The 1,144,693-nt window shown below is 39.2% G+C and overlaps 12 protein-coding genes and 7 long non-coding RNA genes across 46 annotated transcripts; 7 read left to right on the top strand and 12 right to left on the bottom strand.

Moving 5' to 3' along the window:
- The first annotated feature begins 46,664 nt into the window (after positions 1 to 46,664).
- Positions 46,665 to 56,694, top strand: LOC116242843 (uncharacterized). Its single transcript, XR_004169826.2, has 4 exons — positions 46,665 to 47,984; positions 54,086 to 54,159; positions 54,367 to 54,475; positions 54,884 to 56,694. It is a non-coding gene; the product is annotated as an uncharacterized LOC116242843 (long non-coding RNA).
- A 72,759-nt stretch (positions 56,695 to 129,453) lies between these two features.
- LOC149918022 (uncharacterized) lies at positions 129,454 to 152,868 on the top strand. 2 transcript variants are annotated; one of them, XR_016466301.1, is made up of 6 exons: positions 129,454 to 130,347; positions 132,622 to 132,841; positions 135,686 to 135,835; positions 136,589 to 136,746; positions 136,987 to 137,249; positions 152,714 to 152,868. It is a non-coding gene; the product is annotated as an uncharacterized LOC149918022 (long non-coding RNA). The 2 variants fall into 2 exon arrangements; XR_016466302.1 differs by lacking the exon at positions 135,686 to 135,835.
- An 11,772-nt stretch (positions 152,869 to 164,640) lies between these two features.
- On the bottom strand, positions 164,641 to 177,212 carry LOC149918021 (uncharacterized). Its single transcript, XR_016466300.1, has 4 exons — positions 177,158 to 177,212; positions 168,762 to 169,041; positions 168,423 to 168,571; positions 164,641 to 166,717 (listed from the first exon to the last, which is right to left on the bottom strand). It is a non-coding gene; the product is annotated as an uncharacterized LOC149918021 (long non-coding RNA).
- Positions 177,213 to 233,099: 55,887 nt separating this feature from the next.
- Positions 233,100 to 235,679, bottom strand: LOC149918020 (uncharacterized). Its single transcript, XR_016466299.1, has 4 exons — positions 235,569 to 235,679; positions 234,925 to 235,012; positions 233,687 to 233,747; positions 233,100 to 233,234 (listed from the first exon to the last, which is right to left on the bottom strand). It is a non-coding gene; the product is annotated as an uncharacterized LOC149918020 (long non-coding RNA).
- Positions 235,680 to 236,812: 1,133 nt separating this feature from the next.
- On the bottom strand, positions 236,813 to 263,711 carry LOC149918019 (uncharacterized). The gene is made up of 4 exons (XR_016466298.1): positions 263,641 to 263,711; positions 245,433 to 245,494; positions 240,454 to 240,507; positions 236,813 to 238,297 (listed from the first exon to the last, which is right to left on the bottom strand). It is a non-coding gene; the product is annotated as an uncharacterized LOC149918019 (long non-coding RNA).
- A 21,688-nt stretch (positions 263,712 to 285,399) lies between these two features.
- Positions 285,400 to 418,282, bottom strand: TLL1 (tolloid like 1). 4 transcript variants are annotated; one of them, XM_090138484.1, is made up of 22 exons: positions 417,706 to 418,282; positions 416,823 to 417,441; positions 359,640 to 359,750; positions 355,755 to 355,835; positions 354,162 to 354,314; positions 352,101 to 352,218; positions 341,836 to 342,014; positions 339,996 to 340,101; positions 337,018 to 337,142; positions 331,378 to 331,493; positions 323,570 to 323,672; positions 321,591 to 321,707; positions 320,395 to 320,540; positions 314,803 to 314,998; positions 312,761 to 312,886; positions 309,731 to 309,891; positions 306,677 to 306,857; positions 299,765 to 299,890; positions 298,270 to 298,397; positions 293,559 to 293,772; positions 286,577 to 286,827; positions 285,400 to 285,923 (listed from the first exon to the last, which is right to left on the bottom strand). In XM_090138484.1, the coding sequence occupies exons 2-22, from the start codon at positions 416,977 to 416,979 to the stop codon at positions 285,789 to 285,791; spliced, it is 3,030 nt and encodes a 1,009-aa protein (XP_089994610.1). In that variant the 5' UTR covers positions 416,980 to 417,441; positions 417,706 to 418,282; the 3' UTR covers positions 285,400 to 285,788. The 4 variants fall into 4 exon arrangements, with proteins under 4 accessions (XP_089994610.1, XP_089994612.1, XP_089994611.1 ...); XM_090138486.1 differs by lacking the exon at positions 417,706 to 418,282 and having other exon boundaries at positions 359,640 to 359,689; positions 416,823 to 416,927; XM_090138485.1 differs by lacking the exon at positions 417,706 to 418,282 and having other exon boundaries at positions 416,311 to 416,908.
- A 16,364-nt stretch (positions 418,283 to 434,646) lies between these two features.
- LOC149918018 (uncharacterized) lies at positions 434,647 to 543,224 on the bottom strand. Of its 7 annotated transcripts, XR_016466294.1 has the most exons (9): positions 543,165 to 543,224; positions 542,640 to 542,726; positions 542,144 to 542,238; positions 459,649 to 459,874; positions 458,326 to 458,432; positions 454,454 to 454,581; positions 440,194 to 440,318; positions 435,171 to 435,402; positions 434,647 to 434,803 (listed from the first exon to the last, which is right to left on the bottom strand). XR_016466294.1 is itself a non-coding variant. In XM_090140059.1 (4 exons), exons 1-4 carry the CDS (start codon positions 543,166 to 543,168, stop codon positions 519,988 to 519,990), a joined length of 408 nt encoding a protein of 135 aa, XP_089996185.1. In that variant the 5' UTR covers positions 543,169 to 543,224; the 3' UTR covers positions 519,479 to 519,987. The 7 variants fall into 7 exon arrangements, 2 of the variants coding, with proteins under 2 accessions (XP_089996185.1, XP_089996186.1); XR_016466293.1 differs by lacking the exon at positions 434,647 to 434,803 and having other exon boundaries at positions 434,959 to 435,402; XR_016466296.1 differs by lacking the exons at positions 434,647 to 434,803; positions 435,171 to 435,402; positions 440,194 to 440,318; ... (1 more) ...; positions 458,326 to 458,432; positions 459,649 to 459,874 and adding an exon at positions 519,479 to 520,264.
- A 10,824-nt stretch (positions 543,225 to 554,048) lies between these two features.
- On the bottom strand, positions 554,049 to 595,987 carry CPE (carboxypeptidase E). Its single transcript, XM_031614295.2, has 9 exons — positions 595,646 to 595,987; positions 567,510 to 567,706; positions 565,390 to 565,557; positions 564,725 to 564,842; positions 563,524 to 563,706; positions 559,529 to 559,668; positions 557,562 to 557,661; positions 555,853 to 555,971; positions 554,049 to 554,760 (listed from the first exon to the last, which is right to left on the bottom strand). The coding sequence occupies exons 1-9, from the start codon at positions 595,929 to 595,931 to the stop codon at positions 554,662 to 554,664; spliced, it is 1,410 nt and encodes a 469-aa protein (XP_031470155.1). The 5' UTR covers positions 595,932 to 595,987; the 3' UTR covers positions 554,049 to 554,661.
- A 3,833-nt stretch (positions 595,988 to 599,820) lies between these two features.
- MSMO1 (methylsterol monooxygenase 1) lies at positions 599,821 to 606,371 on the bottom strand. The gene is made up of 6 exons (XM_031614296.2): positions 606,216 to 606,371; positions 605,602 to 605,910; positions 604,530 to 604,678; positions 603,643 to 603,769; positions 602,079 to 602,233; positions 599,821 to 600,812 (listed from the first exon to the last, which is right to left on the bottom strand). The coding sequence occupies exons 2-6, from the start codon at positions 605,854 to 605,856 to the stop codon at positions 600,608 to 600,610; spliced, it is 891 nt and encodes a 296-aa protein (XP_031470156.1). The 5' UTR covers positions 605,857 to 605,910; positions 606,216 to 606,371; the 3' UTR covers positions 599,821 to 600,607.
- Positions 606,372 to 607,528: 1,157 nt separating this feature from the next.
- KLHL2 (kelch like family member 2) lies at positions 607,529 to 667,495 on the bottom strand. 2 transcript variants are annotated; one of them, XM_031614293.2, is made up of 15 exons: positions 667,327 to 667,495; positions 664,160 to 664,285; positions 659,293 to 659,399; positions 654,669 to 654,790; positions 630,216 to 630,378; positions 620,114 to 620,223; positions 618,501 to 618,617; positions 617,441 to 617,590; positions 616,520 to 616,637; positions 615,170 to 615,367; positions 614,366 to 614,467; positions 613,349 to 613,477; positions 608,937 to 609,077; positions 608,610 to 608,753; positions 607,529 to 607,962 (listed from the first exon to the last, which is right to left on the bottom strand). In XM_031614293.2, the coding sequence occupies exons 1-15, from the start codon at positions 667,347 to 667,349 to the stop codon at positions 607,934 to 607,936; spliced, it is 1,779 nt and encodes a 592-aa protein (XP_031470153.1). In that variant the 5' UTR covers positions 667,350 to 667,495; the 3' UTR covers positions 607,529 to 607,933. The 2 variants fall into 2 exon arrangements, with proteins under 2 accessions (XP_031470153.1, XP_031470154.1); XM_031614294.2 differs by lacking the exons at positions 664,160 to 664,285; positions 667,327 to 667,495 and adding an exon at positions 661,420 to 661,439.
- A 1,637-nt stretch (positions 667,496 to 669,132) lies between these two features.
- Positions 669,133 to 674,845, bottom strand: LOC149918017 (uncharacterized). 2 transcript variants are annotated; one of them, XR_016465724.1, is made up of 3 exons: positions 673,479 to 674,845; positions 670,710 to 670,780; positions 669,133 to 670,198 (listed from the first exon to the last, which is right to left on the bottom strand). It is a non-coding gene; the product is annotated as an uncharacterized LOC149918017 (long non-coding RNA). The 2 variants fall into 2 exon arrangements; XR_016465725.1 differs by lacking the exon at positions 669,133 to 670,198 and having other exon boundaries at positions 670,366 to 670,780; positions 673,479 to 673,590; positions 674,394 to 674,845.
- Positions 674,846 to 675,690: 845 nt separating this feature from the next.
- Positions 675,691 to 692,112, top strand: TMEM192 (transmembrane protein 192). The gene is made up of 6 exons (XM_031614253.2): positions 675,691 to 675,818; positions 677,906 to 678,052; positions 681,646 to 681,910; positions 683,814 to 683,948; positions 688,161 to 688,263; positions 690,483 to 692,112. The coding sequence occupies exons 1-6, from the start codon at positions 675,783 to 675,785 to the stop codon at positions 690,604 to 690,606; spliced, it is 810 nt and encodes a 269-aa protein (XP_031470113.1). The 5' UTR covers positions 675,691 to 675,782; the 3' UTR covers positions 690,607 to 692,112.
- Positions 692,113 to 694,156: 2,044 nt separating this feature from the next.
- Positions 694,157 to 699,126, bottom strand: APELA (apelin receptor early endogenous ligand). Its single transcript, XM_031614256.2, has 3 exons — positions 698,774 to 699,126; positions 698,487 to 698,588; positions 694,157 to 696,744 (listed from the first exon to the last, which is right to left on the bottom strand). Exons 1-2 carry the CDS (start codon positions 698,847 to 698,849, stop codon positions 698,500 to 698,502), a joined length of 165 nt encoding a protein of 54 aa, XP_031470116.1. The 5' UTR covers positions 698,850 to 699,126; the 3' UTR covers positions 694,157 to 696,744; positions 698,487 to 698,499.
- A 296-nt stretch (positions 699,127 to 699,422) lies between these two features.
- MARCHF1 (membrane associated ring-CH-type finger 1) lies at positions 699,423 to 1,037,389 on the top strand. 9 transcript variants are annotated; one of them, XM_090138475.1, is made up of 12 exons: positions 699,423 to 699,518; positions 701,093 to 701,175; positions 726,068 to 726,201; positions 763,640 to 763,701; positions 891,715 to 891,793; positions 951,299 to 951,438; positions 990,525 to 990,575; positions 1,000,704 to 1,000,783; positions 1,001,063 to 1,001,800; positions 1,012,717 to 1,012,897; positions 1,028,927 to 1,029,074; positions 1,033,319 to 1,037,389. In XM_090138475.1, exons 6-12 carry the CDS (start codon positions 951,337 to 951,339, stop codon positions 1,033,618 to 1,033,620), a joined length of 1,602 nt encoding a protein of 533 aa, XP_089994601.1. In that variant the 5' UTR covers positions 699,423 to 699,518; positions 701,093 to 701,175; positions 726,068 to 726,201; positions 763,640 to 763,701; positions 891,715 to 891,793; positions 951,299 to 951,336; the 3' UTR covers positions 1,033,621 to 1,037,389. The 9 variants fall into 9 exon arrangements, with proteins under 9 accessions (XP_089994601.1, XP_089994606.1, XP_089994608.1 ...); XM_090138476.1 differs by lacking the exon at positions 699,423 to 699,518 and adding an exon at positions 699,552 to 700,200; XM_090138480.1 differs by lacking the exon at positions 951,299 to 951,438 and having other exon boundaries at positions 699,431 to 699,518.
- A 463-nt stretch (positions 1,037,390 to 1,037,852) lies between these two features.
- On the bottom strand, positions 1,037,853 to 1,055,516 carry TMA16 (translation machinery associated 16 homolog). 3 transcript variants are annotated; one of them, XM_031614292.2, is made up of 8 exons: positions 1,055,363 to 1,055,515; positions 1,055,150 to 1,055,262; positions 1,050,991 to 1,051,028; positions 1,050,137 to 1,050,221; positions 1,049,531 to 1,049,679; positions 1,043,509 to 1,043,551; positions 1,041,630 to 1,041,797; positions 1,037,853 to 1,038,146 (listed from the first exon to the last, which is right to left on the bottom strand). In XM_031614292.2, the coding sequence occupies exons 1-7, from the start codon at positions 1,055,363 to 1,055,365 to the stop codon at positions 1,041,656 to 1,041,658; spliced, it is 573 nt and encodes a 190-aa protein (XP_031470152.2). In that variant the 5' UTR covers positions 1,055,366 to 1,055,515; the 3' UTR covers positions 1,037,853 to 1,038,146; positions 1,041,630 to 1,041,655. The 3 variants fall into 3 exon arrangements, with proteins under 3 accessions (XP_031470152.2, XP_089994609.1, XP_031470151.2); XM_090138483.1 differs by lacking the exon at positions 1,037,853 to 1,038,146 and adding an exon at positions 1,038,739 to 1,039,042; XM_031614291.2 differs by lacking the exon at positions 1,037,853 to 1,038,146 and having other exon boundaries at positions 1,041,571 to 1,041,797; positions 1,055,363 to 1,055,516.
- An 8,309-nt stretch (positions 1,055,517 to 1,063,825) lies between these two features.
- On the top strand, positions 1,063,826 to 1,069,687 carry LOC149918016 (uncharacterized). 2 transcript variants are annotated; one of them, XR_016466291.1, is made up of 4 exons: positions 1,063,826 to 1,063,896; positions 1,067,241 to 1,067,345; positions 1,069,040 to 1,069,187; positions 1,069,265 to 1,069,687. It is a non-coding gene; the product is annotated as an uncharacterized LOC149918016 (long non-coding RNA). The 2 variants fall into 2 exon arrangements; XR_016466292.1 differs by lacking the exon at positions 1,069,040 to 1,069,187 and having other exon boundaries at positions 1,069,288 to 1,069,687.
- A 5,294-nt stretch (positions 1,069,688 to 1,074,981) lies between these two features.
- On the bottom strand, positions 1,074,982 to 1,087,281 carry NPY5R (neuropeptide Y receptor Y5). 4 transcript variants are annotated; one of them, XM_090138472.1, is made up of 3 exons: positions 1,087,090 to 1,087,281; positions 1,086,462 to 1,086,574; positions 1,074,982 to 1,076,645 (listed from the first exon to the last, which is right to left on the bottom strand). In XM_090138472.1, the coding sequence occupies exon 3, from the start codon at positions 1,076,634 to 1,076,636 to the stop codon at positions 1,075,305 to 1,075,307; it is 1,332 nt and encodes a 443-aa protein (XP_089994598.1). In that variant the 5' UTR covers positions 1,076,637 to 1,076,645; positions 1,086,462 to 1,086,574; positions 1,087,090 to 1,087,281; the 3' UTR covers positions 1,074,982 to 1,075,304. The 4 variants fall into 4 exon arrangements, with proteins under 4 accessions (XP_089994598.1, XP_031470146.2, XP_089994599.1 ...); XM_031614286.2 differs by lacking the exons at positions 1,086,462 to 1,086,574; positions 1,087,090 to 1,087,281 and adding an exon at positions 1,081,431 to 1,081,561; XM_090138473.1 differs by lacking the exons at positions 1,086,462 to 1,086,574; positions 1,087,090 to 1,087,281 and adding an exon at positions 1,081,431 to 1,081,544 and having other exon boundaries at positions 1,074,982 to 1,076,648.
- Positions 1,087,282 to 1,087,296: 15 nt separating this feature from the next.
- NPY1R (neuropeptide Y receptor Y1) lies at positions 1,087,297 to 1,094,213 on the top strand. 2 transcript variants are annotated; one of them, XM_031614285.2, is made up of 3 exons: positions 1,087,297 to 1,087,618; positions 1,090,036 to 1,090,895; positions 1,091,020 to 1,094,213. In XM_031614285.2, the coding sequence occupies exons 2-3, from the start codon at positions 1,090,197 to 1,090,199 to the stop codon at positions 1,091,476 to 1,091,478; spliced, it is 1,158 nt and encodes a 385-aa protein (XP_031470145.1). In that variant the 5' UTR covers positions 1,087,297 to 1,087,618; positions 1,090,036 to 1,090,196; the 3' UTR covers positions 1,091,479 to 1,094,213. The 2 variants fall into 2 exon arrangements, with proteins under 2 accessions (XP_031470145.1, XP_089994600.1); XM_090138474.1 differs by lacking the exon at positions 1,087,297 to 1,087,618 and adding an exon at positions 1,089,131 to 1,089,184.
- A 32,988-nt stretch (positions 1,094,214 to 1,127,201) lies between these two features.
- On the top strand, positions 1,127,202 to 1,143,159 carry NAF1 (nuclear assembly factor 1 ribonucleoprotein). The gene is made up of 8 exons (XM_031614263.2): positions 1,127,202 to 1,127,420; positions 1,127,606 to 1,127,744; positions 1,127,957 to 1,128,050; positions 1,130,410 to 1,130,492; positions 1,131,496 to 1,131,656; positions 1,136,205 to 1,136,256; positions 1,139,661 to 1,139,766; positions 1,142,284 to 1,143,159. The coding sequence occupies exons 1-8, from the start codon at positions 1,127,245 to 1,127,247 to the stop codon at positions 1,142,673 to 1,142,675; spliced, it is 1,203 nt and encodes a 400-aa protein (XP_031470123.2). The 5' UTR covers positions 1,127,202 to 1,127,244; the 3' UTR covers positions 1,142,676 to 1,143,159.
- The last annotated feature ends 1,534 nt before the right edge of the window (positions 1,143,160 to 1,144,693 follow it).

The raw sequence follows: 1,144,693 nt of genomic DNA, 5'->3' as shown, positions 1-1,144,693 counted from the left end.
CTCTGCTGGCAAAGTTAGAAATAACTTCAGTTTACTGTTAGCCTTGGTAATAGTAGGAAACACTGCAGATCTCATCTGCAGTGAGGGAAGTCTTCTAGTGCAATTTGCACACACAACTTTTTGCCAAACTTTTTTACTTCTTAGAGTCAAATCTTTAAATTTCCTCATTTGGCTCTTCCTTCAAATTCAGTGCATTTCTTTCTTTGGTGTATACAGCATGTACCTAAGGGCAAGGCAAGTTCAGCCAGGGTCAAATCCTGTTTATTATCTTCATGTTGGCCTTGAGGAGACAGGAGAGAGGAGACCTGGAACAAGTGTGAGCTTCAGTGCATGAGATAAGAAAAATTTAGTAGAGCTTTTGCTTTTAACACAAGCAGTATGTGTTTGTTAATGTGCCTATGCAATAGCTTGAAAAAGCCATATTCTGTTGTGGGTGAGAATGTATAGACCAGTAATCTTGTTAAAATCTCGGGCCTAGGAAATGAGTTATTAAATGCCTTGAACCAGACAACTGAAAAACTTACAGCAAAATTTGTTAAGAGACGGTTAAGAAAGTATTTGGGAAACATCTCCTTTCTAGAGCTCTTAGAGAATTAATCATTACATGCTGTCAGCAGAGAAAGTTAAAGCAATAAAGAGAACAGGGTATGAGTAGCTTCACATTTTGGACAGAAATATGGCTGTTAGTGATGGCTGGTGCTGGGATGCACCTGAGGCTCGTGGGATCTCTGATTCTATAGGTCTATACAGTGTAATGTACCTTACGGACAAAAGAAAGCTGCAGAATGTGTCCAATAACTCTTATTGTGAAATAAGTACTGAATATTGACTTAAGATCTGAATCCTTCACCTGGGGAATTTTTAATGCCAGTGAAAACCTGAATCTTTTTCATGGCCACTTGACGAGTTGCTGTTGGACAGGTAATTTTTTTTACCACTTGGAAAAAAAAAAGTCCATTGCTAAGGATCTTGCATGTGATTTGCAGTAGAAATAATAAATATATAAATATTTAGAGACAAATTAATGGCAACACACACTAAACACCTCACAGGTTTGAAGCTCCTTTGCACGTTGACTGTAAGAAGTCTAGCTCATCCCCTGCACGCACAAGAAATATTGAGTTCTCACATCTGTATTTCTGTTTAAAAAGCAAAAACAAAACACAACAAACAAAAATCAGAAAGTGGCCCAGAAAGAATTTTGAAATCACTATTCTCTATTTGGAAATGCCATCTAAATCAGTTATTGGCAAAGGAATTTAAGCTGAGTCATAATATATATACAGAGAAGCAATGTATGTCCATTCCAGGAAGATTTATATTCATTCCTGCTGTGGCAAAGTGGCTGTGCCGGAAAATTATATAAAAAATGAACATTAACATATGTGATCCACATCTGTTATCACACACCACTTCAGGAGCCCATGGGCACACTGTGACCCTTCAGCAATAAATCAGCGCCGTGTCCTCAGCTGTGCTTAGCTAACAGGACTCAATTGTCTTTTTATCCCCCGTGCTGCTCTGCTGCTGGATGATAGAGCTGCATGACATGGGGAGGTTGATCCTACTTCCCTTTGGAGCTAACAGGAGGCTCGGGAAGCTTTTCAGACTTCCAAATTCTTCCTGTGTAACGGCTCTGTGGACTGCAGGGGGATGGCGGAGCAGTGATGTGGAAGGAAAGAAATGCAAGACAAAGAGGGTAATGATGTGTTTGTTGTTGATATAGTAAAAAGTTTCAGATATACTGATGTAATTATAGTTAAATACCTAATGTGAGCAGGAAATCATTTAAATTCCCTAAGCCAGATGGTCTAGTTCATCTCTCATTTAAAGTGCTTTGGTTTGAAAATTTTGAAAGGGTCTAATGCTCCATTTTATAGAAAGGTGGGAGGGCAATGTATTTCACACTCAGGACTTTATAGTCTAGTTCTGTGAAGTAGAGACTAAACCACAAGGACAATGCCAGCATCTTGCTGTTTTAGCAGTAAGCTGGGCAAACTTTTTTATTTGTGCATTTTTAGTGCTAGAGAAGCAGCAGATGAAAATCAGTAGGAAAGACAAATAGCTTTGCTGTTTGCTGAGGAGGGCGGATGAGTAGCTGTCCTCTTTCTATAATGTATAGATCTGCTACAGTGGTCCTGACTGGTTTGGTTTTCTCTTTTTAAAACGAGTGAAGTAGAAAGGCTCGGTAAGACAAACTTGATGCATAGCTGAACTCTAGTGACTGGTTAACTGGCCTTCTCCAGTGACCAGGAGAGGCCTGGAATGGGTCCTGTCTGAACACCCACCAGACCTTTGACCACTGGAGAACTAAAAGCCTTCTACTTAGCATTGACCAGCCTTTTCTCTGATCATTTTGTAGTGAGCAAAGTTTAAAGTCCACGGAGATTAAGGCTTTAATCTGGAGGCTGAGGCTTTTTTTTTTCCCCAAATGTGCTGTTGTTTAAACATGCATTTATTTGGAAAAACACCATCAGAGTAAAAGAATTTTGTATTTTCTGTCTTCTGAGGATTGTGGAAGAGTTACCAAGGACGCTGGCGATGGGGTTGCTTGAAGCTGTTGAAATGAGTTTTCTATTGTCACTTATTTACATCAATTTTATACGTATAATAAGCCCACGATAAAGAACTATCATTAGTTAATCAGATCTCTTCCACTTCCAACCATAGGTAATGTATTATCTGAAGGAAATTGTGTATTCATTTACGCACATTCTGAAGGAAGAAAAATCACGTCTGCTTCATGCATTTTTTCTTCAGTTGCTCAGACTCAGACTTTGGTACTGAATATTTGTGCAGACCTGAGTCCCTCGCTTCTCAGTTGCTTTTCAAAATGGTTGACTGTGCAGCTTTAAATTTTGTGCTATTATGACAAATGTACAAAGATATGGGGACAATTTCACTGGAATTTTTTTTTTTTTTTAAAGAATTACCTGACCTTGGTGTTCTTGGGCTTACCACCTAATAATTTATTTGATGGTCTCAGTAAAAAGTTTCTAAACTTTTTTTCTAGTGGACAGTCAGTGCTCCTCACTCGGATTTACTGTGGAGTTCAATAAGAGTGCTGCTTTCTGCTTAGCTTCCTCCTGTGACTGATTTGCTGGGGAGCTGCATTCATAATACCCTGCTGTCTCAGCTTGACAGGCTTAGCACCTTTTTCTCTTCCTCTGAACTTCCTTAACTGCCGTTCTGGCATATTTCAGGCTTAGATACTTATAACTCATTTTAAAGGCAAACTCATAATGACGTCCTGGGAAAAATAGTTCTCAGCAGAATTGTCAGAGCTGGTGGCTGGAAGAATATATGGACCCTTTTAGTAACAGGGAAGATGGCATCAATCTGAATGGGGCTGACAGGGGTAAAAATGAGTTTCGCACAGAGAGCTCTGCCCTCGTATTCACAAGTACTTCTCTCTGGATCTGTGCTTTGTCACTGATTTGTTACTGATCAGAATTATTTACTATTGACAGCCCTGATCCTCAAGGGCATCGACTTGGCTCAAGATATACTTCTTCCTGGTGTGTCTGTGAGAAGTACTGACCTGGGCAGCATAATGGAGAACACAGAGAAGTGCATGGGGATATCAAAGTGAGCCTTCACCTTACTGTGGTCCCTTACGTTGTGGCTTACTGTGCTGCTGATGCAAATACTTTAAAATTGTTTTAGAGAAACATAAGAGAACAACTGCCAGCCTGATCCTGTGGGCTGTTTTGAATGCCAGCTGAGGGGGCAATAGTGAAAGTGGAGCCTGTAGCAAACAATTTTTTCACCAGCTTTAGTGTTGCACGTAAGAAGCAAAAAGCATTTAGACATTGTCCACCTGTGATATCACTGTCACGTGATTTCTACTTCTTTTCTAGTCTAGACATACTCTCAGAAAGCAGAATAAACATTTATAATCAAGGTATCTGTTCATAATGCAAGCAGTGAACAAATCCATCAAGACTGATTTGTGATGGTGTGTCTGGCCAGTGGTGAAATTACCTGGTGCTCTTCTCAACAATCTCTTGCTAGGAGATCGGGATGAACCTCCAGTAAACACCCTAAGCAAGCATGCTGGGAGGCAAATTTGTTCCTTTTCTAAAACTAGAACTATATATATTGGACTGTACGCCCATAGGGTGCCCTTAGCAGAAAGGAGGCAGAAGGAAAGAGAGGTCTTTCTAATATGTAGCTGCATAAATATATTAATATTTTATAAAATATTTACCTTATGGCTTTCAAAATAATACTTGCAATACATTGGTAGTGACTATTGAAAATGTCACTTTCTACAAAGACAGTGAATGCTGAGAGGCTGAAATGGATTTGAAAGACAACTAGGCCATTTTCTTTAGAAGCACATCATTAACACATTTTGGTAACAAACAGAAGAAGAGCAATCAATTTTAGCCAGATGTTTTTTTTAACCTCCTAACATAACTTGCAGTCTGCAACATACTACAAGCTTTGGGTAAGAGACAGTTGGTAGAGAGGCAAAAAATCATTTGCAAATGTCTTACATTTGTTTTGCTATTTATAATGTGCCTCCTGTCTTACTTTAAATGTAGAATCAATTGTCCCTGCAGGCTGAGGTCAGCTGCTGCACTTCTCCAGAGAAGTCAGCCTACCTTTCCTCAACTAGATGAGGCATGTAATTGGTGATGGGTTTTATCACAAACCATGGAGCCTGAATTTTATTTTTATTGCTGGCTCAAGGCAGGATAGTGTCTGAATGTCAAAACAAGGAGTTTCCTACATTTGCAGGCACCTTTCCCCCCCCCCCCCCCCAGCTTTCCATATGCAGGCATAAAAAGAAAGGGGACTTTGTAAGCTTGAGGTCTCCCTGAGTATTTACTTCTCAAATGTAGAATATCTCTGACTCAAGAAGAGACCAGAGGAAGTTATGTTTTCTGTTTCTGGATTGTGAGCAATGTGCTTAAGGAGATGCTCATTCAAAATAAATCCATCTGCATGGAAAACTCAACTCCCTTCACAGGGTTTTGTTAATTCCACTTGATCTGCACTCCTTTGGGATTTACAGATTCTAAATGTTTACAGTATCACAATATGCATCCTTGAGAGCATTGTGAAGTCCTAACTTGGCCTCTTGAGTGCCAGCTCTTTCCATGTTGTTCCTCTCTTTCTTAACAATCAACCATACAGGCTACTCTTCTCTAATTACCTTTCACTTACTAAATAATTTTTATAATTTTTTTTTGTATTTGCATGGCTGGAAAGGAAACATGATATTCTGCTACCAACAGATCTTTTTCTTATTGGCCAGTATAAGCATCTTGCATCTTCAAACAAAAATTCTTTCAGCTACCATTTCATTCAACATTTGTGTTCTGTTACATTTGTGTTACTTTCATGGACTATGTTTTCTTGATTTATCTAAAAACTAAGTAGCTTGCATTTTTAAATATTCAATTTACTGGGTTTGTTTGTTTGTTTTCATATTATTGACCATAGTTCAGTTTTATTCTTTTGGTTTTCTTTTGTTACATTTTGCATCCCCCTTCCACTTTAGCTTAATCCTTATATATCATTCTGTGCTGTTCATTACCTCATTGTAATGATTAATGAAGATGGAGACCTACACAATATCCTTTATTGATTTCTGTGAACTATCCTTTCCTATCTAGATTAACTAGCTCATGATGCAGCCTTTCTTTATAAGTATCAATCTGGAAGACTTTTGTTAAAGTTTAAACCTTTTATTAACAAATCAGTCAGTTAATGCCAGTCTGCTTACTATGGAAATAGAATATTTGGAGGTAGTAAAAGAGAAAAGAAAGATGAAAGCTTTCATTGTATAACACTCTACCAGGTAGGCTGGATGGCTTCTCCCTTTTTCAGTTCTTTTCTCTTGTTACAGTTCAATTTCTGTAATACTTTTTAGTAAGTCTTGTAAGATGACCAAATGCTGACACCCCATTCATTATCTTCCAGGAAGAGAAGCTGGCTTCTGAGGGTGATGCAGAAACTTCTGCTTTCACAGATTCATATACTAAATTATTATAGCCACTTGCTAACGCTATTTCCTCACCCCTACGTAACCTTATTTATTTCCTCAGCAGTTGTTGAAGGTTTGTTGGATGGCCTATAAAATCTGTCTTTCTTATGAATTTCTACCAACCATAAATACCACTGTCAAACAACTCCTTAAAGTACTGCAAAATACCCACCCAACTCCAGGAAAATTGCAGCAGAGAAAATTCCACTATAAAAGGTTAAAAAGTGATAATAGTAAAATGAAAGCAAACCTTCCCTGTTCAGCCTCAGCGGAAGGTAATCCTTGTTTCCCTCATAAAATATATCATGTCATAATTTCTGTGAAACTTAGGAAAGGTATTCTGACACACAATACCAGCTTTCACTAGCCCTCAGTCTTCCCTCCTGCTTGTCTAACTAGACTGATAAGAATACAGTTTTTTCCCCTATAGGGAGTATGGTGGTAGTGCAATGGCACCCACTCCTTGCTATACTTCCCACCAGAATACTTCTGTACTGCAAGAAATATGCTTTCATTTTAACACCAGAAAGCTCGTTTCTTTGTTAAACATTGCTCTTCCTTGGATAAGGATCGTAGCTTTGGTAGAACAAATACAACTCCAGTTAAGACACGTTTACTAAGATGGCCTATCTGAAAAATGAGATGTTCTGTTGTAAAAGTGAGACTTGGTTAATCTCAAGATGTTTCTTGTATTTTCTGGACACAGTTATAATTTGTTCTAAAAGAAACTTGGGAAAGTTGCTCATCTGTACACAAGTGTATTTTTGTTTGCGTGCATGGTCTGAAACTCAGGTCTTACTGAACACAGGATCTTTGTCTTATCACCTAGAAGAAAGACCCAGCACCAGAAAAACCTGATGTTCTTAGTGAGCCTGTAGCATATCACAGCAGCCCATCAAGACTGAATCCCTTAGGAAGCTGATTGGAATAATCAAATGAACATACTGATAATATAAGTTTTGATATCTTGTTCAGTTGTGAACTCTGTGGTACATTGGAAGCTGGAAATAATCTTTCTCTGCTATTTTCTGTTTCACTAAAGGATGGCCTATTTGCCTGTGTGATCTAACATTTCAGATATCTGTAGAAATCCTCATCTTCATATCATTGTTTTTTCTCCTAAACTGTTGAACCTGTATGGCATTTTTTTCTACCCATTCTACACTTGCTGTTCTTGAATGTTTGAAGCTGGTAAGCAAGAAATGTGACTTTTCACCTATCAAGTAGCTGACATTTCTTGCAAAGCAAATGGAGGGCTTTTAACAGATTTCACACATCTGCTTTTTGAACTGTGGTGCCGTATCTCAAAACAATGTATGATGAACACAGTGTACTGCAAAGGGTAAGGTTATGTTTCAGTCTATACTACTGATATTGATAATCACATTAGCCTCCATAAATCTGAAATTCTGTTGATGTTTTGCCATTTGTAACTTTACTCATTTCCCTATGGTGTTTTACGTTTGTTTTATAAACAGCATATGTGCAAAGCTATGCCATATTCTAGAAGAAGGGGGGGAAGGGAGGAAATCTAATATTAAGCCCTAAAGGCATCTGTTCAGTAACCTGTATCTGAGAATAAGGCAACCATGCTGCCATCTGTTACATTTTCTGTGTGATGGCTGTTGCCCTCATTGTAGGTTATTGCAGGTCTCAACGGGCTACACTCACTTTGCCTTTGAGCTATTTTCTAGAAAATAAAAAATATCTTGCATTTTCTCCTGTCACTGCACAAGCCGTATTGTAAAGATTGCTTCAATTACTAGATCACTTATGTTATTTCTAAGCAGAATTGATTTTGTTTTCATGTTATATAGATGAAAGTGAGCTCTGTAAAAAGGCTTTTAAAGTGCTATGTTCTTGTACTTTCAAGTACCTGAATGCCGTGCACAACTTTGCATAATGGTAATGACACTATTTACTATTTATTTCAGATATTTAGTGGGGAAAAAATTCTTCTGAGAAGCCATCTGCCATCTGTGTACAACAAAAGGAAGACATTCCTTAGAGTTGAATGTTACAAAACAAAAACAGAATGCAACGTATATAGCTAATTTTTTTTTCCTGTTCTCTTCCAGCCGCTAATCTTCATCAAAATAAGTCGGCTGTAGAAAAAATTGACTCTCTGCAGTCAGTATTGCTCATGGTTCTTCTAAGCGTGAAAGGTGCAATGCACTGCTGTGATCTTTCTCAGGTAGTCACTTCATTTCTTTGCCAAAACTAATGGGCAAGAAAAGAGCCCGACACCTTTCACCTGCCAATATTGTGGATTTAAAACTTTGGCTTCTCTCCGCATTGGAATTTTCCTTGCTTTTGTGGATGCAAGAAAAAAAAAACATAGATCTGCAAGCACGCGACTTTTATTTTTGAGGAAAAAAAGAGCACAGTCTTTCGGATCTTTTCCATGGCCCCTTGCTCATAAATGGCCAAAAAAAAAAAGAAAAAAAAAAGTCATCTTCACTCTCCCCTCCTTTTTTAGTTTAAGAGAACAAAATCACATTTTCCCCAGCATGAAAGATTTATCAAAACTAACAGATCTTTGAGGGGAAATAAGCTAGATCAAATAATAATGTTGAAAGAAGTTAGGGTGGGAGTAGGGTTGTGAGGGCAATGTATTAATAATATTCTCAGTAAGTATTTTTTGGGAAAATCTTATCTGTTAAAATCTGAATTGTTTGGAAGGTTAATTGTAAACTGAATGCATACAACTCATTGATGTATTAAGTAGGAGGGATGAGGAACAACAGACTTTTTCATCCAAACAGGCTAAAATGGCGATCTTGTGACTGAGATTCTCTGTTATTTACCACCAGATGAATTCCTGCAACAATGACTGCATTTAGAAACGTCATAACGTGAAAGAACTCGCTGCACTTTTTAGCATCTTTTAATGTGACTTAACAGCTGAAAACAAAGAGGATGGTCAGCATGCTATTAGGTAGCATTTGGCAGACTGGATTTATATATGCTAACACTGGAAAATGTTCTCTGAAATGGAGCTTGCTACCAAGTAATGCAGGCTATCTCCTTGCATATTTTACTTTATGATCTCCCACATGAAGAAATGAGTTGTAAATATGCTGTAATAGTTCCTGTTCCTTGAGTATGATTAAACAAAAGCAATTGCAGTAAAGCCTGGTATTTCTTTAACCAAGATATGCAGTTCCTGTGAGTTGAACAATAGATTAGATTAACCAGTGTCTCATTTCAGGCACAACCCTTATCTCTCCTCATTTCATCTGTTGTAAATGCTTTCCTGTAATTTAAAATCATATTTCAGGATTCATCTCTGTGAAGAGCAAAGGAAAGGAAGAAGACTGGAGGGGGAAAAAGAAAGTAGAGAATCCCATAATTGGGTTTTGAAAAGAGGAGTGGATCTGAAAGCAATTGATTAAGGTGAACCAGCCACCAGTATGCTTAGTCTCAGCAAACCTATGTAAAGTATTGCACTTATAATTAGCTGTAGATTTGATTTAGAGTAGTTATAGAGGCTGGTCTCTGAGACGGAAAGAGGCAAAACTATGCTAGTCTAGACGTATTGAAAAGAAATAGTCTAAAGAGTTTCAATGACTTGAAGGAACGAGGTATGAACTTGGTTTCTGAGATATTTCCCTGTATTTTTCTCTGAGAAAATGGTAGATTTGGGTTGCAGTTTCATCTTAGCAAATGGTTATGGTGAATCTTAATGTATCAAGATTTCTTTTATATCAAGAAATGATCTGTTGGTTCTGAGACTCATATTTTTATTCATGGCTGTACAACTCAGTACCTAATATACCAAATTTCTTTCTTGCTCATCCTTTCTTCTTTCATCTTAACAGAAGGAGGAGAGCACGTCCATAGTATGTTTGGAAAAATATTCTTCACAAGGTTCCCTTTATTTTTTTGTGTGTGCATTTATTCAAGGATAGGGTGTCTAGGCAGCTGCCACATGCTATCAAACCAAACCCTGTGTGCTTTCTGTCCCATTTTATATGTAAAAAAGAAAAATGTTTTCTAAATGCTATCAGATATAAAGCCCACTGTTATTACTCTAAAATGCCAGAGGAAGAAAAAAAATTTTACTAAAATTGGCTCTATTAGTCTAAACAATAAAGCACTGTCTTCTGCATTACAAATATTTTCCCCGCTATTTAGCAAAGGCTTTTTAATATAAAGTTCTTGAAAATGGCTAGGAGTAATTCTGATCTATTTGGTGAAGTCTTCCAACTCCACGTCTGGTAATTAATTTATTATAATTGTCCATCTGTTTATCCCCGAACTCATCTTTTGATGTATTCCTTCTCCTTTAGCTTCTTATATTCTGCTTCTAGAAGCTTTTTCCTGGCTCTTTTTGCTGTGCCTATACTACTTGGGAATTTTTCTTCTATTTATCCACCTGTGTTTTTCTCATTTCAGCAGTAATGTCTGAGGCTGTTGCTCTGAGGAAATATCTTAGCATTGAGACTGAATATTTGCAAGAGATGGGAGAAGAGACACCAAAGAGTCACCAAAACTGTAGCAAGGCAGAGAGAGAGAGCTATATGCTTTATGTCCTCTACTCTTCCTCCAAGTTTATATAAAAACCCTTTGAAATATATTACTCCATTTTCTTGCCCGGTGGTGTCAATGAAGACAAGAAAACTTCTGACCAAAGGATTATAGAAACCATGGTCCTTTTGTGAAATGGGCTGTGGAAATTGGTTACTATGACAACTCAGAAAAAAATGAAGTAAAGGTGAATACAGGTACATAGATGTGTATCTCTGTGTTTCTTGATTCAGTGTAGTTGCATACAGTTCTCTCTGAAGTACCAGCTGCCATAATTATGACACCATTTGAGTCGTTGCCACATTTCTTAACCAAACCATCTGTCACTGTAAGATAAACTCAAGGATTATTTTTTTTTTTCTTGAGATAAGCATCCAAAATCAACAAACCTGAGTATTCAGTGCGACAAACCCAACACAAATATCCCTGGGACAAGATCCTATTTGATATTATGTAACAGGGGCCAAAGCACAAAGTGAAAAAAGAAATCTTCATTGCTGCCCTCAGGATCATTTCCAAAGTTAAAAGCATTTCAAGCAATTGAAGGTGGGAAAATAGAACCTTTGTCAGAGGGTGCTATTGTCTCCCTCATCATTGTCAGGATTTGGGATAGAGTAGAATCAAATCTCAGAAGCTGAAAATAGTGAATGATAGTATCTGGTACACCAATTGCTGTGACTCATGCTGGACATCTCATATCTTTGTTGAAGGAAAATCACTTTTCTATAAAGCTTTTCTAGGACTTTCAGCACGTTAATGCCTCTTTTAGGTGTTTTTGAAATTAATAAAAGATATCCACAATCAGTGGGTGCAGCACTCAGGAATCTCCCCAAACAATGAAAAAGAAGTGATAGAAAAGAGTAATAGTGTAGTCCTTCAAACACTACCTAATGCCTTATTTTTTCAATGCCTTATTTTTTCACTACCTTAAACTTCCCCAGTGCCATGATGATGATGAAAAAAACATCTAAAAATCAATATCAGGTCTCTTCTGGATTTCTTAATAGCTTATACTTAATTTAAAGTTGCTAAATGACCTGAGTGTTTAAAATTACTTTGTGACTAGAAAAGTTTCTGAGATGTTCTTAATTGCACTGCAAAACTGTTAATCAGAAGATCTAGATAAAGTGCAGAAGTGGAAGATTTCCTGATGATCCAGTAGTCTGTTGAAAGCTTCAGTGAATCATACTTGTAACTCATTTGAACAGCTTTGTTTTGCTCTATTCAGTGGGTATTCAGTGGTAAATGAACTCTATTGTTTTCTTAATGAACGTTCACAACAGGATGGAAGATCTGGAAATGGCCTTCTCCAGTTAAAAGAGGGAGCATGCCTCTTATTTCTCCTTCCTAACTATACTGCAAAAAAGTTGAATTTCATGTTTCATATATAAGTCTGCAGTCAGTCACTAGTATACATTTCTACGTAGCCATTCGCTGTTAAACATTTTTCTTGCTCCTAGCTCTGTCAGTACTCTTGGTCTTTCTATTGTTTGTGTCTTGCTTTTCCATCCTGAAAAACCAAGGAGGTAGTCTCTCTTCACTCCCTTTTGCCTCCTGTGTTGAAGTGCTGAGGTGCTACACTCCCATCTTTCAGTAGAAGGCTTGCATTGGTTCTAAACAGGTACTGTGAATACACTATTCCTGGAATTCAATTCATCCAATAGGATTCATTAGCTATCCAGCAGCAGAATAAGAGGACATTCATTCTTAAATCAGAAAACACCATATCATCTTCAACAACTTCTGTGCTAGGAGAATGACACTGAAGTGCCCTTTTTATTAAATAATATGCGTGTGAGAATAAAAGGCATTCGCTCTCTACGTTGTGTCCCCAGTAGTTCTACCTTGCACAGAAAAATATTCAGACATTTCACCCAACAGATGTATTAGTTTTCAGGTGCAGATGTTATCCATTTCTATATGTGAACATTTGTCACCTTTGAATTATTCTCTATAGCTTGTCTTTGTCAGCAATTGGGAGCTCAGGAACTCTGAAATGATGGATTCTTCAGCTGAAATGACATTGGCCTATACTGAAGTTTCTGTGCCTCTTCTTGCATTATGAACTTCACAAATGTGTATCAGGAAAGCCTCTTAATTCTGTAAAGGAGGCTCTACCCAAGTGACAGCAACAGTCCTTGTGTTCTGAAAATAATAACAGGAATTAGTAAGTGCTACACTGAAGGAGTCCATAAATGTGGAATAGATCATAGACAAAGCATCTAAACAAGGCTGAATGAAAACTGATCCTCAGATACAAATACTCTGAAATGCTGAAATTGTTGGGTGGCTAGGAAGGTGCTTACTACACGTATTTATAGCTTCTGCATGCAATGCCTACACAGATGACATAATAAAAAGGTCTCCATTAATGATTAGGAAATTAATAATGATGAGCAAAGTGCTGTGACTATCATTAGTGATATTCTTGTACAGTATCTTTCTAAATAATGCTTTCTTGCACACTCTCTTTATTTAACACTGCATATATTGCAATGACATATCTTTCAGTAATTAGAATGGGCAAATGACCTCCTTGCTTTCCCACTTTTACTTTTTGCAAATCCTTCAATTCTTGTTTGATATTCAGTGACTATACTCTGAGGCATTATGTTTAACGAGCGTTTGTTTTTTCAGTGATAACTTCCAAGCTCAAGAAGTGTTAAGTGTCCCTAAAGCTCATAAACAAAACTCTTTCTAGAAGGAGTGAAGAAGTAATTGTTTTGGCAACCACGTCTTGGCTGTAAGATATTGGAAATTATTCCAAATCCCAATGAAGTTGGTGGAAATATTTTCACTCTGAGTTTAAGATCAAGCAAATTAAAAGCTGTCAGACTCAAATTCTCTTCCTAGTATCAGTAGATGCTTAATATCTGCTCAGTAGAAACTACCTCTGTTTCTCTCTTCTCTGAGCTTTCTTCCAGATGTTGCTATAAGCACGTGCTGTGTTTCTTCCCTCTGAAAATTGAAATTTCCTGAAATGTTAAATGTATTTCTACACAATACGTGCTTTGACTCCAGGAGGCTACAAGGGATGCAGGGAACCAAGAGAACTTTGCATTTTTGAATTACCGTATGGTTATTTCTTGTTAATTAATTTTCCAAAATATTATTTTTTGTACTAGGTTTCTTTACCTGACCATGTTTTATTCTCTCATATGCAGAGGAAGAGATTATTCCCTAATGGAGCTTCATTGTTGGAAAGCAGAGATTAGCTTTCATTGCAATAACATAAGCAGGGAAACACTCTAGGGATTTTTTTTCCATAATGATCATGTATTCCATTGTGATGTTCACAGCACTTTGTTAATAATCTGTTTAGACGCAAGTAAGTTAGCTGAACTAGTTTTTAATGTAATTAATATATTAAAGTATTTTGATCATCAGCTTTGCTGCTGAGACACTCATCCTTTCTAAATTGCAGAAATGAGAGATGAGTCACAGATGCAAAATTCTGTTATGTTTCCCCATTTCTGCAGTAATTCTTGCCTCAAATAAAATTACAAATGTCTGGATCCAATTATCTCCTTTCTGTCAGGGGTAGAATCCTTATTTTTTTATGTAATATTAGGGATTTGGCATTTTTCTCTTAAAAATCTTTCAGAAGAAAGTCTGACTGGCGTTGACAACTTCATTTCACTTAGAAAAAGAAATATATATAGTTATGTGCACCATGGTTATTGTGTTTTGTCTTGTCATGGAGTTTTGCTTAACTGGCAGGTCTTTCTTCTCCACTGATGATCCTAGAAAATCAAGCAAGCTATGCTTACATCTTGAAATCTTGAGTTAAAAAAAAAAAAGAAGAAGAAGAAGAAATTGAAAAAAAGATAAATATTTTGATTTTAATTATTTCAAAGTAAAAGAAAACTTAAAATCAAATACAGCATGAAATGGGGAGTGGAAGCTCAGATTGCTCTTTTCACAGAGCTCTTTTCACAGGTAAGCCAAAATGATGCAGACTCAGAAACTTCTTCACTATTAACGAGAGCAGTCTCATGATAAAGTTTTGATATTATTTTTCACTGTTATACTGAAGTAAGAAATGTTGCATATTTTCAAGTGACTCTACCAGCTTTTTGAATGGACCACAACAGTACAGACACTATCTTTGCAGATTATCTATGTCTGGCTGCACATATCATGTTGTATCACAAAGAAATTTTTGCTAACAAGTGGGAAGATAAATTCAGTCATTCTGAATGTTTCCACAGTTCTAGGGTTTTCTGGTTTAGTTTTGGAGAACAATTTGGAAAAACGACTTTAAATTGTAATTCTGTGACTGGTTGCTTGATGTTTCCAACCTGTATCTAATCACTTTTTCTTCATCTGCACTCTATTTCTCTCTTGCTCTTGTTCTTTCTCTCCTCATTCTCACTCTCTTTGTCTCTCAGTGGTCAGCACTTAGTGGTGCAGTTTTGTTCCTTCCTCTTCTTTCAGGTTATGGGCAGTTGCCCAGCATGTAGCTCAATACAACAATAATAATTCTTTATGACTGTGGCTACAGGTTCTTCTTGCTGTTGATGGCAACTCCACTGCATCTGCAGTGACTGTGCTCTGCCTGATGCTGCCAGCTGCTGTCCTACCTGCTCAGTGGATGAGTACTGGAGGAAAGAGAGATGTATGGAGATCACCAGAGGGTTTGTGGCAAGGATTTGAGTAAGGAGTATAGTTTTACCTTGTCTGTTTAGAGATTTCACAAAACCCTGCTGTAAGCCACAGTCATCCTAGGTTGAAACAGGAGCAAATGCAGAAGATGTTTAACTGTAATTCTGAAAATAAATTGATTTGATACTTCGTATAGTTCTATTAAATCATCATTGTAAAAAATGAAGCAAAGCATTACCATTTACACTTGTTTCAGTTATATCATTAATCTTTATTCAAACATTTACTAACTCAGTGGTTCATTTACTCATTTACTAACTTGAGCTTTTCTTACCAGACAATTGAGTAAAGATAAATTTCTTCCAGCAGCATGCTGAAAGGAGGCTGGGTCTTTGCACAGAAATATTGACTTGTGACATTTGTCATAAGGAAGCCTTACAGGAAAGTGAATAATTGCATAGGATGGCACAGGTCCTTCTAACAAACTGGCAAACTTTGGGGAAAATACTGGGAACAATTTTAAACTGGGGCTGTGATATGAGTAGTAGGATTTGCTCTGAGGTACTTAGGAGATTAAAAGGTAATTAAGAGTATGACATCGCAAGAGTGAGTTTGAATAAAAGTTTATAACCCTTTACCTCCTTTACGTTTGGCTTCTTGGTCAAAAAATAAGGCTTATGATACATGACCCTTATGTCAGATGTTTAATGTTTTCAAATATAACTCATCTTTTATTAACTAAACTTCATTTTAAAGGAATAAATGATCAAACAGTAACCTGGGACCTCAATACTGCACCATTTTTTTGCAATCTTTTGAGGTCCATATATGAGCTCCCAATGGAGCCTTTCAGTCTTTGACTGGTGGATATATATCAAGCCCAGAAGAGTCTTGGAACTGGCGAGCTACTGAAACACATGCCACATTAAGCAGAACGTTTTAGAGAGAAGGTAAGCAGAAGGTTTGTTTTTGGTTTTGTTTTGCAGAATAATTTCTCAGAATGATTCAAAGAAAAAGGTAAGAAAAACCTGAAAAAACAGGTAAGAAAAACCTGAAAAAAATAGTCATTCAATAACTTGGTTTTTGGGAATGTAGGAGACAAGGAAGTCACTGACATTTATGGAGAAAAGAAGGATTGGTGTTTTGTGATTTTCTGTTCTATACCTGCAGCTTTTCTTTGACATTCAAGCAGTGTCCTGACAAGTGGAGGCCCTGTATGTAGCCAGAATGACCAACTTTTTGCTTCATGTTCTGGTCATAGATAGCTCTACTTTAATGATTGTTTCAAGTTGGTTTTTCTCTGACCCATTTAATTTTGCCTTTAGGAAATGTCAGGTCTGCCTGCTAAAAACAAAGCCACATTTCAACAAGTTTTATACACCGTGAGATGAGGAAAAATATCCCCAAAGCTGGCATTATTTCACATCGTTTTGTGGCTTTAATGTGTGCAAGCTGGAATATAGGAGGTTCCATATAAACATGAGAAAAAACTTCTTTACAGTAAGGGTAACAGCACTGGAACAGGCTGCCCAAAGAGGTTGTAGGGTCTCCTTCTCTGAAGGCATTCAAAACCCACATGGACACGTTCCTGGGTGACCAATGTAGGTGTTCCTGCCCTGGCAGAGGGATTGGACGAGGTGGTCTTTCAAGGTCCCTTCCAATCCCTGACCTTCTGTGATTCTGTGGTTTTGGCACAAATGCAAAATATTAATACCCTCAGAATTTACTGAATGCCTATGGTTACTGTTGTTATCTTCAGGTTCAGTGCTAACTGATATTGAACATTTCTTATTGCCATCAAAGGGACAATTCTAAGGCTGCTTTGAAGGAGAATGAGTAACCAGCTTGGATCTTCAATGTAGTGACAGAAGGAAACAATTCCTTGAAATACTATCCTATGTATACTGACGTATGTTCATTGCCATAATAATTTTTGCATTCCTCCTTTTGCAAATCCATTTTAAAGTTATACTAGAAACCTAAAACCTCATAATTTCTCATGTATTGAGTAAATATATACAAAATAATAGAAAACAGCTGCATCTGTATGGGAGGCTGTGAATGCACAGATTCTGTTTGCTAGAGAAAGAGTATCTCAGTAATTAGAGAATGGTTTCTGCTTGTGGTTTTCTTCAGCATTTGGGGCTGTTTACCCTTAGTTTCTGTATGACATACCAGACTATGCTAATTTATCTCTATTGTGATATTAAAGAATCAGATTTGCAGTGGCAGGCACAAATGATGTAGACTTTTGAAAAGGGCAAGGTTTCAATTTAATCCTGCTCCTAATGATATCAGTTACTAGAGAAGAATTTTTGGAATCCCACCTAAATCTTTCATAAAATGTGAAATTCAGATTTTGAAGTCTTTTTACTTTTTTTTTTTTCTTTCTTTCTTTCATTTCATGTCATAATAGACCTTTTTGAGAGCGTGGGAAGAAAATAGTACCCAGAAGAAAAGAGAGCCTACAAAAATCTGTCTTGTAATTATGGTGCCAAAAAAAGAATTTCGAAAACTCACTGCATAATGAGAAAAAAAAAATAATACAAATGTGATTTAAAATGGAAGTTGAACATTAAAGCAAAACAATTTTACATTGACCTTCACTGTATAGTTCTTTGAGGCATGGCACCATGGCCATTGGTTAGGTTTTGGCAGCAGCACAATCACTTTGGTCTGAGTTAATCAAGGCAAAGAAGCACTTTATTCCCACTAATTGAACAGTTTCCTCCCGTGGGCACAACATAAGTCAGTAGATTTGCAACCATTACAGAGGGATAACTTAGCTTAATAAAAGCTAACAAATGTTTTCACTGAAGTGCCAGGCAGTTCAGTGCTTGATTCTCTTTATTGCAAATGTTTTGAATTAGTGAGGTCACGTTAAGCTATTTTGACTAGTTAGGCAGGGAACCCAGGATGATACTATAAAGTAATGTCACAAAAAAATCCAAGTACCAGGAACAAATTAGTGCTTGGCACTAATTTCTATGTGAGTTCATTAATCACATCAAGGGACACTTCCACTCTTAATGGCATTATAATGAGAAAAAGTCTAGTATTCAAATAGCTTTAGCAATTGATAATACTTGTGGAGAATTTTTAATGCATTGCAAATGCAACATTAATTGCTGGAAATACATATGTACAGTAGTCAATTGAGATTTGATTTTTCTGGTTTCTAATTTTGTTAGCTACAAAATTTCCAACTGTGGTAGTAAGAAAGGCCAGAAATCAATGTTCTTCAAGACTCATTAAAAATATGTATTTTACTAGTATACCTTGGCTTGCTGCTGCAAGTTTTACTGGGTAATTAAGAGATTCTGCTTTAGCATTATTCTGCTTTTGCTACTTTGCTGACTCTTGGAGGAAGCCTGATTTTTCAGGCAGTGATCTCCAACTTTCACATGCTAATAGGGTGCTCTGAGCAACATCATACTGTCTTTCTAGTCAGCCTAAGGGATCACATACTTCTGGAAAGAGGAATGTACAAGCAATATCAGAGGATCCTGTGGGCAAAAAACTGCTTGTGAGTCATAGCTTGGGAATCACAGATATAAACCAGGCAACCATATTAATGTGATGTTGAACTGCTACTCTGAATTAACATAGTCCTTTGATATCACTGTGTGTATCTTTCTTTATTGCAGGGGTGAAGATGTTGAAAAAGTCTGTGATGCTTTTTTCATTTGTAAAGCTAGTTAAAATAGCCACATAATTTTAATTAGAAGTGACTTTTTACTGAAAATTCTGAGGCAGAATTGGCTAGCTGATCTGAATAATTGCTTCATTTCGTTTAAACCATTTGACTTAGTCTGTCAAGAGTTAATCATCAGCAAAAACCCAGTGCTGAATATGATATATAAATACTTACTATTCTTTTGCCCTGTACATGAGGGAAGAGTACTCTGTGTGGGACTGTAAATAAAGTTTAGTAAAAACATGAAAGGAAATTCTTCAGTCACCGTTTGGCAGGTGACAAATTGTTCTTTTGTTTGTTTTTCTTTTGTACAACAATTTGACTTCTTATGCATTTTGACATGATGAAAAGCAGCAGATATTTAGTACAAATAGATGTTTTACTCTGCATCAGAGCTGAATGTATTTGCAAAGCCAACCTCATTATGCCCAGAGATTAGACTGAGATTAGATACAATGCAGTATCTTTGCTCAGTTCAACCCAGAGCTAATACAGAAACCCTAAGGTTGGTTGAAGCAAAGACCATGAGTGAAGTGTCATAATTTCCCATTAGGACCAAAGAAGCAAATGTTTGATCATTACATGTTCTTTCTTTAATACTCATAAACATCATGGTATGAAAAACCCCAAGATGGCTAACAGATGTAAAAGGTGCCATTTTGGGAAAAATCTGCATAAAGCTCTTCCTTAAATCTGTCTCTTATAACTCAAAGCAGCTAATGAATGAATATTTCCCAAGACATAATGCTCTATGCCCTTGATTAAATATCTATTACAGCAACCTGTGGTGTTGCTATGATCCCAGTTTCCCAGTTATCTTGCAAGTATTTTACAAAATTGCTCAGTATGACAAACTCCTTAAATGATCACTCTTGAATAATATCAAAACATCCTTTTTTTTTTTTTTTTATTACCCATGGAAAGGCTAAACTGCTGGATATCTATGGGTATGTCTTTAGACACTCTCTTATTTCATGATATTTAGAACTGAGAAAAAATGTTTGCAATAAAAGTGCGCAATGCAGTCATCTGTGATAACAGGTGACTGAATTAAAAACATCCCTCACTTAGCTTGTATTTTGATGTTCTGTTGCCTGCTAGAGCTTAATTTGGGATTCTCCACAAGAACAGTACATATGAAACATTGGTTAGAGCACTTCTGTCTGGAATATAGGGACTAAATTTCTTTGCATGGGAAATGCATAGGGAGGAAGGTTGAGTGACTGGTTCTTGCTCTACTACTGAGTGTGGAAACAGCTGAGATATGCATAGTGGATGTGTAATTGAGATGCATTATTGGCAACAGTGACCCGAAGAAGAATAGATATAGCTTTCTCTGCTCTTCTCTTATTTTGTAATAAAAAAACCCACATGGAACAAAGTGTTGTTTAAACAGCTTTGAAGGCACAGAAGTTGAAAACTGAAAAACTTCATGCATATTAAGTGTAAAACAAGTTTGATCTAGGCAACTCAGAGCATGTAAAGATGAGATTCTTAAGAAAATCTTACTCTTGTAGATGCTAAAAAAAACTTACTGAGAAATTGTCAGATGTTTTTATTAAGGATTAAATAGACGAACTTCAAAAAATATTGCTTGAATGCAAACTCAAATTTGTGTCTAACTTACTTATTTACTTGGAAATATTTACTTTAGAAATAATTAAAATTTTGTTTTGCTAGAAACAACCATGAAACTGTTTTGTTTTGTTTTTTTGCAGTGAATAGAGGTTTTTAGACATAATGAAGAACTGAAAGTACTGGGTAGTTGGGTGTCTCTAAAAACCAGTACTAGCAGTATTATGAAGTTGTTTCACCTGATGTCTGACCAGGATATCTTTTAGGGGAATTGTTCTTTGCTGACAATGGAAATATTTCTTTCAATCCACAAACCTTTATGAATGGTTTCTTTCGATGGTATTTGTACCATTTTTGTCAATTTTAGCACAGGAGCTTGGAGATGGATCTACTTTCTGCCTCACCACAGAGGGTTGTGCTACAGCTGAGGTTGAAGGCAGCATGGGGCAGACATGAATGAGGGCAGAATGAAAAGGATTGCTCTCTGCCTCCCCATGATGTAAACAAACATAGGTTTGTGATGCTGTTGAGCATGAACGTTTCTCAATTGCCAAAATCACACAAAAATGAAATGGATTTGCCACTGGCACAACACTGTGTATAACATGCAAACTAACATTTCCCCGTTGTGCAAACAGTTTTACAGTCTATCTTTCTCATTAAGTCTTGCATGAGGGAAGCTTTCTTGAATGAGAAATCACAGCAGTGCAGCATTACTTATGGGATTGTTTGTACTCTACACGTGCTACAGACAGAAAAATACTACTGTTCATGCTATAATATGCAGTTGTATTTTTAATAATGTGCATAACTCCCAGGGTAAAGTCCAGAAACAGATATTCTTCATCTCTTTTCCAATCTGAAACTTCATAGACTTCACATCTACTTTGAAACGCAGAGCTCCCCTCAAGTTTATTTACTGTGCAACTTACTGTTCTTAAGATCATGCATGACATTTATTCTGACAGCTTGTATACCTGCCTTGTCTGAGTAATTCTTCATAAAAAAGAATGTATCACAAGTTTTAGTAGAATAATTATTCAAGATCAAATAATTTCTTCAGTCTGTTAAGCAATTGTGCAATGGAAACATGAAACTAAGTCTCATTTTTTAAAAGCTTGGACTGTAGAAAAACCCGGAAATGCTATAATGAAAATGGTAAAATACCTCCTAAGAGGCCAACATTTTACTTAAAGGGAAGAGTAACTTTATATTAATAATAAAGGCTGTCATGAGAATTGAGAAACATTAGAGACTACAGCTTGTGACCAGACACTTTCCCACCAGGGCATGTTTTAGGAGATGGAATTTTTTAGAAGTTCCTATATATCACATCTTAAAGCTTGAAACTCTCCTGTATTGCAGAACCCGGAAAGGATTAATTTTCTGGTAAGATTATAAGCTGAGAAACATGTGCATCAGGTACTGAAAGTGACTCCAGTTAACATTTATAGCTAACAACACAGAATAGAGACACCCAAGAAGTAAGACCTGCACTAGCTGTCTTTGGAGGCACTGAGAGTTCTTTATAATGGACTGTCTGTTCCAGTACATGAAAGTAAATTCCAACTGTCTCTTCATTATTGCAGTTGCCAGACTGCAGAAAAATACAGCAAGGTATTTGAATGGCAAATGATGTGGTGGTAGGAAGCACCTGATCATTTTTCTTCAACAAAACAGGAAGATAACAAGGTGACATTCAGACTTAATGGCCTGTGCCATTAGCTTTGTGGAGCGCTAGCAATTTCAAATTCCATTATTCCCAATAAACATAGAGGTATAAAAATTATTTGTAACAGATTTTGTATATATTCTTCCTACAGCTCTACAGCAGTTTCAAGAGAAATCAATGATTTATCAGATTATTAATAATTTATAAGATTTTACAATTATAAGATTATCAATGCTGTGTATGCTGCTTTCTGGCTGTGATTGTTTTAATTTTTGATTTTTTCATTTAAGATATTACTTTATAAAAGATTGATTTATAGAAAGTTTTTTTTTTTTTTTTTTTTTTTCTTAATGGAGACCGTAAAAAGAATATATAACTTCTCAGCTTCATTTGCACGACTGTTGTAAAAAGAAACATTTAATTACTCTTGGCTTGTCACATTTTGGACCTGTAAGAACAAAAAAGTTATGAGATGAAGGATAAAAAATGAGCATTTCCTTGCATGATTTTATTTGCTTTAGTTTAATGTATATAGGTATGTATATACTCATTTTCCATTTTCCAATAATTCTGTTTTTGAAATCTCATATCAACCTGTATGGATAAAAACTTGATGAAACTGTATGATCTGAGATTATTTTCTAGGAAGATCTTTCAGAGATTGAAGATGGGAGTTACATGCAATGTTGCTGAAAATTAATTGTCAAGTTAAGAGCAGCCAGAGCTGAGAGCTTTGCATATGAAGAAATGGTGCCAGAATAACATCTGAGAACCTTCAGCTCCTTTTCCTGCTGCATTATTGTATGTACAAGCCCCTGGCTTTTGTGTCATGACTCAGTGTGTCTGTTGCATGCAGTGCCACAAACAGCTCTCCTCTGGACTCTGTAACTATAATTTACTGGTGGTTCGGTTTGGCAATGCAAATATTCACAACTAGTTTGGAAGGTTGTTAAGTATTTCCTAGACAATATTAGAAGGCAGAAAGAATTTAAGTGGATGTGTCTTTCTGAAGTATGGATAATTATCAATGTCATTCTTGATGTGGCTGAAATGATGGTAGACTCTAATTTCAGGGGAGAGTCTGCTCCATATGCTGACAATTTTGAAAGCTTTAGCATCACTGTGGAAAAACTGGTGAATGAAGATTCCTTCCATTTTATGTTGGAACAGATATGCTACTAGATATTAGACAAAGCTAACTAAATCAATATTTTCTAACAAAAAGAAAAAAAATAGTGTCTTTGATTTTCTAAAGCTTTCTTAAAATTAATTAAATATTCAGGACCTGTTTTGTGAGGAAATCATCAAGATGACGAGTTAGTTTTTATATTAGTATTCTGTATTTTAATGAAAACATGACAGTTATTCCTATAAAATATTCCCTTAGAAAACAACTGATACTGCAGTCAATATAGCTGTAACTACAGTGCCAACAGTTTGACAGCTGCCTATTTTATCTATGCACATCAACTTCACACATGTACTGACTGTACTTAGGTTTGTAACGAGGCATGACTTGGACAGACTATTCCCAAGTATCAATTGCTAGAGTTCTTAAAACTTTGTTTCCTACTAGACTAAATATTGAGACTTGTCTGCAGTTTTGGAGATGGAGACTTTTATCATGCTTTAGACAAAAGACACAAAAGCTCTTGCCAGATCTCTGGCACAGACTTATGATTTGTTTCTGCTTTGGGCAATTATGTGATCTCTTGTCTATACAGGTGCTGGCTGCTTTTGCAAAACTTATAATGTTGTGTGACATGGCAGCAGGCAAATAGAATGCCTGGTTACCAAAATCCACCTTGCAAAAGAAATGAAAAAACAACTAGATTTGGGTCCTGAAACTGCTTGCTCAAGGATTTTTGTTATGTAGATGATAATCATCGAATCATAGAATCATAGAATGGCCTGGGTTGAAAAGGACCACAATGATCATCCAGTTCCAACCTCTGCTATGTGCAGGGTCGCCAACCAGCAGACCAGGCTGCCCAGAGCCACATCCAGCCTGGCCTTGAATGCCTGCAGGGATGGGCCATCCACAGCCTCCTTGGGCAACCTGTTCTAGTGCCTCACCACCCTCTGGGTGAAAAACTTCCTCCTAATATCTAACCTAAACCTCTCCTGTCTCAGTTTAAAATCATTCCCCCTCATCCTATTTCTAAACACCTTCATAAACAGCCGTTCCCCCTCCTGTTTACATGCTCCCTATTACCTTCTAACTTGAGTTGAAAGTTTGAGTTATATTTGACACAACAATGTATATGTAACAGATGCTAAAAATAATACAAGAATGAAGTGAGTACAGAAAGATTTTTTTTAAAGTCTGACATCAATATGGAGAGATAGGTACAATTACTCTCTCACTGAATTTCCTGCTTACTGCTAACTTAAGCTGTAAACCTTTAGAGTGATGCAAACCGATTTAATAATGCTGCTCCCACTTAACACTAATAGGACATTTACAGATAATTTCCTGTGCACCAGCTGGAAAATCTGCCACTTAATATAATCTAAACATGTATTTATAGCTTAATTATTCTCTGCCATTAGACAAAACGCAATATTGCATAGATCTGTAAATTTTATATGATATTCTGTAATTATATGTAATTGCTCTTCTTGGGGGAAAAAAATTAACACAAAAAACATTCAAAATGTTTTGATATTGGATCCTTAGCATTAAGATAAACCTGGCCAGGGTACATTTATATAATTTATAAAAAAGTAACAACAATGAAAACAAAGGAAAAATGCAAGGAACGCATGACTTTCAAGTTAGGAAAACATTTTTTGGAAACTGATAAGCAGTTCTCAAGCATATACTTGAATCTGAACACACCGGACTCATACAAAACATAAAGAACATATAGAACTGTTACACTCTTGGTGTAAGTAGCTGAAGAGAACAGATCTGTGACTGAAACATCATACCATCCCTGCTGTTTAAAAATAAATCTATTCAAGTGATGAAAATACATCTTCCCTACTTTTAATGATGTTCAAACAGGCTTTCGTGAGTGATCACTGAATTATGAAAAGCAGAAAGTTTCACAGCTGCAGTAAAAAACAGGAGGCTTTTTTTTGTTTTCTTTCCTCCGTCTTCCCCAGGGTGTGCTTGATCAACCAAAGTCAAAGGAAGGAAAGAGCAAATTGCAAACCCATGAAGTGGCCTTTGAGATTGAAAAAGTAAAATGTTAAACTATTGAGAATGTGTTTAAGACTATAAAGGCTTGCAAATTACTTAGAGGAAAAGCAGTATACAAGAATTCCCAGTAATTATGCAATGGTTACGTTTGATGCAGTACATTGGTTTTCAAAATATTTTCACACCAGAGAAAAAAAAGGTAATGCTCAACTTGAGAAATCATTGAGAAACTCTAGGCCCATTACATTGCATACTACTGTTGATCAGAAAAGGCAGTTGCTATGAGCTGGTAGAGGTTGCTAAAGATGAGAATAATTTAAGTAGGCTGAACTTTCCGTTGCTTAAAGAAATATGAAGATTTCTGCAAGTCAGGAAAGAAATGATATTCCAAATGTCATGTGGCACGACTACTAGTGTTAGGAATACCAAATTAATCTGGTATCTACCTAGTACAAACATTAGAAGAACGTGTACACTGAAACAACCAAGGAAATGACAGTGAGAAACACACATTCTAAGACTGATGGAGCCAATGTTATTCAATGAATATGATTCATAAAGTTGATTAAATTTCTTTTTCTGTACTCAAACATACTGTACTATAAGCCCTTATTATCATAGCAAGAAAAGTGATTAATTAGATGAGTGGTTGTTCTCAGTATTTTAATAAGTATAATACTGAGGCAACATCTTCAGTGATCTATGTTGCTTAAGACACTGCAAACATTTCTAACACTGGGTGCTGAAGTCTGGTCGTATATGCTTTTATACTTTCATTTGTGTTTGTTAAGATTATTTAAATATGTTGATTTCATTTCAGATTTGAACAAATACCTTTTATATTTTGGATTAATTACTTCTATTTTTGATCAAAACTTTCACATTTCCTGCTTTTTTAGCCACAAAAGACCAACACAAATCCTCCTTACCTCTTCTTGAGGCTCTCTTTGTGTTGAATTTTCACAAAGTGATGCATCAGAAGGGTAATATTCTTCTCAGTCACAGACATTTTGAATGCATTTTCTAGACATTCTTTATAATGTCTAAAAAGTTGGTTAAAAATATCTGTACCAAAACTTTTCTATTTCCCATTCCTAAAGAAATAGATATCTACTGCCTCTTATAAATCAGTTCTACCTGAAATAAGGAGACTCTATATGGTGATTTAAACCTAAATGTTTTTCCAGTACAACACTTGATTCTTTATAGCTTATAGCATCCTTCACTGGAGAGAACTATAGAGTTTTAATATTTACAATACAAAAATCTTTATTTGTTATCACTTTTAAGTTTCTAACAGCATCTGTTACTGAAATCAGACCTTATTTGCCTTGGTTCAGCTGTCCTATTCTGCATTTCAGTTTTCTGTATCATTTACTTTGGCAGTATAAGATCTACACATAGAATCACACCTCAAAAAATAAATTTATGAAGCAAAAATATAATCACAAGAGTCCTCAAATATTGAGTTCTGGGTCCATAAAAGACCAACATGTAGAGCTGGAGTCTATTTGAAAACCTTTCCCTCAGAAGTTAATCACACTTTCCTTTCTTAAAAGTATTTACAGATGCAAATTATCTTAGAATTCAGGATGCTGCTGGATCTGCTGCTGTTTCCTGGTACTCTCCAGTAAAATCAGCAAGAACTGAAGAATCTAAAGAAATATTTTTAAAACAAGTTTTTTTGAGCCTAGTGTCTGGTTATTTTCTAAAACACTTATCCCAGTTTGGAGGGACATTCTGAATTACATCATCTTCCTCCTTTTGTGTGTGTGTGTATGTGTGTGTGTCTAAATCTAATTGTATTTGAGAGTGACTGTGATTCGTGCAGTGAATATATCTGCCTCAGTCTTAATGAAAACACAGCTGATGATACAATGAGGAAATAATATGCAATAAAAATGGACCTAGAGAGTTTCTTACAGCTTCCACAGTAGATGGGGGTAGAGGAGGCTAAGAAGTCTGCCATAGTTAGGTCACCAAACAGAAGCAATCTTAAGATACTGCTTTGATCCCTACAATTTATCTGACTTTAGCTTTTCTTAGGAGGTTGCATGATGGGTGGAGAGAAAAAGTCTATTACAACTATGAGTAATTAGAGTGCCATCTGCTTGAGGGACATAAACTTACAATATAGCACATACAGTTAACATACTTTACAACAGTTAAAGCTGTATGCCTGCAAAAAAAGTTGATACTGTTTTTCTGGCAGAACACTGTCTTCTAGTAATTTATCTTTGCACTCTATTTATATAAGAGCTGCAACCTTAAGCATACAAGGTTAATGAAGGTTGATCTGACTGCCCTTTTTACTTCCTGTCCTTTGCACAGCATTGAAAAGGTGGCAGATTGCTAATCAGGAGTCCTTGACACATTGTCCAAACCCAGAGGTGAGAAACCTCTGTTTCACAGAAATGATAATTACTTGTAATTGCAGCCATGGACTGTTTAACTATGAGTCACAGTTAAACCATTCATCTTTTCTGCACATATTCCTTGCAAAATGAGATAGCAATGTACTATGTAGCATTTCATTATTCACAGGATAGTTTCCTTTTTCACAGTTTTAGCTATGACACTGCATCAGTAGATTAAGTGAAGCTACAGATGGCAGTAATTCACAGTGACACTGTCTTTATGCTTATATACTAGATAGGATACTAGTCTTTTATTATTATTATTATTATTATTATTTTAAACAAGATTTCTTGTCTTTTTTATTATGAGTTTTATATTCATACATTGTCCTGAAGTGGTGTTTTGCACTTAGAGCTCAAGCATCTTGATTCAGATCATATCCACTGAACATATTTTCTTCTAAGTTTTTAGAAGAATCTTACATTACTAGAAGACCATGCCTCTTAAGCAGGTGCTAGCTATTCTGAACCAGTGTAATGCTGACATGTTGTGAATTCAGATACTTAAGCAACTGAGTAACTGAAAAAGCAGTCAAAATATCTTCTGTGTCTGAATCACTGCAAAAAACTGATAAATTGCTCACATTACTTTCATTGACTCTGGTCACTGCATGGAAGATGCTGCTGGCTGTTTCAGGCACAAGAATATGGGAATCTGGACTGTGGCACAAAAATGGGTGTGCTGGATCCAGCTGGGATGGAGTTCATTTTTCTCATAGCAGTCCATATTGCACTATGCTCCTAAAGTAGTATTGATAATTCCTTGGTGTTTTGGCTATTGCAGAGCAATATTTGCACAACTTTGAGGTTTAATTATTTTTATTTTTCTTTTTTCCAGTCTGCTGTGCCAGTGAGTAGACTGAAATCCACAAGACACAGAGAATGGACACAGCCAGGACAGCTGCCACAAACTGACCAAAGGGACGTTCCTGTTGTATGACCTTGTGTTTTGCCCGAAAATCCAAGGAAAAGGAGAAGAAAAGGGAAGACAACTTTTTCTGGATACCCTCTCCAAACAATTGGAAGAGAAGAAGGTTATCAGGAATAGTCAGCATGGATTCTCCAAGGAAAAATCATGCTTGATTAACCTGGTAGCCTTCTATGATGTCGTCACTGGCTGGGTAGAAGGGGAGAGAGAAAAAGATGTCGTGTACCTTGACTTTAGCAATTGTTTTTACACCATCTCCCAAAACATCCTTGTTACAAATCTTAGAAAAACGTGGGAGAGATGAGTGGATGGTGAGGTAGATTGAGAATTGGTTGGCTGGTCGAGCTCAGAGGGTTGTCATCAATGGTGCAGAGTCTGGTTGGAGACCTCTAGCTAGCAGTGCTCCTCAGGGGTCTGTGCTGGGTCTTCACCAACAATCTGCATTAAAGGATAGAGCCCATCCTCAGCAAATTTGCTAATTTACAAAGCTGGGAGGCAGTGGCTGACATAATTGAAGGCTGTGCTGCCATTCAGCAAGATCTGGACAGACTGGAGAGTTGGGCAGGGATGAACCTGATGAGATTTAACAAGAACAAGCATAGAATCTTGCACCTGGGGAGGAGAAACTGCATGCATCAGCACAGGTTAGGGGATAAATTGCTGGAGAAGAACCAGCAGTGGGTGTTCTGGTGGATAACAGGCTGGCCACAAGACAGCAGTGTACCCTTGTGGCCAAGAAGGCCAGTGGTACCCTGGGGTGCATTAAAAAGAGTATGGCCAGCAGGTTGAGGGAGGTGACCCTCGTCCTCTACTCTGCCCTTGTGAGACCATATATAGACTACTGCGTCCAGTTCTGGGATCCCCAGTTCACAAAGGATAGGGATCTCCTAGGAGGCCACTAAGATGATTAAGGGCCTTGAGCATCTCCCCTATGAGGAAAGGCTACATAACCCAGGTCTGTTCAGCCTGGGGAAAAGAAGACAGGAGGAGATCTGATAAATGCCTGTAAACATCTAAAGGGAGGTGGGAGGCAAATGGATGAGGCCAGGCTCTTTTTGGTGGCATGTAGTGGTTAAGAAAAAGAGCAGTGGCCTAAAACTTGAACATAGTAAGTTCCACACTAACATATTGTAGTGGAAATGCTAAGTCACAGGCTGAATAAGTAATTGAGCACCTCGTGGGAAAGCAGGGCCAACCCACAGGAGCTCGGGTGCATGCAGTGCATCTAAGTGACTAAAAGGGGTGAAGCCAGAATCCACCCCATCCCAGATCTTATTTAAAGGTTGGCAGTAGAGGCAAGGGTATCTTGCTGGAGATTCCTGCATGCTAGCAACCTTCCAAGGGTAAGCAGATTCTTTTTTGTTTGTTTGTTTCTGTGTTTATGGCTGCTGCATTTGAGCTTAACCTTACTTGCTGTAGCCTAGGATTTTGTGGCTATGCTGTCATTGCTGAGTTTTCCATCATGTTGCAGTGTTACACATGTGGAAGAGCTTCTTTATGGTAAGGATGACTGAGTTCTGGCACAAGTTGTTTAGGGAGGTTGTGGAATCTCCTATGGAGATGTTCCAGATATCTCAGATGATTATCTGTGGGGGTTAGATTCAATGATCTCTTGAGGTTCCTTCCAACCTCTGTAATTCTGTGGTTCTGACAATTCTAGTTGTGATACCTGTCCTTTCAAGTAACTATTACATGTGCTGAGGCTCTGCATTCCAGGACATCTGCCTGTAAGTGTGAAATAGTGAGTGAATTACTTAATTCACTTTGCTTACATGTTTGGCATTGCTTCACCCATTTATCTAAACCTGCAGGTTTTTAGCTTCTGCTCTTCTGGTTCTGGTTCTCTTTCCCATCACACTGTAGGGAAATCAAATAAGGAGCAGGTTGAAGTTTTATCTGCTGATTGAGGTAAGTACATTTACTTGATTTTTTTTTTTTTTAATCGTGGGCTATTTCATAATTATTTTAAATTAAGATGCTGGGTTTTTTTTGAAGTTCAGTTGTTCTGTTTGTTTGAAGCCTTCACCTCCTCAGCTATGCAAGAGATTTCTTCAACACTCATTAGGACACAGTTTGTTGTATTTACTAAAAGCCATGATGCTCTAGGTGAAAAGGAAAATGGCAAATAATTAAATCTAGAAGTCACCCAATTATTTAGATTAGTGTAAACCTGACAGGATTTTATTTTTTTCACAATTGAAAGGACCTAGCAAGACCAGTCAACTTGACAGAGGAAAGTAAAAGCCATGAAGATTAGATATGCATTGGAAGTTAAATAAATAAGTTAGCTGTAGCTAACTAGAGAAGGATGTGCTCATCAGTATTAATAGTTGCATGGAAACATTTGCTTTAAGCATAACGCTTCTTTATTTCCAGTTTTCAGTTCATAAAAATTGCTGTCATTAAAACAGGAATATTTTAATCTTTCTTTCACAAATATAAAATGAAAAGCAGGAAAGTGTCTTGTTTGAATAGTTTTTTGTTGTTCATTTGTCATCACCTATGATGTCCCAGGCACTTGCCAAAAATTCAGTAAAAGATCTATCCTCTGAAGAGTCATTCAGAATCTAAGGACAAACAGGTAAAGGCTACAGGAAACAGATATTGGTGAAAACAGATCAATGTGTAGTAAGAAGATAGGTCTGTTTAAAATATAGATGTTCAAGTCACTAAAGATGGGATTGGCATACACAAAAACTTTGTATCATGGGGCTTTTTTTCTTAAAAGAAGGTCAAGATCTCTGTAGCGTCTCCAATGGTATTTCAGGATGTTCTCATTTGCAAATGACATTTTGCTGTTGCCAGAATACCTCTATTTTCTCCTTGATACCTTTGCTTTCCTTACCAGCTTGACAGCTTCCTAGGCACCTAAATACTGATTACATATGTGCTATGAAAGGGCTTCTGGTTCTATTTAGATTGTAGAAAAAAAAAATCTTAAAAAGAGGAATTAAAAAAATAAAAAAATCAATACTGCTGGTTAAATAATAATTACATAATATTTCTTACTTGAAAATAGTCTTAAAATCAGGATGAATTAATTTGGCGTTACTTCTATCTGCTTTCTGTCCTGGCATGTAAAGACTTCAGGTTGATTATTTTAATACCACGCATTTCCACTTCTCCTTGTTGACAATGTGTGTGGGTTGTCGTGACACTAGGTCCACCATGGAAGATGCATTTCTCAATTTGTGCAGTATATCCTACTAAACATTGATGATTTGCTGCTGTTATAAAGCAAACAAGATCAATAGTACGAAAACTATACCAAAGAATTGATTGAGAAATAACAATAGAAGTTTATAATAAAATTGTTTAGCCTATATAATCAGTATTTTGTACTTATATAAACATAAGGAGGGAAGTCTCAAAATCTCAAAGTAATTATTATAATATTTTCTCCTCTTGGGAAGGGTAATTTATTCTGGGAAGGCTGGGAGATGTATTATAGCTTAAAAAAAAAAAAAATCTCATGCACTATCTATTTCCCTTTAAGATGCCCTTCTCCACAAAGCTTTCAGTATATCTCATTCTCCAAAGAGTAATTAACTTTCACACCTTTTTGCTGCATGCGTGTGTGCCATGTGTTTGTGAAACAGGCAGCAGAATAATGGCCAGGAGCAGTACAGAGAAAACTTTTTCCTACAGAACATTAAATGCATTTTGGTGGCAGCTCATCATGTATTCTGACAACAACAAAGTAATACCTTGTGATGAAAATGGGACATATGGGTCATCTGAGTCCCACTATTTATATGTCTAGACTTTCTATCTAGTAATATTCCTTTTCTTCTAAGTGCTTGTGTAATTGATTTCAAATATGTTTATGGTTACAGCTTTTGTGACTGTTGTTGGCGGTCCATTTCACATACTAATCACCATCTGTGCCAAGATGTTTCCTAAATGCCTTTCATGCCTAGTCCTTTCCCAACTTCAGTTTATGTCGTCTTACTTTACAGTCTGCATTATCTCACTGAACACCACCAGCACCAGCCCTCCTCAGTACTGCTCTTTCAGTGCTTACCAGAGCCCCACTGGAGTCTCTTTCTGTTAAATTCAAATTTATCAGATATAAATGAACTTTTCTTAATCCATTTGATATTAACATCTAAATTTTTCTCTCATTCTTGCAGTTTCTTTCATGTTACAAAGCATACTTTATAGAAGTCTAAGACTGGAGAAATGAAAAAGAATGGTTGTTTCAATATGTTTCTCTTCATTTTTCTTATATACTGGTTAATGTTCTTCACTCAACTTAGTAAATGCCAGAGTTTAATAACCTGATTGCTGAAGTACTACAAGAACACAGGTAATATTTTTGGACTATCTCAAAACATAATTTAAAAATTGAATTAAATTTATTTTGGGGGGTTTACAGGTTTGCATGAGGATTTTGAAATTTTAACAGAGGAGATGATAGTCAGATTTCTTCATATGAAGCAGGAATTAACATTCTGCTTGTAGGCGAGTATCTTTTTCAAATTTAAGCACTTGATCTGTCTCCAGTTTATATTCTTGTTTTGCTCTTTATTTCTCTGTGCAGCATGTTTCATGGCACATGTCTTCATATTACTGCTTCTTCCTCTTCATACCTTTTGCACGTTACCTTCTAACTCTGTTCTTCATTTTTCTTGGTCATGTATTTCATTCAGTCTTTCATTCAGTACCAGGAATATGTTTCCACTTTCTCATAGCTGAAAATATTCCATGAAATTTCACCTTTGGGTGAGAGTTCTCTAACAAGAGTACTGATATTCTAGTGTTACCCTGGCATATAGGAACCAGTCAATTGACTTCATCTAGTACTTTCTGTGTGTAGATCCAGCTGAATGTTATTACTTTTGGTTCCTTTTCAGATTTAAGAACATACAGATTGTGGTCAGGAAAATAACATCTGCAATCATAAGCAGTAGGTGTTTGATCAAGAATACTGGAGACATCAGCATAAGTGCTAGTAAAACAGAGGCCAAAAAGACACTCTCAAAACACTAAAGAATTGACTGAGAACAGGAGAGGTTTGGTGTTGTTTCCTACAATCCATTCAGAAGTAGGAAATATTTCATATAGATCTAAGAGCTTTTTGGTTACTGAACCATACAGTAATTATAAAGGGATAACAAACCACCAGAAACATTCCACCACTGAAACAGAACTAGCAAAAAGAAAAAAAAAAAAAAATCCAAACAAAAAAAAGACACGTGGAACAGTGATTCCTTTATATCCAAGCTGAGAAGATGTTTTTTCCTGATGACAGAGGTATTGATCATTTTATCACTGAGTACTAGTGTCAGCAAGACTATTTTGTGATGACAGATTTTCCAATAAAGACAAAAAAGAACAAATAAGAGTGTAAAACAAATTCCCCTTTTCTCTGTTAAACATACATGTGATTTTCAGTATACTATTCACCCTTATTTATGTTGCTATGTTACTGTTCAGTTACTACTGAAAAATATCACCTTTTGAATTCTTAAATCACGACTAGATTTTAATTTTGCATGGAGACAAAGGCAAGTTTTTTACTTGCATTGAACTTTAACTACAAATGGTAAACTTGCTTTTGCTTGCACTCTAAAGGACTTTTTTATGAAGAATAACTTGTTTTTCACTTTCTAAATATGACGCATACAAATATGGGGTGAGCGGCACAAAAATCCTTGAGTAAAATACATTTACATTAAATTGGACTTAGTATACTAGAGTAGCTTTATTCTTATTAAGCTTGGTGCAAGACACAAGTACTAAGTGTTCCTTTGCAGTAAGCTTCAAATATCTTCAAAGGTCAAGAATAACCTTATTTTTAAATGGAAGAAAGCAGAATGACATTTGAATTTTTTAAACTGCAGAATGTATTTATGTAATTGTAGTTTCCACACAAGTGTTTATATAGAATTTACTCATTGAAATCACCATGAATGTTTCTTGCCCTTGATCTCATTTAGCAGTGGAGTATTTCTTAAAGTTTCTTTTTATTCCCTTTCTATTCTATAGCTGTCACTCTAACATTGAAAACACTTATTCAAACTATGGTGATTTCAGGCTGAAATCTATGCTCTGTCCAAATTAAAGAAGAGATCTGAATTAAGGGATCCCATATCCATAGAATGTCACATCCACAGCAGTCTTAGAGTTGGTGTCTTTGGTTGTTTTTTGTTTTGTTTTTGTTTCGACCATTATATCGCCAAAGTTAGTATCAACTGAACAAATGGATCAGAAAGATCATTAAAGACATCCCTTAGTTATTTTCACTTTGCATTTACTTCCTAAGTAACTCAATCTACTTTTCAGTCAGCTGTTTTCATCAGATTTGCTCTTAAGTTAACTAATTTCTAGCACCATTAATCAAGTCAGATCACCTATCATAATGCTACTAATGCTCCCTTGAGTCCAACCTCAACTGACATCCAGTAGCCCCAGTAACTTTCTTGGGAGTCTCTGTCTGTGTTTTTTGTACTTCAGGTTCTGATTTTTCAGAAAGCATCTATGTCTATGGCAATATTTTAACATCCTCCCCTGGCACCAAAATTTTAATTGTGATTTATAGCTGAAGAAAATAGACAAAAAAAAAAAAAAAACCCACAAAAACTGGTATTTTCCTTTTTCTTAAGGCAACTTAAAGTCAGACAGCATTTATTTCCCACAGTTAGTTGTAGCTGAAAGCCAAGAGCCAGACTTTTTAAGGAAAATTCTGTGCTTTACTGATAATTGTTTTTGTTTTTCTCTTTTGAAATAGCTTTATACATTGTTAAGACCACTGAACTAAATCATTTTTGACTGGAGATGAATCTTCCTGAAATATATTTCTTGGATAATAATAAATACCTCAAGTCACCAGAAAAGAGAAATGGAGGAGAATTGGCTGGAAGTTTTTAAGGATGCAGTAACCCTCAATCTTCTAGATAAATCTGTGCCTCTGATTCAGGCACTGGAATGGGTTGCTCAGGGAGGTGGTGGAGTCACAGACTCTGGAGGTGTTCAAGGAATATTTGGATTTTGTATTGAGGGATGTGATTTAGTGAGTACTATTGGTGATAAGTGGATGGCTGGACTGAAGGTCTTTCCCAACCTTGGTGATTCTGTGATACCATATTGTTAGCTGTCATGGGGGAAACTGTTCACCATGCTCCAAAAATGACAAAGTAATATAACTTTTGTTTCCTTCTAAGAGAAGTCCCTAATCATGCAAGGGGCTGTATACAGATAATTATTTCAGAATAGCAAAAAGTGGACAATGAAACAGACTCCTCAGATTTGATCCTTCAGTAAAGAAAGCATTTTGTGAGGTAAAATGGCCTTCAGGAGTATTAGCTGCCTGTTCATGAAACAAAATAAAGCTTTTTATGATCCCTAACTGCATAGTGAGCTCTAAAATGTATGCATAAATAGTATTATGTATTTACTTCTTGTTTTATCTGTGTTGCTATCAAAATATTCTGTCAAATATATTTTAGAAATGTTGCAAGGAAGACTTTTGGGAGCTGTCACTGATCAAACTGTTCAAGTTTGAATGCTTTAGGAATTAACAGCTCTCTCTATTGTCAGTTGTATATTCTTTAAACAACTTCTTAAATTGTGTTATTTACATTTATGTTGCTGAAGTGTCCTGTGCTATGTTTTACGTGCTCCACATGTTTATACATTCCTTAAGTTCATACAGTGAGCAGAGTGAGAAAAATGATGATCAACCACTTTCTGTAGATATAAAAAGGAGGCATTGCAGTGCATATTTTTCCCCCGAGTGTTCAGGGAACCATGGGAAGAGGTGCAAATGGGCACAGGGAATTACAGTTATATCAGTGCCATGAGATTTGATATAGATCAGTGAGAATGAAGATACTCCTGATAATTTAATTTCATGACTTTAAAGCATCTTCAGATGCAAAATAGTTTTAGATGTAAAATCTTTTCTAGCCAAGACAATATTTGAAAAGCCATCCAACCTGTTCCATTTCGTTATAGTGAGGAAGTCCATAGTTGGTAAGAAGAGTTAGAATGTTGTAATTCATATTTCTACTGATAGTGACTAAGTTTTAATTCTTTACATTTTTAAATTTTCTTACTGATAGATGATCTTTTAAATACTTCCTATGAAATAAAATCGTTTGGAACTTTGAAAAGCAGAACTTGTTCTTATTTTCTTTTCATTCCATAAGGAAATTCAGAATTATGCGTAATTGTCTTGATATTTTATTTCAGTTTATCAGCTTCTGATGAGGAATGGAACTCTACAGTGGATATGAGCTTGAAAGAAAAGGAATTAAGCGATCCTAGTCTTTATCTGGATGTCACTGAATTCCTGTATTTTAACTGAGACAGAAAAAGTTCTCAATGGCCATCTTTCCCTGAATCTAAATAGATGTGATATCTATGATATAGTTAGTTCATATATGAAACAAATAATATGGATATTTTTTAAAGTCATCGTTCCTTTCTAAATTCAAATTCATGTCAATTTTCATTTGGTGGTTTGAAAGAAAAAAAAAAAAAAACAATTCAAGGGATGCAAACTAATTTGATCTTCAGCAGCATAACTTTGCACTCTCCCTTCACCACAAATCTCTAAATTCTCTTTTAATTTTTCAAAATTATTTTATTGAATCTTATAGAGGCAAATTTTTTGGATCTTTCTTCAGCCATGGAAAACTAAGATGTTATTCAGTGTGGCTTTTTCAACTTCTGTACTTCTCTAGTCTGTCAATAAACAGGTATGCTATTGAATATCCTCTGCAAACAGATTCAGCAACTCAGAACAATAGTAGGCACATTCTTATTGTTTCTGAACACCCACAGCCCAGATTCAGCAACACAGTTGGAACATTCATAGTGTTCAAAGTGAGGTCAGCTCTTGTTTTCACATGCAACTTTGCCTCATGGGATCTAAAACAATCTAAGACACTTCAGAAACTTTTCATCTGTGATTCTGCTGAATTTGTTTTGCTATTACTTGGGAAGGATGAGAGCTGTTATCTATTTGTACAATCAAAAATCATTATTTCTATCTGTGTGATATGCCTGGCTGTGATACTGAACATCATGCTTTTTATTTTCTAGCATTGAGTTTGCTTGATGAATCAAAGGCAGAACTCCAGCTTGCTTTTTGTTAACGTATAAAAGGACTCCTACAGTTACTTCGAGTCTAAAAGTAATTGGGTGAATACATCTTTTCCAATGCTGTAAAAACAGGCAGAGTAATTTTCTTAGCCAGGACTCCTAGATATCTGGACCCAGTCCAACTTTACTCTGAAAGCAACATAACATAAAATCACAGAATGGCGTAGGTTTAAAGGAACCTTAAAGATTATCTAGTTCCAATCTCCTTGCCATAGGCAGGGACACTTTCCACTAGACCAGGTAGCCCAGGTGCAGCCTGGCTTTGATCATCTCCAGGGATGGAGCACTAACAGCTTCTCTGGGCAGCTTGTTCCTCATCACTCATTGAGTAAAGAATTGCTTCCTAAAATCTAATCTAAATCTTCCCTCCTTTAGTTCCCCTTGTGCCACTGTTTGTGTACTGCTGTTTTTGTCAGGGCTAATTAACACAAAGACAGGTCACCCAAATACTCACTCACAGCTTCGGTGGTAACCAGATATGCTGGAATATGGCATGTTCATATGTCTTTCCCTGAGCAACCCAGTCACTCCTTTCCTCCACTGCAAAAGTAACTGTGGTATTAAAATACAAGCAATAGAACATTCTCACTAAAGAGACAACATCTTTCTTCCAAGATATGAGAGAAATGAAGCTCTGAGTAATCAACTCTTGATCTTCCGTGTAGAGATAAGTATTCATTAGCAGTTGACTGTGTTCTTTGTAATCTAGATAACCAGTATCTATCCATGCAATGCATTAGTGCAACCTTTATTAGTACAGATAATAGTATTCTTTGGTGAGCTATTGGGACATGTGCATGTGAGATGAAATTGGTCTAGTCCAAAAGGGAAGAAATTGGAAGGCAAATGGTTTATCATTCCTCTGCCTTCTGAGACTTTGTGCATAAGGAAGATGATGAAAAAATATTTGCCATAAGACAAGAAGAAATTCAATTTGTTCTACAGGTAAATAAGCTTTTTCTCTTGGCTGCTATTTCTTACACATTTTCTCCTATTTATTCTTTCCCAAACCACTGTATGGAAGCCAGTACAGGAAATGAGAGCAGAGGTAAATTTTGGGGAGCAGATTTGTGAGGGAAAAACAAGTTGGGTAGTAGATCCTTGGCTTTCTCCAACACAACTAAGGCATGATATGACTGCACTTGTAATATTGTTTCTTCAGAGGCACACAAGCCTAACTCTGCACAAAAAGAAGACACAAAGCCTGTAGTGTTCAACTCCTTTAGTGTCAAAGTTTTGCCTGAGTATAGTACTTCATTTGACTATGTTCCTTAATACAAGATGCCAATACTGAATCTTTAAGCTGTTCGATCTATGTTGAATATAGTGTGTATTTCATTAATTAGAGACAGAGGCATTCAAGTAGAAAACTGCTTTCAAGTAAGTGCTTGAAATGCAAAGAATACTGTGGTGTGGCACTGCTCACAGGCAGCTTGTGTTCATTTTGCTTCAGTTCTGTGCCAACTCCCTTGGTGCAGTCAGGGCCTGCTCTCATCCATCCACTCAAAGATCTTTTTAGCACCCCATTATTAAACTCCTGCAGAGCTACTCAGGTTTGCTAGTGAATGTGAGAACTGAGAACTTCTGTCCTACGTGTGCAGCTGCTTTGGAAGCTAAAGTACAGTGCAGAAGCATCTGACATCTAAGTCCAATTGTGCCTAGGCTGTGTACCATTACTTATGTCTCTGAATCCTACTTTTCAGTACTTTAATTTCACAGAACTTGAGGTAAGAAGTTTACAGTGAATGTGACTGACTGGGCTATTTTGGTCTGATTTGTTCTGGTTCTGCACAATGCAGAAATGATTAACCTTTTTCTGTATGTGGGGTGACCTGGACTCAGCACAGTACATTTGTGCTGTACCTGCCCTAAGAAGCTCAGCTGATCTGAACTGGCTCTACACTGAGCCTGCACTGACTTTTCTCTATCCAGGGCATGATTAATCCACCTGGATTTGATTACAAATGGTTAATCCGCCTTGGATAAACCACGGATGATGGGAACTGACTAAGCCCTAACTGCAAAAGAAATATCATTATTCATTGACTTTAATAGCAGCTCGTGTGATCTAAATAGAATAGCTTGTTTTACCAGAAAAATAAACAACTGAAAAAATAAAATGGAATTGGGTTTTTATCTCAGCCAAGGATTACATTTGGAAGGATTTTAAAAAGTGGATTTTAAAAGATTAATTTAAAATAATCTCTACAGTTCAATGAGTTTTAAAATTGCATTAATTTATTTTAAAATACATTTAAAGCCCTTTTTAAAAAGTAATTTTCTTTCTTTCCCTGTTGCATAAAAAGTTACCTTCCAATTTTTATCGTGCTGCTTGCCTAGCATTGTGATAGATGATTAATTTTCACTTTAATTAGTATTGATTCATAATGTTCTAATTACCATTACAGTCAGTCTTATAACTAAATAAATGTGAAGTTTGAGAAAAACCCCAACGTGAGACTTGGTGTTTTCTATCTGATGGAATTAGAAATCTATCTTCATAAAAGTATTTTTATACCACTTCTTACAGTGAGAGAGCTCAACGTGAAATCATTTAAAATATATAAAATACTGTGAGAAAGGCCATTTTGATTGTTTTAGTAGTCCTATTATTTGAAGAAAAGCACTGAAAATGTTTCAAACAGAAGTGTTCTTATAGTCTTATTTGTGAGGTCAGAAATGTTCGCAAAATGCACTTAAAGATGATAGCTGGAATAAACTGTAGGTAAGAATGCACTCTGGATCCTCTAAAGTTATATCTTGAAATATTCCTTCTGAATGTGCTCAGTAAGTGCTAAATGTGCTCCTTGTACCTGGGAATGTGTATTTTTTTAAAAATTTATATCACTTCAAGTTATTAACCTGTTTGATTTTTTTTGTTGTTGTGTTTTGGTGTTTTGCTTTGCTTGACGTTAGAATGAAAATCTCTTTGTCACAGATGTAATTGGGGAGCAAGCTACTAGATAGAAAATGTAGTATTTCTGATGAACTCAAAAATCTCATCCATGGTGAGAAGATTTAGAAAATATCTTTTTTTTTTACAGATTTTTGTTTGGAACAAAGTTAATTTAAGAAAATACATGTAGGTGATCCAAAGTATCAGACCTGGCAGAATAATGAGATATTGTATTTTATTCCTCTTACGTACTATCCAGGTGTAAAGAATAATTTTCAAAGAATCATAGAATTGCTCAGCTTGGAAAAAACCTTAAAGATCAAGTCCAACCTCAACCTAACCATCCTACCCTAACTCTAACAACCCTCCGCTAAATCATGTCTCTGAGCACCACATCCTAAACGGTTTTTAAACACATCCAGGGATGGTGACTCAACCACCTCTCTGGGCAGCCTATTCCAGTGCTTAACAACCCTTTCTGCAAAGAAGGTTTTCCTCATATCCAACTTAAACTTACCCTGGTGCAACTTGAGGCCATTTCCCCTTGTCCTGTCACCAGTGAGAGGAGACCAACTCCATTTTCCCTGTAATCACTCTTCAGATATGGAAGAGAGCAATAACGTCTCCCCTCAGCCTCCTCTTCCCAGACTAAGCAGCCCAAGATCCTTCAGTCTCTCCTCATAGGCCATATTCTCCAAGCCCTTCGCCAGCCTTGATGCTCTTCTTTGGCCCTGCTCCAGCACCTCTGTGTCCTTTCTGTACTGAGGTGCCCAAAACTGAACACAGCACTCGAGGTGAGGCCTCACCAATGCTGAGTACAGGGGCAGGATGACTTCCCTGGTCCTGCTCACCACTCCATTCCTGATCCAAGCCAGGATGCCATTGGCCTTCTTGGCCACCTGGGCACACGGCTGGCTCATATTCAGCTGACTGTCCATCAGTGCACCAAGGTCTCTTTCCATCTCTTTCCAGCCACTCTTCCTCAGCCTGTAGGGTTGCCTGGGGTTATTGTGACCAAAATTTCAAGATATTTCAAATGCACTTTCCAATTTCATGTATTTTTCTCTATAAATATATATAACACCATTTCTATAATCAGATATATCTATGTCATTGATGCAATTTTCTTTTCACGTCAGTTATACTCTGATAAAGACCCGTTGGTTTTAATAGGTTATTTCAATTTTTTTGTAAACTTCTAATTAATGAGAATTGTGCCAAATTGTTTTTTTCTCTCATTATAAAGGCACAACCAACAGGAAACCCTCTCAGTGACCACAAAGCAATACATTTCTTTCTGCCACATGAACATTTATTTAATTTCCAGCCATAGGAAGAGGACAGAAGAGGGAGGAAGCTGCAGCTGCACCTTTATATCCTTATGTGTGTGATGTTTGGAGTCCCCTGCCCAGAAACTGGTCTGTGCTTCTTGTGCTACAGGTAAAGGCTGTCTCAGGTGGCCAGCATTAGAAGTGGAGCTGTCGAGAGGCGAAGTAACTATTGAAGAATCATTTACTCTGGGCAGGAACAACAGGCAAGATAGCCGTGGATAATGGCTATGGCTTCTCTTAGGAGCTGGGAGCATAACCACACTGTGTCAGCCCCAAATGCCTCTCAACCACGATGCTTGCACCAAGTTACGCTTTGTCTCTGAACACTTTCTCTTCTTGATTACGGTATAATGTCTGATTAGATCAGCCACCTACATATCACAGGATAAATAGCTTATATGCAGCTTCACACACATTTTTCTGTTTACACTTTTTCTTCCTATTGATTCTCCCAAACTTCCATAGTCTTGAGCAAGTAAATGTTTTGTATGTAACTATTTGAAAATCTTGTCCTTTCTCCTGCAGTGATTATAATTATTTTGTGACTGCCAGTCTCTTGGCAAACACTTATCCCTGGATTAAACAGTGTTTATCTTCAGTTGGTGAAGGAGATTGTTAAAGAAATATCCCATAATGCATACAACTTTATCTTTGCTGAGTGTTATCTGTAAGTCATACTCAGAGGTGGGAAGCCTTCCCTGTGTAAATGGCCAGACTTTGCAGTGCCTGATATAAATAGTATTTTGATGTTTTTTCAGAGCAGGTGCCTGCACTGGAACTTTTGAGTCCTCTGGGATCACAGATTATCTGACACGTAGAGTTAGTAGTTAACAAAGTTGTTTCAACTGAAGAAGTTGAAACAATTAAAATAAAAATGAAATAACAAAATAGAAATTAGTTGTCTGAATGAAAAGTATGCAGTAAAAATTTCCTTGCTTATAAGTGATTGAATCTTTCCCATCTAACCCACCTAAAACTTCGGATGACTTGGCACATTTTGTCTGCACTGTGTGTTCTTGAAGCCTACATTAATTAATGTTTCAACACGCATTTGCAGAGATTTTTAGAAATGGGACTTTAAAGGATGTTCATGATGTAAAGTAGTAATACTGATGAAATATTCCAAACAACATATAATGATTTGTTTTCCATTAGCTTTGGGGTTATGGTAGCAGATTTTTAAAGCTTTATTTCAGCTTTTTCTCAATTCCTCCATTAGAAGCAATTTAGTTATGCATTTTCTCATGAAAGCACTAATTAAATCATCACACTTTTTTAAATTGAATTATTATCATGAGTGCTTAGTGGCAAAGTAAAATACTGAGGTTGTCTAATCAGTGTTTATGATTCATGACATAGCACAGTAAGTTGCTTGTGTTTTTCCTTTGAAATTATGTATAACAAGAAAGCTATAGCATGAAAAGAATATGTCTTTAATTTTTACTTCCCTCATGCACTTACAAAATAAGAAATAGGATATATATTAGATATATATATAGATGAGAGTAAATCTCTGAGAAATTTTTCTATAGATGTTAATTTTAGGTTTGCTTGAGGGATATGTAGATATTGTAGTATAAAGCAAATTTAATATCTGGACAGTTTTCATTGAAACATCTTTACACTTACAGACTGGTTTTTGAATGCATGAAGAATATTTACTGGGGAAGTAATTGACTTCTGCCTTTAAAAATTAATTTGTAATACAAAAAGAAGTCTGTTCATGATCATGAGTATGCAATACTCTCTTAGACCAGATTTGCTTTTCAGTTTAAGAAAACCCTCAGAATATGAAGTGATGAATCATTTTGCTTCTTGTAGTGACATAATGTATGTTAATAATAATGGTGAGACCTTTGCAGTGGCTAAGAGATGGGAGTCTATTTGTGGGTGTTCTGAAACTGAAATTGTAAAAATAGCAAAATTTGTCTTAGAAAGGAAAGATTGCAAAGCATCAGCAAGAAAAAAATAGTTGTTATTGAATGCTTTATGTGGTGGTGGGGAAACGTAACAGCATTGAAATATAAGATTTGAAACAATGATACATTATCAAAATAATGTAAAATAATAAAGGAAACCTGAGTATTTGATTTGTGAGAAGCCAAAGTCTAGAAGACCTTACAGCAGAAGGAAGATGAAGTAAATGTTTAAAATTAATCCACCTTTTACAAACTTTTACTTTCTGTTGTATTTACTCTTTAGAAAGGTTTAGGAAAAAAAAAAAAAGTGATCTGTGGACAAATAGTAGTTTTTAAGAGAAGGCGATGTAGAATCAATTAAACCTTCATTATATGTGTTCTGGTTTAATTAAACACAGATCTCCTTATCAAATCAGGAACAGAATGTCTTTTAAAAGTTCAGGTTACCACTAAAGTCGTGGGTAAAAATTGTTTTTGCTAAAATTAAGCCTCTAACTCAATTTTCTGTATTACTTCAAAACCTTAGTGAAGTGGTTTTCTTCATAACAACAAAAGTCCAAACCTGTAGGTCACACGTAGAACTGAAATGCATATAAATATTACCTCCATTACCCTTAGAAGATCTGGCCCATACTAATTGTGGCCTTATATATAGACAGGAAGGTATGTAATTGCATTTGATGAGAAGCTAGTCATTTTCATAAATGATTAAGAAATAGCATTCATTAGCAGGTGTAAATACACAAAGAGTAATGGTGTAATATACACCCCATCAAAGGGCAATGCTTTCCTAAATACCAGAGATTTGGTTCCATAGCCTTTTTTACAGTTTCTTTATGTTTTGTAATAGTTTCCTGATTGCTAAACAGACGTCTGAATTCACTAACTCTCTTATTAAAACTCAGTTTGATAGGTTCAAACTGCAGCAAATCATAAACTAATCTTCATTTGTTTTAAATTATTCAAGAGGAAATGAGACCCAGTAGAGTGCTTCTGTCTTGAGACTGGAATAAAGGCAATGAAAAAGCACTGTTTAGTTCAAAATGGTCTTGAAACTGATTTACGCTATCAAATAAAGTGTGCTTCTCACTTATTGTTGCTTAGATATTAACATATATCATGGACACAGCTAGGTTTGTATCTGCACAGATACACTCCATTCAACAACAAAAAAAGATGGGCATTTCTGTAAAAGTGTCAGAAAAACGAACCTGTTACCACATAAAAATACACGCAGCACTGTGAATGCTTTATTTTAATGAATTTATAGCATTGCTTATCCCAAGCTGTGAGGCTGACGACAATGATTTATAACTCACAGAGCAGAAGCCCTGATAGGATGATGAAGGACTGTTTCTCCTCATTATGCCAGCAGAGCTTCTTTTCATCTCTTCTCTTATTCTCTGTTCATTGTTTGCCCTTGGCATCATCAGTCAACAGGCAGTACAGTTTACAAATACTGTTTTGGCTGACAGAAAATAAATTGTTTGGCCACTGATGTAAAATCTATCAAATTCCTACCAAGCAGCATCTTGAATCCCCCATTCAAGCTCTTGTCTTGAGATTGATCCATAGCTTAGGTAACATTTTACTTCTAAGAGATAGATTACTTCCCTTCTCAGTTGTTACTCAGAGCAAGATGCATTTCTTTTAATCTTTCTGCAGGCAAAGGCTGACCAACTTCTAAGAGCTGTAGGAACTAAGTCATTTGTCTCTGGAAATTTGTTGTTGTTGTTGTTTGTTCTTTACAAAAGCTGCTAAGATATCTTTATGGAGAAATAGCATAGCAGTATTTGCCATTTCCAGTAAGCAAATATGAATGACACCCAATATGATAATAAGTAGCTAGACTTTGCTGTTGAAAAGAAATGTGTGAGATGTGCTAGGAACAGGTTTGAAAAAAAAACAACAACCATGTTTTGTGTTTGTCTACCTACTTTGCAATACTCACACAAAGTCATTTAAACTATAAAGCTGTGTTTGAATAGCTTTCTGTGATCCCCATGCAAAACAGTTGGCTACAAATGACTGAAGCTTCTGAATGGAGAACTATGTACCAATATTTTTGGTATATTTAGTCTAAGAAAATAAATCTGGATTACAAATCTGAACAAAACACACTCTGGTACGCTCTTCTGTACATAATCTAGCTATGCAAGCGTGGTTGTTAGTGCAGTATGACTACAGACAGTCTGGAATGCAGGAGTAAATAAGAGAATTTGCAAAGTACAAAGACTGAAGAAGAGGCATCTTTTAGTACCAGACAAACCCACGTGTTAAACTGTTGGGTCAAAGACTTAAAAAATATCCATTAACAGTCATTACTGAGAACAATGGACATTGCATACTGAGACTGAGAAAAGAGTAATTTACTCTGTCAGTCCACTAAATATATATCTTTACATTTATTCAAATAATTTGAAACACGAGACATCTTATGTTGCCATTTTTTTTCTATAATAGCTCTTATAAGAATATAAACCTGAAATTACTCCTGGGAATGAGCTTGGAGTTAAATATGAAAACAAAACATTTCTTTGATGTTCTGACCTAGTCTACATTCCTGTTAATCAGATTTACTCTATAGCACACTTGGTGGTGACAGCAAAGGTAAAATCTTCTTCAGAATGAAACTGAGGAATAAAACAAGCATTTTTTCAGGAGTTTTGTTCTGACCACATTTTTTGCAGGTGTCCACAATTATTCTTCATTAAGAACTGGAATAAAAATTTGCATAAAGTAGCCAGGTGTTAAGAGTTTCAAGCCACTGAGAGTTTTAACCCTCTTAAGTGTGTGTTTCTCATGTTCCTTTACTTACCTGTGCTAGTAGAAACTGCAGGACCTCCTGAAGGCTGAGGTGACAGGCATATCAGAGACCATTTTCATTTCATTTTCATATGTATTACACTACTCAGTCTTGTCCTGTATAAACAACAGTGCATCATCCCTGCAGAGAACTGACTGCCATTTCAGACTTCAGAAGATGAAGCTGTGAGCTACTGAAAGGTCAGTGCCACCTAACAGGTTAGGAGGGAGATCCCAAGGTGCAAACAAATCTGAGGTGGGGAAAAATTAGAATAAACTTCCTGATAACAAGTTTAGCACTAACTTTGATTCCTTTTGTGATCAATGTACAGCAGTCGAGTATCTAAATACCAGAGTCTCAAATACCAGGGAAGAGTTTCACTGTCTGAGTTGTCTGGAAGTTTTGAACCTGCTTTTGATTCAGATGAGATGAGGCTCAGCCCCAATTACTTCACCTGGTTCTCTTTTTAGAAATGCATCAGCACCAATGCTTTTAGTCTAGTCTTACTTTCTATCACAACGTGCATTCACAGAAGGAAAGCCTTGGCAGATTCTGGCCCCTCAGTTCAGGATAAGAAGCACATCATCTGCCGTAGAAAAAAATCTGAGGGAGTTTGTAATCCTGTTAAGCAACAAAGGAGGGAAGCGTGTTTTAGTTCTGGTAAGTTTTATTAAGTGCCATATAATATCTATCTTATTCCTTCATGTTTCAGTCCTTGGATTGTCAGTGCTGCCACAAGTCTAGCTATCAAGCTGTCTGAAGTATTTGTTTGATTCATGAATTTGTGCCTTGGCAGCCTCCTCAAACACTGATGTTGGTGGATTTTTAAACTACTGATACTTTCAAGACTGGCTGCTGATGCCCGTTCAATTTTCTTTTTATTTTTCTGAGAGCACAGTAATTTTTAGTGATTTCGGGTTTTTTTTTTTTTTTTTTTGGCTCATTTTGGAGGAAACTACAAACTGTCCTTCCAAAGAAGGACATCAGTGATCGCCGAGGTAGCAGAGAAGCGGCGCTGGCGTCGCCTGGGCGATGGCGGGAGATTTAAACGGGCGCAAGCGCTGAAAAAGCCCTTGATCGCCATGATTAGCCCTTGATCGCCGACGTTAGCAGCTTCAGAGCTGCCCCAGCCGGAACCGCAGCGACTGATAGCGAGGTACAGGTGTGTTTCGGCTCCTTCATCCAGGGAACACTGAGCTTAACAGAGCAGCCCGGCAGGTCTCGTGTTGGCGGTTGACGCGGCTGACGTGCGGTGGGCGTTGCCTGGGCAACGGCTCTGCATCACACAGCCCCTGCCTAGGAAAAGCAACGGTGCATCGCTGCCCATCAGACACGGAGAGGAGGAGTCAAGGTGTGTGAATCGCATGGGTTTTAACGAGGAGAAACCCTAAGGGTTGTTAGTGCTGTGAAAAGAGTGCTAAGTGCGGGGCCAGCTGTTAACGGGCTGGTAACGGGGTGAGGGCAGAGCCAGCACTACTGGCAGCAGGGCGGATCAGACTCGAGCCGAACAGTGCTGGTGAGTCTGCTGGTTTGCTGTGGATGGGAGTAGCTTCTCCCATCGGTGGAAAGGGGTCTTAAGATGGGAGCTGTGAAGGATCGTTGGTAGAGCTCTAAATTAGGTATTGGTTTTTGTGGAGGAGGACGACGACTCACCCTTTTGTAGGAAGAACACGAGGTGTGAGGCTGTGGAAAGACCTGAGCGCGGTCATGAGGGTATTAGGGCTATTGACACTCAAAAGGAAGCCCAGCTCAGGTGCTTTTACACTAATGCATGCAGTATATAATAAACAGGAGGAGCTGGAGGCCATTATGCGATTGGAAAGCTATGATATAGTTGCCATCATGGAAATATGGTGGAATGACTCGCACAGCTGGAGTGCTGTGATGGATGGCTACTGACTTTTCAAAAGAGACAGGCTAGGCAGGAAAAGGCATTCTTTCTTAGCCCTCTGTGCTAAGAAAGAATGTGAGATGTGTGCAAATTAATGATGGTGATGAGAGGGTTGGGAGCTTATGGGTCAGAATTAAAGCGAAGGCCAATAAGACTGATGTTATCGTGGGAATCTGCTACAGGATGAAGAGGTGGACAAGACACTTTATAAACACTTGGGTGAGGTCTCAAGGTCTCTGCCCCTTGTTCTTCTGGGAGACTTCAACTTCCCTTCTTTTTGTGAAATAGATGCTTTTCAAAACTTATGTTCTGCCAAGGGAAATGGTATTCTTCACCTCTACCTATCTCAATCTGAAAACTATGCAGCTCTTCTGCAGTTTCAGATTATTTAATCCATGGTTATAATGCTGAACACTCAAAAACAAACCAGAAGGGGAATGTAAATATTGTTCTGTCACAATCACCTGCCTCTTTTAATGAGAATCTCTGCGTAGTCTATTGCATTTCTAGAAAGTTGAAGCTAGTCAACTGTTTCTCATATTAGATTCTTGTTTGCTATTTTGCTTTATTGTTCTGTTTTATGAATGCTGTATTCTTATCTGTGCTGAGAGAGAATTTCCCATACAAAAACAACAATGCACACTTCCTTGGATTACTTTAATCTTTTCCCTTGAGATTTAAAACATTTAGCTAGGATTTTGTTTAGGCCTTGTTTCTAAAGACCTCAGGAAACAATTTATAAAAGGGCATTTTATGCCATAAATTTTCTGGTAAACGTTATGATTTACATCCTGTATTATGCTGGGGAAAACATAAGTTTATGGGAATAATAGTTCCTCTCAACAATCTTATCTATAAATGAAATAAAAACCTAACAATAAAGGCAGCTTCAAAGTTAAATGCCTCTGGGTACATCTTTCAATTATCTTTCCTAAGTGAGGAAATTAATATGCTAATGTCATCAGTCTGGTAGTACTTGCATGTTTCCCTCCTGAGTGCTTAACCTCTTTCTTGTTGAGTGTGCTGGTATCCCTGTGGCAGCTGTGATCACACTCTCCTCTTGCATGCCTATGTAGGCTTTTAACACAAAATAGCCTTTTCCTTTGGAAATCATGACACTTGCTCAGGAGTGACTTTTATAAATGCTTCAGTTTTAAATGGAACTGCCAGCAGATGCTATACTTAAGTCTGTTGAGCACTTGTTATATCCTCTCCATTAGGTAGCCCCTAATAAATGTCTGAGAATCCACTCTGAAAAGTTTCATTTTGATTTTTCAAAATACTGCATGATTAACTCACAAAACTTAGTTACTGTGATGAGAGTTGTCAGTTTGAGTTCAGTTGTTTGTTTTACTTGGTTTGGCTGGCAAAACCTATCTGTGTTTAAAATCAGGCCCCTGGAGCCATCTGCCTGTTTCATTTTGGTTTCAGTGTAGCCATTCCCCTTTTTCAGAACTGGAATCAAATACTTCAGTTGGTAGAAGAAAGGATAGATAAGACTTCAGGAAAACCAGCAGTTTTCCATTTTATTCCATTACGCTCACATAGTCTGTACAAGTGTATGATTTATCCTTTAGTTTATAGCAGTCATGCATCCATATCAGAAGCTAGAATGTTTTTGAATTTCATAATAAGTTCCTGTGTGAACACTTCTTCTAGAAGACTGCTTTCATGAATCTAGGCCAAATCCTAGATTAAATATATATGACTGACTCAAGGTTGTCTTCTTTGAAGACAGTTTCAGAGATTAGTGGAAGTTAAGATTTTTTCACCGATGAAATAGTTTTGAAACAAGCTTTGTCTATGGTATTTTATGAGTGTGTTTGTTTGAGTTTATGATGTTCTGCTGTATGAGGTAGAAATTATGATAATTACTGTGTATTATGGAGGGAGCCAAAACCCATGCTATGGCCCTTTTCAGGCCATTCCAAAAGCAAACTGCTGGCTGCAGAGTACAAGCAGAAGCCAGAGAGCAAGTTAATAGCTGGGTAGCAGGATTGATTTTTAGTCTAGTACATAAGATTGCTCCCTTAACTTCCTTTTTTTATGGGTATATCCATTAACAATATATATGGTAATATCTATTGCAGCTTCAATGTACCAATGCACAGTATGCAAAGTATGGATACAGTTTGCACAAGCAAAACTATACTTATTCTGCTGTCAGATGGAACAAAGAGGCCATAATGGAATTAAACACTGAGGCACTTCCTCATCCTGCCTTTGGCTTACAGAGATATGTCAGTGAAAGACTAAATCTAAAGTACTAAATGTTCAGCAAAATGAGCTCTTAACATCCCTTGAAAAAAAAAAATAAGATGCAATAATCTTATTTCTTTGTTAGATTTATTCAATTCTCTTCTATACCAGTTCTTCTAGTGAAGGGCCTGCAGGTGGAACAAAAAAAAGAGGATATATATATACTTCAAGATCTGTGGGTAGAAAATTCAATTTGGTAGTATTCAATACCATTTATTTAATATCCAGAGATTGTTTGGAAAGAGTCCCTACAATGCTTAGATCCACTATGTAGCTTTTCATACTGACAGTGAATTGCAAGGCAGATAAAGAACAAAGATATTTTTGTTTGCTTCATGCTTTTCACCGTCTTCAAATAGTCACTGTTAGATAAAACCAAGTCCTGAAGCCTTTATTCATTAGTTATTCTATTAAAAGTTCATATATTACCAAAAAATCTTTACAAGAAAGTTTTCTGGTAACTGGAATTTATGGATATGTTCTAGTGTAATTATTTCATAATGCATTCTCCTGTGGGATATCTGGCCTGGATTAATCCCACTCCACTACAGGTATACGCATTAAAAACCTCATTGCTTCAGATTCCTTCTATAATCACCTGGGTCACCCTGCGGAGTTGCCTGTCTTTCACTACAGGCTCACAGGGAATTCAGGATGACACAGCTGCTTTAGTCCTTGAATACAAGAGATTGAAAGGATAGCTGAGCCCATGCTCACTTTAAACAATGAGGAAGAATACAGACCTCCAATTGTATAAAGTAGGACTTTCACTCTAATTTAATCTAGGATTTGGACTAGATTCATGAAAGCAATCTTCTAGAAGAAGTGTTCACACAGGAACTTATTATGAAATTCAAAAACATTCTGATTTTTTTTTTTCAGAAAGTCTTTATCATTAGAAAGTAGATATTTTATAGGCCAGATGTCCAAAAAATCCATTAACTTTCTCAGGATTTTAATGCAACAGAAATATCAAATTTAATGCACTAAATTATTATGTTTTGATGAAATTGTGTAAAATCTTACTTTAAATTTTGAAACGATATGTAGATGTATAATGTGTACTTACTTTTTTTTTTTTTATCTTCAGGTTTCCCAGAAAAATAATTAGGAACAGAGGTTTCTAGTTTTTACTGATTTCCATGAATATCTTGACCTTCTTTTTCCTCTGTATATTTTTTTAAATTTATGAATCTGTTTTCACACTTGATAAAAGATTCTGATGAAATTATGTAACTAGAGGAATTAACGTTCCATCTCTCAAACTTCTGAAGAATTTTAAAAATTCAAAATCTTTCCAAGTATTTGGTAATTAAATCAAATTCCTTGAGCTGCAAGGAAGTAAAATGCTTTTGCAGATCAGACTGCCCACTTGTGCCTCTAATATTTGGGGCTGCATTGAGCACAAACTGATGTTTGGGTGCTCAGAGATGCTCTCTGCACTGTGATGGCTGCTGCTCATCAAAGGAACTAGTTTTTTTTAAACTGATTACCTTGCTTGAGTCTTGGTCTTTAGTTTTTATCATTCTTCTCAGTAATGGAACCTGAAAAGTCCTTCCAAAGATAGCTGAATAAGCTAAAAGACCGCGTATCATCAATGAACAGAGAAACAAAAAATCATCTTTATTTCGTCTAAGCAAATCTGGATGTTAAATCAGCTAGACCCCCAACTGCTTTACATTTCTAACTTAAGAAATAGAAATGTGGTACATGCTGAGAAGCTCTGACTGCAGGAAGCTGTTAAAATAATGAACAATTTATTTTGAGGGATAATAAGTGTTTAGGTTTGACTATCTACAATGAGGAAAAACAAAAGTAATACAATTAAAGTATATGACATTAGAATGGTGTGAAATCTGTGTGAATGAGGTCAGAAAAAAAAAATCCAAATATATTTTTTGATGCAACTCTGCTGTGAAGTAAGAGTTGAATTTTTCAGGTAACACAAGTGGGTTTTATAATCATGCATTTTATAAAGACCAAATCATTCTATTGCTTTTCTACAGTTTGTGTTCCTCAGCTTTATTGTGTTAATCCAAGGCCCGATTCTTTCACTACTGTTGATACTGAAATAGTCACCTCATTCAAATGGCTCCATTAATGCCTGTAGGCTCACTGGGGTGGGTAATGTTGGAAGGTCTCATCCTTCAATTGATAAGAGCTGTTTTTGAAAAAGGCCTCTATTAGATTAAAAAATCATAGTTATACCTCTATGGTTTAAAACAAAGCCCCTTCTCTTCCTAGTTACAATTAATTTATGCAAAGCTTCAAGTGTAAATACTTCCACATTAGTAGGCATTTAAATCCTGTTATAAAAATCTTGTACATCACAACACCCACAAAGTTGGGTTCTCAGATAAGTTTTAGAGAGCGCTTTGTCATCCTATTATTCTCTGGAGAACAAGGAATGAAAATACTGGACCAAAGTATCCTACTTTTATCTAGAAGAAGGCTAGAAGTCACAGAAACCTATAATGTAGACACCCAAACATTCTTCTTAGGTTTTATCAGGTCACATTGGTGGCAACTTGTACTTCACTTTGTAAGGTACTGTCATGTCACCTCAGACACAATAAGAAAGGATTTGGCATGGTGTCACCTGAGATCATTATGGCTTGGACAGACTACCTCTAGCTTAGAAAAAAAATACAGAACTGTTCAAGAAGTTTCTAAGGAGAAAAATCTCAGGTTGTGATAATTCTCATTGGGAAATATTTGGAAGAGTGTTCTAAAATAATTATGGTTCAATTAAGCCAATGTTTGCCAGCACAGTGCAGTTTTCACCCTTGTTAGAAAATTATAAGATGTAGTTATACTTTCTTAAGGAAAAAGCTTGATTAAACCAATGAAGATTCTCTCCTACGATATTTTGTCTGATGACAAGTAACCATGTATGTCTTTCCCAATATCCTTACGAGTAGAAAAAAAAAGAAAAAAAGAATTCTTTTCTTGCTTCCCAGATTTGGAGATGCTGCTTTTACTGGATGTTCTAGATGGAGTATGGTATTATGAGAATGTTGTTCTGATGGTCTTGTTCTCGCTTTCCTACCCTTCTTTAAAGTTTTTTAGCCATTATCTTTCAGGAGGGCTAGGAATCTGAATTATATTTTAAAATGTTTTGACATTCATTTCTGTATTTCTCTCATCCTGCTTGGTACTCTAGGTGTGTAGGTCAAAGTATGTGAAGCCCCGAGTTTCAGGTAATATAAATACAAAAATGAAAGTTGCTTTTATCTAGGAAGCTGTTTTCAAGCTCACTGTAAATGAAATAACTTGGCAAAACCTACACTCTGTTATTGCAGGCTATTCTTACAAAATCAAACTAAGCTTGAAAATCATCTGTTCACAGGATGACAAAGAACTGGAAGATTTTCAGGTAAATTTGACATTGTTCTGACTTCCATTCAGCATTCTGGTTTCTGGCAGAGAAAAGATAAAAGCACACTAGGAAAGGGAATGGATTTTTTTTCCTTATCTATTGTACTAATACCAAATAAATCACTTTTAGAATACCAGCAAATCCTGAAGTCTTGAGAAGAAAGTGACAAAAGGATTTCTTTTTTTTTGCTTTTTTACTGCACAGATGGTTCATGAGAAACACAGCAGGAGCAACAGTAAAACATTAATTTGTTCATTTCAAGAGATCTGCTGCTCTGCTGATAGTGTCACAAGCCATATTTGCAGCTGAACAGGTAAAAGGAGAAGTGCTGAGACCTTCATGTTCAAATTTTCTCTAAGTTCCGTATAATTCCAGCCCTAATTCATAACTGTTTAAATTTTAAATATGCTTCCTAGTAAAATTTTAATTATGTTACCCTCCTTCATGAATGACAGATGTTCTGTGCAGTGAAATCAAAAGCAATCTGAGTGCCACACACACAGAGTAATAGATAAATGCAAGGTGATTACTCTTTATGGATTTATTCTTAACTCAGTCATCAATAGAGTTTAAACCATATAGATTCTTTGTATGTACTGTAACTTCTATTATTAGATACTCATTTGTATATCTGCAATGCCTTGTAGCATAAACATTACCAAAATATAGACAGCCTCCAACCTTTACAACCCCCACAAAGACCTTCTCTATTAAAAAACAGCAGGTCCAGGATTGTGCTTCCCCCTTGTTGGCTCCTTCACCAGCTGCATCAGGAAGTTATCTCCCACAAACTCTAGGAACCTCTAGGACTGCTCCCCATCTGCTGCTGCACCCAACCAACTCTCACAGGGCACAGCATGGTCACTGGCACAGCGCTGTGCCAAATCTGGGAAGAACAGAAAGGTCTTAAAGGAGTTCCTGGCAATGGGAGGTACGTTTTCAGGGCCTCATGGGCAGAATGAGGTCAGAAATGCTCCTTTCAGGTATGGGAATGAAAGGCATTCAACAAGGACTCAGCCACGTGTGCACAAACTCTGAGAAGGAAGGAGAGCTCCTCCTACTGTACTATAGGGCACTGCTCCTGCTTCCTCTCATTACCTCCTGTCTGGCTCCAGATGGAGATGTGAGAAAGGCAATGACTGTGATCTTCATGATCACATGGCCTAAGTACCAATGGGCACAAACTTAAGATCAACACATTGCTTTCAGTATTACATAAATGGTGGAAGGCAGCAACCCCATTCCCAAGACAGAACCAGCCCTGCTACATCATGGCCATGTTAAAAGGGGCAGCCACCAGCTGCAGCAACTACAGTGCAGCTGAAATAACCATGTCGAAAGAGAACACTGCTGCTGGTGGATGGGTTCCAGAGCCAGCTTGGTGTCACAGCAGCAAAGAATAATGACCAGAAGGGCAGAGCCAGCCAGAGTTCTATGCCCAGTAACCAAGGGAGTCAAGGCTGGGGTGGTCAGGAGCAGCCATGGGAATGTATGGAAGCTGCTCCTCCTGTCCTGAAAGACACACCAAGGGATACGGAAACAGAAAGCTGGCAATAAGCTACTGTAGTACCACGCATTCGTCTACAAAAAAGAAGGAAGTCCTCTACAGCACAGAGAAGTCAACTGAAAACTAAGTCCCACCATGAAACGAAAAAACTCTGGAAAATAACGACTGACCAACTAACTGACAAGGAAAACATTTAAGAAGAGCAATCCGGTGAGCAGGCCTGTGCAGGGGAGGGTAGGATAGGGAAGAGGACCAGGAGGCTGCTCCTCCTGTGCTTCCCATCTGCCTTGCAGATGGACAGCCCGACACGAATGGAAAGAGGTGATCCCAAAGGCAAGAGATGAAACTCAACAACTGCTGTTCATGTCCTACAAAAAAAGATGAGTCTGCCCCAAAATGTAGCCTGTCTTGCTCCTGCAGGGCCATGAAATCTCCCCACGATCCCCCTGTTCTTACCCCAAAGCTTTTCCACTGCTTTGCTGACTCCTGACCCCACTGCAGGTTCCTGCACCACACCACCTGATTGCAGTGGCCGTGTCAACATGGTGTTGCGGACAGAATGAGACCCAGATGGCAATGGAAAGCAATTCCAGAGCAGCAACCCGGTGAGCAGGGCGATGCAGGGGAAGGCTGCATGGAAAAGAGGAGCAGGAGGCTGCTCCTCCTGTGCTTCCTATCTGCCTTGCAGATGGACAGCCCGACACGAATGGAAAGAGATGATCCCAAGGGCCTGAGCTCACTTCCAACAAGTGCTGTTCATGTCCTACAAAAAAAGATGAGTCTGCCCCAAAATGTAGCCTGCATTGCTCCTGCAGGGCCATGAAATCTCCCCAGGATCCCCCTGTTCTTACCCCAAAGCTTTTCCACTGCTTTGCTGACTCCTGACCCCACTGCAGGTTCCTGCACCACACCACCTGATTGCAGTGGCCGTGTCAACATGGTGTTGCGGGCAGAATGAGACCCAGATGGCAATGGAAAGCAATTCCAGAGCAGCAACCCGGTGAGCAGGGCGATGCAGGGGAGGGCTGCACGGGGAAGAGGAGCAGGAGGCTGCTCCTCCTGTGCTTCCCATCTGCCTTGCAGATGGACAGCCCGACACGAATGGAAAGAGATGATCCCAAGGGCCTGAGCTCACTTCCAACAAGTGCTGTTCATGTCCTACAAAAAAAGATGAGTCTGCCCCAAAATGTAGCCTGTCTTGCTCCTGCAGGGCCATGAAATCTCCCCACGATCCCCCTGTTCTTACCCCAAAGCTTTTCCACTGCTTTGCTGACTCCTGACCCCACTGCAGGTTCCTGCACCACACCACCTGATTGCAGTGGCCGTGTCAACATGGCGTTGCGGGCAGAATGAGACCCAGATGGCAGTGGAAAGCAATTCCAGAGCAGCAACCTGGTGAGCAGGCGATGGAGGGGAGGGCTGCATGGAAAAGAAAAGCAGGAGGCTGCTCCTCCTGTGCTTCCCATCTGCCTTGCAGATGGACAGCCCGACACGAATGGAAAGAGATGATCCCAAGGGCCTGAGCTCACTTCCAACAAGTGCTGTTCATGTCCTACAAAAAAAGATGAGTCTGCCCCAAAATGTAGCCTGCATTGCTCCTGCAGGGCCATGAAATCTCCCCAAGATCTTCCTGTTCTTACCCCAAAGCTTTTCCACTGCTTTGCTGACTCCTGACCCCACTGCAGGTTCCTGCACCACACCACCTGATTGCAGTGGCCGTGTCAACATGGCATTGCGGGCAGAATGAGACCCAGATGGCAATGGAAAGCAATTCCAGAGCAGCAACCCGGTGAGCAGGGCGATGCAGGGGAGGGCTGCACGGGGAAGAGGAGCAGGAGGCTGCTCCTCCTGTGCTTCCCATCTGCCTTGCAGATGGACAGCCCGACAGGAATGGAAAGAGATGATCCCAAGGGCCTGAGCTCACTTCCAACAAGTGCTGTTCATGTCCTACAAAAAAAGATGAGTCTGCCCCAAAATGTAGCCTGCATTGCTCCTGCAGGGCCATGAAATCTCCCCAAGATCCCCCTGTTCTTACCCCAAAGCTTTTCCACTGCTTTGCTGACTCCTGACCCCACTGCAGGTTCCTGCACCACACCACCTGATTACAGTGGCCGTGTCAACATGGCATTGCGGACAGGATGAGATCCAGATGGCAATGGAAAGCAATTCCAGAGCAGCAACCCGGTGAGCAGGGCGATGCAGGGGAGGGCTGCACGGGGAAGAGGAGCAGGAGGCTGCTCCTCCTGTGCTTCCCATCTGCCTTGCAGATGGACAGCCCGACAGGAATGGAAATTAATGATCCCAAGGGCCTGAGCTCACTTCCAACAAGTGCTGTTCATGTCCTACAAAAAAAGATGAGTCTGCCCCAAAATGTAGCCTGTCTTGCTCCTGCAGGGCCATGAAATCTCCCCAAGATCCCCCTGTTCTTACCCCAAAGCTTTTCCACTGCTTTGCTGACTCCTGACCCCACTGCAGGTTCCTGCACCACACCACCTGATTACAGTGGCTGTGTCAACATGGTGTTGCGGGCAGAATGAGACCCAGATGGCAATGGAAAGCAATTCCAGAGCAGCAAGCCGGTGAGCAGGGCGATGCAGGGGAGGGCTGCACGGGGAAGAGGAGCAGGAGGCTGCTCCTCCTGTGCTTCCCATCTGCCTTGCAGATGGACAGCCCGACACGAATGGAAAGAGATGATCCCAAGGGCCTGAGCTCACTTCCAACAAGTGCTGTTCATGTCCTACAAAAAAAGATGAGTCTGCCCCAAAATGTAGCCTGCATTGCTCCTGCAGGGCCATGAAATCTCCCCAAGATCTTCCTGTTCTTACCCCAAAGCTTTTCCACTGCTTTGCTGACTCCTGACCCCACTGCAGGTTCCTGCACCACACCACCTGATTGCAGTGGCCGTGTCAACATGGCATTGCGGGCAGAATGAGACCCAGATGGCAATGGAAAGCAATTCCAGAGCAGCAACCCGGTGAGCAGGGCGATGCAGGGGAGGGCTGCACGGGGAAGAGGAGCAGGAGGCTGCTCCTCCTGTGCTTCCCATCTGCCTTGCAGATGGACAGCCCGACACGAATGGAAAGAGATGATGCCAAGGGCCTGAGCTCACTTCCAACAAGTGCTGTTCATGTCCTACAAAAAAAGATGAGTCTGCCCCAAAATGTAGCCTGTCTTGCTCCTGCAGGGCCATGAAATCTCCCCACGATCCCCCTGTTCTTACCCCAAAGCTTTTCCACTGCTTTGCTGACTCCTGACCCCACTGCAGGTTCCTGCACCACACCACCTGATTGCAGTGGCCGTGTCAACATGGCGTTGCGGGCAGAATGAGACCCAGATGGCAATGGAAAGCAATTCCAGAGCAGCAAGCCGGTGAGCAGGGCGATGCAGGGGAGGGCTGCACGGGGAAGAGGAGCAGGAGGCTGCTCCTCCTGTGCTTCCCATCTGCCTTGCAGATGGACAGCCCGACAGGAATGGAAAGAGATGTTCCCAAGGGCCTGAGCTCACTTCCAACAAGTGCTGTTCATGTCCTACAAAAAAAGATGAGTCTGCCCCAAAATGTAGCCTGCATTGCTCCTGCAGGGCCGTGAAATCTCCCCAAGATCCCCCTGTTCTTACCCCAAAGCTTTTCCACTGCTTTGCTGACTGCTGACCCCACTGCAGGTTCCTGCACCACACCACCTGATTGCAGTGGCCGTGTCAACATGGTGTTGCGGGCAGAATGAGATTCAGATGGCAGTGGAAAGCAATTCCAGAGCAGCAACCCGGTGAGCAGGGCAATGCAGGGGAGGGCTGCACGGGGAAGAGGAGCAGGAGGCTGCTCCTCCTGTGCTTCCCATCTGCCTTGCAGATGGACAGCCCGACACGAATGGAAAGAGATGATCCCAAGGGCCTGAGCTCACTTCCAACAAGTGCTGTTCATGTCCTACAAAAAAAGATGAGTCTGCCCCAAAATGTAGCCTGCATTGCTCCTGCAGGGCCATGAAATCTCCCCAAGATCCCCCTGTTCTTACCCCAAAGCTTTTCCACTGCTTTGCTGACTCCTGACCCCACTGCAGGTTCCTGCACCACACCACCTGATTACAGTGGCCGTGTCAACATGGCATTGCGGACAGGATGAGATCCAGATGGCAATGGAAAGCAATTCCAGAGCAGCAACCCGGTGAGCAGGGCGATGCAGGGGAGGGCTGCACGGGGAAGAGGAGCAGGAGGCTGCTCCTCCTGTGCTTCCCATCTGCCTTGCAGATGGACAGCCCGACAGGAATGGAAATTAATGATCCCAAGGGCCTGAGCTCACTTCCAACAAGTGCTGTTCATGTCCTACAAAAAAAGATGAGTCTGCCCCAAAATGTAGCCTGTCTTCCTCCTGCAGGGCCATGAAATCTCCCCAAGATCCCCCTGTTCTTACCCCAAAGCTTTTCCACTGCTTTGCTGACTCCTGACCCCACTGCAGGTTCCTGCACCACACCACCTGATTGCAGTGGCCGTGTCAACATGGTGTTGCGGGCAGAATGAGACCCAGATGGCAATGGAAAGCAATTCCAGAGCAGCAAGCCGGTGAGCAGGGCGATGCAGGGGAGGGCTGCACGGGGAAGAGGAGCAGGAGGCTGTTCCTCCTGTGCTTCCCATCTGCCTTGCAGATGGACAGCCCAACAGGAATGGAAAGAGATGATGCCAAGGGCCTGAGCTCACTTCCAACAAGTGCTGTTCATGTCCTACAAAAAAAGATGAGTCTGCCCCAAAATGTAGCCTGTCTTGCTCCTGCAGGGCCATGAAATCTCCCCAAGATCCCCCTGTTCTTACCCCAAAGCTTTTCCACTGCTTTGCTGACTCCTGACCCCACTGCAGGTTCCTGCACCACACCACCTGATTGCAGTGGCCGTGTCAACATGGTGTTGCGGGCAGAATGAGATTCAGATGGCAGTGGAAAGCAATTCCAGAGCAGCAACCCGGTGAGCAGGGCGATGCAGGGGAGGGCTGCACGGGGAAGAGGAGCAGGAGGCTGCTCCTCCTGTGCTTCCCATCTGCCTTGCAGATGGACAGCCCGACAGGAATGGAAAGAGATGATCCCAAGGGCCTGAGCTCACTTCCAACAAGTGCTGTTCATGTCCTACAAAAAAAGATGAGTCTGCCCCAAAATGTAGCCTGCATTGCTCCTGCAGGGCCATGAAATCTCCCCAAGATCCCCCTGTTCTTACCCCAAAGCTTTTCCACTGCTTTGCTGACTCCTGACCCCACTGCAGGTTCCTGCACCACACCACCTGATTGCAGTGGCCGTGTCAACATGGCGTTGCGGGCAGAATGAGACCCAGATGGCAGTGGAAAGCAATTCCAGAGCAGCAACCCAGTGAGCAGGGCGATGCAGGGGAGGGCTGCACGGGGAAGAGGAGCAGGAGGCTGCTCCTCCTGTGCTTCCCATCTGCCTTGCAGATGGACAGCCCGACAGGAATGGAAAGAGATGATCCCAAGGGCCTGAGCTCACTTCCAACAAGTGCTGTTCATGTCCTACAAAAAAAGATGAGTCTGCCCCAAAATGTAGCCTGCATTGCTCCTGCAGGGCCATGAAATCTCCCCAAGATCCCCCTGTTCTTACTCCAAAGCTTTTCCACTGCTTTGCTGACTCCTGACCCCACTGCAGGTTCCTGCACCACACCACCTGATTGCAGTGGCCGTGTCAACATGGCATTGCGGACAGGATGAGACCCAGATGGCAATGGAAAGCAATTCCAGAGCAGCAACCCGGTGAGCAGGGCGATGCAGGGGAGGGCTGCACGGGGAAGAGGAGCAGGAGGCTGCTCCTCCTGTGCTTCCCATCTGCCTTGCAGATGGACAGCCCGACACGAATGGAAAGAGATGACCCCAAGGGCCTGAGCTCACTTCCAACAAGTGCTGTTCATGTCCTACAAAAAAAGATGAGTCTGCCCCAAAATGTAGCCTGCATTGCTCCTGCAGGGCCATGAAATCTCCCCAAGATCCCCCTGTTCTTACCCCAAAGCTTTTCCACTGCTTTGCTGACTCCTGACCCCACTGCAGGTTCCTGCACCACACCACCTGATTGCAGTGGCCGTGTCAACATGGCATTGCGGGCAGAATGAGACCCAGATGGCAATGGAAAGCAATTCCAGAGCAGCAACCCGGTGAGCAGGGCGATGCAGGGGAGGGCTGCACGGGGAAGAGGAGCAGGAGGCTGTTCCTCCTGTGCTTCCCATCTGCCTTGCAGATGGACAGCCCGACACGAATGGAAAGAGATGATCCCAAGGGCCTGAGCTCACTTCCAACAAGTGCTGTTCATGTCCTACAAAAAAAGATGAGTCTGCCCCAAAATGTAGCCTGCATTGCTCCTGCAGGGCCATGAAATCTCCCCAAGATCCCCCTGTTTTTACCCCAAAGCTTTTCCACTGCTTTGCTGACTCCTGACCCCACTGCAGGTTCCTGCAGCACACCACCTGATTGCAGTGGCCGTGTCAACATGGCGTTGCGGGCAGAATGAGACCCAGATGGCAGTGGAAAGCAATTCCAGAGCAGCAACCCGGTGAGCAGGGCGATGCAGGGGAGGGCTGCACGGGGAAGAGGAGCAGGAGGCTGCTCCTCCTGTGCTTCCCATCTGCCTTGCAGATGGACAGCCCGACACGAATGGAAAGAGATGATCCCAAGGGCCTGAGCTCACTTCCAACAAGTGCTGTTCATGTCCTACAAAAAAAGATGAGTCTGCCCCAAAATGTAGCCTGCATTGATCCTGCAGGGCCATGAAATCTCCCCACGATCCCCCTGTTCTTACCCCAAAGCTTTTCCACTGCTTTGCTGACTCCTGACCCCACTGCAGGTTCCTGCACCACACCACCTGATTGCAGTGGCCGTGTCAACATGGTGTTGCGGGCAGAATGAGACCCAGATGGCAATGGAAAGCAATTCCAGAGCAGCAACCCAGTGAGCAGGGCGATGCAGGGGAGGGCTGCACGGGGAAGAGGAGCAGGAGGCTGCTCCTCCTGTGCTTCCCATCTGCCTTGCAGATGGACAGCCCGACAGGAATGGAAAGAGATGATCCCAAGGGCCTGAGCTCACTTCCAACAAGTGCTGTTCATGTCCTACAAAAAAAGATGAGTCTGCCCCAAAATGTAGCCTGCATTGCTCCTGCAGAACCATGAAATCTCCCCAAGATCCCCCTGTTCTTACCCCAAAGCTTTTCCGCTGCTTTGCTGACTCCTGACCCCACTGCAGGTTCCTGCACCACACCACCTGATTGCAGTGGCCGTGTCAACATGGTGTTGCGGGCAGAATGAGACCCAGATGGCAATGGAAAGCAATTCCAGAGCAGCAACCCGGTGAGCAGGGCGATGCAGGGGAGGGCTGCACGGGGAAGAGGAGCAGGAGGCTGCTCCTCCTGTGCTTCCCATCTGCCTTGCAGATGGACAGCCCGACAGGAATGGAAAGAGATGATCCCAAGGGCCTGAGCTCACTTCCAACAAGTGCTGTTCATGTCCTACAAAAAAAGATGAGTCTGCCCCAAAATGTAGCCTGCATTGCTCCTGCAGGGCCATGAAATCTCCCCAAGATCCCCCTGTTCTTACCCCAAAGCTTTTCCACTGCTTTGCTGACTCCTGACCCCACTGCAGGTTCCTGCACCACACCACCTGATTGCAGTGGCCGTGTCAACATGGCGTTGCGGGCAGAATGAGACCCAGATGGCAATGGAAAGCAATTCCAGAGCAGCAACCCGGTGAGCAGGGCGATGCAGGGGAGGGCTGCACGGGGAAGAGGAGCAGGAGGCTGCTCCTCCTGTGCTTCCCATCTGCCTTGCAGATGGACAGCCCGACAGGAATGGAAATTAATGATCCCAAGGGCCTGAGCTCACTTCCAACAAGTGCTGTTCATGTCCTACAAAAAAAGATGAGTCTCCCCCAAAATGTAGCCTGCATTGCTCCTGCAGGGCTATGAAATCTCCCCACGATCCCCCTGTTCTTACCCCAAAGCTTTTCCACTGCTTTGCTGACTCCTGACCCCACTGCAGGTTCCTGCACCACACCACCTGATTGCAGTGGCCGTGTCAACATGGTGTTGCGGACAGAATGAGACCCAGATGGCAATGGAAAGCAATTCCAGAGCAGCAACCCGGTGAGCAGGGCGATGCAGGGGAGGGCTGCACGGGGAAGAGGAGCAGGAGGCTGCTCCTCCTGTGCTTCCCATCTGCCTTGCAGATGGACAGCCCGACACGAATGGAAAGAGATGATCCCAAGGGCCTGAGCTCACTTCCAACAAGTGCTGTTCATGTCCTACAAAAAAAGATGAGTCTGCCCCAAAATGTAGCCTGCATTGCTCCTGCAGGGCCATGAAATCTCCCCAAGATCCCCCTGTTCTTACCCCAAAGCTTTTCCACTGCTTTGCTGACTCCTGACCCCACTGCAGGTTCCTGCACCACACCACCTGATTGCAGTGGCCGTGTCAACATGGTGTTGCGGGCAGAATGAGACCCAGATGGCAATGGAAAGCAATTCCAGAGCAGCAACCCGGTGAGCAGGGCGATGCAGGGGAGGGCTGCACGGGGAAGAGGAGCAGGAGGCTGCTCCTCCTGTGCTTCCCATCTGCCTTGCAGATGGACAGCCCGACAGGAATGGAAAGAGATGATCCCAAGGGCCTGAGCTCACTTCCAACAAGTGCTGTTCATGTCCTACAAAAAAAGATGAGTCTGCCCCAAAATGTAGCCTGCATTGCTCCTGCAGGGCCATGAAATCTCCCCACGATCCCCCTGTTGTTACCCCAAAGCTTTTCCACTGCTTTGCTGACTCCTGACCCCACTGCAGGTTCCTGCACCACACCACCTGATTGCAGTGGCCGTGTCAACATGGCTTTGCAGGCAGAATGAGACCCAGATGGCAATGGAAAGCAATTCCAGAGCAGCAACCTGGTGAGCAGGCGATGGAGGGGAGGGCTGCATGGAAAAGAAAAGCAGGAGGCTGCTCCTTCTGTGCTTCCCATCTGCCTTGCAGATGGACAGCCCGACACGAATGGAAAGAGATGATCCCAAGGGCCTGAGCTCACTTCCAACAAGTGCTGTTCATGTCCTACAAAAAAAGATGAGTCTGCCCCAAAATGTAGCCTGCATTGCTCCTGCAGGGCCATGAAATCTTTCCAAGATCCCCCTGTTCTTACCCCAAAGCTTTTCCACTGCTTTGCTGACTCCTGACCCCACTGCAGGTTCCTGCACCACACCACCTGATTGCAGTGGCCGTGTCAACATGGCGTTGCGGGCAGAATGAGACCCAGATGGCAATGGAAAGCAATTCCAGAGCAGCAACCCGGTGAGCAGGGCGATGCAGGGGAGGGCTGCACGGGGAAGAGGAGCAGGAGGCTGCTCCTCCTGTGCTTCCCATCTGCCTTGCAGATGGACAGCCCGACAGGAATGGAAAGAGATGATCCCAAGGGCCTGAGCTCACTTCCAACAAGTGCTGTTCATGTCCTACAAAAAAAGATGAGTCTGCCCCAAAATGTAGCCTGCATTGCTCCTGCAGGGCCATGAAATCTCCCCAAGATCCCCCTGTTCTTACTCCAAAGCTTTTCCACTGCTTTGCTGACTCCTGACCCCACTGCAGGTTCCTGCAGCACACCACCTGATTGCAGTGGCCGTGTCAACATGGTGTTGCGGGCAGAATGAGACCCAGATGGCAATGGAAAGCAATTCCAGAGCAGCAACCCGGTGAGCAGGGCGATGCAGGGGAGGGCTGCACGGGGAAGAGGAGCAGGAGGCTGCTCCTCCTGTGCTTCCCATCTGCCTTGCAGATGGACAGCCCGACAGGAATGGAAAGAGATGATCCCAAGGGCCTGAGCTCACTTCCAACAAGTGCTGTTCATGTCCTACAAAAAAAGATGAGTCTGCCCCAAAATGTAGCCTGCATTGCTCCTGCAGGGCCATGAAATCTTTCCAAGATCCCCCTGTTCTTACCCCAAAGCTTTTCCACTGCTTTGCTGACTCCTGACCCCACTGCAGGTTCCTGCACCACACCACCTGATTGCAGTGGCCGTGTCAACATGGCGTTGCAGGCAGAATGAGACCCAGATGGCAATGGAAAGCAATTCCAGAGCAGCAACCCGGTGAGCAGGGCAATGAAGGGGAAGGCTGCATGGAAAAGAGGAGCAGGAGGCTGCTCCTCCTGTGCTTCCCATCTGCCTTGCAGATGGACAGCCCGACAGGAATGGAAAGAGATGATCCCAAGGGCCTGAGCTCACTTCCAACAAGTGCTGTTCATGTCCTACAAAAAAAGATGAGTCTGCCCCAAAATGTAGCCTGCATTGCTCCTGCAGGGCCATGAAATCTCCCCAAGATCCCCCTGTTCTTACCCCAAAGCTTTTCCGCTGCTTTGCTGACTCCTGACCCCACTGCAGGTTCCTGCACCACACCACCTGATTGCAGTGGCCGTGTCAACATGGTGTTGCGGGCAGAATGAGACCCAGATGGCAATGGAAAGCAATTCCAGAGCAGCAACCCGGTGAGCAGGGCGATGCAGGGGAGGGCTGCACGGGGAAGAGGAGCAGGAGGCTGCTCCTCCTGTGCTTCCCATCTGCCTTGCAGATGGACAGCCCGACAGGAATGGAAATTAATGATCCCAAGGGCCTGAGCTCACTTCCAACAAGTGCTGTTCATGTCCTACAAAAAAAGATGAGTCTGCCCCAAAATGTAGCCTGCATTGCTCCTGCAGGGCTATGAAATCTCCCCACGATCCCCCTGTTCTTACCCCAAAGCTTTTCCACTGCTTTGCTGACTCCTGACCCCACTGCAGGTTCCTGCACCACACCACCTGATTGCAGTGGCCGTGTCAACATGGTGTTGCGGACAGAATGAGACCCAGATGGCAATGGAAAGCAATTCCAGAGCAGCAACCCGGTGAGCAGGGCGATGCAGGGGAGGGCTGCACGGGGAAGAGGAGCAGGAGGCTGCTCCTCCTGTGCTTCCCATCTGCCTTGCAGATGGACAGCCCGACACGAATGGAAAGAGATGATCCCAAGGGCCTGAGCTCACTTCCAACAAGTGCTGTTCATGTCCTACAAAAAAAGATGAGTCTGCCCCAAAATGTAGCCTGCATTGCTCCTGCAGGGCCATGAAATCTCCCCAAGATCCCCCTGTTCTTACCCCAAAGCTTTTCCACTGCTTTGCTGACTCCTGACCCCACTGCAGGTTCCTGCACCACACCACCTGATTGCAGTGGCCGTGTCAACATGGTGTTGCGGGCAGAATGAGACCCAGATGGCAATGGAAAGCAATTCCAGAGCAGCAACCCGGTGAGCAGGGCGATGCAGGGGAGGGCTGCACGGGGAAGAGGAGCAGGAGGCTGCTCCTCCTGTGCTTCCCATCTGCCTTGCAGATGGACAGCCCGACACGAATGGAAAGAGATGATCCCAAGGGCCTGAGCTCACTTCCAACAAGTGCTGTTCATGTCCTACAAAAAAAGATGAGTCTGCCCCAAAATGTAGCCTGCATTGCTCCTGCAGGGCCATGAAATCTCCCCACGATCCCCCTGTTGTTACCCCAAAGCTTTTCCACTGCTTTGCTGACTCCTGACCCCACTGCAGGTTCCTGCACCACACCACCTGATTGCAGTGGCCGTGTCAACATGGCTTTGCAGGCAGAATGAGACCCAGATGGCAATGGAAAGCAATTCCAGAGCAGCAACCTGGTGAGCAGGCGATGGAGGGGAGGGCTGCATGGAAAAGAAAAGCAGGAGGCTGCTCCTTCTGTGCTTCCCATCTGCCTTGCAGATGGACAGCCCGACACGAATGGAAAGAGATGATCCCAAGGGCCTGAGCTCACTTCCAACAAGTGCTGTTCATGTCCTACAAAAAAAGATGAGTCTGCCCCAAAATGTAGCCTGCATTGCTCCTGCAGGGCCATGAAATCTTTCCAAGATCCCCCTGTTCTTACCCCAAAGCTTTTCCACTGCTTTGCTGACTCCTGACCCCACTGCAGGTTCCTGCACCACACCACCTGATTGCAGTGGCCGTGTCAACATGGCGTTGCGGGCAGAATGAGACCCAGATGGCAGTGGAAAGCAATTCCAGAGCAGCAACCCGGTGAGCAGGGCGATGCAGGGGAGGGCTGCACGGGGAAGAGGAGCAGGAGGCTGCTCCTCCTGTGCTTCCCATCTGCCTTGCAGATGGACAGCCCGACAGGAATGGAAAGAGATGATCCCAAGGGCCTGAGCTCACTTCCAACAAGTGCTGTTCATGTCCTACAAAAAAAGATGAGTCTGCCCCAAAATGTAGCCTGCATTGCTCCTGCAGGGCCATGAAATCTCCCCAAGATCCCCCTGTTCTTACCCCAAAGCTTTTCCACTGCTTTGCTGACTCCTGACCCCACTGCAGGTTCCTGCAGCACACCACCTGATTGCAGTGGCCGTGTCAACATGGTGTTGCGGGCAGAATGAGACCCAGATGGCAATGGAAAGCAATTCCAGAGCAGCAACCCGGTGAGCAGGGCGATGCAGGGGAGGGCTGCACGGGGAAGAGGAGCAGGAGGCTGCTCCTCCTGTGCTTCCCATCTGCCTTGCAGATGGACAGCCCGACAGGAATGGAAAGAGATGATCCCAAGGGCCTGAGCTCACTTCCAACAAGTGCTGTTCATGTCCTACAAAAAAAGATGAGTCTGCCCCAAAATGTAGCCTGCATTGCTCCTGCAGGGCCATGAAATCTTTCCAAGATCCCCCTGTTCTTACCCCAAAGCTTTTCCACTGCTTTGCTGACTCCTGACCCCACTGCAGGTTCCTGCACCACACCACCTGATTGCAGTGGCCGTGTCAACATGGCGTTGCAGGCAGAATGAGACCCAGATGGCAATGGAAAGCAATTCCAGAGCAGCAACCCGGTGAGCAGGGCGATGAAGGGGAAGGCTGCATGGAAAAGAGGAGCAGGAGGCTGCTCCTCCTGTGCTTCCCATCTGCCTTGCAGATGGACAGCCCGACAGGAATGGAAAGAGATGATCCCAAGGGCCTGAGCTCACTTCCAACAAGTGCTGTTCATGTCCTACAAAAAAAGATGAGTCTGCCCCAAAATGTAGCCTGCATTGCTCCTGCAGGGCCATGAAATCTCCCCAAGATCCCCCTGTTCTTACCCCAAAGCTTTTCCGCTGCTTTGCTGACTCCTGACCCCACTGCAGGTTCCTGCACCACACCACCTGATTGCAGTGGCCGTGTCAACATGGTGTTGCGGGCAGAATGAGACCCAGATGGCAATGGAAAGCAATTCCAGAGCAGCAACCCGGTGAGCAGGGCGATGCAGGGGAGGGCTGCACGGGGAAGAGGAGCAGGAGGCTGCTCCTCCTGTGCTTCCCATCTGCCTTGCAGATGGACAGCCCGACAGGAATGGAAAGAGATGATCCCAAGGGCCTGAGCTCACTTCCAACAAGTGCTGTTCATGTCCTACAAAAAAAGATGAGTCTGCCCCAAAATGTAGCCTGCATTGCTCCTGCAGGGCCATGAAATCTCCCCAAGATCCCCCTGTTCTTACTCCAAAGCTTTTCCACTGCTTTGCTGACTCCTGACCCCACTGCAGGTTCCTGCAGCACACCACCTGATTGCAGTGGCCGTGTCAACATGGCATTGCGGACAGGATGAGACCCAGATGGCAATGGAAAGCAATTCCAGAGCAGCAACCCGGTGAGCAGGGCGATGCAGGGGAGGGCTGCACGGGGAAGAGGAGCAGGAGGCTGCTCCTCCTGTGCTTCCCATCTGCCTTGCAGATGGACAGCCCGACAGGAATGGAAAGAGATGACCCCAAGGGCCTGGGCTCACTTGCAACAAGTGCTGTTCATGTCCTACAAAAAAAGATGAGTCTGCCCCAAAATGTAGCCTGTCTTGCTCCTGCAGGGCCATGAAATCTCCCCAAGATCCCCCTGTTCTTACCCCAAAGCTTTTCCACTGCTTTGCTGACTCCTGACCCCACTGCAGGTTCCTGCACCACACCACCTGATTGCAGTGGCCGTGTCAACATGGCATTGCGGGCAGAATGAGACCCAGATGGCAATGGAAAGCAATTCCAGAGCAGCAACCCGGTGAGCAGGGCGATGCAGGGGAGGGCTGCACGGGGAAGAGGAGCAGGAGGCTGCTCCTCCTGTGCTTCCCATCTGCCTTGCAGATGGACAGCCCAACACGAATGGAAAGAGATGACCCCAAGGGCCTGAGCTCACTTGCAACAAGTGCTGTTCATGTCCTACAAAAAAAGATGAGTCTGCCCCAAAATGTAGCCTGTCTTGCTCCTGCAGGGCCATGAAATCTCCCCAAGATCCCCCTGTTCTTACCCCAAAGCTTTTCCACTGCTTTGCTGACTCCTGACCCCACTGCAGGTTCCTGCACCACACCACCTGATTGCAGTGGCCGTGTCAACATGGCGTTGCGGGCAGAATGAGACCCAGATGGCAATGGAAAGCAATTCCAGAGCAGCAACCCGGTGAGCAGGGCGATGCAGGGGAGGGCTGCACGGGGAAGAGGAGCAGGAGGCTGCTCCTCCTGTGCTTCCCATCTGCCTTGCAGATGGACAGCCCGACACGAATGGAAAGAGATGATCCCAAGGGCCTGAGCTCACTTCCAACAAGTGCTGTTCATGTCCTACAAAAAAAGATGAGTCTGCCCCAAAATGTAGCCTGTCTTGCTCCTGCAGGGCCATGAAATCTCCCCAAGATCCCCCTGTTCTTACCCCAAAGCTTTTCCACTGCTTTGCTGACTCCTGACCCCACTGCAGGTTCCTGCACCACACCACCTGATTGCAGTGGCCGTGTCAACATGGTGTTGCGGGCAGAATGAGACCCAGATGGCAATGGAAAGCAATTCCAGAGCAGCAACCCGGTGAGCAGGGCGATGCAGGGGAGGGCTGCACGGGGAAGAGGAGCAGGAGGCTGCTCCTCCTGTGCTTCCCATCTGCCTTGCAGATGGACAGCCCGACAGGAATGGAAAGAGATGATCCCAAGGGCCTGAGCTCACTTCCAACAAGTGCTGTTCATGTCCTACAAAAAAGATGAGTCTGCCCCAAAATGTAGCCTGCATTGATCCTGCAGGGCCATGAAATCTCCCCAAGATCCCCCTGTTCTTACCCCAAAGCTTTTCCACTGCTTTGCTGACTCCTGACCCCACTGCAGGTTCCTGCACCACACCACCTGATTGCAGTGGCCGTGTCAACATGGCGTTGCGGGCAGAATGAGACCCAGATGGCAGTGGAAAGCAATTCCAGAGCAGCAACCCGGTGAGCAGGGCGATGCAGGGGAGGGCTGCACGGGGAAGAGGAGCAGGAGGCTGCTCCTCCTGTGCTTCCCATCTGCCTTGCAGATGGACAGCCCGACAGGAATGGAAAGAGATGATCCCAAGGGCCTGAGCTCACTTCCAACAAGTGCTGTTCATGTCCTACAAAAAAAGATGAGTCTGCCCCAAAATGTAGCCTGCATTGCTCCTGCAGGGCCATGAAATCTCCCCAAGATCCCCCTGTTCTTACCCCAAAGCTTTTCCACTGCTTTGCTGACTCCTGACCCCACTGCAGGTTCCTGCACCACACCACCTGATTGCAGTGGCCGTGTCAACATGGTGTTGCGGGCAGAATGAGACCCAGATGGCAATGGAAAGCAATTCCAGAGCAGCAACCCGGTGAGCAGGGCGATGCAGGGGAGGGCTGCACGGGGAAGAGGAGCAGGAGGCTGCTCCTCCTGTGCTTCCCATCTGCCTTGCAGATGGACAGCCCGACAGGAATGGAAAGAGATGATCCCAAGGGCCTGAGCTCACTTCCAACAAGTGCTGTTCATGTCCTACAAAAAAGATGAGTCTGCCCCAAAATGTAGCCTGCATTGATCCTGCAGGGCCATGAAATCTCCCCAAGATCCCCCTGTTCTTACCCCAAAGCTTTTCCACTGCTTTGCTGACTCCTGACCCCACTGCAGGTTCCTGCACCACACCACCTGATTGCAGTGGCCGTGTCAACATGGCGTTGCGGGCAGAATGAGACCCAGATGGCAGTGGAAAGCAATTCCAGAGCAGCAACCCGGTGAGCAGGGCGATGCAGGGGAGGGCTGCACGGGGAAGAGGAGCAGGAGGCTGCTCCTCCTGTGCTTCCCATCTGCCTTGCAGATGGACAGCCCGACAGGAATGGAAAGAAATGATCCGAAGGGCCTGAGCTCACTTCCAACAAGTGCTGTTCATGTCCTACAAAAAAAGATGAGTCTGCCCCAAAATGTAGCCTGCATTGCTCCTGCAGGGCCATGAAATCTTTCCAAGATCCCCCTGTTCTTACCCCAAAGCTTTTCCGCTGCTTTGCTGACTCCTGACCCCACTGCAGGTTCCTGCACCACACCACCTGATTGCAGTGGCCGTGTCAACATGGCGTTGCGGGCAGAATGAGACCCAGATGGCAATGGAAAGCAATTCCAGAGCAGCAACCCGGTGAGCAGGGCGATGAAGGGGAAGGCTGCATGGAAAAGAGGAGCAGGAGGCTGCTCCTCCTGTGCTTCCCATCTGCCTTGCAGATGGACAGCCCGACAGGAATGGAAAGAGATGATCCCAAGGGCCTGAGCTCACTTCCAACAAGTGCTGTTCATGTCCTACAAAAAAAGATGAGTCTGCCCCAAAATCTAGCCTGTCTTGCTCCTGCAGGGCCATGAAATCTCCCCAAGATCCCCCTGTTCTTACCCCAAAGCTTTTCCACTGCTTTGCTGACTCCTGACCCCACTGCAGGTTCCTGCACCACACCACCTGATTGCAGTGGCCGTGTCAACATGGTGTTGCGGGCAGAATGAGACCCAGATGGCAGTGGAAAGCAATTCCAGAGCAGCAACCCGGTGAGCAGGGCGATGCAGGGGAGGGCTGCAAGGGGAAGAGGAGCAGGAGGCTGCTCCTCCTGTGCTTCCCATCTGCCTTGCAGATGGACAGCCCGACAGGAATGGAAAGAGATGATCCCAAGGGCCTGAGCTCACTTCCAACAAGTGCTGTTCATGTCCTACAAAAAAAGATGAGTCTGCCCCAAAATGTAGCCTGCATTGCTCCTGCAGGGCCATGAAATCTCCCCAAGATCTTCCTGTTCTTACCCCAAAGCTTTTCCACTGCTTTGCTGACTCCTGACCCCACTGCAGGTTCCTGCACCACACCACCTGATTGCAGTGGCCGTGTCAACATGGCATTGCGGGCAGAATGAGACCCAGATGGCAGTGGAAAGCAATTCCAGAGCAGCAACCCGGTGAGCAGGGCGATGCAGGGGAGGGCTGCACGGGGAAGAGGAGCAGGAGGCTGCTCCTCCTGTGCTTCCCATCTGCCTTGCAGATGGACAGCCCGACAGGAATGGAAAGAGATGATCCCAAGGGCCTGAGCTCACTTCCAACAAGTGCTGTTCATGTCCTACAAAAAAAGATGAGTCTGCCCCAAAATGTAGCCTGCATTGCTCCTGCAGGGCCATGAAATCTCCCCAAGATCCCCCTGTTCTTACTCCAAAGCTTTTCCACTGCTTTGCTGACTCCTGACCCCACTGCAGGTTCCTGCACCACACCACCTGATTGCAGTGGCCGTGTCAACATGGCATTGCGGACAGGATGAGACCCAGATGGCAATGGAAAGCAATTCCAGAGCAGCAACCCGGTGAGCAGGGCGATGCAGGGGAGGGCTGCACGGGGAAGAGGAGCAGGAGGCTGCTCCTCCTGTGCTTCCCATCTGCCTTGCAGATGGACAGCCCGACAGGAATGGAAAGAGATGACCCCAAGGGCCTGGGCTCACTTCCAACAAGTGCTGTTCATGTCCTACAAAAAAAGATGAGTCTGCCCCAAAATGTAGCCTGTCTTGCTCCTGCAGGGCCATGAAATCTCCCCAAGATCCCCCTGTTCTTACCCCAAAGCTTTTCCACTGCTTTGCTGACTCCTGACCCCACTGCAGGTTCCTGCACCACACCACCTGATTGCAGTGGCCGTGTCAACATGGCATTGCAGGCAGAATGAGACCCAGATGGCAATGGAAAGCAATTCCAGAGCAGCAACCCGGTGAGCAGGGCGATGCAGGGGAGGGCTGCACGGGGAAGAGGAGCAGGAGGCTGCTCCTCCTGTGCTTCCCATCTGCCTTGCAGATGGACAGCCCGACACGAATGGAAAGAGATGACCCCAAGGGCCTGAGCTCACTTCCAACAAGTGCTGTTCATGTCCTACAAAAAAAGATGAGTCTGCCCCAAAATGTAGCCTGTCTTGCTCCTGCAGGGCCATGAAATCTCCCCAAGATCCCCCTGTTCTTACCTCAAAGCTTTTCCACTGCTTTGCTGACTCCTGACCCCACTGCAGGTTCCTGCACCACACCACCTGATTGCAGTGGCCGTGTCAACATGGCGTTGCGGGCAGAATGAGACCCAGATGGCAATGGAAAGCAATTCCAGAGCAGCAACCCGGTGAGCAGGGCGATGCAGGGGAGGGCTGCACGGGGAAGAGGAGCAGGAGGCTGCTCCTCCTGTGCTTCCCATCTGCCTTGCAGATGGACAGCCCGACAGGAATGGAAAGAGATGATCCCAAGGGCCTGAGCTCACTTCCAACAAGTGCTGTTCATGTCCTACAAAAAAAGATGAGTCTGCCCCAAAATGTAGCCTGCATTGCTCCTGCAGGGCCATGAAATCTCCCCAAGATCTTCCTGTTCTTACCCCAAAGCTTTTCCACTGCTTTGCTGACTCCTGACCCCACTGCAGGTTCCTGCACCACACCACCTGATTGCAGTGGCCGTGTCAACATGGCATTGCGGGCAGAATGAGACCCAGATGGCAGTGGAAAGCAATTCCAGAGCAGCAACCCGGTGAGCAGGGCGATGCAGGGGAGGGCTGCACAGGGAAGAGGAGCAGGAGGCTGCTCCTCCTGTGCTTCCCATCTGCCTTGCAGATGGACAGCCCGACAGGAATGGAAAGAGATGATCCCAAGGGCCTGAGCTCACTTGCAACAAGTGCTGTTCATGTCCTACAAAAAAAGATGAGTCTGCCCCAAAATGTAGCCTGCATTGCTCCTGCAGGGCCATGAAATCTCCCCAAGATCCCCCTGTTCTTACTCCAAAGCTTTTCCACTGCTTTGCTGACTCCTGACCCCACTGCAGGTTCCTGCAGCACACCACCTGATTGCAGTGGCCGTGTCAACATGGTGTTGCGGGCAGAATGAGACCCAGATGGCAATGGAAAGCAATTCCAGAGCAGCAACCCGGTGAGCAGGGCGATGCAGGGGAGGGCTGCACGGGGAAGAGGAGCAGGAGGCTGCTCCTCCTGTGCTTCCCATCTGCCTTGCAGATGGACAGCCCGACAGGAATGGAAAGAGATGATCCCAAGGGCCTGAGCTCACTTGCAACAAGTGCTGTTCATGTCCTACAAAAAAAGATGAGTCTGCCCCAAAATGTAGCCTGTCTTGCTCCTGCAGGGCCATGAAATCTCCCCAAGATCCCCCTGTTCTTACCCCAAAGCTTTTCCACTGCTTTGCTGACTCCTGACCCCACTGCAGGTTCCTGCACCACACCACCTGATTGCAGTGGCCGTGTCAACATGGCATTGCAGGCAGAATGAGACCCAGATGGCAATGGAAAGCAATTCCAGAGCAGCAACCCGGTGAGCAGGGCGATGCAGGGGAGGGCTGCACGGGGAAGAGGAGCAGGAGGCTGCTCCTCCTGTGCTTCCCATCTGCCTTGCAGATGGACAGCCCGACACGAATGGAAAGAGATGACCCCAAGGGCCTGAGCTCACTTCCAAGAAGTGCTGTTCATGTCCTACAAAAAAAGATGAGTCTGCCCCAAAATGTAGCCTGTCTTGCTCCTGCAGGGCCATGAAATCTCCCCAAGATCCCCCTGTTCTTACCTCAAAGCTTTTCCACTGCTTTGCTGACTCCTGACCCCACTGCAGGTTCCTGCACCACACCACCTGATTGCAGTGGCCGTGTCAACATGGCGTTGCGGGCAGAATGAGACCCAGATGGCAATGGAAAGCAATTCCAGAGCAGCAACCCGGTGAGCAGGGCGATGCAGGGGAGGGCTGCACGGGGAAGAGGAGCAGGAGGCTGCTCCTCCTGTGCTTCCCATCTGCCTTGCAGATGGACAGCCCGACACGAATGGAAAGAGATGATCCCAAGGGCCTGAGCTCACTTCCAACAAGTGCTGTTCATGTCCTACAAAAAAAGATGAGTCTGCCCCAAATTGTAGCCTGTCTTGCTCCTGCAGGGCCATGAAATCTCCCCAAGATCCCCCTGTTCTTACCCCAAAGCTTTTCCACTGCTTTGCTGACTCCTGACCCCACTGTAGGTTCCTGCACCACACCACCTGATTGCAGTGGCCGTGTCAACATGGTGTTGCGGGCAGAATGAGACCCAGATGGCAGTGGAAAGCAATTCCAGAGCAGCAACCCGGTGAGCAGGGCGATGCAGGGGAGGGCTGCACGGGGAAGAGGAGCAGGAGGCTGCTCCTCCTGTGCTTCCCATCTGCCTTGCAGATGGACAGCCCGACAGGAATGGAAAGAGATGATCCCAAGGGCCTGAGCTCACTTCCAACAAGTGCTGTTCATGTCCTACAAAAAAAGATGAGTCTGCCCCAAAATGTAGCCTGCATTGCTCCTGCAGGGCCATGAAATCTCCCCAAGATCCCCCTGTTCTTACCCCAAAGCTTTTCCACTGCTTTGCTGACTCCTGACCCCACTGCAGGTTCCTGCACCACACCACCTGATTGCAGTGGCCGTGTCAACATGGTGTTGCGGGCAGAATGAGATTCAGATGGCAGTGGAAAGCAATTCCAGAGCAGCAACCCGGTGAGCAGGGCAATGCAGGGGAGGGCTGCACGGGGAAGAGGAGCAGGAGGCTGCTCCTCCTGTGCTTCCCATCTGCCTTGCAGATGGACAGCCCGACACGAATGGAAAGAGATGATCCCAAGGGCCTGAGCTCACTTCCAACAAGTGCTGTTCATGTCCTACAAAAAAAGATGAGTCTGCCCCAAAATGTAGCCTGTCTTCCTCCTGCAGGGCCATGAAATCTCCCCAAGATCCCCCTGTTCTTACCCCAAAGCTTTTCCACTGCTTTGCTGACTCCTGACCCCACTGCAGGTTCCTGCACCACACCACCTGATTGCAGTGGCCGTGTCAACATGGTGTTGCGGGCAGAATGAGACCCAGATGGCAATGGAAAGCAATTCCAGAGCAGAAAGCCGGTGAGCAGGGCGATGCAGGGGAGGGCTGCACGGGGAAGAGGAGCAGGAGGCTGCTCCTCCTGTGCTTCCCATCTGCCTTGCAGATGGACAGCCCGACAGGAATGGAAAGAAATGATCCCAAGGGCCTGAGCTCACTTCCAAGAAGTGCTGTTCATGTCCTACAAAAAAAGATGAGTCTGCCCCAAAATGTAGCCTGCATTGCTCCTGCAGGGCCATGAAATCTCCCCAAGATCCCCCTGTTCTTACCCCAAAGCTTTTCCACTGCTTTGCTGACTCCTGACCCCACTGCAGGTTCCTGCACCACACCACCTGATTGCAGTGGCCGTGTCAACATGGCATTGTGGAAAGGATGAGATCCAGATGGCAATGGAAAGCAATTCCAGAGCAGCAACCCGGTGAGCAGGGTGATGCAGGGGAGGGCTGCACGGGGAAGAGGAGCAGGAGGCTGCTCCTCCTGTGCTTCCCATCTGCCTTGCAGATGGACAGCCCGACAGGAATGGAAAGAAATGATCCCAAGGGCCTGAGCTCACTTCCAACAAGTGCTGTTCATGTCCTACAAAAAAAGATGAGTCTGCCCCAAAATGTAGCCTGCATTGCACCTGCAGGGCCATGAAATCTCCCCAAGATCCCCCTGTTCTTACCCCAAAGCTTTTCCACTGCTTTGCTGACTCCTGACCCCACTGCAGGTTCCTGCACCACACCACCTGATTGCAGTGGCCGTGTCAACATGGCGTTGCGGGCAGAATGAGACCCAGATGGCAGTGGAAAGCAATTCCAGAGCAGCAACCCAGTGAGCAGGGCGATGCAGGGGAGGGCTGCACGGGGAAGAGGAGCAGGAGGCTGCTCCTCCTGTGCTTCCCATCTGCCTTGCAGATGGACAGCCCGACAGGAATGGTAAGAAATGATCCGAAGGGCCTGAGCTCACTTCCAACAAGTGCTGTTCATGTCCTACAAAAAAAGATGAGTCTGCCCCAAAATGTAGCCTGCATTGCTCCTGCAGAACCATGAAATCTCCCCAAGATCCCCCTGTTCTTACCCCAAAGCTTTTCCGCTGCTTTGCTGACTCCTGACCCCACTGCAGGTTCCTGCACCACACCACCTGATTGCAGTGGCCGTGTCAACATGGCGTTGCGGGCAGAATGAGACCCAGATGGCAATGGAAAGCAATTCCAGAGCAGCAACCCGGTGAGCAGGGTGATGCAGGGGAGGGCTGCACGGGGAAGAGGAGCAGGAGGCTGCTCCTCCTGTGCTTCCCATCTGCCTTGCAGATGGACAGCCCGACAGGAATGGAAAGAGATGATCCCAAGGGCCTGAGCTCACTTCCAACAAGTGCTGTTCATGTCCTACAAAAAAAGATGAGTCTGCCCCAAAATGTAGCCTGCATTGCTCCTGCAGGGCCATGAAATCTCCCCAAGATCTTCCTGTTCTTACCCTAAAGCTTTTCCACTGCTTTGCTGACTCCTGACCCCACTGCAGGTTCCTGCACCACACCACCTGATTGCAGTGGCCGTGTCAACATGGCATTGCGGGCAGAATGAGACCCAGATGGCAGTGGAAAGCAATTCCAGAGCAGAAACCCGGTGAGCAGGGCGATGCAGGGGAGGGCTGCACGGGGAAGAGGAGCAGGAGGCTGCTCCTCCTGTGCTTCCCATCTGCCTTGCAGATGGACAGCCCGACAGGAATGGAAAGAGATGATCCCAAGGGCCTGAGCTCACTTGCAACAAGTGCTGTTCATGTCCTACAAAAAAAGATGAGTCTGCCCCAAAATGTAGCCTGTCTTGCTCCTGCAGGGCCATGAAATCTCCCCAAGATCCCCCTGTTCTTACCCCAAAGCTTTTCCACTGCTTTGCTGACTCCTGACCCCACTGCAGGTTCCTGCACCACACCACCTGATTGCAGTGGCCGTGTCAACATGGCATTGCAGGCAGAATGAGACCCAGATGGCAATGGAAAGCAATTCCAGAGCAGCAACCTGGTGAGCAGGGCGATGCAGGGGAGGGCTGCACGGGGAAGAGGAGCAGGAGGCTGCTCCTCCTGTGCTTCCCATCTGCCTTGCAGATGGACAGCCCGACACGAATGGAAAGAGATGACCCCAAGGGCCTGAGCTCACTTCCAAGAAGTGCTGTTCATGTCCTACAAAAAAAGATGAGTCTGCCCCAAAATGTAGCCTGTCTTGCTCCTGCAGGGCCATGAAATCTCCCCAAGATCCCCCTGTTCTTACCTCAAAGCTTTTCCACTGCTTTGCTGACTCCTGACCCCACTGCAGGTTCCTGCACCACACCACCTGATTGCAGTGGCCGTGTCAACATGGCGTTGCGGGCAGAATGAGACCCAGATGGCAATGGAAAGCAATTCCAGAGCAGCAACCCGGTGAGCAGGGCGATGCAGGGGAGGGCTGCACGGGGAAGAGGAGCAGGAGGCTGCTCCTCCTGTGCTTCCCATCTGCCTTGCAGATGGACAGCCCGACACGAATGGAAAGAGATGATCCCAAGGGCCTGAGCTCACTTCCAACAAGTGCTGTTCATGTCCTACAAAAAAAGATGAGTCTGCCCCAAATTGTAGCCTGTCTTGCTCCTGCAGGGCCATGAAATCTCCCCAAGATCCCCCTGTTCTTACCCCAAAGCTTTTCCACTGCTTTGCTGACTCCTGACCCCACTGTAGGTTCCTGCACCACACCACCTGATTGCAGTGGCCGTGTCAACATGGTGTTGCGGGCAGAATGAGACCCAGATGGCAGTGGAAAGCAATTCCAGAGCAGCAACCCGGTGAGCAGGGCGATGCAGGGGAGGGCTGCACGGGGAAGAGGAGCAGGAGGCTGCTCCTCCTGTGCTTCCCATCTGCCTTGCAGATGGACAGCCCGACAGGAATGGAAAGAGATGATCCCAAGGGCCTGAGCTCACTTCCAACAAGTGCTGTTCATGTCCTACAAAAAAAGATGAGTCTGCCCCAAAATGTAGCCTGCATTGCTCCTGCAGGGCCATGAAATCTCCCCAAGATCCCCCTGTTCTTACCCCAAAGCTTTTCCACTGCTTTGCTGACTCCTGACCCCACTGCAGGTTCCTGCACCACACCACCTGATTGCAGTGGCCGTGTCAACATGGCGTTGCGGACAGGATGAGACCCAGATGGCAATGGAAAGCAATTCCAGAGCAGCAACCCGGTGAGCAGGGTGATGCAGGGGAGGGCTGCACGGGGAAGAGGAGCAGGAGGCTGCTCCTCCTGTGCTTCCCATCTGCCTTGCAGATGGACAGCCCGACACGAATGGAAAGAGATGATCCCAAGGGCCTGAGCTCACTTCCAACAAGTGCTGTTCATGTCCTACAAAAAAAGATGAGTCTGCCCCAAAATGTAGCCTGCATTGCTCCTGCAGGGCCATGAAATCTCCCCAAGATCTTCCTGTTCTTACCCTAAAGCTTTTCCACTGCTTTGCTGACTCCTGACCCCACTGCAGGTTCCTGCACCACACCACCTGATTGCAGTGGCCGTGTCAACATGGCGTTGCGGGCAGAATGAGACCCAGATGGCAATGGAAAGCAATTCCAGAGCAGCAACCCGGTGAGCAGGGCGATGCAGGGGAGGGCTGCACGGGGAAGAGGAGCAGGAGGCTGCTCCTCCTGTGCTTCCCATCTGCCTTGCAGATGGACAGCCCGACACGAATGGAAAGAGATGATCCCAAGGGCCTGAGCTCACTTGCAACAAGTGCTGTTCATGTCCTACAAAAAAAGATGAGTCTGCCCCAAAATGTAGCCTGTCTTGCTCCTGCAGGGCCATGAAATCTCCCCAAGATCCCCCTGTTCTTACCCCAAAGGTTTTCCACTGCTTTGCTGACTCCTGACCCCACTGCAGGTTCCTGCACCACACCACCTGATTGCAGTGGCCGTGTCAACATGGTGTTGCGGGCAGAATGAGACCCAGATGGCAATGGAAAGCAATTCCAGAGCAGCAAGCCGGTGAGCAGGGCGATGCAGGGGAGGGCTGCACGGGGAAGAGGAGCAGGAGGCTGCTCCTCCTGTGCTTCCCATCTGCCTTGCAGATGGACAGCCCGACACGAATGGAAAGAGATGATGCCAAGGGCCTGAGCTCACTTCCAACAAGTGCTGTTCATGTCCTACAAAAAAAGATGAGTCTGCCCCAAAATGTAGCCTGCATTGCTCCTGCAGGGCCGTGAAATCTCCCCAAGATCCCCCTGTTCTTACCCCAAAGCTTTTCCACTGCTTTGCTGACTCCTGACCCCACTGCAGGTTCCTGCACCACACCACCTGATTGCAGTGGCCGTGTCAACATGGCGTTGCGGGCAGAATGAGATTCAGATGGCAGTGGAAAGCAATTCCAGAGCAGCAACCCGGTGAGCAGGGCGATGCAGGGGAGGGCTGCACGGGGAAGAGGAGCAGGAGGCTGCTCCTCCTGTGCTTCCCATCTGCCTTGCAGATGGACAGCCCGACAGGAATGGAAAGAGATGATCCCAAGGGCCTGAGCTCACTTCCAACAAGTGCTGTTCATGTCCTACAAAAAAAGATGAGTCTGCCCCAAAATGTAGCCTGTCTTCCTCCTGCAGGGCCATGAAATCTCCCCAAGATCCCCCTGTTCTTACCCCAAAGCTTTTCCACTGCTTTGCTGACTCCTGACCCCACTGCAGGTTCCTGCACCACACCACCTGATTGCAGTGGCCGTGTCAACATGGCATTGCGGAAAGGATGAGATCCAGATGGCAATGGAAAGCAATTCCAGAGCAGCAACCCGGTGAGCAGGGTGATGCAGGGGAGGGCTGCACGGGGAAGAGGAGCAGGAGGCTGCTCCTCCTGTGCTTCCCATCTGCCTTGCAGATGGACAGCCCGACAGGAATGGAAAGAAATGATCCCAAGGGCCTGAGCTCACTTCCAACAAGTGCTGTTCATGTCCTACAAAAAAAGATGAGTCTGCCCCAAAATGTAGCCTGCATTGCTCCTGCAGGGCCATGAAATCTCCCCAAGATCCCCCTGTTCTTACCCCAAAGCTTTTCCACTGCTTTGCTGACTCCTGACCCCACTGCAGGTTCCTGCACCACACCACCTGATTGCAGTGGCCGTGTCAACATGGTGTTGCGGGCAGAATGAGACCCAGATGGCAATGGAAAGCAATTCCAGAGCAGCAACCCGGTGAGCAGGGCGATGCAGGGGAGGGCTGCACGGGGAAGAGGAGCAGGAGGCTGCTCCTCCTGTGCTTCCCATCTGCCTTGCAGATGGACAGCCCGACACGAATGGAAAGAGATGATCCCAAGGGCCTGAGCTCACTTCCAACAAGTGCTGTTCATGTCCTACAAAAAAAGATGAGTCTGCCCCAAAATGTAGCCTGCATTGCTCCTGCAGGGCCATGAAATCTCCCCAAGATCTTCCTGTTCTTACCCCAAAGCTTTTCCACTGCTTTGCTGACTCCTGACCCCACTGCAGGTTCCTGCACCACACCACCTGATTGCAGTGGCCGTGTCAACATGGTGTTGCGGGCAGAATGAGACCCAGATGGCAATGGAAAGCAATTCCAGAGCAGAAAGCCGGTGAGCAGGGCGATGCAGGGGAGGGCTGCACAGGGAAGAGGAGCAGGAGGCTGCTCCTCCTGTGCTTCCCATCTGCCTTGCAGATGGACAGCCCGACAGGAATGGAAAGAGATGATCCCAAGGGCCTGAGCTCACTTCCAACAAGTGCTGTTCATGTCCTACAAAAAAAGATGAGTCTGCCCCAAAATGTAGCCTGCATTGCTCCTGCAGGGCCATGAAATCTCCCCAAGATCCCCCTGTTCTTACTCCAAAGCTTTTCCACTGCTTTGCTGACTCCTGACCCCACTGCAGGTTCCTGCAGCACACCACCTGATTGCAGTGGCCGTGTCAACATGGCATTGCGGACAGGATGAGACCCAGATGGCAATGGAAAGCAATTCCAGAGCAGCAACCCGGTGAGCAGGGCGATGCAGGGGAGGGCTGCACGGGGAAGAGGAGCAGGAGGCTGCTCCTCCTGTGCTTCCCATCTGCCTTGCAGATGGACAGCCCGACAGGAATGGAAAGAGATGATCCCAAGGGCCTGAGCTCACTTCCAACAAGTGCTGTTCATGTCCTACAAAAAAAGATGAGTCTGCCCCAAAATGTAGCCTGCATTGCTCCTGCAGGGCCATGAAATCTCCCCAAGATCCCCCTGTTCTTACCCCAAAGCTTTTCCACTGCTTTGCTGACTCCTGACCCCACTGCAGGTTCCTGCACCACACCACCTGATTGCAGTGGCCGTGTCAACATGGCATTGCGGAAAGGATGAGATCCAGATGGCAATGGAAAGCAATTCCAGAGCAGCAACCCGGTGAGCAGGGTGATGCAGGGGAGGGCTGCACGGGGAAGAGGAGCAGGAGGCTGCTCCTCCTGTGCTTCCCATCTGCCTTGCAGATGGACAGCCCGACAGGAATGGAAAGAAATGATCCCAAGGGCCTGAGCTCACTTCCAATAAGTGCTGTTCATGTCCTACAAAAAAAGATGAGTCTGCCCCAAAATGTAGCCTGCATTGCTCCTGCAGGGCCATGAAATCTCCCCAAGATCCCCCTGTTCTTACCCCAAAGCTTTTCCACTGCTTTGCTGACTCCTGACCCCACTGCAGGTTCCTGCACCACACCACCTGATTGCAGTGGCCGTGTCAACATGGTGTTGCGGGCAGAATGAGATTCAGATGGCAGTGGAAAGCAATTCCAGAGCAGCAACCCGGTGAGCAGGGCGATGCAGGGGAGGGCTGCACGGGGAAGAGGAGCAGGAGGCTGCTCCTCCTGTGCTTCCCATCTGCCTTGCAGATGGACAGCCCGACAGGAATGGAAAGAAATGATCCGAAGGGCCTGAGCTCACTTCCAACAAGTGCTGTTCATGTCCTACAAAAAAAGATGAGTCTGCCCCAAAATGTAGCCTGCATTGCTCCTGCAGGGCCATGAAATCTCCCCAAGATCCCCCTGTTCTTACCCCAAAGCTTTTCCACTGCTTTGCTGACTCCTGACCCCACTGCAGGTTCCTGCACCACACCACCTGATTGCAGTGGCCGTGTCAACATGGCATTGCGGAAAGGATGAGATCCAGATGGCAATGGAAAGCAATTCCAGAGCAGCAACCCGGTGAGCAGGGTGATGCAGGGGAGGGCTGCACGGGGAAGAGGAGCAGGAGGCTGCTCCTCCTGTGCTTCCCATCTGCCTTGCAGATGGACAGCCCGACAGGAATGGAAAGAGATGATCCCAAGGGCCTGAGCTCACTTCCAACAAGTGCTGTTCATGTCCTACAAAAAAAGATGAGTCTGCCCCAAAATGTAGCCTGCATTGCTCCTGCAGGGCCATGAAATCTCCCCAAGATCCCCCTGTTCTTACCCCAAAGCTTTTCCGCTGCTTTGCTGACTCCTGACCCCACTGCAGGTTCCTGCACCACACCACCTGATTGCAGTGGCCGTGTCAACATGGTGTTGCGGGCAGAATGAGACCCAGATGGCAATGGAAAGCAATTCCAGAGCAGCAACCCGGTGAGCAGGGCGATGCAGGGGAGGGCTGCACGGGGAAGAGGAGCAGGAGGCTGCTCCTCCTGTGCTTCCCATCTGCCTTGCAGATGGACAGCCCGACAGGAATGGAAAGAGATGATCCCAAGGGCCTGAGCTCACTTCCAACAAGTGCTGTTCATGTCCTACAAAAAAAGATGAGTCTGCCCCAAAATGTAGCCTGCATTGCTCCTGCAGGGCCATGAAATCTCCCCAAGATCCCCCTGTTCTTACCCCAAAGCTTTTCCACTGCTTTGCTGACTCCTGACCCCACTGCAGGTTCCTGCACCACACCACCTGATTGCAGTGGCCGTGTCAACATGGCGTTGCGGGCAGAATGAGACCCAGATGGCAATGGAAAGCAATTCCAGAGCAGCAACCCGGTGAGCAGGGCGATGCAGGGGAGGGCTGCACGGGGAAGAGGAGCAGGAGGCTGCTCCTCCTGTGCTTCCCATCTGCCTTGCAGATGGACAGCCCGACACGAATGGAAAGAGATGATCCCAAGGGCCTGAGCTCACTTCCAACAAGTGCTGTTCATGTCCTACAAAAAAAGATGAGTCTGCCCCAAAATGTAGCCTGCATTGCTCCTGCAGGGCCATGAAATCTCCCCAAGATCCCCCTGTTCTTACTCCAAAGCTTTTCCACTGCTTTGCTGACTCCTGACCCCACTGCAGGTTCCTGCAGCACACCACCTGATTGCAGTGGCCGTGTCAACATGGCATTGCGGACAGGATGAGACCCAGATGGCAATGGAAAGCAATTCCAGAGCAGCAACCCGGTGAGCAGGGCGATGCAGGGGAGGGCTGCACGGGGAAGAGGAGCAGGAGGCTGCTCCTCCTGTGCTTCCCATCTGCCTTGCAGATGGACAGCCCGACAGGAATGGAAAGAGATGATCCCAAGGGCCTGAGCTCACTTCCAACAAGTGCTGTTCATGTCCTACAAAAAAAGATGAGTCTGCCCCAAAATGTAGCCTGCATTGCTCCTGCAGGGCCATGAAATCTCCCCAAGATCCCCCTGTTCTTACCCCAAAGCTTTTCCACTGCTTTGCTGACTCCTGACCCCACTGCAGGTTCCTGCACCACACCACCTGATTGCAGTGGCCGTGTCAACATGGCGTTGCGGGCAGAATGAGACCCAGATGGCAGTGGAAAGCAATTCCAGAGCAGAAACCCGGTGAGCAGGGCGATGCAGGGGAGGGCTGCACGGGGAAGAGGAGCAGGAGGCTGCTCCTCCTGTGCTTCCCATCTGCCTTGCAGATGGACAGCCCGACACGAATGGAAAGAGATGATCCCAAGGGCCTGAGCTCACTTCCAACAAGTGCTGTTCATGTCCTACAAAAAAAGATGAGTCTGCCCCAAAATGTAGCCTGCATTACTCCTGCAGGGCCATGAAATCTCCCCACGATCCCCCTGTTCTTACCCCAAAGCTTTTCCACTGCTTTGCTGACTCCTGACCCCACTGCAGGTTCCTGCACCACACCACCTGATTGCAGTGGCCGTGTCAACATGGCTTTGCAGGCAGAATGAGACCCAGATGGCAATGGAAAGCAATTCCAGAGCAGCAACCTGGTGAGCAGGCGATGGAGGGGAGGGCTGCATGGAAAAGAAAAGCAGGAGGCTGCTCCTCCTGTGCTTCCCATCTGCCTTGCAGATGGACAGCCCGACACGAATGGAAAGAGATGATCCCAAGGGCCTGAGCTCACTTCCAACAAGTGCTGTTCATGTCCTACAAAAAAAGATGAGTCTGCCCCAAAATGTAGCCTGCATTGCTCCTGCAGGGCCATGAAATCTCCCCAAGATCCCCCTGTTCTTACCCCAAAGCTTTTCCACTGCTTTGCTGACTCCTGACCCCACTGCAGGTTCCTGCACCACACCACCTGATTGCAGTGGCCGTGTCAACATGGCGTTGCAGGCAGAATGAGACCCAGATGGCAATGGAAAGCAATTCCAGAGCAGCAACCCGGTGAGCAGGGCGATGCAGGGGAAGGCTGCATGGAAAAGAGGAGCAGGAGGCTGCTCCTCCTGTGCTTCCCATCTGCCTTGCAGATGGACAGCCCGACACGAATGGAAAGAGATGATCCCAAGGGCCTGAGCTCACTTCCAACAAGTGCTGTTCATGTCCTACAAAAAAAGATGAGTCTGCCCCAAAATGTAGCCTGCATTGCTCCTGCAGGGCCATGAAATCTCCCCAAGATCCCCCTGTTCTTACCCCAAAGCTTTTCCAATGCTTTGCTGACTCCTGACCCCACTGCAGGTTCCTGCACCACACCACCTGATTGCAGTGGCCGTGTCAACATGGTGTTGCGGGCAGAATGAGACCCAGATGGCAATGGAAAGCAATTCCAGAGCAGCAACCCGGTGAGCAGGGCGATGCAGGGGAGGGCTGCACGGGGAAGAGGAGCAGGAGGCTGCTCCTCCTGTGCTTCCCATCTGCCTTGCAGATGGACAGCCCGACAGGAATGGAAAGAGATGATCCCAAGGGCCTGAGCTCACTTGCAACAAGTGCTGTTCATGTCCTACAAAAAAAGATGAGTCTGCCCCAAAATGTAGCCTGCATTGCTTCTGCAGGGCCATGAAATCTCCCCAAGATCTTCCTGTTCTTACCCCAAAGCTTTTCCAATGCTTTGCTGACTCCTGACCCCACTGCAGGTTCCTGCACCACACCACCTGATTGCAGTGGCCGTGTCAACATGGTGTTGCGGGCAGAATGAGACCCAGATGGCAATGGAAAGCAATTCCAGAGCAGCAACCCGGTGAGCAGGGCGATGCAGGGGAGGGCTGCACGGGGAAGAGGAGCAGGAGGCTGCTCCTCCTGTGCTTCCCATCTGCCTTGCAGATGGACAGCCCGACACGAATGGAAAGAGATGATCCCAAGGGCCTGAGCTCACTTCCAACAAGTGCTGTTCATGTCCTACAAAAAAAGATGAGTCTGCCCCAAAATGTAGCCTGCATTGCTCCTGCAGGGCCATGAAATCTTTCCAAGATCCCCCTGTTCTTACCCCAAAGCTTTTCCACTGCTTTGCTGACTCCTGACCCCACTGCAGGTTCCTGCACCACACCACCTGATTGCAGTGGCCGTGTCAACATGGCGTTGCGGGCAGAATGAGACCCAGATGGCAATGGAAAGCAATTCCAGAGCAGCAACCCGGTGAGCAGGGCGATGAAGGGGAAGGCTGCATGGAAAAGAGGAGCAGGAGGCTGCTCCTCCTGTGCTTCCCATCTGCCTTGCAGATGGACAGCCCGACAGGAATGGAAAGAGATGATCCCAAGGGCCTGAGCTCACTTGCAACAAGTGCTGTTCATGTCCTACAAAAAAAGATGAGTCTGCCCCAAAATGTAGCCTGCATTGCTAGTGCAGGGCCATGAAATCTCCCCAAGATCCCCCTGTTCTTACTCCAAAGCTTTTCCACTGCTTTGCTGACTCCTGACCCCACTGCAGGTTCCTGCAGCACACCACCTGATTGCAGTGGCCGTGTCAACATGGCATTGTGGACAGGATGAGACCCAGATGGCAATGGAAAGCAATTCCAGAGCAGCAACCCGGTGAGCAGGGCGATGCAGGGGAGGGCTGCACGGGGAAGAGGAGCAGGAGGCTGCTCCTCCTGTGCTTCCCATCTGCCTTGCAGATGGACAGCCCGACACGAATGGAAAGAGATGACCCCAAGGGCCTGAGCTCACTTCCAACAAGTGCTGTTCATGTCCTACAAAAAAAGATGAGTCTGCCCCAAAATGTAGCCTGTCTTGCTCCTGCAGGGCCATGAAATCTCCCCACGATCCCCCTGTTCTTACCCCAAAGCTTTTCCACTGCTTTGCTGACTCCTGACCCCACTGCAGGTTCCTGCACCACACCACCTGATTGCAGTGGCCGTGTCAACATGGCGTTGCGGGCAGAATGAGACCCAGATGGCAATGGAAAGCAATTCCAGAGCAGCAACCCGGTGAGCAGGGCGATGCAGGGGAGGGCTGCACGGGGAAGAGGAGCAGGAGGCTGCTCCTCCTGTGCTTCCCATCTGCCTTGCAGATGGACAGCCCGACACGAATGGAAAGAGATGATCCCAAGGGCCTGAGCTCACTTCCAACAAGTGCTGTTCATGTCCTACAAAAAAAGATGAGTCTGCCCCAAAATGTAGCCTGTCTTGCTCCTGCAGGGCCATGAAATCTCCCCAAGATCCCCCTGTTCTTACCCCAAAGCTTTTCCACTGCTTTGCTGACTCCTGACCCCACTGCAGGTTCCTGCACCACACAACCTGATTGCAGTGGCCGTGTCAACATGGTGTTGCGGGCAGAATGAGACCCAGATGGCAATGGAAAGCAATTCCAGAGCAGCAACCCAGTGAGCAGGGCGATGCAGGGGAGGGCTGCACGGGGAAGAGGAGCAGGAGGCTGCTCCTCCTGTGCTTCCCATCTGCCTTGCAGATGGACAGCCCGACACGAATGGAAAGAGATGATCCCAAGGGCCTGAGCTCACTTCCAACAAGTGCTGTTCATGTCCTACAAAAAAAGATGAGTCTGCCCCAAAATGTAGCCTGCATTACTCCTGCAGGGCCATGAAATCTCCCCACGATCCCCCTGTTCTTACCCCAAAGCTTTTCCACTGCTTTGCTGACTCCTGACCCCACTGCAGGTTCCTGCACCACACCACCTGATTGCAGTGGCCGTGTCAACATGGATTTGCAGGCAGAATGAGACCCAGATGGCAATGGAAAGCAATTCCAGAGCAGCAACCTGGTGAGCAGGCGATGGAGGGGAGGGCTGCACGGGGAAGAGGAGCAGGAGGCTGCTCCTCCTGTGCTTCCCATCTGCCTTGCAGATGGACAGCCCGACACGAATGGAAAGAGATGATCCCAAGGGCCTGAGCTCACTTCCAACAAGTGCTGTTCATGTCCTACAAAAAAAGATGAGTCTGCCCCAAAATGTAGCCTGCATTGCTCCTGCAGGGCCATGAAATCTTTCCAAGATCCCCCTGTTCTTACCCCAAAGCTTTTCCACTGCTTTGCTGACTCCTGACCCCACTGCAGGTTCCTGCACCACACCACCTGATTGCAGTGGCCGTGTCAACATGGCGTTGCAGGCAGAATGAGACCCAGATGGCAATGGAAAGCAATTCCAGAGCAGCAACCCGGTGAGCAGGGCGATGCAGGGGAAGGCTGCATGGAAAAGAGGAGCAGGAGGCTGCTCCTCCTGTGCTTCCCATCTGCCTTGCAGATGGACAGCCCGACAGGAATGGAAAGAGATGATCCCAAGGGCCTGAGCTCACTTCCAACAAGTGCTGTTCATGTCCTACAAAAAAAGATGAGTCTGCCCCAAAATGTAGCCTGCATTGCTTCTGCAGGGCCATGAAATCTCCCCAAGATCTTCCTGTTCTTACCCCAAAGCTTTTCCAATGCTTTGCTGACTCCTGACCCCACTGCAGGTTCCTGCACCACACCACCTGATTGCAGTGGCCGTGTCAACATGGTGTTGCGGGCAGAATGAGACCCAGATGGCAATGGAAAGCAATTCCAGAGCAGCAACCCGGTGAGCAGGGCGATGCAGGGGAGGGCTGCACGGGGAAGAGGAGCAGGAGGCTGCTCCTCCTGTGCTTCCCATCTGCCTTGCAGATGGACAGCCCGACACGAATGGAAAGAGATGATCCCAAGGGCCTGAGCTCACTTCCAACAAGTGCTGTTCATGTCCTACAAAAAAAGATGAGTCTGCCCCAAAATGTAGCCTGCATTGCTCCTGCAGGGCCATGAAATCTTTCCAAGATCCCCCTGTTCTTACCCCAAAGCTTTTCCACTGCTTTGCTGACTCCTGACCCCACTGCAGGTTCCTGCACCACACCACCTGATTGCAGTGGCCGTGTCAACATGGCGTTGCGGGCAGAATGAGACCCAGATGGCAATGGAAAGCAATTCCAGAGCAGCAACCCGGTGAGCAGGGCGATGAAGGGGAAGGCTGCATGGAAAAGAGGAGCAGGAGGCTGCTCCTCCTGTGCTTCCCATCTGCCTTGCAGATGGACAGCCCGACAGGAATGGAAAGAGATGATCCCAAGGGCCTGAGCTCACTTGCAACAAGTGCTGTTCATGTCCTACAAAAAAAGATGAGTCTGCCCCAAAATGTAGCCTGCATTGCTCCTGCAGGGCCATGAAATCTCCCCAAGATCCCCCTGTTCTTACTCCAAAGCTTTTCCACTGCTTTGCTGACTCCTGACCCCACTGCAGGTTCCTGCAGCACACCACCTGATTGCAGTGGCCGTGTCAACATGGCATTGCGGACAGGATGAGACCCAGATGGCAATGGAAAGCAATTCCAGAGCAGCAACCCGGTGAGCAGGGCGATGCAGGGGAGGGCTGCACGGGGAAGAGGAGCAGGAGGCTGCTCCTCCTGTGCTTCCCATCTGCCTTGCAGATGGACAGCCCGACACGAATGGAAAGAGATGACCCCAAGGGCCTGAGCTCACTTCCAACAAGTGCTGTTCATGTCCTACAAAAAAAGATGAGTCTGCCCCAAAATGTAGCCTGCATTGCTCCTGCAGGGCCATGAAATCTCCCCACGATCCCCCTGTTCTTACCCCAAAGCTTTTCCACTGCTTTGCTGACTCCTGACCCCACTGCAGGTTCCTGCACCACACCACCTGATTGCAGTGGCCGTGTCAACATGGCGTTGCGGGCAGAATGAGACCCAGATGGCAATGGAAAGCAATTCCAGAGCAGCAACCCGGTGAGCAGGGCGATGCAGGGGAGGGCTGCACGGGGAAGAGGAGCAGGAGGCTGCTCCTCCTGTGCTTCCCATCTGCCTTGCAGATGGACAGCCCGACACGAATGGAAAGAGATGATCCCAAGGGCCTGAGCTCACTTCCAACAAGTGCTGTTCATGTCCTACAAAAAAAGATGAGTCTGCCCCAAAATGTAGCCTGTCTTGCTCCTGCAGGGCCATGAAATCTCCCCAAGATCCCCCTGTTCTTACCCCAAAGCTTTTCCACTGCTTTGCTGACTCCTGACCCCACTGCAGGTTCCTGCACCACACCACCTGATTGCAGTGGCCGTGTCAACATGGTGTTGCGGGCAGAATGAGACCCAGATGGCAATGGAAAGCAATTCCAGAGCAGCAACCCGGTGAGCAGGGCGATGCAGGGGAGGGCTGCACGGGGAAGAGGAGCAGGAGGCTGCTCCTCCTGTGCTTCCCATCTGCCTTGCAGATGGACAGCCCGACAGGAATGGAAAGAGATGATCCCAAGGGCCTGAGCTCACTTCCAACAAGTGCTGTTCATGTCCTACAAAAAAAGATGAGTCTGCCCCAAAATGTAGCCTGCATTGCTCCTGCAGGGCCATGAAATCTCCCCAAGATCCCCCTGTTCTTACCCCAAAGCTTTTCCACTGCTTTGCTGACTCCTGACCCCACTGCAGGTTCCTGCACCACACCACCTGATTGCAGTGGCCGTGTCAACATGGTGTTGCGGGCAGAATGAGATTCAGATGGCAATGGAAAGCAATTCCAGAGCAGCAACCCGGTGAGCAGGGCAATGCAGGGGAGGGCTGCACGGGGAAGAGGAGCAGGAGGCTGCTCCTCCTGTGCTTCCCATCTGCCTTGCAGATGGACAGCCCGACAGGAATGGAAATTAATTATCCCAAGGGCCTGAGCTCACTTCCAACAAGTGCTGTTCATGTCCTACAAAAAAGATGAGTCTGCCCCAAAATGTAGCCTGCATTGCTCCTGCAGGGCCATGAAATCTCCCCAAGATCCCCCTGTTTTTACCCCAAACCTTTTCCACTGCTTTGCTGACTCCTGACCCCACTGCAGGTTCCTGCAGCACACCACCTGATTGCAGTGGCCGTGTCAACATGGCGTTGCGGGCAGAATGAGACCCAGATGGCAGTGGAAAGCAATTCCAGAGCAGCAACCCGGTGAGCAGGGCGATGCAGGGGAGGGCTGCACGGGGAAGAGGAATAGGAGGCTGCTCCTCCTGTGCTTCCCATCTGCCTTGCAGATGGACAGCCCGACAGGAATGGAAAGAAATGATCCCAAGGGCCTGAGCTCACTTCCAACAAGTGCTGTTCATGTCCTACAAAAAAAGATGAGTCTGCCCCAAAATGTAGCCTGCATTGCTCCTGCAGGGCCATGAAATCTCCCCAAGATCTTCCTGTTCTTACCCCAAAGCTTTTCCACTGCTTTGCTGACTCCTGACCCCACTGCAGGTTCCTGCACCACACCACCTGATTGCAGTGGCCGTGTCAACATGGCATTGCGGGCAGAATGAGACCCAGATGGCAGTGGAAAGCAATTCCAGAGCAGCAACCCGGTGAGCAGGGCGATGCAGGGGAGGGCTGCACGGGGAAGAGGAGCAGGAGGCTGCTCCTCCTGTGCTTCCCATCTGCCTTGCAGATGGACAGCCCGACAGGAACGGAAAGAGATGATCCCAAGGGCCTGAGCTCACTTGCAACAAGTGCTGTTCATGTCCTACAAAAAAAGATGAGTCTGCCCCAAAATGTAGCCTGTCTTGCTCCTGCAGGGCCATGAAATCTCCCCAAGATCCCCCTGTTCTTACCCCAAAGCTTTTCCACTGCTTTGCTGACTCCTGACCCCACTGCAGGTTCCTGCACCACACCACCTGATTGCAGTGGCCGTGTCAACATGGCATTGCGGGCAGAATGAGACCCAGATGGCAATGGAAAGCAATTCCAGAGCAGCAACCCGGTGAGCAGGGCGATGCAGGGGAGGGCTGCACGGGGAAGAGGAGCAGGAGGCTGCTCCTCCTGTGCTTCCCATCTGCCTTGCAGATGGACAGCCCGACAGGAATGGAAAGAGATGATCCCAAGGGCCTGAGCTCACTTGCAACAAGTGCTGTTCATGTCCTACAAAAAAAGATGAGTCTGCCCCAAAATGTAGCCTGCATTGCTCCTGCAGGGCCATGAAATCTCCCCAAGATCCCCCTGTTCTTACCCCAAAGCTTTTCCACTGCTTTGCTGACTCCTGACCCCACTGCAGGTTCCTGCACCACACCACCTGATTGCAGTGGCCGTGTCAACATGGTGTTGCGGGCAGAATGAGATTCAGATGGCAGTGGAAAGCAATTCCAGAGCAGCAACCCGGTGAGCAGGGCGATGCAGGGGAGGGCTGCACGGGGAAGAGGAGCAGGAGGCTGCTCCTCCTGTGCTTCCCATCTGCCTTGCAGATGGACAGCCCGACAGGAATGGAAATTAATGATCCCAAGGGCCTGAGCTCACTTCCAACAAGTGCTGTTCATGTCCTACAAAAAAAGATGAGTCTGCCCCAAAATGTAGCCTGCATTGATCCTGCAGGGCCATGAAATCTCCCCAAGATCCCCCTGTTTTTACCCCAAAGCTTTTCCACTGCTTTGCTGACTCCTGACCCCACTGCAGGTTCCTGCACCACACCACCTGATTGCAGTGGCCGTGTCAACATGGCATTGCGGGCAGAATGAGACCCAGATGGCAATGGAAAGCAATTCCAGAGCAGCAACCCGGTGAGCAGGGCGATGCAGGGGAGGGCTGCACGGGGAAGAGGAGCAGGAGGCTGCTCCTCCTGTGCTTCCCATCTGCCTTGCAGATGGACAGCCCGACACGAATGGAAAGAGATGACCCCAAGGCCCTGAGCTCACTTCCAACAAGTGCTGTTCATGTCCTACAAAAAAAGATGAGTCTGCCCCAAAATGTAGCCTGCATTGCTCCTGCAGGGCCATGAAATCTCCCCAAGATCCCCCTGTTCTTACCCCAAAGCTTTTCCACTGCTTTGCTGACTCCTGACCCCACTGCAGGTTCCTGCACCACACCACCTGATTGCAGTGGCCGTGTCAACATGGCGTTGCGGGCAGAATGAGACCCAGATGGCAGTGGAAAGCAATTCCAGAGCAGCAACCTGGTGAGCAGGGCGATGCAGGGGAGGGCTGCACGGGGAAGAGGAGCAGGAGGCTGCTCCTCCTGTGCTTCCCATCTGCCTTGCAGATGGACAGCCCGACAGGAATGGAAAGAGATGATCCCAAGGGCCTGAGCTCACTTGCAACAAGTGCTGTTCATGTCCTACAAAAAAAGATGAGTCTGCCCCAAAATGTAGCCTGTCTTCCTCCTGCAGGGCCATGAAATCTCCCCACGATCCCCCTGTTCTTACCCCAAAGCTTTTCCACTGCTTTGCTGACCCCTGACCCCACTGCAGGTTCCTGCACCACACCACCTGATTGCAGTGGCCGTGTCAACATGGTGTTGCGGGCAGAATGAGACCCAGATGGCAATGGAAAGCAATTCCAGAGCAGCAACCCGGTGAGCAGGGCGATGCAGGGGAGGGCTGCACGGGGAAGAGGAGCAGGAGGCTGCTCCTCCTGTGCTTCCCATCTGCCTTGCAGATGGACAGCCCGACACGAATGGAAAGAGATGATCCCAAGGGCCTGAGCTCACTTCCAACAAGTGCTGTTCATGTCCTACAAAAAAAGATGAGTCTGCCCCAAAATGTAGCCTGTCTTGCTCCTGCAGGGCCATGAAATCTCCCCACGATCCCCCTGTTCTTACCCCAAAGCTTTTCCACTGCTTTGCTGACTCCTGACCCCACTGCAGGTTCCTGCACCACACCACCTGATTGCAGTGGCCGTGTCAACATGGTGTTGCGGGCAGAATGAGACCCAGATGGCAATGGAAAGCAATTCCAGAGCAGCAACCCGGTGAGCAGGGCGATGCAGGGGAGGGCTGCACGGGGAAGAGGAGCAGGAGGCTGCTCCTCCTGTGCTTCCCATCTGCCTTGCAGATGGACAGCCCGACACGAATGGAAAGAGATGATCCCAAGGGCCTGAGCTCACTTCCAACAAGTGCTGTTCATGTCCTACAAAAAAAGATGAGTCTGCCCCAAAATGTAGCCTGCATTGCTCCTGCAGGGCCATGAAATCTCCCCACGATCCCCCTGTTCTTACCCCAAAGCTTTTCCACTGTTTTGCTGACTCCTGACCCCACTGCAGGTTCCTGCACCACACCACCTGATTGCAGTGGCCGTGTCAACATGGCATTGCGGACAGGATGAGATCCAGATGGCAATGGAAAGCAATTCCAGAGCAGCAACCCGGTGAGCAGGGCGATGCAGGGGAGGGCTGCACGGGGAAGAGGAGCAGGAGGCTGCTCCTCCTGTGCTTCCCATCTGCCTTGCAGATGGACAGCCCGACAGGAATGGAAAGAGATGATCCCAAGGGCCTGAGCTCACTTCCAACAAGTGCTGTTCATGTCCTACAAAAAAAGATGAGTCTGCCCCAAAATGTAGCCTGCATTGCTCCTGCAGGGCCATGAAATCTCCCCAAGATCCCCCTGTTCCTACCCCAAAGCTTTTCCACTGCTTTGCTGACTCCTGACCCCACTGCAGGTTCCTGCACCACACCACCTGATTGCAGTGGCCGTGTCAACATGGTGTTGCGGACAGGATGAGACCCAGATGGCAGTGGAAAGCAATTCCAGAGCAGAAACCTGGTGAGCAGGGCGATGCAGGGGATGGCTGCATGGAAAAGAGGAGCAGGAGGCTGCTCCTCCTGTGCTTCCCATCTGCCTTGCAGATGGACAGCCCGACACGAATGGAAAGAGATGATCCCAAGGGCCTGAGCTCACTTCCAACAAGTGCTGTTCATGTCCTACAAAAAAAGATGAGTCTGCCCCAAAATGTAGCCTGTCTTGCTCCTGCAGGGCCATGAAATCTCCCCACGATCCCCCTGTTCTTACCCCAAAGCTTTTCCACTGCTTTGCTGACTCCTGACCCCACTGCAGGTTCCTGCACCACACCACCTGATTGCAGTGGCCGTGTCAACATGGCATTGCGGACAGGATGAGATCCAGATGGCAATGGAAAGCAATTCCAGAGCAGCAACCCGGTGAGCAGGGCGATGCAGGGGAGGGCTGCACGGGGAAGAGGAGCAGGAGGCTGCTCCTCCTGTGCTTCCCATCTGCCTTGCAGATGGACAGCCCGACACGAATGGAAAGAGATGATCCCAAGGGCCTGAGCTCACTTCCAACAAGTGCTGTTCATGTCCTACAAAAAAAGATGAGTCTGCCCCAAAATGTAGCCTGCATTGCTCCTGCAGGGCCATGAAATCTCCCCAAGATCCCCCTGTTCTTACCCCAAAGCTTTTCCACTGCTTTGCTGACTCCTGACCCCACTGCAGGTTCCTGCACCACACCACCTGATTGCAGTGGCCGTGTCAACATGGTGTTGCGGGCAGAATGAGACCCAGATGGCAGTGGAAAGCAATTCCAGAGCAGCAACCCGGTGAGCAGGGCGATGCAGGGGAGGGCTGCACGGGGAAGAGGAGCAGGAGGCTGCTCCTCCTGTGCTTCCCATCTGCCTTGCAGATGGACAGCCCGACAGGAATGGAAAGAGATGATCCCAAGGGCCTGAGCTCACTTCCAACAAGTGCTGTTCATGTCCTACAAAAAAAGATGAGTCTGCCCCAAAATGTAGCCTGCATTGCTCCTGCAGGGCCATGAAATCTCCCCAAGATCCCCCTGTTCTTACCCCAAAGCTTTTCCACTGCTTTGCTGACTCCTGACCCCACTGCAGGTTCCTGCACCACACCACCTGATTGCAGTGGCCGTGTCAACATGGTGTTGCGGGCAGAATGAGACCCAGATGGCAATGGAAAGCAATTCCAGAGCAGCAAGCCGGTGAGCAGGGCGATGCAGGGGAGGGCTGCACGGGGAAGAGGAGCAGGAGGCTGCTCCTCCTGTGCTTCCCATCTGCCTTGCAGATGGACAGCCCGACAGGAATGGAAAGAAATGATCCCAAGGGCCTGAGCTCACTTCCAACAAGTGCTGTTCATGTCCTACAAAAAAAGATGAGTCTGCCCCAAAATGTAGCCTGCATTGCTCCTGCAGGGCCATGAAATCTCCCCAAGATCCCCCTGTTCTTACCCCAAAGCTTTTCCACTGCTTTGCTGACTCCTGACCCCACTGCAGGTTCCTGCACCACACCACCTGATTGCAGTGGCCGTGTCAACATGGTGTTGCGGGCAGAATGAGACCCAGATGGCAGTGGAAAGCAATTCCAGAGCAGAAACCCGGTGAGCAGGGCGATGCAGGGGAGGGCTGCACGGGGAAGAGGAGCAGGAGGCTGCTCCTCCTGTGCTTCCCATCTGCCTTGCAGATGGACAGCCCGACACGAATGGAAAGAAATGATCCCAAGGGCCTGAGCTCACTTCCAACAAGTGCTGTTCATGTCCTACAAAAAAAGATGAGTCTGCCCCAAAATCTAGCCTGCATTGCTCCTGCAGGGCCATGAAATCTCCCCAAGATCCCCCTGTTCTTACCCCAAAGCTTTTCCACTGCTTTGCTGACTCCTGACCCCACTGCAGGTTCCTGCACCACACCACCTGATTGCAGTGGCCGTGTCAACATGGTGTTGCGGGCAGAATGAGACCCAGATGGCAATGGAAAGCAATTCCAGAGCAGCAACCCGGTGAGCAGGGCGATGCAGGGGAGGGCTGCACGGGGAAGAGGAGCAGGAGGCTTCTCCTCCTGTGCTTCCCATCTGCCTTGCAGATGGACAGCCCGACACGAATGGAAAGAGATGATCCCAAGGGCCTGAGCTCACTTCCAACAAGTGCTGTTCATGTCCTACAAAAAAAGATGAGTCTGCCCCAAAATCTAGCCTGCATTGCTCCTGCAGGGCCATGAAATCTCCCCAAGATCCCCCTGTTCTTACCCCAAAGCTTTTCCACTGCTTTGCTGACTCCTGACCCCACTGCAGGTTCCTGCACCACACCACCTGATTGCAGTGGCCGTGTCAACATGGTGTTGCGGGCAGAATGAGATCCAGATGGCAGTGGAAAGCAATTCCAGAGCAGCAACCCGGTGAGCAGGGCGATGCAGGGGAGGGCTGCACGGGGAAGAGGAGCAGGAGGCTGCTCCTCCTGTGCTTCCCATCTGCCTTGCAGATGGACAGCCCGACACGAATGGAAAGAGATGATCCCAAGGGCCTGAGCTCACTTCCAACAAGTGCTGTTCATGTCCTACAAAAAAAGATGAGTCTGCCCCAAAATGTAGCCTGCATTGCTCCTGCAGGGCCATGAAATCTCCCCACGATCCCCCTGTTCTTACCCCAAAGCTTTTCCACTGCTTTGCTGACTCCTGACCCCACTGCAGGTTCCTGCACCACACCACCTGATTGCAGTGGCCGTGTCAACATGGTGTTGCGGGCAGAATGAGACCCAGATGGCAATGGAAAGCAATTCCAGAGCAGCAACCCGGTGAGCAGGGCGATGCAGGGGAGGGCTGCACGGGGAAGAGGAGCAGGAGGCTGCTCCTCCTGTGCTTCCCATCTGCCTTGCAGATGGACAGCCCGACAGGAATGGAAAGAGATGATCCCAAGGGCCTGAGCTCACTTCCAACAAGTGCTGTTCATGTCCTACAAAAAAAGATGAGTCTGCCCCAAAATCTAGTCTGTCTTGCTCCTGCAGGGCCATGAAATCTCCCCAAGATCCCCCTGTTCTTACCCCAAAGCTTTTCCACTGCTTTGCTGACTCCTGACCCCACTGCAGGTTCCTGCACCACACCACCTGATTGCAGTGGCCGTGTCAACATGGTGTTGCGGGCAGAATGAGACCCAGATGGCAGTGGAAAGCAATTCCAGAGCAGCAACCCGGTGAGCAGGGCGATGCAGGGGAGGGCTGCACGGGGAAGAGGAGCAGGAGGCTGCTCCTCCTGTGCTTCCCATCTGCCTTGCAGATGGACAGCCCGACAGGAATGGAAAGAGATGATCCCAAGGGCCTGAGCTCACTTCCAACAAGTGCTGTTCATGTCCTACAAAAAAAGATGAGTCTGCCCCAAAATGTAGCCTGCATTGCTCCTGCAGGGCCATGAAATCTCCCCAAGATCCCCCTGTTCTTACCCCAAAGCTTTTCCACTGCTTTGCTGACTCCTGACCCCACTGCAGGTTCCTGCACCACACCACCTGATTGCAGTGGCCGTGTCAACATGGCGTTGCGGGCAGAATGAGACCCAGATGGCAGTGGAAAGCAATTCCAGAGCAGAAACCCGGTGAGCAGGGCGATGCAGGGGAGGGCTGCACGGGGAAGAGGAGCAGGAGGCTGCTCCTCCTGTGCTTCCCATCTGCCTTGCAGATGGACAGCCCGACACGAATGGAAAGAAATGATCCCAAGGGCCTGAGCTCACTTCCAACAAGTGCTGTTCATGTCCTACAAAAAAAGATGAGTCTGCCCCAAAATGTAGCCTGCATTGCTCCTGCAGGGCCATGAAATCTCCCCAAGATCCCCCTGTTCTTACCCCAAAGCTTTTCCACTGCTTTGCTGACTCCTGACCCCACTGCAGGTTCCTGCACCACACCACCTGATTGCAGTGGCCGTGTCAACATGGCGTTGCGGGCAGAATGAGACCCAGATGGCAGTGGAAAGCAATTCCAGAGCAGAAACCCGGTGAGCAGGGCGATGCAGGGGAGGGCTGCACGGGGAAGAGGAGCAGGAGGCTGCTCCTCCTGTGCTTCCCATCTGCCTTGCAGATGGACAGCCCGACACGAATGGAAAGAAATGATCCCAAGGGCCTGAGCTCACTTCCAACAAGTGCTGTTCATGTCCTACAAAAAAAGATGAGTCTGCCCCAAAATGTAGCCTGCATTGCTCCTGCAGGGCCATGAAATCTCCCCAAGATCCCCCTGTTCTTACCCCAAAGCTTTTCCACTGCTTTGCTGACTCCTGACCCCACTGCAGGTTCCTGCACCACACCACCTGATTGCAGTGGCCGTGTCAACATGGTGTTGCGGGCAGAATGAGACCCAGATGGCAGTGGAAAGCAATTCCAGAGCAGCAACCCGGTGAGCAGGGCGATGCAGGGGAGGGCTGCACGGGGAAGAGGAGCAGGAGGCTGCTCCTCCTGTGCTTCCCATCTGCCTTGCAGATGGACAGCCCGACACGAATGGAAAGAGATGATCCCAAGGGCCTGAGCTCACTTCCAACAAGTGCTGTTCATGTCCTACAAAAAAAGATGAGTCTGCCCCAAAATCTAGCCTGCATTGCTCCTGCAGGGCCATGAAATCTCCCCAAGATCCCCCTGTTCTTACCCCAAAGCTTTTCCACTGCTTTGCTGACTCCTGACCCCACTGCAGGTTCCTGCACCACACCACCTGATTGCAGTGGCCCTGTCAACATGGTGTTGCGGGCAGAATGAGACCCAGATGGCAATGGAAAGCAATTCCAGAGCAGCAACCCGGTGAGCAGGGCGATGCAGGGGAGGGCTGCACGGGGAAGAGGAGCAGGAGGCTGCTCCTCCTGTGCTTCCCATCTGCCTTGCAGATGGACAGCCCGACACGAATGGAAAGAGATGATCCCAAGGGCCTGAGCTCACTTCCAACAAGTGCTGTTCATGTCCTACAAAAAAAGATGAGTCTGCCCCAAAATGTAGCCTGTCTTGCTCCTGCAGGGCCATGAAATCTCCCCACGATCCCCCTGTTCTTACCCCAAAGCTTTTCCACTGCTTTGCTGACTCCTGACCCCACTGCAGGTTCCTGCACCACACCACCTGATTGCAGTGGCCGTGTCAACATGGTGTTGCGGGCAGAATGAGACCCAGATGGCAATGGAAAGCAATTCCAGAGCAGCAACCCGGTGAGCAGGGCGATGCAGGGGAGGGCTGCACGGGGAAGAGGAGCAGGAGGCTGCTCCTCCTGTGCTTCCCATCTGCCTTGCAGATGGACAGCCCGACACGAATGGAAAGAGATGATCCCAAGGGCCTGAGCTCACTTCCAACAAGTGCTGTTCATGTCCTACAAAAAAAGATGAGTCTGCCCCAAAATGTAGCCTGCATTGCTCCTGCAGGGCCATGAAATCTCCCCACGATCCCCCTGTTCTTACCCCAAAGCTTTTCCACTGTTTTGCTGACTCCTGACCCCACTGCAGGTTCCTGCACCACACCACCTGATTGCAGTGGCCGTGTCAACATGGCATTGCGGACAGGATGAGATCCAGATGGCAATGGAAAGCAATTCCAGAGCAGCAACCCGGTGAGCAGGGCGATGCAGGGGAGGGCTGCACGGGGAAGAGGAGCAGGAGGCTGCTCCTCCTGTGCTTCCCATCTGCCTTGCAGATGGACAGCCCGACAGGAATGGAAAGAGATGATCCCAAGGGCCTGAGCTCACTTCCAACAAGTGCTGTTCATGTCCTACAAAAAAAGATGAGTCTGCCCCAAAATGTAGCCTGCATTGCTCCTGCAGGGCCATGAAATCTCCCCAAGATCCCCCTGTTCCTACCCCAAAGCTTTTCCACTGCTTTGCTGACTCCTGACCCCACTGCAGGTTCCTGCACCACACCACCTGATTGCAGTGGCCGTGTCAACATGGTGTTGCGGACAGGATGAGACCCAGATGGCAGTGGAAAGCAATTCCAGAGCAGAAACCTGGTGAGCAGGGCGATGCAGGGGATGGCTGCATGGAAAAGAGGAGCAGGAGGCTGCTCCTCCTGTGCTTCCCATCTGCCTTGCAGATGGACAGCCCGACACGAATGGAAAGAGATGATCCCAAGGGCCTGAGCTCACTTCCAACAAGTGCTGTTCATGTCCTACAAAAAAAGATGAGTCTGCCCCAAAATGTAGCCTGTCTTGCTCCTGCAGGGCCATGAAATCTCCCCACGATCCCCCTGTTCTTACCCCAAAGCTTTTCCACTGCTTTGCTGACTCCTGACCCCACTGCAGGTTCCTGCACCACACCACCTGATTGCAGTGGCCGTGTCAACATGGCATTGCGGACAGGATGAGATCCAGATGGCAATGGAAAGCAATTCCAGAGCAGCAACCCGGTGAGCAGGGCGATGCAGGGGAGGGCTGCACGGGGAAGAGGAGCAGGAGGCTGCTCCTCCTGTGCTTCCCATCTGCCTTGCAGATGGACAGCCCGACACGAATGGAAAGAGATGATCCCAAGGGCCTGAGCTCACTTCCAACAAGTGCTGTTCATGTCCTACAAAAAAAGATGAGTCTGCCCCAAAATGTAGCCTGCATTGCTCCTGCAGGGCCATGAAATCTCCCCAAGATCCCCCTGTTCTTACCCCAAAGCTTTTCCACTGCTTTGCTGACTCCTGACCCCACTGCAGGTTCCTGCACCACACCACCTGATTGCAGTGGCCGTGTCAACATGGTGTTGCGGGCAGAATGAGACCCAGATGGCAGTGGAAAGCAATTCCAGAGCAGCAACCCGGTGAGCAGGGCGATGCAGGGGAGGGCTGCACGGGGAAGAGGAGCAGGAGGCTGCTCCTCCTGTGCTTCCCATCTGCCTTGCAGATGGACAGCCCGACAGGAATGGAAAGAGATGATCCCAAGGGCCTGAGCTCACTTCCAACAAGTGCTGTTCATGTCCTACAAAAAAAGATGAGTCTGCCCCAAAATGTAGCCTGCATTGCTCCTGCAGGGCCATGAAATCTCCCCAAGATCCCCCTGTTCTTACCCCAAAGCTTTTCCACTGCTTTGCTGACTCCTGACCCCACTGCAGGTTCCTGCACCACACCACCTGATTGCAGTGGCCGTGTCAACATGGTGTTGCGGGCAGAATGAGACCCAGATGGCAATGGAAAGCAATTCCAGAGCAGCAAGCCGGTGAGCAGGGCGATGCAGGGGAGGGCTGCACGGGGAAGAGGAGCAGGAGGCTGCTCCTCCTGTGCTTCCCATCTGCCTTGCAGATGGACAGCCCGACAGGAATGGAAAGAAATGATCCCAAGGGCCTGAGCTCACTTCCAACAAGTGCTGTTCATGTCCTACAAAAAAAGATGAGTCTGCCCCAAAATGTAGCCTGCATTGCTCCTGCAGGGCCATGAAATCTCCCCAAGATCCCCCTGTTCTTACCCCAAAGCTTTTCCACTGCTTTGCTGACTCCTGACCCCACTGCAGGTTCCTGCACCACACCACCTGATTGCAGTGGCCGTGTCAACATGGTGTTGCGGGCAGAATGAGACCCAGATGGCAGTGGAAAGCAATTCCAGAGCAGAAACCCGGTGAGCAGGGCGATGCAGGGGAGGGCTGCACGGGGAAGAGGAGCAGGAGGCTGCTCCTCCTGTGCTTCCCATCTGCCTTGCAGATGGACAGCCCGACACGAATGGAAAGAAATGATCCCAAGGGCCTGAGCTCACTTCCAACAAGTGCTGTTCATGTCCTACAAAAAAAGATGAGTCTGCCCCAAAATCTAGCCTGCATTGCTCCTGCAGGGCCATGAAATCTCCCCAAGATCCCCCTGTTCTTACCCCAAAGCTTTTCCACTGCTTTGCTGACTCCTGACCCCACTGCAGGTTCCTGCACCACACCACCTGATTGCAGTGGCCGTGTCAACATGGTGTTGCGGGCAGAATGAGACCCAGATGGCAATGGAAAGCAATTCCAGAGCAGCAACCCGGTGAGCAGGGCGATGCAGGGGAGGGCTGCACGGGGAAGAGGAGCAGGAGGCTTCTCCTCCTGTGCTTCCCATCTGCCTTGCAGATGGACAGCCCGACACGAATGGAAAGAGATGATCCCAAGGGCCTGAGCTCACTTCCAACAAGTGCTGTTCATGTCCTACAAAAAAAGATGAGTCTGCCCCAAAATCTAGCCTGCATTGCTCCTGCAGGGCCATGAAATCTCCCCAAGATCCCCCTGTTCTTACCCCAAAGCTTTTCCACTGCTTTGCTGACTCCTGACCCCACTGCAGGTTCCTGCACCACACCACCTGATTGCAGTGGCCGTGTCAACATGGTGTTGCGGGCAGAATGAGATCCAGATGGCAGTGGAAAGCAATTCCAGAGCAGCAACCCGGTGAGCAGGGCGATGCAGGGGAGGGCTGCACGGGGAAGAGGAGCAGGAGGCTGCTCCTCCTGTGCTTCCCATCTGCCTTGCAGATGGACAGCCCGACACGAATGGAAAGAGATGATCCCAAGGGCCTGAGCTCACTTCCAACAAGTGCTGTTCATGTCCTACAAAAAAAGATGAGTCTGCCCCAAAATGTAGCCTGCATTGCTCCTGCAGGGCCATGAAATCTCCCCACGATCCCCCTGTTCTTACCCCAAAGCTTTTCCACTGCTTTGCTGACTCCTGACCCCACTGCAGGTTCCTGCACCACACCACCTGATTGCAGTGGCCGTGTCAACATGGTGTTGCGGGCAGAATGAGACCCAGATGGCAATGGAAAGCAATTCCAGAGCAGCAACCCGGTGAGCAGGGCGATGCAGGGGAGGGCTGCACGGGGAAGAGGAGCAGGAGGCTGCTCCTCCTGTGCTTCCCATCTGCCTTGCAGATGGACAGCCCGACAGGAATGGAAAGAGATGATCCCAAGGGCCTGAGCTCACTTCCAACAAGTGCTGTTCATGTCCTACAAAAAAAGATGAGTCTGCCCCAAAATCTAGTCTGTCTTGCTCCTGCAGGGCCATGAAATCTCCCCAAGATCCCCCTGTTCTTACCCCAAAGCTTTTCCACTGCTTTGCTGACTCCTGACCCCACTGCAGGTTCCTGCACCACACCACCTGATTGCAGTGGCCGTGTCAACATGGTGTTGCGGGCAGAATGAGACCCAGATGGCAGTGGAAAGCAATTCCAGAGCAGCAACCCGGTGAGCAGGGCGATGCAGGGGAGGGCTGCACGGGGAAGAGGAGCAGGAGGCTGCTCCTCCTGTGCTTCCCATCTGCCTTGCAGATGGACAGCCCGACAGGAATGGAAAGAGATGATCCCAAGGGCCTGAGCTCACTTCCAACAAGTGCTGTTCATGTCCTACAAAAAAAGATGAGTCTGCCCCAAAATGTAGCCTGCATTGCTCCTGCAGGGCCATGAAATCTCCCCAAGATCCCCCTGTTCTTACCCCAAAGCTTTTCCACTGCTTTGCTGACTCCTGACCCCACTGCAGGTTCCTGCACCACACCACCTGATTGCAGTGGCCGTGTCAACATGGCGTTGCGGGCAGAATGAGACCCAGATGGCAGTGGAAAGCAATTCCAGAGCAGAAACCCGGTGAGCAGGGCGATGCAGGGGAGGGCTGCACGGGGAAGAGGAGCAGGAGGCTGCTCCTCCTGTGCTTCCCATCTGCCTTGCAGATGGACAGCCCGACACGAATGGAAAGAAATGATCCCAAGGGCCTGAGCTCACTTCCAACAAGTGCTGTTCATGTCCTACAAAAAAAGATGAGTCTGCCCCAAAATGTAGCCTGCATTGCTCCTGCAGGGCCATGAAATCTCCCCAAGATCCCCCTGTTCTTACCCCAAAGCTTTTCCACTGCTTTGCTGACTCCTGACCCCACTGCAGGTTCCTGCACCACACCACCTGATTGCAGTGGCCGTGTCAACATGGCGTTGCGGGCAGAATGAGACCCAGATGGCAGTGGAAAGCAATTCCAGAGCAGAAACCCGGTGAGCAGGGCGATGCAGGGGAGGGCTGCACGGGGAAGAGGAGCAGGAGGCTGCTCCTCCTGTGCTTCCCATCTGCCTTGCAGATGGACAGCCCGACACGAATGGAAAGAAATGATCCCAAGGGCCTGAGCTCACTTCCAACAAGTGCTGTTCATGTCCTACAAAAAAAGATGAGTCTGCCCCAAAATGTAGCCTGCATTGCTCCTGCAGGGCCATGAAATCTCCCCAAGATCCCCCTGTTCTTACCCCAAAGCTTTTCCACTGCTTTGCTGACTCCTGACCCCACTGCAGGTTCCTGCACCACACCACCTGATTGCAGTGGCCGTGTCAACATGGTGTTGCGGGCAGAATGAGACCCAGATGGCAGTGGAAAGCAATTCCAGAGCAGCAACCCGGTGAGCAGGGCGATGCAGGGGAGGGCTGCACGGGGAAGAGGAGCAGGAGGCTGCTCCTCCTGTGCTTCCCATCTGCCTTGCAGATGGACAGCCCGACACGAATGGAAAGAGATGATCCCAAGGGCCTGAGCTCACTTCCAACAAGTGCTGTTCATGTCCTACAAAAAAAGATGAGTCTGCCCCAAAATCTAGCCTGCATTGCTCCTGCAGGGCCATGAAATCTCCCCAAGATCCCCCTGTTCTTACCCCAAAGCTTTTCCACTGCTTTGCTGACTCCTGACCCCACTGCAGGTTCCTGCACCACACCACCTGATTGCAGTGGCCCTGTCAACATGGTGTTGCGGGCAGAATGAGACCCAGATGGCAATGGAAAGCAATTCCAGAGCAGCAACCCGGTGAGCAGGGCGATGCAGGGGAGGGCTGCACGGGGAAGAGGAGCAGGAGGCTGCTCCTCCTGTGCTTCCCATCTGCCTTGCAGATGGACAGCCCGACACGAATGGAAAGAGATGATCCCAAGGGCCTGAGCTCACTTCCAACAAGTGCTGTTCATGTCCTACAAAAAAAGATGAGTCTGCCCCAAAATGTAGCCTGTCTTGCTCCTGCAGGGCCATGAAATCTCCCCACGATCCCCCTGTTCTTACCCCAAAGCTTTTCCACTGCTTTGCTGACTCCTGACCCCACTGCAGGTTCCTGCACCACACCACCTGATTGCAGTGGCCGTGTCAACATGGTGTTGCGGGCAGAATGAGACCCAGATGGCAATGGAAAGCAATTCCAGAGCAGCAACCCGGTGAGCAGGGCGATGCAGGGGAGGGCTGCACGGGGAAGAGGAGCAGGAGGCTGCTCCTCCTGTGCTTCCCATCTGCCTTGCAGATGGACAGCCCGACACGAATGGAAAGAGATGATCCCAAGGGCCTGAGCTCACTTCCAACAAGTGCTGTTCATGTCCTACAAAAAAAGATGAGTCTGCCCCAAAATGTAGCCTGCATTGCTCCTGCAGGGCCATGAAATCTCCCCACGATCCCCCTGTTCTTACCCCAAAGCTTTTCCACTGTTTTGCTGACTCCTGACCCCACTGCAGGTTCCTGCACCACACCACCTGATTGCAGTGGCCGTGTCAACATGGCATTGCGGACAGGATGAGATCCAGATGGCAATGGAAAGCAATTCCAGAGCAGCAACCCGGTGAGCAGGGCGATGCAGGGGAGGGCTGCACGGGGAAGAGGAGCAGGAGGCTGCTCCTCCTGTGCTTCCCATCTGCCTTGCAGATGGACAGCCCGACAGGAATGGAAAGAGATGATCCCAAGGGCCTGAGCTCACTTCCAACAAGTGCTGTTCATGTCCTACAAAAAAAGATGAGTCTGCCCCAAAATGTAGCCTGCATTGCTCCTGCAGGGCCATGAAATCTCCCCAAGATCCCCCTGTTCCTACCCCAAAGCTTTTCCACTGCTTTGCTGACTCCTGACCCCACTGCAGGTTCCTGCACCACACCACCTGATTGCAGTGGCCGTGTCAACATGGTGTTGCGGACAGGATGAGACCCAGATGGCAGTGGAAAGCAATTCCAGAGCAGAAACCTGGTGAGCAGGGCGATGCAGGGGATGGCTGCATGGAAAAGAGGAGCAGGAGGCTGCTCCTCCTGTGCTTCCCATCTGCCTTGCAGATGGACAGCCCGACACGAATGGAAAGAGATGATCCCAAGGGCCTGAGCTCACTTCCAACAAGTGCTGTTCATGTCCTACAAAAAAAGATGAGTCTGCCCCAAAATGTAGCCTGTCTTGCTCCTGCAGGGCCATGAAATCTCCCCACGATCCCCCTGTTCTTACCCCAAAGCTTTTCCACTGCTTTGCTGACTCCTGACCCCACTGCAGGTTCCTGCACCACACCACCTGATTGCAGTGGCCGTGTCAACATGGCATTGCGGACAGGATGAGATCCAGATGGCAATGGAAAGCAATTCCAGAGCAGCAACCCGGTGAGCAGGGCGATGCAGGGGAGGGCTGCACGGGGAAGAGGAGCAGGAGGCTGCTCCTCCTGTGCTTCCCATCTGCCTTGCAGATGGACAGCCCGACACGAATGGAAAGAGATGATCCCAAGGGCCTGAGCTCACTTCCAACAAGTGCTGTTCATGTCCTACAAAAAAAGATGAGTCTGCCCCAAAATGTAGCCTGCATTGCTCCTGCAGGGCCATGAAATCTCCCCAAGATCCCCCTGTTCTTACCCCAAAGCTTTTCCACTGCTTTGCTGACTCCTGACCCCACTGCAGGTTCCTGCACCACACCACCTGATTGCAGTGGCCGTGTCAACATGGTGTTGCGGGCAGAATGAGACCCAGATGGCAGTGGAAAGCAATTCCAGAGCAGCAACCCGGTGAGCAGGGCGATGCAGGGGAGGGCTGCACGGGGAAGAGGAGCAGGAGGCTGCTCCTCCTGTGCTTCCCATCTGCCTTGCAGATGGACAGCCCGACAGGAATGGAAAGAGATGATCCCAAGGGCCTGAGCTCACTTCCAACAAGTGCTGTTCATGTCCTACAAAAAAAGATGAGTCTGCCCCAAAATGTAGCCTGCATTGCTCCTGCAGGGCCATGAAATCTCCCCAAGATCCCCCTGTTCTTACCCCAAAGCTTTTCCACTGCTTTGCTGACTCCTGACCCCACTGCAGGTTCCTGCACCACACCACCTGATTGCAGTGGCCGTGTCAACATGGTGTTGCGGGCAGAATGAGACCCAGATGGCAATGGAAAGCAATTCCAGAGCAGCAAGCCGGTGAGCAGGGCGATGCAGGGGAGGGCTGCACGGGGAAGAGGAGCAGGAGGCTGCTCCTCCTGTGCTTCCCATCTGCCTTGCAGATGGACAGCCCGACAGGAATGGAAAGAAATGATCCCAAGGGCCTGAGCTCACTTCCAACAAGTGCTGTTCATGTCCTACAAAAAAAGATGAGTCTGCCCCAAAATGTAGCCTGCATTGCTCCTGCAGGGCCATGAAATCTCCCCAAGATCCCCCTGTTCTTACCCCAAAGCTTTTCCACTGCTTTGCTGACTCCTGACCCCACTGCAGGTTCCTGCACCACACCACCTGATTGCAGTGGCCGTGTCAACATGGTGTTGCGGGCAGAATGAGACCCAGATGGCAGTGGAAAGCAATTCCAGAGCAGAAACCCGGTGAGCAGGGCGATGCAGGGGAGGGCTGCACGGGGAAGAGGAGCAGGAGGCTGCTCCTCCTGTGCTTCCCATCTGCCTTGCAGATGGACAGCCCGACACGAATGGAAAGAAATGATCCCAAGGGCCTGAGCTCACTTCCAACAAGTGCTGTTCATGTCCTACAAAAAAAGATGAGTCTGCCCCAAAATGTAGCCTGCATTGCTCCTGCAGGGCCATGAAATCTCCCCAAGATCCCCCTGTTCTTACCCCAAAGCTTTTCCACTGCTTTGCTGACTCCTGACCCCACTGCAGGTTCCTGCACCACACCACCTGATTGCAGTGGCCGTGTCAACATGGTGTTGCGGGCAGAATGAGACCCAGATGGCAATGGAAAGCAATTCCAGAGCAGCAACCCGGTGAGCAGGGCGATGCAGGGGAGGGCTGCACGGGGAAGAGGAGCAGGAGGCTTCTCCTCCTGTGCTTCCCATCTGCCTTGCAGATGGACAGCCCGACACGAATGGAAAGAGATGATCCCAAGGGCCTGAGCTCACTTCCAACAAGTGCTGTTCATGTCCTACAAAAAAAGATGAGTCTGCCCCAAAATCTAGCCTGCATTGCTCCTGCAGGGCCATGAAATCTCCCCAAGATCCCCCTGTTCTTACCCCAAAGCTTTTCCACTGCTTTGCTGACTCCTGACCCCACTGCAGGTTCCTGCACCACACCACCTGATTGCAGTGGCCGTGTCAACATGGTGTTGCGGGCAGAATGAGATCCAGATGGCAGTGGAAAGCAATTCCAGAGCAGCAACCCGGTGAGCAGGGCGATGCAGGGGAGGGCTGCACGGGGAAGAGGAGCAGGAGGCTGCTCCTCCTGTGCTTCCCATCTGCCTTGCAGATGGACAGCCCGACACGAATGGAAAGAGATGATCCCAAGGGCCTGAGCTCACTTCCAACAAGTGCTGTTCATGTCCTACAAAAAAAGATGAGTCTGCCCCAAAATGTAGCCTGCATTGCTCCTGCAGGGCCATGAAATCTCCCCACGATCCCCCTGTTCTTACCCCAAAGCTTTTCCACTGCTTTGCTGACTCCTGACCCCACTGCAGGTTCCTGCACCACACCACCTGATTGCAGTGGCCGTGTCAACATGGTGTTGCGGGCAGAATGAGACCCAGATGGCAATGGAAAGCAATTCCAGAGCAGCAACCCGGTGAGCAGGGCGATGCAGGGGAGGGCTGCACGGGGAAGAGGAGCAGGAGGCTGCTCCTCCTGTGCTTCCCATCTGCCTTGCAGATGGACAGCCCGACAGGAATGGAAAGAGATGATCCCAAGGGCCTGAGCTCACTTCCAACAAGTGCTGTTCATGTCCTACAAAAAAAGATGAGTCTGCCCCAAAATCTAGTCTGTCTTGCTCCTGCAGGGCCATGAAATCTCCCCAAGATCCCCCTGTTCTTACCCCAAAGCTTTTCCACTGCTTTGCTGACTCCTGACCCCACTGCAGGTTCCTGCACCACACCACCTGATTGCAGTGGCCGTGTCAACATGGTGTTGCGGGCAGAATGAGACCCAGATGGCAGTGGAAAGCAATTCCAGAGCAGAAACCCGGTGAGCAGGGCGATGCAGGGGAGGGCTGCACGGGGAAGAGGAGCAGGAGGCTGCTCCTCCTGTGCTTCCCATCTGCCTTGCAGATGGACAGCCCGACACGAATGGAAAGAAATGATCCCAAGGGCCTGAGCTCACTTCCAACAAGTGCTGTTCATGTCCTACAAAAAAAGATGAGTCTGCCCCAAAATGTAGCCTGCATTGCTCCTGCAGGGCCATGAAATCTCCCCAAGATCCCCCTGTTCTTACCCCAAAGCTTTTCCACTGCTTTGCTGACTCCTGACCCCACTGCAGGTTCCTGCACCACACCACCTGATTGCAGTGGCCGTGTCAACATGGTGTTGCGGGCAGAATGAGACCCAGATGGCAATGGAAAGCAATTCCAGAGCAGCAACCCGGTGAGCAGGGCGATGCAGGGGAGGGCTGCACGGGGAAGAGGAGCAGGAGGCTTCTCCTCCTGTGCTTCCCATCTGCCTTGCAGATGGACAGCCCGACACGAATGGAAAGAGATGATCCCAAGGGCCTGAGCTCACTTCCAACAAGTGCTGTTCATGTCCTACAAAAAAAGATGAGTCTGCCCCAAAATCTAGCCTGCATTGCTCCTGCAGGGCCATGAAATCTCCCCAAGATCCCCCTGTTCTTACCCCAAAGCTTTTCCACTGCTTTGCTGACTCCTGACCCCACTGCAGGTTCCTGCACCACACCACCTGATTGCAGTGGCCGTGTCAACATGGTGTTGCGGGCAGAATGAGATCCAGATGGCAGTGGAAAGCAATTCCAGAGCAGCAACCCGGTGAGCAGGGCGATGCAGGGGAGGGCTGCACGGGGAAGAGGAGCAGGAGGCTGCTCCTCCTGTGCTTCCCATCTGCCTTGCAGATGGACAGCCCGACACGAATGGAAAGAGATGATCCCAAGGGCCTGAGCTCACTTCCAACAAGTGCTGTTCATGTCCTACAAAAAAAGATGAGTCTGCCCCAAAATGTAGCCTGCATTGCTCCTGCAGGGCCATGAAATCTCCCCACGATCCCCCTGTTCTTACCCCAAAGCTTTTCCACTGCTTTGCTGACTCCTGACCCCACTGCAGGTTCCTGCACCACACCACCTGATTGCAGTGGCCGTGTCAACATGGTGTTGCGGGCAGAATGAGACCCAGATGGCAATGGAAAGCAATTCCAGAGCAGCAACCCGGTGAGCAGGGCGATGCAGGGGAGGGCTGCACGGGGAAGAGGAGCAGGAGGCTGCTCCTCCTGTGCTTCCCATCTGCCTTGCAGATGGACAGCCCGACAGGAATGGAAAGAGATGATCCCAAGGGCCTGAGCTCACTTCCAACAAGTGCTGTTCATGTCCTACAAAAAAAGATGAGTCTGCCCCAAAATCTAGTCTGTCTTGCTCCTGCAGGGCCATGAAATCTCCCCAAGATCCCCCTGTTCTTACCCCAAAGCTTTTCCACTGCTTTGCTGACTCCTGACCCCACTGCAGGTTCCTGCACCACACCACCTGATTGCAGTGGCCGTGTCAACATGGTGTTGCGGGCAGAATGAGACCCAGATGGCAGTGGAAAGCAATTCCAGAGCAGCAACCCGGTGAGCAGGGCGATGCAGGGGAGGGCTGCACGGGGAAGAGGAGCAGGAGGCTGCTCCTCCTGTGCTTCCCATCTGCCTTGCAGATGGACAGCCCGACACGAATGGAAAGAAATGATCCCAAGGGCCTGAGCTCACTTCCAACAAGTGCTGTTCATGTCCTACAAAAAAAGATGAGTCTGCCCCAAAATGTAGCCTGCATTGCTCCTGCAGGGCCATGAAATCTCCCCAAGATCCCCCTGTTCTTACCCCAAAGCTTTTCCACTGCTTTGCTGACTCCTGACCCCACTGCAGGTTCCTGCACCACACCACCTGATTGCAGTGGCCGTGTCAACATGGCGTTGCGGGCAGAATGAGACCCAGATGGCAGTGGAAAGCAATTCCAGAGCAGAAACCCGGTGAGCAGGGCGATGCAGGGGAGGGCTGCACGGGGAAGAGGAGCAGGAGGCGGCTCCTCCTGTGCTTCCCATCTGCCTTGCAGATGGACAGCCCGACACGAATGGAAAGAAATGATCCCAAGGGCCTGAGCTCACTTCCAACAAGTGCTGTTCATGTCCTACAAAAAAAGATGAGTCTGCCCCAAAATGTAGCCTGCATTGCTCCTGCAGGGCCATGAAATCTCCCCAAGATCCCCCTGTTCTTACCCCAAAGCTTTTCCACTGCTTTGCTGACTCCTGACCCCACTGCAGGTTCCTGCACCACACCACCTGATTGCAGTGGCCGTGTCAACATGGTGTTGCGGGCAGAATGAGACCCTGATGGCAGTGGAAAGCAATTCCAGAGCAGCAACCCGGTGAGCAGGGCGATGCAGGGGAGGGCTGCACGGGGAAGAGGAGCAGGAGGCTGCTCCTCCTGTGCTTCCCATCTGCCTTGCAGATGGACAGCCCGACACGAATGGAAAGAGATGATCCCAAGGGCCTGAGCTCACTTCCAACAAGTGCTGTTCATGTCCTACAAAAAAAGATGAGTCTGCCCCAAAATCTAGCCTGCATTGCTCCTGCAGGGCCATGAAATCTCCCCAAGATCCCCCTGTTCTTACCCCAAAGCTTTTCCACTGCTTTGCTGACTCCTGACCCCACTGCAGGTTCCTGCACCACACCACCTGATTGCAGTGGCCCTGTCAACATGGTGTTGCGGGCAGAATGAGACCCAGATGGCAATGGAAAGCAATTCCAGAGCAGCAACCCGGTGAGCAGGGCGATGCAGGGGAGGGCTGCACGGGGAAGAGGAGCAGGAGGCTGCTCCTCCTGTGCTTCCCATCTGCCTTGCAGATGGACAGCCCGACAGGAATGGAAAGAGATGATCCCAAGGGCCTGAGCTCACTTCCAACAAGTGCTGTTCATGTCCTACAAAAAAAGATGAGTCTGCCCCAAAATGTAGCCTGTCTTGCTCCTGCAGGGCCATGAAATCTCCCCACGATCCCCCTGTTCTTACCCCAAAGCTTTTCCACTGCTTTGCTGACTCCTGACCCCACTGCAGGTTCCTGCACCACACCACCTGATTGCAGTGGCCGTGTCAACATGGTGTTGCGGGCAGAATGAGACCCAGATGGCAATGGAAAGCAATTCCAGAGCAGCAACCCGGTGAGCAGGGCGATGCAGGGGAGGGCTGCACGGGGAAGAGGAGCAGGAGGCTGCTCCTCCTGTGCTTCCCATCTGCCTTGCAGATGGACAGCCCGACAGGAATGGAAAGAGATGATCCCAAGGGCCTGAGCTCACTTCCAACAAGTGCTGTTCATGTCCTACAAAAAAAGATGAGTCTGCCCCAAAATCTAGCCTGTCTTGCTCCTGCAGGGCCATGAAATCTCCCCAAGATCCCCCTGTTCTTACCCCAAAGCTTTTCCACTGCTTTGCTGACTCCTGACCCCACTGCAGGTTCCTGCACCACACCACCTGATTGCAGTGGCCGTGTCAACATGGTGTTGCGGGCAGAATGAGACCCAGATGGCAGTGGAAAGCAATTCCAGAGCAGCAACCCGGTGAGCAGGGCGATGCAGGGGAGGGCTGCACGGGGAAGAGGAGCAGGAGGCTGCTCCTCCTGTGCTTCCCATCTGCCTTGCAGATGGACAGCCCGACACGAATGGAAAGAGATGATCCCAAGGGCCTGAGCTCACTTCCAACAAGTGCTGTTCATGTCCTACAAAAAAAGATGAGTCTGCCCCAAAATGTAGCCTGCATTGCTCCTGCAGGGCCATGAAATCTCCCCAAGATCCCCCTGTTCTTACCCCAAAGCTTTTCCACTGCTTTGCTGACTCCTGACCCCACTGCAGGTTCCTGCACCACACCACCTGATTGCAGTGGCCGTGTCAACATGGTGTTGCGGGCAGAATGAGACCCAGATGGCAATGGAAAGCAATTCCAGAGCAGCAACCCGGTGAGCAGGGCGATGCAGGGGAGGGCTGCACGGGGAAGAGGAGCAGGAGGCTTCTCCTCCTGTGCTTCCCATCTGCCTTGCAGATGGACAGCCCGACACGAATGGAAAGAGATGATCCCAAGGGCCTGAGCTCACTTCCAACAAGTGCTGTTCATGTCCTACAAAAAAAGATGAGTCTGCCCCAAAATCTAGCCTGCATTGCTCCTGCAGGGCCATGAAATCTCCCCAAGATCCCCCTGTTCTTACCCCAAAGCTTTTCCACTGCTTTGCTGACTCCTGACCCCACTGCAGGTTCCTGCAGCACACCACCTGATTGCAGTGGCCGTGTCAACATGGTGTTGCGGGCAGAATGAGACCCAGATGGCAGTGGAAAGCAATTCCAGAGCAGCAACCCGGTGAGCAGGGCGATGCAGGGGAGGGCTGCACGGGGAAGAGGAGCAGGAGGCTGCTCCTCCTGTGCTTCCCATCTGCCTTGCAGATGGACAGCCCGACAGGAATGGAAAGCTATGATCCCAAGGGCCTGAGCTCACTTCCAACAAGTGCTGTTCATGTCCTACAAAAAAAGATGAGTCTGCCCCAAAATGTAGCCTGCATTGCTCCTGCAGGGCCATGAAATCTCCCCAAGATCCCCCTGTTCTTACCCCAAAGCTTTTCCACTGCTTTGCTGACTCCTGACCCCACTGCAGGTTCCTGCACCACACCACCTGATTGCAGTGGCCGTGTCAACATGGTGTTGCGGGCAGAATGAGACCCAGATGGCAGTGGAAAGCAATTCCAGAGCAGAAACCCGGTGAGCAGGGCGATGCAGGGGAGGGCTGCACGGGGAAGAGGAGCAGGAGGCTGCTCCTCCTGTGCTTCCCATCTGCCTTGCAGATGGACAGCCCGACACGAATGGAAAGAAATGATCCCAAGGGCCTGAGCTCACTTCCAACAAGTGCTGTTCATGTCCTACAAAAAAAGATGAGTCTGCCCCAAAATCTAGCCTGCATTGCTCCTGCAGGGCCATGAAATCTCCCCAAGATCCCCCTGTTCTTACCCCAAAGCTTTTCCACTGCTTTGCTGACTCCTGACCCCACTGCGGGTTCCTGCACCACACCACCTGATTGCAGTGGCCGTGTCAACATGGTGTTGCGGGCAGAATGAGACCCAGATGGCAGTGGAAAGCAATTCCAGAGCAGAAACCCGGTGAGCAGGGCGATGCAGGGGAGGGCTGCACGGGGAAGAGGAGCAGGAGGCTGCTCCTCCTGTGCTTCCCATCTGCCTTGCAGATGGACAGCCCGACACGAATGGAAAGAAATGATCCCAAGGGCCTGAGCTCACTTCCAACAAGTGCTGTTCATGTCCTACAAAAAAAGATGAGTCTGCCCCAAAATCTAGTCTGTCTTGCTCCTGCAGGGCCATGAAATCTCCCCACGATCCCCCTGTTCTTACCCCAAAGCTTTTCCACTGCTTTGCTGACTCCTGACCCCACTGCAGGTTCCTGCACCACACCACCTGATTGCAGTGGCCGTGTCAACATGGTGTTGCGGGCAGAATGAGACCCAGATGGCAGTGGAAAGCAATTCCAGAGCAGCAACCCGGTGAGCAGGGCGATGCAGGGGAGGGCTGCACGGGGAAGAGGAGCAGGAGGCTGCTCCTCCTGTGCTTCCCATCTGCCTTGCAGATGGACAGCCCGACAGGAATGGAAAGAGATGATCCCAAGGGCCTGAGCTCACTTCCAACAAGTGCTGTTCATGTCCTACAAAAAAAGATGAGTCTGCCCCAAAATGTAGCCTGCATTGCTCCTGCAGGGCCATGAAATCTCCCCAAGATCCCCCTGTTCTTACCCCAAAGCTTTTCCACTGCTTTGCTGACTCCTGACCCCACTGCAGGTTCCTGCACCACACCACCTGATTGCAGTGGCCGTGTCAACATGGCGTTGCGGGCAGAATGAGACCCAGATGGCAGTGGAAAGCAATTCCAGAGCAGAAACCCGGTGAGCAGGGCGATGCAGGGGAGGGCTGCACGGGGAAGAGGAGCAGGAGGCTGCTCCTCCTGTGCTTCCCATCTGCCTTGCAGATGGACAGCCCGACACGAATGGAAAGAAATGATCCCAAGGGCCTGAGCTCACTTCCAACAAGTGCTGTTCATGTCCTACAAAAAAAGATGAGTCTGCCCCAAAATCTAGCCTGCATTGCTCCTGCAGGGCCATGAAATCTCCCCAAGATCCCCCTGTTCTTACCCCAAAGCTTTTCCACTGCTTTGCTGACTCCTGACCCCACTGCAGGTTCCTGCACCACACCACCTGATTGCAGTGGCCGTGTCAACATGGTGTTGCGGGCAGAATGAGACCCAGATGGCAGTGGAAAGCAATTCCAGAGCAGCAACCCGGTGAGCAGGGCGATGCAGGGGAGGGCTGCACGGGGAAGAGGAGCAGGAGGCTGCTCCTCCTGTGCTTCCCATCTGCCTTGCAGATGGACAGCCCGACACGAATGGAAAGAGATGATCCCAAGGGCCTGAGCTCACTTCCAACAAGTGCTGTTCATGTCCTACAAAAAAAGATGAGTCTGCCCCAAAATCTAGCCTGCATTGCTCCTGCAGGGCCATGAAATCTCCCCAAGATCCCCCTGTTCTTACCCCAAAGCTTTTCCACTGCTTTGCTGACTCCTGACCCCACTGCAGGTTCCTGCACCACACCACCTGATTGCAGTGGCCCTGTCAACATGGTGTTGCGGGCAGAATGAGACCCAGATGGCAATGGAAAGCAATTCCAGAGCAGCAACCCGGTGAGCAGGGCGATGCAGGGGAGGGCTGCACGGGGAAGAGGAGCAGGAGGCTGCTCCTCCTGTGCTTCCCATCTGCCTTGCAGATGGACAGCCCGACACGAATGGAAAGAGATGATCCCAAGGGCCTGAGCTCACTTCCAACAAGTGCTGTTCATGTCCTACAAAAAAAGATGAGTCTGCCCCAAAATCTAGCCTGCATTGCTCCTGCAGGGCCATGAAATCTCCCCAAGATCCCCCTGTTCTTACCCCAAAGCTTTTCCACTGCTTTGCTGACTCCTGACCCCACTGCAGGTTCCTGCAGCACACCACCTGATTGCAGTGGCCGTGTCAACATGGTGTTGCGGGCAGAATGAGACCCAGATGGCAGTGGAAAGCAATTCCAGAGCAGCAACCCGGTGAGCAGGGCGATGCAGGGGAGGGCTGCACGGGGAAGAGGAGCAGGAGGCTGCTCCTCCTGTGCTTCCCATCTGCCTTGCAGATGGACAGCCCGACAGGAATGGAAAGCTATGATCCCAAGGGCCTGAGCTCACTTCCAACAAGTGCTGTTCATGTCCTACAAAAAAAGATGAGTCTGCCCCAAAATGTAGCCTGCATTGCTCCTGCAGGGCCATGAAATCTCCCCAAGATCCCCCTGTTCTTACCCCAAAGCTTTTCCACTGCTTTGCTGACTCCTGACCCCACTGCAGGTTCCTGCACCACACCACCTGATTGCAGTGGCCGTGTCAACATGGTGTTGCGGGCAGAATGAGACCCAGATGGCAATGGAAAGCAATTCCAGAGCAGCAACCCGGTGAGCAGGGCGATGCAGGGGAGGGCTGCACGGGGAAGAGGAGCAGGAGGCTGCTCCTCCTGTGCTTCCCATCTGCCTTGCAGATGGACAGCCCAACACGAATGGAAAGAGATGATCCCAAGGGCCTGAGCTCACTTCCAACAAGTGCTGTTCATGTCCTACAAAAAAAGATGAGTCTGCCCCAAAATGTAGCCTGCATTGCTCCTGCAGGGCCATGAAATCTCCCCAAGATCCCCCTGTTCTTACCCCAAAGCTTTTCCACTGCTTTGCTGACTCCTGACCCCACTGCAGGTTCCTGCACCACACCACCTGATTGCAGTGGCTGTGTCAACATGGTGTTGCGGGCAGAATGAGACCCAGATGGCAGTGGAAAGCAATTCCAGAGCAGCAACCCGGTGAGCAGGGCGATGCAGGGGAGGGCTGCACGGGGAAGAGGAGCAGGAGGCTGCTCCTCCTGTGCTTCCCATCTGCCTTGCAGATGGACAGCCCGACACGAATGGAAAGAAATGATCCCAAGGGCCTGAGCTCACTTCCAACAAGTGCTGTTCATGTCCTACAAAAAAAGATGAGTCTGCCCCAAAATCTAGCCTGCATTGCTCCTGCAGGGCCATGAAATCTCCCCAAGATCCCCCTGTTCTTACCCCAAAGCTTTTCCACTGCTTTGCTGACTCCTGACCCCACTGCGGGTTCCTGCACCACACCACCTGATTGCAGTGGCCGTGTCAACATGGTGTTGCGGGCAGAATGAGACCCAGATGGCAGTGGAAAGCAATTCCAGAGCAGAAACCCGGTGAGCAGGGCGATGCAGGGGAGGGCTGCACGGGGAAGAGGAGCAGGAGGCTGCTCCTCCTGTGCTTCCCATCTGCCTTGCAGATGGACAGCCCGACACGAATGGAAAGAAATGATCCCAAGGGCCTGAGCTCACTTCCAACAAGTGCTGTTCATGTCCTACAAAAAAAGATGAGTCTGCCCCAAAATCTAGCCTGCATTGCTCCTGCAGGGCCATGAAATCTCCCCAAGATCCCCCTGTTCTTACCCCAAAGCTTTTCCACTGCTTTGCTGACTCCTGACCCCACTGCAGGTTCCTGCACCACACCACCTGATTGCAGTGGCCGTGTCAACATGGTGTTGCGGGCAGAATGAGACCCAGATGGCAGTGGAAAGCAATTCCAGAGCAGCAACCCGGTGAGCAGGGCGATGCAGGGGAGGGCTGCACGGGGAAGAGGAGCAGGAGGCTGCTCCTCCTGTGCTTCCCATCTGCCTTGCAGATGGACAGCCCGACACGAATGGAAAGAAATGATCCCAAGGGCCTGAGCTCACTTCCAACAAGTGCTGTTCATGTCCTACAAAAAAAGATGAGTCTGCCCCAAAATCTAGTCTGTCTTGCTCCTGCAGGGCCATGAAATCTCCCCAAGATCCCCCTGTTCTTACCCCAAAGCTTTTCCACTGCTTTGCTGACTCCTGACCCCACTGCAGGTTCCTGCACCACACCACCTGATTGCAGTGGCCGTGTCAACATGGTGTTGCGGGCAGAATGAGACCCAGATGGCAGTGGAAAGCAATTCCAGAGCAGCAACCCGGTGAGCAGGGCGATGCAGGGGAGGGCTGCACGGGGAAGAGGAGCAGGAGGCTGCTCCTCCTGTGCTTCCCATCTGCCTTGCAGATGGACAGCCCGACACGAATGGAAAGAGATGATCCCAAGGGCCTGAGCTCACTTCCAACAAGTGCTGTTCATGTCCTACAAAAAAAGATGAGTCTGCCCCAAAATCTAGCCTGCATTGCTCCTGCAGGGCCATGAAATCTCCCCAAGATCCCCCTGTTCTTACCCCAAAGCTTTTCCACTGCTTTGCTGACTCCTGACCCCACTGCAGGTTCCTGCACCACACCACCTGATTGCAGTGGCCGTGTCAACATGGCGTTGCGGGCAGAATGAGACCCAGATGGCAGTGGAAAGCAATTCCAGAGCAGAAACCCGGTGAGCAGGGCGATGCAGGGGAGGGCTGCACGGGGAAGAGGAGCAGGAGGCTGCTCCTCCTGTGCTTCCCATCTGCCTTGCAGATGGACAGCCCGACACGAATGGAAAGAAATGATCCCAAGGGCCTGAGCTCACTTCCAACAAGTGCTGTTCATGTCCTACAAAAAAAGATGAGTCTGCCCCAAAATGTAGCCTGCATTGCTCCTGCAGGGCCATGAAATCTCCCCAAGATCCCCCTGTTCTTACCCCAAAGCTTTTCCACTGCTTTGCTGACTCCTGACCCCACTGCAGGTTCCTGCACCACACCACCTGATTGCAGTGGCCGTGTCAACATGGTGTTGCGGGCAGAATGAGACCCAGATGGCAGTGGAAAGCAATTCCAGAGCAGCAACCCGGTGAGCAGGGCGATGCAGGGGAGGGCTGCACGGGGAAGAGGAGCAGGAGGCTGCTCCTCCTGTGCTTCCCATCTGCCTTGCAGATGGACAGCCCGACACGAATGGAAAGAGATGATCCCAAGGGCCTGAGCTCACTTCCAACAAGTGCTGTTCATGTCCTACAAAAAAAGATGAGTCTGCCCCAAAATCTAGCCTGCATTGCTCCTGCAGGGCCATGAAATCTCCCCAAGATCCCCCTGTTCTTACCCCAAAGCTTTTCCACTGCTTTGCTGACTCCTGACCCCACTGCAGGTTCCTGCACCACACCACCTGATTGCAGTGGCCCTGTCAACATGGTGTTGCGGGCAGAATGAGACCCAGATGGCAATGGAAAGCAATTCCAGAGCAGCAACCCGGTGAGCAGGGCGATGCAGGGGAGGGCTGCACGGGGAAGAGGAGCAGGAGGCTGCTCCTCCTGTGCTTCCCATCTGCCTTGCAGATGGACAGCCCGACAGGAATGGAAAGAGATGATCCCAAGGGCCTGAGCTCACTTCCAACAAGTGCTGTTCATGTCCTACAAAAAAAGATGAGTCTGCCCCAAAATCTAGCCTGTCTTGCTCCTGCAGGGCCATGAAATCTCCCCACGATCCCCCTGTTCTTACCCCAAAGCTTTTCCACTGCTTTGCTGACTCCTGACCCCACTGCAGGTTCCTGCACCACACCACCTGATTGCAGTGGCCGTGTCAACATGGTGTTGCGGGCAGAATGAGACCCAGATGGCAATGGAAAGCAATTCCAGAGCAGCAACCCGGTGAGCAGGGCGATGCAGGGGAGGGCTGCACGGGGAAGAGGAGCAGGAGGCTGCTCCTCCTGTGCTTCCCATCTGCCTTGCAGATGGACAGCCCGACAGGAATGGAAAGAGATGATCCCAAGGGCCTGAGCTCACTTCCAACAAGTGCTGTTCATGTCCTACAAAAAAAGATGAGTCTGCCCCAAAATCTAGCCTGTCTTGCTCCTGCAGGGCCATGAAATCTCCCCAAGATCCCCCTGTTCTTACCCCAAAGCTTTTCCACTGCTTTGCTGACTCCTGACCCCACTGCAGGTTCCTGCACCACACCACCTGATTGCAGTGGCCGTGTCAACATGGTGTTGCGGGCAGAATGAGACCCAGATGGCAGTGGAAAGCAATTCCAGAGCAGCAACCCGGTGAGCAGGGCGATGCAGGGGAGGGCTGCACGGGGAAGAGGAGCAGGAGGCTGCTCCTCCTGTGCTTCCCATCTGCCTTGCAGATGGACAGCCCGACACGAATGGAAAGAGATGATCCCAAGGGCCTGAGCTCACTTCCAACAAGTGCTGTTCATGTCCTACAAAAAAAGATGAGTCTGCCCCAAAATGTAGCCTGCATTGCTCCTGCAGGGCCATGAAATCTCCCCAAGATCCCCCTGTTCTTACCCCAAAGCTTTTCCACTGCTTTGCTGACTCCTGACCCCACTGCAGGTTCCTGCACCACACCACCTGATTGCAGTGGCCGTGTCAACATGGTGTTGCGGGCAGAATGAGACCCAGATGGCAGTGGAAAGCAATTCCAGAGCAGCAACCCGGTGAGCAGGGCGATGCAGGGGAGGGCTGCACGGGGAAGAGGAGCAGGAGGCTGCTCCTCCTGTGCTTCCCATCTGCCTTGCAGATGGACAGCCCGACACGAATGGAAAGAGATGATCCCAAGGGCCTGAGCTCACTTCCAACAAGTGCTGTTCATGTCCTACAAAAAAAGATGAGTCTGCCCCAAAATGTAGCCTGCATTGCTCCTGCAGGGCCATGAAATCTCCCCAAGATCCCCCTGTTCTTACCCCAAAGCTTTTCCACTGCTTTGCTGACTCCTGACCCCACTGCAGGTTCCTGCACCACACCACCTGATTGCAGTGGCCGTGTCAACATGGTGTTGCGGGCAGAATGAGACCCAGATGGCAGTGGAAAGCAATTCCAGAGCAGCAACCCGGTGAGCAGGGCGATGCAGGGGAGGGCTGCACGGGGAAGAGGAGCAGGAGGCTGCTCCTCCTGTGCTTCCCATCTGCCTTGCAGATGGACAGCCCGACAGGAATGGAAAGAGATGATCCCAAGGGCCTGAGCTCACTTCCAACAAGTGCTGTTCATGTCCTACAAAAAAAGATGAGTCTGCCCCAAAATCTAGCCTGTCTTGCTCCTGCAGGGCCATGAAATCTCCCCAAGATCCCCCTGTTCTTACCCCAAAGCTTTTCCACTGCTTTGCTGACTCCTGACCCCACTGCAGGTTCCTGCACCACACCACCTGATTGCAGTGGCCGTGTCAACATGGTGTTGCGGGCAGAATGAGACCCAGATGGCAGTGGAAAGCAATTCCAGAGCAGCAACCCGGTGAGCAGGGCGATGCAGGGGAGGGCTGCACGGGGAAGAGGAGCAGGAGGCTGCTCCTCCTGTGCTTCCCATCTGCCTTGCAGATGGACAGCCCGACACGAATGGAAAGAGATGATCCCAAGGGCCTGAGCTCACTTCCAACAAGTGCTGTTCATGTCCTACAAAAAAAGATGAGTCTGCCCCAAAATGTAGCCTGCATTGCTCCTGCAGGGCCATGAAATCTCCCCAAGATCCCCCTGTTCTTACCCCAAAGCTTTTCCACTGCTTTGCTGACTCCTGACCCCACTGCAGGTTCCTGCACCACACCACCTGATTGCAGTGGCCGTGTCAACATGGTGTTGCGGGCAGAATGAGACCCAGATGGCAGTGGAAAGCAATTCCAGAGCAGCAACCCGGTGAGCAGGGCGATGCAGGGGAGGGCTGCACGGGGAAGAGGAGCAGGAGGCTGCTCCTCCTGTGCTTCCCATCTGCCTTGCAGATGGACAGCCCGACAGGAATGGAAAGAGATGATCCCAAGGGCCTGAGCTCACTTCCAACAAGTGCTGTTCATGTCCTACAAAAAAAGATGAGTCTGCCCCAAAATGTAGCCTGCATTGCTCCTGCAGGGCCATGAAATCTCCCCAAGATCCCCCTGTTCTTACCCCAAAGCTTTTCCACTGCTTTGCTGACTCCTGACCCCACTGCAGGTTCCTGCACCACACCACCTGATTGCAGTGGCCGTGTCAACATGGTGTTGCGGGCAGAATGAGACCCAGATGGCAGTGGAAAGCAATTCCAGAGCAGCAACCCGGTGAGCAGGGCGATGCAGGGGAGGGCTGCACGGGGAAGAGGAGCAGGAGGCTGCTCCTCCTGTGCTTCCCATCTGCCTTGCAGATGGACAGCCCGACAGGAATGGAAAGAGATGATCCCAAGGGCCTGAGCTCACTTCCAACAAGTGCTGTTCATGTCCTACAAAAAAAGATGAGTCTGCCCCAAAATCTAGCCTGCATTGCTCCTGCAGGGCCATGAAATCTCCCCAAGATCCCCCTGTTCTTACCCCAAAGCTTTTCCACTGCTTTGCTGACTCCTGACCCCACTGCAGGTTCCTGCACCACACCACCTGATTGCAGTGGCCCTGTCAACATGGTGTTGCGGGCAGAATGAGACCCAGATGGCAATGGAAAGCAATTCCAGAGCAGCAACCCGGTGAGCAGGGCGATGCAGGGGAGGGCTGCACGGGGAAGAGGAGCAGGAGGCTGCTCCTCCTGTGCTTCCCATCTGCCTTGCAGATGGACAGCCCGACAGGAATGGAAAGAGATGATCCCAAGGGCCTGAGCTCACTTCCAACAAGTGCTGTTCATGTCCTACAAAAAAAGATGAGTCTGCCCCAAAATGTAGCCTGTCTTGCTCCTGCAGGGCCATGAAATCTCCCCAAGATCCCCCTGTTCTTACCCCAAAGCTTTTCCACTGCTTTGCTGACTCCTGACCCCACTGCAGGTTCCTGCACCACACCACCTGATTGCAGTGGCCGTGTCAACATGGTGTTGCGGGCAGAATGAGACCCAGATGGCAGTGGAAAGCAATTCCAGAGCAGCAACCCGGTGAGCAGGGCGATGCAGGGGAGGTCTGCACGGGGAAGAGGAGCAGGAGGCTGCTCCTCCTGTGCTTCCCATCTGCCTTGCAGATGGACAGCCCGACACGAATGGAAAGAGATGATCCCAAGGGCCTGAGCTCACTTCCAACAAGTGCTGTTCATGTCCTACAAAAAAAGATGAGTCTGCCCCAAAATGTAGCCTGTCTTGCTCCTGCAGGGCCATGAAATCTCCCCACGATCCCCCTGTTCTTACCCCAAAGCTTTTTCACTGCTTTGCTGACTCCTGACCCCACTGCAGGTTCCTGCACCACACCACCTGATTGCAGTGGCCGTGTCAACATGGTGTTGCGGGCAGAATGAGACCCAGATGGCAATGGAAAGCAATTCCAGAGCAGCAACCCGGTGAGCAGGGCGATGCAGGGGAGGGCTGCACGGGGAAGAGGAGCAGGAGGCTGCTCCTCCTGTGCTTCCCATCTGCCTTGCAGATGGACAGCCCGACACGAATGGAAAGAGATGATCCCAAGGGCCTGAGCTCACTTCCAACAAGTGCTGTTCATGTCCTACAAAAAAAGATGAGTCTGCCCCAAAATGTAGCCTGCATTGCTCCTGCAGGGCCATGAAATCTCCCCAAGATCCCCCTGTTCTTACCCCAAAGCTTTTCCACTGCTTTGCTGACTCCTGACCCCACTGCAGGTTCCTGCACCACACCACCTGATTGCAGTGGCCGTGTCAACATGGTGTTGCGGGCAGAATGAGACCCAGATGGCAATGGAAAGCAATTCCAGAGCAGCAACCCGGTGAGCAGGGCGATGCAGGGGAGGGCTGCACGGGGAAGAGGAGCAGGAGGCTGCTCCTCCTGTGCTTCCCATCTGCCTTGCAGATGGACAGCCCGACAGGAATGGAAAGAGATGATCCCAAGGGCCTGAGCTCACTTGCAACAAGTGCTGTTCATGTCCTACAAAAAAAGATGAGTCTGCCCCAAAATGTAGCCTGCATTGCTCCTGCAGGGCCATGAAATCTCCCCAAGATCCCCCTGTTCTTACCCCAAAGCTTTTCCACTGCTTTGCTGACTCCTGACCCCACTGCAGGTTCCTGCACCACACCACCTGATTGCAGTGGCCGTGTCAACATGGTGTTGCGGGCAGAATGAGACCCAGATGGCAATGGAAAGCAATTCCAGAGCAGCAACCCGGTGAGCAGGGCGATGCAGGGGAGGGCTGCACGGGGAAGAGGAGCAGGAGGCTGCTCCTCCTGTGCTTCCCATCTGCCTTGCAGATGGACAGCCCGACACGAATGGAAAGAGATGATCCCAAGGGCCTGAGCTCACTTCCAACAAGTGCTGTTCATGTCCTACAAAAAAAGATGAGTCTGCCCCAAAATGTAGCCTGCATTGCTCCTGCAGGGCCATGAAATCTCCCCAAGATCCCCCTGTTCTTACCCCAAAGCTTTTCCACTGCTTTGCTGACTCCTGACCCCACTGCAGGTTCCTGCACCACACCACCTGATTGCAGTGGCCGTGTCAACATGGTGTTGCGGGCAGAATGAGACCCAGATGGCAATGGAAAGCAATTCCAGAGCAGCAACCCGGTGAGCAGGGCGATGCAGGGGAGGGCTGCACGGGGAAGAGGAGCAGGAGGCTGCTCCTCCTGTGCTTCCCATCTGCCTTGCAGATGGACAGCCCGACACGAATGGAAAGAGATGATCCCAAGGGCCTGAGCTCACTTCCAACAAGTGCTGTTCATGTCCTACAAAAAAAGATGAGTCTGCCCCAAAATGTAGCCTGCATTGATCCTGCAGGGCCATGAAATCTCCCCAAGATCCCCCTGTTCTTACCCCAAAGCTTTTCCACTGCTTTGCTGACTCCTGACCCCACTGCAGGTTCCTGCACCACACCACCTGATTGCAGTGGCCGTGTCAACATGGTGTTGCGGGCAGAATGAGACCCAGATGGCAATGGAAAGCAATTCCAGAGCAGCAACCCGGTGAGCAGGGCGATGCAGGGGAGGGCTGCACGGGGAAGAGGAGCAGGAGGCTGCTCCTCCTGTGCTTCCCATCTGCCTTGCAGATGGACAGCCCGACACGAATGGAAAGAGATGATCCCAAGGGCCTGAGCTCACTTCCAACAAGTGCTGTTCATGTCCTACAAAAAAAGATGAGTCTGCCCCAAAATGTAGCCTGTCTTGCTCCTGCAGGGCCATGAAATCTCCCCAAGATCCCCCTGTTCTTACCCCAAAGCTTTTCCACTGCTTTGCTGACTCCTGACCCCACTGCAGGTTCCTGCACCACACCACCTGATTGCAGTGGCCGTGTCAACATGGTGTTGCGGGCAGAATGAGACCCAGATGGCAGTGGAAAGCAATTCCAGAGCAGAAACCCGGTGAGCAGGGCGATGCAGGGGAGGTCTGCACGGGGAAGAGGAGCAGGAGGCTGCTCCTCCTGTGCTTCCCATCTGCCTTGCAGATGGACAGCCCGACACGAATGGAAAGAGATGATCCCAAGGGCCTGAGCTCACTTCCAACAAGTGCTGTTCATGTCCTACAAAAAAAGATGAGTCTGCCCCAAAATGTAGCCTGCATTGCTCCTGCAGGGCCATGAAATCTCCCCACGATCCCCCTGTTCTTACCCCAAAGCTTTTCCACTGCTTTGCTGACTCCTGACCCCACTGCAGGTTCCTGCACCACACCACCTGATTGCAGTGGCCGTGTCAACATGGTGTTGCGGGCAGAATGAGACCCAGATGGCAGTGGAAAGCAATTCCAGAGCAGCAACCCGGTGAGCAGGGCGATGCAGGGGAGGGCTGCACGGGGAAGAGGAGCAGGAGGCTGCTCCTCCTGTGCTTCCCATCTGCCTTGCAGATGGACAGCCCGACACGAATGGAAAGAGATGATCCCAAGGGCCTGAGCTCACTTCCAACAAGTGCTGTTCATGTCCTACAAAAAAAGATGAGTCTGCCCCAAAATGTAGCCTGTCTTGCTCCTGCAGGGCCATGAAATCTCCCCACGATCCCCCTGTTCTTACCCCAAAGCTTTTTCACTGCTTTGCTGACTCCTGACCCCACTGCAGGTTCCTGCACCACACCACCTGATTGCAGTGGCCGTGTCAACATGGTGTTGCGGGCAGAATGAGACCCAGATGGCAATGGAAAGCAATTCCAGAGCAGCAACCCGGTGAGCAGGGCGATGCAGGGGAGGGCTGCACGGGGAAGAGGAGCAGGAGGCTGCTCCTCCTGTGCTTCCCATCTGCCTTGCAGATGGACAGCCCGACACGAATGGAAAGAGATGATCCCAAGGGCCTGAGCTCACTTCCAACAAGTGCTGTTCATGTCCTACAGAAAAAGATGAGTCTGCCCCAAAATGTAGCCTGTCTTGCTCCTGCAGGGCCATGAAATCTCCCCACGATCCCCCTGTTCTTACCCCAAAGCTTTTCCACTGCTTTGCTGACTCCTGACCCCACTGCAGGTTCCTGCACCACACCACCTGATTGCAGTGGCCGTGTCAACATGGTGTTGCGGGCAGAATGAGACCCAGATGGCAGTGGAAAGCAATTCCAGAGCAGCAACCCGGTGAGCAGGGCGATGCAGGGGAGGGCTGCACGGGGAAGAGGAGCAGGAGGCTGCTCCTCCTGTGCTTCCCATCTGCCTTGCAGATGGACAGCCCGACAGGAATGGAAAGAGATGATCCCAAGGGCCTGAGCTCACTTCCAACAAGTGCTGTTCATGTCCTACAAAAAAAGATGAGTCTGCCCCAAAATGTAGCCTGTCTTGCTCCTGCAGGGCCATGAAATCTCCCCACGATCCCCCTGTTCTTACCCCAAAGCTTTTCCACTGCTTTGCTGACTCCTGACCCCACTGCAGGTTCCTGCACCACACCACCTGATTGCAGTGGCCGTGTCAACATGGCATTGCGGGCAGAATGAGACCCAGATGGCAATGGAAAGCAATTCCAGAGCAGAAACCCGGTGAGCAGGGCGATGCAGGGGAGGGCTGCACGGGGAAGAGGAGCAGGAGGCTGCTCCTCCTGTGCTTCCCATCTGCCTTGCAGATGGACAGCCCGACACGAATGGAAAGAGATGATCCCAAGGGCCTGAGCTCACTTCCAACAAGTGCTGTTCATGTCCTACAAAAAAAGATGAGTCTGCCCCAAAATGTAGCCTGCATTGCTCCTGCAGGGCCATGAAATCTCCCCAAGATCCCCCTGTTCTTACCCCAAAGCTTTTCCACTGCTTTGCTGACTCCTGACCCCACTGCAGGTTCCTGCACCACACCACCTGATTGCAGTGGCCGTGTCAACATGGTGTTGCGGGCAGAATGAGACCCAGATGGCAATGGAAAGCAATTCCAGAGCAGCAACCCGGTGAGCAGGGCGATGCAGGGGAGGGCTGCACGGGGAAGAGGAGCAGGAGGCTGCTCCTCCTGTGCTTCCCATCTGCCTTGCAGATGGACAGCCCGACACGAATGGAAAGAGATGATCCCAAGGGCCTGAGCTCACTTCCAACAAGTGCTGTTCATGTCCTACAAAAAAAGATGAGTCTGCCCCAAAATGTAGCCTGTCTTGCTCCTGCAGGGCCATGAAATCTCCCCAAGATCCCCCTGTTCTTACCCCAAAGCTTTTCCACTGCTTTGCTGACTCCTGACCCCACTGCAGGTTCCTGCAGCACACCACCTGATTGCAGTGGCCGTGTCAACATGGTGTTGCGGGCAGAATGAGACCCAGATGGCAATGGAAAGCAATTCCAGAGCAGCAACCCGGTGAGCAGGGCGATGCAGGGGAGGGCTGCACGGGGAAGAGGAGCAGGAGGCTGCTCCTCCTGTGCTTCCCATCTGCCTTGCAGATGGACAGCCCGACACGAATGGAAAGAGATGATCCCAAGGGCCTGAGCTCACTTCCAACAAGTGCTGTTCATGTCCTACAAAAAAAGATGAGTCTGCCCCAAAATGTAGCCTGCATTGCTCATGCAGGGCCATGAAATCTCCCCAAGATCCCCCTGTTCTTACCCCAAAGCTTTTCCACTGCTTTGCTGACTCCTGACCCCACTACAGGTGCTGGCACCACACCACCTGATTGCAGTGGTTGTGTCAGAAAGGTACTTCTGCAGAATGAGACCCAGGTGGCCATGGAAAGCAGTTCCTCAGCAGGAACCCGGTGAGCAGTGTTTTGCAGTGGAGAATAGCACCATACTGTTGTCTGCTTCTTTTTTGCCTCTCTGTCTTTCAGTTTTGCATTCTCAGTCTCGTGAATGTATCTAGTGTATCCTCCACTAGCAGCCCGTGTGGTCACCTGTCCTGGCATCTACCAAATCATGGGAAATGCGCACTCCCCTCTCTGTACCGTGGCATTCCTTTACAGGCAGCCTGAGGATGTCTATTTCATGGACGTTGGCAGGTCCCTAGCTCCTTCCTGCTACAGGCCTTACCACGGATCTACACGCACAGGGATGCTCTCCGTAGACACTGGAATCTCCACACTATTCACCTTATGACTGAGTCAGGACCTTCTATACATCACAGATCAGTGCCTCGAGGAACCATATGGATGTTTATATTGGAACTCTAAACATGAGGATAGAACAAGATGGATGGATAGGCTCAATTCAGAAATACCAGTGGCACCACATCCAGAAGGGAAGGAAGCAGCATAACTGAGCAGGATCCTGACTTTGACTGATGAGATGATGAGATGAGATCTCCATCTTCAAAGAAGCAGAGTCAAGGCCTAGATCTGCTGAAGTGTAGACTATGTGTGTTAACCTACTAGGTATTATTTCAAAAGAATGAAAGAATGCTCCCAGATATTATACTGTATAGACTTCCATTCTGTTAGTTTTTTAAAAATGGAAAGCTATTAATTGAAAATCAGACTGCATAAATTATCAGGAGTGTTTGCCTACTATGCTTTTCTAGGAAATTTATTTTTGTAATTTTTTTTTTCTTTTAATAATTATTTTGAGTATACTTGTAGAATTAGTAACTGAAATATATCCAGAGTTTATGTGTAATATTTGGACTTCATAAATCTCTTCATTTTGTCTTACAGCCCTTCATTTGGCCAAAAAAAATAAAAAGAAACAAGGTTGGTTTTGGCTGCAGCACTAGCTAGCTAAAAGACAAAGCATACTGAGTTGCTGGGAGAAGGCTAGCAGTTATTTTTGTGTGGACTGCACTTATGCCAGCACTAGTTCATTACTTCTTCCATCTTTTAAGACAACAATGACTAAATGAGCATAATAAATCTTGGTCCTTTTTGTTGAACTTGCCTGAACCATAAAGGCACCACTCACAGTCTTAACAGTGAATAGGAATGAAAACCCAACTGCTCTCTCAGTTCAGAGTCAGTCCCTCCAGTTTAAGGTTACTGATGATGCACACTGACTACGCAGCAACTGGACCTGCAGTTTTATTGCTGCCAATAGCAGCTTGACTGAGAGACACTAAGCTGCCTTTTGGTAGGTTTGTATTACGGACATTTCTTTATAGCTGTTTCCTCTCTGTTTCACATATTTGCATTGGAAAGGGCAGAATTAAAACACCCCAGTTTAGCTACCTACTAAGTGCCCACACTTTCTTGGTAAGTGATAAGAGATCTAGATATAGACAGTCAGGAAAGCAGTTCACCCTGAAGAAAATAAAGACATACTGAAGAGATCTTCATTGTAACTCAGAGTTCAGATATCTCACAAATAATCATCTGTGTTTATACATCTTTCTCTGTGAACTGAATCCCAGTCCCCTTTTATTAGATGCTATTGTGAAACAAACAAACAAAAATCTTGGCAGAAATATTTTAGTCTGACAAATGTGTGCTATTTCTGGATTAGAGATTGGCTGCACTTTCTTGGAGCAAAGCCAGGAGAGCCATATTCACAGCCTCTGTGGTTAGAAGACAGGCCTTACTACTGATAGAGACAATATTTCAGAGCTTTGGGGCTCCCTGGTTTGTAGCTGAGAGACTCTCAAATCTATCCTTAGCTTGTCTGTCATAGAAGCTGAGATGCTGGATACCCAAATACACTGCTGGAATCTTAGTAATAGCCATAGGCTTCTACTATAGTTCACTGTCACTAATGTCTCTAGACATCCTACTGCCAAAATGAGAGGTGAAAGATGACTAAGATTGGAAAAGTTTTGCAGGTTCTGAAGTACGGTCAGAATAGTCTTGCCACTATGAATGACAACTGGGATTTACAAGATTAAGTTGTTTTTTGCTCTTTGCCAGCAAGAATGGCAAGATCACATACACCAAAGCAGTTCTGCATAAATAATTCCAATCAGCCATGAAAACTAAACACAGATTGTACATGAACAGTGAAATTGTCTCCTCACGTTGAACTAGGTATAAAATAAAAACCTTTTTTCATTCTCCTTGTCTTCACTTCAGCATGAGTGATGCTCTGAAAGTTATGCCTCCTGTTTTATTATGTCGACCCATGACACCAGAGGCAGATGCTGGTCACGTGGCAATAGAGGCTGAACCTTTGCAACCAATTCTGTATACATTTTGTGGCTATGTGACAGATGGCAGCAGAAAGACAGTGACAAAATGACATCAAATGTGTGGCACTGAATTCCTTCATGAGGAAAAAATGGGACCCACTGACATTCATCAATGCTCGTTGAATTTTCATGGAGACTGAACAGTGGATGTGAGCACAGTGAGCTGGTCAGTGGTGGTGTTTCACCAATGATGCCATTGTAGCAGTTGTGAAACTGCAGGTCACCAGCACTGGTGCAGATTTTTGCAAGCATAGCATGCAGGCTCTTGTTCATCCCTAGCAAAAATGCACAGTTAATGGTGGTGACTGCATTGAAAAATAGTGTTTTCTATCTGAGAACGTGCTCTAGCAAAGAGAGTTATTGTGCTCTCTGTATCTGCTATAATTTCCATGGAAATAAATAGGAAGCATTATTTTCAGAGCAACCTAAAAACATCAACATAAAGAGCTCTTGAAATATATTTTTCAAGACTTTGGAAACTAGTTGCTTCTGGTTCCAGAAAGTCAGAATGACAACATTTATCATTTCAAATTGGCAGAAATCTGATTAGAAAGCAGACTTCTTCACTAAATCCTGAAGAAACAAAAAGATGCTAAAATCCTTCATATCCAGTCGCATCTCAGACCCCCAGTTTCTCAGCAGCAAGCATCAGGTGGGAACAAGACATGAAATCAACAATCCGAGTCCAGCCTAAGGCACGGAACAGAGATTACTTTCGTGGCATTAAACTGTGACCTACTTGCAAGATCCTGGACATGGTGAGAACTTACTCAAAGTATTGCTGTCAGTGCTGTTTTTAACACAGTGAATTACAAAATATTTCTGACCTGCCTTTAAAACACAGGGGAAATAGATTTGTTCATCTTCTCCAGCTGAACAGTAATATTGCTGGTGGATACCTGCTTCTCCCTTTCCAAGCTATTCTCACTGACACCTAATAAAGGGATTGTATTATTTCAGCTATAGTAGTTGATCTAAGGACAGACATTTTCACTTAAAGTCTTGGTGAGATGTCTAGATAAGTTTGGGGAGAGAACCAGATTGCTGAAAAGGATAATCCAGGGCATGTATAATCAATTCAATTTTCCTGCACTGCTCACCTGATTCAATTCACAACTATTCTTACGGAGTTAATTTTTAACTCGTAGGGTGTGATTTTATGAAATGGGACAAAGGAAGCAGTTTAAGCACATTTACCTTTATATATTATATATATATACATACACACACACACACACTCCTCTACATAAGACATCCACTGAGGTTTCAGATATGAGCCAGTACCTATAAGAAGCCTGCTCCCTGCAGGTGCAGAAGATGTGAGTCCTGTGGTTGCACTGTTGAAAATCTTTTGAGCTGGTATCTCATCATACTCTTGCTAGAAAAGAAAGGTCCTGCTCCTTTGTCAATAGACCTTCCCTACTCCTGGCTGTGTGGTCCCACAGTTCAACTCCTGTCAGCTCTAAAACCTGAATTTCCTCCTGTCCATGGAACTCCCTAAGATGGAGGACACACCACTCTGTGCAAAAGCTGGATAGTTGTCTGCCAGGCTAATAAAATAAACTGATACAGTGAAAGATTCAAAATGCTCTACAGGCAGCATGAGGAAGAGGACAGAAAATGGTGATTCTGAGCACTAATGCAACAAGGAGGAGTAAAGAGAGCAGAGGAAGAGGGGAGAAGGAAGAAAGCAGCAAAATCTCTTCTGTTTGGCAGCTGCAAGCTGTTACTTTTGCTCCACCATCTGTGCAAGTGCAGTCTTGTCTAATAAGGACAGGACTCAAAGTATTAAGTGGATTCTGCTTAGGAAAGGAAATACTGAAAGTTAGAATAGGCTTTCATGTACCTTCCACTGCTTCTCACTACAAAAAAAACTACCTCAGGTTGCAATTTCCCTGGAGAAGAGCAGTAAGTCCTGATGCTCCATGAAGATTCTAATGACTGATACTGACTTTGTAAGACCCTCTGCTAATCTCGGCATGAACAGCACAAAGTGAGCTGCATAAAATAAATAATAAATAAATAAAATAATAATAATTTAAAAAAACAGACATTCTAATCAGCCACTCATCCAGCAAAACCTTCACACAGGTATAAAGTAGAAATTAACTGCATTCAGCTGTTTTGAAAAGTTGCAGAGATATACCACAACAAAGCTGGAGCAGCTAAATGGGAAGTATTGTTAAACACTTAGTAAGCTGTGCTTTATTGCAGAATGAAAAGCAGACAGCTGTTTGTGATATCAGTTCAGTGATATCACTGTAAATGGCAACCACATTACGTGTGTTTCTTCTATCTTATTTCCACACTGCTGGTTTTTTCCCCTCTGATGTATGTAATAGCAATGTCTCAACTTCTGCAACGAAAAATGCAAAGTCTGCTTCTAAGACTGCTTTGAGTGAGGGGGTTGTTCAATTTTACCCATCATGACAAAATCGCACTTAAAAGGTTGAAAAGATGCACAATTTATTAACTTCATTTTCAGAGCTTCTAAGGAAAAATCTTAAGTGCCCATTACCATTAGATGAAGTTAGGTTTACGCAGTAAAGAAAGCATTTGAAGTCTCTGTTGCTTCCTGAGTGAAGACTTCCATTTTCGGAATAAAAGTAAAAAATAAATCTTATGTATATGTTCTTCCTTATGAAAGACACCAAGATATATCAATACCTAGTTAACCTTTATCTATTTCAGAGAAAAACGTGATGTAATATATGAAAAAATCTTTCCTGCATCATGAGGAATTGTAAAGTGATTTTTTTTCTGAAAACAGATTAGAGAAATCTGAGGCCTCACCACCACGGAACTAGACAGTATTAGTTGGTAACCATTTATTGGTGTAGTCATGAGAGATTTTTGGAAGTAAATAAAAAATGCAAATAGCATGAGAAGTCCCTTGGTTGCAGTCAGGACAGCAAGTGAAACAGAACTACAGAGCTATCAAAAATAAAAAGAGCAGGTCATGTTAAAACGATACTTGAGGACATCTAAACTAATCATGCTGCAAGTAATCACAGGGATATAGAATTAAATAAGATAAATGGCACATACCTATTTATTATTGTCCATTACCAAAGCTTTAAGTTGTTTTTTAGTTTGATGTCGCTTAGCTATGGCGTACAGCATTAATGACTTCTGAGTCTGTTTTGTGCAGGGTGCATAGCTCTAACTGCATTTTCTGGGTGACCCTATATAACCAGTACATCTCAGCTGTGCTGGTTTTTAAATCTGGAATAAATGGAAGTAGAAAAAGGTTGAAAACACAGAAGTTAAAAAAAAAAAAAAGAAAGAAAAAGAAAAGATTTAAGGTCAAATTTTCTTTAGCTTAGCAAGATTTGGTTTATGTATCATAATTTGGGATTTAACAGTTTAATTTTCCTCTAGACCTTCTGTAAGTACGAGTTTCAACTTTGAGGAATTCTCAAATACTCCCAAGAGTGATTATTTTCTTTAGTAGAACTGGTATTGAAAAATGCGTGTTTATTTGGCCTATAAGAAAGCAAGCCTTGCTCTGTGACTATTTCCTCACAGATAGATGTTTTTTGAGGGCTGTCAGTTGGCCATTCCTTAATCCACTCAGTGTGGGTTGTATTTCTGTTTCACAGTGGAGATTATTAAATCAGCTCAGCGTTCTTATGGTAGATTACAGATTGCTCTCTGAACCATCTGTGACTGTGTACATGGATGCATAAGCTGGTGGATGTCTGTTTAGAAACAAGACACCAAGACTTCTCGTGCCTCAGCTCTTTGACTGAGTGAGTGTTCTTCATAGCAGAAAAACATTACCTACTCTAATTTCTTTGTCGTCTACTTTTTTGAGAAGTAGGATGTGTGAAAATAAGGATTTTGTGATGATAAAAATAATAAAAAAAAAGTCCTCCCACTTTGTACTGCATTAAAATTATATCCTCACTTCTAAACTGTCTTTAAAAACAATTTTGTCTGAAATATTCCATAAAATGATTTTTTTTTTTTTAAGAGACTGGCATTAGTGTGATATTTTGTCATATAAAAGATTGAATATTTGTCATTTTCCATATTTTGACACATTCTTCTTATTCTAGTGACGTACATCTCAAAGAAATTTGTTATAAGATAAAGGTATTCATTTTTCCTTAATGAGAAATAAGAAAAACCACCTCTGTAAACAGTACTGACTTTAAATTTAGAGTTACTTATTGCGGGATTTATTATGGAATAACTCTTTAAATTATTAATATTTCCAGCCTTCCATAAGAAATGGTAAATTAGTGGTGCAACAGTGATTTATGCTGATAGTGTAAAATATACTGAGTATGTTTACATGTTATTTTTTAAATAAAATGGAAGGTGATAGGAGACACAGATTTATTGAATTTGCCTAAAGTACTTTGTCAGTTTTGATTATTTAATTGCTGTTGGGTTGTTGGTTTTTTTTTTTAATCCAGATAATTTTTTAATTTACTTCTTCATATACTTTATACTAGCATAACAAGATTTCTATCTGTAATTTCTATTGTTTTTTGAAGCTATAAGGACAAAGATTTTCAAGCTTCAGCCAAAGGCATCAGAATGATGAAGACAATGAAAGATGCGAATGGTCTCCGCATTGCTCAGAAGTTTCCTCTAAAATTAAAGACTTTTGTTCTGAATCACTGCCCACCTTGTCAGCTGCATCGACCACAAGGTAAAATAGCACACCCATCTCACAGCATTCCTTTCCTTCAGAGTTAAATGAGATGCTGACGTGTGCCACTGCCCATCTTTTGTCAGTAAATGTCAATTCTCACTCTCCCTAAATTCTCATGTCTCCCTAAGGACTTTTTGCTTTTTTTTTCCCCCCCCTAAGAAAAATATGTATGGCTTTTCCAACTCAGAAGAAATTTCCTCACAATTGATTAAACTTCCTTATTTCACATGTTCTCAGCACGCTTCTGACTTCCTTCATGAATTCACACACTGGCTGCTTGCGGCTTCATCCCACGAATCAATTTGTGGAAACCAGATATTTCCTGAAGAAGAAAATTGATCATGCCTTCCGCTATCGCTGGATCAGCCCTCTGAGCCAGAGAACTCACTAAAACTCAATCTGCCATTTTACTCTCAGCTCATCTCGTTTGTTTGCAGCCCTGGAACGTGGAGCCCATGGGAAGCAAGAGGTCATTTCTGCCTCTGTCACAGAGTACAGAGGTTAGTGCCTCATCTTTACAGCTGATGAAACCTCTGAAGGCTTCTTGTATTCTTAAAAATTCACCCCAGTTTTGTCTTTACATCAGTTTTTTTTTTTTTTTAAATAACTCCAGACAGAGGAATAGAAGGAATGTTTTTCTCCTCATGAAATCCCTAATACTTTTCAGGAAATATGGTTCTTTCACTACTGCTGTGTGGATTTTTTTGATGGAAGACGAGTTCTACCTCGACATATCTCATGAATTGTCAATCTGAAATGTAGATGCAATAAGATGTGATTATAAAAATTCAATTTACTCTTACGTATTGAGTGGATCTCCAGTTAAAAGATTAATACATGGAAATGGAAAGCTAGATCACAGAGTTACAAATGCAAGGTGGGAGATGGGACTGATATTTTGTTCAAAAATTGATGTGATGTAATTAAGAAAATATTGCTTTATAGAACAACTATCTCATGTTATTTTTCTACTAGCTGAATTGGCATCATATCCTTAACTTGGCCAAGGACAATGGAGCACCATAAATCTTAACAGCTGCCCTAGACAAAAGATTAGCAAAAAGGAAGAAATTTCTTGAACTGCTTAAAAGCATGCATGTCTCTAAATTTTTACTACCTAGAAGACATAGACCTTGCCAGTTCTCCTTTCCCAAGCTGACAACCTAAAAATGCCAGAGGTTATAAGACAAGATATTTGGCACTGTCAGTCTATTAACACTTGATTAAATCACGTGAAAGACACATTCAACCTGATAATTCTTCAACTTTCTTTTACACTCCAGTGACAAAATATATTTTTTCTTCCATGGTAGCTGATCTGATGCAATCTGGTCTGCTCTGGTAGAGCAAGAAATAATCAATTATACACTTGAAGAAAGCAAAATTGAAGAAGAGGGATTACTTACTTGCTAGAGAAAAAACTTTTTACAATTTGAAAGGTAAAAAAAATAGGCGTTTGAAATCCTTGTAGTCTTTCTTCCTTTCATGTAGCTAATTTTTCATTACCTGAGGGCCTAGGAGATTTTATTTTAGTCCCATCAGGTTGTCAGTACCACAAAAACAGTTTCTAATCGACATTGATTGCAGGAAAGAGACCTGTCTGCTCAATCATGAGGCATGGATCAGCTCAGGATCTGATGTACCACATGATGTGAATAGGAAGGCATTTACTTGACAGTTCTTTTTCCAAGGGTAAATTGCTGATAGCCATAGCTCTCTGTAAAGGCATTAGGGAGTTTGAGAGTTTGGAGCTGTTTTACACACACATGTATTCATTTTCCTTTCTCTCCAGTGGTTTTGATCAAAATTTGCCATACAAAGTGATACAGAAAAAAAAAAGGAAAATTTGGCTATGAGTTTTAACTCTGCAGTTCTGGCATGCCCTGATGGATACTGCCTGTGTTCTACATTTGCAGAATTTAAGGTTCAATGTGCTGTATATCTGTCAGCTCAGCTTAACTTCTCTTTCTTGTGAGCTATGTGGTGGTGGTTTTCAGTCTCTTGGGACTGAGGTACAGTACATGGGCGTTACATATAGAATAGATGCATACCTTTTTTAAAGTGAGAAGTGAAGATGGAACATTTCTCCGTAGTAACTTACTGGGAATTGTATCTGTGTAAAAAATCTAACGTAATAGGCAGCGTCAATCAGTAAGTTGTGTAAGACAAAACTGAGTGAGCTCTGCCTTGCCCATCCCTTGGGTCTACCCACACTACTGAGCCTCCCCAAGTTCACCATGGCCAACCTCTATCACCTAGCACTAGGCTCAGTGCAGACCTCTCCTGCTGAGGTCTCAAAAGCAAAAGAGCCGTATCAGCAGATGCTAACTAACTTCACCTTTCCTGACTATAACTCTCTATTGTGGTGAGGGAAAGATCTCTGCCAGATCCTTTGCTCAACCATCCCTCAGTCTGAGGCCAATTGTAGATATTGGCCTTGATCTCCTCAAACTTCTTTTTCCCATAACAACAGTAATATCTTGTTAGTATCTGAGAGAGACTACCACACGTTTTATGAATGAAGAACCTAATGTGGGATATGGCAAGTATGAACTACCACAACTTAATGACTAATGACACACTACTCATTATTCACTGGGGATGTATCACACGAGCAAAAAATATCTAACTTAGCTGAGCAAGGTCCAAAACACCTAAGGTTATTATTTCCAAGCTCAGAGATAGGAGTATATTCTCAGCTAAGGCTTCCTTCATCAATACAATGTACAAGAAGAGGCATGTCAGCTGTGAAAACTGCTGTACTAATTTTGAAACACAAATAGTTAAAGCTGCACTGTAAACAGAGGGGTTCCAAATTGCAATAGTCAAACTTTACGTAATGCATTAAATACATACTATTGACCAGGCATAGTTAAGAAAAAAAAAACAAACAACACAAGATTAAATTAATTCTTGATGTGATGCTCTTAAAGAAATCAGGGAAAAATGAATGCTTATGAGCAGGATAAAACCATTTAAAGCATCTCAGCTTGACACAGAAGATGATACAAGCTAATGGGCGGTGTTTCCCAGCGCTCTTTATAATGTGAAGGAGAATAAAGGTACAAACAAGACAACTAATTTGTGCTGCCTTGCTAACAGCTCTTTGCATATTGATGTACAATAATTGCTAATCGTCGTAGACTAAATAGCAAAATGAAAAAACAAAGCAAAACAAAACACTTTGCTCCTTGCCTTGTACTTCACTGTGTGATAGGTGATTATTGTTCCTCATTAATTTCAGAGATACTTCCTATTCTTTGTTCTAAGGAGAAAGAACATCTGAGACCAGACTACTTTGCTCCAAATAAACCTCTTGAACTTTGATTTTTTTTTTTAAATTATATTTCATTTTCATGGTTTTGCAAGTATAAGCTACCCTGCACTTCAATCTCTTCTTATATTGTTGTGATTGCAGTAATGGAGTATAGCTTCACTTAAGAAATATAGTTTCTTCTAGGGATCACACTTCATCATGTTCATTTCCACTGGGTGCTTAGAAACTAATGAGGTATTGCTAATCACTGCAGTAGCTGCACAGATACCCCTCATTCACTATCTGAAGCCATCAGATGATATCCAAGAGCTCAGGAAAAAAAAAAAGTCACCAAAAAAATCTATACTTGTGCTTCAACAAAGGCAATAGATTCAATACTTCCTACCTCGAAAAACTGTAATTAACTTTATATGCTGTGTACCCGGCGTTATGCACTTATGTCTTAGAACAATTACAAAGTGTATTTTACACTGGAAGACCTTTTTTCCTCCCTCAAATTGCCCACAAAAAATAAATGCAGCCCACTGACTTAACAGACCAGTGAGGTAACACTGATCAGTCCTGCTATTTTAGTGGAGGGAAACAGATACCAAATGTTTTGAAAATGGACATTGGCATCTCATGCTAACGGGCCTCTAACTTTATTTTTTTGTACCGTGAGGACATCATAATTTTTTTTTTATGATACTAAGAAATAGAACAGTTTCTTCTTCAAAGGAGATGCAAATGACTGGATGAAAACACTCACTCTGGAGAGCTGTCTGCAGACTTTTAGTTTGACCATATGGCTTCATACCAGTAACAGGGGAAGGCCACTTCAGAAGAGAACAGCCCTCAAAATGCGGACAAGACCTAATACACTTCCCTGATGTTTCAGTCCAGTCTCAGAGGTGCCAGCTGTGATGTCTTTTTGGAACAACATTAAATGAGAGGCCCAAAGGGAATACAGCTACTGACATTCAGAATATCCCAGGCAATTTTTTGGTTCAGTTTGAGTTTAGTACATTTCAGCATGCACTTGTTACAACAAAGGTGAAAGGATTCATTATGAGTTCACCAAAACATACTGATACCCTAATCCTTATTTTCTTTTTTTATTAGTTGATGAGATTTAAGCAGTGTCAGACTTCACATTTTGCTGACATGTACAGACACTGAACAGACTACTACTCCACATTACCTAGTTTTAATTATTTGCTTAAATCCCATTAACACAATTTTATATTTTTTTCATAACTGTAACAGTAAGTAGTTTGCCTTCTTTTTACACAACATGATTTCATAGAAGGTAGTAGATTAAAGCTGAGCTACAATGAATTGTAGATTTATAGATGACTTTCTGAACCTTCAGCTATTTAAGCCTTTTAGAGAAGAGTCATTGCATTCTCCCCACATTAATTGAGGCGAGTACAAAAAACGCTGGTGATTTCTCTTTGAAATGGCATAACTGGTAATAGTCAGTATGTCCTTTCTTTAAAAAAAATATCAGATTTGTCAAAGAAATTACTTAAAACACGGTCTTCTACTTGTTCTTGTGCTGTCCTATCATTCTCTGCAAACACAGACTTACAGTATGTACTAAGAATTGGCATCACAGACTGGTGAAGCAAATGAGATCTTTTCCATTAACATAAGCATTGTTTAGGTTAAATATTCTGCAGAGAGAACTGAAGTTTCCAATTAATCTTTCAAATACCTCCGTCATTTTTTGAACACTGTAATGCCATCTAACATGATACCTCTGCTGTAAATGTAAAGGGATCATTTGCAATACCTGTCACCCATTCACTGATTGCAAGCTCTATTTACTGTTTAATCAGCTAATATTTACGTTAGTTATCTTGTTTCTGTCCTGCATAACTCTGACACACTGCATAAATAAGTATAGAATTTAGGGAGATCATCTTATACTGGGATTTATACTTCTAATCTGGGACAGTATCCCAGTGTTCCCCAGATGAGATGGAGTTCATATTCTTCTGCTGTTAACCACACACTAAAGGATCATTAGAAAATCTAGTAATTAAGGATTTTGTGAAATTGCTTCTGTGCTACAGTAAGAGTAAGGCGTATGTTGGATGGTAGCAGGAAATAAAGTTTCTTACTCTTGCAGGCACTTCTACCTGCCATTATTCCTCACGTGCAGCCTGCAAAACAGAATATTTCCAGAAAACAGAGTGAATCTTAGAAGATATATGCCTCCATCATTAGGTCTGTGAAGAGAATTCAGTACATTAAATCATCCTGAAGAGGTGCCTGCGGGGGCATGATGGAGACTGAATATCAATTGAGAAAAGTTACTTTATTAGCAGTTCTTCAGTAAAACAGAAAAGTAAAATTAATGAATTAACAGCAAAAGAATCGACAGTCCTTTAAGGGGTACAGCAGCTAGCGTGAGTGAGTCACATCACTTAGCAAAGGAGTCTAGATACACTTCATTCTTTCACTTTGCTTTCGCACAAAGATGGGATAAAACACAAAAGAGAGATTAACCTTCAGAGGTAAAAGAGAATACCAGAACTCACAGGACTGCATGTATTTTTTTTCAGAAAGGAGAGTTCAGGAAGAATTTCCTACCATCTAGTTGGTGTTTTTCTTTCGTGATGCTATTTTATGGAAATGTAAATGAGCAGCACGATCTGTAAACTAAGCAGCACAAATAGTGTGAAGATTTAGAGTTGGAGATAACCTTGTTATCTTCTTCTGTCTTTCCATTCTCAAATCTCATTAAAATGCATCATGACTAGAGAAGAAAAAAGTCCTACTTGTACCTGGTTGCTTTTTCTTTTTTTAAATCTAGAGAGATTCATATGCTTAAAATTATTTTTTCATCTTTTTAAATTCACTTTAATGGTTCTTCCTTCATTCCACTCTTCTTGATGTTCTTCACTTACAACAGTGCTGTGCCTTAATCCCACTGTAGGTCTGATGAGAAGATTAATAAGCAAACTGCACTGCTGTAGAACTATGGCTCCCAGGCCACCCTGAAAGCATTCAGATCTTTAAGGAATTCCTCGCCCTGTAGCACACTGACACACGTTATCTCTACATTCAACCTAAGTTTGCCTTTCTTTTGATTTACACACACACTGCTCTGAAAAAAAGTAGTTGTCTGACCTATGCTTGATCCTGTTATGTAGTGAGAATGCATATAGGAACAGTTTGAAACTAGCTCAGGCATAGCATGAATTATGCTTTTTGGAGTTGATACAGAAAATAATTATCATGGATGAGATGTTAGAACTGTGAATGCTGCTGTAAGAGGGATAGACAGTATTGATAACTGACTTGTCTTTTTTTCTGTACTTTGAGACTCTTTCCATTAGTATGTATATTAATGGGAAAGTGTTTTATGTTTCAAATCTCCTTCAGAACACTCAAAGGGAATGATACAAGGGCTGCTCTGAAAGTAAAGCCTTCTACCTTATGATGATGGCTGTGATGTCAGAGGTGGATGATGGTGATATGGCAGTAAAGGTTGAACCTTCCTGCCAGTATTCTGAATGACATTTGCCATGGAAGCGTGTATAAAAAGATTGTACCCACTGAATATATACAGAGACCAAACAGTGGCTGTGAGCACAATGAGATGATGGCTGGTGTGTTTCAGCAAAGATGACACTGACAGTGGGTCACCTCCACTGCCACAGGCTGTTGTGAGCATGGCATGCAAGCTCTTGTTCACTGCTGGTGAAAAATGCATAACTAATGGTGGTGACTGTGTTGAAAAATAAGTAGAATTTCTAGCTGAGAATTTATCATATAATGTTCTTCTGCTCTTTTTATCTATTGTAGTTTCCACAGAAATAAAAAGGAGGCATTACTTTCCAAGCAACATACATACTATTGTTTTGCATTAGCTTATTTGGCTTTTCTACTTGAAATCTTAATAACAAAGAGTCAAACGTTTTGCATGTTTCATCCTTGCAGTACTGCGTTCATTAAAAAGTATATAAAGAATAATTCAATTCATGTAGACATACACTGATCTTTAGTTCATAGAATGATTTGAAAACTGTGCTCCAAATGTTTTTCTCAGTGGTGAACTCTATATATTTTGGTGATAAAAATATCTGCCCTTTCCTTTCAGTAGCAGGATACTACAAATCAAACACTGACGGTAATTTTTTTCTCTTGAGAATTTTCCTGAGGCTTATTGCAATGAACTGTTCCATGCCCTTTGACTTTGGTAGTAGGACACTGAAACCTGCAGGCTGCTTGCCTGACTGGTTAGATAATTCTGTAATACTGCTGCCTTTGTCCTTATAAAACAGCGTATCCTCCAAGTGCTGATATCTATTCTATTCTTATACGTGAAGCCTGTGATATATAGACAAGGCCATCTAATTCCACTATCTCCAGTTTGATGACATTTTGTTCTGATCAGTAAAATCAGTTAAAAAAAAAAACTAAACACCATTCTCCTGCTGCTGCCTCCAATGCATGCTATTGGAATCTGATATCTAAAAAGTGAGGAGATGCGTAAGTAAGGCGAGCAAACTGCACCTAAGGCCTTTCCTCACAAAATATGGGGACAAAGAGAGAGGCCAACAGGCCAGGAGAAAAAGAAAACTTCGTTGAAGATAAGAGGCAGGAAAAGAGCAGATGATCTCTAACCGCCCAGTCTTCTCTGCTGTTTACAAGTCAAAGATCATCCCCAAAAGTGCCACTCAGGCACTCATTTACTTCCCAGATTTCAACAACACCAGCCAAAACAGCCCTTTGGCACTCTGTTAGCTGCCAAATGTTCTTCTCCCTTATATTTTCAGCAGCCTCTGGAAATGCTTGATGAGGCACTGCAAAATGATTTGTAAAAAAAAAAAAACAAAACAACCACCACCACCAAAAACTAACGACATGATTTACTATGAGACTGCGGTGTTTTATTGAATGAAACCATCTGCTCAGGAATGTTTTCCAATGTTGGGGGACAGATCTAGAATTTACAGCTGCAATATTGCTTGTCTGAGGGAGTTTCACAACAGAAATGCCAATGTATCACAAATATGGGATACTCTAGATAAGAGGGATACTGAGAAAACTCCTTTTTCCTGCTCTCCCATAAAAAGAGTGAACTGACTTCTTTATGGTAAAGATTCAAAACACTTGGAATTTTTTTCCCACTCTGGTCCAATAGCTATTCTCTATGTGCTCTGCAAACCTGTAATTGAGTGTTTTTCCTGAGTGATTTCACTGACTAACAGGGCTTTAGGTGTGTACTTGTGGCTGATGGCAAACTGCTCTGTAGCACAGATTTATGGGACTCCTACTAAGATATTGGTAGTAGACAGAAGTTGTAGCAAGGTAAAATTTTCATTCACCTTTTCTATTACAGTGAAAGAAGTAGGGGCTTTATGATGAGAAGAATAAATTTTGGCTGCTTCTTCAGCTTTTAAACTGCTTGTTTCTTTGAGGTGAAACAGGAGGCAGCTGCTGATAGAAAACAGCTTTTAGATTTATTCTGAGGGTATTGTAGTTTTAGGGATGTACTTTCAGACAGCTCAAAAATGAATATATGTGGCCAGATGATGTAAACTCTCAAAGTCTTCCTTGATCTGTACTTGCAGTCTGGACCTTCTTCATTAAAGATTTTTAATTATTTCATTGACATTAGCTTGCATTTCCAAAGAGTAAGGAGGAAATTTGAGACGGAGAGCTGAAAGATAATTAAGTTATCCTCTTATTCTGTCTCCAGACAAGAACTTCTGTGAGCAGTAGTCTGAAAATATAACCTTGGAGGATTTATATGGATTTTTTCTTCTAAACATGCTTGATTTAAACTGAAGTAGTCTGCATAATGTGCAGAGATGACATAGTCTGGAAGATTTCTACGACTATTTGTCAGAAATACATATGTACTTGATACAATGACTCCTAGGTTTTGAGAAAACTTATCTAAGTTTTCTATCTGCCACTCTGGCCCTGAATGCCTTAACCTGAGTTCTGCTTGCTCACAACAAGTTAATAGATGAGTTAAAACAAACACAAACAAAAACAACAGAAGAAACTATTCAATGTGAATAAGCTGGTATGTAATGTATAGTTACATGCCTGCTATTGTAGCTGCAAAGCTGACTAGATAAAACAGGCTTGGAAAAACCAATGAGGCGTGCTTGCCCTTGAAAATGATTTATAAAAGATCAGAGCAAATGTATAATGATCCCAGGCACTGCAATTACCACACCCTGCTTGTGAAACCATCAAACAGCCAAGCAAGGACTAAGCAGAAAGAACTGCCTGTTCGTGTGTTTCCTCCCGAAGGCCCATGTCTTAGTCTAGGATAGATTAGGTTGTATTTAAATATCTTACATGCCGGATGACTTAGATCTGTAGTTATAATTTCCCAGTAGTTTACTTTAATCACAGTGCTTCAGAGTGATTACAGAAACACAGGCTAAAGTCTCGATTCAACAAAACTGTTCTGATTTACGTAAGAATAATTAAAGATTAATGGGACCAGCGAGAGGCTGACTTTTTAACTTACTAATAAAGGAATGCACTTGAGGGAGACAGTGCATCATTTCACTTCCTAAGTTAACATCATAAATGTATGTCAATTTCATATATTAAGTATTCCAAACCATTCTATGACAGAAGAGTTTGAACCCAGGTTTTTCTTCTCAAGAACCAGAGTTAGAAAAAAAAACAAACCTCTTTATAGAACACAGAACAGCCCAGGTTGAAAAGGACCACAGTGCTCATCCAGTTCCAACCCCCTGCTATGTACAGGGTCACCAACCAGCAGACCAGGCTGCCCAGAGCCACATCCAGCCTGGCCTTGAATGCCTCCAGGGATGGGGCATCCACAGCCTCCTTGGGCAACCTGTTCCAGTGCCTCACCACCCTCTGTGTGAAAAACTTCCTCCTAACATCCAACCTAAATCTCCCCTGTCTCAGTTTAAAACCATTCCCCCTTGTCCTCTCACTATCCACTCTCATAAACAGCTGCTCCCCCAGCCATTTTTCTTGGTGGCTATTTAACTATTCCTTGAAAAGTGCAACAGAATCATCAGAAGAAATGAAGAGAGGGTTTCTGAGTCTCCTTTAACCCAAGACCTAAGCTTTTCTGTAGGATATGGAACTCATGTGTATTTGAAATGTTTAGAGTAAGAACAACTTTGTGTTATGGGCTAGGTCTTTCAAACACACCAACTGAACTCTAACATAGATGTATATGAAATTTTAGCCTCACTGGAAAGTAACTTTTTCTCTTTCATGTTGCCCGATTATGATTATTGAAAGAAAAATAGTGGTGGTGTTTTTTTTTTTTTCCAAGTTGTTTCTTCTTCAGTGCTTCCAGCACTTGGAAGAAAACAGATTATTTGAAAGAAGACAGGTACAAAATTTTGGAGATAAAGCAAATGTATTAATGAAAAAAATACCTCCACTAAGTAGCAGTAACGCTTTGTTACAGAAATACTTATTTTCAGTTCAGCAAACAACACATGGCATTTATGCCAAAGAAAACTCCTGACTATTCCTCCTACCAGGTGCAGGGACAGATGGGCTGTGGGAAGGCAGAATGATGACTCCTATTAAAAATTTTCTTATTTCACATTGAATTGTCAACTGTCCCATGTGGTGAAAGACTTGAAACCATGCTGTGCTGTAGAGATGACCGATACTATAAAAACTGAGTTATAGGCAAGCCCTTTTGCTGAATACACAGAATGAGGAGCTAACATTTCAATAGCTATATCAGGGCTGGATGCAGCTTCATAAATTGGAAAGCTCTGCTCTCTGTCATCTTTTTGACAGCAGTGGCTGTTTCTTAGAATTGTGTTAACCTGTTAGACTGAGCTTTGCTAAAGGAGCATCTAAAGCCACGTGGATGAGTCTCACGACAAAAATAACATAGAAGCTCCTATACATGCATAAAAATATATCTTCCTTAACTTCTAATTCAGCCAAGTCTCAAACTCTTCTACCAAGTTACTCTTCAGAGAGCAATTCTCATTTTAACTATTGTTAATTTTTTCTCAGATATTAATTGTTCCCATGCTTTTGCTGCTTAAAAGTTACTTAGATCAGAAAAATGATATGGAGATTAGAGAATGAGTTACACGAATAAGAGAAAAGCCATCTCACTGCATTATAACTGTTATGTGAATAATGTATCTCTCTTGTCTATGCTGCTATTGAAATGGTGCTTCATGTTGCCAGCTAATGCCAGTTGTTTTCAGCATCACAGCTACTTCTTTAAAGTTAATTTAGATGTGGTTATGTGGTGCTGGTGTTACATACAGGCTTACCATACACTGTCACTAACAGGCTCCATCTGAACATAGAAGAAACTAAATTGTTTGGCTTTTTTTAATCAATGCACAAAATTTCTGTTTCTACAGTAGCCCTTGGAAACTATGAAAAAATATATTTGTGGATAATAATACAAGGAATACAGTAGAGGAATGATGTGGCCATACTGTAATTAGTACAATGGAGGAACATGAAGATGATTAATGAATTGGAGCATCCAGGGGGACATAGAGCCTGAAGATGAACTTCACCTTTCAAGATATTTAAACCCTGACTGGACATTGTCCTTGGCATCCTGATCCATATGACCCTGCTTAAGCAAGGAGGTTGGACTAGCCCATCTCAGAGGCCTCTTCCAGCCTCACTGATTCTATTAAATGGTTTATTTATTCCTGCAGTATGAACATATTCCACTGAAGAGCAATTTTGTTCCTCTTTTCATTATATATAGATAAAAAAAGAAAACAGTCCATCTAAATCAGATGGTGCCAGTCTGAGAAGAAAGCATTCAAATGTTCTGGTGAATGCTTTAACTGTGCCCGCACTGTGGGAACGTTTCACCAGTACATTGTGAAATCTATGTTTAAATGTTACTGATAGCACTTATAAATTGCTGTAGTATTTGCAAGTATCAGAAGGAATCCAGCTTCTGCTAAGCACATTCATCCCTATGTAGAGATATTTTTTGGCTCTTTTTTTTTACCCTTTTCACTCCTCTTCAGATTTGAGTTCATACTCAATCTTTAGAGGTGAAATAAAGAGAAGAAATAAAGAGACATATAAACTTTCACGAGGAAGACTGTAGAGAGGAATTGAGCAAATACTAGCCAGTCTTGTTACCTTGCTAAAGAAATTTAAAAACTTCTACAATTCTAATCACCACCATGAGGTAAACAGGTCTACCTGAGTCACACTTTGAGGAAGTCTAAACTTAAATCCTCCTTAGTTTCTACAGGAACCTCAAGGAAACTCTCTACCTTTGCTTTACAAGAATGAAGAAAGAAAATGGTTGACCTTACTCTTTCCTAGTAATGTAATTTCTTTTAAGAAATGCTGATACTTAGAAATTCAGGGAGTAGTGGGGAATATTGCACAATCAATAGGTGTACAATCAATACGCATACAGAGATTAGGCAAATTAGGATTATCACAGTGGAAAGATAACAAATGAAAAATACTCACCGATGTTGTAGGCTCACAATAAACTCCAGAAAGAGCAACCTCCAGAAAAAGATCCTTCTTCAGTAACAGTCAGCACTTAAATGGGATCTAGGAGAGGTGAATCCAGGCTCCATCCCTTCCAGTTGCACAGGTGAATTGCCTTCAGCTGTGCTCCTGCAGCTGACTCATTGCCCACCTCAGGTGGTCAATCAGAGGTTCAGGCTGTGATCAGCAGTTCCCATACAAACATGTATAGGGCAATTTCTTTTAAGCCATAAATCCCATCTCAGTGATAGAGGCTGAAAGATGTTAAGATGACCACAGTACCACCCAACTCTTGAAGCATGCACATGGCTTGAAAAATTAAAAAGTATTCTGTATGCATCCAAGACTGACCAAATGTACTAACTCAGCTTCATGCTGACTTTCTGACTAAAGCTGACAAGGATCTGGGAATCATGTTCTCTAGTTGGGCATAATCCTTTGATGTGTGAGATCACACATTTAGTGTGGTTGTGATGACTCTAGTTTTTGGGCTTGTGCTGGAGAAAACAAATGTAGACCAATCTTCTTTTTACATACTAGCTAGAGTAATGTCTTCATAAGCAAAAATGCAGATTCAATTATTTAATTGGTCTGATGAAAGGGTTTGGTTGGTTTGACTGTGAAGCTCTTAGTGAAGTTTTCAAACTGTGACGTATGTTTAAAGCTAATGAAATTTTGGCAGAGTGCAAAATTTTGAAGGCAGCGTTTTATTCTTTCTCCTGCCTCTGTCTCCTTTTTCTCACTCTGCAGTGCTACAGAAATTGATCTCCAAGGTTCTCCACTTGTACTTAAAATCTCATCATTAGAAGTTTTTAAGTTGTACTTAAAATTAAATCTCATCATTAAAAACAAAAAAACATCCTCATGTGTTCCTTACATTAAATATTCACAGTTCAACTTGTAAACAAGATAAAGAAATAAAACCTTGATATATCTGCCACTGATTTGGACTGAAATGGTAAGTTTTAAATGCTCAGTTATACTCTAAAGGGCATCAAGATGAAAAAGATGAATCCAGTATTGTGACTGGTATACATAACTGAAGACACTGCCATCTAATAGATTTCTGTACTTTGATAAACTTAGATACAATTCTGCTAAATCATCTATGCTATTCTGAACAACAGAAATACAAGGAACAATGTTAACTGCCCTCCCTATCAGTCGCATGTTGAGTTTGCAAACTTTAGAAGTGCACACTGGTACTGAAGAGTGACTCAGAAATCTTATGAAGGATCTCCTGTGCTCAGAAGAATCATAAAGCAGGTAGCCTGCAGGGCACGTAAGTCATCAGTTAAAAAGAATGAAATTGCTGAACCATCTATTACTGCCTTCTGTGCTTTCAGTCTTAAATACATACAAATACATACATGGACAAACCAAGTTTGTATATTCTAGTTTGTTTCAGAATAAAAAGGAACGAGCATTCAAAATAAGAACATTTCATCCCCTCAGTCGATTTTATTTATATAGACTATTTATATAGAATAGATATGGCGACATCCATCACATTTTAAAATTTTTCTTTGTTATAACAATATTCAATCAAAATGAATATACTGCAGGAAAATCTCCCTGAGTGACTGGCTTCCTACCAGTGTTGCCAGTCACAATAGAAAATGTAATTATTTGGTCTATGGCAAATACTTGCTTTTTCTAGATATTAAGTTTTATCAACGCTAATTCTTAGAGGCAGTAAGTCCTGAAAAAAATAACCTGCCCAAAGATGAAACTGAACTTAGATTTATTTTGCACCTGTCAGGTGCACAAAGAGCACAAGTAAGGAAGGGGTATTTTTGAGGTTAGAGGGCGTGAAGCAAAAAAATTGTCTCTAAGTAGGTCCTTTCCTTATGACCCTCCACATCCTTTACTCTCCGCACAGAAATGTTAGATAGAAGCTATAGACAGTCTGGTGTTCATGGTTTTATTCATCAACACCTTAATTGCTTGGGCTGCATAGAAGAAATAATAAAAAAAAGAAAACATGAAAAGAGTGTTTCAACTGGAAAACACATTAATAACTACTTCTAGACTTCTGCTCTACTACTTTGCATAGAACTACATATAGATATTATTTTTTACATTTTTTGCATCAGCAGCATAGTGTTATGTGTAAATATTGATTTTTTATTTGAAAAAAAATTGTTAATCAAGCTGATTGAAAATGCTGAACTACTGATGTGTTTCAGCACTGTTTCCCTTAGCAGGTTACACAGCTTACTGGGGAATAATATCAAATCAGTCAAAAAATTCAGCAATTTACTAAGAAAAAAACTCTTCAAGCATTAAATGTGCATGTTGAGGGCAAGTGTGTCCAATTTTGCATTACAAATACATGTAAATATACCCAAATACTGACAACATCCAGCTTAAATATATATTTTAATTACATAAGCTTAACTGTATAATTAGGTTCTGTAAAGATAAAGTTTTTCTACCATGTGTTGTTGGACCGATGTGAAAACAGCCTTTTAAAGAAAGTTTGTTCAGTATGATAGGGGATAATATGAATAATGTTTAACACAATTCTGAATTAAAAACATATTTGTGTGCCAACATCCAATAATTACATCAAATAATGACAGGCTGTTCCAGCGAGAAGACTAATTGAGACAGAAGAAAATGAATTTTTTGGAGTATATCATATTTTTGTTAATAATTTGTCCTAATATAAAGATAAACCTTGTAAATCTGATTGAAAACGTGAATGTTAATTACATTATCATGCATAAAGTAAAAGGAATCTCTTAAAATGTATTCTATTTGGTTCAAAAATAATTTAAAAAAATTACTGCATTTCAGCACTGACTTTACTCTGTTGTAGATTACTTAACTTGGGACAATTAGTTCCAAGCTTTGACACACAGGTGTTTGGGGTACTTGAGGATCATCTGCTTGCATTCAGTGTTGGGTGCTATTTAAATATCCTCTCTTGAGTACCAGCTGCCACATCTTCCAGCAAGTGCAAAAAAACAGCATTTTAATCTTCAGCAAGGAAGACAGCTTAGAAACTTCCTTCTCTATTCTGCTTTTCCCTATCATTGCTCCTGTAACTACTGTCTCGTTGTTGCTTGGTCTCGTTGTGTATGCTGTATGAACACTGTTATTTAGGGAACCATCCTAAGAAATGTCCTTCAAATGATCCTTGCTTAAAAAATGAATTAATTTAGATCAGCTCATTGATCTGGTTCACAGTGCCCCAAAATAATTTTTTTTTTTTTTCAGAATAACATGGAGAGGAGCGTGAAGGGCTGAGTATGCTGGGAAGAAGGGTGGAAAGGGCAATCTTTCTTGGGACATTTCTTTCCTAGATGAAATGCATCCTACAATTATACACTCAATTTTCTCTGTGAAGACAATGGCAAGTAAATTTACATTGATTAAATTCTATTTCTCTCTCTCTTTGGGACTACTGCATTGGTTATGAACGTCTTTGTTCCTCATGCATTGACAAACCTTTATCTTTTAAGAAAATAACAATAACAAATGACTTCGTTCATCTGAAAAAATGCAATGTGGAAGAAATATGTTACCAGCAATATGTTCATGTACAATGTTCTTTGAGAAATTACTACTGGTACTCATAAATCAAAGTCAGGTCACAAATATGTAGATAACAGTGAGGTAAACGGCTCTTAGATCTATCCTCTCGAAACAGATCTCCTAGCTGAAGTCATGACTGGAGTTCAAAAATGAGCACTGGGTTTTCTTATGGACACTAAATACTAAAATGCTGTATTACTAAGATTATCTGTCTGTTGCAAGCCATCGTTCATAAAGAAAGCAATGTCTTTTTAAAAACTACTGCACATAGATAATTAAAAAGAATCTCAGAAGAAGAGTCTTTTTTTCTTGCAAATGTGAAGCAGCTGATCAATTCTTATTTTTGCCATAAATAAGATTTTTCTATCAATTCCTTTTCTTTTAAAAATACTGATTAATTATTTGAACCAGTAGAAAATGTGTTTCCCTTACCTGCAAACTACAAATCTTGTCTGAAATTTAAAGGAAGGAAAAGTATTAAAGCAGCTTTTCAACACACACATTAGGTTCCTACCTAAAACGTATACGTAATTCTCAAAAATGTAGCAACTGGTTTATCATCTTATTCTTTACCTCGATTTTTTTTTTTTTTTTTTTTTTAAGGAGTATCATGTATTTAACATGGGACATTTGCTGACAAAGGTCTAGGGGAACATCAGCATTAGTTCTGAATTTCTTTCTTCTTGACATTTCAAATAAACCACGTGGACATTATTAAAAATCTCTGGACGTAGTTACAGCAGATTAAAAATCTCTTGACAGTGGTTCCATCCACTGAGATGAGAAATGAAAATTCAGTGAAGAATAAGAAGTGATCTAAAAAGTTTGATTACAGCGATCTGTACCTGCTTCAGTCATTACAATGCCACTACAAGGTTATATTTCCATTTTTAACAGTCGTAATGGGTTAGGGTCCTGATGTCCTTACTAAATTACAGCCCAATTGATTTTTCAATCATAGATCTAGCCTGTACTTCTTAGACAGGAATGCATGGTAATGCTATCTTGGGATTTAAACTGGATACAGCTGTAATTTCAGTACTAGCAATGTGAAATAGTTTAACACTGAAGCATGGCTCTCAGGTGGAGTTTTTGAATGTAACACTGTCCCTGGTGGAAAATTCCTGAAGCAAAAGAAAAGATTTAGCTGCCTTTCCCCTTAAATTTCAACCATGAATAACTACTCAATTAAAACATACATACAAAAATTTAAAAAAAAAAAAAAAAAAAAAAAAAAAACAACTAAAAATAAGAGTAAAGATTCATCTTAATTTAAGGACAATTTGCAAAGAATTAATTTTAGTTTTCCAAGTCATACAAACTCTATAGTTTTATAAGAATTCATGAGATATTATCGTCTTGATTTTACCAGTTTAATCCCTAACTGAAAGACAGCTAGCCAACTTGTATATAAGTTATATAGTAACTTCTACTGTAAGTCTGTAATCTTCTAAATTTCACGAATAGGAAGTGCCAAACTTAACATTGTGTAATGTTTTGCATAGAAAAAAATTAACAAGCTGCAGTGGGGAATTTAGAAAAAAATAATTTACGAGGAGAGAGGAGTGAGTTATTCCATTTCTTGCATCATTCACTTCACATTTCATATTACAATGGTGTAATAATTGTTAAAGAAAAAACAGGTCTGTTACATAGAAAAACAGTTTTCAAATGCATAGGGAATTCCAGCCATGATTATAACTCATAATTTTTAGCAACTTGCAAATCCTTTAAGTTAAGCATTGTCAAAATATGCTCCGAAAACAGCATTTATAAGTAACAGTAACAGTGAAGAACAATGCATGAATGTTATATGATACAAATAACTTATTTTTTTAATAATAGCCATTAGAGTTCCAAGAAATGACTGGGTAGTGTCAGTTTCCAAAGAACTCACTTTTGGAAATTTCCCCAGGTAAAATTTTTTCATTTTTAGCATTGGTGGTTTTTTTTTTTTTTTTTTGGCTTCGTTGAGTATTTTCACAGAGCTGTGAATATCCTTTTTTATTATTTATATTCTTTCCTCTTCTTTATGGAGGCCAGCAGAGCTGAACTCTGGTGTGCCTTAAAAATAAATTAACTGAGATGATAATAGGAAAAGCAGTTTCATATTACAGCTACTCTTTTAATGTCTAGTTAAAGTACTATTAGTGAATCAGACTATTAGTGAAGCTAGAGTGCATCTTCAGCACCCCATAAAAGCAAATCTCTTTACCTCAGAACTCCACTTAGTAAGGTACATTTCAGAAAAAAAAATATCCTTACTCTCATTTAGCAAAAGATTGTCATCTTAAGAGTACAGAATGGAACGATAAATTATGATGGCTTTTAGGCTTCTTTATTCCTCCCTTGAAATCAACCTACCTACCTACCTAGAGAATTCTTTTTCAGATAGAAAATATAGCTAAGATAATCTTATAGACAGTTATTTTAAGATTATTGAAGACCAAATTACTGTCCGTATCTTTTCATAAGGATTTTCATGGAGTCATGAATAAATGAATAAGCCAGCAAAAGTGAGAGGCAGTGTTAGAGTCACTAGCAGAACGGAGTTATGGCAGTGTCACATTTCCAAAATGCCCACAGTAATTCACAAACAAGCTTTTGGCATTTGATCTAATAACGTAGAAGCAAGGCATTCACATAAGCCAATGTGCTGAAGGGAAAGATATCACTGTGCAGCAGCTGATGAGAGAGATCCTGGTTTAAGTGTTTAATTCTGCATTGAACATAGATGCTTTTTTTAATTTGGGTTTTAGAGTCCTTAAATTTTCCTAAAAATAGAACCGTAAGTCTTACAGCAACAACTTTATTTCTACCTCCGTACCATTACTATGCTACATCATAATTCTTCCCTTTACTAAAACTTTGCTTATATTATTACTTAGAACTAATTTCTGCTGCAGAAACGACCTGATCGTATTTCAAATACAAACTTTCTACAGAAAAGGAACTTGGAAAACGCAACGGATGGATTAAATTTTCCCTATAGGCAATGTCAATCGTGTGTGCTCCTACTGCACACTGAGGTTTTCCACCCATTCTGTACATTAGAAAGATCAAATGCAGTACACAGAAACTCTGATCATAATTTTTTTTTCTGTTGCTTTGCATTTAATTAAATGCAATTTTTTTTTTTACAAATTTATTTATTTATTCATTTTGATAACGATTTGCCAATGAATAATCTGGTGAATTACTTATGATATAATTTAGTTCCATACAGCTTTGGAGGTTGTGCTAATACGTGGGAATCCATAAATTTCATATGCATAAGCAGAATATTTGGCATTAGCAACTGCACAGTAAAGAGAGGTCCCAGTTACATTACTGATTCTAAAGATCTCTACCATGTCAACACCTGAGTGCTCTATTTCCATAAAACTTGCAAATTGTATCTTAGAATTGTTCTACTAAGCAGACATATTGATAATTGAAATTTAAAGCATTGCAGATATATTAACCATAATCATTATGATTTAAAAAAAAAGAGAGAGAGAGAGAGCAGTTTTTAATTAGTTAATTAAAGACTAAAAAATTTGAAGTTTCCTGACAGTTTGGCAATTACTCACTCATCTCACTGGTATCTGGCTGTCAGCATAAATTACACTGCCAGTGTAAAATTGGCTGAAGTAGGATGTAACTAACAGTTGGTAATGTGAGGACCAGAAGCTTCTTACGATATGTCCTGAATTTGAGGAGATAGTAAGTAACATTATCCTTAGCATAGTAAAAACTTCAGAACTCAAGCTTACAAACATTTCCATTGTATTCCCTCATGCCTCAGAAAACTATTAATTTCAAAATAAACGTATTTGTAGTAATCTAAAACATTGGTGTTTTCTTCACTGTTATAGACTTGTATCAGATGTTTTCAAGCTTTTTAATTTAATGATAAGAAAGCAAAGTGAGACCCGTCCCATTTTCATGCACTGATTCAGCTAGCATTGATGGTGAAAAGCAAGTTGCACACTGTTCTGCAAGTATGACTGTTTTTGCATCAAAATGCAGGTAAACGTGACCTTGTACAATGATATGTTTTACTCATTGGTGTAGCCTCACTTGAGTGACAGATACCTCTTGCAGTTACATTGAGAACACCAACAGAAATTGGATGTTAGAAATTTGAGACATATAGCATTTTCTTTTAGAATCATGGAGTCACAGAGTGGGTTGGATTGGATGGGATCTCAAAGATCCTCTAGTTCCAACCCCCTGTCAGTGGCTGGGTTTCCAACCACTAGATCAGACACAAGACCAAGATCCCCAGAGCTCCATCCAACCTGACCTTGAACACTTGCTGGAAATTCCTGGTTATTCTTGAGCATAGGAGACAAGAATCACGCCTATAGGAGATGTGCATTTATTTAATGCCTAAAGCACATTTAAACCTATTCTTTAACATTGCCATACATTCATTCGATTAACAATGGATAATTTGTCTCCTGATGACCTTCCTGCTAAAAACAATTTTCAATGCGGCAGCTTTTGTAATTTTCATGCTTTCTTTTTGCTATGATCTTTGGCACGGCTCACGTCCCAAGACATTACAAATGACCAGAAGCATGTAGATAGCAGGGGCTAAAAGTCAAATAGAATTATCATACCGAGGCCTTCATTTATCTGCTTAACCATAAAAAGAATTAAATCCTGAGAAAAAAAAATTGAAGTTGAAAAATTATACCCCCATTCTTTCAGATGTGTAATTTTTCTGAGTAACATCACCTCTACTGCAGTCGTGGTTTCAAGCTTTTAACCATTTGGAATTATGGGAATATCTTTATTTCAAGTAAAATGAAATAAACCAGTAGCGTGAAATAAAATCGATGGGTTTTTAAAAAGAACATTTCAAATGGCTTCTGCAAGGAGGGCTAAGCATTTATTTTCATTTACAAGTAGCAAGCACTTTGGGTTCTAATTATTCACAATTATTATAAAGGCTTTCTAAAATAAGACATAATAGTTTAGACTAGCAGTTTAAAGACCTGCTTGATACGTCGAAATGAAAAGTGAGAGTATGAAAAATACATTTCATTACTTCCTGCTGCCTCACTATCTTGGGGCACTACGTTTCCAGGGAGAAATATTGCAAATGAAGTAACCCACAGAGCAATTTTATGGTGGACTTTTTCCCTTGGTGAATATAGCAATTTGACAACAACTTCCACATATATGCACGCTGTATATTTGAATGTCACTTAGGGAAGGAAATGAAGAATTGCAAGAAAGGGTTGAGTCTCAGCGGATGTTAGAGAATCAGAGTGCAGAAGAGGAAGCAATTATTTACTTGAAATACGAGGAGAGTGCAATCTGCAATAGATAGATTGTACGCCTGTGCTCATGGGCGACCAATGAGGAATTTCTGATATGACACTGCCACAATTACAGCTCTGTCTCATTTGAAACATAATAAAGTTGGGGCCTGAAGGACATAAAATGTATAAAAAACCTTCTGGTTTGCAAGTCTCCTGCACACTCCTGAAATTTATGAGGAATAGATGAAAATAAAAATTGATGTTTCTGCATTGTTTGGGGACTGCAGTTGTATAGAGCTGCTTCATAGGTTTTAGGACTTAATTTTCACACAAAGTGGCTGTTTTGTGTTTTGTTTTTTGTTGTTGTTGCTGTTTTTTTTCCCCTAAGAATCAGCACTTGCCCACTCTGGGTGTAATACAAGATGTCAAAGAATTTATGAGTCAGAAAATCAAAATCAAAATCTGAGTGTAATCATAGCATCTTCGGTGAGATGTTATCTTTCCTTGCCATATAGTCTTGAATTACAGCAACATCAATGAATTAAAATCTATTCCCCTCTGTGGTGATACCAGCAATTAGCAAGTTGCCCACTTAGGACAAAACTCAACAGTGATATTTTTAAATGCTGCCCTTTATCATAATCATGTTCTTTTCCCTCCACCTTCATTGCTCTAGCTTCTAATCCAGCTCCTGGAGATTCCGGCTCTTTGTGAGATGTGGAAAGCAACCACAAGGAAATCAGATCAACTTACTGTTGAACCTCATAAATTCAATGAGGAGCGATTTTTGTACACTATAAATAGAAAATCTAACCAGTAACCTGGTAACTTGAGATTATAGCTTGTTCTCTAGGTATATTTGGTATTTCTGTTGTTTGAAGACACAAAACAAATACTGTTGCATTAAGCATCTGTATACAATGCTGCTGTTGTCTTCAGCTAATCAAAAGTTGTCACCCTGCTGAATAAAATGCATGCTAACATTTAAGACCAGCTTCTGAGATCTCTTCATCCTGTCTCTCAGAAGATTTACTGTTGTATCAGTGACCAAACCTAATCAAAACATTGCAAAGAAAAGAGCTCACAAAAAATATGTTTCTGGCATTTGGGTGAATGCAAAATGAAGAATGTTTTCTTCTGTTAGAAAAGATCACTTCAGGCTCACAGCTGTGAAACTTGGGACAGATCCTCAGAATGTGACCAAGGTGACAGATACATTGAAACCATGCAAAACAAAAACATTAAGCAGAATAGATTTAAGAACAATACTCCTAATTTGAAAAGTAACTTTTGGAACCCGAATACACGGCAGTGGGAGCAATATGAACAATGCTAAGCCCAGTTGATTTTTAGAAGCTAAATTTGGCCCTGGATTTTAAGCACAGGAGGCAGAAAGCAATAATTCCAAGAACGTTTTACTGTTTGATTTTCTGACTCATAAAATCTTTGACATCTTGTATCTGAACAATGGAAACGAGCAGAAGGTGGCTAACTTGGCAGCATTTTAGCATATCTGTAATCAGAACTTCACAATGTTGTGCTTTTGATCTAATCTAATTTCAGATTTCTGCAGTTTAAAGATTTTAACAGCTTTGGTAAATCATTTAAAATAGATTGATACTTGTAGTTCTGGCTTCTTCTATTTCTAATATTAATTACTGGCAGATTTCTACAGTGACTTCACAGACACTTTTGGAGCCCTTCGACAAATTTATTTGTCATTGCTCCACTTAAGTTCCACAAATAACTAGGTTAGCTATTGAATATGAATCTTATATGTATATTGCAGGCAAACACAAAAGGTAGAACACATTACTTCAAATTAGTGCTAAACAGTGTTTCACTTAATGTTTATCTTCTGCATTTTTCTTTCATGCATTTTTTACTTTTTTTTACAAGTACAATCTTGATTGCAAATAAGTACCAACAACCAGTCTAAGAATTGCTTTAAGAAATTAGGATAATCAGTGAGGAAACTTTGGGAAGGCTACGGGAGCTGAGAGGCAGGAGTATCAGGGAGAAAATATGCAGTAAATATATGTATGTTGTAGTCGTGCATGAACAGTTTTTATTGCCTCTAGCCAAGTGAATCTAAGTTGTTTTTAAGACCAACTTCTTGCAGCAGTAAAAGGAAAGCTTTGTTTGAGTTTAGTGCATGTACGTTAAGCAGAAACCCATACCTAAAACAAGTGACAAAGCAAAGCTTTTCTTAACTCTGTGGGCAGCTTTCACAAAGTGACCTATGATTTCTAGTGATTATTATTTCTGTCATTATCTTTCATTGTCTGGTTGTTTTTTTTTTTAGAGAGGTGGTGAAAAACTCTGTGAATTATGACAGTCTTGAATTCATCTTTGCAAGTTTGACTGAGGAGACTCACTTTGAAGGAGCATCAAAATTACCTGCATTTAATTAACCTTTCGTTTTTGCTTTTGTTTCTTCCTAGTGATATTTTTATTATATTTCACTAAATTTGTATGACTCTGTGCTGTGAGGACAGGAAGCTTAAATAAATATAAGGGGAATGCACAAAGGACATTCAGGAATGATGTATCTCCCATTGCAGAACTAGTTAACTGATGGGACACACATTCTGGGGTGTTTCATAGGATGAAATTAAGCTCCCAGCAAAATTATCTTTTCTTTAATTAAACACAATGATTTTTTTTTTTTTCAGTCTGAAGAGAACTCTCCAGAAAGAAGTGCTTATAAATCCTTATAAAGCAGAAACCAAGAAAAACATTGAAGTTTTGCTACTATATTACTTTTCCTTAAGTGATTATAACAACAGGTTGTCTACCTTCCACTTCTATAACAGGATCTCTGTCTTCTGATCACCCGTGATCATGTGAATGGCTTCCTGCTGTCTTCTCCAAGAGTTCTCACTAGGATCTGCTCCAGAGAAAATATACGGATAAACACAGCATAAAATTGTTCAGTCTGCTTCTGCCTGGGGAAGCCTTCGAGCACTAATTTCAACAAACCTCTGCATTCCCATAGCCTCCCCTATGACACACTCACATGCAAACGTGAATCCTTCACTTTCACACGGGCTCTAAGGGAGCTATGATGAGAGCTGTGACACAGCCTTCTCATCGTTTGGTGAAATTTAAACTGAAGAAAACTCCATCCAGAATAAACATGGTGTCAAACAGCCAGAAGGTGCTGGATAGGCTGGGACCCACAGGACATCTAACCAAGAATCACAAAATAGAGCCACTCTCCCCAGCTAGCATGGACGCAGGCCAGCTGGCTCAAGGGCTGTTGTTCTCTCTCAAACACATCATGGATAATCACAGCGCATTGCAGTTCACAATGAAAATAAGTTCCAGTAACCCAAAGCAGTGTTGTTCTCAGCTTGGGACCACTTCACCAATCATGGATCACAGATATCTTGTTGCTTAAAGTATATTACTAGTCCTCTATGCTTACAGATAATAAATCAGATTTTGAAATACATCACTTGTTTTGCTGAAGTTACTTTTTGGGCAAATATTTTGCACGTACCTAGCTGAATTTCAAATGCAATTCTTCTGCAGTTTGGCATTTAAATGGGTAAGGAAGCATCACAGGTGTTTTTTTTTTTTTCTTTTTATATAGCTGAGGTTTAAATGATGACTCCCCTTTTAACCACCAACACAGTCAAGTTCAAAGCTGCTAAATGACCAAGCTGAATGTGCCCAGCTAACATGCTTGTTCATTGTGGATGGATGCAACACAGCTTGGTGTATCACTCAATGGACACACCCTAAGACTGCTCCCAGGAGTCAGATGCACATTCAGACAAAGACTGTCAACCCTCCACCCTCACTGCCCAAAATCTGGGACATCAGAATAGAATGCTTTCTTTTAAAATAGAAAATACATTGGAGATGACTGGCAGTGGTTTAAAGAAGTGCAACTGAGTGAAGCACTGACCGAGCTTTCTGGTTTTGAGATGAAAAGACGTAGTACAAAAACGAACATGCAATTCTCAGTCAGTACCAAATAGAGAGACTTCAGGTGCAGGGAAATGTTTCTGCAGGAAACAGAAATAAAAGGGCTGCTCCAAAAGTAATGCCTCCCATTTTTATTATCTAGGCCTATGATGTCAGAAGCAAAACTTGGTGGTATGGCAGTAGAGATTGAACCTTCCCACCAGCTACACATGGTTGTTGTGAGACAGATGGCAGCAGAGAGGCAGGCTCACAAAATCTGACATGGAAATACGTATGAAGCAAAGGTGTGTCATTGAATTCCTCCATGCAAGAAAAAATGACACCTGCTGATATCCATCAGCACTTGCTGAAGGTCAGTGGAGACCAAGCAGCAGATGTGAGCACAGTGAGGTGGTGGATGGTGACAGCAACAGCAGGCCAGTCTGCTGGTGTAGATATTTACAAGCACTGCATGCAGGCTTTTGTCCATTACTGGTGAAAATGCACAGCTAACAGTGGTGACTATGTTGAAAAATTCTGTTTTCTAGCCGAGAAGTAACTTTATCAAAAATAGTGTTATTATGCTCACTGTATCTGTTGCAGTTTCCACGGAAATAAACAGGAGCCCATACTTTCAGAACAACCCATTTATATTACTTCTCTATACATTCTGCAGAAGAGTTTAATAACTAGAACATTCTTCAGAACACAAATGTCATCGATGTGTTCTCATATTGAAGTAGAAACAGTATTTACATCTATAGCTTTAGATAACTGAATGCCAAACAGTGCTGTGAGAAAGGAGTTTGTGTAAACAATAATGTAATAATTTTACCATTAAAAATTTTTAATCTCTTTTCATATGTGCATTCCTCACTAGAGTTATAAAGGATACAAGAAACAGTAACACTACTGAGATTTTTTTTTTTCTAAAGAAGGAAACAGTTTCCATAAAATAGTTCTCTAATGCTTTGCACAGAACATTTCTCATAGCTGCAGACATGAATGTGTGTGTTGTTCAATTTAAGATGTGAATAAGTATTTTTTGTATTGGGCAACATGAGTGTTTTTCCTTGCAGTTGCAGATGCAGGAACTCGGCTCTTTTACAAATAGAGTTCTTCTACATAAAAGCAGAGCAAATTAGGAAAATGAAAATAATTTCTAAAAAGTCTAGGGAAATGTTTGTTAAAGAAACAGAGAAACAACCTACCAGTCCTCCAGTTTATTACACTGGTGCAGCAATTGCAACAATTCTATGGAGATCTACCAATTTAATAGAGGCAAAAATGCCATTCATCATAAACAAAATCTGCTTAGATCTTGGCAGGTTTCAGGAGAAAATTCCACGTGGATTTGTATTATTCTCAGTAATGAGTTATGAGATACTACCCAGTGTTCTTCATAAAGAATAAACGTAACTAACAATGATTTTTTAAAAGTCTCTTACGGATGCTGGCAGAATGAAATGGTCTCACAGAAAATCAGAAGTAAAATAGTATTGCAACTGCTGCCTGTATAAGGCTTTCTACAGGACAGTTTGTGCAATAAGCCTGCAATAAATAATTAAAAACTCATTTAGGAAATTATGATATTAGCCTTAATTTTGTTTTTTTGGTATTAAAATACAATCCAAGAAGAAATAAAGTTATTCCAAACCCAAGAAAACTACATCCAAAACATAGATTTATATGTATAGACAATCTATTGACTGAACAACATTAAAAACAGTGGTTCAATAATTCCTGGTTCAGGAATGAAGAAAGAATGGGATGCAAAAACATTTTTGTCCTGCCTGTTCTAGGGACTGAAAGTGAAAACCTACACCATCTTGAAAACTAAGAGCGCTTACTCGTCCTTAGCATAATGCCAACAACTGCCATGGAAGAGAAAGCTGGTGCAATTGAAGAATCAGGTAACAGCAAAATATCCAGAAAATGTCCAGCATACAAACAAATGAATAAAAAAACCAACAACAACTAGGTTCCACATCATTCTCAAGGACGCCCATCTTCTCAGATACAAAATGGATGGACCAGTCACGAAAACTACTGCACTATGAACTGATTTTGGTCCAACCAAAAGAACTTTTAAAAGTTTTTCTGCTTATGAAAATGCATTTTGAAAACAGCGTGATGGGTAAAACATAGTATTTATTATGCAATATTGTAATAGTTTGCAGCCTGAACTGTGCTGTGATTTTGTGGCGCTCAGTAGCCTTTCACATTCTAATCCTGGGAAACACATGAGATGGAACTATGAAGACTGAATTCCTGTGGAATCAATTTGGCATTAATTCTACTCTATTTTTTTCCACTCTCTGTTTTTCAATGAGAAAACAAAGAAAGAACCAAACAGGAATTTTCAGTCCACAACGTAACAAAAATGCATGTACAAGCTCAAGCAGCAAGATAAGGTGATTATTTTACCTTTTAGTTTAAGTGTCAGCTTGTTTTCAGCTGCTGTCAAACACTCTGACACATAAGATGCCCATTCTATCAAATGCTGAAATGTTTCAGTACATAAAAGACAAGCTACATGATTTTCTCTTATTTATCTTTGAAATCACCAAAATGCTTCTCAGGATAGCCATGCTTGCTTACACCCACTGAAATTCACATTATTTTTCCCCCCTCATCATTATTTCTCATCTTCACAGATGCAGAATTTAAAGTTCCATCATGTCTAAGAGTAAGGGATCTCTCATGGCTCATGGCTTTTGCAGGCCATTACTCACAAGCTGGTTTTGGACCAAGCCACTAAACTAATTCTTGGTTTTACTTTGTGGCTCTGTAAATAGTGTTGGAAGTCATTCAAACTCTATTTCAGCAAATATGCATTATTGAACCTGTGCTGATTATCTCCTTAGTCAGCAATACAAACTTTTTATCACCCTGTTTTAATTAAATATATAGTTTACGTTGGGTTTGATATGCAACTGTAGCAGAAATGCTGTCAGAGCTGAAGCAGTGATTGAGCACCTGGTGGGAAGGCAGGGCCAACCAAGGGGAGCTCAGGTACATACAGTGCACCTGAGGGACTGGAAGGTTGGAGCCAGGATCTACCCCAGACATCATTAAGGGTTGGCAGTAGAGGTGAGGGTTTCATGCTGGAGATCCCTGCAGGTCTTTCCCTTGTTTTCAGCATCTGTGGCTGCTGCATTTGGGCTTGTTCTCATTTGCTGCAGCCACCAATTTTGCCACTCCACTATTATCATGTTTATATTATAACATAACAGCAACTATGCAACGATGCTTCTAAAGCTCCAGGCTTTTACAGCTTTTTATTTACCAATGTGAAGAAATAGGAGTGAACTAATGCATCCAGCTGCAAGGCTGAAGAGAGCGTACATGGCTGACTGAGTAGCAAAATGTCCTCAGACAGTTTGCTGCACATGAAGAGGAAAGAAGAGAGGTTTATGACTCCTGTTGTCAGCGGAATTTAATGGAAAATGTGTGCCTTAGCCAGGGACCAAGCAGATAGCTGCTTCCAGGACAACTCATTTACTTGGTGGAGAAGAGCTCTGCTCCATAGAGCAGCACTTTGAGGCAGCTCTACCCAGTACAGCTTTTGGTGGAGTGCTAAACCCAATAATCACAGGCCCGCACGTATTAGAAAACTGAGACAAACCAAACAAATGCAAATACAATTAACATCCACTGCAGTTCTTTATCAGTTGCTGCTTTTGCAGATCGCAGCAGCATGGAATCTAGCCATCACTTAAAATCTTCTATTACAGACTGGGATTGTGACTTTTTCTCTCCTTACTATGCAGTTTAAAGGATGTAAATACACCTGAGACGGAAGCTTATCCTGAGAATAAGATATGAATACAGAGGCAATTCACACAACAATCAGCTGCTACTAGATATGGACAAATATGACTCGCATGACTATTTTGGCCTGTTCAGTTTTCAGCTGAACTGGATGCATAGGGTTTTTGCAAGACAGGGGAGTGTTTTGATTTCATTTAGTGTGATCAGTTATTTTAATCTGAAAAAGGAAATCAAAATCCTGAAATGTAATCTTAAAAGTGTTCACCTGAGGCTTTTTTCTCCTTTTATTTTTTCTTTTTAGTGAATCATATATAGTCTGAAATGTGGAGGCAACATGGAATTTTTTTTTTTTTCCCCAAGGAAAGATTAATACACTGCAGAGGATCAGAATAAACTCTTAATTTCTTTTAAACAGTAGAGAGACCTTTGGCTGACTCTGCCTAGAGGTAAATTTCATCTTGGGTGCAGGCACCAGTTACTTCATCAAATAGGGTACTGGCCATTCTCAGAAGCCCAGAGGCATGTTCAAACACAAGTGAAATGAGACAAGAACCCTTAGTATGAAAAAATAATGCTGCATTGTTCCTTTCAGGCAAAAAAGCAAGTTGAATTATTTCATTAAAACTAATACAGATTTTTCCTGGGAAATCTGTACAGTAAGAACAATGCAGTTTTTGTAGTTGTTTCATGCTTGCTGGTTCTTTGTGTTTCATTTTCAGACTTCTAGGCAATGGAGTTTATTCTAAAAAAAAAAAAAAAGAAAAAGTATTTCATTTCCCTTGATTATTATAATTAGTAAGTTTTCCATTATATGGTTGCAGGAAGCTGAGATGTTAATATACATTTTAAACAAGCCAAATCAGAATTCTCTAAGAGAAGCTGTAAGCTGCTCCAAATGATACAAGCCAGCCAAAAGTTGTGGAGAGGTAAGGCTTTATTGCATGCAAAGTACAGGTTTTCTGAAGCAATTGTTGTCATGGGGTTTCTGTAGCCTTTGTTGACTCTGTATGGGTCTATGAGCTCTCAGTGAAATGAGTCTGAAATCTGCAATTTGAAGTATCCGTAGAACATTCAGCTAAGCAACTTCAACCTTTCTACAATAAGAGGGTAAAAACGTGTCTAATTAATACCAACTGACATAAACATAACTGAGACATAAAACTGACCTGACTGTACATTACATCTTTTGGATGAGAAAAACAATTTGGATATAATAGAATATAATTAAGTTCCTTTATATTATGATCAACTTGCAATCACACTAATAGCATGCAGAAATTTTGTTAATAAATCGAAAGTCACTTTATTAAAATTTAATGTGTTTTATTTTTATTATCAGGCAAAAATTAAACCATAAAATATGAAATTTTAAGTAGAGGAGGATTTCATATTCAACCCAACTTCAAAATAATAAATTTTCTTTTTTGTTTTATTTTATATGCTGTTAAAATAAGAAACAAGTATATACTAATTTAATTAAGCTTTCACGGAAGAAAATGAGAAGTGGCACATAAAATTATTTGAATTATTTGTTGTTCTTATATTGCTCTTTTATATATTAGTCTCTTATATTACGCTTTTATAACATCAACATAATTTTGAAAAGTTGAACTTTATTTTTTTCTGGAATGCCTTTGTTTCTACATAAAGAATTGAAGGAGAAAGGAAAGGGGAAGGGTCTCCTACATATCTCTTATCCTCAATCCTAAACCGATGATTTTCCAAGTGTTTTTCCAATGTTTGGACCTAATGGATTCTCTACCTAATTAACATGATTTACAACAACTCTAAAGATAACTTAATCTTGAGAGTATATGCTTGCATGGGCTATCTATATTCCTTTCACTTTGTGCTGTCATCTCTCTCAAGTCTATTTTTAATATATAACATGCACTGAGGTTCATAAAAATACCAGACTCTTCAGAGTGCTTTTATGTGACATATTCACAGTTATTTTTAACTGCTTTCAAGACTGTTTAGGGAACTGCAAACTCCACTCTTCCCAAATGTTCCCAATGCCAATAGATGATGCACTGAAACCGCACACAATATCCTAAGCTGGAGGTAAAAGCATGTCAAGAGGTGGTGACAGCTAACATTACATGCACAGCAGCTATGTAATGTTTACTATGAAATGCTGCTTGTGCAGCCCACAGGTTGTGTGATGAGCTTTTTAAGCTTTGTTAGGAGGAGAATGCATACTGAAAGTCTACTTCCTTTGGAGATACGGCTGGGGGATCAGACTGATCCCTGGTTATGTCTTCAGTTGTAACAGACAAGAAATCCAGCAAACCTCATGGGCCTGCCAACTGTATTTCATTCTAGTAATCAGATAGCAAAGTCAGGCTGCAAAAACACAAAATTAAAGTCTGATTTACTTGGCCAAAGCATAAGTTCTCTGATAAATTGACTTAAAGGAACAGATATGGATATGTTTATACTCTTGCCTGTGCTTGGTTCTCATCTGATTCATTATTTTTCCAACAGTGGCCAGCTCTGACATCCCAGGCAGTTCTTCCCTTGATTATCCCCCACTCCTGGTTGCCTTTTGTACTGCAGGACTGCAAGGACAGTCACACTTCCATGCGCAAACTCTCTTGAAGCAATCAGGAAAAAAACAGAAACAAACCCATCATTAAAAGCATGGCCTCTGTATAATCAACAAGTAGACAGATGTTGTATAATCAACACATATACAGAGAAGTTAGGCTGGTCTTTAGAGAACATATAGCTAGAAAGATTATCACATTGGAAAGAGATAATTAGAAATGAATGGAAAAGCTTACCTGAGTCCTGGGCTCAGAGGAAAAACTTCAAGAGGGATCTCCAAAGAGAAAACCCTCCTCAGTTGCAATCAGCCCTTAAATGAGGTCTAGGAGAGCTGCATCCAGGCTCCACTCCTTCTGGTCACACAGCTGAATTGCCTTCACCTGTGCTCCCAGTGCTGACTCGGTGCTTGCCTCAGGTGATCAATCAGTGAGTGGCTCAGGCCATGATTCAGCAGTTTCTATACAGCCTCTATGTTTGGCTACTAGTTGAGACGATCTTTACTCACTGATGGGATTACTGAAGGACATTTAAAGTGAACACATTAAGTCTAGTTGGCGTTTGAACAAAAGTGAGGGCTCTTCCACCTTTATTTTTTACTTCTATTATCCTCAGACCCTGCATAGCCTGCATAATCTGCATTACAACTAGCTAGTTGTCAATTGTGAACAGCCTAAGATAAAATAGTGAGAGAGCTGAATGAGGTGAGGGCCAATAGATCTGTCCTTTTTTGAGAAAGAAGCTACTATTACAGCACCACGTGGTGAGCGCGATGAGAAGACCTGTTCATTTATTTCCAGATTGTCAGGTATTGCTTAGAGAAATTGGAAAGCAAAGTTGATACAGCAACAATGGATCAATAGTAGTCTCCTTCAGCTCTATGCCATTTCTAAAAATCACTAGTGCTTTATCTCATTTCTAAAAACAGAAGAAAATAAACAGTTTGTGACTCTCCTTGGTAAGCTGGCAGGCTGTGGACAGTGGCATAGGAGAAATCTTTTCAACAAGGATCTTACATATATACTCTGCATCTTAAAGAAAATTGACTCCCTTACCAAGCGTTGTTCATCTTGATTATACCATACACAATAAAAGGGAGGAAAATCTGAAATGATCAACAAATATTTGCTAATATATTTGCTAAGCACAAAGTTTGAAGATCTTCCTTTCTAAAAAAAAAAAAATTATCATTTAATTGCAAAGGGTTTATGCAGTCAGATGAGGATTTTTTGACATTTAAGAGTTAACACTCTAATATTTTGTGATGACAGTTAAATTTTGACTCATTCCAATTGGTATGAGCAATAAGGAAAGTGTATGAAATGCTCTTCTGTTCACTAATAACATAACTAAATCCTTTTGAGTTTTTTACTTTAAAAAACAAACAAACAAAAAACACCCCAAACCCACACCTTTTGGCCTCAAAATACAGCATTTATCAATATCTAAATCCTTCTTAGAGATGCTTGCTGCTTTCAACCTTCTTAATTTCAAAAGGATGGGGAAAGTGGATTTTATTTCAAGTACCATATAAATTAAGTGTATTTGAACTACATAATTATTTCATATTCTAAGAATAACTTTTAATTAATTAAATGTCAGTATAATTTGAAGTAATTTCAGTTGAAGTATGTGGCATTAATACCATCCTATGTATTTCCATTTTCCAAAGGCATAGCATCAGACTCACTGGAATAGGCTCCCCAGGGAGGTGGTTGAGTCACCATCCCTGGATGTGTTTAAAAACCATTTGGATGTGGTGCTCAGGGACAGGATTTTAGCAGAGGGTTGTTAGAGTTAGGGTAGGATGGTTAGGCTGTGGTTGGATTTGATGATCTTGAAGGTCTTTTCCAACCTGAGTGATACTATGATTCTGTGATTCTGTGATTAGAAGCATACTTAGAATATTATGAAGTTGTAGTCACCAAGGTTGACCATTTGCTAAAGAGGAGAATATTTAAAAAACACCCACTTTCTATTTTTGTTGAATTCAGAATTCCAACTTCTTTGTAGAAATATGGAAAGGAGAGAAAAAGATTATAAAACTGTGGAGACTTATTCTCAGTGTTAACTTGCATTCCTTTTTTATTTCTTTTTTAATACTGTGTATTCATTACAATTAAACTATTAGTAAAATTTACATATTTACCTTTCTCAAAACAAAATATTTTAATTTCATTTTGTATCAGAACTGAATACAGTGTATTACACATGAAAAATACTCCCCACAGATAACTGATCTTAATGGCCGTCACTGCACTCATGATTTGGTTTTGAAATCTAAATATCTATTTCTTCTAGTGATATGTTCTATTGTCCAGCTTTTACTTTTTTTTCTTTCTAGCTGCTCTTAAATTTCCCATCTGGATACACCCAACAGATTTGTATATTGCAAAGGGATACTAAAATAAGGAGGCAATGGAGACAAGGCGAAAAGGCTTAACTTAAATAAAAAAATAAAACAAGAGCAAAAATTCTTTATTTGTAGCACTACAAGTTAGTGCTACAAATTCCTGGGATGTTCTTTTATTGTAATCACAAAAGGCATATAGTGATTAAATTATTATTATATTAATCTCAATGACTGACATTGTTAAAGCCTGTGTGAAAAATTCAGCTCTTTCTAGAGAGCTCCTTTGTTTGTGATTGATATGAGATTTTTTAAAGCTTCTGTTAGTTTTCATGGCCACTTTCATCTCATTTTAGGATATAGGTAAAAAAAATCCTGCAATACTTCATCTGATTGCCCTTGAATTACAGATCCACAGTGATTAGAGACACTGTGCATGAAGATCAGGCAATGGGAATGTCATTTCTAGTACTTGATGCAGCTCTCTTAGTGTTAAATACAAAGGAAAGCAAGATTGCAAGTGCCAAATACAAGCTATCCAGCTCCAATATCATAAGCCATGAAACTGCAGTACCAGGGCTTTAGATGCAAATAAATAAGGTTAAGTCGAAGTGATTCTTTTTACAGTTGCATTGTCTCTAGTATCCAGCACAGACTAAGACCAGATTGGGTATCCCTACTTGAACTGTGTGACAGACTATAATTTAGGAAACTACATGCTATAAGCTTATAAGACCTAAGACATTACACTTCTGAAAAGTTTTAGGAGGTGTTGGTGGAATTGGTGTGTTCAGTGCTGAGGATTCCCATTTCAAAAAGAATTTGGTAAATTTAAAACATATTCACAAGAGTAAACTGATAAATGCTGAGTATTATGTCTGATAATTGCTAATCAAGCTTCATTTATTTCATTTACAAGAAGACCAGATGATAACTTCGTCATAGAGAACCAGTACAAATGGGGAAGACAGCTGGTAAAAGTTCACTTGCACTCAAATAAAGACACATTATAGAAATAAAGGTATGAAGTGATCGAATAGAAGGAAGCTGAAACTGGCAGATAGAGGCTAGAAATAGAGCATAAACAGTTAGGCAGCAACAAAGGCAAATGATCAATGGAACAACATACACAATGGTGTATATACCACAGATGTTAAAGCACGACCACTTCTCATTCTAGGAGACAAACTTTCTTACATCCTTCATACTGATGCCATGGGCTTGATGCACATTCCTTTGAGCAATGCAGAACAGAGCTCTAGTATGGGAAAAAGATGCACAGGAATCTGACAAGAATGTCCACTATTACAGACACAGCTGATGGGGAGACCTCAGCCTCCTTTTTCCCTGTGTCACATTACTCACGATTGCATCAGTGAAGATCCACAAGACAGAAGGAAGTTCCCCAGCCCTTTTTTTTTTTTTTTTTTTTTTGATCAGCACAGATATACTGTATTTTTAATAGGTTCAAAGTGTAAATTTAAAAATGATCTAATTGTAAGTATAATTCTGTGAGGAACACATGAAATGTAATGTATTAGATAGGTAGTAACTGGTAGTATATAGGTAGGTTTTTGACAAGTTATCAAATTTAGTACTGTTTCCTTGTCTAGCTTCCTTGAAATATTCAGTGTATTGTAAACAGAGTAAGTTCTATATTGCTGTACTCCTGTGCTGACCTCATCTTTCAATTAATCTCCCTTTGGTAACCAAGTATTCACTGTCATCACATCACATCTAACCCTGGAGTACAGGGAAGCAGTACAAAAAAGAGAGGGAGGGAAAGAGGAGGAAAGGAGGAAGCAGATGGAGAGAGAGTTTTTCTCCTTTTCTTTTTCAATCTCCTTTTCATGTACTCTGGGAAGCAGCTAAATATGATTTATTAAAGCACACAGTCTCTTTCAAGAGGCATCTGAATAACATTAAAAAATCTACTCCTACCAACAACTGTTTGTTTTTAAATAGTCTCAATGTTCTCTTTGAGGTACAAATGAATGAACAAGCATTTTACACTTACTCCAACCTAGATTTACTTTTGATTTTTTCATTCCATCAAACTTACAGACATCTATTGGGAATGAGAAATACATGCAAACGGTGGGCTTGTTTTTAGAGATGGTGGATGTTTCATTCAACATTATCATCGGTACACATCCAACAAGATTTGATTAAACTGAATAATAAATGCACCGCATTGTATTTTTGAATTCTGTCTTCTAGTTCTCACCGTTCCTGAAAGGAATGTTATATGTAGTCTTTACAACTGTGAAGGCATCAGTTTTATTTCTGCAAGATTGTTAATCACCTGATGATGTCAAGCTTTCAAAAGAATATCCAGTGTCATGGGTGTTTTGACAGAACACTGGAAAGGAATTGCACAATAATTTGATAGCCGAATAACTGACTACTGCTGTGGAAATATCTTCAGCTGCACAGTCTGTTATATATACATGACTTGTGGATCTGTTTGGCATTCGCATGGGCAATGTTGTGAAAAATGAGCTGTGGGAATGTAGTTCATAACCCTTAGAGAAATTACATCCAATGACAGGCAAAGTACTTAAACATTAGTAAAAATAAAATTTCTGTCCTGGCCTCAGCATACAGTATACTTAAGATTTCTATGTACTGATGGGCAGCTGTAATCAGGAAATGTGTTTTCAATTAGGTACTTAGCTTCAATTAAGTATGTAGCTCCCTCCACAGAAATTGTGGTATTAAGAGTAATAAGAACTCAGGCACAACCTCTGTAGAAATCAGGATGTTAATACTTTTAAGGTGCCAACCACTCTTAAAGTTAAATTCAAATAAACCAAAATAGCCACACCAGAAGAAAAGCAGAATTGTTTCTGTATGTAGGAAGTAGCATAGATTCTAAAATGATAACAGTCATTTTGTGGACACAGCTATAAGGTTATCAGGCTGGAATCCTAAACTGTTTTTGTTTTTTTTTTTTGACACATACCTGAAGAACAACAAGCATTCCTGACCCTTTTCTCCAATTACCATTTACTATAATTGCACACAAAATAGAGGAGGTCTGTTGGTATCCTGGGACTCCTAATCATTTAACAAGAAAAAGATACAGCATTTCAGAACCTTGGTCTCCATCCAACCTCTTGCCGAGGATGCCACCTTCTTTCCAACAGAACACAAAATGATCAAATTAATGAGATCTTTGTCCAGTATTCCTGATGAAGAACTAGAGAATATATGTATTTTATTTCACTGCTTGCTCTTCAGCTGGTGATGGTAGCCAGTTTCAGGCTCAGTCTGCCCCTGCCATTTATTTAGGTAGTATTTTCAGTCTTCCAGTACAATACTCAGACACATTCGTTTATACAGTAGCATGCCCATCTGTGCCATGAATGCTGGACTGTCTACTGACAGACAACTGTGCTGAAGCTTTAAGGCTGTGTTCTGACCTGCAAGCAAGAGAGTTCTCTCCAGGACTGAGAAACAATTCTCATCTAGGTGCTCAGCTTCACTTGGAAATCCTGGTAGGTAGTACACAATCACAATTCTCTGGACAGTTTGTTGAAGCATTCATGACAATTTCAGTGTCAGTGGCTAAAAGGAGAGAAATGATTCCCTAAAGGCCCTTTTCACTGATTATCGAGAATCCCCAAAGAGATTTGTTAAAAGCTGGGTCAGTTCTCCAGAGGGGGTCATTCCACTGTGCTCTCGAATGTTTTTCTTTCTGTTATGCTGAAAGAGCCCTGTTCATTATGCAAAACACTCATTCAATTAACATTCTGTGTCATCAAAAAGTATTTAAAGCTAACTTTAGGCTTTCTGTGCCTTGGCCTATTTTTCACACTGCACCTAAAATACAACCTTTTTGTTTTACTCTAATTAGGTTGTTTCCTGCTTGAAATGAAATATATATTAACTACTACGTTTGAGTTTTAAATTCAATTTTTAAGGCAATTTAAGATGAAATTCGTGGGTAAAGACAAAAATAAGGGTCAAAGACTCGAATTCTTCTTCTTGATATTAATTTTTTCTGTGACTTCTGACTCATTAGCAGTCAGCTTCCAGCTGTCCCATTTATAAACAATCTCTCTATTGACAATACAGTCTGTCACTAGCTATTTAATGCATTATGATGATGATCTATATGGTATTAAGAACACCACTGCTGTGCATCCCTCTGGGAAAGCAACTGTTGTGAATTACAGTAGAGTCCTTGTTCCACAGAGCAGTTTCTCTTGTGACAATAACGCTGTTGCTTGAATAACAAATATCATCCAGCTCTTCCAAATACGATGAATCTTCTGTGAATGCATCCTACTGACTAAGCTATTTACCCCATTAGGAAAACTTCAGATGATGTAGAACATATATCTTCCCACAAGCTTTCAATAATATTGTGTTGTCCTTTCAAAACAGGAAAAACGCTGGTTTGGCAGAAGTCTCCCTTCTTTAAGGGCAATTTTGAAGAAAGCCAGAATGGTTAGAAGCAGGTGAAAATATCCTTACTTTGACATTCAGAGATGTCTTCCATATGGTAGCTCAAATACTGCATCTTAGAATGAAAGATGCTTTCTGTGCAATAGCATTATATAATTCACTCTGAAAATAATGCCTCCTATTTATTTCCTTGGAAATTACAACAGATACAATGAGCACAATAATTCCAATTCATAGAGCAAATTCTCAGCTACAAAACACTGTTTTTCAAGACAGTCACCATTATTAGCTATGCATTTTCTCCAGTGATGAACAAGAGCCTGCATGCTGTGCTAGTAAAAAACTGTATGGCCACCTGGAACATGGCTTTTCTTTCAAGTTGCTGTTGCCACTGCTGAAACACACCACCCACTGCCTTATTGTGCTCACATCCACTGTTTGGTTTCCATAAATGTTCAGCAAGCATCAATGAACATCAATGGGAGCCATTTTTTTCTGCATGGAGGAATTAATTTCCACAAATTTGCTTCATACGCTCTTCTGTGTCAGATGTCATTTTATCAGACTGCCCCTCTGCTGTCATCCACTGCACAGCAACAACACATAATGGAATATTGATTCAACCTCAACTGCCTTACCACCAACATTCACCTCCAACATCATGAGTCAGCACAGTAAAATGGGAGACACTGCTTTCAGAGTAGCCTACATCATACATTGTTGGATGATATCATTTTACCTACACATATCATGATAGTTTGGTCCTGTCGTAATACTGCTTCACTAGACAGTCTCTGAAAATTCTGAGTTTGAGTTATCTAAGCATTTCATTTGATAAGTCTTCCTTAATTTTATCTTGTTCTACTGTTCAGGATTTTCATATCTATTTTTCTGTTTGCTTAAATTAGTGTATTAGCAGAGTTATTTGTTGTTATTCTGAATACACATGGGGAACCCTGCTTGAGATTAATTAGTCTGCTTGGTTGGGGCAGTACTGATGGCATAACTCTCAGTTTTGTTCAAGAGTCTAATGATTTTGTGCACATGGTTTTCTACTGTCATGGCAGAAAATATTACAGTCCTGGGGGAAATCAGGGTGATCCACACTGTTCTGCCTCTGTATTCTAATCCCTGCACTTTCCACTGATTATTCTGTCAATGAATAATATGAAAAATAGTTTTTTCAGACCGTTTCTTGGTATGATCAAATTATTATCCTTTCTTATTCTTTTTCTACTCTGAGCTGTTTTGGTAAGAATCATTCCCAACAACATCTCTCTTTAAAAACAGTCCAAAATAGAATCAGTGCCAATCTCAGAAAGCCCTTTATGCAGTGCTTGTATTTTTCTGTTGACATACCAGAGGTGTACCCTTACCTACTGAAATTTGCTGTTTTGTTGGAAGGAGTCAGTATGCACAGAGCTGATCAACAGTCACCTTGTCCAAGGCCATGCAACTTACACAATCCTAACTAATCCTCCTATTATAGGAGGAGTGCTGCGAAGCTCCTCCTATAATACTGGAGATATGTATTTTGATGCTGGGAATACTGAGTATAAATGAGAGTATCCTGAGATACTTATGAGTCTATGCTTATGCATCATTTTTTTAATATCTCAGATTGAACACTGACACAAGTCTTTATCCTCTGTCAGAGAAAAGATAAATTAGGCTTGTGCAACTACAAACATATTCGTTATTCCAGTGTTACACAATGATCAGAGGTTAATTAATCTGTTTTTCTCTGCTAAATTACTTTTCTAGAACACGTCCTTTGATATCAAATAGTCTGGTAATGAAGAAAAACTGTAAGACTGTAAGCTGAGATCTTAAAACAGAGCTTGATGAAAAGGGAAGGAGGTAGTAACTTACCCTAACACTCCTCTTCTTTTGTGTATGTTCTGAAATCCAGTAAACATGATAGAGCACTTATGAGCAAGGAAAAAAAAAAAAAAAAATTAAAAAACCTTGAAAAAAGATACTACTTCATCTAAAAATTCAGTTCCTCAACAGTAGTGACACCAGATGGTGTATGGGAAGAAAAAAAAAAAAAAACCAAAATGTAAAGTCACTTGGTTAAAAAGCAGTAAAACTAGACTCTAAAATGCATCTAATCTGCTTCTGCTTCTTGCTTTTTATTCCTCTATCAAAAGACCTTTAGGAAAAGTTTTCCAGTACTTTTTATGCATATTTTAATATACAGTTTCTTTTTTCAGTGTAAATCCCTTGCTTATTGCTTCCAGGAGTATAAATAAAGTATGCCTCTTACGTGGCACTATTTAAGTAAATACAGAATTTTAGTATCCATTCATTTCTGTAGCATACCTTTGTTTTACTGACAGAATAGGATCACTTTTTTTCCCAGTTCCATTGCTTGTACTCACTGTCTTTCGTTGCTTACTCTATAATCAAGGCATTTATACCAGATTGTTCAATTGCTAGCAAGATTTCTACCTGTAGAACTAGGGTCAAATGTGAACCTCCTGATCACATGGGTTGACACAAACCTAACTAAGAAAACTTGAGTTCAGCATTCAGAATTACAGCACATTCGGAACAAAATGCTATTCTAAATCAACATCTAGCTCACACTCATATATGCTGTACAATTTAAGATACGAAAGTTGTTGCTTTGAGCCCTCTAAGAATTACACATTTTGAAGCTTCAGCATCCCCATTCTCCCACTCTTGAAACGGGCTGATGGAAAACACAATGGGAAACTCTCTCATTTTTGAATTTAATCAGACCCTGGGAGACCTGAAAGCACATTTCTGTTCCTACGAAACATGCTTTTTAGCAAATGCTTGGAGTGAACTCAGCAGGGTGCGTGCCTTGCTGTATTGTGCTGTATTCACTCTGGTAAGTCTCAGCAACACTCCGTGTTCCCCAGAGAATTGAATGAGCAACTTCAGTCCTGGAATAATAATAATTCTCTCTGGTAGCTTGCAAAACCCATTCCAACCAACTGAAATAGAAATGCACATATGCACACACTCATACATAGACACACACTCATACATAGACACACACACTCAAAGGAGAGGCTTAGCAGCCTGTTTGGTGTTCAGAGTCTCAAATATTTTTCCCCATTTGCTCATACTTTCCTTTAAAGTGATCCAGCATCTTCAAGGGTAGAACAAGGAACAAGAAATTTTACATGTGTGATCAGGAGGAAAAGCTTGTGTCAGGAAAGCAGTCCTAGCTTCTAAAATAACACCAAATGTCATGGTATGAGCTTTTATATGGGAAACTAACCACAGCTTGCAGGTAAAGCAGATGTTTTCTCTCAACAGGTAAAGTACATGAAGATTCTGTCCTATCATACACAAGTAAACACACTCAGTGCACGCACAGCAGTCAGCTGAGCTGAGACCTCATGTGTATTACAAAACTTTTAAGTTTTTGACTCAGCTTTTAGTGCAGCTGGGGGAATGAGCAGAACTCGCCTCCATTCAGCAAGGCTTCAGCGGCTCAGCTGGCCTACTTACATTGTCTTCAGGGGAATTTGACTTACAGTGCTGCTTTTGTCCGCGCTGTTCGTTAAAACAACACATAAAAATCTCAGGGCAAAACAGACTGTGATGTAAATACTAAACATCAGCTCTGTGTGGCCCAAATGCTCCTGGGAGGTCTCCGAGACTCTTTCTGAAACTCCCATTTTAGAAGCTAAAATTCTGAACAGATGCCCTTCTTGCACATTTGCTTAGGCTTCCTCCTCATAGTGACACCGTATTCAAAGGGAACATGTGACATTTTCCAAAGAGCTGCAGATGTACAATAAATCTGGCACTACTGCCTGATTTTAAATACATCACACCCTTTTATCGCTCTTTGTTTTTGGCCTTTGTCCATCTCAACTCCTTACTTTCTGCCTAAATCAATCAGCTGCTCCTTTCTTTTGCTCTTCCATTGAATCATCACACCACTTTGTCTGTGAGGCAACTTCGTTGTAAATATTTTCTCCAGGACTATGATTTAAGCTATTTTTATACAAGGTCCACCTAGCACAGTTAATTGTTATCACACACTAACTTGGTACTGTTAAGATTTGTCTAAACTGGGCCAGATACATCAAAGCATATTCCAGATTCCTAGTTCCCAGACTTGGGGCTGGAGGGTAAACTGTCCCAGTTATCTCCATTTACAGGACTAGATGCTTTTTGAGCTGCTGTCTCCTCAATATTCAGATGCAGTTTCTGTCATAAGTTTTGAATTTAGATTATCACATAGCAAATTTTGACCTGTAATTGTGAATACTAGGTTTGATTCTTTGGGGGAGAGGGGTTGGGGCGTACAGTTGAAATTGTACTCTAGTTTTTATACTCTAGATCTAATGAAGCAATAAAAACTAATTTTTAGTATCAAGTATTGTTAGGGTGAGTATTAGACCATCTTTATTACGTTTGTGCGGTAATTCACTTTCATTTTGCTAATAAAAACTTTCCTGAATTGACTGTTACAGCCTTATCTGCCAAGCCAGACTGCTTGCTCTTTTTGTACCAGGTTCCTGTATGAATTCCTTCCACAATTGCAACATAATGTGTTGAATTGCTCTGTGTCTTTAAATTGGAAACTGGAACTGCAGATTTCTGACCATGGCTCTGTCATCCCTCTTCCCTTTTTTTAGAGCTGCAGTGTCTAAACTGACAATGGAGAACTTTTGAGTGATCCTCTCTGCTGTCTTTTCCACCAGACTGTTGAGTGTTTGCTCATTTTCATCCATAAAAGGTCAGGAGGTCCAAACGTGTCAAAATTGCTTTTTCTTACTTGACAAATTCAAAGTTGAAACTTTTTGCTGAAGGCTTCAGTTTTGTCATGTACACTGAAAGCCTTCAGTTCTAATTTGAAGTCAGTAAATCATGAGAAAATATCAGAGACATAAATGACTAGCAAGGTCATGACTCATTTTTAATGTGAAGCAATCAACTGGCCAATGAAGAAAGCAAACAGCCTGTATAAAGACAATCTTGATTGCTTGTTGAGTATACACATAGAATTCAGTGTCTTCAAAGCTGAATTATTTCTAGAGACAACTACTGTGCTCTTCATGCTGAAAGATGCTTTCTTATCAAGCAGTACTTTCTGCTGGAGGCTGAGATACTCCTCATGGATGTTGACAAGGACTTCATGAACGTGAAGCATCAGCAAGGTTTTCTATCCTCAAGCACGAAACATCCAGGCAACTTCCAGGCCAGATCTCTGGAGACAGCGGCAGCTGGGAATTTTTCAACAACATCAAGGTTTACAAAGAAAATGCTCCTATTTTAGAGATTTTAGAAATTCTGTGAAGGAGGATAAAAGACCAATAAAATCCCTGCACAGCAGATGTTGATATTGACAAGGTTGAATATGCTTTTCTTTAATACTATATTTCGTTACTCAGAGAAACACTCTTTTAGGCTGTATTGGAAACATTTTCTGTGAAAACTCATTCCCCATCTCACAAGAGGTTAATTTATGAGTTAAGACTAAAATTTGCAGCAGTGTCAAGGTATTACAAATGACTATACAAAAAGAACCTCAGTGAAGGACCCTCACTCAGTGGAAAGCTGTGGAAAACCAACAGTAACACGAGACTATTTATAATGATGTTATATGATTTTTATATCAATTGCAGGAAAAAGCAAACACAATACACATAGAGAAGAGATTTTCAAGTGGGCAGAGTGACTGCATCTAATTAGCCTTTGTTATGGATCTCTGCTGTTTTAACAAGTTATTTTGAGGAGACAGTCCATGTTCCACATAAGAAAGAAGTTTGCTATGTGTTAAGAATCCGCATATTAAAGAACTAGTTTGCTGCAGATAAACATTTTCTTTTTTTAAGTCTCAATTTACAGCATGGGATATTCTGGAGTCATCATTAAGCATTATGATTTCTAGTTATGCTTTAATAACTGCACTGAGTTCAGAAAAAGTAGTTAGTAAGGAGGCATATAAACTTTATAATTGGCAAAATATTGCCACTTCAGTACCTTGGAAGGTGAAATAAATAAGTCTGTGACTCTCTCCGAAGGGAAAATGCTAAGTGGATAAGAACTTAGGAGGGATGTGAGATAAGGAAGAGGAACAAAAAGCAAACCAACAACCAAACCAATCAAAAAACCTCAACCACTTGGAAACTTTTTGGGGAAGTGGAAACACTTCTCTTGGAACTGAAACTAGAGAACAGCAAAGAGTAATTCAGAGCTCATGCATTCCTAGTTTAAAAGCTGATAGGGTGGAGGGGACACACAAAAAAAAATCAGTATCCATTTCAACCACAAATCTGAAGAAATTTTGCTTCAAGAACACCTGCAAAGACATCTGATATTGTGGAAATAAGAGTTTGAAGTAAATAAGTGTTCAAAGAATAGGAAAAAATGTGTTCACGTGTCAGTCATCTGGGATACACAATTGGGATGTAACTTCAGAACTTACTGCAACAATAATACCATGCAGTTAATGAAAAAAATACATTTCAACTCATTTCCTACTGGGAAACTGCATATCATGCTATCCAAAGCCAAACAGCTTAAGGCAAGTCAGTATTTCAAGCTAGACTCACTACTTGACATTTTTGCATTTGAGCTGTTTAGTACTTGGAACAGATTATAGAATATAGAGATAAAAAGCTTAGCATTTGTTGTCAAAATTAATTGCTTCTCTGTATCTGCTTCTGCTTGACTAATAAGTGGACTAAAAAGGCTTTGAGTATCCTGCCTACTTAATTGAAAACATGTAAAATCATATGCCTAGTAACTCATGGATTCTGAAAATGGTCTGAAGCCCAAGTGATCTCACTGTTTTAAATGGCAAGAGAAATATTTTGTATATGTAGCTAAGTGGAAATTCCACATATTAGTTTTAAAACAGTGCTTCTAGTTTACCTGACATTTTTTGAAAAGGATACGTTTGACACTTTGAGTCCCTTAGCAATAGTGCTACAGGAATTTTCAGTTTATCAAAAAAGAGTATTTTCTAATACTATAATATTACTCAAAAGGTTTATGGTATTTAACACATTTAAATACAGGCAACAACACTAGATTAAAGAATATATTTTTTTCTTCTCCATCAATGTGTTATTTTGAAAATTTCTAAAATCGTTTTATCTTCAAAGCAAAATTCTTTCAGGACTTTGATTATGCAAAAAGTCATTCAACGTGGAGTTATTTTCATAGAGAGGCTTGGGTTGGAAGAGATGTTACAGCCCAGTCCAGTTCCAAACCCCTGTCATGGAAAGAGTTGCCACTCACCAGCTCAGGCTGCTCAGTGCCTCATCCAACTTGACCTTGAGCACCCCAGGGATGGAGTACACACAGCTTCTCCAGGAAACCTGCTCCAGTGTCTCACCACCCTCTAAGTGAAGAATTTCCTTCTAACATCTAATCTAAATCTCCTTTCTTTTAAAATCAGTTCCCCCTTCTCCTGGCACTATCTGCTCGTGTAAATAGTCGGTGCTCTTCCTTCCATAAGCTTCCTTTGAGAGCTGGATGGCTATTATGAGATCCCCCTGGAACTTTCTCTTCTCTGGACTAAGTAAGCCCTGTTCTCTCAACCTGTCTTCATAGAAGAGGTGCTCCAGCCCTTTGATCATCTTCATGGTCTCCTCTGTACCTGGTGGAGCAGGTAGATCTACATCTTGTAATGGGGGCTCCAGGCCTGAGCACAGTACTGCAGATGGGACTCACAAGGGCAGAAGACAGGAGGAAAATCACCTCCCTCACCCTTCTAACCAACTCTCTCTTGATGCAGCCCAGGACACTGTTGGTCTTTAGGCTTGTAAGTGCATAGTGCCCACTCAAGAAAATCTTTTCATTCACCAGAACCTCCAAGAGCTTCTCCATACAGCTGATTTGAGGAGGCAATGCACAGACAGTAGTGTCAAATGATATTAAGTTCCTACTTATGATCTTGATGAAATATTCACATGTATGAGGTTAATGTGCATAAAACATTCAAAGGATTCAAGTGTAGAATTTATAAGTTGTTACTTCCAGCTTAATGTGCAAAGTTTTTGAAATAGAAGAGCAGCATTATACCTCACAACATATTTTTTTCTTGGTTTTTGTGTCAAAACATTAATGATCTGTTTTGAAGTACAAAATGTCTCAAGAAATATCTTTTTATATTTTTTTTCCTGAAATACTTGCTTCAGACATTTCTCAAATAAACATAAGAAGATTATAGCAGTTTACAGCTGTCTGAACTTATGCTGTCTAGACAACAAGCTGAAATTCAAAGACAAAAATGGGAAATAATCAAACTCTAAATCTGTAAAATCTTTTGCACCTGACCATTACTACTAATAGCCCAGTCCAATTGGCTTTACTGGACTATTTATATACAGAGAGTTAAATATTCGATTATTTCAAAGAGTTATCCATAGGTTTTCAATTTCAGATAAATATTTAGATTCATAGTTTGCAGTTTTTCTTCCTTTGTTTAGGTGTTCACAGCTGCTGTATTGGGGCTTGTTCTCATTTTCTACAGCCTAGGATTGTGCCACCTGTTACTATCACTGTACTTTCCATCACATGATAGCATTACAGACAGGCACATCAAGATTTTAATATGTACTTTTGGGAAAGGTATTGAAAAGTATTGAATATCCTGAAAGGTATGATTTCTTCCTGTGATCTCATGTCCCAGCTGAACTTTAATACTGCTTTCTAAACCATTAACCATGTCAAGATGCCCATCACCGATGTGGAGATGCTCCCAGTTTCACTGCTGTGTGCAGCAATATAATTAATTCAACCTGAAAGAATTCATATGGCTGTCATATGAAATGACAAACACCAGTAAATGTTCTTTCAACTGTATTCATTTAGATAGCTTGCTCGACAACAAATCACTTAAACCATTAATTCAAAAACTTTTAAAGTGTGAAATAGAAATATAGCCCATTAATGTCCTTGATTTTCACTTTATCACTTTCTATCTTTGTGTATTTACATCTTCTCTGACAGTTTCTATCTCCTTATCTTCCATTCTGCTCTATCATCCATTATCTTTATCTGCTCCTTTTCTAGTGTTCCTTTTTCTTATGTTCTTTACAACCTTATATTACTGTTACAGCTACTTTTAGAAACTAGAATCACAGAATAGTGTGATGGAAGGGATGTTAAAATCATCTAGTTCCAAACTCCCCGGCATGGGCAGGGACAACAGCCACCAGGTTACTAAAAACTCCATCCAGCCTGACCTTGAGCACTTACAGGAATGGGGCATCCAGAGCTTCTCTTGTCAATCTCTTTCAGTACCTCACCATCGTCAAAGTGAAAAATTTCTTCCTAACATCTAATTTTAATTGACCCCCTTTTAGTTTAAAGTTCTTACTTCTTGTCCTATCTAGTAGCAAAGACTTTGCCTATTACTTACAGCTGGAAAGTCCTCTATCTTTCTCCAAAGCCAATAAAATACCAGCTCTGTCTCACGATATCAAAATCAGCATAGAAAAATATGTAGTCTTTTCCAACTGCTCTAATCTATCACCATCCTCCTTGGGAACAATTTGTTTACATCTGCCTTTTTGATTTAACTGTAAGACAATAAAGCCCTGAGGCACGTCTGTACTTACACCAATTTTGTGTCACTTTATCCCCCCAGAAAACTCTCCAAAGTTAAAAATCTGAAGATTTTCCCTAAAGGGCTTCTCATTCATCCTTGAAGATGCATGGCATCGTGCTCTTTGTTTCTGGATGAGGCGCAAGTGATACACATTTGTTTGGATGCTTAGTTCAGTCAGATCAACTCTACATCAAGTCAAGATATCACATGCACTACCCACTGATAGAGAATCAGGAGCTATTTCTGCTTCTTCCTGTAGCTGTACCCGAGTGTGGACTTGAAGCACAAGTCATTACTGCACAGCTTGTGATATAATTGGAAAAGACTCACGGCTTCAAGAATTTGCTTGCTGCATCCTTAGCATTCATGAACAGAAGGGTATTTTTTCCTGGTTATTGCAGTCTCAGTACAGCTCATGTAGGCCCTGTTAACTTGTGTATAATCTACTGTTCCTTCCTGATGTACCACGCTCCTGTTCTGCTCACAGAGAAACACATAACATCCCAGTAACCCCACACCATCACAGGTGAATCCAAAACCATCGGTGCCTTAAATACAACAGACCCTAATTACTGAAACCAGTCGATAACCTCCTTCTTCTGCAATCCTCTTCAATCTTATCCTCTGTTTCCAGGGGAAGATGCCCCTGCTCATGGTCTGCTTTGATGTGGTACAGCTGTGTAAACTTAGATCTGAGTGCCACGAAATTAGTAAACCTGTAGAAAACAACTGTGAGAATCTCTTCTGGGTCCTCTACCCATGCACAGTTTGAGAGCTGCAATTACTCTGAGACAAGTGCCCTTGGCCCTTGTCTGACCTATGATATAGGTGTGCTGTGCTTGTCATATTTCCTTGCCTTTTTTAATTGCTGTCTTGGCCTTGGACCTGCCTCATCACTGTTAACCAGTGATCACTAGGCTGTTAACTAAACCTGGCTACTCCATCCTTCTTATGCTCTTTTTTTTTTTTGTATGTGTGTATGCTGTGTGATTACACTCTGAGGGTTAAGGAGCTGCTATACCAGCCTGGTTGTCACTCTTGGCTCCTGACTTGCAGTCTCTTGCAAGCAACCCACTCTGTCTCTTAACAAAATCCCTCAGGGTATTAGACCCATCTGTGATGCCAGGCAATATTTCGTCCATATGTGCATCCTGCATCCTTCACTCTATTCTTGTGCCCACACAAGTGCCACCTCTTCACCCTTAAAAGCTTGAGCACCGCAGCATGAGGTAGATGTACAAAGCCATCTGTCATCCTGCGTGCTGCAACTGGAAGAACTCAAGGTGGTATTCCAGATCCCAAAATAATTCAGATGTCAGATTTTCATAGCTGTCCAGCATATGGCCTCCTGGTTGTTGGTGTTTTTTTTTTTTTTTCTTTCAGATTGCAGTCTCAGACCACAGGCCTGTTTCAAATTCTTTTTGAGGTTATTACACATCTTGGTCCCCTCAGTCAGACTATGCACTCATTTTAAGTACTTACTGCTGTATATGGCTGGAGGATGGCATTTTGTGTTGACAGATGAACAATCCCAGTGCTGTCAGCTTTGTGACCAACTGAACTCCCCAAAAACAGGGTCTGCTGAGTTTCCCTGAAGTGAGCAAGAACACTTTCATCAGGACTAGACGTTGTAGAAAACCATTACATGCAGCAATTTTCACTCTGACCAGTACTATTAAGGGAAGTATTAGAGGCTAATGTTCCAAACTGTTCAGAAAGAAGAACAAAATGGAGTTATCTGCAATATATTGTGCGCATTACAATTAGAAAAAAAGAACAGACATTCAGTGACAGGAAAGCCTCCTCACAGTATTTCCAACAACATATTAGTGGGTATATAAATAGATAGGTACATTTCAGAATTGCCTTCATATATTTATATAGGAAAAGCAAAAACTGCTGCTGGAAATAATGAACTCTTAAGAAAAATACTTCCACCCTGAGCAGTTTTACCATAACCATTCATTTTAAATGAATAAATTGGAAGCAATCTGTATTAACATGGTGTTCAATTTATTTATTTATTTATTGTCATCTTTAGGTTTTAGTGTCGTGAGCTGAATGAAGAAATAAGCTCCATTTTAATCTAGACACTACGAAAACTTGCCACTGTATGTAAAAGTACAGATATTGCAGGTATTCTGACCATCTGTATCCTAGGGCTGTGTTTGCATACATATCGATGTGGGACAGCAGTCCTAAAAATGGGCTAAAAGGAAAGCAGGGCTTTGTGCTTAGAAACTCAAATTGAGACACACGCACAAGGAGCAATAACCAAGAGAATGCTAAATTATGGGTTTATGCCTGAAAAATCTGACACTGAAATATAACAACTATGTGTAAGATATAGGAACACGTCACTCAGCATTAATCCTCCATCGCAAAGCACATCTCAGTGTGTCAGGCATGGGCTTATGGAGCTTGCCTGAATAGAGACATATTTAATTACTTTCTGGAAAGATACCAAAGAGAATGATAGAATTGCAGAGAAACCCTCGAAGACCTGAAGAAACTAATTCTTTATTAAAGTCAACAGTTTATTCATACATTTGCCATTTGTAACTTTAAATACATTTTAAAGCTTTGAAGTAATAGCCTTATTTTTATTTTTACTTTCTGAGGCGATCTGTGCACAAGTATAAAAAACTTCTAACTCAAAGCATCAAACACAAACAAATTACCTTTATTTTGTTTTGTTATGGATCAAAAATATAGAACATATTAAATTGAGGCAGTAGTGACTTCTGCAAAAAAAAAGAATATTTCCTGGGGGATTAATTGTTTACAGGTAACCATAGGCTTACTTTGAATGATATACCTACTGTGAAGGAGGTAGTGTTGTCATGAGATGAATGCTAAAAGATCTCCATTTACATATTCACTCTGTGAACAAAGTGACTTTAGCCTTGCTGTGAAACACCCACTTTTTGATTTAAAGAGAAAATCCTGTGTTTACGGAAAACTTAAGGGGAGAAAGACTAGCTTCTCTCTAAAACATAAGGCAGTAAAGCCAAATACCTCCATGCTGTATCAATGGAATTCAGGTATCTGATCAGGTGATTAACACTGGAAAAAGCCATTGTGTTTTAGAAAGGAAAAAAATCTGCTGATAATCTTCCTAAGCAACAGAACAAGTGGCTTGCCAAGAACAAAGAAGTCTGTGGCACTAGCAAAATAACATTCATGATTTTATACCTGGATTCTAGGCTCTAACAGCAGATGGTCTTCCGTGACGTTCTTACTTAATGTCACCAAAATATTAAAAGCTTTCAAAGTGTTATTTTTGGAAACATTAAAAATATTAATAATTTATTTGCAGTAAATGAAATACGTTTCATACTGCATTTATTCAAATATCATTAAGAAATTGATTAAAATGCAGTTTAATCTGGCTGTGAGTCAGATTATATGGAGAGAAGCCATATTCTCACTCTCTTCTTTCTCTTCCAACTATGAAAAGAGCAGCACAGTGAGATAAGCAAAGAGACAGGAACAGGCTCTTGGCTCTAGTCCATATGTATGGGGTGAAAACAGCCTGAGCTATTGGCCTGGTAATTATTTAGAGTAGGGTACAGCAAGGAGGCAGATTGTAGATTTTTAATCTTTCATGTTACAGTCTGGGGCAGCAGTGTAACAGTTCTGTGCTTGGGGCAAAGCTACAGTTGAATGAAAAGCCAACAAAGTCCAACTGTCCTGCGTATAACAGATTGGCCAAGCTCTTCGTGCAGATTTACACCATGGGCTATAACAGTGAAGACTGAACTATAATGCTATTCGTTAGTTTAAAATTACAACTTTCTTAGATGTAAACATGCTAAAGTATACATTTTCAGTGTGGGAAACAAATGCAGGTTTAATCGAGGACAATTAGATGAGCTGCAAAAATTGTAATAGACTAGAATGTGGTTTTCACCTTTAGACACATGGCTACAGAATCAGTCTTATTCTACTTCTGCTCTTGAGAATCTTGCCATTTGTCTTTTTGCAATAACCTGATTTCAAAAGAGAAGTAGAGCCAACTTCCCTCTGAGGACCGTCTTAGAATAATTAGTAGAACTTCGTGGAAGAAGAGAAGAGAGAGAGTTAAAGTTTCTGTGTTATTACTTGGCAAACAAAACAAGGAAGCTCATGGCAAGAGCCATGAGGAGATTGCCTAGATCTCTTCCATCTCAGTTTCTAGACTAAAGGTCACTCCTGCCCTTGGAGTCTCCTTGAATTAGCAAAGTTTTAGGAAAACCTCGCTGCAAACTTGGAAATCTAGAATATTTCCAGTCCCTAGAAAGCAGGAACTTGCAGTAGGTTCTTGTCATTAGCAGTTCCTATGGGAAAACCAAAATGCTCAAAAACAAACAAACAAACAAAAAAAACCAATCCTAAGAAACTGTAGAGGCTGAACTTCCTCACTCAGTAAGTGATATCTACAATTGGGTTTTGTGTACCAGCGTCTGAGTGTGGCTAATCGTCTCTGGCTCCTGAGCTATTTTGGAACAAAGACACCTTCAATGTTCAGTTAGACAGTTACTGAGAATGGTTTATATGAATACAATTAATGTCATTGTACACTACAAAATATTTGAGTCAGTGGAATTGTTTCTCACCAAATTTTTCTTTTTTTCATTGATTTTTTGTAAGCAGGGGAGGGGATAGCTATTTTATATTATTATTAGTTATATCCTTTCTGGATATACTGACTTTTTTCCAGACATTATTCCTCATTTCTTAAACTTTTTCATTTCATTTATGCCTACACTGACTTATGCCTACATTGACTTATGCCTACATTGACTTAGATGAAGTATTTCCATACTTCAACACACCATAAAGTCCAAATCTCCCATTCTACACGTGCATCCCAGTAGTCAGATATTCTACAGAACACGACTAGTACCTCAAGATACCTGAGTTAGCTTATATACTTTAATTTTTCTCTCTCTTTTTCTCTTTTTTTTTTTAAACACACTTTCCACTTTCTGCAGTGACTTCCCCTGAAGGCTTCTGAGAGCATTTTCTTTAACACGATGTTGCTGTCTCTTCTTGCAGCATCTGAAATATCAAACAAATATGTTACATTTCATGTTTTAGCAGTATTACTTTCAGTACCCAGACCCCACAGATTCCACCTGTTCCTGACAATTTATTTCCTGCATTTACTTCATTGACAATCCTGTCATTTCTTCTCTTAACTCGCCTCTTGCACAGACCTAAATCCAGATGGCAATCCTGTGCATTTCTAGCATTCTCCTTTGTCATCTTTGTCATGATTTCTAATGAAGGCCAAAGTTCTATAAGAAATGAGAAAATTGGACAAATTATATCTAAGCCCTGTTAGCAGCTGCTGCTATTCAAGAAGACAGCTGTAAAAGGAGCAGAATCAACTAGAAGTAGATGGGGACTATGTGGACTGAAGGAGCAACCGATTTATTACTCAATATTTGTCTCTGAAGATTTTTGTCTTTTTCCCCTTTTCTCTTTCCCATGGAAATTTCTGCCCTTCTCTGCAAACCTGCGAGCCTACATTCCATTTCTGTTCTTACCCTCCTCTTCTTTCATATAGTAAGTTAATTTCTCTACTGTATTTATTACCATCAGGTTTTATGCCTTGTCTCTAGATACACAGATTTATTTCTGCCATGATAAAAACTGCCCCACTTGTTCTAAGATTATCTGTCAGTTCTGAATTGTTAGAGCAATATTTTCACTCTCATATTTTATCACGTTCCCACAAGAAGTATCTGTAGTCTTCAGAACCAATCAGCTATGAGATCTATCTGGTGACACCCAATATTAAACGTTACCAAAGAATAGCACACCTTTGGCATGTACTACGTGCAGGCACCTGGTTTCTGCTCCCTCTATTTCTGGAGTTGTTTCCTTACTAGCTGATATTGTTTTCTATTTTATGTAACCTGAAAGGAAGAGAAAAAAAAAAAGAAAAAGAAAAGAATGGAAATTTTTGTTATTAAAGCACTCCTTCACATGGCTGTAAAACTTCCTGCTTAGGTCAGGATTTTTTTACTGCTTGAGCAATAGGAACAATTAGCTAAGATCAGAGATTTCTCTCAGCAACTACTCTTCTGTCCTATCACAAAGCTCTGGCATCCTGTCCTACAGATAGTGAATTTCCTTAACTCATGGAAAAGTGACACTCCATTCTCATCCTGGCTAAGATATCCAAATACTTTTATTATAAACCCCTCCCCCCCACCCAACACTCTCCCATTGACCCATGGCAGTCTTTCCCTTTATTTAGGCTGTTGACTGTTAGATCCTATCAGTCTTTAATCAGTCTTTAATAGGCAGGATTTCCATTTACTGTCTTATGAATTGTAAACTTGATGAAGATTTTTGTCAGAATCTGACAGGTTCTGCAATGAAAAATACTGCAAACTGCAACCAGAATAAACATCCAAGTCTTTATCTGAAGGATATAAACCAGCCCACCCACTCCTAATGTTTGAGAGTTTCATCTTTGATTTCAGCATGTGTGATGTTTGCCAGTAATATTTGGGATGTCGTCTTGGGTGACATTCATTTGTAAGCTGATGATTCACCCTCTGCAGGATGATCCATTCCCCAGCAGGTTAGCTGGCCACTTGAGATGTCTACTGACAGGGACATCCAACAGATGTCCCACTTCCCTGGAAAAAGACCACCAAATTCTTTTTGTGCTGGACTTTACCCAATCATCACATATATTCCAGCACATTAAACCATGAACTGCTATTAAATGAAGCTATAAGTTAGAAATAATTTATCATTTGCAGGTCAGACATATAAGATACAAAAGGGAGAAAATGTCAGCAAGGTCCACGTGGAAAGGAATCCAAGTGTGATATATTTACCAGCCAAAAGAGGGCCTTGATATTGTGTACTTGCAGAATTCCAGACAGAACTGACCCTTGAGGAAATGCCTCAAAGAAACTTGCAATAAAAATGAAAATCCTTATTTTTCTATATGGTAAAAGATCTGGAATAATTTATTTAATGGAATTATTTCAGAAGACTGGGACAACTGGATGATTTTGGCATCTTCTTAGACACATAAGGATTCTGGAACTTTATTAGTATCCCTTTTCTGTTATAGTGGTTATTTCTGTAAGTTAATGAATAAATAAATAGAAATTCCTCTTTTTGCTAGTGATATGATTTCTGTATTGCGTATATTCCTAACCAGCTTTAATGAATATCCTTGGCTGTTGGCAGCTCTACGTATGTACTGTTGAGCTGGATGTGTGGTTGATCATTTTTTTATCATGGTTATAATTTGAATGCCCATGAGTACATGTTGTAGTTCTCCCGTGTGTGCATGTTTTCACTCTTAGAATCCAGGGAGAAAGTGCTCTGAGACTGCAATTCATTTGCATGTGTTTTAAAATAATAGAAATAAAATAAAATCACAGAAAAGATATGTTTCAAGTTATGATGGGATCAGAGCTTGGATTCTCAGCTGGCTGATTAAACAAGCTCAGCAATAAGAGGCTGCTTGTTCAGCAAGATTGCAAGGGCTTTTTTTGCTGATTTGAGGAGGAGCAGAAGGTCTCACTACTCTGTTCTTCAGTTGCAGTGAATAAAAAAGACCATGTCAGTGTGCCACTTCTAGCCCTGTCTGGCAGAAGGCACCATCAAAGCCTGACACGAACATGGAGACAGAACACAGCTGCCTAAATGTGTGCCAAAGTTTTCTTTGACACTCAGTTGCCTGTCTTTAAAAATTTGGTACTATAAATGTTCATGAAGCATCAGCTTTCTGAGGTAGAAAACATATCTCGTAACCAAAACCCTATAGATAACAGCACAATTTTGCTGCGGTTGCAGCAGTTTAACTGGAAATAATATTAGCTTTCCATTCTATAATCTTCTAGTCAAAGATAATTTCGTTAATGCTGAGGATCAAATGGCAATATCTCTTCTAGATATATGAAGGTTTCCTCACCTTCGTAACCTCCTGTTTTTTGGCCTGCTCTGGCACAACTCTGGTGCTGCAGTTGTCCAGTGTCAGAAAAGTTTGCAGTCTGTACAAACAGCCACAGCTTGGTTTCAGAATTCATCTGATGTAAGTGACATGGGATGCAAGAGAGTCTGGGTTTGGTAGCACTGGTGGGCTCTCTCTCTTTCCAATGGAACATCACAGACATGAGACAAAAACAGGATGGGGATCCAGTGGGATGGGGCTGGTGTTCACTTTGAAATAATTTACAGTCAGCGCTGTAACTGGTTCAAGCTGTGTTGTCCCTTTCCCTGCCTCTCCTGTGAAAACAGGGAAATTAATTGATGATATTTTAGTTAATATTAGGACTACAATTATTTGATCAAAATTAGTTATTTCATAAGCACAGCAATGAGAATGGGAATTAGCATAATGAAAAGTAGCTTAACAGATTAAAATAATAACAAAAATAAAAACTGTACATGTAAAGAGACAGATAGTAAAAATGGTTTACAATGGAAGTCAAATAAAATGTAATTGAGTTTCAGGAAGTCTGAATGTGATAAGAAGGATTTTTACACTGAAACACGTGTTTCCATTTAGCAGTCAGCATCCATAATTGCACATGGCCGTTTAAGTTCATATGAGCTTAGGAAAAGAGTCACGTTCCTAATTTAAAATTAGCTAAAATATGCTGAGAACTTTCAGATTGCAGATCTGGTCTTCAGAATTAGCTGAAAAAAATGTCTGGCAAGGGTTTCTTGATTTTTCAGATGTGTTTAGCTACAGGGGATGCCTTTTTAAAATGTCAGCCACTGGCAATGTGATAAACTCAAGGATCTGTGTTAACTAAAGAAGGATGTAACTTTTAGAGACCACTGATGAAACTGCTTACAGTGAATATAAACAAGTTATGTGTATCTTTGCTAAAGGCTCTTTTCATTTGTGATTACTTTCTCCATTTTTTTCTTCACAGAAAAAAAACTCCATATTTATTTGATATGCAGCATAATTGGTTTATAGTACAAGGCCATGAAATCTTTATATATATATATATATGTAAAAGGAATTGAAAAGCTACATTTTTTGCTGTCTAAAAGAAACACTGCATTCACACTTCTCTGTAAAACATGCCAGCAACAGCAAGGCACAGTAAGATTTCATATACGCCCTCCTGCCCTGCAGAAGATTTGTCAGGAAGAAGAAAGTTGATGTCCATCTTCCCCACGTATAAAATCATTGTAATTTTGATAATTGACTGATGTAATACCTGACGTAACAGATAAAACTAACTTCCCACAGAACACTGGATGAGAAAGAAGTATTACCATGACAGTGGAAAAAAAAAATACGTAGGAAAATTTTCTTGCTGGAAAAGGTGAAGGAAAATCTTGACTTTTGCTATGTATGCCAATGTGTGTGGTCCACTTAGAGAACACACTTCTGGATGTCATCAGATGAAGTGAATTTTATTTTTTTAATTTAAAAAGGTACAGAATTGCTGTTCAAGTAAATGCATTAATCAAGATGAAAGTTACTGCTTAAGACCTGGGATATGCTTACAGAGATGCCTAATCTGACAAATAAGTTTGTGAAGACATAAACAGTAAAGATTTTTTTTTTCAGATTTTTTTTCAGATTTTATTAAAACACCAACACTGGTAAAATAGGAATTAAAAACCAAATTCACCAGAAAGACGGGAATTTGAGAAGTTCATCAACTACAATAACCTGTCAGCAGCAGAATAAATGGATATCCGTATCTACATCAAAAAATAATGGGGTATTGGTCTCCCTACTGCAAAAGTTTATCATAGTTACCATAGTATTATAACAGTGTTATAGTGATAGAGATATGACCACAGTGTGGAGGACTCCTAAACCCAGAGCTCTTAGAAATTTGATTTTTATGGCACTTGGCAGAATAAAAGAGGAAGTATTACATAACAGATGCCAATCCTTTTCAACATGTGCTAAAATGTACCAATGACATAACTGAGCAAAGGAAGCAGAAGGATGACACACAGCTGATTTTAATGGTTTTTTGGGGCTTGAAACTAATTGGTAAAGAAAAATTAAAGGAAAAAAAAAAGATGATATTGTAACAAAAGTCACTGTCATGTATGGAATATCTGGAGTATAGAATCTGATCAAATGCAGAATTCCAGAGCTAGAAATGTGTTAGCTCTATAGTGAAAATGTTTTTTCACTACTTTTAATTTTTGTTTTTAATTTTTTTTTAAGCCCTTCCTTCAGCTAAAGACAAATCAACATTGCAAGTATGTAATTACTTAATGAGAATCACAGAATCACAGAATGGCCCAGGTTGGAAGGGACCTCAAGGATCATGAATCTCCAACCCCGCTGCCACATGCAGGGCCACCAACCTCCACATTTAATACTAGACTAGAATGAGTAAAGAAAATCTGTTACGCTTAGTAGTTTGTAGGGTTGTATTGATTGGTTCGTAATGCCACAACTGCACCTGAATTTGTAAAATTGGTTTTACCAAAACTTGCAGGGCTCATCAGCATTGAGTAATCTAGTTAAGTAATGCTCTGAAAACCACTTAAACCACATCAAAAAACAGCTGCTATTAAATTAAAGCAGTTGTTAAAGTGGTTGTTTTATAATTGTCATTGTCTGGGTGCTTTTAGATTTAGAATGCTTCTTTTATAAATATTTAAAATAGCACGAATACCAGTCTTCCGTAAAAGACCAGAGTCTTTCAAACTCTATTGCCAACAGCTACCAAGATTATAGACCATCAGAGCTGATGGAAAGGTAGATCCCTGAAAGCTTAAAAAACAAACAAACAAACAAACAAACAAACAACAGTGTGAAGAAATACACAGAAAAACAACAGCGCAAACTAGCATTGAAGGTTTTGTTTTTTGTTGTTGTTTTTTTTTCTTAAGCCTCAGGAAAACAAACACTACTACTCTATGAGTAATTTTTATAAATTCCATTCCAATGAACACAGAACTGGAGGGTTAAGTAGGAAATTGCCAGTATGTCTTCTCACCAAATATAAGCTCAGCACATAAAAATTAAACTATGCAAATCACATTGAAGACAACCTGATGTTAGGATATAATTCAGTACAGATAGCTAAATACAATGCATTCCTGAATTAATACATTTGTGTTCTTTCATTTAAGATATTTTTTTTTAGTAAAGTTGTTTTGAATAAAATATAAATTCCCTAGGATATATTTTATACTAGAACTTCATTTTAAGGCAAAATTCATATCAGTTATTCTATTTAAGAAGAAAGTTAGCATTTCATTTCTTTCTATGTAATTATTTATTTATATGTACACATACTCAAAAGTATCATTCCAGCCCTTCAAACGAACATTTGAAAAGTCAGTTTCTCATGACTAAGTCAACCTGTTAATTTGTTCTCAGCATTCAGCCATATAGTTCAATTCCTGCCTTGTTTCTTATGTTCTCATAATAATATTCTCAGCTTTCGGTCAGATCCCACATTTATTCATTGAGTTTTGTGGTATTTGATATGTCAGTTATTTTTTTCTCACAACAAAATGAAGGAAAAAAAACCAATTCTTATTTCATCTTATCCCTCTTGGCAGAATTATACACAACATACTTTGAAGTCTTTAAAATAATTAGCATTCAGGTTTAACTTCTAGATACATGAGAAGTGAACTCTTTATCACTTCATTTTATCAGTTTTCAAACCTTGACTCTTTCAGACTGCTTCAGAAAACATCACATTTAGAATTGTGAATCTCTGGGGATATTTTCTTCTTCTCCCTTAAGGTTCCTAGAGTCTTCAGTGAAGATTCAACCCTAATAAAGATAATTCCAGACCTACGTACCAGTGCTTTTTGGGTGTGAGTATGGGAAAGACATGTGCTTGCTCCCTGCCCCAAAAAGGTTAGGAGATATTTCTGCTCAAAAAAAGCCTTGTAAGAACTCAATTGTAAAGCAAATCATATTGCCTTACATATCCTCCACAGGGATGGCAATTATTCTCAAATTGGACCTCTGTCTGTATTTTAAACTCCTTCAGTTTTGTTATATAACTTCTTAATTGTATCCCTGGAGATAGGGAGTGTGCTTAACACAAAAGTCATATTGTCTTCAGCTCCTGCTCAAAACCTAACTTTTCATGTGATGTTTCTCTCGCATGCTCCCAAATACTGATTTTTTTTATAATACTTTTTTTTTTCCCACTTCCCCAGCTGACCTCTGTATGTAGAACTGCTGTGAAAACCTTGTCTTTTCACAGCAGTCATTACTCAGGGGAGAAACATTTGTTTTATGACCATTTTCCTAGCAAAACCAGAGAGCTTATTTCTGTGGCTGAGAGTTTGCTGTAGCATCTCGACTTCATCACAGATGATTCTACATTTAACTACAAACATACACTAATCCCAGCTACTTTGGTCAATCAGGTGAGAGTTCCTAATGAGCATTGGCTTCTAAATCCATCACCCAGCCACAATGAATGTCTATTTGAAGCTGGCAGGATTGCCACCTTCAGCTATCATTCATATCATTCAACTGTTCCGTCCAACCTTGCCCATGAAAGGTTGCCCATTTCCATGATGGACCTTAAAGTATCATACAAATCCCTGATCCACATCAGTCTTAATTCAGACTAAGTGCAAGCACGTTTCTCTTGTAGATCCATGGTGCATAGAAATGTTGTTGTAGTCTTTAAATCTTTTAGATTTTAGAAAAGTCATATTCTAATTTGCTCACAATATTTATTCTAAAATCACATATTACTAGCTCACTTAATTTTGATTAACTCTTGAATGTAAAAATGATTGCTTTCTATTGCTTTAGTTTGACTCGAGAGCAGCAAACGCAAAAATATACAGCCTTAATATACAGCTCTTTTTACCTGGGCCAGTTAAACAAAATTTGTAAAGCACATATCAGTGTAAATCTGACCAGTGTAAATATCTGACTAGACATTTTACAGGAGCAAAGCCTGCACTCATTTAGAAAATTCATTGCTGAAGCAGATCCATGTAGTGAAACAACTCGTGCTGCTGTTCATCTCCTCTTATAGACACAGCGGTGAATGGTAAAATAATCTCAATTAAACACAGAGAGAGAGAAGACAATATTGATGTTCCTCCTGAAATCAATGGAAATCTTGTCAGAAATGAAATTATTAACAACAACAATGTGAGACTGGAAGTAATGGAAATTTACCTTCAGCGCCCTGTCCCACAATCAGTGCTGTGTCCTATTCTTGTTTTACAGTTGCTGTGGTTGGTTTATCATCTGGGCATCTTTAGATGGCAGTATAGCTATTTTCTTACCAGTCTATTGTTCAGGTTATTTAACTGAGGACTGCCTATAGGATAGGTCATTATCATATGAACACATTCAGTGAGAGTTTCGACCATTCTCCAGCCCATCTGAATTATATAGTGTATTTAAATCAACAGAAAGGCTGAGGAGACTTTCATTTAGACTAAACCTTGGGACAAATTTATATACTACATCCAGGCCTGGGCCACCAGCACAGGAAGGATGTGGAGCTGTTCAAACAGATCCAGAGGAGGACCACAAAGATGGTCAGAGAGCTTTTCCCCTATAAGGAAAGGTTAAGGAAGTTGGGCTTGTTTAGCCTGGAGAAAAAAAGACTCCAAGAGGAACATAATTGCAAACTTCCAGTATTTGAAGGGAGCTTATAGGCAGGAGTAGGATGAAATTTTTGCACGATCTAATAGTGATAGGACAAGGGGAAATGGCTTTACACTGAAAGAGGGGAAATTTAAGCTAGATGTTAGGAAAAAATTCTTTACTCAGAGGGTGATGAAGCACTGGAACAGGTTGCCCAGAGACATCGTGAATTTCAAGGCCAGGTTGGATAGGGCAGAGCCTGATTGGCAACTAACCCACAGTAGGGGGATTGGAATTCAATGATCTTTAAAGTTTCTTCTGACCTAAGCTATACGATCCTATGATTGCAGACATAGAACAAATTAAGATTAGAAATACATAAAGTTAATTCAAACTACTGAAATTCTTCCTCTTATCACCAAAAGAAAATTTTGCCCTTTAATTTTAAGACATGGGAATGGTTTTTATCCAAGCCAGCATTGCATATGCATATAGCTATGTCTGCAATGAAAAGTGCACCTTCCCCTGGGCACAGACCCTGGTCTTATTTTCATGAAGTGCAGACTGGCTTCAGTCTGTTTTCTGAAATCTTTAAAGAACACAAGTAAATCCCAGCCTTGTCCAGACTTCTAGGTGCCTGTGGTCCCAAGAGATTGTAATTACTTCTCTTTCTTTGCATTTTCTTTGCCTCAATAGCCTCCTGAGGGGAGAAAGTGCAGAAGTGCAGGTCTTTTTTCCCTGGTCACCAATGACAGAATGTACAAGAACAGCACAAAAATGCACCAGAAAGGCTGTGGAGTCTCCTTCTCTGGGGTTATTCAAGATCCATCTGAATGCCTACCTGTGAGACCTGCTGTCATTGGGAAATGCTTTAGCAGGGAGTTGGTTTTGATGTTCTTAAGAGGTCTTTTCCAATTCCTACACTTCTGTGATTCTGTGATGCATATCGCAGCAATCTATAGCATAAAATTCAGGGTTTACTTCATTTCACATCACGGAGTGTGACACAAGTTCCTTTGATAAACACATAAATGAGTCAAAAAGCCTGCTGAACCTGTGAAGGTCAGATGGAAAGAGAACCTGCCACAGGCTGGTCATCATATCAGTCTCACAGAGTGGGAAAGATAATCTGAATTGAACTGTCACCAGACCAACACCTGGACTTTGCCCTGGGGGAAAACACCATTTTCTTCACTCAAAAGGGAGCCCAGGGACAAAACAGCATTTGTTAAACTACTAGAGAACTGGAATACATCTGTGAACCAAGTTTTCATATGGTGCAGACCCTTAGGTTAACTTTTTCTATGTCTATTTGACAGAGTTGGATGGTAGTTTTGAAAATGAGAAGTGACAGATGGTAATGCAATTCTTTAAAAATAAACAGTGGTTGTCTTCAAATTGCTTTTCTAAAATCCTAAACACCTCCAGGTGGTGATCTAAATATAACCATTACAATAAAAGCTACAAACAAACATAAATTAAAAGAACACTAAATCCTTGCAAAAGTTTTAAGTCTTATTAAAAATTATTTCTTACTGCTTCTATTGACATCCAACTCTTATACTTCATTCTGCATTTATGGATATTTTATGTTCCTGATCAGTTTCAATTCAAATCTTACTATAAATATATATAGAGAGAACGAATAATATCATATCACTGAAACAATAGCAAAATAGTATTCAGCAATTTAGGCTGTTAGCTCCTTAAAAATTAATAAGTAGAGACCAAATAATGTGTTCTTAAAATGAGCAATTCTTTTTTACATTCTTTATTTGACTTTTTCCTCAATTCTGTACAAAGAAAAAGTGTACTGAAATATGATCTAAGAGTGACAACCATGATATTCTCTCTGGACTCTGAAAACCTCAAATGACATATCTAGTTATGGATTAATCTTTAACATAATAAAAAGAAGTAAATAAGGAAAATATTTTTTTGAGAGTATGCATGCCTGTCTAAATTTTTATTTGTCAACCAAATATCTATTAAATTATTCAGTTACAATATTTATAAATACTCTTAGGATCCAACTTGAGTTGTAATACAAAAGTTGTGAGTAAAAAGTGAGTTATAAGTCAAAATGTAAATCTTAGCTGGATAAACAAGCACATCTACAAGATACAACTATGATAAACTCACTTTTTTCCCCAGAAACATGTTTATTAATTTGCATGATTGAAATAATGTAAAAACATCTTTTTTTTGTGTGCACGAAAAACCCTTCTACTGTAGTTTTAACTCCAGCTGTAGTTCTAAAAGTGAAAATCTTTATAAATATTTGTTCCAGCTAGAAAGAGAAATGTGAAACATAAGAATAAACTCATCTCCTCCCTTTCATATAGCACAGAGATGTAAAATTATATTTCCTGACTCTTTGTGGTGTTATTGACTCCTTCACTGAGTAGATGAAAAATCACAAAATGTCAGGGATTGGAAGGGACCTCGAAAGATCATCGCCCTGCTAAAGAAACACCCCTTCTATTTAAGTGAAGCATGGTATCAATTAGTGGACACACTTCACAGAATTAAATAAGAACTTTTACAAATGATTTGTCAAAAAATAATTTAATCCCCCAATGGCACCAAATAGAGTTATCTTTCCTTTACTTATTTCAATTGAATCATATAATGAAAAGCACTCTTGCACTCCTTCATACTCCATACTAATCTTTTAACTGGATTTTACTGAAATTTCAGCTCATCTACATTCTTAAGATCATTTATGAATGTATGGATACAATTAGTGTTTCATATATTTTTTTTCTTTTATAACAGATAGAGCTCTGGAAAATTTTATGAGTTTTCATAGAAGTGTCATTTAGGATAGGTAGACCACTGCTTTACTTCATTCTGAACAACTGCTCACTCAGCTAAAAGCTCAGATTTGATGCATTCCCCAGTCTTCACTGTTTCCAGCATTGTTTTGATGGTTTGGGGCAATGCTGCACAGTTAGCAAGGTAACTAACTTAGATATCCTGAAATCTGAGACTTGATATTCAAATACCTTGTCACTGGCTCAATGACAGGTAATTCACTTGTACAGATTAGTCTGAAAACCAATTCAGTTTTGAAACATTCTGCTCAGCGTTGAGTGCAAAGAATGTGGTCATTCAGGGCTTCTTTTTGAGGAGAGGAGAGGAGAGGAGAGGAGAGGAGAGGAGAGGAGAGGAGAGGAGAGGAGAGGAGAGGAGAGGAGAGGAGAGGAGAGGAGAGGAGAGGAGAGGAGAGGAGAGGAGAGGAGAGGAGAGGAGAGGAGAGGAGAGGAGAGGAGAGGAGAGGAGAGGAGAGGAGAGGAGAGGAGAAGCAATGGTATCCTTAAGACTTCCTCTGAGTCAGAATAGGATAACAGAGGAACTGTTATTTCTGCTGTAAGATGAGACAATAATTTATGAAAAATGTGGGTCTTTGTGAAACAGAATTTGCAGATGATTGGAGACAAACGCTTACTAAAATGTAACAGTCACACTTCCTTTCGTGTTTGTATCTTGGTACAGTTGCAATGAATTACATTTTGTTTTCTTTCTTCTTAATAGCTAGGAATATGATTATCCCTCAGAGAAAATCTTTCAAACAAACTGCATAAAAGCACTTCTTCTGAGACAGTGGTGTCTTTGAACTATTGTGTGAGCATGTTAATGTGCTTCTGTATCAACAGATAAGGATAGAAGTGTGTGTGGTCAGAGAGGCCAGTGTTGTTTACAAAGACTAATAAACAACCTATTCACTAATATAAATCAGGAGTTGGTAAATTAAAAAATAAAATCCCCTTCACAGACATCAATGGAATTACATTTGGTGCACTTATGTATTATTCAATAGAATATAGAGAAAGTAGTAATCAGTTTTGAAGAGAATGAGATTTGTCCAGATGAATCTATTAAAGATATTCTAAGTTTTTTTCACCCCATTAGTATCTCCAGCTGCAGAGCTGTGATCATAGGAAATCGGAAAAAAGAATCAAATACACCTTATAATTCCAGAAACACTTGGGAAAATAAAGCCAGATAAATAAAGTAGAAATATAGTAATCTAACACGTAAATAGATTTCAAAATAATTCCACTTGTGAACCTACTTCTTTACACAGTCAGTGAGTTTGTCCACTCAAATGTAATAATTCTAGCTTACTTATTATTAAAGTAAGTAGTGTTGTCTGCTGAACAGCAAGTATAATAAAAGAAGATTTAACCTCAGGCTGGTACTGCACCATCATCAGAGCTTTAACTCACAGTATGCACATACATATAGTCATGCTAAATACACTTATGTAGAGAAAGTGATGGATAGTGCAAGTGAGATAGGATTCCCTGAGATCTCTATGATGTTTTGCTATCTCAAACAAACATCCTTTCTTCATTTGTCCCTTGTTTGGATCTTCTCTGGCCTTTGTCTTCCAGTTCCCTATCCTGGCATAATTCTGGAACCTGACCTTGCTCTTGCCAAAGTACGCTTATCTGAATCTCCTCCTCCACCCAGCTCCAGGCTCCAGGATGGTGATGGAGATCCAGCACTGAGTCTTTGTTTCCATAAGCCATACGTTCAGGAGTAGAGACAGACCTCTTTCCAGTGAGCATATGGCTCTCTTCTTAAGCAAGATGCTCCTATTCTGTTGTACCCTTTTATTCGACTCCCAGCAGATATTCTCCCAGTCAGACAATCTCTGCCTTCCTTAATTTGCTGGGCAGGACTCTGCAGCATGTTGGCCAGGGTGCTTATTCACTGAGCTTAGAAATTTTCTAACTGACTCAGCTCAGGTTTCACATATTTTGACAGTAACACCAGACCTATGACAAGTAAAGTCAAAGGGCTTTCTGCAGTCATCCTCCCTCTTAGCTTTTAACAGTGACCCTTGCAAACTGTTACAGGAGCTAAGAGACTCTGAGTGTATAAATATTTACACTATAGCCTGACAAATCTTAATAATAACTTGAACCTAAAGATTCTCCAGTCTTATCTGAGTTAGAGAATTTAAGCTATCCCTTACTCATGGTTAATAAAAAGCTCCAGCAATTGTATCTTTATTCTGACAGTGAGCCACTGTGAACTTTATAATTCAACCATTTGAGGGAGAAAAGGAGCATTAGTAGCACCAGGTAAGATTATTTTATGTGCTCAAAAACATGTAGTTAATCTGCACAGCAACAACCATGTAATCTTTTTCAGGAAATATAACTTCAAATATAACTAGAGGTTAATTCTACATAAGGGTTTATAATCCAAGATACCAGTCTTGTGTCCTTTGCTTACATAATTGGGCATCTTGTCTTGGTGGCATTTATGGGAGCAGCACAACAGTGTCAAACTTAAAGCCATTGGCTCCTTGGGTGGTAAAGCTTAAAACACGTCTACCACATCAGCTTGCAGCTGTTGAAGATCTGATCTAGAGGGCAACGGAAGGCTATTTAGGACTGCTTTGAACATGGTGATTCAGTGAGGTGCACAGTCTTTGTATATGTTAAATTCTAACAGAAACTTTTTCTGAACGGGAAAATTGACTTAGTAGTTTAGGCATAGCAAAGAAAGCCATTTTGACAGGTTATTTAAATGAGTATAGCCTTCTGAGGAATTTGATGGGAAGAAAAAATATCCCCACATCATTGACTATTTTCATTTATTTAACTCTATGCAAAGCTCCTTTAAGATCAGCAATGGTTGAGAAAGCTGCTTCAGTACAAGCAGATGCATATGTTAGTTTTCTTTATGCAGGGTAGATGACAACTGTAGAAGATATAAATTTTTTATCTCTTTTTTTTTCTTTTCTGGAAGCTACTTTTACTTTCCTACTGTAAACAAGGTGCAAGGAATCCACTCTGATAAATGCTTATCTTTCTTCATTACAAGCACTGACTCACCTTTCCATAGATGTTAGAAGACAATAACAAGGCTTTTACAATAAGCCTGTGAGAAAGAAAACAATTTAAACACACCCTTGTCAAGGCTAAGATAAGCTTTTAAGGAAAGGAAAAAAGAAAAAAGGCTTGAATTTCAGTGTGTATATCTGTAACATCAAAGTCATTCCTGACCTTTCTGACGATTAGAAAATCAGTCTGAAAACAGCCTCTATAAATGAACTCCAATTCATTTTACTGATACCAGTCCCAAGTCATGTTGTCTGCATTCTAATGTAGCTCAGGCTCAGGAAACAGGGTCTGTAACAGTGATGTGATTTTATTGTCAGGCTATCCTTGTGTTGATAAACCTAAGTTTATAATTTGTCTGTAACCAGACTGAGCTCAATACAGGAGCATTCTATTTTTCAGCTGTGACCTTTGGTCCTCCAGGCCTCTCTGTGACCCACCGTTGTTTTTCAGGATGGAGATCTGTTGAAAACTGAAAGCCATCCCAAAAACTATTTCCTTTTTGTACTACCTAATTTTATTAGAAATAAAAATGTTCTTTTATCCTTCTGTCCTGAGCTCCAGATGATTTCGTTTTGTCACGTTCACTAAAGAACTTTGTTTTGCCCTAAGTTTGATCTCCATACTGACCAGCTTTTGGCATAAATGAAAGACTGCTTAAGATTTTATGCTTTAAAGAGTACAGAGTTGCTAGATCAAATTATAGATCTGAAGGAAACTTTCAAGCTGCATGAGCTGAATGAACACTGAGTAGAGGGTGGTATTAGAATAACCACATAAGGATGTTACTTTTGCTTGCTGTTGTGTTGTGTTTTTTCCCCTTAAGTTTAAGCTTTTCCTTACCCTTGTTTTCTTTTCCCTACGCAGAAATAAAAAGCATGTTTTAAGCTATGATAGCAATTGGGAGCTACTTATATATTATATCTTGTTAGTAGAATGAATAACACAGAAACGATTGCATTTTCAAATGACCATACACAAACTTCAAAATATTCATAATTAACTCCTACAGAACACGCTAGAAGTATAGAATAAAGTAAAATACCTTGTGTATCTGAGTGGGATAGTCAGAAAATGATTTATCTAAAACACATCTTTCTCTGCCAGAGGAAAAAGAACATTGCAAAATACAACAAACAAAAAAGCCAACTAGTGAAATAGTACAATAGCAAAACACATAACTCCAGAAAATGTTTTCTTGGTGAGACTGAACTGAAGCATATTAACCTACAGGCTACTTTTGTGAGAAGCGCCTTATGTCTTCCCATTTGGCAGAAAGTAAATTACTTTCCCAGGGTATGCTGCAGTCCCACTGATTTCCTACCTGTTTTCCCAGCCTGCTAACACAAAGCGTGGTTCACTGGCTTTGCACATATTGCACTATTTCATAAAACTTCAGGAAACCAGCACCTGCGTTGTTCTTTGCTCCACTGCTTCACTTAATTTTCTTCACATTTAAATCTAAGAGAGAAGAAATAGAAAAGCCATTGAAACATTATTTTTACAATAGGACACTGCAGATGTGTTTCCATTTAAAATCAATAATAAAGCCTATATTGGTATTTGTGGAAAGTAAATGATACCTTTAACTACTATCCGGAGATCACAGACAACAAAATTGAAGTAAGAAACACCATGAAATTCTTCTTCTTCTTTAAGCCAATTAATATCCACTTCTATTTTTCCTTTGTAATTTTATGCCTTTCTTTCCTTCTTTACTACTTGATCTTCAGAAGAAAATAAATGTTACATTTTTTAAATGAAAATATTACAATTTTCCAAGGGAAAAAAAGTTTCCAGCAGTAACTTCAAAAATATTTCTTGTTCTCTTTATTAATCATTAGCAGAAACATCATCACGTTTGAATAAATCTCTTCATAGATATATATCATTCATCTGTTCTTTGCAAGGACAGTATTACCAAGTATTCCTTTTCTGGTAGAAGATCAAAGATAATACATGAGGGCTTAGAGATATTAAAGTAAAGGTTTAGAAATTATAGGCTTGATATACGCCTGTGCCTGAAGTGTTTACAGTACTTAAGTATATAGCTATAATTTTTGAAAAGAAACCATAATAACCTTCTGGAGCTCAGACAGGACTCACCACAGTCAATCAAGCATAGTTTTGTGTAACCACACATAAAAATAAAAGAACTGACGTATTTTCAGCGATATTCACATAGAATATTTTTTTTCTGTATCCTCAGTCGTGTGTTTTTTTTCTAGATGTGAAGTGGAAAGCTAATAGTCTACCTTTGCTGGAAAGAAAGGGAAAATGGGCAAATTTGGCAAAGAAAGATAAACTATTTTCCTTCTGCAGTCAGAAAGCAACCTGTTTTGTATTGCAAACAGTGAGGCATTATTAGCAAAGCCTTGAGCAAACAGAGATTCCTAGCAGCCTCTCCACAGTCTGCTTTGTGCCAAGACAAGTCATCACCTAATGTGGTCAGCAGGGTATCATGGACTGAGATTTCTGCAAGGCACGTAAAGGGATGATTTTCTGCCAAATATTCATGACAAATGTGAGCATTTCAAGTTAAGAATATAGCTGCTGGTTTATTTCTCTTAGAAGAAACGAATGAACAAAGTGGAAGCTACACTGACTACAAGAAACAGCATGGGTGCCTTCTGAAAGCACGGAAGAAATAGAGAATAATGAAATGTATGAAGATTTTCACCTGGCATTGTATGAAACTTTTAAAGCTTTTCTCTTATATCTTGGATACATTTATTTCTTGGTTTACTAAATACATGAAAGTAAATGCTTTTGATCGTTACCATTCTACTCAGTTGTTTATTGGACATATTATCATTCAGAGAAACTTTGCAATAGTTTTGTAGAAGAGAAGTAAGTGGTCTTATATTTTATTATTGAGATGGCTTCTCAGCATGCAAAAAACAGCATGGAAGATGGAATAGAAGTATGTAGTGGGCAAGTAAAATGAAAATGATATTAATTAGCTAATGACTTAATGAATATTAGGAAGTCTGAGATTGAAAGCCAAGGAGGAAAAAACAGCATTTGAAGTAGTGAATGTAATCCAAAGGAAAGGAATAACAAGACGACAAGAAGGAGCAGTAAATTATTTTGACAACTTCAAAGCCAGCAGGGTTAGGGAGAGGATATATATGTGGGAGTTTTCATCTTTCTGCACTATATTAATTTTCACAGTCTTTTTCTGTTAGGCCCTTCTTAATTTCTATCTGCAAATACATTACCAGCATGGAGATCCCAATTACCATGGGAACTGTTGCAGGATCTCAGGGCTGAAAATAACACAGATCACAGCATTTGCAGAATTCAAACCTTTTACATTCACTTTATCATATTAATATAGAACATCAGTTCACTTTAACACACTAGGGAAAGAAAATATATGAATACGCTCTTCTAAGATGCAGTGGTCTCTCAGTAGAAGAGATGATAGGTGTGGAACTACCTAGGCTGACATGGACTGGACTGACCATGCTTTCTCTCACTGTTTTCCATAAGATTTGGAGAAAACCCATAAGAAGACGTTCATACAGTATCCTGGCTTATGGGCAGATCATTTTAAGCAAGAGATATGAAATGGAGGCTTTCCTGGCAAGTAGAAGAAGAGAAAAGTATTCTACATTATTTAAATACCACTCAATAAAGGATGCATCATTTATGCTGAAACAGATAAAATGATACAGGTCAGACTCCCTTGTGTGGCTCTCCATGACTGCAAAGGAACTCTTTCTTCCCTACTTGATGCCTCAGATGTAGCTGTGCTTCTGTACAATTGTCTAGTGGAAAGAGCCCATGGGACAGAACTAAAGGAAGAGATCCGTAACTCTTTCTTTGCATATGAAATGGCTGTAGATCTGTCCCTAAGAGCAGTAATGAAACAGAGCAGCTTGCTGACTGGCAAAACAGAAGAGAGATGATAATGAAGGTGGAAAACCAGAAATGAGTCACCTTTTTTTAGTGAGCTATATATATAATTATACTGATTATGTGTATACATATATACATATGATATGTATGAACATAATTTATATGCAATTAGCTGGGCAGTTGCTTAGAACAAGATACAATGAATGGTAAGATTTAAGGGGAGAATTCCACTGTTAAATCCATGGAATAAATAAATTCATGTAACAGAAATATCCAATGGAATACATTGCATTCTTATTATATTTTCATTTTTGTACAAGAAAGCAAACAAGCAAGCAAACAAAACAAAACAAAAAGCCCTGAGCATTCAGTATACCAGGAATTCATGCAATGAGTACAGAACAAGAGCTTTACTGTAGTGATTACAATTCTGTTTGCCCACAGATTATGTTGACTTTAACTCGTGTCAAGTGTCACTGGATAAGCAGGAGAATCATCCTAAAAACCTCAGCCTGACTCCTGGGGACTATGAAAGCATGGATATCCTTGTGTGACAAGATACAGAAAGCACTCTCCATCTTTTTTTCCTTTCTCTGATAATAGAAATTTACACGTTGGCAATTAGGCCTGAGCATTAGGCCTGAACTAGTGCCTGAAGTTGACACACAAAAGTAATAGGATTTTTGACAATGGTTTTGGATAAGACTAAAATGACTTCCATCTATTTCTCAGTGTGGAAAAAAAAAAAAAAAAAAAAAAAAAAAGATTTCAATTCTGTTGCTGTTTTTCAATACTGAATCAATTAGGCTGTTCTGCCTGGCTGTTTTTTCAAGAAGAAAAGTCAAATAAAGTGGTAGAGTTCTGGTGTCTGTCTGTTATCTTGTAGACAACAACATTTATATGAGTCAGTTTATACTGGAAAGGAATGGAAAATGTAAGACCTGGTTCCATCTTCATAGGTGTGCAGTTCTTGGTGTTTGTCTAAGGATAATATGAGAATCTTAGAGCAAATTAACGACAAAACTAAAATCTTTTCTTAAGAATGAGTCAATTCTCAGGGATCTCATCAGCAGCATGACATGAATATGAAAAACAAAAAAATTATCTCCAATACTATCATTGATATCATATATTGGGGATAGGTATCATGTGGTCTTTGTTTAATCCTTTGAATGTGTGTGACAATATATTATCCCTCAGAACATATATATGTATACGTACATATGTTATTTTTATTTTTATTTTTATTTTTTTACTTCTTACTTAAAACTGTTGGTATTGCATACCATATAGATGAACATTTAAAAAGCACAGTATGAACTTAACGTAGGGACACCAATGAGATATATTATGAATATCTTGGGTCCTCATGTGTCCTTGGAAAGCACACATTTCTTATATATTTCACCTGGCCAGTGCTTTTTACTAGAGATAACTTCAGTAAAGTGAGCTGGATCTCAGCTGTGCTCATAAGATTTTTGTAATCACAGGGCAATTGCCTCCAAAGCCAGTAGGTACATGTTAAGCAATCTCACTTGAAAAGCCTATGGTTTAATCAATATTGGAGCTAACTACATAGTGTGATGAAGAAATAAAAAGTATTACATTGCCTGTCTGCACTTTTTTTTGTAAATGAAGAAATTTGGTCAATGTTAACTATAACAATACAATCTACTATTAAAACATTTGTTTTAACTCCAAAAAATGAAAGTATAAGAAATTGCACTAAGTAAATAATAAGGCTAGAGACCACATTAGAAAATCAGCCCAACATTATAAGCTCAAAACAATAATGAAGATGAAAATTACTGATTTTTAAAAATAAAATTATTTTAACATTATTTTATATTTTTCTAATTTCTATTCATCTGGAATCCGATCTCAAAAAGGAATTACTATCCTGAATTACTGCTGTAATTCCAATGAACTGAGAAAAACAAATAGAAAGCACTGAAAAAACGACTTGTGTTGAAACGAAAATATGTTATTGCTTAGAGGCACTCATCTCTGTAGCTACATGTTTTAAGTCAGCGTATAATAAACGTCTTGTCAAACCTCTCTCTTCTGTGATACAAATGTGACATCCATAGCTAACAATAAATCAGACAGTCCCTCAAATCCTGTAAACAATAATTCATTCTCAAACTGTGGGGAAAATCTGGGACATCACTGAAAAAAACTTCAAAAGAGCAATGCAATCAAAATTCACCAGTAATGTTTTACAGGCTATTGAAGGAATCCTTGGCCATCCCCTGGAAAGTTTAAGTTTTGATTTGTCTCTGAAAAGTCACAACTTTTCTGAAACAAACTGCAAGACTTACTGGGAGTAGGACCTACATGTGTTTCCAATTCTCAAAATGACTGAATTTTTCAAGAGCCAAACTGAAATAGTATTATTTCTTCAGTTAAAATAATTATGAGTTGAGAGATATTAGATGCAAACGCTGTATAAGTCCTTCACATTGGTAAACTGTTATCAACATAAATCATTTTGTTTCCATGACAATCATTCAGTTCTTTTACACTGCAGCTTTAATAACTGGACTTGGGTGAATTCTGGAGAGGCTCAATAGTTCTTTTAAAAAATGTGAATGGAAAATAATACTTTTAATCTTAATCTTAAATTCGGATTTGAAATCATTGTTTAAGCACATCTGAGTAGAAAACAGTATTAAGTTGAATTTTATTAGTCAATCTGTCCATAAAGATTAATGAGCTTTACCTTCATTTTCATGTCAGTGATGTTTAAACTCATTTTTTTCTACTCTTGGAAATGGGCTTATTAAAAGCCCACAACAACCTCATAGGAGTATTCCATAAGACTAACATAACAGTCATAATTTATTTCTGATAAACTTAATCTTACTGGTTTTATTGTTTGTCACAATGTACAACTGTAACAAGTATTTCTACCCCTAGAATTTTGGTTGTCCTGGTGGAAAAAGAATGAAATACACCATGAGATTCCACTAAGTGTTGACTTCTTTCTTGGTAAAAGAACATGCAATGGTTAGGAAACAACAGCATAACACAGGGGAAATGTATTCTGAACGGTTAAGAGGCTGAAAAATACAATTAATAGGGAAGTAAATATATTTTCATAGGAAATCAGTACTGACTTCATAAAACATGATACAACAGCTAAAATTATAACAGAATGTGACGACAGATGAGTATGTTAAATATGATATGGATTAGCATGTTTTTTTAATTCACTCTTCTAACAGCTTGTCTTGGTAAATAGCAATTTACTTGGTATATAGCAATTAAAAAAACAAAATTACCAAACTTACAATGTGCTTTGTAATTGCCAAGATATTTCTGTTACTTTTATTGGGGTTTCTGGGATGTAGTTCAGGCAGTGGTCTGACAAACACTTTATGAATGAAAGGCATTACTTTTGAATAGAAGAAAATGCTACAGAGCTAAGTGAGAACCTGCAATAGAAGCAGAGAAATAAGCTATGGTAATAACACTACAAAGAAATGTATACATCATATCTTCTTCCTGCTCTTTTAACAGCAATGCCAGCGTGTCTTTTCCAGGTACAATAAATAGATGTATTTATCTCTCCCAGATGCTTAAGAGACCATAAACACGTTTTCTTATACGCTTAGAAAGAATGATACACTGAAATCTGGACGCTACATTTAACTAGCTACTCTAATAATCCACTAGCCTCTTCACAGCCAGTGTGGGATGTCTGCGACTTGTCAGCCATCACTAGTTGTAATTCACTGCATATGGAATAGTTTAAGGATCCATATTCAGACACTACCCACTTCCCTTTAGCCTCAAAGCTTCACCAGACAGGTGAGCTGGGCCATTCAGAAGGACCTAGGAGGATGACAAACACTCCTTAAGGATTTCCTCCCTATTCCCCCAGCTTGGCATGGCACAAGTCACATGAAATTATAGTGCAAAAGGAGAAAAAACTACATAAATATTTCACTGTTATGAGTTAATAGTACCAGAAATTCAGGCCAGATAACTGTCCCTTTCCAGAGACCTACCAGATAGTTTCCCACTATCCATTCTCTGTTGTTCGCATTCCAGTGTCAGCTAACTTTTCTGTCTATGTCAAAGTGTAGGGCTGTTCACCTGCTGATACCAAACGGTGCTGCTGGGCACCTAAGAGATGGTCTGACTTCTGGCTTAGGCTTGTAAATCTGTAAATGATTTCCAACTAAACTTTTATACAAAATCAAGAATACTGTTCAACCATATCAGCGTTTTTAAGATTAGCTTTCCCTCTCTGTGACAAAATAGAGTTGTGTTAAATCTCTAAAATGTAAAAAGGAAGCAACAGTGGACTACATCATTCTGTTTAAGACCAAGGGGTGTCTACATCCACCATCATGGCAAGAGGTTAGCAGGCCACATGACAACTATATTTTTAAGAGACCATTTTCAAGGCTTGGCCATCAATTTTCCTACCAGTCACAGGATATCTTTCAGGTAAACAAACACCAAATCTTATTGTTTTAAAATAGAGCTTTGTCTGGCTTGGTTCTGTTATAATCTTTTTTTTTTTTTTTTCTAGAGGGAGAATTTGTCTGGCTTGGTTCTGTTATAATCTTTTTTTTTTTTTTTCTAGAGGGAGAACTCAACATATCTGAATGCTTTTTATAGCATTTAAATGGATGACAGTTACTTCCTGCACAATTTCTTTCTAAAACTCTGACTACAGAGTATTAAAAAGCTTTGCATAAATTTCCATCTAAGAGAAAGATCTATAATCACGTGCCAATACTGAGACTATTGCTAGAGAATGGGAAAAAAACTAAATAGCTATTTTTAACAGGAAAAAAAGAGCCGAAGAAAACAGAGAGATGCACTAAATAGAATCCAATAGCAGATTCTTTGCTGTTGTAAATTACAAATATAATGTGCAGCAATAGCAACGAAAATAAAAGGATGGGAAAAAGAGAAGAGGGCTGGAGCACCTCTCCTATGAAGACAGACCAGTTCGTTCAGTCTGGAAAAGCAAGGGCTGCAGGAAGACCTCATTACATCCTTCCAATATTAAAAGGGAAATTATAAACCTGAGGGAAATCAACTTTTTGCACAGGTTGATAGTGATAGGACAAGGGAGACTGGCTTTAAACCAAAGGAGGAAAGATTTAGGTTAGATGTCAGAGAAAACTTTTTTTACAAGGAAGGGTGTTGAGGTGCTGGAACAGCTGCCCTGAGAGGCTATGGATGCCCCATCCCTGGTGGTGTTCAAGGCCAGGCTGAACTGGGCCCTGGGCAATCTGATCAATTGATTTAGTGGTTGTAGCACTCTCTGTAGCAGAGAGGTTGGAAATAGATCCTTAAGGTCCCTTCCAACCCAAGCTGTTGTATGATTCAGTATTTCAATGAAAGAGAACTCAGAATCCTTATTCCACATTACTTCCATAGTAATTCCAAACCTTCCTAACTTCAATGTGTTTACTGATTTCCCAGTAATAATATTTAACATAACATCCTAAAAATAAAAGAGCTATGCAACTCTTTTCTTTAGACATGTTAAGAATAATTTGCATCTGCTGTATTTCTTAAACGTTGTGTCAGCTCAGCAATTTTGTGGTCTCAGCAAAAGCATTATTTTAATTATTCTGTTAGTTGTATGAAAGCAGGAGAATGCTAAACAATTGGAGTGACTTTCAGAATACATCCTACTTCAGAAGTTAAGAAGGGCAGCTGACATTCATTAAGCACTTTATCCTTCAGGAGGTCTGAAAGGTGGGGACACTGTCAGATTACTGGTAGCAGTAAGCTTTTTACAGAGTGTACAGCGTAAAAGACATAACAAGATTTCTAGCAAACATAGAAGTTGCTTTGCTTTCTTACTACTACTGAAGTTTGAAACATTAGTGGGTGAAATTAGTTCCTCTTGAATTCAGTAAAAAAGAGTTCACCAATAATGATCCGTGTCTGCTGCTTCACTGAAAGGTTCAAAAATCTAACTACAGTGAAAGCAAGCAAGGTGATCATTTAACTTCAAGGACCTGAAAGATCATGGAAACCCATTATTAAGAAAGGAAGCATGAAAATGTAATTCCCAGGAGATATGTGCTGATTAATGACAAACTCTCTCTATGTGTTTTGTGACTGCTTATATTGTATTTTATTTCATTTTCTCTTTAATGAAGTGACATATTCATAATTATCCTTACTGTTAGAAAATTCTTTTGTCAGTGGACAAATTATTCTCTGAAATCATATCCATTTATATTAAAACCGACTGGAGAATATGTTAAATATATAGATAGTAAAATGATGGGCATCATGTTATACATGTATATAAAGAGAGAACATTTTTCAAGAGGAAGACCATTAGTTTTAGCGCACTTGAAAACTCTTAGATTGATTTGCATTTCAAAAACACCACATTAAAATAAGCATTTACAAATTCTCTGATTAGTTTATACCCTGTGTTACATAGCAGCAAGGAATATCACGCTCCTTATCCAAGCTGTGCTTTATGGAATGATTGCTTTGTTTTCTCTCCCCCACATAGGAACCCAACAGAGGCTCATGTCTTAAGGTGAGGAGCTTGTGTGAATATCCTTCGCTCTACTTCCTCTTGTTAGATTTCTCAGCGTGTCCTGTGAAGGATCCAGAATGCTTATTTATCCTAAAACTACCTTCCATTCTCTACACAGACGTACATTTTCTATAAATGTCACGTAATATGCAATACTTCTCACCTTTTCATACTTCTCCTTGGTAATTACACCTGACAAAAAGGTGAGAGGTGTTGGGCATTACAAGAAATTCATCACAAGTGTCCCTTTCAACCAAGCACAAGACTACACTGCACTGCCAGTCACTCAGAATCACAACTGTAACATCTGCTGCTCTTATGCTGTTCTCAACCCATCCGTAATTTATCAGCGTGAGACCTTCAAACCACAATGCTCCTCATGGAGTCTTCAGCAATTGGAGAATCTGCACTGTAGACACGGTTCTCATATGATATGTTGCCATGAATTTTTTATTTAATAAATAGAATGTCAAAACGATTCCTTAAGAGAGTCTAAGGACACTCAGGTTTATAGAACAAAATGTATAAACAAGCTCCAGAAAGTTACAGAATCACAGAATGGTTTGGGTTGGAAGGGCCCTTTGAAATCATCTAGTTCTAACTCCCCTGCCATAGGCAGGGACACCTTCCTCTAAACCTGGTTGCTCACAGCTCCATCCACCCTGGCCTTGAATGCTTCCAGGGAGGGGGGGCATTCACACTTTTTCATCTTAATGTTAACCAGAGTTACAGAAGCTCACAATCCTGAAAATAAGATCATTTCTTTTGGTACGTAAAACAGATATGAGAATTATGGCCTTATTGTCATATAATGAGTTATCATTAGAAATGAAAACAAGCAACAAACATATCAACCCCCAAACGCCTCTGCTCTGTATTTCATATTGAACATTCAGCTTTTCCTTCTACCTCATCTTTGCACTGGGTGACAGTTTCAATATACTTGCTGAAAATATATAATGCAATGTGTAAATAAATATGACCCATTTCAAGAGCTCTGGGAAGCATGTTAGGAACTGAATTGTCCTAGCACATCTGAATGGTTTTAGAGAATAGCTCTGTATTTTCCTGTCACTGTTGCAAACTGACAGACTCTGCTCCTGGGAGGAAGGTGGAAGCCAGAGCAATGTCTGCCAGCTGGTTCACAAAGATGCTGCCCTGTCAGCACATTAGGGAGCCAAAGGGCCAGATGGTGAGAAAGACCAGACCTTTGAGCAGATTCCCATTCTCAGAGCTGCAATCACCTACGGTTGTAGTTGGGCCAAGCCAGCTCATTTCTGCCCATTTTTCCAAGTGCAATTGGTCTGCCTGTAACTACCACTTGGAAGTAAAAAATGAATGATGAACTACTAAAATTTACAAAGTGAAATCTCAGTGTTTCTCCCTAGCAGTGCTAGATGCAGCAGCCTCATCTATTGATCCCACTCAAGCAATATTTCAGCTTGTTGTTTATAACTCTGTTCTGTTTTCTCTATTTCCTTTCCAGTGCAGCTGTATGTAAAGCTACTTCTAATGAGCTTAGTACCCACCTGCTTCTCATTGTTGTTGACAATAAAACCTTGCTCTAGATGAGAGTGTATGTAAAGATGTAATTAGAGCTTTTCCTACAAATTTTGAAACTCAATTCCCGTCCCCACCCCCATAAAAGTCTCCATACTCACCATAATAGCAGATATGAATCACATCATCAGCCAGCTCCACTAAGAGCAGAACTTCTAAAAGCAGCACTATTTCCTATTAGTACAGGAAAAATGGGAGGCATTAAACAATTTCAGTTACAACCTGTATGCATAGAAAAGCTTAATCCATACTAACGTATATTCCATCTGCTGAGAACAATCCTCAAAAAAATATTTTCACCTTAAAACATCTTGTATCTGCTCTCCCATTGTTAAGCCTCTATAAAAGCAGTATCTCTTGTATTAGTATTACAGTAATGTCCCTGTTTTGAGAAGTGCACAGAATCCTGATTTATTTCCACAGGACCAGTTAGCAACTCCCCTGAGCTGCACCCAGACAACTTCTCTCACAGGAAACCTCATCACATTTTGCATTTTTTAAACTTGTTTAACTCCTTCGTAAGAACAAACAGCATTTTTGGCCTTCAGTTTTCTTCTTTGGAACTCTCTCTCTGATAGTCAGAAAACTTCTGTAATTTTACCTTATGTTTGTTCAAACGTATGTTATTGTTTGCTCTGATGCAGTCTTTGTACCTTACCCTATATAAGGCTTTTCCATCCATTTCCATATTGCTCATTCATTTTCAGTAGCTACAGGAAGCAACGATTCCTCCCTTTTCACATCACTCTTGTATCTCTACAGCTTAGTATTTCATCTACAATCCAGGTCTGATTTTTTTTTTTTCTTTCCTGTTAAAATATGAGCCATAGAGGGAAATTATTAATTCCATATCTAAGAGAAGTGATAATCTCAAAATTTCAGTGTAGATACTTCACATGATGAATCTTCAGGCTTTTTTTGTTTGTTTGTTTTTCTTTTTTTTTTCCAAGCTAACTCAAATTGCTGACCCAGTTACATGAGGAAAATCAGGCTTGCTCTTATTATCATACTTTATATTACATTTAAGCTGTGAAATTTTATCCCATCAACTTTCATTTTCACATATTTCTCTTACATTATATTCTGTAAATAATATAATAACATTTCATACATTATACATCTCAAAAAAAAAAAAAAAGTTTTAAAATAGACATAGAAAGAAGTTAAAACTAGGACAGGCTGTGCTGTCTCTCCCATAGCCTATAGTCAGTTCCGTTTAGCCATTGTTCTTACAGTCATCCCCACCTCATCCAGCCAAACCAAGAGTTTCCCAGGTAGAGCTATATCAAATATTTTACCCATTTGAAAACTTCGTATTATTTTCTTGGTTAAAAAAATCTGAGGAAGATAATAGATTTTTACTTTATATAATAATCTTTCTTTGTACATGGGCTATGCTACTGCTCCCAGCATTTCCAATTTATTTCATATCACACTGGTAAGTAATCAAAGAAACCAACTCCTATAATTCTTAGCCTTTTGGCCTATCCTGTAAGTCAAGTTGCACAGATTAGGCTTCAGTATCTGGTTAAAAATTTATCTTATGCTTTGGTAAAAGAGTATTATCTTCTCATGCTTCTGTTTCTTGTGGTTATTACCATCTAAAGCTGTAGTACAGATTTTTGTTTACAGATATTTCTCAATTCCAAATTGACAACAAAGAGGTTAAAAGAAACTCCAGAGCTCTGATGCTTGTTTTCCATACTTAAGATGTGACATTTCTCCATCTAATATTATGTACTCTAGCTTTAATCCGGTGCGCACAGATGTTCTGTCATGTTTAGCATAAATTAAATCAGGTTTACTCAAGAGAAATGCAAAAGTGCTAACACTAGAGTGCTGTTTTATATTCAGAGCAGGGTGAAATCGTTTAAAAAATAAACATTTCCTACAGCTACATTCCAAACACCTAGATTCACCTGTTTCTAAAAGAAGAAGGCCAGTGAAATACAGCTTCCAAAGCTTGTTAAACACAGCCATCAGTTTCAAAAGGCAAAATAATGAGTCTCCTGAGTTTCAGAAATGCAAAGAAATTAAAACAAAAGGGGTTTTACAAGCTGATGCAAGAGTTCTGGGGGGAGCATAAGGGCTAAACAAACGTTAGGAAGATGTTACTAGAAAAAAGATGCAGGGGACTTTTTGCAGGCACTGCAGTAGCAAGACTATCCTGGGCTAACCAACAGTCCTTTGCCTAATTTAAATGTAATGTTTGCATTTAAATTTTAACTGTAAAAACGTGTAATTCTTTACCGAGCTTTTAGTGTTAAATGTGTAGCTTTAGTTTACAAATTCACTGAATTAAAACGGTATCACTTCTGCAACACTGCACTGCAAAGAATTCCATTTCACCACGTAGCAGAAAACTTACAACAATGGAAAAGCCTAGAATATTTAGGCGCCAGTCTTTCCTGTCAGGCCAGAATGATGTATAAAAATAAGAAAACTAAATAAAACCAACATCCAAAGCAGTATTATTAAAAATAAAACTCTGATTTTTCATATTTTTATTTCCAAAGGAAAAAGGTCTTCGTATTTTTTAAGACTAAGATTATCCAAATTTTACGTTAAAGACACCAGTGGTGATTGAAATGGTGAATATTTACAAAAGAATTTCTCCTTTCTTAAATCAACTTATGTGAAAAGAATCCCTTTGTTAAAAAGAAATGAAAACCCATTATTTTCCACAAAACTGGAATATAGTTTTAAAACACAAGTTCCTCTAAATATATTCTTTCTAAAGACAATCTGAGAAATCCACAGAAATGAAGTGCTTGGTCATACATTAGAGAAGTGAGATATCATTTCAGAAAACCTGGAATCCATGAAAATGCAGCAGATTTATTTTATTCTGGGAATATCCCTGTGAACAATTCTTAACAAAGGCTATCAATCTAAAATCTGCCAGGTGACTGGTTTTGAATTAGGCATTAAATACATACAAGCTTGTAATTCAAAACTAGTTTTTTGTTTGTTTGTTTGTTTTTATCCCCAGAATGTTTGAGGATATGAGTTTCTTTTGTTATGAGAATAATTTCTGGCTAATGCTCAAACACAAAGCTACCCCCAGGCTATCCAATTCACCTTCACTAGGTAAAATATCAAGTATTTCAGCACTGGGATTTGATGTCATGTACGTAATAATGCTGTCAGAATTCAAGCTCTCCCCCCAGATTTAAACAGCTATTAAGAGGTTAAATGTTTTATTACTATATACGTTGCCATGGATCAAAAAAAAGTAAAATAAAATGAATCAAATATTTCACCTTAGTTGAAAGAATCAAAAGGACTTATGCGACTTTTTAAGAGGGTGTATTTTGATTAAAAGTTAAGCCAAAAATCAAGGAGCTGAATCTTTCTTACATTGCCAGAGGGAGATTTGCAATAGGCTTTATCATACTCTAAAAATTAAGCTTTCATAGAAAACAAATGATAGAACTTGCAAGGTGGTGTGACATGCCAGTTGGACATTGGCAGGGCAGCTCCTTTAATAAGTTGAAAACCATGCATCTGAAAAGCCTGGTTTTGTAAAAGAAAATGTATCTGAGCACAAGGGCTTTAGACACTAAACAAAATTATTAAGATGCTAAACAAAATCATTGACAACCTTCCAGGTGACATGAGCCTGTAAGCATGAACTGAAACTGATCCAGTGGAAATCCAGAGCTGCCTCAGCAAAGTAACAGGGGAATGATTCACAAATGTCTGCTTCTCAGGCAGACATTGTATTGTTCTTCCACAGCCAAATCTACCCCGCACAAAGTTTTGCACAGCCCCTAATAACTCTTCAGCTCTGCTATTAGGTGTGGATTCTTACGCGCTGCTCAGTTTCTACTTGGACAGGTCTCTGTGTAGATGGTGGCAGGACCATGGCCTTGCTGGATCCTTTTACCAACATGTCAGCATCATTCTTTCTCTCCAAAATTCCAAGTCTTTAAGAGATAGAAGGGGATATGCATTATAAATACACTCTTTTCCTTTATTACTTCTTTACTCCCATCTCCCCAGTAACATTTGGAACTGATACAAGTGCATTTGAGTACTTACAGTTCAAAAAAAACTTACTTGCTATATCCATCTATTGATTCAATTCTGTTAAATAAATCATTTTTTTCTCACTGGGAGAGGAGAGAATTGGCACTGCATATCAGTGGCACTGAGGATATCGGTCCTCATAAACCCTCTCCTTGTCTTCTGTTCAATGGTGGAACAAAGTTTTCCTGGTCAAGGGAAGATCGTCATGGTGACTTTTTTAGATCAAGCATCACCGATAATAATTCCTATGAGAGAAAAATCATGCTATCCACAACTTCATATTCAAAACCATCTTAATTAAAAATTCTATTCGAAAAGTAACATTAGTTAAGAATAAGTAGACTAGAAAGAGAGTTAATCTACAGTGACTTAACGAAAGAGGAGAAAAAAGTCTACAAAAGAAAGGAAATGAAATTTGTCCATTTTTACCAAATAGTCAAATTAATCTATCAATCAACTTATTACCCAGTTACAAATTTAAAAGTGTGCTGGACTTAGAGCAATGAAAATCATATCCAACAATAAAATCTGACTCAAGTCCATTTGCGTTAAACCACATCCTTGCGGAACTATACAAAATCAAAAGTATTATTTCTGTGTCTTTTTTTTAGCTCATCTATATTTTCATCGGTATTATCAGTGTTATGCTATTCTCCTATGAATCCTGATCCAGGACTTTGAAAAGATTTAGATCTGCCACTTTTTTTTTCCCTTCAACATCTCCAACAGAACTGTTTCAATTCACCAAGCAAGAGCAGAATCTGTTTTGCGTGGAGATGCAAGCATGTTTTAAAAATAGATGTACCCATGGAGAATAAAAATATTAAAGAAACTCCTCATAATTTAAAGGTAGAAGGACCAGATAAAGTTACAGAGTTACAGATCAGGGGAAAAAAAAAAAAAAAAATTCAAACTGAGGAGGAAAAGCCAATCATCAAAGAACAAGGCTAGGGTCGACGGGATACAGAGTTTATAAGTGATGATTCTTTCAAGGAGGAAGAAACTTAAAGGTCTTATCTCACATTGATTTTGCTTTATTCCATATCACAAAGTTTCTTAGAAATTAAACTGGGCTGTATTTAGTAGTTTTCAAGAGGCTTGCTAATTTCTTTTAGAAAACGTGCTATCAAGTAGTATGGATATAGAATGAAGTGGAGGGGAAGGAGAGACTGGGAAAGCAACTAAACTTTTCCAAGTAATTAGTTATGCATCAGATAAATTGTTTGCTAAGCTGCGCAACTGAACTTCTTTTTTGATTTGAGATTCAAATGACCTCATAAATATTGAAATTGCAAGCTTAAGGAAATAGTATTATTTGATGCATGGCCTATTTTTCTAGGAATAAGTCTAATGGATAAATCATGGCTAAAGCGTTACCAACAGTACTGCTTTTCTGCTGACACCTCAGTGAGCCTCTTAATAAAAGGCCCATATAGTGATTATGGTACCTTCAACCTTCTGCTGTACTGTTCCTAGGAATGCATTAGTTTGGCTTTTCATTCTGAAGTGTTTTCCTCACTGTCAATTACTGTATCAGACTACTTGATATAACATAGAGAATCTATAGTACTGTTTTCTAGTATTTTAGGGTTTTTACCATCCAGGGTATGAAACTAGCTATTACTATTATTAGCTACTAGTAATTCAATCTTCCTTCTGCAGCCCACATTGCAGCAGCTTGAACACCTCTTTTCCGTCCATTGTAATTAGTATTTTTCTTTCTGAGAGCAGACTATTCCCAAAGTACAGTCGTTATATCTTTATAAAGAACCCAGTCTCTTCCAGCAGTCACAGCCTGAATCCACGATGCTGTAAAGACAAGTGAGATGTACTGAGGCTGGCAACAACAGATTCCCATCCCAGACTAGAAGTTACAATACTTTGATTCCTCAATTGTGTGACTGCAGTAAGAAAAATAATCAAAAAATGACGATCCTATTTCCTGATAAATTGTGAAATTCTGAAATTTGGTTTAATTTCATTTGGAATAAATCTCATACGTTAAGGTTAGTAAAATCAAAACCAAAAATCAATTTGCAAGCTGGAATGCAGGATTGAGTAGCCCTGCTTAGGACACTGCAATCTAAAGAGGAATTTTCTTTTCTATCCCATTTCTGATATTGCTTTCCATAATAGATTTAGTTTAAATAAAGCCAGTTCCCATGTCATCAAACCTCTGCACATCGTTTATGCTTTCCTACCAAAAGAACCATTGACAAGTAATATCACTTTGAAATGCTCAGTGAAAGTTCAGATATAAACATACTAAACTGGTTTGTTTTGTTGTTCCTAAAACAAACATTCCTCTTATTTCTTCTGGACTCCCTTGCTGTCCAGATTAACATTCTACAGCATTCACAAAAGCACAGAGACTTTCACTGCATATACAATTCCGTGCATTCTGTGCAAATATTCTTATTTGATGTGCATTATCTGCATGCTTTAAACTATTATGTTATCTAATAGACTGTGTTGTGTTCATATCAACATGACATTTTTAAGGCCCTTTGTGAGCATTTAACTGAACTCCTAGCATTCTACAGCCATGGTCTAGCACACGTACTAAGTTGGCATGGAAGGGGCAGAGCTGATCTCTGCACTCAGGTGACAGCGAGGGAATGGTATGGAGCTGCATCAGGAGAGGGTCAGGCTGGGCATTAGGAAAAGGTTCTGCAACCAGGTTGTGGTCAGGCACTGGATCAGGCTCCCCCAGGACAGTGTTCATGGCACTGAGCTTGCTGGAGCTCAAGAAGGATCTGAACAATGCTTTCAGTAGTATAATTTGATTTTTGAGTGGTCCTGTGTGGAGCCTGAATTTGGACTCGATGACCCTTGTGGGTACCTTCCAACTCAAGATATTTTATGATATTATGATGCTATGATTCTAATTGCCAATGTTGCTTCCTAACAGACAAAGGTTTTGATCTGTCAAGGTATTAAAACTCTCACCTTTTTGAACATCTAAAACTCAAGCACATTCATTCATGTCGGGGATCTATTCGTATCCTTTGCTTCACATTGTCATCCTGCTTCACTGAAGCCTGCTTATAGAGATGTGTCACAAATTACAACACTGTTAAGAGTGGAGTCTGATTAAAGACATCAACATTTACCCATTCGATAGCTTTGTTAGGAGTTGATGAATTTGTCTCCCTGTGTTAAAAGTTTGATCGTTTTTTTAACACCCACTTTGGAGCACATCAGCACTTTAGCAAGTGCTTTTTCAGTCTGTTGCTGATAAATAGAATTAACATTGCATTGCAGCAAATGTGGGGGCTCTTTAATATATACATTTTATAATGGACCTGAAAAATATAACCTTTAGTACATTATAGCCTGTAGTAAATACAGCTGCCAGAAGAACTGCAACTCACATAAACTCAATTCAGTGCATTCTTTCTCATCCTGAGAATATTAAACACCAACATCCTGTTAATCATCTGATCACAAAATTATTTTAATGAGTTGTAAAACAGCCTCTGTGCTGGGAATAGAATCTCAGCTGTCATAAGAGATTATAAAACTCAGTTGCATTTAGGCAGGTCATCAAAAGTTGGATTATTCCCTGCAGCATTTTGTTGAGATTTTATTGGAAATCTAATAATTACCAGGAAACTTTGGACTATCAACAGTTTGATTATAACCCTGAAGCATGGATAACCAGCCAAACGCTCTAGATTACGTTTCTCCTTGTGTTGAAATTAATTCCAGAGAATACTGAGGTTCAGTCCTGCTAGTATTAGGAAGTTGTGTCACATCACAACACAGTGAAGAATATATACATTTACATTGGTATTACCAGTGTTAAAAGCATTATAGTCTTCAGCAATTAATTGCACTTTAATCACATTGCTTTTTTTCTCTAACAAATTGGAATATGTTTCTAAAAAACATGTTGGATAGACATAAGGAGGGAATTTGCCAAGACGAGTAAGAAAAAAGGGCATATCTATTAACCACCTTCACACTGAAGGATGATGTATTTAGACTTTATAAAATTCTGGAAGACTGAATATTTCAGAAATCAATGCATACTCAGCCAGGCAGTTCACAAATGAAATGAACCTGCTGGGTATAAGAGCTAGACCCAGGGATGCAAACAACTGAATGAAGACAACTCTGCAGTCAAGCTACAGTCTTCTTACCTAATTCCTCGGTTTAGAGCAAAGTCTTACTTACTGCCTACAGTAAATGCATTCCTGCTGCTAAAAGATTTCCTAGAAATCAGAGGTACAAGATGATACTTTAATCCAAACTGCTCATACTTTGTATGAATCAAATATAGCGAAGAATTCTAAAGCAAACTGGGTTCAGAATGACCTAGGAGGACCACCTGAAAAGATCTTGAAATAAGATGTGGATGCAGATTGAGAAAAAATAGCTACACAGGTGTATTTTAATGTATACATATAAAAAAATGTGTTACAAAAAAAGGAAGAAAAAAGTACCAAGTGTTTAAAAAAAAGGTTGCATTTAAAAGAAACAAGAATTAATACTTTTAACAAAGAGGTTTTTTAACAGACAGCAGCTGGGGGATTAAACTTCGTGCCAGTTCAAATCAGTCTTACCACTTCTAAAAAAAAAAGTTACGTGTTTTCAACAAAATCTTCACATTTTGTTTTACCTGGAGACTCACAGCAGTAAAACCAGCACCTCTGAAAACTGTAGACCTGGAATTGTACAAGTTACCTTTTTACAAGTGGACCACGTGAAATACTTCAGGGAAATAAGAGAGTGATATGCAGTTCCCAGAAATATGAGGAAATTCTAAACAGAAGATTTCTCCCTAGAAAGCACTTAGAGTATATAAGCCTAAATGAATCTATATAAGTTAGTATATTCAGAGTTTAAAGGCCAAATACACTAGATAGATTTTTTCTTTTGTTGCAATAGACTTTCTTTCTATATTCACAAAAATCTTCGACACATCTAAATTTAATTCAGCTTCTCTAAATTTAAACAATTCTTAGACAATTTTGTGCAAATTTCAGAGAAAGGAGAAAGTATCATCTCTTGTGGGAACAGGAGCAGAAAAAAATATGTATATTATTTCAGATGTACTCATCATCCTCAAGCAGAAGGGTAAAGAAATAAACTGACTTTTACTGAAGCCTTTTGCCTGCCTGAAAAAGGCCTAGTATACTCAAGGAAGAGCAGCAGCTTCTCAAAATAGCCCTCCCAAGCTCAGGTGTGAAATATCTTCTGCATGGACAACATGAGTCAAAAATCCAGATACCGCAAGCCTTATTTATACTGTAAACAGTGGTGAGAGCATATGTTTTAGCATTTTCTTCATGCCCAGATTTCCCGAGGCTAACCTACTTAGAACACCCTAGAAGACACATGAGCATGAATTCAGCATGGATGATCAGCGACCATTGCATCCACCAAGAGATACAGCAATTTTAACTCATCAGTAGTGAGATTTTTGCTTGGCATCAACCTCCTAAAAACTGGCATGGGTGTCCAAGGCAAGACAGACAGACATTAGGGAAATCCATGAGAGAGCTTCTATTTAGTTACTATGATGCCCTCATTTTCTCATAATAGGTGAAAAGAGAACAGGTTTACTGAATACTCCCCATCTCAGCTTAGAAAGAATATAAACTAGTTCAGCAATTGTTTTGAAATGTGGGCTGAAAAGAATCAGGGACTTAAAAATAATTCTAAAATATTCAAATACTTTAATGTGAATCTGAGTGCTTTCAAGCCTGTGTGTCTGCACCATAAACTTTTGAAAATGGTTCATAACTGCAATAATCCAAGAGAGATTTACTGTTACTGCAGTTCCTTCCTTTAGAAGAACGTTCTCTACTTTCAGTCTTGCCTCAGGCCATTAAATAATAAACCAATAATTACCAGAAAATTCCTCAGTAACTATTGCTTCATTATTAAAGCAGGATATGGTTAAAAATATATTTTAAATTGTTATTCTCAGAAATGACTTCACATAAAACAAAATAAAGGCCGATTTCTCCCCAATATTAATTTTGTGTTTGCAACTCAACTCATGTGCAATGAAGACAAAATAACCTAAAACATAACGGGTGATATTAAAGTAAGGTTTGGAGCTTGAAGAAAATCCATCTGTGGAAAGAAAATGTGAGCTTTGGAACCAGTTTTCTAAATAAATTGCGGATTACAGTCTGAACGAACTACAGAGTACACAGACTGCAAATGGAGGCCCAGATTGCTAGGTTTTAGTTAATTACAATCTTACAGAGTCTTTTTCCCATTTGTACCTTCGGCAGCTCTGTTATTTGCTTTGGCACAAATTCTCTCACTGTGCATTTTACAGAGACACAATGGGCAGAATTCAGTTACCTACAGATAAATAACTGGAGTCATTATAAGATGCTGTGGTGTGCTCTACTAAGCACCTGGAAAGGTGCAGAAAGGCCCACTGCTCCTGTGTCTATCTTCCCGTGCAGATTTCTTTGCTGTCTGAAACATCCATGGCACTAAATGTCCCCGTTCAGGCCATTGAACCTAGCCCAGGGTTTCTGATCTTTAGTTCCTCAGCTTCTGACAACATAAATAAGACAGCAGACTGGAAATATATAAAAAGAAAGAGGAAAGATAGGATTTTCAAGTATTACGTCATGCCTCAGCACTTCAATCTCTTAAGTTCTGCATGAGTCTTGCTGCTTACTTGATGTAAACATTGTGCTCAGTGATATTAAATCCTTGAGGATAATAGATTTGTTTCTCTCTAAATGCAATATGAATCAAAGTAATAATAATGATATCTAATTGTGTTATTGTTTTAGGGCTGTTCAGTAACAGATAAATTATTTCTTGGCTTCCTTCTCATTAAATCTGCATAAAACACATGCAACTACATGGTACAAGTAAAATAATAGGTAAAATAATTTGGACACCACTGAAAATAACTACATTAAATGGTCCGCAGCAGAATGAGAAAGGCTAAAGTCCTATTATATTCTACTACATGGTCTGCATGTCCATGTACACATATAAAGCTATGATAAAGAATAGAAAAATTAAGGCACTAGTACATTTTCAGTATGAATACAAAAATATCCACCGCCTCTTTCTCATAAGTAGGCTTCTGAAAATATCATACCTGGGAAATGCCATGGCTGTGTAAAAATGTCCAGGAATAGCTTATAAGACAAATCTGAGTTGTTTGCCTGAGAATACTCACCCATGTAAAAAATTGCTCTAACGTTTCCAATAGTTTACGAATGAAATTTCTATATAGCATTGCATTATACAGTTAAAGCTATTACTGTAAAATGCAGGAAATTGCATTCACGGTTAATTGCATAATTCATGAAGTCAGGCAAAGTGTGAGCTTGGTAAATATGTAAAACTTTTCAATCAACTCAAGTAGAATGAAAGAGGAAAAACACATTATTGTTGGATCTTTATATAGAAAATAAATGCTGAGTGAAGAAATGCATTTTGTTTATTATGTTCTCATTTAATATTACAGAGGAAAATGTGATGAGCACTGTAAAAAAAAACTAGAGTAACCTGGATATTTTTCTTTTCCTGTTGTGGTGGAGATAGGAAGATTCAAAGATTTCAACTACTTATTCAATCTAGCGTTAATTAGCTTGACTTACAAAGCTCCTAACTTTGATAGCACTGTACACTTATTAAATTTTTATTACTTCTGATAGGAACAGCAAGAGATGAAATGGGAAGAAATATCTTTTAGGTCCATATATCTTTAAAAGTTTAGAATCTAGTAAAAGTCTGAGTCTTTAAATTGTTTTTGTAGCATTCTCTGTTACCTTCAGATTTAAAGCCAGCCAACACAGGAAAAAAAAAAACAAACAAGTCTTCATTCAAAAGATCATTAACATATTGCCAAAATAAATCTTTACTTTTTAAATGAATATTTATTTTAGCAGTCTATTAGTGATCTTTCCAATCTTGGTCATCGCAGCAATGTGGTATACGTTTATGGTTTTTTACTAGGAAGCTTAATCGTAACATTTTACCATCCTCAAAATTTTAATTATATAAGATAAGATATTATAAATTATATAAGATAATTATATATCTTTTTTTTAATTTCTGGAAGGGTAGTACCTAACACTACCATTCTTTGGAGGAAAGTTTTCAGTCCAAGGAGAAGAAAGACTTTCAAACTAAGCAAATGTTCTGCCTTTATTCACATTTTATTCACACTGGTTTTGTTTCGTTTTTTCTCTTTTACATCTGGATTTACCTGCTAGCCAGCCAGAATAGAGCACAACCATGAATATTGAATAAAGCACAATCATAAATATTGTAAGCGACTGACCTAGTGTTTGGCTCAGCCAACAGAATATGGATATGAATGTCTGGAAATAAATGCAGGACAACTGTGGGAAAATGTAGAAGTGAAAGGCAGTGCTCATCCATCCTTCTATAAGCACATCCAGTTCCTGTTCTCGTCATGGCTATTTAGAAATGCTTTGATCTAGACATATAAGATATGAATGCATCTCAACTGTTTAATCTAAGAGTAGTGTGCCAAACTCATTGAAGCAGAAAGATTCTTGCTTCAGATGAAGCGAACCACTGTTGCTGTTTACACTGCAGAAATACACACCCAACATCTGTCTCACTGTGCTCACATCCAATGTTTGATCTCTGTAAGCATTCAGCAAGCATCAGCGAATGTCAACGGGTGCAATTTTTTCCACACAGAGGAATTTAATTCCACACCTTTGTTTCATACACACTTCCATGCCAGATGCCATTTTGTCAGACTGCCCCTCTGCCGCAATCTGTGGCATGGCAACAACATGTAATGGAACATTGGTGGGAAGTTCACCCTCTCCTGCCATACCACCAGCCTCTGCCATCGTGGGCCAACATCATAAAACAGGAGGCATGAGTCATTACCTATGGAGCAGCCCTCGTACATCAACATTTTATTTCTGCAAAAGCTTTTGATGTCTATTGCTTGGATATATCAGAATAAAGAACTTACTGATTCCTTAATCTCTGCAGAAATAGTGATTAGGAAAGAAAGAACGTGAAAGCTAAATTCTGTGAAGGCTAAATTCTGTGAAGGTGCAAGTAGAGCCCATCTTTCTCTTAGACGCATTGAGTATTATTTGGAACACTGTTTTATAAACATTGCCACTAATAAGCATAGCTATGCATACATAAAAGCATCCTACATGGAGTCACTGGTACAATTCTTAGAGCTGGGAATAATTTGCCCTCTCTAATAACCAACTCATTACTAAGTACTCTGCAGTAGTGCAGCAAGACTAAAAAATTTACACAGAAAAACTTTGACAACTATGGATTCATATGCCAAAGTTAACAGTCCTTCACAACACTCGCATGCAGAATCTGAAATATTTACAAAGAAGGAATCATGAGTCAAAGACATGGGTTTTTCAGCCCCATATATTTATTTATTCAGCGTTTAAACTTCAAAATGCAATTCAAACTCCAAGGAACATACAAGACTGTAGTAATCCACTGCTGAGACACCCAGCAGATGTGCTGTGTGCCAAGTTATCTGGGACAGAATTGCCACATGAGAAAAACATTGACTTTACTCTTCTTGCACTCCATAAAACACCTAGTTTCTGTGCTTGGCAAACACGAAAAAAACATAAAACAATTACTTCTGGCCTTACAATTAGGAATCCTGATTTCTTAAGGGAAATTTTTAGAACACTTTTTCACCATTTTTTTTTTCTCTACTTAAGAATTTCAAAGCATCCCAAAAACTTCCAAAAAGCCAAACATTTCCATTTGTAGGAATTATCCATCTGCGAGTAGACTTTCCTAGTTTGCTTCCATTTTGTTTTGTTGTTGTTGGTTTTGAAGTGGACATAAAATAACATTAAAAACCCCCAAATCTCCAATAAAATACAACAAGATTTTAATACCTGCTACAGATGGGTAGGATTTTCTGATGCTAAAATTTCATAAACATAATTTTGCAACAATAAAACTACTAACTGTGAAAAAAGAGATTAGCTGTTTCCAATAACATTAGAGCATCCATTAATAAAAGGCTCAGAACTTATTGTGAAAACTGGGTAGAAAAGAAATAAGTGTGAATATTCCAAATAACTATTCATATAAAATGAATTGTCTCAAGAGATTACTGGTTCAACATGATACAGAAACTGAGTTTTTCCTTCCTTCTTCTCAGTCTGAACCTGACAGTCCGTCAGACAATGTCCTTGTCTGGGTTAGAATGGAAAAAAAATGTTTTACCCTTCTTGAAAAAAATTTCTCATAAGGGAAGCTGGGAAGGTCACTGTTCTGATTCTTCAGATTTGCCTACCTGAACATCCTGTTGTAAGGTCTCAAGTGATTTTTCTGGTTGATCTTGACAGCTGAAGGGCTTGTCATGACCTTTCCTTAACAGTTGTTGCAGCAGCTGCTCTTTGTATGAAGCTGTATACAGCTGAATTGCTATTTTCTTATGCATACTTACTGTTTATTGAAAATGATAAACTATTCAGTGCCACTGAAGATATAACAAGAAAATAGCCCTGATGTAAAGATTTTCCAATCTAAACATGCTAATGCAATCCCAATAAAGAATTATGCTGTAAATAACAGAATACCCCACCAGGGACCAGAAACCGTTCAATAAGCCTTAGGTTTTCTACAGAAAGCGTAATTAATTATAAGCAACCTAATCAGAAGTTGTGAATTGACTCCGGCTTTTCTGTACAAATCTACTCTTTCAGAGACAGGTTTAACAAAGCCCTGGGCTCCAGTCATTTGTAACAATACAGGGTAGGATAAGGAAAGATAGAAACATGGTATCGGAAATCTAAGGCAAATGGAAGAGATGAGTAGGTTGATAGGTGAAGAAGCAAATGGTAGGAGCTAGGATGAAGGTGATAAGATCTGACAGAGTTGTAGCCATTGAAGAGGAAAACAGCTTTTATATAGTTGTGTGTACAGAGAAAGAACTTACAGTACTCTAAACAAAGGGATAAATTAGATCACTAGATACATAGTATAAAATGCAGTCTATGATTTTTATAGTGCTTTTAATGTTCCATTGTGCTTTCAGGCTTAGTAACTCTTTCTAAGCAATTTTACCTGAAGCATTCTGTATTATTCATATATTGTGTTACAAAAGCATAACTAAAACTGCAATGGAAAGCATTAGGGAGTTTCATTGCATATATCCATACCCCTCTCACATAAAAACGTAAACGTAAATAGTTTGAAGACAATTTAGGACAGATGATCATCTGAAGCTAATGTTCCTGAAAGAGATCAATAGTTTGGAAAACAGAACATTTTTTCACTTATCAGGACATCAAAAAGTAACCTTTCAAATGAAATGCAAATAAGTTGTTATTTCAAATGCATTTACATAAATGAAGCAAAGACACAAAGTTCACAGTGCTATTTTTCAGTAGTGTTTCTATGTGGTTATCAGCAGACATAATTCTATCACCCAAGAAAGGAAGGAAAATTTGCTATCTCATTACAAATTACCCATTAAGGACAGTTGGCAAAATCCTTGTATTAGTGATCTGGGAAAGCACTTTTCTTCCCCCAGTTGTCTTCCTGTGCAACATTAAGAATAGACCTCCTCCAACTCAGAGCAATAATTTGCTTTAGAGGTGGCTGTTGAAGTATTCTTCAAACTCTGAAGCAAGCTCTTGGGTAAAACACGCAAGTGAGGTATTGCCAAGGGAAAAGCATCATTACGGGGGATTGTGAATATAAAATACTCTCTTTCCAGAGAGAAACTCTATACTGGAAGTTGTTGTTTTAAGTTAAAATTATGGAAAATATGAAATTCATAACTCAGGCTAAATCAGATTGCAACTATTTCTGCACTAACTGGAAACTATACCAGTGTTTGTTTACTGACGTTCAATTTCAGGTGCAACTTTAGCAATATAAAACCAACACAACCTTTTTCTCTTCAAAATAAAAATTATGATCTTTACAACCTTTACACTGTATTGTATCATCCAAAATTTTGTTTTTAAGACCACATTGTATATTCTAAAACATTAAAAAAATTGTCTTAATACTCCAGTAGTGGGCATCCCTAAGTACAGACCCATGTAAACAACATCATTGTTTCCATAGTAACTAATGCACTTCAGATGGGAAACAACAAATGAAAACTGGAAAAGAGGAAGCCAAAAAATAGCTAGATTAAATCAACTTTCTGCTGTTATGGTATATTTCTCCAAAATGTTCATTACAGTCTTGGATCCAGATAATGAAGCATCTCTCACCTGTTCCACTGCCTTTGGAATAAACTTACTCTAGAGTGAAAAGATGCCAAAAATAATTTCTGAACCAATATAAAATTGTGTAGAAGGAGGCCAGACTTTAATAACTTTCACATTTTAGAGATTTTAGAAGTTCATGATAAGGGTAAGATAATTGAAAGAAATAAAGACATTGTAGTGAAAAATGAAAAAAAAAATTAGAAAATCACATACAAAGATAATGAGCTGGGAAAAGGAAAAAATAAATTGGCTTAATTCAGTTTAGTAAAGACTTACAGAATCTTATATTTGGAACAGATTTGTCCATGCCTACTTTGATTAAAATTCATAAATGTTAAATGAGGGTTAGAAGGGGAGCTGACAAATGCAGATGTTAAAGAGGAGCTGTACAGAATACATTCCCTCTTAAGTATTTTTTGTACACCAGCTTCCCTTAGCTAAAGTAAACTGTACTGTCAATACAATAATTGGACTAGTAGCAATTGTGGTTTTTTTCCCTACACTCAAGATGATCTGACAGTGGAACGCAACAGATTTAAATGTTACCTACTGCTCCTTAAAGCTACCCATTCAAAAGGAAAAGGAAACCTAGGGTTCACTGAGTCGAAAGTGAATGTAAATTGCAGTGCAAAAGGAAAATTAAGAAATACTTACCAGTGATGCACAATGTTATTTACTCTCCTGGACATTTCTGCTAGGCTTCCAACAAAGATGCGATGGCTTTGACACAAATAATGCTACCACAGTTGCATTCCTTTTACCTTCAACGTATGGTTTCTCTTACCTACAAGTTTACTGAAAATTGTGTTTCTGTAAATTACATCAAAAGCATGATGGTACACACACACACAAATAATAAATACAAAAACTGTATTTGATGATATCTATTCTTATTCTGATTGTCATGTGTGGTGAACACTCCATGTGTTTAAGGTGCATAGGCAGTATTTTGCAGAGATAATGGTCTGGCTATTTGTCCTTCTCTAGTAGGACATGTTTGTTGAAAACATAAGTAAGAAATTAGTTCAAAAGGATGACTAATTTCAGAAGTATCTGTAATGAAATGCATGCACGTGGATAACCATTTGGTTTCATTTTTTACTGTCATACAAAGTACATACAGTGACAGTGACCTCATCACATATATTCCCTTAAATGGCTGCTCTTTCAGGACTGATCAGAAATAGCTTAACAAATAACCACTCTGCAGTTTTTACAGCACATTAACCACATTTTGAGGTAGTTACCTAAGTCCAGAAAGATGCACGTTAAAAGCCTGCCTTGCCTGATGATTGGTAAAGGGCTTCACTGAAATGAAATAATATTAAATGGTAAGCATCAGAGCTTGTCAAAAATGAGCAAAAAATGAGCACTGGTGCTCATTAAATGTCAGTCTGTGATCAAGTGATAATGGGCACAGATCTACCAAGTTATTTTTATTTTAGCTATCCAAAGCCAGATGAGGTAATCAAACAGCGTGCACTGAAGACAATTACCTAATGTAGAAGAAAGAATATTTTAGGAAGTGGGTAGCAACTGAAATATGATAGCCAGGATATATAGTTCATTTCCACATCTGGTCTCTTTCACAAGAACCTTCTGGAGAATTGTGGTGCACTTATTTCTCTGGCAATGACAATATCATGTCGTGTGTCCACGTCCCTAAAATCAGGATTTGGCCTCTGTCACACATACTTTTTAGAATCTTCAACACTTAGTGTCAGAGTGTCACAGTACCAAAGTTAAGTGGCACAGTACTAAGCCTTAATTAGGTTTCCTTTCAAAGTTCAATGGTTTCATCAGTTAATTTTTTCTGTTCAGACAGCTATCTCTCAAAATAATTTGGTTGTCTGAAAAACATAAGTATAGAAATTAATTTGCCATCTACAGAAAAAGAAGATCTTAACTATAGTTTCCAAAGTACTGAGTGTATAATTAAACTTGGTTTTATTATGATGATTTAATACATTTAATGTGAATAATGGAAACCATCATAGAGTAAAACTGGAAATGGCCACAATTAAAAATCTAGAGATTAATATATTTTGTCAACCTGTGTTCTGAAGGATTTTCAAGGCTCAAAGAAAACATTTCGGACGCTTTCAGATGCTTCACATAAAATCATTTTGCTGAACAAACATCAAACATAAGAATTTAATTCAGAAAGTCTCTTTTCCATTTGGTACATAATGTACACAATTTGATACATAAGCATTTGCTTTGGTTTACTCTATTTTGTGCTCCCCAGCATAAAACTCTAAAATATGAAGTACATGATCATGGAAAAATCACATTCAGAATATAGACTGCAGGCTGGTTCTAGCAACTGAAGGTTGATGGAAATATTGCTATTCTTTTCCATGGGCTATGTGACTACAAAGTGGTCACTAGAAGCAGGTTTCTTATACCTCAGAAAATCTGCCAGCTTTTCTGATATTTCTTTTGGAACTGACTTTTCAATGAGTAAGTAATGTATATTACTCACCATGCCTAGCAGCTTAAACTTCCTTATCTTAAATGATTAATTTGGTTCTTCTCCGTAAATGCACTATTCTCCATTTACTTACTTTTTCCTGCAACAGCATGAACATGCAATTAGCAAATTGTTTTTTTTTTCTTCCCCTGATATTCTGGATAATGGACAGTACAAAGCAATAAATCAGATATGTTATTAAATTGTACCTCCTGCTCCTAAGAGGCTAATTTTCAAGACTAGCGTCAGGATCACAACATGTTGCAGCTTGCACTGAAACAGTGGGAAACTTCTTACACAAAATTTGTCATCCATATTAGAAGCAGAGGAAAAAGTCACTTGGTTATTAAGGATTTCTTAAGCTACTGTCAATTCTGGCTTCATTATTGTTTGCTTTATGCTAAGTTACAACAGCTTTGCACAAATACTGATAATATAAATGAAAGGTCACTACTATTGCTATACTTTCCATCTCGTTATGGCATTTCAGGAAAAGAGAGGAGGAAAAGAAGCAATGGAGAGAGTCTTCTGTTCGTTTGCAGATGTGGAATGAGAAACTTTCTGATCAAGTTTTCCCAGAAAGCAACTTCTAGAATGAGTGGGGAAGTTGCAAATTGTAGATATGCTAACCAGAAGGTGAGGACACCGGTACATACCTCATTCTGCTTATTCAAGGATGACAAATTTTCTTTTGGAAATATTATCTGTTATCCTTATCTTCAGAGTAGATATAAAGTTTGTATATTTTCTCCCTTAACAGCTGTACTACTGAGTACTGGAAAAAAAAAATAAAAAAATCAAAAGATAGTGTGAAATACACCCATGTAGCATCCTAGTCACTTTTGATCACTACCCTGAGGCAACTGGTAATGAAAAAACTGTCACTGTTACTGGTTCATCTTCATACCCTACGGACTGTCCTTTCCACAAGACATGTGGACAGTATACTCATATGAAAATGTTGAATGTAGTTCATTCAATACACTCTTTGTTTCAAGTGAAGTATAGCTGTGTAATTAAGTAGGTAGGAGAGAGTGAGCACTAACTTCTCTGCATATTGATGGTAGCCATCAATAGAGGAAGAATACTACAATATTTTATTAGCTACTCACCCTCGGAGTAACTAAAGCCACAAAGACTTTGTGCTGTACAATTTTTCTTGTTCCACCCACTACTATCAGTTGACCTTTAAAGCCTCTGCTCAAGTTCGTATAGACCTCATGGGCTAGTAATGGTTTTTGTCTCGAGATCATAAAAATATAAAATCTCCAAGGAAGAGAATGTTCATATTTAATTTGGTGATATTTAGGGATTCTGGTTGCTGCTGAAAAAGAAACCATAAGCAATATCTGTCAGCATCAAGAAACAAGGAGGTGGTTCTAGGTTCGGACAAATGAAATGACAAGTGACTAGATAATACATTAATATAAGACTGGTCTGATGTACATACAAAAGCATTTGCAGGTATTTCTTCAGAAGGATGCTTTTTCTCATATCTGTGTTCTTTTCTCTGTGGCAATCTAGTACTGATCCACCCATGGCATTCACCCCAGAGAGCTCTCCTTCTAACCACATAGTAATAGCCAGCTGTCCTTCTCCTAATTTTTAGGGAAAGTCTTTCAGAGCAATGAACACTCACAAGTGCACTTTGTGTATTCTCCTCCCCTTCTCACAAGCCTACAGCAATGGATAACCTCATTCCCAATATAACCCTTGCCTGAGGACTTGCAGGTCTGATCTAGCTTGCAAACTACAAGGATGGCAGAAATGAGTATTGAGCATCATTGAATAGGGAATACATTTCATTGCTTGGCCAAAAGCCCAGCTTTATTTACGCTGAGCTACTAAACACAATCATGAACATATTCCTAAATGCAACAAACAGCTATCAACCACACACATTTTCCTCTTACACAACTATAAAATCAGATTTTTATTCCAAAACTCAGGATCAAATCAGACAGAAAAAAAAGAGCGAGCTACTCCCCATTTCCTAATTGGTTTAGATAATTGTCTTAAAACAATATTACATTTCAATTAAATTTAATCTTCTAGCTAGCAAATAAGCATTGTCTTTATACATACTTTTAAAAACTTCTTTTTAACTGTTGTTTTCTAAATGGAGTAAAAGGTGGAGGGATGACAGAAGAAAACATGGAACACACCCAGAGAAGTTCCCAGTTTGAAATATCATGTTCCAAAATAATCAAGAAGCTGAACTGTGCCCCATACACTCCTCACAAGTGTTAACAAAGAATGGGAAGTTAGCTTAGGACCTAAATCTCCATAGTACCAAACAGATATCTGATGATAGAGAAACTGGGATTTGCTCTACTGAGATATAACACACCATTTGTCTCAGAAAAGACTTTCAAGAGACATAAAGTATGGCGTACTTTGTGTAATTCTCATGCTTATCATATGGGAGTATCAAAATACTCTGCTGTACAAAACAATTAGATTAACGTTAAGTTAGTGATAGATGTAGGAAAAGGCAACAATTCATAATGTTTTGTGCTGTATGATATCAACTATGATCAGTTTCACAAGAAAGCGTGTACTGACAATAATTCAAAGGTTGTCTCCTGGTATAGTAAGCTATCCCTGGACAATAATCAGAAATTGAAAGAACTGAAGTTTAAGATTACGACCAGAGATCAACGTTCCTAAGAGCACAGAGCATTTTGCAATAGATTTTGCTGAAATATATGTAATTTCTAAATAGACAGAAGTTGAGTTTCTAAACGAGCTACTAGAGCAAATGCAAAATGAACTCTGAGAAAGGTATGTAACTTACACTGCTCAGTGAATGACAGTATGAAGCACAACTAGCTAATACGTTTGCGTATCACTTTCCCTTGCTACACAAAATGTCAGAAGTTTTCACGCGTTATTTATCATAGAATCACAGAATGGTCTCTCTATATAAATATTTCTAAGCTTAAATAATTAATTACAACTCATTTTAAAATGAGATAACATGGGACATTATTATTTGTAGCTTGAAGAACAGTCAAAAGCTTAATGTTCTTTGGTATAGGAACATCTTATCTGTATTATAATTTGATGTACCTTGAAAGTACGCCAGCGCTTCTGAATAATTCTAGGTCAGGATAGGCTCTTGGAGTTTTATACAGAAGTATGTTTTCTCTTGAAAGAACTGCACAAACAAGTAATTACATATCAAAGGATTTCCTTCGGTTAGATGCTATATGTTTTCTTATCTTATGCTGAGGATGAATAATTTCAAGCACAGATGAATAACTCACTGAGTTTCACAGTGAAAATCCAAGCAGTGGCAGAATCACAACTGAGACACTTTTGCTTCTAGCACTTATTTGACCTCATTGTTCCTCTCCAGTGCATTTACCTGTAAAAAGGTCATCTGAGGAAGAGAGTGTAGAAACAGATTATAATAAATTTCCAAGAGTTCTTAAAGATGTATACAGAAAAATATTTTTGACTCATTTATGCACAACTCTATTCAATAAGCATTTTTTTTGTGTATTCCACAAGCAAAAGTGGTTCCTAAACCAAAAATCCCTTCTAAGATGCATGTACATGGAGAATTTTGCATAAACATAAGACCTCTGAAGAGTTGCAACTGGCTCTAAAAACAACAACATGGAGATTATTAGGACTTTTTTTTTTTTAACCTGACAGGCAGCTGAACACCACACAGTTGTGCACTCTCCCTTTGCCTTCCCAATGGGATAGGAGAGAGAATTAAAAATAAACTTAAGTAGAACTCACAGGTTGAGATAAAAACTATTTACTAAAACAGAAAAGGAAGAGAAAAACAAGAATAGTAATACAGTAACTATAATAATGTTTATATATTTGTGTTTATATTTATAAGTATGTATATATGCATACACAAAACATGTGATGCACGCACAATTGCTTCCTATCCACCAATCAGTGCCCAGCCAGACACGAAGCAGCAGCCACCTGCCCACCCAACTCACCAGCATTCTAATGTCACATGGTATGACATGTGGTAAGGTCAGTTTAGGTCAGCTGTCCTAGTTTCATCCCATCCCAACTCCTTGTAAGCCCTCAACCCTATTACTGGAAGGACAGTACTAGAATCCGAAGAAATGGAAAGTCCTTTGCTCTGTGCATCATTGCTCAGAAACATCTAGAACATCAGTGTGTTATCATAGAACCATAAGGTTGGAAACAACCTGCAAGATCACCTAGACCAACCATCCTCCCATCACCATTGCTACCACAAACTAAACCAAATCTCGCAGCTCCTCATCCAGACACCACTTGAACATTGCCAGGGACAGTGACTCCACCACCTCCCTGGGCAGCCATTCCAGTGCCTGAACACTCTCTGAGGAAAAAAAGTTCTTATGTCTAACCCAAACCTCCTCTGGTATAGCTTGTGGCCATTTCCTCGGGTCCTGTTTGTTGCCTGGGAGAAGAGGTCAAAGCCCTCCTCATCACAGCCTCCCTCCAGGAAGTTGCAGAGTGCAATGAGGTCTCCCCTGAGCCTCCTCTTCTCCAGACTAAACAATCCCAGCTCCCTCAGCCGCTCCTCGTAAGACTTGTGCTCCAGACCCCTCACCAGTTTCATTGCCCTTCTCTGGACAAATTCCAGGGCCTCAATGTCTTTTTTTTTTTGCAGTGAGTGGCCCAAAACTGAACACAGTACTCAAAGTGCAGCCTCACCCGCACTGAGTACAGGGGGATGATCACCTCCCTACTCCTGCTGGCCACGCTGGTTCTAATGCAGGCCAGGATGTTGTCAACACTGTTTTTCTCCTAAAGCCAAAATGTAGTATCAACCAGACACTATGAAAAAAAAAAAAAAAAATCAACTCCATCCTAGAGTCTCTCTCTTGGAAGAGTAGGAACTCATGTAAGAATAGCTGACACTGCCAGGAGCTCATCTAGGAAGTGCAGTACTGTAGATTGGCAGCACTGTGTTCCAGCACTAAATGGAATACTGATAAATCAGGACAAGCAGGCAAATCCCAAGCTAAGTATTTAGTTCTAAGATAGAAAATTTTATTTTTGATAGGAAAACTAAGTGTCATGTATTAACTATTGTCACTTCTCTGAAGCCTACCAACATTTTGCTGAAGTTCGCATTCCTACACTTGAGTCCTTCTGGATTTCCTCAACCAAAATCAGCCAGTTAGGTCTTTATGATTTTATTAAATAGGTACTTCACGCTAACGCAGACTCCTTTCCATTGTTAAGTTGTTAAGATAATGCTCATAAAGATTCCTCTACCAATCAACATATGGAGACAATCACACCTTGGCAAGTGGAAAGAAATAAACAGGATCCCATCCACCACCTGCAATAAATATATTTGTCATAACAAATATAGGTCTGATTCCCAACCTCCACTATAATGAGAGCGTCCTCTCTTTGGGAGAATAGTTGTTGTTTCATACCTATTTATTGGGTTTATAAATCTTTTGTACAAGCATTTAAAAATCTGAAACAAGGGCTAAAAAATGGAACTGCAGAATTTAAAGGAAGTAAATGGCAAAACCAGTGAGAAATAATACCTTGCATTACCTTGTCTATTTCTTAGCTGCAGTAGATCTTTAAATATGACAAAATCTAGGTATCCTGGAAAAAAACAAACAAATCAGAATGCAGTTTCCTTCAAAGCCTCAACAACATTCTTAAGCAAATTATTAAAACAACACATCTGATGGCAGAGTAGCATTGAATGCTTCAGCATTCATTAATTACATTAACTTAATTAAACAAAAGTATCATCATTTGTCAACATGCCAGCATTACAGAAGGAGAAAGAAGGAGACAGCAAGATTCTGTTCACAAGGGAACATTTAAGAAACACTACCATTCTCTCTTGGAACTGTAGAAAACTTTATCAGTCGGCCTTATAGAAAAGCTGTTTTGTCTGTAAATTGATATATTCTTCTCCTAAAGCTACGAGGACAGAACTATTTGCTTGCAAAGCTAATCTTTGTAGGGAACTTGCACTGTTTACCAGCTGTGAATGGCAAAGTTTACTCACATGCTAGACAAGTTGTACAGTCAGCCATATGGTTACATGTATGCTCTGAATCTGTACTACAACAGCAAGTTCATTTTCTCAGTGACAGGAGCTTATAGAAAATGCTGCGACCTCTTCTGGTGTGGTTTTTTGGGGGCTTGTATTTTGTTTTTTGGGTTTTTTTGCTGTGTTCCAACTTCATTGAAATGTACTCCAGTCAGTCAACCCTCGTTCAGAGTCTGTTCCCATCCAGATACAGTCTCATTCTCCCAGTAAATCAGCCAATGTCATCTTTAATAATCATCACAGTGATTTTGCAGTCAAGTTAAGCAGGCAAAGATGAGACACTTGTCCAGAAGTGCTTTCAAGGACAATATTTCTTGGCTTTTTTTTTAGTCCAAAACTGACCTGACTTTGGCTCAGAAATCACCAGCACACCCTGCCATTAATGCCAATCCAAAGCATTGTCATAATGATTTCCAATATTTTAACCCAATGTTGTTTAGGTTCAATTTTAAACAATAGTTTGTTGCTTTTACTTTTGCTGATGTGGGAACAGAAGTATACACCACGATCCATCTTCTAATGTCAGATGTCTAGAGCATCTTTCATTCTATTCTACATCGTAACGCCATCTAGACTACATGTGCTGCTGACATCCCACTGATAACCATGTCACATCAATGGAAGCTGTAGCTCACCTAGATTAGATCTGGAAAGCAAGATAAATTGCTAATGATCTCTTCAGCTATGCACATGTAGGATCTGGCTGATGTCACGGATTGAATTCTCTTCAGTTTTCATAGTGTGCTGGGTTTGCCCTTCAAGAGCTTCTGGCATATTTTCCTTTGAAAGGCATCTAATTTGTGCAGGCCAGCATCTCTTCCAGCTGTAGCAGCAAAGCAGGGTAGTGGGGCAGATCAGGAAACTAGGTTTAAAACTCTCATGTAAACACAGCTGGTAGGGTAGAAACCAGAAATTAAGTGTTTCTTTGCTATCATTATAAAGGCCTAAAATCAAGTCAAAGAAATCTGCATCAAACCTAAAAGAGCCGTATCCAGTTCTGTCATATCAGATGACTAATACAGAAAAAATGGGAAAGCCATAAACAGTGTGAACTAAAAGAACAATATCAATAAATCTAAGCAAAATCTTCTACAGAAAATATCATTTTTGTTGTTGTTGTAGCTCTCACCAGACTACACTTCTTTTCAATGAAAAATTAAACTGTTATGCAGACTGCAACAATTTCAACAGGAAAAAAATACCTATGTTTCAGCTGGAAGAATTGCTGTAAAATATTTTTACTAGATACGGAAACGATTAAAAGAAAGAAAAGGAACAGCTTTTTAGATGTCAAAAAAAAAGGACCGGTGAATCTGCATATCTTAATCCTAGTCCTGGATTTTCTAGGACACAACTGTGTAAACTTATATAGCCTCCTTTTGCATTACAATCAACACATTCCTAAAATATAAACTACTCTATTCATTTATTGCTTAATATTCTAGGTTAATTGAAGAGCTCCTATAGTCTTGAAACAAAATTCTGCGAACCAAATCTTAAACTCCATTTTTCACAAAGACAGACTTGTAAAAGTTTAGCTATAGTTAAATAAAATTGAAGAAGTTGATATTTTTGTCTTAGTGATCTGGTGTGACTGGCTTTATCTGCAGGCAGCTCTCAGAACGTCTTTGTGAAAGAAATAGTTAAGGGTGATTAGGCAGTGATCAAACAGGAGCAGCAGACAAGGTAATGTTTCAGGAAGCCTGGAAGTAAGTGAAGTGGAATTAGTATTTCCCCTCCTGTTGCTGTAGTAGTAAGCAGCCTCTATTGTGTTCAGCAGTTTTCTGCTTTACTTCTTTTAGGGAGGATGTGCTGATAAGCAATAATATCTACTTCAAATATGCACCACCCGATATCCAACAAAATACTGGGGAAAATATTTCTTGTAAACAAACTGGATATCAGACTTCCAATGTGGAAAGTTGCCAGGACAGCTTTCCTCCATATCTAGGTGTACTATTAGCTGAATAAATCAAATCTAAGTGTCCCAATACACAAGGCAATAGAACGTAACTGCAATCAATATGCTTGAGAAAAAAAGTGTTGAATGAAAGCATTTTTGAAAGAATACTTTTAAAGTATCAAAAAGTATAAGTAAACCATAGAAATTCATTCTTCCATTTAAACATTGGGTATTTTCCCTTCATGAAGTCTATTCTTTCATTTTGGAAGAATCCCTTTGACTTTTTTGGCATCACTGAAAGTGGTTTATATAAAGGAAAAAAAAATTCCTTCTCAAAATACTGTGTAGAATTATATATGAGTGATCACTATACTAGAAATCCATTTCATTATACAATAAGGCAGCGATACAAGGCAAAAACCTTAAGGAAGAAGCTCACTCAAATCCATACTTGAGTAAGCATCAATATTAAATAGGGCTTAATGTGCAGCTGTTTCTTTCAGCTTTAATTTAATTTTATTTTGGTTAGAAAGGACACTTCGTGGTTGTAACCCCAAAATGCCATCTTTAATTATTCTCTATTCATCTTTTTTCCATTGTGGATGTCCAATTTCAGCTCAGCACCTTTGCATTTTTGGAGCAGCCGTGGCATTCCCCAAACCCCCCTCCCTTTTCTCTCTATTTTCTCTGGTCCCAGAATTCAGGGCAGCTTTGGAATGAGCTGACATGTGAAAAGAGTAATTATCTTTCAGACACAGTCTGCATGAGGAATTAAGACATCAGTTGTGGACTCGAAATCCAGCACTAGCCTAACCATCAATTTGTGCCCAAGCACTTGACCCAGCTGTAGTGCATGAAGATTAGACATGATATTCATTAGCGTGTTACTTGTGCTGATTGACAGCCAGATCTTTTGTGCATGAACTGGTGTTCGAGTACTCACAGATAGAGAACAATTATTCTGACATTCTTATTAATTGAATGAACGGTAGTTAAAATGTTAGTTTGAAAAATAAATAAAGAAAGGAATAAAAAAAAAAAGGAAGAAGCAGGGAAGTCTCCTGTGTACTGTCATTTCTTTTGTATTTGTCACTTTGAATGACACACAAGGTGTTGTGGGTTGGTTTTCTTTAAATACTTTTTCTAATTATTTTATTCTTCCTTGAATGTCTGTATGTTTAAACTTCCTTTAAATAATTAAACCCGTTATTTTACCACTCATGTCTTTTTGGCTGCTGACATTTACCTGAGACATTTAGCCAGAAGACATGTTATAACAAGATATTAGATGGCACCACAGATAATAGGAGGAGCACTTACTGCTCCGAAAACTGAAGTTGATTAACAATTGATGGGAACCACACTTAACTATTCTAACAGAAGGAAGGTGCAAATAGCTCTGCTAAGAATGTGTGCTTCGTTTCAATAGCCTTCAACCCTACACAAAAACACAGTATCGTGCATAATCATTATATTGTCTGAGCTGTGTTATTAGGATTGTTCATTCAGACTACTTGCAATTAACCCCAGAGAAGAATTATAATCAGAAATACAAATCAGTCATATTCAGGAGTTTCATCAACAAAAGAAACTGCAAGACCCTTTCACGTTAAGTGTGGACTAATGTAAAAACTCCTAAATACTGAACATCATAAAATGAAGGAAATTGACAGATAAAAAGAGAAGTGTATTTAGTTGATATCAGTGGGCTGAGGATTTTCCCCTAGACATTTTACCAACAAGCAAGTGGAAAAAAATACACAGCCTGACAGCAGGGACTATAACCATAATAATAAGCCTTAAGCAAAGGTGATACCAACTGCTTGAAACACATAAACTGTTCAATCAATAGATAACTGAATTATATCCTTTAGCAGCCTGTCAAATTTGGTTCATATCCAGTAATATAAGTAGTATTTCTGTGTGGAAAAAGCAACTAAGGAGAAATTCAAGTAGCATACACCTTTCACTCTGACAACAGCGGAACACAGATATTCTTGAGTTTTCACTGTATATTAAGCCCACATATCATTATGACACGTTGCTGCAATGAAGTCTTCGTGCATCTTCCTGCTGTCCAGACTTAACTACATGTGGTAATGCTCTCTCTTACCCTGGTTTTCTTTTGTTTGCTTGTTTGGTTTTCTTTTCTTTTTGATAATTCTGCAGGTTTGGCTTGTTACGCTATTGCTGACTTCCTAATGCATAAACTTGCAGATTTTGCAGTTTACTCAGTCTTCTCTTCTTTTAGCATAGTCTAAAACTAATTGGGCATTAGAAGTGTTTTGTTTGAGACTGTTTTCTCTGATTTAACTACTGAAATAAGGCTTACTGCGGCAGCATTATGCAGAGATTTGCCTTTTAGTTATTATTTTCTGATTTCCAAAAGGATTGAGTACTATCTATCCAGCTGCCAACACATATATAGGAAAGCACAAACATATGGCTACAGTACTCTACATATAGTTGAACCACAGAATATAACAATTATAAACTACTTGCAACTACGTTTTCTTCAAGAATAAAGAAAAAGGACATAATAATGAAAATGAAAGTGCTTACCCTGCAGCAGTGGTAGAAATAAGCAATGTCCTGCAGATGCCTAATGTATTTTCAGGTATTTCCTTAACAATAATAGGCAGAGAAAAAACAGTTATTTAAAATATTAAACAGATATTTGTCAGAAAATCAGCATTCCAAGTAAACCCTGGATCTACAAGTATAGTGAAAGATGAGTGGTTTCTGACCAAAGAAATTCTTAATCAGGTATATCTCATATCATAAATACAATAACAGTTCAGGACAGTTTCCAGAGACAGCTGACACAGAACAAGCATTAATAAATGTATGATTTTGGTACTGTAACATAATCAAGTATGACTGTTCAGCATAGACCAGGATCTCTGACAAGTGCACAGTGTGACATTAGGCAGCATAGGCTGTCTTCTGTTGGTCAGGGAGCTGAAGAGCAGGTGAGGCACAGCTCTCATCCTGCACACAGACAGCTTCTCTTCCTGTAAATTATGGCCTGTACAAGCAGTGCTTCTCCATCCAAATCCTTAATATGTGGCAAATTAATATCTGAGAATGCAGTGGATTTGTATGCATGTGTAAAAAAAATGCAGGGTGACATAGTGATGAAGAGCACAGAAATGACTTCTTGTGCCTCATGTCTTCCTAATCGTAAGCAATCCTCAGAATTGTCCAAGCAGCATCAAGCCATATTTATGTCCACTGTGTGGCTAACAAACACAGTACAGCCAGATTTTTATCAAATTTGGCTTAACTAATGAAACCCAAACAGCTTCAGCCTAAACTAACCTGAAGATTTGTAATTAAATATACTACCAAAGTAGATTGATATTACCTAGCACCCAGTTAAAACCTGCAGGCTTGGAAAAGGTTGTGAGAAGAAAAAAAATCCTTAACCTTGCTTCTAGTTCATGGTCTGGCTGGGACTTAGGGAGAACTTCTCTTCTAAGAGACTCTTTACTATTTCCATGCCTTCTCTTTTCACAGAGTGTCTCGTTTTCCCTTGTCACCCCAAGGTTAAAATTAAAGTGTGATAAACAGCGTGTAGCGAGAGCTAAAAACAACTGCAGAACAGAAATGTCAAGGTAGTTGTTTCTTCTAACTGAGAGCATTAAAGCTTCCTGCTTGCAGGGAAAGGCCTTATTTCAGCAGGAGGGTGGTGACTAGCGATCATACCAGACGGTACAGCGATGGCATATGGAGCATTTTAGTTCTGGGTCGTTGGATTCAAATCTGACCTAGCTCTCTCACTATCCAGTAGTAATTACCATCTGTTAACTATTAGTGGCTATTTGAATTGGTCCTCTATTTAAATCCTAGTAAAATGATTCCCTTTCACAGGTAAAGATGGTTTCTCCGATTCTGTTAGGTGTCCCTCTGTCTTTTCATCTTCCTGCAGAACAGCCACTACATAAGAAATCATCCTCTTCTCAACAAAGCCGGGCCCTAAGTGAAGGATTCAGGTTTATCAGAGAGGATGCTTGCACTGGTGCTTATCATGTAGTACCTACTGTGCAGATAAAGGAAAAGTTTCATGCTTCAGGGCTGGCAATCTGGCCATCTTTCACAGAATCAAAAATGTTAACACCAGGGAGTAACATGACAGTCATCTCATCAAACCCCCTGCATTTTTTGCGCTGTACAAAATAGCCTTATAAGCTCTGTGTTCTTCAATATCATCTTAAGCTATAGCAATCCTATGTTGTTCTACTCTTAGTGATTCAAGAGTACTAATAAAACTAAGTAAATAAATAAATTTATTAGTATCACCATTGATGACTTGTATGTTAATTTGAGCCTTAATTTCTCTATCTTTGGCTTTCAACTAGGCCATTTTCTATTATCAGAAATTCTCCATGGTATTTTTAGCTTCCAAAGGCAAGCATCTTTCAAATTTCAAAGTATCCAGGGATGCTTTGAAAAGTACTTTATTGAAATAAAGAAAATTTTCAAACTGCATTCTGAATACAAGTGGGATTTATAGTGCTATAATCAGAGAAAATGTTATCTCCTTATATTATGTCTTCAGGCTTTCTTTTCAGGTCTGTTATGTAGGTATTTTAGTAACATCACTGCACTAGAAATTCATTTCACGTAACCTTTAAAACCAGAAGATTTCCTAATTCATGTTGAAGAGCACTTTACAATGGTACGATCTTAATTCGTACCTATACTGATTTGCAACCGTTCATTAGATGTGGTCCCTTATTAAGGAAACTAAATGTATAGACTATCCAGCACCTTTTGCCATTTCTGTGTCACCTGACATCTTACTGAGACTAGGCTTTTTCAAAACATTCTTCCATTCCGATGGGAATTTCTGTATTCAAAACAGAATACTTTGGGACACAAAATATAATAATCTTACATTTCTCACTCTTTACATTTCACTCTTAAGATTTCAATACCTTATACCACAATTATTTTTTGAGATACATTTTTTAATCATATTTCCATCCATATCTTGTGATCCTTTCTCTGCTGTTCTATCAGAGCAGCTACTGATCTTACAAATGAAACTATTAGGAAGTATGATTCTGCTAAATATGGACATTTGTGATATAAGACAGACTGATTTTTTTTTCTTTTCCCTAGGAGAAATAAGTGGTTAATAGAACAACAATTGACATCTAACACTTGATATAAGGAATCATAACAATTCTTGCTTTTACCCATTTTAAAAGATCATATAGCAAGTTATTGACTCAAGGAGAAGAAAAGTTCACCTTGCTTCAGCAGAATGTGGCCTGCTCTTCAGTTTTCACATATCAAAAGCCAGGAAGGGACAGAATACATATAGTGGATACTGTTTCTGAGGACAGTAAACCAGTGTTTGCATGCTTGTTGTATTAGCTAGTAGAGGAAGAGTCTAAGAAAACAAATGCGGGCCCAAGTAACAAAGACTGGAGCATCAGGAAAACACTGTGCAGACTTCCTGACCCACTGCTCAATGGTGAATGCCATCTGTTGTTCTTAATGGCAAGAATGTTGAATTCATAAAAGAAAAGCATAAAATAAAAGTCCACATCCCATGAATGAAGTTCCCCCAAAACACTGATATGAAGATTTTCAGTAGTGAAGACATCACGTTAGCTTATCTCTGTGTTTTCTGTCATGTTAGTTTGGAGATAATGCTGCATTTCAAAAGTTGTGTGATTTTGTTTGTCCCAGTGGTAAAAACATCCACCACCAAAACTTTATATTTAAAAGGATAGGGGAAGTTTTCTGAAATGTGTCCGGATGCTCCAGGTTTGTGTTTGTTGCAGCAATTTCTGTCAATACGTAATGACAGCTAAGTATTTTCTACAGTGAATTTCACAATCAGAATCAGGTAGCAGCACAAATACACAGCAGTACTTACTCAGCCATAAATTGATTTACAGAGTCATTAGTCTTTTCTCACTGAATTTAAGGAGCAGCTCCTGTTAGTGACATCAGGAGATGTTCGACATTCAACTGCTCATAAAATAATAATACACAGAAACAAGACAATCTTTCAAGCCAATCCTAGAGTTTGGTAGGAAACTGCATTTAAATGTAAGATAACATAACAATCCAAAATTCCAGACTGACCTTGATAAAATTATAGCTCAAATAATTTAACTGTCTGGAGCATGTATTGCAGAATTAAGCTTTCAGTGGCCCAGAATTACCAGGGAATGTTTCCACATTTATACATATCTGCAAAAAGTCATCAGAAATATAAAAGGAAATTCTTATGGCAACATTTCTCACTACATGTAGCTAATATGAAAAAGAACATTCCAAGTTTCCCAGCAGTTTTATAATAAAAATTATACCTGGTATAATTCCTGCTTTAGTTGTTGATAATTTTCATGACAGACTTCTTTCTGGTAAATATGAGCTGTCACTGCTATATCAGCTCCGTGTTCCAAGATTTTAAAGTCAAGGAGTTTAACTGATCTTTCAACGTTCAGCAAGATTCACGCAGTTTAACATGTCATCACCACCCTCATATTGCTACTTTCGGATGTTCTACCACCAAGTCAATGTCCTGTACTTCAACTCGAAAGTTGAGTCTGTCTCCTGAACTTGAAAGACTGACACTTCAGAGCTTTTATGTTACCACATGTGCTCCCCTTGACACAACTGTATAAAGACATTGCTCTCAGAGCTCACCTCAAACAGTTCTAACACTGGAAGTCTGTAATAATTTTCCTTTTGCTAGCCCAACTCCAGTATCTCTTCTCCCATTTTACAACTGCTTTTAGTGTTCTCTCTGAATTCCATTCTGGACTGGTCACTGCTGTCAGAACAATGCAGCAGAAATTGTAGGCCCATACCAATGGCTTATATTCTTTCTGGTTTTACTCTTTGCTCAGTAGCAGCTTAGAGTAGTCACGTAATGAGCATCACATAGCCTGAATATTCAAGTGACATTCCTGGAAATGCAAACATATTTTTGCAAAATAACTGAGTTGATTCAGGACATGAGTGGGTTTTACAAAAAGATTTTAACTTACAGTGTGAACTTATCTAGCTTTCTGGACAAGTCCAAGAACTCTCAAAATCCTCACGGGGTTTGCCATGAGAAGAATTACAGAAGATTTTGCAACAGACTTTTTTCTGTTTAATTTTTTTTCTCTAAAACTTCAAGTTTACAACAAGATCACGTGCCAGACTCTATATTCTGTTCTCACTCATCTCACAAGAGGGGATTACTTAAAGAACATGAAGTCTTCATATGCTTACAGGCTTCCTCCGCAACTACATTTGTGACATGACCTTTTTGTTCGCTGTTCTCCATCTTTAGCACTCCCTGTGTTCAGCCTCTTTGTTCTGTGTTTAGATAAAAGCTTAATAGCCTATGTTTTCTTTTCAAGAGCAGGCATCTTTTTTCTTTCTTTCTTTTTTTTTTTTTTAACCACAGTAACATTCACTGAAGGATTTTATATAATTCTATAGACGTTAACATCACTATGATTTAGCTGCGTGAACAGTGAGCCTGTGTGAGCTTGCACTGTGTATTAGAGTAGCAGTGTGGTAGAAAGGTTAATGCAAAGAGCTAGACAAACAGTTTAAGCCCTAAACCACTTATTATTTTTACTGAATGTACAAATTATTTTTTCTCCCTTTGCATCAGGTTCCTTAATAGTAACACGGGGCAAAATATATTCCAGGGTTATAGAGCCTTTGGGATTTTGATGAAAGGCACCATAGAAAGTGTCTCAGAGTTAATAAAGAGAAAACAAGAACTGCCAGAATAAAGGAACATTATTTTCTCATTTACCATTTTGTTGTCTTTATGAATAGGATCCTTTGTCAAGAACCAACTCATTGAAGAGTTAGATGCTATACAAACACAGCTTCTGGCACAAAGTTTCTACAACCTAAATATAAGATATGAGACAATAGTTGGGTGCTGGCAGTGGAAAAAAAGAATGGAAATTTCAAAAAATAAAAAATAAAAAAAAATTTGAACTCGACATAAGTGATTCCTGGATAAAATAGAAATGGAATTCTACAGATCAGGATTAACAAGCATGGTCTAACATCTTTTTTCAAGGTTTTCTGTGAGTAACAGAGTGGAGAGAAATTTTAAGGGAGATAACGAAGCTGCTTTGTGGCTATATTTATGACAATTCTTCAGTGTTGAAGGGGCATCATGGGTCAAGGCATAAGGAAACTCGGAAACTTAACAAGTGGCCAGTGAAGGCTGTTGCCACAATATGGTTAACACTGTGCAAATAAGAGGCTTCTCTTTCAACAGAGTGCTTCAACTACAAGGAAAGTATGATTTTCTTTGGGACTCTATTTTCTGCCACAAAAAAAGAAAGTTTCCGCTTGAGAAAAATCTATCTCCCTGCTGTGTGTCATCCCTATTTCCACAAATAAACAAGAACATTTCTTAACCCAGTTAAATGTTCCTGCTTATTACGTGTTTGCAACAGCACGTACTGTATGTTAACAATCATCAAAAAATATGCCAATCATCTATGCGAGCCATTTATAGAAAGCAGATTTACTATTTTCACAGTTTTTGTTCCCCATTTCTGACGCTTATTATGGGAAACGTTTTCTACTTTAAGGGACTCCTTCTTCCTCTACCCAAGAACAAAACCAGTATAATTCTCTTGGTATTGCAGTTTAAAAGGCAAAATGTACACAGTGCTGTTTTTGAGCCACAAGTACATGGAACAGATTTTACTTAGACAATATTGCTGTTAGCAGTTAGCACTTGGACAACCAGCCATACATATAACTGAGAGTTCTGTACCACCTGCTGCAACAGGCCCAGGTTCTATCTGTCTATTTTCCACAACTCCAGCACTACTAAGGCACTTCAGGAATTCTGGTGGGAGGCTGACAGAAATGAAGATATAGTTTAGCTGTAGTAACGTCGTGGTTTTATGATTTTCGTTATAGGTATATCACATCATAAAGTGCACTAGGAGTTAAAGAGTTAATGCTGCAGTTCCACGGATTGTCTATCGTTCTGGATACCTGCTCCCAAAAGAGAAGAATGAACTACAGCTCTCAGAAGACTTCATTATTCCATTTCTGTTTTCCTTGCCCAGGGAAAGATAAAACTGCCTGGGAGTCATGAGACTGGCTCTCTTTCTACTTGTCCCTGCTGTGTGCGCTCACTGGCCATCTCGCATACAGCATAAGAGTAAGGGCTTCAGTTTTCAATTAGCTTCAATTCCGATTACATTGTATTATGTTATCATGAGTTCCGCTATCAAACGTAGTAAATTAGTTTTCTCCCATATCTCATTGCTGCTCTGTTTGTTTTCCCCAACTAGCCTCATCTCCCTACATTTCTCCCTTTTGCTGGGGTGTGGGACCACGGGTCCCCTCCCTCCACCCAATAAGTCATGGAACTAGGTCAAACTGGGCTGGAACAACAGCAAGCAACAAGAGCAGAAGGAAGAATTTCAGGTGAAAAGCAACTTGGCCTTATGTATATAAGCCATATACCCTGTGAGATAACATATAGTTACCCTTCATCAAACTAGAGTGCATTGAATACTATCACAGAATCACAGGAGGTTGGAAGTGACCCCCGGAGATGATCTAGTCCAACCTCTATTTATATATCTGCCTCACAAAGTCTCATAGCTACATTTTCATTGAATCATAGAATGGCTTGGGTTGGAAGGGATCATCAAGCTCCAGCCCCCCTACCTTTACCAATCTTTCAGAGGAACGATGTAGAACACAAATTCCTGCGTTGGCTGGTACATGGTGTACACATCCATTCCACTAATCCAGAACACACCTAGCATGTGAGTTCACTCCTTTAATTTCAATTTATCTTCTGATATTGCTAGCAGCCATCTCACAGTACCTGCACCTATAAGAGGAAAAACTGCAGGACAGAGGAGAATTAACCCAGGCAAGTAGTCCTCAGAACTGGTGAAAAATGTCAGTAAGTGCCCATTAAAGTTCACTGTAATGGTAGTTTGTGAAGGCAAGAGTTGGGTTTAGGAAGGGACTGTTTTATGTTACGAAAGGTACTCTTTCCTAAAGGTACTCAAGGAAAATAACACATCAAAGAAAAGTAAAAGAAAATAAAAGGAAATCACTTGTTCTTTTTTTTTTTTTCCTCCAGAACACTTATTACTATTTTTACTTTCCTACCTTTCCCATAACTCAAAATGTCTAGGTTTGCTGGGATTTTACAACTTTGACAAATGTATTTCTTAATATCTGCAAGCTTGTAATCAGTCACTGACACCATCAGTGTGGAATGGGTCTGAATTTTCAGCTACAAGAACCTACTAAGATATTTGTTTTTTTACCACAACTGCTGTTAAGCATCTGGGGAAAGGGAGAGCAGACCAAAGGTAGAGACATAGCATTTTTGTGCGTGGCAGTCTTTTTTTTTTCCAAAATAGCTACTATTAGGTTTAGAATGTATTCCCAGTTAAGACTGAAGCAATACAGTCTGGAGTTGGTCACCCTTAGTTACATCTGTTTTGAAGCATGAATGTTTCTTCCATCTTCACTTGGTTGTCTTTATCTAATCTGTACAAAACTGAGAGTAATTAGTCTTTAGTTGTTTTTCCATGCTGCACTGCCCCAATAACTGCCATATATCTTGACATCACTGCAATACAGATGATTAATAGTGAATTCACACCTCTCATCTTACAGTCTCACATCTCACAAATGTGAAATTTCATTCAGATAATGACTACTGGTTAAATGAAGAAATCTCACATATTTTTCTTGTAATGTGAAACCTGAGGCAGCACATGGAGTTTGTGAAACAAAAACAAGATGTTATTCAATTTAGAAGAAAGATGGAAAGATGAACAGAAAGAAAGAACTAATTCCCTATTTACTCTGCTCTCTCTACAGCTACAAGACAGAAAAGTGCTACACATAAACTTGTCACTTAAATTTTTTTGTACCCCGTGCATGTGTTCTCTAACTCAACACTGATTCCTTCCCCTCAGCCTTCTGCCACAGGCGTTATCAAAAAAGAAAAAGCTGGGTCCCATTTGTCTTTTTTTCTTTCTATGGAACGTAGTTTTGGATCACAAAGAAAATCTTACTAAAAGCTGTAGATTTTCCTGCCATTTATTGTTATTGTATCCTTATGCAGATAGAACCTGCTAGAGACAGTAAATATCTGTTACACAGATAACAAAAGAACTCACCAACAAAACATATATCATTAAGTGCCAAGGAAACCACTCAAACAGTGAACACCAACACCTATTGCTATGCTTCTTTCATTTCCAAACTCTTTCAGGTTGGCTGATAGCTGAGGCAAAAAGTTCTTTCCTTCAAAAATAGATCAGAATCGTCCAGGCAAAAATCAGCCATGCTCAGAAATGGCAAAGTCTCATAAAGCTACACCAAACCACTATGTATTCAGGAAGAGATCTGTCTTTCAAGACACATCCCTATAATCCTCAACAGGATGAGAGATACAAGATTCCTCTTTCCTGTCTTTTGTAGGTATTCCTGGTAAGGATGTATTTAACATAGCACTGAAGTTAGAGCTAAGGAGTGGCAGAATTAAGTGCATCTCAGGACATGAATGTTTTCTCAGCCCACAGCTGAACTTTGTGCACTCCCAGACCCTGGAGGTTTTTTTCAGATCAGCCCAGTCGGTGCAGCTGCTCCCATGCCCATCTGCAGGTCTAGCCAACAGCAAGACACCAACACATACACACAGACAACATTAACGTTGCCTCTCACAAACTAACACAATGCCTTTTCCAGCATCTGCATAAACAGCAGTTGCTCTCCCATAAACAAGTACAGATAGGCAAGGCTTGTTTCCCTCCCCACCTGTATAGAATCAGAGCTCATGAGTGAAAACAGTTACAGTCATCCTCACTCTCTAGATTCACAAGCACATCACTTTTCCCTGGACAGCAAAGGTTTTAAATCATCCTCAGATGTGTGCCCAGACCCTGAGATGCTTATCTTATCACCAGCTCAGACCTCAGGAATTTCTAGTTGTAGATTGTACACCCCAGAATGTCCTCAATGCTCCCTCAAAAGCACACATGAAGCGGTGGTGCAGTTTTATGATTTTTGGTTATCAGTATTCCACATCATAACATCATGTAGTGCACTGGGAGTTAAAGAGATAATGCTCCAGTTCTGGGTACCTGTCCCAGAAGAGAAAAAGAACTACATACTCCAGAGGGCTTCAAAGAGGAGATAAAGCCCCTGGCAAGGCCACAAGATGAGGCTCTTCTCCTTGCTGCTCAACCCAACTGCACGTCTTGCCTCAGCATTAGAGGAAGGCCTTCAGTTTCAAACACAGTCTCTCATTATATTTGATTTATTAGCTCCAATTCTAATTATATTGTATTATATTGTATTATTGTGCGTTATCTTGCATTCCGATATCTTATTTAGTAAATCAGTTTGTTTCTCCTCAAATTGATAAGCTGTTTGAGGCTGCCTCTACCCACTCACCCAACTGTGAAATTCTATCCTCCCTTCTGGTACAGTAAAAAAGATTTTGTGAGCCTCTTGCTTTGTTATGCATATCTGAAGTTTCTCAAGATCTGCTCGTGTGGATAAGCCCTGTGCCATGGCCTTTAACAACCACCATCTGTTGAGGTACTTACCCGCACGTATAAGTTTAACTAAACCTGAGTTTAACTGACTCCCCTGTCATTTTCTATTCAAGAAATAAATAGAAATAAACAGAAATAGAAGTGGTATTTTGAGCAATAACCTTTAGAGCAACATTGCAACGACTGTAATAAATCACAGCTCCACAGAAGCCCTGTGTTTCTATTTTCTGTCCCTTTGTGAAGAGACACTATTTTACAAATATTATGAATTAATAACATGTTTTCTATAATATTTAAGAACATCTGACACAATACAGACATAGTCTTTAATAGATCTTAGTGATGGCTATAGTCTCACATCTAAAGACATCTCAACTAAGATTCCACTAAGATGGCATCCAAATCAAGAGCCAAGAAGTCCTCATATTTCTCACGGAAGTTCAAATCTACATGAAAGTAAATGCACACACAGTCATGCACACTTATATACCTATGCTTGCATGCATTTATTGAAGCCAGGAGCATCTATTCATAGCTGACATGATATTTCCTAACACTTTCCCAAAAATTACTTTAAGCACGTGAAAGCAATGCTGTACATGGACAGGAAGAAAGCACTACCTCTTTCTGTGGAGGAACGTATTTAGTCTTTTTAGTAACTTACTGTTTTACGCTTCGTATTTCATGAGGCAGACAGCTTCGTAGCACAAATCTGGAAATAATTTTACTACAACATGCAACACGCTCACTTCTCTTCACCAGTGATATTCGACAGCATATTCTGCTTGTTTTCCTAGTCATTTTTTGATCTGTTTTAAATATGACCAAGATTATTGAACTCCTTCTACTTCTGCAAGAAGCCATCTGGTATCTGAGCATAAGGAAAGAATGCAGCCTGTAGCAGCATGCTCAGCTTCTAGTGGCAGCCAAATTCATTCCCTCAGTGGAGCCGTGACAAGACACGACTTGGTTAAGAAGGACGTCAAGTTCAAATTACACTTGGGGTGAAAACACACTTTTAAATCTGTGCAACTTCATACCTGTCACAAGTTGAGTTTAGCGTCTATAGAAACAAAATTGATGAGAAAATGAAATGTTTGAATAGAAAATGAAGCCAACCATTAGAAAGGTTACTTCCCTCCCAGAAGAGTGTTGGAGTTATGGAATTCCTCAGTTCATTATGGATTTAAATAGCGCTAGACTAGCTGGGATCAAGATGTCACGCATGCTAACTGAGCTGGGAAACTCACTAGTCGGTTTTAAGATCCTCCTTCTTCTGTAAACACTGCATACGGTGAAGAAGAGATAAGTGACCTAGTCAAGTGACAGTTTGCCCTCTGGCTTTGGCCTATTCACTCAGCTGGTGGAGCCAGAGACCTGCTGCAGGGAATGATTAGCCTCTTTCCAACAAGTTCATACATGCAGCTTAGGATCTGTAGAAGAAGGGAGCTGCATTTCATTCTCTGAAAATCATTATTGTTCAGGATAATTACTATGATGGAATAATACCTGTGGGAGAAGCATCTGTTCCTCTCTAGGAATGTAGTTACTCTGCTGTATGTTGCAGAAAAAGATGAGAAATGCTTTTAAAAATCATATTGTTAAACTTTAACTCTAAAAGTGCTCCCAATTTAAATGAAGTCTAGCATAATTAAGAGTAATTTCTTCTATAATTTTGATTGGCACACGTTTTCATAAAAATAAATGCTTATTTTTAACCAAAAAAGACCCCATTTTGTCTGGTGGCAGTGTACAAAGTACAGATTTGATCATCCAATATGCAAAACAGTGCCTTCCTATTTTCCCAGATTTCTTCAGCCATAACAAAAACAAAGCAAGTTGTTTAGCAAAGCAAGTCTCTCTGGACATTTAGACAAACAATAGAGATTTACTGCATTATGAATTTTGTCTGTATACAGACTGCTTCCTTTCCTTCCAAAGGCAACAACTAAGCGATCGTGATTTAGTGGAATTACATCTTCTTCTGAAGTGTTAAGTGTGGCATCTACTTGATGTTGATACCGAAGATCAGAATTTCTCTGTATGGGAACTACTGAATTGTGAAGGAAAAAGGAATTTCAAAGAAAAAAAAAACTAGTCATGGTTAATAACACACTACACGAATGAATGCTAATGAGGCAGCAGCTGCAAAAGCTACAGGTAAATTTGAAGGCAGGCAGGAGAGACAATAAGAAACCCTTATGTAAGGCATATATACAAAAGACAATGACAATATTTGCATCGGAGAGCTCAAGCATATCAGAAATCTAAAAAGTAATTTGAAGCTAACTTTGCTCCAAGTGGAATGGGAACTACTTGTTTTCCCTGATTCTCTGTCAGTGTAAAGTATAAACAGATGAGGCAGGATGACCACCTATTTAAGACCTCTGAAAGGTCTTTGACATCTTGATTTCATTAAATCCTCTCTCTTGCTCTCTCATACTCTTATGTAACACAATGACACATGGCTCTCCCTAGGTATAAGCAGGGTATGCTGCTTTCTGTAGCTGTATCTGGAGAGGTGGCAGAGTGGCTAAAGCTTTGCTACATGTGCCGCTTGCACCAGAAAGCCTGAGATAGCAGATTTTGTGTGATACAGCTCCTCTTATATCTCCAAAATACAGCAACTCCTCTTTATGGCAGGATCTGGCTAGTTCTAGCTTATGTCTCTTGACATTGTGGAATTCACTGAGGAGTACAGAGATGGTTCAGCACACACCCCATAGAACTGACGTATCACGTGAATGACTTACTCAAGAAACTGGAGGAAAAACAGGAGACTCTTTGTACTGGTTTTTAAATGCTCACAAGGGTAGATGATGGAGGCCACATGAGAAGATAAATAGGTAGTATTAAATGTGAAGGTTGGTGGCCCTGCATGTGGCAGGGGGGTTGGAGATTCATGATCCTTGAGGTCTCTTCCAACCCTGGCCATTCTGTGATTCTGTGATCTAGAAAATGCCTGGAAAGAACAAGAGGTAAAAATCAAAGACATACACTACTGACAGGAGGAGGAAATAAATAAATTGATCAAAATAGATGCAAATAATTCTAGTGGAACTCCAGAGAAATTAACTTCTGACAGCGTCAGATGTGGGTGGAAAGCTAGAATGGAGAAATAGGTAAATCTCAGCAAATGCTGACAGTTGCAACTCTGGTACACATCTCCAGATGAGAAGCAGCCAGAAGGTGTGCTCATCACAGATCACAAAGGCAGATCTGTTTACGTTCTCAAAGTTTCCTCACAACAAATTTTCAATTTTAAGACATCTTGCTTTTTCTGCACGTCATACAAACGTAATGGTATCTCTCAGATAATGGAAGCAGCGTTCACCCAGGATTGGCATCTATCAATTTTTTGCGCCTTCACGTAAGAAGTTTAACAGAAGAGGAAGCCAGGCATGAGCGCTCGTCTGCTTGCGTATTAGTTTACATCAACATAAGGTTTTGAATTTCATTTGGTTTACCTCCATTCTTCTAACAAGCAGAGATAAAGCTGAGCTTCTACTCTTCATCAGCCAGTTTGGATTGCTGTACAGTTTCTCAGTACCCTTCACTGCTGTATATCTTGCATTGAAAGCATTTGAAGAATGTTCACACCCACAGTGTTTAGGCTGTCACTGATTGTCAAGAAAGGACATATCTTCCAAGCTCTAAGCCATGGCACCTGAGCAGACACAAACCAATCAAAAGGAATACTTTCAGGCTGCAAACTCCTCTCCTGTTTGCACCGCCAGCACAACAGCCTTTTATAAAGAGAGCCTGAGGATACTTAGCGATAAAATATGGCCTCTACATTACAAGTGTAACAGTGACATCTAGTGTAAGAAAACGGCATGGCAGGGCTCAGAAATACCTTCACTATTTTCTTTTCTCCAAAACTGAGGTAAAAGTCATTGCCCGTCAATTTTCTGTAAACTAAGATTACAGAATTATCTTAGAGGTTATATTCTATCAGGTACTCATATCTCTTATTAAACCTGTGCAAGAGTCTGGAAAATACAATGGCCTGTTGCTGAATTCTTTGGTTTCACACGGTATGATTTCACAGACAAGCTGCTAATTTCTCCCATGCTGCAAGATTCTCCTATGGAAAACGTAACTTGCTGATAAAAATTCTAAGCCTCAAAGATGTTTTACCAAGACATTAGTATGAGTGGAACAAAGGCAAAAGCAGATTTCGCATATTCTAGCATGAATGTCATCGGGAAAAATAGTGACAATCTACAGCAACAGGATAAAGAAAAAAAAAAACCAAAAAATTGCATGCTGATATACATGCCCTGTATAGTCTAAAGCAAAAATCCAGACCACAGCTGTGGATCACCGCCTGCCTATGCTAAAGGATCATAGAAGAAAATGCGGTGCATCTATCCTAGGTGTGGGCAGATAGGCAGCATACCTGTCCCATAGACTGTATTTTAATCAAGTATTTAATCCGGCTTGGGGGAAGAGAGGGAGTTCACAAGACAAAAATAATAGGAAGATGGTATACTATAGCTTACCAGAGAAAATGACTATACTGTGTAACACCAGACAAGAAAGACTATTCCATGCAGAGAGTGAGTGTACGTGAAGTCAGGCTGACACCAGCTCTTTTTAATCGCATAGAAAGAGAGAAATGGGACTCTTACTAAAAATGAGAAGGGGAAGGAGGCTAGGCTGAGGATAACTGTCAATATAACTGAAATGCTGAAAGAACTTTTTCCAGTCTTATGAGAGCATGAAACTGCTTCACTGATGCTTGGGCTCATCATCTTTGTGGTTAAGAAATTTTACAAGTTAATACTTCATCCAAAAACAGGATGCAAAAGAAAAATCTCATAGTATTTCAAACAGGGAACTTCTTATAGAGTTTAAAAACTAGACATGGTAAAGAAAAATAAAAGAAATATGACATCAGATGCTTTGGAGATTTGAAAACAAACTTGGTTCTGAACTACTCTTAAAGAAACAGAATACAATCATGCCGTCCTAGCAGGCATTTTCATATTACTAGTTGGGTGATTGATTTCAGGTACCTCTTAGACTTTTTATGCAAAGGAAGTGGAAGAATTTTAATGGAAATCTGAGTAGATTGAGGAGGGAAACAAAATACTATGCTTTGAAATTAAAAAGAAAAATCCACTCAGAGATGTCTCAGCAAATAGATGAAGAAAATAAGAAACCTGCAAATCAAAAAGAGGAAAGAAAGCACAGGCCAACTATGACCTAGTAAATGTAAGAAAAACAAGAGATGATAATGTGATCTGACAGTGAAAAAAATGCAACAAACTAAATGGCAAATATAGTAACACTGAAAAAATATATGGGAAAAAAAATTAAATAAGGTCTGATAAATCCAACTATTTTGTAACAAAAATATAACCTTGAAGTGTTCCAAGTTTGTATTCCTTATTTTTCATGATCATTTTATTTTTTCCTTCACCTTTGTACTGGATGTCTTAAGTCAACTGATTACTTCATGTATTGCCTTAAATTTTCTGTAATCTTTGTCACACTTTTCACATCTCGGGGCCACCATCCCCTGGATCTGGTTCTACATCAGGCTGCCCAGGGTCCCATCCAACCTTGGCCTTAAACACCTCCAGGGATGAGGCATCCACAGCCTCTCTGGGCAGCTGTTCCAGCACCTCACCACTCTGTCTATGAAGAAATTTGTTGACTGAAAACATGACTTGATGACTGAATTTGTTTGAAAGCGGTGTGGCAAAAAACAAACCTTACAGCTAGAAGATTTGCAGCAAAGCATCTGACACCATAAATAATACTGCTATTAAAAAGTTTTCATTTATTTCCAAGTTTCCAGTCCTGGTACTGGTTATCAAAGCTTATGTTTGAAAATTATAGTGACAGAGGTAGCTATTTTATTACTGACAAAATGACCGATAGGCCTTCATTTATTTTTTTTTTCTTTTAACTTGCTCATACGATATAGAAGCATGGCTATAGCTGGGTATAAGCATAGCCTCATTGTGGTCTGCCATGGGAGCCCATTTGTCATGGACCTGAGCAACACCAAGGAGGGTGCACATATGGTGTGTGTACGTGCAGGTAGAATAGAGGGTGAGTAGGTCTTGGTTGGTAAGCAGGCTATAGCTGGGTCCTGTAACAGCAGAGTGCTGGGAAAAGCTCTAGTTGGAGAGACTCTAAATTACAGGGCTGACATGTGGAAACTCTGTAGAGAGGAGACAAATTTATTTCACTATACTAATGTTGTTCAGGCCTAGAGAGAAGAATACAGCTAATACCATACAGTCCTTTACTTCTGCCTGCTTGGATGCTTCCCTGTTCAAACTACTATAAGGAGCCCAGTTCAGCAGGGAATTGGACTGGATGATCTTCCGGGGTCCTTTCCAACCTCAAAGATTTTGTGCTTCTGAGAAATAATGCTTTTAAAACAGCAACTTGCTCAAGTGGTCATCTTTCTTTGTTCACAAATAATTGACTCTTTTTGGTTATGTCTGGGAGCTTTATGCTTATTTTTTCAGTTACTTACTTAGGCCTAGCAGACAGTGCAGTTGTGTTGGAGTGGTATCAGGGTGCTTTGATGGAAACTTGCTTGCCTATTTATCTTAAGCAGAATATTAATATGGAATTAAGGACTGAACGTGCATGGAATGGTTTACCTATGAGCCATAACCCAATAACAATTGCACTGAAGTCCTATGACACAGGAACACTAATGCACGTTAGTGCTCCCATCTTTAATGATCCTCAAGCACCAGAGAAACCCTTTAGAAAACTGTGGGACTACAAATGCAAGAGCAACTGTTCTGCTGAAAGCATCTGATTTGTGCAGCCACTGATCAAGGTTGGAAAAGACATACAAGATCATCCAGTCAATCATCCACCTATCACCAACAGTTCTCACTAAACCATGTTTCTCAATACATCATCTGAACGTTCATCTGTAACTAATATGCCTGGTCTTGAAGCTTCTCTGATTATTTTCTAAAACAAATCTAATTTGACTGCTTCATCCTGAGCGCTCTGGAAAAGAATCCTGGCTAAGAACTGGATTGTAACCACCACTACAGTTTAAAAAGCTCCTCGAGTAAGCATGAGCATCATGCTGTATTCAACCATGAAGTTGAACCAAGAGACACCCTCTTTCCCTGTGTGGTGAATTGTTTTCATTGCACAATTGACAGTAAGGTGATCGATCAATAAAATGAGACTGTGCTATTATCTTCATGTTGACAGTATTTAAAAAAAGCTCTTGAAGTTAGGATTACAGCACAGCTCTTAAATGAGAGCGCATCAGTAACATGTACACGGTCAAAACCTGGGACGGTGAAAAATCATTATGAAAACACTAGGAACACAACAAAATAGGTAACTAGAACAAAATATTGACAGCTTGTCTCTATTTTTAAGTTGCAGAAGCATTTGTCTTGAGTGACAGGACTGAACAGCATCTAGAAGTTGAACTTTGTAAGTATAGCTTGCTTAAAAAGAGGTGAATGCTAATTTGCATCTCTTGTTCTAACGTTTGTAAAGTGTATGCATGAGGCAGGGCGTGGGTACAGAAATGACTTCAGTATGGAGGATAAATACACTAATAACTCAGCATCATGTTAGGGAATGGTTTACCTATGAGCCATAACCCAATAACAATTGCACTGAAAACTGCAGCTCTGATTTTTGACTGTCATGGACAACAATTACTGTTGCTGATTTCTGGCAAATGAAGACTGTCTCGCAGGAAGAACACTTGTTAGCCTTACAATCCTGTTCTGTCTTCCTGTTTTCTGTAAGGAAAGGATATCACAGGGATATGACTTTTCACTAGGTCAAAAGTTGTAAACAATATTTGGCTGGAGCTTAGATATGTTGTAAAGCAGAATATCCTTTTGTTCCCACTCTGACTGCGTTTTCAGTCAGCATAAATTGAGAGAGTTTAACTTCACTTCATACTGTGCTACTTGTTAGTAGCTCAGGATTCTGCCCTCTTTCCAATACAAGATTTTCAGAAACACTATTTACATTTCCAGAAAACAGGGTGGGGGGGATGGGGGAAATCAGTTAAACCTACTGAGAATGTTGTAAGACAGTAGAAAGAAACTTACATTTTTTTTCTCCCTTACCCATAGTTATCACCTGGAATGCTACAATCAAAAAGGTCAGTGCAATAGAAAGGCAATATGGGAATGGAACAGCAAAGAGACTAGCATGGACAGAATTGCATTACAAAGGGAAAGGTGCAAAAGGTACTCACCCACCTCCTAAGATTTAAGCTCACAAGAAAGATTCCACAGAAAAGAGATCTCCAGAAACAGATCCTTCCCCTGCAGCAGTCAGCCCTTAAATGGGGTCTAGGAGAGATGCAGCCAGGCTCCACCTCTTCCAATCACACAGCTGAATTGCCTTCACCTGTGCTCTCAGGGCTGACTGAGTGCTTGCCTCAGGTGATCAATCAGAGGTTCAAGCTGTGATCAACAGTTACCATACAGAAAAGCTTTTATTGAAACCAAAAGCATTGATCAATCAACAGTAAAGTTTCTGAACCAGTTACTTTTAAATGTGCAAAGTATGTAACTGCCGATGGATGTGTCAGTTCATCTGGGTCTGGAACTTCTAATCTGTGCAGCACAGATGAATTGATGCCTTCAAAGAAGGGAAAATTGTGCTTAAATTACAGTGGTGTTTCCATGAGAGCTCTAAGACTGTTAAGACGAGTGTCTGGCTTGGAATCTGTTTCTTGCAGTTTCTGCATTTCTGCTGTATTTTCGCTGTGTTTTCTTTCTCTTGTTTACTGAATGTGAACCTTGTGTGCCTAAATCTTTTCCTGCAACCAGGAGTGAGAATACCTCCTTCAGGTACATAACTATCATGGCTTTTTGTAATCCAGTACTCACTTTACCAGATGTTGCAGAGGTACAACACTAGCTAGCCCTGTTCCTATACTTGGAGTTTTCGTTGAAGGGGAAATTCTGTTACTTTATTAGCAGAAGTCCCTGATTCAAATTCAGTGTGAAATTTCTAACAATGATTATGTGCAGAGGGAGTCTTAATAAAGGTTTTGTGCACTCCAGGCAAAGCTTCTGCAGAGAATCATGTTTAGTAAGACCTGCATACAGTTGTATGTCTACAAAAGCTTGGCCTTTTTATGTCACCTTAAAGGTTCGGTTCAGACATATATAGGAAAATTCAGACTAACAAATATTGTATGCTTGCCATTTAACCCCAGAAGTATGCAAATGGATTGTGGGTTCCTACTTTCCTCCTTAATAGCACGAGTATTTTAACACCACTGAGTACTGCTGGATTTTAAGATCTAATCTGTGAACTTTCACAGAATTTAGAAAGGACAAGAAAGGAACAACTAAGGTGTTGCTTAGAAAACAGGAAGCTTTCCCACTGACCTGATCCTATGTCTGAATAGTGGATGACTTCAAAATCAAAATTCTTTGGTTTAGTTCAGAATGAGAAGTATTTGAATCAAGACATGGTTCTCAGTCTGTTAGTGCTAAGAGGGTTCCCTGCATCCTGTTGAAGCATCATCATCACAGAGTGGAAGTTGGTCATATTACAGGCAAGAAGGATTGTTCTGGGAGTCTAAGGGCGCATGGTTGAGTCAAGTGAAAGATAATGTTTGAGAAGTTACCTCTTAAGATGTAGTGTTGTCTCATCCATTGGTGGGGATTTTTCTTTTGAACTGTTTACAGTCCTGCAGTTTCCTGGAAGAAACTAGTGGTCATGTAATCTAACATCTTGCCCAAAGCAGGGCTGTCACTGAAGCTAGACCAGTTTGTACAGGGCCGAGTTCTGATTAATAGAATAGATAGAATAGAATAGAATAGATTAATAGATCTCTATAGATGAAGATTCTGCCAACAGGATGAGGATAGCTTTTTCAATACTCAAATAGTTAGATAATGACAACTTTTACATGTTTCCCATTTTGCAATTTGTCCTCATTCCCACCACATGGAAGGGTACTTCATTACCAGTATTTTGGGGACATATGTTGAAATGAGAAGAACAGAGCTCTTCTATACAGTTTTGTTGCAGCAAGAAGATAAAGAAAGTGAAAGATGCCTCCCTTAGAAGGGAGACCTAATTTTTTTACTATTTGAATTTAGAAATTTTTAAGTCCTTAAGTTATCTGCCCACTGATTTGATTCAGGGCATTTTGCAAGATGTATCATCTTAAATACTATGAGTAAAACATTATTCACACAAAAAGATAGTTTTTAACATTTCTCTAAAAATATAAAAGAAATGATTTGGCCTCATTATAGACCTTTCATGAGAAGAGGTTTCTTAAGTGTTTCCATTTCTCATTTGCCCATTAGGCTGACTTTTTTCCAAGAATAGATGGCAAAAAAAAAAAAAAAGTTGCAGGGAGCAGCAGAGCAGCAACTTTCCTCTTTGCTAACCATCTCAGTCTATTTAGGTTGTTGATAATGCACAACACCCATAGCATAAGCAGGGTGTATACTCAGACACACACCATGGGAGTGTTTCACCTCCAGCTGCTTACCCAAACCTTTTCAAGAGGGAAAAGCCCTCCGTGCCCCTGGGGCACAGTAAGTTACTACACAGAACAACCTCTTAAGTTACAGACCACTTCTTTCAAAAAGTTTTATCTGAGGCTGGAAATAAACTGAGCTTTCTCCTCCCACAGAACCCAGTTCCTTCCCCACCCAAGCTCTTCCCTTCCACATCCACACTCATCCCCACAAGCAAAAAAAAAAACCACAAAAAAGCCAGCCCCACTCCAAAAAAAATATCTCTTTGAGATAACACCCACAACAGAAAATAGCCCCACAAAAACGGGGGGAAAAAAAGCAGTCCACATTCTCTGTGGACTGTCACCTTCTCACCCACCTCAAACACAAATCAACCAAACCGACACATAACAAATGCCCATCTCTACATCCACAGAACCATACAATCGCCAAGGTTGGAAAACACCTCCAAGATCATTCACCTATCACCAGTACTTCTCACTAAACCATGTCCCTCAACACAACATCTGAACATTCCTTGTACGCTTCTAAGGCAAACAAATCAGCCTGCCACACCATGACCATCCATCACACCCCATCTCTACAGCCAATGAAGCCACCAAATCAACCAAGCTGACACAAAATGAGGGTTCACCTCAAGCAGAAAAAAAAATCCATAAGGACTGGGGGTCTGCTACAGCCAAAGGACCATCTACAGAGTACACCACAACACCCAAGACCTACCTCTTGGGTCAGCTCTGCCTCTTACACAGGGGGCACACTCTACAGCCTTCAGCACAACCCAGCTCCAGCACTGCAGCTCCTAACCCAGGATGTTGACCTTCCTCTTGGGACACCAGCTGCACCAAGACCTGACAGAAGAGCAACTCTGGAGGGCAGGACCCCTGGACCGCACCAATGAACAGCACCAGGACCCCGAACTCCTGCAGACAAGGACTTGCCCTCCAAGGGCAACACTTCTCACCTCTCCCTCCATCAATTCCATTCCTCCAGGACAGCACCTGCCACATGCCTTCAGGGCTGAAAGTAAGCCTCACCTCCAAACACAAGGGACTCCCCTCCAGGGAGGACCAAGGCCTGCCACACACCATCACCTCCAAACACAAGGGGCACCCACTCCCAGCCATAAATTCCATCCCAGGAATAGCGCACACAGGTCAGAGACCACTCACCTCACTCCGCAGAGGCACCAGAATCACTCCAGCCCTGAACCCACAGGAAGCACTCCAGGAACCTATTCCAGGGTGGGCAACCCTCAGGTTGGAGGATGCTCACCGCTGGGCCGCATTGCTCACCTTCTTCATCCCACTGAAGATGAAAGCACTCACATATTCAGGCCGATCCTCGCTGCAGCCCTCACGCTGCAATAAGACAAGAATCACAGAGCTGTAGGGATTGGAAAGGCCTCTGTAGGCATCATCCCTTCCCACTCTTTTGTTGAAGCAGCTTGTTTCAGAATTTTACGTCTCATTTAAAGCTGTCAATGCTGCAAGAGTTCTACCCCTTTCTAAAATAATTCTTTAATCCTGAGAAATGTTAGGCTGATAGCAAGAAAAGTTCATGCCTTCCATGCATGAGTAGCTGTCTGGCATATAAACAGATTTATCTCTTCCATCATACCCATATATGACATTGGCTATCGATTATAATAAGAGTAGAAACAAATACATTTAGTTTCCTTATTTGGGCTGTACTGGAATGTATGTTCTACTGTTTGTTACATCGGAGTAGGCTTCATCTGCTTCTCTGCTTCCAGGCTTTCCTGGCATCTCTTGTTTAGCTGCACTGACAGTTCAGCCTATCGGAACATGGAATGCTTTGGGTTAGAATTCAAAGAACTGAGCCTTTACACGCAGGCTTGAAATAAGTAACAATCATCACCAGGTGAAAGACGTGTTTTGTTAAAATCTCACTGTACATTTTAGAATCTGTCTAGGAAGAAGAAGAGAGTAGGTGCTGGTTGAGACAAAGAAAAGAGTAGATGCGGCCACATTTGTTTCTCATCTCAGGGGCAGTGGGGTTAGCCCCCCACACTTCCATAAACACAAGTGGAATCTTCAGAGTTAGTACTTTCCTGGTTTAATGATGGCCATGACAACCATATACCGTCATCAGATCATGCCGCACTTCAGCAGTGGTTAGTCTTTGTGAAGGAGCATTGGTACCCACTAAAAAGCATTAGTCTCCACTCTATCCAGCATTAGCTTCTTGCAGTCACAAAGGAGAAAACAAAATGTAGAAGATAAAATAGAATAATGCATTTTTAAAGTTGAGTTGAGTTTGATGTTCAAAGTCTATCTTGAATGATATAAAAGGGTCTTGATCGCATCCCAACAGCTTACATTATTAAAAAGCAAAACCTTTTAAGTTGAAAATATTTTTCTGAATGCCATCTTTAGCAAAGCTGACTGAAAAAAATCAGGCTTTTTAGTCACTTGGAAATAACGGATAGTGTATATTTTGACTCCTAAAATAAGGCTTTAATAGCAAATTGGTAACAGGAAAAAAATCGGTACATTGATCATTGATCCCAGAATGTCTAATCTGGGATCTCTGCTGCCAGCTGCTGTTCTTGTTTCCTTAAAGTGTATGTGTTCTGATGATTAAAAAAATAATAATAATAACAAAAGAACTCAACCAAAACCAAGACACAAGGGTTTGCTATATAAATACTGAAAGATATAACATCTCTGTTTTTTTAAACAGCTACTAATTTAAAATAATTTACTGTATTTTTATCCATCAGATGATCTTTTTATCAGAAAGTATATGACAGGCACTGTCAGAAATTCATTGAAGTTCAGAGAATTCAGAAGTAATGACTGATATTCAAACACTGCATAGTTATTGTAGAAGGGTTGTATTACTCTGGAGCTCCCCAGACATGTAATTTTCTTCTTAAGCATTAATGACCCATGGAGATAACTTATGATGATGCCTCCCTTTCATTAAATGGGAATCATTTAATGTTCTCATGTGAATATATTTGTTTAGCTGATTGTAGTGATTATTCATTGATTCCACAATGACTTTTTTTTTTTTTACATGATCAAATGTGTAAGAAAATTATTGCCTGAGTGTATGCATGCAAAAGTACCAGAGCTGTGTGATCTTCGATCTAGCATTAAAAGTTGTGAACCTTTCAGTGTTGACACATTGTACAAATGATTCCATCCAAATTACATAGATAAATTAGGTATTTATCAGCAAGTAAAGGAAAGAAGAGTTGTTTTCCTGAGTGATTTATAAAGGCAGGAAAGGTGTTTTTAACAGAGCATTAGCTTTCTATGCTCTCAAATAACATTGAAAGTATATTTAAATTGGCAATAGATGGCAGCATTGCTCTTCAGGAGAGTACTGTAAGGTATTTAACGATTAATGTTGATGTAAATTACTTCAGCAGAAAGTTATTGTCTCAATAAATGTTGTTCTGCTGCATTTTTTTTCGCAAGTTCGTTATCTATTTTTGCTCTAAAATAGCAGGAAGAGTCTTGGAATGGAACAGAAGTTAAGGCTATATTTTATGACTTAATATATACAACAACAGGAAAAGGTTTGAAAGAAAAATGTGTTTAGGACATACATGGGTGTATTTTTCAACACCAGTACATTAAGTTGAGCTAAAAATCTTAATTATGTTCATTCTGTAAGACCTTAAGATTGTTGTGTGAATAGAACCATATTTTAAAAGACAGATTTTTATAGAGCCTACCTTAAGAAACTCTGTTTCTTAATTCTTACTCTGTTGTTAGTCTCTTGAGTTCCGTCCCAGAAGTCAGGATCTGATAGTATAGGATCCTATTCAGACTTGAAGAACAGATTAGTTTGAAATTATAGTATTCAGCCATTCACAAACAAACTATTAAATGTATACCTGCTCAACACTGATTGACTTTGGCAAGGGGTGCGAAGATGTGGGGAGGAGCAGGGCAGCTGAACAAAAATACAAAGCTTTTTATAGTACCATTTCTGAGCTTCAGCTTTTCAGTCAACTTCCTCCATGAGATGGCACAAGTGAGAGAAAGTTCTTGGAGGGAAAGAGAAGACATTCATGAAGGGCATTTGAGGTTGGTGGCAGCTGGAAGCTTTCTGCTGAAATGCAGATGGTGTTAGACAAGAAGACAATCAGATCAGGGGAAGCACAGCTTGTAGCATACAAGTTCTTCCATTCTCCATTTTCAATGCTTTAAGGTAAAGAGAAGCACATCTTTGCTTGGAGAAGACCTGCATCTCAAAAAAAGCATTCTACCCTATGGCATAGTTCACTACGTACTAGTTTCTTTCGTACGTATAAGCCTTGTTTTCTGAGTCTGGATTTAGCTTTACTAGAGTTTTTAGGTTCAGAAGGGCCATGCTCCCCATCTACTATCTGAATTATCTTAATAGGCAGAGTAGAGCCAAGTAGATGATTAGTCCTGATCTCACCAGTCCCAGGCTCTCCTTTTTTCACTGTCATACTACTTATTTATTTGCAATACCAACGTTGTTGGCTGGCTTGGCTTTGTTTTTGTTTTGTTTGTTTTTTATATTTGTTTCAATTACCGTTAATTGAGACATTTGAGTAGTATTGTATGACTGGCTATTATAAGTGAAAACATATTGCCTGCTTGTAAGCTTACTGCGAAAGCTGATATATGGAGTGGAAAATGTGATAGATAATCTTCTCTGTCAGCCTGAGAGCATCTGCATTTGTCAGCCTTTCCATTCAGGAAGGAGAGCCCTGCATACTCCGTCACCTTCCTATTGCCTTTGATCAGAAATATAACTTGACTCCTGACAGCAAGGAAACTTTTCTTGTTTCAAGTTTTGTTGAAATCAGTGCATCTAAGAATGGGTTTTGATTGACTTCTTGAGGTTCAGCAGATCACACGTTTTATACGTTTATTAAAAATATTTATAAAAATATTAAATTTTCATATTAAAGTATTCATATGTGCTTTGCAGTAACTGTGGGAAGCTCTAAAGCCAGTGCCCATATCATGCTTTATACTTCTGCTGTAGAAAAATCATAATTTATCTATTAATATAATTGATGTTTCTGAAGGAAGAATTAAACCAGTAAGAAGATGAACTTTCCAAATTTCACTTGTCCTTATGGTATCAGAGTATCTCTCATTTGTGCATCAGTTTAAGTGATCATCTGTTGTTTCTTTTCTTTCATCCCAAGGGGCAAGAGTGCGTTATGTTTTGGCAAGCAGGATTTTGTTGTTTTGATTGCATGGTTGTTTCAGCTTCATAAGCATGTGCTAAAGAACAACATCAACAAGATGTGTCTTGCATTTGGAGGAGAGATTGATGACATTTCTGATCACATCCACTTAGTGATTGTTTGAGGATGTTAAAAATTACTGGAAAATATTGTTCCTTGTAGTTTCTCAGAAATGAGCTACCAGTGAAAATACAATTTGCTCTACACCAAATTGCTAGAATAGATAGTAAATATTTTTGAAAAATGAACTGATGATCCCCCTTTTAAATCCTGTCATATATTATTTGTCATAGCAATACCCACAGAAAACACAGTTGCTCCTTTTACATCAAATAAAGAACCATGAAGAAGTCAGAATTGTTATGCAAAAATAAATAAATAAATAAATAAATTTGTGGATTCTGTTACGTTTGGAGTACTGAGAATCCAGTTTAATCTTATTTTTTTTCCATCCTTATCTACTACAACATTCACATTAAAGTACACTTCTGTATCACTGGTTCAGGTTTCACTGGTGCATATCTCAGACCATCCAGTGCCCATCCAAATAAATGTTGTCCAAAAGGGACTTTGTAGAGCTGTGACCAACAGAAGAATGGTTTACACAGGATTCAAGTGCCAACAAGGTTAGGAGAGTGTTACAAGATACACAGTCTTGTCAAAAGTATGTGGATAAATTTGTTGAGCACAAGATGGCCCAACAGTAAGGGATAATAAGAGTAGAATCCCTTACTTTTGGGCCATCTTGTGCTCAACAAGTTTATCCACATTACATACATGCAGATCAGGGTACAGGTCACACGTGAAACCCAGGGAAGGCTGTGGTGCAACTGAAGTCTCCTGCATAGGTTTACTTCAGCTTACATCATGCTGATGACCGAACTAAGAAATCATGCAGCTCTGTACTGACTAAAGGATCTTTGCTTTGTGCCAGACATACAGATGCTAACAGCTTGGAGTGGCAATCACACAATAACATTTGACTTATCTCAGACAAATTCATGATGATTCCTTGCAACAGAAGAGTTGCTGGCACTGAGGTCCTGTCAGACTGACAAAAAGTACTGCCAAAAATGGACATACAACACCTACAAGTAAACAAGCTATGATACAAAAGAAACCAAAGATAGACTTTTCTGTGTTTATTTTCTAATACACAGAATTTTCTGTATTTCTATAAAAGAGAACAGTAAAACTGGAAGATAGTGCAGATTTGTAAAATTCCAAGTTTGCGTTCATGTATATTAATAACATCTGTCCATGACAGCACATTATTGCTGCTTTGAGGGAAACAGAGCCACTCAGCTGAAGAAAGTCACTGACTAATCACCATAAAGCAGAATCCACTGAAGTGGTAAAACAGGTTTTGTCCCCAATAATTTCTTCTGCTTTCTGGTTATTTCAGTTCAGTAATTTATTCACTCGGAGTTGAAAGCCAGCTGGGAAATGGAAAAAAAATTAAACCTAGTTTGCTTCATAGAATCTATAGAATAAAAACAACGTGATTGCTGATGAGCTTTCCTATTTCTACTTTGTCACATATCAGAAACAACCACCCCAGCCCATTAACTGTAGATAGCACTGTACAAACTTCTTCATTTTATACTCTTTTTTTAATCTTAAATATGAGGCATGTTAAATGTAGATGTCATAGAATCACAGGGGTTGGAAGAGACCTCTGGAGATCATTTAGTCCAACCCCTTGCTAAAGCAGGTTCTGTACAGGAGATTGAGTAGGAAAGAGTCTTGAATATCTCCTGAGAAGGAGACTCCACCATCTCTATGTACAGCCAGTTCAAAAGCTGTGTACCCAACTTGTGAGCACTTTCAACTCAATTTTATGTTCTTTCCATAAGTGATTACAAGTAATACACCAAAAATAAACTTTAAAGCAATGCCAATGTTATTACTTTCTAATAACAGAGATACAAAGACAAAGCAAGATTGAAGTCACGACTGAAAGGGATGATGCATATCAACTCATTTCAGTAGAGCTGCTCACTGCTTTATTTCTGATCCATCCATGTCAGATTATAAAACTTAAGAAAACAAAGCAAAACCAAATGGAAAACAAAACTCATCACCACCAAGTAAAAGCTATGGTAAACTTCATTTTTTTTTTAACATCAGATATTTTGTCTTTTCCTCAATATCCCTCCTAAGCCTCCCATGTCTGCAGCAGCTGATCACAGTATTTGGTCATCTTTAATCCTGTCAAAACTGTCAGCTCATCTACACTCTATTTGGTATAAAACTCACTGAACCACTGGCATATCTACCCAAAATGCCCTCAGTAAGCTGTTTTCCCTACAGAAAACAGTTAGATGTGAAGAGCAAGGTATTAGGGTCATTTGGAACTTTTGCAATACAGCCTTACACGTAGAAGTGGGAATTATTATATTCATTCAAATACCAGCTACTTTAGAGATGACAGCAAGACATTATCTCAAAGCTGTCAGCATACACAATGAAGAGACATAGGAAGCTGAAACTCTGCATGTCTTTTGTAAGCCATTGCCACTGCTGGGGAAGAAATAAATTCCTTAGTTATTTCAGCAGCCCATGAAGCTTAAGCCTGAGGCAATTCTTTAGGTATTTCTAATAGCATTACACACAGGATTATGAGTTAAGTGGCTAACTAATTGAGGGACAACAATTTCCACGTCCTTCTGCTAACACACAACACCTTGGTCTGGAGAGACTAATGACTTTTCTTGGGCATATGCTGCATTTCCTCAACCAATTAAAATGATCAAAATTTATAAACTTGCCCTTCAGCCTACAACTCTGTTTACGTGATAGATGAGATAAATATTAGGAGTCTGCAGTCACGCAAGGACTGCCTGCAAACGTGTTCTCAATGATGTTTATTCAGCACCTTGAGCTAAATCTCATTCACTGATTCAATGGCAAAGTACACACTGCTTCCACTGAGAACAAGAGAGGATCAGTATTGCTATAAAGGAAAGGTTTAAATCCCACCTACGATGTCCATATGAACAGATACATTGATTTCTATTCTAGAATGAATCATTCACAGAAGGGTTTTCCTCTAGCTGGTCTGTGAGAGCAACCCGCAGTACTAATTTCTGTCTAATGAACTAGTTGTAAATCTGCTTCATTCCCTAGTTAACTTAAGCACTACAAAACTACAAAAATACAAACTAAAATTAAAATTAAAAAAAAAAAAACCCTCAAACTAATTTATGCAAGACTGTTAACTTCCTTAATCAACACCATTTCATGAAGCAGTAAATAGTTACTGGCAAAAGAATGACTAAAAGCAAGCACTTAGAAAATGCATTTCTTGAATTTTTCATTGAAAAAGCATTTCTTGGAATCTAATTGCAAGTCAGTGGTGGGTTTTTATAGGCTTATAAAGCCTATTCTATCAATACGCTGGTGTATAACCTGCTAATTATTAATCCCTTGTTGAATTCCACATAAGTTTTGCACCTTAGTACAACTTTTCTGCAAACAAAGAACAATCATGATTTTTATTTTTATTTTTTTTTTTTCCAAATTAAAGCCCGGCATAAACAGATATGTTGAGCACATAGTGCTTAAAAAAAGTTATATATGCCAGATGGTGGAATGCCTCTGTAGAATTTCTGCAGTGAACTGGAGCAGTACTTCACCATACTGGTTCCAAGAGTCTGCAAGCAATGAACTCAGTTACCTTGAAAGTTCCTGAGCAGCAGGTGGAGCAGACTGACCCCCTGCACTTCAGTTCTTGAGTTCTTTCAGAGAAAGGAGCAGTCCTGAACAGCTCAAGTGCTGCGTTATACTAAATTTATTTTTTATTTCATTATATTTTTGTTACCCCTCTCTCCCAGCCTCCAGACAGGACAGCTAGCAAGAGTACTGTGGTATTTTTGCTCCTCTTACGCTCAGGGAGAAAATCATCAGCTGTCTTTCAAAAATGAACGTGAGCCAATGTTGCTGTTTTTTATGTGGGTCTAAACAGCTGCTTATCTTGAGTCTTATAATTGATTTACCTCTTCCTGTGGGAATTTGATTTGTGATAGCCTCTCTCTCTACCAAAGACTTCAGAGCAGGAACAGCTCCACAGGCCAGCGGAGTTGAGGATTTCTGCCCTGCAGAGCTCAAAGAAGATGGAGATGACATTAGAGGGAAGGTTGAAGCATTTGCATCCTCACTTTTCAGAGGTGGGGACAGTGGGAATGTGGGGACAAAAATTCCACTTCAGTACTGGGCATGAGCCCTAGGGGGCAAAGTATGTATTTTCAGACTAGACTGACAATATCCAGAAAACAGCAAAAAATTTACTATTCCTACTGCTTCACATGATAATGACTCTGAATTAATTACCACCAATTAATTATTACAGCATCTTAAAGCAATGATATGATACAGAAATGCCTCTAGCAATTAAAATTCCTTACTTTGGAGCACACTGCTCTGGTCAGTGGCCTGGACCACAAAAACAATGTAGTTGGCTTCTACTTTCTTTTGCTAAATCCCCACAGGAATTAAGTGACTAAACTTCTAACCCAGACAAGACAACACAATCTCTCTCAGTTTTAATTCATGAGAAACAACCTTCTGAGTCCTTACCATAAAGCCATTTCACTGGGCTACGATTTTCAGTTTCTTACTTCAAAATGCATCACTGTAGGTGCTGATATAGAGGGAGGGTAAGGTTTTGTATCCTTTGCTCCCTCCCCTGACACATTGCTGAGTCTCAACCATGTCTACTGCATAGGAGCGGATGATTTCACATGCTAGAATCAGTGAGGCAGAAAGAAAGCAAGGCAATGCTCAGCAGCCAAACCATGTGAAGCATCTCTTCATTTTCAGCTCTGTATGGCTCCATACCTGTGACACAGCAAGAGGAGAGCACAAGGCTCCACCAACTCCATTCTCTTCTTACATCTAGTGTAACACTGTCACCACTCCCCCTATCTTTAAAGAAATAAGCTAGGAACTAAGGGGTCGTTTGAACAAGAAGTCCATTGCAACTGTGCAGTAATAACCTCAGTCTTATTCTTCCATGATCCTGTTGCACCAAGACCACTTCAGGACACTGCTAACATTTAAACCCTCATTTAAGGAATTATAGGAGAATGGATTGGTAAAGAATGTATTTTGAGTCTACTCATGTATTTTTGATTGGTCCCTGCAAATGACTTGCCATGTTTTTTTGTTTTTTTTTTTCTTTTAGCACTTAAAGGTTAGACCGAATTTCAGAGATGTGATATATTTGCTCTGATCTGGATGTCAAAAATAAAGAAGTCTTTTAATTGTGGGAGGATATTAGGTGATAAACAGCAAAGGTCACACTATGACCTGCACACCCGCAGCACAGAACTTCATTACTTCAGCTGTACAGAGAACAAAACGAACCAATTTCCTAGTGGTCCCAAGAGACACGATGACTGACAAGAAGATAAATAGGGAACTACAATTTTAAGAAATATAGACAATCTGTGAATTTAGAGGAAATATGAAAAAACAAGAGGGCCTTTTACAGCATGAGCGAAGTGCAAGCTTAAGAATAAAAGGAATATAGCAATAAATATTCAAATTAAACAAATATTTAAGCCAAGAGAAAAGTAAATTATGAAATCATAATGTTCTCTAAATCTGGATTAGTAGAGACTGCTGCTCTTCATATGAAATTATGTATCATCCTTGAAAAGAGTGTTTAAGTAAAACTGGAGAAATTGGATTGGCTCCCAGTAAGAGGAATATTTCATTTTTGATTCTGATGATATTAATTGAAACCTACGTTTTAAGGAGGAAAAAGAAAAAAAGAACTGATATGTTTATAGAACATAAACATAGAAGATCAAAGGAAATGTTGCCGAATTTTGCCTGCTAGAAAATAAAAACAAAAAGGAAAACTCTGACTATTCATTCATTTTCATTTCTCTGAATGCTTATTTTTCCTTCTGATAGCAGCATTAAAGACAACATGGAGTGGTAAGAAAGCACATAAAGCAGTTTCTTTTAGATATTTCCCAACGTAAATTCCAAACAAAAAAAAATCCTATTGTATTCCTTTCTGATAGATATGACAATTATGGAAAACCAATGGAAAATATTGTTCCATTTCTTACAATTTCAAATGTCCCAATGGTTGCATTGTCCCATCTACGTGTGTCTATTTTTAGATGAGATCTGACTTCAGAAGGAATGGAGAAAACTATTCACAAGATCTGTGGGTTAATTCCATCACATAGGAATGAATAAAGCTTAATGGTATCTTAGAGCAAAATATTACATCTTTGTTATTTAAGATATCTGTTATTTGTTTATTTGTGTTGTATTTTTGTTATTTAGATATTTGCATCACAGGATATCAAATTATTTAAAGTAACAGTGATTACACATGAAATATTTTCTCATATTTAGTTGTTTACTTTCATTTCTTTTTAAGATCTTTTTTTTTTTGTGCGTGTCTTTTTAAGTTTTGTTGTTGTTTGTTTGTTTGTTTGTTTGGGGGGTTCTCACATTGCCTGTATTTTGGATAGGGTTGCAGGATAAAATCAGACCCTGGAAAAATGTAGATTGACTGGATATAGCCAGTAGGCCCAACTACAATATATAGCAATAAAGTAGAAATCCCATGCTCATTAATAGCAATCATCATCTCTATAAATCAGGCTAGACCTTACCCATGTCAACTACGTGCTCCTAAATAAATGACACATGGTCCTGGAAAAGACTGTGAGAAAAGTGCAGTATTCTTTTGGTTGCATAAAATAAGGTAGAAAGAACTAAGCCTATTCTGCACAGAACAACAGCAAACTTTGGTACATCATGACAAATTCTGTTTTAAATCTGGCAAGCTGTGTCATTCATCCACCCCTCTAAGCCAAAAGCTGTTAGAAAAAGATGTGACCATCTCATCAGAAAAGTAAGGAAAAGAATAGCATTCCTGCCATAGGCAAAGTAATCACTGAATCATAGAATGGCTTGGGTTGGAGGGGACCTCAAGGATCATCAAGCTCCAATTCCCCCCACCACATGCAGGGCCATCAACTCCACATTTAATATAAAACATTATGCTTTTCTTAGCCTCAACCATTCCACCACTCATATGTTCCTTGGCACAGCTGAATCATAGCTGAAGAAAGGATATGTCCTTTATCTTCTGTTTCCTTCTAGAACTACCAGATTTCTCACATTTCTATAGTTAATGTGGTTACTGTTCCATAAATGCTCATTCTCTATTGCTAGTCCAGAGGCAGGAACTCCTCCTGTCCAAAATGCATGAAAGCAGAATTCATCAGAGACAGCAAACAAACTCCACGATCAAAACACAGTCTGTACTTTGGCGAAAACATGAAAGAGTTCTCAGAATTAAACCAATGTAAACAATGTCTTGAGCTGGGCACAAGTGGACATTGCAAGTGTGCAACTAATTATATTAACATCACTTTGTCCAGCTTAATTTACAGACAGGGATGTTTTCAACATATTATACTTGTTGAATGAGTCTAAAATATGTACATATATATTTTGCACATCCATTACCTATAAAGTAAAGTAGCAGTTGGTAACACATAATTCATTTTAGAATTTGAAATAAAATATATTTCCCTCAAAGAAAATTTCTATTCTGCTTCAATAGCAACTATTAAGAAAAGATAAGTAGACTGATTTTATGCTGTGATCCAAAGATAAGCAAATCTAAATTCTTGAACTGAAAGGTCTATTGAAAATTGTCTCCTCCCCCAGCCCCACTTTAAGAATAAAACAGGTTAGTCTCAACCTTCCATGCAGGGCACGATGAAAATGAGCAAGAAAGCACTTAAACATTGAAGCAGACCATACAATAGCACCATAGCATGTTCAAATTATGAACTTTTACTGTACAGTCCAGCTAAGAGGCTCGCTCATTTGCAACATGTACTGCTGAATTCCCATGCTAGTAATGAAATACTAGTAGGCGAGGTACCTTTGTGCTGAACCATATTAGAGATTTGTAGGAATGGAATGGAAATTTCTACATGTGAAGTCAACTAACCAACATAATAACCCACTCTTTAGTGTTTCTGTTTCAAAATACCCTCTTCAAAGGACTTGCAATTTATTTCAGAGTCCATAAGGGAATAATCAAAAGAAACAATGCCAAAAGCCATGCAGTGTTTCTCAGTAAAATTGAGCATAGAACAGCATAAACAAAGTCTCTCCACATGTCTGATTAAGAGCACTTAATTACAATGGTCTAAAAGAGTTCATTTCACGCAAAACAAAGTGGGAAAGATGAAACCAAATTTAAAAACAAATCATTGTCTGGGTGGGGATTTAATTCACTGAAGAAACACAACAAAATACAAAGCAAGCAAGATGTGAAGGCAGACTGGGGCAACAGTAGACTTCCTCCAGAATTCAACTATTCATGCCAAGAATCTTTTTCCTTATGAAATCCTCATCTAACTTTACAATAAATTTTGCTGCAAACTTATGTCTGCTTTTTACTGCATTAGAATAAATAAAGTAGGAAGCCAAAGAACAAATTCGGAAGTGTTCCTCAGATGACACATATCAGAAAAGGAATATTTAATGAAGTGCCCTAACAGGCAACTATAGCTCTCTTTTTTTTGGAGAGACATCAAGCACTGAAGGTGTAGGAATTATTCTACATCTTTCATTCAAACACTATTTGCAGGGATCAATTTTCCCCTTAAATTATCCATTCTCCACGTAGGATGCGAACAGCTGTTATTCATTCAACAGCTTCACCCAAAAGAAGGGATTTTAAAGGACACATTTGGGATATTTTCCGCAGTCTTTGAACCATGAAAGTCATAATCAAAAGTAAACCTAAAAAACAAAGGATTCCTGTCATCTTGCAGAAGTAATAACACCACCATATTTAATTACAACCCTTTCATATGGCTTTTCTTCCTCAGTGGTCTATAGCTGATGGAAAATACACTGTGTCAAGAAAAGGAAGAGAGGAAATTTCACACTTATAATACTTCTGACTGATCTCTTTGTTACCAGTTAGATGCATGATGTTCATCCAAGCCTCTCACTTCAATATATTTACTTGGTTTCATGAAACTTTTCTCTAGGCATTATTTCATACAAAAAAATCTATCTGACTTAAAAAACTGTGACCTGAAATCTAACACAAATCCTCACTTTCTGGAATCTAGCATTCCTTCAGTTCTTCTGCAATCCTTGTATACATTCTTCATTTTAATTAAAGGTAATACTAACAATAAACAATGGAAAAGTTTCCTTCACTTCCCAACAGCATTAATTCTCAATAAAGACTTGCAGCTTGAAACCAATTTGTCTAGTGGATGATAGCACGCACACCTTGAAGCCTTCCCCATCTGTCTTGTGAAATTAAAGTTAGCAAACTCTTCAAAATTTGAAACATTGGTGGTTTCAAAAACTATGCAACAAGTGCAAGATTCTATAGACAGTAAAATTAGCAAAATGTAATGGCATGGTAAAAACAAAAGTAAAATGTATGTGCCTATACATAATACGAACATGTCCTTTGTGATACAAAGATTTATGAGCCAGATTTTCAGTACTGTAAGTTACCCCTTCCTTTTTCCCTTCAACCTTCATCATAAATAGGGACTACAGTAACTAACCACATTTTTAAGTTCATTTAGTAGTCAGGAAATTTCTCTAATTTTAAGATTCTCCTTTAACACACAAAGAAGTTTCTTTCAACAATGCAGTTGAACAGATTATTGTTTTAAAAACTTGTAACCTCAGGTTAACACTAAAATATCTCATTATAAGTCAAACTGAGCAAGAAACTCCAGAATATATTAATCTTTGTCTAAAATGCATATTTTTCTAAATATTGTGCCCATGGTGCAGCACTTCAAAGGAAGATTCACAGAGAAATATTAAAAATTGGCATTTGAGTTATGATTATCTAGAAATATCCCCAGAATAGTTGCCTTTGAAGACATCACAACAACGACAATTTTTAAGTAACTAATTATTTCAATAAGTAATTTTCTTCCTTCTCGTCTTCTTACATAGAGGTGAAGTTACGGATTTCACCAACAGAAGTAATTTGTACCACGATAATTCAAAGATAGCAGCATTAAAAAAGGCAAGTATATTAATAGTGCTAAGTATTTCAGATAAATTTTTCACCCTGTAATCAGCTCTTCAGAATATCAACGTAATAAAGGCTGTTCAGCAACTTCTATCACCAGCTATACTTTAAAACTCTGGTTTTGAGTTTGGTTGAGAAGTGTCCCGATTGTAGATGTAAACAATTACTGTTTTCTGTCTACTGTCATAGTGCTTGTATCTTCTCCAATTTTAGTTATTTTAAGTACAAGAAGTGTATCATTATTACTACCAAATTCACTGACCAAACGGCAAATGCTTTCCACAGATTTTATTGCAGACTTTCATGATTGAAATACCCCTTTGGGTGCTACTCTTGCTCCATTGGTCAATACCCAGTACAAAATAGATCTTAGTACCTGAGATGGGGCTATCAATCCCAGGAAACTATTTCATCTCTAACACTGAGAGTCTCTCATAGCTCAGCTTACGTATTTATTATTCAAATCTGTCCTTTTACTCCTGTATATATTCTCATAATATATCCTAAACCATTTTACTCTCCTCTGTGAGAATCACACGCTGTGCAAGAGACAAAATGTCCTTTTTTCCTTCTTTCTTGAGCACTGTAACTCCATTTCATTTCACCATGCGACCACTTACCTGGAACGTGATGAGAAAAAATAAATTCTATCACTATTCTGCTAGAAAAACCAGGATGCAAGCTCTACAAGAAAATCATACATTCACAATGATCACTAGTATTGTATTTCACAAGTTGCCATCACATGGCAAACACCCTCCAATATAAATGCATACAAGCAATAATCCTTCCTGAGAGTTCCAGCACTATAGGAAGAATGATTATTATCCAAGGGTCACTGAAGAGAAAAAAGAAGCTTATCTACTTAATATCGTAGATTAGGACAGGATTTGATAAGTTACAAAACCAGACCATCTACAAGACAAGTAGAAAACATGAGAAAAAGCAGTTGTAGAGGTGGGATTAAGAGAGAGAGACCTAAGCCTATCTAATGTTTCCCTTTTCACTGTCCACCCAACAATACAGTATATTTTTGCATCTGCTCAGCTTGCTTTATTTGTGAGCTCAATCAAGGAACCAGGAGTAATTAGGCAATCTTGCAAAATACATTTTCCTTTCTTCTTTTTGCTTTAATCAGACTTCATTCAGTCTGTTATTCCATGTAATTCCTTGCCTATGTTTTTCATTAGATGAACCAAATCACAAGAATAAAATATGTGTTGTCCCAAATATTCAACTCAGAACAGCAAAGCCTGAGAGTGATGGGGCAAGGTTGGGGGTGGAACAAAACTGGAAGAACTATTGCCCACTGTTAATCCTCCTCACAACTCATGCAGTTACTCACCATTAAAAGACATATCTTAGGTTATCTTCAGGTCTCTGGTAAAAAAAAAAAATAAATACATTGTCCAATTTAATTTATCATCTAACTCTTCCTTCAGGTAAGTGAAAACAATAAAGCATTTTTAATGTGTACAAAGGATGCATTGAAATATAATATATATATGAAAGACACTGTTGATTCTGCTGATGACTGCACCTTTCTTTCATGTAATGTAGCAAAATTACAGAAATTAGGCAGATAAAGCTTCCATCCAATTAATCTATTTTTTATAATCATTATTATTTAATTAAGCTGCTTAAATTGAACTATGCTTGAAGCAATGCTGTTTTGTGGAGTAGCCAACAAGTAAGACCTTTAAATACTGTGTTGTGAAAAAATTTCTCAAAGATTTTTTGGGAAGGCCACATCGTTTTTCACAATTTCTCCAGTATAAATTATTTTTTTTTTCGCTATTTTCTCATTGTTAGGGTAACTATAAAGCATGCTCCATTACACAAGGAGTTCACAAAATATGTGATTTTCATTACCTCAGGAAAAACCTCTTTACTCTTTACTCCTTCTCATAGCATCATGAAATATTTACTATCGTGGTCAATGAAAAGATGTAACCGAGATTGAATTTTAATCATCAAAATAATCACTAAGAACACTTTCTTCATTTTTACCACTGTTAAGCACATGGAATCTACAAGCAAGCCATTAGAGAAGTAAAATTTAACTTCATATTCAAAGTTATGGCAACCTTCTCGTGACTTCTATGTCACAGCGTAAAATAACCCTAAATATTCTGTGCTCAAAACTTAAAACTTTGATATGTCCCCATACAATCAGTTTCCACAGGGTCTTGGAAATAATGGTGTTCTTGCCCTCAGTTTGTGAGACCCCAACTAGCCCAGTGACACTATTATACACAGGACAGTAGGATTTGTACACACATACAGAGGCCTGAGTGAATCACCACCAACAAAAAAATTAATAATCTTGGTTACAAAATCTTTAACAATCTGTGATTGCTAAAGTAACCCTAAGGAGGGGAAAAAAAAAAAATTAAATACCAGGAAGATTTTTAAAAAAATGTTCAGCAAATGGTACAGAAATTATGTATCAACATTAAGAATATATATTTATTGTTACACATAGTCTATATGTATAAAAGTTGTTTCTTATATCTATGCACAGTAAGTTTCCTAACTGGATTTTGTAGTAAAAGACCTTGAAAAAAATGTACTTCATGTGCAAACAACCTGTAATGTGAACCAAACAAAAGGACAACGGATCAGCATTATAAAAATACAGAGATCATTCAGTTTTAAGTTTCATAAGCATAAGCTGTCTGGAAAAGAAAATGGTAAGATGTAAACAGAAATACAGGTGTTAAAGCAGCCAAAGACAACTATACAGACATTTGGTTTTTATTTTTATAAAAAAAGATCAGATTTATTAGTGCCAATGTATGTTCATAATAAGGTAACAGAAACTAAGCTAATCTGAGTAGCAACTTACAAGAAAGGATATCAAAATAGTATTTCTTGTAGAGTGAAACATAATACCTTTAACTTGGTTCTTGCCAGCTAGAAGTCCCGTTATCTGTCTATGAAGCCTTTAAAGAAAAGTTGCTACAGTCAAATGGGGTCCTGATAGAACTTGGCACATAAAGAAACAATTCAGTGTTCATCCATACAATACCTCTCACTCCCCTGAAGCAGTCATACATACAATACTTACATAAAGCATATACATTATGACTAAAGCCATGTACGGCCTAAAGCACATAGAATACCTCAGTTCTAAACGTAACATATCTCTACATCAAAAGCAAGTCACTGTGTATTTACAGGCAGATGATCTTGTTCTGCAGATGGGGATTTTGCTTGAAGATCCTTCCCTTAGCATATGCTAAAATGTCCAAGTCATTGACTTATTTATCAAATTAGAGGTGTATCCACAGGAAGATCTGTCTGATAGTGTGCGAGGATTCTAAGGCAATAGTAGTAGTTGTTCCACAGGACTAGTGCTGCCATTGCAACCTGCCCTCCCTCAGAGCAGCAAAGCCTTCCTTCTCTGGATTCAGCCAGGCATAGTGAGACATTCATGATCTTGCAAGCTGTTGGCTCAAAAGTCTAAAACTTCTTGTTGGTTATTTTTGTTGTTGTTGTTTTTAATGTTCACGGAATAGCACCATAGGAATTCACGCTTGATAAGGAACAAATCCAGGGTCCACTGTTTTGTTTTGCTTTTTTCATCATCACAGATACTCTTCCTTTCAGAAAAAAAAAAAATATATATATCTTAAGGAAACCTCCCACTTGGATACCACTATAGCTTCATTTCTGATTAGCTAAACAAGACAATTAGCTCATTAACAAAGAGGTCCAATGAAATAAAGCTTCGCAGTGGCTCCAAGCGTCCTGTTGAAAACAAATTCAGTAGGAGTTTCAGACAAAACTATATCTCATGGATACAGATTTGATTGACGATAGGTTTTCATCTCAGTCTATATTCTACGTTCAGTGCAAAATAAGAGCACATCATCGGACATAGCTTACTTAACCAGCAAACCTAACATTTTCAGATGCTTACATTGTTCAAATTCAGTTAACTAGTGATTGGTCAAGCTAATGATGACCAATGTAACAGTTCAGACTTCTCAGTCATAAGTAAAACAAAATACTCTTTATGTTTCAGAAGTAAGATTTTCCAGTTTCAAAATGCTGATAACCTGATACGACAGAGGAACAGGTAAAAAGTACAGAGCGATGTGGGAAACCTTCCAATTTCATATCTTCTTTCAAGTCTTTAGACACACCGTCTGCAGGATATAAAGTTAAAGCAATTAGATGTAAGGACAGTATTTTGAATGCATGACCTGAAACAGCTTTCTTCTTCTTTTCTCCTGGACACCATACAACCGTCAGAAGGAAGAACGTTTTGTAGAGTCACCTCACTTGAACATAATTGAATGTTCACTTATCTATGACAAATGTCAAACCATGAACAAAAGCTTTCATATTCTCCTGGAAGTGTGCAAAGTCCTTTCGCCACCTTTGCAGAGACAGTCAAGTATGGAGCCTGCACATCACCATCTTGTGCATTCCATTGGGATAGGTATTTATTTTTATTTTTTCTTGTCTCTGGTCTTGTAAGTCATCATTTCAATTGGATTCATATAAAACTTTTGTGCTAATAACTTCAGTTAAATAAAAAAGACATGACTTCCTTTCCACTGTGCATTCTTTTTTGTCTTGCTCTCCTCTTGAATAGAGGTTCTTGTGCTATTTTTTGGTACGCACACTATCTGGATATTTTATACTTCTGTATCGTATATGGAATCCTTTCTTGTTGATTGTATCATCAGTGTGAAAGTGAAGTAAAAGAGTTTCCCCTGCTGAATAGACTTCTTCTGGTGGCTAAAATAAATTTAAAAAAAAACAAACAACAGTAAGTAAATTATCTGTTGACCTAAATTCCTAAAAGCTGGACACCAGTTTAAGTCAAGATATTTGAACTTTGGTCTGCCGGTGGAAGTTCTATCCATTAAAATTTTGGGGGGGGTTTTACTAGTATCCAGCCTCTCACAACCGTGAGCTCTGGGACTGAACAGTATTTATGTAAGTGCTGTAAAAAACTTTTTGAAGCAATAGATGAGTACATTATAAATGCTTTCTGGGTACCTCTTCCCCATAAAATGTGACTTCACTCAAATTTATGGAATTTGAATGTGTTAATTTTCAATACCATTGCATTTCTCTGTAAGGGAAAATGATGCTACCTTTTCTAAAGGAACTGATATACGCTCCACTGTCAGCAATCTAAAACTTAATATACTATAACAATACTTTGTTTAATAAGTAGACAAGAATATTTACTGTGGAAAACATTTCAATGAAATGCTTTCAAATGCCATATCTGTAAATTTCTTTAAAAAAAAAAAAATGGATTAGATAATCAGATAACATCTAGTAACTTAAGCTCATCTCTCCTTTTCCTTCCTATGCCTTTTCCTTCTTTTTATTACTTACTGTAGAAATAAAAAGAAAAGCTTTAGTACTTGGTTACTTACCCCAGAACCACAAAATCGACCAAGTCTCATAGCTGTCTTATCATGACCATCAAAGAGCTCCACGTAATCATAACCACAGTCTGCCTCTTCTTCAACCTCAAAAGTCTGGAACATTAATTCAACTCGATAGCCACGCTCTGCCACCAGGAGCCAGTCACAGTCTGCCTGAACCGGATAGTTGTTATCACCAAACTGAGCATGCGAGTACAGATCTCTGGGCTTGGTTTCAGCTTTCAACCGACCACCACACTCTGAAAATTAAGGGGGAAAAAGCGGACTAAGCTTATTCAGTGAAAATTAATTTTTTTTTTTTCCATAATCAGAGGATGCATAGAGTAGAGTACCACCCAGTATGAAGACAGACTCACTATTCCAATTTTTTCGTATCACATCATTTTCTTCTTTTTTCTATTTTTTTAAAATAACTACAGAGACTTGAGTATATTTCATAATTTTCAAGTAAAGTACTAAAAGACAGGGAAAACAAACGTTATAAGGAGAGTGGTACAAAAGGATGAACATTCTTCAGGTAGACAAGCCAGAAGCTCTAAGTGGGGTGTCCACCATTTAGTGGCACCAGCCTTTCCACATGGATTAATGACAGAAGTGGCAGGGACACATCAGATTTAGCAGATGCAGCCGGTGATCAGCATGAGCTCATGCATGTGCCCTGTCTTACATAAGTGTGTCAGATTTAATCTTCATGCTGTGCTTGGACAACCAGCTCTTTACTAAACAGCACGACTAACCTTGCTAGCTTGTTTGCTAAGTAGTACATGGACAAGTCTTTACAAAAAGATCCTGGCTTGGAAAAAAACAGCTACAACCAGCAGAAGTCTTGTAGTTGTGAAAGTCTTTCAAGCAACTCCTAAGCTGAAGATCCCTGCCCTATGCCCAAGCCAAATTTTCATTATAAAACTCAGTTTAGTACACAAGCATAAAGCATGTCTTGCTTCCAAGATTGTTTATAACTACTTTAAGGGTTTGTAATTTAAATAAGACTATACACTTTGTGATGCAGTCCAGAACACTGTTCTTTAGCCAGCTTAAACAAGGAGAACAGAAACTGCTGGAAATGCATTGAATAACAACAAAAAAATACAGCTGCTATTTCTCTATCTATTCTTTAAATTTTCATTGGCTATAATTAAAATTTGTTCATTATTGTAAATATGGATGAATTCAATTTTTAAATTAATTTAAACAAAGGTGCTATGCATTTCCCAATTAAAGTGTCACTACAAGGTAATTTAAAAGAAAAAAACCTCACTTTTTAAGTTTACAAGAAATGGGTGGAGGCAATTATTTGTAGCTATAAAAATTTCAATAAAAACAGCAACATTTAGCTTTTGCCTTGGCTTCTTACCAAGAACAATCCACCCTTTACAATGCCCACAAAACCACCAAGTGCAAGAAACAAAGCCTGAGATTCACAAGTTAACATTTTATTTTTATAGATTATTGATCAGACAAGTCTAACTAAATTTTGACTGAATGCAGATAATAGAAACTGGTTATTTTATTGATAATCCAGAACAAGCTGAAAGATTCAAGCATTTCTATGATTTGAAAAGAAAATTTGACTTCAGTGGCACTGACTTCATCCACACTAAAAATAACCAATTGCAATGCTGTATTGAAAGGAATCATACTTCAGCTGGGAAATGATCATAAAATATAGAATCACCATGGTTGGAAAAGACCTCTAAGATCATTCAGTCCAACCTATCAACAATATTTCCCCATAAACCACCTCCCTCAGTACAACACCTAAAAGTTTCTTGAACATCTCCAGGGACGATGACTCCATCCCCTCCCTGGACATTCCATTCCAGCACCTGAACACTCTTGGAGAAATATTTCCTAACGTACAACTTGAATCTCCCCTGGCACAACTTGAGGCCATTCCCTCTATTCCTATTGCTAGCTACGTGGAAGAAGAGGCTGCCTCTCACGTCACCACAACCTCCCTTTGAAGAGTTGTAGAGGGTGATAAGAAGCCTCCTCTTCTCCAGACTGAACAATCCCAGCTCCCTCAGCCACTCCTCATAAGTCCTGTGCTCCAGACCCCTCACCAGCTTTGTTGCCCGTCTCTGAACACACTCCAGGGTCTCATTGCCTTTCCTGCAGTGAGGAGCCCAAAACTGAATGCAGTACTTGAGGTGCAGCCTTAGAGGAATGATCACTTCCCTACTCCTGCTGACAACACTGTTTTTGATACAAGCTAGGATGCCATTGGCCTTCTTGGCCACCTGGGCACACTGCTGGCTCATGTTCAGATGAGTGTCAATCAATACCCCCAGGTCCATTTCCTCTATACAGCCTTCCAGCCACCCTGCCCCAAGCCTATAACGTTGCCTGGGGTTGCTGAGGCCAGCTTCTCCAAGAGAATACTGTGGGAGGCAGCGTAGAAGGCTTTGCTAAAGTCCAAGTAGACTATGTCAACAGCCTTTCCCCCATCCACCAGGCAGGTCACCCAATCATAGAAGGAGACCAAGTTGGTCAAGCAGGACCAACTTTCATGAACCCATGCTGGCTAGGCCTGGTCCCCCAGGTGTCCTTCGTGTGCTGTTCAACCTCCCTCAAGATGATCTGCTCCATAACCTTTCCTGGCACCAACATCAAGCCTGAAAGACCTGTAGTTTCCTCGATCCTCTTTACAATTGTTCTTGAAAATGGGAGTCACGCTGGCAAGTCTCCAACCCCCCCGTTGACCAGGAACATCAATAGATGATGGAAAGCAGCTTGGCTATCACCTCCACCAGCAACCTCAGCACCCTCGGGTGGATCCCAGCCAGACCCCATGGACTTGTGGCACTCCAGGAGGAGTAGTAGGTCTCTCACGGTTTCCACCTGAATCATGGGGAGTTTATTCTTCTCCACATCCAACACTTCCAGGTCAGGGGGGAGGATACTCCCAGCATTCATCAGGGAAGTTGAAGTGCCCCCATGAGAACAAAGGCTGACAACAGTGCAACTTCTGCCAGCTGTTTGTAGAACACCTCATCTGCCTCTTCATCCTGGTTAGGCAGACTATAACAGACTCCCACCAGGATGTCTTCCTTATTGGCCCTGCCCCTGATCCCTACCCATAGAGACTCAACCTTATCATTCCCAGACCCAAGCTCAACATCAAATCACTCTCTAACATAGAGAGTTGCACCACTACCCCTTCTGAAGAGCTTGTAGCCATCCATTGCAGCACTCCAGTCATGGGAGCAATCCCACCATGTTTCTGTAATGGCAACTAACTCACAGTTTGCCTGCCACACAATGGCATCCATCTCCTCCTGTCTGTAGTCCATGTTACGTGGTGTAGATGCACTTCAGCTGAGCCCTATGCCTCACCCCTAGTCCCATCACCATTCCTCTAGACTCATCTCTAGTAGGCCTGGTTTTATTCCCTTCCACCTTCATCCCCACTTTACAGCCCTCTCAATGAGCCCTGCCAACTGCTGGGCTAGGATCTGTTTTCCCCTTTGGGACTGGCAAGACCCATCTGCAGCCATCAGGCCAGGTGCCAAGTAATGATGACAATAATGAGCAAATCATTATTTTTTTAAATATGTGTTTTTTCTTAACAAGCAAATGAATGAGTCCAAACAGGAAATATGAATAATGTAAGTAATCTAATCTGTTTATACATGATCTATTATTGAATCTCATTTTTTTAAATCCTAATCTGAAAGACATAAAATAAAAGGCACATATTAAAGAAAACGTGCAAAATGAGATACTTCAACCATTTATTTCTCATAGTTACTCTTACTAACTGATTATTTTTTCCTTTTTTCAGTATTTGATTTCATTTACGTTTTTATGACTTTGTTTTCTTGACTGGACTGTTGCCAACACTAAGAACATCTCCCTGCTTCAGACACAGAACAGCTGCTAAAGAAGCAAATGTTTAATGAACTGTCTGCATTGTTTCCTTCTTTTTACTACAGACTTTAAAGGAAAGTTGTTGCCATACCAGCAACTGCAGAAAATGGCAATTCCCTTTCATAGAATGGTTTGGGTTGGCACAGACCTTAAAGATCATCTAGTTCCAATCACGTGCTGCAGGCAGATGTGCTTCTCACTAGACCAGGTTGCCCAAAGAAATCCTTATCCAACCAGGGATCGAGCATCCACTGCTTCTCTGGGCAGCCTGTGCCAATGACTCATCAAGTTCTGAGTAAAAAACTTCTGAATATCTAAAAGCCATCACCCCTTTTCCTATCACTGCATTCCCTGACAAAAAGTCCCTCTCTAGCTTTTCCTGCAGGTTCCTTTAAGGTATTGAAAGGCCTACAGATCTCCCCAGTGCCTTCTCCAGCCTGAACAATGCCAAATATCTCATTCTCACTTTACAGGAGAAGTTCTTGAGAGGTTCTTCAGCCCTCTGATCATTCCTGTTGCCTCCTCTGGATTCTCTCCAGCATGTCCTTCTTATTTCGGAGGCCCCCACAGCAGAACACAGGTTTCCTCTGCCCTTCTCCCATGGAACACAGCCTTTTACTATTTTAGAATAACATATCCTAACAGCCCTGTTTTAGAAATTCGAAGTTAATTTTTTCATTTCTTAAGAACTAAGCTGTACTCTCAAAAGACTACTTTTGCAGTGCTGCGTTAGCCTGTATGACACAGGCTATGATGGGGCTGCATCAGAAGGCAGTGCCAGACAGCTGGGTTTAGTCTAGGCACCATCACCTGTACTGGTCATCAAAGAGTTTTGCAGGTGTATCTGTTGTGCTGTAATGGCAATGTACATATCTGATTGTACACAAGTGTCTGACCTGTAAAGTATTATTTTTATAATAGCTTTAGATGGGAGATTTTTTCTAGATCGGCTAAGAAACAAAAACATTTTAGGTATCTCTTGAGGTCTTTTAGGTTCTCTCAGACTTCTTACAGTGATAACAGAAAATGGAGCAGTAGTCTCTTGACTGACAAGCTGGATAGATGGGAAAAGGTTTAAGCTTCAGGTTAAAACCCACTACTTCCCACTCCACCTGAACAAGTGAAACAAGAATATAACTTTGATACAGCATTGCCATACTGAATTCTCAGAGCTGTTCTAGTAACGAATTAAAAGCTTAAACTGAGAGATATCTGAGATACCCAGATTTGTTCCAGGGTTGGCAGATAAGAATAGGACCTACAGAAGATCTGGAACCTCCTGCAACAGCAGCTTGTGACCAGGCAACATAAATGAGGCTTTCCAGAAGGGATATCCAGGTGTTACAGCAACCAGATCACTCCTTAAGCAATGATCTTTAATTTTCTGTCGGGAGGACTTTTATAAATTCCTTCTTAATGAATTTCCCTTCTCTGTTACATTTCAGAAACAGTATTTTGGTAAGTTTTGCTCTACCTGAGCAAAGTCTTTTTATTCCATCTGTTTTTTGATTCTTTATTGCTGCTATATAGTTCTATCTAGAAAGCAATAAGAAAATAAAATCCCTAGTTTAAACACTTGTTAGATTCATTAATGAATATGTCCAAAGCATGCAGATAATATTCCTATGGAACAACTGTTTTGGCCTCAAAGCTGCAAGATCTGAGGTGTTCAGGCGGTATTTCAAAGCTCATACTAATGACATGCTGTTCAACCTAATGAGCGTTTTGTACAACAGCAGACTAGAGAAATAAATGTCCTAGTTCTGCTTTATGAGGCAAACTCCGTAATTTTTACAGCATTCTTAAAAACTGGGCAGATTTCATTCTCCAGACTTTCTCAGAAGAGCACTATTATGCTTGCTCAGAAAGTTCTTACAGTTAAGGGCATATAAAACTCAGCACTTTTATTTGGTAGTTTCACACCAGCTGTTTCTAACAAGACTTCTGACCTTTAATTACTTACCTCATGGTAATTTAACAAATGAGTAACTGTTACCATTTCTATCTAGTTTTCAGCTGAGGGGGAAGGGTTACTCAGGTAGGGAACTCTAACAAAGATGTTTGTAAAACAGGCTTTTCAACAAGAAAAACATGAATTGAATGACAGGTAGTTAAGCTTTTCCTTTTCCAGGCCCAGATCATGCAATGTGAAAAACAGTGCATACGCTGCCTCCTACTGCTTTTCTCTGAAAATTAAATGAATACAGGTTTAGAATTATTCTTAGCAAAGGAAAAAAAAAAAGAGAGAGAGAGAAAATGTTAATGCTGCTGTATGAGGAATTTTCATCGAGAAAAAAGTAAAAGGAAAACGAAGGAATATATTGAGGCAGGAAAAGTGGGAAAAAAAACCACCAACAACAAAGAAACAAATGAAACAACACAAAATCAACCCTGTTTTACAGCAGGCAGTGGAAGTTCAGAGATTCAGCACTAGGGGCCACTGTAAGACAAACAACGCCAGCAAAATTATGCAGGCACATTGAAAATGCCCTTATCTACTACTGCAATTGCTTTTTCAATTTCAGTGATTCCTGACAAAATTAAATGGTAAATGGGAAGGAAATTATTTTCCTAAGCTCTTTAGGCAATCTTCGGTATTGTTTTTCCTACTCTTCTTTTGCTTGTCTTTCCCTTTATAGCTCTGCAGGAAAGTAATAGCTGTTTATACAAAGCCCAGACTCTTGTTTTAGTTAGAATAAAAAGTTATAGAGGTGCATCACATGCCTCAGTGAAGTACTGCCATTTAAAATACAATGAAAAGCTATTGAAACTTTAATAAACTAATGAATCCTGTGAAATATCTCTTAGACAAACTTATTTACATCAGATCTTGCTTTAAAATCCTTTAATCATTTACTTAGAAAACTGAAAGAGAAAGCAAGAAAAAGAAAAAATGGGAGACAAAAAGAAAGAAAGAAATGTCTAAAATATTAGAGAATGTTTTCTGCAATCTCCAATTTTTCCTACTGTTTCATTAGGCTTAGTTGTAACATTGTGTTATCTTTCAAATCATCCTGTTCCTATAAAAAGAAATGCTTGAATATCTTCCACTAAAGAATGAAAGGGAAGTTATTAGTAAGCCACATCCTGATATTCTGACCTGTAGAGTGTGTTGCTTGGAAGCCTTTCCTTTGAACTGATGCATCAGAAATAAAGCGGAGAAACATTTTGTTTCCAGTAGCAATGAGAGGCTCTGGTATCTTACTGCCACATAAACGTCCCAGAATTGGTGATTTTTCACTTTCACCATCAAACACTTCCAAGTGGTCATAGGCACATTCTTGATGTTGTTCTATCTCAAATTCATTGAAAGTCTGGGGAAAAAGAAGCAAAATGAGTCAAATGTAGTACTGTATTTATAAGGTACCTATGTAGTGTTAGCATACTGTTTCAGAACACAAAGTAGAAACAACAGATTACAGCATTACTGCTCCTACAACTCCATAGGTTTGAATCACATCTTTATAGCCAATGAATTTCTGTTCTAGATCTAGAATGCTAGATCTGGCATTCTTTTAGAGTAACAAGTCTGTAGGATTCTTCCAAATTTCACAGAACGTTTGAAACAGAGCAAAAAGCAGGGAGTCTTTTGGTGCTTCAGATAACTGAGGCCTTGGAGCATCTTTTTTTCTTAACCTCGCTTCACAACTGAAGCCTTTGAGAATGGCCTTTCCACATGCCTGGTTATATGTGATAATTTTAATGATGGAATTTCTATTATTACTACACTAACAACACTTCAAGCTGCATCCTTCATGCTAATATCACATTTTTGCTAGTGCAACTATGGGAAATGGGAAAATTATTTATTATATAATTATATATAAAAAATTAAACACTTCAGCAGACTGCTTTGCTTTCTTCAGCTCTCCCAAGAAGATTCAGATTACTGCAACGGTCTGAACACAGTGATAACAAAACTACTTCATTTCAAGTCTGTGATGTTTTTTCTACACTTCAAAACATTTGTTTTAATTTCTGAGTTCTTATAGTCTCTATGAATGCTCGAGGAAGCTTGTCAGGACAAACTGAGTTCTATTAAGAAATGCAAATTGTGAGCCATTTGATGTAGAGCCTGAGCAACAATCTCATAAAAATTTCTGGGATTTAGACTTCTTAGAGTACCTAAACAAAGGCAGAAAACTAACAGCTGCTTTTCAAACAAGGAAGAGCGTCTTCCAAGACTGAACAAGTGGCAATAAATTTACGTTAAGAGAACATCTAAAAGACTTCACATATGGCTTTTTGACCAGGGCCAAGTATGAACCTGATTAAAATGCTGGTACTTTCGCCTCTCTTACTGAGAATCTAATATACATACACAACTTTGTGAATTATTATTATTATTATTTTTTTACAATTAACCTACTGTTCAAGGCAGAATTGAAAATATGAAAACACAAAGTGAAAGTGGTCATGTGAGTACTCACACAGCTGAGTAATCATATAGCTACAAAATAAACACACAAAAAATACCAAACAGTTAAGAAGTTATATAAAAATACAAAACAAAATGAAACAAAAAAAAAAATCCCCCCTGCCAGTTACTGAACAAATATCATAATTAAGCATTGTATTTGGCACACCAAAGGAAACCCAACCTACAGAGTTCCTTGTGGAATCCAGCCAATACAAAATGTGATAATTTACATAAAAGAAATATCAACTGATAACATATAAAGCCTTTTGCCCAAAGAACCAGAATAATAAAATATTACATAAGTTGCACTGGAAGCAGTGCCTCCTGTTTATTTCCATGGAAACTGCAACAGATACGAAGAACACAACAGCACCATTTGATAGAGCAAGTTCTCAGCTACAAAACAGGATTTTTCAACACCATTAGCTGTGGATCTTCCCCAGAGATGAACAAGATCCTGCATGCCACTCTTGTAAAAATCTGCATTGGCCATCCAGAACATGGCTTGTTTTCACATCACTGCAGAAACACAGCACCCACTGCCCTCACTGTGCTCATATCCACTGTTTGGTCTCCACAAACATTCAGTAAGCACAGATGAATGTCAATAGGTGCCATTTTTTTCCTCGTGGAAGAATTCAATTCCACCCCTTTGCTTCATACGCTCTCCAATGTCAGACATCATTTGTCAGACTGCTCTTCTTGCTGCCTCTGTTACGCAGTAACAACATGTAATGGAATCCTGGCAAGAAAGTTCAACCTCTACTGCCATAACACTGACTTCTGCCTCTGATGTCATGAGCCGCCATCGTAAAACAGGAGGTATTAGTTTTGGAGCAGCCTTCAGATTTTCATTTTGTGAAAAGTGGAAAGTTGAACGAAACGGTAAACATAAGTTCACAGCAGAGAAAACTCAGTGTTTTCTATTAAGGGAACAAAACTGCAGAAGCAGTGAAAACAGCTGTAAAGCAGTTCCTCCTGCTGCTCTTCAACTGTTGTCAGACATCCTACTTCTATGATGCCAAGCACGTACAATCGTTTATACCCAATAAAATTAAAAAAAAAAAAGTGAGACTAACTGTAAAGGAATTATTTATACACAGAATTGAGAGAAGCCAATTTTCAGTCAGTGGGAGCAACAGACGTGATCCAGTTTCCAATTTTTTTTTAGTTTATCTACTTCTTATCAGCACAAACGTATCGCTCGCTAGAAGAAAACTTCTCACCATGAACTATAAGACATGTCTATAATTTTCAATTTTTTTTTCTTTCCAATTATCATTGCAATTCCTAAACCATCAGGAAGACAGTATACCTGATGCTGAGTCCCGCAAAGGAAAACAGAAAACATTCATAAATCTGTTCAGTCTAGTTCATAAGTCTAGAAATTATAAGTAGAATCAAAGAAAATGTATTTAAAAGGAAACACAAGTCTAACACTTTTAAGCATTCTGAGGGAATCTTTGTTTTTTCTCTTTTTTCAGAGGTCAGTTCCTAGCTATGGACTATGAAGAGGCTTGTCAGAGAAGAACAAACATGAACTTCCTCTCTACTATTTCGTGTCAGCAGTGTTCACAAATAACTTAATAAATTTGGAAATATAATTAAATCACACCTGGCCTTTCCTGGGACAAATACTTTTGAATATCTACTCCTCCACCATCACAGTCCCCACTTTGCTTGTCTTATTAGTGGGAATGGTACTCAGAAATGTTACGTACAGTTTCTGAACAGCCAGCCTTTCTATCTATCTATAGCACTTACTGGGTTGATATGTTGGTGGCACCTACGGACAGCTGCCTGAATGGGACACTTAAGTCTGTCTTATAAACATCCGGCTGATTAACCTAAGAAAATTTCTCTCTGATACAGCTATTTTCAAAGCCATCTTTATCTGCGTGTTTCATTTAAAAATTCAGAAGTGCATTTCTTTTTTTTTTTTTTTTTTCCCCCATTGGCTTCTTAATTACACCAAATGCTTAACTCTACCCTTCTCAGGAAGAGACTTCAGTGATTATCAGAGCGAGAACAATCAGAAGTGATTAGTTTCTGCTCAGACAGCCCCCTCAGAAAATGAAACACAGCCTCACAATTCACATGGTTTGTCAGCACAAGGAAATCAATTTTCTCCTTCTTTAATTTGGCTAAGTAAACTGTGAGGAATAAACTTGGATACGGTATAGAAGTCCAAGAAATTTTTTTTTATCTATTCTGGAAGTATTGCTTTAATATTATTAATATGACATTTTGCTGCACTAGACAGATTTTAAACATCCTACACATACAGAATTCAGTAGGCTGACACTACTGGCTATAGAAAAGTGGATTTCAGGCTCTAAATCATAAGGCTATTTTTTCAAATTTTACTTCACAAAATTTAGTAAAATTGTTGTTTTTCTTTTTTTTTCAAAATTCATTGGCAAAAAGCATTGTAAATACTTTTCTTTTACTAATGTATTGAAGAAAGATTTTATGGTAACATGCCCCTACAAATGACTGACTGGCTTTTGCTTATGCAGACGGGATGAAGTGCTGTTCAGAGTTGGCAGTAAGGAAGGACATCTGAAACAAAAACCTGTTTTTCACCCTTTGGATGAACAGATCATGCACTACTTGTTCCACCCCTCCTACTCTGAAGGAACATATTAACCTTTTTAATTCTGGAGATCTGGAATCAACAAATGACCTCACATCAGCACCAGTAACAAGGGCTTATGGCTGTGGTTAAGGTGAGGAGTTTTGAGGTGGCAATATCCCATTCAACCCCGTAACAATTTAGGCTACTGCTTCTACTTCCTTAAAGCAGAGACACATCTCTTCTTTGGTTTCCTTGCTCCAAAATTTTTGATACATCAATTTTTCTCTCCTTCCATCTGCACATCTAACACGTTCACATTGCTAAGACCTTTAGGACAAAGCCTGTGCATGTCAGGGAGGTGATGGAGTCAGTGACCCTGGAGGTGTTCAAGGAACGTTTGGATGTTGTGTTGAGGGACATGGTTTAGTGAGAACTACTGGTGATGGCTGGATGGTTGGACTGGGTGATCTTGTGGGTCTTTTTCCAACTTTGGTGATTCTGTGAATCTTTCTCCCGAGTATTACTGTAGCACGTCTGTTTATTGCTTTAATACCTGTGAGGAGGGCTCTGCATACTCATTCTAATATCATTTCTGTAGAACTAAAAAGCCCTATTTCGGATGAGTGGAAGATGTGGAACAATGGGAGGAATTCCTTCACTGCTGAACCAAGGAGTCATTCACTACAGGTACTGTAGAGAGCTATGGGGCTCTCCCCTAAGTACCCTGGGCTGAAAAAACCCTGGGGCTGAGCTCAGAGCAGATAAGCCCCATGGACAGGTCCACGCCATTGGCTTTGTGCAGATGCTACTCACCAATTTGACCCTCTGCCCAGGGGTGGCACTGATTTCCCAGGTGCACTCCTTTCTGCTGGGATACTTGTCAGGCCAGTTGGGACTCGTAATGATGCCATTGGGACTGTGGATCTTCTGTTCACACTCAGCTGTGCCAACAATGAGAGCATCAAATAAATTCTGTATTCAGAGGTAGCCAGAAAAGTACACTGTTCGTCAGGTGACCCACTGAACTGAAAGGATCATTAGGAACACAGCTAACCACCCTCCCAAGTGTGAAGGATCACATTCCTCCTCTTTGACAAACACTTTATGGCAATTAACCTAGCATGCTTTGATTTGTGAAACATAGACTGTTGTTTACAATGGATTACTTGTTTGATGTAAATACATAAATACACACAAACTATGCATTAAAATACAGTCAAATATGCTAATCTATCCCCCATTCTGCTTGCAAATAAGCATGAAAATCCACATAGGATATCTTGCCAATGCAACGTGAAATGATATTTCTTGAACAACGTGGTTTTCTTCTCACAAATTTTCATATTGCAAGTACAGAGCAATCAGCTAAAGAACAACCTAAAACACAGTTTCTGGGGAAAAGTATATAACTGCTAATTCTGAATTCTTACTATGCACCAAGAACAGTTGTGTTGTTCCTATCAAAACTGAATCCAGAAGTGCTTCTCTCAATAAATAAAATACCTACGACACAAAGAAGGCAAGCAAAAACACCTGCTTGGTTTTTTGTTTTGTTTTGTTTCTCTTAAACAATCTCAAGATTCTTTATAAGCATAAGATAATTATTTAACAAGAATCTTTTAGAAGAGGCAATTATCAATCCAAAGTCAGGGATAACACAAGTGATTCACAAAGGAGACATGCTAGAAAACAGCCTTAAAAAATTACAGATATTACACACTTAAGGATCATTTGCAGATCATCTAAATGGTACTTAAGTCACCAAGCCTACTGTTTGCTTGGAGGTAGTCACAACTTTAGACAGAAAATAGGAAGAAAGAGGTGCAGAGACTTGACTGGAATTTAGATTGTCTGAATACGTCCCCCCCAAAATAAAGCCTGAACAGTGTCTCACGGAGGCAGATCCAATGCCAGTCTAAATGTGAGGAGGCTCACAGCCAGTGATGGAAGCAAATGACAACTTTACCAGGCTCCTCTTCAAAAACTCCGTCTCTTTGTTTCATACTGCTTTAGATTAATATCCTCTCACAGCTCTAAATGCTCTACACTTCACAGCACTACTAAAAGTAGCATTCCCTGCTGAAGTGGAGTGGTCAATAATTCCTAATTTTCTAAACCTATGGAACCTCAAACTCAGCACAAGTGCTAGGGATGGAGGAAGTGAAGGAACAGGAGAAAGGGATTGTTTCACCCAAATATCTAAGACCTGCAAGACAACATCTATTTTTTTTGTTCCCCGGGAAGGATTGCTGCAAAGATCTTGCTGAAAGAATTGTATCATCTACTGTCCAAATCCCATACAACTTACCCTCCTTGCAGTCATGCTTGTTTTCATGTAGCACAAATCCATTCCGGCACTGGCAAACATAGCTTCCTACCGTGTTGATGCACTCGTGCTGGCAACCACCATTGTCCTTTGAACACTCATCCTTGTCTAAGAAATACACAACAAGAACGGGTGAGCAGACAGAAGAAGTCCTCAAAAACAAAAGAGTTTAGCATACACTTTGAGATCAGAAAAGGATAAACGAAGGCACAGTCATTCTTCTCAGTTTTGTGCTAACTTACTTCTATCTGCTTATTGCTCAGCCTACACCATGGCTCAAATATTCTGCCTCATCTTTCTTAGAGGTGAGGGACAGATCTCTGGGATGGGGAACACTAATAATCAAACAAGCTGCAGCAAAGGAGACAGATAGCAGCATTTACTCCTTCAAGTGGTCTAGCTGGTAAAGATTTCATAAATATTTAATCCAGAGCTTTATTTTGATAAACAACAGGAGTGCAATTTATAACCAATGCAAAATATTCCAGCTCTATACAAATTCCACAATTTAACAGTGGCGTGCTGAAAGGCAGACAGAGGCCAAAGAAGGCTTCAAGCTCTGCACATTTAAGATGTAAAAAAAGAATGACTTAACATAAACTTTCTGAATAAGTTGCTTTTTCTTTCCAGAAGAGTGGCAGTGTGCTTTACTTTAAATGAATCTGGACATTACAGAATATCTTGAAAAGTAAAACATTTCATTGAAAAGCATACAAAAGAAACTGGCATTAATTATTTCAAGGAGATCTACAATATAGCATGCAGTTCTGTTTATTAACATATAATCCCTAAAAAGAGCTTTTAGTGTGTTAGAAGTAAAGCAGAGAGTAGGGGAGGAAATATGACCTGCATTAAACAGCTAAAAATTCATTGCATGGAAAAAAGCCAAACTAGATTAACAGGCTGTCATTCTAGCAAGAGGCCTCAGCTGCCACCCTTCTATGTCATTCAGCTGTTGTCATTTTAGTTGAGGCCAGTCCATTTGAGACAGGGAGACTGCTCTTGACGTGTGTGCACATATATATATATATATATATATACACTCACACACACATGTATATAGATATGGTTATATACATTTATATACATATGTATACACACTAGTGTAAAACCTGACCAATAAAAATATATATTATATTATTACGTGTGTGTGTATAAATGTTGACATACAACTGCATCTTACAGACTCTGCCATTTCAACATACAAAATAGAAAAGGAAAATGTGCAAAGGAATAATGGTCATTCCAGATGTCCATTTATTGCAAGGCTGGAATGCACAGTATGTGTCCCCTTCAGCCTCATGTGCCTTGGAAAGCAACAGTAAGTGTTATCTCTGAACAAGTTAACATGTGATGCTTCAGAGTTCATTAGGCACAGTAAGAATTTCTACAGATTACAAACATTATAGATAATTTAAGTCTCTTTTGTCATCTTACATATTTTCCTCAGTTTTACTGTTGCTTGCATTCAGTAAGACAACAAAGTAAATCTGCATTATAATTACGTAGACATCAGCTTTATCTGCCAAAATGTATGCAACACTTGACTAATCGACATGCAGGTGTTTCAGTAAAAAAATCAATTTCTACTTCTAATACATAATGATGGTGTAGAGAAATCCTGTCAGTCTAACCTAAGCATCTACTGCATTTTTTTCCCTGTAGATCTCAAATCTTTTTACACTGAAAGATCCTGAAAGCTTTTTGTAGATGTGAACAGATCTGAGGATTAAGAAACAGCAAAAAAAGTATGTTGGTCCCAGAGTGACACATCCAAAGCTTGGTATCAGTAGTCATCACGTTGATGATGAAAGAAGCATAAAGGCTTCCACGATATACTGTTTCTGCACCTTGTAATGCGAGTCTCAAATGGAGGCATTAAATCTACTTCATTTCAAACAAAACTATTTAATCTTTCATCCTTGCAAAAGCAAGCGCTATCATAAATTAATCCCACGTTGCAAGTGAAGAATAGTAACAAACAAATGAGAAATCAAATGTTTAATGAAGAAAACTCTTCAATATTTCCCCACCTAAGTATTAGTTTGCAGTTTTCTACCAAAATAACATAATAAATGGAAGGCAAGCTCAAAATGCATTCAAGTTTGATTTTCCAGTACGTGGTAAGTATGGAAATTCTCAATGAAAGCCCTCTCCATTTTCACCTTCCATCAAACTGTGAAAATAGAGAAAAGTATTTTAACATTAAAGAGCTCTTTATTCTGTAAAACAATCTATTAGAGACAAGTGCATAAGAAAACAGTCCCAAGTTGGACTTCCTCCGAGATGAAACTGATATAAAACCGTGGACAGAAGGTAGAAAAGAGAAGCTTTCGTACATATCTGAACTACAATAATTATTTGTAGATGGTTAATCAAGGATGCAACTGTTGAACAAGCTTTCCTCACACTTCATAGTTCGGAACAGATTTTCTGTCAAATTCATTGCCCAGTTTTAAAAATTCATGAAAAACCAAAAAAACAAAAAACAAAACAATTAGTCTGTATTAGTTATAGGAACAAATGTTTTGCCATGTAAAAACAAAGCCATTTGTTATGCTGACAGATGGAAATGAGTTTCCCGGTTCTGAATGGATACTTTCTTTCTTCTCTCATTTCAGTACTCAGAATAGGGAAAGATCCATTCCCAACAAAATGTTAGACCGAAATCATTCAGAGGACAAATGGTCGTACCTCTGAGACCCTCAGAGGCCACCAGTCTGTGAATAATACGTACTCGGCCTGAAGGGACCTGTATCAAGTCCTTGCAAGATTCGAAAACAAAAATTTTCTCTTTGCAGGTAGTTTTCTTGTCTGTGGAAAAAAATGTACCAGGATGGCACCAGAGATGAGTTTGTGCTCCGGAACAAATCTGCTCAAGGCTAGAAAACATCCTAGCTTTCTCTTTTTAACTGATCAGTGAATCATCAACCAAGAAAAAGATGTCCCAAAAATCAATTCTATATTACATCAATTACCACACCTTGAATGGTCACGTGAAAAATTATGTGCATTTAAAACTCTAAAATTAGTGATAAATGGAAGCAGTTCAATGACATTATGACAAGTAAAGATTGATTTAAAGAAATTATTGGAATAGATCATAGGAAAAAACACAGAAGATATTTTTTAACATAATATTATAACTTTCACTCCTCTATTCCAAGCAGATTAGAGTAGCTTACTGTCCTCCACCAAGAGCAGAAGAGGAGAGAGAGCGAAAGAGAAGACAGAAGAGAGGAAGGTGGAAGCAAAACAAACAGGCACAGACCAAAAAAGCCATTCCAAAACACAACAGTGCACATAGTTTGTTTCTGGAAGCTTTCAGTTTAGAAGCCAATTCCAAAACGTTTTTGCAAAAGTATTAAAAAATGAATGTCACAATTCCCCAGTTTCTCCTTTACACCCAGGAAGCTGGATTATAATCATACAACATTCTCTGTTGGTTAGACGGATGCTGCAATGGTTACCAACTAATCTTTTCTTTCAGATCTGTCTCATCAAATGTAAATTCTACAGAATGCTAAAAATAAATAAATAAATAAGAAATTCTCACTTTCCCATAGCACCTGGCTGGCTGTTAACACCATTTTGCAGCCAAATAAGCAATTATATGTCTTCTTACATCAACAAAAATAGCTTCTTAGTGCAGGTCATTTTTGTGCCCTGTGTCACTGTTTGCTTTCACAGTTTATCGCATTGGTTTTCAATCACCCAAAAACTGCTTTCTGTCATCTGAGCTGGAGCTCAGCCATATTTCCTCAACTATAGCCATGGCTGCGGAATTCATCACTGAAAGAGTTGGAAAAACTTTCTTGGTGGTGCTCGAGGAACACATCACTGTTCTTCATCTTCATATGGGTTTGATTTATCTAACTCCCTTCTGCTGAGCTTTCTGGAGTGAACAGACTGCAAGATGCAGTGCTCTACTCTTTACTGATTTTTTTTCATGAGATACGGTTTTACAACTAAATGTTTACAAATATTAAATGTCTTCTAGTAAGCATCCTGTACACTAATAACTAACATTAAGTATTTCTCTGTAGATTACATTCTAAATGTACTTCTTTCAGAAGACAAGCTTATAAAGAGGCAGAAAAAAACCACACAGTCAGCTGAACAGTGATGAGCTATTAACTCCCAAAAGTCAAAATACACAAGATGAAGTCTCAAGTCCATGCTTAATTAATGGATGAACAGTATATTATATTTATATTAAGGAATTCAGGAATAATAAAACTATATCATTTTCTGACAGCCAGAAGAATTGAGTCCAATGAATTACTCTGAGATTAAAGCCTTTTGTTTGAGCTTTAAGTTCATAATTTGACTCGTCTCAAGCATTACAAAGTTTCTGTTTTGATCAAGAAATCAAAGGCAACATATAAGAATAGAATCTTCTAAAACTGATAATCAGAAAAGTTGAGGAAGAATAAAAAGAAAATACAGAGCGGTTGAACTCATGAAATGAAAGCAGAGATTGCAGCAGAAATGCAATGCGAAGCATTCAGCACATTTATATACTTACAGACTCAAAGACTATCTACATGAGACTATGTTTCTTTGAAGAGGATTAGATATACTCAATACCCAGCACATATTTCCATTCATTAAAAAAAAAACACATTGGTTCAGACTTAGCCCCGGCTAATGGATTTATTCTGGTGATCAATGGAAACATTTAAAACTTATCATTTTTAGATTAGTAAGAAAAATCTGTTTTCAACCAGGGACAAAAAAAAATAGTATTTCATTCAAAACTGAAACAGTTCTGAAGGATTACAGCATGATGCTTTGAATTGCATGAATTACAGCCCAGTCCTTCCCAAACATACAGCAGTTACCTGAGTTCTTTCTACAACACATTCATAACATTAATTATATAAACAGTAAAAAAGCTTAAAAACAACAACAAAAAACAAGCACCAAAAACAGTGAAAACAGAAATTGAAGTGAATTTGCATGTGTCATGTTCAGCATGGCCACAAACCATAATTCCTGAACTACAATGCATACAAATTTCAGAGCTATAATTGCCAAGCTTATCTGTCATAGCTTTATAGATTCTGAACTATGTAATAAAGGCCATTTTTAGAACTGGAACACCAGTATTTAACTGCAAAAATATTTATTGCAAAAAGTCACACTAAGTGCCAATGCCTGTTGGCACTCCTAGGTCTCCATGAATTGAATAGTTGTATAAAATCTTCTATGAGGAAGCTCTGCTGTGTGCATATATAACTACAAGTACTGAGCAAACCCTGATAGTCTCTTGTTGATGCAAAGTACCATTTTAAAACTACATAAAAGGTAATACTACATGCAAAGACAGATCTGAATGAACGTGACTACAGAAACGTGATGACTAGGAGAAAATTATATTCTCAAAAGCTAATTTTTTCATATGAGAGAAATCCCATTTTTTCTGCATTATTGCTTTTAAAATAAATAAATAAATAAATAAATAAATAAATAAATAATCAAAGTCATAATGGGAAAACACTGGAAGTTTTGTTGCCTTTCGTGACATTCACTTTCCCCACTTCCCATTCCTTGTACTTCCCTATGCCTCATATGGCATCCTGATTCACATTACCTTACATTGCCATAGTCCAGATTATTAGAGCTAATCAGTGCAATACCATTTACACGACAGCTTTGCTTTAGCATTTTAGTGAGCAAACCCTAATAATGGTGACTGGTAACACATTTTGTTACATGCTAAAAATAATCAGGATTTTTCAGATTCAGGTTTTCAACAGCTACAAGAAAACAAAAGCGGCGAAATGCAAATCCCAGATGCTTCTGAATTGTTTCCAGAGTTTTCAGAGAGGGAACTGTCTTGTTATTATGTTTTACATGACATAACATACCTATGCATACGTGTGAACATGAAAAGCACGATGCAAAATGACACTACTAACACAAGTTGTTATTCTGCCATAGCCAGATGATTGCAATCTAGTTTCAGCAGGTAATTGCAAAGACCTCTGTTGTGCAAATCTGTCCACAGATCTCAAGCTTCACTTATGTCTAAATAACTTCATGCAAGAACACGTGTCCTTCTACAACATAAACTGACAGCTCTGATCTGCTCCAGAGAAATTACAGTCCAATAAAGATAGACAATTTTTTTTGAAAGTATGAAGATCTGTTTTTCTGCAGTATATTAAGAAGTGCAAAGTTTGGCAAGAAAGAACCCGTAATGCTAAGCAAATGTTCCATCACAAGGTAGTAATTTTATAACTAATGTAATATATTAAGAGATCTGAGTGGAAAAAAGGCAAGAGTACACAGCATGTAATTCATATCACATTGGAAGTGGGACGTGGAAAAAACTTAGCAGCAGAACTTGGGAGAAAAGAAATCTAACAGAAATTTAGGAACACTCATTAGATTTCCTTTCTTCTTATCTTACAAAGCTTTTTTTAAACTCCTTTGTAATGTAAATAGGAAATACTACTTGTCTGAAAGGGTGGTCAGGCACTGGAATGGGCTGCCCAGGGAGGTGGTGGAGTCCCCTTCCCTGGAGGTGTTCAAGGAACGTTTGGATGTTGTGTTGAGGGATATGGTTTAGCGAGAACCATTGGTGATAGGTGGATGGTTGGACTGGATGATCTTATAGGTCTTTTCCAACCTTAGTGATTCTGTGATTCTGTAAACGTATGAATGTGCATTCTACGTATTTTCTACCATATGCAGACGTTACAATTCAGAACAGAATTTTAAGAAAGAAAAGTGGATTATACTTTTGCAAATAAAACAAAAATTAAAACTGCAGTGAAAATTACGAGGGGAGGACAGCTCGCTTTCACACCAGAACGCAATATTCATTCCACCCAGGCAGTGTGTGTTCAGAGGCTCTCATAGGTACACAAGAGTGATTTTCTGTACCTGAAAAGAAGTGTGCCTTGAAGCCTTTTTTTGACACGGTATTGTCAGACCTGAACTCAATTCGCATGTTGTTGTACTGTGAGGTGATAACTTCAGGCACTTCCGTACCGCAGAATTTACCATGGAGTTTAGAATCAGAAGAAAGGCCGCTGCGAATCTCCACGTAATCATATTTGCACACCTGGGAAAAAGAGAGATCTTTATTTTTTTTTAGCTAACCAAAGGAAAAGCATGAAATTGGTTACAAACGCAAGGACTTCAAATGCTATGTACCACTAATATATTAAAATATCGTTCCACATTTTCCTGAACCTGAAAACATTTGCAAATGCTTACAGTTGTTCACCTTACATGAGCATATTTAAAGTCAGTAAGACTGAGAGGTCTTATACTCAAAATTCCATTATTTTTCACAATCTAGATATTTCGATTTTAAAATGCTTAAAATATGAATCAAATCTAAAAAGTAAAAATATCAGAATTTGACTAAAATCTATAAATGTTCACCCTATAAATTTACAACTATCTTTATGCAATAAGCCAAGTACCCAAATCCTACAAACATTCAACAGTTTGCTCCTCAGAAATTAAAAAAAAAAAAATCTGTTTGCTTAGAATCATAACAAGAGAGGTTTTTATCAGAGCATTTTACCATAAGCAGACTGAGCTAGCTGTAGGTGTCCCTGTTCATTGCAAAGGAGTTGGATTAGATGGCCTTTAATGGTCTCCTCCGACTCAAATAATTCTATGAATCCGTGATATTCATTTACTCATGAACATATAAATCTGCACTATTAACTCTACAAATCTTTCTTTAAGTGTAGCACAGCTACAGAGGGCTAATACGTGTGGCTTTCCCTGATTAGTTAAAAATAAAATAAGATACAATAATGTAATAAAAAACCTTCTGCAAGGCCTACTACTCATGATAATACATTCAATGCATAATCTCTTGGCCAACATAAAGCCTTCCACCCAAAAACTTCTAAGCTTCTTAGGCTCAACAATTAATCATTTAATCAAAAATGCCCCAGCTGCCTGCAATTAATAGCTTAAGAGAAAACAGTGGCCAGGAGGATTCATACCAAGCTTAGACTCTCCGTTAAATATGGGTTGTATTTGATAAATCACAATTTATAGTCATAAAAGAAATGCTGAAATCATATTCATACAAGGCAAAGAACAAAGATATAAAACTTGAGTTACTATTATATATTGATTTATATTAATTGTAGGATAAATAATAATTATGCCTACCACTTTCAGATATAATTCACAATGTCTATAATTTCAACAGTATATCAGTGATGAACTGTGATGCTCTTATAGGTTTAGATTAAAAATGCAATGTAATTTGAGATTGGTCTTACTGTCCTATATAAAATACAAATAGAATTAAAAGATAATCACAAAATTAAAATTGTAAAATGTGAATGCAAAAGAGTAGAATTTTAATACTGGTACTTCACGGAGCTCCTAAAACAACAAAAAAATTAAAATGCTAAATGTATACAGGCAGACATTAAGTCTGCACTCTGAAAATATCTGTATGTCCCATTAATTATGTATGTTTCTTCTGATTTTCACAGTTAACAATATAAAGCTGAAGTCGATTTAGTACCACTGAGAGGGTCAAAACAAAGCTATAAACACTGAAAAACATCTATTTATGTACTTTTCATATCTGCAGAGCTTGCATGTCCTGCATAACCTTAGAAAGCAGATAAAGCCTCTTGCACCTTGCTTGCAAATCTGGCTTAAGTATCAAGAAATTGCAGAAAAAAAAATGTATGAGTGTAGCAAGGGAATTTGATGGTATAACAGAGCCAAGCCTAGGAAGCAGAGTCTAAACATTGATGTGAAACCCATACTTCTAGATACCCAATAAGTATCATGCAATAAGCAACATGCCCACTGTTTTGCCTGAAGCTAGAAGGAGCAGCACTTCCTACACAGTGATCTCTGCTCTGTCCCTTTCCCCTGGGATGAGAAAGGATTTAGGGACTCCCTGGGCTTCCCTGCTTGGTGGCTGCCACCTCCAGCTAGCACTGCATGCTCCTGGTCTGCACTGACAAGATGCTTGGAAAGAGTCCAGCCAAGTGGTGGAAGCTGGCTTGTGACTTGCTCCTAACACAGCCTTGGGCAGAAGCACTGCAGTTGTGCTGTTATTTTTTCAAAGTACATCTCCTAAGTATCACAGAATCACAGAATCACAGAATCGTAGGGGTTGGAAGGGACCTCCAGAGATCATCGAGTCCAACCCCCCTGCCAAAGCAGGATCCCTACACCAGGTCGCACAGGTAGGCGTCCAGGCGGGTCTTGAATATCTCCAGAGAAGGAGACTCCACAACCTCCCTGGGCAGCCTGTTCCAGTGCTCCGTCACCCTCACTGTAAAGAAGTTCTTGCGCACATTGGTGCGGAACTTCCTATGCTCCAGCTTCTGGCCATTTCCCCTTGTCCTGTCTCCGCACACTGCTGAAAAGAGTCTGGGTAGAAGGGTCAAGTAGACCCAATCCAGATTCACATGGAGACAAATGGCATTCTTCAAACAGCGTTGTTACTCCATTGTGCCTTATTTTGAGTACTGTTCCTTGTAAAACATTCACCCTTGAGAGGCTTGCAAGTGATTTAAACGTTCCCTGGCTCTGTCGCTAACCAAACCTTATGTGTAATCTTTGCAGTCATAGTCTGTAAAGATGATTTGGTTTCTCCAGATTTTCTTGTCTTGAATTCTTTCCAATACGTCTCAGACATTTGTTCTGTTTTACTTTGTTGATAAAAAAAAAGTCAGCTGAGACTCAGCAGAGAACATGTCTTCTAAATTTCTTATAATACACATACATTCAGTTGATACGTAAAAGAAAGATATTCTCTCCATGTTTGTTTTGAAAGAACCCAGAAACAGTCCCAGAACAAAACCAAGAATATCTATGGTTATTGTCAGTGTGCAAACAGTTAAGTGAGGGTTTTATAAGGCAATATCTATTTCTGAACGCTCATTAAACTGTTTAGCGTATAACAGATTGTGCAGCTTTTTGTTCACAGTTACTCACTTCATTGCCTTCTAACTCAAAAAACTCAAACTTCATTGAAATTCGGTACTGCGTTGGGGCAACCACCTGCCACACACAGTTTTTGTTTGGAGGATATTCTTTGGGCCACCCTGGTGTGGTTATAGTCCCATTTAGCTTTGTCAGAAGTCCTCCACAAGCAGCTGTAAAATGAAAAGGGAAAGCATCATTTCTGGAACGAAACTGTGTTTTACTGTAAACAGAAGCACACTGAGCAGATTCAGTCCTCTCATTACTTGCACTGCTGTAATGCCCAGACAGACTAATCAGAATCTTGTTTTATCATGCTTGGTGCAAACAAAGAGAAAGAGACAGCCCCTATCTTGAACAGCTTGCAGGTTTGTGGGCAGAGATAAGTTTCAAGACTACACATGGCTTTATCATATTCATTCTTTTCCCTTCCCTCCAGAGACTCTGGTTATTCTCTCACAGCCTTTCCCATGCAAGTCCTCTGACCTCACTCCTCTCCTCAGGACCTTGATCACCCTTTTCTTACAAACAGACTACTCAAGATGCAGTTCACATTGCCCTGGCTTCTTTTATTGATTATTAATCCAGAATCTGCCCAACCTCTTTCAGCTGACATATGTGCCTCCCCATAACCTATAAGGTACGGTCATTTCTTTAGGACAGCAATCACGTACTGTTCAGATATAATTATGTTTGCTGAGGTACAGATGTTCAAATAACACAGAAAATATCTATTTGGAATGTAATTGTAAATTAGTCATCCCTATACAACAGAACAACAGTGTACAGCATGTGTGAACGCAGTTCAGATAGCAAAAGATAAGCATATTAATCTTTTCCATCTGAGCAAAAAATGTTGAAAAAAATATAATGGGATTCACAGGGGGTCTCAACCACATTCTGTTCCATTCATGCTACTATCATGGCACCATGACAGCATTGAAAACCATCCACAAAAGTTTCTGAGGAGCTGCTGGGTGGAAGTTCTTCCTTGTTTCAACTGCTGCATGCTAATGCTCAGCACTTTCTTGAATGTACTGAAAACCAGCACCTGTCATCTAGCTGATGAAACACACACTCCATCAACACTAACATGCCTGGGAGAACTCTTCAGTTTCTGTGTTAGAACACACATGGGCAACCCAGACTTCCTGCTGGCATCTCATTTCCCATGCAGAAGACTTATTGTTGTACCTTTAAACATACCAAAACAGACCTGGTACAGGTTTTAAAACTGCAGTTAGATGACATATCTGCTCCCAAAATCATCCAGTCTACGCAAAGAGTCCATCAGACCACTGGCTTTCAGTTTCTGTTTTTCAGCATCACTATATTGTTCCTTGAGGCAGTGGAGGGAAATATGAAAGTACTGAAAAACTCTTAAAGCCCTCCAATATGCTGCCAGCAGGGGAGATTTGGATTAAACAGCATGAAGCAATTTTCTGGGCATGTCAACACTGCGGTGAAGCATTGGGCAGAGTTTGAGTTGGAGGCTTCTACTCTGGCATCATATGTGAATTAGAACAGCTGAGGCACCCCACAAATTGCCAGACTGTACTCTAGGATGTAATGCTGACTGTGACAACATAGTGACTTTAGTTCAGTAATCCCAGTGAGCATCTACAGATGGTAAGTAATACATCATGTGGAACAAATGCATTTACACTTCTAGGGATAGCTTGGGGGGTTTTGCTCCATGCTACACTGCACTATTTAGCATGATTCCTCCTTTTTCCTGAGCTGCTTTCTTGTTTGTGTGCTGAGGAATTAGTGCTCCTCTCTTTATAGGAGGAAGAAGAAAGAGTTTTCTGAAGGATGGGTAATCTTCCCTAATGTTTGGACTCAGATCATTAGACGGACTAAGCCAAATTCCTTCCATGAATTTGGACTGATGATCAAAGGGCCTACCTCTGTCTTCATGCCTCTGCTAGATTAACCTTATTTTCTGCATGCTGACTAATATGCAGCCATTTCAGTATACCAGACCTTCTGAAATAACTTATTTTTCCCATATGCTCACTATTAAATTTAAGGAGGGGGAAAAAAAAAAAACCAACAATCAACTCAATGACACCTTCAGACTAATATGCCTACACACAAAAAACAGTCAACACCCACAGAATCAAAAGCAGAACAATAAATGCAAAGAATCCAAGCAAAACTACCCCAAATTGAGACAAATCATGAGTGAAAGCCAGGGAATTGGAAAATAAATAGAGAGCAGTGAATCATATCTGAAGGAAACCGTAACACAGAGCACTCCAATTTTCAAAATCTGTTCACCCCTGAAACACAAATAGATGAACTCAGATAAGAATAACTCATGCTATCCCTGAATGTATTCGTGTTTATGAGTGAAAATCCAAACAACAACTGCTACGTAATGATCGACAGCTTTTGCTTCTTTCCTTTCATATGAAAAACATATATGAAGCAAAAGCTTATCTCAGTTCAATCTTCTGTTTATACAAACTTCAATTTATCAGGTTTTTATTTCGCCAAATGATTACCTGAGCAAGCCTCACTCATCTCTGAAATGTAGAATTTTTTTACCAGCAATAAAATCTGACTAGTATTAGGGAAGATTTCTCTGCCAGAAAACTCCATGATCAGACTGGCAGTGGTGAGGATTTCTCTGAGTTTTGCACTGGAATAAAGGATCTACTGCAGCCAGAGCCTGTCAGGGGGATCATTCAAGTTCCTGACAGCAGCACATTGCTCTGCTGATAATCCTCTCTTTGCACACAATGGGAGACTGAGTTAACGAGGATGAGTAATACAATGTGAAGTTGGGAAAAGCATGAAGTTATTTGCAATGTTTCCAATCGACTACCAGGAAAACCTGAAACATGAAGTTTGTGACAGCAATCCAACGAAAGATGACCTCTATGGAGGGACATAGCCCCAGCACCACTGCTTTCGAGGCAGCCCTGGTTTTCCAGGCTTGCTCCACAGACCTTACATTGCTAGGAGAGAGCATCCGAAAGGCAAATGACCAAAGCCTGGAGCTTCAATACCTGAGAGCATAGCAACAGACTGTACCTTCACAGCTCTTTTTGTCAGGACCGAGTTCATAGCCAGGATCACAGGCGCACTGGTAACTGCCCAGAGTGTTAACACAGCGCTGCTCACAGCCACCATTGTCAGGTTTGGCACATTCATCTTCCTCTGCCAAGACAGGGAAGAATGAAAAATGTGTTAAATAATTACCTTTCTCAGCTGTAAGTGACGGATCAGTATTAACCCCGAAAGCTGTAATACATGCCATTATAGGGTGTGCTACAAAACACACCGTGGATAATGACTAGAGCACTTTCAAACACTAAGGAGGCCTGTAATGGAGAAAAGAAATGTGTATTTTTGTGTAATTGTTTTGCTTTGCTTTTTTACAGTATCTACTGACAGCTGCAGATCTAGTTTATAAGCACTTTGCTGGCAACACACAATAATTTAGGCAGCATTAATCTGAAGGTTGTATAAAGTATTGAAAGAAAGACTGAAAATCCAGAGCAGGGTCACTTGAAGGGCACTTCATCTCCCACAGAATCAATTTGTGCATTATCCTGAACGCATACTCAAAAACAGATTAACAGAATCCTCAAATCCCAGGTTTTCATTCTACTGATATTAAAGTGAACAAGATACATCAAGGTGGGGGAGGGAAGGGAACAGTGTATTGTCTGTACTAGCTGTGAAGTATACCCACGAGGTTCATTTTAAAAATATTCCTCAGATGTTGAAATATTATTTCCTTACAATCTTGAGACAAGTAATTCCTGAAGAGTAAAACAGAGTTCCCACCCTTATGTCTCTAGCCTTCAAAGTTTTAATTCTCTAGAGTGGAAACCAACAGAGTAAGAAAATCCCCAGCTTGTGGCTTTGCAAGGGGGCAAAAAGGCTTTCCTTGTGACATGACTTGTATTTTCGGGGCTAGCATGGCCCAGTAGCTGCTGTTGCCTTTCACTGTGCCTTAGGTAGAACGGAGCAGGAACTCCACAAACTAACTAGAGACAGACACTGAGGCCACTGGTCACTTCATGGTTTCTCAGTTCTTTTTTTTCACCTTGTTGATGGACAATAATAAGCTGATAATGCAGCCTAATGCAGCAGAATAGCTAGAAGAAACATGTAGATTCAAAGAAAACAATTTTAGTAGAAAAGACCCAGTCATCTCTATTATATTATTTGATTTTATATTTGATAATACTATTAGCCCAAGGAATGTATTTTGCAAGAATGGATATGTTTCAAGGTGCTTCCAAATCAAAGTTGATTAATCTGAAGAAAGCAGGTAGTTGGACTGAATATATTCCCTTCATTCTTTGGACATATTTTACAATTTTTTTTTTGTAAAAAATTGCATGTCCAGGTTAAAAAAAGATATTACAGAACTGTTTTAAGTCAAAAACTGGGCAGCCTGGTCTGGTGGTTGGTGACCCTGTACATAGCAGGGGGGTTGAAACCAGATGATCATTGCGGTCCTTTTCATCCCAGGCCATCCTATGATATGATATGATAAAAACAGGTTCAAAAATATTTTTTTGAATCCCATTATAATTTTTTTTTTTTTGGTACAAGGATAAAACACAGACTCATAGAATCATTACAATTGGAAAGACCATCCAATTGGATGGTTTTTTTTGATCATCCAGTCCAACTCCAACCCATTCCCACCATTTCTACTCATCATGTTCCTCAATGCCATAGCTCCACGATTCTTCAACACACTCAGAGACAGTCCAGCATCTCCTTGTGCAGCCTGTGCTAATGCCTCACCGCTCTCCTAAGAAGAAATTTTTCCTAATATCCAATCTGATCCTCCCCTGGAGCAACTTGAGGCCATTATCTCTCATCCCATCGCTGTTATCTGTGAGAAAAGGCTGACCCCCACCTCTCCACAATCTCCTTACAGAAAGCAATAAGATCTTCCTTGAGCCTCCTCTTCTCCAGACAGAACAATCCCAGTTACCTCAGCTGCTCCCCATAAGACTTTTGCTCCAGACACTTCACCAGCTTTGCTGCCCTTCTTTGGACAGGCAAACGATAAGAAGTTCACAGGTCTGAAAATAAGCTTTAACATTTACCTTTAAAAAAGTTAGCTGCAAATCCTGCTTTGTTAACCGTTCCATCAGAAACAAACTTCATCCACAGAGTATTAGAGGTAGATCTAATGTCTTCTGGCTTGTCGTAGCCACAGAAGTGACCGATCAAAGGACTGTTTTCATTCATTCCATCTCGAATTTCCAAGTAGTCATATGCACAGTTGTCATGTCTTTCAATCTGCATTAAAAAAAAAAAAAAATTTTTGAAGGGATTTTAGGGATTTTTTTCAACTTGACCATAAATATAAAATATCAGTCACATAATAGAATAGAAAATTTTATAAAATATTTTGTGATTCAAACACTAGGAGGGTGATAAAAGGAAGCAGAATCACTAGGCTGTTTAAAATACTTTTTTTTTTTTCTTTTTTTCTTTTTTTTTTTAACAAGAAGAAAAACTTGAGATTGTTACATAGGATACAACAATCTAAACGGGACAAAGTAATTAGGAGAGACAAGCCCATCTCTAAGCTTCCCAATGTTCTGCCAAATTCCTGTTGCTCTGAGTTCGAGTAAATTCTTCTTTTCTCATGTACATGCAAGTATACAAAATCAGTGATTCAATAACTGAGTCAGAAATATCAGTCGGTTTTGAAATGTTACAAGGCTCGTTTTTATTAATATGAAAAGACTTTTAGACATCGCCAACCTGCCTGACTGCGGATAGAGATCAATATTTTATTTTCTTTCCTTATTGTAAACACAGTGCAAAATGTTGCATTTGTCAATGCCCACAGATGTTGCGGGGCAGTTGAAAAAAAAAAAACCACAGTGAATGAAGAGTTTGAAGCATTTGAACAATTAGACCCAAACACACTTTTAAAATTATGAGCTACTTACCAGCCAATAGAACTGATGACAAAAAATATCATTGTTATTTTTCTGCGGCCAAAGAATTTGGTTTCTGTTGCATGATTCCTGATTTCAGGTGACTCTGTCTTAATTCCAGAGTCAAGAAGTTCATCTTTTTCATACTGTCAGAGCAAAGTACTGAAAGCAGAACAACTGAAAATGCACTTCTTGTTTAAACAACCTGCCAGAGGATAGCCAAGCACAGACTGCCATGCCAGTGGCCATATCTGCATTTCCCCCTGGGTAAGTCTTTACATAATAGTATCTTCAGAGTCAATCAGAGGAATTCTTGCAACACAGAAAGCAAAAGCAGACAATGGGATTCTATCTGAAGCCTGAATAATAATTATGCCTGTCTTTGCGATAGAAATATTTCCCAACAGAATTGAAAATCCTCTTGATCTGAATCATTTACTTCATGTTACTCAATTAATATAGCGCCTCGGCTATGAAAGCATTACCTAAATCCAAGTGCTCAAAACTAAATCCTCTACAGGAACAATTGTTCAACCAAGTGGCTGAATCGTGGGATATGTCTGGGGCACAGAGAGAACAGTCAGGGAGGGAGGGAGAAGGGGTTGCAGAAGCCTCAGATTCAATTCAACACATCTCAGCTCTGTTAAAAGGAACAAGAATCAATTCATACCAAGCTCGGAAAAAACCCACATCTAATACTTTACTTAAACAATAGCTGCACATTCGGTACCAGTCGTTGGTGCCACTCTGCTCTGGCTGAGCATTATGACTACCTCTAAGCCCAGTAACCACCACAGACTAAGGAGCTTTCATTTAGCACATTAGGAATGTTGCTTCCTTTCTGTAAGAGGGAAGTCTAGGAGGAGGGGTTGTTTGATTTTATTTCATTTCAATGCCATCAAAATATGGCTCTTACACACAAAATTTCTCTGTCCTCTTTCCAGCTTTCCAATTCTTCAAGTAATTTTCTCCCACTCATTTCTCTGGCACAAACCATATTGCTGTAATTTTTCAGTTATTTGCTCAGGAGTTACTTTGGGCCAGAATTAGAGAAATGAGAAAAGCCCCAGTGATTTAGGGTGGAACTACCTCTTACTGACTTCAGTGGCAGCTGTTTGCAACTAACGTGGTCAGACATATGTCTACCTGAGCACTGCTAAGTCTTTGACGCCGTAATGCAGATTGCAAATTTTCATTCATCTGAATAAATGCATGACATCATATCCAACTTGCTTTATAATCTCCAAAAAAAAAAAAAAAAAAAAAAAAAAAAAAAAAACCAACAAAAACAACCAACAACAAACCAACCCATACTGCACTCCGATGTAGAAAGAAGTGACCTGGCACGAAGCCCATTAAAATCAAAGAAGGAATTGTGTATTTTTCCCCCCACATGTCTGTGGACTTGACACGACTCAAACTTTTAATTAACATCTGTTTTTTTTCCACGTTTCTCATGTTCTATGGGGCAGTATGGAAATTATTATTTTTAAAGGCCAAGTGTAGCTCTGAGTTACATGTACCAAACTCCTACTGAGGTAAAATGTTAGGGCTTTTTTTTTTTTTTTTTTCCTGAGAATCCCTATTTTTGGCAGAAGGAAAACGCTACAAATCCATTTTGTATAACAGCGAGTTGCTAAGCTTTCAAAGACTACAAAAATCAAGCAACTTACAGAGTGCTATTGATTTCTAATAAAACGATTCAAAGTGGTGGCCATTCTACCACAATAATTTATTTTTAGAGTACTACTGCTTCAAACAATGCCATTATTATTCATACAGTCAGGGATTAAATAGCTATATATAAATTCAAAGGTAAGAATAGTGTTTCTGAGAAGCGATCAGTGGTTTTAAGGCTGGTAAGTAAAGGTAGCTTTTACCTGTGCAAACCTCATGTTTTACAATACTGTTGCACAGCAATATTGGGAACACTGCCTTATAAAGTTCTATTAGACTTCCAGAAGTTTTTCATTTTTCCTTTTACAACGGTAGGAAATCTTCCCAGGTTAATGACAGGACAGCCAGTAAGCTTAGCTGTAATTGGAATGATCTGGTAATACTTATTTACTGGAGCAATAACAATTTCACAAGTTTAAAATTTCATGTGGATGAGAAAAAAGCAAAAGAAAAAAGCAAAAACAAACAGGTTTTAATAGAAAAATGCAGTTCTTTTAAGAGAATGAAAGGTACCATTGGATCTGAAGGATTTGGAAGAAACCCAGAATTTGAGTGGCATTAGTGAATTACATTGAAAAAAAATGACAGAAAAATTCCTAAGTCAGGCCCATAAGCACAAGAAAGCAATGAGAAATCTCCTGATTAAATGGAAAGCTAGGTAACTTCAACTTTCATTCTCAAGAGGAAAAGAAATTTCTTTCACATCATTCCAGCTTTGAGGGAAAAAAAAAAAAAAGAAGAAGAAAAATAATAAGAAAAAATCCCCCACAATAACAAGAAGATTTTATCAAAAGATAAAGATTTGAGGAGCAAATCTGAAAGCAATCACATTTCAGGTGAGATTGTTTTTTTTTCATTATTAATTTTTTGTTGATACAGCCAAACTCCAGTTCAGGTATACATATCTTCCTCAGATAATGGACTTCTGTCAGAAAAGGTGGGATGTATGTCTAGTGGAACTTTCAACTCCTTCAGGAGACTATATGCATTTTATTCCCATAAAAATGATTGAAATTAACATTATCTGCATGGATTTTAACAGGGCCACTCACACAGAGAAGTTTAATATGGCTCAGCCCTACAAACCTTCTAGATTGTCTTAGATTGTTGGTGTTTTTCAACACAAGTCCTTTAAAAAGATAAACACAAGGACCACTCGTTTTCACACAACAGTATAATAAAGGAGGCTGTAACAATGAAGAGCAAAAAAAAAAAAAAAATTAAAATGGAATTCCCAGTCCTCATATCTCTGGTATCATACAGGTACTGGAAAGTGGAGCCCCCCCCCAGGCAGCCAAGAAAGAGGAGGTAATCCCACACTTGGTGGAAAACGCATTGCCCACAGCAGGCAAAACAGGATGACTCACTGATGCAGTTTGAAATTCTCAATTTCCCCAGTGCTTTCATTTCGGAGTGGAGGTTATTTATACAGTTATTTTTTCTAGCATTACATATGGATAATGAGAATTCCTCATACTTAAGTGTACCTTTCAAAGGACAGAGAAGTGATTTTCTCACAAACACACTGCAATAACTCTTTGGCCTGACATTTACCTTTTTTTTTTTTTTTTTTTTTTTTTTGATCTAAGCTGGCACGAAGAACTGCGATTTTCAAACAACTTTATGTTTTACTGGGCAGCTCACCAAGGATTCAGTCCAGAGAGGGACTTAGTACCAAAACAGAGAACACCTACGTTCCCGCGCTTGGACCTGAAATGGAAATCAGCCCTGACAATGAATGTCTAAGCAGGGCACTTCATTTTCCAAAACAACTCCAATTCTTTGCAGGCAGCCCTGTGGAACAGCCAGAAAGAAACACAGCAAAGATAGATATATGTAAAAGAACTCCTGTGCCTTTCCCGAGCTCCTTGTTTGGTGCTCAAGGGCATCTTGCTGCCCTGGATTCACACACCAGGAAAGTGTGTGCCTTTCAAGTCCTTACTTGGGACACACTTCAAAACACATCTAGCAGAGGTGCTAACACCCTTTTGACTGAGACTACCACCCAACTATTTCAATTTCTTTCTTCTTAGGAGGAGTAGAGTCAGCTCATGACTCACCTCTAGAGTGCCATAATTCTAAAGCCTGCAGGAGAATGGCAGTGTAACAGATCTTACTGCAGCCTTAACCACTACTAAAACGGTGCTCTCATTTTCCCTGTATAGATGAAATTGAACTACAGTCAGTGCAAGCAATGATGTAATATGCACATAGATCAACCCTAAGCATCTGCATGGAGGCCATGCTTCAGAAATCTCCTACACAGTGTCACTTCTCTTGCGATTACAATAAAAAACACTGAGCAACAATGTCAGATTAGTAAGGCTCCATATCCATACAAGCACGAGGAAGAACTTCTGTGAACAGCATTTGAAAGGATCTTTGGGGAGGAAGAGCTCACCTGCACTAGACCAGACCACAATCATATTCCTAAATCTACCTACAAACTTCAAAACAGTGTATATGTACATATATTAAAAAAAAAAAAAAAAAAGAAACATGAATATTGTTTATCATTTTTGTTCTTGTTATTTACCACTGTTTAGCAGTGTTTACATGGAGAGATGTATTATAAAGGCACACAGCTATGACTCACCACAGATTTGTTTTCTTCCCCTTCTAAATATACATTTAGAGACTGAACCTAAGGAGACTTATATATTTTTATGTAATATTTTGCTTTTTTTTTTTTTAACAGAAGCCAAACACTGCAATGTTTTCTTTCGAGATTTCTTTTTTAAAGATAAGATTCAGCAAAGATACAAAATCCCTATTATTTAATGGGATATTAAAGCAGACTTGCTGAACTGAATTACGTATTTGTTAAACTGCAACAACTGCCAGCACTCGAAACGTTCCAACTCAAATAGCATAGATAATATAAAGACCTTTAATCTTCTTGAAAACTTCAGCAAAAAAAGGAAGGTCCATGAAGAGCTGAATTGGATTCTGGATGTTATTTATCAGAGAGAATTCATGAATTCCCTCACAGGTTTAAAAGGATTTCACTTTAACGTCACTGCCATTTATCCACTAGATGGTTTTCCGAGTTAGGTTAAATCAGTTTACCTCAAATGCTTGAAAGGTTAATCCTACATTGTAGTTTTCAGACACTGTTATTTTCCACACGCATTCCTTCATCGGTCTGTAGTCATCAGGGTAATTGGGAGACTGGATCTGGCCTTCGTTTTTGTGGATTTCACCTCCACAGATCGCTGGTTAAAAGCATGAAATTCAAAGTCAACAATGACATTTACAATCCCCAACACCCAAAGTGACATTTTTACATCCCTCTTCTTTTGAAAACTAATGACGAGAAAATACTTATAAATCTTGCAAGGACAAATTATTAACATTTAGTCTACAATACGTATTTCAGTGAGCGAATGCTGTAGATCACCATTTCTAGTAGTGCTAAATGTGTTTATTACGTTGAAGAAGACTTTGAAATCACTGGTAATCTATCTGAACCTATATGTTTTACAGAATATAATTAAATGGCCAAAATAATGTTTACTTCTTGTTCACGTTCAAGATATATTTAATATACCTTCTCCATTAGCATTTACTAACCTTTAGAAAGAGAAAAATAAAAAAGAAACCTCATATTTTATAATAGACATTTTGGCCTACAGATTATCACTACAAGTTTATACTAAATTTAAAGAAATATTTCATATTAACAACAAATATTTGCATGAAAAGTAAATGCACTTTCTCAGGATCCATACCCATAGCCACGTGGAGAGCTGTAAATAGCAATTTAATCCTAGGGTTTACTACCATGGATTCAATATTTAAGAAAACAGGCTGTATTTTAAACAGGTGAATGTAGACTTCATAATGCACTCAGTGTGTGGGAGTACCTCTTTATTAAGTTATCCCAGAGCATATGGAAAACTTTAGTCAGATTTTCTGAAGAATGAACAGAAAGTATTCAAATAATTATTTCCACACACCGAGCACAAGAACATGAATATTTAGTTAAGTAAAGAACAGGCAAAAAAATATTACAAAAACTATCAGTGATATCCCTGGAAAAAAAGGTCATCTGAAATCTGATCCCAGGATGTTTCAAAATGTCTTATCTACCAATTTGGTGTATTCTACTCCCTTTCAGTAAGAGAACACCAATTTCGTATTACTATTTCTGACTATATGTATGTATATGTGTAAATATACATACAGTTATTTTTTTCCAAAGGCATCTGGTTAGTTTTTTATCTCCAGAAGCAGCTCATTTTCTAGTGCTGTCAGACACCCACCTTCATAAACTGCTGCAAAGCCTTTTCCAACCCAGTTGCTGCTGCTACGGAACTCAATCCACATCCTGCTGTCAGAGGACGCGAGGACTTCTGGCAGTTTGTCACCACAAAACCTGCCTAAAAACATGCAACCAGTAACTGCATTTTCTGCTGCCCCAAATGCTGCAAACATGTGTTTAACATTACAGAACACAAGTAACATAACCAGCTCAGTGGAACTATTCACACGCTTATGGCCGAGCACACGTGTTTCTGCCCATTAGAACCTAAATACACAAAGATTTTATTATGAAGTGTTTCATTGCTGTCAGGCTAACAAGTCAAAGTAAAAAAAAAACAAACTTGGGGGAATTAAGTTGAAAAATGATTGTTATAGATTGTGTATGTACACAGACCCGGGCATTTTGGAAGGGCAGAGTAAGTGCTAATCTGAAAGAGTGTAACATCCAGGTCACGGTAATACTGCTCATCATGTCTAAGAGCCAAAGAGATTTAAAAACTAAAATCCAAATGACCCTGGACTATGTTATCCTCTTATTTCAGCCTAGGTAGGTGAAATCTCCATTTATCTAGGTGATAGAGAAAGGGTAATTACTGTTTGGTATTAATTGTTTCGTCTTTTCCTTAAAAGATGAAATAAAAAATAGAAAAAAAAATAGGCACTACCATTAAAATTCTTTCCTCTGTATCTACTTCCACTTTATCTTTCTACAGTTGTTTTTAAATTGTGAAGAAGGTTGTGAAGATGCAAACCAATATTTTAGTCTTAATTCTAAAAACAACAACAAACCTGACTCAAGAAGTTGGAGACTCACGTTTCTTACAGTCTGAAACCCCCAGATTCAACTGTTGAAGTCCACAGAATGTCTAATGTAGTTCTCTGGATTCAACTAGTGTTATTTATTCTAAGTCTATGGAACTAACAAGGAAAGGTCCAGTTATGACAGGGGAAAATTTATCCTTCTTTGACAATTTAAAAATAAAGGCTTTGCTATTTTAAGTCATACTGTCCAGAAAAAAGGGCTAGTACACAACCCACAGGTGAGATGGTAACATATACAGAAATCACTTGGGCAGCATGAAAGTAAGTTTACAGAATCATATATACTGACATTCATTTAAAATAAAAATTAATAAAATCACTGAAATGAAGTTCAAAATCAGTATTTTATCCTTTGGAAGAATTCTGACCTAGACTTTAAATCCCAATATGTAGAAGTTGAGATTTGGGTGCTCCGTCAGTATAAACTGCATGCTATCTGAAGTTGAAATTAATCAATAGCTATCCTTTTTGTTGTTGTTGTTCAAGAGTTAACCAGCAAAGAAGATGTTGGACACGGTAGGCTTAGATCTAATGGCAGCATGATGGGGCACGTAATCTCCCCACCAACCATCTGAATTAAGAAAAAGATACCTGCAGCTTCCCACACATTACTTAAACTCTCAAGACTTAAGTCATTATTGTTTTGCATGTTCTTCGCTGCTTTTGCACTGAAGAAGCAAAGAATATGTCAGAGTAACCTATTTATAATTTCAAAAGCACAGGAACAGAGCTGGTAAGTACAACTTGACAGTGGTGGGTGTTCACACCCACTTTGCATGTGCTCATCACATGCTCTATGGATTCCCCATCAAATGCTCTGCAGCTCTGTCACGATACTATTTCCACATTTCTGTAAAACATCTATGAAAACACCCATCAGCAAAACAAGAAGTTGCATGTTTTGTAGTTTTCTTCTTTCCACACATGAAGCATGCAACATGGTACGTGTACTGACTAATTGCAGGGAACGCTTGAGATTTGAAGTCACGTAAAGGAAGTACTTGAGACCATTTAAGTGTTTGTTCCTTTCCCACCTTACATACGTTCTAGGAAGCTAAAAATAAGTCACAAGGGTATTACAGCTACAATAGCAAGCAGTAAGTCCACTGAACTGTATGAGTATGGTAAGTCAGTGCAGCATTCACAAACTGCATACCAAGCAGAGGTGATTTTCTCCAGTAGCCATCTCTTACTTCAATATAGTCGTACCAACAGAGACTGCTCTTGTACAGGTCCATCGTGGTGAAGTTTAGAACAATCTAAATCAGAGGAGAACACGTCAGTAAATAACCCACGGTTCATATTGGAAAACAATTCCAGCAGCATTCTGCAGGTCTGAAGCCAGTGGTCATTCTTAGCAGGACCTCAATGCTTAGACAATTAATTTCAATTATTTCTAAGTAAGTAAAAGTTTATATGGGAATATTAAAAATGTTCTATAATTTCACACAGTTGAGAACGTTCAAGACGAACTTAGCTGCTTACAAGGAGGCTTTCACTGAAAAATAGGGATTTGAGAATGCTCATATAGCAAAATGAGATCAAAACATCATATTAAGCATGTCATTTGATAATTCTCTTGCCACTTCTTTTTCCACTCCGTTCTATGATTATAAGCTGCAGAGACAGGTATAAATTTTTGTTTTGTTTTGTTGGTTAATTTGTGTTTCCATTCAACTACAATTTTAACATTTTTTACTTTCAGAGAATTTTTTTTGCTGCAGAGAAGTTTACTTTCAGAGTAGCAGACGCAAAAAATTAAGTCTGCTCTCTTAGTCTCACATTTTTACACACAGAACGTATGCTTTGATGTTAGTTTGACACTTTGGAAACTCCACAACATTTAGATAATATTGACAATGGTGGACCATTACACGAAAAAAAAAAAAAAAAGAAAGAAATGGTACATATTTCCTATTTTACTCAGACTTGTAGTGAAACTACAATACAGCTTTTAATACAGAGATCTTTGCATTATCTGGAAATCTGAAACTGGAATTCAAATTTTACTGAGCGTATCTGAAAGTGGGCATATTTTCAATACATGATATCAAGAGTACTGTGGACCATCACATTATCTCACTTTGGTTTAAAAATACTCATCTTAAACCACCATAAAGTTACACTTTTAACAAAGTAGGTTTTAGTCTGATCATAAGTTCACACTACCTACAGGCTGGGCTCCAACTGACTGAGACAACGTTAGCTTTATGCCCTACAATTTCAAGGATAAGTTAAAATATGAAGATTAAGAATCATTCATATTATGTATTATGAAATCATTTCCAATTCATATCCTTTAATTGGATTTAAGTATATTGGAAAAAGAACGCATCTTCTTTCAGAACATTTCCTCAGCATACATTAATAAATATTTCAGACTAACTATAAAAATCTTCTTTACTCACTGATGAGCATTAAGTGGTTCTATTTTTAGGTTTGATCCTGGGAGCTCACAATTGAAACCTGCTATTATAAAACAACTAGGAATTGCCGCACAGCAGCAAATACCTCAGAGAGCAAAAATATATCTCCATGGCAGCCTATGAAGCAGCTGTGTGTGTCAACTGGCAGGATAGGAATTTATCCCTTGGAGGAGAAATAGAGCATCATAATAATGGGCCCAGATAGCCATACTGGATGCTTTTCTTCCATCTTTTCTGAAGGCACCATACGTCTCTCCAAAGACAATGACGTGTTACAATATTAAGGCAAGAAAGGGAAAAAATTTTCAGGCTGTTAAATTCTCAAAAGAAAAACAGCTATTGGAGGAAGCTCATTTAAAGCTCACATCAAGTCCAGTGGTGTGGTTGTGCAGGTTAGAGAATGGAGCGTTGAGGTTGAAGTTCCTCTCCAAACAACCTCAATGGAGATATAATCTTTCATAGCAAAACCCTACATGCCTTAGCATTGAATTATGGGTTTGCTTTAACTTACTTTTCATAAACAAACAAAAGAGTATACGTTCATACAGTTACAGTCTCAAAAATCTCTTTTGCTTTCCACAGAGAATGGAAGAAGGTTCTGACTATCTTAAAAGCCATACTGCATCTTCCCCCATCACAGAATGCTGCCTGCATTCTGTTTGGGTGGAAAATCAAGACCACGTGCAGCTTTCACCTTTACTATGTTGATGCAATAGGTAACAGAGAACATCTGTGAAGCTGCATATAAATCCCAATAGGCAGAGCTCCCATACAGTGAGGCTCGTTACCATTGGCAGCTGCAGCCTTGTGGGATGAAGGTATGAGCCATGAAGCATGCCAAGGACCATCAAGATAGCACTGAATAAATGGATACCTGTTCTGATGATTGAATAAGGCCAAATGTTTATACCCACAATATGCTACCACAACCACAAAATCTCCAAGAGGGTTGCTTAAACCACAGTCTGCCTCTAGCACTGTGTTCTTCTTGGGAACATCCTGAAGGCTGCTTTGGAACATTTTCAGAGTAGCAGATGTAAAAAATTAAGTTTGCTCTCTTAGTCTCACATTTTTACGCACAGAACGCATGCTTTGATGTTAGTTTGATGCTTTGGAAACTCCACAACATTTAGATAATATATAATATTTAATAACTTATCTCCAGAACTGGTATCGGCCCTCTGGATCATAAAGACCCATAACAATGAATAGTCATGATATTGTAGGCTTCATTCAGAGATCCAAGACAAAAATGGACTGATCTGAAATCAAACACAATTGCTGTATGACCTCTTCTCTCCGTATCTATAGTAACTACAATAGAAATGAACATATTTAAAATTATATATGCAAGTTTTCAGGAATAGATTTTTTCTTTTTTGAGCAGTATTCATATTGCCTGGCTTTGGATATAGATTCCCCTTCCCTGAACTTTGAAAAACAGAGCTAATAAAACCCTAATGAAAAAGAAAGAAAGAAACAAACAGAACAAAACAGTTTTGAATAATAGTATCTTGTCCTATGTAGATAGGAGATGTGCTCAAAATCATGGGATTAAGAATGAAATGCTCACGTGTTTCATCATTTGGTGAATTATAACAATTAGAGTTTTCTTACAGAAACTACGGCAAGTAAATCAGAGCTATTAAAAGCTAGAGCAGATAAGAAATTCAGAGGGAACAAGGAGAAAGTGTTCCTTGTGGGGGAGAGGAGGGCTGTTTGCTTGTTTATTTATCTTTTCAATGAAAGCCAGTAAGTAAATCATCCTCATTGTCACTGTTTAACACCTAAGAACGTGAACCATTGAGACATCCAAGACTTGACTCTATACGTCCTGTGTCTCTGCAAATTCTGTGAACTAGACTTCAGTCCTGTTTTCCCTTTCAGATGTACCTATTCAGGTTAAGCAGAACCAATTTCAATGGCAGAGGGCTAACTCAGATGATTCAGGTAAGCACAACACACTCCGGGTGCACAGCAGATCAAGTACTGTACCCTGGGTTTCTAATAGCCTCTATCTTAAGTACATCTCTTAAGCTATGTCTTTCTTTGGATAGTTTTCATTATTTATTTATTTATTTTTTCCATTTCCCAGTTTTTCATAAGGCCCTCGGTGGAGAATGATACTTAAAAAAATTCTGAAAAATGGAAGTCTTTTTCATTCCAGTGTTACTGAGATATTTGACAGAAATCACTCTACAAACATTCAGCTTCCAGATCACTCTGCTTTTTTTGTAGGCCCCAAAATAGCATGTGTCAAAGCATTAGCTGAACCCCTCAGCTAGCATTTACTAGGAAGGGACCTCTGAAGGCCATGTAGCCCAACTCCCCTATAATGAACAGAGGCTACATCAGGTTGCCCAGGGCTTTATCCAGCCCTGCCTTGAAAGTCTCCAGATGGAGCATCAACCACAACACTAGGTAACCTGCTCCAGTGCCTCTACTCCCTCACTGTAAGAGATTTTTCTCTTATATCCAACCTAAATCTACCTTCTTTGAGGTCGAAGCCATTTCCCCTTGTTCTGTCATCACAGACCCTGCTAGAGAGTCTGTCCCCTTCTTTCCTGTAGCTCCCTTTTGGATGCTGACAGGCCGCTCTGGTTCTCCCATATCGCCTCCCTGCCTTCCAAGTGCATCAGCATCACTTCCAGAAGAATCTGTTCCATGATCTTCCCTGGCACAGGGGTGAGACTGATAGGTCCCAAGGTCATCTTCTTTGCCCTTTTTCAAAATGGGTATGATGTTACCTTTTTTCCAGTCACCTAAGACTTCACCTGATTGCCATGACTTTTCAAATATCACAGGGAGCAGCTTGGCAACTCCTTCAGCCAATTCCCTGTTTCTTCTTTAATCTATCTTTTAAATAAAAGCCTCACAAAATGTTTCTTCTTCTTGGCTCATCCATTTGCAGTTCAGATTCCTTCTAAGCCATTACCTTCTTTTTCTCCTGAGTTTCTCTGAACGTGGGTAGGTAATTCTGTACTTGTATTTGTAATCCTGTGGGTATGTATTCTGCAAACTCTACTGCCCTTAGCAGTCTATTGTCCTCTTCCACTCATGCCAAACTCAACCCAGCAGTGCAGGCAGAGGCTTTCACAAGGGGGAGGATTTTTCTCTATTCAGACACAGACAGCTAGGTTAAGGTCAGACTGCCTCCCATGGCTGCTTAAGCTAACCCAGTTGGCTTTGTTGGAAGCAGATCATGGAAGCCACATCTTATTCCTCCTCCAGTGCCTTAGATGTTTACAATCTGGAGGTCTCCAACCAGTCTGACTGTAAATTTCCCATTTTTCAGGTCACAAATGAAGCATCATTTTTCTTCATTTTCTATTAGCAAATCTGCCTTCCTCCAAAACTTAGGCACCAGGACAGAACTGGGAAAGAGTTGATGTTAGGTGTGATAGTGTCACTATCCCAAAGAGCTACTGAACACAATCCATTAAAATTTGTTAAGCCTCCTTAACAGTCTGCTTTCCAAACCATATGAAATAACCTTCGTAGCTTTTTCTGACTCTGACATGCCAAAGTATTTGATGATACAGCAATTCCTTAACATTAACCAGAATTCATGAACTGTACATAGGCAGAACCCTCAGCATGTCACAGCATGATTTCTGGTCAGCAACCAAACAAGAATATATAAAATTCTATTTTGCAGCTCTGGAAAGTATTTAAAAGAGCTAAAGACAAGGTAGAGTTTGCTCAAGGGAACAAGGCAGCTGAAAGTCTTCATATGAATAGCAATCAGAGAGTGCTAGTCAGCACAATTAAAGAATTATTGATTACACAATTGATTTAATTGTACTACTGCAGCTTCAAAGAGAATATCATACCTCCTATTGCCTAGGATATATAGCAAACACTAAGTAGAACAAAGTAAATTTTCTCCTGTGGAATTTTTTCCATTTCAACCAAAGACTTATCTGTCCTCTCTCATCATTAATTGTAAAAGTTAATGAAAAATAGAAGGTAATGTAGCTTATTCAAAGGGACAGATACAAAAAAGCACTGGCACAGTTGAAATGCCTCATGTCAGAAATATCTCTCCGCACCAGAAGGAGATATTTGCTCTGGCTGAGGGGAAACAGTGTTAAAAGCACCATCCTTCCAGAGAGATTTTTCTTTCTATAGATATACTGTGTACAGCTGGCAGCACATACAGCTGTTTACTCTGTAGTCTTAAATCTTTGGAAAAAGTCAGGGTGAATGAACTGCCTTGTTTTAGTCATAGGGACGTGAGTATTTTAGATTGGGCTGGCAGTTTATGACCTCTATCAATAAAACAACTGCAGCCACTGTACACTACCTCAATCCCATCCTCCTTTGAATTTCCTGCCAAAGATCAGAGGTGCCTCTACTTGTAGGAAGCAGCACAGAGTAGATAGAATAGAGTCCTTTAAACTATGCTCAAACAGTACAATGTTGAATCTCAGTAAATAAGAGACAAGAGCTAGACAATCTGGACTGATGCTTTTTCAGTTTATTTTTAGGTGACTGAAGTGCTCACTGACATTTCAGAACACGATGTGATGTACTTGTACGTACTCTAACCCCCATGCAATATTTCTGAGATCTGTTAGGGTCGAAACAGCAAACAAAAGGAGATATAAATTTACATACACATTTATTTCCCTTCATAACGTTAATATGTTAGCAAACATTTGCTGAGAAAACTTGTGATCAAGCACAATACATGTGTCCAAGGTATTGTGCTACATGCATTAATTAACATTAATATCTCTTTTCTGCTATCTGATATTCACATCAAGTACTTGCTGCAAATAGTATCCTTTATTTCAAATAAGATGCTATTCCTGTGGGAACAGCACTGACAAAACAGATTTTTTGGAACTAGCACAAATAGAATTTACGTCATTCTTGCTGAATTCTATGGAGACTATGAGAGCTTGAGGTCAGAACAGTGCCCTACGGACAGGACACATCATGTCAGACAGCAACTAGAAAACAAGGTTTAATCATTTTCTCCATTGGAGGGGAGGCTAGAATGGGAAGGGAGCCGGTCTCCTTACACTGTTGATTTTGAGAGAGAGGCTTAAGCTTGTACAGCTCCAGTAGTGGTTCCAATCTGAAGACATGATAGTAGTATTACAAGTATTACAGTTGCACTGATGTCCACAACTACGGTTGCACAACGTTCTGAGTATGCTATAAATTTTACACATATTTTCCATCTCATACATAAGAATTATTTCCAGAAGCCAACAATAACTGTAGATGAACACTTCAGTTTTTTTTAACCGAGAAGAAGGAAAGTAACCTAAACCACTTCGGTTGTTAAGATGCAGTGTCTAAGAAGCAACACAAATAATGGGGATATAAAATTACCTATCCAGATTAATTTGCATCTTTTGTGCAACCCTTTCCTTATTCATCTTTTCATTTGTTTTTCCCTGCTAACCTGCAGAGCCACCCACGCCCTCTGAGCATGTTTATTTTTCCTCCTGTCTCTGGATCCTGCCCACAGGAGGGTGAATGCATTCCAAATGACTTTGCTCTCATCCTTCATACTGGCAAATACTCTTACAGCTCCTCAGGATATATTAGCAGATCAGGGACACATATTCTTGGTGTCTTCCAGGACCCTAACCTGAAAGAAATAAAGTAATCCAGCTGGGGAAAAACTATGTTCAGTGCTGATTGGGGAACTGAATATCTTGGGGCAAATGCTCTGTTTTCCTCTTTAGAGTCTCCAGTGATGCAGAGTCCTGTATTTCAGGCTTTAAGTTGTGTTTGCTTAATATTGGCTACTGCTTCTAGTAAAGAAATGTATTTATTCCTGCATAGTTTATCTCGGGTGAAACATGCCGTTCCTCTCTTTATCCTTACTTATTCTGAAGCAGGCTAATATTTGAGCCAATAATTTAGAACAAGATTCAGCTAGTAAGTTTTGAAAGCATACACAAGAAGAACAGGTTTTGCTTTCAGCAGCATAGCACACTTCTTTCCTCAGATTACTGCTCTTCCCAGGCCAATCTCTTTATATGTATATACATTTTTTGGGGGGGGAGGACTGCATTTTCCTGACACTGACACCTGGAAATTAAAAGAACATGCACCAGAACGACATAGGAGAATATCTAACATGAAAATCTGTTTCCTTTATTTAGGTTTCAAAAGATTGCTTTCAGTACAGAAAGGAGTTCCCAGCCCCAGGCAGCAAAACTTGCCCCGGCCCGTAGTGCTTCCATCCAGGAGCCTGAACTACTTCTTCCTTCTCTACACTGAAGGACCAGATGCACTAGAAACCAGTTTTGAAGGGGTTTCATGATGCAAACATGTAGCAGATTGAAATCAGAATTTCATTTCACACGGAAAGCCACCAAATGGATGAAGTAAACCCATAGACCACAGCCAAGTCAATGGCGGACCTTTTACAATCCCATTCAAAACACTGCTCTACAGCTTACCATCATTTTCAGCTATCACGCAAGCTTTAAACGTAAGTGAAAAACTGGACAAAGACAAAATGTTGTTCTAAAAATAATATCTACCTTTAGCTGAGAGAATGTAAAAATACCTTTTCCCCTGGGGTCACAGAGATTCGCCATATGCAGTGCGTGTAGGAAGGATAACCGTTTGGAAATCCTGGAGAAGAAAAGTTGCCTGTAGATTCCTGCAGTGTTTCTCCACAGGCTGAAAGAATCAAAATACAGTAAAAATATGAAATTGAATGTGCCTAAGAGAGAAAAATGTGTCCTTCCAGTATCTATTTAGAACCCATTTAACTCACTGCAGATGCAGAATGGAAAACAGACTAGTTATTTTATGATTTATTCAAAACAGAGATTTTAAGTCAATCTGACGTTCATTCCATCTTACACAGGATGTTTTTATTCCATGAACTGCTTCACTTGTGTACTGTCTGCTGACTTAGCCAAAATTAGAGCAGTCTTAAAAATGTCACTGCTGCCAGTCAACTGCAAAATTATACGTGTAACTTTATTTTGCAGGAAAAAAAAGTTAGCCCCACCCTCAGGCACATCCTTTATGAGCTAAAACAAAACCACAACAAAAACTGGCACAGCATGATTGGCACCACATTGCAATTTCATCAGTGGCTTCATTTATTTCAGTACTTCGCCCACATGAGAGACTGCTCTTACCTAAAATCGCACAATTACATTGGCATAGAAAACTTAAATCTTACATTCAACAGAATCTCTTGCAACAATGATTTGCAGAGGTGAGGGTAGTAAAGCAAAGCAAATGTAAAGACCAAAAGATTTTGTATTCCTTCTTTTTGAAGCTTTTAGCACTCATATCTCACCTGTCAATCATGCTACAATCTGCTGGCTGACTGATCAGTAATTCCCCTTCACTCTAAAACACATCATTAGAAGCTCCTGCTCTTCTCTCCCATTAAAACTGATTCTGGTGGGATGTCACACCTCAGTCAGTCATCTTTTTGACCATCAATCAAGTTGTTTCACCTGCTGATCTGCAGGTGTGATATAAGGCATGTGAACTGGAGAGTATTATCCCATGACTGACAGCGTAATCAGATCTTCAGTGCTTTCAAATGACAGCACTACCACTGCCAGCAGGTGAACCAATGTGTCATCAAAATCTCAATGAATTATAAATGATCTGGAAAATCTTTAAATAAAAGGGGACAAAAGATTGTTTATGACAAAGAGACAATGCAGCTGTAAGGGCTGTCGTGTTAAAATGCTTCTAAGATGTAATCTGACAACGACACCGTAATATCAGGCATAAGCTACATTCAAGGCATTAAATATGCTCTCTGACACTGAAATGGTTATTGTGAGGAAAGAAAAAGATTGGCACAGCCTCCCAAAAATTTAATAGCCGAAGTTACTGTCACCATGTCCTTCAGAAATGAAACGGACAAAAAAAAAAAGTTTCTTCCTCTCATTAAAAAAAAAAAAAAAAAAAAAGGTTTTTTCTCTTTTTTTCTCTTCAAAATTGCAGGCATCCAAAGGAAATGACATATATACAAAAGGTATTCAGTGCTAAATAATTATTTCTATATAGAATCTTCCCAGTGAAAATGCTATACCCATAATTAACCGCAATTTATTTTTCACATGGCAATTAATGAAAACTTGAATAAATTACAGAGTGCTGTACTGGGTTCCCTGAGACCTACTGAGCTGTATCATAGCTTACAATGAATATGTAAAGCACCTAAGAGAAGGCCAAGAGTAAAACAGCTATAACTGAGCAGAGGAAAGCAGAACCCAAAGAGACAAAGCGAGTCCAAATGCTCTGCTCACTGCACAAAGAACCTTCTCTCATTCTTTCCCCACTCCATGCATGGCTCCAGGGAGGCTATGCTGCATCAAGGTACTCTCAGAAGGAAGGCAGTCAGATTAAATGCAGCCCTGCAGTTAGTTAAAAGACAGAAGGAAGAATCATAGGATTCCCTGAGTTGGAAGGGACCCATAGGGATCATCGAGTCCAACTCCTGGCTCTACACAAGACCACTTAAAAATCAGATCATATCTGAAGATCCTGGCATAACTAGCCCTTATCTTACAGTCCTTAAGTTACTCATTTTATAAAGAGAAAAATACCTTTGAAACCAGTTCAGAATTCCTCTCACTCGCACAGACAGGATTATTTTTGCTGTGTTCCATACAGAGAACTTGTATACAGACACAAAACTGTAGCTGCCATTGAAGGCTTTCCTTTTGTAAGAACTGAAGAATAAAGCTATATAGCATCAAGCTAGCTCACTCAGTGATTTAATATCCATATTAAATGCCTGGGAGCTCTCTATTAAATCAAAATTTTCAGAAAATTTCTAAACATAAGGCAAATGTAACAAAAAAATTGATATGATACCTTCTACTAAGAATCAACACAAGCAGAATTTATAAAATAAGGTTGGACTTTATGTATTTCACAGTATTTACCATTTAATTAACTCCTGGTTACTCAAGGGATATGTGATAAGAACAGCTCATACTAATCAATAGCTGAATTAATTATCTGTGGGATCAGAGTACCAGGCTGGCTTCCAGAGCTGTTGTTGATAAGTTGATATTTGGGTGCTTCTTGCTTAAAAGCACATTTCTCTGCAATGGGTTCATGATTATTAAAACAGTTAAAATCTCATCGTTAAATAATGTAAGGTTTATCTCTGCAACTGGGCTGTACAACTACATTATTTGTGATTAAGTTTATTAAATAGTATATCCTAGGTATTTTAGTGAGCTACAATCCATTAGCAATGGACTCAGGTTAAGGTTAGGTAAAATTTCTTTACACCAAGAGTGGTGGTGCAGTGGCACAGGCTGCCCAGGAAGGTGGTGGGGTCAGTGTTCCTGGAGGTGTTCAAGAAATGGGTAGATGTGGCACTGAGTGACATGGTTGGAGGACATGGTGGGGGTGGGCTGGGGTTGGACTGGATGATCTTAGTGGTCTTTTCCAACCTTAATGATTCTGTGATTTTGTAGTTCCTCATTAAGAAAGGAAGGCAGCGGTAGTAAGAGAGTAATGGCCATTTGTTTAATCTTCCTCAGATCTAGTTTTAGCATGTTTCATGTAAAAGAAACTGATTGCATTTTCAACTTTTGCTAGTTCAGATCACTTAGAGAAATGGCACTTTGACTATCCCCCCCATACACACTCCAACCAAAAGCCAATCTACAGCTTGAGAAGCCTCGTCTTTTGATGGGTCTTCCTGTGGTAATGGAAGGGAAAATATTTTTCTCCTCTCTGTAAAGACTAGGAGTAGATGCAGACACCAGGATTATATTACAGAATGTGATTTCCACTACTGAAGCCTGCCAGTGTTTAACTATGCAGCCAGTACACCACCACTCTCATCTGGCCAATACATGTAGCATCGTAAGAAGAACGTAAAAACAAATCAAACCTGCTGTTCATAGACCACTGAGTCTTGGCACTTGCTCAGCTCATGAAAGACAGCTTCACTGACCTCAAATCCATTTCTCAGTCACTAAGTCCTTTTCTGACAAATGACCCTGACTATCCTGCCTAGTTAAAGCTATTGAAGAGGCTCAGCTGCCTCACTACTGAGCTGATCAGCTTTTTTCTCCAGCATCCCCAAGCTCAGCTTTATGTTCATGGGCTCCAGAAAATGCAGCATGCTTCCCCAGCCAAAAGCTACTTGTAGGAGCACGTGGATCTCCAAATGAAACATGCACAACACTGCAACATTTTTCATCAAAGAAGCCTGTATCTCTGGAAAACCCTGATTTGACTCACTATTTTCTGTGTTTTCACGGTATTACATTTAAAGTAAAAAAACTGAACGCGTGAAAAAAAAATGCAGTTATTATTTATGTCTGAAATATTCACTGCTGTGGTATCATAGGCAGACACAATGATTAACATATTTTGTCTGAAACAGGAGATACAGCACATCTCCAAAAACAATGTCATGGATGTTACTGCTATAAATTGTAAATCATGTATGTTTCACAGAATCAAAAGCATAGTGTCTGAACTATCAGCCTTGCTATCTGCTGAAACATTTATTAGATCACAAATACCACTGAACCTTCAGAGTTGCTTTCCTTACTGTCTTCTTGGTGATGGTTTTTAACTTTGTGTCGTGTGTTATTCAGTAACTAAAAAAAATAAATTGAAAAAATGTGATGTTAGAGAGTATACCGTGTAAAATCTGTATCAAAACCTTCAGCCTTTTTCTCCCTTCCTCTCTTAAAATTCTCTTTTACAAGCTGGCTCAGCAAAGTAAGGCTAGAAAACTAATGTGTTTTATCCCAAAGTTTGCCAAAGTGTAGCACAGAAAAGGAGCCTGATCCCACAACCACTCATCATTTTTGTTATCCCTCTGAAACGCGTTCACCAGTACTGCAAATTTTACAGTGTGCACTACTGCTGAGCAACAATGTTTTTACAACAACACGAAACTGACTTTCAACAAGACTGTGCAAACTTCAAAAGAAATGACAGTTCATTATCATACGTGTTTGTGAATAATATGAAAAGCACTTTTTTTTTTTCTGAGTAACTGTTACAACTTCAGCTCAAAAAGCACATTCTATCTTTGCACGTTCAAGTTATTAGAGTATCATCTATGCACTCAACTGTCAAGGTGATTTTTGAGGGTTTTCTTTTTCTATCTTTCTAACTTTTAATCAGAGGGATATAAGACACTAGCTATATTCACAGAGATCTAGATTCCATGTGCTATTTTTGCCTTCAGAACTTATCTTTTATCAAATATAACTTTTTCTCTGTGTTTACAAAATAACTGCTCTCCATGTACTCTTATTAGGAATAATGCTACCTGTGAGAATACTTTTATTCAAGTACAGTCTGTATCAAAAGAACAAAACAAAACTTAATCCAAAAGGGATAACTGCTGAAGAAAATGTGTTAGTTTATCCTCTGGTAGAGCCAGAAACACTGTGCATGTTCTCTGCATATAGACAGTTATAATTTGATGTACTTGTAGCACAAACTAAAAGCATCTTTCAGCAATACAATGTGTATCAGAAGCCCCAGATCTTCAGTAGATCGTGCTGATGCTGATATAAATCTAAAGCAGCTCCCTCACTTCAGTCTTGATCCCTCCTTATAGTCCTTCTACATTGATCAGGTGCTAAAAAGTAGCCATATATCTGACTTAAACAAGTTACTGAGACTTCATTAACCCCCATGAGGAAAAGGAAAGTTGCAAAACCTGTTTCAAGATGGTTTACAACTTAGATATCCTGGCTTGTAGTAACTTCTGAAATTTTGAGAAAACTACACTGAGTTCAGAGTTGACTGCAACCATTTAAATGTGCTCATTCTGCCTCCACTCAAATTCAAAAGAAACATGACCCCAGACCTGACATATACTAAAAGCAACTCTTCTACCTAATTGTACAGTTGAAGCTTTACACTGCAAATACATAACCAGAAGTACCATGAAGCATTGTTTCTTTTCCAATCAAGGAAAACATACTGAAATGGAACGAAACTAAATGTTGTTTCACGTAGTTTAATCTGTCCATAAGTGCTTTGCATTTGAGAGACATTACCTAAAAGATTTTTCATGATTCAGCTCTTCTACTGCCTACGTCAGTTGCCAACGTGGAAACAGACTAATAAAGCAACTGACTCAAAGATATTATCATTCCTCTTGAAAAAAAAAAAAAAAAATGAAGTCAAACAATTGCTAGTACGTGTTTTTTGTTTGTTTGTGGTGCAATACCTGGACATCTATACAGCTTTCTTGCCTGTGCAATATCTCCTTTACTTAGACGGGTACGCTGGCCAATGGCAGGTCGTATACCATTATCATCACGGGAAGGGAGAATGGTATCCAGAAACATGCCCCTAAAAAAAATAAAAATAAAAAATAGACCCCAAAAACCCTATCAGGTTTCTGTCATAAAACTTGCAGAGTTTGATGCATGAATTATGCTATTATGTAAACCTAAAATTTACATTCGGCGTAAGTAAGAGGGTAAAATGCAGAACTTTAAATAGAGAAAACAAGTCAGAAAAATTCATTGGGCTGACAAACCTTGAGCAAAGTTATCAAAAAAGAATCTTTCTTCAGTGAAAGCGTTAGTTTTTCTGCTAGACAACAGAATGGAAAACTCTTTCTATTATTTTGATTACACAGGGAAAAACGCACTACAGCTCAGCTCATTATATTGAAAAAAATAATGGTAAAATTAAATAAAAATACGTAAGTTGGTCCCTGTCAGAAAATTCTTAATCACAAAGTTCCTATTCCTAATGAAGTTTTTAAAGCCTTAATGTTGGACTTGCATGTGTAAGAGCAAGCAAAGTCAGTCCTGTCTGCCAATGCAATAAGAAGTCAGCCAGTAATCTGAAGCTATTCCTGGTTTTATTGGATTCTTTTTTTTAAATTAACCATTTTTCTGTCAGGTGTTATAACAGATCTCACTCTGCTCCATTAAAATATAAGTGATGCTATTAAATATAAGTGCTTGCTTGCCACATTTCGCTTGCTCTACAACAATACATGTCTCCCTACCATAAGTGATTTCCATAACATTTACCTTAAATGACTAGGAGTAATAGAGAAGCACATTTGTTCCAAATGTGTACTTTTACTCAAAATATCCCCAATTTTAAATATGAATCAAAATATTCTGGTAGTCTAAAGTCAATTTTAGAGAAGAAAATACAAGGATGTTCTGTTATCATGTTATAGGATTTGAAAATCCATAATTCCAATAAAATGGAATTTAATAGATGAATATGTTCTTGTATTCTCTTGTTCTTTAATTTTTGGATACTATCTTTTGTCCTTGCAGGGCTTGTACAGAAAAGTAAAATTGTTGTTTTTACATGTGGATTAAGTAGGTCCAAAAAACGAATCCATAGCAAGGATCTTTGTAGTTATGAATGCTTTTTATTAAAATAGATCACTTTTTAAATGATAATAAATGAACAACTTTGAGTATCGGGGTACATAGTGCTCTCTTAACCCAGTCAGATTTCTTGTGGCATCACTAAAGATTTTGGAAAAAGAAAAAAAAAAAAAAATCAGCTTAGGACATTAAATTATGCTGAACTCTAAAATAAAGTATTTATGGTATTATTCAGTTTCTAGTAATAAGGGACGTTACTAATTTAAAAAAATGTTATCTTTGAATCATAATTGTATCTTTCACTGATTTTTGGTACAATCTGAAACAGATGCCATTACTATTTTGGAAAATGTGAAAACGATCCTCTCAGATGTCTCAGCACTATTCTGATATGTACTTTATAAAAAGAACAACTGGTAACAGTTTTAATAAAGCATTAACAGTATTATCGTGTGCAACCAGAACTTCACGAAGTTTTGCAATTTCTCCTACTTATCCAGAGTAGAGTTGGCAATATTTCACACTGGGCATGACTCATGCTTTCAAGATAAATTACTGCAAATCGATTACATGACCTCAGGGTTTGGAAGGTTATTTTTAAACAGCATGACTTAACAACCTATTGCACCTTGGGGCAGGGCATGCCTACTCATGGTACTATCAGTTTTTGCCAGCTTGGAAAGTGGTGAGATCAGAGCCCAGAATTCAAATTATCTTACGTTGTCATTGCCCTAAGACTCTGGAGGGTTCCAACTTGTTAAATTTCTCTATTTTATATGGCTTTTTACAGCTTAAGGTAATTCATCTGTAACTGGATTAAGCAATATGACTAACATCTACCTCATGTGACTCAATTTCCTTGCTCTTCCTGGCTGAAGAATGTATATGCTGAACACATTTTGGTGAGGTTTTTGGTGGTCTTCAGTTTATTTCTGAATCTCAGTTTGTCTAGGGATCATTTATTTAATACCAAACAAAACTGTATTTGCTTTATGTGACATGCCATCAGGTCCTTGCATAGGTTTTCTTTCAGAGTTTTTCTTAAATCTACATTACTCTAGTTAATTTCAGAGAAGTAGAAAGTTGGACTGCAACTTGATATGAAATATGACAGGAAATCAGGTGAGACTCCTGCTCTACTTTTTTCTAGCCTAGGAGAACAGCTTGCTGTACAGCTTCTCAAATCCATTCAGTGTTTCAGAGCAAGCCCATGAAGTTTGGAGTGCGCTTGTCAGCAAGAGGAGGAAAAAAGCAGAACATCTTTCTATAAAGTTTTGATGACAGTACCGATCTGTACAAACAATACAGGAGGGACTGCAGCCTGTGCTGTAAATGGTTGGCTACAGCCCTTCGCAAAGGTTGTGGTTTGCATGGTAGATTTCCTACTACCATAACATGTTCTAGTTGCATAACCCACAGTTATTCAGAAGTCATGCATCAGAGGACATTTCTCTCCAAGAGAGCAGATCATGTTATACTTAAAACACTTAACCATTTCAATCATTTGGTTATTCTAAATACAAACATGCATGGAATATGAAGTTTTACCAAAAGAAGACGAGCACTATGAAATGATGTTTCTAGATTATCTTGTCTTAAAATCTAAAGAACCGAAACAAGACTAGTAGGTTGCTTTGGAACTGAGCAGAAATGTGTTCAAAAATATCATTTAATTATTCTGACTTAAACAAGCTGTGTTTTTACTGCTGTAAGTATACTGCGCTACAAAGAATATTTTAAATGATTATGAAATAATTTTAAATAAACAAATAAATTTACATTTTTTAGCATTCACAGAGAGGAATAGAATTAAAAGTCAAAAGGTATAACCTGAGACTCCAACCTTGAGAAGGTGTTCCTGGCATAGTGCATGATGCTGTCAAAGTCATATGGCTCCCCAAGGGAATTCACCTCTCCAGGCTCCATCTTCAAGAAGTTGTATTCCTGACCTAAGGATGATTGATAATTATTCTCTTTAATATCTCTTTTTGAGAAGGAAAAATAAAAACATCAAGGATCCCAACTTGATCACTAGCTGACATTCATAAATCTCAGTCATTGTTTGGAAGTAACTGTGCTTTTATTAACCAAGACAGCAGACATCTCTGAAATCTCTGATATTTAGAAAGACTGTTCTCATTCACATAAACCATGAAGTCTCCAAACATTATGCTATAATTCACGTAGAATCTGGAAAATTTGCTGGACTGTTTCTTAATTTCAGCTGATGAAATATTATTATAATAATAATTGCTGCTTTAACAGCAAGAACTTTTGAAGAATCCTCTTTATTTTAGATTCTCTGGACTGATACTAAAGTGACTTTACTCCAGTGCAGGCTGAGCACCTGTGTACTGCAAATACAAACAAGTCACTTTTTCAGGAGTTCAGCTTTTGCAATTTAAATTGCAAGTAGAACAAAATAATAATATTTCACTCATAATTCCAGATCCAGAATTCTTTGACTTAATCATTCGTACAGGGACACAAAGCACTCCTTACTCCAATTCATATTCATATTGGAGTCTTGCAAAACTAACAAATGAAAAAACAACTGCAGTAGGATTAATGTTATTAACCAACTTCATCTGTGTAGTATAACAGAAAACAAATACTTTGGTGGTCATGATCTGATTTAGTGAAACTCAAGCTCAACAAGTGAGCCTCAAATGACAGCACAAGAAGTGTTTTCAGTCAGAAGCTAGAGGGACAACTGAAAGGGGAAAGCAGGAGGCAGACGATGGTACTATGATCTACTTTCCCCATCAGAGAAAAAACCTAACAGATGAGCACTCGAACAGCATCTATGCAAGTTGATGGGTAAGAGGGTAGATGGAAAACTTGGATGTGGGAACTGGACTTTAGGACTTCAGAGACTCTTGGAAGTGCGAATTAGCTGCCAGACTTCCTCCAGCTGTTTTTGAGGTGGAAAATCATAGAATGGCTTAGGTTTGAAGACACCTTCAAAGATCTAATCCCTTCCACTCTCACTGTTGTGGGTGGGATTCTCACAAGATTTACTGCACCCCAAAACTATTTTGTTTTAAAACATTTTCTTTAGGGATAGACAATCTAAGCTACCCATTGGACACTTTCTAATTCCATCCCTTCTCAAACCCTGCAGATAATGGTCAAAAAGCTCAAAATCAGCATTTCACAAAGACCAGCTGTACGTATGAACAAAGCAAATGGAGCATGCCTAGTTTTCTTCCAACACAGATAACAGAGTTTCAGATTTGAATATCATGGGAACATGGTCACAGATTCAAAGCGTTCAGCTTCCCTTCCAAATCTCAACCTGCTAGGCAGCTAAACAGGTATCAGCATGTCTCTAATAATCATTCAGTATGACTGTAAAAAGCCTTTCTCAACCACAGAAAAATAGGACTTTAAAGGGCTTTAATTGTAATAGTTTCCTTCAAACCTTCTGAGTATGATTGCTATTTCTCTCCTTCTAGCCAATGGTACTTCATGGCTTGCTATTTGGCCAGATCTTTAGAAAAGATTATATTTTAGTTGCAGTACTTTATTTGTGAATCCTCTTGAGATTGGTCAAGCTAAGAGGAAAAACAAATGCTTATTGTGGCTGAGCATTCAGTTCTAAAAAACTCAAGCAAATGAAGGAAACAGCAAAAAATGAACAGTTCTTTTATCCCCCAAAAACATTTATTAGAACATCTCACCTGGTTGGATGTTTTCTCTAATGATGGTGACGTGGTCATCTCGGTCTGGTCGTGTATGTTCATGCCAAAAACCTATCACATGACCCAGTTCATGGACAACTATGCCAAATTTATCACAGTTCTTGCCAATAGATATAGCTTGAGGACCATTTCCCCTTCGACCCACATAAGAACAGCACCTGCAATTAAAACACAAATACAGATGAATGTTCTCATGTTCTTATTTAGGAAATTCAGTTAAAATCTGAGAAAATGCCTTTAAAAAAAAAAAAAACAGCAGAACTACACACTGTGAAGTTTGTGAAGTCTCTCAAACTCTAGAGCTGGTGCTGGAATGACAACTTACTTATTATTCAAAATACCTTATAATGAACTTATGCATTATTTTATTTTTTTTTCCAAGGTCTTCCACAAGATGTTAGTCGTGTTTAACACAACTGTCCCTTGTGGTCTTGTACTTCCATATGACACAGTAATGCATTTGCACTCAAAGAATTAATAAAGTCCACTTTAGTGAAGTACCATCTCATTCATGTACATCACTGCTTTCTTGCCCACACATCATCAAAAAAGACATGCAGAAGGAACAGGAAAAAGTATGCACACACTTCCCTCCATGCTATACTTCCGCTGTACATCTTGAAAGCACTCACCATAGGAATGCTCACTCAGTTCTGATAAGTTTCCTATATTTTGACCTGAAAATTCACCCTTCCTTACTAATTCTATTTATAAAATGATGCAAATGAAATGGTAGCCCATTAAAAGAGTCATTTTGTATCTGTTAGTGCACAGTTGAAAAAGCAGCAGAAGATATCCTGCTGGAGATGTAACACCCTGTGGTGCCTCTTAACAATCTCTCCATATTTTCTATATTTTCTGTTTATCTGTCTGTGGATGATGTATACTGTCATTTGCAACAACTCTGTATGAGGAGGTTGAATGCTCTTAATACGAGTGAATAATTTCTTCTACCACTCCTTTTCTTGTAATATAAACTTTTAGAATGTTAGTCCCAGAAAGTCATATTTCCCCCCATCCCCCTTTCCCCTCAAAAAAAAAAAAAAGAAAAATATGCTTTGCAAGTGCTCTTGTGTTTCATTACTCTTCTGCTGCACTTTCACAAATTACACCTTTTCAGCATTCACAGTGTCAACATTTATCAGAGATGTCTGATTCCTTTTTCATTAGAAAAGACATCTGCTGATTAAGCCAGCAAAACCGTAGAAAGGGAGAACAGAGCAAATTTTGCAGAAATCTAAGACAATTTGAGATTTAACAGCCTACAACTGTGATTCTCTTTCACCTCAAAAAATTTTAACTGTTACAAGCCAACATTATATTCCTTAATAATAACTTGATTTCTTATCTCTGCTCTGTAATTCTGCATTCTGTCAAATAGAACTGTGCTGAGTAGAAGTTCACCTCCACCTCCTCCTCCTTTAAAAAAAAAAATAATCTGATGTAACATTTATGTTGTATTTGTTCTTTGAGGAGGCCAACGTTAGCATGGAATATCATCCAATCCTTCATACATATCTGTGGTCAATAAAAAAGGGGCAGCCATGGAGGTAATTCCAACCGTATATTAAATCTATTCCTTCCAAAACTGGCTCCCTTTCAGGTTTTGTGGAGTTTCCTCTTTCGTTAATTGGCTGGTTATTCGGTCTTAATTGGGCTGCTTCATTGATTTTTGTCTAAAACAACTAAATCCATCAAATATGAATATTAGAGGAGTACAGTCATGACACTTCAGCTTGTTATATATGTCCTTAGTAAACATACACTGTTCTTGCACAGCTGAATAAAATGAAGGATAGCTATATCAAAAAAAATGACAGTAATACCTTAAAATTATAAAAGCAATCCCATTTATTTTATAAAGTAAACATTACTGTAACAGCCTCAGAGAGTTGCATTAAGAATTCCAAAGCTGTCTTAAAAACACCGCTTGGAAAATTAATTGTCACGTAATCACAGAATCATAGAACAGCCTGGGTTGAAAAGGACCACACAGCTCATCTAGTTTCAACCCCCTGCTATGTGCAGGGTCATCAACCAGCAGACCAGGCTGCCCAGAGCCACATCCAGCCTGGCCTTGAATTCCTCCAGGGATGAGGCATCCACAGCCTCCTTGGGCAACCTGTTCCAATGCTTCACCACCCTCTGGGTGAAAAACTTCCTCCTAATATCCAAGCTAAACCTCCCCTGTCTCAGTTTAAGACCATTCTCCCTTGTCCTGTCACAATTCACCCTCACAAACAGCCGTTCCCCCTCCTGTTTATACGCTCCCTTTAAGTACTGGAAGGCCACAATGAGGTCCCCCCGGATCCTTCTCTTCTCCAAGCTAAACAAGCCCAGTTCCCTCAACCTTTCCTCATAGGAGAGGTGCTCCAGCCCTCTGGTCATCTCAGTGACCTCCTCTTGATGTTATCCTGACTGGTTCTCAAACACTCCTACCCTCAAAACAAGCGTAACTTATAACTCTTTCTTTCCTGCTTTAGGCAGTTCCAAGCATAGGTATGAATCACCATTTTCCTTGGCCTAAGTACAGAATTAGGCTCTGTGCTCCAACTCTGGTTGTGCAATAACGTGACTTTCACACTTGAATTTCTTAAGGTGTTCACTAGTGACTACTTAAAAAGCAAAGGAAATGCAGACTTTCCACCATCATTCTGTGTACTGCAGGTTTACACCTCCACACCATAACAAAAGAAAATAAAGAGCATGAGGGTATTTATTTCCATACTCTTACAAACTGCAGTAATAGAAAACAAGTATGTACAATACTTGGTATAGAAATAAGCACTGATATAAATAATTGTAGTGAAAGTACTGCCTTAACATATGCCCTAGAACATAACATGGGCAATAAAATGGAGTGACGAAGAGCAGAAATAAGATTCAAATAAAAATCTAGAGTAATTACACTACTTTATCTCATGATTCCACAGTGGATTTCACCTTTGCACCTAATATGTTGACATGGCTCTGTTTAACATATTTTTCAGACCCCATGTTTGCTGAATAAATACTATTGCTACAAGTCAACACGTAAACATAATTAAAGCACTACAATATGTTCAGTGTCTTTATTGTGTCTGGGTACTTATCTTTCACTAGTTCCTTAACTATTTGAATAGCTTTCTATCAGCATAAGGAAATTACCAAAGTTCATACACTCTCATTCACTCATGTTTAGCATGATAAGTGTCTGTCAAATAATAACGCTTTGGATGCAAAAGAAGATTTGTTGTTGTTTTTAAATTTTGCACACAATATCATTTACTGTCACATCCCATTGCAGGGAGAATGATTGAGGACAGACTTTGTCAAAAGTCGCAGAAGCTGCAGAAACTTCATTCTCAGAAAACTTCATTAATGTGAAGACATTAAAAAACTGCTCTCAGTGTTGAATTCTGAATTTACTGGCATAGGCAGTTGTGTTATGTACATCAAATTAATTTGTTAAGCACAGTCCTAGGCCCCAAACTTCAAATCTTCTAGAAAATATTCATACTTAGCTTTCAATGCTTAGCTTGGCAGTCTACAGGAAGTCATGGCAGAAAACAAAATCAATCAGATGAAGTAACCCACGTTCTTTCAGAGTACGTCACCATTTCCATATTAGTTGAAATTAATGAGTTGTGCTTCTCTACCTATGTTGAAGTTATGCACATCATTATGGTGATTATGTTATATGGGTCTTGGACAAAAAACTATGCTCGATGCTTGCTTTATAGACAGAAAAGTATAAAACACATACAGTGTGTGAAAATTCTAAATTTGGGTAAAGTACTAAATTTGGAAGAAAAAAAAACACAAACAGATTTTGTTTAATTCTGGTTGGAAGGGTTGGACGGAGCACTTTAGTTCAACCTCCTGCTTAAAACAGTCAGATATCAAGTCAGAAGCCAGCTGTTCAGGCGTTTACCCATTAAAAATGACACAGGACAGAGAGCACAGCCTCTCTGAGCAACCAGCTTCAATGTTTGGCTGTCCATACTGCAAGAAATACATATATATATATATATATATGGTGTGATTCTTTCTTCATCTTCTGTTTGCTAACTTGCATTCTCCCACCAAGCATCATCATAAGGAGTCTGTCTTTATGTTTCCTTCTCTGTAGGAACTGAAGGCTGCTGTTGCATACATTGGGATCCACGTGAACTAATTCTGCACCCTCAGCATCTCCTCACAGGGCCAACACACCTGAGCACCTTGGCAGCCCGCTGCTAAAATCCTTCCAGGTAATAAATGTCATTCTCATATGTAATGTTTACCTATCATCTAGACAGTGCCAAGAAGAGAAGGACAACTTCTTTTCACAAAAGGCTGTTCATACAACCTCTGGTGCTGCTGGCTGCCTTTGCAGCCAGGGCCAGCTTGTACCTAACTTGCTGCCTGAGGACTTCCCCCGCAGAGTTGTACATCCCAGCTGCACAGCTTTGTATTCAACCCTTCTGAACTTCATTAAAACGTTTGCAAAAAAGGAGAAGTTGGGCATTACCAGCGTGCTTAGTGGCCTTGGGTATCTTATTGGATACTTCTAAAAAATATGAAAAAATGAAAAGAAAGAAAAGGATATAGAATGCTTCTGCATACTGCAGGATACATACTACTTAGGACACGTAGGAGCTGGCATAATTAGAATTTATGTTCTAAATACTCAGATATAGAATATGCAAAGGTATGTTTGTATGTATGTATTTGCAGGTGAAGATAAACTGTCAAGTATTTGTTTAGAAACAGAATAAGCCCACTGAGTAAAACAAAGAACAACAGCCAGCTGCATATGGCAATTTCCTTAGAATATTTACTTAGCAGATTTTAAGCTCTTCCCAGAAATTATCAGTCAATTTCTTCAGTATTTCTTAACAGCCTAAAGAGAATTAGAATTGATGTGAGTCTTAAAATAACAGTATCAGTACACGCTCATAGAGGGTCATGAGGATTTGTTGGGTTGAGTGTCATGTCAAGCCCATCAGACTCAGCCAATTAAGCTGCAACATTCTGACCACTGCAACGACTGCACTGAGGCAGAAGGTAAGAAAAGCTAAAATAAATAAATATATATATGAAAGAAATTAGTTTGCAACATCCTGAGTCTGATCCCAGGTGCGTCGGGCAAAGGGCCAAGACTCCTCTGTGCTTCATAAGCACTTGCCATGCTCCTCAAACTGAGTCAACTGACAGAATTTAAAGCTCCTGATCTCTTTAATCTTCATTGCAACAGACAGCAGTTAGAGACAGTAACTATTTAGGAAACTCTAATTCCATGTAATTGGTCTAGCTGATCAATGATGGCGTGCAAAGAGAAACAAACGACAACGAAAGTGAAGTGATTGGAGCAGGACATTCTTTCTTTCAAGTAATACTATTTCATAACCCACTGCCAATAACGCTCTTAAATCATTGTAAAGGAAGAGAATCTCATGGGGTCACAATGCTGCAATTTTTTAAGAAAGCCGCATTATTACATTCTTTGGGATTTAACAGTATACCAGTCCCTTAACAGACCACAACACCAGCCTGCCATGGCACCAACTGTGTGAAGTTGTGGATTAAAAGCTGCAAAACTTCATGAGCATGCTAGGACTGTGTATCATTGCTTACTGATGACACAAAGTGAAAGATCTACATTCCATATAATACAGATACTGGTTATGAACCAGCTTCATGGCAGGGATCAATCAGTGCTCATTACTAAACGTCCTGGCTCACAGTCCTAAGATCTGTTTTGAGAGCAGAAGTGGCTACTGCTCCTTCATCTGCTTAATGGAGATGACTACACCAGTATCACAGCTATTAGAATGCATTCTTTAGTATCAGTTTCTCATCCCAGTGTACTAATCCCTCAGTTCATGTTAATACACCATGTCAGGGCTCACGAGAGTTGAAGAAGATAACTACCACCCATTGTGCAGGCCATGCCACCATCCAGAGAGGAGCAGTGTTGGCTGCTTTGGGCAGGAAGAGTGCCAGCTGCTAGAGTTAATAACCACCCAAGAGCAAGAACCAACCCAACACACACACAAAAAAAATTATTGAGGACAATCTGAAGCATTTCTCTTTCCATACAAGTGATTGTGCACCTTTCAGAGCAGCTAAACTTTCTACAAGCTAAAAATGCTGCAAAAGTACATGTAATCTAATGACTTTACCTATTTTGCTAACTTAAGCATTTTCCTGCAATGTGTATTAATATAGTAGCAAATTAAATTAAAAAAAAAAAAAAAAAAAAAAAAGTTAAAACATACAGAAGCCTTTCATTCTACAACATTTACAGAAGAACATGAAAGAGATTTGATTTTTCTGTATCTCAGACAGCTTTGTCAAATACTCAAACTGGAAGGTACAGCACCGATGGTAGTAAGTTATCTCAAGTTTGTCACAAGAAGTAATTAAGTCTTCTGATGGAGAAAAAAAAGTTACCACAGAGTCAGATCAAGGGCATGGTAAAGTACCAGAGCAATGTGACTAACTGTTCTTTTCTCTTTTCTTATTATTTTTTGTCTCACTGTATAAAAAGAAGCCTGAACTTGTACTTTGAACTTTTATTAAGAGCATATGAATAGGAGCCAGTCAAGTTTGCTGCCCCCCTTTTTTTTTTGGCTTTGCAGACAGAGAAATATACTGACTATCTTCAGGCACTTTCTATCTGATAGGCAGAAACATGAGCATGAAGAAGACAAACATTATTTGGAATCTGCTTACAGAATAGATTTTTTTACTTGCTTTTATCAGCTATCTGCATCAGAATTTGTTTTAGCATATATTAACTCCAACGTATGCTGCTTTGGTAGAAAAATCACAAGCAACAATACAGTATTCTTACTTTCACATCTGCAGCTAATGGGTACAAATGACTACTATAATTTTAAAAATTCAAACCAGTGCTTCAGAAACATCTTTTCAATAATTAACTGCTCTCAAAATCATAAAAAATACGTGATGACAAGTAATTGCAGTTTAGGACTGCAGAAAACGAAACTATAGTGATGGAGAAGAGGCCTCTAGCCATAAAGACTTTAATTTTCTTTCCACATAAACCTCGTAAGTAAACTACAGAAATCTATTATAAAAAGGAGTGTGAAGTTCATTGAAAGAATATACTTATACAAAATGAAAACTGATAATATGATCTTTAAACTTGCAGTCTGAGAAAAAGACTGCTAAACACAATGAAAATAAGCCTGTAGCTGACAATGACTTGAACAGATTGGAGAGAGATAAAAAAGGAAATATAGCATTATCTAGTGTCGAGAAATGCGCAAAAGGTGATGTGTGCTGGGCATGGAACCAGTGACTGAGTATCAGGGCTGTGGAAAGAACTAAGGAACGTAATAGCAGTTATGTCCCAGGCAACCACAAGTCAAGGGTGGGAGGCATTGAGAAACAGATTGCGGGGATACCTAAGAGGACAGAGAGGTTTCAAAATATGAGCTAGCTCTAGCGCCAGCTGAGCAGAAGTAATGACTCATCTGGACAAGTATGTCCTTTTCTGGGTTCTCAATTTCAAGGAAGATGTGGAATAGTCGGAAAAAAAATTCAAAAGAGAATAACAAGGTGATCATAGTCTTAGAAAAAATGACTTGGCAGGAAAATTTAAATGAATTGGACATATTCTAGCCTAAAAGAAAATGGAACCGAGGGCGGACATAATAAGAGTCTAAAAGTATCTGATAAAGTCCTTAAAAAAAATAAAAAAAGGAATTATTTGTCTTCTATGGTCATGGTGAGACAGAAAAGAAGTTGATGAGCTCCAACTGCAGCAAGAAATACCTATTTTTTTTTATGATCAAAACTATTGCCACCAACATCCTCAAATTCTTATATTAAGGATACTGAAGCAATGTATTTCCTAGCAGGCTGCGAAGTATTCATTTTGCATGTTTTTAGAAATAAGTTAGACAAGCATATTTCAGGAATGTCGTAGCTGTTTCCATCTTAAGGATGCTCAGATATTTTTGCAGTCCTGTAGGTTTATGATAACAAAAACTTCTCTCATCCACTGTTGAAATGCAAACTCTCAACTGTAGAAAGTTCATGTTTCTACCCCTGATAACTAAGTCCTCTATTTCAAATGTGCTTTTATTCATCACGGCCTTTCTGGGCAGAGCTTCCCATGAACTGCTGTAAGAAGTAATGCATTATGCTCCTTCAAAATATCCTTGAGGTTTGCAAAGGCTCAATGACACTTCAGCTGTTAGTGTACTATTACTGCCATCTGAGACCATCTGCAGATAGATATTGCCATGTGAACTTCCACATATATGGCTGTGTCCACTTTCTGTTTCATTAGATACGCTATGTTTTGACTAGGTGCTCTTTGTGGCAGGGTTTATCATTTAGTTTTTATTTCAGACAGTGCTGAGTAGAATAAAAGTTTCCCTCATCTGTGAATGTTAACTACCATGGTACTAGTAACAATAACGACACAATGTGCTAACAAACCAACACAGCAGGGTGCTATGGGAAAGCACACAGATTCATTTCAATGTGACTGGCCATGTGGCAGAAGGTGTTTGCAGATGGTTTGGTGTCACTTTTGTATATATTCTTTCCATGGAAAACAGCAGCATTGTATACAAGTGGTGAGTGCACAGTAGTTTCTATTCACCCAGAGAAGACATACTCTTATTTATCTGGCACTTTCTGAAACAATCAGAACTCAAAAAAGGTCCTTCTGTTTAGCTTAGACTTTTCCTCACTGGCAGCCACACTTCCCCTTATTCTTAATCCTAGAACTGTTACTCATTAAGCGTTTGCTTAATGTCTTACTTCATTAAGTGTTTGCTATATGTAAAGCATCCACCAATAAAACACTGATAGCAAAAAATAATGGTAGCTTTGAACATAGATAACGAATATACTCCAGCTTTCTGGTCTGAATTTGTTATAACCCAGCCTTCACCTTGTAGTGACTTCATCTTACGAAGCACAAGCCAACCAATGAAGTTGTAGAACTTACCTTTCATGAAAAAGAGGTCTCTGTAAATATATCCATACTTCTCTTCCTAACATGCCTGTGATCGTTTATCCCTTTCACATTCTCTGGTTAAATTCACATTGCTTTCTATATCACCAAGAGCAGGCAGGCAGCATTACTATTCTTTACTTCCCGTTTTTTTCCAAGTATTTGTCAGTATTCTCTATCTTATGAGTTGCATTGCTAACTAAGTAATAATAGCCATGCTGGCTGGGAACAGAAGTCCATTTAATTTGTCAGTTTGTAACAGAGTTCAAGAGCACAAGAATACAAAAGACAAGGTCATGAGCATTCCCCCAGAATACCTTCCCACATTGCAAGTATCTAAGGCTCAGAGAAGAATGTCAGGGACAAGTCTATATGTAATCTTATGGCCTGTAGTAAAGTACATTCAGGATCATACCTACGATATAAGGAGATTCCAAAACTTTCCTTCACAACCTTAGCCTGTAAAACTTATAAAGTAGACATGCAAAGTGCTCATTGATCAGAAAGTCAGCAAGACAGACAGCTTCTCTCTTTGGAGCCTATGTCCCCAACAGAAGCAGATTATCATAAGTACAGTATTTCCACACGTAGTGAGTTTTCCCCTCAAAAAACCAAACATGGTGCCCACAGGCAGTTCACTGACCACTATATTAAATCGAGATTTCTGAGTGCAATAAATAACAAATGTAACTGGCAGATACATTTGTCAGCAGAAATATCCGAGGATGGAAAGCGATTGACTGAAAGCTATGCTAATGAATGACAAAACCTGTTTTGTTCATTTTCACGTGTCAGTGACCTGGGAGAAGGGATTGTGGAAAGGTTTTAAGTTTCCTGATTAAATAAATCTGAGCAATGACAGTCAATGCGATAAAAGATAAGACCTTAGTTACAATTAAGCACAATTAAGCTGGAAAATGAATAGGGATAGGTGCTTGTACTTGATCCAGCAGGGAATATGTGATATGGAGAAAACATCAAATAAACAGGCAATTAGCATCTTCAGAACAATATATGTAAATACTGAAAGTATGACAAAGCCAACTATAATATCTCATCTATGTTTATCTAGTAAGATAATTTTATTTAGCAATATCTGAGAGGCATAACTTCAATAATCACTACTTCCAATTAACCCACAGCCAAGCAGAATGGATGCATTGCTTAAACACAGTAAGTATTCACTTCCCTGCAAAGCAGCTACTCACTAACAACTGCAAAGCTGAGAAATACGTCCAAACACAAAAAGTGTGACTGTTTGATAACACGCAGAAGAACTTACCCACAGGGTCGGTACGTAAATACGATATAACTTTCTTCATCACTTCTTTCAATGAATGTAACACACGTGTACTTCTCCCAGTGTCGCATAGCCTGTTTGAACATGGCGCGCTGCGTGCCTGCAAGAAGCGCATGACATGAAATAAGAGACTTCTCCAACTGCTCCCTCAAATCAGACTTTAATATCAGGAATATAGGCCTGTAAGGAGTTACTTGACCAGAAGTCCAGCGTCACAGCACTCCCATATGCTGCTAAACTTCAGTCTAAGGGACGTTCAGATCATCAGCTTGCCATAATGTACCTGCCTGTAAGGGGACCGCTACCGACTGACATACCCTAGCAAACATAAAACCTGCAATAAAAAGCACAGCTATGTTACACAAGAGGAAGAGAGCAAAAGAAATTTAGTGTGGCTTACGTGCCTCCGTTTGTGTATGTGCTAAGCAATTTCCCAGATGAAATTATGGCGTGGGAAAGGGAAGGGAACTGAAAAATCCTTGGTTCCTTTCTATCTAGTCAGAAAATACATCAATGGATAAATTCCTATAGTCTTCAAATCTGGAGACTAATTTAACATCAGCACACCAACCAGGGCATCTGAATTTAATAACGTTGTCTCGAGCAGGGACCATTTTCCATTTCTTTCCATCCAAACCTTTCAGAAATCAAATTATTCACCAAAAGGGGAAAAATTTTGTTACTACACAAAGCATACCTAGATTTTTTTTTTAAAAAAGAGAAACACATTCAGAAACAGGCTAGATGCAGAAGAAGCCAAACCAGGTCTCCACAGAGCTCAAGGCCCTGTGCGTGCTGGCTGCCCACACGTGCTTCAGGTAGCACAGCAAAGCAGATTCACTGCCTAATAAGAGACAAGGCTTATTAACTTAGAGACAGTACCTGAGAATATTGTTGCTGAGCTAGAAATCCACAAAGAACTGTACTCAGCATGAATTTGCTGGCAGAAATATATCCACCTTGCATTCTTTCAAAGCTACGTTTCAGCAGAGAATAGATAACTCGGGGCATGGGTGATGTTTGCTTGTTTTTAAAATGCTTTAACTTAAAGACAACAAAATCTCAAAGTTTATAAAAACAGTGGGTACAAATCATACCATGATCCTAAGAATTAAAGGTTATTTCATCCTGTATTGCCCTTTTATCATTAACCAACGTTTGTCGAGCTTTAAAACTTACCTTTCATTATGAAAATAAATGTTCAGCATGTAAATCTTTTACTTAGTTTACAAACATTCTTCCAAAAGATTGTTATCCAAAAACAAAGGTTACATACCCTGTAAATACCCAGATTAAAAGTTTTACTAGAACAGTTTGTTTGGAAAGAAGGTCTCTGATTTCTTTGCAGACATGTGCATACAACATGTGTGAATTTGCATGTTTCTTTAGGCTTCCTGTATTACTGTGCACAATAAGATGCTGTTATGTATCGTTTTCCATCCATCTTTATTCTTCTCTATATTCCTTTTTGTTTTAAATTACTGATTATATCCACACTGATACCGATCCACTTACATTATTCAGGAATGATAAATATTCTAGCTTTTTTCTAAATTTCCATGGTAAGAATTACATACAAATATTAAAGCCAGCTTTTTCTTTTTTGTCATGTATAGTAATTAGAAATCTGTTTGAAAGCCAAATTGAGGAATTACAAAACACATTTAAGTCATTTAATTGAGTGAAATCAGTTTAGCAAAATACATGTCCCACTAGTTAATTCTGTTATATTCTTAAACTAAATAAACATACTTTTTTTTTTTAATATAACAAATTTCAATACATTCTGTTACTTAGGCTCCCAAAAGCAAACATAACAAAAGAAATATCAGACAAACAGCCTTCCCTATCTAAAACATACCTAAATATCTTTATTACACAGCTTGCCCTTGGGAACAATTTATTAAAGGATGGCTAACATTTTCAAAACAGTTGTACTCCCGGCCTGATCCCGCAGAAATCTTTCCATAGTGTGACTTTACTATAAATAAATAAATAAAAATAAACCGTATTCTTTCTCCCTATATAAAGCTGAAGACTTACCTGTGAAATTTCCACCTATTACGTATGGAATGACACCCCCTGGCCATATTCTTTCTGTTCGCGATGTAGCAGCTCTGGGAAATCTGTTCTTCTCATTTTTCCCTGAGAATTTTACTGTGGTTCTTCCTTTAGATGTATTATTTTGCTCAAAGCCTGTAACGACAATTAAAACGCTAATTGAGATCGTTAAAAAGAAAAAAAAAGAAAAGAAAAATAAAGAGAGAACCATTATTGAATAATTATTTTCCATGACGTCAAAGTCGTATTATTATTTCTATATGTCCTTTAAAAACAGGACACTACTATTATCAACAATCTATTACTACTGGTTTTACAGGAAATGCTTGAAACGGCATGACTAAATTTTCAACTTCCAAAGGTATCAATTTGCACACAAGCTTATTGACTGAAAGAAACACTGTCTGCATAACTGCATCTAAATTTTATCACCTAACAATAATAATAATAAGAAGAATACACTTCCTTCTTTTGTGTCTTTTATTTGCTGTTGTTGTTTTGGTTTGGGTTATTTTTGTTGTTTGTTTGTTTAGTTTTAAGAAAGTTTGGATTTCTCCAGCAGGGGAGAAAAGGCAGACCTCAAGCAGTCACGACATTTACTGTCCCTTTTCAATTTTATTCCTGGATCTGGAAAAAAAAAAAAAAAATCAAGCACATGGCTATTCCTAGAGCAATGGAGAAAAAGAAGTCCATTACATTGACTTTTGTTATCATGAGCTATCTGGAAAAATAGATAAATTATTTGCAAAGTAAACTGTAAACTTTTGGAAAAAGTATAACCATAATAAAGTTAGTTGTTCTCTTCTGAAGCAATCCGTAAGTTAGGATGGGTATCAGTGAAGATAATTAAAATGAATCACTTACGCCAAGTTGCATATACGAAAGACAGCAAGCTCTTATGCAATACTGAAATGTCATAAAAATGAAGACTATATAGCAGCAAAGTCAGTTAGAGTGTTGTGGCTAATCTTAGAAGATATACTCTGATGCATGTAGACGCACTGTAGCGTGATTAAAATGCAGTTTCACATATTTTCTTTTGAGAAGTTGACATCCCATGACACTTGTATGAAATATGGCAAATGCACTTGGCCAGTATTAATGGAGATTCACTGATATTGCGTGCTGAATTCAACTGCATTCATACTGACAGAAGGATGATGTGTTTATTTAGTGCAACACACCGTGAAAATTCCAAATTGTGTGACTCATCACAGTGCCCCAAATGGATCCAGAGGAAAAAGTATTACATTAACAGCTATCACATTCCTTAAGCACTGAACAGACATTGTATTGATAAAAGTAGAACTTATAAATGTGACCATAACCATGCTAAGTAGCTAAGGAGATCTTAATATGAGAGGTAAAAGCACATTTAGATCTTATACTGGAAATAGACCTCTAAGAAAACGTGATAAAGAGCTAATCTCTTCATTACTATTCTCATACTTTTTAAAGTTTGCTTATGCTAACAGTAATACAGAGACACTTTAGTATGTTAAAGCATTGTAATCATTAATGCTCATGTTACATCATCATATCAAGAAACCTGATAATTTAAACAGTAAGAAATACCAGAGCCAAATCTTCTTATCCTTTCTATAAGCTGATAGAGGGCACCTCGCTTTTTTGACATCCCATGCTCTCCAAAGCCACCTTTAAAAACAAAAAAAAAAATAGAAAGGATTTAGAAAAGTTAAGAACATGGAAATCTACAGCTACAGCAACTACATAGCCAGAGGAGATTGGGAAGTATCCTTCAAGAAGTGCTACGTGTCTTTAAGGAAGTTTAACATTCCTGAATGACTTGCCTACAAATTCTTCAAATATCCTTGACAATGAAGCAAAAAGACGTTTGTAGCTGAAATTTTTTTCTAAAATGCATTCCAGGATGTAAGCCAGCATGTCTATGTTATTCAGACAAGTCACGGTAATTACATCATTTAATTATTATTTGAAGCTTTTTCTTCCTTCTGGTGACACTGACATTCTCTGAGCCATATTGATAGACAGCTAGAAGCCCTACTGTCACAAAAGTTTCCTAAATGGATGCCATAATCTTCCCATTTGAAGGAAAAGGGTGAAAGCCACTTTAATATGTCTAATTGTACCATGAAAGTTTTTGGCTTTCTTTGTCAACATGAATGTGCAATGGACTCTCAGAGGCTTTCAAATGTCACATGCTGGCGTGTATTGCAATAAGACCTTACAGGGTTATGTGTGTGTCCTTTTGGTAATCAATAAGTAATAAAAATTCAACTAATAAATGGCTTATTTTAACATCTATCGTGTTACTTCAAGAAATGTACAACATTTCTGAATCTATCATGTACATCAGATGCATGTCACAAGCCACCTTCACATCTAATTCTGCTGTGGTTGCAAGTGGCTTTGAAAATACATTTAAGCTCAAAGAAAGAGCACTGACAACACCACACAGGCCAGTAAATCCTCAGAATTGTTAAGAAGGCTTTGAGATTTTTTCTATGTTTGTAATAAGTTATATTTAACAATCAATAACTGTCACAGGACAAGAGAATTTTCAAACTACTCATGCAGCACCAAAAGTCAGATAGAAACAAAGAGACCACCAAAATATCCAACCACAGAACAGACCTTTCCGTATTTCCCATTAAAAATTTCAATACACATGTGGAAAATATATTTCTTAAGAGGCAACTTAAAATCATACCATATAAGGCAAGTGAATCCATGGGCTGCTCAGTGAATAACAATGTGCCTAATTATTTGGATTACACTGTCACATAGTTGCTAGCTCTCTGGAGACAAATTTTCCAAATTTTTTAAGCATTTTATATAGATGAGGTAATAGTTCAACACATTCCTTCCCAACATGTTATATGGTTAACTGCAATATACAGTAAAGAGAATGTAACCATTTAATTGCTTCTATCGGTCATTATTAATGCAACTGCCTCTAATGTTAACACTTATATCATAAAAATGCAAATAGAGTCCCAACAAATATAAAATAAACTTTGTAAAAAAAAAAATAGTAACTTTAATGTAGCAGAAAAAGACTCCATTACTTACTGAAAGAAACTACTATATTTATTTCTAGAAAAAAAAATAAAAATCAAGTATCATTTCTTTGATAACACAGCCCGTGTAATCCAATTAGTGAAAAAAAAAAATTGAAGTACCTTACGTAACTAGTCTGGCTTATATGAATGATTTACAGTCTTGCCAAACTGCAGTCTAAATGTATTATATATACTTCTTGATTTTAATCATATTTGCAGCATATTTTTTTGCACTTGTAATGGTATACACAGCAGTGCCGTAATCTTTGCTCTTGCTTCTATTCACAATAATTATATATTATAAATTTCATGACTAAAACAAGATGCTCAGAGTAAGCATCTGATCTTGCAAATCCATACTTTAATTCTCACCAGAATGATTAGTCACAAAACGTAGATCAGAGCCTGTTAGCTCAGGATTTTAATTAGTAGATGCAATGAAAAATGTAACTCTGCAATTCTATCTTGATAGTTTATGTCCAAGTACTTAACCCTTCTAAATGATGTCATCTGTATTTCTGAAGATCAACAACAGAATAACAAGGTGGAAATAATTCTTTTAATTAATTGTCCCTGCATCTGTAAGGAAGATAAACCCTTAACTTGTTTTGTATTTAGCAGGCATTTTACCTTCCAGTTCCAAGTTGCTATCTAATATTAATAAGATAGTTGTTGGTAATGTCTTTTGCAGTTTGCAAAAACCAGCTAAACTCCAACCTATGCATCAAAATGTTCTGACTTAGAAAATTACATACGTGATTTGTTGTGTTAAAAAAAAAAAAAAAAAAGACTTCTCCTACTCTGTTTCAAAAAAAAAAGTCAAGACTGCTGAGTGTTCATTGAGAACGGGTACAAAAACAGTACTTTCAGCAAAGTTTGTACTCCAAGTCCATTTTCCACTTATTATTTCCCTTGCATTGATTCCTCTTGCACAGTAAGGGTAGACAAATTTGATCCAACTCCATTAGTAACCCTCAGTAGGATAACTCAATATCCTAAATAAGGTACTGTGTTGATTGGCAAAGATAATGAGCAAACCTCAAGGCAGGTAGGTAAAGAAAATAAAATATATAATGTAAAACATTATAAAAACACCTTAGATCAATATACTTTAACAACAACAACAGAAGAGAAAGAGAGAAAATAGAGAGATCTTTGGAGTTAAAAGGGAAAGATACAGAAGTAAAAGGAAGATCAACAGGCCAAAGAAATCACTTGACTGAGTGCACATCCAGGGGAAATGACTGACCACACTGTCTACACTGTCAGCAAATCTAGGGGCTGAAATATTTTCAAAGTCAATTAAAAGTATTTTGTTAGAGGGGGAAGGGCAGGAAGAAACCATGGACAATTTACATTTTTTCAAACCCAGTCTTGATCTAGAAAAGAAACAAGTGGTACTAAAAGGAGAAAAAATAAATTTCCAGGATATTAAAACAATATCGTCTAACTATAATGAACAGTTGAACTACCCTATTTATGTTGATATGGAGAAGTTAAAATGGAAAATCTTCTTTTGTCCTTTCTGGCATTCCTCAAAATGATTCTTATTTTCTAATATTAGGAATCATCAAGGAAAAGAGCAGTTGAGTTCAGCAACACAATGAACACGAGTAATAAAGAACAAATTTCGGCTATACACGTATAGATTCTTTACTATGCATAAATATTTGCTTTCACACCTTTCCCACTCTGATTTTTTTAGTACCATATTCTGAAAGCTTACCCATTTTTGAGTTTACAAATCACAGCCTGATAGCATGGCTATTTTCAGACGTGAGGTAGGCAGATATTTAGACATGGACTATTTTTTCAGACACACGCATACATATATCTACAAGTGAATAGTATCTCTCTGTCTGTTTCTCTGAAAATTAATCAGATTATGGTGTCTGGCACTAAGGCACCATATGTGACAAGGCAAACAATAGCAAGGATAACAATGTTCTTGTGTTGCTTCTGGTGTGCAGATTTAACAACAACGAAAACAACAAAAGGTGCTGTTGTAATTCTAGAATCCCAGTCTCACCTCCAGGATTCCATTCCACATGCTTTTTCCAAAGGGCATCTCAGCTCCACTATCAGGAACTTGCAGTTGAAAGTAAAGCTTTGCACAGCTTCCTTTCCCACATTACTACCTGCAGAGAGGACTGGCAGAGATTTCTCCCAGCTTCTGTTCTTTGGTTCAACAAGTTGTTTTGCCCTTTGTTTGCTTTTTAAGCAAGAGATTCGGGAATACAGTTAAATTTTCCCCTTTTGACTTAACTAAAACCAATTCATGTTCATTGCCGAGTAACTTTTTAAATCATAAATGAAACTAATATTATCGACAAAGTTTTGAAACAGTGACTACCTTCTATTTAGAAGTAAATAAAAGGAAAAAAACAAGTTAAAAAGCAAGGTTGAAATATCATACCTGTGTTATGGCCAAGTCTTTCATTGGAGTGCTGCGTAAGGTCAATTGTCCTGTCAATTTGAAAGATTTTTAAGTCTTCATCATCTAAGGCAATATCTCCCCAAAAGACAGCTTTAAATAAAAAAGAGCTCAATTTAATTAAAGAATTTATTTTGACATCAAAACCAATTTGAAGACTATATTGCCAGGTTACAAACCTTAGGAAAATATATGACAAATATACATTTATATTATATACTTTTTTTTGTACTGGTTTTTATTTTTATACAAAGAAAGAAAACTATGAAAAGACGAATCATTTGTTTCAGTATTCTCAAATTTTTACAGGCTAATTTCTTTAGTAATTGCATAAATGCCATCATATAAATGTAACATTAATCATGTAGTAAATTTTCACCATATCTAATGATTCGTACACGTAAATACAGTAGAGGAGACTAAGAACCACTGAAAGACATTAATATTTGAATTACAAATAAAAAAAATGGACAATACTGAAAGAACACAATCTTTATTTTTCCTAACATCCTTCTGAAAATGAAACATATGTGAAGTCATTCTTAACATTCCAATTAATTTCTGTATTACATTACGTTTGCATCCGAGAATTGATATGTTTTTCATTATCCTCTTGGTTTATTTCTATGCTGTCCTTCAATGTTTAAACTCACTATAAGGATTCCTTCAAATACGTTACTTTTCAAAACCTCACTCTTTTTCATCTTCTTTTTTTCATCCTTTCCTAAGCCTTTTTGGTGTGTTTCTTTTCTCTTTTCCTGTTCTCTTTATGACTCACAGGTGTTGGGTTTTTTTTTGTTCAACTTTTTCATAGTTAATTCATCTTCCCTAAACTGCCATCACAACTCAGTGAGTAAAGATATAGGGTAAGAATCTTGAGCATCTGCAAGAATTCGGGATCTATACCTTCAGCATACAGACCATTTTTTGCTAAGATTTTATCATGAAATCTCCCAGTCAACACAAAATTGTCATTAAAACTGAACTGAGAAAGCCATATCCTCAGCTAGCATTAATGAAGTCAACAGAATATCACCAATTAACATGAGCACAAGTGACACCCTCTCTGCTCTACTTACATTCTAACTGATTCTAAGCACTAACTAGTTTTATTTTACTGTCATTTGGTCAGCTTCTTTAACATACATACACACTTACATACATACATACATACATACATACATACATATATATATATATGGGTATATATGCAGTGATCATTCATCCAATAATACTTTCAGTGGATTCCTGTTACTGTAAAACTTATTTATTCTTATTGATTGATGCTATATTAACGATATTAACGATAATTTAATCAAATTCATACCTAAAAGTCTTTACTTAAGTAAAAGTTATGTATTCCCACAGAACTTCCAGATATTACATTATATCTTCATTTGTCTATTATTTTTTCTTGAACTCATAGCAACTAGAGGAATAAATCACATTAAAAATTCCTTTTGTCTGCCTTATAAAATTAAGTTAAAAAATAAAATAGAACACCTTCATGAACCTCAAAAAAAGAATTTTCAATTAAATCTGCAAACATCTAAATATGAGTATTTTCACATATATATATTTCTTTGCATTAAAAGATGTTTATTAAAAACAGAAAGTATTTGAGACCATTTTTAAAACTGTTCAGTCACTTCTCATACATTTGTGAATGTTATCCTTCCAAGAGTTGCTACTTCTTTATGTACACATCGGGCAGATCCTTTCTCTGGCTAACCTATCCCCACCAGTGATAGCTTTTACTGTCAAGAGACAGAGTTAATGGATGCTCTAGTTGATTTCTGCTTAAATTTTCTAGGAAAAAAAAGATCTGTAATGGTTAGAGTTTTGAACAGTGAGAGGAGAAATTCTCTGAGTTAAATACTATTTATTATTCCTATTATGAAAATCTTCTAGAGGTTTCTAGTGGATATCAGTCATAATAGGGGCCACTGTATAAGCACGATGAAAAACTGCAAAATTTGATATGCCAAAAAAATGATAATAGGAAGAAGCTATTTTCACTTTAGAAAGACATCCACAGAGTTCACACATGTTGTCCAAATCAAACTTGAGGAAGTGCTAAAAATTAACACCGAGCCCATTTTTCTTTCCTGGTTACACTGAGAGTTTACAAAACAAAGGTTCTGAATTAACAAAAATTGCACTCAGAGACAGAAATGTATCAGCAGAAATCACTTTGGTTTCAGTACATAACACTGACGTATAAATACGAAATGAAAACTGAAGGCAAACTGAGCTCTAAACAAGTATATAATGTAGAAAAAGACTAGGTTGAAAATATGTCCTCTCCAGTTCTGATGATTCATCTTTAACACTTCACTGTGGTGATGTTCACTTTGCCATGAAAGTACAAATAGCATGATTTGAGATGAGTTTGTCTGACAAATGCAGTGAATTTCCTTGCACAGACACTAAGCAAAGTATCTTACTGTTTAAGCAAGGCGCAATAAATGATTGCTGGAAAACAAAGCTATGCTATTTTTTTTTTTTTTAAAACATCTGGACAGACAGCTAGAATTGGTTTTGACAGTAACCAAGCACAATCTTAAGTTTAATAATAATACAGCTGTGGTTGTACTACAAACAGTGCTAAAGCAACTTTGACCCAAATGTAAACAAATAATCTTCGAATGATATTTTCTAATGTATGAGCTAAATATGAATAACAAGAAAGAAACAGATGTGATTGCTTGCAAAGTATAATGCAATGCTCATAGTTTTCTTCAGGCTACAGTTGTTTTACACAAGTCAGTTTTGTTTAACAGGTCAAGTAAAAATCCAGTAGGGTAAAAGGCAGACACATGGAAAGAACTACCACATTCAACTTCAGCAGCAAATGAGTAAGTGCCACTTGGCTTCGACAGAAATCAATCCGAGATTTTCTGAACTAATTTCAGTGCAACTGGAAAGAAATTTATTTGGCAAGCGAGGAAAAAGCAGGTAATTGTTTCTTTTTATATTCCCCTTTTTCCAATGAAAAGTCCGCATTTCAACCTTCAAAGCCTGAAGCAGAAACTCACCTGACCATTAAACCAAACAAACGGAAGAAAAAAAGAAAAACAATCACCACTTCTGTAACTCTTAAAACTATGCTTTAATTTTTCAGAACATCTGTGGAAATCTCACAGTACTTTGTAACAAGAGAGGATTGTTCCCGTCTCCTGCCTTAACATTTTTATAGCCTGAAACTATCTGAAGAAGTTGCTTTGTATACTTCATCTTGTCACACGCCAATTCGAACCTTATGGAAAACAAGCAGTGGATTGCTTGGGTATGTTAGGTATGCTGAAGAATGCGCTAAAGAGCAGGTATGGATTTAATAGGTCCCTTCAGGAAACTTCTGCCAGAATTGGCATCTTCAGCTACACACCTCCTTTGTTCTTCACAGATAATTCAGCCATAAGTTTGCGTCAGAAAATTGACACAGAACTGATAACCGGTTTTGCTTAACATGCCAAAAAATAAAAATTGAGGTAACAGTAGAAGAACTTTGAAAATGATCGAAACAATGCTTAAACCATCTGTTTCAGTTTGCTTCACACTCACTCTTATTGTCTACTCAGTGATCAGGAAAACTTGATGTTTACAAGCAAATTTCTCATTTGATTTGAACATGCAGGAGTGACGACTTGGGAAAAACCTGCTGAAAAACTACAAATCTGATACCTACACTTCTTTATACTAAACATTGTACTAAATTTTATACAATTTCACTTTTCTTATTTTCTGAGGGGAGAAGGTTGCTTTATTTCATTTACATTTTATACGGGCACTACATTATGCATTTATACAAATTCAACTGGCAGAGAGAATATACATAAATATATGTATATCTTTCAGGAAGAGGACCAAAATTTTACGCTGTAAAACCTTTTCTATAGTAGTAAAGGAAGATTATGCATAAGCATACATTCTGTTAATGCAAAAAATGCTCTCCACCTATAGTTGCATGAGATCAGAACTGCATCTCGAAGCACTCAGCCTTCACCTTCAAAAAGGCCCAATTAAATTAAGAGACAACATTCTCACACACGAGGCAGTTAGGCTTGTCACATGCAAACAACTGCCTCATCATCACAGAAACAAACAGGAAAATAATTATACTGCAGAAGGGATCCCTGGCATCCAGGGATACACATCTTAACGTTACCAGACAAATAATGTGATAGAGAAGGAAAAATAAGATTATTTCTGACATAGAGATAAAGCACAGGAACTTCATTCTAGATGTGGCAACACAATCTATTATTACGGATAGTTAATATTTATCTGCAAAGCTCTCTTTGCTAAAAAATACTCTCTTTCAACAGGACCACGACCACATCAAATATCCACTTTTCCAGATGAACAAAATATGGTACTAAGAATACAAAGTACTGAAAAACAGAAGGACAAAGGAAAAACATTAAAATTATTTTTAAGGGTATTTACACCCACAGTATGAATCAACCATCATACAGCTTTGGGACAAAAAGAATTTTCATGACTTCCTAGAAGATGGTCAGAAGTAATGGAGCATGAGTGAAATCGTACTGTTCAATTCACAGAGCTGAGATATGCAGCAGAATGGTTCTTCGGGTATTAAAACTACTGATTAGCAAAAACACCACAAACTACATACAGAAATATATTCACTATGATTGAAGAAAAAAATTATCTACATCAAACAGTTCCACGTGTCCCACAGCTGTTAATTTTTAAAACTATAAGCAGCCATTTTAAAATAAAATATATTGCTGATGGTATTCACATTGATATTAGTAAAAAAGTAGAAAATGCAACCAAGATTGTTACTGCTCTCTACTAGAGTGCAGCAGCATAGCAAAGGCAATCCAGCTGTATCTTGGGCTCACTAATTAGCACCCAGCTACCAAGGACAGCTCTACAAGAGCAACACTGCAGTAGACCGCTAAGATCCAAAAAGCATTACATGCTTTGTTTTGTTTACTTTGCAGGCTAGAAGAACATTAAATTCATGGACAGTGTTATCGTGTTTGGATAACTTTTGAAAACAAGAGTAGAAAAGCTAATATTTTGATGAATTAGGAACCTATAGTTTGGTATTTTTTTTTTTTCTTAAACTAAACAAATCAGGCAAAGCGAGAAGTAAACTGTGATCAGCCACACAGGTACTCCCCTTGTCAGCAGATGCAGAATCATGACAGAGAGATTACTCCTGTATTGAAAAGATGCCAAGGAAGGGATTAAGGCAATTTTAGAAGGCATTTTAAAAGCAAAGCCTCAGATTTTGGTATGCTACTGGGATTGGAAAGCACAGGAAGTTTACATTTCATCCACTTCACAGAAGGTGCCAAGAACTGACAACAAAAGTATGAGAATTAAATGAAAGGTAAAATATAAATCTCAAAAGCTTTTAGCTCCTTTTGATGAGAGGTAGACCACCCAGCTTTCTTCAAAACCTGACCAGTAATTCATGCAGCAAGAGGCGCCCAAAAGCATGCTGGCCCAAGTTCAGGGTTCATCTAAACCTCCATGTGCAGCAGTTCCAATTAGCAGCCTCCTCTATAGCTGAGTCATTGAGTGCTTCCCTGCAACAACACAGCTATGTGCATTACAGACTATCTTAGTGAGTCATTTTCTTCCATACAATCCACTACACTGCTTACATAACTGCCTCTGCAACCCTGAATAGAAAAAAGAAAAACTCTGTGCTGAACGACTGAAAAGAATTCCACCTCACTATGAAAAAGGCAACTTCTGCTGCTGTAATTAGCTTGGTCTTGTATTCAAATCAGTTCCGTGTTTTCAGGCACAATATCCTTTTTCCTAGAAATCATTAAGATGAGAACAAAATAGGGCAAGTAATATGCAGATGATCTCAATTCCAACCACAAGCATAGAACTGCAAGCCACCATCTGAACTGTTTTTACCACTGTTTCTCATCAGTGCTACCTTCAACCATAACAGTAACAAATGTCATCGTTATCACACAGAGATCACAGAACTCCTGAAATAAATTTATAAACTGAAATTAAATCACCTGTTTTGTAATGATTAAAATCAGTTTATTTGCGTGTATGACAGCAAAAAAAAATAAATAAATAAAACCTTAACAACCTTAAATTTTAAATAAAACATTAACAACAGAGAACCGACAGAGCCAACTTTCATATATTCCAGCAGAAGTTACTACATTAATTTCAGCAGGCAGTATTTTCAAATCTGCACACAACTATGAGCAACTGTTAGTGAAAGTTCTTGATTTACATGAAAAAAAGCTGATGTGTTCACATCTGAAAGGGATACAACAGCTCTTACTAGCTGCTTCCATATTTCTACTTACTGTGAAAACTGATGATGTAAAATAGTAAGATTTATATCCTTTTTTTTTTTTCTGATGTGCAAGTAAAATCCACCATCCAGAAGATCAAATGTATTACTATGTAATAAACACATACTATGGAACAAAATACTTTCCCCTAGGTAGCTGGAATAGTTTTCTTATCCCTTTGTCTCCCCAGATTCCTATTTTCCTGATCACTAACATTACATGGAGTGCTTGTTAAATTGTAAACTGCAGTCTCAATACTTTTTATTTCAACGACTGAAGTACTGAGGAAAATACTCCCAATTACCAGTAAATGAAGTAACCAAATATTTGGCTACTGTGAGAGAAACAGCAGATTTATGTTAATAGAAGAGACACAGCGAATAAAATAATAACAAAAGTTTTAATTTTAAAAGAATCATAAATCCTTGTCTTTCCTAAAATGAAATAAGAAAAAATCTTGAAGTTACATTAAAACCAGTTTACATTTACCAAGGGTAGGAAGATATTTTGGTAACTGACAACTAGTGCAAAATAAATAATTATAGCAATTTTTTCTACTCCATGCACTGAGAAAAAAAAAAAAAAAAAAAAAAAAAAAAAGCAACTTATTCAAAATAACAATAACTTGGTTTTGTTCAACCACAAACAACACCAAACAACAACAACATACAAATAAATTAATTAATTAATGTCCCAAAGGAAAAGGAACTGGACAGCAGCCCTGCAGCTAATTAGGAGAGAAAGCACCCTCCTTTTGTCATATAAAGCTATTTGCAAGTTTAGGACCGATTCTCCATGAAATTTAACAGTCTCTACTGCATGTTAACATAGTCATACCCCGAACTTAAAAACATTAATCCGCAAAAACACTGGAAGAGGTACCAATAAAATGTCATCAGCACAGGAATGTAACTTGGATTCAGGAGAAGGGGCATCAGCTTGCTTGAGTAGTACTGATGTAGCCTTAGAAGCACAAATTTTAATGCAATTTTCTCAAATAGCCAGTGACACAGTTTTTCCTTTTTAGTACCATTACTACCTGCAACTCACCACCCTTTATTATTAGGTGCTCATATTTATAGGTAGGGCAATGGCAAGACCCAACATGGACCAATTTACAGCTCCTTCTGCACACAGCACTTCACTATAGCTCCTTCACACTGTTCTCCATACAGCACAAGAAGTTATTTCTGCATCGAGTAGACCAGGACATGGTCTGATCCAACTGTGGACACAAGAACATCTGTAGAGCCTGAAGGCATGAGAACAGAAACAACTGTGTGCAAGGGAACCTGCAGCGTTTCACTGGGATAAATTTTTCACTTACCAAAAGTGACAAATGTGGAGCTTAATTTTCATCAAGTAGATAAAGATCTACTAGAGATGTTGCTCCATGACACAACACACTAATTTACAGATATCCATTCCCATTGAACTAACAACAGCTTCTACACTCTTCTTAATCTGAAAGCAATACGTTTTTAATTTCTTTTCTTCTCTTTATTTTTTATTTTTTTGTATTTCCCTTTTCAAGGGACAGTTTTCACAATCCTTAAAAATAAGAGTAAATAAAAAAAAAAAAAATTAAGAATTTCAAGAAAGCAAAGACTATTTTGATAAAAGTCTGATGAGCCTCACTCCTAAATTTACTGAGTTTTTGAGAACGCTTGTTAACATGCAACAGTTCCTCTATCACATTTCGGGTTCTTGGTGAGACTGTTCAATGTGACAAGCTTTGTAACTTTCAGCAATTGAATTGTTTCTAAGCAGCACTGGTACCTGGTAAGATCTATATTCCTCATATAATGGATTAGCCACCAACCTGAATGCAGAAGACACCAGCAACTAAAGGTGCCTGGCAAAGAATGCAGCTGCTCTAAGACCCTTGTTCATCACTGCCTTGGGACATATATTAACAAAATAAACCCTCAAAGAAATGGTCTGAAAGAGATTCTCTTACCCATTCTACTATCTACCTTTTTTATTATTTTTTTTTTATTTTTATCTATGTATTACTCTTTTCTACATTTTTTTAGGTCATGGGTTTTTTGGCTGTCCTTGTTCATTTGAAAACATTAACAACTTATATTACAGCTGGCTTTCTTAAGAATGGTGAAAAATACACCAGTAGGGAAATCATTGTTTATGATATCATAACAGTCATAACTAATCCAATAAAGACTACATGACCACAGTATGATCCTATAGCATTCGCCTCCATTTTAATTTGATACTCCATTATCTTCTGAACAATCTTAGGATCAAGTGCTACCAAGTTAATGATATGATTTCCAGGGGAAAGAACAGACTTCATAAGGCAAAATTATCAGCACTGAAGGGAAAACTGCAAACACATGTATTATACAAACACACACACATGTATAAGTGTATAAAACTAAAACAACAGAATTGTTGTTTTGAAATAAGAGAAATTAAGAACAGAGTTGAATTAATTCAACTTCCTAAAGAAGGGAAAAATGCAAAACTTAAAAAATAAGTTCTGAACTGAAGAAAAGAGAAAATCCATCGTTGCAAAGAAAGTTGTTCATTTAAGTATTAAACTATATGAAACAGTTAAGGCTGAGATGGACACAGCAACTGCTACAAGACCTTCCCAGATATATATGACCCAGGCATTTTCATTTGAATACCAAGAGAACAGAATAGCACCAGAAAAAGAAAAAAAAAAAAAACAAACACAAATTAGTTACCTGATAATGCACAGTACAACTGAAGGACTAAAAACCTATTTTACTTTGCCTTACACCCATAACTTGATCTACACTGTACGGAATACTGTATAGCACAGCTTTTTCCATGGTTTTTTGTTGTTGTTGTTGCTGTTGTGTTTTTTGTGCAAGTTTTTGGTTGATTTGTTCATTTTTTTACTTGTACTGCCTAAACTTAAGGTCAAGATAGCTTAATGTTCGCAAAATAAATTGTGTTTTAGAAGTGAAATACTATACCTGTCATGACTTTTTTCCACATAATTAACAACATCTTTTTGCACAGAGTACACTTACTTGCTTTTAGAATGAAAATAATACTTTCATCACCATGAAACAACTGTGCATCCTTAAGCACAGCACTGAATTCAATCAATTTAGCACGGTTATTAAAAGAAGAATCATTTTATTATTTCACCTGGCAGTTTTCATATATTACAATTGTGAAGCCTAAGAAGAGAAGGAAGGCAACAGGACTGACTGAAGATAGGAAACTGCAACAGTTATCAAACAAGCCATCAAGAACTGGAAATAAAGTTCATTTTGTCTCACAGAGTTTTTCTTCTCTTGTGCTTAATGCATATTTGTATAACTTGGGAAGAGCAAGGGAGATTTTAAAAAGTATAGACAGTAAGATAGTAAAGCTCAACTAAGCAAAGAAGTCCTGTGACTCAGAAGACAGAGGTACTTCAGAGGTTAGGAAGCAGTAAATTAAAACTTCCAAGGAGTCTTAACATCTTCAGCCTGTCCACTTAACACACATGGCTACTTTAAACAAACAACTGTGATACAGGAAGGGTAGCAAGGAAAAACACCTTGTGGAAATCAACACAAAACAGAAGTTGTAAGATGCCCATTTTGGAGCAAAGAATATTAGGGCTGCCAATCCAGTCTATGTTTTCTTTGCCACCTTCAAACACAGAATCACCAGGGTTGGAAAAGACCTCCAAGATCACCCAGTCCAACGTTCACCTATCACCAATATCTCTCACTAAACCACATCCCTCAGTACAACATCTAAGTGTTTCTTGAACACCTCCAAGGACAATGACTTAACAACCTTCATGGGCAGCATGTTTCAATGCTTCACCACTTCTCCTTCAAAGAAAAAATTGTTCCTAATACGCAGCCTGAACCTCCCCTGGCCATTGAGGCCATTCCCCCTAGTCCTATTGCTAGCTATGTGAGAGAAGAGGTCAACTCCTGTTTTGCCTCAACCTCCTTCCAGGTAGGTCATTGTAGGGAGGTATAAGGTCTCTCCTAAGCCTCCTGCAGACTGAAAAATTACCATTCCCCCAGTTATTCCCCTTAAGACTTGTGCTCCAGACCCCTCAACAGCTTTGCTGTCTTTCTGCAGGGCCTTGATTCTTGTAGTGAGGGGCCCAAAGAAGAAAAGGCATGAGCCCTCAAATGAAAAGTAGAAAGAAGCAAGAAAATCAGATTAAATTAAGCACAATGGAAAACATAGATACAGAGAGGAGAAAAAGTAGGTGAAAGATTGAGGCTATGAGGAAGATGGTTACTATTCAGAAGACAAAAATCTACAGAGTATTTCATTTTTAGCTATCTACAATGAGTACGTTATTTTTGGAGATTAAAGTATTAGTGAGGAGCGAGTGCAGAAAAGACCGAGACAATTTCAGACTTCAGATTTATGTAAGTGAAGAGGTAAAAAAAAAAATCTATTGAGAGAGAATTTTAAGCCATAAAATCTACAGGCATTAGTCTGAGGAAAAGACTCAAGTAAGGTGATGGTATTCTTCATTCACAATAGCCAAATTCATAGACGAAATAAAGCATTACACATTGGACAAATTTAAGAATTAGAAATATACCAGTACAGAGCAACTTTAGCTCAGGAGTGTATCAGATGAGTGGTTCCCAAGTCTTGAGCCTCATGTTCATAAGACAAGAATGGCAACCTTGGCAGAGCCATGGGACACTGCATGGGGGACGATGGCCACAGTCAGCAGAGTGCACTGACTGAACTGCAGCACTGAGGGGAAGCAGCAGTAGTTGGATTTGTGATCCAGAAGAAGTTTAATTTACAATAAAAATAGTAATAATAATAACAATTGTGAGTTACTGCTTAGCTAAGATATTTCTCTTTGGAAATATCAGTCTCCAAGAAATGCCACAACCATAACATCCTTGCTCTGCTGCTAAGTTGAAGAATGTTGTGACTATGAAGCAGTAGTGGATAAGAAACTCAGTACTAAATGAGAAAACTACCTTAGTATTTTTCCTATGCTACAGCAGTAAGAGGTTGAATATTTATAAAGCAACACTTTCTTTAAAATGTGGCATTACAGTACATATCACATCAATGCTATAATGTAGCAGCACTGATCTGTGTGAAAATCCTTTCATTCTGTACCTTTTCCTTGTCCTTGGGAAATTAAAACTGTATTTCATTTTCTCTTTGATATAAAATTCCAAGCAGGCTAAAGTAGTACCTCTAAAACAGAAAAGCCCTGACGAGCCATTAAATGCAACCAAAGATTTATACAGAAAGCCAAATGGCACTGAAAGTGTGTATCTGAGGGATTATCTGGCACTCAGGATCAAGGTTCTCATCATACCACAAAAAATAAATGTTCCTCCATTTGCATCATCTTAAATACAGAATTAGGAAAGTACATATAAATAAAGTTTTATTTTAAGCTCCAGAAGTGATTTCCATTATCAGCTGCAGCTTCCTGTTTCGGTAATTTTTGTCATGAAGCTCACTTAAGTCATTCCATCTCAGTTTTTAGCACATCATTCTATGATCTGGCTCTGAGGAAGAGACAAGGAAAGGGACTAAACAGCTCTTAATGTTGCTTTTTTTGGCACCGATCCTGTGCTTAATACAGCAAGTTCTGGGTGTTGGACCAGTGTAATTCTATATTCCTGTTCACATTTTCAACAGATGTCTTCTACCAGATTTTTTTTTGTTACTGAAGCACAAATTCTCATCTATATGGCTAAAAAGTTGAAGCAGGGTTGATTTGCCCTCTATCATCCAATTTCTTTCACGGCCCCCATTCATCACAACTATTTTGCTTGCTTGTTACTGAATACTGGTATTTTTTTCAGCATTTGTCATTTATGGAGTTTGGAGGTTTTTTGTCATCTAAACTCTGCACAGCTGCTGATTGTTGTTTGGACACAGCAAGTAAAACAGAAATTTTAAAAAAAATAGAGTTAGCAAGGCAGCAGTGGAAAATCACTGACATTTTCTAATACCTAATATCAAGTTATTAGAATTTAATGCTCTTTACATCTGAATCTCACATAGGTTGATTTATGTAGGTTTTTTTTTTTTTTAACCACAGTAGTACTTGAAACAGAGTTTACATAACCATTCTAATATTTTTCTCTTTTGACAGATACAGTGAGACCATCTCAGCTTAACATTCACTCCCTCATAAAGAGCACTGTTTGCCTACAGAAAACCAGTGTTGCATAGCTGCTGGGAGCTTTCATAAATCCTTGTTATTAAACAGCACAGCGTGTTTAGTCTTTTGTGAGTGCTCTGTTGAAAGCCAGCAGAATCTCCACCCCCTTCTAAAAAGAATTAGGCACGTTGCACGCAGTCCAAACTTCCTAGGTTTTGGCACTTGCTAATTTAAGTATCATCAACAGAATTAAGGGGAGCAAGAACAACATAGCTTAAATTTCTTCCTATCCCTTCAGTTTCTTAGCAAGCCTGCCTTGTGGAGCTATGATCAGCATTGCCATCTCAAGCCACACAATAGATCAGGTTAAAATATGTATATTCACAGCTGTATTTTGCACAAGCACCTATAGCTTGCTACACTTCTGTGACAGATTATCAGGAAAAAGCAACACAGTCACCTATGACTCCTACCAATTTTGTGGCACGAAGTGGTAGCTATGTAAAAGTTCAACAGTTTCTCAAATGCTTTCTAAAAGAAAGTAAATACTAACTTTGGTTAAGCTTCTCATCCTCGGGAAGTCAGCCTCATGCTGGTCCTTCTTTTATAAGGCTAATGCATTATAAATAGTAATATAAATTAGCTCACATGTCAAGCAGAAAAACTAAAGGTCAGTCCAAATAATAACTAAAGGTCAGTCCAAATAATAGGTTCTGACTTCTTCTCCAGGTCTGTTCTTCTCTTTCTACTTTCATCAAACTGCTGCAGTTCTACTTTCATCAAACTGTGCACTGCTTACCTTTGGATTTCTTAAACTGCTTTATAAGAGGCCCTCATGTTAGCAAAGTGTACATGAGAGAGGGATGAGTCCATACACCATCCCACTCATCCCTGCAGATATCACTTCTCCCATCACATCACAACTGCAACTTTCTTAATTACAGACGCAGCTTGCTCAAACTCACAAAAGATGGATGCAGAGTATTTAGTGTATTTTAATGCACTTGTGTTTCAATTAATAGAGATATTACAGCTTAAATGAGCCCCAGAGTCGTTTTAGATGTCTTTTAGTACAGTTCAGCAGCTGGAAAAAAGGTTGTGAGCCAAATATGATTCTTCTAGCCAGCTCACCCTGGGCCTAGCATGGTCTGCTGGCCATAAGGGGTGTGTCTTTTGACAGCAACACAATGCTGCCCTCAAATAACCTCTTAACATATCTATGGAAATAGGAATTACACAATATCTGCAAATGCTAAGCTTCCTTCAAGCTCAGAGGAAATACAAATATTTCATACAGCTAACTCTGAGAAAAAATATGCCAAATTAAATATCACAGTTTTCTGTGGACTGTTATTTAGAGTCCAGGGTCTAATATTTCAAGATTCCTTAACTACTGAGAATTTAGGAAACAGAATATTTAATCTATTTCTCAACTCCTTGATGTTCTTCATTCTTTTGTTTATTTTGTTATGTATTCAAGGCAAAATGTTCATTTTTCATTGGTTTCTGGATACCAGAATGCTCAAATAATATGCCAGGGCAAGTAAGATTTCAAATGAATGACCCTGGGCCACTCCCAAGGCTTTGAAAGGAATGCCAGCCATCTGTCTGCATTTCAAATTTTCTGTTTGCAACTAAAATAGCCACAGGCTGTCAATTTATAGAAAGGTATCTTTTTGAAGCTATTCGAGGAAGCATTATATGGCAATATGTCAGACTACAGATTGGGAACATGAATAATGCTTCAGGTATTAGAGCTCCTATTGTGAAAGCAAATTACTTTTGCTTATAAAGCATTCCCTAAGAGTACAACTCTCGAAAAGAAAACAGCTCTATCCTAACATCAGTACTATAAATACAACTAAGGGCAGAATTTAGTTATAAATTAATATGCACTATGTCAATGAGAAGCACCTTCATGATCATGAGAAGCACTGACATTTGCAGTTTATGACTTTATGGTGCAATTGTCTTGCTCTGAAAGTATATTTCATTCTATCTCCTGAAGAGGAGAAAATGTACTTCAAATATATTCAGTTGCTTAATACAACCAGTAGAAATAGATCAGCAGAGTCTTTTAGAAATTTCACACTCATTTTCAACTACAGAACAGATTTAATAGTCAGAACTGAGTATCTAAAGAGATAAAAGGCAAATTAGAGGTAAAAAAAGGAATGCTGTCATAATCTGAATGACACAGTGGGTAAGAAAAACAAACAAAACCTCCTGCTTAATAGATGGTGCTAGTGTTTTTTTGTTTTTTTTTTGTCCGTTTGCTTTTTTTTTTTCTTTTGCCTGACAAGCAAAAGGAAGAAATCTAACTCTAAATTGTGAATCTACCAGAAAGCTGTCTTCGTGACATCCTAAAAACTCTATTAATTCTGATGAATGTCTCACAAATTCATGAATGCACAAGGGACTCTCCAGAGAGCTGTAAATGACCTAAACCAAAGTTTGAGAACAGAAGACATCTTCATGTGCTAAAATGATATCATTTGTTTTCATAATACATGGGAGGAACATCTGGCAGGACAGGAAGGGATTCTGGAGCTTTTTAAGTCATCAGAGCTGAAGTTCAGTGGAGGGATGTGGGATCTGGCATATTTTTGGACCACTTGCTTGGCTTTAGCAATGGGATGCATCACATTTCTTGTACGTAGAGAAAACAGGCTAGAACATGAGAGTCCAAAACAGAATGGAAAGGATTGCAAGGTTTCTATAAATCTTGAAAATGTATGGAAGATTTTCTATATAAAGAACTGTGGACCACGAATTTATAAGGGATTTAAACAAAAACTTGTGCTGCAGGCAGCAGTATTACACCATCTGCAACAACACCACGTGGAAGAAAACAACAAAAGGCTTCTGAACCAATGTAACCAATATTCCTATTCCCAGAGCTATGCTCGGGTGACTGGACTGACACAATCTATTTGTGGCAATCTGTGATGCCTCAAAGGTTATTTATGGCGCCTAAATAAATTATCTCAACAGAACGAGACAAAAAATCTTCAGAAAATAATGTACTCATCTAACTCCACATGATGACTTCCAGTACTAAGAAAAATCCTGAAAAGCATAACAGAGCTGGGACTCTTCTCATTCCTTAGACCAAGGAAACCAACCAAACGAAGAGCAGCGCTAACCATTGGTGAACTACAAGTGAAAGCTAAGCTATGCTCAGTGTCTCCCAGGGCCCTCATGTACAGCTCTGCTTCACTGCCCTCCCACTGATCTCACGTGCCACCTCTCAAAGAGGTTTACGCAGCACCGTCCTCCAAAGAGTACCATCAGCCCCCAGACTCAGAGAGGTGTCAATACATCAACAAATAGGTTTTCTTCAAGCATGGAATCAAGAATTATGAGTTCCAGCGTGGGATGTATGAAAATAACTTTTCTTCCTAACGATTACACAGTTTTCCACTTGGCACAGCTCAAAAACAGAACTGAAATTAAAGGCATTGTTTTGGTTAATTTATCTGATTGGGTTTTTCAGCTCTCCAAACGTAAAGGCTGAGTGGGGGAAACCAGAAATTATAAAACATGATAATGTAACTAAGAAACTGCCATACCTGCTATTTCTCCATGGCAGTTTCCAGTCTTTCTGTCCAATAAAACCCAACTTAAAATTCCAGTCATATATCCAATCACATTTGTCGTGGAATAGCGAGGAGTTTGTTGGTCTAAAAAAAGAGCACTTAATAAACACAATACAAAGTTTTCACTCTGTAGTTTCACTCACACAGAAATTTATAACTGGGTGAGTAACAGAATTCACAACCCTGATGGTAAAAATCAAATATACCAGATGCAACTTCCCCTAATTTATCATGATCGATCTCAAAATATGTGTGTTCCCTTCACTATTCCTGAGAAAAACTTGTCCTGTGATACATATAATTTGAAGCAGACCTTGCTTAGCTGGCTTTAGAATTTTTTTTTTTTCTTTGAAAAATAAAAGTTAACACTACCTCTCAATTTTCATAAACCAATACCACAAATGCAAATCTACGGGCCATTTCCACTGAGATTTTAAAATATATCAAGTCACAGTCTCCAATTTTCTGACAGTATTACTGGAATTCCTGTTGCGCAGTAAAATTCTCTAAGAGCGTTTAACTGAGAGCGTATTTCATGGTCTCATGGTAAAGTTAAGTCAGAACTAGGGAAGCTCCACTGCACAGAAAGATAGATATGGCTTTAGATTACAATTACAAGCAAAGCAGTACAGATAAGAGGATTCTTTAAGGAAGACATAACGACAGCAGGAGTTAACTTATCTGATAAACTTTACACTCGGAGATAAAAATGATTACTTTAAGACTTTTACACCTCTAGGTTAATGTATGGTTTTGATACCATGACTTTTTCTTTGATTTGGTAGCTATGCCATGCTTTCATGTCGGAAAATTAAATGTTTCTTCCAAACACAATTCAAGCTATTAGCTCCGTATTATGAGCGCTAGGCAAAAGCAGTCAAACTGAGAAGGTTAAAATGACCTTTTGACAAAAGGAGGCATAAGTAGGATGGAATTATCACTCAGCTGTGTCTTTTTTCTTCAAGAACTACATCTTAGTTTAAAGCTATACATATATATAGCTTTTCTCAGCTAGAATACACAGAAACTTCCATGAAAAAGAAACAGAAAATGGCATGGGCTACCATAAAACTAAAATGAGAAAGAAAGGTCATAAAGACTGATCTGGACTTCTTGTTTAGCTGCATCCACAACAATCCAAAGCAACACTTACCACGTAACTCAGGTGAATGTGTTTGTGTGTTTATCTGCATACGCATACAGATGCATGTAACCACAAAGACTGTAGGCCATATTATGGGATACCTGATAGCATCCTAGGAAACAGACTCCTCAAAAGGACTTCAGGCACTGAAATCTCAAAAGGAACGGTTTGGCTTTGACAGCAGCCAAGAAGCCATGCATGATTTTTGACTCAAGTGGCAACTGAAAGGAAATACTTGTCCATGATGCCAGACTGTGTGCATCTCTGATCCCCTTCTCAGAAAACCAGCAGTGGGGATTCAACTGAATAGAAACAACCCAAACTGCTTACGTGCTACTTACTGGATATGGAAGTAGCAGAATAGTGGTAAGCCAGGTAAACACATTTTAGTGCAATACAGTGGCTCATAAAAAATAAACTCTTCTAACAGACAGATTGTGTAGTTATACTACCTGACCAAAAAAAAAAAAAACCAAAACAACAAACCACTGGCAGAATAATTAAACCACTTTTCAGATACGCTCCCTCAAAATAATGCTGAGAAATAGGAACTAGTTCAGAAAAGATTCGTGCAAATGATTTCATGAGTAAAATAAGAGACTCAAGGAACGCAGTGCGTGTAACAGAAGCAATGTTAAATAATTCAGTCAGCAGTACAGTTACTGAGCTATCCTGGATTACTGCTGTTTTTATTAATTTATGCTTTAAATAATGAGATACATATCCTGCAGCCCCCAAAACACAGAGTTGCAATTAGATTTTGCATGATCTGAGCAAAAAAAAAGACAATGAAAAATGAAGATGTAGATAGAATCTTAATAAGAAAGATAAATGTGACAGAATTTTTACAAGGGTTGCACCAGAAGTAATGCCTCCTATTTTATTATATTGTCCCATGGCGTCAGAGGCAGATGTTGGTGGTATAGCAGTAGAGGCTGAACCTTCAGACCAATATTCCATTACATTCTGTTGCAATGTGACAGATGGCAGCAGAGGGGCAGTCTGACAGAACAGCATCTGACATGGAAATACAGATGATACTAACGTGGGAATATCACAAAGTTTGCACAAAAACGGGTCTCACAAATGCTGGCACAGGAACATACAGAACACTGTATTCAAGTTTGCCAGGACCTATTGAACCAATAAAAGGCTGAAGGTGACAGTTTTCTGGAATGCATAATTTCTAAGGATGAAACATGGTGTCACCACTATAAGAATCAAAATGGCAGTCCATGGTGTGGTGACATGTGAATTCCCTGCCTAAGAAAAGTTCAAGACATAGCCTTCGGTGGGTAAAGTGATGTGTACTTTTGTTTTTTGGGACAAGAAAGAGATGATTCTTTCAGATTTCCTGGAACCTGGACAAAACATCAACTCTGACCGTTACCTCGCAATGCTGACTTCAAGCTAAAAGCCAGGCCAGAGAAAAAAGTAACTTTTCTCTTGCAGCACAATAACACCTTGCCCCATAACATTTTGAAGAGCATGGAGCACGCTGCCATTCTTGGCTAGACTGCCCTGCCACATCTACTGCACGATTCAGATTTGGTGCCTTCTGACTTCCATCTTTTTGGGCTGATGTAGCTGAGAATTTGCTCTATCAAATAGAATTGTTATGCTCATTATATCTATTGTAGTTTCCATGGAAATAAACAGGAGGCATTACTTTTGGAGAACCCTCCATAACTGAAAATGGCCATTTTATGACCTTTGTAACTCCGGTCCAAAACATTGTATTTGAAACAAATTCAATCCTTAGAAACTAAGAAAAACAACTGTCATTGCTCCAAAGATCCTAAAAGTCACAGAAGAGCCCCTTGGAGGCAGTACGCACCAAAGTACAAAGGAGGTGGTATCTGGGAAAAAAAAAAGACCAGAAGAAAAGGAAACAAACTTTATAAGAGTTTACAAGTAGCTACCAGCACATGTTAAGTAGTTTCTTGATCAAAGAAAATAATAAAATTACTGTGTCCTGGAAGAGCACAGTTCCATCTCAATTTCAGAAAAGATGTAGATAAAAGATGTTCCTAGCAAGAGCAATCAGGCTGCTTTAATCTTCCCTATCTCTGAAGGCCACTTAATACTCCTCTAATTTCTCTGACCAAATCAAGATGCTTTTTTAATACTAGGCTCAAATATAAACTTTTGGAGAAAGCACTGAAAAAAAGGCCTTTGCTGCTCAAAGCTCTAAAGCAACACTCCTTTGGTAAAACATCCTACAAGGCTTAACAAATGTAGGAAATGAATCCCAGCACTCACACAAGACGCTTTCATAGGATGATTGAATCAGCACACAAACTCACAGAATATTTTCATTCTCACTGCTTAGTGAGAGGTCAGTATAAACACAACAAGGAGACAGCCTATGCTGCACAGATCTGGCTTCTGTTGGCTGTCCTTGATGCCTGACATTTAGCAGAAGAACTTAGCTTCATCCAAAAAAACTTTGAGGCATTTGTGGCGATCGGCGAGAGTCAGCAAGCACATTACAGCTGACAACAAAAGCTGTCATCATGAGATGCAGCCTTTCCTTTTCAGACCAGATTTAGTACCAGCTGGAATGAGTTCTGCACATTCCCATCAAGAGTTCCCACTACTTTCTAATTTAGACCTTTGAAGCACCCAAACAGTATCTCGTATGTAGAAAATGCTGAGATGTACAATCCTGAACAGAAATGACAATGCACCTGGCTTTATCTGGTTCAGATGCCTTCACATAAATATGCATTATTTTTCTGACTGGCAACAGGAAACGACGGTAATCTCCTGATCACTGAGTTTAGGGGAATCACAAAAAAGACACACAAAACAAGATCTGACTTGTGAAAAGTTATCTGAAAAGCAAAAAAAAATCTCTTGGATATGCCTGATAGGCAGGCAGATGCACAGTTTTTATCTGCTCATTTGTGTTCCTGCTCTCAACCTATTTGATCTGGCCAAGTCATCTGTTACTGAAGCAAAAGAATCTTTCAGGAATGGCATCTTCGGTATTTTTCTGCCCCAACAGGAGAGGACTAAACTTCAGAAGAAATTCTGTGTTATGATAATCAATGAGGTGAGATTTATAATACAGAGCACTGTACAAATAGTATTAATAATGCACCACTGAAGAAGGCATTTACCAAAAATGCAACTCCCAGAATTGCTCTCATCTTCAGCAGAGCAATGTTAAAAGCAAAAATTACATGTCAGCCCCCAGCAGGGAAAAGAGAAAGCACATGACTGGCTCTTGCATTTGATTTGCTTGGAAGACAAGGTAAGTTGGGTTTGAGAGGAGGAAAAATGGAAAGAAGGAAAAAACTTAAGAGAAATTTTATGACTATGAAAGACAAATAAAATGTTGATCAAGTTTTATAATGCAACAAATATTTAATGATAAGTAGCTACCCAAGATGACTAATTTCCTACCAGTAAATATTAGCTATCATACACTAGTCTACACATCTATCTTAAAGCTATGTACACATCTTTTCCAGCATTAACTCTACCTCTTTCCATGAGTCAACTGTACACCACGCTCCTATGCTATTATGTGTTATGGCTTCAGCATTCTTTAGGATCATGTAATGATATAATGATTTTTTTTTTTCTCCTGAGTGCTTGGAATTTCTTCCTCACTATGTAAGGAGTTTAAAAACCCTCTTTCGGTAAGTTTGTTTAGAAGTATTGCTTCAAACTATTTATTTTATAACCTTCTACAAGGATATAACAAGATTTTACTTGTAGTCAAATGTCTCGGAGAGCAAACCTCCTGGAGACGTATAGTAAAATATCAAGGAGGTTGTTAAATGGTGTATTTCATACTGTAGTTTTAATCTGTCAGCATATCATCAGATACTGAAAGAGTCATATTCTGCAATCCTTTCAGTGGCAGAAATTTTTGGCTTTTCATATATTGACTTCTGCTCCGTTTCTATTACTTAATCCCTCTCTTTTTAATTAAAGCATAAAGGGTAAGATTGCATCTGAAAAAAAATCAATGCCTGCAGGCAAAATGTGAAACCTAAATTTAGGTATAAGTAACAGAAATACCGCTGGAAAGAATGCGGTCCATACAGAAATACACTTTACCTATAGATTCATTGTTAATATCTTTTACATCATGGCATTTCCATCTTTTCCTAATTTTTCCACTCACCAAGCAGTGTAAAAGCTTTAAATAGCACAACTGTTTCCATATTTCTTTTTCTCCTGTGAAATTCTGTTCAACAGCACCTGTGTCTAACATAAATTTAAATATTTTTTCTTAAGTATATCTTTTTCTCCTCTGCTTTTATTTACACATTTTGGTACACGCTTTCAGTGTTAAAACAGCAACTGGTAGGAAGCATGAATGAAGAAGAGTGTGTGACATTTACAGCTAAGTGGCAGGATGCAGACTACCAGGAAGAGATAACTAAGTCAATGGTGAGCAGTTGCAAAATACAAATGAGTCTGGCAGAGCCTGATTCTGTACCGCATTCGGGAAACTAGATAACAAAAGGTTGGCAATGTGCACTCTGCTCTTTAATAGAAAAGATGATATCAGATAAGTTAACAGCCAAATAGTCACATCGTGTCTTTCCTGTCCAATAACACAGACAGGAATACCTGGCAATACTAAAATTTCATGGTATTTTGTTTGGAAGAAAACTTACTTTGAACTGTACACTGAGATGAACTTTCATTTAGATAAAACTGATGGTTAAAACTATTCCTAGAGGGAAAAAAAAAAAAAAAAGCATAATCCATTAAGATACTTCTCAGTTATACAGAAAATTATCTACCCCTTGTTAGACATCACTATAAAAATGTAAGATTATCCCACTAGTAAAACACCCGTAGGGTTTTCTGAAAAAGGTCTGCCATTAGACCTTAACTAATGAACACAAGAAAGAGAACAGTCAGGTTGTTTTGCAAATACAGCAACGTTCACAATAACGTTTACTTTTTCTTTTACCTTTCACACAAACATCATTTGAAACGTTCAGTGCATGTTTTAAACAAAGCCTACACAGTGATGGAGGCTCTTCTCTTCAGTCTCTCCCATGTATTTTATAAAAGCTGGTACCTTCAGGTTTTCTACAAAACAAAGTGCTTCCCTGTGTTTCTTTTGGGCCTCATATTTTGATGTACTATGATCAGGAAAAAAGAAAACAATATTTGTCTACATTACTGACACGTATAAAAAGAAGCCAAGTTCAGAAATAACAGCTTACAGCCACTTGAATTTTTTTCTGCTGTAGAGCTACTTAGAATGAAAAAAAAAAAAATTCATGCAGCAAACATCATGGCTATTTCATTGAGCTTTGTGGCATGATACGCCTCCACTTCTTGTTACAGAATAGGTGAGAGCTGTTTTAAAGTAAATTCCTAGCTTTTGCTGTAAAACATGAAAAGGACAGTCAATTTCTGATCACAACAAGGACCACGCATCCATCATCAGGGCTTGCAGCCTATGGGATGCAGGACGTCATCTGGCAAGAGAAGTAAGTTTTTATCCCAGAGAGGGAAATAGGCCCTGGAGTGAAGCGCTAACTTCAGCGGCGGTCAGGGAAGCCCTGGCCCAATTTATTTCTCTCTCTTCTCCAACCCTGGAGGTGGGATCTCTGCCACATATTTGCTCCCCCAAAGGAGGCAGAAGGACTGCTGAGACTATGGTTTTATGGAGCAAGCCTGGCCACGCTGTCTGCCTCTCCAAGTTTCCCAGGAATTGTGAGAACTTTTTCTCCCAAATGATATTCCGAGAGGCCACGGAGATGCAGTTGAGGATAGGAGGTAGGACCTCACTAACTCCAAGTAGCATTGCTCCATGTCCACTGCCAGCTCCCAGCATAACATGATCTAATGATTCAGTGGCAGCCTGGGACTCCTTCCCTGGAACAGCCACGTTTAGGCATTAGTCTGGCAAGCTGTCACTGTTTTCCTGAGAAAAAAAATACAAGTGAAGGAAAAGGGTGCAATCAAGCTGTTTAAACTCAGCTAAATCTGAAAAAAGAATTGGTTGGGATTAAGAAAAAGGTGTTTCTCTAGCCTCTTCCAAATTTCAAAGAATTGCAACACAACAGCTTTTATCTGACTTTTCCCCCATAAGACAAAGGAATCTTAAAATAATGAACATGATAGGCAGTCTAAGTACAGGTGTAGGAATCTGCTCAATAAAATTATATACAATGCATCTGCAGCCAGGACTTGGATCTTCTTTAAGCCTGCAGTAAGGGGCAGGGGGCACAATGGACAGATGATACCATGGACCAGACCATCTGCAGTGCAAGAAATGCAACTTCAGCAGCAAAGCTCAACTTTTTTTCTGAAATGTGCAGCTGCAATCCAGTCTAGAAACTTTTGTGTCCAGCAGACATTGCTATTTAACTCAAAGGGCATCTGTGTAAAATGTGATTGTGCAGCTCAACTCACTGTCCAGCAGATGTGCTAATGCTAAGTAAGTGGCAATTTTATTGACCAGAGCCTCCTTCACAACATAGCTGCAACAGCCTAGAACTGCCATGTAAGGCTGTGTTTCACTTCCTAACACCTATATTCAAAACCAAAAGCAAAATGACAGCCAAAATAAAGCTTGCGTCCATGCTGTGCTACAAGCAAATTGCAAATAAATGGACAGACAGAAGTATGGCTATAAATGCCCCCAAAAAAATGAAAGCATAAACATTCAACACCAAATTAGGACTGCAACTTGCAGTCTTTTCACAATTTCCATTATGTCCTAAATTGTTCTGCATGAGCTTGTTTTTGTTTTTCACATTTTTTAATTTTAATGCTGTAGTTCTGTGTTTCCATTGTTTATTCTCTATTCTGGGCCTCTGGAAGTGAAGAGTAAGTTTCTGCATTGATTTGAAAATATATAAATATTCACATATTTGATTAGCTATCAAAATAATTACCTTTCTATAATCCAAAACAATTTTTACATCAAGGAAAATAGTAGTTACTAGATGTTCAACAAAAATAGCATGAAGTGTAGACTGAAAATTGATTGCCAGGAAGTACACAATGACACTACAGAAAAGTGAAGTCCATAGGGGGGAAAAAAAAAAAAGATAAAAAATAAACCTATTTACTGCTTTCACTCATACATTAATTAATTTTTAGGATCAGAAGGAAGCATCACTTGGGTTTGTCTGCATGAAACATAGACTATTCTTATGAAAAGGAGTTAATTGTTTTTCAGCCTTTCTTTTTGTAAGGAAGAATAACTGCAGAGTTTAGCACTTGTCAGAGCATGTTTACTTTTACTGAGAGGATAAAGTTAGTGTCAGATCCCAGAGGGAAAAAAAAGACAAAACAAAAACCACCATAAATATGAATAATACATTTGTAATATTTTTCTTCTAACAGCATCACCTGCACCTAAAAGGAACAGACTTGCTTTTCTTAAGTGAATGTAAGTGCACAGCACATAGCCAAGTCTTCCCTCTACTGAGTTAAGAATATCTTTCAGAAGTCTCTAGGTCTAATGCTAGAGCTCTGAGGAGTTACCACAAGGGTAGCAGAGAAACAAAACACCTTCAGGTATGCTTCAGTAGCTCTATTTGAAGATTTTTTTCCTTTGTGTGTGACCCCTGAATGGTAGTAAATGGACAAACTTCAAAGCAATTACTGCAGTTACACAATTGTTTATCCAAGGATTGGGCCCCTCAGCCATCAATGAACTTGACTCGCAAAACTTACGTTTTATATTGCAGGAAATATTTAGAAAGGATCCCTCAATAATATATATATATATTTTTTCTTTCGTAACTTATTCTTTAAGGTAAAAATACAGACAACCTATCAAACACGTGTGATAGGGAAAAAGTGAAAACAAGAAAAAGCACTCACCGAGTTAGCAATTGTGAAGAAATGAACAACAGAGAGGAACTGTTCTTCAACAGACTCTCCATTACAAGAAAGGCTGGGAAAAATCTGTGTAGTGCTAATTCAAATACCAGTGAGTTCACAAAGCACACAGGCACTGGCACAATCAGCTTTAATGGTACAGAATACCCAATTATATGGAAGGATCGAATATTTTTTCTGAACTCAAGAGTTCAGATTAACACACTTAGTCTCAAGCACCTAAACTCACCTTCTGGCAAGAATAAACAGACAGAAAGGCATCTCAGGCCAAGGCCAAGCACAGGTATCTAAATTAGGAAGATCAGTGACTACCACCTCTTTCTTTCCAGTCATTATAGTAGGATTAGAGTTGACCAGCTTACACTTAACACCCCTCTTTTAGAAGGTTAAAGGAGAGGAATATTTCAGCTTGTTTCCTTCTCAATGTTTTTCAGGTGCAATATAGAACATGGACTCACAACTTTCTGCCTTATTTGTTTCAGCATTACAGTCTTCAGTGAAGGCATAAGAAATAGTAGCAATATAACTGATCTTCCATGCACAATTCAAGTGTGTCATGTTCAGAAAGTGTGAGATTTTTTTATACAAAATGAAGAGGTGACTTTAAAAAGACAAAGAAAAAAAAATATATATGTTTTTGAGGTAAAATATCATACTATATTAAGGAATTGTACAGGTTTAAAGATATTACATTTTCCCATTCCCTATATTTGGACATTGTTCCAAATACCTGAAACACTAACATAACAGTGAACTAAAAGAATTCACATGTTTTCCTTAATAGTTACTAATTACTGTTTCTGTTCAGCAACTTGAATACCAAAAAACGCTTCTTATAATTACATCTTAATCTTTTTTTCAAAATTGCACAGTTCCTTTAAATAACTTTTGCCAGTAATTAATGTTTTTTGGCAACAAGGTTACAGATTGGACATCAGACAGAATCTTCCCTCTGCTCCTTAGACTAATTGCCTAAGGAACACACAAGCCAGTAATTACAAACTTAAGAAAATATTTAACCAGAGGAAAAAAAAAAGAAAGAAAAAGAAAACCACTGTTACTTTCAGACTTAAGAGCAACTGAGAATAAAGATATGGGCTTACAAAAAAACAACTTGGTTTAAAAGCTCTTACAGAAAACAGAGAAAAGTGATTGCACTAAACCAGACATCAAGTTCTGTATAGAAGACAAGCTTGTCCAAAGGCCCTCTCCAAAGCTTCATTAGTTGTCCCAGCAGGTGAAGAGAGATTTTAAATATCATTCTCTTGCAGACTTTCTCATCTTACACTGGTACATCAAAAGAAGATCAAAACAAGCACATTAGAGCACTGGAGATGTGATCATCCATACTTCTTGACTATTAGCCCACACACTGACACCACATCTAACTGGTCCAACTTGCTGTTTCCAGGATAAAACTCTCATGACCTTTCAAACTAGTTCTCTCCAAGGACCATTTCACAAGAAAACTGTATGGCATTAAGATGGCACCAGCTCAGCTCCCAAGGGGCTCACCTGTCCTGACACACTGCAGGTATAATGCATGCCCCAAACTTCGTGCTATACAAACATCACCCCAGCAGCCACAGCACAGCCCTTGCACTACCTGGATGCTTAGAACCAAAAAGAACAGACAAAATCACATCATAAGTTTGTCCTAAAAGTCCAACATTGGGATGGTCCATAAAGCTGGAAGAACATGAAAATCATAATGCACTGTGTACATACTCCTCAGCTGTTAAAGTTTAACAAAAGGGTCTAAAAAGCAGCATTATCTCCATGCTTACACAAGGTTGAATATTCAGGAGTATATCCTTTTGGCCTTAAAAGTGTCTTTTAAGAACTCAGTTTATATTAAATGGTCTAATTGTTTTAGAGAAGCACCGCAAAGACTAATTGTTGCTTTGAAAATGTTCTAAACTCTCTGGATGAAAAGTAAGATCTCATGTAAATTATAATATCACACAAACTCACACCTGGTAAAAACTTCAAGGACTTCCGTTTAGAGAATAAATTAACCTATCCACTAAATTACTGATTTGCCTAAGTACAAGGAAGAATCAGTCACTTTCCCCTTAAAGAAAGACACATTTTCAAATGACACACTCCAGTTGGTGAGAATAATTTACTTGACATGGAAACTAGCTCCAGAATTGCAGCACTTCAAAGCAGACCATGGAAAAGTAATGCATAAGTTTTCAGGCTCCAAAATAGCACACTGAAATTAAGTGTAAAGGCCAGAAGCTAAAATGCTTGATCCTCTTACATTTTATTAACCCGTTTTGTTGAAAATAATGACGGTATCACTACATTTTTCCTTAAGGATATCAAGCAGGTGAGACCTAGTGCTTGACAAATAAAAACCAAGTTCATTAAAACTACATTTTCTACTACAAGGACAATAAAGACACTTTAAATGTTGCCTTAAGGCAAGAGACTTAGAAAGATTTTCTTAATCAGCACTCTTAAACAAACTTATTTGACAGTATTTTTCCATTATCATCAAGCGTTAGAATCCTTAACTCAACAATACTGTAAATCCCTGAAAAGAGACAGGCAAGATGAAAGGCAAATAGACTCATGCATGACTGACATAAGAAGTACTGTTCAAAAATCCAGTAAAACCAAAGTAAGGAAAGTATGCATCATCTCTAGCCACAGAGCATCCTTACTGCTACAGGCATCAGAGAATTAAAAAGTAAACCAAGTAAATATATACCTTACCAAGCACACACAGAAAACAAACACACACAAAAAAGATACACTAGATCATGGCATCAACAGAGTAAGAATGAGATACGGCCACAAAGCTCACCATGAAAGACATCAAACCCCCAGTGTGACCCAAACTGGCACTAAGTTACATGTCTACAAGAAGGCACACATTCAGGAACAAGCTACAAAATCCTAGGCCAGACAGGTATGCTGGCAAAGCTGTGGCACATGCTCGAGTATTTCTCCTCTGCTTGGAGTGATTAGGTCCCATTAATATCAAGGGAGGGAAGGCATGCATAGAGAGGGGTGGAGGTACATCACAAAAGGCATCTGACTTTCTGTGACACTCATACTGCCCAGCAATTAACATGCAACACCATGGTAGAGATGGGAGAAAAGAGCTGGGGAAGAAATAATAATACACGTATCAGGGACAAGTGGCAGCTTCAAGCACAAGAAAAGCTTGCCATGTCTTCAAGACTTAATCACGCATGTTAAAAGGGGAATGGAAAGGAATGGAAGGGAAAAAGCATGGGCTTGAACCCAAACAGATCCTGAGCAATAAGCAACGGGGTCTGGAAATCGGAAATATCAGGCAACTGGTGCCCCAGGATTCCATCATTTCAAACTCAGCATTGATAAGGGTCTAGGGGAAAAGCCTTACTTTAAGGAAGTAAGTTTGCTGTAATCTGGTCTTTGAAAAATGACTTCAAGAAAATGAATCAAGGAACTGCTCTGGAAATTCATCTGTTCTGCAAAAGGCAACCGTCAGCTTCTGTAGCAGCTGATACTCAAGAGGTGTTGACTATTTTACATGAAGAAAAATCAAAGCTCACAGAAACATCCATCCACGTTCACCACCAAAAGGTAAAATACATTTGCCCTCTGAACAGTAAAAGATGTGCAGGGGAAGAAAACCAACCAACCAACCAAAAAAAATCCAGCTGATCAGCAATTTCTTTTTTCTTCTGAGACTGGCCCTCAGCAAGAATTGAAAGATAAGTTATTGACACTTGATAGTACAAATTATTGCTAAGTCTCAGGCAAAAGAACAGGATTACAAAGGTGAAACAGGGCATTATATTAATATACTTTCAATGCATATTTATGCTCTATGTAGAGATGAAGACCTGTATATCTTTACAAGGCATAAAATAAATTTTGGTCTAAAGAATATTTCTCATCCAACTCCATTAACTCCAGAAGTTTATTATCTTAGCTGTCAACTGCAGAGTCTGAAACAAAGTGTAATGCAGAGCACAATGTGCAATCCCTATTTGAACCCAACGCTGTAGATTCCGCTAGCGTATCAAAATAAAATTCAATTTTGCAAGTATTTAGTTACAAGAACATACAGTGGAGCTGCCCAAGAACGTCAACACGAGTTCTATTTATTGACTTATGCTAAGTGCTCACAGGACAAAAATCTGCTTATCTTCAATAGCACTGCTTCGAAAGTCAGATGCTGTGGCTCCCACTTCTGCCCTGCAGTCCTCACCAAGCCCACCCTATTCACCCAGATGTCATGATCACGACTGCAAACCAACTGCACACTGCAAATGCAAGCGTGTGTTTTTCTGCTTCGGAACAAATTTCACTTGAAGTGTTTTTGAACTCAGCAATATAACAGAATGGGAATTTTTAGAACCTCTTATCTCATCAGCCCCTTAGTCACAGCAAAGACTTCTGTTTTGTTGGTTAAACTGGATCAAGTAGTGTTTGACAAACAAGCGTCTTCGCTCTAAAAGCTAAGCAGCTTACTCAGAGCTCCCACCTAAGTTAAAGAAGTGCACCTATTTCTAATGTTTACTGAATAATAGATTTAACTTGAAGCACGTGGTTACAGTTTCTACGTGAGATATTTTCATAATTAAATACTTCAGCTGCTTTTTGAGATCTTTCTCTAACCAGATATAACCAATTCAGACCCATTAACATTTCACACACCACCTTATTCGGGTTTCCTCTTATCCCAAACACAGAAAACACAGCTGATAGAAATCAGACACTTAGACAGAAGCTCAGATCAGTGTTTAAGTAAGCGTGCTTTGAAAATATTCCCATTTTAAGAAGTACTCTTTACAAAGCAGGCTTTAACTCTGATACTGAACTAATTTAAATTTCAGTAGAGCTGCTATCTGTGTCAGACTCACCTTACTCTGCCAATGGGAGCACTCAGCCTGCCTTTCTCTTGGTTTATCTTCAAAAAAAAAACACCTCCATGTTAAATGGTAGATGGGGATATGCTTGAATATTTTAACTTGCACTCGAGAACTCTCTCTCTCTCAAATCATACCATCACCTAACAGTATATTTTTAAACTTTATTAACTTAGAAGATGCTTTGTCTCTCAGTCATCTTCACCGCAGGCCCTCAGAGCATACCTGCACAAAGGCTGATTCAGCATCTGACACCACTAGCAGGTGAGGGGGAGGTGGGATAGGTGGGATGGCCATCCTTTTTTTTTTTTTTTGTCTTGCCAAATCAATTCTTAGTTGTGCAACCAAAGTATAATTAACATACTGATCTTAACTTTAAAGTTCCAATAAAGCACTGAGAGTAAACTTTATATAAGAACCTTGAATTTTATCTGAGAGGCTTGTTTTAGCAGCTGATTTGACTAATTAATGCTGATTACACACTGAGTTTACTCGAGGGTTTGTTGTTTTTGACTTTAAGAATAGTTCAGAATGTTGATTTAAATTCAAGAGATTAGTATAAAATGGTCTTACACAGAGGCCTTTCCTCCTTTGGATGTTCCTGCTTCAATTTAACTAAAGTGATCACTAAACACACTTAATTTAATCACTATACTTCCTTTGTGTACCCAGGCCTTTGTGTCCCTGCAGACCCTAGAAGAGGTGTATGCCTCAGGGATACTGAGAAAAGAATGCTTTAGGGACCAGGCACCCAAACTGAGCTGCAGCTTGGGTACACGAGGCTTTGATTACTCCCCCAACCAGTTTTCCCTATCCTAGCAGCTGTTAGGGTAGTTGCATTTGCATAACAAGGAAGAAAAGACTGGCAAGCGTTCTGCATGCACAATAAGAAGAAACGGAAATCCTTCTTACCATCACACCGAATTAACATGTTGTAACTTAGGCGAGGTATGTGGCTAGACAAACTAATATCTTTTGTCTAAAAGCTAAGCACGCATCACACAAGGACGCAAATTAAAAATAAAGGCATTACTCAGCCCCAAAATTTACTCAGTAAACGCTGCCAGACTTATGCTTGGCAAAAAGGATTTTACTTGCCTTAGTCTACGCCTAAGAAAAATGAACAAAAGAACATCTTTGTGAAAGCAAATGTTATGTACCAGCAATTTGCATAGCAAGGTGTTTTTTGTTATTTTATTTTTTTTTCTTTTTCCAGCAACACTTGCCTTTTTCCATCCAGTAAAAGCCTTAGGTGTACAAGGGTGCACGTGCTCACTAACAGTGCCTTGCATGAAAACTGTGATTCAGAGAGGCTGGGCCCCAACCTGTTCCCTTTCCCAGCAGGTGCTCAATCCTCCTGCCCAGGGCATGCAGCTGGGGTTTCTTCCATCCCTTAGCAGAGTTAATGCTGTCCTTGCCAGCCTTTGGACAACCTCTGTGTCTGGTGAAGAACTCCTCGCACCTCCAGCCTGAGTAACTTGGCTCTCTGGAGGCCTCTAGTTTCTTTGAACATCCCTGTATTTTCTTTCTGGTTGCTCTATTGTCTCTTCTCTGACCCCTACAGATAGCTTGTTTGTATTTCATATTTGTGAGCACGCAAGAGATGCCTTCTTTCATCTGTGAGCTTCTTTTTACAGCCATAAACTGGAGCATAGGAAGTTCCAATATGAGAAAGAACTTCACAGCAAGGGTGATGGAGCACTGGGAGCCCAGGGAGGCTGTGGATTCTCCTCTGGAGATATTCAAGACCCTCCTGGACGCCCACCTGTGCAGCCTGCTGTAGGGAGCCTGCTTTGCAGGGGGGTTGGACTCAATGACCTCTGGAGCTCCCTTCCAACCCCTACAATTCTGTGATTCTCTCCCATTCTTCTGTTTCCTTACTTCAATCTTCACCTCCTGATCAAGAAGCATCAAAAAAAAAGAGAGATTTTTCCTCCTTTTTCTACTGTTTTATACCTTTGATCTTTGTCTGTTCTTAGATTTCTTCCCTACGTTTTTTTTTGGGTTTTTTTGGTTTTTTTTTTTTTTTATCTCTCACCTCTCCTTTAAAATCAGTAACAACTGTTTAGATACCCTTACAATATAGTGAAAACTCCTTTCCTCATCCAAAAAAACAGGACATTAGGCTAAAAGTAAGAAGATACAAAATATAGTTGAGCATCTGCACAAGCTAGACATGAGCAAAAATCCAAATTCTTTTTGCTGTATCAGATTATTATCATATTCCAATTATTAACAAAGTATATTCCTGTCTCATAAGCCTCTTCTTCACACTTTCTAACAGAGATTTTCATAGACAAAACATGATTACATATGATGTATACAGTATTAATTTATTACTCGTGAAAAAAGAAAATTGAAGGGGAAAAAAAAACACCCAGTAAGCAAAAACAAAAATACATTATCCTTCTAAAGCACTCAGAAATAGCACATACAGAGTGTTTTGTGTGCATCATTTGCCTGCCTTGTTCATTTTTTTCTAATAGACCTGCCTTAGAAGGGAAAATGCAGCCAACTAGCAGAAAATGAAGCTACTGGGAACAGCTGAACAGCACCTATCTAAATTACAAATCAAGAAAACTCAATACCCCTATAAATACGTGCAAATTATATCCAGATTTGTAAATTAACACCTGGAAGAGTCCCAGGTGATGGAAGGCATATTAGCAAACTGTTGGAAACCTACTTAGTGTAAAATCTGCCTATTCTGACTGCTGCTGTCCCCAGGCAACTTCCAGGGAGGACAGGGTAGTTAAAAACAACTTATAGGAAGTTCAGTTACAGACACAATTGCTGGAGGAAAATTACATTTACCAGAACAGACAGTGACCATTGCACAACAGTTGGCCTCAGTATTCAGGGACATTTCAGGTACATTCACTAATCCAGACACAGCAAAAGGTTTGATACCATTTTTTTCCTAAGATAGAGCGTTTTTCTGCATTAGTCCTCACCAAACCAAACCTGCAGGTTCAGAGACTGGAGAGCTCATGACCCTCATGCTACCAGCTCCTTCCTGCTGAGCACAGGAAGTCTGCTCCTTCATACCACCAGCCTGTCAACAGCTATTGCAAAAGAAAACACGCAAACTTTGCATCATTTTGGTGGATGGAAGAAATCCCCACGCATTTTTGTCTCTCTGTGAACCCTACACTCGTCCCCATTGCTGGCCATGGTCATGGGCCTTTGGTTTGATCCAGGGTTTGGCATCAGCCTACAGCTCTTCAGTGTATTTGGATCAAGTATTTTCCATCGCCTTATTTCATCTGACATACTTGTTCAGCTTTTTACATAAGCAAACTCTCATTTACTTTAATTTACTGCCAGAGTAAAGAACTCTGGGTTTGGACTGATATTTATTTATTTGACCTGATCCACTGCCATACATGGGCAAGGCACTTCATAGATAAGCACACATCATGCATTAAACAGGCCAAGAGCCTAGCTGGTAACAGATTTTCTTGCTTTCACACACGTGGCACGTTTTGTGCCTGCATGTGGTTATGAAGCTTCTTGTGCAAAGCTGATTCTCTCTTGGAGTTCAGAGCTCGGGAAGACTTTGTGTACAAGGTTTGGACAAACTGGGAGTAAGGGAAAGGAAATCCATGCTCCTCAGGGTGTAGCTTCAGGTATTCTGGATAAAAATCACAGCTACAAAAGGATTTTTTAAAAAAAAGAGAGAAGAAAAATCCAAACCCTCCTCCATAATTAACGTTGCGTGTCTTTCTAAAGTGGCAAATATAAAAGCAGAAGACCAGAGGACTGGTGTGTGAGCTCCTTTTACTTCATAAAACTAGCTGAAAAGCTGTTATAAACATGAGTTTTAGAGAAACATACCACTTCCTTTCTGAAAAACTTCATGTTTGTTGTTTTTTTTCCCAACTGCTGCACTCACACGTAAGACCAATATGAATGCTGTGCCCTGTATCAGACACCTGAGTATTATAGAGTACATCAGGGTACATGCTGCATTTTTGGACAGCAAAGTGAAGATTTTTGGAATCAAGTACACAGTAACGGCGTCATCTTTCATAGGAGCTTTGTTTCCCACCTGGAGACAGTGCTGGAATACTGCCACAAGAACTGTAAAAACCCCCGTGTTTAAAGGTCTGGCTCTTCAAGCTCCTAACACAGTCTCTGAAAGAAATATTTTGCATGCATCAGAATTTCCATTTTCGTCAATAGCAACATACCAGCACATGCACTGAATAATAACCACAAGTGATCTTCCAGAACAAACTTTCACCCATTCAAACAAAGCATTTGCCTGGGCAAAATTTTCAGGAGATGATTTTTCATTTGAACTCCTCAGATACCCTAGAAACAAAATAATTTTAAAGAGGTTGTACGTTCATCACTACATCAGATTGCATAATAAATGACAAAGACTATTCTGTAAGTACTCCGCAACACAGAGACACAGATGGACACAGATTTTTCTCTCTGCAAACCTTTAAAATTTATCCCAGCAGGCATCTTTTCAATTTATTTTTATTTTACCTGCTATAGCAAAGTTCTTGAACTTAAGGCAAATATAATTGTGAAGTTATCAACAGTTACTGTCCAACCGAAAAGTTACTCATGATCACAAACTGAAACAAAACAAAAAAACCCACTATATCCACTGATAGTTTGCCACCTACAAAACAATACATATATAGGCAGTGCTATATATGTATGCCTATCATGATTTACACTCCAATCCAATGACACCCAATCTATTACAAATGCTGATGCTGACCACCATAAATTTTCACACTGAGTCAGGACAAAAGTATTTAGGACAATGATTCATTAGCTATAAGTAAGACAAAAAAGTCAAAGGACAAATTCTGGCTGTAGAGATGCCAACAGCAAATATTCTCCAAGCTGTTAAACAAAAAGTAAAAATAAAGTAGTAAATGGACCTCTGAGCAAAGCTCTGCTTCCCCATAGTTTTACTACATTAAGCTGTAACGCAAGCCAGGCAGCTTAGAAGTGCCTTCCACAAAAACATCTTCCTTACTTGGCAATAGTTCTTGTCCCCAGAAATTCCAAAAAAAAATCTGTCATTTCCACACCTTCTCGACAAAGAAGGGAGGAAACGTATCTAATTTCACTCATTCCTTCCAGATAACAGCTTGGGAAATCTGCCTTCCTGTTGGTTTCCCTACTTGACAGAACTTGCTCATGGTAATGGAGACAGCAGACCATCCACCAAAATTTATATCACAATACCAATGAAAAACACCACATTGAAAAATTCAGAGAAAAGTGGTGAATGGATCACTTCATTCTGCATCTGTTCACCACTACTTTCTTCCTTCTTTTGTTAATCTTATAGTTAAGCTTTGCATTTGGTCAGACAAGCTGTCTCCTACGTGTAACAAACACTTGATTTTCACTGTGATAAATGCTTATCAATATACAAACACCACACAACTATTACATTTTCATCACCTAGATGATAAAGGAAGCTTGCATTTGATTGTGATTTCAGTAAAAATTCCAAGGTAAAAAAGAGATGAAAAGTGGATTTGAAAGTAAAATATGGAAGCAAGCAGACATGGTCATGCATACGTGGATTTTTTTTCCTATATAACACCATGAACTGGCATGCTAACTAGAGACCAAATGATTATTCAGCACCAATAACCACTATTATGAGTTGTGAATATTAGGGGGGAAAAAGTACCTAAATAACACAGTAAATTGCTGAACCAAGAATACAAGAACAGCAAGAAGTTTTTGTTTTGTTTAACAAATCCAACTTCACATCTTCATAAGCTTTGTCCTGTAACAGAAGGGCCTGCTTTTGAAAAGTTCAACAGAGAAATAAATTTTCCTCAGTCCTTGTGACATATTTAATTTTATAGATCTGTTCTGTGGGGCTTTTTTTAAAGCAATGTATACAGTGCCAGCTTCAATTGCTGGATACCCGTGCGGGCAGCAGAACAAATGAATACTCAGAGTCACAAAGAATTGCCATATTCTCCATTGTAGCAATGAGATAAACGACTGGAAGATTCTGATGCAGAATGCCATCTACATCTGATCCAACAGGCTCAAAAAAAAAAAAAAAAATCAGTGAGTTTTTCACTCCCTTGAAATTGTTGGTACAGAACTAGGTTCTAAAGAAGAAACAGCAGAATAAAGGAGCAGATGGAAACTCCAGAAGAGCAGATGAAGAACTGCCAAGAGTGACTGAGGTGAAACAGAGCCAAATATTTTTTATCAGCTCCTAAAACAAGACATTCTTAGTAGTGAGATCAGAAGCTGAGCAATCATACCAAATTATGCTTCAACCTGAGATGAAAATTTTCAATTTCTTTTTCCAGCCAGCATAAACAAACAGGAAAATAAAAGAAAGAACACAATAGGAACATTCTATACATAGCCAACAAAACCAGAGACAACCTTACAAGCTCTGGAAGCTCCGTTTGAAAAATAATAATAATAGTACTGGATATAAAGGGGAGATGCTACACAGCAATATTGTTTTACAGAGATAAGTGTGGCCTTAAGATGAAAGTTACTTATCTGTCACTGTTTTATGGAGTCTGCGTTGTACTGATGGAAAGCAAAGGTCAGATCTACACTGAAGAAACTTTAGCTGTCTATTCAGAAGTCAGGGTTCAAGCTTTTATTGCTGGGGTTTCCATTAACAGGCCTGTGTCTCAGGTGAGCTGATGGTCATGTCGTGATCCAGACTGCTGGTGCACAGAAGTCTGACTCCACGATGTGTGCTCTTGGCAAAGAAGCCTGGGATGGGCTGGTAGGGTAATAAAAGCTTTTGCAGGCTATTCAAGAATGAGCGTGCCCAATTGAAAAACAAAACAAAACAACCCTCATCTCTCCAAGTCTTCATTTATGAAGCATGAAAAGAAAAGACTGAGATCTGGCGATTTCCCCACAAAAGAAAGGTGATGGTGATTCTGTGATTCTGTGATCAGATCTCCTGTAATTAGTTAAAGGCCTCTGCTGAGTATTTTAATAGATGTAAAAGAAGCTCTGTGCATAGATGAAGTCTGTGTGTTGTTTTTTTTTTTTTAATTAAAGTACCTCCATATTGTCCTGAGTGTGAACAAGAGGATCAGCACAGACGATTAGATACAGATCTCTGAAAGTAAGAAACTGCAATACTGCCCCTTGTTGAACTAGAAACTATCTGGAAAAGCACATTAACTCAAGAGGGATCTGTATCTGTTTCAGAATATGGTACCAGAACTTATCATTGCACTAGATGATCTTGCAAGTCGTTTCCAACCTTGTGATTCTATGATTCTACCCCTGCAGTGCAAAATGAATGACTAGCTGTGTCAGAGACCATTTAATTGGCTGCAATGAATGCTAGCTTCCCTAGGAATTACTCATCAATCGTACAGCAAAAGGCACTGCTTCTTTTTTCCCCTTGCATCTGATTCCTTGCCCTCCTACAGCTGTTCCCCACACATTGCTCAGTTCTCCCCACTCCTTCTGTGCCCAAGTGCTGAGTGGCTGAAGAACAGGCACAGCCTTCCCACAGTGCCTAACGCTTGGAGTCCCCCCAGGCTCCACTTTACAGTGCTTTCTTGATCCATCTTAAGCACCGTTTACCAGGGAATCAGAATCCCTAGAGTCAGCATTTGCACTGGGCACTGGCAGACACCCAGTGCATTTTGCTAGCTGCTGCTGAAAGCTAAGAATCATGCTGCCATATTGGCAAGTGAGACCCTAGTTGACAGATACAACATAGAAAACAGCCCATTGCCACATTGCATGACATACAGAAACTGGAAAGGCGTGGGTGTTTTGTTGTTTGTTTTTTTTTTTTAAACCTATGAACAGAATGTCCAGCTAGTTAGGATAATCACTGAGCAGCCCAAGGTGAGCATTCAACACCTGAGTACACAGAAGTGTTCCCTGAAAGTGAGCTCAGTAACGTGGTCGTCTGTCACTTTAAAACACATACACACACATATATAGATGATGGCAATACTACACACAGTTAAAGATACTGTCCTCTGCAATGTGTGCAGAGCATAAGCAGCGTGCTTCAGAAAATGAAAACGAAAATGAATACACATCAAGTGCCCGCAAAATCTGAGCTGGTAATTACAATTTTGGGCAATTTGACACAAACATGTTCCTACTGATAAATTAAAATGGGGTTTTGAAGGCAGCTGTACACTGCATGTGACTGTAGAAGATGCTTTCACTCCCCCCCCCCCCCCCCAAAATATTACATCAATACATTAGCTCAATACTAACCATGTTTTTATTACAAGATTACTGTGCTTTGTGTTTGGATAAGATATGGCTAACAGCTCATTTTTCCCTCGCAGTCAACTCCATCTCATCCAAACTATTAATGTAACAGAGCTCCAAGAAAGATTTGCCCGTGGATGTTAAGTCAAATCCCACTGACTTAACAAAAGACAAAACTCAGCCCTTGAGCAGCAGCAGAAATGTTAACTGGTACAGCTACTGAGTTCAGAGAGTTGTTTTTCTCTCTATGGGAAATAGGCTTGAAGCAATATATTCAGGAGAATCAAGCAACTTATGTAATGCTCTTATTACTTGTATCAACATTCGTGCTATATGCTTGCAGTTCACTGCTGTATGGCTCATTCTGTTGCAAAATGAGCTTCTATACCACAAACATATTTTTGCAAGTACAGTAAATGGATCAAAATAAAGACTTGCTTTGTTTCCAGGAAAAATATGCATAATACACAGAGCAGTAAGCTTTTAAAGCAAGTTATCTTCAAATGGGAAAAGTGTTCCCCAGGCAAATTTTACTACTTTCAATAACGTTAGGCTGTTTTATAAGCCAGTGAAACAGCTGGCAAACACTCGTGCAAGATTTTATCTAGAACAACTAATTACAGCAGTTTCCCATTTTTCCTTTATATTACCAAATTCCATAAAATCTTCACAATCTCCAGTTCATGCACTCCTTCAGGCTTACACTTCATCTATCAAACTGTCTCATGTCAGCTACAGTCGAAGTTCCCAACATCTCAGGTTTAGTTGATCCTGATGGAACTCACTGAAAGAGGATGAAGTCTCACTCTGTAACCAACTGTGTCCATTTCACTAGCATGAGTGAAGCAGACATTTTACAACCAAAATTTGCTAATGCTTTTGTATAATAAGTATCCTAAACCTAAGCTGATGACCTAAAATAACAATGATGATTATAATAATCATCTATCACTGCTACCATACACCTAAGAATGAAAATACAAAGTAATTTATACAAGCAATAACAGGAATAATATTAGAATTACTCAATTTCTTTTTAATTAGTTAACTTTTCCTGAACAGGAACTTGACAGCTCCAGTCAGGCCAAACTTCAACCGACTTCTCCAGGCATTCCTCCTAAGGAATATTTTTATCTCAATTACACTTCTATCACTCTGTGATGCACTGGCAAAGTCATTGAGTGCATCAGTAAATATCACATTTTAATATTACCTCTATTCCAGACATCAAAAACAAACAATCCATCTATGCACAGTTAGGCTAATCCTCTCTGCACACTCACAGTGTGTCTACAGTATCATCAGATAAATATGATAGTGAATGCATACACTAAACAGCTATATAATCTGATGATGTGCAATACAGGTGAAAAGCATTAGGCCAAATATGACTTAGATCCTTAGAATTATGTCTGAAAGCTAAGCATCCAATAGTGGACCCAAATCCATGCTTCATAAGACAAGATGGAAACAAAGATAAATAGCTGAGATAAATTTTGCCTTGTTTGTGCATGCAGTAGCAAAATTTGTTACCTCCTAGTTTTCCTCCAGAAAGAACATCAATGCTTAATTGCAGGAAATAATATAGATCACAAGTGGAGATGCCAAAATTATGCCTCTCCCACATAAAAATATAGGGGAGGAAAAAAAAAATAAATCAAAGGACTCTTTTTCTGCTTCAAGAAAGCATTACCAAGCTTACAGTTCTCTACCAGTTACTGCATGAGATACAAATAAAAAGACCATACAAACAAATTAATAGCATGACTAGCAATTTTTAACCAAAGCTACCCTTGGGTAAAACCAAGGAGCAGGTTACAGCTTGGATTTATAATGAAACTGAATTTGACCCTTCCCATAAAGACTATTCCTGTTTAGACAAGAAGCAAAGCATGAATAACACGGGTACTCAGATTTCTCACAACTCAACTGCATCTACTGCAAGGCAGCATTCTGCATGCTATCCAATCAGTTGGTTTACATTGGCAAAAAAATAATTCCATGTCTATAATCAAGAGCAAAATTTTATTACTGTCCTCTGATCGGCTGTTTTAATTTAATTACATATTACCAGCTTTCAGTATTATTTTGTTGTTTTTGCTTATAAAATATATGAAAATTAAACTGAAGTATTCAAAGTTTGTGTTTACTTGCCCATCAAATTTACTGTCCAAGGAATTACCATGAACCTCACTCTCTCACAAACTTAACATGCACATACATTGATATTATATGCACGCACATATTAGCACTTCCCTCTGCACCATTAACTTCTCCTTAGGGCTCAAAAAATCCAATAAAAGAGATGTTTTTTTTCCACTTATTACGTGGAACTATTTCACACATTTTTGAAATAACGACAAATTCTCAACTGTGGACACTGCCACAGTGGCAACACACCAACATTTCTCCCATATGTTCATTTAAATCTTATATTTTGTGCTGTTTGCAAAGACTGAGGAACATTCATTGGCATCTCACCAGCGTCCCCCTGAGAACAGCAGACGGAGGCACAGGAATCTCTTCTCCCTCTTCCTCTGAATTAGGAGGAAATATGAGAAAGAATAACTGGGAGAAAAATGACTCTTAGGGGCAACGGAAAGAGTGAAATGGCATTGCTGGGTGGAAAAAAATTTAAAAAAAAAAATAAAAAAGTAATGGGCAGGAATGAAATCTTGCAGCTTTTTCATTTGCAAAAATCAGGACCTAAATATCACAGAAATGCCTTAAAATACAGTAATTAAAAAAAAAAAAAAAAAATTAAAAAGGCAATAAAGATGGGGATGGCTCAGCTATCCTGCTTGACCAAAAGCAACAGAGGCCTCAACATCAGGCGTGTCAGGCACCACCACATCTGTGCAGGCAAAAGGCAGGCAGCCCTTCCATCAAGAAAAGTGCTGTTTCGCATCACCCTTTCTGTTGGTACTCCATGGTGGTCACAACAATTAAGTTTAATTTAAAAATCAAGAGAGCCTGAGTGATGGATACACAGATCTAAGAGATGAAGTAAGAGAAAGGGGAAGGAAAAAAAAAAAAGAAGAAGAAGAAAGAAACCACACAAGCTTATCAATACTATTTTGTTGAAATACACCAACAGTGTTCAGCCTTTACTGTCGTCTTCACATTCTTCAAAGATTTCCAGCTGGGGAGATGCTCAAGAATGAATGCTCTGAAAGGCAATACATACAGAGTGCTAACTATGGTAGGCTTTTCTTGTCTCCAGTGGATCAAGAACATTTTTCTTCTTGGATGCATGGCAAAAAAGTTAAACCCTGTCCTAGTTTTTTTTCCCTATTATACAGAACAGCGATCAGGAAATGCTGTCTATTTTGTTCTATTAGTTCACAGTCAGCTGTAGATTTCTTACGTGCCAAATGTAGTGAAAATAGCATAGAAGTCGATGGCAACAACTGAACTGAAAGTTCAGTGCTGCAGGTTTAATTTAAATCAGAGCTACAATAGGATTCTGAATGTTTTGCTTCTTCAATGTATTTGTTAGAGAAAATGTACCAAATACAACAAATAAAAAAAACCATGAAAGCGTTACCAAAAAATCTTGCTTTATGCACAGAACAAGACAGATACATCATATATGGAAACAGCACTTAAGAGAATATCTGCAACTTATGTTTCATCATGTGTGATTCATTTTTAAAATGCAGGTGAAAACAATCTTTATGCTCTTCAGTAAGACTATATTTAGACCTTCAGCACATTAACTAACTGATGTGGTAAATCTTTTGGAGAAAAAAAAAAAAGGCAGGAAATTAGTTATTGAACTGAATGCATGTCTGAAAGCACTTCTATTTTAAATGTGGATTCGGTAATTTTTGTATGGCAGACTGTATCATTTTCATCATAACAACATCCTTTCCCCAACACGAGGAAACAAACGCACTTCATTTCTTAAACAGTTCCTGCGGAATTTTACACGTTCCGCTATAGCAGAACAAATAAACAAACAAATGCAATTGCAAAACACAACTTCCACAGACAAGTTGGGCCCATCTTGAGAACACACACTTCCTAAATGTTGTTCCATCAGCCCCTAGGAAGTGCAGCAAGTGCCCTTTAGACTCAGGGGGGAGCTGCAGGATTTTTTCCCCGAACACAGTATGGCTTGTAGCCAAAGGAGTAATTTAGCATAGGTTTTGGCCAAGCAGGAAAGCGTTCCATTTCTTCTGCCATTCATTTAGACCCACAAGGAAACTGAGACAGGAAGCCAGACTTCCAGATAATAGGAGTGTTCCTAATGATGTACGCTGGCTTGCGACTCAAAACAGTTCCTCTATGCTTGCCTTTGCTGCACCATCCCATGTCTATACGATTTCCCCACTGCAGAGGGGGAATAACAACAAAAAACATTTTAGATGAGTCTCCTTTTGCAACCAACTGAAAGTGATCAGTGATTTTAAAACATCACAACACAAAAACTAGTTACAATGGAAGCAAGAGGCAACCAGGTATAACATACTTTTTTAAAAAAAAGATGCCTACATTTAATTTTTTTCTCAGGTACAAATTCTGACCTCACTGAAGCACAAGAAAGACAGAGAACTGTTGGAGAGGGTCCAGAGGAGAGCCACAAAGATGACCAAGGGGCTGGAGCACCTCCCCTACAAAGACAGGCTGAGGGAGCTGGGCTTGTTCAGCCTGGAGAAAAGAAGGCTGCAGGGTGACTTCATTGCAGCCTTTCAGTACCTAAAGGGAGCCTACAAACAGGAGGGGAATCAACTCTTTGAAAGGGTAGACAGCAGCTGGACAAGGGGAAATGGTTTGAAGTTGAGGGAGGGAAGATTTAGTTTGGATGTGAGGGGGAAGTTCTTTACTATGAGAGTGGTGAGGTGCTGGAACAGCTGCCCGGAGAGGCTATGGATGCCCCGTCCATCCCTGGAGGTGTTCAAGGCCAGGTTGGATGGGGCCCTGGGCAGCCTGGGCTGGTATTAAATGGGGAGGTTGGTGGCCCTGCATGTGGCAGGGGGTTGGAGATTCATCATCCTTGAGGTCCCTTCCAACCCTGGCCATTCTGTAATTCTGTGAAGTGAATGTCACCATGCCATTCATCTCACTAGAAGTAACAAGAGACCCTAAAATGAACTGCAGTCTAGATGAAGAATTCCACCTTAAGCATTGCAGCATATAAACATAATGCATTTCATTTCCTTGCATAAAACTATCAGGAAACACAAATAGGATTAAAAATAATTAGGAGAGCAGTTTATAAGGGGGAGAAAACACTCTTTGACTGCTGTGGATCCCCGTCTTGGGCAGAGTTCCCTACCATGCAGCACACAGGCCAGGCCAGTTACTGCATCCTTGGTGCAGACTCTTCCACAACCCATTTACAGGACCTGCTGGATTGCGTGGCAAGAAACAAGGCAGTGTTACTCTGGGCATGAAGATCCAAGCAAAGATAGTTACTTTCCCCGGACAAACCTTATACAAATAAAAAGTTTATAAATAAAAAACCAAACTTTCATACATCTAGATTTGTAAGCCGTCGTATCTTAACAGGTGAAAGAGCTACTGACCAGTCCACAGCAGTGTGAAAAATTAAAAATATAAGACCTGCATGAGAAGAATTCCTCCATATTTATCTGAATAACATGTCAGAACAGCCCACCACTAGGAACTCTGATATGCCTATCATTGTTTTAGTTAGAACTTATTGCCTTCATAGCAGCTGAATACAGAGAGCAGTTTGATCTCCAGTCAGTTGCAGAGGGCTCAGCACAGGATAATCTTTTTGTTCAGTTTTTACCTGCTTGTATGTCTTCTCCTGGCAGATAACCCACTTTGCATTCTGTGATGTCTGCCTATTCTGCATGACTTCTCTAAGCACCTTGCTAGCCTGGACCACATGTACCTGGGACTTCTCAACACAGGTGGTGAAGGAAAAAAAGAAAAAGAAAAAAGAGGAATGGAAATTAAATTCAAAGCTGATCAAGAAGAATAGAAGAAGAAAAGGTGCAGTGCATGTTTGGCCATGCTCTGGAGGAGCCAAGCATTTTTCGCTCCATCAGTGCGGGAGCGACTCAGTACCTCTCTGACATCCTGCAACATCTCCTCCGTTGCAGCAGTTGGTAGGGTTTATCTTGCTACCAGAACAGCCATAAAGAACGAAAAGGAATCAGAACTGATTAGCACATTAGAATGGGGATGCTAATTTGTTTCCTTAGCACGTGCAAGTAGATTCAATATCTTATCTAGATCTTTGCTCATTTCAGTGATACATCGTCTGCTGACTAGAAAGAGAGGAAAGGATTTCTCCACTGGAATGACCTAGGACATATTAGGTCAACAAAGCCAAGCCAGAGGATGTGAGCACTAACCAAGGATAAGGTAACTTTTATTCTTCTACAATATTCTGCATTTAGAAGTTAATGCCTATAGTAATTTCTGATGATTATTTCCTTAGTGCCTTTAGTTTGAGCTTGTTTATGCTTAGGTAGAACACACAAAAGATTTCCATTTATAATCAACATGTCTTTGACTACCTGTAGCATCATCAGGTCTAGAATGACTATATGAACGCATCAGCAAAAGCACAGTGTATGCTGTGAAATTCCATATAAATTCCAAATATAAATAAGGATAGTGAGTTGTTTTTCACTCTCTAAAAAGAAAAAATAATTTTGTCTAATTTGAAAAAGAAAAATCATCACAACTGCAGCTGATTCCACACGTTGTTGACTTAAATCACCAAAGAACAGCTTGTATTTCTCTCTGGAGAATTTCAGTTTTCACCTCCCTCACAATTTGAATACATCTATAAACATCATTTCTGATCAAAGAGGCGTCTCCCATACTTGGCTCTCTTTCAGAAAACAAAAGGAAACCTATGTTATTTTTCTTTACCCAAGCTTCATTTCTGCAGACATAGAAACCATGATCCACCAGCGCTACAAATTCACATTTAATTCAGCTTCTCCCAATAAAAGGTGCTATCAATGAAAACAGGTCTCAATTGGGTTTCTGCATTTTCATCCATATTCCACGGGTCAAAAGGTTTCATCCTCAAGAACGCAGATAAAAGACTGAAAAAAGAAACAGCACTCCTACATTTTCTCTTCCCCGCTGCTCTCACTGCTATTCAGGGAGCAAGAGGTCTTTGTTCAGTTTCAGAACCTTTTCATGATGGGCAAAGAGTTTTCTCCTTCCTTCCTCTGCTAAATAACTCCAGAAAATTTTGTCACTAAAGCCAAACAAAGAACTTTCTTCAAACAAGCATCCTCAGACAGCTCTAGTACCATATGCCACCTGCATTTCCCACTCAGGATGTGAAGGAAGTTCAAAACACTGAAGAACCACTATTTGAAAGAAGACAGATGTTTGGAAACATGAAAGTAATGAATTGTGTAGTTAAATATGAGATTTGCATTGAGTTAGGCTATGCCAGAATAATACACCAACGCTGCGATCTGAAGCTTTTGCAATCCATTCAAACTATAAGTAGCTTTGGAAAAAAAAAAAGTATATATAGTTTTATATATATATGTATACACACACACACTTTTCTGCTGTTATTTTACCATTTAGTTAATTCTTCTACTTATTAAATAAAAAAAGAAATTAGCACATTTATTCCTTCATTTGTTCCTCCTAGCTTCCCAAGATCCCCCTTCTAGCAAGCCACTGAGATAGGCTGGGATAAGAAACTTTCTAAAGTCATGGTTTTGCAAACTGCTGAAGAGAATTTCAGTGCTTGTCAAACATTAGCTAATGGTACGTAGTTTGGTGGTTGTTCTTACAAACTGTATTGAGATCGATTTCAAATGCCTTCAGAATTTTGTGACAAATAAAGGTCACTGAATGTAAGATTTCACGATAGTCTTGTGCTAGCGATGACAACAGCAGAAACTGATGGGCAAAAACCCATCCTCAGTAATGTGAAAGGCATGTGAGCACATGAATACAAGCGAGCCATGGCCCACAGGAGTAAATTAGTCAGCTCTGCGCTTTACTACTTATTTACCTATAAAAATTATCTCTGAAGTAACTGGAAGCCTTCCCACCGAGTTCAATAGCCTTCAGATCAGGCTTAAGACACAGATTAACACCATGTTTCCCAGTGCAGAGGAAAAAAAAAAAAAAAAAGGCACCCACACAACCTGTATACGCAACTTTCAAGATCTTTTAATAGATAATTCTGCAGGCATATATATGCTTTTAGTGATAATTCCTTAGGTAATCAGTCAAGCATGTGCATGCATGCATCTAAAGGCTAGCATGTAAGTGCTGCACTTACATGGAGAACTTTGAGAGAAAGAATCTATACACATTAGATAAATGTAGCTTTCTTTCTGTGCTTGCATACATTCGCCTTCATGAAATATTATCCTGTGCCTTTGCGGTCATACTAAGACTTGAAATTCATTCGCTTCCCAAAAGATCCAAATTTCCTTTATCTTCAAGGCATACTACAAGACCTGAGTTTTTGAAATACCATTTAGGAAAGGCTTAGGAACAAAGGAACTGCAGCACTGGATCACATCCAAGGTCCTGTCTGACAGCAGTCACTACCAGCTGCTTCAGAAAGGAACAAGAATCTGAGGGGGGAACGAGGATAATCTTGCCATACACTTGAGTCCATCTTGATTTCCAGACACTAAAGACCAGCTTAAACTCTGAAGCCTGAGATAGAATACCCACTTACAATGTTATCGCTATCAGTTATCAAAGCTTTGGATTCTCCTGCTGTCCATGTAAATGTCAAATCCCATATCTAAACACTGCCTCGGTAGCATCCTATAAGAGACTTCAACCTAAAAAAAGTTAGAAAAAAAGTTGGAAAAAATATATATATTCCCTCATCTCAGTTCTGAACTTAACAAAGTTAGATGTTAATTCTTCTTGTATAATTCCTTAAATTGGACGCCTTCATAATTCTCCATTTTCCAAGTTGAACTTCTTTTGAATCCATTTTCATCCAACAGTTTTTTCCAATAACTGAGCCTTCACTGCATAAAACACCAGCATGAACCTGATTCTTCAGCTATTTAAAATTCTTATTGTTTTTTATCCGGGAGTATGTTGGCTGGTTTGTTTTGTTTTAATAATTCCTTTCCATACACGAAAGTTTAATCCATATTGGTTTTCAGAGCCTAATGCTATTATAGCATATCAATAAAACAGAATAAAGGTTCCAGAATTTAGTTCTGAATTGATAGTCTTGCACAACGGCGTGGTTAAAAGCTGCTAAGTCTTTGTCTATGATGACAAAAGTGTTGGCAGATGGATAAAGATTTCAGTACTAAAATGAAAATCACTAGAAGATGGGTAATATGGCTTCGTAATGACACTGGCTACTTTGCACTGAAACATGCTTTTAGTAAAAAAAGGGGGTAAGCAGATTGCCTGAGCACAAAATACTTAATTTATCAATAGACCTCTACATGCACACACCTTTACAAGGGATGAAATAGACACTTAAGTATGAAAACAGCTGGTAAGGAATGAAGTTTAACCCATCTGCAAATAAAATTGTGATAAGAGCACAATCATAAGAGAAACGTTGAAGAAGGGGAAAAAGCGAGTTCAAGTAAGAAATGAAGATGTATGCAGATCTGTTATAAGGACATTTTACCAGATGGAGAAATTGGGCAGTTCATCGTCATGTTCTCACACCCGCAGAGTTGTTCTAAAACTACTCTCCTCAAAAGCAAATATAATTGGCTGAGCAATAAGCTGTTTAAATGAATCTTTTTATTATGTAAAAATCATTGAAAATTGTTTTCTTTATTTCTGAGTTCATCGTCTGGAAACACAGAGAAGTTCTGTAATTTGGCCACTATTTCCAGAATCGCTATGCCCTTTCCAAAGTCATTTCTTCTTCACTGTGGAAGGAGGAGAAATGTTGAAGATGTTCAGTAAAACAATACTTAGGACAGTAGGATTGTAGCTAACGAGCATCTGTTACAATGTCAGACACCAATAAAATGGGCTTGCTTTTGTTTGATAGCAAGTAGTGTTATTACTAGGAATACGTTGAACTACTGCTACCAGTATGAGAACAACATAACACAAATGCACAGCTCTTTTGATACATTCCCCTCAGCCACTGCACTTCTAAGATGAGATATTTAAGCTACACTATAGAGATTACAGTGCCTAAGGAACACCATGAGGCTGAAGAAGCATTGGTACCTTTCAAATGCAGCCATCTCTGCCACTCCATTTCTGCAGGAAAACGACAGAAATTCACCAAAACAGATTATTTCTAGATTCAAATCTCACTGCACAGAAAACAATTTCTGCACTCAATATCCTTCCATTTCTGTGTTCTGATGTTAGTGGTTTCGGTGAGTTCCAATGCTTCTATTCCATACTGCACTACTAAACATCTGATACTTTGTCAATGGCATGTAAGAATACTAACTCAGAAACCTCTGAACATTTGACCCCTCACAAGATGTGCCACTAGACAGGGAGGGGCAGTCTTAACACAGCTGAACTCTATTTTGCTATTTTATTTTAAAATTAAATTTGCTGCCGAATTTACATAAAACTTAAGCAAAGTTATAATTTAAGTGCTTCACACAACAGACATTGGTGCTAAGAATGTTCATACATTTTAAAAAGACTAAAATGACTATACCTCAGACCAGGCATATTGTTCTGTCATTGTCTGTAATTGTGAAAATGAATTAAAAAAACCCTCCAAATAATTTCCCAGTCAATTATTTCTCTTCCTGAAAACCACAGCGTGGAAGCTGGCTACATACACACTATGCATTCCATTATGCATCACATTCCACATGTCTCTAGACAGAAATTAAAAAAAAAAAAAAAAAAAAAGAGCTATTTTAGAAAAAAAGAAATGATCTGGGGGCTTCCTGCCTATCTCTGTTTTTAATCATTGAAAGAGAAACCACAGACTTGCATTCTGAAGTATTATTGCTCTGTAAGAGCTACCTGCACTCAAATACTGTCAAATGTGATGCTCATAGGTTTATAGTCACTCTGAATTTTCACATGCAAACCATGACACGGGCAATTGGTATAATTAAGAACTGGCTCTGAAGCAGCCTGCTAGAGCAACCACCCATTCATGGGTTGTGCACCTGCTCAGGGTTGCACCATAGGCCCATGGCACAGCCTTCACCTTCACGCTCCCCAGCTCAGCCCCTTCTGATGTATTATTATTTATACAAGCTTTAAATTCCAAGTACTTCCAGTACTTCTATTGTTTGGGAAGGCTAGTCTTGACATCAGATCTTGATATTTAGGTGTATGAGTCAAACAGAGACAGAAGGTTCAAGTATGTGTTCCATTTAGGTGGATATATCAGGATTTAACATGCAGTCCACTGAGTACGCTTCCAGTTTTAAGCATCTGGCAACACCTGGTTCACCCACCCTTCTCCTTTCTAGCTATGGACATGCTGTCCATTACATTTAAAGGAAATAATCACCTGCAAGCCAGGTAAGAATAAGTTAAGGGTACATAAAGAAGAGAATCCCACTGGACAGGCAGCGCAAGAAAAAGCAAGGAAGCACATTCAGCAAAGGGGAATCCAAAAGCAAGGAAATTTGCCATAGGAACAGTGAAAGAGGTTGAAAAATTAAAAGATAAGCAGCAGATATGAAAAGTGAACATGCATTAAAACACATCAACAAATCAACAGTTGGCACTTTCGTAGCAAAGAAAAATGTCGTAGGAAGAGACAACTAAAAATACACAAAGGTTTTTCTAGTCACACTTCCAGTGGCTGTAACTCTGAAAGGATGTAGTAGGGAGGAAGACAGAGGCTGCCTGTGATCATGGATGGGAGAAATAGACTGTACTACAATAACACACAGCCCTGCCAGGGGAGATGCAATACTGGACCTGTTGCTCACCAACAAGTGAGCTGATTGATGACATCAGGATTGAAGGCTGCCTGAGCTGTAGTGATTATGCAGTGGAGTTCACACTCCTGAGGGTAGACAAAGAGGAAAAGCTCAGTGCTAAACTTTAGGAAAGTCAACTTCCAGCTCTTCAGAGAGTTAGTCAACAAAACCCCGTGGGAAACCATCCTCAAGGACAACGCAGCAAGCAGAGCTTGCAGATCTTTAAGGAAGCTCTCCTTAGGGCACAAGACCTCTTCAACTCCAAGTGGAGGAAGTCAGGAAAGGAAGACAAGAGCAAGACAGGTATTGCTGAACTGGGACCTGCTGGTCAAACTGGAAAGCAATAAGAAGATGCACAGGCAGTGAAAGCAGGGACAGGTAGTTAGCCTAAGAGGATTATAGGGATGCTGCGTAGGGATGGAGTCAGGAAGGCCAAGGCCCAACTTCAACTGGACTTGGCAAAGGGCACAAAGAAGAACAAGAAAGTTTTCTATAGGTACATCAACCAGAAAAGGAGAGACCAAGAAGGTGTAACCACACTCCTAGTGACCAATACAGGCAAGCTAGTAACAACGGACAAGGAGAAGGCTGAGGTATTCAACTCTTTTTGCTCACTCTTCACTGACAACTGCTCTTCACACAACCCTCAAGAGGATCATTTGGAAGGCAGAGACTGGTGGAGCGATGGCCCTCCTGCTGTAAGCAAAGACCAGATTTGCAACGACCTCAGGAACCTGAACAACCATAAGTCTATGAGTACCAGATGAGATGCATTCCTGAGTCCTGAGGGAATTGGCTGATGTAGTTACCAAGGCACTTTTGATAACATGTGAAAAGTCATGACAGTTAGGTGAAGCCCCTGGTCACCAGAAAAAAGGCAATGTTGCATCCATTTTCAAGAAGGATAGAAAGGATGACCCAGGGAGCTACTAACCTGTTAGTGTCACCTCTGTGCTGGGTAAAATCTTGGAACAGATACTCCTAGAAGCAATGTTAAGGCTAATGAAAGACTCAGAGGTGATAAGAGTTAACCAGTATGGCTCCACCATGGGCAAATCTTGCTCAACCAACCTACTGACCTTCTACGATGGTATAACTGCATCAGAATCACTGATGTCATCTATCTGGACCTCAGCAAGGCTGCTGACACAGTCCCTCAAAACATCCTTCTCTCCAAATTGGAAAGATATGAATTTGATGGATGGATTGATCTATGGACAAGGAATTAGTTGCAAGATCATACCTTGAGAGTGGTGTTCAGTGGTTCAGTGTTCAGATGGACATCTACATCATGAGTGGTCTCCCTCAGGGATCAGTACTGGGACCAGTGCTCTTTATTATCTTCATCAATGACATTGACAATGAGATTGATTGTGCATCTTCACCAGGTTTGCAGATGACACCAAGCTGTGTGGGACAGCCAACATGCCTGAGGGATGGGATGCTGTCTACTGACCTAGACACGCTCTAGCAGTGGGCCCTCTCATGAGGTTCAACAAATTCAAACGCAAGGTCTTGAACATGAGTTGTGGCGACCTCAACAATCAATGCAAGACAAAAGGATTGATAACAGCCCTGTCAAAGAAAACATTAGGGTATCAGTGGATGGTAAGTTGAACATGAGCCAGCAATGCTGCCATCACAGCCCAGAAAACCAACCATATTCTGGGCTGCAGCAAAAGAAGCATGGCCAGCAGGTCAAGAGAGGTGGTCCTGCCCCTCTACTCTGCACTGATGAGGTCACACCCAGAGTACTGCATCCAGATGTGGAGTCCTCAGTGGCAGAGAGATATGGACCTGCTGTTCTGCCTGAAGAAGAGAAAGCTCTGAGACCCCACTGTGGCCTTACAGTATCTAAAGGAGGGCTATAAGAAATAAGGGGACTCTAGCAGGGTCTGTTGCGATAGGATAGGGGGAAACGATTTCAAACCAAAAGAGCGGAGACTTAGATTGGATATAAGGAAGAAGATTTTTACAATAAGGATGGTGAAGCACTGGATCAGGTTGCTGGGAGAAGTGATGGAAGCCCCATCCCCGGAAACATTCAAGGTCAGGCAGGAGGGGCTCTGAGCAACATATCTAGATGTAGGTGTCCCTGTTCAGTGCAGGGGAGTTTAAAGGTCCCTTCCAACTCAAACAATTCTAGCACAAGAATGAAGTACAGTAGATGGCCCTAGGGATGCAAACAAAGCTTGACAAATGCTATGAAATGCTGCCCATCTTTCAAAAAGCTTTGAAAGTCCAAAGCTTACATTTGCTCCGGTGTACACTTAGTTATCTTTCCTTCAGTTAAAAACCAAGTTAAAAAAAAAAAAATTAATGTTGTGTAATGACATTTTTCAGCATTCTATAAACCTACCCTTCATGAATCTACAGCTAGACTATAAAAATCTGAGTTTAAGGATGAACACACATTATCCAAACAAAGAACAGAGATTTCTCCCCTTGTTTAGTTTATTCACTGCTATAAAATTTAGAGTACTGTAATGCATCCAGGAAAAAAAAAAAAAAGTCTGTTTTCCTCCTCAAAGTCATCTGTGCCTGCGAGAGCCAGAAGTTGACTCTTCCATTTTTACAGCCCTTCTGTCAATACCGCACACTACAGATGCGACCGTTTCTCTCCAAAAAGAAGTGAATGGAATTATGTCATAAGCCTATCAACTCTGTTTTCCAGAGGGGCAATAAGAATGACATAAGGCAGACATCCAGGTGTGGCGAGTGTTTTCTGAGCTTGCCTGGGGGACCTGATTCCAGGCTCAATTAGGTTTGTCAATTAGGCTTGTTTTGCAGTGGTGTAATAGCACTCCTTGCAGGTCACTTGTTTGACACTCCGGAAATATATTCAGAAACAGATCCCTATGGAAAGCAGCCTGGACATGAAATTGAGCTTTGGGTATGGAAGGATATTCACAAAGTTAGCAAGTCAAACATATGTGTTTACTATAGTTTTCCCAGAGTTTCACTAATGAAATAATCTTTTCAGTGAAGCAGAGAACTTCATGTTCACACAAATCTTTTAAGGATATTGAGATACCACATTAAAGAGCATCACAGAGAAAAGTAATGGTGTAGAACTCAAGAAATGAAATATGTCTTAAAACCTAACTTTTCCAGTAGTCTGATTTACCCTGTAAGTGAATTCACAGCAGGATGGAGGCCATTTGGGACAGACCATTTAAAAAAGCCTGTTTCTGTTTCAGCTGCCTACACTGTGTGTTTGCCACATGAACAGCCACAGTTCTGTCAGTTTGGCAGCTGACACTGGAGGTACAATCTCTATATTAGTATGAACTGCTCGAGATATCATTCTGAATTTATGGCATGACTGAAAAAAAAAAAAAAAAAAGATGAAAGATCTCCACCATATAAATGATGCAGCAGATTCAAGCGTATAACAAGAGGTTTCAAGAAATTTTGCATTACCAGGCTGCATATTAGCACACTTACAGCTGAAAACATGCATTTCAGTATTAAAACACCATCCAAATTACCTACTGTAAGAACAGCTTTCAATGATACTTTTCTTGGGAAGTTTCCTCAATGCAAAACAATTTCTGGTGCAAAGACAACCAAGGCCCATGACACAGAAAACCAACAGATAAAGGAATTCACATCTGAGCCTATTCCTCAAACCTTTGTAGTTTCTTCCAAAGTGAAACATCTCCAAGAAGAAATGTTAAAGGAGTAACAGACCTTGGTGATGCAGGTATACACCAAAGCTAAACCTTGTTTCCTAATTTCTCACAAGTCAACAAAAGTATTTTAATTGGGTGATCACACCAGAATATCACTCATTCATTCTCTGTTGTTTTCTTTTTCTTTTTTAAAGATGCAAAACAAAAGCATTTTAAGAACTTTAATACCAACTAAGAGCAGGCTATAAGTAATAGAGGATGGAAAACCCTTTTCCTACCCATCTCACTCCATACATTTCTCAATCAATATTCTTAATACATTATAGGCTGTGGTAAGGGCAGAAGAAGTAAAATCTCAGGAATCCAGAGATAAACATAGGTGATGCTGGAATTTGAGAAGCTTGACATTGCCTATTTAAATCTAACTAAACATTATAATTTCTGGAGTTGTACTTGCTGTATGTATGTGTGTGTATATATATATATATATATATATATATATATATATATATATATATATATATATGATCTATGTTGCTAGGTTCTTTTAAGCCTGACACTGAGATGAGCATGGCATTCTCAGTTTCACATCTTCCAGCAAATTAGATCTTGAAAGATAAACTAAGAATGCCTTACACTTGAACTTCACCATGGTAAACACTGAGGGCAACATCCTGCAGAGAGACACGAGGAAATATCTGAGACATCAGAAGCACTGAAACCACATTACATCACATCCCGCTGTTAGAGAATGCCAGGAGACTTGTTAGAAGGAGAAGTAGCGTGACCCAAAATTCATCCCTGGGTTAAAGGACTGCAGAAAAACACACAGGAAGCCACACAGCTCATCAAGTTAATCTCCTCAGTGTCGACAGCTTCCTTACCTCCGCTCCTCCTAAGCAGCACCACAACAGTACTTCCCCAGGCAATTCTTCCTCAGCCCCCTGCTCCCAGGGTTCTCAAGGTGCTGGCTTCACTGCTGACACTCAAGCGTGGGTTTATTGCAAAACAGCTGCTGTTTTTTTGCTGTTTTTTTTTTTTTTCTAATGCAGCTGAGAACATCAGTTCCAGAAAAAAAAAAAAAAAACTCTTAACCCTACTGTGCATCCATCAGACTCCTGTTATCTAAGGATTTCAGTTTTCATCAAGCTGGAAGCATAGTAAGATAATGTACTTGTAAGCCTCTATAGCATTCTGCATTACACTCTGCTGCTGGGGGATTTAACTTGCAGAAAGCAGTACCTAAGCTGGCTAGCCAAAATGAGCCTTTTTCCACTAAGTGTTAAAATGCACACCGAATACTGAGAAACAATTACAAAACATACTTATAAATAACGTGTTAGAGACTGCCACTTTCCATTTCTGCTAAGTTCCTCCAGCTCTTCCACAAAAGGAAAAAACAGAGAAAAGAGGAGCCTAACAAAAGAAGCCTGATCCAAGAGAGCTGGGACTACATCTAGGAATAATAACCTATATGGGATTACAGTTGATGTAGACCTGAGGCCTTCTGTGCTGTGCTCGATGCTGCAAAATCGTAAACATTAACTTGTGTGGTTTGAAGAATAAGAACTAAGCAGCAAATGCCACTGAGTGGAGAAAATCAGAATGCAAATAACTTCTAAAATAAAGGCAAGTCTAACTTGCATCAGCGTATTGGGGGCCTCAGTTGTGGCTGGTTTCAAAGGAACTTATTTACTTACAAACTATGGTAGGTCAAATTATTCCAGCAGGTCTGTAAAATCTGTGTGGAACGATTTGGAGTTTTTAAATTACTTTGTAAAATCTTGAGTTTGGGTGTTTCTCCCCTTGTGCCAAGTTGCTGAACTTCACTTCTAGCTGAGGCCTCACTGCTGTCAGCACGAACAGTTCAAAAAGAGCAACGTGAGTGACTTTCTGGCAGCCCTGCACCCATGCCAGAGGGTCAGATCAGACCAGGTTATGCTCCTAACAGAGGCTGAGCTCCACAGCTCTCATCATCTTTGATGGGGATTGCAAGAATCAGGAATTCACAGACTACGGCTAACGCGCCTCCAGGGAAGACTTTAGCAGGAAAAATCTTTGGGAAATGCTCTTGGAGAATCGATTTCATCAATAAGCTATCTCATCTTTATTAAAATGATCGGTCCGTGGCACAAATGTAACATGCAGCACTGAGTGATGTACATTTTCATCTCTGAAGAACAACCACATCCTAAATATACACATATATATATATGGATAGGCTGTTCACTAAATATAGAACCTCACAGCAATTGCTTTTAAGACCAATGGGAATGGTATCCAGCATGGTGCACCCAACTGTGGTAATACTCAAGCACATCATGAAGCAGCAGCAAGCACTTTCATGAAATACTTCAACGGGCCAAACTTTCCAAACACGTGCCTTTTTCTCTAAACAAAGCAGCGATGGCAGGGAATTGGCAACACTAATTGTGCTCCACAGATTCTTACCATCATCTTTCTCTCACGCATAAGCACAAAATGCTGTTGCACACTGCAATTTCTAATTACTTCCATTATGCAGCAAGAAGTACAAAAAAAAAAAAAGAACCACCCCTGCAGGTAGAACAAACACACTTCTCCTTAAGTAAAATGATGCCCACGAATCTTCCTGGAGAACCAGAGACCAGGAAAGGAAAAAAAAAAAAAAAAAAAGAGCTTAATTATAACCAGCTATGCTTGTTTGTGAGCGCTAATTGGAAGAAAACAACGTTTTGTTTGCAGTTGCTTCTACTTCTTTTGAACTGGGGCATTCCTCAGCTGCAGGCACGGAAGACCTAACAATTCACACTTTCAGAACAAACTATTTTTGCGATTAGGAAAACACAACGTCTGCATAGTTGGCATATACGTTCACCACATTCTCCTCAACAAATGAAACAAAACCACACAGACACGGCGCACGCAACCTTTGGCTGAACCAGTCTTCAGCATACAAAGTAACTAATTAATGCAAAGGAGATCGCTGGAAAACTTCGGCGCTTATTCAACAATGGAGCCTGGGGGGAGCGGACGACCACCGCGTTTTGAGAGAACGTATCGACGAGAAGCGGTTCGTAAGGTCAGCGAGAAGGACCAAGCACCATACCTGGCAGAAAGGAAGCTGACGTCTTAAACCAGCACACGTTCATCACAGGACCCCCCGGCAGCGCACGGAGCGCGGACGCTCCTTCGCTCTCCCACCGGTGCGCACGGACGGGGCTACGCACCCCGCGCCCCGCCCGACCCCGATGTCAATATTCATCACGGAGCGGCCGGCGACCAGAGACCGCCCCGTGCCCGCCCCCACGAGCGGAGAGCCGGGCCGGGACCGACAGGTTGCGGTGCGGGAGAGCGACGAGGGGTGGCAACGGGCGGAGCGGTCTGTCGCCCTTCGGGTGCCCGGCCGCGCTCGGTGCGATGCGATGCCCGCGAGCTTCCGAGCCCCGCCGAGCGCCCCGCGTAACTTCCGCGTGCCCGGCCGGCAACGCAGGTCCCGGCCCGCCCGCTCCCCCGGGGAGGAGCAGGTGAGGCCCCTCGGCGGGCGGAGGAGTGAAGCCGGGATAAAGTCACCATCTGGGGAGGGGGTGGGGAGCAGCGCCGGGCGGGGAAGTCACTTACCGGCTTTGCAGGGATCCTTATAATCTATCGCCTCGGCTTTATCCTCTTCGGTGAAATCGTAAGTGTAGTCATAATCGAGGGCAGAGCAGGAGGACGGCTTCCCACAGACAGCCCAGGCGGCCAGCCACAGCGCCAGCCGCCAGCAGAGCATTTTCATCCTCCCTCGGGCGGAGAGGCGGTGCGCGGAGCGCAGCGGAGTTAGGCGGGCGGCACCGCCGGCTTGAGAAAGGAGGGTAAGGGATGGAGGAACCGCAAGTTTGGAGTTGACTGGGGCTCCGTTTGTTTGTTTGTTTGTTTGTTTCAGCACCTAGAGCCGCCGCTCCCCTAGGTAGCCCCAAGGCAGCATGGGCTCCGCCGCCCCTCCTGCCCGCACCCCGCCGGGCGTGTGGGTGGCTGGGCGCGGGGGTGGGCTCAGGCCGAGAGGTGCCGGTTCTCGGGGCGTCCCTCCGCCTCCGGCGCAGCCCGGGCAAACTTCCCGCCCCGGCGGCGGTCGCTGCCCGCGCCCCGCTCCGCACCCGGTCCGCGCCCCGCCGCGCCGCCGCCCCCGGTCCCGCTGTTGCCGCCGCCGCCGCTACTGCTGCTGCTGCCGGAAGATGGATCCGGGCTGTACATCAGCGAACTGCCGCGGGGAAGAGGGAAGGAGAGAAAAGAAAGAAGGACGGACGGGAAGAAAAGGGAGCGGGGGTGGGGGGGTCTGCTCCGGCAAAGCGCGCAGCCCGAGCGATGGGAGGCGGCAGAGCCAAGTGTCAGGGCCTCCCCCGCCGCGCTCCTACTCTGCGATCTGTCTCTGGTCTAACTCCCCCCCCACCCCCCCTCCTCCGTCCCCCTTTAACTTACGACAACCTTACAGGCAACTAACGCACATCGTCAGCATCCTGCTTACTTATTCATACAGGCAGGGTCAGGATCCGGGCTGCTGCCGATCCGCTCCCCCGATAGTCCTGCAGCAACACGCGCGTTCACCGGCCGCCCCTATCTCCGGAGTGCTCTCTCTCTAGATAAGCGGTGCGCGGCATTTAGACAACAACAAAAGAAGCCAGATCAAATCAAACAACGCGCGGCTCGGCTCCCGGCAGCCAAAAAGCCGGAGGACAGAGAGAACGAGGTGATGGAGGAGGAGGAGGAGAGGGATCAGCTGCGATGAAGGGGACGGGGAAGCAGCGCGGTACTGGTTTGCTGCTCCCCGTGCCGGTGGCTCCGCAGCGTGAGCCCCATGGGCGGGCGGGGGGTAAAGAAGCGAGGGGGAGGGGGAGAGAGAAAAGTTTAAGCGCCCATAGTTTGCTTAAAACAGAGGAAAGCGATTTAAAGGTCCATCTCTCTGCAGAAGTTCAGCCAAGCAGCTGGGAACCGGCTCCAAAATGAAAGTAGGACCAAACAAACAAACAAGCAGAAGGAAGAAAAAGGGGGAAAAAAAAAAAAAAAAAATCGAGGCAAAAAAAAAAAAAAAAAAGTTAATCTGAAATCTCTCAGCCGGGTTTTCCTGTCCTCACGTGGATCTCCGGGAAAGCGGTGGAGGTTTCTCTCCCGAGCGAAGTTTCCGCGCAGCTCCGCACCGTCCCGCTGAGCGCCCCGAGCCGTGCGGGGCCGGCGCCGCTTTAAAGCCCGAGGAGGGATCAGCGCGCAAAGCCGCCTTCAGCCGATCAACCTGGGGAGGGAGGGAGCAAGGGAGGGAGCGAGGGGGAGGGCGGAGGGTGGAGATACGCTGCTGCTGCTGCTGGAATAAAATAAGATCGAGCGAGAAAAAAAAAAAAAAAACAAAGTGCGTGTGGTAGCTAAAGAGCTCCCTGCCTCCTCCCCTCCCCCGAGATGGGCAGCTCCGGTCCTGCAGAACCGCCTGAAACGGTTTCAGACCAAGGTGAGACTTTTGCGTAGCAAACTCTACTCCTCCTCCCCCTTTTTACGAGTTTCCATGGAAAAGAGCGGGGTCAGTGGTGGGGGGGGTTGAGGGGAGTTCCTGCGGCTCCCACTCCGCCGGGGTGTCACATTTAGCACGGGCTTTTGAAAGGGCTGCCGCGAAGCAGTGCCTGCTCCTCTTCCCGCAAGTACCGCTTCCCGATCGCCTTTTCCCTGTCGCAGGGGTGGAAATCCAGAGGTCGTTCCTTCCCCCGGGCTGTGCCAGGAGAGTCGCTTCGGGAGCAGCCCCCTCCCCTCGACGGGGAGCTCGTGGCAGAGTGCTGTCACCTCTCGGTGGGCTGAGCTGCTGCGAAGGAAAAAGGGTTTTAGGGGAACAGACTGGAAGGAACGGTCCTTGAAAGCAGCCCTGTGGAGAAGGACCGGGGGGTCTTGATAGATGAAAAGCTTAACGTGGGCCAGGAGTGTGCTCTTGCAGCTCAGAAAGCAAATGGTATCCTGGGCTCCATCAGAAGAGGAGTGGCCAGCAGGGACAAGGGGGTGATTGTCCCCCTCTACTCTGCTCTTGTGAGGCCCCATCTGGAATACTGGGTCCAGGTACAAGAAAGACAGCTGTTGGAAAGGGTCCAGAGCAGAGCCACAAAAAGATGGGTAGGGGGCTGGAGCACCTCCCCTACAAAGACAGGCTAAGGGAGCTGGGCTTGTTCAGCCTGGAGAAAAGAAGGCTGTAGGGTGACCTCATTGCAGCCTTTCAGTACCTAAAGGGAGCCTACAAACAGGAGGGGAATCAACTCTTTGAAAGCGTTGATAACTGCAGGACAAGCGGAAATGGTTTGAAGTTGAGGGAAGATTTAGGTTGGATGTCAGGGGGAAGTTCTTTACTGTGAGAGTGGTGAGGTGCTGGAACAGCTGCCCAGAGAGGCTGTGGATGCCCCATCCATCCCTGGAGGTGTTCAAGGCCAGGTTGGATGGGGCCCTGGGCAGCCTGGTCTGGTATTAAATGGGGAGGTTGGTGGCCCTGCATGTGGCAGGGGGGTTGGAGATTCATGATGCTAGAGGTCCCTTCCAACCCGGGCCATTCTGTAATTCTGGGAAGGGAAGATCCCTTTTTCTACTCTGCCATCCCACAGGGCTGCCTGGCTGTAGGTAGATGCTGCCACAGCCGTTGGTGCACTGAAAGGGGTGGCTGAGACAGAACCAATCACAACTCAATAACAGAGCGTGATGAAGAGTAGCATCAAGTATGGACAATGTATGTAAAACATCCATGCACTGTGCTTCCTTACATTTTGGCATCCAGGCTGCGCCCAAGCCCATCACATTGATACAGAGCAAAAAGCCAAAGGCCAAGTGGCTGCCACCAACAGCACGGCCACTGCCTTCAACATCTCATCTCCCAGCAAAGTGAGTACAAGGCTCTGTGCAGCAGGAGATGAGCTCCTGCAGCAAGGTGTGTGCTGGTGTCCCCCACCCCAATCTCCAGCACTTCAGAGCCACCAGGAGCATGGGGACAGCTGCCACCACCCAGCCCTGACTCGGGGAAAAGACAACTTCAGAACTACAGATGGGAATCACACACAGATCTGCACATATTTGAGCTATAACAAATCAGTGTGAGTACAGGTCGGGCTAAAAGCTGGTTTCTGCCCTGAATTCAGAGCAGCTACAGCTTCAAACTGCTGTTTAAAATAACCATTGTGTCTCTGCAGAAACTATCCTACATTGCTTAGGTATTAATACTCCCACTGGTCACATTTCCCCATATTATTTTTTTTTTTCCCAGTAACAAAACTAGTTGACATCTTTCAAAAACCAAACTTTTTCCTTAAGTAACCCGTTAAATATTCCATCTAGCTTTTTTTCATCATGCAACATTTTGAAACGGTTTAAGTACAAAATTTTTTTTGTTTTTTTTTTTCCTTCTCACACGTTCACGTCTACCATTCCAAAAAGCTCACAACTCTGATAATCCATCTGACAACACAGTCAATCAAAAATCCATCCTACAGCCGTTTCCAAAGAAACGAACACGCGGACAGAAAGCCAGAATGCTGAGCTGGAATGCAACCAACCAAAGGAACACAACAGCAACAACAAGGACTCTGAGCATCTTCCCTACTCCCTTAGGTTTCCTGGTTAGGAGAATATCACAGGGACACAGATAACGGTAAATGAAGTTGTGTGATGAGTGGCATGGATATTTTATTTTGGATCCTGAAAGCTGGAGGCTTTTCTGCTCTTCCCACACAAACAAAGATTTTTTTAAAAAGGACAAATCTGCAAGAAAGATAGACAAAACCACAGACCTAAGAAAAAAAAAATAAATCCACATTTGAAACACGGTTGCTCACACCTCCTCCTCATTCTTTGGCTATCTGTCTCCTCTTTAGGCCTTGATCCCGTAGACAGTCTGAGGTGGGTGGACACAATAGGCTTATTCACAAGCATTGAGCTCAGCACATGCTGACGGCTGTGAAGGCTGGAGACCATTTCTGCTCTGCTCCTGGGGCCTGCAGCACTGCTCCAGAGGCTGAGGTGGAGAAGCTCAGAGGGAGCTCGTTACCTTCCTGCTTTTATCTCCTGATAAGCCCATTGCTTTTCCCAACAGTACCAGTAACACAGACAAAGCTATGCTGAAGGAGTCCCCAGTTCTCCAAATTATTCATTAGGGAAGGTATATCCACCGAGTAAATAATATAAACTAAAACCAAACTTTTGAGGTTAAAAAGCAAGCAGTCATTATCTCAGCAGCAGCAAGCTCACCTGTGAAATCTATTTTCACCATTCTCTCTCATATCTACTTCTGTATTATGAAACAGCTTTTCACTGTATATCCATATACAACTTTTTTTCTACTGAATTATCAAGAAGCCCTTCAGTGTTATGTTTTCTGTTGCTTTGTTTTTCTGAAAGCACGGCCAACGCTTTGTTCACCCCAGTTCTTCAGATCCTACTCTGCACACAGAGTTATTAAGTCTCCTCACCACTGCATTTCAGTGACAGAGGAGTGACAAAGAACCTTGGGTTCAGTCCCAAGATCCGTGAGAGGGCACTTTTTAATAGCACACTCCCATCTGCTTGTTCCCTGTGTCCCTGTTTTGCCTTATCTTCGTTTGTTATTTCTAACCTGTATTCATTCTCTCCTCACTCTTGGCTCTTCATCCCAGTGTTGTTTTTCTTATCTCGCTATTGCTAGCGTCTGATTCTCATCACTGTTCCAACTGTCCTAGTTGCACTCTTCTTTAATCTTATTCTGGAACTCCTCACTCTCTGAGATGCACATTCAGCTGTGCAATTTTTTGTTTGTTTCTTTTCACTCTCGTTCTCTAGCTTATCCTTTTCTTATGACTTCTCACCTGATTTAACTTCCTTATGGCAACAGCCACCTTCCTTGTCTGTTCTTTGCTCCAGGTGTGCACCAAAAAGTTGGTCTTGCTCTTCGACCTTATTTATCAACCCAGAGTTACCCTTGCTGTGGCCATTACATCGCTGTTCCAGCAGTTTTTCTTGCCTGCAATCCTCCATCTGTCTCTTCGCTGTGACATCTCAGGCCTAGTTTCCTTATGCAAACAATTTCATGGTCCCAAAATATGCCTACCATTCCCTCTGCTGATTTCTCCTAATCACTTTCTAGTGAATGAAGATTTAGAAAGAAGTTTTATGCCAACTCTACATGCTGCAAGATCAATTATTCTTTCCTAATCATGTCAGACCACCTGCCCCCATCATCCCATAGCTACAGCAAAGGCACTTTGAGGACATGAAAGCATCTCATTTTCTCAGCCCCAGAACCAAGCAAGGCACAGATCAAATTGATCATGGTACAATACCACTACAGATGAGACACTCAGGTAAGACAGCTGCTAAATCCACATTCAAGGCTGACTGTGGTGATATTTATATCCCTAGTAACATTAAAAGGGAAAAAAGGATACATCCCTCCACTCTGTCTTCCCTTCTGTTCCATTCAAGATTTAAGTATGTTTCCTACAGGCTGCACATACTGAAGCTTTTCCAAAAATGCTGCCATATATTTAATTACAAGCAAACCCATGTATTTGCAAGCTTCATTTTCAAATACCTGGATAACTTATAATTTTCAAATACCTGGAAGCTAACGTTCTAAAATAAAAGTCATAGAGCATGAAATGAAAACTAAAAATCAGTTTACATCAGGTAGCTGCATGAAAAGCATCATACCAAGTCTGTAAAATTAAGTAAAGGGACATAAGCAACTTAAACATTATCTCTGTAATATATCTGTAGATCATGTCAAGGAACTTTATTAAGAAGCACTGTGAACCTTTGCTTGCAACGTTATGTGTGTTTTGCTCTCTCCATTGTAACAGTCCTAAAACTGCAGAAGAAGAGCATAAAGCTAAGTTGAGAACACATGCTGATGTTAAAACAAGTAATCAAGCAACAACAACAAAACCAGTGGTGCAATACTTAAATTAGAAACTGTTCTGTGTTTGCTCAGCATCCCTGATCCCCATCAGGCAATAAATCAATTTGCAGTAGCTGCGGACAGCTATTTAAACATAGGGCCAGAAGAGCTTAATTGTTAAAGCAATGTTCAAAGTTGGAAGGTTCAGCATAGGAGGTCATACTAAATATCCACTTCTCTGAAGCCAGCTGCGTTCCAAGTATTAGGAGGCATCCTGCCCTCGTCTTAATTAAAAAACACTGCCTATGAGCTCTGAGCTTAGCAGAGCTTAGCTTGCAGTTCTTCAGAAGGCAGATAGAGACTGCCAGATGAAAACCTGACAACTAAACGTCTGCCAACTTGATTTTGTCTGGTTTACTTTATCATCTCACATGCAGTACAGTTAAATGGATTCAAAGCTTTTAGTTTAATTTTGTGAGTTGGTAAAGCACTCACAATTCAGTTCTCAACTCTGCAAGAGGCTGTTTGTTGCCAAAGACTGCAGCAAACTTCCAATGACTTGAGCAGGATCACTTTCCAGGCAGCGGTTACTGGTGAACATGGTTTCTTTGGGAATGAAGTTTCAAGTACTAATGTATGGTAATAATATCATAAAGCTTTCTTTTGAAAATATTCTTTTGAATTCTTTTGAAATATTTTAAAATTTTAATCTTTTATCGCTAAACATTTGGAGTTTTGTAACATTTTAAAAATATAATTCTACTTCAGGTATTAGCAAGCATTTAATTGGTTTAAAAACATTATAACTGGGATTTAAAAATGTCACAGCAGCCTTTTGATTAAAGCTGAGCTGAATAGGCTTTTGATTGCCTTTTAATTATTTTACATATGCAGCATATATCACCTTCAAACAAGGAATCTACAGTATAAAAATAATCCAAGGTAGCCACTGAAATCTTAACAAAAGCCAGCCTCAGATTTGGTCTAATTGCTGTCTCTAAGTTATTAAAAAATATACGCTCAGCGCAGGCTGTGTTGGCCACTGACTATTGAGAGCCAGAGATCTTCTGCAAATTAATTCAGTGCCAACCGAACTGAAAGACTCTTTCTAAATAATTCAGATTGCAAGCCTTTATCCAACCAAAGACCCCTCTGCATCCCTCATTTATGAAGTGGCACTAAGAGGACCCATGACTTTGACATTACCGAGAATTTTTGTTTACTGCTTGGATGACAAACCAACATCTGTACATTTTCTAGAACAATTTCAGCAAAATGATTTATATTATGTTCGCCTTCCAACATCTAACGAAGTTTGGTGTTTGGCTGGGAAGTTGTTTTTTGCTGCTCGCAGGCTGGCTGGGTGCACGGGGTTAATCTCACCCTCCAGTATTCAGCCTACTGTCACATAGCTGCGAGTCAGCCGCTGCTTTCTGACAGAGGAAAGGCTCTAATGAGCCTGATCTTGAGTGACTGCTGCTGAATATTTTGATCTTCTATTGATTCCTAGAAGATGAAGAAGCCTGCACCTGGTAGAACGGGATTCACTGTTTTGAGCAATACGCTGCTCAGAGGAAAACCTCTGTTCTAGTTACACTGCAATTTATCACTAACATTCACTTTTGAGCTTACCGCAGACAACAGGTAACAGTAAGACTGGAGGTAAGGAATCAAAGCAAACAGAGGAACCATGGGCTAATTGCCTATTTGGGCTAATTGCCTATTTTACCTGGACACAGTGTATTCTTCCTCGGGATCACGGAAAGTAAATAGAGTGAACCACCAACTTCCAAAAGGAAGAATGGCAATTGTCTCTCAAAAAACAGCGAGAAACTGTAGTACAAACATTGCCAACGATGGCAGTAGGATTGCCCTGTGATTACTGTTTTATATACAGTAATATTTACATCAGTTCTACACGACAGAGTGCTTTCACCCATTTCTACAGCGGTTAACACATACCTCATCATTAAAGGTGGTATTGTGCCCACTGAATTTTACAGTGCAGTAATAAAATTAAAAAAAAACCCACAACCCACCTCATATACCCAAAGTGTCATAGCTAGTACCTTTTTTTTAATCCTCAGCAGTATAAGATCACAGAGGAAAACAATGTAATTGTATTCACATGATTCAGCTTTCTCCACAATTACTGTACTGTTATTATCAATTGTCCTTTGCTAGAATTGACTGTTTTCCTACATTGTGCAGCATTAGCTTTTCCTTTCCCTTTCCCTTTCCCTTTCCTTTCTCTTTCCCTTTCCCTTTCCTTTCCCTTCCTTTCTCTTTCCCTTTCCTTTCCCTTTCCTTTCCCTTTCCCTTTCCTTTCCCTTTCCTTTCCCTTCCCTTTCCTTTCCCTTCCCTTTCCTTTCCCTTCCCTTTCCCTTCCCTTTCCTTTCCCTTTCCCTTTCCTTTCCCTTCCCTTTCCTTTCCCTTCCCTTTCCTTTCCCTTTCCTTTCCCTTCCCTTTCCTTTCCCTTTCCCTTTCCTTTCCCTTTCCTTTCCCTTCCCTTTCCCTTTCCCTTCCCTTTCCTTTTCCTTCCCTTTCCTTTTCCTTTCCTTTCCTTTTCCTTTCCCTTCCCTTTCCTTTTCCTTTCCCTTCCCTTTCCTTTTCCTTTCCCTTTCCTTTCCTTTTCCTTTCCCTTTCCTTTCCTTTTCCTTTCCCTTTCCTTTTCCTTTCCCTTTCCTTTTCCTTTCCTTTTCCTTTTCCTTTCCCTTTCCTTTCCCTTTCCTTTTCCTTTCCTTTTCCTTTCCCTTTCCTTTCCCTTTCCTTTTCCTTTCCCTTTCCTTTTCCTTTCCCTTCCCTTTCCTTTTCCTTTCCCTTCCCTTTCCTTTTCCTTTCCCTTTCCTTTTCCTTTCCCTTTCCCTTTCCTTTCCCTTTCCTTTCCCTTTCCCTTTCCTTTCCCTTTCCTTTCCCTTTCCCTTTCCCTTTCCTTTCCCTTTCCCTTTCCTTTCCCTTTCCTTTCCCTTTCCCTTTCCCTTTCCTTTCCCTTTCCTTTCCCTTTCCCTTTCCTTTCCCTTTCCTTTCCCTTTCCCTTTCCTTTCCCTTTCCCTTTCCCTTTCCCTTTCCCTTTCCCTTTCCCTTTCCCTTTCCCTTTCCCTTTCCCCTTCCTTTTCCTTTCCCCTTCCTTTTCCCTTCCTTTTCCTTTCCCTTTCCTTTTCCTTTCCCTTTTCATTTAAAGACAGAACTGGTGCATCACACAGCAATAATCAATCTCTGGAGAATTCAGAGATTATACTGCAATTTTAAAGACCACTGCAATTTTAAAGACCACTGCTTTTCCAGTCATGAAAGTGATAATTTTGTGCAACCCCCAATCATTATTTGCTGTAGATAATGCATATGACATTGATCTCAACTTGCTGTCTTTTCAGTAGAGTTTTCACTCAGAACAGTTAGAGAACTAAGTCCATGCAATTCGCTTTTTGATGCCTTCCCAAAGTTACACAATCTGCAGTACTAGAGATGTCACAAATGTCTGAAGACCATTACTGACAATTGTATGTGCAGAGAATCACAGAATGGCTTGGGTTGGAAGGGACCTCAAGGATCATTGAGTTCCATCCCCCCTGCCACATGCAGGGCCACCAACCTCTATATCTAATACTGGACCAGCCTGCCCAGGGCCCTGAGAAGTTGCACAGAATTTTTATAGAGAATAGTGTCTCAAATTTTCCCGTCTTAAGAGCTAGCTGCATTGAAGTAACAGCTTGACTTCTATATGCTTCAAATTATCTTTGATTTATGAAAAAGTCTTCTGCAACTGATTCTCCTTCCCAAGCCTATTTTCTTCTCCCTCATTGTGTGTTTAAATAGGCTAAAAGCCATTGTTTTCACTCATATCTTTGAAAATCTATATTCCATTCATTTTTATTCCTATTTGTACCAGAAATGAGTATTTCAATTGATACCAAGTGTCAAATTATTTATGATATATCCATATTTTCTGTAACTCATAATAAGGCTGTTTGTTACGCTTGTAACGTGTTCCCTTCTCTTGTCCATGTTCCATTTGCTTTAATGAACAAATTCCTCTCCTCTGCTCATTTTCTCCATCAGCAGATTTGGATCTTATGTTTAATAGCTTGTTTCTTCTCTATCCTGCACCCTCACCATCACTGTAGTAGTGGTATTTATTTGGGAAAATAAAGACATAGGAACGTGTAAGATTTGGGTTAGTAACCAGCCAGCAAACTAGATGAGAAAGCTGTCTTCTGAACCCAAAAGTATCGTTAGATTTTAGTATCAGAACTTTCAAAAGAGAAACTACTGACATAGACAGCATTTGTGAGGTAGCCATTCAGAGAGCATAGACCTAATCACATCAACCAAGTACTGTGCTGGAGAAGTGCTAGAACACCGGTAACCACTCCAGGGCTTTGCTGTGGAAGAAGGGACTGCTGCTTACAAACAAAACGCATTATTCATTTTCATCAGTGAGCATTTAATGAGCATAACATTGCAAACAGTGCCTAGCCAGATCTCCACTTCAGAGCCAGATCATGTTCAGCAACAAAAATAATCTCAACCGTACCAGCATGAGGCCTTTCTTACAGAACTGATGTGCATTTGGTATTAATTACACCCCATTCTCTTCTCATACTTAAACCTCCTGTCTTGAGCAAACCTCACTTCAGCAAGCCACAAGGACAGGGGGCAGCAGGCGCTCACAGCTCACAGAACCTGTACCTTGTCCCAAGGCTTCCCTCAGCCTGCAAACGATGGCACCAAGGGTCATCCCCAAAGGCCTGCCATCCCTGCCCTGATAGTGGATGGCGATTTTTTGGCATCCTGCGACCCCTAGTGAGAACCAAGCGTGGCCGAAGCCCTGCCTGCGGGCGTCCAGGCCTAGCAGCTGCACTGCTGCCAGCAAAGTTCACCTCCAGGGACTTCCCTTTTCCCCATTAGCGGACCAAAATGCTACTGGAAAAGCATAGCAATGCCTTGCCTTTACTTGCATTGAAACCATGCTGATTGTATGGCAGCTTCACAAGAAGCTGCTATTTGTATAAACTCACAGCAAGAGTAGGAAAGTTGAGAGATAACAGCTGTCTTCTACGCGCTACAAGAAGTGAAAAAGGGAAACTGCAGGCTGTACTTCAGCAAACTTTCCTCCATCACTACAGACAAGGCCTAAACCTTTGCAAGCATCAGTATTCATTACAAAAACTATATTTTTTTCTCTGATGGCGGTAGGAAAACACAGGTAAGAAGATTACCTCACAGGGTTCAAAATTGACAGCTAAGTTTTTTGCTGCTTGCTGTTGAAGTCGTGATCATATCCACCAAAGCAACAGTTTAGAACAACGAGTTTGCTCAACATGCATTAAAAACTTCAGCTGAAAATGGAAACATGCACCTTTTGAAGAGGCATATTTCTTTACTAAAAGAATTTAACTACATTTAACTTGGTATTCATAAACATGCATAGGAATATTTCACAGAATCACAGAACCGTCAAGGATGGAAAAGAATTCTAAGATCCTCTCTCCAACCATCCACCTACAACCAGTGTTGCCCACTAAACTATGTCCCTCAGTGCTGCATTTCCACATTTCTTGAACACCTCCAGAGACAGTGACTCAACCACCTCCCTGGGCAGCCTGTGCCACTGCTTTCAGAGAAATTTTTCCTAATACCCAACCTGAACCTCCCCTGGTGCAACTTAAGGCCATTACCTCTCATCCTATCGCTAATTACGCAGAAAAATGATCAACCCCCACCTCATCACAACCTCCTTTTAGGGAGCTGTAAAGAGCAAAAAGGTCTCCCTTGAGCCTCCTCTTCGGCAGACTAAACAATCCCAGCTCTCTGAGCCACTCCTTATTAGACTTGTATTCCAAACCCTTCACCAGCTTCATTGCCCTTCTCATTATATTCTTGTATATACACAAAAATCCATCATTTTTACACACTTCAACACGTGCATGTTTAGTGTCACATTTATGTATGAAAGTGGTTAAGCCTGATGTTTTTATTTCTGGAGTTTACTAAAACTCCATCCTAGAAATAAGGTAAAGATGGCTAAGTTTTAATTTTGGTGTTTTTCAATAGAAATGAAAATATACATTAACTACTCCAAATGGAATTTTTTTTTTTTTTTTTTGGTGGGAAGACCTTAGCAAATCTCTTGTGAAATATTGTTATCCACCAGACAAAAAGACAAAAGATTATAGGATATAAAACATATAAAACATACCCAGTTTTCAAAGACACTTCTGACTATCATATGATATATTCCATAGTATACATGGAAACTTGATTCCAAAGAAGCAGTAGCGGCCTAAAATGAGGAATTTTTATTCATCATTTTGCATCAAAATAATTATGATTTCTCTTTAATGAATAATATTGCTTTCTGATTTGTAACCCTTTTCATTTAAGACAGATATATATATATATATATACTAATTTCAAAGGCAAGATCTCCAGTCATTCAGTCTTCCTAGTTTCCACTTACTCATAAGTTGAGTTGGGTCCAAGTCATAAAACCAAAACTAAAAATTCTTAAGCAGTTCAGATCTGGAAACCTGCTCTGAGCTTCATTAACCAGTTTTTCTGGGAACTTTAATACTCCTAGGTGTTGGCACAATAGCAGCATGGATAGCTGAGCATTGGGCAAACCACCTCTCCTTTTTCCAAAGCTTCTTTTAAATGTCTTAGTTTGTCCCATTCCTCAGCCACTTTACTAACTCACCATTTTTAGGTACGTACTTCCCCATTAAGCCTATGAATTTCTTCTGAGAAAAATGGCAAATTTTTGCTGTTACAGAGCGTTCATTATTAGTTATGTATCTCCTGTGTATATGTGATCTGCCACATGCTTTGAAGGAAAGAAGTGGTCCATTTTTCAGCGCCACTGGAGCAAGGATTATAGCTTGCATGACCCATAATAGTGCATCGGTGAACAAATGCTCAGTAAGAGAGCTGCCTCTTCTGTGTAACTTCTCTTCAGTGTTAGGCTAATTTTTCTGAAACTTTGCTCCACGTGTGACAAACTTTTATTGAATGGAAGATTTTAGAGGCCTGTTTGGCTGATTGCAGAACCTTCAAAACCCAGCAATGCTAAAGTAATCTATTACACATATATAATCTGTACTGTTTGGTCAGAGTATAGGAAAAATGGAGAAACAGAGGCAGCAAACCAGCTTCTGTGCTCTAATGGTCGTCATATTGATGGCTTAATTCATGGGTCCACAGCAGCGTGAATCAATTTATTTTAAAAAAAAAATTCAGTTGAAAGCATTCATTGCTACCGCCTCCCCACCTACATGAAGCATGTTTCATATTTCTGCTATTGAACCAAATAGATCATTCCATCCACTGCCCATAGCTTTAGAAAAAGCACCAGTATAAACTCTACTTTTTCCTTCAATTACTTCCTAGGGGAATCATTAGCAGATTTGTTTATGCATATCTGCTGAAGACAGCTGAATAGCTCAAAGGGAATGAAAAGAATTGAAGCATATGTTTATTTTCAAAGTTTTATCTGCTCTACCAAGGACTGATACAGGTAGAAAATAAAGATTTATTTTCTTTAAGTTCCTCTAAGCCACTTGTTCTTTTCCCAAGTATTTCTGGGAATTATCACAGAAAATGCAAATTCTAAAGTTGATATTTACATACATTCTCTGTAGGTGTCAGCATTGCTTTATATTGTTATACAGAACCGTATTATTTTTCTTCTCAAAGAAAGAAGAAGCTCAGATTTGCAGTTTTCCAAATGAAAGATAACTGTTTGCTGTCAGTTTGCCTTGTACTGCCCTTCTCAGACAAAGAGAATTAACAATATTTTGTATGGTTGCATCTATTGCGGATGCAAAGAAAAAGGCTACCTCATTTTCTATTAATTCTTTAGGTTTTAATATCATTTTATTCCATTCCAGTTATCCTATGGATAAGTAACCAGACTTGTTGAAGTAAAAACAAGGTTATTTAACATTCGCAAATATTTCTGAAATGTTCTATGGAAAGTGCAATTCAAGGATGCCACTTATACTGTGAATTTACTTTCTTTGCACACGCTGAAGTAACAGCACTGGACCAGAAGTTCTTGTAAGTTTCTAGGTGGAGTTATCAAAAAGCCATCTTCTAATAGCATCTACTAATTTAATACTTTCATTCATACTTTATGAACAAAATACAAATATGTCACTGAGATCTCTCAGTACCTTACTGAGATGAATTATTCATACAGAGAGGTCATATTAGAAGTAGCGAATGACCTTGGGAGCCAAAGTAATGGTAATGGGGGAAAAATCAATTGATATAACTGCAAGGTCATAAATAAAGAATAATAAGAATTCTTTCTGGGATCTCAGTTACAAAAAGTGATAATGGATTAAATACTCAAAATGATTATCTGTTTCCTATACCCTTGGATGAGAAATACAGTCTAAACATGCACGAGGCATTTCCAGTAAGGTGAACAACACTGATGGCATTATAGAAGTTCACGCACATGTGAACATTATTAGAAATGCTGCATATAATCTTCCTTGTTCTTCTGATCAAATAGCCTCCTTTTCAGGAGGGTATTGAGCATTTCAAAATTAACTAAAAAGGTATATGAAGCTCTTATAAAGCTAGTGGGTAACAAATCAATAATTTAACAAAAATAACATTGGAAGAAGACAAAAATAGCTACAAATTGTTCAGGAATAGAAGTAAAATTGGGAGGAATGATGAAAAAGAAATAATGAAGAAAAATCTCATCTAATTTTCAACAGAAGTTCTAAAGAGAGCATGGTACCTGTCTGCTTGGCATGCGTGTGCTGGTATCTGTGTTCCTGGGGAGGTCCCATATCTCCATCTTTCATTTGCATTATAGATTTGAGCTGAGATTTGTTCCTCATGCAATGCCATTGTTCACTGATAAAATCAAGTGCTCCTTACGTTCATTGACTGCAGGCAATTTTCACTGGTCTATCTTCAACTGAAACGGAAAAGCAGATGAGTGAAGTTTTTTGCAGTAGTAGCCTCAAGCTGTATTTAGACCAGCACCATCCTTCTTTACTGCAAGTGGTAAGCATCAGAGACTTCTCAGCGTTGACTGGATTGCAATCAACATTTTCAAGCTAATTGATTCTAATTTAGATATGGATTTCACATTGGGCACTTACTTACGTGCAACTTCTACCCCCATATTTACATGATATACCTTTTTTAGAAACCGTTGCTTCTGAAGATTTGTTTACACACACATTTTTCTCTATTCCCTCTCCCTCCCACCATGCCTTCAGTAAAACTGTCCATAAAACATAAGAGCTGCACTGATTTATTTTCAGGTCATCTCAAAAGTACTTAGAAGCTCCTATTAACAGCACAGTAGGGTAGAACGCTGAGTCTTCTATAACCCTGTGGCTGCAGAATCTTGTCTCTATCATAGATTTGCCCTTGGGTTGCAAAATAAACAAAAGGAGTATTTATAGCCCTTCTCATACGAAGATATTATCATTCAAAAAGAAGGCAATGAATTGCAGGGTGCTTTCTGTATTTGTGGCCTTGCTACTAACATTACTGTTAAGGGCAAGGTGATGTCACCTCACCTGTCACAATCTCTGCTTTTGTACATCCCTGCGTAACACTGCCTCCCCCCCCAAAAAAAAGAAGTATTATTTTTACATTCATTTATTCAAACACATTCCTATTGTCAGGACAACTATAGAAATACTATTTTCCACCTGAATTGGATCACATTATTATGGTTGGTACAGGAAATTGGAAAAGTAGCACCTCTCAGTCTGTCCAGGTTATAGTTTAAGGAAGCAGACAGTTCTGACAACTTAAAACTACCCTTAGTTATTACTCTTATTAAACGTCCAAAACTGGATATGAAATAGACAAGCCCTAAATTATCCTTTTTTTTTTTATTATTTTTCCAGACTATAATTTGATTCTAAAGTAAGATTCAGTAAATTATTACAAGGTTAACAGAAGCTTGCAATGTCAGGTATAAGCCAGAGTAAGCTACATGACTTAAGTGGCCTTCCAAAAGTCATTCTCTACTCTCTAGACCTATTATCCTTGCTTTGGAGGAGACTGTGATTTAAGCTACATCAAACAGCACGGCACTGACTATGGCTGTGCTTTTATGAAAGCACCCCTGGCTGGGAGCCTCCCTGTCTCAGCTTGATTTATTCCTCTACAGCTCAGAGGACTTGCACTGCCGAGACATTCCACTTCCATCTGCACTGAGTACGCGCGCTTCCACAATCACAGCCACATACAGATGGACTCTCATCAACTCTGGAATATTCTCATAAAGCTCAGGTTTTATTATCCTGGTCTAGAATTGATTGTTGTGAATAAAATCTCAAATAAAAACATCCAATATGAACTTACGATTTTACCTACATTCTAGATGAATAGCTACTTAAGAAGCAAGATAGCCTTTTATGACTAAAAATACCCCAAGACCATGCAGACTCATGCCAGAGTTTCATTTTCATTAATGCTCACTTCACTGTTTTGTTGTAATAAAAACAAATCCAAAATCCAAATTCTTCACTGAAAAGAAGTTCTTCATGTCTAAATCCCTCGAACAAACAGCTAAATGCAGAATGAAGTCAGATTTTCACCTGCAAAAATGCATTTTTAGACTACTAATGGATTGCCATTACTTTTCACTACATCATAGCTGAGGAGAATATGGGAATATTTGCTAAGCGATCAACCACTGAGAAGCGAGAGTAAAATCTTACATTATTGTCTTCACTGTAAAACAACAATGATGTTCAGTTTAGTTACTTTAAAGCATGAGGACTCAAAATTAATGCTTGAGGAACCGAGGATCTTCCCCATTTGCCCAGAGAGGTTGTGGATTCTCCTCTGGAGATGTTCAAGGCCTTCCTGGACACCTACCTGCTGAAGGGGACCTGCTTTGGCAGGGGGGTTGGACTAGACGATCTCTAGAAGTCCCTTCCAGCCCCTACAATTCTGTGATTACTGAAGATGATAGAGTTTGAAGATGCCTGAGAGAAGAAAAAATGTTTTATTTGATTTTATGATACAATAATGCAGAGAAAAATTCACATTTTAGCAATATTTTGTCTGAGCTGACTGCCGCTTGCAGCCCAAATTCTGAGTACAGTTTGGAACTTACTCTTCATTGATTAGTCCCCTATGAAGTAAAACCCACTTACACAGGAGCAGAGGCCAATTGGATTATTTCTGCTTCATTCTAGAAGAAGGGAAGATTAATTCTGGCCGGATCACTGCAGCTAAAATGGTGCCTAAAAATAAGTTTTAGAAGGAAAGAGCAACTACTCTAAGAAACAAGGAGAGCAGATTAGATCCAAGTAGAATATGTGAAAGCTAATACACCAGTTTCATTGAGGCCCTGATTTTAAAATAGTCACTTACTGCTGAGAATAAACTAGTTGATTTCAAAACATCATAAAGGAAAATACATCCTTCATAAGCATTTTGCAACCACTACAGCAGGATATACAGCTGAGCATCAAAGATAAATACAGACTACCATCACAAATTAGGAAACCTTTAATTACGACATTAAGTAGTTTGTACTGGTTTTCAGTATTCTTATCTAATCATAGAACCATAGAATGGCCTGGAGTGAAAAGGGCCACAATGCTCATCTAGTTTCAACCATCTGCTATGTGCAGGTCACCAACCAGCAGACCAGGCTGCCCAGAGCCACATCCAGCCTGGCCTTGAATGCCTGCAGGGATGGGGCATCCACAGCCTCCTTGGGCAACCTGTTCCAGTGCCTCACCATCCTCTGTGAAAAATAAAATTTATTATTGTTAGTCACTACTTGTAGTTTTTTTATTTAACAATTAACTAAATGCTAGCTCTGTAAATAGATAACTCTGTTAGCATAGTTGCTATTTTGGGAGATCTGAATATGTAGTACTGAAAGCACAAAACATCTATACAGCTCTCTTGTAAGATCGTTTTTAATTACGATGGCATACATTTTCATCAAAGTGTAAGAATGGAAAACACTGCGCACTGAGCTCAACATTTTATTTGATATTGGGTCATAGAGAAAATGGATCCATACCCCCAGATTTCTAGGAAAATGATGTGTTCACAGTTAGTGGATACCTGAGAAAAGTTTTGTCCTTTCTCCCCCAGAACAGTACCTCACAGAATCTTTTTGGCAAAGGCAGTGACAGAAACTCATTTCTCCAGGGAAACACAGTTGCCTCAGCTACAGGATCATCCTTTCTTTTCTTGACATCCCAACTCATTCAAAACACATATTCCAACTTCCTCAACAACTGCCATGAGTCCTGCAAACAACAGCCTCTTTCACTTCATTGTGCCGATTCATTCCAAGCACTGTTCATCCTGCACTCTGAATGAGGAAGGGCCCTGTGGGAAAACAAAGAATGAGATAATGTAATTAAAAGAGTATCTCATAATGTTCATGGGGATTGAACTGCAATGGCCTCAACAATCTTAATTCTTTCTTAACTCCTGAGTGATTAATACTGCAGCTTATTTCAATGCTGTTTTCTGTATATAACCAACCACATTTCTTAGCAAAGGAATTTAAAAATAACCAAAAACCCCAAGCCAAAAAAACAACCACATGGAACCATACCAAATACTACTACGTGGTATGCAAGGAGAATTACCAGTAGAGCCAACTGGAGAGGAAAACAACAACACTGCTATTTTTGTTGAACATTTTTCTATTCTCAGTTTGCCTATCCATTAATGTTTAAATGTTTCCCAGAGATGTTTCAGTTTTAATGAATTTCTGCCAGATTAAGCTGTTTTCAAATCCTAGTTTGTGCTTCCCATCAGCTCGCATACTCACTCACTCCAGCAGAGTACTGAGGAGCCTATCCTGACTTCTCACGCCAATAACCTACCTGACAAACACAGAGATCCTAGAAATCCTGCTCACAGCCTTACAATTTCTCTGCTGAGTGCTCCGTCAAGTTGGACAGAATTGGACACAGAACGGCAATTTCATTCTGAAGGGAAGGACGCTTTTGTGAGAGCTCTAATTTCAGTGCGTGAAGTTTACAAGTCTCCTACAAAATGAGCGTAATTCCTAAGGTAGCCTTCCCCCCAGCACAAGTTTCTGGTACATGTACTATTTTCTGGTTGAAAGCTTGAATCATGTAAAGGGTGTTCGTCTCTTCCCAAGAGCTGAATCTTCTTCAGCAAAAGAGATTGTTTTGAAAAAACACTTCTCCTCCCTGAAATTCTAGATCTTGAAAACACTTTATGTTTCGAAGCTCCAGAGAAACAGATTGGAGATCATCACGTCACATTTTGTGTCTCAGCATGCCAAGCGCCCCATTGCTTAGTACTTCCAGCAGCACAAGCAGGGCTGCTCCACAAGAGAGGACAAGCCAGGAGCCATGAAAGACCCAAAGAAAAACCACATCCATGCTGGCTGGAGCACAGTCCCACAGCATGGCAATAGAGCAGGCAACAGCGGGTATTGGAAATAGGGTTTAACCAGGCACTCCAGGGGACAGAGCCTGTGGCAAGAGTGGAAGTAAGGCTACTGTGTGAAGCAAAAGGGTCCACTCCAGAAAGAGCTAGCAACAGGGTACCTGTAAGCCTTAAGTCTGGCCAGGGGATAAAGTAAGATGAGCAATCAGATAGAAAGATAGACACTCAACATAATATAGAAAAGCACTGACAGCCCAGGTCTGAGCTTAAATGCAGTCCTGAGGGCCTGTGGGCAGAGGGTGTGTGGCTGCCATCCCAGGTAAGGCTATTCAGTGCCATTAATGTTTGCGAGTGCTTCAAGGCATGACAAGCATTACAAATCATACTGGGATTACAATTAAGCAAAACAGAGACTACAGAGCTTCACTATGCTCAGCAGTATGTCACTTCCAGAGGAGAGTATGAGTTTTTATGAACAATTCCTGTTTTGTTTTGGTTTTTTTTTTCATGTACATTTGGGGCTTTGTAGCTAATACTGCTTATTTAAAGGATTTATTCTTCCTCTCTTTCTTTAGCTGTATTTTGACTTATATTGGATCGTTTGTTTGAAGCCATATCCTTCCTTTCTCTGTTCTTTTTGTTTGTCTCCTTTGTTCATATTTTATGTTTGTTGAAATGTAAACTTCTGGAGACTGCAATGTTGAACAAGTTCTTCAACTCTAGTTGAACTCGTTAATCTTGGGAACAAGAGTCAAAAGAACATAAAGGATATAAAACTTTTTTTCTAACTCCTGAAGATTTTTCCAGTGTAGATGCTTGGAACTCCAGATCCAATCATTATTTTTAATTTATATGATTTGGATTTTCAAGAGCCTCTGACCCATGAAGACCCAGAGAGAGCTGAAGACCCCTCTTTTCCTTAGGTGATGGGCTCTGTATGACACCTTAGAGAGGCACCACAGGATTTCACCTGTCATTCTTATTTTAAACGTTTATGAGGCTCAATCAGACTGAGGATCATACATAGTTGTGGTGCTCTGTCAATTTAGGAATAATGTTCATCAGTCCTGAAAATAATGTCTTGTTTATATATCCACATATAAAAATGAGAGCAACTACTATAAATTGAGGCACTTGCAACTGAAGGCTTCAGTGAAGAAGTGGATGTTACTGTTTTGAACTTCCAACTGACTTTTTTTTATCCAGAATCGTACAATGCCTTGGAAAAAAACTATCTATTTAAAGCTGCTCTTGCCAAGCAAAGTATGATACTTTCATCAGCTATCAGTTATATCCAGACTGAAATACAGGTGGTGACTAGCACAAAAATGTGGCACAGATGGCTGGAGAAAGTGCCACAATCAGTTGAATTTTAGGACATACTGGGGTGCTGTTTCTTAAGTTTTGCCAGAACTTACTTTCTTAAAAAGAATGCCATACAAGTTTTCACATCAAAAACTGTTATCATGCCTTGGATCACTTCTGATACAAAAGGTAGCAGATATATTCCCACTTGTGTTTTAGCTCCTTTCTCCTACTTAAGAAGCAAAAATATCTGTAAAGCAATCAGAAGACTCAGTATGAAAGAATATCACTTTGCTTATGGCTAATGGACTTAGAGATGCTTAGCTTATTCAGAACAGTACATTTATATCATTAGAATTAAATGCAGTTATGCAAAAAAAGTCTTCTTTGTTTCCCTATTTAAACAAGAAACTGCACCCAGCAGCATAGTTTACATATCTTATTTCACCTGAATACCTGGAGGTGTTCAAGACCAGGTTGGATGGAGCCTGGTCTAGTACCAGATCTGGGGGTTGGTAGCCCTGGGTAGGAGGGCTAGAACTTGATGATCTTTGGGGTCTCTTCCACCCCAAGCCATTCTATGATCCTATGATTTCAGGATAATAGTTATACAGCACAGCAGTACTCACTCTGCTGACTGCAACCCCAGCATTATTGCTGTATTCTCCCATTTGTGTGCAGTGAGATGCAGATAGTCATGAGCTAGATCTGCTCATACTCTGGTCTAACAGTGCATTAGGTTTTACTATCCCGAAGCTGCTAAGAGCTTCAGAAGCTGACCTTCTCAACCCCTATATGAAGCCCATCCAAAGCAGGATTTACAGGCTTAGAAATGGTCTACTGCTAATATAGTCTAAAGGTTTTCAGACCACAGAGTGAACAAAGCAGTGTCATGACTGTTCTTACATGACTGTGTGGACAGACTTATGTGACTGTACTTGATATCTGTCCAAGTAGAAAATTCAACCTTAATTAAATTGCTTAAATGGGATTTTGCAAATGCAATGTGAAATTTGAATACTTACACAAATTCAATTATGCTGGTCAGCCAAGAATGCTTATCACAGCATTTGTACATCTCTTCATTACTACAGAGGAGTTTTTCCAAAATAGTAACACATTTTACTACCTTTTCATCAAAAAACATGGTACGTAGTGAAGTACTGCGGGCTTTCCAATGAGAAACAACAAATGATTCGATAAATCATTCAGCCAGTGCTAAAAAGAACCCTTCATATGGACATTCAGGGTCTGATTGTTAACGTGATGTAGAATACTTTTCAGGCAAAGAAGATTTGGTCTGGGGCAAGAAGTATCATCAACTACATCATCTTCAAAAAACTTCTTTTCTGCCTGTGTGAAGGATAGGACTAAATTCTCTAATGAACAGGTGTTTTCTTGTTCCTCTTTCTGATGCAGAAGCTGCTTTTGGGAAAAATTTCAAGTAATTGATCCGTAATTCTAATTAGAAAGCACTTAACATCAAATGGAATAGACCACTGAAACAGCTCAAAAATGTAGTCATGTCTGCATAATATACAGATTTTAGTGATGAATGGTTCAAAATATGTTTATTTTATTCCAGAAAAAAAATAGTTTTCTTGTTAGTGCTCACTTGATCTATCCTGAAACATAAGATTTATATTAGGGTCATGCTTGTCCGTATGCATTTTGACAATTATAGAGAACGTTGAATTCATAATTTCAACTCAACTTAGGCATGTAAGTTCATGAAACAATTTTCTTTTCACAAATGATTATTGTAATGTTATAAATATCCGCTGAACACGCACAAAGTGTACATTCCTCCTTTCTCCATCATATCATTTGATACAGAGAGAATGCCTTGTGAAGATCTGAAACTTATGGCTTGGGTTTACACAAAACAAATTTGAATTATAGAAGATCCTTGAAAGTACAGGCAAATATTTTTCATGTGTCAAAACGTAGTCCGCCAAATTTAAACCCAAAATTTACTTTTGGCTATAAGAGCCATTACTTTATGTTCAGGTATGGAGCTCAGACATCTCCAGCCAGTAAATAAAACACTGAAATTCAAGGAAATTTTCATGACTGCAAGCATTTTCATGCAAAATCCATCACATCATCTAAAATAATCATACTATTGTCCATTTGCCTTGAGAAAAGACTTCAAAAATCTTAGCAACCAGACATCAGAAGTTTTCAGTGCACATGGCTTGTCTCAAGTAATAAAAAGAGAGTAATAAAATTCCAAACTTGCAACCAAATCCTGACATTAAACCTGAAAATACAACAGCCCCAGATATACACAGTAGACCTGAGCTCTTTTGTTGTTCGTTTTTTTTGTTGTTCCTGACAGAAGTCCAGACAACTTCCAGAATACAGCTTTGTGACTGAAAAGGCAAAATATAGTATGTTTCATGCTCTTATCCAAGTCTCTAGATATGAAAAAGTAATCCTTACCATATCAGGTTTCTTCTGATGGCTTTTATTTCACATCTGACAAGTATGTTTTCCCAGACTCTTTCGTTCTACAGCAGGTGCTGTCAGGAGGCCTGTTTGTGGTCCTCTCCTTTATCTGCTCCCCCCTAAGATGACAGAAACTTTCATTAAACCATGAGGATACTTGAGAACACAGGTCCCCGAAGCATCTAAAGAAAGAAATGGACCACGTGGCACAAACCAGTAAACTACAAAGCCATTTTATAATGCCAGCTGTACAATAAAAAGACATTCATTTAGTGTCTCCTCTCTTCCATGCTAAATAGTTCCGTTTTCAAAGCACCAAATGAAACACTATCTCTAGTTTTATCATATTCTGTTGGGAACTTTTTTCTAGAAAAATATAAAATCACTGTTGCTTCTCCACGTACAACAAAGACTTTTTTTTTGTCTGGTATGACATGTACTCATATCACTATCATATTTCGGGTACTTCCTGACTTATTCTCATATTGTTGCCATAAACCAGACAATAAAGTGATCTGAATTCAGAGGCTGACACCAGGATGTATTTCGTCTGCATGGTAATCAACAATTACTAAGGTTCACAAGGACAGTGCTGATCACTGATCATTTCCTATCCTTAGTTTGAATGTGAGTAAAGAGAACAACGTGCTGAGTGTCCTTTATCACGCAGAAATGTACACACTGATTCTAGTAAATTCAAAATCCTTAATTACCTTGTCACATAAAACAGAAGAGCATAAAGAAATAGATATATTGGTAACAAGAGTTTGAAGGAGCACAGGGTTTGAGGCTGAGAATTAGGGAAGGGAAAGACCCAAATCTTCAAAATGAGGAGAGACAGGTATTGGTGTCAGGCAACTCTTAGTAAGTGATAGTCAGCGGGTCTATCTTCAGCTTCTCATCAGCTTTCCAGTCTAAATATCACAGGCTTAACATGAAATACCATTAAATACTCTTCAACCTCATGTACTGATCAACATCAGGCTGCTTTTCAGCATGGCCTTCTCCTTTGTCAGTTGCTTGGTCAGCACATGGGTTATGCTTCTCAGCATCATGCCTTGTAGCCCAGCCTGACTGAGTCATTTGCTGGTCAGAGACCTTCTCTTTGGCCTTCTGCTATATGTGATGGACCTTATGCTGTGGTTAGCCAGGGTAGTGCTTAACCAGTAATTCCAGACTGTTCTGTGGCTATATCTGATAGCCACAGGTTACTTGCAGCTCATGTGCATGGCCAGTCTGATTTGGAAGGCCTCACTCTTCCAGAAGAACAATGCAGCCATCAGGTTATCGGACATTTCCAGCACTTCTGGTCAAAGCTGCCCTACTGTGAACTAGAAAAGTCCTACAGAAACAAGGAAAAAGAGAAACAAGCAGAAGATCCGTAGAAATTAAAATTATCGATTTAGGCAAAATTGATAAAGAAAATGAGATGAAGAAAGCATGTGTATTTGGCAGTGACCAAAGCAGAAAGAGAAATGTTTAATGGCACAAAGGGATGGGAAGGTCAATTCAGAGCATTAGTGTTTTATATCTAGGAGGAAGGATGAAATACTCCATCTGAAATACAGAGAGAATGAATTTCTTTGGAGTGCACCAGTAATAGCGTACGTCAAAAAAACACATGCTGAATAAACGTATTGGAATTCCACACAGGGGTCCCAGAAGAGTTTCTCAGAGGATTTCATCTAATGACTGTTTTTATTTTCTGACTGTCAATTTTTAATAACTTGAATCAACGTCAGAAAACTGGAGCCATACCAATATTCTTTTGCCATTATTCAAAAGGTCATGCAAGAGTTGAAGAACAGGACAAATGGTCTGACATCAGTCCAGAGACACAGAACTCAGATAAAATGCTTCATTTTTATAAGGTATTACTCATACCACAATACAAATCATTCCTTCCCTTGGCCTGATGAGCATCTTTCCACAAGAGCTCAACCTCAAAATGCCCAACAGCACCAGGCTTCAGGCATTTGCCTGGAAGAGAAGAAACTCTTCTTCTTACCATCCAAAGGGGGAACATGGGCCTTTCTCACATGCTCCCTGAGTCAGTGTGCTAGCACTTGGGCTTACACAAACAGTACCTCTTGAATATCTCAAGCTAGATTTTCACATATGCAGACAAAATGACCTGGATGCTTCAGAAATACTCATTTTAACTGAAAGTATTTGCCACATCGCATCCAATCTTTTTGAGTTATGAATATTATTTGACACTGACTATTTCAGAAAACCCAGACCCAAAACTCATGCTAGCTTCCTGCCATTGTTACTTGCTCTGTTTTATTGAAAAATTTTAATAAGAAAATTTTCATGTCACTTTACATCTGAACAGTACAGAGAGTTTGCCCAGCTCTGTAGGCAGCTGTAGTATTTAGTTACAGCACATCTGTCCTCCACACATCAGCAAGAAAGAATAAATAAATCCACCTGTGAGGGCATAGCTGTGAATATGCACAGATGGGTGTGCTACCCACACCACCATAATTACCCTTTGCTGCCTTAATTCCTTACCTTCCTTAACTAAAATTTAAAGCAATGTAAGTAGAGATGCTTTACATTGTAATTTAAGTTAGAGGGAGCTTTTCTTGTTACACCCATAACTTATGTCAAAGCTTTTCTACTTAATGGGATAATTATGCTATATTAAAATATATTGCAAATTAAATTATTGGTATTTATATAACTTATAAAGATCTGTATTGGTAGAGCTCATGCCAGAAATGATACAAGCTGGAAATCTGGCTGTTTAAAATAAAAGTTTAAAGTCCATGAAATAATTTATCCTACTAACGTATAGTTAGTTACAAATTACTAATTTATTTTCCTGAAATTAAGTAAAATACACGCTTTTAGAAAACAATAACTCTTCCAGTAACACTAATATCTGTGTCATCCCAAAAGAAACTATGTACAGCATTACCAGGTACATAATGTTATCAATGTGAGATTATCCAATGGTCCAGATCTACAGTGTTTATATTCTTTATACACAATTCTGTCAAATGTTTCAGTCAAACTTTTTCTTTGGAGCTGTATTAGGTGTTTTAATGTATTTTCAAAAACATCTATGCCCTCAATTTGCATTGTAATAAAAAACTTAGGGACACACCTAAACCTGGAGATTATTTGGCCCTTTATCACTTTTTTTTAATACACAAAGACAACATTTCTATAAGCACCTAAGTTAAAATCATGGATCCTAGGACTTTAAATCCAGATGGGAACATGAGCATGCAAGTTTTCTTGGCTTCTGGAAGCTCCTTCTAGTCAGTCACTGCTGATTACAGGAACAGACCTTGCTATTAGACTACAAGGTCATTGGTCCTTTATTTCAATTTATTCCTTTAATATATATATTAATATTTTTATTTATATATATTATATATATATATTAAAGGAATAAATTGAAATATATATGGCCTTTTCTTTTTTACGTAAAGAAAAACTTTGCATACTTCTGTAAGTCTGAATACTATAATTACCAAACATTAATTCGTTATTTAGGATGAAAATCAACAGAAATAATATTGTAAAGAGACTAAATTGAAAACATACTTCAAAAAAATCATTCCAACAACTTTTTATAGTAATGGTTTAGTTACTTATTTACTTTATAACTTTAGTTACTTATAGTAATGGTTTTTCAGCCACTCCACACACATGAACCCCCCAAAACCCACCAGATATTCTGAATTTAAAAACGTAACATGGAAAGACTAGAGTGATATCTATATATACATATACAGAGTTTTTAGACCTCACATTTAAGGTATCTCTTTTGTGATGTTTCTTCACTATCTCCTAAAATGAAAAGCTTCACAATGCTATGTAGAAGTAAAGCCAAATAACTCTCCCAACAACCTACCCTATAACCTAGCTATCACTACTCTTGGGATGCAGTCTGCTTACAGGAAAGCAAAGCTATACATGCAGACTGCAAGTATCAGTGACTGTGGCTTAAGGTTAGCACCTGGTCCCTGTAGGAGCCATGCCACTGGTACACAGCAGCTTCCATAGACAAAAGGGTTACCTCTTGAGAAGCATCCCCAAGAAACAGAACTTTAAAGTAGTACAAAACCTCTCTGCAGTCTATTATCCTTTCCCAGGATCTCCAGCTTCTTCACATTGTCCCACCCCAAATCTCTCTCCATGTCTCAGCCCCTATCAGCAAGAACAGCAGACTCATAATTCCTACCTGCATTGCTCTGTCCTCATGGTCTCCTTCCCTTTCTTGAGAGATCCCATTTAATGACACAGAGCTTCTCTGTTCTCTGCATACCCAGCTTGAATGAAACAGCTGTGTAACTATGGACTCTGTAGACTTTGCCACTGCATCTCCTGTTCCTCCAGGAGCTCATCCACATTGCTTTCTTGCCTCTTTTCCAAACGTTTCATTACTATAAGTTTGACTGAAAAGGATGTTTTGATAATTAAAAAAAAAGTCCCTAAAATATCCAGTCGGTGCCAAGTCCTTGCAGACAAGTGCAAAACCTCTAACACATACATATATTTGTTAAAGATATAGCTATATATCCAGTGACAGTAGAAATATAATAAGAAAACAGCATCTTTGGTGTGGCTTTAACTGAATCCTCACATGACCCACTTGAAAAATTCAGCAGGTGGTAGCCCTGAATGACTGACATCTGTGTTCATCTGTTTAAAATATCTTTGGTAGAAAAGAGGAGATAGAAAAGACACAAAGAGCACAGCGTCCTACATTTGTTTCTTACTTGGAAGAAATGGGAGCATAAAATTCTTTAGCAAAAGTTCATGAAAAAAAGAGCTCTTTACTAAAAAGAAGCAAAATTTTAAAAAAGGAAGAGATTTTTAAAGAATATTGGCAGTTGCTGCTGTATCATGAAGATATTCTTTCCCTTCCAGATATCAGAATATTGTTATTTTTGTCCAGAGCTTGATCCTCATTACATCATTATGTTCCAGAAAGTAGTACAGATCTAAAATTTGTGAGCATGAATGAAATATAAACATGATGTTAATGCATTGCTTCTCAGCTCAAATAATAACTTAAAAGCAAACCTTTGAGAAATATCATTGTCTACTATAGTCTTTTTTTTTTTTTTTTTTTTTTTAATGAGAATTTTTTAAATCAGTTTACAGTCAAGTGGAAAACCTCTGGAAAGTTTAGAACTGAGTCACAAATCTCTTCTGATTTAAATAATCTTATGTAAAAATTGTTTTTTCTCCAAACAAAAGATAAGCAGTTTCCCCAACGAACTCCTTCCCTCCTACCAGCACCATGTACTGACTCCCATGGAGAATTAAACTCAGGACCTTCAGAACAGATGGCAAAGACCTTATCTGCTTTCCAGTCACAGCATGAGGCCATATAGGTTTGTCTGATAATGTACTCAGACTGAAGAAAAGGTTCCTTGACCCCTCTCAATATGTCCACATTCACCAAAGGGATACTTAAAATTTAATCTACAGTATTAACTTTGACTTCTAAAAAGTCGTTTACAGAACAACATACTCTAAAGAGACTGTTTTCATTACAGACTGCTTCCATTTTGTCAAATCTCAGGCACTGTCTTTGATTAAAAGGCAGTCATTCTCAGCATACATGTTGTATAGTTTCAGTTAATTTTGCATCTCTTTTGTACCTCCTTCCCCATGCACTTAAACTGTGCCATAGCTTTGGCACTGCACTGTCCCATGTTATAAAACAATCTCATTGTGAGTTAGCAGATCAGTGCAGCTCAGTTCTGACACTGCACCAAGCCAGCAGCTTCTTCTGCTCTGTTAAACCGTCATCTGCCCACCCACAAAATTCTTACAGCAAAAAGTGATAAAATCTTTCTCCCAAATTATGAAAAACATATAGACAACAGAGCAGAAGCAGCTGTTACTCTGAAGTAGAGTCTTTTTTCTTTTCAACTATGTGATCTTAGCCAGTTAACACTTCGGTTTCTGAACGCTTCAGCTTTTATTTGAGAGCAACAGTCTTAAAAACTGATACTGTTTTGGATATTATTTTGTTTGAAGTTCCTTTTAAAATTGCTCTTTCATTTTTAGAGGTTTTAAAAGATAATAAAATTAAGTTCAGGGCGGCTTCTAATATTAAACATCTAAGGAAAAAAATCAGATCCAAAGTTTTGAAGTGTGAGGTAGCGAGAATTGCTAACTGATGGCAGCAGCGATCTGATGGCTGTTGGAGTGATGGCTGATATGTGTTGCTGGGCTCCCTATCGTTTCTACTACACAAATATTTGTTCAACATAATCTTGTTTTCTTATACAATACTTGTTAAAACTGCTGGGGAATCATGTATGCTTCCTATAGGAGAAAAATGAAAGAGGAGAAAAGAAGTAAATTAAACAAGAAAAAATGAGAATCTCATTAAATTCATATAAAATACTTACTCATTAATGCTACCAACAACCATATTTTTGCTGCTTGGAACACAGCAGCAGCAGGAGCTGAGGCTTACCAAGCTTGTTCTAATTAACTCACACATGTGCTTTCCCATGGTGGCAACTACAATGGGACCATTCAGTTGTTTACAAACCAACTAACAAAACTTGCAGGGACATACATGAGTAGGTAAGAAGAACTGCAGTGTATAATTTCTCCATATAAACATTGTCCGTGCATCAAAGCAACTCTATCATTAGCTGGGAAGAGATTAAGGTCCTGTTTACCTACAGCAAAATCCTTTTTCTTCTTATGACCTAAATATCTTAGAGTCCCCTGCAGCCACCCCGACTCCATACCAAATCACATCTGCGTCTCCCTCCTATATTGCTGTTGTACTGATTTATTCTTGCAGCCAGAAGCCCTGTCTTTATTACACACGATAGATTCCTCGTGACTTACTTATACAGTCAGCAAGATTTCACACTTCATTAGAGGCTAACACACACTTACATAAAGAAAAAAGCCTGAGCAAATCATTCTAGTACCAAAATCCAAAGCTTGTCATAGAAAAGGTTAATGGAAGACTTCACTGACAAAGTGTTTGATGCTCATGCATGCCTTACAGTCAGCAAAATAATTCTAGACTTGATTAATGAGTTTGTCCCTGGTGTCTTCTGCAGAAAAGAATGAAGATGCCCCAAATAATCTTGAATTAAATAACTTGAAAATAGGAAATGGTTTAGCAAAATAATTTAGCTCGCTATAGCAGCACTCTAGACAAGCGCAGGGTTTCCATATAATCTAAACTCTTTGACCTGAGTAAGCAAAGGCATTTGTAAAAAGGTTAGCAAAGCTACCGAGCCATCAGCCCACATCTTCCATTGCTGCTTTTGGACAAATAGTTTTCCACTGTTTGGCATCCAAGAACAACCTGGGATTAGGATAAAAAAGGTGAGAAAGGTAGAAGGTGAGATAGGCTCATAAAGAGCAACGCTGTTACATTTGAAAATATGTTTCAGAACATCATTTATAAAGAATTATTCAACTGGGAAAAAGGTTTATTGCTACACGGTACATCTAGGGCAAGCAAAGATATTTTTAGTTAAAAGCATAGCTTTAATATCTTGCTATTTGTGTGAATGTCCTCTTTGGACTTGAATTAGTATTTGGTCCACCCTAAATACTACAGTCACTTTCCTCTTTGTGAAGCTTCTATTGTGTTCTTCCACAATAGAAAGGAAATGAGGGAAGAAAGAGAAAGAAGGCTAGCCACAAGACTGACCATAATGAGCCTGGCCATTCTTCAGTTAGGCTCTAATGCTAATGGATTGAAACATATCACCAAGGTTATTTCCCCTCCCAGAATTTCAAAACAACAACGCATGCAGGTACATCTTATAGACCAATTAGATGGAGTGATGCTGAGTAAAGAAAAGAAAATACTTCGAAAGTAATAAATCCTTGCTTTCAAGGTGCATATGTGCTTGTTCAGTCTGAGAACACTCAGGAAACTTTTTTAAATCCCAAACCTATATTGTACTGTATCACTGCACTTGTAGTCTTGTAGGCATGCAGATTTTGTTTGACATTTCCAGTCACGATTCTGTCTTCTCCAATTTCCAGCAGAAAAGAGCCTTAAGATATGCCCGCTTCTTCCTCTAAATATTATTTTCTCACTTCTCTTAAACATCAAGAAATTGCCTCTAATGACAGAGTTTCTATAGAGGAAAAGGTCACATCAGAAAGTGATACAGAATTGAAGTCAAGAATGACACCTCAGCACTCACAACTCTAGTACTGATCTTTATTGGCTTTTTCTTTATGATCTGGAATGTAAGCATCACAAGAAACTATCCACAGCTTAATATACTCATTGTAGATGCATGCAGCTTGCCTGCATTTTCCTTCTTCAATAAACACAGCAAAGATTTGACCGTGAAACCTCGTACAGTAAATAAAGCTATAAACATTCATGCAGCTCTGTAACAAAGATTTGCAATGCGTTGTCTAGCAAAGGGTGTGCTAGGGCCTGCTTTAGTGCAGCCTAGTATGAGAGATTGGAGTCAGACAGTCCGCAGCATGAAGGACAGGAAATTGGCTTTTTACAGCCCATTGTTATCCCAACTGCTTTCTGAAAGGCGGAATAAGCAAACAAACCACTTCAGGATCAGACCTGATAGAATGGTCTAAAGTAATAAATAATAATAATAATAATATTAGAAGTGTTAAATTGTGATTCTATCCTAATGACTGTGTAAGTGTAACGCTTATTTCAAAAGATAATCTGTATCAGGAACATTTCTCTGCTTTATTCACAGATATTACAGGTATATCATCAAATTCAACGAGAGAACTTGACAATACGAAAATAATGCATTAAATCAGTAAAACAGCAATACATAAAGTACTTTCTTCAGGTTTGATTGTCATGCTTCGTCTGTCAGAATTGGTTATTCCAATCCTTTATCTCTTCAAGACCTTACTAAACTGGGCGAGATTTTAAAATATTAAGGTAGAACCAAGGATATTTTGAGCACGAGTTAGTTTACCCATCCTTTTTATCCATAATGCTTTATAGGAGAGAGAAAGGGAAAGAGGTCTGACATTGCCAGATTCTGTTTTGAGTTTTTCTACTTGCACTCCTAGTCAACAAGAAAAATTCTAACATTAAGGAGGAAATCAGAAGGACATGATAAATGCAGAATTCCACTCATCCTAGTTAGCTGGTCTACCACCTAAAGGAAGGAATTTCCTTCCTTTCCAAACTTTCCACTTTTTGTCATTGTCATTAAATTTTATAATGATACCTCCAATTTACAGATGATGATTAACTGTCTCATGAGAGATTCCGGTTGCTGAAGCCTAACTTTTACTACTGAAGTGCCATGAATTCCACAAAATCATCCTCTATTAGATTCGTACAATGAATCAAAGACTCAGTCTTCTCACTTGTAGGCATGGTGGTTTTTTTTTGAATAAGAAGATTCGTCAGAACTTGGCATTCAGGAAGTTACTACTTTTGTATGTCTGGTATAGTTCCATAGTGGCTAGCAGTGGCTAAATAGAATGACTGGAATCATCTCTTTTTGCACTCAAATAATATATTTAGGAAATGTGTCTTCGCCATTGCTTTCTTTAGCCATAACAGACAAGGCTGAAAACAGAAGAGTGATCCAAGTTGGTCTCCTGTAGTCATTATAAGGAGACAGGCTGGCCAATAAATAATGTAGAGCCTTGTCTGTTCCTTTTTTGAAGTGAAAGGACATTAAGAAGCACGTGAAACTGTCTTCCTTTCCTTCTCCTCTTCCTCCCCCTTCTTGTCTAAAAACGAAGATGAGGAAGCTTATTTTAATGACTCAGTTACATAACAATTACAAAAAAAAAAAAAACAAAAAAAAAAACACCAAAGATCTTATTTCCTTTGTCTTTCTTGTTTACTTTCATGTCTATGAAAGTAATCTCTGATTATTTGAGAATCCCTGGGGTTTGAAAGGTATAGCCATACACTTTTTTCTCATTCTAATAATGAGGGTGTCCAATAAGGGTGAAATCTCAGCTCCATTAATTTAATGGAATCTCTTAGAAGAGAACAAAATATCATGTGTTCACAACAGAGGTTGTATTTTGCAAAGCTCTGTTAATGAATGGATGTGGCTCCAGGTTCTAAAGAACTCCTATGACATGAATCCCTACAATTCCCTAACCAAGCATATGCCTCTGTTGGTTTTTCTTGCTATTACATTTCTCCCTGGAGATAAGATTTTATTCTTTATATTTCTGCAAAAGAGGATCAGTCTTCTTCAGATGCTGCCATTTCACAATATCTGCAGCTTATGGGTTGCACTATCACTCTGGAAAATGCACTGAGATTGGAGCATCTGATCATCTGTCTGTACATTATCAGTTATCAACAACTTCTTGAAACTCTCAGACCTTAGACCAATTCTGAGTTTCTCAAGAAATTTACTTACATCTTGTAACTCTTTATGACATAAACCTTAGCTTTGATTAGTTAAGTGCAAGATAGTAAAAAATTATCCCCCATATCTGTAGTACCGCATACTTCTTTTTATAAAGTATCCAAAATATGAATTTAATTGTGTTGGTCTAGGAAAAAGCTGCTTGCCATCTTATGAAAGGGTTTCATTCTGCAGTACTGGCAACAGGTATAAATGTGTGATTCACTTTCTGGCTTACCAGCAAAGCTCCCATGTTGAGCATCTAACTACTATAATGTTTTCTTCAACACTTGCCCAGCTGAAAAGTATGTCTATCATGCCAGAGGGAGGGATTCATTGCAGAGTTTTATCTCTCCCCTTGAAGAAATTGAACAGCCTGAGAGCAATAGATTCATTTCCAAGATCAGATGAAGAAACAGTGGCCTATAAGAGAGAGATCTTCTACTCCTACTACTAGTTACTCAATCTGTAAAGCTATGGATGTTGTACATACCTGGGCATGCTCTTCTCTGTACTTTGCAATAACTTCCCAGAGGTATGAAATTAAATTGAGAAGTACACTATGTGAAAAAGCACTGGCTTTTTTTTTTTTCATCATCATACATTAGCAGTTCACACCCCGTGTTAATTATATCAAAAAGAGAAAGCTGTGTCTGGAAAGTCTGCGTGAAAGAAAGCAAATCTCTCTAACACAAGTTCTGGCAACAAATTTAATATGAGAATGCATCTTAAATTGCTTTTAAAATGATGGAAATTCCTGCTGACAAAGACACATATTGTGCAGAGAAGCACATATTCCGTCTGCCTGGACAACATGGGGATCCTTTATGCTGAGTAAAGTGGAATGCCTAGTTTCAGCTCCTTTCTGTGGTCAGGCTATGTACCAACTTTGATGGGGGGGGAAAAAAAAAAAAAGAACAGAGCAATTTTGTTTTTTTGTTTCATTTTAGAAAAATAAATGAGAAATTAGTCGGTGTGGCTCCCATCATGCATTAATTTTCTGTGTAAATACTCTTCTTTTGCGAGAGGGATACTCTGAGGAATGAGTTCAAGGCTATTTGGCTTTTACAGACAGGACAGGGCTTTTTACAACTGCATGTAGACAGGTAATTGGTGGCCCTGCATGTGGCAGGGGGGTTGGAGATTCATGATCCTTGAGGTCCCTTCCAACCCTGGCCATTCTGTGATTCTGTGATTCTGGTAGACCTATCAGCTGAGCGCAGATGGGGTCACAGCATGGTTAGATATTATACTCACAGAAAACTAAGGTGGAAGGCCAGAGTAGTATCTGAGAATATGGAAGAAAGTGCCCAGGAGAAGAAGCTAAGAGCACAACACAAAGGCAGGAAAGGGAGAAAAATCATCACAGCAGAGGGAACTGCACATGTGGATGGGCTTGAAGCACAATTAGCCTAGGCTTTTCACAGCAGGAGCTGGGTAGAAATAAAGCAGCCTAAGTGTGTGGCTAATGATGAATGGTATTAGCTAGAACAAGGGGCTGAGCCCAATGCATTTTCAAGAGCATCACTGATGTTTGCCTGTTGGTACTACAGGTTGAGGAACTTCTCTTAAGTGGTTTCTTGGCAGGCTCAGTAACTAACAGCTCTTGCCCTTTTTTTCTTCATGTGCAAATAGACTTGTCACGAAACTATCAGAACAATGTTGTGGAATGCATTCAGAAGGAGCTTTTTCACTGTTTGAAACTCACAGAAATTGTACGTGCCATAATATGTAATGCTTATACATGTGATCACCTGGGCCTGATCACCTGCTGAAAATGCTATTGTAAGGGGAAAAAAAAAAAAAGTGTCATTAAAGCAAAAAGTGAGGCATAAAACACTGCCTTCAGAATTGCCTGGGCACATGACATGTAAATTCAGCTCATACAGACATACTTTCCCATGTTTATCTATTTCAGCTCTCCATATTAAGCTTCTGTGATTAAAATGTCTCTTACAGCAATTCTGTTTCCAGCAATCTTGCTATTTGCTAAACTAAAATAAATGTTGTTTTAAGCTAATTTTCAGTAAACTACACTATTTCCAAAGGCTAGAACTTGAATATTTTATAACCATTACATGATAGTGTCATACACAGTTCACTGAAGAGATCTCAGAAACCTCACAGCTATGAATTTCATACTCTTCAGTTATTAGTGGGTCAACATATTCTTTGACACCCTGCTGAGTTTGTTAGGCTACATATTTATTTATAAGTCTTCCTTTTGTATACAAATCAGTCTCCTGTAGTGTTGCACAGCATACAAAAAAAGCTAATATATCACGCAGAATACCAATGAAAACAGCAGAAACAGAAATAGTTGTCTGTATTTATTCAGGAAAGCTCAAATAAAAATATTTCATTTTCTAGAAATTTAGTTGGATTCCCACTCAGTTTATGCAGCTGCATTAAATCTATGTGAATTGCCTAAAGCAGCAAAAGACATTCTAACTCCATTTCTAATTTTAGTCCTTCTAACCCTGAATTTCTTAAGGGTAGTGCTATCTCCATTTCAAAAATTATCATATCTTACCACCATACAACCTGAGCTGTATGGCCTATAAAAATATTGCTCCATTTCCAGATTAATTAAAAAAAAAATTAAAAAATTACCAGATCATAATAGAGTTTATGGAAGAGCTTTGCAAATCTTCATCACAGTCAGGTACTGTAAACTAAGCTCTTCTCTAAAATCCCTCACTGTCTCTTCAGTTGCATCACCAGAACAAATGAATCAACTGAAAAGCCACAACCTATTCAGAATTCACTGTGCCCTAAAGACCAAACAGAACATTCAGCCATATATTTATGAAGACAAAGGACAGTATCCTTAAGGAAGGGATGTTATCACAGAAAATATAGTCACTAACTATGCAAAAATTATTGTCTGAGCAGAAATGATAAGAGAGATGTGTATTGTAAGTAAGGAACACTCTTAGCTTCCACTGAGAAGTTTTCCATGCATGTATTTTATCTAGTTAGATTAGCAGGGTAATATTTCAAAATTAATGAATTATCTGTTTCTATAATAAAGTTAAGAAACAAAGTAATATTAATATCAGAATTTGAAACTTGTATAAATTTCAGGAGCTGTCTCAGTTAATTAAACATGCTGCAAACTGAAAAGCAAAGTTTTTCTTAAGCTCGTGGATCTAAATTTTAAAGTACAGACTTATCTGCCTGATGTTTATCTTTCAGATAGATTTGTACTTCCTGCTGAACTATGTAATATATAATTATTGTTTTACGGAGCAACACTATGAGGCACATGTAGCAATACAAGGGCTTTTTGTTTTCTGTGAAGATGGGAAGGGGAATCCAAAATACAAAGGAGAAAAGAGTTAGGAAAAAAAGTCTGACTCTAAAGAAGAAAAACTTCTGTTTTCCAAAGGATATCCCTTATGCTGACTGTCTGCTATAGCTTGATCTTGCTAGTGTCAAGTCAAGAGAGCCAAGCTGGCCAAAGAAAACTCAGCTGATACCGTATTTTAGCAGGTCATTGAGCTTTTGGGGGTGAAAAGGAGAGAGGCTGTGAAGCTAATCCAGATGAGATACCTAATCTCTTGTTTATGTTCCACTGTGATAAAGTCATTTCAGAGCAACAGTAATAATGAAAAGTAAGGAAGTTTAAAAAATTGGAAGGACAGAAAAAAAGGGTGGTGGTGTGGGGGGAATTATTTGATTGTCATTTTGTTTTGGCAGATAACAGTACAAAGTGTGAAGGCCACAAGTCTTAATAAAATGCTTCTAAAACAATGAACTTTTGATATCAGCAATGCATATATTGAAGGACACTCTAAGCACAGTTAAAAGCGTGTTAAAATAAAAAAGTCCTAGGCGACAACTAGATTAACCAGTGGGAAAATAAAACAGGTAAGAACGTCAAAGAGAATTTGTTATTTTGCTCTTACCTACATACGAGTCGTAAATAATTTTCTCCATGCCAGCCTGATGCTTCTAATTTTCACTTTTTTGCAAGTCAACGTAAGCTTTAACAACAGATTCAGAAAATTCATCCAGAGCCAGTATATGACTGTAGCTGAAAGAATGCCATATTAAGTCAGCTCCTGAAAATTTCCACAGCTGATACTTTCTAAGATTAATTATTTCTGTGCCTAACATCCTAACACTTTCATAATGCTATCGAATTACTACTTTTCTTTACACCGTGGCAAATATTTTCTAGAAATTTTAACTTGCTTGCCTCTCATAAAAGAGGTCTATAAGCAACCTGATGAACTTCATTTATGAAGGACACAAGAACTAAAGTATTCTTCACTTCTATAAATCTAGCCAGTTATTTAGCATATATATGTATATATGTAACTGCTACATTTTCATTTCTGATTGAAAAAGAGAAAAAAGAGGACTTATTTGTAGACAAAATATTTAAAGATGATACATAAATGTACTAACAGACTCATACTGATGTTGATTACGAAATGAAAGAGCTTCTGAAATTCCCACTTAATTTCTAGATGCAGCTCAGCAGTGTGAATAACACCTGGCAGACTGAAGAGAAACCTGATGTTCAGTGTTCCGCCAGCGAGATTCAGGAAGACCACAGAGCTCCTTTTTGCACGCTCTGCATGGAGCATTAAAAAGCATTTAATATATATGAAAGAGCTCATGTATTCTATACAAGAGCAACTACTCTATTAAAATTAATATTTCTGAAGATCATTTTCTGAAACCAAATTTATCATCAGTGTTAGGTGAAGAAACTCTCTCTAATGATTTTCCTTGTAGAGTCAAGGCTACTGTCCCATACAAATGATAGCTGCACCATACCATACTTTTTAAAGATTACTACTATGCATTTGTCTCTAGAAGAATCCTTGCATGGCTGAGTATCACAAATCAACAGCTGCAGCTGCGTCCCTCAGTAGCACTTAGCAGTTCATAGAGTAAGCTTTTTGCACAGTCTGATTGTGATTTACTTTTAATGTTGTTTTACCTCAGCCTTTCCCAGACACACTGAAATTTTACTTCCACATTTTTGCTGCTTTCTGTGTTTTTGCATACGTGGCAGATTCAGACGTAGAGGCACAAAGTTTTCTACAACAGATAACTTTTGTTGCTTGTTTTCTTGCTTGTAGAGAACATTCGTGTTCCAAGAGCTCCCTTGTTACTCTTCAGACATGGGTGAATACTGCAAACTACGTACTCAGGAATATGTATTACACTGAAAACCATGAATTCACCTCAGTGGTATTTATGACCTTTGGTATTTATTTTCTAAAACCATCTGAGTACTTTTTAGCCAAAATGCTTGCGGAAAACAAGATGTCTCATGAGTACTTATACAAAGGCTCACGCCTAGGAATGTTCATTAGGGCTTTCTCAAACGTCTGATTCTCCTTCTTCAGTCATCTGGTCGCTAACCACAAATATTAGTCAGGGAACAGTCAGCTAAGAGTCTGATAGAAATCTTAAATCTTAGCTGAAAAGCATAGCTCAAACACATCTTTTGTTCATTGAATCGTGGCCACGGTGAGTGTGGAAATTACTTTTGCGTCCACAGAGAGTCGGTCAGTCACCCAATGCTCTCATGTTATCTTCTGTATCACATCCAGACAAAATAGGAATGCAGAAGCCCCTGTCCTAGCATTTTGCATTGAAACAGTCGTATAAAAGTGTTTCTGGAAGAGAACTGGATGACCCTTAAGATGTGTTACACAATGAAGTGAAAAACGTGCCACTATAGAAAGTAACAGGTTTCCTTCCGTGTTGAACACTGCCAAGTATGTCTTGCCTTACAGATCATTCAGAAAGGAAGAGAAGCTGCTAATATAGTCAGTTTGAGAAAGTTTGCCTGGTACGTTTCTTCATTAAAATCTTTTAATCTTAGCAATGATTTTAAAAATGACAAGATGACTGGAATGGATTCAGGGAACTTGAATTAACCAGGCAATTTTAATCATCCCATTTACACTTTAAGCATACAATTGACGCTTTTAAAAAGATAAATTTGGCATCTATTTTCCAATTCCAGACAGTCGGTGTATTTTCCCCAATATATCTGCATATGTCAAGACAGAATTACTAAAAATTTCAATTAAATTACATATTTGGGAAGAAATCTGAAGTATGTACTTAAACTACAAAAGAATAAAGGACCCTGTGTTTGAATATGGAGAATGTTCCAGCTCAATTTCATGAAAAGAGAGACATCTGAGGCTGAAACTTCTTTCCCATCAAATTAGAGTTGCACAAACAATAAACTTAGCTCTGAAATTCTGAGGCAGTTTCATTGCTTACACATTTTGCTGCTATAGGCAATGAAAGTAAAAGGACATATGGTTTTATATGGGTTTGGACCAGCAACATTTTGGGTACTAAGGTTCAATTCATAAACGAACCTTTTATTACCTATTTATTTGTTTGCAAAAGCATACCTTGAGCTGCATATACAAATATTTTGTGCAGCTCAAGGTCTGTTTTTATATATATATAGACTGACCTATTCATATGTAAATATTCTTATAAGCATAGACACCACATGCAGACATTTCTATTGCATTACTTTCTTTGTTCAGTGATTTATTTTGTCACAATATGATTAATCCATATGTAGAGCCAAAATTATTGGCAGATGTTAGCAAACTTTGAAACCTTCAATATGGATCTTATTTGGAATAAAGAATATAATTATGAAATGTTAATTTCTATTCTTTACTTTTTCATTACTGTAAATTTAAGAGTTAAAAATAATGAAAATAAAGTAAGTTCCCAGCAGAGGTTTCATATTAATGACCGTTTTTTGTATCTATTCAGACCAACCTAATAGATGTGTCCAGGTTACAATAAAACTTAGAACTTGGAAATTAGAAAAATTCAGTTTTAACACTGCATTACAGTTTGAAGGTATTGGTTTTTTATTTGTTTCTTTTTCATTGATTTCTAATGTGATTAATTTGACTGACAGAAGAAGTCTTTATTGCTTCAGCAACAAAACTTAGCTCTTCCACAGAAACATTCCTCATGCTTGTTGGATATGAAATACATGACCAAAATTAAAAAACAAAGTATTTACTCTTTAAAAACTCTAAACCTGAAAGTAAAACCTTAAAATGTATTATTTATACTCATGGTCTCCTAATAGATCAAGATACAGTTTGGGCATACAGAAAGAATAGCTAGGAACAAGTACTTAGCTGACCATGTTTGGATAACATTCATATATGATCAGTGACCAACAATCATAGAAAATCCATCGAATACTAAATCACAGCAGAAACTGGAAAGCCATTATGACTAAAATGAAAATCAACATGGACATTGACACAGCCCTTGGAGGGTAAATCCTTACTAATTCCAACCTGAATATCTTCCATTTTCCTGTGCTCGCAGTTTCTCAGACCATAGTTATTTCAGCAGTGGTTGTGGTACACCACTGTTCCCTACTCTGTGTGATCCTCCCTTCCAAAAAAATGCATGAAAAACAGAACAAAAGGAAACATGACTGTGACAATCCCACACCAGGAGAGGTTTCTTCAAAATAAGGCTTGTAAGACTCTGTGGTTCCAACATTTCTCCGTTACAAGGAAATATAAATCTCCTCCCTTTGGTGGGACAGTTTACTACAAATTAGTTTCCTTCAACAGACAAAAAAAACACAAAACTCTGGGCATGACTTCCTTACAACAAGTCAGAACTTTTTATTAAGCAAATCACTAAAACCAGACAAACTTCCACTTTACATTAAAAAAAAAACGTTTTTGAAATGTTTTATGTAAATAAGACACTGTTTTAGCAACCATGCACATGAAGACAAACTTACCTCTCTTAACTCCATCCGAATAAGCTGGTTTTCTCTTTCACCTGGACAGCTTTCAGTTCCACAAGATGCTTCACAGGCAATTACATGTTCATTTGCATATGAATGCACTAATAGACAGGAATACAGAAAAGAATAGTTTGTATTATCAATTTAGAAATCATGAACAAAACATTCAATTACTGTTCTGAGCAGTCATTCTGATTTTAAGAAAGTGCACTTCTATGTATTCCTGAGAAATTACGGACATATAGCATCATGCTCACTGAAGCAAGTTACTTGCTCTGTGACATACTATTTTTTGTTTGGTTTTCACTCAAATAAGCTTTTCTAAAACATATGAAAAAAGGTTTTTAAGCTTGATCCAGGTTATACAAACAAAGTGACTCTCATACAACCAAGAATTAGGGAACCTGCTTTGGCAGGGGGGTTGGACTCGATCTCTGGAGGTCCCTTCCAACCCCTACAATTCTGTGATTCTGTGATTCTCTGATTTATACTTTATATTAAGTATAGAAAAACTTCTTTTCTCCTTGCTTGCCTCAGAAAGATCTGAAGTATTCAAACATTTTTGCATAGGCATCTGAATATTAGACGCTCCACTTTTTTCTATTAGTATTTAGAACAGGCTGAGAATATGTAGATAGGGCAAAAGGTTAGAGATAAAATCTAACATTCCCTTTATGTATTATTTAAAATCTACAGAATACATTAATAAGAAACTACAGAACTTTGTTGAGAATCTTCTTTTGCGACAAATTTTCTGTGAAAAACATTTTGTTCTTTTCGTGCCATATGGATCAACCCAGAATAAACCTAAAGAACATAACAGTATAGAAGACTATTAACATAATAAAAAATATATCAGTGGTGGTTTACAGTTCAGTTTGCACTTTTCTAAACTACTTTTCACATTTTCCTTTTCAAAATAAATAAAGTGTAAGAAGGTTTGTTAGTGTGGTTTCTAAAATTTTCTTCATGGGAACAGAAAACAGGAAAAACCACAAGGGAAGCATAAATTAAGAGCATGTACACACTCAGCCCAGAGCTGAATATGTCATAACAACATCCATGCTTCAGGAGAGCAGCTGAATGTATTTTTCTTTATTCACTGCAAACAATTGAATATGATATCATCGCACTGACAAGAATCACCATCATGACAGCCAAAGTATAGAAGACATCTCCGTTCAGATCTGAGTAGCCTGGGCACACTACATTGCAACTGCAAGGGCAGCCTAGCTTACCCCTGTTCCTCCTTTTACCATTGGCTGCCAAAGTCTTCCCACACTTTCCAGGATGGCAAAGCATTGGCAGCAGACTCACCTCTCTTCCCTTTGAGAGCTTCTGGCTCTCTGCTCTCCATCCCTGCGTAAAGCAATGGAGTCTGGGTGCTGGGCTGAGAGGAGGCGGTCTGCTGTTAGGGCAACATTTGCTCCTCCAATAGTCGTTCTTCCTAGGGAAAATCTTGGCTGGTTTGATATGTGATAGCATAGAGGTCACACTGTTTCCACAGAGGTGCAGGCAAAAGGAAGTCTCTCAAGTTCTGTTTCTGTGAATGCAAAAGAAGGTGAAAGTGGGTTGCACAGGAAGAGGTGGGAAAGAATAACTTCAGTGAGAAAAAAAAAGTGCCACTTCAGAGAAATCTGTGGGTTTCAGCCCCCAAAAGGGAATACCATTAAGTCTTGCATATGAGTTTCACAAAAGAAAGAACTGTGCTGAGAGACAGGTAGGAGATAGGTGGGAGGTGCAGAGCCATGCATGTATGCTGAATATAGATCTAATCCAACCATTGTAAAACCAAAATCTGGATACCTTAACTAAGGGCCTGTAATTACACCTAAAAATCATTTAAACTCTACATCCCAATCAAGATTTACATTATACTATCAACAGAAATTCCCAACAGGATAATACTCTCAGAAATGCCGATGATATATATTTTTATATACATCATGTATAAAATACATAAGCTATCATTTTATTGATTTTTAAAACTTTTATGGCACAGGTCTCCAAAGGTATCTTACCAAAGATGTAGAGTTAAGCTACAGGGTGATTCAGAGTTATTCTTGAAATGTGTTCTATACAACCAGAAGAGCTTTCTCTTGCCTAATCTTCCAGCCAGAGTTATGGTGAATGTCATTATGTACTGCATGAGTATTCCCTGTCAGAACTCTGAAGACTCTAACCACAGAAGGAGGAGGTGATAGTAAAGAATCATTTCAATTATTTCAACTATTTTCAACAGTAGTGCAGTCCAGTTATGGGAAAGGTGTTTGACAGTGAGCTTGAAGGCCGTTCTAAGCCTTCATACTTGTCCCTGTTTCACTATTTAAAATGCATTATTTTTTTAAAATGATCTAGCTCTTCCAAGAACTAACGACAGAAAAAGTGAGAATCAAATCAATTTAATGTCGCTTTTTGTTGTTCTAGTACAGCAAAACATTATTTACATGACTTTTCAGGATGTTTAAGCCTGCCACTAATTTCTTACAAATCATATTACTATGAAAAGATACTTTTAGAAGCTGGAGCTTAATTATCAATATTCTTTTATATTTATGAATATAAAAAAATACGTCAGATAACTAACGAAGTATACAAGAGAACCTTATCCTTACCTCATCACAATTTCTCATGGCATGCAGACTACCTGTATTTAGCTACAGAGCATTTGCAAGTTTATTTTTCTTTTAGGGAAAGCAAGCTGGAGCTATCAAAGTACAGCTCTTTCTGTCTTAATCTCAAGTTCTCGTTTGGCCTTGGAAATGTTAGAAACAGAATGAAACTTTAATAGTCTGCAGGAGGAATGGCATATCCTATACTTTCTTAGTTACTGACCTTGAGGTTGTCTTAGGACTGAGTGGCTACTAATCACTCTAAGTGCAACAAACATGAGTAGGCAAACAGTAATTCCTCCTAAACAGCTGAAATTCCTGACCTGCTAGAAAATCAGTTTCAGAAAGCAGAGGCAGTTGAGCAGTATACAGGATCACACCCATTTGGTACCGAAGGGAAATTCCTGCAGCTAAATCCTAAACTGCATACCACGGTTTGAAGAAAATCTCTGGTACAAATCCGTCCCTACACTATGTGACACATCTTCCCTTGGTAAACAATAAATAAAATCAGCTCTAAATTAGCTGGAATCATAAATTCTCTAATTAACGGGTGGCTTTGGTCAAGTCCACACAGCTGACCCACCCAGAGCTGCGAACAGATGGCTAATAACAGCCTAGGAAATCCAAGTGCTTCTGACAATTTGTCACGTCTCCAAGCTGTGGTGACAAGTGCCCCCCTGACACCTGCTGCAGCTCCAACTTACAGTCTTGAACGTTATTGACAACTGCAGCTAAGGTAGGATTTTTTTTTCCCATGCGGTTCTTGCAAAGGGCTTTTCGGGCGGCTATTTAAAGCAGATCTTTGTCTAAATTAAGCATATGGATGCCTGTGCTGGATGAGGAAAGGGAAAAAAAAAAAACCAAAAACGCTGTGAATTATGAAGTTATATAACAATTTGGAAAATACTTCGTATCCCAGACAGTTTACAATGGGTTCCAAGAGAGACATGCTGTAGTTACAAATTAAAATGCTTTGGCACTTTTCCAGGCAATAATTTATCTTCCCTGGGTGAATCATTATATTTACTTGGCTTAGATTATAGTGGAGGGTCATTAAAAAACATTCTGGTTCCTCCACCAGATTGCAATAGTTTGCATTTATCACAGCTGGAACCACGCACCACATTTTAAAAAATCAGTTCAATATTGGCTAAAAATTGATGATGAAGGAAATTTTCATGATCAGTTCTCTGCAACTGTATTAGAAAAAAAGAAGTGTAGGCAACTTTTATGTTTGCTCAAACATTATTAAAACAACAGCTTTATCTTCTCAAACCATAAGTGAAGTGTTTGCAGCATCGGGGCTGACCCTGATCTTCTGTATATTCTCTGCTTAAAGGACACGAGCAGGAAATGGTCAGCTTAAGGACACAATGAAAGGAAACACAGCAGCAAAGGTTTCACTGATAACATGTGATTTGAAGTCAGTGAGCAGATTCAGTCAGTCATCCAGCTGTTCGGGCCAAAGTCTATACAGCAGTCTGCTGACTCCTACAAGACTGTGTCACGAAAACATGTGGAAGACTGACGCTTGACATGGGCAGGGAAAGCAGACTGCTTTCACACCATCAGATGCTGTGGCTCAGTTATTTCATGCCAGAATCAAGAAAAATTATGCTGGTTTAGAAATATTTGTTTTTCTAAGAATTCACTGGGCCAAATAGAAATAGGACGCTGATACGAGGGTGTATTTTTATGTCACTGCTTGAGTATCACTAGGTGTAATGCAGTTCAGGTCAGAGCCAGAACAGCAAAGTATTCCACACCCAAAATTAAGGACAGATTTATTTATTTTTTTGGAGGTAGTTTTTTTAGAAGGCATCAGCAGTTTGGAGGCTGAATGTTGAGAGCATGTTTAAAAGGATTTTTAAGGTACGTGATGAACGCATTTTATAATTTCCACGCAGTGGTTTTCTTTCTTCACACTCAACAATAAGCTCATGCCAATCAACTATCAAAAAAAAAGGTCTTCCTAGAGAGCAGCAAGAAAAGGAAAGATGTATCTTGGATGGTGTACTTCTATGGAGATTTCATAAGCCTAGTTGAATTGACTTCTGGTCTTGGACTGTAATTACAAGTCTTGTGCTTGGAGAAGAACAATATCCTCCATATTTTTCAAGACATGTTAAGCCAGAAGAAAAACAGACTGACTTCTTTTTTAATTTTGAAAAGCTAGAAATTTCTTAAACTATGACACTATGAATTCAGAAAACAATCACTACCAGCTTGCTCAAGAAATTAGAAATTTCTTTATGTTTACCAAATCTACATGTGGATTTCAATTTCAATGTGATTGGATAGATCTTTTCAGCCCAGAATGGAATTGTTGATCAAGAGCAGAGGAACAGCAGAAAATAGTTGCTGGCTGTTTGAAGTGGGTAACTCAGGCTTCTGATGTCATCTAATGTCTGGTTCAAAATTTCTGTTCTGTAAGAGCAGTTTGACTTTTTTTCATTTATACAAAGTGCCAGTATTAAGAAAGATAGAAGGGACAAATATTGTATACTAGAGGAAAGAGACCTTTGAGCATGGAATACCCCATATCCTAAGGAAAGCTCTCTACCCAACAATTCGTAATGACAGAATGAATCAATACTTCTAAGAAATTCTAAAAGGCCATGTGAATGTTCCATTGCAGAATAGTATATTTTAAACCTCAAATCATTTTGCAAATAGAATTCTTGTTTTCTGGCCAGCCCTCCTCTCAAAATTCGCCTCTTAAGCAGACTTGTAAAAAGAACTGAAAGCACAAGAGTTCTGCATTTTACTTGTCATTTGAAGGTTCCATAGTGCTTGTTCAGAGTTGCAATAGTTCTTCACGACCCTGGAGGTCTTCATCAAAATGACACTAACGCTTACATGTCCCATGGAGTTCTCCAAGAACTGAAAATGATAAATAAATATGCCATTTAATCACACAAATCTGTTGCCTAAGTATTCAGGCAAGAAACTTTAATATGCTGATCAACTGACCTCACTGCCTACGGTAAAAAAAACATTTCTATTTTCCCACCTTTGATATATCTAGATTCTGTGTGTGCATGCTTGAGAGGGGACACTGATCACCAATAATTTAGGTATATTAAATGAAATGCTATGTATTATATGCTAAGTTATCACTGAATTAGATAAACCCCAGCTCAGTCAAAAGCCTTTTTTGTTCCCCCCATTTACATTTTCAGAAAAATAAAGGGGCAAGCTCTCACAGCTCAGGGAGAATCACTTGCTGTAAGCATTGCATTTGTATTCAATATCATCCTCCCTTCGTTTTGGGCCAAGCAATAAGCCAAGCACTGATCAAGCATTTAGACAAAATCCAGGCTAGTATTTACTAATAAGAACAAGAAAATAAATGGTGTCTTTCTCTTTTATGGTCTAAGACAGTCTTTTATCTCTGATTAATGAACTGCTAGTTATCAGAATACTGTTTGTATTATTGCAAACATCCAATCTTGACAGCAAGAATATCTACAGCTAACAGCATATAAGATAGCTGGACCAACATTGCGAAGAGTACATCCAGCTCTCTGAAAATTGCAGCCCTATAATCTTGACATTGAATTACACACCTGTAAACACACAAAAAAAATGAGGTAAATACTCTACGTGGCCCAACTCCAGACCTGTTATTTATCCAATGTTCAGTTTTAACTGGTACCACTAATGTAGAAATAGAAGAACTTGATGAAATTAGGAAGAACAGAACATACAGTCAATATTTTAATTCATTTAGTTATAATGTAAAATCAATAAAGGACATTGGAGTAGCCAACTGGTGTAGCTGTATACAGCTTTACCAGTGAAGATTATACTGGCAAATGAATACTCTCCCTCCAGAGGAAAATCACAGAAAATCTGAGAAAGGATGACTTGAGATATTTAGAAAGAGAAATATTGGACCTATTCCATATTATGAGTGTTCAACAAATGTAAGACAAGGAGAACAAGTTTGGCACTTTTCATTAAAGATCTTTTGCTCTTGGAGATGGAAGATTAGCTGGATAACATGAGACAGCTGCATCCTTTGCTGCAGGAGACTTTCACAATTCATTTAGGCTTTGCCTCAAGTGCCAAATTCTCAGCTCTGTTCTTGAATCCATCTGTCATCATTTCCTCCCATGAGCTTTCCATTCCTTTCATTTTGTATCATTTGCCAGTATGCACCGTCATTTCTCCTAGCAGAACTTTCACAGTGCACTGAGTTATCAGAGGACTTGTAGCTGAACGTTTCTATGAAGCAGCAATGTTCAAGTGAAGTAAAGATTGGCGTTCTCAACTTTTGGTTTTTTTTACTTGTCCTTTTAGATCACAAATGCTTGAAGGAACATCTTATTTACCAGGCACCCCTTTCAAAGACACAGGGCTTCAAACACCACGTTGTGACCATCCTTGACCTCAAATAAGGGATTTTATTTCACAAGTATTTTCATGGTGAAGGTTTAGATTATTGCCTTTGTGGATGAAAAAAAAAAAAAAAAAGAAAAAAAAAAAAGAAAATATGTAAGATATTCACACAAAGGATTGGACAAGTACGTTCACCAATGTACTTTTGTTCATCTCAAATGACTAAATATTTTGGATCATATCTATTGTTAATTTTAAGCTAGAAAAGCTTTGTTTTTATAGAAACTAGAAGGTTTTTAGTTTCTAGAAACTAAAAAGTGAGAGAGATTGACCTTCCAGCAGTTGGATAGGAGAAGCTAAAGTAAACACTGTGGTTGTTTGTGAAAACCAAGACTTGGCATTTATCTCTGGCTGGGCAATATCTTCCTTCCTTGTTCCTGAAGGCTGCAGGAGTTGCAGATTCTTCTCAGTCTCTACAGCACTCTCAGTTGGCCAAGCATAGAGTTATTGAGTCAAGAACTTCAATATAGACACCCTAGCCAGAGGATAGAGAGTACCATGAATCCAAGTATATTCGAGTATTTCTAGCTTTAAAATAGATTTAAAGTGCTCATGCAGGAGGAAGCTTGGTGGCTAGGAGGAAGCAATAACACTATGACCCTGCAGTAGGCCCAAAGTGGTGAAGGCACTGATCTGGCAGGGGTGAGTTTCTGTTACCTGAATGAACATTTAGTCACTAGAGTGGTCCAAATGTCCACATGGAGTGAGACAACTGGCTCCCAGTCACCACCATCGACTTTTACATCTTGCACTTCATGCTACAGGTGTAGCATTAATACATAAGATATACAGCGCTGTAATCACGGAAATTACAGCAGTTCTTTGATTTTTCCAGCTAGCAGTCCATTTCCAGCTCAGTATGTTCTTCCCGTTGGATTTCTCCTAGGACTGCAACACTGCACACAACTGCAATGCTGAAATAGCTGAAGGAGATATTACTGGTAAGATGTGCCTTTCTAAAACAAGTCCTTTGCCCCAGAGGACAATCTGTCCATGAATCGGGGACACAAATCTGTCCCTTCAGCTGGGTCCATGCAGGAGAATATCCTGTTACATTTCTGCTACAGCACCTAACAGAAACAAAAATACAGCCCTATCTTTAATGCACAGGATCTTGATGAACCACCGTATGGAAACGTGAAATAGTTGTCTCACTATTCCAGTGTTTGAATCTTCAGCCTCCATCCACTCCAGCCACGCTTTGGCTCCCAGCAAAGAATTTGAGCCCCACAAGACAAGTCTTCAAGACAGATTTTAAAAGGAACACAGTTCAAACAAATGTTTGGCCTAACCAATCCTTTTCTTCCCAGGCAAGCCCACAGCTGCAATAGACTATCTTGACACTTGTATACAAACTCCCAGATCTATTGATTCAGGCAAGAAGTAGTTCCAGACAAGTTTCTTATTTCTTAAAGCTACCCAGTGCCTCTCACTTTAAATCTCCTTCCTGGACCTAATAGCTAGCACAAGCGTAATAGAGTAAGGTTAATTATGCCACATTTGACATCCTTCCTGGCTGCAGTTTAATTAAGTTTCACTGCTTACTCTTTAATAAGGATTGCTTCTCATGTACCCTGGATATCTTTTCCAAATAGTAACACTCAGGTTGCTCTTTTGAGCAAACATAGTAAGCAATTTATTTTTTTTCTCATAATTTACTACTGATCCCTTTTAGATAGTTACAGAATCCATGGCTTTTGACAGCTTTACCTATGCAACTTGCAGTTTTAATTTTTCTTAAATTCCACTCTGGATTTGTTATTTTTGTGGCAGCTTGAACTGTTTCCAAGATAGTCCTTCTCTATACCACTTTACTTTGTTTTCCTTGTCCCTGAGAAACTGGTTTTCCAGCATCCTGATTTTCATTATTGTTCAAGATTTAAGAAGGGATGCATGCACAAACATGGAGGCTATTTTTTGAAAAGTACCTCTCAGAATTCTGCTGATTTACTGAGTGTATGCAAGCCCATGGCCTTTACCTCCTTCCTCCTCTTTTACATCCAGCATTATTTTCTTCACAGAACTGATTCCTTTTATTAATTAGATTTTAAAAGAAAGGTTATCTAAGATGTTTTCAGTGGGTTGTAAACTCATCTTTCACTGAAGCTGTGCCCACCTGCACATAAAAAGGACTATTGTCCTTTCTGTTCATGATGAACATTAGCCAGTTTACAAAATGCACTCAGTACATTTCTTTTCCCAGATGTCTGACTTATATAGCTTCTGTAGCTCACAGTGCTGAAAACTGCCTGGTCCCATATTGTCAGTGTAAACTTAGTTCAGCTTTATGTTGTGAATCCTTTTGCTGCCTTGCACTTTTCTTCACGTAGGCACAGGCTCTGACTAAAACTGTTCTTGACAATTTGTTCAAAATGTCTCTAACATATCACTCTCCTTCCTTACCCAGAGAGCAGTATTATAACATGCTCACACTTCATTTTATCTGCCTGAGTTAAGAAAAATATTAAACAGATGAAAACTCTATAAAATAACATTACCTTAAATGTTTTCCTTCTGCAGAGCATTTATTGCTTGACCACATGGAATCAAACATCCACTGAACTCGCCTCACTTGTCCTATCAATTACCAAAGAGTTTCAGCTAAAATCAAACTTCTAAATTCTCTATTCTCCCACAAGATATTTTCTTAATTTCTATATTGTTGGCAACGTCTAGTTTTCTATGACTGCCCTCTCAAGTGCTCATGGGTTTCTAGGGTGCTTACAAGATAAGTTTTTCTGTACCTTGTGACTTTACCAGAATTGCCATGTTTTGCTGAAGACCATGCAACCGGATTCAAGGGACTAAGCAAATACTTTCTCATTCATTAAAAGCAAAAGAATAAACAGCACCCTTTTCTCCCCTGAAATAAAATAACAATTAAAAACAACAACAACAACAACGCTGAAGTTATTTGTGGAAAAAAAACTTACAAGTATGAAACATCTTCACACAAAATATGAAGGCAAATTCTGTAATAAACTGTAATTGTAGAATCCATTTAAAATCTTATTATTTCTAAACCTTGCTTTCACAATGCCTGGAATAAGCATACTGCATCTCACTGGCTCCTCCAGGCTAGCCACAGCTATACAGTATAGCTCATATAGCCATGGTTTTCCCATCCCCATCACAAAAGAGAGAAGAACACAGATCTCAGTGCAATTGTCACAGTCAGGTGGAACTATTGCTTTCAGCTTTGTAAAGAGACTGCATAGAGAGATGATTAAGAAACTTAAGCTCCAGCAGCTGCTTTCTAGTTTGTAATTAAGCAGTGTGTCACACAGAGAGACTATTAAACTGATGCTGCAGAAATCTGTAGAGACTGCTGGTAAGTTTATGGGCAGGACTTAAACTGTTTTTTTTTTTTTTTTTTTTTTTTTTAATATAGAGCGAGCCTCAAAGGTTTTCAATGTGATTACTTGGGAGACCACCTATCTTGGCAGTTGATTCTGTTGTTTTGGTGGTCAGCAGAGGAATTCAAGCTAATAGCCTTGTCATACAGACAGGACAGATTTGGCAGAAGGAGATCTGGTGGACAGCCTTGAACTCTGGAACTTATTCTTCAGCAGCAAAATGGGGATAATAATGGTCCTCTACCTCCCAGTAGGGTGCTTAGGCTAAATTCATTATTAGACATTTTCAGTAATGCTTCTGGTTTTGTTTCCAAGGTAATGAATAGGGATGGGCTGGAAATCCCTTAACAATAAAGCTTACGGAGCTTAAAGGGCAATGTGAGTTAAGGGGTCACAGCACTTGTGGCAGGAAACAGTTATTGCAGAATCTGGTAGATAACTCCCAGCCCAATCAATTCTAGTCAAGGCGGTGATAACGTTTCTCTGGCGAAGGCTCACACACTCATGAAGACTGCTCAGCAATATTCTGTCTTCCCTTGTAGAGAACTGATCATAGTGTTAAAGTGAGGGAAAATACTTTCTGAACTGCCTGGTACATTGCAAAAACAGGCAATTAACATCAGTTCCTTCCTTGCAGCCAAGAGTACTTTAATAGGCCAGGATTGTGTAAGTGTCCAAGATGGTAGCAACAAGATTCCTTACAATTCCCACCAGCCATTAAAAAACAACTCTCATGTATTGATTTCAAAGTTAAGGAAGATGTCTCCTCTGACAGTACTTTGCACAAAAGCCCAAAGCTCTTCAGACAACTTCCTTCCTTGTCTAGAAAGCTAAGCAGAATCCTCCGCTGTACCTGCGCAAGGTCAGCTCCAGGTCAGGCTGTGCACAAGAGCTTGTGCAGCTCAGAAGACACTAGTAAGGAATGCTATATTCTGATATATACGTCTGTGAGAAGTCAGTGGTGTTTCTTCCTGGCAACAACACGCAATTATCTAAATAATTAAAAGACGAAATAAAACGCTTTTCCACATGTGAATGTCAGCTGAAACCTGTAAGTGAGCAAAAGTTGTTACAGCTTCTATTTCTCACTTGACTCTCAATGAATTAAAGAAAAAGCCATTGGTCATACTCATATCTGGTATGTACCTGAAATATATTTATATGCCTTGTACCTTCATATGTTCAGAACAAAGAAGAGATGAGCAAGCTAGAGAAGCAGTGTATCGTGCACTGAAGGCCGTGTTAGCAAAACTGCTAAATGAGCCTCCTGGCACTGGGTGGGCCAGGGGCTCCCTTAGCAACACATAATGCATTGGGCATTGGCACATCGCATCAGGAAATCCCATTTCCTTACTTCAGAGATCGAAAGATGGATTGCCAGCACACTAGATTAAATGGTTTCTACTAATGTTTGGTTTTTGTTGTTGCTGTTGTTGTTGTTGTTTTGTTGTGTTTGTTGTGATTTTTAATAGAGTGTTATCTAATGTTCTGCATAGAAAGTCCTAAACTAGGACTGACATCCCTGCGTACCACCATATTTCTTTACAAGGAAACCCATCACCATTGGATTTAAACAGCAGAAACTTTTATCACAAATAGAAATAAATAGTGATTTTTGCTCATATTTTTATGAAGGCTAAGTGTGGTCGCTCGGTTTCTGGCAAGCTGACAATGTAGCCATCTGTTTTACAAATTCTTTGCATCACTCTGGAAATAGACAACCCAAAACTGAAGTGTAGTAGAGCAGCATTTTCCTTTGAACCACCTGCTACACATGAAGATCAGTCAGATTTCAGTAGGGCACAGGCTTCGAGCTCTATCTGGGCACAAATTCTGACCATTTAAGTACACAAAATGAACTTAAATCATTTAACTTGTATTTTCTTACAACTCAGCTTGTGTAACTTACTTTTATGCTTATTATATTTGCAGTCACACATACAAATATACATATAGAGAGAGACCACTTGAGAGAAATCATGTGTTAAAATACTAATAATAACAATATCTCTACTATAAAGCAAGCAGGCCAGGGTGAAGAGAGAAGGAACCTGGTTAGAAATTCTTACTGTAGATGAGCAGTTCACAGGCTGTCAATAAGAGCAAATCTAATTCTTATGGGATACAAAAGGAGACAAAGCTAATCAAACCACTACCAGGAATTTAAAGATAAATGAAAGAAAACTGTTTTTAAGAAATATTTTTTTCAATTCCATTTGGGTTTTCATGTGTTTACCCTATCTTATTAATATGTCTTCTTGGTCTCAACAGTTTATTCAGTTTTGAACCAGTTTGAATTCTAGTACATTACCATCACTACATACACTACATACTTACTTATGTATATTATTACATCACTACATACACTAGCATCCAAATTGAACCATGTTCTACTACTGAAATATGAACAAATTATCTAGTACTGGTAAGCTTGATCCACACATCTTGAAGAAACTATACAGGGTGAGACCCAGATTTTATAGAGGTTTTTTTACCAACAGTACTGAAGCAGTGAATTGCTATCCAAAGTGGTTTGGGGTGGGTTTGCAGTTGTTCTTATGACATTAGCTGTCCCTAACGTGGTTCGAATGTCAAGTAGTTGCTGTCAGGATGGAAGTAGGTGTGCTCAAAATCTCTAAAGCAAAAGGGAAACTCCACCTAATTTGTAATTGTTTTATTGTATTGCCAAATATCTAAAAGATTGGCAGTGCAAAGGTGGTGTCCCTAAACCTGTAGACACATAAGCGATTTCATAAAAGCTCGTTTTAAAGGAAAGTATTTCTGACAGTGCCTGAGAACTGGAGATGGCATTGCCCCAGAGTAGAAGCCAAAATGATGCCAGTTAAAATGACAGCTTCAATGGGTAAGATGCGAAATTAAGAAATACAAGGAGTATAACTGGTTATGCAAAGCAGCCACATTTTAATGAGATATTTGTCTCAGTGTAATCAGCCTATATTCTCTGCACTGCTCAATGTCTTTTCTCTCCCAGTAGGTTTGGAACTGCTTAAAAGGCCTATTCAGAAAGCATTAGTACATTTTTTTTAATGGATATTTTTCCACTTCTGCACCAAGTTAAAATGAAAAGGTATGTCTGTAGTGAAGTACTTAGCAGTAAAATATGATAAAAACAGGAGCAACTTGTTCATACTCATGAAATATTGTTAAATAAAGGATAGCAAAGGAGTGCAGTTAAACAAAGACTGAGTTCCTCCACTAGACCCATAAGCACTGTGCCCTTCAGTATCTTTAGAAGAGGAAAATTGCAACACTCGGAAGATATTCAACTTTAGAAGGAAAATACAATATCATGCACCACAGCAACACCGTGAGACAAGGTTGTACATTCAAACCAACACTGTCCTCAAGACTAAGCCTTTTCCAAAGCAGCTGATGAAAGTTATAGAGGGACTGCCATTGCAGTTGGGAAATATCCCATTAAAAACACAGACCCACACTTAGAGTGCTCTAATCTGTGGCAAATTCTTCTCTTTTCAGCAGCATCCATTTCAGTGTCCGTTTCAATTAAGGTTGAAGGGTCATGTATATAAGGACTTGTTTTATTTAATATTGGAAAATCAGCAAATATCTCTTACTGTTTTAGGATAATTTGTAGTGTCTAAGGGACAAAATAACTCTTTTGGTTAAAATTACACCTCTCCAAAACAGTTACTGCTGCACCGTTTTGATCTGGCCATTAGCTAGAGGATGCAGGAAGGGCTCAGTTATATCCCCCTCTCTTTGAGATCTATAGCTGTCATGCTGTAGGTATGTCTCAAATCCAATTGGAATCAACAGAAGACTTGCCAGTGGTTTTGGTGTTTCATTTTCACATCAAGACTTAACAAGCTTAGGTTTCTGCCACAGTTAGAAATTTGGATTCAAACTCCCTTTACTTTTCCCTTTGAAAAAATCTCTCCTTAAATGCTATACATTTTGGCTTCTAAGCCCATGAGGTAGAGGAAAAATGCTCAGTTTCACTGTACAGATTTACAGATAGGAATTGCTCAAGCATTAGCAGCACAGTATAATTCTTTTCTTACGGAGTTCACACCCAGCAACATCCAGAATCTCTCAGTTGCCCATCTGAAGATGTGGTAAACAAGCATCTGCCGCAGAAAGTTTCATTTGTTTATTTTCAGATATGATCTGCTCTCCATCCCAGTTTGAATTTCAGAAGTATCAAATCTCTGGCACTGTGACAGCAATCAGGCATAGTGGGGCAATAAAGTTACGAGCTGTCAACAGTAATTCAGGCTGGGTAGCAATAACTGGCCGTACAGAGCCAGTTCTATCATTTTTAAAGTTGGACTTCAAATCATCACATCAGCATTAATTCAGTCTTGATTAGAGTTCTGCTTTTTCCTTGTTAGTCCTCAGCTTTGCAGTTCTTCTGCTGATCTGAAATACTGGATGCACGCAACTTTGGAATTTTGGGTCCCCTTGCAGTTGTAGACTTTGATGGTTCTCAATGCAGCCCTGTGTAATGGGTGTAGTAAAACAGTGGGCAGCAGCTACCCATAACTCACTGAATCAAGATTCTGCCAAATACCACTTCTGAATATATGGTCAGCCTGTTAATGAGTGAAAAATTACTTTTCCCCCAGCTCTTGTTTGAAATACGCATTTATTTGACATTAGTCTGCAGGCTACCATTCAGCCAAATATATTAGAACTGGAGAATTATGCAAAATTCTCGTCAAGTGCTGTAGGTTAATCAGAAAACCATCCATTAAAATTGTTTTCTAAAATGGTTAAGCATTTCTAATCTTTTGTACTGATGACTCCTCGAAACCCCTATCTGGAGAATAAAGAATTTTGGAAATAAATATATGCATTTTGCTGAATAACAGTTTGAAGCATTAAGACCAAAAAGATCAAATTTTATTTCCTGCATCACTGAAAATCTACGTGTTTCTGGTGTGCTACTGACCCCTAATAGCTCACTAGTTTAAAATGATACGTCTGAATGGACACTGAAAACTGGTTCGGATTCTCAGATTTCTTAGCAAAGCATACAAAACTGGGATTTTTCCAATCCTTTTATAAAAGATTACAATAGCAGATGGGCAAGTGAAGGAACAGCTAGCCACTGCTTGGAAAAAAAAGGTTTATATGCTGTTTACTAGAATAAGTACAACAAGCCAAGAACACCTACATAAATTTTTATGTTAAGATTTTGCATCCTATCCTTACTGAAGTACCCTAAAATTAAGATGAATTGTTCACTCTTATCCTGGAAGCTAGAGAAACTCACTTTGAACTAACTCAGAATTTCTTATCTAGGAAAATGGTGACAAACCCACAGGTTTTCTTTCCTCCCAAGAGATTCTTATTTTTCCTATTACATGTATTTTAGAGACTAACACGTGCATGAACAGCATTATATCATTTTAGGCTGTGTGCTTTCAGCATTTCATTTCCTTTTAATATTACACTACATTTTCTACCACAATACACTAGCTGACCAGATAAGAAGCTACACCTTTAGGATGCCTTCACTATAGCAACCTGGAAATCATATTCTGAAGAGATTTTACATAAGGATGAGGAATTAGAAATCAGATACTGAATGCAGTGGATCTCAGTCAGACTCCTTTAGGCGATATCTGAACCACTGAAAGGACATGTTTTATGCATTGGAATATTCATGTGCTTTCATACCTTTGTGGGCACGGAGTGATTTTATTTCAATAATAATATTATTTTGGAAACTAACCATTCTGATTTTAGCAGAAGTTCTCCACTCTTTCTAACCAAATGTATATAAGTAGTGCACAGGTAGTAAATTGTCTAATATGAAGAGTCTGAAATGTAGCTGACACCATCTAACACAACTAAGGCCATTAATGCAACTTCTTGTAGAAGTATGAAGCTTATGGCTCCCTCACTGTACCCATTTACAGCCCATCTACATTAGCTATCCTGTCTTTCTCTCTGCTTTCTTTCAGATATTACACTATTTATTTCCAGGACAGCGTTGTAAAACTGATTAGAGAAGGAAGAAAACCAAAGTTAATTCACATTAATATTCATGCAACTTTTAACATTAGCACTGATACAACCATCATTCACAGTATTCATTGCTGCATCTCCTCACTTGGTGAAGCTAGCAAAACAAAAGGAAGAGGCAGAATAGCTCCACCTCTGTTTATGAACTATGATTCTTTTTCTTTTTTTTTTTTTTTTGTGCTTAGTGTGTTACCAGCTGAGAAGATGATCTGCATTATTACAGTAGAAAAACATCATTTCCAGCTCTGCCAAAAGTGATGTTTTTTGCGCAGATGTGGAACTTTGCTAAAGCAAATGAAATCATAAGCATAGTTTGCATACATAAGTGGTTTACCAAGATCTGTGTTCATCACTAAATGTCTCATAAACATTATAAGTAAGGCAGATGGCACAGATCACGGCATATTTTCTACCACAGGTCAACATAAAACTATGTTGGTTAAAAAAACTGGGATCCAGGTGATGAGTGAATAGTGTATATATTGCGTTACTCAAACACAGTGAGTTAAAAATGATCCTTGAAAGAAAAATGCTTGTTGTGATTTATTCCATCAACGAAGCATAATCTCAAGGGGAAGTGTCTGGTCTGGTAAGCCACTTATACAAACGTATAATTCCTCTTCCTGTAGTAACTCACTTTTGCTTCAGAAAGAAGATAGGGCTGGCAGATACAACAGTGGAGGTCTTGCAGTCATGCCATCTCTTTCATGTAGGAGATGTAAGTTTAGAAATCAAAATAAAGCTTCAGAGAAGATGTCAGAGGAACTGAGTTATCGCTTGTCATTAAGCCTACCCTTCATTTTTTTGTACAACACAAATTTTCTGCAAGTTTTGCAGAAACACAGATGGCACAAAACAGTTTTTCTATCTCCTCATTCACACAATGTTCTACTGTAGTCTTCTAGGCAGAGTCAATGGCTAAGCCTACACAAGTAACATTTACTGAACTTCCTAGTACTGGGAGTTCACTTTTGGCAGGCTTCACGTTAACAAAGCACATTTGGCATGCGTGTTTCTGTTTGCCTCATTACTCAGAATAAACAAGGCAGATCTGAACTGCAAGTCTGAGGTAAAATCTTAGATTGTAAATTCAAGATAAAATCCATGTAGACTAAAAGTGGGGCTCTCACTTTTTTCACCCCCTAACATCTTCTTCCACCTCATTGACAAGAATTTTCCTTTTGTGCAGGAAGGCCTGGAAGGCATCCTTTTAGGAATTATCAGTCAGAGGTATCAAGGAAAACATTAGACTCATACAATTAAAGATAATGACCAAACAATAAGTTATTGTGTAAAAAGTTGGGGTGTGAACTCAAAGAGCCTCCACTATAAAATGGATCCGCGCATTACATGCACATCTCATATGCACATTTTCCATTGTTACTAAATGAAATGGAACAATTCTTGCTGAAAGACAGTTTTATTATTAGCTAAGAGAGAGAAGATGGGCTGTTACCATGAATTGCCTGATTTTCTTTATACAATGTGACAGCTAGAGATCGCTTGTAGTTAATTATTACAGAGTATTTGACGTGCTGTAAATTCACATTCCTACTAAATTCTGACTCTCGTTTTCTCACAAGCCTGGAATTCACATGGCATTGCATGCAACTCCTATTCTTGTTCTGTTTTTTAATATATTCATATACATTTAAATTTAAACATTTACTTTAACAAAATATTTAATTTTGGTACTGCAGTACTAAATGCAATTGATTCTATTCAAGCAGAGTTCTGGCTGATGAAAATTACTATAATAATGCAGTATTGCAAATGTTCAGTAGTTTTTTTTTTTTGGTAAAAAATTGAAGATAATCCAAAGGAAAAAAAAAAAAAACTCGTACCAGATCATTAACGGGATATGTCAAAGGGAATAACTTTAAAGAACACAGAAAATGAGAAACAAGACAAAGGAAACAGGTACTAGAATATTTCATTTAATGACTATATGACAAGTCTATCGTAGATCATTATTTATAGGTCACTTTCCTGTCAGCTGTAGGATTTCTGGCCCTAATCATGAGAGTCAACACAGACTTCCGAATAAAAACTTCCAACATGATAGAGATAATTCCGAGCCGGACAAAAGATACATATGACCATGATTTGCTTCCTTTCTCACTTTGAAACTGCCAAGAGATTTCCCTAATAGTTCCTTGGAGTTAATAACATTGTTTTCTCCTGTTACAAACAACAAGCAAAAGGTGTTTCTTTAGCAAGATCCTGAGCCTCAGGGAAGCTGAAATGCTAGTCAGCAAGAAGCTTAAAGGAAAAATATTTTTAAAATATAATTTTATTATAACATCATTTCTACCGTAAGCAAACTTTGAATATTATTTACTAACGTTTTGCTCGTCAATACACATTTTCACTTTTTCTATCTTTGTTTCAAATGACGAGAGGAAAAATGCCTTTTTTTTTTGTTAGTTGTTTTGCTTGATGTGAAGAGCTTTGAAAAATATCAGACTGCCCTCAGGAGCATGGCCTGCTCAGGAGACAAACTGGCTCATGGCTCCATTCTGGTGTACAGCTACACAAAGACAATCAGGAATCATGGGAATGTTGGGGGATGATTTTTGTTCCAGCATTTGAACTGAAAACTGAAAACATCCTTTTTTTTTTTTTTCCACGGGCAATCAAAAAAAAATTGTTGAAGATCCTAATAAAAGTGATCCCCAGCTTTACCTTACACACGCATTTAAAGGAGGCATTTAAAACCAGTTTTTAGAAATAAAGGACAAGAAATGTGATGAAAAACAGATGTCCATAAAGCAAATATAGAAGGTGGCCCACTTCTCCTTATTGTACATAGAAGTGAAGTACTGCCACCTTAGTGGGTCGGTTATATTGCATTCTCATTTTCGGCCTCACACAGCTTCTAAGTTTCCAATTTCCTGTGACCAAAAGCAATACTGCAATACCGTTGCTAATTTACCATGAAATATGGATTGTCCAGATATTATGTTGCTTACTGAGAACAGTAAAAAATCTTATTCCGTTCTTTTTGATGAGCTAGAGAAACTTGAAGAGAGTTTAAGCAACCTTTTCTTCCTCCAGAGACAGCTCATATCACCACGACACTAAGGGGTAGCAGTTCTTAATTAGTATATCTTTTTTGTACATGGAAGTGCATACTGGAGCATGCAGAAGAGAGAAGGAGAGACTATGAAGAGAAGAAGTCGAAAAATGTTTTTCAGTTCTGATAATTCAAAAATATTACCATCAGACTCGTGTTAGGATTTGTGCATTTGAGAAAATCAATTAAGTAGTTTTAGTTTCTTCACTTGTTCCTTGTAGTTTGGCTTTAGGTTTAGACTTGAGCAATGAACTTGGGTTTCATTATCATTGAATCGTTTGAGTTGGAAGGGACCCTTAAAGGCCATTTAGCCCAAATCCCCTGCAGTGAACAGGGACACCTACAGCTACATCAGGTGCTCAGAGCCCCCTCCAGCCTGACCTTGAATGTCTCCAGTGATAGGACATCCACCACCTTTCTGGGCAACCTGTTCCACTGCCTCACCTTCCTTACTGTAAAATATTTCTTCCTTTTGTCTAATCTAAAATCTCCCTTCTTTTAGTTCTAAACCATTTCCCCTTGTCCTGTCATGACAGATCCTGCTAAAGAGTTTGTCCTTTCTCATAGCCCCCCTTTAAACACTGGTTATCTATTTAGATAAAAGTTATCTGTTTAGATACTCATTATCTCTCCTTTCCTACTGACAACATCATTAGAGCACTAAGGAAACTCATCTTCTACGTCTGCTTTGATAGCAATTTTGCACAGCTCCTGGAAATAGTCACTCTCAAGACCCTTTCTAGTAGACTGAAAAAAATCAGAGAACAATCTACAGGTGTGACTGACAGCTTATAATTATTTCAAAACACTAATTAATGCATAACACGGGTATTTGTATCTTTGTTGTTGTAAAAGCAATTAAGAACAATTAAGGCTATAGAATTCTGCAATGAAATCAATCATACCGAAGTTATTGTGCTAATTTGTGGACTACAAGACCTTTTAAGTTTATGATCTTCCATGCATCCTGTAAAAAATAGCCAAATACAAAGAGATGGACTGCTTCCATCTATCAGGGCTATGCTGGTGCTAAACTCAGACGTACTGTCACAACATCAAACAACCCTGCTAGCTTTTCTGATGACTGCCCTGTAAACTCCCCCTTCTAAAATGAATAATTTCAAAAAATATTTCCTGTATCAAGGCCATTGCACAAAATAACTAATTTTCAATCAATCACCAATAATTTACATGGACATGCCTTTAAAAAAAAAATCATGAAAGAGCTTATAAGTTATTAAGATGAGTCAGAAATATCAGAAACAAGTCATTTATGTTTTAGCCAAATCATCAGCAGCATTAGAACAAAAGAAATTAATACATTCCTTCATGAGCCAGTGTGCATTTATCTGTCCTCTGCAAACATTAGATTTCTGCACGAGTTACAATAATAATTACTCAGTGTTATAATTTTGATATTTGTTGAAACTCAACTGACCAAGAGGAAAACAGAGATTCAAATATTCAAACAGAATAAAATTCCATATAAATAAGTGACAGAAATTTAAGCAAAGTTGGTTCAGGAGAAGGGTTTGCCTGCACAAGCACTTGAACATAACAATAGATGCCTGTTTATTTTAAAAAGACTTATTTAAATCCTTGGCTTTGGTAGTCATCAAAAGAAAATCCTGATAGCCATCAAAGGCTGTGATGAAAAATTACCATGCAGAACATGGATGTTGTATATTTGCCTTCAATTTCCTTTGGAAAATCACACTGGATTTAAAAGTATTTTTAAATAAAAGGAAGCATTTTAAAATGTCAACTCAAGCTTAATTAATCTTTAAAGTGATAATTTCAAACAAGACTTCCTCACAAGATGTAGGTAAGAGTAACAAGCAATTTAACCAGAACAAGAGGGGCTTCATTTCTCTATCCAAAAACACCACATACCGTTCTGTAAAATATTTTCACAATTTAGTAGGTTAAGTAGATTTAAGTAGATTAAGAATGTCTATATGTTAGACATTTGTCTATGTTATTTGTCTATAAATATACCCCCAGAAATACAGAATCATAGAACAACCCAGGCTGGAAGAAGTCCATCAGGATCACTTAGTCCAGCTCCTTCTCCACCTAAAACTGGAATCAAATGTCTGAGAATATTGCCCAAATGCATCCTGAATTTCAAAAGCTTGGAGTCATGTCCACTGCCCTGGGCAGCCTGTTCCATGCCCACCACCAGATTTCTGACTAGAGAAAAGGATAACAGATACATTCTGCAAGTAAGAAAGCAAATGATTAACCTTCAGAAAATTCCAACTATTGGTAGGTTTGTTGTTGTTTTTAAATCTAATTAAAATCATCAGCCTGTTTTAGTGGAGGTTTTTTGGCAGCAGATTCAGCAAGAAATTTCCTACTTTCTCCCTTTTGTGTCCAGAGAATTTGGGGGTTTTGTTCCTCCTGCTCCAATTTTTATTGAGGTCACGTTCTCAGAAGCACAATGTTGGATTTCTAATGTTGAATGGAAAAGCTAATGAAAATATTAGCAATGGTTTAACTGCCTTTTAAAGTTAGAAATATGGTTTTAAATACCAGACATACTGACTGATAGGACAGGTAGAAAATAATACATGGTCTGATTGCTACAGGTACTTTGCAAGAGAATTGTTACTGATTTTAATCTCTCTCCTAAATGCAAAAGAGCCCAAATCAAACTATTTCCCATACGTATAATTTAGAGAGAGAATCTCTGCTCAGTAGGAAACAAAGCAAATCTAAATAAAATATCAGTTCAACATTTTTTTTTAGGACACTTGTTTAAATTTCAATTTTAGAGAGATTTAAATTAACAGCTTGAGCCAATTGTTTTCATCTGGGCACCAATGAAAGTTTTATGGGCCCCTTGGGCTTACTAACTCCTAATGACAGCGGGGGTTTTTTTGTTTGTTTGTTTTTCTTTTTTTTTTTTTTTCTGTCTGGATCAAATCCAAGTTTTTTGGGTTTTTTTTGTTTTGTTCTGTTTTGAGAAACTGACTTTTTAATTCTCTAAAACAGATTTCCTCCATCTAGGGCAAATTAAAAAAAAAAAAAAAAAAAAAAGTTGTTTATATTACTATCAAATTCAAGGGTGAATATAGATGATTAAATTGTTAGAGAGAAAGCAGTAACACATATAAAAGCCATCAAAGCTAAACAAAGCTAAACAGTAGTAGAGAGAGCATTCAAGGTCATTCACCATATTTTCCTTTGCAATTACATCTCTGTACCATGCCACTACATTCATAGCCAGCTGCAAATATGATTCCTAGTTAGAAGGCAAAGAAAGATTCAAGTCTTAGAGAGTTCTCAGCTACAGTATACGAAAAGCATTTCAGTCATTACTTCAGGAGTAAACTTAGCTCTGATTTTAGTGTACATCCTAACTGTCTTCACTGGGAAATTATCTGCTAATGTCAAAACATCCAATGGCCACAGAAATACTGTAAGTCAGAAAAGCTGTTTTATCAAACAAAAAAAAAACAGGGGAGCATTACCCAACTGTGTAGGGCAGGAAGGGACTCTGCTGGAAAGGTTTTAAAGTGAAACATTAAACCAAGTAAATCATAATGCTTACCACATTCTCTGATAGTATCTAAGATAATAAAATAACATTTTTATTTTTAAAACATCCAGCCAAGCTTTTTCTTCTGCCAGTGTTCTTTGAGTTTCTTAATAAACACAGGTTTGCTCATTTACATACAGCTGGAATTAAATTCTATATTGCACCATATCTAAGCACTAGATAAAATCTGTGTCTGAAGCAAAATCACTCTCTATTTTACAGTAGCTTTTTTGCAGGAGAGCACAGATCTTCAACTGTAGAAGCAGACATTACTGCTCTCATTTTTTTCCCATAGTCTTGCCAGCCCTACAACTGGAAGCACCTCTTGTTACAGGTGGGCTTCTCTCACAGGACTTTGGTTCAGGGAAGTATCCTGCTGCATGTTCAGAGTACGACTCCACAATATGATTCCTCCAACATTAGAGATACTATAAATACTTCCAAAGTTTACATCCTCCAATTCCAAGTAGGAATTTCCAAAGTTTACACACTTATTTCTGCCTCTTCACCTGCTCTTTTCTCTAAAGCATTGTAATTTCCATCTGTGGTGAAGCAATTACACATAGCATCATTCTGTGAATGTGAAACAGTGCAAACACAACTGCAATAACACTATCTGCAAGGACAGTGAATGCAAAAATGCAGCTGCAACGTGTCTTGAATTCAGAAATGGTAACCTACCACAAACCCCATGCAAGCAAGCAGCAGCCTTTGAGTTCCCCTCAAGGCACCAATACAGGTGGAAGACCAGTGGCTTTGGATCACACTCCACATAGAGCTGGCCAGAGCAACAGATGGCACAAGGCAGCCAGCATTACGTTACCAACCCTCGTGTTTGCAAAGAGAGGCAGCACATTCTCTTTAGGATGCTTCTCCATCATGCCTGCCACTTTGAGATCTATCAGATCACTGCCACTGTTCAATTTCATTTCTATTCTTCTTCACGCAAAGGGTTCGTCACAATCTTATAAGAGGCTTTACCAGCTTAGGTTTTTCATTATATACTCTTCATCTCTTTACCTCGTAGAAATGTAGTTAAATTTATCAGATAAATTGGGTGAAGAGTTTTTTTCAGGTTTATTTCTAGTGGTAAAGTATGAGCCACAAGAAGTTACAGGGTTTGTCACAGTGGCTCAGAAGAACACGGCAGGCAGGCATGGAAAGAAACCTATTACAGAAGAAATAAGGTTTAACAGTATTTCTTCATGCTGAATAGTGGCAAGAACATTTTTTTATTCTACAAGTCAAGAAGGTCAGGATTTAAACACAGCATAGCAGGGATATTACTAGCTGAAACAACCAAAAATGCAGATGAGACTTCTGTGGCCTTCATTTTAATTGGTAATGCAATAAATACTTTTGGTTTGGGTTTGTTGTTTTTTTTTCTTGACTGAAATGTAATAAATAAAAACTTTGATCTTAGATCTTATTTATTTTTTCTGAAAGAAACTTCACTTTCAGCCTCACAGCTCATGGAAGAAATTAACATAGTTTGTGTAAGATGTTATTTCTTTATAGGGCTTTTGCATGGCTTGAATCCAATAAAAACACACTCCTGTCTTTGTAGTGATATGTTTGAGCAGCTGGATAATGAATTTGGATATTTGAGTCATTGACTTTAAGGATGTTACAGCAAAGCATCAGTTAAGTGCTGTGACTTCATCTCAGTTTCTGCCAATATAACACTTCCACAACTTTTATTGGAGATGCTTGTGATTTGACATCTGCTGATTGGTTACAGTCCGCAGGCCAATAGAACTCAATGTCTTCACTCTGAAGTGATGCAGACAATGTTCAAGTTTCAGATCAAATAAATGAAGATAGACTCAAACCCCCCAAAACACAGCTAGAATAGAATGATAATATGAAAATTAGCAAAAGATGATAAAGAAAAGCTCATGAAATCCACCTACCCAGCCCATCAGACCCTCCATATGTTGAGAGGTATGCCCTAATGGATGGGGTAGCTATATCTATAAAATAAGTATGCTTTGAAGCTCTGAATAAAATTTCTTTAGAGTAACTTTTACTAAAAATGAAATGAGTAGGCAGAATCTGGGACTGCTCTAAAAGATAAAATGTATAATAGTGTAATAAGTATTATACTCTTCTCTGTGTAAACACTGTTTGCAATTGAGTCTGAACAAGCACTATGGCAAGTTGTTTGTGTTCAACTTGCTATTTTTTTAATGTATTTAGAATAATTGTGTATTCTTCCTTTCCATAAACAGAGGTGATAAGAATTAAAGTTGTGATTATAAAGCGAAAAATAATTGACTGCATTTACACAAAATACCAAGATAGACTTGCAAAAAATTTCCTCCAAAGTACTAAGAACACTTAAATAAATGGTAACTGGATTATGATGAGACCACCCATTTGGTTCTAAGAAGTAATCAAAATTAGTTGTACACTGCGTGACCAACAGTTGTGGGTGCCAGCGAACAAATGCTCAAGGGAGCATTTTTTTGTTTTAGTAAAGTTTGTAAACAAACCAAATACTGCTGGCTTGTCATATGGCTCTGTTAGTTCTCTGTTTATGAGAGTCATTTGTCTAGGTAGAAAACAGATGTTTTATACCTCCTCCTACTGCAGGAGATAAATTTTCTAATCATTTTATAAGGTTTTTCTATTATATCAAATTATGATAGCTACAGCTTAGTTCCAAATACATAATAGAAATATCTACTTATTATTTCTATCCCTTTTGCACTGATAGTCTGTGATTTTGCCATCCACATCTAGAAATGGAATTGCTTTTTTTTTTCTTTTCTTTTTTTAACATCTTCTGATTGTGTTGGTATCAATCCATTTTTTATTTTCTCAATAGCCAGGCATATATTTAAAATTATATTCTTAATCATTAATTATTTAAAGTCATCTGAAAAATTGCTTTATGTTATATCCTCTTTTGTAGTATCATTCTATCGCTTTCTTATAACCAGCCTATTTTCACTCCAGCTTAATTTCTCTATTTCTATGAAACCATGGCTTTTTGAGCATCCATTTGCCAGTTTCCATTACCATTTCCTCTTCTGAATTAACAGTCCCTGTCACTTCCAGTAACATGTCATTAATTTTTGTCAAACTGTTCCTTTTCAAGCTCCAAATATATAGACTGATCTGTATGAAATGCAGTCACTACTGCCTGCTCAGCTGCTGCTTTTAAGTCAATAAATTACTTTCCTACATCCTCCTGAGGGAGGTCCAGCATTAGGTGGGCACTGATTTTCTGTTCAGGGAAATTATTTCCAAACATCTAGGGAAACTTGACTTCTAGCCAACAGGAGGACTAATGTGCTTCCCCCAAATTGAATTCGCTCTACAGAGGGGAGAAAGAGAGAAAAGACTATTAAAAAAAAAAAGAAAAATCTTAAGTTGGACTTTAGGGAAATAATAATGATCATTGCATCAGTACAGGGCTCCTGTAAGCCTTTGCTCAGCCTGTTCCTGGGTCCTGGTTCTTGGGCAGACCACTCCTTGCCTTCATTTTTTATTTCTTTACAGCATACTACACTTGGGGCTGCCAGTTGCAGAGTTAAGATTCAGAGCCTGGAAAATCTAGGACCAGCCCAAAGCTCTGCAGCAATGAGTGGGAATTCTTGCTTGATAAGTGTACGTGCTGCAAATTCTCCTCAAATTAAGTCACTTAGGACTTAAGGTGAAATATTTTAGGTCCTTCTGCCACTGCCTATTTAAGATGACATTCACAGAGATAAACCAGACAAGCTTGCAAGTTCCATAAAACAATTGCAGCATGTAGTTGGATAGCCAGAACATATAACAACTTTCCTTGAGGAAAGACCACAAATGCTCTGATGTTTCCAAAACAAAGTTTTCTTGGAACTTCTGGCTAATTTCTATACAAAATTAGAAAATTCCTGGCATCCATCCAGTCCAGACTGAAAACATCTGAGTAAAATTTTAATGGACTATAAAATCTGCTTTACATCTCTAGATATGACAGTAAGAAATCTGATAGTTGTGTTTTTTGGTTTTTTTTTTCCCCCAGGCTCTGATGGTAGATATTTCAGAATCATTTCCCATTTTCTACTGACCTGTAACTTTTCAGTTGCCTATTCTTAAGTAGTGAAACCTGGGACAAGTTCTCTAAATCCCAGTGACAGAGGAGTCTCAGTTTTCCTACAAAGCAGAACTCCAGGTTATCAGATTTGCTTGCAGCCTCGAAATCCAGAAGCTCTGCTTCTTGTTGTTCAGGCACATTCTAAAGCTACATAAAATGTAATCCACGGAAAATCTGTCTGCAACATGGCTACAGATACCTTGTGAGGACCCTTTGAGTCTTGATTTTACACTTTCATAACCTGACTGCACCCCAGAGTGATATCGTTAATGAAAAAGAATTGCATCATTAATTTTAAAATAATTTAATTGCTTAGGGGTTTAAAGCTCCTTTCCTGCACAGAATAGGAGTAACCTAGACATTTCTCATTGGAAAAGATGACCATCTGGTTCATGCAAGATGTAAAGAACATCTGAGTAGTGTTAAAATGCGAGTATTTAATTGAGAAACACTACCAAGGAATTGTTAAAAGTTTGTGTATGTGCTTATAAAAATTAGTGTAAAAATTGCTATGCATTGTTTGAAGATGCTGGGCACAAAACTAATTCTGACATTTGCATGCCCATAGCAGGGTAGTGAATGGGGATCTGAGTGTTTGCTAAGTTCACACGTGAATCTGAGTCTTTACACATGCATTTCATTTACTTTACCTCAGATTTTCAAGGAGCAGTTATTTAGGGAAAAAACTCGACCTCACTGAAAAGTGATTCAAAAAATATACTTTAAACAATCATTTTGGTTCCTTGAGAACATATAAATGATACAATAACGCGCAGATATATTCTGGACTGAATATTCAGAATTATTGGCCCTGTATATAAGGGAAGAGAATAGTAGAAGAGTTATTTTAGCGTCTGACTGGCCTAGAAGCAGAAGCTTCTTTGAACTGCATAGACTTTTAAAGTTCTCTCTTACCAAGCTACACAAATGCAGAAGACTTGGCTTCTGGTTAGTGAATGATAGCCAACAAAAACTGTACTGAGGGACTTCATTGCAGAGAGGAGTTAAAATATACAGAATATTGACCTCGCATGACAGTGGAGGTAGCCTTGCATGGCCATGGTGAATCCTGCAGAAGTGAGGTTTGCCAGTATTGAAATTCTGAGACAGACATCACTTTTTTGCATGGGTTTTATAGCTCATTCTACCCACTGATACATACTCCTTAAAAATATGATGGAAGTGATTTCTACAATGTTATTTTGGAATGTGTCTCACTCAAGAACTAGGAACTACTTAAGTGGAGAATATTGACTACTGCGTGCTCGTTTTTCATATCTGTTCATTGTAATCTGCCACATTTCTAGTACTTCACATTGCACCACCTAATGTTTGACAGAGCTTTTTAAGGCTGGTTATGATGTAGCTTCAGAGACTGAACTAAAAATAAGTAATAAAAAATTAAATAATAATAATAAAACAAATATAATTGTGATAGATGAAAAAAACACAAGCTCACGAAAAACAAAACATAAAAGATAGTGACTCCCCAGTGAAAATAACTTGCATTTTGCAGAACAAAATAAGGTACTGAAAAAGCTTTTCTCCTCCCAAGCACGCAGCCAACACCACTTCAAAAGCTGTATCGAGTGTCAGTGCACCACATTAATAGGCTGCTTAAAGAGACAAAGACATGTTACTTAGTTTCTTGTGGCATTCTCTTGTAAAAAATAAAAACGTGTCCTCATTTTTTTCAGACCATTTGTCAGAAATACATTTGAATTATTCATCTCTTTGGTCCTCCTATAAAAATAAATAAAATTTGTTTAACGGCTCGGAAGCCATTACTTGGCTAAGTTTTCAGCCACATAACTCATTTCATTTCTTGTGTGGTCTACGCTATGGCGAATTTAATTTAACTGAGGGGTTCTTCATGATAACTAGAGTAAAATCTGTTCATAGCAGTTGGCATTTAGCACTGCACACAGCACGTACCTGCAGCTGGACTGTATTCCCCTGGCTTAACTGATAGAAATGAAGCAGCACCACTGAGCATTCACTGCTGAGTACTTTCTGGTCCTTGAAGAACCGGACCTGACAGCGCCGAGGAGGTGACCAACTTTTTACGTGGTCTGATAGTACAAAAGGGAGCAGCTTTAAACTAAAGGAGGGGAAATTGAGGATAGATGTTAGGGGGAAATTCCCCCACCACTCAGAGCGTGGTGAGTGCTGGGACTGCTGCACAGAAAAGCTGTGTATACTCCATACTCCCTGAACTCCATCCCTAGAGGAGCTCAAGGCCAGGCTGGATGGGGCTTTGGGCAGCCTGGGCTGGTGGATGGCAGTCCTGCCCATGGCAGGGTTTGGAGCTCAATGATCTCTAAGATCCCTTCCAACCAATGGAAGGTTCAATGACCTCAGGGAAAATTTAGGCTGGACGTTAGGAAATACTACTTCTCTGCAAGAGTGGGCAGGCACTGGAATGGGCTGCCCAGGGAGGTGGTGAAGCCACCGACCCTGGAGGTGTTCAAGGAACATTTGGATTTTGTGCTGAGGGACATGGTTCAGTGAGAACTATCGCTGATAGGTGGATGGTTGCACTGGATGATCTTGAAGGTCTTTTCCAACCTTGGTGATTCTATGATTCTATGAACCTAAACCGCTCTATGATATCACAAAAAAAAACAATTCAGCAACTACTGGCAATTTTTTCAAAACTATACACTGTTTTTTTTCCAACGACATTGTGAAAAGAATTACAAAACACTGAAAATAAAAATGCTAAAATATCGAATTTTACATTTGTGCTTCCCCCCTGTGCTTTGGAGCTCACTGCAGCAAAATTAATTGTGTTCATATTTCCCTTCTTCCTTTTGTCTTTTCAAGATGTATGCATACTTGAAGTATCGAGTGGCAACGTTTCAAATTTTTTTTCTTTTCTTTTTCCCATTCTTATTTTTCCAAGCTTGATAAAGTTTTGAGAAGTTAAACAAATGGCAATGCATGCACAGAAGTCCCAGATGGCATACATTCTTTTTTTTTTTATTCCATAGACCAATGAGGGAGAAAAAGGGAAAAAAAAAAAACAACAAAAACTTAAAACTGGAGATTTAGAGCTTCAAAATTAAAAATAAAAATAAATTAACAGCTTTCTGCACATTTTACTATAGTTTCCCATAAAAAATAAATTGAAAGCAGTATTTATCAAGGGAGAAGATATTTCCAAAAAGGCCTGTACTATTCCATGGGAAAAATGTTGTTATATTTTTAACCAGATCTAATTTAGCCTGAGATATTCCTTATCTAATCCTTATCTATTCTTATCAGAAGAAAACTTCTGAGATTATATGAAAACCAACCTTAATCACCAACAGAATTAGCAATGATGACAGTGACAGCGTCAAAAGCTGTACTGAACTAAAAATTAAAGAAATAAAATTTTAAAAAAGATTATTTTAAGAAAGCATTGGCCGATCAGGTGATCAAAGCGAGCATTCAATCTCACCATCTTAATTTCAATTCTCACTTCTTCAAATGAATGATAAGACAAAATTAAGTCTTAATGCTTCCTCAATGGCAACAGAAAGCAGTGCTTTCCTTCTCGCTGTACATTATCAGAACAGCTCTTCTTATTCTATGGGCAGTATCTTTATAACTGTAGGCCAATGTAAACTTCCTGAATTTCAGGAATCAGCCTGTTTCACTACTGGCAATGAATAAACCACTCATCATTCTCCTTGTAAATTGAAGGTGTTTCTGCCAGGCACTTGACTTTCCACTGCTCAAAACCATTAAGCTGTACTTATAGGCATTCAATAGAGAACTTCTGCTTGTGCTCAGCCTGCTCTGCAATGAAATATTTCGGCTGGGTTTTGTTCAAGGGAAAGAGCACCAAATTTTAACCCTTAATCTGCCACAAAGCTGGGTACAGAAGTACTGTCTGTGCACCATGATAATTGCATTATTTGAGCACTGAAAGTTCACAGTGCACTTCACAAACTCAGTACAGGCCACACGTTGAAGGCTTTGTAACTCAGACCAAGCTAAAGCAGTATTAAACTCCTTTTCTTTCAGAATTCTGACGCTACTTACCCCCATCTGCAGAGCAGATTTAAACTCCACATTTGGGAAAATAGTCATTGTTATAAGGCATAGAGCCATCAGCATCTCTGGAAATATTTATACAAATGAAAAGAGAGAGGACAAGCTGCCATCCACTTCTGATCAATAAATAGGTCAATAAATAACACAAAATGTTGCTGCTATTGCTCAAGGTGATTAGATAAATACCTAACAACATGACTGTCTTCCCCATAACAGATGGACTATGATTTCCAAGTGTGTGACAGTGAGTAACAGAAGAGACCAGACAGTGCAAACAGACTGTTGTAAGGGAGACCAAAACTTTTGCCTATGGGGTCATTTAACTCTTAGGAAAACCATCCCGTTCTCTACACTGAGATGTTAATATCTCTGCTGACCATTTCTAAGGATGGCAGCCAAACCCAGTGATACAGATAGCTCTGTATTTTCTACACAAAACACCAGCTCCTTAAAATGAACTGTTTCCCAGGAGTGCATCAATTCTAATAAAATTCCTATGCAAACCAGACAGGTACAATCAGAGTGGTACCTGGTTTCCTCCTACCTCGCCAGATGAATTCTTCCCCAGTTCCTCTGGCAACCTGCTAGAGAAGTGAAAACCTGAAAACCAGCTGCCAGCTTTGGGGCTCCAGAACTGTTCAACAAATGAACTTTCTATTGCTGCAGATGCACAGAATCCACAGGATTCAGACCCTGTTGCTATTTTTTCAGCCTCACGGAGAATCATTAAAACACATTAAAAGAAGCTGGAAAAAAACACTCTGATTTCTTCAAAGGCAAATTTTACATCTTCTGCTCCACCTGAACTTTCACAATCTCATTCTATTGTTCTGTTTTAGAACAATTTCAAGCGCACGTGTGTATAATATTTAGTTTTCCAGTAAATTGAAAATATGGTTTCAAATTATTCTGAATACTAAATAAGTAAATCTCAGAAAACCTGGAAATGCCTGATGTCTCCACACGGTGAAAAAATCCCTAATTCACAACTAAAAAAGTCTGAAATCTCACCATTGTAGAAATGCTTGTGCCTGGAAGACTTCAACTACAGAGTCTCAGCATACTAAAGACCTCAGAGAGATATAAAAGTTGCCTCCAAAATTTGTTCATGCTTCATTGCATTATGAATGTCTCTCGTTACTCAAAATAACAATGTAACAGAGTTTATTTGGCATAAATCCAGATCGAAGCTGCAATAAAAAGTCAATGCTTGCATAACACTGTCAATTCTTGATAAGCACATAACTCAGGGATTCTTGACAAATGTGTAGGAGCATAGAAATATGAGATTAATTCAATGCACATTTTATTTTTAATCACTGTCCAACCATAAAGTCATTTTATATATGCAATTTATCATAGTTGTTTTCTGTATAGATTGTCCTGTCCCTTTTGCTTCAGGAAAAGTTACACAGTGCGCTCTGTGGGATACAAATTGAATGTGCAGCAAGACAAAAATAAAAGGATCGATATTATCATTTCCCACAGATTTATGAGGATTTCAAAGTAATAGGCCTTTCAAAACTTGAACTGACATTAATAGCTTAGAGCTAAATGTACACATGTTATCTGAAACCTGGCTGGATTGTGAATATTGATCCAATATAATTTTGTATGTGCTTTGATGAATAATTTATAAAGGCCTCGAGCTGCAGCTAGGTGCTTCTGATCAAGGAAAACAAGACTGTAAATTACATTTAAAACGGATTGGATGCTGAAGTGTAAGGTTAACTCCAAGATTGGGAACGTCATGCAAATACCAAAAATTATCACAAAGACTTTTTTTTTTTTACACAATGTCTTTAAAAACTCACTGGCAAAGAGCCTAGACATTAAGGTGAATCGCAGAGGTTTTAATCCCATTACTTCTCTTCTTAGAGAAGTAAGGACAACGCATCCAGACAGCGCTTTGAGAAACGTTCGCTGATACAGTGATGAGAACTGCACCTGTGGTGATGACAGCAATACCTGTCTTCAATGACCATGTTTTACAAGCTCATATATTTCAATAAACTCCAAAATACTCGTACCGTTTAATGCAATCCTGCACTTTGTCAAAACACAGATGGACTAATCTTTTCATCGTTGGAACTAGAAACGCTCGCCCTTGCCTGTGTGCTCTGAGTACTGCACAGCACAAGTACACTACCTTAGGAAACTATCTGAGCCATTTTGGTGCCTGAAGCATACACCTTGGTGTTCCCATCTGACACATCTGTTTTTCGTGCAGTTTGGTTGCCTTTGCCTGACCACAGCATTAGCATGGCAAGATTGTTGTATTACGCCGTGGGGCCACAAATGCTTACTGTACACTGACTGCTGTGGGATTTGTTCCGTGTTTAAGACTAAATGGCTGATGAAATTAAATTCATTAACTTAATAATGGTGAAAATTTTCCTTGATGCCAAGAAGAAGAACTAGGTAGAATCCTGTAAGTGTTGACCTGCAAATCACTGTTCAGCTGCCACTTGCTCCTATGGTATTTGAAATTCTGTAGTAAATTTCAGTGACATTTAAGCTGTTGTAGTAGAACGTCACATCCCTTACTCCCACAGCCACCCAATATAGTGCTATCACTTTTCATAAGGACTCCAAAGGGGAAATACATGCTTTATAATATGCCACTCTCTTTCATGACCTGACTTCATGCCCAGATGCAGTACCTTGCAACCAAAAGTCATAGTCACCAGGCTCCCTTGCCCCACGTGTGTGGCTTCTTTACATGGAGGAAGGGGCACAGGCAAAGAAAGGAAAGACAAGAGTAGAGGGAACATGAGGACACACGCATAAATGAGACGTACTAATTGTAGAGTGAGTCAGGAGGATGATCACAGTAACACAGGGTGCAAAAAAAACCTCTCTCTAAATTTACGGTGATATTGAAATTTAAGTTTCATTAAAGTTTCATGCCCTGCTTGGTTGTGATATGCAGAGCTGTAATGTCAAACTACAATAGACTGGTCTGTGAGCAGCAATGCACATGATGCACATTTGAAGCACTTAAGTAGTGCACCCAAACAGTAAGTTTCTTAAGATGGACCAGATTCCATGACAACAATTTTAAAATAGTGCAATGTATGCTCTACTATAAACCCTTCTCCTCACATTTTCTGAGTAACAGCAATGCTGGTAAGGGGTGACACATTTTAAATCTGATCATGCACCAGCTGAGGTGCATGAAAGGAACTTGGCTGTGGGACTACAGGATGCTCCTAAGTTGTAATACAAAACGACACTGAATTTCACTGACTGTTATCCCTTAAAAGAGAAGCTAATTCAACAAGAAACTGTTTCTCCAAGAATTCTTCATTGATTTGACTAATATTGACCAACAAATGGTCTTCTGATATTACGTGTCTCTTTGAAGAAAAAAAAAAACAACACAACAGGAAATCATTGTTACTCTCTTGGACAGTTGGATTGGTTTTCAAGCAACTAAACTTGAAATTAAAACCAAATCCTATATCTACAAAGAAGGAATCCGGATTATACAGGTACAAATATAACCAGGCTATTCCAGGCCTCTGATTACTGGGGTATAATTGCAAACAGTACAAGGTTTATGTATGACAGGTTTCAGCCCAAAAGAAACAATTAAATACCAATATTTCAAAACTCTATCAGAAAAATAACATGTAATAGAAATTCTGACAGTCCTCTAATTAGCCAATGAACTTCTGTACATATCTTTTGCAGTTACACCCATTGGCCAGAATCTCTATTGCCGAAACGATTGTGTGCTGGTGGAAGGGTATGCCAGTAATAATATCCTGAGTAGGGCTAGAAATTGTTAGTAAGCCTTATCTGATGTTGAATACATAAATGCTATTAAGGGACTGATCAAGTTAAGACATAGTAAATATTCATCTTCACGCATACCCAATTGAACTTCAAATTTAGCTTTCTTTTCAGCAAGTTTACCACTAAGGACACCGAAGTTTGATAAGGTTAAGTTTTGTGAATATCTATAGGAAGCCACATTTGCTTGTTCCCCCTCGTGAGCTTCCTTTTTTTATACTCTAGAGAAACTCTTTCCTGTGATTTATTCCTTTTTTTTTACATTCCAGAAAGTACATGCCTCCCATGACACTTGGTTTCTATCTTGCAAACATCAAAACATTATATTTTATCAAATATAGATACAGAGAAAATAATTCTGAGCATAACAGCAGGGAAGCTTATCAGGTACTTCTTATTAGGAGCTTTAGCAAGGAGAGTAGGAGAATTACAGTCCCTATTCAACATTTATTCTTGTATATGGACCTTCTATTATGATTTCTTCGACCATATTTGCCCAAATATATTCTTGGTAGACAAAGTATTGTATCTGGGCTGAATTGAACTTGATGTATTATATTTTGCTGCATAGTTTCAATTGAGAAAGCAGTACAAAAGAAACAGTCTTTCCACTTCAAATTTAAGTGTTTTGCAATCTTCTTCTTTTAGTTACAAGGAAATAACTGAAGTGGGCTGCAATAAAACATAGGTTAGCAGCTCACTGACCAGCTCACATACTGACAGCATGTTTCACAACACAAAACATTGAAAAGAAATTGTTTTAAGACTGTCAGACACGAGGTCTACTGATGAGGGGGTCATTTTTCAACACTACTCTTGTGTAAAACCCTACAGAGGTATGTCCAGCCATCAGTTGGAGTCAACCTCCATGAACACAGCAGTCTTATTAACCACAGCTGCTGCAGAGAAAGCACAGAAGAGTTATCTTCTTCCACATTCTGTATATCTGCCTTTGAACTAATTACCAGCATTGTTGTCCAGGTGGGACCACCACTCCAGCAATGCTGATTTCACAGCTGTGCAGAGACTTGAGAAGAAAGTAGGGCAGGACTAAATACTTAGTGTTTGAGGTTGTTTTGTGCTGCCTTTGCTTTTCTGTTTTGACAATGTAATGTACAACATAGGCTGAGTTAAGTCTTTCTGTTAGCCTGCTTGTTATCCACACTGAGTAAATTTCACAAAAGGCTTTTACCATTTACTCTCCAACATAACAAGGATGTTCTGCCATGACAGGTTGACTTAGTGTCACTTAGATTTGGGCTCTTTGGGCTTAATAGACTGTGTTTCAGGCTTCATGTTATGAACCACTGCTATTTGCACAAGTGCTCTTAATAAAACCCTAGTTCCAAATTCACAATTGCAGCCAATAAATTAGTAACATAACATTTACTTTATTTTTGGATCGTTTCTACAGAGCATTACTTCAAGTTCTAAGCCATTCTCACAGAGGCAAACACGAGAAGGAAAACAGGCACAAGTAATTACGGAGAAACATCTGAGAAAAAAGCCAACAACTATCACAGCCCAGTGTAGCAAGGGAGGCACTGCTGAAGCCATTTCATTTCATTTAGAAGAGAACACAGACTTACAGGCTCAAAAGCTGTACAGATGGCCTTCCATAATGGAAAAACCTGCACTGACATAATATTCAGACATCAGAGCGGACCTTTTCTGAAACAATAGTGATAGTGATAAAAGAAATTGAAAAGGAAAATAAAACAGAAGAAGTTATAAAGAAGAGACTCAATGCAATATTTTACATAGTCTTGCACAGTTTTAATTAGAAGACTGAATATAGCAGCACTACTTCCTAATTCAAATAATCACGCAATACATCATTAAAGAAAGCTATTCAAAAGATGCACTGAGGAATGTATTACTTTTGATTCATTTTCTTTTTCACTGTGTCTCCAGTAAAATATGACATCAATCATACAGTAAGCATCTCTCTCAGAAGTGCTATTAGATGTGCAAGGGTTAGGAAATACACATCAGACATTCTGGTATTTCTACAGAAACAAATACATACAGAAGTAGTACCACAGAGCATTAGGAGGGATAAAGTAATAGTTTAAGCAAGCTTCTGAATGTTTTTTCGAGTTTGGGTCTCTTTTCCTCACCTAATCTGTGTCAATAATATTAACTAAAAACAGATCCACAAATATTTACCATGTAAAGCAGAAACACATGCAAGACACTTCAGAAAGCTCTGTTCAGCAATCCAATATTTGTTTTATTCAGTTCAACACCAATACACTGGGATCAGTGCCAAGGTTATGAATGCTGTTAAATGAATCCCAAAGTGTCCTTTTCTGCTATGTTTTGAATCCCCATTAGTATAGTTCACTGCAACAATAAACCTCACCCTCTTCTCACCCATTTTTCCCCCATGGAGCAATATACACTTTACTTAAGAACTCTCGTCTACAGAGAAACACACTGATTATACATTCCCAGCAGAAGACTATTACATCATATCAGGGAAAAAGAATTAACACAAGTCATTTGAGATGGAAACAAGACTGCAGGCATGTATAGCAAAGAGTGCATATGTTTCCAAACGCCAACAAACCCATCACTTCAGTGAATCTGTAGGACTGTTACCAAGAGCAGAATGCGACACAAGGATTATAATCTCAGAAAATCCAAGGCTGATGTGGTTTCCCCAGTTCCAGACAGTATTCATACAACTTTTTTCCTTAGTAAAACTGAGTAGCTTTACCAAGAATTATTTTACAAGTAGATTTCACAAGTCACTCTCATCTCTTTCACCTAATGTTACTGTTATCAGAACTAATATGTCCATCTTTGAAGATGATACTGCATGTATGCCATCATCTAATCCCATGATTGTTGGTCAAGTTAAAACCTATTTTAGCCACTGCGTACAAAAGAAATGAGGAGCTGCCTAGTAGCCTGTGGGCAAGCACTGCCTTCTCCTGGGTCTAGCCATTCAGAAATATGTTATTCAGAAGTTAGTGCTTCTCGAATGCTACTCTTGCAATAGTAGAATACAAATGCTTCATGCACTCCAGTATGTTCCTGTGCTATCACTACAGGATATGCAAAAACATTTTACAAATACCTGACCTGTTAGTATAAAACTCGTCACAACAAGAACTGTTTTCTTGCTAATAAAGAGAAACTCTGCCCACACCCATTCCCAACTTACATTTACAGTATTTTGGTTTCTTTCCTTTGAGAACAGAGGAACTCCGGTACTCTCATGCCCCTTGTGAGTTCGCTATCCAATTACCTATCATCACCCAGCTGTGAATCACACCCTGAAGTTAGATTTAGTAGGTTGAAAATTCATTTCCAGCAAAGTTCAAATGAAATAGGTCAAAGGGACACATCACTGGTAACTCTGGAAGCACAGATGTTTAACAGAGACAAGTTTAAATCTCATTCTGGCAATAGTTTGGCCTTTGAACTCACAAAGTGCTTAGCCTCTTTATCAACAGAGTATCCACGACAAATTCATTTTCATCAGTTTGTTTGAATCAGTAATAGTTAAACCAAAAGCAGTTTTATTTTAAAACAGCCAGAAATTCCTTTATAAAAGTAGTGTCAAAAATTGGTAGTTAAGTATCTCTGGAATATTCCATCAAGTAAATCAATTAGGGATGGAAGAATGCTCTTGCTGCGATTTCTATCTTCAAAACATTTAATGATAAATACCCTTCCGTATCTCTGTGTTAATAATAGAATTAAGTACCTGCTTACACTTCTCAGATGGAGAAATTGGGCAGAAACACACGTTTGTCAAGAAAGAGACTGATATGAAGATGAAAATATTAGCCATACTGAATACTAACACTCTGCAAATACATTTTAAGACTTATCACTTTCCTAATCTTATCTATTCCTTAATCTTCTGAAACAGGTCTGGGGTTTGAGAGTATGTTATGCTAAAGGATCCCACACAGCTCTTCAGTGATTACAGCAGGGCTCATTGAACCCATCAGCCAAGTAGAAGCATGGAATCTTAAAATCACTGAGGTTGGAAAAGGCTTCCAAGATTATCTAGTCCAACTGTCAGCCTATCCCCACCATCCCCACTATGTCCCTCAGTGACACATATACACATTCTTTGAACACCTCCAGGGATGTTCCAGCCTTTTCCAATGTCTCATCACTCTTTCAGAGAGGAAATTTTTCCTAATACCCAACTTGAACCTTCCCCTGGTACAACCTGAAGCCATTACTTCCTGTCTGACTTCTATTTACCTGGGAGAAGAGGCTGTCCCCCATCTCTCCACAACCTCCTTTCAGATAGTTGCAGAGAGCAACTGTACTTTGTGAAAATACTGCTGAACTAAATCAGTTATTCTTTGTGAGCTGTGCTGAGCTCCCCTGCAAAAGCATTAATACAAAGCTTCAAGGACCGAGACAAGTTACTGAAAAAAAGGGGCAAAAATGAGGAAAACAAAGCTTTCCAAACAAGCATTTAGTCCACTGTAACAAGTCTTTACAAACGTTGACCTCAAATAAAAGGCAAAAGATCCTCTTACATTTTTAAAAGTTCAAATTACTATGAATTATTCTGCATATTTAAAAAGTCTGGTTTGCATAACACAGGAAGCCTGCCATTACCTTTCTTTCTCTGATTAAAAACACGTTATAATGTAATTCATACGAGATCAAAAAGAACGCAGCTTTGTTTGAATAAATTTATCTTATACAAAATTACAAAGAATTTTCTTATACATTGCAGAAGAAGTAGAGGATCTATGGCTTATTATATACAAATTACTTTGGAAAGGCCTTCATTTTGTGTTGGTTTTTTGTTTGTTTTGTTTTTACCTCCATTACATGAATAATATCTATGGCTTCCAATGGAAATCACACACATGCTGAAATGTAAAGTCAGGCTCTCAGTCTACTCTTTAATACATACATACATATGAGTGTATATATATTTAGTTCTTTCCTGAGGATGCAGAAAGGAAAATATTGAGTGTATTTACTAAATATTTCCAAGCTTGAATGATCATCCTTATTGTTTTGCTATGAACACACAGGAAAACATTTTAATGTAATCTGCTTTCTAAAAAGATTTTGAGAGAATGAACAGTAGGAGTAAATTTCTTTTCCTAGCATCACTATTAATTCAAGTTTTAATTAAAGCAGTTAGCTGAGTAATACGGAAGTGAAGGCTATCTTTCTGAAAATAAAAAAAAATACATCCTAAATTATCGAATAGTGGAGCAATTCTAATAGACAGAGCAGTGTTATACTATCCTAAAATCTGGAGATCAAAACATCTTCTTTGCATGCAGTCACAGGATATAAATGTAAATTTTGCCTTATCTCATAAGCAGCACTTAAGTTACCTTGAGACTGCAAGCAAAAAAAAAAACAAAAAAACAAAACAAAACAAAACAAAACAAATGTTTCTTTGACAAAATCAAACTATTCTCAGTATTTCCTATTTTGCTTTTATTATACTCCAAAATTCTTTTCCAGAAATTCAGATATTTTCCAACATCCTGAAAGTCTAGTTAGTTTATGGGGTGAGAGGAAAGAGAGGGGGAGAAGCAAGATTTGGCAAGTAAAGTTTGGTCCAATGATGTATAGGATGTGCTGTAACTATAAATATAAGCAAATAAGCTGATTTGGGACTTATGTGGTGTTGGAATAAAGTGACCATTTGCCAGACTAGAGCCTGATTCTTCATATGAAGCCTCAGTCTTCAAATTCTTGTCATAGAGTGTAGTGGGACTGTAGAAAGAAATGCTACAAGGGGACAGAAGGGTCCTAGATTCAGTGCTTTTGAAGATTCAGGGTTTCTGCTTTCACATGTGCCTTTTCAGCAAATTACTTCATTCTGCAGTTAATTGAAGTAAACACAGTATATTTTTCAGTTTTTGTGTTGAAATAGCATCAGATTTGCTGCAAATATTAAGCATTCTGTGTGGTAAGGAAAGTAGAAGTCAGATGTTTTCCTGAATTTCCCCCTTTTTGCAGTTTAACTCTGCAAGATGAAACACAGAGGCCTCATGGTAGTAGTTAATTTCTGATCAGTACTAATTTAACATGTATCTTGTTTCACAGGATGTTAATGTAAACCTGACGGTGCAATTATATCCTTTAAAATATTTTTCCTAAAACTAGATACTATTTAAACAAAGGAATATTAAACATCAAAATTAAATTAAACCGAGCAGTTGAAGAGCATTAAGAAAAAAATACCAGGAGACCAACAGAGTTCTGATCCAGTTAAAACGAATTTCTGTGGCCACTAACCAATAAAAACTGTATATTTTCATGAGTGTTCTGCGTTCAGAAGAGTTACTCTGCATTATCCCTGCAGCTCAGTTACTAACTGCAGCACACCACCACTTTTCTAAATATGAACACGATGCTTCCTTCAATACAAAGAAAAAAAAACACCTCTAGGAAGTTTTACATTTCATTGTCTCTTCGTAATGTGGTTTCAAACACCGTCACATGAAAGGCAAGACTATAAATATGATAATGAAGGAATCAAATATTTTCATGTCTTCCATTGCATCTCTAGGAGGCACTGAGCATGCTGAACTTCACTGGTGTCAAGGAAAATTTACACCAGACAGCACCTTGCAAGACCTGCTCTTTGCTACACATAGTAGTTAATGACACCACACCCAGCAGGCAACAGAAAGTAGCTAAGCATAACACAATATCATTAAAATCATATAATGATAAACAAGAAGAAAAGCAATGAAAACAATTATATATATATATGCATGCATATATATGCTGTCATGTGAATAAATTATCTACTCATTGACCTACTTAGTCATGAAATTCTCATACCCGCAGGGAAAAATACAAGAATTAGGGCTTCAGAAATATATTCAGAATATTTTGCAGTTCCATAGAATCTTTCACCTTGTGATTTTTTTTACTAGTACTAATCCTACATGTGAACATCATCATTTCCTTTTATATGGCAGAAGTAGATGCAGACACACTATGAACAGTAAACACAGCCACAAGCATCCATGCTCTCTGAGTGCTCTCTTTCAAGAAGGAATAAATAAAGGCTTTTGTAATTAAAATATATAAGGATGTCATTGCTTGAAGTTACGACTGCCACCTAGGAGGATAGTTCTCTCCTTTTCTAGGGGACTAAAAGCCAGGATACACAAATTCCTACAGACATTATGCAGAAAATTGGGAAACCTAACGTGAAACCATCAACTTTTCTTTTTCAAGGCAGAACAAAAATTTTTTAGAAGAGATAAACATGTTTGATTAAGGATGACTCAAGAACACACTGCAGACATCAAATTGGCTTCAGTGATTTTTACACTATTATCTAAATCAGAGAACTATCCTTTCTTCGTGAAGATATTTTACTTTCTCAGAAAAAAAATAAAATCAGCCCATAGATGCAAAACTTCGGAATGTCAGGAGATCTGAGAGATTTAGAAAGGTTAAACTGGATACGTATGTGAGTAATTTGTTGGGGAGACAAGGTAACCTAACATGTGAGCAGCAAGGAAGGTGGAAATAGGGAACCTAACGCGTCCAAAATCAAAACAAAATACACAGTAAGAAGCAAGAAATATGAAAGTTGTAATGTATTTTAAAATAACTATGGGTCACTCCACTTAGCATTCATTAGCTAAGAGTTTGTCAGAGTGTAAACGTACAGTAGAACTACTCTGAGAAAAATGAACTTTTTTTTCTGTAAACTTAATTTCTTTCAGGGTTTTTTTTTTTTTTAATGGTTTCATTGCTTTGCTTCTCCTCAAAAGACTGAGTGCCACAATTCCAATTTTTACAAATCAAACTGATGAAACAATAATGACCTAAATTGTAAATATCTGGATATAATATTTAAGAACACTGGTCTTTCTACAGAACAGTGTCACTGGCCAATATCCTCAGTCAAAATGTAACATGATTTTTCACAGAGATACTGACAGAAAATAGGTTACAATTTGGAAACCTGTAGCTTAGATCAAATCATATATAGGTACATATACATGCCAGCTAGCCTGAAATTATTTAAAACTCAAAAACATTTAAAAAGATGTTGAAATACCTTTTGTAGGTAAGAAGCAGAGAGAGGGAAGTTTGAGTAGAATACCGAAGTGTTAGTGGGCAGTTTGTTCATGTTTCATCATATAACAGGCATGCATTTAGATGTCGGTGTAACAGATTAGAAGGAAATAGAGCTGATTAGATTACAGATCTGTAGATCATTTACACTCAGAACGAGGTGAACTTTTTTCAATTTATTTTACTAAGAAAATTATTTATCTTGGCAAAAGGCTGACAAAAGTTTATATAACAGCAATATAGAATCATAGAATTGCTCAGGTTGGAAAAGACTTTAAAAGATCATGGAGTCCAACCACAACCTAACCATCCTACCCTAACTCTAACAACCCTCCGCTAAATCACGTCCCTGAGCATCACATCTAAATGATGGTGACTCAACCACATCCCTGGGGAGCCTATTCCGGTGCTTAACAACCCTTTCTGTAAGGAAGTGTTTCTTCCTATCCAACCTAAACCTCCCCTGGCACAACTTGAGGCTTTTTCCCCTCATTCTGTCACCTGTCACCACTGAGAAGAGACCAAACCCGCTCTCGCTGTAAGCACCTTTCAGATATTGGAAGAGAGCAATAAGGTCTCCCCTCAGCCTCCTCTTCCCCAGACTGAACAGCCCCAGTTCCTTCAGTCTCTCCTTGTAGGCCATATTCTCCAAGCCCTTCACCAGCCTTCTTGCCCTTCTTTGGCCCTGCTCCAGCACCTCCATGTAGATAAGTTGACATGGCTCCAGTTTCAAGAGAAAAGATAAGAGCAAGTCTCGAATCCTTTCAGATGAAGGCAAAATTATTATTGAATGGTATCACAACCTCACACCAAGGCCACGGAAGAAATGTCCTTATCATAAACAGAACTCCTCTGGCATGCTATTTGCTTTTATGACAGCACTCATTCCACCTAATTAAAGCCCAAATATCTAAAGTCGAGCGGGAGCTTTAGAAATTAGAGATGAGAGCTTCACTATCACCAGAGGATTTGCTTTTAATATTCACCTACTCAGCAGCCCTTGGAATCCACAGCCCTTTGCCAGCAGCCCAGATGGCTAACACAATGCTGGAAAAGAGGCAAATCTCATAGAATCATTAAGGTTGGAAAAGACCTCTAAGATCCAACCATCCCCACCTACCACAGACTCACTAATTCACTCCACAACATGAAAATTAAGTCAGATATGGTCCAGAATATCTGACAAAACCACAGGGCAATGCTCTGGCTCAAACTACTGTCTTCAAACCGGACAAAATGGAAAGGAAAACCACCGCTCCTTCGGGTTGGAAAAAGATGGAGAATTGCTCCAAAAGAAATCTCCTGTCAGTAGTATTTCTGTGGAAAAGTAGAATTTGCTGTGAGTCAAGGGCTAAGCAAATGGTGCCTTTATATTAATTCCGGCCCTGAACTGTAAAAGATCATGTGGGAAATGTGGTTAGGTTGAGGCCAAGTCAATATTTTTAAAGTTCATATTAAAAGAAAATTTAAAAAGAAATAATCTTGCATAAATTCAGTATTATGTACAGATTTTAAACCCCACTATTCTTTGCTGGAATTTATGTTCATTTTATAAATGTCATTTAACAAAAATATGAAAGATTCTAACCCCCCCCCCCCAAAAAAAAAAGCAGGATTAAAAGAAGTTTTACTGAAATTGCACAATTCTGAAGAAGTGTTTTAATATCCTCATACGTTAATTATGCTTTTTAACTGACCTGACTGACTGCTGAGGGCTGCTCCAAAAGTAATGCCTCCTAATTTATTTTGTTAGCTCACAACTTCAGAGGCAGATGTTGGTGGTATGGCAGTAGAGGCTGAACCTTCCCACCGTTATTCCATTATATTTTCTGTCTGTGTGACAGATGGCAGCAGAAGGGCAGCCTGACAGAATGGTGGCTGACATGGAAGCGCATATGAAACAAAGGCGTGTCACTGAATTCCTCCTCGTGGAAACAACTGCATCCATTGATATTTATCGACGCTCGTTGAACGTTTGTGGTGACTAAACAGAAGATGTGAGCACAGTGAGGTGGTGGGTGGTGCATTTCAGCAGAGGGGACAGCAAAAGCAGCTCACCTTCACTTGTGAAGATTTTTACAAGTGCTGCATGCCAGCTCTTGTTCATTGCTGGCAAAAATGCAGAGCTAATGGTGGTGACTGTGGTGAAAAATAGTGTTTTGTAGCTGAGAATATGCTCTATCAAACTGTGTTCTTGTGCTCCCTGCAGCTGTTGTATTTTCCATGGAAATAAATAGGAGGCATTACTTTCCAAGAGACCGATGTAAAATCACATCCATTCTTGAATCTGCCAAGGCTTTCTCTCTTTTGCCTAAATGTTCGGATACATCAGGACAGCTAAACACCACTGTACACTGAAAGTCAGGCAAGCAAACTGAGCTCGAGGAGCCTTATAGACATAAAATAAGCATTTCAGCAGCTGGCAGAAAAACTTCCTTGATACTATAGCTAATAAGATGATAGAAATATGACACAGAAGGAAGGAATTTAGCTAGAAATTGGGAAAGATTTTACTGGAAACCCTGCATTGATTTGTCAGACAAGTAGCTGTCTACTAGAAATGGTGTAGAGTGGAAATAGTAACTTCAGCAGTAAAACCCCTTTGACTTTAATGAGACCAGAATGCTACCTATGTCCTTCAGCACAGACCGAATTATACATGCTTTCCTATGACACCATGTCATGTCATTTCAATATACTACTGCTCTGAAAACTACAATGTATGGCAGAATACAAACCATAAATTAAAGCAATCCAAGACTTCAAGGTCTACAGAAATGACTCAAGTTTTCCCGATACAGATTTTATCCTAAAAAACAAACATTAACTTGTGACCTTCATAATTAATTTGTCGTTAAAACATTCGTAGTACAAGGCGTCCTTAAGAAAATACACTTCTTTCATCTCTGCGTGGTGGTGTTACACAGCTTTTCCTGAACAAATTGGCAACTTCTGACTCACGCGTGTTTATGAGAAAGACTGAGTAGGCAACTCCTAGCACTGGTTCTCAGCATTATATTTCCTTCTGTACTGAAAGTAAGGAAGTATATTACGTAAGAAAACAACAAAAGATGAATAACTTATTGCCCTTTTGGGTAGTCTGGAATATTTACAAACCTACATCCTTGCTGACAGAGTAAAAATACAAAGTAGTAATCTTAAGAGACTTGCTGTCCCCAGGGCAGCACTGCTTTTAATTTTATTATTGTTATTTATCTAGTCATGGGAGAATTGCAAGCTAGAAGGACTTGCTTCAGTAATCCACCTTCCATCCAGCCTGGAGCAGATAACATATACAGAAATACTTGTGAAACTTTTGCTTCACTTTTTGGAGACTGCCATGTGTGCAACAGCATTACTGAAATGCTTCAGACATCATTTTGTTTCCTGAGACTCCTTGGTTTAATCAGGAGGACAATCCCTCTGTTTCTTTGCTGTAGGAGCATGTTCAATCCCAGCCACTTTTAGCTCTAGGGAGTGCTCAGCACCCTACGCGGCCATAGCATCCAAACACTGGGCATCACTGAGCCCTCCTTCTGCCAAAGCTGCCATCTCACAATATCTGTTAACATTTGCAAACAGACAGCTTCAGGAAGTGTGGCAGAATCTGAGATTTTATTTCAAACAAACTAAAACAAAGCGAAATAACCCCAGCCTTAACCCTTGCCAATCTCAGACATCATAGTTAAAAAGAAAAACGTAGAATCCATGAAACCTAACTAAATAAAATGAGAGAACAAAATACTTTCCCAGATCTCACTGACTAGCAGCGTGCCAATTAAACCACAACAACCTTTTCTATTTGGTAAACAGTAACAACCCAGAACTATCCGAAATGGGAACTGCTTATTATTCTTAGTATCTCATAAGCATGACATGAGCTTTTTGTTTTCTTTTTGTGTCCCAAATGTACACAAAGCAAATGCAGAGCCTTTGCAGGCACCAGAACAGCTCACTTTTGTCCTACGCTCTTAAAAGCAACAAAGAAATTTACCATGCTCTTATCAAACAGAATTAGTAAATTCTAATTTGCTATTATGAAGTGGTGATAAGCCCTCAAACCTCAAATTCTGATAATGGTTTCAACTGCCTTCAAAGTCTCAAGCATTCAGACCACTGAATGTTGCAGTGGCTACTCACAAATATGGCTTTAGGGGAAATATTTCTACTTTAATATTAAACATGCATTCAGATCTGAAGATCTTCTGATGTCTCAGAAACATTTCTGACAACACAAGTATTTGTGCTACTGCACATTCTTCAAACAAATCTGATCTGATCAGTGAAAAAAAGAAAAAAAATGCTATTTATACCATTGGTAAATGAATTGGGGTCCAATTTGACAGTGCTATTTATGTTCTGCTCAAAATCTTCACTCAGCAATTTTCTCCTTAATAAAGGGACAAACTAAAAATAACATATGGCACACGGGATAAATTTTGTGCTCCCAAACTAATCCATACACCCAGCAATACCCACTAAGATATATTCAAACGTATCTCATAACCCACTTTTTATTCATTTATTTAAAAGTAAAATCAAACATTTTCTTTATATTTCTCATGTTTATGCATCTCCAGTACTTTTGATGTCCAACTTTCTGGGAAAAAAAAAGTGAACACTGTCAGAATAATATATCAACAAAAACCTTATATCATTTTGAAAAGCCAGAGTGGAAATACCACTTCTGGGCTTTTCTTGTCCAAATAGATTGAATATTAATAACTAACAACATTAGCATGTGGAACGGGCTGCTTGATATGAGATTTTATGTTAGTGACAGTTTTTTTTCACTGTCAAGAGAGCAAAATTACATTAATAGAGAAAATATTAATGTCTTTGGCTTTTATTTTCCTTCCATATATATTAAGTGCTATTTTCCTCAAGTTACTTCTATTCACCTCTTCATGAATAAGATTTATATCTCAAATCTATTCTTCACATTGTTCATTAGTAATAGATCCTGTCCAACCAACATACGCTCAATGTGTAGGGCCCTGTAAAAAGGCTTTTGTCCATAGTATATTTTTTTAATAAAAATAAATCCAAGTTAGCAGTAAGTTTTCTGATCTTTAGAATGAATGAATAGGGAACAGGTCTTGGAAAGAATCAGGTGATAAAATACTAGGAATTAATGAAATACACATATAATCAGCTTCATAGAAAGGGTCAGAAACCAGCTTTACAACCGATCTGATCATTTTTTACTATAGTAACACATAACGCCTCACTTCAACATGAATACCTATCAACCCACTGGTATAGCCAAATAAATACTTTTTTTTCCTTATCACAGGGAAATTTCACATCTTGTATGGATAATAACCTCTATACTGCACCACAGATTTTTATTTCACTGAAAATATTCTTCTGGACTTTTGTATTTTCCCAGAATAACTCCACTGCTTCTATGCTGCCAATAAATTATTAAATTTTCTAGATCTCACTGTATAGCTCCCTAGCACTCCAGGATATTTACTAGTAAAAGTAGCTCATTTTCTTACTGCCTCATTAAGAAAACTACTGCCTAGAACTCAATTAATTTCACTGACTGTACAGTAATAAATAAACTGTCATCAACACTGTAGGTTTATAGGTTGCATCAGCTTTCAGATAGTGCCAGTGAACTTCAACCATGTGGGATTTCTCTTTGTAAATCATTTCTCCCTTTTGTTCCTGCTTTTTGTAATACTTGGAGAACTATGTGTTTTGCTGTTTACAAACTGACTGACAATCAGCAACGCAACTGTAAGCCTTACATTCAGAGCAGCACAGTGAAAATATCCAGATTGTGAAAATTATGTAGCCTCACTGCTGTGTTCATTGACTCTCATTGTAATTAAATTTTCCACCCAGAAACAGAGGGAAGTGTGTGGGGATGATGGGAGGGTAGGGTTGGAAGGGTCAGTGCTGAGTAGACAAGTGGTTTCAATAAAAGTAAAAATAAAACTTTTTGTCACTGTCTTAATTTTATCTTGAGTAAGCTGGAATAGGCTGAACCCTTGCAAAGCATATTCTTACCAAAGATTTCTAAAGATGTTCTACTTTAGACTTTTTAGCTCTTTAAGGAGGAACACTTAAAAAAAAGATGCGTTGAATGTGAATGAGGGCATATTTTAATGTTGGGGTATTTCCTTTTAAACTGGCAGACATATTTTTTCTTGTTATGGAGATTTCTGTACTGTAAAGTTATTCAATTGCTTAAGAAACATCAAGATTTGGTTTCTCAACAGGCGTCTGCCTCTCACCTTCATTAAGTCTCATTCAGCTTCAGCATGATGACCGCGTGCCAACTTTACTGTTGTTCCTGGTGGAAATGCAGCTTGCCTCCTGTATTAGATTGCAGCTACTGATTGCAGAGCAATCTCCTGCTTCATCAGCTGCACTGCAGTGCTGAGGCAAGTGAGAGAAAGTGTTCCCCTGAGTCCAAGCCAATGAACTCTGCAGGGACTGTTAGTTTGTCTGCCCAGGAAATTCCAACAATCCTGGAAGCTCCCAAATGGCTGCGAGATCTGTCTTACAGAGAGGGATGCTGCTGTGTGACCCTGTGCTCTAGGCAGCATGGATGATCAGTGGGACTTGATTGTTCATGAGGGGACCTGTTAGGCCTCTGAACCTTCTGCTACTTTTCTTTTGTTTTTTGCATCAGTGCTCCCAGATCCAAGAAGGTAAGGCCATCTTAAAACTATTGTCCCACGTTTAGAATTTGTTTGGACAGAAAATAAAATGGGACCTCTCTTTCTATGTAAGTTAAATTTCTACAAAGCACTAACACTTGTTTAGCAAGCAGTAAAAGTGACTAAGATCCATATCTTAGCTCTTCTGCTTCTACTCCTCTCTTCCCACTACAATAAAAATATACCTATTTATTTATTTATTCATTCAGACAGTTCTGTTTCTACTTCCCAGATACGAACAACTGGATTAAATTTTATGGAGGGCTTTTAAAAAATCATAACAAGTCAATGGGTCATGGTCTTCACAGCAGAAAGTACAAAATACTGAAGCCACATTTCTGAGAACACATAACACGGCTGCAGCAGCTGCAAGGTCACAGCAATTGAAACAGAACCATGAAAATGAAACCTCAGCCACAAGAGTTTTAATTTTTCCCTGTCATAGAGACTGGAGAACTACATTCCTTTCCATAAGCAAAGCTGTATGTATTGCTACAACAGCAACGTTGGTTCAACTATTGGGAGCAAAAAGCTTTCCCACCTCCGTGAAAAGTTTTTGATATCTGAATCAAGTTTAGTGGGGAGGTTTAGCAGAGCTCTCAGAAATTCAGGGAGATTATTTATTGTGACAATTTCTCTTTTCAGAAATGAAAGTGTTGTAGATGAAGGAACAACATAGACAACAATGGAGAGGTTACCCAGAAATATCAAAACTTGTTTTCCTTCACCTGCTTAGTTGCTTTCTGCCAGATCTACAAAAGGTAGTAAGATGAAAAGAGAAGATTTAAGCCTATATACTTAGCAAAAAAAGTTTTATCTTCTTCTTCCCACTTGCTTTCAAGAAGCTAAATAAAGTTCTGGTGCAAACAGCTGTCTTTGTGTCCAGCATAAAGCTGTGTGAGCCTAACAAAAAACTTTGTTAAGAGAAGTTATTTGAATCAGAAGCGTGAAGTCACTTTTAACAGTCTTATCAGTAAAACTACTTGTTTGTTAATACAAATGCAAATTGAAAAATATTTTGTTGACTAGGAGTCCGTACATGACTGCAACAGCAACACCTCTTCATACGAGGCAGCAAAATTTTTAAGGCAGCTGCAGGAAAAAATAATTAAGGCTATAATTACTTTAACGTCTCATTCCTACAATGCAGTCTACTTAGACATTCTGCTGTGTACTTAAACCCACTGGATGCTCAGAAATCTTGGACCGTATAGAAGTGAAAACAGTTGGCTTACAGCAAATCAGTACCAGTGCTACCAAATGATTCACACTCCACAACATACAACATATTTTCAGATATGTTTGATTCCTCACTGAGCAACTTGTTCTCACTGCTTCACTTGGGCTTAAATACTGAGATGCTTAAAAGTTCTCCAGGATACAAGGTCAGGAAAATCAGCATGTGGCAATGCTTTTTGAGCCTGAAGCAAGTGATGGGAATGAAGCAGTGCCTATGATTTATTCACATTTTCATGGTAACAAATCAGAACTGCATGTGTTCACTAGCAGGTAATTTAAGTGGAGATAGATAGCTACGGGGCACAGGGGAGCATCCTGCTCCAAAGAGTCACATCCACCTCTTCCAGATTAAGAATTTAGCCTTTAATCTTCTCCAGCTAATTCTGCCTCACACATACACACAAACAACCAAGCTGTATGATAATGACCCACAAACCTATTTTAATTATCAAATTTCTAGACTATTTTCAGTAGTAAATTGAAAACGAGAACTAAAACAGAGAAGGAGCTAAGGGCATCAATGCAAGAGCAAGAATTTTAATGCTCAGTCCATTGTTCACTGAAGATCTGGGAAAAAGTGCTAGAGTTCCACTAAAATTAATTTGTTAAAATAAATTTGTTGCCACTGTGTCCTCAGATTTAGAGTCATATGCTAACAATATAACTGCTACCAGTAGGTGCATGAATGTCAAGTGGAAATAAATTTATCTTTTAATATGAGTATTGTGGATAAGCGAAGATATTCTGTTCACAGCTAGCTTCACAACAAGTACAAAACAGAAGTAAAGAAGAAAAAATGGCAAGTATACATCTTAGCAAATTCAACACTATCTGGTCCTATGAAGAAGTCAGGTGGGAACTTGAAACAGAATCTTTCATGATTAAGAAAATTCAGAGATAGGGTGACTTGTATTCCATATTTTCTCTTCCAGCTCTCCATTTTTTGGTTGTTAGTCAAGTGCTTAGTTTGATATATATATATATATATATTTTTTTTTTTTTCCATTGGAAAAAAAAAGAAAAATGTTTGAATAGAATATTTCATCAACTTTTACAAGCCTCTGTTCCTTCACTGTGTAATGGTCATGGAGGTATATCTGCTCTCCCTCAGGTGTTCATCCTTTTATTTTCACGCATCTTTGCAAAAAACTACTAACCCAAGTAAATACTAATTACCTTCAGGAATGATAAATAACTTCACCTTGAACTCTAAAAACTGCAGAAGGAATAAGTAGGAATTAAACACTGTGTGAATTTTTTGTGCGTTTGATTTTGTCACTTATAAAAAGATTCTAAGCTTCAGAAAATTGAAATAACAGGAGGAATGAGAGGCGTTGCAGCAGGCACGATGATATAGTGAGCTATTGTGAAAAGCTCACAAAGTACACTCACATTGTTAGGAGAATGTACAGATACTCTTGGTATAAACAAGACTTGTAAAACCTCAACATGATCATTTTATACCTGATACATTGCAGAGTTAGACTGCTCTGATCCTTGGACCTCTGCATCTATGACTAGCAGTCTCCTCCTCTTTACACTTGGATAATTACTGCTTGCTCATTAGAGGAGCCACACCTCTTCTGCAAGGGAAAAGGGTCAGGCACCTTGGGAAGTCTGCTCTGTGCCCAGGGTTTTTAGGGTCACTGTATTTACAGACAGAAACATCAGTTGCAACACAGAACCAGAGCATTGGACCAACACGTTGATTCCAACAATGTGATAAGAATGTATTATATAGCAATGGAAATCACAGAAAAATACCTCAGCATTTCTGTTGTACCTCTCCTGTCTTTAATATCACCCCCATCCCAGTCAGTCATTCCTAATTCAGCATAATTTCCAGAGTTGGGTTTTCAAGGTAAGAAGGGATTTTACTTTATTTTAGCAAGATCTGTGCCAAATTAGTCAAAAAGTCTAAAGGCTACAGGGAGCTCCTTTCTCTGAAAGTTTCTCTTGGTCCAAAGATTTTAGGTGTTCCAGTTACTTGAAACGTAGAAAAGTGGCATAAATAATATCATATGATATAGGTGAATATCTTTGAAATAAAATCAGCTAATGCTAGGTATTAAGCATTTTTGTGGAGGTTTGTACAACAAACTAGAATTTCTCAACATAAGATTTGCAGCTGGGATTTGCTACTGGAAAATCTGATGGGGTTTCTTTTATGATTAGATGAGCATGTCAGAAACTTGTTCAGTGTGGCAATGTGTTCAGGAATTGGTCAATGTACAGGAACTGGTGAATACAGCCATGGTATTAAGAACCATGTAGTATCACAGACATCAGTAGCAAACCAACAAGCAAGAGTGAATTTGCTGTACAGTTCACAACGTGAGAGGAGAGGATGTAAACTATATTTTCTATGCCTATCCTTCCTGCCAAAAGCAACTAAAAAAATACAAAACACATGTACAAAAATCTTTTTCTTACTTAAAAAATATATGGATAGTCTTAAATGAAACTACCAGAATAAATACTTGATCCTGTGACTGCTTATATTTTCTCTTCACATCATGAAAACTAAAACAAAGAGCTGGCTGATAATATACAAAGAAAAAAATACTATCAATTTTAGTAAATAATCTCTTTGTTGATAACACATAAAGAACAGTTATTCTCCTATTAGAAAAAAAATACTACCAATTTTAGTGGGAAAGTTTTCAATTTCATAACAAAGAAAAATATCTGCTGAGTTATACTCCAAAAGATGTTCTGAAAAGTTTCACTTACAAAACTTTCATCATCCTTAGGTGCAGGCAGCATTATTACAAAAGCTATAGGTAAGTATGGTTATGCACGTTCAGATAGACTTACTACACAATCTGATCAAAAAAAAAAGAAAAAAAATGTGTATTCAAAGATTCGCACAAGCACTCAAAAATCTCTTATGAATACAATTGTTCAGTTATTTTCATGGGATTATCTACCTACACCACTTCTTTGCCCCAAGATTCTGACTTCAGGGCACTGAGTTTGGAAGGACAGTTCATTCTGGAAGTAGGATGATAGCATCACTCTGATAGCATCAGTATCTCTAACCACCTCCAGATTTTTCAAGGCAATTCTGTACCACTGCATCACAATATCAAGGCTTGAATTCCTGGACTCTCAAAGAGCCTTTTGTAAGAACAGCATGAATCCAACTGTTTGTAGAGGTAAGTCCAAAGATTCTATAAACAGGAAAACTCAATTCTTCATAGCCTGCCATCATGAACTTAATCATTTTTAAACTATTTATGATCACACGTTGAGGTTACGTTTTGATTTTTGATTGTTGTATAGGTTATTTCCTCCTGAATGGACAAGTCAACCTGTCCTCAACTACAACAGCTACAGTTACCCCACAGGTTCCTCAGCTTATCTGGAAACAGGTTACCTTCATTTCCAGTAGACTTAAGTCTTCAAGCCTTAATCTGAAATACGAAGCCCTACCAGAAATGCCACCTTAAGCACCATCCTGTTTCAGCCCTAGCACTTCCATGACAACTCTTATGCTGTGGTGCTGTGGTTAACTGTAGTGCAGTTGTGCCAGCTACCCAGGTCTGAGACTACACTATGACCCAGATAAATAACCTGAATCACTTTTTTAAACCATCTTCATAAAATCCTGTTTTGGTTTGTTTTCAATCTGAGGAGTTTCACTGCACAACTCCACAAACAATTGTGTTGACATGACTGGAGAGGTAAAAACACAGGGTTGGGGATAGCAATGAGGGAGGAGATACTGCCTGTACTGGTGATGTATCACATATTTCTGATGCTCAAAACACAGGTGATGACCTCTCTGGAAAAATAAGTGAATAAATAGGGGCATAATATGAAGTCAAACCTGAGAGGAGGGTATAAGAGCAAGGACATTAGCAAGAAATGAGAAAGAAAAGATTAAATCCTTCCCCCTTTTGTGGTAAGAACAGACTCCTTAGTACATGTATGTGTCATCCTAATACACAAGAAGTCATAATAGCATTAATAAATCTACAGAACTATATTGAGACATTTGCTTAAGAGCACTCTTGAAATAGGGTCACAGCTGTAAAGTGTAACATCACTCTTTCACAATTAATTCCTAAGTAAATCACATAAGAATGTTGCATTAGATGTATTTACTTCTTAAAGAATCAATGCTTAAAGCTGCAACATAAAAATCACAGTTCTTGCCTTGAAGAGTGCTTCTCTTAAAAAAAAAAATAAACACAAAACAAAGCATGCAGCAGTGTTTTTCAAATAAAGATAGATCCCTCCATTAACCTTTTTTCTGTTTTATAATGCATTATTAAACACTTACAGATATTGCTGATGAAACGTGCTACAATAATAGCATAGCTGGAACAGAGTCCTACTTCTTTTTTAGGATAATTCACTCCACGTTGGGCCAATTGGAAAGCTTTTCAAAGACTACCAGCACCATTAGCTCGGTTCTGTTGAGGCAAAAAGCTAGAGTATTGGATGTGTATTGATTTGATGTTATTCTGAGACTGTACAAGATTGGAGGGCCAAAGACAATTATATGTGTGTATCAGAAAAAGAAAATAAATAAAATAAAATAACTTTTCCAGGCTCTGAAAGCTATTTGATTTGGGATACCTTGTCAGTATTTCGATTTCATGCTTTATGTTGCTATATCTGAGTAAAAAAATCCACTGATGTTCAAAAAAAAAAAAGAACCTAGTGTACATTCAACTCACATTTATTGGATATGTGGTATCTCGTATATTAAGGACTACGGTTTACATAACAGGTAAACACTTTTACAGTTTACTTGCAAAGAATGTTCTTGAAGCCTTGCTGGGGTCTAGGAGGTGACACAGGTGAATTGCCTTCACCTGTGCTCACATGGCTGACTCAGTCCTTTCCTCAGGTGATCCAACCAGTGGTTCAGGCCCTGACTCAACAGTTCCCATACAGCAGGATTACAGATCACTAGACCAGGCTGCCCAGGATCCCATCCAAGCTGGCCTTGAATGCCTCCACATACAGGCTCAGCCTGCTGTCATGCACATGCATTAATCCCATCTGGATGCATACATAAAGTACTTTTCACAGTCTGTAGGCAATCAATGACAAGGCTTAGAGGAATGAGACATATTTCATTGAAACACACAAATGTTCTGAAGAAATAACGTGCCACTGAAGAAAAACACTTCAGAGAGTTTACTCTTTAACCTGAAGTATTTTCAAGATCTGTTTTTTAACACATCCACACAAATAACTGTAACCACGCTGAAATGCCATCTAGTCAAAAGTTCCATTTGAATGGTTATGGTAACCAAGCAAAGGCTCCCATGTCAGTTTTTCCTTCAGGAAGATCCTCTCAGACACTTCTAGCAAGTTGAGGCCTTTTGGTCAGTTGTAAAGTTGCCTGCAAGTTAGTCAAATACATAGGATGAAGATTGGTCTGCAGAAAGGATTTGTAAATCACAAGGGATGAGAGGCTCTTTGTAATTTAATGGAAGGCATATAAAAACTTTCCACCGAAAATTTAGAAATAACAGGAGATAAAATCTGTATCTAAGAAAGAACACGGCTATAAAAGCAAGTGCATTTCACAGCGTGTGGGATGCTTCCATGAAAAACAGTCACAGAGTAAGGGAATCCCTACCTCAGACATGCCCAAAAGCATCTTGCATGTTCATGGCTGTGGGTGACAAAAAGAGCACAATTTTTGGTTTAACCTGTCTCTAAACAGATTGTAATTGCAGGGGTTTCTTCTACTTCTTTACCTGTCTGAATAAAATTGTGAATTGTGAACTTTGGTATGTATGAAAGAGTAATTATGTTTCTATGTATTTTATCTAGTACTGGATTACTATCATTTGCATGCAAGTAGTTAACATCAAGATATCCTCACCCAGGACGAAGTCAATCTAAAAGGCAGATTTTGAAATAAACAGAGATGTTCCCCACTCTCCAAAAATCTTTCTTTTCTACCAGCCTATAAGCAACACATATCCATTTAAGAACTTGGATTTTTTTAGTTTTTTTTTTTTTCCCCCCCAAGACAGGAAACAGAGAAATACAAGAGGGAAGCATGGCTAAAGCTTCTCAAAATCACACTGGAGTTTGGGATAGGTTAGACTCTTATAAGGAGAAGTAACTCTGATTCACGTGACTACAGATAACAAGTCTGGAAAGACAAATGACTATAAAAAATATTCATCGGTTGTTCTAACAAAATTTTATCTTTCAAAAGCTACATCAGTGTCAAAATAGACATTTATTTGATAACCAGTGCAGAATAAGGCCCATATTAGGGAGGTGAAATTCGCTTTCGGCAGACAGATGAGCTGTCAGGAAATCCTCAGCCCTATCATAACTGATTTCTTCACCTTTAAATTTAAGCAAGATGTTCAGAGTTTTGGTAGACAAAGGGCAGTATGCTCAGCACTTCATGTTAAGGGTCTAGCATGCAAAAGAGATGTTAAAAATTAAGGCCTGACACAAGAACAAGAATTCGACACAAATATTATTGGTGCGTTTTCCCCCAGACATCAAGGATATCAGATTTTGAAAACTCATCAAAACTAGTTGTTTAGGATTGCTCTGTCTATTTAATTTCCAGGAATACTCACTAAACATATCCTACACATTTGATTTCAAATCTTTACCTGCTTTCTTGAAGAGTCAGCTTTCGTTTCAAGATTAGATACAACTTTCCTGTCCATATTTCCTACTGTATTTGAACCTGATGAGGAATTTTCTTCGGAATTTCAACTACTTCCTTTTATCAAAGGAATCTGTTTTATACATTCAATAATATTTTATTTGGGCCCCTGTTTCTCTGACAGAATTCCACTAGACCACATATATTTTCTCCCTCAAAAAAAAAAAAAAAGGAAGAATAGTTAGATAAATCTGGTTATAGAAACTGGGTCAACGTCTCAGCCAGTGGCACTACAAAAAGAAGACATCTGGGAGTACTTTGGTCTTCCATATGGTTCTTTCTAAAGCAAGTGAACTGACATATATTCAATAAACCATTTTCTTCATCACACAGTTCCTCCCCCACCCACTGTCCTAATAATATATTTTCATGTACAAACACTGAATATTTCAAATCTGTTATGACACGTTCTACCTTTTACATCCTAACCAAGGATGGGTTTAAAAAATATAAGTGGAAGAATGATTTATTAAAAAGGGACTGCTAAATTTTAAGTAAATCTCAATGAGGAAGCAGGTATATGCTTACTAAAAATAAATGCCAGCGAAGAATGCAAAGGAAACTCTCTGTGAGTGGGAAATTGGATGATTGTCAATATTCGCACACAAGCTGGTAATCTACCTTGAAAACCTGATCTAATTTCAATAGTTTTCCTGGTAGTTCTGCAAACAATTTAGTAGTAATTATCTCTGAAAAAAAAAAAAAGATCAATTTGATAATCACACGGACTTGCCAGTGGCCCTCTGACACTGGATTACTAGTATACAACAAAATCAATTCTAGTTCTGCTCAAAGGCAGTTTCATGTTTATTCATCCTGTAAACATAAAAATAAAAATCAAAGCAAAGTTAAAAATAATTTTGTACTTTGAGAAGGAGCATTTTTCTGACTACTTATGGGCAAATTATGCTCTCATGCACATGCACAATCACGTTTGGCACAGGAAATTACTAGAGTAAAAGCACTCGTTTCATTAGATTATCACATTGTGCAATTTGTATTTCAGTGCAAGTTTCTGTTTACTATTAATAAATAAATCAACTGCTCTGTTTTCCTACAGTCTCACAGCTGGCCCTTCATAAATCTAAAGTGCCAATAGCTATCAAGTACTGCAGATATGCCTTACTTGAGAACATTCCAACTGTTTAGGTCATACTGTGTTTTTTCTTTCAGAAATATGGTTTTAATAGGGTTTTACTAGGGAAAATTGGTAATACTTGCATTGTAAGCTCAGACTTCAAATTATAAAGCAAATGTGGGAAAATAGGTGGAATCCGTGCTCGTAAAATTCACACCCTTGAGAATATTTCTAGTATCACAAAAACATTCTCACAAGTGAAAGAATGTTTCTTTGTTCCACGTTAATCAAAAAATCAAGAGAGCAGTTTTTATTGATGAAGGAAAATCAAAATCTTTGAAATAGAAAAGCTCTCATCAATCCAAAAATCAATTAACGTTGAGGCATTACAGACGAAAAGAATCACCTTAAATGCTAGCACACACAAAAAAAGGTTGCACAGGCCCATCTTAAAGTGTCTTACATGTTAAGTTTTCTTAGCAACATGTGCCTATCTTAGAAATGGCATTTTTCAGCTCTTCAGTATTCAAAACTGGAATGAGCAACAGGAGTGAAATATAAGCTCTGGAATCTTCCGATCAAAAAATGTTAACAAATCTAAAGCTCGAAGGGAAATGAAGAGGTCATTCATTAAGCCATCTACCTCCATCAAGGCACAATCAAACTGCACGTCAGCTATTTCTATCAGATTTCTCTAACCTCATTGTCAAAGCCCTTAGTAATGAAAGCCTTTTGCAATAACCTACAGCCTATAAGCAGTGCTTATTTACACATCACAATTAGCCGTCATATTTTTCCGAAATCTAAGAGACACCTATCATGCTGAAGTTCCTCCACTGCTCCTTGCTCTACTCACAGCATACTGCTTTAGGAGAAATACACGTTTCCGTACTTAACATGCTTCCTTCTTGTTTCCTCTAGATTAAACAAAGATCAGGCAGCCCAGCTCCTTCTCAGTTTGACAGGTCCTGATCATTTCAGCTGCCCACCTGATGACCATCTCAAAAAGCCTGTCTTTCCTGGATGTGGTGCCCCAAGACTTACATTGCAAACCAGCCCCAGTGCTCTTGCACCTCTCAACAGTTTACCCTCCCACACCTTCTACATTCCCCCATGACAGATTTGAATGCGACTTTGTATGTGAACCAGGATCATCCTTGATAGGATCTTTGATCCTTGATCACCACCAAGCTTGCAGAAGAAGGTGGTTCCATAATGAGGATTTCTCCCACTTCAGCCAGAATGCACTGGCTGCTGCTATCTGTGATGGTCATGAGAAGCAACATTGAGATGTCCCCAGTTCTGATGCTTATCTCAAAGTCCAAACCATGCTTGAGAGTGCTCACTGGGTCTCCTAGCAGGATAGTATCTACAAAGTTAATAAGTACACTCTCTAAACCACCACCCAACAAGTAATTAAAATAGTTAACAGCAGACTACTGAGATTGTTGAGTGCAGTCTCTGAGTTTGACTTCATTTCGTAATGATACATCTTCTGTCTAGACAGTATTTCCTCTGCTTATAAAAATATCCACAGCTCTACTGATTTAACAGTGTTTAATATCTTTTCTTTACCAACAAAATATTAGCAAGTCCTAGCAAATAAATTAGATTTATTGTATTCTTCTCAGGCCTGTGTTGACTAAAACATCTCTTTTTTACCTCTCCTTTTTATAAGTACTTACAAATAGTTGGCTTGATTTTTAGTTCCAGTATTTTTCCAAGCATTAAAGCAAAGCTGACTCATTGATAATAATTCCTTTTCAGTCCCTTTGAAGACAGGATCTAACTTATCTTTTTGTGTCCTTCAGGAAAAATAAACAATGCCCCTGATGTCAAAAATATCTATTTACTTTTTCTGATGAGATAAACTAGGAACTAACAAACGTACTGCTATGAAAGTTAATTTTATATATATGTACATATAATTTAACTCTTAAATTAGAATTAGATATCCTAGATACTCCACGTATCTAAACATATTATTAATAAAGGGTTTTAAAATATAGCTAAAGTTGTAAACGATAATAGCAATATTTGGGAAGTTCCCAGAACAGCTGCAGGAGGTTGGGAGGGAAGTCCTGGCAAAATGAATACATGAGGTAGAAAAAAATGGAAGATTGAAGGAGGAGGATGCTAGAACTAAAAAGAGCAAGAATTAAAAAACAAAAATACAGAATGCTAGATCAAGAGGTAAATTCAATAAAAAGCAGTCAACAGCCAACAGAAACACCCTTAGTTAAATTATTACAGCAATAAATAAATAAATCAGCACTAGAAAAAATAAAATTTAAAAAAAAAAATGAATGAGCTAAAGTGAAAATTAAGTCTTAAATTGGGGTTTAAAGCGCTTTTTTTTTTTTTAATTGAACTACATGTAATATTTTTCTTTAGGTAAAAGTACTAAGACAAATGCTAAAAACTGATTTTAAAATAATTTGAACAATGTCAAAAAGTCCTTAGCTTTTGTTATGTGGTTTAGAGCAGTGTATTATTTTTCATTTGCATCACAGTAATATAAACTCCCCAAATGAGCATAGCTTCATCAAAACAAAAAAGAGGAAAGAATCAGATGTAAGGGTACCGAGGTCACTCTTCCTTATGTTCCTTGGCCACACGCTGCTGCTAAACCCCTTACACCAGCATAGCTGGCAGAAATATTCTGCTTAGCTAAAGAACAATTGTTGGTTCACAGAGCCTTTTTCTACTACAGAAGCAAGCTGTGTGCGTTCTTCATTTTCTCTTTGCTACAACCATATTTAAAATAGAGGAAATTCTGCAATAAACGAGGATGTCCAATTTACACTTAACACATGCTATGCAATAAAGAGTGATACAGGTATGCATGTATTGATAATTATGCAATTGAAATCCCTGACTTTTTTTTTTTTCTTTTACCAAAAACCAGGCAGCAGATGATGCAGCATAACATTATACTCTTTCTACGGAAAGTTTCCCTCAAATTTCTGTGAGTCATATGGATCCACAAATCACTGCAGTAACATCCAGTTTACAACCTGCAGCGGTTTTCAGTTCTTTTTCCACATCCCTCTACTGCATGGAAATTTCCAGTAGTCCTGAAGTAGTGTTTCTTACCATTCCCTAAGCACTGTACTTTGCAGATCTTTAATGACGTGGCTGCTGAGATTTTGAAGATCATCCAGTGATTGTTGCAGCGCCTGAATGATGGGATACAGCCTCTCTCAGAGCAGTGGGAACAACGTCTCTGAGGATGACACTGTACCATCCTCAATCCATGATATAAGCAGCACTCCTCAGGGCAGAATCTTACAAGAGATTATTTTTATGTTAGCCATACTTTCTCTGCTAAATAATAAAAAAAAAAAAAGCAAAAGATGCGGAAAGAGCTCTTTAAAGGATCAACTGAGGAAAAAGAAAGCAGTAACTGGAAAATAGAGATTATAAAGATAAATTGAAGATCCCTTAGATCGTTTTGCCAAAGTAATAAAACAACATGGTTCCATCCCTGCCAGTAACAAATGTGAAAGTACAGTTTGCAGAGCATAATTTATCTTCTATGATGAGCAGCCTGATCTGCAAGCACCCAGTAAAATTAAGAACACAAGTGAGATTTTCAAAAAAGAAGTAAATAAGGCAATAGAGAGGATACAAAGTTGCTGACGCTGAAATTTTGCATCCAGAAAATCTTTTGGTTGAGCCAAAAGGCTATTTGCAGACAAACAGTAAATGCATAAATCCAAATAATGTGTCATATCATGATGCTGTTATATTGGTGGGGGTTTTTTTGTGGCTTTTTTTTTTTTTTTTTGAAGGGGGGAACAAAATCCTTTGCAAACATTAATTACACTTCTGAAATTCTTTAGGAGCATCACAGAGGTCAAAAAATTGAAGGGACACTCCCAGCTCCATGAGGTGAGATGGCCACTGATTGCTACCCAGAGTATCTGGTATTGAGAAGAAGGCTATGGAAATGCTTGTTTTCCAGGTTCTTACTTATTCACATTTCCCCTTCTCTATTTCCACGTGCACCAACTTCGCTTTTCAGATTCAATACTGAGGACTAAAGGGTGACAGAGTGAGGAAGGCTTCAAGGCTACCTCCAGCAATATTTTAGGTGACTATTAACACATTCTGTACCTAGGAAACTGCTTGCAAAACAAAGCGTAATGAAGATAAGTGAAATGAAACTATTTTAATGTGTGCTCCAAAAAGGTTGGCTAGAGTTAAAAGGTTGAAAGAGTGGCGAAATGCTGGAATGGGCTGCCCAGAAAGAATCATAGGATCACTTCGGTTGGAAAAGACCTTAAAGATCTTCAAGTCCAGCCACAACCAAACCATCCTACCCTAACTTCAACAATCCTCCACTAAATCATACCCCTGTGCACACGTCCAAATGGTTTTTAAACACATCCAGGGATGGTGACTCAACCACCTCCCTGGGGAGCCTATTCCAGTGCTTAACAACCCTTTCTGTAAAGAAGTGTTTCCTCATATCCAACCTAAGCCTCCCCTGGCACAACTTGAGGCTGTTTCCTCTTGTTCTGTCACCTGCCACCAGTGAGAAGAGAGCAGCCCGGCTCTCGCTGTAAGCACCTTCAGATATTGGAAGAGAGCAGTAAGGTCTCCCCTCAGCCTCCTCTTCCCCAGACTGAACAGCCCCAGTTCCTTCAGTCTCTCCTCGTAGGCCATATTCTCCAAGCCCTTCATCAGCCTTGCTGCCCTTCTTTGGCCCTGCTCCAGCACCTCCATGTCCTTTCTGTACTGAGGTGCCCAAAACTGAACACAGCACTTGAGGTGAGGCCTCACCAGTGCCGAGTACAGGGGCAGGATGACTTCCCTGGTCCTGCTCACCACTCCATTCCTGATCCAAGCCAGGATGCCATCGGCCTTCTTGGCCACCAAAGAGGTAGCCAAGTAACCATCCCTGCAGATGTTTAAGGAAAGGGTAGATGTAGTACTTAGGGACATGGTTTAGTGGGCAATACTGGTGGTACATGTATGGTTAGACTATATGAACTCAGAGGTCTTTTCCAACCTTAGTGAATCTATGAATAAAAATCAATTTCATTTACCAACTGAACCGAAATCAGCAACTTTCTTCTATCTTTCTGCTCATTGAACCAAATGCATTTTAATGGAGCACAATAGCTTGCTAGTAAAGCGAGGAGTTGTGGCACTGGTCATCACAACAGTAGTTCTCAACAGCAACAGTTGTCACTCCACTAAGCACAACACCAGATTGATGTGGGAAGAATACACACGCTGCAGTGTGGAACATTCAGTGTTTGCCGCCTGGTCCTTCCATGCCCGAAAAATGAAGATGTTTTAAGACAACAGATTTGCCATAGCCTGCCAGCTAGAACCCCAAGTAACTATGAGGAATAGAAAAGTACTCCAGAGTACAAATTTTGCTATGTCAATATGTGATTTGATGTATGTACGGGATATCTATATTTTGACAAGAAGTGCAGAGGATCTGTCATTGATGCCATGTTTTAGGGGGATGCTTGCATTAGATAAGTACTGTAGTGTGACTCATGCACTCCAGAATAGTAACCATAGTGAAAGGAAAAGATTTGCTTTGAAAGGATTGATTCAAACAAAAAGGACAACAGGACTGAAGCTGAAATGGAAATGAAGTTGCAATAAAATCCTGCGAAAGCCCCTTTACTAGGAATTTGGAAACACTGCGAAGAAATCTCAAAACAACGGCAACATTTCTCAATCACTATCAGGTAATTAACTGTGGTGGTGAACTTGTAAGTGCACTGAGAGAAATGCTTGAGGGCTCTGAGAAGCACTTTCTACTCTAAATTCCCCAGCTGCAAATTCCCTTGAGAATTTGGTTGGGTGCCTATGGGCAACAGCTCATTTTGCTGCTGAAGACTCTGTTCCCGTACTCAGAAATAGCCAACAGGATACGTAGCCCATGATTACAAATCATCTTACTGGAATTACTCATCCCACAGTTCCTCAAAGCTTCTTACCCCCACAGTCTGTATCAGAGTTGGATGAGAACAGAACAATTTTCCCATGTTCCTTTATGTTGATCCTTAAAAAACAAGCAATTACATTTAAACTTGGGTGTGTCTGAAAATTTAATTCTAGGGGAAGACAGGAAGATAGGAACCAATTTTTCCTGCACACACATGCTGTGATATACAATGTGTCATCTCCTCTACCAGAGTTATTTCACTGCAGACAGACGCTGTACAGCACCAAAAAGGATCTAATTACGATAGTAATGGAAAATCACTGGAAGCTAACCATCTTTTAGAGTAGGTGGGGCCTCCTACATCTGAACTGCATTAAGCAGAACGAGACAGACCTCCACAATCTGCTCTCCAAGTCAGTCCTTACAAACTGTCTTACATTCCCTTTTATAGGAGTACAAATTGATTGGCCAGTTTCCTAGAGGAGATAAGTAGTTCTCCACTTCCATCAGGTTTTTAACAAATAAATGTCTGTCCCATTAGAAATTTTAAAAACAGATAATCATCACATTTAGATTATAAAACATTTGAATGAATGTTTATAGCTTATTAAATTGTTACGAGGACATCACATACCATTTATAAAGTGCCAGATTTGTACAAATAAAAAGATTTGGCAGTAATCGGGAGCAATAACTTCCCTTTTCTTCCAGTTTCTGTCCTGGACACTTTGAGATGCTGAATGTTTCGGCATCTTGAGAAAAGTTTGGACAAACTTTCACAGTTAGATCCTTTCATGATGAGTCTGAATGACAACTGCCAAGTAATCCTCCTATCCATCCTCCCAAGCTACTGTGAAGCTGCAGTGCTGCTTCACAGAGCCCATTTTTCCTTAGCAGCAGCACACCAGGTTCCCCCTACTGAGACTTACAGTCATTTATCTACAGACTTCACTCTGCTAATCAGAGAACATAGAACTGGTAATCCATCTTAACAATCAAGCATCTAGAGTCTTCTCCTACCTCTCCATACAATGGGAAGAAAGAGACTGCACTGCTCCACTGGATACCTTAACAACTGATTAGTTTAGGTTTCAGATTCCTCCCACTGGAGGTAAGGAGAGAAGATTCAAATGGACATATATCTATATATACACATGAATTATATATATACATACACATATGTATGTAAACATGTGAATAAAATGAATAAACTAATACAAATCATTTATTTATATATATAACATATATAGATACTATGCAGAAAGCCTGCTAGTTAGTTAGGTTTCTATATAGCTCACTTTTAAATTGGGGGGGAGCTCCAGATTTTAATATCACCCACCCCAAAAGCACAGGGTGAAATCAGCTTTCTTGTTAGAGAAGGAAAAAGTCCTTGGCATAAAGCAGACAAGAGAATAAGGGAATAATATATGACATAATAACACACGATTACCTTATAATCCCTAGGAAAATGAAAATATCAGATCAGAGTGACTTCTATTTTGTGAAGCAGCACCCTATAATACGAAGGCTGTATGAGTGTCTGCTTTGAGATGGGATGGGGCAAGGGGAGGCAGAAGCTGTCATGCTTCTTCAAATGTCATTTTTACAGAGCTTTAATGATCAGACAACTAAAAATAATATAGCAAGTTCAATCACTATCAGAGAAAGGTACAAAATAACACTGGTATTAGTATATACTCAGAAAATCATTTCTAATTGAGCTAAATTAATTTTGCCGTTGGATATGGCAGGTCTTTTAGTTAAACAAACATTGCGAATGAAATACGCTGAATCTAAAATTGAGTTTATAATTGTTAGCTTTCATTCTGCATGGACAAACATCTGCAGAACAATAGAAATATGTAATTACTAATTGCCTGGCTTCTACTGAGTGTCCCAGGTTGTTTTCTTCTAATGATAAACTACAGGTTTTCAGACTGGATATTTAGGTTGAATCTAGAGGGGACAGAGCTGAAGGGATGTTCCCAAGTACAGTGTTAAAATGATTTTCTGATCCCACGTCTATTAGGTTTTGTTATGCTTTTTGTCTTCTCAATACCATGCTCACAGTTGGTTGGGTTTTGTTTTTCTTTTTTTGTGGAGATTTAAACAATGCCTTTCAGGTGAAACCAGACCTGCAATATGCTCTAGGCTAAAACACGGCTAGCTTTGAGACATGAAGTTACATTTCTAACAAACACAGACTCTAAGGGTTTTCTAACTCCGTAGGATTCTGTTGAAAAGAATAGTAATAACTCTTCACTGTAATACCCAGGTCTTGCCTTTAAAGATCCTCAAAACACACTGTGCAGAACTGGCATAGATGAAATGCCTCTGAAGAAACATTCCCCACTCATCACGTTCCACAAACGCCAAATGACTTCATTGCAGGACTTTCCTTCAGGATTTTTGATCTCCAGAACATTTCATCCGAGGAGTGATCTGCAGCAGAGGAGCCAGATCTTGAGAACTGCCTGTTTTGTCTCACTTTTCTGAGGATTAGAAGTTAGGTAGTTTGTTAGAAAGGGTATGATTCCAATTTGTTTGTTTTGTTGTCATTAATCTTGGTGGTCTGTTTGATTTCATGGAGTTTGGGGTTTTTTTGTGCATTTCCTTTTTTTCTTTTTTAAATACACACTCATGGAGAAACAACAGTTCATCGGAAAAATAATTCAAATGCTGAAAGGCAAATCATCCATTAGGTTCACCTACAAAACAGATCAGATGAAGTCCTGAAAGTAGTTTCCACAGAATGAGCAAAAACTACTGATGTAGCAAATAAAATTCTGTTCCAAAAAAGTAAAGCCATTCTACCCAAGGGCACCTTAGACTTCACTGGTGCCAAAAAGTATCAGGAGGTGATGACCACGCCATTCTAGGAAGTCCTGAGTAAGGACACAGTATTAAGTGGTACGGCTGTCAGAGAGACAGAAACACTTAAGATTATATTGGCTCTTTATTCCCATGAATCTCAGAGGAGCTGATTTGTTATCAGCAATAACAGCCTTTCTCCTAAAGAGAGGGGGACGATACAGGAAGCATATGCTCCAGGCTATTTATGAGGATGTTGCCAGAAACGGGTGTAACATTATGAACGTGGTGACCTGCACCTTTAGATTATAATAGTACGTGAAGTCATAAACTAGACAGAGGGACACAAGAGGGACACAGAAAGGAAATCTTATAAAAACGATTAATACGTGATAGTTTCCAATCCATTATTTCATCAGGAAAAGAATAAAACAGCATATTGCAGCTCTTGGACTCCACCTTTTAGTTTCTTTAGCCAGGAACAACTATGTTCAGCTCAAATTTCTGTTTTATCTATTGTCATGACAAACATCTCATCTAGCAGCAGATTTAATATTTGCTCTACAGATATCTAAGTCTCCCTGTCAGTGATTAGGGAAGGACTGGGACATAACAGCCCCATTGAGTTTAGTGTCAACATGAGCTGCCAATGCTTACTTTCAGTTACCTATAGATTGTCTATCCATTTCTATGCTCATTTAGAATAAGTCACCAGTAAATTTGTGCTAATTTCCTTACAACTTATTCTGCTAAAGAGAGTAGGCAAGGCTGCTAAAAGGCAATGATGTTAAAGATTCAATTCACACTTTTCTTGGTCATATCAGGCATACAAAACCATTTTAATATAATATTTACTGCCAATGCTCTTGTTTTTGCCTGAAGCTCCACAGATCTTCTTTCACCCTGGCCACATGGGTCACTGCAACTGAAGCTATTCAGTGCTTATTACTATATTTGCTCTGGGATTATTTTCTGTATTACACTTCTGTTATATCCTGTCCAAATAATAGAACTGACCATTTTACTAGATCAAATTTCTCATGACAGATGATTTCAGCATCCAAATCCATTTAGGTCCTTGCAGAAAATATTGGCTTTTCAATCAGCAATAAGCACAACTCAAAACAAACAGGACAAAAAAAATGGACAGAAAACCTTAGAGTCTAGCCTATGAGAGAATAAGAATTATTTTAATAAACCTATACATACTTCTGGATTAATTCATCACAATTAAAGTGCTTCTTAGAGAGACCTGGAATTCTCTCTCATTTGATTTTCCCATGAAAACTTCTATCTGCTGAAATTATTTTGATGTACCAGTCAAAAATTCATGTGCTGTTACACATCTGAAGTGGCCGTGGATATTTTGCCAGATTGGATGATCAGCTGGCACTGCTGTCTGATCACATGGACTTCTGCATAGGAAAGCAGTTTTTCTTTACACTAATACATTCAGCAAGTGCTTCAGATGTAAAATCACAAATAGCATCGGTGTGGTGTTTAACAGGACAGAGTTCTCTGTTAAGTCCTTAATCCCAGTTGCTTATTATGGAAGAAACAGATGGAATTCAATTTTTTTCCCCCAACTGTTACAAACCATGAATATCTTTTCTGTCAGTGCCAAGGAAGTACAGGGATATAACAAAACAGCCTGGAGATCAAAATATAAAATATGATTCAACATGAAGAATAAATGCAATTGTCATACGATTTGTTGCTTCAACCATGATTTCCTTACACACAGCAGGCCACCAGCCTTGAAAAACCTGGTTGTAGTACTTTGCTGTATGTTTTCTAGCATAGTAATTTCAATCCCTAATTCAAAGCTACAGAAATCAGTCATAACATCTCAGTTATCATTGGCCCTAAGAAATCTCATCTTCAGATTTTTGGTCACTCTTGCAGATGGTCTTTAGCTTTGACCTCAGTTTTCTTAGTTATTTTTCGCACTGTTCTGCTATTAACCACACTTTCTTTCAAGCCTTTCCTCTGATCTGATTGAGATCATGAGCTTGTTGACTCCCAGTGGCTGAAATTTGTCCTTCCTAGAAACCGCACTCTTCTTTTGGAGGCTATCATAGCTTCTGGTACTATTAGCACAAATATTTAGGTGTAACACTACTGTCTGCTTTCCATATTACTTGTAAGAATTAGTTGCATCCAACATGATTTAAATTTTCAGTCATTTAAGAGACAGAGAAGGGGGGAACTAAGCTAAAAAAATACCTTCATGCTTGGTTTTCCCCTTGCAGGATCCTCTCCCTGAAGCCATTTGGAGGTTTGTCACTGATTTACACAGGAGGGAGACAGGGCTGTAAATCAACTTTTAGAGATGTACTTTTCTTTAAGCATTGCCCTGATTATTTTCCAACATTTGCTTCTACCATACAATATAAATCAGAGAACTTTCTCTTTGTTGTTTGTCGCAGGTTTTCCTGGAAAATTCATAGTGGGGATTTAACAGAAGAATACCAGCGATACATGATGTGTACACATTTTTCTTTTGAAATTACATCTAAGGTGGTCCTCAGTACTGCATGATTTTTCCCTATTGTATATGAAAGTGACTCACTGGGACGTTGGCAGTGCTCATGATTTTCCTGCTGTTTGAAAAAAAAAAAAGTTAAAGCAGCAAGTGTGAAGAGGCCTCTGCAGACTGGCTCCATCTGTGCTTCCTCAGCGGCTCCTGGGCTGTCAGAGTCAAGGACAGCCAGCGCTCTCCATGTTCCAGCACCACGCGCTCTTGATGGGCCATTGTTTCCCTACAGGCTATTATTGTTTCGAGTTGTCACTTAAAGGAGATGTTAGGTTTCTGGCTGCCAGGTCATTCTGCCCTCAGAAGTGGTGTTTATAACTTTGCCGTGGCCTTTTGCAAAAGCTGCCCGGCTGGCTGTGACTGAAGGAGGTCTGAGCAAGCTTTTCTTTCCCTGGTGACTGCCAGGTTCTTCTCATTTCCCCTCACTGCTCCACACTAAAGAGCAAGGTTTACATAGCCACCTCCACTGCTGTAGAGAAGAATGTTAAGTTCCTTTACGCTATAAAGGTTGATTCATAGCTCAGGTTTGGGAGGAGCCAGAAGTGGGAATTTCTGTTAAGATACAAAAAGCTTTCTGAGGGAAGCAGGCAATTGGAGCAGAAGAACTTGTAGGATTGCTGTATAGTAATTATAGGTCTTAATCACCTACACATTTCAGGAGAAGAGCCACGCTGTGAATTCGATCCGCACAGCCAGCTTACAGACTGGTATAAAGCTGAGAAGGAAACGTATGGGTTGTTCATAACCATTTCCTTAATCGGGTGGCACTGCTGAGTGTAATGATATTCTGAAAGCAAACCTGACACACGTGACAACTTCAGTACCATTGGGGGAAACAAAATGCAGACGTTACCAAAGTTAAGGAATCTACGAACGAATGTGTAGAACATTAAGAGAAAGATCAAGGGGAACAAACCATCTATAATAGCCTAAAAAGAATAATAAACCTGACAACCTGAGCTGAGCATTTAGAAACGGATTTGCATACTTTCAGAATTGCTGTGCTGTTTAAAAAAATAAAATAAATTCCCTCTCAAACTGTGCTCAATTCATCAACCCCTCTCATTATCACAGGCTCTCACCACACTTGGCTCACAGGTGCCAGACCACAGCACAAGCCAGCAGTTGGGAGTCCTTCACCCAAGGACTTTCAGCTGCTGTGGAGCACCCATTACATCCCATTCCTAACATTTACATTCATCTGCAAAGAAAAATACACAAGTGCACATGGCATAAGGCATAATAAAAGAGATTCAATTCCTTTTTAGGGAGATTTGCAGGAGACTCGAGTTCAGGCCTTCTAATTGTGCATTTGAGATCCATCTACAAGTGCCCTCACCCAACACTTTGCAGTGGGAATTTTCCCCCCCTCTCAGAGGATTTTTTATTCACTATTATAGATATCTATTTTAGAGACAGTCTAGATCAGACTAAATCACTTTCATGCAAATCCCACTCAAATCATTATGAGTTGCCTCCTCTTTATGACATTTATTCCCCTTTATTTTCGTTAAGCAAGTTATTTCTGTTCAGTAGGGTTATAAAACTTATTATGTGACTCAGGGACAAAGAAAGCTAAAATTTGCTTGCTCCCTACCAATAGGATTTTCTGTCACTATCAATCATGAAAACAGAAACTCGGAACAAACAGCACCTATGCATCATACTTAGTGATAAAATCCTCTTGAACATTTAACTGATGTCCCCAAGTGACTGAGAAGTGTGCATCCTACTATCACAGCTGTGCAACGGAGCAGTGGAAAGGGAAAGACAAGCAAAAGCAAACAATCTGATAAAAACTTGTTCATCTGACAAAATAAGCTTCTATTGACAAAAAGAAGGTAAACCTTCCTCATAATACAGAGAAGACGGAACATTTGTTTACCAGAAGCAGGAAGCATTTTGCACTTGCTGCAGTTTCCAGGACTCTATAGCACTGGGAAAGCCCTCTGCTATCAGTTGCACATGAAAAGCTGATGCAGGTAATGGTACTGTCTTTACAGAAGCTACCAGCTGGCCCTCCTGGTCTGCCAACCTCTCCCACTTCTGCAGCAGCTGAAGGAGGTAATCAGGGCATGAATTGTCTGTGCATATAAGCCACCCAGGTTGTGTGCCCACTGCTTCTGCTATCTTTGTGTTTCCTGATTGCAGCATCCGCTCATTTATTCATCGTGTATTTAGATTTTTGTTGTAAGAACCATCTGTTTGCTATGAAGAGTGAAATAGGTATCCCCATCTCTGACTGAGAAGTCTGATTTCTACTATTAATAAGAAAAAATATAGCTTTTATTTTACATAGGAAATAGAAACAAACTTTCATGAAAGAGATAATAGACTTCTGCAGAAAGGCAATAGAACAGTCACTGTGAAATAAGCACATTCACCTCCTTCAGAACCACATTCACACCCCCACATCACAGGACATTACATACATAACATCCAGCAGGTAACAAGGACCCAATATGAACGCAAAAAATTAAAATGATCAGTGACTCTTGCATAAAGGTCTTTGTAAGATGTCTTATAAGGAAGATGGCACAATGAATAATTTTCCAAAAGAACAGAAGTATTGTATTTTGAGATAGGTTTCTTCTATGAGATGCTGCAATACAGACATCTAATATAATGTAGTTGGAGGACTACAGGGAGATTTAAAGGAAAGGAAGGAAGTATTCTGGTCCAAGTAACATGTCCCAGCAAATTTACACAGTGTAGCCGATGCACTGGAATTAGATTAGCACAACATTGCTCATTTCCAAGTGCAAAGACTGTGTGCAGAAAATGCTTAATGGCAACACTAGGAGGAAACTTGCTGAAGCAGTGAGACACAGATGGCCAGGGCTCAGCACTCAAACTCCCTAGGAGTCAAGACGTTCCGGGGCTGAGATGAGATTTCCCGTGCACCGATCTGCCCCGTAGAGGACAAAGAGCAATTGTGCCTACTCTGGAGAAAAAAGGAAACACTAGAACAGCTACGTGCAGCAGATTTAGGGATGGAGAGGTGCCAGAAGAAGGTTCAGAATTTCCTTCTCTTGCCAATAACGAGCAAGCAGATTGAATATTTTGCTAATAGATATCATTCTACATGTAGTCAAAGAAAAAGAAAAAACTTGAATATCTCTGTATCAAGGGACCTTGGTGACTGGGAAGACATCAATAAGTTATTTGGTGCTGCTGGATTTGTACTGTAGACACTCTGGGTGTTCATTCCAAATTAATAGTATGTGTGTCAAAACTTTTGCTCTCGCTCAACACAAGCAGGATTTAGGGAGTGTTTTAAAATAAAGGATATTGTAAAGTAAGGGTGGGGTTAAACACAAGGGAAATCAAAACTGTCTCATTGGTTTTTACCGCAAAAAAAAAAAATTTAGATGACACTGGGGCAAGTCATTCAGTTTTCCCAGATTGGTTTTTTATCTACTTAATACTGAGATTAGAATAACAACATTTCCTCCCTTCTGCTTTTGCAGAATTGTGTATTTCACTCCCCTGAAGGCAGCAATACATGTCTCTCCAACTCCTGACACAATAACTCTCACTTCTGAGCTGGGGACTTCAGGAAATATAATTTAAACAGGCAGCGTGTGTATAAACCCATCATTTGGTGGTAGATGAAGAGAGCAGCAGATGAAAAAACTCAAATAGAAAGAGATGAGCAAAGAAATAACACGCAGGGATTCACGTTAATACAGATATGAACACATTTCCATACAGAACTATCTGTGGCGCCTTTAAATACTGCACTGAATGCAGATGTAACATATTTAACCTCACAGCAGGGTGGAATTGCTCAGCTGGCACGAGGCACTACAGGAAATAAAGCAAAAACGGTCCTGAATTATAGACATACATACCAAAGATTTAAATGGTGCCCTAGAATCAAAGCTGATGAGCAAGCTTGCCCAGCCATAAATCTCAAACAAGGTATAATTACAGCCACTTTAGAGCAACAAGTACTGCCCTTTAATGTCATTCTATGTTACTGGACTCCATTTTTCAACTATGGTCAGCGAAATAAGGTCTGAGGCAGAGGAGAAACGGTGCATTTGCTTCAGAACAGAAGTAGAGACAACACGAAGTGTTTGAACAGCACTTTCTAAGTCGTGGTCTGTTACACCTGCCATCAGCACATTTTCAAAAGCATCCCTTAACAGAGGGAGATATGATGCAGTCACAAGTTACTCTTCAAACACGATGTGTGTGTATCTAAATCAATTGACTTTTAAAAGAGTGGCGTTTCAGTGATCAACCTTATTTGTTACAGCCAAAGCAGAATACTTTGTTTCCATTCACGTCTAATAAATTTTGGAAGTTTTGAACAAGATAAAACTTTATTGTTTTGTGCTTTTTTGTCAGTTTTACCAAGTTATTCAGAAAGCTATGAAAACTTCTTACAAAGTGCCAGTCAAAAAAAAAATAATCACATGAAACTCACTGCTCTCCAGCAATCAAAATACTTCTCATCCAGTCACTAAATTAAATTCTGTACTCAAATAGCTATTCCAGGTGATGCAGATTGATATTTCATCTTTCATAAATTAAGTTTTACAGCCTCGCAGAATTAAACTGAAGACGGTCATAATGAAACATGGAATTAACCACATAATCCACATTTGATTGCAAAATGTTACATATCATCCTGATATTTCCAGCGCTAGACAACTGAAAACTCTGGGGACAGTCAGCTTTACAATCAAATATCCAGGCACACAATTCCAGACAGTGACAATACGTACATGACTTTGACAATCTGTGATTTAGGGCTCATTCTAATCCCTGCAAAGCTCATTCCTAAGAATCAGTGTCTTATCAGCACCAGTATGCACTCAGTTATCTGAGGTATCTATGTCGATATTGAGGTCAAGTGTTAACAAATTTAACTCTCAGGAAAGTAATATAAAAGAGATGTAATTACAGATGTAAACTATCATCTTCTTACCTACTTAACATTTGATCGTAAACAGTAGAAAATTCCTAGCAAGGAACAAACATCAAATAAAGTTAAGTTTTTTGTTAGTGTAAGAATAATTACCCAGCTCAAGAGGCCTGCCCTGTAACATATTACTCTGGTCCAGAGCTCTCCCACAAACTCAGTGCTGTGCACAGCTACCAGCTGGTCCTCCTGCCCACAAGGCTCTCCATCTCCTTAGCAAATAGAGCTTTGGCAGGCTCCATGTTCAGGCTATTTGCACAACCTCCTTTACTTTTTATTGCTCTTAGGTGAGAAAAATACTATCATCCCCCTCCAAGATCATAGTGTTTAATGATCTGTATCTAATATCAGGCACTTTTAACACAATGAAGAATACCTGTGAATGGGCAAGTAACAGCCAACCACAGATTGAGACAGAAGCACATGTAATTAATACATTCCTAAGGTGGTGACTGAGCACTTTAATTTTCAAATGATACATCAGCTGAAACGCTCCAGTTTTTCAAGTAGAAGAAATAACTGCATTATAATTATGGTAATTAGACAAATGAATATAATCACTGATCCAGATAACACATTAATGTTAAATGTGTGTTTTTGCTATGATTAATTGTGCAGCATCCTTGCTCCTCAAACTGGCTTAAGCCATTGCACAGCACTGCAAGTTCTAAGATAGCTAAAGAATAAACTGCAGTTGACACCAAATAATCTGATAAAACTCAAAAGCCAGTGTAGCCAGAACTACAACATTCATATCCTTAAGGCTAATAACAACAACAAACACAATGCCACTTTCTCCACTATTCATAAAGCCTTCTTTTCTGTCTGGCAAGTCTTCCTGGAGGAAGAACGAGTGACTACTGCCTCATGTTCATCACTGCTAGAAGCATCTACACAGAATAACACAGTCTTTCTGCATCACTGTCAATCAACATTAAGAGAAATACTGCTCTGAGCCATGCTAATTTATGGGAATTGACATTGGACATTTGTTTATATGGATGCAGATGAGAAGAAATCAGTTCTGCCTTTGTTTGAAGTTGTGTTTACTTGGTCAATAATACAGGATAAAATTATTAATAAACACCATACTCTGTTGGTTGACTCCTGACAAGCTTGTATTATGCAATGTTGCTGTTCTGCAAGTTTCCATCTCTCCCCGATTATTTTGCTCCCCTGTAATCATTCTTACTTTCTTCTGGATACCCTGGGAAAGGTCTGGATTCTGCATGATTAAAGTTAATGGGAGCTTTGCCATCAAATTCAGAGAACATGGGATAATGCTCTGTGCCAAATTCCATAAACCTTCCAGTAAGCCAAAACACCTGTTTTCCTTCTCCTCCCATGCCCCATTTCTCCTCATTGCACATTTTTTCTCTGCTCTGACACCTATTAATCCATGCACTCTACCCAATCCATCATATTCATCTTTCTTCACCAGTTATGTTGCCACAGCTCTATGGCTGGAATTAGTAGGAGAGTGCGAACTCACTTAAAAAAGTGCTACTTTTCTTGCTGCCAAAATAATGTCAGTGCATCACAGAACACAAGTTCAAAATGGTATGCAATATCTTCTCATGCATCTTGACATGATTTTAATTTTGCTTCCAGTCCCACTTGGAAAAATCACCACCCAATACATTTATTACTAAAATGCTCTTACACCCAACTGTTAAATCTCTGCCATTGTTCCATTGAATTTGCTGAATTCCAGCCTTCTCCTTCCTAGTAAATGTAATGAACATACTTTATTATTTCTGCCAAAACGTTTCAATATTCAAATGCCAGCACTTCTTCATTCCTTGTGCTAAAACCCTCCCTGGGATTTTCAGTTTCAGTCCTCCCAAGTTTCTAGAAGACACATCTTTAATTAAAGCACCTACCAAGACAAGCAAAACAAGTGAAACTATCTTAGTAAAATATAAAGCTTCATCTGGTAGTGACTAGACAGACTAAAAGCAAAGACAATCATTTGGGAACGATCGCCTGGGTCAACAGTCTCAGATACATATTAATCATGAAGGGGAAGATTAAAAATAGGGTACTTTGGGAACAGTCAGTTCCTTATTGAACCAAGACATACTGGTCTGTCTCATTAGTACATGCTCTTATTTGTTAAGACCTTTCATTAGTTGTGTGAATGTAATCCACTACTTCATCCCCAAAACGCATGACAGGCCCAGCAGCAGGTGAAGAGCATCTCCTGTATTCAGTTCCAGACTTTGACTTTATTAGAGTCATACATCATTCAGGATTCAAATTAACATCTATCCCCAGACACATGCTTTATGGCTCGATATTTGCTCTGAAGCATTATTTGAATTTGCTGGTTATACACATAAAGTATACTGCCATTATCAGGAAACTTATCTTCCACTACTGGAGACCATTCTGTGAAACCCAAACTTCTGCTCCTGCTGGTTTATAAGATGTAATTTTTTTTTTTTTTAACCCTTTTTTCCTTGGAAAAAGTAAAGCCTGAGCAGCTACAGAACTAAGTAAAGAGCAAACTATTACACATCCATTCAAAAACCTAGCCAAACACAGTTCAGACTGTAACAGCCAGATGCTCATTGCTCACTCACTGCTTCCACAAGAAGCTAGGACACTGCCTAAGAGAGGAACTGATGTCAAGTATTTCATCATAGTGCAACTGAAGCTGAGTTTTATGTCTTTATTACTAGCTCCTAAATACAAGGAAAATCAAACAGCTTGGTCCAAACCAACACCTGACCAAATTGCTGGAGTCTCTTGGTAAAGTAACCTAATGTGTCAAAGAAATTGCACCATAGTCCTGTCCACCATACATTTTTAATCAGTCAACAAATGACATCTTAGCTCATTTTTTTTTAATTCAAAGAAAATTAGACAAGAAGAGAAACAAAGTAGTTCTGAAGTGTTTTATCAGCATTTATCAGTAAAATTTAAGAAATAAAACAAATAAAAGAAAATCACTGAAGTAGATTTTTGAATTTCCACAAGGTACAGAGAAAAGCAAAGCACTGAAGTACTACTCTCATGCAGAGAACAGAATTCTCTACCTAGCAGCACAAGCAGACTGGGGATGCAAAAGGGATGCTTGGAATTGCTGTGAAAGCCCATTAGCATTCATGGGCTTTCAGAACTGCTGCACTCTTGTAATTGTTTGGATCCCATGTCCTGATTTGCTTTTATATGCTCATTTAACTGTTGGTTTTATTTCCTTATCTTAGCTCCTATTAATGACCCTGCTTTTCAGCCCCATGCGAGGCACTTGCTCTTTTCAGTAATCAGGTATGCTTAGAAGTAAGTGCTGCTTTAAACACTTGGGAAAATTTAAAACTACACTGGGCAGTATTCAAGTTACTTTACAGGCACAGAGAGCAGGAAAGTTTTTTTACAGCGATATTTTATCCAAATAAATCCTTTACAGTTAAACATTACATTATTAAGAATTTTTTTTGCCGTCCTACTTGTAAGCCAGTACTCCAAACATCGAGTTTCTTCGCATTTTTTAAAGACTGGAGAGAAAGATTAATTTCAGAGTAAGTTTTATTTTGTCACCCTGCTGTAAAATCATTCTTAAATTCTGTATAAGTTTCTATTTCAAAGGCTTACTCTGCACAGTGATGAGCAACAGTGTTACGCTCTGCCAACTTCCTAATCCACATTCATGTACACACACAGGCTGTAAACCTGAGAGTTTATGGCAGCACAGTTTACTTCATCTTCAGCTGAGCTGTGCAAACCCCGCTTGCACATCAGTGGGATTACCCACTGAGAATTTGTTTTGTGCAGACAAGGAGTAAATCACCTGATAATCTAATGAGGATGGATTGTGTAAATAGTTGCACAAAGAGCTAATGTGCACAGATAGGGCAATAAATTGGAATGATCGATGGGACAAGAACCACAGGAAGATCAAAAAGCACGAGGCTGCAGTGATTGTTTTAATCACCAGACCTAGCGCTGCCATTAACCACTTCCCGTAAGTGCTCTCTCAGCACTCTGGACTAGAGATTTCCTGCACTTTTTTTTTGCCTTAGACCATTCAAGGTTAGCAGGATACAGCCTCCAGCAGCACCAGATACCAGGTGAAGTGCAAACAAGACTGCCCTCAAGAGCAGTTGTGCATGCTGCTATGAGGGCTCTGCAAGCAGCCTGCCTGCTGCACACCATCTTGCCTTTCACATGAAGGATCGTTAGATAAAATTGTGAGCATACCTTTGGGTGACATAAAAGGACGCTGCCAATCCATCCCCTTCAATGCTGGAGTTTTGCCACAAGGAGTTCAGCACATTGAAAGAGCACAGGCAATGGGATATTGGGATGATGGCAGGAATCAACTTATGCTCATGCTTTCCTCTCTGAATCTCCTTGAGTTTGCACTATCACTGCCTTACCACCAAGCAGGTACATTCTCTGAATAAAGAGCCACACCTGTGTACTGAAAAAAGTAACACACTGATGGTTTTTAGTTTTAACTCCATTCCCCTCCATGGGGAATGGACATTAAAGATTCTCAATTAATGGCTGGGCTTTTTCAGATTTTTGTTGTTTATGATGCTTGTTTGATTTTAAGATTTAAGAGGAGCAGTTTTTTGTTTTCCTGAAGATAAACATGAATGCCTATCTCTGTTCAAAAGTATAATCTTTCCCATCATGTCAGTAATTAAAAAAGTTTCAAGAAAACACACTTCATTTCTCACACAGTATCCTCAGGCACTCTTAGCAGCACTCCCATGTCCAGATTCCACTGTGAACTCATTCACAAGACAGGCCCAGTGAGTAAGCTGAAATGTCAAGGCAACATAAATGCTTGAAGAAACAATTGCTCAACAAAGGGTTGCAGGATTTTCTCCTAAACATGAAGGTCAAATTACTGGAAATCAGGAGGCAAAAATTATTAATTCCCTCCTTTGGATTTGTCTCAATTTCAAGATAACCGTGTCACTTTCCTCTCCGGGAATTTCAGCCAGTTGCTGAGTCTCCTAAAGTTAAGACCTTTGCAAATCACCATAAGTGCTATGGGCACTTCTTACTAAATCAGTCAGGATTTGCTTTAACTCCACACTTAATCCATTTTACCCCGGAAAACAGAAAAACAGATAGGAAGGACATCCAGTCTGGGCACTGTAACTAGCCAGATAGAAAAGATTTGCAGTGGGAATTATTTCTACAACTGGTTTCTCTCTGAAACAGAACCCTATAAGAAAAAACCCTTACAGGGAAGACTTTGAATAAAGAGGAAAAGTACACTGCCAACCAACCTAAAGCCTTGATGGGTCAGTTTATGTACAAGCTAAACAGAAAACAAATACACACAATTGCAACCACCACCTGCATGTGTGACTCAGAATTAAGCAAAGAAAAAGAAAACTCACATTAACTGTGTTATGTTTCACATAACAAACTGTAAATAGCAACCAAATGAGAACAAAATCTTAGCTGGAAACTGCAGAGCATTGACTGGCTGAAATGCTGTAGCTGCCATTGAGCTTGAGCTGGCAATCTATCACAAAGCAGATATTTCAGTCATCCCTGATTTTTTTTACACGCTTTTTAATTTGTGTTGGAGAATTTGTGATCAAAGAGAAGCATGCAGGTTTTTTTCTTAAAATCTTAGAAAGTCAGTCATTCTGGAATTAAATCCACTCATCACTTAAAAAAAATCATTTACTTGCTTGAAAACACCATTCTGCAGCATTTACTAGTAAGAACTGTGAAAATTACCTATATGGAAGACTTGTACCTTGAGGCTAAACAAAGTACACTGACCTTTCACTCCTTACTTAATATACATTCCTTATATATTAAAATAACATATGGAATAGCTCCTGATTTTTTCCAACACCTGGAACCGTGTGGTACATTATAAAGCACAGAAAATACCTGATATAGTGTTCTGACAGTATAAATCTATAACCCCAAAACTACTGAGTGAAACAGTAGGTTACCTTGCAATTCTTCACTCAAAGGAAAACCTCTCCTCACTCACAAATGGAAGTTAATTGCATAAAATCAATCTCTTATAATCTCTCGCTCTATATGCAAGAGCAAATACATTAGACTGAGACATCTCTGACACAAAGTGGCTCAAAGGAATCTCTCAGAAACCAAGGTCAAACTTCATGTCAAAGTGTCCAGTCAAAGTGAAAATTCTAACATCAGATGCTCAAAAACATTTTCTAATGAGCTGTGGTTAAATAATATACATGCATATATATTTAATGAGCTTTTAAAACTGCTTATTTTTAACTTGTTGACAGAATTACATAATAAAATGTCTCCAATGCAAGATGCCCCATGGCAATCATGGTGTTAGAATGGATAAATTTATCCTGTGACCTCTTTGGCTATCACAAGGATATCATGGTGCATTTTTAACTCACTTTTATCTAAGGCCACGCTACCTGCTTTGGGAGAGCATTTTCCACGAATTAATGACTCAATTCGTTTTTCACTTTTGCTTTCTGTTTCACTTGAAAGGAAAGCCCTAAGGCTGGGAATACAATGCATTCCCATGCTGGTTCATAACAGAGGGCTGTGCTCCAGAAGATTCCTACTGCTGGCCTCAAGTGCCACAGCACAGCCAGCTAGAAAGTGGCAAAGGAATGAAGCTTAGCTTTAGAAGACAAGAAAGAGCCAGGATAAATACACAATAGCAATTAGCTAATGAAGGTAGTGTTAAGTTTCTCTATAGTTTTGTTGCTTACATTGAGATACTCTGCAGAGAAAACAAACAATCTTAAGATCCTATCTTAAGACTGAATATAAAGAAATGGTAAATTGATTTTAATTATTACTCCCTGTGAGCCAAAGTACTCCTGGTTATTGTGAGCATCTTCTATACAAGAGTGCATAGAAACTAAGGAAAAGGTAGCTAACATAAGCAGGTGGGTGGGCAGGACAGAAATAAATGGTTCAAGAGAAGTATCTTTTGGGGAGAATGCTAGAATAATTAATTGAAAGAGGTAACATGAAGATGAGAGTTAGGGGTGGTGGGAACTTCAGCATCCATACAGGATGTAGAAAGATACCTGACAGGGAGAATTCTTGAGGGACTACTGGTTGTTGCCTCAGGTTAGAGCAGCTTTTCATATCTAGAGACCATAAACACTGGAGAACAAGATTTGGAACATCTTGCTAATCCTTTAATGACAAAAAAGTGAAAAAAAAGAATTTCACTAACTACCAAGCTTCTCATTCTGATTATGCAATTAAGCAAGCTTCAAAGAGTATGAATTGAATTAAAAGTTTAGATTAAGAGTTCAGCACTGTATAACTGAAATTTCTAGTTTCTACCTTAAAGCCACAACAACACATATGATTTTCCAGTTTGATTTGTGATGACAGCAACACTATGAAAGAAGTAATTGGAACTTCTGCTGTGAACTCAGCACAGCAGATCTCCCCTAAGTTTTGCTTAAATAGTACATGGAACAAATTTAAAGAAAAGGAAAGAAGTAGTAGAGGAAAAGCTTCTCAGTATGATACAGATCTACCAAGCCTTCAGATATATTAAACCTTATTTTTGACTAAGACAATCACATAAATATACAAATAAGTTGAGCTAATATAGGCTGTGCTCTACTACAGGCTTATCTACACCCAGGCTAAATCCAGAAAGCCTGAGAAAAAGGTAGATTTGGAATACACACGCAACAAAGCTTCCTTGTGTCCCAGAAGCATTATTGAGCTATTGCACAGACTTTTGCTCATTGGAAAAAAAAAAAAGAGGAAATGAAAAAGGAACATCTGCAATGTCTAAAGCATCCCAAGGGGAATACATGGGAAGGATGTTTCAAAGCTATTTGAGCTAGTGTCAAACAGGGATAGGAGATGCAAAACCTGATTAAATCAAATACTAATAGAGTTTACCTTCTGGAATATGACTGAGACATATGATAAATACGTATATACACAGTTATGAAAAATTAACTAAACAAATGCAAACAAGTAAGAAACAAACTCAGTGAATTTCTCATGATCTAAACTCATCCTTGTGTTATATTATGTGCTCAGAGCTCACAATAAGGGGAAAAACAGCTCAGGTGAAGCTGCTACTTTGAAAGAGCTCCTTGTACCTACTCCAGAGCGTGCTTTTGTTCAGTTTGCCACTAAGCTCTTTGTGCAGGTATTGCATTGCCATCTAGTGTACATTTCATGTATTGTGAAATCCAAGAAACAGACCTGTAGGCATCCTACAGACATCCCCTTTGCTGGCTTTTCTCAAAGCATTCAATCTTACAGAAAAGACAGATTTCCTCCAGGCTACTCAACATCAAGAAACATATGACTCACATTATTTAAAAACAAAATCAGCACCATAAAGAAAGCACCACTCCAGTGGCAGCCTCTCTACTGAACCTGAAACAGTGGGTACATCCATGACAGATTTAGGAATTCCTACTGTCCTTTCATCAAACAGTGTTTCAGCATTCTTTCCCCAAAGGGAAGGTGAGCCCTCACCCCTACCAGCAATACAACCACTGGCTCTGGAGCAACATGGAGCACAGCACAACACTGATCTTTCTCATCCTGCTTTCCATACAGAGTTAAACCACTACTGAGAGAGAAGGGGGTGGCACTAATAAAGCCCCCAGAAGGGCAGCAGGCCCAGGCCTCACGGCGCTGGCCTGCTCCATGCAGGAGCTGTGCCTCAGACTCCCAGCCATGCCTGGCACGTGAGTTCTGTGGGATGCACCACACACAGTGAGATATAGGAGGTACCTGGACCCTGCTAAAACCTCTGAAACAAGTTACTCCCCAACCACAACAGCAAGATTTATCTTTTTCAAAAGAGTCCTTTCAAAACACAAACAGGCCCAAATTTAGAATGCAGAGGTTAAGTCATAACATATTGCAGAGGAAGCAGAAAACACCCTGTCCACCAAACAGCCTCAGAGACACTGCTCCAGCACTGAGCTCCAGCACCAAGCCCCAGCTCTGACAGCTGCAGTGAACAAAAAAAATGGTTTTGCACTCACCTCAGCCACCAGTTCAACCAAGAGAGGAACACAAACTCCACTGGAAGGAGAGAAGAGAAAGCAATCCTTATTTTGATCAGGAGAGGAAGTGATACCTGTAAAACGTGTGCTGCTTTCAGAATCAAGCTCCTCAGTTGCTATCATTTACAAATAAAGTTTTATGAGAACTGGCTACAGCTGTTCTTTTTAGCATCTAGCCATTTTAAAAAGATACCAATATCCTAACATTACGCATAACAAGTAGATTTTACCTTTTTGTTGTTGTTGTTAGCTGTTGCAGCTTGAATTACTAGTTCTCCTTGTTAAAGTTTGCTTGTTTTACGGCTCTTATCATATGATATATTGCATAAAATACAGCAACAATAAACCTATTTAATAGCCTGTATCCTTTTTTTCCAGCCATCACATTACACGTTTGTATTTGTTATTACATTCTAGATATATCTTTTTATCAAATTCAGTGTTGGTCTGTTATTGACCCCCACAGATTACTTACAGTATGCTTCAAAATGCCAACATGCATGCAGGCCATGAACAGCTGAGCTGAAGAAGGAAGCTAGCAAGCCCCCTAATTCATTTGAGCCTGAAAAGAACAAGTTAACAAGAAAAAACTGTTTAAGCTAGCTAATATCATTTTAAATGAACTACTGCAATGGCTCTGTTTGCAGATCAGAGAAGCCAGTGCATCCAACAGAGAGGGAGGTGAAGGACAGTTAGGGCTGTTAACTCCTCTCATTAGTACACAGCAGGGCATTAGGCCAAGAAAAAGAGAGCAAATAAAGTTCCAGGATGATTATAATCCCATTACATTAAAAACATTGAGTGTTTATTCAGCAAGATACTAATACCTGCACTAAATAAATACACCCTTTTTCTTTAATAGGGTACCACCTCAAGTACAAAAGCACACAATTAGCAAATGTACAATTAGAAGAGTAGCATGGTTAGGATAGCAATTTACAGGTTTATAGTTAAAAAGATTATCATAGTAGAAAAAGACAATAAAAAATGAAATGCTCACCCATGCCCTAGGCTCACAGTAGAAAATTCAAAAGAAGGGATCTCCAGCAAGAGACCTTTCACTAGTTGCAGTCAGCCCTTAAATGAGTCTAGGAGAGGTGGAGCAAGGCTCTACCCCCTTCTGGTAGCACAGGTCAATTGCCTTCACCTGTGCTCCCAGGGCTGACTCAGTGCTTGCCTCAGGTGATCAATCAGTGGTTCAGGCTCTGACTCAACACTTACCGTACAAAAAGTGAAGCAAGTAAGTAGCTGGCTGAATTAAATCTTTAATGTAATCACCTAAAGAACTAATAAGAGATTTTAGTACACCTCTTCCATCCCCTGCTGTGGAATGCTTCCCTCGTTCTACCATTGTCCTTAAACTTCTTGCATAAAATCATATATCATAGATTTGCCATAGGTAGGCACAGGATCAACATTATTCAAGCATATTTGTACCCTCTTGGCCTGCAGTCAGGAAAACCTGTTACTGCTTTAGCTAGAGCCAGGTGCATCCCCCATTTGCAGAAATAAAAGCAGTTACAAGTAATTAATTGATCATCAGCCTAGTGCGTGAGCAGCTAATACAATAAGTAGACATTATATTCAGAGACCAAGATATGAAAGGAAGATAATTCTTTTTGTGACAAGTAGTGGTATCAGCCTTGTTTTTCCAAAAAGAAAAATGAGATCTTCTTAACTAAGGAAAAAGCTGCTCCACATAGAAGATGTTACATGTAACTGGATCCTTTCCCAGTGATTTTTAGTGATTTGTCTTTTAACCAAAAGTGAAAATAGAAAGATTCTAACGTTAAAATTTTAAAAACTCTGGTTCCTAACGTCATATAAATTTCCAAAAGCATCCTAAAATTGGCCACAGTTTATCAGATCTAACAAGTTAGTGACCAGCCTTTCATTTGAACTTTACTACAAGAAGAAAGAATTTAATCTAAGGAGATAGAGAAAGGTCAAGAATCATCTAAAGATACTGTCCTCCTGATTCCTAAGCTAGAGCACAAGACAAAACTTCTGCTAAGAGCACTCTGTGTGCCAGTCTTGAACATCTGCTGTCTGTTATCAGCAACCAGCTGAAATTAGGCAACAGGACTCTCAGGCCATTCAGACTACAGCTTCACCAGGAAGGGTTTGCAGGTCAAATGATCATAAGTGATTTTTCTTAGTAAAACGAGGTGGAAAGCCATGAATTCTAGCCATTCATCTACAGATCTTTCCCAAAGGCCAATGTCTGTTACTGAGCATTCATGACTGTGGATGGCAAACTTCTACTGAAGTTTGGAAGAAGAGGATTTCACATTCTTGTCCGAAAGTCACATCTTCCCTTTAAGTTTCTGCAGTGTTTTGCGTGGTTATTATAACATTTCTTTTTTAACAAAGGAAGTGGTAAAATACTGGAGTTAAAATGATAATATGAAGAGGAAAGCCTTAGTGGAATTTCCTATGGCAGTGTGAAGCTTTTATTCATGAAAGGGGAACCTACCGGTTCAGAGCAAATCTAATACCCAGATGCATCCAGAGCTTGGTGCTTCCAAATATTTCAGGTATGTGAGGTTGGAGAACATGATATATTATGCAAAAAATGCACGCAGGAAAGGAAATCAGTAACTGGGAGGGAAATACACGGCAGCAGCATGTGCCAAACTGCCACAGCTCAATGTTAAAGCTGGGAAAGAGGATCTTTGTGGAGGAAAGAAATGGGACACGAGGTCATTTTCTACTCCCAAGGTTGACATTCAAATCCAGAGTAATTCCACTGAAGACAGTGGATTTAAATATAGAGTAGAAAATAGATTCTGTTACTCCTTTCTAATCACGATGAGAGGTGGAGAATCAGTTCAACATATCTTCACCAAGATCCTCCTTTCTAGGGACAATTGGGATCAGGACCTGAGAGATATACGTGGATTTGCTGACTCACAGTGTTGGATTAAGGACTGATACAGAAGGAGGTCACCTCATCAGACACAATCTGTTTGTTCCATCTCTCTAACAGAGGAAGTTACCTAGAAGCAGGGCCAATGTGACTGTCAACACACAGAACCTCCAGCCAAAAATGTATGAGTAATGTGATGTTTGCAATAAGCAGAAGCATAGATGTGTAGATCCTATGTTAAGTTTTGGTCATTGAGTATTATTTGAAGGGGTTGTAGTGCTTTTACTTAATTTTATGCTTAAGTTTTCCAAATATTTGGAATCCACATTTTTTCAGCATTCGTTTTAGCTTTACAAAGCAATTTTTCCAATTGTTAAAGGCTTCAAGTGGGAAAAAAACTATGACAAGAAGGGTTTTTATAACTAGATTTTTGTCTTTTGGACATTTTGATCTCTGCAATTTTATGAAGGGAAAACTTTCGTTGGAAAAGTATAGCATGGATTTTTTTTCCTTTTCTTTTCAGGCTTCTGAGTGCATTTCAGACCAACCAAACAAACAAGTAAAATGAGAGAGAAAAAGCTCATGTTTAAGTATTTATTGATCCTTCAGATAAATAACCACACTGTAGTTTCCTGTTGTTGTTTCTAATATCACACACACTCAGGTAAGAAAAGGCATGATACGCTTGCCTGATGCTCTGGGGAAGAACTAGATTGAACATAGAATTGTGGTGTGACTTTGCCATTTTCTTTGCTTGCGTGTGCAGTATCTCCATTAACATGCAGCTTTTAAACACTTTTTTTTGTGTTTTGTGACTGCTGCTTTGTGATTTTCACAGGATCCACATAGGCATCCATTTGTCTAGAAGAAAGCACAAGTTGCTGTGAAGTAGTTTGCTTTCATATAAGATACTTAATTGTGTGAGGATCTGAAACTAAAAGGAAGCAGGAAAGGAACTGGACTGCAGAGTATGCTCACACCTCTTTAGCTGCATCTTTAAGGATCTAATGGGACATTGACTGTGAAGACAGCCCATTGCCTTCAATTCTTTTCAAAGCCCCAGAATAATGAGGTTGCTCATTAGAAGTGATGCAGCTGTGCACGTTCTGTAACTATATGGCCTTCTGTTACCACTGGCAGCTCAGCTTTACCTTTTGATTAAGAAATTCCATCATATAACGATCTCACATCTACCAACTTGGAATCCAGAGCACTTTGCAGTGCAGAGACCACAGAATCATAGAATGACAGAATGATTTATGTTGGTGGGGATCTTAGAGATCATCTAATTCCAACCCCCCGGCCATCTTAAGATGTGTCTTAGAGACACTGGAATGAAAACTGAAATTGTGAAGAAAGAACAACTAAAGAATCCTGAAGATGAGGGTGAAAGGTTTGTCTTTGATGTCCCATCCCTCCCCATGGAAGCAGCTGGATTTGAGAGGAATAAAAGCTAGCAATCCAAACACTTTTCTTGGCTATTATGGGAGCTGAATCTGCTCACATACTAAATATTAGGCCAACAAGCCAGGCTTTACTTAGTAAATTCTAGGAAGAATGTAATTTGAGAAAAATTGAAAGCTTGTAAGACTGCAGAAGTCTAGAAAGCACTTCTGAGCATTTTGATTGATCTCAAAATGAAACACATTACTGAAGATTAAATATGTGCTGAAATCAAGCAAGCTGAGTGGCCAAAGCATCTCTGGTGTGGAGGATGGTGGTGGCCTGGAACACTGTCATGGCCCTTGAAAAGCAAATCTTATGGCAACAAAACATGCACATGCAGAGCACAGTGGATTAGCATGTTCTGCTGTATCTTTAACTTCTGTTCATGATGAAAGTTAAAATCTCCCTTGGCTTATTTTGTGGAGCAGATAGTAAGAAAACCCAGAAGCAAACATGAAAAATCAATATGCAAAAATTTTTAATGGCATACAGATCCTGACCTCAGAATCCAAAACTGAATTCTGAGAACTCAGTAATAATTGCATCCAAAAATGTCCTTAGATTGATGAACCTCAAAGGGATGGATGATTATCTAATACCTCAGGAAAAAATTAAACCAGAAACTATCAGTAGAAAGGGAATTAACATGGAGAATAAAGGATAAAGATGGCACAAATCTGTCTTTTAAAAGGACAGTTTTAGAAATTCATACGATGAAAAAATCTCCTGTATGGCCCCATGAACTATTCCAAAGATGAATGAGTCCCACTAAGAAAATATATAACATTAGTTCTGCTTCTGAGTTTGTCTAGTTTCAGCTGCCAACTATTTGATGTTGTTTGGTCTTTCTTTGCTAGACTGTGTGTTATGCAGATACATTAATAAAAAGCATGAAACCAATAAAAATGCTTTCAGGTATAAGCATTAGCCTCTAAAACCTCAAAAAAATTTTTTATATAAATGAAGCATTCAGTTAGAAGCAGAACGTTATGTTTTTCAAAATTTTACTATTTACCTTTCAATAGCCCTTTTAATATTATTTTTCTGCCTACGGTTTTCAAAGGAACCCGAGGCATCTAGGATTTCATTTGTAAGTGAATTGTTTTGGCACACAAACATTTATTGCAATTTTTTCAACTTCCAATTATTATATTCTTTTTTAGGAGATCCACGGTGTTTTCTGGTTTTTATCTTAACTTAGGCTTCTCAAATTTGAAATGGGACTTTGGGGATAAATTTATTTTCAAGATGTATATGAACACATCTTTGTATTTAAATGCTTTGCTAAGGTAAAATTCCACTGATTAAAAGTTTCATTCTTCTGTGCCACTTGTTGAAGTATATTATATCTAAATTTTATAATTTTGGGGGGGTTTTGTTTTCCTGGCAACTATTTAGCTAAGAACTCTTAACATAAAATGCCAGCAACTTATGTAAACCCACAATTAATAGCACTGAATATTTTTCACATTACTTTGAATTTCTCTTGGCATCTTGTAATACCATGCAGTACACAGCCAAACAAATATTCACAGATTAGCTTCCAACGCTCTCCAAATTTTGTTTCTTCTCAGTGGAAATCCCCTGCAAGCTCTGTCTAACTTCTGAGACATTACTAAAATGATGAGAAGATTTTGCAAAAATTAAATATCTTGCCTATTAGCACATATTCCAGAGAGGTGATGGAGTCACCGTCCCTGGAGGCATTCAAGAAACGTGGAGATGTGGCACTGAGGGATGTTGTTTATTGGGCTTGGTGGGGATGGGTCAATGGTTGGACTAGATGATCTTAGAGTTCTTTTCCAACCTTGATGATCATATGATTCTATGGTATCTTAACAGGTATCTGACGCTGAAGTCAGAAATACATGGAAATACAGAACTAAAGACAGAATCTGTTTTTTTGTGGGATGAGAATGTTTTATATTTCATGGTACAATGAAGTTCAAAACAATTTTCATTTAGTCTTTCAAGTTTCCTGAAGAAAGCATTGCCTTCAGAAGATTTATTTCACGAAATCCCAATTAAAATAGTTAACAAGCAGACTTTTTAGGTCAGAATGCAGTAGAGGTTTCTTGGCAGGCTTCAGCAGAGGGCACGAGGGCTGTCTGGTGCATCAGGCAGGATGAAAACAGCCAACACAAAGAGCCAGCAGCTGCTATTGTCAATTCAGTGTAGTCACCAGTCCCTTTGGAGCCATTTGTTACCTCCTTTAAATTACTATTTTGAGCTGTGACGGGGTCCCAGGCTTGCCCAGCCTTTCCACATTCTCCAAAGCACAGGGTCTGCCTGTGATTAGCATGTTTTATTTAGATGAGAGCCATGAAACCAGGAGGCTGAGGTCTTTTTATAGCAAAAAAAAAAAAAAAAAAATTAAAATTAAAAAAATAGGCACCTTCAAGGATTTCTGTGCATGTAAATGCCCACCGTAGCCTGGAGATGTTGTACATTGTAGTGCTGCTCTTTCATTCCTCCTCACATCTCTGTACACACACAGTGCATCCAAAAGGTAAACTTTGCATCTCAGCCTCTTCTTTGCCAGTTAGACTTTTCTGAACCTTAAGTTTTTGTACTCTGAACGTGCTGCCCTTCAGTCTGCCTCCCAACAGTCTTCATTCGTCACAACTACCCCATAACACCAACACCTCCTTTGTCATACAGAAACAAACGCAGTGCAGCACAAACCAGCTAGCTGCATTTCAGCACTCTTCTTCTCCCAAAGCTCTGTATTTTAACCAAAGTCTCTTTAAACTAAATGCCATCTCAGCCACTTGAATAGGGAACACAAAGCAGATCTGCTGCTTTGCAGTGACGAATATCACTACCACAATGTATAGCGATAGGTAATTATAGGGACAAATATAACTACCTTGATAAATCTTCAAATAAATTACTTGAATCTGAAAGGGAAATAAGGTAGCATTAAATTAACCACTGTTCTTTTTTAGATTGAGTTCCTGAGACTGTCTCAAAAACCACATCTCAGACCATGTCCAGCCTGTGGGATGCAGGAATGCTTCCCATCCTCCAAGTCTTGGCATATGCTTGCCCTGCTGAGATGTGGAGTGAAAGACATGGGCCAGATCCTTCTATACCAGCAGGGAAGTGCGGTATAGGTCTCCTACCTCCATGAAAAGAAACTGATGGATTCAGGCCATTAATAAGCTATAAGTGGGGTCCCAATTCTGGAGACCTAAGGATTCAGGATGCCAGGCTATGCCATAGGAGATCTACCCCTCAAGTGCAAACTTCAGAATTTTAAACGCAAGAAAGCCCTGTAATCCAGTCCTGATGGGTCTTGGCACAAGTAAGACTTGAGCTGCTCAAGCTGGGCTAGTTTCAGACACACCCTGAGAGAACTGGAAGCAGCCAAGGAAAGCCACATGAGCGGATATTTAGTGAACGGAAGGGAGGCAAGTCAGACCGTAATTCTGTACTGCTCTTGGCAGCTAAGTCAACTCTTGAATTTTGTCCACAATCTCTGAAAATGTGTTTAATTTACCTTTTGTGCTGGAGGTGCTGGAATGTGGAAGAGGGATGCTGGTTCTGCACGTTTGGACCAGTGCACACAACAACAGGAATCTCACATTACTGGATGGAGTTGCAACACTATTATCTCCTCCACTGAGGCCACGCTGCAGTCAGGTGAGAAGTTCATCCAGCTTGATGTTTTGTCTCTCATTATGGCCCTGACCACATCCGTAGTGGGTGAAAGCAACAAAAACATCACCCCGATTTGCCCTCCTATCCTCTACTGGGATTTAGTGAGCTGCAGGTTGCCACTGGTCCAGCTGATCTCCCTGATTTCTACTTCAGGTCTTGCAATGACCCTTAACAAATTCCACAACCATTTCTGCATTTTGAGAAAATGGATTTCTTATTTTTTTGCATCTTTATTCTGGAAAAGATGAAGAACAGTTACTGTTAATGCAAAATGAGCAGCCTTGGCAACATATATTCCTGTTTACTCAGATTCCAGGCTTGAGGGTCTGATAAAAACCCCAGTGAAGGTAACGGGAATCTTTCCAGAGCAGTTTTAGCTTTAGTCTAAAGACACAGACATGTTCCACTCCTAGAATCCCATGGGTCCATAATCCTATTCAGACTTTTCCTGAAGAAAGATTAGCAGAAAGATCTACAAAATCTACTTATTTCACAATACTAAACTGCTTCCAGTGCATTTCCAGATGTCAAATTCCCTCAACATTCCCAATGCAGGAGCCAAAGTCTTCAGCTTCTATCTTTGACAATTTTCACTGTGCACAGAGGGATGCATGATTACAAAAATCTGTGGTGGCTTAACTTAATATGAAAGTAGGACAAAGATAAAATAACATGCAAGTATTAACCATTAATTCAGGGAAAACCTAGCACTGTGATAAATGGTGCCTAAATATGGATGAGTTTAAGTCACTGCTGAAATATAATAGCTAGGATCAGCAGAGCAAGGCAATTTAAATCAATTAACACAGCTCCCATTCTCCCTGTTAGTAAAGATCAGTTGTTTCTAAATCTGTTTTGTTTTTTTTTTTTTTAATGCTGCCTACTCCAATACTTGCTGTACTACCCAGAACCTCAGCTTCTGGAGGCATAGGATTACATCAGCTTCTCAGTTGTCATTTTCTTCTCCCACTAAAGCAGGCTATAAAAATGGAAACTTGAAGCAAGCTCACTCGAAGCCCTCACAAAGCCAGGAGAAAAACAAACCCACTGTATTTTTCTTAATACCATGACTTTTAGGAAATCTCTTGGGTATTTTAGTTTTCTGGGTTTAATTACAGAAGTCAGAAATACTGGAAGAGAGGCTGTGTCAATGACCAAACTTCTGAGTCAAATTAAAAAGCAGTGAATTATTCACACTAGATGTTAACTCTACATAAACAGAAATGTAGGGGGCAACAAAATAGCTATGAGGAGATGATCAGAATAGTATCACTGCAAGATTCAGGAAGTCTAAAGGTGGGGACCGGAGTGATGTTTCTAGGTCTCATGCTCCCAATGCTGCTGATTACAAGCAGCAAGGCACTCTTTCCCTGAAGGAGGTCTACTGAGAAGCTCTGGGTGCAGCTCAGACTCACACTGACACCAAACTGCTGCTGTTCTACAGCTTTTGCTAGACTGAGTCAAACCGAGCTCAGATAGAAAGAACCAGGTGGGTGGGATCTGAACCTGCTTTTAATCGTCTCCTCTAAACTTATCTGTCATCCTTCCTTCCTTGAAATCCTTATCACTGTAGTAGTACAGTTGGTGCTTGCTAATCCTAACAATTAATATGAATAAAAAGAACTGTAAGTACTGGGAAAGGGAGAAAGACTCACAAAAGTGGGTGACCTGATCCCGCTGACCCCATACAGATGCAGAGCATCTCATTCTCCCCCATGACCTGACTTGAAAACCTGCTTGGGGAAAGCCGTATAGGAGAGAGAGATAATCCAAAAGTAGGCTGTTCTGGCAGTGTGAAGGGGAACGGATGGCTCTCGGTGGGATGGTGGCAGTAAGCCCACTTGTTTCTCTGTTCAAACAACAAATTAGTTGGCATACACACCTCACTGAGGATTTGCTGACATGCTTTACAGACATACCCAGAAAGAAGGTCACAGTTTGAACCTGTAAATTACTCACGCGTTTTAAGTTTCAAATAAACCTGTAGATTTATTGTACAATAGTACAGCCATGTGCCTTTTAAACCAAAAGCTCAGCAGCACACAACACTGTCATCTTCCATTTTAACATACACAGCCCTACAACGCAGCTCAGTTCAGCTAGGAAAGCTACATCATTCACTGAGAGTCCTGGCTGCGCTGCTCTGAAGGATGCTTACCTACAGCAGGAACAATGGCAGTGGTTCTGGTGTTGTAACAGCTAATGACTGTAACCTGCTCTCAGCACAGTAATAGCAAGCTGAAACAAAACAACCTAAAGCAAAACATTAATGGGACACTACATTTCATTGCCAATGCACACAACAGTAGACTAGAGCATCTCACATGTTAGTGGTGAGAAACGTATTACGAGATCAGTTTGATGCAATGTCTGCACTAGCTATGCTGTACAATCCACCACACAGGAGGACTGGATGCATTGCATCACAGAGTAACACTGTGTGGGTTGATACAGTAAGGTTTGGAAGGGGCAGAGCAGGGTGTTGTATACAAATATACATTCACCTTATTAGTTTACAGGCCAGAAACATTCCTGTAGCCAGTCGCCCATATGCCAGTGGTCTCTTTAATTTTTATACTGCTTGCTTCAGTTTTACCTGGTTCTGCTGAAAGCAGTGTCATCGCTTCCAGACACTGGATGTGCCTTAGTATTTCCAGTTATCACTGCAGCATCCTTCATCCTGGCACGTTCGTGTGCCCAGCTTCCCAAGATGTGAACAGCTCGGGTTCTCGGTTTGACACAGAGGCTCCTCCTCACACTGGAGATTCAATGGTCACCACTGGATAACAACTGAGTTCCCCTAAAGGCTGGAATTCAATACCTAACAACTAAACGATTTACAGGTTTCAGAGTAAATTCCTGGCCAGTGAGTATATTCTTTTTTCTTACTGCTGTTCAATCCATCAATGTGTGGTTACATTTTTACTGCAAAGGATCGAGTATTGTTTTTATTAGAGAATACCAAATTGTCAAAAAAGAGTATTTTTCAGGAGAGTTTTAAATACTCAGAGGAGGTAAATTTGGATCCTATTCCTGGGTATGTGATTTTTCACTTAAGGTAGGAATACGATAATGCATTGTTGGTTGATTCTAAATGGTACTGAGCTTCTACAACATCAGCTAAAATAATATGCTCATCAAAACACAGGCAGAGGAAGGAAATCCATATCAAATACCTGATCTTGGATTAAAATAGAGCAGCAATAGTGTCAAAACTTTCAATGAGATGCTTAGCTGAAGTAAAGCAGCAGTTTCAGAAGAACTGTACCAAACTTGTACCCACTACAGTTCACATGTAATTCTCTGACCCCACAAGTTTCACTCAACTCAGACAAAGTACCAAAGCAAGGTAATTAAACTATAGTATACTTAAAAAAAAAAAAAAAAAACAAAAGAAAAGGAGGAAGGAGGACTTTTTTTTTTTTTTTTTTTAAATCAAAGTTACCTTTTTGGTCAAATTTCACCACTGATAAAATTCTCAATTACCTATTTGCATCTAGATCCCACTAAGACTAACCAACATAAGAAACAAAGTTGGAACAAAAGCAAATAGTGCTTGGCTTGTGAAGCTAAATACTTATCACCCATGATTCTCAGTTCAGTGTCTGAACTTTGTGTAAAGTCTGGTAGCTTTCAGTGACCATACGAGCTTTCAGCAGATTATCTAGGCAGCACTGATACATTTAGAGTTTGTTGGAAAGGCAGGTATATAATTTCAACTGATATGATCTGAAATTCCTTTTTTCTCGATGGAAAACAAACACAAGTAACATATCAACAAGATGCACAAGCTTTTCTTCTTTGTCCATTCAGAATTTTTAATTTGGCTAGTAAATAATGAGAAATAACTTAAACCTGATCTTGAGATCATTAACAGTTTAAGACAAAAGCTCTTAATTCTTGAAATCATTTCATGCTGTCTTTAATAAAAGAGTTAATGCAGATTCTTTCTGCTTCCTGAAATGAAGTGAGAAGTTTATGGTTCTTACATATTTGAACAGTCCCAACACCAGAGACACACAAAATGTTATAATGTACTTTAATCATTACACCACCACATTATTATTATAAACCTTTTCAATAACACTCAGTATAGAACTCAGTAAAGAGCACTGTCTACTACTATGCACTGTCAAATATTTCTGGTGGTACTGGGAACTGACTACAGTGTTTTATTTATTTTTTCTTAAATCAAAATTTAACTTACACATTCTGAACTTGTACATAATACACAAGATTGTACTTCCATATAGGCTGCAGAGACATTCACTCTTTTTTTTTTTTCTGATTTGTATATAAGAGTAAATTTTCTATAACAATATGAAAGAAAATTAATAACTTATGTATCTAGCTAGGCGTTTAGTATTTAATTTTTAATCATATTAATCAAAAGATGACTGAAAAAAATCGAAGTTAAATATTGTGAAGTGCACAAAATCTAAAATATAGGGACTTTCCACAGTACATTATACTAAATCAACATATAACAGACTCAAAGCTGAAAAGCCAAAATCTTCATTTAAAAATTTAGCGTTTCTGACATCATTTTCCACCATTCCATCAGCTCTTCTTTCTCCTCTTCTTTTCTTTCAGACAACGACTCCAGTTCAAAATCAACCTGAATAAGAGAAGCAATCAAAATACTGGTAAGAGAAAGAAGTGTGTGCTTTTAAGAGTCATTTACTAAAAGTTGTTTAACACTGCCATAGGCCCTAGGGAAAGACTTTCTATTTTAGGATTTATTCCACAGCCTCTTGTGCCTGATTAAAGTATGTGCAACACTTCCATATCAATACAATAAACATCCATAAAGCACACAGAGGTGCATAATAAAATTTCCAAAAGAATCCAGCTATCTTTGGCTTGTCCTAAGACTTCAAAAACGACAGGGCAAGGCAATGAAAAATAATTTATAGGTACGTGCATCTTCTAGCATATAACATGCATCTCTTTCAGATAATGCTAACACCTAGCAGGGCAGACTCCCAACATACCAAAATACATACTCTATTTTATGTCATTAGGAAAATCCAGGGAGCTTTTCTGGCATATGGTTCACTACTGTGGATATGACATATGAGCACAGTAAATTCCCAGTGTATGTTACACACTGAAGAAATAAGCATCTATTGTAAGTTTTAGGAGCAGACTCCATACCCACATGGAGGATGAATAAAAAATGCTTCTGAACTCTTAAAACGGAGCCTCAGTCTTATTCACCATACACACTGGGTATGAAGCACAGCTCCATCACTGTCTTTCTGCACAGAGCTGAGGACAGTTTTTAACCTGTGCAGGTAGTCACTTGACAATCTAGACTAAAAAGACAAATGAAAATCTCAAGACTGCTTACTCCTTATGCCACACTACTTAGAGATATGCTGTGATTGCCTGATTTCCTAGCCACATAGCTACTAATAAAAAAGAACAAATATCTCAATATCACCTTTCTCTGTGCCAGCTCATTTCAAATGAGACCATAAGGAAAAGAAATGAGTTTAAATGAGACTGTTCTCCGTGGCTTACACAGCAAGTACTAGAAAAGCAGATTTCCAGACTGGCTTCTAAAACAGTATAAAATATTCTGAAAAATAATCTCTAGGCTAGGCTACACATATCAGAAAGGAGGAAAAAAAAAAAAAAGTTTGCTTTTTTGTTTTGTTTGTTTCAATATAATAGATGCTAAACAGACATGCATATGATCACTTACCACAACAGCAGGACTAAAGGGCACAGCTACTTTTTTAGTTATTGCTAGATAACCTGGTGCTGAGGCTGTGAGTTTGTAGTTTCCAGGCACAAGCAGTCTCCAGTAATCACCATCCTTGGCTACACAGAAGATGAAAGAAATAAAATCAAATAAATATGCATGAAATGAATTACGCAGCCAAGGAACAGGGACTGTCTAGCTTGTCAGCAACTGCTGTGTTCCTGTCAGCTTTCTTTCAGCTGTCTGAAAGAAATCTTCTGTAAAGACTGTATGAATATATCACCACAGATTTTCTTCTTTTCAGGTTAACACAACAAGCATTTTTAATTCTGAGGTTGTGCTGTATCCTCCTTGAAAGACTTTGCCTTCTGAAGCTGAAAGCTCTCAGCACACTGAAGAAAAGGGCAATTTGGGACATTATCCCAGTATAAAAGTGCTTCTCCAGCTAATGCACAGCCTGTTTTAAGCATCTGAGTTTGCCTGCAGTGCAACGTAGATTATTCACATCCTTCACTCAATATTCTGCAAATTCAAATTGAAATTGATTTTATTCTCCTCAGATTCAAATAAATGCGACCACTTTTCTCAAGCTATAGTGCAGATAAAGCTATAAATGATCACACCCTGGAATATTCCATATATAATGTCTCTGAAAATATCCAATCATTTCAGTATCTAGGCAATGTCTAGGGCTTTTTTCCTTCTATTTAACTGAACAAAGAAATGAAAGCTTGATCCACCAAGGTCCAGAATATCTCTTTGCACAGCTTATTCCATCATTTTTATCCCTAAAAATTACTCTCAGCCTTACATCTTTTTGCTTTCCTACACACTGTGAAAGAAGGTGGCTAATGTTACTGTGGGCTGCTCTCCTCTTTAGCAGAGATGCTGCCCTCTTGAAGGTGATGTGAGAACACAGCAGAGCCAGCTGAGAGTCTGCCAATCCCATATCATGGCATTCTGTACCTCTCTAAGAGTACAGTAAGACATATCAATGGAAAATGACCATAATGTAAAATACAAATGCTTTATTATGCATGATCTTTTTTTTTTTTCCTAAAAAGTATCTTGTAAAAATAAAAGTTTTTAAAACTTGTCGTTTAGAATAAGAAAGCACAGTCAACAAGGAAGACTGCAAGTCAGCATTGTGAAAACCACCTTTGAACTCTCTCCTTGAATAAAGCACAACACCAGCCAAAAGCTGACCCAATTTTCTGTGAATACCAACGTGACATTTTTCTCTTTCAACTGCCCTTCTTAAAAAGAAAAGAAAGAAAAGAAGTTCAGACATGATGAGGTATGTTCACATTGTAATTTAAGTTCTGGACTGCAATTTAGCCTTTCAGCTCAAAACAGCACTGCTAACAGCATTGCCAACAAAACTTGAAATTCTGGCAGATTTGTGAAGCGCCACCACAAATCAGAAGACAAAATAAGCATGAATAACCAACAGCCATCAGTAGCACTTCACAACAGAGATCCATTAAGCCCCAGCAACTGTTCTTCATCTCCTCTGACAGCAAAATACTAGCGGAATATTCATGACATCCTGCAGGCAAGGAGTTTCTTGGGGCACAACATGTTTTCCTAGGTTCAAAACTATCGTACCTTTAGGCATCAGTTAATAAGATCTGAAATGACTCCAGTCTGCAAAGGAAAAAACGTGGCAGTATATTCCAGCACTTAGCTTCTTGAGGCACAAAACTTACCTGATGTAATGTCATGGCTTATCCCCTCCACAGAAATTGTAGCATTTGCTATTGGATTGCCCTGAAGATCTTTAACAAAACCCTTCACTCCTCGGTGAATCTGAAATAATAAAAGGCAGAAGCACATGCAAAATCATTTAACAGTTCCTAAGAGAAGTAATTTGCATCAGTATATTGATATATATCATATAGATATATCTAAAGATGCATGCTGACAACTATCAAGGATAATTCTTAATAATTATATAAATATATATATATATTCCATTAATAGGTCTTTAATTTTTCTCTATTTAATAATGATTAAACATCAAGGTAAAAGAATTCAGCTGATAGTTATTCTAATTCCTCCACGTTATGCAAACATTTTTCAGAAACACACATCAAATCACAAAACATAAACACTGACTTGAAAGCACTGGTGACTGGGAATTAATAAATGTGCTGAAAATTTTTCAAAGACAGGCTGAAAATAAAATTTGAAAAATAGAAGTTTCACCAACTGTAAGAATTTAGGGCAGGCAATGGATAGAAATGCTTTTAAGTCAAACACTAACAAGGTTAAATGTGGGTACTTGGGCTCTTTCCCAAAATGTCCAGGGCTTGAGCTGAGACCACCTGGAGTCACAGCACTCCCCACTGAGCTGCAAAAGAGCTACAATGGATCAGGTCTTTGTTCCTTCTTGCCTCACAGGCAATATGCTCCAGGCTGCAGCACAGCATCCACTGAGCTTTTGGGATCTCCAGCTGAAAACCTTCTCTGTTCAGTTTCAGTGACTGAACCAGATTCCCTCATTTCTTTAAAATCAAAGGAGGAATAGCAGTGGCACTGATGTTTAAGGTTAACACTTGAGAACAGGGACCAAGGTTCACCATCACTTCTCACTTTCTCCCAAGAAAACACCAGGATTATCTGAACTCTGTTCCTAGTGAAATTAAAGCACTGGTGTGACTACAGTATGTGAGGAGACCAGATTGGCTGAGAAAAGCAGAAAGTACACATTAGCACTGTACTGGCAATCACGAGGGAGCTGGAACACTGGGCTGGTCTTGTTACTTTCTAAGATGCCAGGCAGATCATCTGAACTTCAGAGATAAAACCAGCAGCTCCACAGGAGCTAGGAAGTTGACAAATCAATCTCTTACACATTAGTAATTAGGAACATGCAATGACACCACAGTTTTAAATGATACAAAGAAAATTAACCCATGCAGCCAAGGAGCTGAGCAACATCTAGATAGCTGAGACGTGGATCCCATGATAAATTCCAGCCCACATACTACTTTCAAAACTGTTTAACTCAAGCATTTCAAATGATGAAGTATTTCACATTTCTAGCTACGTAAAGTGGTAAATTCTTGAAGAAGAGAACATATTACTTGACCAACTCTGCCAACAAAGTATGTTTCTGATTTCATAATCCCAAGTGTGCAGCCATTGATGCCAACAGATACATCTGTGATCTTTAAGTAACAATATCCAGATTTCAGAAATTTGAAACTGCCTCAGTTTGGCAGATACACTCCCTGATGTTATACTGAGCTGCCACCTGCAGCCTAACCTGGTCATCTAGGCTCCCTTGTGCATTCAGCCATTCATCCCATCTCCTGTACACACACACTTTTATCTGTAGAGGGCAATTTATCTCCTTGTGCACACATCAATGCTGGTGGGATGGATTTATACCCTGGAGATGTGTATTAGTAACCATTCAGGAGGTCAACTTAAGTTAAATATCTGTAAAAACTGTAATGGATTCCATTTTTTTTTTTCCTTTCTTTTCTTTTTTTTTTTACACCCTTACATTCAGAAGAATCACACAAGATTATAACCTGGGAGACATGTAAGAATTACGTACTGATCAGATTAATATGAGATATCAAAGTAGATGTTCACTCAGCACAACGTTCAGAAGTTTCACATACCATAACTAGAGTTTTACCATTCTTTTTCTTTTTTTTCTTACCTGCTCAATGTAATTGATGAGGGAGTTCTTGTTGTCCTCCCAGTAGCCCTTCAGAGTTTCTTCAGGTGGGAATTTTTCACAGCTAAGCTCCACTGTGATTTCAAAGCAGTTGCTGCTGAGGTAATTGAAATCCTGCATTCCTACAATGCCAGAAAAGAGTTATGAATGGATTCTGCATCGTTCCTAAGTAACTGGAGCAAAGAGGGACATGTGAGATGCTGGACATACTAAGAAAATAATAGCTATAAGTACAATTGGTACAGTTCTATTTAATCAGCTTAGTTCTGAATTGAATGATGTTACAACAGAGAAACTAACAAAACACTTAACCCTCCAAAACACTTCCCTCCAGGGAAAGTTTAGAAAAGACATGACTATGATGTTGCACCTGACCTGCATGCTCCTATCTGACACATGTTTTTCAGTTGCTGGCATAAAAACAACTTTTTTTTTCCTCACTGGGAACTTAAAATCGTTTCCAATTATGTCCCAAATGTCTCCTGATGAAAGTAAAAGGTGATCATTTTGTAATTGAAAAAGAATGACAATTAACTGTAGAGCAAATGAAGCATGATAAAATGCCTTTGAAAGAAAGACTGGTAAATACTGGTCAAAAACACGATAAATTTCCTGAATATGTAGTATTTCAACTCAGTAACATTTTACTTGAAATAGCATCTGTTTTCTAAAGAATATTCTGAGTTTGGTCAAGCTTTTGTGCACAGATCTCAAATATATATGATTTTCCACACACACACACACAAAAAGCAGACATGCTACAAATTTTTTCCATATGCAGTATTTTTTCCATAGATAGACTGCAATATCTTTGAAAGAGAAACACTGGACAGAGTTCAATTAATTAAAAGAAATCTCATTATAAATGTACCTTTAACCATACAAATTTAAAAATATATACAATAGCATCATCAACAGGTGTAAAAACCTGGTCAGAATGGCATATTTTGCATTTCTGAGCCACTCCTCTCTCTGCAATGGGAATGTTGGCTACTGCAAATCAGTCAACAGATAACCAAGACAGTTCCAGTTCTGTAAGTGGATTAAGAGCTGGGGGAACATGACTGTCCTTAGGAAGGTTACAATTACATTCTTTGCAGATGCTGATAACAACTAAGCTCTTGCTTTCCCAATCTAGGTAGCAAGCAGTCAGTGGGCTCTCAAATTGAAGGCTGAAGAGAGAAAGGTTACCAAGCATTCTGAGCATCTCCATAGATGCTCAAAGGATTTACAAGTAGCTACTTCATTCAGCCCTGTGTTGATCTGTGTGAGCTACGTAGGAGACCTGATATGATCTCTTTACTAAAGCACTGGCACTATGCAGAGCAATGTCCAGAGAGCTGATGTCACATCCAAAAGAGAACACCAAAGGCAGTGAACAGATTGAGTCAGGAGGGATTTTGTCAACACATACAGATGAAGAGTCTATTTTCTGCCAATCAGGCCACAGATTTTTAACTACTGATAGGAATAGAGACTGTTCAGACTCATTAAAAAAAAAAGTTTTCTATTTTTAAGCCTGTTTAGATGGCTGGAAAATGAGGACACAGAAGGCAAGATGTGCTCCTGAGAGCACATCAGAGCTGTCCCACCATGCAGAATATGCAATGGATCATCCACCTGTACACAGCAAGAGAGCAGCACTCATGAGTCACCCTGACAGCTGACTGCCAGGCAAGTGTTCCAGACAGCAGATAATGCTGCTTTTCTTGATTTTTGCATTTCTTCTACAAGAAAGAAAGAAATAATGAAGAAAATAACATGATGCCAAAGAGCATAACATAATTTTATTGTGATGCCAACAACCCCTGAACACCACTGCTTCAATACTTGGGTATTTTCTCCCTCTCCACCTCCCAAAGCAAGGTGACACCAGGGATGCCCTAACAATTAAGAAGGAACGTAGTTCTGATTTTGTGCAAAACAGTCATACCTCATAGTTTGTTTCCTGGCTCTTGGCATGGTCTCCTGAAAAAAGTTCTGCCTACATCACTGATATACAGGTGATGATCTGAATCTCTGGCATAGAAAATGGGTTAAAGATAATCTGGATTTGAACTATGCCCTACTACATCTGCAGTCTGGTTGTACTGGTCTGGCTACAATTTGCACTCTTTATCTGCCTGTTCAGTACAATAATTAAGTGCAACACCCAATAAATCAACACATTTCAAAAGATTTATTCAACCCTGCAGCAACTTTGATACCACTGCCCAAGCTTCTAACTGCCCTATTCCTCATTGGTATGCACCCAGGATATATCTGAGGTATCCACATCACCACATACCCAAAGCTTCTCATTTTAACAAAAAAAAGTGGAGTGTGATGTGCCATTGGAATCCAGGCATCAGAATTACCAACACTTTGAATTCAAAGCTGTATCAGAAAGCTGGTTGTACTTGAACACATGTAAAGCCAGTAACTTCCAGCAAGACAGGATAGAGCCTTGTTCACAACATGTGCCTCCTACACGTGTTGTATAAAATCCCTAAGAAGTGTTCCTTAGTATTGCTTTCAAAGTTCGTAGCATGAAAGGTAATTGAAGTTAGATGTGAATGAACAGATTGCCAAGAGTGATTTAAGATTATCTGAAAACAGAAAGATTCCTAAGCAATAGCCTACGAGCACAGCAGTGGAAACTGCACTGAAATGCTATTTTCATAATGACATTAGGATCTGATAAGGTTCTGGTGGCACTGTAATGACTGAGCAAGCAGAACATGCTTATGGCTAGTCAGTAATTCATTACTATCTGCTCTTCTCATTTATATTTCCAAATATCTATTCCACACAAAAAGTACATTAAAAAACCATTATTGGTGTTGAAAAGCTTTGCACTTAATAGTGAAGGAAATTCCAAAATTACTACATCATTAATTACAAGCTGATAGAAATCAAACCAGCATTAAAAAAAACCATTTTATATACAAGTTTGTTTTTGCTTGTGGCCTGATGTGGCCTTTTCCTACAGGAGTACAAATTGCTTTTCAATAGCTTACATCACTGCCAACTTTGAGCATACTACCATATGGATAGCAAAATGTCACCAGTACAACAGATGACTTCACTGCCACTTTCTGTCTCCTAAGTGAGCTTTCTAGACTAAAGGAATAAAATTGCAATAAAATTTGAACTAAGTAATGTTTAGTTATTTTCCTTAGCTCTAGATGTTGGAAAGAACTGCTTTCACTGAACTCCTTTTATGTTTTTGTTGTTGTTTTTCTTTTAAGTCACTCTGTCGCTCTTACTACCATGAAGGTTTTGGTCAACAATCACAGCTTGCCAGCTGACTTTTACACTTGGGAAAAACAACAACAAAAAACAAATTCATGCTGTATGGTTCACAGTTATCTCCATTGCATCTCTCCATTTTTTACTGCATCATATTAAGATCATAGATTCTGGTTAGAACTAAGATTCCTTAATTCTTGCTTTTGTACAAATACATGAAAAAGAAAAAAGGGCTCTCTTGGGCAATTTTCAGTCTAATTTAAAATAAGATCCAAAAGAAGGAATTAATTCAAGCTTTCCAACAAGTTTTTCCAGTGGAAAAGTGTTTCTTTGTCATGTGCAGTTTAGTCAGAATGAAAGCACTGCATCAAAACAATGGAAAGAGAGCATTTTCCTTAGAAAAAAAATAGAGGCTAAAAGTTAAGTAGGTCCACATTTTCATAGCTAACATTCAATATTTCACTAAGTTATTTTTTGATTGAACTGACAATTTAATTAAACATTAAATCTTTCAATATTTTGTTCTTTTTTTCCATATCACACAAATTCTGTTTTATCAAATTGTGTGAAACCTTCACACAAAGGGAAACTTTTGCTTTTCGACGATATTTAGAAATGCCTAAATTTTACCCCAATCTCTGGTGTTGCTGTGGTACCAGAGCAGTGATATTCCAGTCTGAGGGAATGAGTTTCCAGAGTGAAAACCCAAGCTTAAAATAACCACCTGAGTCAGCCATGGGTCTCACCTCCTGGGACACTGTACCATGCACCACCATTTGTCGTTCCATCCACAAAGCTGCTGTCGTCATCATTTTTACGACACGGTGGTCTGTTTGGATCAGACATAGCAGGGTTTAAAGATGAGTAACTGCGAGCCAGGCTTTGAAAAATAGCATCATCAGGGCAGGAGCTGTATTCGTGAGCACTGCCTGGGGAGAAAAGAAGGTCCAGGAACAAGAATTACCAAAAAGACAGTCATACAGGCTGGGGTCAGAACCGAGGTTACCTGTGCTGCACCTTCAGGATGGTGCTTGGAAATTCTCTGTCTGCCAGTAAGTGTTCTATGGCACTATCAACTAACAGGGTGTTATTTGAATCACACTAACATTTCTCCAGTCCTTAATCAATTGTCTGTATCAGGCTACCCTGTTATAAACCTGAGTGTTCATATCAGCCTTAATACTTATTAAAATATTCATTTCAATGTGCACCAAAAAATCTAAGGCATTCTAGGCTTTCCATTCTTCTTAAGAAAACAGAACATGGAAAAATGTTTCCACTTAAAAAGCTGTACAGCTTGGTATTCCAAGAATTTGCAATTAAACTATTGCAGGGTAGACTGAAGAAAGTCAATTACCAACAGTATCATCACATCACAATCATTTCAGTGGCAGAAACAGCTGTGTGCTAAATGATAACATCACTACCTCAAAGTGATCCTTGTTTTTATATGACTAATACTGAAGAAACAATAATTGCTGTTTTTATTAGCATATTGCTTTCAGAAATCCTCTTTGTAAAAGTGCAAGTAGAGAAGCCTTAGATCAGACAGACAGTCTAGACACATCTCTCTAGCTTCACTTAGCAAGGTACAGATGGCCTCAGCTAATTTAAGACCTAGGATGCCTTTATTAAATGACAGATCATGATTCCCTCAGGCATTCCATCACCTTTCTGATGCAACTCTAGCAAAACAAGATATCTGTCTTCAAAACTAGATAACATGGTCATACCGTGACTACTTTTAAACATGTTATTAGTCAGTGAGTAACAATTAATGAACCATAAGTCATCACTGTCATTTCCTGATGTTTACAAAGTGGATCTCAGGTAGCACTGATGTAAGTACATGACAACATAATACAGAGCATTGAATAATGTTTATAATAATAAATATGGGGAAAAAAAGCATAGAATAAATATTTCTATCTCCTCATATCTACGTACCACTCCGAGTCTCATCATAAGGGTAGTTTGCAACAAGGTCTCCTCCATGAAGATTGGCAGAGAGCACAAAGGGAATATCCATAATCCAGTGAATGACACCTTTTGTTTCAGGAGCAAGCTTTAACAAAATAGCATTACCAGCAGTTAATTGATTATTTAGTGCAGAGACTTAGTTACTTGCATATACGTGATTTAGTTATTATCACATATGCTGTGAAATCATGTAAAGGAAGAGAGCTGGATTAGTCTTTTACATCAGAACTTGGGTAGATTCATATCAGCCTTAAATCTGGTGTAAATTAGATCAGAATGAGGAAACAGATAAGGTTATCTCAGTATTGTTTTTTCTTCATATTATGATTATATCTAAGCTAAAACTAAAACATAAAACCAAGGATAATAATTCAAAGTATGAGTTGGTTGGACATAGTCCAGTTCTCTGCACTGAAAGTAAAATTACTTCATTGAATAATTTGAATCTGATGATAGAAAAGGGCTATTAATGCCATCGGATCAATAAATTTGAAGTGATGAAAAAAGAGAGAGCAAAACAGTTACACAAAAACAGAATCACAAAGACTGCACACACGGCTTCAAGGGTTGGCTGTGTACGCAAAATGGAAGAGAGAGGCATGTAAGAAACTTGCTCCCCAGCCTCTGCTTACCTTGGGATTCTGGTCCACAGCCTTCTTCATGTTTTTCAAGAGGTGATTGTTTGGGCCACCCTCCTTCTCATTAACATAGACTATCCTATCCAGATCAGGGAAATTTCGGTTCAGATCTATCCCCTGGGCATTACTTCGACCAACAAACCAGTCTTTAAGTTCACCGGGCTAAATGAGGGAAAGGAACAGAAAGAGAAGGGAACTTGGCAGATTCAGGAGGTTAGGTATCAGTTTTTATGTAGGTATATTTACCAATGTAAATTCACATCATGTTCTTACCTTCCACGTTCTCAAGAGTAAGAATGGACCACGTGGGAGTAAAAGCTAAATAAACCCAAAGTGTCTCAGAGGAGGGAATCACTCCCATTATAACAAGTCTGGACTAAAGACAGGCAAAATTACCATCAGACTTCCCAGTGCTGTGCCTGTTGAGCCTGCCCTCAGGACATGGCTTTTCCCCATTGCCTCATGTGCATGCTTTTGCCTTCAGACCTTATTTCTAAGAGCCTCTGAGCAGCTGTGGGTGCATCCACCAGCTGCAAGGCACATTCGCACTTCCTTCATAGTTCTAAATGGCTTCAGGACAAAGAAGGACATTAATCTTTATTTTTCTTGAGAGTTTTATTTTTGTGGCAACCGTCAGCTTCATCTGCTGCAATGGTGGCACCAAACAAAGATGCAGAGAAAAGTTCTGCAGAATCTTTCAGCTGCTCCTTCACATGAGATGTGATTTTGCAGTAAGGAAATGCCTTCAGCATGCATAGTTTTCCTCAGCTTGTCTCTCTAAGCTCTCAGTGCTCTGTGAAATAGGTTTAGGCAGATTTTTGGTCTTAGCCTTGGGATATATTAAATGCAGTGTCACACACTGTGCGTAAAGATGCTGCTAAATCAGAACTAAAAGCACTAAAAGAAACTGCACTGCAAATCATTGGTAATTTTAAAACAAGACTTGCAAAAGCAAACGTACTCTGGCTAAAAAGTTTCAGATTATCTTATTACTGGATCTCTACAGTGAGAGATTTCAATCAAGTGGAATAATGCACCAATTTGAGGACAACTCCTGCTTTATTACCACTAGAGGGAGACATCCTCATGGACATGGGTTAAAACAGGTCTCAGGTTTTTGAACACCCTCCTAATAGCCTGCTGAATGATGAGCTTAATAGAGTTTAAGTTACTTAACCATAAATAAATAGTCACATTAAAAAAATTCCATATTTATATATCTAAATATATAGAGAAATCAACATGACTTGTAGAACAAGAAAATTGATGTTTTCCTTTAGAATAATAATACACACTAGAAATGTGACAGAACAGTATCCTATTTGTCCTCTATTTGCTAACCATGCACTAATGCTCTTTACTGAGTCTTCATCTTAAACTAAATACTAAATTTTCTTGACTAATAGCACTTAGCTTAACCTAAGTACCTTATGCCTAAAATATAGATTAAGAGTTGTTTTTATAAAAAAACATGGCTTAGATTCCTTGTTTTGAGATATTTCACATAATGCAAATAATTCACATAAATGCATTTAAGTTAGAATATTAGAGGAAACATCAACTTATTTCCTCTCTAATACTTTGGAAACATGATGTTTTCCTGCAAGTTACTTGTTCAGGAAGGAATTTTGGTCAGCAAACTCAGATGAAAGAATAGGCATGAAGCATAAACATCATTACATTTTAAAATGAAGTATATTCATTTAAAACAGAGATGGCTGTCTGTGGAAAGCCCAAGCATGATATCTGCTTTGTTAAAGCCTACTGTACTATTAGACAATAAATTATGCTGTGCTATTCAGTGATCCCCACAGAGTTTATATACTTATAAAATAAATTAAGGTGCCATTTTGATCCTCAGGTTGATACAGAATTACAGAATCACTTGAATAGGAAGGGACCTTTAAAGGCCGTCTAGTCCAACCCACTGCAATGAACAGGGACGCCTACAGTTACATCAGGTGCTCAGAGCCCTGACCATCATGACTTTGAAAGTCTCCAGGGACAGGGTATCCCTGGACAACCTGTGCCACTGCCTCACCATCCTTAGGGAAAGAAACTTTTTCTTTATAACCAGTCTAAAATACATAGATAGATATTGTAGTTTTACAAACCTGCGATGCTGCCTTCTCAAAGCCATCAGGATTCAGAGATGGCATGATATGGATACGTGTGCTATGGATCAGGTTGATAATAGTTTCGTTGCCTTTCTGGTATTCATTACACAAGTACTGAGCCAAGAAGATGAGCAGCTCCCTTCCAACAGCTTCATTCCCATGCATATTCCCAACATATTTAAATTCTGGCTCTCCTGCAAGAGAAAGAAGAAACATGTCTTAGAGTAGCTAAAAAAAAAAACCAGGCATGGACTGCATCACAGTACAACACAGACGACTCTACTGCAGTGACTACATTTTGTCACAGCATCCCCAGGAAGCTACAAGCCTCTTTTAGAAAAGTGGATCTAAATCTTTTTTCTCCTAAGCTCTGGCTAAACAAATAGTAATTTACATTTGGTTGTTCGCCAAAGCCAGACAAAGAATACCAGAGGACAATACCCTATTTCGAAATAAATGCTAATCATAGCCATTAACACCACTATTGTTGAGATATAATGCAATTGATGCCTCAGTAACACAAAAAGGTGTCCTCATTTTAAAATACACAAACTGACACTAACAGAGCTTCTTATCCTTAATGTTCTCGCCAAGATCAGGTTAACCTTGTCCCACTACACCTGCATCAAACTGCAATTCTTCTACCAAAATATTGCCAAGAAACAGCTGCTGATCCTAGTGATCTGAAAAATCCAAAGCAGTTGCTTCAGATATTCAGCTCGGACTTTATAAAGAAAATGCAATGACTTAACTCATGGATCATTTCTGCTGAACGTTCCAAAAAACATTCCATATATGTACCTATTGTACCAACCATAAATTCTAATGAATCACATGAATTATTGTTTTATATATTGAACATATACAAGGATGTTTAATTATGTATTTAATATTGGCTTTAATACATCCTGTATATTTTTATATATTCATTTATCTGTGTATGTTCATATACAAGTTTATATATACGTATATACATTTGTAAGTTCAGTACCTACATAAACATTCCAACATTCCCAAGTTGCAGCCTCGCAATCCTAGGTAGTATTGCAGAGGTCTGAGGTCTCACAGAGCTATAAGGGATTTACCTTCTGAAGGACCACATCTTGGGCTCTAATTCCAGAGGTACTTTAGTATAAATGTAAATATCTGAAGGGGTAGACAGCAGGGAGAGGAAGAGGGTCCCCCTGTACTCCTTGTGAGGCCCCATCTGGAATCCTGCATTCAGGTCTGGGGCTCCCATTACAAGAGCTGTTGCAGTGGGACCAGAGGAAGGCTACAATGATGAATAAAGGTCTGGAGCACTTCTCCTATGGAAATAGGTTGAGGGAGTTGGGCTTGTCTAGTTTGGAAAAGAGAAGGCTCTTGGGAGACCTCACTGCCACTTTCCAGTACTTGAAGGGAACTTACAATCAGGAGGCAGATCAACTCTTCACACAGCCTGAAAGTGACAGGACAAAGCTAAGTGGCCTTAAACTAAGAGGGGAGAATTAGGTTAGGTGTTAGGAAGAAATTCTTTACTCAGAGGGTGGTGAGGCCCTGGCACAGGCTGCCCAGAGGGGTTATGGATGCCCCATTCCTGGCGGGGCTCAATGCCAGGTTTGAATGGGATCCTGGGCAGCCTGAGCTGGTGGGTGGCAACACTGGCCATAGGAAGGGGTTAGAACTAGATGGTCTTTAAGGTCCCCTCCAATCTAAGCCATTCTATGACTGTCTCATAATTAGCCAGAAGGACATGCTCGCTTTTCTCATTATCCTTTTTAGAGTTCACCTGTTAGCACTGCTTGAATCAAACCTTCTGCTGATAATACGCTTCAAATAGTCTCAATAAGCCCTGGGATAGCCTTTAGCACTACCACAATGGCAAATTCAAGGCAAGAAGCATTACACAAACAAGGCCTGAATAATTGCTAATCAAGCACACAGCTGTATCTGCTTACAACTCTTCAGTTTGTGCTTGAAAATCTTAATCCTCTGATAAGGTCCTAGCAGAGCACTATTAATTCCAGGACTTCTTTTCTTCCAGCTAAGGTAGTTTTGTACATATTATTTCCTCACGTCTTTTGCCAGTTAGGTTAAAAAATACTCCAGTTCCAACGAAACAGCATCGTTTTATCTGATATGTACAACTCCATTACTAAAGCCCTCCATTTTCTCTTTAGTCATTCTTATTTACTGTTTCTTCCAATCTGTTAATACCAGGGAATGTAAGAGGTCTAATCATTAAGAGTAATCAGGCCATGCACTCAGCCCAACCCTATTAAATCAGATGGATACTATTTAATAAAATGTGCAGCAGTGCACATCACGAATTCTCATAATTAGAACACTCATGCATATGTATATTGCCATATAACTTATGGGGAAAATTTGTTTTGAAAGATAAGACAAAAGCTTGTTACCATGGCAAACATGAAGGCAGCCACACTTGGCATTTGTGGTTTTCCATAGAACACCATTATGGAAGCCTGAAGGAGAACTCACTTCTCCTGATTCCCAGCCTTATGCATTATTCACTTGCCTTTCTCTTCTTCTCTTCCACCTGAATTTTATAGAATTGGTTCAAATGAAGGAATAAAAACAAATGTTTTCCATGCGGTATCACTTTCTCTCACCAATCAAAGAATTGTTAACAGTATTTATCAAGCTTTTTGAAAACAAGTACAGACTAAAGTGAACCCAGAATAAAGCCTCATTGACCAGTATCTTCAGCTGCAATGAAAAATCTCACGTGGGCACAAAAAGCTGAAAGGAGTTGTGAAAGAGGTAGAGCGAGTCAATGGAATTACAGAAAGTCTTTGCTATGAAAAGTAATTGAAGACAGCTGGCTGGAGGAATAGCTGCTCTTCCCATTAATCCCCTCGTAAGCCATTTAATGCAGCCCTTAATCACCTTTTATAGGATTCCACAAATGTAACTGCCTCACAGAATTCTTATTTTTTAATGAAAGGACTCCGAAAATCTCAATTGGATTATGAACCTTTTAAAAGTTTCTCCAAACGAGCAGAAATGCTTCCCTCCCATGGCAGACAATGGGACACAAATCTTAGACAAGAGGTATAAAAAATAATTTTAAAAAGTCTCATTTATTTGACACCCACACATGCAATAAATAAAATTATCTTAAAGGGCTCCCATGCCCCAAGATATGATAAACACAAAGGAATACACCTGTTGCATGAATATTTAAAATTCTTATTTAGCACTATTAGCTTTCTGACAGCATCTGTATAAAAGACAATCTCAATTCACAGTAACCACGGCAGGTTTTGTGTAACAATGGGAAGATGACATTTATAAACACCTACACACAAATTCAGCCCAGATACAGAGGTCTGTGATAACAAATGAATGGGTGGATAACTAGGAACATCTTCTGGGGCAAGCCGTAAGAAATTAAATGCAGCAATCAACTTCATAAATACCTCGGTGTCTCTCATGACACCTATGCCAGCACATCATGAAGGCTTTTAGAAAGCTTTTACAACCCTCCTTAGGTTGATTGCGTGGTACATTACAACCTGATAAATGTTTGAGGAAAGAGTATTTGGAAATGGCAAGCATTTCTGGGATCTGACAGACGTTGTGAAATGTCACTATTTGCAGTTACAGTCAGCTAAGGTCTTCTGCAGCTTCCTAGGAACAGAAGGAACGTTGTTAATATCAGAAAGGTTGCCTAATTAAAGGTGACTAACCACTGCCATTTTTAGGTGAATGTGTATCTGAAAAGATAGTCATCTTCTAAATCACAGGAGCAAAAAGTTTAGCACTTACTACCTAGGTCACTCTGAAAGTAATGCCTCCAATTTCCATGGAAACCACAATAGATACGAATAGCACAATAAAGCTATTTGATAGAGCACATTCTCCACTACAAAACACTCTTTTTCAATGTAGCCACCACCTGTAGCTCTGCATTTTCATCAATGATGAACAAGAGCCTGCATGCTGCGCTCATGAAAATCTGTACCAGCAGAGGTGACCCACTGTTGCTATCTCTGCTGCTGAAAAACACCACCCACTGCCTCACCGTGCTCACATCTACTCTTTGGTCTCCATCAACGTTCAGCAAGCATCAGTGAACGTCAATAAGTGCCATTTTTTTCCATATGGAGGAATTCAATAACACACCTTTTGTTTCATATGCACTTCTACGTCAGAAGTCATTTTTGTCAGACTGCCCTTCTGCTGCTATCTGTCACACAGCAAAAAAAAAAGTAACAGAATATTGGTGGGAAGGTTCAGCTTCTACTGCCATATCACCAACATCTGCCTCTGATGTTGTGGGCCGACATAATAAAATAGGAGGCACTATTTTTGGAGCATCCCTTGCATATTGTGAGGCAAGGTGAAGTCATTCCACTAGTCAGACTCCAATGTCAAGTAGTTAACCTCAAAACATAAAGTAGTCTACTCATGGAAGTGCAAGCCATATGGAAGGAAAAACTGACTACTGGAAATTTTAGGTCCTTAATGAACTGCTTTGCAAATGAGTATCAAACATCCTAAAGGCTTGAATTTCTAAAGGAAAAGCAGGCAATGATCCTGAAATAACAAACTTAGTGTTCTTGATTACAGTTGCTTTATCTGAAGGTGATCAAAGAATTTCTTATGCTCCACATTTTTGTTAGTAGTTCAAAGAGAAATAAATTCTCTGGAGGGCAACTGTGAGGAAAATCAGGGATTGTAACATGAGTTTCCTCTTTGAACATAAAAATGGCAAGAGGGAAAGAAGAAAATAAATGAGGATAAAACGTAAGAAAGAGTGAAAGGATCAGAAAATTCAGATTTCTATCATTCTGGTCACTAGGCACCTCCAACCTGCCTGAACAGCATTTCAGTGGAAACACTGATCTGTATGACATGTGAAAATGAAGAGCCCTGGAAGACAGAACAGCAGGCAGTATTACTTTCTACATTCTTGTGTAGGCCTTAGGATGTTAGGATGACATTTTCTAAGTAGAGTTGGTTTAATTAACACTGCTGAAAGACAAACTTCTGGGGGTTTCACAGCTGGCTTACAGGAAAGCATAAACGGGTCCATTTGATATTCCTGCCATTAGCTACTACAAAATACACTGGGAACAAAACAATAAGAAAAGATATTCAAGGAACTTTTTGCAAGCTCTTGCTTTAAAACAAAAAACCATGTATTTTTTTCACAGCCATAACTCCAGACCGGTCTGAAGCTGCTTCTGGAAATCTCTGCAACTCTTTAGCACTAGTATTCTATATATTAGGTACGGAAGGGAAATTCTCCAGACATTACCTCATGTTGAAGCTGGTTATTTCCACCATAAGGGTTCTGCGTGACTAGATGCTTTCCTCGTGCTTCCAACAGCCCACTCTCCCTGCTGTCACTACGGGATGTGGCACAGCCACCCACGAGCAGCGGGCACAGCGTCTGCTCTGCTTCTGCAGACCCCATCACAGCTCCCTCCTGCTGCATTCCTCTGCCATGCTTGTGCTGCAGTTGCACAGCACAGCACTGACTGAGGTATGTCTGTGCTAAAGGCCATGTGATGCAGCACAGAGTAGAATATGAATAAGGCTTTCTGCCTAATGCTTGGTTGCATGGTACCGTGCACTAGAATTGATGATTATTGTTTAAATCGTATCTAATTAAACTTACTTACTGCATCAAAATCCTTAACTTAATAAGAAATCCTGAAATATAACAGGCACAAAGCTCTGATTTTGTATAAATGTGTTAAATGACACTCTCGAATTCAAAGCAGATTAGAAAAACACTGGAAGCTTAGAAGTAGCAAATATACATACAGCCAGATTCACCAGGCTGGTTTTGCATTACATTGCATCTCCCATGCTCTAGGATAAACAAACATGTCTTTGCTTTTATAGAATACACTGCTTCATTGGGTAGCAGTTATGGTTAGCTCAGCATGGAGGATGAGCCTCATAAGAGCACTAAATGGGATGCAACAGTTTCAGTTCAGCTTTCTACCTTGCTCAGTAAAAAGAGTGAACTTCTCCATTTAAAACTACATGCGACCAAGCAAATTTTCATTTCAAAGACTTTCCCTGTAACCCTCCAGTTTTGGTTGGCATGTACTGCAAAGATACTTTTTTAAGCCATCAACACATCACCAAAATAGATTTTTTAATGAGGAGAAGGTTGATATATAATTCAGGTATGTACTTACGACAGCTCCTCACTAAGCTCATTTGACAAGCTTTCTTCAGCAAACTACAGCATCAGCTTTTTCACTTCAGCCACAAAAGCTGTTGCCAATCATCAGAGCACTTCAAAAGGCTCGTCTATCCATCCCATTGTTTTTGTAGGCAAAAATGGGAAATTGCAAAGCTAAACTAGTTCAAATGGCTGCTGCCAGCAGGAGACACGTTTGGAACTTCGCGATCTACTTTTCCTCATCCTGATTTTCTGAAGAGACAAAATAAAAGATGGAAATAACCCGTTTATATCCAGATCTCAGGCTCTAGAGTCAAAGAGGAAAGCAGAAATGCTGGACAAAAAAAAAAAAAAAAAAAAAAAGAAAAGAAAAAAGGAACAACAGCAGTTCTCCTTCTTTACTGGAAACATTCACTGGAAACAAACAGATCTACACGGAGCTAGTAGCAAAACCCCTTCTATCTGCCTTAGACTTTCTCCTTTAATCCCAAGGAAGCTTTCTGATACATCATAGTGGCACTTGTTATTCCACTGAGGCTGCACACACTGGACAGTTCTTTCTTACAGGTGATTCAGACATCATTTATCCACCACCACACTATCACCAAGTGGCAAAGCGTGAAAAAACTGTAGGTTGCAGATTTGTGATTCAGATAGAAGGGTGCTGAAGTTGGTCACCAGCAACAGATGGAGAGGGATAAAATTCACCCTAAATATGCATCTGTCACGAGTCTGTCGTGTAGACAAGGTGTCACAAAGTAAGAATAGCTCTTGTGTTGACTTATTTATTTCGTTTCCCATGTCTAGATGAGCTCTGATATTCACCAATGTTTGTTTCATGACTACAGAATCACAGAATGGCTTAGTTTGGATGGACCTTAAAGTCCACCCAGCTCCAACCCATGCCCAGGGCTGCCACCCACCAGGTCGGGCTGCCCAGAGCCCCATCCAACCTGGGCTTGAATGCCTCCAAGAATGGAGCACCCACAGCTCCTCTGGGCAGAGAGACAGGGATTCCCAACTGGCCAGAGAGCTTAAAGAAAGAGTTATGAACTGCCCTTTTAAAATAAATTGCACTAAGAAAGAAATAGGCAAACAGCAAAAGCTAATCACGTTGTTATCTCGTCTCATTGTCAAACAACAATGAAAAATTGACTTGAGATGACTAAGAGAGGACACTATTTACGTCAGAGAACAAGTGATCCGAAATATGCCAGTATCCTTAGAAACCAAGAAAAAAAAAAACCAGGCAGCTTCTTTTAGCCCTAATATTACATCAGCATGATGCTTTTCCTATAAAGGTTTTAAGAAAAACAGAATTAGAGTATTTTAGAAGGTAGGGTTGGTTGTTCTGGTTTTGCAGTATAGGCTTACAAAGTGTATGAATCCTTGATTAAGAAATGTCTTACTGCATCTGTTCTATTGATGCAGAGGGTCATCAAGACATATTCCAACTACAATCTACAAGCATTGCACTCTTGGAGTTGGAATTTTTCAATGGAATGTGAAATTATACTTTAAACTGGTACCATAATGATTTGTTCATATCCACAAAACACAGACTTGGAGGGGGGTCTTCACACTCACATATGTTTGAAATACACATACCCTTTAGAAAATACCCCTGTGTCATCTCAGACACTATAAACATGAAAAGAAGGGTGATGATTCCTTGTGACAGTACAAGGACTGGAGGCTGAACTGGTGCAAAAGCAATTTGTGCAAATACAATCAAGCTTGGTGCGTAAAAGGAAGAAGTGAATCATAAAATAACTTGTTGACTCAAGAATAATGATGCAGACGACTGAACCAGACAAACTGTATGTCTCAATAGCAAAAGGGAGTGGATGCAGAAGGCTTTCAAGGTATGTTCTGCATTTGGATGAAGGAGCTCTAGACATAATAACAGCCATGTCAAGCTCTCTTTCTAGAAGAGCAAACATCATGCTAGCAAAAATGTGTGTGCTAACTACTGGAAAGTGCCTTCTAGCAAGAGTCCAAAGGACTTCCATTTCTGGTGTCTGGCTTCAGTTTTAGTGTATTCACCTGTGCAGCAGTTTGTATTTTTTAAAGGCATAATAAAACACCAAGAGGTGAAATATGTTGTCATACTTCAGACTGATATTGAAGGGGTGGAAGTAAAAGGACAATCGCACCCTGTCTTCCAGATTGGCAGCGTTTTATTTCCATTTTATGTAGGTGTAAAATGCTAGAGAGGCATATAATGAAAAAGAAAACAAACTCTAGCTGAGTTCTTTATAGGCTGGCTTCGTGCATTTTGTGCTTTTATCAACAAATATTCAATATTCTGAGATGGTGGAAATGACTTCTCTTACGCATAGCATAATTCCTAATGGCTTGAGAGCTCATTAAGAAGCTAACTAGCCATCTAACAGAGGAGAGCATAACATAGCCAAAAGGTATCTCCTAAGAAGCTCCACAGCAATATTTTCATTTTGAGGCTTCAGGCATTTGTTTTTTCTCAGAAAATGAAAAAAATTCCCATGGAAAGAAGACATTGTAATTTTTATAGGAAGGAAAGCTTTTATTGAAAAGCTATTTTAAAGCAGAATTGTTTTATACCCTACTGTTATGACTTACTAATAGCTCGAGGAGGCAGACAGAAAATGTGAAAACACTTAGATGCTTGAATATATGGAAGAGAGGCAATATGAATCCTAAGAGCTGGATGACAAAAGAAACGCACACCCCTCAATCGCTCTGATAAAATAATCCCTGTACACCAAACAAGAGCATAACAATTTGCTGCCCAAACCACTTCTGCACAATTAGGATAGGAGAATGCTGCAAAACTCCTATGTGGAAATGAGAATTTAAAGGCCTGGGTAAGCTTGGCAACAAATCCACAGAGATAGAAGAAATACAAACACGTGTCAACACATCCGGAGCGCTGAGTCCCCATGCAAGAGAGGCATGGGCATACTGGACAGAGGCCAATGAAGGGCCAAGAAAACAAAGGGGAAACAGTGCTGGATAGCATGTATGGGAAATTCTTTCCCCACTCAGAATACCAACATTTGTCTATTAATCTGCATTTGTAAGAAGTGTACATATACACCCAGGTACACGCAGACACGTCCTTCGCTGAGAAACTGGAGCACCAAAGAGGTCATCCCCAGGTCATGAAAATATCTTTCATGTTCCTGTTCATTTACATGCTAGATCTGAAGTACACTTCTAATTTTAACTGAAGAAATTGCTTTTGCAAACATTCAAAATCATATAAAAAGACAGATCTGGCACTGTTTTCAAACAGAATCAAAACCACATGAGTTCAAGACAGAAAGAAACTGAACCACTTGGTAAGCAATCCAGTATTCCCCATCTTTATTAATGCTTTCACGCTTTACAATACAGTGGTTCATTCTTTTTTAATCAAACAATGTGAAAGAAAAGCCTTTCTTGTCACAAGACTAATTTTTGCTTCAATATACAAGCTCAAAGTTGCATCAATTGCTTTCTAAAGTATGAGCTATCCAGTCTTTGCCATATTTTCTACTTCTTTTTTATATGCACTTTTACTTAACTTTCTCTTTCATCCTGGCTTTAACTTTTTATGATCACAGCATGAGGACTGCCAAGAGCATGTTTCAATATATTTTTTCCAGCTGTCTGCTAAGCAATAAAGAAAAAAATAGTTACGAAACATAAAATATTCTTTAAAAAATGTTTTTGGATTATGGGAATACAGAAATGTGAAGGCAACGAGACTGAAGATTATGACATTGGCCATTAAAGATTGCATTTCATGAAAAGCAACAGATTTGAGAAAGAGCAGCCAGCACATAAACTTCACCTGAGACATACTGTTAATCCAGCAGATTAGAAGAATACTTTTTGATTTTCTTCTTCTCCCCAAAATATCCCAGAGATATTTGACCTGGCATGGCTCTTTTTCTGATCATAAAGGTTTCGGTATCTATAAAATAAAGACATTCTCCTCTTTAACTTTGCTAGTAGCAAAATCAATCCTTGAAATTACATTGAAAGTTCAGTTTTATCATCTTTTCATTTCAAACCCGAAGCAGTAAAGTATATTAAATGTAAGCAGAGCATCTTAAGAGGGGTCAGTCTGGAGCTTCAAGTGAAGCACACGTCCAGGAATTTACCAGGAGAGGCCTTAGAGTCACACACAAAAGCAACACTGAGAAGGCATCTCTCCCATGAAGGCAAAATGTTGGAGCTGCTCAGAAGAGAAGGCTCTGGGACTCTTTAACAGGGAAACGAGCGACAGGACAAGGGATAACAGCTTTAAAGTAAAAGAGAGGAGATACAGGTATGTAATCTAAAGAAATTCTATGCTGTGAGGGTGATGAGGCACTGGTGAGGCTTTAGATGCCCAGAGAAACTGTAGATGATTCATCCCTGGAGGTGTTCAAGACCAGAATGGATGAGGCCCTGGGCAACATGGTCTAGTAGACCAATTCCTTAATTCTGGCAAACTTATTTCTGGATTCAATTCTTCCATATTTGCTTTCTGTCAAAATTTAACTTATGGGGATTTTTTTGTTTTCGTTTGGACTATTTTTTTTCAAAGAAAAAGCTTTTCACCTATTTACAAATTACCTGGGGATTAAAAAATAAATAAATAGGTGGTTCCCAGTAACACCACGGTTTAAAACATTTTCTTTTCACTTGTGTAATTCAGAAAGCAAATTAATTTTGCATGTTGAAATTCTTCAGGTGGCTTGTTCCCAGCAAGGCCTTCTCTTGGAACTAAATTAACAGAATTACAAAAGCTTGTAAAGACCTTCCAGAAGGCAAGATGAAATGAAAAATTATGATTCTATCTGAAAACGTACCGAAAAAGGCACATAACAAATATCATGGTTGCAGTAGGATGTAGGCATCTAGGAACCAGCTTTGCAGACACACATCTGGTAATCAACAGCACAGAAGCACAGTGAGGTTAGCAAAAGAAATTGGAACGTCTCGATGTTCCTTCTTTCTCTTCTTTTACTCAAAAGGCGAGACGGAAAGTAAAATTACATTTATATTATTACTAGATGAAGTCAACTCCTCAGTGTCAAGAGAAGGATGCTTTTCTGCTGTCTCAGAAGACAACGCAGCCCTTAGTGATATGGCTGTACCAAGAACAAATTTGGGGTAGTCATCATCATTTGCCCCTCTGGACACATCAGTCTACTAGCATAAGATTAGGAACTGCTCCCAGACCTCCAATCAGGATGTTACTCTGTCAAGGCTACATAACTTATTACCAAGGTAAAATACAACACAGTATAATACAGGAAACTAGAACTTACTAAGCTTCTATGTGCTACACACGACTGTTATGAGCAACTCATGCTTTGCTTTACAGTTCTTTCCAACCAGGAAAGTAGTTTAGCCACAATGTTCTTCCTCAAAAAAAAAAAAAGGACTGCTATTTTAGACTGCTTGGCCACCATTGACCTATATAAACACAGAAAAAAATCTGTGCAGTTTATTTTAATGCTCACTAAATCACAGGCTTGCCTGTTCTGTTTTTTTTTCTAACAGCTGTCTGAACTAGCAGCCCTCTTTCCATACATGTACTCAAGCATAGTTACAAGGCATGGTCACAGTGGAGAAAGCCACACCATGATCTAATTGCAAACTATTCAAAGCTGCTACTCCAGCTGTGTGATACTACCCATACATGCAGGAATACCATTATCACACATCCTTAACAGCCCCTGCAACAGGACAGACAGCACTGTGCCTTCACTGAACAAACAAAACAAGGACTGTACCTGCCCTTGGAGTATCTGCTATCTGCATAAAGGAAGGAAAGACAACAGAAGCATATGGCAAGCACTAGGCACACTGTGATCTCACTATAGGTCTCATTAAATCCTCTTCCTCTTTTGCCTGAGATGACTTCAATGAGAAAAGCAAATATTATGGAGAGATTTGAAAGAGGGCTCCAAGTCACTGAAACCTCCAAAAATAGGCAGAATGATATATTTGAAGTATCTGTTGAAATACACAAACGAATATGCACGCTGCTTTTCTTAAGGAACAGTTCATTTCACCATCTAATGAAGAATCACAGAATCATTTACATTGGAAAAGACCTCTAAGATCACTTCTTCCAGCTGTTCACCTACCACCAACATCACCCACTAAATCACATCCCTAAGTGCCACATAAAGAAACAGAGGTTTGTATAAGAAAAGTAAGATCATCCAATGTGACTATCAGTTGACTGTGTAATCAGTATAAAAGTAAGTGAATACTGATAAAGGAAGCTCTACAGAGTTCTTTCCCCACAGATTTTCACAATAGAAAAACCCTAGCAGATGTCATTTTGCTTTTGCATCGATGCGCATGGGAGAAAGCAGGACAACACGTGACATTCAGCTGCTATGTGCTACCATTGTGCTTTACAGCTCCGTGCTCTTTAGAGGAAGGAAGGATATGTGCTATCTTGTGGTTTTATTTTAGGACTGCCAAACTGTGATTACACCCACACAACTTCATCTACAAAAGAAAAGGCGAGTTTTGTGAAAGTAATGTCACACCTGGCGAATATTTTTCTAGGTACAGACAAAACTAGAGGAGATGCTGTGTTTTCCTTATGCCCTTCACATGTATTTTTATTTAAATCTCATAAAGCATCTCAGCATGTGAAAGACAAATAGGTTTTGTGAAGTGCCTGAGTGAAGAAGCCAGACAAGCTGGCAGAGTCTACATGGATATCGTTATGCATTTCTTCTGTCAGCCAATTCTACTCCAAAGTATTCTCCAAAACTTATTCATTCATTTTTAATTAACAAATTTTGAGCCCACCTGACACTCTTTGTAGACTATTCTCAGGTCTGATGGGCCTTCCAGGTCATTTTTCTTTATCTTTTTGACCACTACAAGCACACTCCTTGCTGAGCTACTTGATACTCAAGGCAGTTGATAAAGCTTTCTCACCACCATTTATTTTCGCTTCTCTTTTCTTCTTTCATTTCTCTGTTGCACAGAGAATATACTCTGTATAATATATTGCAGTTCAACACAAGAACCCCATCTTGGGGGAAAAAAAGGGAGCTGTAAGAGACAGGAGGTAATGTCTGCACTGCCCTTCACAGCTGAGCTCCAGATCTGAATGAAGGTTGATACTGTAAGGAAACATGCAAAAACTCTCCACACATGAGATGTGCAAACACTTATCCAAGAAGTGTGTGGCCAAGACCTGGGATAGTAACATTTGGTTATCTTTTTTTTTTTTTCCCCACCCCAATTACTTATTGGGTAAGCTGTATAATTTCACAGAGAAAGAGGATTCTGCTCTTTGCATTTGGTAAGTGTTGCTGGGTTTTTTCTCATGTGCTCTCAGCTTTGCAGTCTGGAATTCCTGTAAGTACATGGAGATCTGACTGCTTCAAGATACCAGCTAGAAATAAATAACAGAGATGATGGTCACAGCTGAGTTTGGGTGGCAGCAAACCACACATTGAGCACACTGCTGGTCTAATGAGCAGCCATGTAACACAGATGTGTCTTCCATAAATAATTCACTCTGAAATCAAGGCATCATCAGCGACAATGTAAATTTCAGAGCACTGAAGAGGCAAGAAAGATTCTCCACAGAGTACATTCTGTGTATTAGATGTATTTGCTCCATCACATCTAGGAAATCAGATTTTATTTTGGCATTAATATTCTATGCCTTGGGATACTGGACAGTTCTGCATGCCAAAAGCTTCCTACTTTGGTTCACAAAGAACCTACTTTACATTGCACTGCATACAAACTTCAGATCATAATGGGCTTAAAGTGAATATAAAAAAAAATATGCTTTTTCTCCTTAAAAAAATTTAAGACTGTAGGATTATATTTATCATCTTTAAGCATTTCATAAATGTATGTTCACTAAGACAAAGAGTTCTTTCAGAAACACCTCTGGGTTTTGAATTTATTCTGTCTTTTACAAAAAGTCAGAAGAGAGGCACGTTTAAACTACCAGCAGCAAAGAACGCACTTTAAAACAAACCCTTAGAAGGATGATATATTATACACACTAAGATTTTTCCTCTGGAAATACAAATGCTGGCCTGCTCCTGCAATGCTTACGTGTCTCTCAGTTTAGGGAATAGGAGGCCAGAATTTCCTGAGGGTAAAACACAGTGCAGAAGATAATCACACTGGACTTTTTTCCACCAAGTCAAAATATTTCAGAAGTTATTGCAGACTTCAGGGGAGATAAGCTAAGCTGTCATAAAAGGTCAATTAATAAAGGCAATTACAGGGAAAAAAACATGAACAGGATAAGCCTCCACTGGCAGACAATAGGATACCACATCAGACTCTGGAAGGCAGGAGTTTAGTTCTGCTGCAAGGCTTGTCAGGGAGCTAAAGGAGAACCACAGCAGCTGGGGAGCAGCACTCTGAAATGCAGTCATCTACCCAGAAGGTTATTCCATGGCTTAAGATGATATTTTCCAGAACAGCAATTCTGAAGAAATTTGAGATTTGGAAGTAAATGAGGAGGGAGAAGGAAGTCATAATGCTTGGGACACAGAAGTGTGAAGACAACCTGCAGAGGATGCAAATCCCTCCCTTTTGCTCCATCCCCCCCGCTAGGAGCCCAGGCTCAAAGAGAAGGAGATGGAGGTGCCAGATGCCAGCAACCTGGGCACATGGCCCAGTGGCAACCCTGAGTTGCATGTGCTGGGGACACTGACCTGTCCCCAGTGCTGTGCTTCAATTCAGCAACAAGCAGCACTGGTCTGCAAGGTCAGTGTTCCTATAACCACATTATAGACCAGTGACTGTGTTACCAGCCTCCATCACTGTTGCACTTGTGACATTCCAGCATCCAAAGCAGTCCACTGTTTGCACACGATCAAAATATCTGCAAAGGGTTAGTAGTCTGCAAAAATAAAATAATAATAATAATTCATCCCCCAAATACATAAATTGGCACAGTAATTAGCATCTATTCACTGCAAACCTGCCAAACACCCTAGAAAGCAGCATCTAGGTCTCCTAAGTTACTACCAAATTAATCTATTTTCATCTATTCTCTTAGCAGCCTTGGCAAGTGATAAAATTGAGGTTGTTCTTAGCCTCCCTAAGGATCACAAATGATTCTTTTTCAAGTGCTAGGAACCAATGGACCAACACAAACATTTGTGTGTTGCTTTGTCCATTTTGTATGTCAGAAGATGAAATTATTCTAGCTCTACAGGCTTCACGCTTTAAAATAAGCAGTGCTCCTCTTGAACTATAGTTAACCTTCCTCTCTTACATTTTTAATATTCTTTTCCCTGAAAAAAAAACATCTTGCAACTGATTTCCAATTAAAGTAGCTCACAAAATCCAGAAAATCCAGCTCGTTCACTCACTGCTGTGTTGACTTGACCACTCAGGAACATCAATCCTCATTTTAACCAGAGCAAACTGATTAAGGAAAAGCTATCCTAATGGTGATACTTTGATCCACAATATGAACTGAAATTATGTTCTAACTACAGGTCATATTCAAAAGCAAAAATAATCAAAACATCACATATATTGTGATTTCACTCTAATGAAGAGTTTTTCCAGTTCTTTCCCTTGTTCTGATCACGTCAAAAATGAAAACGTTCAATCATTAATTATAAACACTTCCTAATTCACTGTTTACATTCCACTTATCAGCAAAATGCAATTCCATAGAATGTATCTCCAAATACTGCTTATGATCTCTGGTTCTTGAGGAAATCCCACAGAGGCATAGGCTTGAAACTAAAGTCATGATATTTTGACAGCATTATGAGTCAACACGTCAAATGCAGTTCAGCACTGACATGGGAAAATCAAAAGCTCAGGAATTTCCTTTCAGAGTTGTGACCAAAAAAATAAAACAACAGAATAACAATGTAGGGAAGGAAGGAATAGAGAAAAAAAAAAACCCTCTAAAATGGTAGTTAAGGGTTATTTTAACAATTTTCCTTGAAGAAATAAAACACGAACTAAACCACAGTAATTCAAATGCTATTAAATTTGACAACTTCAATAAATTACAACTATTTTAATTATTAGGGAAATTTGAAATAAAATCCATTTTAAGAAGTCTGCTAGCAAAGTGGCATCAACAAGAAAAGGAGAGCATCTCCATCACTGCAGCACAGCTTAGGATATTATTTTGGACCTAAGTGTACAGGAAAATCTAGTAACATCCCATAATATTTCTGGGATCGGCACAGCATGTCACTTAGACAAAAGATACCTTGGCTTTCTTATTTTTAGAGAATACAAGGATACTACAGTACCTCCAACCCCTTGGGAATTAATGCCTCACACCGCTGAAGTTTTTCTCTTCCTGATGGTGTCACAGCCTCCAGATTATCACAAAATGTAATGAACTCATCTCTGTCATTAAAAAAAAAAAATCCATCAAACCCTTAACGAATGTTCAAGTTGTTTATCATGGTTCTTTCTCCACATTTCACCTTCTGCAACCACAGTGTCCAGTGTGACAGCAGCACGGACAAGTTCAATTCACCTAAGGAGTAAATCTCCAGTGATGGAAATGCAAGTTTAAACACAAGTTAGCAAAGCAAATAAATACGACTGATCCCATTAGAACCTCGGGAGAAACTCTTAAAAAAGAGTAGGAAAACCTCTATTGATGTATTTCCATCAACATTACTGGATGCAGGCATTTGACTAAACAAGGCACAAGCATGCTGTTGGTTTAACTGTACTTTTAGATATTTGGTAGACATATGCAAAGAAATGGGTTCTGTCTCCTCTTTCCTGAACAAATCTGTGTTTCTCACACACGTCTCACGCACAGATCAATATCCAGTAATAAAGAAATTATACTCCAATGTCTTTTTAACTTTCAGCATGCTGAGATTCTGGCTTGGTTGGGGTAAGGAGGTTTGCCACGGTTCCTCAGAGTAGACACTGCTGAAGAAATTTCACAACACGGACAGATCTTTTTAACTGGCATCAAAACACTTCTTTCCCTTTTGATATCGCCCACAGAAAAACTTTCTTCAAATACTGGGCACTCAGTAAACAATTTCTGCTTCTGCATTATAACTGTTCACATAGCAACACACTAACTCTTGGGAGAATTTCTTTGTTTCTTTTTATCTAAAGAGCTTTCTCAGACTTCAGCATTAGGTAGATTCTTTTATTTCTTTTCTCTGGTTGTCGAGAAAGAAATAAAACAGTTATTCAAGATGCACCCTATGCCTCTAACCTATCTGCTTTTACCCCTTCAATACATGAGAAAGTTCTAGAAAGTTACCTTTGATATTTTTGTTCCCATTCTCTAAAACTACTTCCTTTTAAAGTTATTTATGCGTTTTCCCCTTTGAAATTACTGAATTGCAAAGGAAGCAAGCTCTTGACTTGAGCACAGCTTAGGCTTAGTATATCTTTAAAGGCTTTTGAGCCCAATGCAAACATTTGAAATTGTGTTTCCTAGGGGCATCTTTCAATCTGCCACCTACCCGTGGTATTTCAGTTTGCCTTGATCATCTGACTTGTTGTTTCTTAAGTGGTTCACATGAGATCTGGGCAATCTGCTCAAATTCCTCAGTGTGCCTCCAAGCCCTGCAGGACTCTCTCATTATATTCCAGCAATGGCATCCTTATTCTAATTTGCAATTCCCAAATAATGCTTATGCTGCTACTTTACGTCTAATTGTGATTTAATCATGAAGATCTAAAAGTTTTTAAATTTCTTCTAGAAGAAATAATCGGAATATAAGCGTTGACTTTAATGCTAAAGAAACATATTTGTCTGTCAGGGTATTAACCATAGCCACGCCACTCTAGGCATTTCATCCTTCTTATTTTGCTATAAGCCTAAAGATATCAAATCAAACAGTCCCCAAGCAAAATTCAGCTTGCTACTTCACTGGAAGATGAGTCGTGAGACCAGAAGGTCTTCACCCATCTACAGCTCTGCTCTGCTTGAAGGAATCCTGCTGAGACTGACTGAAGTCATTGTGGCTGTGGAAAGGAAAGCCATGCGACCTGAAGAGTCCCGGGCAGAAACACCACAACAGCAAGAGCCATAAAGTAAGAAAAAGTTATCACCACCACCATGGGAAATGGGAAACCCTAAGCTGTTCTTCTCCATTCAGCGCTGTCAAATTTGTTCCCCAAATCTTTATAATGGAACCACAACTATTATGCCAGGACTAGAGGCAAGGCTGATGTTCACAGAACCATAGAATTATTAAGGTTGGAAAGACCATTGTAATATCATCCATGCCAACCATCAACCCATCCCCACCATACCACTAATCCAAGTGCCACATTTACCCTTTTCTTGAACACCCCCAGAGATGGTGATTCTGTCATTCTGTAATGGCAAACTTGCATTTTAAACCCACCTTCGTGCTTAAAATTCTAATTAATAACGGGGAAAGTTTACACATTTATTCATTTTTATTAAGAAAATCTCTTCAAGGTGAAATTTTTTCTAATGGAGAATTACAATCACTCCCAATACAGCCTTGATCAAATCAGAAGCAAAGTAATATAAACAAAACCTACAAGACTTTGTTATTTTTGTCGTTTCAAATCATTTAAAATACGCACACATCAAGGTCATTAATTTTTATATTGACAGGATTATTCCTCGTTTCCTCTCCCAGCAGTTTGCCATAGAGTAAAATCCAAATGAATAAAGATTACCTTTTAAAGATTTAAAGATAAAAAGAAGCATGGGGAGAGTTGTTTTTTTTTGTTACTCTCCCAAGAGCTTAGTAAGAACGGCTGTTTTCTGAAGCAGCCTGAACTTTAATTGCTGCTAAGGATAGCCAAATAAACAGGAAACAAAATTGATCAGAATATCAATTTTGCAGAGACTGAAAGCCACTAAAGCTTTGCCAATAACATCAAGAAAGGCAGAACATCAAGGATTAGCTATGCTACAGATGAAAAACAAGGGAAGCACATGAACTTCATTTATTGTATCTGTTGTTAAACCTTTCACTGTATGCATGTTAACAATACATCTCATTTTTTGCTGTAAACTACAGCCACAGCTTCCTCCTACATTTTACTACAGGCATTTTATGCAGGCATCAGGCTGAGGAAAGCCAAAAGTCTACAGAATCCACAGCAAAAGCACATTTTCTTCTGTCCCTTCGGGTTCCTCTCCTCTGTTTCACCTCTGCTGAATTCTGAGAGGTTGTTCTTGAAGGACAACTGCAGCGATTTAATAGAAAAAAGTACAGAAAAGACTGACAAGAAAGGAGGAAGAAGAAAGGAAAGAAAATAAAGCATTTTAAGTGAATCCTTGTGTCAAACAAACAAAAAAAACAAAAAAAAAAACATGCCATTCACAGGTTTCCAGGATGCAATGAGTTTCAGTTAGAACAGGGAGCTTGCAAATGTTTCAACCTACATTGTTTTAAAACACCACTGGGGTATGGTATATATGTAGCTCAGTGTCCATGCAATTAATTTTAATGGAAATTGTCTCAAAGTGCTCCAGGTGGCAGCTATCAGCAATAAGAAAACTGAACGCTCTTGGTCTCTGGATGCTTATCTGTCCCTTTGCAAAATACATTAGGAAGGTCTCTAAAGAGCCCTTAAGCTGGAACTGCAAAAGGAGACCTCAACTCCTCTGGCCATGTCACATTACTTCTTTTTTTTTTTTTTGCTTAGATTATCCCAATCCTCCCTTCATTTCTTAGGAAGTAGAAGATGAAGAACAGACACATTTAACAGCTCCAGTTTCTGCAACTGACAGACACCAAAAGACGTGGTTCCAGAGCTCCAGAAGGTAAACTGATTTGCAGGCACACCAAAAGCCTTCCTCAATATTACAGAGGGGGTCAGGGGTAGAGGTGGGCACTAAACCCTTGTCAAGTCTTACACGAACACCTAAGCACTCCAGAGCAATCTTACAGCCTGACTGCACTGGGATTACTGGAATAGCACTGCAATACTCTCTAGTTTTTACCTAGGACAAAGCTTAGGAAGCATAATTCTAACAGCAGTTGTGCTTACATTGCTAGAAGCTTTGATCAATTCTTTGGACAGGAGACATTTGCCTTCTGATAATTCGTCAGTTTGCAGGTTTGTGAGACTGACTCCACAATACAGAAAGATATTCTGGTAGTCCAATAGAATAGAGAAAGCATATTGTTAAAAAGGATCTATAGATCTATTGCAGTGGGATTGTGATAACAACTTGCCATTAGCCATTTGAGGCTGGTCACTTCAATGCTCATTTTCATACCACTAGTTTTCAGGGCTCCTGGTAAAATATATTGTAAGGGGTGTCTGACAAATTCACCTAGGCTGATTCCACATGAATAATAAATCTAAAGAATCATGTTGAATTGACTTACAAACAAGGAACTGGGGCCTGGGAGCAGTGTGGGGAGATAAGCCATTTGGCACTCTTTGTGTGATCTATACTCATTCTGACAGACTGGAAACAGGACTAAGCTGTAAAAACATTAAGCATATCATGTAATCATGGTAAAGCTATTTAAAGGAGCTAGAACATCCATGGCTGTGTGTTTATTGGATCTTGCATTTGAAGTGAAATCATAAGAAGAATTTATTTTGGCATCGAGGTCAGTGCTCCAAAATGAAAGCTTAAAACCTAAGGGTTTCTGAAATAGTTCCCAAGCCCTTCGTTTCATTTTTTTTTTGTCATGCCATACAGGGCATCACTGCTATCCAATGAATCCCACATCAGTCCCTGCAAACAGCTGTTATGCACCATCATTAGTAACTACAGAACGTCTGTAATCTGAAAATGCAAAAACGTAGTATTTGCTATCAAGGTTGAACTTCAAATTCAACTTCATTTTAAGTCTCCACAGGAGAACAAAGCCTCTGGCTAATTTTCCCTGCAGCCACTTCTCCTATGACGCTCAGCCCACGCACAGAGCTCTGCTCTGGCACTCACCAGCTGCAACAAGAACGTATTCTAGTTAGTATTTGGTCACCCTTTAGCCACCCATCGCTGCCTGGGGAGAAACTCCTGGGAGTAATCAAGAATCGTGATAAATTTAGCCCCCCAAAAAATTTTATAAAAGAAAGAAAGGAAAACCTAAATTCAGAAGCATCTGGGCAATGTCAGCGCTGTAGCATAAGCTCCTTTGGAAGCTAACACCCACTCTACAGCAGTATTAAGGAAAGCAGATGAAGACTCACAGCTATAAATAGATCAAAGATACGGTTCACTTTGAGTCTCTACAAAACTCTCTCGAATCAAACACTGCAAAACATATTTTCAACAAGATGCGAAACTAAAAGAAAACCGAAATCGTTTGTTCCTTGAAAGCACAGGCTCCAACACATCCTAGAGGGGATCTGTTGGTCAAGCTTTATTTGGTTCATTTAACTCTATGCCGTACCTTTCCTCAATACACAAATAATGAGCAACATAACCCCATGCCCATTCCATGCACACACCTGAAGAAACACGCACAAGTGCATCTTTGTGCAGAGAACGCTTTAAACGTGCGTTGGCCAACAACAAAACAAACTCCAGAAATTCTCTGCATGGCCCCCGCTTCAGCTGTGACTTATTTTTAGGGCTGATTTGGAAAGATCTCCAAACTCTTGTGATTTGTCTCACAAGCAGAAATCAAACGATGGCGGCCGAGCCATCCCCCAGCACAACTGCACCTTTAAATACTGCTGATGCCAGATGGTCCCAGCATATAAAGCAGCGTGAGACAACATATTAACGCTGCTCAAACAAGCGACTCATGCTAGCAGCAGACCAATGAGATCAGTCTCGGGCTGCTAATCCTCTCTGTCACCATGGCTACATCTATTTCAGACGATTCTTCAGTTTTCAAGTCAGATGAGCTTGCTGGCTCTTAAGCTTTGCTGTTTGAGGGTCTTATGTTATGGAGGAGTTTTCTTTTTTTTTTTTTTTTTATTGGCTAATGTTATCAGTATCCTCTGTTTGTTGATAGGTTTTCCCACTGCTATTCAAACAGCCTTCCAGTATTTGAAGAGAGCTTACGAGCAGGAGGGGGATCACCTTTTTACACAGCCTAGCAGCGATAGGACAAAGGGGAATGGCTTTAAACTAAAAGAGGGGAGATTTAGGTTAGATGTTTGGAGGAAATTCTTTCCTTAGAGGGCAGTGAGGCCCTGGCACAGCTGCCCAGAGAGTTGTGGGTGCCCCATGCCTGGAGGTGCTCAAGGCCAGGCTGGATGGGCCCCGTGCAGCCTGAGCTGGTGGGGGCAGCCCTGCCCTTGGCAGGGGGTTGGGGCTGGATGGGCTTTTAGGTGCTCTCCAGCCCAAGCCGTTCTATGATTTCCACTACAGATTCCTACTATTTCCACTGTGGATTTGCTCCCCTAACTGTACCACGTGGCAACCCCACAAACAAGTGTTTCTGTTATGACTTAGCCCATCAGCACAGGAAGAAAAGGGAAGACTAGTACCTCCCAGTCAAGGCAGATTACCAAACAAACAAACAAACAAAAGTATATCCACAGCAGATAAACAGAGAGAAAAGCTCCCAGCTCATCTTTTTCACCATATGCATGCTCACATAGCTGTGCAAGCACAAGTACTGGGGCTGCTTGCTAAAAAAAAAACACAAGAGGAGGCAGGGAGGAAGAGGAATCATGTCCTGGGCGAGACCAAAAGCTGAGCCATATGGTATCTATTGGGCATGCACACTGAGCAGCTGGCATCACCACACGCTAAGCTACAGCGAGGATGTGCAACATGCCTTGTCATGTAGGTGGAAACCTGAGCGGGAACACAGAGACAATGTTCTTATCTAAAAGACAAGGAAAGCGTGGCAGAACAAGACAGGAAGGCAGACACAAATCCTTCATTTACCATAGTAAGTTCATTTGGAGTGATAAATGTGCAAGAAATATACAGCTTGCAACGGAAAAGAACAGCAGTGTGCCAATGAAAGAACTGCACTGTAAGCTAATTTTGCTTTGGAGAGAGACAGAAGTGGGAGGATATGTTTTGCAGCTAGAAATCTCAGGGGGAAAATGTACAGCAATACACGTTTGTTATTGAGTTATCTAGTAGTGTGATGATTTAGGAAACAAATATGCAAGAAGTTTTATCTTTGAAATATTTCATTGTCCTTTCCACTGTCTTTTTTCTAAATTACTTCTCCCATAGTGAAGCACTGTATGATTTCACTTTGGCTGGGAGAGCTGACAAGAGTCAGGGCCACGCTTCCTAGATATCATAAAACTCTGCTGGATCATTACATCAGTGTGCTGACAAGGATGCCTTTGCCAAGAAAACGGTTCTTTACATACTGGCCAAACAGCCAGATGTGCCATTTGATCAAACAATGCACCGTGCCTTAAGGCAAACCCACAGCTAAGGTAGGTATTTAAAAAGGCACAGTGGTGGCCATCCAGGCTCTTGGGCAGCATCTTGTCAGCTGTAAATCAGGCCACTCACCTTCAGAGTAACGAATGGCTGTATGGATAGAACAGTCATCTCAGTCTGCTCCTTGGGACCCACTTTGCAGGTGAACAGAGATGTCAGGCTTTGCTCATGGTTCAACATGAAGGGCTACCAGATACTAGCTTATATCATTACTAACATCTTGCTTTGGAGAGAAAAATAATAGTTAACATCAAGTTTTTACTGCCTCAGAACCACAGGTTTATGACTTCAGACTCTCTTACCTGGCCATTGTAGCTACACACAAACGTTTCAAACATACACCCCCATACTGAACTGTAGCTCACAGTCACAGAATCACAGAACATCCCAAGTTGGAGGAACCCAGAGGGATCACAGAGTCCAACTCCAGGCTCCACACAGACCACTCAAAAATCAGACCCTATGGCTGAGGGCATTGTCCAAACACTCCTTGAGCCCCTGACAACACCCTGCTGTTTGCTGCTGTCTGAAGAGCTGTGGCTCCCAGCTGGCAGGATGGCACATGGCCACAAACCTCTTCTCCAGAGGAAAAATGGTACAGACTGAAAGCACACTTTGGTCTTGGAACCATCCCTGCCAGCAGCACACGTGGAGGGAGCAAGCAAGGCAACACCTCCATGCCATAGAGTACTTACTGTGTCACATCCCTGTTTCCACTGGGAACTGTTCTGGCATTCTGCAGATGCAGGAGGAGATGATAACAGTTCTTTAAAGGAAATTAAGTTAATGCAATCAGCACTGTCAGGAGCACTAGGGCTGTTCACCACCAGTCTGAGTCAGATGAACAAACTGAGAATGCTCTGCACATCAAGACTGATTTTAAGCCTGAAAAAACTAAACAACTAATTGCCCTCTGTGATGTCACACTGTACTCCTTATGGCTACAGCCCTTCCTACTGCTATTCCATAAAATAAAATAGGAACTTCTCACATGCACATGGGATCCACCATGCTTTTGCTGGTAACGCACAGCCTCTCTCAATCTTTTTTAACTTGTCTAATGAAAAATTGAAAACATTAAATACCTCAGATAGCAAAACAATTTGGAGAAGAAGCATTACAGCTCCAGGAAACACCGCAGAGATTGCTGAGGACCAGCTGCCTGGCCACACATACTGTAAATTTCCATCTACTCAATGGCAGTGTGAATGGCATCACCAACTAGCTGCGATGCGTAAACTGAAGCTGAACCAGTGACAGCAAAAGGATGGCTTGAACACAGAATGGTTTGAGTTAGAAGGGACCTCAAAGCCCACCCAGCCCCAGCCCCCTGCCATGGGTAAGGCTGCCCTCACCAGCTCAGGCTGCTCAGGGTCCATCCAGCCCGGACTTGGGCTCCTCCATGGATGGAGCACACACAGCTTCACGCCTGACACAAAGCATTCTACTCACATCCACACATTCATAGCATTTGCAAACCCCACCTTGAAGCGACACAGCTGGATGAACACAAACTCCCTGCATTCTCATTTACCAGAGACCGTATCCTTCAACACATCTCTTCAGAAAGAGAATGCTAAGCAAGCATTGATAAAAACTGACACTTAATTAAAACTCAAGCATGCAAAAATTAGGCTTGCTCACTCATATACAGCGTTAGTAACAAAGCTCTTGCCGTATTCAAACTGCATTAACATCTTGCCAAACTTGGAAACATTAAGGGGCCCCACCAAGAAACTCAAGATGTTTACATGCAAATTCTGAGAGTAAGGAAAAGAAGCTTCACGAAGTCAAATGCAATTAATCATAAGTGATAAAGCCAGAGCAGCAACTCTGAGGGTGTGCTTCAATGACAGAAAGAAGATCTAACAGTTTCCATATGAGTAGAAGGATCTTGCATTTCCCCATTTGTTTCACTTCAGTGCTTGCACCTTATCACACTTCTACTGATATCTGTGGGGCAAGGGATGAAGGACAGTCATTAAAACTGGAGAGTGCCTCTAAATGTTGCTCTGAAAAAGTATGAGATGTTGTGCTCAACGTGCCAACATTCTGATATTTTCAGGATTTGATGAAGATGTGACAAACTGCTTTCAGAGTGAATCAATTCTAAATGTATTCTTGCTATTAAAGAACACAGACTCATGCCCAAGATGAGCTTATTAACAGTAATTAAAAAAAAAAAAAACTCAAGAGATCAGCATCTACTGAGTGTTTGTTCAACAGACACCCAAAGCAAGAGCCTCTCACACAAGCAGTCGCTGCACAGCAGTTAAGGCAAAGTACTATTTCCTTTCTAGAAATAACATTTGCTTCGCTGCCAACTGTTCTTTGTTGTCCTTCAATACGTCTTCAGTTTCCCACCATCTTTTTCTCCTCACTTCATCTCACCTTGCTGTCTTCTGCCAACTTGACCAGATTTGGTTGGCGAGGTGCTGGCACTGCTGCCCAGAGAGCTGTGGGTGCCCCGTCTTTGCAGGTGCTCAAGGCAAGGGTGGTTGGGGTCCTGGGCAGCTGAGCTGGTGGGGGGCAGCCAGCCCACAGCAGGGTCTTGGGGCAAAATGGGCTTTGAGGTCCCTTCTAACCCAACATACGTTCATCCCAGCAAAAGATGAGGCCTCAACGATTTGGGCCAGTTGCTTTGTTCATTAAAGATTTGTCCCAGTGGCTTTGGAAATCTAAAGCGTGTTTCTAAAATCTTCCTTTTAACTTCTGTCATAAATTTGTTTTCAAATGTTGCATAAATATTACAAATTTATTTGGAAAGCAACTGGTATTCCAAACTAAGAGGCGATTCAGGTGTTTGCACATGACCCAACCACTGTGGCACGGGCATGGCATCCACACGCTTACGTAATGGATGTGCGTATGCACTGGATTTGATGTGCTCAGTGCAAAGCCTCTTTACTTGGTACAGCACGTCTTCACTGCTGTTCTGCAGACACCTCGTGGATTTGTTTGGTCACTCAGTGAGCGGGAACATTTCTGCATGTTTTCATGGTGGCTCGCTGGATAATTCCAGTGATAATTCTCCACAAATCTGCCAGGCTTATAGAGCACAAGTTCTACATATCACAAACTAATAAGCTATAGCGTACCTTACTTACTCATTTAAATATTTAAAAACAAACCCTGTGACACATATCCTTGTAGAAGCATAAAATGACTTAGGTTGGAGGGGACCTCAAAACCCACCCAGTTCCAACCCAGTGCCATGGGCAGGGCTGGACCCACCAGCTCAGCTGCACGGGACCCCATCCAGCCTGGCCTTGAGCACCTCCAGGGATGGGGCACCACAGTTGTGCGAATGTTTTCCAGCAACTCACCACGTTCTCAGAGTAAAATTTCCCACTGACATCTACTCTAAACCTCTTTTAGTTTAAAACCATCCTCCTTCCCATCTATCTGTGTAAAAAGTTGATTTCACTCCTACTTATAAGCTTCATTAAGGCTGCTATGAGGTCCCCCAAGAGCATTCTCTTCTCCGGGTTGAACAAGCCCAGCTCCCTCACTGCCTTCAAAGGAGAGGTGCTCCAACCCTCTGAGCACCCTCCCATCCCTCCTCTGGACCAACATCTCCACATCTTTCCTGAGTTGGGGGCCCCAGAACTGGATGCAGAACTCTAGATGGGGCCTCACGAGGGTAGAACGAAGAGGGACAACCTGCTCCCTCACCCTGCTGGCCATCCTTCTTTTGATGCAGCCCAACGGGTTAGGAATGGGTTACATACACGAATAACGACAGCTGCTTAGCCTGCAGTGAAAAAGCATCTGCATGTATGCCTGTGAGTGTCCCCCATGTTATCTACTAGATGAAGATAGATGAGGCGGGTTCTGGGCGGGTTCTGGCCCCACTGTGCGACACGCTTGGCACCAGAAGCACCATTCTTTGACAGCAAGTGGGATCCCTGCTCTGGGATGACTGCAAGGCAGCCCCAGAGCTCCGCTTCTTCTCACGCACAGAAACGGCACATGTGAGGAAACGCACAGTGCTGCCTTCCGCTACACAGTAGAAGAAAGGGTGTGTTATTAAGGAGAAAACACCTCCAAGGTGATCACTGGCATCACACTGGGGCGCTCAGCTTCCGGAACGGAGCAGCACAGATGCTGTGAGCACCTTTGTAATCGTGACAGAGGAACACAACGCTGACAGGCATTGAGTCCATCCTGTCGCCCTTCCCCAGGTGACCCCGAGCAGACCTGCGGGCGGAGAGCTGCAGCCGCTCTGCACCGCGCCCTGCAGAGGGAGGGAGGGCTTCAAGCAGCGAGCGTGCTCCACTTCTAATCCCGCTTAATCCCACGGGGGGTTGAGGGAGGGAGCATTAAAAAAAAAAACAACTATATTCAGCACCCAACAGGACAAACCGTCAGCGCTCATCACATTCCCCAGCACGTGATGTGGGCACTGAAACATGTGGCTTTTTTCATCTACGGGGCTGCCTTTGCGAAGGACCCCAGCACGACACAGGGGAACGCGGTTATTCACGAGCTTACAGGCGGACGGCACGCAGAGGGGACGTTCACCCCGCCGTTCTCTCCCACCCCGCGGGCAGCGCACCTGCGGCACCGCCGCTCCCGCCGGCAGCGCCGCGCAGCCCCGCGCCCGCAGCCCCTCCGCCGGGAGCGGAGGCACCGCCCGCCCCGCGCTGCCGCATCGCCCACCGCAGCGTCCTCCCCGTCCCTTACCGGGCTCGTGTTCGCCGGGCCGGTCGGACACCTCGATGACCAACAGTTCGCGGCCCTCGGAGCTGCGACCCACCGTGTAGATCCTGCTGATGGCCGGGCACTGCAGCCACACGGCGACCAGCGCCTCCCGCAGCTCGGCGTAGCGGTGGTATTCGAAGGAGATGCCCTCTTCGGCGCTCAGCCTCCTTCGCCGGCTGCTGCCCGTCGCCGCGGGTTCGGCCGCCCGGCAGGCAGCGAGCAGCGCGCACAGCGCCAGCAGCAACAGCCGCAGCTCCCGCGCCGCCATCCCGCCCGGCTCCTCCGCCTGCGGCCGCGCAGCTGCCGCCCGCCCGGCGGGAGGGGGAGAGGAGGCGGGCGGGCGGGCGGGGAGGGGCCGCGCCGGGCCGGGAGCGGCGCCGGTGCCCGCGGCGGGAGGGACTCGGGGCGGGCCCGCTCCTGGGAGTCGGCTGCTGTGAGGGCGCTGCCCTGCCAGGAGCACCTGAATGAATGGATTCACCCCCGTGCCAGAGTGATTGCGGAATAACGCCGGGGATACCGGATAGCACTTGCTCACAGGGCAAATCCCGTTATTCTCTACGGGAATGCTCCGAGGGGAGCTGCTCACGTAAATCCCCAGGCAACGCTACAGGCTTGGGGCTGAGTGGCTGGAAGACTGCGTAGAGGAAATGGACCTGGGGGTGTTGGTTGATGCTCGGCTGAACATGAGCCAGCAGTGTGCCCAGGTGGCCAAGAAGGCCAATGGCATCCTGGCTTGTGTCAGAAATAGTGCTGCCAGCAGGAACAAGGCAGTGATTGTCCCCCTGTACCCGCTACTGGTGAGGCCACATCTTGAGTGCTGTGCCCAGTTCTGGGCCCCTCACTGCAAGAAAGACATTGAGGCTCTGGAGCGGGTTCAAAGAAGGGCAACAAAGCTGGTGAGGGGTCTGCAGCACAAGTCCTATGAGGAGCGGCTGAGGGAGCTGGGATTGTTCAGCCTGGAGAAGAGGAGGCTCAGGGGAGACCTCATTGCTCTCTATAACTACCTGAAGGGAGGTTGTAGTGAGCTGGGGCTCGGCCTCTTCTCTTGTGTAACAGTGATAGGACTAGAGGGAATGGCTTCAAGCTGCACCAGGGGAGATTTAGGCTGGACGTTAGGAAATACTACTCTGAAAGAGTGGTCAGGCACTGGAATGGGCTGCCCAGGGAGGTGGTGAAGTCACCAACCCTGGAGGTGTTCAAGGAACATTTGGGTTTTGTGTTGAGGGACATTTTAGTGAGAACAACTGGTGATAGGTGGATGGTTGGACTGGATGATCTTGAAGGTCTTTTCCAACCTTGGTGATTCTGTGTGATTCTGTGTGATCAGTTCCGTGCTCCGGCACTGCCCGCAATCAGCTCAGCCTGCTCTGATAGGGACCATGTCAAAATGCCCCAAACCGACAGCTGAGAAAGGCAAGTCAGCAAATCCCTAACAAGCAACATCCACATCAGGTTTACAAATTTCCTGCCACAAATAGAACCCCGCCTCTGGTTATTTAACAACTGGTTTGCCCCCATCCTCTAATCTAAAAGAGTGGGCCCATGGCACATCCTCTCCTATCGCTGATCTATACCAAATCAGCTCTCAGGAAGTGTTCCAAACAGCCCTTTGTGAACCTACGGATGTTCTCCTGCACGATGGGCTGTCTGGTTCCAGTGCACAGCAGCAGCATGGAAATAGTATCTCTAGGGGAATACCATCATTACCACCGATGTAGGGGACATAAGGAGGAGGTTTTTCACGCTCAGGGTGGTGAGGCAGTGGCACAGGTTGCCCGGAGAGGTGGTGGATGAGACCCCAATCCTGCAGACAGCCAAGGACAGGCTGGAAGGGCCTCCAAGCACTGATGGAGCTGTAGGTGTCCCTGTTCAGTGCAGTGCAGTTGGACTAGAGGACCTGTAAGGATCCCTTCCAACTCAAACGGTTCTATGGTTGTACAACACCAATGTGGAAACCCATCCACTATCAGAAACTCAGACCTGCAAAAGTAGTTCCCATATGATACATTTGTATGCATGACACATATATATGACACACACACCAAAGTGCCTGTACTTGTTTGCAGTTTTTCCCTTTCAGTCTCCTGACATTGTTCCCTTATTCCACAATCGTTGTTAAGGTCCAAAATCCTCACACTGTGAAGCAGCTTTCATTGGCTGCTCCTAAAGGTGATTTCTCCAAAATACAATGTAGAGTTGACACAGAAATCAGCTCTTTTAATCTATCCAGTCCTCCATTCTCACACATACATTTTCAAATTCTTTTGACTTGCCTGAATCTGTTTTTTTTCAGCAGATCATGACTCACCACAAGCCTATAAATAAACATTGCTAAAGACTCAGCCCTACCAGGTATTGCAGAGCTTGCTGTGCTTGCCAGGGAGTGGAGACAAACTTTTTTTTTTTGCTTTTTACAGGCTTGAATTGCATCTGAAATGGATGTGATGTTCACATTTGGGAATTGGGAATGTGATTTAAATTACGTGGTAAGTCAAGCTCTACTTAAATGCCCCATCCCTGGAAGTTGGATGGGGCCCTGGGCAGCCTGGTCTAGCATTAAATGAGGAGGTTGGTGGCCCTGCATGTGGCAGGGGGGTCGGAGATTCGTGATCCTTGAGGTCCCTTCCAACCTGGGCCATTCTGTGATTCTGTGAAATGAGTAATAATACTTCAGCACAGCAATTAGTAAATTACACTGAAGAATAAGAGATACAAAACACAGTGGCAAGTGGCACCTTGAGTAGCAACCAGAGATCACAACAGACAGGTAACTCCACCGTATTTTCCAGTGCAGCGCTGCAGAACTGCTAATTTTATCTTTGAATGTTTGAACAGAAGGGCAGTACTTAAAAGGAAGGATGTGATTCTACCACCAAAGAGGTGTCAGTGTGAATGACCCAGAACTACTACCCTTAATCCTTGTAGCTACACTGGAAAAACGCCTTGAGAATTCAGAGCCAAGCCACAGAAGGGATGTGAGAAATAGGAGAAATGTCTTGCTGCAGAGGACGTGATATAATTTATCTGGCTGAAGAAAAATACCATTAAAACTAGATTTGATTGTGTTTACTTACCCTCACAGATAGAAAATTACAGCAAGAACCACTGTAAAGAAGTGGGCCTGACAGCTGTGGGTAAGGTTCACCAGAAAGCTAACAGTGACAGAGGGGCAACAGTGATGGGATGAAGATCTGGAAACTGTGAATCAGACACCAGAGTTAGCAATAAATTCAGAGCCAACATGCAGGTTTCACTGGTATCGTGTTCCTATAAAAATAAATGTTTAAAATGACCTTCAAACACTCAGCAGTCATCACTTAGAGTCTGAATGAGGAAGAAAAAGTCTTAGTGCTTACAAACATGGTATCTGTCTACCAACATTCTGTGGTATACCTGGCAAGGTACATCATAATGTAATAGCACCTATCTCATACTGGTGGACAAAAGGTGTTTGTGTTGCATAAAATAATCCAAAAACCCAAGGAGCAATGAGTAGCAAAGCAAAATAAGGACTCAAATAAGAAAAAAAAAACATCAGACAAACCCCAAACACAGGGTACCTAAAAAAGGTGGCATAAGTGATGCATTACTGTCACATTCATTACTTTTAAACTTCTTGTCAGATGCAATATATGTTGTAGCTTGGTACCAAATTGCTAAGGCTGAGCTCCTATAGCTGGAGAAACAGTATTTACCAATGAAGAGAGTGTTTAAGCAGTTGGCTGGCTCACAGTGGTGATTTTGTTACTGCATTTGCACAGACACAGAGGTGAGCTAAGAATCAATGAACAGAATTATAGGAACAGAGACATTCCATAGCACTGAAAGCCCCTTGTACTTTAAGGCTGGGAGTTCAGCAAGAATAAAGCTAAGTGCAGCTGCAAGACGAGTGGGAGTTGACAAAGCAAAGAGGATAAGGGCAATCTTTGAAACCTGATTAAAGAGGTTGCTTCCACCACTGAGAGCTCAGGCCAGCAATTCAGCAAGTAGATCTATTTCTTACTGCTGTCTCTGTGTAACAGTTCCATCTGTAAAATATTTAGAATTGAACAGAAACTATATTTCTTCATTGGAGAAATAAACAAAGCAAGACACTGCATCCCAAATGTTTTTGGTCAGTTTTGTGTTAAAAACATATGAAAGGTGTAATACACATCTTAAACCAAACCACGTTTATTTCATCAGTCACAAGTGCAAATACAGCAACAAGTCAGTTCAGCAAATTACAACACTGAAAGGAATGTAATGTAAATGCTAAGTAAACTGACAGAGCAACTTCAAAGAGCAGCAAAAACAAAGTCTGTTCAAATAAAAACTTCTATTCTTTTTATCTGTACCCTAAAATAACATAATAAATCTAGATCAGGAATGTCTCTGCTAACTCATGTTTAGCCAGGTATTCTGAGATTAACAGCTTGTATTATCCAGTGTGCAAAAGGCCTGCCTGTCCATGCTTTTTTATTAACAGATATTTTGGTTTTAAGCAAAATTTTACCCAATATTTAAATTACGGTGCTGATACCAGTTAGTATGGTCTGCTATTTGATCTTACAAATTTAAGAAGGTATATTTTTAAAAAGGAAGTCCAATCTCAGTGAACATATACGATTCTATCAAAAGGATTGAAAGGGAGCAATGTTGAAGATAAAACTGAATAATTTTTTGCAAAAAAAAAAAACAAAAACATGGACAGACACAAGTAATCTCTGTCTTTTTTGCATCATCTTTAAATTTGTAGTTAAAATATATGTGGTGCTTACATATAAAATAGAAAGCATTCCCATTAGGAAGGTACTGCAGTTTAATTCCTGTTTGTTTTTTTTTTCCCTACCACTTAGTAGCCAAGGAAAATGATTTATGCTTAATACCCAATCATGACTTTGCTTTAAAGAAAAGCAAAAGTTGACTACCAGTATTAGGCATCACAATTTTTACACTGGATTTTTAGTTAGCCTTCTTCATTCTGAGTTGCTGCTTCTTTTCTTTTTCTTTATAGGCAATGAATTGAGAGTCCGTGCCAAAGATTCTGTCCCACCACGTGAAGGTCGATGCATAATTGCCAACAAAGTTCATGTGATGGAAATCATGAAAACGGGCTCCAGCATAGAAAGGCACCAAATGAAGAGGGTTCAGTGGAATATCGTAGCCACTAGAGGGGAAAGGAAAAAAAAAAATTGTTAATTATATTTAGGAAGAAACCTTACTACAAAATATAGGCACCAATTTGTTCTTTTTGTAATATGGGAAAAAAAAAATCTTTTTGTTTTATAAGGTCCTGAAGTAACCCTACTACAACAAAATCTCCTCCTGTCTTAGGCAAATGCTTCTGTTAACAATGGCTTTTTGGCATGCAGTGACCTTTTCAGCTCAGCTGAGCAACACTAAGTATTTAGCAGAAACACCTAGGAGATGACAGAGGCTGATCTCCTGCTTGTTAAGCAGACTAAGCTGTCTGAAAAGTGATGTTAGTAGAAGGGAATAACAAAAAAATCTTAGTGACAGCAAGCTATAAATATCAGCCAGCTCAGCTCCTCCTCAAACAGCAGCTCAAATCAACTACAGTTGTAGTCTTTCTGCTCTTAATCATTTTCTGCTTATTGCAAGTACTTCAAAGGTTTAAAACTGAAAATGAAAAACCAAAGTAATATTAAAACCAGACTGCTCTGCTTCAAAGCCATTTCAACTCATTCGCTCAGCAGTACTGGAAAACATCACCACCTAGTGGGGAGAACACAGTATAATCTGTTACAAACACCTCCTGCAGACGTAATCATTGAGAGATGAGATTTCTATTTTGCATGGATTGCTTTAGCATGTCAGAACGTGTGCTTCTCAGCCTAGGACCAAATACTCCTAAAATGGCAATGGTTTGTACAAGTCAGTTAATAGCTCGTGTTCCACTAAAATCCTTCACATTGCCTTCAGTAAGGCACTACATGCTTCACAGTGTATTTCCAGACAGGAGGTCAAGATGCTAATAGGTAAAAAAAAGTAGTTCTCCCCTTCCTCTTGAACACAGGAAAAAAAAGCTTGTTTACTCACAGATGAATCTAAACCATCAAATCCTAAATGGAAAGAATTCCTGGAGTTGAAATATGAAGTTATCCATTATTTCTGATATTCTAAGATACATGAGGTCATCTGTACGCCAAACATCCTGACGAAAGCCAGGCTGCTGACATCACACTCAGGGTGCTCATCTATAGCACTCTTTTGATCAACAAGATTCACTGACTACACAACTTCAAAACAGAACAGAGCTTAGCTGAGTAGACCGTGCCATTCTAAGATGTGTAAAAGCACATTTCAGTAAAAAAACAATAAAGCAGCAAAGCTCAGCTCAGTGAAAGAGACAGCTAATTTTAAGACAGACCTAGGGAAAAGTGAAACTATAAATAAAGAACAAAGATTTCACCTGTGCACATCAATGGTTTCCATCAGGCGACATATTACCCACGCCCACAGAAGAACCACGTGGTTACAGAAGACAACAATTCCAATAAAGAAGCCAGCTCCAAGGATGAGCGTTTCCAAAGGATGTGCATATTCTGCTTGCATTCCAAATGGAGACTACAAAACAGAAGAGACAGGAAAACTGTTACTCTTTTTGATTTTCTATTTTCCCAAATCCAAATCACTATTTTATGGCATTCCCCACGTCCTACCTACAACAAGAGAAACAGAACAGTGCTGTGAGTGAAGGAAACAGCCTGGTTGAGCAAGGGTTTTAACACAAGGGTCCTTGCTAAAACAGGAAACAGCACTTCAAGTTTATAATGATTACGATTCCATTAGCAATTTCAAGTGCTTCCATATTAAAGCCAAAACCTTCTGCTTCAGCTTACCATTGCCCTTGGCCAAAGAATAGGAATGTTAAAGCATTTGGCAAGCTCCTATCAGCTTTGCAATATATCCAGTCTTGGAAGTAGAACAAAACAGAAGGAAGCCAAAATAATTTGTCATTTAAGGAAAAAAAAAAAAAAAAAACCACAATCAAAACCTATCAAAATGAACAAATGCCCATATTGATAGATCAGCTTTATAAATTAATTAAATTCTTATCATTCAAAACATGAGATTGAACCGAAGCATTTATGTATGTATACAGGATGCACAGAAAGGTTGTGGATGCCCCATCCCTGGAGGTGTTTAAGGCCAGGTTGGATGGGGCCCTGGGCAGCCTGGGCTGGTATTAAATGTGGAGGTTGGTGGCCCTGCATGTGGCAGGGGGTTGGAGATTCATGATCCTTGAGGTCCCTTCCAACCTGGTCCATTCTGTGATACACACACACACATATATGTGCATATGCACATACATACACACACAGGTATTCCCAAAAAAGAAATTCCACAGAGAGTTTTCAACAGTGGAATGCTCACATAAAAATATTAAATTAAAAAATAAAAATAAAATCAAACCGACAACCTTCAACGTTACATTGTCAGAAGAAAATATTAAGTCCACTTTGGCTTAAGGATGATTTTAAAATCATCAGCTTGTACTGTCAGGGGAAGTTCTTAGTGAAACAGCTGTTAGCTTATAGATCACTTCTATATGAAGTACTACATATACTTGAGGATGCTGGCCAGAAGCTGCTCCTGCTAGAAATCTGAGGGGGCTGCCAAGAGGAGAATGGCAGCTACTGCTGCAGATCTAAGTACATCACCAAATATTCATCAGTTTGCAGCAATGCAAAGTGATGAACAGCCATAACCAGAAAACCTATTGCATCCCTCCCCCCTAATAAGCATGCTATGCTTTTAAAAGTGCACCCTTTCATTCTCTTGAAATAAAATCAAAGAACAGGTGGTGCATCCAGAAACAAAATGGATGGCTGTGATCGACGCTGAGCTCAAGGAAAGGCCACTGTCAGAAGGATGCAAAACCCTTAAGTCTGCCAAATAAAGTCTTTAAACAAGCTGTATGAATCTGCATATACTAAAAGCAATCAAATCAAATCAAATCAAGGAATACATACTACAAACTCATGGTGAACCTTATGGATGTACTTGTATATTCTTTTGTGATGCAGCAGTCGATGCAGGAAATAGTGCCAGGCATCCTCAATCACTGCACACCCAAAGCACTGGGCAAGCAGAACATACCTTTAAAAATGAAAATAAAAGAAATAGAAGAGTCAAGAGTTATAGAAGACACTTGCAAATACACAGCCTTGAAAGACAAAGGAGTTGACAAGATAGTAAAGGTAGGAAACGTATATTACTGGTTGAAAAGATAACATCAGTGCACTGTTATGTAAAAATATGCATCAGCCTTCGTAGCTCATCTGTTGATATGTCAGAGTTAACGTGCAGTGTAGCAAACTGTCATTTCAACATCACATGTACAGCCTATAAGGAACACCTGCAATCTAAGACCTAGATACAGAAACAATGCTGGATATTTAACCAGACAGAAAACAACTAGAAATGAATGACCTTCTGTTGTAAAAACAACTACTGGTGAGAAAAAAAAAAGGCATTTCTAAGTATTGCAGCATTTTTCAGCAGTTTAGGGCAAAAGAGGGAAACATGAGGCAGCTTGCCCTCCCTTGAGTAACACATTGCTGCTGTGAAATAAAACAAGGTGGGGCAAAGAAACTTAGGAGGAAATAATAGAGAATAAAAAAAAAAAGCTGGATGATAAAAAACCCCACAGCACATCACCCACCTGGTATCTTACACGAGCCAATGTGACCCTAGGAAGCTCTAATTAGCTCCTACTGCAATTTAGTCTCAAGGCTGGTTAGCAAACATAGTTCGTTAGCCAAAAAAGTTACGTTAATGTCACAAACTCTAGTAAAGTTTTTGTTATGTGTGTAAGCAAGTGCCATTCGGTATGAGCGTACATGACATATCTACGTACCATCTAGGCATCTTTTCCCACTCATATGGGATGTTAAAATATTCTGTGAAGTAGTACGTGCCACAAATTAGAGGAAGTTGAATGAAAAAGTGATTGAACATAAGCGTTTTGAAGCACTTCCACTGTTTTTCCCATGTTTCTGGTTTATCCTAAGGAAAAAAAAAAAGAAAAATGAGTTAGACATTTCTACTGCACGTAACCAAAGTGCTGCAAAGATGACTTCAAAGGTGATTTCATTTCACCTTATAAGACAGGTAGCTGGTCTTCCCATCACACAAATTAACCCAGGGAACATCAGTTTCATGAGCCTGGATTTCACAAAGGCTCTCACTTTTCTAAACTGCTTTTCACAGAATCACCAAAGCTGGAAAAGACCTTCAAGATCATCCAGTCCAACCATCCACCTATCACAATAGTTCTCACTAAACCATGTCCCTCAACACAAAATCCAACCGTTCCTTGAACATTTTCTGAAGTCTCTCATCAGAAGTTGTCCTTGCCAGCCCCCCTTAAACTATTCTTGCTATTTCAGTAATTAGTGGGAACATTTCAGATTCAGCAATTCAACACAAATCTAAGTTCATTTTTCTTCTTTCCACCAAAGTGTTGCCATAGCTAGAAGAATACAACAGAAGCTGAAGATAAAGTTATCAAGTGATAAACTGCCTTGAAAAAAGAGATGTTTGCAGGAAGACACCGTATCAAATGACCACGGCGATTCCAGAAAGTGGTTTATTTCCAATTCCTATTACAAAGAACGGAGGAAAAACTGTCAATAGAATGATCAGCCTGGTCTGGTATTAAATGTGGAGGTTGGTGGCCCTGCATGTGGCAGAGGGGTTGGTGATTCATGATCCTTGAGGTCCCTTCCAACCCTGGCCATTCTGTGATTCTATGACAGGTCACTCTCCCCCTCAGAAAAAAAAAACAAACCTCTCTGTCCCCTCATCACAAACACTCTGATTTTCCTCTGTTCCTTCCGAACTGCTCGCAGTGACCGAGACAAAACATGGCCACATAAAACACAAACCAACAGCAGCCAGTGTGTGTGCAACCCACTGCTTTGTCTTACCGGCTGGATTTTATACTTTTGCATGCAGGGAATAAACTGAAAGATGAATCCCGGTACGCAGAGCAAGAAGTAGGAAGCTTCGTGAACTAAAAGCGACCCCCACGTCGCTATCTGGAACTTGGTGTAGTTATCCAGCATGTAATTCCAGGCATTTTTAAACGGCTGCTGCAGAGGGTTGTCAGGCAGGAAGGAGTCTATATATTCCACTGCCAGATAAGCAGAGTTCAGGATGTTAACGCTGTCGTTCGCCGCCATCGTTCAGGCACAAAACATCACAGTCAGGGCCCTGTCCGCGCGTAACCTGAACGTCTGCAAGGGAACAAGCAGCGGTTACTGGTCGGAAAGGCGGAGAGCTTAGGCGTTAATCAACGAATTCGACCATCAGAAGAGAGGAGTAGATTAACAATTAACACAGCCCCTTTTCCTACAGGGCAGCATGGAAGAATAAAGCTCCAGCTGGGTACACAAGGAGACGCCCGGCTCGGCCCTCACCCTGCCCGCAGCCCCGGCCGGGCGGCACCCCAGACCCAGAGCGGCCCGCGACCGCCCGCCGGCCCTCGCAGCCCCGACCCCCGCCTCAGCGGCCCGCCGCACCCGCCGCGCCCCTCGCTCACCTCAGCGCTGCGACGGCCCCGTCGCACGGCGGGAGACGGCGGCGGCAATAACAAGTGCGGCGCGGCCGGCTCTTCGCCTGCGCCCTCCTATTGGCCGCCCGGTAACCCCGACGCGGTTCCCATTGGTCGGCGGGAGGCGACGGAGGAGAGTCAGGCGTGGGAAGGGGCGGGTCGGAGCTGCCGCGCGCGCGCGGCGATTGGCTGGAGGGGTGGAGTGAGGATAGTGAGACCTCGGCGCGCGGCCAATGAGGCGGGAGGGCGGCCGGGTGACGTGCGCGAGGTGATGAGGAGGAGGCGGGCCCGCAGGTGGGCAGGGCGGGGTGCTGCCCTCCCGCAATGAGTGGCTTCTCCTCGCCTGCTTGGAAGCTTCCTCCTTGCAGCGCGGGGATCGAGCTACCAAGGCATCCCACTAATAACGTGAAATTGCAATTCCACTACAGTGGCTTGAGTAAAACCCTTTCGGAACCATCCCGTTCACCAAATGGTGGCTGCTTCCCAACCTCAGCCACCTCTACCTCACAGTCTTTCCTGACCTGAGGGTTACCTCACCGCTTTTCTCCCCAGAAATCTCTGCCCTGGTGGCACATGAGGTGTGTGGAGAAACACGAGCTTGAAGCAATCGGTTGGCATTAGGAAACCATATACAAACTGTTTATTTGAAGAAAATATCTGAAATATGACAATAACTTTGGTCGTGTTAAAAGGAGGCCGTCCAAGAATGAATAGAAACGAGCTGCTCTATGAACATGGCCACATACAGTATATCCAGGTATCAGCTAACAGAAGCTAAGGTTACACGCATTAAGAGACCTTAGTACCATGCAAGTTCAACTTAATTTCACACATTCATTATAAATTTTCAGTTATTTTCATGCCAAATCACCTTTCGCATAAAAAGGTAAGAAAGAAGTAACATCTAAAGGTGACCAAAATTGAACAGAAAAAAAAAAACAAACATTAAGTACAGACAACATTTTTATTAAAAAGACCTCGAAATTAGACCTGTTCAAAGATCGTTATACCATCTCTGATCTCCTTCTGTGGGAATTAGTAGTGTTAAGTATTGTTAAATATCAAAAAATACAACTCTCTTTTACAACATAGTACGGGCATATTCAAAGTACTGTGCCAAATTATAAATAATAAAGTTGGTTTTTGAAGAGTTTCAATAGAAAGCAACTTATGCTCACACATACGTTATGCACATATTATAGTTATGTAACAAAAGTTTTATAAAAGGAAACAGATTTCCCCCATGCCAGCTTGAATTACTGAGGTGGAATTCGATACCTACTATGAAGACTGACAGTTCATTTCTTTAAATATGTTTATTAGTCTCTGGAAAAAATAAGACAGATTTACTTTCACCAGAATACACACCATTCTCCACTGACAATCTGTTTCTCAGTCACAACTGACATAAGTCCGTCCTTATGGAAGTGGCTTCTGTGTTTGAAGGTCTTGCAGTATAAAAAGAAACGGTCTTACTACACTTCAAAAAAATTCAATCAGCCCCTGTTCAACCGCAGAATAGTCCTACGCATCGCTTCTACCTAGAGTAATCTTCATCATCCATCACCTGTAATTGTAGACAGCCACATCTTCCACTGTGACTCAAGGTGCAGCTACAAGTAGAGAAGTGCTTAGGGACTCAGTCACTTCAAATACACTTGAAGACTGCTTCTAGTGCATAATCAAATTGAAAACCCCCTCGTTGATCATAACGGCTTGTCAATAACTGTAACACCTGGAGTAAGGAAGAAAGGTGTAAGTCTAGGGAAAACAGGAAAACCTGATGCTGATGCACAGCTTTTCAGCATTACGCTAGCTGCAGGCTAGTATTATGCTCTTGATTTATTTTTAATAGTACATCAATTATATAACAAACTTATATGAAGCAGTGTAGATTTCTGAACGTTTCTGTTATTTGGAAAAAAAAACCACCTTAACCTTATAGTTAATATATCCTTTACATACACAGATTCTGTAATAACTTAAGAAACTGCGGTTATTAAAGGAGAAGATTCCTACAACAGCTCATTTTCTAAATAGCAATTTCCCACAGAGAGCTTCAGAATCGGACTGCTGCAAATTGAGACAATTACAAAAGCTCGTTTGGGGAAAAAAGGGACCAGTCACACTGCAATCTTCTAACTCATCATTACACGCTAAACTCTTCTTCAATACAGTTCAACATCTTTTTCATTTTAGGGAATAATTGTTTGAAGTCTTTATTCAAAATGAACCATCAAGTTCTTCGTACCTATTCTAGTATCTTAGCTTTTATTTTTGACAGTACTTTGTGCTGGAATGCTTGCTTTATCAAGTTTCTTATCCTGACTACATTTCAATATGCTGTAAAAAGTCTTCTAAAAACCCCCTGGACAACGTTACCTGCATAGCTCCTTCCTGTACTCATACAAGATGACACAACTGTCCATTTATCAGTTGTTGGATTATAATATTCCACTGTTGATAAATTACAGGAGCCATCATCTCCTCCAACTACATACAAGAGCCCATTTACAGCACAAACACCTAAAAAAAAAAAAAGACAGGAAACCAATTACGAAAATTAATAATCAGCTCATTCATACCCATGAAAGCATGATTTCTATCTGTGACATCATCAAAGCAGCAGCAAGCCATTTAAAAGAAAAAGGAGCATCCCATTTGCACCTAGTTACACTACTAGCATTTTAGAGTGACTGCTGTACACACCTGCGTTCCTTCTGCACATGTTCATATCTGCAACCTGCTTCCACGTACAGGTGACAGGATTGAACACTTCCACGCTTTTTCTTACCAAAGGGCCATCATGACCACCTACTGCATACAGTAAATTGTTTAACACACCAACACCTGTGAACACATGAGAATACTCCAAATTAACTATAGCATAATTCGACTGATACAAAAACAAACAAACAAACAAAAGTCTGCTAAAATAAATCATTTATCCAATGTTAGGAACTATTTCAGAAGACATTTGGGTCAGGATACATAGGGAGACAGTAGAGTAATGCAAGACACTGATAAAATGTCTTGCATGCCCATCCTTATTGCAGCATATAGAGACCAGAGGTGTTCTGCAACGTAACATTTAGAAAATTTTGGATGAAAAAAGTGATGAGCAGAAACAGGAGGATTGCTAGAGCTCAGGATTAATTAGAAATGATAGTAAATAATACAGTATGCTCAGTCAACATAAAGGAAATCTGATAAAATAATAAAGCATAACTGAATTTTTAGAAAGTAAGCGCAGAATGGAGGATAAAAGCTGAATGCACAGACATTAAACAATAGGAATGCCTCCTCTGAAGTGCTGGAATACCTTCTAAACGTGCATGAAACAAAAGTAAACAGTTACAGTGAGTACCTTCCTCCTGCAGATCTGGGGAACACAAAACTTCAAATTATCCAAAAAAAGTCTATTTTGGATCTCCTTTACTCCTAGGATCCCCTTTACTTTACAGCATTTTATCAGTCTATAAGCTTGGCATGAAGGAATAAATGTAGCTAGCCTAAGGCCTACTTGCTAGTTAGACTGCACATATGGAAAAGGTGGTAACAGGAAACAAAAAGGGAGGTCTGTTTGTTTATTCCTCGCTTTATAATGCACTATTATAAGCCAAACATATCAGGTTTCAAAAGTGTAATTTTGTGGCATTAAAAGTTGTGAATGATGGACCACAAAGATAATTCAAAATCATTACTATGGAAGTATATTGGGGAACTTACTACACGTCATATTTAAGATTATAAAACTCAAATAATGTGATGCAAATTTGCCAAGATAGTTCTTAAAGAGTTCCATAAAAAGGGCACAGCTTAAAATATGTAATAAAAAGGGAATATGAATATGAAGTGATTTCTGTGATTCTGTGAAGTCTTGCAGACAAAAAAAGAAGCGGCTTAAAAAAAAAAATGTTCTGAGACCTTAAAAGCCAGCCGAAACATCTTTGAAAAATATATCACTGAGACTGTGAGTATGGACCACTCCTATCCTACATGGGGAAGAGAAAATCATTCTGCAATAATGATTTTCTTATTAAAAAAACAATAGATTTTAATAACAAAAGGAAAAAAGGAAGGAAACATGGAAGAGTTAATTAGTAGTGCAAATCTGAAAAGCAGCTCTTAATCTGACACTGATTTATAAATCATGCTATCTAGCACTCTGTCAGTGACATTCGCTACTGACATTCACCTCTATTCATCCCAGTTAATTTAATTCCTCTTGGATTGCTATTATTTCTAGCTATCATGTCACAGCACAAAGTGACAGCTTTTCCTTCTCCCACTCTGATCTCACTTTATTAGACAGGATAATACAGCATTCATCTTTCTTAAGGTTAAACATTACGGAGCTAGGATGGCTAAGATTTTTAGTTCGAATGTGTGATGTGACAGATCAAGCAAGTAACTAAAAAGAAGGTGCTTCATTGCTGTTTTTCTTCCCCACCTCAGTTTTCTCTCCAGTTTCTGACCTGCCTACATAGTGTATATAGTTGTCTTTTGCCACGTTGCCATTTCTTATTTGGCAACTCCTTTTTAAAAACGTCTTTCATTTCTCTTTGGTCCTTCATTTTCCCTTAACCCCACACCCAGTTTCCAAGTCCTACCTTATTTCTTGCTCCTTCCGTCTGTATCTTCTTGTTGCCGTCTTCAGAGTTCTCCTGTTATTTTTCTTTCCTGCCCATTTTTCAGGACCCTGTCTCATCTCTCTCATCCCTCCCAAATGGCCTATATCTGAATCTGAAGTTCCTCATCCCAATATGTTGCCGGAAACAGATTTGTCCCCACATTGATCAACTGAGATGCAGTCGGTACTAGAGAAGATTAACTGAGGGTTAACCTCTGAAGTTGCTTTTGAATGAAGGTGAAGCAGTAGGAACAGAAGAGATGGGCTTAAGTTCCTTGAGATGAACAGAGATCCATAGATTTAATACAGGAACAAAATTCTCTTTAGCGAGTACCTAAAACACCAGGACTGATCACCAGTTGAAACAGATCTAGAGGTTTGAGATATTTGGCTGACAGACAAGCTCAATCAACAGCCACCATTTTTCCCCATTACCACCCACTCCTCCCCAAGCACAAATAAAACCTCCCATGCAGTTAAGAGTGGCACCAAAGAACGTTGGGTTATTTTCCTCACTTACGTGAATCTGAAATTACTGAGTGGATTTTTTACCTTTTTCCTCTCTATTTCTATTTTAAACAGAGGATGAGGTAAAAAGCAGCAGGGTTACACGAACAAGGTCCTGAACTGTAAGGCAAGGGACAGGAGGAGAGGGGCAGGGCAGAAAGATCCCTGTAGCTGTTGCATTCAAGGCATGAAATTTTAGACTTGCAGAAGTAACTCAAAATCAAAGAAAAATCTGAAAATATCCAGTATATAAATAGGCTGCATGCACAATGACAGCTTGCAAAAACAGGTTGTGGGTTTTTTTTTTCCATTTAATTATTATTTTTTAAACTTAGATAAAAGGGCGGTGCTGGAAGACTGCAAAATGAACCTTTTTAGCAGCCCACCAACACTGTTTGTCTTTGTGATCATTCAAGTAATTTGGCTGTTTTATGTAAATATCTTCCTGAAAACTTGCCAGTATTAGACAACTGCCTTACTGCAGCTCTGGCCAAGTTTTAATCCCAGATTTATTTTCATGATACACAAACTAAGTAACTAGAAGCTTCCCAAGACAGCTATCATTTTTATTAAGATGCACCATATCAGATTTCTTTCATTAACATGATACCTTTCATTTAAAAACCATAGAAATATTATTTTTAGCAATAGCAGACTTATCTACTTGTTAGTTTTGTAAAGGCATTAAGGAAATATCACAAACTATGTAGCTTCAATTCAGTATTGATTTTAATACTTTTACATAATGCCTATCGAAATAATTTGGATTGACTTTAAACATCATTGCCACAGCTTAAAAACTACTCAACGTTAATAAAGAATAATGGAAGGCAAGATGAAAAGTTGGGACAACTATCAGTCATCTACAGAGCATACAGGAAGGCCATCCATTTTATTTGTAGCAACATCTCTTCCAATTATGAAGCAGGTTAGCACAATCACCAGTAGGAATTCAAAAGGTGTTGCTAAAAGGCACCATTGAGTACTTGACAAAAAAGTGAGCTAAGTGAAAAAATAAACGTAGAAAAATAATATTGTGCAATTTGACTTGAAAAAGTTCATGTTGGATGCATCTAGAGAAATAAAACAACTTCAGCGAGTTGAAAAAACCTGAAATACCAAAAGACAAATAGAGGAAAGTGAACAGTAAATGAGAGTCGAGTCCATAATAGATAATGAAAATGCTAAAGTCAGTGTGGAGCTCTGGAAACAACATTTCATTAAGCAAGAGCAAAATACCACAGACATTTTCGATGTCTCCGAAGAGAAATATATATGTATTCAGAATCCCAAAGGGAAAAAAATCCATGAAAAAAATAAGAAGGGATTTTTAAGATTAAAGAAATAAATGGATATACCTTGGAAAAATAAGGAAGGATAACATAGTAATCTGTACATATCTAAAAGGTGTAAACATCAGGTGGTGAGAAGAATTACTGAAGATGAAACGAAGGGTACATAAATGGAAGTAGTAAGATGAAACCAGTAATACAAACTTAAGAATGAACAAGGACAAAATTTCCTGCAGTAAATCATAATGCAGAACAAATCCTCCAAAGAGGCAGAAATCTAGTTTACAGTTCACATGAAAAGTGCATCTGACAATGCTACTAGATAAGTCAGCCCAACACTGGCAAAGAGTTATCTTTGAGGAAATGACATTTGTCATCCTGGACATCTAGATTTTGATAATTCCTTATTTAGCTAATACTACAATGACTATAATAACCATGCGTAGTTCATTGTAAATTTGAGAAACTATGGGAAGAGAATGAAAAAGCAAGGGAAAATATTTACACTTAACAGACTGAATTTTACTCTGTAAGACACTTCTGTATTTATAACCTGAGATAAATCTGCCATTTGAGACTGGTACTTTCCATTAGACTCAGACTTTAGCTTACCTTTTATATTTTCGATAAAATCTAAAACCACAAATCTGCTTCAGTTTTACTATGATTGTTGATTTTTGTTCACTCACCTGCTCCACTCCGTCTTGTGCTCATTTCTGCAACATAGCTCCACTCATTTGTATTGGCATCATAGCATTCGACTGAACTAAGGCACTGACGTGATGCCCCATCATAGCCACCAACTGCATACAGTTTACCTATAAAGGTAAGCAAGAAAAATCTGCACATTTCTGATGCACATACATGACTATACTGTTAAACATGCAGAGGGGAAGTCACTGTTCTCAGTTAGCTACCCAGTACTTGTATCAATCAGTTGCTGTGAGTTTCTGTTTTTGCACGTAGTTCACAATAATACACTGTGGTTCTTGTCATTTTTAGGAGGTAAAGGACAGCTTTTGTATCTAACAAGAACAGTGCAAGTCAAAAGATTCTGAATTGCCTAGCTGAAATATAAAGGCACTTTACTCTGGTTTTAATTAAGAATTATTCAAAGGCAAACTAATTCAAGAGTATCCAACATTGCTAGCTCACTTAAAGGCTTCCTAGAAACATAAAAAAAATTCAGATCAAAATTACTTGTATAGTCTCCATTTTTAGATAAGAAACAGCAGTGGCTCCTATGCAGTTAAAAAAAAAGTGCCTAAAACTCCTTTAGGATCCACCAGCTAGCTGTGGTCTGCATTGCACACGCAACAACCAAGCTATTCACCACCAAGTTACCCTTGAACACCAGTCAGCCAAAGATAACAGAGTTAACAGTACAGAGTTACGTCACTGAAGGCCAATTTCATTGGTCACTGCTTCAGCAAACAGGCTCTTTATCTTTGCTGACATGCATAATATAGAGCACGCACGGTTAGCACGTTTTGTTGGTTGGCCTTGGGCACGTCTGATACCTGAAAAAAAACATTACAACACTTATGCTAAAAGCTTGCCAAAACAAAGTAGAATGCCTGTGTTTAGTTCACGCCATTTGAATGACAGGGTTGAGCAGAAGCCAAAATCTGAAGTAGGTGAAAAAAGGCAGTAAGGTAAATGATTGCATTTCTCCTCCTCATTTCTAATGTTACTTATAAACTTACCTCCAACAACACCCACTCCAACACTACTTCTTCTTGTGTTCATTGGAGCTACGTGAAACCACTCATTAGTCTTTAAGTTGTAAACTTCAACTGATGATAAACCTAGGAAAACAATATAACATTATGTTCTCTTCAAATCTAGATGCAACATATCTTGTATCTTCCAGAAGATTCTTCGTATCTGTAATTCAAATTAATTTTAAACTTTACTACTTTGCAAAAGGTATAACTGGTATCCTTTGGATGGCCAAATATAGTCACCACATTCTTGGTGTCTGTAAATGGACAAATTATTAAAAGCTTGTGAAACTTTGAAAAATTTTTCCTTGAATTTATTTCTTTTTAAATGAAGAGAAAATGTTTTCTACTACATACACATCAGTAGTATCTATTAAAGAAAGAATCTCCAGACAAAAGGTTTAACACACCTGTGAAGCAAAATGACTGTATGTGTACAAAGCTTTCCGACAGTTGAGACAACACTGTTTATAATCCTGTTTACACCAGACACAAATTCAGAGGTGTAATTTTTCTGCTCACAGGCTCCTGAAGGTACGGACTTAGACTGTAGAAGTAATACTGAAAGGGAACTTGTCAAGGCATTATGCCTAAAGTCTTAAATAGGAGACAACAGCCTGCAGCTCAGCACTGGGTAGAAGGATGAGACCACTAAAGCATGCTCCAACCACAAGGTGCTAGGCTATCCTCACCATTCCTTTCATCACAGGTAAGAGATATTCATATTTGATACAGTTCCATCAGGAGTAGAGAAGACTTATCAATAGAATGTAAAGGCAAAGATACCTGTACTCCCATCAAATCCTCCCACAGCATAGAGAAGTCCATTTAATACAGCTGCTCCCAGTGTGCTTCTCCTGTCTTGCATATTAGCAACACTCGTCCACTGGTCCTTCACTGGATCATAGGAGTCTACTGTGCGAACTCTTAATGAACCATTGAAACCACCAACAGCATAAACCATGCCTCCCATGTACACCATTCCTAGAGCAGGAGAATGGAGAGGAAAGTTGAGCATTTTAATGTTTCTTAAATTATTTTATTCTGTACTTTCTTAAGTATGTGGATACTGGACACAATTTGCAGTACTCATTACACAGGCTTCTGACAGTGTCACAGAGCCACACTTCCCTCAATTTAAGTACTAGAAGTTGTGATACTTTTTGTTATTAATGTCTCATGCTCCTGAAAGTGATGCTTACTGAATTTCTTCTTGCTTAGATATCTCAAATATTTTAAGATCACATTTTCACCTTTTTGATATCAGCTGGTCATTTCTTCATCTAACATAATAATACTAAGGTATGATAGTAATAAAATTGCTAATTATTATAATGTATTAGTATTTTCATATATTGATCCTCTGTATTGCTGGCAGTTGATGTAATTTATTCTCAGATTATGAACTGAAATACAAATTAAATTCAAGTTATCAAACGTGTGTGTATCTAGATTAGCAAGTACATCATTCCCCATCTGCAGTACTGCATCCAGACCTGGGGCCCCCAGCACAAGGAGGGACGTGGAGCGGGTCCAGAGGAGGGCACTAAGATGATCAGAGGGCTGGAGCACCTCTCCTATGAGGAAAGGTTGAGAAACTGGGCTTGTTTAGCTTAGAGAAGACAAGGCTCTGGGGAGACCTCATCGTGGCCTTCCAGTACTTAAAGGGAGTGTATAAACAGGAGGAGGAATGGCTGTTCATGAGGGTGGATAGTGATAGGACATGAGGGATTGGTTTTAAACTGAAACAGGGGAGGTTTAGGTTAGATATCAGGAGGAAGTTTTTCACATAGAGGATGGTGACACACTGGAACAGGTTGCCCAAGGAGGCTGTGGATGCCCCATCCCTGGAGGCATTCAAGGCCAGGCTGGATGTGGCTCTGGGCAGCCTGGTCTGCTGGTTGGTGACCCTGCACATAGCAGGGGGCTGAAACTAGATGATCATTGTGGTCCTTTTCAACCCAGGCTGTTCTATGATTACATGATTTAAATTTTAAGGATGATCACTGAAGTCAAGACTTGGCCCGTCACAGATAACTATTTTCAATTACTATTTGAAATAGCGTAGGAAGCTTTATGAAAACAGCTAAAGTCTGAAGCATTAACCAACACAACAAAATACTGGACATTATTTACCTGCTCTACATCTTCTGGAAGGCAACTCAGCCACCTGATGCCAACGTTCTTCTTTAAAATCATAGCATTCAACACTGCGAATTGCCTTTGGTGCCTGTCCTCCAACTACCATCATCAACTGAAAGGGAGATGATATTTATTAATTATTTGTAAATATGAGAGCACTTGTTTTTAAAAACCAAAGGGCAATCCTCCTAAAAAAGCAATTTGGGCCTTGCAACATAGATATAACTCGTTTTTCCAAAAATACAATTATTAACTCTGTCTAGAGAAAATATCTGAGTACAAAAGCAGGAAGCAACAAGAATTTAAGCCCTCATGAACGAGGCAGATTCTGCTCTATCTTCACATCATACCCAATGCAGGTAGAATTCAGTAGCTCTGATGTTAATGGTACTGTGAACATCCATCATAGAACAGCCTTATTTGGTTCCTTTGAGGTAAAAGTGCTAGGAAAAAAAGTGAATCTCCTGTTCCATTGTTGCAGTTGCCATAAGAGCACAACAAAACTTCTTTATCATTGGATAGATTTTAAACACACACACACAATTTATTTTAAATGGACAGAATTTTATACTTAGGAAAAAAATAAAATGCCATGACTCAGAAGCATGGGTCCATTTTTAAATTTAATTTTCGTTTTAAACCAGGCCTTACTTTGTCAACAACAGGATCATCACTGTGTATTTCACAAATGCTGAACAACTTCCTCAAAATATATATTGAGAGAAAGATAGAGAAGGAAGGAAAAAACTGTTCCACAAGTTATATGGATTGTAAAGCCAATCACTTCTTGTATTTTTTTAGACAAGCTATTCTGATATGAATTATTTTACTGGACTGAGCGATAGTAATGCTGTCATCATATCTGTTAAAATGGAATTTGAAGAAATAAGCACATTGGAAAAACAAGGATCTTACTTTTGGAAGGCTAGCAGGTGTTCTCAGTTTCGTTCGAGTGCTTTTCATCAGCGCTCGTTGCTCAGTTGGCAGCAAGTGATACTTCATAGCTTCAATGAGGTAATCCTTACAAGCACTGCTGTTCTTAACCAATATTTCCTCTTCAACTCTCTGTTTATTAACAGAAGTTTTAACAAGATCTGAGCACGTTAAGGAAGTAAAACAAATCATACTCTGAAGTACAATAAGGCCTGTGTCACAGAAAAAAATGCAGATTACCTTAATTTTTTAGCTAATAGTTTAACCATTTAGGCACAAACGTACGTATGTGTTGGCAATATGCAGTCACTGAGAAGAAATTAGAAGATGTAGATTCTCTTAATTAGTAAGTGGAAGAAAGAGCATTTGGAAATAGCAAGTGACTGCTCACAATCAGACACTGCTTGGCTTTTCAAATACCAACACTTAAACTGGAGGAGAGAAAAGAGTTTAAAGCAGCCTGCAACAACAAAGTGAAAGAAATTCATATCATAAAGACAGAATTTCTAAAACTAGATACTAGCAACCTACTAGTGGAGCTATTAATTAAGATTAATGGTGAAACTGTATTTTCAATCTTAAATATTTGACCCGACATCAAAGTAGTCAACGTAATCTCACAAAATTAACATATGTGAACCAGGTAAAGAAACATTTTCTTTGTCACTAAGCCTGTATCAATTTAACAGACATAATTCTGAAACTTAAAATCCTCTTAGGAAGTGTTGTATCAAAGATCATATTACAGATGAAAGCTATCCTGGCCTCAGAAAATTAAATCATTCAGCCTAATAGTACGCTGGACAAGCAGTCATCCAAAGAAATAGATTACACGTGGCATCCCTTATGTGGCAGTCTCTTATTTGGCTGTGTGCATGCATACACGTGTGCACATGTGGTAGTGGTTTCTTCTTTTATTTTTACTTTTGTTTATATTAGTAATGCGTTACGTGACACTGTTGTTTAAAACTATCCACCTGGCATTAAAAAAAAATAAACAACTGTTCACGTGCTCAAGAATTAGTATTCTTTTTTTGCTTACCTGAACTAAATACTCCCGGGAAAGCAAAGGCAGCCGGACATGCTCCATCAGGCGTGCCATTAGCTCCTGCCTTACATCTTTGTCATGGTTTACCCATGCTATCACCGCTTCAAATACCTTCCAGAAAACAAACAAATGCAAGTCCCTTGACTTACAAAAATCCGTGAGTACAAAAGTATCAGACTGTCTCCAAAAATTGCTTTTATTTTTCTAACGTAAGAAAAGACCGTAGCATTTACAGCCCCAATTATTTCTGTATTTATCTAATCAAGGGTAGTTGTGCTGCACTGACAAAATGCACACAGTGGTATCATTAATACTGAAAACCCAGTCATACTGTATAAACAAACAATACAGCAGAGATATCACAGTGCTCATCCTTTTCTTCTTGTCTTAGAGAACTGACGTGCCACACCATCACTCAAATGACTTATCATCATGGAGTCTTAGCAGGAGAAGCAGCACCAAGCCTAGTTTCTCCTGTATTTCACAACAGTTCATTAGATGCTTGAGCATGAAAACCTTATTAGCATTGTATGTATCAACACACAATTGATACTTGGACATTCAGAGTATTACGGGAACTGCAACTTGACTTTGTTAATTACAGTTTAAGCAGAGTATTTCTTAGATTGAGAGTTTCTCCATTATGAAAAAATATTTTAACGTGAAACACAACTGAGCCATCATATCAGTATTGAAACATGCTTTAAAATGCAGTTTAAGTTCATTTGAGCACAGATGTCACTACAAACTACGTACTCATTGGAAAAAGGAAAACAGATTTTTAACTGCTCACTACTAGATTCAAAGGCTCAAAGCAAATGCCTCTACACAAAAAATCATTTGAGGCTCAAGGAGATCTGCTAGACTCACAGAAGATCAGTTTCTCAAGCTTTGGTAGGCTAAGATCTAGCTAAAGCAAAACTTAAACAACTTCAAATTCAAGTTTGGTTGTATCAAGCTACCGAGCCATCTCCTTTACAATGCATAATTTTCACTTAGTCTAAACAGCCTCATGAAAAATGGGCACATATATATATATATATATATATATATATATATATATATATAAATAATATATATGTGTGTGTCCAACAACTAAATGCCATCTACTAACTTTGACATAAGCAATCCCAATAGAAATACATACATCTTTTATATATATATTTATAAATATATTTATATATATATATTTATAAATATATACATATACATATATATATATATATATAACTTTGCTGGGATTGTTTATGTCAAAGTTAGTAGATGGCATTTACTTGTTCTTCAGACTACTATTTCTGAGTTGATTAAACCTGTACTCTTTGTTTTGCTGAAGATGAGAAGGAATTTCCATTTAACTGACTTTGTTTTTTCAAGGAACAAAGGATTATGGGATTTAATACAATTCTAGGATTTTCACGTGCTAAGATCAATTTTCTGATCCAAACAGGCAACACTTTTGGGAAAAATCCTTTAAACTAGCAGAGTTTGTGCTTAATTTCATTAAGGAAACAATGAATTTATCCAGATGGTTTTCAGGAGCAGTAACAACAAGCTTTACTTTCTTATACAAAAGGAAAATAAGAATAGTGTAGTTTAGGTGGACTTACCTTCTCTTCTGAGGCAATTGTAAGTTTGTCACTGGATATTAAACTGCACACCTGTTCTACACCAAGATTGAGGTATTCTTCACTAAGCACAACATCAGAAAAGTGCTGTTCTGTTTGGAGGAAAAAAAAAAGTACATTGACATTGAGTGCTAAGTCACAGCAAACCAAGCATTAGAGTAGTAGAAGAAGAAGAGTGAATATGATTCCATATGTATGCTACTCTGTCGTGCTTGGAAGCTGCAGCTTAACATTTTATATGGGTTAAAGTACTTATATATAGCATTTATATTCTTTAAAATAACTGAAATACTAAAATATATTCTAACAGTAGCAACCATATCAATTTAATGTTGTCAGTGGTTCTACTCTATGCTTGTCCTTGACAATTACTTAATGCTCATTTTGCTAACTTTATATTTGGAAGTGCACACAAATATAGCAAAAAAAGATTCCAGAAAAAGAACACATCCTGTATGTTGTTGACAAACATTTTAAACCTGCAGTTCAAAATGACCAAGGGTTGATTCATTCCAGCTAACTAGTGGTTATACAGAGGAACGTAGATCAAATCAAAGAGCTGTCCAACAGGTTTGCATCCTGTTGCATCTCTCAGAGCTTCTTTCAGTTCATAAAAATACTACATACCACAGTCTTTACAAGATGTAGGAGCTGCTTAATTTTTCCTCTTTTCTTTTTTTTTTAATGCCTCAAAGTTTTAAACAAAGCTGACAAAATTTCATGAACTGGCTGTAGAACCAGAAGCTTTCTTTTAGCATAAAGCATGTAACCTAATCCAGTTCTTGGTTCAGTTATTCACCTGTCTTCTCCCTTCTTTCACAATTCCTTTGTAAGCTATTCACCTACTAGGAAAGTAGCTCCATCCAGTTAACTGCAGTTTTACTCTCTTCAGCTAGGCTTAACAAAAGTTAGAAGGAACAATTCTTACAGGAAATTTAAGAATTCACTCAAAGTAACGTTTTAAAAAGTTATCAAATATATTCAAACTAAAGAATTTTCTGAAGTCTTTTCTGCCACTCCACTGGTGGTACTATAGAACTTGATGCCTGACATTAATTTTTTCTTTAACAGCTGCCCAGAGAGGCAGTGGATTCTCCTTGTTGGAGATCTCCCAAAGCTAAGTAGACGTGGGCCTGTGCAGCCTGCTCTGGTGGCTCTGCTGGAGCTGAGGTTGGACCAGGGGACCTCCAAAAGTCCCTTCCTACCTCAACCATCCTCTGGATCCTGTGAAGAAATTTTAGAGAATGCTGAATGCTTCCTGATTAACAAGTCCAATGTTTCAGGTTGACTTTTCAAGGTACAAGAGCTTTTTTGAACTGTAGTAAAGATTAGAGAACATTATATAATGTGCAACATATAATATGTAAACCTAATGCAGCATGATTATTCTAGTTCTCTATCTACTTCAGCATCCTACTTACCTTCAGACAGGCAATATAAATTGTTTCAGACAAAAGTTCAAGAACACGTAACATATATAAATGATAATAAAACCTTCAGTCATCAAGATCTCACCATAATTATGAAAAATTAGAGATTGGGAACCAGAATGATGATATTTTACCTTAACTGCATTTCATTAAATGATGAGTTGCAGTAAGACACAATCCAGTCCTCTGACCTCTGTTAAATTACTGACTGATACGTCCCTATTTTCATCGAAGTAAAAGCCTTCCATCTAAACTTCACACACATTTTACCATTGATCAGACTTCAGTAACACCAACAAGCTCTAACGCTCAGTACAATGACAGAAAAAGTCATTAAGCAATCTATCTACTTAAAATTATTTGTTATTCTTTTTACCCTTCATTTCTATTCTAAGTAGATAGTCCTTGCCTTTTCTCTATTCCTACCAGCCTTTTCATACATGTAATGATAATTCCTTCAATTCTGCAGCATTCTCTTGTAATACAGGCTAGTATTTCCCATAGTATTTCAGGCTATGGAAGAGAATGGATGAGGAGAAGCAAATGGATTTCTCTAACACTGCCATTACTCTTCTATTCCTTACCAATCTTTATGTCTGTCTGTTTGCTTTTCAGACTACAAATATGCAGTTTCTTGAGCCTAAGTAGAATGTTGAGAGGTACTGAAATAAATATCTGCTTAATTTTACTGTTAGCACATTACATAGAAATTGAAAACTGTAACTTGCATAAATTAGTTTCATGACAAACTTTTAATTTTAAGTGACAATACCACAAAACAGTACATTTGACAGAAGAGAAGCTGAATTGAAAAGCAGGCAGAAGAGGAATCTCAGAAGCCTTGTTCACCTTCCTTTGAGAAAGCCAATCTAAGAGTATCACATTCAACAAGATACACTTCATCATCTAGAAATACTCAATTTTATATATAAAAAAGACTTGTTTTTCAAAAGGTGATTTAGATTTACGACATGCTGTGAGGAAAAAGAAGAAATCCAGTCCATAAACAAAAGAGAAAAAGCTGAGAATTTTTGAAGTAATTTGCAAAGGTGAAGCTATCATCTGTCCTCATGCTAGGAAAATAATTGTAGGAGAATTCTTTTAAAAAATACAGTATTTAAGCAAAAAATAAGAGGCTATTTTACAGGATGCCACCTCTGTGCTTAAAGCATAAAATAATGCATATGGCCAAGAGGTAGGAGGGTACATTGCTATTTAAATTTTATCCATGCAAAAAAAATAAGTGGGAAGGTAAAGTGAAATCACTTGCCTCTTCAGAACTGCATTTCTTGTTGTCAAGGAGACCATCTTAAGCGATTGACAAGTAACTGTTTGTTAGGAGCCAAATGAAATTACAACAAAATGGATTATGCAAAATAAGAAATGGAAAAAATAAAGAAACTCAAAAACACCAATTAAATCTGCCAATGGTGGTTTATCTAAAACTGTTCAAGCACTGGAGACAGGAGGCTTTTTTTTTTCTATTACATAAAAATGTGTATGAAATTCAAACCTTTCTGCTTCCTTAAACACAGAGGATATCAGCATCTTTAAATAATATGATCCCATATTAAGAATTCAAAAAATTCCATTTGGACTCACTTTCATAACAATTATGAGAGAAAAATAATATTGGATGGTGTTTTTACCATCTGGGTTAGCATTTGTATTATTCTATATTACTCAAACCCTGAAAGGTTTGACAATCTGAGATATTAACATCAAGCATCATGAAACTTCTGACATGACCAAACATTCTGTGCATCTCTCCCCTCCAAAGTCTCAAACTAGCTGTGTTTTTATTTGTTGCAATAGATAACATTACTTTAGTCATTAATATTTCCTAGATAAGCAGGCAGATAGAATCATCTGGCTAGAAGTTTTCATATGAGGATAAAATACTTATTTTTTCCAAACCAGAATTTTGCACACGGTGTGCAACTTTCACAAACTCATACTGGAATCTTGCCTGACTTCTTGCTGCTCTACCTAGATATTGAAGCCAGCTGGCTTGTGAATCCAGCAGCCCGGAAACAAGCTGGCTTATGAGCTGCAGGGTCTTGGCTCCCAAATTCCCACTTTCTGAGCAAGTAGAATTATAATTCTTTATCATCACAACTTAAAACTGCCTTAAAAATAAGAGGATCCCTCAATTTTAGGAAGCTTCTAAAATATCTGTTCCAATTGCATGTGAAAACCAGATCTTCGCATTTTCACAACTGGCAGAGACCCAGTTTGTATCTGAGTAGCTGAAGATGTGTCCTCATCTGCTCTGTACCACTAGGTTGGGACTTCAGCTTCAAGAACATACCGAGGAGACAAAGAGGAACTTCTTAATGTGAAAGCAGCTAGTAACAGAATGCTTGGAAGTACACTAAACATAGCTAGCATGCAGAGCAAAGGAAGATAAGAGGAGCTGTAAAAGTACCACTTGTTGCTACTTTTCATCAGGAGTTTGGAGATCAATATTCTACATACACACAGTAGTAATAAGTACTTGACCAAAAGGGCTGCTCCTCCTGGCTACTGGATTTGGCCATTTACACGTATCCGATGCCTGGTGAGAGATCTGAAAATAGTGGACATTTGATATCAATTACTTTTTCTGTACCTTTTGGAGCTTTTCCTGTCCAAAAGGTACACGTCTTGATAGTGTCAATATTGTCACTACTTTTGTATTTCTCGGTCACACAGGAAAAAATGCTGCATCTGAAGTTTGCGTAGAACACTTCATGCTACAGACATTTGTGGATTAATTCACAAAGACTACTTCACTCATTTATATACCCACAGCTAAACATCCCCCTGGTTGATCTCCTTTCAATAAAAGGAATAAATACAAAAAGCAAAGGACTGCTGAAGTTTCCTCAGATGCAAAACCTTTCAGAGAGTCATAGTGACAAAAAAAAGTCTGTAACTCATCTCCTACTTGGTTTTATAGCAATGTCTGTTCCCAGTGCTTGTCTCTACATACTGAGAACTGCCTACGTTTCTATTCAATTAGCAGCAGGCTTCAGTCATTTAGCATCATTGACTGTTGGAATACAAAAATGTTACTTAATATGCATTTCCAAACAAACTTTTCAATACATCGTACACTTCCAGAAATCTCCTCCCAATGGATCTTCAAAAAAAAATGGCAGCTTATCAGTGGCATAGGTTGCAGTTAATAAAAGGAAAAAAAACCCTCCTATTTTTTAGATCTTTGCATGACAGTAATCCAGCATCTATTCGTTTGTGAAACAAAAGATCACCATCAAATATCTCAACTCTCTTTTTTTGCAAGCATTTTTTGTGTTGTAGGCCAACTATTTCTACTCTATTAAAAAACAGATCTGTTTTCTGAACAAAATGGAGTATTTGTGTCTTTCTGATGTGCAAGTGCTACAAAACCAGCTGGAAACACCCAGAAACACAGCTTCTTCCTCAGCTGATAACATTTATTTTATTTCACAAAGATGCAGAGCATGGAGCTTGGAAATACCTGAGCCTTACATTCACTTCCAAGAACTGTGATAATTCCTCAAGCATCTCAAGCATATCTAAGAAGAATTAGTTTAACTTTTTTTTTTTTTTTAATTATTACTTCACAGTGTCACATTTTTGACTTGTGAGAAAAGGTCTTTACTAATAGCTTATCACATGGCACTGGCTAAGAAGAACCCAGACAAGCTTTTCCATTTTAACTGGCAGGAACTAAACACGGCAGAAACCAAATTTTAAAAATCTGGCTTGTTAATTTTATGCTTAAACTGCTTTTTAGAACACCATGAAACTCGAAGCAGCCAAGGTAACAGAAGCATAGCAACAGACGTTGCTACTCAGAATAGAATTGTAAGAAAGATTCTGCTAAATATGTCCTTTAAATCTCACGAGTACAAACGTACACCAGAATAGTTTGCAGCAGACATGCATGCTTCCAGATCTAGTCAGGGCTCAAAGTTTTAGGCATAGTACCAGAATGCAGTGTAACACAGTTAAGTACAACCTAGCACTCCATGCTTCACAACTCATGCTAAGATTCCCCACCAAAAGTTTCTCAGAATGATACTAAAGCCAAACAGCTTTGCTTTGGAAAGGTGGTCATCAAGACCACTTTTAGCTAAAAGCATAACAATGAAACCACAAAAAGGAAGAACAGATACTTTCAGCATCAAAGACAAGCAGTATTTCTTCTGCTCCAGCTGCCTTGTATGGCTGTCTAATTAACCATTCCAATTTATCCCAGGATCTCAAAAAATTTAATTGTAAGGGAAGCTAATTCCAAGTAATTTGTATCAAGCGTCCACTATTTTCAGATCTTTTGATAGACATATAAATGGCTCTCCCAGATTACAGAAATCTAGTAGCCAGAGGACCAGCCCCATCACGTAATTATGAAGCTCCAATTTCAATGCAATTTGGGATTTTACTCCCACTGGAAGGCAGCTTCACAGTCTCAGTTTTCTAATAACTTTTGATACACACTTGCATCATTTGTTTTTTATGTCGCCGTTGTCTATTAGCAGAAGTTATCTTGCTGGCTCTTTTTCTTCAATATTAAATGGCAAATATAACAAGAAGTGGAAGAACTTAAACATCTGAATGCATTTTAGTTACTCTAGGAGGACAATATTTTTGCTGTTCTTTCAATCAAATAGTCCTCTTCTGTAATCCTGAAATGTCTGCTCCTGGGAGTTCAGCTGTCTCTGATTCTGAGATGACACAGCCACATATATTTGGCTCAGACTTTCAAGAAAAAAATGTTAAGTTGTGAGAAAGAGTCTTGAGGTACACAGAGCCATCCAAGAACAGGCAAGGAAGGTGCTATGATGCCAAGATGGCAGTTAGATGCTTGAAAATCCATGAGGAAAAACATTGACCTGAAAAGATATAAAACTGTACAAAAGAAAACCAGGGAGTCAGAAAACAAATCCAGCAACATTGATGATCAGCCCATTGCAAGGAGAAATGGAGGCCAGCTCTTCTTGCCTAAGTGCTTTCATCAGGAGTGGCAAGTGGGGGGTTGGAGATTCATGATCCTTGAGGTCCCTTCCAACCCTGGCAATTCTGTGATTCTGTGAAGTCCCAAGTGGGATCAACAAATAGAACAAATAGCTTCCTTATCCTTCTCTGTTGTCTACACTCTGCTTGCAGTGCCTCTCTTACCACAGCAAAGGACACCTAAACAAAGTCTTCCCTCAGAAGGAAGACCATAATCTGTACACAGTACAGATGCCAACAAGTATTGCACTCATAGTCTTGCCAATGTCTTAAATTTTATATTGCTAGAAATTAATTTCCATAAGTATCAACTGCAACTACTAAATTAAACAAACATAGTTTAAAAGTGAAGTTATGACAGAACACTGACATGCATTACAAAAGCTAGTTCTTTTAAAACCAACCTGAATAGCTCCTGAATTGTGTTTTGTTGTTATGATTGCTGTTGGTTTGAGGGTCTTTTTTAAAAATTGATTTGTAAATGGTTTGCATACAGTTTCATGAGGTTAAAATAATGAAATACTAGCGAGCACAGTGGCTTTGTATGGCTGTTTCACACAAGACAACCACCAAGGATTCTTTTAATGAACACCTAGCCATATGAGTTTGCTGCATGTTTCTTCCTCAAATATCTATTCTTGATAGAGAAACTATAATCTACTAAATTCAAGGAGAAAAAAAAACTATATTGAAAACATACACTTGGAAGGAAAGCAACTGAAAACATCCACAAAATCTTTCTGAGGTCTGAAATGGCAATAAAAAGCCTACTATTTGGACCTAGACGTCTGAAAGAAGCAGTCTGGGCTCTATTTTAGGAAGATCACCAGTTTTAACATTATTAACAATTAGTGCAGGGTTAATTTGCCATTACTTATTTCATAAAAGCTATGAAAAGCAAATGTGTCTTTTTTTTTTCCTTTCATTTTTTATTCTCCTTTTCATACTGCTCTCAAACTGAGCCCAGCAGAACACAAGGGATTAACAAAGACAAGGCAGAGAGTGCCAGGCAATGAAGAAGCTCACATCCCAAGCACACACAGCATATTTATCTTAAGAGTAAGAACAGAGTGTGCATTGCTTTAAAATCATGACAGGTCCAGTGAAGCTCCAGTAGGAGTGGAGCTGACAGCTCATGGTATGGTCCAGAAGGGCTCCAAGAATATGATGACAAAAATGGAAGCGTATATGAGGAGAAATTTCTGGAGGAATCCGACAGAAACAGTGGGGAGAGAGAGAGATATATGAAATGATAGACTGAAGTACAGGAGAGTGTGCTGAATTGGAAAATCCAAGGATAAAAGATTGGAATAGAATCTGGCTGAGGAAAAGAGGAGGGGGGAGAGAAGAGAGGGGGCTTCAGAATACTGCAAAATTAGTAAGAAGTAAGCTTAGTAGACAGAAAAGGAAGTTGAAGCAGATGTTGATTTACATTGCAACAGAAGGGAGATTCAATGTAGAACACATTTTGTGGGGAGGGAAGAAACAAAGTGGAGGAATAAATAAAACAGTAGTCGAAAGAAATGGCAGAGGAGAGTTCAAGTTTACAAAGCTCAACAACTGGGAAAACACTGAAATCACTAGTGACAGAATAAGACAGAGGGAAGGGAAGGATACTGAAGTAAAAAAAAACAGTTGAATTTTGCTGACCCTAAAGTAAACTAAATGAAACATCCTGTAGATACTGAAAGGACAGAGAAAGATCCGTGACAGAGGAATTGTTCTACTGTGGAAACTGCATGTGAAGAGGCATACCTGAGAATCTCTCTCAATTTCTGACAACCCACGATTTCTGAATTTGTAGTATATTCTAAAATAAGTTTGTCCTGTTCTTTGAATAATCACTACTGTAGTAGTACAATCAGAACATTCTAATTTCCTGATTATTAAGTTTAAACTCTATTAAAAAACAGGCTTTTTTGTTCACTATGAAAAACCTGCATTAAAAATTAAATAAGTGTAATGTCTTCAGTCTTTACCCAACATCAAGACCCCGAAGCATTCAACACACAAAAAAGACAGTAAGATAATTGCTATTTGAACAAATTAAAGCATTAGATCTAGTCAGTGGTATGCTACAAACTTGCTGCTTTGTGCAAAGCTTACACAAGTAGCTGTGTTTATGCTTTAGTCATCTACATTAAGCAATCTATCTTAGCATCAAAAGCAGTCAAAGTAATGTACTAGATTATGTTAATAGCTACTGATGTGGTAATCATTTCTATTTCTAACAACAGAAAGTGTTTTTTGAAAACAGGAAGGATTCTAGCCTTTACAGAATCATAGAAATGCAAGCCAGCAAATCATTTTGTGCACCCAGGTGTGATTTAGATCAATCTAAATCATTAGTTCATCTAACCAGTTAAAGTCGCCCAACATGGAAAGCCCCAAACTTTCACAGACAGCTTGACTGACTTGCATTAGTTTTACACTTAACTTTTTCTTAATGTGTGAAACTACCTTAAAAACACCTCAAAAATAAAGCTTACTCCTTCTCAGCCTTTTTTTTTTTTTAATGCATAGGAAGAAGTGGTTTTTTTCATCATCCTGGAATTTTAGTTTCTTGACCTAATCAATTCCTCTCTCTCACAGCTTCTGTCATAAGTCAGTCTGTTTCCTTAATGTGTTCTTGTTAGACTTCGTTGGATTCCCTTCAGCCTGTTTGTGTCTGTCATAAAGTTCAGTTCAGCATTTTCCACCTGAGGCCTCATCAGCAAAAGCAGAAAGGGAATAAAAAAAAAAAAAAAATTGCCCCTTGCCCCTGCAATAGTGCTACTACTAGTTCACCAAAGAATCGGAATTGCTTTTTTTTATTTTTAATTCATGGCAGCAAGCTAAATAAGAACCTATTTTTGAAAATGTCAGGACTTGATGAGCCAGTGGACTCACGGATATGAAAAACAGTCTATGATGATAATGTACTTTTACCAATTAAATTTAGATTATATAAAGATTTTTCAGCCAAGAATGAGAAATAATGACAGGTGTTCTCTGAAGGCAAGTAAAAATCGGAGTACTAAAATATTTTGTTGTTTGAGCTACATGCTTAATTAGAAGATGTACCTCTATCTAGTTGGTGTCAAGACAAAAAGAATGACACTACACATACAGAAGAAAATTTGCAGTCTTGGGCTAGATGAGTAAGATTTTCAGAAGACAAATTACAAGACACAATACTCATAAGGTATGTTTCTTGCCTTACTCCTTACCCTTAGTGCAGTACAGGGGCTACAGATAGCTTTCCCACACGCTCTCATGTTCCTTCATCTTCATCCAACAGCCTTGAAAACTGTAGACAAGACTTTCTTGCTTAGCAGTAGCTCTTCTAGAACCAGAGTTTTAATTCTTTTTTCTACATTCCTCCTCTGAGTCACGGTGCAAATGATTTCAAGCAGCAAGCTAGATTCTTTCTGGATTAGAAATTTCATGGACCTGATAGGCCATGAAAATACTGCCCCTCCGTACTCATTATAACTGTGTTACAGACCAAACTTTTTTTCTGACAGACATTCATACAAAATGCAGTCTTCTTCAGAAAACGTATCTCTGAAATATCCTGGGTAAAATTCAATTACCCTTAAGCAAGTGTGAGTGGTTAAGTATGAAATCCATGAGCATGTATGCATCTCCATGCAAATATCAAGCTGTACGCTATGCTAATGATAACTTGCCTGCATATGTGTTGGCCTTGTTCAAGAGATCCGTGCATGCATGCATGTCAGCAAAAGCACGAATTCCCAAGCAGTTGACAGGGTGAAGCTGGGATTCCAAAAATTCACAGCAAGTCCTTTTCACATCCTGCAGTTGCAAGAGACCAGCTGCTGGAAGCAGCACCTGTAAGAAGTAAGAGGTGGTTAATATCCCAGTTCAGTTCTGACCTTACGTAAGAGAACTATCAACAGCAATAAAGAAAACACAAATCAATCCACTAATTAAAAAAAAGGAAAATTTCAGAACTACTGGACTGAAGAACACAAAACCCAGTGTCTTTTCACTTTTCTGCAAATGCCATTTAAGATTTAAAATAACAAGAAACATCTCTGTCCCTCAGAAATCATTCCATAGATTATCATTCTCACGCATCAAGTCTTCCCAATATTCATTCACAAGTTTCCAACACTCCACAATTGCATCTCATCTCCAACTCTTCGAGATTAGATATTGCTTTAATTTAAAGTTTTCTAGAGCATGAAAAAACAAACAAAAAGGATTTTGTGGAATAGTCTTCTAACTGATGTTTGTTTTCAAGCTGTTCCATATAGGAAGCCTGTTTGAAAATCATCGTTCTGTTCCACGAGATATTAACCCTTACCTCTGTAGCTAAATGTGTAAAACAAAGAACAGCAAGGTAACTAACAAAAAAGAAGGATCGCATCTTTTAAAAAAAGTTTGCTTCAGATATTAATTGTTAATGAAAGAAATGAAGGAGACAAACATGTACACCCAGAGATCTGGGCGCATAGCTGAGGCACCACGTGGAGAGTGTCACCCCTCGCTGCCTCGTAAACAGGTGGGAGAGGGGAACCAGAGGGCTGCCAGTCCTGTCCTCTCCTCCTGCTATGAACAATTCAAGAAAGGGGGAGGAGTGGAAACATATACTGGCTCGACAAAGTGGGCGCCCCCCATCCCGACCATCTTCAGCTCCCCAGGTGCCTCTGAGTAATAGGTTTGAGGCCCTGGAACTCAAGGGGTGTGGAGGGAGGTCAACCCGTGAGGTTGCCTCGGGAAAAGCAGTCCACCCCACGCCTCAAGACTGCCTCATCAATGGAAAGGAAGTCTTCAATGGTGTTAAGGTTGGAGGCAGCCTAGGTTGCAGTGACCACGCTCTGGTCGAGTTTGTGATCTCGAGAGACGTGGGCCTGGTGAAGAGTGGCATCAGGATCCTGAACTTTAGGAGAGCGAACTTTAAGCTGTTCACTGGACTGTTGGCCGAGACCCCCTGGGATGCTGTCTTTAAAAACAAAAATGCTGAGGAGAGCTGGTTACTCTTCAAGGATGCCTTCCTAAGAGAGCAGGAACTCTCCGTCCCTCTGAACAAGAAAGTGGGCAGAGGAAGTAGCAAGCTGGCGTGGCTCGGTAAGGACCTGCTGGGCGTGCTGAGGGCAAAGAAAGGTGCGTACAAGCTCCGAAAACAAGAGCATGTCACCTGGGAAGAATACAGGGACGCTGTCCGGACTTGCAGATGTGGGATCAGGAAAGCCATGGCGCAGGCAGAACTGAACTTGGTGAGGGACGTGAAAAACAACAGGAAGACTTTCTACAGGTACATTGGCCAGAAGAGACAGGCCAAAGCGAGCGTACCTCCTTTGGTAAATGTAAAAGGAGAACTGGCTTCAATGGACGGAGAGAAGGCTGAGGTACTGAATGAGTTCTTTGCCTCAGTCTTCACATGGTCCCCCACCACATCCTTATCCTAATTGGATGTGGATTTGATGGGTGGACCACTCGATGGATAAGAAACTGGTTGAAAGGCCGCAGACAGAGGGTGGTCATCAATGGCTCCATGTCCAGGTGGAGGCCAGAAACGAGCAGTGTCCCCCAAGGGTCTGTCTTGGGATTGGTCCTTTTTAACATCTTTATCAATGACATCGATGACAGGATTGAGTGCACCCTCAGCAAGTTTGCTGACGACACCAAGCTGAGTGGTGTGGTCGACACGGTTGAAGGACGGGATGCCATTCAGAGGGACCTCGAGAGGCTAGAAAGGTGGGCCCAGGTGAACCTGATGAGGTTCAACACGGCAAAGTGCAGAGTTTTGCACTTGGGCCGGAGGAATCCCAGGCATCCCTACAGACTGGAAGGAGCGGTCCTTGAGAGCAGCCCTGCAGAGAAAGATAGATGAAGTCTTGATAGATGAAAAACTTAATATGAGCCAGCAGTGTGCCCTTGTGGCTCGGAAGGCAAATGGTATCCTGGGCTCCATCAGAAGAGGGTGGCCAGCAGTGACTGTTCCCCTCTACTCTGCTCTTGTGAGGCCCCATCTGGAGTACTGCGTCCAAGTATGGAGCCCCCAGTACAAGAAAGACAGGGAGCTGTTGGAGAGGGTCCAGAGGAGGGCCACGAAGATGATCAGGGGACTGGAGCACCTCCCCTGTGAAGACAAGCTGAGGGAGCCGGGCTTGTTCAGCCTGCAGGGTGACCTCATTGCAGCCTTCAGTACCTAAAGGGAGCCTACAGAGGGGAGGAGAATCAACTCTTTGAAAGGGTTGATAACTGCAGGACAAGGGGAAATGGTTTTAAGTTAAGGGAAGGGAGATTTAGGTTGGATGTCAGGGGGAAATTCTTTACAGAGAGAGTGGTGAGGTGCTGGAACAGCTGCCCAGAGAGGCACCTTAGAGGAACACCTTAGAGGTGTTCAAGGCCAGACTGGATGGGGCCCTGGGCAGCCTGGTCTGGTATGAAATGGGGAGGTTGGTGGCGCTGCATGTGGCAGGGGGGTTGGAGATTCATGATCCTTGAGGTCCCTTCCAACCCTGGCCATTCTGTGATTCTGTGACTACAATAAGATACAAACTAGTACTAAGCAAAATAACTTAAAGCTAGTTTAAGCCTTCAGTACTGCTTGAAAATATCAGATAATCTAACAAAATAAATGCAGGTGTGTGTCATAGTTAGGAGCAAGTATTGGGTAAAGTCATACAATCCAAAAATAAATTCAGTTAAACTTTAAGTCTATTCATGACAATATTAAAAATGAGGCCACTGGACTACCTTATAAGCATATATATTAATGAAAATGTGAATAAATCTAGTAATAGATACTGCTTTGCTGGAATTACAGTATGATTGGTTACAACAGTGAGTGGATAATTCATTTGATAACGCATTCTAGGATAAAATACCATCATAACATTGTATACGAGAACTCAGGGCAAGAAATCTAATGCAAGGATTTATTTACACAAGTTATTTCAATGAAACAAACATTTCACACCTGCTTACAAATTCAGTAATTCAAACAGTACTAGATAAATTTAAGTGGGTTATTGGTACAATTGAGCAAATTACTCATAGAATGGCTTAGGTTGGAAGAGACCTCAAGGATCATCAACCTCCACATTTAATACTAGACCAGGCTACCCAGGGCCCCATCCAACATGGCCTTGAACACTTCCAGGGAAACTGGAGACTCTGGATAACTCCAAGAACAATTTCTAACAGGACGATTTAGCAGAAAATTGTGTAGAATTATTATCAAATCAGTAAAAGAAATGAAAAGATGAAATTTGAGAATGTTCTGCAGAACAGAATTTAATATCTGTATGTACAAACAGATTGAAAAGCTCATTTATGTAAACAGCAAATAAATGTTACAAGAACTAGAAGAGCTGTCTTCATTATATGAAATTTAAGTGAGGTCTTAAATCATGGTAAGCTGGGTTTGTAAAAATAAAGATTTTAATACATCCTTGTAATTAAACAAACACTCATTTAAACCTAAATACACAAATGTGTATTCTACTGAGTAAAAAGGAAAAGACAGGCAAAATGCATCACATTTATCCCACTGAAGGGATAAATTGCACTTTAGCTACTAGGCATCAAGAGCTATGAAAACACCTAGGTATCTCCATTGGTACCCACTGAACTCAGCCTGAAAGCTACAACTACCTGCATTTGAGATAGTTCTAGCACAGGCAGGCTCACTCCATTGAAACCAGGAACAAAATTACCTTTTGTGGAGGGGGGAGAAAACAAAACAGCAAACAATAACACTCTTATTCAACCATTAAAAACCTATTAAAATCGCAGTTTGGATTAAGCTCAAGTACTGCTTGCTGTCTCTGAAGAGGTAAGTTACAGTTCAGATTTATTTCCTAAAATAGTCAGTAGGGGGTACCCCTAACTTTCCTCTAACAGTCAAAAATAGCTTAGTATGCATACTGCTTTGTAGTGCAAGAAATACAAACGGAGAAAAAAAAAACATTTCCAAATGTATATTCAAAGGAAAAAAATATCCTCATTGTGGTAGCTGTTGTTTTTGCAATGAGAGAAACTGAACAGATTGCAACTAAGAAATTATGTATTTTCTTCTTTGTGTCAATGTAATGGTGATGAACTTTGGAATTACTGCTAGATTTGATAGAGCACGTTATTTAACCCTTACAAGTCTTAACAGGTTGCCCAAGGAGGCTGTGGATGCCCCATCCCTGCAGGCATTCAAGGCCAGGCTGGATGTGGCTCTGGGCAGCCTGGTCTGCTGGTTGGTGACCCTGCACATAGCAGGGGGTTGAAACTGTGATCAACTGTGGTTGAAATCATTGTGGTCCTTTCAATCCAGACCATTCTGTGATTCTAAGTCTCTGAAGGCTATTTCCTGGTTATTTCATCCTCAATCTCCCTTTCTACAGTGAGGCTCCTATTCCCAAAGCCAAACACTCCCCAACACCATTTAGGCAACAAGGACAATGACCAGACACTGTAGGGTCACCCATGTAGTCAGAAGGGATCCACTTATGGCCCTAAACTTTGGTTCCTGTTTTCACCAGAGTAGATTTGAGCCTTTCAAACACTTCAGCTATGCCATCAATCTGCTATTGAGGCAGTTCCCCCTCTCTTGCAACCCCTTCAGACACAGGCCAGAAATATGATGCAGGCTGAGCGCACTGCCATTAGTTCATGTTGTCAAAATACACATCTGTTCAGCTCTGAGATGAAGAGCAGCTAGTACAGGCAGGTTCCCATCCAGTTATTTGTGACCTATCAGTTCACAAGGAACATGTTTACAGGTCTCAAAGAGATATGGTATGGTACAAATGAGTAACCAACAAACCTCTGCAATGGAAGAAGGCTCAGAAGAGATGGGCAAGGGTGATGACCTCATGGAAGAATGCAAGGCACGACCACCCTGTAGTGTTAAGCTAACTGAACTTATCTCAATACCAGCAACCTTTGTAACCTTTGTTTCAGATATACAGCTGTACCAGTAGGTCATCAAGTTGTTTGAACAGACTTCCCTGAGATAATGAGCAGAGCAGTGCCTTCCAAGCTAGCCAGAGCAGCAGGACAGTGGAGAAATATATGTAGCTCAGTCCAAAGAAAAAGCATAAAATCTAAACAACCAACAAAAAGAACCTCTGGAGAGAGTAATAGCCTTGAACTGGCTTTAACTCTCATATTCCTTCCTGGTGACATGGGACATCCATCGTACTGTGGATGAGCATGTGGAGACTCAGTGATGGGAATCACATTTGTGGTAATCTAAGCATGCACTGCAATTGCAACACCGTGCTTTGTTGTGATTTCAGTATACTTCTGTCTCTCTTCTAAATTCAAACCCAGAACTATGCAGCACCAATAATCTTCGTATCAATAAACTTGATGTTAAATGTTAAATCCTCCTCTTATGGACTACTGAAAGCAACACAGAGAGTACCAAAATAGCAGCATTCTACAACACTGTGAAGACACAACAGACAAAGGAGTTCATCATATCTGAAAAACTTCACGTTATTTCCACTTCAAAATATTCAGTGCTGTATTTCACTCCACGCAGCCCCTCACTCCAACCAAGGTCACAAACACAAGTTGGTACCACTTTACACAACACAAGCTTTGAATTTGCTCAGCCATGAAAGAGGTGAGGGGGAGAGCTAATGCTATCTGCAGCTATCTAATGGGAGGACAGGGTCAGACTGCTCTTGAAGCTGCACAGCAACAAGACAAGAAATAACATGCAGCTGAGAATGGAGGAAAATCTGCCTGGAAAAAAAATAAAGACTGGGGTTTTGTTTGTTGTTTAGATTTCCTTTTTTTTTTTGAACCACGAGGGTGGTTATGTGCAAGAACAACTCACACCAGCAAGCTGCACAATCTGCATCCTCAGAGATGCTCAAAATCCAATGGACAAATCCTTCTGCAACTTGCCTCGACTGCACCTGCTTTTTAAAAAAGTTCAATGCAAAGTAAAATTTGAATTGATTAAAGTTTTCTGCCTGAGGATTTTAAACCATTTGATACAGTAACCGAGCTTGGTTTCAACTCGTGTTATTATCCCTTGTTTTCATCATCTTCATCTTTGGACTACTGGATTTCCTGACAACTTGTATCACCTGCAGTATGAAAATGTTTAAGTTAATATTTCTATCTCACTATTTTTAGTTTCCTTGGAGATTCTTTAAAATTTAATCAATTCTTGCCTAAATTCAGATTGATACACACCACCAATGACGTATCTGTACACAAGGAATGGTTTTGAGAAAAACCTTTTGCAGATTTTGAGAAGATGAAAAAAGAATTACTCAGAACACAGCTCTGTGCATGAATAAGCCAATGAGAATCAAAGCAGACTATGCCAAGAGAAATGAATAGTGTGCTGTCTAAAATAGAAAAGTGACACTATTTTTAAATCACGTGCAAGGGAAAAATGTATCAGTAACATGAGGAAAGAGCCTAACCTAGTAAAGCAGATATGGGAGGAAACCAAACACGGTGTGACATAAAAGCACCTGAGACATCAAGTTACATCCTTGCTCACTGTAGATAATCCAAACTTCCAGTTTCAACATTAAATCAATTTCAGAGAGCAGCAGCTACGTTAATAAAAGTCATTAAACCAATCCTGAGGAAATACAATCATATGTAACCTCTATTTAAAGAATTATTTCAAAGTAATCCTTAACTTGCTGTTTATATTGCTATGGCACAAGGAAGAAAGAAACAGAGTGGTCTAAGATCATTCAAATACTTTTTTTTTTTTTTTTAAATTCCCATCTAAATGTACCTGTGCTATAATTACAACTGCTTTGTAACTAAAGTTCAGCCTTAATTCTAACAAAATAACTCTGTGTTGCTCTGAAATTATGCTGTTTGAGTACATATATAAAACCACTAAAATAGAAACAAACACTTTAACACTTGCATCTATGGAAAAAAAAAAAGCTAACGTTTTTACAAATTCCACTTTACCAGCATTTTTACAAGGACAAGATGTGCAAGTTGAGCATACTGTTCCAATGTGAAATACACTCTAATAAGATGCTGTACTGGATTTCACAATGTGGAAGAGCTACAAGATTAGAACACGATACCACATGTCTTATGAAATGCAGCTTTTGGCTATCTTCACAGTCCTTGCTTTATAGTGCTGTTACAGTGCCCCATGAAATTATAAATACAGGTGTGGATGGCAGTTTTACAGCATCATAGGAAGGAATCAAAGTGCTAAAAGAGATGCAATCCTGTTCCTTTCCATTCCCTTAGTACTAGCTACACATTGGCAAAGCACTTTAAGCAAACAACCACAATAGCACAATATTCTGAATGGTTGAGAGATGATCTATAAAAATACCGAGGAGATCCTAAGCAATAAATTAGTGTCAGATTAAGAAACTATATAAGGTAGAAGTAACTGGTTTACATACTTGCTTTTTAACTAGAGTCACAATTTCTAAGAATCCACAACAGCTACAATCACACGTAGTTTAGTGGAAGGAATTGATCTGCTCAAAAACTGGCTTTAGAAGAGAGACCACATTAAATTAGCCTGGATGAAATCATAATTACTAGTTAAAAGATTCTGGGAGGAGGTTTCTGTTTCATTGTTTTCTTGTGTTTTTGGTTTTTTTTTTTTGGTTGGTTGGTTTTGGTTATTGGCTTTTTTTGTTTTTTTTTTTTGAGGTAGACAGATGCAGAAGTTTTGGGATGGATTTGAGAGGAAGCTACGTATGGGTTGCAAAGCGTAGAAAACATTCACAAAGCAGACACAGTAACAGAAGGCTCACTTGAATCAAATAAAGCACTATAATTAACAGTACCTGTCTGGCCTCCAATGGAGAATTGTGTTCTCTTGTTGAGCATGAGGATTTTCATACATCTTCTCTGTCAGAACTGTGCCCTAATCACCATGAAACAGCATAGCTTCGACTTACCAAACTCTGATGGTTATTTTTGTTAACAATGAGCTTTCATAGCCTCAGCTTCTGTTAAAGTTACTCAGAATAGAACAGCAACATTATTTCACTTGAAGTGAAACATTCCTGAACCTACAATATTTGTAGTTCGAATTTTAGATTTTTTTCTGACAGTGAGAAAAATACCACACCTTTTGATTCAATAGAAATATGATTTAAGTGTGGTGACTGAAGTTAAGTATATGCACAGCAAGTGATCTAAAACAACGGCTCAATAATTCATCATACTGTAATTCAGAGCATAAAAGATGATACAGCTGCATAAAGACATCTATATGTTTTCTTAGGGACAGGAAAGCTTAACTGAGACTGACTACAGTTGCTGCTGATACTTTGCCATTCAGAAACAATTTATTTTCTAACTGTGGGAGCTGAAGTATTAAGCCAGTCAAATGAAACACAAAGGTTCTCTGTTGGATGATTTAAAAAGCTGAAAAAAAGTAAGTAATCAGGATAGCATAACTTACTCCATGTAATGTATGTAGTCTGTGTAGTCTCGCATCTTTCTGCAAAGGCTGACCCACAAAGAAGCACTGCATCAGCTGATGCTTTTAGGTAATGTGCTTAATCTATAGGATTTAACCATAACATCTCACACCTTCAGAATCAGACCCCACTGACAAAAACACTGGGCTTGGTTATAAAGAAAGATCACTACAACATTTAAAAAATATTCCCTAATTATAGACATATATTCATTTTACATTACAGACTGACTGACTTGTAACAAACAAGGATTTTTTTTTTCCAAATATAACTGAGTATTTCCTGGCAACCTTGAAAGGGAGGAATTGAAACACCATTTCCAAACCATAAAGCCTGTGCTGAAAATAAATAGCAATGCAACGGAGACAGTAGATTATGAGCCTCTGCCACCTCTGTCATCCCAATCTCTGCTTCAGAAGATGTATCCATACCACCAATTCCTCTATTAATAGAAAACTAGGGAACTAAGAACAACAGAAATAGCATGAAGTAGAAATATGTTGTTGTTGGTTCTTAAGCCCAGAATAAAAACTGAGACAAGATGAACAATTAATTTGCAGTAAATGGCCCTTCAGTAGACTCAAAGTAATTGATTACAATGAGCTTTTAGCATAACAGTATGCTGTATATATATATGTGTGTGTTTCTATATTTTATTGAGAAAATTTTGCTCATCATTTAACGCCTTACAGCAGATCATACTTATATCCTCCTAGAAACATCAGAGGGGAATGCCTCCTCAAAAAAGGGAGTGTTTCAGTGAAAAAAAAAATCATTACCATTTTAATCTTGTTTTTGTACCTATAAGATTCAGGTATACAGGAACTGAATTCTCAAAACAGATGGGATCTCCTCTCTTCCATTTGAAAAAAAAATCAAATTTTAAAAAAAAAAAGCTCAACAAATACCCCAAGTTCTTATTCACTGATGTGTAGCTGAAGGGCAAGCACATGCTAGAGAGGCAAAATGAAGGCACCAGGGTTTAAGAACCAGAAAACTTCTGATCTCAGTCCTGACTGCTACCAACCTGGTTATTATGTTTCCCATTCCCCCCTGCCCCTCCTTTTGGACCACAGCAAACTTGCAGCTTGTCGTAATTCCTATCACAACAGAATCCCAATCCTATCTGTCCATAAAACAGAGTTAAAAATATTTTCCAGGCTAACCTAAAACTTTACAGTTCTGCAGCTCAACATATGTTCAGAATGGATAAAATCTCTGCCTCAAGAAGGAAAAGCAAGGCATCTCTCCCAACTCAACTGCTTGGAAAAAAAAAAAATCTATCTATATATATGTTTCCTTTCTGCACACTCTTCTATTTGCATGTTCTTCCCACCCTACTTTTTAAGACATTTTTAGAATGCTAACATCCTTCTGTTATGGAAGCTGGGCACTTTGTTCTGAGACAAACCTTGCTTCGTGTTAATACTGAAAATATGGGGATAATTATATTAGACTAAAACAATAGCCTGTTCACCTCAGGTCACCTAGGCACATCCATCAGAGAAAGGTGCATGAGATCCCATAGTCTGCAGCAAATCAGCCCTTAGAACTACTTTTGTCTACCTCTGCTGGAATCAGTGAGGGAATTCACCCACAGTTTCAGCTGTACAGGAAGCAAGTTTAGCAGCCATCTCAAGAAGGAATCTGTTGAAGTCCTCCTCCGTTCACTGATGTGTGGTTCAACTTGGTACTGACTGGGCTGATGCTTCAGAGCACTGTCAACATTCCCCATCCCTTCCTGGGGGGGATCCCATCCCCATCCTTTCCTTTACAAGGAAAAAAAAAAAAGAGGAAGCCAAGGAGAAAGGAAAGGAAAATAAGTGAACTTAACCCAGAAATAGACCAGCCATGCTCTCACCTAATTCAGGATGTAAACCTTACAGGGTAAGGAGACCTGTTGTGGAACACTGTCCGTTCAATGGTAATCCAAGATCACATTCTGCATCCTAAGCAGCTCCTCATATGCAGCAGCAACAGACTCCATCCATTCACAGTCAAATGTTGAGGCATGCACAGGGGTGTTTTTGTGCACTCTTCTCTCTATGTATCTTAAGGAACTCATTATCTTTCAGCATAAACACATAGATCAATCTGAATGTAATACATCCTCTTTATTTCCACGGCAACTCAGCTACAAAACTAAGATAACACTACTTGATGGAGCACATTCTCAGCTACAAAACAGCATTTTTCAACACAGTCACCACAATTAGCTAGGCATTTTCACCAGCAACAAACAAGAGTACACATTATTCTGACATGGTAGGCCAACATAATAAGACAGGAGGCATTCTATATGGTGCAGTCCTCATGAATAACTCATTCTTTTACCATTAAAAAGAAGTGGGGTATTTGGAACACCTGCAGTATTAGAGAAAAAAAACATCAAGTCATACTCTAGGTATTTCACAGTCTTAAAAAAAGGCCTGAATTATCTGCCTTTCTTAAATGATAGCTTTTCTATGCTTTTAACAGCTTTAAGTCACTCCCAGAATGTGCTCTTCCTGTCATATATCAGTCTATCCAGCACAGTCTTACAGGTGGGACCAATGATTAATATAATGACATACACAAGCTGCTACATTGCTTTGTCTATTCATTTTTTTTAAATCACTATTTCACAAAGAAGTTTTTCCTAGAGTGACTCCAGTATATTATTGTATTCCAGGAAAAGTTGTTAAAGTAGAACACAGCAATACATTGGAGTATTTCAAATTTTTCTTTCTATGCATGTAGATATATAACATATATGCATTATATGTTCCAACATTTGATCCAGCCTGCCATCATGCTAGCCCAACATATTGTTTAGCTAGAAAGCAGTGCAATTTCCTATTTTTGTCTGTTCTTGACAAAAGCCAGTTTATCATCTACATTGTTTGCTACTTTTTCTAAATAATGATAAAAATCTATTCTTTATATTATTACAACCATTTTGTTATAGTGAAAACCAGCACTGTCCTGCACAACATCCTGGTTGCCAAACTGGAAAAAAAATGGCTTTGATGGATAGACCTTATAGCAGCCTTCCAGTACCTGAAAGGGCCTAGAGGAAAGCTGGGGAGGGACTTTTTAGAAGGGCAGGTAGCAACAGGATGAGCGGAAATGGCTTTAAACTAGAAGAGGGAAATTCAGACTCAATATTAGGAAGAAATTATTTACTGTGAAGGTGCTGAGACACTGGGACAGGTTGCCCGGGGAGGTTGAGGATGCCCCCTTCCATGAAGGCATTCAAGGCCAGGATGGATGGGGCTGTGAGCAACCTGGTCTGGAGGGAGGCATCCCCGCCTATAGCATGGGGTTGGAATTAGGTGATCTTAAAGGGCCCTTCCCACCCAAACCATTCTATGATTCTATTTATTCCTATTTCTTCCCGTGCTCCCTCGGGATTTTTGATCTATTTATTGCTCATCACATGAGCAGTTTAAGAGGGACTACAACTAACTTGACTTTCAGAAGCCTTTGATACAGTTATTTCTGGACCACTCAAAGAACTATAGGAGAGTTTTAGGAGCAGTGCACGACTCAGAATTATAATACATGCACAGTTTGAAATTCACTCACACTACCTGACACTAACAACAAAAAAAAAACGACCACCTTGTAGTCTCTTTAACACTCAGGATCACAAGTGGCATTGGACTTATTTACCAGAATCAGAACTGAAGCTGCAGTGAACAGCCAGCTAGAGAATATAACACTTTTTTTTTTTTTTTTTAATTTCAGCCACCTCATTTTAAAAATTTCTTCTCCTTAAGGGTATGCAAGAATTACTGCTAGGTGTGTCTATAAAATCCTTTACGCCCTACTGATCTAATGTTCTTATTTATTTGCTCCAGTAACCCATCTTTTGACCTCCCTCTCTTACTGTCCTTGATCTGTAAGAGCACGCACCTTGCAAAGTACTTCAGTATAAATGGGACTTAATTAGTTCTTGGCACCTTGCTCATGCATGGCTCTGGCAACCCACACGTTCTCTAAATCACTCATTAAAGAAACAATATGCAGGAAATGAACAGCTGTTATATTTAGAGCTGCAATGCTGAGTAAAAGTGTTTTATTCTTTTTATCATTTAAATTAAACATGCCTGTTTAAATCCCGCAGTGACTTCCCATCCACCTCCTACAGCAATCAGAATCACATGTTTATCAAAAACAGGAGCACAAATTAGTATCTCTTCTGTAATATATTCCTGTCTCAACCCCACTTCTATCTCACCCCATCACCTCCTCCACGAGTTTCTGATTCATTCCTTGAATCTTACTTAGACCATTCTGGTGAAGTCAAGCTTTGAGCCTCGTCATATTCTTTACCCAGAAAATTCTGTTCCAAATAAGTAGAACCAAGTGTTTTGCACCCAGCCCTCAAAACACCTTCTGAAGTAACAAAGAATTTGAGATATGGAAAATCTGTGATGCAGTCCATAACAGTTTAGTCTCTCTAGAAGAAATTCTAGGTTCTCTGCCTCACCCCTAAAGAGGCATTTGATAGTCCAAGATTCTTTTACGACCCTAGAAAACTTTAATTCAGCTCTCATGCCATATGATCCAAATTGAAGATACATCTTCACTTCTCATACTGTGTTTCAGTTCTGTTTTCCCTGACTTATTTCTCTTCAGCAGCTGCAAACTGTGATAAGACAGCTCAAAAATCCATTCAGCTTTCTCTTCACTCTTCCAAGGCTCATGCCCTTCTGCCTACCCGGGTTGGCTGGAAAACACCAGTCAATATGAATCAAATGGAAGTGTGAACAGAAGTCCAGGGAGGTGATTCTGCCCCTCCACTCCGCTCTCATGGGAATCCACCTACAGTATTGCACCCAGTTTTAGGGCCCTCAACACAAGAGGATGTGGAGCTGTTGGAGCAGGTCCAGAGGAGTGCCGTGAAGATGATCAGAGGGTTGGAGCACCTCTGCTATGGGGACAGGCTGAGACAGCTGGGGTCTTCAGTCTGGAGAAGAAAAGGCTCCAGAGGGACCTCATAGAGACTTGCCAGTACCTGAAGGGGACCAGAAAGCTGGGGAGGGACTTTTTAAAAGGGCAGGTAGCAACAGGATGAGCAAAAATGGCTTTAAACTGGAAAAGGGAAATTCAGACTCGATATTAGGAAGAAATTATTTACTGTGTGGGGAGACACTGGAACAGGTTGCCCAGAGAAGTTGTGGATGCCCCCCTCCAGGAAGGCATTCAAGGCCAGGCTGGATGGGGCTGTGAGCAACCTGGTGCAGTGATAGGTGTCCCTGCCTATAAGCAGGGGGGTTGGAACTAGGTGATCTTAAAGGGCCCTTCCAACTTAAACCATTCTATGACTCCATAAAGGGTCACAGGAAAGTATCTAGAACTAAAAAGAAGTCAGGAAACAACATTTGCCATATCTGTGTAACAATTCCTTTTCCAAGTTTCTCATACCCCTGCTATCATTTATTTCTGTCTTAACCAAAGCTAAAGCTGTCCAGACAGAGCAGTCGCCCATCCACAAATTTCTTTTGCTCCCTACTCCTGGAACTTCACTCTGTCACCCTTAACTAATGAAACAAACAGAGTAGACACTAAAATACATAGATAAATCTGAAAGTAATACCTCTTATTTATTTCCATGGAAACAACATACAAAGAGTATAACGCTATTTGATAGAGCAAATTCTCAGCTACAACACATTATTTCTCATCACAGTCGCTATCATTAGCTATGCACGTTCACCAGTGATGAACAAGAGCCTGCATGCTGCACTCATCAAAATCTGCACCAGCAGAGGTGACCCACTGCCATGGTCGTCACTGATTAAATGCACCAGCCACTGCCTCACAGTGCTCACATCCACTATTTTGTCTCCATCAACGTTCAGTAAGCGTTGATGAATGTCAATAGGTGCCACTTCTCCTGCATAGAGGAATTCTATTCCACCACGCTGTTTATGTTTGTGTGAGCACTGACTGTCTGCACTGACACGTGTATACATGTTGTATGTGTTTGTGTACGTACCTACTGGAATTACATAACCTTGCTAATGGCTGGGCCTCACAGACATGGAGCTGCAGCTGCCTTGAGTATCAGGATGCTGCATTTGCAGGCCCCAAAGTACATAACAGGCTTCTACTAAGAAGAATACTTACACTTCACCAAATAAGAAAATTAAATGTCTTCATCATGCTTATGTGGCTACTAAATATGCCTGGAATATACTTTCAACCAAAGCAAACACTGCAGTTTTGCAATGTGAGGAAAGAGAAGCATAGAAAAGAGAGTGACAACATATCAACCACATCTATTTTGCATTACACATAACAAATGAACATTGTGCATGAGAAATGAGGCAGTTTCTACTTTGCATATACATAAGAGCTAGTGCCATAGAAGATATACCATGGGGGAAAAAGATGTACTAAAAAATACACAGTATTCAATATACACTTTAAAACTAACAGAACAAAATATTAAGGCTCCCTAAAAAGCTCTTTGCTCAGTATTTTAGTCAGCAGAAGACCACAGTTCTTTTATGCAGAGCTTACTCATTCAAAACACAATTTAACGAAGCTTGTATTGGTAATAAAATACACACGTAGAAAGATCACCTTTCTCTTTTCCCTTCACTCCTACACACACTTTCCTGACATGCCATCACCTATAAGGAAATGAAGAACGCATTGCAGGATTTTTTTCACTGAAAAAATTAGCTCATTTACTGTTGCCTGACACATCTTATAACACATACAGATTCAACTAGTACACCACTGTGTCTGTCCTCCAGCTAAGGCACACAATAGTTTCACCCTCACATTATTAAAATCCTCAAAGCTGCTGTCATGGATTAAAAAAAAAAAGGGGGGTGGGGGAAGAAGGTCAAAAAAGGCAACCAGATGGTTGCATGAGGCATAGCATACAAAATACAGATAACTGGTACAAAATACAGATAAATGGTACTCTACTAGTGCACTTTCAACACATGACCAAGACATTTAAAGAAATATACTTTAAGATTGTTTAGTCCAACATTAAATTATTGGCCATTAAAACTTAATGTTTCTATTAAAAGGTTTTGCAACGAAACTCACATGTGCTTGGATTTAAATACCCCTCTGCAGTGTTATTAGAACTTTCCATGGCATTAAAGAATAAAGTTTGGATTACCAATATATATAGACAGTGGTTTCAACCTTCATCAGGATTAACTGATTTTATAATTCAGTTTTAATCATGAAGCCAGTAATTTAATAAAACATTTTAACGTGACAGACTTGGATTACCATTTCTTAAGCTGCAAGAATTTCCAGAATTTAGTAGCAATGCCACTGCAGCCATGATAGAGATCAGCAGAAAGACCAAAAGCTTGTTTAATTTTACAGCTCTAAAAGATGATCCTATAAAGGAATTTCATCTCCTCCTAAAGCTTTAATAATACCTGTGTTAAGGACATAAAATCACCAGCCACTGATAGCTGCTGAAACTCAATAGCTCTATTATATAAAACGTTTTAAAAGAAAAACACTTTCAAGAATTAGTGCAAGTGCCTGAAACCAGGAAAAAAAATCATTTATGGACACAAAGCTCTAGGTCTCCATGACAGCAGCGTAAAAAATAACAGGAAGCTGAAACATGATGAGGAACAGCATAAAAATATGGTTTCTAGGTTTCAAGATCAAACCACGTCCAGCAAACACCCACTGATGGAGACTACGGAACATGAGGGAGCTGAACATCATGACAAGCTCTCTAACTTCTCCAAAACTAAGCAGAATATCCATCCTCACATCCAGGTTCAATAGATAGCACCTTACTATTCTTATAAAGCACTGTGGGGGTGTGGGGTTTCAAAATTTTGCAGAAATTAGCACACAAGAGATTGTTAAAGAAATAACAGAGATGTAATATCAATTAAAAAGTTGAAAGAAGCAGCCCAGATATCCTTACTGTTTCTTCTTAACATCTTAACGTGTCATTAAGTCAAAGAATATCCTGAGTTGGAAGAGACCCACATGGATCACCAAGTCCAATTCCTGGACCTTCAGCTTTTCCTTTCCTTAGTTCCAAAAAGGTTCTACCAAGGGCAAAACCTGAGAACTTCATGAAAGGAGCAAGCAGGAAAGCTGGGTGAGTCTGCATTCTAGGACATGCCACAGTCTTAAAATGCCTTGGTGCTATTATGACAGAGGAGAAATGTTTTCTCTTGACATTCCTGAATTTAAGTAATTACACAGTGTTAATTACACGTTTCTGACAACAGCTTTTCATCTAAAGAAGTAATGCAATTAACAGTTCAGTTTAATCTTTCAGAGCATAAATTGCTTCAGCCTGATGAGATACGATATACTTGTACCTCATTCCTAAAAGTCATGTTGTGACAAATTACCTGCCACCTACAGGAATGCACAGAAGTAATAAAAGAGCTTAGGTGTTATGGTTTAATACCTAGCCCTTCATATGGCAGCTAAAAAAAAACAAATCCCAGACATATTCTTGCTGCAGGAACAGGCATTGCAAGTAGTTGTAGCATGCAGGATGATTATCACATCCTTAACAGGTCAAAACATTGAAACAAGATTTCATTTGCGCCCATTTGAGGCATCACAACACAGAGACTGTTTCTGTTTGAGTGGTGCTGAGAAGTCACACAGGATGACAGTTTAACATTTCATGTTATTTAGCCTTATATGGAAAGAAAAACCATTTTGAGAAACAGCATCAATTGTCATCAGCCAAATCTGTTCAAAATGTTAAGCTTATACTACATTCAATATCAGTTCAGAAAAATAAAACTATATGAACAGCTTGAAAGATAGCTGTACAGTTTTAATGAACATTTGGCCTAGCAGTTTGTCTAGAAAAATATGGGTTGCACCAGGCTACTTAGCTGAGAGTTACTGGCAAATTAGATTCAACTCAAGAAAATACAGATTCACAGATTTCAGCTTAAAAGATGCTGTCAAAATCCTTATCGACTTCACATTGAAGTTAGAGCTATTTCTATTATTAAAAACTAAACATCTACCACAAACTACTGACAGGGAAATCAGTATAATATTATTCCATCCTTTTTTCATTTTTTTGGGCCAGCATAAGAAACAGCTCACAGTAAACACATTCACTGCATAAAACTTTCTTTGGAAGGAAAAAAAGTATGACATATTCAATAGCGATAGCATTTTCTGACCTAACCCATAACTTCATTTTTTCTCAACAATCACGCCAAGTTTAACAAGTCGACTCCTAAGAAAAGCCCTCTGGCCCAGAATGAAGATGCTTACGTAGCCCAGGATTTCATTTCCCAACAGCTGCAGCTAAACAGTGAGAGTAAAAGGCCACGAGGTTGGCCATGCTCTGCTCTTAACACAAGTCAAGTAAGCGGTCGTGTATTTCTGGAAAGACTCTGAAAGCTAAATCAAGACAAAAAGCTTTTAAGGAGTGGCTGTCCTGGTGCTGTGGGGACACATAAGGAGAGCTATTATGAAGAACTGTGGGGAAAACCAGCCCTGGCTTAAAAGATATATTTAATAACTCAAAACTTGTATTCAATTGATAAACATCATAGCAAGGAATTAAATGGGAAGCGCAAGCACAGTCTAAAGAGCAGACTGGCTTGGGTTGAAAGGGACATTAAAGATCAGCTAATTTCAACCTCCCTGCCACAGGGCAGGGTAGCCAAGAATAATTCCTAAATACTGTTACCAAGCAATTGTGGTCAGTGAATAAAAGCAAAACAGACTAAACAAAAAACCTTTACCATACCAATAACCAGCCTGCAAACTTAACAGATGTCAGATTTAACCTGTGGTACAGCAGTAACAGTCGTAACAAGTTACGTGGATCTGCTTTTAGCCAGGAACATTGCTGTTGTCTCAACCATATTGTCTCAACACTTGCACTGTCGTGTGTATGATATCCAATTTGAAAACTATTCTGACATTACAGTTAATTCAAGATAGTTTTTATTTCCAGAGGCACTGCATTTCAACAGAGTGCGTAACAGGGTAGGTGTTGAACCTGTGTTAATTATCTCTTGGTCTTGGTGTATTGGTAATGACAAGCAGGGATGTAATGGCCTAGATTCAGCCTACCTAGCTCTACCTTTTTCCAATGTAGTGCTTTTACTTCAGCTGTTCCCCTTTCCTTAATAATCACAAGCTCCTTAAAGAAGAAGGCTAGAGAAACACATCAGCAAATGTTCCTAAATCAAGAGTAGCACCTCTTTTCCAGGCATATCTATAATTGGCTCTCTAATGGAGAAAAGCCCAGATCCTGTGGAAGAACTTTCAGCCTTTCTTTGACTCAAAGCAATTATATATATACACAATAGATTTAAATTAGAACCTAGCTTAAGGTAAGATTCAGTGACACCTTCACAGCATTCAGTTCAGTTGAACAAATATTCCTTTTATCTCTCCTACCCCCTTACACAGCTGAAGGCATACTTCCAGAATACAGAATTCACATCTCTGTTCAAGCATGTACATGAATTCACACCTCATGATACCCAATCATGAGTTTGTATAGGACAAGCAGTCTTCAGTTCAAAAAAGGAGTTTACCCCATCTAGACTGGAAAACGTATGCGTTCATAAAGAAAACCTCTTGAAAGGTAACATATCTTTTCATCCAGTAAGAGAACCAGAATCACAGAATGGCCAGGGTTGGAAGGGACCTCAAGGATCACGAAGCTCCAACCCCCCTGCCACATGCAGGGCCACCAATCTCCACATTTCACAGCAGCCCAGGCTGCCCAGGGCCCCATCCAACCTGGCCTTGAACACCTCCAGGAATGGGGCATCCACAGTCTCTCTGGGCAGCTGTTCCAGCACCTCACCACTCTCATAGCAAAGAACTTAAGAGATGCTCTGCAGCATTCAAAATGTATAATTTAATGGCAGGCTTTAGAAATTCTCAAAAAACATTCAGAGAGTTTGATATTTAAAACAAATACAGTTTCAAGAAACATGCAGCATGTGTCTTATGCTCTTCATACATCATACTGCTGCTAAGATACATGAAGACTGGTAGTTTAATCACAATTTGTATAAACAAAATATCTCATCTGAAGATAAAACTTGGTTAAGTATCAAAATATTCCCAAAAGTATTCTGGCTCCAAGCTCATACAGAAAGACAGTACTGCTCTGTAATACAAGCTATAGTAATTTGATCATTAAGTGCTCACGCAAATTAACGTGAGTCTTATAGACTGGCTCATACCAAGTTATTTCACACTTTCTTCAAGCTAAAAAGCACAAACAGTCGTTACTGTTCAACTGATAAGCAGTAATTTGTTGAGGTGGTAATCCCATTACTGTTAAGTGGCCCAGAGAAGCTGTGGATACGCCATCCCTGGAGGCATTCAAGGCCACTTTGCATGAGGCCCTGGGCAGCCTAATCCAGTGAGTGTCACACTGTGGGGGAATGGAAACCTATGGGCTTTAACATCCCTTCCAACTCAAGACATTCTGTAATTCTATGATCCTGAACCACATTCTTAATTGAAATCCAATAAACAGTTGTATCTGTCCCTTACTGGAAATGGTATCAAAGGAGGGAATCTGCAACCATCACAATTTTGTTACCAACAAAATGTACCAGTTTCAAAAAGAACTGTTAGCCCTTCAACAGTGATCATTTTATACATCCAACCCACACAAAACTGTAGGTGATATATCACAAACAGACCACTTCTAAATATAACTATTTAATCCAAGCATTTTGATCCTGAGTTTACTGGAATGTTCAGCAGAAGAATGAATAAGGAACATTACATGCTACACAGAATTTTATTTTTGCCTTTAAATTAGTACCCAGAAAAGACTATGCATGACAAAAGTAATCTTGTCCTTACAGCACCTTAAGCATGCTGGCAACTCTCATCATCATGTCCTAGAACACAATCCAAATGGAAGCACGCACTATGTTTCAGATGGCAATCTGTGCCTGAATAGTTAAGAGTTATAAAGGAAACATACATCTGTACTGTTTATTTATTATTGTATAATAAACATTGCCACTGAATAATTTCAGAAAATGAGCACAAGGAAAGGTACTTCTTTAAAAAATCATATTCAGGATTTGGGATTTTTTGTTGGTTGTACGTAACAAAATTCTTCAAAGAGAAGAATATGCCAAGAAAGAGCTTTGGAAAAAATACTAGGATTTGTGATTTTCCCTTCTGCTATCTTTCGTGCACGTTTCTTGTTCGAAAGTAAGGCAATATGTTTATTGGCAGGCCCAAAGTGAAGCTGAGTGTAAGGTTTTCCCCAGGCAGCAAGAAAACAAGTTAAAAATAACACCTCAGAAAAACACATAAAGGAAAGCACTGACATTTTTTTTTAGCTCAGTTCAGTGATCTGGTTTATAATATAGTTCAGAAAACTGTTTTTATCATCACAACTATAGGAACAGTCGTATGACAGAACCAGAAAGGGACCCAACTAATGTCCAGAACTTTATACCACATTTACCACAACCACATTCTACACACCCCTTATCAGACTGACCTCTAAAGCTGATACCAAAGCCACAGACTATGAATGCAGGAATTTCTTTTCATGCTCCTATTCTGATGTATTTGTACTCAGTAGAGGCCCTAGGTGGAAGGCTGACTAAATACTGCTAAAATGCATACGCACAGTGTGGGAGAGTTATTCAAGCATGAGCTTCTTATAGTGACTGACTCTCCCACATTGTGTACTGCATGTAGTTAATATCTATATGGGAGCTGAAAAAAACTCCTGTGTGAGAAAATTGATTAGCCTTCTGAAAACATTAAATTCTATGATCCCTGCTTAAAACGCGAAAATGTGATATAGGATTGTCTGACATCTGATTTCTGGAGGAAAAAAGTATAAAAGAAAAAATAGAGTTAGTACAGAAAATCATCACAAAGTGTAAAAATGACAGGGACGACATTATTGCATTATGCAAAGCGAGTGCCATTAGGAAAGAATGATAAAATAACTTACTTAAAACGAAGAACAAACACTTGGAGAAAAATAATGAACACGTATGCATCTTTTCCATGCACCAACTGTCTAACTGTTGGGAGGGATGGGGGGAGAACCTACTGACACAGAACTGCAAACTGCTGAAAAGAACAAATGCTTTCTTTTATGCTTAACTAATGTAGTGATAACTAGCAGTGCTGAGGGCCTCTTCCAGCTCTGATAGTTGGATGCACTGAGTGAATGTGTTTTTCTCCTCAGTCATTGATTACACTGGACTTTTCTTGGTCTCCCTTGCTGAGAAACATACAAACGATAACACAACAGTGGGAAACAAGAATGTTTCTTACTTAGAACTTCAGAAGGCACTTTAATAGAGAAGTCTCCCGTTCATGCCTCTATCAAGTAAGATATTAATGAAAGAAGCTCAGTTACTTGCCTGTTGAGGACTAGTGAGCTTGCCTACACCATTAAGTATTCATTTGTGATTAGTTTTCATAAATATACAACACAGCTATTTTAGCACCAAAGACTGCTTCGCAATTCTGCATTACTTAAATGTGAAGCATTCTTGCCTTTTTTGAGCACCACGTATTAGAAATGAATTCAATATCAATTCTTACTATGCATGACGAGAAAAGAAAGAATAACACACTTGAAATTCCATGAAGGATATCAGAATAAGAACTGTAAGCAGCCACCTCCAAGCTGAAGCTCCAGTTAAGTTGCATTAGCTTGAATATAAAAAAGTTAGAGACATGGCACCTTAGGTTTTCATGGATCTGTATTGAGAAACCATGAATTCTGAACCATTACAGTATTTCACAATACTTTTTAGCCATATTTATTTCTGTTACAGATAGGAAATTGAGAGCTAGACCGTGTAACATGTTTATCAAGAGGACACAGCCTTAAGTGAGGCCTGGGAGTCTAAGCTAGGATTTTAAGTTTTCAGGTTTTTATACTTTTTCCACTTCAGTTTTCAAATTTAAAGGAAGTCTTGCATCACTGTGTCAGGCTTTATCTGTAGTATTTGGCTCTCTGCAAATAAATAGCACAATCTAGCACTAATAAAGATGAAGATAGCAAAAGAATAATCTTTATATTAATTACCAGTCCTATTATAAGTATATTCACCAACAACGTTAAAACACAATTATATTACAATAAATCCTTAAAAGCTTGACTGTCTTCCCAATATTTAACTACCCACACACTTGTAATATTCCTCACCACACCATATCTGTTTTACCAAGCACAACATTATTACACACATCTTCAGGCACTCAGAACATCAGGAGCTATGAAAACTAAAGCTGTATCAGACTTGAGAGGTCTAAACCTAGAGAGCACAAGAACCTTTAATGAGTCTTGTACAAGGAAAAATAGAACAGCTCCCTTCTCTTCCCATGAACAGATAAGAACCAGTGTTGGCAAAATGCACCCTTCTAGGTAATACACCTACAGCCAGAATGAAGTAGGCTGCCTCTTCAATCCAGTCTGACACACTTCAGCAGTACCAGATTATGGTCATTAAGGTGTGCAAGCAAGACAGAATATCCTGCTTCAAGGATGAAAAGCCAGCATGACCAAGCCAGAAGAGATCAACTAAGGAGTATCTGACACCATTGGATTTTGCCCAAGGCCTGCTACAGCCAAACAGATTTGTACAATCACCAGATTGGCAAAATACAGCATAAATTCAGACAGGTTGCACTATATACATCCATCAATGAACATAAAGTAAACAACTCTTTTAGAAGATAACAATAATTCAGTCTTGCAGAATCAAAAGACTTATGGCATGATTTAAATAGCTTAGTAGTAGAATATTTCAAGTTGGTAGTATGAAATCTCATTGCTAGGCCTTCAATCAAGCATAAGTAAAATACCAATGATTCCATCTGATTCAGCAGCTAATCAGAAAGCTTTTAATTTCAAGCTAATGCCCACTAAATTTCAGAATGCACAATTGCAACAAAAGTTCTCAGTGCCAAATACAGCAACATCATTTGTGTCCTGCAAGAGCAACAAAACAACTGCTAGCAAACCAGAAACAAGGGCATAGAAGCTAGAAGTAAAAAAAGACAAATATAACAACTGTTATGCAACTACTTTTTAACTTACCAAAATCTATGCTGAATCTCAGAAGACAGTGGAAGTAAATTCTACCCTGTCCTCATAAGTTCTATTTTTCTAAGCTTATGCTTGCTCTGTTCTAACTGAAGCTTTAGCTTTTGGCACAGCTGATTAGAAAAACTGATCAGCTCTGCTTGTGTAGGATGGGCAAAAACCTTCATGCTAGATATTAGTTGATTTAAAAAGCAGAACAAGCTAAAAATTCTTGCATGACTGGCCACCGAGTAGATACAGAGACTGAGCAGGAGAAAATAATTTATTCTGAAGGATAGAAAAAAAATCTGACAAACAGAACGCTAACTGGAAGACATGGTATACATTTATGAGCAAATCTACTTTTGTTTATGTAAATTACACTGAAGTATCAGAGAGGGGGTGGTACAGAGGTGGCTGACAGCATTAATTTTTAGGCTGAGTAGATCATCTATTTTACTGTATTACATAAGGTTGGGTTGCAAAGCACATTAAAGTCAACGGACTTCATTTACTTCAGTCTTGCAATGTGACCCAGAATTTAAATGGTATGATTGCTTGCTTTGTAAGCACAGGGTCTGAAAAACTTCCAGCTTGCAGATGAGATTTCCCTTGCCAGAGCTGAACCATACTGACAAATTAAATGACTCCGTGGATTACATCCCTTCTGTTGCAGAAGTTATCCTCGGCCTTACCTGCACATTTTCTTCTGTAACTTGAATTTCAGCAGTGTAAATATAATCAATAAGTATCCTTAGGGTCCAGCCATCAACTTCCTTTATTCGAATTCTCTTTGCTCGGCTTTCACTCATCTCACCTACAAATACATTTTGATCATTAAGTACGTTAGGTAGAGATACAGGACAAATTCAACACTTTAATAGCAATTACTCCTGACAACAGCAGAAATTTTTGTGTATGATCAGTTGTAGTAATAAAGCCATTTAAATAAGAATTCAATTTCTTTCCTTCCTCCCTCTCTCCAAGGAGAAAGGAAGATTTTGTTGTTACCATCATGTGAATGCTACATGGGTTAATACTTTTACTGCAGATGATTCATTTTCACCTGTTTACAACATCAGTAAAATATTATTTTACATTATACCTAAATAAGACTATTCAAATGCAGACAAAAATGTTTTGCTTGCAAACCAACCTATCACATACTCTTGATTTTTTAACTTCTTAATCTAAGGAACAAGCCAAATGCAATCTAGAGTCACTGAATTTTAAAAAAGAAAAGAAAATCTATCCCCACAGAAGGCTTAGCATACATATTTCTTCACTTGCCTGCTTATTATTCCCTTCACAATTTCACTTCTGCTTCAGCTCTAACAGTTAAAACTCAAACTAAGATAAAATGGTGAGCATGAAAAAACTTGTTGGACCTCATTTTGTAGAGGCTGACACATAGGCCATATGCCACAACTGATCTTCATAGAAAATCCTGCAAAATAGCTTCCACTTCCTAATATCTGATAGAATCATAGAATCTTTTGAGTCTGAAGGGACTCTGAAAGGTCATCTAGTCTGACTCCCCTGCAATGAACAGGGACACCTACAGCTAGATAATGCTCTCGAAATGCAATATTATGTTTGTATTTGAAATCATTGTGTAAAGATAAATTTTGAAGAAAAGACTACAAGCTTCTCCATAGTGACCAACCACACATCTGAGACCTGTAACCCCTTTCCCACAGAAATGTGAAGTACACTGGTTATAGACATAAAACTTTCACCTTGGAAAAGTACACCATGATCTCTGGATACATACATCTGTTATTCTTCTATATCAGATATGTTATTTCTTCCCCTAAGCATCCAGAGGAAAGGGTATTGAGAGGTAGGAAATTTAATCTACACAGTAATGAAAGTAGACAGGACACAGAAGTGAACCAGTAGATGTTTAACATTACTGATATCTCCTTACTGAAGTACACACACTTTTGTTGTTTGTTATCCTGTGGTCTTCTAGGAACAACAACAAACAGTGCACCCAGCTCATCACTGAGAATTTTATTACTTTACTCACGCCTTTTTTTATTATTTTTTTAAAGCTGAACTCTAAGGAATGCATTTTAAAATCAACTCTTTAGTTGATAGAAAGCATATAAGACCACTTATAGAAATGTATTTCTGCTTAATGGCAGCGCTTAATGTTAGAGTTCTGGAAAGCACTGGTGATGAAAGAGCAAAATTCAGCTCCCATAGAACTTCCTTTTCTGCTGCTCTTCTGAAACATTCCCATATACCTGTGAAAGATCACTGCAGTGTATTCTTCACAGAGTCCTGTATTTGAAGCTTAAGCTACTTTTTTGACACAGATTAAACCTATTGATCTTCAGAGCATGCAAGCAGCAAGTCATTTATTATGCAAGCTGCTGTGGAGGTGGTCCTTTGGGAAAATTGTATGTAGGCGAGCAGAGTTTGATATTCTGAAAACAAAACTAATATGCTTGCAGATTTTGTGTCAAGGCTTCTAAAGCCATGGATAGGCATCTTCTCTATTTAATTACAGAGTTCAGCATCCATGGAATGGGAAAAAAACATTCTTTCATGCTAGAAGGACATGCAGTTTTCCTATGATGCTGGATCAGTCCTCTCATGATCCAGACTTTGTTTAACAGGTCACACGCAGATAACCACTGACCCACTTGCTCAGCATTCTTAGTTTAGAATGCAACCTTCTGAAGAACTCATGTCATGGGCAGCTGCACCACAACATCTTCACAGAGTTGTCAATGACATAGAAAGGAAAATATTGGGCTGGTCCATACTCCTAAACATGAGCAGCAGAGCAAAAACGGAGCTGAAGTTATCAAAAGGCCATCTAAAAAGCTAATATTATACAGTAACATAAGGAAGGTGTGTGTTTGCTCGCTTTGCTGTTTTGTTTTTTTAATTGAATTTTACAAATGGAGAATAGAAGAAAGCAAGTAATTGCCTAAGGATAACCGCTGTGGCAGAACAGAAAGAAATGCAGGTCACCTTTGTCTCAAATCAGGCTATAGGACAACTGAAGTGCTCCTTCACTGATGTTTTATAATCTTTTCCTCTAACCATTTAAGCATATTTAATTTAGGATTACAACCAATATTTCTGAAGAATTCACAGGAAAAAAAATATCCCTTGTAACACAGTCCAGGACATTTAATCTTTATTCCCTTCAGGTCTTACTTACAAGATCATTGTTACTAACTTATTAAATTGTGTAACTTTAAAAGACAGTAACTCTTTCTTTTTGGGTATTTAATAAGAATACTTCTGCCATTGCAAGCACAAACTGGAGGGAAAAAAAGAGTCATAAGTTTTTGTTGCAGCTAATGCTGTATCTTGTCCTGCATTACTGTGATTACCTGATGACTCAGAAAAAGATGAAAGCAATCTGCAAACATGTGCCTAGAGTGAAGCTTCTAGTTTTTAGTCAAGAGCAGGTAAACCTGTAGCTGTTTCAACTATCAAACTTATTTGAACTTGTACATTACTGGATTAGAATACAACTCCCCCTGGGAATAATCAACACCAGAATTCACAGAAATAATTATCATGAACTCTGGGATTATTTCTGTGGAAAATAGCTAAAACACACTGACAACAAACTTGGTCTTTGCTAAACACAGCATATAATAGTAATATAAAATCCACTAATAAGTTTTGAAGCCAAGCCTGATTTCTATTTAACTTCCCATCAATTTGGTTCACCAACTATACAAACACTGCCACAGATGCATGGGTTAAGAAGTTCTCACTCTTTCCTCAGACAAGTGTTCCCAGTTCCCACATCAAAGGGGGTCAATGTAGACCTACCTTTGAAAACATAAAACAAGCAAAACTTCTCAAGAGGGAGCAAAGGAAGGGAAGAATTGTGGTTTCAGTGATTTTGTTCAGAGAGCCATTGCATTTGCACTCCTAAAGGGGAATAAACTTCTCTACAGAAAGGGCAGTCAGTGGCAAGCAGAAGTGCCTTAACCAGGCTTTTGTAAGCCACAAAAAGGATAATACAGAACCACACCCTGAGTAAAGAGTATTGTTGTTGTGAGAGTCAGTAAAAAATAATCTTTAACACAGAACTACTTTCTTCATTATTTAGGTGATGAACTACAGAAACAGTTGTTTAAATTTTCCACTTCAGAGAAAGTACAAAAGCTAAGAAGGAATCTGTGTCAGTCATCTGGAATGTTTGTAACAACCACAGATGCAAATCTCAGTTACTTGAAGAATTGTTATTTAAATGGAAAGTCTATAAAGCATTTGTTTCTGCTAGTAGAGACTCCTCTTTTAGCTTTGATTATATCACAGTATGTGTGCATAATATCAAGACTGTACTGAACTACAGATTTCTTTAGTTTCATTGAAGTGCTTGTTAATAATCACCTGCTTCCCAGTACACAACAGTATGTCAAATTATATCATTCTTCCAACTGCATGCAGTGAGAATTATTAAAACTTCATTTTGCTTGTGTACTGGCATGTTGAGAGTCATATTTCTTTTTCTTCCTACTTTTGAGCCTGAAGTCTGAAGTAAAACATAACGGAGAATTCTCTTAATTTCAAGCAGTCAACATTAAGAACCAAACCAGCACAAGATTTTAAAAGGAATAGATAAAACTTCAGAAATTAATTTTAAAATGTATTTAATATCATTCTCACTTTGACACAAAATTCCACATGTCATTTATAACCGTCATGAAATTAAACCCACAGTACAGCAATTCAGCTGTAGGGTACTATGAATCTGACTAAGCCTTGCAAGCCTTCTGGCATTCCTGGAGCAACTTGGCCAGGATGGAGCAAGCAGAGGCAGAATCAAGCCTGCTCTGAAAAGTTGTGGCAATGATGCAGAGCACATCTGTCACAAAGAATTATCCTGAGAGTAGTGAAACATGCACTGCAGCTACAGGCTGCCAAAGCCTCAGAAAGCTTTCGTATCTATTAACAGCCTAGAACATACAGTGGCTGAAGAATGCAGCAGCAGTTGTTAAAGGACATAATTTACTTCAGAATTCAGATGAAAGTTATTTTAACTGTACTTTGTACAAGTTAGATTATTGCAGCTTTCAGAAGTGTAACCACTCTACTATTCCCAGCTTACTTAGCATGTAAATTATTTTAAATAATGAATGCTTTTAAAAAGTATTTGCAATGCTAGCAGATTAAATTGCCAGTATATCCTAAGATTGCAAGCAAATTCATCTTTAAAAGTTCCCGGTGCCTTACCTACAAATTTAAATGAGATCCTAAAAAGCAGAGGCCATACAATGTTGTGAATAACACGGTTGGATTGGATTAGAACACAGTAAATACTGAAATATTTGTTACCTGTAAACATGGCATGGAAGTAGGGGCTGCAGGCGGCTAACACAACTCTGTGCGCTGCAATTTCCATGTCTTCAGCCACTATCGTCACATCACACAGCAAGTTTTGACTAGTTAGAAACATCAGAGAAAGTCATTTCACACATGTGAACCACAGCAGAACGGTATAAAATAACATATCATTTCTTCCTCCGTGCCCTCAGAACAGGCAGGCTTACGAGGTTGATAAAGCACTGTTTTTAAATGTGCTACAAAATGGCACGGCTGTTACTGAGAAGGGATGCAGGGGGTGCTGGGGTATACACAACTTTCCAAGAGTCAGACAACTGAATTGTGATTTCTTCCACAGATAAGTTTCCTGCACTGAAGAACAGAAATTGACATCAGCCCAATTTTAAAACCTTCTCATTGGAAGGCTGGGCTCCTTCGAACATCTGCAATGAAATAAAGACTTGGATATACACAAGCACTAAAAAAATTAAGGAATAAGACTTAACAGATAATGCAGAATCCAAAAATTCAGTTGTGATGCTTCTGTCACTTTTCATTGGAAACTCATACCTACTTAATTGTTCAAAAATCACTAATTATACTTTCTGCTTTCCAAGCATTTATCATATAAACAGTAGCAATTGTTTTTTTTTTTCCACTCAAGTTAGTTTACAATTTACTGCATTTATGTCTTGCTCAACTTCTTATCTTCATTACATCCATCTGCATACTCAACCTTTGCAATTTCCTCCCTCTTCTACTGCAATAACACAGTATCTCTTTAGAGCCATGCATGGCACAAATGTTTCCAGCACAGTTTACAGCCATTAGATATACTGCTTCTAGTTAAATCCACCACAAAACATACTCTTTATAATTTAATTTTCCACAATAGAAAAAAAATCCATACAAAACACAAAAAGCCTACGTTATCCCAGCATCTACCTAGCCAAAGTCACAGACATCTTTTTCTTTTCTTCCTATTTTAGCAGTCTCTCTGTAGAAGTAGCATATAAATGACATAATGCAGAGCCAGGGTAACACAACAAGGGATGAGGGAGACAGCATGCCTTAACAGCATGTATTGCTTAAGGAAAGAGCTACAGCTGTGTGTCAATCCAGTTGCCCTTATTCTCAGTATATTTGAAATACATGTTTTTTTGTGGGGGGGGGGGGGGGGGGGGTTGTTTGTTTTTTAAACCACCTTTCCAGAATTTATATGGTAATTAGAAGGCAAGCCTTCTGACAGTCCCAAAAATAGGGTCACAAAGATGATCAGAGGGCTAGAACACCTCACCTACAAAGAAAGGTTGAGGAAGCTGAGTTTGTTCAGCCTGGGGCAGAGAAGGCTCTGGGGAAACCTCACTGTGGCCTAAAAGGACTAAAAGAAAGCTGGAGAGTGACTCATTACCAGGGAGCACAGAGATAGGACAAGGAGGGTAACAGCTTTAAACTAAAAGAGGGGAGAACTAGATTAGATATTAGGAGGAAATACTTTACTCAGAGGGTGGTGAGCATTGGCACAGCTGCCCAGAGAAGCTGTGGATGCCCCATCTCTGGAGGTATTAAATCCCAGGTTGGATGGGGCTCTGGGCAGGCTGATCTGGTGGGTGGCAGCCCTGCCCATGCAGGGAGGTTGGATTTAGATGACCTTTAAGGGTTCCTTCCAACAAAACCACTGCATGTTTCTTTGATAATCTGCAACTACAACACAGAGCACCAACAAAGATTCAGGTAAGTAGTATCACTTCTGTTCTTACAGAGTGGGAGCTGTCAGCCAAACTGCTCAGATCTTCACATGGGTCTCAAGAAAATACTTTAACTGCTCAGCCTCTGCAATCATGCAATTTCTTTGACCAGAGCCTCAAGAAAGCAAGCCTTGTGGGAGCCACACACCAAAAATCTTGGCAGCCACAACTAAACTTTGTGGTCACACTGCAACCACAGCACTAGATTTTTCTTTCCCCTTTCAGCTCAAAATCTATACAACTACCTAAATCTCTTTAGTGCGTGTAACACTATAAGGTGATGGAAAATACAGTGATAATAATGGGGTAGCAAAGTCTTTGGCTGCAGCAAATGAGGATGAGCCCAAACGCAGCAGTCACTGACATAGAAATGAAGGAAAAAACTGCTTACCTTTGAAAGGCCTCAGGTAGGCAAGGATCTCCAGCAAGATAACCTTGCCTTCACTGCCAGCCCTTAAATGAGGTCTGGGAAGGGGTGGATCCTGCCTCCAACCTTCCAGTCACTCAATGCACTGCATGCACCTGAGCTGGCCCTGCCTTCCCTCCAGGTGCTCAATCATTGCTTCAGACTTAGCACTTCCACTACAGTGTGCAATAGGCTATTATTTTAAAAAGCCATATAATATAAAGTAATCCAGACCAGACCACATCCAGATTAAGCAGAGAATTATGAGCAGCTTCGGAAAAATTGTTAAATTTATCATACAAAAACTCACACAACCACAACACTAAGAAAAAAAAAGGTTACCAGTCACCACCACCAATTACCCAGCTTTCTCAGACACTTCTGTTTAATCTGCCAACAGTAACAAAAGGTTTTACTCTCAGCTGAACAGAAATATCAAAGCTATCCAAGCCAGAAACAACAGAATTACATCAACACAAAATTCCAGCTGATTAACTACACAGCACTTTATTGACACAGCAACTTAGTGTAGTCCCAATACATCTCTGCATTAGGTGACCATGCTTTTTGCTTCTATAAACTGACAAATTTGTCAACTATTAGACAAAGAAACAAATTTACCAACTAACAGGACACTCCTTACAAGCACCCTGTGGCTCCCACAGCAACTCAGCACATTCCACTCAGTAACTTTGTTTAGAAGAGTTTGCTTTCTGAAGCAGTATTATAATAATCTTCTAGCATAGAGTGACTGAACAAACAGAACCATGGTGGTATGCCATCTTCGTGGATGAAGGGAGAAAATAAGAGATGGAGAAAAAAAGGGATAGATTTATGAATAACTACTGTTTACTAACATGGGTTTATACAGAGGAAGGTCATTACCCATATCTTCAAAATATTTTGAAAGAGTCTTGTCTGTAAGAATGGGAATTTTTAAAAATATAGCTAAGGTCAGATTCCATTGTGAAAAAAACAAAATTATAATTAAGAGCAAAGATAGGCACTATAGTTAAATTATTTCTGTGTCAAGAACTAATTAGCTATCCTAATGATCTGACTCACTGCTGAGGTGACAGTGAGTAATGAAATGACAAAAATTACCAAGGACAATATTACCCAAGTTTGTCAAAATGTGGAGGTTCAAAAACCCTTTTAGGAACTAACAGAACCAGGCAACTTGGTGGTAGCCAGAAGTGTAATACTACTTCATGGACACAAGCATTCCAAACATAACACATTTTAGACACTTCAGCAGACAATTCCTTCACTTCACTTTCTGGAAAGTGTTCCTCTGGCAAACACTGTCTTGTGCTATATTAATAAAAAAACTGAGATAGAAACCATTTTAAGTAGTCAACAAAATGAAAAATTTTTACTTGATTAATGCCAGATCTTCATTTAGAGTAAGGAAGTCTGAAACATACCTACAGTGTAGCAGTTTATTCTTTCAAATTGAAATAAATGCAAAAACTAACATTTCTAATCTCTTCAGCATTTTAAAAGGTGTACTTGGCTTAAACAGCAAACTTTGCTGCAACAACTTTATGAAATAAGAAATAAAATTGAGGTTTGCATGGCAATGTTTCTGTTCAAACTTCAACTATTTATAAACGTAAGAAAATTGTTCAAACTGCTTCTACAGCAATCCCAATTTGAGTAACCATGGAAACAAAAGTATATTCTGAAAATAATCCATGGTCTTCAACAATGCATTCTGCTGGAAGACCATGTATGTTTTACTTGCAACATAAGGCTCCTTGCTCCATGTATGTTTTACTTGCAACACTGATGTATTCTAAGATTCATTTGGGGAAACTGGTCTTCATCCAAACTCTTACATTATATACCTTTATACAGTAGCAGTTGCTGTTGTTTTTATAAGGTAAAACTTCTCCAGCTATTAATCTTAATACAGGAAATTACAATGGGCTACAGGATTTTTACACACTCCAGTATCACCTATGCTGCAGAAACATTTTATTTATTTTCTCTATTGTTGCAGTTAGCTATAAAGCTGAATTACTGGCAGTGATAGTTGAGAGTCCTAATTACCAGAGCTCAGTTGTGAGATCTAATTACCAGCTGTCACACATTTCAACACCATCTCACCTCCTCATATGCAAAAAATAAATCAATATGGGTGCTAAGAGCAGCATTAGCACCAGTCCTCCAGTTTTGCTGAAACTGATGGTAGTATCACTCAAGGTCTTAAAAAAGTTTATCTAAACATCTTTCAATATTTGATTTGGGAGTTCATAAATTGCTCCCATTGGGTGTGCAAAAGATACCTAAGAAAAGAAAGAATACTATCAGTTGGTTTTATATTTGTTAGACTGGGACCTATGTCTCCAGCTTGCTACATTTCCAGCTTGCAGACCTCCACAAAAATCAACAGCAGAGCTTTAGCCTCAATTAGAATGTCACAATCTACACAGGATCAACATAAAAGACAGGATCCATAGTGTCTTATTAAATACACCCTCTCTGCATTCTTCAAGCTCAGAAACCTAGTTGCAATTAACTTACGAAGAGCAGAAACATGGTGCACCCATCACAACTATGATCACTTGACTATTATTCAGCTGTCACTTCATTGTATATATAATCTTTCTCATCAGCTACACTTCAGGAATTCTATGTTCCATTTTTAGAACTTCATAAATGTAATTGAAACTAAACCTGTTTTACAGACTCCAGGCAGGTGTATACAGTGAATTAATACCTTCTTAACTCATTCATAACTTTAAAAGCTTTCTTCATGTGCCACGGATTCACTGTAACAGGACAGTGAATTTCAGTGTTATCATCTTTCAAATCCAAAGGCTTCTGATGGCAAAGCTTGGTGCATCTGGAAAAAAAAAAAAAGTTAAGATTTAAAAAAAAAGTTTTAAAAAAGTCAAAAGGTTAATATTCCTACTCCCTCAGACTATCACTCTGTTTTTGCCACCTTTGTCCTTGGGAGAGTGTGAATGGGACTTGCACATCAGTTTATTCTTTACTCCAGACGATTTTGCTTTTCCTTTTACCGACAGCAGATGATAGAAAGGGAAGCAGGTAAGATTCTCTATCTAGTAATAAGATAGTGACTAACACTACTAAGGTTTACAGAAGCATTCAGGGCTAACAATAAGCTCCACTGTGGAAAACACAAACAAATGCCCTAGAATACTTCCAATACATTCTGAAATAAGGATAGAAGCAGTGGTCCAGTAACTTCTAGTCTACCACCAGTACAGACTGGCAGAACACATTCCATCAGTTTGGTCTCTGAAAGCCAAAAAAACAGAGCTGAGCTCTGTGTGGCCACTGGAACCTTGCTTACTGTTTCACACAGCTTTCAGGTCATCTCCTCTGACAGGAATGCTGTATGATGACTGCTTTAATTCTTCAGGCTTTCCCTAGCAGAATGGTTTTGCTTACCCATTCATTGTACTAAAAAGCAAAAGTGACCAGTCTCTTAGTTCTTGCATCCAGAAACAGTATCAAAATTGCAAGAGGAAAAACCAAACAGCTAAATCACTAGCTCTACCTACAATTAACTCTAAATATAAGAAATAGCTAAGTTCTAGATACAAAGTTCCATAGGAAAACAATTATGTTGAACTGTCCAAATGGCAAACACATTTTTTTAATCCAGGTCAATGAGTTTGGTGTTTACAATCACAATGCAAATTACCTCATTAACCTACTTAGAAAATACCCAGGATCAATAACGTGTCCACCTGTACTATCATAACTTTATTCCAAACTGGAAATAAGCAAAATACATTTGGCCATTAAAGTCAGTAGCAGTGGGCAACCAGCCTTGGTGCATCAGGGGTCTGATTCAGATAAAAACCTCACTTACCTGCTTTGAGCAAGAATTAAACTTAGCACATGCACTGACACCCAGAAATCCAACCCCCCCTTATCACAGAATCATTTGATTTGGAAGAGATCTTTAAAGGTCATCTAGTTCAACTCCCCTGCAATGATGAGGGACACCTGCAGTTAGATTAGGCTGCTCAGAGCTCCATCCAGCCTGATCCTCAGCATCTCCATCCACCACACCTTCAGGCAATCTGTTCCAGTGCTTCACTACACTTGCCATAAAAAAACCCACCTTACATTCAACTTAAAACCTCCCCTCTTAGATTGAAACCATTTCCCCTTGTCCTACCACATCAGATTCTGCTGAAGAGTCTGCGCCTTCCTTCTTATAGCCCTCCCCTCTAGATACTGACAGGCTGCTTTCAGGTCACCTCATAGCCTTCTCTTCTCCAGCCTGAACAGCCCCAGCTCTCTCTGTCTGTCCTCGTAGGGGACGTGTTCCATCCCTGGGATCATTTTTGTGGCCTTCCTCTGGACACACTTCAACATGTGTCTCCTGTATAGAATCACAGAATGGCCTGGGTTGCAAAGGACCACACTGCTCATCTAGTTTTCAACCCCCTGCTATGTGCAGGGTCACCAACCAGCAGACCAGGCTGCCCAGAGCCACATCCAGCCTGGCCTTGAATGCATCCAGGGATGGGGCATCCACAGCCTCCTTGGGCAACCTGTTCCAGTGCCTCACCACCCTCTGAGTGAAAAACTTCCTCCTGATATCTAACCTAAACCTCCCCTGTCTCAGTTTAAAACCATTCCCCCTTGTCCTATCACTACCAACCCATGTAAACAGCCGTTCCCCCTCTGTTTATACAGGAGTACTTGCTCCCTTCAAGTACAGGAAGGCCACAATGAGGTCTCCCCAGAGCCTTCTCTTCTCCAAGCTAAACAACCCCAGTTCCCTCAACCTTTCCTCACAGAAGAGGTGCTCCAGCCCTCTGATCATCTTAGTGGCCCTCCTATGGACCCATTCCAAGAGTTCTGCATCTTTCCTGTGCTGGGGGCCCCAGGCTGGACGCAGTACTGCAGATGGGGCCTCACAAGAGCCGAGTAGAGGGGAACAATCACCTCCCTCTCCCTGCTGGCCACCCCTTTTTAATGCAGCCCAGCACACAGTTGGCCTTCCGGGCTGCAAGCGCACACTGCTGGCTCATGTCCAGCTTCTCATCCACCAGGACCCCCAAGTCCTTCTCTGCAGGGCTGCTCTCAAGGAGATGCTCCCCCAGTTTGTATAAATACAGTCTTCACAAAGAACGGCCAACAAAGTAAGATCCCTCCACAGAACTGACACCAGTCACCGCTTACTGCACTGTACCATGGCACAGCAACACCAAGTTTCTTGCTCAGTTGTTAGAACGATGCAGCTCGTGGCCAAAAGGAGCCAAGTGACAAAGCAAAGAGCACGGACACGAGTTGTCGTGCAGAGGGAAAAAAGACGCCACCTGGTATAACTCCTTAATTCTGTGACATACGCAGCGACGAGCATGCAAAAAACACCACGAATCAGCGAGAGATCAGCGAGAGCAGTTCAAAGCGCTGCCGACTAACGGGCCGGCAGAGCCCTCCGCTAATGAAACCGCCGAGTTATCAAGTGTGACACGAGGAGGCGGCACCTCCTTCCATCCCCACGAGCACAGCGGGTGCCGGACGGACACATCCGCGCACACCGTACGTGACACACAGGTGCGCTCGGAGCGGCGCAGAACGGAGCTGCCCAGGAGCCCGGAGCCGCTCTCCCCCACGTTCTACCGGAGGGCGGCCGGGATGCAGCGCAGCCCCGCGTTCCTTTCCTTTCCTCCCGCACAGCCGCTGACTCAAACGAGAGAGCGAACGGCATATGGAGAAATCAAGAGGAAAAAAATAATAAAAAATAAAAAAAACACTAAATCTCCCATAAGGGTGAGGCCCGCCCGCAGCCCTCACCGCGTGGCTCAACCGAGCTCCGCCGCCGGTCCCCCATCCCCAGCCAGCGCTCGGGCCCGACTCCGAGCCCGCAGCCCGCCCGCCTCCCGCCGCACTCACACGGGCGGCAGCAGCATCTCCATGGCGGCTCCGCTCGGCCTTCCTCAGGGTAACGCGGGCGCCGCGCGCTGCCGCCAGCACCATGCCAGCCGCTGCCGGGTGCCGGCTGCTCCCGCCCGGCGGAGCCCCGCTGCCCTCCGGCCCGCCGGGAGCCGCCGGCGCTGCCCACTTCCGGGGCCCCGCCCGCAGGAGGGCCGGGCAGCAGCGCGCAGCCGTAGTGGAGCCGTGCGAGCAGCCGGCCGGTGGAAGGTTCGGTACCTGCCGGCAGCCCCGAGGTGATGCTGAGGAATGGGCTGGGTGAGGGAGGGCGGTGTGTCTGTGTCTGGATGTTGCTGCTTTGTTTGTTTTGTTTGTTTTTAACAATCTGTGTCATCTCATTTGTGTCCAGGTCTGGAGCACCCAGTGCAAGAAAGACAGGATTGGAGAGGGTCCAGAGGAGAGCCACGAAGATGATCAGGGGACTGGAGCACCTCCCCTATGAGGACAGGCTGAGGGAGCTGGGCTTGTTCAGCCTGGAGAAAAGAAGGCTGCGGGGTGACCTCATTGCAGCCTTCAGTACCTAAAGGGAGCCTACAAACAGGAGGGGAATCAACTCTTTGAAAGGGTTGATAACTGCAGGACGAGGGGAAATGGTTTGAAGTTGAGGGAGGGGAGACTGAGGTTGGATGTCAGGGGGAAGTTCCTTACAGAGAGAGTGGTGAGGTGCTGGAACAGCTGCCCAGAGAGGCTGTGGATGCCCCATCCCTGTAGGTGCTCAAGGCCAGACTGGATGGGGCCCTGGGCAGCCTGGGCTGGTATGAAATGGGGAGGTTGGCGGCCCTGCCTGTGGCAGGGGGGTTGGAGCTTCATGATCCTTGAGGTCCCTTCCAACCCTGGCCATTCTGTGATTCTCTGATCTCTGGAGGCCCCTTCCAAACCCTACAGTGCTGTGATTTTAGTTCTAGTCACTAATTAGGTTAGTTTCTTATGAAAGCTAATGAAATGTTAAACTAAATGCATTTTAATTTATAATATAATGTTTGCCGATCTCTTTCGTGGAAAATGCAATTTTAGTTTCCTTCTCAAGTCCTCTGTGTTGATGGTTGGTTTGGGAACGCTTAAAAAAAATTAAATGTATTTCCACAGGGGGGTTTTCTAAATGAAATCATCGCTGCTGTTGGTGCTGTTTTTATGAAGCCTGGGCTTTTCATTCTTGAATTTGTCTCAACAGATGAGCAGGTCTGCCGCTGGATTGTGTTGGAGAAGACGAGCTGCTTGTTAAAGATTTGAAACAAACAACAAAACCCACTTACATGGCAGTCAGCTCCAAAGGGATCAGCTGTAGGAGTGCACGCTCAGCTGAAGCATTACAAGTACCCCTGTGTGCTTGTCTCATAGTGCTGGTGAGGTCTGAGCCCATCAGTTGTGCCCATGGGCGGCTGGTCGCTGTCATGTCACACGTTCACGTTTCTGTATCCCAGGGTAAACTCATAAGGCGAGCCCCCTAACTCTTAGCTATCCATCAAGTGAATCTTACTAGTAATAGACTGCACTGTGTTGAGAGATCCAAGATGTTGATCATGAAGTCATTGTAAACTTGTGTGGAAGCTGATGAGAGAATGCTTTTGCACACTACTTCCATATAGGTCCTGTAGGCACACAGACAGCTGCAGGTTCTGCAGCCTGTTATCACGGCAGAGCTACTTAATAACGTTCATTCCTAAGTGAACATTAAGCCTTTCAAAACTCTGACTTCTGTCATTTTGTTCCAGTGTTATTTTAGCTTTTAAGCCAAATGTCTGATGATAGCAGAAGTAACTTTTGATGCAGAACATCAAAAACAAACACAAATAGAACAGGAATCTTTTTTATTTGTTTGTTTTTCTGCAGTTATGTCTTTGCACTTCAGTGAACATGAAAGAAATCGTATACAGCTGTAACAAAAATGACTGCATCCAAATTGCCTGGTTTTGGCTTACAAGTCTAGCCATGAGAAAAGGCATTTGAATAGCATTTGGAATTTTATGAGATTCTATTTGATCCAATGCTGCTTCTGCTTAGAAAAGAACTCAGAGAAAAAAAAAACAACCAACATTTAAATATGGGGATATATAGGCAGCTTTGAAAGGAAATAGGCTATGTTTCTTAACAGAGATGAAGCAGCTGTTTGTTTATACAGCAGCAATTCAACTCATCACATTTACTGAGAAAATTCAGTCTTGTGGTTAAGTCTGCCCTTGTAACATTTGGACCCTTCCCACTTGTTATAGTGTTCAAAAAGAATGCTGACAATGCTTATCAACAATCGCATAGTTCTTCAGATATACTGACACTAAAAGTACTCTGCTAATAGAAGCTACACCTCAGCAAAGTATATCTACTGAAAAGGAAGTTATGCCAGCAAAGCTCTGCATTCTAGCAAGCTTGTTCCACAAGCTGAAGACCTACACATGAAAAGCAATCCTAGTAAAAATGAATGCAGCTGCATATGAGCATTTTTAAGGGATCACTCACCATGCTGCTGTGGTCACACAAGAATAAGTCTCTTAACAGGTTGGAAATTGAAATGAGGAATAGCAAAACAGCTGCTATCAAAAATAAATTGCACTGTGACTAAAGTTAGTTAAATATGACAAGAAATGAATAAAAATTTTTAAATATTTTCTAGCATTATTCCTCCACTTGAATAATTGCACCAAGAATCACAGAATTGTGGGGGTTGGAAGGGGCCTCAGAGATCATTGAGTCCAGCCCCTCTGCAAAGCAGTCTCCCTACAGCAGGCTGCACAGGTAGGCAACCAGGAGGGTCTTGAAAATCTCCAGAGAAGCAGAATCCACAACCTCCCTGGGCAGTCAGTTCCAGTGCTTCATCACCCTCACTATGAAGAAGTTCCTTAATGAAAATAAGTGATTTCTAATATTTATCCTTAGAGTTCATGTTGCTTATAATAATAACGATAAAAATGAGTAGTTAGGAACTGGGTTTTCAGAGTTTGGACATGACATCATTCCCTAAAAGACTTGATATAGCATGTAGTCTAGTAAACAGGCTTTAAATGATCCAATCCTAGTTTTGGAAAAGAGAGCCAATGGTAAGAAGCTTCTGACTTCTGAGCAATGGATAAATTAGGTACTGGTGATCAGTGCTGAACAGTAAAGTGTTCTTGGTAAATTACACATCCACTTTAGTGTCATGGAAGTGAGGAAGTCCGGGTGCAAGAAAGCATTACAAGGAAACCAGAGTAGGTTGTGGCTTTGATTCATATTAGTAATGCAAAGTACCCAGGCCCAAAGTAGAGATCAATGTGAGCAAGTCTGAGGCCCAGTGCTGCAAAGGTTTGGATTTCACATGTGTGTATCTGAGATGCCTGTGAAAGAGGTGGCCCAGGCTCTCAGTCTCATACCTGCAGGCTTGAGATGCATCCTCTGCACTGGATAAGGCAGTCGTGGCTCTGTGCTCAGTGGGTTCAGTTCACTAAAACAGCAGAAAACCCATAAAAAAAAAAATTACTAATTCAACTTGTAGCTGTTAGATTCATGCAAACAGGAAACCACAGCAGGGATTTCAAAAGGGAGGCTGAATCATTCCACTCAGCAGAAACCCATACTTAAATCAAGCAAAGCTCCACCCATCAACACAGAGTTATGCCTTACTGAAGTTCTGTACAGTTTTTGTGTACAATCTACACGCACACAAAAGGCTTTTCAACGTCTTGTTCTTAGCAAATGATATATCATGTGGATAAGCATGCTCTTATGGTAGCCTTCTTGTTCTAGACATTATCTCAGAGATTTTGTTTTCCTGATCATTTTGCTTAAAAGAAACCAAATGTATATATTATTATGTTTGTTCATACTTGTCTAACATGTCAAAACGTTATTTTCCTGTAGAATGAAGCAAAATCCTTTTCTACATAGATAATAGCTGTAAGGTATTTTATTTAGCTGATGGAAGTCCCTCACAGCCAATATACTTTTGCAGCAATGTTGTAAAGTAATTCAAACCAATTCAGTCAACTATTACACAGCTTTTTGAGAAGAAAACATGTACAGCTAATGAAAGAAATTAAATTACATTCAACCAATTATTATACTGCCATCTAGTGCTTACTGAATGTACAACTGTACAGAGAAATTCTATTGATTTCATCGAAGCATAAAGGCATAGACTATCCTGAATTGGGGCCAACAAAGTCCAATCCCTGGCTGCACACAGAATTCAAACCTAATGCCTGAGAGCATTGTCTAAATGCTTCTTGCACTCCAGCAGCTCGGTGCTGTGACCGCTGCCAGTTCCATGCCTTCTCTGCTTCAGTAGTTCGTGGTTCCTACAATTGGCTTATAGCAAAAGAAGAGTTCAGCTCACACATTGTGAATATAGACATGCATACAGGGAGCTTACCTAAGAGCAGCAACTGGGAGGAATTTAAACTGTGAAAAGTGACAGAAAATGCTGAAAGAATCAATTTGAATTGTGATCGTTTTGCACACACATAAATAAGCTTGGAGGACCAGTACTTGAGGACCTACTTCAGGGACATCCAAATGTAGATTGAGAAAGAGCAAGTGGGATATAGTTCACACAGTGTACAATTTCTTTCTTTGTACAACGAGGCAATGAAATCAAAGACATTAAAATATTAAAAGATGATATGAATGGGCTTTCCACAGGTTGTTAATAGAAAGCGAAAAGCATAGCTAGCTGTTGTAGGAGAAACTGAGTTAATAGAATCATAGAATCATAGAATGGCTTGAGTTGGAAGGGACATCAAGGATCATCAATCTGCAACCCTGCTGCCACAGGCAGGGCTGCCAACATCCAGTTCTAATACTAGACCAGGCTGCCCAAGGCCCCATCCAACCTGGCTTTTATGCATAGTTTATGCATAGTTTATGCAAGCTAGTTCCTATCAAGTTGATTTTATGATCTTTGAAGAAAATATTCGGACAACAGAAATATATTTGTGGAAAACAAAACCTATTTTTTTTCCTTGGAATGTCATTCTCTATCTTTATTTTAATTTTACCCATTGTTCTCTTGAGGCAAATTATCTCCGATATTCCTCTTTTTCCAAGAAAATCACCCTGCCATGCTATCTAGACCCAAATATTTTCAGAAATAGTTCTGCATTTCCCTTTTCACGTATGGTTTAGGTATATGCTTGTCCTACTGTGATACTTCTATAACACAGTATAAAAAAAGATGTGAATTTGAAACATCAGAAGAAATTCATAGTTAAAAATGACTCTATATAGTGTAAACTTTTTGCCCAGCTAAGTAGGTGGTTGCTTAAGCCTCAAAATATTTAAAACAAATTCATCTTTAACTCAAGGTAAATGGTACGTTGAAATATTCATTTCTAAAGTTTAATTTATACTTCTGTTGTAAATCTCTAAAAATACATGTGAAATTAAGAGTTTCATCCGTTATCGAACCTCTATTTATTTGCTCTTAAATACAGCTGGAAATTTGGTAGAGTAAAAAAAGCAAGAGTGCTCATTCTTTTCTTCACAACTCTTCCATTCACTGACATTATGTCCTTTGTCTCACCTGCCTTAAGCAGTCCAAATTGTCTTTCCATAGAGGTTTATCTAGCTATTTTCATCAGTTCTATATCTGGACTCCTTTATAAACCTACAGGACGTTTTGCTAAGTTGTTTGTACTAATAAAATAGAATTATCCTATGGCCACAGCAAGCTTTCACCTTTCAAATTTGTATATTAATTTGAGAAGGACTGAAAGAGTTTTTATTAAAACCAGTGCTATGCTCTTCTCTTCAATAACTTGCATTTAAAGGCCACAAAAATTTTAACAGATACTTTATTTATGAAGCTAAAGCTTCATAGCAAGTGGCGGAGTTTGGTTGGATGATTTATACCACATATAAACAGTCCCACGGAAAGCCTGCAGGAAATGTATAGTTTGCATTGTATGAAAATCAGAAGCTAAATATGGAGGGAAAGATTTCTTTTTCACATGTGTTCAACAGTGGACTGGATTTTTTTTTTAATCTCCACAGGATTTTAAGTACTTACAGGAGCTTGAAATAAATAAGTACCCATGAAGTGTCTGTAATTTAGAAAATACACTTCATTTACTGCAGTATGACTGTCAGTCAGGATTGTTAAAACCAATTCATGCAAACACAAGCGTCTTTACTGTTTTATTTACCTTTCCACTTCTCATTTGTATTCTTATTCCTTGTAGGATGTGTCACAAGCCCATGTTCTCAGAGCAGACTGTTTTTACACAGAGCTGAATATAGTGTAAGTACTAATTGTACCTGCAGTATGAATAAGAAACAGCAATAATAATTACACCTTATAGCTTGATGTGAAAAGGCTGTTTCCATTCATGCCAAATTTAAAATAAAATTGAGAGGAACAAAAGTAGGTATTAGGGCTCTTTGTGAAAGTTAGTGCCCAAATATTGTAATTATTGCTGACACGGAAGAGGTTATGCCTAAGCGTAGGATTTAATCCCGGGTTTCTAATCTATGCTAGTTTTCCATAAAGGCAGTCTGCAAATAAAGACATCATAGCACAGAATTGTTGGGCCATACTATATCTTTCTGCCTTAGCTGTAATACAGGAATGGGCCTAACTCAATGTATTTTAGGCAATGAAATTTGCCTCAGGAGAAGATTTTCAAGTTGGGTGCACTAAAGCAACAATATCTGTGACATCTGTCAGAAGATGGAACTGGAACTGAACGCTAGAGAATCTTAAAAAGCTTACATCATCTTACATCATCAAAACCTTACTTACATCAGAAAAACCTCTCACAATAAAAATTACAGTGAATCCACTGTAAAACAATATGCTCTTCTCTTCTAAGAACCAGGTACCCGAACTATCCACAATCCACGGAACTGGAGCATTAAGTCTTTAACCCCCAGTGCACTACATGATAATTCCAAGTGATGAATCAAATCCCTGATTTAAGGTGTCTTGATTCATAAGTGTTTGAACAACTGTTCTAAATTGCTTAATGTTTTTGATTGATATGTCTCTTGATATCTTTTAGTGAGAACTATTGGTGATATGTGGGTGGTTGGACTGGATGATTTTGTAGGTCTTTTCCAACCTTGGCGTTTCTGTGATTTTTGAGATTTTGTGATTCTCTTTCCCCCACGTTGTTTCACATCAGATATCGTCGTTGCCAAGTTCACAATGCAAACCCACTGAAAACAAAAAGGACAAGGACATTTGCGAAAGCAAAATGCAGGGAAATAGATATGCAGTTGACCATTTTATTTGGTTGTAAGTCATCACAAGATGATGTGTGACTTTCATTAAAAAAAAAAAAAAAAAAAGAAGAAGTTTGGGATTGAGTGCACTCTCAGTAAGTTTGCAGACAACACCAAGTTGGGAGGGAGTGTTGATCTGCCTGAGGGGAGAAAGGCACTACAGAGGGATCTGGATAGACTGGATTGATGGGCCAGGGTAAACCAAATGAGTTTCAATAGGGCCAAGTGTCGGGTCATGTATTGTGATCACAACAACCCCAGAAACCCGACAGGCTTGGGGAGGAGTGGCTGGAAAGCTGCCTGATGGAAAGGGACCTTGGTGTACTGATGGACAGTTGGCTGAATATGAGCCAGCAATGTGCCCAGGTGGCCAAGAAGGCCAATGGCATCCTGGCTTGGATCAGGAATGGAGTGGTGAGCAGGACCAGGGAAGTCATCCTGCCCCTGTACTCAGCATTGGTGAGGCCTCACCTCGAGTGCTGTGTTCAGTTTTGGGCACCTCAGTACAGAAAGGACATGGAGGTGCTGGAGCAGGGCCAAAGAAGGGCAACAAGGCTGGTGAAGGGCTTGGAGAATATGGCCTACGAGGAGAGACTGAAGGAACTGGGGCTGTTCAGTCTGGGGAAAAGGAGGCTGAGGGGAGACCTTATTGCTCTCTTTCAATATCTGAAGGGTGCTTACAGCGAGAGCGGGGTTGGTCTCTTCTCACTGGTGACAGCTGACAGAATGAGGGGAAATGGCCTCAAGTTGTGCCAGGGGAGATTTAGGTTGGATATGAGGAAACACTTCTTTGCAGAAAGGGTTGTTAAGCACTGGAATAGGCTCCCCAGGGAGGTGGTTGAGTCACCATCCCTGGATGTGTTTAAGAACCATTTGGACGTGGTGCTCAGGGACGTGATTTAGCGGAGTGTTGTTAGAGTTAGGGTAGGATGGTTAGGTTGTGGTTGTACTCCATGATCTTTAAGGTTTTTTCCAACCTGAGTGATTCTGTGATTCCTCAAAAAAAGTTTAACGCTATTTTGATTTTTAAAAACAGCCACGTTCCCGTGCAGGCCGTGCCAGCCCAGCTAACCCGTCGGCGTGGCTGAGCACCTTACAACAGTAACACCGCGCGCCTCAGTGCGGCCGCAGCCCCGCCCCGCATCCACCAGCGGGCGGAGCTGGGCCTGCGCCTGGCGGAACCGCCGCTTAAAGGCGGGCGGGGGGAAGCGGGCAGGGCTGCGGAGATGGCGGTGACGGGGCGGCGGCGGGACTTGGATAACGTGAGCGCGGGCGGAGCGGGGCCGGGGCGGCTCTGCAGGGCGCGGGGGCGGAGTGTCGGCGCTCGGGAGCGGGGCCGGGCTTCTGTGCGAGGCGGTGTGGGCACGGCTGGCCGTGGGGAGCGCCGAGCTGGGCGCCTGCCGGTGGGGCTCGTCCGCTTCTGGTTCTTTCTTCCGCTTTTTACTTATTTTTTGCTCTTCGCCGAGCGCCTGAGGCCTGCGCTTCCTCTCAGTGCCGGCGGCGGAAGAGCTGCCAGCCCGCTTCGGGAAGCGAGGGGTTTCCCTGTGGGGTGCGGAGCTGGGCGTGAGGTGCCGCCCGCGTCCGGCTGTGCTGGGCTTCCTTGTCAACACGCTTATGTTATTTCTCGTAAACACAGCCTGCTGCTTCTCCTATCGCAGCGACTGTGAACGTGGCGTTTATGCAACAGTTCGTGCTGCGGTTTCATCTACATCAGGAGACCTGTTCTTCGTGTGTTCTGATCGCTACGGCTTCTAATGGGTGCGGTTTTAGCAAGCCTTAATTGAATGAAGCCTGCTGTTGACATCGTTAGGGTGTTTCTTAGCTTTGCATCTCCACAGTTCTTGTGGTTGCCTTGCTGAGCAGCCCCCATCCAGGAGGCTCTATCCTCCACTGTACTCAATGGAGGTTGTGGATGCCCCAGCCCTGGAGGCATTCAAGGCAGGAGGATGTGGCTCTGGGCAGCCAGGTGTAGCGATTGGCAACCCTGCACATAGCAGGGTGTTGAAACTAGATGATCATCGTGGTCCTTTTCAACCCGGGCCATTCTATGTGGATTGTAGCTGGCTTCACAGCAGTCAGATGCATTCTGATAACGCTGTGTTGCTGTATTTTGGGAGCAGTGAGCTCACCTTTTCCCATCAGGCAGGAGAAGTCCTGACTAATGCTTGTTGCCTTCCTCTGAGCAGTGAGCTGCTGGCTACACTGGTGTGTATGAGGTAGGATTGAGTGGAGATGGGTTTGTGGCTGGGGTGCCTGTCCTGAGTGCTTTCTTCCAGAGTTGAAAATCATTCCTGACATGATGTAACAGGGATGGAGCGTTTTTTGTACTTCTACTTCTGAATTTTAAGTTAGTAATGTAAAAAGGAGCCATAGCATTTCTAGACTTAAAGGTCTACTGTGAAAGCTCACTATACCAGGTGAGTATTCCAGCAAGGGCTGTTTACATTCAAAGGCCGTTGTAAGTATAACTTTGTAAAGGACTCAAACAGGTGAGGAAGCCCTATTTGCACCCTGTAGTTAGGTGAGCAAGGCATTTGTTGTGCTAAATTAAAACTAAATGCTGGCTGAAGTAAGCCCAAATGACTACTTCCTTTGTTGTAGTCAGATGCCTATAGATGAAACAACACTTAGGAGCCCATCTCTTCCTATTCTGTCTTAGTAAATAGTTATTTCAGGCCACAAGTTTTACTTTGTTTTTCTATTGTGTCCACAAGGAAAGACTTTTTTTTTCTTCCACTCATGCTTAGGTTATTCTTATTATTTTTTTGCTTAAAAAAAAAAAAAAACAACACAAAGACTTCAGGAGAATTACATAGTTGAGATAGCTGAGTGGAAAATGGAGTTAAAGAAACCCCAGTATTTGGCAGCACTGTGTCTCAGAAAGGCTTTATATTCTTTGGTGATGGCAGAGAATGTCTTGTCCAGCCCTTAGTGGCATCTTTCTGAACTGATTCTTCATCCTTGCTTGGATTTGGTTTGAACCATTGCTGCAAGTGTTTGATGTGTTGGTGGCTGAATCACTTGGGACTGAGCTTGCATTTGTTAATGGTGTACAACAACTGTTTCTTTGCTTGTAACTTTACTTGCACAAATGTGTGAATAACAGATTTACAGTACCTTGATAAAATATGAGGATGACTCTAAGACTAAACTTCCTTAAAACTGAGATGATGCCAGGAAGTAGACTCAGGTTAGGTTCCTCTGGGTTTGAATTTGCTTAGAACTTAAGAGCATGTATCTTGAGATACTGATCTTGTTCTTTTTTCCATAGCTGAGACAACAGGAAATTGTTCTGACTTCACTTCTAGAGCTTATTTGTGTTTACTTCTCCCTTCTTCCTCTGCTCCAGGGCTCCTTGGAAATAACACAGAGTTTAGAAGATGAAGCTCTGTTGGATGCACCGCTTATATCGTCTCATACACTATGTTCTCAACTAAGGCCAAGATTTCATCCTATCCCAGTAGTTCTCCTTGCCAATTTTCTGTTGCTACTGCATGTAAGTTTAAGAAACATGACTTCCTTATGAAAATGTACTGTCTTTATTCTGAAATGTTACCCTTTGTGTAAACAGAATAATTCTATGGCATGTCTCTTTAGGGAGTGGGAAAGCCATTTTAAATAATAGCTGCTCTAGGTTGCTGAAAGTATATCTTGAAGTAATACTACTACTGCTGCAGAGGTGCTTAGATGAGTTATAGAGTGCTAAGATCTGAACTTAATGTCACAGGGGAGACTTTTAAGTATTTCTTACCATGGTTACTAAGCATGTCAAGTTAGGCTAATTCCTGGGTTTTTGCATGGTAGTAAATGGAGGAGTAAAGGAATCCAGATGTTATTTCTTGCCACAACTTCCATCGAAGGGTTGAGATGGAAAAGCACAGGCAGAGCACAGTCTTCTACCTAACAGTGTGGAGGTCTTGTTGGGATTGGTAGACAGAAGCTGAGAGAATACTGTCTAGTAGTGAGTTTATCCTTTAAAAGCTGAAGCCACTTATTGCTTATGATCATGTAGAAACTTCACAGGAAGACCAGGTGAAGAGTCCTCTTCCTAAGAGGAAATCCAAATGGTACTTTCATGGCATAATGCTGTTAATACAGACCTGGAGATGGTGTACTTGGAAAGCCAGAGAACCAGCAAACATTCTTTAATCATAAATGACAAATTCTATCATTAGTCCTATGCAAAGCATTTTCTAATAGAATTTCCAAAAATTGTTTCAACCTCAGAACTGTTTGAACAATATGCCCTGGCCTTCTTTTTTTTTTTTTAGGAGTAGATGTTTTGTGTGCTTCCTAGTAATACCAACTAATCTCCCTCTGAGCAAACTTAGTCTGTTCCTGCTGCTCTGAGTAGACAGCTGACATTTCCCAAAGAACTGAATATCTAGCCATATTTGTTTCACCTACCAGAACATCACTGGTACTGTTAGATGGCATTTCGAGTCTGTGTTATGAAGGTAGACACTGCTGTTGATTGTAAAGAACTACACTTTTCAGTAAGCACTGGGACTGTTTCTGTCTACTGTAGGCAGTTGTAGTGGAATGTCAGTCACCCTGATGCTAGATAACTGCTAGAAACCTTTCAGTTCCCATTGTTTTTCTCACTCCTGCAAGTGGAGAGAAAGAGAGTGGGGGAAAAAAAAAACTGCTCAGGGTCTCTGTAAGCATGCAGTTTTCCAAAGTAAGTCTTGCTGCTATTGCTGAACCTGTTCCAGGGCAAGTCAGTAACTGAAACAAAATGGAGAGAGATCATGTTCTGTTCTGAGTACAGCAACATAATTGCTCACAAAGTGGTGCTATCTCTTGCTGAAAAGAAACATGCTGACGGATGGGGAAAGCTAGTTATCTTTATTTTCCCTTCCCTCTCAATTCTACAAATGTGTATGAACTCTGTGGAATATGGAGATGTCAGGTTAGCTTATGATGGATAGCCAACAAATGCAGCAAGTTTCCTGGAGAAGTTAACTCGTAATAGTGTTGCGAGGCAAAGCCATAAGACATCTCTAAAATTGTTTGTGTGGCACTTGATGTATTTCTCCCTCCTGTACCCAGAAGTGGAGCTAGGCAGCAAATAGCTCCTTCAGAGTGGTTGCTTAGTTGCATTAAATTCTGGAGTGTCCTTATGCTGGTGTGTGTTCTGAGTGGCTTTCTATTTCCCAAGCCTTGCTTTTTTGAAGGCTTTTGGCTTGTCAAGAGACTTGAGAGCAGTAGAAGATATATGGACTCCTTTATATTAACCTTTTCTTTTCTCTGCATGTGTACATAAAGAAAACATAACTTCTTGAATTCTGCTCTTTATAAGAGTAAATTTTTGATTATAAGTACCTTGACCTGGGGTGGGAAACCTGGTGTTGGACTTCCTCAGAATGTAAGCTAAACATCCTTATTAAATGGCACTCCTAATGCAAGCTGTCTCCTCATTGTAGGTGTAGATTAATAGAGCTGCAATGCTGGAGCATGACAGCTGGCATCACACAACTTAATGTAATTGTTTTCTGTATTAGAATACATTTCTTATACTTGGAGTGAGTTGAGCTGGTTGTGTTTTTGTTTTTAAAGGCAAACCTAACAGAAAATGGACTAAATAAAACAGAGGTTAGCTGGATTTTTTCCTAGCTTTATAAGAAAAGGGAATGGTTACATTATAGCTTAAGTGGTTTGTTGATAACCACTTTCTTAACTAATTTCCCATAGAAGATACTTAGCTCTAAGATAACTTTGAATTTTAATTGCATTTGGATAATCTTAAATCTAGTGTAAATGCTTTTTCCTTCTGCCTTCTACCCTGGCTTTTCTATCATGTGCTGTTGCTTCTTGTTGATTGCGTGCAAGTTGTTCTGTTCCCACTTATTCCTTCCCTAGCCTCTCAATCATGAACTCCATTCACAACTGAAGTGGGCTGAGGGTGGTTCACATCAGTAGTTAATTAGTGGCTCTAAAAGGCTGACTTCTGTGAACGAAGTTGCTTGAGAATTAAATAAGTAAAAATAAGTAAAGTTGAAGGGTGTGAAAGGGCTGGATGTCCATGAAGTGGAATAGGAGTAAACTATTGAAGCAAAATGGCTTTGAAAATCAGACTTCCTTTTGTATCTTATATTGATAGTTTCTATCAGTTTTGAAATATGGGAAACTTATAAAATCCAAGTGTATTAGTGGCATGAAAGCTGCTTACAGTTGAAGCAAAACCATTTTTGCTGTATATAGAAGCTTCCAGTTTACTTTGTGTTGTTGGGATTTGTCTTATTTCAGTTTAGTTTGAATATACTCATTCCACAGCATGAAGAAGGATATGAGAGGAACAGATTTTCTTGTTATTGTTTTAAAAAAAAAAAAATCACAACATTCTGTAGGGATTTAACATGCACACACCTCAGATAATCTGCACCAAACACTCCACCTTCTAGTTGGCCAGAAGATGGCACATGCTGCAGTGTTGATGCTGGAAGCATGAGGAGAAGCCTAGAAGGCATGAAAACTTACAACATAATTTCACTAGGCTGGTCATTCTGATAAATTTTGAACTAAATTAGAAAAGTGATAAAAATTACTCTTTGGGGCTTTTTATCCCGTGTTAGTAATTCACTGTGTAAGGTAGTAAGTTGATATTTTGCTTTCTAATGTCAACCTGGAGATTGGATTTAAGATTAATTATCACTAATGAAATGTCAAATTCTTATATATGGAAAGGAATGTAGACTGTCCTAGAGAAAAATAACAAGTTTAATTGAATGAGTTTAAAAAAACCTTTTTGTGTGTGAATCACTTTCCCCTCAAAGTAAAATAGGGAGAAAAAAATTGCCCAGAAATCAGGTTAATTCTCTTAGAAAAAGAGGCTTGGGTAGCAATGAAATTGAGCTGGGGGGAATACTGCAAACAGTGGTCATTCTCAACTCTGCTTAACTCTGTGCAATGAGGAGTGTGTTACTTGAATTACATGTGATTGTGGTAAGATTACCTAATGTTTGTAGCTTATCTCTACTCTCTGAACTGATTTCACTGAAGTTATGCATAACAAATCACAGAAATCTGTCTTGTTTTATAGCTGACTGCTGACCGTGCGTTTTCTCCCTTTTCTTTGTTTCTTTTCAGGTTGCTTTTGTTGTTCTAGCGTTTTTAGCAGCTATGTTTTGTTCTTATCCCAATCCAAATCAGGACAAATGCCCTGGAAACTATACTCACCCGTTTAAAGTACAGACTGTCATCATAATTGCAAAGGTAATTCTGTGGATTCTGCATGTGTTTTTTGAACGCTACGTCCACCACCACCACAGCAGAATCAGAAGCAGAGGCTACTTCTTAATATATCGATCAACGAGGCATCTCAAGAGGCTTCCATTGGTGATACATTCTACAGGTGAAGTGAACTTGTTTTTTTTGTTCATCCTGTAAAGCTTTACATTCTGATGTGCTGAAAGACTGAACAATTCTGTATCACATATTGTGAACTTTAAAAATAAAACACTTCAAATTTGCATTTGTAGAGGCTATTTTATTCAGATGAGCTGTCCGACTTGACAGATGCATGTTGTAAAGAACTTTTATAGTATGAAAGTGCCCAGAATTGAAGTAACAAATAAGTGATTTGTGTTTAGCTGCTAGTAATGTTCATTTCCATACTGATTAATCTACTTAGATAAGTGACAAGACTGCAAATCCATCCAGGAAGCATAGTCCTGTGTTTTTCAAGCTTAGTATTTTAGAAGTTTTAAAAGTAAAACAACTGCATCAACTGTTGTTCAGTAAATTCTGAAATGAGTTCAAGTGAATTAACAGTCTTCAGTAGGACTCCATGTAGCACTTGGCTCTACTTGCAACTGCATTTTTTTCTTCCAATGGACAGCATGTGATGTGTGACATTGAGGTTTTTCTTCATGTATTCTGTGCTACGCCACTGGCCAGTGATGCTGAAAAATGTTTCAATGGTCAGCTGCTTTGCTTTTTAAAAAGAAAAAAGCTCTCTTTTAAATTTAAAGATCTGTGTAATTTGAGGGGCTTCTCCACGTGTGAATGTCAGAGTAGCAGGGAAAAGCAGTGGCTTTCACACTTCTTAGCTGTAAATCTTCTAAAGATCTAGAATAGCAACTCTTCACCAGCCTTGCAGGTTGTGGCCCTACTGCATATAAAACTGTAGCTTTCATTCCACCTAGTCATAAAAAATATGTAAAAACCTTGTTTGAATGTGCAAAACTTCAGGCTATGGCCACTAGATAGAGCTCTGAAGATGCTTTTGACATGCAGTGACAAGATTAGACTGCAGCAGGCTTAAGGATGTTAAATAATAAAGGACTGTTTCTGCCTATTGAACCGAGACTGAGGTAATTAAAATTGACTCTTGTCTTAGATGGAGTCAGTTTCTTCTCTGTTTTACCAACTGTGGGCAACTGTAAATATTCAGGTGCAATCAGTTCTGTGCTGTGAACTTGTGATGTAAATCATCTGTAGCTTAGAAGGTGGTTAACCCCAGTACTCTGAACACCCAGTTATGCAATTGCTGTTGATGTACTGACGTTCAGTTGCCTAACGCAGGAGAACTGTACAGTCCTCTGGTTGTTTTAATGACCTTTTTAGTGCTTTATGGCTATAGCATTTGTACAGGAAATAGAATGTTTTGCCTTTCACATGAGACATGCAGCAGTGTATGAGAATTTAAAGAATGCAAAATAAATTCTTAGGTCTGTAACTCAATGCTTATTCTCTGTAGCTATTTGTGCTCATCTCAGTTTGAACTTCAGTGACCTGCAGTATTGAAGTAATAGCTAGGCAACTAGAAACTTGTGTAAGTATCTCCTTTTGAAAGAGTTAGAAGTCTTACTTATCTTTATTTTTATAGGATGTACTTTTAAATACACTGAAGTCTCCTGCTTGAAGGAAAATACCCTTTCATTTCAAACTGAGTGATATGACTTCTTAGGTATTGAAAGAAAAAAAAAATGAAAGCAGCTTTTAAGATGGATAGTAGCAGCAAGGCTAGGAACTGTTTAAGTCAACATATATGTTAGGTTTTCCTAATCCAGTCCTTCACCCTCTCCTTAAGTCAGAAAAAAATCATAAAAAAACACAGCCCCTACCATTACAGTCAAATGCTGAAATGAAACTTAGTTTTCCTGCCAGGAGTTGTGCGCTTGTACCACCTGTGTTAGCAAGTTAACCAAACAGGCAAGTATGGTTTGAAGCACTGCAGCCTAATGTGGATCTGATAAGTTACTTTTAACAGCTAGTGAAATTCTTATCCCTGAAAAATACTGCTTGTTTTCTAGGTAATGCAGCCTTGCTTTTGATTTTGTCAACTCAGCATTCTTTTCCTGATCACAGTAAAGTGTACCTGTATCTTATCCTGGGAGTCCTGGGCCTGGAGCTGATCAGTTCACTGACATGTTTAGTGATTTACACAGGTGAGAGATGAATTTTGCCTTATGGAGTGTGGATTGCTATAACTGCTCCTAAACAGTTTTGTTTGCCCTCGGGGAGTACACTTTAGGTATCCCAAGGTGATTAATTGCAACTATAAATAGAAAATGAATCTGTACCTGTGGAAAAGCTGAAGTGAATCCGGTACAAATGGGGAAGCTGAGAGGTGTCATCCTGGTTTCTAAGTTTTTGTTAAACAAAAGTGCTTAGCTTAATTCTGTAGAGTCACTGAAGTGACAAAAATAGTTGCTGAAGTGTCCTGTGAACAGACTTGTCTGGTAGTGCATTCTCAATTGCACTTATTGTGAGTTGCAAAGCTGTGAAAGCTGGTTTTATCAGCTCCTGTGGGACTTGCATAGTTAATAGTGTGATGTGCCTTGATCTCCAGACTTCTAAATCTCTATTCCCTTCTCTTCTTTACCTGGTCCTATCTCCAAAAGCTTCAGTTCCTCTGTCACTAAAATGTAAGAATTACCCCTAATGAATTTGTTGGTTTTTTTTTTAGGTTGCTTGTATTCCTGCTTAACAGTAGCAGCGTTTTATATGGCAGAGAGGTGAAATCAGACAGGCAGACTTAAGTTTGCTCCAAGCTTTGAATCAAATAGGAAGAAAGTTGAAGCATGCTCTTCGGGACTGCATGTGGTTAAACATGAAGTAAAAGCCATTTTCATGGCAGTCAGTGTTTGTCTTAATTTGTTACTTTTTTGTGGTTTTTATTATTACTAATTTCAGGAGCCTTCCCTTATAGTAAAGAAAGCTTTGGTGTAATGACACTAAGAAGTGCTGTTGAACATCTTGGTCATCTAGGAAGTAAAACTTAGTTTTTTGCAACAGGTACTGAAATCAAAATACAGTAACAAGTCCCAGCTCTGAACTGCATCTCATTTCTGTGGCATGTGAGATGCCTCCATGTGTGTAGCTTTATCAGGCTTTCCATTGAATTTACCAGCTTTGCTCATGTAGATTTCCTGTCCTGGGAAGAAACATGAGCATGGCAATTCTAGAGAGCTATTCCAAGAATGCTGGAATACATCCCTTCTTAGCATAAGTATACTTGCTTTCCTGGGAAACTCAAGAGTAGAGATAAGGTACTAAACATCATTAGAATTTGAGGAGTTCCAGTGAAACAGTATTTGTTACTCTGAGACCTCCTGTAGCTCAGTGAGCTTCATTATGTATCTCTTAACTTAGTAAAATAGTGTAAGCTGCTATCAAGGTTGATTTCCTTCTAGTTATGTCTGAAACTGGAGTTCTATAAGAGTTCTTAAATGACCTGACCTTCTGACATCAAGAAGGTTGTCTTCCTTGGCTTGTATTGCCAGTACTCATGAAATCATTAACCAGTTTATACCTAGAAGGTGTGGGGTGTGATGTCTTGTTTTCTGAGATTGAGCTGGGGGAGGCTGGAGGAAGGAGTTCAGTGAATGCTGGAATTGAGGCTGAGGAGGGACAGAATTGCAGTGCAAGAAGGAATGAAGACTGTTCCTTTTGACAATAGTTACCTTGCTCCCACAGCAGTCTAAGCTTCATTCTCTGAAACTTGATTGATGTACAAAGCAAGTATTAATTATTACGTAACACTTGACTGAAGGTGGGGAAGACCTTTCTAATCACCTTAGATTGCTTTTTCCAGGGGGTAGGTAGTTCGACTTGTTTTCCATCCCAAAACAATTTGAGGTAAGCTAACAGACCACACATGTCTGTGTGTGTGTAATGATTGGTTTTGAGATAGTTTGACACTCAAAAGATTAAAGAAACTGTGTATTTCCTGAAGGGAATAGAGTAGTACTTAGTTAGATTTGACTCTGGTGTAATAGTGACTTATATTATTTTTCCCCTCTCAAAACAGAGCAGGTTGTGTGACAGGAAAAAATGAAGCCTCCTTTTTGGGATATTTCAGAGGCAGTCTTCTAGTCTTCTGGAGGCAGTCTTCTGGAGTGCTCCTTTATAGGGCAAACACTAGCAGATACCACTTACTGTTCTATGACTGTACCACTAACATAGCTCTGCAGTTACACCAGCAATCCTGGGGAGCCTATGGTTGTTCTACAAATTCACAAACATCAACCCTGTGATTGTGTTGGTAGATGACCCCTGAACTTAGTGGAAGGTTGTACCACTGTAGAGTTGAGCTGCTTCTCTCCTGTGTATTTTTTGCATTTCTGCTTGAGTTGCATGTATCTTTAGAATTCATATGGCTGTCTTTTTGTTTAAATATTATTGGATTTAATGCCTCACAAATAAAAGCATTGTGGAATGCCCAATTGAGACTTTATAATTCATAAAATAGCCAGAAATAGTTTACAAAATGATGTCCCACAAAGTACAGCTGCCCTGAATAAGAACTTTCATTCAGCTATGTGCATATATATACATACACACACACACACATATATATATATATATATAGCTGTGAGCTCTGGAGATAGGATCAGATCTACGTGGAATTGCAGGGGTTACTCTATAACAGACTCAATTTATGTAAATCTTTTGAGTGAAGTAGGTGTGCCTGGAAAAAAAAAGATGATGCCCAGAACTCTAAATGTAAGTTGAATTAATCTTAAGTTCATTATTGATAGGGCAGGGGGTCAAACATTATATTTTACTAAATATATGTACTTAATGACTTTCCTACATCTATCTAATAGTGCATAAATAACTCTCATAAAGCATGTTGGAAATTCCTGGTCTATTCCTTTGTGGCTCTACTTGTAGAGGAATACTATCATGGAAATAACTAACCTTTGAGCTTAACTTGTAGCTAACCTCTGGAGGGCCTTAGCATTGTTTTAGCAGGGTGCCCCATAGTAAACCTTATTATATTATTAACTTGTAAGAACAGTCTTTCTCTGCTTTAGTGGAGATTTCTCATGTGGACCAAACAAATGGCTTTTCTGGTATTAAATGTAGTTCAGCTGCTTGTGAAGCAGGACATAGCTGGAAATGTATAATCTGGATCTCTGAAGTACATTCCTTTTCTTAATCAGGGGCTGATATTTGAATATTTTCAAGTATTTTTAGCTTCCTTCCAGAAATAAGTGTCTGCAGGTTTTTCTCACCTCCACCTGTCTCCATTCTACATCTGCTACCTTCCTCTTAAATATAATTCACAGATGCCCAGGAATGACTTGGTTTTTTTTAACCAACATTGTGAAGTGTACAGTATAGAATCACCAAGATTGGAAAAGACCTCCATGATCATACAGTCCAACTGTCCACCTACCGCAAGGATTTCCCCATAAACCTTGACCCTTAGTACAATGCTTAAACTTCTCTTGAACACTTCTAGGGATGGTGATTCAACTACCTCCCTGGGCAGCCTGATCCAGTGCATGACCATTCTTTCTGAGCAAATTTTCCTAATATCCAACCTGAACCTTGCATGTCACAACTTGAGGCCATTCCCTCTAGTCTTATTGTTAGTTCCCAGGAGGTGAGGTTGCCCACCACAACTTCCTTTCAAGTTGTTGTGGAGAACAATCAGGTCTCCCCTGAGCCTCCTCTTCTCTGGACTGAACAATCCCAGCTCCCTTAGCTGTCCTTATAAGGCTTGTGTGCCAGACCTCTCACCAGTTTCAGTGCCTTTCTCTGGACATGCTCCAGGGCCTCGGTGTCTTTCTTGTAGTATGCAGCTAACAAAGAGCCACTCTGGTTTCTGTACTTAATAGCTTTCTGTATCAAGTCTCCTAGTTCTGGAACAGGCAGATAACTAGACTACCTACAAAGCTTCAGCTTAAAATACTATTTATGAAAGAGTTTATAACAACTCGTGACCTGGATGCAATACTAGTATTGGAACTTCCTACAGCTGTTTTTATTTGCATGTTGCTTAATGTATGGCCTGAATTTAGGCACTGAATTTCAGTTTTATCTCAAAGGTAGTTGAGGTTTTTCCCTTCCTTAAGAGACAAACTAAACTTCACACATACTAAGCAGTGTTATTTAAGCATCCCTCTTCAGGTCTTCACTTACAGTCTTTGAGCAGTGGGACTGAAAGAATATGGAAGAATATTTATAATCAAAGCTGCATTGGTGATGAGTAAACTCTGCTTTTGTTTCTTTTTCCCCACTCTCAAAATTCCCACATGTCTATTTTCTACCTTAAGGCAAACTTACCTGTGACAGATTTAACTTGGACTCTGATAAAGCTTTTCTGTTGTTGCTTTCTAAATATTGTATGAATTTGTTTCTTTTAGTGAAAATAAGTAACTTCAATCGTGCAAAGCCAAGACCTGACATAATTGAAGAAGAAAAGATGTATGCCTACCCTAGTCACATTACCTCAGAAGTTGGATTTGGGTAATACTTTTCAGTACTAATCCTGCGATGTGTTCAACTGTGGTAATACTGACTGAAGTAATTGTTACTTTATGTAGAAATATTTGTATAGCCTTAAATCTGTCAGCCACAATAGGTGTGGGAAAAACAGTTCTGAAAGGAGTCATGGATCTAAGGTTGCTATTGTACACACAGGTGAGAAATGAAGTTTTGTGCTTTTATGTAGAAATAGCAATTTCTTTATGGATGCAGGAACTATCAAATGAGACAGGAATTATTTGACCATTCAAAGCTGTTTGCATCGGTCTTTAATGTTCTATGAATAACTGTGCTTAATCTCTTTGTAATTGACTTGGAATGCAAATGGAAGATAAATGTTAGTGTCTTATACTGTTGTCTACACTGTCTCCAGAAGCACAGCTTCTTCAAACAGGTCTTTCAGACAAGAAGACAAACTGTAGACGGCTGATAGATGAAAAATCAGCAGTTTTGTTCAATTGCTGGCACAGAACAGCACATTCTAGCAAAGGAGTTGAAATATATTTCCAGTTCATGAAAGAATTATAAACGTGGATGAGCCATTTGAGACAAGTTCTTACTGACACAGAAAACTAGCTACCATTAACCTCACAAGCACTGAGACTGTTTCTCTTGTACTTGTGTCAACACCTGCTTGCTGAAGTGAGCCTGGTGATGACTTAACAAAAAGCCAAAGCTTACCTGGATTTCCATGTGAGAATTTCTCAAGAAATTTTCAAATACAGTATGACTTAATCTTATATGGTTTACAGTAAAAGCTGTAGCGCAGAAGTGCGGAGTGAACACTGCTTCAGCCTTCCCCTGTGTATCACAAATGCAGCCTGCAGATGCTTTCATGGAAGTTGGAAGTAGAGATCCAGGATACAGGAAGGGTTTAGACTTGTCTTGCTATTTTGATGCAATGTTTGACTTCTATCTTTATATCAACATTATGGCAAATGCATGGGGGAATTCACTCCTTTCTTATTTAACTCTTCCCCTGAGAAATCCTCAAGTGCTAGAGAAGTTTGCAACAATGAGCAGCAAAGGAAAAGACTCTGATCCTTTGATTAAAGAGTGTAAACTTCCTCTGAGAACTGATTACAAAACAGTTATTTTAATCCAGGTCTGTACAACTCTGACTCTTTCCTTTTGACTTTAAGGTCTATTGAAAAAGTGAATCCTGTTAGCCGTTCAGTTGACCTTCATTCTATGAATACTTTATCAATATTATGATTTCCATGACCTAACCTACTGATCAGGAGCTGTTCTGGTGTTTTAAGTTGGTAGTGCAGATTAGGGTTAGTGTTGTAAACTTTGTCTAAAATACTTGATTATTTTTTTCCAACAGCTTAACCACAGTGGGTTTAAATTGTACTACTTCCACTCAACTGGTCAGTGCACTTGAACTATAAGGACACTGCTACTCTAAGTGCTGCAAGGGTGACTTCCTAAGCTCCAGGGTGCTCATCTGTGTATTAAGAGAGCAGACTTGCAAGTCAGCCAGCAACTAATGAGTATGGGAAGACTGAAGTATTCTCACAGACTTCAGTACTTGTATCTTAATTTGACTGCAGATTTGACAGTTCTGTGGTCTTACAGGTTTTATTAAATAGCTCTGTTTTACTGTGCTGGTTAAATATAGCCTTTGTAATATTGGTTTATGGAAGCTGGAGATACCTCTAAGCTGAGGGTACCTGTATGTGAGGCACTGGATCTGCAGTAGCACAGATGTTAGGTGCTAATGCTGTTAAGAGTATTAACAAAAAACATCACTGCTCTTTTAGTGCAGGTTAATCAAGAAATGGTTATTTTACTCAGCTACAGGCAACAAAAGCAGTATGTAGATATTATGCTTAAAATACACTTCCTAATATGGTTGGAAAAGGTGGCATGGGTTTCTTAGACACCACAGTAGGATTGTACTATTTCATTTCATAGCTTAGGTTTGTAAAAGCTGAACAAGCAGCCTTGTACTACTGTGATGCAGGAAGTACATAACTTATGCAAACACAGCTCAAAGTTTAGCCAAGCTTTTGTACTTCTGCCCTCTCATCTGTAAATGAGATTAGGTATAAAGATTGTTTTCCCCTTTGAAAAGCAGTCAGAAGTAAAACTGAAGGAAGCAATTTGTTATAGTATTGGTTAACATGCAGTGACTTTACATATGTCAGAAATCTGTTATCTCTTATGGCAATGTGTATTCACTTTGTTCTTTCAAGGGAGAACTCGAGTTTAGAAGAGATAGTTGAGAAGCAAGGAGATGTAATAGAATATCTTCAACGACACAATGCACTGCTCAGCAAGAGACTATTGGCATTAACATCTCAGCAAAGCAAAACTTAAACATTTGGAGAACTGCTGCTGGAGCTCAGGAGAGAATATGAGGCAATACAACATCCAAACAGACCATAGAGGTGTCTTCAGTCTTCTTTCCTGTTTCAAAATAGGACTTAATTTGCAAGTATGAGCTCTGCGTACACTGTAAACCTGTGACAACTGGACTTAATGGCTTTTTTCCACATCAGTTCTTAGAAAATGTTCAGGAACTTAAAAGATTTTTAATTCCTAAGAGGTTACAATTGGACTTAAGGTAATAGTTTAAATTTTTTTCAGTTGTTGCTGTTATTTTGCACTGGTGTATTTTTCTGAGCTTTAAGTTACTGAAGTACTTTGTAGAATACACATTTGTTCTCAAATAAAACCTAATTTTGCAGAGGATGCCTCTCAGCGTGCAGCACTGAAGCTGGGATCTTGGATGTATGTGTTCAGTCACTGAACTTTATTATTTCCAGTGTTAAGGATGTTATGCTTCAATAATTCTGTATGAAGTAGATACTTGCATTCTAGACTTGTTTTCTCCTTTGCCCAGTAAAGGAATGAAGTTGTTTCCTATGCCAGCAGGAATACTTAGCATCCAATTAAAAAATAAAAAGAGCAGAAGGGGAGGGTGGTATCCTAAGATATGTTACCACACATGAGATTTGACAATGCTATGATTAGCAATTTGAGCAGCTGATCAGAATGCTGGCTTGAGATAACAAAAAGGTGTCTTCTGATTCTCCTGCTACTGGAATTGTGTATCAGCAAAGACTAAACTGGATTCCTTCTGCCTGCCAAACTAACACACAAATGGTTGAAGTGCTCTCATTGACCCTGTAGTCCATTAGTGTTCAATGGGGTTTAAAGTTAGATCCTGTTAAAGCACTTTCAGAGTTGCTCTATACTTTGACTTTTCAAAAATGTCACTGTCTAAATTTAAAAGCCAAAATGTGAATGTGTGTGGTGAAAATCAGCAGGAGACAGAATGGCCTTCTGGAAGTGGAAAAACAAGAGTTTTTGGTTCTAATAGAATAGATTTATCGGGAAGGGTGGTTAAAACCATTCTCTTCAGATACTTTGTCTTCCACTGTAGTCTAAGCATTATTTTAGAAGCAAATGTCTGTGGGAAGACAGAATAATTACTGGTCAAAACTGGGAGGAAGATTCTCATGAGGAGTGGTCTTGTGGCTGAATATGAGGGAAAGAAACACAAATATTCTATTTTTTTACTGGAACTTCAAAAATAACTAAACTGTCTACTGTAATAACAAAGATGGAGATTGTCTTTTATTATAAGAAAAAAGTTGATATTTTGCTGCTATTTAACACTAAACTATACCACTTAATTGTTGTTTTTTTTTTTTTGAAAATAAAGCCATGATTTTATAGTAAATGTAGAAAGGATATAAATGTTTGTTTTTAGAACTCAGGTCTTGATGTGATTGTGTATACTGACTTACATAACTGCTATGGGAAGCAGTGAACTGTGACTGAAGTTCATGTACAATAAATACAACTAAGGGAAACTGAGATGCCAGTACTACTATTCTGTAAGACCATAGTGTATTGTGAACAATTGTAAGCTGCTGAGTTGTTCTGAATGAATTCAAGGCTGGGATGACTGAACTTGATCTCTATGCACACTTCCCCTTTACTTAAAAGTAAGCCTGATGCCCACACCATTCAGGTAAGTAAGAATGGTTCAAGAAGTGGAATGAAGGGACAGGTAGGTACAGTGAGGGGAAAATGTGTTCTAGGAAAAGAAGCCTTAGGCAGATTTGCAGCAGGGAAAGATTAAATTAGATGCTAGGAGGTATCTCTTCATATAGAAGGTAGCCAAGCACTGTTGCCATCCTTCAAGGTAGTGAAGAGATGTGTGCATCACTGAACTACATCCTTAGTTCCCCATGGAATACTGTTAGACTTGACAATCAGGAGCTGTTTTCAGTGCAGCAGATGCTGTGCTAAGCTGAACAGCAGCACCAGTCCTGTGGGCAGCTACAAGGTGCAAGGCAGCTTTCTGTGCATGCATCTCCTGCTCTGGTCACGTCACTGTGTGACACATGCTGTGGATTGTGGATACTGCTGAACTGGAGAAGCAGAGACCTACCCTGATTCCAGCTCTGAGCCCTGCCTGTTCTATTGGCAGTGCTTTGCTTTTTGTTCCCCAAATGTTCATGTTAGTAGTGTTCTGGTAGCTTCTGGCTGGGATGTTGAAATGAGCTAAATGCTTTTTGTTCTGCTTCTTAATAGTGCCTAGCAGAAATTATCCTGTGAAACCACCTCTGTTTCACCTCACACAGGAAATCAGACTGCCAGACTTTGTAACAGAATTTACATCTTTTAGGGTGCTATACGAATTTCTCTTGCAGTCAAGCAGCTTCACCCTGCAGAAGGTCATCCTCACTCTAAAAAGGAAAGTGATGTTGAACAACAGAGGCAGGCTGGCAGACAATCATCTGACCTTGAGGTAACTGGAGAGATGTTCAGGGGAAAAAAAAAAAACAGCATCATCAGCATTGGAATTTGTTAAGCTTCCAGGCATCGTTGTTTACTAAAGGCAGGCTCCGATGCCTGCTGTCCAAGCCAGAGCCATTTCCCACTGCAAAGCATTCAGCGAACTGATCGCTAGCAGGGAAGATAAAGGCCATCTTCAGTAGTAAGAGATCAGTATGCTAATTGTACTTGTCTGATGACAGTCAGGCACTTGAAACTTATTTACCATGCTAATACTGCTCCCGATTGACATTAATGCAAATCTTATGTGACCCTTAACAAAATTTGGCTTTGTGTCTACAGCTACTGAGATATTTATAGCCTATGTATGTGGCATAAGGGAAATATTTCCAGTCTTTATTCTTCCATAAATTTCCTTTTTTCATTTTGGAAAGGGAAGAAGTGAATTGTTTATTATTCTTTGGGAACGAACTAACGGGTTGTTTCTCACCGCAGCCTTACATTTACCTCTATTTCCTGTTGGTTCCATGGAACCACAAGACCAGGCATTAGTTCTGAGTTTCAGGAGAAATTCACATTTTGGCCTTGAGAGTTTGAGGGCTGAATAGACCTCCAGTCAGGTCTTTTGGTTGTTGGATTCCATCAATTTAATCTAAGTTCTGAATTTGAATGGACAGCAACTTTCCTTTAAATGGATTTCCTTTATATACTCATACATGCAAATGGAGAATTGAGCTGTTCTAGCATTGTGTCCAAATACTGCATGTTTGTGTAATCATACTGTATCATGGGAAACTTTGTCAAGGGAAGATTATGTTGCACAAAACAACTACAAAAATTCAACAAAGTCAAGGGCAGGTCTGACTCAGCTGAAAACAACACAGCCCTATTAAATGTAAATGACAACACAGAATCGCAGAATGGCCAGGGTTGGAAGGGACCTCAAGGATCACGAATCTCCAACCCCCCTGCCACATGCAGGGCCACCAATCTCCAGGTTTAATACTAAGCCAGGCTGCTCAGGGCCTTGAACATCTCCAGGGATGGTATTGTGCAGTAGCAGCATCGCTAGGTTCTTGAACTGCAGTGTTCAAGATCTGTAGCTAGCACTCAAATTTACTTAGTGTCTGAGCTGTGAAGGGAGAAGCTACTGCATATTTTTGTTTCTGCTGCTCTTCGTGCTACTTCCAGATGTTTTGTCCTGAAATAAGGAAAGGTCTTTTCCTCCGATTCATCAGAATGTTTGGAGTGCACCCTAAGCTAATTCTATATCTTGCTTATTCTATACATATTCTATACATGTTGGCAATGCGTGGTCTAGAATCTACTGTAATCTTATGGTATTTAATCTTATGGTATTGTGTCATGTTAGAGCGTGCTGTGATTACATAAGCAGTAGTTTGAAAACAAGTTCTTATGACTTTTACCAGAATTTAGCATTTATTTGTAAGAAATCCAGAAAGAAAAGGTTTTACACATGGATCCCATGTCAATTTACAGTAAAAGTAGAAAAAACCTCTATTTTCTTTAGGTGCATCACCTCTGACATCTGAAGAATAGCAATGTCGAGCAGTGTACAAGGATTACTTAAAATGAAGCATTGCTATTTGAAGTGCATACTTTTTACAAAATATACAATCAGCTAGCATATAAACATATCTATCATATATTGCCATCAATGTCCTTCTCAAAGAAAATTTTGTTACCAACATGCCAAAAAAACCCCACAGATATTTAAAATAGTTTTGTAGAGACTGACAACAGGCTTCCTAGGACACTTTGGGTGTTGTATTTCTTTTTATATTCATAAAGGAACATGCATATATAGGACTCTGGTATTAAATCTATACACTCATTATTAAGATAACCATTAAATAGTTACTTTTAAGATGTCTTGCTTTCCATAATCTCTGCTTTAGACATATAAGAAGGCTAAGTTTAAATTAAAAAAAAAAAAACTAATGGCAGCATGCTTCTAATTTTGAAAACTAACTCCAAAGATTTACCTTGGTGGCTGTTTGTTGGTATAGACAAGTTTGACTTTTTGATGCACTGTCCATTTTTTCAAAAACCCAGCATAAGTTGATGTTAAACTTTCCTGTATGTTTTCTATATGGAGAAATTTGAAACTCTTGTTGTATTTTTCCAATGCAATTCTGACTAGGGTTTCAAATCCTTAAGAGATAAGGGGTTACAACTGGACACTGATTAGGAAGATTCAACTATCCAGTCTTAATGATTGTTGATATTTCACTTATTAGTAACTATGCTTTATGAAACAGAATTCCAATAGTGAATTTAGATAATTACACTGTTAGTCTTTGCTCATCCTTATAACTATTTCCTTTTTATGAAACTTTTGATATTTAAAACCAGCGTGGTGCCAATCTGGATACAACTAAATTTCTGGGTTGTTTCATTTCCTCTTAATGAAAGGGCTGCCATGTTTTGCTTTATATGTAGTTAGTAATTTCTGCCAATATAAAAAGCTGTAAAAAGCTTATTTTTAAAAAGTGGAATAAAAGCTAAGTTTATTCTTGACCTCTGGTGCAGAGGAGAACAGCTTGTTTTTCTCTTTTACGTTCCTATTCATTGTAGTGCCACGTTCCCAGTATTCCATTCATTTTAACCACAGGAACAGTGTACTACAGAGCACCGGTGGTGATCAGACAAAGGTTTCTTTTCAATGGCCTATTTTTATGCTCTATTTATAATGCTGTCGTGAGTATTTTAGGAAAACTACTGAACAAGTAGATCTATATTACTGAGTTTTCAAAAATGTTTTAGCTGCCTGGTTTGACAGCCCAGTTTAAGGGAACAAATGATAGGCTTTGCAATAACAGCTCATTAAACAGCAGGATGGGCTTGACCTTAAGGCCTGACTTGGGAGACTTGAGTTATCAGTTTTGCAGTAGGTTTTGCATGACCCTTGGCTTATCTCTTATCTCTGTGTGCCTTAATTCTCTGCCTAGAGAATGAGAGATAATGCTCCCTTTACTTTCTTATATCATAATTTCTTCACTGTGGGAATGCTTAGTGAAAGCTAGGAGTACTGGCATGGTGCTGACTTTGGTGCTATTTACAGTAACGCATTCTGCAATGCTACAAAGATAAATTCATAAAGATGAAACGTTAGGTGTTAAAACATACGTATCATTAATATATGAATGTACTAACTAAAAATGGACTTAAGCAGTTCTGTGTATAAGTCTGACATCATTTCACGCTAAATATTGCTTTACATGCATAGCCTGAGTTGAATACGATCAACAGCACATCCAATTTCTTCATCTAAATAGTACAGACCATTAAGGGTCCCTTTGGACAAATCCTTCTTCATGCCACTGAAAATCCATTTCGGGTATCTGATGTTTGACTTGGTCTTTAATTTTCACTGATCGCTGTGAGATTCAAATGATGTGCATTTCAACCAGTAAAGTTTCATGTACATCCTCCCCCCACCTCCCCCATTTCTCCTTTCCCCCTGCTTCTAGGATATGAGTCATGGGCCTTTGTTCCAGGTCATGCAGAATGTGATACACCAGACTGCTGAAAGTGTTCATTTTAGATGGATTGCCTCAAAACAGAATTGTTGTGGCTCCACCAGGTCAGCTGTCGGCAAACTGTACTTAGAATGAGCTTCTCTATCAGTGCAGTTGTTGCAGCTTCCTCCTTTAAGACACTGAAAAGCCCATTATGAAATTGCTGAGGGGGAAAAAATGAAATAAAAGAATGTATTAGTTTCAAAATACGCGGTTGAAATTTGAAGGAATTTCTCTTATTTGGGAAATTTCAGTTAGCAGGTAAAGGAAAAAAAGCAAACAAGATAAAAACATCTCACACCTTCCCCATCTTTTTGTTTCAACTTTTCTGTATGTTAACAGATGAAAAAAAAATCAAGTTCAATTCCTTTCACATTTCAAATGTGAAAAAGGGAGGCTGCTGCATTCATCCCAGTTTCCAAACAGCTGCTGAAATTCAGGATTAGGGGTCCATCCTGTTTGCATCTGCAATTAGCTTTATCCATATGTAGAACTCCATTGAGATCAATAAGATTACTCAGGTGAGTCAAGTTACCCAGGCATGTAAATATTTGCTGAATTAGGACTAAAACTGGAAGGGAATGTAAATGTAGATGGTAAATCCTACTTAAGATAAAGGAGCTGAGCACCCACAATGCTGACTAGGGTTAACAGTTCAGGTGGTTCAAGCTTTATGTATTTCTGGACATCTTTATAAAACAGAATTCTCTTACTAAATACCTATCAAATACATTATGTATTAACAAGCATAGTTTTGCTTTGTCACTGACTTTTTTTTAATATGAGAAATCAGCTCTCTACATCAAAGGAGATAAACTGAGAACAGCTTTTATCTTGATATTCTGGAGGGAGAACAGTTGCAGTGTAAGTGCACTCCGAAGCATTAGAAAAAAAATGCAGATGTTCTCCACACAGCCAGTCCCCAGCCTGCCTTGAAGTTGAGTTGCTCATCTTAGCAACTGAAACAAGCCATTATTCAGCTGTGATCCAAGAAGCAGACCTGAATTCTCCTATCACTGCCACTGAACTAATTTCACTCCTGCATGCCGAGTCTGATTGCCTATCTTTTAAGTTTTATACTCAAGACTCCCCCACCAATCTGAAGTGCCTCCTGTCCAAATGAACAGAGTGCTGAGATACGGCAATCCAACATCATCTTCTCCCATCCTTTTCTACTTATTCTGCCCCTCATTCTCCAGCAAGACCCGGATTAAACCTCAGCTGTGCTAATCCTTATCGAGACTCAGAGATGTGGCACTTGAACGTCCCATATGCACACACCACATGCTTCCAGGCCAGCACAATGCAGCAGAGTGGTGCCTTTTTGGAGGGTTGTGTTGAGAGCAAGGCAGTTTATGCACCCACAAGTAATCAGCTAGAAGTTTGACTTCGGTTTTCTTGGTACCAGGGTGTGCAGGTTCTGCCGTCGTTTATCGATGATGCTGCCAAGCTTCAGCCTACAGCATTATTTTGATACGTGAGTTTAGAAGCTGTGGAAAACCGCATGTTTTATTCACCTTTAAACTGCAAGAGCCCCTCTTTCCTTTTGAAGCCCGCCCTATTTGCATATGCTACCTGCAGCCGCTTCGTATTCGAATGTATATGCCCTCATCAGCCGTAAAGCATTCACGTTTAGCACTTGTATAGCCGAGGATCGCGAAGTCTTTCAGCGACGGGGCTCACAAACCCCTTTGAAGTGGGGAAACCCTCGGGCGGCCGCCTCAGAGCCCGCGGCGTCCTGTCAGCCCCTCGCGGGGCGGGTGGAGCGGCGCGCCCCGAAGCCCCGTTTGTTCTCAGAGCGAAGCCCTGAGCCCGGACAGCGGGCGTTCCGAACCGCCTCCGCGGGTCGGTTAGAAGAAACCAGCGGGGCAGAGCACCCCGCCCGGCTTTACGAGCCAGCGTTACCTTTGCCGGGCGTTCAGGGAAAGGGCACGCGGGAGTGGAGCGGCATGCAGCGGCGGTGCGAGCAGCTGTGTCGGTGCAGCTTCCTGCGCAGGGCCAGGTTGGCTGCGGGAGAAGGAGGCAAGGCGTCAGGCGACTACTGCAAGTCTCACCCTCCCTCTCGGCGGGCGTCGCGGACGGCAGAGCCGCGACACCCCGCCGGCAGCGGCCGGCCCCGTTTACCCCGACGTCGGCGCAGGTGCGGCGCGCACACGCGGGCTCCGAACCGCCGGCCGCAGGGCAGCGCTTACCCGGTCTCTGCGCGGCGGCGGGCAGCAGGCTGGCCAGGAGCAGGAACACGACGCACAGCAGCTGCCGGAGCCTCATCCCTGCGGTCCGCGTTCCGTGCCGCCCGCCTCAGCCGTGTCACATGCCAGCGGCAGGCGCTCTCCCAGCCGGGCTAATAGCACGGGCCGGCCGGAGCCTCCCTCTTTTTTTCCCCGCTCCTTTCCTCCCTCTTTTTTTTTTAACTCCCCCTCTTGTCACTCCCCCTTACTTTCCATAAGCAAACAATGAAGGAATGAGAAGCCCGTGTACACGGCGGCTCCCGTCAATAGGCGAGGAGCCTTCCGAACAATGCCGTCGCTCCGCTTTCCATTGAGCCCGGGCGGGGAGCGGGCTGTGCCGTGCCCCCTCCCCCGGAGCCGGCGGGGCAGGAAGCGCCGCTTTGTCCCGCGCCGCACCGCGGGCAACGAGCCGCCAAGCGGCCGCCATTCAGCGCCCGGCAGCGCTGCGAGGCCTCGGGGGCCCTTTTGTGCCGCTAAGCACCTGAATGTGCCGGGAGCCATTTCCCAGCGGGGTTCGGGGGCTTTTGGAAGGAGGAGGTGTTGGGACTGAGCTTGGGACCACCCGCCTTTGGTGCTTTTGTGTGCGGGCACGAGCGGGGCTGGTCTCCTTTTGTTGTCCCCCAGCCTGCTGCGGGCTTGGGATGCTCTTCCAGTCGGTGATGGAGAACATGAGAATCTGAGCCTTCTGGGAAAAAGCTGCTTGTTTAAAGTAAGCCACCAAGAGTAAAATTCTACGCTGTGTTGTTAATAGAATAGCATCCTCCATAGCACACTACGGCTACGTGTAGGTAGGCCTTGATATCTCTCTGAGGGTTGCCTTTGCAGCATCCCCAACTCCTCCCTTAGGGACAGGGCTGCTGCAGGGAGGGACACATCACGTGGATTAGGACACCCTGGCCTGAAAATGGCAATGACCTTCGATCGGCATTAAGCAATATTCAGTTCAAACTCATATTCTTGAAGTGAAAAGTGGTAAAGGCATCCAAGTGAGAGGTAGTCTGTAAACAGTTATAAGGAAAGAAAGAATGCATAGACCATTGCCAGTCCCTCCGGCTATCCAGACATCTTCCACACCCGTATTTGTTGAAGCCTGCAGACATTCTGAGCGTTTTGAGGGGTTTCAGTAGGACACAGTATTGAACCGCAACATTTATAGGGTTTTTTTCATCCATAGATTGCTGTGAGCTATTAATCCAGCAGCTACTCTGTGCTAATGTTTGCAACGATTCATTTGAACAGTCAAGTCCAAGTCCCTGTAACACGTGCATCACATGTTCATTGTCATTTTGATGACATAGAAGTGTGATTTTTGGATGCTCACTCACTGGAGAAACTTTAAAATGTGTTATAGTTTCACTGTAGAACTTCTTTTGCAAGCAGTTTTCCTTCAGGTAAGTACTTATATATGGCGTACCTGATATTAGGCAAAGCACAGGCAGATATTTTTTTTACATAAAGTTGTTTTTTCCTGAGTTCAGGTGGCATGTAAGACAAGAGTTACACTGAGAGAGGATCAGAAGCGCAGGTGATAAAGTAATGGGCAGCAGCTGGAAAATTGATGGGGTAAAGTTGGATGATAACGACAGGAGAAGATAATTGGGCACTCCTTTGAAAGACTAAGGGATTAATTAGCATTCTCTTCAAGACTGGTAATTGAATCCAGCTTCTGAATCCTACCTTTCCTTTGAATGCCAGCACATAACTGTATACTCTAGTGAACGATGATGTTTGCTGCTAGCCCTTGAAAAAAGATTTTGAATACTGTCAGTATAAAATGTTAAGTAAAGTTTATCAAGCACAAGATTTCATGCTTATAGATGGTCATGCTGGCTTCAATCTCATTATCTCTATGGCTTGGGATCATATCTCTTCCATAGAATCATAGAATCATAGAATGGCCTGAGTTGAAAAGGACCACAATGCTTATCTAGTTCCAACCCCCTGCTATGTGCAGGGTCACCAACCAGCAGACCAGGCTGCCCAGAGCCACATCCAGCCTGGCCTTGAATGCCTCCAGGGATGGGGCATCCACAGCCTCCTTGGGCAGCCTGTTCCAGTGCCTCACCACCCTCTGAGTGAAACCAAAAGGCACTATAAAAATGCATTGATGGTGTAAATCTTTACTGTGCTATGAAGACTATGCTATGGAGACTGTGCTATGTGAAGACACACAGAATGCTGAGCAGAATGATGAGAAAAATGAAAATTATTTTTTTAACTTAGTGTCAGATAATATCTAACATCAACATTTCTAATCACATTTTCTAATTTTGTGTTCCCCAGATCCACCCATGCTGATGATGCTGAGGAATTATTTCACTACGCTGACAAGAACAGCAATAGAACATCTACTTCAAAAGTGTTGGGTAAGCCAAATAATCAAGTCCAATGGCACATGTCATTAGGGCAAGTTCTAGAGTTTTCTTAGTTCCTTTATATTAAGTTAAGAGGCAGTATATGAGCTGAGCAAGAAATGAAAGCAAAAATTGGAAAAACTTGCTCAGGGGGGAAAAAGTTGGTAAGGAGATGCTCAAAGGGTTAAGTTTTGATATGTTGTTTAGACATCAGTAATGCATTTTTTTTAAACCACAAATTTCACTGGCATTATTATCTCGTGGTTTTATTGGGTGTGTATGTGTTTGACAGCCACCAGCACATAGGATGATTTTTTTCTGACTGGAGTGTAGAATAAGAAGATGACTGTTATGTTTGCCTCCTTCCTCAACTGTGGGTGTGGAGGCTATACTTTCTCTAGAAAGCTCATCTGCTTGAAAGTTATGATTAGATGGGGAAATGATGTACTTTCTGTCATCATGTAGTGACCTGTGTTTGGAAACTAAATCCTACTCAAAAATGAAAACCCCTTTCCTTAAGTTTTGCAAACTGGAGAAATCAGTTTCCCTGCCTGTTTGTGCTCAGCTGCATTTCCTGCCTGGGGGATGCCTGTGCTCCGGAAGGAGATGCTGTGTGAGTTGTTCTCCAGACAGAAGGAATGCTCACCAGTTGGGTGGTAACTCGACACTGGACAGATGTGCTCGAGGAAAGGAAATAGGGGGTGGCTCAGATTAGGCTAAACCTTCTACAACTTTGCCCTTTTTTTTTCTTTTTTGAGAGAGGGAGAGAGAGGTTTTCCACATAAGTTGTAGAGATGCAGAAAGCACCTTTTGTTTCATTTTAAGCTGGGAAAAAAATTCACTATGTCCTTGGTACGAGACAGAATTAGAATGAACAGTGCAAGAGAAAAACATTTGCTGGTAGACCTTCAGTCTTTCTTACTTCTCTGACATGTATCTAGAGGATTGATTTCGTTTAATACAATGAAAGTAATGCCAGCCATGCACCTGAATAACCACCAGCCTCTCCCAGATAAATGATGGTTTTAATGATTACATACTGAACTTTCTTTAAGAAAACACATCCTTTTACGAACATCAAGTTGCACTTATTTTTCAGTTGCTTTCCAAGCTCAAGAAGCTCAGGAAGCAAATCCGAGTTTAAAATTTATCTAGAAAGTATATATATATAATTTTAAGAGGAAAGCAGTGCCTGTGATCCCTACCAGAGTGACCACATGTTCTGTTTCAGCCCTGAGAAGCGGCCGATCGGTCAGATTCTTTTCTGTCACTAGTCATAATTTCAGAGCTTTTTTAATTTAAAGAGACATTTATGTTGTCTTGAATTAATGATATTTAAGAAAAAATGCAAGGCTTGCAGAGCTGGTTGTAGAATTAATTTTAAATGCCGTTTAACATTCAAATAAGCCTTACATATTTGGACCTTTCATGCAGTAGAATTCAGCAGGAGAATTCTTGAAAAAGTATTTCTCATGTAGCAAGGAAAACTCTTGTAATCATGCAAATAATCAGAACAAGGTTACCCTTTGTGCTAAAAGCATTTAGGAAGGAGAGTTGCTTACTGCAGTCTTTAATATATAAGTTAGTGTATAAAGAAACATAGATATATTCTCGTTCTGAAGTCAGTTTTAGAGCTTTGTATGTGATTGGAAAAATCATTATTTTAATCACGGTGTGCCCAGCTATTTGTACTAATTTCAACAAGCCTTTCAGATTGTAAGTCTCAATTTCCTGGAGGTAGTTTTCTACATAACTGATCTTCTGTTTGGGATCTGGGCAGCCATTAGCCAAAGCAATACTTTAATGCAGGTAGCGTTAGGAAATGCTTGGCAAATTTCTATAGAGATTAGATGGGTAATTACTTGAGAGAGAATTTCAAATGACTCTCCAGCCCTTTGCTTATTTATACATTTGACTTCGGGTAGTAAATTTCCTTTTAGTTTCAGTAGAATTTTTCAGTGTTGCTTGCTATTTATCATTAGACATATGGTGCTGCATGGAGCAGCTCTGTAGGAAGAAAGAGCTCGTGTTCCCATGATGGGGTCTGGTGTGGTGTTTTACTATTCTGAATTGTTCTCTTCCTTAATCTCAGCATTAACCCTCTGCAAGCCCAGTCACTGACTTGCAGGGGAAATGTGCACTTTATGCATGAGTTTTCCCATGAGGGTTTGGACCTTCCTAGGCCAAACCCTTTGAACTTTGCCTCCTGGCAAAAAGATTACAGCTCTGTCTTGCCCTTCATCAACAGCTAGGCTGTGGTTTTTTTGTAATTTCCCCGTCTGAATTATTTCTTTATCTGTTGTGGTCAAGAAGGTCAGCCTTTCTGTTGCTGATGCAGCTGGTGAGAACTGCAAAAGCACAGAAGTTATGTATGATTTTTTTTTACTTTTTCACCCTGCAGGCAGGCTGAAAAACAGGAATTCCAATCTTATAGTCAAATAAAAGACAAATAAGAAAAACAAATGGAAAGACACAGAGGCAAAAAAAAGTCAAACTTTTGTTTAGGAAAATGTTGAATTCCTCACTGAATTCCTACATTGTTTGTCCCTGCACTGCCATGCAGGAAATGGCAATGTTTTCCAGCTGCATATTATTACAGGTTTGTTTGTTGAAATGTTTTGCAGTTCTTGTTTTTAATGAGGATACTGGCACCTTTGTGGTAACTAGCCTCAGGTATTCCATAGATATTTTATACTTCTAATAACAGATTTTCCAAGGAACAAGTTTTATGTTGTAGACTTGTGATACCTGGCTATGCCAGCATCTTTTTTTAATTATGAGAAGTTGTCAGTGCTTTAATTGTTGCACTAGCCAGATACCTTCCCTGGTCAGTGCTTGCTGTGGGCCTTGTTCTCTAATAGCCCTACCATTTCTCCTCCTGTTGAAGCTGCACTGACAGGGAAGGTGGGAAATTTTCGGGTAAAAATACTAATATAAGACAGAGTGTTGTCTAGCACTGGCTAGTTTTGAAAGGTGATGTTGATTTGCACTGGTTTTGCTTATGTGTATTAAATAATAATAACCTTTTATGCGAATAAAAGGCACAAAAGAAAGCTTAAAGTAAATTGAGTTGATCTCAGCACTCACCACCAGGATACTTGTGTTAAGCTCTCTAAAGAGATCTTGAGAATTTTGTAATCAGAATTTTGTGCTCAAAAACAGATGAATTCAGGACACAAAACAGCAGCAAAAAAAACCAAAACAACAAACCAAACCAAAACAACAAACCAAACCAAAACAAAAATGACTGCCACCACCACCAAGAAAAAAAAAACACCAAGGACCTCAGACAAAATATGTGTTTCGTGGAAGAGGGGTTACAGTAGGTTAAATGCATAACCTACCCTCATGGCAGGAAGTGCAGTTTAGGAGGTGTATTGCATCATAGCTTTAGAAACTCTCAGTTGAATTTGGCAGTGTTTTTATTTGCTTTTGAGCCTAGTAAATATTTTTAGCTTGCAGGTTTCTACAAAATAGCTGTCAAAATCTCTCTTTCCAGAGCCCATAAGAAACTCTATCTTATGATGTCTGGTATTCTATAAGGTCTATTTTGCAAAAGGGATGTGGTCCCTGTCCTTTCCAACTTCTTTCTACCTACCTTGTTTCAATCCTTTAAAAACATGAAGGTAATGTTAGTATGGATGCAGAGTTGAATATACTAACGTATCAGATCTGCAGAATTTCCTTCTTTATGAAGAATTTTTCCTTTAGATGATAATCAGTTTTGTGGGGTTGTGTGTCCTACCGTCACAATTTTTGAGCTCTACTTTTTATTTGACAGTAATATACATATTCAGTATTTGATTGGTAGTTTAGCTAATGACATTTGTATTCAGATTTGATATAATGAGATGTAAGAGTATAGTGAGGTGGATATATCCCAGAAAACACATCAGTTGATCAATGTAGGCTTTTGACCTTCGAGCTGATACAAATAAATATGTACACAGAATCAAAGAGTGATTAAAAATTTCCTCAAATTTCTTAACTGTGTAAGTTTGTCTGAATAATCTTGTGGCTTTGATTAGTGGACTAATACCACTCAAACTGTGTTGCTGAATTGTGAGAGGTTGTGTGAGACAGTCTCATTTGTTTTCTGCTTTATACACAGAGTAGGTCCACACACAAAAACTTGATTGAAATGCTCATGAGAACAGCTATTGCTTAAGTGCTTTGAAGAAGAGACCTACAGTGAAAAGAATTTAGAAGGGATTCTACAAGTGTACCCCTCTAAAGACTGGCTTTAGTGCACTTCTGAAAACTTCACATTTGGGTGCCTTTCTGCATATATGTGCATGCTAAAGCTGTTTTTTGCCTTCTTTTTTGTTTGTTTGTTTGTTTTCCAATGAACCACTAATATAAGGAGTGGACAGCTAGCAGAGGGCTTACAGGATATAATGTGATTTATACCTTCACACTTAAAATAATAGATGAGTTTAACAGTTTTCCAGCATGGTACATGCTGGAAGGAAAAATGCCAGTGTGACTGTCACAGCTTAAATATATATTACAACTCTTAGAGGTAGTAAAGCATGGATTCTAATTTTTACAGTGAGCAAATGAAGTATGGGAATCAGTCAGATATCCCTGGCTAGTTTATAGCCCTTGCATACATAGCCAGCATGAAGGTAGCTGTGCAATGTCCTGGGGCTGCTTTAGCCCTTGTCTTATTTAGTTTTAGGTTAAACTGTCTTTAAAAGCCTCCAGGGAGATGTTATAGGAACAGATGGGGATTAATGGGATGCAGGACTATTAAGGAAACTGGGTGAGTAGTGAAGTGGCAGAGGCAGCTATCAGTAGTTAGGCCATTTCTTTGCTGTGTGAATCTCAAGCTGTCTCACAGGGGCTTAGCAACCCCCTGCCTTTCCCATGTCCTTCCCTGTGTTGTGTCACTGCTACGAGGCCACTCTAGCAGACAGCCACTGAATATGCAATCACAGAACATCATATTTGCAAAGTCACCGTTTGAAGAATTTTGAGCTTGGATTCAACACGGCTGCAATTTCCATGCAGGATTTTTTCTTTCACAGCATTTGCAGCGAAAGAAAGAAATGCAAAGTGTTTGCACATCTATCTCACGTTCTAGGTAAAGGCTCATAGGCTTATTTGTTATCTACAGAAGACTTCAGTGATTTCCAGTGTAGAAAGCCTGGGAGGCTCTCAGCATGCTGTTACTGCAGATGTCGGCAGCTGCCCATCTGAATCTTCACAGGAGGAGCCCTGCACACATGAGCTTGTACTGCACTGCCTGTGGCACAGGCAAATGCCTCTTTGCTTCTGACTTATCTGGGAGAAGCTGGCCAGAGTTGTGGGCCAGCAGTGGCCATGCATTTCTTGCAGCCCCTTCCTACTTGTTTTCATTGTCAGGATGGAGAATGTTGGATGAAAAGTTGTTTCTGTTGTTGGCAGCGGCGTATCTGTAGCATGTTTAGGTGTGCTGGCTCAGGTATCCATAATGGCATAGCTGGGACAGTGAAGTAAACATTCTCCTGAGCATTTCCTTAAGTCCTCTGGTATGTCTGCAACCTGTTGGTAGGGCTAAGCTACTGTGGTGACAGGGATAGCCCTTCTTGAGCTAGTTGATTTAAGGCCAGCATTGAATCGGTACTAATTTCATCCTGATTAAACAGGATTAAATGCTGAATACTTAGAGAGTTAAATTATACGAGGGGTATTTATGAGAATGTGTAAAGATCACAAGCTACAGCTATTATTATCTGTTGTCCATCACTGGCATGCAGCAGAATAATTAGACCAGGATCTATTCCTATATGATAATTACTATAGTTTCCACACCAGCATCAGGGATTAAAGGCTTTAAATACAGTATAAAATCTGTTTCAAAACACAAACAGAAATCAACTGCAGTCATCTTTGGAAGGCACCAAGCGAAAGTGCTATTCCATGTGACATTTTTCAAGGGCTTAATATGTGTTTATTTGAACCTTTTATTTTAATCTCAGCAGCAAGAAACTCAGTCGGTGGCTTTTATTAATAAAGATAATACTATATACTTTTTAGAATGATATATACACTGGAAAAATATTTTAATCAGCTTAGTTTGACCGGATAGATCTGAGACAAACCCAAATAGAAAGTTGAGGTTTAGATTCAAAAATAAGTTTCAGTGACTTATTGTATTTACAGAAATACTGCTGCACATTTTAATGCAGAATCTTTATGTCTATCATATGGAAAGCTGCTTAATAGAATTGAGTAGCTTACTGCTGGCTGGTTGAAATACATTATTTTCAGCATTTGTTGCAGTTGTTACACATTAACTAACAGTGTACTAACAGCTAAGTAAATGTTTGGCAACTGATTAGAAACTCTAAATGAGGTCATAACATGCAGAGTGGTTCGGAGGCCTTTTGCAATTCCTGTGTGTCTTAGTGAATATCGTAGCTACCAAACATTCTTCACAGCTTGTAGGCTGTCATTCAGTGGTTCATTTGCATGTATGCATATCTCGAGCCATTAAGCAGATCTGTCAGCATCTCTAAAGCTGCTCATCTGCTTAAAATTCTGCAAAAGAAAAGAAAAAAAAAAGTAAATAAAAAATTCTTCACTGGGCCAAGGTGTCATGGAATAACTAAGAATTTGCTCAGAAAGTTTCAGTGTGACAATCTGGAGGACCATTGAAAACATCTGTATCCAGCAAGCTAAACAACTACTCTATATTTTGTGTGTTCAGCAGTTGATTTTTTCCTCTGAGGTGTTGTTTTCTGTTTGCAGCTCATCAGATGTTCATAAATACATTAGATGTATTCTTTTTAACATCCTTGTCTTGACAACTGCATGCATATCAACCACATCCTTTTGGTTGATTGACAAAGCAGAACTGTGAAGGTGAGGATTTGGGTCAATATATGGGCATACTTCTACTATGACAGGTTTAATTAGTAGCCAGTTTTAGTATTTGGTATAATTTGGATTGATGGATTGGCTGTGCTACAGTGGCCATAAGTGAAGTGGCATGGTAAAGAGAAATGCGAAAAAGAAAAGAAGCACGTTCTTTAATGAGATGATTTATAGGGAAAATATCTTCTGTGGCATTTCTTTGCAAGTAGCAGGGAAGGTCTCAAAGTCTTCGGGCACTGGTGAACATTTCTTAATACTGAGCAAACTTGAAACAAAAACGTGAGTTGGCTGGACGTTTGTATGAGGTTCCTCTCCTTGTGAGTGGAGGAGACCACTAAGAAAAACTAGTATAAAACATGGAAAAGGAAAAGTATTCCCTTGAATCTTAGTCGAAATACTGTTGGTTTATTCAGAGTTTCACTGTCTCATCTGTTATCAAGGAGGAAATCCTGTCTTTGCTTTCCTCCTCCTGAAAGGCAGTCTTATCAACCAACCATTCTTTACATTTGGCTCACCTAAATTTCTTCCACTTCTGGTATCTCGTGAAGCTATTAGCTTTGAAAGAAGCAGGTGGAGCCAGCCTGTGCTTAGCACTCTTACATACTGTTGGATATCTTATTTGTTTGAAGACAAAAAAGATTAATCTTGGGCATCTAAGATTCAACTGGTTTCAGTTTTCAAATTCTCAGAGCCAAGTTGCTCATTCGATTTTTAATCAGCCTTTTTAAAGATTTGTCTTTTAAAGATTAATCTTTATCAGAGGCTGATAAAAAAGGGGCCAAGCTTTGAATTTGTTCAGGATTCCACTAACAGAAGCTATAGTCACTGCATAGTGTTTGGTTATGTCAAGCAACACTATAGGCTTCATTAGAACACTAGTAATAGCACAAGGTATGCAAAACTGGCAGCTAAACATCTTGAGCTGGAATGACTTTGGGATTTTAATTAATTTATGGATTTTGTTAAATCAAGTTATATCTTTCAATGAAAACATGGAATAATAATAATAATAATTAAAAAAACCTTTAATTTCTATTGACTTAAAAACACATTCCCTCAACAAAATAATTTAAAAGAAAAATTCCAAAAGAAAAATTCCAAAAATTCCTTTTCTTAAAAATAATTTCTCCTGAGTTCAATATGCAGATATAATCCCATACTAAGTGTCAACTGTGACGGAGAGGCACTTTTTAGAATGGCAGGTAGCAACAGGACGAGGGGAAATGGCTTTAAATTGGAAGAGGGTAGATTTGACTAGATATTAGGAAGAAAGTCTTTAATCTGAGGGCAGTAAGACACTGGAATGGTTCCAATGAGGCTGTGGATGCCCCCTCCCTGGAAGCATTCAAGGCCAGGCTGGATGGGGCTGTGAGCATCTTGGTCTATGGGAGATGTCCCTGCCTATAGCAGGGAAGCTGGGGCTGGGTGATCTTAAAGGGCCCTTCCAACCCAAACCATTGTATGTACTGTTCTATGATTCTATGTATTGTAGATTTAAAGGACAGAGACGAAGCTAAATTCTCCTAATGATTTGGCTGGGAGTCTATTAGTTGTATTTTCATATTTTTTAGATGATCATATCTCCTTCGTTTGTACATAAAGGCCAGCTGAAACAGAAAATGAATCAAATATAAGATCATATTAACTTTAAGTCACTGACAGTACAACTGTCCTTATCATTGAAAGGATCTACGGACTTGTGATTTTTAACAATAAGTGCATAATTTATTTCACACTTCCAAACTAAAGAGAATTTTACTTTGGTAAGATGAAATGTGTTCACCCTTTAACTGGGCATCTAAGATCCAACTGGTTTCAGTTTTCACATTCTCAGAGCCAAGTTGCTCGTTTGATTTTTATTCAGCTTTTTTAGTTTTGTTGTTGTTGTTGTTATAAAGTGAAAGCTTCACTCCTTTCTTGATCTCAGCCCTTCCCAGCTGAAAGCCTCGAGCTTTGCCTCTACTTTTATTTTATCCCATGGATGTTTCCAAGTGATGAAAAGAGATCTTTTGAAAATTGTTTGCTCCTTTCTTTTTTTTGTTAAGCGATCAAATGCACACCCCAGTGCTGAGACTGCTTTTGTCTCATTGACATGGACACGTCATGTTATTTATTTATGTGATATACAGCCTTAGAAATCTCGTCTTTATGGAAATGTGTGTCTTACAAACTACATGAAGAACATCCCTTTGGGAATGGATTTGTTCATGCTGAGGAACAATATTGTCTCCCTCTAACCCCTTGTCCACCCTTTGGTTATATAGCATAGTTTAGACTTAATGGATTGATCATATACATACCAAATATCTTCATTTTTAAAATCAGTGCAAGCTGACACCTGTATTGTATTGTTTGTAAAATAAAGCAGTCCTTCAGAGAAAAGAAATAGAGAGGCAAAGCTTGGTAGAGTAACCTATAAAGCAAATAGTATTGTGTTTAACTGCAAACTCTGAAAGGCCTTGGCAGTGTTAATGTTTAGATGTACTAGAGGAGCAATACACAGTTCTCGTTAAGATAGATAATGGATAATTATATCTCTTTTAAAAACATTTGAAAGCTTTTTAGAAATATTTCTGTTTCTTCGTTTAATTTTGTATTTGTATAAGGGGGAACTTCAAGCCCTCATAATTTGGATTTGTTCTTTCCAAAACTAGATACAGGCTTCAAATTTTTATTTTACCCTGATTGATGTAGTGGTCATCCTGTACAAAGAAAAGGGCTATCCAAATCAAAATGCATCTTTTTTTTTTCTATTTTTGCTAGGCACTGGGATGCCCACTTGTTTTAGCACTAGACAGAAACATCTTTTTTTGCCTATCTTTGCCTGATAAACTGGGAGATCCCAATGTTGCATGTTGAGGTGAGCCCATTTAATGAAACAAGACTCCTTCCTATTCAATATGTGTGAACTTCATTTTTTTTATCTTGTTAAAACAGATTTAACATTAGATTTTGGCAGAAATTGACCCACATCTACTTGTTGAAATACACAGGAAAAGCTCTTTCTGCAGATCTTTACTGAAACATCTGAAAAAGGTGAAGGTGATACAAAAAAGAGAAGAAAAGTGACTGCTTGGTATTACTGTGTATGTTCAGATTTTCTAACAAAACATGTAAAAGCACATTAAAAAAAAAAACAAACCAACACATACACATGCATGCAAACAGCCACGAAAGTATTAAACCCAAATTTTCATGAAGATTAATTGAAAAAAGAGATATTTTATTTCAATTTGTCTATTATTATTGTTTTTAATAAGCTACAGTACTATTTCTCCTTGTTTTGATTGCTCCAACAGCTGGAGAATGTGTTAATTTACTGTGATTGTTGTTTATCTGCTGGAGTTGTGTTGACAGTTAATTCATTTGGATCCCGTTGTAAATTGGCACTACTCCATTTCGTAACAATAGGAGATGATTTAATGTTTTCTCATAACAACTTAAGGCTGATTTGGCCACTACTTTTTGTAATTTCATGTATTTTGTTTTTGATTAGGCTTCGGTTTTGTCACAGTTGCTAGTCCTTGACTATACAAATGAAGAACATTTTCGTTTAGAAGCTGTAAGAGCCATGCTACTTACTAACGTAGCATCCATCTCTCTAGTCATGCATTCAGCAGAAGTTTATTGGAGCTTTGGAAGAAGTAGGAAAGAAGTGTTGGATCAGTTCTGTATGAGCACCACAATGCCCAAGCACTCTGGACTTTAGTCAGTGCCTGTTGCTGTAGGCACTGCACAAAAACAAAGCTGAACTCCCCAAAATCCAACGTGTAATCATAGCGTTGGTGTGGCTGTGGGTGATCCTAAGACAAGATTTAGAGGGAGAAGTTTCTTTCTTTCCATCAACCCATTCTCTGAGAAGAACAGATGACTTGAGAGGCACATGTGCCCTGCTTCGAGTCTGAGGTAGAAGGCAGAATGCTCAGTGTTAGGAATGCAGTAGAAGTAATGGTTTTATAGCAAGTTATATTTTTCCCCTACATCTTACCATTACCTAACAGCTTCTGATTATATCTCTGTCCCACATGAACTGATGATCTCCAAGTCTCTCCCCTTACTGATAGTGTTTTGCTACACCTATTGCAACTATTTGTATTCTCTCTTGTTAATTAATTAACACAATTAATATGTTCAAAAGAAATGATTCTCAACCTCTGGCTTCTATTTCAAACCCATCATAAAGCTTGTCTCTTTCTCTCACATACACGTATCAGTCTAATAGAATGTAGAATCCTTTCCTAAATCCAAATCTTTTTACAGTGTCAGTGTAAGGAACAGTAGAGGGAAGAGATAGATCATGAAATAATACCAGCAGGTTTAAAAGGCAGTGACCAGCAGTCTGGTTTTTTCTGTCAATTTTCTGCTGCCTCGATCTGTTTTGAGTGCAAAAATGCAACAAAAGTAGATTTTGTATTTTGCCCCTGAGGGTCTGTTTCAGATAGATTTGAGCTATAGCTCCCAAAGCACCAGTAGTTTTTTTGGCATTTTCTAAAACAAACAAGAACAAAAACGCAGACGGGGGTTTCATTACTGTTAGGCTTGTTATATAAATACAGTGCCTTAAAAACAGTGCATTTCAAATTGTAGTGCCTGCAGTCATGCAGTGATTATCAGGGCACGTTTGCTCTGGTGTAGCAATGATGTAAGTCCTAGCAAAGACATAGGAAGAGATTTTTGTACTATGACAAAACCTCATTGAGAGCAGGAGCTCCTGACAAGGTCAAAACTGCTGTCTATTATGCAATCTCTTCAGCTTAGGCTTTTACTGCTGAGACTTGAGTTAGGGCTCCTAACACTTCCAATTCAAAGCACTGCTCATCTATAAGTAAATGAGATCACATAGAGGCAGCTATGGATGGGTATGATGCAGACAAGGCATGCATATCTGACTGCCCAGACATCTGGACATTCACATCCCTCATCAGGTGATACTTGAGCTCCCTTGAGCTACCAGGCTAGAAATGCCCTCAGGGGTTGAGGTAAGGCAATTCAAGCTTCATAGGCTTCACACCACCTCTGTTAAACAGATAAGGACTACTCCTAATCTACTTTCACTATCTCTAATTGATGTCTCCCATTTTACTGTTGTTTTGTTGTTGTGTTGTTGTTTTCACAAAGCTTTCTCCTTTGCCCTCTTCATTTTCTTTCGGAGTTGTCCATTTTTCTTGCTCTTTCTAAACAACTCTATACTAGTATTATTACAGCTAGTGCAAATTCTGCTTTTTCCTCTGCGTAAGGTAGAGAGAGCATCATTACTCTGTTGCTTGTATCCTAGAAGTAGTGTAGTTTGGGTTATATTGGCTCAGCTTTCAAGAGAGAAAACCTTAGCAGTCAGCCATGCCAATGTGACCACAGCTTTTAGTTGAAGAACTTACTACATCAGACCTGGATTGGAAACTTCTGCGTGGTGCTCTGCTGTGCAGGGCAAAAGTGCTGTGAGCTGAAGAGATTTTATCATTCTTTAACTCTTTATCAGCCACTGTCACTTGGATATGTGACTCCAGAACATCGTGCTTAAGAGCACTGTTTGCCTTTCAGTGCTGCTGCAGCTTTATCAGCAGAGATATTTTCTGCTGACATTGCTGTTTCTCTGTTCTGCAGGGTAGCTATTTTGTTGAAATGGTAGTAAAATTTAGACTGGATCCTGTTAAATTGGTTAAATTCTATTGGCATCTGATGAATAACTTCCCAAACAGATCTTGCAAAGAGGTTTCTAAGTATCGGAGATATTCAAAATTATGGGGAAAAAACAACTGTGTAGAGCAGTTGTTGCCAGTATGCAAAATGCTTTCTCCAAAACTGTTTTCCAAGTAGGATAAGAATTTCTGGCTGCTTCCAGAGCAGTTCTGTGTGTGATTGATGTGATCTTCCACATTTCTGGTGTTTTGTTTTTAATACTTTTTCAGTCTAAGATTTTCACTTCCCAGTGGCTGGCTGATAGGAGAAAGGCTGTGAGAACAGTCTGTATTAACCATTCTCTGGATATTAAGATACCCAGACCAGAATACAGAGTTCTGCATTTTGTCTCTTCTGTATTTTATGTGATTGGAAAGATGCCTGAAATGTTCTTGATGCTTTTACCCCCACTTCACATAACTGGTAAATACTGAAGATTAACATACAGACACATCCATCTGTTGGTCAGTACAAAAGTGGGATGGAAGCTTGATATCAGAGGGGTAGATGTAAGGTCTGAATTTCTTCAACTGAGTAGTTTGCAGCTTTTTCACATGTGATTGAGGAGCTGAAGAAATAATTTCGGTGAAAGAAAAGCAGTCCTAATATCAGTCTGAAATCCATTTTGCAAGAGTACGACTGAAATATTTTAAGGGGATGAAAAATGTTAAAACACACCTTGGGGCTGAACTGTTTACTGCCAGTGAGTTAAAAAACATATTCTTTTCAAGCATATATTTTTTAATTTTCATTCAAGTAAATTATCACTTTACTTTGTATTTAAAAGAGCTGCCAAGCTGCATTTCTGACATGGATTAAATCTTTATCCTGGGAACAAATAAAAAAGAGTGAAACACACCTAAATTTCCCAGAATTTGTGAAAGGTTTTCTTAGCAATTTGATTGATCCTGAAGTAGCCTGAAGTACACCATACCAGCCATCCTTAGTAACATCATTATGACTACGTAGCCAGGTGTCATTTTCAAGCTAAAGCAAGTAGAATGTTTAATCATTAATGCTGATGTTAGACATCAATCTTGTTGGTTTTTTGTTTTTTTTTTTTGGTCATTCACTTTGTTGCAAGATGAGTAAGGGAAAGTACTAATCATCCAGAAATGGTGTGTTAGAGGACTTAGAATGATGATGGCTTTTTCTTGGTGGCGGATCAATCAGCATGAAAGCAGAGAAAACCAGCAAATTAATGTAAATTTCCCAATAGTCTGTTGTTTTTCTTCAAACATGAAGATGAAAGCTGAAGTTCACCAGAAACGTGGATGTATGATAAACTTGTAATAACACAAACTATGTTTGTAATCTATGAGTGCTGTAGGTTAGAAGGAGCAAATATAAAGGTTTGCAATATTAAAAGAAGAATTACATAGGGAGGTGAGAGGAACACACAGATTGGTCCACTGTAGTCAAGGGCAGTGGAGTTAGGTTTGTAATCTAAGCAAGATTTGACAGGGAGAGAATCACAGAATCACAGAATCACAGAATGACCTGGGTTGGAGGGGACCTCAAGGATCATGTAGTTCCAACCCCCCTGCCTAGCAGGGCCACCAAACATACACCTTTACTAGATCAGGTTGCCCAGAGCCTCGTCCAACCTGGTCTTGAACACCTCCAAGGACGGGGCATCCACAACATCCCTGGGCAGCCTGTTCCAGGACCTAACCACCCTCCTAGTAAAAAACTTCCCCCTAACATCCAACCTAAATCTTCCCTCTTTTAACTTAAAACCATTTCCCCGTGTCCTGCTATTATCAGCCCTTATGAAGAGTTTACTCCCCTCCTGGGAGTAAGTTCCCTTCAGATATTGAAAGGCTGCAATGAGGTCGCCCCGCAACCTTCTCTTCTCCAGGCTGAACAAACCCAACTCCCTCAGCCTGTCCTCATAGGGGAGGTGCTCCAGCCCCCTGATCATCTTCGTGGCCCTCCTCTGGACCCTTTCCAAAATCTCCATGTCTTTTTTGTACTGAGGGCTCCACACCTGAACACAGTACTCCAGATGGGGCCTCACAAGAGCAGAGTAGAGAGGGACAATCACCTCCCTATCCCTGCTGACCACCCCTCTCCTGATGGAGCCCAGGATCCCATTTGCTTTCCGGGCTGCCAGAGCGCACTGCTGGCTCATGTTAAGTTTCTCATCTATCAGGACCCCTAGGTCTTTCTCTGCCGAGCTGCTCTCAAGGACAACTCCCCCCAGCCTGTACAGGTGCCTGGGGTTCTTCCGGCCCAAGTGCAAAACCTTGCACTTTGCCTTATTGAACCTCATTAGGTTCACCCGAGCCCAGCTTTCCAGCCTGTCAAGGTCCCTCTGAATGGCCTCCATTCCCTCCACCGTATCGACTGCACCACTCAGCTTGGTGTCATCAGCAAACTTGCTGAGGGTGCACTCCATTCCCTCATCGATGTCATTAATAAAGATGTTAAAGAGCACCGGTCCCAAGACAGACCCTTGAGGGACACCGCTCGTTACCGGTCTCCACCTGGACATAGAGCCATTGACCACCACCCTCTGTCTGCGGCCTTTCAACCAATTGCTTATCCATCGAGTGGTCCACCCGTCAAATCCACTTCCCTCCAGTTTGGAGATGAGGATGTGATGGGGGACCATGTCAAAGGCCTTGCTCAGGTCCAGGTAAATGACATCAGTTGCCTTCCCTTCGTCCACCAATGCCGTCACTCCATCATAGAAGGCCACAAGATTAGTTAAGCATGACCTTCCCCTGGTGAAGCCATGCTGGCTATCTAGGATCACGTGCTCGTTCTTTATGTGATCAAGCATATTGTCCAGGAGGATCTGTTCCATAATCTTCCCAGGCACGGAGGTGAGACTCACCGGCCTGTAGTTACCCGGGTCCTCCCTGCTCCCCTTCTTGTAAATGGGAGTGACGTGACCCTTCCTCCAATCGTCCGGGACCTCACCTGACAGCCACGACTTCTCAAATATGATGGAGAGCGGCTCAGCAACCACCTCAGCCAGCTCCTTCAGGACCCTGGGATGCACGCCATCTGGCCCCATAGACTTATACTCATTCAGTCTAAGGAGGCACTCTCGGACTTGCTCAACCCTTACAGTGGGGAGGGATTTACCTCCTTGGTCCCCACATAGAGGTATGGGGGTGCAAGACTTAGGGACATGAAAAAGACTAGAATCCTGGCCACCAGTGAAGACCGAGGTGAAGAACTCATTCAGCACCTCAGCTTTCTCTTCATCTGTTGAAGCCATTTCTCCTTTTAAATTTACCAAAGTAGGTACGCCCGTTTTGGCCTGTCTCTTCTGGCCAATGTACCTGTAGAAGGTTTTCTTATTGTTTTTCACGTCCCTGGCCAAGTTCAGTTCTGCCTGCGCCTTGGCTTTCCTGATCCCACGTCTGCAAGTCCGGACGGCATCCCTGTATTCTTCCCAGGTGACACAGCCTTGTTTCCAGAGCTTGTACACCCCTTTCTTCACCCTCAGTTCTCTTAGCAGGTCCTTGCTGAGCCATGCCGGTTTTCTACCTCTCCTGCCCACTTTCTTAATCAGGGGAATGGAGACCTCTTGTGCTGCCAGGAGGGCATCCTTGAAGAGCAGCCAGCTCTCCTCAACGTCCTTATCTTTGAGGGCAGCGCGCCAGGGGATTTTGGCCAGCATTCCATTGAGTAGCTTGAAGTCTGCTCTTCTAAAGTTCAGCGTCAGAGAGAAGGAATCAAACCTGTACCCAAGTTAATAGCCACCCATAATAATCTTCTCTAATGATATTTATTGAGGAATTTCATTGCAGTCCCTAAAAGGTGGTCTGAAAAGTAGATTTTAGGAACAGCTTTAGAAACTGTGGTCCACGCCAGCAGCAAAACTGAGATAAATGAAAGAATTTGTTTAACAGTTGTATTTTAAATACACCATAGACAATACAATAATACATATTTACAAGAAAGCTTTGGGGTACAGAGTGGCACAGATAGAAATGTTCGTATACAAAAAAAAATTCAAATCAGATACTATTATTTAATATATATTTCACCTTATCATGCTGTGTAGAGTAGATTTAGGCATATCACTCAGCAGCCAGGTTAGAGTATGTGTTGCTGGCAGACTGTAAACACGTAGGGAAAGTGTCATGCTTGGTCCTATGAGTAAAGAAGTTATCATCACAACAGCCATCATAAATAAATAAAATAATTTATTTTAACATAGCAGTGCTGGGAGATTCCACAGCTGCATAACTGAAATTAATCTGTCGAATTCTTGTTGTGCTGCTGAGCAAAGGGAGAAAATCATGGGTAAAAACTGTCAAATATTGTAATTCCTTTTGATTTCAGTATTCTATTCTTAAGAAACACTCTGATTTCTAACCATTACTTAGAACGTATGAAGAAATCACTGTTGTGTGAAATTGAAAACTTCCATGTATGATGAAGCTGGCTCTCAGTACAGAGAAGAGATACAACGAGCAAAGTATTTGATGACAGAGGTGCTGTGAGAGTTTGCAGAATTGCCTGAAAGATTCATAAAGAGAGTCTTAAATGGTTGTATTCGTATGACAGGTTCTCATGCCTTAGGCTTTAGTTTCCAAGCATTCACGTGGCAAAAAAGTGAACAGTTCACCTCAAATAACATAACACTAATGGTAGGATTCTTTCTGTGGTTGAAATACTTGTATTTATTGACCCGCTGGTGTCAATAGAAGAGTGCTTTTTGTTTACTTGAAACTTCTCAGACGTTTTTCCTATAGATGGAAATAGGATTAAATTCAATTAATTATGTGATGGGTAGAGAAATTAATTGTGCTGTCAAATTATTGGACTATCCAACAGTAGTATTTTTATAAAAGGTGAATCCTGAGGTCAATATTTTATCTTAGAAAGGCTTAAGTTTCACCTTGGAAGTTGCAGTCTTCTGATAAATGTATCTTGAGCTGTCTGGCACAAGTAAAACCTTTATCAAGTCACCTTCACACCTGCCAGCTCCTTAAATTTTGTTTCATAAGAAGGAACCAATGGTCAGCTTTTCTGTTTAATTCCAATTGATAAATTCCAATTTCCCCTGACCCTCTCACAAGCAAAGACCTTTGATGTGCAGAGCCCTTCACCCCCGTGCAAAGTAATATCTGCTGCTGTCTGCATGAAAAAAAAAAAAATAAGTGATTTGCTTTCCATATCTCATATGTTTCACACTGGAGACTGGATAACCTCATCTGAAATCACGGTGTGTGATTAGATAAAACTTTTCCTTTTAGAAAGCTTTTCAGTGAATAGAGCTTAATTCCTCCTCCTACTGTGAAAATTGGTTTGTACAAATTTGTGTGTATAAAGCCCTGTCCCAAGGATGGTTTGTGTGGTACAGAAGCAAGCTGGCCACTGAGCAATCTGTGTTTGTAGTACCAAGTCCCACCATCCAAACCAGAATGGTGCCCTCAGGATGCCTACTGGGAATAGTCTTCCTTTGGCCACTTTGGGCACAACTCCTTGTGCCCCTCACTTGCAGGACAGCATTTTTTCAACAAAAATCCAGAACGCAGCATCGTATGAGCCTTCACAAAGAAAATTAACTCAATCCCAGCCAGAGCCATAACAAATGGAATAGCTATACAGATTACACAGGCCAAAAACACTCTTGGGGGGGGGCAATTCTGTATAACTGTTCTCAGCAGCCAATTCAGCTGAGCAAATACACGCCAACACCTGTCACTGAAACAGCAAAAGCCACCCTGAAATAATGCTGCTTTTTTACATATCCCTATGAACAAAAGGCTACTTTGAAAGCAAAGGAAGGACATGTGAATACAAATTGCTCACAACAGGAGGCGCAGACATCTTCTTCACCTACAGCAGTACATTGAGAAGGAAACAATGTAAGAAAACTACCTGAGAAGAGCCATTCATATTCCCTCTGCCTTTTTTCCATCCTCCCCCAATCACCAAATCTGTGGGAGATGGTCGGGAGGAAGAAGTGGGATAGGAAACGTTATGAATGCAGTAAATAAGCAAATTGCCACTTTGATCGAAGGAAATACCCATCCATAAGTCTTTGACAAAAGCAGGAATAGGCCTGAGCTTCTCAAAAAAGGAGCAGACACTGTGTTGAGCACTATCAAATGAATGCTGTATAGTCTTCAAGCACAAAGCTTCCTGGTCCATCCGGGGTTTTCCTAAGCAAACAGAAGGTATTCATCAATTCCTTTCTCATCAGGAGAACTTTCATACGTTTCTCTTTCACAGAATCACAGATCACAGAATGGCCAGGGTTGGAAGGGACCTCAAGGATCATGAATCTCCAACCCCCCTGCCACATGGAGGGCCACCAACCTTCCCACCGAAAATGAGGATGGAATATAAGCATAATTTCACTTCCTTCTTGCAGTAATTTTTTCTCTCTCTAGGATGTCCATGTTTTTTAGTGTTGCTGAAGTCGTGGTCTTGGGCTTGTTGAGCTAGTTGTTGGTTTGTATGACAAAAAGGGAAGCAGTTTTGCTTGCCAGCTGTGCTCTCTTCAGTGCTGATGGTGCCAATATAACGGCACTACTGTTAAGTTAAGTGTTATGCCTGGCTGAAACTGGAGAAAAGCAAACCGGAGAAGCATAACAACTTTCTTGTTGCATGTGTTTATGAGCAACTGTTTGGCTAAAGATGGTACTACAAAAGACTTCATTGAAGTCTTTCTTTGGTAATAGTCTAAGAACCTGGAGAGGGGGCCTAAGAGCCAAACTGGACAGAGAAAGAAGTCTTAAACATGTTATTTAAGCAGTGCAATGAAGAAAGGCACTTCTTGTTCTAAATAGTTAAAAGAGATCTAACGTAATGGCTCTTTCTTTAGTATAAGATCAAGACTATTTAGTGATGAAAAGGATGGGCAGTTGAATAAGTCATCCTGGGTCCAAAATTTCTTCCTTGCTTGATTTCCTGATTTCTCTTTATTATCTTCTAGACTTCATATTATTTTTTCTTCCCCAGCTAATCCTATCTTCATTTTTTAAAAATTTTCTCTTTTAGTTCTACCCTTTTCCTTCTCCCTCATTCTGTGTCTCCATCTCTCATGCTCATTCCAGACTATATTTCTGGTTGTACATAACATTTTTCGTAATACAGTTTGCATGTGCCCAGGCCAAACTGTCTTCACTGATGGTAGCTTATGTTATCTCCATTAGATCAGATTCAGGGTCTCTAAAGGAATACAAACAGACCTCAAAGTCTGTGCCAGGTTTGGCATTTAGTTGTGCAGATATTTGTAAGAAATTCTGTATTCATTCTTCAAGCCTCTGTGCTGCCACTCAATGATGATATAATTGTCAGGAAAGAGGGAAGTTCAAAGAATGTTTGGAAAGAGAGAACTTTTGTTGGTTTTGGTTATGTTTTTGCTTTTAAATCCAAAGCTTAAACTCAAAAATGAGCTTAAATCAAAGAACTGCTGGCTGAGTGCTAGTTACTTAAACATCAGCATTTTTTGTTGAAAACCATAATTGACACAGATGTGATTTATAATGGTTCAAGACATCTTAGTAAATACAATATTTAAGGATATAACAGCTCTGTGACTCATGAAGATGTTTCATACACAAAATAGAGTATTTTATATTATCTCGCACTATCAATTTAGATTTTTAAAAATAAGAGGTTGTTAAGCCTTGCTATCATTCAAACTACACAACTGATATAAACTTATGGATGCGAAAAGATCTGAAAATGAAACAGAAAAAGATACTCTTAAAATGGGGAAACACTTCCCTGAGCATTTAGGCATCCTATACAAATTCATTCCTGCAGGAAATTAATGACCCATAGACACCTGTGAATGCTGTGACTGGGTTTGAGATGATGAGCTACTGCAAATGCATCTGATTACAGACTTCAGGTCTGGAAAGGAATTTTTGTAATGAATAATTAGTTCAGCACATCACAACTTTATTCGCTCTATTCTGAAACAAGTCATCGGGGTAACTATAGGAAGTATTTGATGTTCTAATATGGAAAAAACATGGAGCATTTGCTGAAGAGAAAGTTTTGTTCCAAGTGTTATGTTTAAGCAAAAGAACTCCTTAGTACCAAAGTGATAAAACTTGCTTGCAATAATCAAAAGAATAGCAACTAAATCCATACTATTTACTAGAGGATTCTATTAAAATACAATAGCAAGAATGGAACAGTAATTAAAGGAAGAGAAAATGATGAAAAATGTCATAAAGATCTTCCTAATGTAAGAAAAATATTTCTATTTAAATATATAAAACAGCAAAACCCATTGAAGTATTTCCTGTCAGCTCTGAAAATAAAGAAAATTTTACTAAATGTTAAACAAAATGAATCTTTGTTGATTTCTTCCCCTGTGCAGAACAGGAAGATATTTATTTTTTTTCTTCACGCTAATAGTATTTTTATTATCTGGAATCAGACAATGAACAGCTAATGACTTGGAACAATGACTGATAACATAAAAGATTTGCTGGAGCCTCATAAGGTCAATAAATTCATAGGCTCATTCACCATGAAGCTGCAGTGATTGTACGTGGAATAATGCAGGCATTCAGTTCAGAATATTTATTAACTCGTGTTTTAAGCATTAATTGAGCTCATTTGTGAAGGTATTTCTGCAATTATTGTATTCAACATTGACATTAGGATGTGCACTCATTTGAGATCTTTCTTCAATAATAGCACCAAGCGTTGGATTTGAAAATTGTCTTCAAAAATAAGACAGAAAAGACAATTAAAAATGTTGTTTGCCTACCTTCATAATACCTGATCTCATTTATTATTATTATTTTTGCTATAGTGTCCATTGTATATGATAGGTATTCTGCTAGTTCCTTTCTTGTTGCTTAATAATATGTTAAATGATGTCTGGAAAGAAAGACAGCTCAAAACCTGTGATAAGAGCTCTTATGCTGCTAGTAACATGTATATGCAAACCTTAAGTGTGAGTTTCAGGAATCCAGTGAAAGGCCTAGCTGAAGAAAGGCAAAGGAGAAATCAGACTTCTATCTGCCCCTTTGTGTCAAATACCATAAAAAAGAGAATACTAGAAGATTTGCTGTACTGTTTTCCCCTACAGCCTATCACAAAATGGCTTTATGGCATGTTAAACCATTCCTGCTGTTATCAAAACTTTACACTTTCTTTGTACTGTAGCTGAGGAGGTTGAACTGTATGGGGTAGGAACAGAAGAGAGGTAGCTTGGCTGCTTTACCGTTTATTATGGTGTCTTACATGGTTTGTTAAAATCAAATTGTTTAAGTGAAGTAAAAATAATAGTTAAAGAAAAGAAAGAATTCCTGGCTGTCCAAGAGTATCTATTAGGATCACAGGGCTTTCATACTTTTACAAAAATTCTTTTCTTTCCTTCACAGTCGTTGAAATGAGACATCAAAATGCACTTTACCACTTCACTTTCTTTAGGCCTGGATCAATAACATCATAAAAGTTCAGTCTGTATTACTGTCACTCAGTTCTGCTGATCTTCCTTAACAGGTCTATCAGTATCACTTCAGTTCCCTTTAAAACAAAAAGCAAAACGTGAAAGAGGGAGGGAAAGTCTGCAAATAACTGCTCCCAGGGCCTTGACCTCCTCCATCTATCACAACCAGAGAAGGTAGATAAGGGAGTTCCATATGAAAGTGACCATTCTAGGTCTGCATGTTAAATCAACTTGCAGATCACACTGTGACTGCTGCTGATGTGAAGGGCTGGCAGAGATCCCATGTGAACTCTGTCCTGCATGTCCATATTTTGCCTGGTGCCCCGAGATATCTGAAGACAGAAAGGATGAAAATCTTCCACAGAGTAGTCAAGTCTATATGACCAGACTCCTAGCTGATGTGCACTTGAGTTACACTTCTGTAGTGTTATCAGGTCATAATATTTCACTTGAAATAATCCTTTGCTTGAGAAAAAAACACACTGAGGCACAGAGCCATTGGTTGAAGCACTAAAAATTCATCAGTTTTAATTTCTGGTATTACTTCAGGCTCGCATCCTAGTGTAAATTGCTAGCTCTCTGCCATTTTCAATGTAGTGGATAGTTGAATTGTGCATCCCATAAAGTAAAGACAAAATTATTAAAATGGTAAAGAAATTTATTTGATGTACAGCTCAAAACTTTCTGTACTACGTTTTTGTGTTATATTAAAATTATATGACCTTTACTTCAGTCACCATGCCATTAGAAAAATGAGCGAACACGCATAGAAATACAGAAGATTTCTTACCAACAAACCTTGCCACCCATAAAAAATGTCAGATTTCACATGTTTTTCTGTTGTACTCGGTTGGAGAGATCACACCTTTGGATCTGATAAATTACTTTTTGTTAGAAGAAGATAGTGGGTGGATTAAAAAATTAGAAAATTTGCATCAGAGAGTAATCTTGAAGTCCAAATCCACAGCAGCAGCCCCCAAGGAATATGCAAACAGACATGTAATCTTTCAGCATGACTGCCTTCAAGCCTAATTTGAATTTGATTATTTGGTGACAGAATATATTAAAAAAAAGAGTAAAGCATCGAATTTTGGGGCTGAGTACTTTGGCTTAATTCTAACAAAGCACAGAAGCTTATTAAACTTGGACTTTTTGCAAAGCTGCACTGATTATATGCATTTACAAAATCATACACTGCCCAGCTGTTTGCTGAATTTAGTTTCTATCTATCACAAATGCACTTTTAAAGTGAACATCCCAAGCACTCCTGTTTATTGTGCTTTACTTAGCATCATGCAGCAGTATCAGAAATGGCAAAGAGGGTTACTTTGGAACTAATTATGAATTAAAGATGAATATAGATGAAGTCGATGGGCACTGAGCACACAGGAGCTGATAAGAGCCAGATTGCGTAAACACTCCTGAAATGCATGGAATGTGGATATTGTGTTCTTTAACACCAGCTATTTTCCTCTACAAGACTTCTATGGGGCTGCAGTACTTGCTAACACTGGTGTAAACCTCTGTCTTCTGAGTTAAAGCTTTGTGTTCTCAGTCTGGTTCTCCATCTTCATGGATAACAGTGGACATTTTTCCCTTCTGGACTACAAAACCTTCAGAGTGACCCTCAGAGAAATGTAGAAGCTAGCATGGAGTCTGGCCACATCATATGAAGTGATAAGCAAAGCCCAGCAGGGGTGAATTGTTCTTCAGAAATATGCTTATATGTTAGTGTGTAGTTATTTTTGTGGAAAAAGAACTAGAAAGGTCATGTTACAGAAGTTAATGTTTCTATCAAATGCCTGTCTTGCTTGAGATTTCAAACAACAGTCTAGTAAGGAATGATTTGAAACAGCTTACAAAATCTGATATTGAAACATTTTTTGAAGTTTGTTAATAAGTAATTTTGCCCTTGTGAAGGGCTGCATGTACCTTAAGAGATCCACACAATAGCACTGTAGAAAGTAGGTGGGACTTGTAATACTGACGTTCTCAAGAAATTGCACCATGTCTTCTGATACTCCAGAAATGAGGAATGTACATTCTTGGGAACTTCTCTTAATTAATTCTTTCATTTCTAAGTGTATGTCTTATTACCAGTTTAAAAGGTACTGATTTCCCATTGCAGATTTTGCATCACAGATGATATATTTATGCGGAGTATTTGTTTTATGGTTGATCACAGAATCATTGAATGGTAGAATGGCCAGGGTTGGAAGGGACCTCAAGGATCACGAATCTCCAACCCCCCTGCCACATGCAGGGCCACCAACCTCCCCATTGAATACCAGACCATCCAACCTGGTCTTGAACACCTCCAGGGATGGGGCATCACAACCTCTCTGGGCAGCTGTTCCAGCACCTCACCACTCTCTCTGTAAAGAACTTCCCCCTGACATCCAACCTAAATCTTCCCTCCCTCAACTTAAAACCATTTCCCCTTGTCCTGCTGTTATCTACTCTTTCATAGAGTTGACTCCCCTCCCGTTTGTAGGCTCCCTTTAGGTACTGAAAGGCTGCAATTAGGTCTGCTTTGCAACCTCAGAATCTATATAGTGTGTTAAGTTAGAGAAAATGGCATGGAGTGCTAATATATATGCGTGTGTGTGGACTAGGTGTTGCATTCTTTCAATATCACTATACTTTCTGAGGGTTATTAGCAAAGGTGTGAGAGTACATCCTTAATTATTTCATTCAAAATATAGGTGAACACTGTTTTTAGGTCTTTAATATTAACTTTCATTAGTATATGTAAATGTGTAGTCCTGTGGACTTAATATATGTCAATTACTTTCTATTAAGTATAGGATTTACATTTAAGATATCAAGCAAAAGACATTCGGTAGCTAACCATTCCTGCCCCAATAACACACTCAAACCAACAGGCAGAGTTTGGTTCTTAGCTGAGTTAGAAAAATACACTGTTTATGTCTAATTGCATTCTTTTCTTTTGTTGCTTTTTCTTTCTTCTAGGTTGTATGGCATCCTTGAAGACGCTACTGGTGGAATTAATCACTTCTCCATATACCAGAGCACTGACATCCTGAGTTTGTTACATCAAAGGATATTGACTGAGAAGACAAATAATCAAATGACCCGTAACGCAGGTAAATGATACTCCTGGGATCAAAGGCATCCCCTACGAATACTGTGTGCAGCTCTGGTCTGCCAGTCATAGAAAGTGTCATTTGGCTGCAATGGTTATAGTGAGGTAGCTTTTGTCAGTCCTTCAAAGTGAGGGTTTTCTAAACAAGATCTTCCTGTTTGTTTTCCTTGTTTGCTAATTCTTCATAAAATACAAAGATGAATGTTAAGTCTTAGTCGTGTATCAGTTCATATGACATGCATACTTGAAGGCTAGGCTTCTGAAACACCTCCAAATGAAACAGAAGGCAGTTTATTTTGGAAATGGATTGAGGTGGCTATCTGAGAACTGGCTGGTGCAAGAAAATAGGCTGCAAGAGGTGTTAGCTTTAAATCTTATCCTGAACCGAAGCCATTGGTTTTAGTCTTCTTTGAAAGTGGGTTCAGCTTAACAAGTCAAAATCACTCCTCTTCTTGTATACAAGTGCCCACACAGAAAGTTAGAGTAGAAGATCTTGGCATATAAGCCAAGAAATTAAAAGTCTACATGAGCCTTTGAAATAATAGCTGTACTGTGAAAGAATCATGCTATAGCTTCTCTGATGGTAATAAAGAAGAGCTGCACTGTGGCAGCAAAATAACTTGAAATATATACGTGGATGCATGATGTAATATTTAGAAGAACAGTAAATTAGAAGTATTCAATTTGTCTAGAAGCTGATGGCTGGATCACCACGTAGTATAAATCTACATATTGTTATTGAGAATCAGAGTTATTACTGAATGATTCTCTACTAAATATCAAAACTGGAATATGTGGTACAATAATATAGAAATTTTTCCATTCAAGCAGAACTCTATAGTTGCAAGAATTTTTGATTTATCAAAAAGATTTATCAAATATTGTCTGTTAAAGTGAAACTTATGTTCACATAGTAAGAATAAATAATCTCATGTGGATTTCAACCTCTACCACATACAGATTCTATCCTGCCGCAGTGATAATCCACTATGATTACTTCTTTTGCAATTTTGTGCAAAATAATTGTTTAATCACATTTGTTTTCCTTCTTTTTTTTTTTTTTTTTTTATATTATCTCATTAGAGTTCATGGCATAGATTTAAAACATTAGTGAGGTACTTTCCATCACTTTTTTTAAATTGACTTTATCAACTAATGGTTCATTTAATTTCTGCATCTCACTGTTAATAACCCACTGAAACTTTATAAGGAGAACAAGAGTCAGCAAGAACTACAGGTACCAAGAAATGCAGAAATAGCTTGCTTTTTGGATAAAACTAAAGAACAACAGCCACTAGATATCAAAATAAGAAAAAAAAATACCATGAGCCATGAGCAGAAATTAGCTAAGTCGTCGTCTAATCAATTGTAAAACTTTGACAGAACCAGATTTACATTATATGAAAGATTTATCTACTGCCAGGATCTTTACTTGGGTTCTCTAGCCCTGGAAAACTTTACAATATGTAATAGAAGCAGTGGTATTCTGATTGGCAGGGAATGAAAGAATACTCAGGAAAAACAGAAATTACCTGCAGGAGATTTACAGCTGTTCAGGGTGCAAGATGACCTCCTCTTACTGAACACCATAAAATGTAAGAAGAATAATAACTTGGAATTGTGGATAATAATAGAACAGAGAACAGAATTTCAATCTGGTATGACTGCAGGTCATTATTAAAAGGACTTCTGCTTTACTGTGTATATGTAGTTGCTTATTTTCTTTTCATAAAGCTGTTCCTCACTTAGCATGCATGATACAGGCCAACGAAAACATGGATTTCTCACTTGTTGAGAATATGCATAAAGATTTTTTTCATTCCGTAGTTAATTACTATGCATAACATTTTGAATACACTTTCTGTGCTGGGAGGTCAGTCAATATATTTTACATTAGTAAACAGATTGGAAAACTCACTGTAGTTTAGAATGTATGCAGAAACATGGACTGTAATTCAGAGCAAGAACTGGAAGTTTTTGTTTGATTTGGGTCTTCTATGGCACATGAATTATTCAGTGCTCTTGTGTCAATGCTGAATATTTTTTTTTCCTGGATATATCTCACTAACAACATGAGTTGTTTGGCATGAGAACATTAGATGATGAACAGCATCCGTGCTCTGTAGATTGAATGGCTTCAAACAAGAGTTTCAAATGAACAGTTGAATTATCAAAAGACTAAATAATCTCATTTGCTGTTATTTTTAAGTAAGAAGTGCCAGAATCTGCGTCCTCATCAGGATCTTCTGCTCCAGAACATCCTATAAAGATCTCATGAAATAGCAAACATCTAACAGAGTGTTTTTCTTAGAAAACCTGTTCATATATAAAGTGAGAACTCAGGTCATGTTGTCCTCAATCCCTTCAGTAGCAGGGAAAAATATTGTGAGAAACAGGAAAAGCCACCTGAGCAACACATGGCTAGGAGGCTGGTGCAGAGGAATTTTTAAATTATTATTATTTTTTTTTTATCATGCAGAGATTTCTTCAGCATCAGGCCTGCTGGCAACAGATGGAATCTACCTATTTTAAAGGGGGGGAATGGATTCTAGCCTAGTAGTTGGTGGGGCTTGTTGAGGGGGGTTGTAAACTAGGTTTAGAAGGGGAAAGGATAAAAGCAAACTTGCTACAGATGAGCCCAGGGGCAGTATGTTGAGGTTGGGGGTGAGACCAATGGCCCAGCTGAAGTGAATCTACACCAGTGTGCGCAGCATGGGCTGCAAACAGGAGGAACTAGAAGCCATTGTGCAACAGGAAAACTATGACTTAGTTGCCACCACTGGAGTGGGATCACTCTCATGATTGGAGTGCTGCAGTGGGTGGCTACAGGCTCTTTAGAAGGGATAGACAGGGAAGGAGGGCAGGTGGGATGTCTCTCTGTGTTAGGGAGTGTTTTGATGTTGTAGAGCTCAGTGTTGGGAATGATAAGGTTGAGTCCTTATGGGTAAGGATCAGAGGGAAGGCCAATGAGGCTGACATCCTCCTCGGGAGTTTGTTATAGACTACCAAACCAGGATGAGGAGACAGATGAAGCATTTAATGAGTAGCTGGCAAAAGCCATGTGATTGCTAGCTTTTGTTCTTGTGTGGGACTTCAGTTTGCCTGGAAAAGCAGTACAGCAGAGAGAAAACAGTCCAGGAGGCTAGGAGGATAATTTCCTGACACAGCTGGTAAGAGAGCCTTCCAGTGCCCCTCTAGAACAGTTTACAAACAGAGAAGGACTGGTGGGAGTTGTGGTGGTTGGAAGCAGTCTTGGTCATGGAGACCATAAAGTGATAAAGTTCTCTATTTTTGGTGAAGTCAGGCGGGAGTTAGCAAAACTGCTATCTTGCAGCCTCATGCAATGCTAAAGGATTGGGGGAGAGTGGCTGGCAAGCTGTACTGAGGATAAAGATCTAGGAGTATTAGTCAACAGCTGGTTGAACGTGAGCCAGCAGTGTGCCCAGGTGGCTAAGAAGGCCAGTGGCATCCAAGGATTGCATCAGAAAAAGCATAGCCAGCAGGAGCAGGAATGTGATCGTCCCTCTGTACTTGGCACTAGTGAGGCAGCACCTTGAGTTCTGTGTTCAGTTTTGGGCTCCTCACGACAAGAAAGACATTGAGGCCCTGGAGTACATCCAGAGAAGGGCAATGGAGCTGTGAAGGGTCTGGAACACAAGTTTTATGAAGTGTGGCTGAGGGAACTGGGATTGTTTCGTCTGGAAAAGAGGAGGCTCAAGGGAGACCTTATAGCTCTGTAAAACTATCAGAAGGGAGGTTGTGGGGAGAGTGGTGGTGGGGGCCAATCTCTTCTGTCAGGTCTCAGCAACAGGACGAGAGGCCTTAAGTTGCACAAGGGGGAGTTCGAGGTGGATATGAGGAACAATTTCTTCTCAGAAAGAGTGGTGAGTTATTGGAACAGGCTGTCCAGGGAGATGGTGAAGTCACTGTCCATAGAGGTATTCAAGAAGCGTGTGAATGTGGCAGTGAGGGACATGGTTTAGTGGGCATGGGTTGATGGTTGGACTTGATCATGGAGGTCCTTTGCAACCTTAATGATTCCACGATTCTATGAACTTCCAGAAAATATTTTGAAATGACAACTGAAGAGACAATTGCTTCTTTTGTCACATGTTCTTCCCTTACTGAGGTATCATTGGATTGAAGGAAATTATAAAAACAGTAGATCTTTACAATGTCACTTACCTAATGTGTGAGTGTTTTATTCATTATATTATGCATTATACAACTTCTCTGCATGCGTACTTAAAAATTAGTTCAGTGTTTAAGCAAGGCAGAAGGTATTTAGAGTAAACACTTGATCAACTGATATTTTAAATTTTTTTTCATTTTATTTTATTTCTCCTGATTGACCGTGTTTTCAATATCAGTAACATTTAATCAGCTCTTGGGAGGTTAATGTAGTGAAAAAGATAAAACTCTACTTAGCAATGGTATGTATGATGGACGCGATAGTTTACAGCTACTTTTATTACCAAGCCATAGACTTCTTTTTTTTGCATCGAAAAAACTTGCTTTATTATTTAATCTATTAATTATGATCGATGTGGATAGATTTGGTAATATTCCTTTACTATTCATTTACAGTCAAATAATTTCTTATCAGATATTTTACTCTTACTATGCCTTTTCCTTCCGTTTCTTCTGATTTTTTTTTAAAGAGGAAAATTGTGAAGCTCCTTATAAAGAGATATAAATATCATTTAATTTATTCACATGCCCATATTAGGAGAACAGAAAACAGAAATGTTCTTTCTTTCTTTTCTTTTTTCTTTCTTTTTTCTTTTTTTTTATTTTTTGAAAGTGATTTCACTGTAAGAAAGGAATTCAGTGATAGGACTAGAAAATTCTCATAACACAGCATGAGTGAGTTTAAGTTTCACTGAAGAGAATGCAGTACTAATTGCAAAAATTGGAATGTATGAGCACAGTGTCAGTAAGAACAAAGCTCATTCCTATGAGACACATTGACTGTCGATGAAGTCTTGCACATATCACAGACATTTCCATGGACAAGACCAAGTTGGACTTTCGCTTCTTAATGATGGTCTTCTTTGAGTTTGAAATTAAATGGTACCAATGGCCTTTGCCTTCTCCAGAAGCAGAATGCAACCAATCACTTCCTAACTCAGCGAGATGAGGGAACTGCAGTATAAGCTGACTGTGAAGCGTTATCTTCAAGCTCTTGAGATCTTCCTGCTCTGCACTAAGTATCCTTTGTGGATTTCTGACCAGGGCTTCTGAAAAAGTGTTTTTAGAATTCACTACCATAAAAAGAAATTGTAATTTAGGTAGCAGGTTTCAGAGTGAATTGTTATATTTTGGTAGCACATCTTAGGAGGAAGCCAAGGAATGGTGTATCTAGTATGGGAAGAGAGCCACCAAGAGTTGTTTGGCCCTATTTCAATCCTTCATCCCACGTAACAGCAAAAGACCAAATGGATGGATTTTTGTGATTCTGAGAAACTATTGAGAGGCTCTGACTGCAGGAATACTTTGCCCATAGGGAAAGAAAGATCAATTGCACCACAGGCTTAGAAGTTCAGCAGATCTTCTGGACTTTGGGGATAAAGAGGCACTGCTTCATTAGCTATACCTGCTCTGTGAAGAAATAGAAGACTTAGGTATCAGTCAACTTCTTTTTTTTTTTTTCCTTCTTTGAGACATTCTCTTAGCTTTCTGAGTATCTGAGGCCAAAACCAGTATTTGAACATAACATACTGGTTATGTTTTGAAAATATTTGCTTGGTGTTTTTCAGTCAGCTGTATCAGTTCATTAATTTTAATATAAATTAAATAGCTACTGTAATAATACTATAAAATCTCATCGTAGAAGCAGTATCTTCTGATTTTCAGTTAACAAAGGTTTTGCATTTACCTCGTTCATGACTGAAAAGTGGGGAAGAAACCAAACGTAACTTCTGAAACCAGTTTCTCCCTTTAGAATTTGGAGCAGATGTGTTCTGTGGGGGAAAAAAAAAAAAAAAGCCCTGAAAGTTTTACTGAGGCCATGAAGTGGGATTGTAAAAAGTGCTGAAACTGCTTCTTGGGTCGTGGTTCATTAACTCTAATTGTCACGTCTGGATTCCATCTGATGGATGATCAGGTCCTTCCTTTCTCACACCCTTTTTCTCACTGTGTCCAGGTGACCAGCTTCCAAGGTTATCTCTTTCAGATGTGTTTCCAATGTTGGACCTGGGTAACAATTCTTTCTCTAAACCAATTCAGCTGTGTTTGCATGTGTCTTTTTCTTGTTGGATTTGCTTCTTTTCCTGTATACTTCCTGTGTAGAGCATTCTTCTGTAGAGAAGAGGATCGTGATTAATAAAAAGCATTTTAGATTTAGAGATTTTGTTACATAAAAGCTTTTCTACTTGACAAAACTTACTTTTGAAGGTCAGTAATTCTTACATATATTGAAAATGTAAAAGCCTTGTCAAGTACCCACTTTCTTCAGCTTTCAGGCTTGTTATGAGGGAGTGAAGAAGCAAGGTTTAAAATACCACCCACGTAAGACAACAGCCATATAATTTATAGGATGTGGCCATCTGTGTGTTTCCCAAATTCCTGTTTCTTTGTTGGAATTAATCATGTGCCAGAAGCAGAACATTAACTCTACAGGCAGTAGAAAAGATTTTGAGCAAGTGAAGAACATTTCTCCCCTTATTTCAAGAGGTTTATGACTGAAAAATATGTCATGATTGTTTGGCATCTTAAGAAAATCTGTAAATGCTTTCTGACCAATATCAAATAACATCTCTGTTTTTAGCTAAGTGTAGCTATATGAGCATAGAATTACTTATTTTCTCTACTGGAATTCAAATATTCCTCCCAAAATTTATTTGGCAAGTCTTAGCCCAAAGCATGACTTATACCTCGTCACGATAACAGAAGGAATAATCTTTCAATATAAATAGCAGCATAAATTAGAATACAGTTTTTCCTTTAGTACCTGAAATTCACCATTAGTGAGAAACTTCATTTCCAGTTCTTTTCTTTTGGGCCACTATTTTTAAATTGGCTTAAGAATCTTTGCACAGCTGTCCATACTCAGGCTCAGATATCTGATCAATAGAATCAAGAAAGTGAGGCCAACATATATTTGACCCGTTGCATAAATTTATGGGTAGGAAAAATATTGCATTCCCTAAAAGGATGCTGGTGCCTTTAAATGTTGTTAAGTCTAGTTTGATTTTTTTTCTTTTTTCTATTCTCTCATCTCCATCCAATCCTCCTTACTTTCTCCATGCCCAACTGGTCTGAAGACCTTAGAAGTATGTGCTCTTACCTTTAAAATGTGTACTTTTGTTTTGCAGTCTTCAAAAATACACTTACTCATTACTTCAATTATTTGTCTAATCTGTCCCTTCTCCTCTATTTGAACCGGATTCAAGTCTGTGCTCTTGCCTTAGCAACATGCCTTTTCCAAAGAGCTTTCTGTTTGGGCTTTGGCCTACATCACACATGGTCTAATTATTTTAGCATGACAAACTCCAAATCAGGCATCATATCTTTTTGTCTGAGTGCTCTTAACCTGCCTTTCATGCAAGGAAAGTGCTATTAGTTTGTATCTCAGTGAAATAAGTTTAAAAAACCCTCTAAGATACTCAGTTGTAAGTTCATAGAGGATTAATGCTGCCAAAAACCTATCTGCCCTGTTACACAGCTGTCTGAGCACAGATGAAATGACATTTTCCACTAAAATCTGCCTCCGCCCTTCTTTGTCACTCCATCAGCCACAAGATATACATAGAATTAAAGAGCATAGGAACCTAAAATACACTGGATTTTATTTGGAGGTATGTTTCCAAGACTGCAGCCAGGTCACACAAAAGTCTGCCTAAGGTCATTTGTCAGTGATCCTAGAGCTGCCTGCCCTTCAGAGGTACAGTGAAGTGTAAGCACGGTAAGAGCTGCCAGCATTCTGTGAAGGCAGAGGTTGAACAAGAACTCATGGGAACAGGAAAGATCATTAAAGTCAAGTAGAAGTATGAACTATTTCAGACACTCACATTTCAGGTGTTTCTAGCTACAAAAACATGGTGACATGAGTCTCACTATGTGCTTATGCAGGTGGTTTTACAGTAGGACACGAAGCCAGAAGAAAGCCCTGAGATCAGAGCGCCCTTCTCTTTCCATACTTTTTCAGGTATGAATTCTCCTACACATAGAGAACTAGGAACCCTCTATTCTACTTGCCAAACATAATCCTCAAAAAGCCCTTTTTCATCATCACACCCACAAATAAAGGTACAAGATATGATAACGCTAAAATTCAAAGGAAGATGTAGAATTGGTTGTCAGAAAACAGGAGATGGTGGGTTAATCTTATTTATTGCCTTCTTCCAACCCAGAATGTTGGTTGTTTTTTTTTAATCTGGAAAGAACTCCTTAAAATGTCTTGCACTTAAACTGCTATATGTTCATCAGCAAAATTTGCCTCCCAGAGAGACAGTAACTGTTGTATACATTTGAGTTTATTAAGATAGTTTGTCCAGTCCACAAGTATTACCCAACAATTCAAAAGCAATCCTGTGACTCCAATACCGATTGAGCTTAGTCCTAAAATAATATATACCAATTCTTTAGGGATTGTTGTGAAAGTCTTAATGCTCAGTACCAACTCCCACATCGTTAGTTTGAAAACACAAAGCTGTTCTTTTTTTTTTTCCATCATTCCATGTAGGGTTTTTCAAAAGTAGCTTATTTTCTCTGAGTTCTGCCACAAAAGGGAGTTAGTAAACTTCAATGTCTGTGTGTGGGGAGGGAAAGGAGTAACATAAAAGCAACCTGGTAATGTTTTTGCGTGTGTTAGAAAGGAAAGACTTGCTGTAGGCCTATTAGATTACTCCTTCAGTGCAACAGGAGCACAGCTATTGCTTCTATTATGATCACTTAGAGCTTGGGACTATTAATATAGTGAATGGATAATTTAGTTTCAGTGCCTACATCGGGTAAATATGACAAAGAAAGTGCTAACCACTAGGCAATCATCTAAGCTGGAAGAACAATCTGTGCTGTTTTAAAAAAAAAAAAAAGTGCAGAATATCATTAAGATGTAATAGGCTTCTGCTTTGGTTTGTGCTCTTGTCCAGAGGACAGTATACAAGGCAGAAGGTCTGTGCTATTCCCATTTAAAGACTTGTAGTGGAAATGCTAAGTCACAGCTTAAACCAGTGATTGAGCACCTGATGAGAAAGCAGGGCCAATGCAGAGAAGCTCAGGTGCAAGCAATGCACTGAGTGACCAGAAGGGGTAGAGTCAGGGTCCACCCCCTCCCCAGACCTCATTTAAGGGTTGGAAAAGGAGATGAGGCTGTCTTGCTGGAGATCCCCATCTGCCTGTGGCTTTCCAGAGATAAGCAATTTTTCTTCCTTTGTTTCTTTTTGCGTCTGTGGCTGCTGCACGTGGACTTGTTCTCCTTTGCTGCAGCTGAGGATTGTGCCATTCTTCTATTATTCCTGTACTTTCCATCATATTATAGCATTACAAGACTGTTGGAATGTTTTATATTCAATAATATTCAATTAAAGATATCTGACAGTCTAGTGGGAATCCTGCTGGTAGGGGCAGGCTTGCCCTGGAGCACTTCAGGGGATCAATTCAACAGGAAAAGCAGGGCACGTTTTCACGGCATGGTGTCTGGAGGAGCCAAGCAACCAATGCCTCCTGCTTTCTAAACAAGAACCCTCCAGGATTTATTTAAAAGGAGAAGTAGCAAGATAAACATCAAGGCTACTTGCTGTGGTGTTTTAAAAAGAAGAGTGAATTTTCTTAACAGGTTGTTTGCGTTACCCTGTTGAGTAATTACCACTATGAAATCATGGAGCCCTGTATTAAGCAGGCACATTGTGCCTCTAATGCAGCCTGGACAAGCACATGGTGGGATTTGGGACCCAATTATTGTGTGTGGTACTGTTTTACCAGGTGTAGAAGCATGGGATGTATTGGATCTGCCTTAAGGGTGCATCTTTCTTAGTGTCTTCTCTGATAGTGACTATTAGCAAATACCTAGATAAAGAGTTAGAGAAACAGGCAGGAATAGAGAGACTCTTACACAAGGCATCCTGTTCTCATGAAGTTTAGGAAGGTCTCACATATTTAGGAGCCTCTTTAGTGTGCACAGCCCTGCTACCTGCAGCTGACGTGTTGATCTCTGGGGTCAGAAACAGTTAAAGGAACTAAGTCCTTCCTCAGATATGATCTCAAACTTTTCTAGCTTTTTTTTTTTTTTTTTTTTTTTAAATAATCTACATCCATCTATTCCTTTTTTGGGCATCTATATCTTTAAAGATTTGGACACTCCTGGAGACTAGAATTGCAGATAAATTAATCCAAAGGAACGTCTACAATTATTTCAGATTAAATCCATTCTTCTACAAAGTTAATCAGCAACTGCCTAAAAATTTTCACCTCTAAGGCCATGTCTGTACTGCTTTACAGATGGATGAGTTTCACCATTTCCCATAGCTCAATCCAGCATAGGCTCTACTGCTGCTAAATAGCTGCACCATGGGTGGTCCTATACAGTTTTTCTTTGAATGCAATGCCAAATGCCCTGTGTTTCTGATATGCATGGAGAGTTCTGCAACAAGCTACTCCCTCGAGCCTCCTTGAGTCTTGAGATAGATAGATATAAGTGCATCTATACATAGAGAGGAATATTAAAATCAAGAATTCCTTCCAGATTAGCAAGACAAATTCTCTACCATTCTAAAATGCTTTATTTTAAATTATGAAAAGGTCCTCTTGCATTAATCTTAATCATTCTCTATTGGTTTTAAATATACGCTTTCTTTCTACCTTTAAGACTTGAAGGTCTTAGGTCAGGTTCTGAGCCTGAATCACATAAGTTTTTATTTTGCTAACTTATGAAAAAGACAGTCTTTGACATAATTATTTATGCCATCGCATTGGGAAGAACAACAACAACAAAATTCCTAAAATGAACTATTCTGCTGGTTTATTATTAGAAAATATTTGCCTTTAGCATATAGAATCTTAGAATTGCTCAGGTTGGAGAAGACCTTAAAGATCATCTAGTCCAACCACAACCTAATCATACTACCTCTAACAACCCTCCACTAAATCGTGTCCCTGAGCACCACATGCAGAATGTCAGAATATGAATTCTGACAGTGCTGTTCCTCCTGGAAAAAATTAGATACTAAACTTTGAAATGAAGGTAGAACAGTAAGTGTCGTTACCAAGATGGAGAAAAAAGTTCCTTTGTCACTGGGGGAAGGTTAAACATTACTTCCCCGTGTTTCCTTCTGCAGATCTAACTGTATTGTTAAGATCTTTGATTTCCCCTGTAAGAACAAGTGTATAGCCAAATCTTTTTATTTCTGAAATCATAATTTGTAAGTTTTGTAGGCATCATATGGTGAGGATTGATGAAGCTGTGATATTTCCATGGATATGTGGTAAGCCTTATCGTGTAATGCCATGTTTTTCTATTTAAAACTTAGTTCCTAGTATTTTGTAAAGAGAATTCAGATTACATAATTAAATCCTTTTTCCTTGGTAACTTTGTTCTCCAGTGAAATCAGATTTAAATATTGCTATAAAACTATTCTCTCAATTTTACTCTTATTATATTTTGTATTACTCTGTCCCTCAGTCCCTTCATTTTCTAAAGCAGTAGTTGATGCACAGTGTTAATTGTTCCCTTTGGTTGGACTTCGGCAGATTTGGCTGATGTCGTTATTGCAGAAATAATCTGTTCTTTGTAAATGTGTGATTGTTGAGCTTGCTTGAGCCTTTATTTTTATAAGAAAGAGAGATAGAAGGGAGCGTGTCTGCAGGCTTGTGTGCTTGCAGTTTTCCTTGTAAGTTTATGTCCTTGCAAGGCTTACCAGCAGTTGTAATTGCCATTGGACTTACCACTGCCCAGTACGTTAGTACTCAAATCATTATAGAGATTTACAGAGGAATCTTCAAATCTATCAAATGATAAAAACGGGACACTTGTAGTCATTGTTCTTAAATATCAAGTTTCAAAAACGTATTAAAAATACGCAGTTTCATTCTCGTGTCCTTTTTATTTTTGTTTAATTGTTGATCCCACCCTGCATCCTGCACTCCATGTGAGCGTTCACTTAGAGCACAGACAATCAGCCAGTTGTATATGGCACATGTACAGTGTGTACTGTTGGCATGCTCCAATACCCTGCCTGCAGGCACAAGTCATCTGGCTGCCTGAATGACATCAGGTGTTTTGAAGAATGTCAGCTATTTCCATTTAAGCAACTTTTATAATTCATAGTTTAGTATAAAAACCCGTTTTTGGGGGGCTTTACATGTATGATTGCTTTCTTTATGGAAATAAATAGTGTACATTTATAGTTAAGGAGAAACTGATGCTAAGGGACGGGGAGTATTTTTTGCTAGTGCCTTCTTTATTATCCTGTCATTTGGATAGAGCTGTGTGAATGGAGCAAAATGGTTATTTTATTCCACTGAAATTCAATTTGGGTGCATGAAATCAGGTTTCCCCAAAGCAAAAGTCTCATAGGTCAGTAATTCCTGTGCACACACCTCTGTTTGGAGTAGATTGTCACACTGTGGAGAACTGAGTGGCGAGACAGACATTTGTTTTAATCTTTAGGCTTGGAATTTCTGTTGTAACAGACACTGCTGAAAGAAAGGCTTCCAGGAAACCATGTGTTGTTTCTGGTCTTTGTGAGATAATTCTTCTGTAAGCAGCACAGCTAGTGGCTCGTGATGACTAGAGAACTCCCTCCAGTGGGAGATTTATTGCATGAACTCTACTTGAAACCATACTCTTCTGACTGTCTCTTTGGTGGCAAACGCATCATAAGCTATTAATGTGCCTTGCTTCCTTCTACCTTTCTGCAATAAATCTGTAATCTTTTATATTTCTTAAAACAAACCTCTGTAAAGCACGTTGTGGTTTGGCTCACGAAAGGGATACAGGGCAAATAGTTAAAGGAATTAAAGTCAAAGCTTACCTACATGTGAGAGAACCAAAATAAAGCAGAGAGCTACTTTATCACAGGCAGTGCTTATAGAAGGGAGCAACAGTGGGGCATGAAAATGATGTGGGTTTAGCCTTTTCTGAAAGGGCAGCTGGAAACACATGCTGCAAGCTCCTTCAGGATGTCAGATCTGTGACAGATCTCCAGGCTGCCTGCATTCTAATATATGTCCTGTATCTCTGGTTTTGCCAGATGTTAACCTGTAGACTTCTAATTGCAAAGAACAGAACATAATGTTGGCAAAAATGTTTTTCTGAACATGTAATGAGTAGATCCTTGATCTTGCATATAAGTTTTCTGTAGGCTTTTGAAATACCCAGAAGCTGCTATGATACATAGTGTAAAGATAATGATGCATGCCTTTTTTTTTTTTTTTTTTTTTTTTCAATTTAATTTTGTTGTTTCATGCTCCTTAGCATTATGATTTGGAAATAGAAATCTTTTGACGACAAAGCAGGCAGTGGGCAGGTTTAACTATAGAAATGTCCTTGTGATGCTTCTAGCAAGGCACTTTTCAGTAGTGTCCTTTTTCAATGTGATGATGTGACCTTATCCCATGCTTATTCAGTGTCCTTCTTCAAGTAGCTCAGTTGTCATGTCATTGGGAGTTAGTCTTGCTGGATTCTCATTTTTCTTTCAGAACAGGGGAACCCACACTGCTCAAAGCAATCTGCTTATCTTTTTCACTTACACACAGGCTTTTGAAGGAAGGTGTTATGTTTACATTTTCATGGATTACTGCGTTAGGATAATCTCACAGAACATCCTTTTTCTGATGGAGGAAAACTTTGTCTTTGAACAGAAGGTATGCATGCCTTCCCTTACTTTCCAGCTACGTTTTTTTATATTTCAAGTTTGCCCCAGTTTACTGTGAACACTCTGCTCTCTCAGTCCCTTGCCTCCATTGAAAAGGCAAATTTTAAGCTGATGTAAGCTACTGCTTCATGCTGAGGTACAGCTTTATGTTGCCACACCTCTGTGTAAAACACTGGTTCCCATCAAGTCATTGAAGGTTCTGTGGTGCACTGAGATCTGTTGTCCGGGGGAAGAATAATGCAGTTGAAGCATTTCCTAATAGTATTTGGAACAGTCAAGTACTTTATACTTTCTATGTTGCTTATTAGAAACAGACAAATATGAGAATTTCTCATTGTGAGATGTTCTACTGTACAATACCATGATGAAATACTGTAAAAGCAAGGCCAGATTGTTTTTTAGGAAAGTTTCCCTTAACAGTTGTGCTAGAAGCTTGAGAAATACATTACAGTATTTCTATTCCTCACTTTCCTCATTGTAAACAAAGAATTGAAAGATACATGCTATGGTCTTCACTGCAGGAAAGACAAACAGCATGCAGTCTTCCTGGCACAGCAGAAAAGAACTAAACACGTTTTGCATAAGTACAACTTTCCCCATCTAGATTACTGATACTGAACAGTTCAGATAACATGTAACATGGAAATCAAAGGAAAACCCTTTCAGCTGTTGATAGAAGATACTACCTTGTGCCTTACTGCTGTGTAAGAGAGTGCCTGCTGAAAGTCTTTTATGAACAGCTCCTGACAAAAGCATCTCTGTCTTTCTCAGTTAGCTTTGAGTCAAGGCATGTGTTTTGTGTATGGCTCTCATCAATGTTTGCACAAAGAGGGTGTATAATTTTCTTTTCCTCTTGCCATTCTCCCTTAAGCAGCTGGTTTTCTTTTAGATTCTCTGTTTGCCCATCATTTCTCTAAACGCAATTTAAAAAATGTTGCAGGATAAAGACATAAGCATGGTAGCCAGATGCTATAATTGCAGGAGGACACTGCCTGAACTAAGGGGTTATTGCACTGGCAGAATATGCATGAATTGCTCTTACTGCAGTGCTGTCCAAGGGCCCTGGATACAAGATACCTTCAGCATAGCTCTAACCTGGATTATGGGAACTGACTTTGCTGAGCACCCCTCTGTCAGGAAGACATTTGGCACCCAGAAACTCTCACAGCAGGACTCTGCTCTAACACAATGCTCAGCAGACGTTCTAATTTCTGTTTGCAATCTGAAAGCATAGCTGGGGGGATGAAAACAGGACAAGTTCTGCAGTTTTGACACAAACAAAATATTGCCGGAGGTATTTGCACTCCATTCCTGTAGATTACAGTGGAAGCTGAGGGCAAGGCCTTGTCTTTGCCTAATCCACTTGCAGGCGTAAGTTTAAAATCAAAGAATCCCTTTCTAATCCTATAAGACACATATCATTATAAAGAGGTGAACCAGTGTCTAGTTTTCAAATTCATGCACGTGCAAAATGGCCCTGCGGGTAATTCCTTGTTGCCATGGGGATTGCACACCTTGTATCACATCTCTCCCTGGTCCTTGCTGGAGCACGAGGAGATGCTGTTCTTGCCATGTTCCTACAACTGACTTCTCTAAGGAACAACTTTGTCCATGCTGTCTAAATGAGGGCAGTTCTCATGACAACCACATTTTATCTGCAGATTCGTTTTCTGACACTTTCCCCTCCTGTGTAGGAATTAAGTAAAATCCAAGGCAGCAGAAGGTTAAGAAAGAAAAGTAAATTGGAATGCGGGCTGCAAACATGGTGACACTTTTTGCCTTTCTTGTGGATTACCAGTTTTTCACAAATTATTAAGCAGTTTGAAGTTTTATGACAACACACAGTAAGAACATCGGTGTCGCTCAGCAATAGATCTTTTATAGGCAGAAACCAAACCAACACAGGGTAAGTTATAACCAGATACAGCAGAAATCAGCAGCTATACTGCTGGATGCCTTACTTCAGTCACTTCTTCCTTTCCTCCCCCTTCCTTCAGTGGGGCAGGGATGTGCCATCCCCACGCAGCAGGGGAGAAGCTGTGCTCTGTTGGTGCTTGCCAGCACCCCCTGTTCCCACTCTGCACCAGTGCCCAGCAAGGCTCCCTGCCAGCAAGGGATTAGAGGCATGATGATGACTGTGATAGCACTAGGCCTGCTACAAGGGAATTCTCTGCTGATGGTGTAAGGTTATGTTAATGCTCCTTTGTAGATCTAGCATGGGATTGGGGTGATTTTTCCCCTTGGTTTTGAAAACCTTCTGAATGGGAGAAAGGCAACCCCTACGAGTGTTTTTGTGCTTACAAAAGAGAGTGAAGACTTGGCCTCAGACTATTGAAGACAAACATTTACCTTCATTACAAGAACATCCCCAGTTACGCCAGCCTGAATGTTTTATAGCACCTCAGAACATGAAGCAGAGCTGTTGCTAGGAAAAAAAGGCTTCCCTTGCAGAGAACAAGCACTTATTCATTGAGAGGTTTCTTACAGAACTGCTCTCAGCAGTCTGACATAGCTTGGTCAGCATACAGAGCTGTAACAGTTCTTGGTCTTACACCTTAGCACAATTTCTGTGTTTGTGGCTTTTATCAATAGCTTTCCTCGTTGCATTCTGCCCTTTGGACAGTATTCCTAAAGGTAAAGTGTTGTGTACTATAAGTCTACCATCCTGATCAAACACAAAACCTATGTAAATCAACCATTAGTAAAAAATGCAAAGTACTGTATTCATTTTAGATTATTTCATTTACCTTCTTCCTTGCCATGGGGGTCACTGTAGATAGATGCCAAGGTGAACAAGGAGAATATGACAAAAGCCAGTAAGATGAAAGCTACTTCCAGGTTTGTGAAGGGCAGCTCCATGAACTGTTACTGCTTCACCTAGGAAAAAGTGTAAACGTTGGCTGTGCTGGCTCTGGAAAAGGACTGCTCCCATAGAGTAATTATGTCTTTCGTCAGAAGGATACTTGATCCTGGTCAGACTGGTTAAGTAACTTCAGCAGGTAGGGGAACAATACAGTTACTTCATGCAAGAATGCAAATTCAAGCCCTTTTTACTTAGTAGGCAGTCCATAGAGTTGCTCCAGGAGACGTTTACAGTTTGCTGTCACTATCAGGAGAGCTGTTACTGAAGTAATGCTGCGCTTAGCTGGATTCTATTTACTGTTATGTATCTGTATCCTATTTATATTTTATTTATTCTATGCAACGTATACATATTTTAGCATAGTAAATAAAAGCTGATTAAAACAAGAAGTATCTGTAGGACAGCACAGATTTTCTTCTCAGTAAAACTTGAGTATATACACAAATGACTTTCTGTGTAGTGGAAAGTTTGTATGAGGTCAAACCCCAACCAGTAGTTGGTCAGGAGATTCTGAAGTCAGTGGAACTCTGTAGTTTTTCACAGGATTTAAGTCTAAAAGCAGTGTTTCCAGAAATCTGGAAACCAAGGAGTACAGAGAAGCTGTGGGAAATCAGAAGCGGATCAAGAAATCAAACCAATCCACAGTAAACAAAGGAAAGCTGGCACTTACTGATTGCCAGGAATTTCTTGCTTCTGTTCCATTGGGGTTTCCTCAAAATCATCGCAGTTTAAAAAAGTGATTCAAGATCACGGGCTGAGTCACTCACATTCAGCTGGATTTAATGCACCGTGTTTCCCTGTGGCTTTGTGGTTGCTGCCTTCCTCCGGACAGGTGCAGCACACAGCAGGCTGCCAGGGGCAAGTGGTGAAAGTGCAAGGAGGAGGCACAGAGCTCACCAACTTTTTTCTTGGAGCTGCCTACAGGATGCAGCAACGTGCATGCAAGCTGGAGCACAGATGTTAGAACAGCGCCGCTTGCGCAGTCAAGACTGAAGGATGTCTGTTGTAAAACATGTTGAATTGAAGCCCTAGTAAAATATTAACGTCATTGCAAACAAGATTAACTGCTGTAAGAAACCCAGCTTAGTAAAGGCATGAGTAAGAATTTCAAAATTCAGATCCACACTGATATGAACGGTGACTATTAGACAGTTATGTCAGTAAGAAGCCATCCTGTACAGGTGCAGTTACATGAGAAGTGATCCTTTGGAAGGATCTTTCTGATTGCTTTGTGAGTTATTCTGAATCTTGATTTCTAAGAGACAGATTTTGTTCACTGTCAAATCCCAGTCTGGAAAACACAAATAGCATTTACGCACACTAAAGCATCAGCCATCTCTAATTTTATTAGCTACTTGTTAATTCAAGTGGATTTCTAATCCATCAAATTTTAATGTTCTGATTATTCTATTATTTCAAAATATAATGGCTTTTTCAGGTCTTTTTTAGGCGCTTACCCTTCCTATTGAATAAGCCAAAGAAACACCTATTCCAGAGCTGAGATTACATCTGTGTGCTTTGTGAAAAATATGTTACTGACAGTCTATATGCCTGCTTTTCCTGTGCAACAGGAAACACTTCTGCATCTGCCTGAATTTAGAAATGAATTCAAAACTGACAGCTTTTTCCATATGCAGAGTCAAATTCTTCCTTTATCCCATATGTCAATAAAGGTGATGAATCTTTCCTGTACTTCTTAATAGACTGTAGTTATGTGCAATTAGAGAAGTGTCCTAATTTCTCCAAGTTTCCTACAGCTGATAAGATTTTTTGATACAATAGCCTGTGAGTCAGAAGCTAAGCTGATATATTTCATATAGTGGTGTATATATTTATGTATTCATTTATTTAAGTGATATTTTGACACCACTTAGTAGTTAATGATCAATCATAATTCTTAGACATTAGGCACGACAAGAAAACATTGATCTGAACAGCCATACCTAAAAGAAGAAGGCAGAGATTTTGATGATGGTCAGTAATGCTTTTAAAAGTTATGAAATCTCATTGAAAGTTGTTGGAATATAACCTCTTTAACCATCTAGCATATTCCATTTTGCTCCATCACTGATTGCCTGTTTGCCTGGTTTCCATATCTTTAGGCCTGGGTATAAGCAGAGCTATCTGCTGGTGTTGAGATATTGTCTCACTCTTATTGATAGCTGTGAGTGAGAAGAGTCCCAAACACTAAAAAAATGTTCTAGAAATATGTGATTTTATATTCCTTAGTTCTAAATCAGGACAATTTTAATAGCAAAAATATACAGCTTTAATATTAAAAATCACAACACATTACCTTAAGTTATTAAACCACAATTTTCATCTATTTCTACAGAGAAAATACCTTGTCTGTCTTCTTGGAGACTAGTTCAATGGAAACATGCTCTATGAAAGACCAAAATATTCTTCCTATATCCTATGTTTGTCATGAGCAGAGAATGTAATATTTGTTAAAAATAAGTCTGTTCCCCATATTGAAGCCTTACTCAATACTTTATGAAAGCTTTATATACAGACAAATTCTGGTCAGATACCTACAAGGAACACAGAGAGTTAACCTCTGAACTGTTTCTGTGTTGTGTCTGAAAGATTGACACCTTCACTTTTGAGCATTTAAAATTGAAGCTACTCAGCAAACTGGAGTGGAGTGCTAAAATTTGTGAATGGATGAGTTCCATGTGCTTACGTTTCTTTTAATGCAGGTAACATTATGGAAAGCTAATGCACTTGTTCAACTCTGTATGATTTCTTGTATAAAAATAAGGGCTTAGTAAGTCCTTAATTTCATGACCAATACGATGTGCAATTATTTTCTATAAATCTCCAAGTGCCTAAGCCACCTTTAAAGCTCAAGATTCTTTCAGACTTTAAAATCATCCTGCAGAGCTAGAAAACAAACTCATCAGGTTTTCCTAACTGCATTAATTACCCTGTTTCACCATGGGAAGCAGGAATGCCATTAAATGTTTCAGGAAAGAAAAGTGGTTAAAGAGAAAAAGGGAAAAAAAAAGAACTCAAAAGCAACCAGTGCATTTGGCATCATCAAACGACAGGGAAAATGTAATTATTTAATTATCCACTCTAATTAACATGTAGCTAATAAAATGACTGATGTTTTAGTGTGTATAAATGCTATTTGTGTTTTTCAGGGAGTTGCCTGCCAGTTCAGCAAAACAAAGCATTCGTAATTAACCTGACTTTCCCATGTGAACGTCATCAATGAAAGCAGACCGTAGGGAGCTGGATAGATAGGAGGAAAATAAATGGGGCAGGTGTGGGAAGAAGTGTTTGTGGTAACAAAATAAAGACAAAGGTTGATACCTTTGTAGAGAAATTGGACCAGCCTTCACTGTTATTGAGTGTTTCAGCAGAAACTGCTAAAATTACCCCACTTGAGATACAGCTGCTGAAGACCAGCAAAACAGATGTTTGTGATCAATTTTGATGGCTTTGGAAATCCAATTAACTTGGAAAAAATAGGGAAGTTCAAGATGATTTTTGAAAGGATGTATAAAAAATTATATTGAACTTCACTTATAAAAGCACTTCAGAAATGTATAAGAAATAACCTGCCTCACAATTTATTGCTTATCCGAGAAGAGGAAACAGAGTCAGAGCCAGAACTGGTTGTCAGTGTTTGCGTAACGCTCCTTTGCATATCTTTTTCAATAGAATTGTAGGGAAAGCAGTTCAGTGACTGGATTCTTTAGAATTTTGTTTTCTAAATTAAATTCTGTCCCCATTGGGAACTTAAGAAAGCGGATCTGATAGACTGGTGTGGATTTCACTTGGATTTCACCAGCTCTGTAGCAAGTTCCTCCATGAAAATGTTTGTTGACTTGCGTGAGATGACTGAAAAAATGAGGAACTAACTAGTGAGGAGTAGACGTATATGCATTACATGGCCACAGGAAAGATGACAGAAAAATGTGAGACAGAAAATTAAAAGAAAAAAAAACAGCATTTCTTGAAGCAGGGCTTTTTAGCTTCAGAGGTTAGACAGAGGCAGAATAAGAATTATGTGGGAGCCAGAGAGAATGAAATCCATCATTGCAAGCCTTACTTTTTCTTCTTTTTTGCTCCTTTTAAAAGCTCTACATGCAGTTTTCTAGTCTAGGTTGCTAATTGACAGTAAAAAGAAATTGGTGTGTTACTAGCTTTTTGATAGGAATCATAAAATGAAATTATAGAAAAATGAAATTATAGAAAAATAAGAATGGGACAGGTAGAAATACAAAGCAGACACTTATTTTACATACCAACATGCTTGTTCTGTTGCTGGGGAGTATGCTGGCAGTGAAGTAGAAATACCCTTTGTGACAGTACTTGTATTTAATGTGGGTTCCCAGTGTTTTTGCAGAGGCATCCCCCTCACACACTGACACTGCTGTCATAGCTGTTGTTCACTTCTGAAACCGATCTGTGGGCTTCACCCTGTAGATAATGCACTCAACCCAATAAAGCCTTAGAAAATTAGCAAAGGCAGTATGCAAACAGAAAGAAAAAGAATAAATCCATTTTAATTAAAATCTACTCCTTTAACAGGCAGAAATTATTTGGTCTCATAAAAAGATTTGACTCAATCAAATAAAGTGCAAGGGTCAAAAAATGACTTACGGAAGTACTACAGTCTCATTCCAGTTATTGTTCCTATTACTGATAACATGAGTAACTACATAGGCCAAGCTAAGTAAATACAATCTTTGTAAGATATTAACTTCAGTGTTAATGTAGCGGAGCATAAATCATTTGTTTCAATTATATTTCTAGTTTTTAGATTTTACAGCTGTCACATAATAAAATTAAGCCACGGCACCATTTGTTCAGGAAGACTGGTGTGAATATTGCCTTCCTTGCTTTAAATTAATATATACGGAATGAATGGCAACATTATTAATTAATTTACAGTATTTTTCTGTATATAAAGTATATAAATGATAAATAAATAAGATTCAGGCTGCATATTAAAAGCATGTTCACATAATGGACAAAGATTGTACTAAAATGGTCTAGATTAGGACTAGAATGGTTGTGCTAGAATGCAGTACTAGAACCATCACCATTAAAGGAATTCAATAAGATGGCAGGTGCTGCTGTTTCCATACCCTCTGCTTCTTTTAACTGTTATTTAGTTCTGCTTTTTCGCAGGTCTTTCAACTGAATATTGAAAAACTGCACTCCTTACCGTGGCATCAGTTGCTGTAGCCATGTTTGCTAACTTCTAAATGCTGGGATGTGAGCCATCAGCTTATTTGGAGAATTACTGCCTGCAGAGTCATGTGCTGTAATGGGTTGGGCACCCTAATAAAGGAGTTAACTTATTTGAATCTGCTTGGCTGATTATATAGCACCGGTATACTGATGAGCTTGAGAATTTAAGGCTGAACTGAAGCAGAAAAACAGATAGAGGGGGAAAAAATAAGGGAGGGTTTGTGGAAGGATCTGCTGGAGAAATACAAAGAAAGCAATTAGAAAAAAGGTTGTTAAAGGAATAAGTCAGAGATAGCGTGCGTGTATCAGTGAGGATAAGGATAGCCTTTGGGCTTGTCTATCTGAATGTTCTAAGTTATCTCAGTACATCCGAAGTTCAGGGTGGGTACATTAAAAACTACTGTTTGTTGAATCCTGCTCATGTAAATTAATTTCTGCTCAATACTTATCTAAATGTGACTTACGAGCAAGTGTGTTAGCTATAAAAAAATGCAATAAGATGCAATTTTATTACCATATACTGAAAAAACAATTAGTTCAGTATAAGAAACTCCATTAACTGTTAATTAGCAATGAGGTGAGATACTCCCTATTAATTGCTACATTAAAAAATAGAATATTATAGAGATGAACTCAAACTTTCTCTGTTGGTTATGCTGTTCGTGCAGTTAATGTTTGAGTAATGCTCACATTTGCTTGTTATCTCAGTAAAGAAATAAGTCACCAGTGTTAGTGAGTCAGCACAGCACATAAACCAGTTTTTGCTAAGTCAAACAAAAAGTATTGCATTGTTGCAATAAAAAAGTTGAAAAAAAATCTTATCTGGTTTCACACCTAAAACTGTTCTTTTTAGGGATGCTTTCTGTTTTTAGTAATTGCCAGTGGCATTTAGATTTGTACCTAATTTTATTTGCTTTTTCTTGTTGTTCTCTGGAGCTTGCAACTGATATTTTTAACATGTCTATCTGTCTGTGCTATCCACATATTGCTCTGTTTTCACAAGCAAAATAGTTCTACAGCATTCATTTCTAAGTGACACCGATTACTTTATGTTAACAGAGTGAAATTTTGCTTCTAGTGATGACCCGCAGAAGCAAATCTAAATGTTTTATTTTTTTTTAATATATATATCAAATTGAGAGCCTCATAAATTACAGTGCAGAAGAGTCAAATGTCAAAACTTGTTTTTGTTCTCATATTAAATTCAGTTATACACATGCTGAGGACACGGTCATAATTTCTTTCAGAAAGGCATTTTTGTGCAAGAATGTGATGATAAAGAATTGCTATGTGTTCCACTCCAAAGGAAAGACATGTCCAATGTAAAATCTGAACGAATAGAAAATGTTTTGGAATGGGAGCAGGGCTTCTCTTTAAGCAGTTCAAACAAGTGCAACTCCGAAATCTGAAAGAAAAGCCTTGCCAAAATAGAACCCAAGGCCTGTAAATAATTTTTGTCGGTGAAATTCTGCACTCTGTATAAAGCAAGAACAGAATTAGCAAGCAAACTCAGAAGTTATCCCTAGGAATATGCCATCCTCCTCTGCCAAACACCTGCCTTTAAATGGGAAAGGGATCCTGCTCCTGGCAGTCCCAGAGGTACAAACCAGTGCAACCAGCACACAGGAGCTGCACAGGAGGGATCAGCTCTGTTCTGGTTGTTTTTTGATAAGATTTTTGGTCCCATCCATCTACATGATGCATCCCAAGCGTGGGCTGTGAGCCTGGTCCCAACCCAGGACCACAGGCTCTTCGCAGCAAATATGCTGGGAGAAGACAAAGATTTCTTCAGTACAAAGAAAGACACAATATTATAGCACTGTATCCTTTAATCTAAGTGACCAGTTTGGTTGTTTTACGTGCTTTTTCCAACATTGTATTGATTTTATATTTATATATATTGAATTTTATGTGCTTGTATGCGTATTAAATGTTTTTTACTTTCTTTTAAAACAGTGAATTAAATGGGAGACAGAAGAGTTTTCTTGCAGGAAAATTCTGTTTTTCAAAGCAGGCTGAGCAGGTTGGGATTTTCCCAACGTTTTATTTAGTGACACTAACAAAAGTGTCATGTCAAAATGAATATTTACTTTTGTCAGTAAAAAAATTTAATTCTGTAATAATTGAAGTCTCAAGGAAGAAAGAGTGTCAAGAGGACAATTAAAATCAAAATATTTTGTTTTCATTCAGAATCTGAACCTAAAAAACTAGTTGAAATATTGAAATGCTCATCTGTTTGATCTTGTTTCCTTTTCCTTATTAGCAGCAATTAAGAAGCCTTTCTGATTCTAAACCTTTTCTAGGAAACCTATGGATATCTTAGTTTCTGGATAGCTGTATTTCAAGCAAAGTTTCCAGTTGACTCAGTCAGCCTCCCCAAGAGGGGCCTGACTATTTTTAATAAGATAACTGAACAGCCAACAACTGAACAGCAGTAATATTTCAAACCTGATATTTAACATTGTTCCAGTTTCCTATCTATCTCCAGTGTAAATTTTTGATTCAGCTTGTTTGGATGTCTTTATCACCCTCATTGCACTACATTAACCATGTGCTTTCCATAAGGCACCATGACTGGTAACTGCTGTTCATCCTCAACCTTTTCCTGAGGTGAATGGTGCACACCATTGGCTGTGCAGAGTTGGAGTAGGGCTGTCTGTTTGTTATCTCTCTAGATGTGTTGTTAAAACATTTTTCTTTAGAGAACTTGTATTAGGGAAGTGATTCTAGGTTGTTTTTTGATAAGATTTTTGGTCCCATCTCTTGGGTTGTATTAAGCAGAGGAGACTAAAACTTGGGAATTGCAAGAAATATTTCTGAATTGAAGTCCCAAAGATTTGATTTTCATTTGTTTCCAAATATACCTGTATTTATATCTGTGGCCATATCAGAAAATGCACATCCTACATGCAAGATATTAAAAGGCATCGCTTTCCAATCTACATCAGTGCTAGTTATCCATTAGCATTGATAAGATTGAATATAAAACTGTTTTTTGCAGTGTGCTGAAAAAAGATTTTGCAGGCACTTAATCTAATCATTTTCATGAAGACTCACTCATTATTTTATCAAAAGCCGGATGTTTTATAGTGCGTTTCATCAAGAAATCTGTATACTACAAAAAACTAAAAGCTTTTTTTTTTTCTTTTTTAAGAAAAAATAGCAAATAGTGAAATGCTAACCTGATCATTTATTAGGGGGAAAACAAACAAACAAACAAACAAACAAACAAACCAGAAGAGTGAAGTAAAACTTTTTTTTCCCCAACCTAACTCATCTAGCTATGTAGTTACATAGTCTGTATTTTTAACAGTTTTCTTTGCATTTCTAAATCAGATGACTCTGTACCTACTAGCATGAGTGGGAAGGCCGTGTTTATTTTTCCATGACCAAGCTATTTATTTGTTTGGCATATCTTTTCTGAGCAAAGACATTCTGCTTAAAAGCCACAACTAGAATGAAATTAGGACTTGGTAGCAGCAGGTTGTGTTTAGGTTCCTCTTTTTGCTTTGTTGTTGCACAGATGTCTAGAACTTGATTTTTCTCACCATCTTGGAGACTTAGGACATTTTGCAGCAAAGCAAACTCTGCAGGTATTTGAACATTTGCATAATGCAGGTTTACAGATAGCCGTGTGCTTGTTCATATGTGTTTGCTTATATGTGCAAATTATGTATGTAAAAAATGGTACTGGGGTTAGTAAGTACACATGTTGGCTTTCATGTTTTTGTAACACTGAAATGATTGGATAGAAATAGATGGGGTAGGAAAAAAGCCAAATAAGATGTATATGATCGAGCTCCTAATTTCAGTGGTATGGAGAAGGCATGAAGTTGCTGGAATTGGCCAGTGATGAATCCTCTTGTGCTGGCAAAGGACAGTGGAGATAACATATCTGCTTCCTGCAGCCTCTGCTCACAGCCCCAGCAGCTTTCCTCTGATAGACTGATAGGCAAGCAATGTCTTTTTACAGTCTCTGGGCAGTATGACATCTGCCAACCTCAAGCTCCCTGTTCCTCCAGTATAGCTCACTGGATAAGTAAGCCTTTCAGGTACCTTCATATGCTTCCACTGAAGGATGAAAATTTAGTGTTCAACTGAATTAAATAGAAGACAGTGAAGAAAGCTCTATTTGTGTGATTTAAAATGTTTTGTCTAATAAGAATTTCTGGAAATTATCTGGACTTGCATAACAAATGATGGGATGTGCTTAACGATTTGATCTTACACTGCACGTGCACCTCTTGCATTGAATACCTCTTTTTCTATACACTGTCATATCCATTAGCCCACCAAAACCGTATTTGCGACCATCTCCAATTCTGTGAAAGCTTAAGGAAATATTTTGGAAGTTTATTTTATACCTTGCATGTTCCAGTCTCTGGATATCACTGTTTTCACAGAATCACAGAATGGCCAGGGTTGGAAGGGACCTCAAGGATCACAAATCTCCAACCCCCTGCCACATGCAGGGCTACTAACCTCCTCATTTAATACCAGCCCAGGCTGCCCAGGGCCCCATCCAACCTGGCCTTGAAGGCTTCCAGAGATGGGGCATCCACAGCCTCTCATGGCAGCTGTTCCAGCACCTCACCACTCTCTCTGTAAAGAATTTTGATCATTTAAATTGTGCTGGCAAATGAATATGAAGGGAGCATTATGATTTATATGCTCCTCCGAGTGCTTACAAAATAATTGTACGAAAATGATTTCATATAAAGGATCATCTACTCTTGCACTCACTATTGGGCAGGAGAGAGTCTCAGGAGCAATAAGTAAAATAACAGTTGACATAAACATCCATGTTGTAATTTTCTCAGAATTCCAGAGCCATCTGCAGTTACTGCTGTAGCAGTCTTGTGCTTTGATGGGCTGTTACCTCAAAAGGAAGTAGCACAAGCATTTTCCTCAGCTGAAGGCTTAAAAACTTTCTTCCCCATACTCAAAAATCAATCTGTGGCGTTTTAATGCAAACATACAATATTTGTCTTTATGCAGTTTGGGACAACCTATCATTTTGTGCTTTCTTGCTCTCTGCTAAGCCTAATAGAGGGAAACATGCATGTTGAAGTCAGTGAAGTCAAAACAGGCACAGCACCCAATTACTTTCTGCCTGTGCCTCCTTGTTTTGCATGTGGTCTGTCGGAGCACTTTCTACACTGAAACTTTGCAGCCATTAGAATTAGGCTGAAATAGCAGGGCTCCAGCTTGGCGCCAGCTTTTACTGTGCTGCTGCATCTCGGATGGCTGCCTGCGCTCTTCTGTCTGAGAAAATCATAAATAATTTATACAAAAGTAAATAGATGATGATGTTTTGACATATAGGTTCTGCAGTAAATTTGATTTTCAAGGTGCTTTCTGGAAAAATCTGTATAAATTGATTTGAATTCACAGATAAAATTATGTGCAGTAAGATTTTCAGAGTGGTTCCTTTAGAAAACAGTACTGGGTAGGCTAAAATGGGAAATGGTAGAAAGGTACTTCAGAGCTTTTTGGTGAGAAAATTTTCAGTTCTGCTGTGAGGAATAACTGTATGGAGCTGATTAAATTCTTCTTTCCTCCTTGAAAACAACATTATTTTAATGTTAAGTCCTTTGAAGGCGGTACCTCAGTCTGCTGTCTCTGGGATGGTTTAGAATAAGAAGTATTTATTGCTCTGATACCAGTTTGGTTAGAATCAGCCTTCAACTGTATCACTGTTTTTTGGCAGTATGTATGTTTGTGAACAGCTGTTTTCCAGGTTGAAGTACAGGAGGAGTACAATTTTATCAAAAATCTCTGGTGAACACCTTGAGAACTAAAAAGGTTTGCAGCCACTTCTGTCGAAGCAGACCCAGCATTAGTTTTACAAAAGCAAGGTCAAACATCCTGCTAGTTTTATGTTTTTGTAGCTCTCTTTTTTATGTTCTAATTAAAACGTTTAAAAATGAAATAAGTTTTGTTACTTGTATATCAATTCTCCTTCTCAGGAGATATTCAAGACTCACCTGGATGCCTACTTGCGTGACCTGTTTTGGCAGGGGGTTTGGACTGAATGATCTCTTCCAACACCTACAATTCTGTGATTTTGTGATATACTTTAACTATAATATATATATTATACGTGGCTGTCCACTCAGTGTGGCCCAGGCAAGCCAAGATGTTGGACACTCATGCTCTAAGGTCAAGCTCATTAACAGTGCCTACATGATTCAAGTCACTCTGAGATGTCCATATGCATCTCTTCTTCTCAGTTTGGCATTTGCACTAGCACTGTATATCATATGCAGTACCTGTGATGGCAAATGGCCAAACCAAAGTTGGTTGGGATAGTAAAACTTGATATTAGCTGAGCATTGGCTTGTGGCAATCAGCTGGAAGGGTAGCAAGTATTCAAGTAGCCTTTAGTCTGCGGTACGTAGTTTCCATTTTCACTTAGTTTAAATTACAGGCAGTGGATGAAACTTGGTTTTGCAGTTGTCTGTTAGAGAGCTAGTTTTTTTTTGTTGTTGTTTATTTGTTTTCTTGGGTTTAACCTTTGAAAGCAGAAAGTAAGAAATACTAGAAAAAATGTTCATTTGGGAGTATTGAATTTCTTAACGCCTGCAGACATTGTTGCATTTGTTTTTCTTGATCTTTACTTAGGGAATGAAATTAACATAGACAAACATGGTGTTTTCTTTTCTATTTGGCTGAAATCAGACAATGGCATTTTAATTATTTCCAAAAGGGGAAGAGACAATTTGGTTTGAATCGGAGTGTGTATTTATTGAAGATTTTGTCAAAGTTAATCTGAAAGGCACATTAAGAGGAGATTTGAATGAAAAAATAGAAGCAGTTGTTGAAGAGCTCTATCCATACTTAAGCACTTTGGAATTTTTCCAAACAAAAATGTTGTTTATAATACTTCATAAATTCATTGTTGTGTATTTTAAGAACGTTCATATTATTGACAGCAGGTTCTCTTACTTCCTGACCACCTGGATTTTTAGCTTTTTTTTTTTTTTTTTTTTAAAGGTTTAGTATTATTCTCATAAATGTCTTATTAAAAAGGAAAAATACTAAAAATGTTTACATTAGCAGTCATGTCCTTGCATGTGTTTTCCTTCCCAATTTCCAGATCGAATGTCTTGGTAATAGAACAAGTGCAAAGATACTCAGCTTCTTATACAGTAAGCAACCAGCTTTCAGTCCCTTTGACATTTGCTAACTTCTTAACAAAGCATCTGTCATCAGAAAGCAGCCATCCAGCCTGGTATTTAAGAGGGATTCCACATTCAGTACGTTATCACGAGGGGGAGCCATTGTCAATACCATAATCCGACACTCTGTGTGATTTTACAGAGCTACTTCAGAAATGCTAAGTTCTGTGCACCCACAGAGAAAATTACTGGGGAGGTAGTTCTGGAAATCTTAGAGAATAGGTAATGGGGTGAGGACATAACCCTTACCCAGTAATAAGAAAGAATAAAACTTCCAACAAAGTTGAAAAGTTTCCCAGCGTCGTCAGAACTACAGAAGTACTGCAGAGAGAAAATGCTCAGGGATGAAAGATGTTAACTCTTATATTCTTACTGTCTTACAGTGATACATTTTTATACTTACAGTGTGTATATTTTTTATACTACTTGCATACTTCTTCAAATACAGAATTTTGATAATCACAGACAGAAAGGGAAGTGGTCCCAACAGGAAATTAAAGAAAGAATGTTTCTTTCTCTGGGTTTATGGATAAGAATATTGTATTGATTTCTTAGTGTAATCGCAATATTTCTATGTCTATTACCATTAATATGTATTTATTATACTTCTCAGTATTTACAGGATTGTTTAAGCTAATGATAATCTTTGAGGAACTCTTCCTTATTATTAAAACATGTGGGATAATAATTTAAATCTTATCTATTTTGTTTCCAAGTCAAAAGTAACTTTCTCAGTAGCATTTGCTATTGGATAAAATCAAAATAACCATAATAACTGTTTTTTTTTCCATGTTGTTTCACACGTGCTGCTATAACAAATAAATGAATATAATGATTTTATATTTACAAACAGTATCCTGATTATTTAGCACTACCCATTCCTAGCAGAGAATGGAATATGCAATTTCATCACTTGGTTTAAAAAGCTGCGTCTTTAAATATTGTTTTACAGTAAAAGGGATGAACCAACTGTCACTTCAGAGCTGTTACTTGTCTTGTCTTATGATCCTCTTCAGCATTAGCCTTGTTGCTTTTAAAACTTCTTGCACTGTCTCCTGCAAAGTTGTATTTTTTGAGTCTGTCTTCTCCCCATCCACTTAGCTTCTTTATTCTCAGCCTGCTGTTAGTTTTAGCCCCTTATTAGGACTTTCCAGACGTAGCTATGGTTTGGCAGAAGGACTTTCACTTCTGTTCCTTTCAAGTGACCCACTGGTTTGCTTCTACCACTTCATTTTTGAAGGAAGAGTTTCTAAGTATAGCTTGAAGCTTGTTTCAAACTTTGTAGTTTAAAATGTAGTTTCAGTGTTGGTAGCGAAGTACTTTTGTTTTGGGAAGGAGATTTTTGAAAAACAAAAACCCAAGAAAGTATACTATGTCAATGCTCTTAAAGAAAACCAAGTTTTCTTCCAAATATTTTGGCTTCTGCAATGCTGTAAATAATGTTTCACAGCTGAATGTTTACATTAAACCATTCTCTATTACCTTTTCTAAACAACACAAGTGTTTCTGAGTTAGGAAGCAGAAAATAGGCCAGTTTAATATGGTTGAAGGGAAGAGCTCAAGATATGTGCCAGATCCATAGAGAGGCTGCTGTTCAAGGAATCTTGAAGGTCTACTGCCCTTGATAGCTTACCTGGAGGGTGTTTAGGACCAGATGTCTTTCCTAAGCTTTCTAAACCAGTCTGTTGACTTCAGAATCCCACCTCTTGAAAATAAGAGCTCTAAGCAGACTGGTTGACAGAATTTATGTCCTCTGAAAACCTGAAGAAAACAGTAATTCAAGTGGCTGGAGGGACAGCATCTCTTCTGTGTGAAAGATTATCGTGGATGCCACAGTACAGCATCATAGTAATTATGTGTAGACTTCAAAATATAAAAGTTAGGATCTATCTATTTACAACCTAAGAGTCTTAATTTCTCCTTTTGTCTCCATGCCTAGAATTTGACCGTCTTAGCAAAGTAATTGTGATCATAAGAGAAATCAAATTTAGCCATCTCCACAGTTTTTCTTATGATGTCCATGTGGCCAGAAATTTTTAAGACAACAGTTTCCGTGGTGACTCAGGAGAACTCAGCTTTCTGGGCAAGAAATTGCAGCTGGCAAATCGTTAGGAAAACACCATCATTCTCTTGTGCTACTTGTGGAAATGAAATGTGAGGTGTGTCCATTGAGTCAAGAATGTACAGCGTACATATGCCTATATTTATGCCTAGCTATGCCTAACTTCTGCTACATATTCCAACAGATTTTTATGTTTTCTGTTAAAGATCCATCTAGCAAGGTCACTCATCTTCCACTCAGATAGACTTCCACCTCCCCAACCCCCTTTAATGTAAAATCCCTTTTCAAGTGTTCCATCTAATCCAGAGAAGGTAACTTTCAAACTAGAAGAGTATCCTCTGAGACAGGTTGTGTGTGAACTGACTTTTCATGTAGGACAAAGCCTGAGAAGCATGGTTGAGCATTTAAGTAGGTTTGAATTGAGCTCCTTAGATTATTTCGTTTTCTAGTAGTTACCCTTATTTTCCTGTTGTTAAGGAGATTTTCTAGGAGTACAAGCAAAGCCTTTGCACTTGAAAATCATAGTGAAAGCCTTCGTAAGAGATGAAGAGCTTTCATTGTATGGTGATTACCTTTATGTCAGTAGGTAGTTAGTGATTTTTATTTTTAAAACTAAAATGAGATCAGGCATCTGTGCTGCACGGGAGCAAGCTGAAAAAGCAGATATAATATCAAGCAGATCAGCTCATTGGCTTGCATAAACTAACTCTCCTTCATCCTGTTTATGTCTTTTATTCTTTTAATGTACAAAATTTTAGGTAACTTCTGGATTCTACTCAGAAATCAATGTGGAGAAAGAGAATATAGTTGTGGAGGAGCCATAGGAATACCACATTGCTCCATTAATATTCTGCAAGGCGTTTTGCGTGTCTTGCATTTTCTCACAACTTCTGGGAAATAGGAGCCCCAGAAAATATTAAAATATGCACGTGTCTTCCATAATTTCTCAATTTTTAATAATTTCTTCCAATTCTTAGAAGTGTCTCATTTATACTTGAAACTGTCAGTCCTGAGCACCAGTTTGAGAGCTGGGATTATGATCTGTGACACTTCAGCCTTGTCCACAAGGGTCCATTTACATCTGAAATTTACTAACTTGGAGGAGTGATACATCAAAGAGAAGAGAAGGCTAATGTTTTACGTATTAAACCTGTTTCAAGTTTGTATTTCACCCAAGTTCAATAAATATTCTTTGGAATCATTTTCTGTAGATCGCATACTGGGATGCAGTAAAACTCTGACAGTTGAGCTGTTTATGAGCTAGTAAATCAAACGAGGCCTGAGCTGATAAAAGTTGAACATATGCAATTAACCCATTATGGTATGATACATTTGAGGTTCAAAGCATGTTGTCTGGATCTTTCATCAGCAACTGTGTTTTATAAAATGACTTTTAAAAAAGGATCACTTTCTGAGGAACAGAATTTATACCTGGAGGGATATAAAAAAAACTGTACAAGCCAATTTTCTTGGTTATTTCTCAGACCTGATAATAGAATCTGGATGAAAATCTCTCTTTTGTTTTTAATTCTCAATAAATAGAAGTATTTCGTGGCTGAAAGTACTTTCAGGTGTTTTTCTATATGCCAAAAGAAGATGTGCTTGACCTCAACTGAATTAGAGATTTATGAAAGATTATTTTGTAATTCTTTATGATGTTGACTGTAAGTAGGAATAATCTGTAAGTGAAGGCAATGAAAAAGGTGTTGCGAACTGCAGCGCTGTGAAATCTTTATCACTTGGCAGTGCATCTTTGATATCATAGAATCTAGAGTTGGAAAGGATCTCTGAGGGCCATCTAGACCAACTCCCTTGCAATGAACAGGAACACCACAGCTAGAAAGTCATCACTGATCTAACCTTGTTTCTGTCTCAGACAAGGAACAAGAGTGCTAAGAACTGGAAAGCACTGTAGGTATGAAGTAGAGGAGGAAGTAGACACAAGTCAGCTAGCAGTGCTGCTGGAAACACAGCAGACAGGGAGGGTCAGAAGTAAGAAATACTATTGTTGGGAGGCTTTAGTGCTTCAGCAGTGCTCTGCAACATCAGATTTTTCATCAGTTGTGGAAGAAAGCATTGGAGATCTAACTTTCGTCAATACTACATACAGAATCACTCAATCTTGGCATTGTATTCTTTACTGGAAGAAAAAAGTAAAGTATTATGACCCCCCTTTATCTCTCTTGAATATCAATACATCATCTATTTTTCAAATGAAGTAGAAGAAAAGATAGTATCTAGTTGTGAGATGCTTGGATATTTCACTCCATTAAAAAAAATAACACAACAAAACTATTGGTCTGGAGTGAGAGTTCACATGAGAAACCTGAAGTATAGTGTACCAGGCAGCATGTGCTGGGAAATATAGAAGAATCACAAAATCATCTGGGTTGCAGAAGACCTTCAAGATCACCAGATTCATTGATGGTTGGACCTACTGAATCCCATCAACTTGTCCCTTAGTGCCACATCCACATGTTTCTTTAAATACCTCCAGAGATGAGGACTTCACCACTTTCCTGGTCAGCCAGTTTCAATAGTTTACCACACTCTCCATAAAGAAATTCTTGCTAGTACACAACCTAATCCTCCCCTGGCACAACTTGAGACCATTTACTCCCTTTTGATCACTTTTCACCTGAGAAAAGCCCAACATCCTCCTCACTACAGCCTCCTTTCAGGTACTTACAGAGAGCAATAAGGTCTCTCCCTCAGCCTCCTCTTCTCCGGAGTTCAGTCACCTTTTATATAAATGATGTAAAAATGGTGCTTTTGATTTTGAATGCTTTACTGTAATGTCAGGTTAAAAACGAGCAAAAGAAAGAAAAAAGAAAATGTTCCACTAAAAAAAATATATATATTTTCTTATGTCTCACATAAGGTATCTGAGGAAATGATTTTCTCACCTAGACGTACTTAAACGTTACCCTGACACTTCTGAATTGATGGAATTGGTGCAAAAATCATCAGTAGTGGAGCATGCTTGCAGCTGATCCATCACTGATGCTACTGAGGAGATACTGTGAGGCATTTTATTTCTATGTGAAGAAAATGATAGGATGTTAATATGGGTAAAATTGACAATATAAAATGAAATAAATAGCATTTTTTTTTCCATATACAATAGATAATCTAGTTTTAAAATGTTAATAACAAAGCAACTTCATTTTTCTTTTCACACTTTCACACGACAACAAACTGAGAGCATTGGCTTCATTGTTAAATATTCATTCTAAGGCAAAGAAATTTAGTGATACAGTTTTTGTTACTACTTGTGGGAAGTGATGTAGCTAGCCCCTGGTTGGGTGTTATGATGAGTTTACTTCTGTATTTCCAAAATTATCATGCGTAGTAAAGAAAGGCTTAAGACTTGAATTAGTTGAATTTAGAATAGCAATGCTTTCATTCAGAGATAAAAACCATTTGGTAGGAAAAAAAAAGAAAGTTTTGACATTCTCAAAGAGATACTGAAAACAAGTAAATACTACATTATATGCCACTTTAGCCAGACTTCTTGAGTATGACTTTACATTTCCTACTTGTTTTCTACAAAATATGTACCACCTCCCTACTAGTTTTCATAAGGTACGAGTATTTGGATGTAAAATCTGATTTTTTTGTGTGGTATCTTGAGGTAGAATTGCAAATTAACATACAGGTAATTTGCATACAATAACATACAATTTGTGAATTGTCCCGACTAGCAAATTTCTTTGCAATTGTCTAGAGCACAGACATATGTGGAATAGGCAACTATGGTTAAATGGTTGACTATGGTTAAATCTGCTGTTCCTTTTACTTCTCCCCAAGTGTTGGACTTTTTAACTTGTATAACTATTGCACTGAGTGTTTACATGTTTGGAACAAAAACATTTCCTAGGGGTTTTTATGTTCAGGAGAGCACATGCTGGCTTTGATTGGTATTTCAACTCTCCTTACCTGGAAGGACCTGAGTGCCATAACCAATAAACTTGCTCTTCAGTGCTGTGCCTCTGCAAAAGGGACAGAGGCAAGCAGTGGCTGGAGTTCTCAGTCACAAAGTGGCTCTCAGTTTTCCTGAGAAAGTTTATCTCCTGCTTAGAACCAAGACTGGGATAAGGCTTTCCCCTCTTGTTCCAGGAAGTTTATGATTAAGGAATTAAGAACTGGAAGGAAGAAATATGAAGGAAGCGACCCTTCAGCCTCAAGGTGAACTTATTATATCTTATTATATCAAATATATCATATATATTTGGTCTGTGTCCTAGCCCATGTTATGAATGTGGAGAGCTGGTTGCCTCCTAGCTCTTTGAACTCTGATCTGAACCAAATAGGAGATGCCTGTTGCACTGGTCCCTAAGGTGCAGAGCAAAGCTCTTTGGTGGAGCTTGCTGTGGCTCTCTTTTGGCCATGTCTTCCAGCTTCCTTCCAGAGCATTGAGTTAGCTATTTACATTGAAGTTTTTCTTTGTGAGTGATTCAGGTACTGACACCTTTGGAGGTGTGGAGAGGTGAAGCACTTGGAGATACACAAATGAGACTTTGATGCTGCTTTTGCTTGGTGCTTAAAATCGCCAGTCTCAATAGAATCTGTAGCAAAAGGGAAAACAAAAGCCTTAAACTAAGAATTATAAATATATTTACTCATGTCTGTTTAGCATTTTTTTATGAGCTGTCCAGCCTTCTTTTTCAATGAATGCCATTTATAGTGATTTAGCACTGAAGTACACGAGGAGAGCTCATGCGATCTGTTCCATTGACTCGGCTCTGCTGGAGAAATGCACACTGAGAAATGTAATGAACAGGTTGAGCTGATAACTGCTAAGTTTCCTAAGCTATGATTATCAGCTTAGATAGAATCTGACTTCTTAGATTCACATAACATGACAGCATTTGCCAGAACGGAGGTCTATATTGTGTATCAATATTTTTCAGGAAGGATGCAGTCGTGCCATTTGTTGCAATAATGAAACCATAGTGTGTTATCTCACACACACAAAAAGAAAGAATAATGGTCAAGCTACTAATAGAAATATTTTGTATCTAGGCCTTTGTGGAGGAGTTTTGAGTGTGTGGGAGATGACAGAAACATAATACAGATGTTCAGCTGAAGGGCAATGACTGAAAGAAAGGAAGATCACAGAAATATAATACAAAGATTAATAGTAGTGTAAAGATGGAAAGGTCTAACTATTGTTATTATAGTCAAACATAAAGCATTTTTCTTTCAGGTTTCTCCTTTTCTGAAAGCAGAGAGAGTAAGTCATTTCCTTGCCACTGCCACACTGGATAAAAAATTCCTTTTATCAACTTCAGATCCAACTGATATATCCCTTGCAAACTTACTCCTTGTTTGTGTTCTCAAATGACAACAGCACAGTGCACAAAATTATTTTCCAAAAGAATGACTTCTGGAGAGATCAAGTGGGAGATGCCTTTTGCAAGCTGAGATCAGTTCAGCTTTCTGTAAGCTAGGTCAAAATCAAGGGGTGTTCTTGTCTGACTAAAACAGAAGAAAAATATCATTGTGAAAAGGTCTCCTATTGAAAATTTATTGTTTTTCAAGTTATGAATTATTTAAAATTTAAATGTACTGACTTGATCAAGTTTAAATAGTACTTGTCAGGAAAAAGAAAAAAACATTTTGATTGCAAACCAGATCTCCTGTTTGACTTGTTCTGGGAGGTCTGTTATATTTGTTTACCTGAAGTGAGGGGGTAAATTGGATTTGCCCCAAAAGCTATAGATCATAACTCTTAAAAATATATTCACGTGTCTGGTCCTTGTAAGTTATGTTTTTCATATTCGTTTGGAAAATGTTCTTTGAATACATAAAAACCTTGTACATAAAGACCCAATAAAAAAGCCTGAAAAGCATTTCAGTATTCCTGTGTAAATCAAATAGTCATGGTATAGTAACTTAAATGTTGAGTTACATTTTTACTTTTTTTTTTTTTTTTTTTTTACATTTCCTCTTGCTTTTACTAAAATAGGTATTTTAAATTACCTACCTCTTTCCATCACACAGAGTCAGGAGAGTTCCCCTCTGATAACAATGAATTTAACTGAAGGAGTACAATTGCATTAGGCATAGATAATGTAAGATTTTAATTTCTTAAATTGTTTAAAAGACCAGTCATATTTGGTTTTATGGTCTGTACTTCTGCAGTTCTTTATCAATCACATGTTACTGTAACCTCACTGATCTGAATAATAACAACAGACAAAAGGGGGGTTTTAATTGCAGCTGAGTCTCTGAACTTTCTGACTGGGGAACTAAAGTAAAAATTCTTAGCATCACTATATTAAGTTGTATTTTCATTTTAGATTCCAAGAGGACAATTTTCATTGGAGTAAAGAGAATGGTTGCTGCTCCAGGCCAGTACGTGGTAAGACCACAAAAAGTCCTTTTAAGCTATTTGTTGAAAAAAAAATAATATATATATATTTTATTATATAATGTTTATTTTTGTTATGTAATATATTCAGAGATTCCCAGGAGATTAGAATTTTATGAAGTAGTACCTAAGCTGATACACTAATTCCCAGGGACAGATACATACTACACTGAGCTTAGGTCTCAGGGATAAGACCAGCTGAATCTCACACCCCAGAGCAGGTGGGCCTTTGAGAGATGGTTTTAATTGTCTCCTCTGGCATTCACATACTAAAGTCAAAATTGTATATTCTTTTTTTTTCAACAAAAATCCAAAAAAAAAAAATTACTTGAATGTGTTACTGTGCTCACCAGTTGCAAGTGGACCAGGTGTATGAGATCTGCTCCAAAACTCGTGCCTCCTATTTTATTTTGTTGGCTCACAATGTCAGAGGCAGATGTTAGTGGTATGGCAGTACCACTGGCACCCACCAGTACTCCAGTACTTTTTGTTATTGTGGGACAGATGGCAGCAGAGGGGCGGTCTGACAAAACAGCATCTGACATAGAAGTGTGTTCGAAGCAGAAATGTGGAATTGAATTCCTCCGTGTGGAAACAGTTGCACCCATTGACATTCATTGACACTTGTTGAATGTTGATGGAGACCAAAGAGTGAATATGGGCACAGTGGGGCAGTGGATGATGTGTATAAGCAGTGGCAAATAGTGACAGTGGGTCACTAGTGCAGATTTTGATGAGGATGGCATACAGGCTCTTGCTCATCACTGGAGAAAATGCATAGGTATAATGGTGGTGACTGCATTGAAAAGGAGTGTTTTGTAGCTGAGAACTTGGTCTATCAAATGGCGTTATTGTGCTCCTTGTACCTATTGTCATTTCCATTGAAATAAATAAGAAGCATCACTTTTGGAGCAGCCTACATAGTATGTTTGAAGGCATCCAAATTGTGTCATGGGGTCATTTCAGCTCCCATTTATTAAAATAAATTTAAACAATCACAGCATTTCTTTCATTTGATTCTCCCAAAATCACGACTAATTGCAAAAGTCAGAACACTGGCTTTTATTTCAGGGAGCATGCTCAAATGCTTTCAGTTTCTAAAGCATTGTTTCAAAAACAAATGATTAAAAAAAAAAAAAAAGGAATGAAGATCTACTGTTTAAGAGAGTAAGTAAGGGAGGCTGAGATTCCTATTTATTAAGTCCTTCTGTCTTGATCAGCCTAGATCTTCAATCTGGCAGCTTTTCAATGGCTTCACAAGCTGCACAGGTCCTTTCACAGCTCTCTTTAGGTCCTACAGAAGTCTCCTTTTCCCTAAGACCAACTCTTGAGTCTTCTCCACGTTGTTCTGAGGGTCTTTTTACTTCCAGGACTATCCTAGGCTCCACTCTTGTTGCAGATGTCCATTCTTTTCTACTCCACTTACCAGAAGTGTCTCCAAGTTGCATGTAATTTTTGGTTGATTTTATTGTACTGTAATCCTATTAACATACAGAGTACAGAAATAAATTTCATTGTCGTATATCATGATTTATTCTGGAGATATTAATATAAGATTTGGAGAAGACATTTAGACTTCAGTTTTTCCCTGTGCTATAATTACCTGGAAGGGAAAGTAAGCAAATGGGGCTGGTTACATTCAAATGAGACAATCTCTTAGCCATAGTCTTAGGTCTGCAGGGAAGGACTGACGAGTATATTTCTTTACACAATTGAAAGTTGAAAAACTCTTCATAAAGAAAAAAATGCTTTGCTGATAACTGACAAAAAGCTTTTGACAGTCAAATATAGAACGTAGCCCTAACTCCTTCCAACCATTTAAGGAAGAGCAAATAGTAGACTCTGTGTAAAAAAGAAACTTTTGGTATTATACTCTCTTTCTGCTTACTGTAAGGAGGGAGGGTTTAATTTTCTTCTCAGATCTGCCTCTGAAGTGTTTAGATAATGACTGTGGCATGAAATAGGTCAACTTTGGTGTTATTTCTAACTCTAATACATATGGATGCTTATTGTTACCATGGAAGCAGACAAAACCACTGGCTGAGAATATCAACAGTTGCCAATGCACTACTGGCACCACAACGATATGTTATCATGCAACTGAACAACAATACTGGAAGATTCACAATAGATGGTATCAGATTTACTCTCTCAGGTATGGCCGCTGTTACAGGTTTACAAGCAGTTCCATTATGGAAAGGATAATTTCAGGAGCCATCGTGGATCATTTAAAGGTCAACCAGGGGATCAGGCCCAGTCAGCATGGGTTCATGAATGGTAGATCCTATCTGACACACCTGATTTCATTCTATGACAAGGTGACCCACAAGTGGTTAAGGTAAGGCTGTCGATGTGGTCTATTGGACTTCAGAAAAGCCTTTGACTCTGTCCTCCACAACATTCTCGTGGCTGCCCACGGTTTGGATGGGTGTATGCTCTGCTGGGTGAAGCATTGGCTGGATGGCTGGGCCCAAAGAGTTGTGGACAGTGGAGGTAAATCCAATTGCTGGCCAGTCACAAGTGGTGTCCCCCAGGGCTTGGTGCTGGGGCCACTTCTATTTATCATCTGAATTAATGACCTTGATGTGGGGACCATCAGTACCACAGTAAGTTCACAGACAACACCAAGTTAGGGGGCAGTGTTGATCTGCCTGAGGGGAGAAAGGCACTACAGGGGGATCTGGATAGACCGGATCAGTGGGCCAAGGTAAACCAAATGAGTTTCAATAGGGCCAAGTTTCGGGTCATGTATTGTGGTCACAACAACCCCAGAAACCCTACAGGCTTGGGGAAGAGTGGCTGGAAAGCTGCCTGATAGAAAGGGACCTTGGTGTACTGATGGACATGGGCTGAACATTAGCCAGCAGTGTGCCCAGGTGGCCGCCAAGAAGGCCAATGGCATCCTGGCTTGGATCAGGAATGGAGTGGTGAGCAGGACCAGGGAAGTCATCCTGCCCCTGTACTCGGCACTGGTGAGGCCTCACCTCGAGTGCTGTGCTCAGTTTTGGGCACCTGAGTACAGAAAGGACATGGAGGTGCTGGAGCAGGGCCAAAGAAGGGCAACAAGGCTGGTGAAGGGCTTGGAGAATATGGCCTACGAGGAGAGACTGAAGGAACTGGGGCTGTTCGGTGTGGGGAAGAGGAGGCTGAGGGGAGACCTTATCGCTCTCTTCCAGTACCTGAAAAGTGCTTACAGTGAGAGCGGGGTTGGTCTCTTCTCGCTGGTGGCAGGTGACAGAACGAGGGGAAATGGCCTCAAGTTGTGCCAGGGGAGATTTAAGTTGGATATGAGGAAACACTTCTTTGCAGAAAGGGTTGTTAAGCACTGCAATAGGCTCCCCAGGGAGGTGGTTGAGTCACCATCCCTGGATGTGTTTAAAACCCGTTTGGACGTGGTGCTCAGGGACATGATTTAGCGGAGGGTTGTTAGAGTTAGGGTAGGATGGTTAGGTTGTGGTTGGACTACATGATCTTTAAGGTCCTTTCCAACCTGAGCAATTCTACGATTCTATGATTCTATTATTCCAAAATTCAGATTTTCTTCTGTAAAGTATGTTATGGTCACTTGCTTGAAAGGAAATACACTTCTGTCCTCCACAGCAACTCCTTAATTCCTACTGCGATCTTGTTGAATACAATCTGAAGTCAGAATAAAGGAACAGTGGATCTGTTGCTGTTGTTCCATTTAAATACCACCACTATCTTTCTTGGGCTACAGAAAAAAAAACAAAAAAACACAGCTTGCACTTTTGTCAGGATTGAAGTGCTAGACAAACAGATGTGTAGGATGTCAAGTTTGTGATGTGATGATAGCGGTGTGTGTGTGTGCATGTATATTTCTATATGCATCATAACAAAATAGTTTTGAGTATATTGCATGTATGTACAGGCAAAAAGGATGCAAGCCAAGCAGACACCAGGTTAAGACAATGCTTAGTCTTGAGAGACGAAGATATTTAGTTAGGATTAGTGATGGTTTTCGGGACCACTTGCTGTTCTGACCTGGTTCAGCAGTGTTTTGATTGGAATACACACATAGGCTGGGAGCACAGCTAGATTCAAGGAAGGCACATCTGGATTTCTGTGGAAGTCCTGTGTGAAGATAGTGACAGGGCATCATTACAGTGTGCCATACCTTAGGTTTTAGTAATGCTTTTCTGTCTCGAGTGTTTAATTCAAAAATATCATTTGAAAAATCTCCACAAAAAACAACAATGGGAATAGAAAACTGAACAAAACAAGAGAATGGAAGTTTGAGATGAAGAAAGAACCTTATTCTTCTTAGTTATCTTGTCAATTCTTGTTTGTAAGATAATGAAGAACTTTTAACCAAAGACTTCAAGTTCTTTTTTTCTCTTCTGAAGATTTAAAATATCAAGAAAAATCAGAAACTGGTAAGATCCCATAAGATTCCTTCTGACACATTGTTATGGAGAAGAATTGCTAATTTAAAATATTTATTTTGGCTCTGACAGCACAATTTTTACTCCACATGTAATCTATAGTTATTTTTGGATGGTCCCTCACACAACATCAAATAATGTTCACAGAAGCAGGTACCTTCTATCAATGGCAGCCTTTGAAACAGGAATTCAGTGCTTGGAGAGCTTGGTATGGCATGGCAGGCTACACGATAACAGAGCAGAGTCAAATGAGATTTCCCCCCTAGCTGCAGAACAAATCTGTAAGTTATACTCTAACAGATACGAATTGGTTGGTGTTAAACTAGCCAGTGGATACTTCCTTAACTCTTATGTTTCTCATTAGGCTAGATTTTATTAATGGTGTCTTAGTGTGTGAGGGAGAGTCTTCTATCTGGGATCACTTTTACCTGATGTTAATTATGTATGGAGTGTAAATGGCACATCAGTGACATCCAGTGGCAGTACGTATTTTTCACAATACACCCTGAGGGGTGAATCTCATCCATTTCCCTCCATTTTCTTATGAGAGAATCTGGGGAAAGCAATACATGCACACTGGGTTCCCTGTCCATGTGCCTGTAAAACCCCCTGGGAGTGTGGTACAGTAGGGAGAGGGATCTCACATTTCTCTATAAGAAATAGAGAAAAAGCCTCATGAGAGGTTTGCAACTCTGACAGCATCATGGATAGAACGGAACGAGCAGCATCAGTCAGCTGCTGTGCAGGAAGAGGGCACTGAACTTTTTTTTAAGCCATTCCAATGGGTGTTGTGAAGTCATGGCCGTCTCTGCCTACTGGATAAAACCAAAATGACTTTAAGTTCTTCATGAGAAGGACTGGGAGATCATACGTACCATATTTCATTGCACTTTCTATATTTCGATATAAAAAAATCTTTATGGTGTGTGTAACAATTACATCATGAAAAATATCAGTGCAAACAGTATAGGAATATTCTCTCTTTTTTTCTCCAAAATGAAATTTCAGTGAAAGTACAATCCAGCCACGTCAGCAGTGTCTGCTGGCTTGAACAATAGGTGGACAACCAGTCATTACTGGATCATTTGGCAAAAAGTAAAGAATGAGCAAGATTTAGTCTCAATAATCTGCAACTACTAGCTCAAAGAATAAGCCATCTCTATGTATACAATAATCTTGTGCCATCCTATATGATATTTTCAAAATTATTTGAGCAGAAGAATTTACCAGAGCATTACTGTCAAGCAAGAGAGACACATTTTACAGGAGCACGAGAAGTGATGAACTATACCAGAGCTAAGAAGTTATTTAACAATATCTGTGGCAGAATTTTTTTTTTCCTTAACAGAAACATTTCTTAAATTGACAATCTAGACCTGAATGTAGAGTCTAATAGTTCATAATTTCAATGTGTAAAAATAATGTTCTATTATTTTTAATATGTAACATTTTAATAGCTTCATTTGTCAGTCAGCGAGGGCTGTTTTAAATGCTTGATATGGCTGTATTTCTATCAGACTTCATTGTGATACAGCAAGATTTTTATTGTAGGCTCTTCTGAGTTCATGATTTCTTCTTGAGGGGAAATGAAGAGTAGAATAAACTAAGTTATCATACTTGAAACAGTCATTCATTTTAAATTGGCACTAATTGAAAGCAGTGGCAGGAAATATATTTAATGCAAATTATGCATTTGAATGTTTTATTGGAAAAGTTTTCTCTTGTATACTGTTCTTGTTCCACGTCGAGTTCATTCCAATCTTAGAAAGTAAACTGTGTGAAAAAATACTTAAGTATAGCAAAGTGTTGCATTGGAATGTTGACAAGTCAACATATTTCAAGAAAGCATAGATTTTGACAAAATTTTAAAGGAGATTAAACTAAGAGAAATTATTGTGTAGCGGAAATGCTAAGTCACAGCCTGAAACAGTGATAGAGCACCTGGAGGGAAGGCAGGGCCAACCCAGGGGAGCTCAGCTGCATGCAATGCATCTGAGTGACTGGAAGGTTGGAGCCAGGATCCACCCCTTCCCAGACCTCATTTAAGGGTTGGCAGTGGAGGTGAGGGGATCTTGCTGGAGATCTTTGCCTCCTTGAGGACTTCCAGAGGTCAGCAGTTATTCTTCCTTTGCATTTGGGTTTCTTTTCATTTACTGTGGCCCAGGATTGAGCTCCTCTGCTACTATCACTGTACTTTCTGTCACACTATAGCATTACATACTGTAATTTAGTGTTATTCAAGTGGGTTTTCGTTAATATATTTTCACTAGAGTAGGATTGTTTGATTTCTTTTAAATAGATTTGAACACTTTTGCTATTAAAAACCCAATGGTTTTAGAATTCCTAGGATTTCTTTCTTCAGAAACTTGTTCTAGGAAAAAAAGTGTAGTTCATAATTGGCAGGGGGAAAAAAATAAAGAATGTGTTAACTTGTGAAGCAAATCCTGTAAGTTTCAACAGATATTGTATGTGATTAAAACACAGACTCCTTGTTTTCACTGTTGTAAAAGATGCTGAGAGCCTATCTATGAACCAAGCTCTACTTCACTAGGTGGGCTCAAGGTAATACAAAGGATAGCTGCAAAGTGGAAGAGAAGATGAAAGAATGAGAACACAAAAAAGGGTAGGATATTTTTACAATATTTTGTCTGTTATCCCAGTCGATACCAGGAAGGAAACAAGCTCGTGAAAGTTAAGCAACTTTCTGATTTCTCAAGAGAATTCATGGTCAGATTTGTTCTGTTCTTGTACTATGAAGATGGATTCTCCTATCCTTCTCTGACAAATGACTATTTCTGCCTATTTATAGGGAAAGCAGGTGCAGTCAGAAGAAAAATTTCATGTCGTAGCTGCATTTGACAGGTGTTTTGTTTTACACAGATTTGTGTGGAGCAGCAAGGAAATAGTACCTGATACATCTGTATGGCCAGGAAGTCATAAGAGGATCCAGAGGAAAGAGAAAAGTAGGAAAAAAACCCCAAAACAGTCAATTCTGACAGATCCCTTTTTGTGGAGGCTTTTTACAAGGAGTGGGAAACTCAATTAAAATATTTGTGAATAGTCTATATCTATTTGCACTTATCTCCCTAGTGCAAAGGGCTACTTTTTTTTCTGGGTCTAGGGAGATTCTTCCAATGACTGATTCACAGATCTTACTACAAATGCTTAGCATCTGACATTTCTACTTCTCATAGACTGTCACTAGGGTTTCTCTACTTTTCTCCCTACGTTCTTCTGAATCAATCTATATCTCAAAAAAAAGAAATGTAATTTCAAAGGGCTCATTAGTACAATAACTTAGTTGCGAATACTCAAGATATAAAAATTCAACTTCTACAAATTGCCTCACTTTTTTTTTTTTTTTTTTTTTTTTTTTTTTTTTTGATCCTGATTTAACTTTTTAAAGCATTTTGTTTCTACTTGTGATCCTCTGGGCTTTCTGGCCTAAAAGATAAGGGCTATTGGTCATTTCTTAGTAAAAAGCAATAAACATCTTCACTCATGCAGCTAGCTGAATTCTAACATGAAAACAAGCTAACTCTTTTCAACTGCCCCCAACAAAGGTGTTTGGCTACACTGCTTCCAGAGCAAATGGGAACCTCTTTTAACTCCTCTTTACCATTTTTTTTGACTGCTTTTTTTTTTCCTGTTTTTCTTTTAGAACTGCATTTGGATTTACCTATTCTGTTTCTTCAGTAGTCAGAAAACACATGGTGCTTGGAGTGAGAGAAGGCTGTTTTGCTTTCTGAAGGAATTCTTTATGTAGGGTACTTGATACTTAATAGTACGGTGTCATATGATTTGGTTTTTGCATTGTCTGGATTTTCATATGATTTTTAGAGATAGAAAATACTTAATTTTTTTACAGCCTAAACTTGAAGTGTCATACAAACGTGTGATGGGAATACATTATCATGAGATCATTATCATTTATTAAAAAAATATAAAAGTCTTGATTTCAGAGAGACTGGACTGTTTCTGTTAATTTTGAATGATGCTAGATAAATTCTCCCCCTTGGTGTAAGGGAACATATCTATATAAATGATGAAATGCATCTGAAAAATAGAGGTCACAGAGAAGTGGAAGTCAAACCTATGCTGTTTAAGAGATCTCCTCATTTCTGTTTACTTATGGCTTGTTTCTTTCAAAGTCTTAAGTAAAGAATAGATTTGAGAACTAATTTGCATTTTTCTCCATCTAATTTTCATTTGTCTGTCCATGGTTGTGGTGAAAGGTCACTTCTTTTCCTGAATTTCTAAAACAAATGTTCCACTCTACTTCATAAGCCTGCAGTTTAACAGATTATTCTCCAATTTACTTCTTCTCTTGTAATGTTCAGGTTTTTGGAAATAAATTCTTAGTCTAAAAATGATCATTTTTACATATGCTTTAGAAGCATGTTTAAAATTACCTGTATCTTCATTGGTGGTGAACAGGCTCTTGTTCAAAAATGTAGGTGCTGAGAAGGGTCTAAGAAGAAGTTGTGATTTCTGTAGCACACCATGCTGTTTGGCAGCAGTGTAGAGAATGAGCAGATTTCTTTGCTTTTAAACCATTCCTTAAGATGTGCTGGAGGGAAGACCTTGTTGTTGCCCCAGAAGGGGGGGGGGAAAACAGACATAGGGAAAATACAAATGCAGGAGGGAACGGAAGGCTCAAGCTCACTGAAGTAAAAAACCAAAATGCAGTATGTAAATGGGTTAGTATAAAACAATTTCTATCAGTAGGCATTGCTAGGAAGGGAAGAACTGTTCTACAGAATGGGGTATTTAGCTTAGAAGGCAGGAATAGGAAGAGCTAAATTCAATGATTAAGAAATGGGAACAGTAGGATAAGAAATCAGCAGAAGGAAATTATGTTCAGAAAGACCAAAGTTAGTGTCATCAGAATATTGTTGCATTCAGTATTCGCATGGAGCACTTGAATGTAACATGAATTTCTAGACTCATCTTTCCTCTATTTAAAAAGAGTGCTATATGGAAAAGCAGTTTCTCATCTCACAGAATCACAGAATGGCCAGGGTTGGAAGGGACCTCAAGGATCATGAATCTCCAGCCCCCCTGGCACAGGCAGGGCCACCAACCTCCACATTTAATACCAGACCAGGCTGCCCAGGGCCCCATCCAACCTGGCCTTGAACACCTCCAGGGACGGGGCATCCACAGCTTCTCTGGGCAGCTGTTCCAGCACCTCACCACTCTCTCTGTAAAGAATTTCCCCCTGACATCCAACCTTAATCTTCCCTCCTTCAACTTAAAACCATTTCCCCTTGTCCTGCTGTTATCTACCCTTTCAAAGAGTTGATTCCCCTCCTGTTTTTTGTACTAATAATCAGAAGACAATAAGAGTGTGAGGAAAAAGTTTCTGATGCAGCAAGCCATATTCTTCCTTATTTGGGACAGTCAATATTCCTAGGGTAGTGCTTAAGTCGCTAATATTTATAACAATGTCCTAAATAGTTTGCTCTCTAGTAGTAGAATGAGATTGAAGGCGTAGATCTAAAATGTCTTGAGATGGCAATTTTGGTGAACCTAAGTTAGGTATCTTAAGAATAAGTCTCTGGGTCAAAAACCAAGTAGATGCTTTGAGACTTAACAACCTTGACTTGCTGACCTTGACCCATATGTTATCCATTTGAGTGCCTCTTCTTATTTACCTTAACTTCAGTAAAGCAGGCTTTGTAAAGGCACATCTGTTAGTTTCATGTTACAAGGTATGATGTGTGTAAGCTTCCTTGTAGTTAAGATGGTTCTTTGATGTGGGATATTAGAATTTAAGTTTAAAATAACTGTCAAACATTGAAAATTTTCTTCCTTGCTCACTGTGATACACCTTCTAGTCCCACCAAAGCAAGGCAAAATCCCATTGACTTCAATGGTATCAAGAGGAAGCCCTGTGTGTGTTATTAAAAAAAAAAAAAACAAAAAAACATTAGTAATATCTTACATTTATATGGTATCTTTCATTGCACAATTCCCACAGAGCTTTTCTGAACAAAACTGTTCTTTTTAAAAGGCATGAACAGAGCAACATGATGATATGTGACCTGCAGAGCTGGAAAGAATTAAACTCTGTGTGGCCATGCCAGTATAATAGTGCTCACAGCTAGCAATGTGCAGTAGATTCTGCTATTGCTACCCTAATAAAAAATGATGGTCATCTCCTTAAGGACTGTAGCATATTTGAAGGCATACATGAGCTTATGGTGAAGGTATTCAAAAGGGGGAAAAGTTCCTAATGCTCTACAGAATTACAAGGAATATCAGTGCAGTAACACTCATTGAGAGAGAGGTTTAATATCTTGTGTAGAAAATAAATTGAAAATAGTGAAAAATAACAGAAATATCTCCTAGAGAATATAAACTTCTTGAAGATTTTTTTTGATTGCAGTAGAGAAATGTGCATTTCTTAAAACTATTAGTATTTGTCATTTCTTCTTTGTTTTTATGTAAATCATCACACGCAAGCATGAAATACAGCTAGAAAAACAGTCCCTTTTAAGTATTATCTGCATGCAGAAGGTTAATTAATGATTACTTGATTACTAATACTGCTATCAGATCCATTGATAGACATTAAGTCTATCAGTGTCAAGTCAAGTGTTTCACAGGCTGTGTATTAAGTTGAAGTTAGTGTGTGTGCATCAAGTAAGAAGCAAAATGGAATGTAATTAGGCCAAGTGTTCATTTAGTAACTTCATTTGTTTGTATTACTCAGAAACATTATGCAAGGATAACATTCCTACAGCAAAATTAGGAGTTCTCTGCCTGTCTTCTCTGTTATGGAGCATCCTTACCAAATCTAATGTATCAGAAGAAGGTCTCTCTAGGGAGATCTCCTTGCTGCCTTCCGTACTTAAAGGGAGCTTATAAACAGTAGGGAGACTGACTTTTTACATGTGCAGATAGTGATAGGACAAGGGGAAATAGGTTTTAAGTAAAAGAGGAGTGCTTTAGATTAAACGTTATTGGGAAAGTTTTTACTCAGCAAGTGATGTGGGCCAGGAGCAGGCTGCCCAGAGATGCTGTGGATGCCCTGTCCCTGGAGGTGTTCAAGGCCAGGTTGGATGGGCAGCCTAATCTGATGTGTGGCAGCCCTGTCCATGGCAGGGATTAGAACTGGATGGGCTTTATGGTCCTTTCCAACTCAATCCATTCAATGAAAACAGGCATGGATGACTTCCTGTATTCATCTCTTGGACTGATCCATCTATGAGTCACTGTAATCCCATGTGTGATTATATCAGAACATAAAACTTGTTTTATTCCCTCAATATGGACTTTATTCAGGGGCTTGTAATTAATGTGAAATATCAGATATTCTGGATAGTGTTTCCTAAACAAAGGATCAGTTATTGATCTTTAAGAACGTAAGAAGCATAGTGTTGTAGAATATTCCTAGCTGGAAGGACCCTATAAGCATCACTGAGTCCAGATCCTGGCTCCACATAAGACTACCTAAAAGTTAAACTATAGAGAGCTTAAAAAAAGGTAATGTATTCATTGCCATATATAAGATTATCAATACTCCGAATGATCCAATGAATATATTTATGTTGTTAGTGAGGCTCAGAGAGATTTTTCTCTGTTGCTGCACATTCTCTTCAAGATCGAAGCCCTGAATTTCCTTTTTGAAACTTAGATAGCAAACAGCTTAAACACTTCATTGCAGGGATTCCGAATAATCTAACTATCATGTTATAATTCTGGAGTTTAACCTTGGATTCATAGAGCTGGCTGAATAAAGAAATTGTTTTGAATTTGAATCCTGTGACAGAAAAATGATGACAGTTATTCATTCAGTGTTCTTGCTGTGTTCCTCTCTGGCCTAAGTGAAATATCACCCTGCAAAAAAAGATCTGTAGTATTGACACATGGCCAATACTTTTGTCTTTCCATCCTCCAGTCTTACAATTCCTACATTAGTCCTATGCAAGCCCTGCTCCAGTCTAACTGTGGCCACTGAGACAGAACGGATCTTAACGTGCTTTGAAGGATAAGGGACAGCATTATATCAAAGAGCACCTATGTTACTCTTTGAGCAATTGTGAGCAGTGCTCACCATTATCTTCTGCAGGATTAGCTGAAGGAAGGAGCATGGACAGCTATGGGTATCTGGAGGTGCTTGATGTAAATTGCTTTCCAGACATGGAAACCAGTTAAAAGGAGATCTGGCCAATAACGGTGCCATCTTTTTTTCTTCATCTTTTTTCTTTGTGGTAGTGTTGTTAAGTATCAGTTAGTGACTGACGTGAAACATACTGCCCATAACTTGCCTTAAGGTCATCTAGATAATGCAATTAATAAAGTGCATTTCTAGATGCATTGTGGGATAATCCCTACCATGCAGAAGCCAGAACTACTAATAGTATAGTAGAACATCTGTTATATTTTTTCTTATAAAAAGCTGCCAGAAGTTTATCCCAAACCCAAATGTTGCTCTTGGCTCAAAATTGTCTCAGAGGGGCTTGGTTAAAATAGCAGAACTCTTAAATTATTCTAAAATTGATTTATACACAAATCTATGCAGCTGGGAACTTTGCAGGTCTCTACCCCATGACAAGAGTTGATTTGTGTGTAATTACTTCTCTAACTAGCTTTCTGAATGAATTGGGCTAATTTTTCCTCAGTCTGAAGTGGATGTTCATGAAAATACGTTCAACACAAGGGACAAATCCCATTCTTAAACTAAGAGTAGGAAAACAAATGATCTTCAGAAGCCACATGGTAGAAGAAGTCTTTTTTCTGAGCAGCCTGTTGATGATTTCTTGTAAAAGAATGTAATTGAAGTAGATGTTAAGTATACTGGACACACTGTAAATAAAGTTTTCTGTTATATTGACGTGTAGCTTAGGAAAGGTCATAATAAGGGAATACCTGGAAGGACTCGATACCTGTCAGAAGTCTGTACTTTGACTTGTATTTTTTTTTTAAAGCCTGAAGTCGAAATAGAGCTCAAGATGTCAAGAGACGATGCTGAATGTGTGTGGTTGTCACTCAGGAGGTGTTCTTCAGAATGGTAGTTTTCATATATCAATCTGATAACAACGTGATGCTGACTTTTAGAGTGACTTTTTGGACAGACTGACGTTTGCTGATGCAATCCAAATATCCTGAATGTTTCTAATACTTATTTCCCAGTCTTGTCTACTGATTCATGCTGTATGAGCAAGAGGGCTAGGAGAAACTAGTTCTTTACCAGCTACCACAGATGAAACAGCATGCTTCATTAATGTAAGTAAGCTTGTGTATAGGCTCATCGTGCTCTCTGAGTGTTGAGAATGGTACTTACTGGAATGGGAGCTGGGTAGAAAATACCCCTATGTTTTCATTGAATTGAAGCCTTTTTTAAAAAAAATTGACATTTGAAGAATACGAACTAGGGTTGTATTGACAAATTTATTTCTGGCTTGTCCTCACTAAGTTTCTTTTGATATTATTTTGTCGTGTATCTGTGTGGCCTTTGTATAAACATTGATTGAAACCACATCAAAGTAAAATGGCTGTCTAGTGCTTTTACTGTATTATTCTATCAAACTAAGTCTTGAGCCCTGAAGTTAAATCAGCAATATGCTTTCACCCTATTAAGAATAAACCAGGATGAAATTTTGCCATCATGTGTAACGCAAGCCTTATCTGTCATATTTAACATCTCATAAATTGCCTTTAAACTCCATAAAAATCCTCTTACAATGTAGCAGATGATTTGATTTCACAATGTGCTTAATCTTAAGTGTGCGCACAGATCAGTCCCTCCTCAGCAAAGCTCTTTTCTACATGCTTATGTAGCCAGAACACCTAAGAGTTCAGTGCATGAAGTTGAACACTCTAGTATTTTGTTCAGGAGCACACAGCTAGAAGAATAAAGGTCAAACCTGAGCATTCCTACTAAGGATATAAGGACAACAAATAAATGCTGTTGTTCAGTAAGACTGGCAAATGCAGTGCCTACAAATAGGTGCATAGAAGGGAATGCTCTGAAGAAAAATGGTGTGGAGAAAGACAAGAAGGGCACCGTGACTGTGCAGTTTTTATGACAATGGTTCATTTTCACATTTAACTTCCTAGTAAATGGACAATAAGAGGCCACTTAAAAACTATTACAATGCATTAAGCCAACTAAACCGTGCTGAAAGCCTCACAGTTTTGCATCTTAAAATGTAAACTGTAATGACAGAGCGATTAGATAATATAACCACTCCAGGCCCATCTTAGAACACGGATCAAAAGAGATGAGCTATTACAAATCCCATCAGCAACACCATGCTAAGTCGATTGCAGGGGGAAAATTTTAATTGAAAGCGAGGGCAATACACAGGCTGTATTGAAAAATGAATAAACTTATGTTTTGATCTGTCTAGTTGTAATCCATTGTTTTAACATCTCATAATTCTTCCGCAGGGGACATGGAGTGTTTTTATGCTGTCATCACTTCTAATAGATAAAGCTGTGGTCATTCATTTGGAAGGGTTTTATTCCTTTGTTTTGATCGTTGCTTTCCCCAGTAGCTTCCAAATCTGACATATGCTTTGAACATGCAGCTTTTTCTTGGTGAATTCTTGCTATGTGAAAATTACAAAATGTGAGTTCTAATTAGACAATACGTCTGGCTAACCTCAGAAAGTAGTAACAGAGCAAATGCGAAGTTGATTTGGTGACCAGAGTACAATCTATCTTGACTCTTTTCTTTCCTTTGAAATGTAGTGAACAGCCTGTTCTTGCTAGAGCTGAAATGTCTAAATCTTGGCACACTGCTAGGGAGAAAGAAATCAGTGTGCATTTACTAATAGCCCTCCTGTCAGCTGTCATGTGAAGTACCTTATGTCCACTCCGATACGAGTACATTGGTCAAGCCACATATGCAATAGCTAGACTAGGAAAAGGAGAATGAACAAACAATAAATTAAAGGAAAAGTAACAGGGAAGGTGCACACAAAATAGCAAAATATTAAGTCAAGTTTAAGATGGACTTACTGTTACCATTGTCTTTTTAGTAGCCCCCGTCTCACTCATCTCCTTTTTTTTTTTTTTTTGGCCTGCTTTCCCTTCAAGCTCCCCTTAATCCTTCATCCTTCTTGTTTCTTTTTTACCCTGATTGTTTTGTGCCTTTTTCCACTATCGTTTTTCAATTGTTCCTCCGTGTTTCCTCTCACTTTTCTCATTTCCCTTTCTCTGGACTCTTTTCACCCTCTTCCTCGCTGTTTTTTCTTCCTCCACTCTTTTATATTGGGTCTTACTTCTTTTCTGACTACTTCACCAAGCTTCTACCTCTTTTCCCATCTTCTACTTAGCTCCTTTATTCCTTTACCAGCCCATGTAGGTTGTTATTCTCTGTGATTTTCTGCCATGAGAGCTGCTTGTTCTCCTCCTCTTTGCTGCATCCCCTTTCTTCAGCAGAAAATGCCACTGAAATATGGGACGGTCTTTATCAGCACAGTAGTGTTGCAGATGTAATCTGTTTAAGTAGTCATTTCCATTTCAGCACATGCAGCTTTTTACTACTAATTCCTTTGAAGTGTGAAATCTATTACTCTTGTAAAATGCTAGAGTATTTCATTGCAGGGGGGGAAAGGACTCTGTAGAGGAATTTTAACTTGCTAAATCAAAATCACAGCGTCAGACATACATAAATAATTATTTATACTAATTGTCACTCTACGTTATCTAGGAAATAATTCTTAAACAATTGTGCCTGCCATCCTTTTTGATATGTGATAACTGTAAAGCATTAAAAGTGTCAGGAACTGTACATGCTCATGTCATTTTTTTTTTTTCTTTTAATTTTAATGGAGCTGAAAGTGCTGGGAACAAAGGTGTACAGCTGATGCAAATCTTCATCTGATTAACACCAAGTTTGAGCTATGTTGTGCATGAGAGGAACTGTACAGCCTTGTTTCACACAACTCATAAGCTAACATGGAGGAATTTGTAGTTAAGAGTAAAAAGAAAAAAACCAGTATCTCTAATGTTTTGGAATTGACTAGGCTTGTATCCAATGGATTGCAAACATTCTTTGTATGCGTTAGAACTGAGCATTCATAGAATTTTAAGTGCTTTGCAGCAGTTTGCTAAATATTTGTTGTAGCAACATTTTCTTCCCTTCTATTTAAAAAAGAACTACCAGCAACCATAATCTAGGCGTTCTGACTCATATGTTTGCAGAGACTAAAAGGTTGCAGCACTCTAGGAACATATGCTGAGAATTTTCTAATCTGCTCCTAGTTTTCCTCTTTCCTATGTCCGTTTACTTCTAAGCATCCTTTTATCCATATGAAGCTATGGCAAACCTCTGTTAAACAGGCTGTGGAAAATTATAATATCCACTTTCCAAATGGTTGGAGGTGGTTACTGCCAAATGCATGCATGGGAACAGATCCTTATGCCTGCCTGCAGAAAGAGCTGGGGACATCTTGGCTCATCACATCTTTGCACGTGAGATGCATTGATCAGGAAAGCAATCTGTGCTGAGGAGGAACATGCCTGGATGAATTCCATGTCCAATAGCTGCAGCGAGCAGCAGAGCTGCTCCACGTTTCCCCCGTTCCCCACTAGGTAGTTCTGTTAGGGTTTTTCTTGTTTTAATGGCACCAGCAGTATCTGGTTAGGACTTGAAGAGGTAAAGAGACAACGGAAATCAGCAGATTTGTTCTTAAATTTAATAGAAAAGTGAATTTTGAGTGCAATGACGGGAGAAGGTGGAGAGTGCCCCCTTCCCCAGTGCCCACTTAATCTTTAGCAATATCCAGATATAATATGGTAAACTGAGTGTCTTATGAATATCATGCATTCCAGGGGATTGAGATGGAGATATGTAGCAATTCCAAAAGTCCAATGCAATTTTGCAGAAATACATATTTTATATATATCCTACATAAGTAATTCAGTTTTTTCTCATACTGTTTTCCAGAAGTTCTGCTCATGAAGCAAAATTAAAATGTCACAAAATGTTCCTCTGCCTTCTCTGCTGATATTCTGTGCTCTGAGATGGAGGACTGCATCCCTTTTTCCTTTCATCTGTTGCAAAGATGCGAAACACGCTGAAGTTCAGGTTGTTTCCACACATTCTCATAGGAATGAGGGCTTAAAACTCTGCAAACTCTTCTGAGCTGAGAAAGGGATCTGTTTGTGGATGTTTATGTGCATGTATCTGTATCCTGTGAGAAAGGAATTTGAAGAGAATATTAAAATGGGGTTATTTGTGTTTGCACTAGATAGAAAAGCTCTCTAAGGTACTTTTTCTTGTTTTACACAGCGTGTATTTGAGAGTTCCAGTGATTTCTATGGAACAAGGTCTTGACATTGATCAGTTCATGTCATTAAAAACTCAGTACCTTTTGGGCATCGCTTCAACTTCTATCCTCCTTTTGAAATACCTTCCATGTATTTTTCAAGTGTCTTCTCTGCTAGATAACACGCAGCATTTTGAACTTAATGACTTCATCCGACCTTTCTGTCCTGCTGGAGATAGGAGACAGAATTGTTTACTTATTTACTGACTTATGGCTGACGTATCATTTTGAGAAAGTTGCAGTTATTGTAGGAAACTCAGTAAATGTGAAAAAAAAAAAAGTGTTGCTACGTTCTCCTTGAACTTAGCAAGTACTATAACCTAGATATGCCGAGAGCACTGTTTCTCTTTCTAGTTTATATTTAGAATGGTGAAGAATTGGGATGATTGGTTTAAGAAACACTAGAAAATGTATGTGAAGTTCTAGCTGAAGTATATATATATATTTTTTCCATCTGTGAGGGATGGACTCTCTCCTGCTTTCCGTAATGAATCATTACATTGCTTTGCAGTTTTTTTTTTTTCCCTATTTCACAAGATCCCACGCAAGCTTTGAAAAGTAACCATGAAGGGGGGAAAAAAAAAAAAAAAGGCAATTTAAATAACATACCCAGGGCTTATTTTCCAATTCCATTTGCTGTGAAATCCTGGCGAGAAAAGCGTGTATGAGCAGTTGTCTATAGATCTTATGCTAAATAGCTGTTAAACAGCAGAAGGAAAATCCTGGGCAAGAGAACATACAAATATCCAAAAGAAAATACTTGTCTCTGAGGGGCAGGCACTCAACATTTTTACAAGGCTCAAGGAATCTTTCTGAAGTTACGAGGTATCTACAGATACAAGTACCTTCTCGGAGCATCCAGACGGCTGCTAGGCAGCAGATCATAAATTAAAGAATGCATAGATTTTCAGTCCTCACACCATTTTTATGTCTGGCAGAACTCTATCTGTTATATCTGCTCGCTACCCATGGAGATTTATTAAGGTGAAAAGCACTGTATCTTTATTGACAGTATAGCAGAGTACACTTACTATATATGTGGCCTATCTATAGCAGTTTATATTTGCACAGGAGGCTTACACAGTGTATTTTATCTTGACTTGTGTGATAAATTTTTGAAGTCTTCAAGAATAATGATCTGGAAAATGTGTTTTTCCCACAAGCTCTAATATTTTTTAGCTGGTGGCTTCAATATCCCATAAATGGTACACATTTTTAGTGGGCATAAAGCATTTTTTTTTTTGAAACTGACTGCTAATGGCGAATTAATTCATGATTAGATTGATCCATCTTGCATGCTTTTCTCCTGAAGTTTTAGCAATTGATTGTGATATTTTACCAGTGGCTCTGAAAATGGAACACAGCAGAATCACAATCAATTGAATGAGTCATTAAGGGGGCATCACCTAAGTTGAAGATGCTATTCTGCCAAAAACAAGGTTGTTTTCTAGGAAAGAATTGATTATTCCTCTTGTGTTTTGTTATATGTTGTGCATAAAATCATTGGCCACAGCTGTACTCATTCTTTCCCTTTTTGTGTCTTGATAATGACTGCTGAAATAATGAATTTTGAAAGCAAAGGATGCTTGGGCCTGCTGTTGAAAACAGTGTAAAACATTACAAGTACAGATTGTATGGTTGTTAATACGAGGTGGTTATTATGGTTAAAGGACATGAATAAGATGTGATTTTTGGATTTGAAGTACTTTATCTGATAAGGAGAGCAAAATTCCCCACCTTTTACAACTTTTCTTGTTGCCTTTTCATAGAAAATATACTTCTCTTGCTTAGGAGCTGATCCTATTTTGAGCAATTATTTAGCAAGAAAATCAGAGAAGTCATTGAGTAGGAGAAAAAAATGAACAAATGAGAAAAAAAACAAACCAAAGCATTTATTTCTCACACAGCCATTTTAACTGCTAATGTAGTTAAATTTGTAGTTTATTCAAGAAAACCTTTTGTGTGTTTGTCCTCTGTACACACTCCAAATATAACTCTTCTTGAGTACCACTTCATTGATATTTTGTCATATAAAGCACAGTTGTACTGGGGGAAAAAATTAAAATATCAAAAATATCTTGAAGGAATTCAACTTTTGCAATGAGGTAGATGTGCTTCCTGTATTTTTCCATGTACTTCTCTTATGAGGAAACAGGAATGTTAAACAGTAATAACAAAAAGGCCTTATGAAATAGTTGTCTCTGGAATGATGCTTGAATATTTTGGCCCTAGTGAAGTAATGCTCTCAGATAATTGCTGCCAATACTGCAATCTAGGAAATAATCTTCGTTTGTTGTTTTCACCTGAATGGTTTTAGGGATAGAATGAGAGCAGCAGATCACAGAACTCTCCAAATTTCTTACTCATAAATTCAGTTGATAAGAGAAGAAGCTGAGTTCTAGACATATTCCAAGGTTGTTTTTTTTTGTATCTTTACTAAGCTACACTCCACACACACTTCTCCAGCATATGTTATAGCAAGAGTAATTCAAAGTTAGATTTTTACATGCATGTTTTATTTTGAAAAGTGACTTGGTGTGAATTTTTTTTTTCTAGAAGTATAATACCTGGTCTTTCCAACATTTTATTTTCAAAACATAAGTTCTTATACTTTATTATTTTGCATTCGTTAATTTCCTCCTGCTATGCTACTGCACTTCTGCCTTTTCTGCAAGTTCAAACAGCGTTGATGGTCACACCAGCCTACTTCAGCCATAAACTCTTCGAAACTCCTGCTATTTTGGAGTATTTTACTCTTCCATTTCTTTAACCAGACTTCATCTTGCATGAGAACACTCATCCTTATGGAGTTCCTACCACTCTTTAGCAGTATGTCAGCAGACCAAAGCTGCAGCAAAACCCAGATAGCGAAAGGATTCCAGCAAGATGCCTCAGCCCACTGACAGCTGCAATGTATTCATAGCCAGTGTATACTGATTTTCTTTTTCCCATGTGATAACTGGGCTCATAAGGCTCTGGCATTTATGGGGGACTAAATTATATTTTCTTTCCATTTTATATTTGATGAACTAAAGAAGTCCAAATTCCTTCGCATTCTTTTTAGCAAGACAGGATTTGTGCTTCTTTGATCATGCTTGCTTGCTATGCTATCTCAGGTCTGCACTGACCTTTCCTGGCCACTGATAATTGGTTTGTGGAAATGTTCCAAAATGGTGTGTAGAATCTTAAAATTGCCAAGGTTGGAAAAGGCTTCCAAGATCATCTAGTCCAGTTGTCCAGCTACTACCAGTATTTCCCCAATAACTATGCCTCTATGTCCCAACATCTAAACACTCCTTGTTCACCTCCAGGATCAGTGCTGTAATAAATTAATATAAAACTGAACTTAATACAGTTGTGTAACATACTATCCTAGTCTTTGTGATGCCAACTAATCCACGGAAATCATCAGCATCACTGGGAATGTTGAGGGAGCTCACTAGTTACTGATAAAAGTTCTTGATGTGAACGACGTATTTTTGTACTTCATTTATTCATTTTTTTCTCTTAGTACACTCTTCGAGTTCATTTTCTTTGTACCCATCCTTTGTTAATGATCAGCCAGTTTTATTAGTAACTGTATTTTTTGGCAAATATTGTAGTGTCACAGAGGATTGTTGATGAGCGTCAGGGAACGATGGGGGCTGGACAACCTGCTGTAATGCAGCTATCAGAGTCAGTGCTGCGCATAGGGGCCAAGTCTAACAGGATGCAACTGAGGCAAGTAGGGTTAGACACAGCCCAGTGTCTACAGGCTGGGCTGCCTGTAGTCTCCAAAAGAAAGGAGACAGTCCTTAGTGTACTGTAAACTGGCCCTCAATCCAGGTAGCTGAACCTTCTGGGGGTGAGGTGTTCTTAGGGCCCTTACACCAAGATCAGTCTGCATTAAATTCTGCTTCATGTAAAACTAATGTTGGGAGAAATTTGCCATCTCTGTCATCCTCCATTTCCAACAGTCCTGCCTTCCCAATGGCAGCTAAGATTGCCCACGTTATCATACCAAGTACTTAATTCAGGATCAATTGGAATAGGGGTTTGCTCTCTTCATTTAGCAGATGAGTTTATCAAAGAAAGATGGCAGATCAGTGTGTTTTAATACAGCAATGGAAAAAAAAACAAGGTAAAAATCTTTTTAATATTTACTTCTATATTTATAATTAGTGTTTTTGCACTAAATATATGTAAGACTTGTCTTTTACTAATGTCAGATTATGAGGTACACAGCTGCCTTGATCACATTTTCTATTTCTTTTAGCTTTTACTACGATGCTTGCTATCCACTAATTCTGTGCCTAGCTCCTGATTTGATGGATTTATTAATATCCTTTATATGCAGTTTTAAATTATTTTCAGTTCTTCCAGTGTCCTGGGATGGGGACTATGCGATGTGGTCAGGAGATCTGAGTTTTGATCTCACTGTTGACACCACACTGGACACCATAATCCTTATGGATCAGAAAGCATTCATTTAAACTCAAGTCATAAACCTCAATTAGCTTCAAGCTCCAGGCTGTCTTTACCAAAAAAGATGTTGCAGTCCCTTTCAGTTTGAGGTTTTTCCGACTCCATTTAAGTATTTCTTCATTTTTCAATTATGCGCTTCTCAAACCTAAAAGTTTGCTTAATTACACAGCTGTTTTTCTTTTACTTTTTACTAGTTTTCACAATCATATACATCTTTGCAATACAAAGCGAAGTACTCTATGAATATTTGTTATCCATAATGAATTTTTTAATCTCCTCCTACATATACATCTGTTAATTTAACAAAATGCCACGATGTTGGTATAATGGTATAATGAAACTATAGATATGTTTGTATATTTTCAAATGTAGCAGAAACATAAAGCCACATAGCTAAAAACTGCATTTTCCAGGAGCATAAGTGGACTGTCAATATTAAAAAATACTGAGGAAATCAGCGGGGCCTGTGATCATGTGGAAAAGGTGATGGTCTAGGTAAGATACCAGCTTTAGAGATGAGTGGCCTCCTTCTGAGATCATTTTGCCCACTAGCCTTTCTTTAACTTCAGTGAGGGAAGAATTAATGTTTTGCATTGCTTACAAATATCATTTTCATTAACTTATTTTACTTCATCTTGAAAAAATTGAAACTGTGTCCTTCAGGATTTAATATGCCTTCACAATGAGAGTATGTAATCTCGTTGGTATTTAAACCATATCATTATCTTAGTCAATGAAACCTTTTTTTTTTTTTTTTTTTAAATAAAAAAGTGTATTTCCTTATATTCCTTTTTAAATGAAAATAACAGGTTTCTGGAGAGTCACATGATTAACATCACTAATACTGGAAGTGAAAGATACCTACACGACAGAATGTGTATTTGTCCTCTTTGGAAGAATACTCTGAATCTTCCAGGTAAACTTCATTTTTTTAAATTATAATTTCCCTAGTAGGAACTGTGTCAAATACATTAAAAAATAAAATCTGGGTTTCTACCCGAGGAGTCTGAATACACATTGTTTCACATCCCTTGCCTTCAGATGAACCTCCTGAATGAGTAAAACCAGTTATTTTTCTGTGATGTATTGTGATGTCTGTTTATCTGGGGGAGTCTGAGAAAATAAGGAGATATTTATAGTTTTTTTTCCTACTGCTTCACCTGCAAATGGTGGAGTCTCCATCCCTGGAGGTATTTAAGAGCGGTGTGAATGTGGCACTTAGGGATGGGGTTTAGTGAAGAGACTCTGTAGGTCAGGTTGATGGTAGGAGTTGATGTTCTTGGAAGTCTTTTCCAACCTAGATGATTCTGTGATTCCTTTCAACTATTGCTATCATGGTCCTCACACATTACAGCTACACCTTATTGATATCCCAAGGGCTAATTTTTAAATGAGTATCATGGCCATATGTGAATGGTGTTTAAAAATTATTTTCAGTTGTTTTACAAAGTGTTATTTGTCAAAGTTTTTTTCAAGTTGTTCACGTTTCTCATGTCTAAAAACTTGCCTACGGGTCTAAATTTTGACGTTGGAATCTTTTTTTTTAAGGAAACAAAGGTCTTTAAATGTATGACAGATTGAACATAAACAATGTGTGCAGAGCTGTGATCTGTTCTTAGTTCTGGTTCTAAATTTTTGCATTTGTGTACCAGTAATTAACAGCAGAGGCCTCTCTGAGGCCATGATTGCTTCACTGAAGTACAAATTTATCATTTAAAACTATGGTGCTTGAACAATTGAATTTGAGAAAATCAAATTATCTTTGCTGGCATCCAATGCACGGTAGTCTAATTATAAATGTATGCAGACTTGAAACAATCACTGCAAAGTGCATGAAGTCTCAACACAGATGAACATCCAGTTATTTGTAGCATTGTATTAGCTGAGGTGTGAAACAGGGATAAACAAACAGGAAAATGAAACACAAAACAAAAATGAACGGACAGCAAGAAAACACACACAACAGGAGCAGAAAAGTACTTTTAAGATTAGCAAGTTATTTTTTTCCATTGAAGGGCTGGTAGCTGCAGTAGGTCAGCTGAACTTAAAAGAGCATGCAGGTTCTTTTGCAGGTCTAGTTACAAGCATGGTTATTTTGCTATTTCATGTACCCCACTTACCTACGTCTGTAGCAGTGGCATATATGCCAAGAGATACAGAAAAAAACAAGTCATTAGACCTCTTCATAGACCAGAGTTGTAAACAAAGCCGAGGAGGAGATCATATTTACTGGGTATAGATTGTTTTCTGGACATTTTAAAATGGAATGTTTTGGAAAAAAATTCTACAGAATTCTTGACTGACGTTCTGCAAGCTCAAAACCGTTTCATATAATTTATACTAATTTCTAATTTCTTCAGTTTTGAGTTACACTTTTCCTTCTTTCACGCATTTTGTAAGTATTAAGGTTAAAGTTTACGAGTGACTGTTTCAAGAAAGCATGCAGAAAACCTTTAAAAGGCTGAGTAATTATTTTACAACGCGTTCAATTATTTAGTCCTAGCGCTTAATGTATTATTTACTATTTCTGTCGTTCCTCCAAATGATCGATGGTCTTATTTTCTGACCACCATTTATCACTTCTTCATTCTGTGCTTCACACACTCGTAGCCAACAAAACCCCTGTTTAAGGCTTCCCGTCAGAAGCACGGACACAGCATCAGTCATGAACTAGCACCAAGGGGATGCAGCAGTGTTGTGCTGGGAGACTCAGCCCATCTGACCTGGCCATCTTGAGAGGTTTGTTGATAAAGCCTTGTGCCTGTGACTCTGCAGGACTTGTGTGACTCTCGGGTGTTTAATTCTCCTCCTTGTCCACTTGGACACCCATGATGTTGCCAGGAGAGAGCTTGTGCTTATAATGAGGGACTGTAAACCCCTGGAGAGGGGGGAGAGGTGGAGAGAATCCATTTTGTTCAGGTGGAGAAGACTGAGGGGAAATGGGGAGCATTTAATTGCGGCTGCTCAGTGCGCACAAGGTCAGCAAGATGGAGCCAGACTCTTCTCAGTGGTGGACTTATGTTGAAAAAGGGGTTCTGCAGTCTCTGTTCTGGTTTTCAAGACCTGTGTGCATAAAGCCCTGAGCCACCTCACCTGAAACTGTAGTTCACACTTTTTTGAGTGGGAGCTTGTGCTAAAGAGGTTCCTCTTGCAACCTGCAGTGCTACAATTCAACTGCGAACCTACGTACCATGTAGGAGTAAGAACTGAAATAAGATCTGTGGAATGCAGTAGGATAGAGATGATCTGGCATGTCAAGTTCTGTTAGCTTCATTTGTCTTGTGTTGTCATATCACAATGAGCCATAACAAGATACGACTAAAGCAAACCAATACAGTAGCTACAATTCACCTCCCAACGTGACACATTCGATGAAAAGTATGAAATCTGGTTTTCTGAGAAGTGAGAAGCATGTTTATAACAGCTTCTGTGCAAACTCCATAAAGGATTTAATGTAGTCAATTGAAAATAAGCCAAGCTTTTGTATTTGTTGCAGAATTAATGTAGCAGCCATCCGCCATCCCAGTGTAACAGATTTTCAATCTTGGTTTTGCTGCCATGAAACTTCTGTCAAAATTTCCACTAAACTATTAAGAATATCATAATTCATGCATTTTATTCTGGCAGGAAAAAGAGACACTTCTCAACTAACAAAAGATTCCTCTTAACTCTGTGATCAGAGTGCAAAGTAGGCTAACATTTGGGCTCCTGTAGGGAAAAAATCGCAACCAACTTCACCAGTTTCACAGAAATAAAGTTTGCATGTAATGTTAATTCAGTAGGCCCAGTGTTGCTCTTGTTGCCAGAGTTGTAAATGTGGGACACAGTACAGTTCCTGAAAGTGACCATAAAATTATAGTGTTGAATAATTTTAATTTGTTTTACTTAATAAAATTGTAAAGAAAACAAGAGTTGAGGTTTCACATTAAGTGTAAACTTGCTTTGTTTAGGGGAATTAAAATCCTAACTAATACAGTGAAACCTGTGCTTATCTGTGGGGAGAAGGAAGCATGGGATCTCAATTCATGCCTGATTTAAGCAGATCTAATGACTTGAATGCACGTAACTTTCTGCATGATAAGCTGGCCAGTTGATATTTGTATACCTGCTGGCTAGTCATGCTGTGCTACCCACTCAGCAGCATGAACACACTCTTCTTTGTGGCAGTAAGTGGCTGAGAGACTTTAGCATGTATAAGAGATGATGATTCTATGTTTCTGTCTCCTTTCTGGAATCGAAATTGAATTTTTTGCATACTTGAAAGACTAAAAGGCTCATCTAAATACTGCCAGGTGAATTGTGCGTGTTTCTACTTTGATAGAACGAAATATCTTATTTTCCATGAGCTGTGATAACATGGAATTTCCCTACTAAATTTTTACTTTGCTGTGTGATAATGTACAGACATATATAGAGGGGTGTGGTATTGAAATATAATAGATTGGACAGGATTATGAATATAGCAGAATATGAATATAGTCAGAATTTTCTGTAGCTCCAAGAAGTAGTTCTGATGATTCAAAGAAACAGTGCACCCTGTATATAAGCACATTATGACCTATATGCATAAAGAAATTCTATATGCAGTAATTTCAGCTAAAACAAATCAGTATACCTGGGTTTTCTCATATGGAAGGACAGAAGATAGAATAACAGTCTTAGAACAGTTCAAAGCTGTTTGTGTTTGGCATTCCTCTATTCATTCCCTGATTCCAATATAGAGATTTAAAACATACAAAATAGGGAGTTTATAGCAGTTTAGCCTTCTATCTGAGTTTATAGTGAGTATGTTATCTAGAAATTCTGACTGGATTCTTACCAAAATCAAAGCATAGCATGTCATGCTTTGTGTAGGAATGATGACTGTGTGGGAAATGTATGTTTTTCTTATTCATTACAGTTCCACCAGCCTCAAACAATTCTTTGACGATCTCAGTGCACCCACTCACACTTTCACAATACCAGGTTGATACATAACATGATTAATTAGTATATGCCTAGTGTAATCACCAGAAATGCTAATGCTCACTTCTTTCCTAGGAGGGAGCCTGAAATACACGAGGGAGACCGTAATGTCTTGAATGATAGTATAGCTGGCTGAATCTTGGGTAGATAGTGATAGGACAAGGGGGAATGGTTTTAAGCTTGCCCTCCTTGAGCTTAGATTGGATGCCAGGGGGAAGTTCTTCACAGAGAGAGTGGTGAGGTGCTGGAACAGCTGCCCAGAGAGGTTGTGGATGTTCCATCCCTGGAGGTGTTCAAGGCCAGGTTGGATGGGGCCCTGGGCAGCCTGCTGTAGCACCAGATTTGGAAGCTGGTGGCCCTGCATGTGGCTGGGGTTTGGGACTTGATGATCCCTGGGATGCTTTCCAACTCAAGCCAGTCTATGATTCTGTGAATCATTAATGAAGTATCATGTAACTGTAGAGTGAGCTTTCATGTTTCACTTTCATTTGGACCCTTGTTGGCAGATCAAAATGTGATGCAGTTTTGGACTTATGAGTAAGCCTGGTGAAAGGAAAAGTCCACATTTCTGTAATTTACACTGAAGTCATTTACAGCAACAGCAGCAAAATGACACTTCATGTGACAGCTGGTAAGCAGATCATGATGGTCTCTGGAAGCTGAAAACCTTGTTTGCTGTCAATGGCCAACCTGTTCAGGCAACCCAAGGCAGGATCAGCCATCGTACAGTTGTGTCTCCCATTTTGAAGCAGAGAAAAATCAAGAGGATGTAAAACTGCAGGGATATGGAGCAGTGAAACTCCCGCAGGATAACCAATGAAAATTTGTTAGAATCCCTATTCTCTCCTTTGGTATTTCTCAGAATACAATACTTTTCAGTGTTAATCCTGGCACTCAACTGGAGCAAATCAACTGGAGTTGATCTGCTGGTGTTAATTAGCACGGAGTGGATAAGCATTTGATGCACGTTAGCTATTTTGTGATTATATAATTATAAAAGATTTTTCTAGATCAGTGCATTCACACCAGAGAGCCTAAAGTGTCAACAACAAGGCTGGTGATAATTCAACCCATCGTTTATGAAACTGAATCATATTTATCCTCGCTCAGTGCAACTCCCTTCCCCCCCTATATTTTTCTGATTAGAGCCAGTTTAGAACAACACTGGAGAAATGTTTTTAGGAAATCTCAGGTAAGGTGAGTAATAAATGAAAACATTTCAGATATGCTGTTGTTATGACAATGGAAGGGAAAATAAAAATCTCCCAAATCCTTAGATATTTTGTGCCCATCGAACTTTCTGAATACATGCAAAGCTTATTTCAGAACTGAAATTGCCAACAAGTCTTAAGGTCATTGTTAAATGTTGATATTTGGAAAGTGTATGGGGAGGAGACTTCTGTATACTCTCAGCTCTAGGTATGGAGTTTGTTTAGTAAATGCTGTTATATTAATTCAGAAAGACTGAGATCCTAGTCGCAGAGATCTCTGGACAATATAATTGAAAACTGTGATGGAGATGGTTGGTAAGGAAGGCAAGTGTACTGTAGATGTTTGTAGGACATCGTTGTTTAAAATATTTGCTGTACCCCTTCAACACGAAAAATACGTCAGTTATGTGTTCTACTCCTTCTGCACCTGGTTCACCAAAGCACTCTACTGACTTCAAGTTAATGAAATGCTTTTCTTTCTTGCTTGCTCATTATCTCCTTTAAGACTTTGTGACTTGTATGATTTGGTTTATTGAAAAGTTCTATTGGCTCTTGATGACTTAACATGGTAGAAGGAAACAAGTCTACACCTCAATCTAACTGCAAAAATCTGTGGAGAAGGTACTGGCCAGATTTTCCAGATAGAAAGCACTCAAATCTTACTTAAATGTCTAATAGTTAAATACCGAAATGTATGTTAATACTCAAAATATTTGTGAATATTTGATTGGAGGATTTCTCACAATTTAAATTTTAATATAAACAAAAAGGGTGTCGAAAGGGAAATTCACAATAGCCAATAATTGCTGGAATGATGTTGTCAGAGTTAAACCCCTTTTCTACCTATTTTTATGTAAGCAGCCTAAGGGTGAGTCTTGCATTTTTCAGGTTAGAGTGTCTATCTATTTGCAAGGTGTTTGTTGTTGCTCTTTTTATATGTAACGAAGGAGTCTTTGAAAGGACATTCTTAATTGATGTGGGACAAACTGTAAATCAAATCAGCCAAACTTATGTATCCCTGTGTAGAATAGCCATTGCCAAAGTTACTCTGCGGACTCTGTTACCTTTTCAGTTTCTCTTCACACAGATGTTTCCAGGTGACTTCTTCTTGCCTGCAGTCCACACCCAAGATGCTGGCAGTTCGGTGCCATATTCTCTGCTGTTACTGTAGGGACTTGCACTGCTGAATCCTATGTGCTGACTGCTGGAAATTGGCCCAGGCAGCAGCTGCTCACTCTGTACATGTGCACTGACCTCCCAGCTGGCTGCAGCATCCCCAGTGCCAGATGCTAGGCTTTGTCTCTTGCACTTGAACTGTTGAGAGCATTCAGTTCAGCTACCAAATATTAGGAAACTTATGGGAAAGCAGCTTCTGAAAGACTTCCAATCTTTGTGAAATTTTATTTAAATCGACCGGTGGATTTTTGGTATTTCATGGATTTCTATGTGAAATGGTTTTGTAATGGCAAAAAATCTAAATCTTTGCTTATCATTTTTATCTGTGCCCTACACAACAGATCTGTTCTGAGGCATTTCCCTGAGTGATGGCAACACGAGGACAATCTTGGAAGATTGTTTTCCTAATCCTACACACTCTTTGTTAGCAAAAAAGGTGACACAGTCACTGTTGAAAAAATAAGCATGATTCTGTGAACATGTGTGTGCTGAATTTGGCTTACATGGGAAGTGTGATCTGATGCTAGGGGAGGTTGGAGAAGGGGATTTTCCAACATGTAGGCTTGGAGCATCTGAAGAGCAAAGAGTTTCCTTTAATAGATGATCCAGTAGACCTTTCATGGAGCAGTAGTCATGACAACTCAATTGCACTAAAAGCACAGAGCTGAATGAATTAATGCAAGACATTTCTATACACTTGTTAAGAATACGAAGACAAGAATTTATGTTTCCAAATTACAGGACAAGGGCTTTTCTGAAAGTATTGGCCCGTGACATCAGAGGTGGACGTTGATGGGATGGCTGTAGAGGTTGAACCTCCCTGCCAGTATCCCATTCCATGTTGTTGCTGTGTGACAGATGGCAGCAGGAGGGCAGTCTGACCGAATGGCATCTGATGTGGAAGTGTGCCTGAACAACCAGTTCAGGAGGCATTACTTTTGGAGGGACCTACATATTTTAAACAGTATTTTAGACATAGAAAGAGAAGTTACATAATCATTTGTTGCTCTAACAATATTTCAAAAATTTCCTGGTAGTTTATATTCTGACATTTGTTCAGTTGTTTAGTTGAAACTGTCCTTAGACCTGTCAAGCAATGGAAAAATGAATTGTATCTGCAAGTTACTGAACCGAATGATCTGCCTATGACTTATTGTGACACTGTCTCATGATGTGTCACTGGTAGCCAGCCACTATTCTGTATTGCCCAGAATGTCTGTGATGTAAACCTTCTGTAACATAAACCCTTCATTTGTCCTTAAGATGCCCTTCCATATGAACTGAAAATGCCCTTAGTCTTGGCACACGCCAAGAATCTGAATAAGAAATGTGCCCGAATCCAAGAGTTGTCATTAAAAAAGGAGCTCAGAGGTAAACACACCAAATAGTTTCATTTTCCCTGGTACTGTAAATTTATGTAGTGTGAACAGGGAAAAAGAAACTGTATGAATTTGGTAGTTCTGATAACCCTTTATGTTATCTGTTTAATATTTTCCTGATTACCTCTTTCATACAACAGAAAAACCCTTCTGTATTTTATTTAACACTGACAGTTCCCACTGATAGAAGTAAAATTGCAGTCCACTGAACAGCATCCACGTTTCACTGTAAAGACAGTAAGTGAAATCAGTGAGGGAGGATTGTGTTTCTATGAGACATTCTACCTATCTTTAACTCTCTTAGGGTCAGAGATCTTCAGCTCTTAATTATCTTTATCATCTAAAAGTAATTTACATTTAAGAAGAATATTAAATCATTTATTGCATGAAAAAGCAAACCAAATACACAATTTTATGCCTCGTCTACCTGAAAATTTGCTTGAAGTTATTCCTTGTCATGGGCCAAAGAACACTCACTGTTTAAAATCTCTGGCTTCTATTTTTGCTTCCTTAATAGTCTTCAGAGTGTTATTACTGTAATCTTGAAGTAGAGAACAATAAGAAGTAATTTATTGTTTGTACCCTTCTGGTTACAAGCAAAGGACTGGAACTTTCATGATTCTATCATCTGTGTTAAATATACAATAAGGATGTTTATTTTCATATCGCTTTTCCATACTCATCAAATATCTCCATTTTCAGTTCACTTCCTCAGAACTTATTAGAAGAGGAGGAGGAACTCATGCATGCAAGCAGTGGCTTGTGGTGTACCTGTACTGGAAATGTAAGATCTCACTTCTCTGCATAAATACAAGGTCATTGTTCATTTTGGAAAGTGTGATTTCTAGGGCTAAAAAAGGCTGTGTTCAGTGTCAGGCTGTGTCGTCTTGTTTGTTAGAGCAGTTGTAATGTTAAATCGCTTGCTTTGAATATTTTAACGTGTTGTGTACAGTGGTGCTTGTAGGATTCCAGCCAGGTTATTCAGGAGAGGAAAATTTGCAGGGAGGTTTGTGAAAACCTGCTGAGTGTGCTCCTTCTCTCAAAAGAATCTGGTTTAAAAAATATACGGATATCCTGACCAACAGAAAACAAGCTTGGAATTGGGTTCTGAGTTACAAAAAATAATAGGTGTGTGTTGGTCTGCATACCAAATACAGATTCTTCAGAACTCCTCTTGAATTTATCACAGATCATGCAGAAATATCGGAGAAGGGGAGTTTCCTTAAAGCCTTTGCCTGGACGTTGTGTGGTAAGCAGCAGAAATTGACTTCTTTGTAAATATTTATACTGTAATAGCACAGAAGTCTCCCATGTAGCAGTTTATGATAGACATTGAAATGTGTTTCTTATACTTGGTGATTTACAGACCAAGTAGCAGACTGTGCAGTCAGCTCCATACCTCCTGAACCAGACCTTCAGCACAGAGAGCCTTGTGCAAGTCAGTGCCCGTGTGGATCTGATTACAGGATCCATGGAAAGTGATCAAAGCCAAATCATCTCTCACCTGCCGTGCCTGGATATCAGGGCAGGGCAGAAGCGCTGCCTGTAGGCTGATGGCACGGCCTGCAGGCATGGAGGTAGCCCTTTAACCATCTGCTTCAAACTTAGAATAGCTACTGTGACCAGGGAAGCTACAATTTTATTTTGAGTCTTTGTTATAAGAGGCTGCAATTTATATTAGCCTGCATTCTGCTAATGCAAGTCACGCCTTAGCACTGACAATGCCTACAAGTTCTTTTATAACCATACCTGATTTCATTTTTTTTTTAATCAATTGTGAATGAAATATTTTGATTTGATACAAAATGCGGCAGTGCATCGGTGAAGCTGTGCCTAAAAAAAAAATGATTTACATGGAGTTAAGTCCCAGCAGGGTTCAAGCTTTTTGTCAGTTTGGTTTTGATGAAATATAATTTTCTATGTCTTCCTTGATTTTTCTATCACAATGAAGAATTTAGATCTTGAATTTGCTAGCTGGACACTTTACTCAGACTGTGCCAAGGACTTGATCCACCACTGTGATTGAAAGTTCTTCCTTTCTGCCTTAGGGCTTCTATGCATAATTTCGACAGCTTGTGTTTTATCAAAGAAATTACATCAATCGTTAAAGCTGCTGCTTTCCTTATTTACTTGCAAGTTTTGAATATCAAATTCCAAGAGGAAAAGAAAAGCAACGTGAAAGAAAACTTTCAAGGGAATGTAAAACCAAAGAGAGAAGAAGCTATGTGTTTTTTTTTTTTTTTAGGTCTTCACCAGCTTTGCTCTGCAATTCTGCTCTGCCTTTCAGTTATAATTTTTAAGCTTCCTTTGAGCTGTGCTGATGCAGTCTTCTCAGTGCTCTTCTTCATGTTCTCCTTGTTTCCACTAAAGGAAGAGAATAGTTACTATGCTTCACGTGCATGTTGGCTTAAACCTGTCAGATGCTCCATCCATCACCTATTTAGTGGCTCCTTCTCCCTAGTCTCCTTGCTCTTGACTCCCTCATTACAAAGTTGCTGGTGAGACCAAAAGCAATATTTTTAATCATAAAATATTTTCCTTGGTCTGGAACCACACACACCGTGGTGTTGTCACTGATGTGATTAATGGGCAGCAAAGAACAGCAGCAGCTTGCTGCACATTCTGTGGTCACAGTGCAGGAAAAGACATGTTTACCTTCTTAGGTAGGTTCTTCACAGAATCACAGAATGGCCAGGGTTGGAAGGGACCTCAAGGATCATGAATCTCCAACCCCCCTGCCACATGCAGGGCCACCAACCATCCCACCTAATGCTAGACCAGGCTGCCCAGGGCCCCATCCAATCTGGCCTTGGACACCTCCAGGGATGGGGCATCCACAACCTCTCTTAAGCTGATCTCTTTTGAGAAGGCATTGATTAAAGCACTGAATTTTCACTGATTTTATTGGAGCATTTCCTTCTGAAACAAGGATATGCTCCCGTATTAGAGTGGCTCCTATTCTCAGATAGCAGCTGACAGGGTAGTTCAGACAATGCATGATTTGCCTGTGAAAAGATAGCTTGGCTACTGCAAGTATTCTCACTTAGAACAGCACAGTGGTTTGTGTGAGTTAATTTACTGTATCTTTCAGAACACTAACCTGCCACTGACTAGCTGCTTGATGCCCAAACTTACAGTTTGTGTGTGTTGCTTGTGAGCTCTGGACTTTCAATCTGTGCTTCAAAAGCAGCTTTATGAAGAGGACATTTGTGGAAGAATGCTAATATTGGTGCTATTAAGAGCTCTTCTTCAGTGGAACAGTTCTATTCTCTTACTTGTCTTATGACATATCTACAATGACGTTGCACAGTTATTGTTCCTGATTTTGTAGTTGGGAATGATTTTAACACTTGTCAGCTCACTCTTGGCCTGGAATTTTAAAACGTTAGCTAAAAATTCCAAAAAAGCCAAAATGAATTTAAGGACTGACTTAGAATAGAATAACTTTTCTTCATTTATTGAAGTAAATATAAAGAGTATATAATGATTTTCGTATTCAACCAGAACTAACACCAAAGAGAGTGCTGTGTATGAACATACACTAACAAAAACATACATTAGCAAAAAGAATGAAGTGCAGAAGGCAGCTGCACAAATTAGAGCAAGTGTTCTGCCCTTTGTCAGGCAACAACAGATGTAACCTCTAAGGGAAGAGATGAATACTTGCAGATAGAGATTCACAAATCAAAGTCCAATTTTAAACTTGACCCATTCTTTTAGATGTTTGTCTGTCAAACCAGAAACCTTCTGAGGAATTTATAATAATAACAATAAATGCCTGTGACTTTGTTTCATTTTGTAGTTTTTTCCCAAAAGAGAGCTTTGAATACATTTATGTTGAAGGAGTAGCAAAGGGAAAAGAAAGAAGGCGTCAGTCTTCCTAGATGCTTTCTCTATATATAAAGTAGCATCAAGTAGGCTGCATTTCCTAATATTTTTTCTTCCTTACGTGCAGCTCTGGCTTGCTTTTTTGTTTACTATTCTCCCAGGCATGTGGGAAGTTCTGATTATAGTAACATTCAGCTGTTTAATTCCCTTTTACACTTACAGATACCATAACAGAAACATTTTTTGCACCATCCAAAGTCTATTAGAAAGCTGTGGAATTTTCTGCAGTCTGACTGCCCATTCAGATATGTTCCTTATTTCTCTGTGTATTGGTAGCATGCAGGTGTATGTATATGCTATGTATGCTCATGTACATTTCTCAATTTTTAATGCTGCTGCGAGCACAAAGCAAATTTTAAGAGCTATTTCTACTAAAGAACTTTAATTGATATTGGAAATCAATATCCAAAGCATTTTTTAGGTTTTATTGTTTTATTTTCTTCTTCTTGCAGTCATTTTTAATATCCTGTTGTGTTTCCAGGCTGCATGTCCTGAGTTTTCTTTTCAACACTATGTATAATTTCTGACTTATGAGAAGTAATTCAGGGTTAGTTGTTGGTAAATGCTAACTATGCTTTTTTTGCTGATGCAGTTTGTAGTTTTTAGTGGGAGGAGAATCCCCCTAGACAGAATCACCTGCTCTTTGAATGACTCCTACATAGTAGGGACAAGAGGAAGAGAGAAATTCCTCGCACAAAAGAAGCAAATCTGTTGTGACAGCTGTCACTGTAGCAGTGCAAATCACACCACTTCAAAGCCGAGATGTTATTTCCCATCAGCATCACTATCTGTGCTGCTGGGCTTTCTCTGGTCACTCCACAGGGAGAGGATAAATACCTGAATTCTCAAATATTTTCTATTATTTAAGCTTCCTCCTGGCTTAGGTGAAGATATGGTGCAGAGCTGTTATCTCAGTCCTCTCTCAATGACATAGCAGGTAAATTTGCAAGGTTAGTCTGTTAGCTAGTGATAAAGGCTGTCTCTGGGTGGGCAAATGAATGACAGGCCCAGGACATAAACACTAATAATAGAAAAAATTTAACCGAATAGATGGCAGTAAGAACATACATTCAACCACCTAATTCAGAGCACTGCTTCTATTATGACACAGTTGCTATTTCCATTCTTCTTCTCTCTCTCGGAGGAAAAAAAAGCACATATATTTGTCAGCAATTGTTTCTTTAGATGATTCTCCCCATCTTCAAAATTGTGTAAATACAGCATCTACTGTACAAACTGTCTAATCTTTGCAGTGAGCCTGGCTCTTATTGTCTTTTTGTGTAGCAATGTTAAAGGAGAAGTGAAAAATATCTTAACACCTGAATTGCAAACAGTGCAGTGAGCGTGTTTCACAGCATCTTTGCACACTCTTTATCCACTGGTGACAGCTGACAGAACGAGGGGAAATGGCCTCAAGTTGCACCAGGGTAAGTTTAGGTTGGATATCAGGAAACACTTCTTTGCAGAAAGGGTTGTTAAGCACTGGAATAGGCTCCCCAGGGAGGTGGCTGAGTCACCATCCCTGGATGTGTTTAAAAACCATTTGGACGTGGTGCTCTGGGACATGATTTAGCAGAGGGTTTTTAGAGTTAGGATAAGATGGTTAGGTTGTGGTTGGACTTGATGATCTTTAAGGTCCTTTCCAACCTGAGTGATTCTGTGATTCTAGGATCCACAAGCTTCTACCTGTAAAACACAAGAAACTGGGAGAGACACTGAGTGCCTGTCTCTGTTCTCAACTAAATTGAATCTCTGAACATTGCTGGTAGCGTGAAAATAGGTTAATTATGGAAAATGGAAAATTGTGATTGAATCTTAGCCAGATGTTTCTGAGCGTTTCCCTGATGTTTGTCAGGCCTAGATATTTTACAGTATAATTTTTCAGCATTTTCAGTTCTGTTATGAATAGACTAGGTATTCCAGGGCGCTGGAGATAGACATGGAGGGAAGAAATAAGCAAAGGAAAAACTCTGATTTGGAGTTAATTACCGAAATATAGAAATGTAGAAGTAGGTCAAGTATGACTAACATGATTCTTAGACTACAGAGAGTGAAAAAGACTTCTGTGGCAATAAATATGGAAATCTAAGATGATCTGAATTACCTTCTGTGAGATATACTATTAAGAAGAACAAATATTTAAAAAACGCACACCACTTCATGCAGTGAAAGTCAATATGTATAATGTGGGCATCATGAAATTATCAGTTCCTACTGTCATTTCAGTTCCTAGTGAAAAGCCGTGTAGCTTTTATGTACTGTCCAGTTCTTGAGAGACTCGGGCTATCAGAGATTTGAGTTTTCAAGTCTCCACGTAAAAGTCTTTGCTATGTCCAGCCTTGGGTCAAGGAGCTCTATACCTTCCTTGTGTGGTTGGCATGAGTATTCCTACATCCAGTTCCTCCCATTCTTTCAGTTCAAGCGGAAGCACGGAGAACAACTGGTGTCTCTGAACCTCCAAGAGTTTGACAGGAAAATCCAACTGCACATGTTGGAGCTACCTATGTTAGACCACTCAGAGATGTTCCCTGGAATCTGGATTGTAGTCATTTTTTCATCAGGTTAATGATAACTGTGAAATCAGTCACCAGGTGACATATATTATTAATAAAAAATATATGTTTTCTTGTATCAAATGTTACGAATCTTACTTTCCTGGATTATTGATACGAGAAAAAATACTTAGGGATAAAGAGACTGACTTAAACCAAGTATCTAAAGCCAAGCTATTTCTTCATGTTGGCCACTCTGTACAGAACCATTTGTTTCAGTTTGCCTATATTGTGGTTGAAATACATTTTGAACATCAATTTTCAGATTATTTGTATTGAAAATATGTTGGTCTTGAATTTTATATTTTAATGGTAATTTTCATCTGTACCACCCTTTTATTCAAATCAGAAGGATTCTGCAGTTAAGAAGAATAACAGGATTATTCATGTTCATTGGAACACATGCTGTGATCAAAACACAACTTGGAAATGCACACAGGATTGGACTGCAGGGTGTGTGCCTGTAACAGAGGTGGTCTAGGCTGGAAAACATTGTTTAGGTCAAGTGAGTCTTCATTCACTTTCATTTATTAAACATAGCTGTCTACTGTACATTTTGATCTTCCTTGTGAAGACAGCTGATCGAGTTATCTTTAGCAAATATGCCCTGCAAAACTCCCCACTGACAGTATGCTAAGTGCATGGAAAGCCTGTGTATTTTGATTGCTGCCGACTTTGAATCAAGAGCTTCTCTTGGCTAGTGGGTGAAACAAGTTCTTCATAGAAAATGGGCTGTGTCCCACTCCACAGCCAGGAGCAGGCCCTCCCTTTGCCCTGATACAGGCTCCTATCAGTGTATCCAGGGATAAAGATTTCCTTCTGCTCCCCAAATAGATAGCTGTGCTGAACATCTGAAGGGAGAACACAAATCTGATCTCTGAAAACTTTGTACAGCATACCCTACTTTATGTTTCCAGCTCTAGTTTAATGTAATTCTTTCAGGAGATCAAATTCTACAACAAAAAGCCCACCAAAATACAGATCTACTCTGTGAAGAAAAGAAAATATGATAGGTAATTAATTTATTTCCATATGACAGCGTAAGATTCAAATCACAATCGTAGTTTCTTGCGTGTTGTTTGCATTTTTGTTATTCAGACTACTTTGTGGAGTGGCAGAGTGTTATTGCTGCTTAATCCAGAATTCTAATCATGGCAGTAGTACAAGCAATCAGTAGCTGGTGATGAAAGCAAATGCATTTTTCTGGATTTGTTAGGGCACTTTTGTCAGTAGCTGTTGTTCATTGAGCGAGAACTATGTTATTAAAAATTGATTCACTGGGGTATTTTCCAGGTACAAAGACGAGGTTTCAGTTAATTAAAGTGCATAAGAAAATGAAGAGAGGGAAGCATGAAAGTTTCTGCTGAAAAATAAGCATCCCTTACCTGTTAATGTGTTGTTCAGAAGCAGAGTTTCTAACAAGTTTAGCTGCAAATGTTACTTTCCCTGGATTACTTACCATATCAGCTATTTTCTGGTTATTATTTAGTGAAGGGAATTATAAACATAATTACACCAAAGTTGATTTTAAAATATTGATACACGGCTATTTTCTGAATCAGTAGATTTTAATATGCAACATTGGAATTGCAATTACATAGAATTAATTTTATTAATTAATGTCCTAACTGAAGAGTGAAAATCATCCCTCATTTCTATAGAAATATGTCTATCAGTTATCAGTATCTCTTTGCTGTTTTCCACATTATGCAGTGTAAGGTTCTGCTGCAGTTTGTGGATCAGTGTAGCTTGCAGATATTTCTCAGCTTATACTAAGACCTTGCCAGAAGAAACAGATTCTACAATGTGAATGTTTTGAAGCAATTCTTAGTTTAAGAATAATATAAATTATGCAGGCTTTGGTTCCTAGGTCTTAACTGTGATATGAATATGTGATAAAATTAAGATGCTTAGCTTGGTATCCTTTCTTGTTTCAGGTCCTAAGGGACCCTAGGCAAAGGATATTGTATCTATCAGCAGTTTGTGTTTTCTGTGCACAGATTTCTCCCTGAGTCTTATTGAACTGATCGAGATAACTGTATGATCCTAAAAAGGAGTGAGATTGTTTTCTCTGTTGTAACGAATGAGATAGAAATAAAGGAAGGAGAATGGGCTCATGAGCTTGGAAGCATTTCTTCTTGGCAGGAGGCAGGCTGTCTGGTGCAAGCAGTCATCAGAAGGTTTTTCCCGAAAGGCTCTGGTGATCAGCAAGACTTGGGAATTCAGAGGATAGCATTTCCTCTGTTCTCCTAGATAAGAAGCTTCCTTTGTATGGATTTGTCTGCTGTATATTTCTTATGTGAGAGATGTGATCTGAATGTCTGTACAGCAAATAGAGTAGCTATCCACATGCACTGAATTCGCAAGAAGTACTGGAACAAGCTTTTAAAGAGATCTGAGACCATGTGAGGTCGTTATTATAGATGGTTTGTTAATAAAGTCTTTTAAAGCTTACTGTAACAGCTTTGATTCTGTTTGTGTTTGCTGTTTGGCACCAACGTCTGGTTTATAGCATCCTGGGCATGTGCACAAGAAGTTACATATATATATATATATATATATATATATATATATATATATATATTTTACACAGATAAAACATATTTTAATCTTCATTTTCAGTTTTTACAGGTTTATTTTTAGAGAACAGTCTAGTCTCATGCTGATCCAATTGCCTGAGTACACCTGATATGAATGACTGAACTTGCTTCTTTCTGTCAATCAGATCATAACTTGTCTTTGGTAGGAAAATCAGAGAGAAAACCCAGAACAATGAAATATCACTTAATAACAAAACTAGAAAACAAAACTCAGCCATGAAAGCTGTAAATTCACCTTAAAAACTCAGTGAAGAACTTGGTCCTTCAGTCCTGTGGAAAAGCAGCTTCATACTCTGCCCAGGTGCCTTTCAGAAGAAATGTAAGAAGTGATCCTTATGCGTATGAATGCAACTCGAGCATCTTTTTTTCTCTGAGATTCTCAAGTTTCATATAAATTACAGATAAGGAGATGCATTCTCTTGGTGTGTAGATTTACAGTTACAGAAATATTTAAATGATACGTTGCATGGCTTCTCTTTAAAGCATTTTCTTTCCTTCATTTCAGAAGTATCTGTGTATTTTTAAAAAATCTTTGCTCATTCAACACTTTCAGGTTAATGTTGTTTAGAATAACTGGAGTTGGAACGTTGGCATCTTTGCAGTACAATCTCATCTAGCATAGATGAACGATTTCCATCTATTTCTTAGGATTGTTTTTGTTTTTTAAACTTGCCAAATGCTCCTACTTTCATTTTAGTTCGTTTTTGGCAGACAGAGCTTATCAACTATCATCCTACCATCATCACTTTTGGCAGTAATAAAAGCCTTGCCAGTGCTTTTCTACCAATAGTTCCTGTATTTCAGCATTTACTGACTAGCAGCTGTCCTAAAGTATGTTCCAGAAACCTGCAAGTGAATTATTTTGATTTACTGTCTTGGCCCAGTGCGGATGATGCCTACTATGTCAGAACTGGCAGATGTGTAGGAGAAGGCAGTAAATGATCTTGACAGAGAGTTTAGAGCTCTCTATTGGATAGAGATATAACATTTTTTTTTTTTTTCCACATAGGGTAGGAGCCCAGCAGAAACTTAATGCTCTTATGAAGAGACAAGTGAGTTTCATTCTGATAAACCTATCGTTGACTCTAACAATGGTAGTGAATTTTCTTTACTGGTTTTAATTCTGATATTAATGGAATCATCAGAGACTTCACAGTAGAGTGGATTTCCTGGAATTTTTTTAGTTGTTTTTAAGTTAGGATGGGAAAAAAAAACTTTCCAAGTCATGGAGGAGATAAACATTTCTCTGTGAGAATGCCAAGAAAAAAGACCGTTTCCAGAATCTGATGTGATGAAATTAGTTTCCAGATCGTTCAGCACTCTTGGATTAAAAGCTTTCTCATATTATGTGCAATTTCATTTGCAGTCCCTTCTGGCAAAGTACTTACAAGTTGTTCATATTAAGTACATGCTCTCCAGCAGATAGAACAACTTCTGAAGCTGGTGAGCCAAGGATAACAACCCAGGCAGCTCTTCCTGACGTGCAAATATGCCTAATAGTACTGAGAACATCACTATGAAAAATCAGATTTGCTGCACTGAGCTTATTTGCAACCCTAGGTCATAAATAGGTCAGAAAGCTCCTATGACTTTGTAGTGGGGAGAATTTTTTTCTTATTACTAGAAGGCGTAGCCTTTACAACTGAATATACATAAATGATTTTGCAACAGCCATGGCAGCTAGTGCTGTAATTTAATGCTTCAGTCACATAAGTTTGAAGTTGATTACCAAAATCAAACGCTATTGAGTCACTTGGATTGACATAAATAAAGTCGTTTATGCAAATATACCTTCTATTATTTCTTTAAGAGATACCAGGGCAGAAAATCTGTAACTTGCAACATCCCCTACTTCTGGAGGTTTTCATACTGAAGGAAAAAGTCTTTCACTACTTCTCAAAACAAGAGAATACAAACCTCAGATCCCTGACATGTTCCAAAAGAACTGAAAGTCAGAAACAAGTTAATGGGTATGAATTCATGTTGCTACGTTAGAATTATGTAAGATACTTATAGGAATGACTTATGTTAAATCACTACTCCTTACGTATTGGCTGATGCATTTGTGGAGGCAGGGATGGAGAGAGAAAGTAAGCCTGTGAAACTGCAGCACAGAATTAAAAAGCAAGTCTGTATTTGTATTATTTTGAGATCAGATAGAGTAGCTGCCTTGAACAGTTTAATTTTTTGTGTGTGTGTGACATTTTTTGATGGTGTACACTAATAGAAAGCAGTTATGAAAGTGTTTGAAAATCAAAGTGATTGCTGAGCTAGTCGTAAACAGTTCCACTGTCAGAACAGTTTGATGATATTTCAGTTGATGTAAGAATTAAACTCAAAAATTGATTTACAGTCTAGCTCGTAGTTTGCGAGACATGAAATAAAGCACAAAGGCCAAAAGTTTATCTCTAGAGAATCTAACAGATTTGTCATCTGAAGAAGGTCCGAAGTGGTTGGAGGAAGTGAATAATCCATATCCTCAGGTCAGAAAGTGGTCTTCATCCTCTTAGGTGTATGAGAGTAATTTGGCATCTCATGCGACTACTGTTAGGACTCTGACCTACGTGTTTTCTGTCAGTGGGCCTAAGAGAACCCTGTGGAAAAGTTAATAAGCAGTCTTTATTTCACCAGCTGCAATGTGTGTTGTGTTAGAGAACTTCTAGTCTCATAAAACTAAATGACAGTAGCTATAAAAACTTGGCAGCTTCATATCAGGAAGACCACTGCATTTAACAGATAGAGGATTTGCTCTCCTTTGCCCTGGATACTAACTTTCAACAACTGGGTTTTCCACTTGTGTATTTCTACATTTTGGGAATGGAATAGATAAATAAAATGTCTGTTTCCCAAAAGGGTCTGTATTATCCAATTGCAGAATCCCAACTTTTGGCATAGCTCGTAATGCTAACTTTTTGGCAAAAGGAATCCCTGAAAAAATGTCAACAGAATGATGTACGTGTTGAATAAGTTGGCTATCTGACTATATGCACCTATTTCTCTCAAGAATGTATTGTGAGGAAAAGATTTTCTGTCATCTGTGGTTTCTCAGCAAAGTTGTCAGAAAATTACATAAATTGGTTACAGATTACTCCAAAGTGATTGATACAAATGCTGTAGATTCCAATCAGTAAATGTCAAAACCTGGACCCGTTGGAAATGAGCTAAACTAAGTTAATTACCAGCCTCATTAACTGGGGTGATTTTGGGAGGATTGTGTCTTTGGCAATGCAGTTTGTGAATGATTAGCATGACGAATGGACCTGATGGCAAACAGTGCTCTGACCACTTTGTATTGGCTGTTGTGGTAGCAGCTGATGCCACTTTGTGTGGTTTCAAATTGATCTGTGCACTAACAATCGAATGATTAATAGCTCTGGGCGAGGTATCTGTCTTTTATTTGATTCAAGACCATTAAATAAACACAGATGAGCAGCAGTTTTGAGGAAAATAAACCAGTACGAAGTTGTTTTGCAATGGAGTATATTGGCAGGAGGAGCAGAGAATTGAGGAGTGGTGTAGTTGTGGTTGACATGAAACGCTAGCTGAAAAACTGGCCTTTAGTTAAGGAATCTTACCTGCTGATTTAGGATGTTCTGGTTACATGGATAGCTATGGGGGGCTCTTTATTCCTCCAGCTGCTGCCTGAGTTCATACTTTTGTACTTGTTCAAAGCACAGGACCCTAACCTTGTACACTTGTGATCTAGGGATAGAGTTTGATGTGCTGTAATAAGAAATCTAGTTTTGATGGTCCGTCTGTGGAGGCTGATAGTGTCTGTCAGTTATTTGAGGATCTTGTGTCTTTCATCTGAATGACAGCCCATTATTCATCCTTTCTGCTAGGTTCATTCGCACAGGAAAACACTGACACACACATCCTGGAGCAAAAGAAGCAAGAAAGAATGTGGACAGAGTGGTAGATCTGAGTCTTGTTCCACCATGCGATTCTGTTACCAAAAAAAAGTCTTAAATGCAATTCTTTGGCCAAAATGATACTCATCCTCCTCCGTACCATCTGCAGCATCTCTGATTCAGGCTGCTTTGAGTAACCCTGAATTAACTATCTCATCTAGTACTTGTCTCAACCCTTTTAAATTGTGACAAATGATCTTACCTCTGCAGGTTAAAATGATAAAAAGAAGCATAAAAATTGGATTTCAAGATAGGAAAGGAAGGGAAAAAAATACTCTGCTGGAGATTCAGTTGGTTGAATAGAATAGTAAATTCACCGTAGTTGTGAACGTTTTTGTGAGAATTTTGTCTTTCAGCCCAAGTATTTAATTTGCTTCTGATCTGTAGATGTGAACTAGGTGATGCTAAGTAGCTAACATGAGCCAATATTGGTAGTGGAACTGATTGCTGATGATAACTTGGAATGAATTGTTGTTTTCCCAGTATTAAGAGTTTAAACGTAATATCTTTCCATCTTTCCATAGGCCATGACTGTCTTTAAAATTTGTAACACCTTTACTACTATAGTATTAAAGATTCTGAAGAAAAAGGACAGTGACACTAGGACATCATCAGTAATATATTAAGTAGTGCTATTGATGGAAGTTGGTAAAAGGCATGCTAGTAAATAAGTTATGCATCTTTGAAAACAATGAAATTGCATGAATGAAAAGCAAAGATACAGTAACATTTAATAAAAATTTCAAACATTTTTGAATGAGGCTGATGGAACTTCTAAGGACAGTCCAAGAAGTGCTATACTATGTATGCGATTTATGCACCAAATTGACTCTGATGTTCCAATGAAAGGCATTGGATAAAGCAACTGAAGCACAATCTAGAAGATAGAGACAAAGATTCTGTAATTCTTTGCTGGAGATCCCTGCCTACTGGAGGCCTTCTAAAGGTAAATGTTCTTTTCTCTTTGTTTCTGTGTTCACAACTGCTGCATTTGGGCTTGTTGTTGTTTGCTGCAGCCTAGGGTTGTGTCTCCCTGCTACTATCACTGTACTTTCCATCACATTAAACATTATATATGTCTTAATCTTTGGTACAAAATATGTGTAATACTAAATATCAATTGCAGTGGATACTGTAGGCATAGCAGGTTTTCAGTGGTAGGTGCTATGGCCAGTTATAAAACACCCTCTTCAGGTTTCAGCTGCAACAGAATATGTCACTGAAGGTATTCTTGCCAATGAAAGAGTTGGATCCTGATGGTCAGTTCTCTGCCTTTCTGTTCTAGTTAATTTTTTTTTTGTGCTCCAGGGATTTTGGTGCTAACCACTGATCATTGTTTTGTTCAGCAGGCTTGATGCTTCATTTCTTCATGCTGAACTGAACATTTGATATTTTCTTCAGGAGCTTTGTACTAATTGCTGAACTGAGCACTATTTCAGATGCTCATGATGAAGAACTAGTGTTGATGGATAAGCTTCATTTGACACTGCAGGATGGGCAGTGACACCACACAAAAGTATGTATGTGGAGAAGTGAAACAACTGCTTCCTCCCTAGTTTTTTTTTTACCCTTGGTAGAAGCTTACTCTTCTATTTCTCTCTTGCTTTCAGTTGCTGCTAGTTTTGTCTAGTTATTTCTTATTTAATGTAGGCATTGTTGGCACAGACCTTGTGACTACTGTTGTAGTCAGATCAGTAGCCATGGCCTTTGGCATCACTGGTGTATAATACAGGATTACATGAACTGTTTATTATACAAGCAGCAAACTCATAAACTAGAAAGTGCCAACCCAGGCTTTCACTTAGGTTTGAGATTGAGTTACCACACTGACATGCAGTATGGAATTATCGGCTGGCTGGATAGAAGCAGCCAAGTGGAGAAAATGAAAGACTATTTTAATATTCATATCTCCCATCCCACACTCTTTCAGAATATTGGGTAGAGAGCCAAAGCGTTGGAACTGTAATCTTCACAGTAGCCAAGGTGCAAACCTTCACATTTAGCAAAAGCAGTATCTTACAGTCCAACATTCAGACCTGTGGGGAAATGGTTCTGCACATATTTGTTAGACTGCACAATATATGTAACAATAAGAAAAAAAATCCATAAAATTGAAAACTTAAGGACACAGGGCATCAGACATATATGACAAAATGAAACAGCCACCTTTAGTGGCTGATTATATTTTTCATACATCTCATGTAGGTATGCAGTACAGTTCATTTTGTGTCTGTTCAGGTATTGGCTTCTCTTATGAACCAGTTTGCATTGTTACCACTCCAATTTCTTTTCAGTGGCTTTGTGCATTTTGAATTTTTATATATAGTGGCAGAGTTTTAGTGTGTTTATTTTTGTTTAAAGTGCACAGTCCTTTTTGGCAGATGACATTTATAGACTTAAATAAAATTGTTACATAGCCTTATAAGCAAAAGTTGCTTATTTTGTGACAGTAGAAGGCAAATGTTCAACATCCTTGAAGAATAGGCTCTTCCAGAACTTCTTTTTAGTCACATACTTTTTCACTTACAGAATCAACATCTACACTCAATGAATTATTTAGGTTTTCCCCAGCTCTCTTATTCAGAAAATGATATAATGTAATATATAGTTGAAAGTGAATGCTAGATGCCTCTGTTTTTCTCTTTAAATGTTACACTGTTTGAAAGAAAGAAAATGTATATTTTTTATACCGAAGTAAAAAATCAGGAATGTAAATTTGACTATGTGCTGCATATAGAATAGCAAAGTAACACTTGCTAATTTCTCCCATGTTGGGAGATTTTTTTTTACAGTTTCCCACTACTCTCAAGTTGCGAGTCATTTGCATCACAAATAATAGATTGGAACTACATTGAGCAATAGTTACTTAGAATAGAGGCCCTGCAAAATCTCATGGTGCAAGTAAAATTAATTAGCTCTTGTCACTGCTGTTTTCTACAGTATCAAGATAGAGCAGAAGATTGGACTGCAAGGGGGAATGTTTCCTTCAGAGGAAAAAAGCATCCTAGTCCTTGGACCAGCAACAATGCTTTCTGTATTGATAAGATTTAATTCAGATATCTAGGTTCTGGAAGTTCTTTAATTTAGCATGAGACATTGTAATTTGCTTCTGACAACATAACCATAGTATGGTAATTACACAGGCGAGTGGAAAGTAAAGTAGCTTCCTCTGTAATTGAGTCAATATAGTCTTTATCAATTTCCATGCTTCTTATCTGTCTGATTTTTAAAGATCCAAAAGAGTGAATCACATTTTTCAAGATGGGGCCTTGAGTTATGCATATTTTAATGTATGGATCTAGCATCTGAAGTTCTTATCTGTGCAGTTCTTATCTCTTTGTGCAGATACGTTCAGAGCAACAAGGAGTTTGTTCCTGTAGGTTTTATTTTTTATGCTTACAATAAATGATATGACAAAGAAGCTTCAAAAAAATGTGCAAATATTTTCTGGCAGAATATTTTTCATATGCAGATACAAGCCAGTTCCTTTTGAAAAGATGGCTATAATGTGATTGTGTTAATTTTCAAAATCAATTCATTCTGAGTCCACTTAATGGATTGTATGTGCACCAATTGGAAGGTGTATATGTAAAGGAGAATGTTTTTCCTTCACTAGAAGAGAAACAGAATAATATCCGTATTTAATGAATGAAATAATTAAAAAAAATCAATCTAGGTAATTTTGAAAACAATTCTTTGTTGTAAATGAAGAAATCTGGATGATAAATAGTGGGTAGTGCAACCAAAAATTAAATGAGTTTAAGAGTCAAGAAAAGTATTCACCAGCTCAGCCACTCCATGGCCTGAAAATATCCTGATAAATTTGTAATGAAGTATTTATTAAATGTCTGGTGTTTCTTTTCAATGAAGCAGCAATATTCAACTATTTTATTAGATCTCAAATCTGATTTTGACAAAATGTAGATGCTGCGAATTAGTTAATAGTATTGTCAGTTATTAAGAAGTTAGTTAGAAAGCAGAGAAAGAAATTAGCAACAATACAGTAGTTAACATTAGCTGTTCAAAATAAAAAACATTCAGTTTGGGTTGGAATCTCACTTTAACAACTGTTTTCCATTCACCAGTTTTGTACAAAAGAAAAAGAAAATCTATGTTGAAACATAGAAAAAAAAAATCTATGTTGAAACATAGAAAATATCCCATATTAATAATAGATTTTGTTATACAGTAAAGGAAAAATGTTCTAATGAAAATCATCTTTTTGCTTTGAAGCAGTGATCAAACTGATGGTAGAAATGGATGGTAATAAACAGTGGAAGTTTATCACTTCATCATTCATGAAGGAATTAATTTATTTTAGCAATTAATCATCACAGGGGGCAGCTGTAACTCATATTTCTTAAGATATTTCTATTGAAATATAAATTGGTTAGAGAATGATGACTTTTTTTCCTGTACACTCATATATCCCTCATCCATAGGCAATCTACAGAACAAACATAGTCGTTGTTTTTTTTTTTCTCTTAAACTGTTTAGGAGTTGGCTGTGGTTTCTGACACCAGAATGTACAATTCCTGGTCAAGATTGATTTTAAAACTGCTGTGGGTTGACCTTGGCCAGCAGTTAGCCATCCACGTGGTGCTCATTCACTCCTCCTCAGAAGAATGGGGGGAAAACAAAAGCAAGAAATCTTGTGGGTTGAAATAAAAACAGTTTAATAAGTGCAGGAAAGAAGGGAAAAAAAAAAAAAACCCAACACAAAACAACATACAATAACAAGTGATGCAAAGGCATCACTGCTTCCCTGAAGCAGACCAATTTCCAGACAGTATCCAAGCAACAGCCACCTTGGAAGTCAAACCCCTCTACTCTTCCCTCTGGTAAAGAAAGGTATGTGAAGTGTGTCACTAGCCTTTGAAATAGCTGCAAGCTATTAGAACTAGTTGATTTCAATCAGCATAATATCTGGTTGTGGATATGTTACATTTTAGTTGAAGATCAAAAGTCAATGCTTGATTCTTTTGTACAAATAGCAATAGCATGTTATTGCTTACTAGAAGTAGATCTTACGTATGTGACAAGAGTATATGTAGTTTGTTAGTAACAAGATGTCAATCAGAAAAAAAAGAATCCTTTTAGACAGATTATTCTATAATAATTTTGAAGAAAAATATCTTACAACTTCCTAAGAAGAACTTGGTGCTATTCACTAGCTGAATTCAAAAGAACTGTTATGAGGTTTTATAGTAGTTGCTATACTATAGCACGTAACATTTTTTGGTTTGTTTTAAAAATTTCATAATGAATGGCTGAGTATCTCTTGAATTTAGATGTAAATTAATGAAAAAGAATCATTTATTTTCATACTGTATTCCAGAATGGGACAAGAGACAGCTTCTACTAAGCCTGCAAGGCACCATACTAAGTTGGGGCTGGTTATAGACTGCTTGTATGCTAAGAAATCAGTTGTATGTTTTTCAAGTAAAATATATGAAGTTAACTGCCAGCTCTGATATTAATCTTTTTCCTTTATCTTGCACATTACATTACAGGAATGTAATTATAAATTAGATCCTAAAAAGTGCACAGTAAAATCTAAGCACTGAAGTCTGGAAATGCAAATCAAAACTCTTTTCTCTTTCTCTTGCCTGATGTGTCCGATTCTATAAATGCTGTCCTTTTTAACTTTTAAGGTCTTAAAGTATCAGGTCTATCACCCCACTCAAAATAGCTTGCCCTACCTCCAGCAAAAATTGAGACAGCAGGAGACCCTCTTGGCTGAGTACTGATATTGCTCACTCTCCTGCTCACTGCAGAAATTGTATGAGTGAGGACAGTGGGTCTAAATAGGAAGGGGTGCCTAGGAGTCAAGCCTTGCCCCTGACTGCAGCAATTCTATATTCCATAGAGTTACATGGTAGTAAATTTTAAAATGAATAAACTCAATGTTGTATGAAAAGTAAATTAACGTTCTGATAATTTAGAGATAGGTAAATACTGCTTTACTTGACTGCACTTTTGATTCCTGTAGAACCACAGAAAAATTAAATCTTTATCTAAATCTTTATCTTCAGGCCTTCTGTCATCTCAAATAAGGAAAAAGCAGGACTTGCATATTTTTTCTACACAAGGTTTTTTCTCTGAGAAATCCATTTGAATTTTGTTCAATTCCAAGTTCTGAGTTATGATGGCAATTTTTCAAATGGAAGTCTTGGCTTTGGTGCCAAGACTTTGCTTTACATACTCTGAAAGAACTGAGTACCTAAAATTTTGGCTTGATTTATGCAATCCCAAAATTGAATGGGTTTGAATTAGGACTGTGAGTCACTTTTTTTTTCTTTCTTCTGTATTCCATGTAATCAATAACTTCTTGTGAATGAATTGTGTACTATTTTCAGAGATGGCATTTGAGGATCAAAAGACATTCATGCTGCATAACAGAGCTGTAAAACCTTGCAAAGAGTGGTGGAGCCTGGTTTCTTTGTTGATATTGGATCAAGCACAAGAACTATGTTCAGTCTTACAGCTGTCTGTAAACATCAGGAAGCATTTCTGTATTGGCTGGTTGTAAGTCTGTCTGGTTTCCTCTTCCTATTTTAACCATACGTTTTGGGTATTGTTAGAGTAGTTAACAAATGAGGTTAAGAGTCAGTCTAAAAACTGAGCAAGCTGAGGGAGTTAAGCTGTGTAGAGGCTAGTGATGCAGATTGCTTGTATGGACCAAATCATAGAAGCTAAGTACAAAGTGCAGTGCCAGGATCCTTGACATAAACATTGCCTGACAAGGGTCACAATTTCATGTTTCAAGCAAGAATAGGACCTTCATTTGTGAATGTTAGTTATCTGAAGGCATACTTGTGATTCTGGGAGTAGACCATGTTGCATAAATGTCACTAAAGCATGGCCCGATGAATTAGATGTATTTAATCACACAAGAGGAAGCTTTGCATTCTGCAAAAGGGCTCCATCTACTTTCCTTTTCTCAAGTAAATTTCCTGGATAAAGTATTCCCAGTAGGCTCATCCTTTCAAAGAGTGTTCTGCTGATACATAACTGAAAATTTCAAGCCTTCAGATACTTATTGAGAGCATACAGACATAGAGAAAAAAATCATGCAGATTCCATCTTTGTCTCTTCATTTTAAGTTCTTCCTCTGCATGGAATTTGAATGAGAAGCTGTCATCTTCTAGAACAATTGTGTGCATTGTTTTATATTTGTCTTTTACTTCATAAAATCTGAGACAACAAAAATGGGGTGACTAAAAGGAGCGTGTTCATAATTTTTGGTTCTTTTTTTTAATGTCTAATAGGATTAAGATAGCATGAAATGCTACACCGAGTAAATAAATATTGGAGAGAATATTTTAACATTGGAATTGAGTTCAACTGGAAAGTTCCCACACAATTACAGTTTTTAATGAATGTAGAAGCCTCCCACTCTTATAAAGTGTTGTGTTAATTAAGGGGTCTGTTGGACAACTAATTTCCTCCGTAAAACCTGCTAGGAGGTAATGGGTTTCTTATGAGCATGAGAGTGGTGTGATGTGAAGAAGCACACTAATATCTCCAACTAGAGACAAGGGCTATTAGTTATCTACAATTAAAGTGAGCTTGGCTGTTTTGTAAACTTACTTACATTGTCTTCCCACCTTTCAGGTGCATCCACTGTTGGGAAAGAAATACGAGATTTCCACAGTATGAAAGTTGTACCCATTTCTATTATCATTTGAAGTGCCTGTGCAAAGTGTCAGCCCTACTGGCAACCATGCAATCAAAACAAATAATGCTGAGAACATGAGGCAGTTTCTCAAGATTGGTATCTGTGAATATCAGTTGCCATGCAAAAAGTGGTACCTTAACAAAGCCAATAAGCGTTTCAGCATTAATGTTTGTTTCTCAAGATGTATCAAGCACATGGGCAGGCAGAAGACTGGCTGCAAATACTTAAAACAGCATGTGCTATGAAATACAAAGTAAACTTTGAAAGATCTGCTTGCCTAGTGAAAGAAAAATGCTTTAATTTATGCCATGACTGTAATACCTGCAAAGTTGGTTCTTTTTCAAGACAAAAATTTATGCATACTTCAGCCACAAGCTCTCCCTCTTGCTGTAATGCTATTGATGACGTCTTTTATTTAGTCCATGTAGTTTCAATAGTTCCATTTTGATTCTCCAAGATGAAACCACATTGTGTAGGAGGTCATCAAACAAAGTGTAGCATTTCCTTCAAGGAAAACTTAATTACTGTGTCTCAGGGCAGTGAGGTGATGGATCTGGAACCTCACTGCTCAGCTCTGAGGAAGAGTTCTGCTTAATCACACTGAGTTTATGACACATCTTCTGAGCATCCTACATTGATTTGTATCGTGCAATTAGACCTTAGTATGATGTGAGCTGCAGTTAACATATTTCAAAACAGATTTTCTAATTGGATCACGTTTAAGCTATTGTAATGCTCAAGATGAAATAAATACAACTACAGTATAAATACAACATAAAACTTAGTTCCTGAGATCTAAAACAGTAGCTTTTCTTTCTAGAGAAAATGGAGCTACTACAAACTTGCACAGTGACCAAAGCTCATTGAAACTATGCTCGTATAACTGCAGTCACTGTAAAATCCTTGTGCAGAATTTGTTTTGTCAAGTTTTAGCTTTCTACTGAGCAACCTAGGGCTGTGATGTGACTGAACTAGATCTCTAGGTACTGCCACATTTAAAAAATAAACAACAACAAAAAAGCAATGGAAGGAAAATACGGAAAAGTTTGGCTGCAGTGAAAGTTCTTTGAATTAAAACACACATGTGCTAGTTCCTTTTGAAAAATAAGAATTTGTTTCCAAGAAGCTTGCATAAATTATGTATCTCCATCTTTTGAATTCTGACTGATTGCTATTACTTCCTAAAATGTATCTTTTAATGACTTTCTGAAGTATCATTAGTGCATTAAGAAAAACTGGAGAACTTAAGATTGGGTAAACTTTGGATCCCATTAAAAACCACATCTTTCTGCTTGAGCCCTCATTCTTAGAAAATGTAAAAGCTCTTCCTACAAGCCTGCAAAATAGGAAATAGCTTTGCTGTTATATCACCTGTTGTGCTCAATACTTGCTATGCCATTAATCTCAACAGCTCTTTGGGATATGGATTTCATATCAGGTCACCTGCCAAAGAATTTTCCCATGGCAAATAAGTAAGTAAAAATCTCAGTTTATTCAAACATTTTGTTTACTTTGGGAGGAAGGGAAGGCTGGAAGAGCATGTTTAACCAAAAGCAATAAAACACATCCCTTAGCAACTTTTAATTATTTAATTTTAATTGGAATAAAGTGGAAAATAGACACTGTACGCAGTGAAGGTAAACTTGTGCTCTCTGCACAAATTACTAAACCGTAATGATATTCTCAAGAATACTAAGAATACTGCCACAATCACAGTACACATGTGTACTTCATCCTAGAGTGATGAAGTGTGATGAAGTACAGAATCAGACACTGAAACATCTGGTTGAGGAGAGTTGCTTTAGGCTTCAGAAACTTGAACGAAGCTGGATGCAAGTTTTTGACAAGCTCAGCATCCTCTCTGTGGCCTTCAATAACTTTCAGACACGGCAGACCAAGGAAGTGCAAAACTGGAGGCCATCCTCTCACAATCTTAATTTCATTGAACATTGCCTGCTGTTGTCTATAGCCACAAGAGTCTCCCAGTTTTTATAAATACTAAAAATTCCTTTGGAGGACTAAAACATAGTACCTGTCCCATCCTTTCCAAATACAACCTTTGCCTATCCCTCAAGCTCTTCCTACTTTCACTGCTGCCACAATCATAGAATGGCTTAGGTTGGAAAGGACCTTAAAGGTTATCCAGCCCCCTGCTGTGGGCAAGGTTGCCATGGCACATCATGTGCCACAGAACAACCTCTTTCTGCTGACAGTATCTTCTGTTTTGCATGTGAACTTGAGAAAACAGTGTGAGAATCTGAGACCTGGTGTATTCAACTGAACACATGTTTTTTCTTCTGCTGTTGCTACGAGCTGTATACATTTACAAAGCTGAATACTACTGAGTACTGTTTTTTTCCAAAGGGTTTTGACTTATTTTGTTTCACTGTTGTTATATATAGTAATAATATGATTTCACAGTGGCTAACTGTGGATGAAGCAGAACGCATACTGCTTTTTTCTAAAACTTAGATGTGCTGTTCACATTAACTAAAAGGGAAGCATGTTAACTAATTCAAATTACATCAAATGTCTCAGTCTTGAAAATTTACAGTTCAGGACAATAAAAAGTATGGAGGCATAAGAAGTGCCAGCAGCCTAACCAAGTAATTTTTAATCTGTACTCCAACCAAATTGGTAGAAAATGCAAATCTGTATTTAACTAGGTAATGCATTTTAGTAGATGCTTATCCCTGTGAGCAAAGCATGATACATGACTGTCGTTCTGTGGATATCTGAAGGCACAATTGTCATCTTTATGCTTTGAGGAATAACAGTTGGTTCATTCTGTGAAAATGAATAGTACATTTCTTTTGTCTTAATACACAGCTTACTTGGGGCTTTTGCCATGATTTTCAAGGTAAGATCATTGTGTTTGTTCTTCAGTACATGCACATTTAGCATCCTAGATTTACTTATGTGAATGATACTATTGCAATCAGGCAACAAATACGGGTCTGACTTTTCAGATAAGTTATTTTTTGTGCATGTTGTGTTTTGAAAATGATTGTCTCCCACAAACAGTGGATGAGTCTTGTTGAGTATATATATGTTATATATAAATATATAGGTGTGTATATATATATATTAAAAAAACTGATCTTTAGACATTAATGGTAACTAGAGATAGAATTCAATGAAGAAACACATCTGAGCATATTTAAATAGCTTACTGACTGAACTTTCTTTTTTGTATCCTGCAAACTTTAGCAGGGTTTTTCTTTTAATGTGGTCTTGTGTTGTTAGGCTTGACTAAATTTTCATCAGCAAGTAAAGGTGACATACATTTTTAATTAAGCGAAACCTCAATTAATTATTTCCAATCTACTTCTTATGCTTGGAAAAAAGCCAACGCAGTTAGTATGCATGTACACATGTGCAAGCTCACACTCACACGTACTCCCAGAATTATGTTATCTACCTCAAACTGCATTTCTGGTAGCAGTTGTGTATTCACAGTCATTGCTGATTAATTCAGTATCTTAATAATCATATTTAAATGGTTGTCATAGTGTGGAACAAGAAGTGATTCCTGTTATCTCTCTCAAATTTAGAGTTGTTAGTAAGCTACAACATGAATTCTGGATGGTAGTTTTTAAGCTTCGATTATTACTTTCTTAAAAAGAAGTAAGATTGAGGCATGAGGGAACAAATTAGAGTTATGTCATCAGCATGGTATGTTGAGACTGATGATTTTTCTGTTGCTAGAAAGAAAGACCCCTGTTAATTAAGAACCTAGCAATTCCAAGTTATGTATCAAAATGAAAAGCAGTGTAGGAGACCAGTTTATTCATACATCTCTTCCAGCATGTTGACCAGGAGAGAAAATCTGGGAAGATGACATGCTGGAAATTCAATAGCACCATTTGACAATTTAAATGAGAATGGCCCGTTGCCAGTATAGCTAAAATATCCACTTCATGGGATATTTGAGCATCTCCAACTCAAGTGGAAATGTGGAAACTAGAAATCAACCAAGTGAACAAGATCAGAAGTACTTTGCCCATCTGTGCACAGTACAGCAGTTCTGATTCAAATAAAGTTCACTGGGCCAGACTTAGATACTGGAATCGGTCTTCCATGCCTGAATGAATGGGAAGCTGGAGCATCCCAATAGAGAGTTAATTCTGACAGTGTGAGCGCTTGAGAGAACAATGCAGATGCAGCAATTGCAGATGAAATTTGGATATGCAATTGTTTAGCATCTCTAGCATAATGCCAGCCTATAAAGAGCTGTGAAGGTTCCTGTACAGCCACTAATTTATTGTTTCAAGAGAAAAAAAAAAGCCCTCTTGATGAGGTTTGAGTAGGATGTGGTTGTAAAATGCGTTTTTAATACTGATGGAAAATGCTTGTATTGCTTTAATAATAAGGGTGAAGTTTATATTGCTGCTATGGTAGGCTGCTGTTAAGCAGCTGGAGAACGTACAACAGGCCACATCCTTGATACTTAGAAGAACAAAATATGAAGCTTGGAAGCTGCTTAAAGAATAGCACAGCATATGAGATAACATTGTTTCTGTTCTAAGCACTGTTTGGATAGCATGGGGTGGATTCAGATTATTATTGCCAGAGTGTGAACCGCTAATTAAGAGAAGCACAAGGAATAAACAGAAACACTTTGGGTGTTGAATTGCTATTTAAAAAGCTAAGAGGAGAGGAAAACTTGATACGCGTGTGCATACTGTTCATGGGGGAGCATAACAGGTTAAAATAAGATGCCAAAATAAATGTGGACCTCCTTATCTTTTCAGATGATCAAGAACTTCTGATACAGGGACAGAGGTATCAGAATTAGGGATGAGAATGCAGTGTTGCAATTCCTGTGAAGTTGTAAGAGATTTTTTTTCTAGTGGCTGCATATTGTCATTTGAGAAGAAGGGAACACCATGACAATGGCAATACTGCAAATCCATAGAATCACAGAATGGCCAGGGCTGGAGGGGACCTCAAGGATCATGAATCTCCAACCCCCCTACCACAGGCAGGGCCACCAACCTCCACATGTAATACCAGACCAGGCTGCCCAGGGCCCCATCCAACCTGGCCTTGAACACCTCCAGGGATGGCCGGGGCATCCACAGCTTCTCTGCGCAGCTGTTCCAGCACCTCACCACTCTCATAGTAAAGAACTTCCCCCTGACATCCAACCTAAATCTTCCCTCCCTCAACTTCAAACCATTTCCCCTTCTGCCAGAATCCAGAAACCCCTTGTCCTACCCAGAATGCTTCCTGGATAGCTCCATTGGTCTTTTTTTGAAAACATAGCAATTCTTTGTATCATTCAAAACTTAAGCATATCTTAATTATAGTATCACAGAGTTTTTAACTTTTTATGATATGCCCTTGTCTGTTTTATGACTTCTAAATCCCATCTTCCTCTATGTATGGAAGTTAATTCTGCAACTAGAGAAGCTGCAGATTACAGACTTGTTTTGATCTTGTGTGCAGGGATATGGATAATTAACTACTCAACTTATACAAAGAACACTGTAGTATTGAGCAGACAGTACATTTCAATCCATTGTGTTCTTTTCTATTCCCATGATCTCCCTATTCTGATACGCTTTGATTCTCTAAGTTGCTGAACACTCTGTAGAAGACAAAACACACTTATTGCCATCACTTAGTATGGCACACTTGATATCTACCTTACCAAAAACCTAGCATGTGAAGATCCTGACTAATAGGTTTGGTAATACATAAATTATCTTATTTGTTGGATCATGAATGGTACTCAGAGCAGGATATTCATTCTAGATTGTCATGATTAAAATTTCTTTTTCCAATTTTTTTTCCCTACATTTGAATTAGGAATGGCTTGAGAAGGAAATGCAGAATAGGAGCTGTAGGTAGCCTGAAGTAGAATAACAAAGAATGAAAAATAACGAAACTACTTCTCTAAATGAAAAGATTTTTCTTCTCACAGCATTGTTTTGCCCATTCTCTTTATTTTATGGGTTTGGTGCTGTCTACCTGCAGGGTTTTTTTTGTGTGTGTGTGTGCTTATTTATTTTGTTGTTCACAGTTTTTATAGAATTGTTCACTTCAAATAGGCACACTGGCTACCAAAACACTGCAATGTATACAATCCACTAGTAAAATTTCAGAGAAGATATTTCACTTAGTGCAATATTTGTAATGCATGTTCTGCTACGAGCAGAGAACAAACTGATAGGAGGAATTGCTTAAAGAATGAGGAAGAGTAGTAGCATACTCTCCGAAAGTGAGTAATAACTATTTAAAACACTCAGTACAGGGAGCCATAGGTAAAATTGTCACATCATATGTAAACATGAAGATTTGTAGGTCTGAGTTAAAATTATATGAGAGGTAACGTGAAGTGCAGCACTTGTAGGTATGATAATAAAAGGATAAAATAGGAGGAAGGTTGACAGGAGAGCAAATATTTCTCATTTATGATTCTAAATTGACAACATTCGGTTTTACTGTTACAAATATGTGTGCAGATTTCTTTGTGCTGTGTCTTGGTGGTACATTAATCCTCGTTCTGAATCTGTGCATCTTTTTATTCAAGTGCTCTTCAGATTATTAATGGGGATACTTCAGCAGGTTAATATTTTCACCTTTAGAACTAAATATGACACAGATTTGATGTTAGAGTATCGAAGTAACTCACTTTGTTTCAGAATAGAACTTGTGTTGTAGCACGTGGCAAATGTTTCTTGTACAAGATATCCCTTAGTCCTCAGTTTGGAGTGCTTTTATTTATGACAGATCCAAGTTTTTGGCTCTCAGCAGACATTTGCAGAATGAAGAAAAACAAATGTCTACGTTTTACAAAGTTAGTAAAACCTGATGCTACAAACAGCTTAATATATCAGTATTCTGTGGAACAGCATATTGCCATTCTGTGTTGCTTTAAGATGACGGAATGGGGGAAAGGAAGAAGTTTGTCTTAGGATGAAATGGCAAAAATGTGTAACTGGAAATAAAATGTAGAGGGTTAACTTCAGAGAAAGACAATAAACATATCCTTTGTGTTGGAAATACTTTGAGTAGATATCTCTCCATTCCAAGGAAAATGTGAGGAAAGCCATCAATCATTGGCAGGCATAACGTTACGGTGTTGGTTACATGTATGAAGGGATCACTTGCATGATTTGTCAGACTGGCCTGTTGGTGGTGAATACTCACAGTCAAAGTGAGAAACATGAGTTATGACACTTCTTTTTAACTTGGTTAGTCCAAACAACAGAAAATATGAATTGTTGTTGCTGAATGTATTGTAGGAAACATAACATGCATTCTCCTAATTTGGTTGAGATTTTTACACAGAGGAGGGAAAACAACAAGGAAATTAACGTCTGTCCTTTCTCTGTTGTATCTGAATGGCCGTTCTTGACATAGCTCTACCCTTCTGTCTTCTCTGTTACCACCTCCTTATTCTGAATGTGTATGAGCTCATTTTTTTTAGATCTAGCAACAAGGCAAACAGCAGGCTCGTAAAACAAGAATAAATGGCTGGCTTCTGTGTTGTGTTTGTGTCTAACATATATCTTTTATCAAGACTTAGAGATGCATATTTCTACCATTGTTGCACCATGATTACCTGTTATTCAGATTCAAATGTTGGTTCAGACATTAAAAATGAAATATCTTGAAATGAAGAAAATCCTTGATGAAGAAGTAATTGCAGTGGAAATGTAATTGTCACATTTTAGCTACTGCTACAACAATTGTTAATAAGAAAGAAGTAACAGAGAAGACAGAAAGGTAGAACTACTTCAAGAATGACCATCCAGATACCATTGCTGTACCAGTTGTTAAAATGCAAGTAAAACATTGCAGCCAAGCTGTAATGAACTTGGAGGAATTACTGACTTAGTCCTTCTTATTTTGAGCCTTTCTGCTGTAAAGTACAGGTAGTTAGCAAGACACCTGGTTTTGACTTAGTAAAACTGTGTCAGCAGAAGAAAGGGAAAGCAATGCGTTCAATAATACCATCAGTCTTTGTCGGGGAGATAATTGCTTCCACTTGTTTGTTTCACAGATGGCTTGAGTCAGTGTAACCACATTTCTGCTGGAGGCTCTCTTTGCTTTCTCTCACCCAGACCCACAAACTGAGTTGCTGCCCTGGGGTGAGTTCCCGTGCACCAGTCTGAGCACTACTGATTGGTGGCAGTCGGACAAAGGGGAAGGAGAGGTGTAATTTTCTAAACATCCAGCTTTGTTGGCAGCCTGGTAGATAGATTTATCTTGCTTAGTTCATCAGCCAGGTATTCATTAACGTGGACACCAGGAGGCTTGTGAACACCTGAAAGGAACAGTTCCTTCTTTTGGTGGGAGCACTTGACTCAGGCTTGAACTGGTAGTGTAACCACATCCTGACGGCACGGTGAAGTCTCAAGTCATTGAGTTACTGACTGCTGAATAGGAAAGTCGTATTGTTTCTTTCATTTCATGGTTTGAGTCTTCATATCCTGATTTAAATTTGGTAATAGCATTGGGAAATCTAACTTGCTCTCATAAGTCAATTTGAATCTCATTACAGAAATTATCACGAGGTACTCATGATAAGAATTCCTACCTTAATTCCCTTTGATAATCATAGATTATATTTTGCCTTGAATGATGTGCATAGCACAATTCGTTTTTCCCTGCCTCTTGCTTGCCAGTGTTCTCCGTGTTAAAGGTGTTGTGCTTTTGTTTTTTTAACCTGGAATTTGACATATGTTTGCACATAGATTTCGTGGCATGTAGCTGTGGAAATGTTCATTGTCCTATTGCTCACAGACTTATGAAAACTTCGTAAATGCAATATTCATCTTTGATATATGGGAGGAGAACATCTAAGAGTTTAGCTGTGTATCTGAATGCTACAATCTTGAACCCATAAAGCCGTTGTTCAAGACCTTGGTCAACACAAACTCTTCCATAATTTTGCTATCTCCTTAAAAGCCCACGTGTCTGCAAGAATGCTGAACCTTGATGTCTGAAGCAGAAATGTCCAGGTATGGTAAGTGACAAATGCAGACACCTTTTGGTTTTAGTAAATTGCTCAATTGTGTGGTTTTTGGTCTTCATCATACAGAAGCAGAGTAGCTGCAGTTGTTAATTTGTTGCAAGTACAGCTGTGGCTCACTCTCACTAATTCACAGAAATCCAAACATGTTTGCAGCTCTCTCTAAACTAGTATTTTCCCATTGTTAACTGATCCAGTGCAGCAATCACAGTGAGCCTTCTCCACTGCAGGCTGATGTTCTGCTGAGAAATCCACTGTGAGGAAATCACTCTGCCATGTTAAATTGAGACAGTTCTTGATGTGAACTTATCTCAATGAATTATTTAGTGCACATCTCCTTTTTTTTTTTTTTTTTTTTTTTTTTTTTTTTTCAGCTAAACATTATTGTCCAAACATTTCCTTGTCTTATGCTCCTGGCTGCCTGCTGCCTCGCTATTCACTTAATAGCGGTTGTCTTTGTGGATTCAGGGTATTTTTTTTTGCCTTTTAAATTTTGTGCTCCATCTAATGAATTCGTGGAAGTGTCATATTGAGCTGAAAAGGCACTGGACCCATGAGGTCAGTAGAAATTACCAAAACCAGGTGATCAGTCCACTGATCTGATACAAATAGTGTAGATTTCAGGCTGCCTCTGTCCAGGGCTTCCAGATCCCAAATGAGAGGGATTTTTGATGCTTAGCTTTGTTTACATGATCCAGCATTTGAGTAAATCATTTAGAGAGATAACAGCAAACAATGCCTGCACACTTCCTTTGGAAGGGAGGAAATGATTGATAGGTTTTGATGTTGCAAATGGTAATGCCGAGCAGGAATAGTTAAGGCTGATGTGACTTCATTTCCAGTTATGTTGTCCAAGTATAAATTTTCTGTTATAAACGTGATTAGGTGAAGTCTACAATAAGATAAACAAGATATGAAGTTTGAATGCAAGTGAAAACGTAGCTCCATATAGCTGAAAATTAAAAGAATTTTAAACTAATGCCAGAAGGCGCTGAGAATTTTGAATGTTTTCTTTTCACCGTTCACCAGAAGAGGAGATGCGTAACAAGCAGATACAACTTTAGAAAACCCGTCACATTTTGATCTTTGGATGAGATCCCAGAAGAAACACCAGAATGAGTTGAAGCTGCTTGAAGGAGCTTTCTGGGCGCGGGTCTCCTCAGAGTGCTTCTGTCGTGTGAAGGCGGCTCTCAGGCCTGCCTGTCTGTGTCTTTGCCCAGAGAGACGGGTGTGCCCCATCCCTGGAGGTGCCCAACACCAGGCTGGATGGGGCTGGGCAGCCTAAGACAGGAGGAGGGGAGAGGAGGAGGGGACACGACAGGCGGTTGGAGCTGGGTGTGCTTTAAGGTGCCTTCCACCCTAAGCCGTTCTGTTGTTTTCTGTGGGCTTCTTGCAGGCAGCCTGCGCCTGCAAACAGCGGTACCACAGTTTTCCACGCCGCAGCTCAGCCTGAGGCTGTCTTTGCAGGCGGCACCGTTGCTCTAAAAGCAAAGCATCCGTGTGTTCTCTCTCTGCCCCCGCCACCACAGATGTGCCGTTTCCACCGTCCTTTTGAGGAAGAAGTGGTTACGCTCCACACGCGTTGTGGCTTCTCCCGCGTTTAAAGCAGATTCGGTATTTGATTTTTTTTTCCGGCTTTCTCAGCGGGAGACTTTTTCCCCGGCTCGGAGCCGCTCCCCCTCGGCTTGGCGCAGGTCTGTCCCCCCGAGCACGCCCCGTTCCGAGGGTCGGGCGGCGGGCGGGGCCGCGGCAGGTGCGGGGCGGGCGGATGACGTCAAGGGGCGGGGCGGGCCGGCGGCCGCTCGGCGGCGGGCCGGGGCGGACGGCGGAGCGCGGGAGGTGGTCGAGGCCGCCGGTGAGTGGGCGTCCGCTGAGCTCGGGGCTCCGCCGGGCGCTCGCGGCGGGCGGCGAGTCCCTATAGCCTCAACCCCGTCGGGCGGAACGGTGTGTGGGGCTGAGGGTCCCGCCGCGAGCGCGGGGGGATGCGGTCGGGGCAGCGTCCTTTGTTCGCCCGCGTGTGGGGAGGGCAGCGGCGGCACCGCGGTGAGACGAGAGCGGGAAAGCTGTAAAAGCGCCGAGGAAGGAAGGCGTTCGGAGTTGCGCTGCCGTCAGCGTGCCGCGCCGTAGCTAGCCTGGCTTTCTCTCCATCCCGAATCCGTCGTCGCTTTCCGTGCGCTCTGCCCGCACTTGGGGTCCCGTAGCCGTGCAGCCCCAGCGAAGGAGGGGCGCGATGCGATCGGTGCGTGCGTGCGGCCGTCGCCTCGGATTTCCCCTTTTCTGCTTGCGGTGCTGCGAAGATCAATCGCCCCGAGGTGCCGGTAACTGCTGCGGTGTGTTTTCTCAAACCCCTCCGATAATTACGGGAATTGATGTACGCAAGTGATGTGTTGCCCGAGAGAAAGCTTATCTCGCTTTTTAAGACGGAACAGCTGATGTGGACGCAGCCACAGTGCTTCATTAAAAAGTTGGGAGCTAATTAGCTGTTTCTTGCAGCCGGAGTTCCAGATTTTAATTAGAGTTCGCGTTTCCAAGTTCAAACTGATTAAAGCTAAGCCAAAGCCACTTCGGCTATTTCTCGGTGTTTGTTTAAAAACGAATGAAAAAGGAAGAAGTAATTTTCAGCTCTTTGAACTTGGTGTTGGAAAAACAAACCCTTCTGTGCCGGCCGTGAGGCTGGCAGCTGTGTGCATTTGGTGTTACAGGGAGGAAGGGAACTAATTAATGGTGGCGAAGTGCACAGCCTCGTGGCTTGCAGGACACTGCTTTCAGTTGGAAAACCATCCTTTGGGAAAGAAAACTGGCAAAGGTAGCACTGGGTACTTCGGAGTGTGTTTGGAGATGATATGATGATGCTTCTATCAGTACTAAAAACTCTCCTGCCGACTAATTCCTGACCAAAAAGTTCACCCACGTAGGCATGAAGCTGTCATGATGATTAAATATTGCTTTCTGTTACTTCCTTCATTCATCTGATGCGCGTACTTCTGTCCTCCTGAAGAGCTGTTACTTGCTCTTAAGAAAACAGCACCGTACAGCTCATTCATGAGCACCCTGCTATGTTTTTAACGAGTTTCCTACCCTTTTGAGGTGCTGAGAGGCTTGCATGTTGATAATTCCTGAGGGAGCTGTTAACGTTGGTGAAGCTTACATAGCTGGTTTATTCTGAATATTTCATAGTTCTGTCGATATCTTCATGGGAAGAGCTTAATATGTCTTTTTCAAGCTGTCTCCTGTGACGATACCTAGCAGAGGATGCTTTAAAAGATTTAAATATATATATATATATATATATATATATGTTTTTGGAAATTGCACGCTGAGTAATTGAGACCTTTCTGAGGTGCACGGATGGGTTGAGCTGTAAGTGCTTTAAGCTCTCCTCTATGGGACTGACAGCTGAGCTCAACTCTGTGAGCTTCCTCCACTTTTGTGTTCAACCCAGTCAGCAATCATCTGATGATAGAAACTGCTCCTCACTTCTAGCATTTAAATTATTTTATTATTGTTATTTAGTAGTAACCAACTTTTGTGCTTTATTTTGAACATCTGTGCAGAACCCCCTACAAGGACACACAGAGCTGGGGCTTTTCAGCCTGGAGAAGAGAAGGCTGTAGGGGACTTTATAGCAGCCTTCCAGGACCTGAAGGGGCCCACAAGAAAGCTGGGGAGGGACTTTTTAAAAGGGCAGGTAGCAACAGGATGAGGGGAAATGGTTTTAGACTGGAAGAGGGTAGATTTAGACTAGATATTAGGAAGAAATTCCTTCCTGTGAGGGTGGTGAGTCAGTGGAACACGTTTCCCAGTGAGGTTGTGGATGCTCCCTCCCTGGAAGCATTCAAGGCCAGGCTGGATGGGGCTGTGAGCAACCTGGTCTGGAGGGAGGTGTCCCTGCCTATAGCAGGGGGTTGGAATTAGGTGATCTTAAAGGGCCTTCCAACCCAGACCATTCTATGATTCTAATTTGGCATTGCTAAGTATTGACATTCAAGGTGTTTGGATGCTGTGGTATAGACTTCATTAGCTGGTAAGTCCAGGTATGTGACATAGGAATAACATTCCCTAACTGAGCACTACTACACTTCCACTGTGTAGAGCAGGGGAAGTTTCTATAGCATCCCAGTCTTATAAAATTGGTCAAGCCAGGTGCTGCTTCATATGCTTTTGTTTTTGCAAGCTCTGGATATCTGCTCATGCATTTGGTTGCTTTTTCCTTTTTCTAGCTATTTCTGGCTGTTGCCATGGCTGTGTTGCTACCAGGTGCCCCTCTTCTGTTTCTGTTGCCTTTTGGTTTACTACCTTACCACGTAATGGTTTTCAAGTTGAATTTTTTTGTTTGGTGTCCATATGTATATTACCCCTTGTTTAATCCAGTAGATTCATTGTCATGTAGCGTATGTGACAATGAAATTACATGCCTTTGTAATAATATCCCTAAAGAGAAGCACCTTATGTGAAATTAAACCCAGAATAAGCTCGTTTTCTAATAGCGACGCAAATTCAAATAATGAGTTAATAGAGGAACTTAAGCCTTTTATGTGATGAGAATAACCTGGTTAATTACCAGAGTTAATGAGGTGTGTTCCTTTGAAACGAGTGGAGTGATCACAGGCCAAAAAAAAAAAAAAAAAAAAACCAACCATATCTCCTCAACTGGAGAGTATTTTTCCAAATCATTGGCAATTGAAAAATTGATTTTCTTCTGGGCAGATGTGTGGTGTTAGAGCAGTTCTCATCACATTCTTTGTAAAAGAATAAACGCCTGTTAAAGAGCAGACTGTGTGATACAGACAATCGAACCAATGTGAAATGATCAAAATAAATAACTGGTTTTGTGTAGCTGTCCTGTTGGCTCAATGACTTGTCTTCCAAAGTCGTTGGCAACCAGACAGTCACTGAAATGTGGATCTCATTAGTTGGAGTGCTGTTATTTGCAGGGAGAAGGAAATTTGATAATTCTGCATACTCCATATTGTTTCACACCTCCCCAGAGTATTTTGTGCTACTCATTACTTCATCCAGGGTGTCCTACTGAATGGCCGAGGCATGCAAGGGAAGTTAAGGTGCTTTGGTGGTTGCTCTGTACCATGATTCTGTACTGGGTACAGGTGCACAAGTTATGTTCTGTGCTGTCAGTGTGAGGCTGAGGGGTTTGGCGGTGTTAAGCAATGGAAGTGTATAAGGTTAACTTAAGAGGAGGTGAATAGTGAACATCAAATTTCTGATTTCATAGTGGAGACGATGCTATATTTACAGCTCTTTTGTAGTCTTAGAAAATGCATGTGGTTTTTCTTTTTCTTTTTCTTTTTTTCTTCCATGAGGAGTACAGCATTTACGGTGTTGAGCATATTTCTGGTAGCTGATCATAGAGTGGCCTGGGTTGAAAAGGACCTCAGAGATCATCCAGTTTCAACCCCCTGCCATGTGCAGGGTCACCAACCAGCAGCCCAGGCTGCCCAGAGCCACATCCAGCCTGGCCTTGAATGCCTCCAGGGATGGGGCATCCACAGCCTCCTTGGGCAACCTGTTCCAGTGCCTCATCACCCTCTGAGTGAAAAACTTCCTCCTCATATCTAACCTAAACCTCCCGTCTCAGTTTAAGACCATTCCCCCTTATCCTATCACTGTCTACCCTCATAAACAGCCGTTCCCCCTCCTGTTTATACGCTCCCTTCAAGTACTGGAAGGCCACAATGAGGTCTCCCCAGAGCCTTCTCTTCTCCAAGCTAAACAAGCCCAGTTTCCTCAACCTTTCCTCACAGGAGAGCTGCTCCAGCCCTCTGACCATCTCAGTGCCCTTCTCTAGACCCACACCAAGAGCTCCACGTCCTTCCTGTGCTGGGGGCCCAGGCCTGGACGCAGTGCTGCAGATGGGGCCTCACAAGAGCCGAGCAGAGGGGGACAATCACCTCCCTCTCCCTGCTGGCCGCCCCTTTTTTAATGCAGCCCAGAACATAGTGTATGAAGATGTGTATGAAGAATTGTGCGGTTCCTGCCTGAGTGCTGTCCCATGAGCTTTGCTTATCTGCTGGAGCGGAGAATACAATCTGCTTCACAAGAATACAATCCAGAACAGGTCTGTGTCTTCCCAGAGTCTGTAAGGATGCCTGCTGTGGGATGAGCCATGAGGTGAAGCACTGCAGGAAACTTTTACTGCTCTCTAGTGCTGACTGGGGCAGCCTGGAGTGTGCTGGCAGGAGCCTGCTGGCTGTGCTGTGTGCTCGGGGTGTGCCTGCACAGGCAGCTCTGAGGGGATGGTGAGGGCCGGTGGTTCTGTCTGAACTCAGGGAAAACATTGTATTTTGAGGATGGGGGAAAGGATGGTGAGGGACTTTAGCAGATTCAGAGAGGAAATAATTGATTAATGCCTTGAATCAACTGTAACGTTGATGTAGCCTGACCCAAGGTAGATAGATGCCTAGCCTCAGGGACAAAATATTGGCATGAGATCAAGCAGCAATAAAGTAAGGACAACAAGCGCTGCTGGAGCTGTCCTCTGGCAGAATGATGGTGTGCATATGTTGTGTGGTTAGTTTTAAGGCAGAGAGCGAGCTCAGTGTAAAGCACTGCAGGATTTGATAACTGATAAAAGGTGTCTTGGAAAATAATCTCGCTCATGGAGCGCAGCATGAATCCTGGTGTGCTGCTAGAAGAGGTTGGCTAGAGGCCTTTTGCATAGCAGATGAATGTGAGGTGAACTCCAGCTCTCTAGCTATCAGATCCAGCTGAGTGCAATGAGCTCTGTTGCTCAGCTGTTTTGAGGACCTTGATGCCATCACCTGGAATAAGAACAAGTCTTGTGCAAGAGTAGGCTGTGGAGTGAGTTCTCTGTGTTAGCAGGAAATGGTGTACAGGAGTACTGAATCTGATAACGCCATTCTGATTTTGGGCTCTCTGGGGAAAGGGGTGGTTATGGTCCCCAAGGGAAGACCTGTCATACATGCTTCAGCAATCTCAATATGTCAAACACACATCAGGCTGTGTGAGCAGATGTCTGTTCTTGCACTGTGATCCACGAACACAGGCAGAGTCCTGTCCTAGCTGCTGGTAGGCTGTGTGCTGTTTCACTTCTTTACTGTTTCAGGGCAAAGAGAGTCTTAATGTTTTTCATTCTGGAGAGAAATCTGAAGTGTGGGCCCTGAGTGCCAAACCCTTTGAAGGATCTACGTTGTCTCCTTGTGGTGCTGTGGTCTCTTCTTTAAAGCCCTCCCACTAGATGCAGCCAAACACAGATCAGATAATGTGAGTGAATTGTTTCTCTGGGGAGTGATAATAATTTCAGTGAAGTGCAGAAAATTCCTCTACATAATAATAGTATCAAATTGTCCTCCTTTGTACTAGCTCTACATATGGCTAAACAGTAGTAAAAGGGTCAGCTGTTGGTTATGAGTTTTCACGGAGACGTGTTTTACTGGAAGGCTGGTAATGATTTTCAGTCCTCTAATGTTATCTTGAAAATGCATCTGCCTTGTTGTGTAGTACTCTTTTACAATCAAATGGGCTAGGAGATGTCCTAACAGAAAATACGTGATAGTGGATTTGCTAAAAAGCCAGTTATATCTCCTCATAACCCCTCGAATGCTGGTCTTCACAGTCAGGTGGACGCAGTATTCTGTGGAACTGAAAGAGAGAGGCTGACTGTTCATGTAAGGCAAAATGCTTCAAAAAGTTAAAAGCTCTCGGATAAATTCCTGCTAAAGAACTTAGCTCTGCAGCCACATGGAGATTTACTAAAGCTGTATCTTGAGGTAGAACAAAGCCTGGGAATTCAATTTGTGGAAAGAGAAGTGTGTGAAAGTGTCTCCTTTCTGCAGCTGCACACAGGGAAAGAGGGAACAGAGAAATAGTTAAATGTAGGGTATTTTCTTGGTGGGTTTGTTACACGTGTGGTCTCTCTGTTTATGAGAAACTTTGTTTTGTGAATTTTTTTGACTCCTGAACTACATTTGTAGTAATAGTCTGTAGATTTTATTCTGTCATCCTATGAAAAAAATTGACTACAAACCCTGTTCACTCAGTAAGTGTTTGAAAATAACCATGTTTTATTTAAGTGCAGAGAAGAGTGCCTCAATTGTATGTGTTTCTCTTTGAAGAAGAGAGAAAAGCTACAGAGAATGAATTTTGGCAAGCAGGAAGAAAGCTGAAGAGAAATGACAAGGGGCAGTTTTTATCCCTGCTGAAAAGGGTGTTGAAGAATTTAGGGGAAATGATAAAACGAATTTCATGAAGAGGAAGATGAATGTAAGATTATAGAAAATGGAGAAAGGCCTAAGCAAGCTGAAGGAAAACAAACCTGCAAAAACTGAGGGAGGGGTAGGGTGGAAGTGAAAAGGAGGGGAGGAAATATCTGTGATAACAGAGGATTGATATGAAGTGAGTGAATTGATCTGAGTAGATAATAGTGGGAAAAGAACAGAATTGAGTTATAGAATGAAAGATGATACTCATTGTATATGGAATGGGAGAAGAAAATCTCATTTTAAGTGTGCGTTATGTTCAACTTTTCAAAAGCTTTTTCTTTACTTGTGCTAGGAGTAAATGCCAAATTGGAGCCAGGAGATGGAAAGGGATGAGGAAGCCACAGCTGTGGGCATGCATGTCCCTGTTCCTCCTCTATTTTCTCACAATTACTCCTCTCCAAATCATGTAAAACAACCCCTCTCCTGCCTTTCTTTCTTTCTGTATTCCACAGTAACCCCTGTACAAACCCCAGATGCTCTTCCCCTTCATCTTATAACATGTCCTGTACCTCTTAGTCCAAAAGTTGCTCTGACACTGGCTTATCCTTCTCAGTTTTGCTTCGGGGAGGGGTCCAGATGGATGTCCACCACTCTTTTCTCAGCTTTTTCTTTGGGTTCCTTCCCATTCTTGCACCCCTGGCCTTGTGGAGGTGGGCCTTTGGTGGGCCTGGGAGGAGCTGGGCAGGGTCTTGTTTGCACTCCCCTCCTTCCAGTGTCTCTCTGTGCTCCTTTGCCAGGCTGCAGATGAGCTGCTTTGAACATAACTTAATGCTATAACAACCATCTTTGTGTTCATTTTCTATGGGTATTTTGAAGAACAAGCTTGTGATGAAAATACTTTGTTAAATAATATATAGCAGAGAAATTTTGAAGCGATACAGCAGGTGCCTGCTGCCTCTTCTGGATTTATGCTGTGGCATGCAATATGTATTGTATGACCTGCTGAGTCTAATGAAATTAGATTTATATTTTGAACTTGAAAGGTGTTATTTCTTAGCTAAAAGTCTAGTCAGTAGCAATAAGCTGCAATGCATGTTAAGATCTACTTAAAACATCTGTGAGGAGTCCAGGTAATGATGATAGATACGAAACAAAACCTGAAGGATTGCTTATGGCTGCCTGCGGCAAAGCTGTAGCTAATGGAATGGCATGCAATTTTTCTTCTTCAGAATTGCTATAAACATGTCTTTATGCATATTTAAGAACTTAGACTACTTTTAAGAGCTGTAACCTTTATAATCCCTTTTAAACTGTGTTCAAATGGTGTACATGCTCTGCAGAGCTGTCATTAAGATACACTTGAAGCATGGAAGAATGCTCATGTTCAGCATCACAGCTGGGTTTTCCAGTGTCTTAGGATTGAAGATAGCCTGCACAGTTCAACTGTTGAGCTGGAGCAAAGAGTACAAAGTCCATCTGATATGTTTCCAAGAAATGAATGAACTATTGAAAGACTGCAGTGGAGATGAGGAAGCATTAAAAGATGGTTCCTCTAAAAACTCGTGTGCCATATCTTTTCACCAAATGATTACAGTTCCAACAGCATGGTGCAAAGAGGTATAGAAATAGTCGAGGTGGAGTCTGACTACAGACCTGCAGGAAAGTAGAGGTCTTGCTGTTTAGAAGGTAACAGAGCAGTGTATAACCTCTAAGAAAGGGGGAAAATTAATGTAGTCAACTGCAGGATTATGAGTTTGACCTTAATGTTATTCAGGTTCTTAAACTGCCTTAAGGTGAAAGAATTGTTCTGTACGTAATGGTAAAGGGAAAATAGAAGAAGGTACTGTGAGTTTACCAAGAAGTTGTGATCAACTAAGGGGATGTGACTGATCGAAGGCCCCTTTGCATCAACTGTGATTATACAGCGGTTTGTGTAGCTGAAGTTCAAATAAGATAAATTGTGATTAAATAGAACAATCAAAATATACTCTCAAGTATATTTGATGCTTCTTGTCGTTAGGTGGGAGCTTTGCTTCTTGGGATAAAAGGGAAGGTCAAGAGGAGGTATGTATACTCCGTAAATGTGTGGAGATGAACACAAGGAAAGAGTTACGAAAGACATTACTGGTGGGAGAGAGCAAAGGAGCATATAGACTGTGAATAAATTTACATGAGAAGTCAGAATAGGGTTTCTAATTAACCAGTGTTTTAGTTCTAGTAGTGGATTTCAAAGCATCTCTTACTGCATTAAAGTAGAGCCCAAGACATTTAAGAAATTTCCTTTGTAAAAGCGATGAAATGCCTGCCAGAGGAAGGAACTAAATTTGTGAAGCAAGGCAAGTCTTCTCTATAGTATTTTTCTAAAATGAAATTCACTTCAGGTGAGTGTATCAATACAAAGAAAGCAAAATTGAAGTGTATGGTCCAAAGATAAGTACATTTGACAGCACGTGTGGCTCTTTCTCTCTGATATAGAGAGAATTGAAATGGCGTGGAGAGAATTTCCACAACGCCAAAGCAAAAGCAATTTGGAGGTAACAGGATTCTCTACAGAAAGGCAATGGAGATTAAACCTATGGAAATATGAAATTGATATAAAAAGCTAGAAACTGGCTAAACATTCTAAAACATATTGCGTAAAACTTCTGAAATAGTTGGAAAAAAAGCCTTTGGTAGTCTAATGGGATAAATCGTGCATGCTCTACTTTTACCCTAATTATCTGTTTACAGTTACGTTTCCTTGATATAAGATATAAGGCATTGTTACCTATGCCTTTTGCTAGGTATTAGAGATCCAGTGTGATCCATATCAGTCTTTTGAGCAGAAATTGTTGCTGTTTTCAGCAAGGTTAGAGAACTGAGCTGGGAGAAGAAGATAAACATCAGGTGTTGTTGGGAAGTTACACGCACCAGTGCTTTGAGATGGGGCCTTGAAACAAAATAGATTTGTTCCTGTGCAAAGAATGTGCTTCTTCCCTTCCTAAGAAGATTTATCCATTTGTGGAAGACAGTAGACCTTGAAAACACCTGTTCTTGTACTGTGAAGGCTTAGACTTTATTAGCTAAAACCACTCTAATACTTAATGACTGAGGCAAAGCAGGACTCTGAAACCATGGATGTGAGTCACTTGAGCTGTGGGAGATCAGGGTGTGCACAGCCTTGCTAGGATCCAGAGTCCCAGCTAGAAGAGTGAGATGTGTTTGAAAAGAAAGAAGAAAAAATGATGTGGCTGGGCATGATTGCCACTGACAAGGAGGTGGTTCAGCAGTGTGTAGGCTCAGCACCACCTGTGCCATTGGAGTGGGAGAGGCAAGTGTACCTGTTTGCTGTTGGCATGGACAAATCTGGGTGGTTGATGGCACAGGTAGTGGCACCTTGGCACTTGGAATAGCACAGCAAACCCCTGCTGCTCTGCAGGTTTTTTGAATGCTTGTGAGTATGTGTTGCAACTGTGCCAGGCTTTCTTCCCCTTCTCTCTGTAGAAGTATTGCATGAAATTCTGATGTGCTGGGGATAAATCGGAGTTTTAGGCATTTTTATCAGTAGAGCTCTAGCCTCATTTTATTGTGCATGGTGAAAAGGCAGGGATTACTAGGGGAGAAATGTAGTTCGTAGGTAGCTAAATGTTGCTCAGGGGATAGAGCTTATATCCTTTCTGCTCACATAGGTCCTGTTTAATGTTGCCCAGAGTATATGCAGATGTCTTTTCACTGTATATTTTTCTCATTTTCTGGATGCCCAAAGAAAAAGTCAAGATTTAACCAGCAGAAGGTAAAGAGTTAGATGCTTGCAACTGAAGTTGAAGGAATTTTAGTGCTTGTTTGCTGTAGGCACAGCACAAGCTCTGCCTATTAGTATCTGGTGATTTTCCAGGTATGATATCTGTGTATTAAAGTAACCCTTAGTATTTTTCAGGAGATTGTGTTATGATGGATGGTTCAGTAAAGGTAATGTGAAGGAGAATTCTGCTCTTTCTTATAATAATTCATCCTCATGCTAACATGGAGTAGTAACATGGAGTTACTCCAGTTCCCCTTCTGCTTTACTTTGTAGTAGCTGTGGCCTTTGGAGGACCTTTGCAGCTGTGTAAATTTCATTTTTATTCTCTTGATACAGTTAATATAAAGCTGGAAAGTTCTCCATATCTCAGTGTTGTATTGGATATGCAGTTTCATGGTAGTACTTCACATGTGCTGTTGCCTGATTCCTTGTGCAACCGTTACAGGTTCCGCTGCATTACTTAAAAATGCAGAGCGAGAATGTAATGCATTACTAGAAATAGGCAACAAACTAGCCTATCTTTTTTTGAAGTATATTATTTTTCCAGTTCTCCTGTAACTGAATAAGAATTGAAGCCTATTTTTAGATCTCTAAATTATAGTGATTCTCTTGCTCCCGAAGCGTCAAAAACTTTGTTATTGCAAGGCCAATAAATTACATTCTTCTGTGTGAACAAACTAGCTAGAATTTGCTTTTTGAGTAATAGGAGAGTTTCTTTATTTTGCCAAATAATATAGCAGACATCTCACAACGTGGTAATTAATAATCTCAGAGGGACAGGTTTCCTTTCCTCGATGTTATAAACATAAAGAAAAAAATAGTAGTAGAGATTCTGTTTTGTGCATAATGGATATTCTATCTATTATTTGCACCCTCGATCCCTTTAAGTCACTTGCAAAGATGAGAGATGCCAAGAAGTTAAGCAGAAGATGGCTTGCAGCATTGGTGGAGATACGAGGTAGTGTTTAATTGACTAGAAGAGAATCTGTTAAACTGTTAATCTGAATGGTCCCTCAGCTTTATAGGAATTAAAAATGGCATAAAATAAATAATTGGATGAGGTTACAGGAATGAGGATAAAAAGATAATATATACTTCTTTGCCTAGGCTGTAAACTGATAAGATGAAAGAAGATGCATCTTCCCCAAACGAGCACATTTAACTTAAAATTCACAATCTTATTTTCCCTTTCATATTAAAACAAATAATTGCGGTTATCCTATTATCATTCATCCTTTTATTTTTCATTGGTAAGATAATTTCTGTAGCCTATGTTGCATAAGATAGTGCTCAGCAGTGCTTACTATAGGCTGGGAAGTTTAATAAAATATTTACACCACCGTTTAACTACCGGCCATAAGATTTAATGGACCACCTGCTCAGCAACTACAATACAGCAATGCTGCTTTCAAAACTCAGTGTTGTTATTCACGTCCAAGGAAACACCCGAGGTAGAGCTCCCAAAAAACTGTTTTCTCATCCCGTTAATCCTGCTCAGCCTTTAAAAAAGAGTTCCTTGAGAAATCCTCAGGCTTCCATACGAAAAAGAAGCATGGGGGTGGGGGAGTAGAAGGGAAATGAGGAGAAAGTGTTCAAGAGAAGCATCTCAGCTTAGAATCCTAGAACATTTGTTCTTAACACAGTCGACTCAAGGTCAAATCTGTAACATCTCTGCCTTATTCTAATCACTGGCTAGTTTAACACGAGAGGTTTTTCTCCCAGTATTCAGAGCTGTCTGTGCTTAGCTGTTATACCAAAAGCAACGTGATGCTCAGTTGGTGTGACTGAATCCAGCATGCTGGCGCTGTTTCATGAGCCTTATTAGTGGCAGCACAGCTAGTGCTCATCCTGGAGTTTCATGTTTTTTGTGAGCTGAGGTGGCATGTGTTAAACTGAAGGGGAAAGCAGAGAAAGTTAGCAGTCCTGCATCATCGGCCCACATAATTCTCTCTGTGAGACTGCAAAGATTAGGTTTTTTGCTGTTAGGGGAGCGTGCAGATACTTAAATGTTGAATGTGGAGGCTCTTTGGGCTTCAGCCTCAGCATTCCATAATCAGGGATTCATGTGTGTGTCTGTGTGTGTATATATCTTGTATACTATGGGACATTGCTGGGTACCAGGAACCTGTGTTTGTCATGCTACTGTGATTTAAATTACGCGTGGTCCTATTTAATTAATCCTGGAACTTAATCTCATGCTAGCGTGCAGTTGTTGAAAAGTAAATGCTTCAGTATTCAGTCTCTGTTTGGAGCTGGAGAAGGGAAATGCCTTCAGTTTTCTCTCTCCCCTGAACCTTGAGCAAAGTTGCAGATCAGTTAAACCTGTTTTATTTATCTTTTTTTTTCCCAGGACTGAAATCACACGCATGCAGTTGTAAATAACTTAATAAAAGATGTGTAGAATACCATTTGTGGACATCTATCAGTGGCTGTGTAGGTGTACACTGTTTTTTTTTACTGAAGAATGACATAATAAAAGGCAAAGAGGCAGTAAGGGGAGCTTTCAGGTTCTGCAACTCTCCATGTCAGCAAAATAACCAACCTGCATAGCAGATTCTGGTGAAGTTTTTTTGAGGTTGCTTTTGTTCCTTGTTGTAGACAGTCAATATTCTGTAGAGAGACAATTTCAAGAAAAGCTGTTTTCAAAGAGATCATTAATTAGCTACCATGCTTCTAATATGCTTGTAAATTCCAGCAGTGTTTTAGCCCTGCCTCTTTGCAAACCTGTGAGAATATTCACTGATTTTTTTTTTTTTGGTCATATGCCATTCCCTAAAACGTTATAGTTGTGGTTGCAGATACTGTTAAGTCTCAGAACTGGAAGTATTGCTAAAAAAAGTGGGCAGCAGTTCTTTACTTCCAGGCTCTTAGAGCTGGTATGGCTGTTCTTGCTGTCTAAGAGTACGTGAAATAAACGTCACCTGTTGTTATGACAAGAAATATCACTGCCTTAACTGCTGGGATTCTTCTTCTAACTGTAGAAATCCAGGAGCAGACAAGCATATCAAAATAGTTTTTACTATATCTGTTCCAGTAACTACTCAGTCTGAAATGATCAGATAGATACATCTTTCAAGTGTAACATCAGATAGTGATTAAGTGCAGCATTTTGTTTTGCAGGGGTTTGAGATTCTTGTTAGACACGGCTGTTGCACTTCCATTTTTGCATTTTAAAATTGTTTTCATCTTTCTTCAGCCTGTGACAGTGGCGTGGCCTATCCTCCATAACTATGTCTTGAGAGATGAGATCCCCCTGATTACACAGTGAGTGCTGTTTTACACCATGCATACCTATCTGTAGGTTCTTCTGCCCAAACAGGTGATGAGGAGAGGGCTGTAGAGGAATGGTCGTGTGAGTTGGAAAGAGTCTGAAGAGTTAAATTGCCAGATACACACCGTTCACAAATTAACAAACTGTAGATATGGAATTAAGAGCCTAGAATTTGCAAATTTTTATCTGGACTGCTACAAGCCACTACTGTTGTGAACATGGAAAAAATAATGACTTATTTTACTGTAAAATGAATTGTTTTCAAATGGATCTTAAAAGCTTGATCTTTTTTCACAGATAAGGAATATGATGTTACCCACCTTTTAGGTGTTCAGTGTTCTGTACGCTGAAGCAAATAAGAAGATGGTTTCCACTTTTTCAGTATGCTGCTAGTTGTCACTATATAGTTACCCCTAACTGTTATATAGCTGCTTTGTTAGTACCACATACAGCAGTAACTATATGATAGTAGCTACTGCTGGGGAAAGACATCTGTCATGCTCTGCAGGAGGGTGCAAGTCTTGGTTAGTACTAGAAATTTGCTTCTCTCTGTGAACAATTGTAGCATCCTCACTAGACAGATACACCAAGTTTTACTCAGCTTTGAGGGCAGACAAGCGGGCACAAGCTTGCAGGACATGAACTGAATATTCGTTGTTGTAAACTTGATACTGAACAAGTGAATGTGCTGCCACAGCTCTCATTACCACAGTGTCAAGATTTCAAGTTGAAACAACTTGCTGCTCGTTTTTGGCACAGCATCCTAAATGTTGGAAATCAAGCCATTTTCTCCAGCTTTCAGTCAGCATTTTAAGTTTAGAGCTTGTGTTTTTCCTGTTACAAATGTTATAGGATTGCAGAATTGGCAGGTACCGCAAGCACTTCAAAATTACAAATAGAGGCCTTTTCAGCTAGCGAAAGGTTTGACAATTGTATGACTTTCTGCCAGGAATCATTGCTGGCATCCAATTAAGGAAGTTTCTGTGACAAGAATGCCCTGTATAGTGTTGTATCTGTGTTGGAAATCACTTCATTGACACCATACCTCATAAAGAAAGCAGAAACTAATGGTTAGTTCAGAGTTTTGTTGGATAGCCTAGTTGGAACTGTTGGTCTAGTTGCCTTTTTCAGTATCAGTGTGTGTTTATTTAATGGGTGATCTGAAAATGGATTTGACATTCAGTGCGACTTGCCTATTTCTACTGCTGACTCGGTTCTCTGTTTTAAAAATTTTCATAATTAATAATAATAAAACAATTTTGGCTCAGAAGGAACCTCCCTCCTTCAATCATAAGTTCTTTTTTCCATTTTTATTTATGTACTAAATCATCAGTATTTTTTGAGAACTTGAGTTCTCAGAGAAGAGGTGTTAAACATGAGGCTTGTTAGATGTTGGAAGTATGTGTAGCTGATAAATTGTACCGTGTATGGACACAGCTGAGTGTACTGCTGTATGGAACCTTAGAGCAGAAGAGACTCAGACTCTTCTGTCCAGCTCAGAGAAGGTAGGGACAATCATGTGAAAATGACTGCATTGGGCCTCTTAACATTCTTACTCATTTCTTATGGCAAATACTGTTTTTTAGCAAGAGGTTCACTCCTCTTTGTTAAGTCAAATGTCAGATAGGGTTTGTTGTGCTAATTTTACTTTTCCAACAAAACACTTTTTAAGCTGACAGCTTTGTAACACTGAAATTCTGAAATGTGTCGTCTTCAAATAATATTTATTGGTATTGTTCACACATTTAGTAAAAAACAGAAGTATTTCAGGGGATTTTTAAGTCCTCTTGCCATTTCTGTTGGGTAGTGCATTTTAACAGTTCATTTCTGCTGCCAGTTGGTTGAATTGACACTTATCTTTAAAAACTGAATTCAATTCTTGAGGAAGAGTCCAGATACTCAGAGCTGGAAACCAGACTCTTTCATTACCCACGGGACGTAGCAACACAACTACAAGCTCCTTCAAGCAGCTCCAATACCTCAGTTCTTTGGGGATTAAGCTTGGGATCTTAATTTTTGATGGCCAGCACACTTTGTCTCCTTTAATGAGACTTCTAAGGAATGCTAATTTGTGCCACATGATGGCTGGACTTTATTTAGTAAACCCTTTTTAGAGATTTGTTATTGGGTTGACATGAATGATGTAGCAATGGAGGAGTGTGTTTGAATATCGTCAGCAGCAGAAGGGTTAAATGAAAGACCTGTGTCACTGATGAAGAACGGTGCTCCAGGACATCATTCCCAGTGGTAAAATTGAGAAATGTGTTAGTTATGTCAAGACAAGAAGACTTGTGCTCTGATTAGACTGTTGGGCAGGATAGACTACATGCGATGTATTTTCAAAATGAGGAAAAACAGAGGCGTAATGGCTTGGCCTAAGATTTATGGAGATTGAAGTAAGTAGGACTGTGAGGAAGATGACTAACCTGTAACAGCTGCTTGTTCTTAATCATGATGAAAGAGCTGTCCAAAAACCAGTTGCCAGTCAAGAAGTGCAGAGACATGGTGAAGACTTGAGAGCTGAGCCTGTTGACCTCTGTCACATGCAGGTGATCTTGGTCACACCACCTGAGCACGTGCCACTTGTGCACATGTGAGGCTGTAAGCAAATAAGTAGGATATTTGTAAATGCGTGTCCTCCCCCTTCATAAGAGCTGGCGTAAGGTTCTCTTACAGTAACTTTCCCTGCACTAATACTTTCTTGTTTCACGCTGAAATTAAGCCATTGATCGTCCCCAGATGGGAGCAGCTTGCAGTTTCCATGCCAACCTAAGAACGGTCAGTAGGGTTAGGTGTTGTCAGAGGGAGAAATGGGCTAAACTAGTTTGGAGTTTTGAAAAGTCTTGTGGGACAACAGATTCCTAAATTGTAAGCAGTAGGTGGAAAAACAAGTCGGAGGGGAAGGAAGAAGACAGGATAGAACATTTGTTACTGAGTCCCTTATTAGGCATTTTGTGTTCAGTATCAGCATACGTTTTTAGTTTTATTTTTATACATCAGTATTAGTATCTTTTTCTAAATTGAGAATCTTAATACATATGATACAAATACAAATATTATTGTGTTGCATTTTACTATTTGTTTTTAATGTAAGTGCTTTTAAAAAGGATGTATAGAATCCCTAAAGCCACCAGCATCCTTAGATTTGATGAAGAAACCCTGCAAAACCTTTGTCCGTGGCCATTTCTGCTCTGAATATGTGACACTATCACCGTCAGGGTTGCCTCTGGTTGCAAGTGGTGTGTTATCACTGATGGTAGCTTCAGGCTACATAGTAAGGAGCAAAACCAGAGAACTGATAGGGGGATAGGATAGCAAGAAGCAGCTGTTCTGTAGAGTTGAGCCAGGAAAAAAGCAGGTGAGCACGAGGCATTTTGTAAGCCTGAAGAACAGCCATGTGGCACGCTCTGTATTTTGTGAACTGCCTTTTTAGACTGAAAACAAGCATCAGGATAAACTTCTATGTCTGAAAGTGAGTTGTGTTCAATACACGTTCAAATGTACACAACAAGCAAGTAGGAAAGAGTGCATAAGAGATGAATTGATTTACTGTCCAGGAGAGATTTCAGGTTATTTTCTGTATTTAAAGCAGTTTGTCATTTGCAGTGTTTTATATGCTCATTTGATATTTAGTAGAATATTACATGGAAGTTCCTGTGTCTGGAAGCTGTTGTTTCCTAGAGCCTTGTATGAAGATAATGAATAGCAGAGTTTTGGGGGAAATTTTGGGAGTGAGCTTCTTTAGAGAGCTGTGTGGAACTGTAAGAGTAGTAGAATAGCACTATACCTGGTTGCTTTTATGTGCACCTATAGTTTCACTGAAAAAGAGCCTACGTGGTTAAATTGAGGCGCACTTCTAAAGCAAAATCAAATACTATCCTTAATCTTTCTTGATTTTTTTTTTTTTTTAAATTGGAAGCCCACAGAGTAATTCTGAGCTTCTATTTGTTTTAAAATAATAAAATAAAAAAATTGTGTAATGAACTACCTCTTTGATAATATCCTGACTTTTTTCACACTCACTTAATTACTCCTCTGACATCTTTTCCTCACCGCTTATGTAACAAACATATTTTATTCTGTTATGTGCCCTTTCTGAAGTTCAGCGTCTGGAAGACAGTGTAGTAATTTAACTGCGTTGATAGTTTATTTGAATTTTATTTTGTTTAGAGTATAGAGATGCTCTGGATTTCTTAATTGCTCAGGGAGAGCGCACTTGAATCCATTTGCTGAGTGTAATGAGGAATTCATGCGTTATTTCATGCTGGCAAGGTGAAGCAGTTGTTTTGAGCTTTCCTATTGAGCAAATGGTGCTGTGAGCATCTACCTTTGACTTAAACCTAGAATGTACAACATGATTTAAATGGGGAGTGTGATTCCGTATGAAAATAGATTAAATTGGATCGAAAATTTTGTCATCCTGAATCTGTTCAGTGCAAGTTGACCTTGCAACCATTATTTTCCTTCCTGTTTCTAAGCAACAGGAAACTTTTCTGCATGATGACTATTTAATATCCTAATCTGTTCTTGAAGTTTTTATACCTAAAGGGGAACAGATGGTTTAAGGAAATTTTGTTTGTAGCAGTGGAAGTAGGAAATAGCTTTTTTTTTTTTCCACCCTGATTTTATACTCTATTGTCCTGTGCATACCATTATAGAATATCTTGTTGATAGCAGCTAAGAACCACTGTTAGGAGCAGAGGGAAAAAATTAGCAGTCTTCAGATGCTGCAAGTTTCTTTTCTCTATATAATGCAAAGCAGTTGTTATATTTGTACATTTGTGATTGCATCCCTTATACAAAGTGCTGGAATATGTGTAATTGTATTCTCTGAGTGTTGAGCTGCACCTTATTAAATGAAAAAAAGCATTATCTACAGTGTAATACCTGTGAATTTTTATTTGGCATTGCTTACTCTCAGAATCGTGTGGGTTTTTTTTTCCTCCTCCTTGATTATGGATTCCAAAGTGTCTTTATATTTCAGGAAGAATAATGTTTGAAAGGTTATTTTTATGTGACACGGTGTTCATGGAAAATATCAGTTAACTTATTATACATACTGAAACGAGAAGCTCTGAAATGCTATGTTGTGATTATTTTATTATGGGCTTAGTGAACAACTAATTCTGTTTATTTTTTTAGTGGCATGAACCTTCATTCCAAAGAAGCAGGCTGAATATTAGTGGAGATAGGATATTCTTGGTCTTTCCCTCTGTGAATTGAAAATAAGCACATGAGCCTTGATTCTTGTTAGTGCTGCAGTCTGCAAGGGATGCATCAAGAAGACCTGTTCCCTTCTGATTATTTCTCATAGTGCTGAATGGCGTGCTTCCTTTGTAGCTCCTGAACAGCTTTGTGCAAAGGAAGTTAGGTGCCCCATCACTGTGTTGCTGTCCTAAGAATAGGCTTGTTAAGATGCTTGTGAACACCTGACGATAAATTCAGCTTGCTGGCTGTGACTGCTGCTTTATCAAGGAGATGTTTCGTTCTCTGTAAGGCCTGATTAACAGGTAGAGACGTGACATGGGTTAGCCAAAATGCTACCTTGAGGTATGTTTAAACAAATGACACATTCAACGCTAAGGCACAGTTCTTTTTAGCAAATCGTATGATGTTTTTTTTTTTTATTTTTACTTTGCTTATTCTCAGTGATGACCAGAGTTTGAAGAACTGCAGGATCTGGTTCTTGATCCCCAAACAGGGGATCAATCCCTGTTGTATGCTGTTAGAACCTCTAGAAGCTAGCATAGAAATCTTTGTTTCGTGTGACAGAAGATGTCATCTTTATTTAATTCCATTGAAGTAACATCCTTCCACCTTGATTTTTTTTTTTAGATGTATTTTTTTTGTATGTATTTTCAAATGAAAGTGAACTGTGAAACTTCACAATCTCTCTTTTGTCTCCAGGGAGAAGCTCTTCCATTTTGTTGTGCCTCTCTTTCTTGAATTTTAATTAGTGGTGCTGAATGAAATTCCAGATTTGATGTAGGAATGTCATGTGTTTCCCAGTGAATGCTTCCAAGCACTGAGTTTGTTCTAAAGGAGGGAGTGAGATATGTCTTGAAAAATTGTCAAGTTGGCTATAAAACGTCTCCTGAAAGAAGGAAAGAAGGTGAGAAAAGGTTAAAGTGGGAAATGTTTTCTTGTGTCACCTTTATTGTAATTTTTAAAGAGGAATGACAGGAGAAGAGAAGCCTCCCTAAAATTTTTGCTGAGTACCAGATCTTTATGAATTCTTTAATGCATGGTACTCAGCAGATCTGGATAGCACAAGTCTGCTCATCTCTTACATTGCCATTCACTAATGTGAGGGCATCTCTGGAAGTCATACCTCCTATTTTATGAATGTTGGTTCACTGTGTTGGTGGTAAGAAGGAAAGGCTGAACCTTCTCACCAATATCCCTTTACCTGTTGTTGCTCTGCAAACAGATGGCAGTCCAGGGGCAGCCTGACAAAATGGTGGAACCACGTGTAACACCTAGGTGTGTCACCAAATTCCTCCATATGGAAAAAATTGGCCCCCACTGACATCTGTTGGTGCTTGCTGAATGTTTATGGAGACCAAACACTGCATATGAGCAGAGCGAGGGGTGGGTGTTGCATTTTAGCAATGGCAACAGCTGGTCACCTACAGTAGTGCTTCATGATTGCAGCGTGCAGGCTCTTGTTCATCACTGGTGAAGATGCCAGTGGTGTCTACGCTGAAAAAGTATTTTGTAGCTGCTGGTTTCCTCTGTCAAATGGTATTCTTGTGCTCTTCGTATCTGTGGTAGTTTCTATGGAAATCAATAGGAGGCGTTACTTTTGGATCAAATTTAGATGTATGTCTGAACTACTGGATTGCAGTAGTTACTGAAGGAGTTTAGGATTCTAAGTGGGTCAGTGCCCATATTAGGTAAGAGTTTACTATGACTTCTGTGAATACTGTTAGGACTGTCTACTAATGAAGTCAAATCCATAATATTTTAAAACTGAGAAAATCAGCAAGTTTGAGTTGTTTTTGACAATGTATTTGACGAAGTATTTGAATGTTGAGAAGGTGCTTAAGGCAAACAAACCCTGATCACTTAACTGTTCTTCACAGCCTAATACTTAGTGTTGTATCTGATTTTGATTTGTGCTTCTACCTAAGACACAAAGTCTTAGATGCACAGGGCCCTTCAGTCAATATGCCAAGTGTTGTTGCTCTTGTTGTTGCTCTCTGGTATTATGATAAATTTGACACTAAGAGATATCAGCTGCATTGGTTTGACAGTTGAATCTCGGTCAATTAACCTTAGCAAAATGATCAAGAAAGGGAGAATGTGGGTTGATGGGACTGTAATACCTAGAGTCAATTTACTACTTATGCATAATATAGCTCTTAGCAATCTTAATGCACAAGGTAGCACTTTCTTACTTTGCTTATTTTAGATTTCTTAATCAGGAATATAACCTACTCCCACTGTCCTCAATAAAAATAACCTGATGGCGTCACAGTTGGCTTCTTGAAAGCTGTTTGCTGTATGTAATCCATTGTAATATAACTCATCTGTCACATTCTTTTACTAACATACGTCAGCATCTGTTAACTGGTTCTCAGTAGACGTCATTGTAATGGACTTCAGGTCCCTTAGTTCATACTTCATCTTCCTGCTTCAGCCAGACAAGGATTATTTTGGTCTTGGTGAGTATTTTGCCCAAAAAGAGCAAATCTAACACTAGTGATTAATTAAAAAAATAATAGATGAAAAAAAAAAAATGTATTTCTTTGATACAAATCCATTTCTGCTGAATTCATGTTGGAGGCATGTTTGAGTGTATCCTACAATATTTGAACTTCGTGTATGCAGATGTCACTTAACCAAGCTGTTTGTTATGCCAATTATTTTGTAATTTAGTTTTAAAACTACCTCCAGATTTCTCTTTTCATTCTTATGCCATTGCAATATTTGAAGAGAGTAGGGAAATAAGCTCGAGTAGCTTTTTGGTCTTATAAACATTCATGATCTTGATCTCAAATTTAGCAAATCATGAATTATTCACGTCTTCTGTTCTTGCATGGCTGTATTTTCCTGGAAAATGGAAAATTATATTCCAGACAAATGCAGTTTGCCTATAAAGTTAGATGTGGCAAGCATTTGTTTTTGTACAAATGCATCTGAGCGGGCCATTGAGTATGGATAAGCAGCATTTTCCTGCTGTAAAATTTGATCACACTGTTAAGAGTATGCAATGCTCTGCTGGAAAGAAGTTTTTATAATTCAAAAGCCCCCCAAAAGCTCCAAATCTGGAGAAGTGTACCTGTGTTACCCACTGTTATCTATACTTCCAAAACTTCTTTAACTTGCAGATGTAAATGCAACGTGTCTGTGGGGCTTTATGAAGTAAAGCTGATTCCCTTAGAGTTCAGGCATTCTATTTCAGCTGTGAGAAAATCGAGGTATTTATAGCAGCTTAGTAGAGTTCTGTAACCAATGCAAAAACCTCTAGCATACCCTTGTTTTTCTCCCTGCGTAAATAGATTGTGGTTTACAAGAAAGTTCATTTCCTAATAAGAAAAAGGACAAACACCAAAACTTGAACACCAGACAAAAAGCCCAAAGTCCCCAAACCTAATTCATCAAACTTTCCAATTTGCCTTACGTGTCTTACTCTTCAGTGAGTTGTCTTCATTTTCTTTTTCCTTCTGGGGGGGGAGGGCGAATCCAGTGCTTCTGGCAGTTTTTTTTTGGTTTTGTTTGGCTGTCATTTTTGCAACAGTTGCTCAGCTATCTTCTGTGAACACCCACAGCAATTTAAATTTTTTAAATATGTCAGAATTCACACAGACCCACACAGAAACTTAGGGTATGGTGTGTCATCTAATCCTTCTTCTAGGTTTTGCTCCAACTTCCTTGAGATTGTTCCTCTCTCTTCGCAGTGAATATTGATGGCAGGGATAATAAGATAGATGTGTAGATTCTTGGCTTGTGATAGCAATTGATTGCCCTCCTGGGATATTGGTCCATACATAATTTGTCAATTTTTTTTTCAATAAAAAAACTTGAGAAAGTTTAGAACGTTCAAAAATGTTTGTAATGATCACCTGCTTCCTCATAGCATTGTGATGTGCTTTGCGAAGCCTACAGAATACGTGAGAAACGTGTTAAGAAACATTTACAACACATAACAAAGCATAGAATAATTCTAGTTGAAGGGCATCTGTGGTGGGTTGACCTTAGCCAACAGCCAAATACCAACCCAGCATCTTGCTCGTTCCCCTCTCACGTGGGATGAAGATAAAATGGAAGGAAGGTAAGAACGCTCATTGCTTGAGGTCATGATTGTTTAATAGGGAAAACAAAAGCCTCATGCTCAAGTAAAGCGGAAAAATAAATGAATTCTCTGCTTCCCAAAGGCAGACAGATATCCAGGCACTTCTTGGAAAACCGGGGCTCAGCATGCTGCTACTTTGAAGAGGAACACTGTAACCACAAATGTCTCCCTTCTTCCTCCTTCTCCTCCTAGCTTTCACTGCTGAGCATCATCTTGTGGTCAGTGGTGTGTTGGCTGTGGCACCCTCTAATCCCCAGCCCACAACCTTGGTTCTGTGCTAGCTCTGTTTTGCCATAGCTAAAGTGCAGTTGTGCTGCCAGTGCCGTTTTGGCTGTGAACCTGGCACCAGAAGGGCTGCTGTGAAGAACTTTTCCAGCCTGGCCAGCCCCATACGGCCTTCAGTTAGCATGATTCCAGGCTGTTTCTGTACCATCTGGAACTGATCTGCTGCAACTGCCTTCCCAGAGCAAAGCCAAAGGTATATGGGCTCTCACAGGCTGTGTCCACTTGTTCTGAGTGTTTCCAAGGGTATACATTACTCAGTTTTTCAGGGCAACCTGTTCCAGTTTTGATGACTCTTACATTTGAGATTCTTTTTTTCCTTATATCTAATCTGAATTTCTTTTGCTGCAGACAACATCTGTTGTCTCCTTTCCAGTTGGACTTAATGATCTTGAACCTGGATTGTGATTTTCACAGTAATTTCCTTTCATTGAACTTTTCCCAGCAAGTCTGTTTTTATACAGTAGAATACAGTGAGAAGGATTGAACAGACTGTTCTCTCAGCCTCTGCTTATGTATCCTGGGTGCACGTGGCCTCAAACCATTTTGTTGTCTCTGCACTGTAGGAATTTTTTGACCACTAGTATAAAACATGATGTCCATGCTGAAGATACGGCCTTACAGATGAGGAGAAGGGTAATAATATCCTTGCTTTACTTGCTGCTTTCACTGTAGCTGGTGCAGTCTGCTATGCCCTTAGCATTCAGTTCTGTAAGGGTGCAATGTTGACTCAGTTTGAATTTGCCTGCCAGACCCTGCCTGTCCTTGTGAGGAGTTGATTTGTGATCAGTTAGCCACAATGCTGGACTGTTACATTGGGCTGTTTAATTTCTTTTTTTGTCATTTCTAGTATTCTGTGTTCACCTGCTGTTGGTTTTCTGTCAGCCCATTTCTTTATCCAGCTGAGTTCCCTCTGAACCAGAGCCATATCCTCTAGTATGAGCCCCTTGTGTGTACTGGTGGCAAACTGGCCAACGTATGTGCGTGCCACCATCTCCCCACCAATAATAACAATGTTAAATACCATTGCTTTAGTGATACTGCTCATCCTGTGCTCTGACAGACAACAAGTTGGAGGAGGTGCAAGGAAAGGGGCTGTTGAGGTTTGCAGGCTGCAGTCTGTATTGCTCTTCGAATGCAGCCTGTTTCAAAACAAATGGCAGCTTAAAGGTTTAGATGTCATTTGGGTTCAATTTGTGATCAAATGGCTGAAATAAATCTGCAGAAATCGTTCTGTTGGGAGATATTGAATGCCTGGGGAAAGGGCAGTTGGTTGCAGTATGGTTACTAGTGAGAGGTGGAAGGGAGATGTGAAAGTCTGTTGGCAATGGAACATCTTCCTGAGACAAGTGAGTGTTCTGGTTATGGCTGTACTCTTCACCTGTTAGCTTTAGCAAGTTTCTGTGCTTCTAGTGGTTGTGTTGCATATATTTTTGCTCAATTTCAGCAGAGATATAAGAACACGGGTAAAATACTTAGGTTCAGCCTGAACAAATACAACTTCTACCTACTGAAGTTAGCCAGTGACAACAGAGGATTTTGACAATGGAATGAATTAAGAAGAAGGTTGGAATTCTTGTAGTTCATAGCTTTGTGTTTCCTATATTTTGTTGTCACTTTGTGTAATATGTTGAGATAGTTACCTACTCATGTTAGAAAGCCCCAGATAACCTACAGCAAGTCAGAGCATATTGGATACTAAGTTGTGAGGTTTATTGTTTTTTAAAGCAGTTTAAATTTTGTCTGTGCTCTGAATTTTATTCCTTAAAATTGGTTAAGTCTTAAAGAATTTCAGACTGAGGCACTCCAAATCACCCACAAGCTGTGAAAGATGCTGCATTACTGGTAGATCATCTTTCAAATATGAACTCAGTGCTGTCAGAAATTCCATTTTTAACCATGTGCAATATAAAAATAGGTGCTGCTTTTCACCTCTGCTTGGCACAATTTAGCTTACAGCTAAAACAGTTTGTTTAGGGCTCCAAGCTATTGTTAGAGATGGAATTGCGAGAGTGCAGTGTTTACTCTTGATTACTGTTACCATTTAATACAGAGAAAAATACTGGCAATTAATAAGTGAACTTGGTTATGCTTCAAAGCCTACTTGTTGTGTTGGTGTGTTTTCCTACTTCCTGTTTGTGATGTACTTACAATACCAGAACACAATGTTTTCAGAATAAGAAAGATCAGTAAAAGTAGGCCTCCAGTGAATTAATGGGTTTGTGACTGTTGCACTGGCAGGAAGTCTAATTAGTTTCTCATTTTCCTTGTCCAATTGTGTTTTGATATCTTTCCTAAATTGTTAAAGGCTCTGATCTGTTTTCAAAAGCCTTTCTTAAAGCAAGGGTTCTTTGTATTGATGGTAGGGGAGTTTTGCTGATTCCCAATAGGATGTAACAGTAGAGTAGGATAAAACGCTTACAATAAAACATTTGTAAAATTTAATTGCCTTACTGTTGATTAAATCAAATTTGATGCACTAGCAAAGTCAGCTGAGTTTTAATTAAGTCCTTTTAAATTTTATTTTTTTGCATGCTACTTTTTGCCAATTCTAATATGTAGAATAACTAAAATAGTTGAAAATATTCTCTTAGTGTCTTTGTCACTCTTATTAAAGCTCTGTTTATTGCACTTCTCCTCCTGTAAGTTCTGTGTGGCTTATCAAACACTTTGTAGTTGTTTTGGTGAGTTTGATGGCCTAGATGGTCTTCAAAGTTGAAGAAATTATTTAACAAGCAGAAAGATGCCATTTCTTTATACAGACAGTTTTATTAGCGTGTCTTTCAACGCTTCATTTATATATGTATTTGTAATCAGAAAGCAGAGAAGTCTTGCTTTTAGTAGTTCAAAAAGAGTTTTTCAGTGTTTTTTTTACACTCTAAGCTAGTTTGAGCACCTAAAAATAAAGGCATAGACAGAAATTTTCTGCAGTACTCATTTTAGAAAGATTGACATAATGAGTGGAATTAAAGAGCAGAATGAATTTTTGGTAGGGCATTTCGGAAAGTTCACAAATATTTTTTGAGGAGATCCTTTACTGACTGTAAAGCACTGGCAGATATTTTCTCTGCAGTCCTGTATCTGTGAGTACTTCAGAGTTTCACTATTGGTTGTTAACTGGGAGTCTGATAAATACAGCATTGGTATTTCCAACTAACTTGCATATTTGCACTCCGAAACACATTGGTTATTTAAATTTTGACTTACACAGCTCGTAATATTGACTGACCCCAGGTATGTTTTTTGTTTTTCTTCCTAATTATTTAATTTCTCCATATGAGCATGGTTGGCCTAGTAAGTTCTTCCATTACTACCATGGCACAAACAAGTGGAAAGTGGCAGCTTTGACATCTCCTCACTGGATACAAGCATCTGGAACAGTTGTTACACCTCCTGATTGCTCTGATGCTTTGTAAGAAGGTTGAGGACAATTTTTGTTCACCATACTTCTAAACTGTAAATGTCTCCCCGAAGACATTTCTTTCAAGTCATAGCAATTGTACTAAGTTGCCGTGCATGCAGCAATTCATTTAAGTCATCATTTGATTTCTCGTTGGGCAGTGAATGCTGTAATCTTGTTCACAAAGTGATGTGAAGCTTTCACGCTTCTCTTGCAGATGCTTACTGAATTGCAGAATAAATCTCTTCTGGATCCATCTGTTTGTTGACTCACTGAATCCACGAGTCTAGAATTTAGTGAAAACCCAGCTAATATGTATTTTTGTTTGTGTACGTACAGATTTTTACTTGACTTTGACTCAAAATTATGGCAGCTTTTCCAAAATCTTTTAGAGTGAGCTTGATTTCTAGAAGTCTACCAGATAAATCTTTGGTTGTTGCCCCATATTGTGTTTGTCCATCCTTACAAAATTTGTGTGGGGGAATCTGCAACGCCATGCAAACAAAAAGACAAAACCTCTAAAGGAAACCCATCAGGTTTAGCGTGTTTGTTTGTTTTCTCTTCTCTCTTCCCTGCTTATTTCTTTTATGTCATGTTTTCGGCAGTGCAAACTATTGCATTTTATGTTTCTCTTTCCTTTCTGTTCTCGCTGCCTGTGAAGCTTGTTTCCCTGCAGTTTTAACTCCATCCCCAGACAATTTGTTGGCTTTTCCCTCGTGAGTTTTGACATACTTCACTCTATCCAGTGTTTTTTCTGTAACATTAATTTTGAGTGGTCTTTTTGTCTGAAAGTTAGTTGCTGGCTTTAGTTACAAGCTGCAAGTCGTCTTCTCTGTAAATGTACCAGAGATGCAATTTTGGGGGGGTTTTCATTATTTTTCTACAAAGGATTTTTTTTCTTGCTTGTTCTTAGTCTGTTGAGAAATGTTGCAACCATTCTGTTGCACTTCGTAGCTCTCAAGCACTTGTGCCAATGCCTGCTGTAATTTTCTGTGAATATTACAATTTGAACATGCAGAGTTGTCAAACATATGACTAATCTTTCCCTGCAACATATCTGTTGTGTTTTGGCATTCAGATAGGCCTATTTTTCATATGTGTGTAATGTGATATAGCTAAGATCACAGTATTGTTAGTTTACAGCAACACAGTCTGTGGGATAGTTTAGATTTTCTTGTTATTTGTTAACAGTTGTCTGATGGGAGGATGTTAAGGATTGACTTGGAGGCAGAGGTGGGCTTTGCTACTGTGTGTATTGACCATTAAACAGAGAAATTAAAGCAACGGGATTATGCTTGTTGATTTATAATAGAAAATGTGTGAAATGAAAAACTTTTGATCTGCTACATATGGAACTTGTGGAGAAGAAGAACAGAAGATGCATTTGAGTCTGCTGTTGTTCCATTCGTGTAATTGGACTTGATGAACTTCAAGGTCTTTTCTATTTTTCCATTTTGGCTTCATTTTTATTTGGTTCTGTGAGTGGATGGTATTGCTCAGCATTGCAGTGTAGTTTTACAGCTAGAAAACAGACTACTGTTTGGCTTTGGCTAAAAGATATTTAGGATGCAAATCTGGGCTGTATACTTGGAAAGCGTGTGACAGACAAGTAATCCAGCTTGCGTCTCTTTCCTTGTCTTTATTGAATGGATTACTTAATGTTTCTTTTTTAGTCACTGCTGACTTTCACTTGTTCCTGTCAAAGGAATATGGGAAAGTGATCTGGAACATTGCTTCAAGCTGTTAAAAAATTGTTGATGTTATGATGAGAGTCAAATGATAGTCTTCTGCCTTCCTTCGCTTGTGAAACAGAAAATTGTATCTGAGATAGTTAAAAACATAAAAAATTAGAAAACTATATTTTAGAGAAGGAGAAAGTTTAAAATTGACTCTGTTTGTTACATTTTTAGCCCTGTTTCTTTAAAGTTTTCTGGTAAATAGGATATTGGTTTTATCTTACGGGAACAAAATGCCCCTATGTGAGCAGCTGTATCACGGAATCACACAATCACAGGATGGCCAGGGTTGGAAGGGACCTCAAGGATCATGAATCTCCAACCCCCCTGCCACACACAGGGCCACCAACCTCCACATTTAATACCAGCCCAGGCTGCCCAGGGCCCCATCCAACCTGGCCTTGAACACCTCCAGGGATGGGGCATCCACAGCCTCTCTGGGCAGCTGTTCCAGCACCTCACCACTCTCACAGTAAAGAACTTCCCCCTGACATCCAACCTAAATCTCCCCTCTTTCAACTTAAAGCCATTTCCCCTTGTCCTGCAGTTATCTCCCCTTTCAAAGAGTTGATTCCCCTCCTGTTTGTAGGCTCCCTTTAGGTACTGAAGGCTGCAATGAGGTCACCTTTCAGCCTTCTTTTCTCCAGGCTGAACAAGCTCCCTCAGCCTGTCTTTGTAAGAGTAGAGTGCTTTAGTCATGTACCCACCATCTGCATTTCACAAACTCTGTAAGAGAAAATCAAGTTGCTGTACAATCTTTTAAAGTTATAACCGATCCCTTATAGACTGCCTATGGCAAAGGTCAAAACCTATTTCATAGACTTTCTTTTCATGCTTCAGCACACTGATATAATAAGTTCATTTAAAAAAGGTTTGATTTTTTTTTTTTTTACCTTTTCCCTCTCCTTTTTCCTCCCTCTTTTCCTTTCCAGTCCAGCTTCCCTAGCAGTGTTTAAATCCATAAAGATGAATATGACAATATTTGGGAGGGTGGTGATGGGGAAGATAGTCGTAAGGCTAAGTGAAAAGGATATAGCATTAACAAAAAGTTAGCTATCCTTTTCTGAAGTTTGCTAAGTATTAGCTGTGAGGTATTTGTCTATTTCTGCTGTCTTGAAAACTGTGCTTCTAAGTTATCAGGTCTGTAATTTGCATGGAAATGGTCTTGCAGGTTGTGTATGTGGAGACGTGCTGTCTGCATCTCAGTTGTGCTTAACCAAAAAAAAACCCCCAAACCGAACACTAATCTTTTTGATTACTTTGTTATTGGAAGCAGGCTTGCAGTTGAAGAAGATGAAATAGGCAGTGCTTTCTGCTGAAGAGTAACTTTATGTTTTCTCTTACAGACAGTGACTCTCCTACAGTTTAGACAGGCTCTTTAAAACTCTTCTGTGGATAGAGCAAACTGAGGAGATGCAATAAAGCATCCTTACCCTTTGATGTAATCTAAAAAGAGTATCTGCTGGCAATATATTTTATACAAAAATCAATGCATAGAGTTGTGGAAAAATAAATTGATGTGTAATTACCTAATGCCACAGATGGAGAACAGAAAGAGCTTGTTCTTTTAATTCACCTTGTGTTTTAGTACTAGAAGGCTGCAGTACTTGTTATTGATATGTGGTAGTTCAGAACTATATTTGCATGCTGTACTGACTGCGTGTTTCCTCTTAGTTCAGGTTGTGAAACTTTTAGAAGGTAATGAAATATTAGGCCAGGGAAAATATCTTTGAGGGTTTCACTGTGTTGACTAATTACCAGTTGTCAGTTATCCATGCTTAGCATTTTTATTGTTTGTTGACTTCCAATTTAGCTTGTTTTGATGGTACTGTTTTTGAAAAAGAAACTTTGAGTTTCCTTGGTGATGGAATAGATAATAAGTAGAACAGTATATGATATTGTGTGCTGCTGAAGAGCAGAAGTCAAATGCTGTGTCTTAGGCTCTTCTCCAGTACAAGACATTTTTTATTAATTTTCTCCAGTAAACTGTGCAACTCTGAAGTGTTATGGTAGGCTAAAGAAGTTGACAACTGAGTGCTAAAAATTTTTGGAAAAGTAAGGATTAGGACTCCTAGGAGTAATTTTAAATAAGATTTCAGTTTGGTAAATAGCTTTCAAAATAATGGGTACAACATTTCTTTTCATAAAGAAATTAAGTACCAGTGGATTAGGAGAATATTTGGATGTTGAACTTAGGAGGAGCTGTGGGCCAAAGTGCCCTTTCTTGGGGATGCTGCACCCCTCCCTGTGCAGCTTCTTCAGGATCCCTAGGCTGCCTAATTACAGTCAGTGCAACAAAAGGCAGTGTGGTTTGCTTCGTTATTTTCATCCTTGAAGGTCTGCTCAAACTAAAAGTTGTTATATTTCCATTCTGGCAACTATCAAGTAAGTTTTCTGGAGCAGGACTTGCCAATTACTTGTGAGAATAAAATTATCTTTGAAGTTTAGGCACAGTGAACTAGCTGTTCTGCTTTGCTGCTTTCTTTTTTTTGAGTCTATTTCTTTCTCTGTTTTCTGGTCAGCATTCTTAGCTTGGACTGATGTTGCCTGCCTTATTCCCAATTATGTTCAGTAGTTAAACTGCTGACTGGAAAGATGACCATCTCCATACAGTCGCCTTATTCTGCCTTAATCGATTCACACATACTCAGGTACTAAGTTCAGTCATGACCAGTGTGCTGATTACTCCTTGGCACAATAAATAAAATAGTTTAGAATTTGCTGGCAGCAGTCTCTGTTCTGCGACGAGTTGGCAATTTTCACATAAATGAACTTACAGAGCAATGAGCTGCTGTGTGTGCATGCTGGTAAGCTGGTGCTCTTCCTGTGTTCTGCAAAGGAGGAGCAGGAGTCATCTTCAGGTCTTTGCATGGAGCACCCAAAATGCAGTTGTACCCGAAACACGGTTGTGTATGGAGATACAACTTCACACAGTGGTCTCAAAGCCAGGTAAGCCCCACAGCTCTGGATGGGCTGGAGGCTTTTGTGCACCTGGGTAATGCTTACTTCAGTTCAGATCTTCAAACTGACTTACAGAGCATTTCTATCCATTTTTTTGGATTTTTTTTTTTCCCATATTGCCTGTGGGAAACTCTCGTGTCTGGTTTCCATTTACCTGATAAATAAATTCTCTAGGATAGTAAATTATAAGTGCTTCAAAATAACATGTAGTAATGTAGCAGAACCCAAAAGTGTTGTTTTATTATGCATGGAGAAATGTTAGATTTGTTGATCTACACCTCGTACTACGTTTTTTTTCTGATTTCCTGGAATCTGTCATGTGCTGTTTGAAATGTGTGAGTTAATCAAGCTCTCAATGGGGTTCTCACAGTTTAATTATAGCGTGTTTTGTATTAATAAACTGGTTTGCTATAGCGCTTTAAGCAGCTGATCCGTGTTAGACAAACTGGCTGAAAAGTTCACAGGAATTGGCTGAGTTGTTTTTCTTTGCTTACTGTTTGACATTTCTGTTAAGCAAAAATGTAAAAGAGATCATGCTGGAAGTTACTGCTCTCTGGGTAGCCGCTAGCTATCTTTATATTAGTAAAACATTTCTTATAATATCAGTAAAAATACTGTAGGGAAGGACTGAGGAACACTTAAGTTTTACTTTTTGGATGGCTATATGTAAAATACTATTTAAAAATAAATAAATAAATAAAAGGGAGTTTTATTCCATCACTCCATCTTCCAGTTTTTTGCATTGCTTTTTAACAATTGAAAGAATTGTATTTCTTCTCATGGAAGGACAAATACTGAAGGCCTGTCTTTTCAGTAGCATCTAATTCATTTTAGGTTTCAGTTTCCTTTCTTCTCCACCGGTCAGGTTTCTTCAAAGGATTTATTCTCAGCCAACAAAGATTCAGTCGTGTAGGTACTTGTACTCTTGACTACTCCATCATCCCTATTGTTTATCTCTGGAACATTACACAGGTAGGATGGATTCTGTAGCTACTTCCAGGTTCAGCTGCCAAAACTCTTTCTGCTCTGCTTCCCACTCTGTTCTTCCCAGGCATTGTTACTGTGACATGTCAAATCTTCAGTAGTAGCCAGTAGGGAGAAGAAAGTTCCTATGGAAAATTCCAGTGGCTTCTCAGAAGCTTCACATTTGTGTTCTCATAATCAAAGTTAGACCCTCCTGGAAACTGTAAAAGCTAATTTTTGAAAGCTAACCCTAGTGTTAATCAAACATTAAATAATTTAATGTTGTAAAATTGCTAGTTATTGTGTGATTTGGATTAATGGCCCAGTGAAACAATTGAAACTGACTATAACGTTCATCATCATAATCTAATTTGCCATGTTAGAAATTGAGAGTGCATGTCTGTGTGCCCCTGTGGGAAGGGGGTGGGTGGAGGGGGGAGGCCACAATTTTAAAACTAATTAAAAATTGAAAATCTTAATTTTTTTTTTTCATTCAACCTGTTCCATTAATTTGATAGTACTTTGCTCCAAAGGAAAGTAGTTTGCTTTGAAATGACGTGGGAAGAAGGTAGTGAGGCTGTGTTGTGTGGGTATGAAGTCGGCCTAGGGTCTTCAGGTGTGGGAGGAGGTGGCTGTGGAAGTCTTGGGAACCTCGTTTCACACTGTGCTTTGGATGGTGTGGGGAGAGGAAGTGTAATACAATTATACTGCAGAGGAAGGAAGAGAAGTGATGAAAGCTGAGCCTAAGCCTGAGAATTGGGTAGTGCTGTCCAGTGTGGTTGTCTATTGAGAATGTGTAGACGGAGATATTTAAGGACTCAAATCAATACTACATGGCTAGACAGCTGAGAGAAAGCCCTTAATTTTTATTTTTGGTATTATTGCCTGTGGGAAAAACTGCTGAGAAATTCACGCTGTGCATTCTCAAGATGAATGATGCTAGAAGGCTGATAGAAGTTGCTCAAGCTTCTGATTTGGTGGAGTACAATTGCTGGCAAGCCTCAGAGCATTCAGCCAGTGGGGGGAATTAGTTCTGCCATCATTTTAACTGCATGTGTAAAAATATTAACTCCACTGCTGTATGGTTCAGTAGCTACAATCCAAACAATAAAGGCACTGAACTGAAACAGATGGGTAGTGTGGTTTGTGGAGGTTGGTGGCCCTGCCTGTGGCAGGAGGGTTGGAGATTCATGATCCTTGAGGTCCCTTCCAACCCAGGCCATTCTGTGATTCTGTGACATGGAGCTGCAGAACTGTCTGATTAGTGTCTAATTGCCATATGACATCCCTTAAATATGTGAATACTTCTGCTTTTTCTAAATGGTGTCGCTCTTTGTAGCTCGTTTCTCTTGCTTGTTGTGTGCAAATGTTTTAGCTCTGTGTTGTTCTTCATAGACTTAAATGAAAGTTTATAGTGTGAGAGAAAAGGAGGGTATTAATCACCCTGCAGCCAGTTTTGTTCCTCCTTTTGTTAGCATTAGATATGAAGCCCAATTAGTTTTTCCGAAGCGTTATGAATATTTCCAAGCTAGATGCTTAATTACCACTGTTTTTAAAACTGTGAGAATAACATGCAGAAAGCAAAGGGGTCTGAATATCAGAAAAATAACAAGCAAATAATGCTGCAACAATTCAATCAAAGTGCATTATGAATGTTATGAGAAGGAAAAATGCAGATTTTCCAGAGAAAGCTGTGCCTTTCTAAATATAAGGATGATAGGCTTGAAATAAAAGAATCACTTAATTGGAAGTGGGTAATATGATATGTAATCTTTATGATGCAGCGTATTTATTTTCATGGAGGTGACTATTTCAGATTTTGTTTGTTTGTTTATTTTGGTGTCATATATTCTATGTACTATTTTTAGTGTTCTAAGCTAATGGAGATCTCTGTATTTTTGTCCCAAAAGGTGCCGATACAGAACTTTCTGAAAATATGCATAATAAATAGCAGTCAGGCAATAAATGAGTTAGAAATATTTGACTCAGGACATACACTGCAAATTGATCAGTTAATACTATTAATAAAATTATGGCCTCAAAAAGAGAACCTGCATCTCAGTCTTGGATTTTGCTATTTTTGAATTGAAATTCAGTTGAATTGCAATTAGCAATGCCTGTTCTTTTCAAATTGTCTGCATGTGCTGCTTGAATTTCAGGCATTAGATAAACTTTGTGTATTTTCTATTGGATATCTGTACTCATCTAATAAGGACTCTATTTGTTTAAAACTTCATAGAGTTAACAATTGGAAGCTCTAATGAAAATCAAGAAAGTAGAAAACTCAGATCTGTTCAGTACAAGTTTAATTCAAATACAATTGTTTAATATTATTAAATGCTGCATTGTGTAAGAATTTCCAGGAAATCACTGGTTACAAATCAGAAGTGTAGGCCATTATTGATTTATTGTCCAGTTAATGGAGCAAACTTATGTACGTACTGCAAACCAGAGCTCAGTATTTATAAAAATGTATTTGTAAACTCATCTTGAGAGCAATAATGCTCCAACCAGATTGATGTTTCTTCTCCAGTTATGCACTTTATAATCTTTATTTTCTACTTTCTGAAAGTTTTCACAATTACATCTTTAAAAAACAGTGCATCTTCAAAGGTGTAAGTTGCATTCTTATTAGAGAAAAGAACTGGATATTTACCTGGCTTTTAAACATCTCAATTAGTCTGACAGAAACACTTTGAACAATAGTGGTGGTGATAAAATAGTGTGTTGTTACAAACTGAAGAATGAAGTTTATTTCAGGAAGCAATAATAATATTCTTCTGCATATCTTAAGATCCTGAAGAGTTTTGGGGCAAGCTAATGCAGTCCAACTTGGAAGAATATTATTCTTTTCATTTCTAGTTTTTGTTCTCATCTGCTCATCGAGCCGTGAGCTAAATGGAAAATTTCAGTTGGCAGAATTGCTTCAAGAGCTGTGGTACAGAGACATTTATTCCAGAAAACTGATCTGTCTTTTAAAGATATTCAAGTGTGAGTTGAACGCTGACTACAATAAAACACAATCTGTAAATGTGTTTGAAGAAGTACATTCATTTCCAAGTAAAGCTTCACACACAAAATGTAAAAATTTCTACTCTTCCAAATAAATGCTGATTTTTTTTTTTTTTTGGTAGTGTTCAGGAAATACAAACTGCTAATTGTTTGGCTTCTTAGGAAAGCCTGAAATTTACTGCAGGTAGTAATGAGTGGATCTGAATTCCTGCTCCATCTTCCTTGCACACAGATCTTTTAAATCTTCTCAGCAGCGTAAGTAGACATTGATGGAAGCTATTTATGGCTTAACCAAGAATAAGTAATTGTTTTCTTATAACTATTGGAGACCAAACAGTAGCATGCTTGCAGATTAATCAAAATAATTGATTGGCTGCTTTTCCTGTACTGAATTTGGTGGGTTTGTTTGTTTGACCAGTCATTTCCCATCACAGTAACTTTTGGTACAAGCAGCCTCCTAAATCTACATGGTAAACTGGAGCTGTTTCTGGAGGTGTTTTGGAGGTAATTAAGTTAGTCTGTAGTCTTGGTCATTTTAGTACCATCATGAGAAGCTGTATACATTCACAGAAGGAAATCAGTGTTTGTACATGTTTACACCTACACTATCAGTTTCAGTTTTCTAGTTTCCAGTTCTGATTTGTAACTGTATTTAATTTATACGTAATGTATTGAAAGGACATAAGAACGTGTCTGGGCACATAGGACTATATTTTAATTTCAGTGACTATCAAAATGATGATAGCTTTCAGCATCTGTAGGAGCAAACATCTGAAAACAAGTATCTTAGGCTTTAAATGTTGTTTTGATGATATATCACAGAGATGCACCACAACAGTACTAGGTATGCTGATAACACTGCTGGCTCAAATCTAACCCCAGAAAGTTCATCAAAGGTTCAGTGAGCTGCTGATCAGGTCCCAGGGAATGATAACTGCCTTCCAGTTTGTCTTGTAGCGGCACAAAGGCTTTGTAGACCAGTCCTTTAAAAGAAAATCAGAACGCAGAAGATCTGTAGTGTGATCTCAGAGTAGCTGCGAGTCTTTGAATGAGTTCTTGAAAGGCTTCAAAGTGTTTTGACTCGGTTTATACATTAAATGCATTTCTTCTGGGCAGTTAATGTTGTGCCTTTAGTGCAGGATGACTGCGCCGTACATCTTCTAAGTATTAGTGAAATGAGTGGCAGATATGCACCCAGTCAACCTAGATTATCAGCAGGCAAAATCTTCTGGCCTCCATACTAGAGTGTGCTGGCTTTTTTCAAATTCATAGGGGTGCATGTATATTTCAAATGGAATTGAATTGAATGCATATAGTGCTGTGGCATATTTTACCTTCAGACTTATTATGTCACGTAACTGACAAATCACTTTGTGCGTTTAAGATGTGTAGAAATCCGTAACTGCTGATATTTGAGAAGAAGGATGAATCGAAGGAGGAAAATAGGGGGGAAATGTAGGTAGCAAAAGGCTAATTCTTGCAGTGTAACTTTAAATGTCAAGGATTTTATCTAGCTGTCAGAAAGTTTTTCTTCAGTGTAGAGTCAATATTAAATTTTGACAAGATGTTAGATCAGGGATTGGGAAGAAAACAAAAAGGATGAATCAGAAAACTTATTCTGTTCAAGAAATCACCAGTAGTCTACTTTATCATGTTGCTTAACTTCGTTCCTGCAAATCATAACATGCATCTGAAATAAGTGAGTCTACATCGTTAGTTTATGCAGACAATTAAATTTCTCAAAGTAGCTGTTTTTCATAGTAGAATTGTTAACATGTTCTCCATATGTGCATGGCTTCTGTTCAAACCAGTAAGTATGAATGGTAAGGATTTTAAATCCTTACCAAGAAGATGAAAACAGGAGACATCATGAATATTAACGTATTATTGATATATATATACTCTTATGTTTATTCAGTTGTTACAAAATCATGTTTTCCCGATCCTGTATAGCAGTTCTGAGTTTTGGTTTGAAATATGTTGTCTTTGTATGAAGTCTGTGTGTTGGCTTCTTGTGTATAATATTGTTACACTAATATCAGTCATTATAGAAGCACCTTCCAGCTTGTAAAATATGCTTTCCCAAGAGATTAGAGGTTAGGTTACTTATCGAGGGTTGAACTTTTTGCGCTCCAACATTTCTGTGCCCAAAATAGAAATTTTTACTCTTTGAGCACATAGATTTAGACTAGCTATCTCTAAAGAACGCTGAAAGACAGCAAGTAACAGTAGGTTTCTGTGCTTCATTTGTCATTCAGTCCCAGGAGGGCTGACATATGCAGTGTTCACAGTAGGATTGTGAATGAAAGTTTCTGGCCACCCGTTCCCCATCGCTTTCATCTCTGTGTGATTCTCAGGATGTGCATTGAATGAAACAACTTGAGCAAGGAACCAAAATAAGCTTTTGGGTTACGGAATCTTAACGTAATGTGGAGCTTTCCTTAACATCCTCGTAACTATAACAAGTTATGGTTAAAGCTGAAAAGCTGTGCAAACAAAATGTAATTGTTCACTTTAATTCAAGCATTCCAACTTGTTTTACACACATTTATGACATTATGTACCCAACAAGTTAAACATTTAAAGACAATTGAAATTAAAGGTCTCTTTCTGTTAACTGTAACCTACATATAAAACTTTGCTTAAATTTGGAATTTACTCCCAAAGGAAACTGGTATTTTAGAAAGTACTTTGAGTTCCTTATAAAGGCATTTTTTCAGCCAAACAGCTTTCTAATATTTGATATTAATTAATAAGTGATATATTCAAAGGTTAGAACGTAAGGATTTTTGTGCTGTAATTTTTTTCATTGATGTCTCCACTAAGAGCGTAAAGAGCAGTGTTCTTTATCCTCAAGGGCATTCTCAATATTTTTATAAATGCATTCATTCTGGATTATCAGGAGCACGGTAACTTATCTTTGAGAATGTGTATGTGAAGCTACAGCTGTTTGATGGTAGATAGCACTTATAAAATGAGGTCATTGGCTTGGGATGACAAGTATTGTTTCAGTTCCATTTAAAAATTGTAGTGGGCAATTTTTTGTCTCTCCAGTCATCCAAATGAATACCTAAAATTTTGTCTATTATGTCCAAGTGTGTTTTTGACCAGAATTCTGCACTGACTATGAAAATGTTCCTGATTAAAGCCTTACAATTGCTATTCTGGCTTGAAGTAACTGTGTTTTGAGTTAACCCAGCAGGCAGCTCTGCACCACACAGCCACTCACTTTCTGCCCTTGCAGCGGGATAAGGGAGAGAATCATAAAGATAAAAGTTCAAGAACCCATGGGACTGAGACTTAGACAGCTCTCTATGTAAAGGAAAAGCTGCTCGTGCAAGCAAATCAAAACCAGGAATTCACGTGCTTCTCCTTCCCATCAGGAGGCAGATGTTCAGCCATCCCGAGGAAAGCAGAGCTTGTCACGTACAATGGGAAGACAAACGCCATCGCTCTGACTGTCTTTTCTCATCCTTCTTTCCTTCAATTTTGATTGCTGAATATGACACCATACAGTATGGGATGTCCCTGTGGTCAGTTTGGATCAGCTCTTCTGCTTCTTTTTCCTCCCAGCAGCTTGTGTACCCCCAGCACCTCACAGGCAGGGCGATACGAGCTGAAATAACCTTGCCTCTGAAAGTGCAAGCACTGTTCTGTAGCAGCTAAACATCAGTGTGTTGTCACCATTATTTTTATCCCAAACCCACAGCATCATACCAGCTACTAGGAAGAAAATTAATTATATCCCAGCCAAAACCAGGACAAACTGACATTTTCCAGTGAGGTTTATTTGTAGTGGGAAATACTCGCTTAACTGTCTTGGAATTTAAAGTATAATTAATATTGCTGACTAGAATTGGTATAGAGAGAACACACGTGTGAATCATAAATGTGTATTTTAAAGCAGAAGAATATCTTTTCCCCATCTGTTTGAATTGTTTGGTTTCATATTTTTCTAACGCATATGTCAGAATAGGATCCCATAGGATGTTTTTACTTGAGCAAGTCAATGCTTCTTACAAAGTATGTTGCAATACATTTTGATTAATGAACTCCTTTTAGGCAAGAAATCCATCTTGCCCAGCTTCTACCAGTGACCAGTATGGATGCCTACTGGGACGACTGTTTGTAGCAAGTCAAATGCAGCCCTTTTCCAGTATAGTTTGTCTGTAAGTTTTTAGCATCCATTACTTATACAACCCCCACTGAGAGACTTGCATTCAAACCATTGTGTCGAGTAATGATCAGCTTATTTATCCCTCATTGTTATGATTTATCCATGCTTTTGAGCTCTTAGAGTCGTTGGGCATGTTTTTTTTTCTCATGGTGGCAACACAGTGTGATTATGAGATCTGTGAAATTAAAGAATTTTGTTATTTTTTAACCTGTTATCCAGTAATTCCCTGGGAAGCTCACTTGCTGTCATGCTTTGAAGGGTGTAGCAGCCTTACAGGTGGCTGCCATCGTGCTTTTCATTGAAGATAGCTGTGTGATGGCTGGCTTTGTGACTAGGCTAGAGGAGCAGAGCAGGCCTATTGGTGATCAGTGGGTGTGGAGGGAAGGTACTGTTGAAGGGAATTGGGGAGAAGGAGGGTTAAAGGCTTGTCAAGGCATCAGGAGCCTGTGGACATCCTGCTGATGCCTTCCTGAAGGCGAGGGAAGCAGCCATGGCACAGACAAAGGTTGCCCTAGGGAAATTTTTTTGTCTAGGTGGACTTATGTAATGGGACATCAGATTGCTTTAATGGATCAGGGTCAGGATCCATGTGAAATGTCAGGGAGGCTCCTGAGCTTCTCTTCTAGCAAGTACCAGAAGCTGTGATACTAGCCCAAGAGGGTGGAGGAATTAGTAACTCTGTTTATGTTATAATATGGGGAAAAAATCCTGTTCCTGAAAACAACACATGAGATAGGAGAAAGAAAGAAGCGTGTAAAACTTAAAAACATGAGTTGAAGGGGAAGTTGTCCAAGAAAATGGAATTAGTGGTTTTAAAAACTGGATGTAATATGGATATTCTTCAAAATGGCAGAGAGTGGACGGTAACAACATATAAACTTGCTGTGGTTGCATTTCATCTGACTGCAGCACAGTCTCTTTCAGGGAAAATACTTGGGCAGGGGGAATTTTGCCATTGCAGTGATGCCTCCTTTGCTGGTATCACCACGAGAGCTGAACTGCTGTTTTGTAATCAGTCAAGCAAGAGAATTGTAAAGCACATCACATTTAAAAAGCTGATATTAAATGCAAGGAAATCAGCTTGTAGTTGCTGCTACGTCCTGTGGATTGGCTTTATTTGAAGTAGTTATATTTTCAGATTTTTAAAAGCTTACTGAGTTGGTGACTTGCACAGGGCTTTATGAGGAATGATGTATTTTGGAAAGAGGAAGAAACAACATGGAAGAAAAACTTTCCCCCATAAAAAAAGTTCTGAAATTGATAGATTGTTCAAATTGTACTTAAGTTTCTGAAATGTTGGGTTCCCAGAAGCCTCTCTACTACTAAAGTTTCTAATATTTTTTAATGTCATTATAATTATCCCTGCCTACAGTTTTAAGAAGATGGCAATCCTTGGCTGACAGCACCAGTGCCTTCTCACCTCTCTTTAATCACACTTTCTATTTATTTTTTTCTCCAAGAATGTGTCTTGATTCATATTCACAAGCTGATTGTTGTGTTTCAAGCATGAAAATTGTTTGTGGGTGGCATATTTTCTTTTATTGTGCGCGCGTATCAGAAATCATCTGTCATCCGATTTCAACTTCAATTTAGTCAGCACAGGATCTGAATTTAGAGAAAATTGGACTCCATTATAAAATACAATCCAATAAGATTATGGTTTTATAGTAATGTATGTAATTTATCATTCTTATTACTAAGCAACGGATTGTAGAGTAATGTTTTGACTTACTACTTTAAAACTGCTTTGGAACTTTCAAACGATGCTGCTACTTTGATATGCTTTTTTCATTTGTTCTTTTCCTCCAAAATTTGAAGGAGAGACACAGTAGCTTAAATTTCCTGGATAACATTATAAGGAATTCTCTAAATAGTTCTGTTACTATGAGACAGGTAAACAAGGGATGCAGTATTTGAGCAAGAAATTAGGATGGAGTGTTTATTCAGTAATGACATGAAGATCTTTGAATTAAGTTGTATTTGATCTATTTTTATTCAGCGAAATCTGGTACTTTGCAGTATAGCCTTTAGAGATTCCTTGTCTTTGAGCAGATTAAATGGTAAAGTTAGGAATTAGCAAACGATGTAAAACAAAGCCAACTTTGTTTCTCACAAGGAACTGGATAGCAATTTTGCATATGTGGAACTGTAATAGCACTTCTGAGTTGATAAAAGCTTAGAACTGGACCTTGTGGACCTGCAACCCCTCAAGGATGACATGACCTGGGATTGTAATTCATCAGAATAATGATGCTGTCAGTTGTTGAAGTGAATTCTGAAAGCAGTGATGTCCATAGAAACAAAACAAAACAGAAACTTAAGGATTGGGATTGCGGTTCATATCATCCTTGAGAAGCTGCATTCTGGACCCAGTAGGTCCAGGTAGGAATTTTTATCAACTGCAGTCCCAGTTTGTGTAGTCCCCGAGAGGCTGACTTCTGTCATTTTGGATTTGTGCTTTCCCCTTGAAACACCAGACTTGTGCTCGCGTCAGCGAGTTCCTCTGCTGGAAGGGGAAGGGCTGAATGTCTCGTGGCTCTTGGTTAACTGAAAACCTCCCTGCAAAACAGGCAGCTCCCTTCCATTTTAGAAATGTGGTTTGCAATGAATGTCAGTCTTAAAGGTTCTCTCTGCTGTTTTTTTGATGATCAGTTTTATTTCATATATCTGCTTTATGCTATTACATTACAACGTACATGCATTTATTCTATTACATTACAATGTATATACATTACATATATACATTTACGTATTCAGTTGCATTTAGCTTTTTTTTTTTTTCTTAAAGGGTTGTAAACAATATGTAATAATTTAAGGTTAGGTTGAAGCTAATTATTTCTATCATTGTCAATTCTATTTTTTTCTTCTTTAAGTAAGTGGAGGGAACCCCAGGAATTCTGTATGGGCAAAGTTTAAACCTAACTTAGGAAAATGAATTCTTAAAATGCCACGTTAATTGTTTTCAGGTATTGACCTCCTCAGAAATTGTAGCTGATAATCATGTACTGTCCTGAAGCTGGTGTATGAGCGAATGAATTAGATGGAAAGTGGTGGTGTTTGAATCCTCATACAGCAAACTCTGATGATGGTGAGAAAGCTATTAATTTCTTTGGAAAAGCTGTTTTCATCCTATGGAACAGCGCAAGCAAGGATTTGCAGGTGAGCTCTGCTGATCAGGGCCATTGCCTTGTGGAGGCAGGAGGCCAGGCAGTGGGATATTCGCTTGTGAGATGTGTGTTCTTATGTCAGCACTGCAGAGAAGGACAACAGCAGTGGGAGTGAATGGTTGTCAGATCTCTTCGGTACATCAGCAAGAATAGTTTGACAGGGTAAAAAGTGAAGATATTGCTGAATGTTTCTGGAAGATTTTCATTTTTCAAATGAAAAAAAAAACAACAAGCAGAATTCAGTCTTAATCTCTTTCTGATTGTTTTTAATTCTTTCCTTAATACCTGCATTTCAGAATATGGTCCCATGACATGCTTCTGCAATAATGGTCTTCCTTTGCTCTAAGCATGTTCATTCCCTGAAAAAATGTTTTGTTGTGTTGCTTATTTGTTCTAAATGCTGTCCCTGCCAGGCTGGAGAGCAAATGGACAGTAAGGAAGATGTTTACTCAGATAGGTGGAATTAATTTTCCAGTAACAGAGGTGAGCTATGTAATACAGTGCAATGCATGCTCATCTACTGTAGCCAAGCTTTGGCTAATTAATGTTGGAGCTGTTCCCTTGATCAGTAATTAACCTTATTCCTGAGTCTGTGCTCCTTTAATAAAAGGAAGCTGAAATTTTCTTTGCCAATCTTTTTTTTTTTTTTTTGTCTTAACTTTCAATTAATTAAATTTATACAGATTGTTTTGTTCATATCCTCAGTCTTTTTTGTACGGCAAATTGTTTATCAGTTCATTGCTTTGCCAGTTTTTTCAGCAACAGGTTTTTTTTTTTTTAAAAAAAAACAGAAGATGTAACTACAGTTTTAATAGTGTCTTTCAATGTAATGGATTAAATTGTACAAGCAAAGTTATAATTCTTTGTGCTATTTTTCTTTGCTTATCTAATGACAGCTTCTTCTGCGGAACAGACAAGCTTTTATGTCTGTCTCTCTACAGCTGTATCATGTGATTGCTACTTTGAGCTTGTTTCTTGATAAATTCTCAATATTAGGGAATAGCATTTGGTCTAGAAGAAAGGGCTAAGGAATCTGTAAATGCCAAGCCAATTTACTGAGCGTTTTTCTACAACCTGCTTTTTTAACCCAGGAGAGTAATTTTGTCATAACTATTCCATTCTGAGGTTTTGAGTTTGATATATTCTGAAGGTTGTTAGGTTTTTGTAATGGACCAAGACCTCAAGAAACTGAAAGGCATAAAAGCAAAACCAAGACAAAATGTCATCAGAAAGCCCTCAAATCACACTTCCACCCCTCCTCCAAGAAAAACAAAATACACAACCAAAGCAAAAAAAAAAAAAAAAAAGAAGGACTTTCTCTGCCTGGAAGGCTTGCAGTAGAGACACAAATTGATTAATACAGATGGAAAAGAAAGAACAAAGCGACAAGATGATGATATTGATCTGTTTTTTAGTAAAAAGCAAAAAATTGTTCAGTGATTTGACTGCTGCAACCTTGTACGTTCTGATACCTTTGCTGTGGTTTCATGACTTGTTTGCAAAGCGAGTGGTATCTGGTTGAATCCTTTCTTCACTTACATAGGGAAACCAGAGGGACTTGGACATTAGAGGAAGAATTCTACCTCCTGATGGAAAACTGTACCTTTTGGTTGCCTCTGCGAGTTCATTCCCAGTTAGCTCGTATTCAGTCATTCTAGTGCCAATTTCTTTGCTATTCTTCTTTATCTTCAAGGCTTTTAATTGCCTGTTGTCCTGCCTCCTCTCAAATTGTTTAATTAGCTTCAAAGTATATTTTTCTCTCTCTCTCTCTCAAAAAAATCCCCAGTTGAAAAATTGGTTATAACCAATATAAAAAATTACTCTCTGTCTCTCTATATATTCTCTCTCTCCTTCTCTTTCTCTCTCCATATATATAAATATTCTCAGTAAGCCTCAGTATGTTCCTGTTCCAGTGAAGTTCTTGGTTTCTGAAAATGGTTGCTCAGGAAAGTGCATAACATTTCTTGTGTTGTTTATTACGCCATGTTTGATGATATTGAATTCCTTTTCTGCCAGGCTAAAAATACCTCACTATTCCAGCCTTTTCATACAATCACAGAATGGCTCAGTTGGAAGGGACCTCAAGGATCATCAAGTTCCAGCCCCCTGTTGCAGGCAGGATAGCCCATCAAGTATTAGATCAGATTGCCCAGGGCACCATCCACTCTGGCCTTGAACATCTCCAGGAATAGGGCATCCGCAGCCTCACTGGGCAGCCTGTTCCAGCACCTCACCACTCTCTCAGTGAAAAACTTTTCCATCAATCAACAGCATTCACAGACTTGAGAAGGGATTTCCCAACTAACTTTGGAAAAAAAAGCTGCTGAAGGAAGCGAGTTAAACACTGCTGATGGCCCTCAGCTCTGCAGGCAGCTGCTTCCATTTTTTTGAGGTATCTTAGGATCTATGACAGAACTCTTCAGCTACAGCCATTTGAATTTTAAATTACTTGTCGGCAGGCTCAGAATTAGCTACATCATCAGACATGCTTTTAGTGAAATGTATGAATAGTATCATGCAGATATTTTTTTTCTGCATAGCACTGTGGAGTGTGTAGGTTCCCAAACTGGAATCTCCTTATGATGTTAATATAATTTTAGCTGTAATCGTGCTGCTGAAGACGTCTCACTAAGGATTGATTTGTTAAAGCTACATGAATAATAATGGTCGTCTTCTTATTGAAAGGGGTTGCTGTGTACAGACCCATGTTTACCCACTCTTCTGAACAAGAAGATACTGCTGGTTCTCAAAAGAGTATTTCTATTTGCAAAAGACTGAAATTCTAGCGTGAGCTAATCCAAAGACTGTTGTAATTTTCCTCTTTCTATGTAGTCTTATTGCTTACAGGTATCTTCCAGTGAGATACAGACATCTACTGTATTGTTCTGGCCTGATTAAGGGCTGGTGAGCCTCTGTGGGTTCACTCACTACCCATTGGTTTAATCAAAATAGTATTTTTCCCCTGCAATCTTTGTTTCTTCACAAAACACATGAATTGTAGGGGTAGTGATTTAGTGGAGCAGTTCTGGAATTCATTGTATAGTATCACAGCAGACAGTGGGAAAACATAAGTTTTTGTCGTGTTCAGTTAATTAGATGAAAAGTTTTTTGACAGACACCTAGTAATTGCAATTGTAAATGATTTTTTTTTTTTTTTGCATTTTAATTATGTTTTATTTCAGTTATTTGCTGAGAAGTTTGTCATAAGCTGTTGTCATTACTGACATTTACTTTACATTTTGTAAAGGAATGTACAGCCTGGCATCGTGGGCTTTCATGTGTAGAGCTTTTTGAGTGTGTTTTACTGATACTGTCTCTAAGCTCCGGGTGCTGCGTATCTATAGAGTAAATTGTTTTAAGAATCAATTTAAGCAGAGAAAATAAGCTCAGATCATCCTATTACAATTCCTAGTGCTGTTGAATTACACGAATACAGTAACTGTGTTAACTCTGTCTGCGGTTATAATGAAGCCTTCTACTAAAGCATTGTACTTCAGTTTATCTCCTCAGTCTCTGAGTTGTTCTTAGGTAGGACAGATGGGCAACCTTTTGTTGTTGTTACTTCTTTCCCTTGGAACACTTGGTGAGAACATGCTACTGATGCTGATTGGTGGCACTGATTAGAAGCTTGTTTCTATCTAAAGCACTGATTTGCCTTTTTTAAAAAAAAAACAAACACAAATCTAAACAAAGAAATGAAAAAAAAAAAAATACCAGAAAAAGAAATCCACAGTGTGTAGGACTTGTTTCTCTGACCTGCTTTTTCTTAAGCCTTGACATGAGCAATGAATAGATGCGAAGGTTGTTTTTGTCCTGAAGGAATTGAGTGGTGAGGCTGTCGTTGCATGCATGTATCCTTCCATGTTGTTCCCCAGAGAGTAGTAAGGTATTTATCTCTCTATTAACCTCCTCTGTCAAGTTATGGCATGGCTTTTGCAAATGTTTTTTCTCTTTTTTGAATTGCACACGTACTACATCCCTATGCTCAGAGATGCGTAATACAATGCATGTGGCAGTGCTCTTATCCTGAGTCAGTTTGTCTGTGTGGTGTACACAGAAGTGTATAGCTCACAGTATATGCTTTTGTGAGCACTGCATGTGAATGAAAATCATGAATTATTCGTGAATATCACTCATATGAAAGTCATATATTGAAAGAGAGGTAAGGCCTGTAAGCTGTGAGCAGGCCTCAGTTCTAATTTCTGGTTTGGTGCAAAGTGCAGAAGGTCAAGTGATCACAAAGACCTGTCTCTCATGCCTCAGGTTCTTCAGATCTTTTAACAAACTCTCTCAGTGTTGTTGTTTCTCATTTTTATTTACTTATTTTGTTGCTCAGAAGTCGTGGCAGTGAGAGCATACAGCGAGTTTGCAGTGTGAAACGTTGAGGAGCCTTTCTGCTTTAGCGGTCCTTAGAACAAAGAGGGAGCAGATGTACCCAGAAATCCAGTGTTTACTTTGAGTTACTGTAGGAGCTGAGTGTGAGAAGTTATGAAGAACAAAGAAACAGCTCTTCTGAAGTTCCTAGCCTTTTCTTAAGGAGATCTTCCCTAAGATTCAGAGATTTTTGTGTAGAATTGACCTGAAGGTGAGTCAATGGAGTTCCTGCAGAACTCCTTACTCTGGAGTAAAAGACTGGCTCTCGTATACGTCTTCAATAATCCTTTTCTTTTTCTTCCTCTTCTTTTTTTTTTTTTTTTTTCCCCCTGGAATCCCAAATTATTTGTTTGACTGAAGTCCTCAGGGTATTTCATTTTATTTTATTTTTTACTGTTTTCCCCTCTGACTTAGTCATATCTAGATGTGAAAGCAGTGGCATTAAGAGATGCTCCTTTGGGTACGTCTGCTAATAGCTTCCCATCTGTTTCTTTATTGTCTTTCAGCATTCTTTAGTTTGTCACTAACTTACAGGGGGGAGCCTGAACCTGAATTCAAATACAGCCATTAAAAAGAGGAGGAATGTGTTGTCATCACAGACAATACATATGCAGCATTATTCAGAAAACACTCAGTCTTCACCAACCAGCGCAATTATTTTTATTTAAAAATGCAAATAAGAAAAAATGTAACTGTATAAAAATGAAATTGTAACTGAGTCAGTTGACTACGGGGCGTATAATACTGCCTGACAGCAAATATCCACAGTGCTCACAGGTGTCTAATTTAAGTTCTGCTTTTGGCTGTGAAATTCTATCACTTTTCTTACAATGGAAGTCAAAAGGTATGACAAAATTTCTGGAAAGCTGACAATCAAAGGAGGCTGACAGGAATGTTCTCACTGCAGCATCACTTGTCAAAAGGAGTACTCTTTGCTAACACTAGTGTTTTCCTTGAACTCTGCATTAGTTTCTTCTTAAACCAAAATCCAACCCTGCAGAATCTAGATGGTTTTACATTATTATTTTTCTTTAACTTCTGCAAAAATGCACTTTTAAAACTGGCTATAATTTTTGACAGATTAGAGCTTAGCTCTTTACCAACTGTTCTTTGTTTTCATAATACATCCTTTGGCAAAGAAGGTACTGTCTACACTTTTAGCCTTCGTGGTCAACTGTTAGCTGACAAAATGAGTAAGATTATCAGATACTATCGAACGTTTTGCTTAAAAACATTTAATAATATGATAAATTTTCAACCAACATTTTTACAAGATCTTCACATGCATGCTTTTATTTTAGGAAAGTGTGAAATTAATGTATTATTAAGGAGTTACCCAGGAGAAGGCAGTGGTCAGAGCGGTTCATATTGCATCTCTTCTCCTTACTACTGGCTTACTTTTATGACAAGCTGTATCAGTTTGTCATTAAATCATCTGATCTGCACAATTCTTTGGTAGCTGTGTGGCACAGCAGAAGTAAAATGTTTTAGGCTCTCGGGATGCTCCTTATTTGCATTGTGGATTTTGAGTGACAGCCCTTGGTTGTTCTTCCATCAAGACTGATACATTTATCCCTACTAAATAGAAAGTTAAAGTGAATAATAGAACAGAAGACCAATTAGTTAACATGAGTAATATTTTGCTGTCAAATGCAGTATCTTCTGGAAGTTGACTCTGTCTCCTGACATATTTGGAAGCTGAAGCTAGTTAATGGCAGAGAATGTCAAAACTGGATGAGGGATCAAATGGCTGCTTCCAGGGGTTTTCTATCTGCTTTCCATGCTGTATGCCAACACAAGTGTTTGTTTTCACGTCACTGAAATGTTATTGTCCTCTGTGGTTTTCTTTCTTTTGGTCATTATCTAATGCTGCATCTGTTCCATCTCTGGTTGAGGTTGGATTTAGTATTTATTTACTATTTAGTATTTGATTTATGAGTTACTCTTCAAACCTTTCTTCACCTGTTTATTTTTTTGTTGTTCAGCTCATAGAGGTGCGTGATTATTTTTATCATCATCTGAATATAACCTAAGCTTTTTTATGGTATTTCTTTTTTTAAAATTTGCAATTTAATTTTCTTGTTCCCTTTGGCCTGTTTGTCCATGTCAGTTCCCTTTTAGCTCTTAATCAAGCCTTTCTTGATAAGTGATATGCACTTATGACTGTTTTCAATACATCACCTTTCGGTGATGTCCATGAGGTCTGTAGGGATTCAGTTCTTTATATCTTCATTTTAATCAGCCCTTATACTTGTTTCATATTCCTCTTGGAAGTTGCACGTAAGACTGGTGGATTTTCTGGCTCTCGTAAATCCTGTAAGGTTATTGTATCTGTGTGTGTTATTAGAGTGCCTTTTCAACAGACAAATTTGGAACAAGACCCTCCGTGCTATTCAATACTGAGTTTGGGAGTTTATTTCTAATAGTTTCCCTAATCAGCTATCCATGAAGGCATTTTGTGTCCCACTGCAACACTTGCTCATCATTTACGGGTCTCTCTCATTGCAATTGTCTTTCAGTCCATTGTTGCCTCTTGCCTCTCTTACTATGCCATAATTGTTCAGTGCCAGCATTCTATTAAGGAAACTGATAACATAAACCTTCTTTGTGCTCTTACATTTAAGTCCAAAAACAGAGATTTACTGAAATTCTCAATCTCACCAAAATTCAGTCAGAGACCAAGTACTGCGCTGGAACTTGACAGCTGAGACCATCTGCTCACAAAACTAAGCTCAACTTAATACTCTGTTGTCATCCAATTGAAATAACAATTTACCATGTCCCAGGTCTTTTATTATGGGGCTGACAAGTGTGGAATTTCACAGGAAAAGGGCAGTATAAGATACTTCAAGTTTGTTACCATTCCGTTACCGTGTATTTTCAGTTTTCTTTCTTAACCCAAACTGTTGCTATCTTCAGGGCTCTTTATTGGAATCACATACTTATAGATTCTTGTTGTATGATGGGAATTGTAGAGATGCCTGCAGGATGTCAAATGATAATTGAAATTAACAGGACTCCCTGTCTCTTTTTATTCAGATATCTGCTGGCTTTCACACACTAGTTAACTCTGCATTTATTTGTTCAGAGTACTGTCTGCTCAGAATGTTGAATCACATCTAGTAATAATTGACTGATATTTTAATGCTAATTCATACTATTCAGCTCCTGGGCCCGATTTCTTATTCTTGAGGGTTTAGAGAATCAATGGTGATTTTTTTTTTTCTCACCTTCTACATTGGAATATATATACTACATTGTAGCTATTTAAAACTAAAACAAATGTTTGATTCCAAGAATAGAATGCTATTATTGTACTGCTGGCTATTTACTTTCAATATATATGTATATGAAAGTTAGGTGTTTTTTTCTTTTTTTTCTTTTCCTTTTTGGTGGGATCAGTTTAAAGTGATAATATTGACGGTAACAATAATAATAATATTATTGATCATATTGATGAAAACATTGGAATGAGCTATTATGGTTCAAAACATTGAGCTCTTATGTATTACTCCATAAAAGAGTATTAGCTCAACTAAAATTAGCTCCATGGCAGCAGTTTTTTTCTTTTTCCTACATGTCTGGTGAAATTTTTAGGGCTTACCCATGAAAATGTTTTTCATATCAGGCTTTGTAAATGACTTGTATGGAAATCCCACTTATTAAATAATTCTGAAAAAGATCTACTGAATTAATTTTATTTGAAATTAGACAGCTAATTCCATTCATTGCAGAGACAATTTTTGCATTAAATGTGTCACTGTGCTGTCTTAGATGAGGAAAAATGCAACCTTAAAGCAAGACAGAGAAGCATCCATCCTAATTTTAATCACAAGCTATGAGAATATTTCACAGCATAGAAATTATTTTTTTTTACTGCAGACATGGAAGTAAAGTGGTTGTAGGTGCTCTTAGAAAGCAAATAAAAAAAAAAATAAATCATCATGCAAATCTTTTTCTTATGTGAAGATTGTAACAGCCTGATGAAACTGAAAAGTGTCACTGTTTCCTGAAATCATACACAAGATTTGAGATTATTCTGAGAACTCCTAATTTTAAAGTTTGAGAAGAGTGTCTGTAATCAGCATAGCAATTTGGCTTCTTAATTAGACTAGTCCCTTGAGTCCCATAGTCTGTGTTTATGAATGTAATCAACCAGACAGCAAAAAAAAAACAACAAAAACCCAAACTATCATAGATACTGGTTGTTTTTTTTTTAATTCACGAAGGAACAAGAAGTGACATACTGGAGATCTTGCTTCTGTGGTAATTCAAACATGCATCTGAGGAACAAAGGAAAAAGAAGTGCCCTGGGCATATATAAATATTAGAGACCCTTAAGAAACTAACTGAAGGGAGAGGACAAAAGAAACTCTTTGTGCCTAAGATGAAATACTAGCTAGCTGTTGTACTGGCATGCAATGACTTTCATTTTGTTGAGGATTTATCAACTCACAGTAAACCATATGTGAGGTTTTGGTTTTGTCATGGCGTTAATCTGTTCTTGAAAAAAAATAAACACAAAAGCATGTGCTGCCTGTTACTGATCGTGATAGATTTGTCTTGTTTCTTACTGATAAATGTGGTGGTGATTTGTCATTAGTTGTCCTTTGTGTATGAAATGATTTCTAGAGAAAATATCTCGAAACCACAGTTAGATTAAACAGTATACTGAATCTAACTTTGATATTTCTTGGAGAAGAGCTCTATCATTTTCTCTATTCAGTAGATTGGTTGATCATTGAGCATCCATTCAGTGATGTTGAGCTCTGTATTTGGTATTGAAGCCAAGCTCTCAACTGCAGATATTTAAACTGTGAATTATGCTCTGGTTGTTATGCAGACACATTGCCATAGGAGTTCAGGAACTAAGATTTGTCTGTGGCTTATTTGTGCATTTTATTTCTTTAGGGAGGAAGTTTATGTGGTGGCCTTCTTATAGATATGGAAGATGTAGTTTTTGGTTGTGTGCTGTGCTTGTACTGAAAAGTTGAGTTCACAAATGCTGTAAGAGTTGTGATGGTTTCTGTGGTAGGTCAGGAGTCCTTTACAACGAGAGAACTCTGGTTTTACACAGATAAGCTTTTCCCAGTGGCAGGCAATTCTGTTTTGCTTCTGGAGAGGAGTTGTCCTGTTAATTTATTCCTGAGTTCTTTTATGGGCATATCTCTATACTTAAGCTCAACCAGTGGCCACTTGAGGTTGTGCACAAAACCCTAATACTTGATGCTATGTCAGATAAAGAGCAGAATACAAAATACAAAGTTAACCCCTCAGAAAAGTTGTTAACTCCATTGTAAATAGTCAGAACTCCAGCTGTGAGTGGTTTTTAATTTATATATATGTAATTTTCTTTGAATTACTAGCCAAAAGATTAACTGGGATATCCAAAGGGTAATGTCTTCAATTACTTTTCTCCTTGTTTATGTCTTCAGGTTTTCTTTTCTATATTTGTTAGTGATTCATGCATGATTCCCTCTTTAGTAGAGGATCTGATGGTAGCAGTAGTTGGTGGTAGTGATATGACTTTTTTTTTTTTTTGGTGAGTATACAAAAGGAATTTGAATTAAACAGGAATGTTTCTGTTGCAGAGAGACATACTGGATTACTTGTTTCTAACTCTGGGAAAGAATGGTGCTTTGGAAACTCTTCAGTGTGAGCTATGAGTTCCTCTTTAATAAGACACCTGATGGCAGCTATAAGAATTAGAGGTATTTCATTAACTTGCTGAGATCTACCATTGTATGATGCCAGTTACAGGTCAGAATTTAGCCTCACAAGCATGAAAGCAGTCCACATACATGCATGGATGTACTTAGTCACTCTTATTCTGTACACCTCCTGCACATTGAGTGGACTGTCTTAGAAGCCAGAAGCATACTTTTGCATATAGATCATTTGTAGGCTTTTTCTATTAACATTCCTGGTAGGCTTGCCTGGGTGTTAACTTTTAGTTTTTTAATTTTTTTTTCCTTTTTTTTTTTTTTCCCCTTAAGGTCCAGTTTTCAGCTAGGACCAATAACAAGGTGGTTATTTCTTTTTTCAATTCAGTTCAATTTTAAAGGAGCTGTAATAGGAAGACAATCTTCAGCATCTGCAGATGATGTGGAAAATACGCTTGATAATGGGGATATTTATTTAAGTGCTACACAGTGATGGAGCTTTTAGATACTGAGCTTTAAGATGCTGAGCTTGATATCTGAAGTAATTAATAACAAAAGCCTGCCAGCTTCTGCTGTGGGATCCTTAAGAGCATGCTAGCCAGCGTGTAATGCTTCACTGAGGCAGAGTTTATTGGAAGAACATCACAAAGTAGCAAAGAACAAATGCTACTGAGATACAAGGAGGGGACCTTCAGCAATTGGATGTTTCTCATAAGAATTTATTCAAGCACTTCCAAAATTGCCCACATTTTCTACCTAATCAGTGAAGAGTCAGCATGTATGAAGGACGGCTGGTGCTATTTGCAGCTTTCTCTAGGTTCTGTATCCTGTTCTGCTGGAAGGGGGAGCAGCTGGAGCTGTGTGGAAGAGGGCTGCTTTCCTCTGGGTGCTATAAGTCGGTGGAGTATGGAGCTTTGGAAGGATGAAGGCACAGTAACCACCTTGTAGATGCACCTGGGGAGATGCCTTCCTAGTGCTGGATGGTGCAGGAAGTGGGAGACTGTCACCTGGCTTTTAGAAGTCTGAATACAGGAGGTAAGATGGGATTTTGAGTGACACAGCAAAGTGTATTTCTGCAGGACCAAGTTTTAAAGGTGATTAGAAATGGATTTATGTGGAAGGGTAACAAGAAACTGCATGGAGTTCGTTAGGAGCCAGAGGAACTTCCAGCTGGAAGTTCAGGCTTGATCTGGGACCAGAGAAAAGCAATGTACTGTGCAGAGATGGGAGTAAGAAGTGATGTCTGTGTGCACCTTGGTGTTTTTATACTGCTTACCCTTAAGAAAGAGATTTATCTTAGGATTTCATTGTTCTAGTTAATTTTAAAGTAAAACATCCTATGTGAATTTGAATGCCCTTTTAGTATTCTTGATCATTTCAATTTAAAGTGGTAGTGTGGGCAAATCCATCTGAAGTTCTGGTCAGTTTGATATGCTTTTATAGTATGCGATGGCACACAAGAAGCATATAGACGAGTGCTGGGTTTAGTTTAAACTACAGAACTCAACTTTATTCTTGCTGCACTTTTAACACTCTTTCAATTTTATTCAAGTCTTCCTAGTCTGCAGAAATCAGCACCAGGAAAAGCTTTTGAGAGGCAAATGATGATTTTGTTTTGTTTTCAGTGGCTAAATAGCATCTTAGCCTGAGTTTATGAAGTACAGTATGTATGCGGTGTTGCAGTTTGAAGTGCTGTTGTTCTGTGAGTATTTATTAGGGATGAAATCTGAGAAGATCTTGCTTTTATGTGAGTAAAATGAAGCTGAACTGTGGGGTTTCTTTTCTTGAGAATGAGAAAAATAAAAGTTAAGATAAAAGTGCTTTTGATTTCGTGTTGAATTTTAAGATTTTTCTTAACACTAGCCATCCACTTGAGAAATTGAAGATGTGCATGTAGTTCATTGTACTCATCATCAGTGAGGCCGCACCTAAACTTCTGTATCCAGTTTTGGTCCCCTCAGTTCATGAGAGGCATGGACGTAGCAGAGAGAGTCCAACCAAGGGTTGCCAAGGTGAGGGGAGGCTGAGAGAGCTGGGATTGTTCAGCATGGAGACAAGGAGGCTCAAGGGGACGGGGGGTGTCTCATTAATGTGAACAAAAACCTGAAGGAATGATGAAAAGAAGATGGAGCCCGGCTCTCGTAGTGATGCTCAGTGGTGAGAGAAGAGGCAATGTGCACAAACTGGAGCACAGGAGGTTCCCTCTAAACGAGGCAGCACTTTTGTGCCATGGAGGTGCCAGAGCCCTGGTACAGTCTGCCCAGAGAGGCTGTGGGTTCTCCTCCTTGGAGATCTCCCAGAGCTACCCAGATATGGGCCTGGGCAACTGCACTGGATGGCCTGGTTGGGGCTGGGCCTGATGGACACAGAGAGCCCTTCAACCTCAGTCAGTCTGTGCTTCTATGATTGTCCTGCAAATGCATAGAAGTTTTCTAGAGCAATTACAGTTTCAGGAGTCGGTTTAATTGATGTGGAGGTTGTAACATTGTATCTTCTCTAGCAGAGGAAGTAGAGGATTTATACAATTAAAGTTTTAAGAATATAATATACTGAATGTTAGACTGAAAAGAATTGTCAGGGAGGCTAGCACTGGTAAGAGACTGTTCTGCATGTTTATATTGTTACCATAGAATCACAGAATCACTAAGGTTGGAAAAGACCCACAGGTCATCCAGTCCAACCATTCACCCATCACCAATGGTTCTCGCTAAGCCATGTCCCTCAACACAACATCCAAACGTTCCTTGGGTTACCTTAAACTTTTTTTTTAATCTAAACTTTGAGATAACATTGTCATTGTGTGTGAGCTAAATGTGAAAGAATTAAAATGTACGTTTCTTAAGTTATTAAGTAAGACTTTATTGGTTTAGCTGTGAGGGATGCTGGTCATCTGTATGTGTGACTCAGCAAAGTGCACGTATCTTATCTTACACTTAGTTTTAGGTTCTGAGGATGTAGTTTCATAAAAACTAGGTCAGTAGTATCCCAAGGGCCCTCTTTTTTTTTTTTTTAATTATTATTATTTCCCTAGTGTCACTTTCTTCCTTGTGCCTCGAAGAATCATTGGAGAGGCCTTCTGATGTCCGAAAGCGTTTGAAGAGACGTAGGTTAAAATGAATGCAACAGATTGGAATGAAACTGGTCATGATTTTCAGTGAGGAAAGAAAATCTAACTGGATTCACAGATAGGAGGAAAATGTTTCAGGAAGAGGCAGAATGTCTCCCTGAAAATGTATGAGGAATGGGAGATAGTATTTTGGAGTATGTAGTGTGTGTGATTATTCCCCCCTGTGGTAGTTCCACATGACAGCTTGCTGGATATCCTGACAGCAAGGTACTAAGGACTATCAAATTCATGAGCTATGCAGAACTGAATTTTCTTCAGTTAAATACTAGTTGAAGTGCTAGATGAATATTCTATTCACAAAGCATCAAAACTCAATATAAAAGGAGATTATGGATGTGTAACATAGCGTTTAAATTGTAAAAGTCTTCTCATAAGGGTAACTTCACAGGGATTACAAATGCTGAGAATACCTTCTCAAATCTGGAGTGAAATGCAAGACCTATTTTGTATAGTAATGAGGGTGGTTGGAACTTAATTGTGGGAGATGTCAAGGGCGAAACTTAGCAGGAGTGGGGGAAACAGCTGATACTTTGAAAAATTCACACACTAAAATCCAAATGATTGCAGTATGAAATTGCAGAATACCTGCTCCTATAAATGCTCTTCTTTATTTTTAATCTGTTTATGTGCCTCAGCACTCATGTTCACAAATGCCAGGGAGGGACTGAAGTTTTGTTTGGGAATTGGTTGGGCATCAGTGCTACTGATGAATATAAGAATTGTCCCTTTTAAATAGCTGATAATGAGAATGTATGAGTTTAGTCGCTCATAAAATCTGACACTGTGCAACAACAAAGTGGATCGTAACAAAGTATTGAATAGGCAGAATAATTTTCACTGTGGGAGAGAAACCTCAAGCAGGTTCTGTTTTAAGCCAGAGCTGTTAGTTCTTAGCAGAATCACAGAAGAGTTGAGGTTGGGAGCGGCCTCTGGAGATCCCAGATAGACTAAGAAACAAATGCACGTATTGCAAAGGGCTGGGTTCTCACAGATGGCTTTTTGTCTTGTTATTCTAAGGTTAAAACCGGCATGAAATTCTCAAGTACATTCACATAAGAACAGAGTTTTAAGAGAGCAAGTGCAAGCTGATGTTGCTCTGCATATAAAAGATGACGGAATTTCACAAGATGAATATGAAAATAAGCTTCTCACATTGTTCTCCTTACTACTGTTGAGCTACTGATATTCTGACTGTGATTTACAAATTTTATACACTAATAGGTGGATGGATGTGACGTTCACATACCTTTGTCAGATACCTTTGCCTCAGCATTGTATCAGTGTAACCCGGATGGGTTCTAAATTCAGTGACTTACCTGTTTTGGGACTAACATCTGCCTTTTAGATTGTCATCACTGTGACCTTTGTCATCTGTAAAGCTTAGGAGAATGGTTGGTTGGTGTATTTTGTGCTCCTGATTCAAGTTCTCATTCACCTGGATGTGTAGAAACTCTGTGGGGAACATGAATCTGTAAGAGCTGTAAGTTCTGCTTTCTCTGGTGTGTCTTAGGAAACAGTTTAAGATTTTTTTTTTTTATTTCCAAAAGAAAAGCCTGGTTACATTTGGTTCCAATTCATTCCTTAAATCCACTTGAATTTTCATTAAAATTACTTATCTAAATGATCAGAATATAATCAGTGAGTCGCACCATGGTTTCCATTCCTATACCTTCATTGTGACAGAACTGCAAACGAAATACTCTTCAAAACATGCTTTTGTCTGAATGCTCGTTGGCACCTGCCAATCTTTCAGTGAAATCTCATGGCAGAATTTCTTTGCAAATCCTGAAATATTCTACAAGCTCAGAGCCTTTGGGGTTTTATTGAATGTGAGATCATTACTCAGTCTATGGCCGTGTAAAATGGTAGCTATGACAACTGCCGCATGTTGGAATGGAGGTGAGCAGGGAGGCTGCTGTGAAAACAGTCATATCCTCTCACATAGAAAACAACTTCTCCAGGCATCCTCTGGAAAAGATGTTATCAGGTTGTTTTTATTCGTAGGGTCTACTGTTGTTTTCTAATGTCATGGAAAATTGAACTTCCCAAGTCCTCTTCCAAGTTTAACCAGTACCACAGGTTTTAGAGAAGCCTGCTTCGAAATTTAAACATGCTAGAATATTCTTAGGGCCCTAAAGGCATTAAGCTCTTAGAATTTAATGCTGCAAAACACAGAGCTATGAAAATACTTGGCTTTGCGTGTTGGGATTTCTTTAGTTTTATTAAAGAAACTGGAAGATCAATTAAAAAAAAAAAAGGGAGGAATAATTGCCTTTGAATTTTGAAAAAAAAAAACAAGTATGGAATAAATATAGGTGTATTCTAAGATAATAAAAATAAGCATGTTCAAAGAGAGTGGTGTATTCTTACATGAAGCTTGTGGGAGTCAAAAAGGTCTTCTGTTTTTCAAGAGATTCAAAGTTGGGCAGTTTGCAAAAACTCTCATTGGATTCTGTTAACAACGTACAAGTCTTCTGAACAACTACACCTATTCGTATTGTATCAAATTTCCAGGTTTGAGTTCTCTTTTCAACTCTCCATCTATAGGTAATTTCTGTTCCCAGAGCTTGATTTAATTTCTTGTGAGTTGTCCCATCAGTGCTGCTTCCATGCATAAGGCTTTTGCAACAATAATTCTGAGTGGAGAAAGTGCTGATGTATCGAATCATAGAATCACCAAGGTTGGAAAAGACTTCCAAGGTCATCCAGTCCAACCATATCTTGCTCTCTTCTCCCAATATTATTGTTTACAGATTGTACTGTCAATATATGTGGAATATACTTTGTTCTGTAGCCTGATGGATGGAATTATGCCATCATCATAGTGAAGATGATGTAGTAGTAAGGTTTCTGACATTGAATAGTGCTTGGGAATGCTTAATTCAGTGTGGATTTCCAATGTCTTGTCAGAATGTTCTAACCATTCAGAGCTTCCCTGCCTTTCTCAACATATTCATTAGATTTTAATGTGAATTTACCTCTGTTTTTATTTGAAAGACAGCACAAAGAAGGTTTGGAAAGATGAATTTTCTACCTCTTTCTTTGTGTTGAACTCCCAGGGAAGTTGGAGCTGCTATTGGGCTTCACACTGTGGCTGCTGAAAAATGCTGCCATTCTGTTTAAGATCAGGGACCAGCTGGAGATGACGGGCTCATTGGCCACGTTGGGTTCAGAAGCTATGATGGCGTGACTTTGTTTTCTACCATAGTGACAGGAAGCATGGCCTTGAATTCCAACATGTTTCATAAAGATACAGAGAACGAAGTCTTCGCCTAGTGAAATCTGTAGGAGCTCTGCTATTGACCTTAATGAATTGTGCATTATTTGAGAGGGCAGTGGAATTTTTTGATTGGGTAAATCTCACGAAATTCTGGTTTTCTTCTTCAACTGAATGCAGTGTTTCTGCTTGTAGTAAAAAACACAAGAGACAGCAGAAGAGACAGCAGTTAGAAAGTGGAAATAAAATGCTGATATTTCTTCAGTTGTTAGCAGGAATTCTGCTTTCTCCCCATTGGAACAGGCACAGTTCAGCTTCTGTAGGGGCAGTGCATAGGAACACTGTCACTTGTGTTTCTAGCATGCTGCTTTTATTTTTTTATTGTTTTATTTTTTGCTGGTAGTATAGGAGAAAAGAGTTGATCCTATTTTATGCCTGCATTTTCTTTCAGGTGTATTCTTGTGCTTCATGCCAACACCGGTTATTTGTGCCAGGTTATACAGGAGTGTACCTTCATGGATTGCACATGGAAGCAACAACTTTGTGTAATGCTGAGTGAATTTAGAAGCTTTTTTAATATTCAAGGATTCCACCATAAATGGAACATACTTGGTAGCAATTAGAACGACTAACAAAGCTTTCTTACCTTGGCAGACATTTCACTTTTGTCTGAGTCATGCTTGATTCTACTTAATGCAGATGTGAATGGAAGTGTAAAATGAATATAGCAGAATTTGAACTTGACAGCTCAACAGCTGAGGTAGCAGTGAAAATTTTCAGTTAAGGAATGTGCTATTTAACACATCAAAGACTTTGAGGAGTCCTTAATTTTTTAAGTTAGTGGCCTGCACAGTGTATTCCAATGCTGCAGATTCACAGAATCACAAAATGGCCAGGGTTGGAAGGGATCTCAAGGATCATGAATCTCCAACCTCCCTGCCACATGCAGGGCCACCGATCTTCCCATTTAATACTAGACCAGGCTGCCCATCCAACCTGGCCTTCAACACCTCAGGGATGGATGGGGCATCCACAGCCTCTCTGGGCAGCTGTTCCAGCACCTCACCACTCTCATAGCAAAGAACTTCGATTCCAAATTCCTTACTGGAGGATGTAGCTCCTGTTAGATCCCAGGTGTAACAGCTGGCCAGGAAGGTTCAAGTAAACAGTGGCAATACCACTAGTGCTGGTTCTTGCATAGCTGGTGTCAGGACTCAGCTGATGCTGAAGTGTCCCACGACAAAACCTACCGTATCCAAATATGATCTGATAAAGCATAGCCTAGTCTTCAGCAACACTTAGCTTCTTTCAAAGCTGTCCATGTGGAAGAGGAATCCTGTATTTTGCAGTGCAAATCCTGGTCTTCCAGATAGCTTTAACATAGCCTGCTGCAGGAAGGGAAGTGCAATTGTGAGGGGTAAACTCATGCGTTGTCCTTTATCACTGGACAACTGTGCACTGATTGACTTAATGTGGAGAGCACCTAGTTTTGCTGTGAGGTCTGGTTTGAGATGGAAATGTGTGATTCCTGATGCTGACCAAGCTTTAAAAGACAATTTGAATTTGTCTTTTGATGTCCTTTTAAACTTTCGGTTTCTTTTGCAGTTTTGGATAAGGAATAAAGATGCAGAAACTGCTTCTAAAATAAATGCTTGTCACAATAATCTTTTTTTATGATATATATTTTTTTTAATCTCTGGCTTTGATTTTATGGTAGCATTGAATTCCAGATTGAAACCAGCTAATGGATTTCACAGAGAAAAGGCATAGTTACTATGGCTACACAGCACCCTGAAAGCTTAAAAGGACAAAGGATAAATGAATACGGTAGGGGCTGCTTAGCCATTTCTGGAATAGATTCTAATAATTTAAAGGCTTTTATAGTCTTTCAGACATCGTCAGAGAAAGCAAGATGTTAATCCTTAAAGATTTCACTTTTTATTCTTAGTTTAGATCATTACTTTTGAAGTAGCGTATTTGAAAACTATTTTTCAAAACGTTCCCATCTTCCAGCCAGTTATACAGTTCACATGTATCTGTTGCATGTAATGAAGCTTGCTACTCCTTATGGTTTTATCACTGATATTTTTTTTTACTATGGTACATTAAAATTAGTTGAAATCCAATCTTCCTGTGAAAAAGCAAAACAGAGTAATTGAGGCTTGATGAAAACACGGAGCAATGTACTTATGATGTGCACTCTAATTTTGGCTAAAATACTTGTCTTAAAGGTCAATTTATCAGAAAACAAGAGAAACAGTAAGTTGTACATAGTACAGGATAATAAAACACATGTTAACTCCATGCAATTGAGGAATTAAGTTATTTTAGCATTCCCTTGGTGGCTGATGACAAGTCACTGAACTGTTACTTGGTTTTGCTCAAGAAATAAACTGTGGGTGGAAGTTGTCAATAATTGCAGGCAGTGTTCTTTGGTAGTACAAAATCACTGGGAAGGTGGCAGGTAACCTTAGCTAAGTAATATTTTGCAGGCTGAGAGCTTTTGGATTTCTTTAATCTGCCCAGCAATGTTTGCATGTATTAATAAAGCCAATGGGACTTTCAGTGTATGCAGCAGATGAGTGGTTGGAGTGGTCCTCCTGTTGCAGATCTCTTCAGTGGTCTGTAGAAATGCCAGATTTGCTATATAGTACATAGTATTATTTATGTTCAAGATAGGCAGTAAGCCTTTCCGTGAAAGAACATCAGAACTCCAGTACAGAAGGAAATCATTGGGAAGACCAGAGATCTGTATTATCTTTGGTGGTTGAGTCACCATCCCTGGATGTGTTTAAAAACCATTTGGACGTGGTGCTCAAGGACATGATTTAGCAGAGGGTTGTTAGAGTTGGGGTAGGATGGTTAGGTTGTGGTTGGACTCGGTGATCTTAAAGGTCTTTTCCAACCTGAGTGATTCTGTGATTAATCTGTAAAGTCTGTTTGGTTCAAACTCAAAGATGAGCAAACGAGAATGTCTGGGGAAAACTGAGAATAACACCAGTAAATGTATAGGTGAAAAGAATACATACTTAAAAATGTTGTGAGAGTTTGATCCTGTTGTTTGGTTTTGAGATTGCATAAACGTATGCGGGGTATTTTTAAAGTAGCTCCAAGTTATAAAATACGGAACAATGATGTGGAAATGACCCATGATTACAGTTTCACTCACCAGAGGGCCTGTTCCTTGCTGCTCCTGATCTTTTTGGGTCAACACAAAGTACAAGTATTAGACCTTAGGAAAATTCTCCCATTGTGAAAGCTGTAAATTAATGAATTCAACAAATCTGTTATAGTTTCACCATAAATGCACAGAATCCTTGTACTCAAAACTAATTTATGATATTTACTGTTGGGTTTTTTTTGAGTTTTTCAAAAGAGCTTCACTTAAAAATCAATCTATATGCTTACTCCTACTTAAAATTGAGCAGGGTTTCTCTAGGTAGCTTCTCTGTTGAAATTTCAGCTATTCATGGGAAATTACTGTATTTAATTTACATGAAAACGTATCGCAGAAATTTCATTTTTATTCCTTTGACCACTGTAAGCATGACGATGAAAAAATTTGGATCACTGGCAGTTTGTAGATAATGCTTTCTGTCCATCTCAGAGTAGGCAGACTTTGTGAGCTTTTCATTCTAAAACTTACATCCAGCACAGTGTATTCTTACTCTTTAAATCTTTAAATCTTATGCGTCATTTGCTTTTCTATAGCAAATCTTTACCTTACATAAGGTAAAGATTCTGAAATTTTAATCGAGAAAATACTAGCAACAGGTCATCAGTTGTTTTGTCTCCTGCCCCTGCCAAATATGGCTGAAAGATCATTCTGTTCAAAAATGGCACGATAATGCAGAACAAAACCCCTAATTGCGGGGGTTATGTTCATGGGTATTTCTTTCATTCATGTGTGCTTTTTCTTTGGTGAAAGACTCAATTTATTTCTTGTTTAGTTAAGTACTGCAGGAAAAAAAAGACAGTGCTTGAAATTCAGAAGTGGATCAGTTAGAGTGCTTCAGCGGAAGACTGGGACTGTGATATTTGATGTTGCCATGGGAAACTGCTTTGTGAGAACATTTGCAGAGCAGATGGACCAAGATAGATAAAACAGATACAGGTATTGACTAGAGATTGTGTAACGTTCTGTGAAACAACAGGAAAACATGAGCTGAAATCTGTGTAACATAGTTCCTTGATTCATCTTTCTTTTAATGGATATACTGCTAGCTAAAATTTGAAAACGCAGCTCTTTATAGCAAACTCACTGTGTTTTCCTTTAAATGGGATAGTATATTTTCATGGTATTTTACCTTATGCCATTGAATTGAAACAGCTGCCTGATGCGAATAGTTCAGCAGTGAAGGTTTCTCAAAGTTTTGGGCTGTTTAATGTGTCAAAGAAAATGGCAGGATTTATTTGCCCCATCTTCTGTTATATGCAAAAACAATTGCATCCTAACTTTATGCTGTTGCACTTCCTTTTGGACAAGCCTCTGAAGTTACATCAGTACACAAACACGATGGAATGGAAAAACTTTGTTTTTCAGATGTTAGGATTTTGATAGCTTAACATACTCTTAGCTATTGAGAGCTCTTCTGTATCCAAGCTTTATTTCCTTGTTAATAAATAAATAAGTAAAACGAATACCCATCCTGTTTAAAAGTAAAATGTGTTTGAAATTGTTGGGTGCAGCATTGGTTTCCCTAGCAACGTGATACCTGTGGTACCCAAAGATACCCATGTGATGGCATACATGCAGTGTGCTTTTGTAAGGGTACATATGTGCAGGAATACTCTGTTGATCTGACATATATTCTTTGTTCTCTCTGGCAATGAATGAAATGGTCACGTGCTATTTCATTCTTCTGTCAGAAAAATAGGTAGAGAATTTGGAATATATTTAGTAGCTATATCTTTTCATAAACTGAAAGGCAGACTTGTAAAAAAAAAAAATCTGAAAAAAATAAAACCTGTTCTCTTGAGAATTTATGATTTCACTTGCTGAAGGATTTTTTTGTAAATAATACAAAATTATATGTATAAATACATATATACTTCTAAGCTTTAATGTATCTCTTCTTCTATTCTTGATGAGTTATAAAGCTTACTCCATGGGTTGATTTCTGCACACGTGTTGAAGCTCTTCTTTGGGTTATGCAAACAGGAACCTGTGACTGCACAACTATCAGTGTTTTTCATCAGTGATTTCATTAGGAAATACCATGCCACTGCATACTGTATAGTTGATTCATATTTCTAGAGTGTATCTTAAAGAAATCTTTTGAGAGTCGTAAGAGAAATGGCCTCAAGTTGCACTAGGGTAAGTTTAGGTGGGATATCAGGAAAAACTTCTTTACAGAAAGGGTTGTTAAGCACTGGAATAGGCTCCCCAGGGGGGTGGTTGAGTCACCATCCCTGGGTGTGTTTAAAACCCGTTTGGATGTGGTGCTCAGGGACAGGATTTAGCAGAACGTTGTTAGAGTTCGGGTAGGATGGTTAGGTTGTGGTTGGACTCCATGATCTTTAAGGTCTTTCCCAACCTGAGTGATTCTATGATTCTGTTTCTTATAATTAAGCGTTTATAGTTATGCTATTGCATGTAGGCTTTTTAAAGTACTTATTTTTGTTTTCTGCACAATTAACATTAATGGACAGGTCCTTCAGACAGTTGTTTGATCATGCTGGTTTTCCAGAAGAGAAGTAGGAGAGCTTTCCCAACATTTCTACCTGGTAGGCATTTCCCTAAGTACATGTGTGCACTCATGCTTGTCTGGAAGAACTGAGAGAGAAAACTGCCACAGCCATGTAGTCAGCATTTGCTGCTTTACTGATCTCTCCTGACATCATTGTCTCATGTATAAGCAGCCTTTCCATGACACCCAAACTCCTAGAAACAAGCCATCTTCTCCAGGCCACAAGTTGGAGGCCAGCTGGGGATCTCAGTATGGAGTTGTCTGCTCCTGTATGACGTGTGTTTGTTTGGGTGCAAATATGTGTAAAAACATTGCTAGTGAACTAATTATGTATTTTGGTCTTTTTGTTTTATTAAGCTTTATTTATACTTCAATAATGCTTTGCAAGCACTATATATAAATGTCTGTAAAAAGGCTTTTTCTACCATTATGGTTAATAAATGGAAGCTGCTGTGCTCAGGAGGATCAAGAATAGTCTCACATCAGTTTGAGAGTCTACAGAAATACAAGTGAGAACCAATATCCAGCGTAGGAAATGATAAATATTAAGACTATTGTTCAAGTCCAGTGTTAGAATTATTTGTATGTAGGTTGCTTGGAAGGGTATTGCTCCCTATTGATTTCTTTGAAAACTACAACAGATACAAAGAGCACAGTGTGATAGAGCAAATTCTCAGCTCCAAAGTACTATCTTTCAACATAGTCATCACCATTAGCTGTGCATTTTTCACCAGCAATGAACAAGAGCCTACATGCCACATTCTTACAGAATCACACCACGCACTCACTGCTTCACTGGGCTCACATTTACTGTTTGGTCTCCATCAGTGTTCAACAGGTGTCAGTGAGTGTCTGTGGGTGCCATTTTTTCTTCATGGAGGAATTCAGAGGCACTCATTTGCTTCACGCTCCCATATCAGAAACCATTTTGTCAGACTGTCCCTCTGCTGTCATCTGTCACATCAACATGTAATGGAGGGAAGGTTCAACCTCTGCTGCTGTACCATCTGCCTCTGGCATCGTGGGCCAACGTAATAAAATTGGAGGCATTACTTTCAGATCAGCCCTTATATGATCTGAAAGACACTGGTATTAAAATTTTTTCCAGAATTTCACAGCATGATTTAAGCCTCTTTGTATACGTTATATAGTATTTCAACATCATACAGCTAGTTTCATGTGACTTGTTTCTATTTATTCTAGGAAATGAAACCAGGAAGTAATGTGAAGGGCCATGTGAAGCTCCTGCATAGCAGAAATTTGCTAAGAGATTGCTTTACCTGTAAGTTCTACTTTTCTGTTGTTAAATGCTAAGTTATATTCACGTTTCTGGAAAAAAAAAAAAAAACCCCAACAGATTTATTTTGGCATTTTGACTTGCAGCTTGATTGTGAAGAAAACCCAGCCCAAATGCCTTGTGTTGAATCCGTGCTGTTATTAATTGACTGCATTTTAGCTATTTCAGCATAGAGCAAACAGACACATTTTTTCTGTTAAGATTTTGGATGGAACGATTAATTTTTTCATGTTTTATCATTACAGATTATGCTTGCAGTGTAATATATGCTAGGCTGTAGTAGCTTAGTTTTCAGGAACTCCAAATGAAAGATAGAAAATATCCAAATTTGTATGAAAGCATGAAAAAATTGCCTGTGCAGATAGGCGCCTGTGCTTCTGAAATGGTCTTATTTTCCAGAGTTATTAAATGACATGATAGCACCACTTCCAGTCTTGCTATTTGTAGAAATGAGTTTTCTTTGAGCTGTGGAGAAATCATTTAATTCTATATACATTGCTTAACAAAATTCACTTAAGAATGTAAACTTTTGTTTTCATCTTGAGTTCAGTTGTCCACGTAAAAGTATTTATTATGTATGAGAGAAGTGAACTTGGCCTCTCAACACTACTGCAAGGAAAACATTAGAAATTCCATTTTACACACAAAAAAAACCAAAAGCATTTGACTGACTGGATTTTTGCAGATTGATGTATCTTTCGGCAGAGCTGAGAACAGGATTCAGAAGCTCTTAGTCTCAATCAGGAGTTATTATTCAAAAATAAATGATGCCATTGGGAAGTGTGATGGTTCATGCCGAAAAAGCACATCTTGAAGGAAATTGAGAGTTCACAGAAAAAAGTTTGCAATCTGGAATTGAAATAGTATGTTAATTATCACCATTGTTTATGTAATTATTATAATTTAACTAAGCATAATCTAATTAACAAGTTCTTAAGAACTGTGGGAGGGAAAGTATTAACTGATAGTGCTTCAGAATTGGTAATGTCTATTTTATACTTCAAAAACAACTGCCTTAATTTTTTTTTTTAATCTAGCACTCCCTTTGAAAGTAGTGGCAGCTCCTACAGCTGGGGGCAGTGTGTAGGGAGTTTAGTTTAACATAACCTGCAACTAAACTGAAACTTGCAAATTCTAGTCTTCCACAAGTCAAATTTTTTATGAAGTATCAGAAATGTTTTGATATTTGCATATAATTTTCTTGAAAAGAATTCCTGTCTTAGTGTGTCTTTGTTGTTCTGATATAACCGTTGAAAGAACCACAAATTAAATGCAGATGCAAAGATTTCTGTTAGAAATTAGAATCTGAATTCTGCTTTTTTGTGTGTTGTAAAGTAAAAAATGAACGTTATTTTCTTCATTCTGATAGTATTCACACAGTGCTGGCAAATTTCAGCAATTAGTCCTCTGTTATCTTAAGTATATTGACATTTGAAGGATGTTCCTTGGTTTCATTCAGGAATCTGGAGGGGATATTCCAGGACATTTCTAGGAAACTTTTCATGATTAAGTCAGTGAAGAGAGAAGGGAAACTGCTGCTCTGATCATGCTGCCTTAATAACTGAATTTGTCTAATTTTCAGTGTTGTTCACTAGATTGAATTGCTTAGCACTTCTTGGGCAAGTGGATTTCCTGCGTCTTAACTGTAGCCTTAAAAACAAGCAAACTGAAAAGAGATGAAATAGAGTTAAAATTTACGTGCTTTACTTCAACCTCTCTTTTAAATTCCTTTATTCATCTCTTCACATCTGTCTAAGAAATGCAGGTATTTCATACGTGTATACATGTAGGTGTGCATCAATTATTTGATATAATGCAAATGCATTTCAATGATTTTTTTTTTTTAATATGCAATCTTTTACAAGATAGCTGTTGGGAGATACTAAATGTAGAAACAGCCTTTTTCTCTAGCAGCATATTACTGTTCATTACAGTGTATTCCGATTGCTTAAATGTGTGACTGTTCTGTTACTTTCTAGTCAGTGTCGTGGAAAAGAGATGTTAGAGCTGAACCACTGATGGGGTGTGTGTGCTGATTTATTAGCTGAGCAGTTTTTCTCATTCTGCTTTTCTTAGCTTTGCAGACGTGGAAGTAACATCAGCTTCTTATTCATGCTTTAGGTTTTGTCTTGAGCTTTCTATGCCCTCAACCTCACTTTTCAGAGTAGCCTGTGTGTGTTACAGGTTGAACCATTCAAGTTAGGTGATGTGAATCTGAGCTTTAGGAACTTGTCACAGAAGGGAAAAGAATCTGGCTACTGAGTAAACAGAATAACAATCATTTTCTCATTTCAAACATTAGTTGTTTGTTACTATATAGTGATTGAGAGCTCTGAGGTCTGGATGGAGACCCAGCAATATGCAAGCAGACATATTTTCTTCTCTGCCTTAAGAACTATCTACTCTTACCAAATGCTGTGAACTGGTGTGTGTTATGATTGAATCATCACGTGCACAAAATTCTAACAGATATGAGCATTCCTAAATTAGAACAAAGGTACTGTAGTCCTGAACTTCATTACCGTTGCTTTTGCTGTTACACAAACCATTCTCCTCTGGGTATAACTTCACTTCAGCAGGAGTGTTGAAGGTATTTGTACACTTAATGTAAAGATCCTTCATATGATACTTCATTATGTGGAGTTGCAGGTTTCTTTGAAGACCAGGGATTTGAGAATTACAGGGGGCTGCAGTGTGGCTAAGGATGGCAAAAAACAAGCCTGTACTCCTTATTCACATGGGCAAAGGAACTGTATTTTGTAGGAAGTGCTGCTACAGCTTGTAGCAGCTGTACCTGCTGTACTGGAAAGGTAATAGTCCTTAGTCCTTGGCACTAGTGGCCGTTTCTCTATCTCTAATCTGCACCCTTAGTGCTTGTGCTGATGCCTGGGAAGATTGAGCAAAGGCTACACTCCATCTCCTTGCCGGCGCACTGATATACTCTTCTGTGCAGATGGATTTTATTTAGGCATTACAGAAAGGAGGATGTACTTCTGCTTCTGATATATTTAGAATCATAGAATCACTCAGGTTGGAAAAGACCTTAAAGATGATCGAGTCCAACCACAACCTAACCATCCTACCCTCACCCTAACAACCCTTATCTAAATCCTGTCCCTGAGCACCACGTCCAAATGGTTTTTAAACACATCCAGGGATGGTGATTGCTTAACAACCCTTTCTGTAAAGAAGTGTTTCCTCACATCCAACCTAAACCTCCCCTGGCACAACTTGAGGCCATTTCCCTTCTCCCTGTCACCAGTGAGAAGAGACCCGCTCTCTCGCTGTAAGCACACTTCAGATATTGGAAGAGAGCAATAAGGTCTCCCCTCAGCCTCCTCTTCCCCAGACTGAACAGCCCCAGTTCCTTCAGTCTCTCCTCATAGCCCATATTCTCCAAGCCCTTCACCAGCCTTGTAGCCCTTTTTTGGACCTGCTCCAGCACCTCCATGACCTTTCTGTACTTTTGTATTGAAATGCTGTCAGGAACTTAATTTCTTCAAAAATTGTCTATTTGTGCAATTCTGACCGTGGGCAGTTAAAATGCTAAAGATGTTGTTGAGAATTTCTGCAGACAATTCATGCTGAATAACCCAAACAGGAAGAAGCTTGTAAACAACGATTAGATAAATGCACTAGCAGTTTTCTAAGATAGACATCAGTCAATACAGAGTTTTTGTTAAGCTTTGGACATACCGTTTTCATTAAGTCTGCCTGCTTTGACAGCATGAGGAAGACTGGGAAGAAGAGGAAAATGGTTCTAGAGACTGACTGTTGATTTAATAAGGGCCAAATAAAAAAAAGTAATTATGTAGTTTCTGTTTGGAATAACTTCTTACTGGTACTACAGGCAGGCCAGAAGGAATAGCGTTGCTTATTTAATCAATTAAATCTTGCTTGGATTGCTGTAGATAAGCAATTCTGGTTCAGTTTTCTTTGAATTCTCTTTTGACTTGGTTGTCAATAAGTTAATGAAGCTATGGCAGCACTCTGTATTTTCGCAGATGGCTGGACTGGTTTATTTCAAGTCCTTCTATACATCTCTATCTCAGTGCTAAATCTGTTCACTTCTTGTTAAAGAAATTGTGAACAATCTCACACAGGCATGTCTCAAAGCAGCATCTATGTGGCTTTGTACTCAAGGCTGCAACTGATTCTGGAATTCATGTATTCAACCATCATATTGATATCAACAGAGAAAAGTCAACATGGGGGAAAGGAAAAAAGGGTATTATGTATTCTGAGCACAAGTTGCTGGAAGAGAGAGAAATTGAACATTATGAAACACGAGGTAGTTCCAAGTTCTTTGTCTTAAGTCTTTTTGCCAGGAATAATGCCATAATAGCTGTTAATTGTGATACTGATTAAAGTATTTATCATACATTTATTGTATCTGGTAGTAACCCAAATGAGTTAATCAGTATTGTAGAACTGCCTTTCATTAAATACAGACGAGTAACAATATAACTTACTGATATTGTAGAACACAGTGGTAATTATTTCATTATGATCACTTTTGTAGCTGTTATATTTTAATTCCAAAGGAAATTTCCATAATTCCTGTTAATGCTAGTTGATGAACAAATAAGAAAACAATCTTTTTCTACCTTGCCTCACCCTCAGCTGGGTCTTCTATGTTTAGCCAGTGATTATTTGTCCTTTGAAATATTAAATCTTTCGATATCTTAACAAGCTATATGTAAAATAAATAGTAGCACAGAGTGTGCTTGTATTTGCTTGTAGAAACATGGCAATTTCTGAATATGACAGCCATTCATTTTGATAGAACTTTAAGAGCCCAAATGTTCTGGTTACGTAGACGACATTATAAATCATTGCTGTCCTTGAAAGGCACCTTTTCTGATGCAAGAAGAGTTCGTCATTTTCTCTATATATCTCTGTTCCTGGATCTCTGGAGCACGTGGATTTCCCCCCCTATTCTTCATGCCTTGTGAAAAAAGGTTTGAAACACCTCTTCTTGTTTCCACTGAGCATACAGGATTGGCTCGCTTATTTGGAGGTCTTGAGGAGGTATCAAAATGAGTAGACAGAATTGAAATCATATATGATAGTAGTGAAGAGTTGACTAGAAGATTGTGGTAGATATTTACTGCAGAAGATTGTGAGTCCCTGAGAGTATATTAATTTCAAGGAGTGTCTGCACAGCTCTGATCAAGGTTTCAGTAGTTGCTAGAGATGAATCTTCCTCTGCTCTCCCCATGCCTTCCTTTTATCTTTCTCAGCTAAACTTGGATTTGAACTTCAATCTCATGTGCTACCCGACTTATGCTTTTGTGTCAGCTACTGTGAATGTATTCTGGGTGACAGCAGTTTTAATTATAGCGTTTTTGCATACTGTAATCATCTTCCTGATTGTAAGCTAGAACAAGGGTATCCTGCAGCATAGAGAGAATAAAATAACTGCAGAGTTCTTCCATTCTTTGCATTTTTTTTTTTTTTTTAAATAAAGGATATACTGAGGAAAATAAGTTGGTATTCCTAAACTGATGATACTAGGAAATACCTGTTCCTGGTGTTGCTTGTTAAATTACTCTGCTGAGATATAATTTCATGCCTTGTTAGAATCAGGTGGACACAACTACAGTTTGCTGAAGGTGAAATAATGGCACAGGCTTAGAAAAAAAAAGCTTGTATTATTTAAGATGTTTGATACCAAATTTCCACCAGTAGAATTGAAAACAACAGTCAAGAGAAACGTTCTGCAATTTCAGTGGGATGATGTGAGACAGAAGCATCAGTGTGACTGAGTAAAAATATTTTAGTCTTCGGGTCAGCATGCGGCTTTGCTTGAGATGTAAACTTCCTACACCTCATGTAGTGTCAGAATGCACATACTGTTATTAAATCAGTGCTGGTGAGGTTATGAACAGCATTTGTGAGCCACTAGCCATAGCTTCATCAGCTTCTGAACATAAGGAAAGCTGGAGAACTGCAGCCTGCCTAGCCAATTGGTGATTACCAGGCATGTTCTTTCCTCCTGCTTCACTGTTCTGCTGCAAAGTGAAAAGAACTCAGGTTGAGCTGTTATTGTTTTTGGACTCAGACATGTACTAGAATAGCAGTAATCCTTAGTGCATTCATTCTCATGCATCAGCCAGGGTTCTTGATGCAAATGTTTCTGCTTGTGGTGCTAAATACATACAGCACTTTGCGAATGTTCCTCCTGCATCGTGAGATGCTCAAGTTGGGGCAGTGGATGTGAGGGGAGGAGAAGAAAGTTCATCTCAGATTTAAATAATACAATGCTGAAGGGAGGTTTTTCTAAGTTTCTAAGCTACAAATGCAGGGATAGAAATGACATTTGTCCCTCTTTAGCTTTTAGCTGAGGTTTATGTCTGAGAGGTTCCCTGATTTTCCAGCATTGTAGCAGCTGTTTTCTTCCTATATGTTGATGTGGCGCAAAAGCATTGTGTCTTGTTATTCTGAAGGCAGTTTTGTGGATGCCAGTCTTAGGAAATAGATTTCTACTTGGAGCCCACAATGCCATTGACTTTCCTTGCCTTGCACAAAGCCCACAGGGATAATTATGAGCATTTCCTTAATGTAATGGGCCAAGAACTTCACAGTTTTTCTGGGCCGATTGATGAAAGAATGATCTAAAGGATATTTCTGCTGCCACTAATGTAGTTTCCTGGAGAAAGTATAATTTCTTGGCTTTAACTTGAATGGGAGAGGCAAATCCTTGCTCTGTAGCTATTTTTGCTGTAGCCTATTAAAAAACAAAATAACAAACAAAACTGCACTGCATGAGTCAGAAGAATTTACTAGCTTGAAATCAGAATGTTCAGAGGTGCTTTTGCTCCACAAATAACTAGTTCTCCATGAATATTGGGTCTATGTGGCTGGAATCTTTTCTGATTCTTTTGTGCGTGCATTGTAAAAACACTGCTTTTCATCTGTGCAGTAATCTGTGGTGGGTGGCTGGTACTTTCAGATTCTGTACTTGTCAGATTTTAATGTAGCATGGGGTTTTTTTTTTGTACAGGTCTTTGTAATATTTCAAAGTGACCATGACTATGAACAGAAGGCTTATTTAAGCAGAAAATAAGCTAAAGAAGAGCATGTGAAATAACTGTTCAGCTGACGAGAGGGCAGTGTAAATACCAATGTTTCTTGTATATGTTTTTAATTTTGTGATCCATCACTGTAAGCAGTCAATAATCTAGAAATAAATTGGCACAACTATTCTCTTTTGTTGCCCGCAGCTTTCTTTCAACCATGAAATATTAACTATTAGCAACCTTTTTTCCCCTTGAGTAGCCCAGCAACACATATAATACATATTATATAGAGCTAGGCAGAAGATCTTGAGAAAGCAAGGGTTTGTGCAATATTGCCATCTCCTAATCTGAGATAGCACAGTCCCAGGCCTTCCTTCCCACGTCCTATACATGTACAAATGCAGCTGAAGGTCTGAACTTCGAGGGTGTGGTGTTTGTGATAGAGGATTAAATTCTGATAGAACTTTCCTACAGTGATGATTCCTTTATAACATGAAGGTCTGCTGTGTCATTTAAAACTACTGGAAATTACAGAATGAAAAAGTGACGTCTTGGGTGGCGGGGAAGAGGGCAGATGAGAAATGCCTTGAGCAAATGTCAGGTAAAGTCTTGCTCAAGCAGGTTACTGAGAGGACAGAGTGTCAGGCAAACCTGCCAGCTCTGTTTAACTGGAGCTGAGTATCTGAAATAGAGAAGACTTAGCACAGAAGAAGAATTTTTTAAAGAAAGAAACAAACTAAAAGGAAGTCACTTTTTTCTTCTGAAAAAACCCTCTGATTTTCAGTTTTTTTAACAGCTGACATAAAACAGTTTTCTAAGTTGTGGGTCACCGTGAGCAGTAGTTCTGTTGTATTTCAGATATGTGTTTCAGTACATCTGTAGTGATATTTCATAATTATTAATTGGACTGGTACTGTGTTAAAATCTTGGAAACATGCGGATGTGAAACCATACAGATGAGCGTATTCATAACCACTAATCATTAATAATTACTGTTTTATTATCTCTCAAAAGTCCGTCTAGGACCCAAATTTGGATTTTGCTAGTATTTCCTAGAAACTCTGCTTTTAACTGAGTGTGTAGTCATTTGCTGACTCATAATATCATTGTGGCCTTCACTGCAACCTGCAACTGAGTTCTTTTATGTTTTATGAGAATTCCATCTTTCTAAAAGTTATGATTTGCAGTTTTATTGAATACGCTTTTGCTTTCCTGTTTTTCAACCTGACAAATTTCATCTGCTTTTCTCTGTGTCATTCACTGATTTATTTGTTTTTTTATTCTTTATTCTTCTCTTCCAATTAAATGACCTGTCCTTCTCATCTGTATTTCTACAGATGAAAGTTTTGTAGCTTCTAACTTTGTAAGTGAACCTGACAGGTTGGGAGAGTTCATAGAGAGTGAGAGCATGACAGACTTTTTGTTTCATTTGAGATTTTAGCATAATTTTTGCCCATTCATCTTCTCTAGTCTCCCTTCCTTCTGTTCATTATGCAGAGCTTTGATGTGATCCTGTTAGGTTGTATCTACAGTACGCATTAATGTGATTCATACTGTGGTCTGCCTTGGTTGTGGCAATAAAAATACCCCAATACCTATGATTAACTGTGGTCTCTGAATGGAAGAAGACTGCTGTTTGCAGACGTAAGTTGAGCACTGTTATTATTGCAAGAAGTGGGAGGTGGAAAGGGTTGTAAATATTCTAATTTGCTAACTGTGACACGCATATAAAGAAATAGTCTTTTCCTGTGGGAGTGCCTGCTGTCTGAATGTACAAAGCATGCATGGGCTGAAAGTCGGGTTTTACTGCTGTGACATTTCTTTTGAACATATAAACTTTTTTCCTCCATCCATTTATCTCTTGTGTCACGATTGAAAGAATGTTTCTTGAAAAGTAGCTTGTAAGGAAAATTGCAATGGAGTGGTGATTCACTGCAGAGAAATCATAACGGGTGGCTCTTGGAAGCAGACAGTCATACATGTGTGGTACGCAGTCATCCAGCTTGTTGGGTAAACTGGTCTGTGTAATTCAAAGGAGAATCCTTACAGCTTTTTGTTTCCCATCATTTACCCCTAAAGACTTGTGCTCAGGGGGTGGTGAGGAATTTCAGCACTTCTCTAAAGGAAACAGTTCCCAAAATTGCAGCTGTAGGGCACCTGTGGATCTTATCTAAAAACAGATTTGTACCTGTTTTTAGCTGAACCTGGGAGTGGGCTTCCTGCAGCAGGAAAGGGAAAAGTTTGTCTTTGCAATATGAATGTAATGAAAGTCTTGACCCAGTGCCACTAATAGCTGTGCCTTTGGTGCCACTAGTAGCTGCACCTTGGTTGACCCAATCTCATGGCACTGCACTTTTAAGTTAGTAGCTCAGCCCCGTCTCCAGGCTGTGAATATGATTTCATTCTATGCTGAGCAATAGCAGAGAACAAAACTGCTTCATTCATTTCTTTGTGTCACAAAGGCTCTGGTTTCTAGTATTTCTGGTAAATGCATGTTACTGTATTGTTATTATAGGTCGTCTTCTCTGTGGTGTTGCTTCAGGTTTCCTTAGTACCAGCAAGGACTGTTTACTTTTTCTTGGGTGTAAGAGATGAGAATTTCAGTGGGATAAGAGTAACGGCTTTTCATTTCAGTTGGTTGAAACTCATTGGTTACATTGGAAAAAGCCAGTATGATGAAATGTGGGTTATAAAGTATCTTGATAGGCAGCTGAGGGTTATTAGAGGAGGTGAGCAAGAGATAACTAGGATAAAATTCTAAAAGCTATTAAGAAATAGATTTTCTTTTTGAAGTAAATGATTCTTTAAGTATCATATCAGTGCAAAGTTTATCAACGGATGATTAGAAAAAATAATAATCAGAACAGGATGTGCCTTGTTAGTTTTTGTGAATACTTAAAGGATACAGTCTTTGTTCAAGATGCTTTGAGATGCATCCCTCTGCAAAATACTGAAATGTTGTGCATGCATCCTTACCTGACGGACTTCACTAATGGCCCCACTCCACTCCAGACTACTGTTTGAGTGAAATGGAGATTTGGCTAATGTTAGGAATCATTTGGTTTCAGAAGTATGGTTTTAGATTTCTGGTACTCTGAACGAATTGGTTTGTTGATGTCACGAAGCATGTTTGATATCTGATGTATCGTTTGTTTTTTTTTATGGTAAGACCAAAATTGAACTTAATAATGAGGAAAGCTCAATTGAAAAGGAGTCAAGAAAATCTTCCAAGGATATTTGGAAAGCAATAATGCTTTTTTTTTAGTTTTTCTTTTTTTTTAATACTACAGCTAGCATCTATTTCTCATTTGGTACTTATTAAATGAACACAGTATCATCTAATATTGTCCAAAGCCTTTGTTCATTTCAGTCAATGGATTTACCTAGGCAGTTACAAATATTTTCCACTGGTATATTCAAGGCTTTAAAATGATCACTTATGTATATTCCTCATTAGTCAAAGCACCACACACTGAAGAAACAGGTTTTTCACACATTAACTGGAGTCCCTGTGATGTGGTCTGTATGTAGTGTCTACTTTGAGACAGAAGACGTTCCTGTGTGTTTGCCATACTGAGTACCATAATGATAACTATGATACTCTGCTTGCAGAATTTATTAACAGAAAATGGCTGCAAGTTCATAGTGTAAACGATCTTGATATGGGCAGCCTTCCTTAGTTTCTCACTGAAAAAGAAGTTTTCAGCAAAAAAAGGAAGAAGGGAAAAACGGTGAAAACAGGGAAAAAGGTTGTCAAAAGTCCTATAAAAATGACTATTTCCTGTGATTTTGTTTTTAAGTCCATGTTTCCTAGTGGCAGCTGTTTCTGAGTGCATCCTCACTGCGTAAGAGGCATGTGACGCATCTTTCTAGGCAGTGATCTTGTTTATATCTCCAGCAGTAACTTCCAGATCACAGGAGTGGAAAGCTGGGAATGATTTCATGGAATCATAGAATGGTTTGGGTTGGAAGGGCCCTTTAAGATCACCTAGTTCCAACTCCCCTGCTATAGGCAGGGACACCTCCTACTACACCAGGTTGCTCACAGCTTCGTCCAGCCTGGCCTTGAATGCCTTCAGGGGGGGATCATCCACAACCTCACTGGGCAACTTGTTCCAGTATACTGCACCCTCGCAGTAAAGAATATCTAATATCGTAATATCTAGTCTAAATCTACCCTTTTCCCCTCATCCTGTCACTACCTATCTATCTAAAAAGTCCCTCCGCAGCTTTACTGTAGGCCTCTTCAGGTCCTGGAAGGCTGCTATAAGGCCCCCAGAGCCTTCTCTTTTCCAGGCTGAAGAGCCCCAGCTCTTTCCACCTGTCCTCGTAGCAGAGGCATTCCATTCTTTGGGTCATTATTATGTCCCTTCTCTGGACATGCTTTAACTATGTATTGGGGACACTGCAACTGGACACAATACTCCAGGTGTCTCACAAGAGCAGAGCAGAGGTGCAGAATCACCTCCCTCGACCTGCTGGTCACACTTCTTTTGATGCAACCCAGGATACGGTTGGTCTCTGTGCATGACCAATCTGGTGGCCTTATATGATGGAGTGATGGCATCGGTGGACAGGGGAAGGGCAGTGGATGTTATCTATCTAGACACAGTCAAAGAGTTGTGATTAATGGTTCTGTGTCAGGGTGGAGGCCGGTCACAATCCCTCAGGGGTCGGTCTTGGGACTGGTGCTCTTCAGCATCTTCATCAATGACACAGATGATGGCACTGAGTGCACCCTCAGCAAGTTTGCAGATGACACCAAGCTGAGCGGTGCAGTCGATACATTGGAGGGAAGGGAAGCCATCCAGATGACCTGGACAGGCTGGAGAAGTGTGCCCATGTGAAACTAATGAGGTTCAACAAGGCCAAGTGCAAGGTGTTGCACTTGGGCCAGGGCAATCCCAGGTGTTTATATGGGGCTGGGTGAAGAACCCCTTGAGAGCAGCCCTGTGGAGAAGGACTTGGGGGTCCTGGTGGACGAGAAGCTGGACATGAGCCAGCAGTGTGCGCTTGCAGCCTGGAAGGCAGCTGTGTTCTGGGACGCATTAAAAAGGGGTGGCCAGCAGGGAGAGGGAGGTGATTGTCCCCGGCTCTTGTGAGGCCCCATCTGCAGCACTGTGTCCAGGCCTGGGGCCCTCAGTACAAAAAGATGCAGAACTCTTGGAGCGGATCCAGAGGAGGGCACTGAGATGATCAGAGGGCTGGAGAAGCTCTCCTATGAGGAAAGGTTGAGGGAACTGGGCTTGTTTAGCTTGGAGAAGAGAAGGTTCCGGGGAGACCTCATTGTGGCCTTCCAGTACCTGAAGGGAGCGTATAAACAGGCTGTTTTTGAGGGTGGGTAGTGATAGGACAAGGGGGAATGGTTTTAAACTGAGACAAGGGAGGTTTAGATTGGATGTTAGGAGGAAGTTTTTCACACAGAGGGTGGTGAGGCACTGGAACAGGTTGCCCAAGGAGGCTGTGGATGCCCATCCCTGGAGGCATTCAAGGCCAGGCTGGATGTGGCTCTGGGCAGCCTGGTCTGCTGGTTGGTGACCCTGCACATAGCAGGGGGGTTGAAACTGGATGATCATTGTGGTCCTTTTCAACCCAGGCTGTCCTGTGATTCTGTGATTGTTAGCTTATGTTGAATCTTTCATCAACTCAGCCCCCAAATCCTTCTACTCAGGGCTACTCTCAAACCATTCTCCGCCCAATCTGTATTTGTGCTTGGGGTTGCCCCTACCAAACTGCAGGACCTTGCACATGGCCTTGTTGAACTTCATGAAGTTGTCATGGGCCCACCTGTCCAGCCTGTCCAGGTCCCTCTGGATAGCATCCCTTCCCTTTAGCATGTCAGCTGCACCACTCAACTTGTTGGAGTCTGCAAAGTTGCTGAGTGTGCACTCGATCCCACTGTCAGTTTCCACTGTCCAGCTTCATATTTCTACTCAGCCCTGATACTGTTATTGTGAGCTACTGGAAAACAACCTTATTTTCTTGGAGGTGGATTTTCCTTTGCGTAATATAAGTGGTATCATAGCCATTGTTACTGTGTGGAAATCACTCTTCTACTTTAATTTGAAGGACTGTTAATTTCAAGCTATTCTTTAAGGATGTTGTCATCTTACACTGACTTGTGAAGAAGGACAAATTTAGCCTGCAATGAACATAAAATGTTCATGTGAAGAAAACAATCTTAAGAATTTTGTTTTCTGTTGTCTTATTCTATCTACTAATTGCTTCCTGACCAGAGACTTCAGAGGTTTTTATAAGTGTTATTTCGTACCCTAGATTCCTAGTGAGTCTTAGAACTGCTCTGCTGTGTGATAATGACTAAGGTGGCAAGTTATTATACATTATAAAATAACCTATTTAAAGGACGTGCTGTGAAGAAACTCGGAAAGGGGGATAAGCTGGTCCATCTCACTTGCTTTAATACAATCTTGAAAATGAATTTCAATAGCTGTTTTCAAGCCAGAGATTGACAAATCTTACCCTTCTTAAATTAAAATTCTTGATGACCACTTCTAACTGCCTTATAAAAAGCAATTTTTCATTGAGATGCTATGCTTTTTTGTCTAAAAGTGTTCTTTGGTAAGATGTCTTCAGAAAGTGTAGTGGATAGCAGCTTTTTTCCTGATTGATCTGGGCAAATGATGAAAAATCCTGCTCAGCAAAGACAAAGCAGCTGAGCAGGGAAGCTTGCCTCTCTGGAGTGCTTAGTAAAACTTAAAGAATGTGACTTCTCAGGTTGGTTTTTGTCCTAGTGCTGAAGTACTGGTGTAATTATAGAGCAAAGTGGTTTTCTTGTACTGTCCTCATGCAGGAGTTCACAATAAAAACAATACTTTCATATGTTATTGAAGAGCATTTAGTTTTTCATTGCATCTTGAAAGAAAAATGAATGTAGTAATTTAACTTTGTCTGTGAAAGCAAATGTCCAGGTAGAGGTAAGATAAAGTGTAATTAAATTACTCTTGCAATGTTTAGGAAGCCGATAATGGGTACGCGAACAAATAATGCAACTTAAGTCTGTTTGCCCCTAGTGGTTGGAGAGCTGTGTGGAGGAAAAGGACATGGAGCTGTTAGTCAGCAGCCAGCTGAATATGAGCCAGCAGTGTGCACAGATGGCCAGTGAGACCAGTGGCGTCCTGGCTTGTATCGGAAACAGTGCAGACAGCAGGAGCAGGGAGGTAATCAGCACTCTGTACTCAGCACTGATAAGGGCACACCTCAAGTACTGTGCTCATTTTTTGGCCCTACAAGAAAGCCATCGAGGCCCTGGAGCATGTCCAGAGTAGGGTAACGGAGCTGTGCTTGGTCTGGAGCACAGGCCTTCTGGGGAATGGCTGAGGGAACTGGGATTGTTCAGTCTGGAGGAGGCTTGGGGGAAACCTTGTTCTCTACTATGACCCGAAAGGAGCCTCTTGTCCCAGGTAACAACAATAGGACAAGAGGCAATGACCTCAAGTTGCTGGGCATTTTAGGTTGGATATGAGGAAAAATGTTTTTTCTCAGAAAGAGGCAGTGACACAGGCTGCCCAAGGAGGGGACAGTGGAGTCACCATCTCTGGAGGTGTTCAAGAACCATGGAGATGTGGTACCTAGTGACATGGTTTAGTGGGCGTGGTAGTAGTGATGGATTGATGGTTGGACTAGATGATCGGAGAGATCTTTTCCATGCTTAACGGTTCTGTGATGTATGGGGACGAGTGTTTAAGGTGCATAATCTGCAGAAATATCCGGGCAGAGTTGTGGAGAGTTGTCTGACTATTTATGTTGAGAGGTACTTTTACTTTAGGAAGTAATCTTACTGTTCTTCTTCTATGTCCCCCTGCCCATGCTCAAATTGTTGGATCTCTGACTCCATAAGTAAGTAACAGACTCTTGCAGAACTCTTGGTTACCTGACAGTAAACACCATATGATAACCTGAGTAGTTCCTACTTCAGTGTGCCTTTTCAGAAAATGCTAACAGATCTGATAATAACATCACATCAGAAAAACATCAAGTCAGGAAAAGCTTGAGGAATTTGTTTTCTGAATCTGGATCCCCTAAAATTAAAAATGAAACAACTCTGTTATGGCCTTAAACTCATGCAGTCTTGCAGTGTTCGTCTAAAAGTAACAAATAATTACAGTTATGTAAATATCATAAAATTTAAATTGTATTAGAACTTAATATTGCTCATGTGGCTTAGCTTTTGGTATATATTTATAACACTTATGTAAAACTGACATTACCATCTTTGGCTTGTCATTTATAATGCTTTGAAATTTTGTTTTTCTGGAGAACATAAAGAGAAAAGGAGAAGAAAAGGCTTGTGTATGTCAGCATGTGTAGTAGAATGCCTCTAGTGTGTGTTTCTATTTGCAGTTATCTTATTTAATCAGAAATGTTTTGCATTTGTTAAAGAAACAACCTTTTCTGTTTTCATTAGACTTCTCAGGCATGTAGAGTTTCAGCCGGGGAAATGTGCTTTGTTTTGAACTCAGTCAGCAGCCCTTAGAAAAACTGTTTAATTAACTTTTTGCCAATGTCAATATAATTCTATTATCCTCCGAAGGCTGGATGAGCTCCCTCTGGTGGCTCATTTGCATTGAAGTTCTTGGCTTTACTTACGGATCTGTTTACTCAGGCGAACAAGGCTGCTGACCCTATGTATCAGTCAGGCATCAGTTCCTTGTGGGCTTACTTTTTAATTGAAAAACATCAGTAATTTCCTTACATAATGAAACACCAGCATTTAAATTCGCAGCAGTTTCAATTTGTTAGCAAAGGAAATGAAGAGATAGTGGGTAACAAAGTAAGCAAATAATACTGAATTTATCTCCTTCAAAGTATAAATTGCGTAGTAGGCAGCGATAATTTAGGAATGGTACTGACTTATGCTGGGTCAGTTTAGTCTTAAATTTATGAAATATTTGGATATTAAAGACAGTTTTTCAAGAATACGAAGTCCACGTTTTAAAAATTATTTAATCCTGTACCTGAACTACAATTAGATGTGAAATGAATCTCAGTTTTAGAACTTATTTAATCTGTTTCATAGCATTAAAGAGAAGCATAATACATCTCACTTGCATGCAGTTGTTTTAAGATGATGAAGCTAGGAGGTTTTGTGGGTCAGAAACACCAGTGAGTTCAAAGTGAATTTTCCACCTCTGTAATGTAAATTTCCACAGGTCTTTTTGAACTCTGTGCTGTTCTAATTTAATGGTGTCCTTATCATAATGGAATGAGTTATCCTCTCTCAGAAGCAGCAGGAGAAGCCTCAAAGCCAGACAACATGCAGGCTGGACATAAGGGTGAAAACTTCCTCATATAGAAGATTTCTTTTATTGAACTATTTTCAATAAAAGCTGATTATGGAATAGAATATCAAAAACAGAAAGGGAAATGATGGTTTTTGTAATATGAACATTTAGTCAGAGTTAAAACTCTATCCAGGCATTTCTGAAGGAGGACTGGAGGAAGGGGCCACTGCAAAGTGGGAACAGGAGAGAAATGACAATATTTTTAGTTTATAAGAAATAAATATGAAATAAAGGAAGAAATGCAGAATAATAAGCAGTAAGCACCTGTGGGAAGTTGACAAAATATAAAAGGTGTTCTCAATGAATATTCTTTTGAATTTTATCTTGCATTTTCAAGTCCCTTGAGCATTCCAGTACCTGAAGTTGACAAAGCAGCTAACGCTCAGCAAATATGAGTATCTAAAAGTAAACTTTTAATATTTACACCGTTGTCCTATCTAGATTCTCAGGGTCTTTCCATAGTGCACTGGCCCTGTGTCAAGCGATAGCTTTGAATCTTGGCCAAGAACTTAAGTCCAAGCATAACCCAACAACTCAGTGGGCACTTGCCAGACAGCTAGGCTTGTGTGTGCAACTGCACAGCATGATATGCAGAGTTCTACATTTTCACTGTGGCAAAACCAGGACTGGTTTTGGTAATGGTTATGTAATGTCATACAATAAGATTTTATTAAATAACATCATCTTTATTTTTATACTGCTAAGGCTCACTGTTGTTCCTAGGGAGAGCTGTGGTTGTGAGGTCAGTGTTCATCGTGAAGTTGAAGCTACCTGAACTGGAGCACCTATGGACATAGATACAAGTTTGCTGCTGCAAGTTAGGTCTGTCTGTAGTGAGTTACCTGTGGTGAGTAAGTACACATCACTGCAGTATAAGTAGCTTCTTGAGTGCTGCTTATTTTATGATGTACGTTGATTAAGGAAGTAGCCTCCCATTCAGAGTACAGCTTTGTCATTTAACTTTTTCTGTTTGTTTTTATGAGGTGTGGTTACATATAGGCAGATATCTCAAGTTGTTACTATACTCTGTGAAAGTGATAGGCTGTTTAGACAGCTGGCACTTTGGAGAACTTCTGTGCTACTTTTCCCTTGTTTCCAGTTTCATGGGATCGCTGTGGTGTGATGAGGGAATAGTGTGCTTTGTTTTATTTACGTAAGATAAACTTAGTGCTAACACTGTATTGGAGGCATCTATTTGAAAGGTTTTTCTGTTTGACAGTAAAAATCAGTTATTGTTTTTAATTCAGCTATCAAGCAGACAAAAATAATTGATTTTAAGAGCCAGGGGCAACATCTGATTCAATTTACCATTGTTCTGTCGTTTCATACCTCACTTTCATTAACTCTAACCTGCAGTTGCAGCCTATGTAAACTTTCTGATACTTTAGTTACAGGGTGCTTACAGAGCATTTTGGAATAAGAAGCATCCCAGAAATGTATGAAGACTGCTGTGTGTCTTTTGAGGAGTCTCAAAATTTATGTGCATTTTGCTTTTAGTACATTTTTGATGTATTGCTATTAACTGGAAAGATTTCTGCAGCGAGTCCTGTCAATTTGTTGAATACTGTTCCTGTACTGTGTTGCCCTTACCTTTTACATTATTTTCCACAACCACTGTACATACTTAAAGAAAAAAATGTAAGTGATGAATATATTTGCAAACACAAGCCCTGACAAATAGAAATGTAGGAACCTCTGAAAGGCAAACATCCAGAACTTGTTCCCTGCAAAGCAGCAGAGATGGGACAGTCTCAGCTGCTCCTTTTGATATTAACATTTGGAGTCATATATTTTCTGTGCTGATGTGTGAGAGCAATTGGCAGGCTGTGGTGGTCCTGAGGGAGGTTGGTATGCTATGATATGTTACTGAAGATATGTTGCTTGCAGTGAATGTCATTTGAAGGTGTCTGCCTTTAGCTTAGCAACGATAGGAGGCAAAGACAAAAGTGAATCTTTTTAGTCCTTAATTCCCCTTGTTTATGGCCCCGCTCTCTTGTTACTGCTTACTGCCATATACATTTTTATTTCCCTTAGTGTAATCTACAGTGTAATTTGAACTGTTCCTGGTCATAATTGCCAAAGTATAATAAATGAATGCATGCTCCTGTTAAAAACTGAAGCCATCTGCAGCCCTTCAGGACCAAAAGCATGTAAATCTTTATGAAAGTCATGGGGTACCACCAGTTCTTTAGTGCAAGCACTTACTGAATTTCTAATGTGAGTTTTCTAAGTGCATTTATGCTCTTCTTCTCAAACTTATTTACAGGAAACTGCACTGATAGAGTAACTTCTGTTTAATTGCTAGAATTCTAACATCAGATATATTTCACCCTGGCAGCAGTCTGCTGGTTTGTTTGCTTCAACAGGCATATGTTAATGATCCAGTCTCTTCTCAGCTGTTCTTCCTTGATTTGCTTTTTGACATTTGTGTCCATGTTTGCCATGTTCTTCTTTGTTGAAGAAAAAGACCCATGCTTAGTAATGCTGGCAGTGAAATGATGTGCAGTAACGTGCGGTGTCATACATACTAACATAGAAAAAATATCCAATCACATTGATTTGTTTTAGTGAATTGCTTCTTTAATACTTTCAGTACACCCGTATTCATACTGCATCAAGTGTTACTTGCCAGCACTTAATTCAGTTATGAACCTAAAGGTGGACTGGAGGGAAAGCTAGGTAGGGGTCTGGTAACATTATGGCTACATTCAAGTCTAGGCATATCAACTCAATATAGGATTTGAAAAGTGACTTCTGATATGACATCTCACAACCATTTGATGTTCTAACTTGCACAGAAGACAATTTCTATTCACCTTGTTTAAACAACTTCTAAATTGTGCTTTTTATGAGGCTTCACTTGAACAAGAGTTCTGCTTGAAGCTCTCATTCCTGAGGCATCTCTGCTGGAAGCCTGCACACAGTGTGATGGTTAAGGCATACTGGTCAGACAGCAGAGAAGAACGAGTCTTCCCGTTCAGGAAAATCAGAACAATTAAAAATAATCTCCTCAGCTTTATTGCACTAAAGATATCTTTCATGTTTGCCCTAATTCCAGGATTAACTTTGCACTGCAGTGGATTTTAACTTCTGTTTTCATTCTTTTTAACTCTGAGGGATGGCAGAAGATCTAAGGCAGTTTTTCATTGATCTAAAAATTTCATTTGGTTCTGATGGGATGTAATTTGAAGATGCTGTGAAGCCCAAGGGGTTGGTTTACATTGGTCTTGTTTTGTCTGGTTTTAGATACCTGCTGCCTGCATCCTTAATCTAGGTGATAGAAACTTTTGCTCGTGACAGAACTTCATCCCAGCTGATTGTTATCTAGTGTAGGTATCTACTTCCACAGGTACTGTGATGGTCAGACCTGCTCCTCTGTACCTAGGGTGCAAATGTGGGACAGACTGAAAGGTACAACAGGTACCCTGCATAAAATTTTCTAATAAAGGTGAGATTCTTTTCTTTCTTCTCTCAAAATTTAATGTAAGAGAGAAATTGCTGTTTTGAGGGAGGGGGAAACCACACTAATTCTTTGTGAGTGAAAGTGGTTTCCTTTCTGTCTCTTTCTTTCTAGTATAACAGTAAATTTTAAACTGATCATACACGTAGAGATCACAGAATTTTGAATTTTCTATGAAACAGAAAAGAAAAATATTCTGTTTAGAGAATGTTATTGGAAATACTTATATTTGTGTGGGTTTAGTATGATTGCATTCTGGTATGTAAGCTTAATTCATAGGTGTGTGCTGATAGAGTGCTGTTAGGCTGTAGCAAGGTTCTTTTTGTTAATGTGCCTCTTCTGGTAGATTGTCATTTGATGGTTGGACTAGATGATGTTGGTGGGTGTTGCTGCTAGATATCAAAACAATAGTCTAAGTTTCTACCTTCTCTTACATCTTGCATTCATAGCCAGTGTTTTTTTATTAGTTATATGGAGTCTACCGTTCCAACATCTAAGGACTTCTATGTCTACAATTTTTCTTCTTTAATTCAGCATAACTTTTGACTTAAAGACTGTATAGGGACTTAGTGATGACAGATTCCTTCTCTCCTTGTTCCTTGTGTCACCAAGATTTGACCGTGAGTCACAATTGATCAGATTCTCTTCTTAATCCACTGTAGCACACTTGTGTGAATGAGTATGGTGAGAAGATTGTGATGAAGTTAGAAATAAACTGTGTGTGTAGGACTTGCATTCTGGTCTGGTTTTGTCTGATTCTTACAGAATTGAGGTGTTTTTTGTTTTTTTTTGGTTGTTTATAGATAGTATACCCAGACTGGTCATCATGGGAAATGAGTGCAAGTTGCCATCTTTTTTCAGAAGACAAGATGTGTGAGGAGCAGCTCTGAGGTCCTTGGGTTTGCTCAGCCCAGAGCACAAGAGCACAGGGCACATGGGCAGCACTGAGCTCTGCTCTCTGCTGACATTGACAGCACCTGAGGGAATGGGATGGAGCTTCATCAGGGGAGAATGAGGCTGGGTGATAGGAAGATCATATATGTATTAACATCTGATGCAAAGGCTTTGGATTTTCTGATTCTTTATGGTGTTACATGAAGAAGCAGAGAGTTAACACAAAACTGGAGCATTGAACAGAAAAAATGATCCTGGCCCCAGCTCTGCCATTGACTTTATGATATGCTTTTTGGATATGTCCCATGTCTTCCAATAGCTTTCTTAATCTCGAAGCAGTGGTGATCTTCACATTTATACACAAAGAGGTTGGCAGCCTGGTTGTTTTGGGCTCGTTTTAACACTCTGGATGAGAGTCTTCTGGGTGGCAAGTACAATATTTGGCATACGAACAGTGTGGACAGTGTCATGTTAACTTGTTGAAATCTTGATATGGTGAGGGAATGTAATGAATGGAACAGTTTAAGCAGAATGCAAGCATGGATTTGCTCAATAAAGAGGCATATTTCTGCCTCTAGGTCAGATTTATTTTTTCTGTAGCTGTTAATGGCATAGTTAGGTTCATTGGGAGGGAAAGGGGCCACGAGACTTAGTAATTTTAAAAAGAACTAAGCACATCACACCCTTTAAGGTCTTTATTCTGACTAACTCAGAAAGACATAGATGAGATTACAGAGATTACTGCCTAACCTACAAATCTGATTTGAACCTCACGTTTAGATGATTTAAAATGGAGAATTATTGGCACAGTATTAAAAGGCAGGTTGACTTTTTAAAACTTTGCTAGGTGTGGAAACACACTAACAGAAAGCTCGTTTTGATGCCTCAACATGCCTAGTTTCCTACCAGCGATTTTATCACAGAGGTAGGTGATTAGCATGACAAAGCAGAGCCAGGTTCAAGGATTCTTAATCCACTTGTTCCTCGGAGGGAAGAAAGGAGTTTATCTGTAGCTTTAAAACTTTTTGTTACGCTAAGGAGAAGTTTCATTTACATTATAGTGCAGTTTCAGATTAATAGTTAAACCTTATGAGTCTGGGCTATGACATTTCTTGTTTTTGTATGCTATCAAAGGTACAGTTGCTTTGATAAGTGGGTACTTTTATTTTCTTCCACCCTGATCTATATTTAAAATTCAGTAAAATCTCCCTGTGCTAGCATGCATTCAGACTAACTTGGATGTTAACTGCAAATCCATGCCATTAATATGAATATATACATCAACAGTGCTTTAAATTCTCCCCGTGTTGTTCTGTAAGAAAAACCAAAGCTGTATATATGCAGTGCTATTAAAAATCATAGAATCATAGAATCGCTCAGGTTGGAGAAGACCTTAAAGATCATCGAGTCCAACCCCAACCAAACCATCCTACCCTAAATCTATCAGCCCTAAGCTAAATCATGTCCCTGAGCACCACATCCAAATGGTTTTAAACACATCCAGGGATGGTGACTCAACCAAGCAAATGCATGAAAATGCAACTGTATAAAGCTGGATATGAAGATGGTTTATCCCAAGTCAGAATAATACTTTTTTCTTAATTGACAACATATTAAAACATTGTTGGTGTTTGCTCTGTTTGCTTTTCCTTGCTTTCATTCCTGTATTGTTTATGCAGTGCTATGGATTGGATTTCTGATCTCAAATATATCTTCACTTTTTCTAAAATTTAAACCAGTTTTGTGTGAATTCATATTTTTTATCAAGACTAGTTGATATTTTAAGAGGTCCAAATGTTACATATTTTTTTTCTTTCCTCTTATCTCTTTTTGTAATGCTGCACCTCAGATATTCTGTTCTTCTGTATTTTGAGGGCAGGGAAGGTGGTGAATTGGTTTTTTTAGAGGGTTTTGCTTTTTATAACAGAGAGCTGAAGCTGTTGGATGGGTGAGGTTCATGTAAAAGAAGTGTTCAGTGCAGGTGGCCGCTGTAAAGATGCAGGTCTGCCTTTGGCTTGCTTCTGGGGATGTCTCAGGAAAACAAGAGCCCAGCGAAGGGTTAAGATTTTACTATCAGCTTCGGAAAGGCACATTTGCAATTGCTCCCAGTCTTGTCTTCATTTTTACACCTCATTCACTCACCGCTGCTCTTCACTTGAAGGCAGATCCTTTGACCTAAGCAGATTATTGTAGACGCATGAAGGACACAGCAAGCTCCCCGTGCTTTTGAAGGAGGAGATTTTGGCTCCAAAATAGGGCACTAAGCTTTTCAGCCTTATGCTGCTTTACCTAGTCAGCACAACTGCGGTGCCTCTGGGCGCTTAGTGGACTCCTGTGGAATCAGATGGGAAACAAAAGCAGAAGTGGCAGCCGCTGCAAATGTGGGAGTCTGTGCCATTAAAGGGAAGCGATCGCTAATAAGGGCCTGCGAGACCTAGGTTTCCTTGGTTTCCATGACAGTTATTAGGTAGCACAGAAATTGAATCGTCTCCCACAATGCTTTTGAGGGCTAGGGGGGAAAGGGGTGCTCTAGGGACATGGCAGAGGAGTTACGACTTGCAGCAACTCATCACTCTGAGAATGTGAAACTCTGGATTATTACACCTTACCGCTTAGCTTGCTGTTTCTCATTTGTCTTTTCAGTTTGCTTTGCTTCACGTTTTTTGAAGGAAGACCCTGGCATATGCTACACGGTTTCTCAAATAATATTTTCCCGTTTTTATTTAGAGCTGAGCTTGGCAAAGCAAGGATATGAACAATTATACAGGTGGGCTGCTCAGGGGGAGTGAAGATATAAGGCATCCAATCAGGTATTGGCAACCTGCAGCACTGTAGAAATGCCCCTCCAACAGATTTCTGTAGTTCCAGCGCGGGAGACTGCCAGCAATGGGAGAAGTTCAATGGGCAGAAACAAAGAGAAGAGCAAGGAAGTCGAGGTAAGAGGGAGGCTTTGCTTTGGTACAGTGGAACAAGTCTGCCTTTTGTAGCCAATGTTTCTGGCTGCTCAGCAGGATGCACTGTGCTGTAGCTTTACCCAGTGCAAATGATTGCAGCCTGCTTTAGCACGCTGAAGCAAACTCCTCTGAGAACATCTCAGCTTTATGAGCATGCTGGAAGAAAATAAAAGTAGTTACAAACTGCGTTGGGGAGTGGGGAGGTTTTAACATTTTTATTTCTATGCGTGCAGTCCACTACTGCTGATAGTCATTGTGCCTTAAAGGTTTCAAGAAGCAGTGTTGCTTTATTATGGTTTAGATGAAAAAGCAGCTTTAATAAGATTGTTATCTCCGTTTAAAAACAGCAAAATGCCATGTTGAAGCCTGCCTTTCTGATGTGCAGGTGTTATTCATAGCAAACGTGGGCATGAGCTCAGCAACTTACTCCTTATTATCGCTTAAAAAGCATCAGTGTTTCTTGATTCATAAACATATGAGTGTTCCTTCAGTAAGCATTATATGCTGTTGTTCCAATTAAGAAGAAATTGTAGGTTCATATTACATTAATGGTTAAAATTAAAAGCACAGAAAATCAGTGCCATTTTCTAGTGCTACTTTTATAGATAGAAATCTCTTTTTCTCTGCATAGATAGACCAAAAAGAATCTCCAACTAAACCAGACATCCCTCCCCACCTCCAAAAAAACAAGCAGCCTGTTACTGTATGCAGCAGTAGATGTACATAACAGGCATCTGCTGTTTCTTGTCTTTGGTTTTTTTTTTTTTATTTTTCTTCTCCTGTTGCTGTATGGAAAGCAAAGAACTATAGGAAAAAAAAGAAAAGTCATGTCTTTTAAGTATTATCTGTGTGATAAGGTGGTAAGCTGCTTCCCTGAGTTTTAACTTATTCTGTGGTGTGTTCAAGTTTGACACAAGATTTATACTCCTAGCATGTTTGATTGCAGAAAAATATTGATAAGCTTGCAGACTTTTCATTTAGCATGCCTTTTTTTGCTCAGTATTTGGCTCCTACAAGTTCATGGATTATGGTTATGCTGGTTTTGTTTGAACACCTATACGCATTGTCCTTCTCTGGAAGTAGCCCCAGTTACCTGTTGGTAGTGCTGATATCAGAATGAATCATTTCTAGATATCTCTGTTCTGAAACAGAAAGCTCTTGCATTGTTGTTGTTTTTTTTTTTTTGCTTGGTTAATGATTAAGGGTCAGGATTCAAGTGGAAACTGTGCTTTATATTAAAACCCGACATTTGAAAAACAGAAGCATAAAACGTAGCCTTAAAAATGTATGTAAAAATATAAAACATGCCCGTGGCTTTAAATTGTTAAATTGCATTGTGGTTTTGGCTTCCCCATTAGACTCATCTGAGGAATACTTGCAACATGTGTACAGATCAGATAGGTGTGGTAGTTAATTTAGGGTGTGCAGGGGGAATCATGGAGCTTCTGAATGAGAAGAATAATTTCGTATGCCTCTATTCATTTCTTTTCCCCCCTGAGGGCTAGGTTGCATGATTTCATTAATACTTAAATATCTCAGAAAAACAAGAGTCTTTCCTTGATTTTTTTGTAATTTATATAGCAAAAAATAGCTAAATGGCCTGGTTGGTTAAGGTCGTGAAAGTTTTCTTCCTTTCAGAAGAAAAATATTAAATACCAAACGAACCCCCAGCTTCCAGTTTGCCAAACTGCCCTCTGCTGGCAGAGCTGCATCCTACTGCACAGATCCATGCTTCTCCCTTATGACTGTCATTTACACAGAGTGATGGACGTGGAAACTCAAGTATTACACTGTTTTTCACATCATGCCTACATCTCAAGTAAATTATGAAGATAAAGTTTGTTTTGTGGATGTGCTTTGGGAGTAGTGAACAAGGCTTCTTACTGTCCTGAAAGAAATTTCTCAAGACTGTTTAAGTAGTCTTCTATCCCTGCCTTTCCAGCATGGCAAGGTTCTCACAAAGGGGATCTTTCTTGCTTATACCCAGTGCTGCTTTGTGTTGCTGGGTTTACTGCTTTTAATTGCTCTGTGTTCATGTGATTCACTGATACTGTTTGTGTGAGTGCCTGCTTCCTCTGCCTTTCCACTAGTAGGGATCTTGAAGTGAAAAAGCTAGAGAAAGAAGCTAAATGATCATCCTAGGGTGGTGAGAGCATCAAAACCAAAGTATTTTCCAATTGCTAGGATAGCAGTTCTTAGGACTGTGTGCCAACTGCTGTTATTGCTTGGGAATTTTACGTGAGATTTCCTTACAACAGTGTTAACTGTGAAGATGTGTTCATCTTCCCTCTCACTGCAAAGCTCTCTGCAGAGGATGGCTCACCAGGTTCTCAGTGAATTACATAGATTTGGCTGACTTAAGAACCTCTGTTGCATACGATTCACGATGCAGCTCATTTTATAATGCTCTTCTGTGGTTACAGTTGCTTGCAGACATGCTTTAGATGAAAGTTTTCACGAGGGACCTCACACACTTAACAATGATTGCCAAAGTTTTAGAATGCTAAGTGCAATATTTGTTATGGGCCACTTCATTATTAATTATGGGCCATAGGTGCCTATAAAGGAAAAATGATAAAAGTTAGGAGTACCAGCTTGATAAGGATGGCTAGGGGGAGCTTTTAAAAGTAATCCTTCTATACTACATCCCTTGCTTGAGAAAAAACTTTACTGCAGTCAATCCCTGTAATTTTTAGGTGTCTTGCATCCTCAGTAATTACTGAGTTGTAATTAACAAGAGCTTGTGCAACAGATGTAACTGGGAAGCTTCAAGTGTAGTCTAATGACAAGGTAGCTTTTTTCCATAATGAAGCCCTGCAAATGCTGAAGTGTTTTGTAACTTGTTACAGCAGCACTGCAGTGTAAGTCCGTATGCAATACAATATGTTTGTTTCAGTGGCTCTAGGAAGACTTAACACTCATTAATGCTAATAGACTTGGCCACAGCGTATAACTGAAGTTGTCTATCTTATTCTTTGTTAATGATGTTGGAAAAGATTGTTGCAGTAAGGAAGACTGAAGTGTAGAATATTGGGTGTATTCGCACTGTGATGTGGACTTGTTTGGGATTCAGTACTTAATTCAACTTTATTCAGTATTTGAGAAAAGTCATGGATGTACATCGAAACTTGTGATTATGTTTCTGTGATGGAAAAATACCCACTTTGGTTTCTGTTTTCAGAAGAGTTTGTTAATAAAACTTCTAATCAAAGTGAATTAAGTCAGTGACCTAGAAATCAGGACTCCAAATCTTTTAGTTTTTGAAAATATTGACTTGATTGCATTGGGACTACATCAATAAATGCTCCCCATTTTATATTTGTATAACATTTAAACACTTATTCCGGACCTGATTTTCTTTATTCTGATAACAAAGGCTGAAGAAATGCAATGTATATATTTGTTGAACAAACCAGATTTGATTTGTTTGTGAGTATACACTGTTTCATAGAACAGCCTGTTTACGTTGTCTTCTGTTCACAGATGGATTATTATTTTAAGGCAAGGTTAAGCACACAAAAAGTTTTCGTACAGAAAAAATTGGACAGGATAGCTGAGTGAAGTTTAGTGAGTTTATCAAGAAACACTGACTTGGAATTCACAAGGGTCAAAGAACAGCTACCATGACCACTGTGCAAAACATAAGTGTATGCTCAGACTGGCAGTAGTACATTGATAAACTACTCAAGTTACACAACCTTTTTACAAAGGATTAACATAATTAATCATGATTAATTAACATAATTATGATTATGATCATATGATTATGATAATTAACATGATTTTTTTTCTTCTCGTGCCTGCCACATTGCTGTAGTCTTAATTTATTGTTGTTCTGACAGAGGTGATGATGAACATTTATTTTCCTTCATAGAACTTCATAGTGGGTAATAAAATACAAGGAGGAATTTTCTCCAACGTGTATAAAAACTAAGTACTGCTGCATTCATTTGTGAATGTGTCTGCTCAAACATCTTTCTCTTTCCCTGTCAGATCCCCAACCCAATGTTTATCATACCTTAAATGAAATTTAATTCTGCATACTGCACAGCTTTGTGTTATGGAAGAGACTCAGGACTTCACTTTCTTTTTCAGCAATGATTCCACATTCTGCCATTTCCAAGGCAGAAAGACTGCAACTTTTAAGACCATAAATATTGTCCAAGTAATAGACATTTAGGGAGACAGTACAGTGCATTAGATTTGAATCTGCTATTTTTACTGTGATGTTCCTTTAAAAAAAAAAAAATTGATTTGAATTTATTTCTCAATGTGATGTATGTCTATTTATTGTGAAGGTTGCTTTTGCTTTTTTTTTTTTTTTTTTGGAAACATCTTCTTTTCAAGTCAGAAATCAAGCTGAAACCTCATGGTGATTTCTAATGCCACAGTAGAGTAGCTGCTAACATTTACTTTAAATGCCAGACTAGAGTTAAAGCTAATATTTTCCCTAGAGCTTATAAATAGGTTAAGAGATTTTGCCATGATTTTGAGGGAGAGGTGGTAGCCCAGTGTTCTTAATGGGAATACATTTTTTTAATATGTACTCTCATGTGATACTTGCTTAACTTTAAGCAGATGTAATGACAGATAACATTTTTAAAGACATTTTCTTCTGTGCTACCAGAAAGTTCCTACACATCCCTATGAAATTATTTTCATGGCAGTTGTGAAGCAAAGATGTTTTTGATTCTTGAAACCTGTCTATAATTGGAGAAAAATATTATAGCTTCACATGTCTACCTTTTGTTTTATTGCCTTATAACCTAAAGTCAGGCAACTCATTGGATTTTTTAGATAGGGAAGCACAGTATTTAGTGTAGTTAAATTTGTGAATGGCTTTGATCACTTTATCAGATTGTAAAATCAGAATGGTTTGCCAAAATTTCACTGATATCAGTGCTAATAAGAGATATTTTTGTTCATTTTCTTTTTTGCATGTCTTGAGGACGCAGAATAAATGTCTTATAATTCCAGGAAATTAACGAAATAATTTTTATTACAGATAACAGATGTTTGTGTTTTTGGTGACTATTGTCTTGCATTCTGCTCTTTAATTTTCATGATTATAATTTAACAGTTGAATAGTTGCAGTCATCTATTACCTAACATACAGAAATGCTGTTACAGGAAGTGTGAGGAGGTTTGTTTTCAAGTATAGCTGTGTCTAAAGCACCATGGAATTTTAGGAGATTTCATTTTCATACAACTAGAGATGTTGAGGAAGATGGGGAGGCAGGGGTTGAACTCCAGCATATGAATTTGCTTACTGACACATGCTTTGACACACATTGCTTTTTTCTCCCATGTTTGAATATAACGCACGTGATGTTGTTAAATGCAATACATGACAAAATCTCTGACCATGTGTATGTCAGTGTTTTGTGGTATTCTCAAAAGGCACAGGATCTTATTCTTCTTTTCTTGACGTGACCATTGTTTGGACAACCATACTCTGCTTGCATGGAAATCCACCTGTATCTGCAGCTATAAGATACTTAATGCTTGCTGGTGACGTTTTTCTGTAATGCTGTGATGATAAATCGTTGCTGTTTTTAATAGATTGCAAAGTTCCCAAAAGGTATAGCTGTAAGTCTACCTGTGAGGTCCTTAAGATGCTTTAAAAAAGAAATTAGCTGGGTCTTCTGACTCCTGTTCAGGAACTGTTATTACTTTGAACTGGCAGTTTCATGATAGTGGGAGAAAAGGGAAGTGTTACTTAACACAAGCTAGCTTTGTTCTACTAATTTGGGGTCCTTTTATCTTTTTTTTTAAATTTCTTGTGAATAAAACCCATTCTGTTTGTTATCAGTAAGAAATTAGGAGTTTTCTTGGTGTGCTTTTATTAGCTTACTGTAACAAACTGCCCATGTTTTACAGGCTGCTCTTCCTGATCAGATTACATAAATGATACTGATTGCATAGTATGACTGTCAGGCATTTTATGAAAAGAAGATGGTCAAAGCATATTTCAGCAACTTGAGTTGCTGTGTATCGACTGTGTGTCAGATAGCAGTATTGATTTTAAAATTGGTCTTCTCACTGATAAAGGATTTAAAGCTTAAGATTTCGTATCTTTGTAACTTGCTTCCTGTACGTTTATGGACAGTGCTTAGGATCTGCTGACACATGTGTTCTGGTGCTGATGAATTTTGTCTGTTAGAAAGTTTGATGTTCACAGTTCTTTTTATCTTTGAAATTCCTAGCTCTGATAAATTGGAAATTCAAGGCAGTGTGAGTGCACTTTCCCTCTCCTACTCAAAAATTGTTTTGCATTCAGAATAGTAGGCTTCAGTTTTCATTTCAGTTGGATTTCCTTCTAACATTACTTTGAGATTTTATGAAGGAAGCATTTGCCATATTAAAAAGTTAATGCAATTTTTTCCCTTCTATATAGTTGTTTATTTGTTTGTTTTAAAGAAATAAATACAACCAAACCAACCAAATAATAAAAAAAAACCTGACAACATTTCCAATTAGCCATTGTCCTGTCTTCAAATATAACCTCCCATTCACTTGAGTTTCATGACTGGCTTAGATACTGAATTATGTTGAAGTATTGATTGTGATTGAGACAGTTTACTGAATTGATTCTAGTTCCTAGACCTGAATGGAGTTATCTGGAACTGGAAACAAATCAGCAAGCAAAAAGACTGGTAATTTGCTCCAGGTACCAATCATACTGACTGATATTATGAGCTGTTGCAGATGATGCAATTCAAACAAAAGTTACCTGGGATAGGGCTTAGTGATCAATAAAGCCTGTGTTCCAAGACTCCTTTTAGAGAAATACTCTCAAATCTAAAGAGCATTTTAGCACACAGCTCTTGTGGTCACATACAGCCACAAAAACTTGTTCTCATGAAAGACAACTCAGTGATGGGGAGATCCAGATGATTTCATTTATTCATTTAGTTAAGGAACATCAGGCGGGCTGAGAGATTGTGAATGTTCTCCCACCTTAGCAAAGCTTGTGATGCCAGTACTACATGTATATCCATTTTGTCTAAGTCTTGCTATCTGAACAAATCTGACCAGCTATACAGTCTTGAGCTTAAGTAAGTATAGGAAGATGAGACTTAAAGCAATACAGTTACAACAATAGTGTTATAACAGTACTGAGAAAAATGTCTTGTAGAACAAATAGATGAATTGTCTGGATCTATATTTTACAGCATTGTCATGCTGAAACATTTCAAAGCAGTTATAGTGTAATACCTCCTTGATTTTGAAGTTTCGTTTCTCTGATTTGATTTGTTCTCTTGTCGCATCCTTGATTTTAAAAGCAAACAAAAAACAACCAATACATGCTATTTATGGTCATTTTTCTCAGAAACTCTGATGTTCTGCAGAACTTTAAAAGGAGACTTCTCCAGTCTATTCTGTACCATTACTGAAGCAAGCTGTTGCACTGCATTCACTCGTTTGTAGGACAGAAAGAAGATACATATAACATTTCATCATCTTGTTACCTGTTAAAGTTCTCAGCAAGAAACCTTCATATCAGTGCAGGTCTTACATTTCAAGAACCTGCACCAGGTGAGGTTCAGGTTGGATGTTAGGAAAAATTTCTTCTCAGAAAAAAGAAGGCTGCCTAGAGAAGTGGTGGAGTTGCTGTCCCTGGGGATTTTCAAGAAAATAGGTAGATAGATAGATAGAAAGCCACAGCAAACATAGAGATGGTACTGCTGTGAGCTCAGCCTAACGGCATGCCTTGCCTAAAATATACTTAGTGTCTCATCAGTGGGTAATCCCTGTAAGCCAGTGTCTGCAGGTAGCACTGTCTGGCCCTCCTAAGCTGCAATGGATTACTTGAGTCATTCCTGGCTCTTTGCTGGACCTCGTTAAAAAGTCTGCTCCAATTTAAAAAAAACCCACACATATACAAAAACTTTTATATATATGCATATGTTCACAGATTGCATTATCAAGCTAATTGCAAGACAGTAGATTTTTCAGAGAGATGTGACATTGTTTCTTAGTAACACTGCCCCAAGAATGAGCTTAATGTTCTTTACTCTGAGACTTCATAATCTAAGCATCTGTTACCAGTAATGCTGGATGGAAAATTTTCAATTCATTTGAGGTTTTAACAGAATTTGCTATTCTTCTGAGTCGTCGTAGTCCAGGTGTTGTGGGAGAAATACATCAGAATTGATTTTTATTTCTGAAGATGATTTTATCCTTATTGTCAAATACTTTGTGAAATACCTAAGGATAATTATTCTGCTATCTCACTATTTGTATTTGCAGTACAGAACACAATGCTGCCATAGACAAGTGGCACACCTGTTTCTATAGAATTCTGACATAGTGCCCATTCTGAAAAATATGATTAGCCTAGAGCAACCTGCTAAGCTCATTTTTTTCCTGAACTTAGGTAGTTCCCCAGGTACTCAGAACCTAGCGAGGCTGCACCTAGAGGTGTGTTCACTTTTGGGCTTCTCCTGCAAGAAAGGTATCGAGGCCCTGGAGCGCGTCCAGAGAAGGATAACAGGTCTGTGAAGGGTCTGCAGCATGAGTCTTATGGGGAGTGACTGAGGGAGCTGGGATTATTCAGTCTGGAAGTGAGAAGGCTCAGGGGAGACCTTATCATTTGCTACAACAACGTGAATAAAAGTTGTGGCAAGGTGGGGGTTGGCCTTTTCGTTCAGCTAAATAGTGATTGGACAAGAGGAAATGGCCTTAAGTTGTGCTAGGGGAGATTCAGGTTGGGTATTAGAAGGAATTTCTACTCAAAAAGAGTGGTGGTGCATTGGAACAAGCTGTACAGGAGAACAGTGGAGTCACCATCCTTGAGCTGTTTAAGGAAATGGGAGATGAAGTCACGGTTTAGTGGGCAGTATTCGTGGGAGGTGAATGGTTGGACTGGATGATTCTAGAGGTCTTTTCCAACCTCAGCGATTCAATATTTCATTTATCTTTCACTTTCTGGCATAACAGCACTTGCAACTGGATAGAATTGGAGAAATGAGTGTTAAACGCACTCTTTAAAAACAACAAAACAACTTGCTGATGTTCTAACTCCTCTATGAAGCAATTAGTCAATGTATTCTTACCTCTGAAATCAAATATTGAGGTTGTAAGACAGATTGTATGTATCGTTACGTTGCTACTAAAGAACATTCTGGTGACACTAAAAACTACTAATGTAACATCTCACGGAAATACAAGTGATGTTGTGTGGCATAATAGGGTGACAAGTTTCTCAACTCCAGTGCCAATATTTATTCCTGCTTTTATGCTACTTTAGCTCAATGAGGAAGAACTCAGAGCGTTTCCTCAGCATTGCCGTGGCAGGCTTCAATGAATTCTCTAACTGGAAGTGTTCACTACTCCATTCTTTGTCTCTTTTGAGGGCATGATAGCTTGAACTAGGAGGGGAATGTGCCATGGAATAGATTTGGGACTGACTAAACTGATCTAACTGCAGTGCTGATCATTTGTGTGCTGTAGAAGAGATGGATATAATAAACATTTAAATGCTAGCAGGTGTTTCTGGTGGTTTCAACTATCTTTTTTGGGATAGGTACAAAAAGAAAATTGAAGTGCAAATCCCTCCGCAGGAAAGAATCATAAGCATTCAATCGATGTATTTAGGTTAAAGGTATATGAATATAAACACGAAAATATATTTAAAAGATAGATGAATATGCCTAATATTGGATGTTAATGCTTGTGTTGCTGGTTTTCTGATCCATCATGTGTTTTGGCTGGGTGCTAGTTAATTTCACATGAGGGAATTTAAGAAATCAATGAGGCATCGCACATTTTTTATCTTTCTAGATATGAATCCTAGTTGATATTTTAACTAAACTCATCTTAGCTGAAGGTAGACTGAGATTTTCTTTCTGAGTAGGAAGGTTAAGGAGTTGTTTTGGGTTGTAAGAGACAGGTCTGTGTAGTACTTCAGCTTCTGATCTGCAGATACCGAGATACCCAAATCCCCTAAGGTAATCTTTTGACTTCTCACTCTATCTAAACTTTTCTTTTTAATGTTGTTTTTTTCATAGTTTTTTCCTCCTACTTTTTTCCTCTAATGGGTTTTGGCTGCTTTACATTGTTGGTATCTTAACTTCATCTAACACGACCAATCATTTCAGGTTATTGAGTAACATGTAAAGGAAGTGCTTGGGCTGTAAAACGAGTTCTGTAAAAAATGTTAAGTCTCTTCTCTGCTGAGAATTTCTTTTTGGTGTGGTATATAGATTGCTTCTCTATCTATCTGAGCTTCTTGTAGCATCTTGTCCTTTATGATAATCCAAAGGGTTTTAGTTTATGCTTCCATGCAGCTACCTAGTGATAAAACTCTAAAATTGTAACAAATTGAGGCTGTCAGAGATTGAATAAAAGCACCTATAATCATTGGTCTGTACAAATACTCTTGTGAGTGACAGAGAGGATGAGAAATTCTGAGAAATTTGAACCAATCCGGCCCAAGTTTACTACAACTTTAGATTAAAAAAGCAAAAAACAAAAAGGTTTTGGAAAAACTGGGGAACACTGATATTTTCAGGGTTAAAGGACATGTTCTGCTTTGTGCACAAAACAATATGGTCCTTCTACCAGATGTCCTCATAAAGTTAGTCATAATTCATATACTGTTAAGGCCACCAAAAAAACACATTATGAAACATTGGCCTTCACTTCTGCACCTGAAAATAATATGTCTAACGAGCTATTATTTGTCATGCATGTAAAATTGTGGGTATAAAAACAGCAGAGCGTGTCATAATGAAATTCAATTCTAAACACTTTGAGCGCTCGAAAAATGTGCCATAAAATTCATCTTACACAAAAGGAATTAAATGCATAGGCAATAAAGAAGTGCAGCCAAAGTGCCTGTAAATGTGTGGTTTTTTCTACAAAATAACAAAAGGTATAAAGTAAAAAGCTTTCCCCTTCTGGTGTGCTAAGCAGCTGATAGAAGGTACCCCTTGACATCAGTGGCCATACTGATCGTGTATTACTGTGAGTTTGTACAACTTTTATCACTTGGGAGTAAAAATTTATGGCTTGAAGGTACCAGGCAAGTGAAATGTGTGTGTATATGCCTGCAAGTCCCAAAGGCTGACTTGAGTACATGGAAGCCTCTGCCATGTATAGTAATTATCTAACATAATTACTTTTTCACGCTGTCATGGACATTTGAACGTATTTCTGCAATTACAATTAGCTTTTTTTCTTTAAATATAAAACTGCAGTTTCAAGTTAGTGTGAATTTGTGTATAACAAACAATAACTCATCAAATAATTAAGAACAGATCAAAAAACCCTATTTCCAAGAAAAAATGTTGAAGCTTGTGATCAAACATTGTAGTATACCTGCCTTATTTTTACCCAGGGCATGTGGAATTGATGTGTGGGAAAACATTTTGATAGATTTAAATCAAATTATTACATTTTGCTCATTCTGCTTATGTGTTATGGCTGCTTAAAGCCTGTACCTTATTTCCTATTTAGCTTTTAGAAATGAAACTTCCTAATATCTAATGTGCTCCTACTTTTCAGTTCTGGAGTAAGAGGTTCAGGGACAAAAAAAAAAAAAAAAAGCATATATTAAAGCTGAAATATTATGAGCTGTTAAATGCAGAGGTGAAATACAGCATGCAATGTTATATTTGCAGAACAGCAAATAGTACTTATGATCAAATGATGTTTTCTGACTGCACTGCTCTACTTGAGAAACCTATACACTTGAAATGGGAATAAAGTTCTCTGGATCATTGATCATTGCTCTTGATGGTCCAGTCCAGCTCCCTGGATAGTCTAAAATGAGATGATGGCTGAGTGGGCTCTTTTCATCACTTTTTATTGCTGTTGAATGTAGGTGGTAATGAAGGGGTTATGAGGTTACCCATTACTTGGGTAACTACTTTCTGGCCTTCAGTCACAAATTCGTTACAAGGATATAAAGCCACAGAACAGGATAAACCTTCTAATTGAATGATTTGGGGAAGCTTCCTAACTGTTAGCTGTTATCTGTGGCAATTATGTTTGTTTTTTGGGCATGTTAGCTACTTGGCAGACAAGTATAGTTCAGACCCTGTGTTTTCTGAGAAGTGCCTTCAGATGAGTGTTACCCTATGTATACAGGTATGTGAATGTATTTATTCCTTTTAAAGAAGATTGGCAACAGGAACAAATCCATTTCAACAATATCTACTACTACTGATGCTCAACACTTCCCAATTTGAAGACATTTTTAGCTGCTTATGGTTTTGTTGATCATTAAATGTTTGTCCTAAGTGCTCCGTGCTTTCCATAATACCTTCTGAATACACCTTAAAAACTTTCATCTTGCTCTGCAGAGTTTGTTATTCAAAAGCTTTAAACTTGTTTTGCTTCCAGTATGCAAAAGACTGTCATGCTGTTTAACAGTAAACAATAAAAATATATTTGGATAGGTACATAAGTAAAATTTAGAGCCCCAGTAAACTCAGGAAAACACATTTGGCAGTCTGCTACAAGTTTCATTATATTGCACTGGGAATGTAATACTGTAATCCTTGCATCAGTTCCTTTTCATGAGTCAGAATCACAATAACAAAAAGAGAATGCAGTATCACGTGAGATAGTAGTAGAAGGCTTTAAATCTTTAAGTTAGATAGGATGTAACTTTCTAACCAGATTAGACTTCTATACAAAAAGTACAGTTTCTTAAATCCCCTCAGTCCTTTTTCAATGTAATGTTGATACTGCAAACGTTTTCACCATGCTCCTCTGTTTGTAATTGCTATACCTAGAATGACACCAAGAAGTACAAGCAGTTCTTGCTGAGAAACATAGTGGAAACGGATGATGAATGATGAAAAAGATGATAGAACCAAACGAGCAATTTATGGAAAGTGGATCCGTTATGGTGGTCCATACAATTTTTTATATCTTAGTTTTAATAAAATCCATTTTTTTCTGCTTATGTCTGAAGTGCATTTGTGAAGATCTGAAGCAGTTATATTAAACACAGGTTTAGAGAATTTATTTGTAAGGATTTCTACTTTTCTATTTAATATTGGATTAAAAGGACTAAGAACCAGGACCAACAAAAAGGACCAATGAAACGTCACTGTTGAAAAAATATATTACAGATGAGAAAAGTAAGAGTATCAAGATGGCCAGGCCCAGAGAGTGGTGGTAAATGGAGTCACATCCAGCTATGTGGCGACCAGTAATGAGTGGTATTCCCCAGGAGCTGGGGCCTGTCCTCTTCAATGTCTTTATTGATGACCTGGATGAGGACACTGAGTGCACCCTCAGAAAGTTTACAGATGACACCAAGCTAGAAGTGTCGATCTGCCTGGGGGTAGGAAGGATCTTCAGAGGGATCTGGACAGCTTGGATCACTGGGCTGAGGCCAGTGAGGTGAAGTTCAGCAAGGCCAAGTGTTGGGCGCTGTACTTTGGTCACAGAAATCCCGTGTTGGACGTTAGGAAATACTTCTCTGAGAGAGTGGTTGGGTGCTGGAATGGGCTGCCCAGGGAGATGGTGGAGTCACTGACCCTGGAGGTGTTCAATTAACGTTTAGGAGTTGTTACTAAGGGACGTGGTTTAGTGGGAAATGTTGATAGGTAGACGGTTGGACTGGATGTTCTTGTAGGTCTCTTCCAACCCTGGTGGTTCTATGATTCTAAGTTCAAGAGTGTCACTTCCCCTCACAAAATATTGAAGTCCTATTGGAACTTTTATAAGTTGAATCATAATTAGTTTGTTTAAAAAATAATTAATCTTAACACAATTTACAAGATTCCCATCTTTCTCCATACACAGAAGGCAGTAAATGTTTTGAGATCAACATCCCTGGGAGTCACTGGCAGCAGCAACTTGTTCATTCCCCCATGGATGAGCAGCATGGTATTACTGAAAATGTTGACTGAAATGAGGCTGTTTTCAACAGATTCTAGAGCATCAGAGTAAGCAATAAGTAGAAACAGGAAACAAACATTATTTTTTCTAGTTAATTTCAATGTGAATTGCTATTTGTACTCCACAATACTCATTTTCTCAATAATATCCGAGTTTCTAATTATTACTAATACACTACCATTGCTGTATTATTATTAACAGCAAGTGTAACAGCTTTTTGTTAACAACTTTTTAGTTGTTCCTGAAGTTGTTTGCTGCTTGTTAATTATGATTGGACATGTTCCACCTGCTATAGGACCAAATTCCCTATGTCACTGTTGCTTGTAACATAGCAGTTCAGTTTTTTGCTCCAAATAAGATAAATGGAGCTTTGGCTCTTTACGATGTGTAGTAAATATGGTATGAAGTAAGAGAGCAGAAAAATGCATGTAAAGCTATTGCAGAGTTCTGCTTCTGCAACCTGCCCAGGATCACCAAAGCCTAGACTTTGAAAGTTTGAAGCTTGAGTCATAGCTGGTTTCTGGACTGCAGCCAGCACAGCTGCTTTACTGCCTTATATTCAGAATGTGATGTGACCCCATAATCTGTACGTGAATTAAGATGACAGAATAGCAAACCAATAGCAAGAATAAATGGGGCCTGCAGTAGCGAAGATAACAAAGGTATCATTTAACTTAGTATTGCTAAGTTATTGTACCCCATTTTCAGGAACCAGCTGTATTTAGGCTCCTGTAGACCAAAATATCTTGGTGCCCAAATTGATCTGATGCAGGTTTAGGTACTGAATCTCTTCAAAAGTCTTGAGTTTGAGGCACAGCCATAGAAATTTAGAGCTGTTTCCTATAATAAAGGGGCAGATCTTATTTCTGTTTTCCTTTTTAGAAAGCAATGAAGTGCATTTGATGGAGATGTTCTACAAGCTTAACATTGCTCTTCATGTTTGCTAGAATTTTGCAACCAGAGAGCAGGAATAGAGTTAATTATTTCAAGAAAGACTAATGTTTATCAGGATACTATGTTCTTAAGGTTACTCTAACATAAAATTCTTTTTATTTGTTGAAAAAGTAATTTGGAATGTAGACTTTGTATTGAAGGAGCACACTGAGGGGATTTTATAAGCAGGAAAAACAGTAAGAACCTATTTTAATTGGCCCGTGGTAGCATATTTCCAAGAAACTAGATTAGGTGTAATTGTCTTGGGAGGTTAAGCAACCCTCTTATCCCCATTAGTGTACTTACATAATACACATTTTAATACCATCTCACAGTAAGACTACTGGTAAACCATATGAGGTATGCAGATTCCTGGTGTTGTCTTTTCTTGGTAAAAGTCTCAGAAGAGTTATCACATTTCCTGGAAATATGGTTTATATCCTTGCCCTCTTTTTGATGTAGCCTATTACGAACACTTGTAATTTTCCCACTGGCTTGGCCTCGTGTATTTGGTTATTCTAAATGAAGGAAAAAGGTACTGTGATTATCTGGGGTTTTTTGGTCTCTTGGAAAGAGGGTTGCTCAGCTAATTAATATATGTTCAATCTGCTGGTAGAAATCAGAAGTAGGAAAAGAAGGAACATGATTTCAGGAATTTTTCTGTAGGGAAGAAAAGTGAGATTTGGGGCAAATATTTAAGAGAATTAATTGTGTCTCAAAGTTTGCTAGTAAGGAATGTTTATAGATAAAACGAGTCTTAAAAAAATTGAACAGGTAACACGAGTTAACAAAAGTATTTCTTGAATAAGTGCATTATTTCTTCATTTTGTCTAATTTTAGTTTAAATTCAGTGTAACTACATGCTTGGCAAAACTCTTGCATTTAATTCTAGGTTATGACTTCTAAGAAAACTACCGTGTGGTTTTTTTTTTTTTTTTTTTTTTTTTTTTGGTTCTTTTTTGCCCAAAAGAAGGGTTCAGATATTACAGTGGGTCAGTGTTTCCTCTGTTTGGAGGTCCTGCATTTATTGCTTCAGAATGCAATACTTTTGTGTGTGTTTGAAGCTCCCAGAATATATATGAAATAAACCTTCTGGGACACAAGGAATTTGTTTGAAAGCTTCTTCCTTTAATTTCTTTCATTTACTTTGTTTTTACAACATATATTTCAGGAAGAAAAGTTCTGTTTTGGTTAGTAGTTCATCCTTTCCTTAGGGGAGAAAGACATTTTCCAACCACAGTTGGATAAGAAAAAAAGTAAAACATGAGAGTTTGGGTTCTTTTGAAGGATGAGAATAAGATATCAAAGATACAAGGCAGTCTATTTCTGATGTTTTTGACAAATAAGATGAATTATTTCTGGTGGACTGCATTTTTAAAGAAGAGGGATGTATTAAATGAAAGTACTGTGTGAGGTCTTACCAAAGACTTCTTACCAAAGACTTTTTGAATAACAAACTTGTGTTTTTGAGTAGCTTATTTGGAGCTACATGCTTTGCTTTGTGTTTGAATGAATAAAACACACAGCGATCATAGCAATAATAATTTTATTTCTTTTGTCAATATTCATGACTGTGAAAACAACATAGAATTCTTGTATTTGTTTGTTTTGCACAGTAATTTATTGCTATTTCACTAATCTCTTATTCTGTCACCAAGTTTTGTATTTTCCCAGACTGTAAACTCATGTAGAGTGACACCAGGTTTTTTACTCGGAGAAGTTCCTTATTTTTTATTCCTGTTCATTACTTTCATTTGCATTGTTAAAACAGAAGGTGACACAAAGCAATAGTTTTGATTCTGTTCTTTGTGTGCAATTAGTGTTGCTTTGCAAAATTCCAGGCACTTTCATCTGTGTGAGAAACAGTAGAATTGCAAAGCTATGAAGAGAGAATACTGTGGGTTTTTTGGATGATACATGAGAAGACAGGAGCTGATTTTCAAATCCTAGGCAGATTTGGCAGCATTTACTTTTGGTAAAGTTGTAGTATTCAGTATTTCACAGCAAACACTGAAAAAGAAATTCTGAGATCGCACCATCATTTTTTACTGTTGCTCATTAGAAACAAATTGCAATACAACTAAATTCTGTACTACTTAACTGTTTAATTTATGTAGCTTAACTGGGCAGCTTCACTGCCACCTGAATGGTTCCAGTAATGGAATATGACAAGATGAGAAAGTAAGAGTATTTTAACATACCTCTCTTGCTGTGGAAATGGCTTGCTGCTGTCGGTGCACCGAATTCAAAACCAGACTGCAAGTTGCAGGGTGAGTTACAGATCCTATTTTCAGCAGCGTTCATCTACTGCTGTGAGAGTATTAAATAAGTCCTGTAATGCAGAGTGATAGACACACCGTGGAAGGTATCCACATGGGGACCACATGCTTTTTCATTGTTGGATCAGTCATTTTTCTGCATCTCCCCTCCTCTCCATGCCTTACAGAATGTTAGTAACACATCTTCGCATAGAACTTGCTGTAAATTTTACCAATCTATTGAAGTGCTCTTGTTTTTAAAAGGATTTTCCTTACAAAAGTGTTTATACCGTTGTTAAAACTACCAGAAAAAAAAACAAAACAACAGGTTTCCCATAAACTCTGATAGTTTTTCCTGCTCCCACCTCTTATCACACTGTATATTGACATAAGCATTGTACTTGTATCTCATTACTCTTTGCCATTGTCTTGTGTCCACCCCAGTGCTTTATGTTTCTTTACTCCCAGAGCATATGGAGCACAATCACAAGCAGAAGAACACAGCATATGCAGTAAGGAAGGAGGTATATATGATCAAATATACATTTGATCATATATACTGTTCCCAATTCCTTTAAAGCTGGGCCTCTTGGCAAAGTATTTGTTTGCCAGGCTGGATTTCAACTTGTTCTTCATTTCAAATCGAAGTTTCTCTTCTGTGAAGAACTGCTTTCCTGCTGAATCTCACCCTCCTTCTGTTGGCTTTGAATTTGTCAAAAAATATGCCACAAGAAACTGTGCTTCATTCTTTTACGTTTTTAAAACCAAAAGGGTTTCATGAGAAAGAGCTACCTGCAGACATTTAGTATCAGCTGAAAAGTTAAACCTTACAAATATTCAAAACTGCCTTCAAAAACGAGGCATTTACAATGAAGCATATTCTAAATTATAGCTTCAGCTAATAGCCTTGTCATGATACTGTTCAAATCATCACACAAGAGGTGTTACACGTTAATTTGTTTAAATTAGTGTAGGTGGATAGGTTGTTGATTTCTGATTAAAACACTTGAGGTTGATTCTTTTAAAAATGTGTTTTGTTCTCACTCTTTAATAAGGAGAGATTTGTCGTTCTTTAGGCTTGCTAAATCCTGTGGTTATAGCAGAGAGAATATGGAAGTCCTTGCAAAGAATAGTGTCCATGCAGTGTTAATTTTGTCCCATTTCCATACAAGTTCCTTTGACTTTTTTAACCTGAGTTACTCAAACACAATTTTGTACTTTGTTAGCAATCTTTAACTCTTCAAATGCCATTCAAATGAGGCCATGAGCAGTGATTTATTAATTGCATTACGTGCAGGAAAAGTAAATGTTCTATAAAAATCAGTTATCCATTTTGATTATTCGATCAAATAAATCTCTAGCAGAAAAGTGAGGTAAGGAAAGTGTGTCAAGTGAGAGGCCATCAAGATGTCCTATTCATTTCTAAATTATGTTGCTAGAAGTCCTAATTTACACAAAGATGAACATAACAGTACCACCCTAGTAAACATTTTGCTTTTTTTTTTAATAAAAAAGAGCTGAAATCAAGTATAACAACAAGGGAAGGTACATTTATATGGGCATATTAGTCCATTTAGGAGACACGATCTGATCCTTGGAACACTGTGATATATGGTATTGTTTGATTATTAAAAAAAAAAACAAAAACAATTGTAACATTGGGAACTCTTTCAGAAATCAGTGGTATTTTCTCCCCCTCCTTTCCCCACCCTCTGCCCCTCCATTTTTATTTTCCCAATACAAAACTCTAAACTTGCTAGAAAAAAAATTCCTCATATTAAGAATTTCTTTAAATGTTATTGATGCTAGAGACTAATCAGCTTGGTTATTGACTTTATTTTTTTCTACTAAGTGGAGAAATTTCTTGACAAACTGTTAATTTTTTAAAAAAATTTGTTTTATTTATTTCTGGAGCAGATGTTTGTTTTCTGTGTGAGACATAAATTGCAGGATGTGGTAGAGGTGATGAAGTTTACACTTTCCATAGCCTTCAGAAGTTGTTGTAAAATAGCACCAGCTGTGTTCCCATGGGCTTATCACTAAAATGCCCTGCTCACACATACGTGATCCTTGAAATTCTGGGAATGACAGATTTCATTGAGTCAATTCTGAAACCAAATAATACGGATTTGCTTAATTAGGCGAAACATAATCTTGAAATACGAGATTTTTACTTTTTTTCAAACTCTTAGAAATCCTTCTTAAATGCCTAAGCCCATATGTTCTTCATGCTGTGCAAAACTGTTCAGAAGGAACAAAGCCAATTAAAACTTCAGATATCAAGTGCAACTAGATAGCTGAGCAAGACGCATGGTTCCATGGGTTTGCATGAAGGATTTCAGTCTGTAGCCAAGGACTTGTGGGCGTTGAAAACCAGCAGACTTTTTTTTCTGTTGGCTACTGGAGAATTCCTGGCAGTTCAGGTAGGATGTGGCAGTGCTGCAATGCAGGATGGACAGAGAAGACACTGTGCTTTGGGGATGTGGCAGCGTGAACCTTGTGCGAAGTTATGATCTGCTACTGTAAGTCTGGCAGCCCCTTGCAGGCTTTGTGAATGATGTCCAGGACTGCTTTGACCTCCTGAATGTGTTAAGAATGGAAAGGTAGGAATGTTACTGTGAGGCAGATTTCTTTCTACTCTATTATAGTATGGAATAACGTGTGTTGCAGAGGAGAAAAACAGAATGATGCTGTGTATCTGTGAAAGACTTCACAAATAATGCTCGTGGATGTCACACAATGAATGCTCTAATAATAACAAAAATCTTGTTAGAAGGTAAATATTTATTTATATTTTTTCGAGTAAAAGAGCAAAAGTGAGAGAATAGTTGAGGGAAGACTTTTTCCTTCCTAATTCTGGCTGCATGCATTGCAGTGAGGATTGCTCATTGCATAAATCCTGCAGGAGTACCTATTAGAAGCATCTTCCTTTGAAAGGGGCATGGTAGTAAGAAGAGGTGGAAACCTGTATTTCACAAGAATCAAAGCTGGGAAAAAAAAAAAAAAAAAAAAAAGCAACCTTAATTGTGAGATAATACATGTTCAGGGCATAAAGGGAGCTGACATATGAAGAATTTTCCTGTTCAACTGATTCAGACAGGAATGCTTGAATGTTTTTTCACAAAATTTGCCAGTGCTTTTGGTGGGGAGTTGATTTTGCTCAGGTGTGATGTGGCTCCAGCTGGCTTTGTTAGCAGACCTTTACAGGCTGTGGGTCCTGGCTTTCTGCAAGTCCCTTCGATGCAGATTTGCTTACCATCCATTTTACTTCTGACCTGCTTCTTGCCTTGTAACCCACGCAGCTGCAGCCGTCCTGTGCATCAACAAAAGGAAGTGCTGAGAATGGGGCTGTGGTGAGGATGGCTTTGTGACAGCATCTGACATGCAGGTGGTTCAACACCTGTGCGATCAGCGACGTGTGGATGATGAAGGCCTTTTTGTGCATTTATTAATGCTGTAGTCAAAGCTATGATGAAATCGGCTGGTTTTGCTTTGCTATGTTTTGTGGGTTTTTTAGTGTTTCCTTTTTTTTTTTTCCAGTTTTTTTGTTTGATTTGTCAACTCCAGTGACTGCCTTCAAGCAGCACTTAGTAATTTGCAGAACTGAGCGATCGCGGTGGAAAACCTTGGGGCTATACTCATTTCACAGCAGAAATAGTTCCTGCATTTCTGTGCACTGTTGCACACCTATGATATCTTTGCAACACAAAGCTTTGCATGTTGGTTGTGAATAGTTGCTTAACCATCTTTTTCAGAAAACAACGATCTAAAGAATGTATCTCCAACATTTGGCTTATAGGGTGAAGAGGAATTGTCTTGGGCCGCATATACGTGTTCTCTGAAAGTAATGCCTCCTGTTTATTTCCATGAAACAACACCAGATACAAAGAGCACAACAACACTATTTGACAGAGCACGTTCTCAACTACAGAACAACATTTTTTCAATGTTTTCACCACCATGAGCTGTGCGTTTTCACCACTGATGAACAAGAGCCTGCATGCTGCACTTGTTTGGTCTCCATCAGTTGTCAGCAAATGTTAATGAAAGTCAATGGGTGCCATTTTTTCTGCATGGAGGAACTCAGTTATGCACCTTTCCTTAAAAGCACTTCCATGTCAGACACCACTTTGCTGCCATTTGTCTTATGGCAGCAAAATGTAACAGAACATTGGTGGAAAGGTTCAACCCCTGCTGCCATACCACCATCATCTGCCTCTGACACTGTAGATAGGAGACGTTACTTTCAGAGCAGCCCTTGTAAAATATATGATATTGTTAATATATAAGAAACAAAGCATTTTAATATGTAATATTTTTTTCTTAAACTTAGTCATTGAAAATAGTTTTTCACAAATATACATAGTGCCAAAAAGTGATGACATGATGACAAGTGAAGAGAGGGGTTTTTGTCTCTGGTTAGGAGAGGGATCGTGAAAGTTTGGATAAGAGACAGAATCCGATTTTTTAGTTGAATATCTGATTGGATCTCTATACATTCTTTTAAAAAATTTGCAGGTCGTGTGTTTATATCAGCTGAAAAATAGTGTCGCTAACATAAATTGATGATTTCTTGCGATCTTGAAACCTATTCTCAACCCCTTCATCAAAACAGAAGGCACGGCTGTATATTGTTCACTGTTCAGAAGTCTGTGTTTAGCCAACACACCAAAATGCATGCAGTTATTTGCCATCACTTGAGTCAGCACTGCTCAGCGTTGCCCTCCCTGTGCCCTGGGTTCAGTTGACGCTGATGCTTTGGATGTTGTCAAGTTGTTGGCTACTCTCAAGTGAGCCTATCTCAAATGTTTAAAGCCAATCAAAGTAAATCTGCTGTTAACCTGAGATTCCGCCCTGTAAAACACAGTAATCATAGCTTACAGTCTTAATGTGCTCTTGTTGCAAACTAAGCTTTGTAGTTTAAATATTTAGATACACTGGATCTTCGGAGTTGCAATAAGCATATGTGTGAAATTTAGATTTGTAACAACAATAGCTCTGTTATGACTTACTGTAAAATGCTTTTAGCATAATGATTCCCTTAGCAACATGTAGTTCATCAATTCTGAATATATGATAAGTTCAAAATGTGCTAGAGAGGTGTCTGGAGATAACTGTGGGGTGTTTCTGTAAGTAGCTTAAAATTTTTGAGAAGATCCTATTAGATTTCCCTCCAAGGACAATTGTTCTTAACCTAATAGTCACAAAACAGAAATAAATAGAAACAGTGAAAAAAAACCTCCTTGGGGCACTGTTACTGGGAATAAGAATCTTCCAATTTCACCTGTTACCTATCAAGCAACCTTGATTCGGTTTCAGCTTCTTGACACAAATTAGAAGATTGAGCAGCTGCTTCATTTTCAGAAGAATATTTGACATATTTATCTTCTGCTTGATGAATGGAGAGATGAGTTATTCCGTAAAGCAGAGTCTGAGCGATGAGTCTAAACTATTAGCAGGGAATTTTAATTGATGCCATGCTGAGAATGCTGCGGGTTGTTTACTGGTAGTTCTTAACTTGAGAGAAAAAGGTTTTAATTTTGGGGCACGTAATTCCTACTCCTGTTTGCAATTTGTTTCTAAAGGGAGGGACGAAAACCAGTGAGCATGAGAGATTTCCTATTTTGGTGAGTGTATTTAGTTCTACTGCCATATGGTTTTTATTGTAAGCCTGTGATAGCTTTCTGCTGATCTGATAAATTGCCTAGACTGATTAGTGGTTGTCAGTAAAGTGTGTCTATATAGTGTTGTCTTAACATCTAATTAGATGTATATAACCAGCATCCTCTGACATTACTGTGTTAGCTGTAATGCAGAAGACTAATTAGTAAACTCCCACAGTGTTTAAAGGGTGTGCCTGATATTCTTGTCAGTACATTTTGATTATTTTGCCAGTTTTTGAATATGAAAGATACACGTTGTAGCGTGCTGAGAAGATTCCATACCCTATTCATATTGCAGGACTAGTTCTCCATTTTTTTGTGTGTTTCTTTTTAAATGTGGCAGCAGTTAGGAGTAAAGAAAATGTGTAATTTTTACACTCCTGGTACCATGCCACTTCAGACATGATTCTTGGTGTTGTTTCTATTTCCAGGCTACTTTTAGAACTTATTATAACTTAAAGGACTACATGGTGCCTTCTGTAGCAGAGCTTCTGCACCACTCAAAAACAAATGTGAGTTGGCACCCTCGTTCTGTGCTGCTCCTTTAGTGGGTTTTATACTTGGTGGATAAAGATTTTGCATATATGCTAACAACTCAGATGTGTTTCTTTTTGTTCTCTTGTGGAACTTGCATTTAAATGTCACTTGAAAAAAAAAAACTAAAGCAAAAATAAAAGCTGTACCTGTGTTGCTTGATAAAGTGATCATAGATATCGGATAGAATTATATTCTATGTGCAAATACATTTTCTATTTTTGTGTGTTCCAGTTTCTTTTAGTTTAGGAAACTCAGAGGAGAGCAATCTTCATTTTTTTTTCTTGGAGTTTTCTAAAATGAGCACTTCAGTAGCAATAACAAGCAAGCCCGTGTGTAATTATTTTTACCTTTGCTTTTCCCCTCAAGACTTCTCCAAATGCTCCTTATTTTTGTGGGTGCCTGGCCTGCAGTTAAATACAACTCTTACCTTCAAAATTAGTTTCTCCCTGCTTGGATTTGTGAATAAGTGTTAGAGCTGAATGTAGGCCACCTACCTACATGTGCTTTCGTATTTCTCTCTTTTCCATTATTTCTTGTTTCCTGGGGCAAACTTGATTTCTGTACTCTATACATAGAAGAGGTCTTTAGTCAAGTCCTATCTGTTGAGCTTGTGCTTAGCAAGTATATTCTCCTGCGTTTGAGAAAGGGAGAATGGAATGACATTGGCAAGGTGTATTCGTTCCCATTATTTAGTTTAGACTTAGAGCATGACGTGTTTTGAAATTGTGAACAAGTATCCTGGTCACGTAGTAAAAAGTGGTTTGTTCAAACGATGGTGGCTTGTAGATTAGCTTTGTTGAATGTTTGGTAAATTTTGTGATGTTTTGGTTATAACAGGTTGCCAGAATTTTGTTCTTGAAATTCATGCTTATGACCTCTTCCAACAAGAATTCCTAGTTAAATATATTCTTCTGGAGAGAATAAAACCATTAGTGCCATTAGCAAGGAAGGATGCTCACTTACTTTAAGCAAGCCTTCTTGATCAGAGATTTCCTAAATAAACAGTTTAAAAGAGAAGAAACATCCAAGTACTACAAATGCTATTAAACATGAATGCAGTATAAAATATGTAAATGTACAAATGAATAAAATTAGCCTTCAAATAACTGCACAGCTTAATAAAGGAGACGTAGCCTATGGGTCAGCTCAATAAGCTGCTTAATACTGAAGTATTTCACTGATTAAGAGTACGCTGATTGGTACGGATTGCAGAAAAAGAGACTGCAAGTAAGGAGAGAGCAATTTTGAAAAAAAATAAAAATAGTGCATTGGAAAAGCAGTCATTACTGCCACACTGTGTAAGTGAACAGTTTTGCCTGTCTAGACTGTGGAAGGCTCGGCGTCCAGGTCTTGTGGAATCAAAAATACAGTTATTCTCGACAAGGAACTGAATGCAGGTGATGAATGGTGTAAGGTATCTGTGGAAAGCTAATATTTACCTCTGTTGCATCCCGGCTTATAGGGACCATGGGAAAACAAATCATTCAAAATGATGGAGTGCTCAGGCATTATGGGGTAAGGGCCCATTAAATACAGATAGCTTATTATTAAATGACACTGCAGAGCTTACTCAGGCTGGCGGTGAGCTGATTTGGGACCCCACGTGACTGCTTAAGGAAGTCTCCCACTGCTGAGAAGTGGTTCCTGCGAGGGCAAGGCTTATGGCTTAGCCATGGAGTTAAACAGCTTTTAGAGCAGCCTTTGTTGCAGGGTGGCTCTGTGTTACATAGCTGGACCAGGTCACATCCAAAGCTGCCAGCAGCATCTCTGGCACCACGCTATGCTGCATACCTTTGTCTCAGCCTCAGCATTCAGTACAGTGCAATCATGTTGTTTAGTAGCACGTTTGGAGGAAGTTGTAACTGCAAGGTGGTATATATCAGTGGGTTGTCAGAGTTACAGATCAGACCTACAGAGTGGTGAGGTGCTGGAACAGCTGCCCAGAGAGGTTGTGATGCCCCATCCCTGGAGGTGTTCAAGGCCAGGTTGGATGGGGCCCTGGGCAGCCTGGTCTGATATTAAATGGGGAGGTTTGGTGGCCCTGCATGTGGCAGGGGGTTGGAGATTCATGATCCTTGAGGTCCCTTCCAACCCTGGCCATTCTGTGATTCTGATTCTGTGACCTTCTGGGTGGCACAGGGTGGGACACTGCACCCCACTGCAAATCGTGCCTTGTTTGCATTTTATGAGGGCTGCTCCAAAAGTAATGCCTTTTGTTTTATTCTGTTAGCTCACCATCTCAGAGGCAGATGTTGGTTGTGCAGCTGAACCTGTTGTTAACGTTTTGCCACTGTGTGACAGATGGCAGCAGAGAGAATCTGACAAAATGGTGTCTGACATGGAAGTGCTTTTAGGGAAAGGTGCGTAACTGAGTTCCTCCATGCAGAAAAAATGGCACCCATTGACATTTGCTGACGACTGGTGGAGACCAAACAACACACTGAGGTGGTGGGAGGTGCATTTCAGCAGTGGTGACAGCAGTATAAAAGACAAGCCATGTTCTGCATGGCCATGCAGATTTTGTACATCGCTGGTGAAAATGCACAGCTCATGGTGGTGAATACGTTGCAAAACTGATGTTTTGTAGTTGAGAATGTGCTCTGTCAAATAGTGTTGTTGTGCTCCTTGTATCTGGTGTTGTTTCCATGGAAATAAACAGGAGGCATTACTTTCAGATTGACCTACATATAAAGAAGCAAAATAAGTATTTCGTATGGAAAATAATTAGTAAGTCATGATGGTCTTGTATGATAATATCTTTGGTTCTGTTCTGCTGTCAGTTCATTAGTCATTTGCCTTCATAGTCCTTGAGATAATTCTGTAAAAACCTTATTGCTATATTGGTTGCTGGTTGCATTTAACTTACTATTTTTAATACATTGGGTTTGTAAGAAATTTACTCCTGCTTATCTACCAATACAAATTCTTAGCTATTTTGTGACTAATAAATAGTCATGAAATAGTTACTTTGAGTGCTAGTTGACAGCAAATTCAGACACCTCAGGAAACTAAGATAAAGCTATTTTCTAAAAACTACAGAATTTTCTGAAGTTAAAAGGTGCAATTTGGTGCTCTTTTGGAAGTTATTTATTAGAACACTAATTAAAGTTAAGTTTGTAGAATCACTGAATGGCCTGGCTCATCTAGTTTCACCCCCCCTGCCATGGGCAGGGTCACCAACCACTAGAGCACACTGCCCAGTTGGATAATTCTAAGTTCTATTGTTTATAACAAAGAAAATCCTGCAAAATATTTTGAGGAAGGCTTATGTTCTTATCAAGGATCAACTGGTTATACTGACCAAAATAAGAACCAAATCATATTTGATGAAAAGTTGCAAACAGAGCTACTGATGGCAGAAAACTTGGATTCCTTCTTAACAAAGATGAAACTATTAAATATTCGTTATCAGTAAACTAACTGAAATATTACTGTTGCAAGTAATCCTTTTTCATACCATTAGGTTTGTTCTTCTAACACCTCCCACCACTTCTGATTTATGTTATGAAGATCATCGCTTAGGATCTGATCTCTTCTAGATGAAACCATGGCAGATGGCCTCTTCAGGGTTTCTCAGGTTAAACGGATTCCAGTTATTTAAGTTATAAATAATTACTGGCCTAATGCTGCAGTTACTGGTAACAGCTTGAATAACTATTCCCTCATATAAATACATTCTACGTTATCCTAAAAGTGAATAGTTTTTCGAATTTCCATAAACTAAACACAGAAAGGCAGGCATTAGAATGAAGGCCTGTGTTAAAATTAGGACTCGAGGAGCTATAATAATACTTTATTTTAATAGAGCTCTAATTAGACAATAGTTATTGGAAACAATCTTGTTTGTCTGGCAGCTGTCAAAAAGTAAATTGGTAACAAAAGAAAAAAAAAATTGAAGTATGAGGTAGCCCTTCTAGTTTTTATTGTTTGTGGTTAGCTTAGTGAAATAAATGTGTTTTGATGAATAAATAAATAAATCCACAGAGAGGCCAGAAGATTGGATAAATATCAGCATAGTTCTCTAAACTGAAATTAGTGGAATTCTCAAGGGTGTCCTCAAATAGTTTCAAATTAAGCCTGAACTTAATCTATTATAAGCTTTATAAAAAATGGAGCAAAATTTAAAAGCCTATTTTATGTGACAGAAATACCATTTTGAAGTGTTTTCTTACTATGTGGCAATTAATGAGTAAATATTTAGTGGTAATGTTTTTATACTGTGGTTGTTTGATAAATAAATAATGCGCAAAAAAAAGTAAAAAGAAAATTGAATCTTTAAATGAAATACTTATTGCAGTGCTTTTAATTAAAAATTATTGACAACAGTATCTAGCCACGTCCTCTGTCCTTATAGAATCAGCAGAGTACACATTCAGGGAGTAGGCTGGCTGTAATGGGTTTAATTATTATTCTCAAATTTTTATTTAAACAGTGTTTTATTTCATCATGTTTCTTAATATAATATACCATTAACTATATAATAAACCAACTAGAACAGCACTGAATTTCTCACAAGTATTTCTGCCAGTTTAATTGGGGTGCTGTGATTGCCGTCCTGTCGTTCCAGTGTCACTCACCCTAAAAGAGATTCTGAAAATTAAAATAATCTGTAATTAGGTAAGAATAATATTGAGACCCAGCATTGATAAAGTAACAATGGCCTTCTGATATAGCCAATTATAAGAGCAATAGCATCTAAACAATCAGTGTCTTTAATTGCAGCACTGATGACCTTCATCTGCTTCAGGTGCAGTATGACAGGCCTGTCACAGAAACAGTAACCAAACTGGTCACAAGAATGAGGATTCCATATTTAGGGTTGTCAGAGAAAGATGGTTTATGACTGCACAAAAAATAGTACTTGACAGAACAACTTCCATTAAAAATACATTTCTGACTAAGAGGAGATGCTTCTCCTTTTGGACCAGCTGTGGTCCAAAGTAGCATGTGTAGTTGGACACTTAATGAAATATGATTTTCCCTTTCCTTAAAAATCCATTTAAATTCAGTATCCATTGCCCATCATTTGAAACAGTGGTGTTTAGTGGTTTAATTATGCTTTTCTGACCTCTAACCTTTATTGGACTGAAAAACCTTACATTTCTGTCATTGTATTTTAAGTCAGTCATGGTCTGCCTTATTCAAGGTGGCTTTTATCTGATGTGATGAGCACTCTTTTCTTCTCTAAATAAACTGTATGGAAGAGCTTTGGGATATAGACTTGTCCATTTACATATGCAGAAACAAAAAGTCCTTTAGAGATCTATCTTAGCCTCGTGTGTTTGGATGACTGCACACATAACTGTTATTTCGTGGAATCATAGAAAATCCCCAGCTGGAAGGGACCCATCAGGATCATTACTCCACACAGCATGGCCCAAAAATCAGACCTTATGACTGAGAGTGTTGTCCAGACGTTTCAGCAAGCTCAAGGCCGTGACAGCTGCCCTGAGGAGCCTGTTCCAGGGCCTGACCACCCTCTGATGAAGAACTATTTCCTGATATACAACCAGACCTCCCCTGACACAGCCCCATGCTGTCTCCTCGTGCTCTGTGCCTGCCACCAGAGAACAGAGGTTAGCACTACCTCTCCATGCCCCTCAGAATGAGCTGCAGGCCACGATGAGGCCTCCCTTCAGCCTGCTTTTTAACTAAGGGACCTCAGCTGCTCCACATACTTTGTCCCCTCTTTGCAGCCCTTCTTTGGACATTCAGTAATGGTTCTGTGTCTTTTCTGTACGTGCCCAGAACTGCACAGTGTTCAAGGTGAAGCCACACCAGCTCAGAGCAGAGCAGGACAATCCCTTCCCTTGCCCGCATGGCAGTGCTGTGTTTTATGCATCCCAGGTTATGGTTGGCCTTCCTGTCTCCTTGAGCACGCTGTTGACTCATGTTCAATTTGTTGTCAGCTAAATCCCTCAAATCCCTTTCAGCGGGGCTGCTCCTCCAGCATCTCATCTCTGGGTCTGTACGCATAGCCAGGATCGCTCCTTCCCAAGTGCAGAATCTGGCACTTGTTGTTGTTCAGCTTCACATGGTTGGTGGTTGCTCAGTTCTCTAGTCTAGTTCACTCTGCAAGGTCCCTTCACCCTTGACAGAGTCAAACAACTTCCCAGTTTAGTATCATCAGCAAACTCTCTAAACACCTTCTAGTTCTACATCCAATTTATTTATGAAAACATAGAAGAGTAATAGCCCTAAAATGGAGCTATGGAGATCCCCACTAGTGAGTTACCAACCATGCAACCCCATTTATTATAAGCCTTTGGGCCCAATTTGTCAGCCAGTTATTCTCTCATCACACTATATTTTTGTAGAGCTGTATGCTGGACATTTTATCCAGAAGGATATTTTGTGACACAGCACTGAAAGCTTTACTGAAATCCAAAAAGATAACAGTTGATGCTTTACTTTGTGGATTTTCTGAATGCTGTGCTTACTGCAGATCCTATGACTCCCCTGAAGAATGTCCATCTGCCAAGCACTCAGCATGGTTTTAACACATGCACTTCTCAGTCGTGCCTTTAGGGTTGATTTGAAGCTTTGGCTTAAGCAGCTTGGCAATTGCACGTAGTTAAATATATGCAAACTCACAAAGTGAAAACATGTTATTTGTTCTTGTTCTCAAAACTATCATTTTTTTTTCAAGGCTCTTTTTTTTTTTCTTTGTGCTTGGGAGTCAGATGTGTCTTGAATTTCATGCAGGGAAGGATAAGACAGCCTTTTGTCATTCAACTGTAGACAGAAACATGCAAGGAGTGCGTACTGTTGCTTTGATTTTGAAATCTCTGAAGAGAATGGTGACATCTAACTTTTCTCGAACGAAGCATTTCTAAGAGTTATTGTAAGCAAGAACCTGTAGAAAAAAAAAAAGTTGTACTAAATTAAGGTACAGAGGTTGCTTATTAAAGTTTCAAACAACGAATAAAATCGAACTCTGCATAGGAAAATACAAATTTGGCAACATATACACATGTAAAGATATTTTATGTAGTATACTTAGCCATAAATACTGTCTGCTTCTTCTAACGTGTTGACATTCTCTTGCAATTTTCACAAATGCAAAAAGGTAGAATTATAATGCTGAGAACAGACCAAGAAAAAACACCGTTGTAGTTTCTCTAAAGAGCCTTGAGTGATTTAAAAATGCTTTCAGCTACACTCAAAAGATGTTTTTCTTTATGCCAGAAAGCGTATGTGGACTATGGAGACAAACATTCCAACATTTTTAGATCTTTAGAAAACCAACAGCTTTCTTTGAAAGCCTTTAAAGATTTCTTGACACTGCTTGGATGTAGCGGTTGTATAGTGAATAGTTGAAGGAATTTTACCTGCAATAATATTTATGGGTGTATTTGCATATTAAGTTGATTTTATTTTTAATGATCAACTGTTTTGAGTAATGCATGAAGTTTGAATCCTTTATTATGACAGATTTGGGATCTTGAAAGGCTAGGAAAACTAAAATTGTGGCAGTACGTTGTCAACGGTTTACGGGCTGGTTCGGCCCAGTTCCGTGACCAGCGGGGCGGAGGGATCCGCAGATCCGCGCCTCCGGAAATAAAGGGAACAGGGGGCCCCAAAATAATTAAAAACAGCGGCAACGATCTGAGGAGAAACAAACTAACTTACTAAATATAGTATCGGAATGCAAGATAACACGCTGTAATACAATATAATTAAATCTGAAGCTAATAAATCAAATATAATGAGAGAGAGAATGTCCGAAAGGTGGGTAGGTATCACCACAACGCGGAGAGCTGAGGTGAGATGCGCAGTCCAGTTGAGCAGCAGGGAGAAAAAGGAGGAGAGCCGATGAAGAGCAGGCTAAGAAGAGCGCATCAGGTGACCTTGCCAGGAGTTGTATCTCGAGACTCTGTGACCGCAAAGTCCCCTGGGGAATGTAGTTCTTCTCTTCCAGGCAGGTACCCAGAGCTTGAGCATTAACAGTTAAACTCCCACTGCCCCACATGATGTTATGATGTGGAATACCGAAAACCAAAAATCACAAAACCATGATATACGTAACAAAAAGTAGTAAGCTTTGGATTATTCTAAGTTAGAAATGATATTATTACTTATGATAAGGAGAAATTAAAACAGTCACTTGCTAGCCACTGAGAAAACACATTTAAAAATTTAAGAATATGCTAACTGACTACAGAGTTAAATAAAAATGTAATTTAAGCTAGTTCTGGAAAACTGTATAATCTTAGAATATGGCATCTACCCTAGAGATGAGAGTTGATTCTGTGCTTATATTTTTGAAAAACTGCTGAAGTGAGGCATTTTTAAGTATGGCTAAGTTACACCAAAGCTTTGTTTTGTCATTACAGATAGGAATACAGATGGGGTCTAATTGTGTCCTTTACTCTTCATGTAGTACTGAAATCTGTCATTAAGAAAAATGAGAACGTTTGAATTCAGAGTCTTGCATCTGCTTGGTTCAGAAGAGTTTGACTGTGTCTATGCAGTAGCTACACAAGAACACTGGGACCAGTAGACTTTAATTGGTACCATCTTTCTGGGGGTCAGTTGAATTATTTCCGGGCTTGTGTGCTAGTTTCGTTTTTTTATTTTGCTTCTGCTGAATTATATTGAACTGGAATACAGCATTGGGATGGTTACATATATTCTAATATGATTTATTAAAAACAAGTAATTTTTAAGCTTGAATTTGAGCTTCTTATGTCTAAAAACACAGACTTAGTCATTATGCTGTTAAACTGTGGTTACGCTGAATTGTTCTTGCTATACACAGCAGTTGTAGGATAATATTGACTAGTTGGTTAAGTAGAGCCTATGGCTCCCTTGTGATACAAAAGCAGTACAAGCTCCTGGAGCTTTCCAATGCCTCCAGACCATGAATTTGCATTTCCATTCAAATCAGGATAATTGATTGGAAGTCACAGCTTGATAAGACTCAAACAAGCAATACACAGCGAACAACAGGGACTGTGTTTCTCTTGCCAGAGCTCCGCAATTGAAGGCTATTTGCATTTAAATATTCCTGCAGCTCTGCTCCTGGAATATTTTGCTGATATGCCAAGTCATGCAGTGTGTTAAGGCGCAGGACAAATACCATTACTTTGTTGCTCTTTGGACTCTTCAAACGCAGAGAACAAAACAGTTTAGCTTAGGTAAAGGATAGAATGTTTTGTGCTTGGTTAAATTCTAGTTTATGAAAATTGCTAGATCCTGGTAAACACTGGAAAAAGCATGAACATCTTATGTCCTTCATCTTAATTCAGCCTTTGTTGAGCCTTTGTTACCTGAATCTAATTGTATTCATGCTAAGTTTACCATTTATTTTCCCTTGTAAGATTAATGAACTATTTTATTTCATGTAACCAGTTAGTGCCTAGTAAATCATCCTTAACTAAACCTCTACCGAATCTCTAATTCTCTTTGTCCTTTTCCTTGCCAGAATTCTAAGTAAAAATTGTTTCCCTGAGGAAATATGTAGAAAGTAATTCATAGGAACTGAATTAAGATATTTTTTCGGGCAATTTATTTCCGATAGTTATTCTTCAGTTGAATAAGGAAATGCAAAATCCTTTCAATTGCAGTCTTTATGCTTGTAGACATCAGTTTGACTCGTCAAGGCAAAAGCAAGATTTGCAACTGCTTTGAGTAATTCAGTGTCCTCAGAGGAACCGGGATAGGACTGTGGATTTAGTGAGAGGATTCCCTATCTTCGCAACAAATGAGGGATTTAATGGTCTTTTATTGAGGCGTGATGTTAGTGGTAGCCTTTAGAATGGTCTCCTTGCATATCCTTGGAATAAGGCTTTGCTGCAGGTGGGCTGCATGCACTGCTGCCAGACATCCACTTCTCGCTACAGCTGTGGCTCACGTAGACACTGTGAGCTCGAAACTAACATCTGTTTTAAACAGGTTGTAAAATTTCCAAGAGCCTAGACTTCTTGCCAGCTGACATCACAGAGGAGCAAATTGTTAAAATGTGGTAGACTTGTCTCAGCTGCGTAGAAACTCATAACGGCTTCAAGTAGTTACCTTTGTCATAACTGAACTACAGCTGTTGTTTAGGGTTTATGCTGCTTTGTCAGTTTTAAGTACTAGGCTTATCCAGCTGTGCAGAAAATCATTTTGTAGAACATTCCCTATTCCAGGTTCATCTGTGATCAGATCAAGACTATAGTACAAAACACTGTGTGCTCATATGTGGTATGTTGAGTAGTATTTTCAGGTTAAATTGGCTCATACTCACCCCAGGTATGAGGATTACACAGCTCCAGAGGTGGTGGATTTTGACTCTACACCGACACATCTCTGGAAGAATTCACTATGTACTGAAACATGCAGTAGTATAGGTTTGTTTTTGCTGAAAAGTTACTTGAGGTTTGGTAGACAACGGAGATTTGGAAGCAAAGAAAGTAGGCTGATGCATAAAGCTACTTTAAAATGCAAGCCTAAAATAAATATAAGGTAAAAATTAATAAGAAATAATAGAATATCAGTAAGGTTCTTCAGTGAAGACCTGAACCTTTTGTTCTTTACGTTGTATTCTTCTGGAGGACAGCTAAAGTAAATTAAGACATTTATTTGAAATGTATTTTTTGAAGTAGGTGGGTTTTTTGTGTTGTTTTTTTTTTCTCCAGCCAAAGTTAATCCCTAGTTTCTGTGCACCTGCACCAAAAAACCTACCATCCATGTGTATAGTGAAAAGTTCTTTTAATGAGTTACGGATGGATGTTACCAAAATGGAGAACCACTTCCCCAAAGCTGTTTTTCTTCATTTGAGTGGAATGTAAGTTTGACTCGGTATCCCTTCTACACTACAGATTTCACTTGCTGATGGTATATTAAATAATAGTTCTTTGCCTTGCCCCAAGTGCAGGCATAAACAGAGCAGCAGCAGCTCTTCTCTTTTCATCCAGGTTGAACTGACTATAGTCACACCTCTAACAATATTCTGAATCCTCTCCTTCACTTGAAAACCTCACTTATGTGACTGTATGTGAGGAAATGCCATGACAGGTTCCATGGCAGCAAAACCAAATGGCTTGTCTCATTTTGAAATCTCTAAACAATACTGAAATAGTTTCTACTTGAAATTCCAGAGACATAAAGATGCTACCAGAAGCAGAAATCGGACTGCACTGTTTCAGCCCTGCTCAGTTGATAAATAGTATTTCAGCCCAAACAATGTAGTAATGAGCTAGAGTATGTAGCAGAAGCTTGAGAAAATAACAATTGGTTGCTTCTTATTTACTGCTTGTTTTTCCAAGTTGCACAGCAGGACACGTGCAGATGTTTTCCCTTCTGTTACTTGTTTGATTCTCTGGATTTATTTCATGATACGTTGGCTATACAATGAAGAGTATTTAAAGCACTTGGTATGCAATGTTCTGCTAGCTCTGTTCACAAAATCAATGAAAATAAACAGCCTCTTAAAGTTTGCAAGACAATGGATGCCCTGATCCAATGGAAGTGGAAACTACTGCTAAATTGGTGGCAATGAGTTCAGTCAGTGCTTCATTAGATTTCTTGTTTTGAAGCCTTTGTTGGTCTGTACTCCAATCCTGAAGGAAGTAAATGACTGAAATATTTTGTAATTGACAAATGGATAAGAAAGTTCAATTGCATAACACTAATCACATTAAATAGATGCTACTTTGCCATGTAGGGTCTTTGGCATTGTTTTATGTACGTTCCAGATCTATTCAGTCTAGTGTTGAAGTACTAGTCAGTCAACCTGCTAGGCTGATGGTTTTGTGTACAATATTTCATGATGTTACAGAGTAAAACACTTGAATTCAAAATGTTATAAACAACCAGATTACAAATGCTTCAGAAATAGTGGATTAAAAAGAAAATGGCTTCAGGTTACATTAATTAATTAAGAGTGTTTTGCTCTGAAGACTTGCATTATACATTACAACTGGAAAAAATCATTGCTTATGGAAGTTTCTTATATTTAAACAAACATTAAACTTAGTAGTACTGTAGTTCTGGAATGTGTTAGTGTTATTTAAAAGGCATTTTATTACTGTTACCAACAGTTGGCATGTAGCATTTATTGCTAATGTGCATACATGACTTTTGGCTATTTTCAGTAATATATCCTAGTTTACCTTTCCAAGAAAAGACAGGTATTGTGCTTTGTGTGGGGATGAGTATGTGCATATGTGTTTTCACACTGTTGTTTTATATTTAATATCTTCCACTGCTTTAGTGCTGTTTGTAGTGGTTTCAGATGACTTGAGGTACTGTATTCAAATGCTAAATGGATTTAAGAGTGATGTGATTCTAAGTTATTTTGAAACACACATCGTTGAAAATAGCACTTGAATAGAAAAGTGACAACTTAAGAAAGATTTAATTTGGGGAGAAGGCACTGAACTTGCTGACACTAAAACAGTATTAATATGTGTAACCTATGCTGAAAGTGCATAGCTGTCTTCTATCCTGCATGGCATAACCCTTCAAAGTACTTTAAATAAACATGTTCTAAAAATATGTTTATTAGCTTGTTTAGATCCAACTTGAAAAGCTGTTTTCTTTAAAGGCATGCATCCAGAGACAAGCACGCAAGAGATTCCTAAGTGTCAATGTTTCAGGGACTCTAAATTATTTTCAGAATTTCAGAAATTGAGAAGGGATAAGTGGAAGGAGAAAATGTTGGGCTGGTGCCAAGCGATAGCTCGTAACCCTCACAGACTTCCAAACAGCACAAGAACACCCGAGGTCTCAGGTGATGCTTCGCATAACTCTACTCTGGTGAGTGAAAAGTTGCATTTTATGATGGTTGCATGCACAAATGAATTTCAGAGGTGCCAAGCTCTTTTTTTTTTTTTTTTTGAATGTAGTGTTTGCCTCTGACTGCATTGCCTCAATGCATGAAGCCTTTTGACATTACGTCTACATTCTCTTTCCATCTGCTGTTTCTTCATCTTTTCTGTTATGTACGGTCCATTCTGACTTGCATGCTATAAGTCAGTATTGATGTTTTTTGAATGATAAAGTCTTTACACAGGAAATGAACTGATTTGGATTGCTTAGATTCTTTGCAATCCTAATCAATGCAATGACATTTGGTTCCTGATGATAACAGCTGGACGATATCTACAGGTTTGCACTTTGCTCCTGCCTGTAACAGGAACAGAGTATGATATGCCTTGTGTTAGAGAGATGGAGTTTTAACTCATCTTAAAATACTCCACATGATTCTAAAGTAGATGGTGAGTGTTCTGCATGCAACAGAAGTAGATGGTGAGTGTTCTATCTATTGATAGAAGGTGTTCAGACTGTATTTTGACAACACTGAAGTGATCTTGAATTGTATCAAGATACAACAAATTTTGAATAAATAGCCTCGCTGATGATAACTTTAAATCCTGCAGTTTTCACTCATTCAAATAAATCCCTTTACATCAATAGACCCTCCCAGGTGAGTAAACACAGATATTTATAAAGACTTCAAAGCAACCCATACATAGGAGCAAAAATTGAATATGTATTTGCTTCTCTTAAACCGTATGGATATTGTCAGTCTGTACCAAAACCATGTCCGAAACATTTCCAGTTCAATATGCCTCATCCAGTTCATTACTGACTTTAAAATGGGCACAGCATATTTCTGTCTGGAGAAGCACGAGGTATCGGGAAGAGCTGCTCTTCTGTTGTTGGAACTTGTACATAGTAATGTCTAAATAGAAAAGTGACTGATTCCTTACAGCCACTGATGGACGTGGTATTCTGAAGGGAATGGGGAGTTACAAATTAAGAGGCAGTGGTCTGTTTGAAATTTGTTGGCATTTTGTTAAGAAAAGACCCTACTTAATATGGCAAAATTCTCTAGTTCAGCGGTAGATTATACAGAATATAAGTTTCTGCTAAGGAAGAAAACAACAAAAAAATGGCAGCACTAAAAATTGTAAATTTTAGTTTACTTAATATAGAAGGCTATTGTTATTATAACTCATTTTTATCTGGAATTATTTATTTAAGATGAAAAGGAAATGAAAAAAAAAATGATTCACAAAGTGAGAAATTGAATGTATATTATCCCCCTATTTAATTGTTCTTTTTAATTTTTTTCTTGCTTTAATCAATAAAATTAATAATGTCTAGGTAATACTAGTAAAAGGAGACAGCTATCGATGAATTTAAATATGTGAAAATTTGCATATTTTGATTTCTAATTGATTGCTAGTCAATTAGCTTCATTTGATATTCCAGAGGTAAGCATGCAAATCATCCAGATGGAATTTAGCAATGATAAATTGGGAATACAGTTCAGAACAGTTGAATCAGTAGAGTTAGCATGTTTTAAAGTTAATAATATGAAGGTAATTCCAAAACTTATGTGAAAATCTGGATTGCTGCAGAGGTGATGAAGTGCCTAAAAAAAACAGGGATATATAGACAGTTGAGGATGATAACATGTCCTGTAATGTCACGATTGGTTGTAGAATAACAATTTTTGTAATAGAAAATAGTATCTCTTGAGGTTTATCAGGCTTCCCTCTGCATTTGTCTTCACTTCCTGCTTTCTCAACCATTATTCTTTCTATAATACACTTATAGATGACTCGTATCATAATCTTTTTCTGGCAGTGTCTTTCGAACTTGTGGACCATAGGCTGAAAATCCCCATTTTACTCATGAGGAATATAAAATCTCTTTTCAGATAAGTTTTTATTTTTTATATTAGTTGTAGACTTCCTTTGTTGAAAATTTTTTTGTATGGTCATATGTGAAGATAGACTGTAGGGGGTAAGTCTGTTTCTGCTGGGAAGCAATCTTTGATATCTTTATTTGACCTCTACCATATTCCTTTTGTGGATACTTCTGATTAAGTAGAAGTAGAATTTCTTCTCCAGGTCACATCTAAAAATGTTGCATCTTTGCTAAAATTCATTCTTTTAGCCTCACTGCCTTTGTTACCTGCTAAAATGTTGTTTCAGGGACTGGACTGTTGCAATTCTTGCGTTTCCATCCATTTTCTCAGATTTGCTGTGCTGCTCTAAGGATTGTATATTTTTTGAATCCTGCAGGAGATTGAATGTAGTAGTATAAAAATAGACTGTAAAAAATGCTACAGTTTGCATGTAGTATGAAGTGTTGATAGCGATGGTAATTACTCTTCACCATGACAACAGGCTCATGCAGTTAAATGGAGATGTAGCCATGTGTGCATGATTCTGAAAGCGTGATTCTGAAGTATGGGTTTTTAATAGCTGTTTCATAGTAAAACTGGATTTAACTTTCCCCATCAGTTAATAAATACACTGTTTGGGAAAAAAAATTAAAAAAAAAAATTCAAAACCAACAGTTTGTGTTTTGCATTTTAAATACAGAAGTTGTCTTTAAAGCTCCTTTTTAGAACTTCTGAACAAATTTCTGTTTCCCTTTAACCATAGAACCCCGAGTAGTCATTTCACAAAGCCACTTTCCCAAAGGGTAATGATCTGAAAATTGCCAACACGTTTTATTAAGTTTTATGAAAAGAAATATTTTTTCTCATTGTGAAAGTAAGGAAAGTAAGGAGTCTCGTGGAGAAGGAAGCAGGTTATGATCACTAACAAATTGCTCACTAAAACTAGCTATTTTTTTTCATTAAGTGAGTAACAGGGGTGCAAAGGCAGCACAGAAGGGGAAGAGAAACGGAAGTCGTCCCATGATGTCACTGAAATAACATAGAGTTAAATAAAATCAGTTACCCCATCTCAATTTAACTGATGTTAAAACATTGTCTCAAATCAAATAAATTCTGAAGTATTTCAGGAGAAGTCAGTTAAATATTGCTGGAAACATTTTCCATTATTATTCAATTATTCTTTTTTAAAACAAACATGATATTATCCCCAGACTTTGTAACTTCAGTCTAATTTATTTGCAGATTGGAGTCTTTGTGTTCAATTCTAGATGGAACTCTGTATTCAGTAGAGAACAACACACTGATTCTGAGCTATTTGTTCCTGCATTTTTCTAAATTTTAAAAGTTTATCTTTCCTAATGCCCATAATGAGATTTAATGGGGAGCTATATTGCAGCACTTCAGCTTCTTACAGTAGTTTCCATGTTCATATGAATGTCTTAAAAGGTCTTGTATGTTCCTGTTCAAATTTGGCAGAGTGAGTGTTTGTACATGGTATTCCATGTCAAGTCTTCCATTCCTAACTGCTGTGTTACTAATTATTCCATATCCAGTAACATACTATCATACCAAGTGGGTTTAGAATCACTTTATTAATATATTTGTAAAACGAATTATTAATCTAAAACCAAACCTAGGCTATTATAAATCTTGATCAAATGCACAAGGCTGTCTCAGTTCTCAGTGTATTTGCCCCTCTATTCTTTCTCAGTCATTAGTTTTTACTTTAAATTTGCAAGAAGACCCTTTTCTATTTAATTTTGTTTTAGAAGATTAATTTTTGTGGGTTTCTCTAGTTTGTTCGTTTGCTTATTTGGATGATTGCTTTTGTTTTTCTGGTAATTACTACTTTGGATAATACTTCTTAGTATGTTTTGTTTTTTTTTTTCTTCTATTTTTAGGATTTTATCTACTATATTTATCTTTTCTGAAATGTATGTTCGTTTGCACAAACATAAAGTTGCTGCTGTTTTTTTTTCCTTGTCTTAAATGCAAATTCATGTTTTTCATCTTTCCCTTCCTCTGACTTTTGCTAGATTGAGAAAAGAGTAATGTTTTCTTCCATAATTGAAAAGATTGTGGATCTTCAAAGCTCATAATTCTATGCAGTAGTATTTGCATTCTTTTTTGTCTTCTGAAAGATTAATGGATATGATTGAAAAATTTCAATTTTAAATTCTTTATACATTAGTCACTTATCTCCATACTGCATGTATCTTTTTATACAGTGATCCTGTAAGCTTATGTGTGCATTGTTAGTTCAAATGATTTGATGGAGATGGATAAATATTTTTTAACATTGGTTAAACAATTTCACTAGAAGCAGAGCTGGGTCTTTGCATACCTTTTCCCAATGTCTAGTGTGTATTTATGTTCTAAGTAAGACCATGGGCATTATTAGAATATATGGTCTTAATAGTTATGTAAAGCCTGTACTGGATAGGGTATGTACTGGTCCTTGATTCAGTAAATTTTGTTAAACACATGAAACTAGTGGGAATTGAACATATACATAATGCTGAACTGTAGTCATTAGTACATATCATACTCCCCACTTGAATTGTGGATGACTGTATATGGATGGTCATGTGGATAAATAGGTGACTTATGGTAGAATATGGAACTGTGTGGAAGTATTTAATATGATGCCATCTGCTTCCCCAAGAGAAAGTAAAATACACATTCCAGTTGTCCATTTGAAATAGGCACAGGGATCCCACGTTGTTGGGTTTGGTCTCCTGATGTTAACTGAGCACGGTTATAATAAAGTCAGTGATCATTCATTAATATAATTAATGAAACAATGGAAGAGGCCAGCCATGAGGATCAGTCTCTTTTCCCAGGTAACTAGTGATAGGATGAGGTAATGGCTTTAAGTTGTACAGGGGGAGGTTAAGTTTGGGTATTAAGATATTAATACCCAAATATTAATATTGGGTAATATTAAGAAAAAAAAAAATTCTCAGAAAGAGTGGTGAGGCATTGGAACAGGCTGCCCATGGTGATGGTGGAGCCATTGACCCTTGAAGGCGTTCAAAAACTGTGTAGATATGGTACTTAGAGTCATGGTTTAGTTGGCATGGTGGTGATGGGTTGGTGGTTGGACTAGATGATCTTGGAAGTCTTTTCCAACCTTAATGATTCCATGATTCCAGTGATGATATATTGGAAAGGTGACTGTTGGAACCATTTGGGGTTTAATTTTAAGTTCTACTAACTATATGAAAGCTCTGAATAAGAGTAAGAACAGTTTCTCGAAAATGCAAAATTTAACACAGACCACGGAAAGTCTTCATCTGAGCTTGAACTGTTTGCCTGAGTTTTACCAAGGTAGTATAATTCCTTCCTGAAAATCCTGTGAAATGGGATCCCTGTAGGTTTCTATTAACGGTGCGAGCCTGTTATTGTTCATCTCATGGGTTAAAGGGATGTTTAAGACCAGCGTTTTAATTTGTTGTAAGGAAATTGTGTAGTTTAATAACCTAAAACTAGATGTAAGTGCTGAAAAAAGAAATTACCTAAGATAGGGTTGGTTTCACCTGAATTACTTTCATATTTGTATAACTGTTAAGTATACATTACATTAATTAGGCTGAACAACCAGCTTGTAATTCGACAACCCTATACTTAGAAAATTCTGTATTAGACATTGCTTTTGGAAATCGACTTATACTTTTAATGTAGTAGCCAGTGTGCATATGTGGATAAAACTGTGGAAAAGGAAGAAATGTCATTTCAAAAGAGCCAGAATTATTCGCTCTGTCTAATCAATTATATGCTGTTTAAACCTTCACTTAGGCTTTACAAGAATGCTGCTGGATGCAGCATGCAGCATATTTAATTGCACACAGAAAAAAGAAACTGTTAAAAATATTACTATCTGTGGTTCAGATGAGTCACTGGTAAATTCTGTATTAGATTGCTTGTGGAATAATGTATGAGATGTGAATAAATTTTTGGGGTGTGGGGAATTCTAAGTATCTCATATCAGCTAGTGCTAGAGGTTTGTATCTCAGCTGGACTGATCCTTTCTGTTCTTCTGTGCTGGGAAGCTGTTAGAGTCACTGAAAGTGACTCTAGATTTACCTCTCATAGGCATTATTAAACTTCTGCAGCATTTCAGTAAAAGCCAGCATTTATTCTGGTATTCTTAGACTAAAGATTCTCGTTGCCTTTTTTCACTCTGTTTTTTTATTTGCTTCACTTTTTATTTTCTTTCCTTGGATGGTCTTGAACAGAGCTTTCCTGAATGCTGGCTTCAATTTCAGAATACACTGCTGTTGTTTATTCAAGTAAGACTTTGTTTAGCTTTATACTTAAGCTTAGCATTTCTTTTTTCTTGGCATTAAGTACTCATTTTTACCAACATTTTTGTTCATGGATTTTGCAAGAAGTTACTGTTTGTAGATCAAATTACTATAAGAAGGCATTCTAAATTGTTAAATATCTGTATAGCTGGTTGGAAAGAGTGCATTCAGTTCCTTTACTCTTTCCCCAGAATATTCAGTGCACTTTATTTCTCACAGCAACATGCATTCACAAGGTTGATTCAGATGTCTTTCATATCAATTATTCATAACCTGTTACTTTTTTACAGTTGAAGCTGTCTAGTTAGTCTCTCTCACTTAGGAAAAAGGCTCATCTTTTAAGTGTGGAATTTTAAATGTGCTAACTTCTTGTAGTTTTGCAGAGAAGAGCTGTGTCTCAGTACAGCAGAGCTGTTTACATAACTTTTGACTGAAATCTCAGAACTGATTTTTCTAATGATTTTTTAATATGGCCGTAAAAATTGTAGATTTGGTCAAAAGTGCATAGAGCTCCAAAGTGTACAACAAACAGTGTTACAGGTACTGAAACAAAAAGACCACTACCAGATCACCATTACAGTTTTTATCTGGAAAGTAAGTTCTAGAAAATGAGAAAATCAGACAGGGCCAAGCAATTAACCTAAATTCTTGATAAGGTGAAATGGGTCAATCTCAGTTTAGCTCTGTAAAGCCTTCAGTGCTGTTATTATCTGAGTACCTACCTTGTAATGAGGAAGCCACGTTTACTGGAAGCACCAAATATTTCTCTTTATTCATTTGTTGAAAGAGTAACACGTGCAAGGAAAGCTAAGGTTTGTACTTGGGTTAAAAGAAACTGGTGTGAAATGATCCTGCAACTTCTAAAATTTCATGCTGATAATATCAGATGCTTAATTTAAATTACATGTTTGCATAGTAATGCTACTCCAAAGGATCCATATTTTTTTTTTCCATGGTATTTTGCAGCACAGCAGTACTCAAATTACAAGATGTAGAGTTAGTTATGGGATGTGCTTTGTGCTGAACGCCACAGTCTGTGCAACTCTGTCCTATAGACAGAAATGTGTATATGTAATTTGCTTTGGAGACTGTGTACTTATACTGGCACCTGCTTGAAGTACATACAGGAGCTGTTTAGAGAAGGTAGAGAAGGATAGGAATCAGTATTTCCCTTATATACCTCATTTTCTTTGAACTTCTCATTAGTTTAGATTGTACCTAATCATGTAAGTTTGTGCAGTTTCTGCAATTGGATTCGTTCTCTTCTTTACTAATGCTTCCAAAAATATTCTTTTAATATAAAAATGGGCCTGTATGACTAAGTAGGGAAGCCTTTTCATGCATTCGTAGTAGTGTGAGAGTTCTGCTACAGACAGAAGTGGGAGAGAAAGAAAGTAGTATACTGCAGAGAGCTGTATGTCCCCTAGATACATCCCTAATACATTCTTCCACTATGGTATCCTCTGTAAGAGTCTTTACAGCACTATAACTTACATGGTGTTAGTTTAGTGCAATAGATGAATATAAAGCACATCTTCTCTCTGCAGCTAGCCATTTTTCTGATGCAGTGTTGTTATCCTGGAGCCATTTCAGCCTACGTACTGCTATGTATTCCACCCAACCTCCTGGTGGGCTTTCCTGCGGCGTGATGAATCTGCACGTATCAGGGCTATCTTGGAAACAGTGGCAGAGCTTTAGTTTTTAAATCAGTAATTTAAATACAGTGCTCTGTAGTTGCTAGAGGAGATTAATAACACTGAATGTATATAAAAATATATTCTTTTCTAGAGGTGTGGACGATATCAATCTCTAGTTTTGTTTAGCTCGGTGGCAGCTGCAATTATGGCCTCCCTTTTATAGCAAAGAACAGCAACAAGAAGTGCTGGAGTAATGAACTGAAAAGGAAGAATGATTGTGACTTTTGTGTAGGTTAAAATGCTGACTTTCACTGTAGGTAACTTCCATGTAAGTTTGTGAAAGTCACTTCTACTTTATTACTTCAGCTTCTGTAATATGATCCCAATATCATCCCAAATGATAGCATTTGGGATAAAAATTCACTTATGATTTTAAGGTACTTAAGTCCTGCAGATACAAAGACATTAGTCTTATCTTGGTTGACAGTGGAAAAATTAAGTAAGTTTGGAAAACCAGTACAGAGGGGAAGAAGATAGCATGGTAGGCAGAGTGGTTTTCTAGAGATGAAGCTTCAGACAGACTGAGGAATTAACAGCATGAACTAGGTACTACAATGCATATTGTCATTATTGACTCAAATCTTGATCTGGATTTGTAGGAAAAGCCAATGCTATCAATTAAATTATAAATGGATATGTGTGTATGTTGTGTTGCATCTGTTGACCTAAAACTTGAACATAGGAATTTCTATACTAACATGCAGAAGAATTTCTTTACTGTAAGAGTAATGGAGCCCAGGAACAGGTTGCCCAAAGAGGTTGTGGAGTCTCCTTCTATGGAGAAATTCAAGACCTATCTGGATGCCTACCTGTGCAAACTAATGTAGGGAACCTACTTAAGCAGTCTACCTGTGCTTGGACTGGGTGATCACTTGAGGTCCCTTCCAATCCCTGCAATTCTGTGATTCTGTAACTGCTGGATGTAAAAGAAATCTGCCTGGCCTCATTAGGTTAATTACATCTGAGATTAATCCACATATCCTTTCATAAAGTATGAAACGAGAGGAGTAATAGGATGAGATTAAGAGGGGAAAAATTGGGCTAAATTTGAAATCTGGAATGAAAACATTTGCGTCTGATGTCTGTGGTAGTGTTTTACTATTCCTGATTTTCTGTCCACATGTTTAGTTGTGGTTTTTTTTTTTTTTTCCAACCCCCTATCTCTAAATGAAATATGTCCTAGTTTTTCTTTCCTTTATAATCATTTCAGTGGATTTTTTTATTGCACTTTTTTTTCCCCACTTTTTTGCTTCTGTGAGATGGAAGGTATTCCATGTTGCACAGATTCCCTTCCCTTCCCTTCCCTTCCCTTCCCTTCCCTTCCCTTCCCTTCCCTTCCCTTCCCTTCCCTTCCCTTCCCTTCCCTTCCCTTCCCTTCCCTTCCCTTCCCTTCCCTTCCCTTCCCTTCCCTTCCCTTCCCTTCCCTTCCCTTCCCTTCCCTTCCCTTCCCTTCCCTTCCCTTCCCTTCCCGCATTTGAAGAACATAGGGGCTGGAACAGCTGCCCAGAGAGGCTGTGGATGCCCCGTCCATCCCTGGAGGTGTTCAAGGCCAGGTTGGATGGGGCCTTGGGCAGCCTGGGCTGGTATTAAATGGGGAGGTTGGTGGCCCTGCATGTGGCAGGGGGTTGGAGCTTCATGATCCTTGAGGTCCCTTCCAACCCTGGCCATTCTGTGATAACTTAATGAAGTGAACACTGAACTAGGAGATGTGTAGATCCAATGGACTTCAAACCCACTGTAGATAAAGAAAGATCAGGCATTACAGGTGCTTCTGTGAGCTCTCAAATGTTTTTATTGAGAGCCTGGGTGTGTGGTGCATTAAGATGATATGCTCAGACTTCACGTGTAGTGGAGAAATAGAATTTTAGTTATTTAGATTTAAGCATGTATTCTTCTCAGTAAATGAATTAATTTAGACGACAGTATTTCCTGATGCTGAAATAATTGAATTTATTTTTTTTGTTAAGAAAAACCCGAGTTTACTTAATCATGGTTGATGTTTGTTTTCTGTGGGTAATATTATTTCAGAATGTGCTAATTGCTTCTTGTAATCTTTGTAATCTATAAATATTAATGCTCATGAAATGTTAATAACAGCTGATAAAAACAAAATGTGAAAAAATGAGCAATTGAATTAATCAATTTCTACTGATTTTATAACTGCTTAGATAATTACTAGATTGTCAAAACATCAATAATGTTTCCTGTTGAACTGTACTAGTATCAGGGTAGTTTGAATATTTTATAGAGAACAAATATGATTTTTCTTCAGTTTCTTTGCATGTGTGGTTTAAGGCCATTTTAATTAAAACTGAGATGATCAAGTCCTGAGGATTGAAAATCATATGCTTAGGATAATCTGAAATTATGTCTGAGTTTGGTCATTTTCAAAGTTTTTTTAGGTGCAGAGTCCGAATCAGGATTCTGCAATGTCAGAACCTGTTTGAAATAACACAATTCAGTCAGAAGGTTATTTTTTGTTGTGTTTTGTTTTCTTCCAGTTAAAAAACCAACCAACCAAACAAACAAACAAACAACCTGATCCTTTTTTTCCATGCTTTTTTTTTCAGTCATTACATATTCACAGTTCTCTGATTGAGCATTGAGCAGTAGGGTTGGGCAGTGCCATCTCAAGGCTAAATATTCAATATGTTGATACTCAAATCTAAATAGATTTTGGAAGTGTTTCATGAGTGCCTACGCTCTCATGGTAGTGTAAGTTTACATGTGCAAATATGCTTAAAACACACTGTAAAAATGTAAACTATCATCATTAATTTGCATTTTCTGAAGATATTCTGAAGATCTCTTGAGGAACTTTTGAGGACAGGTGGTCATCTTGTTTCTGATTTCTTTACTTTAATCATAAGATCATTCCTTTTCTTGCTTCACGTGAATGTTCACTGTGTTTTCTTTCTAGCCGTGGATGTAATAATCATAAAATATAACTTAATTAATGTAAATGTGTTTCTCAGAAAACCTTTTTACCCGTGGCACAGAAGAAGTGATTAAAAAGTAAATAATTCAGCCAAGTGTAACAGTAAAACTTCGTTTCAACAATGCGAGTAATCTAGAAGCTTTTTGTTTACATACAAAAAGCATGCAAGTAATACATGTCTACACACAGGAGTGGCTCAAAAAGCACTAAATTTAGTACTAATCTTCAAAGCAAAAGCAAAATCTACTTTTTCTTTAAAAAAACAAATACAGAGGAGCTTTCTTACCTAATTCAGATAGGACAGAATGTCATAAATATTTTAAAAATCTAACTCACACCAGCAGCACTTTGCCATTGCACAGAGCCTTGTCACTGACAATACTGTGACTTCAAATTGTGCAGAGCTGTGGGGAAGACTGCTGCATGGCTCTTGCTGCATTCTGTCACCAATACACTGCCATAAATTTAAGCTGGCACAAAGATCTCATCCACCAACCTCAATTTCTTTGGAATTACTTAATGAGGAAGAAGTTAGGGTGTAGGTGCTGGCTTTTTCTATCTTGATATTTAGCATTTATAGGACCACTAGAAGATATATGTGTTTTAAATAATAATGTGAATGGCAGTAACATGACTTAATACTTTGGTCAGTCAATGCCTGTCATTAAAAATGTATTGCTTAAAAACTTCTCAGATGTACGAGATATGCAATTAGCCTGGTAATTTTGTATAGTTAGTCTCAATTCAAAGCATTCAGTAAAGTAATTGGTTTCTTGCAGATGAAAAAAATTGAAAGCAATTCATGTTCATACATGAGAAAATTCAGTATGCTTTGGTTATCTATGTACTTAGTTTATTTTAGGGATGTAGGTAACTGCATAAAGGCCAGTTGGAATAGTATCAGTTCCTTTCCATCCCTTTATCAGTGTGTTAATTGACTATCAAATTGTCTATCTAAGATAGCATACTTAGGTCCAGACTGTGCTTTAATTATAAAAAGACCACAAATCCCTACAAGCAAATAGACACTTTAGTTTTTCAAACATTTTAGTCATCTGGAGATCTCATATTAATGTGAATTTTCTTTGTAGGGGCCATTTTCTGAGTTTTTTTTCTTGTTTTATTTCTCGTTTTCTAATTGTGTAGTATAGGTGAGCTGTTTCTTTACCAAAATATGCATACAGATTACTTTTCTGTTTCTGAAAATGTTACTTTCTGATAGTGTAGATGGGATCAGAATAACTTTGCTAGTCTTTTTTTTTTGTTGTTGGTGGTGGTGTTTTGGTTTATTTCTCTTTGCATTTGGAGCAGAATAATGGGATAAACACCACGTGTATTGCTTGTTCTGACTTGAGAGACTAAAAACCCAGTATTTGTATTTTCCTTATTACGACTCTGTATTTTGCTCAGACAGTACAAATTGTCTTCTTCAGAAAATAAACCCAAAAAAGCCTTCCAGCCAGCTTGCAGAATCATAACACGACTATCTCAGGAGAATAAAATAGAATTTCTAATTTAGATGTGTTAGAACTTGAAAAAGCTAATATATTTGCTGTTTCCTACCTTTACTGAATTAAAGCAGTGCTCATTTGAACATCTTAGACATGAGAATTAAGCTACTGTTTCATGTGCTATGGTAAAGAATGAAGAGAGAAATAAGCTTTTTTTTTATAATGGGAGATGTAGGAGGAATCAACTCTGTGAAACAGAAACAGAAGATGTTATGTATTTACTCCTTTCTCCTTCAACCCCAGTGCTGAATGAAGTCCAATACTAAGAAATGCCAGCTTTTAAAAAGCATTGCTTAAAAAGCTGAGAGTGAAGATTGAATATATTTACGTGAATGCATTTGACCTGTGGGTTATCTTGGAAATAGAATATTAAAGAAAAGAACTGATTCATAAGTGTGTTTGTGAATAATGCCTGTTCTAGAAAGTTTTTACTGTTCTCTATTAGTCCTCCAGCTGCTGCCTCTAGCTTTGGATGGTCTGAAGTAGTCATATTGATATTGAAACTATTTTATATTTCTCAGTACATCCTAGGCTGCCAAGAAATTGCTGTGATGAAACTTTCACAGTCTTGAAGTTGTTTTTGTATCCTTCCTGGTAACTTCCATTTTTGTACTATAAATCTTACCTGCCACAAGTAGACAAAGTGAATTTTGCTTTGTCCTGTAAAAAAGTACTATATTTTCCATAAATGAAAGGCCAGTGATTGATGAGCTCCTTTGCTTGGAAAAGGTTTTTTCAAATGTAATTTAAAAGGTTTAGCTTTATTTTTTCTTGTTCCAAATGATTAAAACTTTTCAATGCTTTTTAAACTTGCATATTACATTCAGAGTATACATATAAATATATACGTATGTTGTTTTCTTTCATTTCCCATAGTGTAATACATTCACAGATGTGTATATCTGTCATCCCCATTTCTAAAGGTCTTTCAGCTGGGAGGGAAGTATTGTAGAATTTTGTTTCGAAGTCTTAATAATGTTCAGTATAAATGTCTTACAGCAATTCACCTTCCTTTTACAGAGGAGGATGATGGAAACTAATTTGTACTATTTTAGCTTTTCACTTTATGCAAATTTTAAATATACTTTAACTCACATCATATTGCAAGTATGCTGTTTTTAAGAGGAACACGTTTTTTGAAATGAGCTTCACTTTGTCATCAAAGCTTAAAAACTACACGAGAAGAATATCTGTATTGATTTGCAAAATCTTTTCTAACTTCCAGATTGGAATAGATTTGAGCAAAACCAGGGTACAGAAATCAACTGCAGAAGATTTAGCCATTAGTGTTAAAGATCTATGCCTGAATTGATGGTGCATCAACTCTTATTTCTTATCTGAGTAGTCCTCTTGGCTGTGAGAGGATTAATTGTGCAGTCATCATAGTGATGCACTAAGATGGGAGATCTAACAAAAGGTATTTATTATGACTTTACCAAGGGCCATCTTTTTCAATTGATGGGATAACTAAACACACTCATGCATTAATACATTCCTTAGCCATAGGCAGTGCGTCCCAAAAATACTTACACAGGGTGAGGACTGCAAAAAATGAAAATATTTGGGCCTACCTGGTGTCCGTGAGTTTGTTTATTTTTTCTCCTCATATTCCTTCTCTCTATTCCTTTCATCTCACTGTGGAGGAGCAGTCAGTACAATAACAAAGAAAATCAATCCTTTATAGCTATAACGTCAGGAGCTGTTATCTTGTGGAGATAATCAAGCTTAGGCCTGGTAAGAGATCAGCAGAATAAAAAAACCAAAAGAATAGGTCTAAAAAACAGGTAGCTCTCTTCTTGACAAGTTTCCATTAGTTTTTTTCAGCACATGCTGGTTTTGTGTGATTTTTAAATTTATCTTATAAAGGAGCATTGTTTGGAAAGTAAAAATCAAGAAAATACCATTCATCACTGCATGCTTGAACACACTGCAGTTACAACATTAATTTTCTAGTTTTCATGTTGCGTAGTGGATACAGCCCTTATGTAAGCACTGACACAGGTAAGATACTACATAGAATGCAATAATGATGTCATTCAAAATAAGCTTACTTCTTGCTATTGGTGCAAATACAGTGTTTCTCTATGAGGCTGAGTAATTAAATAAAGCAATACATTGCATTTTTGGTTTGCTGCAGTATGGCTGAGGTTGGTATTATTCATTGAACTTCTAATGTTGAAATATTATGCTGCTCTTGGAGTTGTTTTCCTATTTTGTCGAACAGTGTTGAACAATGAGAAAGCTATAATGAAATTCAAAACTGAAGAGCTCTGTGTCTTTTATCTATATAGAAAAAGGTGGGCATAAACATGGTTATCGAAGCCAGATTCATCCAGAATCAAATGATTTTAGGTGGTTACCAGTAGATTCATCTAGCCCACCATCAAATCTCCTCCTCCAGCTGCCTATAGAAGGATATACAGATCACTCCTCTGTGATATGCTCCTCAAGGTTGGAGAGATTTGCAGTCACAAGTCAACCTCATGGAATGTCATAGGATACTTAGCATCCCTTGTTGAATGGTTTTGTTTTCAGTAGTTCCTCCAGTTGCTTACCTTTCGATATCCATCAAATGTTAACTTTTAACATTGCTCAAATTCTCTGACAGAGTTCCAGTGTTTAATTACTGTGTGAAGAATTGCTGCCTTTTCTTACCATTAACCAAATCCCTGGGCTCCCACTTTGGTGTGTATTGAAATAAGTTATCAAAACAGATACAAGTTCTTTCCAAAGATTGCTCTTAATGCCTCCTTCGTAGCCCACATTAAAAAAAAATGGAGGAGTCCCTGAGGGCCTGACACAGGTTTGCTCATTTGCTGTTCCTGAACAGTTTTGAGACTGTTGTGTGAATTTTGCAAAAAACAATAATCTTACAAGTACTCTGTATTTCATTTTCACTGATTGATATGGTTTCCAAGGTACCATTATCACTTTTCAACCTTCGAATGAATCGCAATTAAAGAAATTAAACTAGGCGATTTTTCTTTTTTTTTTTTTCCTGTGAGAAATCTAAAGAATGTGAATTACATTCAAAAGCACAATAAGAAGAGTGCTACTCCTGACTTGTGTATCCTCAAATAATCGGATCAGGAGGAAATTTGCCAGCATGTGCATAGGTGCTGCAAATTCAATAAAAGGAAAGAGGGGAAGGTGACATCCACTGTTCTCTGGTCTTTGCAATGTGCCTGGCCACTGAGGGAGTGAGTGTCAGAGAGATGGTGGTGAGCAGAGGGAAAGCTAATCCGAGATCCCCATCGCCTTCAGCTTCATTGAATCACAGAATCAGAGAATCACAGAATCATAGGGGTTGGAAGGGACCTCCAGAGATCATTGAGTTTGCTCTTGTTTTACTTCATAGAATTATAGAATGGCTTGGCTTGGAAGGGAACTCAAGGATCATCAAGCTCCAACCCCTCTGCCACAGGGGTGCTATGCTGGTGTTAAGGGGTTTGTGGAGTAGAAGTTTCAGTGTAAATAAAAACTGCTGACTTTATAATTGATACAAGGATAGAAGCTGATATAAGGAAGGCACGTTGTAACAGCACTTGTGAAAGTTCCCTGAGTAGGTGTGAGGGAGGAGGGGAACGGTTAGCCAGGATTTCTTCTGTAGGCAGCAACTGGGAAGAAAGGCTGTTGGAACCCAGTCAAAGTCCCCAGAGAAGTGGGTTAGTCTGGCATGAAGAGGCCTTCTCTGAATAAATATAGAAAAGATTTTGGGTCCTAATCTAGTACCCAAAGTAGTTCTTTTATACAATTGGCACTAGAGTTACTATTATCAGGCATAAGTGCCTGGAGTTAAATCAAAAATGAAAGCTGTTTGTTTCTACCTGAAAACAGATGATGTGAAATTAGCAAATACGAGTTAGGTTTTTATGAAGAGCGTTCATGAGACGGATCTTGTGTTGTTTCAGCAATGTAAAATGATCATACATGCATCAAGAGCAATCGTGGGATGCCTTGGAATCACAGTGCACTAGATTATTTGGCACTGCATAGTGTGGTTGGCTAAACAGCAAATGTTGGTGAAGGTATGAGGCTGAATCTGGTCTGTAACACGTGCAGACCTTCTGCAATATATAAGTGCTGTATCACTTGCTAGACATTTGGCTTTCTCCTTTAACTCCCAAAGTCTGATCTAAATCTTTCCCTCAATTTCATTTCATAGTTATTTTTCTGCCTGACATATTTACATGGGAAGAAGGCTTTCATCTGTCTTCATGAATTATGCAGACAACTGAGTTATCATGCAAAGGTGGAAAAGGCTTTATGTTCAAAGACTTTACTGGAATCATATGCTATCTCTAGAAGCTCTCTCAATGGAAAATAATAATTAAATTTTTGATGCGATTTTATTGTGATGAAAAGCTAAAAAGGGGAGATCAAAACAGTCAGTGCTAAAAGGGGGAAGGGCTCTGCAGGCTGAAAGCAAAGTGTTGTCAGACTAGTTCTGGAGCTAGGATTGCAGGTGACCAGTTGAGTTTGCACTCTGTAACGTTTTTAGCCCACACTTGGGAGACATGATGATGTATTTTTTAGCTAAAAGTGCACAGACAATGAACTTCACAGTTGCACGAAGAGTTCCCATATGGTTCCATATTATATATTATCTTTTGTGCCTGTTATCAGTTGTGCAGTCCTTCAAATTGTGCGCTTATCTTTAGAAGTAGATATTTTTTTATTTATGCCTTCTGTTAGTTGAGCCTATAGTTAATTTCATCTTTTTGTTATCCTGTACCAGATGCCTCAGAGTATTTTAAATTGAGATTTCTAAGTGGGGTGTCATATCCTTAGAAATGAGATACTTAGCTTTTGTAAGAGAATCTTGAAGCATTCATGAAGCAGTCTGGGCTTTATAGGTTGGGGTGAATGTTAAATGTGCTTTCTGTTGTTCTGTGTCACACAGACGTTAGGATGTGTAAATGCAGCATGTTTAAGCAGCTACCCAGCTAATGTTTTAAACTCGGCAGCAAACTGAATTTTTATGATTTTAGTCATTTTGAAATTATTTAATAATTATACGTTCTATTGTATGCATGCTGTGCTGAAGTATATGTTAAGGTGTGCCAGTTCTCAGTTAATACTGTCAACCATTATTAAATTGTTAACCATAGTACTAGTTTATCGGAATAAGATATTCATTTATAAAAAAAATTATTTATTCCAGTTATTTAGTGAGTGAAAAAAGGGCATTGGGTTCCTGCTAAATTGATAAATATCAACATACATGATCATATATCAACATATATCAACATATATATGAGATATGAGGTAGTTTGTGTAAATGAAAATGTCCACATTGTGATATGGGTACTACTTCCAGCTGTATGATCAATTACATTCTATTTAAGGTCATCTACTATTATATATTATATTATATATTACAAGTCTCCCATGATGCCAGCAAAGAGCATCGGCAATCTCAAATTGATCCATGAAAATAATATATAACTTTATATGTACCCCACTTTCTTTAACCACAGGAATTTCCAAAGTGATTCAAATAAACGGACTTTTTGAAGAAGGAAAAAATAGTTTTTGTCAAAAAATGTAAACTAGTGTTAAAGGTCAACTTTTTTTTTTTCTTTTTAAGTTCTTATTTGAGTGGCTATAAACATACCCAGGCAGTTTAGTGAGGTGTTGGGGGATGTGCAGGGTAGCTTCTGTTTTTTCTTAAAACAGGCTTGAACTTGAAAATAAATCTGGATTTCAGAAAAACTCCGTCTGGAGTACTGTGTCCAGGTCTGGAGCCCCCAGTACAGGAAAGACAGGGAGCTGCTGGAGAGGGTCCAGAGGAGCCACAAAGATGATCAGGGGACTGGAGCACCTCCCCTATGAGGACAGGCTGAAGGAGCTGGGCTTGTTCAGCCTGGAGAAAAGAAGGCTGCGGGGTGACCTCGTTGCAGCCTTCAGTACCTAAAGGGAGCCTACAAACAGGAGGGGAATCAACTCTTTGAAAGGGTAGATAACAGCAGGACAAGGGGAAATGGTTTTAAGTTGAGGGAGGGGAGATTTAGGTTGGATGTCAGGGGGAAATTCTTTAGAGAGAGAGTGGTGAGGTGCTGGAACAGCTGCCCGGAGAGGCTGTGGATGCCCCGTCCATCCCTGGAGGTGTTCAAGGCCAGGTTGGATGGGGCCCTGGGCAGCCTGGTCTGGTATTAAATGTGGAGGTTGGTGGCCCTGCATGTGGCAGGGGGTTGGAGCTTCATGATCCTTGAGGTCCCTTCCAACCCTGGCCATTCTGTGATTCTGTGAAAAAGGCGATGTAGGAAAAGGTTTCTAATAAAAGGGTAGTGCAGGACCTGTAATGAATGCTGGTGGTAGCTTTCCCTGGGAACATGAGCAGGCACATTCTATTAATTCTTGTATTTTCTGTATTACAATGACTTCATTACAATTATGCAGCTATGTAGCCATGCTCGCATAGCAGGTTTGAATTCATGAGTGAATGGAATAAACAAAAGCAAAATAACCATCAATTCTAACCATTCAAACTGCAGCTTTACATGCAGTGTGCAGGCTTGCATTTTTGCTTTTTTGATTGATATTTTGCTTTTTTGATTGATACCCAACTGAATGGGAGTTTTGCATTATAAATAAAGTCTGAATGAAAAATCAGAGGCACCATTTCATTGGGTTGATAATCGTGAGCAGAATGCTGAGCACAGATTGGAGATAACACACAGGTTACAGATCTTCACGTGTCCTGTTCTGCAGTCAGTGGCACAACAGTCAGTTGAAATCAGTACAGCCAGTCCCAGTCTTGCACATGTATTAACAAGATTTTCATGGAAAGCGTGAAAACCTGTTTTCTCACTGCCTGTTTATTTGTAACCAGAGGAAGATATATGATCAAAGCAGAATGTGCTCCTTTCAGGTGCTACAGCTGTCATGGAGTTTGTCCGTTTAAGGAAGATTAAAATATGGTTTTCTTCAGCTTTTCCCCTCCCTATTTTGTTCTGCAAACCCGTGATGGTCTTATGTCAGATGTGGGTTATCCAAACCAGGCCATTAGACAAATGCAATTACTCTTGAGAAACTTTTTAAATAAACTGATTTTAGTATTCTGCTAGATTAAAGAAGTAGCATGATGCATAGGCAGCTGGGTATGGTGTGATCTGGAAGATAAAATTTACTTCTCATAGCCAAAAGTGAATTGAATAAACTGAGAATAGCTATTTAAATATTTGCTAACATCCTAAGATACTCCTCCAGTCCAGCTTGTAACTTAGTTATATGATAGCATACCAGTGAAATGTGTGGTGTTACAGAGTTGTAGGAGATGTATATTGGTATTTGAAATGTTTTAGAATTTTGAATACAGCGAATCCTAGGCAATAAAACTGTAAAAGTTGTATAGATTTTGGAATAGTTGTCTATAACTTCATGTCAACTGAACTGGCAGTTGTTGAATCAGCCGTGCAGTGCAGAAATGTTAGGAGCAGGTGGAAGGGGAGAAGAAGAAACTTCTTCCCATGAATAAAACATCTTCTTATTAATGGATAAGTGTTGTCTAGTGGAGTTTCCCTTACAAGCGTTTTACTGTCTTGTTTCTCCCACAGGCAGATTTGCAGTAGCACTCCTTCAAAGCTTTATAGTAATCTTACTATGTAGAATTCACTACAAACCATTCGTTGTGTTGGCATTAATAATTTGAAATTTCAAAAATCATACAGGAGTCAAGCTGCTCAAGGAAAAAATACTTTCCTAAGCAACAGTTTTGGTGAAAATGGGTAACCGTCTCTAATGAAAACTAAAAAACTTGCTTTCCATCCTTGATTCCAGTCACCTGCTGCTATAGTTTTCACATTATTCTTTAACTTACTGTCAAACAGTGGTACTTTTTTCTTCTTTTAGTTTGTCTAACAACTAAGAATCCTGTGTCTTGCATGAATTTACTCTGCATATACTTTAGGCCTCCATATTTTGTACAAACTTTGGCATAGCTCAATTTTTCCCATCTCTGGTAATCTACTGCAAAAGTATTTATACTTAGTAGATATCCCATCTCAGCCTTCGTTTTTGCTAATCGAAAGCAGTCAGACTCTTTAAGCCACCCTCGGAAAGCAGACTTTCCATTTCTCTAATGATTCTGCTGGCCTTTCTGCCCCCATTCCAGCTTCAATTAATGTTTCTTACTGACTGTCCTTGACCGTGCCATTCTGGATGTGATCTCATCAGGGCACAGTGCAACAAGGATGACGTTTTCCTGATACTTTTCCGAAAGCATTCATCTTTTATTATCGTTTAAGAAAAGGAGTGGAAGGAAAACTGTCATTGAAGATTTTGGATTGAAAGTTGCTTATGCGAACTGCTGTGCAAAAATGAATGTATCATTTAATAAGAGAGGAATTGCAGTTCTAATCTTGAACAGAAGGAAGGGTGCAGGAAAGTAAAGAAGCAAAGTTTTCAGCTAGAAATTCATCATTTTGCATAGTAGAGATGGAAGCTGAATATTCAGTAAGGGGTTTCTACCTTACGTGATAAAAAAAAGTAGTAAGACTGGTGCAAAGCCAATTTGTTTATTTACCACTGAAAAATACTGAAAGTTAAACGTGGCAATTTAGAATAGGCTATACTTGGTGTATAACTATCTCTTCTGAAAAAAAAAATGGCCAGTATGATCTTGTTGGGGGAGCCAAAAGTCTCTAAAATCTAGTACAGAACTACACTGGAGTGGAAAATAGATTTTGGAAACTTAGTGTGGTGAAAAAGCCTAACCATGTTTAGCAACAACAGTGTTTCCCTGTTCAGTGTTCAGAGTAGGATAAAACCAGGACTCTTTTTTTTTCCTTTTTTCCTCTCTATCTCCCCACTCTCTTCCTCGTTGCTGCTCCTTGACTGGCCTGCAGAATAAGATCTGCTGCTTTTATCTGCTGTAGCTATGTGTGCAGACAGAAAATAAAGGATAACATCTGGGGATTTAGTTTCTGGGGTCTGTATCTCAGAGCTAATTCAATTATTGTCTGCTACTTTACATGCCTAAGTATTTTTAGATGGCACTATACAGAGCAAGAACATGATCTGTAAAGTGATATCTTCAGCAGAAAGTGCAGAGATTTGCAAGCTTTGAAACTTGGTAAAAGCTTTAAGTGCCAAGAGGATGCTCAGGTGCTATCACAGTTTGCCTGTTATTGGTCTAATACTGAGTTGGCAGGGTGTTTATTGTTCTAAACAACATCTAAAATATCACGTCTGCAGTCTTGAACACCTGTGTGACTCTGTGTTTTGTTTTGTAGAAAAGGTAAATTTGAGTTTTACCAAATTTCTCATGGCTTAATGTGCGTTCTCTCCTCCACTTGGTAAATGAAATGCCTCTAAATATCAAAGTGCTAAGTAATGAGGTCATGCTGTCAGAGGTGAAGCATCCTGTGTAAGCATAATTTTGATACTTAAAAAGGAAGAACATAAACTTCCCATATTCCTTTAGAATAAGTGAAAGGCTAATTCTAAATGACAGAAAGATGAGCTAATCTGGTACTAAAACAGATCTCCAGATTCCTGTAAAGGACCAATTGGTCAACTAAATTCATACTAAAAATATAGGCAAAGATCAAATGCCTTAGAGTTATGTTGTATGGTGTGTTTACCCCCTTTTAACAGTCATTTCATCTTTTTGCACAGCTTTTCTAACTCACTGAGTTTGGTTTGTTTATAAATAGTAATAATTTTTCAAAATGAAAGGATAACATAAAAATGAAAAATTATTATTATTTATAAACAAACTCAAGAGTTTTTCTTAACTTGTTCTGTGAGGAGTAGAACCTGGATAAAGCAGTGGACAATGGACTAAATTACAAGCCTTTTTCAAGTGTTTTTATATACAAGTTCTGTTTATTCAGTGGGAATTTTCCCGAATATTGATGAATTAGCAATTTATGATTCAGATCACATTGGTTTCTTCTGTGTGATTTCATCTAACCTTCAAGCAGTCTGAATTCATGAGAAGTTTTGACATTTACATAAAAAATGATCTCACAGTTTTCAGTGCTGTTGAGTTTCCAGGAACTATTATTTATGTTAGTGGGAGCAGTAAGTGCTGAGTCCATCCCAAAACCCTTGTTTTATATTTGTCAAGATGTCTTCCAGCACTGAATTAGTGAAATGTTGCTAGATGTAATGCCTGTATAACAGCTCTGTTGAGTGATGCAAAATGTTCTCATGTATCCCTGTCTTGGTCATCAAAATGACAAATACCAGTTTTATCGTTACCCATTTTATGTCTATTAAAGGCAAGCCAACTGATGGCAAATTGGAAGGATGGTGCTGACTGAGGCAGTGCCTATTGAACAGCCACTTATAGTATGGAGCTAAGTCCTTTCACTTGTTCAAACTTTGAAACTGTTGCCAACTAATTCGATTTGATGCTCTCTTGTTCTTCTACAGATTGCCTGGAGAATCATTTCCTATCTGCCTTGCCTCTTAGGGCTGTTTGTCCCTCTATTGCATTTGCCTCTGCTGTCCCACTTCCCGTTTGAACAGCTGTAGTTTACTTGTTTCTTGTGTGGGCACCCTTCCATCTATTGATGGTACATATTTTCTACTAGGATCTCGATCTTCTGTGCTTGAAGGAAGAAAGGCATTATTGTGAATGCTAATTCATTTTGCAAGTTGCTGCTTTTTATTGTCCCTATCTTTTTACATGTATTCATCCAGAGAGTGTATTTCTTTATATTTTCAATGTAAAGACCTAATTTAGGCTTTTTTTTGTTTTGTTTTTTCCCAACACAGAGGTGCTGAATGCAATATAAAAAACGTGGTGGAAAATTCTGAGATTCTCAATTTTTGAAGTCTGGAATAAATACCTAAGTGTTAAGGCAAAGAAAAAGCTCATGTCCAACAGCTCCCTGAGCCAAGATGCAGAATTTCATTTTGACAGATTTGATCTCCAGAGAGATATGGGTGAATCTCAGCTATCTTCATAGGGATTAACTTATTGTCTCCTACATTATTATTATTAATTTCTCTTCAGTTTTGAATATGTTTATATATAGCTTAGAATGATAATGCTTTTTCTGATATTTGGGTTTGACTGTGTGTACCAATATGAAGAACTGCAGAGGCACAGCCAGGTCACCAACAATTCTAAAGCAAAATACAGAGAAAGAAAGAAAGAAAGAACGGCTTGCCTGTGCTAACTTAATTGACAAACTGTCTCACAAGTGACTTAATCATAAGAGGAAAAGAGGACAGATGGTCTGATAAGAAAATGCATTCCTCTGTGGTGCCCACAGATGAATTTGAAAAGATTATGGCAAGGAACCTTAGGAAGGAAAGTGATTTTCTTTTCTTTCAGCTCCACTAAGAAAACAGAATACAATACAGTGCATTTTCTGGAAAGTCTTTGTTATGGCAGAGATGGGAGTTTGTAATACATTGGAAATGCATAATTAATAAACTAGTGATACAGTGAATGTTTATGTGACAGGTAGGATTCTTGTCCAACTACATTTATTGAAACGAGTAATTATATAAAACCTTTTAGTGATAATTCTTTACTGTATGCACTGCAGCGGTACGTATAATTTTCACCCTAAAAATATCACAAGTTGTTTATTATATTTCTCTTTATTTCCTTTTTATGCTGCTTAAAGCGCGTGAGTGTAAAAGAGGAGAGGAAATTAATTTTCCAGATTTTTAATTGCCAGATACACAACCTTGTTTCTGTGGAGATCAGCACACAGCTGACTCACTGACTGCAGATCCCATAAAGGGAGCACCTTAATGGATTTTCGGGTGAACGTTTGACTGTACTAAATAGTTAAATAAAGCATGGGGATCATTTATTTTTGGCTGCTGTTACTGATATCCCAATATCTACTCTCAGGTAAGGATCTGTAAAAGACGTGCAACTTTTCATCCTCTGCTCGTGTTTCATGTCATGTTTTCTCAGTGCTGTAAGAGGACACGAACCATTTACAGCCCTTGGAGAAGTGCATTGAAAAACTGAACTGAAAAAGCTAATGTAAACACGAACTCAAAGCTTCATGCCCCGTGGCACTGGAATTTAGCTTAGAATGCAGTGCAGATTTGATTTGTGAAAAGGTGTTGCTTCTTTATGATTAAAATGGAAGACTAGATCCTTGCTGCTGTCAGGGTATCTCAGCTGTAGCATGGGGACATCTTCCTTGTACCTTGTAGATCCTGAAGCTGGCTCAGTGCTCCTAGTACTGATTTTTGCAGTGAAAGAACTGCAACTAATTGCAGACAACCAATTACTTACATTTGAGAGAGTGACTGCAGGGTTATGAATATGAATATCTCCTTCTCTGGAGGCAGTCAAGACCTGTCTGGACTGAATGACCTGCTATAGGGAACCTGCTTTGGCAGGGGGTTGGGCTCAGTGATCACTGGAGGTCCCTTCCAACCCCAGCAATTCTGTGATTATGGCATTGTCCATTGCATGGAGGGAGAGCTGAGACATTTATTTGGTTTTTTCTCTCAGTTGCTTTGTATAAAGAGTACTTTGTCTTATAGGTATCTTACATCATGTAGGCCTGACCTATTTTATCTATGTAATACTTAATGTTCTGTCTTTTATCTAGATCTGCTGAGCATATTTTAATTCAATTTGTCTAGAAAGCATAATCCAGGGAAGGAAAGGATCTCACCAAGAGCAGAGCAGGCTGAGATAACTGGAGTGGCTAAGATATCCGTGTTCTCCAGGAGTGTTATTGTGGCTGCCTTTGTGTGCTCTACGGAGAGAAGGCTTCCATTATTCATTCCAGCTAGATGATGTGTAAATGATATTCACAGTTTTGTACTTCCCATTTGTTACAACCCCATAAAACTAGCAATGAAAAGGCAGAAAACAGTAAAAAGGATTTTAAAAGAGAAGTCATCAGGTAATTATTGCTATTGGGGATTAGATTTTCCTCTTTTATTGTCATTAAAATTTCTCGTGCCAATCACAATATAAGGTTACATTCCTCACCATGCTAGTTGGCATCACATTGAGAAGTTCTGTCCATTTGTCCTTGTCTTCCCTTTTCAGTTCGTCTCTAATGTAGCTGAGTTCAGTTCAGTGGCTGTAGCACAGTCTACTTGCTTTGAATGCAAAAGGTTAATTTTGTTTTAGTGCAGATTAAATCTGGATGCTGACCTTTATTATAATGTGGGAAAACAGAATAATAGTTTAAAGAACCTTCCAACTGGGATACATACTTGAAATATACTCAAGACAGCATAGATTTTTTGCCCTACTGGGTGCCACGTAAGAATAGTGGATCACTGACATCCAGAAATATTAGAATTATTCAGAATTAGACAAAAGAAAAAGTGTATTATTGAAGTGATGAACCATACAGATGAGCTTGGAAAGAATGGAGTTTAACTTAAATTGTAATATTGAAATTATGTCTTCGTAGTTTGTCTTTATTGTGAAATGGGAACAATGAAGAAGGTACTGAAGTTCTTTGTTTCTCTAATGGTATTTCTTTGTGATCTTTCCTGCTTCCTGGCTCTGTAAGACAGTGTTAAAACTAAGTAAGTTCTTTGGAACTAAGGTGTATGCATCTAAATCTTACAAGAAACTCAACTTTGGAAGCAAGTGGAAAAAATTGGTTCAGTACCTTTAAGCCTGAAATTGAATGTGTAATCCTTTATCTGAGGCTCTTCTAGTTTTTTCTTCCCTAGTGTCTCAGATTGTGAAAGTGCCATTTTGCTTGTTAATAACAGATAACAATGCTCTTTTTGTCAGATGTGAAAAAAGTAAATTGGAGCTGAAGATGTTTTTTAGATCTGAAAGAGTCACTTGGACGCCATCTGCATTTTTATGGCCGTGTAGGTCAGCGTAGAACTGCTTCTCAAATATGTGAAAGGTGCATGTTGTTGAGGATGCTCTGTATGCATCATACTGTGAACTGTAGATCACTGCTGGAGATGAGTGAGCCACATCTTCAGTGGAACTGGTTCATGGTTGACACTGCCTAAGTTAGCAGATAAATATCTGCTCCAGGTGTAAGTGACAAAGCATCACTTGTTTTCTTGCAATGGTAAGACTGTACTGGAAGCCCTTTCCAACACAGCTTGCTACAAATCCAAAAGTGCACTGCAGACTAAAAATCTAGAGCATTTATTATGTTGAAGACTTGCCGTTGTGAAAAGAAGATATGGTACCTGGTTAGAAACCAACAATAGTGATTTTTATGTAATTTTGTTTCTTATTATGTGTTGTGCCTAAGAGAAGCAGCATTCCTTGGTGAGAAAATACCTAAGAGAATAAAATGGGATCAAACATGCTTCATTGTTGCCTGCAGTAATGGGAAAAAAAAAAAAAAAAAGACAAAGCAGAAGGTATTAACTGATATTTAAGATGGTAATTAAAATGTTTCCTGAATGAGGGACTAAATTTCAGTGTTTTTAACAGCTAGAGCCTATACATACATACAAACATAAATGCATAGATTATTGTGTGCAAATACTGGCGTCAATTACAGTGTCAGGATGTTGCTCCTAACTCATTAGTTTAAATTCCATGCAGTAATTAACAGATATGAATAAAATAAATATAGTCTATTCTGTATTCTGGTAAGTAGCTATTTATAGCCATTCTGGGCAAGTTTGAATTATTGTCTGTCCTAATTATGCCAAGGACTTTTTTATTATGCCAGGTTTGAAGGTCTGACTGGGACTAATTAACAACTGCTTACAGTGTCTTTACATTATAGCTAATCAGATAATTTGGCAGAGCCTCTTTTTATATTTCGGCTTTATTTTTCTGTTCTTTCATTTATTAGTCAGATCTGGATTATGAAATTGTGCTATCAACAGTAGAATCTTCCCTTGTCTTAAGTAAGGTTGCTTCTCTCTGTAGAGCAGTCTTCTCATTATCTCTTTCTCCCAGACCTCCTCTTTCTCTTCCCCTTGGTGTTTCTCTTTCCATCAGACATATTTCTCATACAACACAAAATCTGCCAGGGAGGAATAGTCAGAAAGAGGTCTGGTGTACGTGTTCTGTCTCTCAGCCCATCTTAGAGATGAGTATATAGGTCTCATCTGTCTGGGAGGAAAAGCTCCTTAAAAGGCCTCTGTTGTGAACATTTCTGATTTGCTGTTTGAGTCTGCTTAGAAATATGTGTTTTATAAGTAACATAGCTTCCACGCTTGTTTTTACTTACATTGTTGTACATAGAAAATAAGGTTAAAACTTAGCCTTTTAATTAAACATTAATGTAGCTATAAAGAAAAAAAAAACGTCATAAAATAAAAAACACCTTTGTATAATGATTTCCTTCTAACCTCTGGCTGAATAAATGAATATGTATTAATAGGCAGGATTTGAGTGCTAAGAATAAGCCCAATTCACCTGTAAATTCTCCAGCACCCTTTCACTACTGAATAATGTTTAAGGAAGACTAAAAATGAGAGAAAAGAAAAAAAAAAAAAGACAAAATGAACTGTGGTCTCAATTGTGAGCCTTGCTGACATAAAGTACTCCTGACATAACTGAAATAAAAATCCAGCTGTTGTCACAGCAGCTCTACTAAGATGGTGTGAGTGAAGGGCACACTTAGGAGTTTTTGCAGTAGCAACCCTGTATTAATTTCTGTTGCTGTATTCTTTATGAGAAGTTTCTGTTACTTTACAGATGCCAATCAGACAGAGGTTACTTGTAGCAAAATAATTGTTTCTGTAATGAAGCTCTGTGGTGACGTATATGAAAAATTCCTGGTCTGAAGGTTTGTCTGCCTTGATGGGTGACCTGTCGTTTATGAAGGATGCTGACCACTGTAATGGAGAAATAAAAAGTTTGAACAAACTTTAGAATTAGTTCTGAAGCAGAGGGAAATCCATTGCCTTTTCAAAATACCTATTATTTTCAACCTGAAGCTGTCTGATTCCTCCACATTTTTTCCAGATTAGTATCAATTAAATGTATCACTCAGTGAGCTTTCGTGAGGAGCTTTGTTGAAAATAAATATCTGACAAATCTTTGTCATCCAAGCACTAAACTTTATACTTTGCTTTGACATTTAGAGAAGGAGTTGCAGCATTCAAATTTAACGTGAAAATCACAGACTGTCTAATTGACTAACTTAATGAGTATATAATTAAACAGTGAGCCCCAAATTATCCCTGATAATTTAACTAATAACCTCAGTTAATCTAACGTTAAGATGTACTTTGGGATTTACAGGAGAAAGTTGCTGATGAGTGAATCTGTGGAATCTGTGTGCATCTTGGATTCATCTGGTGTGACATTCCTTCATGTTCTTATATTTATTGTTTTCAGTTTGTGATTCTAGGGTTTCAGACGTGCTAAGGCTGTAGTGCTAAGTGTTTTAGGCCTCTGAATCTAGGCCTACAGATACACAAATAATTCAGCTGGTAATGTTTCTGATTTTGTGGCTGCCTCTGGCATTAGCAATCACCAGGGTTGAAGCCAAGTTCTCTTAATCCCGCTTTTATTTAATGTCAGTATTTTGTGTGAGCTCTTCTTACAAGTCCATCTCCATTATGCAGATGGAGATCCTTGAGATGTGAGTTTGCTGCACGGACAGCAAAGTCTCACAAGTGAGATCTGTAATAATGAGTTGTTTGTTGTCCAGTTCTGTTTCTGTTGATTTTTTTTCTTAGCACTCAGAAATTAACAAAATACTGCTTCTCACTTAAGCACATCCATGAATCTACATGCTATCTTACTGCTTTTGCCATGGGCTCCTTTTAAGGTGGTGTAATATGAGGAATGGAAGTGCACCGGAATGCTTGTTGTTATATGTCTCTTTGGCTTCCTTATTCCATCACAATATTTTCTGAGAGGATGTAGAAAGTACTGTTAGAATTTATATAAGCATAAATGTAGTGACCCAAAAAGTAAACCTATTTTTTAATTTTGATTTGAAAACGGTTTCATGCAATCTTCTGATAGTTTATTCCTGCAAAGCAATAATGTATAGTTTGCCATGAGAACTAGATTTCTATCACTGATGTAACCAAACTCTTCTTGCCATTTATAGAATTAGGACTCGGACGACTGCATTTTTTACATTAGTGTGACTGGAAGAAGAAGTTGGCCAAGATCTTGCATATTAACTTTAATAATTATAGATTGAGTTAGCTTGGGGGTAGCAATGTATGATATATAATTCAAAGCATTCTACAAAGTAACTGGAGAATAATTTAAAAATTACAGCTTCTTGAAATCTTGGGCTTAAGAACACCACAGTGCAGCAGCAGCATTTTCTAATGTATGTATCAAGGTCTTAGATCAAGAACTTAATTTTATCCATAGTTCTTTTTCTGTTCTTGTTGAAGTTTAGCCCGAATACTGAGTTAGAGTAGCCAGTGATTATAATAACATGAGGCTATGAAAGACAAAATACTTTGACGTGATGGAAAGGGAATGGGTGAGCTGAAAAACAGACCGTTTTGAATTGTTATGGAAATAGTATTTATAATGCAATGTGTTAAGATTCTGGCCTGTCACATACACTTAATTATTGTGATATATAAGTACCATATATTGATATACTCTGCTCTGGAATTAATTTCCATGTTTTTTAGCTCATTTTCATTCTTTTTTTTATTTTGCTCTCATGGGCCACCTGTATCTATCAGATGCCTGGACAGCCTTTAGAGGTTAGGAAAAATGCTGTTTCCTTTCATTTTCCCTTTTACTTGGGGGAGTTTTGAGTTTACAGTTTATAGAGACAGTGATAACCTAAAACCTGTAATCAGATAAAAGATAGATGTAAAAACAGTCGTAGATGAACACACAGCATGTAATCAAGGCATTTTTTACAGCTCTGTTTTAAATGAGAATACTTTGACTTTATATATTTAATTAGTCTTTTGTCCTTTGATAAATATTTGGCTGTTAGACAAGTACTTGGCCAGCTGGAGCCTTTCATCTCTGGTATTAATTGGCTGAAATCCAGCAGATCACAGTAGCTGGCAGACAAGACAGTGACCTTTGAATTCTGGCCTCTGGAAGAAATTAGTTTGTCTTTTCATTAAAGAACTTGAATATATTGATACTTGACAAATAAAAAATGGAACTCATACCATACCATGAATTAAAGGTTGGATGACGTTGTCCACAGACAATTGTCTGTATCTTCTTTTCCTTTTAAAAAAAAGCAAAAAACAAAAGAAAAACATTGTGTACTGATACCAAAGGTGTTCTTACAAGACAGGATCATTGCATAGATCAGATGTTTGGGAAAACATTTCAACGGATGAGGAAAGGATGTCTTATATAAAAGAAAAAAAAGTATTCAGCTTGATAATTGAATTACCTTTGATTGGAGTTCAGCGTGGCAATGAAAAGATAAAGTCATCTTCATCTTAATGAGGGAGCCCATGAGTGAGCTCCCTCAGAGTCTTACAGAAAAGCAGAATTTTATTATGTACTGTGAGCTTTGGAAAATAGAGATAGTGTCTATAAATCAGTACTTGATAGCAGTGAAAAAAATCACCAACTGTTTATTGATCAGGGATGAAAATGATTAAATATGTTATCTGGATGTGATAGTAATGCGTGTAAATAATAGTACTGCTTGATTCAAGAATGCTGCAGTGAAGTTTGTGTTGCATTTTTGTTCATCATACAAGAGAGATAAAATGATAATTTGATGCCATAGTGAAAAGGATTCTGTTTCACTGCCTTTTTCCATAGGTCAGACCTATTTAAAGGTAATTACATGGTGTGAATATAAGTGATAATTGAAAACTTACCTTATTTCACTGGACAGTGATGTTTAGTAACACATATGTCACACTTATGTAGCAGTAATAAAACAATGCTGAACTGACAGTCACAGAAAACAGAGTGACAAATTAAAACCTCCAGACCATTTGTTATATTTGTATGCACAGAGAAAAAAATTGGTGGTTGTCTTCATTTTCTGTAGCTGAGCAATGCCAAGGAAAAATGATTTAAAAATAGCATTTGCAATTTTCAAAGTTAAGGTTATCTTTACCAACAACACCCAAACACATTTCTCATAACATGTCTCTGGTAATAAGAGAATGTGTATCAAGTATTAGTGCAATCATGCAGGCTGTATATCATTGCCAGGTGATTTAGATATTAACAATCAACTGGGGGGTGGTTTTGACATGTGGAAATCTTTCATAAATTCTGTTAAACTGAAGCACTCTGATTAATGTAGTGAAATGATAGACATTAAATAGACTGCAGTTAGACACTGATATTATAATAACAAAACTCTCTGTTTTTTGCTGAAGAGAAGCACCAGCAAATGACAGTGAAACACAAAAATGGTAGGAAGGTGTCTGTAGAACAAGATTTAATTGTAAATGTGACAAATAAATCTTCTATAGGAACTGGCAATAATGGATTGATGCAATTACTCTCCATCCCTGTAGATTTCTCTTTTGACTCTAAAGAGCATGGTCTTTTATATACTTGTATGCTTAGGGAAAAATTTACTTATGTCGTTCCGTATTGTGACATGACAGGTAAAAATAGTGATATTTTTGTACATTTATTTTTTTATTATATCTCTTTTCCTTTTAATTTGCTTTTTACTGTTTTTTTTTTTTTAATTATCATTATTTATTAATAGTTTCTTCAGATTTAGTTAGTTGCATGATCCCTCACTGCATTTCTCATTTAATTCTATCTGTAAGTAGTATTCCATTCACCTTTATGGTACTTACGTATGTCACTCAATATAGACTGGTTTTTAAATTCATAGAATCACCAAGATTTGAAAAGATGCTTGCAGCCCTGTAGGCCACCTGTATTTTGGGTTGCATCAAGACAAGTGTGATCAGCAGGTTGAAGGAAGTGATTCTGCCCTTTATTCTCTTTTAAGACCCCGCTTGGAGTACTGCATCCAGTTCTGGAACCATCAACACAAGAAGGACAGGGAGCTGTTGGAGTGGGTCCAGAGGAGAGCCAACAGAGATGATCAGAGGGCTGGAGCATCTCACCTATAGGGACAGGCTGAGGGAGCTGGGGCTCTTCAGTCTGGAGAAGAAAAGGCTTTGGGTGCCTTATAGCAGTCTTCCAGGACCTGGAGGGGCCTACAGAAAAGCAGGGGCTTTTTAGATGGGCAGGTAGCGATGGGATGAGGGGAAATGGCTTTAAACTGGAAGAGGGTAGATTTAGATTAGATATTAGGAAGAAATTCTTCCCTGTGAAGGTGGTGACACACTGGAACAGGTTGCCCAGTGAGGTTGTTGATGCCCCTTCCCTGGAAGCATTCAAAGCCAGGCTGGATGGGGCTGTGAGCAACCTGGTCTGGAGGAAGGTGTCCATACCTATAGCAGGGGTTTAAAGAATCACAGAATCACAGAATTGCCAGGGTTGGGAGGGACCTCAAGGATCATGAATCTCCAACCCCTCTGCCACATGCAGGGCCACCAACCTTCCCACCTAATGCTAGACCAGGCTGCCCAGGGCCCCATCCAACCTGGCCTTGAACACCTCCAGGGATGGATGGGGCATCCACAACCTTTAGAACTAGATGATCTTAAAGGGCCCTTCCAACCCAAACCATTCTGTGATTTAATCCACCCATCCCCCTACCACCGCTATTTCCCCAGTAAACCATGCCCCTTTGGTTCTTCATCTGCTTTTTCTCCGTGTCTTTGTAAGAAGTAAGTAGCGGCAAGTTTCACTTGTCTTTCATCCCACATTTCATAATTTTTATCTCTGTGGTCAGCCCTGGATAAAGACAGGAATAATTTCAATGTTGTTAGAGGGAAAAACGCCACTAGGAACTATCACCTTGTCAGCTTTCTCCTACCCAAACTGAAGGGTAATGGCAGCTAATTACGGTAGATTTTTCATGCAGTATCATGCTTGTAGCTTGTTCTTCACCAAGTTCTGACTGAGTCAAACAGGAAGCAATACTATTTTAGATGTAAATGTTTTTGCATTCTGAGGGTGACTCAGAACACCTAATCATAGAGGGCACCCTGTGAGTAAATGCTCGTGGTTTCTCTGAGGGTTAATACAAGAAAAAGAGTAAATAAAGTCTGTGTAGTTTGGAAAAAGCTGTAATTATAAAATGACCTCACTGGTCTGCTAATGAGATCAGGTGGTAAGGATATTTGGGCGTTTTGTGTCAAGTCCTGTGAAATTGGAATCTTTCCTGTATCTTTAAGGGAAAGATTTATTGATACGGACAGAAGGTGAAAATTTATTATCTGAATATGGTTTGTTTGGTTGTTTTTTAATAACAACAGCAACAACAAAAATAAAAGTGCCAAGATCACTGAGAATATATGCAAAATGTAGAAGTAACCTAACGAGAAAGATGATTTATGAAGATAGGCGAATGCAGAAGTAGAGTGAAATTCCAAGAAATTTGACTTAAATAACGTGAATGTAGACTCAGTAATGTCAAGCCTTATTTTGTTACTGTAGGGAAAAAATAATACAGTGAACATGAGTGTTTACAACAAAAATACATCAGGGGAGGCAGAAGGATCCACTGGCACCAGGCTGTATGTTGCTTACTGCCTAAGTGTATGCTGAGCACCTTGCAGCTCCACCTCCTTGAATGGATGTAAATGGAGAGAGTTTCAAAACTGGATGCCTTCTGTTGAAAGTCCCAAATGCTGATACTACTTCTTCACGTGTCTTTCTACAAATCCCTTCAATTCTCTTTGGTAGTTTAATAATTAGGTACTTTGAACACAGAAACGTATCATACATTTGAGATAAGGTGTTTTAGCATCTTGTGTCTTGTATCCAAAGCATCTTTGCTTTGGATATTCTTTCTGAAAGATGTTCTTTTGCTGAGGGGTATGTATGGGACTTGTGATGTTTTTGACATACCAGAACTTCATAAAATAGCTTATATTGGAAATTTCCCTTGTGGTAACTTGTTCAACTTGAACCTGAGTCATATGGGATTCAGGGTGGGTTTTTGCACAACATTTTATTGACTCAGCTTAAGAAGTAACCAACCTGTAGCAGCTAGGCAACGACAGTATGGAAGGCTGTTCTCTGATCAGTTTTAAGATTTGTTCATGCAGTCATTTGCTCAATGAAGGGAAAGTGTGATTTCCTTCAGCCTCTGAACTGAATCAAATGGCTTCTCTTTGGGGTCTGAAAGTGGAGAGGGATATTCCAGCTCCCAGTTCCTGGTTATCCTAGTTGTTGTATGAACAAGTATACTTTGCTTTCAGTAAGCAGGAGGTACTGATGAACCAAAGGAATTAAAGACCCTTTGCCTCCTGCGTGTGCTTTCTCTGTTGTAAGATTCTTGCTCACCCATGTATGCTGTTTTCTGAAATCCCAGCCTTTTGTATTTTTTGTTTTGTTCCTTTAACCTTAATCTCATTAGTATAAGGCATTGCCAGAAATCATTTTCAGAGAGAAGCTTCTAACTAGCTTCTTATCTCACAGTCAGGGAGAGTTATGTGACACACGCTGTAAGTTTATCAAACTGTGCTGAATTTCTTTCCAACCTTATGAATCTTATATTTGAAATTTTGGCAAGGATTTTTTCGTGCTTTTCCTAAGTATGGTGCAGCAAAGTCAAAAAGTGGCTCTTGATGTGAGCTGCTGAAGGAACTGGAGTTTTGTTGGGTGATGTCTTTCTACTCCCAAACAGATTCCAGTGTTTAGCATGTGAGGTTTTCTGGCAGTATTCTCTCAACACCTGTTCCGTGTTTCAGCATTGATTCACTGTTAGATTTATTTTTAATATAGTTGTAAACTTATTTTGTATACTTAAACCAGTTTTGACCTCGACATCTGAGGAAATACAGAGAAAGTAGCTAGTTTCTCTAATGTGGAAATTACCCATACGATTGCAGGTAGAAGTAAAATTGTGAAACCAGCTAATGACTCATCTTGGCCTGTGAGAAAAATGGTTCAGAGCCTCATTAAATTGCAATTAGCATTTTCAAATTAAGAGGATACTGTATCAGTTTCCAGGATATGTCTCATGCTTGTTATCAGCCTGTGCTACAAATAAGCTGCTACGTTGTGTCCAGAGAGACTGAGGTGATGTGAAGTAAGAGAGAAAAGGACCCAACCTCTCAAATACCCGTACAAGAAGCACATGTGATAACACTATCATGCTCATGGAATTATAGCTTTCCCTTTAAAGGAAAAAATGCTGATGAAGAAAATAATTTCATAAAAAATTCTTCTGTAAACTTCATAGATCCAGAGGAGGTCCATAGGGATGATGCAAGGGATGGAGCACCTCTCCTGTGAAGGCAGGCTGACGGGACTGGGCTCGTTCAGACTGGGAAAGAGAAGGCTGTGGGGAGGCTTCATTATGGCCTTCCAGTATTGAAAGGGAGATTATAAACAGGATGGAAATCAACTTTTTACATGGGTAGATAGTGATAGGACAAAGGGGAATGGTTTAAAACTAAAGGGAGGGAGATTTAAGGTTAGATGTCAGGGGGAAGTTCTTTACAGAGAGTGGTGAGGTGCTGGAACAGGATGCCCAGAAGTTGAGGATGTTCTGGAGATGTTTAATGCCAGGTTGGATGGGGCCCTGGGCAGCCTGGTCTGGTACTTGATCTAGAAGCTGTCAGCCCTGCCTATGGCAGGAGGATGGAACTCAGTGATCCTTAGTGTCCCTTCCAACCCAAGCAGTTTTGTGATTCTATGATTGTTATTGCAGCCAAAGTACCAACATGAGGTTTGTATGGTCTTGCGTGTTGCAAGTGTAGTCAGAGAGATCTTATTTGCAAAAGGAGTCACAGGGGATATGGCAACTAATGCACCTCTGTGTGATTCTTCTGAAGGGCAACCCAACAGCCCACTAATAGGGAAGTGGCCATATTATGGCTAGCTACTCTTCTACCCATATGTATGCTATATATTGTATGGAAAATAAGCAACTTATAGGACAATACTTACAGGAAACTGCTTTGTGTCATGTAGGATTAAATTGTTCCCACAGATGATAGCCAGAATGGCATGTCTGAAGTGCTTTTGGCTTCCCAGGATGATGATCAGCTGTTTCTATACAGCAGTGGTGTATGGTACAGGCCTTCAGTCTGCTAATATTAACCTTCTACGTGGGCTTTTTGCCTACTGACCTTGGTGGTGGTTTGACGTTATTGTTAAACTTCTTAGTGAATAAACCCCTTAAAATGTATCAAAATAGTGATTAAAAAGAAGAGAGATCAATTATTTCTTACGTTTAAAAAAGAAAAAAGGTATTCTTTTTTCTCTTATTCACTTGGATATAACCTCTCAAATGTAAAATGCTACTGAATGTGTGAGAAAACAATCTTTGTTATCACAGTTTAGCAAGCCTGCAAGAAAAACATTCTTCAGTACAGAAAGTTCCTTTTCACTGATGGTATGAAAATGAATTACTTGTTCTTAATGATATATTTCATAAAGATAAGTCATTATAATAGGAGCGCACAGGCATTCTTTAAGGACAAAATTTCAAGAGCTCTTTCCATAACTGTTCTATTCAGTGCTTTCTGTGTATGAACCATCATGTGACTTCAGCGTGAACATGAGTGAGGAATTCTGTCTTCAATTCATGTTTATTTAGTGCAATTCGGAGTATCTGGAGCTTGTTATAACTAAAGTAAAGGAGATATATGCCATAGTGAAGAATGCATCATGTAAAAATCCTGGAGAGCTGCAGCCAGGGAACAGAATTTAGAAATGAATCTTTGATGACGGACAATTAAAAGAGAGGAAGTTAGACTTCCAGAGTTCACTACGCTGTCAGAAGGTACAAAATATTTCTTTAGTCTTAGTGATGGGGGGATAAAGGTTGCATACTTCCAGCAGGGAGTTTCTCAACTATGAACCCCATTCATATTTCCTAATGGTGAAAGGGGAATTAATTTCATGGGTCTGTAACTTTGATTATTTTGAGGTCAAATCTGAGCTTCTCTGAACATTAACCCAGGAAATACGAAGTATATTTTTTTATGGATATAAATGAAGACATTCAAGAGTGTATATATTGAATGTTGTCTAGAAAGTATAAGAAAATGGTAATTTATTAAGCAGATATACCAAAGCTACGGTGCATAATATATCACAGAAGTAACAATAAAATCAAAGAATATGTCAGGTCAGGAGGAGTCATCTGGTTCAGTTCCCTGCTCAAAGCAAGGCTAACCTCAAGGACGAGATAGAATGAATGCCTGATAAATTGAATTTTTCTTTTCCGGGAAGAATTAAAAAAGAACAACAACAACAAAAAGATACTCTGTCATTTTAACCTGAAAGTGTTTAAATCCTGAGAAGAAGCCTGTATATGAGAATAAAATGAGCAGTGATGTATGGTCAAGTAATTCAGAGATGCTGTTTTTTTCAGAGCAGGGGAACGTAGTGAAGTAAAAAGAGTGCAGCATATTAATATTTCCTGTATAGAAGATCGATGATGCTGAGGGATGGAACAAAACCATGGGCTGCCTGTGGTCTGGAGGAAGAGAAACACAGTAGATAAATATGAAACAGCAAATAGGCTTGAAATTTTCTGTGGAGACTAATAAATTAGTGTGCAACCATTTTTCATTTGGTGTTGCTTACCGGGGTTGAGATTGAAGCAACTGTTTTAATATAAAAACAGTTGTTTGCTGATAAATTGCCTAATCTTCTTTTTTTCTTATTTCTCATTTTCCTGTTTTTGCCATTGCATAACTGTCCTGTGCTACAAATTAACAGGGAAATACCTATTTGTAGACCAGAAATGTGCATGAGAAGTGTAGGAAATTTAAACGTTTTAATGGGTAGCTCCTGTATTTTTCTTTCACTCTTTTAATGAAAGATGAGGAGAGATGGAAGGCTTTTATTGGCATATACATAGGGAATTACTATCTTATTTGTCTGCCTGCTACAGGGATGCATGCATTGCAAATTAAACTGCAAAGGTGAACGCTCTGCTTTGGTTTTTGTGCCCCTTTCCCAGTATGAATATAACAGTATTGGATGAGTGATATGTGATTCAACTCTTGCTAGGTAAACAATACATTTTGTTTTTAGAAATATTTCTCTTCAGTGCTTGAACCTATATTTACACTGCTGAGAAAAGTATTTCTATAATTACCATAACATGAATTTGCCATGGGGATGAACATTCTTTCCAAAATAATTTTTACCTGAATTTTACCTAAATTCAGCTGAAATGCTGAATTTATTGCTGGAGAAGCATAAATATCGATCATATAATTGTACCATTGCTTCACTTCTTCATTGGAATTACCAGAGGAAAAACAAGCAAACAGACAAAAAGGTCGTGCTGTAGAAATGCAGCTGTTGAATGTATACATCATCAGTGGATTTCAGACTCTTGCTTTGGCATACGTGTGTATTTTATGTGGAAGTGAGAGGGTGGAGGAGTGAATTGAACCACACGTACCAGTAGCTACAATTTATTGTTCTTCAAATATGTCTGGCCACAAAGTCATACAGTGCTGTTTAATCTTCCTGAATGGTAAGTTCAACTATTTGAGTAGGTCTGTGTCCAGTGTAAGTAGGTGGATTTTATTATTTGTCACACTATGTTTCTGTTCATACAAGAGTAGTAGTTTTCATGAGAGGCCACGATGAGGCATTAATCAAAAATACATTTAAAAATATCACCACCACCAACAAAGGAGGCCAACAGCAATTAGTTGCTAACATTCATTTCTTGCAGAGCATCTTTCCACTGTCCTGATGTAAGTCATCTGAGTATTGTAATGGTTTGGGTGTTGAACTGTCTTCCACTGTGTACAGTGACCAAACTGAAAGCAGAGAAACTGTATATTTGCAATCACAAAAAGAGTATTTCTTCTTAGGTAGAATTTGCATGAGATAATCTTTTTTCATCTCCTAATTATGTTTTCCAGAATGACAAATCCCCAGGGCGTTCCACGAGTCGATCAAGTAATATTTCAAAGGTATGTGAAATCTATTGCCTTTAGGAGAAAATCAAAAAATGCTAAGTGGATTAAGTACAAGATAGTCCTCTATTTAACTATATATGCATATTCTGATGTATTCTTTGTAGACATTAAGTTGTTTTTTTTTCTTTTTTGCTGCATATTATTATGATTACCAAGTAAAATCCATCTTAAAATATAAATATACAATTAGTCCTTTCTGTAATATGTAGGAATAATAAGTAAATAACAAGTGCACACTTTTTGCCTTCTTTCTACAGTTGCTAAATCTTACATTAACACTTGGCTCAAGGTAGAATGACCTTAAGATGTTGATGTTTCTCCCTCTGCTCCACCCAGTCAAATAATAGTAGCTGTTATGTATGAACTCTCTTGGTTCAGATGTGGCTTAAATCTGTTCCAAAAAGCCAAGATTTAGAGGAGGTAAAAGCTCAAAACTCACTATTTTGGAATCCCAGTCTCTTTATCTGCCATGTTTTATGTTTGCATCTGAAGATGAAATATTTTGCCTCTAGTGCAATATTTTGCCTTCCCTACTGTCAGCAGGGTGCATAGGAAAATGTTTACTTCGCAGAGCCCTAAAAAGAAAAGATTTTTTACTTAAAGAAACTAAGAGTATGTTAGGTTCTGCTCATTTACATTGAGAAGAACTAAGAAAACAAAAAAAAAAAGGATAAATGTGATTATATCTAGTCTGTTGTAGGATGTGGCTAAATCCTCTCCTGACATGCCTTTTTAAAACAAGTATGTACACTTTCAAACTTGATCTCAGTCAATTATACGTGTTATTTTCAGTAAGAGTTTTAAAAGCATGTCTGTAGTTGTAGTTGTTGTAAAATGATGTGGATTTGATATCATTTTTTTTCAACTTCTGTAAATTTCAATGGTTCGTGTTACACCATAGCAAATCATATATATATGTATTCACTAATATGAGACACAACAGTGTCATTTATTTTGAAGCATTTTCTACAGAAATCAGTATAGATGCTTATTGGGAAGTGTTGGCAGCTTTTTAAGTGGCATTTTAATGAGCTGGATTTTCATGCATGCAGTTAACTCAATCTGCTTCTGTTGTATGCGAAGCTACCTACTAGTGAAGCTTTTCTAGTGCTTGACTGGAAATCTAGTTTGTTGCTTATTGTTTGATTCAAAATGCCTTTTTTGTATGATAAGAGAATATATGTGTATGTATTGTGGAAACATTTGCCCTTTCAGGTTATTCATTGAATCATAGAATCGTAGAATGGCCTGGGTTGAAAAGGACCACACTGCTCATCCAGTTCCAACCCCCTGCTGTGTGCAGGGTCACCAACCAGCAGACCAGGCTGCCCAGAGCCACATCCAGCCTGGCCTTGAATGCCTGCAGGGATGGGGCATCCACAACCTCCTTGGGCAGCCTGTTCCAATGCATCACTATCCTCTGAGTGAAAAACGTCCTTTTAATATCTAACCTAAACCTCCCCTGTCTCAGTTTAACACCATTCCCCCTTGTCCTATCACTATCCACCTTCTTAAGCAGCCATTCCTCCTCCTGTTTATGTGCTCCCTTCGACTACTGGAAATGTGCCTCACCGTTTTATTCAGTGGGAGTGAGAGCATTTCTCCAGATGGATTTGCTCATCCATCTCTTTTTTCTTCTCCAGCACATTACTGTGACCACTTATGTGGTAACCACTGAGTTGATTGCAGGTTTTTAAAAGTAATCTCACATGATTTTGTACTCTCTATACTCTGCCTCTGTCGCAGTGCTTCTGACTGACAGGCAGCTGTGGCTCTCCTCAGTGAATGTCCATCTGGGATATTCACTCATTATCTTCAGCCTACACCTCATTAAAACTGCCTCATTAAAACTGGGATTCCAAAAGCAAATACTTCAGTTAGCTTTCCAAGCAGAGATGATTAGGAAAGTTTATTAGTGTCCAGCTTGTTCTGCACTTCTGGTAATAACCTAGACTTTTTCTATTGGCTCAATATATCAATAAACAGGTCGTCTTGCATTCTTCCTGGCCTAGCACTTTGATTGATGGAATGTATTTGGAACTGATCTCCATTTCATATTATCTTTCAGTGATGAGGTGGAGCCCAAATTACTGATTGTGGCTTTCAAAGCTTACCTATTATAAAAGAAACAGACGTATTGGATGTGTGTTATGAACCACCTTTCCTGTTGTTTTTGTGTTTTTTTTTTTACTTTCCCTCCCACCTATCTCCCAAAGTTACTCTTAAGAACTGTTCTGGGTTTCAGAATTAGAATTATTTTCTCTAGGTGTGTTTAAACTCTTAAGTAAAAGAATAAAAATAAAAAAATTGTTCATTAGCTATTTGCTATTGGTTAGTTCTATGCATTGTAGCTTTTCTCAGTAAGTTGTTTGTGTGTAAGTGACTTCAGAGGAAATCTAGTCTGAGGAGGATCTGGTGGATTCATTTTTCTGTTGTTAAGCTAGTGGAAAAATTGTTGTGTTTGAATTACAGCCCCTGTGTTCGTGAGGCTGCCTGGTTGTGTTAAAAGGCTTTCTGGAAGAAACCTTTCTAGCACGTTGTAATTATCTTTCTGCACGTTAAGTACAAATCAAGAGCTCCTTGGAGGAGAATTTCGAATTTCAAATTCTCTGTTGGTAGCTTTGGGCTTATTTTTCAGCGAACCTGAGACTTGGAGCAAAGTTTTGTTTAAGTTCGAGTGCTTCTCAAAAGCAGGTGTCAGTACACTTCTTGTTTACCAATCTCTGAAGCAGCTATGTAATAAAATTCAGTTAATTTACATCAGTGAGACGACTGTTCTGGAATAGTCATTGTCATGACATTCATTAGTCTGATTTAATATATGAAAACCAGCAGAGAAAGTAAAGATGGTAAGAATTGGTTCTGCTATATGTTTGTCTCCACTCTCTGCAGTGATTTCTTATGGCAGGTCCAGCTCCTCAATGATTCCAAGTTTTAGATGGAGTGTGTATTGTAGCCAGTTTTCTGTTTTGAGCTGCTCAGATTTTGAGAGAGGATTATTCCAGGATAACTATGGCATGATTGAATCCTAAAGAGTAATTGTGTGGCCCCTTGCATTTTGATACAGCTAAAATCAGATCAGCTTACGCTGTTCTTCCTATTCTTTGCCAGCCTCAGACCACTCGTAAGTGGTGTTTCTCTTCAGATTGCCATGGATTCTTTTTCTTTTTTCCTTTCGAAGTGTAATTCCTAGTTTACTCTAATGAACTTTATTTTAAAATAGCCCAGTAAGTTGATATAAAGCTGATGTAATGTTCAAACTTAACAGAACTGAGAGAAAACGTAGAGCTTCTAAAAAAGAAAATAAGCCAAGAGCAAACAAGTCCTTGCTCTGGTAAAGTGCAACATGTCAGCCTTTAAAAGCACTGTTACAATGAATAATATAATGTATACAAAACTGGCATTAAAATTTGAGTGTAAATGTTGTCTTAGTCATCTAAATGATTCTTCTTGCTCATAAACAAAATCATTATTTTCAAAGGTGGAGACTCGCTTAGCTCTTAGCTCTCATTATGATTCTACTAGAAAACACAATAAAGAGCAAACAAGTAAGTGAAATTATTTTGTTCATCAAAACAGAGCAGAAAAGGCAAAAATGAGAATGAGCTGCAACAGCTTAAAATCATTGCTGATTTTTTCTTTCCTATTATATGCAAGTGTGTGATTTCTTTGACACCAGGATGCTTTGTGGCTTGTCCATGGAATTCATTCTCTAGTTGCAGTAAGCTTAATGAAAGGAATGACTGCAGAATTACTTGTGGCTGCTTGACATATGAACTTTTAAATAAAATTGCGTCAAGAGTGTCTCAGTTTCAGGGGCCAATCAGAAGAAGATAATACATGTTCAGTTTATTCTTGGATACAGTTGGCCTCTTTTAAACTAGTGCTCTACTGAAAAGGAATGCATGCAGAAAAACAGTGTAATATTTCTACAGATCCTGTTTTCTTAAGTCGTAATTCTTACCAACAGTTTATTCTGAGTTTTCCTAAATGTACTGTACCAGCTCATCCAGATACAACTGGATATATATTTGAAATGTGTTAAGAACTGCAAATTTTATGTCAACACTAGTGGGCTTTATGCATTGTGCCTATACAGTTTCCACTGCTGTAGATGAAGAGGTGACGGTGCTTTGTAACCAATTATAACCAATTATAACCAATTTCAACCCTGTCCTATGCAATGCAATAACAGGTAGGTGAAGTAGCTGTGATTTGCTTGTGTTAGACATGGCATTCAAGTTATGACATATGCTTACTGTCCAGTTTTTAACAGGAGCTATGATCTGTAACATACCAACTCCATATGTCCTGGAATTTGTTATAAATCATTTTTGTTCTTCACAGTAGGTGGCACACAGAAGCACGTTTCAGGGCTTTGCCCTAAAAATAATCCAATTAAGCAAACTTTACATCTGCACTGATATAAAATTGCCCAAGGAGGCTGTGGATGCCCCATCCCTGGAGGCATTCAAGGCCAGGCTGGATGTGGCTCTGGGCAGCCTGGGCTGCTGGTTGGTGACCCTGCACATAGCAAGGGGTTGGAACTGGATGAGCATTGTGCTCCTTTGCAGCCCAGGCCATTCTGTGATTCTATGATTCTATGGAAATCACTCTCTTGCCTAAAGTTGAGTTTTTTTTATTTCAAAAAATATGGTGTCTTCTGTTTTTTAAAATGATGTGTTAGGATTTCACCGTCTTTTAGCTTAGTCATATAAATATTCTTTATGCAGCTCTTTTGCTCTGGGACATTTAGATCTCTTTCTTCCGTAAGGCCAGAATAAATAAATATTACATAGACACACCAGGCTGTTTGAATGTCATGATCATATCCTCACAGGTGCACACATGGGAGAATTGCAGTAATTCCATATGATTGAAAGCTGTTCAGTTAGTATACTGAAATATTTTAAGGCTTTATGTCCTGGAGGTGGAGGGATATGTAGAAATGTATGCTCTCTTTGGAAGAAAAAAAAAAATAATCTAAACAGTGAATATTGATATTGGCTGCTTTGGAAGTAAAATGCTATACAATCCAGTAGTGAGGAGGTGCATGTTTTGTGCTTCACCTTTCCTTGGGCAACATTGGTACTGAGCTCCTTGCAAACAGTCAAAAGCTGCTGGCTTCAGGGCTCTGCACCTTTTGCAAAAAGAGCAGCTCCCTCTGGGGTTTCAGTTGCATAATTCAGTGAATCAGTGAACAGTTTAAGTTCTTCTAGGAACTATACAATATTTTTTGCTAACAAAGCAATAATGCCTAAAAAGATCCCTAAAAAGAATGAAGAGAAATATGAATCAAAAATATCGTGGAGCTGCAGTATTTATTCCTTGCCTTCAGAGGCTGGTGGAAGGAGGGGAAAAAAGACAGGAGAGAAATGAAACACCTGGGGAAGAAGTGTGCCAAAAAGCACACAAAACCAAACCTTGCTGTGATATAAACGTAACAAATTGAGTTACCAGTTCCTTCAATGGTTGCTGGAAAGCCATCGGTCAGACAGTGATGATGTCTAGATCTGAATGCAGGAGCTCCATCCTGAATTACCGAAGGGAGGAAAAAAAAAGGAGCATAAGTTTCAATTCCAAATGGAAATGGAACCTCAAAAGACGTGTTACAGGATACGCCTGGCTGTAGGTTAGGATTTGAGCCTGAGTTATTTCAGCTTTTTGATCTTTTTAGACCTGAGGAATTGCCTTATTGTCTTATAAACTTTTAAAAGTTCATAAGCTTATAGAAGTTTATGAAGACTGATGTGTTCTATAAAAGGCTACATTGTTTACCAGGTAGGATTTTCAAGTGTAAATACACAGACTGGATCTCCTGCTGAGCCTTATTGCTGTGCAAACTGCTATAATCTTCTAAGGTATCTGTTCCTTGGGGTACCATTATTTTAATAGGATAAAGCTTCAGCTTTTTAACTGTATTAGCAGGTGGGATCTGGAGGATTCTGTGATGCATTGCTGCCATAAAGCACACTTAGTGTGAGCATAAAAGCATTAGTCATATTCCCTGCCTGCCCTGCCTCCGCCAATTTTCTGTGACTTTCTACCCAAGCTGTAGGCTGAGCAGCTTTTTGAAATGCCTCTGGCCTTCCTTATTCAGAACAGAGGCATTAGAAGATTCGTTAACCTTTCGGGGGGTATCTGTGAGGCCATTTGATGTCAGCTGGATTGTTATTTTAAAGCCTAACTCCGTTCAGATCTGAATGCTTTGCACTTGTGAAACGTGTCTTTACTGAGCTCTTCTTAGTTGCAAATAGAGCCCTTTGCTCTTAAAGAGGAATATGATCCCTGTTCTGGACTAGGTTCAACATGCAGTGCTAAGCAGTAGTTGGTCAGTGAGGACTCTCATTGTCTGTTATTAACTGGGAACTTCTATCAGATTCTGAACATTACAAGGCAACGTGGGTTTTAAATTCTTCCTTTTTTGTCATTTGCACATCATCATCCTGTCCCCCCCTTTTCTGTCTTTGCTGCAATCCTTTAGCATGGAGACACGAGGGTGACATTCCATTCCCATTGTGTGACGAAGTGATTATCTTGCTTGCCTTCAAAATGCCACGTCTTACCAATCCTGTGTTTGACGAACTTCTGTTGAACACATCAAAAATAATTATGAATAAGCTCCATGTCATGTTTATTAATTGGATTGCGTATCTTTGATGCATCTCAACTTGCCAAGACAGCAGAAGGTGGTGACTGGGAATCTCTACTAACAATATTTTTGAATTACCAAACCCAATCAGCTGGAGTTGGTGTTGTCCTTCAATTATCTTTCTTGTGTTGATGTCATAGAGAGATGAGATGCCTTGCTTATAGGATTGTCAGACAACTTTATTTTGAATTATCACCCTTAATTATGCCGCTGGTATAATTTGCTTATGATAAAATTAGTACAGTGCTAGTTTAGTTTTGCCATCCTGATGAGCTGCACAGTACTGCTGTCTGAAATAGACATCAGCTCAAGGAATACTATTTTTAAAAGAATTCATTGTTCAGCCTGCCAAGTGGAATTGGAGTCCACTGCATCAATCTGATCCCTCTATTCAATGAATACAGCATCTGAAAATATTCAGTGTGCTAAATAGTCATATAGCAATGTGATAGCAATTCTGACAATAAGATCTGTGTGCCTGAGACTGTTTCCATCATCTGTTCTATATACATTCCCCTAAGAGCTCATAATGAAGATGGATATATATGAGCAGAATGTATACAAATGATTATGGTTTGACCATACACCTGTAAAATAAACTTGATGCCAAATACGAAATTTTTGTTACTGAAACAAGCACTAAAGATGATTAAAAAACAGAAAGTGTATATCATGAGAGGGGGTGATGAACTTGTTCAGTGCTGCTTTTTGTGGCAGCACGGTGTATCAGGCAATCCAAGGCAGCAGCAAGTTAATGATGTGTGCAGTGCTTTGCTGTGTCAGTGCAGGTCATGCTCTCAGAATGTGGTTGGAGTAGAAGTGCAAAGAGATTTGGGGTGAAGTTCTGGAACGGTCATCCAGCCGAGCTGAAATTCATGTGTTATTCAAAACAGTTTAAGTCCTTAAGTGTGACTACGTTCATGTGGTAGCACAGGCAGACTTGACATTAACAGGTCCTTCCACTTCTGTTTAATTTAGAGAGAGAAATCTGGAATTATTTGTAATATAAGACCCCCCCAGTGCCTGCGAGGCACAAAGGGTCTGCTGTTATCCTAAGTATACATCAGAAAATGAAACACTAACACAGAAACACTAACATTTTTCAGTTTTGGAAATCACTCCACAGCTCATCTTACCATTAGAAGCTATTGTAAAGTAGATAAAACCAACACCTGTATTTAAAAGTTGTAGAAGCCTGTTGAACAGAACGCTCAGGTCTGAGAACCTGAGTTATCTCATGCATAGCTTGGCACGTTGGAGTTCTCTTGCTTTGTTTTTGAGTATTGAATCAGCACATAACCCTTCTGCCTGCTCAGATGTCAGGTTTGCTCCAATAGGGATTAAGCAAGCAAAAAGCATTCATTTTTCAGGAATGTGTTGAAAATTGTTTTAGAAGAAAAGAAACTGTGCTCTGAGTTACGTGCAGCTGAACAAAGCATAATGATGGCAGTGCAGGGGAACTAGAAAGTAAATGTGACTGAGCAGGGCTGAAACTGTCCAGACCTCTGTGCAGCCGAGAGAGAAACGTAAGATTTAAGCAATCAAGCAGCTAATGTAATTTTTATCATAAAATAATTAGATTTCCACCTGTCTCCAGCCCCAAATAATAAGTGTAAAAAGCTTTTCAAACAATTTGTTTTAATTCCTGGCTTGAATCCAACCCTCTTAAGAATTGCCAGGCTGACTTCCTGCCTTAATAGCTGCTGGAGCGTTCTTGAACTTGTGCAGAACTACAGTACAGTTATTGTGCTGTTTTCATGTTCTCTCTATCCATTCAAAGGGTAAATCTTGCCTTGGTGGTGTGGGCATAACCTGACCACTACTAAAGATCAAGCCTGAACTGTATGTAACACAGATCCAGGGAGAAGCACTGATAAAGTCCTGCAGCTGCAAAGTAAAAAAATAAAATAAAATAAAATACCAACCCAAAAAAGGGGAAGTAGGGATGAATTCTGTACTCTAGCCTCGACTGGAGTTGGATTTCTTCAGCATTCTTTCACCTGCTGTTTATCTGGAGGGGCATTTTTTCAAGCTATATCAGCATGTTGTCCAACGAGGGAGCTCTGGTGTTCGTGTCATCTTTCCTCTTTAAGTAGCTGTGCAAACAGCTTAAGGTATGCCTCATCACTTAAAACAGAGGCTAACAGGTCACAGAGACTAAAGGGGAAAAAGATTATACACTCAACTATGCATATACCAGTTGTTCATAGTGTATGTAATCATATCCCTTCAGGGAACATGTAATGATACTTTGCTTTTGTAGAAAAGGACATTTGATGTATAAATTTTTTTTTTCTCATTGATTCTTGTTCTGCAGGCATTCTAGTGTTCCTCCATTGCCTGGTGGTCCAAAGCATTGAAATACCTTTTGAATATTGTGCCTGAACACTTTATCAATTTGATTTCTCATGTTACTTTCATTTTCATACCTCCTTTGGTGTTGTGATAGCACATCATGAGGTAAATAGGAGTGCCTGAATTCTTAAAGCTAGATTATTTGAATGCAAAAGCAGTGCTGTCAAGTGCTGATGGTATCCTGATAAGAGCATTATTTTGTCCCCGTTTGGTAGTGGCACTCACAGTGGCACACAGTTCCATACAGAACAGTAACATCCTTATGAATTATAGGAATAGTGTAGCCTTATGAATTCTATACATTTCGTCACAGTACTGTACCAGGTGAGTGAAGAATCACAAAGCTTTGGATTAGAACTTGGATTCCATACAGCCGTGCTGCTGAAAAATGTGAGAAAGATTGAAAGGGTTTGCTGTTAACACCCTCAGAATAAGTTTTCAGCAGAAGTATTGAGCAACAGAGTTTGCAGTTTGTAGCAACAATCTTATGAGCAAGATGTTATGTACTAAACTCACTCTCTCTCCCCTGCTGTTTGCAAATCAGTTCTGTAGAGTTGTAACCTGCACATTGGTCTTTCCAGGCTCATCAGTTTGATATTTTTCAGCTCTTCTTGAAGATGCAATTGCCTTAAAAACCTTTTAGAACATACTTTAATTTTCTTGATGTTTCATCAGTCTGTTCTGCATAGGTTTACTTTGTGTTCTTCATCACTCAGCATAATGTAAATGCCCTTTATTTTGTTTCGGAAGAAATGGTTATGATTCCATGACTTGACTGCGTGAAATAAAAACAACATCCCTTCCCATCAGACATTTACGGTAGATAGAAACCAAATTGAAATCTCGGATGTTGAAAGCTGCTTCCTCAAACAGTGACAAGAAGTAGTCATGAGCAAATGACAGCTGAAACACTTCAGTCATATTTAGTTCCACAAATAGGTTTTGCTTTTGGTCAGGCTTCCTGTATTTTTGAACTTGCATTTGTTCAGCAGTGCGCTATGAACAGCAGCAGCAGCAGCAGTTACTTTAATTTTGTAATCATGTGGCAAAGCAGTAAAATATCTGCGATGTATTTCATGGACAAAGATTCCAAACTGTCTAACTTATTTCAACAGGCAAGCAGCCCTACAACAGGAACAGCTCCCAGGAGTCAGTCACGATTGTCTGTCTGCCCTTCCACTCAGGACATTTGTAGGTATGTGCTGAGAAAAATGTATCAAATCAGACTGATATTCGTTTGTTATTGTCTTTATTAAGTAATATGTACTATACGTAGTTCTTGCTTCTGCATAACACTGTTCATAATTTCATAGACTTTAGTTTTTTTCTTTTGATCTGTTTTGTTTCTGTTTTAGCTTTTCAGTTTCATACCACAATTCACGTTCTCCTTTTCATCCTTTTTTTTTTCTGATTTCTCTCTTTCCACCCATCCATGCCATTTCCATCCCTTTCCTTTGCTTACCGCTTTGTCTAGATCTACTACTTTGCATGATTTGTCAGAAGATGAGCTTGAACATGCAACCCCAGTCATGGTGCTGACCCCTTCTAATAGGGAGTCTGGTAAGAAACAAGTGAAACGAAGGTTTAGGCGGAAAAGAGAGACTGGAGACAATGGTGAGCATGCAGAAAAGCAAGGAAAGGGGAAAGACTGCAGATTACATCCCGAGGCTGCAAAATCCAGCTGGAATGCATCTGATTCATCATCGTCCTCAGATGAGAGTCAGTGGGCTCAGGCTAGGAGGAGAGCAAGGGAAAAAGCCAGAATGTCCAGGAGAGGGAGAAGGAATAAGGGATCATGCAGTAACCAGGATGGGTCCTCAAATGCTGTTGAACTTGTCACTCTGGAGACAACGGGGAAAAAGAAGCAGGACGTATCTGACCCTGAGAATCCTACTTTAAATCATCGCAGAAGAAGGATTCCAAGGTTTAAGGAATCACAGTCTTCAGCATCATCTCAGGAAGCGAGGATTTCCTCACGAAAATGTGGAAAAAGCAAAGGGAAAAGCTATTGCAGAGATGGGCAACCTGCATCTTTGTGCCTCGGACACAATAAAGACATCAAGGACTGCTTTGCAGAGGCAGGCTCTGGCAGTGATGCTCTGGCTGCCCCAGACAACGGAGCACCTTTTGCGGCAGGGCCCACAGTGACTGACACTGGTCAGAAGCCTCCAGTGTTGTATGATGACTGGTCTGATGATTTAGAAGTATGCAGGTTAGTCCTTGATAAGAAAGATTTTACGTTTGTAGAAGGAATTCCTTACCACCGTGGACCTTCTGTTGATTGCTTTCTGTCATTGTTTCTCCATCATAAACTGCTAGACAGGCTGTAAGAAGTAGCACAAAACCTCTGCTACAGAGAAGTTAGCAGGTATCAGTCTGAAGGTATACTTCCCTTATTAAGAAGCAATAATTCTGCAAGGGGACCAAAAGTTTTCATGCTCTAGGTTTCTCCTCAGGAGGATGGACACACTGTGTGCTCTGATAGAGAATTACTGTTTTACATCTCCAGACAGAGAATGAGGAAGGTGCCAGGTAGCTCATTGCAATGGGATATAGAGTTTTTCACTCTGAGATGATTGGTTTGAAGCCAGCTTTGCTCCGTGTCAGTTTTCATTGACTGATACGGAACAAATTTCTGGTCTTGACTCAGTGCCATTACCACAACAATCTGATGGATGGTGCCTGCAGAACAGTCAGGCCTAAGATGTGCAGTATGCTGCACTGCTCAACACCTCTGCACAGTGAACATGTAGTGGCTCTCAGTTCAGTAGCCATCACAAAGACTGGAATGACACAAAGGATGTTTGGGCAGAGTAAGTGTTAGAATAAGCTGTGAGAAAGAAAAAGCAACACCACCTTCTTTTTAGAGAAGAATTGGTATCTGACAGTTTCATATCCTTATGGTGAAGCATGCAATCAGAAGGTGTGTGCTTTCCCTGGAAACGAAGGCAGGCTGCCCACTTCTGAGCTAATAGCTGAATTTGGATTACAAAACGAGGTGGATGTGAGTTACCCAATCAGGTGGTAAATGAAAATGTGCTGTCCCATAAGTTTGACAGAATTGAAACAAGATTTTGTTCTCTTTTAAAACCTGCATGTTAACATTGACTCTCCTCTACAGAGTGTAAATCAGGATGAGGCTTAGTTTGTTGATGTGATAACCAGAAATGTCTGATTTTTTTTTTTTTTTTTGCTGTGAAGAAATTTGCATGCAAATGTAAGCAGTCAGAATGAGGATGTTCATATACCATGGCGTGCAGTTTCAGGGCATACTTCAACCTAGTAACACATTTCAAAGATCTCAGTGTTGAAAAGAAAACCAGACAACAGGCAGGCATTGTGCTTTTTCGTAGCAAGAGATAGAAGCCCTTACTCATACAGCTAGTACTATACTCCCTGTTGCACTTAGCAAGAACAGGCCTTTCAGTTGTCTGACTGTTGTCTCCTACGGTAATTTAAGAGTTTCTGAGTGAAGTCCAGCTGTGTCAGTACATGAGCTTGCACAATTGTACCACACCGTGGGCTTGGGACCTTTTCACCTTACCACCACTGCTGTGTTTTTGTATTTCTGCAACTGGGTTATAGATTTTTGAAGCACTTGAAGTCAGTCTGCCTGGAGTGATGCAGAGATAACTACTTCAACAACTGCAGGGTTGTCTTAAATTTCTGAACCACCAAGGGAGCAAGTATTGAAGATATGATTCTATCATGCAGTGTCATAGGTACAGTACATATATAATAGGATCACTTAGTCATTAGTAATAGAAATATTCAACAAATGAAATATTTTTTTTAGTGTGGATCTTCCTACAGGCTTGCCTACAATGCTAAAGATAAGGTCACAGCTTTCTAACTTTGCCATGTGTAGATCAGTTCTGCCACCTAAGTTTCCAAACTTAGATTTTGCTTTCAGATGGAAAGTGAACTTCAGAGTTTGTATCTTAACTCGTTCAATTTCATTATAATTATTCAGGCACTTTTTTTGCAAGAGGGATGAAATTCTGGGGTGTGTTTGGAAGCTTTCCAGCTAGACTCTTGTTTAGTAGAGGAAGATTGAAAACTTTTGATGGAGACTGATGATCTCTGTGCTCGCCAGCAGTCGAGGTGCTCTCTGGAAAACTGGAGTTAAACCCAACACAGGGGATAACTTGACCTGTGGTGCAAAATTTGTCGTAATTGCTCTTTTCTTCATTGTCAGGGATAATGATTTATTATTTGCTGTCACTGCCTGGTGCATTGTAGTGATGAAAATACATTGAGGAAGAACATTACAGAATCGGTAGCGAGTTTATTTTTTATAGCTGCTAAGTCATCTTAATAGGAAGAAAAAGAAAGATGTGTTTTTACTGCTGTAGTTTCTGTTTTTCAGGTCAGGTCCATGCTCTTGGTTAACTCATCTGTGACATTTCTTCAGATTCACAGTCTCTCTGCTTCTGAAACAAAGAAAAAAAAAATAATTTCAATAGAGATGTGCGTATGTACAGTAATTATTTTTTCTGCATGTGAAATATAAAAGGCTTTTTTGTTACAATTGTTCCAAGACTGGAATTAAGGTAGCTGGTTGTGATGTGGAAATTTTATTTTCCTGAAGTGTTTCTGAAGGTTTTCATCAAAGATATTCCTGTCTTGTAACTGATGTGACAAAACTGGCTGAGAGGAATGTCTCTCACTTAGATGGGGTGAGTGTGGGAAGATACAGAGGAGTCTTAAGCCTATCCTGGTGCCAGTTGTTTTTTCTCCAAATGTTCTGCTTTACTTCCTCATCCATTACTGGCAGTGGGAATACATTTATACATGCACGAAAGAGTATAAGCAGTTTCCTCTGTTTGCATTTAGCTGCATTTGTGGGAATGTGACAGGAAGACAAAAGTGTAGTGCCATGGTGCAATATATACTTTAGCTGGTCTGACTCAAGCCTGTTGGTCACTTCAAGAGAGCCATTTCCCCTTCTGTATTGCTCTTTCTCTGTTTCCAAAATGATGAAACAATGACACGACATTAATGGCAGTAATTCTTTACAGCCTCTTCTATTTCTTTCTTCTTGAGTCCATTAGAAGGAAGGCTTCTGCCTCTGTGATTACAGACAACTACAGAAGTTCTGTCAATTCTGAGTTGCTATAGCGCCTGCTATCTATCTATTTATTTATGAGATTCACGGAGTAGGTTTTCTACTGCTTTCTGCCTTTCCTGATCTGCCCTGTTTCTGAGATTCTCCTTGTGTATGCAGTTTTGCTGTGTGGCTTAAGGAGCAGCCTCAGAAGTATCTTTCTCTCGTTTGCAGGAGGCTTATTTCCCTGAAGGAAGAAGCTGTGTGTGGGACTTGATAAAGTGAATGGATTGTGAGGATTTAGTCCTGTGGCTTTTCAGATAGGGCCTACTAAGCAAAGAAACAGGATTAGTTGATAACACACTAACAGTTAGTGTATTGTAAGTGCTTTATGTATCAACTCTGAGTTAATTATATGGTATATTTCTTATTTACGTTGGGAGAACTGAAAGTTACCTTGTTTGACTTACGTTTTCAGTGTAAGATCTTTCTGTAGCACTGATGCAGTCATGTCAGCAATAACACTGAACTGTAATTACCTGTAAGAAACCACACACATTTAGATAAGATGGGATTCCTCACTAAAAAAAAAAAAAAAAGCATACTGGAAGTAGAATGCTGATTACTTTGAACTCCATAATGACTCTGTATGTAGTCAGGTAGAGGAATGCCCTCATTAGAGGAGTAAATAGCACCGCAGAGCATACAAGAAGACTGTTAAGAATTGCCAGAAGTAGTAAGTGGATTAATGAGGTTGGATAATGAAATCTGCAGAATCTACTTTAAGTATCACTTTTGAAAATCATCTTTGAATTCTAGGACGTGAATTAAACAATAGGAGTGTTTGTTTCTATGTGTTAACGCAGTCCTAGATAGGAAGAAATGCATTGCACTGTACAGGAGGCCGTATGATTGAGTAGTTTACCAAGTGTAATCAAGTCTTTTAACACTTTTTTTCATAATATTATTTAGCAGAACCTGAAAAAGTAGTGTACTGCATTAAAAACCCTTAAAATCCTCCATTATTTGTATGGTACAGTGCTCTCAAACTCAACAGACAAGAAGCCTTTTGGGAAGGAACAAGTCTTCAGAGATTGGCCTTGAGGAAAGAAGATAAAGGTAAACAGAGAAAGATACGTAGACTCAAATACTACCACTGAAATTGCACACTCATTTGAAATATTTATAGTGAAACTGAAGTTGGATCCAGTGAATAATTTAAACTGTAGTGCCAAATGTATAGACATGAAATACCATCCAGAGTCCTCCATTATCACCAGGAACTGGAGGATGCTGAACTACCAGCTCGTTGTGCTTGGCTGAAGGGGCTGTTTAACCCATCTTTCTTATGTTCAAAAGTTGCTACATTCCCTATTATGAGCCACATCTCTGAATCTTTTCCCACCTGTTGGCTCCTCATAAGAATTACTGTTGCTGTTTCCTTTCCTGTTTAAAGCTTTCTTGTTACAAGTGACGTTTTGATAGGAATCTCCTCATCTTGATAATGGTGGTTCATCAGCCTCTGAAGCAGTATCAAATCCTGGTTAGTTTTCTTTTCTGCCTGATGGTTCGGAGCCCTATCTGTCACCTGTTCAGCCATCTGGTTATGCAGTGTGTTTGGGAAGCTCTCCATGGTTCAGTACAATACAAGATTATCTGAAAGAAGGCAAACGTTTTTGTTGTGGTTAGGGTCACATACGGAGGAAGAAGTGAGTCCTGTTTCTGCTTCTTTCTCTCAAAACCTCTCATTTTCTTTATCTAACGTTTAGTTAATGAAACAACACAATTTCCTGCCAGAAAGTTTGGATGAGAGGAGGTTTGAAGGGTCCTATTAGTAAGTACTTAAAGATTGCAAGTGTTCCGTAGGTAATTTTGTAATTTAACTTTAAATAGGTGAGTAGAAAGAAATCTAAATCCTTTCATAAGATGCAGTCCTTAGTTTCTTTGCCTTGTATCAGTGCAGTAAATCTTGTCTGACACGTATGTTGAATTGTATTGGCAGTGCATCTGAGGCAGAGATTACTTGTAACTTTAGATGGTTAGATATCCTATTTATCACCTATAATGGAAGATGAATGGAAGGACAAGAAATGCTGACAAAATAAATGATTTAGTGTACTTTTGCTAATGTGATTTGCTCTTGGGTCTCTTGCAAATTTTGATCACGTTTACAGAAATCAAGAGAAAGCTTTTCCTGAACTGTTATGAAATTACACTGGTGTGGTGTAACATTTTGAAAATGTGTTTTTCTCTAGTCAGATAAAGGCAGCTGACTGTATAATAGAATGGAAGGGCAGGAGTGACAGGGAAGAGGTATACAAATTGATTACATTTGGTATGCAGAATTAATGTGCTTCATTCAGACTGTGTTTAAATGGAGAAGAAGCCCGGTTTACATTTCGATCACTGTAAGATTTAATAGTGGAAAAAAAAAATGGAAATGAAATCAGGAACTTAAAAAAAAAAAAAAACAACAAAGAAAACCAACAACCTCAGCCTACAAAATAAAAGCAGGAGAAACACGGCATGCTGTAGTTAGTAGGTTGACAGGTGAACATATTTAGTGATTTTGGTTTTTTTTAGTGATAAACTATGCAGGAGCACAGTTTGATATTTTTCCAGTTTCTTTAATAATGAATAATTTACTCATTTTCTGTGAGTTGTTGATAAAGTATTTCCTTCACAGCGTTCAATTCAAACTATCTAAAAGCACCACAGGCACTACGTAAGCTGGGGAAAAGGGAGAACATTCTTTTTCTTGGACAGGAGAACAGATTGGGTTTTTCTAAATTTATCAGGTAGTAATAAGCAATTCTGGGGAACCTTTTGCAAACCTGTGGAGTCTGTTCCTTTTGGTCCAAAGAAGATAGTCTGGGAACACATGGTAATTCATGCTGGTAGCTAATCATCTGCACAGCTTTGATCAAAGCCAGGGATCCACTTGGCCCAACATTTTACAGCTGTCTTGCTTCCCCCTGACTAAGCTGTCTTCGCTGGCAGTTAGAGATGTACTCACCAAAGCAGGTGACACAATCTGTCACTGCATAATTCTTATCAGTCCAGCCATGCTTGCCTGTGATGGGAAACATTCTGATTTTTCAGTCTTTTCTCACCGAAAACAATATTTTTTAGAACAGACACATTCTTGAGAAAGTTTAGTAAAGCTCTGTGTTCTTCCTTGCTGTAGCAAAACCCTTTGTCTGAAAGCAGTGGCCAAAAATCCTTGAACATTTTATTAGCCGCTTGGATGGCTTCTTAATTCTCTAATACAGAATCCACTGAAGGAGTTCTGGTGATGCAAAATTGCTGCAAACTCTTTTCCATCTGCCAATTATGAGATTCTTACATAGCTTGAAGCTCTAGCAGGGACATGCTGATAGATTCTTATCCTTAATCAGCCCTCTTTGACCACAGTCTACAGAAATCAGCTGTAAAGATAATGTTGCAGAGGAGTGCTTGCCAAATAATTTTCATACTGCACTGTAAGATTCCTGCAAAATAGATGCACTCTCTACTTGGCTACAGCAGCACAGAAATCGGCCTATTTTCTTAATTACTAAAGAGTAAAGTGGATTAGTGAAAGACAGGTGAGGATAACTGCTGTTTTTCCAATGAGAGTAGAGATTAGCAGCTGTTCTCTTAAGTAATATTGTCACCTTGCATGTGATCAAAAAGCTCCAAACGTGTTTAAATCTATTTGTGTCTGTTGTAATAAACATCTCAGGTAATGAGCAAAGCATGTAAGGTTACCTAGTGTTTCCAGATCCTAATTTTGGTTACTGTGATTTTGCCAAACTAAACCACTGTCAGGAAGAACTGAAAATTTTCCATCTGGGCTCTTTGCTTAATACTTATTTTAGCTGACCTTTGAAACCTAAGATTATATAAGAAGTGTTTGTCTGAATGAAAAAAAACCCACAACTTACTTTGATGAGATGGGAAGGTCAATCATCTGAGATATTTCTTGCTTTACTTTTCTGTAAATGAACCTAAATCCAATTAGCATATGAATGTCTGTAGAGGACTGCCATCTCCTTTCATACTCTTCTTCCTGTCTCCTAACTTTTGCAAGAAACAGGACCAGGGGAAAGAAGGGACAATAGTCATTGGCATGGATTTAAAGATAGTACCAAATTCTCAAGATGCCTAACTTCTGAGTTCTTAATTTAGCAGCCCCTTGTGATTTGAATAAAACAAGTTTTTATATATGCAGTGTCAAAATGCCCTTCGTGGAGGAGATGATAGACCTTCAGTTACTAACAACTCCTTTTGCGTAGTCATTGTGGTACAAAGTTGAATATGTCACACATCATCAAGCACTGTATTGTCAGTGAAGTTTTCAGCATCATTTGGATGATTATTTGATTGGATTAATTTGAACAAAAAGGAAGGCTGAGAAAATATTTTAATTTTTTTTCTTCTCAGTAAACTTTGATTTTTCATTTTCATCTCCCTCTAAAAGATTTCTAACTTGAACTGCTCTACATTTCTGTTTAGGAATTGGGTTCTGTGTAGGGAACATACAAAAAATCGACAGTAGTTTTTATATGAATCATGCAAAATCCTTCAAATGAACAAATTTTGTTTTCAATAGACCAATGTTGATTTTTTTTTGTTAAATCTTCTGGCTTTCTCTCTGCTAACTTAAGGCATTATAAGTGAACCTGTTATCTTAAAGAATTTTTATCAGGCATGCACAGTGTTGGCATCAATTTCTCCATTTTCTACATCTGTGCTGAAGTTGTAGAAGCAAATCAGAGCTAGAGAATTACTGTCACATAAAAACTCGAGCAAAAGAAAGACTGCACTGGGAGAGTATTATCTACTAAAGTTTCATAGTGAGCTTGCTTAAACGAAAACTAAACACAACGTACGTATGTCTGACTCAGGTGGTTGTCTCATAGCTCACATATTATGCTCTGTTGTCATGTGTACCCATGATTTTTGGAGCCTGGCCTCAGCGCAGCCATAGTACTCATCTTTTTTCCTTAGACAATGCAGGCAGGAATCTTAGAAGCGCTAAGCTGCCAAACCTGCAAAACAAAAACAACAACAAAAATTGCAGGCTCAGTAAAGGGATTCTGACACAGGGGTCTCAGACAGCTGTCTTCCTTCCCTCCCTTCCATTGCCAGAGACTCCAAAGTATTGCTATATAATGAAGGCCATTTTTCTAGCTAAGGACTAGAAAGTTGAGGAAAGCTGAATACACAAATCCTGTAGGTCTGTCTGAGCTATTAACCACAGCCAGTGCTGCACTACAATTTGGACATAAATCTCCATCAACTCACTTCTGATGTACGTAAGCCAAAGTTACCTCCAGGGTGAGTTCAGGCCTTTAAAGTCTCAGAGGTGGAAATTCTGAACGGTTGTGATGATGTAAAAACAGGTGATTAGAATGGAAGCCCTGTGCTTGCCCACCTGCTTTAGCTACACTTCAGATGAGTCTATGCTTTGTATCCCCACCTCAGTTTGCACAGCACATTTTTCAAAACCACCGTTTATAATTTATTTCCTATGATCTCTGATAATTATGATACACATGGTAAGTAAGTATAGCAAAGAGCAAAACCACAGGAAATTCTGTTTTAGTGCTCATTCTAAGCTAGATATTAAACGTTAGTAAAAGTCTTTAAAAAAATTAAGCAGCTAGCCAACAATCTGTTTCAATCAGTGTCAGCATCTTTGAAGACTGTGCTTCTGAGTTTGGGTAGCACAAGTTTCTTCTAAGCTAATTTCTTCTGGATAAACAAATAATGAAGACCTAAATTGCACCAAAGAGCATTCAAGCTAATGAAAACCATGCCTTTGGTTATGTTCTCTGGACTTCAATTCCATTTGAAGTTTATTTTTCTTCTCATTACATGTTTCTTGGTTAGAAAGCTAGGAGAGATCATTAGATTATTTAGCTGGGACTTCTGTATATTTTACATACTTAATGTCACCGTGTTATTTATATATTTAGCTTGTAACTTATATGCAACAGAAGCACAAATAGAATGTATAATTCATATGCTGTTTTTTATATAACTATTCCTACTGAAGAATACTTTTACTCATTTCAAATTTGCAATGTCACTTTATCTGAAGATCCCAGTGGAGTTTTAGGATTGTGTTTTAGCTCTTACAATAATTTAAAACAATTCCAGCAATAGTAGAAAAAACACTCTTGGGTACCTGGTTCACTTGTATAATTTCTAAATGGTTTAAATGCTAAGCTTGTAAAATAAATTATGTATAGCTTGAATTTAAATGAACAAAGAATACTAGCTTTCCTTTGGGAAATAGCTTTAATTTAAAAAGAAAATGATGGTTTTTTGTGTAACTCTCAGCCGGGAATAGGAATTTGTTAGAGAAATGACTATTCCCTGTTTTGACAAATTTAGTTCTGCTGCAGGTTCAATCGGAAGACAGCATAGAGCACGTTTCTGTATAAGAACTAAGCCACTGCTGCAGTTGGCTTGCCTGAGATAAAGACAAGATTGCAAATGGGATTCTTGTAAAGTATCTGTCTCTAAACTAGAATGTGTCCAAGACACAAGGGGCAGGTCTTTCCCTCTGCTCCCATCTGTAGAAGATGCTTATGGGCACCAAGTCGGACACTAAAAATCTCACTTTTATGTACCATGTTTCCAGAGCTTCATTTTCTTCCTAGCTTTTTTCTCTCCTGCTACTTATCTAGCAAAGCAAGCTTTGTTCTGCTTTCTCGTGATTGTAGATTTGTTTTCTCCTGGCTTTAGGCTATGCCATGAAAGAATAGTGAAGCTGCTGTTCTTGATCCATAAAGCTTTCCTTTAGACTTCGAGCTCTCATTCTCATGCTTGTAGATGTGGCAGCTTGTGTGTGTTCTGCACAGTCCTTCCTGGGATCTTCAAGGGCTCTCCTCAGCCCTTTTTCTACCCCGGGAGCAATATGGCCACCCTTCCACAGCTGTTCCTCAGACCAGACTTGCTCAGCTTTGTGCATGTATCTGAGCCTTTCCTAAGGGGTGGGCTGAAAGTTTTGTTTGTGTGACACAAGGATCTGTGCTGTTGCTATTACTTCCCTATTTTGAAGTAACAGTTTTCAGACTTCCCCCTCTCCTCCTCTCACCCCCCTTTCTGTGCCAGTCTGACTCTTCAGACATTCATTAAGCCTGGAGTGTTTCGTTGTGTTTTATCTGAGATGTAGATGGGAGTTACTCTTCCCTGAGGCAGACCCTCCTTCCCTTCAGGTGTTTGATTAGGCCTCATGCTTACTGCAGCGCTTGCTCTGCCCTCTCAGGGATGCTTACAAATAAAGCTGACATCGTTTTCAATGAGTGACTGTTCTGCTGTGATCAGGAGTCTGTCTGGAACAGAGGAAGATCATCCAGACGTTTGGGCATACGTCACAGGGAGAAAACATCAGATTGTAATGTTATGACACTTACTGTATGTGAAACTGCCATGTGAAAAGCTCTGTATCCCATTACAAGGTCATGACACTTCTGAGACCACAGGATGTCCTAGGGTCTGCTTGCAGCTGTAGTTTTTGTTTTCCCAGATAATGCAGGTATCTACTTCAGAGGGATAGTGGAGAGTGAAAAAGAGAGAGGATCATGACTTTCTAACACCTGCCTCCTAGAAAGTACATGGATGTGTGTGTGCTACACACATTGCTCGGAACTGTTCTTTAATTCTTTTAACTGTGTAACTACTACTATGTATCCCAGGAACTTACTGTACTTTTCATATTGGATGCTCCCAGTTTGGCATCAGATCATGCTGACTTTGGGTCTTTCATTAATTACAGACCAAGAGCTAGTCAACTCTAACTGTAAGAAAGAGCACAGATATTGGTCTTAAAGGTTTTACCATAAACAGGAAGACAGTGTTATTCCTATTGATTCACCTTCAGCTCAGCAAATTCGAAGGGAAATAGCTGAATGAAGAGAAATGACTAAGTGACAGAAGGGAACAAGGAGTATGTTCACAGGCCTTAACCTGAAAGGTCGTACACCTTGTGTCTTCTAAATGTCAAGTCTGAAAATGAGAGTAAACCAGTGCCTCTGCAATGCTGATTGGAAAGTTTGCTCACTAGCTCTTGCTGTCTTCCTTGTCAGGATCTGTCACTGTGAGGGAGACGATGAAAGTCCCCTCATCACACCGTGTCGCTGCACAGGGACCCTGCGCTTTGTACATCAGGCCTGCCTGCACCAGTGGATTAAGAGCTCAGACACACGCTGCTGTGAACTCTGCAAGTACGACTTCATAATGGAGACCAAGCTCAAACCTCTTCGGAAGGTAATTAATTTTGAAATTAATTACACTGTAGTGCCAGCTGGCTGGAATGGCTGCACAAAATACCAGCACGTTTAAAGAAATGTCCAAAATTTGTATCCGCTGTTATTAAATCGGTCCCAGAGATTTTTTGTTGTTGTTGTCCTTGTTGGCATATAAGTTAATTATTTTACAGAACGAATAAAGACTCTCTTTCCACGTGCATGCGATATAAATGTGCAAATAATAGTTTTTTTGCATTTAGAATATTTATCTTCTGCATTTTGCTATAGTTTGATCAGCTTATTTTTAAGCCGGAAAGAAATCTTGCTTATCCCATCTTACTCGTGAATTACACAGCTCTCTTCAGCCATTAGTTCTTACATTGAGTGCATAACTTCTGCTTGAGAATTATGCTTAGACTAATGGCAGTTATGAAGTAACACAGTCAGTCAATTTAGCTGCATCTGTTCTAACTGTTACACTTGTGGGCAAATTAATCGCTCGTATGTTAAGTCTTGGTTAATGGCCCCTAAACTACAGGGCAGTCCTGCATCTTGAAAGTCAAATCTGTGTTATCTGTACACATCTACTTTCCAGGATAAATCAACTTAATGGTACAAGGGTTGTCAGTATAGGGAAAGTGAAGAGTTTGATAAGCATACACAGCTTTTGTTCTCTTTGGAGTGAATTTCTCCTGTAGGTTTTCTATAAAAATGCTTTCATCCATTTTGGATTTTGCCACATCTTTGAAGTCTGAGTCAATCTAGTACATGGCAGCTTTTGACTTAAGTTTCAATGTGAGATGCCTTGAAAAACATATAGGTGCTATTTGCTTATAGCTAGTATATGCATATGTGTGGTGTTTTGAAGGCAGGAGATGTTTTGTCATGTCAGCTTTGCACTGGTAGTACTCAAGAGAAAGTAAAGCTAATAAAATTCCTGCTCATTTTTCATCCAGAGATATTGTCCATTAAGTCCCTGATGATAACTGTTGGAGAGAGTGCTGGAGTTGATTTGACAAGCAAAGCCCGTGATAGGAAGGAATGCAGATCTGCAGTGCCTGGCAGATCTTGCCAGGTAGACTGGCAATTGAAACAGATGTAAATCAAAAGATGATGGCTTAAAACTTAATTACATTGACTCAATTTTTAGTAATAGCAGATAAATTCTAGATAATGTGACGGGAAGGAGATAATGGTATAAAATCCCCTGCCTGCAGCATACCTTTTTTGCAGCCAGCAGTGTTTTAAGCGTTATGTTAGATAATTAGTGTCCTGAAAATCAGGAAATAAGACGTATAGCATCCTACATGAAAAGGAGAGAGAAATGTGCATAACTGTTGATATCACAAGTGCCACTGATATCAAAAGTAGTCACTTCTAACCATGTGTGTCATCACTGCCACTCACTCTCCCCTTTTTTTTTGCTTGTGACTAAATTAGTGCAGTACTGGCTGATTTAAAATGTCAGTACCATTCCTACAAGTCTGCATTTTCTTAATTGAATGATTAGCACATTATTAATCTCTTCAGCCACATCTCTTACTGGTTCTCAGGTATGGTTTTGATTTCCGGAGTAGCAAAAATGAGCCTCTTCTCTCAGAGAGAATATTTTTGTTTTGGCTCAAGACTGTAGTTTATTTCACTTGACAGTAAAAGGATGGCAAAATACCTCCTTCAAATGCATTGCTAAAAAATATTTTTCAATATGATATGGAACCAGCATCTAATTGCAGAGCCTGCCTTATAACTGGAATGTGGAAACTTTTTCACTGTTCAAAGTTGAAATTGATTATGTTATTTACATTTATCGCTTTCCAAGCATGACAGTTTTCATGTGTTAAACTAAATGTATGATCCTTAGTAAGTGTAGGCACTATCATCACCATCTTTCACAGATTTATGAAATGCTATCCAGTTTATGAGAAGCTATTCGATAAAGGATGCATTTTGACAGCTATAGCAAAAACAGGGTAAGGGGGAAAAGAACTTTTGTAAGGAGATTTACCATGAAAGCACAGCTGCCTCGTTGCTTTCCAACAGAACATCCTTTTTAAAAATCATTCAAGCTCTGTTTTGTTAAAAGCATTATATTTTGCAAAAAGAAGAAAATCCTGGTGAAACAACATGAAGTTTCTTGCTTGTTCATCATGCAAGATCTTTTGGAGCCTGGGAGTCCAGAATGTCATCTGTGGGGCATTCCCAACACTGCCTGAAGACTGCCAGAGACCACAGAGCTGTGGGACAGGCAGCTCATAAAGCTGAAGGTCTTCACAAACTTTGCTGGAGGACCTGAAAGTCACTAAGGTGATTATAGGACTTCCAGGCTTTCCTGAGAGCCATAGGTTTTGTTAAAACTTGGCTTTGTACTTCGAGACATTCTGAAAAGACATTTCATTTCAGTGTTTTCTCTGACAAAAGACCACAGGTACAGTTCCAAAAGGAGGCTGCTTATTCAGTTCCCTAAGTAATTCATTTTATTTGGGGGGAAAAAAAAAATTTGCCCTAAATTGAAACTTTCTGGCCAGCTTCAGAAGTTATTTCCGTGGCCGACAGACCTGGGTTTGAGGTGGCATTCTACAAAGGGTCATGTTTCCCAGCCAATTTTGATTTTTAATTCCTAGCTTACTTACAGTGTGAGACTGTGCAGTTAGGTTCTTGATTGTACATTGCTTCATTCTGATGCATTTCATCACAGGATCATAGAATGGCTTGGGTTGGAAGGGACCTCAAGGATCATGAATCTCCAACCCCCTGCCACATGCAGGGCCACCAACCTCCTCATTTAATACCAGCCCAGGCTGCCCAGGGCCCCATCCAACCTGGCCTTGAACACCTCCAGGGATGGACGGGGCATCCACAGCCTCTCTGGGCAGCTGTTCCAGCACCTCACCACTCTCTCTGTGAAAAACTTCCCTCTGACATCCAATCCAAGCCTTCCCTCCTCGAGCTTCATCATAATGCTTCTGCAGTGCTCCAAATACTGGTCTGCTTAAAGGAAAACTTACAGGCCACAGAACTAAATTCCAGATACTACATTTTGGTAGTATCACAAAAGCAGGACTTAATTATAATACAAAACTGTTTCTGCTCAACCGGTGAATTACCATCTTTATTCATGCACCCTCAACATTTTGTAACCATTTTTAAAAATCAAAGTCTCGAGCTTTATAGCAAAATCCTTTTTGAATATCAAGCCATATGGCTGTTAGCACCCAAAGGCGACAATGAGCAGTGCATTAGGTTAATATAATTCAATATATCCCCATTAAAATCAAAGCCCTTGTCCCTATATGGACTAGTAATCTAATTACAGAGTTCCTGAAAGTATCAGACGTCAAATACAACTTAGGTTAATCATTTTACTGAATTTCTGCATCGATGTAATCTTTTTAAGTAATGATCAACGGGCAGTACCTGTGTCTCATATATTTTGGGAGGTCTCATTACTTGTCTCAATATAAATTTAGAGATTAAATATTAAGCCTTGCTTACTGTGTCTGTTTTTATTTCTCCTGGTCTCGATTGTGACTATCTATGGCTGTATAAATAATATGGTTGCTGCACTTTTTAGAATTTGCAGTGCATAGTGCAGAAATTCTTGTCTATAATAACCTTATTTATCAAGCAGGGAATTACAAAGTGACAATAAGCTTGTGTCAGTTTCTTATTGAGCTTCCTCAGGTAATAGCTTCATCCTGAGCAAATCACTTTTTCATTAAAAAGGATGAGATCCTGATAAAGTAGCACCTGCCTTTTGTATCTCCTGAATTTGGTATTCAAAGCAGAGTAGAAACAGGAACTGCTTCAAAATATTTGAGGATGAAATGGATTAAAGCACTTAAAATGCAGAAATACCTTCATGTGGAGATTTCTCCACCACGTCTTGCTATTCTTCAGAATATTTTTCATATTTAAATTTGGCAGTCTGTTTAAGACTTCTGGTATCTGATCTTTTCCTTTGATGGCTTATCCCAACGTATTATTCTGGGGTGTCTGTTTTCTATCCTGATTTTGTTTTCCCTTTGAAATGGTTTACAAATAGTGCCTTACTGATGTGTAGCATAAATAATATGCCATTGCTGCCTTGTCGTAACTGCTGATCATTAAGAAAGAACAAGTCATTATTTTTGCTCGGGGAAGCACCACATACCAGTTAATGTACATCGTATTTCTGATTTGGAAAGGCATCTGAATTTGCCTAATGCAAGATACTTATTTGCCTAATGCAAGAAACTTATTTTGAATGTATATGTTCCAGGCTGGATGTGGCTCTGGGCAGGCTGGCCTAGTGGTTGGTGACCCTGCCCATGGGTTGAAACTAGATGATCTTTGAGGTCCTTTTCAGCCCAGGCCATTCTATCTATCTTCATTTACTCCCCTTGCATTCTGTATTTTTATTTTATTTTATTGTGTGCTGATAAATAGCACTTCTAAATCTGATAAAAGATGCATTTCTGTAGGCCTTGCCCCCTGAACTCTGTGGAACTTCTCGTGTCCCCCACCCGCTGTCATTAGAAGAGAAGGAAGGAATGCTCTTTCTCTCCTTGGTACCATTTATTTTAAAAATCAGCAGCTTGTAAAATACGAGTGATGAGGATTCCATGCCAACTCTGGCTGCCATACAGCATTCAGTCTCAGGTCGCAGATATGTGGTTCACTGCTCCCCAGAGCAGGATGTTTAAGTCCTGGAGAGAAGTCATGCGACAGACTGACTGAAATTTCACACTCCACATGGAAAACCCCAGGTCAGTCATATCAGCACCTGATAAGGTCAACCAGTTAAATCACCTTGATTTAGGAAGGTGTCAGCTGATGGGTATGGCGGTGATGTACCTATTGGATCAAAAGCAAATACTTTCTTTTAAACATAAGAAGTTGGAGAGATTCTGGTTGCCCCAAGGCCATCGGATCAGGAGAAGGAGCTGTGTAACCAATCAGGGTTTGAGCAATGTGTGGTGCAGGGTAATGCTCAGATTTAAAAATCAGTAAATCTGAAGGCTCCTTAACAAGAGGTTGATAACCTATGGAAGAAGAAAATCAGAATTGTGCTTTGAGTGCTGAGATGGACAAAAGGAAAGTCCCAGTGTCTCACCCAGACATTATGTGCAGGGGCACATCTGCTTCTGTTCCCTCTGTCTGAGTTAAGAGAGCACAGGGTGCCTTTTTTACAAAACAATTGTCACCAACACTACTCTAAATCTGGTTTGTAGAGCTCTTAGCTAGTGTTAGCTGATTGAGCTCCCTTCCAGGTGCTCAGTGCAATCCTATATAAAGAGTAAATCTTAAGAAATATGTCTGCCTGCAGGGACTCATTCAGAACTGTGTGGATAAATCTTTATTTGAAGAAATCTGGTGGCACGCGTGATAAATTCGGGGAGGGCAAAATATGTTAAGGGAATTGATTTATTTTCAGCTAAAAACCTGGAGAGTTTGTATGTAGGCTTTTTAGTTAGGAATATGCTGCTGACTGCTGGAAGGGATGTAGCTTGCAGGGACGTCATTGTGAAATCAAGCCTGGTCACCATTAGAAACCTCTCCTGCCCCCAGAGCAGACCCTCAGAGCCAGACGTGACCTGCAGTCTCCTAGGAACAAATGAAACTTGGAGCAGTCATTACCGTATAGCAAGTTGTTTACTTCTTACTGCCCTCAGCTCTGAAGTATGTACCATCTGGCTTTGTCATCAGTTTGCTAATAGGGCTTATGATAAGAAGTGATAGCTAATATTGCATAGGTCAGGTAGCGTTGACTTGCCGTGGGATTAGTTGGCTTTTAACTCAATTTGGCGAATACTTTGCAATCATTAACATAGCAGAAAATCCTACATTTCCTTTTGATTTCTGGTGTAGCTGCATAGCGTCGTCAAGGCAACCTGCTTCAGTGTTTTCTTTCTCAGAGTAAAGCATCTCAAAACATTGCTAGCCTCAAATAATTTCTTGTAATATGCAGGGTCAGATACTTCCCCAATATGCACAGAGGCACAGAGCTATTACTTTCTTACTGGCTATCACGTCATTGTAGTGAATAACTCTGTCCTCGGGGGAAAAGTGTATATTAAAGCTTTTAAAGATAAAATAATTCTGTAGCATTTGTATCCCACTGTGATGCTTTGAGGATGCAAGGAAGTAGTTTGTTCAGACAACTGTATGTGTAATATTTGAGAGAGTGGTAGAGCATTGCTGCTAACTCATCTGTATATGGATAGCATGCTGTAGTTCCTAGTGTTGTCTTGTGTACCGTGCCATAAGAAGAGCAATGTATCTTACCATGCTTGCAATGGTAGAATTGGGTTAGGCTTGCATCTCTTTATTTATCTCCCTTACATTCAGCACAGCTTTTATTTACACAGCTGTTCCAGATCCCAAAGGCAGGAGGTGCTGACTTGTGCCTCATGCTTTGAAACCATGGTGGCATACCCTTGGCTTGCAAAAAGGCACTTTGCTGGGATGCCAGCCAACAAAAAAATCTTACACCAGAGAATGAAATGAAAACTCTTTCCTTTTCTAATTAACTGCTAGTATCTAAGTTTGCTACTTCTGCGGCTCAGTAGCATTTACAAATGCAAAGAGAATTCAGGAGGTTGTCCCTCTCTAGCTATTACTGTTGTTATCCACTTTTGCACACAGGCACGAACACGAGCTCTGGGAGGTTGAAGGTCTTCTGTGCTTTCTGAAGCTGCAATACTTTTGGTCTGAGCTCTTTTAGAAATGCAACTTGCTTCAGAAGATTCTGTGTCCGTTTCACGTAGAGGATTCTACTCTACCCTGCAGTTCACATCAGTTTCTCAGTTATTTTTTAAGTAAATGGAGTCCTCTTTTTAATTTTCATTCATTTCAGTGTTTCATTTTTAGAGCCATGCTTTGTGAATTGCTCGTAACAGAGGAGAGTTGGATTAGGTCTGGCACTGACAGTCCTTAATACTGGCTTTACATTAAAGAAAAGGTAAATGGCACAGAGCCCTTACACATAATGTACAGTTAGTAATATGAAGTTTAAATAACAGAATGAACCCAGGCGTTCACTTAAACAGCCATTGCTATTCATGCTCTAGTGGGAGCAGGCTACTATTCATGATCTGGTGAATGTGTCTGTTAGTCTCTCACTTAAGTAACACACCCAATTTTACAGTGGTTGTTTGCATCAAATTGATTTTGTGTGGACTGATGATGTGAGAATGATCTGAACTGAGTTTTAGTTCACAAGCTGATGCTTGCTTACTGCTGGAATGCATGCTAAAAATGGATTCTCTTGAGTGTAACAATTGTACCTATAGTACTTGATCAAAATTCTCATCATTTGGGAAAATTGTCATAGTTTATTCCCCAAACTTATGATTTTTACTGTTAATTGAATTTTATTCCTGTGGCATTTTATTAAAATTACTTGAAATAAGAGCCTTCTCCTCCAGGACTGTAGATCTTTTATCATCTGTTCTAGTTTGTATGGGACAAAATTGGAATGTAGGGTGTTTGTTGGAGTTCTCTCACATTGAATAGGTTCCCTCAGCTCAGCATGCCGGAGCACTGGGCTGTAGTTTTATGTTAATTACTGTAGCTTTTCCTCAGCACGAATTTCCTGTATTTCATTTTTATTTAATTGGATCAAAAGAGTGTCTCCTGTGGAAACACTAAAGTAGAGAAAGTAACTGTAGTTATTCATTTGGAAATCAGCAGCATTCAGATCATATTTACAGATTGTGGAGCATGTCAGCTCCTTTTTTTAATCTTGGGAAGTGGCATATCAGCCGTATATGTATGTAGTATTTACCAATTACAAAAACAATGTACATCTAGATGTATTTAAACAAAAAATATATTTAACAGTGCTTGGGTTTTGCTACTCAGGGGTACAGAAGGCATGTTTTTGTAATGGTTCAGACTGATTTAGTCAAAGAAAGAGGTTAAGTTGCATGTTACTTGCAATGTAGGTCAGTTGCTCTCAACTTTGGGAAATGACAGTGATATAACATGCTTAAAACAAGAAGAAAAAACACCACTTCATTGTTCAGGACCGCTTGTGCTATTAATTTAGTGGGTGGTAGGAAAGAAGAGGCAGAATTGTGAAAAGTTTATTTGATCTAAATGAGAGAAGGGCAGAAACTGAGATGTACAACTGAGTTCACAGAATCACTAAGGTTGGAAAAGACCTATAAGATCATCCAGTCCAACCATCCACCTATCACCAATGGTTCTTGCTAAACCATATCCCTCAACACAACATCCAAACGTTCCTTGAACACCTCCAGGGAAGGGGATTCCACCACCTCCCTGGGCAGCCCATTCCAGTGCCTGACCACCCTTTCAGAGAAGTAGTATTTCCTAATATCCAGTTGTACTCCTCAAAAGAGTCCTTCGTATGCAGGCTCACTCTGTGCCCTTCCCTCCCCTGCTTACTGCTCTATTTCTCTCTCTTCATCTTACAACATGTGATGCTGAAGGGACGTGGACTGTAGAGCTTTTAGTACATGGTTCTGTAGCTCAAGTCACGTGTAAGTTCTCCTGGCAAATGGCTTTAGGCTTTTATTCTGTAAGATACAAATTAGAACTCCAGTGAATTTTTACATACCAGTAAGAGCGCTTCAATTATGAGAATCGAGGACATGATTCCAAACAAAAAAAGGCCAAGCACTTGTTGTACAAGGCAGTAACGTGAATTTTCATGCTTGCACTAAGAGAAGGCAAACAAGTGAAAATATGTTCTAGGTGGACTATTCTGTTGTAACTTCTGGAGAAGACGTCGCGCACCGTTTACAACTACAGCTAAAGAAAAAGTGCATTGATTTAGCTTTTCAGTTGTCATCAGTTTCATTTCATCAGCTCTGATTTTGAAATGCACGTTTCAAGATATTTCTCAGCAGGCCAGACAATTAGATACCGAGGAAATTAAGCAGTGTAATGAATGTTGAATAGCAAGTGATTCGGGTAAAGACATCTCATTAACAAACTTAAGGTCATAAATTATAAGTGTATGCCTAAGGGAACACAATGAAGATTCATTCTTCTGGGGATTCTCTAGTAATTGGAAAAGACTGAGGAAGGTGCAGAGGCGTACAATAGTGTCTAATGGGATGTTGACCTCCAGCACGTTGCCATCCACCTCTCTCTAATTTCTCTTCTTATTTTTCTCTTGCTCTGTTAGCTTTCTCTTGCGCTATTTAAGACCCAAATACACTCAGATATGTGAAGACAGCCCGTGTTATTTGGTGTTCAGAGACAGAGACCCTAGCATGAGCTGCTGAGAGGTGGTTTGCTATGGCTGCTCTACTGGAAGAAGGACTTGGGGCTGCTTTGTCCACATCTCATCCCATTTTGAGTCCAACACTGGACATGTCACAGCTGTTCTTCAGTCACCCATAGAGCACATACCACAAAGTGCAGTACCCTCAACAGCTTTGGCTGGAAAATGGAATCTCATTTTAAATGGCCTCAAAATTATAATGGAAAAATTAATTAAAAAGCTTTTTAGCGTGGTAGTTAGGTTGATCTTTGTTTTGGTCTAAGTTAGTTCAAATTTGTTTTTTTTTCTTGTACTGTGATTGCAGTACAGTGACTATGGAATGACAGTGGGAGGAACAGAAACAATTTTAAAATAAAAGCTTATGATAGTAACAGAGGCTGGTCATGTCGACTTCTATTAAAGAAAGAAAATTGTGTTGTTTCAGCATTCAGAGGAGCCTTGGAATGTAAGCACTTCAGAGAATACATTTACATTCTATATAATAATGTAAGTTACTTCCTTGTGGATAGGAGCTAGGAAGAATCTTGCAGTACGGAGAGTTTGTGGTGTAACTATTTGCCATGGGGTTTCTTACACATTTCTCTGAAGTATCTGGTGTTGGCCACTGTCAGAGACAGAATATGTATGACAAGGACATAAGCTCAGGCAACTCCTAGATTGCCAAAATGTGGTATTCCTAGTTTGTGTTGGAATGATTGGGATGCAGGTACCGAAGTTCTTCTGGTTGGTAAATGACAAGTATTCTCAATGGTACTTCCAGATTGCAAAAACAGCTACTTCATTTTAGAAATGATCTTTTCAAATTGCTTAATATCCCTACTTTGCACTTTTTAAGGGTCTGCTAATTGACGACGTACATAGTCAAAGATCCCAGAAGTTTGTGAAGTGTGCTCAACTGATTACATCGCTCAAGTCCAGCCCTTTTAGCTGTTGCATTGAAAAGAAATATAGGGATCTTCATTATGATAAAGCCGAGTTAGTAGTTCTAGGCAGGTGATAATCCCAAAGTATGCATCCAAGTGAGATTTTCCATTGAGGAGTTCTTTCAGTAGTGTAGGCATGCATGTCGCACGTAAAAGGGAATTAAGGTGTTTGTTTTAGAGATGCACCTGAGATTTAAAATAGTTGTTTAAAACACAACACAGGCATTGCATTCATTTGCATTCCAGCTGGGTTTGTGTAGTGTCACATGGGGGACAGAAATAGATTTTATGTAAACTTGAGGCACGTTTGCCAGAGGAGGATTTGTAGCAGTTAATCTAATGAGCTAAGTAGGTCAAGGTAGGGCTGTGCATGGATATGGCCATACAACACACCAGATGACATTGGGGGAGGAAGGGGGAGAGGTTAAAATTTTTATTTATGTTATTTTTACGCTCAGTGGCAGGGTTCTTACTCTGGTTCTTTCAAGAGTTTGTTCTCTGGGATGCATCTTTTGACAAAAGGCGATCACAAACATGTTTTCTGTGTCTTAGTGAACTCACTGAGTTCTTTCTCTCTGAACGCACTCTGGAAATGTTTGGGGAAGAGAACGAGGAGCTTTCATGGCCCTTTCCTTTCAGTTTTAGCCAGGAGACTTGGTACGTGGACTCGATGATCTCTGGAGGTTGGACTCGATCATCTCTGGAGGTCCTTTCCAACCCCTACAATTCTGTGATTCTGTGCTGTTTGCATGACAGGTGCTCCACTTGGAACAGGATGCAGCGAGGCATACTATTTCCTTCTTTAAGATGCAGCCCCTCGGGTACAGACTGTAACCACATGTTGTTTAAATAGCACAGTGTGCTCCAAAATGCTTTTCCTTAAATTACAAGGATTAAAGTCTCATCTCTGATCGATACTTCAGATCTACGTGAGGCTGTCTCGTTTCTCTGATGTGGGGAACCCCGTTGTCTTTCATTACTGTTATTTCTTCCTCTTCCACCCATTGCACAAATCCCATTCCTGCAAACTACTGTTGAGCTGCCTTCCTCCAGCTGTCATTTGATAGCAGTGAGGCTGAGCCAATTAGGACTGCAGCAGGCCACCAAAGAGCCCTCCCTGCCCCACAGACATCAAATAACTCTGAGCTGCATGTTCACACTGCTGACATACCTTCCCTGCTCAGCTCACCGCCCTGTATGCTGCTCCAGACTGTGGGAGCTTTTTTTAAAAGCACAGCCTGGGTCCTTCAGGCCTATTTTGAGACAAGAAAGGTGCTTTTCTGAGTACCCCAAACCCTGTGTGCAAAATGCAGTTTCTATGACAGCCCCTAACAAAATTAGCCTACATTTTGTGTGATTATCGTAAGATTGAGGTTGGTTCAAAGTCTTTCTGTAGAAAACGTTGCGTGACTTCAGCTGTGAGAACAGAAGGAAATCTGTTTGCATTATATCCGTTGTCATTTCTTTGCTAAATAATGGCTATAGAGAAATACGTCAGAACAGGAAAAATATTTGATATTAAGAATGTCGTGCCTGCTCCAGATTTCCCTATGAAGCCTCCTTACATATAATTTAAAAATAAGATTCCTGCAAATACCTGGGAGTCAGAAGTCCAGGCACTCATTGTCTGGCTAAACAGCTCATTAACTTCATGTCCAGTTTGGCATCTTTGGTTGTGAGCCTCTGGAGAAAAAAAAAAAAAGACCTTTTGTTTTAAAACGTGTATCTGCAAACCCGGAGTAGATGGAGAATTGCTCCAGGAAATCTGTACAGACAAAATCTGGTGCCCAACGTGACGGATTGTTACCCCTAGCAGGAGCTGACACGAAGACACAGAACTGTAAATCTGCAGTGTGACAGCAGGCAAAGGAATACAGGCAGCAAAGCTTGCAGAGAGCAGCTCTGTGGAACAGGAACAGCGTTGTGTGAACAGTGCAAAGCTGTTGTTTCTGCACTGGGGGCACCCTGACACTGCTTTGTGCAAGGAGAGAACTAAAACTCTGGATGTGCTTCCGTCTGTAAGTAGAAAGGCTGCACTGGTAATTTCTGGGATACGAAGCAGCATCTTCAGACCCTGGGGCAGTCATTTTTCAGAGGGTGTTAAAAAATATCCCAATTTATTTGTTGCATGTTGATGAATGGAGGTTGTATTAATGTCATGTGGGGTGGCAAATTGGGTCCTTCAAAACAAACAGCAGGGATTTTCTCAGGCTGTGTGACAGGAAGGGGAAGTGGTTGACAGAGCCTGATTTAGATGTTCCTTGGGTACGAGGCTGTTCACATCTTTTTTTTTTTCTCTCTCTCTCCCCCAGAGGGCTTATTTTTAAATTGCAAGAGTTATGAAGCCAGCAACTGTTTCCTCTAAATTTCTGATTAAGATGGTTGGTAAGGAGGAAAACAAAGTAGAAATCTAGAGCAGGGCAGAAGCTTGTTACAGACTTCTTGACAGTGAAGCACAGAACTCGGGCTCGATTGCATGGCATGTTTTAGAAGCAGCTGTAAGTGCTGGGAAGAGCGGTTTGGTTTTCTGATAGCCACAGCAATCCAGTTTGTTTCCCTTGACATTCGGTTCGCCCTGGCTCGGTAGGAACTCCTGCAGCACGTATGTTGTTGTCTCCCACCGCCCTCCAGTGGTTTGCAAGGCACGGTGCAAGCTTCCCTGGGAAGCAATTGCATTGGCATTATTTTAGTCATTAGCAGAAATGTGATGCAACTTCATGTAGCTGTGGGAATTGAGGAAGCTGGGAAGTACCATAGAGCTTTAATCTCGTGGGAGTTATGGAGGCATACCCATGCTGTGTGATGTGGCAGCAGCTGCCAAATCCAGCTTTAGCATACGTGGAGCCCTGGACAACAAAGCACAAGTAAAAGGAATTGATGCTTTTACTGTCCAGTATATTGTTGCTTCAAAGCCTTCACTATGGACTTTCAAGCAGTTTTTACTTCATCTGTTTTTGCTTTTATCCAAACGAGTCAGTGCTAACATCATTAACATTTAAATGTTAGATTTAAGCCTACTGCAAAAATCCTGAAATAGCAAATTGCTCATTTAAATTGCTAGCGGATCACACATCCAGCAGAGAACGACAGCAGTCACAACACTCACTGTTCTTCCAAGCTACAATACGTGTTTAGGACAACAAAATTACCTCATCTACCACAGGGATCACCAGGACTACTGTATAGATGTTATAACTTGACTTCCCTGTCTGAGCTCAGACCATGGTGACTGGAGTAGAAGGACAACTGGGACACAGCTGGAGCTGGGCAGACCAGCAGCATTGCCTTGGGAGCCACTGAGCAGCTGTAAGCTGGTCCCAAGAACTCAGATCCCCCTTGCATCCATTCCAGTGAGCAAAATCCTCTCTGTGCCCTTCTTTTTTATTGCAGTTGGGTTGGGAGGTGCTCTGTGTGATGTTCCAGCTCTGTAACCAACTGTGGCCTCTACTGTTCTTTACCCAGCTTCCTTATTTCTGGTGGGGTAACGTGGTTGTAAGAGGCACACGTACACTTTCCAGTGGGAGAAGGGGCCAGAGAAGAAGCAAGACTTGCTGTGTGGCCACATTTCGAGTATTGCATTCAGTTTTGTGTCCTTCACTACAAGAGAGACATTGAGGCCCTGGAGCATGTCCAGAGAAGGACAGCAAAGCTGTCGAGGGTCTGGAACACAGGTCTCATGAGGAGTGGCTGAGGGAGCTAGGATTGTTTTATCTGGAGGAGGCTCAAGGGAGACCTTATCACGATCTACAACTCCCTGAAAGGAGGATGTAGCAAGGTGGAGGTGGCCTCTTTCCCATGTAACAGCAATCAGACAAAAGGTGATGGCCTGAACCTGTGCCAGGAGAGTTTCAGGTTAGTTATTAGGAAACATTTCTTCTCAGAAAGTGTGGTGAGGCACTGGAATGGGCTGCACAGGGAGGTGTCACTGTCACTGGAAGTGTTCAAGAAAAGGGAAGATGTGGCACTGAGTGACATGGTCTAGAGTGGCCACAGGCATGGATTGATGCTTGAACTAGATTATCCTATCGGTCTTTTCAACCTAAATGATTCTGTGATCATGGGATGTTAGCAAAAAAGGCCTGCTTTAGCCCATTTCTGCTGTATCGCTCTCCCCTCTTTGTAAATCTCAGCACAAGCTTGACAAACTGTCCTTTTTTTTTTTTTTTTTTTTAACTATTCTGCCTGTTGTAAATTTTTCCACCTACAAAATGTTTACATTTATATTATTGAGATCAACGTTCTTAAACTTTCAAATTCTGTATGGAAAAGATTTATTTGACTTCGCATTCAGATAAACTCCCCTCCCCAAGGCTTTTGAGTGCATTACAGAGAACAGAAAGGCTATAATGAGCTGCTGATATGCATGGCAATAAAAAATTCAGCATTGAATTTTCCCTCCAGTAGAACTGAACTGTAGTATAAGAGATGACTGAAAGAATCAGTTTAATTACCAGTTCTTTTTTTCGGTGTATTCTTCACTGAACTTCCACAAAGCATCTAAAGCTACATGAAGTGTTGAAGTAGAATCCTTTCTTCCTTAAGGACAAAGACAACTATTTCTGTGGCAAAGAAAGCCCCTTGCAAGGCTTGAGTTGAATTTTTCATGGCAAAAATGGTCAAAGTCTGCAGGTCAAACGCTGTGTAACCTGGTCTCTGTTAAGACATGATATGAGTGTAATGGTAACATCCTTTCTAACCACTGAATATTACTAACACAAACTAACTGAACCTGAAGTTCTGTTTTTTTACTGCCTTTTTTAATGCCTCCAGTTTTGCCAGACTTATATTTAAAAATCAGCTTTCACTACAGCTTGTAATCACTGGAAACCTGACTGGAGTGTTGAGACTCCGAGAGCAGCCAATTTGGTTCAGCTTAAAGACCTACTCAGCTTAGGATGCCATTTCCAACAGCGGCCATAAGCAATTTGGGAAGTTTGTTACTTCCTCAAAACAAAGCTTCTTGTGCTGCTTCCCAGCTGCAGCCAGGTGAGCGTTTGCATGGCTGGGAGATGGGTGGCACTGTTGTATCACACTTTGCACTTGCTGTGTTCCAGCGATGGGCTGCAAAATCGTTCATCAGAACCGAGGCATTTTGCTTGTAAACGTCATATTCTTCTGTCTGTTTTCAAAGGCAAGCATTTTAGCAGAGAAGGTTTTTGTTTTATAAAAGTGCTGATATAGCAAATGCATTCACAAGCAAGATTAAAAAAAATAGATCACCTCAGAAGTTACATGCTTATTTTACCTTAAAAGGGCCATAACTTAAGCTAGGATTTAGTGCCATAATTCACAAGCAAATGCCTTGACTTAGTGCTATAATATGCAAACGTATGCCCAAAAGATACTCAGGTTACTGAAACTGCTGTCACGTACAATCATTTCCACATGGTCATCTTTTCAGGTTTATTGAATTTAATCCTCAGTGGAGCTGCATTTCTTAAGTTTGTATTTTATGGGAAGGCTGCTTCACCACTGCATTCCTCTAACTGTAAGCAACCGAGAATATCTGAGAATAGTTTGAATATTACAAGCTAATGTTTGTGTTTCCTTCTCAGCTGTGGATCAGGTGAAGTTAAAATAAATGTTCAGCTTTTGACTTGTCTGTTAGCAACACGTTGTGGCTGCACTGCAACAAAATGACTTGAGATGTCATTCACAAACAGCTAAAGAACAGACCTCTTCTTCCTAATTCTTCATTCCCGTGAATCTGTGAAAATGAGATCATGATGAATTTTATGGTGACAGTGCACACATCACTGTTCTGTATTTCACTGAAATGAAAGGATTTGTTAAAAGTCTATAGAGGCAGCATGGCCTAATTAGTTTCTTGTCATATTTCACTAGTCTAATTTTCTTTCTTTCTACCTTTTTTTTTTTTTTTTAATTGTAGTGGGAAAAACTACAGATGACGACAAGTGAGAGGAGGAAAATAGTTTGTTCAGTCACATTTCATGTAATTGCAATTACCTGTGTTGTCTGGTCATTGTATGTCTTAATTGATAGAACTGCGGAGGAAATTAAACAAGGCAATGATAATGGTAAGTGTCTTTCATCTTCTATCTTGTTGATAATGCAGTGGTTGGATTTGAAACGTGGCTACGTAACCAGTCACATTCTGTTCTCAAGGGACACCTCACTGATCCGTGGCTACATCAGATACTTTAATGCAGAAGTAATGAACACATCTGTGTTAAAAGCTTGTGTTATGCCCCTGCAGAGAGATCTCAACTAAGTGTAACCATTAGAGACGGCTTAACTAGCCTACTGCTTCTTCTTAAGTTAATCTCCCTTAATGAGAAAAGCTTACACAGAAAGATGAGTCAAAATGAAACCTCTCAGTGCAAGCTCAGTTCACAAAATAAGAATATATTACCCACCTGAATCTCAGTATCCTGTAAAAATATAATAATAATCATCATTATTATTATCATCCAGCCCCCTGCAACAGGCAGGGACACCTCCCTCTAGACCAGGTTGCTCCCAGCTCCATCCAGCCTAGGATTAATCTAGTTGTATTTGCTTTGGTGGCCAAAGACACTGGAACAGTTTAACAGGAGAAGTTGTGGAGTCTCCATCAATGGAGATACTCAAAACCCAACTGGACATGTTCAGAACAACGTTCTCTAGGTGACCCTGATGGAGCAGGGAAGTTGGACCAGGTGATCTAAAGAGGTCCCTGCCAACCTAATGGTTCTGTGATTCTACGTTTCCAAACTAAAAATAAAAAATCTCAGAAATTGAAAAAAGTGTGGGAGAGAAGAGAGGGGGAAGGTAAGTTATTGGAAAAGCTTTAGAAACAAATTATTCTTAATTACCAGTAATTTCCAGTAACATTTTGGATGCTACATCCAGGACTTCAGCCTGATTGTGCCTACTGTGCGCTGTAAATGTAGAACTAATAGATTATTCAGCTGTTTGGTAGCAGATTAACTATGCAGAAACAAAGTGCTTCTTTCATTAGCTTTAGCTTACAGATTTTACAATTCTGAAGTTCAGAACTCGGAACACTGATTTATTGCCCCAAAACATTCAGTTTAAATTGATAGAATTGAACATGTCAAGGGGGGGGAAACAAAAAGAGAATTAGCTACCTGATTTAATTTCTGAGAAGCATTTACTATGAGGCCTGCAAAGTCTAACAGGAGTGATGATGCTAGCCTTTCTCTAGTTAGAAGATTCCAATTGAAGACATTTAAAAAGAGAACCTTTTGCCTGAATGGCAGTAATTTACCCTTGTGAAGGCACATTCCCAGTTAAGCACTCTTGCCTTTCTTGGATGTCTCATGCATCCCCTGCTAAGTGAGACTCAAATACTCTTCTGCCTGCCACACTGAGATGGCAGAACTCTCCTGTTCCTCAGTGAAAGTTTGCTCACATGGCAGTCAGTCACCTTCTAATTCACTGTGTACAAATTCTGAGAAGCTAAAAGAAAAGATTTATCATGTGTTTAGAAAGGAAATCAACTGGTTGTAGAATTTACACTTAAAAGTGTATGTTTAACATAAATAGGTTACGGCTTGGACTACACCTCCTTGTGTGTGGAGATTGTATTGTGAAGAGATGTACTGCTTTCTATTTCTGGTCCACACTTGATTTAAGTCTTAGTCTGTTCAATCTCAGATTCAGTCTTAAATATGAGGAGGTTGATTAAAAATTCTCTTTTTTGTTGTTGTTCTGAATTGACTTTAAGGATTAGAGGGACAAAGGTTTGTGCTACGCTCTCTAGTTACAGGGAAAGTGAAACAGGCAGAGTTTTTTGCCTTCCTTGTTAGATAAATATTTGATACTCCTGATGCTATGCAAGAAAAAATAAGTAACAAGCCTCGCTAAGTCACAGATAAATGTATGATTCAAAGTCTTTGTTTGTCATTTTTCTAATGCCCTGAGGATAGGACTAGGAATGGCTTTGTAGTTCTCACCAGTAGAGCATCAACCATCCCATTTGTTCAAAAGGAGGGAGGTATGGGCTTTGGATGAGCTGAATTGTCACGACAAATCAGCCAGTATGAATTTACATAAAATGTGTGAGAATTGCATTAATTAATCTTGGTAGGCTCAGGAAGTATTTATAACGTGGACGGAACTCAGTGTTTGCCAAATGTTTATGGATGATTCCCCACACTAAAAAATGAACAAAGAGATGCCTGAGAGCTAGTTACAGCACACAAAAACAAGTGTGGGTGAAGAGAGCTCTTCTGCCCATGAACTTGCTTGCTGGGAGGGTAAAAAGTATTTCTACAGACCCAAATGTCTGTAATGAGAGGGGAGAGAGATGTGCAGTTTGCTTTTCCCTCCTTTCATCATTTCTGCTTCAGTGGAAATGCTGGGGAAAAGGCACTGAACACTGGAGGAAAAGAACTTTAACTGTGTTGAGGAGGGGAAAAACTTAAAGCCCAAACCAGCAATATTATTGTTAAAATTGCATAAGTCTAAAATTCCTTGTTTAAGTGTATATCTCAGAAAATATTTAAGCTTTACTTTTCTCTTTACAAATGCAAATAAATAAAAGTATAAACCTCTGAATTGGCAAACCTGTCACTGGTCTATGGAATGGCAATTTTAAGTATATATTTTAAGTATTTTAGAACTAATAAGACACCAATGCTAGGGAATCAAGTTTCAGATAAATTTGCTCTGCTTGAAGAAATTGGCCTGGCTTTGTCTCTTCTAATAAAGCTCAAGTCTTTGAAAATATGGCAATCTTGGAATGCAGAGGTGTGGAATTCACTATGCCATGCTCTGGCTTAAGCAAAAGATGATGCATCCTGTGTTAGCACGTAAGAAGCAGCTAGTACATCCTTACTGCTACAGCATGGAACAAACTCTACAGGAAAGCTGAGCTGTTTATTCATCTTCTGCATTTTGTGTTCAGCACTCCAGCAATGGCTTGCTGGTTCTAAATGTCATAAGCCACTGACAGGTCTTAGACAGATGCAGACCATGCTGTTTTCATTGTTAAGAACAGGAAGGAGAAGGTGTTTTTTAAAAGCATTTATTAAAGATGTTTTTCCCAAAACAAAACTAAATAGATTTTTCCATGTCAAGTTGAACTAAGGAGAGTATGTGATTAGCGAGACACAAAGTGATTTACATTGGCTTTGCATGCTTTCAATTGCAAAAATTAATTGGCCAACACCATCAATTAATACACTAACTAAATAGGAGGTATTACATGAAGGCTGATCCAAAAGTAATACCTCCTGTTTTATTATGTTGGCCCACAACATCAGAGGTGGATGTTGGCGATGTGGCAGTAAGAGGCTGAATCTTCCCTCCTATATCCCATAACATTTTGTTGCTGTGTGACAGGTTGCTCAAAGACTGACAGCTTAAGCACTGATACAGAAGTCTAAACCTCAAGTATGGTATGCTGATCACATCTTTAACGTGATGAGGCAGTGTGCAATGGAAGGAAAGTAGCTGTTCCTTCATATTATGCTACAGAATGTCTGACAAAAGGAGATGCAGTGATATGAATGAATGAGTGGAAGGCTGTTCTTAATGCAACAGCAGTTCGTTCTGTTAAAATCATAAGATCACGTTTAGGTCAATGCAAATTGTGTTAACATTTTTCATATCAGATCCAAATACAAATGCGTTTGTCTCTAGCTCTTTAGTGTCAGCATCCTTACTTTTTTTGCTGCAAGTATCAATGTGATTCCTGGGTAATTGATCTGATAAAGATTAAGGTGAGAAAAACAATAACAGATAAACCCCAAACTGTAAAGTTTTACTGCACAGAAGCAGAAATTCTGGGGGTTGTACAAACAGAATAGTAGGAAAGAAAGGAAGGCAAAGACAGTGGATGAGAAAATTGAGTTCTTTTCACTATGTTTTTTTTTACTATACCCTGGCTTCAGACTGAAGCTAGAATTGGGACATTGTAAATGTTGGCTTCCCAGATACTGTAACACTGCCACGTTTCTAGGATTATATAGAAATAATAGTTGGTGAAGATGTGCATAGTATTTCTAGGTTGTGGTATTTTTATTTTTGGTTAAGTAAACGTATGGGGCTAAAAATGTTGGGGTGTGTTTGGTACAGCTGTATCAAGCATTAGAAAACCTCTTGTGATTGTGCCTCAATTTGTTCTTCGACCAAATTGTAGAGAAATCAGAAGTGGGTGTAGTTTCTTGTCTGTCCCTCTACCTATGGGGAACAGGAGCATATTTGTATTTGGGAACGCTTAGCAACTGGCTTCTTTTCAACACATTTCAACACTGTGTTGAAAATACAACAGTATTTCAGTACTAACAATGGTAATACATGTTTTATTTCCGAGGTGTCCTCGAATGGCCGTTTTGGACAAAACTCGTGGTGGTGGCCATTGGATTCACAGGAGGCCTCGTCTTCATGTACGTGCAGTGTAAGGTTTATGTTCAGCTGTGGCGCAGGCTGAAAGCCTACAACAGAGTGATCTTTGTTCAGAACTGCCCAGACACGGCCAAAAAACTGGAGGAGAAGAACTCTTCGTGCACTCACAGCTCGGATGTCAAGGATGCGGTGGTGGTGCCAGTAGCACAGACAGGTACAAACTCTCAGCTGGCAGCTGAAGAAATGACATCTGAGGTCATGCCAGTTTGACAGAGACAGCACTGTTTCTTCCTTGCAGAAAAAGGCATAGTGTTTTCTACACTACAGATGCTGAAAGAGAGTAGAAACGACTGTGCATTTTTTGAGTAAAAACACAACAAACAAACCCCTATGAGGAAAATGGATCCAGCAAAGCAACTTGTTACTGTATGGAATGTGACCATTTGTGAAGTAGTTTCTCAACTAGTCAGCAAGTGTAGTGAAAGTGGAAGTGTAGAAAGTGCAATAGAGAACAGGTTTAACAGACAATGCCAAACTAATGTGACGAGATTATTATTATTTTTTTTAACAAATGAAGATTGGATGGCTGGGCTTATAGACACAGACCTGCTGTAACCATTTTGTTTACAGGAAACAAAACCAAACCTTTCACCTGTTTACTACTGAAAGTTGTATTTGCTATTTACCTTCCTAAAGATACACTTCAGATGTGTACCATACAAGATATATGCATTAAGAGAACTGAAGGATGAACAGCTGTGCTGCAGTGTGCACTCCTTATCCCTCATGAAGTAACAGATGTTTGTGTGACTCCAGTGGAGCCTGAATATTTGGGCAGCTGTGTCAAGTGAGGATATATGAAACATTTGAAGGGCAGCACTGTTTGTGAATATGCCTGAATTTTTGACAAGTAGGCAGTTCCAGCCACTATAAACTCATGTGTCCATAGGCTACAGATATGTAGCTGCAGCTGTCAGCAAAACAAGTACAGGAAGGAGAAAAATAGTAGATAATGTATTAAGAGCGGAGGCTCAGCTGTTTGTTTTATTTTGTAAGAGTGAATTCGATTTTTTTTTTTTTTCATAAATTGGATATATGAAGTTTTGAGGCAAAACTATAAATTAAAAAGTCATGCAAAACCATAGAAGTAAATTGCTATTGGCAAAGGTCTGAGAGGGGATTCCACCGGGAAGATGGAAAGTATTTTCCATCTCAACCTTGTAAGATTCGTGATACAGAAAGCTATACAGAAAAGAATATAAGTAGGTGTCTTAAAGGAATGTTAGCTCTTATTCCCCTATTCTGAAAAGTTAGTTTTTATCTTCCTGACTGCAGAAATAAACCACTGGTTTCTCTCTGTACAGGTAAACTTGAAATGTTAGATATTCGACAGTTCAGTTGTTAATTTCATGTTTTGAGCATTCTCATATAAGAATGAAGTGCGGATAGCATTAAAGGGTGCAATAGCTAAAATGAATGTAGATGTAATATTGTGTCTAACAGGCTGAATTACATAAAGAACACATTTTGTGATTTGCTTCTCATATCAGTGATGTTTACCGTCGGGACAGGACAGCAAGGATTGACTTGGAGTATTTATGTTTTGGCTTAGACAAGTCTATGGTTTGAACTTATATATTTAAAAAGTAATGTTTAAAGGTTTGGGTTCTTTTTGGTATTTAGCTAAGCAAGAAAAGCAAACAGGCAAATAAAGAACCAGAATAAAGAGAGTAAGAAAGCACAGGTTCGTTCACAAGAGGAATTTGCTGTATTTGCCATGAACCGGTCTTCTACAGAAGCCTCGCACTTTCTAATGGTAAATTTCCTCTTTACAAATTCAAACATCTGCAGTTAGATAACAGAATCATCACATTCTCCCAAATACGAAGGGTGCTGGGCCTGGTCTGTACTGAAATTCATTGTAAGGTGTTCCTTTGTGACTGCGTTTAACGGCTTCAGTCTCAGGGACCACTGGAAATGGCAGTGTTAGTGAGAATTTATCTTCTTCTCAGAGCATTGTATTCCTCTTTTAGAATCACTTGTGTAGTCTGGCTGTGACTAAGTGCCATCTGGCTAGACAGGACACAAACTCTCAGTGCCTGCATAGGTCTGAAGTACGTATTAATATTTGCTCAAAGTTATTCTGGGTGAGTTGGATTAACGTTTGAGTCTTTTCATATAAAATAACTTTCCAATTATACACTGGCAGAATTAGAATTCTAACAGCTTCCACTTGAAATCAGATAAGTGAGTACCCAAATAATTTCTGTTTATAACCGCAGAGAAGAATTTACAAGGTCTGTAGGAAACCATGACAAGTACTAAGGACTGCCTCGTAATTGCACGGTGTAAGGTGGTTTTCTAATAGTGTGTATCTACTCAAATGTAAATCTCATGATTCCTGAAGCAAGTCAGACACTTAAGATTAGTAAATTCATCTGCACATTTGGAATTATGTCTACAGTTAAACCTCATGAATCACAGCAAAGTTGGTTGACAGGAAGAAAAAAGCATTATTATGTAAGTACTGGATAATGTTCTGCAGTCACCTAACAGGCAGTGACCTCCCTACTTCAGGCAGCTTGTTCCTTAACCTGCTGTACTGTCATCACCCCATTGAAAGTGCCCCATATTTTGACAGCTTACCGGAGACTATTTCATTGTTCTTGAACAAGCATAAAATTCAAATTGAAGACAAGTAAATACTTGAGGTCTCTGAAAGCAGATCTGTGCCATCCGGTAATTACTGCTCCTTTTAATTAATTAATTTATTTTAAACACGCTGAAGAGTCAGCAACAGAACAACTTGCAAAGCCATTTTATACTGACAGCTTCGAAACACCATTTGGCACTCAAGTAGATGTGCAAATGAGCTTACAATTAAACGTGAGAATGGAGGAAGGCTTTGGTTGAAATTCCTCCTCTCCCTTTGAAATATTTATTGAAATATTTATTCCAGCAGGAATAGCAGCAGAATGAGACACTGGCTGCTGCAGTGTGCAGCAGCAATAGAGATTACAGCAGCTTTGAAGCAGTGTTTAAACTCTGTTAAGCATTACAGTATTAGCCCATGCATTCCCTTCTCCTTCGGTGCAGTGGATACTTTAGAGCTTTCAGGGATTTCATGCTGGGTTGGAATTTGTTTCTGTAGCAGGGTGAGACCTCTTCAAGAGGGCAAGGAGCTACCCACACCAACATGCCTTAGATGCAGGTCTGCATGAGTAATGGTGGTGCATGAATTCAGATGCTAGACAGCTGCTTATCAACCAGTGAGTTTTCTTTCCCACGAAAAAGGCAGCTTTCTAAGCTGCAAAAACAGCATCCTGTTTTATATTTTTTTAAATGAAATGAGATACCAAATACAGATCAGTATCAAGCTACCTGTGTAGCCACTGTACATCTCAGGCAAACAAACACCCTGACAGCGGAATTTAGCTTGGCTACAATCCTCCAAGGGCTGAACCTTGCTCCAAGCTGCCATTACTGAGAAGAGCCTAATCTGCATTCCTGTTTAAATGAAGCTGCAATGAAGGTAGGTTGAAGTAATGTGGTGTGAGAGCTCAAATTTTAAAGATGATACTTTTAATCTGAGGACACGCACGTTTCTTCTCTCGGTTTAAGTTACAAGCATTATGAAGTTTATTTCAACCTGGCATAAATATATCATTTTTGACTATCACTAGCATTACGAAGATTATCAACTAGTCCAACTGTGCCATTCACACACTGCTTTATCTGAAAGCAGTGCTTATTTTTATTGTGTAGAAAGAAATAGTAAGTTCCCCATCACCAGGACAAACCACTTCTGATTTCTAATAATGTGATGAAACTTTATGATGAAAGTATTTTACTGTGTATAATATTTGGAACTACAAGTTTGTGTTACTTGTTCGACTCCCTCTCTTTTGCAAAAGAAAAAAAATGTGTGTTTTTTTGTGGGTGAATGTGTACTGAAAGACAGAAAGTAAGGGAAACAAAAGTAATGTATCTGCTTATTGTTGTGAAAAAAAATGTATTTGTATTAAACAAATGATCCAAATTTCTGTAGTATTCCACATTTGTCAGTTTGTTTTAGAGGGCACTGCATGTGGACCATGAATTTGGCAGCACAACACTCTGGCAAGAAAGGTGAACAATATAATCAGCTGCACATCTAGTACTGATGAATCTGCTGGATGCCCAGTTATGGGTATCTCACAGTTGTGCAGAACACTCAAAAACACTTTGCTGTACAAAACTGGTTTAACTTGCAAAGGGGAAGGAAGACTGTGAAGAGATAAGACATGTAAGAGCAGGCTTAACAACGTACTCACTTGTTTTTAGAGCCATAGCAAATGGACAGAGCAAGCAAGGGTAGGAGGACGAACATTTTCTTAGGAGCACAGTGCTTTGGAATGAACAGAGGCAGGTGATTCTGTAATGTCCACCTCAATAAACTCTTACAAATAGGTGGGACAAACATTAGAAACTTAAATTGTTTAAAGCTAATCGTACCTGTCTAACTTGATAAGCAGTTCTAGCCAAGCTAAATGATCAGTTTTCTGAAGAAGACTGCATCCATCTGGCACAGATCACTGCTAGCAGCTGGGAAGGAGGTGGGCTAAGCTTTCAATCTTCAGTGGTTTTGCTGGAATAGGTCATCGTATGGCTGCTGCCTGCTACAGGTATAGTCAAAACACAGGAGAAGTGCTCTAACAAATTACATTCCCCACATCCAAGGCCAACAGATGGGTCATTTTGTTAAAGCTGCCTTGACACTAGCTCACCATTTAAATCAAATACGGGTTCATGACTCTCTGCAAAATATAAAATTGAAGGAGAAGCATAACCAAAAATATACTAGTAATAAAAATATAATTGTATGTTAAAATATACAAAAATACAAGCATGTTTATTATTAGAATCTATAGGTATAAGCCTGCTACACCTTTTTGCTTCACACAAAAGAGTTAGAATCTCTGGATCAGTAACACTTAGAAAAGTAATTACTTTTCTGTTCAGTTTGCTCTCTATACACATGAAGAAGGATGCTAAATGGTACTTACTTCCCCATAACATATCAAGGCTATTCTGTATGAAATTCATCTAAAAGCCAAAAAGCCTCACTGGAAAAGCAGCTCACCCACAGTACTTTGTTCCACATATCCACTACTCGTGAGACTGTGCTCAGAAAATAACCTTGGATCAATTTAAGACAGTGCTTGAGAACAGAAAAGGATACAGATCTGTTGGAGGGGGCCCTAGGAGAAACCCATGGAATTACAGAACGTTCTTTTGTTTGTCAACAAGCTATAAGATTATTTTATATATATATATATATATATATACACACACATACACACAAGTAAACATGCACACACACACACATATATATATAAGGAAATAAGGTTAGAATGAATGAAGGCCATTTTATCCATATGTATGTCTATGTCTATGGGAAGTAATTAACATGTTCTACATGTTGAGGATAGTTCACAAACAACACACATGAAAAGTTACCAGATTTTCAATGGTTTTGTTAAAAATAAACTAAGAAAAAACCTTAATAGTTCTCAGAAGCAGGACTGCTGCTTACAGGAGACCCAAAGAAAGCAGCAGTCAAAAGAACAAATCAGCTGAAGTTCTGGCAAAGGCTTTAGTGATTGTTCCTCAAGTGCTACTCTGCCTCTTGGTTTGCTGCACATTTCTAGAGCTGGAGGGTTGGGGAAAAGAATACTTCATTAAAAATCAATGGCTAAGAACTTCTGACCATTTCATGAGCCAGAAAGTGGTACTGTTACATAGTAAATTTTTAAATCAGCATGTTGCTGTCTTGGTTGACTACATCTGAATGTACTTACACAAAAAGAATGCTGCAGCCTTCCTCTAATCTGTCTAGAAAATGACTTTTTAAAGCAGTAACAGCACTTTGGTCTAGTAAATTAATTCTATTTTTCATTTGTAACAGGTAACTTGTTGCACACGGAACTGTTTCTTTTAAGAAAACAGGTCTGTATTTGCCATTTGAGCAGTTAAGCTCTAGGGAATTCAATTGCTGGAATACTGCAGGAAGTCTCCCATAGTCAGCTGTTTTTTAGTTTCATTGTTAGGAAAGTTGCACAAGATCATTCCAGCTGCACTTAAGGCAATAGCTTGAATTACAGAACAGCTCATTAGCAAAGGAAAACAGAAAGATGATGTATGGATCATATCATGCTGGTACTGATACATCACTTAAGATCTGACATACTTAGGAAGTGCAGCTGTTTGCCCTTATCTAGAAAACTGAGGTGGGAAGGTTCCTTAAGTGGAAAACTGCTGAGAAAAATGAATAAATCCTTTTTTATTACTCTTCTACATCTATTAGGCTTTTTTTTTTTTTTTTTTAAGTTGGAATCCAACATTTTTGGATTCCAGATTCTGTCTTCATAGATGGCACTGTCATTACAGAGATGCATGGAAGTGCTCCCCCAATAAAGTAAAAAATAAAAAGATCATGCATCATGTAATTCTCAAATATATTTCTTGAACTACCTAGGAATGGCTTAGGAAATGGTTTGCATCTATTGCCTTTGTTGCCTTCTTGGCTTGTAGCATCCCATTGCACATACTGACATTCCACAAACGATCAGCATGTGCTTTGGTAGAGGGGAAACAAGTGAAAATACAGTAACAAGCCAGACTAACTGCTTAACTGCAGGCTTGTTTTTCCACACCAGAAATGTTTGTAGTCTTATCCCCTCAGAAATTTCATTGTAGATCAGACTGAAGAGCCATGGTGAGCAGTTCCATTAATTCAGTCATATGTGTTTCTGACACTAAAGAACTGTCAATCCACCACTAGAAACCAGCCCTGAGAAGGGTATTATTTTCTCTTTCGTTTCTTAAATCAACAGCTGATGGCTATTTGCTTAGTGTATGTGAACCAAAATCCAATTGCCACTGGAACCAAAGCCAGCTAGTTCTTCCCAGCCAAGACCATCAATATGATGAGCTCTAGAATCAGAACACAACAGCTCTGCTGCTACTGAAAAAATGTGAATAGAATTCATCCAGTTCCTCAGAGAAATCTTAGCTCCCCAAGGAAGTATGCTGCAAATTATAGTGTAACAAATTAAAAAGTACAGTTCCTTTGAAAAAAAAAAAACAAAAAACAAAGTTCTTACATACAAGCTGGCTCCTATGTTAAAGCACTACTTTTTGTATGAATTTATGTTTAATTTGAGCCCTGACATTTAAAGAAATTTGAGCTTTAACAATGACAGCTTTGCAGGTCACAATTAAGAAAGAGAGAAATGGTGAAAAGAAGTCTTCCATAAAATAACCTAATCAGAAAAAAACCCTACCAACTATAATAAGCTTATAACAGAGGATTTTAACATTAGAATTTATAAACCTTACAAGTTAAACAGCATTTCAAGGTATTCCCTACAGCAAATTCATAAGAACAAAGAACTTCAAAGGAATATTTCCTCAATCCAGCTGTTAGCAGCAAATGCCTTCTTTTTTAAGAAACAAGAGTATGAACACAGATCTCCTGAGGGCATTCATCCTGTTTTCAACCTAAGAGAAGAAACTCATCCCTGTACAAAACCCTAATAGGCGACTTTAAAAGCACGGGCATGGGAGGATTATGAAACTGATAGGAAAGATTCAACTATCTCATCTGTGTAACATGAGACAACTCTCTCTCTTGTTCCCCTTCTTCTCCAGGCTTCTCAAGTACAGAAACAAAACAAAAATTATATAGACAAAAAGGGTTTTTTTGTTTGTTTGTTTTTACCTTTCTGTGGTTTCTCACAGCTACATTAAAATAGTGTATCACCTAAAGGCACCCCAACCACTTTCATGAGAGATGTATAAGAGCTGTCAGCAGCTGGGCCCACTGCTTACCAGGATACCTGCTTAGTGCTAGACTAAATGATGCAAATATTCTTGCAACTACCAGGAAAAGGCAAAGATCTCCCACTGCAAAATATTTCCAACGGGTTTCTGAATCCTGGCTGCTCAATGAGCAGGGAAGATGCACTGAACTAGTCAGATTGCCATGACATAAACAATTTGTTTGCTAACTCAGAGACCTGCATCCTGAAGAGCATGTATAGAATGAGACATAAGGTATAGAATGAATATGAATTTGATTCATATTCAAAAATTTTAACCCAATAATATGCTGGCTGCATGTTCACTCTTTAGCACAGGTGCACAGCAAGCTTATAACAGATGCAACCCCTTTGCAAATATAATTAGAAATGCTAGCTTTATTCTTGATTCCACAATAACTGAAATAAGTTTCTTACAATTCCCTTCAGCCGTTCCTGAATCTTCATGATGCCACATCTTCTGTTTTATTCTGTTCTTCTTCAGCTTCCACGTCTGACACCTCAGTGTGAATGCAAACAGCATCCCTGAATGACAGCTTTCTCATTTTGATGTTTGGCAGCTTCTTCAGATCACCATCCCACTCCCTTAAAGAAAAAAAAAGTCATGAAAAACAACTAGCAATAGAAGTAGTAGGAAAGAGTAGCAGAATTGGTTCACCTTTTTTTCCTGAAGTGATGCTGCTCTTAAGTGAGGAGCCTCTCAAGTGAGGCTGCTTTTCTGCATTATATTATCATTCCAACTGCAGTATGAATGAGCATCCATGTGTTTAGCTCATCTTGTACACTACAGCAGCTGTGATTTCTTTGTGAAGAACTAAGTACTTTCAGATTTGACATTCTGGACAAAGAAAGCAGAAATCAAATAATTCACTTTATTCCCACAGCCTATTTCTCTCCTCAGTTACTTTAGGGCAATTGTTTGTAGGTTTAACATATTAAACCCTTGGTCTTTTAAGTAATGGAAGAGCAGCTTGGAGAAGTTTACTTCATCTGGATGCTTAATTTGCAAAGTTAATACAACAGGTACATGAAGGGCTTTATTCTGATTTATGACTGTTAACATTTCGTATGACTTCAGACAACCTGATCCAAGGCATCACTGCCCATGGCAGATGGACTAGAACTGGATGATGTTTAAGGTCCCTTCCAACCCAAAGCATTCTGTGATTCTGTGACTGACTTTGTGGAGACACAAAATGTTAGCAAATGTTAATTCACAGAGAAGTATGTTACTTCAAAAGGCTGCAGAAAAGAGGAAGGGGTCATTTAAATATCACAAGACAAGTTCTGTATTCAATTAATAAAATGCTAGATTTTTCTGAAGAAAAAAGAGAGAATCAACTATAATGCATATAATACATATTTGGCTTGCCTCTACCAACCTAATTAAACAACATTTTCATCAGATATCCAAGTACAAAAAGTCAGCTGTGTGTGAATAAACAGAGCAGCCAGAGGTCTCATTTGGAGTTCTCTGGCATTATTCTTATGTTCTCTATGACTTCCAGCTACATATCACTCTCAAGAGATGGCCATGTATAATTCCTTGCAACCTAAGCATTTGTAAGTCTTTTTATCTTCCATTACAGTATCTCATGTGGTAGAGCTGCCAGCAGGAGTGTTCATTCAATCCATTACCGAGGTATATTGGCTTGCTGGCCCAGAGGTAACGGCAACAAGTTCTACAGATTCCAGAACCTTGCTTGGTATGGCCTCAATTCTATCATGATTTTCAACTAGTATATGTGCCCAAATATTGCTGCAGACTGTAGTGCACCTGCACCTCATAAAAACCAAGAATTTCTTGCTGCTTTGGTTACTTAATAGTATGTTTAATGCTGTATGATCACAGTTACCATCTGAAGTCTCATTTCAGGGAAGAAAACAGCATTAGCAGTATTACACTGTATTTTCATTTATCAGTACATCTAGGTCTTGATCTTTAAAAACTAACAGTGAATGTTAATCCTGTTAGCGTAGATGAGCAAACAGCTTAGGTGGACAAAAAACATTCTCTGAGAATAGCCAAAAAGAGATATTTAAGTTACAGAAATAAAACTCTTAACTGTTGAAACTTTCTAACCCTTCCAATGTCTTACTGATTAGCTGTCATTAACACTTAGCCTGTAACAACTAAGAACTGCAGAATTAGCAACACCTCGTCTGGTTTTGCAAATGACAAATTCTTTAGCAGTCTGCACATATTATTTTTTAAGAAAAAAGACATACAGTAGGTCAAATTCAAACACAGTCTTTTGCACAAACAGATTTAGTAGTGAGATTACAAAGAACTTACCTGAAAAATTTAAGGTGCTTGCTGTTCACAATGTCTGGGATTTCTAGTGGGAGTGAAATTAAATACTATTAGACATGCTACATTATTCAAGTGAGTCTCATTTCAAAGAAAGAAAAGTGAAGTAAGGGCTGGACACAGAATGAGGAGTTATATTAGAAAGCTCCTAGAGAAACACATAAGTAGGAAGACCTCTCATCACAAGTGAAATTATACTTAGGAACTATTTCAGAACACTGAGAATTCAATTCTAACAAATTATAAAAAGAGGGTGCTTCAGCTTCTCTTAAGTCACATATCTGAGAAACAATGAAGCATTTAAAGTTTGTGTTTAAAAAAAGGCCAATGAATAAACCAGAAAAATAATTGCTTTTTGTTTTCAAAGAGTTACTAGCATCCTTAACCAAGATCAAGCTGTGGGTTGTTTTTAAACAGACATTCATTCACCCACATAATAAAAAGATAATTCCACTGCAGAACTGACTGTGAAAACAGTAAGAAAGCATACTTTCAAAAGTGGCCTGAATACACAAGCATCACTGCTAATTAGTGAGCACTAAGGCTTCTGTAAGTACTTTGAAACATCTATAGAAAAACAATTTCAAAGCACTTAAGTCACCACTGCAAGCAAGACAGATCAGTAATGGAGTTAGGAAAGTACCATCAATCTGAGTGAGTAAATCTCACAAAGGCTTCAACATGCTTCTCAACATTTGCTACAGGGAAGCTTGTTGCTGCTGCTGAAATGACTGTCCAATGCTGCACTACATGCAATGTAATATTTATAAAGAATGTTGACACCCATCTCTTCTCATGAATTGATGTTCCTCTAAGTAAAGTAGGAACGTACATCGATAGTTTTTTAGACTGAAAATTTTCATAAAGATGAAATGTCTTTCCCAAACCTAATTTGAGAGAAATATACTGACTGCAAATCTTTATTACCTTTAGTAGTAAAAAGAAGCACAGTTACTTATGGCACAGATTATTTTTTTCTGCTCCCTGAGAATCCATAATGTTCCTACCAGATGTGTTGTTTGTAACTCATGCAAAATTTTACCTAGAAGGTCTACAGTGCTTAGCTTTGATTCAGTGCCATTTTCTTTCTGGTCAAGCCAGCCCAAAATATTACATACAACCCGTGTTTAATATCATCACTGACTTATAGAGATTTAGAAGCCTTGATTTTTTTGTTTTTAATGTAAAATAAATCATATAGTTAAAATAGACTGTTGACAGACAGTATTTTATACTGTAGATTTCACAGCCTGCAAGAAGAAAGGCTGCCTGCTACCACTGAAATGTTGAATCCACTTTCCTATTTTAGCCCTTAAAAATATAACATTTTAGGTACATCTTAACACTGTCCTTGAGCAAGCCCTGAACATACAGTTTTGCATTTGTTCATCTATCAGTGTTCTTGGGTCTTACAAAAATCAATCAGATGATGCTATCAATGCAGGATTATAGATGGTTTTGCTACAGAATGCAGAATGATGATACCTACCACTTATCTTTGTGGCCAGACAGTCTTTGCAATTCAGAAAAATATTTTTTCCCTTTACATTGGGTTACAATGTTAGCTGGGGACTAATAATATATACAACAAATCTTGATACCAATTACTTTGACTTTTGCAGACTGCTTCTTGGTAAACAGGTATAGTGATAGAGATCACAGCTGAGTAAAGTAAAGCAAAGAAACATACACCTTACTCCTTTGGTTTCTGCTGTCATTTCTGAACCTAATTTGCTTTAAAAACGTTAAGTCACAGGAGTGTGTTTACTGAGATAAAAATGGAAAAAAATGGCAGATGGAGAAACAGAGCATAAGAGCTAGTGGAAAAGAAATGAAGGAAGTATTTCAGGGAACAGATAGCGTCTGGCATTTCTAAGATGAAGTGTTCAGCAACTTATTTGCTGCAATGAAACAGCAGTGAAAAATGTAAGTATTTTTTTACCACATTTCTGACACTTTCAGATACTCTTCCTGATTTTCTTCTGAGGAAGAACAAACTGTGCTAGCTCTTAAGTTTTGTCATGGAGATGGTAGTCCTCAACACCATTTCAAGACAAGGAACTGAGCTTAGTTTGTAACAAAACTTTTGAGAAATACTAGCAAATCAACCCCTTTATAGTTGATTGGATGAAGAAGCAACAGAACAGATTACTTCTAGTTCCTATGAACACCAGGAGTGACAAGCTCTCAGCTGTGGGTCTGAACAATCCTGCCTCTGTGCACAGGCTTGAACTGGAGACTTTCTAAAACATAACCAGGGAAAAAGCAGGTGGAGGATGCAATCCCATTGCCAGAATGCCTCACAGCACTACTTTTTACTGAGTAGAATCATGTTCTGTGACAGTCTCCTGAAATATTTCATTTCTTTCCAGAAGTACATTGTTCATAAAAACATCATTTTTCATAGCACTAGCTATTTCTCTCTCCAAAAAATGAAGAACTGCTCAAGAGATTTACCTAAATCTCAGAAGAACTGAAACATCACTGCTCTTGACAGAGAATATAAGCAGCATACGTGTAATATGGTGTGCTTTCCCCTTGACTTCCTCCTTTGGCTTGACCTCTCAGCAGGAAGACTGTGAGTAACAGGACTGATAATACTCTCATTAAGCTACATTAACGATCACAAACCTTATACCTCAGAATCAAGACATCTTGCTGATACAGATCCATAGTGATTAATAGTTTGTTTTAAGCTTTGTTAGCTTTGCTAAGATTATAGCTTAGATTGACTGTGCACATATGATCCCTTATACATAAAACACTGATTAAATCTGGATTGGATCTAGCTGCACCTAGGCTTGTTGTTTCTATCACTGAAGGTGTTTAGAAAGTAAAGAAGTCTACTGCAAACTTCACTGCTCTGAACCTCATCCTCTGTACAATAATCAAGTATAATTAGTCATCTCAGATCTTCTTAAGAAGCTGGCTTATTTATAATTAAGTTTTGTTAAATCACTGTATTAGATTTATATATAAATACATCCCTGCTTTTCTTTATGAGTGAAATTTGTAGTATAATCTCTGATAATGATTGTTACAGAGAACAGCTATCAGCGTTGTAGCCACCCTAGCAGATACATGCAAGTGATACAACTTTCATCTAAATTAAAATCAATTTCCTTATATCCTGAAGTTTCAAGAATAGACTAATAAAAGTGGTACATTAAGCTTTAAAGGCTGTTCTTCCCCAGAACTTACACTGTGCTACTGTAAGAACATGCCAGTTAAATGGAAACAAATAATCAAAAATGTGCAATCTTCAGATGAAATAATTATGATGCTTTCCAACAGAAATTGTACTAATTCTGAGTTCCAAGCCTATGGCACATCATGATTTAGGATTCCCTTTCAATAGCTTTCCTACAAACACATAAGACCAGATCTGACACAAATGATGATACATCAGGTGCAAAATGGCTCTACAACTGATGTAGATGTATGTAAGGAATAAGGGAATGATAAGGAACTGCTAACAGAACTGAACAACCTTTCAGACTGAATGCTCCCTGGGTAGGTACCCTTTTTTTTTTTTGCAGACTAAGACTTACTATACTTTTGGATACCTACCACTTTTGCAAACAGCCAGTAAAAAGGAACTGTTTCTCCATTTATATGTATCTGATATATACATCAATTTCTATGATCATTTCTTCAATATAAACAATTCATATCGTGTAGCAAATGTGCATCTACAACAACTGAGTTTAAGAATGAGTGTAAAAACTTAACAAATACTATTATAAAAGCCCCTCACGTTACAGCTTTCAGTGACAATAATTACTCAGAAGCATAAAAGCAGTTTCCAGCTGATTCCCATTTATCCCCAATCTGTAATTACAGTATTTAGCAGCAACTATTTTCTGTGAATGAATACTGCCCTAGACAGAGAGCAAAACCTGCAGCAGCTGTTATAACAAATAATGAATAATTTGAGAGCATATTTAATACATGAAGTTGCACTATGCTCTCTGAATGCTTTACTTACTAATACTATAATAACCTCCAATTTTGCTTGCAATATTTCTGGATTCCTCCTTATTTTTATGTTGTGCTTTTGATGTCTTTCTGTCTATTTTTACTTGTTTTGTCAGCTTTCCACAAGGCAACAAAAGGAAAAAAGGAATATCTTGAGCCATTTGATAACATTCATAGCATCTATTTTCCTATGAATTTTTCTGTCTTCTAAGTAAACACCAGGGTTTTCCATTAGGCATGAAATCATACAGATATTTTTGAATTCCTCTCTGATGGCAAAGTGTAAGTGTACTACGTAACATTTCTAATATTTTGAGACATTCAGTTACTTTATTGGTAAAATAAAGTGGAAAGGGAAATATGACACAATCAAAACCTTGCTGTCCCTTGTATCTCAACAATTTTGATTCGTCACTTCTTCAATTTACTTTCATTAGCTGGACTGACTTTGAATACTACTTTAGCATTAAAGCAAAGTTTATCCCTTGCCTCTAACATCCTTGCTTGTTAAAGAAAAATGCAAATCACAAATTTCAGTACTATTCTGTACTTGACTCTTTGCTTTTTTTAACTTTCATTATCTTTTCTTCCTTACTTAACCAGATTACTGATGCTTTCTTTCAGCCTAGTTGCAGCTATCTACTTCTCAGTGTTGTATTTCTCAGCTTGCATCTACGTGCTATCTCCTGTAAGACAAAATACTTTTACAATGCATTTATTCCTTCTTAAGAGAAACTCTAGACCTCTTACGAGGAAAAATGTTTGCGTTGTGGTTTTTGGACGACTGCCTCCCAGCTGATCTCAGAAGACTTAACTAGATAATACACTGCCAAAGGTTGATCTGTGATAATACAGAAGTCAACAAGAATAACTGGCTTTACATTTTTATTCAAACTTGTGATGATGGCCAGTGTAAATGCTAAAAATCTGAAACTGCTTTCAGCTGAGCTCTCACTGGTGGCTCTCATTAGTAATGCTTAATTTGAAAGCTTCAGAATTCTTGTGTTTGATTATTAAGAGGTTAAGTATTAAGGCCTTCTCACATATTACCTCCAACATCACCTCCCATAAGTTAAAGGAAGCACAGAGCCTCTACTTGAGAACAAGAGGGAAAACGTGTTTATCCTACTTGCTGACTATCACCTGTGCCTGTAAAACAGAGTTTGCAGAGTAGACATGTCGTAACAGTCCAACATATCCTCCAGGATTGCCTGAATTCTAATAGGAATACTCCAGAAGTATTCAAGCTTTGGAAATATATCAGAAGTACAATTTTTGATGCAATCATTTTCCCACATGGGCCTTTCCCAGAACCTCATGAGTTGGTGGAGGCTTTGGTTGTCTTCAAGTTCATGAACCCTAAAGCCCACTCTCTCATCATATCAAAACTGCTGAAGTTCCTCATGCCACAGGTCTGCTTTGGTGGAAAGGTGCAAGCTGGGTCACAGGATTAACCCTAATGGTAAGTTGCATATTAATGAAAAAGTATTAAAGCAAAGCGTGTATAGAGATTTCATTGGCACAACCCCACCCCAAACCTAATTAATTTGCAGAGGAAAACACTGTTTATTTCCCATATGGGAAAACAGTTTTCATGCCAATGCACACTAAAATATGCACTGAAATGCATTTTTAATATAAAAGTCTTAGCATAAAATGAAGATCCAAGCATGCTGGATCACTGTATACACATAATATGTATTTGAAACTGGTAGATTAAATGCCACTTGCACTTCAAAAATATATTATACTTACCTGTACTAAAGATACAGTACAATTAAATGTCAATTAATGTAGTGGAAATACGTCAGATCTCTCTCATCCTTCTCTTCTCCCCCCAGCACTGTTCCTTTAACCTGCCCTTCTCCCTGCCCAACTTCTCTGCAAGGTACTCCATAAATACCTAGCAGTTAGTTAACTCCTCTGAGGAGTGAAAAACATATAATACTTACAAATTTTACTTTGATTTTGGCCTTTTTAGTTGGTACAGAGGTATGACCACAGGATTATTACTAATGATTTTACATACCTATCCCATAGCCTTCATAGAGCTGTCTTTCACGTTCCATGGTCTGCTTGATGACAGCTTCTCTTGATCCATGCTGTCTTCCCTGTCTACCTTTAATACTGTTTCTTAATTCAATCTGCTCCAACTCGGCACTGAATCGTTCCATATATCTGAAAGAAATACAATTCATTTGTGCTAGATGCAACTTTTTGCAGAACAATTACTTTGACAGTCTAAAAAGGTATTTTGCAAATCATATTTTCAAAATGAGTCAGATACAATTCAAATCTAATGAAAAATAACTTTAATCTACAAACTGGAAGTTCCATTTAGAACTACATTTGAATCACCTGCTGCTTTCAGAAAGGTGTTGTGTTTTTCTTTTTTCAATTTGCTTTTTTGTTCCAACAGTTTGAGTGAAATTTTCACGTTATCATAACTGATCTGCTCTGGATAACCACTAAGCTTTAACTGCTGAAATCTTCAATTTTAACAAAATTAACTACTTGGTATTACTGACAGGCTTACACAGAAAGGAACTGCTAAGTCACTACAGAGATCTGAATTAGAAACACTATTTTTAAAGGCAAATCAAGTTCTTCAGTCCTCTTTTAAACCCAGACTTACTCTTCAATTAGTTCACATGCTTCCTTCTTTGTGTATTCAGTTTTATTGGGGTCAAGGTGACTCTGGAACCACTGCAGTTTTTCTCCTACAAGAATGAAGTTAATGTTGATTATAACATCATGGTAGCACCAGGAAAGATTAAAGTTCTTCAAAGTTACTGAAATAAACTCATTTTCTTTCTTTTTCCTTCAAGAACCTGAATGACATCATAAAGATCTGGCTGGGTATGAAGGCAGCTATAATAGAAACATTATCTTCCTTATGGAAAAGAGTTTTGATGCTTTAATGTAAAATACTGGAAATGAGAGTCTAAAATAATAGATAACCAATAAATGGTTTAATTACTCAAGATGGCAAATAAGGAAAACAAAGAAAAAGAAATCATAACAACAATGGCTGAACAAGAGTTCCAGTTACCACAATTTTAAACAGATTGAATTAAAAAGGAAAGAAGTACTTCATATTGTGTCTTGAAGTCTTGTATTTACTTCAGAGCACAGCATGTCCATTTATCTGTATCTATAATTTTTCACAAACACTTATGAAAAGTATGGAGATAATTGCTATAAATACAGATTCAAAAGCAGATGGTTGGTTTACACTGACCCATTATAAACAAGCTTAATCTTTATGTAATCTTTCTGTAAAGCCTAACCTTTTGTCAAAAATCCCATTTTATTTCCTCTATGTACTACTTCAGAGAACATGTCAGGTACTTCAGCAAATCTACAAAGTCTATTCCACAATTGCAGAGTCAGATTATAAAGACACTCCAATTGGAATAGCTATAAAGTTGGTAAAAATCTATCATAGAGAATTGTATAATGTATTTGCTAATAAAAGTTTCTGCTCACCAATAATACTCAGACGTAAAGCTTTCTCAGTCTTTAACCTAATGGAGCAAAACAAACATGTTAGCAAGGAAAGAGTAAAGCACAAATAGTTTTCTTCATTTTCCTTCTTCAGAAGAGAGATATTTAGATGGAAGTCAAGGTAAAATGGCTTCAGAAACAGAAATATTTGTTGTAGAACAACAAACTATCGTGCTACTATTTAATAAACTTCTAAATAATTACAGTTAGTGCTTAGTGAACAGTAAACATTTATGTAAAAAGTTCACATGTTAAGAAAATGAAACTAAGAGTTATTTTTTTTTTTTTAAATAAGAACTATGAAGAAAATTAATCTAAAGTATTTTTTACTCCATCTCAGTCTGTGGTGGGATAATAAAGCCTTCTGATCCTGTAGGATGTGTGTACACAATTCAGTTTGGGATCAATTCCAGTCCTTTTGACATGGACTAAAAGTTTTTTTAACAGGCCCTATGCATTTAGTCCTGGAGCTCTTAAACTCTTTTTGCAGCAAAGAACGCTGTTGAATTTCACTCTATTTCCAGAAAGAAATGGAATAGATAGTAGGGATGAGTATAAAATTTGCTGCTGGAAAAAATATATGTGCATGTTCACTGTCTATATTCAAGGACTTGTGATATTATTAAGACTTTTTCTGTCTGGTACAGAATAAAATTGCTCAAGAATAAAAAAAGAATAATATATATATTGAAAGAACAACTGTCAAAGTTCAAGACACTTCAAAGCTACGTGCTTCTAAATTAAGTTCTTTGTACTCTGTAGAATCTAATGAGCATTTCACAGTTAACTGAAATAACTTGCAGGACAAAAGTATCTCACCTGCTAAAAAAAACATTCAGATCAAAAGAGAAAGTCCTGCTTTCTATAAACAAACATATATGGGTCACTTGGCCATTAACCTACATTATTAAAATAAATACAGATTTTTCAAATAGTATTTCATTCTCTAAAGTGATACTGAAAGCCACATAAAAACTAATGCATGTCCAAGTTGATGAGATTTTCACTAACACATTAATAGAAAGCTACTTTTTTTTTCAGTTGTTACAGATGCCACAGCATCTTGGATAAGAATTTTTAATGTAAAAAGCTACAGAAGACAAACAAGCAGGATGAGTGTTATACCTGCAAAAAGCTGGTTGCTAAAGAAATATAATGTTTAAACAGAAATGACATTGGGGTGAAAGGACAGATCTGGATGAGACTTTGTAAAAACAAAGGGAAAAGGATTAAGATTAGAAGCCAGCTTTAAAACTCTGCTATAGAAGATTTCTTCAAGATAATTATGGTTGATAACACATGGAGGGCTTACAGCACACAGCATGGAGTTTTGACAGGTCACAGTGTGCATGGAAAGGATTTGTATTCCCATGCAGTGCTGCTGCACACCAGCAGTCCCAGCTGTGAATCTGGCATAGCAACAAAGTGAGCCAAGCTCATCTGCAACGAGTTGCCATGGAGAAAACTACAATGCCATCAAGAAAAGCTCTCTCTTTAAAATCATAAATAACACCATCTATTTATGGTTTACAACACTAAAAGCCACCATTTGGACCTGCAGTGGTCAATGGATCACTTATTTGTCTAGGCAATTACGTACATAATCAAGCTTATTTTCTGGCAGAAAAGCCTTCTTTATTAAGGAGTACACAACTTATCTCAGTATGAGAAATACCAGAAGATATGATCAGATACTGCCTTGCTGTACTTTTCCTAAGAGCATTACCTCCGTGCCTGCTAGAAAACACCAGTATTCACAAGGAAGCTAATCAAATAAGGCAAGGCAAAGAGTTCCTCATCTCCTTCCACACAGTGAAAAACATCTTTAACTCAAAGGGAAGAGAGGGTAAGGGCAGGGATTCAATCTTGCAGCAAGCTCTTGACTCTGACTGAAAGAAAAACGTACATCATACATTTAGACATTAATTATGGAAAAGGATGATTAAAGGTTTTCTTGAGGTTTAGTAGATGCTGTGTGAAGAGCAACACAGGGAAGAAAAAGGTGTGATTCAAGTGGCTGAAGATTGCAGTCAGTTTTCTAAAACCAATTGGTCTGTTACACCTCATTATATTTGGGATTGGTCTTTTGTAGGACACATACAGTTTCTGGACAAGCATCTTATTTCTGTCATATTTCATTGAGAATGGTTGCATTGAAGTCTATTTGGATGACATGCTATGAAAGACTTCTGTAACTTAGAGAATTTCTCCTTCCTTCTTCTCCAGTGTCTGGACACTGAAATTCCATGTGCAGATAACAATGGGTAATTAATAGGTTTGGACACAGAATTTATAGAACACTTTGCTATCACAATAAGCTTTGGATGGTCCAGGTTGACGCACTACTTTTGGCAGGATAGAAGTATGAGAAACAAAGGGTTGTATCAATTACCATCAGACTAAAGAACCTGCACCTGAAACAGTAAGAAAGCTTGGAAAAGGAAAGGCAGAAATCAAGAAACAGAGACTAAGACAGAATCTGCATCCTCAAACTGTTGGGCATGTCTGCTTATTAAAAAAAAAAAAAGCTTTTAACATTCAAAACAAAGAGATCTTAAATTAAAGCAGAAGACAGCTCTCTACATTGTCTAATCTTAAACTGAGACATCCTGTGAAGACAGTAGGCTTCACTGATCCCTCACAGAATTAAGGAGGAAGCAGCTGTTCTTTCACTGGCTTGTTTGAAGCACACCCTTAATTAGCCTGCTGAGCAGCCAGTACTTAATGGCTTTCCATAAAAAGGTGCTTTTTCCTCAGGTTAATCCATTACACGTATCGAAAGAGGCCTGTTTGTTCCACTTGGAAGAATACTGCTGCCATGACCAGCTCCTTTTGCTGTACTTTAAAGAAACAGAAAGGTTAACTGTGCTGTTATGTCTCTTAAAAAGGAAAGAAACCCTGATTCTGTTCTAAAAGGAAACAAAAGAAGCACTTAAGAATTTGTCAGTATGGGTATCTACACCAGTATAATTCTGCCCACATAAACAAATCAGAAAAAGATTCGATTAAGTGTGCTACGTCACAATGAATAATCAATATATCCTTTACACACTGAGTGTTTTTGTGTATGTTTTTGCTTTTAATGAAGACGTAGACATAAGCAATAAAAATCAAATATGATTTGGTTACCTTTCGTGACTAAGCTCTCTAAGTGGCAAGGAGAGGTATTCAAGGGATGATGTAGTCAATTTAGCACTTAGGAAAACAGTTATGATCAGTAACTAATAGCACACAGTTGAAACCAGTAGTCAGACAGCATGACAACATAAAGCAGCAGGGAAAACTTCTTGCATGCCAAAGAACTGCAGGAATTTCTACACATGCTGCTTGTAAACTCTCCCAGCAGCTCTGTTGAGGCTATGTGAGACAGCTGTGCTTGTAAAGAGCTACTTCCCAGGTGCAAAAAGGTACAGGTTTGCTCTGTGTACATCCATCCCCAGCCATAAAGGTTGCACAGTCTCATTGCACAGTCTCTGAGGAACATTTTAACTGTACCAGGAGCATACAGTGCAACATCTTCAGACGTAGAATTATTTTGGTTCAGCATTCAAGGTACTTCCAAATTATACCTTGACAGAAAATGCCTGAAGTTCACTTCAATAGCTTTCTAAACGAACAACGGTAGCACATCAATGTTTAAGGAGTTGGTCTATGCATAAGAGCTGTGACAGAGTGAACATGAAAGGCAAGTTCTATCTAGCTATGTCTTCCTTCTGCACAAGGGGGAAGGAAAACTACAAGAAAACTGAACTTGCCATGACACATCACCCAGAAGGAGTTAAATACTAGGTTCATTTACAAGATCCTGTTGGGTGGTGCAGATACCAGTGAGGTTATTCTCAATGAATTCAGCAAGAGAAGCTAGACCCATGTAAAACTTCGAGTAAAGTCAAGACTGAGCCTCATTTGATGTCACTAGCACAATGCCCTTCAGACTTATAATAAGCAAAAACCTTGCTTAAAATCCAAAAACGAAGTGGTTCAACTACATACTCCAGGAAGATTTTGTGCATGCGACCACGTCATTTCACGTGGCCCAGCGGTGCTACACAGACCTCTGAAAAGAAACCCTTTGTAGCAGTCTCTTTTCACCACACACGCGCTGCCCTTCAGCGTGTACGTAAGGTTACACAGCACTTACTTTTCTTTCTTGTCCTTTTTGTGCGCTTCCCTCGCGAGCTGGGCAGCTTTCCTGCTGTAAGGATGGACTGCTTTCTTCTCTTGCTTCCCTCCTTTGGTTTTTGGCAATTTGGGCTGAAAAAGAAATGAAAAGACCCCTCGGTGCTTAGCGGCCGGCAGCCGGGGGTACCGCCTCCCACACCCACCCGCGCCACCCTGCCGTCCCGCCACGCACCATGGCGAACCCTTCCCGCCGCGGCCGCCGTCCGCCCGGTGCTCCTGCCAAAGGGATCCGGGCGGGCGGCAGAGCAGCGAGCACGAGGTTCCGGGGCCTGGAAGGTGCAGCTGGGGGCTGAGATGAGCTTCTTAGTATTCGGATTCATCCTACCTGTAGGAAATATCCAAATAATTTTCTAGGACGGTATCTCTGATAAAGCAGATTTTATTCGCAATCGCAATGGCGGGCCTCCTGCAAGCAGGAGAGCACACAGAAAACAGTTACATCTTTTATTCCCTATTCCCCAACGCTTACCTCTTACTCCCCTAGTTCCTCATTGGCTGAGTACTTCAGGTTCACAATTTTCTCGATGCTTCACTAAACGTGGAAACACTGGACAAACATAAATTTTTGCTGCGTAAGCGTAAATCTGTAGTTAATTAATTAACTTATTCCACACCTGATCGTTATTTTGCAGATATCTGCTTGTCCTTTCTACAAAGATAAGCTCGGGAGGGAGGCAGGGGAGTATCCTGGTCCCTGCCTTCACACCCCAACCTTCTCATGGAGTGAGACAGTTCAGCCTTGTGTAGAGGCCCTAATTTCTTTGATGTTTGCTAAATCTTTTGCTGAGAGTTTCTTATCCTCACAGAACAGCTCTACAGTATGTTTTCTAATCCCTAGCACACTATACTCACATTGTTTGGAACATTTAACAACTATTACAGTTTTGCAAGAAAGAATTAATCACATAGGTCAGTAATAATGTTTCTGAAACATGCCGCTAACATATACAGTATTTTACTTCTTAGATCAACTATTTCTAAGGTTAAGTTACAGAATACAAATGCATTATGTTCTACTTCTTCAAACTAATTGCTACTTTTTAATATCAAATGCAGAAACAACATTCCGTTCCCACAGTGCCCAGACCTTAGCTTTTACACCTTTTTTAATTAATTTTTTTCTGATACCGTTGTAAATACATACATAAAAATAGACATCTGATTGGGGTAGTCTTTACTACAGTGCTCTGTAGTAAACAAAATGAAATGGGTTTAGTAGGTATAGATGAAATATTCCCACACCCAGGAATAGACTTGATATCAAATTGTGGTTACTAGAGTAACATGTTAAATGTCATAAAGCAATACTGCAGTATGGTACTTAAAAGACAAAAAGGCACTGTTCTGAGAAGGAGACATTGTTTTAGTGTGATGCTGTGCATCAACTGACAAATGAGTTAAACTGATTTCTGAATTTTCTTGAAAATCTCATTTATAGTTATTACTGCATTACTTAGAATGGAGGAAGGTTAGAACTGTGGTTAGCTTAGTTTTAGTAAAATGCAGGCTTCCTGAGTTCAAGGGAATCAAGTAAAGGTTAAAAGCTGGGTTTAGAAGATGGAAAAAGATGGGCATGAAAGTGAGGGAAGAGCTCACTGTCAGATACAACTTCAGCTTTGCTTGTCTTAGCCTGAAGTATGTACTAGACATACTCTGTAGTGGACTTCTGGTGAAAAGGCACATGTAGAGTTTTTAGATTATGTTCCATGTAATCAGTGATACCAAGGAATGCAATGGACATAGAAAATTACAAAGATACGCTTGCAGTTATTTGATGGGGTTACTGGTTATTCTTTTGTTGTTGTATGGTGTGTTTTACAGCTGTGATTTTTGTATGTGCCGTTACCACTTGATGAATAAAAGCTGTAGACACAATAGTAAATACATCGCTATCTTCATTTTTTCTTTTTAATAGTTGCTGTTACTGCTATTCTTTCACTTAATGGTTATTTCTTGCAAGTCTCTGCTGAATGATACGCTCTTAGAAATGACAGTTTCCTTCTGCATATGGAAAGTTCAGCTCTGCTCACAGCCATGAAGGTATAGAGGAAGTTGGTGTGCTATTGGTTTTGAGACGGTTTAAAAACAGAGAAATTTAGTAAGAATGAGAAAGTCTCTGAAACTGACATATAGCCTAGATTATCCTTAATTCAACTCTTTAGAGGAGAAATTAGTTAACACCAAGCTCAGCATTGTCACAGTTCATAAACTGAGCTGAAGGAAATCTGAAGGTGTGTTCTTTAGGTCAAAGACTTACCTAAGTTGTGCTGCATCCTGATTTCATAGATCCAATGCCATTTTCTTTTAACTAAGCCAGGTTAATGCTTTTAATTTAAGTATCCATCAATTCCAAGCCCAAAACTACAGTTTACAGATTGTCAACCTTCTCTGCTGATAAACTGGAAAAAAGATAAGAGAGAAGTACCAATTTAAGTAATTTACAATTTCCTTTATGGTTTATAACTATTTCTAAACTATACAATGCAAGAAACAATTAAAAATGCCTGATATACTCCATTAGTTATGTTTTATGCTAGCTATTTCTGTATTTCTTAATTTCGTTTTTCCTAAATTCTGTTTGTTTGTTTTTTTTCTCACCCCTCTCTCCTTCCTAATTATACTCAAGCCCTTCCTAATGGATTCTTGTCACCAATGAAAGAAGCAGAAGGCACTTAGTCCTTTAGACAGAACCTCCTAGGCTAATGTAATTTTAAGATGTTTCTGGTGCACTATATGCTTGCAGATGGTTTAAAATTCTAAATAGAATATAGGATATTCTTAATTTTCTTAGCATTTAAAATACTAAGAAAATTAACACATGGTAAAATGGAAATGTTTCAAATAGACCAATTGTTCCATATACTTGGAAAGTCCCTGATAATATAGCAGCCACATGCTCTGTGAAGATTTTGAGTTTCAAGATGCTGGATATATAGTCATTGAAGTTTAAAACTTGCCTAGAGGGAAGAACCTGAAATGAGAGTATAGAGTAGTTGTGTAACATGTTACCACTGTATAGGATGGCATCTTTAGCAAAAAAATCAAATCATATACACTAGATACTTTAGATACTTATTTTTGAAGATTCCCATCAGGACCAATTTCAGTCACACTGCAAGTGAATACTTAAATATTGCTTTGAGTTAATGCTCAGTTATGAAAATGGTACACAGGTACGTGGTCAGATACATCTGGAGAGCTTGCCTGTATCTTAGAGCATGAGCCACTGCTGACTCTTCCTAAGCTTCTGTCTAGCCTGAAGAATTCATCCTTCTAACCATTAAAATGTATTGTTACATTGTATAATTGCAACGTAAATTAAGATAATAAAGAGAAGCTTAAGATATTTTAACTTTTTTACGTCTTCCATAGTGAATTGAGTTTGCTGCCCAATAAACTTATAAGATCTTTTCTGGATATTTTCACTGTATGTGCAATAGGAATGGAAACATAAGAGAAGAAATCGTGGGCAATTAAGAAAATAGTTCCTGAATTAACCCACTAATTTCATATTTCTGTGGGAGACAGAAAAATGTGAAATGGTGGAAATCTCATTGTTTTGTGTACCATAGAAGTTTGAGTGGCAGTAGATATCTGTTGCTGATTCTGAGTGATCTCTTTCTTTCCTGTTTCTTTCAGTCTCTTTCACTTCAGGTCCTGTACCTGCTGCAACCAAGGCTGTAATATGAACATACTGTATAATATTTTAGTTGAGGTAACTCTGGCAAGTCTGTTTTATCTGAGATTCATGGAAACAAGTATCACTTCTAAGATCTTATGAGGCTTTCAGCAGCTCCTCTAGCATGCTTACATAGAATTTCTGATCTAGTTGTTCATACTGATATTTTTTCCTTTTTTTTCTGTTTTGTTTTGTTTTGTTTTGTTTTAAAGTTAGAATAGACTTTGCTACAATAAAGGAATGCCATTGTGCATAGCTATAACATATGTATCTACTCATATACAACTCTGTTATTTCCAGTTTAAAATCACATAACCCCCCCAAAAAAACAGCATTACATCATACCATATTGCCACAAGAACTTGTCCTACAATGTTTCTATCTTATTAGATACTCATCTTACTTTTGAGTTTCAAGCTGCAAGAGTAATTCTGGAATACTCTAGGTAAATGTGTTCAGATGCATCACTATATACCTACAGATGTCAAAAGTTAGATCTTTTTAAATTGTTTGACTGGTTTAGCTGAATGCCTTGTTTTCCTCAGTAGACATGTGATTTCCTGGTAAACATTATGCATTCTTAATAATTCGTCTGATTATCTCTGTAGTCTTTTAATGTGGGATTTTTTTTTTTTCATTACATTTTTTTTCCCCATTATTTTTTCCACAATTTCATTAATGTCTGTTTAAAGGAATTAGCATTGTATAAGGAGGTAATAAAGAGCTTGGATTGTTTTAAGGCTTTGGAGTCTGTAATTTCCAGAGACTGAATTATTTTGCCCTCTGCAAATTGTCAAGAACTAGCTTCTAAAATCACCAAAACATACCAAGACCTATGGGTACCATCTCCAAGTTTATTCCTTAAAAAAAATATCTTAGCCCCTTAGTGGAAAAAATGCTTGTTTTGATGGCAGATCTTCCCTTCAGGAAGTGGGTGACTAGTTTTATCAGTCCTTCTTGATAATGTTAAACAACAAATGCACTTTGTTCAGCAAACATTTTGTGCTCGTGTAACCCTGTGTAGAAGAAAATATAGATGGGGATTTCCAAAGGATAGGATGTTATTTTGTGAATGACACAATGTAAAATAGGAAATTGAGACTTTGCTACTAGAGGAAGCATGTTATGCTTCAGGTAAGATGGTAGTGACTGGATTACTCCTCATGAAACATTTCCAAATTTTACCCTGGTTAAATAGATGTGTAGATATCAGAGTCTGTGAATTAAATGCACTTCCCCCACCTATTGTAGATACTTTGGGGATACAGACTTAACAATTACTATGGTCCAAATAATTGCTGAATGCAATTAGTTTAAGAATGATATATGTATCATAACAGCTGTTGTTTAATGCACTTCTGTTGTATGAAACTAAAACTGCCTAAAGGCAAGATCTGTGGTGAGCTCTAGGTAGGTTAACAGCACTAAGTGAAGTTAATGAAATCCTTAGGAAACTGTATTTTCAGAGCTGTTCTAGAGTAGTTTCGTGATGGTATAACTGCTTTCCATACAAGATCTTAAGCATCACTGATTCTGAGCTCAAGAGCAGTGCATCCTGAAGAGTGAGAAACTGGGGAGGCCTGTGTAGATGAGCAAGGAACTCATGGATCAACTAAAAGAAAAGAAGAAGGCCAATGAAATGTGGGGAAAAGGGCCTGATCACTTGGGAAGAAGAAAGGAATGAATCAACAGTGAAAGGAATATTAAGGAAAATGTGTGTCCCCTACTAAATGAGGTGGGTGCCCTCGTAACAGGGGATGCTGAGAAGGTAGAGATTCTGAATGCCTTCTTTGCTTCAGTCTTCAATGCTAAGACTAGCCCTCAGGAATCCCAGACCCTGAGGAGTAGGAGAGAGCAACAGGGGAAAGGAAGACTTCCTGTTGGTTGAGGAAGATCTGGTCAGAGAGCATCTAGCTAATATCAGTGCACACAGATCCATGGGCCCCAGTGCAGTGCATCAGTGTGTGCTGAGGGAGCTGGCAGAGGAGACTGCTGAACCACTCTATCATCTTTGAAAGGTCTGGGTGAACCGCAGAACTATCTGAAGACTGGAGGGTAGCCAATAGCACTTCAGTCTTCAAGGGCAAGAAGGAAGATCTGGGAATCTCCATCCCCGGAAAGGTGATGGAACAACTTGTTCTGCATACCCACTCCAAGCAATTAGAAGGAAGTTATCAGGAGTAGTCAACATGGATTCACCAAGGGGAAATCATGCTTGACCAACCTGGTAGCCTCCTATGATGTCATCTCTGGCTGAGTAGATGGGGGAGAGCAGAGAATGCTGTGTTCCTTGACTTCAGCAAGGTGTTTGACACCTTGTCTCTCACAAAATCTTTGTTATTAAACTTAGGAAGTGTGACATAGATGAGTGGACAGTGAGGTGGATTGAGAACTGGCTGACTGGCAGAGCTCAGGGTTGCCATCAGTGGCACAGAGTCTGGTTGGAGGCCTATAACTAGCAGTGTTCCCCAGGGATCTGTGCCAGGTATGGTCTTGTTCAGCATCTTCATTAACAACCTGAATGAAAGGATAGAGACCACCTTCAGCAAGTTTGCTGATAATACAAGGCTGGGAGGAGTGGCTGATAGACTAGAAGGCTGTACTGTTATTCAACAAGACCAAGTCAGACTGGAGGGTTGGCCAAAGAGGAACCTGACTAGATTTAAAGAGAGCAAGTGTAAAATCTTGCATCTGCAAAGGAATAATTGCATGCATCAGTACAGGTTAGGGAATGACCTTCTGGAGGGGAGCTCTGCAGAGAAGGACCTGGGTATTCTGGTGGACAACAGGTTGGCCATGAGCCAGCAATGGACCATGGCCAACAGGTCGAGAGAGGTAAACCTCCCCCTCTACTCTGCCAAAGATGATAAAGGGTCTGGAGCATTTCCCATATGAGGAAAGACTGAGGAAAAGAAGACTAAGGGGAGATCTAATTAATGGTTATAAATACCTAAAGGAAGGTGGGAGGCAGATGAATGAGATGATGCTTGTCTTAGTGGTGTGTAGCAATAGGACAAGGAATAATGGCCTAAAACACAGGAAGTTCCATACTACCATGAAGAAGAACCTTATGATAAGCTTGATGGAGCACTAGAACTGCCAAGAGAGGTTGTTGAGTCTCTTTCTATGGAGATAATCAAGACCTTGTCTGAAAACCTACTTGTGTGACCCACTGTAGGGAACTTGCTTAGGAGGGGGGTTGGACTTGAACTCTTGAGGTCCATTGCAGTGATTCCGTGTGATTCTGTTATCTTCATGTTAATTAACATTAAATTCTAGAAAATGAGGCTCTGATGCTTATTGCTCAAATCAGGACCCTGAATCCCCTTGCTCACTGCTGCGTATACTTGGAAGCTAATTTGTAGGGATTGGCAAAACCGTGGCTCCTTCCCCAGAGTATCTGTGAGTAGTCTTGCTTCAAGCAGTCACTTCCCTCCATGCTGAAGTTACAGAATGTGTGTTTTCTGTCTAAATGGCCCATGAAGTTGCAAGCTTAGGCAAAAACCTTCACACCAGTTATCTTCTGCATGAATACACTAGGAACCTGAAAGTTCTCAGTTTGACTTTCAGCGACAAAAAGGCAAAACACTGCAACAGAGCCTCTATTCCTTAAAGCTTAGCAGCCATATGCTGAGTTTTTATAAACTGGCACTGAAGTGAAACTTCAATATGATTTAGCGGTGCTTTTCTTTCTTTAGGGAAAATAGTATGCCAAGTTATAACTCTTGAGGATTCAGGTCCTTATTACTTGTAATATGACATCCACAGCAAAAAAAATCTAGTGCTTTGTCTCGAGGGAAAAGGAAAAGCCTCATTATTCTTAAAATTAATCATCACTACCTAAAACTGTGCAGAAATAACCAAATAATGTTTGCATTTTCTAGTAGCTCAAAACGTCTTGGGAATCATAAGAAAGCAAATGCAGCTACTAGCAACAGTGTTTCCTGTGGGAATATAATTACAGTTTCATTTTCCTATTTCTTTTACCTTGTCTTTTGTTCCTGGATGGTAGGAGCGGGAAAGATAATTAAAACCAAGGAGAAGAAATGTCTAAAACCACAGTGATGTTAACTGAAACAGCACAATAGGTTTGTACATGTTTAGAAACATAAAAAAAAAAAAAAAAAGACATGTTTTTTTTCAGCTGTAAAAGTAAATTCACATAAATAAATGGTGCCTTTTGGGGCCATGCAAAATGTTGCTAACAGTTGCTGCATTGTGGCAGTTAATATATCCAGGTGAGATACAGCTGGATGCTACATAACTGTTAAGGTAGCACTGAATCTTGGGCAAAGTTAATATACTTTTCCATACAAGCATCTCACTCTCTTCCATACTTGTATCATTAAAGACCTGCTCAAGCATGTCAACTTCTTGGTGTTTAGATTACAAAGTTCTGTAGCATGAGTAATGAACTGCTGTGTTGTAGTAACACATATGGAAATAGAGGTGTGGTGAAAATAGAGAGTAGTAAATTCATCCTATTAGGAAATCTTATCATGATGCTTTGCCTGCTTTAAGTTTGAAGGGTAGTGAGTGAACTGAACTGAACTTCGTAATTTAGTTTCAGAAAACACTTACTTGAAAAGATGTTCTGTACATGGTTCCTAATCCATCAAGAGTGCTGAAAACCACAGAATTCCATTCTCGACTTACATTTTTATCAGCTTTATTAAATAATAAAATGGTAGCATATTTTCCCCGCATTGCAAACAAATGTAACCCTGACTTCCACAAAAAATCTAAGTTGTACTATTCTGCATCAAAATTGCCCAAATTCAAGCTGTAGCACAATCTCGCTTGAAGTTTGAGTTTGTCAGCCTTAAAATTCAGCTTGGTGTTGTCTTGTGTGTGCAAACCACGTACCTGTTTTGGAGTGGCCAGAGATCAGTGGCTGAGCTGTGTAACCACTTTGCTCTTCTCTTGTCCTTCAGAAACCTCAAAGTACTTAATGAAGTTGGACATCAGTTGTTTTTTTGTTGTTGTTTTGGCTTTCCTGAGATTGGACCAGACATGGGAGCCTTAGGGTAAGTATTCAGATTAATGTTGTATTCAGAATAAGACTCAGAGCTCCAGAAAAAGAGAAGAATTTATTGTGTGATCTACCTGAAAGGAACTTGTTTGTCTGAGTATCTCCCAGACATAACATTTATCATGTAACATATCAATTGTACAAATATTGTTTTTTTTTTTTTAATTTTATTTTTCATTTCTGTGTTATTAACTAGAACTAGGAGCTTCACAACATGAAGTTCTGTGCCTACTTTGGTGCAAGTATACAACCTACTCAGTTTACACCAATTACTCAGTGTTATAATGAACTATGTGGGCAAACATAGCTGCACATTGATTAATTTGATTTTCTCACTTATCTTTTTCCTGATAGGTAAAGCCAGCCACTTTGTCTGCCTCTTCCTTCCTTTGTTATACGAGCAGATATTCCTCCTTAGATCCTTCTGGAAACAATTTCATTTTTATAAGCAGAGAAGCAGAACAGATAAATTAGTCAGACAGTGAGTTTGGTGCTGCAGAAAGAAGATGTAGCAGTTCATCTCCTTCTGATTTTCTTCTAAATTTACTTTTCCTTAATTTCCCAGAGGAAATTGGAAGGATATCAAAAAGACATGTGCAGTACCGTAATCTCAATTAGTTTATAGAGAAACGGTGCCAGAACAGGGAGATGCAACTTTATTGCATGGCACCACATGGAATCTAAGAGACAAATTAACCTGCCATTCTTGTCTCTAATGCTCTTAATAAATAAATAAACAAAAATTACAATAACAGAATTTGAGTGAGTTCAAAAGAATATTCCTTTGCTTACTTATGTTTCGGTGTTAAGCCTGGCTGCATGCATTTAGAAGTTAATCTCCTTTCCTTTTCAGCTTTCCAGTTCATCTCAGCAATTTGTTGTTGTTGTTGTTTGACTACTTTCTGCTGGTTAACTGCAATAAATGGTTTCGTAAGGTAACTGCTGGGAAGAGGTAGAATAAGGAGAGGAATAGAGATCATGAATACATTTTTACATCCCTTCGGATGCTGGGCACTTTGCATGGGAACACCTGGATGGATATTTTCCTGGCATGTTGCACAGAGCACATCCTGTCCATGGAGAGAAGCTCTCTCTTTTAATCATTCAAGCTAATATGTAATTAAAAATGTATTCCTGAAGGATGTTCACGTGGTGACATCTTGCTGCACTTTTAGATACATTTTAGGGTTCTCTTCAGTATTTTTACAAATTATCTAGATGTGGGAACTGAATGCATTCTAAGTTTGCAGACAAAACTTACTTAGAAGGAGCTGTGGGCTCCCTCAATGGTAAATAGGGCATAAAAAATTATGGTACTTGTGTTTGTCCCATCACTGATCAATACAGAAAGCACATGATTGAGTGTGGAGGTTGTTAGTGCTTGTTGAGCACACACATACAGAATGAATTGTGGATTTGTGGATCTGTAATGGCTCTTTTCAGAGACTCACAGCACCCCATCAAAACCATTCAGAGAGGCCTTCTCTGTGATTTGCTCACAGGGTCGTAGTGATTGCCAGATTTTTACAGGAGGAAGTCTATATACACTGAGGGGAATGTTTCCTAGATGATAGACATGAGGAGTTCTTAGGAAGCAGAGTGAGCAGAGTTCTTAGGAGCAGAGAGAGCATCTCTCCCAGCAGGCAGCCTGACTGCAGGAGGAGGATGCAGACCCTTTTTAAAGGCCAGGCTAATGCATGACTTGAAAGACAAGTGTTTCATGTTTGTTTGGTGTGGGAGGAGGAACAGGAAGGAAGTTCTTCAGCTTTCGTTTTGTCTGTACATCCTATGAGGATAACTTGTCAGTAGTTCCTGCTGATAGTAAAATCATGCATAAAGGCTTTGCAGGTGTTACAGGTCAAATAAAAAGAAAATGTAAAATTACTTCCACTTCCATTATGTTTCACACAATTTTATGCAGGTTTTATAATTGTCCAGTAATGTATTGGTTTTTCTCCTTTCCCCTGCTGTTTAAATTTCAAAGAATAAAATATTATTTGTCAGGCTAGTGATTTCCTTTTCAGACTCTTTAGAGAAATTCTGCTCCTAAATGCAGCAATTTCAGTCAGAAGAATTGGTTTCCTTTTATAAAAAGTCTAATGTCTTGAAGAACAGTTTTATGCTTGATGGGCATTTGCTACTTTCACTGTAAAATTATTCATTCAGTTCATCTGCCACTTCAAATAATAACCCATTCATTACTAGCTAATGCGATTTATTGTTACAACAGCAGATTTTTAGAAGTGCTCCCTAACAACATGGCAAGAACATATACTCTAAAAGCAACATTTCAGTGAATGCTATGAGCAGATTCTTTCCTTTAGGGATGCAATTTTCATGAACACATATCCGCAGGTTTTACGAAACTTTACAATTTGGCAAAAGTCCCTTTTGGATTTGAAAGTCTACAACTCTAAAATAAAGTTGATTTTTATGATGAATGTTAGTAAAAGTAGCTGTGTAAGAGAGAGGCAGCACTGCCATTTGCAACCTGAGGAGGTGTAAGAATGAGATAGCAGGCTGGGCAGCTGGGCCACAATTAGTATTAGGATATTGGATAACAGTATATAGGATAGCAGTGCCTAACTCTTCCTAGAAGAGAATTACTGGACAGAAGACTTCAAATATTTGATATTTACCTCTTGAGAATATATCACCAGTGCTAAGTTTTTATCTTAGCAGACATAGGTTGTTTTGTACCAGATATGCTGTCATTAATCACATAAACTTGATTGAAACTTCTGCAATGCCTTTGACAACAAAGTTACAGATTGGCTATGTATTGTGTTAATAATATCCTTTTACAATCTGTGGAACAATTTTGGTTTGTGAGAGCCCATTTCTTAATTGTCATTCAAAGGATTAATAGGGGCTTCTATCACGTTTTCATTAAAGTTCCTTATGAAGTTCACCAACGTATCTTTTTGCTAGTAAGGTACCAGTTCATCTGATTCTTTGAACATCTTCTGTTCTGCTCTATTTAAATACAGGTGAACAGAATGATACGAGCAATTGCAGATGAAAGCATCCCATTAATATAAAGGACTGGATGGGCACTTTCACTATTGTATTTTTCATAACCTTGACTGATTAAGAATAACCAGCTTGTACAACCCCTTCTAAATGACACAGCTGTGCAAAATTTCCACTGGTGTGGCTGTATTCTGAAGCTTTTATTTGTTCAAGAAGTTTTCTCGACTTTCTTTTTCCCCTTTGTAAGGCGGAATTAGAAAAATGGAACCTTTTTTTTTTTCTTTAGCAAGAAAAATTATTAACAAATGTATGTATATATAAATATAAAACGTTAAAAGGTCCAAACGCAATCCTTTTTTACGGCAGGCATCCAGCAGAGGTCCCCCACAGCTTGCTGCTGTCAGCGCAGCCAGTGCCTGGAGAGGGGGGGTGGAGCTGGGGAACCTTCCTGCAGCATCTGCATGAAATCAGGTAATGTTCTTATGTGCTGTGCTATGGTAACTTCAAACTTCGGAAAATCGCTCTGGGTTTTACTGAAACGTGAAAATGAAGGATGCTGAGGTAGCTGTTGCAACTCGACTCCGTTTCTTCCTTTATAAGGCTGTCAAATATTGCCAAACAGCAATTGAATGGTACGGCAGAAATCATCTTTGTAGACAGCATGACATGTAGACAGGCAGGTCAACAGTACAATGCTTGCTTTTGCCAAGGAAATTCCAGAGACTTATGAAGTTTTGGGGTGCTTAACGTGATTTAGTCATTGTTAGGAAAATACGAAAATGAATAGAAATGTATGGTTCATAGAGGAAACAGGGTCTTTTGTATACTGTTTATCTATTTTTATTGCTTTCCCTTCTATCAGGAAGATAAATTTATACTGGGATACAAATGCAGAATCAGCCAACTCTTTCTTGAAGGGGGACTACAGGAAAGATAGGGAGGGACTTTTTATTAGGGCACATAGCAACAGGATGAGGGGAAATGGCTTTAAACTGGAAAAGGGTAGATTTAGACTAGATGTTAGGAAGAAATTCTTTACTGTGAGGGTGGGGAGACACTGGAACAGGTTGCCCAAGGAGGTTGTGGATGCCCTGTCCCTGGAAGCATTCAAGGCCAGGCTGGATGGGGCTGTGAGCAACCTGGTCTATAGGAGGTGTCCTTGCCTACAGCAGGGGGTTGGGACTGGGTGATCTTAAAGGGCTCTTCCAACCCAAACCATTCTATGATTCTTATTACACATCTTATTTCTTAGAAATAAATACAGTAGAACCTTCATAGGAATGCTGTTGCACAAATTGTGTAGTGGATGCTGACTTCATTTTAGCTTTAAGCAAAATAAAGCAAGATTATTTGGTTATTTACCATTTCTAATGGTAATTAAATGAACTCCGCCTTTTAGTTATTGTCTATTGTTGTAAATTACAGGTTTTGTTCTGCTTGCAGTCTACTGTGAGCATTACCCCGTGAAGTTCTTTAATGGAAAGTAGAAATCAGTTTATTACAATGCATACAGTCAATAACAGAAGGAAATGCACTATTAATATATACCGATCTTTAAACAAAAGCTTTTTCTACTCTGTTCTTTCATGGTGCTCTTGGTCCAAAAATTCTCAGTGCAGTCATATTTTTAATAAACTTTTATAATGATTTTATTCATAAACTTTTAGAATAAACTTTTATAAACTTTTAAAATTAAAGGGACAAATCAGCAGTTCTATTTCAGCAGTAGGAACTGCCACGCTGTGGAAAATAAGCCTTTACTTTTCAGATATTTGAAAAAATGTCAATTAAATATGCCAAAGCATTCCCATAGCTTGTTAGAGGTAGCTTCATCTATTCAACTTCTCATTTTGATAGACGTGCTACTTTTTTTTTTTTTTTTTTGTAGTGTTACTCTCATTAATTATTCTTGAGGTAGTAATTCAACAAAATCTTTTATCAGGACCAGACCTATTGTGTCATGTAATGAGCCAACAAGAAACAGAGGGAATACCTGCAGAGCCAGAGTAGTTTGGTCTCGAATCTGTATTCTAATGTAGTAAATTGTCCTTGGGTCAGAGGATACAGCAGACTTCCCCTTCATTGAGTTAAAATGGATGTATGTTATTAGAAGAAAATCAGCAAAGCAGATAACCAACATTACATTACATTTTTTTTTTTGCTAGACTTATTATTATTAAGGCCATAGAACCCTGGATGCATTAAGTTAATCAGCTTGTCCTGCACTGACAGATTTCTTCATTTCATCTTTGAAATGTGATTCCTCATTTCTGCTCCAAGAAGTCCATTACAAATGTCTCCTCTGGCTTTCTGGTACGTCTCCAGTTTTAGGCTATTTCAGAAGAGGGAAAATAAGCGCTGGAGAGTTTATAATTTCATTGCTTTTTCAGCCATCTCGTCTCTTTTGTGACAGGAACAGCACTTGAGGACCACTGCTGATGGCAGGTATGACAATGTGCAAGGAGGGGATGTGTTGTGTGCCCAGAGAGCTAACGGGACCTAATGTGACATTAATGGCCTTGGAGCAATTTTTCTGAAGAGTGGACTCCTACAGAACCAATAAGAGATCAACTGTATCTGAATGAGCTTTACTCACCAAATGACCTTGAGAAATGATTGCAAGTAGAGCATATTTGCAAATCAGTTCTGCCATAGGAATAAAACTCTGAACTTCACTCGTCATGATGTGCAGTGAGGACCAGAGGAGGCTATGTTATCTGAAATGTGCTCTGGTACTCTAGGATGTTAATTGAGAGAATGTATCATCAAGGCTTCAAACAATTACCTTTGTGGGATGAGTTTTGGAACTGATAGAGCCTTAAAAAAGCTGATTGTTTTGCCTGTGTCGAGTCCCAGTTGTTACATAAAAATGAATTTAATTTTCCTGCAGTGAACAGCTTGCACTTCTCACAGTTGTGCTAACACCACAAAAAGAAAAAAAAAATCAGCAGAAAGTGAAGGTTTAGACTGCAAGCAGATCTCTTGTGTGGCTCTTTAACCCTCAGACCAAGAAGCCAATATCCTTATGAATACTAAATGAACCCTAATTTGGTGGAGATGCTCATAAAGCCAAGAGAATGTCTAGCAGCTACAAGTGTAAGACTATCATCTCTCTCAACCTAAGTAAATCTGGATGTTAATTATGAAGGGGCACTTCTTGCAGAGATATTATCTCCTTGCTTAGCTGTTTTTATTGTTATACACAACCTGAGCTTCCCCCCCTTCCACTTTGCTAAAAAAAACCAACACAAAACAAAACCCATGAACAGTTTTATAGTTAAAATTACTATGATCTGTTTTGGAGTTTGTGTCCTTCTGGTTCCTACTGAGTATGAAGAAATAAATACCTGTGAAACTGACCAGTGCCAAGTTACTTCTCTGAAGAAATTTTGCACTACAAGTAGCCTTAAAAATCCTTTTGTACACTGCTTTGTTCACAGGGACAGGAATAAAAGTTTCTTAATAAAAATGTCAGACTACTGTGGCATTCAAGTAATATAGATGTGATCCTTCTCCTGCCAAGATAAAGAAAACATTTGATTAACTGGACATAAGAGCAGAGCCAGTGTACTTCAATCCTGAATGTCAAATTACTATTCTGCTAATTTCCCAGAGGAGTGCTCTTAAGCCTTATTATTAAATGGATCATCGTAAGAACTTGACAAGGGCACAAAGAAGTGTTTGTATTTATTGAAAAGAACTAAATTTGAATTGTGACAGTGTTATCTTTTCTTGTATTTCCTAATACTAGTTTGTAATGAAAAAAAGTAATAAATTTCAAAGATTTTTGAATATTTCTTTTCAAAACCAAAGAAGATTAACAAAAATATCTTATAGTTATACAGTACTTACAACAGTGATGCTAGTTGTACCGCTAATGCACAGCTTTTGGAAACGACTGTGACTGCATCTTCCTGTCACTAGTAGTATTCTTTCTGGGGAAATAATATTTTTGACAAAGTATGCATCAAAATCAACGGGTATTTCATCCAAGAAGTACCATATTTTTACTATAAAACGAGGCAAAGTTTGTTGAGGAGACCAGGAGGTCATGATAACCTTTGGAATATAGCAGATGTCACTATTTTTTTCTGAGATTGCAGAGTTTTAAGGTGCTGTGGTTAGACTTGCCAATTTAGATAACTTCATACCACAGTAGGACAGAGAACATCTTAATGGCATAGGACAGTGCATTATGAACGATCACAGGGCAAAACTGTCCTTATTGAATGGTTGGAAAGAAGATGCTTGTGCATTAGAAAAACAGTTTGAGAGTGGTACAGGCATGTGTGCACATAGTCATTTATCATTTCTCACTTCCTAACATTTCAAAATTTGCAATAAGCTTCCTGGTCATATGTGGGAGTAACAGTGTTCAGTGGTGTTGTCAGGGGCAGACACTTCAGAAGGGTCTGTTTAGGCTGTATTCCTTTGTCACTGGCACAGTATGGCTAGCTTATCATAGCAGAAATATATATATTTTTTTCTTTCTGTTTCTGACTTTCATTTCTCTGATATTTTCTCTGATATCTTTTGACCACGATACATCATGGTCAAAAATTGTCCCCAACTTTACCTAATAACCTTGATAAATGACTTCCATGAGTATCATCATTCTACTTCAGCCTGTGAGGGCAGTAAAGAAGAGGCTTGTCTTGTACCAGAACCACTGCATTAAAACTGTTTTGGGGCTTATTTTTTTTTTCTTTTACTTCCAGACACTATCAGTATATTTTATTGCTAGGACTTTTCATAATAAATTGCATAGGCATAGTTTGGTTTTCATCAAATTCAAAGGATAAGTTCCTGGGTCCAACTTTTTTTGAAGGATCCCTTTCTGCAGGCTATGATGTTTATGGCTGTTTATTTTTTATGCTGCAAAGATAAATACTGGGACTGCTGTGAAAAAAATGACTTTTTTCCTTCCAAAAGTGCAGTGATAGATGATGGAACCCCAGGGATTACAGAAGGGCTGTGTGATCTATTAATAATATTTAGGTAACATTAATTATCACAAGCATCAGTACAGAGGGAAGTTTCCATGCCACCTATCCTATTTCTCATAAGGAAAGCCGGTGCCTGTCTCAGCATGATTGGTAGTGGAGACTTTTTTTGCCTTACTGTGCTCCTCTTCTTAGTTCTCCCACACCTTCAGGTTAGTGATTTATTTTTCATCCCTCAGGAGTTTACACTGCTAGAAAGAAAACATCGTATTATGAGCTTCCAGGGTGACACGCTTACAAAGGCTGCAAACACCAGGGAATACAGTGGCAATATGGTTTTCCTCTCTTTCTCTAGTGGAGTGCTGTTTCTCCACTGTCTGCTCCTAAGTGGTTGCTGCCCTGCCCAGAGCTGGTGCTCCTTGATGCCTGATCAAGGCACTGCAGCTGATGCAGATGTATGGGATATATGCCTCTACCTCAGCTATTGCTGTTTAATAACTCTGGAGGACCACAGTGGCTCAAATCTCTTCCCCTATATAAATATACTGTAGTGTCAGCCTACACTGAGTTTTTGGTGTGCTGGGATCCGTTGGCCTGGGAGTGAGCCATCTGAGGTGATATTATTTTATAGAACTACAAAAACCAAACGTATATTTTCCTCACGTGAGTCAAACCAGAAGAGTTTTAACATCCATCATATATAATTATCAGCTGAGAGGATTCTTCCCCCCATTCTTTTATTAGAAGGGAAGAACCCCTTTATGACTACGTTCCCTTATTATTCGAACTCCGGTGGAACTGGCATCTAACAAAACAAAACTTCTACCATCTTCATTATTTACACTTTTCATTACAGTAGTAATTGTTGAATAGTACTTTAACTGGCCTAAGGATTGGGGATTTAATGTACTGTTCAAAGATTGATCTTTATGTGCTTTGTTTTCTAGTATATTTGTGTATGTACCTGCCTACCTACATAGAACAATGATACCATTCTCACAAAAATGCCACTGCACACTGTGGTGAGATGCATCTTCCCAAGATCTATAGGTATGCACTTAGGAGACAGCATCATGCTGCCAGTCAGTTGTACATGGAACACATAGGAGCACTTGCTTTGGCTCCAACTGGATTAGAACCACTCAACAAGCATGGGGCAGGGAGGATCCTTGTGCTTTGAATTTTTCCCAGACAGGAGAAGTGTTAAATATGCTTCATTTTTTCCTCTCTCGCTCTTTTGGGAAATGCATTCTGACTTAATTTGTTTCTTCTGCTATCTTCTTCCTATGTATTCTTTGCTGATAATTCTTTGCAGGTAAACTGGCTGCTGAAGGAAGATGGAAGGTAGGGAAAATCATTTACTTTTATCTAACATGTCAGAGGAAAGATGGTGACATTTTGGAGACGTCAAACTCTAATGAATGTGATTGTTCTGTAAATAAAAGGTAAACACACATTCTCCCAACACTGACTGTAAACAAATTGTGAGACGTCACAGGAATAAAGAAGTTGTCTTCATTTAGTTTCCTACTGCCAAATTACAATTTCGTGTTTTGATCAGTATAAATAGTGGGGGCACAGATATTAACTCCATCCAGGCAAATGGACAGGGCTCTCATAAAATCACTGGCACACAGAGTAATCTTTGTGAGCCTCTGAAACTTACCCAAAGGACTTATCCAAATGTTTCTGTGTGTCACACACAGTAAAAGTGAGTAGAATTTAATCTAAAAAGAGTCATCACTGAATAAAACATTATATTATAGAAACAGTCCTAAACGTAGCAGGAAAAAAATGGTTGAAATTCTGAAAGTATATAAAGAAATGAAGAAATTAACTATGAATGACCTACTGTAGGTTGTTAGGAGATAATAATCTGCAAAATGCAATAGTCAGTGTCCAGGCAGAAACTATTTAAGTGTATCACTAGTGAAAACAAAGAACAATGGGTTACTGGGAACTAGACTTCAGGGAAATACCTTAATGACAGAAACAATGATATTACCAACTAGTATGTAATAATCTCCTTACCCGATGACAGCCTGAGTCTCAAAGGTCTCAAAACTGTAACATTAGAATAATTTGAGTGTTCCTTCAAATAAAAGAACTGCTTCCATTCTTAATGACTATCTGGAAAGAAAGTATCCCAAGGCAAAGAAAAAACAAAAACCCAGAAAAATAAAAAATCATGAGCCTTCCCATCCACTCATTTACAAAAACAATAACCTCATTTTTCAGACTGGAAATGCTATATTAAAGAGACTATCAGATTGGGAATTCAAATGGAGAAAAAGAAAGAATCACCAGCTAGACCAGGGGAGAAGTTTGACAGCTGAAAACTCAGAGTTGAGGCTTTGTACACTTATTGAACCCTGAGGGCAGAGGTGGGTTATGAAATTAGAGTAACCCGTGGGAAATATATGCGTATATATAGATATTTTTTTTTTCCCATTGCTATGAAATGTATTGTGACCTAGGGAAGATGCATGTGATTTAACTGTGGAAGAAAAAAAGACCGATCTGGTTAAAAAGGAGATGATGAAGTTGGGGCTGACAGCATGTGTGGGTATGTGCACCTGGGCAGGTGTATCTTAAAGCTGTTGACCTAAAGCAAAAGGATCATCTATGATGAAATGCATCAAGATTTTGCTTTCTGGCAAAAGAAAAGAAAAAAAAAAATAATCCTGCTCTCTTCCCATTTTCTTTTTCTTTCCACTATTAGTTTCTTAGATAATGAAGTCTTACGCTGCTCAGAAATGTGCTGCATGTTCATGGGAGCCATTAGTGCAAACACAAAGGCATAGCTATATGGAAGTTCAAGCCTGGCTGAAAATTCCATAAAATGACAAGCCAGAGTGAAAATTGGCTAAGGTAATCAGAGATGTGTTGTATTGGGTAAACAGGGTGAGACAGAAACAATCTCAACAATAATATCTGCCCCCCAAACTCATTTCAGGGAATGGGACAACCTGGGAAGAAGCAGCAAAAGATGGTGTAAAGGTTTTGAAAAACCTGAGTTAAAGAGGAAGGGAAAAATATTTTTCTAATCCCATCCAGACTTTCTATTAATTTAGAAAACAGTCAAAGTTGGCACTGAAGTAGTCTCAACAAGTAACTTAGTAAAAGATATGTATTTTATTATAATTAGATGTATGGTTGTTAATACTGATAAGTCTAGATATTCTCACATTTATGACTCATGTTATATTTTGTATATTTCCAAAGTACAGACTGGCAGTATTTCAGGTAATGGAATTTGTACTCTGGTTTTGTACACTGGGCATGATTTCCTATGTGCAACAGATAGAAGAACATTATAATACACTCATACAGTCTGGCCAATGCACATGCAGCCTTAGAACTACCCACTCACATGAGATGCTACTAATCACAACCAAATCAGACTAATTAAGCTTAATACAGTTCATACAGCTATATGCATTGGTATGCACGAAAGGCAAATTATTTCATCTTGAGGCTCATAAAATTAAAGTATTTGGCAACATGGCATAAGGGACATAAGATCAGCTTTTATGCTGTTGTTAAGGAACCCATAGAGGACGGGATTCAAGCAGCAGGACATCATGCCAAGTAAATGACATATGCAGTACACTAATTTAAAATGTCTGTTAGAAATGAGAGTGGCATTAAAATCCGTCACAATGTGGAAAAGGTGAAGAGGCATCCAACTAAAACCAAAAACTAGGATTAGCACTGTCAGTCTGCAAAACACTCGCCTGGATCTTGTTTTAATTCTGATGATGGATTGGGATACCGTAATCGTGTCCTGGATCTCTGTCTTTTCCTCTGGTTTCATCTCGAAACAGATTGGTACCCCTGGGATGAATTTACTAGAGGAAGAAAGCTGGCTTTTTTCTGTGCCAGAGGTTTCTGGGAGGTCTCTGAAATCAGCATCCTGATGCTGCCTTAAAATAGCTGGCATCACAGTTGATGTCTTTTTGCTGTACCTTCTATGGTGCTTTCGGAACAGGGCACAGCTCCAGCTGGTGTGGCTGGAGGGCTGTGCCTCAGTGCCCGTGCTCTTGGATGGGTGAAGGGTGAGGTTTATCATCTCTTTTTCTTGGAATTTGCCCTCTTTGCTGGACAGCCGGGAACCTACACTCCTGCAGACACTGGTGTGACTAGCAGTTAAGCATACCAGTGGCAGTATGTACTGCATGAGCAGTAAGGATATGGTAAAGGCAATTCTGTATGAGTCAGAAGGCCACGACTCAATACACAAGAGCCTGTTCTCCAGTGCCTCTAAATTGAGGCTTTTGTGGAGGTCCACAATTCTGTGGAAAACTGGAAGAGGGGAGCAAATGGCACAGCCAACAGCCCAGATGATAACTATTAAGAAATAGCCGTGCTTTGCCGTTAAGCTGCTGGACAGGGGATATTTTATCATACGGTACCTGACTGCAGCAATAGATATTAGCATTAAAGTTGAAACCAGAACGGATGTACACTGGAGGAAGGGCATTACGTGGCACATAACGGTGCCAAACATCCACCGGTCAAGCAGGACAGACGTCAGCGTGAAAGGAGAACAAAACAGCACGACTAAGATGTCAGAAAAGGCCAGGTTACCGATGAGGATGTTTATTATTGTCTTCTGCTTGCGTTTTGTTAGAGCTGTTAGTACAAGCAGGTTTCCCACAAAGCCAGCCAGACTTATAAGTGTGTACAGCCCAATAAGAAAGTACTGTATGTCATCGACACTGCTCTTGTAGTCCTCCCAGGCAGAAAAATTCTTTGTAGGAGCAGAAGTGTTCTTGGTAGGTGTCCTGTTGGTATAGTCTTTGAATCCTAAATCCATTTTATAGTCCTGCTTAGAACAAGAAAGGCATTGATTAGCAACTGAAGGAAATATGATACTGATGTACAGTAGGCTGTAGAGAAATGTAATTTTACTTTGTATCACCTTAATGCAAGTGAATTATTAGAGGTGTTATCATGCTGTAAGGCAATGGCATAACTTTGGGTTAATGCAAATTCCTTTGGTAGGTTTTATCATATGGCATTCAGTGCATCTAGATCTAGCAGCTGTCTGCTCATATCAAAGTCCTGAGGAGGGACAGATAGCGACAGGACGAGGGGAAATGGCTTTAAACTGGAAGAAGGTAGATTTAGACTAGATGTTAGGAAGAAATTCTTTACTGTGAGGGTGGGGAGACACTGGAACAGGTTGCCCAAGGAGGTTGTGGATGCCCTGTCCCTGGAAGCATTCAAGGCCAGGCTGGATGGGGCTGTGAGCAACCTGGTCTAGAGGGAGGTGACCCTGCCTACAGCAAAGGTTGGAACTAGGTGATCCTAAAGGCCCTTCCAACCCAAACCATTCTATGATTAGACAATTACAACTTTAAAGACTGGCATTATGAAGGTGGTTTTTAGCTATGCTTTGCTATAGACCATACTGCCAGGCTATTCGTGAAGAACAGTCAGCTATAGAAGCAATTTACAGCCAGTGAGATTACTCATGTGAATAACAGCTCATTGATATGAGCAAGGAAATTACAAGTACCATCTGGGCATGTGCCTAGTCATTACATGACAGCAAACTATAATGAAAGCACCTGAAAACATATGAAGTTTTGACACACGTTAGCAACTGCTGTAGTATTTCTGCCCTTGCTAGTAGAAAATTGACACAAAGTAGGTAAGAGCTTTCAAAGATGATCAGTTTCTAAGGAGATCTACTGTCAGCACTCCAAGATGGAGTTCCTAATATGGTGCATATACTAGCCATCCTCTACAAAGTATTGAAAATATTTTAACTAGCACTCATGCAGAAGGGAAAACTGTGTCCAAATCACCCAAACAAAGTAATTTTACTTAAAACTGGGAGCATGGTTTGTACTATGTGCAAACCCCACCCAATCATTGGAAAATCTAAGGAATTGCTTAGTACTCAGCACAAAAGCATCTAATACTGAATCCTAGCTCAGCACAAAGTTATTTCACATACAGAATCTTGATGTGATTAGTCTTCATTTTAGGGGAAAAACAGACAAATTCAGTTTAACTTAAAAACCTGCTTATATAAAAGGTTTGAGGTATAACTCCCAATAAGTGCCAGCGTCCTGTCCTTGCTTAATGTTTAGAAATCTTAAGACAAAAGATCAAAACAAGACCAAAATACACATTTTTAGGAAATGGCTATATATATATATATTTTTTTCCTTTTGAGGAAAGGGCTAAATTTGGCAACCAAAAAAAGGTATGTCTCCTTGGGAATGCAGCTGTTCCCAGTGGACTGTAAAAAATTAAATAGCTTTCTACTTTTTTTTTTTTTCTTTTTTTTTTTTTCTGAGTCAGTGTCCCTGCGTTGCCAGCAATCATCTGAAAACAAGATGAGCTGATCCGCAGACAACAGTGACTTTCACAACCACCTGAAATTTCTTTCAATTCTCTAAATGTGAGCAAACTGAAAGAGTAAACTCGAGCAAGTCTGTACCTTGGATAAAATACATAGCCCTACCTCAGCCTTGAGGAATTATATATCTCGTGTCGTATATCTTTCTTGTATTCAGCATGGAAGATGCATGGCTTTGGATAATGACTGATGTTTTGCTGATTTTGGAGTGTACATGCAGCTGTAACCTGCAGGCTCTTTTTTTTGATTCGTGAAAGCCATTTCGACTGTACATTGCATTTCCATATGAAATACTACCTGACTAACATTTTCACGGTGAACAATCCATTATCTTTGTATGAAAGCATTCATCTTGGCTGAGAAGTGTGTAGGAAAAACCCTTCCAGCTGAGGAGTTAATAATGAAAAAGCCATTGGCGTAAATCTAGATTATTTTCTTTTTGCTTGCCTTCCTTTTGCCTTCCTTTTCCAGTTTATATCTTGCACAAATGAAGGGGACATCGTGAGCTGAACATGTCTTTGACTGCTTGCAGATACAAGACGAAGCAGGAGTTATCTGAGAAAGGGAAATGAACCTTTAGTCAAGAGCTAGACCTGTCCAAATCTTGCTTACTAACCACACAGTCATTTCCTCAGAATAGGAAGACTAACAGGAAAGGGGGAAGGAATCCAGGAGCATCTTAATATTTAAAAAAACCACACAAATTCTTAAAATGCTCTTGAGTTGATGAAGACTTTGAAGGAAGAAGTTTTCCATTTATTTTGCTTGCCTACATATGTACTCTTAGCCAAGGAAGACCATTCTATATTTTCTTCTATTTTAACTGGTATTAGGCTGAAAAAAAACCAGAAAGGAGCTGCAAATGTTTCCTCTCTCTAGAAAAACTGGAGATTGACTGCTTTTACAGTATCTACAGGTGTTTTTGGTAATGATGAGACTCTCATGGAGTCATACCCATCCAGAAGTCATACTGACCAGAGACAATGCACACTGATATTTAGTTAAAATAATAAGTTAATTTAAAATAATAGGCCTCTGAGGACAGTTACATACGTTTGAAAGTTTTGTTGATCCAAAACTGCAATTAGGTGGATGGTTGGACTGGATGATCTTACAGGTCTTTTCCAACCTTAATGATTCTGTGATTCTGTGAATTCCCTATCTAGACTTTTGGTGAAATCGTCATTGACAGCGTGTGGAAAATTATTTAATCTCCTATATTCAATGGGTGTAATGCTAGGGCTAGGGTCAACGAGCAAAACTTTGCCTGTGTTGTTACACTGGAATATGTTTATTAAATGAAAGTTTACTGGCTTCTTAAAAATGTAATTAAAAAACATTTCTGCCTTCACTTAAATATCCTGCAGTATGGTTTTAGCTCAGCTGCTAATCATGTTTCTAATGTGATTCTTGACAAAACTCTAAGTAGGCTATTTTTTGTTGAAGACAAAATATTTTGCTTCAAGAGACCTGCTTCAGCAGGGGGTTGGAATAGATGATCTCCAGAGGTCTCTCCTACCTCCTGAGATTCTGTTATTCTTGATTGACACTGAAAAAGCTTCACAGGGGTGCCTATGGAGTCCAGGCAAGGATCACCAGCCATGTCCTGCCTGCACTATGCATGGGGTGAGAGCTCTGTAGGCACCACACATCCTGCCATCCACAAGGAAGGGGCTACTGGCAGCATACATGCCTCCCATATGTTTGATCTACAGTCCCCAAGTCTAACACTAGCACAACAACGACTTCACAGGGATCTGGATGTTTACTAGCATTTATGTTCCTGCTTTTTATTTATTTTTTTTTATTTTTTAGGGATTCATCCACTCTCCTCCCATCAGTTGGCCAACTGCAATGTGGCATGTTTCACGTAGCTTTCAATGTAATGAAGATTCCTGAAAAGCCCATTGTGGGGGATGGAATTAAATGATTTAGCCTCTTTTGATAACGTTGTCCTCGTTTTTGAAGTGTATTTCTACACTGAAGGCACTACAGTGCCCAAGTGTTCTTCAGATCAAATTTAATCAGTCTGAAGTTACCCAACTGCAGTTGATTTAAGGTTTGCAAGTGACAGGCAGAACATAAAACATTCCTCAGTTTTAGCTGAATTAAGATAGCAGATAACCTAAAATGTGCTAGTTTAATATTTTTAATCTTCCAATTTGTCTTCTTATTCCACTTAAAGCTCCTGTTTAAAGTACAAGCCCCATAAGCCACCATTCAGCAGAATGAATACACAAGCTATCCCTGGTTTTATTTTACATGCTTAAGGGGAGATTTTCAAGAACATGAAAGTTAGGCAGGCAGTCTCACTCCCCTGAAGGCAAACTGCTCTTTCCTTCAACTCCATGTGTTCTTTATATCAAGGCTTGTTTACAGACAACATCTCATATCCCACAGTGTTAATACCCATTGTATTGTACTGGCTGGTATCAGTACAGTCTGTTCAATCCGTATCAGAGTGCCTGCACAGGACCATTCATCTCCACTGCTGAGAACAATTTATGATCTTGGAAGTCCTTTCTCAACCTTGAAAACAAAGATGTTCAAGGAGAAAGCAAAATACGAAACCTCCCTGTGGAACACGGCCCCTCTGCCCCTGTAATACAGGAATGTGGAGGAAAACAAAGTCAGTCTTTTTCTTAACTCACACAAGGATGAATGAGACAAGCTGTGCCTGCCTGGCCAGCAGAGCTTAAGGGAAGCACTGACCTGAGAGACGATGCCCTCATTTCAGCATAGACTAAATCAAAAACCCCAAATCGAAGCTCCTGAACTCACGTTCACAACAAAGGCTGAAGATTGACTGCAGCTGCTCTTTCCACGCAACAGCACAAGCTGGTCAGGGAACCAGCAGAGTTCTGAAGACTGACATTACTTCACCAGTCCAAAAAACGAGTTGTGGTGCCATGCTATGCCTCTTTATGTGCCCAACTTAAGCAAAGATTGCAGTGCTGGTCTGGAAAAAGAGAACATGGCTTCCCAAAACCCCATCTAACAAGATTATTTCCGCAGCTCCGAGGAAGCACGGGCAGATCAGAAAACTTGCAACGCATTGCTGCAAAACGAACCAGCAGCGGGCAGGACGGGCTCTGCTTTACCATTCCCACATCTCTCTCGAGACCGCCTGGCAACGATGCCTTCCTGGCAACCCGCATCCTGGGACGGGACAAGGGGTGAAATTCCCTGCGCAAAACTCCGCGGCCGTTCCGCGCCCCGAGCCAATGCCGCGCTCACCTGCAGCCGCCGGGAAGCCGCCCCACGCCTCGGGCTCCGGAGAAGCTCATAGCCCCGGGGCTGAGCTCCTCGCCACGTTCCCTCCGAGCCGCTCTGCGCGGCCGCGCATCTTACGCGGGGTCTGCGGGAGCGGCGGGTCGGGCCGCTGTGCCGGCGTTGAGGCTGAGGATGCGGCGCGGATGCATTTCGGGAGAGCGTTCCGTGCGGGGCCGGAGCCTAAAATGTCCCTATTGCATGCTATGACAATTAGAGTTTCCATGGAAATACAGTGAGACTGTAAACAAATCCCAGGCTCGATAGTATCGAAGGGATGCATACTCTTTTTTTTTTTTTTTTTTTTCCCCTTTCCTTTCCCCTTGCTTCCCCATCCCAACACTGTGTTCTTGCGGGCCATGGGGAGGCTTTCCCAAAGCTGGGCCATCTCTAGGTGCTGCCCCAAACACCCTGACCTTGGCTGGAGCTCAGCTTTGCTGGCATTTATCCCCCGTTATCTTAGAACAGGTGGGAGGTGATGGATTCCCCCATCAGTTTTCCGCTCGGAGGTGAGTAACTCAGTTTTCCCAGACACAAATATCTAAAGGGTGGTTTTAATTTGTTCTGGGCCATCAGTGGGAAGGCAGGACGCTTTCCTTCTTTTTTTTTTTTTTCTTTCTTTCTTTTTTTTCTTTTAAGTGAACGATGTTTTACAGTCTAAAAATGGTTGGGTATGTCACAGCCCAACAGATGAAGAGCAATTCTGTCTCTTGCACCAGCTGCTATCTTCGCATTGATCATAGCCCAATTACAGGGCTACTGGAGAACTGAGTGACGTGTGGGTCTCTGGGAGCACAGGTGGCAGAATGTGACACGGGAATGTAATGACTTTTCCATTTGCCGAGGCACTCCTTAGGCAGTTGATATTAACAGAGTACTGCAGAAAAGCTGTCAGTATAATTAGCCGGTGAAAAAGTGCACTACACAAAAGCGTGCCAGCTGGATCAACCGACTTGTAAAATAGCTTCACAACCCTGAAAGAGTCCAGCTAGATTCCTTATTTAATTGCCAATCCAGCTCACATTTTAAGGTGAGGGCTAAGGGAACAATAAAACTTCACTCTTCATGGGATGGGCTCAGTATGGCAAGGAAGATGGCATCCCATATTCTTTTCATCCGCTCCTGCTTTATTCACCACCCACTGCTGGTGAATCACTGCATGTGCAAGTGGAGCACAGGGGAGCTGCCAAGTGGAAGTGACGTGCCAATCCAGCTCATCATTTTAAGACAGCTCTCCTGTTAGTCATAAAGGAGAATTAAATTAATCATTTTTAGGGCTGGGTAGCAGTTCCTAAAATGTTTGACCATCTTCTCATCTAACACTGGTGCTTGGAAAGTTTTCACACTAAAGACAGAAACCCAACCTTGGTATGACCTGCTGTTTAAGACCATCTCCCAGAGCATCTGTTTAGCAGGGTTAGCAGGCTCCCCATTCCAAGGCAGTTTCCCACACTGCTGACCCTGCTGCTTGACATGGAAGCTCCTTCCTGGAAAGAGAGAAGCTTTTGAGGCACTTTCCATGAAAACTTTTGGCTATAGCAAACTGGCATTGCCTTTCAAATCCAAAGAAACCAACCTGCATTTGCTAGCAAAGCCCACAAATGAGAATTTGCATCCCACAGCTATGATTTACATAGGATACCATTGTTACTTGGTATGGTTAAAAAAAAAAACAACAACAAACCTTTCCTCTGTGCTGACCATTTCTAAGGTAGGTGGTCACCTTCTATGGTTTCCCAAGCAATCACCAGAAATTACACGCTTCCTGGTAAAAGCAGTCAGTAAGACAAGTGGTTACTCCTAAGAACAAAATATCTCACTCCTTTTGTTGTGTTATTTCAGGAGAGTTCATCAACCAGCGATGCACTGCAGATGTGGGCTTTTTCTTTTCCTTTTCCTTTTTCTTTTTCTTTTCCTTTTTCTTTTTTTCTTTTTCTTTTTCTTTTATTTTTATTTTTAACTTCAGGCCTGTAAACAACACCAGATTTCTCTCAGCTGTATTTGGACAATTAATTGCTGACACTTGTGTATGTCAGAGGCAATTACTATTCAAGCCATTAGCATTTCTTTTTTTTTTCCTTTTTAGTGGTTGTGAACCTCAGGATTGCCAGTAATAGTACTGAATAATAAAATAGGTGATCTAGAGCTAGGAAAGGTACTGACATTACAGATGTGTCAGCACTGGCAACAGATGATGGTACAGGTTCCCTAGAAATTAGCCTCTGTAGGGTTGTTGAAACCATGGAGGAGCCCTTGAGAAAGTCAGAGATGATGATGATGGAGGAGCTGTCAAAGAAAATACCGGTGTATCAGTGGGAGATTTGTGAGTCAGAAGGGTACAAGAGAAAATACAGGACAGAAGTCTGCCGTTATAAGGAATACAAATTAATGTTGGCGTGCCTCTTCCCTCATACTCCTGAGGGAAATGTACCTTTGAGAGTCATCCTAATATCTTTGAATATTTAGCTTCAAAATGTTAACTGTTAAAGACACGAAGACTCAAAGCTCCAACTGAAGTCAGCGAGAACTGATGAATGCCATTGAAAAATCAAGCCCAAAGCCACCTAACTTCGAAATTCTGCAGTGTGCAGTTGGTTGCCTTGGATCAAAACTGGCTGTGAGTCAGAGTCCAATGTTAATGTGCAGTCTGATGCCAGCAGAGCACCTATCCATCAGCAAGACAGCCTAAAATGGCAGGATGTAACTACTACAGAGTTTGAGACATTTTGTGAGACACATATAAAGCATTCTTAGTGGTTGGAACTTTCCCCACGCATCAACCCAGCTATTCATACAACCACAGAGTCTAAAGGGGCCCTTACAGGTCCTCTAATCCAATTCCCCTGCAATCAACAGGGACACCTACATCTCCATCATAGAATCATAAGGTTGGAAACGACCTATAAGATCATCTAGTCCAACCATCAGGTGCTCAGAGCCCTGTCCAACCTGACCTTGAAAAGACTAGGGACAGGGTATCCACCCCCTCTCTGGGCAACCTGTGACAGTGCCTTACCACCCTAATTGTAAAAAAAAAACCTTCTCCCTTATATCCAATTTAATCTCCCCCTTTTCAGTATTTACCCTACTCATGTTACAAATACTTTTAAAAAATACCACTCAGACAAGATTAACCACGTAATTATTCATGCAGCTTCTTTATGTTAGTGACATTAGCAGTCAAATGAAGTGTTGTTATGTTTGGTGTCAGTTGCAGTCATTGCAGAATAAACATGCTCTTAGCCAAACAGAGAATTTGCACTCAATGGCAAAACATCTATTTATTCTACTGGTGACAGACTGTTACCCCCAAGGAGAATGAGTTCCCTAATGTGAAATGAAAGCCTTTCAATGGTACCAGAGTTCATTAGTAGAAAACGAGAACAATAAAAATAAGCAATAAAAGTAGAAGCAAAATCAAAGAAACCATACTCCTGTGTTTCCATCCAAAATAGTGGTGGCTTCAGTTCATTTTATGTGCAGGAGGAACCTTAAAACAAATCTCAAGGTGTTCTTTTACTCTGTGGATTTTAAGTTTTAGGGAGAGATTGTGCTGGCTGAACACATGACAATATACTGTAGTGAAAGTGTCATCCTCACTTTATGATCTCTTTTCTTTTACATTTTTTGGGAGCTGCAGGAAGAGTATCTGAATGGGTTGATTTCCTGGAATATTTTCCCAGGTGTTTCTTCAATATCTCTTGTTTCCCTCTCAACGCCATTGCTTCAAAGAAATGCTCTGTTCTTTTACTCACGCTGTTCTATTTGCTTAGTTAAGATTCTTGCATTCTTTCTATTGTATTTATTCTCTTTTCACAATGTCACGTCTTCGTACAAACACCATCTTCCAGCCTGCACTGTCTGTGATGCACTGAAATAACATACTCCAAGGAGGAGGATCATCTCTTACACTGTGGCTATTTTGCTATTCTTTTGTCCTGGCCACGACGAGCAACAGAACAAGACTTGCTGAGAAATTACTTGGTGTCTTTGTGAGCTTGGTGCTCCAGTTGGAAATGCTCAACTTGATGCTGGGACTGGGCATGCACAGAAGAGCTAAAAACTCAGAATCACAGAATGGCCAGGGTTGGAAGGGACCTCAAGGATGATGAATCTCCAACCCCCTGCCACATGCAGGGCCACCAACCTCCACATTTAATGCTAGACCAGGCTGCCCAGGGCCCCATCCAACCTGGCCTTGAAGGTTTCCAGTGATGGGGCATCCACAGCCTCTCTGGGCAGCTGTTCCAGCACCTCACCACTCTCTCTGGAATGAATTTCCCCCTGACATCCAACCTAAACTGCTAATATCTGAGCTTCCTTCACAACTTACCTGATGCTATGTGGCATTCACTGCACAGCGTGCATTTTGTACAGATGTAATGGAAAACCTTTGAAAAGAACACATCTGTTTGTTAGAGTGATTGTTTATCAGCGTGTTTTAATTCTCACATTTATAGGAAATGCTCTGGTGAAGGTTGGTGTAGCTCCAACAAATTCAGTCATCTGAGGTGAGCACAGAGCAGAGGGCAAGTATGGCAGAGCAGGAGCTTTGTAGTAAAACCTTGTTGTGGCACATATATATATAGCATATATGACTGAAAGATTCAGTGACTCACACAGCCCTTTCCATTGTTCCACTGCTCTGCTTGAAGCATCCATCTGCACTGCAAATAACTCCGTGAACGCCTGATCCCCTCACTGTGAGCTCAGGTCACTGAGTGACACACAGGATCTATCTTCAATCTCTCACACTTGATAACTATTTTACATTGTGTGGTCCACATCCATAACAGTGAGTGTCTTCAGCTCTCCATGTCTGAAAATGCTACTGGCTCAGGCAGAAATACACTCTTTATGGGATGCTCAGCACCAGCTTATATCTTTGCGTTGTCTGCCTGCATCCACCATCGCTGTGCTCAGACAGACATGGTGCACAGGAATTAACCAACGTATGTCTGAAATCCTCAAGAGGCTTAATATACAGCCTGCACTTACCTCTTGGTTGGGTCAGTGTCAGCAAAGCCCAGGTTTGGAGCAACCTGGAGGTATGGCCACACTTTCCCTCCTCACAGCGAGGGCTGCAGGTTAGAAACAGTTGAGCTGAGCTTCTGGAAATACAAGATATACACAAATTCTGTAGCATTCCCACGAGACTTACTCTGCAAAACATATTACAACCATTTATTACGTGCAGCTGTTATTTCTTTTTGGTAATAACACAGTTACTCTCTTGAGACCTATCCTCAACATAACAGAGTCATCCTGTAAAAAGGATATTGTAACTTCAACAAGTCCTTACTCTTGAAAAATTAATCTGGAGCCTTGAAGGAGTCAGGGTACTTTTGCTTTCCACAAATTCCAAGCCTGTTTGATGGGGCATTCATACCTGAATTGAGCCAGGTAATTTTTCCAGGAGTTCTGTGCTAGCTTCTAAACCCACTGTTTGTTTTATATATATATAGGCTATTAAAGTAGCTCTGCAGCAGCAGTGCTTTCTGTGCATGAGAGAGCAAGACATTTCAGAACCATGAAAATAATGGAAAATAAAATGTTTTTTTTTTTTTTTTTTTTTTTTTTTTTTTTTTTTTTTTCATGGAAGTTGTTCAGTAAGCAGTGCACTAACCTGCGATAGCCGCTAGTAGTCTGCAAGGCAACTCATATCGGCTGCATGAAAAAAAATCTGTGCTGGTTCAAGTATCCAATGCCGAACTTCCTAACTGCTGCTCCACTTCACTTTCCAACAGAGCTTTTCCTCCGGCTTGACTGGCCACACGGTGGCAATAACTTGCAAACAAAGCGCCGGAGATGCCTGAGAGCGATGTGAAACTCTCTCCCGGAGCTCTTTTCTCTTCCCCTCCTCTTTTGTTTCAGGCTTTAATTGCATGCATTTCAGAATTACTAGGCAACCCACCCCCAGATGTGTAATTGAAAGGTGATGTGCTTGCAATGAGATTTTCGGGATCTGCTCAGCAGAGCCCCATCATGTGATGCTGGGATGAGGTGGAGTTCGGCTTTAAGGGGGAGTCTCCAGCCTTCCCCACCAATCTTTAGCATCTCAGCTGGAGGAACACCGGAGGATCTTTTCCCTTCCCCTATTCCTTCTCCTCCCTGCAGCCCCCGAGAAGATCGCGGATAGGCGGAGTTGTTACAAGGTGAGTTTCTCTCCGATCGCTTCCCGGTGCCGGCGCTGCTCGGGGCAGGTGACATAAGGTAGGGAGGAGCAGGTGCCAGGCTGGACTTGAGAGCGGCTGGGGCTTGCAGTATTTTGGGCTCCCTTTTGAAAAGCTCCAATAGGTTTTCAGACAGTTCGCAGCACGTTCTTTTACCCTTTCGATCCGTTGGTGCTAAACTTTGGACAGAAATCCTGGAAGGACGGATGTGTGTGGGAGGTGGGGAGATCCTGTGGGTCACAGCAGAGCTCTGCAGAGCTGCCAGTCCCCGGGATGGGGAGGGATGTCCCTGCCGGTAGGGGACAGGGAGCAGCACCGTGCCCCAGGAGAGGCAACTGCATCCCTACCTCGGGTTCCTATCCTATGCCTGGTCCGTTTTGGAAAGGTGGGCAGGACGCCTCGCTGCTTGTCAAACATTGCTGTGCTTCTGAGCTGGTTCCCTGTGCTTCCACGGCTGGTCTCTGCTGAGGGGAGAGGCAAGGGAAGGTGAGAAGCAGTGGCATTTTCTGGTTTTGAATTTGGTATTTAATAAATAAGCAAAAGCAGAGCTGTGGCCTTAATAAATAAGAAAAGCAAGAGCTTGAAATCATGTCCTGACCCCATACTTGCTGCAGTGAGACCCCAGCTGTTGAGAAAACCTGCCCACTTTTCCCCTTGCGGGACGTGGTCCTTCTCCCATCTTGCTCCTGCCATCAGCTCTAAGGGCTGCACTGCCCATCTTGTGCTGTACAAGTAACAGGGATGTGATTAAATCCACATGGTGATTTTCAGGCTGGAGTAAAATCAAACCTGTTGGAAATTGAATCCTGACTCTACATCACTCACACGCTTGTCCTTCAGATAAAGCACTTTGCACTGACTCTGGCTGAAGTGATGCTTCAGGAAGCCCTGGGGAAGCCTTTTTATTTGTTGGACCCCAAAACAGTCTACATGGCCTAGGGAGACCTGGTAAATTTAGTTAGCAGAGGCAGCAGTTCTGAGAAATAATTCTCAGGTGCCTGCCCTAGCTAGCCAGAAAATCAGAACAGCCAAACTTCAAGCAGAGATGCTTTTTTCTCCCAAGCCGTTGCTGTTAACTCTGTCAGTATTATGTCACCCAGAGGCAAGCTGTGTTACCTGTCGTGGTTCCATGTAGCCAGGTGGTGATTACAGAGGGCCAGCAAAGCAGTCTGAGGTGATCTTGAGGCACTTGAGACAAACATCATGTCAATATGGTTCTGTTTTCACTGACTCTCGGGAGGAGCTGGAGGCATAAGTCCAGTAGGGACCAGTAACGTGAGAGTCAGCTTAGGTGGCACCTAGATTTATATCCAGTATTTCAGAGCAAAGCTCACGCATTCTCACTTCCACTGAAGCACATTTCAGTGAGCTCTGTTTTCACAGCTTTAGTGATTACTGCCATATGGAGCCAGGTTTAGAGCCCACTTGTGTGAATTTTAAGTGGTATCACTTTCATTAGCATAACCTGAGGTTAAGTGAGCAATAAATTTAGCATGTAGGAGAGGGTGTAGAGGGAAATTTCCAGACTGAAGGTGGCTGCTGCTAATGGTAAGTTGAACTGGGATTGTATCAGGTTATTTGACTTTTCATTTTTCTTTGTTTTCTTTTTTCCTCCTTAACGCACACGCCTGAGTTTCTCCAATTTTAATATCAGAGGCCTTGCATAGGAGTGGTTATTTAGACATTACTGTTTGTTTTACATGGGTACATGTTCTGCAGTGTTTAATTTTTGCTGATTTTTTTTTTTCATTTTCTCATTTTGTTTTGTTCTTTCTTCATGGTGCAGCTCTGCTAGTTAAGATCAAGGTGTTCAGAGGTCCTGATTTGCCTTTGACTCACTGCTAGTACTGCTGTGAGCACTCGTGTAGAAGACCAAAGAAAAACACTTTCTGACAACTCAGACACTCAGCATCCTGTGTGCATTAGGTGAAAAAGAGTACAGCAATTTTTTGGTGTAGTTTTTCTACCCCTCAGGTGGAGTTTTCCCCTCTCTTATGTTATAGCTAGGTATAATTGCACTTAGAGCAGCCTGAGAAAGGAAACCTTTGCAGATTAAACTTGTAGAAACGAGATGTGAAGCAACAAAGGCTACCCTGGTGTAAGACTGAAGTTGATTCACACCCTGTCATCTTCTGTCACTTGTGCTTATGAGGCAGTGCTGGGAAGGGCTGTGCCTGCAGACCCACGTTAGACTCTGGTTCCTTCCTTTCCCTGTCCTGCAGCTCCTGCTCTCTCTTTGGATACCAGGCCATGACCGCCATGGCCTGATCCATGGCCCTGAAGTCCAGTGATGCCAGGGGACTGGTGTGCTGAGGGTGGGTGACAGTCACAGCAGGGTTTTGGGCTGCTGGGGTAGCCTACATGCAGGAGGTGACCGGTCCTCCTCCTCCTTCCCCCAGGTCTTGCCATGGAGATGCGGCATCGAGGAGTGGGCTCTGCTGAGGAGCTCCTCGTGGGCTGACTGACATATATTGAAGGTCAGGAGTGGTTTGGATGAGACCTGTGGCAGCTGAGAATATTAAACAGCGAGCTGGAGGAAAAAAAAAAAACACCAAACAACATGAATGCTTCGTTTCTTGATCCTCTGGAAAATAATTCCAGACACTTGAACTTCTCGGAGAAGAACTCGCAACTCTTGCAGTTTGAAGATGAGGACTGCCACGTGCCTTTGGCCATGGTCTTCACCTTGGCCTTGGCTTACGGGACTGTGATAATTCTGGGAGTCTCTGGGAACCTGGCCCTGATCGTCATCATTTTGAAACAAAAGGAAATGCGCAATGTTACTAACATCCTCATTGTCAACCTGTCCTTTTCTGACCTTCTAGTGACCATCATGTGTCTTCCCTTTACCTTTGTGTATACTTTAATGGACCACTGGATTTTTGGGGAGGCCATGTGCAAATTGAACCCTTTCGTGCAATGTGCCTCAATCACCGTCTCGGTCTTTTCTTTAGTTCTGATTGCTATCGAACGCCATCAGCTGATCATCAACCCCCGTGGCTGGAGGCCAAACAACAGACATGCCTACATGGGGATTGCTGCCATATGGGTTTTGGCCACGGCTTCCTCCTTGCCTTTCCTGATCTACCACGTGCTGACAGATGAGCCCTTCAGAAACATCACATTTGATGAATATAAGGACAAATACGTGTGCCTGGACCTCTTCCCCTTGGACACTGCCAGGCTTTCTTATACCACCACTCTTCTGGTGATTCAGTACTTTGGACCGCTTTGTTTTATATTTATTTGCTACTTAAAGGTAAGAGAGAGCTCCCTCTGTGATATATATACTTTTTTTTTGTCTGATGTTTGTTTATCTTAGCGATAGCTATGGTTGTAGGTTAAATTATCCCACGCGTTTCTCTTTGTTGAATTTCCCACAGATATACTTTCGCTTGAAAAAAAGGAGCAACATGATGGACAAGATGAGAGACAGTAAGTACAGGTCCTCCGAAACCAAAAGGATCAACATCATGCTGATCTCAATCGTGGTTGCCTTTGCAGTTTGCTGGCTTCCTCTCACCATTTTCAATATCGTGTTTGATTGGAACCATGAAATTCTGCCCGTTGCTACCTGCAGCCACAATCTGCTGTTCTTGATCTGCCACCTCACTGCCATGATCTCCACCTGCGTGAACCCTATTTTCTACGGGTTTCTCAACAAGAACTTCCAGAGGGACCTGCAGTTTTTATTTCACTTCTGCCACTTCCGCTCCCGTGAGGAAGATTATGAGACTATAGCCATGTCCACCATGCACACAGACGTCTCAAAAACCTCTCTAAAGCAGGCAAGCCCAGTCGCATTTAAAAAAATAAATAGCGATGATGATGACAAAATATAAAGAAGTAATAATAATTCTACACCAAACCTTTGAAAGTTCACCCGCAGGTGAAATGTGCCCAAGGACAAGCAGAATTATGTAACAAGTACAAAATGGGTAACGCTTTTCTTCTTTTTCCAAGGAACTTTGATTGTTGTCACTTTGAAATTTTATGCTGTGCATTTTTGCCCCTTACGCTGCTTTAATGTTCACAGCAGTTATATCTGAATCTTATTATTAAGAAGTAGCTGGACTTGCTACTGCCTATGGTTTTCATCAACTTTCTCCTGTTCTGTTTCTTTGTACAGTTATGTACTTTAGCACAAAGATACACTTCTTGATTTTTTTTTTTTTAGATTTTTTTTTTTAAATTATTATTTCTTTCCCCCATATAAGTAGTTCTCAGGATTGTCCACTTAAGACCATTGCGATATGAAGCTCATATGAACTGCAGGGAGGCTGTCACTACAGAGGACACCCATCCCAACATAAAATTAGGACATTCTGATTGGAAGATTGTTTGTTTTTGTTGTTTTTAATCTGTCTTTTGATGAATTTTAAAATCCTGTGAAAGTAGTGGAGGCGTGGACAAAATGATTCTGAGAAACCCGTAGATCACGTTAAACAGGGACATGCCTTTGTCTCATTCAGAGAGGCAATTCAGGCTGTAATCACTTTGGTTCAAAGGCAGGATTAGGAGAGAAATTCTGTTCTCATTTACGAGAATAAAGCTCTGTGGAGTAATTCCACAGAGTACAATGGGATAACTCTGGTTTTCACCACAGCAAATGAAAGCACAAATGGGCCTTTAATCCCAAATTATTACAGCTGATTTTAGTAATGCAGGCGTTTTTAATTTAAAAAACCCAAACCCCATTTTCATCTGCCATCACTGGAAGACTGGGATGAAATCTGTTGCCAGTCCCAAGCCTATGAACCATGTAAATTCTCCTTATGTCCTATGTATGAATGTCAAGAATCTGAAGGGAGGTGGCAATGTTTGCTTTCCGTACAAGGTGTGATTCTATCCTTGCAGATGATGTTACGAGTCAGGTTTGGGATTAAAAAACAAAAAAATAGCTGTAGCTACCTGAATCGTCTCATAATAATTAGTGCTGATCTGTATAAATGACGTATAGCCTCACTATATTCTGTGTTCAGATGCAACGATATAAACCTGGATTATCTCCAAGGCGATGGATGACTTGGAACTTAGAAGAAGGATATAGGGTGTTTGCAATTGGTACGTTTTGCTTCCAAACTCACAGTTTTCACAGTTGACTGAAGTGTGGGAATATTTGCCAAATGTACACAATAGAGCTCTGTGTGTTACTGCTTAAAATATATATCCTCTAATTACACAAAATGTACGTGACTAGATCCCCAGCTGAGGGAAGCCTGTATGACTTGGCTGCTGTAAATGAAACGATACCAATATCAGCCAGCTGAGGCTCTACGTCATATAGTGTACTTTGCTATCTAATCAATGCCTTTTCAAATAATCAGCTTTTTAAAATACAATACAGTCTTTATTTAGCAATATCGCTTTGTACCCTTCCGACAGAGAAGAGTGTCTTTAAAATAGGTGTAAATGTAGCATCAATGGGAACCAAATCTGATATCTTTCAGATCTCAAAAAGATCTCAGGATGTGATGGTGAATTTAATACTCTCTAAATTTGACATGGATAACTGTCTAAGAAAGGAAGATTATTTGGTTTGCCAGCATTTAAAAGTCCAGAACTGTGCCTTGTGCAGTCTTAAAAACAGTGTAGAATATTAAAGTAGCAATGTGTTCCTGTGCATTATAATTCCATGTATTTCTTTACTGACAGATAATTTAATTAAAAAGGAAGTTTCTGTACTTAAAAATAGAGAATGTATAAAATGAATTATATGACAGTGCTTTCTTTCAGAGCCTTGCCCTTTTGTATTTTATGAGATCTCCCTTTTCTGCTGGCTCTTTATGGAGTGTGTTGCTACTGTGACAAGAGGCTCCTGAAATTATTCCCCTGTCACTTCACAGTAATTCTGTTATACCAAAGGGTGTGTATTTCCACTGAGATGCATTGTAGAAACCCAGCTCTGTTCTTCTGTTAAAGATGTCACACCACGATTTTCCCATTAGAAAAAAAAAATAATCACGATGTATTTTGATTATTATTATTGTTCCCATTTAAAAGAGATTTAAAAAAAAAAAAAATCGTCCCTTTCTTCGAATCCCGTGGGAGAAGAAAACAATATTGTTTGGGGAATTTTCCAGTTAGTTTGTTGGAAACACTTCATCAAGCTGAATTAGAAGCTTACACACGGGAGCTGTTGGTGCGACTTTAGAGGTGGCTGCTGGTGCGTGGAGATTCACAGGTCCTCAGTAGGACAGCAGCACAGTTAGTCCCACACCAACCTTTCTCCTGCTGGGGGTACTGCCTCAAATCACAGCATCCGTCTCCTGAGGATGTTTGTCTGGGGATTTTTACCCTACTGTCTGATAATCCAGTGGGAGCTGTGCCAGCAGGTGCAAGCTAAAGCATCCCTTCAGCCCATCTGGGTGAAGCTGCTGCGCTGCACCCTAGGATCAGGCATCTTTCCCACGTTTCCTCCCATCCCTGTGAGAGGAATGCTATGCTGCCTTTCCTAAAGTTCCACAAAGATTCATACACACAGCGTGGGTTATGGCTGCCCATGTTGCCAGCGGGAAAACGCATTTGGAGAATTTCAGAAGCAAAATCATTGCTGTTCAAAAGAATCTTTTATGAGAACAAAGATAAAAGAAACCTTCCTGAGGTGCTGACCTGACACCTGCAGGGTGTAGATGACATCTACAGAGAGCGGTATTTTTGTCACAGGTTGTATGACTTGACACTAGAGTCCTCAAAAGCTGCTGGAGATGTTTTTCTCCAGACGCCTGGCTCCAGTACTAATCCCCTTTTTCACTTTCAGATCTCCAGCATGGCTGCTCGTCCTACGTGCTAAGTTTCTATACAGGGCAAATTTTGGGGTTTCATGTTTCTGAATCATTTTTTCAGTCATTCTGTTTTCATATTTGTTCTTCCTATATGCTGTTTTGTCCAAGTCACTTCAGCACGTACTGATTCCTATCCTAAAAGCCTGTAGACTTCACTTATTTTTTCAGACTGGTAGAAACCAAAAGAATCGGACAGAAACACAATCTGTGAGGGATCTATAAGGTATCCAAGCACTTCTGTGCACAACAATTTCCACATGTATGTTTAAATCCGTCCCCGTTTATTCAGTTTTGATTCTGAGTTCATGTGAATGAACTGAGATGAAACAGCGAAACTGGAGAATTTGCTTAATCATTTGCCTAAGTACTCTTACTGAATGATGATGAACTGCTGGCTGGGACTTCACATTCTTTCCTGAAAAACAAAACAAAGCAGACTTTGGATGTCAGATTATCACAGAAATAAATCTGCATATAGATTTTCCTGGCAGTTTTTCTCTGGATTTTTCTTTGTAGCCCAATGCCTGACAATACTTGAGGTTAATGCCTTGGTTCAACTGTATTCCTCATTTCTTGGTTAAAAGAATTTACCAAAGCAGTACATACATACAGAATGTAGGCATCAAGGAAACTTTATTTATTTTTTAAAAAACATACGTTAGAGTAGAAAATGTGAATTTAAATACCACCTTCATCTGCGAGAGGCTAAAATAAATGGGTTGAGAATAAATAGTGGAGAAATTATAACTAATACAGCATTTTAAAGCTGATGTGAATGAAAATTCTTTTATCCACGTTTTGCAGAATTTCAAGTGTACAAGAGGGAATAAGTATGACCGGTATTAGTCTCTTACACTTTAATTTGCCTGTGGCCCAAAGTAATTTTCATACGATATTTCTGCCCATGCTCAACAGTGTTAATATTCTAATTGAAGCTGAAACTTTGCAGATGAAGGAGGGCATTCACAAAGCTTTAGCTGGAGGATGGTAGTTTCCCTAATCTCCTTTAGTAGCAATTCAAGGGCATGCACACCTGCTCTACCATCTGCCAAAGTGTTTTTCTCTCCATTATGTCCATGTAACACCATGTACATACAGCAGAAGGATGGCCAGCTTCCAGGGCCAGCGCTTCTGAATTCTTCCTCCCTTGTTCCATGCTCCATGGTGTTCCTCACACCTTTGGAAGGCGTTTCCTGAGGAAATCCCAGGAATTTGCACTCTGGTTTTGTAAAGTGCAAGAGTAAAATTCAACTCTGTGAAGGACAGTGCTGTAAGCATGAGCTAAACTTTAAACAGTTCCTTCTACAAAAATTCTCTTCCAGCAGGTTGCTGGTAGGCAAGCCTCTCAGAATTTGAACTCCATCTAAGTCCAAAATTTACAAAGCCTATGTGGTTTAGCGAGAACCATTGGTGATAGGTGGATGGTTGGACTGGATGATCTTATAGGTCTTTTCCAACCTTAGTGATTCTGTGATTCTGTTGGAAACATGTCCATACAAAATATCCTGCAAATTATAGCAATATTGACAGTGGACTGTGCTTCACGATTCCTGGAGATCTGTTTTTCTGACATAAATGAGTCTTCATTGCAAGAAACTTGCACCAGAGGCAACAGTTTCTGAGGTCACTGCACAGGGGACCCTAACTTCCCACAAATTATGCTAAATTTCAGAGACACGGGGAAATAGTTTGGAAAAGAGCAGAAAAAGGCAGAAGGTACAGATGAAACCGTTCTGACAGATACATACAAAAACATTAAAAGGCAGACTCGTATGTGTGTTTCTGTTTGGAGTCAACAGACTGATATGTAAATGTTCCTAAGGCAAATTGGTGGTCCAAAGATGGTGCAAGATTAACGGCTCCTCTGCATCTGTTTTCAGAAAAAGGGACACGGGTCTATAAACGCAAATACATTTGAAGGTTCATCATCTCAGACGAACGTAAAATCTTTTTTAAGGATGAAGAAAACAAAACGTTTTTGGCAAAATCAAAAAAGAACAGCTTTTCCTTGCACCCACCCACAGGAACATGGGTCCATTTTCTTTCACTTCAGCACAAAATGGAGAACATTTGTCTGTGGCAGGAGGAGCAATGCTGCAGCGGGCTTGTCTTTCTTGCTTCATGTTCATACTGATACTGCGCTGCTATTTTTCACTCTGCAATCTTCTTTTGTTTTCCCCCCAAAGCGATGTCATTTTTATTATGCTATTTATATTCTTTCTTAATAAAAGTTCTGTGAAAAAGAAAAAAAGCTTCTTGCAAGATCCTATTCTACGTCTGCTTGAACATATGGGTGAAAGTCTTGAGATGATTTGAAGTAATGTGTCCAGCACTGTGATGATATTTCAGGGTGTAGAAAAAGTAGGAAATGTATTTGATTTGTTACATGCTGTTCTCCAGCCTTTTTTGGGCGGGATTACAGCTTTATTTCATGCAATTTAAATGTCACCTAAGTCCACATATTCAGTATTCCTGCTTGGTGAGCAGTTTCTGGAGACAGAGGAAACACTGGGCAACACCTTATTTTCTTACTTATAGCCTTAATGATTGCCTACAGGCTTCTTGCTATCTGTAATACGTTTGGATATAAAAGCCAAAGTGCTCACTTCTTTCTCTTAAAGACTAGTAAACGTTGTTCATTTAAGAGATGACTGGAATATCTTTTCTGATTTTTTTACCCCATTATTATTACAGTAATGTTTGAGGCTGTTCACATGAGCCTTGATTTATCACAGTCCAGGGCAGTCCCACAGTTGTCAGTTACGGTGTTCATGTGCTTATAATTAGGCAGGTTCTGAAATAAGAGCCTTCAAACCTCACCTACAGCACTGCAAGGCTAATGGATAGTCTGCTATTGACTTCAGTGAGCTTTGGGAATGGTCCTTGATTCAAGTGACACTGAGTAGCAGCACATGTCTAAATTTCTGTTTCCTAGAGAGGGCAGCAGGCCATAAAAAGTGACTTTTTAGCTCTGTGGACCTCGTAGAGACACAACTCCACAGCTGCCACATCATTCTGAGGGATATACAGAGAGTTGCCTTCAGCTAGCACTTACAGGTTTGCTTCATCCACAAGTTTTACTGTGATGTATTTCCTTGACAGAGTTACCAGTTAAACGTCTCTGCCAGCTTGTCTGGCTTGCTGACTTAAACCAATTTTCTTCTCAGAAAATTGAAGAGGGCACTAACACTTCTGAATGTAGTTGTGGTTCTCTACGAGTATATATATTCATAGATTTTTCACTGCTTACAAGTGCACATTTTGTTTATTATTGTTATTACTGCTGTTTTTTTCCACTTTGTAAAAAAAAAAATAAAAAAAAAAAGAGGACCATTGCCACCTGGACAGCATCACTGAGATTTTAAATTCACTCCAGGTGGTAAGGGATATCAGTCTGCAGTGAGAGGCTGGGAGCATGACTAGCAGTGGTGCTCTCACAGCACAAACATCAGAAATAATGATTAAAACTACTTTGAATTGTTGCTTACACATGGCTGCCTTCAGAATTAGGTAAAGGTGTCTTTGAAACAACGTATTGAAACTTGCACTTAAATACTAATGTTTTACAGTGAAAATTATGCATTCAAATAACTCAGTGTCTTCATGAAATTACAGAGCTTGAGCCTAAACTTGCTCCTATTCATCCAATGGTGCAGTTGTTCTTCTATCACTGTTGTAGAGATTATGATATAGATGAGGCACATAAGGGCAATCAGCCTGTGTTATTTAATCAGCAGATGTTATTTAGGTCCGCGTTACCTAGGATGAGAATATGTCCTTGGATATTTAACTCTTTTGCATAAGAAAACAATGTACAAGGTGTTAAAATTGCTATTTGGACAAGGTCCTGAGCACTCTACTCTTGGTGTCTCTGCAGAAGCAGGCAGTTTGACCGACTGAACTTCCCTTCCAACTTCAACCTCAAGCCCGTGAACTACATCATCAAAAACTGCTTCACAGAATAGAGCAGTTTCTCTCTTTAAGTAAAGCATTTAGGGAGCTGTTTTTATCTCCAAGCTATGAATTACTGTGTGTTTGCAAATTGTACCTATCAGCAATTCTATTTGTTATGATGTAGTTAGTTTTAGCTTCCCATTTATTTCACTCTGGTGTTAAAACACTACCTGAGAAGATGTCCTCAAATGTCAATTGTTGAAAAACACAATCTGATTTTTTCTAATCCCTTAAAATACACTGGTCTCTGCAAAAAGCCTTTTTACTTTGTAAACATTTCAGTGCTAACCCATTACATGATGTATGGGTGTTACTAATCCATTAAGCGAGATCCAAGTAACCCTCTTGTATTGAAGTATTGCCACTTCTCCCCAATATCCAGATTTGGTGTAATAAACTTTTGGATGGACTTGTTAAAGCTTGATTTGATTTATATAGGAAAGCACCGAATGCAAGAATAACTTGATATAGTTGTACTCAGACAAGTTCGGAGAAGATTTGGAGCTATGCTGGTAAAATGCATTTCTATCAATGATAGAAAAGAATACAAAAATTCACTTTTGTCTGCTATATAGAGCAGCAGTGAGCTGGCCAGCATTATCTGGTCAAAGAGCTCAATCTTACATCTGAATGAGTCAGGGCAACGTGGGAGGAAGTACCATGGTAGAATTTGATTGAAGAGCTGTGGTGTTGCAGAGCTGGTTTGTGTAGGAACACGAGGAGAGAGCTGAGGCAGATTTGTTGGGCTGAGGAGCAGATATATGACATGGAGACATGGAATCCAAATGTTTATACTATTATTTACAATAACCTATGGTATGGAATCTGGGATAATTATCAGTTCTAGGCCAAGCTATAGTACATATATTTGTCACAGATTCTGTTTTGGTAATAAAGAAATAAAACTTACTAGTTTATGCAAGTAAAATCCAGTTTAGCGTGTTCCTGTGAAAGAGAAAGAACTTGTCAGTGCAGATGCTGACAGCACAAATTATACTTTTGCAACTTTAAAGCCAGCTGAATTTGAAAGAGTTCTGATTGCTCTAATACACTGTGCTTACTCGGTGTAATGTATTTTTAAAAAGCTACAGATGAAGCAGTGTTTCTGATGAATATATAAGCAATACTACTAGCTGCATAATAAAGATGCAAGTGTTGTTTATACATTGTTTTTAAAAGCTGGTGTTAGCCCTGTCACACTGGATTTTGCCATCTGATTTCCTACATGGTTTCTTAGAAAACCAGTACTGTTTATACAATGGTTATGATTGCTGTTGGGGGAGGGAGAAACCACTAAAAAAAAACCCAACAACCTAAACCTCACTTCTCAGAAAGTAGATTCTTCCATGATTTCTTAAACCCTCCCCTCTCTCCATCAAAAACTTTTCCATCTTATTTTTAGTTCAGGGTAGCACAGAGAGGATTCTGACAACTTCAAAATCTCAAGTAAGGCTCTACACCAACCAAACCAGAAAACTGTGCTGCTTTGCCAGTGATCTGTGAATGAGACCACAAACTACTTTGTTCCTGTGCCCTGGCAGCCAGAATTCAAGAGCAAATAGGGCTATTTTCATGAGACAGGAACTGTGATAAATACATGATTCTAATTCTTATTTAGAAATATCCTACACAAGGTTCCATTTCCAGAATACAGTTTAAACAAGCAACAACAGAAGATTGCTTAAAAGACAGGTTCCCAGTGACAATTCCTGCTGCTCAGCATCATTTTACAGCTCTCTGCACTGACCCTTTCTATTCCCACTGCAAGCAGACAATGTTGTTGTAAATGAAATGATGGTCACACAGACCTCTCTCAGTCCCTCTTCCTACCTTCTTCTCTTCCCATGCTTCTTAATCACTTATTCCTCTGACTGGTAAACTAAGCTGTGATGCTGATCTGGCTTAATAATAACCTAAAAATAAAATAGGTGCCCTGGGTGAAGTGTGGAGGTTAACAGGAGGACAGAGTGACCAGTCATGGTTGGATATACACAGTGCTTAGGCTGAAATGATCACATAAAGATGTTAGTCAAACCACACCCCAAGCCTGTAATAAGGAAAATACTTGTTTGTCCATCAGTGTTAGCTGTGACCTGGATTTTGGGTGTCCATCATCTTGTGAACAGCTGTTTTTGCAAGACTGGATAGGTCCTTATATGACACCACTGGTGAACTTACTGTTTTAAATGCTCCTCTTTTTGTTTAGGCCTTACGTGATGACAATCATTATTGCCTTTCCATATAAAACTTACTTGTCTCTTATGCAGCAGAAGCGGTAAACTCAGTTCCAAGAAATTCAATAATCACGGAAGAGTGCATTTTCTGGTCAACTCTACAGCCACAGGGTGGGTCTCTGGATTGCAAAGACTGGTATTTCTGATTTTATTTCCCTCCTCCCCCCCCCCAGTTGGAAAGTACTGGGAAGAAACAGATTGCTGCAGGGTACATCCAATGAGTAAAGAAAAAGTTATGCCTCTAAATCCAAAGGTGTGTATTCAGGAAAGTGCAGTGGTCGAGATTTGTTTGAAAAGGAGGCCAGGCAATGTCACTGAGATGCCTGAGATTCAAGCTTGCTCCAAATATATTCTGATGATTTATTAATAGGAATAACACAAGTGGGCTCAAATGGCCTTCCTTAAATTGGTGTGAGACTTTTACCAGCAACTACTACTGTGTTGAAGCACTGTGAAATCCAATTTTGAGCTCCCTTTCCAAGTTCTAACTTGGAGTTTCCTCACTTTGGCTACCTTGACCTATGAAATCTCACGACTCAGCTCACCTCTCCTGTGAAGTCCCACAGAGTATGATAGTAATAAATGGAAAGAGTTTAAGTATGAGTTTATTTACTGCACCCACTGAGGCCAGGTCGTATGACATATTAACAGTATTTAAACAGTAGCATTTTCATGAAAGAGAGAAATAACCAAAGTCTGCTATGTGAAATTGCTTTAACTGAGTTTCAATCATGCTCCAAAAGCAGGAATGTGCATGTGATTATAATAAAGCTGAGATCTTTTAACTGACAGTACTAACAAGTAGTTGCATAGGCATGTATCTGCATTCTTTTCCCATGTAAATAAATATATACATATTAAAAATAGTGTCCAGTGGATTGGAAAGATCATTTTGAATAAGAGTCACCGAAACAAATCTAAATGCTTTTAGAATTGTGTTACTTGAATTCTCAAAAGTTTCACAGTAAAACAGAACTTTGACCCAGTCAACTTGACTTAAAAAAAAAAAACCATATGTCTAAGGGGACAATGGGCTGGAAAGATATTTGTGCAAAGTACTTCTTCTCAATAAGTTCTTGCATATAAAATGTGATAGATCAAAGTTTCTCTCTGTTATCAGTATCAGTTTTGCCAGAGGAAAATGTAGCAGGAGTTGCTGGTTTCACCTAATTTGCGACGCTCCCACTTATTCTCTTTCGTGGACAATCTTCATTTATTTTCCTTCTGTTTCATCCCACTTTCATTAAAACAAAAATATTACTTTTTCTGCTGAAAAGATCTTATTTGTTCTCACTTGCAACATGCAAAGAATTTGATGGCCAGTTTTATAAAATTAAAATAGACTTTATGATGCTCATGGAAGAAAAATGTATAGTTAAGCAGTGTATGAAATAAATCCAAACTATTAACATCACTTTTGTAGAGAAGAAATTGGTTAGTATTTTCCAGAAGAAATGTAGTATGGGGCTCTTAAGTTCTTTCTTCTGCCTTGTTTTACAGTAACTACAGGGTCCATTTAAAGTTTATACTGCATGCATATTGGGAAAACTGACCCAAAAATATTGAAGTCTTAATTTCCAGACACAGTAAAAACTTAGCACTCCTAAATGGCAGTATCTCATGTACTGGAAATTCTTTTTGCTGTGCAAACAATCATTATGAAGCTAAAAAGAGCAGGAAGTAATCTTTCATTGGAAAGGATTTTGGATCCATCTTTATTCCTGTTAGTTTCTAGCCTTGAACTATTCTGACTATTTGCCTTTGCAAAATAGCTTCAAAGTGAAAAAGAACGTTGGCATGAAGGGCCACATTTCCAGGAGGGCTTAGGATGCTCATCAGAAATCTGATAGCAGCACATCTGCAGTGTGTAGCTAGTTTAAATAGAGGCACATAGATAGAAAGACCAAAATGCCATGCCTGCAATACTAATCAAGTCTGCCTTTACCCAACATCATCCTTATGACTAGTTGTGTTAGTGATACGTAATAGTAATATGTGACATGATACATATCATCATGAGCATGGAGAACTTATTAAAATAAATCATCATAAATGGCAGTCAGCTTCAGTTTCTTAAACAGATGTTAATCCCTAAAAAACTAATTTGGATGCCATGTAAGTCTATGGATGCTAAAAAGTCTCTGGAAACTCAAAATGGTATAGCTTGTTCAGTATGAGATGTGGTGGTGTTTAGCTCCAGCACTGCATCTGGCTTATCTCTGGAACTCTGCCATGTGCACTGTGAGTATATTTTAGATGATTTAGGTAACAGCTGTTACATTTGTCTTCTGCAAACTGGGGGATTAAGATAACTGGGCTACAAATTGTGTCAGTACACAAAACGGATGACCCATTTCTGTCCCTATGCTCTCTGCCCTCAACTCTTCAAATAAAAATAAAACCTCCTTTACACTTCAGATTTAACAACTTGGTGTAGGATCAGCACAATTCTTATCAATAGCCATTTGTATGAACATCTTAGTTTTTCTTCCCTCCAGCAACTTTTTGGAAACGCTTTGAATTTGTAATTTGTGATGAGTTTTAAATGAAGAACTACCTTACATTGGATTGGCTATTAAGTATCAAGGTCTTCTTGCAGAGTCTACTCTGTAGGGAAATGAAATTAACTGTAATGCGAGATGTTTTCTTTACTACCTCGTTGAGCAATGCCTTTACTGCATATGAGCTCTGTTTCATGATGCATCACGCATTTATAATTTGTGATTTTTATTTTTTTTTTTACTTCCTTTCAATTACAATTAGGGTATCCTGCATCCAGGCATCTACAGGTCATATTGAACGCTGTCTTGGGTTGCCCTCTTTTAAATGAAACTGGAACAGAAAAGTCTTGGAATGATGATAAGTTCTGCTGTACAGGCTCCTTAAGAGACTAAGTATTGTTTCTCATAGTTTTTATTATTGTGTAGATGTTTTTACTCAGCAAGTAAATGGAGTCATAGCTCTAAAATCCTGTGAGTCTGGCTGCTAGTTCTTGAAGTTGTATGAGTGGCATGATTTGAGAAGCAAGCCTTCAACTGTTACTGAGGTGATAGGTGGCAACTGGAAGCATCAAGGTAGGAATTAACCTCCATATATACATGATTTATGTTACCTTTAGATAGGTCTTTTAGAAAAGCTTTCTTTGTGAGCCTGGAGCTTGTGAAGTTTCATAGTTAGAAGGAATACTTTAATATCCAAGTAAGATGAATAAGAGCAGAATACCATTCTGTCATAGTAAGCACCAAACCCATAAAATCCCATTATCGCAATCCTATGCAAAATGAAGCAAGAACATCAGAAGTTAGTGAACATGGCTATTGATAAGAAACTGACAGGGCAATGAAGATAAGGACAGAAGTAGTTTTGACAACAAACCTTTTAACATTGATTCAGTATCAATGTCTTTCATGACTGGGGAGGGTTAGAGAGAAGCACTATTTGTGACACTCTCTATGCAGGCATCAGATTGTCAACAGAGCAAGGAAATCCTTTGGTAAATAAACAGTATGATAAACACGTAAGGAAAAACAATGTTGCTTAATTGAACACCAAAATATGAGTTAAAGTAATAACAGACCCTCTTGTGTTTTGTGATGAAAAGGAAAAAATAAACAGGGAAAAAATGGTTTGGATTGTGTGAAAAATCCAGAGTTGGATTTAATGAGAAATGAGAAAACAACATTATTCCTAGATGTGCAAAGTTTGTGGCCATCATTTTTCAAATAAAATACTACATTTATATGAAACCACAAAATTAACTACTAGAATACATTTATAATCCCTTCCCTCAAACAAACAAAAACCTATTAGCAAAGTAAAGCTCAATTTTGTTCTAAACAAGTTAGATTTTCTTGCGGCTTTCTTATTTTTGTAAAGATACACTGATATCCCTTGTTCACTCTCAAAATACGTCTGATGAGAAAGGCAATCTCATGATAAATTCCAGCCCTTTTAGTGTAAGTGAAAACAATTTGTCTTCTTCCATAATTTTTCTGTGTGAAACATCACAGCACTCCATGCCTATATATGCCATTATTAGAGAGCTTGTTTACAGAACATAGAACTTCATTTAGTCAGGTATCCTATTATCACACAGTATGTAACGGCAGAAAGACTAACATGATGGGAAGCTGTTACAAAGGAAGGGAAAGGATTGCTTGCCCATTTCTGAAGATTTAGGTTCACACATGAAACTTGACAGAGGAGGATCTCCAAAAAGAAATGCTCCCCCAGTGGCAGTCAGCCCATAAATGAGGTCTAAAAGAGGTGTAGCCAGGCTCCACCCCTTCTGGTCACACATGTGAATTGCCTTCACCTGTGCTCCCATGTCTGGCTCGATCCCTTCCCCAGGTACTCAATCAGTGGTTCAGGCCATGACTCAACAGTTAGCATATAAGTATACTCTGAATTATGGCATGGGATGATAAAGGCTTGGTAGGACCATTCTAAGTAGAATTGGGCTGGAGAACCACAACATAGAAAAGGATACAGAATGTCTGTGCTGTAGATTTTCATCTAATTTCCTAATGGAGAGTTTAACTAAAAAAACCAAACAAAACAGGAACTGTGAAGGAGAAATTGAAGAGAAGCTTGGGAGCGTGACCTTTAGATCACATTCAAATACAAAAAAAAAAAAATCATTTTGCAAATTGTCTAAGGTGAATGTAACTTCAGAAAATTGGGAGAAAAAAAAATCATGAAATATGTTCTTTTTCAAAAGTGTCTGGAGATGTTTAATCAAAAACTAAGGTGAAAACTGGAAAAAGTCATGAATCCCTGGTAAACTCCTGTCTTTGTAACGATAGGACTAGGGGGAATAGTCTCAAGTTGTGCCAGAGGAGGAGTTGTGCCAGACTGGATGTTAGGAAATACTACTTCTCCAAAAGAGTGGTCAGGTGCTGGAATGGGCTGCCTAAGGAGGTGGTGGAGTCAGTGTGTCCCTGGAGGTGTTCAAGAAGTGTTTAGACATTGTGTTGAGGGACATGGTTTAGTGAGAACTATTGGTAATAGGTGGATGGTTGGACTGGATGATCTTGGCAGTCTTTCCCAGCCTTGGTGATTCTATAATTCTGTTTCCACAATAATTCTGAACAAAGCAGTTCACACTTTTCTGTTACTTTTCCACACGTCAAAAAGAACCCCACTCAAAACACACACAAAAACAAACCAGTCCGATGTGTACTGTGCTCATTCTGTGGCATTATGTATTAAAATGTTTATACAAGGAAGAACAAGCTCAGGGATGTGTGGGTGATCGCTTTGTTATTGTAGAAAGACTAAGCTTGGGAAACAAGCTCTAGTCACTATGGCAACGAACTTAAACTTGCCACGTGCCAATGTACAGTTTTGAAAGTTCAATTTTTTTTTTTTTTAAGAATGCAATATATAAATAATGAAAGAACAAGTATTGGTTTACTTCCCAGTACTGCAATTCATATCAAGTTTCATGTGCAGATCCTGCCCAGTATATTAACCTCACCGAGTCTTATTTAATTTTGACCGTATCTGCTATTACAACTTAGATTTGTTTAATTAGAGTGGGAAAAAATACTGCAGTGTGAGATTTCTGAAAATGCAGCTTCCAAAGTGGCTTTTTCTCTGGGTCTTCTTGGGGCATGCAATATTAGAAGAGATGACCGTTGTTATTGATGCAAGTCTTCTGCAATAACAGTTTTTCTTTGGTTTGAATGTAGGCTTTTTCTGTTGATTTAGGAAGGAATGTTTTTTTCTGTAGGTGTTATAAATTAAACAAAAGTGCTAGAAGTAATCAATAGGAGAACAAATTGCTTTTGCAATATCAATAATTTGCTTTTGCAATATCAGTAACTGAAATTCTGTCCGTTAGCTAAAAGAAAGTATTAGATGAAGCACTGCATGGAATATATACTGAGCACTGTAGCTCGTGCCAACAAGCTACACAAGTCCTTAGTTTCATGATTCTGGTAGTTCTTCAATTTTTTCAAGAAAGAGGAAAAGTACAGAGAGACATAGCATGCTGAAAGTATGTGTGTGTGGGGAATGAAATGCAAAAGATTGGAAAAAATATGAAAATTGCAGTCTGTTCTTGAAATTTTAATGCTGGCAAATGGTCAGTTACCTTATTCCAAATGCAGTTAGTGCAAAATGTAGTGAGATCAAGCTCTCTAATGAAATACGACTTAACAAGTAGTAGTCATGTTGCTAGTAAGCTTCTGGAAGAGCATTCAGATGCCACAGCAATGCTAAAATCAGAACTTGAGAAGAGCAGGTATGACTGTGTAAGCCAGCTGAAATCAGGCACCTTTAGTTTTCTGTAGGGCTCCTTTCACCTTAAGCTATAATGATTTATATAGACAGAATCAACTGCTACTAAATTTGTTCCTTGTAACTGGTTCTTTATCTCCTTTGTTTTCCTGGCTTCTGTGCATGCACTGTGGACAGTTAGTACCTGTATGTCCAACCTGTGCTTTGCTTCCTCTTACCTCCGTTACTTGTGGAACAACAAGTGATCTTTTTCATTTCTCCATCCGACTAGCTTTAATTATACTGACAGATTACATTAGGCAACCATGAAGTTGATTGCTAAGTGTGGTGAAAATAATTGCTTATGAGCCCATCAGGCCCATTTAGCATAATAATTATGTTTTCTCTATTTATCAGTGAAGAATTCAGGCGGCCAATATTCTGAGAAGATAGGATTGATTCGATTATGAACGCCACTCAAATTCCATATTATGCATTGGTTTTGTCAGAATAATACACTGTTTTGTAATGTCTAAATAAAATAGCCATTGCTTTACTTTCAAGGTTACGGTTCCTGTTTATTACCTAGTTATCTATATATAATTTCCTCACAAGGCTGATGCTATTTAGACATACATACCCACCCAGAAACTCCCTTGAACTGAAAGCATGCACAGGTTTATTGCAGACTGAGTAACAAAGAAGGAACCCTTTTGTGACACTATCTTGGTGGCACTAACTCTGGCTGGTATGTGAGAAGAAGCAAACTGCTACTTGATTGTAGCAGGAATGATAGCAGTGAGTGTTGTCAAAGTTTAAAGAGAAGTGAAGATTTTGTGCATCCTTTCTATTTTTTTTTTTTTTCTAATTTATCTGAGGTAAATTCCAGTTGATTACGTGGTAAATTCAAAATTTTAAATTTATAAATTCTTGAATATATTAGCATTCAGGTAGGAAAAGGCAGGAAATCATGCTCACAGTAATTTAATATCAAAAAACTCCCACAAAAAACAGCACTTCCATAGGAATATCTTCCTACTTTCAGGTATGACTTTTCTGAAACCTTGAACAACTCATAGAAAACAGCAAAGCTGAATTTATGGAGACAACATAACTGTCTCACCTGCCTCCACCATAAATAGATTGAATTTGTCTCAGCTGCCCTCTCCTTGATTACATTTCATATTTGAAATGATTATTATTCTGAATTATTTCCTGTTTGAAGTATAGTTTTTTCAAATCAATCTGACAGGCATGCACCTTACAGAGATGCCTAATTGCCTTTTATACTGGAAGGTATTGCTTGAAAAACATGTACTTTCTACATCTAGATTGCTTCAAACATAAGGAAACATCCTGACAAGATTATCATTATGCACTAGGAGGTTAGTAAGTGATACCAGATCAGTCTCTTACAGAAAAGAAATCTCTGAACACCAAAAAAAGGTCCTCTTGAGCCTGTAGGATCGACAAGGATTGAAACTAAGTACTAGAGATGCTTCATAAAGAAGGTAAGGATGTTATGTGCCCAGATACTACGTTTTGCCTGGTCACCCTGACTGGGATTGTAACTAGATGCAGTCAGAATGTTCCAAACTTGAGCAGGTCAGAGTAGTACATGTTTAGCATGGGTAAGATGATGTGTCTCAGGAATGGTGCATGCAGCCTTGATGCAGATGCACAAGGTTCTCATATTGAATTCTAAAGTATGTTCTTCAGATTTCAACCTTGTGCAATACAAATAAAATAAAATAAATCTCAGTAATAGCTTTCCAGGTCTTTCCAGCTTCTCTCTTGCTTAATGTGACTTAAATATCTTATTAAACAGAACATTTCAGTGGGATTAGATGAAACTGACTATCATAAGAAAAAGTTTTTGTTTTCTAAGCCTGTTTCCTTCCTGTCAATAAGCATCTTTGCACATTCAGTTTCTCCCTAGAGTTTCTAGCATCCTAGCTGAAATAAATGCCACAAGATTATTTTTGCTTGCTAATATGCTGGTTTTGCAGGCTGGAGAATTTTTTCTCAGCAGGGAAATAATAATTCTCAAAACAATGGATTTTTTTAATGACATCTGAATTTTTATAAGACATCCAGGGCTTCAAGTCAAACTATCCACAGCATGACTTTTCCTCCCTTTCAGCACTGAACACGTTGGTAATTGTGCGTTGGCAATGATCTTCATTTTACTTCTGGGTGCATAATTAGGTACATCCAAGAGCTAGCACAGTCAGTGTGTTGAAATAACCTCTTCTGTACATTACTCAGTACCGAGACGTGCTGGTTCCAAGAAATTCTCAAGGTTGTGTTACTATCACAGATTATGATATAACTTTGGCTATCTCTATGGCTCTGAAATATGATATTCAATAATATTTTTTTCTCAAAAGCATTCACTTTAGTGCCAGAATCACTTACTGCACAACAGATATAAAGGGAGGAAGTTGGATTTAGTTTTATTGACTTACCTTGATTTATTTGCATCCTACTCTCTGATTTTCAATGTGGTTTTAATCAAGTGTGAAGGTACTAGTGAGGAAACGGGGCTGACCTTACTTTAGTCTTTAGGCAGTTGCTTCTTTGGGATTTCCAGGTCTTCAGCAACTTGATTCAAACCAGATTTGACCTACATTGGTGGTTTAGCCCAGGTTGCTGAAAATTCAGCAATCTGGCATGAAATGGCCACGTCCTAATAACTTGTGCTGCCTGTGCACATTGCTACCATAGAAGATTCAGAAGACTCATAGACATGACATTTTTCAGGCTGGAGGGTACTGAGTGCTGTGTTGTGCTTGCAGTTGTAAAGCTCAGCAAGGATGGAGGTTGTGTTGATACCTGTATCTCGTTCACTCGGTAAGCTATAGTGTATGCTAAATAACGGAAGGAATCAGAAACAAGGCATTATGAACAAGGTATTGTTTTTAGCATGGAATTAAGCCTCAAAAACATTCTCTGGAAGTTCAGGGTTCATGTTAAACAGAGCACGGTACATATAGTTAGTGAGATTTCCAAAATGTCTTTAATGTTGCATGGTATGAACTTCTAACGGGTAGAAAGATTTTTACTGTTCTGTACATTGTAAGTCTCCATAAAACCACACAGTTCTGTGTTCTTAATTATCTGACACCCCTAAACTTGGTGTTCTGATGTGTGAATATGCTATGAAATCTCTTATGCCTTACCATGCAGGAACATATTCAAAGGGAACCCAGAATTGGTCTATAAAATTTTGTTTAATTTCATGCTACAGTAGACTAGGAAAGTGAATATGGTCAGTTTGGCACAGTAATAGTAATCTTCATATTGAAAAGAACTTTCCAAGCTGTGCTTATTCAATTTCTTGCTCTTATCTGAACATTTTCTTAGCGCCAGAACTCTCAATTCTACTTTTGCCAAACTCGAGTTTCACAGCGGGGAGTAAATGTTATCTTTTTAAACCTGTATTTCTGTCATAATGTTTACCTAGATAGTCCGCTTTTCTGTTCCTTATGCTCAGATTGTAAGCATAGCAATAGCAGAACAGCAAATCATAGCATTATCAAATGAAAACACACCGAAAATATGATGCTGAATTGAGGGTTACACAGTGTCGTATATACATATTTTAGGAAGCATAATGAACTGTTCAGAAAAGTTCCTCTTTGCCTTTCCTGACTTTATCCAAGATAGATATTTTTCCCAAACTGTATCTGTATTGGTGCAATATTTGGATGCGTTAATCTCTCTGTGGCTGCTTAGAATGATTTTTTTTTTTTTTTTGTATGCCCATTGTTTTACAGTGGTGTTGTCTACAGAACATCTGATAAGGTATTCTTGTGATTGTGGTCATCTCAAGTGTTAAGCAATGCGATGCCTTTTTTCCTAAACAAAACACGAGTGTTGCATATAGCCTTCTCCAAAAGCCTCTCTGGGGAAGCTTTTACAGTTTTTAAGATCTTACATCTGAGCAGTATTGCATCTTGTCAAAGAGATCTGCTGTGCATTATAACATTTCAAATCTTAGATGCTATGTCAGTGTAATCCCTATAGCATCACCAATGCAGTATTCATCTTTAACAATTAAAAAATACCTTTGCATTTAGCTTAGGCTTTTCAAACTTAAAAGTGAAGAATCCTTATTACATTTTATTCAAAGATAGTCAACAATCTTCTAATCCAACTGAATTAGTACTGACATTACTCTAAATGAGATATGTCATCTGAATAGTTGAAAATATTCCGTAGAGTTATGTGGCTTGAGTCTGTCTGGAAAGGTAAACATTTACATTCAGTAATCCTTCAAAATGCTTTTGAAGCACTGCCACTTCAATCTTGTACAAAGATCGCTATGGGATGCCACTGATCATCCATGGACAATGAGATTAACAGTTTGCTGCTATTTCTGATGTTCTGCTGCTCTGCACTGACTCTTCAAATAGCCTTACGTGGACAGTGAGAAAATGATGAAAACAGATCTATGACTCAAAATCAAAATTGTCAAATGAACAGTTTCTGCTTACTGTTTCTTTCTCTAGAAAGGAATGAAAGAATATATGACTATTTCAGGATGCATCTGATTGAAAGTTATCATGAATTTTCTTGTTTTGTGCTTATCTTTCACCTAAAAGGGCATTCAATGGAACAAAAGCTGTGTTTTGGACCTGGAAACCAAATGAAAAGCTCGTTAGAATTAATGGAAACATACCTCGTTGTGTAGTGCTATAATCACATAGGCAGTTTGTGTACATTTTTTTACAACACACAGCAAATTTTCTGTTTATGCTCATGAGAAAGAGCATTTAAATTGTGCGTGGAACACTTCAATTTGTGCAACAAAGTGCCCACATTCTAGTAGAGCATTAGAGGAATGATCTCTTCAAAGAGATCATTCAAAGACTGCAAATAAAACATTCTTTTTCAGTCTCTGTGTGCTGAATCTTTGCAATAAAGATTGCTGCAGCAGTGATAGGAAGGTTCACTGAGACAGTGAGAAACTGGAGAAGAAAACCTACGAATGTTTTCATACAGAAACCTGAAAGCAAAAACATATTTTAAGAGTCAGTGTCAGCTTTTCTGATTATTGCATAATGGGAACAATGTTTTCTTTAAAAGCTCACTGGTGCCAACATTAAACAATGCATACAGCAGCTTCACGTCCATATTTAATTATCTGTAAAGTATAGCTTAATACAAATCTGATGATAATTCTATAACCACTTAGGAGAAATAGAAATTCAAAACAGTACTCTCTCAATTGAGGCTGCACAGATTTCTGTATTAGTTCATGTCATTGTTACCATCAGCCAAAACCACATGGAGCTTCAAGGTCTTTTCCTAATCTAAATTTGTTAGAAGAAATTAATAATTAATCAAAAAAAAAAAAAAAAAAAAGAAAAGGGGGTGGGAGAGGGAAGTGCTGCCTTCAAGTATTTCTGAGGTTATAGGAAATAAAAAATACAAAGGATGATATCATTTACTAATTTATTGCTAAAACATAACAAAATTTTTACCTATAAAACAGTTTTACCCTAGCTAAAGCATACGCAGAATTTCTTATGCTACATAGAAGCTACATAGAAGCTTCATCCCAAAATTATGAATCTTGTATGGCAATGCACAGTTACTTGCCTTTTCCCAGTATCTCACACAGGCTTCCAGAAATAGCTTGCTTATCTCAATTTTCTTTATTAAACCAGGAATAGGAACAGCTGAATAATATGAATCATCTCACACCAGTGCAGGCAATAACTTTACTCCAGGGGTATGTAGTTGAGGAGAACTGGGCCTTAGTCTTTTTGCAGATATAATTTTTCCTTGCCTACTACTTTCCTCTTCTTGCTGGTGTAAGAAAGTGAAATGAGGTAGTAAGTATACCATGATTTTGTAGGGAAAATAAACTCCACAATGAAGAAAAAGCAGTCAGAATATCAGAACAGAAAACGTTCTTGTGCTCTTTTCCAACACGCTGCTGGAATAGCCAGCAGCCTTCGTCATTTTGACAAATCAGCACATTCTCCACTTATCAGTGAAAAGAGGCAGGTCTGCTACGGTGTGGTTAGTTATTCAGCTCAGCCTCATTTTGCAAGAAAACTGAAAATCAGAACTAGTTAATCTAAATAAAGCATTCTCAGGCTGGTTGCTGAACCAACATTTCCTGCTGTTGTTACCTTTACAATCAGATTTGGCTTATGGTTTAAGATGCAAGTCCATATCTCACTGTTTTATAAAGCAGTTATATTACAATCAGACTATGCCACTGGACATAATGCTTTCCATAAATTCCAGTTTTACCTAAAATCAATGATTGACTCCGTATCTATGCATGTGCAAATTAGAAACCCATACATCCAGTGTTACTGATGTGAAATATGCATGTCATCAGTTCTTAGAATTTCGGTTACACAAATTTGCTTTCCAGGCCTTATTTAATGGAAGCTGATATTCCCTTTCAAGGGGCCTATAATCTGTTCTTCTCTCAAGGGCTTTTAGCAAGTCCTTTTATTCATGAATAATGTTTCTGATATCTAAAGTGTTACTCCTTTCTTCCTTTCACTGGGTTGACCAGAAGAAATGACTCTTTCAAGGCTTTCTGTGCACATTGTAATGTTAAAACATTAACAGATTTTTAATCTTGAACAATGAGATGATCTCAGGACACAGTTCCATCAGCAAAGCCAATTTACTACCTTGAATGCTTGGAATTTCACAGTAAGAAGCAAAGTGCAGTGCTTAAAATCATATGTTGTAGAAAGTGCACACAAACCAGCAGGTTCTGTTTCCAGGAATGTCAGGAACAATAGGAGATACGTCAAATTTGAGCAAACAGCCGTGGGTGATTATCTCAGAATTCATACAGTTCTACTTTCCACTATGGGAAAATGTCAGCGAGGTTTATGCATGACCTGACCTCTCCTCTTCTACTTAGAACCTTCTCATCCTCTCAGCCAGCATCTCCCAAAGTCATGCAATAGTCACCCTTACCCTTAGGCAAATGCCCTGCACCTCTGTCCCAAACTCATGGGCCTGCTCCCCATACTTGCACCTTCAAGTGTCAATATACAGGCAACAGTTTAGACTACCCAGACTTCCAAAATCATCCTACAGGGTCTATGTCCACTATTGTGTTATTTGAAGAAAAATGAGAAAAACTTTTTTTGGGCAATGAAAACACTATTCTCTCTCATTTTATATCACCACATCCTGCTAATAACTACACCCATTTAATGAATAGTTGTGGCTGATGTGAAGTAGAACATACTCAGAGAAAGGTCACAAATTCCGAGAAGTCATGGATAAAAATTTTCCATCAAAGGAATGTTATCTGTAAATCATACTGCAAGAAAAGGTTGTAGACAAAACAAACAGCAAAAACCACATAACCTTCCTATTATGAAACTGCAAATCTCCCAAAAGAGCTGAGAAAAGGGATGGAGTTGAGTATGTGACCTTGATTCATGACATCGATACTTCTGATGGCAAAGAGATCAAGAAGTTGTTTATATTCTTTGAGAGTTCAGAATGTAACATTCTAGAAGTAATTATTAATGTTCTTGATTTGCTCCATTTTCTGTGATGGAGTAACGAGAGGAATACTGGATTCAGGAAGAAAGCAGGTAGTTCTCCTGAAATACGTTAAAAAAACCTTATGTAGATGTTGGAGAGTCTAAACATACACTCACCTGCATGAGTGGAAAGGACTGTTATTTATGCTTAGCAAGTATGAGTGTTCTGTTGAAAATAAATCAACCATTACAACTACCAAATCTTTCCAGAGAGTGTAAAATACTTAGCAGGATTTGGAGCTCCTGTTCAGGCAGTTCATTACAGATTATTAAGACAACTTCATAATGGTCTGCAAGTAGGCTAGGAATTGCAATTGGTCACTGCCAAACTTGTTTGCCAAAATTCTCCTACCACATGTGAGCACCTCTCTTATGAGTAAAGGCTGAGCGACCTGGGTCTGTTCAGCCTTGAGAAAAGAGGAATCAGAGGGGATCTGATCAATGTCTAAGGCAAAGGGATGAGGCCAGACTCTTTTCAGTAGTGCGTGGCAATAGGACAGGAGGGAGGAAATGGCCGCAAACATAGGAAGCTCTGCACAAATGTGCATAAGAAATTCACAATCAGGGTGATAGAGCACTGGGACAGGCTGCCCAGAGAGGTTGTGGAGTCTCCTTATCTGGAGCCATTCAAGACCCAGCTGGTTACCTACCTATGCATCTGGTCTAGGGAGCCTGCTTTGGCAGGGGGGTTGGTCTAGATGATCTCTAGATGTCCCTTCCAGCCCCTACAATTCTGTGATTCCATGATTCTTTGTAAGTTGGCCTTTTATTTTCACATGAATGTCAGAAAATATGTGTCTGAAGTATACATTTTGATTTGTTAAACACCAAGAAGAACTATAGTTGTTAAAACCTCTCAGCCATTTTTTATATCTCTCAAACTGAAACATCCAGGAAACACAGTATTTGAAAAATATGGAAAGTACATTAATATATAAATACTGCCTTTCTTCAAAGGGGCATCAGCTGGTGTAAATTTATCCAGATTATGTGTTAACTAAATGGAAATCAGAAAATGAAACACTTTGTCTGTGAAAAAATTTTAATTCAGAACAAATAACTGTAATTGGTGAACTTGTGTTCTGAAAATACTTAAGATAGGACTGTACCATATGGAATTATCAAAATTTTTTATAAAATTTACTGATATTGCTGGAATTTATACATTATTTATTTTGCATTCATCGTTAACATCAGAATATACTTTGCACAGAAATGAAAATTTTGCCTGACAAAAAAAAAACCCTAGCTTTTTCTTACACTTGCAGCTTAAAATTGAGAAGAATAGTCTAAGAATATCTAGCAGATTAATCACTGCATTACCTAAATAAACTATTTTCAATATGATAAGTGCTTTGTTAATACTGTTCCTTTATTCAGTATTAGTCAGTTTCGAGAAGGACATCAGAACCCTCCCTTCCCACCCAACATGGTTATTGATCTTAAATAAAAAAATAATTTTAATATATGATATAGGAACACTGATAAAGAAGGAATTGAGTGCAGAAAGGATTGACAGCAAGGGACAACAAATACTAAATCAAATGAGGAACGTGCTGTTTATTTGCTTTAGTAATTGTCCTTCAAGCATCTTTGCAGTTTATTCTTGTATTTTGCACTATGAATGTTAGTAGGAGTAAATGCAATAGATTCTAAAAAGGTAAAAAAGAGGTAAGAAATAATACAGTTGCAAAAATATGTGCTTTTTTCAATACTTGAAATATACTCAATTTTCTACCTAGCTTTTTTTTCTTTTGTTAATTTTGAAATTACTATGGGTATGTGGACCACAAAAAACAACTCCACTTCTTGATTACTGTCCTCCTCTCAGTCCACACTAACACAGATCACCTCTGCTTTTGTTTGTTACCCTTTCCCAAATAGCTGAATATGTTCACAGAACTTGTCCACAAAGTAGGGCTTTATATGCCAATGTCACATACATCACAGGGTCACAGTCTAATAACTAATGCTCCTAGGCTGCCTTCTCATTCACAGTTTTGCTTCTCTTTTACCAGCAGCCACATTACCCCTTGCTACCAAAACTAGTATTTTTCTATTGCTTGATGTCAAGGAAACCTCTATGGAAATAATTGTCCTTTCACTGTTATTTCATTTTTTTTCCCATCTTTTTAACCACGTTTGTCACCTAGTCTGATCTGTGCATTGTCATTAATTTCTCTTACTTCCAGTGAATTTCATCTGTCACTATCTACTCTTTATTTCCCATGAGCTCATCTGAAACAGAAACTCTCTCCTCTATTCTGGCACTGAACACATGGGATGGTTACCTAAGAAGCCTAAAAAGCAGGGGCACTCAGAGGTCTTACCTTTGTGATGTATATGCATATGCATGTGGCCCTTTTGTGTATGCATGATTTCACCTCTATTAAAATAAGGAGCTAAATAATTTCCAGTAGACAGATGTTCCGAGATGAACAGAAAACAAATGAGCATCTCTGTATTGTATTTCCTTTGAATATATTGATTGACTCGTGGAAAAAAACCTGGTTAAGGAAATTAAAGGCGGCTTTTACTTTTAAAAGAGAGGGCTTTGATTTTTTAAAGTTCAACAGTATCACTTTCTGGCTGTAGGATTACACCTTTCTCATCAATGGGATTAAGCTCTATTTATCAAGGATTTTGTCACATGTGAGGAATCAGATGCCATATCTTGTAATATTTTGTTGCATTTTGTTTCTCTACTCAGAATTTTGGTCAGTGGTCTGCTATTAAAGCACTTTCTTTCTCACTTCTTTCTCTTCTTGCCCTCAAAGAAAACAGGATAAAAGAAAAAAAAAGTGGCCTAGTTTCTTATATCCAGCAAAATCTGATCTCGAAACAGTACACATTGAACACTTTGAGTAGTAATGCACACATTGTTTCTGAGTAGAAAAGAGGGAACTGCTAGTGAAGTGATTCTTCTTTTTCTACACTGTTTCAGAGCTGTTTCTGATGGAATTGTAATAAACTGATATGAAGGATTTCATACATAAAATAAGGAAGACAAAGCACTAGGATATCTATATTTACAATAACTACTTGATAGAATGCACTCTGAAGAAAAAAGAGATGTCCCAAAAGTATGACCAACCTCTTGGCTATGGAAACTTACTACACACTGATGGTGAATGAAGACAGATCTGTACAACTCTAACCTTTGCTACATATAAACTTCTTATTTTTTTAGCTTAGTTTATACATCAACTAATACTTATCTAGTGTTTTTCTGATTTCATCTTGAACAGCAAAAGCAAAATATGTCTTAGGGAAATTCTGCACAGAAATAATACAAAATTACCTATGCAGTACACATACAATAGATGTGACTTTAGGCAATGTCATGACAGTTGTGAATATATAAATAAGTTGACCTGAGTGTGTACAATACACCAGAGCATCACTTCTGTATCTGTACATAAGCAGATCAGGCAAAGAGTTCCTATGCAGTAGCCATTGCTTCAGGATTTCTGATTGTTAGCAAGTCTCAAAGAATCGGCCACTCCAGAGCTACAACTCTGAGAAGGAACACAAAACCATCTGTATTCATTGAGACCAAAGACTCATTTAGCTGAATAACCTTTCTGCTGCTTATGGGTCTAGAATGGGTGACACTGACTGTCTAAAGAAAAATATAATTAATTAACAAAGCTAGCATAGGCATTCCTAGCTGGCAGTAATCTGTAGCTCTGGAAATTTTTGAGGCAGTGATGTGACTTTTCCAATAAACAAAAACTTCTGACATCCCCCCAAAAACATGGAAAGGAGCTCCATAGCTAAAGAACCATCTTTCTCTCTCTTTTCTTTTTCATTTTGACTTGTCTCATGCAGGCTTAAGTGTTTTAATGCCTCTTGTCACTGTAAAGTGTTGTCTCTTATTCATATTATTTATAAACCTCTCTGACAGTACATTTTGGTAATCCTTTTGCAGACTAAACAAAACCTGTCCTTTTTGTACAGAATCTTCTTTACACTTGTTCCAATTCTACTATATTCTCTCTGAGATGAGGGATTGCATAGGGTATTCAAGATGCAGGAGCAGAGTGGATTTATTCTGCAACGTTCTGGTTTGTTATCTGTTCATTTTACTTTTTTTCTCTTTCTCAGTCATTTTCTTCTTCTCTATGACTTTCTTTCTTCCCCCCCTCTCCCCCCCCCCTTTTTTTTTTTGGATTCTTATTGAATGCTCAGCTAGTGTCTTAATAAATTTATCATAAGCCTAAAATCTCATTCCAGATTTATAGTAAACAGGTCCAAAACCATTATAGAATATGTAAAATTAGCACTGTTTTTTCTTATACATATGATTTTAAAATATTTGATTTTGAATTTTACACAGAATCACAGAATCACCAAGGTTGGAAAAGACCTTCAAGATCATACAGTCCAACCATCCACCTATCACCAACAGTACTCACTAAATCATGTCCCTCAACACAAAATCCCATATATATTTCCTGCCATTTTATCTGCAATTCTTCATGGTTTCCCAAGAAATTTTAGAAAGCCCCTGGCAGCTACTGAGGATGAAAGCTCATCATAAAGGTAGTTCAAATATGTAGATTTGTTTCTGGAAAGAAATGGAGAAATGCAACTCACTGTTGTAAATTTCACAGGGAAACAAACTGTATGACCCCTTAGTTAAGGGCAGCAAAAATGCTCAAAATCATGATACGTATGCAGACTTCCCTCTAGCCACTTTAAATGAATGATATTGGATATTAGTAGATATTAGTAGAATTAATATCCTGTGTAACATGCTTAGCCTAATTTTTCTTTCTGCTTTCTTTAGATTGCTGTGGTACATTGAGTACAAATTGTGTATCTAATGTGAAGTGTGCTTGCTTGTTCTCTCACTCAATTATCTCTGAAAAATCATTGCTCTGAACTGTATTTGTTTCCAGTGTGTTTTACTGGTGGGAAGATGACTTTGTCTACAAGATTTTCAATTTTATCTAAAGGCATTGAGCTCAGAGGCATCGTAATTTCTCTCTGGAACCAATTCCGTGTTTCTTCAGGTTGCTTTTTACATACACAAGCCTTACTGGGGAGCTTGACTATTCACTTGTTGCTCTCATATTGGAGAGAATGTGGTGTACACCTTACCTTCTAATGAGGAATCAGCGATGAGATTTGAGCACTAAGGCAATGTGCTTTCAGTAGTTACTTCTGGTAGGCAAAAGGGCTTCTGTTTTCTGAGATATTTTCTTTTTGTAAGGTGTTTTTTTTGTTTTGTTTTGTTTTGTTTTTGCAAACACAGAGAATTACAATAATAGAGCAAAAGGTCAAAAGTATACTGGTTCTCAGTCATCCCAGTGGTTAATTCTGAATGCAAAGGAAAGATAATCATACTCCTGCCAAATCGGTGGAGGAATCAGTACATTTTGTGAAAGGAACTCCCTGAGTACCAAAAGGAAGGTAAAGGACAAATAAGTATGCATAAAATTCATAAATACATAACAGTTTCTCAAAAGTATCGAACAATGAGTCTAAATTTGCAACTTTCTCACCTGCTGATTTCCTGAACCTTTTTGTTATCTTAGGTTAGATTGCTTTCTTCAAGAACTTCAAAGATGTGTCTTTTGTGGTTTTCTATACAAAACAGTTTTTGTCTCAAAGGAAGGTTTTAGAATTTTTCATAGTCCTTTTGTTATTCCGCTTCTTAACAATGGTCTTTGGGGGGAAAAAAAAAATAAACTCTTAAATACCTTGTGTCTTTGTGGAAGATTATTAGCTATATAACTCTCTTAATTTTAGCCAAGATAGAGTTAATTTTCCTCCTAGTAGATGGTATGACATTGGATTTACGATGAGGATAATATTGATAACACAGTGATTATTTGGTTGTTGCTGAGCAGTGATTACACCAAGTCAAGGACTTTTCACATTACCCTGCCAGTGAGGAGCTGGGATACACAAGGATTGAGAGGGGACAAGACCAGGATGACTGACCTAGACTGGATGCCCCATACCATATGGTGATATGCTCAGCAATAAAAGTGGGAGGAGGTGGCCAGTGGGTGGCTGCTGCTGCTGCTTGGAGACTGGCTGGGCATCATTTGGCTGGTGGTGAAAACTGTGTTGTGCAGCTCTTGTTAAATTTATTCTTCTGGTTGTGTTTTTTCTTCTTTTCTTTTCTCTTTTCTTTTCTTTTCTTTTCTTTTCTTTTCTTTTCTTTTCTTTTCTTTTCTTTTCTTTTCTTTTCTTTTCTTTTCTTTTCTTTTCTTTTCTTTTCTTTTCTTTTCTTTTCTTTTCTTTTCTTTTCTTTTCTTTTCTTTTCTTTTCTTTTCTTTTCTTTTCTTTTCTTTTCTTTCTTTCTTTCTCTCTCCTCTCCTCTCCTCTCCTCTCCTCTCCTCTCCTCTCCTCTCCTCTCCTCTCCTCTCCTCTCCTCTCCTCTCCTCTCCTCTCCTCTCCTCTCCTCTCCTCTCCTCTCCTCTCCTCTCCTCTCCTCTCCTCTCCTCTCCTCTCCTCTCCTCTCCTCTCCTCTCCTCTCCTCTCCTCTCCTCTCCTCTCCTCTCCTCCTTTTTTTTCCTTTTTTTTTTTTCCCCTCCTTATTAAACTGCCCTGAAATCCAATGCAAGATTGGCACTGGCAACAAATGTCAGTCACGTTTTTGCCTCCTTCCTACCTGCTCTTTTCATATCCTGAAGCCCCTTTGTGCGGGTGCTATTATTTGCCAGTGAAATATTTGGTCTGGGACCAATCTGGCAAAAAAAAAAAAAAAACCTGTGTGTGTTAAATTTCAGTGGATCACTTCCCTACCCTCAGTCATTCGTGTCTGCATGAACATTAGTGTTGGCACAAGGAACAGGACAGCAAATCCAAACTGGGGGAAGGGCAAAGCCATCTATTTTGTCAGCAGTGCCATTTTATGCTGCATTAAAATTCTGAAACTACAGTGTATAAAATACAAACTGAGATGTACAGAAATCTGCAGCAAACCATCCGCACACAGAAAGATCTTTTAAGATTCAATTATTACATAAGTGGATTAAAAACTGCATTCTTTAATTTATTCACGAATTTCATGCCTAATGTCTGTCACATATTGATGCTTTAATGAACGCCTGTCTACCAAAAAACATTATTGCAAGTACTGAAAGAATACTTGGCTGTGCAGCCAAAATGAAATGGATTGGTAGGGAACATTTGTCAGGACAGAAAAAAAAGGCCTTCCACATTCCAGAGACAGTCAGTTAGAATGTTATTAAAGCTACAAAAGCTTCACGCAAAAGTCTGTGGGACACATGCCATAAAAACATACACAAGAACATACAGTAGTCAGGCAAACAAGCAACTTTTCTTGTTCTTAGTTTTTTATCTTGAGGTCATTATATGGAAGCCACAGTCAATTTTACAATGCATATTATTCTCTCCAAATATGATTCCCCCATGTCCAATATGCAGATTTCAGCTATGCAGATATTTGAAATTTCTATCTATTTATGCATACTAGAATCAGTGACATTTACGGATGCAGCTTGCATGCAGTTGGTTTGGTAACTAACCAAATTATGCTTAATTGTTATAAATTCAAATACTGAAATAAAATCATAACAGCTAGAAAAAGAATGTAATCAATTATTAAAAGTTGACAAATGAATTGCACAAACTCTTAAGAGAATAACTGGAGGTGATGCAGTCAGCCCCCTTAGTGAATGGATTTGAATTCCTATTGATGAAATTGACTGTGGACAGCTCAATTATCAGAAAATTACTGGTTATATTTGGAAGAATAAAGTAAAAGAAGAATATAGGACTATAAGATGAAGTTGTGCATTTTTCCATATTTAAAAATACATTATTTGGGAAAAATATGATATGCTTAGAAATCATTGCCTCTTTTCATCTTGTTATAGCTTTACATAAAAGTAAAGAGTCTGTGTTAAATCTGTACAGTAATTTGAAACTCTGAGGTGAGTAAATCATTCTATACTATAACTACTCTAATCTTCCTTCAGAACAAAATATCTCAGCTGTGCAAGCTACTGTATTGATTCACCTGAATGGAATTAAATGCAACTAGCAACAGTGATACAAAAAGTTCTGTTAATCTGATTTCTTCTCCTTCCACTGTTCCTGATCAGGAATACCTCAACCTCCCTTGCAGTAGTTTAACTCATGGATGAAAAAAATGCTGAGATTTGAGCAGTATTTTCAAAATTGTTGCAAATCTAAGGCTGCACTTTCCCTTTAAAAATTGACTATATATAAGAAACAACATGAATATATCACGGCAAACAGGCTCTACAGTCATTGCTACCAGAAATGATGAATATCCTGTCTTCCGTAAGAGCAGCCAATCATTCTCGGATAGAACCTTCCCTGCAAGTTGGCATGTATTATATGGTTGTATTACCAAGGACGTCCAGTACAAGAGAAACTAGAAACTGTCATTTCTTTCTGACCTTGTTTAGTAAGAGATATAGTAGGTTAGTCAGTTGTCAGTCCCGCAAAGGATGGAGTCCACATGCAGCTTAAGACTATTTCTTGTAACAGCAAAAAAATAGTTTTCTGAGGGTTTTTTTTTTTTTTTTTTTTTTTTTTTTGAGTCTGCAAACAGAATTCCAAGGAAGTTTCAAAGCGATCTGTTGAGTTCCCTGGAGTAATTACTCGCAGATGTCAGTGTGACAATTCAAATGTCAGCTCTCAAAATTGCTGGTCATTTTACAAGGCATTCAGCTCATGTAGGTACCTATTTTTGTAGGAAAGAATGAAAGCAATTTCAGGGACTATAAGAACAATTTTCCTTCCTTTATCAATTTAAAAAGGTAAGCATTGTAAGGAGTTATGTGAAGTGCCACTCTTTTGCTCTGGACCACTTGGGGATAATCTAAGGAGCAACTTGAAGCAAATACACATATGGATGTGATTTTTTGATATAGTGGCAAAAAGCCCTACTGTAGCTGAGTTTTATGAATATCAAATGCTTTTCCCAGTACCATTATTTCTGTACTCATCAAATTCATGCGTTCTCCGTCTCTCTTTTCTCCCTATATCTGCAGAGGGACTGACCTCTAAGCTGGAGAGCCGACAAGCTGTATGTACTCACATCCTTTGAAGGAGCAGTACATTCTGCTCTGACCAGTCCTAATGAAAAGGCCAAAGTCTTTTTTTTAACATTTGCCTATATGAAAGCATGTTTGGTAACGCGATTCCGTTCTTCAGTGCAAGTTTTGTACTCGAATCAATGCTAACAGAATTTCAGACATCTCTTGACCCAAAACAGTGATGAGTAATCAGAAGAAGAAATGATTGTCTGAAGGGTTTCCTCTGACCCACCCCCAGGATATTTGGTAAGAAGGAAACAAAATTATATTTTATATTTTAATCCATTCCTACACCATCTCTGAATGTGTAGACAGAATTCCCAGGCCTCATGTTTTTCAGAGATTGTATTCAGAGCATTGTATTCAGACTGCAGCTTCAGTTAATAAAGCGACAGTTGGGTGAGAGGTAAACTGGGAGGTAATAAGAAAAGGAAGAGTATATGGAAGATGAAACCATCAGGACTGTTATAACTCACTTGCAGATTCTGTTCTGATACAGCTTTGAAACAATATTTCTTTTTCTTGCTTCATATTTTGTTAGAAAAGTCTAATTCTTAGTTGACACAAGAATCTCAAGGAAGATCTAAGTAGCTGATTATAGTGATGAAACACTGAATTTAATTTTGCACAAAATAATGCCAGATGACCTAAATAAATTGACCTAAAAATTAGGAAAAAATATTTTCAGAAGTGTTTTTTAAATTTACTCTCTCTATTAATTGAAGTACAGTGTTCATATACTGCATTTAATCTCTGTGCATAATTGACTAGAATAAGCTATATTTTTTAACTGATTCCTCAACTGCAACCAAGAAAATTTAGTAACACATAATAATAATTTGAGTGGTGTCATTTTAGCTTTAAAAGTCTGATGGAGACAATTATACACATCTGTCTTAGCAGCGGGAATCTATCAAACAAATCTAGAAAACAACACCTCCAGAGAGCTTCATCAAAGAAACTGCAGGCAGAAAACAGGTCTACAGTCGTGTTTAGCCCTGCCTTGACAGCTGATGTTGAATTCCACTCCTAGCAGTAATATTTCTTAACTGTCTAAATCTAGAAAATTAGTTTTACTGCTACTGCGATTCAAGCGTTCATCTATGAGATTGTTCTTTTCACAGAAGATTTTCATGCTTGTGTTGCTACATCAAAGATTACTTAAAAATATTCTGGTTGAAAGGATGATGATGTTTACCATACATCATGTTCACTACCCTCATTGTAACATAAATGCTATCTGAGATGATAGAGGCTAAGCTGTAGTGTTTAGAAGAAATGAAGTATCTTCTTGATGGAAAAATGCTGTGAGTTCTGCATGAATATGGAGGGAACTGTCAAAACACAATCTAGTTGCCAGTGTACAACTACAAAACACTTAACTAAAACACTTTAAAAAGCAGGAAAGACAAACTGTGACAATTGAATGATTTTACTTATATAAGGGCAAGTAGAAATACAACTTTGAATATGCTTTTGCATTGAAAAGAAGTTCATATTCAGCAGATAAAATTAATTTTCATTACTCAACTACACCTGTCCCATATTAACACCAATTATTAAACCTTTTGCTAGGAAATGATTTGATGTATATAAAACTTTGTCTGCTTTGGGAAATAACTCCCTCCCAGCCACACTGACCAACTTCCTCACAGAAACTCACAAATCCTCCACAAAAGCTGACTTCAAGTAACTCTCCAGTCTCAGTTCTGAAAAGCGAAGAAAACAAATTTTAAACCCTCTCAAAATAACAATAATCTGCCCTTCCTTTATTTTAAAATTAAATTACTACAGGATTGATTTTTGTGGCATTGGGTTTTACTAGGTTTCTGCCTCTGCTTTTATATATTCATACTCACTTTATCAGGGATGCAAACACATTTGCCACTGAGATTCAATATAAAACAATTTTATGAATGTGCAATATTTAATTCTTGTGCATCATCCTTGCATGATTTTCCATAGATCCTTTTTATTATAGAGCATACAGTTCAGGGCAGTGATATTTAGACTATATGCTTTACATACTTCAGGACCTCAATGTAGTCACTGGAAAAGATTTCTGTAGCAGAAATGCTAAGTCATGGCCTGAAACAGTGACAGAGCACCTGGTGGGAAGGCAGGGCCAGCCCAGGGGAGCTCAGGTGCATGTAATGCATCTGAGTGACTGGAAAGGCTGGAGCCAGAATCCACTTCTTTCCAAATCTTATTTAAGGTTGGCAGGGGTATGTTGCTGGAGACTTCTGCTTTCTAGAGGCCTTCCACAGGTTAGCAGTTCTTTTCCTGTATTTCTGTGTTCTGTGGCTGCTGCATTTGGTTTTCTTCTTATTTGCTGCAACTGAAGGCTTTGTCACCCTGCTACTATTGCAGTACTTTCCATCACATTATAGCGTTGCAATTCCTAACCAAGGTATTCTGAGTAATTGTGCAATGAGAGAGTTTACTTCTGCCCACTGTTTATACATTTCTTTATACAGGCTCCTTGCTTAATACAGTACAAAAAAATACTGGTGCTTGTGATGTTAATCTTCTTGTGGAAACTGTTCTTAAAATGTCTATCCTGCTTAGCCTATGTATTATTTTAGGTAGCCGTAAGTAAAAACACACTCATATATAGATGCTTAATTTTCCTACTAAACTCACATAGCATCTGCTCTTACACACCGTGTATAAAGAATGGAACAATCAGAAAAAGAGATCTATTTTCTGGCAGATGCTCATTTCAGCCTGCCTGGTGTATTTGTGAAGCACACTTCTGACTCTTTATTAAACATTGCCCAGGCAGTCTGGAGGAGAAGCAAGTGTTTGAGTGCACTCTATGTGAAGCTGGAGGCGAAGTTTATTACATGGAATTTCTGAATTGGGAAATGTATTGCTCCCTCCTCTGCCTCTCACCATACATTCAAATCCTGATGGTTGTGGGTTTTTTTGCGGTCTCACCATGTAATATCTTAAGTTTTTACTTATGATCTTCCTCTTTAGAATTATTTTGCACTCTGCCATTCATTCATTCACTGGGAGTGAAAACACCGTTAGCTCTGTTCGGAAGCCAGACCACAGCAGTTTTTTCAGGCTTTTAAATTTTTTTTTAATTTATTTTTATTTTTTTTTGCCATGGATGCTCAACATAAGGCATATGTTTTGTCTCCTGAGTCACTGTCATGGTGGAGAGCTCTCAATAGCTCTCCCTTAAGCTTGGCGAGGGCAGGAGGAATTTCTCCTTTCCTACAGGAAAGCTGCTTGTTTTCCGGATCATTGCATGTCAAAAAGTGACCCCTGGTGTGGGATCCCCTGGCAAGTTGCGTGAGGCATCTGACAGACACCAGAACACTCTCAGGGCCCAGAACAGTGGCATTTATGGCAAACCTAGAGCAGAAGCCTTCACATGGTGGTGAATGTTTTGATGACATTAAGCATGCGGATTGGTGTTGTGGAGGTAGATATAATTACAGGGTTGCTATAATAGAGCTGGGTGTTATGATAGTTCGAGATTACTAGCTTTTAGTAGGCTTTTTTTTTATTTTTATTTTTTTATTTTTAATCACATGCGTGCTTTCTGTATGCTATCAGCACCGTGACATCTTACAGCCCACTGTGTCCACAGAGAGCTCCCATGCAGAGGAACGCCAGCTTTGCCTTTTGGAGAAGCCTCACGCAGGCAAAAACCTTAGCTCCTTCAATTTAACCCCGCACTGACGTAAAATTAACCTAAAACTCAGCACCTTCACTACCAGCCCTGAACTCAAAGGGAAGCGAAGGCGCGCACGTTTCCCGCGCATGCGCCCTGCCCCTCACCGGCCGGAAGCCGCGTGGGGTGCGGTAATGGCGGAGCAGCAGGAGGTGGTGGTGCGGCTACAGACCCTGACGGTGGAGCCCGGCTCTGCCGGCGAGGCGCCGTCCGCTGAGGGGGAGCCGTCCGCTGAGGGAGCGCGCCCTCGCACGCCGCCGCCCGCAGAGGCTCGCAGCGAGCCGCACGCCGCCGCCTCGGACTCAGAGAGGTGGGTTTAAACCGAGCACTGCTTTTCTATGGTGTCGTCCAGCGGCTTTGTTAGGATCGGAGGAAGATCTCTTCTGCATACAGATGCGTTTAAGAAAGCTGTGTGCTGCTCAAAGCTATAATCTAGCAGCATTTTAATATAGGAGCCTGTATGTTAACTCTATTTTTTTTTTTTCTTCTATTCAGTGATACGGATTCGGATAGTTCGTCAACTACGTCGTCCTCTTCGTGCTCTCCTTCGGCAGTGTCTGATGATGATGATCATCCAAACGAGAAGGATAACAGAACGTGCTGCGTTAGAACAAAAGATGAGTTGCCCCTTGATGTAAGTAAACAGCAGTGTCTTTTTAAACACTTCTCTAGTAACTCAACTTCAAGCAATTTGTATACTTTTAAATTGTCTGGGGAAGAAAAAACTGATTAAATGTGCACTTTTGCACTAGTTCAGACACATAGTGTGGTTAACAGTTCAATCTCTTGCTCTATTTCAGTGGTGAGTGTGTGGCTTTATACTGAATAATGACTTGATGTTTTCAGGAACTGCCTCCTGTTGAAGATTTAACCGTAATTCTGCCTGATAATGTTGAACTGAAGCCTTTTGGGACAGTTTCCAGTATCATTGAGCAGCTAGGTAGGCAAGATATGTTGAACTAAGTGTTGTTTTTTTTTTTTTTTTAAATAATTAAAATATTTCTTGTTTATCTTTACTCGTACCCCAAAGTTTCAGTACAGCTGCGTTCTGTTTCACAGTGCTGCTAAACCTTTCTGTTGATTCTGTGTCCTTATTCAGGAAAGGGGCAGCAGATTATTGAATGAGAACAGGTCTAAAGACAGGATACTGAATGGCATTTGTGTTGAATACTCCTTTAGTTGGATGGCCTTTATGTGGTGGGTGAAATAAGATTTGCAGAAATTGATATTGTTAAAACTTCTATACTGTATTTGTCTTAAACTTCTTTGCAGTGCTCTGTGCTGCTTGAATTGCTGTTAAAGCAGTTTGCATATGAAGTGAGTTTAGAAACAGTGCAGTTATACTGAGTAGGAAACAAATTGAAGTAAATAACATTTGGTGTTAAAATTCCTTTTTTCATAAAAGACTCTAGGTAATACAAGCAATTCCTTGACAACAATTTTCTGCTGCGTTGGTTTAGGTTTAATCTCATTCATGTACTAGAAGCTGGCTGAGGAAGGGGGTTTCTTCATTGATTGTCCTGTTTTTCTACTTGTCCTTCCTTACTAATTCATAGTAAAGATGGCTTTCTGCTGAAGCAATAGTTAGGAAAGTTGGGGACTACTTGTAAGTACAGATAACAACAGGGGAAATAGCTTTGAACTGGAAGAAGATATATTTAAACTAGATATTAGGAAGAAATCCTTTACTGTGAGGGTGCTGAGACAAAGGAACAGGTTGCCCAGTGATGTTGAGGATGCTTCCTCCTTGGAAGCGTTCAGTGTCAGGTTGGATGGGGCGTTAAGCAACCTGGTCCTGGAGGGAGGTGTCCCTGCCTATAGCAGGGGATTGGAACTAGATGTTATTAAAGGTCCTTCCAACCCAAACCATTCTATGAGTCTGTTGCTGGACTATTGCTCAGGTATATTCCCAGTGGGGATTAAGCAACACACTCAGTTCTTTCACTGTGTATTTCCCTCACTGCCTAAATTCAGTGAACTGTTAAGTGTGTAGCATTGTTGCTTGGCACGTCACAAGATGTCTGCAGATTTAAATTGCAGCAGAACTTGAAGAGCGTAGCTTGGAGAAGCATTTAATTCTTGTAAATTCTATTAAGTAAGTTTAGAAGAGAGAATTTTGTTAGCTTTTGATAAAGTCTTATGTTGACACAGTGCTTGAATGACTTTGATTGAGAGGCATTGAGAATGCTTAATTGAGCATTATGTTTTAGGGTGGAGAAGATTACCTTCAGAATCAGAATTGAGTTTAATGCTGCTGTTTCTCTTGACATCTTTAATTGCTGCTGAAAGTCAAGACTGAATATTTCTGTTGCCTAATGCAAAAAAATAAGCAGAAAACAGGTGAGAGTAAATGATTCTAAAAGTTTCTTTAAGGAACAGGCCCTTTGAGTCTGGAAAACAGAAAAAGGATCAAATTATTTACTAATACAGGAAGAGTGTACTTCTGTGTCTCTTTGTTAAGTGTTCAAGTCTCACAGATGTTTCATTTTTTGAGGTACTGAAACAACTTCTGGCTGCTCACACCATCGTTTATCATGAATTGAGCCCAAATGTAGTATGGATCTATTATGTGACCTGAAAGTGCAAAATTTCAAACTGTGTGTCTGCACACACAAATAATGCTACTGTGACTGGTTTGCTAGACATCTTCTGTGTTCTTGTCTGCTTTATGTTAGTTAGTAGGAGGATAAATAGCTATTCTTTTTTCTGGGGAGAATATTAAGAGGGCAGAAGAATGCTTACATGTTCGTATGATTTAAGATAGAAAAAATTGCTGTGCACTCAGTTAAGAAACAACCTGGGGAAATGCAACAGGTATTTCACAAAAATGTTAGGTGCAAAAAAGGAAGTCTCAAGCATCTGGTCTCCTGTATTCATCTCTGGAGAGCAGTAATTCTGTAAACTTGTGCAAACTTTGTCACACATCACAGGGGAAGGACTTGATTGTAAGTCTTTTAGTGACTGGACAAGAATTTCTAGGAAAAGCGCTGATGATTTTCACACAGAGGGTGGGACACTCTGGAACAGGAGGTTGTGGATGCCCCAACCCTGGAGGCATTCAAGGCTAGGCTGGATGTGGCTCTGGGCAGACTGGTCTGGTGGTTGGTGACCCTGCACATAGCAGGATGAGGGGGGTTGAAACTAGATAAGCATTGTGGTCCTTTTCAGGCCCAGGCCGTTCTATGATTCTATGGTATGTTTGCTTTATAAATAATTGTGTGATTTGTTTTATTTCCCTGCAATTAACTGCATACTCTGTTGCAACTTAAAGTTTTATTTGATTTTGTTTTCCATTTTAGTAATAATTGAATCTCTGAGAGGCCTACCTCCAATAAATGAGGAAAGCATAATTTTTAAAGAAGATCGACAAGCAGCAGGAAAGGTGTGTGTGTGTGTGTGTGTGTGTGTGTGTGTGTAAAGCATAATGACCTGTTGTTCTAGTGTTAAATTCAAGCTATTATGTTTCAACAAATACTGTCCAAGTCATCTAAATGTAATGTTTCCTTGATACACAGTTTCTCCTTGTGGTTTTGACTCTTGTTAGCATCATTTACATTTCTTAACTTCAAGAATTCTGTCTTGGAATTAATTGCACCCCTCTGGAATTACAGTGTGTTGAATTTCTGCCATTTGATGAACATGCTTGTGGTTTTAGGTACTAGATACCTTTAATAATAAGCTGTGTTCTTTTATTGCCAGGAGAATTTTTATTGAGTTTTAGGAAATGTGGGGAATGTTTGCGTAGCTGTGCTCTGATGTTGTAGTCTTAGACCCACACGTGCTTTATGTGACTGATGAAGAATGTTTGCAGAGAACAGTGTTGCTTTGAATTTTGTATATTTTCTGTAGAAAGAAAGCCATCGTGTGGAACTATCACTACCATAACATCTGTCTAGCTAGATTTGAGTGGAACACAGAAAAATCTAGTATGAAATTGCAGGTGTTCAACGCAATATCTGTCAAAATTCTCTCCATGGAGTGGCAGAATGGACATTGGAACTAACATAAAGGCATCTTGTAGAGATGAAATTTTAGAAATAAACAATCAGGAGATTATTGAGCTGTTCAGATTTGAAAGCAAAATGGAGAGAGAAAATCAGGGGAGCTAACAAAGGTAATGATGACTAAAGTAAAGGAAGTTGATGTATTTGGGTGGGTGAAGGTGAAATCAACATGAAAAAACTTTCCAAGTTATGACTCACAGTAGCTAGGGAAATACATTGCCAAACAAATGTAGTAATAAAGGTACAACATGAGGGTAACTTTATTTGCTGCAATTTAAAAACACCTCTGAATTCCTAAATACAAAGTGTCTTAAAGATTTGGAGTTGTGTGCAGTGAGATGCTCATCTCACGTGGTCATTTACTTAAATTTTGTGTTTCAGGTGTTTGAGGTGTTTGGTCCTGTTCAACATCCCTTTTATGTGTTAAGGTTTAACAGTGCTGAACATATTAAAGCAAAAGGTATTAATGTGCAAGACAGCATGTACTTTGCTCCATCAGTGGAGGACTTCACCCAGTACATATTTGCAGAGAAACTACAACAGTGAGTCTGACTTTTATAATCTTCTTATAAAATATTTCTTAATGTATTTCTTAATATAGCTGAAAATTATGAATAGTTAAGCTTGAGTGAGAAACTGTAGGACTTCGCTAACATTTTTAGTTATTCTCAACTGTGTTGTAATAACAGGATTGTACAGTTCTGATTTTCATAAAGTACAGAACGACTGCAAGCTTCTAAAGCATTACAATTAATGAGGATTGATAGCTTTTGATTCAATTTAATACTTAATTTTTATTTTTTTCTTTTATAAATACCATAACCAAAATTAGATTGTTTTTTACAAGAACAAAAAATAGTTTCATGCTTGCAACCTCTGGATGAATTTGACAAGATGAACTCTCTTGCATTTTGTTGCTAAGAGATTTAGTAGCTTAATGTGGTTTAATAACTTATTATAAACTTGTGTGAATGCTGAACAAGCTGGTATTTACTATTTTCAATTACAAGGCCAGAGCTGAAAGTTAATTATTAAAAAAAAATCTCTTCTGTCTGGAAATGGCTTGCTGTCAATTTGGTGGTGGTTTTTTTTTGGGGGGGGGGATGATGATCAGAAACTTCTCAATATCACAGAATCACAGAATGGCCAGGGTTGGAAGGGACCTCAAGGATGATGAATCTCCAACCCCCTGCCACATGCAGGGCCACCAACCTCCACATTTAATACCAGCCCAGGCTGCCCAGGGCCCCATCCAACTGGCCTTGAACGCCTCCAGGGATGGACGGGGCATCCACAGCCTCTCTGGGCAGCTGTTCCAGCACCTCACCACTCACATAGTAAAGAACTTCCCCCTGACATCCAACCTAAATCTTCCTTTCTTCAACTTAAAACCAATAGTATTTGTCTGCCTGAGGCAAATAGAATTATTCAGTGGTTTATGTTGGGAAGGGCCCTTTAAGATTGCTTAGTTCCAACCCCTGCTGTAGGCAGGGGCACCTCCCACAAGATCAGGTTGTTCACAGCCCCATGCAAGGAAGGGGCATCTACAACCTTGATAGGCAACCTATTCCAGTTTCTCACCACCCTCACAGTAGAACTTTCTTCCTAATATCTAGTCTAAATCTATCGTCTTCCATTTAAAGCTATTTTCCCTCATCCCGTTGGTATGTGCTCTTATAAAAGGTCCCTCCCTGGCTTTCCTGTAGGCCCCTACCCAGGTGTAGGACCTTGAACTTGTCCTTGTTGAACATCATGAGGTTGGCATGGACCCACCTCTCCAGCCTGTCCAGGTATCTTGATATAAGAGAACAGTGTAATCACTTTGTCAGCTGCAAAGATCTTGCAAGACCCTAATTTGATTTTGGGCTTCCTGTGTAATCTTTGGCAAGCTTTATACTCTTCCTGTTACAGAATCACAGAATCATAGGGGTTGGAAGGGACCTCCAGAGATCATTGAGTCCAATCCCCCAGGTCTCTCTGGATGGTATCCCTTCCCTCTAGCATGTCAACTACATCACTCAGCTTGGTGCAATCTCCAAACCTGCTGAGGGTGCATTTGATCCCACTGTGCACGTTGCCTACAAAGATGTTAAGTAACATTGATCCATGAGAAATGCCACTCATCAACAGTCTTTAGTTGGACTTTGAGCCATTGATCACGTGAGTGTGACCATCCAACCGATTTCTTATCCAGTAAGTTGTCTATCCATCAAATCCATTTTTCTCCAATTTGGTGACCAGGATGTCACGTAGGACAGTGTTAAATGCTTCGCACAAGTCCAGGTAGATGTCAGTTGTTCTTCTTTTATCCATTGACTGTATAATAATAGGACTTGTTGCCATTCAAACGGTAAAGGACTGAAACGTAAGGATTAAGAAATAAGGTGTGATAATGGACTGCTGAACATTAATTATCTTAATTATTGATGAATTGCCTGAAACAACTATACTTTGAAAATCTGTCACACGTGACTTAGTCTCTTTTAGTATTATTTCTCATCTGACCTCTTATTTCATAAAAAGAAAAAAGTAATACTTGTTGTCTGTATTAGTTGCGACTTGAGTATCTGCAGGAGTCTTTTTGTTGTTTATTTTTCCCCTGTGGAAGCAACAGGTTTTTAAACTTTATTTTTTCACTTTTAGTGAATACCAAGATAATTTTCTCACTGTGCTGCTGCTTTGCTTTTTCTGCAGAGTTTGATGCCAGCTGGTCTTTGATTTGTGCTGCTAAACTTTGTTGCTTAGCACAGTAACTGCACACTCTTCAGGCATCTGCTTTCTGCATCTATAACTGAAGTCCGTACTCAGCATATGAGATGGCTGACTTGTGTTTTAGTTTGCATGCTTTGCAAGTAGTTTTGGGAGCTGTTTGTCTTTCAGTAGAACTTTTCTCTCATGTATGATACAAAATTGAACACTAGCTAAGAGTTTTTGCACTTCCACATCTTATTGGCAACTGAACTTTGTGCCAGACTTTGTTTCTTGCCTTGCATTAAAAGTGAGTAGTGTCAGTATTGGTCTGCAATATTATATTTCATGGATTATTGTTTTTCTTTAATTCCTGATTTTTCTCAGGGAAGGTTCTTAAGCTTTTGTGACATGATTGGTACATCTTGTTGAAGCTACCTTTTCACAAGGCAGGTAGGGTTGGTCATGTCAAGTGGGAAATGATGAACGATTTTCATGTCTTATCTCTACTATGGTATCTGCATAAAGAAACCAAGATGACACAGACAATAGGAAAGTTGAGCTTCAGTCAGTGCCACACAGTAGGGCTGTTGGACCTTAATAGACTGCGAATTTGGTGACTTGGATGTCTGCTTTTTGTTACTTTTCTGGACTCTGTAGATGAGCTTAAAGTTTTTTAAATGCTCCCCAAAACTGCGATGGTACCTTGAAAAGGGAAGTAATTAGGATTAAGATCTGAAATACACCTTACATTTGAAGCATTTTTGAGATCTGGCATGCAGTCTGCTTGCGTTGCACAAAGTTGCATTGACATGAATAAGCTTTAGACTTTACAGTAAAATAGATGGAAGTGTCATTATTCAGTGGGTAGTATAAAACTTCTTGAATGCAACATAATACGTTGCTAAAAACTGTTGGGTTTTGCCTGTATTGCCTGAAACATGGAATAATTCTAAACAGTCTCGTGTATTTCCATGATTCCTCTAAGCCACCTTTTAGGTTTTCAGATCTTAAAAGTATCTGAATTCAGAAATCTAAGATGTACTATTATTTGCAAGAGGTAGTTAAATATCTCAAAGCATGAAAAATGTTTATTTTGCTAAAATAGTGAAGGATGATTTGGCAGACTTGAAATAACCATTCATCAGACAGCCTAAGCTTAAGACTACTAACTTCAAAAACTGAATCTTGCATAGTGCCTAATGATGACAGGTTTTGGAGTTTTATGCATGCTCTGGTATTTCTGGAAGGTGTTTATTACCCTGAAATAACAAGATGAGAGGGAGAAACAAAGAGGTTTGTTCTTAATGAGGAGAAGCAATGTATTTATTGCCTAAGTAGAGTGTTTTCTGCAAGCTAGAAGGAAGTAATTGTATAGAGAGCTCTTATTATCCTGCCTTTCCTGTAACAATTCCTATTAATTGAACTTGAAAATGGTTTGCATTCCAGGATTTGCTGATAATGACAAAAGTGCAGTTTTCATGGTTTTTCTGGTGATGCATAAAGATTGAGCTTTAGTTTTAGGGCTTAAGGCGCAAAGCTGTCTGCTGTCGTTGGCTGCCCTGTACTTTGATGTTGCTGCTTGGCTGATTCTAACTTGTTGAGTACACAACAACCCTTGGCAATTAGAGTGCTGATAACATAAAACACCTTATAAGTGTTTGGTTCCATTTTGCAAGTAATAATTTTCACCATTTCATGATTTTATATACTTTGCATGAATAAGGATTGTCTTAACCTTTCAGATCAAATATATTAAATTTGGGAGAAGTGTATTCTGCAGACTTGAACAGCATGATTTGAACTTGTTCCATAAAGTTGCTATTGATCAAAGAAGTTATTTGATTTTTTTGATGGAGTTCTTAGAATCATAGAATTGCTCAGGTTCATCAAGTGCAACTGCAACCTAACCATACTACCCTAACAACCCTCTGCTAAATCATATCCCTGAGCACCACATCCAAATGGTTTTTAAACACATCCAGGGATGGTGACTCAACCACTTCCCTGGGGAGTCTATTCCAGTGTTTAACAACCCTTGCTGTAAACAAGTGTATCCTCATATCCAACCTAAACTTACCCTGGCACAACGTGAGGCCATTTCTCCTCATCTTGTCACCAGTGAGAAGAGACCAACCCTGCTCGTGCACCTTTAGCTCTCACTGTAAGCAGCTTTATCTTGAAGTGGTGGATGGGAAAAAAATGGTACTACAACAAAATTTGTTTTGGTGGTTGTTGGGCAAGAAAGCTGACATAAGTCAGAGCTTAATATTAGCTGTGTAATATGTTCAGTCCACCCAGAAGAGAAAGGTTTTTCAAGTGGTGTATGTAGTGAAGTTCTAAGATAACACGTAAGTTAATCTTTCTTTACAAATAAAATGATTGTCTTTTTTTTCTTTTAGGGAAAAAGGGTCGGATGCATCTTGGAAGAATGACCAAGAACCACCACCTGAGGTAACAATTCTTTTTTAAAAAAATTGTTTTTGATTGCAGAAAATAAAGACATTTCTTTGCAGAGTAACTAATGCTTGTTCTTTTCTTCATTGTTAAGTGAATCTGTTTTGTTAGAGAGGCCCACCAATTGCTGTAGATAGATCTTGTCCTCTTTTTTAACTTGCTTTTTGCAATAAAGAATATATGTTTTCAGTACCTCCATTTCTTTGGGAGTGTGTTTGTCAATCTAAATGACCAACTTTGAGTAGCACTGCTTCTATCTTGCCTAATATTTGTATTTCTGCTAGGGACTTTTTGTACTTGCTGTTCTTTTACTGCATTTACTTGATCTTGCAAGTAAACAATTGTCTGTATTTAAAGGTTTCCTAATGCCCTGCAGTGTTGGATGTTGATCTCTTAATTTAACACCTCTTCTGTTGTTTTATTTGAATGTCTCCTTGATGAGGTTTCTTTACTGTTTCTTACTATAAAATACTAGCTTCCTGAGATCTGAGCTTCTTCCATAGAAGTGGGGGTTTCTCATGACCATTGTATGACATCACTTACTGGAGAATCTCTTAAAGTTTTCTTCAGTGGCACTCAGGCTTTCTGTCCAGTGCTCCTTAATTCCACTAAAACTATACTCCTCATGACTACTCTTTGTTTTAATAGGAACGTATTGATGTGTTTTCATGAGATTGGTTTCTGGCTCAAAGCTTGCACTATTTTACTCTGCATTTTCTACTTTCAGACTGCTATATCCAGAATAGCTAAAATACTGTCTTGAGCAGTATTGTGAAAAGATCTGCCTCGCTGATTTTTCTGAAATTTATGAAAGCTTGAATGGTTTGTGTAGTTGTTTGATATGAGCTTCTTAATCTAAACTCTAAAGTAGGAAGGGATTTTTTTGTTAGTTTTTTTGGGTGGGATCTTTTTCTTAATATCCTAACCAATGCTGCATTTACAGTCCTTATCTCAGGCCATATTTTCTGGCTTGAAGGAGAGATGTGGCTCAAGCCTTTCAAGCTTTTGTAACGTTTGAAGACATGACAGACTGATACATCATCACACAACATCCCAGAATGTTGTTTTTTCTAGAATGATGTACAATGGATCTTGAAATACCACTTGATTTCTTCTGTTGTTTCTTAGTCATACCTCTAAAGCTGTTCATGAGATAAGTATGTAAATGCTTACTTGAATTTATGGGTACCTGAGTAACTTAAAAATTGGCTGTGTATAGTGAAACAATCAAGTCTTCTACAGATAAGGGTAAGGTTATACTGGTCTCTTTGAGCATTAGAACCTGAAAGTACTGGGGGAGCTTTATTATTGTTCTTCACTATAGGAACAAAGGAAGAAGATTTGAAAGAAATCAGTAATGGCAAGGATGGGCAACTTAGTTGCTTTTTGTGACACCTTTGTGTTTGTTTTGCCTTTGTCCATGTGTGCTGTTTTGTAGAAAACACATCTAACATGTTGTAATCCTTAGACTCTGTGCAGTTCTAGCAGTTACGGTTTACAGCAAGGTAAGCAGACTGTGACAGCTAATGAGATGATAGAAAGCAGCTTCTGCTTTGAAGACAGTAACTGTTGACAAGGGTGCAGATTAAATTTTATGCTACTGATGCTTGAAATTGTCTCACGCAGCCAGACTCTTTCAGAGCCTTCTGCTAGCAATTGATACTAAAGCTTGTCTGGCAGACTCGCTTGATGAGTTGCATGTAAGTGCTGGAGTCGGTTCTTATTGTCTTGCTGTAAAGGTTTGTTTTTGCATGAGTCTTAAATTAATGTGTTTTAGGTTTTTTATGCTTGGCAGCTTTTTTAAAATAGAAATTAACAAATGCTATTGGAGGGGTCCAAGAGGAGAACCACAAAGATGATCAGGGGAATGGAGCACCTCCCCATAAAAACAGAGCTGAGGGAGCTGGGCTTGTTCAGCCAGGAGAAAAGAAGGCTGTGGGGTGACCTCATTGCAGCATTTCAGTACCTAAAGGGAGCCTACAAACAGGAGGGGAATCAACTCTTTGAAAGGGTAGATAACAGCAGGACAAGGGGAAATGGTTTCAAGTTGAAGGAGGGAAGATTTAGGTTGGATGTCAGGGGGAAGTTCTTTACTATGTGAGTGGTGAGGTGCTGGAACAGCTGCCCAGAGAGGCTGTGGATGCCCCGTCCATCCCTGGAGGTGTTCAAGGCCAGGTTGGATGGGGCCCTGGGCAGCCTGGGCTGGTATGAAATGGGGAGGTTGGTGGCCCTGCATGTGGCAGGGGGTTGGAGCTTCGTGGTCCTTGAGGTCCCTGCCAACCCAAGCCATTCTGTGATTCATGGTATATATCGTTGTATTCCTTGTAGAGTAGAATCTAATTACACAGAGGGGGAAATGGTTGTATTCAGAATTGACTTCTAAGTAGCTTTTTTCACTGCTTTATCGGTGCCATTTCTGGTGTCTGCTCTGAATGTACTAAAATAATACATAAGTTTTGCTGCTTCTTCTTCCTTTCAGAATTAGGGGAAGTAAGGGGCACAAGCCCTACCCCCTTAAATCACTAAAAAGAGCTCTTTAGTTACTGACAGTGTTCTTTCCTAACATTAATAACTTTGTCCTTGTTCTAAAGGAAGCAAACCCTCACATAAAAGGAACAAAGTTGCAGTGGGATTGCTGTAAATGATGACATTCTTCTCACCTTAGAATTCTTTGGGAATAATGTTATTTATGAAAGTTTAACAGGAACAATATTATTAGTCAATATATCTGTATTTTCTGTTGGTTTTAATGAAGTTTAATTTAACTGAGTCATAAATCTAACAGCTGTCATAAAAATAAATTATTAGGGAAATCCATAATTCACCTACACCACACTTAGGTGAACTTGCACACTCTTGCAAGCTTTTTAGTGATAATTACTAGCCAGATTCACTCAGCTGCTGCTCTTTCCCCCTTAGTTTTGGTGAGAACCATGTAAATCCCTTACTGGAATGTCTTCTGAAGAGTAAAATAGAATCTTTTGAAGATTTCTGTTAAATTATCTGCATGTCCCTAGATTCTTCACTGCACTTTCAGCAATAAGCTGTGGAAGGAGTACATGAAAAATTGTTTGAATTTTTTAGGTTCTTTTTCATTCAAGATAATAAAAACCACAAGTGTTCAGTGTGTGAATGTTACTGCTTTTTAAGAAAATTGCAAGGTATAACTGTGAATTGTGTAACTGCCTTCTGAGTATTTGTGGAATGCTGAGTTTCTGATTGTGTTGAGAAGCCAGCTGAATACGGTGGCTCTTTGAATGCACAATATGAAAGTGCAATGCCAATATTCTTCTCAGCTGATTGCAGGATGGATTATTTTCTAAATAATGATTTATATCTGAAATGATTTGCATTTTTTTTGTTTGTTTTATATACCTTTGTTTTATTTATTTTTTAACCAGGCTTTGGACTTCAGTGATGATGAAAAAGAAAGAGAGGCAAAACAAAAGAAAAAGAAGCCACAGAGTCAAGGAAGGAAGAAAGTCAAAACAGATACAAATGCATCAAGTAAGTGAATGCTATGGAGGAATGCTTTCATCTCTTAAGATGTTTGAAAAACAGTGATATCTGCCTTAAATATTGAGCTTTTCTGCAGGTAATCAATGTTTCTATTCTTTTCAAAGTTGTTGTATTTATGAATTTGTGAGGGTATAGAACAGATACCACCTTTTGAAGTTTGGAAATTGCAGAGCTTATTGCAATTATTGCATTGTGGTCCAAGTTCATCCTAAGAGTGCAAGGAGAATATAGAGGAATCCTGGTCACTTTTTTTTTTTGTTTTTTTGGGTTTTTTTTGAGATTCAGGGAGTGGATACAACTTCAATGGGGAATTTCTTCTTTTACCTGAAAAAAGGTTTGGTTTTTTTTTTTTAATTAATACATCTCCTTTAGAAATAAGTTGTCTTTTCACTTGACATAGTCATTAGACAGTAGAAGCTATTACAAGCTTATCTATGAAAAACCATACATTTTATTGCAAAGTCTTCTCTGTGTTTCTTTCTCCAGCTATTGACAGACCGGCTGCAATTGCTGCTGTGCTCTGTTTGCACTACCCACATTTTCCAGTGTCTTTTCTCATGCCACTCTAATGATAAAAACATCTTTATGAATTTCATTTTGGTTGAAAAATGGCTCTTTCTTTTAGTCTTACTGATTTGCTTCTGTTATGTTTTCTGTACTGCTCCTTTTAAATACTACTGATCCACATCATCTCCTCTCTTCTTTCTCTCATATGTGCTCATACATGGGCTTACTGCTTCTGATTGCTTCATTTCTGGTGTGCTTTTCCCCACCAATATTTCTCAGACTGATCCTGCCATCAGGGTTCTGCTGTTTTTCCTTTGTACAACTGCTAGACAGTGTACCCCCACTGAATTCCTTTTCTCCTTAGTTGGGAGGTCAGCAACTGCCTTGTTAATTGCTTTCTTCTGTGCACAGTTTGTTCCCTTCATTTCTGATGGTTATTTTCTCTCCTGCTTTATGCTTCTCTGTATTGAATCTGGTGTAGTTTTCACCATTCCTATCCTGCAAATTTATTGCAGAGCTGCTTTTGCCCAGGGCGTTCTGAGGCTGTTAGTGAACTACCTTATATGAGTAAGAAAACAAGAAGAGGAACTGTCTCAGTATGTCAAGGGAGTATGGGTTATGATTAGCTGTGTTTTTCTGTAAATAATGTGCTTTAAAACTTGTCTGCAGTTTACTTATGGCAGTGGAATTCAGCTGCAAGGACAGCTGGCAAGTTGCAATATAAACTCAGTTACAGTTGGAGTTTTGCTTTCTTGCGTTTTCATAAAACTTAATATGGGCTCCTTGTTATAGCCTTCATTAGGAGGAGACAGAACAGGAATAGCAAGTAGCAGTACATCTATTATGAACATTAAATAAATGCTTACATGACTCTTTCAATAGGAAGAAAATTCTTTAAAAGACAAATGCTGAAAATTAATTGGCTTAATTTACAGCCTGCCTTCTTTTTTTTTTTCCAGATTAATTTACTTGTTAATTTCATTAAATTTGACTTGAAATAATTTCTTATGTCTTTTATGCTGTAATACTGACTCAGGTCAGAAAGTGGGATGCAGGGCCTGATAGGTGGTAAATGATTTTGTCTGCCACATCTGTCTGCCTAGATATGTTCTAAATAGTAAGTTGTTGCTAGGATAACTTTTGACATTTTACTTAAGTAGTTAGTATTAAACTATAACTTTATGCAGAAGGACAGAATGCTATAAGCATATGGCTTTTGATGTGCATAATGTGTTCTAATTTAACATATTTCCTTACATATCCTTGAAAATTTTATACTTAGATGCTTTATATTGGTTAAGTGATAGAATCATAGGATAAAAAGAATCGTTTGAGTTGGAAGAGACCCTTAAAGGCCATCTAGTCCAAGCCCTCTGCAGTGAACAGGGACACCTGCAGCTAGATCTGGTTGCTCAGAGCCTGGTCTAGCCTGACAAAAAGCAGTACAATAACAGTTTGGAGCAGAATGGAAAGACAAAAAGCAGTTCAGTAGCATTTTGTGGCAGAAGGGAAATCTGAAAATCTCAAGATGAAATTAGGACTACTGACTTATCTCCAGTTTTAGAATGTGCTACTTCTAATTCTTGCTTTAAACTGAGGCTTCAAAATACTTGTGGTTTGAGTGTTCACTTGATTTGTTAATGAAGAGGAAAGCATGTGGAAGAAGACATGAAATGTCCATTTTAATGATTGTATTTGCAACCCTCAGGATCATTCTTTCTGTATTTATTTAGTAAATCAGGATGAGGTACTAAACTGTGGACTTGTCAGTATTTCTTTTTTTTAATCTTATTTGTCAGTAGTGTTTGAAAAGGTTTCTCTTCATATTTCCTTGACTTCAGCTATTTGCATGATTTTAATGGAGATGTGTCTGGATTTCTCAGTACAGGCTGCATATTTGTGTTCATTTTTGAAGACGAAAGAGAATCTTGAAAGATTTGTGAGGACTACTGTAAACTTTCAAAGATATTATTAAAGTGTTTGTGTTTTATTTTTAAGGTGAGTATAAAGGACTTCATCAATCAATGCAACAGCCTGCTTCAAGTTATTCAAGAGGATACCATGGCAAAAGATTCTCTGGGGATCCATTTCTTCCTCCATTAGGACCCCCAGGATTTCCTAGACCACCACATCCATACCATTCAGACAGCAGGATACATCAGGAGTCTCCAGTGTTTCCACAGCCTCATAGAAAAGAACATCATCTGATGCAACAGTATCCCTTTCCTCCTCCAGGTTTTGGTTCCATTAATGAGATGCATCAGTTTCACCTTCCGCCTTCAAATCCAAATATGATTTGCACAGACCCAAACATGTACAACTTGTATCCATTTTTGCCAGTTCCTCTACCTCCTCCAGATGGCCAACCTTCTCAGTTCAGACCTTACTAAGTTTCTATAAATGTGTATAGAATGTTGCAGTTTAAGGGAAGGAAGAACAGGCTGCCTGGGCCATATTTGCTTATTTTGGAGATGGGTTTTTTTTTTCTGCAAGAATGAAACAAAAGCAGAGTTTAATACTTTGTGGGATGTCCACAAAATATATTTTTCTATGTTCTTTTTGTTTCAAAGAAGAAAACTGTATGGTAAAAAATAATTGATTATCAAGTAATGGTTTATTTTTATAACTTTACCAACTTAGCATGCTAACTAATAAAAATTTTTTGGAGACTGCTATGTAGTGGTTGCAATCTGTTCAGTAATAAATAGAATTTTATGTAACTACTGTTTTGTGGTAATCAGGGGTGTTATAGTTGTTCTTAATAGCATAGCAGTATAACTGGTCTAAGGCTAAACTCTCCTTTATTTTTGGCAAATTTTAAAGTTATTTGTAAGGAAAATAAAAATCCAGATTTACCTCCTTTTATCCTTTTAATTCAGATTTACCTCTGTTAATGTAATTATAAATGCCTGCTATTCAACTTCTGACACCTTGTTAATTTCATGTTAACTGAAAGAATGGAGCTGGGTTGTCTGTTTTAATTAGCTAGAGTAGCTAGATCAGAGTTTGAACCAGCCACTAAATTACTTGGTCAGATCTAGTATCCTACAGTAGCTATAAGGACAACACTGAAACGTATTGACTAAGATACTTTGAAATGAATATTAGGATGTAACTGCATAGAGTGGGAAAATTAAAGGCCATGGTAATTTCTGTAGGTTATTTTTATGCCTAGTGCAGAAATGCCCATGGATGCATATAAGCTTTTGTCAGCCTTTCTAAGAAGAAATCATCAGACCTTAGAGAGACAGTATGTCATTTCAGAACGTCATTGATTGTGTTTTGGACACAAAAGGCATGTGGCAGTGGATTGAGTAGGTTTTTTCAGCTTGCTTCTGGGCGGGGGTAGAATTGTCAACCAAAGGCAACTTGGAACAAGCTCTTCCTGGCCAGAGTTGCAATTCTGCAGTTGCAATTTCTTAGTCTCCAAGGAAGTGGCTTTGACTGATTGACTAGAATAGAAAACTTCACTGTGTATAATGGGGGTGACAGGGTCTTAAAGGTGGCTTTTTTCACATTGAAAATATCATTAATAGTTACATAATTGAACAGAGTGCTTAGACTTGTGCAGCGAGTATTTGTTATTCTCAGACTCACTGGCCTCATTAGGTTCTTTGGATAAATATTTAAAGGCTAATTAAGCTCTGCAGGTATTGTATTTTATCTCTAATTTCAAATAAGAATGAAGCAAAACCTGAACATGTAGATGAGGTACTGTCATGTAAAGAGGCTGTTAAATATGGAATTTAATTCTAATTCATAATTTCTTTTATACACTGAAATCGGTTCTCTAAAATTTGTTTCATAGGCCTTCAACTGGGAAGGCTGCATAGATCTCATACATGATTGATAGTAAACAGAAAGAAAGATCTATATATACAGCAGCACCAAATTCTGTTTCAGAACATTTGGTAGTTTTGCTCTTGCAGTTTTTTTTTGTTTTATTTATTGTAAATGCATACATTTTGTGAGGGATGGAGGAGGTGAATTTCTGTCTAAGTTGAATTGCTGTTAGGAGCGATGGGTGTTAAGCCTTGTATTCAGTTCTCAATATAGCTGCAGGTTACATCAGGTTTGGTTTATTTGAGATTGAATTAACTCAGCTGGAGTTTTCTTTTTACTTTGTTTAGCTGTAAAAGCAAATTGTTAATGGATAGAAATAATGTTTTGTGTACTCTTAATTGTACTGTATCACATAGTTTTAGTGTAGCTAGTAGCAACAAGTATTTATTTTGGGTAGAATGGGGTATTTATACTAATGGAGTACAGTGCTGGTGTTCTGGGAGGGGCCTTGAGATGCGGTCTTGCAGAATGCAGTATTGAGGAGTACATAAGGTATCAATAGAGAGCACAGGCTGGCAGTGGAAGGCCATGGATTGCAAACTGCTCTTGAGGCAGTACGCTCTTG

This window comes from Phasianus colchicus, chromosome 4 (assembly GCF_987193195.1).
Source record: "Phasianus colchicus chromosome 4, bPhaCol1.hap1.1, whole genome shotgun sequence".
Classification (NCBI taxonomy): Eukaryota; Metazoa; Chordata; class Aves; order Galliformes; family Phasianidae; genus Phasianus; species Phasianus colchicus.
Note: the sequence above shows the minus strand (reverse complement) of the source record. Positions and strands in the feature narration are given on the sequence as shown.

Excerpts from the sequence above, each read along its gene's own strand:
- KLHL2 (XM_031614293.2), bottom strand. The coding sequence starts at position 667,349 with ATGGAGATGCTGCTGCCGCCCGT. Across the intron at positions 659,400-664,159 it reads GTTATGAATGAGTTAAGAAG|TCAAAACTTGCTGTGTGATG; the intron begins GTATTAATTCAC and ends GTTTCTAACTAG. Across the intron at positions 613,478-614,365 it reads TGGAGTGGGTGTTGTTGGAG|GTAAACTGTATGCAGTTGGT; the intron begins GTAAGTTTATAA and ends TTACCTTTATAG.
- NAF1 (XM_031614263.2), top strand. The coding sequence starts at position 1,127,245 with ATGGCGGAGCAGCAGGAGGTGGTGGTGCGGCTACAGACCCTGACGGTG. Across the intron at positions 1,127,421-1,127,605 it reads GCCGCCTCGGACTCAGAGAG|TGATACGGATTCGGATAGTT; the intron begins GTGGGTTTAAAC and ends TCTTCTATTCAG. Across the intron at positions 1,136,257-1,139,660 it reads ACCAAGAACCACCACCTGAG|GCTTTGGACTTCAGTGATGA; the intron begins GTAACAATTCTT and ends TTTTTTAACCAG.
- TMA16 (XM_031614291.2), bottom strand. Across the intron at positions 1,050,222-1,050,990 it reads TTTACGTCTGAGTATTATTG|GAGAAAAACTGCAGTGGTTC; the intron begins GTGAGCAGAAAC and ends TCATTCTTGTAG. Across the intron at positions 1,041,798-1,043,508 it reads AAGCACCTTAAATTTTTCAG|GGAGTGGGATGGTGATCTGA; the intron begins GTAAGTTCTTTG and ends TTTTTCTTTAAG.
- NPY5R (XM_090138472.1), bottom strand. The coding sequence starts at position 1,076,636 with ATGGATTTAGGATTCAAAGACTATACCAACAGGACACCTACCAAGAAC.
- TLL1 (XM_090138484.1), bottom strand. The coding sequence starts at position 416,979 with ATGAAAATGCTCTGCTGGCGGCTGGCGCTGTGGCTGGCCGCCTGGGCT. Across the intron at positions 359,751-416,822 it reads TAAGGATCCCTGCAAAGCCG|CTGTCTTTTGGGGAGATATT; the intron begins GTAAGTGACTTC and ends TTTTATTTAAAG. Across the intron at positions 337,143-339,995 it reads GCCAGGAACACCTTCTCAAG|GGGCATGTTTCTGGATACCA; the intron begins GTTGGAGTCTCA and ends TATTTTTTTTAG.
- LOC149918018 (XM_090140059.1), bottom strand. Across the intron at positions 542,184-542,639 it reads TTGGCATTTTGAAGCATACT|TGGAGTTTGTGTTCCTCTCT; the intron begins GTAAGTAATCTG and ends CTCTCCTTCCAG. Across the intron at positions 520,265-542,143 it reads TGGTTGAACTGGTGGCTGAG|ATTCTGCCCTGAGGAGTGCT; the intron begins GTGAGTGCAAAA and ends ATCTCTTGTAAG.
- CPE (XM_031614295.2), bottom strand. The coding sequence starts at position 595,931 with ATGGCGGCGCGGGAGCTGCGGCTGTTGCTGCTGGCGCTGTGCGCGCTG. Across the intron at positions 563,707-564,724 it reads TTATGATGAGACTCGGAGTG|GCAGTGCTCACGAATACAGC; the intron begins GTACGTAGATAT and ends TTTTCTCCCCAG. Across the intron at positions 555,972-557,561 it reads AAGCCATGACATTACATCAG|CCAAGGATGGTGATTACTGG; the intron begins GTAAGTTTTGTG and ends TCTTCTGTGTAG.
- NPY1R (XM_031614285.2), top strand. The coding sequence starts at position 1,090,197 with ATGAATGCTTCGTTTCTTGATCCTCTGGAAAATAATTCCAGACACTTG. Across the intron at positions 1,090,896-1,091,019 it reads TATTTATTTGCTACTTAAAG|ATATACTTTCGCTTGAAAAA; the intron begins GTAAGAGAGAGC and ends AATTTCCCACAG.
- TMEM192 (XM_031614253.2), top strand. The coding sequence starts at position 675,783 with ATGGCGGTGACGGGGCGGCGGCGGGACTTGGATAAC. Across the intron at positions 678,053-681,645 it reads ATTTTCTGTTGCTACTGCAT|GTTGCTTTTGTTGTTCTAGC; the intron begins GTAAGTTTAAGA and ends GTTTCTTTTCAG. Across the intron at positions 688,264-690,482 it reads ACCTCAGAAGTTGGATTTGG|GGAGAACTCGAGTTTAGAAG; the intron begins GTAATACTTTTC and ends TGTTCTTTCAAG.
- APELA (XM_031614256.2), bottom strand. The coding sequence starts at position 698,849 with ATGAGGCTCCGGCAGCTGCTGTGCGTCGTGTTCCTGCTCCTGGCCAGC. Across the intron at positions 698,589-698,773 it reads CGCCGCCGCGCAGAGACCGG|CCAACCTGGCCCTGCGCAGG; the intron begins GTAAGCGCTGCC and ends CTTCTCCCGCAG.
- MSMO1 (XM_031614296.2), bottom strand. The coding sequence starts at position 605,856 with ATGGCGGCGAACGACAGCGTTAACATCCTGAACTCTGCTTATCTGGCA. Across the intron at positions 603,770-604,529 it reads TGGGAAAAGATGCCTAGATG|GTATGTTCTGCTTGCCCAGT; the intron begins GTACGTAGATAT and ends TCATTTTTAAAG. Across the intron at positions 602,234-603,642 it reads AGGTTCACCATGAGTTTGTA|TCTCCATTTGGAATGCAAGC; the intron begins GTATGTATTCCT and ends TCTGTTTTGTAG.
- MARCHF1 (XM_090138475.1), top strand. The coding sequence starts at position 951,337 with ATGTTGGGCTGGTGCCAAGCGATAGCTCGTAACCCTCACAGACTTCCA. Across the intron at positions 951,439-990,524 it reads CTTCGCATAACTCTACTCTG|AATGACAAATCCCCAGGGCG; the intron begins GTGAGTGAAAAG and ends TATGTTTTCCAG. Across the intron at positions 1,029,075-1,033,318 it reads TAAACAAGGCAATGATAATG|GTGTCCTCGAATGGCCGTTT; the intron begins GTAAGTGTCTTT and ends TTTATTTCCGAG.